This window comes from Calliphora vicina, chromosome 1, assembly GCF_958450345.1.
Source record: "Calliphora vicina chromosome 1, idCalVici1.1, whole genome shotgun sequence".
Lineage (NCBI taxonomy): Eukaryota > Metazoa > Arthropoda > Insecta > Diptera > Calliphoridae > Calliphora > Calliphora vicina.
Genome location: NC_088780.1, coordinates 15,282,314 through 16,435,746, shown reverse-complemented (window position 1 = coordinate 16,435,746; position 1,153,433 = coordinate 15,282,314). Strand labels below are relative to the sequence as shown.

Below are 1,153,433 nucleotides of genomic sequence, written 5' to 3'. Positions count from 1 at the left end.
AGAAAGTGATTCTAAGTCGATAGGTATACTTTAAGGTGGGTGTAAACATCTGCACAAACGCATTATACCCTCCCCACTATGGTGGTGTAGGGTATAAATATATAAATTTACAAACAATATTTGAAAATTTCATAAAATATCCCAAAAAACACACGGTCATGAGAGTATGAGTTTGTTTCTACTACCAAAGGGTAGTAAAACCTTATACGCAGTTTGGCGATTTTGGTGAAAAATTTTTATGGTCCTCCACAGATTCTGATAATCAGTGGGCCCTCAAAAAAAGGTGTCATCGGTTTTTGGCCAACAGCTAATTCAGACTTGGTGTTACCGCTTAACTATATAAGGCAATAATATAGCTAAGAGTCCACCCAACAAATTTAGTTCAAATTTTTTAAAGAAATGTTTCACTTTTTTTAGAATAACTTCCAGGCACTCCAAATTATTCACTAACAATATTTCGTTTTTTCATATCTTGGTAACGTGATGGGCCCGGATCATACTGATAATAATTTGCCCGTTATATTGATATTGCAGCACAATAGAGAAGTGTACACTTGATCATATTTTTTTATCAAAATATCTTAATTTTATCGTCAAATAATATGCTAAATATTGTTAGTACACAAATTAGGAGTCCCTGGAAATAATTCTAAAAAAAGTGAAAAACTAATTTTTTCACCCTACATTTTTCCAAAAAAACTGCATGAAAAACAATTTTTTTGGAAAAAAAAAAAAATTATTTTGAGATATTAAATTTGTTTATTTGCGTACATCATAACAAAGTACAGATTTTAAAATTATAAATTATATTAACGTAAAAATGATAAAGCTAAAACACATAAACTGTAAAAATTTATAAATATTTCCACGGTTTATGTTAGAAAATCTTTTCTTCCTGTTATTTAATATTAATCCCAAAATCCCCCTACTTTTTACACCTTTGTATAGTTAAGTGTTACCTATTTAGTTGCTTTCTTTTTCGCTGGCCCTCTAAATACCAACTTCCTGGCTTAAAGTGTCTGCATATTTTATCAAAAAAAAAAAGAAAAAAAAGTTTCATTTAAACTCCACAAATTGCCCTTGACCATTTTTCTACGTTTTATTCATAAGCAAATTTTGTATTTTTTTTGTATATATGTATGTACTTTTAAAATACAAGTATCCTAATATAACTGTTTTTTTTTGTTGGCCTTTCTCTCTCTAGGTACAATACTTTTTTCTATATGGAGTGGAGCATCCTTTAGGCCTTTCAGTGTCAGTTAGCCGTGGGTTATTACTGGTTTTTTTTCTACTTTTCTCCAACAGTCTATGAGTTGCTCACTGGCAAAAGCAAATAATAAAGTGAGGTTTCTTTCTAGGAAATCGTGTTTTTTTTTTTTGTTTGGGATTTCTTGGGGTGTGTTTGTAAAGTGAACAGCGTGGTATCACTAGGGCCCCAAGGCAAATCCAAATTAATGGCAACTAAAGTATTATAAAAAAACAAAGGAGGGCAAGCTAAATTTTTGCTAGAAATTTTAGTATTTTTAAAGGATTTAAAAGAAAGTTGGTTAAGCAATTATGAATGAAATAGCAGTAAGAGTTTGACATAAAGAGCCTTTGTGATTTGAAATGAAAAGCAAGGTTTGAGGGTATAAGGATATTAAGCAAATTAATATATAACAAATTAATTGGATTAAATTCCTATAAACCGAAGAATTATAATTTCAAGAGATTTTCGAATGATAGAGTTTTAAAGCAAGTCAGATTAGAAAAAAAGCAATAAGTATTAAGACCTTTTTTTGAAACTAATAAAGGGCTTCCTGTCTTTAAATTTAAATGAAACAAAGTCTGTGAGAGATATTATCGACATTTTTCATTTGTTTGATAAGCCTATCGATGCCTTTATGTATGGAATATAACATAGGGCAAATGTCTGCCACGGCTTCGTAGGGTGGAGCCCATCTAAAATGTCCAATTCTCCATGAATCTGGCGCATAAGTCAGGCAGAATAGGTTATGTCGGCTTTGAAGGCCGCTGAAACTAAAGAAACCGCCACATGAAAAAGTCGAATGGAGTCAAACCGCACGACCTCGGTTCACATCACCTCCACGGGAGAGGTGGAGGTGCTCATGAATGTCGCAGAATGTCCATTGCGGAATCAGCTGTGTTGAAACAACGTGACGTTGGTGTGCATATCATCCAATTCACGAAACTTATACGAGACTATTAACGAGCCTAGAGACGAGACTATCGAGGTGACTAGAGACAAGACTATAAACGAGACTAGAGACGAGACTATAGACGACTGTAGACGAGACTTAGACGTGACATAGACGAGACATAGACGAGACATAGACGAGACATAGACGAGACATAGACGAGACATAGACGAGACTATAGACGAGACTTAGACGAGACCATTATCGAGACTAGAGACGAAACTTAGATGAGACTAGAGACAAGACTTAGACGTGACATAGACGAGACATAGACGAGACATAGACGAGACATAGACGAGACATAGACGAGACATAGACGAGACATAGACGAGACATAGACGAGACATAGACGAGACTATAGACGAGACTATAGACGAGACCATTATCGAGACTAGAGACGAAACTTAGATGAGACTAGAGACAAGACTAAGGACGAGACTAGGGACAAGCCTATAGACTATCGAGGGGACTAGAGACTAGACTATAAACGAGACTAGAGACGAGACTATAGACGAGAAGACAGATGAGACTTAGACGACACTTAGAAGAGACTATAGACGAGACTTAGACGAGACTTGGACGAGACTTAGATATGGGCGAAACTAGAGACGAGATTATATACGAGACTAAAGACAAGTTTATAGACGATACTTAGACGAGACTATAGAGACAAGACTATAGAGGAGTCCATATACGAGACTATAAACGAGATTTAGACGAGACATAGATGAGACGTAGACAAGACTTAGACGAGACTATAGACGAGACTAGAGATAAGACTCTAGAGGAGACTATAGACGAGACTTATGCGAGACCATAGATGAGACTTAGACGAGACTATAGGCGAAACTATAGACGAAACTTAAACGAGGCTTAGACGAGACAATAGATGAGACCATAGAAGAGACTATAAATGATATATTAGAAAATACTAACTATAGACGAGACTATAGACGAGACTACAGAAGAGACTTAGACGAGAGTATAGACAATACTATAGACGAGACTTAGACGGGATTTAGACGAGACTTAGACGAGACTTAGGCGAGACTTAGACGAGACTTAGACGAGACTATAGATGAGACTTAGAGGAGACTAGAGACCAGACTTAGACGAGACTATAAATGAGACTAGAGACAAGACTATAGACGAGAAGAAAGATGAGACTTAGACTAGACTTAGACGAGACTTAGACGAGACTTAGACGAGACTTAGACGAGACTTAGACGAGACTTAGACGAGACTTAGACGAGACTATAAATGAGACTAGAGACAGGACTATAGACGAGAAGAAAGATGAGACTTAGACGACACTTAGACGAGACTATAGACGAGGCTTAGACGAGGCTTAGGCGAGGCTATAGACGAGAGTATAGACGAGACTATAGATGAGACTTAAACGAGACATAGACGGGACTTAGACGAGACTATAGACGAGACTTAGACGAGACATAGACGAGACTTAGGCGAGACTATAGTCTGGACCATAGACGGGACTTAGACGAGACATAAACGAGACTATAGACGAGACAATAGATGAGACCATAGAAGAGACTATAAATTATATATTAGAAAATACTTGACTATAGGTGAGAATATAAAAGAGGCAACAGATGATACTAAAGATGACATTATAGACGAGACAATAGAAAAGGCTGTAGATAGGACCATATAAGAGACTATAGTCGAGACTATATACGACAATATGTACGAAACTATAGACTATATTATAGATCTTATAGACCAGACTATAAGCGAGATCTTAGATGAGAAAATACATGAGACTATAGATGAGGGTACAGGCGAGACTATATATTACAAGGTGCTAGATTATAGGCGTAAATAAAGTTAGGTTGCAAACGAGATTATGGACTAGAGTACTGAGGAGATTACTGACGAGACTATTAACGATAGTTTCATCTGCAGCAGTACCATGTTCACTACCATCTCCGCAGCTGCATCAGTGATATCGTCGAGGAAACATAGTTTCTAATTAAAACTATAAAATATACTTTTGAGCTCATTCCCGTAATGAAAAACCAAACGTTTGGGTGAAGCGTTGGGGGAAACTCTGAGGATAGAATACAAGAATAAGATGGAAATGGCGCATTTCCGAATTTCCCATGGATGCCAGGGTATCAACATTATATTTTTCAGGCTGTGAGGTCGAAAATAAATTACCCAAACACTGCACTGTTGGGTATATGCGAATGTTCAGTTATTAACTGAGAAATATGGCTATGTACCGCAAAAAGTGCTGCATATTGGCCCTCGACTGAAGTATGGCTAGAGTGTAAAAGCCAGGAGATCCCCAGCTATTTTCTGGATGTACTTCCAAAATGTTTGAGATGGTATTGGAGAGTTCATCGAATCCGTTATGGGAAGCATCTCTTCCTATGTTTGGACTCCGATACAGAAAACTCATGTATATGGTCTGTGGGCAGAGCTTTAGTTTTAACAAAATAGAGGTAAACTCGGGGTCAATGTTATTCATGTAGTTCTGGGGTTGATATAATAAACTGTCGCGCACATAAAAAGCAAGTGTAGGGTATTATAAGTCAGTTTTCATTCGTTTGCTGTGTTTTGTAACAAAATTATAAAAATATTTAATTTTTTTTAGTAATAACAAAAAACCCGACCACTTATTAATGAGTAATTTCTAATGTGTCTAAATTTCAATGTCATAATGTCATTTTTATATTGATGTTTTTAAACAAATTTAATTTTCCATTGACATTGTGTCACTTAAAAAATTATTAAATACAATATCTCCCTGGATATGGTAAGAGTTTTAAGTTTCCATTTCATATTTAAAACTATACAATACAATACCATATTTACAATTTACATTTATTTGCTGTGTTTGTCACTGTTTATAGTGAAAAATTGCCAATGGATTTTTATGACACAACGATTTAACTGGAAAAAAAATTGCATAGCCAACAAACGTATAGAAACAATTGACAATTTGACATGCATTTATGTCAGACAAATCTAAAAATGTATGTATTTATTTATTTGTACTTAATAAAACTACATTTTATAAATACTTTTGTTTCAAATGTTACAGAATGAAAAAAAAACAACAACAACTATGGTGTGATAATAAAACTACATGGTATTAAATTGGATAATAAACCTTACAAAAACAAACAAACAATTGTTAAAAAATTAAAATGAAAAAAAATTACAATATTTTAATTAACTGTACATTTTTATAAGTAATTGATTGAAGTGAATTTGTTTAATAAAATGGTGATACAAAATTTACGCAGGCTGTGCCGAATTTTGTACACCCACCATCAATAAGTGATAATAAAATATTTGTCTGACCCCCATATAACCCATATATGGATGACTATAGCAGACGAAACCATAGACGATCTTGTAGACAAGACTATATACGAGACTAAAGGTGAGACTATAGACGAGACTATAGACGAGACTATAGATGAGACTATAGACGAGACTATAGCCGAGACTATAGACGAAACTTTAGAAGAGAATATAGACGAGAATATAGACGAGACTTAGACGAGACTGTAGACGAGACTTAGACGAGACATAGACGAGACATAGACGAGACATAGACGAGACTATAGACGAGAATTAGACGAGACTTAGACGAGACTAGAGAAAAACCTATAGACGAGACTTAGACGAGACTATAAACGAGACTTAGACGAGACTATTAACGAGACTAGAGACTGGACTATAGACAAGACATAGACGAGACTGTAGAAGAGACTAGAGACGAGACTTAGACGAGACTAGAGACAAGCCTATAGACGAGACTATAAACGAGACATAGACGAGACATAGCCGAGACCTTAGACGAGACTATAAACGTGACTATAGACGAAACTATAGACGAGACTATAGACGAGACATAGACGAGACATAGACGAGACATAGACGAGACATAGACGAGACATAGACGAGACATAGACGAGACATAGACGAGACATAGACGAGACATAGACGAGACATAGAGACATAGACGAGACATAGACGAGACATAGACGAGACATAGACGAGACATAGACGAGACATAGACGAGACATAGACGAGACATAGACGAGACATAGACGAGACATAGACGAGACATAGACGAGACATAGACGAGACTATAGACGAGACTAGAGACGAGACTATTAACGAGACTAGAGACGAGACTACAGACGAGACTTAGACGAGACATAGACGAGATATAGACGAGCCATAGACGAGACATAGACGAGACATAGACGAGACATAGACGAGACATAGACGAGACATAGACGAGACTTTAGACGAGACTATAGAGGAGACTATAGAGGAGACTTAGACGAGACTATAAACGAGACTAGAGACGAGACTATAGACAAGACTTAGACGAGACTTAGACGAAACTTAAACGAGACATAGACGAGACTTAGACGAGACTATAAACGAGACTAGAGACGAGACTATAGACGAGACTATAGACGAAACTTTAGACGGGAATATAGACGAGAATATAGAGGAGACTATAGATGAGACTATAAACGAGACTAGAGACGAGACTATAGACAAAACTTAGACGAGACTTAGACGAGACTTAGACGAGACTGTAGACGAGACTTAGGCGAGACATAGACGAGACTATAAACGAGACTATAGACGAGACTATAAACGAGACTTTAGTCGAGACTTTAGACGAGACTATAGACGAGACTATAGACGAGAATATTAACGAGACTAGAGACGAGACTATATATGAGAATTAGACGAGACTAGAGACAAGCCTATAGACGAGACTTAGACGAGACTATAAACGAGACTAGAGACGAGACTATAGACGAGACTAAAGACGAAACTTTAGACGTGAATATAGAAGAGAAAAAAACGAGAATATAGACGAGAATATAGACGAGAATATAGACGAGACTTAGAAGAGACTGTAGACGAGACTTAGACGAGACTGTAGACGAGACTTAGACGAGACATAGACGAGACTATAAACGAGACTATAGACGAGACTATAGACGGGACTATAGACTAGACTATAGACGAGACTTAGACGAGACTTAGAAGAGAATATTAACGAGACTAGAGTCGAGACTATAGATGAGACTTAGACGAGACTAGAGACAAGACTATAGACGAGACATAGACGAGACTTTAGACGAGACTATAGAGGAGACTATAGAGAAGACTTAGACGAGACTATAAACGAGACTAGAGACGAGACTATATACAAGACTTAGACGAGACTTAGACGAGACTTAGACGAGACTTAGACGAGACTTAGACGAGACTTAGACGAGACTTAGACGAGACTATAAACGAGACTAGAGACGAGACTATAGACGTGAATATAGCCGAGAATATAGACGAGAATATAGACGAGAATATAGACGAGAATATAAGCGAGACTTAGAAGAGACTGTAGACGAGACTTAGACGAGACATAGACGAGACTATAAACGAGACTATAGACGAGACTATAGACGGGACTATAGACGAGACTATAGACGAGACTTAGACGAGAATATTAACGAGACTAGAGACGAGACTATAGATGAGACTTAGACGAGATATAGACGAGACATAGACGAGACATAGACGAGACTATAGACGAGACTTAGACGAGACTATAGACGAGACTATCTAGGGGACTAGAGACAAGACTATAAACGAGACTAGAGACGAGACTATAGACGAGACTATAGACGAGACTATAGACGAGACTTAGACGATACTATAAATTAGACGTAGACGAGACATAGGCGAGACTAGAGACGATGCAATAAATAAGACAATAGGTGAGATTATAGAGGAGGCTATAAACGAGACTATAGGGGATATTATAGACGAGACTATTGGTGATATAAAATTCAAGATAATAGACCAGACTATAGACGGACCATAGACAACACTATAGACGAAACTATAGACGTTATATCGCACATCATTTATTATTGCATTTTTATAAAATTTCAGAATGGATTTTATTTAGAATATTTTTATTTGTTATTCCAACTTTTTGCATATTTTGAAATACATTTTCAAAAGCTTGAAGGTCTTTTCTATTTGACATTTATACTTTAAAACATTTCAACTGAAAAAATATTGAAACGGTTAATCATAAATGCAGAATAAGGAAAAATTATTTGCCCTTACTATTGTTTATAGCAGAAGTAAAATATGTTATTTATTTGTTGTATAAGATTGTTAATGTAACTCTTTGCTGATTCGTTATACCAAGCTTTGTCTGTATTTTGAAATAGTTTCATTACATATTTGAACGTATGATTATTATTAAATTCAATATGAAATCGATATAACTCATACGTTCAGTGTTACCTACAAATCTGCTGTTGCTCTCTTTTTCTCTGTCTCCCTTTTATAACTGGACGTATGCTTACTATTTATTTCATTTCATTTTAAAATTAAATTATTATTGCTCATATGTATGTATGTCTGTCTTAAATAAACAACATTTCTACACAAATTAAAATACATAACAACACTTCTCGTTACTCCCACAATGCTCTTCATAAACTACATAAGTTTTAAATTTAATATGATTTTCTGTTGTTTTGTTTCAAAATAAAATAAAATGAAATACTATAATGAATAATGAATAATGTTTGTGATGATGCCAATATGATTTCTTGTGAATGTAATAAATTTAATAAATAAATAAGTAAGTAAACAAATGAAATGAAATGTTTTATTTATATTTATTTGCAACAAATGTGGCCATCTACAATAATCAATTTGAGAGATCTATTTATATATGTAGTTTGCCAACAAGCAAACGAGAAATGAAAAAATGTAGAGCAGTTATAGGTTTGTATATGAATAGCAATTTAATTAAGTGTTTAAATGTTTTCATTGTAGTCGAGCTAGTGATTCTAAGATTATATTTTATCTTTGCTTATTTTGCTGTTGTTTATTTTGTATAAATAAATACAATGGGAGATGAGTATTTGTTTAAAATGCAACAAATCTTATATTTTTAATATAATGAAATGTAAGTTGACCACAAAAAATGCTTTTAATAAAACATAATTTTCTTAATGTTTTAAATTGAGATTTTTATAAATAAACTAATGCCATAAATCTCTGTGTTTTGTGCCTTTTCGTAAATGCAAATTTAGAACTCTATTAAACTATAACAATATTTCTAAACAAAATCCCAGCTTTCATATAACTTTAAATAAATCGCTAATTGATTTATAGTTTAGTAATTAAATAAATATGTATCATATAAAAAATTTATTTTTATTTTATTACTTTCCCGAAAAAACACTATATTAAATAAAACATTTTGCTCAAATGGCATAAAATTAAATCACCCAAAATTGTGACATGCTTCGTCGCCATAAACAAAACTGTATAGATTTATTTTCCTTTGAAATCAACTGCATGAAAAATACTTTTACTCTACATTTTTTCACTGCTGCTGCTGATTTTTTATTTTTCTTTTTTTTTTTGTTGCAGCACGACGAAAGCAATGATTATTAAAATCTTTTTTATCAACAACGTCATAATTTATACATGTATTAGGATTAGTACGTGTGTGTGTGTATGTTTGAATACCACAACAACAGCAGCAACAAAAAAAAGCTGATATGAATAAACCACTATAAATTTTTGAAAAAATTTTATAGAAAAAAAAAAAAACCAAAAGAAACGCATACCAACACATGAATCTAAAACCAGCATCCCTGCCAGCATTTTCTAGCGTAGAAGGTTTTGCAGGTAACGTCATAATGCTTAAATTCATCCCGGATGAAATCTGCAGTAACGACAGTCGGGAAGAAGTGTGTAACTACAGTCATACACCTAAGGGGATACTTTTTAGTGACTTCTATAAGCAATGAATACGACTCTTCTGGATGTGTCAAAAAAGTGTCAATTTCAAAAAGTGTACATTTCACTTCTGCAAGAATCGAAGAAGTAGCTTCTAAAATGTTAGGAAAAAGTATGACTATTGGGTAAATTGCAGAGCTGTAAATCAGAATCATTTAAGAATTTTTGCTCTGAAGTTGAATTTTACATAAAAAATATACATTTTTTGAATGGAATCAATGGAAATGGAATCAATGAACGGTATCAAAAATTATAATTTTTTTTTCATTTAAAATATTTGATATAAAGTTAGCTTTTCCAAAAGTACAAATTCATTATACATCCTCTTAGAAATTTTTTAGATAACTTAAAAAGAATAAAAGTACATTTTTCCCCAAAAAATAGCGAAAAATCGCCTTTTTATTATTTTTTTAAATTCAAATGCATGTAACTTTGGACTCAGCCGTGATTTTTAACCAATTCTTTCTTTATTTGATTTATATGTACATCTGTTGTTAATCCTATGAAAAAAAGTGGAGAAAATCGGGAAATATTTGGAACCGCGGTCATCAAAAAAACTGGAGTAGGGTGGGTAAAAATGTTGAAAATTTAATTTCCAAATGCGAATATCTCCTAAGCTATAAAAGATAATTGATAGGTTTTATGTAGTTTTTATGATGAGAAGATTCTATATATGTAAGTTTTTTGAAATCGGAACACAAACGAAGAAATATGATCATTTTTAAAATTGAACATACCCGAAGTGTCCTACTTTAGGGACCCCTGGTCCCGCTCGTGGTGGGGCATGAAGTCCGAGTTCAAAACCTAAACTCGACAACACTTTCTCTTTGCGCATGTGAAATTTCGTTTAAAGTGGACTAAGGATTTAGAAATTACAGATTTATTTTCCTCTTTTTTTTCTCATACCACTGTGTGTCGTTTGTCGTTAGGTGGTAGACAAATTGAGACTTTTTGATTGGAACAGAACAGCGACCCTATAATTCTGAAAGGGCATATTTAGATAGTTTTTGTGGAATAAAATTATAGTCCAGCTGTTTTGATTTTTTTTAATTTTTTGATCGAAGATAGCATTATACTAATTGAAAAAAATGTTGTAAGTTAATATCTGAGAGAATTCTTATTGTCAGAGTTATATTGTGGAATTTTATATGGATCATTTTTGTGGAAGATCTTAACCCCCTATCTCCTCTGTTTTGAGTAAATCGAAAAAAGTCCTTTCAAAAAGGACATTTAAGGATTAAAATATTTTACGAAATTTTTTTTTGGCGTAAAATTTCATTGGAGGTCACCAAAGACACAAAAGTTGTTAATAGAGCCCTTTACGCTTAATTAGCAAAATTACACCCTATATCGGATCTCATATTTTTTAAACATATCTTCAAAAATCCAAGTATGATCCGAATGAGCTGAAATTTAAAATGTAAATAGTCCATAAGAAGATCTACAAAACATATGTAAATATATGTAAGTTATGTCTTTTAGTTCAAAAGATATTTAGGTTTATTTATTTTTATACCCTTCACCTTCGTGAGAAGGGTATATATAAGTTTGTCATTCCGTTTCTAATTTCTACATTTTTCATTTCCGACCCTATAAAGTATATATACTCTGGATCCTTATTGATAGCGGAGTCGATTAAGCCATGTCCGTCTGTCTGTCTGTCTATACGTCTGTCTGTTGAAATCAATTTTCTGAAGACCCCAGATATCTTCGGGATCCAAATCTTCAATTATTCTGTCAGATATGCTTTCGAGAAGTTTGCTATTCAAAATCAGCAAAATCGGTCTATAAATAACGGAGATATGAGCAAAAAACCGGGACAACCTCGATTTTTTACCTATTTTTGATCTATATCTGGATTACTAAGTCATTAATATAGACAATATGGATATCTAATGATACATATTTCAAAGTCCATTGCAACGATGTAGATAAGGTTATAATAAGTTGGACCTACAATGGGTCAAAATCGGGAAAAATATTTTTTGACTCGATTTTTGTTTCATCAAAAAATTTTTTTTGTCATAAATTTTTTCCAAAAAAAAAAATTTTTATAAAAAAATTTGAAAAAAACATTATTTAAAAAAAAATTTGAAAAAAACATTTTTTAAAAAAAAATTTGAAAAAAACATTTTTTAAAAAAAATTAAAAAACAATTTTGAAAAAAAAAAATTTTGAAAAACAATTAAAAAAAAAATTTAATTTTGTTTACCGAAAAATATATAAAAAAAATTATTTTAAAGTATAATTTGGTAAAGGGTATATAAGATTCGGCACAGCCGAATATAGCTCTCTTACTTGTTTTAATTCTGCTTGATCTTTTTTTGGTTTTTTAGATATGGCGGGCCTACGAAGGTTCGAAATTTTTTTTTTTTAATATTATCTATATTTGCTATAAAATTTCGAAAGCAATAAAAATAACATGCTAACAGTAGTTATCTCATCCCTATAAAAAGTTACACGCATCCAAAGTTGGAACATGAAAAAATGGCCATATTAAGTTATAAAAGTCCCTATATTTTATCATTTGTAGAAAAAAATTTTCTTCGGAACTATATAAAATTTGTATATGACCCGGACAAGCCCGACCATATAATACCCTACACTAAGTAAAAGAGCAAAAACATTTTTCTTTTAAAATTTCAATAATTTATATTTTTGAGTGATTTTTGGAAGTGGTCCATATATGGGGGCTATGACCAATTATGGAGCGGTCACCATGAAATTAGGTCGTGTGATTTATGTCTATATGAAAGTTAACTATGTTGAATTTTGTGAGTATACCAAAATTTTTAAGCGATTTATGCACGTTAAAGTGATTTTCGGAAGCGGGTCTTTATGAGAGCTATGACTAATTATGGACCGATCGTAACAAAATTTGGTGACATGAATTTTGTATATATAAAACTTATTTAGAGCGGATTCGTAAAGATACCTTACAGAAAAGCATAAAATTGTTATATGTTCTTAAAGAAAGTTCTGTTTAAAAAAAAAAGATTTAAGTCTCCTTTCGCCAAAAAAATTTATTATTTTTTTTTAAATTTTTAAAATAGTTTATTTTTGGATCAATAATCGATATTGCTCTCAAATCTTTTGTATATTATTGGTAATTTAGTTTTTTAACTAACAAAAAAAAACTCGAGTCCTTTCGGTTCAAAAGTACGATCTATATTTCTAAAAAAGTGGACCACGGTAGTGGCAAAATTTAAAAAATTTCAATTTTTAAATGCCTATAACTCAGAAATTTTAAAAGATAAATAGCAAACGCAAGACCTAGCCGAGCGCTTTCCAAAAATATAAAAATAATGGAATGTGTTTAAAAAATGGAATGTGTTTAAAAATCGAAGGTAGCCTACTTTGACCCCCATAGCCCTGCCTCTGGAGAATTTGTAGGGCCCATTTTAATAACTTAAACTCGAATACTCCATGGCTAAGCCCAAGTCGAATTTTATCCCCATTGGACCAACCGTTTAGAAATGCCAGATTTATTTCCAAAAATATGAGAGTTTTTTTGATTAGCTTATTCTAGAAACTTCTGGTAGTACTGAAGAAGTATCAAATAGAAGATCAATTTGCGCTGCTAATGTGATTTATTTTTTGCAAAATTTACTAAATATCATACTTTTAACTTCTAGATTTCATACAGTAGTCACTTTTGTCCCAAAGACTCTGCCAAATGCTCGAAGGGCATTAAAGTAGTATGTGGATGTGTCTAAACATACATACACATAAATACATATACATATATGCATATGTATATATGTATGTGTGTTTAAAATTGCAGTTGTGTGAGAGAAAAAAAACTAAACAAAAAAAAATACATAAAACAGCACACAAGTAAAATAAAATCATAATAAAAATATGAAGAGAAATACAAAAAAAAAAAAAACTGAACAAAAAAAAAATCATAAAATAAAACATAGAAATTTACTTTTAACATACTAAATTTTTATATACCAACAAAATAAAGAATCACAAGGAAAATGCCATAAATAGGGTCAGGGTCAACTAATAAAGGGGCAACTAGGGAACAGTCAAGTAAATGAAACTCAGTGGAAGTCAATTTAAAACTCTAAGTTTGATATCAATCGTGAAGTTAGGGACTATCTACATATAACAAATTGGAATTAAAATTTGAAATCTTAAATTGCTGTATTTTACCAGAATTTCGAACATATAGGTATACGAGACTAGAGACGAGACTGTAGACGAGACTAGAGACGAGACTAGAGACGAGACTAGAGACGAGACTAGAGACGAGACTAGAGACGAGACTAGAGACGAGACTAGAGACGAGACTAGAGACGAGACTAGAGACGAGACTAGAGACGAGACTAGAGACGAGACTAGAGACGAGACTAGAGACGAGACTAGAGACGAGACTAGAGACGAGACTAGAGACGAGACTAGAGACGAGACTAGAGACGAGACTAGAGACGAGACTAGAGACGAGACTAGAGACGAGACTAGAGACGAGACTAGAGACGAGACTAGAGACGAGACTAGAGACGAGACTAGAGACGAGACTAGAGACGAGACTAGAGACGAGACTAGAGACGAGACTAGAGACGAGACTAGAGACGAGACTAGAGACGAGACTAGAGACGAGACTAGAGACGAGACTAGAGACGAGACTAGAGACGAGACTAGAGACGAGACTAGAGACGAGACTAGAGACGAGACTAGAGACGAGACTAGAGACGAGACTAGAGACGAGACTAGAGACGAGACTAGAGACGAGACTAGAGACGAGACTAGAGACGAGACTAGAGACGAGACTAGAGACGAGACTAGAGACGAGACTAGAGACGAGACTAGAGACGAGACTAGAGACGAGACTAGAGACGAGACTAGAGACGAGACTAGAGACGAGACTAGAGACGAGACTAGAGACGAGACTAGAGACGAGACTAGAGACGAGACTAGAGACGAGACTAGAGACGAGACTAGATATGAGACTAGAGACGAGACTAGACACGAGAGTAGAGACGAGACTAGACACGAGAGTAGAGACGAAACTAGAGACGAAACTAGAGACGAGAGTAGAGACGAGACTATAGACGAAACTATAGACGAGACTATAGACGAAACTATAGACGAGACTATAGACGAGACTATAGACGAGACTATAGACGAGACTATAGACGAGACTATAGACGAGACTATAGACGAGACTATAGACGAGACTATAGACGAGACTATAGACGAGACTATAGACGATAGACGAGACTATAGACGAGACTATAGACGAGACTATAGACGAGACTATAGACGAGACTATAGACGAGACTATAGTCGAGACTATAGACGAGACTAGAGACGAGACTAGAGACGAGACTAGAGACGAGACTAGAGACGAGACTAGAGACGAGACTATAGACGAGACAAGAGACGAGACTAGAGACGAGACTAGAGACGAGACTAGAGACGAGACTAGAGACGAGAATAGAGACGAGACTAGAGGCGAGACTAGAGACGAGACTAGAGAGTAAACTAGAGACAAGACTAGAGACTAAACTAGAGACGAGACTAGAGACGAGACTAGAGACGAGATTGGAGACGAAACTAGAGACCGGACTAAGGACGACACTAGAGACGATACTAAAGACGAGATGACATTATAGACGATACTAGAGACGAAACTAAAGACGAGGCTAGCGACGAGACTAGACTAGATATACAGTTTTAGAAAACTGTACAACAATTTTAGAAGACTGTAAATCAGTTTTAGGAAACTGCTTAACAGTTTTTAAAAACAGTATAACAGTTCTGAAAACAGTATAACAGTTTTAAGAAACTATATACAAGTTTTAGCAAACTAGCTAACTTAGTTTGCAACAATTTCCTTATATCGTCCAAACTGCGTCCCTGCATTATAGTTAAAACCATAAAATATTAAAATTATTATGAAAAAAAAACTTGAACTATCTATTTGCTGCTTTGATCCCTCTCTCCAGAATTCTGCTCACAAACGTCATGGTTTATTGTGCAGAAACACAAACTAAACTAAAGAGAAAAAAAATCCTTAACAGATATAAAAAATTGTAAGTGAAAAGAAAATAAATTCTTTTCTTTTTTTAAATAAAAAATCACATAGAAAATAAATATATGAAGTAGTTGAAAAAAAACACACAAAAAATATTTCGTTGAAAATTAAAAAAATATAGAAAAAAAAAACAAACAAAACTCCATGGAGAATGAAATATACTCGTAGTAGTACAAGTCGAACAGCGTAGTTAAATGGATGGTTGTTAGAGGGAATGGTGGGTAATGGTGTTTTTTTTTTGTATTTTTGTACTAGTAAAAGTAAAATGGAGCAAAAAAAATATTGAAAAAAAATCACGACAGAAGTTGATTGCAGACACCAGGTGCATGCTATCGATTTATTAATCTTTTGATGTTGGTTTATTGACAGGGTAAAAGTATTGTTTTTCTACAACTTTTTTTCCTGTTGTTCACCATTTTTTTTTTATTTATTTTCAAATTCCCCATGCTTTGTGATTTCATTTCAATTTTTCCTATATTTTTTTCTGCTGTGTTTGTGTTTTATTTTTTTGGTGACGCAGAGGGCCAAACAATTGGAAATCTCAGTACATCTTGGTGAAAAACGTGTTTTTTTTTGCTTTCCTTCTCCCTTTTTTGAGTAATGTGTATGACATTTATTGTTTTAATTTAGAAATTTTGTTCGTAAATAATATAAAAAAATCTGAAAAAAAATATGTTGAAGAAATATGCTTCATTAGAGCTGGGGAGGTATAACGGCAGCAGCTTAAAATTATGACAAATCACTTTTGCAAATGCTTTCCCCCCAAAAATAACAAAGTTTAATATTCTTTTCTTTAACAACTATTTTAAATATTTAAGATTTTATTTAGCCCATCCCTTAAAGTAACAAAAAAATGAAAATTGTTTATAAATTCCTTATTAATACCTTAACATTTAGTCCTTTTTCTTACTACTACGGCTTGTTGTGTGATTAACTATTTCCCATAATTTGCATATTTTTACCCAAACAATTTTAACTTAATTTTAGCCAAATTTACACCGCAATTTGTAACAAATTAAATTCTTTACATTAAATGTGAATTTTATATTTGAAAATTCCCTTCTATACAAATACAATACAACACATACCAATACACACGTACACTATGATCACCACTTTAAAATTCATAAACAATTTGAAATCTATTTGGCATATTATGGTTGTAAGTAAAATATTGAAATATACAAATCTTCTTGCTAAATATATGAATCTACTAAATAAATTTATGTTTCAAAATAATTTACACAGACAAACATAAGGCTTCGATGCAGAGCACATACACAACCAGGAATATTAGCATACACACAAACACATACACACATTCATACATGCCCAGCGGGAAAAAGATGCAGTAAAGAGGCCTACCTAAATGCCTCATTTTGCAGACACAAGGACTTGCAAAATCATTTTGCCGCATTGCAAAATCATTTAAATTTTACACGGCGTGTCATTGCGAGCCAAGGCCTTGCATACTCGCTGCTGTTAGAGGGCTGAGAGAAGGCCTACTTATGATGGGCTGTTGGCAGCCAACAAGTTCACTTGTTATTAGAAGGGGATTCATAGGGCTTCTTGAACACCTTCTAAGAGCAGGCAGGGTGGAATGAGTATCGGATCTTTTAGAATGTGTAAGTATGCCTTTTAGAAGGCCTACAAATTGAAGTCCTACATTTTTTCCCGCTGGGTGCTTTAAGCATCAATGTTGTAGTAACTTAAAACTATTTATACTTAAACTCAAGCAGAGGTGAACAACAAGCCGCAGGAATTGAGAAGAAGCTAAATTATAGACGAGCTTTTAGACAATACTATAGACGAGACTAGAGAGGAGACTAGAGACGAGACTAGAGACGAGACTAGAGACGAGACCAGATACGAGACAAGAGAGGAGACTAGAGACGAGACAAGAGACGAGACTAGAGACGAGACTAGAGAAAAGACTAGAGACGAGACTAGAGACGAGACTAGAGACGAGACTAGAGACGAGACTAGAGACGAGACTAGAGACGAGACTAGAGACGAGACTAGAGACGAGACTAGAGACGAGACTAGAGACGAGACTAGAGACGAGACTAGAGACGAGACTAGAGACGAGACTATAGAAGAGACTATAGACGAGGCTATAGACGAGACTATAGACGATACTATAGGCGAGAGACTATAGACGAGACTATAGACGATACTATAGGCGAGAGACTATAGACGAGACTATAGACGAGACTATAGGCGAGACTATAGACGAGACTATAGACGAGACTATAGACGAGACTATAGACGAGACTATAGACGAGACTATAGACGAGACTATAGACGAGACTATAGACGAGACTATAGACGAGACTATAGACGAGACTATAGACGAGACTATAGACGAGACTATAGACGAGACTATAGACGAGACTATAGACGAGACTATAGACGAGACTATAGACGAGACTATAGACGAGACTATAGACGAGACTATAGACGAGACTATAGACGAGACTATAGACGAGACTATAGACGAGACTATAGACGAGACTATAGACGAGACTATAGACGAGACTATAGACGAGACTATAGACGAGACTATAGACGAGACTATAGACGAGACTATAGACGAGACTATAGACGAGACTATAGACGAGACTATAGACGAGACTATAGACGAGACTATAGACGAGACTATAGACGAGACTATAGACGAGACTATAGACGAGACTATAGACGAGACTATAGACGAGACTATAGACGAGATACTATAGACAAGACTTATAGACGAGATACTATAGACGAGACTATAGACGAGATACTATAGACGAGACTATAGACGAGATACTATAGACGAGACTATAGACGAGATACTATAGACGAGACTATAGACGAGATACTATAGACGAGACTATAGACGAGATACTATAGACGAGACTATAGACGAGATACTATAGACGAGATACTATAGACGAGACTATAGACGAGACTATAGACGAGATACTACAGACGAGACTATAGACGAGATACTATAGACGAGACTATAGACGAGATACTATAGACGAGACTATAGACGAGATACTACAGACGAGACTATAGACGAGATACTATAGACGAGACTATAGACGAGACTATAGACGAGACTATAGACGAGATACTATAGACGAGAGACTGTAGACGAGAGACTATAGACGAGAGACTATAGACGAGAGACTATAGACGAGAGACTATAGACGAGAGACTATAGACGAGATACTATAGACGAGACTATAGACGAGATACTATAGACGAGACTATAGACGAGATACTATAGACGAGACTATAGACGAGACTATAGACGAGACTATAGACGAGATACTATAGACGAGAGACTGTAGACGAGAGACTATAGACGAGAGACTATAGACGAGAGACTGTAGACGAGAGACTATAGACGAGAGGCTATAGACTATAGACGAGAGACTATAGACTATAGACGAGAGACTATAGACGAGAGACTATAGACGAGAGACTATAGACGAGAGACTATAGACGAGATACTATAGACGAGAGACTATAGACGAGTGAATATAGACGAGAGACTGTAGATGAGAGACTATAGACGAGAGACTATAGACGAGAGACTATAGACTATAGACGAGAGACTATAGACTATAGACGAGAGACTATAGATGAGAGACTATAGACGAGACTATAGACAAAGCACAGTGGTTTAGAAACGCTTTTTTTTGGGAGTAATTTGGTATTTTGGGAAATGTTGGAGATATTGTTACGAAATTTCACATGTTTGGAGCTGAGGTGTTTCCCAGTTGATTTACAGCTTCCTAGCGCTAGTGGGGGCCAGTGCGAGGACCCTCAAATTTGGTCAACTCGGGTGTCAATTTTTTTTAAAAAGTTCCCACTTCGTATAATAAATGGATTTCAGGCGATTTTTTTAAAAAAATATGAGACCCGAGGTGGTCAACGTACTGGCCACCATTAGAGCTAGGATGCTGAAGAAACGTAAAGACACTCGAATAAACACTTTAAAATATGCTACTATAGGCTACAGAAGATTTTATATATGGGACTAGATATGAGACAGTAGGCTAAAGACGAGATTGTAGACAAGACTATAGGACTATATACTAAAAATGAGACTACATACAAGACTCTATTGTCTGAAAGGTTCTAAATATGAGACTATAGAACGTACTATATAAGAAACAAAAGACTATACACGAAAAAATACGCTAATGGCGATACTATGGACGACTATGGAATAGGCTAATTAGAAATGAAAAGACAAATAAGTTTTCGTTGGTATTTTTTTAATTTAATTTTATGTTTATGAATGAGTTTTGCCATTTCTGCCCTAATACATTTAAACTTCTTAGAAAACCAACATGTTGTTGCCGAAGGCTGGTTGTAATGGCAAAATAAGGAGATTTCTACTTCTTGCAACTCTTCGGAGTAGCAGTTCACAGTGAAGGCAGCAAAAGCAGTACAAATAATATAACTTACTATGGCTACAACTATTACGAGTAGTGGCAACAACAATTGCTGATGATGGTCTTAGCCCTGCAACATTATAACAAAATACATGCATAACAAAAGCAGAAATATACACAGGGAGTCCTAAGGAGTAGAAATTTTCTTACAAGTCCTTGTAGAAGTCTTCTACATTACAATGTGAGAGCGTATGTATGTCCTCGAAAGTGTTTTGAGGCAAGTTGTATGTAAGAATGTTCGTATTGTATGTGTGTAGTTGCTAAAGTAGTGGTAGAGATGATTTGTGCTTTTGTTGTTGCCATTGTAATTCATAATGTTGGTTGTTGGGTTTTGGGTGGCAGCGAGGCAGGCAGGCAGGCTGGCTGGCTGTTTGTTGGTGAGAATGAGCTAGTGGTTTTGTTTATTGCTGGTTATATGGACGACAACAACAACAGGAAGGTGGTTTAACAACAAATACGGCTGCAGGATAAATAAAGTATTGAGGTTGCAGCTGCTGCCTCGTGAAACTTTCAACTTGATTTCAAGTCTACTTTTTGCATTGTATCAATGTGTAAGAGTTTTTTTTTGTTTGCAACAATGTTGTGTATTTATTTTGTTTGTTTATATTTATGGTACGTTTCTGTTGTTAGCCTCGTTACACCTAAATGCATTAGTTTGTTATTATAATCGCAGACGTGCTAATGTTACTCTGTGTGTGTTTATTTCCCACTCTGCTGCAAAATAATTATTTGTTAGATTTCCGTGTTTGTGCAATTGAATTCCTTGTTATTGTGACTTTTATATCGCTCCAACATTAAGATATAAATGATGAGTCTAAACTTACACACTCATTTGCGTGAATAATGGCAAATTGATTGATCAGATACAAAAAGGGATTTGCTGTTGATTCATTAAGATGTTTACTATAGTAGTAGCAGAAGCAGTATAGCTGTAGTATGGCAAGGTTTTGTGAGTGATTGAAACAATAAGAAACTTGACATTTTTGCATAGTTAGATCAAAGTCCAATGGTTTAGAGGATAGAGTGAATATAAGAGAATAAAAGCAAATAAATATGATTAAAATAAATGGTTTAAAACAAAAGTGAAAGTAAAAACTTTTTACATTAAATTTATCTTAAACTTAATACAAAAATCATTTAATGTCTCTCCTATAGTATAATTTTAGTACTTTTATAGTCTTGCCTGTAGTCTGGTCTAATGTGTAGTTCAATATTTTGTCTTGTATATAGCTTTGTTTGCAATCTGGTATAAAACCAGGTTATGTAGTTTGTCTTATCTTATATTTATGCGTATGTATGTATATTTTAGTGTATGATATATAATCTGGTTTGTTCTATTATCTCAGCTATAATCTTGACCTTAGTATCGTCTATAATCATGGTGAATCAATTGTCAGATCTAAAATCTGGGTACGTTTTTTTATATCGTCTCTAGCCTAACCCATAGTCTTTTTTATAATATAGCCTGTTCTATTATCTCGCTTAAAGTCTCGTCAGTAGACTCATGTATATAGTCTCGTACGTAGTTTCGTATATAGTATTGGCCCTAGGCTTTTCTAAAGTCTCAACTAAAGTAACTTCTAATAGTCTCATAGTCTCATCCATAGCATATCCTATAGTATCGTAAAAATTCTGGTCCATAGTCTGGTCAATAGTGTCGTCTAAATTATAGTGAATAGTCTCCTTTATAGTCTCATCTATAGTCTCGTCTAGATTATCGTCCAAAGTCTCGTCTATATTATTGTCGATAGTATCGTCTTAATCCTCGTCCATAGCCTTGTCTATAGTCTTATCAATAGTCTTGTCCATAGTCTCACCTGAGATCTTGTCCATAGACTCGTCGAAGATCTTGTTTACTGTCTAGTCTATATTCTCGTCTATAGTCTGCTGTATAGTCTCGTCTATAGTCTGATGTATAGTCCTGTCTATAGTCTCGTCTAGATTATCTATCTCGTCTATAGTCTCGTCTAAAGTCTCGTCTATAGTCTCGTCTATATTATCGTCCATAGTCTCGTCCATAGTCTCGTCTATAGTCTCATCTATAGTCTCGTCTATAGTCTCGTCTATAGTCTCGTCTATAGTCTCGTCTATATTCTCGTCTATAGTCTCGTCTATAGTCTCATCTATAGTCTCGTCTATAGTCTCGTCTATAGTCTCGTCTATAGTCTCGTCTATAGTCTCGTCTATAGTCTCGTCTATAGTCTCATCTATAGTCTCGTCTATATTCTCGTCTATAGTCTCGTCTCTAGTCTCGTCTCTAGTCTCGTCCTAGTCTCGTCTATAGTCTCGTCTATAGTCTCGTCTATAGTCTCGTCTATAGTCTCGTCTATAGTCTCGTCTATAGTCTCGTCTATAGTCTCGTCTATAGTCTCGTCTATAGTCTCGTCTAAAGTCTCGTCTATAGTCTCGTCTATAGTCTCATCTATAGTCTCGTCTATATTCTCGTCTATAGTCTCGTCTCTAGTCTCGTCTCTAGTCTCGTCCTAGTCTCGTCTATAGTCTCGTCTATAGTCTCGTCTATAGTCTCGTCTATAGTTTTGTCTAAAGTCTCGTCTAAAGTCTCGTCTATAGTCTCGTCTATAGTCTCGTCTATAGTATTGTCTGTAGTCTCGTCTAAAGTCTCGTCTATAGTCTCATCTATAGTCTCGTCTATATTATCGTCCATAGTCTCGTCCATAGTCTCGTCCATAGTCTCGTCTATAGTCTCGTCTATAGTCTCGTCTATAGTCACGTCTATAGTCTCGTCTATATTCTCGTCTATAGTCTCGTCTATAGTCTCATCTATAGTCTCGTCTATAGTCTCATCTATAGTCTCGTCTATAGTCTCGTCTATAGTCTCATCTATAGTCTCGTCTATAGTCTCATCTATAGTCTCGTCTATAGTCTCATCTATAGTCTCGTCTATAGTCTGGTCTATACTCTCATCTATAGTCTCCTCTATAGTATCGTCTATACTCTCGTCTAAAGTCTCGTCTATAGTCTCGTCTATACTCTCGTCTATAGTCTCCTCTATAGTCTCGTCTATACTCTCGTCTATAGTATCGTCTATAGTATCGTCTATAGTATCGTCTGTAGTCTCGTCTAAAGTTTCATCTATAGTCTCGTCTATACTCTCGTCTATAGTATCGTCTATAGTATCGTCTGTAGTCTCGTCTCTAGTCACGTCTATAGTCTCGTCTATACTCTCATCTAAAGTCTCGTCTATAGTCTCGTCTATATTCTCGTCTATAGTCTCCTCTATAGTCTCGTCTATACTCTCGTCTGTAGTCTCGTCTATAGTATTGTCTGTAGTGTCGTCTAAAGTCTCATCTATAGTCTCGTCTAAAGTCTCGTCTATAGTCTCGTCTATAGTATCGTCTGTAGTCTCCTCTATAGTCTCGTCTATACTCTCGTCTAAAGTCTCGTCTATAGTCTCGTTTATATTCTCGTCTATAGTCTCCTCTATAGTCTCGTCTATACTCTCGTCTGTAGTCTCGTCTATAGTATTGTCTGTAGTCTCGTCTAAAGTCTCATCTATAGTCTCGTCTATAGTCTCGACTATAGTCTCGTCTAAAGTCTCGTCTATAGTCTCGTCTATAGTATCGTGTATAGTATCGTCTGTAGTCTCGTCTATAGTCTCGTCTATAGTCTCGTCTATAGTCTCGACTATAGTCTCGTCTAAAGTCTCGTCTATAGTCTCGTCTATAGTCTCGTCTAAGATCTTGCCTACAGTTTCGACTATAATCTCGTTTGGCCTCGTCTATAGTCTCATATATAGTCATATTCATAGTCTCGTCTAAGATTTTGTCTAAAGTCTCGTCTGTAGTCTCGTCTAGACTCGTCTATAGTCTCGTCTATAATGTCGTCTGCAGTCTCGTCTACAGTCTCGTCTACTGTGTCGTCTACAGTCTCGTCTACAGTCTCGTCTATAGCCTTGTCCGTAGTCTCGTCTCTAGTCTCGTCTCTAGTCTTGTCCATAGTCTCGTCTAAGATTTTGTTTTCAGTCTAGTCTATATTCTCACGTCTATAGTCTTGTCCATAGTATCGTCTAAGGTCTTTTCTACAGTCTAGTCTGGTCTCGTCTATAGGCTCGTCTATAGTCTTCTCTATGGTATTGTCTATAGTCTTTTTGATTGTCTCATCAATATTCTAGTCTTTAGTTTCGACTATAGTGTTCTGTCTTATGAAAAATTCCCGTTTAAGATAATCAAAGATCCCTAAAAAACATTTTACCTTTTTTTGGTTAGAAAATTATCAATAGCAAATCGATCCCTGTTCCCTATCGAATTTCCAAATAAAAAACTTTGTTTAATTTTAACATTTAAATCAAATGATTTAATTTTCTGCTTAACAAACCTTTAAGCAATAAATAAAATTATGCAAAAATTGCAAGTATCCTTTTAACATTCCTTAAATTTCGCTAAGAGTTTTGTGATTCTTACAGAGTTTGTAGCATTTAAGGTCTTTCTTCTACTTAATTTTTGGTAGTCAGTCATTCATATAGCATTTTTCAATTGTGCTGTGTTGTGTCTTTATAAAGCAGCACAGTAGTCGCTTGTAAATTTTTTGAATCCTGTTCTTTTGTCCTTCTTTTCTGTTTTTTTTTTATAAATATATTTTATTTAGTTCATTTTAACTGTTTTCCTTTTTTGCATATATTTTTGTTGTTGTTTTTATTATTGTAACGACCCTTAAATATTTTTTTCCGATGTCACATTGTATGGGAGTGTAAGTGTGCTACAACTTCATTCATTCAGTCAGTCAGTCAGTCAGTCAGTTTGGCAGTTGCTGGAAGAGGAAGAAGTATGTGCTGGTGTGTATTGTAATGAGATTTATTTTTATATTTATACGAACACACACATACACAGTTATGTGTGAGTGAGTTTGTCGTCATCTCTTATAGTCTTTGCTGTTGTTGTTTTTGTAGTAGTAGTGGAGTCGTCATCATCAAATGTAATGTTGTTTGGTGACTATTTCCGTTTGTTATTTGTACCATTTGCCGACGCCATTTATAGCAATACTACACGTACACTCACACTCACACACAAACACATACATATACTTGTATATATTTGTTTGTGTGAGTGAGTGTGTTTGTCACACAAATACCCAACGACATTTATGACCATTACAATACAATATCGAACCTTATGAGTACATTTTTATTTTATTTTATTTCATTTCATTTTATATGTTTATACTGTCTTGCCCTAGACCGACCCCCAACACCCTTCCTCCTGTGCCTTAGCAATCCTTAAAACCAGGATTTTCTATACATTTGTATCCCTGTTTGTATGTGTGTGATGGGTTTTTCAGTGGCTTGAATTGTTGCCATAAAAATGTTTGCGAATTGAGATTTTAGCATAAGAAACGCATTTAAATTTGTTACACTCACGTTTTATGTTCAACTTAAATGCTTTTTTTTGCCTTTTTTATACCTATTTTTTTATATAAAAATATTTGGTCCTGCAGGACATTCACTTTAATCCATAAATTGTTTTATTTATTTTTGTGCTTTTTTTTTCTTCTTTACAACATAAAAAATTAAGTAAGAAAGAAAAAAGAATTTGAGTTTATGTAAATGTTTTTCGACTTTTTACCTCTTGGTGAAAAATAAATTTAAATGTAAAAGAAATTGTTGAGAAAATTAAAATGAAAATTTTCTCATCTATTAAAATTTGAATGTTGGCAATGTTATAGGAACATTTTCTATGTTTTTGAAAAGTGTAGTCTGGAAAAGACAGTGGATTAGTGAAGTATTAAGATAGGGAAATAAATTGATTTAGAATAATGAAAAAAATCAACTAAAAGCGACAGTTTTCTTTTAAAGAAATTAAGTTACTTTTTAGAGCGACAATTTAGTATAGAAATTAAAAAATATTTGGGTCAGTAAAGCGACAATTTTTTTTAAAAAAATTTACGCTTCAGAAATTGGCAAATATCCATTGGAAATTTTATGCTTCTTAGAAAGCGAGAATTTTTTTGTAGAACAATTTTCTATTGGAAATTTTACGCTTCTTAGAAGACGACAATTTTCTTTCTTATTTGTGATAATTTTTATAGGCTCATATCTTGCAAACAGTTCGGAATTTTGATTTACTCTCAAAGTTGTAGCCTTTGTCATAAAGAACAAAAATTGTGAACATATAAAATCAAAACAAGTAAGAAAGTATGGTCGGTCCAGCCCGACCATATAATACCCTACACTAAGTAAAAGATCAAAAACATTTTTCTTTTAAAATTTCAATAATTTATATTTTTGAGTGATTTTCGAAAGTGGGCCTTATATGAGAGCTATGACCAATTATGGACCGATCAGCATGAAATTAGGTCGTGTGATTTATGTCTATATTTAAGTTAAATATGTTGAATTTTGTGTGTATACCAACATTTTTAAGCGATTTATGCACGTTAAAGTGATTTTCGGAAGCGGGTATATATGGGAGCTATGACTAATTATGGACCGATCGTAACAAAATTTGGTGACATGAATTTTGTATATATAAAACTTATTTGGAGCGGAATTTGTGGAGATATATATATAAATTAAACAGTTATGACCTATAAAGTCCAATTTCGGAAGGACATTTGTATGGGGGCTAGGTGAAATAATGGACCGATTTTAGCCAGTTTCAATAGGCTTGGTTCTTGGGCCAAAAAAATAACATGTACCAAATTTGATGGAAATATCTTCAAAATTTCGACCTGTACTCTGCTCACAAGGTTTACATGGACAGCCAGTCAGCCAGCCGACCAGCCAGACGGACGGACTAATTTTTTTGGGCGTTACAAACATCTGCACAAACGCATTATACCCTCCCCACTATGGTGGTGTAGGGTATAAAAAAACTTCGTCTACAAGATCACAATCGCAAAAAACTTTAAAATAATTGAAATACACTTTTTTAAAGCTGCCTAAAAGTATGCTTTAGTTTGTAATAATTTAATAGTTTATGGACCAAAACACATAATTTCTTTAATTTTTATACCATTCACCTTCGTGAGAGTCGACTAACCCATGTCCGTCTGTCTATCTGTCTGTTGAAATCAATTTTCTGAAGACACCAGATATCTTCGGGATCCAGATCTTCAATAATTTTGTCAGACATGCTTTCGAGAAGTTTCCTATTTAAAATCAGCAAAATCGGTCCACAGATGGCTGAGGTATGAGGAAAAAACCGGGACAACCTCGATTTTTGAACTATTTCTGGATTACTAGTTATTAATATAGACAATACGGAAATAGGACCGAATTTTTTTTCACAACAAAAAAAAAAAATTTGAAAAACAAAAATTTTTTTTCTTAAATTTAAAAAATTAAAAAAAAAAAAATTTAAATTTAAAAAATTAAATTCGAAAAATTTATTAAATTAATGGCATTTTAAGTTTTGACATTTTTTTATTTTAAATACCTAAATTTCTAAAACGTGGAAAATATGTTCCAAAAAGTGAGTGTTTTTAGAAAAGTGCCTACTGTGACGTTATTTACCGTGTGATAGTAAAAGAACTTTGTAAGTATTTAAGAAACATATGGGGTTATATAAATATGGCGCCTTTTCGAGGATTGGTGCATTGCCTTTTTAGAATTTTTTACTCAAACCTAAATATTTTTTTTTTAATTGGCCAAGTTTGGATAGGCCTGGTGGGGACTAGGTCCCCTCAAGGGAGCCAAATTTTATTTTATATGCTTTAGCATTAAGTTTTCCTTCCGGATCATATAAAAATTGTGTATAGTCCAGAAGAAATTTTTTTTTTACAAAAGAAAAAATATATTGTCTTTTTTGGGAAAAAACGTAAACAATACGGCCCCTTTTACATGTTCCAAATTTGGATGAGTGTAATTTTTTATAGGCAGCAGATAACTGTTAGCAAGTTTTATTTATTATATTTAGAATTGTATCACCAATAAAGCTGATATTTTGAAAATAAATTTGGACCCTCCGTAGGCCCGCCATATCTAAAAAAACCGAAAAAAAGATCGAGCAAAATTAAAAAAAATAAATCAATAAACCTAAATATCTCTTCAACTAATAGAGATAACCTACACATGTAAATGAGTTTTTTGTTGACCTTCTCAAGGACTATTTATATTTTAAGTTTCAGCTCATTCAGTTCATAAATGGATTTTTGATGATTTTTTAAAAAATTTGAGACCCGAGGTGACCAATTTGGAGGTTCCACGGACTGGTCCCCATTAGCGCTAAAAAGCTGAAGAAATGTTGATCAACTCGAAAACTCCTCAGCTCCAACCATGTGAAATTTCGTAACAATATATCCAATAGTTCCCGAGATACCGAATTATTTCCAAAAAAAAACGTTTCTAAACCACTGTGCATTGTGCATGGGGGTGTTTACAACTTCAGTCAGCAGTTGAAAATTTAGAATTTATTGGAAAAATCTCTACCGAAACATCATATTTGCCACAGTTGTTTATCTCAGTGTAATAAATGTAGTTAATATTGTTTCAAATTTATATGCGTTTCCGGTCTACTGTAATATTTACAGTTTAAATATTTGATTTCTATTTTTATTTTGTTGGCATGTTTTCTCTTCATTGAGTTGATTTTTTCTGCAGCTTTTTTTTTGGTTTTTTGTTTTTGTTCTAGCATATTTTTGTTGTTGGGCTTTTAAAATTTATGCCTTTTAGTGCTCGTGCTGCTGGATGATGCTCTACGCAATTTAATTGAAAATAAAAATAAAAATGCACATAAAAATAAAAATAATAAAATAAAAGAAAAAAAAAACAATTTTCCTACTCATAAATACATACAAAACATGCCCGCATTTACAAACACAAGCCAACCTACACACACTCTTAAAGAGTCAGTAGCATCCTTCAAACTGACCTTTTTTATTTATTTTTTATTATTATTTCTTGTCGTTGTTATTGTTGCTGAGCCCATAATGAAGAGGCAGCATTGCAAAATAAAACATATTGTTTTTGTTGTTGCCTTTTTTTTATTCCTTTAAGGCGTAAAAGGCCTCCGGATTTATTTCGTTGTTCATTGCTTTGGCTCTGGCTTTGTATTTGCCTTTAAGCTTTTTGGGCCAAATGGCTGGCTAAATGGCTAAATGAATGTTGGTCGTTGCTCAGATTAATAAATGTTGATCCTTTTTTTTTTCTTTTTCATTCTGCATTACTTCTTTCTCTGTGTGTATACAAGTGTTTGTGTGAATTATTCACTGAAAAAAGGGTAAGAGTTTAAGCGAAAGCAACAGAAAAAAAATTAAAGAAACATCGACAACATCGAGTTTCCTGTTCCTTTAACCGTTTTATTATGTGTATGTGCATCAGAGTGTATGTTATACTCTTCCATTATTGTTTTTATTCTGTTGAATTACTCATTCATGTTGTTGTAATTGTTTAAATGTTGCTAAAATAGTCATAAAATCATTGAAAGAGGCGTTCGTGTATAATGTTTGTTTTATTATTCTCTTTCTTTCGTTTCTTATTTAAATGGGTAAAACAAGTCATTTGGTAGGATTTCGCTTTCAAATTGTTTGTTATTAGTTTGATGTTGTTGCTGTAAATGGGATTTTTTTATAAAATAGCCACCATTTTGTTCGATCATTAAACACACATAAGTATGCGTGTGGCTACTTGTTCTATTTCAAGTAAAGACACCCCACTTCAAACTCATTTTTTCGAAAGGTCTCGAAATGCTTGACATTGCAAATAAATCTACTTGTATGAATTTGTCAGCAGAAGGACAAGGGGGAACAGTGGTCCTAGAAGTGCAAAACTTTAAGTGATAGACTAGACATAGACTAGACATAGACTAGACATAGACTAGACATAGACTAGACATAGACTAGACATAGACTAGACATAGACTAGACATAGACTAGACATAGACTAGACATAGACTAGACATAGACTAGACATAGACTAGACATAGACTAGACATAGACTAGACATAGACTAGACATAGACTAGACATAGACTAGACATAGACTAGACATAGACTAGACATAGACTAGACATAGACTAGACATAGACTAGACATAGACTAGACATAGACTAGACATAGACTAGACATAGACTAGACATAGACTAGACATAGACTAGACATAGACTAGACATAGACTAGACATAGACTAGACATAGACTAGACATAGACTAGACATAGACTAGACATAGACTAGACATAGACTAGACATAGACTAGACATAGACTAGACATAGACTAGACATAGACTAGACATAGACTAGACATAGACTAGACATAGACTAGACATAGACTAGACATAGACTAGACATAGACTAGACATAGACTAGACATAGACTAGACATAGACTAGACATAGACTAGACATAGACTAGACATAGACTAGACATAGACTAGACATAGACTAGACATAGACTAGACATAGACTAGACATAGACTAGACATAGACTAGACATAGACTAGACATAGACTAGACATAGACTAGACTAGACATAGACTAGACATAGACTAGACATAGACTAGACATAGACTAGACATAGACTAGACATAGACTAGACATAGACTAGACATAGACTAGACATAGACTAGACATAGACTAGACATAGACTAGACATAGACTAGACATAGACTAGACATAGACTAGACATAGACTAGACATAGACTAGACATAGACTAGACATAGACTAGACATAGACTAGACATAGACTAGACATAGACTAGACATAGACTAGACATAGACTAGACATAGACTAGACATAGACTAGACATAGACTAGACATAGACTAGACATAGACTAGACATAGACTAGACATAGACTAGACATAGACTAGACATAGACTAGACATAGACTAGACATAGACTAGACATAGACTAGACATAGACTAGACATAGACTAGACATAGACTAGACATAGACTAGACATAGACTAGACATAGACTAGACATAGACTAGACATAGACTAGACATAGACTAGACATAGACTAGACATAGACTAGACATAGACTAGACATAGACTAGACATAGACTAGACATAGACTAGACATAGACTAGACATAGACTAGACATAGACTAGACATAGACTAGACATAGACTAGACATAGACTAGACATAGACTAGACATAGACTAGACATAGACTAGACATAGACTAGACATAGACTAGACATAGACTAGACATAGACTAGACATAGACTAGACATAGACTAGACATAGACTAGACATAGACTAGACATAGACTAGACATAGACTAGACATAGACTAGACATAGACTAGACATAGACTAGACATAGACTAGACATAGACTAGACATAGACTAGACATAGACTAGACATAGACTAGACATAGACTAGACATAGACTAGACATAGACTAGACATAGACTAGACATAGACTAGACATAGACTAGACATAGACTAGACATAGACTAGACATAGACTAGACATAGACTAGACATAGACTAGACATAGACTAGACATAGACTAGACATAGACTAGACATAGACTAGACATAGACTAGACATAGACTAGACATAGACTAGACATAGACTAGACATAGACTAGACATAGACTAGACATAGACTAGACATAGACTAGACATAGACTAGACATAGACTAGACATAGACTAGACATAGACTAGACATAGACTAGACATAGACTAGACATAGACTAGACATAGACTAGACATAGACTAGACATAGACTAGACATAGACTAGACATAGACTAGACATAGACTAGACATAGACTAGACATAGACTAGACATAGACTAGACATAGACTAGACATAGACTAGACATAGACTAGACATAGACTAGACATAGACTAGACATAGACTAGACATAGACTAGACATAGACTAGACATAGACTAGACATAGACTAGACATAGACTAGTCTATGTTCCTACAAAACTTTCTATAGTAAAAGTTTTATTTTGTAGGGGCACTCCTATTTATTTCACCCGAAAAAATTGTAAGGAAAACCAAAATTTAACTGGATCATTTGCACAAATTTTTTATTTAAATTTTATGTTTAAATTCAATTACGAGTATATCACATCAACAGAACAGCAAAAAAAAAACAACAATGAAACTGTTCAAATACACTCACTGTGCCAACCAACGTGCAAATGTGATTGTTTCGGTGTTTATTTGTATGTGAGAGTGTTTGCGTGTATAAGTATTTGTTTGTGTGAGTGTGTTTGTGTACTCATAAACCGTTAGTACATTTGACATAAGCAAAATTATTGTTATTGCCATTTATTGTGGCTTAAACGACAAGTGTATGAGTTTATATAGATGTGAGAGTGTGGATGAGTGCTACACACACACACACACACACTCACAATCAAATTGATGTATATATATGTGTGGCATAAGTATGCGTTTAGTTGAAGTGTCGCCATCATGTATATAAACACACGCACGTTGGCACACACACACTCAAATATGGATATGTTTGTGAGTGTGGGTAGATATATTCCATATGGTTTGATCTCTCTTTCTAGGATGAGAAGAACCTACTCATATGGTGTTGATGATTATGTAGTAGAAGTAGTTGTGGCAGTTCCAGCTGTACTAGTGCTTTTGCTTGTTATTTAGCTGGCTGAGGAAAGGCATGTGTATTTGTGTGTGTGATTGTGTGTATTTGTATACACATTTTTATGTTTATATGAGTGTGTAAATTCGTTCGTGCGTTTTTATATTAATGGACTTTTTATACAATATGATTTTGTGTTTTTTTTTGTCGTTGCTCTCTTCAACGCATTATAGATCATATTAAAATGTTATTAAAATCCTTTCAAACTGAAAAATAAGCGTGATGTATAAAACTATATATACAGATGAAGCACTGTTTTTGGAAGAAGTTTATTTTAGGAGAGTTTTGCTTTTTTTTGTTATGTAGTTAGAGAAATATTGTGTTGAGGTGTATTAAAGCCACTATGTCTAGAGTAATTTTTTTATATTTTATTTATATGAGTTACAAATAAGAGTCAAGGTTCTGTAGATAATTGATTAAATGTTGAAACAAACTTTTTTTTTATGATTTTTTTTTTGGAATTGGCGACCATTGTGGGACTTAGCAGTTTAATACGTTCGTTGCCATAGTGAATTTCCTTAAGCAAGTGGTTTTATTTATGTCATTGATAGTTTAGAGAGTGGAAACATTTTTTCTTATTTAGTGAGCATGCATTATGTTTATTAAGGGTATCCCAAAAGGTATTCAAATTTGAAATTTGACATAATTTTTTTTTGACAGCTGAAAGGTAAGGATCTGAAACAGATACTGGAAAGCAATTCTTCGTTTTTCTTGCACAATATTTAAGATATAAAGAAAGTTGGCGGCCATAGTTCCAGCAAATTTTCCTAATCTACAAAACACATTTTCAACTTGATGACTTGATTTTGATCATCAAAATTGCAGCAGACGAGACTATAGACGAGACTATTCTCTTAGAAGCTTTGACTCAGCTGGATCTTGTACTATGCAATGTTGGAAACTCCCAAACATTTAGAAGAGGAGAAACTGGCTCAGTTGTCGACTTAACATTCGTAAGTCCTGCTCTCTCAAGAAAACTTAAATGGAGCGTTAGCGAACACTATACCCACAGCGATCATCAGGCCATAATATTTTCGTTGGGAAATGTAAGTGACCCACGGAAAGGCCCAAGGATAACATCCAAGAGAAGTTTGACCCAGAAAGATTCTAGAAGAATTCAACTCTTGTCTGGCGCCGGATGTATCACAAATCCAACAGGCCCATATTATTGATGCGCTAATGAAAGCATGTGATGTAGCAATGCCTAGAAGAAGGTTGTCAGAAAAAAGAAAACCAAACTACTGGTGGAATTCTGAAATCGCAGAACTACGAAAAAATGTCTCAAGGCTAGAAGAAAGTTTCAAAGAAGAAGGACAAGACAAGACCCCAACAATCGACGACAAATATACCAGATAGCGAGAAAAGATCTCCAAATGCCTATTAGGGGAAGCAAATAAGAGTGTTTCAGCCAACTATGCAGAGAAGTCGATTTGAACCTATGGGGAAGTGCTTATAGAATAGTAATGGCGCGCTTAAAAGGACAAAAAACCGCGAAGGTAAAGTGTCCCCAACTACTTGCGAAAATAGTGGAAGTACTGTTTCCAAGAGGGCAGCAATATCAGGAGTCGTTTACAGATATCGAAACTACCACAAAGAAAGTGTCAGAGGAGGAGATATTGCAAATATGTACAAGAATTGGCGACAACAAGACACCAGGCCTAGACGGTATACCAAACAGGGCACTGAAAATAGCAATGAAGGATAAGCCACGAGCGTTTGCAAATGTATTCAACAATTGTCTCAGAATGGGGAAATTTCCTGCTCCATGGAAAGCACAGAAGTTGATCCTACTACCTAAACCAAACAAAACACTCGGAGAGCCATCATCTTATAGACCGATTTGTTTGTTAGATACTATAGGTAAAGTTCTGGAGAGGGTTATATATAATAGATTACTACCAGCAGTGGAAAGGGCAAAAGGACTCTCGGAAAGACAGTATGGTTTTCGAAAAGCATGCTCCACAATAGACGCAATTAGATGCTATAAATGGAAAGGGCATTAAAAGGGAACTGCACGATCATTACCCTGGACATAAAGAATGCGTTTAACAGTGCAAGATGGAATCATATTATGAGGGCCCTCAGGAAACTTGAGGTTCCAAATTACATAATGAGAATAATTGGTGACTACTTCTCAAACAGAACTCTCCTGTATGAAACCGATATAGGAATGAAATATTACGAAACATCTGCAGGAGTGCTCCAAGGATCAGTCTTAGGCCTACTATTGTGGAATATAATGTACAGCGATATACTGGAGCTTAGCATACCCAAAGAGGATAGCATTATCGGATAGCATATTCGGATTCTTGGACGAAGTCAAATGTACTCAAATGACACTATTCGGATCATAAAGGAGTGGCTTAAGAATTCAAGTTTGGAACTAGCAGACCATAAAACCGAAGCAGTACTCATAAGCAGTCGAAGGAAGAATGATTCAATTAGTATCAAAGTAGGTGCAGTAGATATAAAATCGACAGAGACAATAAAATATCTGGGAGTCATGATTGATGAAAGACTCAACTTCAAGAAACACATGAAGTACGCCTGCGAAAAACAGCAGCAGTAAACAGTGCATTAGGCAGGATTATGCCGAATGTAGGGGCCCCACGCAAAGTCAATTAGAAGTACATCTAGGAAAAATGTAATGTCTCTATTTCGGCAGAGCTGTCTTAGAGTATGTAGTGATTGCAGAACCATATCATTGGAGGCAATATGTGTAACAGCCGGAATTATTCCTCTAGACCTAGCAGCCGACGAGCTTTATAGAGTGTATTCTGCGAAGGAAACCAACACAAACGAGAATATACGAGAAAGAAAGATTGTGGAGCGTAACAAAACCTTGATCACATGGCAAAGAAGATGGGAGAACTCCCAAAAAGGTCGATGGACGTACAGGATTGTCCCAGTAATAAAGGAATGAATTGAGAGAAAACATGGGGAGATTAACTATCACCTCACCCAGTTCCTGACAGGCCACTGAGGATATAGAAGCTATCTATTTAAATGCGGCCACGATGATTCACCAAATTATCCCACATGCATGGAGACCGAAAACGCAGAGCATGTTGTCTTTAAATGCACTAGATTCGAAGACAGCAGACGAATAATCGAGGCGGAGGTAGGACACACAATTACTCCAGAAAACGTAATGGAGGTCATGTTAAGTTCAGAAGGAAAGTGGCTTTTAATTTCGAACTTTATAAGTGAAATGAATACGTTGCTAGAAATAGAGGAACGAAGGCGCAAGGAGCAAAGAGAACCTGGAACGAATTAGGAGCTAGCTTAGATACAGACCAGCCCCTCGATGTAATACCTTGATCAGTGCCGCGGGGTGTGCGGTTGACGAATGGGAAGGCGGTTTAGCGAGTAGGTGGCTCAGTAGTTGAATCTCACATAATGGATCTCAATCCATATTTATGAAGATTCCGCACCCCATCATACACAAAAAAAAAAAGACGAGACTATAGACTAGGTTATAGACTAGCCTATAGCGGAGACTACAGATGATACTAAGTAGATTAGACTAAGTAGATTAGACTTTAGTCTATACTGTGTGAAGAGACTATAGATGAGGCTAAAGATGCTTCTGGTGAGAATATCGTCGTGGATATTGACAAGACTAGTTTAGATGAGACTAAAGAGGAGTCTACAGACGGAACTAAATGCGATAAGATGAGAGACTGTACACGAGGCCACAGCCAAGAGCAGACTACAGACGAGACTATAGATGAGGCTATAGTTACATTAAACGAGAGTATGTTCGAGGTTATAGACGAGACTATAGACGATACAATAACTGAGTCTACAGACGAGACTTGGTTACATTTTAGACTATACTGTAGACGAGACTGTAGATAAGGACATTGATGCTACATATGAGATTATAGACAAGTGACACGACTATAGATTGGACACGACTAGTTTAGACGAGACTATATTCGTATATAAGTAAATGAGTCGAGACTATATTCGAAGATCAGACGAGACCATAGACAAAACTATATATGTATATGGCAAACGAGAATATATATTAGACTATAGAGGCTTCAGACAAGATAAGAGATTGTAAGGTACTCTCCTAAAGACTATCCTGGGTACTTTATGGTGCCATAATAACGAACTAATGAAATATCTGTATTTTTTATTTAATTCAAATCAGACTTACATGTTGGGATACACTTTACATAAGTATGAGTACAAGATAATTAGTATTAAACATATATATAAATTCTTTTTATGACAATAAATTTTTGCTTTTACCCCTACCCCCACCTGCAAAACCCTTTAAATTGACATAAATATTTGATACAACTTTTAATAGATTATAGAACCCAGCCTAAAAAGTCCTTATAGAAACATTTCTCAAGTTTTTTTTTAAATTATTGATTTATATTTTTAGATAATCACTAGAAAACACCACAAAAATTTTCTATAATTGAGTTTATTTGTGAAAAGAGAAGAAAGTTGTGTTTGTTTGTATGTTTGTTTTTCTTATTATTTATTTATTGTTGCTTTCCGTTGGCAACATCATGGTGGCATGAGTCAGCAATTGTTATCAATTACAAGGTAAAATGTGGGTATTAAACAAAACATTTGACTTTGTTTTAGTGTCTAACGTTTACACACGTGTTTAGTACGTGTATTTAATAGAAATGAAGGAATTAAGTAGTTGCCAGCTCATGTGAGAGACAGAGAGAGAATTCTTCAAGTAATTTGGAGGTGGTGGCTGTAAATCAAATTGATCAATTAAGTTGAACGTAGGGAATGTATGATTTATAGCAATTAAAGTGTTTTTGTATTAAACACTTGAAACTAATTTAAGTTGTAGATGGCGTATGAGTGTTGATAAATTGTGGTTTGTATTAGATATTAATCATACGCACGGGGGGATAGGTTAGAATAAATTTCAAGGGTTTGTGTATTTTATAATTCTGAAAATTGTTAGCCGATCATTAAGAAATTTGCTATGTGTATACAAAAGGAGCTAGACTTTTGAAATATCGTTTTAGTTATAAGACAGTTTAGGCACACAGGGTACTAGAGTTGGCTAAAGTTGTAGTTTTGCTCTAAACAGTTTTACAGAAAATCATTAACTAACACTTAATATTCATGCCACAAATGTGAAGAAAATCATCTCATTAGGTCTGCATCTTAATAAATAATCTTTAAACTCAATTAAGGTAAAGGAGTGTTACTCATATCCATATGCATGCATGTACTTATGCAGGTGTTTAAGTGTTTTTTTCTCTTTTACTTATATGTCAATTTAAACAAGAGAAAAATATAAAACAAAAAAATTGAATTACAATAAGCATCATCATCAATATTGTCTTACTCACATGCACACACGAACACACTCAAACATCTCAAGAAATTATCATAAAATCAATCAAGACGTATGAGTGATATTAATTTCGTACAATTTATAAATTTTTAATGAACCCGCTTTTAAAGGCACTTTGTTTTTTCTCTCACTCTCTCTCTGTTTTTTTGTAAGCTTTATCTTCTTTATTTTGTATTTATTTAAGAAACTGCTGCAAAGTTAAAATGTTGAGTTTTATGTACGTAAATAAGTGTTCAATTCATTAAGTTCTTTTAATACCCTTCATGTGGAGTGTTAAGGTTTTATTGAGGTTTGTGGCATTGTAAAGTGTATATATATTCTGCATCTTGCAGGCTTCACACAATAATTATCTATACATTTGTTGTTTTTTACAATAATATAAATAAATAATGCACCAATGTGGGGGTTCTATAGTCTTCTCTAAAGTCTATAATCTAGTCTATGGTTTCGTCTATAGTCTTGTCTATAGACCGATCTATAATCTCGTCTAAAGTCTCGTATATAATATAGTATCGTGTATAGCCCCGTCTATAGTCTCATCTGTAGTCTCGTCTATAGTCTCTTATATAGCCTTGTCTATAGTCTCGTCCAAAGTATCATGTAGAGACTCGACGAAAGTCTTGTCTATATTTTCGTTTACAGTACTATTTACAGTATCATCTATAGCCTCGTCTATATTCTAGTCAATAGTCTCGCCTATAGTCTCACCTATAGTCTCGTCTATAGTCTCGTCTATAGTCTCGTCTATAGTCTCGTCTATAGTCTCGTCTATAGTCTCGTCTATAGTCTCGTCAATAGTCTCGTCTATAGTCTCGTCTATAGTCTCGTCTATAGTCTCGTCTATAGTCTCGTCTATAGTCTCGTCAATAGTCTCGTCTATAGTCTCGTCTATAGTCTCGTCTATAGTCTCGTCTATAGTCTCGTCTATAGTCTCGTCTATAGTCTCGTCTATAGTCTCGTCTATAGTCTCGTCTATAGTCTCGTCTATAGTCTCGTCTATAGTCTCGTCTATAGTCTCGTCTATAGTCTCGTCTATAGTCTCGTCTATAGTCTCGTCTATAGTCTCGTCTATAGCCTCGTCTATAGTCTCGTCTATAGTCTCGTCTATAGTCTCGTCTATAGTCTCGTCTATAGTCTCGTCTATAGTCTCGTCTCTAGTCTCGTCTATAGTCTCGTCTATAGTCTCGTCTATAGTCTCGTCTCTAGTCTCGTCTATAGTCTCGTCTATAGTCTCGTCTATAGTCTCGTCTATAGTCTCGTCTATAGTCTCGTCTATAGTCTCGTCTATAGTCTCGTATATAATATAGTATCGTCTATAGTCTCGTCTCTAGTCTCGTCTATAGTATCGTCTATAGTCTCGTCTCTAGTCTCGTCTATAGTCTCGTCTATAGTCTCGTCTATAGTCTCGTCTATAGTCTCGTCTATAGTCTCGTCTCTAGTCTCGTCTATAGTCTCGTCTATAGTCTCGTCTCTAGTCTCGTCTATAGTCTCGTCTATAGTCTCGTCTATAGTCTCGTCTATAGTCTCGTCTATAGTCTCGTCTCTAGTCTCGTCTATAGTCTCGTCTATAGTCTCGTCTCTAGTCTCGTCTATAGTATCGTCTATAGTCTCGTCTCTGGTCTCGTCTATAGTCTCGTCTATAGTCTCGTCTCTAGTCTCGTCTATAGTCTCGTCTATAGTCTCGTCTATAGTCTCGTCTATAGTCTCGTCTATAGTCTCGTCTATAGTCTCGTCTATAGTCTCGTCTATAGTCTCGTCTATAGTCTCGTCTATAGTCTCGTCTATAGTCTCGTCTATAGTCTCGTCTATAGTCTCGTCTATAGTCTCGTCTATAGTCTCGTCTATAGTCTCGTCTATAGTCTCGTCTCTAGTCTCGTCTATAGTCTCGTCTATAGTCTCGTCTCTAGTCTCGTCTATAGTCTCGTCTATAGTCTCGTCTATAGTCTCGTCTATAGTCTCGTCTATAGTCTCGTCTCTAGTCTCGTCTATAGTCTCGTCTATAGTCTCGTCTCTAGTCTCGTCTATAGTATCGTCTATAGTCTCGTCTCTAGTCTCGTCTATAGTCTCGTCTATAGTCTCGTCTCTAGTCTCGTCTATAGTCTCGTCTATAGTCTCGTCTATAGTCTCGTCTATAGTCTCGTCTATAGTCTCGTCTATAGTCTCGTCTATAGTCTCGTCTATAGTCTCGTCTATAGTCTCGTCCATAGTCTCGTCCATAGTCTCGTCTACAGTCTCGTCTATAGTTTCGTCTAAAATCTCGGCTAGGGTGTAGTCTAGATTCTAGTCTAGATTCTAGTCTACAGTCTCATCTAGTTTCTCGTCTAGAGTTTCGTCTGTAGTTTCGCCTATAGCCTCGTCAAAGTCTCGTCTACTTGAAGTATATAAAAGATTCGTTACAGATTCACTGATTCACAATACAAGAACACTTACTTAATATTCTTAATTTCGTAGCAAAGAAAAATTGTAAAAATATATGAATATGAACAGATATTTAATGCTTTATTAAGAGAGCAAAAGAAAAAGTCATATTTTATTCATAAATTCTGTTAGTCAAATGGGGCTGAGAGAAGAAGGGGTTCATAAAAGAAATTGTAAAATTGTCTATATTGTTTTTGAAAAGAAAATAAACGGAAACAAAAATATATGCAACATGTGGATGAATATTTGCATCAATTAAAATGACATGTGTTTGATTTAAAGTAAATATAAGGAATACAAGTGAAAATGTAATTGTAAAGACTTTTTAAAGGATAGTAAATAAAATTTAAAAGATTAATTTCAGCTAAGTATATTATTTAGGTAATTTTATAAAGACTAAGGCAAAATTTGAAAAGTTAAAAAAAATATAATTTTGAATACAAAATTTAATAGCTTAACATAACATTTTATTTTGAAGGAGCAACAATGCGTATGATTAATATTAATTATATAAAAAAAAATTATTTTTTTTGTAAAAAAAGCTTAAAAATTCCTTTTAAATTTATTACTTTAAACACAATAATTTCCCAGAAACAATATCATTATTCTATTACCACAAAGAAAATTCAATTGTGGTGCCTGAAACTAAACTAAAGAAACCACAGATTAAACAACAATTTCTGTAAAAGAAGCTCTGCTATACAAAAGCCAAAACTATGGTCAGCCAAAGTATTCTTTTTAGCAAACTAAATACTGCCATAGAATATCTATTCAAAAATAATTCCTATAAATAACGAGTACAAAAAAAAATAAACTTTATACACAAAAATGTTTGCTGCCTGTGTTTTCAAGTTTGTTATCAGGTGCAAAATTTACATTCATCTCTGGCAAATTAATGTCATCGTCATGACATCTTTTCAAGAGTTTAAAAAGAGTTAAACTCATAAAAGTATTACTTACAACAAGAGGTTGAAGTTTAAGTTCAAGTGGCGCATTAAGGAGCTATGATAGACTAAATGTTTTGACCCGATAAATTGCTCTAAGGCATAAATTAAGTGTTTTTGAGTTTGAGGTTTAAGCGAAATTTGAAATCAATACTTTTACATGTTTAAAATAACTTCATATTTTCTCAACGTATACTTAATATTTATAAGATTTCAGATTAAAGCTTTAACTCCTCAAAACAATTCCTATTTAAAACTTAAAATCCCGCAATAGAGTTTTATTTTAACTTCATCTTCATCTAAAATATTTTTACTTTTGCGGTTGCCTGCAAACAAAAAAAAATTGTTGTTTGTATATTTATAAGCGAATTTCGTAAATAATGTTTAATTTCATTGTGTTGCTGCTACTGCTGCTGTTAGTTTTGTTTTACGTTCAAATTTTAATTCAAAACAATATTTTCTGTTTAGTTTTGGCCACAGAAAACTTTTGTTTAGAGCAACAACATTATGATATACTAAACAATCTCAGCTCAACATCAAGGAAACTGATGATGATGTGCTAAGCAACAAGATAATGAAGTTAAAAATGATGTAGAACAAAAAAAAAATTAAGAACTCAACCAAACCAAAATCCTAAAACTTGTGCTGCACAACATAAGACCACAACAAATATTAACAACAGTAAGCGACAACAACAAAAACAACAAGTATGTAACAAAAACAAAACAAAATATTTAGTTTATTTGAAAAAGATAGACAGGAGGTAGGTGTGATAATTAAAAGATCTATTCCTTAGAATATTAAAAAAATCGATACATTTTTTACAAAAGTTAAAACTACATACTGTAGAAAATAAAAAATATCAGTAAATATTCTATAAAAATTGAAGTTATCGATAACTTTTCTATAAAAAATTGAAGTTATCGATAACTTTTCTATAGAAAAGTAAAGTTATCGATAACTTTTCTATAGAAAAGTAAAGTTATCGATAACTTTTCTATAGAAAAGTAAAGTTATCGATAACTTTTCTATAGAAAAGTAAAGTTATCGATAACTTTTCTATAGAAAAGTAAAGTTATCGATAACTTTTCTATAGAAAAGTAAAGTTATCGATAACTTTTCTATAGAAAAGTAAAGTTATCGATAACTTTTCTATAGAAAAGTAAAGTTATCGATAACTTTTCTATAGAAAAGTAAAGTTATCGATAACTTTTCTATAGAAAAGTAAAGTTATCGATAACTTTTCTATAGAAAAGTAAAGTTATCGATAACTTTTCTATAGAAAAGTAAAGTTATCGATAACTTTTCTATAGAAAAGTAAAGTTATCGATAACTTTTCTATAGAAAAGTAAAGTTATCGATAACTTTTCTATAGAAAAGTAAAGTTATCGATAACTTTTCTATAGAAAAGTAAAGTTATCGATAACTTTTCTATAGAAAAGTAAAGTTATCGATAACTTTTCTATAGAAAAGTAAAGTTATCGATAACTTTTCTATAGAAAAGTAAAGTTATCGATAACTTTTCTATAGAAAAGTAAAGTTATCGATAACTTTTCTATAGAAAAGTAAAGTTATCGATAACTTTTCTATAGAAAAGTAAAGTTATCGATAACTTTTCTATAGAAAAGTAAAGTTATCGATAACTTTTCTATAGAAAAGTAAAGTTATCGATAACTTTTCTATAGAAAAGTAAAGTTATCGATAACTTTTCTATAGAAAAGTAAAGTTATCGATAACTTTTCTATAGAAAAGTAAAGTTATCGATAACTTTTCTATAGAAAAGTAAAGTTATCGATAACTTTTCTATAGAAAAGTAAAGTTATCGATAACTTTTCAATAGAAAAGTAAAGTTATCGATAACTTTTCAATAGAAAAGTAAAGTTATCGATAACTTTTCAATAGAAAAGTAAAGTTATCGATAACTTTTCAATAGAAAAGTAAAGTTATCGATAACTTTTCTATAGAAAAGTAAAGTTATCGATAACTTTTCTATAGAAAAGTAAAGTTATCGATAACTTTTCTATAGAAAAGTAAAGTTATCGATAACTTTTCTATAGAAAAGTAAAGTTATCGATAACTTTTCTATAGAAAAGTAAAGTTATCGATAAGTTTTCTATAGAAAAGTAAAGTTATCGATAAGTTTTCTATAGAAAAGTAAAGTTATCGATAAGTTTTCTATAGAAAAGTAAAGTTATCGATAAGTTTTCTATAGAAAAGTAAAGTTATCGATAACTTTTCTATGGAACAGCAAAGTTATCGATAACCATTTATTTATTTGTATTACAACAACGTTCTGAAGGCTTCATCAGATTTAAATACATCCATTTAAATACTTATAAACATCCATGCAGATACACCCACTCAGTCTTATTTATAAATTTATCCAGCAGCAATAATATTTACGATACGTGTACAAATGCTAAATATTTTGTAAATTGAAAATAAAATAAAAACCTGCTCTCCCACATATCTTTATTTAGATCCCTATAATTGCATATAATGATGATGTTGTTGTTGATGTTACTGTAAACTGCAGCAGGAATTTTGTCATACTTTTATAAACTTTTTCTTTTTCTAAACCCTTATAATATTTTTTTTACAGCAATAGAGCATTTGTCAAATGTTCTCCTTTCTGTTTTCCTTACATTTAGATTACAGTATCAAATCGTAACATTATTATCCTTGTGCTTAAGTAAATAACAACAAAAAACATTTAAAATCCTTCTAAAGGAAGACTAGCAATTGTTACTGACGAACTACTGACGGCTTAATGCAAATACAAACATAAGTAATAGAAAAATAAAGCATGAAAAGAAACTAACAACAAAAAAACACAAACAAAATAAGCAAAGAGAAAGTTTTTATTATATTGTCGAGTGTTTAGAGTTGTTGTTACAAGTACCACCTCGAAACTACAACGATAAACAACAATTCAAATATGAGATTCAGGGTTCTTCTTTATTTCCCATAGAATTCTCTCCCTGTGTTTGTTTTTTTTTGTTGTTGGTTGGTTCTTATAAACAAAATAATAAAATTAAACAGAGTTTAAGGATACTGTGTATGTGTGTGTGTGTTTTTGTTCAGTAAGTTTAAAAGAGAGAGCGAGTATTGGGGAGAAAGAGAGTTAGTAAATTTAAGAGGAAATATGTTTATACTTTATCTGTAAGTATGTTTGAAGTATGATACAGTAAAGAAAAGGAACAGCTTATAATTAGTAGAATTTATTATATTTTTTTTAAAAAGCTGCCATATTTAGAATATTTTCTGAATTAAGCAAACAAATTAAAGCAAACGATAACTTTATTTTGAAAATTGATGTTATAGATAATATTTCTATAGAAATTCGAAATTATTGATGATATTTCTATAGAAAGGGAAACTATCGATATATTTTTTTTAAGGATTTATTTAGATCAAAAAATTCTTCATAGAAAATTAAAGTTATCGATATATTTTGTACAGAAAATCAATTTTGTCGATAACTTTTATAAAAACATTCAAGTTATCGATAACTTTTCTATGTAGTACCAATGTTATAGATAACTTGTCTATAGAAAATCAAAGTTATCGATAAATTTTCTATAGAAAATCAAAGTTATCGATAACTTTTCAATAGAAAATCAAAGTTATCGATAACTTTTCTTTAGAAAATCATAGTTATCTATAACTTTTATATAGAAAATCAAAGTTATCGATACTTTTCTATAGAAATACAAATTTTCGATAACTTTTCTATAAAAAAATCAAGGTTATCGATAACTTTTCTATAGAAAATCAAAGTTATCGATATCTTTTCTAAAAAAAATCAAAGTTATCGATAACTTTTCAATTGAAAATCAAAGTCATCGATAACTTTTCTATAGAAATAAAAATTCTTGATAACTTTTCTATAGAAATACAAATTTTCGATAACTTTTCTATAAAAAATCAAGGTTATCGATAAATTTTCTATAAAAAATCAAGGTTATCGATAACTTTTCTATAGAAAATCAAAGTTATCGATAACTTTTCTATAGAAAATCAATGTTATCGATAACTTTTCTATAGAAAATCAAAGTTATCGATAACTTTTCTATAGAAAATCAAAGTTATCGATAACTTTTCTATAGAAAATCAAAGTTATCGATAACTTTTCTATAGAAAATCAAAGTTATCGATAACTTTTCTATAGAAAATCAAAGTTATCGATAACTTTTCTATAGAAAATCAAAGTTTTCGATTACTTTTCAGAGTTATCGATAAATTTTCCATAGAAAATCAGAGTTATCGATAAATTTTCCATAGAAAATCAAAGTTATCGATAACTTTTCTATAGAAAATCAAAGTTATCGATAACTTTTCTATAGAAACTCAAAGTTATCGATAACTTTTCTATAGAAAATCAAAGTTATCGATAACTTTTCTATAGAAAATCAAAGTTATCGATGATTTTTTTATAGAAAATCAAAGTTATCGATAACTTTTCTATAGAAAATCAAAGTTTTCGATTACTTTTCAGAGTTATCGATAAATTTTCCATAGAAAATCAGAGTTATCGATAAATTTTCCATAGAAAATCAAAGTTATCGATAACTTTGCTATAGAAAATCAAAGTTATCGATAACTTTTCTATAGAAAATCAAAGTTTTCGATTACTTTTCAGAGTTATCGATAAATTTTCCATAGAAAATCAGAGTTATCGATAAATTTTCCATAGAAAATCAAAGTTATCGATAACTTTTCTATAGAAAATCAAAGTTATCGATAACTTTTCTATAGAAAATCAAAGTTATCGATAACTTTTCTATAGAAAATCAAAGTTATCGATAACTTTTCTATAGAAAATCAAAGTTATCGATAACTTTTCTATAGAAAATCAAAGTTATCGATGATTTTTTTATAGAAAATCAAAGTTATCGATAACTTTTCTATAGAAAATCAAAGTTTTCGATTACTTTTCAGAGTTATCGATAAATTTTCCATAGAAAATCAGAGTTATCGATAAATTTTCCATAGAAAATCAAAGTTATCGATAACTTTTCTATAGAAAATCCAAGTTATCGATAACTTTTCTATGGCAAATCAAAGTTATCGATAACTTTTCTATGGAAAATCAAAGCTATCGATAATTTTTTAACAGAAAATCAAAGTTATCGATAACTTTTCTATAAAAAAGCTACACCCAGCCTCAAAAGTGAGTAAACATCATTGAATTATATAATTTTTTTAAGATACTGAAAAACATTAGAGTCCTGCCTAAACCTTTGTTTCAGAACAGAACCCAATATTCAGTCTAATCTGTAACAAACCGAAATTTTTAAATTTTAATCGATGGATGGATAGATTTTTTAGATTCTATCTTTTGAAGCTATATGTAACTTATGCATAAAGTTATCAATAACTTTTCTATAGAAAAGTAAAATTACCGATACATATTTCGGAGAAAATTAAAAATATCGATAACTTTTCTAGAGAAAATTAAAGTAATCGAAAACTGTTCTTGACAAAGTTAAATAAAAAGTGTAATTCTTCAATCAACATAATTTATTACACTTTACACTGTTATCCTGAATGCTGCTAATATTACTACTGTTGTTTTTGTTCTGGCTGTTATTCTTATTACATACATTTACTAACTAACTAGCGTTGCATTGAAACTAAAATTAAACCTGGAGACAAATGATTGAATGAGTTACACTGAAAACAAACAGCACGAGAACAAAATGAAAAAAAAAATAGATTGTAAAATTTATTATTACTATTTTTCTCTGTTTACTTTTATTTGTAGTTTGTTATTGTTTTTGTTATTATTTGTATTATTATTATGATATTGTATTTGCTGCTACTGCTGTAATGTTACGGATGCTTCAACTTCCGTTTCCTTTTTAAGCATACTACTACTATTTACTACAGTAGTTGAGCATAAAAACCTAGAACTTTTAATACATTTAAACATAAAAAAAAATACATGCATACGTACATATTGAAGCCAACACAATGAAAGTCATTATCAATGTGCAAAAACAACAATAATCAGAAACCTACAGAGAAAAATAACATTATATTATGCTATAGACTTTATACTTTATACTTCATACTCTATCTATATAGTAATTTGCTTCTTACATACATATGTACGCACATGTTTGTGTATTTCTAACAATGAGTACACAGAGAAAACAGATTCGTAATGGCAACCGAATTTGTTGCCAATCGAATGATTCTGCCTTGGTGACCGAATTTTACAGTTGTGGATACACAATTTTAGAACTTCTAACAAAAATTTGGTTGCTTCAACTGAAATTCTTCTTTATCAATTGATTTTCAGTTGCTAAAACCGAAAAATTCTATATATGCAACCGAATCATTCGATTGGCAACAAATTCGGTTGCCATTACGAATCTGTTTTCTCTGTGTAGAGCAAGTTGTAGAGTAAAACATAGCAAGCAGCCTTACTCAACATTAATACTTTTACAGGGTCGTGTGTTAATGAATGCATAGTGAGAACAATGTCTCGTCGCTGGATAGGTAAACACGAGGAGTACGTATGAGTAACAAACAATTCGTGCAACTCATACTCACACACGCACTTCCGACGCATTTAGAGAGTAAAAGCAGGAATCACACAGCATCATTTGTATTTGTTTTGCTTCTGTAAAAGAAGAAGAAGATTTTAAATGAGCTGAGTTTGTTTTTGTTTTTCTTTGTTTTTGGAAACTTCGTATTTTTTAGTTGGTTGTGAGAGAAACAGGATAAAATAAACAAACTAAACTGGCAATAACTGTTTACAGTTATTTTGGGTCTTACAAGAGAGAGAGTTATAGATATGATATAATGGTACAATTTTTGAGTACTTAAAATAAAATTACCCCAGCGGATTATTTTCCCCATACATCTTCCAACTGAGACCAATGACAATGTAGATGCGACTAATCCAAAGTCTGTATTCAGTTTCCACTTACATTTACACAGCGATGGCCTAGGCCGTCATAAGGGTCCAACTCTACCGACAATGTAAGCTAAGGTCGGATGGGTCCAACTCCACCTACATTGTAAGCGAAATTTTCAGCTTTCACTTTTTTTAATCGTCTTAAATTTCTTTTACTGAAGCCGAACATTTCTTTTAATATGAAAAACATACAACAACACTTAATATTTTTAATTTATACTTATTTATTTTATTTAATTAATTATTTATTTTTAATGCCACAATCACGGTTAAACCACTTGTACTTTCAAAAACACTTTACAATATGAAATTTTACTTTAAAAGAATAGAAAAAACAAAGAAACACCAAAAAATAAATAACGGGACAACGGCTGAACCAAAACTACATTATTTAGCCATCCAATTCGTATGCAAGTACGATGACAACATTTTATTCGATTTTGTCTTGTTCTTTAATTCTAATATGTATTTCATTTTACAATGGAATAGCAATAGAACTCATCTGAATCGAATGCTAGTTGTATGCTCTTAACCAATTTTATTTTATGTTTTCCTATTGACATTATAGTATACATTTGGATGTGTTTTAAATTGTAATAACCTGCGGAATGCTGGGACTATTTCTGTTATTATTCTATTATTTAATTATAGTTAATTGAGCTTGTGGTCAGATTTATAAAATAGTTTATTATATTATATTTAACATTATTTAATTTCCATTTCCGCTTTTGTAAACTGCCTTACAATTAATTCTTAGATTTGTAGATACAAATATACATATATATTTAAACTGACATATGTAGTCAGGATAGTGATTTATATAGGTGAAGCCTGCAAATCAAATCTGAAATATAGGGACATATCTTCATACTCCAAAAAAATTTCTGATACCGAAATATTTCTTTGCAAGTTTTACGATATTTTAATTATTTTATGAACAGTTTTGCGATATTGAAAGTTCTACGATATTAATAAGTAATAGAATATTTTATGAATTGGACACACATATTTTAAAGAAAATTTTAATTGAAAATATACAATATAAGACAATATTAAGAACTTTATTTAATATAAAGAAGTAAAAGAGCTATATTCGACTATCCGAATCTTATATAAACTTCACCAAATTATACTTAAAAATATTTTTTTATATATTTTTATTTAAGCAAAATTAAAATTTCTTTTTCCAAATAGTTTTTTATTATTTTAAAAAATTTTTTTTTTTAATTTTTTAAAAAAAATTTGTGGGAAAAAGAATTTATGACAAAAAAATGTTTTTTGATCCATTTTAGATCCAACTTACTATAGCCTTATATACATCGTTGCAATGGACTTTGCAATATCTATCATTAGATATAAATTGTGTCTATATTAATGACTTAGTAATCCAGGTATAGATAAAAAATAGGGCAAAAATTGAGGTTGTCCCGGTTTTTTCCTTATATCTCAGCCATTTGTGGGCCGATTTTGTCGATTTTAAATAACAACCGAGCCGGAAGAATTCCCGATATATTGATGTATGAATCATGTATGTAAGTTAATTGGGGACTACGGAAACTTGAATATCCAGAATATATATACTTTGTGGGGTCTAAAATGAAAAATGTAGAAATTACAAACGAAATACCACTCAATGTGATGGGTATAAAAATATGTTATGAAAAATTTTACGATATTGAAATTTTTTGTAGAAAATTATACGATATTTGAATTTATTCAAACCAAATTTACGATATTTGAATTTATTCAGAGAAATTTAAAAATGTTTAAATGAAAATTTTTCGATATTTGAAATTTTTTAAAGAAAACATTAGGATTGTTAATATTTTTCAGAGAAAATTTTACGATATTTGATATTTTTCAGAAAAATTTTTCGATATTTGAAAATTTTTGTAGAAAATTTTTCGATATTTGAAATTTTTATAAAAATTCGTTGTTACTTGAAATTTTGTAAAAATATCTTTTGATATTAGAAATTTTCATAAAAAAGTTTTTCAATATTTGAAATTTTTATCAAAATTCTTCGATATTTTAAAAATTTTAAAAAATGGATATTTGAAAATTTTTATAGAAATTAGGGTCTATAGGGACCCTATAAAATATATATATTCTGGATCCTTATAGACAGCGGAGTCGATTAAGCCATGTCCGTCTGTCTGTCCGTCTGTCTGTTGAAATCAATTTTCTGAAGACCCCAGATATCTTCGGCATCCAAATCTTCAATAATTCTGTCAGACATGCTTTCGAGAAGTTTGCTATTTTAAATCAGCAAAATCGGTCCATAAATAACGGAGATATGGGCAAAAAACCGGGACAACCTCGATTTTTGACCTATTTTTGATCTATATCTGGATTACTAAGTCATTAATATAGACAATATGGATATCTAATGATAGATATTTCAAAGTTCATTGCAACGATGTCTATAAGGCTATAGTAAGTTGGACCTACAATGGGTCAAAATCGGGAAGAATATTTTTTAACCCGAATATTTTTTTCATCAAAAAATTTTTTTGTCATACATTTTTTTTCCAAAAAACAAAAATTTAAAAAAAAAATTTGGAAAAAACTTTTTTTAAAAAACAATTTAAAAAAAAAAATTAATTTTGTTTACCTAAAAATATTTAAAAAAATTTATTTTAAAGTATAATTTGGTGAAGGGTATATAAGATTCGGCACAGCCGAATATAGCTCTCTTGTTTTTTTTATAAAATTTTACGATATTTGATACTTTTCATAGAAAATTTGGCGAAATTAAAATTTTTTATAGAAAATTTGACGATAATTGATATTTTTCAGAGAAAATTTTACTATATGTGAAATTTTTTAGGAAATTTTTACGATATATGAAATTTTTTATAGAAAATTTTACTATATTTGATATTTGTCATAGCAAATTTTTCGACATTTGAAATTAGTTATAGAAAATTTTACGATATTTGAAATTTTTCAGCGAAAATTTTACGATATGTGAATTTTTTTTAGAAACTTTTACGATATTTGATATATTTCAGAGAAAATTTTACGATATGTGAAATTTTTCATAGAAAACTTTACTATATTTCAATTTTTCATAGAAAACTTTACGATATTTGATATATTTTTAGAGAAAATTTTACGATATGTGAAGTTTTTATTGAAAATTTTACGACATTTGAATTTTATAAAGAAAATTTTTCGATATTTGAAAGTTTTTATAAAAAATGTTACGATTTCAGAGAAAATTTTACAATATGTGAAAATTTCTATAGAAAATACTTTATATTTTTCATAGAAATTTTTGCAACATTTTTAAGAAAATTTTTCAATATTTGAAATTTTTTTATAAAAATTGTTTGCTACTTGAAATTTTTTATCGAAAATGTTTTGACATTTAAAATTTTTTATTTTTTATTAAACTTGAAATTATGAAAAATTTGAAATGTCGAAAAATTTGTTTTTTATAAATTCTTCGATATTTGAAATTTTTATGAAAGTTCTTCGATATTTATAGAAATTCATAGATATTTGAACTATTTTTTAAGAAATTGATCGATATTTAAACAATTTTATAGAAAATTATAATATTGTAATTTTTTATAAACAATTTTCGATATTGAAATTTTTTGTAAAATTTTTTATAAAATATTTCCGATATTTAAAAAAAAAATATTTTTTTAACATTTTTATCATAGAACAATTTATGATTTTTATACAAAATTTTTCGATATTTGAAATTTTTTATAAAAAAAACTTTTCGAAATTTGAAATTTAGAAAATTTTACGATATGTGAAATTTTGTATAGCACATTTTTCTACATTTAAAATTTTTTTCAGAGAAAATTTTACGATATGTGAAATTTTTCATAGAAAATTTTAAGATATTTAAATTTTTTATAGAAATCTTTACGATATTTGATATTTTTTACAGAAAATTTTACGATATCTGAAGTTTTTATTGAAAATTTTACGACATTTGAATTATTTAAAGAAAATTTTTAAATATTTGAAAGTTTTTATAAAAAATGTTACGATTTCAGAGAAAATTTTACAATATGTGAAATTTTTTATACAAAATTTACGATGCTTTATATTTTTCATAGAAATTTTTATGAAAATTTTTCCATATTTGAAATTTTGTATAAAAAATGTTTTGCTATTTGAAATTTTTTATCGAAAATGTTCTGACATTTGAAATTTTTTATTAAAAATAGTTTGATACTTAAAATTATTTATCGAAAATTAGTTTTTTATAAATTCTTCGATATTTGAAATTTTTATGAAAGTTCTTCGATATTTATAGAAATTCATAGATATTTGAACTATTTTTTTTAAGAAATTCATCGATATTTAAACAATTTTATAGAAAATTATAATATTGTAATTTTTTATAAACAATTTTTCGATATTGAAATTTTTTGTAAAATTACCGATATTTAAAAAAAAATTCTTTTTAATAACAATTTTAACATAGAACAATTTAAGACTTTTATAGAAAATTTTACGATATTTGAAATTTTTTATAAAAAAATTCTCGACATTTTAAATTTACAAAATTTTACGATATGTGAAATTATTTATAACACATTTTTCTACATTTAAATTTTTTTTTTCAGAGAAAATATTACTACATTTGAAAGTTTTCATAGAAAATTTTTCGATATTTGAAATTTTTATAAAAATTGGTTAATACTTGAAATTTTATAAATTCTTCGATATTTGAAATTTTTATGAAAATTCTTTGTATTTGAACCATTTTATTTTTAAATTTTTTATAAAATATTTTTTATATATTTTTTTTTTAAAAATTTTTTATAAAATATTTTCAGTAATTTAAAAATTTTGCAGAAAATTTTTCTATTTTTAAAATTTTTAACCTAGAAAATTTTACGACTTGTAAATTTTTATAAGAATTTTTGCGATATTTAAAAATTTGTATGAATAATTTTAATTTAATATATTGTTTTTTTTTAAATTTTAGTTGATAATTTCTATAGAAATATTTATTCTTTAAGTGAAATTTTACTAAGAAAAATCTAGTCCTTCAAATTGGCTTTTGTTTCTGCCAAAAAGTTCTTTCTGAACATTGAAAAAAGTACTTTTGTTACTTTGCTTCCCTCCAGCATAATTTCTTATGCTCAGTTATGGTCCTGTAACTACAATAATTCTCTCTTATATGTTGTTTTGTTATTGCCGCAAAAAAAAGTAAACATACGAGTACGACTACTCCTAGTTGTACTCGCACGAGTAGCAACATATTCGTTTTCTGTATTTTGTTGTTGTTGTTATTTATGTATGCTGGCTTTTTTCGCACCATTTTGGTGTATTATTTTTGTTGTTGGTTTTTTCTCATCTACTTTTAGTTCTAGTCTGTATTGTTGTTATTCAAGTTATTATTGTTTTTGTTTTCTATTCTCGGTGTTGTTGGTGATGCTGGTACTGTGTGTGTTTGTTGTTTTTGTGCTGCTGCTGTCTTCTCTGTATTCATTCGTTTTGTTTGGTGCTTTTTAATGCTCGTAGATTTTTCTGGCATCAGTTATTGAGAGGGTGTCATTGCAAACGGTCGTTCGGTATTGAATTTATCGTTGGAAAATTATTTCGTGATTTTTTTTCGTGTCATTCTAGACGTGTCGTGTAATTGTACTTAAAAACGTAACCAGGATTTATTGAAATTTTGTTTGTGTCGTTTTTTTGTTTTTGGGGGTTTTCCTGTTTGGGTGCGTGTATTTGTTGTGTTGTGTGGTGTATTGTTTTTATAATTATTTCACGCTCTTGCTGTGTATTTTGCGGTGAATGAAACCAGGAAAAGGCAACAAAAGCAACAAATAGTAAATTAATATTAAAAGTAATTAAAATACACAATAAAATAAAAAACAAATAAAAAAAGTTAAAATTTAAAACATGAAATTTACTGATCATATAGAAAAAAAGAAAAGAAATTATCAGAAACCTTAAAGCATATTTTTGTAATTTTCTTTAGTGTCACCCTTTTAGGGCGAGATTTCTTTTTTGTTTTTAGCTTTTCCCAGTTAATATTCTATGCTGGCCACAAAATATTCGTGTTCTAGTTTTGAGAAAATGAAAATCTGACAAAAAGTCTAGCAAAAAAAACGAAAAACAAAAGGAATATTACACAAAAAAAAAGAAAAACTAACTACAACAATGCTTTTGCATTGTTGTTATGAATATGTATTTCATGTTGTAGTTGTTGTTAGTGGCCATGATAAGGCGCGTTAGTGACATTGTACTGGCAACATTTAAATGCTGCTGGCGTTGGATGACTCTTATAACTCTATTGATGCTTGATTTCACTATTACAACAAAAAAAAACCAAACAAAAAAAAGAAAAAACAAACAGCAACCACATCAAGGGAAAGGCTTAAACTTAACATACTCTTACTTACACACACACACATATTTTGGCATTTACAAACACACATACATGTTTACATGTGTATGTTTCAAACTTTTTAACAGGAATGAACAAAGTTGGTACAATTGTAACCTTTTTTTGTTAAAATTGTCAACTAAAAATCTGATTTTTTTTTAATGAAATTAAGAAATTTATATTTAATAAAAGTATATTTCATAATAATAAAATAAATATTAACAAGATGTTTTAGTTTAAATTCAACTAAGCAAGACCACATCCAACTAAAACTTTTATCTGCTGCAGTTCGGGAGATATTGTGCTTCAAAAATTTAAATTTTAAATATCACTCATGATTTTTTTTGTCATTTTTGTTAATTACTATTTATACCCTACACCACCATAGTGGGGAGGGTATAATGCGTTTGTGCAGATGTTTGTAACGCCCAAAAATATTAGTATAACACCCACCTTAAAGTATACCGATCGACTTAGAATCACTTTCTGCGTCGATTAAACGATGTCCGTCCGACTGGTCGGCGGCTGTCCATGTAAACCTTGTGCTCAGAGTACAGGTCGCAATTTTGAAGATATTTCGATCAAATTTGATACATATTATTTTTTCGGCCCAAGGACAAAGCCTAATGAAACTGGCTGAAATCGGTCCATTATTTCACCTAGTCCCCATACAAATGTCCTTCCGAAATTGGACTTTATCGATCATAAATGTTTAATTTATATATGTATCTACACAAATTTCGCTCCAAATTAGTTTTATATACACAGAATTCATGTCACCAAATTTTGTTACGATCGGTCTATAATTAGTCATAGCTCCCATAAAGACCCGCTTCCGAAAATCACTTTAAGGTGCATAATTCGCTTAAAAATGTTGGTATAATCACAAAATTCAGCATAGTAAACTTTCATATAGACATAAATCACACGACCTAATTTCACGGTGATCGGTCCACAATTGGTCATAGCTCCCATATAAGGCCCACTTCCGAAAATCACTCAAAAATATAAATTATTGAAATTTTGAAAGAAAAATGTTTTTGCTCTTTTATTTAGTGTAGAGTATTATAAGGTCGGGCTTGACCGACCATACTTTCTTACATGTTTTTAATGAAACTTTTATCTGCTGCAGTTCGGGAGATATTGTGCTTCAAAAACTGAAATTTTAAATATCATTCATGATTTTTTTGTCATTTTGGTTAATAACTATTTTAGATATAATTTTGGTTAGCCTGTGATTTCTTTAAACCGAAATTGTTTTTTAATTTATCATCTATAGTTATTAGAGTTGCAGCTCAATATTTTTTGCAAACTTGAGAAATTGAAATTTTAGGCAGTTTATTTGATGGCAACGCATTGTATTCAAAGGCTGACTTTGAAGACAGACATACGGACGGACATGGCTCAACTATAATAGAGTTCCACATAAACCTCGAAGTAGTTATATTTTAATGGTGTCATATCTTCTAAATCACCATAGTAATACCTCTACTGGATATTAAGCTAATTATAAAAACATTTTGAGAAGTACAAAATGTTTATACAATTTTTATTTTACAATTTATTAGCAGATTTGTATTGGTAACTTTACATCTGTCAATCTTAATTCTTTCAGCCACGCTTTTTTGTGTATAAGTTTAAAATCAAAACAATTGCATTTGTACTTTAATCAAGGTTAGTTTATTATAATAAAAAGTAAGAAAAAATAAATCAAAACATAAAAAACCACCCCATTCCAAGGGTTTTTGAGGAGGGAGGTGGTCAGTTTACTAACCACCGGTTGGCGGTTCAAGTTAATTATGATACAAATTTTCGTTTTGTATAAATTTTTTTAACAAAATTTACTGAGCAAAAAAAACGAAATAGCAATGCAACACTGAATTAGATGAACCATAAACACTGTAAGCTTTTATATTATTAAATGCGTGAAGTTTCTTAGAAAAACTGATTTTTACAATATTTTCAAATTAATATTTTTATCTAACCAGTGCATACTGGCGGCTACATGTCTACACAAAATATATTTTTTACCATAAACTATGTATGTTCTAAAGACTATAGAAAATGTGGTTCTTAATGTGACTGAGTCTGAACCAATGACTTGTGTTGAATAAAATATTAAGAAAATTTATACAAATTTTTGGTATGAAAAAGTGCAATATTTTTGATAGACTTAATTTTAAAGTGGCATATTTTTGAATATATTTAGATATTTGTAAGACCACAAATTAACATATCTAAACAAAAACAAGTAAGAAAGTATGGTCGGTCAAGCCCGACCATATAATACCCTACACTAAGTAAAAGAGCAAAAACATTTTTCTTTTAAAATTTCAATAATTTATATTTTTGAGTGATTTTCGGATGTGGGGCTTATATGGGAGCTATGACCAATTATGGACCGATCACCATGAAATTAGGTCGTGTGATTTATGTCTATATTAGAGTTAAATATGTTGAATTTTGTGGGTATACCAACATATTTAAGTGATTTATGCACGTTGAAGTGATTTTCGGAAGCGGGTCTATATGGGAGCTATGACTAATTATGGACCGATCGTAACAAAATATGGTGACATGAATTTTGTATATATAAAACTTATTCGGAGCGGAATTTGTGGAGATACATTAATAAATTAAACGTTTATGACCGATAAAGTCCAATTTCGGAAGGACATTTGTATGGGGGCTAGGTGAAATAATGAACCGATTTCAGCCATTTTCAATAGGCTTGGTCCTTCTGCCGAACAAATAATATGTATTAAAATTAATCGAAATGTCTTCAAAATTGTGACCTGTACTTTGCGCACAAAGTTTACATGGACAGCCAGGCAGCCAACCAGCCGACCAGCCAGACGGACGGACGGACATCGTTTAATCGACTCAGAAAGTGATTCCAAGTCGATCGGTATACTGTAAGGTAGGTGTTAGACTAATATTTTTGGGCGTAACAAACATCTGCACAAACGCATTATACCCTCCCCACTATGGTGGTGTAGGGTATAAATATAGCTCGGAATAAATGTGGTTCAAATTATTCCTAATATTTGCAATACCTATTAAAATTTTGATATAAATTTTAGTTTTAGAAACTCAATGAATATGTAAAATGTAATAAAATCTTTATTTATTAACGACACTCAATGAAATTTTTAACGTTTTTTATGTTTGTCATTCTAAATAACAAGGTGTAAAAAAACTTGTCAAAGGCAATCCCGCAATTCCTAAAAATTGGAGCGAAAATCCCAAAAATTGTATTTTTTACAATTTTGCCTATAGGGTCCACATTTCCTTCGGAGCTGGGAAAATACTTTGGCGATAAATAGAGAATACATCAAGGTTTCCAAAGCTGCTTTTTGTTTTCTGATCCCAGCTTTGGGATTTTAGAACATGTGGCCCAAATTTTAATTTTTTATTAAAAAAATAGGTGAAATTCCGAATGGTTAGGTTTTTTATATCAGAATGTTATCCGTAAAGATATCTTTCAGATAAATATAAAATTGTTATATGTTTTTAAAGAAAATTTTTTTTTAATTAAAAAAGAGTTAAGTCACCTACCTTTTCGCCCAAAAAAAACGGCAAAAATTCACTATTTTTTGAATATTTAAATTGAAAATTATTTATTTTTGGATCCATAATCGATATTGCTCTGAAATCTTTTGTATGTGATTTGTAGTTTAGTTGTCTAACTAATAAGTCCATTCGGTCTAAAAGTACGAACTATATTTTTAAAAAAGCGGACCAAGGTATTGCAAAATTTTAAAATTTCAATTTTGAAATGCCTATAACTTGGAAATTATAAGGGATAAATAGCACAGGCAAGCATATTTTTGCGCTTTCCAAAAATATAAAAATCTTTGAAATCGGATAGGAAACAAAAAAATTGCACGTGTTTAAAAATTTTACAAGTCGAAGGTACCCTACTTTCAACCATTTGTATGGCTTATTTTAATACCTTAAACTTGAATACTCCTTGGCTATGCTCATGTCAAATTGTATCCCGATTGAACCAGACGTTTAGGAATGCCAGATTTATTTCCAAAAAATTTTAAATCTGCCCCACTGTGCGATGCTCGTTTGTCCGTCTGGCTGGCTGTCCATGTAAACTTTGTTCACAAAGTACAAGTCTCAATATTGAAGATATTTCGATCGAAGTTTTTTCGGACCAGGAACAAAGGGAAACTGACTAATATCGGTCCATTATTTCACCAAGCTTCCATACAAATGTCATCCCGAAATAGGACTTTATCGGTCGTAAATGTTTAATTTATATAGGTAAATACATAAATATCGCTCAAAATAAGTTTTTTTACATACGGAAGTCATGTCATCTAATTTTATGACGATCGGCCCATAATTGGTCATAGCTCCCATATAAGGTGCGCTTCCTTAAATCACTCATGAAAATAAATTATTGGAATTTTAAACCAAAAATGTTTTTTATCTTTTTGTTGGGCGGGCTTGACCGACCATACTTTCTTCCATGTTGTAATATTAAAGATATCATACTTTTAGATCAGAAAGGGCCTCTAGTCAAGGGGTCACTGATTCGATGAACTCTTGGAATATTTTATATATGTGATAAACTTAATTGAAATCGTAAAATTTTCTAGTAATAATTTTTGAATGCATTTGCCACCAAATCTATTGTTTAAAGTTTATAGACTGCTAAATGTCAGGGCCGATTTTCTTGAAATTTTATCAGTTTCTTTGTAGCTGAAAGCAGCAAGGTAAATAGTTTTTAGCAAATAAATTGCGTACTGTAGTAGTTAGAGCTTTATAACTTTACACGATTTAGTTGGTTAACTTTGTATGTAATTAGCCTGAAAAGGTGCGGTATTGGATTAGTGGGCATGGCATTTGCAATCACTTGAAAATTTGCAATCACTTGACAAAGTTTATTTAAAAACGGACGGGATAGGAATAATGGCGATATCCCCTCTTATACAAAGTACATAGTTATGTTCGAAGTAACTTCGATAGTCTTCAAACTTTGTCCGAATCACTTTCTAATTATGCCACGTAGTTTGTCCTAAAATGATTGGGATCGGATTAGTGGACATGGCCTCTCTCATATGCAGTAAATACTTAGTATTGAATTGCTGTAGAGCTAAAAGTCCTTTCATTAGGGACTTCCGGTCTTTAACTGTTGATAGCAGCCATTTTGTGCAAGCTACATCTTTCGCATTGGATGTCCATTATTCAGTTTGTTTTGTTAAATCAACATTGATATGATAGAATGATAGAATTATTTTATCAAAATGGGTATATTGTTAGGGAAACATTCGCGCGTTTCGCCCATTTGAAATCATCTCCAGCGATGAGGCCCATTCCTGGATGAATGGTTACGTCAATAAACAAAATTGTTGAATTTAGGCAGTTAACAATCCACATAAGGTCCAAGACCGAAAAATGCATCCCGAAAAAGTCATTGTTTGGTTGAAATGCCGGCATCATCAGGCTGTATTTATTTGAGAACGATGTTGGCCATGCCTTTAACAGCTTTTTATACTCTTCACCATGTGTGGCAAGGGTATATATAAGTTTGTTATTCCATTTGTAATTTATACATATTTCATTTACGACCCCACAAGGTATACATATACTGGATCGTTATAGATAGCGGAACAGATATAACCATGTTCGTCTGTCCGTCTGTATGTTGAAATCAACTTTTCGTAGCCTCCAAATAACTAACATATGTAATTCATACATCAATATATCGGGAATTCGTTTGCCGGCTTGGTTGCTATTTCGGTAAAGAAATGGCTGAGATATAAAGAAAAATCCAGGATAACCTCGATTTTTTACCATTTTGTTATCTATTTCTGGATTACTAAGTCATTAAAATAGACAATATCGATATCCAATAAGAGATAAGAGAAAGACCTTTGAAACGTCGTATATAAGGCCAAAGTAAATAGAACCTACAATGGGTCAAGATCGGGAAAAAATATTTTTTGCCCAGAATTTTTTTTAGCAAAAAAAAAAATAGTTTTGTTATAGAAATTTTTTTTTTTTAAATTTAAAAAAAAAATTTGAAAAAAACCAAATAATTTTTTTTGCATAATTTTTTTTCGCTAATAAATTATAAAAGAAATTTAAATTTAGTTTGCCTAAAAATATTTAAAATTTTTATTTTAAAGTATAATTTCAATACTGTCAAATTTTCTTCAAAAAATCTCAATATCGTAAAATTTTCTATAAAGAATTTCAATGTCGAAAAACAAACAGTATTGCTACTATTAAGCTTAGAATAAAATGTTTTTATTTAGCTAAAAAGGAGTTAGAGTGTACATTTTATAAGTATTCGCTAAAGGGTTTCATTTTGATAAGGTTAAATTGCATTGAACCAATTATTATTATTAAATTAAATAATGAGAGCTTTAATTAAAGGCTTTATTAAAGTAATGGTTTTAAAATTAATAATGAAAAAAATCATATTTAATTGAAAACAAATCTGTAAAAATTGTGTATATAAAAATAAGTATACTTAATATTTAATTATGTGTGAATTAAATAATAACCATACGCCACCTTAAACACATGGTAATTAATAACAATCATACGCCTGTAATAATCAAATAAATTCTGTACTTATTATCGCGAATTCTTAAAGAATTTTTTTATTTAAGCAACTAAAACTAAGTAGAAATATATGACCGATTATGGCCAATAGGCTAGGTTATTGAAAATAATAAATAAATAAAAAATAAAAACCTTTTTGAAAAAAATAATTAAAAAAAAATTTTGAAAAAAAACCAAATTATTTTTTTCCCATAATTTTTTTTCGCTAATAAATTGAGAAAAAAATTTAAATTTAGTTTACCTAAAAATATTTAATATTTTTATTTTAAAGCAAAATTTCAAAAAAATCTCAATATCATAAAATTTTCTATAAAGATTTTCAATGTCGCAAAACAGTATTGCTACTATTAAGCTTACAATAAAATGTTTTTATTTAGCTAAAAAGGAGTTGGAGTGTAGATTTTTTAAGTATTCGCTAAAGGGTTTCATTTCGAAAAGGTTAAATTACATTGAACATTAATTATTATTAAATTAAAGGCTTTAATTAAAGGCTTTATTAAAATAATGGTTATAAAATTGATAATGAAAAAAATCATATTTAATTGAAAAAACATCTGTAAAAATTGTGTATATAAAAATACGTATACTTAATATTTAATTGTGTGTGAATTAAATAATAATCATACGCCACCTTAAACACATGGTAATTAATAACAATCATACGCCTGCGCGAATTCTTAAATATTTTTTTTTATTTAAGCAACTAAAACTAAGTAGAAATATATGACCGATTATGGCCAATAGGCTAGGTTATTGAAAATAATAAATAAATAAAAAATAAAAAACCTTTTTAAAAAAAAAAATTAAAGAATAAATTTTGAAAAAAAAATTAAAAAAAAAAAATTTTGAAAAAAAACTAAATAATTTTTTTTCGCTAATAAATTGAAAAAATATTAAATTTTGTTTACCTAAAAATATTTAAAATTTTTATTTTAAAGTATAATTTCAATATTTTCAAATTTTCTTCAAAAAAATCTTAATATCGTAAAATTTTCTATAAAAAATTTCAATGACGAAAAACAGTATTGCTACTATTACGTACAAGTTTTCAAAAATGATTTGTTTTACTTCCTAATTTTCATTTCACAACCCTGCAACACACATAAATGCATCTCATTGATGTATGATGAGACGCATTGTAGTCTCTCAGTTTAGTTTGTTTGATGTTGTCCTGTGTGTAAAAAAACGTAGACGCCAACGTTTACGTTAACGTTCTCCTCATTGTGTTTGTATTGGCGCTCTTCGCTATAAAAAAAGTTTTTGTTTGTAAATGTGTGTGATGTGTGTGTGTATGTGCTTATTTTTGGCATTTCAATCCGATTTCTATTGTTCGCGCTTTTGTAGAATTTTTGTTTTTTTTGTTGTTGTTTGTTCTATAGCTCGTTTGTTTGTTGTTGTAGCTTCTGCAACTACAGCTGCTGGCTGTAGAAATAGCATCAATGGTTGACTGGTTGGCTGGCTGCCTTTTCCATTCGGTCGGTCATATTGTTGTTTTACTGGGAATATGTACAAGTGTGTGTGTGTGTATGTGCGTGTGGGTATGTTAGTATTTAAGAGTCAATGTGTGTGTGTGTTTTACACACATACACTTAACTATATATTCATACATATAGAAAGTGTAATAGTGAAAAACTTCGGGTATTATAGTGAAAATAATGCTAAACTACGTATGTATGTAGTATGTACCTATAAATGAAATCTATTTTAAAGGCGCTGTCTGTTATAGTTTTTTCTTTCTCTTCTCTTCTGTATGTGTTACTATTTCTATAATGAGATCGTCTTTGGAACAACAACAACTACAAAAAAAAAAACACAAAATTGCAATTTGTTGGAAATGTAATGAGTGCGAAAAAAATTAAACTTTAAGGATTTAAGCAACATCAACATTTATTTAAGAGAAATAAAATGAAATTAATATGAAATTTCAGCAGTACGAGGAAGAAATAAAAACAAACTTAAATAAATAATCAATTAATATAAATTGTGTTACAAACTTAGACTTAAATATCGTTAAGTGTTCTATATAAAATTTTTAATAGTGTTGTATTTTCTATTAGACAATTTATAAATTGTTGGGTGTATGATTTAAAAATGAGGGATTTACAATAAATGACGTAGCTTTTGAACACAGTTTCCATACTTTCTTACTTGTTTAAATTACATTTTAAGTACTTTAAAATTTGTTTAATGAACTCTTCTTCTAAAACACATTTTAAGATCCTTTTTGTAAAAATTTTTAAAATAATATTAAAAATATTGTTAATACAACTTTTATAAATTTCTCTATTTTTTGCAGAACCATCAACCATATGAAAAACTTTGATAAAAATAACAAAAAATTAAAAACAAACTATTTAAATGTTAAAAAAATTAAGTGAAAATTAAATTTTAAAACATAAAAGCAAATCAAGCTAAATAAATTAAATTTAATACAAAATTTGTTAAACTAAAAAGTAAATAAAGATCTAAACCTTAAAAGAACATATATTAAAAGACAAATTCAAGCCAAAATCCTTAATAACAGAAAAGAAAAAAGCAACACAAAAATTAAACAACATTAAAAAATTGCCGCTAAAAAAAGGTGAGTCCTATAAAAGTTAACAAATTTAATTTAATTAAGGTTGTTTATAAGCAACAAAAAAAACAAAATGAAATGAAATATTTTATTTAATATGCCAAAAAAATAGCATTTACAACTTAAGTTGCTGCTTTTTTTAGCAAGACAAATAAATCGGCTTATAGAGTAGCTTCTGCAGCCAAAAATAAAAAAAATTGTTAAAGAATCCTTTTTATGTTTAACTTTTTTTCCAGTAATTTTTTGCTTCTTAATGAATAAAATTCCTGCAATGCATTGAAGGGGTATTCTTTTGTTGTTGTAGAAAATAAAGCTTAGAATAAAATGTTTTTATTTAGCTAAAAAGGAGTTGGAGTGTAGATTTTTTAAGTATTCGCTAAAGGGTTTCATTTTGAAAAGGTTAAATTACATTGAACATTAATTATTATTAAATTAAATAATGAGAGCTTTAATTAAAGGCTTTATTAAAGTAATGGTTAGTGAAAAAAAATCAAATTTAATTGAAAAACAAAGAATAAAGTAAAAATTGTCTATATAATATTAATATATAAATGTACATATACTTAATATTTAATTATGTGTGAATTAAATAATAATCATACGCCACCCTGGCAATATGGTAATTAATAACAATCATACGCCTGCTATAATCAAATAAATTCTGTACTTATTATCGCGAATTCTTAAAGAATTTTTTTTATTTAAGCAACTAAAACCTTAACTTTTATGCAAAATAATAATTTTTAAATTTAAAATAACATAGAATACTATATAAATGTCTGCCTGAAAATATAGACTACAATGAAATGCATCTGTATGTTTGCTATTTTAACAATATACATACATATATTGTCCATTGGGGAAATGTGTCTAGTTTGTATATAAACTATAAACTACCAAACAATAATCTTCGCTGAAATAATGTAAAACAACATAAATAATATGCAACAGCAGTCATCATACAACTGAGAGTTGAAATGAAACGCCTCAAACTAGGCAATATAAACTAATAATTATTGCTGTAGTGTTTTGTCAAAGTTTTAAAGTAAATTTTTTGCCAGCCATCTGTGTTAAATGTTAATTAATATCTCGATTTTTTTTTTAATTGTTTTCACTGATTAAGTCTTGCATAAACAATAATTTTTTTTATGGAAATCTACAACGTGTTAGTTTCCGTTACCAAATTCATACGTCCTTTTCTTTGGTTTCTCTATTTGGTTACCATTATTTTATCTTGTTTTATAGATTTTATTTTAAGATTTACTTTAAGATTTATAGTTGTTTGTGTGTTTTTATGAAATGTTGTTTTCTTTTTTTGCAGTTCTTTTTTCTTTTTTTGCTGTTGTTTTACCATTTTTTTCTATAGTTTTTTTTTCTATATATTGTATTTTTTACCATCTATAAATTTATAACATCGTAAGCAGGAATAGTATAAATGAAAAAAAAGTAGAAGCCACAATTTTCCATTATCTTTCTGTTGCTAGTTTTGCAATTTCTGTTACTGGTACGAAAAGTACACTACCGCAAAAATTGTTAACAAATAAAAACAAATTCTAATAAAAATCTGTACAAATATAGCCTTTAGAAAATTTTAATTTAAGAAATAGAAATTGAAAATCCTTAATATCGTAAATGATTTTCAAATTTCTATAAAAATTTTCAGTATCGTAAAAATTTAAGAAAATTTCGTATATCGTTTTCTATAAAAAAATTTTCTAAATCATAAACGTATAAAATTATGAAAAATTAAAAAAAAAAAAAAAATATTTAAAGAATTGTTAAAATTTTTATAAAGATTTTCAATATCGTAAAATTCCAAAAAAAAATTTAAGAAAATTTCGAATATCTTTAAGTTTTTAGAATATAAAAATTTCAATTGAAAATTTTCAAAATCTTAATATATCTTATCAATTTTAAAGAATATTTTTAAACATTTTCAAATTTCTATAAAAATTTTCAATATCGTAAAAATTTAAGAAAATTACCGTTTTCTATAAAAAAATTTTTCAAAATAATAAACGTATAAAATTATGAAAAAAAAATATATTTAAAGAATTGTTAAAATTTTCAATATCGTAAAATTCAAAAAAAAATTTAAGAAAATTTCGAATATCATAAAAATTTCATATAAATATTAAAAATTATAAAAAAAAATTTCAAAGTCATCAAATTATAAAAAATTAAATAAAAAATAATTAAAGAATTTTTATAAAAAAATTAAAATTTCGTAAAAATTTCCAAAGAAAATTTTCAAATTTTAAAAAAAAATTTCTTCAAAAGATTTTTAAACAAAATTTCTATATCGTAAAAATAAATAAAAATGTTTATATATTCAATATTTTTGAAATTTTCTATAAAAATTTCATTCAAAACTATAAAAAATCATGAAATTATAAAATTATGAAAAATTAAATAAAAAATAATTAAAGAGATGTTAAAATTTTTACAAAAAAATTTAAATTTTGTAAAAATTTATAAAGAAAATTTTAAATTTTGTAAAAAAAATTCTTCAAAAGATTTTTAAAAAAAATTTCTATATCGTAAAAATAAATGAAAATGTTTATATATTCAATATTTTTGAAATTTTCTATAGGAATTTTTACAAAATTCTAAATTTTCTTTAAAAAATTTAAGAAAATTTCGAATACCATGAAAATTTCATACAAATATTCAAAACAATAAAAAAAAAATTTTCAAAATCATAAACTTATAAAATTATGAAAAATTCACAAAAAAATATATTTAAAGAATTGTTAAAATTTTTATAAAAAAATTTAAATTTCGTAAAATTCAAAAGAAAATTTTCAATTTTGTAAAAAATTTCTTCAAAAGATTTTTAAAAAAAATTTCTATATCGTAAAAATAAATGAAAATGTTTATATATTCAATATTTTTGAAATTTTTTATAGGAATTATTACAAATTTTTTATTGAAATTCAGAATTTTTTATAAAAATTGAACGATATTGAAAATATTTATAGAAATTTTTTTTTTCTCTTTTAGAAATTTTTACGATATTGATATTTATTAACAAATTATGCAGGTTTTTTTCTTATTTTTACTGTAACAGATAGAAATTGTAAACTCTTAATATCGTAAATATTTATAAAGAATATAAAAATTTTTAATATATCTTATCAATTTTAAAGAATATTTTTACTACAGTAAACATATTCAAATTTCTATAAGAATTATCAATATCGTAAATATTGAAGATAATTTCGCATATCGTTTTCTATAAAAAAAAATTTTCAAAATCATAAAATTATAAAATTATGAAAAATTAAAAAAAATATATATTTAAAGAATTATTAAAATTTTTATAAAAATTTTCTATATCGTAAAATTCAAAAAAAAAATTTAAAAAAATTTCGAATATCATAAAAATTTGATTCAAATATTCAAAACTATAAAAAAAAAAATTCAAAATCATCAAATTATAAAATTATGAAAAATTAAATAAAAAATAGTTAAAGAATTTTTAAAATGTTTTTAAAAAAATTTTAAATTTCGTAAAAATTTCAAAAGAAAATTTTCAATTTTGTAAAAAATTTCTTCAAAAGATTTTTAAAAAAAATGTCTATATCATAAAAATAAATGAAAATGTTTATATGTATATTCAATATTCAATATCTATAGAAATCTTTACAATATCGAAATCTTTTTTAGAAATTTTTACGATATTGTATTTTTTTAACAAATTATGCTGAATTTTTTAAAATTTTTAGCTTTTATTTTGAAACATTTGTACAATATAAATTTATTTATACTAATGGCCATTGTTAGCTATGATGTTTACACATCTTGCTGGCAACATATGGATTCCGAGCCAAAAGAACTGATCATCTTTTGAGGCCAAGAACGAATCATGCCAATTTCGGATACTTTGTTACAAAGTGAAGCCTATCCCAAAGAGAGCTTTCTTCTTCGATCAAAACAAATAGTAATCGATCGGTGAAAGGTCTGAACTATAAGAAGGGTAAGGCAAAACTTCCCAACCACTTCATTATAAATTCCTTTTAACAGGTATTGCAACATATGGTCGGTCGTTGTCATATTCTGAGCATTTGTCGCGAGTGCTTTCTTCAAATGAATCAGTTGCGTTCGGTACAGGTTCCCTGTCATGGTCTGGTTAGATTTCAGCAGCTCATAATAGATAGAATCCTTTTGGTTCATGGATGTTTGGCTTTGGTGTCGATTCGGCTGGTTGGCCGGGCTTCACATAAGATCTCTTACGGTTTGGGTAATTGTACTCGATCTATTTTTCATCCCAGGTAATGATTCGGTGCAAAAATGATTTTGTTTTATAGTGTTCAAATATCATTTAGGACATTGTATGTCCTTGAATCGTCTTTCAAGTTATCTCAGTTTCAGTTCATATGGCAGCCAATTTCCTTGCTTTTCGATGAATTCTGCTGCTTGCAAACGTTTCGAAATTTCTAACTGAGTAGGTCACATTGATTTTGCCAGCTCTTGTTGAGTTTGACTGCAATCTTCATGGAGTAATGTATCCATATCTTGGTCTTCAAACTTTTTTGGCTGGCCTTGGCGATTTGTATATTCCGTGGCAAAATCACTACTTCTAAACCTCACGAACCATCTTTGGCACATTGAAATCGATGGAACATATTCACCATAAGCTTTGGTGCGCCAGCGGCACTTTTTTTCCAATTTGAAGAAGTGAAGCTAAACTTCCCGCATATGACGCTTTATTGGCACAAAATTTGGCACATATAAAATAAAAAAAACTTCATCTTCAAAATCAAAGTCGCATAAAACTTTAAAACACCTGTTCAGGTCCATAGGTAGCAAACCGTTCAAAATTCAAGGAAGAAATCAAATACAAAAATTTAACTAAGATCTCAATAAACAACTTTCTAGAACATATGAACTTCCACCGTTTAGGATGGTCGATATAAGTTAGTAAGAAAAAACTAAAGGAATTGAGTGTTTTGGGCCACAAACTATTAAATTATTATAAACTAAAGCATACTTTTAAGCAGCTTTAAAAAAATTTATTTTTTAAAGTTTTTTGCGAGTTTGATCTTGAGGATGAATTTTTGTTCTTTATAACAAGGGCTACAACTTTGCCTCAGAGAGTAAATCAAAATTCAGAACTGTTTGCAAGATATGAGACGTTTTTACAAAAATGACACGATGACCCAAATCTTTGGGGGCGCATAAAAAAGTGCATGACTTTGGGCAAAACTGGGAGACACGGGTCTTTGTTTTTGGTCTTTTATTACGTAGTGGTGTCCGTATATGGTTATATTTCCATGACTCAAAAAATTACACAAAGGGTAGCTAAATGAGAATAAATGACAGATATGCACCCTTCAAAATGACATATAAGTTATTAAAAACAAAAACCGCGTTCAAAAGATACGCCATCAATTGTAAATACCGCATTTTTAAGGCATACACTCAATAATTTCTTAATAAATTTCAATATCGTATACATTTTTTATACAAATGTTATAAAAATGTCTATGGAAAATTTTTAATTTCGTAAAAATGTTTAAAGAAAATTTTCAATTTTGCAAAAGTTTTGAATATCGTAAAAAAAATTTATAAAATTTTCAACAAAAATTTTAGTATCGTCAAAATTTGAATAAAATATTGAAAATTTTTAATTGTGTGATTACAGCATATTTTATATAGCGCATTTAAAATTCGTCTTAATAGTGCCCTGAACACGTTTATTTTTGTTTTGGTTTTTATTTTCCAATTCTACTGTAACCGCTATCCCTACATACACCAACATACATATATACATACACTTACAGACACACAATAGTAAATCATACACACACAACCACGTATGTATGTACATGTATATGTGATACATCTTTAGATGCTGACATTAAAATAAATAATTTTCTATCGTCTGCTTATAAAAAAAAACGACAAGAAAACAAACGAACGCAAAAAAAAGATAAACAAGCAATGCACAATGGGACTGAATGAAACGTAGATGTAAATATGTAACGAATGCGTCGCTTTTGTTATCATTTAAAAGTATTCGAATTTTCTGATTTACAAAATTATGGGTTCCTATTGGTGACTGGATTAAATGGCACTTATTTAGTGAATCTAGAAAATTTAACAAGTTATATTAGAAGAAAGCAAATGTAACATTAAGTGCCCTTTGTAAAATAGAAAAATAAAAATGGTCATCAAAAACTAACTAATCAAAGATTTTTCAAACAAAATTTACATACAAAATTTGATTTATAAACCTCTTAGAAATTTCAAAATGTTTCATATAAATCGTCCCCTTAATAAAACAATAGTGTATAATTTTTTTGCCATTTCGAAATAATTTAGTTTAAAATTTCTGTTTTAGTAGACATCTGGTAATATTTCAATTGATCTTTTGACCCACTTTGTGGAAGTAGAAAAATAATGGTATATATCGATGGCTTAATATAAAAAAGGCGTAACTCGATTTTTTGTTACTTTACAGGAGAAGGAAAAAACTTTATAAAATCCATAAAATTTTAGATACAAAATAAGTTTTAATGCAATTTTTAATAAGAAGACACATCATGTTTTATTTCTCATTTAAAATTTATTTTTTATTTTAATGAAGTTATTTAATATAACCCATTTTTCATTGATATTTAAAAAGAAAAAAAAATAGTTACGCCTTTTTTATATTAAGCCATCGATATGCTTATACACTATTGTTTTATTGAGGGCACGAAATGGTGTTTTCAAATTATACTTAATATTTAATTATATGTGAATTAAATAATAAGTATACGCCGCCAGTACCTTGCGATAATTAATAGCAATCATACGCCAGCAATAAGCAAATACATTCTTTAATTACACTCTGCAACAAAATGACACTTTTTGTCAGAACTTGAAAAGCGACCTAATGGGGGTTGTAGGCCTAGGTGAGGACATACTAAAACCGTTTTCAAAGATTTTGAAACACCCTCAAAATTTTGAGATATTTTGAAAAAACTGTTTTAGGGTAGGTCGTAGTATTTTAGTACCTCTAACTCACACATTTTTAGACCGATTTCAAAATTATAAACAACTATGGATAGACAAAGAATTAGGCTTTCATAAAATGTATACAGAAAATGTATATCAATATCAATATCAAAAAAAATTGCGTAAGTTTTTATAAAAAGTTTCGCTTTATTTTTTATTTTTTTTCGTAATTTTTCATATTCAACAATAGTTAATTTAATTTTTTTCTATGAAAACCTATTCTTTTTTGCACAGTATTTTAAAGACAACTTTATATGGGAAAAAATGAGATATTGCTTGTTAAAATCGGTTTATAATTGCAAAAGTTATTAAACTTTTTTGAAAAAAGTTCGAAAAAATTTATCTTGTAAATTCAAAATTTACAAATATTTTTTTTTCTACAGTTTTTTGTTTATTTTTAGTTATATGCGCTGGGGGAGAAAATACTAAAAATGGTGTTAATTAAAAGTTGAATAACTTTTAGAATTTTCATCCGATTTGAATAATTAAAACAATGTTTTGTTAAGAACTAAATTTTCTTTATATATTAGTATACATTTTTATAAGCTTCCATATCAAAATAAGCAATGAAAAGCAACTAAAATCAAAAAGGTTTATAAATTTTGTTTTTCTTTTAGATATTCTTAACAAAAACAATACTTATAACTTAAAAATGTATCAAAAAATGCACGTCATTGTAAAGCGTAATCAGTTTTCTTTCCAAAGCCGTTAAAAAATTTTAAGTCGGACAAAAACTGACTAAGCTACAGGTCGATAAGTTGACGAACATTACTGAAAACGGTTTTTTCAAAATAACTTCTGAATTTAAGGATGTTTCTAACATTTTTAGAGACAATTTGTAGTGTACTCAGCAAGACCTATAACCCACGCTAGCCGTTTTCCAAGTTTTATTCCATCGTAGCACCTTGTTATGTTCTTTTTTCTATTTGCTTAAATTTTTATATGAATATATATGAAAAAACGTACTTTTAATAACGTTTTTCTTTATAACTCCTGAACTAATCGAGTCTCCATCGAAATTTTTTTCCACGAATATAGTAGAGAGTTTAGATGTCCTCATACCATGTTATTTCTGAATTTTTAACGCCGCCATCTTTGATATTTTTTACATTGAAATATATACTCCGAAATTTGATATTTAACCTTTTGGAAGTAAACAATTTTATTCACACCATTTCAAGGAAAATATCTTTGCCTTTAAAATGGAATCATAAATTATGTTGGACTTTGAGTAGTTTCCATATTATGGGTAATTATGTGTACACAATTTTAACAAAATATTCAATTTTCAAATCTCGATATTTTTGAAATGGAAAGGGTTTCCAACGAAATAGTTATTTATTTGAGGAACCCTTTGGAACCGTAATATGCGTGGTAAATTTCATTAAAATCGAAAATGTCAATTCCGAAAATAGCAGTTTTCTGTCTGGTTTGATATGGGTCCTACCTATATCCTATGTGCTTTACTTTAGATTTAATAGGTTTTGTAGCAAATGATTTCGAAGTTTTAAAGTTTTATAATATTCATCCCACAGTGCATTTTTAAAGAACATAAATGCACAAGACACATACCAGCTCGAACATGTATGTATGTAAGTTTGTGTAATTTCTATTTTCAAGTAAGAGAAATAAAGAAAGAACAATTTAAAGTAGTCGTAAAAGGAAGAAAACAGAAAAACATATAAATAAGAGAGCCATAACCAAAAAGGATGCGGAAACGGAACAAGGTGTTTGATATTTTTGTAACTTTGTAAATTTTGGCTTGTTCTTGTTTTTGCTTTAAGCAATTGTTTTTGTTGTTGTTATTGTTAATGTGTTATTTCTTGAAACAAACACACACATTTACTTATGACTCTAACCCGAATGCACTTTTGTCTCATTTTTTTATGTTAGATTTTTCTCATTTTTTTAGATTATTTCTAAACAATACTTTTGCCATGAAACAATTCATTCTTTTTTCTATATAGTTTTTGTGATTTTATTTTAGTTTTTATTTATTTTAGCTATTTTTTTCAATATTTTTTTTCTACTTCATGTCATTTTTCGTTCACCATTTCCCCAAAGTGTAATGCAAAAGTGTAGATACATACGTATATATATGTATATGTATGTATGAATGGGTGTGTGTAAGAATAACTATATGTGTGTTTAGTGTTTTAGTATTGATAAAAATTTTAAGCTGCTTTTCAGCTTTTAGTTTTGTTATACTTTTTGTTTTAATGTTGTTATTTTTTCTGCTATTCTTTTTGTTTTTTTTGTTTTTTGTTCTCATACTCAATCCTTCTTAAAAGTATTATTATTGAGTATATGTAAACGTACATAGTCTGACTACATAGTTCTCGATTTAAACAATGTTTGTATGTAAGATTTTTTTATTCACAGATCTTCTTTTTTTACATTTCAATTCATTCAAATGAAATCATTTCAATTGTTTTTTTTCTATTTTTAAACCTTACAAACTTAAACATACATATGTACAATACATAAATGCATGTATATGTTCCAATATATACAAAAAAAATCCGTTTTAAGTGTAAGTGATGATGAAGAGGATTAGAACGAATTTCTTTTTATTTTTTTTTTTCGTTTTGCCATAAAATTCAGAAATTTTAAAAATAAATGGCAAAAATGTACCAACATATTAGTTAAAAGTGTTGAATTTACAAATGAATAAACAACAATCGGATTAAAATTTAAATTCGATTGAAGGATTGTTGTTCAATTTTTATCCTGTGACTGTTAATAAACATACAGCAAATGTTGCAGAGAGCTGGAGAGAGAGAGACGCAGAAACATATCTAGTAGTGTGATTTTAACTGTAATCACCAAATATGTTGCATACTTTTAGGGATGTTAATTTCCCCTATGATAATTGCTGCTGGAATAAGAAGCAAAACATAAAACTGTAATAAGTAATCCAAGGAAATTAAATGTACACTTGATTTGTCTTAGGAATTAGTGTTATTTAAGATTTTTTTCAAAGACTTCCATAATTAATTTTAGATTAAAATTAAAATTAAATTGGGGACATTTTGAAGCCATGATTTTAGAGGATTTTCGTAGTGAGTTAGCTCTGTAAGACACAGCTGTTTAATGTACTCCAACATTTAGTTTCCAAACATCATTTAGTCCAGAAAAGGTTTCAAGAATTCGATCGGGGTTTAAAATATTGAGTGTATGACTTAAGAATTCAGGATTTTTTAAAATTTTGAAATATTTGTAATTTATTAAAATTGGATTCCTAAACAAAAGAACTGCTCATCTTTTGAGGCTAGGAACGAATCAAGCCAATTACGAATACTCAGTTCTTTACTATAAGGCGGGTGAGACAATACTTCCCACCTGGAGTATCCAAAACCGAAACCGAAAACCGGTCAACCGGTTTTTTCATCTTAATATACTCGACCGTTTTCGGTTTTCTTTAACATTTCTGTTTTTTGAAAAACCGGTTTTTGTAAGACGTTTAACCGGTTTTAATGAAATATATTTTCAAAAGCTCATTTAGCCATATTTTTGAAAAACTTTGATGCCATATGAAAATGAGATATTAGTTGTTAAATTGGGTTTATGCTTGCAAAAGTTATTAAACTTTTTCTAAAAAAAAATTTACCTTGTAAATTAAAAATTGTAGAAAACAATTTTTATATCATTTTGTTTATTTTATTCATATGGGCTGGGGGCGAAAATACTAAAAAAGCTGTTAATGAAAAGTTGAATAACTTTTACAATTTTCATCCGATTTGAATTATTAAAACGATGGTTTGTTAAGAACTAAATTTACTTAATACATTGCTATAAATTTGTATAAGCTTTTATATCAAAAGAAGCAATGAAAAGCGATTAAAATCAAAAAAGTTGATAAATTTTGTTTTTCTTTTAGATATCCTTAACAAAACCAATACTTATAACTTACAAATGTATAAAAATGTGCACGTAATTTTAAAGCGTAATCAGTTTTCTTTTTAAGCCCGTTAAAAAATTTAAAGTCGGACAGAGACTGACTGAGTTACAAATCGATAAGTTCACGGACATAACTGAAAACGATTTTTTCAGAATAACTTCTGAATTTGAGGGTGTTTTGGAAATTTTTTGACACAATTTCTAATGTACCCTATAACCTAGCTAGGTCGTTTTCCAAGTTTTTTTTCCATCGTATCACCGTGTTATACAGAAAATTGTAGCATTTGACAATTCAAAAATTTTAAAGTAGCGTAGTTTGCATATTGAATAAAAATTTAATATAAACCGGTTAACCGGTTTTTTTTTTGAAGACAAAAACCGAAACCGGATAATCGGTTTTTTTAAAAGATAAAAATCAAAAAACACACCTTTTCGGTTAAACCAGAAACCGGTTTTTTAAATTTGCTGTTTTTTTTGGACACTCTATTCCCACCCATTTCTTTCTAAATAGTTTTGAACAGGTATTGCTACATGTGATCGAGTGTTGTTATAATGGAATATAACGGTTTCATGTCTGGCCGCATATTCTGGTCGTTTTTCAGCCATTGCTCGCTTCAAACAAATCAGTTGTGTTAGGTTGCTTTTGATGGTCTGGTCAGGTTTCATTATCTCATGACAGATAACAGGACCCTTTTGCTTTCACCAAATACAGAGAATCACCTTAGGGCCATGGATATTTGGCTTTGGCTGATTGGCCGGCCTTCACAGACGATCTCTTACGCTTCGGGTTATCATAATATATCCATTTTTCATCGCAAGTAATGAATCGCTGCAAAGATGATTTTTTGTATAGCGTTAAAGCAGCATTTCAGACATTCAAAATCTTTCAAGGTGTCTCAGTTTCAATTCGTATGGTACCCAATCTCCCTGCTTTTGTATGAATCCTGTTGCTTGCAAACATGTTGAAATTGCTGATTGAGTAGCCCACAATGAATGTGCAAGCTCTTGTTGAATTTATGAAGAATTTTCATTGAGTAATGCCTTCAATTCTTAGTGCTTAATGTTTTTTGGCTTGGCTGGACTTTGGCTGGATTTTGGCACGGAAGACAAAGATCGCCCCGGCCCACTGTGGGAGAAATCAACAATTTAGTGGCGCAAAATAAAAAAAAACAAAACTTTCGTATATTTGATTTATTGTTATGTAGTTTCAATCTATAGTTGTTGCTGTACTTAAAAATATTTAACATTTATTAATAACTTCAGTGGTTTGGTTTTGAAAACTATTTAAATGTAAAAAATTTTTCAGAAATTTTTTTTATGAAGAATTGGTTTCAAAGTTGTTGTTAAGCTGGATAGTACAAGGTTTTCTTTAAGTTGTATTTTTACTTTTTTTATGTAGATGGAATATGAGGCTTGGTAAATCAGAAAAATAAAAATATATTTTCCGCTATTTGTGATAAACAATGGCCATATTCTTATAGAATTTTTTTTTTTTACTTTTTGAATTTTCGGAAGGTTGCCAGTTACTAATGCTGTGAGATGCAGTCCTTATTTTTTTACCAATATCAAGGCTATATTATAGACTACATATGCTGAAAAATTTTGCTGCGAAAAAGTGCGAGGTGAATTTATATAATTTTTTTAAGAAATTATTATCGTTGGGACGATGTAAAATCTAGTACTAAATTTGTTCCTTATTTTTTTAAGATTGTATATAAGAAGTGTTGTTGGTAATTACATTATATAAAAATGAAATGTATGTAATTCTAACTACTTACAAGTTGCTAAAAACAAATACCCATATACCAAAATTGATTCAAAATTATGAGTCCTTTTAAATATGATAGTGCTTTATATAGATTAAAAATATAACATTTGCAAAGCGTTTTATGTAGGGATGCCAAATGGGGAATCCCGTTCCTGAAAATCCCGGGGTTTTCGAGATTTCCTAAATCCCGAAGACCGGGATTTTATAATTTTAAATCCCGGGGTTTTCGGGATTTTCCAAATCCCGTTTTTCATAAATAAATAAGGTAAATTGTAGTTTTATGTAAATATTAATATATTTGTTTTAACGCTTTGTTATATCAACATTGTCCAGAACTTCATCTGCAAGCTATAAAAAGTGGAACCGTTATCGAAAGATGTTAGGCAACTTTTGTTGGATCCATTACTTCCTAGGGATTCATCAGACTCTGAAGTCGACTAATTTAAATAAATTTTAAAAATCTCATAATAAAAATTCACAAAATTCTACCAAGTGTTAGTTAGCTTAATTACTCTTTATTTCATTGTTTAATTATAACTAAATTATTTATAATAATGAAATAAAATCATTTCATAACTAATAATTGTTATTCGTTTTTAAATATAATCTTATTAATAAAACTAAAAAAAGTTTAATTTTATATGAATATTTCGACCTATGCCGGCAATAGGGTAAATGTCCAAAATCTATAGATTTAAATAGTTACTTGCTATAAATAAAATTACTTATATAATTTAAATTTTTTGAAAGATATATTAAAATAATTTCTTACAATTGAAAATAGTATAGAATTTCTTCCGATGTAGTGTAGTTTAGCAGCCTATCCCGCTCATTCTACTGAAGTAGCAGTACCCATTTTGCATTACTTTATTAGCTTATCTCCTTGCCTGGAATATTTCCATATAAATGAAATTAATTTGGCCAAGCGTTTAGAAGATACGAATTTAGTTCCACTAAATTAGGGTTTTCTCCCACTGTGCGTCCAGCCAAACATGTTTGAAGACCAAGAGTTATAGGAATTACTCCATAAAGATTGTTGTCAAACTCAACAAGAGCTAACAAAATCATTAGGATCTTCTAAAGCAGTAATTTCAAAATGTTTGCAAGCAGCAAGATTCATAAAAAATCGGAGAGACCTTGAAAGTCGATTTAAAGTCGAACGCTATAAAAGAAAATAATTTTTGCACCGAATCATTACTTGCGATGAATAACACTGAGTGTAATTTTTTGAGTCATGGAAATATAACCATATACGAGCACCACTACGTGATAAAAGACAAAACAAAAAAAAAGATACGTGTCTGCCAGTTTTGCCCAAAGTCATGCACTTTTTTAAAATGGACCCCCAAAGTTTTGGGGCCTCGCTGTAATTTTTGTGAAAAAATTTGATAATTTTCTCAAACTCGTATCTTGCAAACAGTTTGGAATTTTAATTTGCTCTCGTAGGCAAAGTTGTAGCCCTTGTCATAAAGAACAATATAAAATCAAAAAAAAAACTTAATCTTCAACATCAAAAATGCAAAAAACTTTGCATTTTTGATTGTTGATTGTTTCTTTGAATTTTGAACGCTCTCTCTGGAATATGCTTCACTTGAGAGCAGGGTATCCGAAATTGGCTTGATTCGTTCTTGGCCTCAAAAGATGATCAGTTCTTTTGGCTCGGAATCCATATATTGCCAGAGAAATGGGAAAAGGTCATAGCTAACAATGATCAATACTTTGAATAAATTAGTATTGAACAAATGTTTCGAAGTAAAAGCTAAAAGTTTGAAAAAATATTTTTTTAGAAAAATGTTTTTTCTTTTTTTCGCTACCAAATTTTACATCCAAAAAATATACAAAAACTCTTTTCACAAATCCTATAAAGTTCAGTAATAGTCTTCAATCATCTTGGCAGCTCTTAGGTTTCAATAAAATGTATGCAAATGGGCAAACACTTATTCTGTTGTTTGTTAAATTTCTTAATCATATTTTTATACCCTACACCACCATAGTGGGGAGGGTATAATGCGTTTGTGCAGATGTTTGTAAGTATACCCACCTTAAAGAATCACTTTCTGAGTCGATCAAACGATGTCTGTCCGTCCGTCCGTCCGTCCGTCTGGCTGGCTGGTCGGCTGGCTGTCCATATAAACCTTGTGCGCAGAGTACAGGTCGCAATTTTGAATATATTTCGATCAAATTTGGTACATATTATTTCTTCGGCCAAAGACCAAGCCTATTGAAAGTGTCCCCCATACAAATGTCCTTCCGAAATTGGACTTTATCGGTCATAAACGTTTAATTTATATATGTATCTCCACAAATTCCGCTCCAAATAAGTTTTATATACACAAAATTCATGTCACCAAATTTTGTTACGATCGGTCCATAATTAGTCATAGCTCCCATATAGACCCGCTTCCGAAAATTACATTAACGTGCATAAATCGCTTAAAAATGTTGGTATATACACAAAATTCAACATATTTAACTTTAATATAGACATAAATCACACGACCTAATTTCATGGTGATCGGTCCATAATTGGTCATAGCTCCCATATAAAGCCCACTTCCGAAAATCACTCAAAAATATAAATTATTGAAATTTTAAAATAAAAAATGTTTTTGCTTTTTTACTTAGTGTAGGGTATTATATGGTCGGGCTTGACCGACCATATTTTCTTACTTGTTTTTTCATACAATTTTTCATTCCTAAAAATTATTTATGGGAATATAAAATCATTCGTTTGCTTTCTTCTTTATTATAATTTTTGTAGCTTATTTTTAGCTTTATTTTTTCAATATTTCAAATTCTTTTATATTAGTAAAGGCTTTAATTATGTTGCATATTATTGCATTTATTACACATTAATTATATGAAGCATAGTTTTAGGTTTCTATAATTAATATCATATTGAACGAGTTTTTGTTCAATTTCTATAAATATAGAGAAAATCAAGGAAGAACAGTATTTGTGAAAAAATGTTTTGTAACTTTTTCGAGTTTTTTTTAAAAAAAAATTCAAAATATTACTATTGAAATAGAGAATGTAAAAAGGCCATAATGACCTACTTTCAGTACAAGCTAAAGTCAAAGCTCTCTAAAGAGGAGAGTATTAATTTTTTACTGTTATTTCCTAATTTTTATTTGAAATCCTTTATTTCTGGCTTTTACTGTTTTTACATTTATTGAACTTCTATTTAAAAATACATTAATTAACAAAAATATTGTGGGTTTTCATTGTGTGTCTGTTTTTCAAAAATCTGTTTGATAAACCACAAATTTGAATAGATAGAATATGTCATTGCATACTTTTGGGGATATTTACATTTATACATACATACACATACATACTAGTTATTTATAAATTAAAACTTGTTAAACTTGTAATACACACAACCAACAAAAATGTCGAAAATAGAAATTTTAAATTCCCATAGACACTTTAATTATACAATTTAATTAAGTTTAGTTTTTTTTTTCTATTTTGGCCAACACATATTTAAATTATTAAAATTAAATACAAAAAAAAAATTAATTTAATTTTTTAGTAAATTAAATGTAATTAAAAACTAAATGATTGAAAATAAAATTAACATAATAGAAAAGATAAATATTGAGAGCATAAAGAAAAAAGAATTATTAATTTAATATAAAGTGTTGCCTAGTTAAAGGCTGATATGATAAAAATATTAATTTAGACAACTAAAAGTTTATTTATTAAATGTTTTTGTTAAATTCTTTGCTATTGCTTGACTTGAGAGTTTTGCCTTTATTGCTTATTTAAATTATGCTCTCATTTTATTTGTTGCTCTAAATTAGTCTGCCTTTTGTGTTTTAAGCTGCTTTTAATAATATAACATTTGTACAAAATTTAGTTTGCAACTAAGAGTATTTATTGTTTTCTTTCGAAAATGTCTACTGTTGTCTGCAATTTTGAGGTACCACAGAGAAACGTTAGACCAAAACAGTTGTAGTAGTGTGTTGAGGCATGAGTTTGTGGCCTACTCATTCAAGCTTAACAATACCCATACCAATCTATTACCTATGCGTATTGTCTATTATTAACCAAGCCCAGTGCATACTTCTTGCCCCTCCTACAAGCATACAAGTGTAAGTGATCAATATGTTGCATATATTTAGGCTTATTTAAACCAAACATTTGTAATCTGTTTAAAAGCTGTAGTTATACGAAAATTCTATTGCTTGCCTTAAGGCTTATTTGTGCATGCAAATGTTGATGTGGTTTTTAGGTCATTAGATTCGTATAATAACAGATTGTGTACAAAACTTTCTTCAATTTTAAATTAATAAAACTATAGCTTGATAGCAATTTTAATAAAGCTGTAAAGTAAAGATTTTATGTTCGTTATTAAATTCTATTTTTAGTTTTTAAATATAATTGACTCAGTTTTTCAGCCACTGGAGTTCTGCTCTAGTTCTAAATCTAAACAAATCTATGTTTGCCTTTAATTATAGTTAATTTAATTAACTAACAAATCCTAAAAGTATGCAACACTTTTGCCAATTAAAATATATTAAAAGTATGGAATTTAGTTGCGCTTATTTTGTGAAATATTTAAAAAATTCCTTTTAAAATTAAATATTTTGCAAAATATATAACTAACACCTAAAACTATGCAATTAGTGTAATTAAATCCATTGATATTTCATAATAAATAAAACATAAAGTAGTAAGGGTAACATTTGCTGCATTTTATTATAACACAGTGCAACACGAACAAAAATAACAATATAAGGACACAACTACGTGATAAAATACCAATAAAAAGACCCGTGTCTCCCATTTTTGCCCAAAGTCATGTACTTTTTGTTATATGGGCCCCCAAAGATTTGGGTCCCTGGTGTCATTTTTGCAAAAAAGTGATCATTTTCTCAGGCTCATATCTTGCAAACAGTTCGGAATTTTGATTTACTCTCTGAGATAAAGTTGTAGCCCTTGTCACAAAGAACAAAAATTGTGAACATATAAAATCAAAAAAACTTCATCTTCAAGATCAAAATTGCAAAAAACTTTAAAAAATTATATTTTTTTTTTACCTTTATTCCCCTGTTCATAGGTAGCAAACCGTTCAAAATTCAAGGTGACAATCAACTACAAAAATGTACCTAAGATCTCAATAAACAACTTTCTAGAACATATGAACCTCCTAAGAATGATACTTAACACCGTTTAGGTAGGTCAATATAAGTTAGTAGGAAAAAACTAAAGGAATTAAAAACTAAAGCATACTTTTAGGCAGCTTTAAAAAAATATTATTTCTAAATTTATTTCGTAATTTTGTGATTTTGATCTTGAAGATGAGGTTTTTTTGATTTTATATGTTCACAATTCTTGTTCTTTATGACAAGGGCTGCAGCTTTGCCTAAGAGAGTAAATCAAAATTCCAAACTGTTTGCAAGATATGAGCTTGAGAAAATTATCACTTTTTTTGCAAAAATGACACCGAGGCCCCAAATCTTTGGGGGCCTATATAAAACAAGTGAAAAAGTATGGTCGGTCAAGCCCGACCATATAATATCCTACACTAAGTAAAAGAGCAAAAACATGTTTCTTTTAAAATTTCAATAATTTATATTATTGAGTGATTTTCGGAAGTGGGCCTTATATGGAGGCTATGACCAATTATGGACCGATCACCATGAAATTAGGTCGTGTGATTTATGTCTATATGAAAGTTTACTATATTGAATTTTGTGAGTATACCAACATTTTTAAGCGATTTATGCACGTTAAAGTGATTTTCGGAAGCGGGTCTATATGGGAGCTATGACTAATTATGGACCGATCGTAACAAAATTTGGTGACATGAATTTTGTATATACAAAACTTATTTTGAGCGCAATTTGTGGAGATACATTTATAAATTAAATATTTATGACCGATAAAGTCCAATTTCGGAAGGACATGGGGGCTAGGTGAAATAATGGACTGATTTCAGCCAGTTTCAATAGGCTTTGTCCTTGGGCCGAAAAAATAATATGTACCAAATTTGATCGAAATATCTGCAAAATTGCGACCTGCACTCTGCGCACAAATTTTATATGGACAGCCAACCAGACGGACGGACGGACGGACATCGTTTAATCGACTCAGAAAGTGATTCTAAGTCGATCGGTATACTTTAAGGTGGGTGTTAGACTAATACTTTTGGGCGTTACAAACATCTGCACAAACGCATAATGTCCTCCCCACTATGGTGGTGTAGGGTATAAAAAGTGCATTACTTAGGGCAATACTGTCTTTTTTTGATTGGTCTATTATCACGTAGTGGAGTCCATATATGGTTATATTTCCATGACTCAAAAAATTACACACACTGTGTAATTTATATAAAATTTATGCAAATTTCTTTGACAATATATTTAAACATGCTTTAATAGATTAATTAAATTTAAATAATTTTTATATAAAAGCCTACAGTAACTACTTAATATTTAATAATGTTGCCTACTTTCAGGTAAGTATTAAATTCCATTTAACTTATGTAGTCAGTTCTGCAATTCTTGCTACAAATTTAATATGATTTTTTCCCCATTACTTTAGTTTTCTGCATGTTTTTGCTCTGTATGGCAGTGATATCATTAGACATTTTTCCAGTAATCTGTAAAACTTACAAAAACATTTCAAAATGGTATATTTTAGTATTTTGCTAGAGCAAAAAATAAAAAAAAAATATAAAATGAACCACTACAATAACAAGAAAAACTAGATAAAAAAAAAATAAACCAACAACTGCTATTACACTAAACTCATGTCTAGCATGTATAGCAGGCATTAGTTTAAAGTACATAAAAACCCCAGCTAAAAGTATGCAATACAGGTAAACATAGAGAGAAGGACACATGGAAGAATAAAGAGCGAGTGAGAGAGAGAGAGGGAATGAAGTGAGTAGAGTTAATGCTGTTCATGGAGTGACCACAAAAACATATATTATTTTGTGGTTACAATAGATCAACTTGTTTATGCCTTATTCCACATGATGTGCCACACAACAAGGGCATTATGAGTTTCGTTAGAATCATCTTAGTTGGCCCAGCTTCTTCTTCTTCTTGTACAAAATCAAACTGAACCAGAGTGTATTGCATCGTAAGAAATAACAGAGCAAACAAATCTAGATAAAGTGCCTGTATGTGTAAGTTTATGATAGTAAGTCTGTTGTATATGCAAGTGGCTGCTTATGAAAAGTTTAGGAGCAAAAAAAAAGAAGGTTAGAGAAGAAAAATTTCTATATATTACCATTAAATGATAAGACTAATGAAGAAGTTTGCCAGACATTGTTATGGTCACAAGTGATATGGCATTAGAAATAAATTCATTCCTTTATTTTTTGTTTTTTTTTCTGTGCTGCTTTGGCTGCTTCTCTAAGTTACTAAAGTTTAGTTTATGGCTCAATATTTTTTAAGTTGGTATATTGTTGAGATTATCAACACAAGTATGAAGATTTCTTAGGCAAAAGTATGCTAGTTGTACAACACTTTTTAACAAGTGCTAGTTTTTTCTTTTTTTGTAAATAAAAAAAAAACCACCAGGATTTATATAAATGTTTTGTTTGCACAAAGAAATCTTGGACAATATTTGTGCAATATGGTAACAAGTGGGCTATTTAGATGGGAGATTGTGTAGTTTAATTTAAAATCCTATTGTAAACCAGTTAACTAAATGTATTTGAAAGCAAAATCGAGAACAATGAATTTTATAAAAAAATAAGTTATTTAATAAAGAATTAAATAATAATTTAACTAAATTGTTTAGGATTTCAAAATTTATCTCAATATTAGTTAGATAAACCTTATATTTAACATACCCTGATAAGTTTAGTTAAGTAGCACACCCTGTTTTTTGTAAGTTTAACATCAAATTATTTTTATTTATTAATAAACAGCGTTAGTATTATGTTTTTATCTATTTACAGCATTGAGAACTAAATAGCACACCTAATTTTTTAGGTTTTCTTAATAATTTTAAAGTAATATTTATGTTTAAGGAAAAAACTGCTTATGGTTAACAAAATACTAACAACATAAGACTGTTTTTTTTTTTTTGGGATTAAATACTGTTTTAAAATAATTAAACTTGGTAGCACACCCTATTTTTATGAATATTTTTAAAATATAATAACCTCAAATACATACATGGAATTTATTTGTTATGTCTGCATTACAAAAATATTAAAAATATTATTTAGCAGTGGCAAAAATTTATAATTTGTTAATAACACGGTGCTACGATGGAAAAAAAGGTCTTGCTGAGTACACTACAAATTGTCTCTAAAAATTTCAGAAACACCCTCAAATTCAGAAGTTATTCTGAAAAAAATGTTTTCAGTGATGTTCGTCGACTTATCGACCTGTACCTTAGTCAGTTTTTGTCCGACTTTAAATTTTTTAACGGGTTTGGAAAGAAAACTGGTTACATTTTAAAATGACGTGCAATTTTTGATACATTTTTAAGTTGTAAGTATATCTTAAGAATATCTAAAAGAAAAACAAAATTTATCAGCATTTTTGATTTTAGTCGCTTTTTATTGCTTATTTTGATATGAAAGTTTATACAAATTTATACCAACATATATAGGAAATTTAGTTCTTAATAAAACATGATTTTAATTATTCAAATCGGATGAAAAATGTAAAAGTTATTCAACTTTTAATTAACACCATTTTTAGTATTTTCTCCCCCGGCTCATATGAATAAAAAAAAAAACAAAAACTGTAGAAAAACAAGTAAGAAAGTATGGTCGGTCAAGCCCGACCATATAATACCCTACACCAAGTAAATGAGTAAAAATATTTTTCTTTTAAAATATCAATAATTTATATTTTTGAGTGATTTTCGGAAGTGGGCCTTATATGGGAGCTCTGACCAATTATGGACCAATCACCATGAAATTAGGTCGTGTGATTTATGTCTATATTAAAGTTAACTATGTTGAATTTTGTGGATATACCAACATTTTTAAGCGATTTATGCACGTTAAAGTGATTTTCGGAAGCGGGTCTATATGGGAGCTATGACTAATTATGGACCGATCGTAACAAAATTTGGTGACATGAATTTTGTATATATAAAACTTATTTGGAGCGAAATTTGTGTAGATACATAGATAAATTAAACATTTATGACCGATAATATCCAATTTCGAGGGGACATTTGTATGGGGGCTATGTGAAATAATGGACCGATTTTAGCCAGTTTCAATAGACTTGGTCCTTGGGCCGAAAATAATATGTAATATGTACCAAATTTGATCGAAATATCTTCAAAATTGCGACATGTACTCTGCGCACAAGGTTTACATGGACAGCCAGCCAGCCAACCAGACGGACGGACGGACGGACATCGTTTAATCGACTCAGAAAGTGATTCTAAGTCGATCGGTATACTTTAAGGTGGGTGTTAGACTAATATTTTTGGGCGTTACAAACATCTGCACAAACGCATTATACCATCCCCACCATGGTGGTGTAGGGTATAAAAATATTTGTAAAATTTTTAATTTACAAGGTACATTTTACAAAAAAGTTTAATAACAAATATAAACAAATATAAACCGATTTTAACAAGTAATATCTCATTTTTTCCCATATAAAGTTGTCTTTAAAACATTGTGCAAAAAAGAATAGGTTTTCATAGAAAAAAATTAAATTAACTATTGTTGAATATGAAAAATTATGAAAAAAATAAAAAATTTCTAAAAATGTGTAAGTTAGAGGTACTAAAATACTACGACCTACCCTAAAACAGTTTTTTCAAAATATCTCAAAATTTTGAGGGTGTTTCAAAATCTTTGAAAACGGTTTTAGTATATCCTCACCTAGGCCTACAACCCCCATTAGGTCGCTTTTCAAGTTCTGACAAAAAGTGTCATTTTGTAGCAGAGTGTAATTAATATGAAATCAAAAGTTCAATTCAGTAGCACACCCACTTTTTATAAGGATATTGATGAACTAATAATGTTTAATAAACCAGCAGTAAAAGTTTTGTATTTTTGCATATTTAAAGCCATGCTCAACAAAGTAGCACAATTAATAGTTATATGTTTTTTTTTTTTAAATTTAATGTAATTAAATAAAACAAAACAAATCACAATTTTGAACATTTTATGACAAAAACAATTTTCCACATAATTTAACTTAGTAGCACACCCTATTTTCTTTTTAAATTCTATAAATAAAAATAGTTGTTCATTTTTAAAATATTAAAAAATATTTAGCAAAGGCAAAAATCTTAATTTTTTAATTAACTAACAAGAAATCAAAAAAAAATTTATTCAGTAGCACACCCAGTTTTTATTAGGTTCTTGATGAATTAAGAATGTATAATTAATAAGTTGTTTACATTTATTATTTTTTTCATTATTATAGCAATGGTCAACTAAATAGCATACATAATTTTTTATGTTTTTATAACCCAATGTTACTTTATTGAATGGAAATAGCTTGTCACTAATAATGTGATAAATATTTATACAATTTTAAGACTTAAACAAGGTAGCACACCATATTTTTATGTAAATTTTTAATATACCATAAGCCTTTCTTCATTTTCATTGATAGAATAACATTTATATACTTCTAAAATTCTATTTTAATAATAATTACAGTCTTAATTTTTTATTTTTTATGCTTTAAACAAGATATCAAAAGTTTAATTTAGTAGCACACCCTGTTTTTAACAAGATTTTGCAAAAATGTTTATAACATATTGATATACTAATTAATATTAATCATTTCACCTGCATACAGCAGTGGCCAACTAATTAGCACACCCATTGTTTTAAGTTTTTTTTTAAATTTTTAATAAAATGCTTAAAAAATTGTTTTAGTTTTTGAAATACTCATGATTTATAGATTTGTATGTTTTAAAAAGATATAAAAATAATTTAACTGGGTAGCACACTTTAGTTTTGTCATAATTTTTAGAATTTTTTCAATAAATAAATAAAACACATATTAAGTAATAGTACAAAATTTCAAAAATTTATATTTTAATAATCCTTTATATCATATCAATAGTTTAATCCAGTAGCACACACTGCTTTTAATAAGATATTGATGAAATGTTATTGTTTTATTAAAAAAACCTTTGAAAATTTTAAATTTTTTCATAATTACATTAATTATTAACTAGTAGCACACCCTTTAATGTGATGTTTTTTGGAAGATGTGCTAGTAAAACCAGAAATAATTAGTCTTGCTAATAACTTTAGTAAAACCCGGAAATTCTTTTTTTTTTGTGAGTCTAGTCAACTGTAATAAAAAAGCTCCCTAAAGTATGCAGTACAAATTTAGATATTTTATTTGCAAATAAATAAGAACAGGCAGGAGTATGCGGGTTGAAGAAACTTGAAGAACTAACATTAGTAAATGCTAAATTTCAGTAGCACACCCTAATTTTTATTAAGATTTTTTAGGTTAAAAAAAAATAAATAAATTAAACAAGATACTAAAATACTGTGGTTTGAGTAATATTATTCCAAATAATAATAATTTTTCATAAAAAAATGCATGTGTGTATTTTTTTGGCCTTTGTTTTAGAATATAAGGGGCCATGCCTAAAAAACCAGGGTAAAATTTTCGAATTTATTCTAAATGAAGTATTTCTATTATTGATACATTTGGACTCAATTTACTTCAATGTTTCCTTAAATTTAATATACATATAATGTAAAATTTAATCTCATAAATGATTAAATATAAAAAATTTTATATGACATTTGTTTTGAAAATGTATGTATGTTTATTTAAATGCTCTTTGAAAACATTTCATATAATTTTAGGTATTTAATTACTTTATTCCCTGATTTTAACCTAAATATAACCCTTTTTATGTTACAAATGTCTAGAACATTGTAAAATTTAACATTTACATGGTATTTACAACAATAACAACAACAAAAAAAGCATTTAAATAAAACAGAAAATGATAAAAGATTTTGTTATTTTAAACATAGATACATACATACATACGTATATATTTTGCAAATGTTTGTCAAGTTTTTAGTCTTTGTAACACTAAAAACCCTTAAAAATATGCTACAAACACATGTAATACAAACAAAAAAAAACCTAAAGCATACTTTTAAGAGCTGTGATAACAAGTGGTTGTAGATTTTGTAAATTTGCAACAAAAAACAACAAACAAATTTTAAATGTTTAAGACACACAAGCAATTTGTTATTCATTTTGCTTTTAATTTTTGTTTCATGTTTTTTTTTTTGCTCAAATTTGCTTTTGCCAGAAAAAATAAACCAAAAAACTTTAAAGCATATGTTAAGGTGTTGTGTTAACTAAATTGTTACTGACAATTTTTGAAAAAGGAAAAATATTTCTTTTAACAGGAAAAATGACATGTTACCTAAAGCTGCAAATGAAATGTAGATGAAAGATGAATATTAGAGGGTAAATAAAAGGGGGATGCTATAAATGTGTTTGAAAAATTTAATTTCTAAGGAAAGGGGAATTATTGTTTAGTATGAAAATGTAGTTTTTAGTATCAAGATGTTGTCTTTAGTATGAAGACGTAGTTTTTAGCATCACGATGTTGTCTTTAGTATGAAGACGTAGTCTTTAGTATGAAGACGTAGTTTTTAGCATCAAGATGTAGTCTTTAGTATAAAAATATAGTAATTATAGTAATTTCTAAGGAAAGGGGAATTATTGTTTAGTATGAAGACGTAGTTTTTAGTATCAAGATGTTGTCTTTAGTATGAAGACGTAGTCTTTAGTATGAAGACGTAGTCTTTAGTATGAAGACGTAGTTTTTAGCATCAAGATGTAGTCTTTAGTATAAAGATATAGTCTTAGGTATCAAGACGTAGTCTTTAGTATCAAGACGTAGTCTTTAGTATCAAGACGTAGTCATTAGTATCAAGACGTAGTTTTTAATATCAAGATGTAATCTTTAGTTTCAAGACGTTGTCTTTAGTATCAAGACGTAGTCTTTAGTATCAAGACGTAGTCTTTATTATCAAGACGTAGTCTTTAGTATCAAGACATAGTCTTTAGTATCAAGACGTAGTATTTAGTATCAAGACGTTGTCTTTAGTATCAATACGTAGTCTATAGTATCGAGAAGTAGTCTATAGTATCAAGACGTAGTCTTTAGTATCAAGACGTAGTATTTAGTATCAAGAATTAATGTAAAATAATAATGTTTTATTATATAACCAAACAAGTATAGCTAAAATATTTTTAACTAAGTAGCACACCCTAGTTTACATATAATTTCCTACAAAACCCTCACTTAAATCCAATCTCTACTTATAATTTACATTCGTGCTTCAGTCAACTACTAAAAACCTTTTAAATTAATCAGTTATGTTAAATTTTAAACGTAATTTTCCATTTAACTTAGTAGCACACCCTGTTTTTTGGCCAAAAACGTATGTAAAAATTAAACATATGAAATAAATATTTTTTTTTATTTTACCACACCGATACAGCAATGATTAAATATATAGCACATCCATTACTTAACATACTGCTGAAAAAGGATTCTTATAGCCTAAAACTACTAAAACTTAATGACAAAATACCAATAAAAGGAAAATAGTTACACTTTTTCTATTACAGAATTTATCAAATACATAACACTACCATTATTTATTACTATTTTTATGTTAAAACCACTTGATATTAGATTTAGTTTTAATGGGCTAAATTGTTGGCGGATATACTTGTTTTTCAATTATTACTAACAAAGAAGACGATTTAAATAAAAAACTAGTTATAATTTCTATTATAGCATTATAAAACTATAAAAAATCTGTTAAATTAACGGAAATTTTCTATTTAATCGAGTAGCACACCCAGTTTTTCGGACAATATTTACAGAAAAGTTATGTATATGAAATAACCATAATATTTTCTATTTATTTGTAATAACACAGCATTGTGCAAATAAGTAGCACACCAATTATTTAACAATTTGCAATACTAATAATAAATTAATCAATCAGTTTATGCTAAATGAAAATTAACTTTTTTCATTTAATTGAGTAGCACACCCTATTTTTTACAAGATATTTATGAAAAGTAAATGCTTATGCAATAAATAGTTATCGTGATATTAAACTGTAATAAGACAGCACTGTTCAAATAAGTAGCACACCCATTATTTCACAATATTTTATTAAAAAATAAATATATTAAGAACATTTTATAAGCAAAATTATTACAGCAAAATAAATATTTTTTATAACTCAAATAATATCGAAAATTTACACTAAAATTGGTAAAATCAATGGATATTTTCTTTTTAATAAGGTAGCACACCCTATTTTTTGTAAGATATTTATATAAATTTTATGTATATAGAATGACTAGCGCCTGCCGTATTCGATTAGACTAATAAAGCAATGATGAAATAATTAGAACAACTACATATTTCTTATTAAGAAGCCTCAAAAATACTTATAATACTAAATAAGAAGTATTTTTGAGCATTAAGAAATTGTAGAATAAGTTTCTGGCAAATCAATAAATAAATATAAATAAAAAAATAAAAATTTTAATGGATTTTTTTATTTAATTAGGTAGCACACCCTATTTTTTGCAAGATTTTTATGAATAAATTCTCTTTATGCAATATATAACCTTCGTTCTATTATGTCATACTAAAATAGTGGTGATATAATAAGTAGCACACCCATTTTAATCATCATTTTATTAAAAAAAACTGATAAATAAATTTTTCTGTAATTTTTATATTCGAATGAAGGTTAGCAACGCAAGTAATTGTAATGTCATCCAGAATACTTTTATACCAATAAGGAAAATAAATAAACCAATAAAATTAATTAAAATTGTTTATGGTGGGAGAAAAGTTGAATTCAACTTTAAATGTCTGTCTTATTTCACACCTTTTTCCCAGCAATTTCAAGAATTTCTCAAAGAAACTAACTATATATCTCAATGCTCTGCAAAACTCTGGCAATAATAAAGTTATCACTTAAGTACTAAATGTAAATGTTTTGTAAAGAAAAGTTTTTTCTTTTTCTTTAAATTTTTTTTTTTTATATAAATTATTTCCTTAAGTTTCTTTAACTACTTTTTTGCATGTAAAAATGACAAAAACAGCAAAATTTTATTACTTGTTATTAGCAGCAGATATTTTCAGGAAAATAAAAAAGAAATAAAAAGAAAATTGTCAAATATAGTTCCCATAGTTTTGGCCTGATACCTTTTAAAAACGGCTCAATCGCTTTAATAAAAACGTTACCATGTAAAAAAGATATGTGTAATATTGTATGATTAATAGAAATTACCTGGTTAGTATGTTAGACATACTCCTTCACATTAGCAATAAAGAAAAAAGGGAAAACTAAAAGAATAATTTCATAAGGAAACAAATGATATGATGATCATCAAAATCATCATAATAATATTTGAATATTTATCTACTTAAGTTTTATTTTTTTATTGTTTCTACAACACCCCACTTAACAGCAAACAATCAACAACAGAGAAAAAGCAGGAGGGAGTCTCCCTTCCCCATTCATCTTTTTTTTTATAAAAAAGCTGAGCTAAAGAAAAGGTATACAGGCTACTTATACCCCCCTCAATCAACAAAAAAATAAATAATAAAAAACGAGTTGGGTAGCAGAAAGCTTAGAAAAACCTGGAAATAAAACAAACAAAATTTTATTACATGCAGAAGAAGTTTTTTTCTGTACTTTTTCCTGATTTTGCCAAGGGTTCACATAGTTTGGGTTATAAATCATTTAAAAAGATTATTATTATGTGAAAATTTGTTAAATATATAAATAAATAAATTTATATATTTAGTTGGAAAAAAGAACCCAACATTTAAATAAAAGTATTGAAATAAAGTTGAAAATATGGTACAGTGGGATAGAATATATAATAAACAAAACGAATATGATTCCCCATAATGTGATTCCCCATAATTTACAATAGATTACGAAGTATCTTCTTTTTTATGTGTCTTTTTGAAGTGTTCGTAACTGTCATTTATTCTAACTTAGTTATTGTACATTATAGGTTATTTTTGCTTCGAAAATATCGAATTTTGTGCCAACAAGGCGTCATATGCGGGAAGTTTTGCTTTACTAATTTAATTTAAAACATGTAAGAGATCAGTTATATTCTGCTGGGCTGCATCTTATATACCCTTCATCAAATTATACAAATTTAAAATATTTTTGATTACAAATATATAATTTTTTTAAAAAAAATTTTGTTTTTTTTTTAATTTTTTTTAATTAGTATTTGGAAAAAATAATTAATGACTAGCTAATTTTTTTGCCAATGCGTTTGTGCGAGGGTATAACGCGTTTGTGCAAATGTTTGTAACGCTCAAATATATTAGTCTAACACCCACCTTAAAGTATACCAATCGACTTAGAATCAGTTTCTGAGTCGATTAAATGATGTCCGTCCTTCCGTCTGGCTGGCTGGCTGTCCATGTAAACTTTGTGTGCAGAGTACAGGTCGCAATTTTGAAGATATTTCGATCAAATTTGGTATATATTAGTTTTTCGGCCCAAACTGGCTGAAATCGGTCCATTATTTCACCTAGCTCCCATACAAATGTCCTTCCGAAATTGGACTTTATCGGTCAAAAATCTTTAATTTATATATGTATCTCCAAATAAGTTTTATATATACAAAATTCATGTCACCAAATATTGTTACGATCGGTGCATAATTAGTTATAGCTCCCATATAGACCCGCTTCTGAAAATCAATTTAACGTGTATAAATCGCAATTGCAGCATTGATTAAATAAGATCACTTTAACGTGCATAAATCTCTTAAAAATGCTGGTATACACACAAAATTCAACATAGTAAACTTTCATATAGATATAAATGACACGACCTAATTTCATGGCGATCGGTCCATAATTGGTCATAGCTGCCATATAAGGCCCACTTCCGAAAATCACTCAAAAATATAAATTATTGAAATTTTAAAAGAAAAATGTTTTTGCTCTTTTACTTAGTGTAGGGTATTATATGGTCGGGCTTGACCGACCATACTTTCTTACTGGTTTTTTTTGAATTTATTTGTGAAAAAATTTTTTGGTGAAAAAAATTCAGTTTAAAAAACATTTTTCAGGATTTTGACCAATTGTAGGTCCCTTCGACTCTACTTGATTGTTCGCACGTAGTGAACTACCACGTAAACCAACTTTGGAGTTATATACACCGCTGCAAAGGTCTTTATCTATTATTGGATATCCATATTGTCTATATTAATGAGTTAGTAATCTAGATATAGTAGATCAAAAATAGGTAAAAAAGCGAGGTTGTCATGGTTTATCTCAGCCATATCTAGGCCGCTTGTCTCGATTTTAAATAGCATCCGAGCCTGAAGAATTCCCGATTCATTGATATATCAATCATGTTTGTAAGTTATTTTTGGGCTACGTATAGTTGATTTCAACATACAGACGGATTGACGAACAGACGGACATGTCTAATTGGCATCGCTATCTATAACGATGCAGAATAAATATACTTTGTGGGGTCGCAAATGAAAAATGTAGAAACTACAAAAGGAATGACAAACTTATAAATACCCTTGCCACTCATGGTGAAGGGTATAATAATAATTTGTTGGAGCAAGTATAAGTTTTGGCTGGATTAGAGTGTATAAGTTTTTTTTTGACAAGAGCTTACAAAATCTTTGAGAGCTACTCAAGTAGCAAAACGTTTGCGAGTAGCAGGATTTATTCAAAAGCAGGGAAATTGGTTACCATACAAATTGAATCAGTGAGACTTTGAAAAGTGATTTTGCATGTCAGAAATCATGTTTGATTTTTGCACCGAATTATTACTTACGATGAAAAGTGGGGTATTATCTACAGTATCTAAAACCGAAACCGAATTTTTCATCTTTGTAAACTCCACCGGTTTCGGTTTTTTGGCAAACCAGTTTTTGTAAGACGGTTAACCGGTTTTAATGAACTATATTTTCTAAAGCTCAATCAAACATATTTATGAAAATCGTTGATACCATTTTTAAAAATAATGATTTATTTTATAGAAAATTATAGCATTTGATAATATTTTGTAAAAGATATAAAATAATTGCATAAATTTCCAAAGATTTAATACACAATTCTTAACGCATTTCCAATACAAATAAAATAAATTTAAGTAGACCTTTTTCATATTGAATAAAAATTTAATATAAATCGATTAACCGTTAAAAATATAAAATTTCAGAATGCTACTTATTTCATCAATAATGCAATATAACAGTAGTTTAAAAAGTAAAATACTGATTGCTTTTTAATATTGTTTGAAAGAATATCATTCAAAAAATAGTGTGTGCTTTATACACAAAACTAGTTGACCGCCCAAGCTTCTTCAAGTTTCTCCAACCCAACCCTGTTCTTATTTATTTGCAAATTAAATGTATAAATTTGTACTGCATACTTTAGGTAGCTTTTTTAATACAGTTTACTGGACTAAACAAAAAAAATTATTTTTCGAGTTTTACCTCGAATTTTTTTTTTCTTTACAAACAAAAAACAAGTAAGAGATCTATATTCGGCTGTGCCGTATCTTATATACCCTTAACCAAATTATACTTTAAAATAAATTTTTTTAAATATTTTTAGGTAAACAAAATTTAATTTTTTCTTAATTGTTTTTCAAATTTTTTTTCGAAATTGTTTTTTAATTTTTTTTAAAAAAAAAGTTTTTTCCATTTTTTTTTTTTAAATTTATGACAAAAAAATTTTTGGATGAAAAAAAAATCGGGTTAAAAAATATTTTTCCCAACTTTGACCCATTGTAGGTCCAACTTACTAACTTATAGCCTTATCTACATCGTTGCAATGGACTTTGAAATATCTATCATTAGATATCCATATTGTCTATATTAATGACTTAGTAATCAATATATAGATCAAAAATATGTCAAAAATCGAGGTTGTCCCGGGTTTTTGCTCATATCTCCGTTATTTATGGACCGATTTTGCTGATTTTAAATAGCAAACTTCTCGAAAGCATGTCTGACAGAATTGTTGAAGATTTGGATCCCGAAGATATTTGGGGTCTTCAAAAAATTGATTTCAACAGACAGACAGACAGACAGAATGACATGGCTTAATCGACTCCGCTATCTATAAGGATCCAGAATATATATACTTTATAGGGTCGGAAATGAAAAATGTAGAAATTACAAACGGAATGACAAACTTATATATACCCTTCTCACGAAGGTGAAGGGTATTAAAAAATCAGCCAAATCGCTCCAGCCGTTCTCATGTGATGCCATTACATACATGGACAATTTCAATTTTCATTTATTTGATAGATTTTCTAGTTTTTTGAAAGCTGTGTAATGCTGTATTGTAAAAAGCTTTTGGACCTGAAAATATAAAAAAAAAAATCTTCAGAAAATTCGGCTGTGCTATTTAGTAAAGCAATCCATAATTAAATACTAAGTATTTTTAAATTTATAATGCTTTTGGTATGTTTTCAAAATATATTTTTGAAATAAAAAAAAATGGATGTACTATTTATTTAATCAATGCTGTCATTGAATAGTTGAGTAGATCTTGTAATATTTATTGCATATTCATAGATTTTTCTTGAATATCATGCTAAAAATAGGGTGTGCTACTAAGTTAGATATACAAATTCTGTTTCAAAATTTATTTTTTAGTTTGTTTTATCTTTTTATTAGAATTGTTTCATTGAATTATGTTTCACTTAGTTGTATTTAAAGATGTGCTATTTGATTGATCTCTACTGTAAATTCCTTTTCTATATTGTTAGATAGAAATGTGAGCAATTTTAGCTTCTTTGACTTTTCATGTCCCTTTTTGCAAAGTGTGTAACAGTTTTTTTTGTTTTGTTGTTTTATTTGTTTCTTTACGCCTTTGGTGAAATTATCCCTACATTTTGTGCCTCCACCTAAGGGCATATTCGTCAAACTAAACAAGAGGGAAGGACTAAATATTCCAAATACATTTTACTACTTTTTCATTGCCCAACAAAATTCAACGACTCTATTGCTTTAGCATGAAAATAGGGTTGTATACCAATCAATCCCTTATTATGCCTTAGGGCCCACTGTGCAAATTTTACTACAACTTTTGCATTTGTTAACAAAATACATAAAGTAGGTATTATTAAAGAAAGTTCTAGAAAGGAGGAGGTTGTTGGCTACACATTGGAAAAGAAGATTTAGTAAAAAAGAGGAATCTAGAAAGTGTGTGTGTGAGTGCTGTTAAACAAATTTGTTTTTTTTGTTGTTGTTGTGAGTTTGTATGCAATACAAATATTTAATTTGAGTACAATGAAAATACACCTAAACTTTAATTTTCTAATACAAGTCTATTTTTGTTAAATTTTTTTTTTATCATTTTTATATTTGATTTAATTTTATTCATTTGTTTCCTAACCCAAAAATATTTCTGATAATGAATTTTTGTGGTTGAGTTGTTTTTCTATACTTTATTTAATAAAACCATTTAAAATGATTTTATTTAAAAACGTTTCTACTGCTTTTTAAATTTTTAACTACTGTTTTGAGTTGTTGTTTTTTTTTCACTCTCTATATCTTTATGTTTTCCATTTATTTATTTAGTTTTTTTTATATATTTTATATATACAAATAAATATATATATTTTTTAACAAAATTGTATATTTTTAATTCAATTTGTCTATAAAAACATAAAAATGTGCAATGTTTTTTTTGCACAACAAATGTATGGGATTTGTTGTTAAAAAGAGAAATGAGTGAGAGAGAGTTGAGGTATAAAGAAGCAGATACCAAAAAAAAACACACAGCATTTATTCCTAACAAAGCCCTAGAGTATGCCATGATTTTATTTAATGAAAAACAAAACTCCGACAACAAGAATGTAAATAAATAGAACAATTAAATAATATTATTTAGTTGGATTACACACACACACAGAAAAAAAGCCAACAAAAAATGTAATAAAAAAACTGGTAAATAACAATTTTTATAAAATAAAATATTGAGTAAATTAAATAAAATAAAATTCCCAAAAAAAAATCAAAAATAAATAAAAAAAAGGAGAACAAACTAAATGTACAAATATTTAAAAATTAAAACATTTAAAACAGAGATGTAAAAGAAAAAAATATTTTTTTCAAGCAAAAGCAGGAAAAAATAAATAAAGGCTAACAAATTCTTTTTAAAATGCATTTAAATTTCATTTAGATATTAAAGTTTATTAAAAATGATCTATAATTTCTTAATCTGAATAATACCTTAATCTGAATGGAGTCAAGCTCCTAAATAGAATGACTATTGATAACCCATTTGCCATCTGATAAAAACACAATAGGGACTCCTCGATTAATGGACAATTTGCACTCTAATTGTATCTTCGATGAATGAATACATTGATTATACTGTGTGTAATTTTTTGATTCATGGAAATATAACTATACTAGCTGACCTGGTGCGCTTCGCCACCCCAATTGGAAGAAAGAAATAGTACTATTAAGTCTCCCGCTCACTCGGGTCTATATAATCTTTATTTCATGGTGAAGAAATTACTAAAAGTACCATTCGAATAAATAAATAGTACCAAAAAGTCTCCCCCTAGAATCCTTACTCACTTAGGACCATATATGTTTAATTTCATGTTTCTAAGTCCATTGTTATAGAAAATTCAAAAAAGTACCAATAGAATATAGAAAAAGTACCAGAAATTCCACACTTGTGGTTTCCCACTCAATCGGTTCTATATAAGCTTTATTTCAGGTTTCTAGGTTCATTGGTGAAGAAATTACAAAAAGTACCATTCGAATTAAGAAAAAGTAACAAAAAGTCTCCCCTAGAATTATCACTCACTTAGGACCATATATGCTTAATTTCATGTTTCTAAGTCCATTGTAATAGAAAATTCAAAAAGTACCATTAGAAGAATGAAAAAGTACCTATAGTTCAGTTCTCACATTTTGGTACCTAAATATAATCCCTTATTTCTAGTGAAATAATTTAAAATATTAAAAAGGTACCATTAGGAGAAATGTACCAATTTCCCTTTTCTTCCTTGAACACCCCTCAAGTTTGAAATTTAAAAATATTCCATTTTGCAAAAGTTGTTTTGCTACAGACATTTCTCAATCGATTAAAATCTGTGTTAATGTGCCCAATAATAAATATGTTTTAAAAAAAGTACCAAACTGTTCACCCGGATTTGGCCTGAAATACACCATGGCACTCGAGTTCCAAATAACAACCTGTTAATTAATTTTTGCATGAATCCAAGAACCAATGTTAAACAAATTATCAAAATCGGCTTAATAATTTGCAATAAAATGTATTTTCCCGATTTTATACCCTTTTTGGTACTTTTTTTATCCTCATTGCGGTGGTAAAATATTATTAAAATAATTTTCTGTATCGTGGTGGGAGCTCATAGTAAAATATTCGAATGTCTATGTCAAATTATAGAAAAACATATTTTATGAAAAAGTACCAAAAATAAACACAATTTTTATTCCTTAAGGGTTCGAATTTCCAAAAAGTACCAAACTTATATTTTTTATTTTTTGATAAGTAAAGAATACGATGTAAATTTTGTTTCTATGTTTATTGGTTTAAAAGATACATAGGGTGCCAAAAAAGTACCAAAATACAGTTTTTACCCGTTTTCTTCCCTAAAAGGTTCGAATTTCGAAAAAGTGTGAAATACCTGTCAGCTTATTTTTTAAATGGAGTAACATGCAATTTCAAGTTTTTTTGTATCTTTATTAGTTTTGAAGATATAAGATTACCGGATTTACCCGTGTTTACCCTTTTTACCCCCTAAACGTTCGAATTTCCAAAAATCCCTTCTTAGTGGATCGTTTTGGGGAGGGAGGAACCCACAGTTAAAATTTCATGATTCTAGCTTCAGTCGTTTGGGCTGTGGGATGATGTCAGTCAGATAGATAAGGACACCAGTATGTGATAAAAAAACCAATCAAAAAAACTTCATCTACAAGATCCATAGGTAGCAAACTGTTCAAAATTCAAGGAAACCATCAACTACAAAAATGTACCTTAGATCTCAATAAACAACTTTCTAGAACATATAAACTTCCTAGGAATGATTCTTAACACCGTTTAGGTATAATATAAGTAAGTAAGAAAAAAACTAAACGAATTAAGTGTTTTGGCCCATAAACTATTAAATTATTGTAAACTAAAGCATACTTTTAGACAGCTTAAAAAAATATTTCGAATTTTTTAAATTTTTTTTGCGATTTTGATCTTGAAGATGAAGTTTTTTTGATTTTATATGTTCCAAATTTTTGTTCTTTATGACAAGGGCTACAACTTTGCCTCAGAGAGTAAATGAAAATTCCGAACTGTTTGCATGATATGAGCCTGAGAAAATTATCACTTTTTTGCAAAAATGACACTGAGGCCCCAAATCATTGGGGGCCTATAAAAAGAGTTCATGACTTTGGACAAAACTGATTTTAATTGGAGTCAAGAGAAAAGTTCATATTGTATCCCAAATCAAGCTACGGATGATGATCAACGTTCTTTTAAAGAGCAGCTATTACAGCTTAAAATGATTTTAAAATACAGACACAAGTGCTGTTCAAATTGTATTGCAAGTAGAAAAAACTTATCTTCTAAGTAGAGGAGCGATGTTAGTTATCTTTTAAAAAGAGTCAGTATTAAATTTCATTTTATCTTTGACGAAGTTTATTAAAATTTCTAAAAAAGAGTTAAATTAAGATGTTACTCTGTTGCTTAAGGAGGAGTCTTGATTGGTGTCTATCTGTATTCTAAGTATAGTAATGATTGATGTCACTCTGTCTTTTAAGTAGACTCAGAATTAATGTAACTCTGTCTTCTAAGTAAAGCTACGATCGATGTAATTCATTATACGAAGTAGCTCCAAGATCGATGTCATTTTGTTTTATAAGTAGAGTCATGATTGATATTATTCTGTATTCTAAGTAGAGTAATAATTGATGTCTCCTTGTCTTCTCAATGAAGCCGAGATTGATAACACTGAAGCCTCTAAATAGAGCCACGATTGATAACACTCTGGATTCTAAGTAGAGGCATGATTGATCACAATCCAAGTGCTAAATACAGCCACGTTTGATAAGTATCTAATTAGAGCCTTGATTGATGATACCCTGTCTCCTAAGTAGAACCGTGATTGATGTTACTTTGGTTTCTAAGTAGAGTTATGAATGATGTCGCTGAGTCTTCTAACTAGAGCTATGATTGATGTCAATTTGCTTTCAAAGTAGAGCCATAATTGATGCCATTCTAGCTTCAAAATAGTGCCACGATCGATGTTATTCTATATATGATGTAGCTCTAAGATCGATGTAATTTTGTCTTCTAAGAAGAGTCAAGATTGATATTACTTTTTATTTTAAGTAGAGCAATGATTAATGTCTCCTTGTTTTCTTAATGGAGCCGAGATTGTTGTCACTCAAGTTTTTAAATAGAGCCATGATTGATACAACGCTGGATAATTGCTAAATACAGCCACATTTGATGTCACTCTAGTATATAATTAGAAGCATGATTGATGATACTCTTTCTTCTATGTAGAGCCGTGATTGATGTCACTTTGGTTTCTAAGTAGAGTCATGTTTGATGTCGCTGAGTCTTCTAACTAGAGCTATGATTAATGTCACCCTGTCTTCTAAGTAGAGTCATGATTAATTTCACTTTGTTTTCTAAGTATAACCGTGATTGGTGTCACTTTGGTTTCTAAGTAGAGCCGTGATTGATGTTAATTTGGCTTTCAAGTCGATCCGCGATTGATTTCAGTATGTCTTCTTAGTAGAGCCATGATTTACGTCAGTCTGTCTTTTTAGTAGCGACATGCTCGATGTCACTCTGTCTTCTAAGTAGAACCATGATTGGTTTCACTTTGCTTTCAAAGAAGAGTCATGACTGACGTCAGCCTGTCTTCTAAGTAGAGTCTCGATTTATGTCACTGTATCTTCTAAGTAGAGCCATGAAAGATCTCACTCTGTCGACTAAGGATATTCAGGAATAATATTACTCTGACATCTAAATAGAGCCACAACATATGTAACTAGTATATTCTAAGCAGATTCAATGTCACTTTGTCTTCTAAGTCAAAAGTGAATATTTATTGTACAAACCGTGATTGAAGTCACTTAGGATTCTAAAAAGTGCAACGCTTGATGTCACCAAGATCGGTGTCACTTCGTTTTCTAAGTAGAGACGCATTTGATGTCACTCTTCTTATAAACTAACCCTACGAATGCTTTTAATTTTGAATTCTTGAGAACCCATTATAAACTACTTTAAATTTCAATTATTTAAATAACCAGATTTTGTTCTCAAGTCATATCTACCTCAAAGTATGCTATTTTTTCCTAATGCGACTTAACTTCTATAACAGCAGCTATTATGGCTCCTTAATGTAGGCTACAGTTATTTGTTATATATAGTGTCAATATGTGTGTCTTTTTGTAAATTAATTTTTATGATTTTTAATGAATTTTGTGCGAAAATTTATATTTATTGAAAACCATATTAATAATTATAGTAAAATAGTATAAATATTATTGGAAAAATGTGGCTTTCAATAATTACAATAAATAAAATGAAAGAGACTTGTTATATTTTCATAAAATCTTTCAAATACTATTGCAAACATATTCCTATAACTATAAAAATTTAATTTACAAAGAAAATTCAATACAAGACAAATTAATTTTGAATACAACCTAAAAGTAGGCAATAGTTTAAAAAAAAATCTTTTAATTGTGTGTTACTACAAAAAATATAGATATTTTATAAATATTTATGAAAATTCCTATTTATGTTAGCAAATTTATTATATTTAACCTGTTAATTTATTTTCTGTTTATTTCCTTGAAAAATCTCTGATCTTTTTGCCCTTAAATCTTTAAAAAATTACTTGTGTGTAAAAGAATTATTACCCATTTCTTTGTATATTTCTAACACATTAAAGTGTTTTATTTCTTTGGTTTTAGAGTTTAAATTATCACATAAATATTATAGAAATATAAAATGAAAACAATTTATAATCTTAGCATTTTCTAAACAATGGTCAAATGCGTAAAACTCCATTTTATTTAAAAACCCTAGATAGAAATGAAAAATTCTATATGAATTTATTATTTGTCACTAGCATAAACATCTTTATTTAATTTGTATAAAATATATGGCCTACTTTAAAGGTTTTTGTTAATACAATTTAAATTTATGGCATACTTATAGGAGAGAAAGACCTAGTTGATGTTAACAACAATTTAAAAATCCAAAACCATTATTTATGTTTAAATAATATAATATTTTTTATAGATTTGTCTAAAAAAATTTTAATTTTAATTTGGGATTAAATCTAAATCATATTTTATATGGAATTTATTTATTTTTTAAGTTAAACGTAAACATTTTTAGGATTTTTTGAAATAAATTTTAATAATTATTTTTAATAAAAACTGTTTTTGTTTAACAAATGTGTTTTGTCATATTTTTCTATACAATTAATGTTATAAAAAAGTATAGCATACTTTTAGTTTAGTATGTAAAATTAAAATTTATTGCCTAGTTTTTTGGTGATCTGTTTTGAAAGGTAAATATAAATAAAATAAAGCTTTATTAGTTCATACATTTATTTAAGATAAGGATGACTACTAAATAGAGTCAAGAAGGATTTCACTTTAGACTCTAAGAAGGGATGTGACAGATGTTAATCTCTCCTATAAGTAAATCCATGATTGATGTCACTGTAGGTTCTAATTAGAACCACATTTGCTGTCACTCGAGGTTCTATTTAGATCCAAGATTGATATTATTTTATCTTCTAAGTAGAATCAAGATTGAAGTCGCTCTAGTTTCTAAATGGAGAAATGACTGATATCACTCTATCCTCTGCGTAGGGCCATGATTGGTATCACATTGTCTTTTATGTAGAGCCATGATTGATGTCCATCTAGCTTCTAAGTGGGGCCATGATTGATGTCATTCTGACTTCTAAGTAGAGCCATAAAATATATCACTTCATCTTCTATGTAGAGCCATGATTGATGTCAGTCTGTCTTCTAACTAGAGCCATGATTGATGTCATTCTGTCTTCTAAGTAGAGTTATGATTGATGTATGTCTGTCTTCTAAGTAAAGCCATAATTGATGTTACTCTGTCTTGTAAGAAGAGAATTGATTGATGTCTATCTGTCTTCTAAGTAAAGCCATGACTGATGTCACTCTGTCTTCTAAGTAGAGCCATGATTGATGTCACTCTGTCGTCTAAGTAGAGCCATGACTGATGTCACTCTGTCGTCTAAGTAGAGCCATGACTGATATCACTCTATCGTCTAAGTAGAGCCATGATTGATATCACTCTGTCGTCTAAGTAGAGCCATGACTGATGTCACTCTGTCGTCTAAGTAGAGCCATGACTGATGCCACTCTGCTTTCTAAGTAGAGCCATGATTGATATCACTCTTTCGTCTAATTAGAGCCATGACTGATTTCACTCTGTCGTCTAAGTAGAGCCATGATTACTGCCAATCTGCCTTCTAAGTACAGCCATGACTGATGTCACTCTGTCTTCTAAGTAGAGCCATGATTGATGCCACTCTGCTTTCTAAGTAGAGCCATGATTGATGCCACTCTGCTTTCTAAGTAGAGCCATGAAAGATATAACTTTATCTTCTAAGTAGAGCCATGATTGAAATCACTCTGTCTTCTAAGTAGAGCCATGATTAATATTACTCTGTCGTCAAAGTAGAGCCATGACTGATGTCACTCTATCTTCTAAGTAGAGCCATGATTGATGTCATTCTGTCTTGTAAGTAGAGTTATGATTGATGTATGTCTGTCTTCTAAGTAAAGCCATGATTGATGTCACTCTGTCTTTTAAGTAGAGCCATGATTGATGTCATTCTGTGTTCTAAGTAGAGCCATGCAATATATCACTTCATCTTCTATGTAGAGCCATGATTGATGTCATTCTGTCTTCTAAGTAGAGTTAAGATTGATGTATGTCTGTCTTCTAAGTACAGCCATGATTGATGTCACTCTGTATTCTAAGAAGAGCCATGATTGATATCACTCTGTCGTCTAAGTAGAGCCATGACTGATGTCACTCTGTCGTCTAAGTAGAGCCAAGATTGCTGCCAATCTGCCTTCTAAGTAGAGCCATGACTGATGTCACTCTGTCTTCTAAGTAGAGCCATGATTAATGCCACTTTGCTTTCTAAGTAGAGCCATGATTGATATCACTCTGTCGTCTAAGTAGAGCCAGGATTGAATTCACTCTGTCTTCTAAGTATGGAAAATTAATTTATTGATATCACTCTGTTTTCTAAGTAGAGCCATGATTGATATCACTCTGTCGTCTAAGTAGAGCCATGACTGATGTCACTCTGTCTTCTAAGTAGAGCCATGATTGATGTCATTCTGTCTTCTAAGTAGAGTTATGATTGATGTATGTCTGTCTTATAAGTGAAGCCATGATTGATGTCATTCTGTCTTCTAAGTAGAGCCATGATTGATGTCACTCTGTCCTCTAAGTGGAGCCATGATTGATGTCATTCTGTCTTCTAAGTAGAGCCATGATTGATGTCATTCTGTCTTCTAAGTAGAGTTAAGATTGATGTATGTCTGTCTTCTAAGTGAAGCCATGATTGATGTCACTCTGTCTTCTAAGTGGAGCCATGATTGATGTCTGTCTGTCTTCTAAGTAAAGCCATGATTGATGTCACTCAGTCTTCTAAGTAGAGCTATGATTGAAGTCACATTGTCTTCTAAGTAGAATCAAGATTGAAGTCACCCTAGCTTCTAAATGGAGAAATGACTGGTATCACCCTGTCTTCTGAGTAGGGCCATGATTATTGTCACATTGTCTACTAAGTAGATCCAAGATCAATGACACTTTGTCTTTTAAGTAGAGTCAGGATTGTTGTCACATTATTTCTCATAGGAAACTGGTAAGCAAAAGTTAAAGTAATGAAGAACTAGAATGAAAAAACTCCCTTTCTAATTCAGTATTTTATGTACATTCGATTTTGAACTATTTTGTTTCCATCAATTTTCTTTTATTTGTCATTATTTAGAATTTGTGTGCTTTTTGTTTCATTAATTTGAAAAACTCCTTAAATTATGCTTTAAATTATTGAAATTTAAATAGCCTTAATGAGATGCTAAATAAAAACATACAAATTGGAATTAAATGCATTATTAACTTTGACAAAACACACACTGCCACATTTTAAAATAAAACCATATGAAATTTCCCATTCTAAGCAAAAAATCCTTAAAGAAAATAAATGAAATTTGTAAGACATTTGCTGCCACACACAAAAAAAATGATTTTTAATGATGACAAGACAAAGTACGAAAACAAATGAACAAAATCATGCTTAAATTGATGGAAAATAATAAAAATAAAAAAAATAAGCCACAAACATACAGTGACTGTTTTACTCACACCTAAAAGTATGCTAAACTTTCCCCGCTCAAGTATTATTGACAATTTGGCAGCGACAATAAGAGAACATAAAATGGCAAACGTATTTAAAAACAATTTAAAAAAGAAGACACTTTAAAGAAAAAAATAAAAATCAAATTAAATGCTAATGTTTTTGAGATAAAAAAAATTAAATGAAATAAAAGAACCACAAAATTCTTTTTAAGAATTTCTTTTATTTCTGTTTATTTTTTTGTTTATGGCTATAATTTTATAATTCAATGAAAAAGCGAATTGATTCCAAAAAATTTTGATAGAAAAAAACACAGGAATACAATCTTCAAATTGAATTAAAATTTCAAATTCATGACAAATCATGTCAAGTTTTTTTTGCAGCATTGTAATTTTATCAAGACTGGCAAAATGTAAAGAAATAGAAATAGAAAAAGGAATATTTGGTATAAAAATACTATTAGATTATTTTTCGTTTTTTTTAAAAAAAAAAAAAAATTGCTTGGCTAGATATTCAGTTTTTCTTTTTGTATTTAGATGCTCATGTTTATGGCGCGAAAGCGTGAAATGAATTGTCAAAAAAAATTGTGTCTCTTTATTTTTATTTCACCAAAAAAATACCCCCAACCATCTGCAACACCAGCAACTGAATTGTAATGAAATAACAAACGTATACAACAGAGCTACAAAACAGGCGGAATACAGAGACTCTGACACAAAATTTAAAATTCAGATTTGTGAAATTATCGAAGTAGAAAATTTTTATTGACAGCGAAATATCTTACAAAGTTAACACGCCTTAACACTACCAAACACTATGGCCAAATGTCGTTGATGTTTCACAAAAACATCTACAACAGCAGTAGCAGCAGCAGTAGTAGTAGCACATCTACTCCTCTTAAAGTATACAAAAGCCGCTCAAGATGAAAATGATAATTTTGATTATTATGATGATGATGCTGCTGCTGCTGCCACTGAATTTAACACTCCTACTACAAGCCTGCTGTTTGTTTCTTATTTCTTATTTTTTTTTTGATTTCTGAAGGATGAAGTTTATTATACTTTAAGAATTTTCTTGTTATTCCTGAAAACCAGCTTAGTGTTGTAAATTTAATATAAATTTTTTTATATATTTAAAGCTGCTAAGCATTAGGTGGAGGAAAATCATAATCGTTGTACACCACCACCATCTTTACTCCCCTGCAAACAACTTCAACTCCCCTTTACTCGTTATGTAAATACAGCCAACATCCAAAGAAATGTTTGAAAAAAATGTCTCATATTAATACTAATAAAAATAATAATAATCAAATTTAGGCACAGTGTGAGGTAATAATAATTTAAGGACTTTGACTTGCTTAAATTCAATGTAAAAAAATTACTCAAATTCAAACAGTAAATTTTTAACAAGGTTAGAAGCAAAAATTAAAGCATATAGTCAGGCGTTTAAAGTCTTAGGCGTTGTGGAAGGAAAAACTTCCGCATTTTTAAGTCATACACCAATACAAGAGACATTTCCTGGTCATAAAAATATAGGCAAAAGCCTAAAAAAGAGGCCAGTGACTCCCAGTTTTGAACAAATTCCTGCACTTTTTTTTATGGACCCCAAAGATTTGAGGCCTCGTTTCCTAGGCTCATATCTTGCAAACAGTTCGGAAGTTTGATTGACTTTCTGAGGCAAAGTTGTCGCCCTTGTCATAAAGAACAAAAATTGTGAACATATAAAATCAAAAAAACTTCATATTCAAGATCAAAATCGCAAAAAACAAAAAATTCGAAATAAATTTTTTTAAAGCTGCCTGAAAGTATGCTTTAGTTTAGAATAATTTAATAGCTTATGGCCCAAAACACTTGATTCCTTTAGTTAAATGAAGGTAAATGAAGTCCCAAAATTTTATAAAATTATTTAATTTTACTAAAATATCAATCCTCAAGTCATAGTGTTTTCAACAATAGGAAATACTTATATTAAAAGCCTTTATTTACTCCTGAGAAGTTCCACAAACCTTGCCCCATTTGACAAGTTTGTACGTTTTTATACCCTTCACCATGAGTGGCAAGGGTATATATAAGCTTGTCATTCCGTTTGTAATTTCCACATTTTTCATTTGCGACCCCATAAAGTATATATATTCTGGATCGTTATAGATAGCGGAGTCGATATAGCCATGTCCGTCTGTCCGTTGTGTTGAAATCAACTTTCTGAAGCCCCCAAATAACTTACCTACACGGATGATACATCAATATCTCCGAAATTCTTCCGGCTCGGTTGCTATTTAAAATCGAGAAAATCGGTCCACAAATGGCTGAGTTATAAGGAAAAAACTAGGACAACCTCGATTTTTGACCTATTTTTGACCTATATCTGGATTACTAAGTCATTAATATAGACAATATGGATATCTAATGATAGATATTTCAAAGACCTGTGCAACGACGTATATAAGACCATAGTAAGTTGGACCTACAATGGGTCAAAATCGGAAAAAATTTTTTTTTGTCACCTAAATTTTTTTTCACTAAATATTAAAAAAAAATTTAAACACTAAAAAAAAATTTTTTAAAATTAAAAAAAAAATTTAAAATTTAAAAAAAAAATAAAAAAAAAAATTTTAAAAAACAATTTCGAAAGAACAACTGGAAAAAAAATTAAATTTAGTTTACCTAAAAATATTTAAAATTTTTATTTTAAAGTATATTTTGGTGAAGGGTATATAAAATTCGGCACAGCCGAATATAGCTCTCTTACTTGTTTTCTTTACAAACCATCTCCTGAAAATTTCGAATAAAAAAAAATTACCATCTCCTGAAAATTTCCGTTCTAACGTGATGACATTACATACATGGACCATTTCATTTTTATATATATAGATGTCATAATTGTTACGGTCCCTGTTCTGAGGCGTAATTTTTGGCAAAAAAGTGATAATTTTCTCAGGCTCATATCTTGCAAATAGTTCGGAAGTTTGATTGACTTTCTGAGGCAAAGTTGTAGCCCTTGTCATAAAGTACAAAAATCGTGAACATATAAAATCAAAAAAACTTCATCTTCAAGATCAAAATCGCAAAAAACAAAAAATTCGAAATAAATTTTTTTTAAAGCTGCCTGAAAGTATGCTTTAGTTTATAATAATTTAATAGCTTATGGCCCAAAACACTTAATTCCTTTAGTTTTTTCTTACTAACTTATATTGACCTACCTAAACGGTGTTAAGAATCATTCCTAGGAAGTTCATATGTTCTAGGAAGTTGTTTATTGGGATCTTAGGTACATTTTTGTAGTTAATTGTTTCCTTGAATTTTGGACGGTTTGCTATCTATGGACCTAAATAGAGGAAAAAAAGGTAAAAAAATTAATTTTTAAAGTTTTTTGCGATTTTGATTTTGATGATGATGTTTTTTTGATTTGATATGTTCACAATTTGTATTCTTTATGACAAGGGCTACAACTTTGCCTCAGAGATTAAATCAAAATTTCGAACTGTTTGCAAGATATGAGCCTGAGAATATGATCACTTTTATGCAAAAATGACACCGATGCTCCAAATCTTTGGGGCCTATAAAAAAAGTGCATGACTTTCGTGTTGCACTGTGATATCATATGTACTTTAGAATTCATTAAAAAATAACATTCTTCATAAAAAAAGAAAAATATTTTCTATTGCATTCAAATATTAAATATTAATCCCAAAATCTATCGAGCTTCTACGCACTGTTTTAAAAACTTTTTTTTTTGGAAATAATTCGGAATTGAATTAATGTAAAATTTTAACAATTAAAGATAACATAACAAAATTTGGAACCAATATAGACTCAAATGTCCTTAAATCAATGACATTAGAATTTATGAAATCTTTTATTTTCAAATACTGAAATTCCTAAAACGGGGAAAATGTGTTCCAAAAACTGAGTTTTTTTAGAAAAGTGACTACTGTGAAATTAGTTACTATATGATAGTAAAAATACTTAGTAGGTATTTAAGAAACATATGGGGTTATACAAATATGAGACTTTTTCGTGGATCAGTGCCTTGCCTTTTTTAGAATTTTTTACTCAAACCGAAATTTTTCTTTTAAAGTTGGCCAAGTTTGGATAGGACTGGGGGTGGTATGTCCGCTTAAGTGAGCCAAATTTTCTTTTACACGCTTTTGCATTAAGTTATCTTTCCGGATAATATAAAAATTGTATATAGTGCCGAAGAAATTTTTTTTCTACAAAAGAAAAAATATATGGGCATTTTTGGGCCCTTTTTACAAGTTCCAACTTGGGATGCGTATAACTTTTTATAGGGAAGAGATAAATGTTAGCAAGTTGTTTTTGTTTTATTTAAAATTTTATCAGCAATATAGCTGATATTTTAAAAATAAATTTCGACCCTCCGTAGGCCCGCCATATCTAAAAAACCATAAAAAGATCGAGCAAAATTAAAAAAAAATAAATCAATAAACCTGAATATCTCTTCAACTAATAGAAATAACCTACACTTGTAAGATCTTCTCAAGGACTATTTACATTCAAAACTTCAGCTCATTCGGGTCATAAATGGATTTTTGGCAATTTTTTAAATAAATTTGAGACCCGATGTGACCAACTTTGAGGGGGTATGAACTAGCTTCCATTGGCCCCAGGAAGCTGAAGAAACGTGAATCAACTCGAAAACACCTCAGCTCATACCATGTGAAATTTCGTAACAATATCTCCCATAGTTCCCAAGATACCGAATTATTTCCAAAAAAAAAAGTTTCTAAACCACTGTGCACTGTTACACTCAAACCCCGCCTCATACTAAGCAAGCAGTTCATATCAGTTAATAAATATCAGCTTCATATTATTGCTTCATTGTTATTTGGCTGCTTATTACAGTAGTAATGTCGTTGTCGCTCTACGGTATATAAGACATTCATTTATATTTTCAACTTCATCTTCAGCACCGCCAACATAAAAATAAAAACCACCGATGTGTGAAATTTATAAAAAAAATAAACGTGTAAAGACTTAAATATTCCTCTTTCCTCTCACAAACAACAACCCAGCAAAACAAGCCAACACCTTTTACACCTTAAAATATGTTGACAAATTTGTGTGTGAAAAAAAACACACACCAAGAAACGAGTTAACAAAATAAAATTTATATAAAAATACAGGAAAATATACAAAAAAAGTGTAAACAAATCTTATAAATATTTAATGTAAATAATGACAACGATAATATTTTGGAATTTTTTTCCCTTAACGATAAAAAAAAATTAAATTTGTAAAACTTTTTGCTGTTTCTTAATATATTTGAAATACTTTTTAAGTTTTTTTTATTGTATTAGGACTAATTTTTTTAGGAATGGGGAGGGAATATTGTAAAGTATAAGTTAATAACAAAAGTATATATTTCATTTTCGCTTTTTAGTTGTAGAAAATTGTGCAGAAAATTAAATAAAATTGTTTAATATACCAGTAGCTTTTACTTTATTTGAAAAGTAAAACTATGCTGCAGCAAATGTTACTTTATTTTTTTTTTGTTTTTTTTTTTTCATTTTAATTTGTATCGTGTAAAAGAAGGCGGCATAAAAAATTTAATACATTTAAAAGAAAGCGAAAAAAGTGTAACTATTGTTTATAAAAGAAAAAAAAGTTTTTTTTTGTTAATTTTTAATTTTTTGAACATCAACGGTGTTTTGGTAATATAGCAAAACAGTGGGTAAAATAATTTTAAACAAAAAATTGGTCTATAGAGAAAACTGTTAAACACAAATAATTTAATAGAGAACACTATGAAACATTCATATTTTTATAGAGAAAATGCTGAAACACCCAACTCTCTATAGAAATAAACTGTTATACAAACAAGTTTCTATAGAGAAAAACGTTGTACAATAAATTTTCTATAAAAAAAACTGTTATACAAGAAATAGTTTTTAGAAAAACTGTTATACAAACTATTTTCTATAACTAAAACTGTTACACATAAAAAATTCTATAAAAAAAACTGTTATACAATAATTTTTTTATAGAGAAATTCTTATACAAACAATTCATTATATAGATAAACTGTTTATTATAAATTGATTATAATTCTATAAAGAAAACTGTTATACACAAAATTTTCTATAGATAAACTTTTATATAACACCGTACGACACTCAATATTAGACACGAACCGGATGATATACGTGTGAAACAATAAATTAAATGGAGAAAAACTGCGTTTTCAGTTTTTCATTTCGTGATCCTGTTTCCATTTAAAAGGACTTCAAATTTTCAGAGGAGTACATTTTTAAAAAAATGTTTTAAAATACTACTGCTCATCGCACTATGTCAAGTTTGGTGTCAAATGATCAAGAAGAGTTGTGAAATATTTCGTATTATTTTTATTTTATACTATAAGGATCAAAATATGTCAAAAATGTCCTTTAAAATTGTTATCCTTGAATATCCTTTTAGCTTACCAATAATTTTTTTTTAAAAAAATAGTGGGTTAAAGATCCAAATATTGAATACCACATGCCAAAATTTCATCCTTCTATCTTAACCACTTAAGTGTTAAACAAGTAAGAGAGATATATTCGGCTGTGCCGAATTTTATATACCCTCCCCACCAAAATATACTTTAAAATAAAAATTTTAAATATTTTTAGGTAAACAAAATTTAATTTTTTTCTCCAGTTGTTTTTTAAAATTTATTTTTTATATTTTTTTTTTAATTTGAAAAAATTTTTTTTTTTAGTTTTTAAATTTTTTTTTAATATTTAGTGAAAAAAAAAATTCGAGTTAAAAAATATTTTTTCCGATTTTGACCCATTGTAGGTCCAACTTACTATGGTCTTACATACGTCGTTGCACAGGTCTTTGAAATATCTATAATTAGATATCCATATTGTCTATATTAATGATTTAGTAATCCAGATATGGGTCAAAAATAGATAAAAAATCGAGGTTGTCCTGGTTTTTTCCTTATATCTCAGCCATTTGTGGACCGATTTTCTCGATTTTAAATAGCAACCGAGCCGGAATTTCGGAGATATTGATGTATCATCCGTGTATGTAAGTTATTTGAGGGCTTCAGAAAGTTGATTTCAACACAACGGACAGACGGACATGGCTATATCGACTCCGCTATCTATAACGATTCAGAATATATATACTTTGTGGGGTCCCAAATGAAAAATGTAGAAATTACAAACGGAATGACAAACTTATATATACCCTTGCCACTCATGCTGAAGGGTATAAAAATATTTTAAATTTGAATTATTTGATTATTTATATTTTATTTTAATATTTCATTCGAAAAAAATATAACAAAATCCGTTGTGAAAAGCAACGAAGAAGACTTTTTAATAAACAAGTAAAATGGTATAGTCGGGCAAGCCCGACCTTATGATACCCTACACCGGGTATATGATTATAAAGAGTTTTCTTTTGATATGAAACTTATTTGTGTTGAATCTTATTTGAATACACACATTTTCTGTAGTTGGCCTTATATGGGAGCTATGACTAATTATGGACAAATCGTCACAAAATTTGGTGGCATAAATTGCGAATATATGAAACATATTTGTATTGGATTTTGTTTGGCTACTGACATGTTTCAGAGATTTACGTATATTAATGACATTTTCGAGAATGTTGCTTATATGGGAGCTATGGAATATTTTTGACCGAACGTAACGATATTTAGTCGTGAGAGCTCTGCTTACATAAAACTTAATTGTGCTGAATTTGGTTTGAATATGTTTATAATTAAGATATTTATGAGAGCTTAACTATTTTCAAATAGGCAAATTGTTTGGGGGCTAGGAAAAATAATGGACTGATTCTAACCAAATTCAATAGCCTTTGTCCTTGGGGCAATATAAAGGTTTGTGCCAAATTTTGTCGAATTATCTTTAAACATGCGACCTGTAGTTTGATTACAAGGTTTACATGGATGGACGGACAGATGGACGGACATCGCTTAGTCGACTCAGAAAGTGATTCTGAGCAGATTGGTATACTTTAAGAGTGGTGTTGGGACAATATTTTTGTATATTGCAAATAAAAGCCCTAAACCATTATACTTCCCCCACTATGGTGGTGTAGTTTATAAACATGCATTTTTCTTAATAAAACTTTTTTGTATACTAATAATTTTTTTTTATATTTTAATTTGACTTTTATATATGGGGCATTTCATGTCAAGTGAACCAACTTTTGAAATCGATGTCTTCCGATCGGGATGAAATTTGCACCAAGGTTAGCTCTATTGGATAGTAACTCAGACACAATTTTTCAACAACATCGGTCGAGAACTCTCTGAGTTATAGGGGGTAAAATTTTGACAATTTGGTCAAACAGGGGTTTTTTCTTATCCATGTAACTTATTACCTATTGTTCTTAGCAAAATGTGTCCCAAATAGTATAGATAGCTATTTCTTCGATCTTTCGAAAAAAAATATTTAAAAAAAAAAATAAAAAATTTTTAATATTTTTTTCCGAAATCAAAAACTTTTTTGACTTTTTTTTAAAATGCGTCCTTTTTTTTTTTTTTTTTTTCTTAAAATAAAGTTTAGATATTTTCCTTGAACACCTACTTGGTCGCTTAGTGGGATGCGAGTGGGATATCTATCAAAATAAATATTTTGTAACTCAAAAAATAAAATTTTTGACTTTTTTTGCAAAATCAAAAACTTTGTTGACTTTTTTTTTTCAAAATGGACCCTTTTTTAATCTTTTTTTTAGGTCAAACAAAAGCTTAGATATTATCCTTGAAGACCCTTTTGGTCGCTTAGTGGGATGCGAGTGGGATATCTATCAAAATAAATATTTTTTAACTCAAGACTTACAATTTTTGACTTTTTTTTTTGCAAATACGATTTTTTTTCCAAATGGGCCCTTTTTTTAAAATTTTTTTGTAGTCAAAAGAAAGCTCAGGTCCATTCCTTTAAGATATTTTTAGTCCCTTAGTGGGATGCGAGTGGGATATCTATCAAAATAAATATTTTGTAACGCAAGACATACAATTTTTTAATTTTTTTTATCAAAATCAAAATTTTTTTCCAATATGGGCCCTTTTTTAATTTTTTTTTTTGCTCAAAAGAAAGCCTAGGTCCATTCCTTTAAGATATATATATAAAGGATGAAATTTTGACATTTAGTATAAAATATTTGGGTCTTTAACGCACTATTTTTTAAAAAAGTTATTTATTGGCAATCTTAAAGGATTTTTTTTTGATCCTTACAGGATAAAATAAAGATAATACAAAATATTTTACAACTCTTCTTGTTCTTTTGACATATAATTTGTCATTGTTGGAATAGCAGGAGTATTTTTAAATATTTTTTGAAAAATTTAAAATCGAAGTCCTTAAAAAAGGACACAGGATCACGAAATGAAAAACAGAAAACACATTTTTTCTCCATTAAATTTATAGTTTCAGACGTATATCATCCGGTTCGTGTCTAACGAATTTTTTTCTCTATTTGTCGGACGGTGTAATCAATTGTTTATAGAGAAACTCTTATACTAATAACACAGGGCAACAAAACCGAAAAAATTTTAGAGGCTTTTTAAACCACTACACAATTTTGATGTATTGTTGTAAAAGTAGTGCAAATATGTTCCAAATTTTAAATTCTATGAAGAAGTTTTTTTTTAAATTTTTTGTTTGTAAAATTGTGATTTTTTTTTAGACGTTTCTCTACATAATTTAGGATAACAAAATCGGTTAGCCCAATATTATTAAAATAAACTCTAAAAAGTATAGACTTACATAACCTTTAATCCGTTTATATATTTTGTTTCAATCGGCTCAGTAGTTACGGAGTTATAATAACAAATTGAAGCAAAAAATATAATTTTTATGAGAAAATAAAAAATTTTTGTGTTTTAAAAAATCATGAAAAATCGAAAACTGCAGAAATTGTTCAGATCTAATGCTTTATCGCAAGGCCACTATAATAACAACAAAATGACATATCGATCATAAAAATCGATGGATTACTTCGAATTTATTTACAATTAAGTGAATTCGCTCATTTTCACAAGATTTTAGTTTTTTGTTTGATATACATAAAATTGAGTAGTTAATGTTCTTCTTTCGATTGATCGAATTCTGAAAACATTTTCCCCATGCTATATACAAATTTTCACATATATATTGCGTTTTAATTGACGCAATAGTTTCGGAGTTATAATAACAAATTGAAGTAAAAAATATATTTTTTACTTGAAAATATCAAATTTTTTTGTTTTAAAAAAATCATGAAAAATCGAAAACGTCAGAAGTTGTTAAAATTATTACTTTATCGCAAAGCCACATATAATAGCAACAAAACGAGATATCCAGTATAAAAATCGATTGATTATTTTCGAATTTATTCACAATTAAGTGAATTTGCTCATTTTCACAGAATTTTACTTTTTTTTGATATACATAAAATTGTGAAGTTAATGTTTTTCTTTCGATTGATTGAATATCGAAAACATTTTCCTCATGCTATATACAAATTTTCACATATACATTGCTTTTTAATCGGCTCAATAGTTTCGGAGTTATAATAACAAATTGAAGCAAAAAATATATTTTTTATGAGAAAATATGAAATTTTTTTGTGTTAAAAAAATCATGAAAAATCGAAAACGGCAGAAATTGTTCAGAATTATTACTTTATCGCAAAGCCACATGTAGTAGAAATAAAATGAGATATCGATTATAGAAATCCATTGGTTCTTTTCGAATTTATTTACAATTAGGTGAATTCGCTCATTTTCACAAAATTTTACTTTTATATTTGATATACATAAAATTGAGTAGTTAGTGTTCTTCTTTCGATTGATTGAATTCTGAAAACATTTTCCCCATGCTATATACAAATTTTCACAAATATATCTTATCAATGATCTTACTGCCTCATTTCGATGATCACAATTGTTTTCCTAGATCGTGTGATTTTATATTCTCTATATATTTTTAATAAGTAATTCTTAGCAAAAAGAATTTAACAACTTTTATCCCACCGTTTCCTTTCATCTTTGATGGTATAGGTAACACTATTTGTTAGCATTTGTGTGAGTTTGTTACTGAGTGATTATATGAGCGTGTTTTTTTTTCTTTTTGTTTGGAACAGCAGTATGTGAAACTTTTTTAGTGAAAAATTGTGTAAAATAAAATACTCATATAAGAAACTTTAGTTTTGTATATGAAAGTTTTTTTCAGCTATTTTTTATTTCATTTCTTTCTATATGGTATTTTTTTTTTCTTAGCTGCACAGCAATTTTTCTTGAAGCAATAGCAATGTATTGCTACAATTTCATTTTTGTTGTAACAGCTTTAAGTAGCAATAGTGATTGTTGTTGCAGGGTAATAACCAGTGTGTGTGTGTGTTGTTAGTTGTTAAAAGAAATGAAGTGTGGAAGAAAAACAGAGAGAGTGAGAGAGAGAGAGAAAGATAGAAAAATACAGAAGCGAGGGTAGATTGAAAAATTTATAATGAAAATAGTGCGATTTATCGTCTCTTCTGTAAATAATTTTTGATTCTCTTTTATTGAAATTTTTCTTGAAATTTTTGTAAAAAATATAAAAAATAGAATTTCATTAAGATAACGATGAATTTCCACATTTAATTTACTGCTGGTTATAGACTTGTAAATCAGCATCCACTTGTTGATGTTCAACCATCCATTCCATTCGAATACTCGTTAAGCATAAGCATGGTCAGATGTTCCAATTGTGTCAAATCACGTGCAGCAAATCTCTCATGCAGTAATGAAATTATTGCACTGTTGTTGAAACCACATCAATATTTTTCAATTTAGGTATAAATAACTCTGATATCATGTCGCTATATGAATCACCAATAACAAAAAAGTATGGACTAATGATGCCTCCACAACAAAATCTGCAGCAAACTCTAACACGTTGTGGATTCAAATGTTTTCCAACAATCACAGGTGGATTCTCTGAACCACAAATGCGAAAATGTTGACGATTAAATTAACCGTTGAGATGAGAATGAGCTTGCTTCATTTTTTAATATTCTTTTGCACTAAAAATCTGACTGCACTCTCTGTTGAATTTGAATTTGATTATTCTGACAATTGAATATACAATTTTCGTTGTTGGTTGAATTTCAAATACAAAAATTATTGAATAGATAATTTTCGTAATTGAAAACACATTTTTGTTATTTTTTGTGTTTCAATCACGAAAATTATCTATTCAATAATTTTTGTATTTGAAATTCAACCAATAACGAAAATTGTATTAACTATCAAATTCAAAACTCAAAATTCAATAGAAAATATCAAGAAATTTAGTTTTTGAGCAAATGAATACTTGATTTAATTATGAAATAATTGAAACCAGTTCAATATGGGATAAATATTGGATTTGAAACAGTTTAAGAAATAGTTAAATATTTTAATTAAATATTTTTCAAACAAAACACAGATGGCTTGAAAATATCTTTCCCTTTTGCTGCAGTATGTTATTGAAATAAAGTGTAATACAGCTGTAATTCAATTGCTTGACTATAATTTGAGGCTTGTTTTCAACCTGAATTCCAGCAAAAAGTGCTTATTGTTAAGTTTAATTACACTTAATACAAGTATAAGTTTTTTCTGGCTCACTCCTTATAACAATTAATTTTATTTGTTTATAGATATTTTTCCTACAGAAGATTTGGTGTATAACACATTTTTCTATGCTATATATTATATATAATTTGACCATTACAGTTTGACTAGTTTGTTAATAGCACATTTTTCCGTAGAAAATCTGGTGTATAGAAAAATGTGTATAAAAGTTTTTCTCCAGCAAAATTTCTATATAACACTTTTTTTCCATAGAAAATGTTTTTTTAACAGTTTTTCTACAGAAAATACTATTTATAACAGTTTCTTCTAAAGAAACTATTTTGTATAACAGTTTTTTTTATAGAAAATCTTGTGTATAACACATTTATCAATAGAAAAATATGTATATAACAGTTTTCTCCATAGAGACAGTTTTCCTACAGAAAATATTGTGTATAACATTTTTCTACAGAAAATTTGTGTATAACAGTTTCTCTAAAGAAAATATTGTTTACACCAGTTTTTTCTAAAGAAAATATTGTGTATAACAGTTTTCTATATAGAAGTTTTGTGTATAACAGTTTATTATATAGAAAATATTTTGTATAAAAGTTTCTCTACAGGAAATATTGTTTACAACCGTTTTTTTTTCTATAGAAAATATAATGTATAAGAGTTTTTCTACAGAAAATTTTCGTTTTTCTTGTGTATAACAGTTTTTTCTATAGAAAATATTGCGTATAACAGTTTTTTCTATAGAAAATTTATGTATAACAGTTTTTTCTATAGAAAATATTGTGTATAACAGTTTTTTCTATAGAAAATTAGCGTATAACAGTTGTTTCATAGAGAATTTTAGTTTTTTCTATAGAAGATATTGTGTATAACAGTTTCTCAACAGATAATACTGTTTATAACTGGATTTTCTATAGAAAATATTATTTATAACACATTTTTCTATTGACAATTTGTGTTTAACAGTTTCTCTATAGATAAATGTGTGTATAAGAATTGTTTCCAAAGAAATTTTGTGTATAACAGCTTTTTTCATAGAAAATATTATGTATAACAGTTTCTCTAAAGAAAATATTGTTTATAACAGTTTTTTCTAAAGAAGATATTGTGTATAACAGTTTTATATATAGAAATTTTGTATATAACAGTTTATTATATAGAAAATTTGTTGTATAACAGTTTCTCTACAGGAAATATTGTTTATAACCGTTTTTTCTGTAGAAAAATATGTGTATATCAGCTGTTTTCATAGAGAATATTGTGCATAACAGTTTTTTCTATAGAAAATATAATGTATAAGAGTTTTCTACAGAAAATTGTCGTTTTTCTTGTGTATAACAGTTTTTCTGTAGAAAATATTGTGTATAACAGTTTTTTCTATAGAAAATATTGTGTATAACAGTTTTTTCTATAGAAAATATTGTGTATAACAGTTTTTTCTATAGAAAAATGTGTGTATAACAGTTTTTTCTATAGAAAATATTTTTTATAACAGTTTTTTCTAAAGAAAATATTGTGTATAACAGTTTTCTATATAGAAGTTTTGTGTATAACAGTTTATTATATAGAAAATATTTTGTATAAAAGTTTCTCTACAGGAAATATTGTTTATAACCGTTTTTTCTATAGAAAAATATGTGTATATCAGTATTTTTCATAGAGAATATTGTGTATAACAGTTTTTTCTATAGAAAATATAATGTATAAGAGTTTTTCTACAGAAATTTGTCGTTTTTCTTGTGTATAACAGTTTTTCTGTAGAAATATTGTGTATAACAGTTTTTTATATCGAAAATATTGTGTATAACAGTTTTTTCTATAGAACATATTGTGTATAACAGTTTTTCTGTAGAAAATATTGTGTATAACAGTTTTTTCTATAGAAAATATTGTGAATAACAGTTTTTTCTATAGAAAATATAATGTATAACAGTTTCTCTACAGAAATTATTGTTTATGACACATTTTTCTATAGAAAATTTGTGTATAACAGCTTTTTCTATAGAAAATATTGTGTATAACAGTTTCTCTAAAGAAAATATTGTTTATAACTGCTTTTCTATAGAAAATTAGCGTATAACAATTTTTTCATAGAGAATTTTATGTATTTTAGTTTTTTCTATAGAAAATATTGTTTATAACTGGTTTTTCTATAGAAAATATTATTTATAACACATTTTTCTATAGACAATTTGTGTATACCAGTTTCTCTATAGAGAATATTGTGTATAAAAGTTGTTTGCTATAGAAAATTTTGTGTATAACAGTTTTCCTAAAAAAAATTTATTGAAAAAGTTCTAAGAATTATTAAACCATCCTCGTAATAGTAAACAGAAAAAAATTTGTAACAACCGAGAAAAAAAAACAATAAACAAAGTTTTATACTGTAATTTATGTGATAAATAAGTTGTTTACCACAATAAATATTCCATAATACTACAATAACAAAAACACCGTCAGTATCAACACCAAACAACAACAACTCATACATACAACAACTTCAGAAGAAAAAAAAAATTATATTACAAAATATTTTTTATTTTTTTTTTCATATTAAACAAAAAATTACTTGTTTCATTTTTTATTAATATTGCTTCTTGTTGTTGTCGCATATTAAACTTTGTTGTAAATATATAAGAGCATGAATGTGTGTATGAGTATCTCCAACTGCCCCAAGTCCTTCTGCTTGCAGTAATGGTTAATGTTTGCCAGTGGTTTTGCCCGAAAGCAACTGAATATTAGTTAAGTTTTTTACTCTTTATAAAATTGGCATTTTTTATTTATTTTTTTTTACTTTCCTTTCTCTCATTTTTATGAATTTTCTATTATTATTGTTGTAAATTAATGTGATGAAAATAATATGAACAGAATGAACACCAACAGCTTCAAAAAAGAAATAATATTGTAATAATAATAATAAAATATAGCTTACAACACAACATTTTTTGTTAAAAGCATTATGAGATTTTAAAAGTTTTCTCAAAAAAAAAAAAAAAAATATAAAAAATTTTCACCAACTACAAGAAAACAATTTGATAAAGATGAAAAACAATATTTTTGGGTATGAAAAATACATGTTTCTTTTTATTTTATTTTGCTTTGTTTCTCTATGATTGAATTTTCTAAATTGTTAGTTTCTTTAGAATTTTTTTCTAGAAGATTTATTTTTTTTGCTCGATTTAATTTCTTTGGTTTTTTGTATTCTTTTAAATCCTAAAATAATATTTTGTTTAATGTATTTTAGATTATTTTATTGTAAAGATTATTTTATAACTAAAAATAAAAAACAACCTTTGTTGTTTTATTTTCTAGTTTAAAGCAAAGTTTATGAGGCGTATGAGAAATATTTTAAGCTTAAGAAGAGAATTATTATTAATCATACGTCTTGGGTTTGGAAAATGAAAGAATTTTGAATTAAAGTATAAAATGAGTTATTTTATAAATTTTGCTCATAAATTCATCATAACATTTTCATCTATAGAAAATATTGTGTATAAGAGAGTTTTCTATAAACAATTTGTGTATAACAGGCTTTTCTATAGAAAATATGTTCATAAATTTTGTACTTCATTTACCACAGATAATAATAATAATTATAAACCTCCAAAGCACTTTGTCGATCGGAAAAAATGGCATTTAGAAAAAGAAATTTGAGACCACCCTGTTAGAACATAAGTTTAGATGCAGGGTATAGAAATCAACCACCTCTGGCTTGAAAACAAAACAAAATTCTAAGTTTATCATTAAACAGCAAACAAAATTACATCGAGTTTATAAAATTTATTTAATAATTATAATGAGTACCTTTATTAGAATTTATGTGCCCTTTTAATGTTAACCTCTCGCTCAAAACAGAGCAGCAGATTTTTTAAAACTAGTAAACTTTTCAGTGGTATTTTATTCAAATACATAGAAATTATATTAAAATTAATTGTTTTCAAAATTAATTTTCACTATATATTAAAAACAAAACAATCTTCTTAAACTGCAAAAGTTATTACTATCTTAAACGGAAATTTATTTAAGAGCTTTCAAATACTAAAACAAATTTTTCAAATAGACACATTTTGCAATAGTATAAAAAATTTTCTATAGCAAAATTTGGGTATAACTGTTTTTTTCTGGAAAATTTTTATAAAAACATTTTAGTATAAATGTTTTTTCAATAGACACATATTAGTGTAACAGATTTTCTACAGAAAAAATTTTTCTACAGAAACATTTCTGTATAACAGTTTTATTATAGAAAAGTTTGTGTGCAAATTTTGTGTATAACAGTTTTTCTATAGAAAAATTTGTGTATAACAGTTATTTCTACATGAAAAAGTTTCTTATATAAAAAAATTTAAGTATAACAGTTTTTTCAATAGACATAATTTTAGTATAACAGTTTTTTCTATAGAAAATTTTGTGTATAGCTGTTTTTCTATAGAAAAATGTGTGTATAACTTTTTTCTATAAGAACATTTAATATAATAGATTTTTCTACATAAAAATTTGTGTATAACAGTTTTTTCTATAAAATTATTTTAGTATAACAGTTTTTTCAATAGACCCATTTTAGTATAACAATTTTTTCTACAGAAAAATTTGTGTATAACAGTTTTTTTCTATAGAAATTTTTACGTATAACAGTTTTTCTATAGAAAATTTGTGTATAACAGTTTATTCTATAAAAACATTTAAGTATAATAGTTTTATCAATAGACATATTTTAGTATAACAGTTTTTCTACAGAAAAATTTGTGTATAACAGTTTTTCTATACATTTTTTTTAGTATAACAGTTTTTTCAATAGACGGTTTTTAGTATAAAAGTTTTTTCTACATAAAAATTTGTGTATAACAGTTTTTTTCTACAGAAAATTTGTGTATAACAGTTTTTCTTATAAAATTATTTTAGTATAACAGATTTTTCAATAGAAATATTTTAGTATAACAGTTTTTTATACAGAAAAATTTGTGTATAACAGTTTTTTCTACAGAAATAATTGTGTATAACAGTTTTTCTATAAATTTTTTTTAGTATAACAGTTTTTTCAATAGACGTATTTTAGTATAAAAGTTTTTTCTACATAAAAATTTGTGTATAACAGTATTTTTTCTACAGAAAATTTGTGTATAACAGTTTTTCTTATAAAATTATTTAAGTATAACAGTTTTTTCAATAGAGATATTTTAGTATAACAGTTTTTTATGCAGAAAAATTTGTGTATAACAGTTTTTTTCTACAGAAAATTTGTGTATAACAGTTTTTCTTATAAAATTATTTTAGTATAATAGTTTTTTCAATAGAAATATTTTAGTATAACAGTTTTTTCTACAGAAAAATTTGTGTATAAAAGTTTTTTCTACAGAAAAATTTGTGTATAACAGTTTCTTCTATAAAAACATTTAAGTATAACAGTTTTTTCAATAGACATATTTTAGTATAACAGTTTTTTCTACAGAAAAATTTGTGTAGAAAAGTTTTTCTATAATTTGTGTATAACAGTTTTTTCTATAAAATTACTTCAGTATAATAGATTTTTCAATAGACGCATTTTAGTGTAACAGTTTTTCTACAGAAAAAACAAGTGCATAATAGTTTTTTGTATAGAAAAAATTGTGTATAACAGTTTTTATTTTAGACAAATTTGTGTATAACAATTTCTTCTGTAAAAACATTTTAGTATAACACTTTTTTCTACAAAAATGTTTTAGTATAAAAGTTTTTTCAATAGACAAATTATAGTATAACAGTTTTTCCTACAGAAAAATTTGTGTATAACAGTTTTTTCTATAGAAAATTTTGCATATAACAGTTTTTTTTTATACAAAATTTTGTTTATAAAAGTTTTTTTACAGAAGAATTTGTGTATGGCTGTCTTTTCTATAGATGAATCTTGTGTGTAACAACATGCAACAACGTATGATTAATATTTATTTCATTTACCACAAATAGTAATAATAATCATACTAAAGTAAAAATATCATACTATCAAATATCGATTTAATTTGTCATTTATTTTCTTTTAAATCTTACACACAAAAAAAAAATAAGAAAGCAAACATAAAAATAAACTGAATTTATTGAATTTCATGAAAAATAGTAAAATAGAAAAATAAAAGAAAGAAATCCTTAACAACCGTAGCACTTCACTCAAAGCCATATTTATTTCTTGAGCATAGAACACAGCATCAGGAGTGCCTTTGCTTACACAGTTTGCACTTTTCCAAAAACGAACACACTCCCATAAACCTATGTATGTACATACATACAGTCAGACTTCACCAACTAAACTTATCATTAGTCACAATTGTAGTTTGATTACGATGGCGAAAATAGAGAAAATAAAAAAAAAATAAAAACCAAACGAACGAAAATGAAAATGAGAAAAACTTTTACGATTTTTGCCTTGTTAAAATTCTTATTATTTCTTATTTTCAGTTTTTATTTTTTTTGCTTGTTTCTTGTTGTTTGAGTGGGTATGTGTGTTTCCTTGCGAACTGTGACTCTGATTGTATGAATGAACATCTGAGTCTTTTCCAATAGACCCGCATGATGAAACAGAAAAAAAAAACAAATCATACATACATACATAGTGCAAACGTACAAAAAACAAATAAAAAAAAATTTGAAATAAAACCAAACAAAATGGCATAGAAGAAGATTTAAATCTACAACGTCACATGAATTGAATAAAGATATCAGTGGGGGGAAGGTGTCCCTAAGGAAATTAGAAAAGGAAATAATAGAAAGAAATTTAGCAAAAACTGATTGATTGAGAATCCATACCTTCAGCAAGGTTTAATATTTTATAAGAACAAATTATCAGGATATGATGATATTTTCAGAACATTTCTTCGTTTACGATAAAAAAGCACCGAATCCGAAACCGAAGAATGGATCCAATACAATAACCCGAAGCTTAAAAGAACTAGCACAATCGACACCAAAGACATATATCCATGGCGCATAAGGTAATGCTCTGTATTTGGTTTCAGAAAAAGTGTCCTATCTATTATCTGGAATACGCTTCACTTCAGAACATAATATTCAATTCATATTGGCTTGATTCTATCTTGGCCTCACAAGATGAGTTGTTCTTTTGGCTCGGAATACGTATGTTGCCAGAAATACGAGAAAAGGTCATAGCTAACAATGACCAATACTTTGAATATATTTATATTGTATTCATGTTTCCAAATGAAAGCTAAAAATTTGAAATTACAGATAATATATCAAAGTGTAGGAAATTGTATCTTCTTTTCAAAAATTTATAGAAGATGTATTGCAAAAAAAGAAACCATTTTTGTTATTTATTTTTTGTTTTTTTTTAAATGCAACATAATGTTTGTTTATTATTAATATAGCGTATAACAGTTTTTTCTATACAAAATGTGTTATTCTGTAAAAAAATTAGTGTATAACGGTTTTTTCTAAACAAAATTGTCCGTATAATAATTTTCGATAGAAAACTATAGTTTTCGATAGAAAAATCTTCGATTAATAGTTTTCTCTATAAAAAAAGTTCCGTGAAAACTGTTTCTTTAGAAAAAATTTTCAGTATAACAGTTTTTTCAGAGAAAAATGTGCATAGCTGTTTTTATAATAGTTTTCTGTATAGAAAAATTAATGTAAAAAAGTATAAAAGTTTTTTTTTCTATAGACACATATGTGTATAACAGTTGTTTCTATAGAAAAATTTGTGTATAACAGTTTTTTCTATAGAAAAATTTGTGTATAACAGTTTTTTCTATAGAAAAATTTGTGTATAACAGTTTTTTCTATAGAAAAATTGTTTATAACAGTTTTTTTCTATAGAAAAATTTGTGTATAACAGTTTTTTCTATAGAAAAATTTGTGTATAACAGTTTTTTCTATAGAAAAATTTGTGTATAACAGTTTTTTCTATAGAAAAATTTGTCTATAACAATTTTTTCTATAGAAAAATTTGTCTATAACAGTTTTTTCTATAGAAAAATTTTTGTATAACAGTTTTTTCTATAGAAAAATTTGTGTATAACAGTTTTTTCTATAAAAAAATTTGTGTATAACAGTTTTTTCTATAGAAAAATTAGTGTATAACAGTTTTTTCTATAGAAAAATTTGTGTATAACAGTTTTTTCTATAAAAAAATTTGTGTATAACAGTTTTTTCTATAGAAAAATTTGTGTATAACAGTTTTTTCTATAGAAAAATTTGTGTATAACAGTTTTTTCTATAGAAAAATTTGTTTATAACAGTTTTTTTCTATAGAAAAATTTGTGTATAACAGTTTTTTTCTATAGAAAAATTTGTGTATAACAGTTTTTTTCTATAGAAAAATTTGTGTATAACAGTTTTGTCTATAGAAAAATTTGTGTATAACAGTTTTTTCTATAGAAAAATTTGTCTATAACAGTTTTTTCTATAGAAAAATTTGTCTATAACAGTTTTTTCTATAGAAAAATTTGTCTATAACAGTTTTTTCTATAGAAAAATTTGTCTATAACTGTTTTTTCTATAGAAAAATTTGTCTATAACAGTTTTTTCTATAGAAAAAATTGTGTATAACAGTTTTTTCTATAGAAAAATTTGTGTATAACAGTTTCTTCTATAGAAAAATTTGTGTATAACAGTTTTTTCTATAAAAAAATTTGTCTATAACAGTTTTTTCTATAGAAAAATTTGTGTATAACAGTTTTTTCTATAGAAAAATTTGTGTATAACAGTTTTTTCTATAGAAAAATTTGTGTATAGCAGTTTTTTCTATAGAAAAATTTGTGTATAACAGTTTTTTCTATAGAAAAATTTGTGTATAACAGTTTTTTCTATAGAAAAATTTGTTTATAAGTTTTTTTCTATAGAAAAATTTGTGTATAACAGTTTTTTCTATAGAAAAATTTGTCTATAACAGTTTTTTCTATAGAAAAATTTGTCTATAACAGTTTTTTCTATAGAAAAATTTGTCTATAACAGTTTTTTCTATAGAAAAATTTGTGTATAACAGTTTTTTCTATAGAAAAATTTGTGTATAGCAGTTTTTTCTATAGAAAAATTTGTGTATAACAGTTTTTTCTATAGAAAAATTTGTGTATAACAGTTTTTTCTATAGAAAAATTTGTTTATAACAGTTTTTTTCTATAGAAAAATTTGTGTATAACAGTTTTTTCTATAGAAAAATTTGTCTATAACAGTTTTTTCTATAGAAAAATTTGTCTATAACAGTTTTTTCTATAGAAAAATTTGTCTATAACAGTTTTTTCTATAGAAAAAATTGTGTATAACAGTTTTTTCTATAGAAAAAATTGTGTATAACAGTTTTTTCTATAGAAAAATTTGTGTATAACAGGTTTTTCTATAGAAAAATTTGTGTATAACAGGTTTTTCTATAGAAAAATTTGTGTATAACAGGTTTTTCTATAGAAAAATTTGTGTATAACAGTTTTTTCTATAGAAATATTTGTGTATAACAGTTTTTTCTATAAACAAATTTGTTTATAACAGTTTCTGTACGTTTTCTTTACATAAAAATGTCTGTATAACAGTTTATATTATAGAAAAATGTGTGTATAACAGTTTTTCTATAGAAAAATGTGTGTATAACGGTTTTATCTATAGAAAAGTGTGTGTATAACAGTTTTTTTCTATAGAAAATTGTGTGTATAACAGGTTTTCCTATAGAAACATTTTAGTATAATAGTTTTTGGTATAGAAAAATTAGTTTATAACAGTTTCTGTACGTTTTCTTTACAGAAAAATGTCTGTATAACAGTTTTTCTATAGATAAATGTGTGTATAACAGTTTTTTCTCTAGAAAAATGTATGTATAACAGTTTTTCTCTAGAAAAATGTATGTATAACAGTTTTTTCTATAGAAAAATGTGTGTATAACAGTTTTTTCTATAGAAACATTTTAGTTTAGCACTTTTTTCCATAGAAAAATGTCTGTATAACAGTTTTTTTCTATAGAAAAATTTGTTTATAACAGTTTCTATACGTTTTCATTATAGACAAATTTATGTATAACAGTTTTTATTATAGAAAAATGTGTGTATAACAGTTTTTCTATAGAAAAATTTCTGTATGACAGTTTTTTCTATAGAAGCATTTTAGTATAACATTTTTTTCTATAGAAAATTTTTTTATAACAGTTTCTGTACGTTTTCATTATAGACAAATTTATGTATAATAGTTTTTATTATAGAAAAAATTGTGTATAACACAGAATAATGTGTGTATAACAGTTATTAGTTTAGAAAAATGTATGTGTAACAGTTTTTATAGCAACATTTCTATATAACAGTTCGTTTTATAAAAAATATCTTAGTAGACAATTTTTTCTATAAGAAAGTTGTATTTTTTTGCTTATTTTATAATAAAAAAAATTGTGTAAATAAATTTTTTTCTCTGGGCTTCCTTCCCGTTGTTTTTTGCTCAACATAAAATCATTGAAACAATAACGCAAAAATAAGCAAAAAAAGAAATCTTATGATTCGACTTTTTAGCCTGACTTGTAGCTTAGTGAGTGTGTATGTGTGTGTGTGCGTATATGTTTTTGCAATTGTGTTAGTATTTTAACTTTTCTTACATTGTCTGACTGACTTTTTGCCAGTTAACTGTCAGTATTTGTAGTTTATACTTTAACATTTCGTTATTATATTTTTTTTCATTTTTTTGTGAACGTTATTTCTTTCATATCCTTTCACATTTAAATGTAAATGTAGCAGGCGGTATATTGAGGTAAGTATTTGTGTGTGTGCCTCACACCCTTTGTTGCCATAGTATTAGAGGTAACAGCGACAGTATCAGTCTCGTATACCAGCAGAAGAAGACGAACACAAAAATTATAATGATGTTGTCTAATATTGCTTCTTTAGATGCTGGGAATACTTGTGTGTGTGTGTGTTGCCTTTTAGATCCTTTATCGTCTTAAATATTCCCTGCGGTCATAGTAAAATTTTTCAAGATTTTCAGTTTTTTTTTCATCTTTGCATCTTTCTGTGCTTTCAATGAATACTTTAATAGGAAAATCTACCCACACACACAATATTTCAGACACAGGACGTTTGCGGTGTTGTGTTGGTATTTGTAGAGGTAGAGGCCATAAAACAAAAGCTACTATTACAACTATGCCTAACAACTCACACACGTATCCCAGTAATAGAGCAACATCATTGTGGCCCTGTTAGTTTTGATTTTTTTCTGTTTTTACTTTAGGGTGGTGTCTGCTGCATATTTGTTGTAGTAGTCGAGAGATATTTTTCCTATTTTTCTGTGGTTGTTGTTGGTATTAGCACTCATTATGATTAGCATCAAATGAAAAACCACAGAATTAATTAAAATTAATGATTTGAAAACCAAATTAGTGGCACATTAATTAAAAAAAGTAGAATGAAGAAATTGTAGGCAAAAGAAAACCAAATACATGAAGGCACCTCCCTCTTCCTTCTTCTTCTCCTCTTACCACAATAACATTACAACCTTTTTATTATAATAATCATTATTAACAACATAAGCAGCTACTAACTACCAGGATAACAACAACAGCAACAACGTCTATAAGATTCAAATAAAATGTTTGACAGTTAAAAATTTTCTTTAATTTTTTGTCTGCCCTCAAACCATCTTGACAGCTGGCTTTTTTTGTTTGACATGTCAACAGGAAAACTTTAAATTAACCACAAATAAGAAAAGAAATATTTTTTTTTAATATTTAATGAATAATTTTAATACTAAAAGCTGCTAAAAGTCTTTTACACTCACAAAAAAAAATACAACAAATCAATTTCTGGTACAATAAGGTATTTTTGAATGTATGATACAAAAACAAAGAACCTTTCCTTGTCTAATTTAAATTATTTTCTTATTTTATATACTTCCTTTAAAAAATCCAAGAAAAACTATTAAAACAGTCCATTTTTAATGCCCCTATAAGTATGTGTATATTTTCAATGCAAAAAAACTCGATAAGAGAATTTAAGAGAACGCTCTCTATAAAAACAACGGTTATTTTCATTTCCCAACTACTTGTAAGAGTATTAAACTACGTGTGTGTGTGTTCTTACGTATATATATATTTGTGAAGATCTTCGTTTTCTTTTTATTTTCCTCGATTAAAGTGTGGAATTCTTTCAAGCTTCTTGTCTTCTTATTATTTTTTTTTTTTTAAAAAAAAGATTTTTTATATTCACGGGAAATTTGTGTATATAGTTTTTGTTATTGTTTAATATTGCTTTTTTATATGAATTGTTTTCTGTGTGTGTCTGTCTGTCGCCCTATAAAATAAGGAAAATGTTATTTTTAAGGATTTTGTTTGTGATTTGAATTGTTTCTTTTTTATTATTAATACTATTCTTTCTCCCACCATAAGTCTTTATATTCGTAGAGTGTGACACATAAAAACTTACAATGTAATGAAGAGTTGGTTGTGGTTAGTAGCAAAAAAAAAACAGTCATAAAAGTTTAACCCTTAAAGGGCTAAGACTGTTAAATTAAAAAACTAAATAAGACAAATAAAATTTATCAACACTACAAAAGATTTCCAAAACTGTTCTAAAGAATATCACAGTTATTGATAACTTTTCCTTATCAATGAAAGTTATCTGCAAAATTCTATATAAAACTAAAGTAATCGATAACATTTTAATAGAAAAGTAATGTTATCGAAAACTTTTCTATAGAAAAGTAAAGTTATCAAGAACTTTTATAAAGTAAAGTAATCGATAACTTTTCTATAGAAAATTAAAGTAATCGATAACTTTTCTATAGAAAAGTAAAGTTATCGATAACTTTTCTATAGAAAAGTAAAGTTATCGATAACTTTTCTATAGAAAAGTAAAGTTATCGATAACTTTTCTATAGAAAAGTAAAGTTATCGATAACTTTTCTATAGAAAAGTAAAGTTATCGATAACTTTTCTATAGAAAAGTAAAGTTATCGATAACTTTTCTATAGAAAAGTAAAGTTATCGATAACTTTTCTATAGAAAAGTAAAGTTATCGATAACTTTTCTATAGAAAAGTAAAGTTATCGATAACTTTTCTATAGAAAAGTAAAGTTATCGATAACTTTTCTATAGAAAAGTAAAGTTATCGATAACTTTTCTATAGAAAAGTAAAGTTATCGATAACTTTTCTATAGAAAAGTAAAGTTATCGATAACTTTTCTATAGAAAAGTAAAGTTATCGATAACTTTTCTATAGAAAAGTAAAGTTATCGATAACTTTTCTATAGAAAAGTAAAGTTATCGATAACTTTTCTATAGAAAAGTAAAGTTATCGATAACTTTTCTATAGAAAAGTAAAGTTATCGATAACTTTTCTATAGAAAAGTAAAGTTATCGATAACTTTTCTATAGAAAAGTAAAGTTATCGATAACTTTTCTATAGAAAAGTAAAGTTATCGATAACTTTTCTATAGAAAAGTAAAGTTATCGATAACTTTTCTATAGAAAAGTAAAGTTATCGATAACTTTTCTATAGAAAAGTAAAGTTATCGATAACTTTTCTATAGAAAAGTAAAGTTATCGATAACTTTTCTATAGAAAAGTAAAGTTATCGATAACTTTTCTATAGAAAAGTAAAGTTATCGATAACTTTTCTATAGAAAAGTAAAGTTATCGATAACTTTTCTATAGAAAAGTAAAGTTATCTAAAATTTTCTACAAAAAATCAAAGTTATCTAAAATTGTAGTTATCGATATTAGTTTTTTATAAAAATCGAAGTTTTTTGTTTAATTTTCTATTACCTTAAACCCACATAAATATCAATATTTCCTCGTTGTCCCTTTCTCCTTCTTAGTTATATTTCTTTTAGCTGCCGAAATGTGTTGTGTTTTTTTTCGGTAGTTATTATCCCTTTTGTGTCTCCTTTATATTTTTACTTTATTTTTATTTCATTTGTCGAAAGGTATAATTTAAATATTTTAAGGTTTTAGTGGTTTGCACACACCCACACACCTTTTTATTACTCTTTGTCTTACACTTTCTATTTTCAGCACTAACTCTTACACTGCTGCTCCTACTCCTGCTCCAGCTCCTACTCGTCACCCCTTTATAAACCACTATAAAAGTAAAAATAAATTTCTGCATGTGTGTGTTTGTGTATTTGATTGTGTTTATGTTGGTGTATAAGTGAGTTTTTGTGTAAAGTTGTTAGAGCGAAAAAATTTCAAAAATCTGTGTATGGAATCTTTAACACTTAAAATTCTTTAACATTCTTTTAGTGGTAAAACACTGGGTGGATGTGTTTGTTTTTTTTTCTTTCTTGAGCAGGGGGTGTGAGGGGAGTAGTAAAGAGATCTTTACATTCTTGTCAATATGCACACAACTTTTGAGAAGGTGTTTGTTTACACTCATACAAATATACAAATAATAAAAACTTAAATTAACCCATTAAAAGGGTAAGGGATTCTTCAAAATTCTTGAGCAAAAAAATCATAATAAAAATTAATATTCATTAAGTTTAAGGAAAAATTAGGCTGGATGTGTTAAGGACAAACAAACTAAAAATGAGTTCAAGAACAGGACAGAACAGAATGTCAGACAATTTATAACAAAAGGGACAAATGTATAGCAATAATTATAATTTGTTATAATATTACTTTTAGATTTCTATAGAAAAGTTTTCGATAACTTGCTTTTTCTATGGAAAACTTATCAAACTTATCAAACTTTGAGATATAATTAAAAATTATCGATCACAATTTTTCTTCAAAACATTTGTCGATAACTTTATTTTTTCCTGAAAAGTAACCGATAACTTTGATTTTCTCTAGAAAAGTTATCGATAATTTTGATTTTCTCTAAACAATTATCGATAACTTTTCGATTTTCTGAAAAAAATATCGTTAAACTTGATTTTCTCTAGATAAGTTATCGATAACTTTGATTTTCTCTAAAAAATGTATCGATAACTTTGATGTTCTTCAGAAAAGTTATCGATATCTTTGATTATCTCCAGGACAGTTATCTACAACTTTGTTTTTTTGTAGGAAATTAACGATAACTTTAGGTTTTTCTTAAAAAGTTATCGATAACTTAAATTTTCACGATAAAAGTTATCGATAACTTTGTTTTTTTTTTAAGGAAATTATCGATATCTTTAATTTTCTCCATAAAAATTATCGATAGCATTAATTTATTCCATAAAAGTTATCGATATATACACTCCACTAAAGTTATCGACAACTTTATTTGCCTCTAGATGAGTTATTGATAATTTAACTATTCTAAAACTTGAATTTTCTATACAAAATTGATAACTTTGATTTCATCTGGAAAAGTTATCGATAATTTCGATTTTCTCTAAAAAAAATTGTCGATAACTTCGATTTTCTGTAAAAAAAAATATCGATAAATTTGATTTTCTATAGACAAGTCACAGATAACTTTCATTTTCTTAAAAAAAAATGTATAGATAACCTTGATGTTCTGTAGAAAAGTTATCGATATCTTTGATTATAACCAGAACGGTTATCGATAACTTTACACTATAAAAGTTATCGATAACTTTGTTTCTTTTAGTAGTAAATTTAGTTTTCTCTTAAAAAGCTATCGATTACTTTAATTTTCTCCACTAAAGTTATCGATAACTTTATTTTCCTCTAGAAGAGTTATCGATAATTTAACTTTTCTAAAACTTTAATTTTCTATAAAAATTTGTTCCCTTAATACTGTAGGTAGATGTTTCCTGGTAAAATTCTAATTAGAAACACATTCCAATTTTCTTTGATATTCTTAATTCCACCTGTACAAAACAAATTTCACAATTTCAAATTCATTATTAAAAACAATCAATTATTTTGCTTTAGAAAACAACCAATAACAATCTCTATTTATAACTAAATTGTTTAATTTATTTTAGTTGCAAACGGTGACATTTAAACTTTTGCTATCTACATCTAAAGCTTTGTATGCCACACTTTGCCTCGGGAATTATTAATTTCTTAATAACGCTACACAAAATTCTATTAACAAAATAAATTAAAATGGCTCTTGGCTTTTGACTTAAATAATCCCCTCCCTCCGCACAGAAAAAAACAAGAGAATTAAACAGGAAACATTTATTTAGTCACAAAAGAAAAACACAAAAATAAATCTGTTTAATTAAAATAAGCTGCTTTAATTTTCTACTTATAACACTTTGTTGATGTTGTTGTCGTTGTCGTTGTTGTTGTATAATTGTATAATTTTTGATTTTCTGTTTAAAACAACTCAATTACTTTTAATTCAGTTTTCAATAGCAAATGGAATTTTATTGTATCTGCCGGGGTTGAAATTTCAAATACACAAATCTTGTTTAGCATTTATTTTCATTAATTTTAAAGAGAGTTTTTTTCTGGTTGTTTTAAAATAACGGCTTAATTTGTTTTCTTGCTTCTATTTAAGTTCAAATATCTTTATTTTTCATTTGTTGTATTTGATTGTTGTTGTTATTTTAGGTATAATTAGTTGTGGATGCTTGCTGGCTGTCTTACTCATTTAATTGCACTCTCACTCTCAATTTTATATTTGCCATAAATAAGTTGTGATGTTGTCAGGGGGATATTAGGGAGTTGCAGATGGTACTTTTGAACAAGCAATATGTTTTGGAAGAACTATAACAGGTAATTAAAGCAATATTTTAAATTTAGATAACACAACTCAACTGCCAAATGGCTACAGAAGTACAGAAATAGTAAGATTTTTCATTTCTATGGAGAGATTTTTTTTAAGATCTTGCAATAAAATTTGGTGAAAATAAGAGAATTCACTTAATTGTTAATAAATTCGAAAAGAATCCATAGATTTTTATGATCTATATCTCATTTTGTTCTTAGTACATGTGACTTTGCGATAAATTAATAATCTTGAACAATTTCTGCCGTTTTCAATTTTTTTATGATTTTTTTAAAACAAAAAAAAAAATATTTCACATAAAAAATACATTTTTTGTTTCAATTTGTTATTATAATGCCGAAACTACTGAGCCGATTAAAACGCAATCTACATATGAAAATTTGTAGATTTTAATATAAAAAAGTTGACATTTAGCATGGGGAAAATGTTTTCAAAATTCAATCATTCAAAAGAAGAACATAAACTACACAGTTTTATGTATATCAAACAAAAAACTATAATTTTATGAAAAGGAGCGAATTCACTTAATTGTGAATAAATTCGAAACAAATCAATCGATTTTTATGATCGATATCTCATTTTATTCCTATTGTATGTGGCTTTACGATAAAGTAATAAATCTGAACAATTTCTGCCGTTTCGATTTTTCATGATTTTTTTAAAACAAAAAAATTTTCTATTTTCATGTAAAAAATATATTTTTTGCTTAAATTTTTTAATATAACTCCGAAACTACTGAGCCGATTGAAACGCAATATATACATAAAAATGTGTACATAGCATGGGGAAAATGTTTTCAAAGTTCAATTAATCGACAAAAGAACACTAACTACTCAATTATATGTATATCAAATAAAAAAACTAAAATCTTGTAAAAATTAGCGAATTCACTTAATTGTTAATAAATTCGAAAATAATCCATAGATTTTTATGATGGATATCTCGTTTTATTCCTACTACATGTGGCTTTGCGATAAAATAAGAAAACTGAACAATTTCTGACGCTTTCGATTTTTCATGATTTTTTTAAAACAAAAAATTTTTTTTTTCATGTAAAAAATATATTTCTTGCTTCAATTTGTTATTGTAACTCCGAAACTACTGAGCCGATTGATATGCAATATATATGTGAAAATTAATACATAGCATGGCGAAAATGTTTTCAAAATTCAATCAGTCGAAAGAAGAACACTAACTACTCAATTTTATATATATCAAACAAAAGACTAGAATCTTGTAAAAATGAGCGAATTCGCTTAATTATGTATAAATTCGAAAAGAATCCTTAGATTCTTATGATCGATATCTCATTTTGTTGGTATTACATGTGGCTTTGCGATAGAGCAATAATTATGAACAATTTCTGCCGTTTTAGATTTTTCATGATTTTTTTAAAACAAAAATTTTTTTTTTCATGTAAAAAATATATTTCTTCCTTCAATTTGTTAATGTAACTCCGAAACTACTGAGCCAATTGATATACAATATATATATGAAAATGTGTACATAGCATGAAGAAAAAGTTTTCATAATTCAATTAATCGAAGAAGATCATTAACTACTTAATTTTATGTATATCAAATAAAAAAATAAAATCTTGTAAAAATGAGCGAATTCGCTTAATTGTGTATAAATTCGAAAGGAATCAATCGATTTTTATGATCGATATCTCATTTTATTCCTATTAGATGTGGCTTTACGATAAAGTAATAAATCTGAACAATTTCTGCCGTTTTCGATTTTTCATGATTTTTTTAAAACAAAAAAAAAAATTTCTCATAAAAAATATATTTTTTGCTTCAATTTGTTATTATAACTCCGAAACCACTGAACTAATTAAAGCGCAATATATAAACGAATTAAGGGTTGTGTAAATCTTAATTTTTCCAAGTTTATTTGAGTAATATGGGAGTTACCGTTTTTGAGTTATCATTAATTATGTGGAAGAACGTCTAAAAAAAAAATTTTTTTCACTAAACTTTTTTTTTTAAAAAAAATCCTCACCATAGAATTATAAATTTGAACCATACTGGAACCTACAATACATCAAAATTGTATAGTGGTTTAAAAAGCCTCTAAATTTTTTTGATTCTCTTGCCTAAATTTGCAATTCTATAGAAAAATTATTAATAACTTACCAATAACTTTGAAATTCTATAGAAAAGTTATCAATAACTCTGATGTTCTATAAAAATTTATCAATACCTTTGCTATTCCATAGAAATAATATCAATAGCTTTGCTGTTCTTTACCAAGATATTCGTAATAAATTTTATTAACTTGAAAAAGTACTTTTTTTAAAACAAAACTCATTTACCAACCAGCAAACCGCCCTTATTATAATGAACCATTACCATTAAATGACTAAATAATACCTAAAACCGAAAACTAATTGTCTCTCACTGCTACTTAATACTCATTTTCCTCCACATGTTTTTAGTGTTTGGTTTAATATTAAACATAATTTATTAAATTGAGATATGTGGTGTACAACCAGACATCCATCCATCTGTCCCTCCATCTATTAGTCTGTCCGTCCGTCCATCCTTTCAACTCCTAATAATGCTGGAGTTGTAACAGTGATTATTTTTGTTGTTTTCCTTTCATTATAATCTCGGTTGCTGTTGTTGCCACCAATAATAATTATAATAAAAATCGGATATATTCATTAAATTCATTCATTCACTCACTCACTGACTCACCCGCTAATGCTTACAACAGTAACACATTCATTCATTCCTTCATTAAGTTCTCTAATAATGTTCATTATGTTTAATAATAATGATGTTGAGGGCTACTCGTCCTGCTGCCATTCGTTTATTGTATTTAGCACGAGTGTTGCTGGAAAACAAGAGAGTGAGAATTACATAGAGTAAGACATTTGAGAAACATTTAAAAGACTGTTTGTTATTGACATTTTGGTATGTTGGCTGTCGTTATTGTAATAAGAAGAGGAGGAGGAGAGCGAGAGTGAGTAAATATTTCAAATGAGATGCTGTTTTGGAATGTTAACGGTTTTAATGGCTTCATTGCCATTGTTTTGTATTTGTTTGTGTTTGTGGGTTTTATAATGAAATAATTGTTGTTTTTACTCTCGACTTTTGTGCCTTTATTTCTTTCTATATTTTATTGTTATTGTTATTAGTTGTTTGATTTCATTTCATTTTATTTAGTGGCCTTTGTTTTTGTGTTGTTTTCTTTCTGGCAAATGGATTTATTATCATTTGTATACAGATTAATTGTAAGCTAAAAATTTTCTTTGAAATCGTAATTAAATTATTTATGGTCTTGGCTTTTGGCGTTGTCCGCTATTTGTTTTAATTGAATGCCTTAAAACTATATTTAATTTAAATCGCGTAAATAATCCTTAAAGTAGTCTAAATTATCATTTGTTCTATAAATAAAAAAAAAATACAGTAATTTGTGGCAATTGTGGTTTTAAGGTTTAAATTATTTTATTAGATTTAAAATAAGTCCAGGGGCACAAGAAGAAAGATTTTGAGTTGTAAATTAGAATTATTGAAAACTTTGCTATTCCATAGAAAGGTTATACGTAACTTTGCTATGTTATAAAAAAGTAATCTACAACATTGCTATTCTATAGAAACTAATTGCTATTCTAAGGAAAAGTTGTCCATAATTTTGCTATTGTATAGAATAACTTTGCTATTCTTTAGAAAAAATCACAATAGCTTTGCTATTCTATAGACAATTTTTTGATACTATTGCTATTCTCATAGAAAAGTCAATCTTAACATTGCTATTCAATAGACATTTTATTAGCAATTTTGCTATTCTCTAGAAAAGTTAGCAAAACTTTGCTATTCGATAGAAAAATGATAGTTACTCTAATTTTCCATAGAAAATTTAACAATAAATTTGATGTTCTATACAAAGGTTAGCTATTCCATAAAAATGTTAACAATAACATTGCTATTTTATAGAAACAAATATCATTGCTATTATATATAAAAGTAAACAATATCGTTGTTATTCTATAGACAAGTTTTCCATCACATTACCATTCGACAGAAAGATTAATAATTACTTTGCTTCGATAGAAAAGTTATTAGCAACTTTGCTATTCTATATAAAAGTTAACAATAACTAAGCTATTCTTTAGAAAAGTTAACAAAACTTTGCTATTCGACAGAAAAGTTAACAATTACTTTGATTTTCCATAGAAAAGTAAACAATATCTTTGCTATTCTATAGAACAGTTATCCAAAACTTTGCTATTTTATAGAAAATTTATTAAAAATTTGCTATTCTATAGAAAAATTATTAATACTTTTTGCCATTTTTTAGAAAAGTAAACAATATCTTAGCTATTCCATAGAAATGTTATCAAAGCCTTTGCTTTTCCATAGAAAACAAAACAATAAGTTTGCTTTTCTGTTGACATGTTAGCAAATAAAAAATTTGATATTTTCACGTAGAGAATATATTTTTAGCTTCAATTTGTTATTATAACTTCGGAACTACTGAGCCGATTGAAACGCAATATATATATATAAAAATGTGTACATAGTAAGGGGAAAATGTTTTCAAAATTCAATCAATCGAAAGAAGAACATTAACTACTCAATTTTATGTATATCAAATAAAAAAATGAAATTTTGTGAAAATGAGCGAATTCAATTAATTGTTAATATATTTGAAAAGAATATTTATATTTCTATGATCGATATCTCATTTGGTTGCTATTACATATGGCTTTACGATAAAGTAATAAATCTGAACAACTCCTGCCGTTTTCTATTTTTCATGATTTTTTTAAAACAAAAAAATTTGCTATTTTTACGTAAAAAATATATTTTTCGCTTCAAATTGTTATTATAACTACGAAACTACTGAGCCTATTGAAACGCAATATATATATGAAAATATACATAGCATGGAGAAAATGTTTTAAAATTCAATCAATCGAAAGAAGACTACTTAACTACTTAATTTTATGTATATCAAACAAAAAAACTAACCTTTGAGAAAATGAGCGAATTCACTTAATTGTGAATAAATTCGAAAAGAATCAAGCGATTTTTATGATCTGTACCTCATTTTGTTCCTATTACATGTGGCTTTACCATAGAGTAATAAATCTGAACATTTTTTGCCATTTTCGATTTTTCATCATTTTTTTTAAAACAAAATATTTTTTTTTTGAAAAACGTCAAAAATAAATTCACATTAAATTTTTTTTTTTTAAAAAACCTCTCCATAGAATTTAAAATTTGGACCATATTTGTACTACTTGAACTACAATACATCAAAATTGTATAGTGGTTTAAAAAGCCTTTAAATTTTTTTCGATTTTGTATCCCCGTGTTATCTTTAAAATTCCGACCTATAGTTTGATTACAAAGTTTACATGGATGGAGGGACGGACGGACGGACATCGCTTAATCGACTCAGTAAGTGATCCTGAGCAGATCGGTGTACTTTAAGGTGGGTGTTTTGCATGTTACAAACATCAACACTAACCCAATATACCCTCCCCACTATGGTTGTGCAGGGTATAAAAAGTGGTTTACTGAATTTCGTTGTGGCCGCACAACGTTCTGGACTCCCGAAACAATTGACAGATATCTCGATATGTTGTTGACCGATCGCAAATTAAAATTGCAAGAGATTTTGGAAGCGATCGGCGTCTCGCATGGCTTAGCGGTTTCAATTGTCAATGATCATTTGGGTATGAAAAAGCTTTCGATGGCATCGGAGTGACAATTTCTTTTTTCACAAAAAAAACCTACTTTGAAAAGGATACAAATTGAAGAAAAATTGGACAAAGTGCGTAGAAGTGAAACAAAATAATTTTTTAATCAAACACATGTGTTTCATTCAAAAAGGTAGGGACTTTTGGACCCATCCTGGTATGTTTGTGGAAATATGTATTTGAAAAATTAATTGAAATCTCATGGAATACTGTACGTTCTTGATCGTTATAGACAGCGAAGTCGTTATTACCAATTCCGTCTCTATGTTGAAATCAACTTGCGTTAACAAAATTGTGTTTTAATATTTTTCTTAAAGTATCTTTAGTGGAGGGTATATAGGATTGCGCAAAACCGAATATAGCACTCTTATTGGCTTTTTGCACGAAAAGTTATCGATATTTTTCGTTTATCTCCTTTCACTTCCTTTGATTTTACAAAAACTACAATTACTTTGCAGTTCTTTATTATTATACTCTTCATTATAAGTTTGTCATTCCATTTGTAATTTCTAAATTTTTCATTTGGGACCCCACAAGGATTCTGGATCGTTATAGATAGCGAAGTTGATATAGTCATGTCCGTCTGTATGTTGAAATCAACTTTCCGTAGCCCTTAAATAACTTACATACATGATTCATACATCAATATATCGAGAATTCTTCCGGCTCGGTTGCTGTTTAAGATCGATAAAATCGGTTCACAACTGGCTGAGATATAAGGAAAAAAACAGGGACAATCGGGATATATTTGATCTATATCCGGATTACTAAGTCATTAATATAGACAATATGGATATCTAATGATAGATATTTCAAAGTCCATTGCAACGATGTATGTATATAAGGCTATAGTAAGTTGGTCCTACAATGGGCCAAAATCGGGAATAATATTTATTTTTAACCCGAATTTTTTTTTATCAAACATTTTTTTTTTCATAAAATCTTTTTCCAAAAAAAAAAAAAAAATTTAAATAAAAATTTGAAAAAATGTAAAAAAACTTTTTTAAAAAAAAATTTCGAAAGAAAAAAAAAATCACGTTCACCTAAAAATATTTAAACAAATTTATTTTTAAGCATAATTTGGTGAAGGGTATATAGCTTCGAATATAGACAAAATCAGTTCACAAATGGCTGAGATATAAGGAAAAAACCGGGACAACAGGGATATATTTGATCTATATCCGGATTACTTAGTCATTAATATGGACAATATGGATATCTAATGATACATATTTCAAAATCCATTGCAACGATGTATGTATATAAGGCTATAGTAACTTGGACCTACAATGGGCCAAATTCTGGAAAATATTTATTTTTAACCCGAATTTTTTTTTATCAAACATTTTTTTGTTAAATTCTTTTTCCAAAAATTTGTAATTAAAAAAAAAATTTTTTAAAAATTTGGAAAAAATTTTCAAAAATTTAAAAAACAATTTCGAAAGAAAATAATTAAATTATATTCATCTAAAAATATTTAAAAAAATTTATTTTTAAGCATAATGTTGTGAAGGGTATATAAGATTCAAATATAGCTCTCTTACTTGTTTTATATATTTTTATTATTATAATTTATTATATAAATTGTTGTTGTTGTTTTAGGGTTCTTGTTTTACTTTTATATTTTCTGTAGTTGTTGTGAAAACTTCATATTTTTTTAACAACAAAATAAAATAAAAAAAAGTAACCAAGAAAAAGGCAAGAAATTATATGTTTAAGAAAAGAATTATTATTTCTCATATTGTTGGTGTTGCTGGCTGCACAGCCATTGTGGCTCTTGTTGTTATATTATTCTTTACCAACACTTTATACATTTTATTTTGTTATTTTAGGTTCAGTGTTGTTTTTATTTTTGTTGCTTACAAGAAGTTGCTGCTGCTGCTGCTACTGTAGTTGTTGGTTCTTTAAAATAATGTTATTGCTGCTACTCCCGTTACAATTTATATAGTATAAAGGCAGGGAAGAGCAAAAGAGAGCCAGACGAAAGAAACAAACAAACAAACTACCAACAACAAAAATTTGAGGAAAAAGAAAAGTTACTGTTATTATTTTCATGCTTTGAACAACCCAATAGCTGTTGTTGTTGTTATTGTTGTTGTAGTGAAAGAAAATGAATAAGAAGTGGCAGCAACAATAAGAAAAGTTTGAATCCTTTACTGTGTGAAATAAAAGGGAGCCAGAGCACGAAAGCAGATGGATGGGATAAAATGAGTTAGAGTTTGGGGTTAAAGAAGTTGAGATATTTACAATAAAGTTGATAAATTTAAATTGTTCTGCAGGGAGTTGCAGGATCTTAAATTTTCTAATGTTGGGAATAAAAAGGTTTAAGTCTTTTTTTATAACAAAATGTTTAAATATTTATGTGGTCAAGTTTTTTGTAAAGAAAATTTGGTGATAACTGGAAATTAAACAAATTAAGCTTTAAGAAATTTCTCAATAACATTTAAATTCTCTAGAATATTATTGTTAACATAGATTTTATATCAAAAATTTATAGATCTTCATGCATTTTCTATAAAAAAAAAGTTAGGTTTAACTTAAATTTTCTGTTTTATACTTCTATTGCTCTACACTGTAACACCTCAATGAAAAAACTACGAGAAAAACTTACACTTAAATTATTTCTTATAAAAACTTACATACAAAAATTTATATTTACAAAAAAAAAAAAAGGATTGAATTTCCTTATTTGTTGTTGGCTGTCTTAAGTAGAGGAAAACTTAAAAACAAGTTGTTGTGGGGAAATCTTCAAAAAAAAAAAAAAATATTACAAGAAATGTGTAGACAAAACTACACATGCATTTTAAAATTGTTGCTTTTCTTGTAGTTGTTGTTGTCTTAATAACAACAAACAACTAGCAAGCAGAAGGAAAGAAACCCTTGAGACCAGAAAGTAATAATATTATTTTCTTGCTTTTCTCTTTTTTTTTCAACGCTTCTTGTGCAACAACAAAATATATAAAAAACTATTAAAAACAAGAAATATGTTTTCACTTTTTTTAGTCCCCCTTCGTATATTTAAACAAAAGTACAACAAAATAAAAAAAAAAACAAAATACTAATATAATTTTTTAAAAAAATGTAGCTGGTAGATTTTTTTCCAATACTAGTGCACAGTGGTACTGAAACTTTAGGAAATTTTATAAATTGTTTCGATACATTTTCTAAAGTTGTGTTTCTATTGACTTTCTAGAAAAAATTTAAGCTATTGCTAACTTTTCTAAAGAATAGCAAAGTTATTGATAACAAAGGGTAACAAAATCGAAAAAAATTTTAGAGGCTTTTTAAACCACTACTCAATTTTTATGTATTGTGCTTTAAGTAGTACAAATATAGTCCAAATTTTAAATTCTATGAAGAAGTTTTTTTTTAAAAAAATTTTGTTTTTAAAATTGTGAATTTTTTTAGATGTTTCTCCACATAATTTATGATAACTCAAAAAGGATTAGTCCGATATTATTAAAATAAACTTAGAAAAGTTTACTTTTACATAACCTTTAATCTGTTTATATATTGCGTTTTCACCGGTTCAATAGCTTAGGAGTTATAATAACAAATAAAAACAAAAAATATATTTTTTACATGAAATTAAAAAATTTTTGGTTTTAAAAAAATCATGAAAAATCGAAAACGGCAGAAATTGTTCAGGGTTATTACTTTATCGCAAAGCCCCATATAATAGGAACAAAACGAGATATCGATCATCAAAATATATGGATTCTTTTGGAATTTATTCACAATTAAGTGAATTCGCTCTATTTCACAAAATTTTATTTTATTATTTGATATACTTAAAATTGAGTAGTTAATGTTTTTCTTTCGATTAATTGAATTTTAAAAAAAATTTCCCATGCTATGTGGAAATTTTTATGTATATAATACATTTCAATCGGCTCAGTAGTTTCGGAGTTGTAATAAAAATTAAAGCAAAAAATATATTTTTTAGGTGAAAATAGCTATTTTTGTTTTTAAAAAAATCATGAAAAATCGAAAATGGCAGACATTTTTCAGAGTTATTATTTTATCGCAAATCCACATATAATAGCAATAAAAAGAGATATCGATCAGAAAAATCGATTCACTACTATCGAATTTATTCACAATTAAGTGAATTCGCTCTATTTCACAAAATTTTGGTTTTTTGTTTGATATACTTAAAATTGAGTAGTTAGTGTTCATCTTTCGATTGAACGAATTTTGAAAACATTTTCATCATTGTACGTTTAAATTTTCACATATATAATGCGTTTTAATCGGCTCAGTAGTTTCGGAGTTATAATAAATTGAAGCAAAAAATATTTTTCTTCACTTGAAAATATCTAATTTTTTTGTTTTAAAAAAATCATGAAAAATTTAAAACGGATGATATTAGAGTTATTGCTTTCCCGCAAAGCCACATGTAATATGAACAAAAGGAGATAGTGATCGTAAAAAGCGATGGATTATTTTGGAATTTATTCACTATTAAGTGAATTCGCTCTATTTCACAAAATTTTTGTTTTTTTGATTGATATACATAAAATTGAGTAGTTAATGTTCTTCTTCCGATTGATTGAAGTTTGAAAAGATTCTCCCCATGCTATATACAAATGTGAATATGTGAATATATTACGTTTCAATCGGCCCAGTATTTTCGGAGTTATAATAACAAATTGAAGTTAAAAATATTTTTTTACTTGAAAATATTAAATTTTTTTGTTTTAAAAAAATCATGAAAAATCTAAAATGGCAGATATTGTTCAGAATTATTACATTAACGCAAAGCCACATGTAATTGGAACAAAATGAGACATCGACCATAAAAATCTATGGATTCTTTTGGAATTTATTCACAATTAAGTGAATTCCCTCATTTTCACAAAATGTTAGTTTTTTGTTTGATATACATAAAATTGAGTAGTTAATGTTCTTCTTCCGATTAATTGAAGTTTAAAAAGATTCTCCCCATGCTATGTACAAATCTGAATATGTGAATATATTACGTTTCAATCGGCACAGTATTTTCGGAGTTATAATAACAAATTTAAGCAAAAATTATTTTTTTTTACTTGAAAATATCAAATTTTTTTGTCTTAAAAAAATCATTAAAAAAATCATTTGATTGATATACATAAAATTGAGTAGTGAATGTTCTTCTTTCGAGAGATTGAAGTCCGAAAATAATTTTGCCTTGCTATTTACAAATTCTCATGTATATATTGCGTTGCAATCGGCTCAGTATTTTCGGAGTTACAATAACAAATTGAAGCAAAAAATATATTTTTTACGTGAAAATAGCTAATTTTTTGTTTTAAAAAAAATCATGAAAAATCGAAAACGGCAGAAATTGTTCAGAGTTATTACTTTTTCGCAAAGCCACATGTAATATGAACAACTGGAGATATCGACAATAAAAATCGATTGATATTTTTCGAATGTATTGACAATTAAGTGAATTCGCTCTATTTCACAAAATTTTAGTTTTTTGTTTGATATACTTAAAATTGAGTAGTTAATGTTCTTCTTTTGAATGATTGACTTTTGAAAACATTTTCCCCATGATATGTACAAATTTTCTTATATATATTGCGTTTTAATCGGCTCAGTAGTTTCGGAGTTATAATAACAAATTGAAGCAAAAAATATTTTTTTTTTTAACTTGAAAATAGATATTTTTTGTTTTTTTTAAAAAATTATGAAAAATCGAAGACGGCAGAAATTATTCAGACTTATTATTTGATCGTAAAGCCACATATAGGAGAAACAGAATGGGACATCGAGCATACAAATCGATTGATTGTTTTTGAATTTATTCACAATTAAGTGAATTCGCTCATTTTCGCAACATTTTAATTTTTTGTTTGATATACATAAAATTGAGCAGTTAATGTTCTTCTTTGGATTGATTGAATTTTGAAAACATTTTCCCCATGCTATGTACAAATTTTCATGTATACATTGCGTTTCAACCGGCGCAGTATTTTCGGAGTTATAATAACAGATTGAAGCAAAAAATATATTGTTTGCGTGAAAATAGCTAATTTTTTGGTTTTAAAAAATAATGAAAAATCGAAAACTGCAGAAATTGTTCAGAGTTATTAATTTATAGCAAAGTCACATACAATGGAAACAAAATGAGATATGGATCATAAAAATTTATGTATTCTTTTGCAATTTATTCACAATAAAGTGAATTCGCTCTATTTCACAAAATTTTAGAAATTGCTCAGAGTTATTGCTTTATCGCAAAGCCACATGTAATAGGAACAAAATTGCATATCGACAATAAAAATGGATGGGTTAGTTTCGCATTTATTTACAATTAAGTGAATTTGCTCATTTTCACAAAATTTTAGTTTTTGGTTTGATATACGTAAAATTGAGTAGTTAGTGTTCATCTTTCGATTAATTGAACTTTGAAAACATTTTCCCCATGCTATGTATAAATTTTGATATATGTATTGCGTTTCAATCGGAGCAGTATTTTCGGAGTTATAATAACAAATTGAAGAAAAAATATATTTTTTTTATGTGAAAATAGCAAAATTTTTTTGTTTTAAAAAAATAATGAAAAATCGAAAGCGGCAGAAAAATAAAATCGATTGATATTTTTCGAAAATCGATTGATATTTTTCGAATTTATTTACAATTAAGTGAATTCGCTCATTTTCGCAACATTTTAATTTTTTGTTTGATATACATAAAATTGAGTAGTGAATGTTCTTCTTTCGATTGATTGAATTCTGAAAACAACTTCTCCTTGCTATTTACAAATTCTCATGTATATATTGCGTTTCAATCGGCTCAGTAGTTTCGGAGTTATAATAACAAATTGAAGCAAAAAATATATTTTTTAAGTGAAAATACTTAATTTTGTTGTTTTAAAAAAATCACGAAAAATCGAAAACGGCAGAAATTTTTCAGGATTATTGCTTTATCGCAAAGCCACGTGTAATAGGAACAAAATGAGATATCAGTCATAAAAATCTATGGCTTCTTTTGGAATTTATTCACAATTAATTGAATTCGCTCTATTTCACAGAATTTTTAAAAAATGTTTGGGTATGTGAACCCACTGTGTTTGACAGTGTCCTCTTGTAATTAACCATGTTTTTTCTTTTTTTTGTTGTTAATCTTAGAAATTGTATGTGTTTGTAGCAGATTGTTTTGGCAAGAGCCAGATTAAATGTTTGTAGAAAAGTGTCAACACTAAGGAGTAATAAAAGAGAGCAGGAAATATACCACACATACTAACTATCTTAAGTATAAATATATGTGTGTTTATATTGTAAATAAGAGTAATTTTCAGTATATTCTTGGCATGTGTGTGTTAGTAAATTTGTGTTGTTTATTTTAATTAAATTACTATGTTGTTGTTGTTACTTCTTCTTCTTCTTGCCAGTGGGACAAAGATTAAAGTATTTAAAACTATTTAAGACATTGTTATGGCTTAAGTGGCCATAACGGAGTTTAAGAGAGAGAGAAAGAGTTACTTTATTGTTTGTCTTACACGACTTGCTATATATCTTAAATTGTATCCTGATGCTCTCTAACTCTCTTGATTACTTTTATATGGCACTTGTATGTTTAAGCTGTTAAATTATACCTACTTTCAAGTTATAAGTATTTAAAACATCAACAAAACAACTTGTAACTACATACATATTTGTTTATTTTAAAGGGAGAGTGAGTGAATGTATGAAAGAGAGAGCATGAAAGTCTTTATGTGTTTGAGTGTGAGTGTAACAAACAAAAATTTCACATTGTGATGCATTGCAGCACATTAATTTTGTGCAAAACTTTAATTTCCCAAATAAGTTTTGAATTTTAACCTTTTTTTTTGTTGTTGTGCTGTATTTTTGGCAAAAACTTTTGCTCGTCTAAATAAGTCTTGAATTATTTAGAAAACTAAAATTTGAAAACTTTAATTGTTCTTGGCGAAAAGTTTTGCTTTATTTTCTGTTTTTTTTTTTTATTTTTTCAAACTGTATTTATAGTAAATTTTGTTAAAGGCCAAGCCAAAGCAACAACAATCAGTACAAACAAAACAGTGTTGCAAGTTTTAAATTGCTGTGTAATGAATAAAAAGGAAATGGTAAAATAAAGTAATTTTTATATAAATAATGGGTATGAAAATAAATAAATAAATAAAAAAAATACTTTTTCAAAAATTTTTAGATTTTGTTCGGGTTTTCATGCTTTTTAATATCGGTTTACTAATTAACTGAAACGCTTTTTCATATGCATTTCTTAGAGTCTAATAAGAATTTGTTCGAATTTGTTTGTATCAAATGCGGCAATTTTGATGACTAACAAAGCCATTAAATTTCAAACATGCATTAATTTTGGGACACCATTTACAAGCCTTATGCTCTTCTTTATCTTATTCCAAAATTTCATTAACTTAGCTAATTTGTAACAAAAACTATGCTAATTTTAACAAACGTATTTTTATTTTTTTATAAATAAATATTAATCATACGTACCGGTGTACAGTTTGGATGATTGTTAGGAAAATGTTAATAAATATAAATGTATGAGAGGGATTAGATCATAATTTTGCATAGTAATGGATGAGTTATTGATCTTTTCAAATACTATTTACTAATGATACAGTATGAAATAGGTTACGAATTACAGTGGAGCAAAACTGCTCCATTTTAAGTTCAGAGAATTTTGAAGACTAACCTTAAATTTTCAATTTCTCTCTTCACAGAAGGATCTTGATGAAGCCATGTAAAGTATATGTCTCTATCCCTTTTTGCCTTGAATTTTTTTCTTAAATATGTCTCCAAAAATAAATTATTTAAGAAAATTTAACATTTATTTTAACGACTTTCTTTGTAAATATGTTCAAGTATTTGGTTAGACATGTTTACATGTCTGCATACAGCCATGTACAGATATAAATATGTCTATACAGCGTGTGTATTTAGATGTGAATTTGATTTCTTTAGCATCTATAGAATTGATTACAATAACAATTATTTGCGCCTTTGACTTTGTGTAAATGGTTGAGTGATTTTTATATATTTCAAGAAAAAACAAACACCCACACATACTAACAGCACACATATGTATGAGAATATACTTACAAATGTAAGAATATGTATGTAAAGCTCTCAAAAAAACCCAAAAAAAAATTTCCAGAAAAAACAAAAATCTTAAAATGTTAACTAACAATAGACTTCAACAAATAGAACACATGTTTACTTAAATGTGAGTGTAAGCAGGACTGGCATTGTTTAAGGTTCCTTAATTTACAGCCTCATATATACCAGCACGCACCCCCCTCTCACTCACTCAAGCCTCTAACACTTACACAAATATTTAAAGTTAAAAGTAGATTTTTAAGGTGTTTGGTTTTGTTGATTACAATGGTTTTTATTTTTTTATTTTGTGTTTGCATGTGTAGCCTTTTGGCCGTAAGTGTATTAGTGTAATATTTAGTATGTATGAGTACCCAGCAGTTTTTAAACTTTTAGAACTTTTAGATTTTATAAAAAAATATTTTCTTATTTTTACTTGCACTCCCCGCTCTGTTAGCCATTAATTTCAATTTTATTTTAAATTGTAAATCATTTAAAAGTTTTTAGCTATGCATAAAAATTATTTAAATTTAAAAAATCTCTATTAGTTTTAAAGAAAATTAAAATTTTGTAAAATTGTTCCTGGGGGCGTATGATTGATATTAATTAGGAGTAATTTTATAAAATTGAAATTTTCTGGGGGAATTAAGTTACATAGCGCAATGGAATGTTCTACAAATATGTTAAGAACAAATTAAGACATATTATCAGCAAGTTGGTTTAACAATTTTAAAAGATTTTTAAAATTTTATGATCAAATTTTCAAAAACATTTAATTTTTTTTTTTCGAAATTAATAAATTTTTAAAATATTCTACTGAAGTTAAAACAACTACTAGTTCCCTCCTAGAACACATATGTACATGATAAAATAGCTGGCCACATAGCTAGTCAAGTAAGAAGTCGCGTAGCTGCTAAGTTAATTTAATTTTATAACAAGTAAGTAAATTTCCAGGCATTGACTACTCTAAACCAACAGTCTCTTTGTAATCTATGCAGTTTCAATTAGTGTCCACCATGTTAAAACAGCTAGCTAAATAACTAATTATATAACCAGTGGTAATCCAAATTCTCTAATTTGGTAAAGTCTCTTTGAACTGCTGGGTCCTTAAGCAATAGAAAAAGGTAAAAAGTGTGTAAAATCGACAACAACAACAAAAACAACATTAAGCCATTACAAGGTTTTGTAAAACAATCACATTTATACCATAAAAATTTGTTGTACTTACTGAAAAATTAAAAATCCCTAGAAATTTGTTACACCACTCTTCCCCTCACACATTTTCCCAACACATAAGGGGTAATTGTTAAATAGCAACAACAACAACACAATAGCTTTTATAGATCCGGATTTTTATGTTGCTTTAATGCTATTTTCAAGCTACAAATTTTACCATTTTCTTTCACAAATACTTTTTTAAGGTTTGAAATGTAAGTAACAAATTTTTTGGTGTAAAGGCACAACTCTCTATGGAGTTGAGTTTTCTAAAATAAAGTTATAAACTGGCAAATGAGATGAGATTTTTGTAGAGAGATAAAATCTTAAAAAAAGAAAAAAAAAGAATGAAAAAAACCTAAGAATTGTGATTAAAAATTGTTTGTAAAGCAAAAGGCCCAGGAATGAAACAAAAACAACAGCCTCTGGCTAAAGTCTAATTGTTGCAGAGGGGAAAAGAGATTTTGTGTTAGCATAAATGAATAATAAATAATGAAAAAAACTTGTTGGTTAATTATATTTTTGAAAGCTATTTAAATGCTAGAGAAATTAAACAAAATTTGATTTTCTTAAAGTCATTGATTGTAATCAGAAGATTTGAATTGGAGATTTACACAATTAAAGGTGATACTTCAAAGAATTTTTATTGAAAACAGAAAAGCGTTTTAATCCAAAACAAATACCAAACTATAGATGCTCAAATCCGACTCAGTCACTATATAGGAGAAGTATCTCTATTATATGTGTTTCTTTTTATAAAATATATTCTCAAACTATTTGTATCACAAATATGTATATTTTAGAAATATATATAAGAAAGTCACCTAAATACTTCTATATTTATTGTAATTTTCATACACCCAATAAAATTGCTTAATGAATTTCAAAATAATATAATATATTAGAGATTTAAGAGAAAGAAGAATGAAATCTCATGCCCATATTTTAAAATCAATTTTTTTTTGTTTATAAAAGTTACACAAATTTAGCCCACTGTAATTCCCAATGTGTTTAATTTTTCATTGTCATGCTAATAATATTTGAAAATCCAATGTCTCTTCTATTCCTGCACAAAATCTTAAATCGATAGCATTAATATTTCTATATTTATTACCATTTTCTTAACAATCACCCAAACTGTACCACAGTACGTATGATTAATATTTATTTATAAAGAAATTGAAGTATGTTTGTTAAAATTATCATAGTTTTTGTTACAAAATAGCTAGGACAATGAAATTCTCACAGTAAACAAAAAAGAGCATACAGCTTGAAGTAATTAGCTTTCCGCAAGCATTGTTTTGTACAAACCATGATTTGTTTAAGGTTGAAATCTTGCATATGGAAACAAAATATGTTCTAAGTTTAATGATAAATTGTAAAATAAACTATTAAGGAATTTTATAAATTTATAACCTATTTTATAGCTAATTATAAGAACAAAGAGTAATTGAAATCCAATTTTTTTTTTTTTTGATATAAATATTTCTCCATTTTGCACCACTGTAGTGTCCGACCTATTTTATATTGTATCACAAGTAAACAATGTTTCGAAAGGCCAATGTCTCACCTATTGCTATACAAAACCTGATAGTGATCGCATAAATACTTCTATATTTATTGTAATTTTCTTCCAAATCCCCCAAAACTGGACCACAGTACGTATGATTAATATTTATTTATCAATAATTTGAAGCATGTTTGTTAAAATTATCATTGTTTTTGTTACAAAATAGCTAGGATAATGAAATTTTCAAATTAAATAAAGAAAAGCATACAGCATGGAGACAATAACTTTTTGCAACCATTATTTTGTATAAACCCTAATTTTTTTAAGGTTGAAATCATGCATGTGTAAACCAATATATAATTAAAGTTTAGTGATAAATTAAAAAATAATATATTAAGGCATTTTATTAATTAATAAACAATTCAATAGCCAATTATAAGAACTAAGAGGTCACAAAAAGAAATGTTACATTTTAATTATTTTCAAGTATCTTTTGTTACTTTTAAACTAAGTACTATAACAACTAAAATTAAAAAAAATTTAAGAATTTAGAAATAATATATAAACGAATTAAGTCATTGTAATATCTAGTAGCTTTATTTAAATGAAACAGGAAAGAAATTCCCAGATTTACGTAATTTAAATCATTTTTTTTGATATAAAAAGGTTTCCATTATGATCCACTGTAATTCCCAACCTATTTCATATTATACCATAAGTAAACAATATATATAAATACCAATGCCTTAGCTATTGTTATTCAAAACATGGTGCTGATCGCACAAATACTTCTATATTTATTACCATTTTCTTAGCAATCACCAAAACTGTACCACAGTACGTATGATTAATATTTATTTATAAAGAAATTGAAGTATGTTTGTTAAAATTATCATAGTTTTTGTTACGAAATAGCTAGAACAATGGAATTCTCAACCTAAATAAAAAAGAGCATACGGCATGAAAAAAATAACTTTCCGCAAACATTGTTTTGTACAAACCAACATATTTTTAAGGTTGAATTCTAACATGTGAAAAACAAAATATATTCAAAGCTTAGTAATGAATTAAATAGCTAATTATATTCAATAGCTAATTATACGGACAAAGAGCTCATGAAAATAAATATTAGACTTTAATTACTTTGAAGTATCTTTGGTTACTTTTAAACCAACTACTATAACAACTAAAATTTTGTTTTAAAAAAAATAAAGAATTTAATAATAATATATAAACGATTTAAGTCATTGTAGTATCTAGTAACTTTATCTAAATGAAACAGAGAATAAAATCCCGGATTTAAGTAATTGAAATCCAAATTTTTTTTGGATATAAATATTTCTCTATTTTGCACCACTGTAATGTCCGACCTATTTCATATTGTATCACAAGTAAACAATATTTGGAAAGGCCAATGTCTCACCTATTGCTATACAAAACCTGATAGTGATCGCAGAAATACTTCTATATTTATTACCATTTTATTAGCAATCACCCAAACTGTACAACAGTACGTATGATTAATATTTATTTATCAATTATTTGAAGTATGTTTGTTAAAATTATCATAGTTTTTGTTACGAAATAGCTAGAACAATGAAATTCTCAACCTAAATAAAAAAGAGCATATAGCATGAAGGAAATAACTTTCTGCAAACATTGTTTTGTACAAACCAACATTTTTTCAGGTTGAAGTCTTGCATGTGGAAATCAAAATTGGTTCAAAGTTTAATGATAAATTTTAAAGTGAATTATTAAGGATTTCTATTAATTAATAGGTCAATTAATAGCCAATTATAAGAACTAAGAGGTCATAAAAGGAAATGTTATATTTTAATTATTTTCAAGTATCTTTGGTTACTTTTAAACTAAGTACTATAACAACTAAAATTAAAAAAAAATTAAGAATTTAGAAATAATATATAAACGAATTAAGTCACTGTAGTATCTAGTAGCTTTATTTCAATGAAACAGGAAAGAAATTCCCGGATTTACGTTATTTAAATCATCATCTTTTTTTGATATAAAAATGTTTCCATTTTGCTCCACAGTAAACAATATATATATACCAATTCCTTAGCTCTTGTTATTCAAAACTTGGTACTGATAGCATAAATACTTCTATATTTACTACCATTTTCTTAGCAATCACCAAAACTGTACCACAGTACGTATGATTAATACTTATTTATAAAGAAATTGAAGTATGTTTGTTAAAATTATCATAGTTTTTGTTACAAAATAGCTAGGACAATGAAATTTTCAAATTAAATAAAGAAAAGCATACAGCAAGAAGACAATAACTTTCCGCAAACATTGTTTTGTACAAACCAACATTTTTTAAGGTTGAAATCTAACATGTAAAAAACAAAATATATTCAAAGTTTAGTAATGAATTAAAAAAATATATATTAAGGAATTTTATTAATATATACCCTATTCAATAGCCAATTATAAGAACTAAGAAGTCATGAAAAGAAATATTAGACTTTAATTACTTTGAAGTACCTTTTAAACTAACTACTATAACAACTAAAATCTTTTAAAAAAAATTAAAGAATTTAGAAATAATATATAAACGAATTAAGTAATAGTATATCCAGTAGCTTTATCTAAATTAAGCAGGTTAGAAATTCCAGGCTTTGCGTAGTTTAAATCAAAATATTTTTTTTGGTATAAAAATGTTTCCATTTTGATGCACTGTAATTCCCAACCTATATCATATTAAACCACTAGTAAACAATATATGGAAAGACCAATGTCTCACCTATTTCTATACAAAACTTAGTAGTCATCGCATAAATACTTCTATATTTATTTCCATTTTCTTCCAAATCCCCCAAACTGTACCCCAGTACGTATGATTAATATTTATTTATAATGAAATTGAAGTATGTTTGTTAAAATGATCATAGTTTTTGTTACAAAATAGCTAGGTCAATGAAATTTTCAAATTAAATAAAGAAAAGCATACAGCATGAAGACAATAACTTTTTACAAGCATTATTTTGTATAAACCCTAATTTTTGTAAGGTTGAAATCATACATGTGTAAACCAATATATAATCAAAATTTAACGATAAATTAAAAAATAATATATTAAGGAATTTTATTAATTTATACGCAATTCAGTAGTCAATTATAAGAACTAAGAGGTCATACAAAGAAATGTTACATTTTAATTATTTTTACTATCTTTGGTTTATTTTAAACTAAGTACTATTAAAAAAAAATTAAAGAATTCAGAAATAATATATAAACTAATTAAGTCATTGTAGTATCTAGTAGCTTTATCTAAATGAAACAGGAAAGAAATTCCAGGACTTACGTTATTTAAGTCATCATCTTTTTTTTTGATGCCCCGATAGACTAGACGATATTGTACTGGACTATCAATGCAAGGGTTGCGGGTTCGATTCCTGCCAGAGACTCTGGGTGTTTCTGCAGACAAGCAAAAGGCTTCGCAATTTGTGTTTGTTTTAAAAAAAAATATATAAAAATGTTTCCATTTTGCTCCACTGTAATTCCCAACCTATTTCATATTATACCATAAGTAAACAATATATATAAAGACCAATGCCTTAGCTAATGTTATTTAAAACTTGGTACTGATCGCATAGATACTTTTATATTTATTACCATTTTCTTAGCAATCACCAAAACTATACCACAGTACGTATGATTAATATTTATTTATAAATAAATTGAAGTATGTTTGTTAAAACTATCATAGTTTTTGTTACAAAATAGCTAGAACAATGAAATTCTCAACCTAAATAAAAAAGAGCATACGGCATGAAGAAAATAACTTTCCGCAAACATTGTTTTGTACAAACCAATATCTTTTTAAGGTTGAATTCTAACATGTGAAAAACAAAATATATTCAAAGCTTAGTAATGAATTAAAAAAAATTATTAATTAATTTTATTAATATATACCCTATTCAATAGCTAATTATAAGGACAAAGAGCTCATGAAAATAAATATTAGACTTTAATTACTTTGAAGTACCTTTTTAAACTAGCTACTATAACAACTAAAATCTTTTAAAAAAAATTAAAGAATTTAGAAATAATATATAAACGAATTAAGTAATAGTGTATCCAGTAGCTTTATCTAAATTAAGCAGGTTAGAAATTCCCGGCTTTGCGTAGTTTAAATCAAAATAGTTTTTTTGGTATAAAAATGTTTCCATTTTGCTGCACTGTAATTCCCAACCTATATCATATTGTATCACTAGTAAACAATACATGGAAAGACCAATGTCACACCTATTTCTATACAAAACTTGGTAGTCATCGCATAAATACTTCTATATTTATTTCCATTTTCTTCCAAATCCCCCAAACTGTACCCCAGTACGTATGATTAATATTTATTTATAATGAAATTGAAGTATGTTTGTTAAAATGATCATAGTTTTTGTTACAAAATAGGACCATGAAATTTTCAAATTAAATAAAGAAAAGCATACAGCATGAAGACAATAACTTTTTGCAAACATTGTTTTGTATAAACCCTAATTTTTTAAGGTTGAAATCATGCATGTGTAAACCAATATATAATTAAAGTTTAGTGATAAATTAAAAAATAATATATTAAGGATTTTTGTTAATTTATACCCATTTAGTAGTTAATTATAAAAAAAAAGATCTCATAAAATGAAATATTGGGTGTATGACTTAAAAATGTGGAATTTTTTAAATTGTTAGGTTTTATTTTTAAACATTTATGCAATATAAATTTATTCCAAGTATTTGCCATTGTTAGCTATGACAGGAAAGAAATGCGCGGATTTACATAATTTAAATGAAAAATTTTTTTTGTCTATAAAAATTTCTCCATTTCGTTCCACTGTAATTCCCAACCTATATCATATTGTATCACAAGTAAACAATATTTGGAAAATCCAGTGCATTTGGTATTGCTGTACAAAATATTGTACCGATCGCTCTCATACATCTATAGTTATTAACATTTTCCTACCATTCAAAGAAAATGTGCAGCAGTACGTATGATTAATATTTATTTATAAATAAATTGAAGGAAGTTCATTAAAATTAGCATAGTTTTTGTTACATATTAACTAGGACAATGAAATTTGGAAGCAATATAAAGAAGAGCATACAGCATGTAAGGGGTGTCCCAAAATTCATGAAAGATTTTAATTTGTAGCCATATGAAAGCTCACAATTTGTAGTTAGTAAAAATGGTGAAATGAAAATATTTTAAATATAGATTAGTTTTTCATACCATATATGTATGTGTATTGTATTGATCTTATAACAATATTTAGGCGATGAATCCAAAATTAATTTTCTTTTGTATTCTTTGTTTTAAAACCATGAAAATTGTCTTATCTTGTAATTTACGTTTTTCTTAAGTCTATCTTGAAATGGTATAATTTTGTAGGTTTTCTAAATTCACATTTTATTTTTTCTTAATCTAAACAATTACATTACTTTCTTTGAAACCAAATTTCTCTCAGTGTTTATTTCCCTTAGCTGTTTTCATTTAATTCTTTTCCTTACTGCCTGCCTACTATTATTATCATTGCTGTTTTCGTTTATTTTGCTGTCTATATATGGAGTATGTCGGTCGATCTGGTTTTATGGTTTTAAATTGTAAATTGTTGAGAAACTAAATTCACTTTATGTGCCTTCACACCACACACTCAAACACGAAAACAAACAACAAAAATTCTTCTTTTTTTTCTAAACGAATGAAATGAATTGAAACCACCATCGACTTGTATTAGATACAAAAAGATTTTTCGGTTTAAATGAAAATGAAGTGTCTATAAATTTCAAGATGTGTATGAAAATATACATATGTGTGTGTTTGTATGTTTGTTTGGTAGTAAAATTTGTTAGACTTCATTTCATATTGCTGGGGAAAAAAGCTACCCAACCAAAACTAAACTAAACTAAAACCAACTTACTTGCAAATGATAAGAAAAACGACCTCACATGCCAATAGACTTTAACAGATTCACATTCAAATGCAATCAATGTATGTGATAAATAAAGGAGTTGGAAAATTAAGACCCAATAGGAAACGGAAATGATGAAGAGAAATTAGTGAAGGGGTTTTTTTTGGAATAAAAAGAAAGGAATTGTAAAATAGAAATATACCAATTTAAATTTGGCCTTTAAAGAATTTGAATTTTTGGCATTAATTTAAAGAAGAATTAGTTTTTCAGGAAAAGAGTTGAAAGGTCTTTTATCTTATCTTAATTAAAAAAGAAAAAGTACAAAAAATTAACATTAAAATATAAAATTTTAATTTTTTTCAAAAAGTACCTTCAATTCTCAAAATAACGAAAATTGTGTTTAAAAATGTATTATTTGTTGAAAGTCACTTTAAAAAAATGTTTTCAAACATTTCGAATTAATGTTTTCTCATAAAAATATGGTTTTGCAAACAATTTTGAAAAAGTACCTTTTTGCATTAAAGTATTATTTAGTGCTATTTAGTAAAAATAAGGGAAAATATTTGATTTTACATACAATTTTATAGAAAACTGGAGTTCTATAAAATTTCTACCTTAAAAAAATGGTTTTGAAAACATCTTTGAAAAAGTACCTTTTTATGAATAAAAGTACCTTTTTATAAAATATTTAAAATTTATAAATTGTTTGCAGAATTTTTATTCAAAACTTCTTTGGATTCAAAAATAATAAAAAAAAATAAAAAAGTACTATTTTGAAAAAAGTACTTTTTTCAAAAATGTACCTTATAAGAAAAACGTACTTTTCTGCATACAATTTAGAATTAAGAAGAAGACTTCCGCTCTAAGAAATTCTCAGAGACAAAAAAATGTTGCTGCTGAAATATTTGGAAAAAGCAGCTTTTAAAAAAAAAAAATACTATTTTGTAAAAAAGTACTTATATCAAAAATGTGATTTTTATATAAATTTTTGTAGAAAACTCGAACTCTATAAAATTTTCGTCCTAAAACATAATTTTGCAAACAATTCTGAAAGAGTACTTTTTCGTGAAAAAGTACTTTTGTAAAATATTTAAAATTTACAAATTTTTGGCAGAATTTTCATTCAGAATTCTTAAAATCTTAAAAAATAAAAAAATATTATTTTGTAAAAAAAAAGTATAAAAACTACCTTATATGAAAAAATTAAATTTTCTTTAAAATTAATTAAAAAATTTTCGCTCTAAAAATGTCTATGAACCGTTTTTAAAAAAAGTAGTTTTGTAAAAATGTGAGAAATTTAATAAAAAAATTTCAAAATTTTCTCTAAAAAGCGCTATTTTGTAAAAAAAAGTAAATTTTTACACAAAAATACATGGCGTATCTTTTGAATGCGTTTCTTTATAATTTATATGATATGTCAATCTGAAGGGTACAAATCTGTCATTTATTCTGACTTGGTTATTAAATATTATACTGTAAACAACAAAGTTGTTCTTGCTTCGAAAATGCCAACAAAGCGTAATATGCTCACCAAGTCTTATACGTTCAGGAGTGGTAATTTTGATACAGAAGACATTGGAACTATTTTGAAATTTAGAAAATTTTTACAGAACTTGCCCTAAAAACAGTCTCGAACATATTGGTTTTGCAAATAATTTTTTTTTTTTTGTAAAAATATTTTTTCCAGAAATTTTGAAGAGGTACGTACTTTTAAGCAAAAAATACGTGCCATAAAATATGTAATATTTAAAAAATCGTTTCAATATTTTCATTAGAAACGGCTTTAAATAGAAAACATGTAATAGAGCAATATTCGGTTGTGTTGAATCTTTATAATCTTCACCAAATTATACTTCAAAATAAATATTTTTAAGTCAACAAAATAAAATTTTTTTTTTTAAATTTTTTCCAATTTTTTTTTCAATTTTTATTTTTTATTAGTGAAAAAATGTATGACAAACAAAATTTGTTGGTGAAAAGAAAATTCGGTTAAAAAAATATTTTTCCCGATTTTGACCTATTTTGGCCTTTTATATATGCGTCGTAGTAATTGACTTTGAAATATATATCATTAGATAACCATATTGTCTATATTAATAATTTCGTAATCCAGATATAAATAAAAAAATAGTCTAAAAATCGAGGTTGTCCGGTTGTCCTTATATCTCAGCCATTTGTGAGCCGATTGTCTCGATTTTAAATAGCGACCGAGCCGGCAACCGAATTCCCGATATATTGATGTATTGATGGACATGGTTATATTTACTATGCTATATATAACAATCCAGTATATACTTTGTGGGGTCACAATTGAAAAATGTGGAAATTACAAACGGAATGACAAAAATGTTGAAAGGTACTATTTTATAAAATGTACATTTTTTGCCAAAAATTTTGTAGAAAACACAATTGTCTCTCCATAAATATTAATTTTGCATTTTTTTAAAAAAGTACTTTTCATAAAAATATTTAAAATTTATAAAATGTGTGCAGAAATTTCTCTATAGACGACATTCAATCTAAAAATTATTAACAATTAAAAAAATCATAAAAAGAACATTTTCTTTAATGTACATTTTTACAAAAAAAATCCTTTTTAGCAAATATAAAATTATAGAAAAAATAGGAAAGAAGTACCTTTTTTGCATAAAATTTAGTAAAAAGTAAAATTAATCTCTAATGAAAAAAAATTTTAAAAAATAACTTTTCATAAAATATTTTAAAAAGTACCTTTTTATAGAAAATATACTTTTTATAAAATATTTGAAGTTCTATAAATCAAATTTAAATCAAAAAAAAAATAATAAAAAAATTTGAAAAGAACTATTTTGTTAAAAAAGTACTTTTTTCTAAAATGTATATTATAAAAAAAGGAATTTTTGCAATAAATTTGATAAAAAATGTTGATAATGTAGACTTCCAACAAATTTTGAAAAAAGTACCTTTTTTAAAAAAGTACTTTTCATAAAATATTTAAAATTTTGAAACTGTTTCCAACAATTTCACTATACACGGCATTAAATCTAAAAATTATTAAAAAAATCGTAAAAAATACATTTTCCAAAAGGTACCTTATATGTTTTATTGGCAAAAATTTAGTAGATTGGATTGATTTATCTCTAATAAAAAAATTAAAAATAAAATACTTTTCATTAAATATTTGAAAAAGTAACTTTTTATAGAAAAAGTACTTTTTATAAAATATTTTCAGCATTTTCATTATATCAAAAAATAATAAAAATTGTTGAAAGGTACTATTTTTTTAAAAAAAAAGTACTTTTTTCTATAACTTAACTTAACCAAAAATTGGTATAAAACACAATTGTCTCTTCAAGATTATTAATTTTGCAATAATTAATAATATATTTTATATATTTTTCATAATATATTTTAAAAAGTACTTTTTATAAAATATGTAATATTTAATAAATTTATTTCAGTATTAGAAACGGCTTCAAATCAAAAAAATTATAAAAAATGTACATAAGTACTATTTTGTAAAAAAGTACTTTTTTCTAAAATGTGCTTTTTTGCAAAAAATTTGGTAGAAAAATTGGTTATGCAAAAAAAGTTGAAAAAGTACCTTTTAGAAAAAAAAACTTTTCATAAAATATTTTAATTTAAGAAAATATTTCAATATAAACGTCATTAAATCTAAAAACTATAAACAATTAATCGTAAAAAGTACATATTCTAAAATGTACCTTATTTTGCATAAAATTTAGTAGATAAATCAATCTCTAATGAAAAAATTAATCAAATATTTTAAAAAGATGTATTAAATATGTAATAAATCTTTTCAATATTTTTATTAGAAACGGCTTAAAATCAAAAAAATTAAAATTGTTGAAAATGTATATTGTAAGAAAAAAGTTCTTTTTTCTAAAAAATTTGTAAAAAAAAAATAATTTTGAAAAAGTACCTTTTTAAAAAATGTACTTTTCATAAAATATTTTAAATTCAGAAAATATTAGCAGAAATTTCACTATAAACAGCATTTAATCTAAAAATTATTAACAATTAAAAAAAATCAAGTACATTTTCTTTTATATAAATTTTTGGAAAAAAGTTCCTTTTTAGCATAGAATTTAGTCGATAAATCAATATCTAATGAAAATTATTCTAATGAAACACTCTTCACAAAACATTTTAAGTTTCAAGTTTAATTTTGGAAGAATTTTCGATAACAAAGGTAATTTGCAATTTTAAAAAACTTTTTTAATACCAAAATAGTTATTATTTTTCAAAAATCTACAATTTCTTACTGAAATCATTAAATTTGTTTTTAAACATCTTCATTGTGTATTTTTTCTTCTTTTTAACAACATTTCATTTCCATTAAAAATAATTTTCCCACCAGACCTTTGAAAATAATCATTAAAGTGTTTATATAAAAAGGAAAAACGTGTGAATTTTTCTAACCCACACTCACGTACGTACAAAACACACACATGAAGACACCATTACATGCTTACACATTGTTACGACGTCCACAAAACCTACACACTCAGACACATGAACAGAAGTTAAACAGAAAACATTGTACGACTAGAATCAGGGAATAGTTTTTGCCAGAGCTACTGCTGCTGCTCCTGCTGGTTTTTTTTTTTCTAAAAATTATACGCTTCAAACGTCATACGACTCGTAGAGGAGATGTCTTTAGTATACACAACTTTAATTTAATCTCAAGTTTTATTTTTTACTACAACAGAGAGAGATACACACAAACATGCACAGCTAAACACTTAAACCCACAAATTCACTAGCACACATGTACGTGCCAACACACTTACACAACAACAACAACAAAACAAACACGTTCATAGACCCTAAACAAATACTCATACAGAGTTACAGTTTTTTTTTGCTACAGCTCTTCAGAATCCTTTGAAACACTACTACAGCAACATAATACTACAAATACAACTTCCTCACTCAATCATAAATACTTATACGAGTACATTGTACAATTTACCCAAAAAATAAAAGAAATATTTTAATATTTTTTTCCATAATTTTTTCATACATTTCATTTTTATTCTTTTAAACCAAGGAATACAAACTGTATGTACTTTTTGCATCAAAAACAAAAAATAAGAAGCCAGAAAACCTTTTATCGAACTAGCAAAGAACTTTAAAAAAGAAATAGTTGTTGTCAAAAAAAAATAAAAACTGTATAACAAATATTATTAGCCTTTAATACAAGTACCTTTGAGACTTAAAAAAAGGAATAGGAAATACACCTATACGTCATGTTCGAAACTCACTTTTTCTGAAAGAATTCAGCAGAAAATCTAAGTGATGATTTATAGGTATTTTTGGGATTTGGTAGTTTGTTATGATACAGGATTATTTGCATAAAAATATTGAATTTTAAAGGATTTGCTTTTGGTAAAAAAAGTACTTTGTGGGTAAGGTGTACAAGATTTTTTGCAAAAAAACGTTAAAATAAATTTTTAATTATGGTTTTCTTTATTTAAGACTTCTTTAAATCCTAAAATAATAAAAAATTGTAAAAAGTACTTTTTTTTTAAAAAAAAGTACTTTATGGTAAAAAAGTACTTTGTGCAAAAAAAATGTTTCCAAACTTTTTTTAATTAAGATTTACTCACAAAGGTAGAGTTTTTAAACCGTATTGAAAAAGTACTTTTTTTCGAAAAAGTCTATTTTTAAAAAATGTATTTTTTTCTTAAATATTAACATTTTATAAAATGTTTGCAAAATTTTCACTAAATTTATTTAAATTGAAAATATTTGAAAAAGTACTTTTTTGTTAAATGGTATTTTATGGGAAAAATGAACTTTAAGCCTTTTTTAGTATTTTTAAAAGAATATTGAAAAAGTCTGTTTCTAAGAAAGTATTTTTTTTTTCTAAAATATAAAAAATTTATAAAATGTTTGCAGAATTTTTCACTAAATTTATTTAAATTAAAAGTAATTGAAAAAAAGTACTTTTTGTTAAAAGGTACTTTATAGGAAAAAGGTATATTTAGCTTACAAAAATTGTTCTTGAATATTTAAATTAAACTCTCCAATATATTTTTTCTAAAAGAATATTGAATACAAAATGTACTTTTTGGTTGAAAAAGTCCGTTTTTAAAAAAATTATTTTTTCTAAAATATTAAAAATCTATAAAATATTTGCAAAATTTTCATTAAATTTATTTAAATTAAAAGTAATTGAAAAAAGTACTTTTTTGTTAAAAGGTACTTTTTTTGGAAAATGGTACTTTATGGAAAAAAATGTACTTTTAGCTTAACAAAAATTGTTGTACAATATTTATATTAAGGTTCTCTAACATGTAGTTTTAAAAGAATATTGAAAACTAGTTTTTCAACTATTTAGAAAAAGTACTTTTTTGTTAAAAAAGTGATATTTTGAAAAAAAAAAAAAAAAAAATTTTTAGAAAAACTTCGAATTTTTATTTTTATTTTGTAAACATATTTAAAATAAAAATTACAGAAAAAATGCCTTCCAAACTTTATGACAAATATTGATATATCTGCATATATTATTCCACATGTACATACCTCTAACAAAGATTAATTAAAGCCCTTCGCTACCTAAAGAAAAAGTACTTTTTCATTATATGCTCTTAAAAATAGAAAAGAAAAAAAACCCCAAGCAAACGAAAGAACAAACATTAATCTTTCCCTTTCTACTTATTTGTTCTCATACCTTGACATTTCATTACTTATTTCTTTTCCTCCCTTTTGCTAAGGTTTCCAAAGTTGAAAAATTTGCAAAACAACAACAATAATAATCCAACTATAAGTTTCTAGTTCTGTGTTGTTTTTCATTTTTTTTTTCCTATTTCCTTCTTTGTTGCTTTGACAAAAGTAACGGAGAAAAACAACAATAGAAATGTTGTATAAAAGAAAAGCAACTACTGGAAACTATATACGATGACGATCATAAAATACATACAACTTCAACTGTTTTTTAACAAACTACTACTACTATTACAACTACAACAACAAAGTGTCAAAGAACAAGATGAAGTTTAAATAAGAAAAACAATAACAACAAAAGAAACTTTAAATAAAGTAGTAGTAAAAGAAGCATAGAAGCAGAAAAACAAATTATTGCCTTAAAACTTTAGTTTTTAAAAAAACAAGAAACTAAACAAAATAAAACAAAAATAACCATAAAGAATTCAAGTTGGAATAGAAAATATTGCAAAAAAAACTCAGTTACTTTTTGGGATATACTCCCAAATACCACATTTACATGAAAAGCTATCGAAACAAGAGCCAAAATAGATTCATAGAAAACTAGCTTGTCAGAAACAGTTAACAGAAAATGTTATAAATTCTGTAGAAAACAGGATTGTGTTAGAAACTGTTAACAGTTTTCTTTAGAAAGTCTGACAGCAAAAATAATAAGTAAAAAAAATGAACTTTATCAAAATTGTTTATAAAATCATTTTTCTGTTAGAAAATAATCGAAATGAAGCATATTTATAAACTGTAGGTACTTTTTTTGAATAAAGTACCTTTTTTCTATAAAGTACCTTTTTTAAAAAAAAGTACTTTTTACAATATTTTTTATTATATTTAGGTATAAAGCCCTTTTACACAAAAATGGTGCAAATTTTAAATATTTTATAAAAAGTACTTTTTAGCATTTCTTAGAGTTTTTGTTTAAGCAAATATTTTTTTCAGAAAACATTAATATAAAATGACTGAAAACCTTCTTTACAAAAAAAATAACTTTTACCCATAATGAACCTCTTAATCCTAAAGTAACTTTTACAAAATGTGTAATTATTTCAAAACTAAAAGTAATTTTAAATAAAAATTCTGCAAAATTTGTTCAAAATTGTTTGTGAAAAATGGATGGAAACATTTTTACATATTCTTCTAAACACATTTTTATTGAAAATCTAAAAAGATTGTATGAATTTTTAAATTTTTTGTAAAAGTTATTTGTTTTACAAAAAGGTACTTTTTTACAAATTGTTTGCAGAAACATATTTTTGTCACAAAATCTTAATTTAAAATTTCTGGAAAAATGTTTGGCAGAAGGTACCTTTTACAATATTCTTCATTATTTTTAGATTGTCAACAAAACATCTGCTAAAATTTAGTAAAAAATTTAGTACTTTTTTAAAACTTCTTTGCAAAATCATATTTTTGTAAGAAAACCGTACATTTTTTCATTTAACAAAAAAGTACTTTTTTACGTATTCTTCATTATTTTTAGTTTTAAAGCCATTTTTAATGAAAAATCTGAAAAGATCAATTAAATTTTAAATATTTCGAAAAGTACTTTTTTTACAAAAAGGTACTTTTTTAAAAATTCTTTACAATTTAACAAAAAAACTACTTTTTTACCATTTTCCTTATTATTTTTAGTTATGAAGCCATTTTGAATGAAAAATCTGAAAAGATTGTGTGAATTTTAAATATTTCGGAAAAAGTACTTATTTTTACAAAAAGGTGCTTTTTTTAAAAATTCTTTGCAACACCATATTTTTGTGAGAAAACCTCTATGTAAAATGTCTGAAAACAGTTTAAACAAAAGTACCTATTTCCCCATTAAGTACCTTTTAACAAAAAAGTACTTTTTTGCCATATTCTTCATTATTTTTAGTTATGAAGCCATTTTTAATGCAAAATATCCAAAAATTGTGTTAATTTTAAAAATTTTGTGAAAAGTACTTTTTTACAAAAAGGTACTATTTTAAAAATTTTTTCCAGAACCATATTTTTGTAAGAAAACCGGTATTTAAAATGTTTGGAAACATTATAAACAAAATTTGCCTTTTTTCCCATTAAGTACCTTTTAACAAAAATGTATTTTTTAATTATTCTTCATTATTTTTAATTATGAAGCCATTTTTATTGAAAAATCTGAAATGAGGTATGAATTTTAAATACTAATTAAAAGAATTTTTTTTTTTTTTACAAAAGGGTACTTTTTAAAAAGTTCTTTGCAAAATCATTTTTTTTTTTTTGGAGAAAATCTCTATGCAAAATGTCTGAAAACATTTTAAACAAAGGTAACTTTTTTCACATTAAGTACCTTTTAACAAAAAAGTACTTTTTTGCCATATTCTTATTTATGAAGCCATTTTTAATGAAAAGTATCCAAAAATTGTGTTAATTTTAAAAATTTTATGAAAAGTACTTTTTTTACAAAAAAGTACTTTTTTAAAATTTCTTGCAACACCATATTTTTGTAAGAAAAACTGTCCAAAAATTGTGTTAATTTTAAAAATTTTGTGAAAAGTAGGTATGTCCTTTTTTACAATAAGGTACTTTTTTAAAAATTCTTTGCAACACCATATTTTTGTAAGAAAGCCTCTATGCAAAGTGTCTGAAAACATTTTAAACAAAAAGTTTTTTTTTCACATTAAGTACCTTTTAACAAAAAAGTATTTTTAGCCATATTCTCAATTATTTTTAGTTTTATAGTCATTTTTAATGAAAAATCTGAAATATGGTATGAATTTTAAATATTTCGGGATAAGTACTTTTTTTACAAAAAAGTACTTTTTTAAAAATTCTTTGCAAAATCAAATTTTTTTCATATCATATGTAAAATGTCTGAAAACATTTTAAACAAAAGTACCTTTTTCCCCATTAAGTACCTTTTAACAAAAAAGTACTTTTTTACGTATTCTTTATTATTTCTAGTTATCAAGCAATCTTTAATGAAAAATATCCAAAAATTGTGTTAATTTTAAAAATTTTGTGAAAAGTACTTTTTTACAAAAAGGTACATTTTTAAAAATTGTTTTACAAAACCATATTTTTTGGAGAAAACCTCTATGTAAAATGTTTGAAAACATTTTAAACAAAATTACCATTTTTCCCACTAAGTACCTTTTAACAAAAGAGTACCTTTTTTGGTATATTTATTATTTTTAGTTATGAAGACATTTTTAATGTGAAATATGCAAATTATTTTTAAAAAGAGGTACTTTTGTATAAAAACGTACTTTTTTATAGAAAGGTACATTTTTACAAAATGGTACTTTTTTAAAAATTCTTTACAAAACCATATTTTTTGGAGAAAACCTCTATGTAAAATGTCTGAAAACATTTTAAACAAAAGTACCTTTTTCCCCATTAAGTACCTTTTAACAAAATGGTACTTTTTTACCATATTCTTAATTATTTTTAGTTTTATAGCCAGTTTTAATGAATATACTTTAAAAATTTAGTAAACAATAAATATTTTAAAAAAAGTACTTTTTTACAAGAAGGTACTTTTTCAATATTGTTTAGAAAATATATATTAGAGGACTTCTGATAATTATTTTAAATTTAAAATTACATATTAATTAAAATATTCTAGAAATATTTTTTAAGCTAAAAGTAAAATTTTCCCATAAAGTATCATTTTCCAATAAAGTACTTTTTTAAATTAATTTTAATTTAAAAACAAGCAAGAAAGTATGGTCAAGCCCGACCATATAATACCCTACACTAAGTAAAAGAGCAAAAACATTTTCTTTTAAAATTTCAATAATTTATATTTTTGAGTGATTTTCGGAAGTGGGCCTTATATGGGAGCTATGACCAATCATGGACCGATCGCCATGAAATTAGGTCGTGTGATTTATGTCTATATTGAAGTTATGTTGAATTTTGTGTGTATATCAACATTTTTAAGCGATTTATGCACGTTAAAGTGATTTTCGGAAGCTGGTCTATATGGGAGCTATGACTAATTATGGACCGATCGTAACAAAATTTGGTGACATGAATTTTGTATATATAAAACTTATTTGGAGTGGAATTTGTGGAGATACATATATAAATTAAACATTTATGACCGATAAAGTCCAATTTCGGGAGGACATTTGTATGGAGGCTAGGTGAAATAATGGACCGATTTCAGCCAGTTTCAATAAGCTAAGTCCTTGGGCCGAAAAAATAATATGTACCAAACTTGATCGAAATATCTTCAAAATTGCGACCTGTACTCTGCGCACAAAATTTACATGGATAGCCAGCCAGCCGACCAGGCCAGACGGACGGACGGACATCGTTTAATCGACTCAGAAAGTGATTCTAAGTCGATCGGTATACTTTTAGGTGGGTGTTAGACTAATATTTTTGGGCGTTACAAACATCTGCACAAATGCATTTTACCCTCCCCCCTATGGTTGTGTAGGTTATAAATACTTTTTTTTAGAAACGGACATCAGTTTTCTAAAACCAACAGTTTTTTTCTAAAACTGAAATAAATTTTTAAAAAATTACTTAAGTTTTCTAAAACTGACATCAGTTTCCTTAACATCAGTTTTCTAAAACTGTTTTCTAAAACTGACATCAGTTTTCTAACACTGACATTAGTTTTTTAAACTGACATCAGTTTTCTAAACCTGACATCATTTTTCTAAAACTGACATCAGATTTCTAAAACTGACATCAGTTATTTAATACTGACATCAGTTTTCTAAAATATTAGTTTTTTAAAACTGACATCAATTTTCTAAAACTGACATCAGTTATTTGATACAGACATCAGTTTTTTAAAACTGATATCAGTTTTCCATAACTGACAGCAGTTTTCTAAAACTGACATCAGTTTTCCATAACTGACTGCAGCTTTTTAAAACTGACATCAGTTTTCTAAAACTGACTTCAGTTTTCGAAAACTTTTGTTTTAATTTTTTTCCTTAAAACTTTCCTCACCACCCTCGTCTTAGCAATTTGCCTGTAAGACTGTTATAATTTGTCAACATAACAATAGTAATACACATTTAATTACAACAAATTTTTTTTTGTCCGATTTGTCAAAACATGTGTCAAAAAAATGTCAACAAAAATTTATTATTTTTATTATATTTTTTCATATTGAAATATTTATTAGATTTCAGCATATTTATCTTGTAAAGAAGCTGTCATTTGTCAACAAAAAACAAAAACCATCAGTCTGTTTAGCTGCTCTATCCCACTGCCTGACTGCCTTACTGCTGGGAGAGAGGTTTTTTTTAATGGTGATTTTTTTTTGTTAGTATTATGGGGAGATCAATTAAATAAAATTTTCATTTCATTTTGTTTTCGGTTTTTTTTTAATTTCTCAGCTGAAAGCACTTGAGTTATTTTTCTAAGTTAAGGGCAGCTCTCCCATTTTTCTTGGGTTTTTTTTCAATTTTAGCTGAAAGTTAGTAAGAAATATAAAGAAGAAGTACTATTTGCTTTGAGTTTCTGTTTGCCTCCTCTCATATTTTTTAATCCTACTTGAGTAATTTTTGTTTATTTCAAAGAATTCATTATAATGCTGATTTGTTATTTTTTTTGTTCCTTTATTTTCTTTTAATGTTTTTGTTCTTGGCGGTCTATTGTTAACAATCTTTGTTGTATTAATGGTGGGTATTTGTATTTGTATTGTTGGGTTTTTTGTGTTTTTGTATTTTAACTGTTATTTGCCACTCTCTTTTCTCTTCTTTTTGGGTTTCTTTTATTTATAGGATTTTACCGTTATTGTTGTATGAATTGTTGTTGTGATGTTGATTTGGTTTTTGATTTAATGACTTTAATTTGTTCTTCTTTTTCAGGTGGTGCGTAAAATTGATTTATTACTTGAAAAACAAAAACTCTAGCTATCTCATTCTCTCTAGCTCTTGCCTCTGTAGCTCTCTAGCTATTACATGTATGTAAGTGTAGTCTGTAAGTGTTTTTATGTGTAATTTAGCTATTGTATGTAAAAAGTTTTATTCAAACTTGCTTATTCCTTTTGCCAAGAAAATGTATAAACAAAAAAGAAACCAAACAAACAAATAACAAAAAAAAAATGAAAATCAAGAAAAACAAAAAACAAGCCAAGAAATTTATTGTCGAAAAATTGTTACTACGTGATTCATACAAAACACTTTTATTTTTTTTTATTTTTTGCTTCTTACTCGTACATAAAAACATTTAACAGATTTTTTTATTTATTTTATTTCTTAAAATCACAAAAAGTTACAAATTTTCAAAGTAAGTGTGTGTTTTTTTGTTTCTGTTTTCATTTTATACCTTAAAACACTTGTAAATCGTTTTTCTAGTTCCCTTTCTTTAAAAAATTTTCTGCTCATCTGCAGTTTCAATAATTTTTTATTTTTTTTTTCAACCGTATTTTTCATTTTAAGTACTTTTGCGTTTCCGTTTTAAGCAGCTGAAGAAAAATAGGGGACACAAATTCTATAAAACATGTTTTTTATTTTGTGACTCAATTTGGTGTCATTTGTAGGAAAATAATGAAAAATAAAAACTGTGGTTTAAATTTTAAAAGTAAAGAAAATAAGAAAAGTTGTTGAAATTATAAAAATAAAATTCCTAAATCAAGTAGTTTTAAATAAACAAATGTGCTAAAATCAGTTTTCTATAGAATATTTTAATGTCGGAAACAGAAAAGTTTAAAGTTTTCTATACAAAACCTGTTAGCATTACAAACTGTTAACATTTGTATATTAAAAGTATTTTTGTCAAGAACTATTAAAATTTGAATAAAAAAATTTTTAATAAATTTTAATAAACTGAAATTTGAACATAAAAAAAATTTCTTTTCAACAAATAAATTCTTATGAGAAACTATTTCGTACATGCCTCATGCTCTTTTTTATCTTTTTTCAAAATTCCATTGTCCTAGTTATTTTGCAACAAAAGTTATGCTAATTATAACAAACATACTTCAATTTCTTAATAAATAAATATTAATCATACGTACTGATGTACATTTTTGGGGGTTTACAATAGGAAATGTAAATAAATTTAGAAGTATTTAAACGATATGTACAAAATTCAGTACAGCTATAGATGAGATATTGAGCTTTCCAAATATTAATCGCCGATAATGCAAAACCAAACATGTTGGAAATTACAGTGGAACAAAGTTGAGACATTTTGATTAACCAAAAAAAATATAGATTTTAATTATGGCGAATAAAAAGTAAAGAATTTTTTATACAGAACCTGTTTTCAAAACAAACTGTTAAAAGTTGCATATAAAACTTGTTTATGTCAAGAATTACTAAAAGTTTTTTTAAAAACATATTAACTATTTTCTAAGAAACTGAAATTTCAACTTAAAAATAATTTGATTTTTATGAAAGTCATTTCCTACATTCCAGATTCTCTTCTTTATCTTATTTCAAAATTTCATTGTCCTAGTTTGTTTGTAGCAAAAGTTATGCTAATTATAACAAACATACTTCAATTTCTTAATAAATAAATATTAATCATACATACCGCTATACAGTTTGGGGGTTTGCAATAGGAAATGTAAATAAATATAGAAGTATTTAAATGATATATACAAAATTCAGTACAGCTATAGATGAGATATTGGGCTTTCCAAATATTAATTGTTGATAATGCAAAACCAAACATGTTGGAAATTACAGTGGGACAAAGATGAGATATTTTGATAAACCAAAAAAAAATATAGATTTTAATTATGGCGAATAAAAAGTAAAGAATTTTTTATACAGAATCGTTTGCAATACAAACTGTTAACAGCTGTAGAAAGAAACAAGTTTTCTGTCCAGAATTACCAAATGTTTTTTAAAAAAAATAAAAAAAATGTTAACTATTTTTTAAGAAACTGAAATTTCAACTTAAAAATAAAATTATTTTTATAAAAGCCATTTCCTATACTCCTGATTCTCTTCTGTATCATTGTCCTAGTTTGTTTGTAGCAAAAGTTATGCTAATTATAATAAACATACTTCAATTTCTTTATAAATAAATATTAATCATACGTCATGCTTTACAGTTGGGGGTTTGCAAAAGGAAATGTAAATAAATATAGAAGTATTTAAACGATATATACAAAATTCAGTACAGCTATAGATGAGATATTGAGCTTCCCAAATATTAATTGTTGATAATGCAAAAGAAAACATGTTGGAAATTACAGTGGGACAAAGATGAGATATTTTGATAAACCAAAAAAAAAATATAGATTTAAATTATGGCGAATAAAAAGTAAAGAACTTTTTATACAGAATCGTTTGCAATACAAACTGTTAACAATTGTAGAGAGAAACAAGTTTTCTGTCCAGAATTACTAAAAGTTTTTTAAAAAAAATATTAACTGTTTTTTAAGAAACTGAAATTTCAACTTAAAAATAAAATTATTTTTATAAAAGCCATTTCCTATACTCCTGATTCTCTTCTGTATCTTATTTCAAAATTTCATTGTCCTAGTTTGTTTGTAGCAAAAGTTATGCTAATTATAACAAACATACTTCAATTTCTTTACAAATAAATATTAATCATACGTCATGGTGTACAGTTTGGGGATTTGCAAAAGGAAATGTAAATAAATATAGAAGTATTTATCCGATATGTTAAAAATTTTGTACAGCTATAGATAAGATATTTAGCTTCCCAAATATTAATTGTTGATAATGCAAAACCAAACATGTTGAAAATTACAGTGGGACAAATTTAATAAACCAAAAAAAAAAGATTTTAATTATGGCAAACTGTTAACAGAATGGAAGAGCAAACGAAGGAAAAGACGCAATTAAAAGTAATCATAATAGGCCTTATTAAACTCTATGGTTCTCTATGGTTATTTATTAGGACCATCCATTTTCTATTGCATCCGTCCAAACCAAGAGCCAAAACTCAACCATTGCCCTAAGCTCTTCCTCGTTATTACAGCTTCTACAGAAGTTGCTGAACCGTAAACGTGGGTGCCCCAAAATTTACGCAATATTTGAATGAAATAGAAAACACTGTTTATTTTGTGTTAAATTGTCATTTGTTAGTTGAATTATAAAGTACATAGAATAGGATTAGATTTTCATTCACACCAATTAGCGACATCTTGTGGATGGATGCCTTTGTTTTCAACAATCACTACTGGATTCCACAAATGAGTAAAATTTGATGACTAACAAAGCCATCAAGATGAAAATGTGCTACATTGATTAGAATGATTTTGTATGAAAAATCAGCACCCACTTTTTGATATTCAATAATCCGTTGAAGGAACTCTTTTCGCTGTGGGCTTTTGTTCTTCTGTTAACTGAACTTTATATGAAAATGCTTTTTGAAATTCTGCGCCTATAATCTCAGGCATTGCTTCGACATTGACACTTGAACGGCTTGTTTTTGGGCAAGCTTAAATATTTTGGGAATTTTAGGACAGCCTTAACATGCACTATGATATTTTTTATCTAGTTTTAATATTTCGTTAGAACAAAAATTATGCTTCAATTTCATTTGAAATTAATATTAATCATACGTACTGCGGTACAGTTTAGGTGATAGCTAAGAAAGTCTTGATAAGTATAGAAATGTTAAGGCTATCATTCTAAAGATTTTTATAGCAATATACTAAAGATTAGGCTTTCAAAATATTACAGTATTGGGAACTACAGTGAGGACTATAGTGGTACAAAATTTAATAATTTTTGTAAACAAAAAAAATTAAATTACTAAATTTTAGATTTTTGAATAACGGATTGGCATTTCATTTTGCTTTGCAATTGCCGTATGCTCTTAGTTATTAGGTTTTAAAATTTCAATGCTATAGGTTTTATGTAAACAAAGTTATGCTAATTATAACAAACCTACTTCAATTTCTTTGTAAATAAATATTAATCATACGTACTGTTGTACATTTTGAGAGCTTACAAACAAATATTAATAAATATGGAAATATTAAAGCTATCAATTTGATATTTTGTATAGCAATACAACATATATTAGACTTACCAAATATCATTTGCAGATAATACAAAACTAAGGATATTAGAAAATACAGTGGGCCAAAAATTTAGTAATTTTTATAAAGAATAAAAATTTTCGATTTCAAAATAAGGAACTGGGATTTCATTTTATTTTATCTTAGTTATATTTATAAGCTACTAAATATGATATAATATAAGTTTATTCCTTTATATATTAATTTCAAACTCTTAACAAATTTTTATACAGTATTTTATACCTTACTTAGCTTAAATTTAACCAAATACAATTGAAATAATTAAAACATATAATTAATTTACATTAGCTACTACATAGGATACAAATTAACAAATATCCAAACTATGAAAATATTTCAGTTCCTACATGCAAAATTTCATTAAGAAAAATTAACTTTTAAATTAGGTAATTATTGAGTTAAGTTGTTTTTTTTACATTCCTTATGCTGTTGTTTATTTTGCTTTACAATTTAATAACTTTAGTTATTTTGTAACAAAAACTATGCTAATTTTAACAAAGCTACTTTAATTTCTTCATAAATAAATATTAATCATACGTACTGCTGTCCTGTTTGGGTGTTTACAAATATAATACCTATAAATATAAAAATATTAAAGCTATGGATTGTAGATTTTTTACAGCAATGTAGGAGACATTAGGCTTTCAAAATATTATTTGCTGACAATACTAAATTATATATGTTGGGAACTACAGTGGGCCAAAGTTGAGATATTTTATTTAACAATTAAATTTTAGATTTTAAAATAACAGACGGGGGATTTCATTCTTATTTCTCTTAGATATAATTGTTGGCTTTTACACTTGGTTCAGTATCACTTTATTCGTTTATATATTCATTTTAAAACTCTTTAATAAATTTAAGTAAAACTAGGAACTAAAATTTTTTTACATCCGCTTTTAGTTTTTATAATTATCACTAAATAGCTTATAAATTAATAAAATTCCATTTTATATAGATTTTAATTCATCTTAAAACTTTGAAAATTTCTTGGTTTCCATTTGCTAGATTTCAAGCTAAAAAAAAATTTTTTAAAGAAAGTAATGTTATGCTCTGCTTTATCTTGTTTTAAAATTTCATTCTTCTAGCTAATTTTTAACAAAAACTATGTCAATTTTAACAAACCTACTTCAATTTCTTCATAAATAAATATTAATCATACGTACTGTTGTACAGTTTGGGTATTTGCAATTAAAATACTAATAAATATAGAAATACTAAAGCTGTCGATTTAATATTTCTTTTAAAGGTAGAACAGACACTGAGCTTTCCAAATATTGTTTGCTTATACCATAAAATTAAATACGTTGGAAACTACAGTGGGCCAAATTTGAGATATTTTTATTAATAAATAAATTTTAGATTTCTAAATAACAGACAAGGCTTTCATTCTCATACTATATTGTATGCTCTTCTTTATCTTGTTTTAAAATTTCATTGTTCTAGTTATGTCACAACAAAAGCTAAGCTAATTTTAACAAACATACTTTAATTTCTTTTGAAATAAATATTAATCATACGTACTGCGGAGCAGTTTAGATGATAGAAAAGAAAATGCTTATAACTATAGATGTGTTTAAGCAATCACTACAAAATTTTGTATAGCTATAGCTGATACCTTGGACTTTCCAAGTATGATTTTCTGTTAACAAAAATTTAAATTATTAAGGAATATATTTAAACTAAAGTTTAACAGCATTCTTTTAATTCTAATTTGGCGTAAATTTTGAATTACCCTTTCTAAATAGATTACTTGTTTAGCATATAAATTAAATAAATTTTACTAAATTCCTAGAATTTCTTTTAAATTTTCATATTAAACCTTTCTCTGCTTTCAATTTTTTGACATAAACTCTACCACAATCTGTGATTTTGTCATTTATACTCTGCTACGTTGTGCTAGACCCCTTTGCCCCCTTCACAAAAATTTCCTTACACAGCTTAAACTGTAACATATGAAATATTGTAATATGCCTGTTTTGATAAATCAATCAATTTATTTTTTTCGTTTTTTTTTTTTTATAAAATTTAATGCAATACTACATATTTCAATTTATTTCAGTGGGTTTTTTTTTGTTTTGTTTTTAACAACATAAAGTAAAAAATATAGATGAAATAAAAAAATCTGCTACAAAATAACAGTTACAATCGAAAACACACAGTCACTCACTCACAAAAAAAAAAAAAACTAAATATAAGCGTTAAAAAACAAGCTATTATTCTATATGTAGAAATGTGTGTTTGATAGAAGGGAGGGAATGGGCAGAAGCTGGTAGATATGTGTGTTAGTGATTGAGTATAGTTGATATGTATGTGTGGGTATGTTGGTTGAGCATATTGGCTTAGTTTTATGGTTTAATATAAATTGTATACACACATACACATGCCAACATAGAGCGAGCTCACTTGCACACAGAGTAGAGTATTGTTATTTTGCAATGTTGGCTATGACGTTTTGTTAGTTTTGTGGGTGGTTGTAGGAGTGTGGAAATTTCAGTGTAAAATTTAACAGTAAAATACAAAGAAGAGGTGTTATTTTATTATATCTCAGATAAAGTAGAATGAAATAACAATTCATTATTTTAAAATCTAAAATTTTTTGTTTATAAAAATTACTTAATTTTGGCCCACTGTAGTTCCCAACTTATTTAATTTTGTATTATCAGCTAAAACTATTTTGAAAGCCTAATGTCTTTTCTATTGAAGTAAGTAGTCTTAAAACGATAGCTTTAATACTACTATATTTATTTTTATTTTATTTGTAAGCACCCCAACAGTACAGCAGTACGTATGATTAATATTTATTTCAAAAGAAATTAAAGTAGGTTTGTTAAAATTAGTATAGATTTTTTTACAAATAAGCTACAGCTTCAAAATTTTAAAGGAAGATAAAGAAGGGTCTAAGTCATGTATAAAACAACTTTCTGGAAAAATTAATTTCTTTAAAACAAAAATTTTTTTAGTTAGAAATATAGCAAATGGAAACCAACAAATTTTTAAAATTTTGATGGTGATTGATTTATAAGCTATTTAGTTGATAATTATAAAAACAAAAAACAAATGTAAAGAAATGTTAGTTTCTAATTATTATAATTGCGTGTGGTTAATTTTATCTAAAATTGTCTTAAATAAAGAATTTAAAAATTAATATATAAAGGAATAAAGTGATGTTAACTATGTAAATGCTTACAATTATATCTAAGAGAAATTAGAATAAAATCTAAAATTTTATTATTAAAAAACAAAATATCTCTACTTTGGACCACTGTAGTTCCCAACTTAATAAATTTTGTATTATCAGCTAACAATATTTTGAAAGCCTAATGTATTTTCTCTTGCTTTAAGAAATCTCAAATCGATAGCTTTAATATTTCAATATTTATTATAATTTTCTTTGTACACACCAAAACTGTACAGCAGTGCGTATGATTAATATTTATTTCAAAAGAAATTAAAGTAGGTTTGTTAAAATTATTATAGATTTTTTTACAATTTAGCTAAAGCTATAAAATTTTAAAATAAGATAAAGAAGAGCATAGGTCATGTATAACACAACTATCTGGAAAAATTACTTTCATTAAAAAAATTTTGTTAGGGTGAAATCTTGCAAGTGGTAACTAAGAAATTTTCAACGTTTGATGATGAATTAAAATAATATATAAAACGGAATTGTATTAATCTATAAGCTATTTATTAGCTAATTATATGAACTAAGAGCTCATGTATGGAAATGTTAGTTTATAATTATTGAAAATCCGTTTGGTTACTTTTGTCTAAGTACTATAACAAAATTGTCTAGAATTTCTTAAAGAGTTTAAAAATTAATATATAAAGGAATAAAGTCACAAATCACAACACTTAAAAGCTTACAATTATATACAAGATTGGAGATTTCATTTCCAGCTGTTATTATGAATTCTAAAATTTTATTAATAATAAAAAATATCGCAACTTTGGCCCACTGTAGTTCCCAACATATATAATTTAGTATTGTCAGCAAATAATATTTTTAAAGCTTAATGTCCCCTATATTGCTAAAAAAAAATCTTCAAACGATAGCTTTAATATTTCAATATTTATAAGTATCATATTTGTAAACATCCAAACATTATAGCAGTACGTATGATTAATATTTATTTCAAAATAAATTAAAGTAGGTTTGTTCAAATTAGCATAGTTTTTGATACAAAATAACTAGGACAATTAAATTTTAAAGCAAAACAAACAACAGCATAAGGCACGTATAAAACAACTTAATGCAGAAATTACTTTATTTAAAAGGAAATTATTTTAAGTTGAAATTTTTCATTAGTAGTAGCTAATATAAATAAACTTTTTTTTTACTTATTTCTAATGTACTTGGTTGCTTTTAAACTAAGTACTATAAAAACTATCTAAATTGTTTTAAAGAATTGGAAAATAATGTCTAAACGAATAAACTGATATGATGCCATATTTATTAGCTTATGAATATAACTAAGATGAAATAAAAATAAATCCCAGTTCCTTAATTTGAAATCTAAAATTTTTATTATTTATACAAATTACTCAATTTTTGGCCCACTGTAGTTCCCAATGTCTCTAATTTTGTATTATCTGCAAATGATATTTGGAAAGCCTAATATATGTTGTATTGCTAAACAAAATATCAAATCGATAGCTTTAACGTTTCTATATTTATAAATAATTGTTTATAAACACCTAAAAATGTAGTACACAACGTATGATTAATATTTAATTATAAAGAAATTGAAGTAGGTTCATTATAATTTGCATAAGTTTTTACACTTGACAACTAGAACATTGAAATTTTAAAACCATATAAATAAGTGTATAGGGCAGTTCTGAAACAAAATACCAGTCCTATATTTATCTAAATTTTTTCTAAAATTTTGTAATTTAATTTTTTTATAGTAAGAATTGTGCTTTTTTTGATTACAAAAATTATTAAATTTTGTCAAACTGGTAGTTTCCAATATTACAATATTTTGAAATCCTAATCTTTAGTACATTGCCATACAAATTTTTAGAGCAATAACCTTAATCTTTTTACTCTTATTAACATTTTCTTTGTAAACACCCAAACTGTTTACCAGTACGTATGATTAATATTAATTTCAAAATAAATTGAAGATTATTTAATAAAATTAGCAGAGTTTTTGTTCTAACATAAGTAGGACAATGAAATTTTAAAGCGTTACAGAGAAGAGCATATGGTATGTTAAGACTATCCTAAAATTCACAAAATATTTAAACTTGCCTAAAATCAAGCAGTTCAAATGTCAATGTCGAAGCAATTTGTGAGAGTATTGGAGCAGAATTGGAGAATTTCAGAAAGTGTTTTCATATAAAGTTCAGTTAACAGAAGAACAAAAGCCTACAGCAAAAAGAGTTCCTTGAACGGATTTTTGAATATCAACAAGTGGGTGCTGATTTTTCAAGCAAAATCATTCTAAGCCATAAAGCACATTTTCATCTAGATGGCTTTGTTATTCATTAAAATTTACTCATTTGTGGAATCCACAAGTGATTGTTGAAAAACAAAGCCATCCATCCATAAGACGTCGCTAATAGGTGTGAATGAAAATCTAAGCCTATTCTAGGTACTTTATAATTCAACTAACAAATAACAATTTAACACAAATAAATCTATGTTCTCTATTTCATATGGCTAGTTTTGCGGTTCAGCGACTTCTAAAGAAGCTGTAATAATGAGGAAGTGTCACTGGTTAAGGTTTGGATGTATGTAATAGGAAATGGATGGCCCTAATAACGAACCAGTGTCCATAGAAGCCAATGCCTTTTATTTTGTTCTTCTCCTGCATGTCCTTTTCCATTCTGATAGAGATCATCATAATATTCTCATATACTGTCTCTGTATTCCATTTAGATGACCTAATGTATTTTAATAATAACCATTTATGTCTCTATAGAAAAATATCAAAAAATTTGTTTGGTTTTCTAAAAAAAAAATGTTAACAGTTTCTCATACAAGCAAATTTGCTATAGAAATCTCTTAGCAGTTTCTAACACATACAAGTTTTGTATTGAAAAATATTAATTGTTTCTGATACAAGTATGTTTTCTATATAAAACAGTGTTTGAGATATGCATGATTTTTATAGGAAACTGTTGACAATTTTTAACACAAAAAAGTTTTCCATAGAAAACCTTTAACAGTTTTTGGCACAAGAAAGTTCTCTTTTATATAGAACTGTTAATAGTTTCTAACGCAAACAGGTTTTGAATATATTATCTGTTTGTCATAATTAAAATAATTATTTTTTTTTTGGTTTATAAAAATGTATCTACTTTGTCCCACTGTAATTTCCAACGTATTGAGTTTTGTATTATTAGCAATTAATATTTGGAAAGTTCAATATCTCATCTATAGCTATACAAAAGTTTATACAGATCGGTTAAATACTTCTATATTTATTAACATATTCTTTTGCAAACCACCAAACTGTGCAGCAGTACGTATGATTAATATTTATTGTTAAGGAAATTAAAGTATATTTGTTAAAATTGGAATATTTTTTATAACAAAGTAAGTAGACAGCTGAAATTTTAAGGCCACATAGAGAAGAGCATAGGGCATGTAGCAAACATATTTTCATAAAAATTTCATTCTAAATAAATACCTTTAAGTTTCCCAGTATAGTATAAATTTATTAATGAATATATGGAGAACTATAACAATGTAATTCTCAAAACGTTGTGTGAGTTATTTCATAACCATTTTACATAGAAAATGATGCCTTTACAATTTATTATTTACCCACTTTTGCAATCCCCTTTAACTGCCACATAAATGTTATGTGTCAGTATGTGTTCATCTGGTTACTAAATAAAAATCTGAGGTTTTTTTTCTTGTTATTTTTTCATGATTTTATATAGAAAATATACAAACTACATAGTCATATAAACATAAATGTGTGTGTGTGCATGTGTCAGTATGAGTGAGTGACTGTATTTATTTTGTACAATACTCATATATACATATACAAGCAGTAAATATATTTATTTTTATTTTGAAAAATACAACATTTTTAAAAATGTTTTTATTTTTATAATTTTTTTTTCTCCTGTTTTATTGTATTTCTCATCATGTACTCTAACACATATGATGGTGAGTTGTTGTTGTAATTTTTATTAAAAAAAAAAAATAAAACAACACATCACTTTTTCATTTTGATGGTAAAATATGTTGTCGTTTTATATTGTTCATGAAATAGCTGAACAGGAATAATAACAACAACAACTAGAACAATAAATTTTCTATATAGTTAAAGAAATTGATGTAGGGCTAATGAGAAGCTGGAGTATTTTGATTGAAAATTAAGAAAAATTAATATATAAAAATTACTTGAATTTGGCCCACTGTAGTTTCCAAATTATTTAATTTTGTATTAAAAGCAATTCATATATGCAAAGCCAAATGTCTTGTATATAATATTACCACAGTTTGTAATGATCACTTTTATACATCTATATTTATTAACATTTTATTTGCAATCACTTTAATTGTACAGCACTACGTATGATTAATATTTATTTATAAAGAAATTAAAGTAGGTTTGTTAAAATTAGCATAGTTTTTGTTACACATTAGTTAGCGTAATGAAATTTGAAAATAGCACGAAGAAGAGCATAAGGCATGTTCCAAATAATTTTCCCGAAAAATTTTGTTTAGTTTAAAAGATAGTTTTTCAGGCTGAAATCTTGAAAAAAAAAGTTTTGAAATTTGTTAAAGAATTAAAAAAATAATACAATAATGAGTTAAGTAACATTGTACCACAATTAGTAGCATATGATGCTATCTAAAATAAAATGGAAATGTCTGTGATTACCAAAGAATTTTGCATTAATTTTAAATTTAAAATTTTTGATTTTTTATAAAAATTATTCAAATTTGAACCACTGTAGCTCCTAACGTATTTAATTTTATATTGCCGGCAAACAAAATTCGAATGGCCTAATGTCTCTGCTATCGCTATACAAAATTTTGTGCAGATCGCTTGAATTTATCTCTATTTACTACCGTTTTCTTTGCAAACACCTAAACTGTACAGCAGTACGTATGATTAATATTTAACTATAATAAAATTATCATAAATTTTTTTCAAAATAGCTAGGACAGTAAAACTTTAAAATAAATAAGAGAAGAGCCTATAGCTTTTAAAAAATAACTTTCTGCAAAAATTCTTTTATTTAAAAGTTATGCTTTTCAGGTTGAAATCTTGAAAAAAAAAGTTTTAAAATTTGTTAAAGAATTAAAAAAATAATACAATAAGGAATTAAGTAACACTGTATCACAATTAGTAGCATATGATGCTATCTAAAAGAAAATGGAAATGTCTGTGATTAACAAAGAATTTTGCCATAATTTTAAATTTAAAATCTTTGATTTTTTATAAAAAATATTCAACTTTAGCCCACTGTAGTTCCTAAAGTATTTAATTTTATATTACTGGCATATAATACTTGAAAAGCCCAATGTCTCAACTATCGCTAAACAAAATTTGGTGCAGATCCCTTAAATGTATCTATATTTATTACCATTTTCTTTTTAATCACCTAAACTGTACAACAGTACGTATGATTAATATGTATTTATAAAAAATTTAAGAATGTTTGTTAAAATTAGCATAATTTTTTTTAACAAATAGCTAGGACAGTGAAATTTTAAAATAAGATAAAAAAGAGCATACAGCATGTAAAAAATAACATTTCGCAAAATTTCCTTAATTTAAAAGTTAAATTTCTTAATGAAATCTTGAAAAAAAAAATTTTAAATTTGTTAAAGAATTTAAAAAAGAATATATAAAGGAATTAAATAACGTTATACCATAATTATGATATCTAATGATGATATGATATCTAACAGAAAACGGAAAAAAATTGCGTGTTTACAAAACAATTTTGCCATAATTTTAAATTTAAAATTTTGATTTTTTTATAAAAATTATTCAACATTGGGCAACTGTAGTTCCTAACGTATTTAACTTTATATTGCTGGCATGTAATAAAAGTCCAATGTTTCACAGCAGTACGTATGCTTAATATTTATTTATTATAAAATTTAAGAATGTTTGTTAAAATTAGCATAATTTTTTTTAACAAATAGCTAGGACAGTGAAATTCTAAAATAAGATAAAGGAGAGCATATAGCTTGTAAAAAATAACATTCTGCAAAAATTATTTTATTTGAAAGTTATTTTTTTCAGGTTGAAATCTTGACTTGTGGAACAAAACAATTTCTGATATTTGTTAAAGAATTTCAACAAAAATAATATGAAAGGGAAATAAGTGATAATATCTAATAGCAAATGGAAAGATATCCACATTTTACAGAAGAAATTAGACATAATTTAAAACCAATCTTTTTATAAAAATTTCTCAAATTTGTCCTACTATAATTTCCAATGTGCTTAGTTCTGTAATATCAGCAATTAATATTTGGGAAGCTCAATATCTCATCTATAGCTAAACAAAATTTTATTAAGATCGGTTGAATACGTCTATTATTATTAACATTTTCTTTTGCATACCCCCAAACTGTACAGCAGTACGTATGATTAATATTTATTTATAAAGAAATTGAAGTATGTTTGTTAAAATTAGCATAACTTTTGTTACAAAACAGCTAATTAAATAAAATTTTAAAGCAGGTTAAAGAAGAGCATAAGGCATGTACTAAACAGCTTTCTATAAAAATTGCTTTGTTTAAACGATAATTTTTTTCATGATGAAATATCAGTTTCTTAAAAAAAATTGTTTATTTTTTTTTAAGTTTAGTAATCTTTTGATAGCCTTTGAATGCACAGTGTATCAAAAACATATTGTTTAAAATTGTAGCAAATTTATTTTTTGGCCGTTTTTTTGTTTATTTCTTCTATATTAAACAAGTGTTGCTGGCATTTGACATTTGTTATTCTTTTTTTATGGTTTTTGTTGCAGTTGTTAGTGGCATAGTTTGTGTTTAATTCATTTATTTTAGTTTTTTTTTCCTTCATTTTTGCTTTATTTACTTCTACCAACTATGAAATTTATTTAAAAAGATTTTTACTTTAAAATAAAAAAAATAAAAAAAAAATTGCCAACAAAAATATATTTTATTTTCATTGTAGTGGTGCAAAAACCACATGCTCACACACATACATACTATAGAAATGTGGGTGTCTTTGAGTGCATGTGTGTTGGTTTATATGCGGCATTGGTATTAGTAAATTTAATTGTTTGCTTTGTGATTTGATTGGTATTTCATTTTAAATCAATATTGTCTTTATTTAGTGGCTGGGGAATTTTTCTCATTTTTCTCTTCTACACTCTTGCCATTATTATTGTCTAATATGAGAAGTATATAAATAAGCGCAATTTTTTTCATTAAGTTGACCAAAATATGTTGTTTGTTAAGTTCAATATTGTTTGCTAAAATAAAAACCAAAATTATATTAAATTTAGCTGGTTAAATAAATTAAAAAATAATATGCTGCTGCTAACCAAAAACTAATATATTTATTATTTAAAAACCAAGTAAAAGGAATTAGAAAAAATGAGACGTATAATTATTACTGAAGTTAAGTATATAAATCACAGCTAATAGTATGATTAACGATAATTTAAGGAGTAATGTAAATTTTGTTATTGCTAAAAATCTAATCTTTTATCAAAAAGCTAGAAAACAAGGCTGCAAACTTTTTTAAATTTTGTTCAACTTTGACCTACTGTAACACTCAATGTGTTAAAATTTTACAGTTCTACAATTTATAGCTGAAAACCTTAACTTCTTTTCTATTATGACAGCAAATTTTGTATCGCTATCACTGATAGTTTTATATTTATTGCTTTGTACATTAAAGTCACTTTAATAGTACAACAGTACGTATGATTAATATTTATTTATTGAGAAAAAAGTCGGTTTGTTAAAATTATCATAGTTTTTGATATAAAAAAGCTAGAAAGCTGAAATTTTAAACAAATATAAAGAAGAGCACGTGACATATTTAAAAAAAAATTTTAGAAAAATTCCATTTCATATATGTTGCATTTTTGGGGTGTCAATTTTACTAAAATTTTTAAGCGAATTTTACTAAAATTTTTTCGGACAATTTCTAACATCACGTTCAATGTAAAGTAAATATGTAATAAAATTCTTAAAATGTATAATTTTTTCATGAAAAAAAAATAAAACTTCAGATATTTCAAATATATTAAATAACGATATTAAGGTTAATTAATATTAGAGGCAGCTTTTGTCAGAGAACAAAAAAACTTCATTTTGAGGGGGTGATTCAAAAGTGATTACATTTGACCAGGCGCCGATTCAGGTCAACCATCTGGGGGGGGGGGGTTGGTTAATCTGTTGGTAAATACATTAAAATTTATTTTACATTTATAATTTTTTTCTTCTTTTATATTAAAACTTTTCGGTTTTGGGGGGTGTAATTAACACCATGGAACTGCGCCTGCACTTGACCCACTATGCCATGAATGTAATAAAATTTTATCTTAATTTATACAAAATTCGAAAAATCTATAGCCTATTTTATTGTTGCTTAACTTAATTTTGAGAAGATTATTCAATATTAGTCACTTTTGGCCCTCTGTATAGATACCTGAGTTCAAATTTGACAGCTCTGCAAATAATATCTGAAAAGCCTTACTCTTTGTCTACAGCTACAGAAAGTTTTGTAACGATTGGCCTATTAGTTCTGTATTTCTTCTCCAGTACCATTAAATTGCTTGCATTGAACAGCAGTGCGTATGATTAATATTTATTTATAGAGAAAAAATTAAGTTTTGTAAAAATTATCATAGGTTTTTACATAGAAAAGCTAGACAATTGAAATTATGAGAAATGAAAAAGAAGATCATATAGTATGTTTAAAACCAATTTAATTAAAAGTGGATTTTTACTAAAGTAGAGTTTTCTAGTTTAAATTTTATTATTTGAAAAATTTTTAAAATTAAAATATCTCAAACAATATTCAAAACAGCTAAGATAGAATTTTTAGCCTTTTTGTTGTATTTAAGCAACATTAAGTCTTATTTTAGAAACGAAATCGTAAAATTAAAAAAAATAAATATTTTAAGCCTGTGACTTAAAAGTGATTAACATTGCTCCACTGTACCACCATTGTATCTGTATTAAAACTTCATAAATACAATATTTGAAAAACTTAAGTTGTTTCCATTTTTTCCTAAAACTTCATGTTGAGGCCTGATTCAATATTGGTCAACTTTGGCCCACTGTAGCTTGGCTTATGTCAAAATGCGTCATTTTCTTAAACAATATTTGAAAAGCTTATCTACCTTTTTATTATTACACCAAATTTTATAGCGATCGTTACAATAATTTTGTATTTATTACCATGTTTTGTTTATACGTATGCCCAGAGCTCCATTACGTATGATTAATATTAATTCAAATGAGAAAAAAGTAGTTTTATGATAATTATCATAATTTTTGAAATAGAAAAGCTAGAAAGCTGAAATTTTTTAAAAAGAAAAAGAAGAGTTTATGGCATTATTCGTATATATTTTAGCAAAAATTGCAATTCATATATTCTGATTTTTTGGGGTTGAAAAAAAATTAAATGTTTTAAAAATGAGTTATTTTTTTTTTTTCAAATTAATGCAAATGAATTTGCCCCACTGTAGCACCATTGTATTAGAATTAAATCATCAGAAATAAAATATTTGTAAAAGTTAAGCTCACTTTCTTAGTTCCTTAAAATTCCCAGTTAAGTTCATGCTTCAATATTGGTCAAATTTAGCCCACCGTAGCTTAACTCATGTTCAAATAGCAACTCTTTAAATAATATTTAAAAATCTTAACTATTAGAATTAAATCTGCATAACAACAATGTTTGAAAAACTTAAGTTGTTTTCCATTTTTGCTTAGACTTGATTCAGTATTGCCCAACTTTGGCCCACTGTAGCTTAACTCATGTTCAAACTAAAGAGTTCAATTTAATTACTATTTGAAAAGCTGAACTGTTTTTCTATTATTACACCAAATTTTATAGCGCTCGTTGCAATAATTTTGTATTTATTACCATGTTTTGTTTATACGTCTGTCCAGAGCTCCATTACGTATGATTAATATTAATTCATATGCTGAAAAAGTAGTTTTATGAAAATTATCATAATTTTTGAAATAGAAATGCTAGAAAGCTAAAATTTCACAGAAAGATAAACAAGATTCTATGACATAATTCATATATATCTTAACAGAAATATTACTTCATAAGTTCTGATTTTTTTAGGTTAAAAAAAATCAAATGTTTTAAAATCGAATTAATTTTTTTTTTTCAATTTAATGTGATTGACTTTGACCCACTGTGCCACCATTAAATCTGTATTAAATCTCCATAAATGCAATAATTGAAAACCATAAGCCGTTTATAATTTTTACCTAAAACTTCATGTCGAGGCATGATTCAATATAGGTCAACTTTGGCCCACTGTAGCTTAACTCCTGTTCAAATTAAAGAACTCTTTAATTACTATTTGAAAAATTTAACTGCATTTTTATTATTTCACCAAGTTTTATGGCGATCAGTGCAATAGTTTTGTATTTATTACCATGTTTTGTTTAAACATATTTCCAAAACTCCATTACGTATGATTAATATTAATTCATATGAGAAAAAAGTAGTTTTGTGATTAATATCATAATTTTTGAAATAGAAAAGCTAGAAAGCTGAAATTTTACAGAAAGAAAAAGAAGAGTCTATGGCTTAATTCATATATATTAAAGCAGAAATTGTATTTCACAAATTATGATTTTTAAGGTTTAAAAAATATAAAAATATTTTCCAATTTAATGCCTTTTGGCTATATAAATCTTGACTTTATTTTCAATTTCATAAACACTTTAACTTCTGCGAAAAGATAAAACATCATGTTAATTGTTACTTGCAGCAATATAAAATAAATTCCGTAGAAAACTTTAATACAGTTTTATTAACAAACAAAAAAAAAAACTATGAAAAATCTTCACCATCTTCAGTAAGTTTCTTTTTACTTTTATAAAGACCATTAAATAAATTAATTTCTATTTTTAAATGTTAGTGAAGGGAAATTAAATAAATACAAAAAATGCTAAGCAAAAAAAAACTAAAGGAAAATCTTAAGAAAAATTATTATGATTTCTTATAGTTGTTAATGTTTGTAAACAGTGCTTTTGCTCATGCTGCTTAAACAACACGGCAAATATAAAATGTTCGTAGAAAAACTTGATTTCTTTTTGTTTTGCTGTTAAACCTGGTACAAATAAATAAATTCGTAACGTTTTCTTTCTGTTTGTGTTTGTGTTTTTTATAATTTTTTGCTGTTTTGCCAATCTCACGCAAGATGTAATCAAGTCTAAAGGTTTCTGTGTGTTGTTTGTATGTTTGTTTTCAACAATAACAACAACAGAACAGAAATTCTTTATAATCACTATTTTATCTTTAATCTTCCACCTGGTACAGAAATTACACAAACAACAGCAACAACAATATCGCTATAGAAATACCAAGCAATGAGAGCAGAAAAAAAGTATGAAAAAAAACTGCATGTTTTTGTCATTTTTTCAATTAATATTACTCGTACCCTCAAACACATACACTCATATATATTTGCAGAACAAAAAACAAGAAAAAAAATATACTTTAGACTTTAACAAATACATATAGTAGAAATACTATATATCCCCACGACTAACAACTACAACTATAAATAATACAACTACTTTAACAAGTACAAGAAGAAAACACAGAAAAACCTCAAGCCATAGAAGTAATTGTAGCATCCGTTATATTTCTTTGCATTTCCTCTTGCTCTCTACAAAAACACACAAACACGCGCGCCATCTTTTTAACGGCACAAGTGTGTGTAGTTAGACAAAATAATACAGCAAAACCTTGCTGTACTTTAGTTACAATTTATTGTATATAAATATATAAATAATATTTCTTTAGTTTTCCTCTCTGTCTCTTTTATATAGTTCTTATGATGAGGAAAGATTATGTAAACGTTACAATTATAGCAAATTGTTGTATTTATCTGCAGCAACACACAACAATACTTAGCAGCGACATCTCTTAAACAGCCATATAAATACATACATAATCATAAAAAGGAAATAATACAAATAAAAATGTATTTGTTAAATCATAAAAAGACTGGAAAACGTTCAAAAAAGAAATACAAAAAATAACAAGCATCTAAAATATACGTTTTTTTTATAACAGGAAATACTAAAACATATTTACCAAGACAGTTTGATATAAAACAAATAACAAAAACTTCCTGCTTAGACAGAATCTTTACAGTTGATAACACATACCTTTAAAATATTTTCATTTTGAAACTAAAAAAATAAACCCAAAATTAAACAAAATTTTTAATGACATTTGTTGTTTACATGCCTCATACTCTTCTTAATATTGCTGTAAAATATCAGCTCTCTAGATTTTATTTTTGAAAAATTATACAAATTTTCACAAAACTACTTCTTTCTCTATAAATTAATATTAATCATACGTACTGTGGTCCAATAATGCAGATTGTGTAATAATTTCAAAACTTGAAGTGTAATTGATACGAAATTTGCTGTAGCATTTTACAATGAGTTGAGCTTTTAGAATATTGATGGTGGAAATGTAAAATATGAACATAAAGGACACTACAATGGGCCGAAGTTAACTATTATAAAATCATGAGAGCAAAACTTGAAAAATAAAATATTTTATTAAATTGTTTGTTATAAGCTGTAACTTTCCCTGAAATGGAAGCGTACTATTCTTAATATTTCCCTAAAATATCAGATCTCTAGATTTTCATTTTTAAAAATTATAAAAATTTTCACAAAACTACTTTTTTTCTCTATAATTAAATATTAATCATACGTACTGTGGTCCAATAAAGCTGATAGTATAATAATACCGAAACATGAAGTCTAATCGTTACAAAATTTTCTGTAACAACATACAATGAGTTAAGCTTTTAGAATGTTGTTGGTGGTAATGTAAAACACGAACATAAAGGACACTACAGTGGGCCGAACTATTATAAACATTTTATTAAACATATTTTATCTAATTGTTTATTACAAGCTTTATCTTGTTATAAAATTTTAGCTTTCTACCATAAATATTTCCAAATTTATGTTATTTTTCACAAAACTACTTTTTTCACAAAAAAAAAAAGATAACCAATAGACATGACATTTTTATTTTAAGCTTTTAGAATAGTGTTGGTGGAAATGTAAAATTTTAACATAAAGGACAAGGCAGGGGTATGAAATAGATGATAGAAAAATCTGAAAAATATTTTTTTTATCTTTATAGAACAGATATAATACAGATTCGTCAAAACTGACGTTTACAAAATTGGGGTATCAGCTGTGCTTCATTTAACCCCATCAAAGAAAAATGATAGTCATATTACATACATTTTTGGTATTAAATGGGGTTAAATGTGTGATGCCACTTTATTACATTTTAACACTATGTCGCATCTGCTGATCATACGTGCGTTCTAGTTCATAACAGCTCTAAAATTTTTTCATTTGAATTCTAAAAAACTTAACATTTATTAAACAAAATTTTAGCTGACATATTTTTTCCATATGCCAATGTTTCAGCCATCTAGCTTTTCTAATTAATATATATTCAAAAAAAACAATGTAAAATTTAAACCTAAATAATTTACTTTTATGAAAGGAAATATTTACTGCAAATTATTTATTAAATTGACCCTACTCTTCTTTAATTTCTTCTAAAATTTCAGCTTGCCAGCTTATCTATTTCAAAACTTATGATAATTTTTAACAAAATGACAGTTTTCTCTATAAATAAATATTAATCATACGTAATGTAACCCAATTAAGCAGATTTTAGAATAATTGATAATAAATACAGAACTTAAAGTATGTTCGATACAAATTTAGCTATAAAAATAGCCAAGGACTTTAGCTTTTAAAATATTGTTGGTGAAAAACTTAGATTTTACAATAATGGGCACTACAGTGGGCAGAAATTAACCACTATTAAATCATAAAAACCAAATGAAAAATTACTAATTTTAATATGTTGTTTGCTTTATAAATATTAAAAACTTTTATATTGAATCTTAATACGAGTACTGTCATAGAGATAATAAATTAACCATCAAAATAATGATAGGTGAATCTTAATATTGCTTGAGATAATTCGGTCACCAAACGATTGGCTCAACAAAAAGATGATTTCAGGCACTTTATGGCATGCTGCGCCATCTTGTTGGAACCATTTCTTCTCCAAATGATTTGCAATGATATGAGTAATAACAAAAAATTACGAATCACTTGCCTTTAATGTTTGCCATTCACGGTAATGCTGGCACCAATTACGGATTTTGACATGTAAACCGCACCAAACCTTGATGTAATGGAGTCTCAAGAGTCTAATGAGGATTGTGCTATCTCCAAAAGCGAAGATTCTGCCAGAAATTAGCCTTATCGTTGAAGATGGTTTGACTCTATAAGTTTGGCGAACAGAGCGAGCATTTTGGAAACAAATTTATTCGATTCGCAAACGTTGTTCGGATATAAGTTTTGCATGGTAATTTGCCAAAGTGTATTGAAAAAAAGTCAAACACACTTCCTTTCCTAACTACACATTTATCCCCATCGGAAGTTCTATACCTCTATAAAAACCCTTTACATGTTCTTCTTTATTTAGCTCTAAAATTTCAGATTTATAGCTTTTCTATATCACAACTTTTGATAATTTTCACAAAACTACTTTTTTATAATTGAATAAATATCAGTCATACGTACAGTAGCACATATTTGGAATAATATAGCAATAAATACTAAAATATTACTCCGATATATGTAAATCTTAGCATTGTAATAAAAGAGGAGTTAGGCTTTACAAATATAATCTGCAGAGTAATACAATATAGTGGTTCCAAATTGAGCAATATTTAATCACTCACTTTTTTATTTTTGTAATTCTTTATTATTTTACTTTAAATTATGCAGAAATATTTATGGAATTTTTTTTTAAGAAAATTTAATTCTAACCCTTTAATTCGTCTTATATAAAAATTAAATTTTCTGGAAATATACTATATTTAAGCTACATGCTGTTCTTTATCCTCCTGTAAAATTTCAGCTTTCTAGCTTTTCTATTTCAAAAGCAATACTAATTTAGACAAACCTACTTTTTTTTCTCTATAAATTAATATTAATCATATGTACTGCTGCACAGTGGAGGCGATTAAAAAGTAAACACCAATAAATGCAGAACTATTAATGCAATCCTTATAAATTTTCCTATAATTATAGACAAGGTGTTAGACATTTCAACACATATTTAAAGAGTTGTAAAATTTTAACCTGAGTGCCGCTACAGTGGGCCAAAGTTTACTACTATTGAATTTCCCTAAAACATAAATTTTGATTAAGTATAATGCTAATTGTAGGCTTTTCAAATAATGCGTGTAGGCATAAAATATTTCAAGTTTTAGATGATGTACAGTGGTCACTTGTGGGTTACCTATTAGAACTAAAGCAGGCTTTACAAGAATATTCAATATAAATAGGGGAGGTGCTAAATTTTGTCATTTTGAAGAATATTTTTATTTTCGTTTTACTTTGAGTTTGTTGTAAAAATAATGATGCAGAAATATTTATGGAATTTTTTTTTAAAGAAAATTTAATTCTAATAATATAAATCGCCTTGTAGAAAAAGACAATTTTGTGGAAAAATATTTTATTTATTCCACATAGTGTCCTTTATCCTCCTGTAAAATGTCATCTTTCTAGCTTTTCTATTTCAAAAACTATGCTAATTTAGACAAAACTACTTTTTTCTCTATAAATTAATATTAATCATACGTACTGCTGAACAGTGGAGGCGATTAAAACGTAAACACCAATAAATGCGGAACTATTAATGCAATCCATATAAATTTTCCTATAATTATAAACAAGGAGTTAGGCATTTCAAAACATATTTAAAGAGTTGTAAAATTTTAACCTGAGTTTACTACTATTGAATTTCCCTAAAATCTAAATTTTGAGTAAGTATAATGCTGATTGTAGGCTTTTCAAATAATGCGTGTAGGCATAATATATTTAAAATTTTGGGTGATGTACAGTGGGCAATTGTAAGTTACCTATTAGAACTAAAGCAAGCTTTACAAGAATAGTCAATCTAATTAAGGGAGGTGCTAAAAAAGAAGCAGGATTTACAAATATATTATGCAAGAATATTCAATCTAAATACGGCAGATGCTAAATTTTGTCATTTTGAAGAAAGTTTTTATTTTCGTTTTACTTTGAGTTTGTTGTAAAAATAGTGTTGCAGAAATATTTATGGAATTTGTTTTTTACGAAAATTTAATTCTAACCCTTTAATTCATTCGCCTTATATAAAAATAAAATTTTGTGGAAAAATATTTTATTTATTCCACATAGTGTCCTCCTGTAAAATTTCAGCTTTCTAGCTTTTCTATTTCAAAAACTATGCTAATTTAGACAAAACTACTTTTTTTTCTCTATAAATTAATATTAATCATACGTACTGCTGAACAGTGGAGGCGATTAAAACGCAAACACCAATAAATGCAGAACTATTAATGCAATCCATATAAATTTTCCTATAATTATAAACAAGGAGTTAGGCATTTCAAAATATATTTAAAGAGTTGTAAAATTTTAACCTGAGTGCCGCTACAGTGGGCCACAGTTTACTACTATTGAATATCCCTAAAATCTAAATTTTGAATAAGTATAATGCTGATTGTAGGCTTTTCAAATAATGCGTGTAGGCATAATATATTTAAAATTTTGGGTGATGTACAGTGGGCAATTGTAAGTTACCTATTAGAACTAAAGCAAGCTTTACAAGAATAGTCAATCTAAATAAGGGAGGTGCTAAAAAAGAAGCAGGATTTACAAATAAATTGTGCAAGAATATTCAATCTAAATACGGGAGATGCTAAATTTTGTCATTTTGAAGAATGTTTTTATTTTCGTTTTACTTTGAGTTTGTTGTAGAAATAATGTTGTACAAATATTTATGTAATTTTTTTTAAAGCAAATTTAATTCTTACCCTTTAATTCGCCTTATATAAAAAGAAAATTTTGTGGAAATATATCTTATTTATTCCATATGCAGTTTTTTATCCTTCTGTAAAATTTCAGCTTTCTATTTTTTCTTTTTCGAAAACTATGATAATTTAAACAAAACTACTTTTTTTCTCTATAAATTAATATTAATCATACGTACTGCTGCACAGAGCAGGCGATTAAAAAGTAAACACCAATAAATGCAGAACTATTATCGCAATCCTTATAAATTTTCCTATAATTATAGACAAGGAGTTAGGCAATTCAAAACATATTTAAAGAGTTGTAAAATTTTAACCTGAGTGCCGCTACAGTGGGCCAAAGTTTACTACTATTGAATTTTGAAATTTGAATTCTAACCCTTTAATTCGCATTGTAGAAAAAGAAAATTTTGTGGAAACATATTTTATTTATTCCACACAGTGTCCTTCATCCTCCTGTAAAATTTCAGCTTTCTAGCTTTTCTATTTCAAAAACTATACTAATTTAGACAAAACCACTTTTTTTCTCTCTAAATTAATATTAATCATACGTACTGCTGCACAGTGGAGGCGATTAAAAAGTAAACAACAATAAATACAGAACTATTAATGCAATCCTTATAAATTTTCCCATAATTATAGACAAGGTGTTAAGCATTAAAAAAATTTAGAGAGTTGTCAAATTTGAACCAGAATGACGCTACAGTGGGCCAAAGTTTACTACTATTGAATTTACCTAAAAAATTATTTTTTAATAAGAATAAAGCTTATTGTAGGCTTTTCAAATAATGCGTGTAGGCATAAAATATTTCAGAGTTTGGGTGATGTACAGTGGGCACTTGTGCGGTACCTTTTCAAACTAAAGTTTTAAATAAATATAAAAAAGATGCAGGCTTTACAAATAAAGTAAGCAAGAATATTCAATGTATTTTTAATGTTATTATTCATGGACTAAATAATGATTATGCAGATTAAATACAAAAAATGTCACTCTAGTTTTTCAGAATTTAAATTATAAAATAATTTAAAATCCAGAATTTTTGCGATTTATTAAAATGTATATAGCTAGAGCTTATTGTAAATCTTTATTGCAAACAAACTGGAATTTAAACTAGAAAAATTCATATTTGATGAAATTGTTTTGAATATATTAAAAATAATACACATAAAAAAATAAAATTTTTAGCAAATTGTATATATATAGGTATGTGTAATAATGTAAACATGTGCAGCATACAGTTCTTTATCATTGTATAAAATCTCAGCTTTATAGCTTTTATATAAACAAAACTATATAAATTTTAGCAAATCAACTTTATTTTGTAAATAAATAAATATTAATCATACGTACTGTAGCACATTTTAGGTGATTTTAAATAATATGTAATAAATCCAGAACTAGTTAAACGATCGCCATAAAATTTTAAATATTAATAGAACAGTAACTACACTATTCAATTATAAAGATTAGGGATATTAATTTTATAACTGAAAAATTCTACAGTGGGTCAAAGTTGAATAAAATACAAAAAATATTTTTTCTAAAAATATAGTTTTCCTACATTTTATCATTATTACTGAACATTTATTATGTTCTTCCATGTCTTTTTAGCCCTTGAAATCCTTCAATGGTTTAATTTTGTTTATTTTCCTTTTATAAAATTTCCACCAAATGCCTTTTAAAGTTTCCTTATTTCGTAAATGTAATTGTTTATGTCTGTAGGAGAAAAACAAAGTTTGTTTTAAATCTATTTGTTTGTTTTTAAAATAAAAGTTTGTTTTATTTTTTGTATATTTTGCCACTTTTTGTTAAAATTAGTTTTGTATTTATCTTCGTTTTTCACAAAAGACATGGTTGCTAAAACTAAATTGCTTTGACGCTGCTTGGCTGATTCACTTAAGTGCTGTTGTTGTTGTTCCTGCAGTTGTTATTAACGGTGTTTGTAGCAAAAATCAGCAGCGAGACAAATGTGTAGCAGCAGCTGCTGCTAACTGCCACAATGAAAAAAAATAAAAAAAAGAAGAGCAACAAAACTAGCAGCAACAATATTTAAGCAAATTTGTGCCACATTATTTTGTGTGTATGAAAAGAAAAACTTGGCATGTCATGCAATAACATTCCTTGCCACTATATGCTTTCATGCATCTCTTTAAGGCAAATGTTGTTTGGCTGTTCGCGCTGTAATTGCTATTGCAGCAATTGCTGGCTGGCTGCTGTTTGTTTTTGTTTGTTTGTTGGCTGAACGTTGCCACTTTTCCGCTTTTGTACACTTCCGCTAATTCCACACACAACAACATAAAGATGTAAACAAAAATAATAAAGGACCCTGGTATTTTTTTTCTTACTGTCTTCCTTGTTTTGCCACTTCCTCATCTCGTTGTTTTGCTAGTATATTTAATATTTTTTCTTTCTTCTTTCTTTTTCTTCTTTTACTTATTCAACATGATTGTTGCACAAAGTGCAAATCTATTTTCGTTTCCTTGGCAGTAGTAACACACCCAACATAAACTTGTGGTGTTCCTGTAAGAGACATAGAGATAGAGAGCGAGAGCTCTTTAAAGCAAAAGGAAATACCAACACTCTGACATTTTAGTTGGTATGGAAAAAAAACTTTTACATTTACAGGGTTTCCTTGACAAAATTTCTAAGAATGCATTTCAAGCAAGAGCAGAAAACTTTTTCTTAAGATGCTAGAAAAATAAACTTAAGGTATTTGGAATATCATTTGATATTGGAAGACAGGAAATTAACTTTAAAAAAACTTTAATAATGTAACGAAATATAAAATATTTTTCTTTCAAATGTATTAAGTTTCTCTTTCAAAATTTTCTAAAACTTTATGGGAAAGGTTTACCGATAGTTGTCTTTAGCTGTGAACAAATAGCTTGTTAGTTGAACCAAAAATGTTAATTATTTTCTCACTCCTTGAAGTTTGTTTAAATATTCATCGACAAGTATTTTTTATTTTAATATTTTTAAGAAAGTAAAACTAAAATCATAAAAAACCTATTTAAATACAAATTAGTTTTTGCTGAAATGTATTCCATACAAGCACCAAACTCTTATTTATCTATTCCTAAAATTTTAACTTCCTATCATTTCTATTTCAAAAACTATGATAATTTTCACAAAACCACATTTTTCTCAATAAATTAATATTAATCATACGTACTGTTGTACAGTAAAAGCAATTGAAAATTGATTGATAATAACTACAGAACTAGTAGAGCAATCGATACCAAATTTGGTACAATAATAGAGAACAAGTTAAGGTTTTCAAATATTATTTAAAGAACGGTCACATTTGCATACGATGGGCGCCTCAGAGGGCCTTAGAAAAAAATCTTATAAATATTAGGCTATAACTAAAGCCACGATTTATACTGAATTTCAACTTGAAATAGAGAAAAGATTGATATCTTAATATGAATAAGAAGACAGCAACTTAAAATACAGAAACATCTAAGGCTTGTCTGGATCTCTAAACAGATGCAATTATTGCTTTAAATAGAGCTGCAATTGATGCTCAATTTCCATTTCAGATAAACACACGATAAATGTCTTGCTGATGCTATAAAAACTTACAATTGTTGCTAAATTGAAACTTAAAATCAAGACAGTGATTGGCTCAACAAGGAGACACGATTGATGCACAATTTAAGCTTCATATAGGAATATGATTGATGTTCAATTTGGACTTAAAACAGAGCCACGATTGATGCTTAATTTCAGCATCAAATAAAGTCACCAGTGATGTCTTTATAAAGGGTATTTCATTAAACAATTCTTATCTTTAAATTTAAATAAAACAAAGTGTGTGTGAGACTTCATCGATATTTATTATTCGTTTGAAAGACATTGTTCAAATATCCGTCCAATTTTCCATGACTCTGTCGCATAAAACAGTCTGAGTTTCACTGATTTGCATAGACCTGCGACTTAAGAAAATCTCAGAAAAAAAAATTTTAAGAGGTAAACTTGCACGATGTCGATGGTCAGATCACACCACATTTACTTGAGATGACCATGCCCTCAAATCGCTCGTGCAGAATGTCTAATGTGACGTGAGCTGTATACCACGTAACATTGTCCTATTGTAACTTCTTGTAGTTGGTTTCCATATTCATGCAATTTAAGTCAAAAGAAGTTGGTAATCATCGACCTATACTGCTCGCCGTTGGCGATGATGGCCAGCATAAAATCTACGCTAAACAGTTACTTTTTCGGGATGCATTGGACGCTCTTGGATCTCAAGTGGATTGGTTTCGTCCAAAATTTAACAATTTTGTTTTTGACGTACACATTCATCCGGAAATGGTCAAAACCGCGGAAATTTTATCATTTGCACGTTGTGTTGAATGCTATACCCGTCACTGGTGAATTGGCAAAACACACTGAATAGATGACAGCCAATTCGACAGATGTAGCTTCAACAATATGGCCGCTATCAACTGTCAAAGTTCGGAAATCCCTCTTGGAAGACTACAAAGAATCACAATTAATGTAAAATTACAGTTTCAAGTCGAGACATGTTTGATGCTTGATATCAAACTAACAGTAATGATTCAAATAGAGCCACAATTGATGTTCTATTGAATATTCAAAATGAGTCACAAATTATCTTCCACTGGAGAAAAAAAGACCCTGCTTTGATTCGCAGTTTGAACATCAAATAGAGACACTAATGATGCTTGACTTGTACTACAGATAGTTAAGATTGATGACCAGTTTAAACTTTATAAAGAGACAAGGTCGATGTTTAGTTGAGACTAATAATAATAGAGCCACGATTGATACGATTGATGTTTGATTTCAACTTCAAATAGACGATTGATGTCTTATTTGTAGGAAAGCTCGTCGGGAAGTTTTGCATTACTTTTTAATTTGAAGAAAGTGCCCCTGAAGCATGCCGACTACTCACCGAAGCTTGTGGTGAATCTGTTCCTTCGGTTTCAATGTGCGAGAGATCGTTTATTCGATTCAGAAGTGGTGATTTTGATACGAAAAACAAAAATCGTTCCGACCAACCAAACAAATTTGAAGACCAAGAATTGGAAGCATTACTCCATGAAAATTGTTGTCTAACTCAACAAGAGCTTGCAGCTACTCAATCAGCAATTTTACAACGTTTGCCAGCAGCAGGATTCATCCAAAAGCAGCGAAATTGGGTACCATACGAATTGAAGCCGAGAGACCTTGAAAAATGATTTTGCATGTCCGAAACGATGCTTGAACGCTATAAAAGATAATAATTTTTGCATCGAATTATTACTTGCGATGAAAAATGGATCCATTAAGATAGAAGCGTAAGAGATCGTCTGTGAAGTCGGGCCAACCAGTTGAATCGACACCAAAGCCAAATATCCATGCAGCAAATGTAATGCTCTGTATTTGGTAGGAGCTAAAGGGTTCTATCTATTGTGAGCTGCTGGAATCTGACCAGACCATCACAGGGAACATGCACCGAAAGCAACTGATTCGTTTATAGCTAGTATTGGCCGAAAAACATCCAGAATATGCGGCCAGACATGAACCCATAATATTCCAATACTAATATTGCAATACCTGCTAAAAAATATTTAGAATGAAGTGGTTGGGAAGTTTTGCCTAACTCGCCTTATGGTCCAGAAATTGCCCCGGCAGACTACTCTTTGTTTCAATCGATTTAGAATGCTCTCTCTGGTATGTACTTCACTTTTGAATAGAGTATCCGAAATTGGCTTGATTCGTTCTTGGCGTTAAAAGATGAGCAGTTATTTTGGCTCGGAATCCATATGTTGCCAGAAAGATGGGAAAAGTTCAATAGCCAACTAAGCACCAATTATGGTTTTAAGTTTTGATGATTTTTAAAATCCTTTGATATCTAAAAGAACGATAATTTTTAAACTTATTCCTATTTATATTGTAGGGTAAATTAACTCTAAGTTATCCTACAATATAAGTTAACTCGTTCAACTTCAAGCGAGCCAAAAAGCGCAAAGAATATGGGGACAGCCAAAAAACCTTAATATTCCATTATGACAACACTAGGCCACATTATACAATACCTGTTAAAAACTATTGAGAATGAAGTGGTTGAGAAGTTTTGCCTCACTCGCTTTATACTCCAGCCCTTATCCCGTCCGACTAGTATTTATTTCGATCGATACAGAACGCTCTCTCCGAGATAATCTTCAATTTGGAACAGAGTATCCGAAATTAAATTTATTCGCCTCAAAAGATGAGCAGTTAGTTTGTCTAGGAATCCATATGTTTGCAGAAAGATGGGAAAATATATAAGCTAACACTGGCCAATACTTTGAGTAAATTTATATTGTACAAATGTTTCAAAATAAAAGCTAAAAGTTTGAAAATATTCCGCATTTTAAAGTCATATACCCATTTTTAAAAGCTTTTACATTTTTCTAAATCAAGCTTTTACACTAATGATCTCTAGAAAAATCTTTCTTGATAGCACAAATTTTTCTTGAAACATTTTCAAAAAGCTTTCGCAAAATTCACAACTGTAGCTTTTTAAGCTTTACTTATAAACAAAGCTTTTGAAACTGAAAGTTATTTTGTTTAAGTAAATGTTCATATAACTTCATTTAGCTTTAAAAAATCCTGTTAATTTAATATTGTTATTTAAACTCCCTGCAAAGCTTTTAATTAAACAATTACATTGAGAAATGTTGGCCTTACATTTAGGCAAAGACCAGCAAAGCTTTTTAAACTTGTAAATATTTTTCTACAAGTCTTTGAACAGCAAAAATTTCGCATTTTTAAGTCATACATCCATATTTAAAAGCTTTTGCATTTTTTTTTAAATCATGCTTTTATACTAATGATCTCTAGAAAAAGCTTTCTTAATAGTACAAATTTGTCATGAAACATTTTCCAAAAGCTTTCACAAAATCAACAACTGTAGCTTTTTACTACCACTTATGCTTTATTTATAAACAAAGCTTTTGCAACTTTAACTTATTTTCTTATTAAAATTAAAACTTTAATTAGATATCTATAAGATATAATCTAGCTTTAAAAATCCAGTAAATTTAATAAGTATTGTAATTTAAACTCCCTCCCCAAAGCTTTTTCATTAAACAATTAAATTGAGAAATGTTGGCTTTACATTAACACAAAGCCAAGCAAAGCTTTTTGAACTTGTAAATATTTTTCCTCAAGTCTTTGAAAATCAACAATTTCGCATTTTTATGTCATACATTAAGCTTTTAAATTTTTTTAAATCAAGCTTTTACACTAATGATCTTTGGAAAAGCTTTATTGATAGCATAAATCTATGTTGAAACATTTTCAAAAAGCTTTCACAAAATTCACAACTGTAGCTTTTTACTACCACTTAAGCTTTATTTATAAACAAAGCTTTTGAAACTTTAACTTATTTTCTTATTAAAATTAAAGCTTTAATTAAATATTTATTAATTTAAATCCAGTAAATTTAATATTATAATTTAAACTCCCCCCAAAGCTTTTTAATTAAACAATTAAATTGAAAAATTTTGGCTTTACTTTAACACAAAGCCAAGCAAAGCTTTTTTCTTCAAGTCTTTGAACAGCAACCGTTTAGAGAAATTCCTTTAATTTATTGAAGCATGAAATTAATGGTAAATGTGTGCATTCACATTTCCTTACAAAGAAAGAGTGAGGAGGGCATGAATGTCTTCAACTTCAAGCGAGCTTTTTTTTTTTGTTTATTTCTTATTTTTTTTATAATCTTTACAAAAAGGAATTTCGTTTGTTAAGTTTGTTGTGAATGTTGTGTATTTCTAACGCTTATTTGTTTTAAATGTCCTTGTTTATTTGTTCTACATGTTTTTTTTGCTTTTTAAAGCCTGTAAGCTTTTTCTTTAGCATATTTTTTTTTGTTTTCTGGCTGTTGTTTAGTTATATTTAATAGTATTAAGACTTAATGCATATTTTGTGTAGGTTTTTTTTGTATTTTGTTGTGTTTTACAAGAATTGCTGGTGCCACAATTACATACATCATGTTTACGTAAAACTACTACTTGCTGCCTGCCAGCTAACAACTAGCAACTGCTGCTGCTGCTGATTTTGCTAGTTAGTTGCTGGATGTTTGTTTGGCCTTCGCCCAAATACAAAAAATAAAGAGCAAATTTTATATAAAAAGGATTTTCCTTTCGTCAAGGCGTTAATTCACTTTGAACATTTCGTTTATTTATTTCAATATTTTTTTTGTTGCTTTTCTAACAAATTTGTTTTCTTTTTTTTTTTGTTTGTTTGCAAAGATGCTCATTTTTTTATGAAATTTGTTTTCAGTTTCTTTTTTTTGTTTTTTGATTTCGTTAGTATTTGCCTCATTTTTTCGCCCTGACATTATTTGTTTTGTGCATAAATTTTATTTATTTTTTTTTTGCTGTTTTTCGTTTGCCTTGCAGTTATAAAGTAGATTTTTACTTAAACAAAAATTCTAGCTTATTTTGTGGCCCCGGTTTTTGTAGTTGTTTTATGGGAAGGTTGAAGGTGAGCAGGAGTAAAAATGTGTGAATATAGATTTGTCAGTGGATTTGTAACATCAATGAATATTTATGGGTAAAATGTGTGTTAGAATAGAAACAAAGTTTGTATAGATTAGTGAGTTGTAGGTGGAGTTAAGTACTCTACATTATAAATAGGAATACGATTAAAAATTATCGATATTTTAGATATGAAAGAAATTTAAAAATCATCAAAACTTAAAACCATAATTGGTGCTTAGTTGGCTATTGAACTTTTCCCATCTTTCTGGCAACATATGGATTCCGAGCCAATATAACTGCTCATATTTTGAGGCCAAGAACGAATCAAGCCAATTTCGGATACTCTATTTCAAAGTGAAGTATATACCAGAGAGAGCATTCTAAATCGATCGAAACTAAGAATAGTCGGCCGGGGCAATGCACAGAGGGATGTCTTCATACATTTTTTTTTTGTAAAAATTATAAGGAGTGGTCGTAGAGCATTGAAATTTGGCACTGAGAATTATATGAACTAAATTAAGAAAAAAAAAAATTTTATCAAAATCGTCTACGACCACTGCCCATACAATCCAAATTGATTTTTTCGCATAAAATTGTTTATATCCACGCAAAAGTCTAGAAATTTAGTACATACATTTATTGAAACAAAAAAGGAACGTATGCCGAGTTTCAATAAAATCGGTCATGCCCACCGCCCACGAAAACCATATATAGATAAGAATTTTTTTGATATTTCGTTTATTATTCGACAAAAAATGTTAAGTTTTCATCCTGTTCCGAAATCTATTTTTTCTTTTAATCGAAACAAGACACTCCCACCTTTCATTTTATTAAAAAAAGCAGCTTGGGGGAAACTGGGACTAATTTTTTGTTCCCATGGAAAATCAAAAATAAAATAATTTTTAGAGACTTATAGATTTGGGAATATCTTCTTAACGGTTTATGATATCCCCATATTTTTGTCCCCTCAACAATGAGTGGCGAGAGTATATATAAGTTTGTCATTCCGTTCGTAATTTCCATATTTTTCATTTGCGACCCCATAAAGTATATATATTCTGAATCCTTATAAATAGCGGAATCGATATAGCTGTCCGTCTGTCCGTCTGTGTGTTGAAATCAACTTTCCGAAGCCCCCAAATAACTTACATACACGATTCATACATCAATATCTCCGAAATTCTTCCGGCTCAGCCGCTATTTAAAATCGAGAAAATCGGTCCACAAATGGCTAAGATATAAGGAAAAAACTAGGACAACCTCGATTTTTTACCTATTTTTGACCTATATCTGGATTACTAAGTCATTAATATAGACAATATGGATATCTAATGATAGATATTTCAAAGGCATTTGTAACGACGTAATAAGACTTTGTAACGACGTATAAGTTGGACATACAATGGGTCAAAATCGGAAAAAAATATTTTTTAACCCGAATTTTTTTTTCATCAAAAATTCTTTTTCAAAAAAAAATTAATTAAAGAAATTCCAAAAAAAAATTTGGAATTTCATTATACCCTACACCACCATAGTGGGGAGGGTATTATGCGTTTGTGCAGATGTTTGTAAAGCCCAAAAATATTAAAGTATACCGATGGACTTAGAATCACTTTCTGAGTCGATTAAACGATGTCCGTCCGTATGTCCGTCCGTCGGCTGGCTGGCTGTCCATGTAAATCTTGTGCGCAGAGTACAGGTCGCAATTTCGAAGATATTTCGATCAAATTTGGTACATATTATTTTTTCGGCCCAAGGACCAAACCTATTGAAACTGGCTAAAATCGGTCCATTATTTCACCTAGCCCCCATACAAATGTCCATCCGAAATTGGACTTTATCGGTCATAAATGTTTAATTTATAAATGTATCTCCACAAATTGCGCTCCAAATAAGCTTTATATATACAAAATTCATGTCACCAAATTTTGTTACGATCAGTCCATAATTAGTCATAGCTCCCATATAAACCCGCTTCCGAAAATCACTTTATCGTGCATAAATCGCTTAAAAATTTTGGTATATACACAAAATTCAACATAGTTAACTTTAATATAGACATAAATCACACGACCTAATTTCATGGTGATCGGTTTATAATTGGTCATAGCTCCCATATAAGGCCCACTTCCTAAAATCACTCAAAAATATAAATTATTGAAATTTTAAAAGAAAAATGTTTTTGCTCTTTTACTTAGTGTAGGGTATTATATGGTCGGGCTTGACCGATCATACTTTCTTACTTGTTGAAATTGAGTGTTTGAAAAATTGACTTTTTGACACCAAAATCCCTCTGTGCAATGTCTGGATAATAAGGCGAGTTAGGCAAAACATCCCAAACACTTCATTCTAAATAGTTTTTAGCAGGTATTGCAATATTGGTATTGGAATATTACGGTTTAATGTCTGTCCGCATATTCTGGACGTTTTTCGACCAATACTAGCTTCGAACGAATCAGTTGCTTGTGATGGTCTGGTTAGATACCAACAGCTCACAATAGATAGAACCCTTTAGCTCCCACCAAATACAGAGATTTACCTTAGCGCCATGGATATTTGGATTTGGTGTCGATTCCGCTGGTTGTCCGGGCTTCTCGTAGGATCTTTTACGCTTCAGATTATCATAATGGATCAGTTTTGCATTTGCAAGTAATAATTCGTTGCAAAAATTATTTTCTTTTATAGCGTTCAAGCATCATATTGGACATGCAAAATAATTTTTCAAGGTCTCTCGGCTTCAATTCGTATGACACCCGATTTCCGTAGTTTTGCATGAATCCTGCTGCTCTCAAACGTTTTGAAATTGAGTAACTCCCAATATTTTGACAAGCTCTTGTTGAGTTTTAAGATAATCTTCATGAGAATGACTCCAATTCTTAGTCTTCGAATCTTTTCGGCTGGCCTGGACAATCTTTGTCTTCTGGACTATAATGCGAGTTAGGTAAAACATCCCAACCACTACATTCTAAATTGTCCAGACATTGCCCCGGCCGACTACTCTTTGTTTCGATCGATTTAGAATGCTCTCTCTGGTATATGCTTCACTTTGGAAGAGAGATAGCACCATGGATATTTGGCTTTGGTGTCGTTTCCGCTGGTTGGCCGGGCTTCTCGTACGATCTCTTACGCTTCGGATTAGCACAATGGATAAATTTTTCATCACAAGTAATAATTCGGTGCAAAAATTATCAATTGGAACTTGTAATAGAACCAGGATTGATGCTCTCTTTGGCTACGATTGAAGGTCAATTGAAACTTGAAATTGAACCAGTATTGATGCTAACTTGGGTCGAGATAGAAGGTCAACTGAAACTTCTAACAGAACCATGATTGATACTAAATTATGCCACGATTGATGGTCAATTCGAATATGTAATACAACCACGATTGACGTCCACTTGAGCCTCGATTGATGGTCAATTTAAGCTTAAAATAGAACCAGGATTTATGCTATATTTGGCTACGATTGAAGGTCAATTTAAACTTGAAATTTAACCATGATTGATACTCACTTGTGTCATGATTGATGGTCAATTGGAATTTGTAATAGAGCCACGTTTTGATGTACACTTGAGCCTCGATTGATGGTCAATTGAAACTTGAAATAGAACCATGATTTATGATATATTTGGCTACGATTGATGGTCAATTGGAACTTGTAAAAGAACCAGGATTGATGCTCTCTTTGACTGCGATTGATGGTCCATTGAAACTTGAAATTGATCCACTATTGATGCTAACTTGGGTCACGTTTGACGGTCAACTAGAAGTTGTAACAGAACCATGATTGATACTTACTTATGCCACGATTGATGGTCAATTCAAACATGTAATAGAACCACGATTGATGTCCACTTGAGCCTCGATTGTTGGTCAATTTAAACTTAAAATTGAACCAGGATTTAAGCTATATTTGGCTACGATTGACGGCCATTTGAAACTTGAAATTAAGCCATGATTGATACTCACTTGTGCCATGATTGATGGTCAATTGGAATTTGTAATAGAACCACGATTGATGTTCACTTGAGCCTCGATTGATGGCCGATTGAAACTTGAAATAGAACCAGTATTAATGCTTTCTTTGGCTACGATTGACGATCAATTGAAACTTTAAATTTAAGCACTATTGATGCTAACTGGGGACACGATTAACGGTCAACTAGAACCTGTAACTGAACCACGATTGATACTCACTTATGCCACGATTGATGGTCAATTGGAACTTGAAATAGAACCACGATTGATGCTCACTTGAGCCTTGATTGATGGTCATTTGGAACTTGTAAAGCATCCACGATTGTTGCTCACTTGAACTTCGACTGATGGAAAATTGAAACTTGAAATTGAACTAATGCAAACTTGGGTCACGATTGACGGTCAACTGGAACTTGTAACAGAACCATGATTGATACTCGCATTTGCCATGATTGATGGTCAATTGGAACTTGAAATAGAACAACGATTGATGCACACTTGAGCTATGATTGATTTTTAATTGGAACTTGTAACAGAACGGCGATTGATGGTCACTTAAGCCTCGATTGATGATCGATTGAAACTTGAAATAGGTCCACGATTGATGTGTACTTAGGATGCAATTGATGTTTTATTGGAACTTAGTATAGATCCACAAATGAAGCCAACTTGGGTCACGATTGACGATCAACTGGAAGTTGTAGCAGAGGTCACTTGTGTCACGATTGATAGTTAATTGGAGCTTTTAATACAACCAATATTGATCGTCATTTGAGCCTCGATTGATGGCAGATTTAAACTTGAATTGGAGGTCAATTAGAACTTGCAAAGGAACCACGATTAGTTCTCATCTGGACCACGATTGATGGTCAATTGGAACTTGTATATGGAACGGCGATTGGTGCTCACATGGGCTTCGATTGATGATTAATTGGAACGTGCAATAGAACCACACATAGCTACAATTGAGGTTGAATTTGAACTTCGATTGTATATATGATTGAAGCTTGACTGAAGCTATAAACAACCCTGAATGTTGCTCCAAACAAACTGTATACAGAGACGCGACTTATGTTTAACTGGGACGTCGGATAGTCAGACTTGAGGTTTAATTGAATCTAGAAATTGAACCGCTTTTGATGTTCAATATGATTACAATTAAAGACACGAATTAAATTCAATTGAGATGACAAACAGAGCAACTTTTAACGCGTAATTTGAACTACAAACGGGGCCACAAATAATATTCAATTGGGACTTAAACTAGAAACTAGATTATCCTGCATTTAGAACCACAAATGGGGCCAAGATTAATAATCATTTGGGACCAAAAATTAGTACCACAATTAATCTGCTATTGCAGCCATACATAATGTCATATTACTAAAGAAAAATAAAGCCACAATGGATTCGTTTTAACCCAGCTGCCTGCTTATCTCCAACATTATCTCCTTTTTTCCAATGTTGTGGTGGCATTATACACACTTTTATTTATAACAACATAAACAACAACTAGAAAAAGAAAAAAAAAACTGATTTAATACAAACTTTTGTTTGTCTTTTTTTCAAAAACCCCTCTAGTTTTTCCTACTTAACACAAACCATATTTTTTTCATATTTATACAGATGATACTATAGCTGATGCTTTGCTAGAGTAAGTGGAGGGGGGTGGGACAAAAAAAATCATGAGGCCTAGTTTTATATTTGTTTCTATTCAATATAAATAAAACAAAATTACAATATGTTTATATAAAAATTCAGTTTTCACTACTTTTTTTCTGCTTTGCTTTCGCAACAACAACTCGTTTTTATTATAATTTTTTTTATAAAAAAATAAAATAGCATAAAAAACTAGTTACAAATCGCATAAAATATGAAGCAGCTTAAAGGAAAAAAAGAAAATAAAGTTGTATCTTGTTAGATATCAGAAAAAAAACCTTGAAACTTTTTAAATTTAACCTGTTCAGCAGTTGAACGTTGGAAACGAATGCAGGGACAGACGGACGGACAGACAGACAGACCTGGAGAGAGAGACATATTTTTCTTGTATAGAAATTTATATGCTGCTAAACTTTTTATTCCTTGAAATGTTGTTATCAGGTTTGTTTTTTGTTTTTTTTTAAACACAAGAGAAAAATCTCAGGCAACAAAAAAGAAAAAGAAAAAAAGTATTAAGGAAATATATCATCATCGTTTGTTATACAAGCAGGGAGAGAGTAGCGAGAGACAGTGACAGTTTCTCCTAAACATTTGTATAGTATTCAGCATAGAAATCGCTAGTTGGAACAAAAAGTTCTTTGGATAGCATCAGCGGCAGCAAAGAAAATGTATAAATTGTAAATGTATTTGTTAAAGGATTTTTATAAAGTTTGCTGTCGTTGTTTCATTCTATTTTATTTTATTTTATTTGCAAACAGACATGTGAATTATTTTACACATAAAACTTTTGTAATTTTAATATAAAGTTTTTGCTATCAGCAGCAACAACATATAAATGTAAAGAAACACCCTGGCAGGTTATAATGGTTAAGAAGCTTGTCAAGTTTGTCAGTAGCAAAAATGGAAAAAGTGCATTTACATTTTAGTTTGAGATTTGCACAAAAAAATATGACAAATAAGCCTTGTGATCAGAAATGATATTATAAAAACTGGTTTGATTTATACTTTCAGTGTAATTTATTGGAAGTTGTAATAGTCAAGTAGACTTTGTAACAGAACCATGATTGATAATGATTGTGTCACGATTGACTGTCAATTAGGACTTGTAACTGAACCAGCAGTTATGCTCACTTGAGCCTCCATTGATGGTCAATTGGAACATGAAATAGAACAAGGATTTATGCTCTATTTTGCTACGATTGATGGTCAATTGAAACTTGAAATTGAACCACTATTGATGCTAAATTGGGTAACGATGGACGGTCAAATGGAACTTGTAACAGAACCAGGATTTGTACTCTCTTTGGCTACGATTGATGGTCAATTGAAACTTGAAATTGAATCACTATTGATGCTAACTTGGATAACGATTGACAATCAACTAAAACTTGTAACAGAACCACGATTATTGCTCACTTGGACCACTATTGATGGTCAATTGGAACTTGTAATAGAAACATGATTAATTCTCACTAGAACCACGATTGATGGTCAATTGGAACTTGTAAAGGAACCACGATTGATAGTCAATTGGAACTTGTAAAGCAACAACGATTAATTCTCACCAGAACCACGATTGATGGTCAATTGGAACTTGTAAAGGAACCACATTTGATGGTTAATTGAAACTTGTGAAGGAACCACGATTGATGGTCAATTGGAACTTGTAAAGGAACCACATTTGATGGTTAATTGAAACTTGTGAAGGAACCACGATTGATGGTCAATTGGAACTTGTAAAGGAACCACGAATAATTCTCAAGAGAACCACGATTGATGGTCAATTGGAACATGTGAAGGAACCACGATAGATGGTCAATTGAAACTTATGAAGGAACCACGATTGATGGTCAATTGGAACTTGTAAAGGAACCACGAATAATTCTCAAGAGAACCACGATTGATGGTCAATTGGAACTTGTGAAGGAACCACGATTGATGGTCAATTGGAACTTGTGAAGGAACAACGATTAATGGTCAATTGGAACTTGTAAAGGAACAACGATTAATTCTCACTAGAACCACGATTGATGGTCAATTGGAACTTGTAAAAGAACCACGATTAATTCTCACTAGAACCACGATTGATGGTCAATTAGAACTTGTAAAGGAACAACGATTAATTCTCACTAGAACCACGATTAATGGTCAATTGGAACTTGTAAAGGAACAACGATTAATTCTCACTAGAACCACGATTGATGGTCAATTGGAACTTGTAAAAGAACCACGAATAATTCTCACTAGAACCACGATTGATGGTCAATTGGAACTTGTAAAGGAACCACGATTAATTCTCACTTGAACCACGATTGATGGGCAATTGGAACTTGTATAGGAACCACGATTAATTCTCACTTGAACCACGATTGATGGGCAATTGGAACTTGGGAAGGAACCACGTTTGATGGTTAATTGAAACTTGTGAAGGAATCACGATTGATGGTCAATTGGAACTTGTGAAGGAACCACGATAGATGGACAATTGAAACTTATGAAGGAACCACGATTGATGGTCAATTGGAACTTGTAAAGGAACCACGATTAATTCTCACTAGAACCACGATTGATGGTCAATTGGAAGTTGTAAAAGAACCACGATTAATTCTCACTAGAACCACGATTGATGGTCAATTAGAACTTGTAAAGGAACCACGATTAATTCTCACTAGAACCACGATTGATGGTCAATTGGAACTGGGGAAGGAACCACGTTTGATGGTTAATTGAAACTTGTGAAGGAATCACGATTGATGGTCAATTGGAACTTGTGAAGGAACCACGATAGATGGACAATTGAAACTTATGAAGGAACCACGATTGATGGTCAATTAGAACTTGTAAAGGAACCACGAATAATTCTCACTAGAACCACGATTGATGGTCAATTGGAACTTGTGAAGGAACCACGATTGATGGTCAATTGGAACTTGTGAAGGAACAACGATTGATGGTATGGAACTTGTATAGGAACCACGATTAATTCTCACTAGAACCACGATTGATGGTCAATTGGAACTTGTAAAGGAACCACGATTAATTCTCACTTGAACCACGATTGATGGGCAATTGGAACTTGTATAGGAACCACGATTAATTCTCACTTGAACCACGATTGATGGGCAATTGGAACTCGTAATAGAACCACGATTGATGCTTTTAATGGTTTAATGATCAATTGGAACTTGCAATAGAGCCACGAATGCTACTCTCTTGGGACAACATTGAAACTCAATTGAGGCAATAACAGAATCATGATTGATGCTCATTTGGACCACTATTGGTAGATAATCAATAGATCCACGATTCATGTTTAATTGGGTGTATAAAGAGATCCTCTATTGATGTTCGATTGGGTCACGATTTATATTCAGTTGGAATTTGAAATAGAGCCACGATTGATACACACTGCCACCACGATTGGGTTCTCAATTGAAACTAAAAAACATATCCCTCATTGGCGCTCACTTAGACCACAATTAATGATGACTAAAGACTTGAAATTTCAGCATGACTCACACTTAAAAGGAAATATAAATAGTTAGATCCATAAATGAAGTAACTATTGGCGATAGTTGGACTATAAACATAGCTACGGTTTATGGTGGATTGACATTCTGAAACCATCATAGCTGATACTCAATTGAAAGTAAAAATAGGACGGTAATTTGTGCCCAATTGAGGCAATAAATAGAGTTTGAATTTGAGTATTTTTTTGGTGGTTTATCTTTGCAGACATTTTCCATTAGCAGATGCCAGAAGATTAAGCATTTACCTTTTCTTTTATCATTTAATTGAACTTAATTTCCGCCAAATAAATTATAAATTATAAATAAGAAAAAATTTCTTGTATTTAAGCTGGCCAAATAATTTAAAATTCTTTTAACGTTTTGGCCATCAACAAAGACGATAAAGAAAAGGCCATCGATAAAGTTATTTAAATTATAAATAGACCACTTTTTGTAACTGTTTGTTTTTTTTTTATTATAATTTACTTCCGTCTTCACTTTAAGCCACAAGATAGACAGTGAGATGATTTATCAATTTCTATGGGACAGCCAACAAGGACTTGCAATTTTAGCTCAACTCCTGGTGGGTTTATTTACTATTTAATCTAGCAGCACTCATACTCTTCCGCTCATTTAGGGCACAAACACTTGGTTTGTAAATGTATGTATGTATATGGATGAGTTTGTAAATGTATAATATTTGCTTAACAACTTATTTTAAAACCATAAATTATAAGCTTCATCAAATTGTGTTTAACACCAAAAATCCCTTTTACCAAAAAGAAAAAAACAACATCCATTCATTTCATCTTTCAGTCCTCGCTTGCTACCGTATTTTCTCCCACTTTTTCGCTTTGCTCATTGTATTTTATGCTGCTTCTCTATACTTATGTTTGTGTTATTGTATTGTCCTTCAAGGCCACAATTTATAACGAAACGAAACATTAAAATCGTCCTTTTTTATGGCCAATAGATGAACAAGCACTTTTTTTCGCCAAATATAAGAATGAGCTTGAAAACACATAGAAATGCTGTAAAAAGGAATGAACGAGCAGTTTTTAAATATTTCTACCATCAAGACTATAGAAAACACATTGTGCCAGGATATTTGCCATTATTGGGGGAGAGGCGAACGAGAAAGGGGAAACGAAGAGGGTGCCATTAGTTAAGAGAGAGAACTGTTAGAAAGATTTAGGTATAAAGGGAATCTGTAGTCGTTTGGAGTTCGATTATTTATCTTTAACAATTTTTAAAGAAAAGTTTGACATTTAAAATCTACATTTTGATTAATGTTTTACAATGATAGAAAGGTATATTTATTTATTTATTTGTATATATGTAGTATGTAAGAAAGCGTGTAAGGGTGATAGAATGTTATTTTAAATCACACAGACAGACAGACATTTATAAAATAAGAACAATAAAATATTTACACACTTACTTATAAAGATACCCACACACACACTTAATACACATCCATATAATATATTTAATAAAAAGATAAAACCAATAAATAAAAGATATATGGGTTTAGTTGTCTGTCTATTCTGAGATTACAAAAATATGATAAGTGAGCAGGAGCGTCTGCGGCGTTAATGCATAAATAAAGCTACAATTCATGTTTAATTTGGACCATAAATAATAACACGATTGCTAGTAAAATTGTAACAATAAATAATTTCACAATTGATACTCAACTGGGAATATAAATCGGATTAAGATTCTATGTTTACCTGGAGCCTTATTGATGCTCAATTATGATCACAAATAGAAACGAGATTGATATTTAATTGGGGGAGACTAAAGAGGCCGCTATGAAAGGTCAACTGGAACTTGTAATTGAGGGATGATTGGCGATCATCTAGGTCAGTAAATAACCACGATTGATGTTCAACTAGATCTACAACTAGAGGCTAAAATCCTGATTAATTTAAACATCAACTAGAGATTAGATTAATGCTTAATTTTTGTTCATATCGGACATCCAATCTCCTAAATATATCCACGATTGATGTTCAATTTGCCACCTAAATATATCCACGATTGATGTTCAATTCGCCACCTAAATATATCCACGATTGATGTTCAATTTGCCACCTAAATATATCCACGATTGATATTCAATTTGTCTCCTAAATATATCCACGATTGATGTCCAATTTGTCTCCTAAATATATCCACGATTGATGTCCAATTTGTCTCCTAAATATATCCACGATTGATGTTCAATTTGTCTCCTAAATATATCCACGATTGATGTTCAATTTGTCTCCAAAATATATCCATGATTGTCTGCTAAACATATCCACGATTGATGTTCAATTTGTCTTCTAAATATATCCACGATTGTCTGCTAAATATTATCCATGATTGATGTTCAATTTGTCTCCTAAATATATCCACGTTTGATATTCAATTTGTCTCCTAAATATATCCACGATTGTCTCCTAAGTATATCCACGTTTGATGTTCAATTTGTCTCCTAAATATATCCACGATTGGCTCCTAAGTATATCCACGATTGTCTCCTAAATATATCCACGATTGGCTCCTAAATATATCCACGATTGTCTCCTAAATATATCCACGTTTGATGTTCAATTTGTCTCCTAAATATATCCACGATTGTCTCCTAAATATATCCACGTTTGATGTTCAATTTGTCTCCTAAATATATCCACGTTTGATGTTTAGTTTGTCTCCTAAATATATCCACGATTGATGTTCAGTTTGTCTCCTAAATATATCCACGATTGTCTCCTAAATATATCCACGATTGATGTTCAGTTTGTCTCCTAAATATATCCACGATTGTCTCCTAAATATATCCACGATTGATGTTCAGTTTGTCTCCTAAATATATCCACGATTGTCTCCTAAATATATCCACGATTGATGTTCAGTTTGTCTCCTAAATATATCCACGATTGTCTCCTAAATATATCCACGATTGATGTTCAGTTTGTCTCCTAAATATATCCACGATTGTCTCCTAAATATATCCACCATTGATGTTCAGTTTGTCTCCTAAATATATCCACGATTGATGTTCAGTTTGTCTCCTAAATATATCCACGATTGTCTCCTAAATATATCCACCATTGATGTTCAGTTTGTCTCCTAAATATATCCACGATTGTCTCCTAAATATATCCACGATTGATGTTCAGTTTGTCTCCTAAATATATCCACGATTGATGTTCAGTTTGTCTCCTAAATATATCCACGATTGTCTCCTAAATATATCCACGATTGATGTTCAGTTTGTCTCCTAAATATATCCACGATTGATGTTCAGTTTGTCTCCTAAATATATCCACGATTGTCTCCTAAATATATCAACAATTGATGTTCAGTCTGTCTCCTAAATATATCCACGATTGATGTTCAGTTTGTCTCCTAAATACATCCACGATTGTCTCCAAAATATATCCACGATTGATGTTCAGTTTGTCTCCTAAATACATCCACGATTGTCTCCAAAATATATCCACGATTGTCTCCACAATTGATGTCCAATTTGGCTCCAAAATATATCCACGATTGATGTTCAGTTTGTCTCCTAAATACATCCACGATTGTCTCCAAAATATATCCACGATTGTCTCCACAATTGATGTCCAATTTGGCTCCAAAATATATCCACGATTGATGTTCAATTTATCTTCAAAATATATCCACGATTGATGTCCAATTTGTCTCCTCAATATATCCACGATTGATGACCAATTTGTCTCCTAAATATATCCACGATTGATGTTCAATTTGTCTCCTAAATACATCCACGATTGTCTCCTAAATATATCCACGATTGATGTTCAATTTGTCTCCTAAATATATCCACGATTGATGTCCAATTTGTCTCCTAAATATATCCACGATTGATGTCCAATTTGTCTCCTAAATACATCCACGATTGATGTCCAATTTGTCTCCTAAATATATCCACGATTGATGTTCAATTTGTCTCCTAAATATATCCACGATTGATGTCCAATTTGTCTCCTAAATATATCCACGATTGATGTTCAATTTGTCTCCTAAATATATCCACGATTGATGTCCAATTTGTCTCCTAAATATATCCACGATTGATGTCCAATTTGTCTCCTAAATATATCCACGATTGATGTTCAATCTGTCTCCTAAATATATCCACGATTGATGTCCAATTTGTCTCCTAAATACATCCATGATTGTCTCCTAAATATATCCATGATTGATGTCCAATTTGTCTCCTAAATATATCCACGATTGCTGTTCAATTTGTCTCCTAAATACATCCATGATTGTCTCCTAAATATATCCACGATTGATGTCCAATTTGTCTCCTAAATATATCCACGATTGCTGTTCAATTTGTCTCCTAAATACATCCATGATTGTCTCCTAAATATATCCACGATTGATGTTCAATTTGTCTCCTAAATATATCCACGATTGTCTCCAAAATATATCCACGATTGTCTCCACAATTGATGTCCAATTTCGCTCCAAAATATATCCACGATTGATGTTCAATTTATCTTCAAAATATATCCACGATTGATGTTCAATTTGTCTCCTAACTACATCCACGATTGTCTCCTAAATATATCCACGATTGATGTTCAATTTGTCTCCTAAATAAATCCACGATTGATGTTCAATTTGTCTCCTAACTACATCCACGATTGTCTCCTAAATATATCCACGATTGATGTTCAATTTGTCTCCTAAATAAATCCACGATTGATGTTCAATTTGTCTCCTAAATAAATCCACGATTGATGTCCAATTTGTCTCCTAAATATATCCACGATTTATGTTCAATTTGTCTCCTAAATATATCCACGATTGATGTCCAATTTGTCTCCTAAATATATCCACGATTGATGTCCAATTTGTCTCCTAAATATATCCACGATTGATGTTCAATCTGTCTCCTAAATATATCCACGATTGATGTCCAATTTGTCTCCTAAATATATCCACGATTGATGTCCAATTTGTCTCCTAAATATATCCACGATTGATGTTCAATTTGTCTCCTAAATACATCCATGATTGTCTCCTAAATATATCCACGATTGATGTCCAATTTGTCTCCTAAATATATCCACGATTGATGTTCAATTTGTCTCCTAAATACATCCATGATTGTCTCCTAAATATATCCACGATTGATGTCCAATTTGTCTCCTAAATATATCCACGATTGATGTCCAATTTGTCTCCTAAATATATCCACGATTGATGTTCAATTTGCCACCTAAATATATCCACGATTGATGTCCAATTTGTCTCCTAAATATATCCACGATTGATGTTCAATTTGCCACCTAAATATATCCACGATTGATGTTCAATTCGCCACCTAAATATATCCACGATTGATGTTCAATTTGCCACCTAAATATATCCACGATTGATATTCAATTTGTCTCCTAAATATATCCACGATTGATGTCCAATTTGTCTCCTAAATATATCCACGATTGATGTCCAATTTGTCTCCTAAATATATCCACGATTGATGTTCAATTTGTCTCCTAAATATATCCACGATTGATGTTCAATTTGTCTCCAAAATATATCCACGATTGTCTGCTAAACATATCCACGATTGATGTTCAATTTGTCTTCTAAATATATCCACGATTGTCTGCTAAATATTATCCATGATTGATGTTCAATTTGTCTCCTAAATATATCCACGTTTGATATTCAATTTGTCTCCTAAATATATCCACGATTGTCTCCTAAGTATATCCACGTTTGATGTTCAATTTGTCTCCTAAATATATCCACGATTGGCTCCTAAGTATATCCACGATTGTCTCCTAAATATATCCACGATTGGCTCCTAAGTATATCCACGATTGTCTCCTAAATATATCCACGTTTGATGTTCAATTTGTCTCCTAAATATATCCACGATTGTCTCCTAAATATATCCACGTTTGATGTTCAATTTGTCTCCTAAATATATCCACGATTGTCTCCTAAATATATCCACGTTTGATGTTTAGTTTGTCTCCTAAATATATCCACGATTGATGTTCAGTTTGTCTCCTAAATATATCCACGATTTATGTTCAATTTGTCTCCTAAATATATCCACGATTGATGTCCAATTTGTCTCCTAAATATATCCACGATTGATGTCCAATTTGTCTCCTAAATATATCCACGATTGATGTTCAATTTGTCTCCTAAATATATCCACGATTGATGTTCAATTTGTCTCCAAAATATATCCACGATTGTCTGCTAAACATATCCACGATTGATGTTCAATTTGTCTTCTAAATATATCCACGATTGTCTGCTAAATATTATCCATGATTGATGTTCAATTTGTCTCCTAAATATATCCACGTTTGATATTCAATTTGTCTCCTAAATATATCCACGATTGGCTCCTAAGTATATCCACGATTGTCTCCTAAATATATCCACGTTTGATGTTCAATTTGTCTCCTAAATATATCCACGATTGTCTCCTAAATATATCCACGTTTGATGTTCAATTTGTCTCCTAAATATATCCACGATTGTCTCCTAAATATATCCACGTTTGATGTTTAGTTTGTCTCCTAAATATATCCACGATTGATGTTCAGTTTGTCTCCTAAATATATCCACGATTTATGTTCAATTTGTCTCCTAAATATATCCACGATTGATGTCCAATTTGTCTCCTAAATATATCCACGATTGATGTCCAATTTGTCTCCTAAATATATCCACGATTGATGTTCAATTTGTCTCCTAAATATATCCACGATTGATGTTCAATTTGTCTCCAAAATATATCCACGATTGTCTGCTAAACATATCCACGATTGATGTTCAATTTGTCTTCTAAATATATCCACGATTGTCTGCTAAATATTATCCATGATTGATGTTCAATTTGTCTCCTAAATATATCCACGTTTGATATTCAATTTGTCTCCTAAATATATCCACGATTGGCTCCTAAGTATATCCACGATTGTCTCCTAAATATATCCACGATTGGCTCCTAAGTATATCCACGATTGTCTCCTAAATATATCCACGTTTGATGTTCAATTTGTCTCCTAAATATATCCACGATTGTCTCCTAAATATATCCACGTTTGATGTTCAATTTGTCTCCTAAATATATCCACGATTGTCTCCTAAATATATCCACGATTGTCTCCTAAATATATCCACGTTTGATGTTTAGTTTGTCTCCTAAATATATCCACGATTGATGTTCAGTTTGTCTCCTAAATATATCCACGATTTATGTTCAATTTGTCTCCTAAATATATCCACGATTGATGTCCAATTTGTCTCCTAAATATATCCACGATTGATGTCCAATTTGTCTCCTAAATATATCCACGATTGATGTTCAATCTGTCTCCTAAATATATCCACGATTGATGTCCAATTTGTCTCCTAAATATATCCACGATTGATGTCCAATTTGTCTCCTAAATATATCCACGATTGATGTCCAATTTGTCTCCTAAATATATCCACGATTGATGTCCAATTTGTCTCCTAAATATATCCACGATTGATGTCCAATTTGTCTCCTAAATATATCGACGATTGATGTCCAATTTGTCTCCTAAATATATCGACGATTGATGTCCAATTTGTCTCCTAAATATATCCACGATTGATGTCCAATTTGTCTCCTAAATATATCCACGATTGATGTCCAATTTGTCTCCTAAATATATCCACGATTGATGTCCAATTTGTCTCCTAAATATATCCACGATTGATGTCCAATTTGTCTCCTAAATATATCCACGATTGATGTCCAATTTGTCTCCTAAATATATCCACGATTGATGTCCAATTTGTCTCCTAAATATATCCACGATTGATGTCCAATTTCTCTCCTAAATATATCCACGATTGATGTCCAATTTGTCTCCTAAATATATCCACGATTGATGTCCAATTTGTCTCCTAAATATATCCACGATTGATGTCCAATTTGTCTCCTAAATATATCCACGATTGATGTCCAATTTGTCTCCTAAATATATCCACGATTGATGTCCAATTTGTCTCCTAAATATATCCACGATTGATGTCCAATTTGTCTCCTAAATATATCCACGATTGATGTCCAATTTGTCTCCTAAATATATCCACGATTGATGTCCAATTTGTCTCCTAAATATATCAACGATTGATGTCCAATTTGTCTCCTAAATATATCCACGATTGATGTCCAATTTGTCTCCTAAATATATCCACGATTGATGTCCAATTTGTCTCCTAAATATATCCACGATTGATGTCCAATTTGTCTCCTAAATATATCCACGATTGATGTCCAATTTGTCTCCTAAATATATCCACGATTGAGTCCAATTTGTCTCCTAAATATATCCACGATTGATGTCCAATTTGTCTCCTAAATATATCCACGATTGATGTCCAATTTGTCTCCTAAATATATCCACGATTGATGTCCAATTTGTCTCCTAAATATATCCACGATTGATGTCCAATTTGTCTCCTAAATATATCCACGATTGATGTCCAATTTGTCTCCTAAATATATCCAGGATTGATGTCCAATTTGTCTCCTAAATATATCCACGATTGATGTCCAATTTGTCTCCTAAATATATCCACGATTGATGTCCAATTTGTCTCCAAAATATATCCACGATTGATGTCCAATTTGTCTCCTAAATATATCCACGATTGATGATCAATTTGTATCCTAAATATATCCACTATTGATGTTCAATTTGTATCCTAAATATATCCACGATTGTCTCCTAAATATACACACGATTGATGTTCAATTTGTCTCCTAAATACATCCACGATTGTCTCCTAAGTATATCCACGATTGATGTCCAATTTGTCTCCTAAATATATCCACGATTGATGTCCAATTTGTCTCCTAAATATATCCACGATTGATGTCCAATTTGTCTCCTAAATATATCCACGATTGATGTCCAATTTGTCTCCTAAATATATCCACGATTGATGTCCAATTTGTCTCCTAAATATATCCACGATTGAGTCCAATTTGTCTCCTAAATATATCCACGATTGATGTCCAATTTGTCTCCTAAATATATCCACGATTGATGTCCAATTTGTCTCCTAAATATATCCACGATTGATGTCCAATTTGTCTCCTAAATATATCCACGATTGATGTCCAATTTGTCTCCTAAATATATCCACGATTGATGTCCAATTTGTCTCCTAAATATATCCACGATTGATGTCCAATTTGTCTCCAAAATATATCCACGATTGATGTCCAATTTGTCTCCTAAATATATCCACGATTGATGATCAATTTGTATCCTAAATATATCCACGATTGATGTTCAATTTGTATCCTAAATATATCCACGATTGTCTCCTAAATATACACACGATTGATGTTCAATTTGTCTCCTAAATACATCCACGATTGTCTCCTAAATATATCCACGATTGATGTCCAATTTGTCTCCTAAATATATCCACAATTGGTGTTCAATTTGTCTCCTAAATATATCCACGATTGTCTCCTAAATATATCCACTATTGTCTCCTAAATATATCCACGATTGATGTCCAATTTGTCTCCTAAATATATCCACGATTGATGTTCAATTTATCTCCTAAATATATCCACGATTGATGTTCAATTTGTCTCCTAAATACATCCACGATTGTCTCCTAAATATATCCACGATTGATGTTCAATTTATCTCCTAAATATATCCATGATTGATGTCCAATTTGTTTCCTAAATAGATCCACGATTGTCTCCTAAATATACACACGGTTGATGTTCAATTTGTCTCCTAAATAGATCCACGATTGTCTCCTAAATATATCCACGATTGATGTCCAATTTGTCTCCTAAATATATCCACGATTGATGTCCAATTTGTCTCCTAAATATATCCACGATTGATGTCCAATTTGTCTCCTAAATATATCCACGATTGATGTCCAATTTGTCTCCTAAATATATCCACGATTGATGTCCAATTTGTCTCCTAAATATATCCACGATTGATGTCCAATTTGTCTCCTAAATATATCCACGATTGATTTTCAATTTGTCTACTAAATACCTCCAAGATTGTCTCCTAAATATATCCACGATTGATGTTCAATTTGTCTACTAAATACCTCCAAGATTGTCTCCTAAATATATCCACGATTGATGTCCAATTTGTCTCCTAAATATATCCACGATTGATGTTAAATTTGTCTCCTAAATACATCCATGATTGTCTCCTAAATATATCCACGATTGATGTCCAATTTGTCTCCTAAATATATCCACGATTGATGTCCAATTTGTCTCCTAAATATATCCACGATTGATGTCCAATTTGTCTCCTAAATATATCCACGATTGATGTTCAATTTGTCTCCTAAATATATCCACGATTGTCTCCTAAATATATCCACGATTGTCTCCTAAATGTATCCACGATTGTCTCCTAAATATATCCACGATTGTCTCCTAAATATATCCACGATTGTCTCCTAAATGTATCCACGATTGTCTCCTAAATATATCCACGATTGATGTCCAATTTGTCTCCTAAATATATCCACGATTGGTGTTCAATTTGTCTCCTAAATATATCCACGATTGATGTCCAATTTGTCTCCTAAATATATCCACGATTGATGTCCAATTTGTCTCCTAAATATATCCACGATTGATGTCCAATTTGTCTCCTAAATATATCCACGATTGATGTCCAATTTGTCTCCTAAATATATCCACGATTGATGTCCAATTTGTCTCCTAAATATATCCACGATTGATTTTCAATTTGTCTACTAAATACCTCCAAGATTGTCTCCTAAATATATCCACGATTGATGTCCAATTTGTCTCCTAAATATATCCACGATTGATGTCCAATTTGTCTCCTAAATATATCCACGATTGATTTTCAATTTGTCTACTAAATACCTCCAAGATTGTCTCCTAAATATATCCACGATTGATGTCCAATTTGTCTCCTAAATATATCCACGATTGATGTTCAATTTGTCTCCTAAATACATCCATGATTGTCTCCTAAATATATCCACGATTGATGTCCAATTTGTCTCCTAAATATATCCACGATTGATGTCCAATTTGTCTCCTAAATATATCCACGATTGATGTTCAATTTGTCTCCTAAATATATCCACGATTGTCTCCTAAATATATCCACGATTGTCTCCTAAATGTATCCACGATTGTCTCCTAAATATATCCACGATTGATGTCCAATTTGTCTCCTAAATATATCCACGATTGGTGTTCAATTTGTCTCCTAAATATATCCACGATTGTCTCCTAAATATATCCACGATTGATGTCCAATTTGTCTCCTAAATATATCCACGATTGATGTCCAATTTGTCTCCTAAATATATCCACGATTAATGTTCAATTTGTCTCCTAAATACATCCACGATTGTCTCCTAAATATACCCACGATTGATGTTCAATTTATCTCCTAAATATATCCATGATTGATGTCCAATTTGTTTCCTAAATAGATCCACGATTGATGTTCAATTTATCTCCTAAATATATCCATGATTGATGTCCAATTTGTTTCCTAAATAGATCCACGATTGATGTTCAATTTATCTCCTAAATATATCCATGATTGATGTCCAATTTGTTTCCTAAATAGATCCACGATTGTCTCCTAAATATACACACGGTTGATGTTCAATTTGTCTCCTAAATAGATCCACGATTGTCTCCTAAATATACACACGGTTGATGTTCAATTTGTCTCCTAAATACATCCACGATTGTCTCCTAAATATATCCACGATTGATGTTCAATTTGTCTCCTAAATATATCCACGATTGATGTCCAATTTGTCTCCTAAATATATCCACGATTGATGTCCAATTTGTCTCCTAAATATATCCACGATTGATGTTCAATTTGTCTACTAAATACCTCCAAGATTGTCTCCTAAATATATCCACGATTGATGTTCAATTTGTCTACTAAATACCTCCAAGATTGTCTCCTAAATATATCCACGATTGATGTCCAATTTTTCTCCTAAATATATCCACGATTGATGTTCAATTTGTCTACTAAATACCTCCAAGATTGTCTCCTAAATATATCCACGATTGATGTCCAATTTGTCTCCTAAATATATCCACGATTGATGTCCAATTTGTCTCCTAAATATATCCACGATTGATGTTCAATTTGTCTCCTAAATACATCCATGATTGTCTCCTAAATATATCCACGATTGATGTCCAATTTGTCTCCTAAATATATCCTCGATTGATGTCCAATTTGTCTCCTAAACATATCCACGATTGTCTCCTAAATATATCCATGATTGATGTCCAATTAGTCTCCTAAATATATCCACGATTGATGTCCAATTTGTCTCCTAAACATATCCACGATTGTCTCCTAAATATATCCATGATTGATGTCCAATTAGTCTCCTAAATATATCCACGATTGATGTCCAATTTGTCTCCTAAACATATCCACGATTGTCTCCTAAATATATCCATGATTGATGTCCAATTAGTCTCCTAAATATATCCACGATTGATGTCCAATTTGTCTCCTAAATATATCCACGATTGATGTCCAATTTGTCTCCTAAATATATCCACGATTGATGTCCAATTTGTCTCCTAAACATATCCACGATTGTCTCCTAAATATATCCATGATTGATGTCCAATTAGTCTTCTAAATATATCCACGATTGATGTCCAATTTGTCTCCTAAACATATCCACGATTGTCTCCTAAATATATCCATGATTGATGTCCAATTAGTCTCCTAAATATATCCACGATTGATGTTCAATTTGTCTTCTAAACATATCCTCGATTGTCTCCTAAATATATCCACGATTGATGTCCTATTTGTCTCCAAAATATATCCACGATTGATGTCCAATTTGTCTTCTAAACATATCCACGATTGTCTCCTAAATATATCCACGATTGATGTCTTATTTGTCTCCAAAATATATCCACGATTGATGTTCAATTTGTCGCCTAAATATATCCACGATTGATGTCCTATTTGTCTCCAAAATATATCCACGATTGATGTTCAATTTGTCTCCTAAACATATCCACGATTGATGTCCAATTTGTCTCCTAAACGTATCAACGATTGTCTCCTAAATATATCCACGATTGATGTTCAATTTGTCTCCTAAATATATCCACGATTGATATCCAATTTGTCCAATTATCTCCTAATTATATCCACGATTGATGCTCAATTTGTCTCCTAAATATATCCAAATAAACTGCCTCCCCTCTTTGCATATTTTTATTTGAAACTGCCGCTGTCCCTGCTTAAATTATAGACCATTTCCTTTTCTTGTTTCCCATTTCTTAAGGGAAATGATTATCCGCAAATATCCACAAAATATTATTATTATTGTTATGATTATTTTCATATTTTATTGTTGTTGCCACAGCTTTTGCTGCTGCTGCTGCCGATGTTTGTACGTTTATCTTTATCTTGATTTCGGAGGGTAAAATAAATGAATTAAACTTTAATTGTTAAGAGTATTAATTTTAATTGTATTTTAAGCTTTTGCAATATTAAAAAAAAATTAAGAAGAGGATGAAGGATAAAAAAACAACAGTGAAAATACTTTAAACCAATTTATGGATAATTTTCTTAATTTTTTCTATATAATTCATGCTATGTTTTAGTATATTTAGGAGGGGAACGGAAGGAGCTACGCACAAATATTTATGTTGTTGCAAGAACAAAAGTTTCGTAATGTTGTTGTTGCTGTTGAGTTTGTTGCTTAAACATTTATTTGCAAATGACCACTTTTGCTTCAGGTGGCATGTTTAGGCACTTACTTAACAAGGGATTAAGTTGGTTTTTTTTGTATTTCTTTCTTTTTTATTATTTTATCTTGGTTTTTGTGTGTTTAAGTATGAGTGTTTAAATGTCTGTGTTGTTGGTTTTCTTTGAATTTTTGTTTTAGAGAGTAAAGCTTGAAAAAAAGCCCATAAGGGCAAAAGCCACTTAATGAAAAATACATACAAATAAATGTATGTACAACAAAACAAGAACAATAACAACAACAACAACAACATCAACATCAATCCTAGAGGATAAACTTTTTTATTGTTTATATTCTTGTTTTGTTGTTGTGTTTTAGTTTAACAATAAAATAATTTTATTTTTTTGTTCTTCTATTTAAATTTGTTAAGTAGCAAATTTAAAGGATTTATATTCTGTTTCTAGGATTTTTAATTTCTTTTTCGAACATCTTATTGTTATTGTTGTTAAGTATTTAATACTTGTGTTGAAATGTAAATATTACAATGTGTAAATACAGTTTTTGTTTTATTAAAATCAAAAATATTTATTTTCAAATTTTCTTGCCCATAGACTATGACAAGTATTGCTGATACAAAAGCACAAATAGTACTTAAAATCGTATAAATTAAATGCCGATATCACTGTAGGTGTGCTAGCACATATGTTGTTTGTAATATTACATTTCACCAAATATTAGATATTGAAAATTGTTACGTAAAAGAAGGAATTGTTTTCAAATATTTAGCTATTCATACGATAAGATGTTGTAGGATTTTCTTTGATTTTTAAGAACAGCCAGATTTGCAATTCAATCTTGTATCTATACGTCTAGTTTGTGATTGAGACTAGATTGAGACTAGATTGACTTCTACATAAATCCACGATTGAGTCTAGATTGTCTTCTACATAGATCCACGATTGAGTTTGGATTGTCTTCTTAATAGATCCATGAATGACTCTAGATTGTCTTCTACATAGATCCAAGATTGAGTCTAGATTGTCTTCTACATAAATCCACGATTGAGTCTAGATTGTCTTCTACATAGATCCACGATTGAGTCAAGATTGTCTTCTACATAAATCCACAATTGAATCTAGATTGTCTTCTACATAGATCCAAGATTGAGTCTAGATTGTCTTCTACATAAATCCACAATTGAGTCTAGATTGTCTTCTACATAGATTCACGATTGAGTCTAGATTGTCTTCTACAGAAATCCACGATTGAGTCTAGATTGTCTTCTACAGAAATCCACGATTGAGTCTAGATTGTCTTCTACATAGATCCACGATTGAGTCTACATTGTCTTCTACATAAATCCAAGATTGAGTCTACATTGTCTTCTACATAAATCCACGATTGAGTCTAGATTGTCTTCTACATAGATCCACGATTGAGTCCAGATTGTCTTCCAAATAGATCCACCATTGAGACTAGATTGTCTTCTACATAGATCCACGATTGAGTCTAGATTGTCTTCTACATAAATCCAAGATTGAGTCTAGATTGTCTTCTACATAAATCCACGATTGAGTTTAGATTGTCTTCTACATAGATCCACGATTGAGTCTAGATTGTCTTCCAAATAGATCCACCATTGAGTCTAGATTGTCTTCTACATAGATCCAAGATTGAGTATAGATTGTCTTCTACATAAATCCACGCTTGAGTCTAGATTGTCATCTACATAGATCCACGATTGAGTCTAAATTGACTTCTATATAGATCCACGATAGAGTCTAGATTGTTTTCCAAATAGATCCACCATTGCGTCTAGATTGTCTTTTACATAGATCCACGATTGAGTCTAGATTGTCTTCTACATAGATCCACGGTTGAGTCTAGATTGTCTACCAAATAGATCCACCATTGAGTCTAGATTGTCTTCTACATATATCCAGGATTGAGTCTAGATTGTCTTTTATATAAATTCTCGATTGAGTCTAGATTGTCATCTACATAGATCCACGATTGATTCTAGATTGTCTTCTACATAGATACACGATTGAGTCTAGATTGTCTTCTAGATAAATACAAGATTGAGTCTAGGTTGTCTTCCAAATAGATCCACCATTGAGTTTGGATTGTCTTCTTAATAGATCCATGAATGAGTCTAGATTGTCTTCTAGATAAATACAAGATTGAGTCTAGGTTGTCTTCCAAATAGATCCACCATTGAGTTTGGATTGTCTTCTTAATAGATCCATGAATGAGTCTAGATTGTCTTCTACATAAATCCACGATTGAGTCTAGATTGTCTTCTGCATAGATCCAAGATTGAGTCTAGATTGTCTTCTACATAGATCCACGATTGAGTCTAGATTGTCTTCTACATAAATTCACGATTGAGTCTAGATTATCTTCTACATAGATCCACGATTGAGTCTAGATTTTCTTCCAAATAGATCCACCATTGAGTCTAGATTGTCTTCTACATAGATCTACGATTGAGTATAGATTCACTTCTACATAGATCTACGATTGAGTCTAGATTGACTTCTACATAGATCTACGATTGAGTCTAGATTGTCTTGTAAATAGATCCACGATTGAGTCTGGATTGTCTTCCAAATAGATCCACGATTGAGTCTAGATTATTTTCTAAATAGATACACGATTTAGTCTAGATTGTCTTCTAAATAGATCCAAAATTGGCTCTAGATTGTCTTCTAGATACTTGCTTCTGAATAGAGCCTCGTTCTGGCTTCTTAGTAGAACCAATACTGATATCGAATATGTGTTCAAAATAAAGTCTGAATTTGTATCACAATTTATTTCTATTGGAGCCTCGATTAAAGTTACGCTGGCTTCTTAAGAGATCCATAATTGATTTTAATAGAGCAAAAATGAAAGCATACTTTTAGGTGCTATTAAAAAATCTTAAAATTAATATTAATAATCTTTCTATTCCTTTATATTTCTGCCTTAGAAAAATAAACAAAAAAAAAACTTGCACCAAAAACAATAACTGATGATAAAATATTGCTTACATATGTTATTTTTTGTTAAAGTTTTTTTTTTTTTGGTGTTTTTTTCTGCTCCAAAAGCTGTCTAAACACATTGTGTAATAGAAATGAAAAATCATTTAATTTATACACTTAAACCAAAAACAAAAACACATACTCATACATGCTGCTGCACAGTAATGAGGGTTTGTGTAAAAACTTTTGTTTGAGCCAAACGACTGAACAAATAAACACATTTTAACAGAAATCTAATTTAATAAAAATACAATACAAAATGACGATGATGGTCACTTTTTCATTACCAAACTGCCAACCTAAACTAAATAAAAGAATGAAAATGAACAGGCAAAAAAAAACAAAAAATATTTCAAGCATAAAATGCCAAAAACAGAATTAAACAAATACATACGTTTTGAAACAATTGAACATTAAAACAAAAATTTATATTTACACAGTAGGGTGGCACTTAGTTTGCTCTGGAACTCCCAAGGCATGAAATTGTTCTTTGTCATTTAAAAATCAAATGCTGGAAACTTGAGCAAGTAGACAATGTATCCCTAATAAACAGTAATTGTCACTAATGTCGGACTAATTGGCTGATTCCAATTTATAAATTTTGAGTCACTTGACACGTATGTGCACTTTGTAGCGAAGAGAGAAGTCAATTGGTTACTTATACATTCCATGTAATCTAGCGAGAAGACAATTGTGACTTAAGTGTCTCTAACTACGTGAGAGGAGAAACTAGACTCAATCATGGATCTATGTAGAAGACAATCTAGACTCCATCGTGGTTCTATTTAAAAGACAATCTAGACTCAATCGTGGTTCTATTTAGAAGACAAACTAGACTCAATCGTGGATATATTTAGAAGACAATCTAGAATCAATCGTTGATCTATTTCGAGGAGAAACTAAACCGTATATCTATTTAGAGGGGAAACTTGACTCAATCGTTCATCTATTTAGAAGACTATCTAGACTCAATAGAGGTTCTATTTAGAAGACAATCTAGACTCAATCGTGGATCTATTTTGAAGACAATCTAGACTCAATCGTGGATCTGTTTTGAAGACAATCTAGACTCAATAGAGGTTCTATTTAGAAGACAATTTAGACTCAATCGTGGATCTACTTTGAAGACAATCTAGACTCAATCGTAGATCTATTTTGAAGACAATCTAGACTCATTCGTGGATCTATTTAGAAGACAAACTAGACTCATTCGTGGATCTATTTGGAAGACAATCTAGACTCAATCATGGTTCTATTTAGAAGACAAACTAGACTCAATCGTGGTTTTATTTAGAAGATAATCTAGACTCAATCGTGGATCTATTTAGAAAACAATCTAGACTCAATCGTGGATCTATTTAGAAGACAAACTAGACTCAATTGTGGATCTATTTAGAAGACAATCTAGACTCAATCGTGGTTCTATTTAGAAAACAATCTAGACTCAATCATGGTTCTATTTAGAAGATAATCTAGACTCAATCGTGGATCTATTTAGAAAACAATCTAGACTCAATCGTGGATCTATTTAGAAGATAATCTAGACTCAATCGTGGATCTATTTAGAAAACAATCTAGACTCAATCGTGGATCTATTTAGAAGACAAACTAGACTCAATTGTGGATCTATTTAGAAGACAAACTAGACTCAATCGTGGATCTACGTAGAAGACAATCTAGACTAAATCGTGGATATATTTGGAAGACAATCTAGACTCAATCGTGGATCTATGTAAAAGACAATCTAGACCCTATCGTGGTTATATTTAGAAGACAATCTAGACCCAATCATGGATCTATTTAGAAGACAAACTAGGCTCAATCGTTGATCTATTTAGAAGACAATCTAGACTCAATTGTAGATCTATTTAGAAGACAAACTAGATCAGCATTTGTTTTTTAGATGACGGAGAACAACTTCAGACCTGGGGAGCATCGAAAATTTCAATAGTTGACAATAAGGTCACCCTAATATACACAAAGTCATTTAAACAATAAGTATTGTTTTTAACAAATTCACACACACGCTCTCTCTCATACACAATGACTAACACACATGTAAAAGTAATTTAGACAAAATAAATTTAAAGAAAAAAAAAAAAAAGAAAACAAAAACCTAAAAAGAAAAACATATGTAAGTAAGTAAGTAATTTGAACACAAGAAGGAAAAAAAATATTGTACATGTCATTAAAAATACAGCAAATACAGGACCTAAGAGAGAATGAGAGGAAGAGAGAGAGAGAAAGAGAGCGGGAATAAAATTCATACATTTACACTTATTTTGTATGTGTTTAAATTAATAATTATATACAAACACACATGCAACACATTTATTAAATGTGTAAGTACGAGTTTATACTCGTATGTGTGCAATTTATTTAAGTATGTGTGTGTGCGAGTGTGTGTCTGTGTACATAGAAGTCCTTTATTCTATACACTTACATACATACGTACATGCTCTTAACATCTTTTGCTGGTGCACTATGGGGCCAACAATTAACATAAATTAAAATGCCAGTTTATTTTAGTTACATTTTTATTATTTTTCTTTCTTTCTTTATTTTTTTTCCTTGCTCTTGTACATATTATTTTTAACTATAATAAAGTATGCTGATTTATTACAACTTAAAAATAAATTTGTAACAGAGCATGAACTATTTGGCAATGCAGTCACTGCTACCACTGCTGTTGCTGCTTAAATTATTAATATTATTTTATTTGAACAAATGTGCGTGTTTTGATTTATGAGGACTTACAGGCAAACATTTTAAAGGAGACAGAAATGCATTGTTATAATTATAGCGCTGTTTAAGAAATCATTATAAACGTTGTAGTTTAGTGTGATGTTTTAAAAAATAATATATTTTAAATCGTGCTTAGCAATGACGTGATTTAAGTTTGAAGATATGTAGAAGATCAAATCTAGACTCACATCAATTTAGTATGTAAATAGCAATAATTCCAGATTAGTTTAGAGGTTTTATGAACCAAATATTGCTTTTAATTAAGCAAGCATTAGTAAAGCCAAAGCTATGGATACTGGCACGGTAGATGAACAATTTTAATTCTGAATAGAATGACGACTTAGGGCCAAGCCTAAGACCAGTTAGCGTTAAAAAATTAAAACATATGAAATACTACTGAAGTGGCCACGCAATGAACGGCATTTCTGAGCGGCTAAGCGGTAGTATTTTATATGTTTTAATTCTTTGACGCTCATCGCTCTGACGCTCGCCGCTTAACCGCTCATAGCGTGGCTTGGGCATTACTGAAAAACAATTTGTCACTATTAACGATTGAAGTTGAACCTATTTTCCAAACAAAGCGACTACTGATGTACAACTTCTTCATTTACATTTCATCTTCAGAAAAAGGCTCGACTGAATTTCAATTTATCTTCAAAGAAGATAAATTTGTCATCTATATGGATTCTAAGTTGAGCCACGATTGATATCAATTAGAATTATGTCTTCTATGTAGTGCCATGATTGACGTCAGTCTTTCTTCTAAGTACAGCCATGATAGCTGTCACTCTGTCTTCTCAGAAAGGCCATAATTGCTGTCACTTGTCTTATAAGTGGAGTCATGATTGACGTCAGTCAATCTTCTCAGTAGAGTCATGATTGCAGTCACTCTGTCCTCTAAGTAGAGCCATGATTGACGTAAGTCTGTCTTCTAAGTAGAGCCAAGATTGTTGTCAATCTGTGTTTTAATTAGTGCCATTACTGACGTCAGTCTTTCATCTAACCAGAGCCATAATTGACGTAAGTCTGTCTTCTAAATAGAGCCATGATTGACGTAAGTCTGTCTTATAAGTAGAGTCATGATAGACGTCAGTTACTCTTCTCACTAGAGTCATGATTGCTATCACTCCATCCTCTAAGTAGAGGCATGGTTGTCGTAAGTCTATCTTCTACATAGAGCCATGATTGATGTCACTTTGTCTTCTAAGTAGAGCCATGATTGATGTCACTCTGTCTTCTAATTTGAGGCACGATTGATGTCAGTCTGTCTTCTAAGTAGAGCCATGATTAACGTCACTCTGTCTCTAAGAAGACCCATGGTTGATGTCCCTCTGTCTTCTAAGTAGAGCCATGATTGTCGTCAATCTGTCTTCTAAATAGAACAATGATAGATGTCAGTCTGTCTTTTAAGTAAAGACATCATTGGCGTCAGTCTGTTTTCTTAGTAAAGCCATGATTAACGTCACTCTCTCTTCTAAGTAGAGCAAATTGATTGATGACACTCGTTCTTCTAAGTAGTGCCATGATTTAATTCACTCTGTCTTCTAAGTAGAACCATGATTAATGTCACTATGTCTTCTAACTAGATTCATAATTGATGTCAGTCTATTCTCCTAGCAGAGTCATAATTGATGTCACTCTGTCTTCTAATTTGAGCCATGATTGCAGTCATTCTGTCTTCTAAGTAGAGCCATGATTGCTGTCACTCTGTCTTCTCAGAAAAGCTATAATTGCTGTCACTTGTCTTCTAAGTGGAGTCATGATTGACGTCAGTCCCTCTTCTCAGTAGAGTCATGATTGCAGTCACTCTGTCCTCTAAGTAGAGCCACGATTAACGTAAGTCTGTCTTCTAAGTAGAGCCAAGATTGTTGTCAATCTGTATTTTAATTAGTGCCATTATTGACTTCAGTCTTTCATCTAACCAGAGCCATAATTGACGTAAGTCTGTCTTCTAAATAGAGCCATGATTGACGTAATTCTGTCTTATAAGTAGAGTCATAATAGACGTCAGTTACTCTTCTCACTAGAGTCATGATTACTATCACTCCATCCTCTAAGTAGAGCCATGGTTGTCGCAACTCTATCTTCTACATAGAGCCATGATTGATGTCACTCTGTCTTCTAAGTAGAGGCACGATTGATGTCAGTCTGTCTTCTAAGTAGAGGCATGATTGATGTCACTCTGTCTTCTAATTTGAGGCACGATTGATGTCAGTCTGTCTTCTAAGTAGAGCCATGATTAACGTCACTCTGTCTCTAAGAAGACCCATGGTTGATGTCCCTCTGTCTTCTATGTAGAGCCATGATTATCGTCAATCTGTCTTCTAAATAGAATCATGATAGATGGCAGTCTGTCTTTTAAGTAAAGCCATCATTGGCGTCAGTCTCTCTTCTTAGTAAAGCCATGATTAATGTCACTCTCTCTTCTAAGTAGAGCAAATTGATTGATGACACTCTTTCTTCTAAGTAGAACCATGATAAATGTCACTTCGGTTTCTATGTAGAGCCATGATTGAATTCACTCTGTCTTCTAAATAGAGCCATGATTAATGTCACTATGTCTTCTAACTAGATTCATAATTGACGTCAGTCTATTCTCCTAGCAGACTCATGATTGATGTCACTCTGTCTTCTAAGTAGAGCCATGATTGATGTCACTTTGGTTTCTGAGTAGAGCCATGACTGATATCACTCTGTCTTCTATGTAGAGCCATGATTGAATTCAATCTGGCTTCTAAGTAGAGTCATGATTGATGTCAGTCTGTCTTCTAAGTAGAGCCAAGATTGATGTCACTCTGTCTTCTAATTTGAGGCACGATTGATGTCAGTCTGTCTGTTAAATAGAGCCATGATTAACATCACTCTGTCTCTAAGAAGACCCATGGTTGATTTCCCTCTGTCTTCTAAGTAGAGCCATGATTGTCGTCAATCTGTCTTCTAAATAGAACCATGATAGATGTCAGTCTGTCTTTTAAGTAAAGCCATCATTAGCGTCAGTCTGTCTTCTTAGTAAAGCCACGATTAATGTCACTCTCTCTTCTAAGTAGAGCAAATTGATTGATGACACTCTTTCTTCTAAGTAGAACCATGATAAATGTCACTTCGGTTTCTAAGTAGAGCCATGATTGAATTCACTCTGTCTTCTAAATAGAGCCATGATTAATGTCACTATGTCTTCTAACTAGATTCATAATTTATGTCAGTCTAGTCTCCCAGCAAATTCATGATTGATGTCACTCTGTCTTCTAAGTAGAGCCATGATTGATGTCACTTTGGTTTCTGAGTAGAGCCATGATTGATATCACTCTGTGTTCTAAGTACAGCCATGATTGCTGCAACTCTGTCTACCAAGTAGAGCCACGATTGATATCGTCTGTCCCTCTTCACAGTAGAGTCATGATTGCAATCACTCTCCCCTCTAAATAGAGCCATGATTGACGTAAGTATGTCTTCTAAGTAGAGCCAAGATTTTTGTTAATCTGTGTTTAAAGTAGTGACATTATTGACATCAGTCTTTCATGTAAGTAGAGCCATAAGTGACGTAAGTCTTTCTTCTAAGTAGAGCCATGATTGCTGTCACTCCGTCCTCTAAGTGTAGTCATGATTGGCGTTTGTCTATCTTCTGAGTAGAGCCATGACTGATATCGGTCATGTAAGTAGAGCCATAAGTGACGTAGGTCTGTCTTCTAAGTAGAGCCATTATTGACGTCAGTCTTTCTTCTAAGCAGAGCCATGATTGATATCAGTCTGTCTTCTATGTAGAGCCATGATTGATATCAGTCTGTCTTCTATGTAGAGCCATGATTGATGTCAGTCTGTCTTCTAAGTAGAGGCACGATTGATGACAGTCTGTCTTCTAAGTAGATCCATGATTGATGTCACTCTGTCTTCTAAGTAGAGCCATGATTGTTGTCAGTCTTTCTTCTAAGTAGAGCCATGATTGATGTCACTCTGTCTTCTAAGTAGAGGCATGATTGATGTCAGTCTGTCTTCTAAATAGAGCCATTATTGACGTCAGTCTTTCTTCTAAGTAGATCCATGATTGATGGCACTCTGTCTTCTAAGTAGAGCCATGATTGTTGTCAGTCTTTCTTCTAAGTAGAGCCATGACTGACGTCAGTCACTCTTCTCAATATAGTCATGATTGTTGTCACTCTGTCTTCTAAGTAGAGCCATGATTGATGTCACTCTGACGTGTAAGTAGAGCTATGATTGAATTCACTCTGTCTTCCAAGTAGATACATGATTGATGGTACTTCGTCTTCTAGGGAGATTCACGATTGATGCCTATATATCTTCCCAGTAGACCCTACGACTGACGCCACTCTATCTAAGTAGAGCTACGAATGATGTCTCTCTTAGTTCTAAGTAGAACCATTATGTGATTAATGTCTCTTCTATTGTCACTCTTGATTCCAATTGGAGCCTTGATTGATATCACTCTGGGTTTAAGGAAAAATTTGTGTTTCAATTTTATTGGAATTTGAGCTATGATTAATGTCACTCTGGCTGCTAAGTACACCTACTATTGTAGTACAATTGGTCGTGTTAATTAATTCTAAACATCTTAACTAATAAATTTTCACATTCCCCTCATTAAATAGCTCAGCTGCCCAAGGTGTTGCTGGTTTTTAATTTGCTGACAGCTTCATTCAGTTTCTTTACAAAATTTTCAAACATCAAACAAACACAAAAGAATTCACACATAAATTTTGTTTGCTGGTCTGTTAAAGCAGTTTAATTGTTGATGTTTGTTTGAGCACAGGATTGTTTTTAAGGTAGACAGGCGACAACAACAGTTACAAACTTTTAGATAAATAATACGGAATTTTAGCACTTTGAATATAAACGTTTTTAAAGCCTCTACTATAAATTGCTTGAAAAATACGTTTCAAATTAAATAAAAATGTTTGTTTTCCGGTTGTTTTTTTATTAAAATTTCCTTCAATTCCTGTGGTGTTCATGGGTTATTTTTTTCTCTTTTATAATTTTATTTGATTTTAAGTTGCTTTCATATTTTTATAATACTCGCACATGCTAGTTTTTTTCTTATTTTCTTGTTAAACATGCCACTGCCAGCCACAACCTCAGTGGGTTTTCTTTTATTTATTAACATAACTGCTCTCTCGTTTTTTATTTTTGCAAATTAATTGCGCTCAATTAAAAATGTTGCAAAATTAATTCATGACAACATTCCATCTTTACACTTTGTATTTATAGTAAATGCAAGTATGTATGTGTTTAAGTAAATATGTGAGTGTCTATGTGTGTGTGTAAATGAATGTGTGTATGTGTTAAACAAACTTAATATAAAATTCTTTAACTTTTACACACTTCCATACATTTTGTTTCATAGACATTCTCATTTATGTATAGACTTAGAGCTTTTTTTCCTCATTACAAATAAAAAAAACATTGCAATTGTGTTGAGATATTGGGTAGGGGCAGAAGTTTCAGGTCAATTTTAGAAAGATATTTGGAAAGAGTCTTCTAAGTAGAGCCATGATTGAATTCACTCCGTCTTCTAAGGAGAACAATGATAACAATGATTGATGTCACTTTGTTTTCAAAATAGAGCCATGATTGATGTCATTCTGTCTTCTACGAAGAGCCATGATTAACGTCACTCTGTCTTCTAAGAAGAGCAATGATTAACGTCACTCTGTCTTCTAAGTAGAGCCATAATTGACGTCACTCTGTCTTCTAAGAAGAGCCATGATTGATGGCACTCTGTCTTCTAAGAACAGCCATGATAGATGTCACTCTATCTGCAAAGTAGAGCCATGATTGTCGTCAATCTGTCTTCTAAGTAGAGCCATGATTGACGTCACTCTGTCCTGTAAGAAGAGCCATGATTGATGTCACTCTGTCTGCAAAGTAGAGCCATGATAGTTGTGACTCTGTCTTCTAAGTAGATACATGATTGATGTCACGCTGTCTTCTAAGTAGAGCCATGATTCATGTCACTCTGTCTGCAAAGTAGAGGCATGATTGATGTCACTCTGTCTTCTAAGTAGATCCATGATTGATGCAACTGTGCCTTCTTAGTAGAGCCATGATTGAATTCACTCTGTCTTCTAAGTAGCCATGATTGGTATCAGTCTGTTGTCTAAGTAGAGCCATGACTGATGTCACTCTGTCTTCTAAGTAGAGCCATGATTGATGTCACTCTGGCTTGTAAGAAGAGTCACTCTGTCTTCTAAGTAGAGTCATGATTGATGTCACTCTGTCTGCAAAGTAGACTCATGATTGATGTCACTTTGCTTTCAAAATAGAGCCATGATTGATGTCATTCTGTCTTTTAAGTAGACCCATGATTGTTGTCACTCAGTCCTCTAAGTAGAGCCCTGATTGATGTCACTCTGTCTTGTAAGAAGAGCCATGATTGGTGTCACTCTGTCTGCAAAGTAGAGCCATGATTGTTGTGACTCTGTCTTCTAAGTAGAGCCATGATTGTAGTCAATCTGTCTTCTACGTAGAGTAATGCTTGATGTCACTCTGTCTTCTAAGTAGAGCCATGATTGTCATCAGTCTGTCTTCTAAGTAGAGCCATGATTGATGTCACTCTGTCTACGTAGAGCCATGGTATTTTTAAAAATCCCAAAAACTAAATGAAGTTAAAACCTACCATTTAAACACTATTCAATATTTTAAAAATTTAATAGGAATTGACTATTTCTTAGACCCTTTAGTTTTATATAAATTTAAGTAAGTAGATGTATGTCTGTGGGTAGGTGCGTCTGTGTTAGTTTTGTGAGCCTTTAGAAATGGGAAATAAAATAGTATTTGTCTTTTCTTGCTCTTTTATTTCTTAATTTTTTTTTTTGCTGCAACATCTTTCCTATAGCCTTTGCTGTTCATATCTTGGTAAAATGCTGTTTTCATCTCCATTTTATTTTTAATTTTTTTATTTGCATCTGTATGTCATTAAAAATTACAACATTAAACAGTAAAAGAGAGAATGAAATGGCAAAAAAAAAAGTGAACAACAACTAAAAACAAAGTAAAAGATTTTTTTCATACTTAAAGTCTTTGTAGAAAACTAAGGGGTAGTGGAGAGTGGGGAGTGTTAGTGTAAGGACATACGTACACACGCATAATAAATGCATGTAGCCAGGAAGTATGAAAAGCTTTCTACATTATTGTAACCATGTTGCAACACACACACACACTCATTCTTTACACACACACACACACACTTTATAAGGATCATGAAGGACATTGTGGTGTGTAGTTCTTGTAGATTGCTGTTGTCGTAATATGCAATCTATGTAAATGATAGAATTGCTGTATGTTCATAGTTAGTGTGTGTGTGTGTGCATGTGGCACTTTAATGTATTTTATGTTGCATTGCTCAATTTCAGTTTCACACATCCGTTTACGTCGTTCGGTACATGATTGTGTGACTCTTGTAATTTGTTGCAAACACACACACTCAGTTCCCTTGCAGGGCAACTACTAAAAGTTATTCTCTTCTTTTTTTGGAGTTCCACAGGCATACAATGAACTTGTACATACATACGATATGCTAAAATACGAGGAGTGTTAAAGTCAATACAGAATTATAACTTTAAACCAAAATTATTTTCAACACAGTTAAAGTTGTCTTCCAAATAGAGCTATGATTGATTTCACTCTTCTTCTAAATAGAGCCATGATTGATATCACTTTGTCTTCTAAGTAAAGCCATGATTGAATTCACTTTGTCTTATATGTAGATCCATGATTGCAGTCACTGTATCTTCGAAGACGAGCCACAATTGATGTAATTCAGTCTTCTAAATAGAGCCATGTTTGATGCCACTCTGCCTTCTAAGTGGAGTCATGATTGATGTCACTCTGCTTTCAAAGTAGAGCCATGATTGATGTCACTCTGTCTTCTAAATAGAACCATGATTGATGTCACTGAGTCTTCGAAGAAGAGCCATGATTGATGTCAGTCAGTCTTCTAAATAGAGCCATGTTTGATGCCACTCTGCCTTGTAAGTGGAGTCATGATTGATGTCACTCTGCTTTGAAAGTAGAGCCATGATTGATGTCACTCTGTCTTCTAAATAGAGCCATGATTGATGTCACTTTGTCTTCTAAGTAGAGCCATGATTGATGTCACTCTGTCTTCTAAATAGAGCCATGATTGATGTCACTCTGTCTTTTAAGTAGAGTCATGATTGTTGTCAATCTGTTTTCTACGTAGAGTTATGATTGATGTCACTCTGTCTTCTAAGTAGAACCATTATTGATGTCACTTTGGTTTCTAAGTAGAGCCATGATTGATTTCACTCCATCTTCTCAGTAGACCCATGATTGACATCATGCTGTCTTTTAAGTATAGCCATGATTGATGTCACTCTGTCTTCTAAGTAGACCCATGATTGAATTCAATCTGTCTTCTAAGTATAGCCATGATTGATGTCACTTTGTTTTCTAAGTAGAGCAGTTATTGATGTCACTTTGTCTTCTAAGTAGAGCCATGATTGATGTAGGTCTGTCTTCTAATTAGAGTCATGATTGATGTCACTCTGTCTTCTAAGTAGATCCATGATTGATGTCACTCTGTCTTCTATGCAGAGCCATGATTTATGTCAGTCTGTCTTCTAAGTAAAGCCATGACTGATGTCACTATGTCTTCTAAGTAGATCCATTATTGATGTCACTCTGTCTTTTAAGTAGAGTCAAGATTGATGTCACTCTGTCTTCTAATTAGAAATACGATTGCTGTCATTCTGTCTTCTACGTAGAGTTATGATTGATGTCACTCTGTTTTCTAAGTAGAACCATGATTGATGTCACTTTGGTTTCTAAGTGGAACCATAATTGACGTCAGTCTGTCTTCTAAGTAAAGTCATGATTGATGTCACTCTGTATTATAAGTAGAGCCATGATTGATGTCACTCCGTCTTCTCAGTAGACCCATAATTGATATAAGTCTGTCTTCTATGTAGAGCCATGATTGATGTCACTTTGTCTTCTAAGTAGAGCCATGATTGAATTCAATCTATCTTCTAAGTATAGCCATGATTGATGTCACTCTATCTTCTAAGTAGAGCCATGACTGATGTCACTCTGTCTTCTAAGTAGAGCCATTATTGATGTCACTCTGTCTTCTAAGTAGAGCCATGATTGATGTCACTGTCTTCTAAGTAGGGTCATAATTGATGTCACTTTGTCTTCTAAGTAAAGTCATGATTGATGTCACTCTGTCTTCCAAGTAGAGTCATGATTGATGTCACTCTGTCTACTAAGTAAACCCATGATTGATATTACTCTGTATTCTAAGTAGAGCCATGATTGAATTCAATCTGTCTTCTAAGTATAGCCATGATTGATGTCACTTTGTCTTCTAAGTAGAGCCATGATTGAATTCAATCTATCTTCTAAGTATAGCCATGATTGATGTCACTCTGTCTTCTAAGTATAGCCATGATTGATGTCACTCTGTCTTCTAAGTAGAGCCATGATTGAATTCAATCTGTCTTCTAAGTATAGCCATGATTGGTGTCACTCTGTATTCTAAGTACAGCCGTGATTGATATCACTCTCTCTGTGATGCTTAATGAATAAAGCAACGATTAAGAAGAACCTTAACTAATGTCACCCTGACTTCTATTCCACTTTTAAACAAAATTTGTAAACAAACACTGCACTTTCCTGAACAACCCTCCTTTATTTCAAACTACATTAGAAAAGTTAATAAACGAAAAAATACGTTCCACCCATATTGTTGTTGTTTTTTTTTTTGGTAACTCAAGCATATAAAAGACCTTAATACCCCTAGACCAAAAAAGAAAATACCAGACTCACAGGAAAAAAAATTGGTAATAAGTATTTAAAAAAGCAAAAAGTCCTCTATTACTTACTTGGACTTTTAATAAAAATATACATTTAGTTGGAGCATTATTTTCCTCTTTTGGGTGGTAAAATAGTAATGAAACATATTGTATAAACTTTAAGAAGCACTTTGGAAAAGGCATTTTTTTTCAAAACCAAATAATGTTTTAAAAGTAGAAAGAACAATTTTGTGAAAAATTAATTAAGTAAATATTTCATATAGCATTATAAGCAAGTAACTGGTTTGAAGTTATTTGAAAAAAATAATTTTTAAATTAGAAAAGTAATTTTAAAGAATGCAAAGAAATATTTAAAATTCTTTTGAAACAATTCTCTTTATAGAAAGAAATCTTTATTAGGAATTAAAGAATATTCGTTATTAAAAAATAAAAAATCCTATATGAAGTAGTAAATTATTTTAAAATATACAATAAATCGAATAAATACGATTTTTTTAATAATGTATTCAATATATCCGATTAATCGATTAAAATATTTTCTTTGCTTGAGAATATGTATTTTTTTAATGAAAATATTTTGAAATTTTTAAGAATAATCATTTTAAAGTATCCGATTAATCGATTAAAAATATCCGATTAATCGATTAATATTTTAAATTTTTGAAAAACTGGCAAGTTTTAAATAATATTTTTTTTTGCAAATAACCATCTAATATTATCCGGTTAAGAGATTAAAAATATCCGATTAATCGAATAAAATAATAAAAAAAATTCGATTAATTTCGATTCTTTATATTAGAACATTTGATAAATGATAATGATGATGTTTTTTTTTAAATAATTTTTTTTTTTCGAATAAAACCGAATATTCGTATAATCTATTAAATTAGTCGGTAAATAAGTTGCATGAAAAAGTTCAGCAATGCTTGTACAATGCATAACTAATCTAGAATGTTAATTTTCATGTAAATTTACTCGAATATTTGGTTTTATTCGTTCAATCGATTAATTTATTCGTTTAGTCGACAACATTGAAACACTTAAAAATGTTTTTACAAAATGTGGAAACTAATTCAATTTACCATTTTGATAGAAAAATCGGTTTTATTCGATTAATTGATTTAGCGATTAAATTACTCGATTAAATTATTTGTTTAAAAACTTCACAAAAAATTCTTGTATATTCATAAATAAAATTAAATTTGACTTTTCCTGTTATTTACCCCGGATAACTGGCTTTACTCGATTAATCGCTGAATTTATTCGTTTAGTCGATGTCTTCAAAATGCTTAAAAATGTTTTTATAATGCATATATTTACTTTTCTAATATTTGATCCGAATAATTTGTTTTAATCGATTAATCGATTAAAATATTACATCAAAGCGTTATAAATATTTTTAAAAAGTGTGGAAACTAATTAAATTTATCATTTTAACATAAAAATAAATTTTATTCGATTAATCGATTAATTTTATTCGATTAATCGATTAAATTATTCGGTTAAAAGAGTACATCAAAATGTAAAAAAATGCTTATATAATTCATAAATACCATGAAATGAGACTTTTCTTGTTATTCGTACTGAATAACTGACTTTATTCGTTTAATCGCTGAATTTATTCGTTTAGTTGATTTCTTCAAAACGCTTAAAAATGTTTTTGTAATGTATATAAAACCATTCAATTAACTTGTCTTATATTTTATACGAATAATTTATTTTATTCGATTAATCGATTAAATTATTCGGTTAAAAATCAAAACGTTAAAAATATTTATACAAAATACGGAAACTAATTCATTTAATCATTTTAACATAAAAATTAATTTTATTCGATTAATCGTTTAGATTATTCGGTTAAAAAATTACATCAAAATGTAAAAAATGCTTATATAATTCATAAATACCATAAAATGTGACTTTTCTTGTTATTCATACTGAATATCTGGCTTTATTCGTTTAATGGCCGAATTTATTCGTTTAGTCGATGTATTCAAAACGCTTAGAAATGTTTTCGTAATGTCTATAAAATCATTCAATTTACTTTTCTTATATTTTATACGAATATTTTATTCGATTAAATTATTCGATTAAAAAATTACATCAAAACGTTAAAAATATTTATACAAAATGTGGAAACTAATTCAATTAATCATTTTAACATAAAAATTAATTTTATTCGATTAATCGATTAAATTATTCGATTAATCGTTTAAATTATTCGATTAAAAAATTTCATCAAAATGTAAAAAATGCTTATATAATCATAAATACCATTAAAAGTGACTTTTCTTGTTATTCGTACTAAATAACTGACTTTATTCGTTTAATCGCTGAATTTATTCGTTTAGTCGATGTCTTCAAAAAGCTTAAAAATGCTTTTATAACGTTTATATAACCATTCAATTCACTTTTCATATATTTGATCCGAATAAATTATTTTATTCGATTAATCAATTAAATTATTCGGTTAAAAATTTACATAAAACCATTAAATTTACTATTCTTATATTATATCCGAATAATCTATTTTATTCCATTAAATTAGTCGGTTAATAAATTACATGAAAACGTTCATCAAAACGTATGCATTACATAACAAATCTTGAATGTCTTGTAAATTTTCTCGAATATTTGGTTTTATTCGTTCAATCAATCAATTAATTTATTCGTTAATTTTATTCGATTAATTTTATTCGATTGAATTATTCGATTAATCGTTTAAATTATTCGGTTAAAAAATTACATCAAAATGTAAAAAAAATGCTTGTATAATTTTCTTGTTCTTGTTATTCATTCTGAATATCTGGCTTTATTCGTTTAATCGCCGAATTTATTCGTTTAGTCGATGTATTCAAAACGCTTAAAAATGTTTTTGTAATGTATATAAAACCATTCAATTTACTTTTCTTATATTTTATCCGAATAATTTTTTTTATTCGAATAATCGATTAAATTATTCGGTTGAAAATTACATCAAAACGTTAAAAATATTTATACAAAATGTGGAAACTAATTCATTTAATCAGTTCAACATAAAAATTAATTTTATTCGATTAATCGATTAAATTATTCGATTAATCGATTAAATTATTCGGCTAAAAAATTACATCAAAATGTAAAAAAAATGCTTGTATAATTCATAAATACCATAAAAATTGATTTTTCTTGTTATTCATACTGAATAACTGGTTTTATTCGTTTAACCTTCGCTTTACCAAAGGTTTTTTATGTACATGGTTTACCAATACCCACCCGGGTGACACTACACTTCAATAAATATATGCGACGAACGAAATTTTAAAAAATTTAAAAAACCTTATAAAAAGTTTAAAATGGTTCTATTAAATTCTATAGAACTCTAGAATTTGTTCAGTGAGCACAAATTTCATTTAAATTGAAACAAAATTAAAAAAATATTAAACAAATATTGGTAAAGCGAAGGTTAATCGCTGAATTTATTCGTTTAGTCGATGTATTCAAAACGCTTAAAAATGTTTTTGTAATGTATATAAAACCATTAAATTTATTTTTCTTGTATTTGATCCGAATAATTTATTTTATTCTATTAATCGATTAAATTATTCGGTTGAAAAAAATTACATAAAAACATTTAAAAATGCTTCTTTAATGCATAAGTAATTTAAATTTGAATTTCCTATTTATTTAACTCGAGTAACCGGTTTTATTCGTTTAATCGATTAAATTATTTTTTTACAAATTGCTTTAAAATGTCTAAAAATGCATGTTGAATGCATAAATGACAATAAATGTTATTCAACTTGAATTTCTGCTTTCATTCGTATTATCGATTAATTTATTCGAATAAATGTTTGCTAAAAAATTATGTTTTAATATATTAGTTTTTTACCTGAATATGCTGACTTATTCGTTTAATTAATTCATTGGTCTCCCTAAAGTTTAATACTAAATATTTTGGTCAAGCAAACCACCATTACTATATATTGTTTTTGACATATTTTCATTGTCTTCCAAAATTAAAAAATATCTCAAATGCTGTAAACTAATGAAATTCTAGTTCTTTTACAACTGACTCCTACTTAAACTTAAATTCCTTCAAGAGACATTCCTTTGCTCCACAATTTTTTCATTAAATATCAAATATTCCTCCCCCATCCAGAAATAAGTAATTAATTTCCTGTTAAATACAAAAATAACAACAACTACATATAATAAAGGACAAAATCCAATAAATGTTAAACACAACAGCAGCAACAACAACAAAAAAATGCATCAAAATGAAATTAAACAACTACAACAATAAGGTTTGAAAAAAACCCTTTTAAATGAAATTGCAAAAAAAAAGAGCTGGGAACAGAAAAAAAACTATAAACAACTGATAACTGTTGTTATCGTTCTTGTTATTGTTGTTGTTTGTATTACAGCAGCAACAACAAAATGACAATTGTTAGGAATTTATTTTTGTACTCAACTGGATTTAAAATTCTTCACTATTTCTTTTGTACTTTTGTATTTGTTTTTGACTCTTAACCGAAAACGCCCTCTCTTCCACCCATTCTCTCTATCACCATTTTAGTTTATTGTTTTTTTTCCAGCTTTTTCTGCCAAATGACTGACTGTTTTGTGGGCTTTTATTGTGTGATTGTTGTAGTTGTTTGTGTTTGTTACTAAATGTTGCTATTTGATGTTGTTGTTGCTGTTATTTCCTTTAAAAGTCTCTTTATATTCATGTGTTTGTGAGTTCCTGCGAGCAGGAATATTCGTATGTTTTTTTAAACATGCTTTTGTCAGTTGCCTTTATATGTATTAGAGTGTCCCTTATTTGGCAATTTTCCGATTTTCAAAACTTTCAAGGTCTAAAATTTTTTCTCTGTCATGTAAGTATCAAATGCAGAAAGTTTCAATAAAATCGTCTAACATTTAGAGGCTGCACATTTAATTTCAAGTTTCGAGTTTTGTTTCAAAGTAGCAATATTTTCAAAAAACAGTCCAAAATCGGGCCACAAATGGCTGAGATTTTTGCCCTAATTTTGATCATGATGGCATATCAAGTCCAAGGAATTGTGCTACTTTGAATGGGTGGGTCCATAAATCCAATGGACGTAGTGAAGTAGGGTTGGCTGGTTAGACGAATATTTGGAGGCTGTCATGAGGACTCTGACAACATGCTGGGTATAAGTTGAGGACGGCACGGTCTATGCCGAACCAGAAGGCATTAAGCCTGTTGCTCCATCTTCCAATTCTATCCAGAATCTTCTCGGTGTCTTCTATCGGTGGGGAGCGAACTCCAAGTACGGCATTCATATGGTATCCTGCTACTGCGGAATTTTCTTAGGTCCTGTCTGACATCGCTAGGGGGAGACTCCAACCGTGTGATGTTGATGTTCGGATGTCTCCTCCTATGACATCCCAGAAGGAACTGTTGCGTCAACATGACGTTATGTTCCTTGATCGGTAGAACCGATCAGCTTTAAATATTCCTCCACTGAGTATCACTTAACGAAGGCGACCACACTGTAGCAGCTAACTTATCCACCGACTGACCAATCATCTTGTAGGTTGCTAACAAGGTTTCTTTTTCCATACCCCAAGTTCTGCCGGCTAATGCCTTGAGTTAATGCGTGATTGCAGTGGCGTGTGTTGAGGAGATAAAAAGACTATTAAAGCTGACACCCAAGATTTTCGAGTAGTTCAGTGTCGGAATTTGTACGCCGTCGACCATGGTGGTATGGTAATCAGGCAGCCGTCCAAAACATTAATTTCGTTCAGCTCACTGTGGTCCAATAAACGTTCACTTTGTGATATCTGAAAGGAGAATGAAAACAGAAAAGAAGAAAAAGGGAAATAGAAGTTAAAGAAAAAAGGGAAATCTATAGATTGAGTTATAGTGAAGTTAGCCAGAGTAGAGTGTAGAGAAAGAGAGGAGAAGAAGGAGAGGGCTTAAGAATTCAAAGAATTCGAAAAACGCAGACCATCATGGGATGGTTGCTGGGTCCCTAAGAGGTAAAATTTGCATGACCGATCTTGTCAACCATCCGCTTTCCCTGATAAAGGCGTCTATACACCTTAGTTCCTTCACAGATAACTCGGAGAGGCTACTGAAGAAACTCTCACCTAAAAGCCTATCACGTAGATCACCCAGTGCCGGGCAGTTACAAAAGAAGTGTAGGATGGTCTCTTCCTCGTTCTGACAACTTCTACAGAAGTCATGATAAGGTAACCCAAGTCTTGCGGCATGAGTACCGAAAGTGCAGCGTCATGTATCAATTCCTTGCAGGTTGATAACGGAATTCCACAGAGGATGTCTATTTCGTCGTCCGACATCAAGGCTCCTCTTCCCGCCAAGTAATCAGCAATACAATTGCCCTCATTGTCCCTGTGCCCACGTACCCATGTGAGTACAACTGTCGAATGTCTCGCCATCTCATTTAAGGATGTCCGGCATTCCTGGGCCATATTCGATGTTGTATAAACACCTACCAGGAATTTAATTGCGGATTTACTGTCAGTATATATACGGATATCTCTAACAGATACACTGTAATATCAGAGCCAGTTTGCCGCTCTTCTAATTGCCGATATTTCGACCATGATGCCCAAGTAGAGTTTTTCCTCATTCGTCCAGGTCGTGAAGAGTGTTGCCGATGACTTCGGATAGCTGCAGGTTAAGTGCAGTGAAGAAATTGTGGATTTCGTTGAGATTACCAATTACCATACCGCAAAGCTCATCAACGTTGTGACCTGTCGCAAAGATGTGGGAGCACTGGGAGTTTAGAGAGGTGAAAGTTAAACATGAGCGGCTACAGGATCCCGCCCTAAGGAACACCTTGTTTAACTCTATGGGGTTTTGAGCATTTGTCCCTAAACTCCACGACCAACTGCCTGCCACTCAGATAGTTCACTATCCATCTCCTCGTGTGGCGTGACTGACAACCATTTACTATACCGCAAAGATCATCAACGTTGTGACCTGTCGCCAAGATGGTGCAATCGCCGGCATAGGTGATTACCTCCTTACCCTTTGGGGGCACTGGGAGTTTAGATAGATAGAAGTTAAACAGGAGCGGCGACAGGACCCCTCACAGAGGTACTCGTTGTTTAACTCTATGGGGTTTAGAGCATTTATCCCTAAAATCCACGACCAACTGTCTGCCACTCAGATAGTTCACTATCCATCTCCTCGTGTTATTGAGCATTGTGGACTGCAGGATGTCCTGGAAGCGTGTGGCGTAACTGACAACCATTTACTATACCGCAAAGCTCATCAATGTTGTGACCTGTCGCCAAAATAGTGCAGTCGTCCGCATAGGTGATTACCTCCACACCCTTTGGGGGCACTGGGAGTTTAGATAGATAGAAATTAAACAGGAGCGGCGACAGGACCCCTCACTGAGGTACTCCTTGTTTAACTCTACGTGACTTAGAGCATTTGTCCCTAAACTCTACGACCAACTGCCTGCCACTCAGATAGTTCACTATCCAACTCTTCGTGTTGTTTGGCATTGTGGACTGCAGGTTATCCTGGAAGAGTGTAACGTGACTGACAATGTCGAAGGCTTTAGACAGGTCAAGTGCCACTAGGACAGTCCGTTCACAAAGCCTCTGCTAATTTAAGCCTTGTGAGATAAGAATTACTATGGCAGATAATGCTATTATGGTGCTGTACATCTTACGGAGTCCATGCTGGTGACGAGCTGCTGACGGATCAGCTGGGGTAGGAGAAGAGCTTCGAGTGTCTTTGCTACAGGAGGGAAATTGGCCTTAACGATTGTGCCTTGCTCCCGATTTTCCCAGGTTTTAACAACGGGATCAATCGACTCATTTTCCAGGCATCGAATAAGCTCCTTACTGACAGGCTAAAAACTGTTGTCAGGTACTCTACTCCTCGCTCGCCTAGATGTTTTAGCATGGTTCAGGTCCTATTACCATTGAAGACTTGGCTGCATTGATGGCTTCTGCAACTTTAGTTAGCGTGTAAAGTTTTGATGTGTCCGAGACTGAAATATCATGTAGTTTACGAACAATACTTCTTTTCGAAATGTATCTCTCTGGGTGCTCAATAAATATTTAGGGTCGCATATGGTGGTATTTGCAAACCTAATCGTGACAATATCATCCATATAATTTGGGTTGGAAAGAGACCGAACAGTAGACCACAACCTGCCAACTCCAGAACTTAAGTTCTTCTTCTCCGCGGCTTTGGTGTCGATTCGTCTGGTTGGCTGGGCTTCTCATACAATCTCCTACACTTCGGATTAAAGTAATGCTTTCTTGTATAGCATTCAAGCATAATTTCGAACATTTCAAATCGTATTTCAAGGTCTCTCAGCTTCAGTTAGTATGATACCCAATTTTATAGCTTTTGGATGAGTCCTGCTGCTCCCAAATGTTTTGAAAATGCTGCATGAATAGCTTCCAATAATTTTACATGCTCTTATTGAGTTTCACAACAAACCTTCATGAAGCAATGCTTCCAATTCTTGGTCTTCAAACCTTTTGGGCTGATCTGGGAGATCTTTGTCTTCTGTGTCAAAATCACCACTTCTGTACCGCACAAAAAAAATGGCGAATGTGTTCCATCGCTTTCAACGTGCGAGAGTTAAATATATATATTAATTCTCAGTGGAACATAGGACCGCAACAAATGTTTTCCAGGATACATCATGCTCATGTCACTCGTTCTCAGTTTGTCGTCTCCAAGTATTTGCAAATCTGCCAGGTCTCCCAGAACCTTGGGGGTTATATTCGACTGAATGTCTAGTTATATCCTTAGCTGGCTTTCTCATTGTCCCAGCCAACCAAATTTGAAAATTGCAAAAGTTCAAAATTAAGAGCCACCCTAATATGTACTTGTATGTATTGAAGTGTGCATCTGTTTGTGTGTTGCTCCTTTCGTTTATACATTTTGTTTTGTACATTTCACGCTCTCTTTACTGTTTGTAATTCAACGCATTGTGGAAATGCAGTGCATTTTGTGTTTCTTCCTTCTTTTTACAGTGTTTCCCCCCCCCCATTCTTCTCTGTTCGTTGTGTGGAAAAAATTCTAAATTATTTTTTTCTTAATTTTCTATATTTCTTGTGTTTCCACAAAGTTTCCTAGTTTTTTTTTTGTGTGTGTTTTTCCGCCAACAAATGTTATGAACTTCAAATACAACTACAAACAAACCGATTTAAACAAATACATATACAAACGCTCTCTTGTCTTGTTCATTGCATTTTAATATGTTGTTGTTATTATTGTTTTTGCTCACTACTGTTCATTTCTCTCTGTAAATATAAATTTCATTTTGATGGTTATGTTGTATCTGTTGTTCTTGTTATTGCAATTTCTGTGTTAATGCTGATGACGTTGATAGGAGGAAATATGTATTTTATCGGTTTTTTTTGTTCTTTACTTGATCTGTGAAATGAATGCGAGATATTTGGTATCAATTCGTTTTAAAAATTTATTATTCGTTTGGGTAAATGGATTTTTAGAGATTTAAAGGGTGAACTGAAGTTAAAAAACAACATAAAAGTTTTTTTGGAAAAAACAATCTTGTTTATGGAAACGTGGGAATTTAAATTTCCCAGAAATTCAAATTTCTCTTGATTTTTTGGTATAAAGCTGAATTAATGGCAACAAAATAAACGAGTGCAAGTAAAATATTCAATACAAATATTTCAAATAATCGATTTATTATTAATTGAAGTTCAAGAAGACCATTGATTGAAGGGAAATTTTAATTTATAAGGCTCCATGAATAAGGCTAAGATCGCATATCATAAATGCCTAAGTGAAGCTTAAATTTAATTTTATAAAGACCTATGTTTAATGCTAAAATTAAAACGACATAAAGACTTTATGAAGTACCCGATTAAAACATATGCGGTTAATCGATTAAGTTTATTTAAAAGTACTACTAAACTGTATACAAATTATTTAACTACTATTATATTTGATTAAAAAAATTTTACGAATAACAGATTATATTATTCGATTAATCGATTGTTACAAAACATTTTAATTATCTGATATAATAAATAAACTTGCATTTAAATTCTTTTTCTTATTATACAGTACGAATAATCATTTTATACGATTAATCGATTAAATTATTCGCTTAATCTATAACATTAAAACGTTTGAAAATTCTTAATTACTATAGTAAACCCTTTAAAGTTTACATTTCCAGCTAATTAACATTAATAAATCGAATTATTCGTATAATCGATTAAATTATTCGGTTATTCAATTGCCTTAGAACATTTAAAAATGCTTGTTAAATGTATTAAAATATATTTAATATAATATTCTTAATCGATTTTATTCGATTAATCGATTAAATCATTCGGTTAAACGATTAAATTAAAAATTTTTTAAATGCTTCTTTAATGCATAAAATCCATTATATGTTACTTTTCTTGTTTTTAAATTGATTAAATAACATTATTCGTATAATTGAATAAATTATTCGGTTAACCGATTCCTTAAAAACTTTTGTAAAAGCTCTTGAAATGGAATAAAGGTTAATTAATATAAAATTCATGATATTTTATCAGAATAACCGATTTTATTCGATTAATCGATTAAATTATTCGATTAAAAACATACAATGAAACATCTAGAAAAGCTAGTATATTGTATACAAATCATTAAATGTTATGTTTCTTATTACTTAACTTGAATAAACAGCATTATTCGTATAATCAATTAATTTATTCGGTTAACCGATTCCTTAAAAATGTTAGTAAAATCTTTTAAAATGGAATTAAGGTTATTTAATATAAAATTCTAGATATTTTATCCGAATAACTGATTTTATTCGACTAATCGATTAAATTATTCGTTTTAAAATATACATTAAAACATTTAGAAATGCCTTAGTAATGGATAAAACCCATTATATGTTACTTGTCTTGTTATTTTAATTGAAGCAACAGTTTTATTCGCTTAATCGATTAAATTATTCGGTTAAAAACATACATTGAAACATCTAGAAAAGTTATTATATTAGATAAAACTCATTTAATGTTATGTTTCTTGGTATTTAACTTGAATAAACAACATTATTCGTATAATCGATTAAATTATTCGTTTAACCGATTCCTTAAAAATGTTAGTAAAATCTGTTAATATAGAATTAAGGTTATTTAAGATAAAATGCTTGATATTTTAGCCGAATAACTGATTTTATTCGATTAATCGATTAAATTATTCGGTTAACCGATTCCTTAAAAATGTTAGTAAAATCTTTTAATATGGAATTAAGTTTATTTAATATAAAATTCTAGATATTTTATCCGAATAACTGATTTTATTCGATTACTCGATTAAAAATTTTTGGAATAAGCGATTAAAATTTTGCTAAAATCTTTTTTTTGCTTCTTTATGATTTTATTATATTAAAGATATAAAAAACATAGATTTTTCAATAATCAGTTAAAAATATTCGATTAATCGTTTAAAAATTACTCGAATAATCGATTAAATTTACACCATTTCTTAATTCGCTTTTTTAAGAAGAAAAGCAACAAAAGATGTTTAAACGAAGAATAAATTAAAATAATGTTATAACTTTTGTTCTTATAATAAAGAGGAGAAAATTAAATCTAATAATCAGTCGAAAATATTCGATTAATCTGTTGAAAACTATTTGAATAATGGATTATATTTTAGCTTACAAATTTTTTCTATAAGTTAAAGCAAAAGTATTAATCTTTCAATAAATATTTCAAAATATTCGTTTAATCGTTTCAAAATTAATCGAATAATTTATTAAAATTCTGCTTGCTAAATTTGTCCTATAAGATTTTCTTATACAAAAATTTACAAAAAAAAATCTTTTCAGTAAAACATATTCGATTAATCGATTAAAAATTATTCGAATAATCGATTAAAATTTTGCAAACCACTTTTTCCCATAGACTTCATTATATTAAAGACAGCATGTTTTAAATGTCTTGCTAATATGTTAAAAAAATTTCGATTAATCGTTTCATAATTATTCGAATAATCGATTAGAATATTCTTTTTAACTTGTTTCTATAGACTTTTATTATAAGACTAAAAAAAGTAAATTTCATAATAATATAAAATTTCGATTAATCGTATTAAAATTATTCGAATAATCGATTAAAATTTTGCAAACCACCTTTTCCCTTAGACTTTTATTACAATAAGTTTTAAATGTATTGCTAATTTTAGTTAAAAAGTGTCGATTAATCGTTTCAAAATTATTCGAATAATCGAATATTGCTTTTTTCTATAGACTTTAATATTATATGACTAAAAAAGGAAATCTCTTAATAATTAGTTAAAAATATTCGATTATTCGTATTAAAATTATTCGAATAATCGATTAAAATTTTACATATTACTGGTTTCTATAGATCTTTTTATAACAAATTCAAACTAATTTGATTTTGCTAATAATCTGATTAAAATATCCGATTAATCGTTTAAAAATTTTTTTTTCATTAACATTTTTATAATAAGACTAAGAAAAGAAATCTCTTAATAATCATTTAAAAATATTCGATAAATCGCTTAAAAATTGTTCGAATAATCGATTAATGTTTTACATATTTCTCAAATCCATCGATTTTGTATAACAAAACTAAATAAATTTTGATTGCCTACGAGTTAAAAATATTTAATTTTTTCGTCTAGGAAATTCGATTACAAATGATATAAGTTTTGTTATTTATTTTTCTAAAAAAGCGAATAAAAAATGGTGCACAATTTAATAGATTATTCGAATAATTTTTAAACGATTAATCGAATATTTTTAACTGATTATTGAAAAATATATAATTTTTATATCATTAATAAAAGCATAAAGAAGCAAAAAAAAGATTTTAGCAAAATTTTAATCGATTATTCCAATAATTTTTAATTTTAATTCGAATAAAATATCAATTTTATATTAACTAACCTTAATTCCATTTCAAAAGATTTTACTAAATTTTTTAAGGAATCGGTTAACGGAATAATTTAATCGATTATACGAATAATGTTGTTTATTCAAGTTAAATAACAAGAATCATAAAATTAAATGAGATTTATCCAATATAATGGCTTTTCTAGATGTTTCAGTGTATGTTTTTAACCGAATAATTTAATCGATTAAGCGAATAAAACTGTTTATTCAAGTTAAAATAACAAGATAAGTAACATATATCAACATTAACATTATTCAAGCATTTCTAAATGTTTTAATGTATATTTTAAAATGAATAATTTAATCGATTAATCGGTTATTCGAATAAAATATCAAGAATTTTATATTAAATAACCTTTATTCCATTTCAAAAGCTTTTACTAAGGAATCGTTTAACCGAATAATTTAATTGATTATACGAATAATGCTGTTTATTCAAGTTAAGTAATAAGAAACATAACATTTAATGATTTGTATACAATATACTAGCTTTTCTAGATGTTTCATTGTATGTTTTTAATCGAATAATTTAATCGATTAATCGAATAAAATCGGTTATTGTGATAAAATATCAAGAATTTTATATTAATTAACCTTTATTCCATTTCAAAAGCTTTTACTAAAGTTTTTAAGGAATCGGTTAACCGAATAATTTAATCGATTATACGAATAAACCGCTTTATTGGTGTTAAATAACAAGAAACATAACATTAAATGAGTTATATTCAATATACTAGCTTTTCTAGATGTTTCATTGTATGTTTTTACCCGAATAATTTAATAGATTAATCGAATAAAATGGGTTATTCGGATAAAATATCTAGAATTTTATATTAAATAACCTTTATTCCATTTCAAAAGCTTTTACTAAAATTTTTAAGGAATCGGTTAACCGAATAATTTAACCGATTATACGAATAATGCTGTTTATTCAAGTTAAATAACAAGAATCATAACATTAAATGAGTTTTATCCAATATTATGACTTTTCTAGATGTTCCAGTGTATGTTTTTAACCGAATAATTTAATCGATTAAGCGAATAAAACTGTTGCTTCAATTAAAATAACAAGATAAGTAACATATAATGGGTTTTATCCATTATTCAAGCATTTCTAAATGTTTTAATGTATATTTTAAAACGAATAATTTAATCGATTAATCGAATAAAATCGGTTATTCGAATAAAATATCAAGAATTTTATATTAAATAACCTTTATTCCATTTCAAAAGCTTTTACTAAAATTTTTAAGGAATCGGTTAACCGAATAATTTAATTGATTACACGAATAATGCTGTTTATTCAAGTTAAGTAATAAGAAACATAACATTTAATGATTTGTATACAATATACTAGCTTTTCCAGATGTTTTATTGTATGTTTTTAACCGAATAATTTAATCGATTAAGCGAATAAAATCGGTTATTCGAATAAAATATCAAGAATTTTATATTAAATAACCTTTATTCCATTTCAAAAGCTTTTACTAAAATTTTTAAGGAATCGGTTAACCGAATAATTTAATTGATTACACGAATAATGCTGTTTATTCAAGTTAAGTAATAAGAAACATAACATTTAATGATTTGTATACAATATACTAGCTTTTCCAGATGTTTCATTGTATGTTTTTAATCGAATCATTTAATCGATTAATCGAATAAAATTGGTTATTCTGATAAAATATCATGAATTTTATATTAATTTACCTTTATTCCATTTCAAAAGCTTTTACTAAAATTTTTAAGGAATCGGTTAACCGAATAATTTATTCAATTACGAATAATGCTATTTAATCAATTTAAAAGCAAGAAAAGTAACATATAATGGGTTTTATGCATTATAGAAGCATTTCAAAAAATTTTAATTTAATCGTTTAACCGAATAATTTAATCGATTAATCGAATAAAATCGCTTATTATGGTAAAATGCCAAGAATATTATATTAAATACATTTTAATACATTTAACAAGCATTTTTAAATGTTCTAAGGCAATTGAATAACCGAATAATTTAATCGATTATACGAATAATTCGGTTTATTAATGTTAATTATCTAAAAATGTAAACTTTAAAGGGTTTTCTATATTAATTAAGAATTTTCAAACGTTTTAATGTTATAGATTAAGCGAATAATTTAATCGATTAATCGTATAAAATGATTATTCATATTGTATAATAAGAAAAAGAATTTAAATGCAAGTTTACTTATTATATTAGATGTTTTAAATGTTTTGTAACAATCGATTAATCGAATAATATAATCGATTATTCGCAAAATTTTTTAATCAAATATAATAGTAGTTAAATAATTTGTATACAGTTTAGTAGTACTTTTAAATAAACTTAATCGATTAACCGCATATGTTTTAATCGGGTACTTCATAAAGTCTTTATGTTGTTTTAATTTTAGCATTAAACATAGGTCTTTATAAAATTAAATTAGCCTTATTCATAGAGCCTTATAAATTCAAATTTCCCTTCAATCAATGGTCTTCTTGAATTTCAATTAATAATAAATCGATTATTTGAAAAATTTGTATTGAATATTTTACTTGCACTCGTTTATTTTGTTGCCACTAATTCAGCTTTATATCAAAAAATCAAGAGAAATTTGAATTTCTGGGAAATTTAAATTCCTACGTTTCCATAAACAAGATTTTTTTTTTAAATATAACTCACACCATTTTCTATAGTATTTTTGTACAAAAATTGCAAAAAAAATTATTATTCGTTTAAAAATTATTCGAATAATCGCCAAAATTTGTCAGTTTTAAGCAATAATACGAGAAAGTTCACTATGACCAAATAAAAATTTAAGTATTTTTCTAAAAAAATTCCAAAAAAACATTAAATGGTTTGTCATTCCCTATTTTGACCACTCTAGCTGAAAATACAACTAACAAAACAATATTGTTTATACGCCTGCCTGCATTACATTTGTCTTTTTCTCTCCAGGCAGCCAGTAGCAGGCAACACCGGCAGCCAACAAAGTGTCATGCCATTTTGCTAAGTCAAGTGGTTGAATGAGAAGATGCAGCAGGCATTATCAGTATCAACATCAGCAGCATCATCATCAACCTACTCCTCATCGTGAGTGCGTTATCCAACAAAAAAAAAATTAACAACAAAAAAACGCACAAAAATGTCAGCAGCAACAGAAACAACAAAACTAACAACAGTTTTGTTGTTGCTGTTAATGTTTTTGCTGCTGTTGTCTGTATAAAAGATTATATATTTTCATTTGTGTATTTGTAGGCAAAAATGTGCATATATGTGTGCGTTTGTCTACAAGTGAATATGTTGTTGCTGTTGTTGCTGCTGTAGCTGTCATTGTTGTTGACTACAAAAGCAAGTCATGTGCAAACGCATGTTAAAGAAAAAATCTCCTCTTTTGCCCCCATGCAGCTCTTCATCAACAACGAAATTTCCTTTTTTTACCGGTATATTTTGTTGCAGTTTTTTTTGTTGCTGTTGTTTTTGATGATGCTCTCGTTTATCTTGCCATCTATAAACACTTGCATGGAGTGGGTGTTTGTAGTTGTTGCAGCAACATATCTATGTTTATTATGGTGGCCCATATTTTTGAAAATTTTCCCATTTTCAATGCTTCCTAGTTCTAAAATTGTTCTCCTGTCATCTAAAATCAAATGCTGAAAATTTAAGCAAATTCGGATAATCGCAAAATTGCATAAATAAGGGACGCCCTAATGTATAGTTGTTGTAGTAGTGATACAGTTAAAGTGTTTATGGCCAGGAGTTTGAGCATGTTTGTTCATGTTTACATGAGAGTGAGGGAGGCAGAGGCACATTTTTTGTCGGTGTAGATTTTTATTTTTTTTTTTTGTTTTCTTAGTTTTTTTCTCTTGTTGTTTTTGCTATTATAACTGTATAAACGAGTGTTGTGAGTATTTACATACTCGTGCACATTTACTGTGTACATGTGTAAATTTTTGTGTAGTTGTTGTTTAGGGCACTTCATTTTTTTAATTGTTGTTGTTGTTTTTGCTGCCTTAAATAGCATTGTGTCGCCACAGGATATGGTAGTTGTTGTTTCAACAAATGTGTGAGTATGTGTGTGTGTAAAAGTACTTGTTTGTTGGTTTTTTATTTGTCTTTTTATACCTTGTAAAGGTGTGTGTTTATCTTGTTTTTAAATATATGTATGTATGTATTTATGGTATTTTTTGTTTTAAAAGATTACAACATTGAATAGTCATACAATTATTTGTTGATGTTTTTCGTTTTTTTTTTTAATTTGTTGATATCGCATACGAAGCGCACTTAAGCAAAATGAAAACGTTTAATGTCAGAGATTAAAAAAGGACAACAAAAAGATATGAAAACAAATAAAAACAGAACAATTAATAATAATGCTGCCATTTTGCAAGAGCATTCGCACACTGCGCTATAGAAATATTCATAAAAAATTGGATTTTCGAAATATAAAACAACAACACTAATACAAATATTCGATTAAACTATTAAAATTTTGCGTATTACTTTTTTCCAAAGACTTTGCTTATGATAAAGACATTAAATTAGTTAGATTTTCCTAATAAAAAGTTAAAATTATTCGATTAATCGTTTAAAATTATTCGAATAATCGATTGAAATTTTGAGTATTACTTTTTTCCAAAGACTTTTCTTATGATAAAGACATTAAATTAATTAAATTTCTTAATATGCCGTTTAAATTATTCGATTAATCATTTAATATTATTCGAATAATAAATTAAATTTTCATGTTACTTGTTTCCATACACTTTTCTTATGATTAAGATATAAACATTTAATTTCCTAATAAAGTTTTATTCGATTAACCGTTTAAAATTATTCGATTAATCGCTTGAAATTTTCCGTATTACTTCTTTCCAACGGCTTTTCTTATGATAAAAACATTAAATTAATTGAATTTCGTGATCAGCATCTTAAATTATTCGATTAATCGTTAAAAATTATTCGAATAATTTATTTAAATTTTGCATATAACTTGTTTCCATAGACTTTTCATGATAAAGACATAACAAATTAATTTCCTAATAGTGTTTTATTCGATTAATCGTTTAAAATTATTCGATTAATCGCTTGAAATTTTGCGTGCTATTTTTTTCTAAAGACTTTTTTTTCTTGTGATAAAGACATTCAATAAGTTAAATTTCCTAATAAGCAGTTTAAATTATTCGATTAATCGTAAATATTCGAATATTTTTTGGAAATTTTGCATACAACTTTTGTCCATACACTTTCTTATGATAAAGACATAACAAATTAATTTCCTAGTTTAAATTATTCGATTAATCGTTTAAAATTATTCGAATAATCGCTTGCGTATTACTTTTTTCTAAAGACTTTTTTTATGATAAAGACATTGCAATAAATTTCCTAATAGAGTATAAACTATTCGGTTAATCGTTTAAAATTATTCGAATAATCGCTTGAAATTTTGCGTTTTACTTTTCTCCAAAGACTTTTCTTATGACAAAGACATTAAATTAATTAAATTTCCCAATAAGCAGTTTAAATTATACGATTAATCGTTTAATATTATTCGAATAATTAATTGAAATTTTGCGTTTTACTTTTTTCCATACACTTTTTTTAAGATAAAGACATAAATATTTAATTTCCTAATAAAGTTTTATTCGATTAATCGATTAAAATTATTCGATTAATCGCATGAATCTTTGCGTATTACTTTTATCTAAAGACTTTTCTTATGATAAAAACATTTAATTAATTAAATTTCAATATGTAGTTTAAATTATTCGATTAATCGTTTAAAATTATTCGATTAATCGTTTGAAATTTTACGTATTAGTTCTTTCCAAAGACTTTTCTTATGATAAAAGCATTAAATTAATTGAATTTCCTGATAAGCATTTTAAATTATTCGATTAATCGTTAGAAATTATTCGAATAATTTATTTAAATTTAGCATATAACTTGTTCCCATAGAGTTTTCTTATGATAAAGACATAACAAATTAATTTCCTAATAAAGGTTTATTCGATTAATCGTTTAAAATTATTCAATTAATCGCTTGAAATTTTGCATTTTATTTTTCTCCAAAGACTTTTCTTATTTTGAAGACATTAAATTAATTAAATTTCCTAATAACCTGTTTAAATTGTTCGATTAATCGTTTAATAATATGCGAATAATTAATTTAAATTTTCATGTAACTTGTTTCCATACACTTTTCTTATGATTAAGATATAAACATTTAATTTCCTAATAAACTTTTATTCGATTAACCGTTTTATTCGAAATATTGCATATTACTTCTTTCCAAAGACTTTTTATGATAAAAACATTAAATTAATTGAATTTCCTGATAAGCATTTTAAATTATTCTATTAATCGTTAAAAATTATTCGAATAATTTATTTAAATTTTGCATATAACTTGTTCCATAGACTTTTCTTATGATAAAGACATAACAAATTAATTTCCTAATAGTGTTTTATTCGATTAATCGTTTAAAATTATTCGATTAATCGCTTGAAATTTTGCGTGCTACTTTTTTCTAAAAACTTTTTTTTCTTGTTATAAAGACATTCAATAAGTTAAATTTCCTAATAAGCTGTTTAAATTATTCGATTAATCGTAAATATTCGAATATTTTTTGGAAATTTTGCATACAACTTTTGTCCATACACTTTCTTATGATAAAGACATAACAAATTAATTTCCTAGTTTAAATTATTCGATTAATCGTTTAAAATTATTCGAATAATCGCTTGAAATTTTGCGTTTTACTTTTCTCCAAAGACTTTTCTTTTGACAAAGACATTAAATTAATTAAATTTCCTAATAAGCCGTTTAAATTATTCTATTAATCGTTAAAAATTATTCGAATAATTAATTTAAATTTCCAAGTAGCTTGTTTCCATACACTTTTCTTATGGTTAAGTCATAAAAATGTAATTTCCTAATAAAATTGTATCTGATTAAATTAAATTTCCTAATAAGCCGTTTAAATTATTCGATTAATCGTTTAATATTATTCGAATAATTAATTGAAATTTTGAGTTTTACTTTTTTCCATACACTTTTCTTAAGATAAAGACATAAATATTTAATTTCCTAATAAAGTTTTATTCGATTAATCGTTTAAAATTATTCGATTAATCGCTTGAATCTTTGCGTATTACTTTTATCTAAAGACTTTTCTTATGATAAAAACATTTAATTAATTAAATTTCAATATGTAGTTTAAATTATTCGATTAATCGTTTAAAATTATTCGAATAATCTCTTGAAATTTTGCGTATTACTTTTTTCTAAAGACTTTTCTTGTGATAAAGACATTGCATTAATAAAATTCCATATTAAGCAATATAAATTATTCGATTAATCGTTTAATATTATTCGAATAATTAATTGAAATTTTGCATATAACTTTTTTCCATACACTTTTCTTAAGATAAAGACATAAATATTTAATTTCCTAATGAAGTTTTATTCGATTAATTGTTTAAAATTATTCGATTAATCGCTTGAATCGTTTTTGAATACAACTTGTTTCCATAGATTTTTCTTATGATAAATACATTAAATTAATTAAATTTCCTAATAAGCATTTTAAATTATTCGATTAATATTTTAAAATTATTCGATTAATCGCTTGAAATTTTACGTAATACTTTTTCTAAAGACTTTCCGTATGATAAGGACATATCAAATTAATTTCCTAATAAAGTTTTATTCGATTAATCGTTTAAAATTATTCGATTAATCGCTTGAAATTTTCCGTATTACTTTTTTCTAAAGACTTTTCTTCTGATAAAGACATCAAATTAATTAAATTTCCTAATAAGCAGTTTAAATTATTCGATTAATCGTTTAAAATTATTCGATTAATAGCTCGACATTTTGCGTGCTACTTTTTTCTAAACACATTTCTTGTGATGTAGACATCAAATTAATTAAATTTCCTAATAAACTGTTTAAATTATTCGATTAATCGTTTAATATTATTCGAATAATTAAATGAAATTTTGCATATAACTTGTTTCCATAGACTTTTTTTATGATATAGACATACATACAAAAATTATTCGATTAATCGTTTAAAATTATTCGATTAATCGCTTGAAATTTTCCGTATTACTTTTTTTAAAGACTTTTTTATGATAAATACATTGCAATAAATAAATTTCCTAATAGAGTATAAATTATTCGATTAATCGTTTAAAATTATTCGATTAATCGCTTGAAATTTTGCGTTTTACTTTTCTCCAAATACTTTTCTTATGATAAAGACATTAAATTAATTAAATTTCCTAATAACCTGTTTAAATTATTCGATTAATCGTTTAATATTATTCGAGTAATTAATTTGAATTTTCATGTAACTTGTTTCCATAGACTTTTCTTATGATAAAATCATTAAATTAATTAAATTTCCTAATAAGCAGTTTAAATTATTCGATTAATCGTTTTTTTTCGAATAATTGTTTGAAATTTTTTAAACAACTAGAATTTTCTTATGATAAAGACATAAAAAATAAATTTCCGAATTAAGTTTTATTCGAATAATCGTTTAAAATTGTTCGATTAATCGCTTGAAATTTTGCGTTTTACTTTTTTCCAAAGACTATGCTTATGATAAAGACATTAAATTAATTAAATTTCCTAATAAACTGTTTAAATTAATCGAATAATCGTTTAATATTATTCGAATAATTAATTGAAATTTTGCATATAACTAGTTTCCATAGACTTTTTTTATGATATAGACATACATAAAAAAATTATTCGATTAATCGTTTAAAATTATTCGAATAAACACTTGAAATTTTACATATTACCTTTTTCTAGAGACCTTTCACAAGAATTTTCATTATTTTAACAACACCATAAAAATATGCAAATTAATCGATTAAATTTATTCGAATAATTGATTGACATTTTCCGCATGATAATTTTTTCCATCGACTTTTCTTATGATAAACGTAAAGAAATTAATGTTTTTTTATAATCTCCCAAAAATATTCGATTAATCAATAAAAATTATTCGAATAATCCTTTAGAATTTTTCGAACTCACATAGACTTTTCTTATAATAAAGACAAACTAATTGAATAGCTTAAAAATCTGTAAAAAAAAAAGGATTCGATTATATAATTATTCGAACAATCGATAAAATTATTCCATTTATTCATAGACTTTGTTATCTCTTAATAATAGCATTAAAATATTTAATTAATCGCTTAAAATTATTCGAATAATAAATATGATAAAATGATGCGAATAATCGTTTAAAAACTAAAGGAAATAATTCTTCCTAATTTTAGTTATAAACAAATATTCATTAAATTATGCAATTAAAATTATGCGATTAAATATAATGTATTACCATAAGCATTCAAACAGCTGCATAAATTTAAACGATTAATCGTTTAAAGTTGTGCGAATAATCGTTTCAAATTTAGTTAGTTGAACACATAAACAATAACTTTCTAAAGATTTCTTTTTATTCTATGATTTATTCACCCACTTTTTCCATATTTATTGCATTATTTACTCCAATCACTTAAGTTCTGCTAGATTTTTTTTGATTTCAATTAAAAAAAACTAACACTTACCTAAAAACATGAATATTTATTGATTTTTAGTAAATATTTTCTGGTACCCAAACCCTTAAAGCTTTTTAGTTTAATTGAATTTATGTTGTAGGTGTTGACGTCCATTTCCATATCCGTTAAAAAAAACTTTTGCACAAACTTTTCTACTTTAGTTTCACTTCCGCCGCCGCTTCTCTACCTCACTTACTCACTCTCTCTCTCTCTCTCTCATCGTCTTGTTGTTACCGTTAAGGTAAACAAAAAGTAAATTACTTGGGGAAAACACTCATACCCACATAAAATCACTTTGCAAAAAGCCAAAAAAAAAAAGATGAAAAATGTGGTAGCAAAATATCCCCTCTTAAATAAAAGTTTAAAAGAAAATCAGCAAATAATAGTGGCTACACGCAAACTACCAAACATTGTTGGTATTTTTTAAATTTTACATACGATGCTGTTTTTTTTCTTTTGCCTTTTCCTGAGAGCAGGTAAAAGCAAATGCAATTTTTATAAAACAAACTTACACATATTTGTTTGCATACAATACAAACACTTTCCATACACACACACACACACACATTCATACTCATACATCCTTTAACAAATACTTGAGGTCTTTAGCATGAATTTTCTCGTATGTACCTTTTAATAACACAAAAGCTCTTCTCTCCCCTGCAACAGTTTCCCTCTCTTACATTTGCTTAATGCTGTTGTAGCCAGGCTTCATAGGAACCGGATATTGGTATTGTGTGTAAGAGTATTTGCATATAAATGTGTGTAGGTGTACGTTAGGGTGGCCTCTATTAAGAACTTATCCGATTTTCGATTTAAATTTATTTCACAGAATTTTCTTCTAAACATGTCAGTCAGTATCCTAATAATCAGTTCAAAATATTCCATTAATCGTTTAAAATTATTCGAATAATGGATTACAATTTTACAGACTTTTCTTAAAATAGACAAAAAATAAATATTTTAATAATCAGTACCAAAAATATTCGATTAATTGAGTACAATTATTCGAATAATTTTATGTACAAAATTTTTTTCATAGACTTTTCTTATAGCAAAGACAAAACAAATTTATAAATGTTCGATTAATCGAATAATCGATTAATTTTGTATTCATCACTTTCTTATGGCCCATTTTGTTATGATAAAGAAAAAAGCTAATTTTAAATGTCAGCAAAATCAATTAAAATATTCATTTAAATCATTCGATTAATCGATTAAAATTTTCGAATAAAATTTTTTCACTTTCCAGACTTTTCCTAAAACAGTTAAAAAATCTCATCTTTTAATAATCACATAAAAATATTCGAATAATTGTTTAAAATTATTCGAATAATCGAATAATTTTTTTACAAAATTTTTTCATAGACTTTTCTTATAATAAAGACAGAACAAATTTAAAAAAATTCGATTAAAATTATTCGAATAATCTATTAATTTTGTATACAACATTTTCTCAGAGTTCGTTTTTTATCATAAGGAAAATAAAAATTATTATGGATAAAAATTTTCGAATAAAATGTTTCCACAGTCCAGACTTTTCTTATGACAGACAAAATGCATCTTTTAATAATCAGTTAAAAATATTCGATTAATTGATTAAAATTATCCGAATAATCGAATAATTTTGTATTCATCATTTTCTCATGGCCCATTTTTTATGATAATGAAAAAAACAAATTTTAAATCTCTTTAAAATCAATTAAAATATTCATTCAAATCATTCGATTAATCGATTAAAATAATCGAATAAAATATTTTCACTTTCCAGACTTTACTTAAAACAGTCAAAAAATCTCATCTTTTAATAATCACTTAAAAATATTCGAATAATTGATTAAAATAATCGAATAATTTTCTGTATAAAAAATTTTTCTCATGGTTCGTTTTTTATGATAAAGTGTTTTAAATCTCTTTAAAATTAATTAAAATATATAATCGATTACCATTATTCGACTAATCGATTAAAATTATCCGCGTAATCGATTAAAATTTTCGACTAACTGTTTTCCGTGCTTTTTATTATAATGAAATAATTAAATTTCTTCATATTCAATTAATATTAACCGATTAAAATTATTTAATCGATTAACATTATTCGAATAATCGATTAATTTTGTATTTAACATTTTCTAAGGTCCGCTTTTTATGATAAAGAAAAAAAAATAAGTTTAAAATCTCTTTAAAATCAATTAAAATATTCGATTAAATTTATTCGATTAATCGATTAAAATTTTCAAATAACTGTTTTCCATTGCTTTTTATTACGAAAAATAAACAAATTTAATTTCTTCATACTCAATAAAAATTATTCGATTAACCGATTAAAATTATTTGAATAATCGATTAATTTTGTATAAAACTTTTTCTCTTGGTTCGTTTTTTATGATAAAGAATTTTAAATCTCTTTAAAATTAATTAAAATATATAACCGATTAACATTATTCGACTAGTCGATTAAAATTATCCGAGTAATCGATTAAAATTTTCGATTAACTGTTTTCCGTGCTTTTTATTATAATAAAATAATTAAATTTCTTCATATTCAATTAAAATTATTCGTTTAACCGATTAAAATTATTCGAATAATCGATTAATTTTGTATTTAACATTTTCCCAAGGTCCGCTTTTTATGATAAAGAAAAAAAATAAGTTTAAAATCTTTTTAAAATCAATTAAAATATTCGATTAAAAATTATTCGATTAATCGATTAAAATTTTGGAATAAATATTTTCCGTTGCTTTTTATTATAAAAAATAAACAAATTAAATTTCTTCATACTCAATAAAAATTATTCGATTAACCGATTAAAATTATTTGAATAATCGATTAATTTTATATACAACATTTTCTCAGGATCCACTTTTTGTGATAAAGAAAATAGCACATTTTAAAACCTTTTAAAATCAATTAAATTATTCGATTAATCAGTTAAAGTTGTTCGATTAATCGACTAAATTATTCAATTAATCGATGATTTTTATTATAATAAATAAACAAATTAAATTTCTTCATACACAATTAAAATTATTCGAATAATCGATTAATTTTGTATACAACTTTTCTCATAGGCCTTTTTCTTATGATAAACAAAACAGCAAGTTTTGAAACTCTGTAAAAGCAATTAAAATATTCAATTAATCGGTTAAAATTGCTCGATTAATCGACTAAAATTATTCGATTAATCGATGATTTTTTTTATAATAAGTAAACAAATTAAATTTCTTCAGACTCAATTAAAATTATTCGATTAACCGATTGAAATTATTGGAATAATGGATTTATTTTTTATACAAAATTTTGTCATGGTTCGTTTTTTTAGGTTAAAGGATATCAAATTTTAAATATCTCTTTAAAATTATTCGATTAAATTGATTAATTCGATTTTCGAATAACTTTTTTCCGTTGCTTTTTATTATAATAAATAAACAAATTAAATTTCTTTCAATACTCAATTAAAATTATTCGATTACCCGATTAAAATTACTCGAATAATTTGTTTTAGATTTAGTTCTCACACTGTAACCAAACAAAGAAATTTTTAGTTTAGTATAATCAGTTGAAAATATTACATTAATCGATTGAAATTATTCAAATATTTGATAAAAATTTTTCTGAAAAATTTTTATTAAACATTCGAGTTCGTGTTTTGACATACATAAAAAATAATCAGTTAAAAGATTATATGAATCTTTAAATTATTCGAATACTAGATCAAGATTGTGCTTATGACTTTATGCAATATCTTAATTAACCTTTTAAAAAATTCGATTTCCCTGTTAAAATTATTCGAATAATCAATACAAATTTTTCAAGTAATTTTCTGAGAAAATACACAAACAAATTTTTTAAAAATTGTAATAATCGATTAAAAATATTCGATTAATCGATTAATATTATTCGAATAAAATTTTTTATTCGAATAAAATTTTTTTTTTATATATTTTTTTTTATAATATCGACAACAATAAAATATCTTGTAATCAGTTAAAAATTGTGGTTTAATCGGTTACGAATAATCGATACAAATTTTCCAAATAATTTAAAAAAAAAAACCACAAACAATAAATATTTAATATTTTCTATTTAAACATCCATGGGTAAATGAAATACAAAAACCTTTTTTAATTAATTTTTTTCATAATTTAATTTTTAAAATTTTTTTCCAAAAATATTGCTTTTCGAAACTTCAAATAAAATATGCAACCTCTAAACGTTATCCAATTTTGCTAAAATTTTCAGCATTTGATTTTTAGATGACGAAGAACAATTTTAGACCTTGGTATCATCGAATCGCAAAAGTTGAAAATAAGGGACACCCTAATATATGCGTTGTGGTAGTAGTGGTTGTATTATATTTTTAATATTGATAAAATATGAGTGTGTGTTGGTATTCTTAACTTTAGTTACTGTATTTTGTGATTATTTTTTTTCTTCTGTTTTTATTTCAACCAAAAGTAAGATTTACGTTCATAAATGCTGGCCAAATCTTTAGTAGTTATTTTAGGGTGAAGGCCGGTACAGGGGGGGAAGGGTGGTAACGCATACAGTACGTGAGGGGTTATTTTCTTTTCATTTGCTGTATGTGTGTGAATATTAATTTTGTGGTAAATATTGTTAAATAAATGCTGCTGTACATGTGTGTGTAAGTAAATACTCACACATACACATGTATATAAATAGGGTTTATCCTTTGAAAAAATATGGTTTCAAATTAATTTTTAGGGATTATTAAAACACTTTGTCGGTTTGTCTTTATGTTTGTAGATTTTGCAAAGTAATACAAATGTAGTTTTTTGTACATTTATGCTTGAATAAAAGGTAACAATTTTGTGATTTTATGTTTGTTGTGGGTGGGTTAAATTTCTCTAGAATAACTTAATAAATAGTAAAATGAGAGAAATGTACAGGATAGTAATTTGTACAATTGCAAATTAAAAAATATCATGATTTATAAAATAAAAACATAATTTAAGTGGAAGATTTCAATTAAGTTCTAGTAATATTCAAAAAAAAACTTTAGTTATAAACAAAATTTGAATCGATTAATCGATTATATTCTATTAATAAATTAATAGAATAATTGCATTAATTCTTTTGAATAATTCAAGTTTTTTTCTCAGATTTGTAAACAATTAATCGAATAATTTTAATCGATTTATACTCCTTTTATTTTAAAAACAGATTTTCCATTGAAAAACACAGTTTTGCCCGATTTTCAAAAGTTTTACCAAAAACCGGTTATTTTATTCGAATCATTTTAGTCGATTAATCGAATATTTTTTAACAAAAACTCTTATTTTTAACCAAAAAATTAGAATCACTATGATATTTATAAAAAAAAGAATTCTTTCGCGAAATTTTAATCGAATAATTTTTGAAATTGAATTTTAAACGATTAATCGAAAAAAAAAATTAACAAAAACTAGTTTTCGACTAAAAAATAGATTATCCATTGAAAAAGACAGATGTTTTATAAAAAATCAATGTTTTAACCAAAAACCGGTTTTTTTATTCGAATAATTTTAATCGAATATTTAAAAAAATAATCTTATTTCTTAACAAAAAATTAAAATCACTATGATTTTGATAAAAAAAAATAATGGAAACTATTTTTCTAAATGAACAAAATTTTAAATTTTAATCGAATTATTTTTGAAATTGTATTTTAATTGAATTTATAGCAAAAATATTAATATGTACAGTTATTCGAAAAATTTGTGTCGATTACTCTAATAATTTTAAACGATTAACCGAAAATTTTTTTTTTAATAAAAACCTGTTTTCGACTAAATTAAACTAAAAAAATTGATTTTCCTTTGAAAAAGACAGATTTACCCGATGTTCTATAAAAAAATTAAAGTTTTTACCAAAAATCGTTTTTTTTATTCGAATAATTTTAGTCGATTAATCGAATATTTTTTTTTACAAAAACTCTTTATAAGAAAAAGAATTCTTTCTCGAAATTTTAATCGAATTTTTGAAATTGAATTTTAATCTAATAATCGAGTATGCAATTTTTTTATTATAGCAAATTTATTAATACAGTTATTCACAAAATTTGTGTCGATTACTCGTCCAATTTTAAACGATTAACCGAAAAAAAATGTTTAAGAAAAACCGGTTTTCGACTAAATAAATCTAAAAAAAATTTAATTTTCATCAAAAATCAAAGTTTTTACCAAAAATCGGGTTTTTTATTCGAATAATTTTAATCGATTAATCGAATATTTTTTTACAAAAACTCTTATTTTTTACCAAAGAATTAGAACTACTATGATTTGTATAAAAAATAATAAAAAAATTTCCCCAAATTTTAATCGAATACTTTTTGAAATTGTATTTTAATCGAATAAGCGATTATGCAATTTTTTATTGCATTCTTTTATTTATAGCAAATATATTAATCCCGATGTTTTATAAAAAAAATAAAAGTTTTTATCCAAAACCGGTTTTTTTATTCGAATAATTTTAACCGATTAATCGAATATTTTTTTTAACAAAAACTCTTACTTTTTAACCAAAAAAATACGAATGACTATAATTTTTATAAAAAATAATGAAATAATTATAAAAAATAATCGAATAATTTTTTAAATTGGATTTTAATCGAATAATCCATCCAGAAATAATCCAGAATTCATTTTTTTATCGCGTTCTTTTATTATACTCGATTACTCTACTAATTTTAAACGATTAACCGAAAAAAAAAATTTAAACCGGTTTTCGAATAAGTAAAACTAAAAAATCGATTTCACTTTTTATTTTTATTCGAATAATTTTAGTCGATTAATCGAATATTTTTTACCAAAAAATTCGAATGACTTTATGATTTTTAATAAAATGTAATGAAAACAAATTTCTTTCGAATAATTTTTGAAATTGAGTTTTAAACGATTAATCGAAAAAATTTTTTTAACAAAAACCAGTTTTCGACTAAAAATAGATTTCCATTGAAAAAGACAGACATTTTATAACAAATCAAAATTTTTACCAAAAACCGGTTTTTTTATTTGAATAATTTTAATCGAATATTTAAAAAAAATCTTATTTTTTTACTAAAAAATTAACATCACTATTTTTTCCCCAAATTTTAATCGAATTATTTTTGAAATTGTATTTTAATCGAATAAGCGATTATGCAATTTTTTATTGCGTTATTTTATTTATAGCAAATATATTAATACAGTTATTCACAAAATGTGTGTCGATTCTAGACTAATTTTAAACGATTAACCGAAAAAATAAATTTTTTAAACCAAAACCGGTTTTCGAATAAGTGAAGCTAAAAAATAGATTTCACATTGAAAAAAAAAGTTTTTACCAAAATCCGGTTTTTTATTTTTATTCGATTAGTCGAAAATTTTTTTAACAAAAACTACTATTTTTTACCAAAAATTTTTTTATTAAAAAAAAATTCTTTCTCGAATTTTTAATCGAAAAATCGAGTGTGAATTTATTATTGCGATTTTTTATGTATAGCAAATGAATTAATACAAATTTTAAACCATTAATCGAATAGTATTTCAAAAAATATGTTTTTCTTAACAAAAACCGGTTTTCTAAATATAAATAAAACTAAAATATAGATTTTCCATGGTAAAAAACAGATTTTCTCAAAATCCCGATGTTTTATAAAAAAATATAAAAGTTATCACCAAAAACCGGTTTTTTTATTCGAATAATTTCAATCGATTAATCGAATTTTTTTTAACAAAAACTCTTATTTTTTACCAAAAAATACAAACTGTCTATAATTTTTATAAAAAATAATAAATAATTATAAAAAATAATCGAATAATTTTTTAAATTGGATTTTAATCGAATAATCAATCGAGTATGCAATTTTTTATTACGTTCTTTTATTTATTGCAAATGTATTAATACAGTTATTCACAAAATTTGTGTCGATTACTCTACTAATTTTAAACGATTAATCGAATAGTATTTCAAAAAAAAATATTTTTTAACAAAAACCGGTTTTCTAAAACTAAATAAAACTAAAATATAGATTTTCCATGGTAAAAAAAGCAGATTTTCTCAAAATCCCGATGTTTTATAAAAAACATAACCAAAAACAGGTTTTTTTATTCGAATAATTTTAATCGATTAATCGATTTTTTTTTAACAAAAACTCTTATTTTCTACCGAATAATACGAATGACTATAATTTTTATAAAAAATAATGAATAATTATAAAAAATAATCGAATAATTTTTTAAATTGGATTTTAATCGAATAATCAATCCAGAATTCAATTTTTTATTACGTTCTTTTATTTATAGCAAATGTATTAATACAGTTATTTACAAAATTTTGTGGATTCCTCGAATAATTTTAAACGATTAATCAAAAAAATATTTTTTTAACAAAAACCGGGTTTCAACTAATTAAAAAATTGATTTTCCATTGAAAAAAAAAGATTTATGCAAAAAAACCGAAGTTTTATAAAAAAATCAAAGTTTTTACCAAAAACCGTTTTTTTATTCGAATAATTTTAGTCGATTAATCGAATCTTTTTTTATTTAGTATTTATACCAAAAATCCAGATTTCATTTAATTTTAGCATTTATTTTGATTTCTATTAAGGTTCGAATAATATTCTATGTAGCTCTCGCAATTGTTTTCATTTTAAAGACCTTGTCTCTGTCAGAAAACCTGCAATTGTATGCCTGTGTGTGTGTGTTATTCTCCTATTTTATTTATTTGTTTGTTTCTTTGTTTTCCTACTTTTTCGGTCATACGATTTAATTTTCTTTGGTTTATAATTAAAAATAAAAAAAACGAAAAAGAATCATAATCATAATGAATTTATGAAAGCGTGAACACACAAGCTCACACGTACAAGTTCATATTCATAAACCTCGACTTTTTCTGTTTTAGCCAACATTTTTGGTTAGATTTATAGCCAGGCTAGTATGTTAATGTGTTGGTGCGAGTGTGTGAATCAGTTTTTCTCTCTCTCTTCCTCTTATTAATATTCTATTGTGGTGCTAAGTTTGTTTACATTCATATTTGTTTTGCCAGAGTGCTGGTATGCATGTGCGTATCTGTGTGAGCCAGGCTGCTCTTGAAGTTCAAAATTTTTGTATGAGTTTGTGTTTTTTTCTATGTTTGTGTGGATGTGTGTGTGTTTTTACCTTTGCGTTTTAAAAGTGTTTATTTTGTTGTGGCCTTTTGCTGCATTTTACTCCTTTTTCTTCCTTTATTTATGGTTTTTTCTTGTTTGTTTTCTGTTGTTTTGTGTGTAGAGGTGTCCATTTGTTGGGGTAGAAGTGTGTGTGTGTTGATTTTAATTTGTGTTAGTATGTTAGCAGTAGTAGGTACTAGTAGTAAAGCCACCATTAATATATAATAAAATCAGCTTACTACAAAAATTAAAAGTAATTTTCGTGTTGGTATTTTTTTATTTTGTTTTAGTCTCTTTTTCTTTACTTTTTTTTGCAGTCAACAGTTTTTTTTACAAAAGAGTAGCATAATTTGTTTTGTTACTGTTAAGGAGACCAGCGAAATTTTTGTTTATATAATTGTATACCGAAAATTAAGCAAAGTTTAAAGGCGTTTTAAAGAAAAATTATATATTTTTTAAAATAATGTTAGTATGACCTTTTAAAATATATAAAAATATTTTGATTATTTTAGTTATTCGAAAAGAAGATTGTTTTTAACCTCAAAATGTTTAATGTTTAATTGTTTATTACAAAAATATATATTAAAATTTTGCAAACTTTTTTATTAATATCAATAGTTTTTCATCACACCTATTAGAATATGAAAAAATATTTTCGGTTTTTTTAGTTTTGCGAAAAAAATCGTTTTTAACCTCAAAATTTACAATTTTCTTTTAAATATTAAAAAAATATATATTAAAATTTTGAGAAATTTTTTATAAATTTTGATAGTTCTTAATCATATCTATCAAAATATAAAAAATATTCACGGTTTTTATAGTTTTGTAAAAAAAATTGTTTTTAACCTAAAATTTCACAATTTTTTTTTAATATTAAAAAAATATATATTAAAATTTTGAGAACATTTTCATAAATTTTAATAGTTCTTAATCTTATCTATCTAAATATATAAAAATATTTACGGTTTTTTTAGTTTTGTGAAAAAATTCGTTTTTAACCTCAAATTTTCCAATTTTCTTTTCAATATTAAAAAAATATATATTAAAATTTTTACAAATTTTAATATTTCTTAATCTTATCTATCAAAATATAAAAAAATATATAAGGTTTTTTTAGTTTTGTGAAAAAATTCGTTTTTAACCTCAAATTTTCCAATTTTCCTTTGAATATTAAATAAATATATATTAAAATTGTAAGAAAATTTTTATAAATTTTAATATTTCTTAATCTTATCTATCAAAATATATAAAAATGTTTACGGTTTTTTCAGTTTTGTGAAAAAAATCGTTTTTAACCCCAAATTTTCCAATTTTCTTTTGAATATTAAGAAAATATATATTAAAATTTTGAGGAAATTTTTATAAATTTTAAAAGTTCTTAATCTTATCTATCAAAATATAAAAAAATTTTTACGGTTTTTTTAGTTTTGTGAAAAAAAAAATTTTTTAACCTCAAATTTTCCAAATTTCTTTTTAATATTAAAAAAATATATATTAAAATTTTGAGAAAATTTTTATAAATTTCAATAGTTCTTTATCAGACTTATTAAAATATGAAAAAATATTTACGTTTTTTTTAGTTTTGCGAAAAAATTCGTTTTTAACCTCAAAATTTACAATTTTCTTTTGAATATTAAAAAAATATATATTAAAATTTTGAGAAATTTTTTATAAATTTTGATAGTTCTTAATCATATCTATCAAAATATAAAAAATATTCACGGTTTTTATAGTTTTGTAAAAAAAATTGTTTTTAACCTAAAATTTCACAATTTTTTTTTAATATTAAAAAAATATATATTAAAATTTTGAGAACATTTTCATAAATTTTAATAGTTCTTAATCTTATCTATCTAAATATATAAAAATATTTACGGTTTTTTTAGTTTTATGAAAAAATTCGTTTTTAACCTCAAATTTTAAAATTTTCTTTTGAATATTAAAAAAATATATATTAAAATTTTGAGAAAATTTTTATAAATTTTAATAGTACCTAATCAGATCTATTTAAATATGAAAAAATATTTTCGGTTTTTTTAGTTTTGTGAAAAAAATCGTTTTTAACCTCAAATTTTAAATTTTTCTTTTGAATATTAAAAAAATATATATTAAAATTTTGAGAAAATTTTTATAAATTTTAATAGTACCTAATCAGATCTATTTAAATATGAAAAAATATTTTCGGTTTTTTTAGTTTTGTGAAAAAAATCGTTTTTAACCCCAAATTTTCCAATTTTCTTTTGAATATTAAGAAAATATATATTAAAATTTTGAGGAAATTTTTATAAATTTTAAAAGTTCTTAATCTTATCTATCAAAATATAAAAAAATTTTTACGGTTTTTTTAAAAAAATTTTCCAAATTTCTTTTTAATATTAAAAAAATATATATTAAAATTTTGAGAAAATTTTTATAAATTTCAATAGTTCTTTATCAGACTTATTAAAATATGAAAAAATATTTACGTTTTTTTTAGTTTTGCGAAAAAATTCGTTTTTAACCTCAAAATTTACAATTTTCTTTTGAATATTAAAAAAATATATATTAAAATTTTGGGAAAATTTTAATAAATTTGAATTGTTCTTAATCAAACCTATCATAATATAAAAAAATATTTACTGTTTTTTTAGTTTTGTGAAAAAAATAGTTTTTAACCTCCAATTTTCTTTTCAATATTAAAGAAATATATATTAATATTTTGAGAAAATTTTTATAAATTTTAATAGTTCTTAATCATATCTATCTAAATATAAAAAATATTTACGGTTTTTTTAGTTTTATGAAAAAATTCGTTTTTAACCTCAAATTTTCCAATTTTCTTTTGAATATTAAAGAAATATTTATTAAAATTTTGAGAAAATTTTTATAAATTTTAATTGTTCTTAATCAAATCTATCATAATATGAAAAAACATTTTCGGATTTTTTAGTTTTGTGAAAAAACTCGTTTTTAACCTCAAATTTTCCAATTTTCTTTTCAATATTAAAAAAATATATATTAAAATTTTGAGAAAATTTTAATAAATTTGAATTGTTCTTAATCAAATCTATCAAAATGTAAAAAAATATTTACGGTTTTTTTAGTTTTGTAAAAAAAATCTTTTTTAACCTCAATTTTTTTAAATTTATTCATATCTTCGTTGATAAACAAAAATGTTACAAATTTTACAAGGTTTTGGTTTAAGTTATGGGTGAGCTTTAAATCGACATTTACAACTTTAGCTTTGTAGATCGTTTATTAAAAATATACTTCAAATTTCCATTTTTACTACATTGAAGATAGACTTTCGAAAGTCGACAGAAAGTGAAAACGAAATATAGTTTGGCTTTATAATAAAATATAATCATTGTTTAAGAACTAAAGTTACTATTTTTACTCGATTGTAGTTCTTTTTATCCCCTTGTAGCTAGCATTTACATTTCCTCATTATTTTCTCATTTTATTTATTTTTTTTAGGAATTTCCTTTATGTCCTTCTCAGCTTCAGGTTTTAATTTTTTGTCAGGTTTTGTGGTATGTACTTTTACTCATAATATAGCATGAATGTAGCTGTTTGTAAGTAATTTTAAGCATTTGATACTTTAATTTTTGGGGGTTGAAATTCAAATGAGTTGAGTTGTGTTGAGCTGGGCACAAACTTGTTAATGAATTTATTAAGAAAAGAAAAGACAAACTGAAACGTAAGGAAACGAAGAAAAAAGAAGACCACAAACATTTTTGTAGGGATGCTGCAGCATTAAATGGAATTATGACACTTGAAAATTATTATTATCATATTATTGGCTCTTAAGGGGGATCAACAAAAATAAGTTAAGAGGTGTTTTTGCCACATGATTGATGTGTGTTTTTAAGCATTAAATATTATATATTTTAATTTACAGTAGAAAGAAAAAGTTTTGGAAAATATTAAAAAGCAATTAACGGAGTTATTCATAATGAAATTTTAAATTGTTTAAAGGATTATGAAACAATTGATTAATTTTATGCAATAATTTGTTTAAGCTTTTCCAAAAGCTTTAGACAACATAAAAAGTTTTTGAAATAAAAGTTGTTTTAAATTAACATGTTTTAACAAAGATTTGTTAAACCATCATTATTTTATAATTTATGAAAGTTTAAATTTTGTCTTTATAATTTTGTTTACTTTATTCTTGTTTCCACTTTAGCAAATATAATTTATTTGTCTATAATGTTTGTCATTCAATGAATGTGTATGTTCGTAATATTATCCGGAATATTGCTGTTAATATACAAGCAATTGGTATTTCCTAATCGGAATCCCAATTGAGTAATAATCATCTATTAAACATACATAAAATAGCAAAATAACAAACATTCTCAAATTAACTTATGTCGTTACGACTATTGCTGCTCTAACTACAAAATTATTGGGTGTAAGAAAAAGTAGTTTCATTTTAATGAATAACACCAGGCCAACAAATGTTCAACACAGATACCAACGTATTTTTTTCTAAAAGTTTAAGCTGCTCTGAATCTGAAACTGACCAATTCAGAATTTCCCATCTCATATCTTTTCATACAGAACTCAATAGTTCAACGTTTGGACAATACAAACTAAAAGGCTAAAGATTTAAATTTTTGGTACTTTTTTTAGTACCTTTTGTTTCAATTCATCCAAGACAAGGAAATTTATGTTGTTGTTTTATGAAATCCCAAAAAGTATGTATTTTAAAAGTAATTTTATCATAAACCGATACTTAAAAAGTGTTAATGGCTAAAATAGTCCTTGAAAACATGAACCGGAAAGGGATAAAAAGTATCAAAAATGGGTAAAATTAAGACCCTATGTTTTAAAAATAATGGTTAACGTTTTTTGTAAAGCGACACTATTTTTGTTTTAACTTTCTTTATATTAGGGAACAACTTTTGTCATAAGTCGACCCCAAAAAGGTAATAACGGCTAACAAAAAGTACTTCTAAACCGTTCTGGGGTTAAAAAGTTTAAAAAAATTTTAAATTTATACCCCAATTCTGTTCGTCAATTGTTTCGTCTTGTCTGAGTAAGAAAATTAGTCGAAGTTATGATTCAGTATTACAATATATTTTATTCGTCTGGGTTACGTGGTTTGTGTCTATGATTTACGTTATTATCAGGTTATTACTGCCAAGATATTTTTTTTTGTAAATTTATAAATTTTTGTTCTACTTTTTTTTATTAAATTTATACATTTTAACTGTTTGGCAATAATGTTTTTATGAAATTTGACAAATTGAAAAATTAATTACACTCTGCTATAAAATGACACTTTTTGTCAGAACTTGAAAAGCGACCTAATGAAGGTTGTAGGCCTAGGTGAGGACGTACTAAAACCGTTTCAAAGATTTTTAAACACCCTCAAAATTTTGAGATATTTTGTTAAAACTGTTTTAGGGTAGGTCGTAGTACTTTTGTACCTCTAACTCACACATTTTTAGACCGATTTCAATTTTTAAATTTTCTTTTGAATTTTAAAAAAATATATATTAAAATTTTGAGAAAATTTTTATAAATTTTAATAGTTCTTAATCATATCTATCATAATATAAAAAAATATTTACGATTTTTTTAGTTTTGTGAAAAACTCGTTTTTAACCTCAAATTTTCCAATTTTCTATTGAATATTAAAAATATATATATTAACATTTTGAGAAAATTTTAATTAATTTGAATTGTTCTTAATCAAATCTATCATAATATAAAAAAATATTTACGATTTTTTTAGTTTTGTGAAAAAAATCTTTTTTAACCTCAAATTTTTTTAATTTGTTTATATCTTCGTTTATAAACAAAAATGTTACAAATTTTACAAGGTTTTGGTTTAAGCTATGGGTGAGCTTTAAAATTGAAAAATTAATTACACTCTGCTACAAAATGACACTTTTTGTCAGAACTTGAAAAGCGACCTAATGAATATTGTAGGCCTAGGTGAGGACGTACTAAAACCGTTTTCAAAGATTTTTAAACACCCTCAAAATTTTGAGATATTTTGTTAAAACTGTTTTAGGGTAGGTCGTAGTACTTTACTACCTCTAACTCACACATTTTTAGACCGATTTCAAAATTTTAAACAATTATGAATAGACAAAGAATTAAGCTTTCATAAAATGTAGGCACAAAATGTATATCATATCAAAACTTGCGTAAGTTTTTATAAAAAGTTTCGCTTTATTTTTTATTTTTTTTCGTAATTTTTCATATTCAACAATAGTTAATTTAATTTTTTTCTATGAAAACCTATTCTTTTTTGCACAATGTTTTAAAGACAATTTTATATGGAAAAAAATGAGATATTACTTGTTAAAAACGGTTTATATTTGCAAAAGTTATTAAACTTTTTTGAAAAAAGTTCGAAAAATTTACCTTGTAAATTCAAAATTTTACAAATAATTTTTTTTTCTACAGTTTTTTGTTTATTTTTATTTATATGCGCTGGGGGAGAAAATACTAAACATGGGGTTAATTAAAAGTTGAATAACTTTTAGAATTTTCATCCGATTTGAATAATTAAAACCATGTTTTGTTAAGAACTAAATTTTCTATATATGTTGGTATAAATTTGTATAAACTTTCATATCAAAATAAGCAATGAAAAGCAACTAAAATCAAAAAAGTTGATAAATTTTGTTTTTCTTTTAGATATTCTTAACAAAAACAATAATTATAACTTAAAAATGTATAAAAAATGCACGTCATTTTAAAGCGTAATCAGTTCCAAACCCGTTAAAAAATTTAAAGTCGGACAAAAACTGACTAAGCTACAGGTCGATAAGTCGACGAACATCACTGAAAACGGTTTTTTCAGAATAACTTCTGAATTTGAGGGTGTTTCTGATATTTTTAGAGACAATTTGTAGTGTACTCAGCAAGACCTATAACCCACGCTAGGCCGTTTTCCAAGTTTTTTTTCCATCGTAGCACCGTATTATTAATAAAAAATTGTTCAATTGTTGACGAAAAATGGAATTTATAAGTTTCATTGGATATTCCGTAGCCATCTCTTCTTGCAGTGGTACATGTTCCTGTTTTTGTAAACATTTTTTCAGTCCTTTCGAAGTTTCTATACTCTATTCTACTCTTCTTTGTCTAATTTTTGTTGGGCAAATTCTTGGAAGAAAGACAATTACATGGTCTTTCATCACGTACTTTGTTGTATGTGGATCATGTCTCCTAGTACAACAAAAGTGTCCTTACAGTGTTTGTAAGCTTCCTTATATTCTTTACTTAAAGTACCTGGGACTTTTTGATTTTTGTTTGGGGCCAATATCGTTGGCGGTGACCTCTTTAGAACAGAATTTCTTATTCTGTCCGACTGATGATAGATAGATAAATATATTAGTAGATAAATGGATAAATAGATAAATAGGCAAATAGATAAATAGATAGATAAATTAGTTTTATGGCGCACTTGTTTTATTTCAACTTGAAGAATGTCCATTTTTGAAACAAAACCAACAAAAGAAAAACTACTCAAACTACTCTAGAAGACTACAAAATTGTTTTCGTCTGTTTTGATATTTAAAATCGTCCACAATATTTTACTGAATCAAATATTATACGTTATTAAGTGCCATAATCCTAGACAACAACCATTATTGTTTTATAGAATTCAAAACTAATAACTCAAATGTAAAAAGAAGAAAATTCGTCCCTATTCGTCTAACAGAATTGGGACATTAGTTCCTTTTTTCTGAAACAATTATTATGTTTTAATCTTAAACAACACTAATTTTGTTACAACTTTCTGTAGTCAATAAAATATGTAATAGAAAAGTACCTTTTCAAATTTTTTTTTTTTTTGAAAAATGAATTTATGACAAAAAATTTTTTTTGATCAAAAAAAAATTTGGGTTAAAAAATTATAAAAAAAAAATAAGAAAATTTATTCTAAAGTGAATCAACAAAATATATGATAGAAAAATACCTTTTTGAAAGGGTAAAATGGAAAACTGTATGTTTATTTTAATTAAATAATCTACAGAAATAAACATTTAAATATTTATAACTTATAGAACAAAAAAACTCAACAAAAACATATTCAACTAAGGTCAATTCAAACTAAACGGCTAAAAAGTGGTAAAAAGTATTTTTAGTACTTTTGTATCGGTTGACGGTTCATCACAAAAATATGCATTTGAGAAGTTATTTTTCATATGTCTAACATTAAGGGGTAATAAAGGCAGAAGTATGATTAAATATTGTATATTTTGTTCTAAAGTAATGAATGTGCTTTAATCTAAAGCGGCACTATTTTTGTTTTAACTTTCTATAATTAAGAAAATATGTAATAAAAAAATACATTTTCCAAATTCATCCTTCAATGTTGTAAAAAATTTTACAAAGGAAAAGTTTAAGTTTATTTTTACTCTACAAACTAAATTCGTTATGTAATAGGACATAAAAGCTCATCAACCACATTATCAATTTAGCTTAATTCAATCTAAACGGGTAAAAATTACTTTTGGTACTTTTTTTAATTTGCTGTTCCAAAGATACCCTTATTGTACTTTATTACAAAACCATGAAAATTGTGTTGTATTTAAAAAGTACTTTTTGACGAGTGTACCCCGAAAGCTTAATATCAGATAAAAGGGAACATTTTTAATTACCTTTTCTATTCTTAGTACTTCTTTGGTACCTTTTGCATACTTTGATCAAAACCCTGAAATTCCCTGATTTACCCTATAAAGGGTAAAGCAGGGAATTTCGGATAAAAAATAAAATCTCAGTATTCTTCTAAAGAACTGAATAATCGTTAATTAAAAATACTTAAAAAAAGTTACTTAAACTTGCTTAAAACTGCCTTTAAACTCAGATCAAACTAAATTGATTTTAGATTTATTAAAAGTAGTATTTATGTATGAATTAAATAGAACTTTTTGAATGAAATTTCATATATAATTCAGTTAAACCTGGTTTAAACTAAGTTTATTTCAAGGTTAACTAAAAGTTTTAATAAAATCGGATATTTTTATTGAAATTAAAAATGGTTTAAACTAAAACGGAGGTGCATTTATAATGTGGTATTTAATTTCTTATTTTAATTAGTAAAACACTTTCCTTAAACTTGTTTTAAACTGTGATCAACCTTTGGTTTACCTAGTTGTCATTTTAGCATTTCCATAAGACTTAATTAAATCAAATATTTAGGTTATAAGTAGCTCATTTTAATTAAAATTTCATTAAAATTAAGCAAACTAAGGCTTAAACTGGATTTAATCCAAGACAAACATTAAGTTTAAATAAAATTGAAGTACTTTTATGATGTAGTTGATATTTTTCTATTTCTATTAGCGAAAGACTTTTCTTAAACATGGTTTAAACTAGGATAAATCTTAAGGTTAACTAGTTATCATTTTAGCTTAAAAAAGAAAAAAAAGGAAAAATAAATTTTACTTTATTTCCCTTCCCCGAAATTGTTGATCTGGATCCGTGCCTGACATAACAAAACATACAAATATTTGGAAAGCCTAATCTCTAATTAGCTAATATACAAAAAAATGTACTGATCTTTTGAATTTCTTCGCAATCACCTAAACTGTCCAACTCTACGTATGATTAATATTTATTTATTAAGAAAATAAAGTATGTTTGTTAAAATTAGCATAGTTTTTGTTACAAAATAACTACGACAATGAAATTTTAAAGCAAGATAAAGAAGAGCTTAAGGCATGTATAAAATTACTTTCCACAAAATTCTGGCATTTGTTTAAAATTTTAAGATGGATAAAAAAATAATATATAACGAAATGTTAATATTTAGTGGCTAACTATAAGAACTTATAGCTGATGTATAGAAATTTAGACAGGAAATATTGAATTGTGTTAATAAATTCTAAAATTTACTTTATTTGGCCAACATTTCAATATTGTGTTTAAAAATTTTACATGCCAAAGGTACCCTACTTTAAGTGCCCATAGCGACGCTCCTGCAGCATTTTTAGGTTCTATTTTAATAACTTAAATTCAAATACTCCTTGGCCACGCCCAAGTTGAATTTTATCGTAATCGGAGCAGCGGTTTGGAAATGCCAGATTTATTACCAAAATATTTTGATTCTGCCCCACAGTACGTATGATTAATATTTATTTATTAAGAAAATTAAATATGTTTGTTTAAATTAGCATAGCTTTTGTTACCAAATAACTAGGACAATGAAATTTTAAAACAAGATACACAAGAGCACTAGGCATTTATTAAATAACTTTCATTAAAATTTTGGTAAGTGGAAACCGAAATATATAGGTTTGAAATTTTAAGATGGATTAAAAAATAATACAATATAACGAAATGTTATAATTAAGTAACAAATTAGAAGATGTACAGAAATGCTATTAATAAATTACTCCATAGTAGAGATCGACAACAATTTAAATTTACTATAGATTTCTTTATTTGGAAAATTTTCAACTTTCTAAAACGAAAAGTTTTGCATCAATATTTTTACTTTTTCCTCTATTTAATATTTATTTTATTTAAGTTTTATTATGTATGCATTTGTTGTTCTTTTATACAAAAAAAAATTCTTAAATTATCACAAAACATAAATCAAAAAATTTGCAAAATAACAGCAAATAAACAAATATTTAAACATTTAAACATTTTGTTAAAACAAATTGCACATTTGCCTAAATTATACAACATCTCAACATCATGATAAATATTTTATGTGTGAAATAACAGCAAGAAAAAAAAACTATAAACAAATGAAACATAACAAGTTTAATAAATAACAGGTTATATTACATTTGTAAAAAAATAAAAAAAAATCTAACAAGAAAAATGAATTGTTATAAAGATTAATGGAGAAATGCAATACTCACATAGAAACTAAGGAAATGAAATATTTTATAATATTTCTCTGCTTTTTTTTTTTTGTTTTTTTGCTCAACAAAATGCAATATAATACAATGTCCTGTTGGTATTAAAGGTGATGAATGTAAGTAACACGACATGTGTGGATGAAAAGTGTAATTGTATGGCTTTCAATATGTGTAATAACACATACATTGAAATAGAAATAGAAATGTATATAGGAGAGTGTCTAACTACATTCAAATACAATTTGATGAAAGGTTTAACTTTTTCAAAAAATGCATAACAATTTCCGGTCTACAAATGCATATGAACACAATCAAATACTACAAATACCCACTCACATACACCCTAATCCCTATAACGCACACACAAACAAACAACAATAATACAAATAAACACCACACTGTATCATATTTGTCATGAGCACATATAACTTTCTAAATTTTCAAATTTATATAGAAATAAATACAAATACATACGTATGTATGTATATAGAAATAGAGGTATTTGTGCATAGAACTGTGTACAACTTATATTTATTGAGGTATTTGACCAGTTATATTTGAAATACAAATACACTCGAAAAATATGTTAGGCAATTGCTGAAAAACAGTTAAAGAAAATACTTAATAAAACACAATTATTTTTAAAATATGTAATAAAAGTTTGTTCTTTTCAATATCATCAGCATCCATACCCTTCAAGTCCTCTAGATTTTGCAGGTTTACTCATGCCCAATATACCTTACAATGTCCTCTTGCCAATATATTCCCTAAAAGGGAAATTTTCTCTTTATAGAAAATTTTACCAAAATTTTATATTTATAGGATATTTTCCCCAAATACGCTATTTATAGGAAATTTCCCTTAAATTTACGATTTCTACGAAATTTTCCCAAAATTAGATATTTATAGAAAATTTCCCCATAATTTTGATATTTATAGGGAATGTTCCCCAAATATGCTATTTATGGAAAAATTTCCCTTAAATTTTCTATTTATATGAAATTTGCCCTAAATTGCAATTTATAGGAAATTTTCTTAAATTAGCTTTTAAAAGGAAATTTCCCCAAAATTTGTTTTTTATAGGAAATTTCCCCTAAATTTTCTATTTATATGAAATTAACCTTAAATTTGCTATTTATAGGAAATTTCCCTAAATTTGTTTTTTATAGGAATTTCCTTTCAATTAGCCCCAAATATGCTATTTATAGGAAATTTCCCTTAAATTTTCTATTTATAGAAAATTTCCCTAAATCTGTTTTTTATACAAAATTTCCCTTAAATTTGCTATTTATAGGAAATTTCCTTAAATTAGCTTTTAATAGGAAATTTCCCCTAAATTTGTTTTTTTTATAGGAAATTTCCCCTAAATTTTCTATTTATAGGAAATTAACCTTAAATTTTCTATTTATAGAAAATTTCCCTAATTTGTTTTTATAGGAAATTTCCCTTCAATTTGCTATTTATAGGAAATTTCCCTAAATTTGTTTTTATAGGAAATTTCCCCTAAATTTTCTATTTATAGGAAATTTCCCTAAACTTGATTTTTATAAGAAATTTCCCCTAAATTTTCTATTTATAGGAAATTAACCTTAAATTAGCTATTTATAGGAAATTTCCCTAAATTATTTTTTTATGGGAATTTCCCTTCAATTAGCCCCAAATATGCTATTTATAGGAAATTTCCCTTAAATTTGCTAAATAGAAAATTTCCCTAAATCTGCTTTTTATACAAAATTTCCCTTAAATTTGCTATTTATAGGAAATTTCCCTAAATTTGTTTTTTATAGGAAATTTCCCTTCAATTTGCTATTTATGCAAATTTCCCTAAATTTGTTTTTTATTAGCCCAAAATATGCTATTTATAGGAAATTTCCCTAAATTTGTTTTTTATAGGAAATTTCCCTTCAATTTGCTATTTATAGGAAATTTCCCTTAAATTTTCTATTTATAGGAAATTTCCCTAAATTTGTTTTTTATAGCAAATTTCCCCTAAATTTTCTATTTATAGGAAATTTCCCTAAATTAGTTTTTTATGGGAATTTCCCTTCAATTAGCCCCAAATATGCTATTTATAGGAAATTTCCCTTAAATTTACTATTAATAGAAAATTTCCCTAAATCTGCTTTTTATACAAAATTTCCCTTAAATTAGCTATTTATAGGAAATTTCCCCTAAATTTTCTATTTATAGGAAATTAACCTTAAATTTTCTATTTATAGGAAATTTCCCTAAATTTGTTTTTTATAGGAAATTTCCCTTCAATTTGCTATTTATAGGAAATTTCCCTAAATTTACTTTTTATAGGAAATTTTCCTTAAATTTGATATTTATAAGAAATTTTCCCCAAATTCGTTATTTATAGGAAATTTTCTTAAATTAGCTTTTACTAGGAAATTTCCCCAAAATTTGTTTTTTATAGGAAATTTCCCCAAAATTTATTTTTTATAAGAAATTTCCCCTAAATTTTCTATATATAGGAAATTAACCTTAAATTTGCTATTTATAGGAAATTTCCCTAAATTAGTTTTTTATGGGAATTTCCCTTCAATTAGCCCCAAATATGCTATTTATAGGAAATTTCCCTTATATTTGCTAAATAGAAAATTTAACTAAATTTGTTTTTTATACAAAATTTCCCTTAAATTTTTTATTTATAGGAAATTTCCCTAAATTTGTTTTTTATAGGAAATTTCCCTTCAATTTGCTATTTATAGCAAACTTCCCTAAATTTGTTTTTTATGGGAATTTCCCTTCAATTAGCCCCAAATATGCTATTTATAGGAAATTTCCCCTAAATTTTCTATTTATAGGAAATTTCCCTAAATTTGCTATTTATAGGAAATTTCCCTAAATTTGTTTTTTATAGCAAATTTCCCCTAAATTTTCTATTTATAGGAAATTTCCCTAAATTTGTTTTTTATGGGAATTTCCCTTCAATTAGCCCCAAATATGCTATTTATAGGAAATTTGCCTTAAATTTGCTATTAATAGAAAATTTCCCTAAATCTGCTTTTTATACAAAATTTCCCTTAAATTTGCTATTTATAGGAAATTTCCCCTAAATTTTCTATTTATAGGAAATTAACCTTAAATTTTCTATTTATAGGAAATTTCCCTAAATTTGTTTTTTATAGGAAATTTCCCTTCAATTTTCTATTTATAGGAAATTTCCCTAAATTTACTTTTTATAGGAAATTTTCCTTAAATTTGATATTTATAAGAAATTTTCCCCAAATTCGTTATTTATAGGAAATTTTCTTAAATTAGCTTTTACTAGGAAATTTCCCCAAAATTTGTTTTTTATAGGAAATTTCCCCAAAATTTGTTTTTTATAAGAAATTTCCCCTAAATTTTCTATATATAGGAAATTAACCTTAAATTTGCTATTTATAGGAAATTTCCCTAAATTAGTTTTTTATGGGAATTTCCCTTCAATTAGCCCCAAATATGCTATTTATAGGAAATTTCCCTTATATTTGCTAAATAGAAAATTTAACTAAATCTGCTTTTTATACAAAATTTCCCCTAAATTTTCTATTTATAGGAAATTTCCCTAAATTTGTTTTTTATGGGAATTTCCCTTCAATTAGCCCCAAATATGCTATTTATAGGAAATTTGCCTTAAATTTGCTATTAATAGAAAATTTCCCTAAATCTGCTTTTTATACAAAATTTCCCTTAAATTTGCTATTTATAGGAAATTTCCCCTAAATTTCCCCTAAAATTTCCCTTCAATTTGCTATTTATAGGAAATTTCCCTTAAATTTTCTATTTATAGGAAATTTCCCTAAATTTGTTTTTTATAGCAAATTTCCCCTAAATTTTCTATTTATAGGAAATTTCCCTAAATTTGTTTTTTATGGGAATTTCCCTTCAATTAGCCCCAAATATGCTATTTATAGGAAATTTCCCTTAAATTTGCTATTAATAGAAAATTTCCCTAAATCCGCTTTTTATATAAAATTTCCCTTAAATTTGCTATTTATAGGAAATTTCCCCTAAATTTTCTATTTATAGGAAATTTCCCCAAATTTGTTTTTTATAGGAAATTTCCCTTCAATTTGCTATTTATTGGAAAATTCCCCTATTCTTCTATTTAGCTTTTAATGGGAAATTTCTCCTAAATTTTATATTTTTAGAAAATTTACCCTAAATTAGCTATTTATAGAAAATTTAAACAAAAAAACTATTTATAGGAAATTTCTCTAAATTAACTTTTAATAGGGTATTTCCCCTAAATCAGCTATTTTATAGGAAATTTCCGTAAATTTGCTATTTGTAGAAAATTCTATTTATAAGAAATTTCCCTAAATTTGTTTTTTATAGGAAATTTCCCTTAAATTTGCTTTTAATAGGAAATTTCCCTTAAATCTTCTTTTTGTAGGAGATTTCCTCTTAATTATTGGATGTATGACTTACAAATCAGGGATTTTTTCAAATTTTTAACATTTATTTTGAAACACTTGTACAACAAAAATTTATTTAAAGTATTGGCTATTGTTAGCTATGACCTTTTCCCATATTTCTGGCCACATATAGATTCCGAGCCAAAAGGACGGCTCATCTTTTGAGGCCAAGAACGATACAAGCCAATATGGGGTACTCTATTCCAATGTGAAAAGTATCCCAGAGAGAGAGTTCTGCATCGCTCAAAACAAATAGAAGTAGGAGGGGACACGGTCTGGACTATAAAGAGGGTCAGGCAAAACTCCCAAACACTTTATTCTAAATACATACTTTTGAACAGGTATTGCAACATGTAGCCGAGCGTTGCAACGCGTTGTCATGTTGGAATATTACGGTTTCATGCTAGGGCGTTTTTCAGCCAATGCTCGTTTCAAATGAATCAGTTGCGTTCGGTACAGGTTCCCTGTGATGGTCTGGTTAGATAGTACCAACAGAAAATCAATTGATAAAGAAGAATTTCAGTTGAGGCTACCAAACATTAGATACCCCTTCCAAAATACTGTAGCCACAACTGTGAAATTAAGATAGAATCATTCGATTGGCAATAAATTCGGTTGCTATCACGAATATGTTTTCTCTGTAGAGAGACCTTTTCGTTTCATAAATGTTTGCGAAATCTAAACGATTTTGTTTCAGCTCAGAGAGTTTTGAAAATCTCTTCCAATTTATCCAGCCTTTTCCCTCGTCACCCGGCTTTCAGATAAACACTCTGTATAGTGATATGTACAATAATAAGTGAGATATTCTGGCAAAATTTTAAGACTTTCACAACTATAGTTGTCCAGATATTCAAAAATAACTATTTACATTGTAGGGGAGTTTCAATACCCCCTGTTCCGAGCCGTCCCATTTTTTGTTAAACTTTATGTACTGATAAGAAAATGGATTCGTATAAAGTTTGAAGACTGTCACAATTATAGTTCAAAAAAACTATTAACTTGGTATGGGGGGGGTGTTGGTGTTCTGCCACGCCCATTTATCCAATTCTGTCCAATTTCGAATAAGATGGTACCGAAGTAAATTCCTCGAAGTTTTGCAGCTTTCACAGTTATCGTTCACAAGATATTCCAAACTACTATTTACTTTATATGAGAAGTGCCACGCCCACTTGAAATTTCAAAATAAAAAGTAGCCTCTTCTTCCTTCCAGATATAGAGGAGCATACAGTTATTATACCCTTCACCTTCGTGAGAAGGGTTATATAAGTTTATCATTCCGTTTGTAATTTCTACAATATAATTTTTCGATCCTATAAAGTATATATATTCTGGATCCTTATAGATAGCGGAGTCGATTAAGCCATGTCTGTCTGTCCGTCTGTCTGTTGAAATCAATTTTCTGAAGACCCCAGATATCTTCGGGATCGAAATCTTCAATTATTCTGTCAGACATGCATTCGAGAAGTTTCCTATTTAAAATCTGCAAAATCGGTCCACAAATGACTGAGATATGAGGAAAAAACCAGAACAACCTCGATTTTTGTCCTATATAAGGATTACTAAGTTATTAATGACAATATGGATATCTAATGATAGATATTTCAAATACCCTTGCAACGACGTATATAAGGCCAAAGTAAGTTGGACCTACAATGGGTCAAAATCGGGAAAAAAAAATTTTTAAACCGATTTTTTTTTTAAATTAAAAAAAAAATTAGAAAAACAATTTTTTTAATTTTTTTCCAAAAAATTATAAAAATCAACTTTGGAAAAAAAATATTTAAAATTTGTATTTTGAAGTATAATTTGGTGAAGGGTAGAAGAAGATTCAGCTTGTTTTTTTAAATTTTCCCCCAAATTTGATTTAAAAATTCACATTAAACATATAAATCCTTCTTATATTTACATATTTTTAATATTGCAATAAACTTTGTTAATTTTTATTTTGAGTAACTGGTAACAAAAGAAGTTTGCAAAATTTGGCAAAAAATATGTGAACTAAATTCAAGTTATTGAAACAAAACACTTGATGTTAACATAAAAACAAAGTTGAATGGTATTAGTTTACAGGATTTGGATTAAATGTTTGGTCCTTCGAACCTTGAGATTTTTGGTTGTTGTTGTTGGTTTCTTTTTTTGTGCACAAATCATGTTTTGTCAAGCACATAAAAATTTGTGATTATTTATGTATTAACATTTCTCTCACTGATTGGAAGCTTAAAAGCACATATACATACATTCTCACATATATATGCATTTGTGTGTGTATGTGTAAATAGGTGTGTAAGTGTGTGTGAGTGTGTATGCGAGTGTATTTGACTAGTAAAATGGTATGCGGTGACACATATTTGCAATCTAAATTCAAAATGTGTTAGAAGGTAAACCATTCTAACTACAGATATCCAAGTCATGGATTTTCACAAACATAAATAGAAAATTCGCATACATACACACACACATTGCAAGTAAGTGCAATAATATTTGTGTAGGTGTCACAGGGTATGTTCGTGTGTGTGTGAGAGCATGTTGATACAAAGGAATGCATTTGTATGAATGCATATTTGTATGGGTTTTTTGGTGTTATATTTTGTGACATTTTATCAGTGACATCTAAAAACAAAAACAGCCAAACACATACAGACATCCATACATACATATAACAAAATTGCAAAATTCACACACACACATATAAATACATACAAATACATATGGATATGAATATTAGAGTGGCCCCTATTTAGCACTTTTTGTGACTTAGCGATGCTCTCAAGGTCTAAAATTTTACTCCGTCATTTAAAAACAATTAAGAAAATATGGTCGGGCTTGACTGACCCTACACCAAGTAAATGAGCAAAAACATTTTTCTTTTAAAATTTCAATCATTTATATTCGTGAGTGATTTTCGGAAGTGGGCCTTATATGGGAGCTATGACCAATTATGGACCGATCACCATGAAATTAGGCCGAGTGATTTATGTCTTTATAAAAGTTTACTATATTGAATTTTGTGTGTATACCAACATTTTTAAGCGATTTATGCACGTTAAAGTGAGTTTTGGAAGCGGCTCTATATGGTAGCTATGACTAATTATGGACCAATCGTAACAAAATTTGGTGACACGAATTTCGAATATATAAAACTTATTTGGAGCGAATTTGTGGAGATACATATATAAATTAAACATTTATGACCGATAAAGTCCAATTTCGGAAGGACATTTGTATGCGGGCTATGTGAAATAATGGACCGATTTCAGCCAGTTTCAATAGGTTTGGTCCTTTGGCCGAAAAAATAATATGTACCAAATTTTATCGAAATATCTTCAAAATTGCGACTTGTACTCTGCGCACAGGGTTTACATGGACAGCCAGACGGACGGACATCGTTTAATCACATTATACCGTCCCCACTATGGTGGTGTAGGGTATAATTAAATGCTGGAAATTTGAGCTAAATCGGAAAATGTTTACAGCCATAAAGAAATATACATATAGCGGAAACTATCCTGTCAAACACCTAACTCAGTTGTCAAAAACCTAAGTGTTGAGAATGTAATAGTAACAAAAACTACTCTCGTAAAAATTTACACATATGATTGTTGCTTTTGTTTTCACATAGTTTTTGTTACTATTACATTCTCAACACTTAGGTTTTTGACAACTGAGTTAGGTCTTTGACAATAGAGTTTCCGCTCTATGTATATTTTCTCTATATTTACAGGTTGCTTATTTTATTTGAAGCTTCGTGATTTGAGTAAATGTTGAAATATTTAAAAAAAAAATTCAAAAATTAAAAATGCGTATCTTTGGAATGCGATTTTTGTTTTTAATAAATTATATATCATTTTGAAGACAACATATCTGTCATTTATTCTCACTTAGTTATAGAATATTATTGCCTAAACAACAAAGTTTTCTAGCTTCAAAAATGTCGAATTTTGTACCAACAAAGCGTCATATAAGGGAAGTTTAGCTTTACATCTTTAATTTGAATAAAATTCCACCGAAGCACTACTATTGCTCACCAAAACTTATGGTAAATGTGTTTCATCGTTCGAGAGAGATTTTGTGCGGTTGAAAACTATTGATTTTGATATGGAAGCCAGTGAATTGGCTGGTCAGGTCAGCCAAAATAAAATTTAAGACCAAGAAATGGAGACATTACTCCATGAAGATTGTTGTAAAACTCAACAAGAGCTACGAAAATATAACAATAAAGCATCATATGCTGGAAGTTTTGCTTTACTTCTTTAATTTGAAAAAAAAGAACGCTGAAGCACACCGAAGCTAATGGTGAATGTGTTTCAATATGCGAGAAATGGTTTGTTCGGTTCAGAAGTGATGATTTTGACACGGAAGCCAATGATCGCCTAGGCCAGGAAAAATAGTTTGTAGACCTAGAATTGAAAGCATTACTCCATAAAGATTGTTGTAAAACTCTACAAGAGCTACGAAAATGTAGAACTTTTGTACCAACAAAGCGTCATTTGCGGGAAGTTTTGCTTTAATTCTTTAATTTGACAAAAAAGTGTCGCTGAAGCACAACAATTGCTCACCGAAGCTTATGGTGTATCTGTTTCAACGGGCGAGAGATGGTTTGTGCGGTTCAAAAATGATGATTTTGTCACGCAAGACAAAGATCGCCCAGGCCAGCCAAAAAAGAACAAGAATTGGAGACATTACTTCATGAAGAGTGCTGTCAAACTCAACAAGAACTTGCAACACCATTGGGAGCTGCAACTCAAGCAGCAATTTCAAAACGTTTGCAAACAGCAGGATTCTTCCAAAAGCAGGGAAATTGGATACCATATGAATTGAAGCCGAGAGACCTTGAAATACGATTTTGCATGTCCAAAATGATACTCATAGCGCTCAAAAGAAAACATTTTTGCATCGAATAATTACTTACAATGAAAAATGGATCCATTACGATAACCCGAAGCGTAAGAGATCATTTGTGAAGCCCTACCAACTAGCCGAATCGACACCAAAGCCAAGTATCCATGGCGCTAAAGAAATGATCTGTATTTGGTGCTGAAATCTGATCAGACCATCACAGTGAACCTGCACCAAATGCAACTGATTCGTTTGAAGCGAGCAATGGCCGAAAAACGCCCAGACATGAAACCGTAATATTCCATCATGACAACTCTCTGGAATATGATTCACTTTGGAACAGAGTATCCGATATTGGATTGATTCGTTCTTGGCCTCACAAGATGAGCTGTTCTTTTAGCTCGGAATCCATATGCTGCTTGCTAAGGTAATTTTCTGTGTTTAATGGGAGCAACAAGTTCCTATCTGTCATGAGCAGCTTAAATCTGATCAGACCATCACAGTGAACCTGAACCGAACGCAACTCATTCGTTTTAAGAGAGCATTAGCCGAAAAACGCCCAAAATATGAAACCGAAATATTCCATCATGACAACTCTCGGCCACATGTTGCAATACCTGTTAAAAAGTATTTAGAATAAAGTTGTTGTGAAGTTTTGCCGGACCCGTTTTATATTCCAGTCCTGAATTTCCCATCCTACTACTATTTGTTTCGATCAATGCAGAGCGTTCTCTCAGGGATACGCTTAACTTTGGAACAGAGTATACGATATTGGCTTGATTCGTTCGTGGACTCACAAAATGAGGAGTTATTTTGGCTCGGAATCCATATTGTTACGAAATTGTACATGAATTCAAATATAACGATTTTAACTGATGATTTAAAAGTAGCATAATGCTTCAAATAGCAAACTGTAACATATCTGTGGGCATTATTAACATTGAATAAAAGCTTTCAGTTGACCATTGATCGTAAGTATGGCAACGCTGTTTGCTGCGACCGTATATTCGAATTCGAATATTCAGTTAAAGAACATTGTAGAAAGTATACCACAGATGGCGTATGTATTAGAAAACTCTAGACAGTTAAAGAGCAATCTAGAGTGCAGATGGCAGTGTTATAAATAGTGGCAGAGGTTGCAGTCGTTAGTCAGTTTATCAGAGACGCTATTTGAATAAACATCACCTGAGTGCCTTAAAGTGTGCTTTGTTTTTCAAGTGAATTCGTGTACATTATAAATGTGTCTGTATTTCTGCGAATTTATAAACGTGTAAAAAAAACACTGAGTGACTATTTATTCTGTTGTTGTTGTACATTTTAAATAAATAAAGGGTTGTTACAATTTTTAAACTACTAAACGGCTTTTATTTGCAATCAAAAGTATCCGGTTTATTTAAAAGAAATAAACCAACGTTTTGAAAAGGTTAAAACGTAACAATATGTTGCCTGATAGATGGGAAAAAGGTCATAGCTAACAATGGTCAATACTTTGAATAAATGTATATTGTACAACTGTTTCAAAATAATAGCTAAAAATTGGAAAATTAAATACAAAAATAATTTTTAATGGCAATTTTTGAAATTTTTCTGAAAATATATGTAGCTACTTTGTCTGCTTTTTCACACTGCAAGTTTACTTGAAGCAAGTCTCTTGTCTGTTTACACACAGCAAGTCTGTGTTCAATTTTGTATGTCAAAACCAAATAGACGACAAAAGGGAATTGAAGAGACTTGAATGTAAAAGCAAGTGTGTATGCCTCTTCTTTCTTTTTGCCTCTCTCTCCTATAAACTCAGACTTGCGGCAAGAAAACTTGCCCTTTGTAAAAGCAGACTTTGAGCCAAATCTCGAAACTTCAAATAAAATGTGAAACCTCTCTGAACATTATCCGATTTTGCTTAAAATTTCGGAATTTAACGACTGGGAATAATTTTAGACTTTAGGTGCATCGAAACAATCTAAATAGGGGCCAGCCTAGGTAGTAGTTATGTGTATTTACTTGTATTCCGACAACTATATATTCCACAATTTATGCTGTACATTATTTCAATGCAAATGTCACAGTATGTATGTGTGAGTTTTTGTTTAAAACAGTGTGTGTATGTGTGTGTGTGTGTGTATGTAGTTGTATGTCATCTACATTTATGTTTCAATATCAAATGACTTAATATATCAAAAACATAGTTGTTTTTTTTTCTATGAAATTTCAAAAATTTATATAAATTTTTCACATTTTTATTTTATTTTATATTATTTATTCCTGTTAACTAGATAGTATATGATTGTTATACATTTACTATGAATATAAATGTATAGAAATTCCTATACATATCATACATACATATTTATATACTGTATTATCTATTGCAACAAAAATTTTGCTATCTCTCTGCTGAAAATACCTGTGTAAAATATGTGGTATAAATGCTGGTCAAATAATAAATAATAATATAATTATACAATATATACATACAGTGGTGGCCAGGAATTTAAGACAAAAATTGTTTGCTAAATTCCACGTGATTGTCAATTATTTTTTCAAATCTTTCCACAAATATGTATGCATGAGGACTGTTTTAACAACAAGAGTGTTTTATTCGACTGTGTCAATTCATACATATTCACCACGAACACATAACATTTTTCTACAACTTGACCAAAAAAAATTTTTTTTAAATAAACATATTTTCTCACATTTATATCATTATATTTTTATTATTATAAAATATTCGGACCAAATTTCGTATTTTTAGTTCCATTAGTTTCGATCATATCATGTTATTAACAGCGGATGTTCGCTGAGGTGGGTCAACGTATTTCCACATATCTTTGTCCATATATGTTTTACCGATTTTTCCAAACATTTTTCAGAAACTAGAAACATTAATAATAAATTTCATACCCTTAGAGTTCCTTTTATTTTGGCTCAATCGCACTTAAAATTCAGTTGATGAAAAAAATTCAAGTATTTGTCTTAAATTGGTCACCACCACTGTAAATGCATATAATTGTATGTGGGTGACATACATAAATAATATATTTAACAAAATTCTACATATAACAACAGAATTTGTCAAAAAGATAACACAATGCTTTATAAGCAAATGATTTATTTAAATTTTAGATTTAAAGTGGAGTATTTAAAGTTTTTGAAATGAGATTTGGAAAAAAATGTTTAAAGCTTTAAATATTTTGTTGTAATAAAAAATCTTAATTTATTTTTCTATGAGTTGGAACATAATAACATTAACTATTATAAAAATTAATAATAATTTAAATTGTTTAATAAATATCTTTTCTATGAGCTTTCAAAATTTGATAATTTTTGGATTTTTCCAAAAAAATAAATTAATTTTATTTATTAAAAAATATTTTGTTGTTATAAAAAATCTTAACAAATTTTTCATTTAATTTAAAGCTAATACCATAACCTCCTATAAAAATTAAAAATAGTTTAAATTGTTTAATAAATATTTTTTCTATGAGCCTTCAAAATTTAGTAATTTTTGGATTTTTCAAAAAAATAAATTAATTTTATTTATTAAAAAATATTTTGTTGTTATTAAAAATTTTAACAAATTTTTCATTTAATTTAAAGCTAATACCATAACCTCCTATAATAATTAAAAATAATTTAAATTGTTTAATAAATATATTTTCTATGAGCCTTCAAAATTTAATAATTTTTAGATTATTAAAAAAAAAAATTAATTTTATTTATTAAAAAATATTTTGTTGTTATTAGAACTTGCAATATATTTATTTTTTAGTTTAAAGCTAATAACAGAAGCTACTATAAAAATTAAAAAAAATTAAAACTTTTTCACAAATTACTTTTCTATGAATCTTAAAAATTAGATTTTTTTGAATTTTTCAAAAAAAAAATTATAATTTTAGTTATTAAAAAATATTTTGTTGTTATTACAAATCTTAACATATTTTTCTTATAATTTATAGCTAATAACATAAACTCCTATAAAAATTAAAAATAATTTAAAATGTTTAATAAATATCTTTTCTATGAGTCTTCAAAATTGGATAATTTTTGTATTTTTCCCAGAAATTTAATTAATTTTATTTATTCAAAAATATTTTGTTGTTATTAAAAATCTTAACATATTTTTTTCTATAATTTAAAGCTAACCATAGAAACTACTATAAAAAGTAAAAATAAGTAAAACTTTTTCACAAGTTTCTTTTCTATGAGCCTACAAAATTTGAATTTTATTTTGGATTTTTCCAAATACAACCTTAATTATTGTTATTCAAAAATATTTTTAATTTAATTCAAAGCTAATAACATAAACTACAATAAAAAGTAAAAACAATTTAAATTGTTTAATACATAATTTTTTAAAAAGACCTTAAAGTTTGATAAAATTTGGTCACTTTTTGGTTTTTCAAAAAATAAACATTTTTTTGTTATTCAAAAATTTGTGGTTGTAATAATAAAACTTAACACATTTTTCTTTTAATTGGAAGATAATAACAATAACTACTATAAAAATTAAAAATAATTAAAACTTTTTCACAAATTTATTTTCTATGAGCCTTCAAAATTTCATTTTTTTTGAATTTTTCCAAAAAACATACTTAATTTTTGTTATTAAAAAATAATTTGTTGTTATTAAAAATCTCAAAATATTTTTTCTTAAATTTAAAGCTAATAACCTAAACTACTATAAAAAACAAAAATAGTATAAATTGTTTAATAAATATCTTTTCTATGAGCTTTCAAAATTTGATAATTTTTTGATTTTTCCAAAAAAATAAATAAATTAATTTTATTTATTCAAAAATATTTTATTGTTATTGAAAATCTCAACAAATGTTTGCATTAGTTTAAAGCTAATAACAATAACTACTATAAAAATTAAAAATAATTAAAACCTTTCCACAAATTTCTTTTCTATGAGCCTTCAAAATTAGATTACTTTTGGCTTTGTTCCAAAAAAAATTATAATTTTACTTATTAAAAAATATTTTGTTGTTATTAAAAATTGCCAAATTTTTTTTTTTTAAATTTAAAGCTAATAACATAACCTCCTATAAAAAATAAAAATAATTTAAATTGTTTAATAAATAAATTTTCTATGAGCTTTCAAAATTTGATGATTTTTGAATATTCCCTCAAAATTTGAGGGCTCTTTTCCAAAAAGTGTGGTTCAAAGATGCCTCTAGCTCAAAATCCGCAACAAACAGTGACAGATAGTGCATGCATTTGTTTCTCTGCAATAAAAATTTGACAATTTTAATGATTAACAGGGCCATCGTTTAGGATGATTTTGCTCGAACAATCAGTATCCATTTGTGCAACAAATGAAGACTTTTGGAAAAACACACGATCATCACAGTATAGGTTCGACTCTACTACCAAAAGCTGGTAAAACCCTATACTCAGTTTGTCCATTTTGGTGACAAATTTTTTTTTTATGGACCCCCAAAAATTCTGAAAATTAGTGGGCCCTCAAAAAATGGTGTCATCAGTTTTTGGCCAACAGCTAATTTAGACTTGCTGATACAGCTTAATTTTATATGGCAACAATCTACCTAAGAGTCCGCCAAACAAATTTTGTTAACATTTTTTCCCAAAAAAATAGCTTTTTCGTGCACTTTTTTTGAAAAAAATATAGGAAGCAAATTTTTTTTTTCACTTTTTTTAGAATAACTTCCAGGGAATCCTAATTTTTCACTAACAATATTTAGTAAAGTTGTAGCTACGGTAAAACTAACCAACTCTTGTGAACATATCAATGCATTCTGAACGTGTCTTGGCACTCGAAATAGCTCACAAAGATCATATTGAACCTTAAAAATTTTCGTTTTTACTATTTTTTTATGCTATAACAAAGATTTTTTGTTAAATTAGTATGATCAAGTCCACACTTCTATGTTGTGCTGTATTATTTACTCGGCTGAGGTGTTTTCGAGTCGATTTACAGTTGTTTGGCTTCATGGGCGGAATGGGGATCAGTGGATGGACCCTCAAAGTCTAACATTTAAAGAAAAAAATCCCCAAAAATCCTTTTATGATCCGAATGAGCTGAAATTTAAAATATAGATAGATCTATAAAAATATGCTTATATATGTGGGTTATCTCTTTTAGTTCAAGAGATATTTAGGTTTAATTTTTTTAATTATCGAAACTTCTCAACCACTTCATTATAAATACTTTATGACCGAATCAATTACGATAACGCTTAGGGTTATGGAATGGTTAAGAATTAATACTTTCGAACCTTTGCTTTAAATATTTTTATACCCTACACCACCATAGTGAGGAGGGTATAATGCGATTGTGCAGATGTTTGTAACGCCCAAAAATATTATTCTAACACCCACCTTAAAGTATACCGATCGACTTAGAATCAATTTCTGAGTCGATTAAACGATGTCCGTCCGTCTGGCTGGCTGTCCATGTAAACCTTGTGCGCAGAGTACAGGTCGCAATTTTGAAGATATTTCGATCAAATTTGGTGCATATTACTTTTTCGGCCCAAGGACCAAGCCTATTGAAAGTGGCTAAAATCGGTCCATTATTTCACCTAGCCCTCATACAAATGTCCTTCCGAAATTGGACTTTATCGGTCATAAATGTTTAATTTATAAATGTATCTCCACAAATTTCGCTCCAAATAAGTTTTATATATAAAAAATTCATGTCACCAAATTTTGTTACGATCGGTCCATAATTAGTCATATCTACCATATAGACCCGCTTCCGAAAATCACTTTAACTTGCATAAATCGCTTAAAAATTTTGGTATACACACAAAATTCAACATATTTAACTTTAATATAGACATAAATCACACTACCTAATTTCATGGTAATCGGTCCATAATTGTTCATAGCTCCCATATAAGGACCACTTCCGAAAATCACTCATGAATATAAATTATTGAAATTTTAAAAGAAAAATGTTTTTGCTCTTTTACTTAGTGTAGGGTATTATATGGTGGGGCTTGACCGACCATACTTTCTTACTTGTTATATCCTTAATTTGTCTTTTGCGACCCCATACATACATATTATTCGTTATGTATATGGGATTCGATATGTTTATTTTTCTCCATCTGTATGTTGAAATCAACTTTCCATAGCCCCCAAATAACTTCCATACATGATTCATACATCAATATATCCGCTATAGTTCCGGTTCGCTTGCTATTTAAAATCAAGATAATCGGCCTACAAATGGCTGAGATATAAGCAAAAAACTAAGACTACCTCGATTTGTTTACCTCTTTTATGATCTATGTATATCTGGATTACTAAGTCATTAATATTAACAATATGGATATGTAATGATAGATATTTTAAAGACCTTTCGAAATATGTATATTATAGCATGATAATTTGGACCCACAATGGTTCAAAATTGGAAAAAAATATTTTTGAACTCAAGTTTTTTTTTAAACAAAAAAAAATTTTTCGATAATAAAATTTTATGAATCTTTATCTTAAAGAATACTTTGGTGGAGGATATATAAGTTTCTGCATAGCCGAATATATGTATGGTATGGTATTCAGGCAGCTGTCCAAAACCTTCGTCTCGTACAGCTCACTTGGGTCCAATAATCGTTCCCTTTGTGATACCTGAAGAAGAAAAATTAAGACAGAAAGAAGGAAAAAGGAAATAGAAATTAAAGAAAAGGGAAATCTATAGATTAAGTTATAGTGAAATTTCGAGAATAGAGTGTATATAAAAAGAGAAAAGAAGGAGGAGAGGGGTCGAGAATTCAAAGAATTCGAATAACGCAAACCATCATAGAAGAGGCATAATTTGCATGTCTATATTTTTGAAAAGTAGACAAAATTCCCTATCCATTGATATATAATATGTCTACATTGTCTTTTTTACGTGTCAAATTAATTAGGGAAAACTTAACAACTCGCAGAGAATTTACCTAACATAGAAATTCATAAAAAAGCATGTTGCCTACATAATAACATTTTTATGAATGTAAATAACAGTGCTAGGTAAATTCTCAGCGAGTTGTTAAGTTTTCCCTAATTTATTTGACACGTAAAAAACATAAGGTAGACATGTTATATATCAATGAATAGAGGATTTTGTCTACTTTTCAAAAATGTATATAACTTTTGACAATTAAAAAATTCATGGAATACTTTTTTGAAAAATATGACAAAAAATGCTTTTTATTGAATTTTGCATAGATACAAATTTTTCAAATTGAAATAAAATTTTTATTTATGAATATTTTTTAATGAAATTTCACAGTTGTGTAGATTTTTCTATTAAAAATGGAAAAATAAAACAAATTTTGAAATTTGATATCAAGTATCCCGCAATTCCCAAAAAAATCTTGAAAAATCCCAAAAATGTTTTTTTTTTTTGTTTTTTGGCTATAATATCCATAATAGGGGCGTGGTTATCGGAACCCTTTACAAGATAATTAAGAACTTATTGGGCCATCCAAAATACGTTACTATATTTTGATGTCGAGTATGCAATTTGAGAATTTTTGCCCTAAAGTTGAATTTTACATAAAAAATAGGCATGTTTTGAATGGACCTGATCCCGTCGGTATCAAAAATTATAAATGTTTTTTTTTCATTTAAAATATTTGGCGTAAAGTTAGCTTTTCAAAAAGTACAAATTCATTATACATACTCTTAGAAAATTTTTAGATAACTTAAAAAGAATAAAAGTACTTTTTTCCCAAAAAAATTGCGAAAAATCGTTTTTTTTTAATTTTTTATATTCAAAAGCATGTAACTTTGGACTCAGTCATGATTTTTAAACACTTCTTTCTTTATTTGATATATAGATCTATTGTTAATCCTATAAAAGAAAAATGGATAAAATCGGAGAATATTTGGAACCGCGGTCACCAAAAAACTGGTGTAGGGTGGGTAAAAATGTTGAAAATTAAATTTTCAAATGCGAATATCTCCTAAGCTATAAGAGATAATTGATAGCTACGACAAGGTTTTATGTAGTGCTTGACGAGGAGATTCTGTTCTGATTTTTTTTAAATCGGAACACAAACGAAGAAGTAGGATAATTTTAAAAATTTAACATACCCGATGTGTCCTACTTTGGGAACCCCTGGTCCCGCTCCTGGTGGTTGTAACGATTCTTTGAAGAGTTGTTTCTATGTATTTGGGAAAAGAGCTACCTTTAATAACGACTGTGCTCGTCGGAGGGGTGAGTTTATACAAATTCCCAACAAAAATATAATGAATCATTTACAGGGGATTTAAAAATTAGGTAGCTAGTATAAAAGCTGTTAAAACACAACGATCAAAATATAAAAAAAAATTTAACTAGACTGATTGAATGTTGTGTAACTTAAGATGTATGTCGTTACACAATTTCTTTACCCTCCCACCATGCTGACAAGTTATCGTAATCTCTCTGTCAGCCCTAAACAAAACTAAGTAAGGGATACCCTAACTATCCTACCCCATACTTCTTTCTTCACCTTTTGTAATTAAAAAAAAATCTAAATATTAAGACATTATGGTTATTACATAACAAACGTTAAATTAAGTTTATTGTTCATAATAAAAAAATTAAAAAATAACAATAAGTTTATGGATAATTACGACTATGTTTTTATAATTGGTCACTCTTATAAAACAATAGGAATATGTATTTTAGAAAATTAATAATTATTGTAAGATTTAATATTTAAAATTTACATATCGACCAAAATCAATGGCGTATTTAGAATTGATTATTGCAATTAATGTGCAGTATGTAGGGTATTTATAAGTTTGTAAGTTTGTTTGTAACATAGATACGTTTATAAACGTAACATAAATATAAGTATTTAAGTTACCACTATTTTTACAAATTATATTGAAAAACAAATGAATTTCAATATTATACGAAACTATATTTATGCTACGTTTTCTTTTAATTAAATTGAGTGTAAGTTATAACAAAAAGAGATTGAAATACAAATGAAAATAATAATTTAAGTTACGTATATTTTGGGTCCATCGATGTCAGCAGGCGCCCGATGACAGATGATTTGCGTAATAAAACATATTCAAATTTTGATTTCAACCACGAAATAAGTGTATATATCTAAGTGTCAAGTCTGAGTGCGTATGCGTATGGAAATTATATTACCTAAATAATATAATCCATACGCTATGTAGTAATTATGATGGTAGTTATTAATTAAGTTAGAATTAAGTATATAGTGTCATTATCGGTGTATTTTAGTATAAAGTTTTGTATAAAATATTAATTTTCACGGTTTTAAATATTCAAATTCTTTAGGGTGACCATACGACAATAATTAATTTTTAATTTTTAAGCACAAAAATAATCAAAAGTTTAAAATTTAACACAAAGAAGAAAATTTAGAAATTAAAAAAAAAATGCAATAATTTAGAATATTAAATGTAAAATTTAAAATATTGTACTGCGAATTTAATAAAAAAAAAATGAATTCAGCGGAAAATAAATTAATTTTGAAATTGAATGTTCACGAATTTTAAATGATTGATAAATTTTAAAACGACCCTCGTTATCAGGATCAAATGTGTAAATAGTGATGATTGGATGTGACACTCAAAATTTCATACACTTGGTCACCCCAATCGTAAATCACATTAACGCAAAAGAAGTATCTATCTTGATGGTGATGTAACTGGTATTTATCTTTATCTCCAGTTCTTGATGCAATAGAAATGTTGATATATTGATCAGTTCTATAGTTGTTTGTGGATTTGAGAGGGACTGGATAACCAATATCAAAAAAAATGTTCCCTTTTTCTACAAGATGACTTGCTATTCTCCACAATGAAATAAAGATGTGTTCTAAAGGTCAATTTCACAACTAGTTTAGTTTCCTAAAACAATTTAAAATTTAGCTTTAACATTGACCTCTTCCAAAATCAATTTCAAATATAAATCCTTACCAAATTATACAACAGGATTTTCCAAAAATCGCAAGAATTCCTTATAAAAATTCGAATATCCTCTAAATTATATTTTCCTTTTGACAACCTTCTCGATGAAAATTTATTTTTATAATGAAAAATTTTTCAAAACTTTCAACAACAATTTAAAAACAAATTCAAAACCTACTACAAATCATTTCACAATTTTTCCTATATGTATATGAAAACTAAACAAAAGTTTATATACACCCAATAAAAAATGTTAATAAAAAAAATTTCCAATTCTGTTTCCAAAATACAATTTAATCAATATTGTCGCTATCACATGGTGTCATTAGGTCCAAATTCAAAACTTAAACTCGACTACACTTCGCACAGTTCCTTGCAGGTTGACAGCGGGATTCCACAAAGGAAGTCTATATCGTCGTCCTACATCAAGGCTCCTCTTCCCGCCAGCCGAATTATGTAGCTCTCTTACTTGTTTTAAATTGTCTTTAAGACCTTTTATTTCTCGCTCATAAATCTATTCAAAATTAATAATCTATTCCAAATAAATAATATAATACTTGTATTTCCTTTTAATATATTTTTAGATGAACTCTGCAGCCCTATGACCAGCAACCAGACAAATCTTTAGCCTAGAAAAATATCACTAAGTTAAGATCAATACAGAGAAGAACTAAGAGAGAGAGAGAGAGAGAAAAGTAAAGTGAAGCCAAACTTTTCCAAAAAGTTACTGTGATCGCCAACAACAATTAAATAAAAAGTTTAAAACAAAATACAAACAAAATGAAACAATTACATCCATTATTAGTCATATTCCTATTTATGGCCACAAAATGTCCAAACTCTTCGTCACAAAATTTAAATGGTAAAGAAAACTAATATTCCTGATATTTCCGATTAATATAAAATTTCTTTCAATCCTTTTTTATAGAGCCAAACATGCAATTAGATCCCGATCCAGAATTTATTGGTACCATCAACAATGTAACATTTCCAGCTGGCAGGGAAGCCATTTTAGCCTGTTCTGTTAGGAATCTGGGGAAAAATAAGGCGAGTTCTTGATTTAAAAAAAAAAAATTATTGAAAATTTATTGAATTTTGTTTCAATTTATTGCAGGTGGGTTGGTTAAGAGCCTCCGATCAAACGGTTTTGGCATTGCAGGGTCGTGTGGTTACCCACAATGCCCGCATTAGTGTAATGCATGAGGATATGCATACATGGAAGCTAAAGATCAGCAAATTACGAGAAAGTGATCGTGGCTGTTATATGTGTCAAATCAATACCAGTCCCATGAAAAAGCAAGTGGGCTGTATAGATGTGCAAGGTAAGAAACTCAAGGGTTTTGAAATTTTAAAAATTTGATTTATAATTGTGTTATTATGCTTTTTCCAGTTCCTCCCGATATCATTAATGAAGAATCTTCCTCTGACTTGGCCGTGCAAGAGGGTGAGGATGCAACGCTCATCTGCAAAGCCACCGGCAATCCTCAGCCTCGTGTTACTTGGCGTCGTGAAGATGGTGAAATGATATTGTTGCGTAAACCGGGCAGTCGGGAGTTAATGAGAGGTGTGTATGGTAAGATTAACCTCAACAATATTCTCTGTTTGATTTATCTATTGTTTATGTTTTAGTGGAGTCTTATCAGGGTGCTGCCTTGAAACTGGTGCGTTTGGAGAGACGTCAAATGGGGGCTTATCTGTGTATAGCCTCGAATGATGTACCGCCGGCTGTCAGTAAAAGGGTATCGTTGAGTGTGCAATGTAAGTATCATACAATTAAGGTGCAATTTCATGGAAAATAATAATTATTTCATTGCTAATTTATCCAGTTGCCCCCATGGTCCGAGCCCCCAGCCAATTGCTGGGCACTCCCCTCGGCTCTGATGTCCAGCTGGAATGTCATGTAGAAGCTTCTCCCTCACCGGTTTCATATTGGCTTAAGGGCGCCCGAACACCCAGTGGTTTTGCCAGTGTTTCCAGCAATAGTTTGGAAACTGGCCAACCCGGACCGGAAATGCTATTAGATGGGTAAGTTGTTGTTAAGTTAAAAGGTTAAGAATGATTAATTTCAATTGTTGCAAATATTTTCTAGACCCAAATATGCCATTACCGAGAAACGAGACGGCTACCGAGGTGTCATGCTATTGACTGTGCGCTCATTTTCGCCCTCCGATGTGGGAACTTATCATTGTGTGAGCACGAATTCATTGGGCCGAGCCGAGGGCACGCTGAGATTGTATGGTAAGTGGAGAAATTAACAAGGAATGGAGTATTTATACCCTACACCACCATAGTGGGGAGGGTATAATGCGTTTGTGCAGATGTTTGTAACGCCCAAAAATATACCTTACCTTAAAGTATACCGATCGACTTAGAATCACTTTCTGAGTCGATTAAACGATGTCCGTCCGTCCGTCCGTCCGTCTGGTTGGCTGGCTGGCTGTCCATGTAAACTTTGTGCGCAGAGTACAGGTCGCAATTTTGAAGATATTTCAATCAAATTTGGTACATATTATTTTTTCGGCCCAAGAACCAAGCCTATTGAAACTGGCTGAAATCGGTCCATTATTTCACCTAGCCCCCATACAAATGTCCTTCCGAAATTGGACTTTATCGGTCATAAATGTTTAATTTCTAAATGTATCTCCACAAATTGCGCTCCAAATAAGTTTTATACATATATACAAAATTCATGTCACCAAATTTTGTTATGATCGGTCCATAATTAGTCATAGCTCCCATATAGACCCGCTTCCGAAAATCACTTTAACGTGCTTAAATCGCTTAAAAATGTTGGTATACTCACAAAATTCAACATAATTAACTTTCATATAGACATAAATCACACGACCCAATTTCATAATGATCGGTCCATAATTGGTCATAGCCCCCGTATAAGGCCCACTTCCGAAAATCACTCAAAAATATAAATTATTGAAATTTTAAAAGAAAAAGGTTTTTGCACTTTTACTTAGTGTAGGGTATTATATGGTCGGGCTTGACCGACCATACTTTCTTACTTGTTTACATTAGAAAAGGATGGCCCAAAGTTCAGAGTGTCATTTTTGCAGTAAAGTGTTCTCAATCAAAACAAATAACAGTTTGACAGCTGACAGTTTAGTGTTAGTAAAAATGGAGCAATACACGAGAGAACACCATAATGAACAATATTTCAAAATTAATGAAAGTTCAAATGAACCAACAAAGCGTCATGTGCGGGAAGTTTTGCTTTATTTATTTAATTTAAAAAAAAGTGCCGCTGAATCTCGCCGATTGCTAACCAAAGCTTATGGTGAATGTATTCCATCGGTTTCAACGTTTGAGAGATAGTTTGTACGGTTCAGAGGTGGTGATTTTGATACGGAAGACAAAGATCGTCTGGCCAGCCAAAGAAGTTTGAAAACCAAGAATTGTAGGCACTACTCCATGAAGATTGTTGTAAAATTCAACAAGAAATTGCTAAGTCATTGGGAGCTACTCAAGCAGCAATTTCAAAACATTTGCTAGCAGCAGGATTCATCCAAAAGCAGGGAAATTGGGTATCATATGAATAAAAGCCGAGAGAACTTGAAAGACGATTTTGCATGTGCGAAATTATGCTTGAACACTATAAAAGATGATAATTTTTTCACCAAATCATTACTTGCGATGAAGAATAGATCCATTACAATAACTCGAAGCATAGGAGATCGTATGTGAAGCCCGTCCAACCAGCGGAATCCATAACAAAGCCAAATATCCATGGCGCTAAGATAATGCTCTGTATTTGGTGTGACCAAAATGGTCCTATTTACTATGAGCTATTGAAATCTGATCAAACTATTACAGGGAACCTGTAGCGATCGCAACTGATACGTTTGAAGCGAGCATTGGCCGAAAAACTGACCAGAATATGCGGCCAGACATGAAACCGTAATTTTGTATCATGGCAACACTCGGCCACATGTTGCAATACCTGTTAAAAACTATTTAGAAAGAAATGGTTGGGAAGTTTTCCGGTTAGGAAGTAGTCTAGAACTTGTGCCGTCCGAAAACTATTTGTTTCGATCGATGCAGAACTTTCTCTCTGGAATAAGCTTCACTTCAGAACAGATTATCTGAAATTGGCTTGATTCGTTCTTGGCCTCAAAAGATGAGCAGTTTTTTTGGCTCGGAATCCATATGGTGCCAGAAAGATAGGAAAAGTTCATAGCTAACAATGGCCAATACCTTGAATTATTTTATATTGTACAAATGCTTCAAAATAAAAGCTAAAAATATTAAAAAATTCCACATTTTTAAGTCAATACACCCAATAATTCTCTAAAAAATTTAAAAAAATCCACATTTTTAAGTCAATACACCCAAAAATTCTCTATGGTCAGAATATTGATGTAACTTCGTTAACTGTGAAGAGAGTAATTGAAAATTTCGTTCAAAAACAAAAAGTCAACATCGATGCAGCGAGTGAGAGTGCCGGTGAAAGTCCAGGAACATCAATTCGGAGTTGCAAACATAGCGGAGATTTGAGCAATTGAAGATGCTAAACACACTGGTAGTCCAAAGACAAACAGAGACAATAGTCAATATCGAAGCAGTGCTTGTTAGGGAGGACTTCAATTTGGCGTCGTATACAATAATTGCTAATTTCAACGAGCTCTCTACAGTGTTTACCCACTGAAGGTCTGCGTCTTCATGCTTAAAGATTTCAATTAAAAAAGAACTGAAGCCTAATGATCAGGCACAACGAAGAGCGTTCGTTGAATGGATCATTGAACATCAACGAGTGGAAGCTGATAATTTTTTGAAGATTTTCACCTTGATAGCTTTGTTAATCGTTTAAATAGCCGCATTTGAAGTTCAGAGAAACCAATTGTAAGTGGTGAAAAGGTATTATACTTCTTCAAAATCAGGCTTGTCAAGCAGTAACTGGTGCTCGGTATCCCGACATGATAATAGAGTTCTTTCTGTGTAAATTGGTCTAAAAAAAAACTGTTCAACTCCAGGAATATGCATTCGTCCGCATTACAAATTGACACAAGAACTGAAGCCTAATGATCAGGCACAACGAAGAGCATTCGTTGAATGGATCATTGAACATCAACGAGTGGATGGGGATTTTGCGATTAGAATCATCCTAAGCCGTAAAGCTTATTCTTCATCTTGATGGCATGATTAGGGTCTCAAACGATCATTCTTCTTCGAAAATGAAGCTGGTGCTCGATATCACATAATAACAGAGTTATTTCTGCCTTAATTGGATGATATTGATGTGGATGGCTGGAGGTTTCAACAGATCAGGCCGTGAAACAATTCAATTACTGCATGAGATATTTTCTGGTCGCATACTCTCCCATTTCAATGTTCTGTTTAATTTAACATATTTGGAATTATTTTTATGGGGTTATGCCAACAGTGAATTAAATAAGGAAGTTTAATGCTGCACAGCGGTTTAGAAGCTTTTTATTTTGGAAATAATTCGGTAGCTCGTGAACGATTGGAGATATCTGAATGAAATTTCACATACTAAGTAGTCAGTGCTGAGGTGTTTTAGAGTTGATTAGCTAGTAAGCGTAAGAAGTCGCTCACCTCAATTTACTCACCTCAGACCTACAAAATTTTAAAATAATCACCAAAAACTCAGTTTCAGTATTCAAATGGCAAGTTTTATGTGTTTGGCTTATCTATTTTATTGGTTGTATCACTTAAAAATTAGGGATTTTTTCAAATGTTTAGCTTTTATTGTGAAACATTTGCAACATATGGATTCCGAACCAATAGAACTGCTCATCTTTTGAGGACATGAACGAATCAAGTCAATATCGGATACTCTTTTCTGAAGTGAAGCGTATGCCAGAGAGAACGTTCTGCTTCGATCGAAACAAATAGTAGTTGCACGGGCCAAGGTCTGGACTATAAGGCGGGTGAGACAAAACTTCCCAATCACTTCATTCTAAATACTTTTTAACAGGTATTGCAACATGTGGCCGAAGATTGTCATGCTGGAATATTACGGTTACATGTCTGGCCTTTTTCGGCCAATGCTTGCTTCAAACGCATCAGTTGGGATTCGTAAAGGTTCCATGTGATGTTCTGTTCAGATTTCAGCAGCTCATAATAGATGGGACCCTTTTGTTCCCACCAAATACAGATAATTCCCTTAGCACCATGGATATTTGACTTGGGTGTCGATTCGGCTGGTTAGCTTGGCTTCACATACGTTCTCTTACGCTTCAGGTTATCGTAATGGATCCATTTTTCATCGCAAGTAATGATTCGGTTTAACCTTCGCTTTACCAAAGGTTTTTTATGTACATGGTTTACCAATACCCACCCGGGTGACACTACACTTCTGTAAATATATGCGACGAACGAAATTTTAAAAAATGTTAAAAACCTTATAGAAAGTTTAAAATGTTTCTATTAAATTCTATAGAACTCTAAAATTTGTTCAGTGAGTATAAATTTCATTTAAATCGAAACAAAATTAAAAAAAATAATAAACCAATAAAAACTAAGTGGTCACCCGGGTGGGTATTGGTAAAGCGAAGGTTAAAAATGATTTTCTTTTATAGGGATCATGCATCATATCGTACATGCAAAATCGTCGTTCAAAGTCTCTCGACTTCAATTCGTATGGTGGCCAATTTCACAGTTTTTGGATGAATCCTGCTGCTCACAAACGTTTTAAAATTGCTGCTTGAGTAGCTCCCAATGATTTTGCAGGCTCTTGTTAAGTTTTTATAACAATCTTCATGGAGAAATGTCTGCAATTCTTGATCTTCAAACTTATTTGGCTAGCCTGGGCGATCTTTGCATTACGTTTCAAAATCTCTACTTCTGAACCGAGCAAACCATCTCTAGCATGTCGAAACCGAAGGATTACATTCACCATAAGCCAAAAGAACTGCTCATTATTTGAGGCCAAGAACGAATCAAGCCAATTTCGAATACTCTGTTTCATTTCGGACATGCAAAATCGTCTTTCAAGGTCTCTCCGCTTAATTCGCATGGTATCCAATTTCCCTGCATCTGGATGAATTCTGCTGCTAGCAAACATTTCGAAATTGCTGCTTGAGTTGCAGCTCCCAATGATCTTGCAAGCGCTTGTTAAGTTTTTGCAACAATCTTCACTACTTCTGAACCGAGCAAGCCATCTCTAGCATGTTGAAAGCGATGGATTACATTCACCATAAGCCAAAAGAACTGCTTATCATTTGAGGCCAAGAACGAATCAAGCCAATTTCAGATACTCTGTTTCAAAGTGTAGCGTTCAAACATCATTTCGGACATGCAAAATCGTCTTTCAAGGTCCCTCGGCTTCAATTCGTGTGGTAGCCAATTTCCCTGCTTCTGGATGAATCCTGCGGCTTGCAAACTTTTTAAAATTACTGCTTGGGTAGCTCCCAATAATTTTGCAAGATCCTTCTGAGTTTTAAAACAATCTTCATGGAGAAATGCCTGCAATTCTTATTTGGCAGGCCTGGACGATCTTTGTCTTTCGTTTCAAAATCACTACTTCTGAACCGAGCAAGCCATCTCTAGCATGTTGAAACCGATGGATTACATTCACCATAAGCCAACAGAACTGCTCATCATTTGAGGCCAAGAACTAATCAAGCCAATTTCGGATACTCTGTTTCATTTCGGACATGCAAAATCTTCTTTCAAGGTCTCTCGGCTTCAATTCGTATGGTATCCAATTACCCTGCTTCTGGATGAATTCTGCTGCTCGCAAAAGTTTTAAAATTGCTGCTTGAGTTGCAGCTCCCAATGATTTTGCAAGCGCTTGTTGAGTTTGACAACATTTTCATGGAGAAATGCCTTCAATTCTTGGTCTTCAAACTTATTTGGCTGGCCTGGGCGATCTTTGTATTACGTTTCAAAATCTCTACTTCTGAACCGAGCAAACCATCTCTCGCACATTGAAACTGATGGAAAACATTCACCATAAGCCAAAAGAACTGCTCATTATTTGAAGCCAAGAACGAATCAAGCCAATTTCGAATACTCTGTTTCAAAGTGTAGCATTCAAACATCATTTCGGACATGCAAAATCGTCTTTCAAGGTCTCTCAGCTTAAATTCGTATGGTAGCCAATTTTCCTGCTTTTGTATGAATTTTGCTGCTCACAAACGTTTTAAAATTGCTGCTTGAGTAGCTCCCAATGATTTTGCAAGCTCTTGTTAAGTTTTACAACAATCTTCATGGAGAAATGTCTGCAATTCTTGATCTTCAAACTTATTTGGCTGGCCTGGGCGATCTTAGTATTACGTTTCAAAATCTCTACTTCTGAACCGAGCAAACCATCTCTCGCACATTGAAACCGATGGAAGACATTCACCATAAGCTAAAAGAATTGCTCATCATTTGAGGTCAAGAACGAATCAAGCCAATTTCGAATACTCTGTTTCATTTCGGTCATGCAAAATCGTCTTTCAAGGTCTCTAGGCTTCAATTCGCATGGTACTCCAATTCTTATTTGGCAGGCCTGAACGATCTTTGTCTTTCGTTTCAAAATCACTACTTCTGAACCGAGCAAGCCATCTCTAGCATGTTGAAACCGATGGATTACATTCACCATAAGCCAAAAGAACTGCTAATTATTTGAGGCCAAGAACTAATCAAGCCAATTTCGAATACCTTGTTTCAGAATGTTGCGTTCAAACATCATTTCGGACATGCAAAATCGTCTTTCAAGGTCTCTCAGCTTCAATTCGTATGGTAGCCAATTGCCCTTCTATTGGATGTATCCAGCTGCAAACGTTTTGAAATTGATGCTTGAGTTTCAGCTCATCCATGCTTTTGGATGAATCCTGCGGCTTGCAAACGTTTTGAAATTGCTGCTTGAGCACTTTTTGTTTCAAATTAAAGAAATAAAGCAAAACTTCCCTTATATGACGCTTCCTTGTTGGTACAAAATTGGACATTTTCGAAGCAAAAAAAGACTTTGTTGTTTACTTTATAATGTTCAATAACTAAATGAGAATAAATGACAGATATGTACCCTTCAAAATGACATTTAAGATATTAAATACAAAACCCGCGTTCAAAAGATATGGCATCTATTGTAAATCCCGCATTTTTGAGACAGAAATCTGGCTCAAATTTGGGTAATTTTTTTAAAAAGGATGTTCACAAGGATAATTGAAAAAATGTCTATAAATATTTGGCTTTAATTAATAGATAATTTAAAAAATTTCTAAAAATTTTAAATTTTTTTTTTCCAGAAATCAAATTACATCCAGGCATAGCCACCATTAATGACGATCAATTAAATTTCATAGGAGGTGAGTGTGGTTTTGTTTGTAATTGTTTTGTATTAATAAAGAATGAAATGTTATTAAATTAATTGGTTTTTAAACCTTTTTTGCTTAGGATTAGAAGAATCCCGTAATTTTGCCTCATCATTAGCAAAGCAACGAATATCCTGGCTACACTTGACAGCAACAGCGACATTTTTATTAATTTCCCAAATAATGACAGCAGCCTCATTATCGACGGCCACAACAACAACAACAACTTTAAGCTGGCTGGCATTATCCTTTGCAACAAGATGATGCAATCATCAACATTATTTCTGTGGCCGGAAGTAAAACTTAAAACGAGAAAAAAAACCAACATAAAAATGTATAATTTGTATTAAACATACAAAATAAATTAAATTAAAACAAAAACACACACATACAATAAAAAATACTCATGAATTATACTTATTTATAATTTAAATAATGATAAATGGAGAACAAAATTCATATAAATTATATTAAAATATAATAACAACTTAAGCTTCAGTTTTCAATTAAAAAACTAATTTTTTGGTTTTTAATTATATTAAACTAAGTTGTTGAACAGTAATTACAAAAAAACTAAAAAATATATTTTGAAAAATGTTGAAAAATATTGAAAAATATTTAAAAAAAATAAGAGAAGAGGAAGGAGAAAAGAAACACATTTCAAATGGAAACATAATCCCACGCTCAAATTGAATAAAGAAAAAGAGATAAAAGTGACGTGCTAAGCAACTTATCTATATCGTTTAAAAACGTATCAAATTTAAAATAAAAAAAACAAAATTAGTATAAAAAAATCACACACAAAAACATATTAATTAATTAATTACATTGTATATGAATTAAGATAATTATTAATTAACTAAAAATCTCAAAGAAATCCCAACATAAAATTACAAAGAAAAATGCATTTATAATAAAATGTTTTGCATTTTCTCTCCCCTGCAAAAAGGCAAAACTTTGTATTCTATAACATTAAACGCCCCCCTCCCACTTCTAAATATATTTTAATTAAACTTAAAGTAAATATCAATGAAACACTCAAACAAATTCTTATGTTATAAGGTATTTAAATTAGTTTATCAATTAAGTCCATATTAATTACTAAAGTAAAACTTTCCCAGAAAACCAAAACAAAACAAAAGAAAATTATTATTAAATAAAACCCCCCCAAAAAAATGTTACAAAAATAAAACTGCAAATAAAAAGAAATAAAAAATTACCTTAAAACAAAACAGATTTCAAAATTCCCCTCAACCACACTCTATAAAATAGTAAGTAAAGAAAAAAACAAACTACTAAAAACTACAATTGGGAAGAAATCAATAAAAAAAAATATTGAAAATAAAACAGAAAGAAAAATAATAAAAGCCAAGAAAAGAATTCATTCCATAATAGTAAAAGAGATAACAAGGATTTTATTTAAATAATAAAAAAAATAATAAAGAAAGGTAAGTGAAACGATCATCTGTGATCACTGATATTTTCAACCACAAATCTATTTTTATAAAAAAATCAAGTAAAACATAAATGAGGCTATAAATCGGTAAATATTGGTCCAAATGGAAAAAGGACGATCATCTGTGATCACTTATATTTTCAACCAAAAATCCATTTTTATAAGAAAATCAAGTAAAAAATAAAATTTGCTATAAATCAGTAAATAGTGGTCCAAATGGAAAATGGACGATCATCTGTGATCACTTATATTTTCAACCAAAAATCGATTTTTATAAGAAAATCAAGTAAAACATAAATTAGGCTATAAATAGGTAAATAGTGGTCCAAATGGAAAAAGTACGATCATCTGTGATCACTTATATTTTCAACCAAAAATCGATTTTTATAACAAAATCAAGTAAAACATAAATTAGGCTATAAATAGGTAAATAGTGGTCCAAATGGAAAAAGGACGATCATCTGTGATCACTTATATTTTCAACCAAAAATCGATTTTTTATATGAAAATCAAATAAAACATAAATAAGGCTATAAATCGGTAAATAGTGATACAAATGGAAAAAGGACGATCATCTGTGATCACTTATATTTTCAACCAAAAATCGATTTTTTATATGAAAATCAAGTAAAACATAAATAAGGCTATAAATAGATAAATAGTGGTCCAAATGGAAATAGGACGATCATCTGTGATCACTTAAATTTTCAACCAAAAATCGATTTTTTATATGAAAATCAAATAAAACATAAAAGTGGCTATAAATCGGTAAATAGTGGTCCAAATGGAAAAAGGACGATCATCTGTGATCACTTATATTTTCAACAAAAAATCGATTTTTATAAGAAAATCAAATAAAACATAAATTAGGCTATAAATAGGTAAATAGTGGCCCAAATGGAAAAAGGACGATCATCTGTGATCACTTATATTTTCAAACAAAAATCGATTTTTTATATGAAAATCAAGTAAAACATAAAATTGGGTATAAATCGATAAATAGTGGTCCAAATGGAAAAAGGACGATCATCTGTGATCACTTATATTTTCAAACAAAAATCGATTTTTTATATGAAAATCAAGTAAAACATAAATGAGGCTACAAATGGGTAAATAGTGTTCCAAATGGAAAAAGGACGATCATCTGAGATCACTTATATTTTTAACCAAAAATCGATTTTTTATATGAAAATCAAGTAAAACATAAATGAGGCTATAAATCGGTAAATAATAGTCCAAATGGAAAAACGACGATCATCTGTGATCACTTATATTTTCAACCAAAAATCGATTTTTATAAGAAAATCAAGTAAAACATAAAAGTGGCTATAAATCGGTAAATAGTGGTCCAAATGGAAAAAGGACGATCATCTGTGATCACTTATATTTTCAAACAAAAATCGATTTTTATAAGAAAATCAAGTAAAACATAAATGAGGCTAAAAATCGGTAAATAGTGGTCCAAATTGAAAAAGGACGATCATCTGTGGTCACTTATATTTTCAACCAAAAATCGATTTTTATAAGAAAATCAAGTAAAACATAAATTAGGCTATAAATAGGTAAATAGTGATTCAAATGGAAAAAGGACGATCATCTGTGATCACTTATATTTTCAACCACAAATCGTTTTTTATATGAAAATCAAGTAAAACATAAAAGTGGCTATAAATAGGTAAATAGAGGTCCAAATGGAAAAAGGACGATCATCTGTGATCACTTATATTTTCAACCAAAAATCGATTTTTATAAGAAAATCAAGTAAAACATAAAAGTGGCTATAAATCGGTAAATAGTGGTCCAAATGGAAAAAGGACGATCATCTGTGATCACTTATATTTTCAAACAAAAATCGATTTTTATAAGAAAATCAAGTAAAACATAAATGAGGCTAAAAATCGGTAAATAGTGGTCCAAATTGAAAAAGGACGATCATCTGTGGTCACTTATATTTTCAACCAAAAATCGATTTTTATAAGAAAATCAAGTAAAACATAAATTAGGCTATAAATAGGTAAATAGTGATTCAAATGGAAAAAGGACGATCATCTGTGATCACTTATATTTTCAACCACAAATCGTTTTTTATATGAAAATCAAGTAAAACATAAAAGTGGCTATAAATAGGTAAATAGAGGTCCAAATGGAAAAAGGACGATCATCTGTGATCACTTATATTTTCAACCAAAAATCGATTTTTATAAGAAAATCAAGTAAAACATAAAAGTGGCTATAAATCGGTAAATAGTGGTCCAAATGGAAAAAGGACGATCATCTGTGATCACTTATATTTTCAACCAAAAATCGATTTTTTTGTATGGAAATCAAGTAAAACATAAATGAGGCTGTAAATCGGTATATAGTGGTCCAAATGGAAAAAGGACGATCACCTGTGATCACTTATATTTTCAACCAAAAATCTATTTTTTATATGAAAATCAAGTAAAACATAAATTAGGCTATAAATAGGTAAATAGTGGTCCAAATGGAAAAAAGACGATCATCTGTGATCACTTATATTTTCAAACAAAAATCGATTTTTATAAGAAAATCAAGCAAAACATAAAAGAGGCTATAAATCGGTAAATAGTAGTCCAAATTGAAAAAGGATGATCATCTGTGATCACTTATATTTTCAACCAAAAATCACGTAAAACATAAAAGTGGCTGTTAATCGGTAAATAGTGGTCCAAATGGAAAAAGTACGATCATCTGTGATCACTTATATTTTCAACCAAAAATCGATTTTTTATATGAAAATCAATTAAAACATAAAATTTGCTATAAATCGGTAAAAAGTGGTCCAAATGGAAAAAGGACGATTTTCTGTGATAACTTATATTTTCAACCAAAAATAAATTTTTATAAGAAAATCAAGTAAAACATAAATGAGGCTATAAATCAGTAAATAGTGGTCCAAATGGAAAAAGGACGATCATCTGTGATCACTTATATTTTCAACCAAAAATCGATTTTTTATATGAAAATCAATTAAAACATAAAATTTGCTATAAATCGGTAAAAAGTGGTCCAAATGGAAAAAGGACGATCTTCTGTGATCACTTATATTTTCAACCAAAAATCGATTTTTTATAATGAAATCAAGTAAAACATAAAAGTTGCTATAAATCGGTAAATAGTGGTCCAAATGGAAAAAGTACGATCATCTGTGATCACTTATATTTTCAACCAAAAATCGATTTTTTATATGAAAATCAAGTAAAACATAAAAGTGGCTATAAATCGGTAAATAATAGTCCAAATGGAAAAAGGACGATCATCTGTGATCACTTATATTTTCTACCAAAAATCCATTTTTTATATGAAAATCAAGTAAAATATAAATGAGGCTACAAATCGGTAAATAGAGGTCCAAATGGAAAAAGGACGATCATATGTGATCAATTATATTTTCAACCAAAAATCAATTGTTTACATGAAAATCAAGTAAAACATAAATTAGGCTATAAATAGGTAAATAGTGGTCCAAATGGAAAAAGGACGATCACTGTGATCGCTTATATTTTGAATCAAAAATCGATTTTTTATATGATAATCAAGTAAAACATAAATCTGTAAATAGTAGTCCAATGGACGATCATCTGTGATCACTTATATTTTCAACCAAAAATCGATTTTTATAAGAAAATCAAGTAAAACATAAAAGTGGCTATAAATCGTTAAATAGTGGTCCAAATGGAAAAAGGACGATCATCTGTGATCACATATATTTTCAATCAATTTCTATAAGAACTGCGCCGTCGTCGTTTCTGTCGCTGCTTGCTGCTATCCATTCAGTGAACCGATTTCGATTTATTTATGCGAATTTAAAAATAAAAGAAATTGGGAAATTTTCGTACGTTTTTGTCATCACTAACATAGTTGATAAAAAGTGTATGAACGAGAAGTACAAAGTTGCCATATCAAAAATACAATTGGCTACTTATTTAATACAACCCTGTTTTTTATTGCTGTTTCAAACAACTCTGTGGCTTTGTGAGAAAATTTTATACGGCATTTTATTTTTCATTTCTTAGCAAAATTTTCAAGATTTTTGTGGGAAAAATAGAAAATTTCCCATAAATTAATAACATTTCTTGAAATTATTCATAAAATATTACTAAAATAAAAAGTGTTTTATTGAAAGGACTTAATATTGTTAAAGAATTTGTGGGATTTAAACAAATAAAAGACTTTGAAATAAAATTTATTTTAGTGTAGTAGTGGCTGGCGTGTGTGTAATGAAAATTATACATTTGTTGGAGCTGGGAGTCTTTATCACAGAAAAAAGGAAACTATTTTATTAGGATTTTTTATTAGTTTATAAGTCTTTAGATTAAGAATTTTAGGAAATTACCTATTCTCAGTTCTTTAAAAACAAGAACAATTTTTTCTTTTCATTTTAATTTTTCTTTTTTTTTCATTTTGCATAATTATAAAATAACTTTAATTCTATTTTTGCTAAAATAAATATATAAAAAATATTTGTAAAAATATAACCAAAACAACAAAAACGTAATTTGTTCAAAACAACCAACCAACCAACCTTCGTAAAAAAATAAATGTGGCTGTTTTAATTATTTAAAAAATTACAAAAAAACAACTACCAAAATGATCAATATCCAGACAATACAACATGTCGCAGACTGTGTACCTTTGTATCTGCCGCACAGTCTTTATCTCAAGCCGGTGGCCAAGATGAAAATATCGGTGGCTTTGCCCAACCACAAAACGGGCAAATCCATTTCCAATTTGGACATTATGGAAAAATTAAGTCAAACATTGAAGCCCGACAAGTTTCTGGTCTTAAAGGTGAGACACGAAATTTCGATTAATTGCGAACAAAAAAAAGAGATAATTTTGCTTAAAATGTAAATTTAATCAAATTTCTGTGTCCTACAGGTATCCAAAAGTACCGTCGATTTTATACGTTTCGATGGCGAACTAGACGATAGAGCTCGCCTACGTTCGGCTATTAATCGTTTGGATGGTACTTCCTTAAAGATAATGGGATTCCATGAGGGGTTCCGTGTAAGGGCCTCTGAAACTAAAGATGAGTTTCCCACACGTCATGATTGGGATTCCTTTTTTAGGGATGCTCATAATATGGATGAAATGAAGGCTGGCGAAAGACCAGATACCATACATTTAACGCATTTACCTATTAAATGGTTTTGCCCCAGGCATATGGAGAACGAAGAAAATATCAGGCCTTCGGAGAGTATATTCAAGCGTATTTTTGAGAAATTCGGCAGTGTACGATGTGTGGATATACCTATTTGTGATCCTTATCGCAGTAAAATGAATGCCGATATAAATGGCATGAAAACTTTCAGTTTTGAACAGGATGTTTTATTTGAAGCGTAAGTTTTGTTTAGAGAAATTTCTTGATTTATATTAAATTTATATAAATGTTCTCAGTTATGTACAATTCGATGAATATGTGGGCTTTGTTCGGGCCATGGATGAGTTTCGCAGCATGAAGTTGGTGCGTAAGTTTGTGGACAAGACCCAGGCAATAAATATTACCGTAAATTTTGACACCTCCAAGCATTTAAGTGAAGCTCAAATGTTGCGACGTGAAAGGGTACGTAAACGTTTGATAGCTAAGGCCAAGGCTGAGGAGGAAGAAATTGAGAAACAAAAGAAGTTGGAACAGGAAAAATTGGAACAACAAAGGTAAGAGTTAATGTATGCAGTAAAGCAAATGTGAAAGTATAAAGGACAAGTAAGTGAAATTACAGAGGAAGTACTAAATTCTATAAAGTTGGTATAGAAAAATACAACTTTTTTGGGTACGGGAACATTTTAGACGGGACAGGAATATGATTAATCTTTTATATTACCACAATTCTCAAAGAACAATATTTAAGCTGAAATAAAAAATATGTGTATAACAGTTTTTTCTATAGAAAAATGTGTGTATAACAGTTTTTTCTATTGAAAAATGTGTGTATAACAGTTTTTTCTATTGAAAAATGTGTGTATAACAGTTTTTTCTATAGAAAAATTTGTGTATAACAGTTTTTTCTATAGGAAAGTGTGTGTATAACAGTTTTTTCTATAGGAAAGTGTGTGTATAACACTTTTTTCTATAGGGAAATGTGTGTATAACAGTTTTTTTCTATAGGAAAATGTGTGTATGACAGTTTTTTCTATAGGAAAATGTGTGTATAACAGTTTTTTCCATAGGAAAATGTGTGTATAACAGTTTTTTCCATAGGAAAATGTGTGTATAACAGTTTTTTCTATAGAAAAATGTGTGTATAACAGTTTTTTCTATAGAAAAATGTGTGTATAACAGTTTTTTCTATAGAAAAATGTGTGTATAACAGTTTTTTCTATAGAAAAATGTGTGTATAACAGTTTTTTCTATAGAAAAATGTGTGTATAACAGTTTTTTCTATAGAAAAATGTGTGTATAACAGTTTTTTCTATAGAAAAATGTGTGTATAACAGTTTTTTCTATAGAAAAATGTGTGTATAACAGTTTTTTCTATAGAAAAATGTGTGTATAACAGTTTTTTCTATAGAAAAATGTGTGTATAACAGTTTTTTCTATAGAAAAATGTGTGTATAACAGTTTTTTCTATAGAAAAATGTGTGTATAACAGTTTTTTCTATAGAAAAATGTGTGTATAACAGTTTTTTCTATAGAAAAATGTGTGTATAACAGTTTTTTCTATAGAAAAATGTGTGTATAACAGTTTTTTCTATAGAAAAATGTGTGTATAACAGTTTTTTCTATAGAAAAATGTGTGTATAACAGTTTTTTCTATAGAAAAATGTGTGTATAACAGTTTTTTCTATAGAAAAATGTGTGTATAACAGTTTGTTCTATAGAAAAATGTGTGTATAACAGTTTTTTCTATAGAAAAATGTGTGTATAACAGTTTTTTCTATAGAAAAATGTGTGTATAACAGTTTTTTCTATAGAAAAATGTGTGTATAACAGTTTTTTCTATAGAAAAATGTGTGTATAACAGTTTTTTCCATAGAAAAATGTGTGTATAACAGTTTTTTCTATAGAAAAATGTATGTATTACAGTTTTTTTTATAGAAAAATGTTTGTATTACAGTTTTTTTTATAGAAAAATGTTTGTATTATAGTTTTTTTTATAGAAAAATGTGTGTATAACAGTTTTTCTATAGAAAAATGTATGTATTACAGTTTTTCAAAGAATATTTCGTGTATAACAGTTTTTTGTATCCTCCATTATCTGCACAATCCCATCGAAATAGCAACTCCCCGCCATTTTTCACCACTAAATATATATTTTCCTTTATTAATTCAAAATATTTTTTCAAACATTTTCTTAGTAGTTTAAATATTTTCATAATAAAACAAAAGTTTAATAAAAAATATAAGAAAACAAAAGCAAAAGCTAAATGTAAAATATCATGAAAAATGAAAACGTTAAAAACGCCTTGAGCCTACCAATCAACCAAACACATCCACAAAACATATTGCAGGCAACTAGAAGAACAAGCCAAAGTAGATGAATTGGAAAAGCAAAGAGAGCGTGAAGAAAAACGCAAAGAAAAACATCTCAAGAAGATCCAAGAAAAAGGACAAGTGGAAATAACTCAAAAGATACGAGTGGAAGAAAGAAAACTCATGATAGCCCAAAGGAAATTGGAGAGTATCAGGATATTGGAAAAGCTATTTGATAGAATGAAGGTAAAAACGGAATATTAAAAGATTTTTTTGGTAATTTATTTAAATGTGTTCTTTTTCTTAGCTTAAACACATGGTCAAACAGCATGGCTCCACCACCTCACGCAAATACCAGCTGGATATGCAGCGTGACTCTATGCGTGAACGTTTAGTGGAGAAATACAAAATTGCTACTGAGAAACTTTTAAGTGATCAACGCAAAAAAGTGGATGATATCAAGAATAATACTCCCTTAATGGGTTTGCTGAAAAGTAAAAAATCTAAACGGACCAATGATACGGATGATGAAAATCAAAAAAAAAATAATCCTTTAGCCACACCTTTAGTACCAGGCGCTGTGCCTGCTAATGCTACGGCTGACGGTATGAATAATTTGAATCCTTTTAAAACTATGGCCGCCATGGGAGCTGCTGCCAATTACAATCCTGAAGCGGCCAGTGAATGGATGAAATCTTTGTCTATGCTGTCTTATGGTCCTTCCATGTTCCCGGGCCTGGGCATGTATCGTCCACCCTCGTTTCCGGTGTCGGTTAATTATCGTGGCTTTGCACCGCGCATGCGAGTTCGTGGTAGAGGCCGTGGACGTGGTCGTGGCGGCTATGATGGCCAGTCTTCGTCTTCATATAATCATAAATATTACAACAATCATGATAATAGAGATAATCGTTATGACGATGAGGATGGCGGCAGTGGAAGTTATCGTAAATATTCGAGAGGAAGGTGAGTCATAACAAGTCAAGCATTCAAGGGCATTTATTTTGTAGTATAACAGTTTTTTAACAGTATAACAGTTTTTTTTATAGAAAGAACAGTTTTTCTATAGAAAATTTAGTGTATAACAGTTTTTTCTATTAAAAAATTTGTGTATGACAGTTTTTCTTTAAATAAATAGTTTTACAACAGTTTTTTCTATAGAAAACTTTGAGTATAACAGTTTTTTCTATTAACAAATTGTTGTATAACAGTTTTTTATATAGAAAACTATAATATAACAGTTATTTCTATAGAAAAATTTGTGTATAAAAGTTTTTTCTATTAAAAAATTTGTGTATAACAGTTTTTTCTATAAACAAATTTTTTTCACAGTTTTTTCTATAGAAAACTTTGAGTATAACAGTTTTTTCTATAGAAAACTTTGAGTATAACAGTTTTTTCTATAGAAAACTTTGAGTATAACAGTTTTTTCTATAGAAAACTTTGAGTTTTTCTATAGACAAATTGTTGTATAACAGTTTTTTCTATACAAAACTGAGTATAACACTTATTTTTACAGAAAACATTGTGTATAACAGTTTTTTCTATTGAAAATTTTATGTATAACAGTTTGTTTCTATAAAAAAAATTTCTGTATAACAGTTTGTCCTATATAAATACTTGTATAACAGTTTTAGCTATACAAAAGCTTCAGGATAACAGTTTTTTTATATAAAAAAAACTTAGTATAACACTTTTTACTATAGAAAAATTTATGTATAACAGTTTTTCTTTAGAAATACCATTTTCTCTATATAGTATAAGAGTTTTTTTTTTTCTATAAAATAATGTTCGTTAACAGGTTTTTCAATAGAATAATTTTAGTTTTTGAGTTTTTTCTATAATAAAATTTGTATATAACAGTTTTTTCTGTAAACAAAAAAAATTTTATGATACAGTATTTTCAATTTATTTAACATATTTCACTTGTCTGTTCAATTTCCTATCTAGACACTATTCCCGTTCACGTTCTCGGTCCCGTGACCGCCGATCACGTTCTCGATCCCGTTCCAGATCGCGATCCGTATCTCGCAGTCGTTCACGTCGCACTCGTTCACGATCACATGGTCGTTCGCGACACTACTCAAAACGTTCAAGATCGCGATCACGCAGTCGTTCTCGTTCTTACACCACATCCGAGTCTCGATCACGTTCGCGATCTCGTGTCAAGTCCAGAGATGATAAAAGTCGTAAATCTCGTTCCAAATCAGCCGGACAACAGAGTGGCACACAGCAAAAAACCCTGGAGAAAGGTAACAAAAAACTAGTGTCCACCAGACGATCACGTTCTTCTTCGGATTGGTCACGATCGCGTTCACACTCACGATCACGCTCAAAACGTTCTTGGTCTAAACGTGGTGGAGGCGGCAGCAAAGATAGACGTTCATCGCCACCCCGTAAAGTAGTCATTGAGACTGACAAACTAGTAAAATCGGCCGAGGAAATTAAACGGACAATTGAGAAGGGCATGCAGGATCGCATGCGCGAAGAAGAGCGTGAAATTAAAGAAACTTTCAACAAAAGCCATAAGCAAGTGTTGGCCCATAATGCCGCCTTAGCGGAAAATCTTTTAGCAGCGGGCGTAGATAGTGGTTTCGGTACAGCTGAACATTCGGCAGCAGAATCTTCGGTAAACACCTCAGGGCAAGAGAAAGAAGACGCCCACAGAACCAAACACCGTGGTGAAGAAGACCATGAGAATGACAATGATGATGATGACTATAACGAGGAGGCACAAAAACATAAGAAAAAGTCACGTTTCGATAGACGTAATTCATCGATAGAACGTCAAGCAACCTCCTCCAGACGCGACTCTCTAGAACAACGTTACAAATCTAGACGTAATTCCTCTTCGGAACGTTCTCAAGCCCGTGAAAGGCGTGAATCGTTAGAACGAGAACAAAATTCTTCCTCCAGGCGCACATCAACGAGACGTAACTCATCGGATAGAGAAGATTCAAATTGTTAAATGATTTAACAATGTTTAGATTTAAGTTTTTTTTTTTTCAAATAATTTCCTCTATATTATTTTTATTTTATTTAAAGTATTTTGTGCATATATATATATTATTATATGTAATTTAAGAGAAATATAGAGAGATATAGAGACACAATACAAGTTTTAAGTTATTTGTTCTTTTAATTTTTCCCACTATGATTTCTTTTGTTTTGTCTCTTGTGAATTGAGAATTCAAAATGTATTTAAATAAAACTATAGTATAGTAATCACACGTATAATAATTTATATTTGCAGGGAGGGAGGGATTATTTTAAAGAGAAAGGAGTGTTTAAATTAAAGTGTTTTATCATTCGAACTTATTTGTATGAATTATGTTGTATGCAAGGCTTAATAGATACAAAATTACATCGTATTGAAATTTTGGTGAGTATATACATAAATTTCCATTGAAAAAATTACAAAATATTTGTTTTAAAAAGAGCTAGTATTGAATTGCCGCATTCGTGATCGAAAGTGAAATTATAATAAAATATATTTTGTCGATATCGAATGTCATAATCTCAAAATTTTCATTAAGATAAATTTTAGTTGATCACAAATACGAAAATTATGCCACTGCTTCTTACGAGTGATCACGTTTGATCTTTAGCTTGGTCATTGATCATTGCATACAAATGGTAAGTACCCATTTTTGGAGATTTCCTTTTTGAAACGAATTCTTATATATTGACCGTGCGATTTGCAGAATGTCAATATGTAATTCGTTTTTGAAAAACAATCGATTTACTAAGGGTTGGGAAGAAGAGAGCAATAAAATGGAAAAAATTAAAGGCTGTTTCACGATGTCGAAAGAAAAATGATTCGAACAAATTTGTATGAAAACAATTCGAAAGAATTTTAAAAACTGAGTGTTTTTCATACAAATTTTTTCGAGTCATTTTTCTTTCGACATCGTGAAACAGGCAATTACACTCTTTTCACACATACAAGTGATACAATAACAAAATACATGCAATACATTCTCATGAATTAGATTCTGGACAACAGACATAGGTTTTTGGCTCTCATTAACCTATCTAGTTGTTGTTGTAGCAGCAGCAGTATTCGCTGAGTTGATATGAGAATACCGTGTCTTCTTGTACCATCAATTTCAATGGTTAAACAGCCCAATTATGAATAAAAAATTCCGCGGGAGTTTGTTCCCCGGGAGTTTTTTTTCCATTGAATTTGAATAGGAAAAATGAGAAAAGGGGGAAAACTCCCGGGGAATTTTTATTCATAATTGGACTGAAAATGTGGTTTACTGATTTTCGTTGTGGCCGTACTTACATGCACGGAAGATGCAGAAACAATTGAAAAAAATCACGATATGGTGTTGGAAAGTGCCAGACATTTCACATGGCTGAGTGGTTTTAATATTAAATGTTCACTTGGGTATGAGAAAGCTTTCCACAAGATGGCTGCCGCGTTTGCTCACAATCGGGTGCAGCCATGTGCATGAATTAGACTACGAAATGCTCCCTCTTCCGATTTCTTGTTTCCAAACCTGAAGAAATGTCTTTGGCGGAAAGAGATATGACTGAAACGATGAAATCATCTCACAAAAATTAGCTATTTTAACGACCTCAACAAATCTTATTTTTTAGAAGAGATACAAAATTTAAGAAACGTTAGACATAGAGGTAGTAGTTTTGATAGATCACATTCGTGATCGAATAAGCTATCGTATCGAAAAATTATATTAGCGAAAAGCAAGATTTTTTTTTGGTATTTAATGTTTGATGGCGGAATATAATGAAGCTGGAACGCTTAAACCTTGTTATTAAAATCAAGAGTGATAATCGTACTCAACCAGTTTCTCCGCACATTGTATTAAGGAGATCCCTGTTTAGTTGAGGAACTAATTGCAAAAATTTCTGCAATTTGTCATTGGCTTTTTTCGGTCTTTAAAATTTCGAATCACGTCTTCTCTTTTTTCAATAGAGGTTCGTTTTCCCATTTTTTATAATATTTTTATTCAACTATACACTGCATCATTTAAGCTGTGAGCATGTTTTAACGATCTGGTCAGAATGTCACGTCTATGGAAAAAATTACCTATTAATTTGAGGAATTTTGAATTTTAAAATTTATTAAAATTCTTCTCTTCAATGAACCCGGTAGAATTATTACCCACTGTCTATACTTGACAAATATTTATCATAACAATTAATGACGTTTGTTGTCTAAGCAAAAGCACTAACAATTTATTAGAAGCAATAATACTAATAAATGGAGACTGTACCACATAATATTTTATCTTGACAACCATTTTGACATTTATCATGTACAGACAGGGGGTTAGAGAGAACGGAATTGTATTAGTGGGCGTGGCACCTATCATACAAAGTAAATAGTTATTTTCCAATATCTCGAGAACTATAATTGAGAAAGTCTTCAAACTTTATCAGCCCAATTATGAATAAAAATGAGAAAAGGGAAACCTTTTCTCATTTTTCCTATTCAATTTCAATGAGAAAAAACTCCCTGGGAACAAACTCCAGCGGAATTTTTTATTCATAATTGGACTGTATATGAAACTTTATCAGCCTTCTAACCTTCACCAAATTATACTTCAAAATAAAAATTTTAAATATTATTAAGCTACGTACACACGGTTGTCATATTCTTACAATATTGTCAGAAAATGTTCAATAAATGGTTAACACCCATATGTTTCAACATAAGTTCTGAGCATGTTCCTGACAATCTGACAACCGTGTGTACATAGCTTTAGGTAAACAAATTTTTTTTAATTTTTTTGAAAAAAATTTTTTGAATTGTTTTTTTAAATTTAAAATTTTTTTTTGGTTTTTTTAATATTTAGCGAAAAAAAACTTTTGGTGAAAAAAAATTCGGGTTAAAAAATATTTTTTCCGAGGTCTTTCAAAAGGTCTTTGAAATATCTATCATTAGATATCCATATTGTCTATATTAATGACATAGTAATCCAGATATAGGTCTAAAATCGAGGTTGTCCTGGTTTTTTCCTTATATCTCAGCCATATGTGGACCGATTTTCTGATTTTAAAAGCAACCGAGCCGGAAGAATTCCGGAGATATGAATCGTGTATGTAAGTTATTTGGGGGCTTCGGAAAATTGATTTCAACAGACAGACGGACATGGCTTAATCGACTCCGCTATCTATAAGGATCTAGAATATACAGTAGCCCAATAAAGTCTACATACAGGAATTCAAATTAAATTTCTTTCCTTGAAAGCTGTATTTGTAAGTTAAAAGTAATGAAATATATTTGTTAACAAAATAAATTCACACTAAAAAAATTAAAACAACATCACTTAAGTCGGGTTTAGTAACATTTCCTATCACGTCCAAAATTTCACCGTTATTAAATTTTTTGATTCTGAGTCAAATAACGAAAATTTTTTTTGGCTTTAATGTTCAAAATATTATAAAACTTAATAGTCCCGCCCACCTAAAAGTAGGCGTGACCGAGAATAAATTTTTCGTTATTTTACTCAGAATCAATAACTCTAATAACTGTGAACTTTTGGGCGTTATTTGAATTTTTTTTTGCTAAAATCGACATAAGATATTTATTATTATATATCTCAAAAAAAAACCAAAAAACTGCTTTAAATTAAAGTAACATAATAATTTTTCCTGTATGTAGACTTTCTTGGGCTACTGTATCTCCATATAGGAAGCTTTCTGCAATTTGTCATTGGCTTTCTTCAATGGAGGTTCGTTTTCCCAATTTTTTTTAATTTAATATTTTTTTCAACTATACACTGCATTATTTAAGCTGTGAGCATATTTTATGAAATAAATTACCTATTTGAGGAATTTTGAATATTTAAAAAATACTTTAACATGAAATAAATAGTTTTTACTTAAAATGTACCCGTTAGAATTATTGGAGAGAGTCGTCATATATAAAAATGTGTTTATTTGTTTATGTGGCTGTGACTTATAGGAACCTAAATCACTAAACCAATCCTCTTGAAAATGGGCGGAATTGGAATAATAGGCGTGGCACCATCCATACCAAGTAAATAGTTACCCAGTATGCAAAATGATTCGAAGTTATGTCGAAAATGAATCATTTTTTCGTAAAATTTTATCGATATCGACTTCGATATAATGTCGAGAATGTGCGTGTTTTCCTAAGTAGAGTGCAGAGCGATAAAGAGTCGAAAATTATTTATTATTCTGATTCTAATTTTGATCGATATACTATACCTTTTTCGGTATTAAAAATGTTCTAAAATGATTCGATTTCGATTAAATATATGAACAATTTCGTATACTTTATACCATCGAGCAATTTCTTCTTGAAATAATGCATATTCAATACCATTATTATTATCCAATAATGTTGCGTTAGATGTGTTTTCATTTTCAAATGCTATAAACTCTGCACATATTTCTGATGTTTGCTGATTATGAGATTCGAATTGTCAAAAACAACATCAATAATTGGCTGCGCTTTTCTTTTAAGACGTCTTTAATCCATTTTTCGTGTTAAACTATATTTTTATGAATATGTTATTGATAGGATAAGAAATAAAATTTTATTTTCTCACAAATTGACAAAAGAATAATAAGTATGTATATGAATTTGTCAATTTGTGCAAAAATAAAATTTGACATTAAAAAAAAACTCGAACATTATTCCCCATTTCTATAAAATATTAAAATACGATATTCTTAAAAATGTAGATTGGATAGAGCATCATAATAAATTCATATTTTCGATTTTAATTCGAAATAAGTTCGATAAAAAGAACTGACTCGAAATGTTGCATACTGGGTTATTTTCTAATATCAGCAGAATTATCGCCCATGTTCTGGAAAAAGGCAGCGTTTTCAAATCGTAAGCATTTCAGCATGTTCTGAAAATCACGCGTTTTGCTATTCGTTTCAGTATACACTAGCGGTTTGAAAACGCCAAATTTCTAGCGTTTTCGTTTGTCAGAACACCTGTTTTTAGCGATATGCGTTTTTCAGAACATGGGCGTATAATTGTGACAATCTTACGAATCAATTTCTTATCAGTGCATGAAGTTTAATCAAAAATGGGACGGATCCGAATAGGGGGTGTGGCACCTGCCATACAAACTAAATAGTTATTTTCGTTATACTATATGGAGAACTATAGTTGTGTAAGTCTTAAAATTATTCCCGAATATCTCACTTATTCATCCTTATCGTGGTTGGCGTAAACGTCATACGCCTACGACAGTTTCGTACTAGATTAAAGAAACAGTTTGCATTTTATCTTTAATCTAGTACGAAACAGTCGTAGGCGTATGACGTTTACGCCAACCACGATAAGGGTGATTATTGAACATAGTTTAGCTGAAAAAGTATTGTATTAGTGGGAGTGGCACCTCCCACTGCAAAGTAAATCCTTAATTTAGAATATCTGAAGAACTATAATCGTAAAAGTATTTAAACTTTGTACGAATTAATTTCTTATCACTATACGGAGTTTGGCTGAAAATGGGCGGAATTGTATTAGAGGGCGTGGCACCTGTTATACAAAGTAAATAGTTATTTTCGAATATCTCGCGAACTATAATTGTGAAAGACTTCAAACTTTATCAGCCCAATTATGAAAACTATTCCCGGGGAGTCTATTTCCCTTTTCTTATTTTTAACATTGAATTTGAATATTTAGGAAAAATGGGAAAAGGGAAAAAAACTCCCGCGGATTTTTTTTCATAATTGAATCAATTTCGTATCACTGCACCACTCACGAACAACGTTGGCTTTATACATAGGGTTGTTGTCCTGATACAATTCAAAAGTTCTTGTAATTCCCATTTTTTCTGAAGATTGTTTGTTTCTCTCAGATTTGTATTCATAAAAATCTGTAGCATTAGATAAAACAGCCAGCGTTTAAAAATTAACATATACAGTTTCTTTTATTTTATTAACCTTATTATTGTTTTTATATATCATGTATGTATATTATTTTTCTTTTTTGTTTTTTGTTTTTATTAACTTTACAAATTCTAGTGTCCTTGTAACAGAATCTAACTTAACCTCAATAATAAAATTACTTAATTCTTTATTGAAAATTTCTTATTACGAAACGTATGTTTTTCTTTTTTTTTCAAAGTTTCATGCAAAGTTTAAAGTAATCATAATGAAGTTTTTGTTTAATTTAACATTCATAATTATAAATTAACCTTTGAACAAAATACAAAAAACTTCATTAATTATGCAGAAATTGTGTATAAAAAGTTTAACTAAGAATTTTGTATGCCAAAACTAAAAATAGCATTTAAAATCATAAAAACTACAATAAAAAGAAATAAAAGGAAAAAAGTTAAGCCAGATTTCAAGAAAAGGTAATTCAAAATTAATTAAAACTAGAAAAAAGGGCAAAACTTTGGGGTGGATTTGTTTTGTGTGTTGAAATATAAATAAGAAAGAAAAAAAAATAAAGGGGAATAAATGGCTGGATGACTTAAGTTTAGTTGCAGTAGTAGATTAAAGAATTGTGTTAGTTTTCTTAAAAACGTCTATTGCGGTTGCCACGATTGCGGCCGCCGCCTCCACCCTCATTGCCACTACGATTGCCGCCACCACCTCGCCTATTACGTCTGTTGTTGTTTTGGTTGTTGTTGTTAGAGCTTTGATTATTGTTGCTGTTGTTGGAAAACATATCACCTTTGGAATTCGATTGATTAAATGGAGGACTATCGTTGCGCACATTGTTATTGTTGTTATTGAAATTATTGGAATTGTTGTTGAAACCATTTTGATTTGCACCATTCTGAGGGCCATTCCAGGGACCATTATTATTCGCCCAGGGACCGGGAAAGTTGCCACCAGGCGCTTGATTGAAGTTCGGTTGTGGTGAGTCTCTCATTTCATCGTTTGCTGGCGGCTGTTGTTGCTGCAGTTGCTGTTTAATGGTGATTAGACAAGGCAGGAAGGGTTTTTTCAAACTTAACAATTCTTTAACAAATACCGCTTGGGGATAATGTTGTCTGCCATCCACTCGTGTCTTTTTCGTGGGCGGCGAAGTGTCTCTGCGCTCTAGCGTGGGCGACACTGATCTTGAACGTTCTCTGGCTGGCACCACATCCCTTAACTCCTCCAGTTTGCCGGAATCTATATATTTATTGAGATAATCGGGTCCCTGACGTACAGCCAACATTAGCCTGGAGTCTGGATGTACTCGAATGAAACGGTCATAGACCAAAATGCCCACAATGGCCTGGGGATCCATAGTTGTTAGTACACCACTGGCCAGCATGCCCTCGATGGCATTTTCACTGACCTGTTGAGGCGTTAAGCCACCAGTATCGGGTCGCCTTTCACGAGGCGCATATACAATCTCCTCTTCCATTTCGTCGGGTCGCCTAGAGCCAGCCCATTGTGCTTGAAAGTTCCTAGGTATGGGTTTGCTATAGGGCACCTTTTTCTCTTGATCTTTGGCCATATTACTGGACGGATCCAATTCCAGACCGGGTATAAAACCTTTGTCGGCCGTTAAACTTTCGGTAAACTCTACCTTATCCTCAGGACCCATACCGGGTATGACGGCATCATCATATTCACAGTCATCCAAGGCAGCCAAACTGGCTGGCAAAGTATTCAAGTTGTATTTGTCTCTCATCAAGTCTCCAGGACGGTTACGAGTCCAAAATTTAATAGTATGATCATTGGAACCGGAACACAATATATGGCCCAAGGGATGCCAAGCCAATGTCCAGACTATACTGTCATGTGCAGTTTCTACACAGCCAATTTCTTTGTCCGTACTAAAAACAAAACCACAAAAAGTTACAATTTATAAACTAATTAAGAAAAACTCCTCAAACTTACCCCACATTCCAAAATAATATCGAACCATCTGATCCTCCAGAACAAAATAGACCCTCATGCACTGGATGCCAGGACACTGAACTGGCTTCTTTTTTATGACCTCTAAATACCTGGGCCTCTTCTTTTAGATTTCTTATATCGAACAGTTTGAGTAAATGATCTCTGGAGGCTGTTACCAGCCAGTTACCATTATCATTCCATTTCAAGTCCATAACTGTAGATTTGTGAGCGTGCCTAAAGTAGATTGCAATTATAAAATCTGTTTTATGTTCTTCTATTATTAAAACTTACAGTGTAGCCAAAGCTTGACCACTTTTAGGATCCCATAGTTTTATGGGCTGCTGATTATCTTTACTGCCCGATACTATAAGACCCTTTTGAGGATGCCAGTGTACACATTTGACATCAGCACCATGACCTAAAAGTAAGAAAGATTAATTGTTTGTCTTTTTTTAAATTTACTTCAGTTAGAGTGATGTAAAAGTGAAAATGGATTAAATCTGTAAAAAAGGTGTGGATATCGGCATTAATAAAGCACAGATAGTTGAGGACATAAATATGTCGTCCGACAAAGAATTCTGAAATTTTTAATTTTCGGCATTTCTGAACCGAATAAGTCCGTTATATTATCTGTCTATCAAATCTACAAACTAATCAACTGTGTTTGGACTATATCTTCCAAAGCAATTTATTTAAAAATAGGATTGCGATTTATTGCATTAAACCATCAATAAAATCTTAACATTGACGTGCATCGCCCTGAGTAACAATCTTGTAGCGATGAGGTGAGTTAAGAGTACGCTGGTAACTAATTTGAAAGCTAACTTAAAATCATTAAATTTCAACTCCGTTTTTGATGATTTTGAATAACAAAATTCTAGAACATTTCTCGATTTAAACCGTCATACGGTTATCGTTGTATCAACTTCACTATCTTTATCAGCATAAACCAATGGCTTTACGTGGCCCACAAGAAATAATCGAGAGTTCCTTGGAGGCCAATTGACAACAGGTCCATTTCTCGAAATCAAGTTATGGGCAAATTTTGTTTTCAATAAATCGATAGTTGCGGTCGCCGTATGGCACGTAGCATCATCCTATTGGAATTATATTTACCCAGATCAATGTCATCCATATTTTCAAACAAAAAAATCATGGATCATAGTGCGGTAACGATCTACATTGAAGGTAACGCGAGCAAAAATTACCATTTTCGAATAACAAATAATTCGATTAATTTTATATGGAATAATAGAATAAAACAAATAAAAATTATTGATTTAATTTATCAGTTTTCAAATAGTAATTTTTGATTTTTTTAAGATAATGAAATTCTACAATCTATCCATTGATTAAAATTTAAAAGTTTCGATTTGTTGCAGAATGGGCCAAATAAAAGATTCGGTTCTTAAAAAAGGATTTAAGTCGTCTAAAGGAGCTGCAAGATAAAATTATATTAACAAATTTTATTTTGAACGAACATATTATATTCGAACAAGTTAAATTCACTTATTCAATTACATATTCGTTTTATTCGAACAAAAGAAAAAACTAATAATTTGGATATCCTACTGTGTAGGATTTGTTCTGAATTGGTCTCACTGCATATGCCAAAAATGAGCATCTTCGCACAATTTTGCGATAAAACTATCGTCTATAAATTGCGCGAATCGGGGACAGATTTTCAAAGTAAATTTGGATAATTTGGTAGCGTTGTTCAAGCGCCAAATCATAAATGTCGAAAAGTGAGCGCAGAATGACAGTTTGTTTGACATTTAATCCTTTCGAAAATTATATGGCGCGTAAAAAAGATATCAGCCCAATTATGAATAAAAAATTCCGCGGGAGTTTGTTCCCCGGGAGTTTTTTCCCATTGAATTTAAATAGGAAAAATGAGAAAAGGGAAAAAACTCCCGGGGAATTTTTATTCATAATTGGGCTGTATATGAAACTTTTTAGTGTTAGAGTCCGACCGAATATTCGGTTTCAGTTTCGGATTAGGTTAAAAATCGGGCTAATACCAGGATTCGGACCAATTTTTACCGAATACTGGAAAAACAAGAATTATGGAATTTTAAAGTAGAAACTTGCTTAGAATATAATTAATAGAAAACCCAAATTTTTTTTATTGTAAACTAGTTGACCGCCCCAGCTTCGCCCGGTGTTATTTACTAATGTTAGTTCTTCAAGTTTCTCCAACCCACATACACCTGCCTGTTCTCATTTATTTGCAAATAAAATATCTAAATTTGTACTGCATACTTTAGGGGTCTTTTTTTATTACAATTGACTGGACCCAAAAAAATATTTCCGAGTTTTACCCGGAATTTTTGACTTTATTTCTTTACAAACCATCTCCTGAAAATTTCGAATCGAATAAAAAAAAAATCTGCCAAATTGCTCCAGCCACTCTCACGTAATGACATTACATACATGGACCATTTCATTTTTATATACATATATAGATTGTCTAAACGTCCTGTAAAAACCGTCGAAAAAACTTCAGTTCAAAATTAAAAACAAGTAAGACAGCTGTATTCGGCTGTGCCGAATCTTATATACCCTTCACCAAATTATACTTCAAAATAAAAATTTTAAATATTTTTAGGTGAAAAAAATTAATTTTTTTTTTGCAATATTTTCATTTTTTGGAAAAAAAAATTCGAAATGTTTTTTTTTAATAATTTTAAAATTTTTTTTTTAATTTTAATAAAAAATTCTTTATTTTTTAATTTTTTTTTTTTGGTGAATCCAAATCTTCAATAATTCTGTCAGACATGCTTTCGGTAAGTTTGCTATTTAAAATCAGAAAAATCGGTCCACAAATGACTGAGATATGAGGAAAAATCCAGGACAACCTCGATTTTTTACCTATTTTTGACCTATATCTGGATTACTAAGCCATTAATATAGACAATATGGATATCTAATGATAGATATTTCAAAGACCTTTGCAACCATAGTAAGTTGGACCTACAATGGGTCAAAATCGGAAAAAATATTTTTTAACCCAAAAAAAAATTTTAAAATTTAAAAAATTTAAAGAAACAATTCCAAAAATTTTTTTTTTCCAAAAAATTAAAAAACTGCAAAAAAAATAAATATATTAAAAAAATTTTATTTTGATGTATAATTTGCTGAAGGGTATATAAGATTCGGCACAACCGAATATAGCTCTGTTACTTGTTTTAATTTATTTTGTTCTTTTATGAGCACCTTAAATATTTCGAATTTAAAGTTGAATTTTCGAACATACATATCTTAAAAATGCTTATATTCTGAAACTACATTGAAAATTATTTAAAATTCATGAAAACATGAGTTCAAACTTTCGAATTAAATTCCGAATTTTCGAACATAATATTCTTTGTCATCAGGTTCATGCAAGATCTCCATATTATTTTAATAGCTGTTAAAATTTTTAGAACATAACTTCGAACATTCGAATTCGATTTTATTTTTTTTACACATACATGTCCTAAGTAGTGAGTCAATTGAACCTTTTGAATTACAATGAGACGGTCTGATATATTGTCAACGGATTGGATTCACATACCGGTTACAAAGAGTCAGTTACCTTACTAGCTACCTAACTGGTTACTTGATCAGATATATAACTAGTTCTTTTAACATGTATGGGTCAGTTAAAAAAGACATCTCATAGACATTCTAATAAACGATTGCTTGTAAACAAACCTTCCTCCGACAACTCTTCAATAGATTACTTCTGGTGGGTTAAATAACTACTTTCTGAAGTGCAGTACAAAATTAACATTTAATGTGACTAGATTACTATAGATTACATAGAGACACTAGAGTGACAATTGACTTCACGCTATTACCTGGGCTGTATAAAGTAAACAATCGACTTATCTCTGCACTGCAAATATATAAATTAGAGTCAACCAAGTGATCAGACATTAACGACAATTATTGTCTATAAGGTTTACATTGCCCAGCAGTTAAGCAAGTATTCAATGTATCCTTTATAGACAGTAATTGTCACTAATGTCTGATCACTTGCCAAACTCCAATTTGTACTGCACTGTTTTATGAGTAAATCGTACAACCTAGCGTGAAGTCAATTGTCACTTTATTGTCTCTAAGTAATCTAGAGTGTAGTCACTTTAAATGTTTAGAAATAACCTATTTGAGAATGGTCTTCGTCTAGGAGATGGCTTTTTAACTAACCAAAATAACTAGTTTTGTAGCTAATCAAGTAAGTAGTTTGGTAGCTAGTAAGTTAATTGACTCTATGTAACCGGTATGTGAATCCAATGCGTTGACTACTTTGGACCAGCTATCAGAAAGTCTCATTGTAATAAAAAAAGGTCAATTGACGCCCTGCTTAGGACATGCACGTGTTAAAATAACTATTCACTAGTTCGGGACAGTCTAGCAAAACTGCTTAACAGCTGTCTAACTTCTGGTTATTCTTTGATTTGTATTGAAAACAAAAACAAATTTTTGGTATATTATTTTTGTTTTCCATAAACTATCTCTTTAAGCTCGGACTTTGAAAATATGTCCCTTAATGCTGGTTCACACAGGTCAAGTTTACTTGAGCAAGTTTTGCGTTTATAGAAGAGAGAGTAAGAAAAAGAGGACAATCTTTCCAATCTCGTCTCCTCTCTCATCTACAAACTCAAGACTTAAGCAAGTAAACTTGACGTATGTGAACCAGGATCCAAATTACCGCATTCGTGAAATGATTTCAATATCGAAATTATATTAAAATGTACTAAATTTCTTGCACGATGTCGAGTGTCATAATCTCGATTAGTTTTACTATATATCCAATGCGATAATTTAGCCCCAGCTCATAATGTGTTTTGAAAGTTGAAATCATTTAAAATTTAACCTAAAATTTTTTCCCAACATTTTACAAAACCTACAAAATACTATTACTATTTCTTTTAAATAAAAAAACACTTTAAATTTATGCATCACACAATTTGTGCACTGTACTTACCCCTTAAAACTTTCTCCTCTTGACATCTAAGAAAATCAAATATCCGCAAAGTACCATCATCGCTGCAGCTGACAAATTTACTATCGGTCGGACTAAAACTACACGTTCAAACGACCAGCAAGAAAACCGGAAACGACAATAACGAAGAGTAAGTGAGGATGACGAAGGCGCCGGAAATTAAACACACAAATAGCAGCAAGTAGTTAGATGATGAATGCAGCAGCATCAGCAACAGCATTAAAATTAAATATCAACAAGGATGAGCAGGCCATAAATAAAATGATGATGTTAGAAAATTCGATTAATAGTCCAAGTACATCCACATCCAGCCATAAGTATAACATACAGGAGCACACCAGTAAACGTAAGGGATTGGTTGTTGAAAGTAGTAAAGTAGAGTTGGTTGATTGAGATTTGTTGTAGTTTGAGTTTAAGTTTAGCATTTTGTTTTTATTTATATATTTTTTTAAAAATATATACAGTTTGTATTGAATGTAGCACATTTAGTTTTTTATTTCGTTGAACCATAATTGAAGACATAAAATTATTTTTACATTTGTTTTGTTTTTATTTTTTAAATGTGTTACAAAAAAAGGAAAATATAAATATTTATTTAGAAAAATTGAGTTATACATATATTAAAAGTTAATTAATTTTATTATTTGTTTTGTTTTTGTAAAAAAAAAGAATGAATAAATACCCCTAAAATCAAAAAATATAAAAACTGAAAACTCAATAATTTTTTTATTGAATTATTTTTAATTTTATTAACACAGCCCTAAACAGTTTTGCGAAATTAATAAAAATGCCAAAGCCTTGTTTTCTAATAAAAATTAACTTTATTTATTACAAATTTCCCTAGAAAATTTAAGATTCAGGGTGAGTGGGACAGTAAAAAATACGAAAATTTTGTTGCTGAATGTTAACTTTATTTAAAAATACACCAAAAATTAAATGAAAAAGGAAATTATAAATAAAAAAACAGAAATTAAATAAAAAATTGTTAAAAAAAAGCAAGAAAAACAAATGATTAAACGTTTTGGTCCTCTCCAACATCGAGAAACTGGTTAACGGGCTGGTTGGTGGTCCAGGAATTATTAAAAACTAACAAAACTAATTTAAAATTTCTATTCATTTTCATTTTTATTTTAATATATTTCTTTATTTATTTAATTGTTGGATTTTAAATATTTTAAATTAGTTTTTCTTTTAATAATTTCTTTACGAAAGAGAGATTTGGTTTCATGTCATTTCCTATTTCACTTGATTTTCAGTTTAAAACTGCATTATTGAAAGATGGATCAAATTAAAAACGTTTAGTTTTGTTTGGTTTGTATGAAAAATTGGTAATTTTTATTGAATACTTTGATTTTTATTGTAGTTTGATGTTGTTTTTCTTTATTTTATATTAATATGTTTTTTTTTTTTTTTGTAAATGGTTTAATATTAAATATTGTTTGTTATTTAAGTTTTATTTGAGTATAAAAACAAAAGTCTTTGGCTTTTTATTTAGTTTAAACAATAAAATATCACAGTTTTGTTTTGTTTAATTTAAGTTAGAGCATAATAAATAAACTATTTAAACAATATTATGGCAGAGTTTGTTAAAGGCAGTTGTTGTGTTGTGTTTGGTTTTATTTATTTCTTTTTTGAGGGGTAGAGGGGGTGTTGGGTTTTTTAAACTTTATTTATATTACAACAACTCAGTGTACACACAACAAACATAAACTCTGCCATTTAATTGTTAGTTAAATATTTTTAAAAAAATCTACCTAAAAAAGGTTTCCCTATTAAAAAAAACTTTATTATTTTCCATGTTTCTATTAAACAACTAATTACTATAACTATTATTATTATCATCTTTATTATTATTATTATCATTATTAATAGACTTAGTAAAAATTGTATGTAAGAAAAAACAATTGTGAAGCTATACCTTATTCCCCTAATCGCTTCCTTGTGGGCCTGAAACATTTTCACATTGTTCATATTCGACTGCCAGTATTTAACGTAACCGCCATGATCCCCCGTCACCATCCAACTGTCATTGTGTGACCAAACCATGGTGCGCACTGAGGTGTCGTGAGCCTGTAAACAAATTGGTAATATTATTAAAAATTAAACATTTAAAAAAATTCATTTAAGTAAAAACAACTACACTTTTATTTTGTATTTAAGGGAACCAACACTATTTAAAAACTTTTCCTAAATAATGGGTGATTCTAGTAGAGATACTTTTTTCAATAGCCTTTTTTGACAGATCACGTGTGAGTCGAGTCAGCTGTCATGTTATTTTTGTTTAGTACTGTATGGCATTTCATAATGGAAAGACTTACTCCTGAACAACGTTTACAAATCGTTCAACTTTATTACGAAAATTCAAAATTCTGTGAGGAATATGTTTCGTCCACTTCGCTCAACTTATTTTGTTCAGCGATGAGGCCAATTTCTGGGTCAATGGGTATGTAAACAAATAAAATTGCCACATTTGGGACGAAGAGCAACCTGAAGAGATTCAAGAAAAACAACAGTTTGGTGTGGTTTGTAGGCCGGTGGAATCATCGTTTCATATTTCTTTAAAAATGATGCCAGTGCGAACGTTACCGTCAATGGCGACCGTTATCGTGCCATATAATAACCGACTATTTGCCTGAAATTTAAGCTCGTAATCTCGGCGACATTTAGTTTCAGCAAAATGGCGCCACTTCACACACATCGCATCAATCAATGGATTTATTGAGAGAACACTTCGGTGAGCACATAATTTCACGTTTTGGGCCGGTCGATTGGCCACCAAGATCGTGTGATATCACATCGTTAGACTTTTTCCTGTGGGGATATGTAAAGTCTAAAGTTTATACGGACAAACCCGCTTCGATTCAGGCCTTGGAGGAAAACATCACGCGTGTCATTCGACAGTTACCAGTCGAAATGCTCGAACGAGTCATCGAAAATTGGACTCAACGGATGCAACATCTGCGACGTAGCAACGGCCAACATTTGATAGATATAATCGTCAAAAAATAAATGCCAAAGAATGTTCTTTCAAATGATAATAAACATTCCCCATTAAATTTTAATTTTCTGTGTTTTTTTCTTTAAAAAAGTAGGGATCCTCGAAATGGATCACGCTTTATTTATATCTGTGGACTTTTGACAAAACAACTTAAGTTGAATTTTCAAATTTTTCAGGAGAGCATAAAAACTGTTGAATTGATTATTTGTCCTTGAAGAACCATTTAAGTTGCTATGTCAAAAGTCCACATTCAAAAAGATCGATTTGAAAGAGTGTGATGATTTTCGTTGGAATTCAAGAATGATTTGTTAACTTTTGCGTTATCATTTCCTTGCTAAATAATACCCCAAATTACAAATATCAAGTAATTTAAAACAATTCAGTCCACAACTATGATAACAACTAATCGAAATGTATCTAATGGGAATTTTTAATAAATTCATAACAACCCTTTTCAATTTCAAAACGGTTTATTTTCAAAATCGATTTCCATCACATGCCTTCGATTTCCATACCACATAAACTTTCGAGAACAACAAATAAATTATTATAAAATTCATAATTTCCAAAAAAAAATCATAAAAATCGCTAAATCTCAAATTACAAAAATTTTAATAACATCACCAATTTCCTAACAATTGCCTAATCAGAAATTTACGAAATGATCGCGCATTTATATTATACTATCTAAAACCCGATTATATTACCCGTATCGTAATGAAATTAAAAGTTTTGAATTAAATAATATATGTATGTAAAATGTGAAAGCTATTCGGGCAAAGTTTGAATAATCTCATAATTATAGTTCTCAAGATATTTAGAAATAACTGTTTACTTTGCATGGGATTTGACTCACCCTCTGTACCATCTCCTCCCGATTCTTTGTTAAACTGAATGCAGTGATACGATATTGATTCATATAAAGTTTGAAGACTTTCACAATTATAGTTCCTGATATATTGGAAAATAACTATTTACTTTTACCGATTTATAGCCTCATTTATGTTTTACTTTATTTTTTTATAAAAAAATCGATTTTTGGTTGAAAATATAAGTGATCACAGATGATCGTCCTTTTTCTATTTGGACCACTATTTACCGATTTATAGCCACTTTTATGTTTTACTTGATTTTCTTATAAAAATAGATTTTTGGTTGAAAATATAAGTGATCACAGATGATCGTAAATTAGGCTATAAATAGGAAATTAATTTGTACAAAGTTTAAATTCAGATATTCGAAATTAAACATTTACATTGTATGGGAGTTGCCACGTCCACTTATACAATACCGCCCATTTTCAGCTAAACTATGTACAATAATAAGGGCCGAAATTTTAAGACTTCCACAACTATAGTTCTGAAGATATTCGAAAATAACTATTTACTTTGTATGGGAGGGTCTATAGCCCCTGTTCCGATCCGTCTCAGTTTTGGTTAAACTTCATGCACTGATAAGACATTGTTTTGTATAAAGTTTTAAGACTGTCACAATTATAGTTTTGCAGATATTCGAAAATAACTATTTTCTTGGAACGCCCAATTTCGCCCATTTTCAGCCAAGAAGTGCACATTAGTAACGAAGTAAATTTCGCGAAGTTTCGCGGTATTCACAATTATAGTTAACCAGATATTCTACAACAGCTATTTACTTTTTATGGAAAGTGACACGCCCACTTGAAATTTAAAAATAAAAAGTATGCTAGTAAAAATTTCAAGAGGATTGGTACAGTGTTTTATTTAAACAGTAGGGTATTCGAATTATTCGATTTTTCTCTTGTTCGAATAAAACGAATAATTCGAATAAGAGATTTTAACTTGTTCGAATAATTCGATCACACGTTTAAAATTAATCGAATTATTCGAATAATTTAAATTTTTTTTAAAAAAGTAAAGAATGAAGTTCTGATGTCGTTTTTTTAATATTTTATTGTTAAAGAAAAACAAAAAATAACGTTAAAGTTAACAATTCAAGTATTGATAATGTTAAAAAACATTCGAAAACAAAGTCCATCATTAAATTTTCAACAGAAATATTCTGATCAGATTAACTCCCGAACAATCTATAAAACTGACTAGCAAACCCATTAGTTTCCGTTTTGGAGCTATGTCTGCTTTTACACTGGACAATTTTTCTTGCGCAAGTCTAGAGTTTATAGGAGAGAGAGGCAAGAAGAAAGAAGAGGGGTACACACTTGCTTGTACTGGCACGTCTCTTCAATTCTCTTTTGTTTTCTCATTTTCAATATGGCGTCTATTAGGTTTTGACATACAAAATTGCTCACAGTCTTGCTGTGTGTAAACAGACGAGCAAGGGAATCGACGAGACTTGCTTCAAGTAAACTTGCCCTGTGTAAAAGCAGACTATGCTTTAAAAAATTTGAGCTAGTTGGACATGATCCTGAATTCAAGTACAATATAAACGTATTAAGAACTTTTTTATGTCGTTCATTAATTCCGGGTTTAAATTGAGTAAATTAATTATTCACTATTTCTAAATTATTTATAACAAATTGTATTATACATCAAGCTCTATCAACCTTGCCGAATTTTTGCTTACTAAAGTGGTCTTGGGGAACTACACAATAAAGGGAATCTGTAAAAAGATTGATATCATTTTCAGTGAACGTGGCTAATTTGAAGTCAGGCAGTGCATGATTGACGCATTTACAAATACGCAAAAAGTTTATTACCGTGTTAGACAAAGATGTTCAACGATGGTCAAAATCATGTATAAGACGAACTCCATGCTTTTCTTGCAACAAAACGTTAGTTTGCAATATTTGTGTTTATCATTCGATTTATTAAATATTTTGCAACACTTACGTACGCGGTTAATAACATCACTTATATACATACATATATTTTAAGATCACGGCCTCCATCTATTTCAATGTAATCATTATAAATGTCATCCTCAATATCACTTTCGACGACCCTTTCAAGATCACATTCTCCATCACATTCAACTCCACTTTAATCTAAGTTAGTATTTTGATTATTAATTGCGATTCTTCTAATATTTCGCCAGCTAAATAACAAATATTTTATTCCATGCCTTTTATTTTCATTGGTTCAAGTTAAAAATTTTGAATGATTTGTTTTCAGAATTGTAACTTCTTGCAGTAATATTTATATATTTATAGAAGGAGCTAACGGAATACTCATCTACATTGATCGAAAATCCCTTTGTCTTTAGTTATTTGTCGAATTTCAGAAACAATACAATTTTTGTGAGTCATTATTACATATTTAAAATTGAAATTATGAAAAATTTTAAGCAATTTAATAAATTTAAATATATATGTATGAACATTTATTCGTTTTATTCGATTATTCTACATAAAATTGTTCAAATAATTATTCTTAAGAAATTATTCGATTAACCGAACGATCATTAGTCGAATGAATACCCTACTAAACAGACACATTCTTTTTTATATATAGAGAAGATTATTTTCTTTCTTCTTTAAGAAAAATATTAAACAAAATTGTTAGTGAAAAAAAAAAAATTGGTGAAAAAAAAATAAAAAAATCCAATATTATAAAAAAATAATTCTTAATTAAGATAATAAAAATTATCAAAAATTAATTAAATTCGGAAAAATCGTCAAAATTAAAAAAAAAATTCACTTTAAATAAACTAGTTAATTTTTCAAAAATCATCAGCAAAATTTCACCTAAAATAGCTATTATAATAAAAACGAAAAATCTCATATTCACAATAAACTGGCTTTTTTAATCTTATATTTTATAAAAATCTTAAGTCATCTCTCCCACGCAAAATCGCCTACTTTTCAAAAATAACACCCATATCGCGGTTGGCGTGTGTGTTTAACCCTCCGTTAGTCGCAATCATTTTCAATCGAGACTAGTCGCAATGTATCAAATTGATATCAATAAAAAAAAAGGCGCGTTTCAAAAATAATCTCTTCACTTTTTATTTCGAAAACATAAAAACAATATTAAATGCAATTTATTTAAAAGAGCAATACAAAAAAAAGTTGCAGTAAAAATATTATTTTATCAAAAAATAGCGTAAAATTTAGGGTGTTTAAAAAAATTTACAATAAAAAATGTTTGCCTGTATCAACCAGATCAGTTGCGAGTAACGGAGGGTTAAGGGTGAATATATTTTTTACAAAATTAACAGTAGCATGTAATACTGCTATATTCGGCTGTGCCGAATCTTATATATCTTTCACCAAAGTATACTTTAAATAAATATTAAAAATTATCGGTAAAAAACATTTAGTTGAAAAAAAAAATTGTAAAAAAAATTTGATAAAAAACTTTTTTAGTGAAAACTAGGCCCTAATTTTGTAAATCACGTCACCAAAGTGATATTTATATGGAAAGCAAAAACAAAATTTCAAAAATTTCAAAAATTTGTTTTTGTTTTATATACAAAATTTTCAAATTATGAAAGGCAAATCAACGCTTGAATTTTGGTGCGTTTGTTCTGTTAAGAATTTGTATATAAAACAAAAACAAATTTTTCAAATTTTTGAAATTTTGTTTTCCATATAAATATCACTTTGTGACGTGATTAGGGCCCTAATTTTTGGTGAAAACAAATTTTGATGGAATTTTGTTTTTAATTTTATAAAAAAAAAAAAATTCAATATTACAGAAATTAAACAAAAGATAATAATTTTAATATCTTGGCGTATGTGTTTTACGCCAATGACAGTTTCGTACTAAATTAATGAAACTGGTTACATTTTATCTTTAATCTAGTACGAAACTGACATTGGCGTAAAGGGGTAATTTTTTTGTAAAGTATGCGTTTTTGAGTGAAATCAAAGATTGTTGTTAAATTTGTTTTGTTATAAAGTTTTTTAGGGAATTTTTTACAAAATTATCAGCCCAATTATGAATAAAAATTCCCAGGGAGTTTTTTCACTTTTCCCAATTTTCCTATTCAAAATCAATTTTCCTATTCAATCATTTCAAAAAAATGGAAAATTACACTCTGATTTTTTTACACTTTTAGACAACAAACACAAATAAAAAAATTCCACAAAAAATAAAACTTTTTGTTTTGTGTTTGTTGTCTAAAAGTGTAAAAAACAGAGTGTAATTTTCCATTTTTTTTAAATGAATTTTTTGGTGAAAAAAATTCTTGTAAAAAAATAAATTTGTTTATGAAAAAAAAATTTTGAAAAAAAAAAAATTTAAAAAAAATTGGTTAATAAATAGGGAGCATCAATCATGTATGAAAGTTAATTGGGTGGGGGCTTCGGAAATTTTATGTCAACAGACAGACGGACATGACTATATTGCTCCGCTTATTATCACGATTAAAAAAAAAATTTTAAATTACAAACGAAATGACAAACTTATATCTTCTTCTTATATATAAAAAGAAGTGTACATTTTGATGTCACCACTAACTGCGAAAACGGGTAGACCGATTTCAACCAAAATTTCAGGGTACGTTGGGGATGGTCTGTAGATGGTTTAGGTGAAGTTTGCACGAAATCGGCATAGTGGTTCCGGAGATATGTCTGGACCGATTTTTATCAAATTTTCAGTGAATCTTCAGATTTTTGATTTTCGGTCTGTGGGCGGAGGGCGTAGGGGCGTGGTAAAATCAAATTTTTACACTACACCGCTAATGACACTATACCCCTAATGATTTCAAGGTCAGTAATTGTGGCCAAACTTTTTGTCCGACACTGTATATTCAAATCGAGTTGCAATATAAAACAGAATTATTGTAAGGGCCAACAACGCGGACCGGGTTCAGCTAGTATAGTATAAAAATTAATATAGTAAATAACTCCAATCGTTGCAAATTATTTTAACATGTTTGTAAGTTTTCATCGTTGTCCTTAAAAAACTAAATACAAAAAATAATACAAATTGACTGAGAATTACACAAATTAATGCAAATCATGATAAAATAATTGTAGAAGGTAGAATCAACGTCAAACTTTGATTTTGATTTTTTTCATATTTTCTTTTGAATTGTATAATTGAGAATTTATTTTCTACTGAGTTTAACTTATGTTGTGTCATGATGCAAATGATTGTTGTTTTGGTAACAAGTAAAACTGTAAAATTTTGTAATTTGGGGGGCTGTTTGTTTTCTGTAAGGAGGTCAAGGCCAAGCAATTGTGCTACTTCTATTGGTTTAGTCTAAAAATCAATTTGGATTGAAGATCTATACGATTTTCAATATCATGGATCACATACATTCTGCATGATCTCTTCGTATACATGCCACGAAGTAATTTGTAATATACATTAATGAAGCTTTTAATATTTCTCCACTGGTGAGCCCACTTTACATCTTCTACGTATGCAACAAGTTATCTTAATCGCATACACCAAGTGCTTCCGTCTAGCGCTTTGAGAACCTTGTTCGGGATTGCATGAACTGAGAAGGTTGTTTAAGAGTTTTACAATTTTAAAATACAAATTGTTAGAACATTTTCATTCATAAGGCATAACCTAATTCCATTGCTATCGAAACGATCGATCAAGATCAATAATAATTTTTCAACCGAAAGCGTATAATTTTTGGACCAATATTACGATTTTAAAAAGTAATCTAAGTTAAACTATAGCTGATATATGAATCATGTGCATATGAAACATAAAGACGGACAAGGTTATATCAACTCCGCTATATATAACGACCCAGAATATATATACAATATGAGAGCACAAATGGCGAAGGGTATAATTAATGTTTTTTTATAAAGTAATTTCAATAAACTTGAAAAATTTAAAAAAAACCTTATTTAAGTACGTTACGGATTTGCTTCACAAAAGAAAACTTTAAACAAGTTTAAAATTCCACTTCATTAATTAAAATGTTCCTAATTGATGCCCTTAAAATGTAGTGTTTTACTCATAACATCCATTTTGTTTTGTAAAAAAACCTACTTGTAATATAGTCTCGAAATTGAATGTTAAACCATTCCACAAAGTAAATTCTCCCGAACTGGCGCCAGTAACCAAACGTCTGCCTTCGGGTGTCCAGGCCAAGGTGAAAATGGGACAACGCATTTTATTGGTGGCAGTCTTAACAAATCTTGTGGTTATAGCATTTGAAGGATTGTCCAGATAACTACTGGGCGGCAATAATTCCGGAACATAAATACTTTCCGGTTGTAAAGCAAAACGATCGCGGGAATCTCTTTGCCATAAACGGGCCTAGAATAAAACAAAAATTAATGACAAATATTGGATAAAGACACTCTAGAAAATCTTAACTTACCTCTAATTTTTTCACAATGGCCGCATTATAATCCACTGTCTTACGCATAACACTTTTACGTAAACGTTTGCCATCAAAATCATCCTGGGTCATTTGGAATGGCCTTTGGAAGCTGCCACTATTAAAGGCCTTAAAATAGGGCTTATTACCACCATGATGCCCATGATGGTAGTGAGGACGAAAGTGATTGCCATGGGAACCAGGCATGGGCGGGGGTATGCTGGTGTTCATGGCCAAATGTGAGGGGGCCGTGAGTTGGGGTGGTGGTTGTGAGACATCCATGCTAAAGACAAAACTTTTTATCTTTATATATACAGGTTTTTTTTAATAAGGGAAAATAGCAAAACTAATTACTTTTTTGTGGATTATTTTCAGTTTTATTGCTGAATTTCTTGTGGTTTTATCAAATAATATTTCTGACGCGTGTTTTTTTATTTTCAGCTTGTTGTCTAATTAATTCTTCCCCACCGTTTTTTTCTTTCAGACGTTTTCACTTTAGCTAGACTTAAGTATTTTTGCTGTTTTACTTAATTTTCTTGCTATAATTTTATAGTTAACCATTAAAATAACAACTGTAGCACATTTTTATACAATTTATTAACTTATTTCTTATTTAATTATAACAAATAAAATACTTTTTCTCTTCAGGAAAAAGTGTGTGTGCAAAAATTTTTTTCTTTTTATAATGCTTAGCCTGAAGTTGGCTGCAGTTGGTTGCAAGGTTGCCAACTCTTCAGCTCAGAAAATGGCTAGATTTTGAATTATAAATGGCTAGAAATGGCTAAAACCCAAAAATAATACAAATTCATAAATATTACATTTCTTGCCCCCATTACCACGGAGTCTGGTTATGTGTTAACTAATAGTTATACTGACAGTTTTGAAAAATAATTTTTACCGACTTCGTATTAATGGGGTTTAGCAGATTAACCCCCACTTTCTCCATCTCCGGTTATCGTATTTCGTAACGATATACTTTCAATAAATAGAATTTTTGTATGAGAACTGTCAGTATATCGTCACGATGAAAAATAACCAGAGATTGAGAAAATGCGGATAAATATTGTAATATCAATATTTTTTTTTCCTTTTTGATAAATTAAACATATTTCTGGGCACTTACATTCAAAATTGGATCCATTGAAGAAATGTAAAATTGATTTTTGAATATGCCTCATGTGTTTGCTTTGGAAACAATTTGGAAGCCTGTTTTCATAAAACCAATAATATTCTCATCAAATCATCAACAGACGAATTTGTTTAAAAATACTGTTTCTTTGTCATTTGATAAAAAATACTGTTTTATTTTTAAAAAATTACAAAAATGCTCAAGATAAGTATAAAATAAAAAAGGCTAAGACAAAATAAAATGGCTAGATCTTCCGGCTAGATTAATTCTAGCCATTTTTTTATGGCTAAATGATAATAAAATCGCTAGATCTAGCCGGAAAATGGCTAAATTGGCAACCTTGGTTGGTTGTTTGGCAAGTGACAGTTATTCAACAACAGGGTGAGTCTGATAGTTATGTTTTGTACAACAGGCTGATACAAGTATAATTATAAATGCAGGGAAAGACGTTACTTTTTTAGGAATGAGGAAAAAAAACGGTTATTTTTTATAAATTACACTGGAAAAAGAATATTTTAATAGCATTTAAGTAAATATTCATAAAAATAATAATGAATTTAGGCAATATTATCGTTGTTTACATTCTTTAACAAAAAATTTAAACAAATATTTTCTAATTCAAAAAAGGTTTAAATTTGTTATTCTAATATGATTCTATAATTTCATTTAATTAATTTATAACCAAAAAAAAGTACCTTGAATATATATAAACAAAGAATACAAATTTACCAAAAGATAGGAACAGAGGCCAAAGTTTAATTGGGATTCCCGGTCAATTTTGCGATAAGACAATTATAATCTTACAAAAGCTGAAATTTGTTCTTAAACTTAAGTCAGTCTTAATTCTTTAAAAGTACTTGTGGTTAAACAAAATTTCACGGGAAAACAATTGTTAAGAATAATCTTAAAAATATACAAAACGAATTATTCAATTTGTTAAAATAAAAAACCAAGTGTAAAGTAAATTTTAAAATTTAACAAATTATACCATTAATTTAAGCATGGCCACAATTAAACTAGCCCTTCTAAATGTTAAGCCGTTACCGCTAAAATACTGATAACGTAATTGCCAAAAACAAGCTGGATATTTTAATTAATATGGATCAAGAAAATATATTATACAGCAAATGTGCATCCAGGTAAGTTGTAAATAAAATATAGTTGTGATTCGTAAAATTGCGCCATTTTTAAATCGTATGCTTCATAGGTAGACTTCTAACCAATAGGGTCATAATTTCTTTTATGGGGACTGCTTCTGCTATCTTTATATTAGCGAACCGAGGCACCACAGGGAGGGGTTTTATCGTCACTATTGTGGAATCTTGTCATTAATATACTACTCATGAAATTAGACTCCATGAAGTGCAAAACTATTGCATATGCTGATGACGTTGCTGAAGCCGTTTCTGGAAACATCTTGACACACAGCAGTGCAGCACTGCTAGTGGACTTGGTGTGAATTCTGGGAAAACGGAGCTTCTGCTTTTCTTAAGAAGGTACAAAATCCCCTTGTTTCCATTAACGCGCCTTAACGGAGTGGAACTTAAGCTCTGGGATAGGGCTAAGTGTCTGGGAATTATTCTAGACTCTAAGCTATCCTGAAGCCCGAATATCCATGCGAGAGCGTCCAAGGCGGCTATCGCTATTTATGCCTGCAGAAGGGCCATTGGGAAGAACTGGGGAATAAGCTCTAGGAATGCGAAATGGCTTTTTGACATGGTGGTAAAGCCCATACTAATGTATGGAGCACAAGTTTGTTGGAAGGCTCTTAGTAAATCCAACTACTGTGGGATGATCTAGAGAATCCTGCGAATCTCTGCACTAATGATTAAGGGTGCGCAACGGAGCACTCCATTTCGTGCTCTGTTCGTTATGATGCACTGGCTACCGACTGATCTCATAGCCATAAATTCGGCGGTTAGGCTAAGTCAGACGCGGATCCAGGTCAACCAATTACCGGATCCAATTAAAATATGTTCTACATTTTTTCTTTTTATTCCTTTTTTTATATGAAAACTTTTCGGTTTTTGAAAACTATTCCCCTCTGGATCCACGACTGGGCTAAGTACTGTAGGAGCATGAAGGTCTGGTACAGAGACCTGCGCCGAACGGCTGTAAGCCGGCTGAGCTGAGCCGCCGATAAATTTTCACCGCAGCCTTATTTTTGTTCGGCTTAAGTTGGCTTGAAAATAGCCGCCGATTTTGATAAAAGTTCCTTAGTAATTTCATAAAATTTTCAGAATTTCACTTTTTAATTATTTAGAATTTGAGTAGTTATTCTTTAGTCGGCTGACAGCCGGCTATCCGCCGGCCTTTTTGGAGTCAGCCGCCGCCGCCGCCGTGAAATTTAGTCGGCGCAAGTCTCTGGTCTGGTACCGGCCATGCATCTATTTTGGGAAGTGACGCTTCTCTGTATCGTTGGTGGGTGAGTTACCTTCTTCTAGGGACACTTTTGTCATCTATACAGATGGCTCCAAGTCTGCGGTTGGGGCTGGTAGTGGCATCTATATTCCCCATTTTCAGAAGGGGGTGTGTTTCATGCTACTGGAATAATGTAGTTCAAGCTGAAATTTCAGCGATAGGTTTTTAGGTGTGAATATCCGAATCTGTCCAGACAATAATCCTGCTATCAAATCCTTATCTGGTGTCTACTCGACATCCAGATTGGTACATGAATGCCGGGTATCACTTAACAAGAGACATTCTAACCTGGAGTTATTCTTTGTGCCGGGTCACTCTGGTGTACCTGGCAATGCTATTGCGGATGAACGGGCCAAAATAAGCTCACTGCTACAAGATCGGTTTACCTCTATCCTGCTGTAAATTACTCATACAGCGTAAATTATTTGAGTCTGCTCAGCTTAGATGGTCTAATATAATAAATTTCCATTCTTGACCATAATAGGTCAATGTCCCTCACGGGGCTATTAAGGACTAGGCAGCGATAGTGCTTACTGGGCACTACTAGATTGGTGCGCTTTCTAGGAGACTGAACACTCCACACAACGACTTTTGCAGAAGTTGCCATGATGAAGACGAGGAGGAAACTGTTGAACTTCTCCTCTGTCTTTGCCCTGCTATATCGGGGGTTCGGACTGCGACAATAGGTCTAGCGGATCTACATATCTACTGTGGATGTCAGGAAGATAGCTTCGTTCATTTGTGCGTCAGGTTAGTTTGGCACTGAACCCAATTCTGACATGTGAAGGACCTCTTGAGGACCTGATTATAATCCTTAGGGTATCACAAAGGGACCAATTTATGGACCCAAGTGAGCTGCCTTCATAAGTTAACCCAACTTCATGAAGATTGTTATAAAACTCAACAAGAGCTTGCAATATCATTGTGAGCTACAAAATGTTTGCGAGCAGCAGGATTCATCCAAAAGCTGGGAAATTGGGTGCCATATGAATTGAAGTCGAGAGACCTTGAAAGACCTTGCACCGAATCATTACTTGAGATTGATCGATCCATTACGATAACCCGAAGCGTAAGAGATCGTATGTGAAGCCCGGCTAACCAGCCGAATCGACGCCAAAGCCAAATATCCAAGGCGCTAAAGTAATACTCTGTATTCGGTGAGAACAAAAGGGTCCTTTTGAAATCTGACCAGATCATCACAGGGAACCTGTATTTCAATACCAAACATTTCTGATCAACAAAGAATATTTGAGGAAAATTTCAAATGATTTTGGGGGTACTTCCCTGTAAGACCGACCGTGCCTTCGACAGGCGGACATACATAGATCGTCTTAGAATTCCATAAGGAGCAGCGATGAATATTTCGATGTGTTACAAATGGAATGACAAAATCTGATGGTGGGTATAAACATTTTTGAGAAATATCAAATCTGTCAATAATTTTGAAAATCTAAAGGATTTTTTTATGATTCTTTAGTCCATATCCTCCACAGATTATTACAGATATGCAACAAATGACAGTTGTCAAAAAAGTTTTTAATGGTTGTGATTAGCAGAGTGAGAGAAAAAAATACAATTTTCAATAGGCAACGAGTTTGAAATATATTTGTTCCTTTTTTCAAACCACAATCATTTTGACATTTTCTTTTGTTATTTTTCTATTGAAATCAGCCGATTCATATCTGTATAATTTGTGATATCCTCTATAGAATTTTGACTTTTATATTGAAACAATATCCATTCATTTAAATAAAATATTTTTCCAAGTATTTTTACTTCCTCATTGTAAGAAAGCCGTTATTTTATATTTCAAATTGAATATGGCCACTTTGGTGGCACACTGAGAATAATAATTATGTCTGCAATTCCAGAAATTCCAATTTAATATTCAAAGAATTTTATATCAACAAAAGAACAATATTGTCTTTAAAATTGCATAATAATGGTTTGAAATTTCTTACACATTTTGAAAAATTAAAAAAAACACAAAATAATTTTTATTCAAAATCTTTTTTTTAAAACAATTTGCATAAATATCAATAAAACAACGTAAATAAAGCGCACGTGAGTACATTCTTTCCTTATATCTCCAGTGTTTCGGTCTGTCTTGATTTGAAATGCAATTTCTTAACCAAACTTATGGGCAATTTAACATTTTTATTTGTTGTTTTTCAAAGTCATTGACTTACATTTTTTTTCACTTAATAACAAGTTTTAATATGAATACTGTTTTATTCAATATAAATCACCAGTGTTATTGTTGTTTTGCTAAAAACAGCTCTTCATTTTATCAATTGATATTCTAAGCAGACATTTTTTTAACTTTTTTTTGTTTCAATGCATTTATTTCAACGGCGGTTTTTTTGTGTTAAAATTATAAATGCCTGTCAATTTTATGTATATAATGAACGAGTTATTTTTACTTTTTAATTTCTTTACACTTACATACGTAGCAGTAAACAAAAGTATTTTTTTTTTTAATTTAACAAAACAATTTTTGACATTTATTTGATTTTATGTACTCGTAGAATTTGTCTCATCGTTCTTATCGTGAATCATTTTTTATTTTCAGCTTCAGTGTAAAAATTCCATTATTGTGGCAAATTGTTATGCTGAATTAATTATTCGTGTTAACAGTTTGTTTTTCTAAAAACTAATGAAAATATCTGTTAAATGTTTAGATTATGTGGAAACCACAAATTATACAGATATGAATCAGCTGTTTTAATATTTAAAATGTAATATGGCAATAGAAAACAAACAAAAGAAAATGTCAAAATTGTTGTGGTTTGGAAAGAGGTATAAATATATATTACACTCGTTGAACCTATTGAAATTTGTATTTTTTCACTCGCTCTACAAACCAAAACCATTGACAAGTGGTTGCAGAAATTCAAAATAAACATACGGTTCTCGATATTCATTTTTTGTCAACTGTCATTTCTTGCATATCTGTAATAATCTGTGGTGGAATCATTAAATTTTATTTGAGAGTTATTGCGAATGATTTTGAATTTTTGAAGAGTGTAATTCACAAAGATGAAGAGTTTTATTTAAAAAATAGTTTTATTAAATAAATATTGAAAAGAATTTTTTGTGAAAAAAATTTAAAACATTTGAAAGGGTGTCTTAGTAAGTCCCCTTTTAAAATGCAGAAATTGAACGGCAGACAGACAAAGTTTGTGGGCGAGGGGTTAAGAGGTAAAGTGTGTATTACACAGGTTTAGGTTAGTTCAAAAGAGAATGAGAAAAATGTTTGCCTTTCAATTTCTGCATTGTAAAAGGGGACTAAGAGGGCCCTTTTTAAATTTAGTGTCATTATTTAGTGTCATAACTCTGAAATTTGGCAGCTGTCACATATTTTTATTCCGATTATTAAAAAATGGAGCGCTTTCCGAACAACGCGTTAGTCTGCTTTTACACAGGGCAAGTTTACTTAAAGCAAGTCTCTTCGATTCCCTTTTAAACTTGCTCGTCTATTTACACACAGCAAATCTCTGTGCAATTTTGTATGTCAAAACATAATAGGCGCCATAGTGAAAATGAGAAAACAAAAGAGAATTGAAGAGACTTGCCAGTACAAACAAGTGTGTACCCAAGGCATATTTAACCAGGTGGCAGTGTAACGCCAGCTGACTATTTTTTGCTCTACTCGTGCTTTGCCTTGTGAAATGTCAAAAGCTTGTTTACAAACATTTTTAAATTTGTTATAAGGTTAAAAAGATTATTTTATATTTAAAAAAGTGAATATTTGTCACCGCTTTATGTGTATAAAATATTTAAAAGTGTTAAAAAAACTATTTCATTTATAAAAGTGCGTTTTTGTGAATTTTATTTTGACACTTTACACGGTTTTACACAAACAAAAATGACTATTGTTCTTGTATTGTTGTAATTGTTGTAGTTACGCTGCCACCTTGTTAATACATCTTGTGTGTACCCCTCTTCTTTCTTCTTGCCTCTTTCTCCTCTAAACACAGACTTGCGGCAAGAAAACTTGCCCTGTGTAAAAGCAGACATATAATTGTGAAAATTTACAAAAATTTGTACTTCAAAACTTCGAAGAATTTTCAGTCGAAAAAATGCACTCAATATCTGGTTATCGTTTTTCGTAACGATATACTTCCAAATAACATTTTTTATGTATGAGAACTCTCAGTGTATGGTCACGATAAAAAGTAACCAGAGATTGAGAAAATGGGGCTTAATGGTATCAACCATTCGAACAATTCACAACAATTGAAGAAACTGGATGGGTTATGGTTAGTAAGATTCTTGAAACATTGCTGCTGTAAACTAGAGTTTCACCGAAAACATCAATTCGGCATCGTTCTCAACAACTTCATATTTCATGAAGTCTCCAAAGTCATCTTCGCCGATGAAGGCGCATATCCATCTGAACGGCTTCGTGAATACAGAGAATCCTCATGCAATCCATGAGAAACAAATGCAATCTCAATGACTAACTTTCTTATGCGGTTTGGAGTCACTGTGAACGGAATTCATTACAGGAACTTGATAACGGAGTTCTAGTGGCCTCAACTGGACGACATGTGGTTTCAGCAAGAGAGAAATAAATCTGTAACTTCTAAACGGATAGTCCGGTTTGAATGTAGGGGTCCCCAAAGTAGGACAATTTTTTAAACGATAATATTTCTTCGTTTGTGTTCCGATTTCAAAGAAATAATCTCCTCGTCGATCACTACAGAAAACCTTGTATCAATTATCTCTTATAGCTTAGGAGATATTCGCAATTGAAAAAAATAAATTTTCAACATTTTTTCCCACCCTACTACAGTTTTTTGATAACACCGGCTCCAAATATTTTGTTGTTATTGGACTAACAACAAATGTATATGTCAAATAAAAAAATAATTGTTTAAAAATCATGACTCACCCCAATGTTATAAGCATTTGAATTTAAAAATGGCGATATTTCGCTACTTTTTTGAAAAAAGTGTGTACTTTTTTTGCATTTTAAGTTATGTAAAAACCTTCTAAGAAGCTATATAAGGAATTTATACTTTTTGAAAAGCTAACTTTATATCAAATATTTTAAATGAAAAAAAATTCAAAAAATGTTGGTATTAATAAGACCAGGTCCATCCAAAAAACGTCTATTTTTTATGTAAAATTCAATTTTAGGGCAAAAATTTTCAAATCGTATAGTCGATATCAAATATAGTAACCTATTTTAGATGGCCTCATATGTTCTTAATTTTTTGTAAAGGCTTCCGATAACCCCGCCCCTAGTACGAATATTATAGCAAAAAAAAAAACAAAAAAATTCCATTTTTGGGATTTTTTCAAAATCCTTTTTTTGGAAACTGCACAATTCCTGATAATAAATTTCAAAATTTGTTTTTATTTTTCCAATTTTAATAGAAAAATCTATAAAACTGTAAAATTTCTTAAAAAAATTTTCATATATAAAAATTTAATTTCAATTTGAAAAATGTGTACCTTTGCAAAAACTCAATGAAAAGCATTTATATACCCTCCACCTTCGTGAGAAAGGTGTAAGTTTGTCATTCCGTTTGTAATTTCCACAATATAATTTTCCGACCCTATAAAGTATATATATTCTGGATCCTTATAGATAGCGGAGTCGAAGACCCCAGATATCTTTGGGATCCAAATCTTCAATTATTCTGTCAGACATTCTTTCGAGAAGTTTCCTATTTAAAATCAGCAAAATCGGCTGACAATCTCCATTTTTTACCTATATCTGGATTACTAAGTCATTAATATAAACAATATGGATATCTAATGATAGTAAGTTGGACATACAATAAGTCAAAATCGGAACAAAAATGTTTAACCTGATTTTTTTAGATTTAAAAAAACATTCGAAAACATTTTTTTTCCAAAAAAGAAAAAAAAACTACTTTTGAAAAAAGAAAATAAATTTTGATTACCTAAAAATATTTAAAATTTTTATTTTGAAGTATAATTTGGTGATGGGTATAATAGATCTGGCACAGCCGAATATAGCTCTGTTACTTGTTTTTAAACAACTGATGAAAAACAGAGTGCCTGCCAATTTTCACAGCAATTTCATTGATCGATTTTTTATATGGATTTTGACATACAGTGGTTGACAAAACAATGGAAACTTTTCGAAATATTCCAAATGTAGCCCAAAATTTATAATATTTTTTTAAAATAAATTTTTTTTTTTAGTATTTTACTTGTATAGTTTTATTTATATAAATTAACTGAAAAACAAACAACATAATTAATTATATTCTGAAAAAAGGGAACAAAATTAAAAATATTCACTATTTCGCTACTGACAAAACAATGGAAACTTTTAAACTTCTGCAAGAAAGAAGTGTAAAACGAAAATAATATTTAAAAGAACGATGTAAAAAGCATCCTGTTTACAGTTATTTTATTTTTAAATTCTGGTAATTTTTCACAATTTCTTTTTCTAAGTTTTTCGCATAATTGCTTTTTTTCAAAGTTAACGAAAATGGTTAAGGTTAATATTTGTGAAGACTTAAAAAATAAAATAATTAACGATTTTAAAGCTGGTTTAAACCTCTAGGGTTGTAACCGAGTGGTTACTATTCAACGAGGTACGTGTTTTGAAGTGGCCTGCCCAATCGCCAGATCTCAATCCCATAGAAAATCTATGGGAAATTGTAGATCGTAAAATAAGGACCCAAAATCACACCAGGAAGGAAGATTTATCGGAGGCGGTTATAAAGGAATGGCAAAATATTTCAAAGGAGACCATTGACTCTTTAATTGGCTCAATGCATAGTTGATGTGTAGCAGTTATAAAAAATAAGGGAGTTATTGCAAAGTTTAGACCATATTTGTTAAAATAATACCATAATAATTCCATTGTTTTGTCAATGCCGTAATAAAGAAATCTTTTAATTCTGTTTTCTCATTTTTAGAATTTAATTAATTATGTCCTTTGTTTTTGGTTAAATTAAGTTAATAAAAGTATACAAATAAAATACTACAAAAATGTTAAATTGTTTAAAAAATTATTTCAGATTTTAGGCCACTAATGAGATATTTGGAAAAGTTTCCATTGTTTTATCAACCACTGTATTTTTACACGCGAAATCGAAAAGAATACACCGAGTTTATTTATTAAAAACTAACTATGTAGGTATTACCTTTTTGTAAAAATATATAATTTCATTTGAGAAAGTTTTACTTTAATTTAAATTAATTAATTTTTTTTAAATGTATCTAATTTTGATTGAAAAATATTTAATTTACTATACGGGACAACGACAATTTATGTACCTTTGATAAATTAAAAAAAAAATGATTATGAATATGAAATTTGGGGTTTAAATGGAGGAAATTGTTAAATTTTTTGGAAAATACCATAAACAAAAGTTACAAATCTTTGATCCTGCTCAGCATTATTTTTTGTTTAACCTAAAACTCATTTTATTTATTCTCATATAAGAAATATTTAATTTTTTTGCGATTTAATCAACAGTTTGCCAAAATGTGATACATTTTTAAGTAACTTTAAATTTTAAAGTCCATTTTCCAAGAAATTTCCTTTTAAATGCAAAATTCCTTTAAAAAATCCTCTATTTAAACCCCAAATTTCTTTCAGTGTTGAAGAAACTCGTTTTCTTAACATTTCCTTTCTACCCAATGTTGCCATATTACTAGAAAACTACTGCAACAATTAAAAACGCCACTGTGTTGTAATTTACCATCACTATTTCACAGTGTAGATGAGAGAAAGAGCGCCAACCAAAAACAAAATTTACCTGTATTATTGAGAATTTCTTTGTGTGTGGTGTGTGTGGTGTGTGTGTGTGAGTGTTCGATTGTTTTTGATTTTTCTTTTTTTATTTTGGGATGCCTCCAACTTTTGTGCTGTTGTTGTTAATGATGTTGGCGTTTGTTGTTAGTTAGTTAGTCAGACAGCTCATCTCTTGGTTATAGTGTTGTTGTATTTATTTTATATTTTGGCTGCTGCTTCTTCTTCTTGTTCTTTATAATTTTTGTACTCTTAATATTTGCGCTTTTTTCCTGCTGTTTGTTTCTGTTGTTGCTGTTTATGTGTTGAGCCGTGTAGTGTGTGTGATTGTTTGTTTATTATGGCTTTTTAGTACGAATAGATTCTGCCGCGTCTGTTACTAAATTGTAGTGTTGCTGCTGCTGCTGCTGCTGCCACTACTGTTGGTTGTTGCTATTAGTTGTGTGTGCGTGTGTGAGTTTGTGTTTGGGGAATTTTGCATATAAAACCGTTGTTTCGTTTATACTTAAACTTCAGTTGATCGTTGTCAGTGTTGTTGAGCGCATGGTTTAATTTGCTAAACACTCAAACACACACAAACTCTTTAAATAACAAGAAAAACGCTAAACCGTTATATAAACAACAAAAACAACCATTGCGTGCGGGAGTTAAAACAAAAATCTAACTAACGGTATCTACTAGTAGTGCTTTTATCACAAAAGTGTTGTTAACTAAGCGTGTTTTTTTTTACAATCGGTAATAGAAATTGTGCTATATAATGAGATTTTAAATAATTATTAAAGAAATTTGAAATTTTTTTTTAATTAAAATTTTAATATTGTGTTAATTTTTATTGTTTTCTTTTTTTAAATTTTATTTAGTGTGTTAATTTTTGTTGAAATTTATCAGACAAGTGTGTGTTAATTTTAATTAAAACCAAATCGAGGAGTATTTGAAATTGTTATATTTCTATTATGCAGACTGTAATCAAGTAAGTTTTTTAATTGATCTTTTTGTGTGTATAAGTATGTAGCTAATGTGGCTATTTAATTGTTATTGTTTTATATTTTTTTTTTTTGTAATTTAGTTAATTATTGAGAGATTTTTGTTGTTTAATTATTTTTTTTTTATTTTGGTGGAAATTACACTTAGAAAAAATTGTGGGTAAAAATAAATTTGTTAGGGAAAACTTAAATTAAAAGTAATTAAATAAATAATAGATTGAAATAATAAATTGAAATTAAAATTAACTCTTCTTAAATATGGGTACCTATAACATATTTTTTAAGTATAAAAAGAGTGGTATAAATTTATACAATGTTAAAAAAGAAGAGCATTGATTTGATCCAAATTTTTTTTTATTTTAGTTTTTAATAATAACTCAGACAAGAAAAGGTTTTAAATTTTATCACAGAAATTAAAAAAAGGCTTTAAAATTAATAAATTCCATTTGATTTAAATACAAAATTAATAAATTTAGGTAAAAAATTATTTTTTAATAATTTAATGTTTTTTTTGTTAAATTTTGAAAAAAAACATTTTGAACATATTTTTTAAATATTTCTTTTATTATAAAAATGTTATTCAATATTAAAAAAAAAATAAGAAATTGTACATTTTTTATTTAAAAAAATACCTATTTAATATTTTAAAAAAAATTAAGAATTTGTATTTAAAAGTTTGTTGAATTAGTTTAAAAAAGTTTAATAATAGATAGATAATTTAAGAGTTTTAAAAAAAATTATTCAATATGTATTGAAAAATTTTTATTTCAAATTTTATTGAATTTATTCAAAGATTAGAAAAAAGTTTAGTTTGCAAAATTTAAAGTTTTCTACGTAAATTTTGAAAAAAAAGATTCAATATTGAAAAAAATTAAGAATTTTTATTTAAAATTTTGTTGAATTTGTTTAAAAAAATATTAAAATTTTAATAAAAATTAATCGAAAATTAAGAGAATTAAAAAAAATTTAATAATTTTTTTTGAAGTTTTATTGAATTTATTTAAAAAATAGAACAAATTTAACTAAAACAAGTAAGAGGGCTATATTCGGCTGTGTCGAATCTTATATATCCTTCACCAAATTATACTTCAAAATAAAATTTTAAGTATTTTTAGGTAAAAATTTTTTTTTTTTAAGTTGTTTTTATAATTTTTCAGAAAAACAATTTTTTCGAATTGTTTTTAAATTTAAAATTATTTTTTTAAAATATTTAGCGAAAAAAAAATTCGGGTTAAAATTTTTTTCCGATTTTGACCCATTGTAGGTCCAACTTACGTCATTGCAAAAGTCTTTGAAATATCTATCATTAGATATCCATATTGTCTATATTAATGACTTAGTAATCCAGATATAGGTCAAAAATCGAGGTTGTCTTGTTTTTTTCCTTATATGTATCTCAGCCATTTGTGGACCGATTTTCTCGATTTTAAATAACAACCTAGCCGGAAGAATTCCGGAGATATGAATAGTGTATGTAAGTTATTTCGGGTCTTCGGAAAGTTGATTTCAACAGACAGACAGACGGACATGGCTTAATCGACTCCGCTATCTATAAGGATCCAGAATGTTTCCAGGTTCATTGGTGAAGAAATTACAATAAGTAACATTCGAATACATAATTAAAAAGTACCATAAAGTCTCACACCAGAATGTATGTATGCTTAATTTCATGTTTCTAGGTCCATTATTATAGAAAATTCAGAAAGTACAATTAGAATAACAGAAAAGTACCTATAGTTTCAGTTCTTACATTTTGGTTCCTAATTATTATCCCCTATTCCTAACTCTAACCTCACTCAGATACATATCAGCTAACTTTAATGTCGATTAAATAAATAATTTAAAATATTAAAAAAAGTACCATTAGGAGAGACATGCCAATTTCCCTTTTCCTTCTTGAACACCCGCTAAGTTTGAAATTTAAAAACTACCTCATTTTGGCAAAATTATGCGTGCTACAGATTTCAAAAAAATTTGTTTTAAAAAAAGTACCAAACTGTTTGGCCAAATAATACTCTGTTAGTTAATTTTTGTATGAATTCATATGTCAATTTATAAAAAGTACCAAATTCATATTTGTCTTTTTATACCCTTCACCTTCATGAGAAGGGTATATATAAGTTTGTCATTCCGTTTGTAATTTCTACATTTTTCATTTCCGTCTCTATAAAGTATATATATTCTGGATCCTTATAGATAGCGGAGTCGATTAAGCCATGTCCGTCTGTCTGTCTGTTGAAATCAATTTTCTGAAGACCCCAGATATCTTCGGGATCCAAATCTTCAATAATTCTGTCAGACATGCTTTCGACAAGTTTGCTATTTAAAATCAGCAAAATCGGTCCACAAATGGCTGAGATATTAGGAAAAAACCAGGATAACCTCGATTTTTGACCTATTTTTTACCTATATCTGGATTACTAAGACATTAACATAGACAATATGGATATCTAATGATAGATATTTCGAAGACATTTGCAACGACGTATATAAGACCATAGTAAGTTGGACCTACAATGGGTCAAAATCGGAAAAATTTTGAAACCGAATTTTTTTTTTACCAAAAAAAAAATTTAAAAATCAAAAAAATAAATTTTAAATTTAAAAAAAAAAATTAAAATTTTAAAAAAAAAATTTTAAAAATAGAAAAATTAGAAATTTTTTTTTCCAAAAAATTAAAAAAAAAACTGGAAAAAAAATAAATTTTTTTTACCTAAAAATATTTAAAATTTTTATTTTGAAGTATAATTTGGTGAAGGGTATAGGTATAAGATTCGGCACATTACTTGTTTTTTGATAAGTTAAGAATACGATCTGATAGGCGTGGCAACATTTTGAATAACAAAATATCTTTTTAAAACTGAAAATAATTTCAGAACTTATTAAAATGTTTCTCCTAATTAAATGGTGTTAAATTAAAATTGTTTCTTCCAAAGGATTACAAAATGTAAAACTATTCGAAATTGATAGGTAATTTAATATTTTTTTTTTCAAATTCTCATAAAATTGAAACATTTTTGAAAAAATTCAAAATTGATTTTATTTAATCAAATCATTATTTCAAATGAATTGATATTAAATTTATTTTTTTTAGTGTCAACATATTAAAAATGCAGAACTATCAAAAAAAAAATTCAATATTTTTTATAATTTTTCCATATTTTTCTCAATTGAATCATTTATTTCAAAAACCAGTCAAGCAACAAAAAATATAAAATTGAGTTATTGGGCGAATACTGTGTTGTAAAGGTAAACGCATCGTTTAAATACTGCCCTTCCAATTATGGTGAAGTAAAGCCGAGAAAACCGTGTTTAGTGCTGAAAAAAGTCAAGTGATTTATGTTATTTACTATGTTTACTAGGCCCTAATATATATTTTTTTGCATAAATGTTATAGGTCTCAATAAATGTAAAACAAATAAAAGATTTACAAGCTCTAAATTTTAGAATTGATTAGGGCCTAGTAAACAGAGTCTGCTTTTACACAGGGCAAGTTTTCTTGCGCAAGTCTAGAGTTTATAGGAGAGAGAGGCAAGAAGAAAGAAGAGGGGTACACACTTGCTTGTACTGGCAAGTCTCTTCAATTCTCTTTTGTTTTCTCATTTTCACTATGGCGTCTATTAGGTTTTGACATACAAAATTGAACACAGACTTGCTGTGTGTAAACAGTCGAGCAAGTTTAAAAGGGAATCGAAGAGACTTGCTTCAAGTAAACTTGCTGGGTGTAAAAGCAGACAGAGTAAATAAAATAAATCATTTGACTTCTTTCTGCAATAAACGCGGATTTCGAATAGTTAACGAATAGTTATTTCAGAGCAAATATGTATTAATGAATATGATGTTAAACTCTTTCATTATTTGTCATTTTACTTTTAAAGTTCCTAATAAAATTAGAATATTTCGCATGAAATTTACAATGGCGATGGTTGTTTGTTTCAGAAACCAGTCAAGTGCAAACTTTATATTATTTTTTAAATATAAAAGTTTTATGTTTGTCAAACAGTTATACAAATGGATAACTTTCATAGGAAAAAATATGAATTTTGTAAAAGTAATTATTGGGTTCTTTGATTTACTTAAAATCAGTAATTTGTTGTTTGACTGGTTTTTGAAATAAACGATTCAATTAATTGATAATGAAGTAAAATTTTTGTACGAAAAAGAATAACAATTTATAGATATTAAAAAATGATTACTATTTTTGCATTTATCTTTAAATTTTTTTTTCAAAATTTCAAAACTTATTAAAATTTTTAAAGGTTTATCTGAATTAATTCATGTTAAATTTAAAACTTAAAAAATGGGTTTTATTAAAAAAATAAAAAACACAACAAATTTTTCAAATATTCAAAATATCTATATTTAAATTTGTAAATTAATTAATTGGTGTTGAGTTGAAATTTTCTATGCCAATAGTTTTCTCTTGCAAATTTTTAATTTATCTTTAAATAAATTTTTTATCCAAAAGGATTCAAAATGTTAAACTATTAATATTTTTTTTTTAATATTTTCCTTCCTCAATGTTTTGAGATTTTTTTAGAAAATTGAACTTAAACCCTTTACAATTTTCATAGTTTTGTTTTATTTTAATGAAACTTTATACTCTTTAATTTAAAAATGATTTGCTTTAAAAATCCTAAAATTAATTTAAATTTTTCTTGCAGTGTCCAGTGTGTGACAATTAATTGTTTTAATTTCAATATTATTTTGTTGTTGTTATTCGATGACAACAAAATCTTAAACAAGTTTTAATTTTGCTGAATCTTTTAATTGTTGTGGTTTTTTTTTGTGATTTTTTCTTCATATTTAAATTATTTTTGAGGTCATTAAAAATTAAATCTTTCATATAAAACAATTTAAAAAATACATGCAATTTCATTAATATTTTCTGTTAATTTTTAGTAAAGAACACTCACTCACTACATTCTTATTATTATTTAAATAATTTAAAATTTAAGAAAAGAAAAGAAGATATACCAATAAATTAAATTGATACACAAAAGAATTTTAGAGGAATAATTAAAAAATATATTTAAATTTGTTATAAACTACTAAAAATACCCGAAATTGTTTTAATTTTTATTAATTCTGTTTGTTTAAAAAATTAAATTTATGGTGTTGTTCTCGCTGAAAACTGATTTTGAATGGATGCTTAATTATTAAAATTTTATAAAATTGTAGGATTTTAGGAAAATTTTAATTAATCAATGATTGATTTTGTTAAAAGATGATTCAAATATCTATAAATTTTACAAAATATTAAAGTCTTTTTGCAAAGCTATTTTTGTATTATTAGAAAGGCATTTGAAATACTTTCAATTACTTATAAAATTGAACTGCCAACATGAGCAAATATTGGCTTAAAATTTAATTAAATTTTAGCCTTTTTCTTGTTACTTACACAACATTTATTTTGTGTTTAATCACAGTTTGCTTTTTTATATAAAAACCTCAATTATGTTAAAAAATTATTTAAGTCATACCTACATTTTATTAACAATTTAATGTTTATTTTTAGAAAACCCATTCCAAATAACTAGTTTTCATTAATATTTCCAATTAAACTTTAGCTAATGACTGACAATTTTCCTCCAAAAACAAAAATCTTGTAACATTATTTGGTTTTAAAAATAGTATCAATTTATTTTCTTATATTTAAACAAAAACTAGTTTGAAAAGATTTTGGTTTTTATTAAATGTATCCAACATGTTGCTGTTTATTTTTTTTTTTTTGGTTTTTTTAACATAATGTCGCAAGTTTGCCTATTGAAATTAAAATTTCAAATAACTCTACAGCAAAACACAAAACCCGTTTTTCACCTTTACACGAAAAATTCACACACAGCTCAATAGCACAAAATCAAAAGTCAACCAAAAAATCAACCAAATAATTCACAAAAAAAAAACTACCACAACTTTTGTTAAAAAAGTTCAATGTACAAGTCATACTTTGCTTTGCCACACTTTGGTTTTTCATTAAAAAACCAAACAAACAAAAAAATTACCAAATTTTAAGACATTTTTATACATTAAAATTGTAATTATATAATTTTTGAGATTAAAACAAAATTAAGCCGGTTTATAATTTGAAAACTAGATTTTTGAGTGTTAAATATAACACTTTAAATTTTAAACCGATAGATAGCTACTCCTTTAAATAAAAGAGAAAAGTGAAATTAAAAACGTGTTTTATTGGTATTTGAAATTTGTATGAAAACCTCTGTGAGAAGAATTGATCATTGATTATTTGTTTAAATCTGTTTTTTTTTTTTGTTAAACTTTCTTATTTTTATTTTTAAACAAACTGTTTAACATATTTATTACTTAGTTTGGTTTGACTGGTTATTTGACGAGTTTTGCATGTATTTTAATTATCAATAAATTAAATTAAAGTTACTAGTTTTAAGCATCTTCTTAATTAGCCTGTTCTCACAAAACAATAACAATAATATTGGCATCACTTCTGCTAAATCAAGATGGCTTAATAACGGTTTGATACTAATGTTATTGTTTTATGTCTCTTGACAAAAAGAAGAAGTCGAATGTTATTGTTTTGATTTTTGCACTTTATGTATGTGTGTGAGTGTGTTTGTGAGTAAGGAATTCTTCATGTACTTGCATTTTAATGTCGCACTTTCTCAATTTGTTTTTGTTTGTGCTTTGTCATCTTAATACACAGCAAGAAATAAGTGTGACTGCACTTAGTTGAATTTTTTATAACAAATTACATTTATTCGTTAGTTTTATTAGGTTGTGTTATAGTTTTTTAATGTAAATCAACAATTTAAATTTGGTTAACTTTCATTTAATATTACTGCTGAAAGGTTTTAAATTAAAAAAAACAAATTTTAACAAAATAAAGATTTACTGGTACATACATGGATTCTAGTGTTTAAAAAGTGAATGGTTAAAATTTGAATTTAAAACTGTGATTGCTAGTTTTCTAATAGGGAATGAAATGTAAGGCAAACTAATTTTGTATGGAAATATTTTTTAAAATTTTTTTCGATTCAGAGACCGTAATGGTAATAAGTGTTTAAAAAAAGTTATTTTATAACAGTTATTTTGTGACTTTAAAAATAAAAATCCATCTAAAACAGCTATTATTCAATGCAAAATTAAAAGTTCGCATGAAACTCTTAAAAAAAGAGTTTTAAAATAGCCGTCATAAAAAACTCATTTGAGGAGTTTTATTTTTCCCTTCAGAAAAAAACTCTTTTGAGGAGTTTTATTTTTCCCTTCATAAAATAAAAGTCATTTGAGGAGCTTTATTTTTTCCTTCAGAAAATAAAACTCATTTTATGTAAATTAACACCTAATGCTTCATAAAATAAAAGTCATTTGAGGAACTTTATTTTTTCCTTCAGAAAATAAAACTCATTTTATGTAAATTAACACCTAATGCTTGCCGCTGGTCCAATCATTATAATTTGTCAAGAACCTTGCATTGCAATTGAATAAATTGTCATGAAAATAAAATCAATTGAGATTTTAATTTGTTATTGTTTGATTCCTATTATTAAATTGTTGTTGTAAACAAGTAAATTACTACACGCATTATATCAGATAAACTCAATAAAGAAAGATACTGAAAAAAGTAGAAAATAAAGGAAAAGAGTTTTATTTAATGACGTTAAAAATAAAACTCCTCAAATGAGTTTTTTTATGACGGCTATTTAAAGCTCTTTTTTAAGACTGACATTTCTAGATTCTAAAATATTTCTGGATCAAAAATGTCACTTAAACATAGGCAATTACGAAATGTTTTATCATAAATAGATAGAGTGGTCAAACCAATTTCGAATTATTCGAAAAACCAGTTTTTTGTATATGTCGAATATTTGATCACTCTATAAATAGACAGCTACCTATGATTAGAACTATTTTTCTTCTTCTTGGACCAGGATTCAAGGTATAACCCCTACTCATGCAAATCAATGTGTTGGAACTAGAAAAATAGGTTATGGAAGGGAGAAGAGAGGGAGTATTGCTTAAGGTTATTCGATTTGAACTTTCCTACATTGAAAAGCTAGCACATAATAAAGCTTTCTTTTGATATAAAATATGTACAAAGTTTCATTTCTTTATATCAAAAAAATAAACACAAACTAAGCAATCTACATTCCGCATTTCAAGTTTTTAAAAATTAAATTTTTTTTTAAACAAATTCACTGCAATTACGAAATGTTTTATTATAAATAGGCAGCTATATATGATTACAACAATTTGCCACCAAAAATCAAGGACAGTGGGTCACTTTTTAAACAAATAATAAAATTTTCAATTTCAAAAGTAATTTTTTATAATTTAAAAATTCCACAGATAAAATTAAGTTTTTTTTAAATACAAATTACATTTTAAAATTCCTTAGACTTAGTACTATTATATTCTCATAAAAACATTTTAATTATTATAAAATCTGCCAAAAATATTTGTAATGAAGTTTTGGTAAATTTAAAAAAATTTTACTTTTAAATCTTTAAAACAAAGTCTTATAATTTTTGTGGTATATTTTAATTTTGAAATTAATTATACATTGTTGCAGAACTGACATAATTTGCTTTGTTTTGATATAACATATGTTTAATTTCACTTCCTTATGTGTCAAATAAATTACTTAAACTAATGTCCTCCACAGTGAAATTCCACATATTTTATTTAATGTCTTTTTTGATACACACTCCTGGATTACGTACTTTAAAAACACATTGGTAATACAGTTTAAAATTTAATCAAGCAGTGCCTTCGAACTATTGACACAGCAACTAGCTGTTACTATTTATATACATAGCGTCATCTGCTAGTCACTCACAGCTTTTAACCCTTTAATGCATATTGTTGCCAATTGTTTACACTCCAGTTCCACTTAATTTTAGACGAATATAAGCTTGATACTAATTCAGATTGTAATTCAGAAAAATCAAATGGAGTACGAAAAGTTTCAGCTAACGAATTTCTAAATCAAACTAAAGCTAAATGAAATACAAGGTGGCGCAAAAGTAAACTTCCGATGTTTTTTTGGCTGTAATTAAAAAAAAAATGAAAAACTTTGATTCTTCTTGTGGATTATTTTTATTTGGTCTTTTAATTTTTTTTTTGTGGCCGCCGCCACAGTTGATTGTCATTTGAGCCCTTTTTATGGCATTTTCCATCACTTTGGCCAAAACTTCCGGCGATAGGAGCTCACATTCTTGACCGATATTGTCTTTAAGAGCTGCAAGACTCTGAGTCTTGTTGACATAAACCCGCGACTTCAAAAAGCCCCACAAAAAGAAGTCTGGAGCGGTCAAATCAGGCGATCTTGCTGGCCAGTGCAAATCGCCAAAACGGGAGATTAGGCGCCCGAGAAATGCATCCTTCAGCATATCGGTTGTGGCACGTGCAGTGTGTGCCGTTGCACCGTCCTGTTGGAACCACATGTTTTCCAATCCCAATTCATCAAGTTGCGGCAAAAAGAACTCGTTGATCATTGCTATGTAGTGGTCACCATTCACAGTAACCGTTTGGCCCGCGACGTCTTCGAAGAAAAAAGGTCCGATGACTCCTCCAGCGAAAACAGCATACCATACAGTGACTTTGGGTTACATGCGGATTTTCAGTGCCCCAGAAGCGTAAATTTTGCTTATTTACGTACCCGCTAAGATGATTATTTTGGATGAAAAATCATCTTCCTCTTGGTGGTGATCAATTGGTCAGCAATATTCCGCGTTCTGGAGCAGTGTAGCGTAACATGGTTTATTAACGTGTATTTCGCATGTGTTTACTACACAAATGTCAAAACAAAACTGACATTAGGGGCCAATCGCAAAATTTATAGCATTTTCTGATAGGAGGATTAGTTTTGCGCCACCTGTATAATAAATAAAAATCAACTAAATATTTGATACTTTAAGAAAAATAAAAGTAAAAAATCATGCATTTAAGGGTTAAATCTGCTTCACAGTTCTAAACAATGTTAATAACAGCTTGTTATCAACATTGTTTATAAGTAGAAGTTTCTATTGAGGTTAATGTGGATAAACATAATGAATGTTGCAATGAGTTGTATCAGCTTGTTAAATTAAAACAGATAATGCAATTTCATAACAATTATGTTGGTGTATTTTATATATAAAATAATTTTAATAGCTAATATTTGTAATGAAAAAAAAAAATTATTTAGATTTTTTGCAAAAAGAGTTAAAAAAAATTTTATATAACAAAATTTTGCAATTATTTCTACATTAATGAATAGCTGCTTTAATTTCCTTTCTTTTTATATATAATACATTTAATATTTCTTATTATTAATGACAAATAAATAAACACAAACTTAATGTTCGACAATAAAATTGCAAACATTTTGTTGATTTAAAAAATTATACAAATAATCACCCCTATCGGCAATAACATGTGAAATTTTGTTCCCATGAAATATCCATTTCCCTCGAAGGGAAAATTGCTATCAGGAATATCATGGTGAACTTTACATTCACAATAGTTGATTTTGTTCGTAACAGCTGTTTATTGTTTACAAAATTCCATCTAAAAATTTCACAACAAGGGGAATTTTTTTCACGTGAACAAAGTTGATGAACGAAAAAAGGAAAAGGGAAAATATTTCATGTGAAATGTTGATTCGCGATAGGGGTGATTATAAACTTTTTTTAGTCAAACACAATCACCCCTATCGCGAATCAATATTTCACATGAAATATGTTTCCTTTTCCTTTTTTCGTTCATCAACTTTGTTCACTTGAAAAAATTCCGCATGGTGTGAAATTTAGATGGAATTTTGTAAACAATAAACAGCTGTTACGAACAAAATCAACTATTGTGAATGAAAAGTTCATGGGGAATTTCATGATAGCAATTTTCCCTTCGAGGGAAATGAATATTTCATGGGAACAAAATTTCACATATTATTGCCGATAGGGGTGAATATTTCTGAATTCCTCTCATACTAATAAACTATTTTAGATATAAAAATAATTTTATTACCTAGAAATTTAACAAAAATATTTGTAGTAAAGTTTGGCTAAAAAAATTTAAATATAATTTTGATTATTTGTTAAAAAGTCTTTAATATTTTTGTTATAAAATAAAATTTTTAAATTATTTTTACTTTAAAAAATAGCTAGCACAATTTCCTTTCTTTTAATATATAAAAAGTTTATTTTTCCTTTCTCTTTAAAACAAATAATTAATTCCAAACTTAGGTCATAGCTAAAAATTCTTACTAATTTAGAATTTGTCTTTTCTAAAATCTAAGGCCCTTAAGTGCATTATGTAGGGTATTATTATCACATGTCCATAATTTTCAGACACTTAAATCCACACACTTATTTTCCTATAAATCAGTTGCCATAATTTTGAAAATATTTTTTTATATTTTTTTTTTTATTTTATGATTTATATTTTTCAAAATTAAAACACAATTTATGAGGCTATTTGTTGACGTACTCAGTTTTTTTATTCAAAATTTTTATGTTGCTAACAATAAAAAAAATAAATAAACAAATTATTAACAACCAAACAAAAAAAAATACACAAACTAAATAGCCACACATTTGTTAAATGATATACATTTGTTTTCTTAACTAATAATAAAAAGAAAAAAACATTTAAATACAATTTAACAATGTTAACACAAAATTCTAATAAAAAAAAACAGTGTTTACATTAATGACAGATGTCAGTAGTTGATGTAGCTACTAGAGATTTTAAAAAAATAACTTTCTATTTCAAAGAATTCTTAAAATGTAGGTTAGTTAAATAATAATTATGTTAAAGAATCTGGTTTATATTAAAATATTGAAAAAGGTGTTAATAAGTTAATTTCCAAAAAAAAAAAATATTGAATATTCATTAAAAATTTCTTTATTTTTGGAGGGCTTTTTTTTAAAAAAAGAATGTTTTTTTTTATTTAAATTGTTAAATATGCCATGTGTTGCTAAATATTTGTTTAAAATCCCCTTTTAAATAAGGTCAAATGTTAATTTAGTTTTGGATTTTAGTCAAATTTTTAATTAAAATTTGTTTAGTTGTTGTGTCATTTTCTTAATTTGTAAGAATTTTGAAAATCAAATTATTTTGTTTGTACTTTGTATGCGGTGATTCAATATTTAATTCATGCAAAGTTATGAAGCCACATGTTTTTTGTTAAAGTGCCTTTTTTATGATTCTTTGATTTTGAAAACACCGTTTTAATAGTTTTTCAAGAATTTAAAAAAGATTTTGTTAATTAAATGTTTAAATATTTAATAAAAATCAAAAGTGTAACACAAATTTTTAGACATAAAGCGTCAATATTTTGGAATTTTTTTGACATCATTGTGGCATTCACAGTTTAAAAGCTGTTAATTGGAAAAAAACAATTAATTGGTAAATTAAAGTTATTTAAACAGTTGGCAACAGTAATTTATTAAAATTTTAATGATTCATAAGACTTTGACACCTCTTTCCCGTAGACTTTGTCTGTTTCGTTAATAAAGGGTCTTTCATTAAGCGCCTCCTTTCTTTAAATTTAAATAAAACAGAAATAGACATAGAGCGGAAACCAAAAAAAAAAAAAAAATTAAAACAAAAATATTATTCAAAATAACCACACCTACGAGTGTTGTTTTGGTTTTCACATAGTTTTATTTACTAACACATTCTCACCACTTAGGTCTTTGACAGAAGAGTTTCCGTTCTATGTATATTTCTCTATTTTGTATTCGTTTGAAAGACCTATATAAATATTCGCGAAACATCCAACTTTCCATAACTCTGTTACATAAATCAGGCTGAATTTGACCGATATCATGGATGGTTATGATGGCTTTGAAGGCCGATGTGGTTTGTGGCTTCTTTGCATAGTCCTACGAGGACAAATCACACGATTTCGGTGGCCCGTTCACATTGACCATGCCCTCAAATCGCTAATGCAGAATGTCAAATGTGACATGAGCTGTGTGGAACGTAGCGCCTGTCCTGTTGAAAGCATATTTCGTTGGTGTCCATATCATCCAATTTAGGACAAAAGAAGATGGTAAAAATCGACTTATAGAGCTCGCCGTTGACTTTGATGGTCAGGTTAACATGGTTCTCAAATAAATATAGGCAGCCAGCCCAAAATCCACACCGAATTGTGGCTCTTTCGGGATGCATATGAGGCTCTTGGATCTCATGTGGATTGATATAGTTATCATTCGCACATGTTGTTAAACGAGGTGATTTGGCAAAACAAACTCAGTAAATGAAAGCCAATTCGACAGATAAATCTTCAACAATATGACCGCTATAAAATGTCAAAGTTTGGCAGCCCCTATAGAAAATCCTTTATATAAGAAAAGTTATGACAACCTTAACCTTTTTACAAACAATTTACAAAATGCTTGAAAGTCTTCAACTCCGTCAATATTTAAAATTCGGTCAAGCTCAACCCCTACTCATGCAAAGCATTGAATTGGAACTAGGAAAATAGATTATGGGAGAGAGGAAAGAGAGAGTAGTGTTTGCGGACATTTGATTTGAACTTTCCTACACTGAGTGTGACAGGAAAGACTTCCACATAAGACAGTACGGCTAAAGAACGAATTTTCCCTGTAGTGTATTATGCGGTCCACTGGCCAATCGACCAAATGGGGATGTGTTCTTGATGAAAAACGTCTATTACGCAAAAATCTGCGGGTATCAGGAACCAGTTACCTAATTTCACATTTCATTGTAGTACCGATAGAATCAATAGAATTGGATACCCTACTGTGACCAATTATCAACTTCGCTCTCTCCTGTATGTGCTCCAGAAGCTCCAAATTGGAAAAAATGGGAGTTGTATTCCATATAGGTGGTGATCAGACCAATTGAGGAAATCAAACCGATACACTTGAATGCTGCATTCGACACTAGAAAAATGTGTTTAGACCATAACATTCCCAGAACATATGGAGCCTCAAATTCCACAATATTTACACCACCCATAAATACAGATCAAGCGACATGATATGTCATTCGTTTTTGTGTCAACATGCAACACTGAGTATTGAGAGCGTTGAAAGTGATCCTATTAGCACCACCTCATTCAGAGATTATCACAGGGTCTCAATTAAGGGAATCATTTATGTTTTGCCTGATTGCCCCAATATCCGACAAGCTTAGTCTATAACTGATAGAATATAAATGGCAAATGTTGCTGTTATCTGCGAAAGAATGGATGAAGATGGAAGTTTGACGTAGAAGGTCGTTTAGAAAAATATGGAATAGAGTAGGAGAAAGAACGAAGCCTTGTGGTACCCCTGAATTTATCTTGAACTTGTTTGATGAGATCCCATCTATAACAACTCGTATAGTGCGATCTCTGAGAAAGCTCGATATAAATCGAGAGAAGTTATTACCGATACCAAAAGCAATAAATTTTGATAAAAGAGCACCATGCCACTCTCTATCGAACGCTTTGGAAATATCTAGAGCCACCACTTTACTTTCGTCAAAACGGTGAGTCGAACGTCACCATTTTTCCAATAGGAAGGCTAGACAGAAGCCCCTAGAAACCCATACTGCCGGTCGCTGAGTAGATTGTCTGACTCTAAATATTTCGCTAGATGGTAGTTTACCATACTCTCCATAACTTTGGAAAGTGCAGAACAAATTGGAATTTTCAGAAATTGCTGTTACATTAGCAACCTTTCAACATACGGGAAATTTGCCGGCTCGATATAAAGTGCTGGAAAAGGTTAGCTAATGGACGAGCTAGAGTCGAAGAATACTGATTCAAGACCAGGAACAGGTATATCATCTTTCCCAGGAGACTTATTTACGATGTTTGTGCAATTCTCTTTAAATATATTGGAGATAATACATTGTAATTTAGCCTACGTTAGCACAGGACAGTAAAGTTATTTGTAATATAAACAATGAGCAATTTTTTAAAAAAATCTCCTTTATTCCGAATAAGCCGCATTAAATGCATCGTTAGCCATCGAAAAACTTGTAAAACGAAGAAGTTATTGGCTGGAAAATTGGGCTAGACTCTTTAAAATGGTCCTTCGTTTGCAATATCTCTGCCAGATGTCTTTGACTAGTTTAATAGTGAATAGTTTTAGCTGAAAGCATAATCTAGGGAATTGCATTGAATTTTTGGAAGTTCTTGAATCAAATTTTTACAACTCAAATTTTTACAACATGGAAAATGGTTAAAACGTGGAGATCTTCAGGTCTTCACGAGCCATAAATTTGTTCATTTAGCGGAACAATTTCTTGTCTACACAGGAATATGTCTCGTGTGGACAGGAAGATAACATTGACAAAAGTAGTCCAGACCTGATAAATTCATGTGCGAACACAAAATTGTTCGCTGAGTAACAAATTGATATCTCGTTAAGACAGACATTAAAACATTTTTGAGCAGCCTACTGTTACCCCTTGTCTTCACGAGCCATACATTTGTTCACTTAGCGGAAGAATTTCTTGTCTTCACAGGAATATGTCTCGTGTCCGGAATATAACATTGACAAAAGTTATCCAAACACAAAATTGTTCGTTGAGTAACCAATTGATATCTCGTTAAGACAGGGGGGGGGTTCTATGGCGTGTTTTATAATGCTGCCCCTACGTTTTGGAAGCAAATAGAGTTGAGCTCATTAGAGATTGGTTTTTCTGGAGATCAAGAGTTAAGGATTTTTTGCATATTCTAATTATGTCATCTCAGCAGTTCTAGGAGACTGTTCCGCACTACTGATTTTTCCTATCATTTAGGAAGACAACTAGCTACGTAACTATGTACTTATTTTAACACGTGTATGTCCTAAGCAGTGAGTCAATTGACTCTTTTGGTTTACAATGAGAGTGTCTAATAGCTGGTCCAAAATCACATAGCGGTTACATAGAATCAGTTACGTTACTAGCTAACTGACTGATTACTTTGATAATTATTATTAGTTTAGCTATTTTAACATCTAAAGATGCAAGCAGAAGCTAATTAGCTAATTTTATAGACATTCCAATAACCGATGGGTTGTAAACAAATCTTCCTCCGACAACTCTCCAAGAGATTACTTCTGGTGGCTACAATAATTGCTTTCTAAAGTTTAAATTGGCTACACTATAGGTTACTTAGAGACACTAAAGTGACAATTGACTTCACGCTACATTACAAGGGATGTATAAAGTAACCTATTGACATCTCTCTACACAACAAAGCGCAAATTCGTATCAAAACTAAATTAACATAAAACAAAACTAACAAAATTATTACATTTGTATTAAAAGATGGAAAAAGCAGTAGTTTTTACTCACTGTCACGCAAACATTGTATTCCAAAAGCACAATAACCGGAAAGTGTAGTGTCATTTTCATACATGTAAAATGTGAAATATACAATATTCAAAATTAAAATAAATCAACTCTTTCTGCTTCTGCATGATCACTTTATTTAACACACTCACATTTTTCCCATAAATTTTTAAATTTTTTTTACCAATTGTTTATAATACAACTCATCATCATCATGTTTTAGTTAAACAAAATGCTAACGCACCTATTTTTTTCAATATTTAATTTCTTTCTTTATTGTATTTCATTTTCATACATGTTTTTTTAATGTTTTGAAAAAAAAATCACCTTTTTTTTGAAGTTCAAGTTTCTTCTTGTGTACGTCTGTCTGTCTCTCTGTTTTTGTCCGTCTGTGTGATTGTGAGTGTATGAGAGAGTGGCTGGGTTGATTATTACGATAATTTTTTTTCTGTTTATGCAAATTGTTTTGTTTTTGTTGTTGTTGTTGTTGTTGCTTTAATCGAAGGTTAATTTTTGTGTAAATTTTATAGTATTTGTTTTAAAGAAATTAAGAGAAGTTGATGAATTTAGTAAACAATTAATTAATGAAAGAGTAGTGTGGGAATATTTTTTTTTAGCCGGTGTAAGATTACTCTCTTAATTGTTTTGAGTAATAGTGGGACTAATTTAGTGATTTTAGAGAGGAAAAAATTCAGTTTTTAAAGTTAAGAATTTAAAACATCAGAATGTTTGTAAAAAAGTACTTTATGGGAAAAAATTAATTTTTGTGTGGTTTCCTGACAAAAGTATGTTTAAATTTACACAATTTTAAAGTTTAAATTTAAAAATATTGAAAATATTTTTAAAAAGTACTTTTTTTGTTAAAAGGTACTTTTTGCTAAAAATGTTAAATTACGGTATTCTGGCAAAAATATGTTTTAAATTTTAAAAAGTACTTTTTGCTAAAAATGTTAAATTACGATTTTCTGGCAAAAATATGTTTTAAATTTTTAAAAGTACTTTTTTTGTTAAAAGGTACTTTTTGCTAAAAATGTTAAATTACGGTTTTCTGGCAAAAATATGTTTTAAATTTTAAAAAGTACTTTTTTGTTAAAAGGTACTTAGCAAAAACTGTTAACAGCAATTTTTAATTACGATTTCCTGACAAAAATATGTTTTAAATTTACACAAATTATGCAGAAATTCTTTTAAGTGCCTTTAAATCTATAAATATTGAAATTTTTTTAAGAAATACTTTTAGTATTTTTTTGTTAAAAGGTACTTTTTGCTAAAACAGTTAACAGAAATTTTAAATTACAGTTTTTCGACAAAAATATGGTTTAAATTTACACAATTTGTGGAGAATTTTTACTTTAAATCAATAAATAATGAAACTTTTTTTAAAAAGTACTTTTTTGTTAAAAGGTACTTTTTGGTAAAAATGTTAACAGAAATTTTAAATTACGGTTTCCCGACAAAAATATGGTTTAAACTTACACAATTTGTGCAGAATTTTTAATTTAAATCAATAAATAATGGAATTTTTTTTAAAAAGTACTTTTTTTAAAAAGATACTTTATTGAAAAACGGTACTTTTTGCTAAAAATTTTAACACAAATTTAAATTGTGGTTTTCTAACAAAAATGTACAAAAATTAAATAAAATTTTTAAAAAGTACCATTTTGTAAAAAAAAGTACTCTTCATAAAGTTGTTAAAACTTGTAGCTAAAAACGTCTGCAGAACATTAAATTCGAAGCATTCAAATTAAAATTTAATCTTCAGTTATTGAAGAATATTTCTCCAAAGTTTCATCAAAATCTATTGATGGAAAAGAGAATAAAAATCCAAAAGTTCAAAGAGAAAATGTAAAAATTTTAAATTGAAATTTTAAATTTAGAATTAAATTTAGAACTAAATTCTGAGAGCTATTATTATTTAATTTTTGTTGCCTTTTATTCTCAAATACATCTTTTATAAAATACCGAAGAAAAAACCTAAAATTTTTAAAATTAGTTTAACAAAACTTTGAAAATTATTGCCAAAATTATGTTTTTCCGAAATCTTCAGACTCAACTGCAAATTATGAGAGTTATTAACTTAATAATATAAATTACATATCCTTAATAAGAATCCAAAGAGAAAACCTAAAATTTGTTTAACAAAATTTTAAAAATGTTAAAAACCAAACAAACCGGAGTCTTTAGAATTCAAAGGCCCTGTATATCTGGAGTCAAGATTCTGTACTATCAGAGTCATTGACATAATTTTTGTTGGTTTTTATTCGCAAATGTAGCCTTTATAAGATTCCAAAGAGATAACCTAAAATTTTTAAAATTCATTTAACAAAATTTTGAAAAATTTTAAAGTGAAATTTTGAAAATGCTAAAACTAAAATTAAATGTATTTCTTGGACTTCAAAGTCCCGTAAGTTAACAGAGTTATTGAGTTATTTTTATTGGTTTTTATTCTCTTGTGTAAGATTCCAAAGAAAAAACCTTAAATTTTTGAAATTGGTTTAACAAAATTTTTAAAAATTTTAAAGTGAAATTTTTAAAATGATAAAAACAAAATAAAATGGAATTTGTTGACATAATTTTGGTTGTTTTTTATCCTCTTATGTATCTTTTATAAGATTTCAAAGAAAAAACCTAAATTTTTTAAAATTTGTTTAACAAAATTTTAAAAAAACAAGTAAGAGTGCTATATTTGGCTGTGCCGAATCTTATATACCCTTCACCATATTATACTTCAAAATTTTAAATATTTTTTTGAAATTTTAATTTTTTTTAAATTTTTCATTTTTTTTTTGTTTTTTCAATTTTTTTTTTGAAAAAAAAAAATTCGGGTTAAAATTTTTTTTCCGATTTTAACCCATTGTATGTCCAACTTACTATGGTCTTATATACGTCGTTGCAATTGTCTTTGAAATATCTATCATTAGATATCCATATTGTCTATATTAATGTCTTAGTAATCCAGATATATGTCAAAAATAGGTCAAAAATCGAGGTTGTCTTGGTTTTTTCCTCATATCTCAGCCATTTGTGGACCGATTTAGCTGATTTTAAATAGCAAAATTCTCGATTTGGATCCAGAAGATATCTGTGGTCTTCAGAAAATTGATTTCAACAGACAGACGGACATGGCTTAATCGACTCCGCTATCTCTAAGGATGTTAAAAACCCAACAAAACGAAATCCGTAGAATTTAAAGGCTCCATACCTGTAGATTATCAGATTTATTGGCTTAATTTTTGTTCGTTTTCATTATCTTGTGCATCCGTTATAAGATTCCAAAGAGATAACAAAAAATTTTTGAAATTTGTTTAACAAAATTTTAAAGTTAAATTTTGAAAATGCTAAAAACAAAATAAAACGTATTTCATGGACTTCAAAGTACGTCTAACTAAACAGAGTTTTTGATTTAATTTTTGTATGTTTTTTATTATTCTCTTATGTATCCTTTATAAGATTCCAAAGATAAAAACTAAAATTTTTGAAATTTCACAAAATTTTGAAAAATTAAAATTTTAATAATGCCTATAGATTATCAGAGTTATTCACCCCTATCGCAAATTAATATTTCACATGAAATGTGTTCCCTTTTCCCATTTTTCGTTCATGAACTTTGTTCACGTGAAAAAATTCCCCAACATGGGAAATTTTTAGATGGAATTTTGTAAACAATAAACAGCTGTTCCCAACAAAATCAACTATTATGAATGAAAAGTTCAGGGGAATATCACGATGACTTAATTTTTGTTGGTTTCCTATATAAGATTTCAGGAAGAAAACATTTAATTTTTGAAATTCGTTTAACAAAATTTTAAAGTGAAATTTTGAAAATGTTAAAAACAGTAACCAAACGGTTTCAGTAGAATTAAAAGTTATTATATATCCTTTATAAGATTCCATAGTAAAAATCGAACACTTTCAAAATTTCTTTAACATTTTGAAAAATTTTTAAATTAATGTTTTGAAAATTCTAGAAATGTACGTTGAAATAGATAAATGTTAAACAAAAATTCATATTTAAATATTTAGAAGTCTCAGGCCCCTTTTCTCAATGTATCGACAAACTGCCTGTTACTAAATGTCGACATAAATTTATTAGGCCGATAAACTGTCCGTTAACAATTTTGGTTTTCTCAATATACCGACAAAAACCATTATTTTCAGTTGGCAATACCTCTCAAAATAGATGTGAAAGTTGGGAACCCTGCCTTCAAGTGACAACATGTTTACATAAATCAGCTGTTTAATGTGGCCATCAATAGCCGGAATCTTTTGAAAAATTCATTATCCTGCATGTCTGCCAGGTAGTTAGGCCTGACATGATAAACTCTTTCAGCATTCACTTGGAACTCATGTTCTTCCAGTTCATCCTCCATCAAATTAATGTTAATTCCTCTATTAAACTTTTTATTTTGTAAAATCTATTTAATATCGTTTACAAAAACACAAACACATACAAACTATGAACAGCAGTTAGCTGATTGAATTTATCTGTACGATAAATAAATAATTGGCTGATGAGGTCGGGTTAGCTTTGCGACAGAATAGAAGCAAATGAGACATTAAGAAAACCAAATTTCTTTAATCTGCAGTTTTTCGTTGGGAAAAATGATAATCACCTAATGAGAAAACGGCCCTCAGAATGGTAAAAATTTGACATCCTTTACAAAATTTCAAAAAAAAAAGTTTATTTTATGAATTTTCTTCTCTCTAGGGTTGGAAGAATTTATAAGAACTGGCGTATGTTTCTAGCAATTTACTGTCTTAGTAGAAAGGTAATTCAGTGTAAATTAAGATTCTATTGAAATAAATGCTACCCGAAATATTTAAAACCCAAATGTTATCTATTCATACTATTTTTTATAATTGTGTTAGCAGCTCTAGGCTTACCCCCTGTCTATACCTGATAAATTTTTATCATGATAAACGTCAAAATCGTTGTCATGATAAAAAATTATCCAGTATAGTCCCCATTTATTAGTATTATTGCTTCGTTATGACAAAATTGTTAGTGCTTTTGCTTAGACAACTTTGTCTTGACAACAAACGTCATTAATTGTTATAATAAATATTTGTCAAGTATAGACAGGGGGTTAGGTTTCAAATTCCTGACTATGAAATTACAAAAAACTTTTTCTCAAAAAATCTTTTTAAATTTTGAATTTTAAAGTCTGTATCATTAAAACACTAATGATTATATGTTATTTTAAAATGATTTATTAAATTATACAAAGTTTTTCATTAAATTTCTGAAAATATTCCCTGTAACTTTAATTGAAAGTTAATTTATTTATTATTTTATAACCATTCTAACATGACTCAATAGCGTGTATTATTATTTTTTCATATTATAGTATTTTTTACTCATATTTATTATATTGTTAATACAAAGCAAATAAACAACAAATTACAAACTTAATTCTCAACAATTCTATTAAGGAAATTGCTAACAGTTCAAAAAACCGACAACAGTTATTAAACAACTATGTATTCAGTTTAAGTATTAAGAAAACATTAACTTATTATTACTTGCAATTTATTCTCAACATTTGTTAACGTTTATGTTAACAAAAATTTGTTAATAAAAACAATTCATTAGTAAAATTATGATAAACTCCATTGTTGTGCTTTTTCTTCTTCTTGTTGTTGACAGCCACCATTGTTGTTGGTTTTGTTTTGTTTCTCACACACAATGAGTTGGCAACTCCTTAAAGTGTAGTACCGTTATATTCTTTAAAGCAATGAAGCAAAATCGCCAAATTTACAAAATATTTTGTTTTTATTGTTTTTTTTGTTGGATTTTTTTAATGAAATTATTTTTATAGGTATTTATATAATTACGAAATTGTATGGTTTTAATGTTTTGTTGTTAAGTTATGCTTTTAATAAGTTTTGTTTAAAGAAATGTTTTTTTAAAGTCAATGTCATTTATGACTTTTTAAATTGTTGAAAATTTTATTGTTTAAATGTTTAAAAAACACTTTGTATAAATTGTTTACAACTTTTGTTTAATTTAATATGGCCACATTATATGGTTACATTTTGGTTGTATGTATTACAATAACAGTTTTTTGAAAAATTTTGTAATTTTTTTAATGGATTTCCGTTCAATTTCAGTTTCAGTTTGTTTTATTTGTTTGGGCTATTGTTTATATGTATATTTTTTGTATTTGTAATAGTCAAGTTCCGTTGTGTCGCGTGCTGTTTTTTGTTATGCAACTTTGTTATTTTACGTTTTTGCAAATAATTTTAATAAATTTATTAATTTGTTTCTTTTGTTTAAATCTAAAAAAAACCAGACCATATGTAAATTAAGAAATTAATTTTAAATGTTTCTTAATTTATAAGAATTAAAAGTCATTAATAAAAACAGATTTTTTTTTAAAACAAAATATGGGATTGTGCATAAAAATCATTTGTTAACAATTAATTAATTAACCCTATAATAGATTGAATAGACTTATAAAAGCTAAACAAATCTTTAAGTTGCATTTAATAAGAAATTAAGTTAGTTATATTATATTTGTTTTAATAATTTGGCAACTCGTAGAGTAATTGAGTTAAAACACAACTGGAGCGGCTGTGGAACAATTTAACGTTTGAAATATTAATCTGAACTAAAAACAAATTAGCTGAAATTTAACAACAAACCATTAAAAACCATACAATTTCATAAATACCTAATAAAATAATTTCATTACCCAACAAAAAACAATAAAAACTAAATATTTTGTAAATTTGGCGATTTTGCTTCATTGCTTTAAAGAATATAACGGTACTACACTTTAAGGAGTTGCCAACTCATTGTGTGTGAGAAACAAAACAAACAACAATGGTGGCTGACAACAAGAAAAAAGAGAAAAAGTATAATCTGTCGGATTATGATTGAAATTGCAGTATTTGTATTTTATACTTAATTTGAAAAATGACAGCTTATTTAATTTCAAATCAATTGATATTTCGAATGGACAGATGACCTTAAATTAACTTTTGTTTGGTTTTAATTGGAATTTTGAGCATTAGTAAGATACTTGATACAATAATTCCACACTAAAAATTTAGGTCAACATTTTTGGCATAGATTTTAGACCTTCTAAGGCCACAAAAATAGGCATATTTTAAAGCTCAATTTTTCATTTTTTCAAAACTTTGTTAAACAAATTCTAAAAATTTTAAAAAGTTTCTTTAGAATTTTATAAAGAATAGCCAAGAGAATTAATGACAAAAAGAATTAGCTTAAAAGCTATCATAATTTAAATCTTCTAAAAGTTGGAATTCTGCAGATTTCGGCATAAATTAGATTTTTTAGAATTAATTGTAATTGTGTGTTAAATTAAATAAAACAATTAAAGAATATTAAGATTTATATTAAAAAAAATATGTTTTATAAATTTTATCTTAATTGGGAGAGTCCTTGACTTTTTAGTGTTTGAGGTCAAAGGTTAAATTTTTGAATATTTCCATGTTTGTGGAGTATTTATTGTTTAAATTGGATGAAATATCAGAAAATTTGTTGACTAAGTTCTAAATTGATTTTAAAGTGAAAAAATTTAAATTAACCCTTGAATGCTAAGTGGGACCAAAGTGACCCCAAAACAAATTTTGCTCTATTTGCACCTATAATGCATAAAATGGTTAATTTGCAAAAATTTGTTTCAAAACTCAACGAAAAATGTACAAAATACTTTTTTTAATATTTTGGAGATTTTTTTAAAAATGAATTTTTTTTAATAATTCGAATGGTTTTTTTAAATTTGTATAACAAAACTCCACGATTTGTGGAGCTGAGAGTATAGATTTAGTAAGATATTTTTATTGAAACCACCCCGAAATCATTATTTTAAATCTGAGTTCTCTTATTATGAGAGGTCAAAGGTCAAATTTGTCAATATTTGCTTTAATGCAATGCAATATTGTTTAATTTGAATGAATATTTAGAAAAGTGCTTGATTAGGTCTTAAATAGGTTTTAAAGCGAAAAATAGAAATTAACCCTTGAATGCAAAGTGGGACCAAAATGACCCCAAAACAAATTTTGCTCAATTTGCACCTATAGGGATAATTCGAATGATTTTGCTCGAATTATTTAACAAAACTGAATGATTTGACTATCTGAGGAGTCTACTGATAGTAGACCCATTTTCTCAATCTCTGGTTATTTTTTATTCAAGGTCAAAGGTCAAAATTTTGAATATTTGCTTGTTTGTGGTGTATTAATAGTTTAAATTGGATAAAACTTTAGAAAACAGTTTGACTAAGTCTCAAAATTGGTTTTAAAGGGAAAAAATTAAAATTAACCCTTTAATTCTGTGGGGACCAAAATGACCCCTAAAAAAATTTTGCTCAGTTTGCACCTATAGGGCATACAAATTTAATTTGTAATAATTCATTTTAAAAATCCAATTTTTTTTTTTTTTTATATTTTGGCGACTTTTTTGGTAATTTTAAGATTTTATTTTAATAATTTGAATGTTTTTGTAAGAATTTTATAACAAAACTCCACAATTTGACCTTGTGTGGAGTCTGCTGAGAGTTTATTATAGATTTAGTAAGTTATTTTTAGGGGGCGGATTTATATGCAAATGCATGTTTTTTCTCGAACGTCCAAATACAATGTAGACCAATTATCTATCCGAATCGCACATTTTGCTGCAAAATGGCATCGATTTGTTACTGCATATTTTTGCATATTTTATTGATAATGCATATTTTGTTATATTTTACTTCAAAATGCATATTTATATGCATATTATGCCAATTTTTAATAAAAATATATTTTTTTGTCATTAATGGGCAATACATTGTTTCGACAACAATTTTTTTTGTCGAATTTATTATAGAAATAGCAGTAGATAATATTTACTAACTAACTTCTTTCGACATCGAGAAACTGGCATTAAGTTCTTCATTTCTTTAACAGTAATTGAAAATTATCATTTCAAAACATTTTTCTTTTAAAAAGTTTAGTTTTTTTAAGTATCAAAAATTCATTAAATGTATCGAAAAACATTCATATTTGTTTTAATTGCAAATTCGATTTATAAGAGATTTCGTTATCGAAAGATTCACATACACAGTTACCGCTCCTGACAGTCATTTCTACGAGACTGTCGTAAACTAGTGATTTTTCATAACTTAGAGACACTATAGATTACATAGAGACACTTATGTAAGTGATAATTGTCTTTATGCTAGATTCCATGGGATGTATAAAGTAACAAATTGACTTCTCTCTGCATTACAAATAGCACGTCAAATGACCCAAAATATATAAATTGGAGTCAGCCAAGTGATCAGATATTATTTCCCTCTATAAGGGATGCATTTACTAATTGCTTAATTGCTTGGTTATTACGAGATAAAAATTAAGGTTGGATGCTACTTTACAGCACGATCAAAATAGAGAATCTCTAAAGATTATGGCTTTAAACAAGTATTCATACCAAGATATTACAATTAATATATCGTCCATCGTTTTTTCAGAAGAAAAATTATTTTAAAACTAGTTTTAGAACTTTAATTGTTTAATTCCTGGTATAAATTAAAGAGTTCTAACTGCTGGCAACAGTGTTGTGTATTTTTTTGGACATTTCGAATTCCATTCTTAATTATTTTATGTTTCTGCACAAGAATATAAGTGCATATTTTTTAACTTTTTAGGTCATATTTTGATTTTTTTGAAGCATATTTTAGGCGCATATTTTCCAATAATAAATGCATGAAAATCCGCCCCCTAGTTATTTTTATTGAAATCTCCTCGAAATCATTATTATTAATCTCCATTCCCTTATTATTCCAGGTCAAAGGTCAAATTTTAATTATTTGCTTTTATGCGGTGTATTTATTGTTTAAATTGAATGAAACTTTAGAAAAATATTTGACTAGGTCTTAAATAGGTTTTAAAGCGAAAAATAGAAATTAACCCTTGAGTGGACTAAGCGGGACCAATATGAACAAATTTTCCAGAACAAATTTTGTCTAAAATGATTAGTTTTTTTTAAAAAAATCTACAATAAAAGTTCACTTAGCAAATATTTTTAAGACATTTTTTTAAGTTTCAGATATTTTGGCGTTTTTTTTTGTTGTAATTTACTGATTTTTTTAATAATAGGAATGTTTTGAACCAAAATGTCATTTTCTGTGGAGTATTCGAAGATTTTATAATTGATTTATTAAGATATTTGTATTAAAACCCTCTCGAAATCATTCCTTTAAATCTCCATTCCCTGAAACACGCAATTAAACCTTGTCTAACGTAACCAATCAGATTATTTAATAAAATCCCACAACAATAAGATAAAACGTGATCACTCCAAAAAAACAAAATTAACGGCAACAATAACAACAACATTGATCATTCAATCAATTGTTTTGGCAAGATCAAAACTTTTATTGAGTTTCATTTCAATATCACTGGCACAAGCTCAAGCTTAACAAAAACCAAATCGCCTTCCTTTATAAAATCAATCAAATTCAAATTGATTTTTTTTAATTTTATTTAAAATTTCTTTTATAATAACACAACACTACAACAACAAAAAAAGGGTTAAAACGAACAAAATAAACTGAAAAAAAACTCACTAAATCAAGATGACATCGTACACGTACGTTAATGAAATATTAATTAATTGAGTAATGGCTGGTTTGTAAATAAAATACAACCATGTGTGTTGTAGTACAGTACAATAATACAACAACATCATCACATGAACATATAAAGAAATGGGTTAGTGGGCCATCATAAATCATCATAATACTTTTTACATATTTTGATTTGTTATTTCTTTTTTTTGGTTTAATTATTATTTTTATAAAGAAAAAAAGAAAACTAAAATAGAAGGTCTTATTGCTAAAAAAAAGTATTCATATAAAGGGTATTTCATTAAGCGCTCGGACAACGGCGATATGTTCGGCAGATCTTGCATTTCACCGTCGTTTTATTGTCTACTGAACCAACCACCACACTGCGTATAGTCCCCTTTGTAGGACATTTTTGACACTCGTAAAAAGGGCGAAGCTCTCGGAATGTTGCCCGAACAGAACATTCATTTTGATAAAACTATTTTATCATTTGCATGTGCTGTTGAAGGCTTTAGCTGTCCAAACTGAATAAATGACAGCTAATTTGACAGATGTAGCTTCAACAATATGACCCAAGGCGTATTAACAAGGTGAGTGCGTCCCGGCAACAAATACAACAATGCAAAAACAACAGGCAATTTGTTTTTGTTAAAATGTACTGTAAATGTCAAAATCAAGGCGAATTAAAATATTACTATGTTATTTACAATAACAAATGTAAACATAAACAAAGTTTGACATATAGTGTACATAAAACCACAGCGAATTAACAAACAGCTGCTTTTATGCACTCACCTTGTTAATACGCCTTGATATGACCGCTCAAGGCGTATTTATATACCAGGTGGTGTCGGTGGCGAATTCAGGCAAATACGAGCGAATTCATTATTTTTTTATATATGGAAACACTCTCTCATTGTTCCAAATGTCATATCCAAAAATGCATGTACAAAAAATGCATGAATTCGCTCGTATTTTCCTGAATTCGCCACCGACACCACCTGGTATATAAATACGCCTTGATGACCGCTATTAACTGTCGAAGTTCGGAAGACCCTTTATTTATTTAGTTTTTTCTGTTACTGTTTTTTATTTAAATATAAATTCCTTAAAATCATACAATGTTGTAATTTACACGCAATTTCATGGCTTTAATTACACTTGAACACATATTTTTTTGTTTTTTTTTTTACTAAGTTCAAACCAAACACCTTTTAAGATCTTTTAGCTGACCCTTAATGTTAAAATAACCTTAATTATAAATTAAAACAAAAAAGAAATAAAATATAGCGCCTTTTTTATTTAAAAGTGTTAAAGTAAAACCTTCTAATGCCTTATTTGAATAAAAATATTGTGTGCTTGTTCAAGTAGTTTTTTTTTGTTTAAAACTACAACTATTTTTTAATTAAATTAAAATATTTTTACGTGTACCAAATTACAATGTTAACAGTACAGCTAGTTTATTTATAAAAAAGGTGTAATTAATTCGTTATAAGGTTTGTAACATAATACAATAAAATATTCTTTAAAAATTTACGGCAATTGCCAGCTAACCCCCTGACTATACGCGACAAAAATTTATCTTAACAATTAATGACGTTTGTTATCAAGACAAAGTTGTCTGAGCAAAAGCACTAATAATTTCATCATAACGAAGCAATAATACTAATAAATTGAGGCTATACTTAATAATTTATTATCCTGACAATCATTTTGATGTTTATCATGACATAGGGTAACTCTCTCTTAGTGAAAACACAAACATCAAGTTGGCAACGCAAAAGTAAACAAGCATCTAAAGCAGGGATGGAAAAGTTGATGTGATGGAACATTTGTACTATAAAGTAATGCCAGAGATGTAATTTAAAAAGAAGAGTCTCTACAATTCGCTGTACACCACTAAAACCAGGCATTTAAAATATAAATATTCTAAATGAATTTCTTAAATTGTTTTTTCTCTCTACTTTAAAAACAAATAAATATAATTATTTAATAGCATTGTTAAGTACATGTTTGTTTGTTGTATTTTTGTTGTTATTGGTTGTCATTGTTGCCTTGTCTTTGTTATTGTTTGTTATTTGCAATCGCCTTTTATGACAAGGTGTCAGGTTTACAATGGTTGTTGCCAAATCTGGGTTCATAATTGCAACACGTTTTGCCTTAAATTAAATTGTTAGGAAATAGGCTGATAGCTATTTATAATACATATAATACGTTTAACTAATTTACGGTTAAGGAATTTATTAAGTTTTTTATTTAAGGTGATTTAGTGTCAAAGAAGTGGATCATTAAAACTTGTTAAAACGTGGTTATGAGAGCAATGACCATAAGATTTATTATATGAGTTTTTAATAAACATTATGTATATGAGCTAATCAATTTGCAATTTTTCATTTCTTTTTTTTTTACTTGAAATTAAAGACTAAACAAAAAAAATTTACAAATTTTAATTGTAAAATTTTGAAATTTTACAATTAAAATAGCTTTATACTTATTTTTATGGAGTGTAAATGTGAAAATTTAATTTATATTTATGACTTTCGAATTTCTCGTTTTATAAAAATGGCAATGTGAAATAATTGATTTGAATATTTTTGCAAAATTAAGTTTCAAAATATTGACTGAAAAGTATTATTTATAAAAACGTTTTTAAAAAGTCAATAAATTCAAGTGTCAGTCTTTAAGGAAATCCAAAATTTGTTTAAAATTTTATTAACCTCAACGACAAATTGTTTTATGTTTACAAACAGATCGGGTTTAAAGGAGAATAACTTTAAACTTGTTTGGGAATTTGAATATTTTATTGGGTTATATGAACTCAAAACAATGACCTTATTATTATTGTAATTTTATCTTTATTAATACATTTAAAAAAAAAAATGTTTCCTTATTATTATTCCTTATTAATTTTGTAAAAAAAATGTATTAAATGAAAATATTTCAAATAACTTGATATTTTTTACAATCTTCATTTACTTTTTTGCAGTTTTTTTTAAATGTTCTTAATCAAATTAAATAATTTTAAAAATATTCTAAAACAAGAAGCCTTTAAAATGCTTTATGAGTGTAATTTTCCAAATTTAGGTGTTCTATCAAAGACCTAACTCAGTTAGGTATTTTTTTTAAATTTTTTTGCTTATTTTACAAAATTGATTTATGAATTTTGAAATTTTTTTTTATCCCTTAATATATAATAGATCTAACTTTTCTTTACCTTAAGGTAAATTATTAACCTCCAAAGTAACAACTCAATGTAAAATAAAATTTTTTGAATTTTTTCGCTTTTTTTTTACAAAATTGTTCTATGAATTTTAAAATATTTAGATTATTATAACTGTTATTTAAAGTAAATACAATTTCCTATCACTTGATATATAATAGGTCTCCCTGTTCTTTACATCTAGTCAGATTAATGTGCTCCAAAGTAACAACTCTATGTAAAATGTATTTTTTTTTCGCTTTTTTACAAAGTTTTGCTATGAATTTTAAAATATTTATATTATTAAAACCGGGTTTTAAAGTAAATACAAATTTCCTATCCCCTGATATGTAATAGGTCTAACCATTCTTTATCACAAGTCAAATTAATGGCCACCAAATAACAACTAATGGAAAATGTAATTTTTTAATTTTTTCTCTTTTTTAACAAAATTGTTCTATGAATTTTAAAATATTTGGAATATTCAAAACAGTCTTTTAAAGTAAATACAATTTCCTATCACTTGATATATAATTGGTCTCTTATTTTCTTTACCACAAGCCAAATTAATATGCGCCAAAGTAACAACTCCATGTAAAATGTATATTTTTGGTTTCAAATATTTTTAACATTTTTTGGAGATTTAAAAAGAAGACACAATTTCCTCTTCATAGATATACAATATGGCAACCTTATTTTCTCTTTCTCTCCAGTGAAATTAATGAACGCCAAAGTGGTAACTTTATGTGAAATTTGTCAACCTTGTTTTTTTTCTCCCATAACAAAGTGGTGCTGGATTGGCAATCAATAATTTTACTTTAAGAAAAGACAAATTAAACATATTATACATCGGTGCCATGGGAATTGTGTCTACTTTTCTAATATAATTAAATATTTTAAGTATTTTAAAATACTTTTGTCAAAAATGTTTTTGAAAAGCGGAAAAAATGTCTTTTAAATATTTTCAAATATGTAAGTTATTTATATTTAAAAAGAATTCACTATTTAAAAAGAATACACTATTTCCTTTTCAATGATATACAATATGAGTACCTTGGCTTTATCTGCAATCAAATCAATGGTTGTTAATGTGGCAACTCTTTGTGAAATTTGTCAACGTTGTTTTTTTCTGCCATAATAAAGTGGTGTTGCTTTGACGTTTATTAATTTGACTTAAAGAAAACATAAATTACACATATTGTACATAATTTTAAAGGAAATTGTGTCTACTTTTCTAATATAAATAAATATTTTAATTAATACAAGAATTATAGAAGAGTTTTGTAATAAATAACAACAGAAAATTTAAAAATATATTTTCTCAAAAGAAAACACAAATGTCTTCTACATATTTTCTTTAAAATTAATTATAAATATAGATATAGAAAATAGACTCAATTTCCTATCCATTGATATACAATACAACAACATTTTCTTGCTTTCATGACAAATGAATGGATGTCAAAATGACAACTTGCTATAACATGGTTGCAATCTTATGTGCTCCCTTTCAAATATTGGTGCTAAATTAGTGTTTATTAATTTGTGTTTAGGAACGCTAAATTAGAGATTTTATATATCTATGTAAAGGAAATTGTATATACTTTTCAATTATATATAAATATTTTAATTATTTCAAGAATTTTAGAAGATTTTTATAAAAAATAACAAAAGAAAATCTAAAAATATATTTTGTCAAAAGAAAACACAAATGTCTTCTACATATTTTCTAATTATTTAATTATAAATAAAGATATAAAAAATAGACTCAATTTCCTTTCCATTGATATACAATACAACAACATTTTCTTGCTTTCATGACAAATTAATGGATGTCAAAATGACAACTTGCTGTAACATGGTTGTAATCTTATGTGCTCCCTTTCAAATATTAGTGCTACATTAGTGTTTATTAATTTGTGTTTAGAAACTATTAATTAGAGATTTTATATATCTATGTAAAGGAAATTGTGTCTACTTTTCAATTATATATAAATATTTTAATTATTTAAAGAATTTTAGAAAAGTTTTGTAAAAATCTAAAAATATTTTTTTCAAAAGAAATTACAAATGTTTTCTATACATTTTCTAATATTTAAAGTATTTAAATAAATTCGAAAAGAAGACATAATTTCCTATCCATTGATATACAATACGTCAATCCTTTCTTTCTATTTTGGCAAATTAATGGACGCCACAGCAACCTATAGTAGTGAAATGACTTCAATTTGCTGTTTCGTCACATTAAAAAGTTTGCGTTCATTAAATTGACTTAAAATAACGATAAATATGACTTATTATATATCAATGTAAAGCTAATTATGTCTACTTTTCATGTATAAATTATTTAATTATTTCAATAATTTTAAAAGACTTTTGTAAAAAAAATCAAAGGAAAACCAAATTATAAATTGTTCGACCACGATATTTAAACTTTATTACAAAAGTCTTTGGAATTTTTCTTCTAATATTTTAATTATTTGTTTATTTTTAAAAAGAAGATAAAATTTCCTATCCATTGATATACAATTTGTCAATATTTTCTGGTTTACTTGTCAAAATAATGGACGCCAAAGCAACGCTATTAGTGAAATTACTCCAAGTTGCTGTTTCTTCACATGAAAAAGATCTGATACATTTGCGTTCATTAAGTCGACTTTAAATAACGATAAATAAGTCTTATTATATATCAATGTAAAGCTAATTGGGACTAGTTTTCAAATATAAATAAATATTTTAATTATTTAAACAATTTTAGAAGAGTTTTGTAAAACATCAAAGAAAAACCAAAATATAAATTTTTTGACCACAATATTTAAACTTTATTACAAAAGTCTTTGTGATTTATCTTTTAATATTTAAATTATTTGTTTATTTTTAAAAGAAGACTTAATACCCTATCCATTGATATACAATTTGCGAATATTTTCTGGTTTACTTGTCGAAATAATGGACGCCAAAGCAACCTCTGTTTGTGAAATCTCTAATTTGTCCTAAAAAATTATGCTAATTTTTTTAATTAATTAATAGCACTTAAAGCGAAAATAAATTACACGTATTATATATCAATGTAAAGGTAATTAAGTCTTCTTTTCAAATATTAATAAATATTTTGCTTAACTTCTGCTCTTTTAATATGCAAAGTTGGGTTTAAATAGGACTAGGAACATAACGTGTGCGTACTAATTAGTCTGTTGTTTTTTGCTGCTAGTTGCAATTAACTCTATGTCTATACCTGATACATTTTTGTCATGATAAATGTCAAGATATACAATGATCACACAGAGAAAACATATTCGTTGTGATTAGCAAATTTGTAGCCAATCAAATGTTTAGAAAGTCAGTTGGAAAAATAGATTACGTTTGAAATATCCGAATTTTGTATGACTGCTGAATGATTCGATTAGCTACAAATTCGGTTAACACAACCAAAGCTGTTTTCTCTGACTAGTATAGACCCTGCTTTGACCCCTTTTACAATGCAGAAATTGAAAGGCAGACAGACGAAGTTTGTGAGCGAGGGGTTGTGTGTTTTACACAGGTTTAGGTTAGTTCAAAAGAGAATGAGAAAAATGAGAGAATGAGTTCAATTTCTGCATTGTGAAAGGGGACTTTGGATGCTTGTTTGTCTTTGCGTTGCCAACTTGCTGTTTGTGTTTTTGTTTACTTGATACATTTTTGTCATGATAAACGTCAAAATTGTTGTCAAGATAAAATAGTATCAGGTAGTATTATTAGTATTATTCCTTCGTTATGACAAAATTATTAGTGCTTTTGCTCAGACAATTTTGTCTTGATAACAAACGTCATTAATTGTTATGACAAATATTTGTCAAGTATAGACAGGGGGGGGGGTAATTAAGCATTTTCTATACGAGATTCATAATACTAAGAATTTTACTAAGATTTTGTATAAAATTCCTTTTAAACATATTAAAAACAATTAAATTAAATATGTTTCTTATTCAATACAAAACAATGTATTAAAATTACTAAGTCGTGTTAAGGTGTTTATAGATTTTAATATGAAAAAAATACAAAATTTTGTAACTACAAATTGAGTGATGACAGCTTGTGATTTGTTTTCTTCTTTGAAATGCCCCCAAAACGTGATTTATATTGTTTTTTATTATTAACTTATCATAGCATTTCCATTTCAATATTAAATTTATGAGACAGATTTTCTGACAAAAAAAAAAATTAACAAAAAAGAATACAATTTTAAATTTAGTTTATTTTAACTTGTCATATTATAGTTTTGTCACAGCAAGTGCTTTTGACACGTTTTGCGTTTTTCTCTAAAACAAAAAAAAAAAAACAAAAAACATTTAAGGTTAATAAACATTGACAGTTTCACTCGTACAGTTTGAGACGTTGCCACCACCATTAACATCAACATCAACACCAACACTTTACATTACAAAATAATAAACAAATAAATGAAGGTTTACATAAATATTTTGTTGATTTTATTATTATTAAAAACAAAATCATACACTATGTACAACAAAAAGTTTATTGTCAAAGTCATATGGCTATCATCATAAACCTATAGAATATTAAAATATTGAATATTTTAACAATAATTAAAAGAGGATGTTTAACGAAAACTTGGCAATAACTTTGTTTTTATTATTGTATTGTAAATTTTGATGTATTGTTTTTGACAGTTCCCCCTATGTATTTTTGTTTATTTCCTAATGAATCTACAATAATTATTTTATTTATTATTGTGTTGTAACAAAAATCTTTTCTTATACAATATAAATCATGGGGATAATTGTTAATTTGCTAAACTATTACACAAAGTTAGTACGAGATATCATGTTTAAGTCATTAGTTTTGTTTTTTTTTTGTTCTTGCCATAAATTATCTACTAATTATTACTTTTTTTTATTATTATTATTCAAATTAAGTTCTTGCTGTATTTAATCTTTTTAGATTTTTCTAATCTTTGTGTTATAAAATCATAGTAATTTAATTAAATTTCATTCTAAGATGATTCTAAGATGTTAAGTTGTTAGGAAATTGTGTTTTTTACGCGGTTTATTTGTATTTAAATTTATATTTTTTTTATTGTATCATAAATTGTGAAATTTATTAGCGGTTTTAAAGTAAAAACTTGAATCATTTTTATAAATTTGTGATCGTGCGAATATGTGTCACTTTATTTATTAGCACCGAAACCAATTGCAAAATAAATACATCAAATATTTGCAACATTTTTCTATATAATGAAAATTAATCAAATTTATTATTAATTTCTTTTAAACATATTTTTGAATATTTAAATCATTTATACGGTTTTAAAACAAGGACACAATTTCCCATCCCTGGATATACAATATGGCAACACTTGCTCACTCACTAAACATATTAATAAACGTCAAAGTGACAGCTTGCTGTTTTCTCTCTTAAACAAGTGTTAATACATTTGCATCTGCTAATTTAAGTTTAAGAATACACAAATTAAACATATTATATATCAAAGTAAAGGAAATTGTGTCTTCTTTTCAAATATAAATAAATATTTTAACTACTTCATGTCTTTATTAAAATAAACGCAAAAGAAAATTTAAAAATAATTTTTTTTAAAAAAAAATTTCAACAAATCTTAAAATAATTAAAATATTTAAATATATTTGAAAAGTAGACACAATTTCCTTTGATATATAATATGTTTAATTTATCTTTTCTAAAATTAATAGAAGACAAAAAGGTAACATCACAAAATGTAAAAATTTTGTAGCTAGTTGTTGCTATTGTTTTACAAAAGTTTTCCAACTAAATTAAAATATTTATATATAATTGAAAAGTAGTTACAATTTCCTTTACATTGATATATAATATGTTTAATTTATCCTGTCTAAAAAGCAAACTAATAAAAGACAAAAAGGTTACCCCACAAAATTTAAAAATATTGTAGCAAGTTGTTGCTATTGTTTTAAAAAATTCTTCTAGAATTACAGAAATAATTAATTAGTTTATATATATATATAAAAAGAAGACACAATTTCCTTTCCATTGATATATAATATGTTAAGAATTTATTGCTTTCTCGACAAATTAATAAGCGCCAAAGCAACCTGTAGCTGTAAAATTGTACCATTTTGTTGTTATGCCACATAAAAAGTCCTTTAAAGCTAGGACTTTTAATTTTACTGTTAAAAAAGATAAGTTAAACGTATTATATATCAAAATAAAGGAAATTGTGTCTTCTTTCTAAAAAGAAATAAATATTTTAACAATTTCAAGCAATTAATAAAATAAATGCAAAAGGTAATTTTAAAATAACTAAATATTATTAAATTTTTACTTGGCCTTTGAACTTTTTTTACAAATATCTTTAACAAATCTTAAAGTAATGAAAATATTTATGTATATTTGAAAAGTAGACACAATTTGCTTTACATTGATATATAATATGTTTAATTTATCTTTTCTAAAATGAAAATTAATATAGGACAAAAAGGTAACCCCACAAAATGTAACAATTTTGAAGCTAGTTGTTGCTTTGGCGTCCATTAATTTGTTGAGAGAGCCAGAACATTGACATGTTGTATATTAATGGAAAGGAAAATGTGTCTTCTTTTTATATATAACAATATATGTTTAATATTAATAAAATTGTAGAAGAAAAAACAAATGGCAACCAAAAAATAGTTATTTTTTTAAAAGGTTATTATATTTTAAATTGGCATTTTATTTATATTTTGCAAATCTAAAAATATTTATTTAATTTTGAAAAGTAGACACAATTTACTTTACTTTGATGTATAATATGTTTTATTTAGGTTTTCTGCAAGCAAAATTATATAACAGCAAATATAGCAGCCTTTTTTAAGTGATGAAATAATCAAATGTTGCAATTTCGCAGTTAGAGTTAGTTTTGGCGTCCATTAATTTGTTGAGAGAGCCAGAACATTGACATGTTGTATATTAATGGAAAGGAAATTGTGTCTTCTTTTTATATATAGCAATATATGTTTAATATTAATAAAATTGTAGAAGAAAAAACAAATGGCAACCAAAAAATAGCTCTTTTTTTAAAAGGTTATTACATTTTAAATTGGCATTTTATTTATATTTTACAAATCTAAAAATATTTATTTAAATTTGAAAAGTAGACACAATTTCCTTTACTTTGATGTATAATATGTTTTATTTAGGTTTTCTACAAGCTAAATTATATAGCAGCAAATATAGCAGCCTTTTTTAAGTGATGAAATAATCAAATGTTGCAATTTCGCAGCTGGAGTTAGCTTTGGCGTCCATTAATTTATTGAGAGAACAAGAAAATGTTAACATATTATATATCAATAGATAGGAAATTATGTCTGCTTTTCATATATAAAGAAATATTTTAATTATTTCAAGAAATTTAGAAGACTTTTTGTAAAAGACATTAAAAGAAAATCTAAAAATTGTTTTTTTTATTATTATTTTTTTTTGTTTACAAATATTTGCTTAATTGTTTAAATAATTATAATATTTATATAAATTTGAAAAGTAGACACAATTTCCTTTACTTTGCTATATAATATGTTTAATTTATCTTGTTTAAAAGTAAAAATAAAAGTCTCAGCTTTGCAGCTCTTTTTATGTGGCGAAACAAACATCTAGAACAATTTTGGCGCTAGAGATAGCTTTGCCATTAATTTGTTTAAGAAGAAAGTAAGAAAATTTGAACATTTTGTATATCAATGGCTAGGAAATTGTGTCTACTTTTTAAAACTTTAGAAATAATTTAAATATTTTAAGCCAAATACAAAAATTTTGTTAATTTTTCAATATTTAAAAAAAAAAAAAATAATTTCATATTTATGAAAACGTTTTGTTTAAAATTTTTTACATTAAGTAAAAGAAAAAAAATTTAAAAAAAAAAATTTTACAAAAGTTGTATATTTTGACTTCATTTATAAAACCAGTTAGTAAGAAAATTTTGATCTATTGTATATCAGTAGATAGGAAATTGTGCGTACTTTTTAAAATAGTATAAATATTTAAAATTTTTAAAGTTAAATATTAATTTTTGTAAATTTGTTGTGTTTGGACATTCTTTGTCAGTGTTAAGTTCCTGTCCACACGAGACAAATTCATGTGTGGCCGATCTTGCGTTTCATCGTCGTTTAATTGTTTACTGAACCAGTGGAGTGGTTCATAGGAGAGTACTGCGAATAGTCCTCTCAGTAGGGTGATTATGGCGACCGTAAAATGTACCAAGCGCTGAGAACATTGCCCTTAACAGAACATGCATTTTGATAAAACAATTTTATAATTTGCTGGTATTGTTAAACGCTATATCCGTTCCTGGTGATTTGAAAAAAACAAACTGAATAAATGACAGTCAATTTGACAGATTTAGCTGCAACAATATGAACGCTATCAACTGTCAAAGTTCGGAAGTCTCTTTTGGAAGACCCTATCCTATCTTTTGGATATTTAATATATAAAAAACAGCTTAGCACATCTTACCAAAGTCTATATGAACTCATCTCATTTAATTATAGCTATTTTTATAATTATATTTGTTATAAATGACAGGTAATTTGTCACACCTTATAGACGAGTTAGAGGAGTCATGAAAATAATATAAAGTAAATTGGTATTTCCAGGTAAACGTGAACGTATTGTAATTGTAATAACTTATTTACATTTAATTCAATTACTTTATTATGTAGACATTACGCCTTAATGCGATTTAACGATTTTAATAAAAATTTATAACTTATTTACATGTTTAACAACAGTAATTACATACATATATACAAAAAAAGAAACTAAAAATAAACATAATTCTTTTAGTAATCATAATGAAATAATCTCAGCAACAAAAACAAAGAATTAAGAGTGTTTTAATCGGCTAGGCCGAAACTTGTTTACACTTCACCAAATTATACTTTAACAAAAAATATTAAAAACAGTTTTTGGTGAAACAAAATTGGGGTGAAAAAAATTTTGGGGAAAAAAAATTTTAGGTTAGGTTTAGGTTTTTCCGATTTTTAACCATTGTAGGTCTGAATTACTATGTCGTTATATACATCGTTGGAAAGGCCTTTGAAATATCTATCATTAGATATCCATATTGTCTATATTAGTGACTTAGTATCCAGATATAGATAAAAAATAGTTCATAGATATAGATAAAAATATAGGTCGTGGTTTTTTGCTTATATCTCAGCCATTTGTGGGCCGATTTTCTTGATTTTAAATAGCAATCTATGTTAGACTATAGCGGATATATTGATGTATCAATCATGTCTTCAAGTTATTTGGAGGCTACGGAAAGCTGATTTCAACATACAGATGGATAGATGGATATGGTTATATCGAGTCCGCTATCTCAATAACATATATGTATATACTTTACGGGGTCTCAAATGAAAAATGTGTAAACTACAAACGGAATGATGACCTGATATATTTCATTGGTGTATGTTATAAAAACAAAAACTGAAATATATTACACAAATAGGGAAGAAACTGAAAATATTTTTTGCTTAATTTTTATGCGTGGCAAAGTTGCAAACAAAAAAATGTCGTTAGTTTTATTAACTAATTTTGCTAACACAATGCGTGTCATTTAAACATTTAAGAGAATAACTTGTTGCTTGAATTTGAAATGTTTATTTAACAGACAAACACAAAAAAATATATAAATAATCATGTTAATTTTTTGGCTTTTATCTTATTTTTGCTTTAAAATATTATTATAGAAATAAACGCATAGTTAAGCAAACCACAGATAACAGCTAAATATGAGTATGGCGTTTTTTTTTTTTTTTTTTTTTAATTTTGTTAAGTATCTATCCAGTTTTTAATGGCCGGCTATTTGGTATTTTAAAAATTAATTTGTTAATAGTGGTGATTATGACGTTAATGTTTAAGTCTACTTTGTTTTTTTTAATCTGGTTTTTATTTGTGATTTTTAACAAAATTGTAGTTTTGTGCTATGAAAATATTCGCAATTAATTTGTGAGTTAATTTCATTCCGCATTTCAGTGTTTAGCTGTGCAAGATTATACAAACAAAAGGCCTAGTTTTTTGTTATAATAATTAAAATGAAATGAAAATTGCAATAGTAATTTTTATAACAAACATTGAATACAGAAAGATGCCTACTTAAACCTGTAGAATCAAGAGAAAATTAGTTAAACTTTGGAAAACCTGATACAAATTTCTTTCTAAACATAATATAAAACTCTTAAGATCAAACATAGCAATATTAATGGAGGATTAATAAAGCCCCAGCTAACCAGGGAAACAATTGAACAATAATTATAAATTTAATACATCTAGGATAATGATAAAGGCAATTGTTCAAATTTCTAAAAAAAAATTATTTTAAAAAAAAATCTGAAAAATTTCAAACGATAAAAATTACAAGAAAAAAAATATTTTTTTTGTAAATTTCATTATTTTATTAAACTCAAAACATTTAACTATCGTTTACATTAAAAAACTATTTTCTGTTTGGCTTAAAACTATAAAATTTTCATTATTTTAAATTTTCCTATATGAGGGCGTATGATTAATATTAATTCAGGAGTTTTTTCAGAAAATCATTAATAACTTTTTTGTAAAGAAAATTAGATGAACAATTTCAAAGGATTCTTAAAGAAAATATATCAAACATTCTAATGTATACATCATTAACAAATTTATAGAGTGAAAATTAAGAATAAATTTATTAAAAAATAATTTTTTTTATTTTTTAAAAAATCTGAAAAATTTCAAACAATATTTTTTTTGTAAATTACATTATGTTATTAAACTAAAAACATAAGACTATCGTTTACATTAAAAAACTATTTTCTGTTTGGCTTAAAACTACAAGATTTTAATTATTTTAAATTTTCCTACAAGAGGCCTATAATTAATATTAATTCAGAAGTTTTGTTAGAAAATCGTTAATAATTTTTCTATCTGCAAAAGTAGTTGAAAAATTCCAAGGAATTCGTAAAGAAAACATATCAAACCATGTAAAATGTATATCATAAACTAAATTAAAGAGTAATAAAAAATCATCAAAAATAAATCCAAAATTTTTGAATTTTTACAATAAAACTTTAATTTTACAAAATTTTGTTCAAGAATTTTGCCGCAAAGAATGAAATCAACAATTTACCTCGATAAATTGATGCTAATGTAAGCAATTGCTTAATAATGTAGTCACTTTAAATAAAATTTTATTTAAAAAAATTTAGAAAAATTTTAAATGAAAAAATTTCTTTGAAAAAAATATTTTTTCTTTATATTTATTTAATATTTTAAAACTAAAGACCTTAGGCTATAAAATGCCTTAAAAATATATTTAGCTTTTGGCTTAAAACTATAAAATTTTCAATTTTTAAAATTTTCATACATGAAGGCGTATGATTAATAATAATTCAGGAGTTTTATTAGAAAATCCTTAATAACTTTTTTGTAAAGGAAATTAGGTGACAAATTTCAAAGGATTCTTAAAGAAAACATATCAAACATTCTAATGTATACATCATTAACAAATTTATAGGGTGAATATTAAGAAAATAATCAATTAAATGATGATATGTAAACAATTATAAATAAAAAATTATCCATTTTTACAAAAAAAAAACTATGAATTTATAAAATGTTTTTATGAAATTAATAATTCAATGTCAATGATTTAATTATTAATTATTTAAACATGTTTATAAGATTTTTATTTTTTTAAAAAATTTAAAAGGAACAAATTTCCTCCAAAAAAAAATTGTTTCTGTAAATTTCATGCTTTTGTAAAACTTAAGACTTTAGGTTGTTATTTATTATAAAAAAATATTTTAATTTTGGCTTAAAACTATAAAATTTTCATTATTTAAAAATTTCCTACATGAGGGCGTATGATTAATATTAATTAAGGTGTTTTATAAGAAAATTCTTAATATGTTTTTTTCAGACAAAATTAGGTGAACAATTTTAAAGGTTTTGAATAGAAAACATATGAAACATTGTAATATTTATGAAGTAAACAAACTTAATGAGTAAACATTAAGAAAATTATCTATTAAATCATGATTTATTGAGATAATTAAAAAAAATCTGAAATAAATCATACTGAATTTAATTTTACATTATTAAAGTCTAGCCCCCAAATAAGTTACATACATGATTTATACATTAATATATCCGCTATAGTTCAGGTTCGGTTACTATTTAAAATCGAGAAAATCGGCCAACAAATGGCTGAGCTATAAGCAAAAAACCATGACCTATTTTTTTTATCTATTTCTTTGAAATATTTTGTATATGTATTTGGATACTAAGTCATTAATATTGACAAAATGAATATCTAATGATAGATATTTCAAAGGCCTTTCCCATGACGTATATAGTAATTCAGACTTATAATGAGTCAAAACCGGAAAAAATATTTTTTAACCCAATTTTTTTTTTCACCAAAATTTTTTTTCATAAAATTTTCTTGACCAAACAATAGTTTTTAAGGTTTATCTTCAGGTATACTTTGGTGAAGGGTATATAAGATTCGCCACAGTCAAAAATAACACTCTTACTTGTTTATTATACCCTTCACCATGAATGGCAAGTATATATATTCTGAATCGTTATAGATAGCGGAGTCGATATAGCCATGTCCGTCTGTCCGTCTGTGTGTTGAAATCAACTTTCTGAAGCCCCCAAATAACTTACATACACGAATGATACATCAATATCTCCGAAATTCTTCCGGAAAATCGGTCCACAAATGGCTGAGATATAAGGAAAAAACCAGGACAACCTCGATTTTTGACCTATTTTTGACCCATATCTGGATTACTAAATCATTAATATAGACAATATGGATATCTAATGATACATATTTCAAAGACCTGTGCAACGACGTATATATGACTATAGTAAGTTGGACCTACAATTACAACCCGATTTTTTTTTTTTCACCAAAATTTTTTTCACTAAATATTAAAAAAAAAATTAAATTTAAAAAAAAAAAAATTTAAAAAACAATTTCGAAAAAACAACTGGAAAAAAAACTAAATTTTGTTTACCTAAAAATATTTAAAATTTTTATTTTAAAGTATATTTTGGTGAAGGGTATATAAAATTCGGCACAGTCGAATATAGCTCTCTTAGTTGTTTTTTACTAAAATGTTTTATGAATTTTAAAATATTAAAATGGTGTATACATTTTTAAAAAATAGACAAAATTTCTGATTTATTGATATAAAACATGCCTTAGTTTTCTTTGCTTTATAAGAAATAAATTGAGCTTGAAGTAAAAAGTATAATTGAGGAGCCGCAGAACAAAAGGTACTTTTTTGAAAATTTAATAATTTTGGAAAATTTATTTTTTCTAGACTATTTCAACCCAAATATTATAAAAATACCAAAAAAATCAATTTGTAAAAAAAATCGAAAAACTACTTTTTGTTATGTGGCTCCTCAATTTTACTTTTTTGTTTTTAAAGAAACATTTTTTAGGAACTTTTAAATATTAAAATTTTAAATCAATTTTGAAAAGGAAAGAAAATTTGTTATACATTGATATATAATATGTCTTGCATTCTTTAATAAAATATGAAATAAATTTATCTTAAAGTAAGATTTTGTTCAATTTTTTTGTCTTTTTTAACAAAAGTCTTTTTTAATTTTTCGAATAATAAAATTTTGAATATTTTTTTTTTAAATTAAGAAAATATTTCCTATATATTGATATACAATAGGTTTATCACTGGTTAAATTAAATGTATATATGTTTTTTTAAAGTGAAATAAATTACTAAACATTTCTTTTATGGAATTCTACAATATGCAAATATTTTAAATTTGCATCAATGAATTTCAATTTCTTATTTTAAAACTTCAACTTATAATATAGCATTTTCATTGATCTTAAATTAAATAATCTAAACCGTAAGCCGCCATTTTATATTCAAGTGTTTTTATTTATTATAACAACTCTTCTCTCTGTCCCTTTCTCTCTCTCTCTGCTCCTCTTCTTATACATACTTTCTCATTTACTAGAGGTAACGGCATTTAGTTGATTTAGAGATGCCAACCATTTTGTTTGATTTAGTTGGCAATAAAAAAGAAACCAAACAAACAAAACCGGAAGGAAATGATTTCAAATTGAATTGAATTGAACTGAATGGTGCCAGATTTAATTTGCATTACTTAAACGCAAAAATGTTGCTGTGTATATGAAAAACTAAAAGGAAAATAAACGATTTACATAAGTTTCCGTAACAAGAAAAAAAAGCAAACGAAAATAAACAATTTTCAGACAATTTTAATAACATTTATTTTCATCAATAAATAACACTGGTGGTTGAGCTGGTGGTTGGAAATAAAATAAAATCAAAACAATTTTTATTTATAATTTACAGCAAAATTGCCAGTGTGTCAATGTGTTTGTAATACTAAAATTTATAAGCATTTTCCTTTCGTAATAAATAGTTTTAGTTTTTATTTTATTTTTTTTTTGCCAGACATTAACAATTTGTTTTCTTATTCTTTTAAATATTAATTAAAAGCAGTTCATTTAAACAAATACTTTGTAGTGGCAATTTGTAGTTGTTGTTTGTGTATTTGTATTTGTGTTTGTGTAAATGAAATATTGTCTTAATTTAAATTTATGTTTTTAAATCAAGTACAAGCGCGCGATTACACAAAATGTAAATGCAATTCAAACAAACAAATATGTAAAGACAGTCTGTCTCTATTTGTCTGTTCATTAGAGGGTTTTTATCGTCTGTTTGTCATTTAATCTGTTGTTGAACCACAAAAAAATTACGAGATTGTTAAACTTAATGAACTTTTAATAGGTTTATTTTGTCTGTGTGATTGTTTTCTTTATATTTTTTTTTTAAATTTATATACCTAATAAAAATGATACCTTTATGATCCGCCCAACATTGTAGAAGTAGTTGACATTGAAAAATTTAAGGGGGTTGGAAATTTAAATTTTCTTTAATTAACAAATGTTTAGAGGAAAGTTAAGAAATGTTTATTGAGAATAAGAAATTCTAAACTATCGAAATCATAAATATGCGGGATTCAGAACTTGACATTGAAGAATAATTAAATAAAATAAGATCATCTCAAGATGATCAACAAATATTTTGTTCAGAATATCAATATTATTCTAAACAGGGATTAAAAAAAGATGTTCTACAAATTTATCTTAACGATCTCTAAAGCAAGATCATTTATTATGATTATATTTAGAGAGTAATTAAGAGTTTACTGATATAAAGGTCACATTAAATGACTTTTCATAGAAAATTATTTATTTAATTACAAATATGTACTAACTATTAAATTACTTAGTTAACTCTTCAACTGTAAACAATTACCTTTTATTTTTAATAACATTTTGAGCAACACTAATCCATTAATTTAACGAAACAAAAAAAAAACAAACACTAAAATTTTAAACACGCAATTTAATTAAAATCATGGCAGCTATTTAAAAACCAAAAACAAATAGTATAAAAATAACAATAATAACTTAATTATTATTCATATTTTTTTATTAATTTATACAGCTTATTTTTAAATTTTCTTTAAATCTCTCTTTTTAGTTTAATACTTTATATTTTTATATTTTTGTAAAAGCGAAAGGAAGCTAACAATTAAAATATTTATTTATTTTTTTAAAAAAAGTGCAAAAAATAAAGAAACACTAATAAATTTCTTAGACAGTTGATAGATAAAACATGTTATCATGTTTACAGTCGCTTAAGTCAACTCACGATCAAGCGACCGATCCAAACATTGATGCCGTTAGTCAGTCATAGTCAAAGAAATCAAACAAGTCAGTCGAGACAAACAGAAAAAAAATGAGAAGATGTGATGTTTTTACTTGAAAATTGTATAACAAAAGTTAACAACGCAATTGTTAAGCAAACATTATCTTACATATAGCAACTATGTATATTGATAGATAACAATATTATTTGAAAAGGTAAAGAAAGATTTGAAATCATAAAATTTGGCAGTTATGAGTCAAAGCTGAGCTATAGGTTTAAAATAGTTGAAAAAGAAACAACCAGGGTTTTGAATCTGTTTAAATTAGTTTTATTTTCGTAAAAAAAATACGTTTTGCTTGATCCACAACTTCATATGATCATTATCAAATATGGTCCTTCGAACCGAAATATGTTAAAGTTGGTTTTAAATCAATAGTTGAAAAAGAAACAACCAGGGTTTTGAATCTGTTTAAATTAGTTTTATTTTCGTAAAAAAATACGTTTTGCTTGATCCACAACTTCATATGATCATTATCAAATATGGTCCTTCGAACCGAAATATGTTAAAGTTGGTTTTAAATCAATATAACTCTTAATTCATTAAAATAAATATTGCTCTGTTTTAACTTAAAAATGCTTTTTACATATCCTTTTTGTTTGCCTTTTCAAAAAAATGGTCCTTCGAACCATAAAATTTAGGTAAACATTTGAAATATTAAAGCAAAATTAAACAAATTATTTTTTTTTATAGTTAACAAATTCTCAAACCCTCTTTGTTAGCTCAAACTATTTAAAAAATCTTTGCAATTACAATTTTCGGGCAAATGGTCCTTCGAACCAAATAATTTTAAAAGTTTGTTTTAAATAAAAATAAATCTTAACAAATCTATAAAAATTTCATTAAAACAAATATTGCTATATTTTAACATACAAATTATTTTTACATTTCATTTTTCCTTGTCTTCACATTTTAAAAAATGGTCCTTCGAACCTTAAAAATCGGCAAAAACCAGACAATTTAATCAAATTATTTATTATATAGTTAAGAAATCCTCAAGTCCTCTTTTCCTCAAGTCCTCATTTAAACAAATATTGCTCTCTTTTGCCTTAAAATGCTTCTTCCTTTATTATCAACATTTACAAAAATGGTCCTTCGAACCGTAAAAAATCAGGAAAAAGTTTAAAAGAGCACAGCAATAATAAAAAAATTATTTATTTTATAATTAAAGAATCCACATCTCTTCGATAGCTCGAAATATTTCAAAAATCTTTGCAATTAAGATTTTCATGCAAATGGTCCTTCGAACCGAAAAATGTTAAAGTTTATTTTAAATCGAAATAAAGCTTAAGAAACTAGCAAAAGAACTCCATTAAAACAAATATTGCTCTATTTTGCCTTAAAATTGATGCGTAGCCTCATATGATAATGTTCAAAAATTGTCCTTCGAACCAAAAAATCTTAAAAATTGGTTTTAAATCAAACTAAATATAAACAAAGCCATAAAAACTACATTAAAACAAATATTGCTCTGTTTTACCTTAAAATTCTACTTTCTTTACGATCAACATTTTCAAAAATGGTCCTTCGAACCGTAAAAATCAGGAAGAAATTTAAAAGGATACATCTAAATTAAACGAAATATTTATTTTATAGTTAAAAACCCTCAAGCCAGCAAAAAATATTTCTAAAATCTTCGAATTAAAATTTTCAATGGTCTTTCGAACTGAGAAATTTGTTCTGTTTCACCTTAATATTGCTCTGTTTTACCTTACCAGATCCATAGCTTCATATGAACATTTTAAAAAATGCTTCCTCCTTTATGATCAACATTTTAAAAAATGGTCCTTCGAATCGTAAAAATCAGGAAAAAATTTAAAAGAACACAGGTAAATTAAACAAATTATTTATTTTATAATTAAAGAATCCTCACATCTTCGTTAGCTGGAAATATTTGAAAAATCGTTGCAATTAAAATTTTCATTCAAATGGTCCTTCGAACCGAAAAATTTTAAAGTTTGTTTTAAATCAAAATAAATCTTAACAAAGACAACAATTTCATTAAAACAAGTATTGCTAACATAAAAATACTTTTTACATTTCCTTTATTCTTGTCTTCTTCTGAACATTTTCAAAAATGGTCCTTCGGACCGTAAAGTTTATTTTAAATCACAATAAATCTTTACAAATCAATAAAAACTTCATTTAAACTAATATTGCTATATTTTAACATGAAAATGCTTTTTACATTTCCATTTTCCTTATTTTCAAAAAATGGTCCTTCGAACCTTAAAAATCGGCAAAAACCAGACAATTTAATCAAATTATTTATTTTATAGTTAAGAAATCCTCAAGCCCCCTTCATAAGCTCGAAATATTATGGAAATGGTCATACGAACTGAAAATTTTTAAAGTTTGTTTCAAAACAAAATAAATTTTAACAAAACCATAACAACTTCAAATAAACAAATATTGCTATATTTTAACATACAAATGCTTTTTATATATATATTTCTCTGTTTTACCTTAAAATGCGTCTTCCTTTATGATTAAAATATTCAAAAATGGTGCTTCGAACCGTAAAAATCAGATAAAGTTTAAAAGTTTAAACAAATTGTTTATTTTATATTTAAAGAATCCACAAGTCCTCTTAGTTAGCTCGAAATATTTCCAAATGGTCCTTCGAACCTAACAATTTTAAAGTATGTTTTAAATCATAACAAAGCCATAAAAACTTTGTTAAAACAAATATTGCAATATTTTAAACATATTTTTTTTATCATTTTCTTTTTTTACATTTTCAAAAATGATCCTACGAACCTTAAAAATCTGCAAAAACCAGACAAATTAATCAACTTATTTATTTATAGTTAAGAAATCCTCAACCCCTTTTCATAAGCTCGAAATATTTCTAAAATCTTTCAAATTAAAATTTTTATGGAAATGGTCCTTCGAATTGAAAAATTTTAATATTTGTTCTAAATAAAAATAAATCTTATCAAATCAATGAAAACTTCATTAAAACAAATATTGCTATACAAATTTTACATTTCCTTGTCTTCATCCGATAATTTTGAAAAATGGTCCTTCGAACCTTAAAAATCAGGAGCAAAATTAAAAAAAAACACAGCAAAATTAAAGAAATTATTAATTATTTATAATTAAAGAATGTTCACCTCATCGTTAGCTAGAAATATTTCAAAAATCTTTGCTGTTAAAAAGTTCATGCAAGTGGTTCTTCAAAACGAAAAAATTTAATTGTTGTTTTAAATCGATTAAATCGATCGTTTAAATAACAAAGCTATAAAAACTTCATTATAACTAATATTGTTCTATTTCAACTTAAAAAACATTTCCTTTGACTTCATATGAACATCTGCAAAAATGGTCCTTCGAACCAAAAAAATCAGGAAAATTATTTATTTTATAGTCGGGGTTGTCATAAAATCAAATCATTGTCGGAATCGGAATCGGTTTTGAAAACAACAAAAAGGTATATTTGACTTATGAAATCCAATGTAATTTTATGTTTAATCAATAAAGAATTTAATTCTAGATCGAATATAAAACCAATAACTTTCGATTTCACGAGACCAATATACTTTTTCTGTCATTTTCAAAACCGATTTCGATAATGATTGGATTCTATGTCAACCGCTTTAAAAAAATATTTCTAAAATATTTATAATTAAAATGTTCAAAATAAATCTTAACAAGCCCACAAAATACATATTAAAACAAATAATGCTCTGTTTTATCATAAAAAGCTTTTTCCTTGATGTGTAGCTTCATTTGATGTTTTTAAAAAATGGTCCTTCGAACCGAAAAATTTTAAAGATTTTTTATATCAAAATAAACTTAAAAAAAACATAAAAATTTCATATTTAAAATATCTTTACAATTAAAATATATGATATACTAAATTATGCCAAATCTACTTAAAAGTAATAACAAACATATTTTTAATATGTTAACAAAAATTGGTCCTTTATTTAGTTTGATACAAAAAAATAAAAAAAAACTACCTCTTAATGTATGTCACTCACTGTCACTTGTATAAATATTTTGAACCACAAGTATAGACTGACTACCTTGAACAATAGACTCAACAATATACGCATAAGATAAACCAAATACTTGACCCAAAATATTGAAAACAAATAAAAATAATATTGATTTTTCTTGCTATAAATTTTATACTATAAAACAAGACAAAGAAATTATTAAAATAAACACAAGTATTTAATACAATAAAATAAAAAGTAATTTCCCCCAAAAAAACCTCAAAACAGTTTATTTAAATTATTTAAAAACAATTTACATAAATACATAAATTCTTTTTTTTTCCAAAATTTATGTCAATTTTTAGAATTCTAAAATGAAATTTGTAAAGCAACATTAACTCAAATAATGACTTGGAAACAGCCAAAAAAAAGGCTTGTCATACCACAGCTTAGTATTAAAAGTTGTTTTTTGTATTTTTTAGACTTTGTTTAATTTCGTAACAACAATAATAAATACCTATACATAGTTTAGAAAAACTGTATTGAATGTTTTTAAAATTTTTTTAGTTCTAAAACCTTGAACTGATTTTCACTTTTATTTTAAAATTGTTTGTTAGAACAGAAAAACAAATAAAAAACTAACAGCAATTTAATTGTTATGTTTTTTTTGTTTATTGAGTAATAATTGTTATTAAAATAATTTAAAATAAATTATTAACCAACCAAATAAAATACACAAATAAATAAATGATGGGTGTTGAGTAGATTAATAATAAAGAATTTGAATCTGAAATCATTAATGTATGAAATTTTTGCAATTATTCAATTCAATGATTTATGTTTAGGTTTGAAAATAAATAAAAAAAAAAACTATAAAGAAATAATCAATTATATTTAATAAAGTTAATAGAAATAGCCAGCGAATTCAAATATTATTAAAACTAAACAAAGGGCTTAACAAAATTCAAGCTAGTTTTAAATTTGCCATCATTTGTACAGTAAAGTGTTGCCAACCAAAAAAGAGAAAGACTTTGACAGTTGACATTAAGCGATAAAGCGAATTGCCACATTTGGATTTCAGACAACAAACACATGTGTTTGCTGAAAAACAAATGCATCCATAACGGATATTTTTTTATTGGGTGTATGACTTAAAAATGCTGGATTTACAATAGATGGCGTATCTTTTGAACGCGGTTTTTGTTTTAAAGGGTACATTGTCATATAAAGCTTGAATTGTTGGTCTTTATCATTGGTAGGCAAATAAAGGCATTTAATTTGTGTGCTTTTTTGAGTAAAAAATAAAATATCTACAACAACATCAAGCAACTGAATGAAATGTGTGTATTTTTACGATCTTTTGTTCACATTCGGGTTGTTTGACAAAAATCATCGTAACCTGAACAATATGAACGCCTACAATGGGTCTTTATAGTCATACTAGCTGTCTCGGTAAACGTTGTTCTGCCATAGCTCACACTAAGTTTGAATACTCCCACTATAATAGTACTCCAGATATGCAATAATAAATTTTTATTTCGTATGGGAAGTGCCACGCCCATTGTACCTATATAGGTCAATTGTGATCAATAAAATAAACTAAATTTAAAGATTTGTCTTGATTTTAGAAGAAGAAAACTCAGAAGTTTAGTCGCGGTTTAATTAAACGTTTTTATTGCTTGGCTAATTAAAGATTAATTGTGGCTTAATTTGAAGCTGAATTTAAAGATTAATATTGGTTTTATTGGAAGTTTTATTATGGATTTGTTTAGCGTCTCTATTGAAGATTTATCGGGTCTAATTAATGTTTAATCATGGTTTTATTTGAAACTAAATTTAAAGATTAATATTTAAACCAATTATACAGCAAGTTAAATACTAATCGTGGCTTAATTTGAAGCTAAATTTATAGATTAATATTTTGTTTTATTGGAAGTTTTATTACGGATTTGTTTAGCATCTATATTGAAGATTAATCGTGAGATTTCTTAAAGCTTTATGAATAAGTATTCAAAATAAATCAAGGCTTTGTTTTAAACTATATTGAAAGATTAAACTTGGTTTTATTAAATGCCCGATCAGACGATTAATCTCGGACGAATTAAAGATTAATCATAAAGTGTTTATAAGTTCTAAACGAATATGAATTGTGGCTTAACTATAAGCTAAATTTAAGGATTTGTCTTGGTTTTAGATGTAGAAAAATCCGAAGTTTAGTCGGGGTTTAATTTAACGTTTATATTGGTTTTCTAACTAAAGATTAATTGTGGTTTTATTTGAAGTTTTTTAACGGATTTGTTCAACGTCTATATTGAAGATTAATCTAGGCAAATTAAAGTTTAATCTTGGTTTGATTTGAAACTAAATTTAAAGTTTAATATTTAAACCAAATACACAGCAAGTTAAATATTAATCGTGGCTTAATTTGAAGCTATATTTAAAGATTAATACTTGTTTTATTGCATGTTTTATCGCGGATTTATTTAACGTCTCTATTGAAGATTAATCTTGAGATTTCTTAAAGCCTTATTGAAAGATTGTAAAAATAAATCATGTCTTTGTTTTAAACTATATTGAAAAATTAAACTTGGACAAATTAAAGATTAGTCGTGTAGTGTTTAAAAGTTCTAAACGCTTATTAATTGTGGCTTAACTATAAACTAAATTTAAAGATTTGTCTTGGTTTTAGAAGAAGAAAACTCAGAAGTTTAGTCGCGGTTTAATTTAACGTTATTATTGTTTGAAAATTAATGATTAATTGAATGAAGCTAAATTTATAGATTAATTAATTGGTTTTGTTGGAAGATTTATTACGGATTTGTTTTATTTGAAGATTTTTATTGAAGATTTATAGAGGAAAATTAATGTTTAATAATGGTTTTATTTAAAACTAATTTAAAGATTAATATTTAAACCAAGATTACACAATCGCAACTAAGTATATTAAAGCTTAATCACAGCCAGTTAAATATTAATCGTGGCTTAGTTTTAAGCTTATTTTAAAGATTGAAAATGGTTTTATTACCAGTCCAATCGTTAGATTAATCGCAGTTTTATTTAAATTCCATATTGAAGATAAATCGTGGTAAATTAAAGTTTAATCGTACTTTGTTTCTTGTCATATATGAACATTAATTGTGGTTTAATTTAAAGCCAAATTTATAGGTTAATATTAATCTCAAATTTAAAGTTTAGTATAGGTTTTATTAGAATCATAATCGGAAGGTTTCCTTTAATCACTATATTGAAGATATATAAATATTTAACCTCGACTTAATTTAAACTCAATTAATCGAGGTTTTATTTAACTTCTTTATTGTAGATTAATGGTGGCAAATGTTATGTCATGTGTGGTTTAATTAGAATCTTAATCAGAAAGTTAAAGGCAAGGTTAGATTACAACACGAAATAAAATAACCATATATGGACACCACTACGTGATAAAAGACCCAAAAAAATAGACCAGTGTCTTCCAGTTTCCACCCAAAGTTATGCACTTCTTTTTTTATGGGCCTCCAAAAATGTTGCCATTTTTGCAAAAAAGTGATAATTTTCTCAGGCTCATATCATGCAAACTGTTCGGCATTTTGATTTACTCTCTGAGGCAAAGTTGTAGTCCTTGCCATAGAGAACAAAAATTGTGAACATATAAAATCAAAAAAACTTCATCTTCAAGATCAAAATCGCAAATAACTTTAAAAAATTCGATTTTTTACATTTTTTCCCCTATTCAGGTACATAGGTAGCAAACCGTTCAAAATTCAAGAAAACAATTAACTACAAAAATGTACCTAAGATCTCAGTAAACAACTTTCTAGAATATATGAACTTCCTAGGAATGATTGTTAACCACGTTTAGGTAGGTCGATGTAAGTTAGTAAGAAAAACCTAAAGGATTTAAGTGTTTTGGACTGTAAACTATTGAATTATTATAAACTAAAGCATACTTTTAGGCAGCTTAAAAAAAATTATTATTTTTAAATTTATTTCGTTTTTTTTAAGTTTTTTGCGATTTTGATCTTGAAGATGAAGGTTTTTTAATTTTATATGTTCACAAGTTTTGTTCTTTATGACAAGGGCTACAACTTAGCCTCAGAGAGGAAATCAAAATTCCTAACTGTTTGCAAGATATGAGCGTGAGAAAATTATCACTTTTTTGCAAAAATTACACCGATAGCCCAAATCTTTGGGGGTCCATAAAAAAGTGCATGACTTTGGGCAAAACTGGGAGACACGGGTCTTTTTTATACCCTTCACCTTCGTGAGAAGGGTATATATAAGTTTGTCATTCCGTTTGTAATTTCCACAATATAATTTTCCGACCCTATAAAGCAGACATCGGCAAAGAGCCACCTTAAGAGCTCTCTGGTTTTATTTTCTTTCACACGTACGTAATTGGCAACAAAAATTAAAAGAAATCATTCTTACAAACCTTTGTAGTGTTAGTGTGCAAAGGCAATTTTACTCTCTGCCGATGTCTGCTATAAAGTATATATCGATGGCTTAATATAAAAAGGCCCTAACTCGTGTTTTTTTTGTAAGTCCACATTTCCGTTTATTTCGATAAATGGTCCTATCATATATCATAATTAGCCAAAAAAATCTCGACTTAAAAAAACACGAGTTAGGGCTTTTATATATTAAGCCATCGATATATTCTGGATCCTTATAGATAGCGGAGTCGATTAAGCCATGTCCGTCTGTTTGTTGAAATCAATTTTCAGAAGACCCTATATATCTTCGGGATCCAAATCTTTAATAATTCTGTCAGACATGCTTTCGAGAAGTTTCCTATTTAAAATCAGCAAAATCGGTCCACAAATGGCTGAGATATGAGGAAAAAGCCAGGAGAACCTCGATTTTAGACCTATTTTTGATCTACATATATCTGGATTACTAAGTCATTAATATAGACAATATGGATATCTAATGATAGATATTTCAAAGACGTTTACAACGACGAATATAAGACCATAGTAAGTTGGACCTACAATGGATCAAAATATTTTTTAAACCAAATTTTTTTTTTTCACCAAAAAAAAATTTAAAAAAAAAAAAATTTATAAAATTTAAAAAAAAAATTATAAAATTTAAAAAAAAAATCAAAAAAACAAAATTTTTTTTTTAAATTTATAAAATTTATAAAGAACTAAAATTTAAGCTAAAATATAACAAAATATGAAATCTATTTAAAACCAATGATTACCCGGAAGAATTATTAAGATTTAAAGATTGTATTAAGTTTTCTGTACTTTGAACAGACAAGAGATAAATGTCATATCATATGACAAATAACTACATATTTAAACATATTCATTAATACAACTAATTTCTATATTAGTTTCCTTTCTCTTTCAACTAATAACTCATGCTTATTGATACAAAATATTGTAATAAAAAAAAATGTTTCCATTTGTTTGAAAATCAAACCTCATGTATATGCACTAATCAAATAAAATCAAATGCATTAACGCAGATGCCACGCCACCTCTTTAAAGTTTAAACACACTGACACAAGAGGCAAGCAACTAAGCCTTGTTGAAAGTTGCATTGAAACGAGATGCATTTGGTGCCACACTAACCACTAACAGAGGTTACTTACCAGCTGCAAAACTTAATATGCAACAGAAACACAGGGGTTCACAAGGAGGGGGGAGGGGGGCTAGCAACCAACCGCATTTATTAGTAAAAAAAATATGATCAAATATCACAAGAAAAAACATTATGGTCTCTGATATTTTTTTTGCAAAAAACCATGGTTTCTAAAGTAGTTGGTTGTAATAATAATTATAGGGTTTATTAACTTTGTAGTTATAATATTTTTGTTTTGTGTTGGTTTCTTTTTGTCTTTGTGCAAATATTTAAAGTTTAAAACTTGCGTAAATAATGTGGCTAAATTTTGAAATTTAGTTTTGCAAGTCTTTATAACATTCATTAATGGCATTTAAATGTTTTATTTGTATGTTATTTAAACAATGTGTATGGGCCATATATTTAGTTTTTGTAAAATTGTTTGAAAAAGGTGCGAAAAATTACAATTGTTTAACGGTTTGTTTATGATTTTATTAAAATAATGTTAAAAAATATTAATTTACTGACTGAGTTGTTTCATAAATTTTAAGCTATTTAACTTTTCTTTAAAACAATTTCAATATTTTTTTAAGTATTTCAAATATTATGAGAAAGAGCTTAATTTTAATTAAACATTTATTGAGACTTACAACATTTATGCAAAAAAAAATAGATTGACTTCTTTCTGCACTAAACACGGAATTCTTGGGGGCAGTATTTAATTTTAATTTAATAAAACCAAGATTAAACTTTACACTTGAGATTAATATTAACCTATAAATTTGGCTTCAAACTAAACCACAATTTGATTTTCATATATGACAAGAAACATAGTATGATTGATCTTTAATTTACCACGATTTACCTTCAATATGGAATTTAAATGAAAGTGCGATTAATCTTCCGATTAGTCTGGTAATAAAATCATTTTCGAGGTTAAAACTAAGCAACCATTACTTTCAGTGATCTTGGTTTAATTAATAATCTTTAGCTTCAAATCCACGATTAAACTTTAATTTGCCAAGATTAATCTTCAATGTAGACTGTCAACAAATCCGCGATAAATTTCCAATAAAACCAATACTAAACTTTAAATTTAGATTCAAATTAAGCCATGATTAATCTTTAATTTGCCAGCCAATATAAACATTAAATAAAACCGCGATTAATATTCTAATTTTTCTTCGTCTAAAATCAAGACAAATCTCTAAATTTAGCTTATAGTTAAAGTATTAAAGGAAAACTTCTGATTATGGTGACATTAAAACTAAGTCAAATTAAACCACGATTAATTTTTACACATGACATGAAATTTGCCACCATTAATCTTCAATATAGAAGTTAAATAAAACCTCGATTAATCTTATGATTGGGGTCCTTCTTGGTTTAAATATTAATCTTTAAATTTAGCTTCAAATCAAACCACGATTAAACATTAATTTACCTAGATTAATCTTCAATATAGACGTTAAACAAATCCGCGATAAAACTTCCAATAAAACCAATATTAATCTTTAACTTTTGCTTCAGATTAAGCCACGATTAATCTTTAATTTGCCAACCAATATAAACATGAAATAAAACCGAGATTAATCTTCTGATTTTCCTTCTTCTAAAACCAAGACAAATCCTTAAATTTTGCTTATAGTTAAGCCACAATTAATAAGCGATTAGAACTTTTCAACACTTCACGATTAATCTTTAATTTGTGCTAGATTAATCTTTCAATACAGTTTAAAACAAAGCCATGATTTATTTTGAATAATCTTTCACTAGGGCTTTAAGAAATCTCACGATTAATCTTCAATATAGACGCTAAACCAATCCGTGATATAACTTTCAATAAAACCAATACTAAACATTAAATGTAGATTCAAATTAAGCCATGATTAATCTTTAATTTGCCAACCAATATAAACATTAAATAAAACCGAGATTAATATTCTAATTTTTCTTCTTCTAAAACCAAGACAAATCTTTAAATTTAGCTTACAGTCAAGCCACAACTAACATTCCTTGATAAATCTTCACGATAAATTTTGGATTTGTCCGAGATTAATCTCTTGATTCGGGCATTTAATAAAACCAAGTAATATAATTTGAAACAAAGCCATGATTTATTTTTATAATACTTCAATAAGGCTTTAAGAAATCTCACGATTAATCTTCAATATAAACGCTTAACAAATCCGTGATAAAACTTAAAAAAACAATATTAATCTTTAAATTTAGCTTCAAATTATTAATTTGCCAACCAATATAAACGTTAAATAAACCCGCGATTAATGTTCTTCTAAAACCAAGGCTAATCATTAAATTTAGCTTATAGTTAAGCCACAATTAAAATTCGTTTTAAACTTGTAAACACTTCACGATTAATCTTTTAATTGTCCAAGATTAATCGTCTGATCGGGATTTTAATTAAACCAAGTTTAAACTTTCAATATAGTTTAAAACTTTAACTTTAAATTAAAAAGCTATTGCATTAAGGACTACGATTTAATTTAATTTTTAATTAAAGTTTTAGATAATTTCATTTCCTCACTTTTATATATACTTATGATACTTATACTTATCAAAATATCTTTCTTTTCTTATCATTTTAGAAATCCAAATTGGTGGCGTAGACGCACAACATTGGAAAGATGTCTTACTTTAGTGTCAGTATTTGCTTGCATAGCGGTAATTGGTTTAGTAAGCGGTTTAGTATTTGTCTTGCTAACAAATCAAATGGCTGAAGGTAAATTATAAACTTTTAAATCCATTAAGTTTAATATTTAATCATACTGTTTTCAGAACTCAAAACCACTACCCCCGCCAACAATGCTCTCGCCCTGCACGGCACCAATACAGCGGCAACACAAAACAAAGTACCTGAAGATGATAAAACCACCATGGCATTGCCCGCCGATTCCAGGCCCTCCGATGTCTGTCTCTCATCGGAGTGTATACACACCGCTTCGGCGGTGTTGGGTAAAATGAAACCCGAAATAGAACCCTGTGATGATTTCTATCAATTCTCTTGTGGCACCTACATAGATGAGACCCAGATACCGGAAGATAAGGTGGCGGTTAATACCTTTTCGGTGATATCGGATAAATTGCAGGAACAACTAAAGGATATTATCACCGAGGAGAGGCCGGAAACGGATCCCAAACATTTCAGATTGCCCAATGCTTTGTATAAGGCTTGCATGAATAAAAGTGAGTTTAAAAGGACACTTTTAGTTGAAGTTAGTAAATATTTTTATTATTTTTTTTTCATGCAGCTTTAATTGAAACCTTGGGTCCCAAACCTATTCAACAAATTGCTAAAACTTTGGGCGGCTGGCCAGTTATTGTGGGCGATTCCTGGGATAGTGATAATTCGTGGACTTGGCAAGAAACTGTTAAGAAATTCAGACGTTTAGGTTTCAGCATGGATTATGTGGTGGACTTTTCAATTGGTGTGGATTTGAAGAACAGCACTAAGCGTATTATTGATGTAAGTTGGTAATTGGGATAAGGTTTTTAATTAATTGTTTAGTAGATCAAGGAAATGACAAACATCTAAGTTGATAAACTTTTTGGAAATCATATAAGTGTATAAAAACCTTGTCGATCTTGTAGAAAACTTTACGAAGAACCTTCTACGATTATGTTTTCTTTAGAATACATTTCGAAGAACTTTCTTCGATGATGTTTTCTTTAGAAAACTTTTCGAAGAACCTTCTTCGATGATGTTTTCTTTAGAAAACCTTTTGAAGAACCTTCTTCGATGATGTTTTCTTTAGAAAACCTTTTGAAGAACCTTCTTCGATGATGTTTTCTTTAGAAAACCTTTTGAAGAACCCTAGATCATGTTTTCTTTAGAAAACTTTTCGAAGAACCTTCTTCGATGATGTTTTCTTTAGAAAATCTTTCGAAGAACCTTCTTCGATGATGTTTTCTTTAGAAAATCTTTCGAAGAACCTTCTTCGATGATGTTTTCTTTAGAAAACCTTTTGAAGAACCCTAGATCATGTTTTCTTTAGAAAACTTTTCGAAGAACCTTCTTCGTTGATGTTTTCTTTAGAAAACCTTTCGAAGAACCTTCTTCGTTGATGTTTTCTTTAGAAAACCTTCTTCGCTGATGTTTTCTTTAGAAAACTTTTCGAAGAACCTTCTTCGTTGATGTTTTCTTTAGAAAACTTTTCGAAGAACCTTCTTCGTTGATGATTTCTTTATAAAACTTTTCGAAGAACCTTCATCGTTGATGTTTTCTTTAGAAAACCTTTCGAAGAACCTTCTTCGTTGATGTTTTCTTTAGAAAACCTTTCGAAGAACCTTCTTCGTTGATGTTTTCTTTAGAAAACCTTTCGAAGAACCTTCTTCGTTGATGTTTTCTTTAGAAAACCTTCTTCGCTGATGTTTTCGTTAGAAAACTTTTCGAAGAACCTTCATCGTTGATGTTTTCTTTAGAAAACTTTTCGAAGAACCTTCTTCGTTGATTTTTTCTTTAGAAAACCTTCTTCGCTGATGTTTTCTTTAGAAAACTTTTCGAAGAACCTTCTTCGTTGATGTTTTCTTTAGAAAACCTTTCGAAGAACCTTCTTCGTTGATATTTTCTTTAGAAAACTTTTCGAAGAACCTTCTTCGTTGATCTTTTCTTTAGAAAACCTTTCGAAGAACCTTCTTCGATGATGTTTTTGTTAGAAAACTTTTCGAAGAACCTTCTTCGCTGATGTTTTCGTTAGAAAACTTTCCAAAGAACCTTCTTCGATGATGTTTTCTTTAGATAACTTTTCAAAGAAGAACCTGCTTCGATGATGTTTTCTTCAGAAAACTTTTCGAAGAACCTACTTCGACCATGATTTCTTTAGAAAATTTTTAAAAAACCCTTCTTCGATTATGATTGCTTTAGACAATGTTTTGAAGAACCTTCTTCGATGAAAACTTTTCGAAGTTCCTTCTTCTTAAAGTGTTTTAAATTATAGTTTTTAGCATAGACATGAACCTCTTGTATTAACTATTTCATTCTGTTTTGCCCTTTAGTTGGATCAATCTTCCATTGGCTTAAGTCGTGAGTACTTGGTTAAGGGTCTCAATGAAACTTTGGTGTCGGCCTACTACGACTACATGGTGGATATGGCGGTACTGTTTGGAGCTGAGAAGGAAACAGCCAAAAAGGAATTAAGAGAATCTCTGCAATTTGAAATGGATTTGGCTAATGTAAGTTTAAAAGCTAAATCTATTAAGAAATATTCTAATAAGTCTTATTTATTCCCTTAGATCTCCTGGCCCAATGAAAAAAGACGTAACTCCAATGATTTATACAATTTGCGAACCATTAAACAATTACAAGAAGCCTATCCCTATGTCCAGTGGTTGGACTACATCAACGCTTTGTTGCCGGAGGGTCTGAAAGTGGATGAGAATGAAATGATCAATTTGTCAGTGCCCAGTTTCTTTGAGGATTTGGAGAAGTTATTGAAACGCACCGATAAGCGTGCCATAGCCAATTATATGATGTGGCGTATTCATGCCTTCTCGGTGGCCTTCCTATCGGAAGAATTCCGCAAGAGACAATTGCAATATGCCACAGCATTGTCGGGTAGACAGGAACAAGAGGCCAGATGGAAGGAGTGTGTGGATATTTCATCGGGCAGGTAAATATTAAATAATTTGCAAAGATTTTAGTCTTTGTTTTGAGTTTAATTTTTTGATATTTATGAATTTTTTTTTGTGTTTATCTTTTGTCTGGTAGTTTCATATTTATGTTTTGTAGTTTGTTATCCTTTTTGTTTGTGTTTGTTCTCTTGTTCTTTGTCTGTTTTAGAGTGTCTTTGTCTCTGTGACTCTCTTTGTTGTATATTCTTTAAATACTTGTGCAAATAGTTGTTTTATTTTCATTTTTCTTTCTTTTTTCTTAATATCTTTTATTTTCTTACAGCAGTGATACCGACGAGGATTTACTCGGGTATTTAGTACTATATTTTCTTCCCATGTTTTCTTTATTTACAATTTTATTTGTTTCGCCTTCACACTATTGTTTTTTTGTTACTTTGTATTTCATTAACCTCGAAATTTTGTGTTGTTTAATAACATTTTGAACATTCAGAATATTCATCACACCAATCAAAGAAATAAGTTGGAAATTTCATAACTCTTCATAGCTGCCATTTATATATATCAAAGGGGAGTTGAAATTTCCAACTGTCATTTTCAAAATTTACATCAAAAGCTTTATAAAGAGCCTATTCCTAAATGGAAATCATGAAAAGCTTTTACAAATTTCGCTCATAACACCAGGCTATACATAACTAAAGAACGATTTGTCTGCAGGAGAACAATCTTCAATAACTTTTTCATTAGAATAATTTTCGAAGAACTTTCTTCGATCATGTTTTCTTTAGAAACCTGTTCGAAGAACCTTCTAAGATCATATTTACTTTAGAAAACTTTTCGAAGAACCTTCTTCGAATATATTTTCGTAATAAAAGTGTTCGAAGAATCTTCTTCGATTATGTTTTATTTTGAAAACTTTTCAAAGAAACTTCTTCGATTATGTTTTCTTTAGAAAGCTGTTCAAAGAACTTACTTCGATCCTGTTTTGTTTAGTAAACTGTTCGAAGAACCTACTCGATCATGTTTTGTTTAGAAAACTTTTTGAAGCACCTTTTTCGATCATATTTTTAGAAAACTGTTCAAAGAACCTTCTTCGATCATGTTTACTTTAGAAGACTTTTCGATGGACCTTCTTCGATGTTGTTTTCTTTGGAAAACTTTTCGAAGAACCTTCTTTGATCATGATTTCTATAGAAAACTTTTCGAAGAACCTTCTTCGATCATGTTTTCTATAGAAAACTTTTCGAAGAACCTTCTTCGATCATGTTTTCTTTAGAAAACCTTTCGAAGAACCTTCTTCGATCATGTTTTTTTTAGAAAACCTTCGATCATGTTTTTTTTTAGAAAACCTTCTTCGATCATGTTTTTTTTAGAAAACCTTTCGAAGAACCTTCTTCGATCATGTTTTCTTTAGAAAACCTTTCGAAGAACCTTCTCCGATCATGTTTTCTTTAGAAAACCTTTCGAAGAACCTTCTTCGATCATGTTTTCTTTAGAAAACCTTTCGAAGAACCTTCTTCGATCATGTTTTCTTTAGAAAACCTTTCGAAGAACCTTCTTCGATCATGTTTTCTTTAGAAAACCTTTCGAAGAACCTTCTTCGATCATGTTTTCTTTAGAAAACCTTTCGAAGAACCTTCTTCGATCATGTTTTCTTTAGTAAACCTTTCGAAGAACCTTATTTGATCATGTTTTCTTTAGAAAACCTTTCGAAGAACCTTCTTCGATCATGTTTTCTTCAGAAAACCTTTCGAAGAACCTGCTTCGATCAAGTTTAGAAAACCTTTCGAAGAACCTGCTTCGATCATGTTTAGAAAACCTTTCGAAGAACCTTCTTCGATCATGTTTTTTTTAGAAAACCTTTCGAAGAACCTTCTTCGATCATGTTTTGTTTAGAAAACCTTTCGAAGAACCTTCTTCGATCATGTTTTCTATAGAAAACTTTTCGAAGAACCTTCTTCGATCATGTTTTCTATAGAAAACTTTTCGAAGAACCTTCTTCGATCATGTTTTCTATAGAAAACTTTTCGAAGAACCTTCTTCGATTATGTTTTCTATAGAAAACTTTTCGAAGAACTTTCTTCGATTATGTTTTCTATAGAAAACTTTTCGAAGAACTTTCTTCGATTATGTTTTCTATAGAAAACTTTTCGAAGAACTTTCTTCGATTATGTTTTCTATAGAAAACTTTTCGAAGAACTTTCTTCGATTATGTTTTCTATAGAAAACTTTTCGAAGAACTTTCTTCGATCATATTTTCTTTAGAAAAATCATAATCCTAATGAAAAATCATGAATAGCTTTTGCAAATTTCGCTAATAACACTAGGCTACACATATTTCAGAATAAGTCGAGAACGATTTGTCGGATTTGTTTCCAAAACTCTCAGATCTACCCAGCTGATTTTTCTCAGTTATCATTTTTTAAGGGCGGCTGATTAAGTAAACTGGAGTAGAATTTTCCAACTTTCATAATGAAAATTTACATCAAATGCCTTTTGTTTCTAAAAAAAATCATTAAAAGCTTTTAAATATTCGACTAATAACACAATACTGTGTAATCATTCTAAGCTTTTAAACATTTCAAAGTCATTGCAGAAGATTTTAAGATATGTTTCTTAAAAGTCGTAAAGCTTTTGCTTATTTTACTTAAGTTGAGCTTTAAAACATTCAATATTCATTATTAAGCTTTCAAGTTTTCAACATTGTACGAATATTGAATTTTTACATGTTACTATTTGCTTGTTTTGTAAACTTATTAAACTTTTTCGATTCGCTACTATTTCAAATCTAATCTATATGAAGAATTTAACCATTTACTATACAAAATTATTAAAAAACTGCTGCTTCAACATGTTTTAGATCAACTCATTCCAACAATCTAGCTTTTCCCGCAATTAATTAGCAAAAACACATTTGAATTTATAACTATATTTAAACATACTTCATTTAAATAACAACATTTGTGTTTTATTTAACTTATAGAAATAGCTTAGTCTTATAATAATCATTACAATTTTTATTAAATATTTAAACAAATGGGTTTAAGTCATATTAGCTGCTTAAGATTTCACTTTTTTATTTAGCTAAAGAATTTATGTTATTAATTTTTAATATTGATTTAAAACATTTTTAACTTAACCTACAAAACATTAAAATTTAATAATTTATTTTTCCATATTTTTTTTTTATTTCGTTTATTTTCATACGCCACTCGTTTTTATCATTTACAAATTGAAAATTCCAAAAATTTTCAAAACCAAATACACTTTTAAACGCTTTTAAAAAAACACCATTTTAACTCGACACGTTCTTAAAAACTTAAAAAATAAATCACCAAATAACTACTTCACAAATCAAACGTTACCAATTAATTAATAAATACTACTCAATACTCAATTTCCTGAACTCTCTTAATCAATAAATAAACCCCTTAAATAAATAAAAAAAATAGTTTAGCGATTTCGGTGGGCTCTCTCTATGTGCGCAAACATTTCAAACAGGACTCCAAAGCCATTGCCTTGGAAATGGTCAACAATATACGCGGTGTCTTCAATCAAATTCTCGACGAGGTGCAATGGATGGATGAAATGACAAAACAGGAGGCCAAGCGCAAATTACAATCGATGACCACCCACATTGGCTATCCCGATGAGATGTTGGATAATGATAAATTGGAGGAATACTATCGTAAATTGGAAATTGATCCTTATAAATATTTCGAATCGTTCTTAAAGATGAATGTCTTTGGTACGGATTATTCGTTTAATAAGTTGAGATTGCCCGTGAATAAGACCGATTGGATTAGACATGCTCGCCCGGCTGTGGTAAATGCTTTCTATTCATCGATTGAGAATAGTATACGTAAGTAGTTTAGATTCAAACTAAATTCTTCGGTCATGTGTTTAGAAAACTTCCATAAGAACCTTTTTCGATTATGGTTTCTTCAGAAAACTTTTCGAAGAACCTTCTTCGAATATGTTTTCTTTAGAAAACTTCTTGAAGAACCTTCTTCGAATAGGTTTTCTTTAGAAAACTTCTTGAAGAACATTCTTCGAATAGGTTTTCTTTAGCGAACTTTTCGAAGAAGCTTTTTCGAATAAGTTTTCTTTAGAAAACTTTTCGAAGAATCTTCTTCGAATAGGTTTTCTTTAGAAAACTTTTCGAAGAACCTTCTTCGAATAGGTTTTCTTTAGAAAACTTTTCGAAGAACCTTCTTCGAATAGGTTTTCTTTAGAAAACTTTTCGAAGAACCTTCTTCGAATAGGTTTTCTTTAGAAAACTTTTCGAAGAACCTTCTTCGAATAGGTTTTCTTTAGAAAACTTTTCGAAGAACCTTCTTCGAATAGGTTTTCTTTAGAAAACATTTCGAAGAACCTTCTTCGAATAGGTTTTCTTTAGAAAATCTTTCGAAGAACCATCTTCGAATATGTTTTCTTTAGAAAATCTTTCGATGGACCTTCTTCGAATATGTTTTCTTTAGAAAATCTTTCGAAAAACCTTCTTCGAATATGTTTTCTTTAGAAAATCTTTCGAAAAACCTTCTTCGAATATGTTTTCTTTAGAAAATCTTTCGAAAAACCTTCGATCATGTTTTAAACAAATTTAAAATTTCACTATTTTCTTTACAGAATTCCCTGCTGGCATCTTGCAAGGTCACTTCTTTAGTGGTCAACGTCCCAAGTACATGAATTATGGTGCCATTGGTTACGTTATTGGTCATGAAATCACTCACGGTTTCGATGATCAGGGTCGTCAATTTGATGTTGAGGGTAATTTGATTGATTGGTGGCAACCCGATACCCAGAAAGCATATTTGGAAAAGGCTAAATGTATTATAGAACAATACGGCAACTACACCGACAAACAGACAGGACTCAATGTAAGTTTTTCCAAACTCAGATTTATGAAGAATTTGGATTTATTTTTTAACATTTTTATTATTTTTTTATTTTTAGCTTAATGGCATTAATACTCAGGGAGAAAATATTGCCGATAATGGCGGCATCAAAGAATCCTATTTGGCCTACAAACAATGGGTGGCCCAAAATGGTGAAGAACCCAAATTGCCTGGTCTAAACTACTCACCCCAGCAAATGTTCTGGATATCGGCTGCCCAAACGTGGTGTGCTAAATACAGAAAAGGTATAATTTTCTGCTAGATTTCATGTTTCTTTAATTAATTTATAATTTATTATGTTTTTTTTTAATAGAAACCCTCAAAATGCGCATAACCACTGGTGTGCATTCGCCCAATGAATTCCGCGTTTTGGGCTCTTTGAGCAACATGAAAGATTTCTCCCGCGATTTCCAGTGTCCAGAGGGTACACCCATGAACCCTGTGCAAAAATGTGAAGTTTGGTAGATTTAATAATACTGTTTTTTTATTATTATATATTAAATTTTTTATTATTATAAAAAAAAAATTGAGTCTCCTCTCAGCACTTACCCCCCACTCCCACTTTTTTTATATGTGTGTAATACTGTAATGTGTTTTTTATTTAATTTTTTTAGTTTTAAGTTCATGTTTTTTTTGTTTTATTTTTGTATTTTTGAACAAATGTGCAATTCTACAGATTATTTTGTAGTTTATTTTTTAAGTCAGACCTTAAGTGTGTGTAATAATTTCCAATTTTATAACGAAAACAAACAAAAAATTCAACAAAATAATTAGTAGTTCTTAAATAGTTTTTTTTGTATTTATTATTGTTTTTCTTTTGTAACTTAAATAATAAATAATTTGTTTTTTTTTTAGAAAATACAGATATTAGTATCAATGAAAATAAATGAAAACCAATAAATTAAATTAAAATGTAACAAAAACGTAATTAATGTGTGAAATTAATAAAGAAAAAGTATAAATATTATTATTTTACTAAAATATTTTGTTAAGTGTGGATGGATTTTTTTATTTAATTTGTTCTTTTATGGGCTATATTATATAAAAATTTTATTGTGCAGCATTAAAAAGGTGTTTAGCATTTAAATAAATGAAATAAACAATTCAAATTATTAACATTTGTTAAATACTTTTGTTAATATAATAAATTTGCTTTCAAAAAAGTCTGTTTATTGTTTACAAATAAGAACAGCTGTTTTTTGCCGTTTATTTGTATTGTTTACATTTATTTTATAAACAACAACAACAAAAAACCAACATTTAATATTCGCTCATCTCTCAATAACATACAAACAAACCATAACAAACACGTGAGTATATATCCCGGTATGTTTGTTGGTATTGTTTTCTCTCAATCAAAAAATAAAAAACATAAAGTAATGCAAGTACCGTTATTTTGTTTACATTTTTTACCAACCATAACAATGATGTGAGTATGTATGTATGTATGTCGGTATGCTTGTTATTGTTCTCTCTCAGACTAAGAAACATAAAGGAATGCAAGTACCGTTATTTTGTTTATATTTTTTACTTGCTGTTGTTTGTTTTGATTAGTTTTGTATTTGGTTTAATGCAGTGATGTTCAAAAATAAAAATGAAGATGTATTGGTGAGAGAGCTACCCAGCAAACATAATGTCAAACATTTAAAATAAGAACAAAATAATGAAAGTTTAGATTTAGAATTTTTGTCACATATAACCAATTTATTTAATGAATGTAATTTAAATTTTAAGGAAAAGAAAAAATATGCATTATACGGCCTAAATTATATTTAATTTTGTATTTATTTTTGACTTTGTTATTATGTGTTCAATTGCAATTGAAACGCTTGTGTTTGCTATGCTTCGTCCAAAAACAACCAACAACAATGCTTAGTAAATGTCTGAAAAAAATGACGATAGTCCGTCGCATGTGTTTTCATCGAGAGCTAAACGATGAATGAACAAAAGTTTTTAAAAGAGCGTAACAAATGTGTGTAAATTTTTCAAACAATTGTTGTATGGCGTGAACATTACTGGTTTAATGGAGAAATGGTCGTTAACACGTGTTATTGGATGAAATATGAATTTTTAGTGAATTAAATTACATTAAAAATTAAAATACTGTGTTTGTAATTAATTAAAAAATATGTATTGTTATAAAAATTAATTAAAAATAAGGGAGTTTACTTATTTTGTAGATACAAAATCCCTAAACGATTAAAACATTTTAGTTTTACATTTAAGTTATTGAAAAAGCTCTTAAAATAATGACAAATAGTGGTAAAATTAAAAATTGTAATACTCGTGTTATAGTGTTTATTCCAGTAATGTAATAATATGGTTTAACTAAATGAAAAATGACAGAGAAATATGTATTGTTATAAAAATAAATACAAAATAAGGGAGTTTACTATTTGTTCTACATATAAAAAATCCCCCAACGATTAATTTATTTAATTATTACATTCAAGTTATTGAAAAAAGCTATTAAAATAATGACAAATGGGGGCTAGAATAAAAAACAAATGCTTTATTATAGTGTTTGTGCTAATAATGTAGAAAAAAGTTTTATTTAAATTGATTATTGGTGATAGTTAAAGTTCACATCATAAACTCTTAATAATGATGGGGCCTGATGAATTTTCGATTAATATTGACTATTATTGTGTCATCTTTGACAAGCAGAAGCCAATTTGAACAAACCCACAAAAATATTTTAATAAAACATTCTGGAGTTTCAAATATTAACCACCATTATTTTAACAAATTCACCACACCAAAACTCCCCTCTTTTAAACAATAAAAACTATAACGGTAAATTGCCTAAAGCGCATGATCCGTAACTGTCATATTATACCAACAAATTAACGATTGACAGTTCAGTAGCTTAGCACGCCTAACATTAAAAATGTTTTATTAATAAACAAAAGAAATATAAAAAATAATTTATAAAAAATGGCCAATTCCACTAATAAACAAAATAATCGAGATAAGAAAAATTCCAATTGCATCGAATTAACCAAGCAAGAGCAAATGATACCACGTTCCTTTATTCGAGGAACAAGTGGTCATTTACTGCAGCAATTAAATGAGTTTAGAAAAAATGAACAGGTAAATAGTATAAAAAAAATCGATTTTATCTTAACATTACTATGTAAGTAACTCTGAATATATTACTTCCCTTAGTTTACCGATGTCCGTCTCTTAGGCAGCGATGGCACACGTATTTCAGCCCACCGTAATATATTGGCTGCCGCCAGTCCCTTCTTTATGGCCATGTTTAGTGGCCATTTCCCGGAAAGTGATCAGGCTGAAATAGAACTGCCCGAAATTGATACCCACTGTTTGAAATTGGTTGTGGAATTTATTTATACGGGTTTGTGTGATATCAATGATGAGTATGTTCAGCAATTGCTGCAAACTGCCTCATTTTTGCAATTGGATCATTTGTCGGATATGTGCGGGGAGCATATGGGCGAATTGCTGGATCCGGAGAATTGTTTGGGTTTCAAACATTTCGCAGAGAAACAGAATAATCAATTTTTGCTAGAGATGTCCAAGGATTTTATAATAACACATTTTCAGGAGGTAGTGCAGTGTGAAGAGTTTTATGAGATGTCGTATGAAGAGGTAAGTAAGGAATTCCAAAAAAAATATTTTGAATATTTTTCAACCAAAATCGATATTTTGGTTAGTTTTTCATCTAAAAGAAAGTAAATGGTGTCATTTTGTTTGACTTCCTTTTTTTAGAAAATGTGAATTTTTGTAGAGAAAAAATTCTTGTTTTTTTTTATTTGTAGTTTGCTTAGATTATATAAATCTTGTAAAGTTTCCATTTTATTGTAATCTTTACAATGTTTTGATTTAATGTGTTTTGAAATTTTCAAAATCGCTTAATAATTTTAGGAATTATTAAAAAAATTAGCAAAAAAGTCATAATTAATATTAATCATACGTCATAAGGGACAAAATTTAGATTTTTTATAATAATCTGGATAAATAAAGGAATTTTAGCCATTTTTCTTAATAGATTTAAATAACTGAGATTTTATTAATAAAAAATATCATAAAAAACCAAGACCTTGATATATTTTTTTATATTTTTTCTATATAAAACTTTAGAAAAAAAAATATTTTTTTTAATATAAAATTTTTGCTTAAATTATAAAAATTTTGTAAGTTTTTTTAAAACCTTTAAAAGCTCTTGAATGTTTTTATGTGCTGTGTTTTGAAATTTTCAAAATCGCTTAACAATTTTAGGAATTATAAGCAAAATTAGCAAAAAAGTCATAATTAATATTAATCATACGCCACACTGTGGCTTGATCACAAAAAAAGTTGTAATTAATCTTAATCTTTTAAACTATTGGTGCTATTGCAAAATGATGTATGAACGAATCATAGAGGAAAATATAGGCTTTTAGAAAATTAAGTTTTCCAACATACTGTTGTAATACAGGACCACATACAGCGTGTCAAAGTCGACAGCTACTGGTTGAGAAAACTTTTTACAGTTTATAACTTGTATAAATATGGACAGATTTCAATGAATACAACTTTGTATGAATACTCATTTTCTAAATTATTTCGGCCGTGTTTCTATAACCTTTTTTTATGTCTTACTTTCAGTTGGTTCCCATTCTCAGCAACAACGAACTATTCATGCACTCCGACGACACCATTTTGAAGGGTATTGTACGCTGGGCCGAGTATAAACCCGATACACGTTTAGCTTATCTGCCGCAACTTTTACGTTTCATACATCCCATGTGTGTAACGGCAGAAGCCACGCGATCCCTTAAAACCCTAACTGAACAGGCGGACTGCCAACAATGGCTAAGTGAGGTGGAACATTATGAGGGCAGCTCGGAGTGGCGCATATTTCTGGTGGACAAAATGGGTAGATCGCCCGAAACTTTTCGTTATGATTTGCACACAGAGACAATGTTGCCCCTGAAACCTCCCCCAAGGGCAGCATTTGCCATCAGTTTGGCGGCCCATAAGAATATTCTGTACATGCAGGGTGGCAGCATAGGACGCAGTACCAAAAACTCCTATTACTATAATATCTACAGAGATCAATGGTATGATCTAACGCCTTTGCTAATGAGACGTTCTCATCATCGTTCATTGATTTCCAACGACTGCTTATATGCCATAGGAGGCAATTCCTCGAGCGGCATTACCAACACTGTGGAATATTTAAATCTGGTAACGAATAAAACCGAATTCTGTAAACCCATGCTGGTGCAACGTAGCTCCATGGGAGCTGTGATACACGACAATATGTTTTATGTGATGGGCGGTGAGGAGGAGGTAAGAAGTTGGAATTGTTTGGAGCGTTTTGATCCGCGTGAGAATGCCTGGCATAATTTAAGACCCATGAACGATATCAAAGGCTATTGCTCAAGTGCTGTTATAGGTAACAATATCTATTGCTGTGAGGGCCTGGGCATGTGTATGGAACGTTATGATGTGCGTGCCAATAAATGGGAGATCATAGATTTTGGGGAGGAACGTGAATTCTATGAAATCTTTACGGTGGACAATCAATTGTTTTGTACGTGTGGTGAGTTTATAGCACGCTATGATATGGAGGAGAATAGATGGGTGGTAGTACATCGATTTCCCTTTACCAGAGACTGGGATTATGCAGTGGCCATGCCCATGGTTAATTATGGCATTTAAATTTGGAAAGAACAAAAAGTTTTTATGCATTATTATACTTATTAGAAGTAGTTTTTAATTTAAGTAGTTATTAATTTTAAGAAAAACGTTTGTAGAATTAAATTCTCTTTACAATTGCAATTTAAAATCCCTACTGATTTTTTCCTATACATACATATATAATAAAAGCAGCAATTTTAGCAAGACATTCTGCTAACATCTGACCAAATCTATATCAAAGGTTTCCTATCATTTTATTTTATGATTACAAATTCGATTATTTTATTTTTTCGAATCGAATTACGTAGTTAAGTCCCTATTTCTGTTCAGTAACCAAAAACTATAACATTCCCTCGACAATTGAATGTTCGCTTCAGAATAGGAGCGAACAGATTATTACAAAATCGCAAAAAACTTCGAAATACATTTTTTTAAGCTGCCTAAAAGTATGCTTTAGTTTATAATAATTTAATAGTTTTTTCGTACTAACTTATATTGACCTATCTAAACGGTGTTAAGAATCATTCCTAGGAAGTTCATATGTTCTAGAAAGTTGTTTATTGAGATCTTAGGTACATTTTTGTAGTTGATTGTTTCCTTGAATTTTGAACGGTTTGCTATCTATGGACCTGAACAGGGGAAAAAAGTTAAAAAAAATCTTTTTTTTATGTTTTATGCGATTTTGATCTTGAAGATGAAGTTTTTTGATTTTATAAGTTCATAATTTCTGTTCTTTATTTAAAGTGCTACAACTTTGTCTCAGAAAGTAAAACAAAATTCCGAACTCTTTGCAAGTTATGAGCCTGAGAAAATGATAAATTGTTTGCAAAAACGAGGCATGACTTTGGGCTAAACTGGGAGACACGGCTCTTTTTGTTTGGTCTTTTACCACGTAGTGGTATCCGTATATGGTTATATTTCCATGCCTCAAAAAATTACACAGTAAATTCGGCGTCACCGGCCTACATTTCTTTGAGAATGATATTGGCCAGACCATCACTTCTTTTGTAAAATTTGCTAATAGTTTTTAGTTCTGAACAGATCTAAAATATACATATTCTTATTTTATTTATAGTTAAAAATAAAGCTAAAGGCCAAATAAACTTTATGACTATACCTAATATTATATTTTTAAAAATATGATTCCTTATTTTAAGATTTTATAACTACTTATTGCTGTGGAATTAAATTAAAAGTATTTGAAGAAAATTACGTTTTTCAAAATCTTACAATAATCTAGTTTTAAAATTAATTAGATTTAAATAAATATTTATGTAACGGATTAAAGAGTTGTGAAAGATTTAAATAAAATAATAAATTATTTCCTCGCTTACTGAGCTGACTCTGTTTGACTATCATTCAAATTGTTTACGAAATGAAATAATAAATATTCTGCTCCCGATTTGAAATCACTGCTGGATCTGTCGTTAATGTATTGTTTCTTAAGGTATTTTCATGTAAATTGTATATTAATTGTAGCTCTGATTAGGCCTTGAGAATTCTATCGAAATGTCATGTTAAATTTTTTCAAAAGGACATTCTTGCGGACTCCAGGTTGAGCTTCGATGGTCATATAATGTCATTGGTAAGCCATTTAAATAACAACAATTAAGATAGCTATATTCGTCTGTGCCGAATCTTATATACCCTTCACCAAATTATACTTAAACAAATTTTTTTTTTTAAACAAAATTATTTTTTTTTTCAAAATAGTTTTTGAAATTTTTTTTTTTAATTTTTAAAAAAATTTATGACAAAATTATTTGAATAAACCATTGATAGCAACTACCTCGTAACTTGGGGAGAAAGTGGAAAAAATTGAATTTCGTCACTCAAACCACGGTTAAGCTTGATAAATACTATGGGAACTCTTCGTACAAGCACGGAAGATTCCGAATGTTCTGGATAACCAGTTGAGGTCTCTACACCCGAAACAATTGAAAAATTCACGATATAGTGTTGGCCGATCGGAGATTGAAAGTGCTAGAGATTGTAAAAGCCATAGTCATCTCACATGGCTCAGTTTCAATTTTAAATGACCACTTGGATAAGAAAGCAATCCGCAAGATGGCTGCCGTGTTTGCTCACAATCGGGTGCAGTTTCCATGGATTTAGAAGCAAGTGACTATCAGCCCAATTATGAATAAAAACTCCCTGGGAGTTTTTTTCCTTTTCCCATTTTTCCTATTCAAATTCAATGTTAAAAAAAGAAAAAAAAAATAACTCCCGGGGATTTTTTATTCATAATTGGGATGTATATCTTGTTTCCAAACCTGAAGAAATGGCTCGGCGGAAAAAGATTTGACTCCAATGATGAGTCAAAACATACCTATTTTGATGACCTCGACAAATCTTATTCTATAGAGCTAGCTCAAAGGAGACTGATGAAAAATAAAATAATTTTTAATCCAAAAACCTGTGTTTCATTCAAAAAGTCACGTACTTATTGACCCGCCCTCATATTTACTTTGATCCACTTTATTCAGGAGGTGACCATAACCATAGTTCTTAAACGAATATAGTCCAAAATCGTAACATTTGCTGGAAAAAATCGACAAAATAACTTTGTAAAAGCAACTCTATTTTCAATCGATTAATATGAAAAATTGTTTATTAATTTCAATTAAAACTTAAATAAATCAGCACCTAAACCTCTAAAATGATATAATTATAACAAAATTAATTTATTTTATTTCAAATATGTAAAAAAAACAAGCAAAAGAACTATATTCGGCTGTGCGGAATCTTATATATCCTTCACCAAATTATACATCAAAATAGAAATTTTAAATATTTTTATTTAAACAATTTTTTTTTTTAATTTTTTGGAAAAAAAATTTTTCAAATTGTTATTTTAATTTTTTTTTTGGCGAAAAAAATTCGGGTTAAAAAATATTCTTTCCGATTTTGACCCATTGTATGTCCAACTAACTATGGTCTTATATACGTCGTTGCAAAGGTCTTTGAAATATCTATCATTAGATATCCATATTGTCTATATTAATGACTTTGTAATCCAGATATAGTTCAAAAATCGAGGTTGTCCTGGTTTTTTCCTCATATCTCAGCCATTTGTGGACCGATTTTGATGATTTTAAATAGGAAACTTCTCGAAAGCATGTCTGACAGAATTATTGAAGATTTGGATTCAAAAGATACCTGGGGTCTTCAGAAAATTGATTTCAACAGACGGACAGACAGACAGAAGGACATGACGGAAAATTATATTGTGGAAATTACAAACGGAATGACAAACTTATATAGTATACCCTTCTCACGAAGGTGAAGGGTATAAAAAAAGAGATCAAAACTGGGGAATTTAGTTTTTATCTATGACAATAAAGATAATAATTTGACTAATAAATATACATAAATTAATATTAATTATTACTTACACATTACTAATGTAAAAAACCTATATTTAATTAAATTTACATTGCTTACTTTATTGCTAAATAAATATACATTTTAAACAATACATTTATTTATTTATTAATTGTTTTAATTACATTCATTATACAAACCGCCACTGTTATTATTCATTTATTAAAATCACTCACGCACGCCAGGCCACTGTAATTTTTTCATAAAATTTTTGCAATTTCGTACAAGTTCAAGTTAGCTACCAGGTGCTCAGAATGCGAAAAAAAGCAACAAGTAAATTTTTATAATTTTTTAAATAAATCTCACAGCCTAATTTAAGGCGCTAAAAAGTATATGAGTTAGGCTGTGTTATAAAACGGGTGCTTCATATAGCTCCCTAAAGTATGCTATACAAACTATGAATTTAGATTGCAAGACAAGTAGCACAGACCCTAACCATTAGCGGAGTCAAATTAAAGAAACTGAATGAAAACAATTCTACACATTTCCTATGGAGGAAACCATTATTTTGGTTTTTTGCATTTTTCTCCTAAACTAATGACCAGAAATGGCTAGAAACTTTCCTTTCTGGTAATTCCCCACGCTGAATCCGAAAATGTCCTCAAAATTAAGCCAAGATTAATATTTCAGGAAACAAAATTTTAACACAACTCAGCTCTGTTTAAATGTGCGCCTTAAGTTAGGCTATATAAACTATACAATTGGGTGATTAATAGAAATTCAACACATTTCCTATGGAGGAAACCATTATTTTGGTTTTTTGCATTTTTCTCCTAAACTAATGACCAGAAATGGCTGGAAACCTTCCTTTTAGGTAATTCCTCACGCTGAATCTGAAAATGAGCTCAAAATTTAGCTAAAATTAATATTTCAGGAAATCACGGAACAACATTTTAACACAACTCAACTCTGTTTAAATGTGCGCCTTAAGTTAGGCTATACAAACTATACTAATGGGAATGTAGGAAACAAATGCAATATTTGTGTGACGAATTGATTGATATCTGACTTATTCCCTATAAAAAACCTTGGGTTTATGAATTTTTAATTTTTTCTCCTAAACTAGTGGCCAGAAATGACTGGAAACTTTTCTTTCTGGTAATTCCCCATGCTGTATCCGAAAATGTGCTTAAAATTAAGCAAAGATTAATATTTCAGGATATGCCGGAACAAAAAAATAAATGTGCGCTTTAAGTTAGGCTATACAAACCATACTAATGCGAATATAATAAACTAATGCCAGGAGATTCCATTTTAGGTTCTTTTCTGATGGTCTAAAGACAAAGGAGGATGTAGGAGGGGCTACGGGCAGGGACGGGTTTGTGATGTGTTTTATAGGCAGGGATTTTTTGTACAATTTCCTTTTGAATTAAAAATGTCTTAATATTTTTGTGTATTTTTTTTGTTTATTGATTTGTGATTAAACAACTAACATTTTTTGTTTCGAAAAGATAAAAATAATAATAGTAATAATATAATAGTAATAATAGTATAATAATAATAATTCAAGCATACCTTTTTACAGAAATATAAAGTTTTTTGTTAATTAATTATTAATAAGGTGTTTAAAGGTTAAAGAGCATAATCATAATGATAATAATAATAACATACAAATATAAAATAAAATAAAAATATAAAAAAAGAATTTATGTATAAATAGTAATTGTTTCATCATTAAATACAATCAATATAAAAGTTAAACATAGAAAAATGTTAAAATTAGAATATAATGGAAATCGATCGATCAGTATCAAAACGATCGATTTGAAAGTGTATGAAGGATTTCTTTCGTTGTTATTTCCTTTCAAAAAAAACAGCACAAATGACAAATTTCAAATAATTTAAGTCAACAAATGTGATGAACTTTAATGGAATTGTATTAAATTGAAAGTAATAAATTCATCAAACCCTTTTTGGTTTAAAATCCATTCATTTCCAATAACGATTTCCATTACAAACCAGATTGAGATAAAAAGTTAATTATTTTTTTTTTGTTAAATATTTTATACAATTTGAATAATTTTTTACACAATTTAAAGCCAAAAATAGAGAAATGTTTATAATTAAAACATAATTTGTAAGGATATTTAACAATTTTTTTTTTTACAAATAAATTAATGATATGATACAATTAGTTAGTTTTAAATTTAATGTAATAAATTTTTTAAATATTTGCTTTAGGGGGGTATTTGAATAAATTTAAAAATTCAATAACATTTTAATAGTTTCGTTTCTTAAACAGCATAAATTTCAATTTAACATTCCATAGAGATTTTTTTCAAGCCTTTAATATTTATGTATGTACGTACGTAGGTATATGTAATAATTATTGTAAAAATTTCATAAAAATTCTTTGAAATTTAAAGGGTATAATTTTTTTTATATAAAACACAGTTAGAGAGCGGAAGAAAGAGTTTTTTATAAATATTATTGTTATTTTTAGCATAAAAAAGACACCAATGGGGGGTTTAAAGAGATTTTTTGAAAAATATGTTTTTTTTCATATAAAAAAAAGCAAAATTTGCAAACATTTTTAAAAAATGTTAAAAATTCAATATTTAAAAAAAAAGAAAATGTTATAAATATTTCAAAAATTTAAATCGTTAAATACATATAATATTATTAACTTGGTTAACAAATACGTATGTATTATTTGTAAGTGTTTAATGTAAGTTTTTTTTATTTTAAGCCTTAATTTATTATTATTTCTTAAAATCTTCGTTTTTAACAATAACAACAATTAATTATGTAGGTATGTAATGTAAATATAATTTGTTTTACTTAAACACAACTAAACTTAATGCCATCATCACTTGAGTAACAATTTTGACAGTGTAATTTATGATTGCGCACTCGAACATCGGTACCATTCAGACCATCGCCCAGCTGGACATGACACACACAGCATTTAAAACAGTTGATATGATAGAATAGTAATAAAGACTCAATAATCATGGCAGCTCCACGTCCTACAGTTTTTAAAAAGTGGGAAAAAAATTTAATGAAATTAAATTAATAAAAATAAACAAAAATTCAGTTTTTTTTTAAAGAAATTATATAAAAACATTATTAATGGTTGTAAAGTAGAGTTTGTTGAATTATTTGAAGTTTGCATAAAACCGAGAAATTTGCTTTTAAACTAAAAATTGATAAAAATATTAAACATAACCTCAAACTATTTTTTTTAACTTCTTCATTTAGATCTAATAAATACATTGATTAAAACATACTATCGATTTTAATCAATATAAACCTAGTATTTTATATAATATTATTATATTTTGCTGATAATTTTAAGAAAAATTCTAAAAAAAAAGGAAAACAAAACAAACTTATTTCAATTTTAATAAAAATTATATTATTAGTTAGAGTTTTACATGCAAATGTATGATTACATTAATCATTCTTAGTAATTTTCGAGGCTTGGGGTCAACATTTTTTAAAAATTTCTAACTAACCTCGAAAATTCCATTAATCTTGAACTTAACCTCAAAAAATAATAGCTTGTTTTAAATCCAATAATGCTTGCAATTTCAACAAATAGATATTTAGCAGTGCTTAGTTACTTATGGAGTAAAAATATTTGATAATTTTTACCCTTAAATATTGATTTGAAATTAATGTCAAGTAACCTTTTAGGTAAATTTATTCCAGCATATATTTGTCGCTGTTGATATATATTTAAAGAAGTTACGGGCATAAAAATGATATTAACATTGAGCTGTACTATTAATTTAATTAATAATTTACAACTTTTTTTAATAATTTTCGAGTTTTAAGGAAAACCTTTAAAATGGTTTAATAAAGAAATAACCTAAAAAAGAACTAACAATTTAACTTAACCTCAAAAAATTAATGCAAATTGAATCTATATTTACTGTAACTAGCAAATATCACAACAATGTTGAGATTTTCATTAACAGAAAATCTTATATTTGATGTGATATTGCTTCTTCTTTTGTAGAAAATCTTAAAACAATTAACATAAGTAATTAACCTCCAAAAAATAAAAAAAAATTATTTCAAATCCTATAAATATGACATTATTATAGAGCTGTAATATTAATTTCAATGATTAACTATAACTTTCTTAAGAATTTTCGAGTTTTAAGGGAAGAAATTATAAAAATACAGAAATAACATCATAAAACCAATCACAACCTCAAAAATATTTTTTTAAAAAATTCAACCTGTTAACACTAACTAACAGGAATTATCATAGTTATGATTTTTATTTAATCAGAATACTTCATGTTTTATAAATATTGCTTCATTTTTAAGGAAACTTAAACAAAATTTTATTGACCTTAACCTCAAAAATATTTAAAAAAAATGAAAGAAACTTATTTAAAATTTAATTAGAATAATATTAATAATGAAGTGCATCAATCATTTGTATGATTACATAAAACTTTCTTAAGTATATTTGAGTTTTAAGGAAACAATTTTAAAAATAAAAAATAACCTACAAATTTCGATCATAACCTCAAAAATTATTTTTAAAAATTCAACCTTTGTTAACAATAATAAAAAGAAATTATGATAATTATTATTTGCATTAATATAAATACCTCACATTTTATATAATATTGCCTCTATTTCCAGAAAACCTTAAAACAAAATTTGATTAAACTTAACCTCAAAAATATAAAATAAAAATTTAAACAAACTTATTTAAAATTTAATTAGAATGCTATTAATAATAAAATGTATCATTCATTTATATGATTACATAAAATTTTAAAGTTTTAAGGGAAAAACTTAACAAAATATAATAAACTAACCTCAAAAATTAAAACAAATTTGGAAAAATCATTTGATATGATAATTGAAATGCTATTAATAATAAAACGTATTATTTATTTGTATGATTACCTACAACTTTCTTAAGAATTTTAAAATTTTAAGAGAATAAATTTTAAACAAAAAATGAACTAATCTCAAAAAAATCTTAACCTCAAAAATGAGAATAAATGTGAAACAATCACATTTCAAATCTAATTGGAATACTTTTAATAATAAAATGTATTATTAATTTGTATGATTACAATCAACTTTCTTAAGAATTTTCAATTTTTAAGGGAATAAATTTAAAACAAATAATAAACTAACCTCAAAAAAGCTGAACCTAAAAAATGAGAACAAATTTTAAACAATAATACTTCAAATCTAATTAGAATGCTATTAATAATAAAATGTATTATGCATTTGTATGATTACATAAAACTTTCTTAAGAATTTTCAAGTTTTAAGGGAACAAATTTAAAAAAAATAACCTAAAAATAACCATAACCTCAAAAATGAGAAAAACAAACAAAAATGTAAAACAATCTAATTGGAATACTATTAATAATAAATTATATCATTCATTTGTATGAGTACATACAACTTTCTTAAGAATTTTCGAGTTTTAAGGGAAAACATTTTAAAAACTAACCTCAAAATAGTGATACAAAAATTGATGTTTACCTCAAACGAATTGAATACAGATTGAATCTTTTTTAAAAGTAACAAAAAGTATAATAGTTATGATTTTATTTTTAAGATTCATAACTCATATTTAATATAACATTTGTCTCTTTTGCAGAAAATCTTAAAGAAAAAAATATATTGAACTTAACCTCAAAAAAATTAAAAAAAAACTTATTTTAATCTAATAAGAATGATACTAATAATGAAATGAATCATTTATTTGTTACATAAAATTTTCTAAAAGCATTAAGCTTCAAATTAAGTGATCAAATTTAAGAAAACTTTGAAAAAAATCAAAAAAATAGTCGTGCTTTTTTAACCTAACTTAATCCTTAAGACTTAAAATTTAAAGTAATTAGCAGATTTTTTAACTAATCTAAGCAATAATTCAGCAATTTTGTGTAAATCTATCTTTAAAATTTCAAGATTTTAATATTTAATAAAATAGACTTAATAAATTTTTCAATATTTCAAATACATCTAATCTAAATCTTTTGTTTAAGCTTTAAGCATTGAAACCTTTTTTCTTTTTAACTCAAAACTTTTAATGCTTATTAAGCTGGGTGGGGTTTATGAAAATTCCTAGATTTCTTTCAACTAAATTTCTCGGTTTTATTTTAAATTCATAGAAATAAAATTAAGAAAAATCTTTAAAAATTTCGTTTTAACTAAAAATTGTTTATTAATTTTAATCGAAAAAAACTAAAAAATATTTAAAAATTATAAATTGTTGGTAACAAAAAAAAGAAAATCGTTGTTTAAATTCGTTTTTGTTTTCGTTTGGTCTTGCGAAAACTACACCCAAACAATATATTTTAGTTCACGATGAGTATGGCGGCATTTGTCGGTGGTACAACCCATATCTTTTAATAATATTTCGAAATTTTTTATTAAAAATCCATTAGTTATAGGTACAGGCATGTAATTGTAAAGAAATTTAATTTAAATTAAGATTTTGTTTGGTTCAAGTTAAAAATTTATATTAAAATTCAATGAAAATGAAAACTAAAGTTTGTTTTAAACAAAGTAAAAAAGAAAAATAAAAGTAAAATAAAATAAATTTTTACCACAGCACCTAAGAATTTCAACCCTTTAAATGTTCCATAATTTGTTATAAAGATAACTTCTATCGTTTTGAACTATATCTTCTAATTTCTTAAAATGTTCTCCAAAACTAGGATCAACCAACCCGACGAACGAATAAACGAATACGTCTAACTAACATACACTCACAATAGATCCGCTAAGTAGTGCATAAAAGATCGGCTAAGTAGTGCATTGTCGTAGTCCGGATCCCCGATAGAGAAGCCCAAAGACAAAGGAGGTGTTCAACCGTTTCCTCCTCATCTTCGTCATGACAACTTCTACAGATGTCATTATAAGGAGTGTTTAGTCTCCTGGCATGCGCAGCAATTAATCAGTGATCCGTAAGCACGGCTATCAAAATTATTAGCCGAGATCGTGATAGCCCCGTAAGGGACATTGACCTGCAAGACTTGATACTGAACAGTTTGCCAAACTAGACCATCTGAGCTGAGCAGACTCAAAAATTTGGCGCTGTATGAATGATTTACAACAAGAGAGCAGTATACCGACCAAATTATCTTCGACTTGCAGACGAGAATCTGCTTTGGCCAGTTCATCTGCTATAGTATAAGTCCATCCTAGTATACGCCATCTCGTTAAGAGACACTCGGCATTCATGTACCAATCTGGATGACGGATAGACACCAGAAACAGATTTAATTGTTTGTAATATGAGGGTGCAGTTAAAGATTTCGTTTTGATTTATATTTGGTCCTTCGGACCTACAGTGTTTCTAAATGAAACACTTGTATATGAAACAAAAAAAATATTTTGTTTAAAAACTGTCTCTTCTTTCATCATTTTGAACACAGTATGATCCCTCGGACAGTATTTGGTCATTCGGACCTAAAGAATTTGATATTGTCTATATTATTTATGAAGATCACTTTTGCTTGGTTTTTGGTCCTTTAGATTTAAAAACCTTTTATTTATCAGACGATTATGGATGGCAAAGGAACCTCAGTTGCGTTGTCAGAGGGCCTATTGGCAACATAAAATGACAAGCTGCCAGTTGCAATCTGTAATACCAGTTTGGAAACTGATAACGCAATTTTAGGTAATCACTTTCCTCAAATTGTAATATGAAAGAAGAAAACATACTTTTAGCTTCTTCCTTTTATAATATTTGCTAACAAATGGGAGTTTATGATTTAATTTTCTGTTGTTCATTTCAAAATGGTCCTTCGGACTTTTGGAATCTTTTACTTTATGTCTGCTTTACTATCATTTCTTCATAATTATAATAATGTGTGAGTTTATGATTTGTTTTCAACTTTTCTTCTTAATTGAAATCCAAACAACTTTAAAAATTTTCTATGATTCAAAGTACGAGATCTAAGTGATTGATTATTTGTGATACAATTTCTTGCCATTTCTTTTAAAATTCGATAAACATTCAACACTCACAACCAACATAGATGCAAAAGTTACCTAATTCGTCGCCGCAATGAGAACATTTCTTTTTGCCACTAACACTCAAAACTTTGTCCTGCTGCTGCTGGGTGGTAGTTAGATTTGACTGGCCAGTGATCGTAGTGGAGGACGTGGACGTTGTGGAGGCTGATGTTGTTGAAATAATATTATTATGACGGTGTATGGCAGCATTGGAGACGGACTGTTGCTGTTGCTGCTGTTGATTTAGTTTATTGTTGTATTGCTGCTGATATTGATGGTAGGTGGAGGCGGCATGTAAAGGACTTTTGTCCAAATTATTTCTGGAATGAAACGAAAACAAAGAAATTAATTTTAAAAATACTCAATTTAAAAAGAGCAAAACTTACCTTTTTCTCTCACCAATGCCTTTGCTTTGCACTCTTTCCGTTAGAGTTTGTATAATGGAATCGGGCAAAGGTTTGCCATTTGTCGAGGAAGACAGTAAAGCAGAGCCATTCGATAACTTGTTATTAGACTGATGAATAGAAGTGGTATTTGAAGTGACAGTTCTTCTTTGCTGTTGCTGCTGTTGCTGCTCACTTAAACGCCTCTGTTCGGCCTCCTGAATCAACCAGTGATTATTTTGATTGTAGCCATGATAAGTATCAGGCATTGACTTTCGTTTCTGTTGATAGGCCGACAGCCAGGCGGGATCATTGGCCAAATTGCTGTCGTAAGACTTGCGTTGCTGGACTTGGACCCAGCCATCGGTGTATTTGGGCTTGGGTGTAGCACTTAAAGCATGTAAGGTATTGCGTGACATATTGCCGGGATACAGAGACTGATTTGCTGTGACAGCAGCATTGCTGACCACTTGCTGCTGCTGCTGCTGTTGCTGAGTCTGATTTGTGGTAGTGGAACTTAAATTCTGCACCGACTGATGATGATAGTTGGAATAGATGTGGGGAGCATTTCTAGGCGCAGCTGTGGGAGCTGGGGCGATTTTAACCAAAGAACCACCAAATGTTTGTGAATTCAAAGAGTGTCTTTGACGGGCAGCATAATCCTGCTGCTCACCATTAACCATCATGCCATTCGTCGAGGTATTGGTATTGATATGCATGGCACGCATGGGTTTGGAGGGTGGTGCAGGAGGTTGTGACATCATACGTTTGGAGAACTCATTAATATCGGACATGGACTTGCGATAATCGGTTTCCATGTGATAGTATTGCTGTTGTAAATTTGGAATATTAGCATAGATTTGTTGGGACTGATGCTGCTGCGGCTGTGGCTGTTGCTGTTGTGGCTGAGCCAATTGTGTTTGACTTAACAGGTGTTGTTGTGCCTGCATATTATGATTCATTTGAGAATGATACATTTCCATATTATTGCCTGCATCACCATTAATATTAACCACAGACATGGCTCCCAAACCATTAAGATCTTGCAAAGATCTTCTATTGGCCGACATTAACATTTTGGCGCCATGCTGTAACTCTCTGCGTGCCATATTCTCTCTTAACATGAGATTTTCTCTTTGTCTCTTCAATTCCTCCTGCTCCAATTGCAATAGTTCCCTTTCTACTCTCAAAACCTCCTCCTGCTCTCTGATCTTCTCCTCTATGGACATCATTTTAGCATTTGCTGTAGCCGTAGCCTCGGTCAACGATTGTGTAGCTGCTGCTGCTACGGTGGCCGATTCGGTCCACGATTCGGCCGAATTGCCTTTGACTGTTTGCAGTAGTGGTGTTGGCACTACGGTGAGTAGACCATCATTTTGGTATAGCATATCATTTGGTGCAGCATCCAGGCCGGTTTGTGTTTGCAGCGTTAGCGGTGAGGTGGTGTCATCGTGTGTTTCATTCTCTTCCGAAGAGTTGGTGTAGTGTTCACTACTCTGGCGAGAATGATTCTCAGAGACACCGGAATCACGACTTTCACCTAAACGGGGAAGGGAAATTATATTTTAATGATATTTAAAATAAAAATATTTCAATTCAAAATTGAGATTAAGGCCCTGAATAAGTCGTGAATTGGAAACATTGTGTGTAAAGTTATATAGAACATTTTAGACAGTGAGAAATCGGTGATCGTAGTTATTTCAAGTTTGGTGTATCTATGAATAAAAGGAAAATGATATATCCTGATTTACAGGCTTAAATTGTACTTATTTCCCGGCTCTTAACTGAAAGGGCTGCGTCATTTAGTTTGTGTTTGACAGCCATTGCTAGCAGTTTACCTCGTGACTTGAGGAGAAAATGGAATAAAGTGATTTTCGTCTGCCCATTAAGCATATTAAAGGCTAAGCTTGATACTATGGAAACTCGCACCATCAATTTCAATGGTAAAAAGTGGTTTACTGAATTTCATTGTGGCCGTACAAACACGGAAAATGCCGAACGTTCTGAACGCCCAGATGAGGTCTATACACACGAAACAATTGAAAAAAATCACGATATAGTGTTGGCGGATCGGAGATTGAAAGTGCTAGAGATTGTGTTAGATAGGCATCTCACATGGTGCACACATGTGTAGTTTCCATGGAAAAAAATCCATGATTTAGGTTGCATCCTTTTCCACCATATTCTACAGATCGAGGTCGCGAAAAAAATGCGGCTCTTCAAGCTATAAAGCTGAAGAAGATAGTGCCTATCTCTCATTCTACGAAATTAAAGGCGGAGTATCAAAAATTAAAGGATGATTAAATGGGTTATATGCTTCGATTTAAAAATGGTTAATCTCTTGTCAGATCAACAAAGTGGATACAATAACATCAGGACACTTACGCTACTACACAAAATCGTTTACACTAAAGTGCCGTCATATTTATATAATCGGATAACTTTTGCAAGGTCTAATAGAGGGAATAAGGTCATACCTATTGCACACCGAAGTAAGATAACGGAATGGCAATTTTACTGTTCCATCTATGGAACAGACTTCCGAATAAAGCACAAACAAACAGCATCGTAAACACTTTTAAATCAGAAATAACGAAACATTTGAATAATGATATAACGTAACTTTGCACTTTAAACTTGATATTGTATTTATGATTTTGTTAATTAGTAACTTGCATTTTTGTTAAGTTTCGTTATTTTTAAATTGATTCTTAACTATTTTAATTTTTGATTTTTAAAATGTTTAAATTTTTCACACTTAATAAATTATTATGTTAAACTAAATTGTATTACAATAACTTCCCCTAGTTCCACACTATAATTAAAAGATGTATGTCTTGTTGTATGGAAAAACAGATAAATAAATAAATAAATAAATAAATAAATAAATAAATAAATAAATAAATAAATAAATAAATAAATAAATAAATAAATAAATAAATAAATAAATAAATAAATAAATAAATAAATAAATAAATAAATAAATAAATAAATAAATAAATAAATAAATAAATAAATAAATAAATAAATAAATAAATAAATAAATAAATAAATAAATAAATAAATAAATAAATAAATAAATAAATAAATAAATAAATAAATAAATAAATAAATAAATAAATAAATAAATAAATAAATAAATAAATAAATAAATAAATAAATAAATAAATAAATAAATAAATAAATAAATAAATAAATAAATAAATAAATAAATAAATAAATAAATAAATAAATAAATAAATAAATAAATAAATAAATAAATAAATAAATAAATAAATAAATAAATAAATAAATAAATAAATAAATAAATAAATAAATAAATAAATAAATAAATAAATAAATAAATAAATAAATAAATAAATAAATAAATAAATAAATAAATAAATAAATAAATAAATAAATAAATAAATAAATAAATAAATAAATAAATAAATAAATAAATAAATAAATAAATAAATAAATAAATAAATAAATAAATAAATAAATAAATAAATAAATAAATAAATAAATAAATAAATAAATAAATAAATAAATAAATAAATAAATAAATAAATAAATAAATAAATAAATAAATAAATAAATAAATAAATAAATAAATAAATAAATAAATAAATAAATAAATAAATAAATAAATAAATAAATAAATAAATAAATAAATAAATAAATAAATAAATAAATAAATAAATAAATAAATAAATAAATAAATAAATAAATAAATAAATAAATAAATAAATAAATAAATAAATAAATAAATAAATAAATAAATAAATAAATAAATAAATAAATAAATAAATAAATAAATAAATAAATAAATAAATAAATAAATAAATAAATAAATAAATAAATAAATAAATAAATAAATAAATAAATAAATAAATAAATAAATAAATAAATAAATAAATAAATAAATAAATAAATAAATAAATAAATAAATAAATAAATAAATAAATAAATAAATAAATAAATAAATAAATAAATAAATAAATAAATAAATAAATAAATAAATAAATAAATAAATAAATAAATAAATAAATAAATAAATAAATAAATAAATAAATAAATAAATAAATAAATAAATAAATAAATAAATAAATAAATAAATAAATAAATAAATAAATAAATAAATAAATAAATAAATAAATAAATAAATAAATAAATAAATAAATAAATAAATAAATAAATAAATAAATAAATAAATAAATAAATAAATAAATAAATAAATAAATAAATAAATAAATAAATAAATAAATAAATAAATAAATAAATAAATAAATAAATAAATAAATAAATAAATAAATAAATAAATAAATAAATAAATAAATAAATAAATAAATAAATAAATAAATAAATAAATAAATAAATAAATAAATAAATAAATAAATAAATAAATAAATAAATAAATAAATAAATAAATAAATAAATAAATAAATAAATAAATAAATAAATAAATAAATAAATAAATAAATAAATAAATAAATAAATAAATAAATAAATAAATAAATAAATAAATAAATAAATAAATAAATAAATAAATAAATAAATAAATAAATAAATAAATAAATAAATAAATAAATAAATAAATAAATAAATAAATAAATAAATAAATAAATAAATAAATAAATAAATAAATAAATAAATAAATAAATAAATAAATAAATAAATAAATAAATAAATAAATAAATAAATAAATAAATAAATAAATAAATAAATAAATAAATAAATAAATAAATAAATAAATAAATAAATAAATAAATAAATAAATAAATAAATAAATAAATAAATAAATAAATAAATAAATAAATAAATAAATAAATAAATAAATAAATAAATAAATAAATAAATAAATAAATAAATAAATAAATAAATAAATAAATAAATAAATAAATAAATAAATAAATAAATAAATAAATAAATAAATAAATAAATAAATAAATAAATAAATAAATAAATAAATAAATAAATAAATAAATAAATAAATAAATAAATAAATAAATAAATAAATAAATAAATAAATAAATAAATAAATAAATAAATAAATAAATAAATAAATAAATAAATAAATAAATAAATAAATAAATAAATAAATAAATAAATAAATAAATAAATAAATAAATAAATAAATAAATAAATAAATAAATAAATAAATAAATAAATAAATAAATAAATAAATAAATAAATAAATAAATAAATAAATAAATAAATAAATAAATAAATAAATAAATAAATAAATAAATAAATAAATAAATAAATAAATAAATAAATAAATAAATAAATAAATAAATAAATAAATAAATAAATAAATAAATAAATAAATAAATAAATAAATAAATAAATAAATAAATAAATAAATAAATAAATAAATAAATAAATAAATAAATAAATAAATAAATAAATAAATAAATAAATAAATAAATAAATAAATAAATAAATAAATAAATAAATAAATAAATAAATAAATAAATAAATAAATAAATAAATAAATAAATAAATAAATAAATAAATAAATAAATAAATAAATAAATAAATAAATAAATAAATAAATAAATAAATAAATAAATAAATAAATAAATAAATAAATAAATAAATAAATAAATAAATAAATAAATAAATAAATAAATAAATAAATAAATAAATAAATAAATAAATAAATAAATAAATAAATAAATAAATAAATAAATAAAAAATAAATATCCATGTTTCATCTGGGACAGCAGAGCAAAACATTACCATTGGATTAAGAAAGACTGGTAAACCCGTCTTTGGTTTCCAGAGATAAGATCATTTTGCATCCATTACCCATCAAATTGGAACCTATGAAGCAGTATGTGAAGGCATTAGATAAAACTGGTACATGCTTTGGATTTCTTTCAAGAAAGTTTCCACGTTTGAGTACAGAAACACATTTAGCTGGTATTTTTGATGGCCCACAAATAATGCATTTATTGAAAGACAACGGTTTCATAAATTCAAAGAATGATTTAGAAGTAAAGGCTTGAAATCTTTTGTTGCCGTTGTGAAATATTTCTTAGGAAATCAGAAGGCTGAATAATACGACGAATTAGCTTTACAAATCAAAACCAAATTCTATAGACATTTCTATAAATGTTTGAGACTCTCTCCAAGTTTTTTTATGCCAAATAACAGCTAAGGGTTATAACATAACAAAAGCTTTAAAAAGCTTTCGAAAAGCCAACAAGAAAATCACAAAAAAAAAAATCAATGATTTGTCAACAGTTCTCAAAACATATAAAACCATTAAGTAAGTCATTATATGGCAACCACATATGGCGACTGACTCACCCTTAACCTTTTAACAACACACACTAAACGGATTACAATTTTCTATTTGGAATAACAAAGACTAACAAGAACTTAGTAGAAATGGTAACAACAGGTAACCAAAGAAAAAATAAAACAATCAAGAGAGATATATTCGGCTGTGCCAACAATTGTATACCCACCATCAATATGTGTGACAATAATTTTTCTGATATAGGGCTTATATGGACCGATCCTCTCAAAAGTTGGTAGACAGATTGAGGTTCATATAAAACTTGTTTGTTTATATCCAATTTCATCGCGATATTTAATGTTCATGTCATTTTTTGAGGGGGGCCTAGGACAAAAGGGAGGACTAGGATAAAAGTTGCCCAATTTTCGCCATACTTTACAGTATAATTTCGGAGTACTTAGAACTAATTTGTGCAAAATTGTATCAGAATTGCCGTATAATCAACACTGCTCAAACAGTATTCCGGGGGAGATTTGTATGGGGGATAGGTGAAATCATGGACTGATATTACCTTTTCAACAGAGAGTATTTGTGGAAAATTTCAGCCAGCTATCTCTTTATGTTTGGACCCTATCGTGTTTTCAACAGGCAGACAGTTGGACGGACATAGCTAGATTGAGTTAGAATCTTATGAGGACCCATGGACTGATATTTGCCATTTTTAATACCAAACAAACCTTTTCAACAGAGAGTATTTGTGAACAATTTCAGCCTAACTACTTTCGTTAGGGCCCTATCGTGTTTTCAACAGACATACAGACGGATGGACGGATATAGCTAGATCGTCTTAGACCTATGGTCTGATACTGCCATGGACCCATGGTCCATTGATATTGTCCATTTTCAATACCAAACAAAACTTTTCAACAGAGAGTATTTGTGGGAAATCTTAGCCAACTATCCTCGTTTGGACCCTATCGTGCTTGCAACAGACAGACGGACAGACATGTCTAGATCGTCTTAGAATATTAAGAGGACCCAGTATATATAAATACTCTTTGGTTTAGGGACCAATATTTCGATATGTTACAAAATCAATAGATGGTGGTTATAAAAAACAAGTAAGAGAGCTATATTCGGCTGTGCCGAATCTTATATACCCTTCACCAAATTATACATCAAAATACAAATTTTAAATATTTTTAGGTAAAAAATTTTTTTTTTTTTCAAAGTTGGTTTTTCCTTTTTGGGAAAACATTTTTTATTTATTTTAAAATTTAAATTTTAAAAAATTTTTTTTTTTTTCAAAGTTGGTTTTTCCTTTTTGGGAAATTTTTTTTTTTCGAATTGTTATTTTAAAATTTAATTTTTTTTTTAAAAAAATTTAAAATTTTTTTTTTTGTTTTTTTCAATTTTTTTTTTGGTGAAAAAAAATCGGGTTAAACAATTTTTTTTCCGATTTTGACCCATTATAGGTTCAACTTACTATGGTCTTATATACGTCGTTGCAAAGGTCTTTGAAATATCTATCATTAGATATCCATATTGTCTATATTAATAACTTAGTAATCCAGATATACAGTGGTTGACAAAACAATGGAAACTGAAATAATTTTTTAAAAAATTTTAACATTTTTGTAGTATTTTATTTGTATACTTTCATTAACTTAATTTAACAAAAAACAAAGGACCTAATTAATTAAATTCTAAAAATGAGAAAACCAAATTAAAAGATTTCTTTATTACGGCATTGACAAAACAATGAAAACTTTGGTATTATTTTAACAAATAGGGTCTAAACTTTGCAATAACTCAATATTTTGTTGGGTATCTCTTATTTTTTATAACTGCTACACATCGACGATGCATTGAACCAATTAAAGAGTCAATGGTCTCCTTTGAAATATTTTGCCATTCCCTTATAACCGCCTCCGATAAATCTTCCTTCCTGGTGTAATTTTGGGTCCTTATTTTACGATATACAATTTCCCATAAATTTTCTATGGGATTGAGATCTGGCGATTGGACAGGCCACTTCAAAACACGTACCTCCTTGGATTGTAACCACTCGGTTACAACCCTAGAGGTGTGTTTCCTTTGAAATATTTTGCCATTCCCTTATAACCGCCTCCGATAAATCTTCCTTCCTGGTGTAATTTTGGGTCCTTATTTTACGATCTACAATTTCCCATAGATTTTCTATGGGATTGAGATCTGGCGATTGGACAGGCCACTTCAAAACACGTACCTCGTAGGATTGTAACCACTCGGTGTTGGAATCTCCAAACTAGGGGCATATTTCCTCATCGTATGGATACATAACATCGTTTAATATGGTTCTGTATCCTATACCTGTCATGGTATCTTATAATATGAATTGGACCCATACCTTGCCCTGTAAAACATTCCCATACCATAATATTGCCACCGCCAAACTTTATAGTCTTATTTGTGTACTTTGGATCTAATATTTTTCCCTTTGGTCGTCTTACAAATGTTCTCCCATCACTGCCTCTTAAATTGTATTTGGATTCGTCGGAAAAGAGGACAGTATTCCATTTCTGTATCGACCAGTTTAAATGATCCCTGGCAAATTGTAGACGTGCAGAACGGTTCTTTTTAGAAATGAGTGGTTTTTTCACAGGACGGATAGCAACCAAGACCAGCCAGCCTCATTTGCCCGGCGACTAACTGTTTGGGTACTTATTTCTAATTTTAGGCAATTGACAACCTCTCGAGGAGTTATTTTTGGGAATTTCTTGAACTCTATTGCTATTAAATTATCTTGTCTAGGAGTAGTCTTACGAGGTCTTCCACCTAAATGTTGAGTTTAGAACCGGTCTCACGAAATTTCTTTATAATTTTTGAAACTGCAGATTTATTTATTTAATATTTGTCACAGATGCGAAAAACTTAAGAAAATAAATTGTGAAAAATTACCAGAATTTAAAAATAAAATAACTGTAAACAGGATGCTTTTTACATCGTTCTTTTAAATATTATTTTCGTTTTACACTTCTTTCTTGCTGAAGTTTAAAAGTTTCCATTGTTTTGTCAGTAGCGAAATAGTGAATATTTTTAATTTTGTTCCCTTTTTTCAGAATATAATTAATTATGTTGTTTGTTTTTCAGTTAATTTATACATATAAATAAAATTATACCAGTAAAATACTAAAAAAAAAAATTTTAAAAAAATATTTTAAATTTTGGGCTACATATGGAATATTTGGAAAAGTTTCCATTGTTTTGTCAACCACTGTATGTAGGTCAAAAATAGAGGTTGTCCTGGTTTTTTTTCCTCATATCTCAGCCATTTGTGGACCGATTGAGCTGATTTTAAATAGCACACTATCAAAAGCATGTCATGTTACCTGACGGAGACATAGATTTCCTATGTGGGATTCCGTTATCCAAATGCAAGCTACAAATTAGTAACTTCTACTATGAGCTCGCTCAGGCAAGATGGGATCGTGAACCCACATGCACTATAACCAGGATGATATGGCCCCGATTAAATCGGGGGCGAACAACACATCTTCTTGGCTTTACACGCTCACAACTGAGTGGTGTAGTGGCGGTCATAACTGGACACTGCACCTTTGGTAACCACGCTAGGAGACTTGGTTTGCCATACCACGACTTCTGCAGAAGTTGTCAAAACGAGGAGGAGGATGAGAATATTTTTCATCTTCTTTGTCATTGTCCGGCATTAGGAGATCTACGCCTAAGGTTTCTGGGACATCGTTTCCTAAATAGTCTCTCTGAGCTCTCGAATATGAGGCTTGAGGGCATTAATGCCTTTATAGGAAGTAGTAATTGGTTAAAAAGACCAGACACGGGGATCTCTTCAGAGTGACCTAATAACCGCGTAACTTTTTTTTTAAGATCTCCTACCTCTCTCTTTCTTCAGACTTCTCCTTAACGTTTTCAATCTTCTCCTTCTCTATTTTTCACTTATATCTGTCCCTCTTTCTTCTGTTTTCTTCTACTTTCAGGTAACACAAAGGGACCATTGCTTGGACCCATGTGAGCTGTTGTTCATTTTCGTGGCTGCCTGGAAACCTAACCTAACCTATGTCTGAGAGAATTATTGAAGATTTTGATCCCGAAGATATCTGGGGTCTTCAGAAAATTGATTTCAATAGACAGACAGACATACGGACATGGCTTAATCGACTCCGCTATCTATAAGGATCCAGGATATATATACTTTATAGGGTCGGAAAATTATATTGTGGAAAAACGGAATGACAAACTTATGTATACCCCTATCAAGAAGGTGAAGGGTATAAAAATAATGTAAATTGTTTACTGACCTGTATCCGAACTATCACATAAACCCGCCTTCAAATACAACTGTTTCTCCATGCGACGCTCCTCCTGCAACAATTGAGCCATATCGGGTGGTGGGGCCACCGTTAGCTCCAAATATGATTCATCATCATCCAAAGAAGAACCCTCAATACCCAAGAAACTAGAACGTTTATTGCGCAATTCTTTTTTAATGCGTTTGGTTGAGTTCATACGTTTAATGGGTGGCGAAGGATGATCTGGGGATAAATGATGAGAGTTGTTGCTGTTGTGATGATTGAGTTGATGTCGTGTTAGGGTTTCATAAGTGTTATCCGATGACCAGGTGTCGGTGTGACTGCTGCTGTCCACATCATCAAATGGTGGAGGACTGTCTATGGGGGGTGGTGGAGGTTTTTCTTTGGGTGGTTGTAAATGGCCGCTTAACTCGGTGGTTATATCTCCCGTTAAATTGCCATTAAAGAAAATCTCGATGTTTTCATAGACCGGTACCGGTTTCAAATGTTTGGGCGCATCATAATAGGGTTCTGTAGGTTTGGGTACTTGATAATAGGGTTCCATATTCAATTCTGAGCTGGTGTTGGAGTTGGAGTTAAGACTGATAATTAGTTCTTCTTTAGCTGCTGCTGCTGGTGGTGTTGGGGGGGTTAATAAATCGATTTCTAAAGTTGCAGATGGTTGGATGTCCTCTACAGTGGCTGGTTTAATGATGCTGGGCTGTTCAAGATGATTGAAGGTGATTTCTTTAAAAGATGTTGTGTTGGTGTTGTTAGGGGCTGTGGTGGATAAATCACTACAGATTTTGTTTGTTGTTGTCTTTGCTGTTGTTGTTGTGGTTGATGTTGTTGTTGTTATTGTTGTATTAGCAAAAGCATTTGTTAACTCAACTACATTATTACAATTATTATTGTTATTATGATTATTATTGTTGTTATTATTATTATTATTACTGTTGCTGTTGCTTTTGTTGTTACTAATTTGACAGTTAAAACTGTTAATTTGACTATTTTTTAATTGATTAGATGCTGATAAATTTTGTTTAGCTTTAATTTGATTGGTTGGTATAGAATTTTGAATTTGATTTTGCTTTAGATTTGGATTTTGATTATTATTTAAATTGAAATTTTGTTTGGAATCGTTATTAGTTGTTGTAAGATCAATATCAATTTGTGTTTTACTCATCATACTTGGAATGATTTGCTGCTGCTGTTGTTGTTGTTGTTGAAAAGCTGTTTTTGATGTGGCAACATCTACCTCAGCAGTAGCTGTTGCTGTTGAGTTAATAATATTCTCATAAATGGGTTCTTTTGATATTTCCTCTTCAGTTTTTTCCTTAATTTCCAAGGTGCTGGTGAAATGTTCTTCCAATTTTAATTTCTCACATTTCTCTTCATCGGTTTTATTAATTAAAATTTCTTCTTTTGCTTCTACTGCCGGTTGTTGCTGCTGCTCTAAGGGTTGTTCTACAATTTCCGTTTCAATTTTGTTTAAAATATTATTGTTGTTATTGTTAGTGGTTGTTTTATTGGATGGGGCAGTTATTGGATACAAATTCTCTGGCTGTTGCTGTAGCGGCGGCTGCTGCTGTTGTTGTAGCTGCGGTATCGTTTCTTTGTCAATTGCTTCCAGCGCCAATTCCAGAGCTTCGTTGATCTGTATTGTTTTGTGTTTCATAACATCAACAATTGTATTGTTTTTTAGATTTTTTTTTTAAGAAAAGCAAGCCATTTGTTTTAATTTCAAAAAAGCGCCCATTATTTGCAGCATGATTTTTAAAAAACATAAAAAAAAGAAAAAGCACAAAGTTAATTAAGTTTCAGCAATTTGTTACACATATTTTTTTATTTTTCATTTACAAACAATTTTTTTTTTATACAAATTTAGTTAAGCTTTTAGTAGACAATATTTACAAACAAATCAATAGCAGTTTTAATTAAAAGACACAGCAAATGCTTACACAAACACAAATATTGATTACATATTGAGGCAGATTTCAAGCAGAAATAAATAAATCTGTAAAGGCAATAATTAATCAAACGTTTTTGCAAACAAATAAAAACTGAAAAAAACTGAATTGTTGAGAAAACAAATATTTAATTGCAACTGAAAACAGAAAACGTCAATTAAGACAAACACACAAAAAAAAATCATGCAAAATAAATTTGAAATCAAGGGTTATATATATGGAAATACTATTAATACCAGGTTTATTTATTATTAAAAGCTTTTAAGTCTCTTGATTAACAAATTGAGAGGATAATATTGAAAGCTTTTATTATACATATTATAGGAACAACTAGTTTCATAGTAGATAATAAAGTTTTCATAAAAGCTTTAATTTGAAATATATTCAGCGCAATTATGAATAATAAATTCCGCGGGAGTTTGTTCCCCGGGAGTTTTTTCCCATTAAATTTGAATAGGAAAAAATGAGAAAAGGGGAAAACTCCCGGGGAATTTTTATTCATAATTGGGCTGATTATTTTACAAGATTGAAACTTTTTTTTATAAAAAGAAGGATTTTTTAAAGCTTTTAAAATTTTTTTAAAGATTTTTTTAATCTTTTTATTATAAGGAAACTTTCATAATTTTGTAATCAAAATTAATTAATTTAAGCAATTCATAAAAAATGGTAGCTTTTATAAAAGCTTTCAATAACAAAGCTTTGAAAATATGAAAACTCTTGCTTAAGCTTTTATAAATAAAAACCAGAAACCTTTATCTAAAGTGAAAGCAAAAATTTTTTTATTAAAGCTTTTATAGTGAAAGAGCTTTTATTAAATATTTTTGAGCTTTCATAAAAGTGTTCATATTAAGAATCTTATAAGGATGATTTTTTAATCTTTAAAATAAAAAAGCTTTTGTTAAAGTTCTATATACATATTGTATATAAGAAAATCTTTGCTGATGCTTTTATTAAAAGCTTTCATATAACTAAAGCTTTTATTATAGTATTTTTTTACCAGTAATCGTTTTCTAATGCTTTCACATTAATAAAGCTTTTAGTAAAGCTTTTATATTAAGAAATAATTTATTAAAGCTTTCATATTAAAAGAGCTTTTATTAAAGTTTTCGTAATAAGAATCTTATTATTAAAGATTTTATTGCAATTTTCATAATAAGAATGATTTTATAAGTTTTAAAATAAAAAAGCTTTTGTAAAAGTTGTGTTAATAAGAAAATCTTAGCTAAGACTTTTATTGAAAACTTTCATACAACTTAAACTTTTATTAAAGCATTTTTGACCAGTACACTTTCTCTAAAGCTTTCACATTAATAAAGCTTTCAGATTGAGAGAGCTTTTAGTAAAGCTTTCATATTAAGTGAGCTTTAAGTAAACCTTATTAAGAGTGCTTTAAATAAAGATTTCATATTAAGAGACCTTTTAGTAAAGATATCAGAATAAGAATTTTATTATTAAAGCTTTTATTACAATTATTATTAATGCTTTCATTAAAAGCGTTCATACAACTAGTTTTTATTAAATAATTTTTTTCTAAAGCATCACAATAAGAAAACTTTCATATTAAGAGAGCTTTTAATAAAGCTTTCATATTATTAAAGCTCTAATAATTTTTAAAATATTTATAATATGCTTTTGTTAAAACTAGTATACGAATACAGTATTTATACTTAGAAAGCTTTTATATTTAGAAAGTTTTTAGTAACAAATAACAAAACTTTAAGTAATCTTTTACATATAGAGGCTAATAATAAGAAATGTTTGTAAAGCTTTTATATTAGGAAAGATATTGAAGATTTCATATTAATATAGCTTTTACTAAAGTTTTCATAAAAAAACGAATTTAAAACTATCATACTAAGATAGCGTTTGTTATAGTTTGCATATTAAATCCGCTTTTACTAAAGTTTAATAATGATTTACATAAAGTTTTTTTTATAATGAAAAGTTTTATTAAAACTTTCTTATTGTGAAATCTTTCTTAAGGCTTTTATATTAGTAAGAGTTTTATTAAAGCTTTAAACAAATATTTAAGCTTTTCATGTTTTACTAAAGTTTCCATATTAAAAACGCTGTAATTAAAGGTTTCGTTTTAAGAACGATTTAAGAAAGCTTCAATAAGCTTTCTTATTATGAAATCGTTTATTAAAGCTTTTATATTAAAAAAAGGTTTTATTAAATCGTTCATATATATATATATATATATTTTATAGAAGCTTTTATTTTATTTTCATTTCATTTATTTCTTTAATATTAAGCTTTCATAAAAAGAACACTTTTATTTAAACCGGATTTAAGTATTTAAGTTTTTAACAAAGCATTCAGAAAATGATTGTTTCATAACAGATATTTTACATTCAAAAATAAATTTTGTCAAAGCTTTCACAAGTTTCAAGCTTTTATATAAAAGAAATAATAAATTGCAAGCTTTCTAGAAAGAATAAGACTTTGTTAGAGCTTTAAAATTACAAGTAATTTTCCAAACACAAATTTCCTAAAACAATTTCGATTATAGAAGATTAGCAAAACATTAATAAAATTTAATATTTAACAAAGTCTTCATACATTTTCTTAATGAAGAATTCAGAATTAGAAAGCTCTTTAATAGCTTTTATATAAAACGTTATTTTTTATAAAGCTTCCGGACTTGTCATGCTAAAAGTATTTCAAAAAGAGATGAATTTGTATTCAAAATGTTCAAGTATTTAAAATTGTTTATCTGCAGTTGATCGCAGAACTTCTACTGATCCGACTTGTATAGACTCGCTTTTAGAAATGGTTAAAAAATTTACAATTTTATAAGAGGATTTTAAAGTATCTATTATTTAAAATTTTCGCTCGTCTTAAACTAATTACTGTAGATTAGATTACATCGATTCAAATATTTATAAATTTCAAGTGTTTTTAAAGAGAATTTCAAAGAAATTTGCCAAATACAATTAAACTCACTATTCTGGTTATCAATAATTGAATTGGAATTTAAATTATCAATATAATTTATATTATTATGAATGTTTGTTTGTTTGTTTTATGACCGGAATTAATAGGTTTTAGTTTTTTTTAACAAAATAGTTAAAATTTTTCTCAAGCACCATTTTAAATTGTTTAAAATTTGTTAAGACTTTAATAAATGTTTTCTCTTTTTCCAAACAACTTTGACACTTAATATTGAATTGTGTTAATTTGGATTTAGATTTAAATATGAAAAGTGTTGTGGTTTAGAAATCTTTAAGACTACTAAATAAAAAATATATATTTATTTTAAACCAAAATTTGTTTATATATTTGTTTGCTGTTGTAACTAATTAAATTTATTTAGGATTTTGTTGTTAGCCATGTCAAACATTATTAAGGTTGTTTTGGTTTAAAATTAAACGCTCTCCCCCCCTTCTCAGACATTTTTAAACTGGGCTGCGTAATGTACTAAAATCTAGGGGACTTTTAATATTTTGTTTGCAACTATTTCCGAGGAAATTCAAATAAATCAATGACAATTTTGTACTTAGGTTATTTGTGCGTATCTTTTAGATTGATATTTTTTATCTTTCTGTATACGATTTTCTTCATTCAGTTATTTTTGCAAATTTTTTTGTTTGAATATTGATTGTTTGTGTTGTTAGAGGTAAAAATAACTGAATAAGATATGTAGGTAGGTGGGTGTTAATTTATTGATAAGGTTTCTTTTTTAGAGAACAAAAAAATAAAATAAAAAACACGATAATAAAAATGTTTTTTTTTTAATTTTTATAGTATTTTCACTATCGATTTAGTTAATCATTTATCATTAGTATGTTTGACAAATACGAGTATGTGTGAAAATTGTAATTGTTTTTCAGGGATTATTTCGCCCCGATACTTTGTAATAGACAGTGATTTAATGATCTAATAAATAGTTTAACCCTTTGGGTTGTAGTTTTTGTGTAATAAGATAAACTAGTCATATATATGGAGGGATTAAAAGTAGTTTTAGCTATTAAACTGCTGGTTAAATCTGTAAAAATCAGAAAATGTTCAATTGTCATTGGAGTAGTTCAGCATTTTTTAAAATATCAATTTGAATAAATAAAAATTTCTAGTTATAAACAATGTTGATAACATGCTGTTATTCACATTGTTTATTAGTTAGACATCATTAACTGTGAAGCAGCTTTAAAAGCTATGGGTAATCTTTGTAGATATCAGGCGCGGATCCAGAGGGGATAAAATAGGAAATTCCCCCCCCCCAAACCGAAAAGTTTTCATATAAAAAAAGGAATAAAAAGAAAAATGTAGAACAAATTTTAATTTCTTACAAATGGATGACCAGGAACCGCGCCTGATATAGATAATAGTGGAATATGCTGGAAGATGGCGCGGTGTATATAAATAGTAACAGCGAGTTGCTGAGGAGTCAGTATATCGTAAGCACTGCTTGAGTTAACATTAAACTGTATTACCAGTAAGTTTATGAAGTGTGTATTCTATTGAATTATAAAATAAGATAAATATTTTCTTAAAATGGAAATATTCTTCAAACTTTGTTAATAAACTTAAACATTATTTGATATATATCAAAAGAAAACACTTGAAATATTATTAATTCTGCAATTTTAAATGGTTTTTGTAGAACAACCTACATCCAACATTAATTGAAAATGGTGAATTTTTTTGTATAAAATTCTCGAAATATTTTAAATTTTTAAAACATTTTGTAAAAGACAAATGTGTTTAGAATATTATAATGAAAAAAAAACAGGAATTGGACAGCAAATTTTGTGGGATTACTTGAATTTTTATGAGACAATTTTTAAAACTGAAAAAATATTCTTTTAAATTTAATTTTTTAAAAAGAAAAGACATTAATCTATAATATAAAAACAAATTTTTTTCAATATCTGTTAATGTTACAAAAATAGTTTAGTAAATATTCGCCTAAAAAATACTTGTAATTTTTTATATATTTTTTTTTTAAAAAACCTTAATATAAATTAAATATATTAAAATATATTATTTATTTAGACATTTTCAAAAAGCTGACACAGTTTGCTTTTTATTCATATAAATTATGAATATTTTTTTTAGTTATATATTTGAAATAAATACCCCCAAACTCAAAGGCTTTATGAAAATTTGTACTCAAATTTTGTAAGGCGATTTTTGGACTCTAAACATATTATATAATGAAAATATACATTTTTAAATCAAAGAAGTTATATTTGTATTCCATACATATTGCTCTATAATATATAAAATAATCGTTTTAATATCTATATTTGTTAGGGAAATAGTTGGTGTTAAGTTGAATCAAAATTTCCCATAAAAATTACTTTTCATTTTTGCCGCTTTTTTTACAAAAGCATTAATATAAATTTTAAATATTAACGTATTATATATTATTTTTAAAAAGAAGACACAATTAGCTTTCTAATGATATAAAATATGTATACGTTTTTAGTTACATATCCTAATTAAATTAAAGTTTAAACTTAAGGTTTTGTGAAAACTGTAAAATTTGAGGAGACAATTTTAAGCCAAAAAAAATATGCAGTAAGCAAACACTTTTTGGAGTCAAAAAGATATTATTAAATAGCACTCATATTACTGTATAATATATATAATAATCGTTTAAATATCTTTAACAGATAGGGAAATATATGGAGGCAAGTTTAAGCAATATTTTTCCAAATTTTTTTTTTTAAAAAACTTATTTTTTGCGCTATTTTTCCAAAAGTTTTAATAAAAATATTTAAATTTCTATACATTTTTGAAAAGTACACACAAAATGCTTTCTAATGATATATAATATGTTGCCTTATCTCTTTTTACTATAAAAAAATAGTAATAGTAAAACTTAAAATGCAAAAATTTAATTTTTCGCCAAAAATCTTTAATAATTTTTGTATATATTAAAATATTAAAATCATTTAGGCAGTTTTGAAAAATAGACACAATTTCCTTTCAAATGATATATAATGCATCTAAACATTATTATTTTTCATTATAAATAAGTGACCGCAAACTTAAAGTCTTACTTATGTTGGAAAATCGAATTTTTCAAAAAGTATTTAATTATGGTGTGATATATTAATATTATTTAGACAGTTTGGAAAAGTACACACAATTGGCTTTCTAAAGATATAGTATGCTTTCCCTATATTTCTTTTTTTACTAAAATAAAAGTAAATATTAAAATGTCAGCCATAAAAATTAATTTTTTCGCCAAACACCTTCAAGGATTTTTATATGTAATTAAATATTCATATTATTCAGTTAGGTTTTGAAAGCTAGCACAATTTCCTTTCAAATGATATATAATAAGTCTATCTCTTCTTTTTTTTGATTATAAATAACTGAACGCAATCCCAAAGCAATTTAGTAAACTTGTTATTTTCAACAAAGTTTTAATATCATTTTTAACATATTAAAATATTCAAATTATTTAGATAGTTTGGAGAAGTCTACAAAATTTCCTTTCCCATGATATATAATATGTCAACTTTTTTTCTTTTTATTTAAGAAGTTAATGGACTCAAACTTAACACCAAGTATTAAAACTGTCTTTTTCCATAAACGATTTAAATATTTTATTTATTTAGTAATATACTGAAAATGTTTTTATATATCTGAAAAGCACACACAATTTCCTTTCTAATGATATATAATACAACTATCTTTCCTTTGTATCACTAAAAATTAATGCTGGCAGTTATAAAGCCATGTTGTAAAATCAACTTTTTCAAAAAGTCTTTAATATATTTTTAATGCAACAAAATATTAAAATTATTTATACAGTTTTGAAAAGTAGACATAGTTACCTATCTAATAATATAGAATAGTTTCACATTTTCTATTTATTTATTAAAAATAAATGTACGCAAACCTAACTCCATGTTGTAAATGATGTGTGCAAAAGTCTGTAATATTTTTTTTAATAAATTAAAATATTAAAATTATTTTTACATTTATAGAAAGTACATACAACTTCCTTTCAAATGATATACAATAGGTCTGCCTTTTCCTATTTTTTATTTAAAATAAATGTACGCAAACTTAACTCCATGATGCAAAATAGATTTTTTTTCACAAAAGCCTTTAAAATATATTTGAAGTATTGAAAAATTAAAATAATGTTTACATTTTTGAAAAGTACACACAATTTCCTTTCAAATGATATACAATAGGTCTGCCTTTTCCTATTTTTTATTTAAAATAAATGTACGCAAACTTAACTCCATGATGCAAAATTGATTTTTTTTTTCACAAAATCCTTTAAAACTATTTTTGAAATATTAAAATCATTTTTACATTTTTTAAAAGTACACACAATTTCCTTTCCAGTGATATAAAATATATGTAACTTTTTTTATTTTAATTATGAAATAAAAGGACACAAACATCACACCAAGTAAAAACATTTCTCCGTGAAATTTTTGGAATATTTCAGTTTAACACAATAAATTTAAACATTTGGGTAGTTTTTCAGAAGCATTGCGAAGTTGTTTTAAAGGAACTCTTTATTTATTTTAAAAATTCCGTCTTTTTTCACTGTTATTTGGGAAATTTTGTTTGTTTTTTTCATCAAAACTCTCACCTTGGGCTCTGAATCCATTTTATTAATAAAATTGTTTTATTATTTATAATAAAGAATCAACGTTAATTGTTATAACGTTCCTAACCAACTAACTAACGCTGACAGACAATTAACCAAGACTGTCAAATACAGAACAAACTAATATTACACGCAGAAATTAACAAACAAACAAATAATTATATGGTATTTATTTTATTTTATAACGAATGAGGAATGTAAAATAGATAATAAAATGACAAAAACAACTATAACAGCAGAACAGAAAAAAAATCTAATGAAAAGCTAACAAAACGAACCATTTATTTAACGAAGTTTTTATTTTATTTTCTTTTGCTGCTTCAACAAATGCATTTTACCTAAAGGCTTTTTAAACATACCAACCAACTGATGAACTAAATGGAACAAGAATTAACTGCAAAATTGTTTACAGATAACATTATTATTATTGAAATAAGCACAACAAAAAATGCAAAAAAATTAGAAAAAAAAGGGTTAACAAATCACCAACAGACTTTATTTTCCATAATGGACAGAAGACCCCCCTACGAATATCCAACTACGAAAACATTAATATTAAAAAAAAATGGTTTTGCTTATGTTGTTGCCACTGTGTGTAGACATTAATTTTTGCAAGCGCCTAAAAGCATGCAAAGGTATTTTGTTAATTTGAACAATGGTTCAGTGGTTTTGTTTGTTTTTAATAGGCAACACTAATACTAAAGCAAGGCAAAGCAAACACAAAATGGTTGGCTACACATGGGAGAGCGATGGAATTACCGTTGGATTTTAAATTTAAATGTCAAAGAGGTCAAATGGAAAACAAAATGTCTAGTAAAACAAAAATAAGGGGAAAATAAGTCTGGATAATTCGAAATTAAAAAAAAATAAATTAAATAAATCTATAAAAACTTTAAATAAAATAAGAAGTATTTAGAAAACTATGTATTATAAACAAATTTAAAAAAAGCTAATGAATATTTAGGAAAACTTCTACAGAAAATAAAAATTTTAAAAATTAAATAAAAAATCTGTACAAAACTACATACATAAATTTAAAAAAGTAATTAAATTGGAAACATTTTAAAAAAATTCTTTACAAAAATAAAAAATACTAAAAATCAGAAAAAAAATTTTACAAAAAACCAAATAAATCTCTACAAAAATTTAACAGAATTCAAAAATAATAAATTTTATTAAGTAATTTCTAAAAATCTTTTCAAAATTTAATCAAAAATCTTTACCAAACAAATTTAAAAAATAATTAAATTGGAAACATTTAAAAATCAAACGCAAATAAATCTCTACAAAAATTTAATAAATTTAAACAAATTGAAAAAATAATTAATTTTAATTTATTAAAAAAAAACTTTTCTATAAAATTTTTAAAAAAGTTTCAATTATTTAAAGCATGCAACAAACATTTTTCATTAATATACAAAGAAAAACACCACAAAATTTATAATTTTTTTATTTTCTTTTTTTCAAAAATTTCTGGCTTACCTTGATTAGCATGGCGTAAAAGCAATTGTGGACAAAAATTTGTAAATTTAAACTGTTTTTTTGTTGTTGTTTTAATTAAACCAAAGAAAATTTTAATTTTTTTCATATTGTAAGCGTAAGAGCGTAGATATAGTAGAGCGTTATTATTATTTGTTTAATATATTTTGTTTAATAAACATGTTCAGGCATGTAAAGAGAGAGAGAGAGAAAGAATACAAAACAACAAAAAAATACAACATCAAAATAAACATGACAAATATTATAATTATTAATAGAGACTTAGAAGAAAAACCGTTGCTGCTTAAATGTTTACAGAGTGAGTAATGATAAGAAAGACAATAATGAGCTTTTGTTTAACAGTTTTCTAGAGATAAAAGCTGTATTTTTTAAAACTAACGTTCGTTGTGTGGTTGCAGAGAAAAGCTTTTAGCGCTTTTGACTAGTTGTAGGGGTTCTTACACAAATATTAAAGTACGCTAATAAAATTTAAACAAATTTCAATTTCATTTGAACAAATTCAAATTATTGGCTAAAGTTATTGAAACTCTTTGTAAAATGTATTTTTTAAATTTGATTTTTTATTGATAAATAAAAGCTTAATTTTTTAAATTTCTGAATTTAGAAAGGTTGGTTTTTATAGTTAAAAACGTTTTTATAGTAAAAACTTTTTTAAAGTTAAAAACGTTTTTACAGTAAAAAAGCATTTTTACAGTAAAAAAGCAGTTTTAAGTAAAAACGTTTTTCCAGTAAAACACATTTTTATATTAAAAACGTTTTTATAGTAAAAACGTTTTTATAGCGGTTTTACAGAAAAACTTTTTCTAGTAAAAAACTTTTTTATAGTAAAAAACAGTTTTATAGTAAAAACGTTTTCATAGTAAAAAACGGTTTTACAGTAAAAACGTTTTTCAAACGTTTAGAGTAAAAAACAGTTTTATACTAAAAACGTTTTTGTAGTAACAAACTGTTTTATAGTAAAATCGTTTTCATAGTAAAAACATTTTTCTAGTAAAAACTTTTTCTAGTAAAAACGTTTTCTAGTAAAAACGTTTTTCTAGTAAAAACGGTTTCTAGTAAAAACGTTTTTCTATTAAAAACGGTTTTACAGTAAAAACTTTTTTCTAGTAAAACAACGGTTTTACAGTAAAAACGTTTTTCTAGTAAAAAAACGGTTTTACAGTAAAAACGTTTTTCTAGTAAAAAAACGGTTTTACAGTAAAAACGTTTTTCTAGTAAAAAAACGGTTTTACAGTAAAAAGTTTTTCTAGTAAAAAAACGGTTTTACAGTAAAAACGTTTTTCTAGTAAAAAACAATTTTACAGTAAAACGTTGTTCTATTAAAAAACGATTTTACAGTAAAACGTTGTTCTATTAAAAAACGATTTTACAGTAAAAACGTTTTTTTAGTAAAATCGGTTTTACAGTAAAATCGGTTTTACAGTAAAAACGGGTTTACAGTAAAAACGGTTTTCTAGTAAAAACGGGTTTACAGTAAAAACGTTTTTCTAGTAAAAAACGTTTTTACAGTAAAAACGTTTTTCTAGTAAAAAACGTTTTTACAGTAAAAACGTTTTTCTAGTAAAAAACGTTTTTACAGTAAAAACGTTTTTCTAGTAAAAAACGTTTTTACAGTAAAAACGTTTTTCTAGTAAAAAACGGTTTTATAGTAAAAACGTTTTTCTAGTAAAAAACGTTTTTACAGTAAAAACGTTTTTCTAGTAAAAAACGGTTTTATAGTAAAAAACTTTTTTATAGTAAAAAAACAGTTTTATAGTAAAAAACTTTTTTATAGTAAAAAAACAGTTTTATAGTAAAATCGTTTTTCTAATAAAAAAAAACGTTTTTCTAGTAAAAAACGGTTTTACAGTAAAAACGTTTTTCTGTTAAAAAACGGTTTTACAGTAAAAAGTTTTTCTAGTAAAAAACGGTTTTACAGTAAAAACGTTTTTCTAGTAAAAAACGGTTTTACAGTAAAAACGTTTTTCTAGTAAAAAACGGTTTTACAGTAAAAACGTTTTTCTAGTAAAAAACGGTTTTACAGTAAAAACGTTTTTCTAGTAAAAAACGGTTTTACAGTAAAAACGTTTTTCTAGTAAAAAACGGTAAAAAACAGTAAAAACGTTTTTCTATTAAAAACGGTTTTACAGTAAAAACGTTTTTCTAGTAAAAAACTATTTTACAGTAAAAACTTTTTTTTAGTAAAAAACGGTTCTACAGTAAAAACGTTTTTCTAGTAAAAAACGGTTTTACAGTAAAAAACTTTTTCTAGATTAAAACATTTTTTTTTTGTAAATAATGTTTTTACAGTAAAATCGTTTTTCTAGTAAAAAACTCAGACTACCGTCTTATACTCAGACTACCGTCTTTTACTCAGACTACCGTCTTATACTCAGACTACCGTCTTATACTCAGACTACCGTCTTATACTCTGACTAGCGCCTTATACTCTGTCTACCGTCTTATACTCAGACTACCCGTCTTATACTCAGACTACCGTCTTATACTCAGACTACCCGTCTTATACTCAGACTATCGTCTTATACTCAGACTACCGTCTTAAGAACAAATATTTCTTAATAAAAGATTCTGAACTGCAGGTTACAGCTGTAAATTCTAATGAGAAACATATGCCTCCAAATTATTTACCATCATTTTTGAGGGATCACCTAAATAATTGAGGTTAATTTTGATATTGTTTTAGAGCTGTTTAAATAAACTAAAAATTTTCCTTTCATTATAGAAAATTGCATATTTCTTTTAGTAGCTAAAAGCTATTAAAACTATCTTGTAGTAATAAATTGATTTATTGATTTTATTATATTTCTCACTCTTTGTTATTTGACTCACTCTGTAAACAAGCTTGATTTCAATTTCCCTTTTGGGAAACACCCTGTTGTGTATATAAGCAAATGTTAAAAAGAGACAATTATAACATTAATGTTATTAACATTATGATAAACTAAACTTTGCTTTAGAACGCTGTAAACAATAGCTAACAGTTGTAACAGTGTGTAACACATTTGTAAATAAAGCTGATTTAGTAGATTTTGAAATGAATTTGAACTTTTTCAAGTTATAAATGAAAGTTTTTAGTGTTTAGAATAATATTAATAATGTATTGTAATTAAATTATAAAAAAATGTAGTTTAAATGTAAGTTAAAATGTTGTTAAGAGTTTGAAAATGAGTTTGAAGGTTTTTTTTGATTTGATTTGGTTTGGAAAGAAAACAACATTTTGTATACGTTTGTTCTTTTAGTTTTTTTTTTTTTCATTTCAAGTTTATTCTGTTTTACAGTTTTGAAGAGTAGTTAATTTATTTATTTAATTATAATAAAAAAAGAAACATTATAAAGAGTTTATATATAAAAAAATATTCGTTAGACAATTAAGTATGAAAAAATTAAAAAAAATGAGTATAAATTTTTCTTTTTTAAAAAAAAAAACACATTAAGACAATTGCAAAAGGAACAGAAAAATGTGTAGGTAGCCGAGCTACATTTTTATATGAGTATTAATAAAAATATGTAGTATTTTCTATATTATTTAAATGATGAATTTGCAAATGAAACACAAATCATACAAATCGCTAGTTAATGTGTCATGGTGTCTGTCTGGTATAATAGAATATTTTTCGTTTTTTTCTTTATTTTTTGCTTTTAACATAAAATCTTGTTTCCTCAATTAAATAATAATATTTATTCAAATAATAAATATTTAATTATTAATTATTTATGTTTATTATTGGCCTATTTGACATGTAGGTTGTGTGTTTTTTTCTTCTGTTTGCCACCGTAATAAAGGGATTTATTTATGAATTAATGTTCATATTATAAAGACAGTAATGGGTTGTGTTTAAAAAAAACTAACTGTAAGACTGTAAATACCAACTAAAGTCCAAGAAATAATGTAATAAAAATTCTGATTTAAACCAGTTGCTGGCCGTGTATGTCAATTGCTCAGTCTCTGTCTCCTTGTATGCAAATTTCAGTATTTTTCTTTTTGCAGTTGCAGTTGTTGAATATAATAAAATAATTTCAAGTTTAATTATTATGCAATTATTTAAAAGATTAAGAACGGTAAACTTTAACAAGTTTGTAACAAAAAAAGTGGTTTTAATTGAATACGTATTAAAAAAGAAAAGACACACACACTTAATGATTCAAGGTTTTCTGCTGCTGATTTAAGCTTAAATATCATTCATTAATAAGACAGCTTTTCTAGTAATTTGTAATAATTATTTCATAAAAAGGTGACCCCTTACTGTTGTAATATAATATAAATCTTCACAAATGTATGTTGGTCGATTTGATATGTTTCTCCCTCTTCCTTTGAATTGCAACTAAAAGCTTTCTTCTACAAAAAGCTATAAACCATAAGCTTCTTAAAGTAACAGAGCTAATTTCTTTAAAGTCGCCTCCATTCGATATTTTTCCTCTGAACTAAATACAATTGAAAGATATTTTGTTCTATTCTTGCAATTTTGTTTCAATTTTCTTCAACAAAAGCTGCAAAACTTAAGCTTTACAAAATTTACTGTTCAAAAAATCAACAAAAGCTTATTTTAATCACATCAAATTCCAATTAATAAAAGATTTGAACAAAAAATAAATTAAACAATCAATCACTCATTCAAAAATACTCTTTTTTTCCTTATTTAGTTCAAAAGCTTTAATTTTAACCAGAAGCTTTAAGACCTTAACTCTTTTAATTTAATTTGTCTTCAAAAAACCATCAAAGTAAAAGCTATTTTTACATCTCTTTACAAATTATGTATATAAAAATATTTCAACCAAAAAAAGCTTTTGGAATTAAAACTTAACAAAAAACCAAAAGCTTTCTATTAAACAAAAAAAGTAATATATTGTAGAAAACAATCACTCAGGTATTTTTTTTAGTTATTTCTCCATATTTTGTGCAAAAGCTTTCATATTAATCGAAAGCTTTAAGATCTTAACTGTTTTAATTTAATTTGTATACAAAAAAACAATCAAAGTAAATGCTATTTTTTACATTCTTTACAAATTTGTATAAAAAAAATATAAATTTAGTTTCAACAAAAAAAGCTTTTGAAATAAAATTTTACAAAAATCAAAAGCTTTCTACAAATCATAAAAAATGGTTATATATTGTCGACTTTTTCTTCATATTTAGGTGTAAAGCTTTTAGCCCAAATTTTGTTTCAACAAAAAAATTTTTTTCAATAAAAAATAAACAAAAATCAAAAGCTTTCTACAAACCATAATAAATGGTAATATATTGTCATCTTTTTCTCTATATTTAGGGGAAAATCTTTTAATTTTTAAAGCTTTTTACAAAAATAAAAAAAAAAAATTTTTTTTTTAAAAAAAGCTTTATTAAAAATTAAAGCTTTTTACAAAAAATAAAATTTAAATTATTGAAATTGATCTTTTCCTTAATAATTTCACGTTTTTCATCATATTTATTACAAAAGCTTTTATTTTCATAAAAAAGCTTTTGATTTTTTTTGTATATTTAGGAATAAAGCATTTTATTTTACTAAAAACGTTTTAAATCCAAAGACTTTTGAATCTCTTGTATATTACATCTAATTCAATAAAAACATTTTGAAATAAAGCTTTTATTTAAAATCAGCAAATTAAAGCTTTTGACAAAAATATTAAGAAAATAGTTTAAATTAATCATCTGCTTAACAATTTCATATTTATAACAAAAAATCGTAATTTTCTTAAAAAAAGCTTTTTTAAAAAATCAAAGCTTTTTACAAAAACAAAACGTTAATTATTGGAATTCATCTTTTTTATAATGATTTCACATTTGTCTTCAAATTTAATGCAAAAGCTTTTACTTTAACAAAAAAAGCTTTAAAATTATAGCTTTTTTAAACTTTGTTTCAATCAAAAAGCTTTTATTTAAAATCAGCAAATTAAAGATTAAGACAAAAATATAAAGGGAAATTAAAAGCTTTTAATTTTACTAAAAAAGCTTTCAAATTATAGTCTTTTCATGTTCCTGTATTTCAATTCCCTCTAAGAATATATAAAAATAGAAATTTTGTTTAACCAAAAAGCTTTTGTAATCGAAGCTTTTATAAAAAATTAAAGCTTTAAAGAAAATTTTATAAAAATAATTTAAGATCCTTAAAAACTTCCTAAGCAAAAGCTTTTACTTTTAAAAAAAAGCTTTATTGTTGGTGTTTAAAAAATCAAAATTTCCTTTAAATAATAAAGCTTTTATTAAAAAAAATTTAAACTTTAAACAAAATATAATAAACATAATTTAGATTAATTACTTACAAGTTTCACCTTGGAATTTAAAGCTTTATTGGTAAAACTATAAGCTTTTGAGAAAAATATACAATTTATATGAATTACTTTAAAGGAATCATAAAAGCTTTTGTGAAAAAAGACGCATTTTTGTAGTTATAACATAAAACATTTCACTTCTTTTTGTAATTTGTTTGCTAATAAAGCTTTAATTGTTAAAGCTTTTAGATTTCTATAGAGTTTGTAGAGAAAACCTTTAATTTTAATGTGAACAAATAAGCTTTTCGGAGAACTTTTAGAAGAGACTATATAGAAGAGGGCTTTTTATGAAGACAACTTTAAAGAATGAAAAATTTAGTTTTCTTTCAAATGTAAATTGTTATCATTTGATGCAATTATTTAATAGATAACAAGCAGCTGCTTATTATAACAGGAGCTCAATATATAACAAAAATTAAGCTTATTTCAAAAGAACTTTGGAACAAAAGGTAAAACAACTCTTAACTAAACACAAATATTGCAAATTTCAAGTTCTTCACAGTTTAACAGACCACAATTTAAACGATTTTAAATCCTAAACCACAGTACTCCATGTTGGCTTCCTTTATCTTACACTTCCAATTCTGCACACTCTTTACATTACTTTTATTTATAAACTTAAAAATGCTTGTAAGTAACTTCCAAGATCATCTTAAACCAATGAATTGTTTTGCCAATAATTTAAATCCTTTAATAACTTCTTTTTCCCCTTAATACCACTTTAAAATCTCCTTTCTTCCTTCATTACTTCCTACTTCTTGCCCGCCTTCTCCAACTCCTCAATTTCATGATTCAATTTATTCAATTCATCATCCAATAAATCATCAATTTCTTTGGTTAAGTCCTTTTCAGTTTTGCCATCTTCCAAAATTTCATTGGTTATAACTTTGCGTGTTATTTCTATATTAACCGGGGCTGGTGTTTTGGGTAGAGGCGGAGGAGTAGCCTCATCTTCCTCGAAATCATCTACCACAGCAGCGGGTACATAGAACTTGGAGTTGTCATAGGTATGGATTTCATCATATTTAACCTTTTCCAAATCCTGTAATTCTTGTTCCGATAATACTAATACTTTGTTTTCCGCCGAATTTGAGCTTTCAGCTTGTGGCTGCTCTTGCTTTGGTGGTTCTTCTTTGGCGGTGTGACCGCCGACACCAAAGTTTTTCTTAAGGAAATCGAATATGTTTTTGGTTTTCTTGGGAGGTTGTGGAGAGGCTGGTGGTTTTAAGACTGTTTTAGGTGAGTCTGGTGGTGTGGTAGTGGTTACCTTGATTTGGGTCTCTACCACATGCATGCGAGCTATAACACCATTATTGTCTTCTTGGGGCTGGGCTTCTCTATAGTCAGCCTCTGTAAGAGATTCGGTGGCCTTGCAGCAGGATGTAATGGGTTTGGGTATTTTGGATTTCCTTTGCATGAGAGGAGTTGCTACGGGAGAGCTGGGCAAAGAAGATTTCAGTTGAGTGCTGGCCAAACGTTCTTCGGCTATGATTTTTTCACAGGTCTCTATCAAGGCCTTAGAGTGAGCTTCTCTGGCCTGCATTATGGGGGAGTTGGGTTTTGAATTGGTTTTGTTTGAGGGCTTTCCTGAGCCAGTTTCAAAGTAATTATCACATTTGCGTATTTCTGTGGGTGAAATACATTTGAAACCCGTTATGGGTTGTTGCTTGCCATCGGGCAGCTCGTGTACGTCCAGTTTTTGACACAATTCCTCTTCTACGGTTATTTGGCGTTGGGGTGTGGAACCTTGTAGTTTGTTTGCTGAGGAGGGTTTGAGTCCATCACAGCGTTTTATATCCGATTTGGAGATATCTTTGAAGCCGGTAGAACCCTCATGAAAGGGTAATGTATCCTTGTCTACTTTCTGACATGCATCCTCCTCCACAGTAAACTGACGTTGTAGAACCGTAGGAGCAGCAGCCAAAGAGGTTAGCAGGCTATTGCATAAGGCTGAATCTATGGCCATACTTTTTTCGGAGCTAAGAGATCCCGGAGAGGTGGGTGTGTGGGGAGTGGTGGGTGAATGGGGAGCTGAAGAGGCCAATTTATAAAGAGTAGATTCATTGGGAGGACAATCGAGTAGAGGAGGTAATTCTGCGGGTATTACAATGGTGGGAGTGGATTCTGCAGGTTTAGTAGGCTTTAAAGGAGCCAAGGGAGTTCTTTGATTTGTGGGTGGCAAAGGAGTGGGTTGATACTTGTCATAGAGTGTGGATACAACTAGGGGAGTTGTGGTTTTGAAAAGCTCTGATTTGGGTGAGTGTAAAGCTGCCAATGGTGTGGTATAAGGTAAGTATGAAGGAGATTTGGGAGACTTGGGAGTTGATGGTGGGATTCCTTGCAAAACTACATCTTTGGGTGTTGCTGAGCAGGAGACTGGTGTAGAAGGTGTGGTTTGGTCTTGCTTGATTTGTTCCACATTGATTTTTAAGGGTGTTAAAGTTTTTGGTTTCAAATCTTTGGTATTTAATATCAACGTTCTGCTGTGTGTATCGGCCTTAATCATTTCATCTACTAAAGCTTTGGTATGTTCTTTATCCAACACTTTGGCCGGTTTGGGAACTTCCTTAGTTTTATCAGATTCCTTAACATGTTCCGAATTTTCTTTTTCCTCTTCCTTATGAACTTGAGCATTAGTTTCTACTAGGGTGGGTGTCACATCGCCCGAAGTACTGGAAACATTGGATATTATAGATAACTTTTTGGAGTTGTCTATTACAGTGCTGCCTGTAGATGAGGAAGAAGTTGAGGATGATGAAATCACTGACAATTTCTTTTCCTCTTCCAGGGGCGAAGAGCTGGGAGAAAGTTTATCTAATTCTTGTTTGCCATCGTCCGAGTTGTAGCATGTGTGTCTTCTTGGCATTACGGGAGATGGGGGTGGTGTGGCCTGTGGTATGCGCGAACGTGGTAAAGGTTTGGGTATTATTTGTTTCGTTACTATTGGAGTGCTAGTGTGTTGTTGAAAGCAACTAGAAAGGTTTTTAACCGTATTGGGTTTCGGTAATTCATCTGGATTTACTATGGTGATGGGTGGAGCACATACAACAACTTCAGGTTGCTGTTGTTGCTGCTTGACTAACTCAGTGTTTTGATTTGGTTGATGTTGATGTTGTTGTTGATGATGATGGTGATAAGTTTCTCCATCTAACTTCGTTTGAGGTTCATTAACCATTTGTTGTGATGGCATTGATTTCATTTGTTCAATTTTTCCATCATCATGTTGCTGGTTTTGCCTAGTCGTTGACAACGGTTCAATAACTGTAGTTGCTGATGTTGTTGGTGGTTGCTGTTTTGTGGTTGCCTCTTGTAGCAATTGTTGCTGTTGTTGCGTTGGTAACACGATATTATTAGATTGCGTATTCTTTGACGCATTAATGTAGGGCAATTGTGTTTTCTTTGTGGTCATAGTAGGAGTTGTAGGTTTCACTATATTCGCATTTGTATTTGGGGAAGAAGTCATGGTCTTGGAGTTGAATATCTCCACCCGGCCATTAATGCTAAATTGTGAATCATGTTTGCGTGCCAAAGAAGGACTGCCTGGCGGAGTAGCTGAGGCAAATTTGGTGGTAGATCTTATGGACTGTGGGGACATGGGGGGTTTACCCAAGGGGGTCATACAGCGGGGTATCATGGATGCTGACATGGGAGTATGAGGAGATTGGGGGTTGGGTGTGGATGCCAAAGAAGAGTGGGGAGTATTAGGAGTTTGGGGATTTGGAGTAGCAGGTGTAGTAGCAGTAGATGCTAAAGGAGATTGCCCTTCAGCTGCTACCGTCTCGAAAGTTTCCTTATTTTTCGAATTTTCAAAAACCTGTGTCTTAATATTTAAGCTTAAATCAGCTGCCGTATTTTTCATAGAGGTCTCTTCCTCCTTAATATGTTTCGTTTCATTTTCCTCATTGACCTCGTGCTCATCTAGCTCAATGTCATTTTGAAAAGTATCCTTAAAGATTCTCAACAAGTTCTTAGCATGAACCATTTCATTTGTGGGTTTGCGGCGTAAATTTGAAGCTGTCTTAAAATCTAAAACCTTCACCGTATTACTACCACTACTATCAATACCTTTACCATTACTATTGCTACTTTCACTACAACTACTATTATTTTGATCAATCATACTAAGATTAGGTTTAGAACTAGAACTACATGTTGTTGATGGGTTAGTAGAACTTACACTATATTCCATATGATCATTAGTAATGGCTGAAGCCGTTGAAGCATTCGAGTTGCTAGCCAAAGGCGGTAGTGATACCGAACCTAAAGTTAACTCTTCAAATTCAGCTTCAATTTGATTCACTGCATTGGCGGCTTCACTTAATTGCTGTTCCTCCTTGGCCAAGGCCTCGATGGCAGCATTGAGCTTAAGTTCTTGCTCTTTCTTCATCATATCGGCCTGATTGCGTTCCAGTTCGAGTTCTACATCATCGGCTGTATGTATGCCGCTGTCATCTCTATCGATTTCTTCCATTTGCTGGGCTTTAAGATCCTGCTCGTTAGCTATTTCTTTGACAGCTTCTAAATTATTTTTCGTTTCTTTAAGAGTTTGCTGGGCCTTTTCCTCTTCGTTTTTCATAATCTCCAGCTGGCGGGCATCGACCAGCTTAACTGGTGGCTTGCGTGCCTCTTCTTTGGTTGCAGCATTTTGTAAACTAGATAATCGCTCCTTTAGCGGTGGCACTGGCATATCGACTAATTTATTGGCAGTGGTTTTAGTTGCACCATTCGCACCATTGACTATATGCTGTTGTTGCTCCAAACTCTGCATGCGCTCCTTAATGCTGCAGATGTCGCCCGACAAACGTTTCAGTTCTTTTTTCGGCTGTTCGGTCAAAGTCTCGCTGCTGTTGGTCTCCTGGACCTTAAAACGATCTCTTAATGTTACTCTGGGAACGCCAGCGTTATTACTACCTCCGGCCGCATGCTGAGACTTTGACTCTTGATTGTGTGTTTCGTTGCATTCAAAGATTTCTTTCCTCTTGGATATATCAATCTTGGGCACATCCACCTTATTCTTTTCCATGCACTCTTCGCTGGGCGATTGCACTTCGAAACCCATTAGACGATCTTCGATTTTACTGCCACGCCGGGGTGGATATGCGGTCTCCTTGTTAAGGGGTCTTTCAGGTGTGGACTCTTTTGAGTTTTGTTGATGCAGCTGCTGTTGCTGTTGGCTGGTGAGTTTGTTGAGGGCTACGGAGGTGAGTCCGGAGGCGGCTCGTGATACTCTTTGTTTGTAGTCTTGTATGGCACCTTCGTAGGTGTATTCACATGGATCGGGCGAACTAGCTGGTGCTGTACTGGAAGAGGTCTCGTAGCCGGGCGATGAAATATATTCACGTGTTGTGCTTTCTGTGGTGGCTGGTTTATGGTGAGTGCTGTTGGTTATGGCCTTGTCCAATTCGGCAGCGTTGTCACTCTGCAAAAGAGAGAAAAAAAGAAATATTGTTTAGTTTAAGTTGGAAAAGAATTTAATGATTTTTTAAATAATGAAGAAATTTAGTAAAGTTATAAATAAGTAAAGCTTATTAGAGAAGGAACTAGAACTGAATTGGAACTGAATTGGAACTGAATTGGAACTGAATTGGAACTGAATTGGAACTGAATTGGAACTGAATTGGAACTGAATTGAAACTGAATGGGAACTGCATTGGAACTGAATTGGAACTGAATTGGAACTGAACTAGAACTGAACTAGAACTGAACTAGAACTGAACTAGAACTGAACTAGAACTGAACTAGAACTGAACTAGAACTGAACTAGAACTGAACTAGAACTGAACTAGAACTGAACTAGAACTGAACTAGAACTGAACTAGAACTGAACTAGAACTGAACTAGAACTGAACTAGAACTGAACTAGAACTGAACTAGAACTGAACTAGAACTGAACTAGAACTGAACTAGAACTGAACTAGAACTGAACTAGAACTGAACTAGAACTGAACTAGAACTGAACTAGAACTGAACTAGAACTGAACTAGAACTGAACTAGAACTGAACTAGAACTGAACTAGAACTGAACTAGAACTGAACTAGAACTGAACTAGAACTGAACTAGAACTGAACTAGAACTGAACTAGAACTGAACTAGAACTGAACTAGAACTGAACTAGAACTGAACTAGAACTGAACTAGAACTGAACTAGAACTGAACTAGAACTGAACTAGAACTGAACTAGAACTGAACTAGAACTGAACTAGAACTGAACTAGAACTGAACTAGAACTGAACTAGAACTGAACTAGAACTGAACTAGAACTGAACTAGAACTGAACTAGAACTGAACTAGAACTGAACTAGAACTTAACTAGAACTGAACTAGAACTGAACTAGAACTGAACTAGAACTGAACTAGAACTGAACTAGAACTGAACTAGAACTGAACTAGAACTGAACTAGAACTGAACTAGAACTGAACTAGAACTGAACTAGAACTGAACTAGAACTGAACTAGAACTGAACTAGAACTGAACTAGAACTGAACTAGAACTGAACTAGAACTGAACTAGAACTGAACTAGAACTGAACTAGAACTGAACTAGAACTGAACTAGAACTGAACTAGAACTGAACTAGAACTGAACTAGAACTGAACTAGAACTAGAACTGAACTAGAACTGAACTAGAACTGAACTAGAACTGAACTAGAACTGAACTAGAACTGAACTAGAACTGAACTAGAACTGAACTAGAACTGAACTAGAACTGAACTAGAACTGAACTAGAACTGAACTAGAACTGAACTAGAACTGAACTAGAACTGAACTAGAACTGAACTAGAACTGAACTAGAACTAGAACTGAACTAGAACTGAACTAGAACTGAACTAGAACTGAACTAGAACTGAACTAGAACTGAACTAGAACTGAACTAGAACTGAACTAGAACTGAACTAGAACTGAACTAGAACTGAACTAGAACTGAACTAGAACTGAACTAGAACTGAACTAGAACTGAACTAGAACTGAACTAGAACTGAACTAGAACTGAACTAGAACTGAACTAGAACTGAACTAGAACTGAACTAGAACTGAACTAGAACTGAACTAGAACTAGAACTGAACTAGAACTGAACTAGAACTAGAACTAGAACTGAACTAGAACTGAACTTGAACTAGAACTGAACTAGAACTGAACTAGAACTGAACTAGAACTGAACTAGAACTGAACTGAACTAGAACTGAACTAGAACTGAACTAGAACTGAATTAGAGCTGAACAAGAATTGAACTAGAACTGAACAATTTTAGACAATTTGTATATTAAATGAAAGGTATTTGAAAGGCCTTTTCAACGTTTTCATTAATTTTTTATAAAGTTTTTTATATTAAGCTGAAGAGTATATATTTTACACTTCTAAATATGGAACTATGTCTTGCTCATTTTCAAATATTATTGCGCAGTTAAACCCCCACCCTACAGTGTCAATATTTATTCTGTAAATGAAAAGGAAGGACTTTCAGAATCACTTTAAATTAATATATATTCGAAGGTTTTCATTTATAAATTGAAAGGCGCCATACACTCCTAAACTTTCACTTGTTGTTCTCAAATCGAGACACTTTTTATAATGGAACAGATGAAAAATCATTTAAAACGAGTTTTCAATTTTTTCACTTAAAATTTCGAATTGATCAAGAATTTATAAAAGCTAAATAACAAAGTTTTCTTTCAAGAACAAACAAATTCCCAATTTATCAGTTTCGAAACGAAATGCGCTTTTGATCGCTCTAAATTTGTAGTGGTTTTCACAGTTTTTAGCAATTTATTTAAAGCATAGTTTTAGGCAGTTAAAAGAAATGTTATTGTGAATTTTTATTTTCAAACTTTATACCTCAAATAAAACCATTTTCACTTTCAGTTTTTAAATAGATTTCCGATGCTCAAAACTTATCAAAAGTATTTCACTTGAAACTGGAAAAAAATATATTTTTATTAACAAAAACTTGTGTTTTTAATAAAATTTCATTTAAATTTCACAATACTTTTTTAATAATACTCCTTTGCACTTAAAAATACGTTTAAGCACTAGATTTTAATACAAAAATTTCGCTTCGTTTCGTTTCCAATATACAAAAATCTTTCAAATCAGATTTTTCAGATTCTTTTTTTTTATTTATTTTTGAAAAATATATTTATAAAAAGACTTGTTAATTGAACGTTTAAAATAAAACTAAAAGACAACAAAATGTGATGCATCATTTCAGTAACAAACACAAAATTTTGTATAATTTTTTTATTTTTTTTGTTCGTATAAAAACGGAACAACATTGAGGAGAGGAACCAGAATTGGCGGTTAATCATTGGGCAGATATTTATTTATAAGAAGAAAAAAACACACACTGACTGTGACTGACTGAAACACTCTAAATAAAATATATATTTATGTATCGATGTGTGTGTATAATAATAAAAACAAATAATAATAATAATATTTAAATAAAACTGATGATCACAAAATATCTTAAATATATTATTGTTTATATTTTTGTTGTTTCAATATTGAAGAAAAAAGACAAGACAAAAAAAATTTATAAATAAATTAATTTGTATACGAAGAAAAAAAAAACAGAAATAATTTTTTTACATATTGATGACTTTTATTTTTAATAGAAGATAATTGTGGTGTTAATAATGAGATGATCATGATGATGATGATGTTGAAGATAGATAATTGTCTTGAGAATTATAATAATGAAGAATAATTTGTTGTTTGTTAATAATGATGTAGTAATTATAGTATTTGTTGTATATTAAATACAAGCAAAAGTTTATTCTATGTTAAACAGAGTGTCCCAAACAGTTTTATTAACAATTTATAAAATTTTAAAGCTGTTTTCAAAACAAAATATTCATATGGAAAGAGGTAATATTCAGTAGAAATACTTGCTCGTTTCGGTGATCAGTATTGACTTTCCTAGATCGTGTAACTTAACATCATTGAATTTATTTTTATGGGGATATTTTGACTCAAAGGTCTATGCCAAAATTAGTACTTTTTTAAAAAGTACTTTAGAATATTTTTTTTGATGTATTTTTTACATAAAATATGAATTCTCAAAAAAGTGATGAATTTTTAAAAAAATATTTTTTACATTAAATTTCATTAATTTAATGATTTTATATGAAAGTAAAAAAGTACTTTTTGGAAACAAAAAAGTACTTTGTCTTTAACTTGAATAAATTTTAGTTTTTTACATGAGTTATTCATTAAGTTAAATTTTTCTTAAAAAAGTACTTTTTGAAAATAGTACTTTATGGTGGTATCTTTTTATTTTATACAATAAATTAAAAAAAGTACTTTTTGGAAATTTAAAAATAAAGGTACTACTTTCTTGATGGATCCTTTTTATACCCTTCACCTTCGTGAGAAGGGTATATATAAGTTTGTCATTCCGTTTGTAATTTCTACATTTTTCATTTCCGACCCTATAAAGTATATAAATTCTGGATTCTTATAGATAGCGGAGTCGATTAAGCCATGTCCGTCTGTCTGTCTGTCTGTCTGTCTGTCTGTCTGTCTGTCTGTCTGTCTGTCTGTCTGTCTGTCTGTCTGTCTGTCTGTCTGTCTGTCTGTCTGTCTGTCTGTCTGTCTGTCTGTCTGTCTGTCTGTCTGTCTGTCTGTCTGTCTGTCTGTCTGTCTGTCTGTCTGTCTGTCTGTCTGTCTGTCTGTCTGTATATCTGTCTGTCTGTCTGTCTGTCTGTCTGTCTGTCTGTCTGTCTGTCTGTCTGTCTGTCTGTCTGTCTGTCTGTCTGTCTGTCTGTCTGTCTGTCTGTCTGTCTGTCTGTCTGTCTGTCTGTCTGTCTGTCTGTCTGTCTGTCTGTCTGTCTGTCTGTCTGTCTGTCTGTCTGTCTGTCTGTCTGTCTGTCTGTCTGTCTGTCTGTCTGTCTGTCTGTCTGTCTGTCTGTCTGTCTGTCTGTCTGTCTGTCTGTCTGTCTGTCTGTCTGTCTGTCTGTCTGTCTGTCTGTCTGTCTGTCTGTCTGCCTGTCTGTCTGTCTGTCTGTCTGTCTGTCTGTCTGTCTGTCTGTCTGTCTGTCTGTTGAAATAAATTTTCTGAAGACCCCAGATATCTTCGGGATCCAAATCTTCAATAATTCTGTCAGACATGCTTTCGAGAATTTTGCTATTTAAAATCAGCAAAATCGGTCCACAAATGGCTGAGATATGAGGAAAAAACCAAGACAACCTCGATTTTGACCTATTTTTGACCTATATCTGGATTACTAAGACATCTAATGATAGATATTTCAAAGACATTTGCAACGACGTATATAAGACCATAGTAAGATGGACCTACAATGGGTAAAAATCGAAAAAAAAAAATTTCCACAAAAAAAAATTGAAAAAACAAAAAAAAAAAATTAAAATTTAAAAAAAAAATTAAATTTGAAAAAGAAAATTTTAAAAATTTAATCGAAAACATTTTTTTTCCAAAAAATTTAAAAAAACAACTGGAAACTGGTACTTTTTTAATGGAGGTTTTTTATTTTTTTATAAACTAAAGCTCTTTTATATGAATTATGTAAAATTTAATTTTGTAAAAAAGTACTTTTTGGAAATAGTACTCTATGGAGGTACTTTTGTAAAAAGTACCTTATCTTTAAATTGTATAAATTTAAGTTTTTATATGAGTAATTCATTAAAGTTAAAATTTCCTCAAAAAAGTACTTTATGGAGGTAATTTTGTAAAAAGTACTTTTTCTTAAAATTTTTTAATTTATGTTCTGTTTATATGAGTTATCTATGAAAGTTAAAATTTTCTTAAAAAATACCTTTTATACAATAAATTAAAAAAGTACTTTTTGAAAATATAGTTATAAAGGTACTTTTTTGATGGAAGTTTTACTTTTTTTATAAACTTAAGTTCTTTTATATGAATTAGACAAGAACATTTTTAAATTTTGTAAAAAAGTACTTTTTGGAAATAGTACTTTATGGAGGTACTTTTTTAAAAAGTACTTTTTCTAAAAATTTATTAAATTTAAGTTTTTTTTACATGAATAGAGCAAGAAATATTTCATTCTCCTTAAAAACGTAATTTTTGAAAATAGCACTTTATGGAGGTACCTTTTTAAAAAGTACTTTTTCTTAAAATTATTAAATTTAAGTTTTTTATATCAGTTATCCATTAAAATTTTCTTAAAAAATACCTTTTCAAAATAGTATTTTATGATACCTTATATGGTACCTTTTTGAAAAAGTACTCTATAAAGGATTTTCTCTAATATTTTATAAATTAAAAAAGTACTTTTTGAAAATGTAGGTATAAAAGTTACTACTTGTTCAGGGTACCTTTTTAAAGGATTTTCTCTTATATTTCAGAAATTATGTAATAAATTCAAAAAGTACTTTTTGGAAATATAGGTATAAAGGTACTTTTTTAATGGAAGTTTTTTCTTCTTTTTTATAAACTTAAGTTATTTTATATGAATTAGGAAAGAACATATTTTCTGTAAAAAAGTACTTTTTGGAAATAATACTTTATGAAGGTACTTTTTAAAAAGTACTTTTTTCTTAAAATTTTTTTAATTTAAGTTTTTTTACATGAATAGAGCAAGAAATATTCTATTCTCCTTAAAAACGTAATTTTTGAAAATAGTACTTTATGGAGGTACTTTTGTAAAAAGTACTTTTTCTAAAAATTGTTTAAATTTATGTTTTTTATATGATAGTTATACTTTTTTAATGGAGGTTTTTTTTAATATTTTTATAAACATAAATTCTTTTATATGAATTAGGCAAGAACGTTTTTAATTTTCTGTAAATAGCACTTTATGGAGGTACTTTTTTAAAAAGTACTTTTTCTTAAAATTTATTAAATTTAAGTTTTTTATATGAATTATCCATTAAAATTTTCTTAAAAAATACCTTTTCAAAATAGTACTTTATGATACCCTTTATGGTGCCTTTTTCAAAAAGTATATTATAAAGGTTTTTCTCTAATATTTTATAAATTAAAAAATTACCTTTTCAAAATGTAGGTATAAAAGGTACTATTTGTTCATGGTACCTTTATAAAGGATTTTCTCTTATATTTTAGAAATTATGTAATAAATTCAAAAAAGTAATTTTTTGAAATATAGGTAAAAAGTTACTTTTTTAATGGAAGTTTTTTATAAACTTAAGTTCTTTTATATTTCTTACATATTTTCTGTAAAAAAGTACTTTTTGGAAATAGTACTTTATGGAGGTACTTTTTTAAAAAGTACTTTTTCTAAAAAAATATTAAATTTAAGTTTTTTTACATGAATAGAGCAAGAAATATTTCATTTTCATTAAAAACGTAATTTTTGAAAATAGTACTTTATGGAGGTACTTTTGGAAAAAGTACTTTTTCTTAAAATTTTTTAAATTTATGTTTTTTATATGAGGTTTTTTTAATTTTTTTATAAGCATAAGTTCTTTTATATGAATAAGGCAATAACATTTTAATTTTCTGTAAAAAAGTACTTTTTGGAAATAGTACTTTATGGAGGTACTTTTTTAAAAAATACTTTTTTAATGGACGTTTTTTAATTTTTTTATAAACATAGTTCTTTTATATGAATTAGGCAAGAACATTTTTAAGTTTCTGTAAAAAAGTACTTTTTGAAAATAGTACTTTATGGAGGTACTTTTTCTTAAAATTTATTAAATTTAAGTTTTTTATATGAGTTATCCATTAAAACTAAAATTTACTTAAAAAGTACTTTTTTCTTATATTTTATAAATTAAAAAAGTACGTTTTTGGAAATATAGTTTTTATAGGTTTTTCTCTTATATTTTAAAAACTACTAAATTAAAAAAGTACCTTTTAGAAATATAGGTATAAAAGGTACTTTTTTAATAGAGTTTTTTTTTAATTTTTTTTATAAACATGAATTATGCAAGAACATTTTTAAATTTCTGTAAAAAAGTACTTTTTGGAAATATGTAGTACTTTATGGAGGTACTTTTTTAAAAAGTACTTTTTCTTAAAATTTTTTTTTTAACTTTTTAGTTTTTTATATGAATTTAGCAAGAAAAATTTATTTCTCTTTAAAAACGTACTTTTTGAAAATAGTACTTTAAAGCTACTTTTTAAATTTCATAAAATTTGTTTTTTTTCAGGAATTAGCAAGAAAAATTGAATTTTCATAAAAAAAGTACTTTTTGAAAACAGTACTTAGTAATGATTGAGATTATTTAGAAGAGTACCTAATACATTTTTGAAATTATAAAAATGTTTGATTTTTAAATTATGTTTTTTGATCATTTCCTTCAAAGAGTACTTTTTGCCATAAAGTACTTTATGAAAAATAGCCAGCTTATAAATGAAAATATTCTTCAAAATTTGTTGAAAATGTTTAGAAATCTACTTATTTCATTTTATTATAACAATTACTTGAGAAAAATGTAATTTCTCTAAAAAGTACTTTTTTCAAAAAAGTACTATTTTTGGTACTTTTTTTGAAATTATAAAAATTTAGAATTTTACATAACTTGGATAGGAAATTCATAAAAAAATTTAATTTTCATTTCTTGCTAAAAGTACTTTTCACCACATAAAGTACTTTATGAAAAGTATTAAGGTTATAATTTAGAACACATGCTACATGGCAGCAAATATAAAAAATATATAATAAATAATTCGCCAAACAAAAGCCAATACAAAATTTTCAAAACAATTTCTATAACATTAAACCAGCATTACAGTCATTATTGTCAGTCAGTCAGTCAGCCACACAGCATCTGGCGAAGTCAGCAGATGAGCCAGCTAAACAGTCATATTATACTAAGAACAACAAAAAGTAGATAAAAACAAAACAAATAACAATTGATGAAATTTATTGAAGCGTTTCATATTAGCGTTTGTTTTTTCGTCCACTTTTTTCAGGCACCCCACTTTGTTTATATAGATTTTTAAAATGATTTTTAATGACGTAGTTTTTTTTCTAAACAAATAAAATTAGCTTAAATGAATTTATATTTTAGTACCAGCTAAGTACTAGAAGCACTCAAATTAACTCATTTTGCAAATTTAAAAGTACGTGTCTTTATTGAAAATACTTGGATGATTAATAATGTGAAATGAAATGATTTTTAATCGTAATTTATGGTGTCATTTGATTGATAAGCTGCAGCCAGTGTCAATTAGTTTTGGCTTTTCAAAATGATTCTCTCTCTGATCAGATTTATAATTAAAAATGACTTGAAGTAGTTTTTTGTTTTATTTTTTTTTAATGGCGATTTTGTTGACACTTGTTAAACGTTGCAAAAGGCGAGAGAATTGAAACGGAAATTATGGTACTTGAGTGGTGTTAATAATTTGTTTGAATTGTTTTTAAAGGTTTTTTTTTGTATTAATTTTTCTGCTGGCAAATGAAAACAAAAAATTCATTATAATATTGAACATTTAATATGCTCGCACGAGTATAAACAGCTTAAAGCGGTTGTAAGTAAAAAAATAAATTATATACATACAAAGTAAATAAGAAATTCAGTGTTTGAAAACAATTAAAATTAATTAGCGCAGCACTGCCACACACACAAAAGACAGTGGGTACAAAGGGCAATTATATATGTAAATAACAAATTTTTACAACTTGTTTTTATTTTTTTTAAATTTCAGAAAAAAATTATTTTGATTTTTTATCAAAATAAACTAATTATTTTTTATATGAAATCATTTTTAAAGAAAATTCATAAAAAAGTACTTTTTACCTAAAAGTATTCAAAATAGTAGTAGTTTTCCATTAGGTTTTTGTTTTGAAAATGTTTAAGTTATAGTTTTTAGAATATTAAGAAATTCTTTAAAAATTAAAAAATTTAATTTTTTCTAAAAAAGTACTTTTTTGAAAAAAGTAGTTAAAAAGATACTTTTTAATTTAAAAAAAAAAATAATTACTTTAAATAATTTCTAAAAGAAAATCATCAAATATTGCTTATTTATCTAGGTTTTAAAAAAGTGCTTTTTGGAAAAATGTACTTAAAATGGTACTATGTTTAAAATCTAAAAAAAAATTAATTTTTTTATTTTTGAAATTCATTAAAACAATCAAATTTAAATTTTTTTTGGAAAAAATAGTTTTTGAAAAAAGTAGTAGTTTTCAGTACTATTTTAGAATTTTAAAAATTTCTGTTTTGTAATTTATTTAGTCCAGGAAATTCATAAAAATTGACAAATTAATTATTGTTTAAGAAAGTACTTTTTGAAAAAGTAGTTGAAAAAGCTACAATTTTAAATTTTATAAAATTCATTGTACCAAATCATTTCTAAAGGAAAATCTTAGAAATGTTGTTATTTTCAGGTTTTAAAAAAGTAGTTTTTGGAAAAAGGTACTTAAAATAGTAGTAGTATTCAATAAAGTACTATTTTAGAAATGTAAAAATATCAGTTTTTTAGTTTAGTTAGTCCTGGAAATTCATAAAAGTTTTCAAATTTAATTTATTTTAAAAACTTACATTTTTGAAAAAAAAGTAGTTAAAAAAGATACTTTTTTAATTTTTGTAAAAATTTTGTAAAAAAAAACCTTAAATCATATGTAAAAGAAAATCATAAAATATTGCTTATTTTTCTAGATTTTAAAAAGTACTTTTTGGAAAAATGTACTTAAAATGGTAGTATAATAGTAGTTAATTTCATACTATGTTGAAAATCTTAAAATTTTGGTTTTTTTATTATGAAACTGAGGAAATTAATAAAAAATCTCAAATTTAAAATATTTTTTTGAAAAAGGTACTTTTTGAAAAAGTAGTTAAAAAAGGTACTATTTTAAATTTGATAAAATTAATTGTAGAAAATTATTTCTAAAGGAAAATTATAAAAATTTTTGTTATTTTCGGTTTTTTAAAAAAGTACTTAAAATAGTAGTAGTAGTAGTATTGAATAAAGTACTATTTTAGAAATGTAAAAATATCAGTTTTTTGTTTAGTTAGTCCTGGAAATTCATAAAAATTTTCAAATTTAATTTATTTTAAAAACTTACTTTTTTTGAAAAAAAAGTAGTTAAAAAGATACGTTTTTAAATTTTGTAAAAATAATTGCTTAAATCTTTGTAAAAGAAAATCATAAAATATTGCTTATTTTTCTAGATTTTAAAAAGTACTTTTTGGAAAAATTTACTTAAAATGGTAGTATAATAGTAGTTAATTTCGTACTATGTTGAAAATCTAAAAATGTTGGTCTTTTATATTATGAAACTGAGGAAATTCATAAGAAATCTCAAATTTAAAATATTTTTTCTAAAAAGGTACTTTTTGAAAAAGTAGTTAAAAAAGGTACTATTTTAAATTTTAAAAAATTAATTGTAGAAAATTATTTCTAAAGGAAAATTATAAAAATTTTTGTTATTTTCGGTTTTTTAAAAAAGTACTTAAAATGGTAGTAGTAGTATTGAATAAAGTACTATTTTAGAAATGTAAAAATATTAGTTTTTTAGTTTAGTTAGTTCTGGAAGTTCATAAAACATTTTCAAATTTATTTTTTTCTATTGTAAAAAAAGTACTTTTTGAAAAAAGCAGTTAAAAAATTAATTTAAAAAAAAATATTTTTAATGGAAATTCATAAAAAAAAATGTAAATTTTCTGTTTTCTATTTCAAATAGTAATTTTACTTTATTTGAGCTTTTTATTACGCTTTAAAATAATAATTGAGGCTATCAGCGCAAAAGTGGTGTAACACAGCAACCAAAATAAATTCTGTGTTACACCATTTTTGATGGCCATTTTTTTATAAAAATGTTTTATTTGAATATTTCAATGTGTAGCATCTTCCAGAGACATTTTTTTTTATTAATTTTTCTAAAAAATACTTTTTTTGAAAAAAGTATTAAAAAAGTATTTTTTTGAAAAACATAGTTAAAAAAGTAGTTTTTTAGTATCAGTAAAATAAATCATTACTTTCCAACTAATTTTTTCTGTTTTTTAATTATTTTCCATGATTTAAATAGTAATAGCAGTCAATTATTTTATTAAATTACTTTTTAAAATAATTAATATCTAATTTAGGTTTTTTAAATTTTTTTTACAAATTATTAAATGAATTTTTTTTAATTTTCATTTTTTTAAAAAAGTACTTTTTGAAAAAGGTAATAAAAATAAGTTTTATTTTAATGTATATCAAATTAGTTGTAGTAAATCATTTCTAAAAAAAAATCGTATTAAATTTTTATTTTTTTTACTGCTTTTTAAAAAGTACTTTTTGGACAAAAATACACTTAAAATAGAAATAGTATTCAAAAAAAGTACTTTTTTAATATATTAAAACTAAAGATTTTTTAGATTTAAGCAAAATATTTTCTAAAAAATTTGTAATTTTAATATCTTTTAAAAAAGTACTTTTTGAGAAAAGTAGTTAAAAATAGTACTTTTTAATTTTTATAAAATTAATTGTAAAATAATGAAATTCACAAAAAATTCCTGATTTAAATCTTTATAAAAAGTTCTTTTTTCAAAAAGTACTTTATAAAAGGTACTTTTTTTTTAAAAAAAGTACCTTTTAAAAAAATTGAAATTGAAATTTGTTTATTAATTTGCATTTTATATAAATAATTCTAAGACATTTTAAATTTATAAAAAGTACTTTTTTGCAAATATGCATTACTTTTTTTAAAAAAAGTACTTTCCGAAAATGGTACTCTTTTGTGTTTTTTATATAAACATTTTAAGGAAATTTTAATTAGTTTATAAAGGTTTCTACAAAATGTATAATTTTTAATTAATTAAAAAAGAACTTTTAAAAAATTAGTTAAAAATGGAACTTTTTAACTTTTATAAAATTAATTAAAAAATAATGAAATTCATAAAAATGCCATAATTAAATTTTTATAAAAAGTACATTTTATAAAAAGAACTTTTTTCAAAAAGTACTTTTTTTAAAAAAATACTTTTTATAAAAATTTAAATCGAAAATTTTTGTATGAATTTTCATTTTATATAAAAAGTTCTAAGAAATTTATATAGAGTACTTTTTTTAAAAAAGTACTTTTTGGAAAATGGTACTCTTTTATGTTTGTTATACAAAAATTATCAAGAAATTTTAATTTTTTTAAAAAAGTAATTTTTTGAAAATACGTTTTTTATAAAAAGGTACTTTTTCGAAAATTGTACATTTTCTAAATTTAAGTATTTTTATCTATAAAATTTAGATTTTCAAGAGGAAATGTACTTTTAAAATATTCTATATTTAAGTTTTTTATTTGCAACAAATTTCCATTCTTTTTTTAAAGGTAATTTTTTCAAAATAGTTCCTTTTTAAAAAAGTACCTTTTTGAAAATAGTACTTTTTTAAATGTTCTACTTTTAAATATTTTTATAAATAATAACTTAACATTTTTTTAATGAAGGTACTTTTAAAAATAGTACTTTTGGATTAAAGTACTTTTTCGAAAATAGTACTTTTTTAAGATTTCTAAATTTAAGTTATTATATTGTATTAATAAATTCAGAAACTTTTAATTTAAATAAAAAATCCTTTAATGAAAAAGTACTTTTTTGAAAATAGTACTTTTTTGTAAATGGCACTTTGGTAAATTGTTTAAATTTAAGTTTGGAAAAGTTACTTTAATAATTTGATAAATGTTACCATTATTTGGGAGTAATTCAAACAAATTTTAGTTTTTTTTTTATGTTTGTCCTTGCATATTTCCCTACATTTGTTCCACTGTCCTTTATGATGATCATCACATTAAGTATCTATTTTCTCTATAGCATGTCAATTCCACTTGAGAAATCACACATTAAAGTACGATAAAGAAATATAGACGACTGACTACCAAAGTAGCTAATAACTCTTTATTTTTGCAGTAACAGTCATTCATTTATTCATTCATATTCAATATTTCTTTAACGTTTTTTTTTCATTTCTTTCAACTAATTGTTGTAACAACGATATAGAGTTTCAAAAAACAACAAGCACATAAAACTAAATCTATTTTACTACATTAACGAGCAAAAAATTGAAAATAGAAACAAAAAAAAAAAACGCTTTCTTTTTATTAACGCCATCATCATGAACCAAACAGCCATACGCCAGACTCTAGCGCTGAACGTTAGAAAGAAAAGAAGCTGAATGAAGTAAGTGAACTTTAGGTTTAAGAAAACAATTTTCTATTTTAAACATGGAAAAAATACTGATAGAAATTATTAACGCAACTGGTATTTAAATTTTGTTGTTTGTAGTAGAAAAATTTAAATGATCAATGATGGCTGTTTGAGAAAAGAAACATAATTCTTTTTGCAGTTATATTTCTAAAACAACTAATTGAAAGAGCAGCAGCAACAAGCAGCAGCAGCTTCTTTTTGCAATAACGCTAAATACAATGACCCAGTTCTGAAAAATAAAATTATTTTTGCTTCTTTTTTTCTTCAGCACTAACAACTTTCAAAATTAATAAAGTATAATTTTTACACTCAGTAATAATTATGTTGTGTGTCTGTTTGCTAGTTGTTGCTGCTGCTCTTGCTGCTGCTGTTTGTGCGAAATAAAATGTAGATCATTTCGAAATTTTAAGCTTAATTAATATAGAGAAAAAAAGTGGTAGAAAAAATGTGTAAAGCAAACTTACCATAACACTATTGTTATCATAATCTTCGGATAAACTGCTTTTACCGCTGGCACTACTGGTGCCAATGCCTAAATCGCTTAAATCATTTGCTTCATCTTCTGCATAAACAGCCAAAGAAACCAATTTATTAAGGCCTCGGCCACCGGAGCGTTCACCTCTGCAAAACAAAAAAAAAACATAAAAAATAAAATGAAAACAATATGGAAATAGCAATGATATCAAATAATTTTATTTTAATTCCAGATAAACACTAAAGGAAATAATAGAATCTCTTATTAAAATTGATAGTTGGTAACAAAAAAAAAGGGATTTTTATTAATTTATAAAAAGTACTTTTGAAAAAGTACCTTCATCAAAAATGTAAACTTCATGCAATTGTTTATATAAAAAATCTAAATTTTAAAAAAGTACCTTTTCCGAAAAATTTGATTTTCAGTAATTTATAAAAAGTACCTTTTGGAAGAAATTACTTTAATTTGATAATAAAACTGAACTAAATAAATTTTGAGTGTTTTGTTTAAACAAAAAAGTTACTTTGAGTTAATACCTTTTTATACCCTTCAGCTTCGTGAGAAGGGTATATATAAGTTTGTCATTCCGTTTGTAATTTCTACATTTTTCATTTCCGACCCTATAAAGTATATATATTCTGGATCCTTATAGATAGCGGAGTCGATTAAGCCATGTCCGTCTGTCTGTCTGTCTGTCTGTCTGTCTGTCTGTCTGTCTGTCTGTCTGTCTGTCTGTCTGTCTGTCTGTCTGTCTGTCTGTCTGTCTGTCTGTCTGTCTGTCTGTCTGTCTGTCTGTCTGTCTGTCTGTCTGTCTGTCTGTCTGTCTGTCTGTCTGTCTGTCTGTCTGTCCGTCTGTCTGTCTGTCTGTTGAAATCAGTTTTCTGAAGACCCCAGATATCTTCGGGATCCAAATCTTCAATAATTCGGTCAGACATGCTTTCGAGAATTTTGCTATTTAAAATCAGCAAAATCGGTCCACAAATGGCTGAGATATGAGGAAAAAACCAAGACAACCTCTATTTTTGACCTATTTTTTACCTATATCTGGATTACTAAGACATTAATATAGACAATATGGATATCTAATGATAGATATTTCAAAGACATTTGCAACGACGTATATAAGACCATAGTAAGCTGGACCTACAATGGGTCAAAATCGGGAAAAAAATTTTGAACCCGAATTTTTTTTAAAAAAAAAAAAAATTGAAAAAACAAAAAAAAAATTTTTTAATTTAAAAAAAAAAAAAATTTTTAAATTTAAAAAAAAAATATTTTTTAAAAATTAAAAAAAAAAATTTTAAATTTAAAAAAAAAAATAATTAAATTTAAAATAACAATCGAAAAATTTTTTTTTTCAAAAAATTCAAAAAACAACTGGAAAAAAATTAAATTTTGTTTACCTAAAAATATTTAAAATTTTGAAGTATAATTTGGTGAAGGGTATATAAGATTCGGCACAGCCGAATATAGCACTCTTACTTGTTTATTTTTTTTTTATAAATTTCGGGTTTTTATTATTACGAATCAAAAATGAAGCTTTTCTTAAAAAAATACTTTTTGGAAAAAGTACCTTAATTTGGTACTTTTTTAAAATTTTTAAAAATTTACATTTTTATATTATTTTTAAAAGAAAATTCAAAAAAAAATGTTAAATTTTCACCTTTTTGCTTAAAAAGTACTTTTTTAAAAAGGTACTTTAATTTGGGCATTTTTTTAGATTAATTTATCAAATTTTAAGGTTTTTACATCATTGAGGATATGGAATTCTAACAAAATGTTTAATTTAAATTTTTTTGTAAAAAAGTACTTTTTGAAAAAGGTACTTTAATTTGGTACTTTTTTAAAATTTAATAAATTGCTGTATTTTAAATAATTCAGGATATAGAATTCTAACAAAATGTTTAATTTTAATTTTTCTGTAAAAAAAAGTACTATTTGTGAAAGTACTTTCAAAAAGTACTTTTTTAAAATTTATAAATTAAATTATTTCATAACCAAAAATGTGGGAAATTAAAACAAAATGAGAAAGTATTTTTGACATTATTTTACGGAGAAAATTCAAACATGTTTAATTTTCAGCTTTTTGTATAAAAAGTACTTTTTGAAAAAGGTACTTTAATTTGGTACTTTTTCAAAATTTGATAAATTACAGGATTTTAAATCATTGAGGATATAGAATACTAACAAAATGTTTAATTCAAATTTTTCTGTAAAAAAGTACTTTTTGAAAAAAGGTAGTTTAATTTGGTACTTTTTTAAAATTTGATAAATCACAGGATTTTAAATCATTGAGGATATAGGATTCTAACAAAATGTTTAATTTAAAATTTTCTGTAAAAAAGTACTTTTTGAAAAAGGTAGTTTAATTTGGTACTTTTTTTCAAATTTGATAAATTACAGGATTTTAAATCATTGAGGATATAGAATACTAACAAAATGTTTAATTCAAATTTTTCTGTTAAAAAAGTAGTTTTTGAAAAAGTACTTTCAGCAAGTACCTTTTTAACATTTTTAAATTTAAGTGAAATTTAACAAAAAAAAAAAGTGGGGAATTAAAACAAAATGAGAAAGAATCTTTGACAAAAAGTACTTAATTAAGACAAGATTAATGAAATTCCATTATTTTGAGATGACTTCAGTCCCCCTTTTTAAAATATTTAAAAATCTTCCTTGTAATTTTAAATGTTCTTATAATTATTTCTATTTTTGTACAAAGATTAAAATAGATTTTCTTCAAAACTTACCTCTCTTCAATCATTTCGGAAAATGTTTTCGATTTTCTGCGCGTGCGATCATGTTCTTCTAATTCCAATTTTTTCACCTCCACCACACGATCAATAATGTGTTCGACACGTTTTCTACGTGATGACTTCCAATTGTCCAGATTCTTTAAACGTTAACAATTACATACATTTTCGATTCAATAATATGTTTTAAATAATAATGATGTTAATAATAATAATAAATAAAGCATTTTAATTGTTTAAGGTTGGGTAGAAGACATTCCATTGCGTAATTTGTTGAGGTTTATGGAAAGAAAAGAAAAAAGAATTGAAAAAAAATAAGAATGTTTATTAATAAAAAATTTAAATCAGAGAAAGTTTATTTTGTATATAAATATAAAAGTAATTGTCATTCATGAGTGTTTAATTAAAAGAGTTTTTCAAAAAAAAAAACTTGTAAAAAAGTTTGTTTAAGAATTTTTAAGTGTTCAAATAACACAGCTAATGATGTGTTTGAAATAATTAATTATTTTGTTGACTGTCATTTTAAGAATTTCATAAGAATTGGAAATTTTCACTTGTTGTAATCATTTTAAGGGAATTTATGACACCAATTTTCACTTGTTATTAGGAACAAATGAATTTCAGGGAGAGAGTAATACGTATAGGGTACCCTATCTCCACAAACTTCTCTCTATATAAGAAAGCTAACTTTTTAATTTTCCTTACAAAAAAGTAAATTTATTAGAAATACAAACATCTAGATTAGACATATTATATATCAATTTAAAGGGAATTACCTCTACTTTCCCAAAATATATAACAAATTTAAATATTTAGTTAAGTGATTAAGATATTAGCATTTAAAGCTTAACATTTAATTTAAAAAAAAATAAATATTTTTCAATTTTTTGTTTCAATTTAACAAAAGTCTTTTATGAATACTAAAGTAATTAAACTATTTTGATATTTTTGAAAAGTACACTCAATTTCCTTTCCTGCGATATACAATATGTCTTATGAATATTTCTCACAACTCAGATTAATTAATGCAAACTTCATACTATTAAAAAAAAGCCTGCCTACTTTTTGGCTCATTGCTCTTGCAAAATAGATAATTTGTAGGAAACACAAGGAGCTAGACTTGACATATTATATATCAATTTAAAGCAAATTGTGTATTCTATTCAAAAATATATAAAACAATTAAATATTTTGTTTTATAAGTAAAATATTTAATGTAAACCTTCACTTATTTAAAAAAAAAACCAAAAAGTTTTCTCTTTTTTGCCACAATTTTACAAAAAAATCTTTATGATTTATTGAAATTATTAAATTATTTTTACATTTCTTTAAAGTATGGCCAAATTCCTTTCTGATGATGTATAAAATGTCTAACTTTTCTTTCGTACTTAACAAATTTATGAACACAAACATCTCTCTACAAAATGCTAGAAACTTACTACTTTCTCTTGCAAAAAAGAGAATTTGTAACAAGTCCATAAAGCTAGACTTGACATATTATATATCAATTTAAAGGAAATTGTGTGTTCTTTCCAAAAATGTATAGCAAATAAAACTATTTTGCTATTGGAGTATGTTATTGTAAGCAAAGCTTAACTTATATTAAACAAATACATATTTCTTTGGATTTCTGTTTTTATTTGAAAAAAGTCTTAAATGAATATTAAAATAATTAAATTATTTTTATAGTTTTGAAAACTAGATACAATTTTGTTTCTTTTGATATACAATATGTCTAAATTTTTTGAACTTTTAATTCAATTAAATGATTTTAACATCACGTTATAACTTTGCTGATTTGGTTTCTTTCTCAATGAAAAACAAAAGGTTGTAGTGTCTTTAAAATAGACAAAATATATACCGTTGTAAAGGAAATTATATGTTCTATCCAAAAATATATAAACATTTAAATTATTTAGAAATCTATAAAAGAAAATATATTTCAACTTAAGTTTAACTATTATTATTCACTTTTTTCTAAAATTTTAACTAAAGTCTTCTATGAATACTAAAATATTAAAATTAATTTTACATTTTTGAAAAGCTAATACAATTTCCTTTCTTTTGATATACAACATGTCCAAATTTTCTTTCTCAGCTGAGTAATTAATGCAAGTAAACTTCACTCCTTAGTAAATTTTGTGAATATTTTGGATTTTCAAGAGAACATTTTTTGATCCTACACAATTATCGTTAAGACAACTTAAGAATCCAAAAAAGTCTATTATTGAATTGCACTTTTATTGATGAGAAACGTATATAAAAAATCATTTTAATATCTTTAACTGGAACGAACCTATTTAAATTGAAGTTATAGTAAAATATTTTTAAAAAAAATTTTGGGATTTTTTAAAGTTTTTTCTATAATTTATTTAATATTGAAATAATTTTTACATTTTCCAGAACTGCACTCAATTTCCTTTCTAATGATATATAATATGTCTAACTTTTTCTTTCTTAAACTTACAATAATTAGCTGCAAACTTAACTCCAAACTGGGAAAATTCATAAGAAATTTTTTTTTCCTTTATAGGAAATCAGTTTCTTCTATGAATTGTAAAATATTAAAATTATTTTTACATTTTTGAAAAGCTAATACAATTTCCTTTCTTTTGATATACAACATGTCTTAATTTTACTTTCCACCTGAGTAATTAATGCAGGCAAACTACACCACCTCAGTATATTTTGAGAAAATTTTTCATTTTTAAGAGACAATTTTTTGAACTTATACAATGGTCGTTTAGGCACACTTAAGTATCAAACAAATTTCATTATTGAACAACTCTTATATTGATGTGAAACATCTATAAAAAATAATTATAATATCTTCAACTGGAACGTACATTTTCAGACTGAAATTTTAGTAAAATATTTTTTAACAAATTTTTGGATTTTTTTTTAAAGTTTTATTTTATTTATTTATGTTTTTTTAAAATTGAAATTTTTTTTACATATTCGAGAACTTGACTCAATTTCCTTTCTAATGATATATAATATGTCTAATTTATTCTTCGCCAAACTTGCAATAATTGGCTGCAAACTTAACTCCAAACAGTGAAAATTCCCAAGACAGTTTGAGCTAGTTCACACAAGTCAACTTTACTTGCGCAAGTCGTAAGTTTGCGAATGAGAGAGGAGATCAGATTTGCTTCCTCTCTCTTCTATAAACTCAAGACTAGCTAAAGTAAACTTGATGTGTGTGAACCAGCTCTTTTTTATCTACCTTTAGAGGAAATCAATTTCTGTGGCAAGTGAGCTTTTCAAAACTTTATTTGAAAACCAAACAAATATTATTTCAAACATAAAAATTCGCCTCAATTTCATATAATTTATATTTACCGTACGTGAAGATCTTTTTTAATTTTAACCACCAGTGATTATTTAATCTTTTATTTATGTTTTTGCTGAGAAAACAAATAAAAATTTAAAATGCATAGAAAGTAAAATTGAAACAAACAAATCAACAAACTGAAGAAAAACTTTTCAAATTTTGATTTGGTAATTTCTTTTATACTGTTTTTAATTTTTATTTTTTAAATTTATTTAGCAAACTCTTATGCAATAGAGTTTTGTTTGTATTTAAACAAAACTGAAATAAAATTTTAATTATTTATTTGGTGAGACGAATAACGAATTTTGTTAAACACAATTTAAGCATTTTGTTTAAACAAATAGCAGCTAAAACGTTGGACAAATTGATAAAAATGTGTTTGGCATATTTAATTTAGAAAAACTCAAATAAATGGCAGTGTTACATATTCAAAACAAAGTAGATTATAGCCATGTGCGAAGAAGTTTTTAATAAAATAATAAATTAGCTTTAAAAACAAATGGGCGGTGGCTGGTTAAAAATATTAAAATTGTCTACAAAATTTATGAAATATTTGAAGTTACAGATTTTCGAAATTACTACAGCGATTTGCTTAAAACTTGAAGACAACATAAATCAAAAGTTAAGCTTTCATAATATAGATTAAAAATAATTTCAATTTAAAACCAAAGGCAAGCTTTCAGCTGACAATGTGGACCCCTTAGGCTGTAGAGAACCTAACTCAACATAAAATTGTATTAATAAATAGCTTGGAAAATATTGGTTTTATTGAAAAACAATTTGAGCAAAAATTGTAGAGAAGAACTTAGACTTTTAGAAAATATTTTTTTTAAGCACTTTGTTATTATACAAATCGAGTTACAAGGGGGACAAAAATGACCCTCTAACTCAATTTACAACTGTATTAATATGTATATTGTAAAAATTGGTGCTATTGATAAATATTTTATAGACTAATTGTAGAGAAGATCTTAAACATTTAGAAAATATCATTTTTAAACACTTTCGAGTTACAGGGGGACACAAGTGACCACATAACTCAATTAACAACTGTATTAATATGTATCTTGTATTTGTTCTATTGAAAAATATTTTATAAACAACATGAATTGTAGAGAAGGACTAGGGTTTTTAGAAAAATAAATTCTTAATCACCTTGTTTGCATACAAATCAAGTTACAGGGTGTCACACAGGGCAAACAAGAAATATTTTATATTTAAAATTAAAAATAAAAGCAAATTTTTAGTAATATCTTTTTATGAATCAATAAATAATAGAAATAATGTTACATTTTTGAAAACTAGATACAATTTCCTTTCTTTTGATATAAAATACGTCTAACCTTTCTGTAATACTTAATAAATTTAAGTGGCCAAAACTGTTACTAAGAAAAGCCTCCAAAATTGTGATTTTCTCTTACAATAAGGTCAAGGCAAGGTCAAATTAAACAAGCCAATGTTGACATGTTGTATATCATTTTAAAGGAAATTGTATAGTCTTTTAGAAAATGTATAAACATTTTAATTATTTAAAAATTCATTTAATAATAAGTTACTCGAAGTAAAATTTCAATTTAAAAAGTGAAATTTGATAAATTTTTCGTACAATTTTAACAAAAGTCTTCTATGAATAATAAAATAATTAAATTATTTTTATAATTTTGAAAAGTAGACACAATTTCCTTTCTTTTGATATACAATATGTCTAAACTATCTTTAATACTTATGTGACCAAATCTGTCCCTGTACAAGATCTTCAAAATTGCTATTTTCTCTTACAAAAAGGTCAATTCAAGGTCAAATTAAACATGCCAATGTTGACATGTTGTATATCATTTTAAAGGAAATTGTATAGTCTTTCAAAAAATGTATAAACATTTTAATTATTTAAAAATTCCTTTAATAATAAGATACTCGAAGTAAAATTTCTATTTAAATGATAAATATAATCGCTTTTTGGTGCAAATTTAACAAAATTCTTCTATGAATAATAAAATAATTCAATTATTTGTATAGTTTTGCAAAGTAGACACAATTTCCTTTCTTTTGATATACAATATGTCTAACCTATCTTTAATACTTAAGTGACCAAATCTGTCACTGTAAAAGGTCTCCAAAATTTTTATTTTCTCTTACAAAAAGTCAATTCAAGGTCAAATTAAACAAGCCAATGTTGACATGTTGTATATTATTTTAAAGGAAATTGTATAGTCTTTTAAAAAATGTATAAACATTTTAATTATTTAAAAATTCCTTTAACACTAAGATACTCCAAGTAAAATTTCAATTTAAAATATAAAATTTATTCACTTTTTGATACAATTTAAATAAAATTCTTCTATGATTAATAAAATACTTAAACTATTTTTACATTTTTAAAAACTAGACAAAATTTCCTTTCCTTTGATATACAATATATCTAACATTCTTTACCCTTAAGGCGAATCAATGAACCTATATCATGACTCTATTAAAGGCTGAAACTTTGTCATTCCTCTTTAAAAAAAAGTCCCGTGCTGGGAAATACTGCGGAGTAGATTTGTTGTTTTATATATCAATTTGAAGGAAATTTAGTCTTCTCTCCAAAACTGTATAAAAAATTTAAGTATTTAGTAAAATATAGAATAATGCATTTCAAAAAAAAATTTTAAAAATTTTTGTTTAATTTTTACACAAACTTTATTATAAAATGTTAACATATTTAAATAATTATACTATTTTTATATTTTTGAAAAGCTGAAACAATTTCCTATCCATTGATATAAAATATGTGTAACTTTTCTTTTCCACTATACAAAAAAAATGGTACCAAACCTCAGGCTATTAAATTGCTGCTGCTTCAATAAGTGATCGTAATATCCTAAAGTTTGGATATATTTCTTTTTAACATGGTTATGAAAGGTTACATTTATGATATATCATAAGAAAGATAATTTTGTCTAGTTTTCAAAAATTTAAAAATAATTTTATTATTTTAATATGTTAAAAAGTTATAATAAATTTTGTGTAAAAATAAAACAAAAAAAATAAATAATTTTTTTAAAATTTTTATGGCTAAACCATTGCTTGGGATCTCTCCCAAAAAACCTTAAAGAAATAAAGTGAATTTTAATAGTAATTTCGACATAAAGCCCTTTGTTTTTATTAGATCACGCACACAAAATTCCAATTGATCTTTACCGCCTTATCTAAACCAGAGTTAACTTCAAGTGTGTAATAATGTGTTTTATTTTGCTGTAATTCATACAAATTTAATTTTGGTTTTTTTCTTCTTTTATTTTATCTATTAATCATTTCAAAACCCCAATTTTTTTACTACTGTTGCATATTAAAAGAAAAACTTTCGTTAATCTCAAAAAAAAAAACTAGATAGCAATTGCTACAATTGCATCGTTGAACGTGCAAATCAATGCAGTTTCTCAAATATGTATTTTTATCAGTTTCACATGAAACTGAAACTGAAATAAAACTAACATACAATTGCATAAAATTTTATAATGAAAATAAAATCCATAAATTCAATACATGAAATAATGAAAGACAACTAAAAACCTTTAAAATTTCATACATAGAGTGAAAAAAAGACATAAACTAGTAGGTACTAGAGTAGTAGTTTAATAGTGGAGGTGAATCAAAAAAAAAACAGAAGAAGTGGTAATACAAATGACACCGTTACAGATTCGTGACAAATTTACACAAAATTTTGAAAAACTCACGTAATCGTTAACGAAATACTATGTATAGAGACGTAATCTAAACGTAAAAACATATACCACACAGACAGTAAGGTAAAAAATTAAAGCAACAGAATGTTATTTAAAAAAGAGATGACATTTACACAAAGCAGAGGACTCGATTTTATTTGAAAAGTGATAAATACAGTCATAAAGACCTCTCCAATGATATATAATTTGACTATCTTAATATAATTACAGTTACCAACCAGCAGATAAGCAAATAGTCAATGTATTTCTTATAGAAAGTATTTCTAATTAATGTCTGATAACTTAAACTATTTTTATTTGCAAAAAAAATTTAACACGATTAAACACAAAAGGCCATAATTAAATAGGTTTTTGTTAAAAAAGAAATAATGTCAACAAAACTAACTTTCAAAAGATTAAAAATACGGCAGTTTAATTTATATGCACAGCCAAACATTATAAAGTTGGCCACACTCTGTTGACAGGGTTGCTTAAAATGGTAGTAAATATTGTTTATTTGCATATATTTCCTAAACTATAGGTGTTATTGAAAAACAATCTTCAAGAAAATTATAGATTAAAATCTAAGCTTTCAAAAAATTATATTTCTAAACACTTTGTTAGAATAAAACATGAGTTACAGGGTGTCAAAGTTAACAACCTCGTGAAAGAAAAATATTTTTTTTATTTTATAAAAAAGTCTTTTATGAATAACAACTTAATAAAATTATATTTAGATTTTTTAAAAATAGACACAATTTCCTTTCTTTTGATATATAATATGTCTAAACTATCCATCCACTTAATAAATCAATGATGAGCAAACCAAAAACACTGTAAAAAAGACGCCACAAGGATATTTTCCTTATATACAATAAAAAAAAATTGGAAATATAAAAGCTAGAATAGACATATTATACATCAAATTAAAGGAAATTGTGTCTTCTTTTCAAAACTAGACAATACACTTTTCTATTTTTAGCATTTGAGTAAGATATTTGAAAAAAGTTTGAGTAACATTTTATAAAACCGAATTTTCACTTTTTTATCGGATTATTACAAAATTCTTTCAACAAATATTAAAATAATTGAATTATATTTCTATATTTACAAAGAGAACACAATTTCCTTTCTTTTGATATACAATATGTCTAACCTATGTTTCCTTGTTAATAAATAAATATAAGCAAACGAGACACTGTAAAATTGAGCCAACATTTATATTTTCCCTCATATAAAGAAATCTAATTTGAAATAAAAGTAGCCTGAATAGATATATTATACCTCAAATTAAAGGAAATTGTGTCTTCTTTTCAAAAATATACAATTTAGTTTTAAATTTTTAGCTTTTAAGTAAGATATTTGAAAAAACCTAAAGTTATATTAAAAAAAAAAAACAATTTTCTTTTATTTGTCGGATTTTTACAAAATTCTTTCAACAAATAGTAAAATAATTTAATTATATTACTATATTTAAAAACAAGACACAATTTCCTATCCATTGATATACAATAGGTGTAAATTTTCTTTGCCACTTGAGCTACGAATGAAGCCAAACATCAAGCTATAGCCTAAGGCCATCTTGATCTTTCTTCTTATAAAAACGAAAAAAATTTTCAAACACCAAGAGCTAGACTTGTCTTTTTATACCCTTCACCTTCGTGAGAAGGGTATATATAAGTTTGTCATTCCGTTTGTAATTTCTACATTTTTCATTTCCGACCCTATAAAGTATATATATTCTGGATCCTTATAGATAGCGGAGTCGATTAAGCCATGTCCGTCTGTCTGTCTGTCTGTCTGTCTGTCTGTCTGTCTGTCTGTCTGTCTGTCTGTCTGTCTGTCTGTCTGTCTGTCTGTCTGTCTGTCTGTCTGTCTGTCTGTCTGTCTGTCTGTCTGTCTGTCTGTCTGTCTGTCTGTCTGTCTGTCTGTCTGTCTGTCTGTCTGTCTGTCTGTCTGTCTGTCTGTCTGTCTGTCTGTCTGCCTGTCTGTCTGTCTGTCTGTCTGTCTGTCTGTCTGTCTGTCTGTCTGTCTGTCTGTCCGTCTGTCTGTCTGTCTGTTGAAATCAGTTTTCTGAAGACCCCAGATATCTTCGGGATCCAAATCTTCAATAATTCTGTCAGACATGCTTTCGAGAATTTTGCTATTTAAAATCAGCAAAATCGGTCCACAAATGGCTGAGATATGAGGAAAAAACCAAGACAACCTCGATTATTGACCTATTTTTTTACCTATATCTGGATTACTAAGACATTAATATAGACAATATGGATATCTAATGATAGATATTTCGAAGATATTTGCAACAACGTATATAAGACCATAGTAAGTTGGACCTACAATGGGTCAAAATCGGGAAAAAAAAATTTTGAACCCGATTTTTTTTTTTTTTTTTAAAAAAAATTAAAAATCGAAAAAAAAAATTTTAAAATTTAAAAAAAAAATTTTTTTAAAATTGAAAAAAAAAATTTTAAAAATTAAAAAAAAAAAATTTTTAAATTTAAAAAAAAAAAAATTTTAATAACAATCGAAAAATTTTTTTTTCCAAAAAATTCAAAAAACAACTGGAAAAAAAAATAAATTTTGTTTACCTAAAAATATTTAAAATTTTGAAGTATAATTTGGTGAAGGGTATATAAGATTCGGCACAGCCGAATATAGCACTCTTACTTGTTTTTATATAAATTTAAAGAAAATTATGTATTCTTTTGAAAAATTATTAAAAACTTAAAAAATTCAGTAACTAATAGAACTCAAAGATACATATTTGAAATAAGTTTTAACTAATAAATTTAAATTTTTGCTCCAATTTGCACAAAAGTCTTTTATTAATAATGAAATAATTAAACTGACTGATGTTGTTAAACTAACTGATGGTGGCTGACTCTAATTTATATATTTTGGATCATTTAATACGGATGTGATCTTTGTAGTGCAGATAGAAGTCAATTGGTTACTTTATACATCCCAGGTAATCTAGCATGTAGTCAATTGTCACTTTAGTGTCTCTAAGTAACCTAAAATGTAGTCACTATGAAGGTTTATTTTGTGCTGTACTTTAGAAAGTAGTTATTTTATCTATCAGATGTAATCTATTGGAGAGTTGTTGGAGGAAGATTTGTTTACAAGCAATTGGTTATTGGACTGTCTTTGAGACAGCTATCAGACAGTCTCATTGCAATAAAAAATGGTCCTGCTTTGGACATTTACGTGTTAGAATAACTAGTCACGTAACTACTTATGTCAATTGGTTACTTTATACACCCCAGGTAATGTAACGTGAAGTCAATTGCCACTAAAGTGTCTCTATGTAATCTAGAGTGTAGTCACTTTAAACGTTTATTTTGAACTGTACTTTAGAAAGTAGTTATTTTACACGTGTTAAAATAACTAATCACGTAACGACTTATGTAATTTGTTGTCACCCTAAGTGATAGGTAAAAACACACGAACTGCGGTGAAGTCTCTCTTTATGAGATAAAAACACATATTACAATTGAATCAGTTTCATAGCGTCATGTTTGAATAGATTAATTGGTTTAAGTGGTCAAGAACAATAAGACATATTGTATATCAGAAGAAAGGAAATTGTGTCTACTTTTCAAACAACACAATTTCCTTTTCAATGATATATAATTTGAAGAAATTACAACCATTTGTTTTGCATTATGTAGGAAAACACAATTTGATGGTAAAAAAAATAAATGAGATTGTTAGAGTCCTTTAATTTGTCAAGTGGAAATTTATTTTAGAAAGCTCAGGTTCTCCTCTATAATTTTCGTTAACATTGTTTTTCAATTGGACCCTGTTTAAATTTGTAAAAGTAACGATTCCTAAAAGATGTTTCACACTTGAGTTATTCAACTTTGACACCATGTAGCTCACTTTGTGTTCTAACCAGGTGTTTTCAAATTATATTTTCTGAAATCTTAGGTCCTCATCTATAATTTTTGTAAACAAAGTTTTTCCATCAGATTAATAGTTTAGATGATCCAACCCAAATTTAGTACAATTGTCTTCTTGCTTTCACAGTAGTTTGATAAAAAAAAGGTTTAAACCAAGTTTAACTATAAAGATTATATAAACAAGCTCAAAATTTCAATTCGAATACAAAACTTAAAACATTTAGAGAATTTTTTAAAAACCTCATTAATAAAAACTTTGATAACAAATCATTAAATTTCAAATATCATTGGCGCTTAAATTCAAACTGCTGGAAACATATTAATTTATTTTTGTTATACATTATTCAATAAATATTGCCAATCACTTGAATGCAATAAATACACGTATTTAAACTCATAAATATTAAAACGATAAAAAAAACAAAGTGCAAATGGGTTAACAAATTGTTCATAATTCCAAAACTCTTAAAATAATCCATGAACTAAAACCATTTATTTATTAAAACCCATCATGAAAGAAATTAAGACTCAAATACTAATTATACGTATTGTTTATCTTTATATAAATAAACCTAGGCGTAACACTGTGTTAAATATTGAATACTAAACAGAAACTAAAAAAACTGCCATAACAAATTACACCAAGTGATTTAAAATAATATAAACAGTTTGTAAGAAAAGAAAAAAAGCCAATATTGGCAATAAAATAAACAAACAACTTCCTTTCCCACACTCTACTCTCAAACATTTGGAGAAAAAAAATAATAATGAATTAAAAAGAAAAAAACTTAAAAATACTGTCCAAGAAAACATGAACAAAATAAAATGGCAAAAATTTATAAATAAAACTATTTTTATTTCAACAAAAAAAAATTAACACGATTAAACAAAAAAGGCCATAATTAAATAGGTTTTTGTTGAAAAAGAAATAATGTCAACAAAACTAACTTTCAAAAGATAAAAAATGCGGCAGTTTAATTTATATGCACAGCCAAACATTATAAAGTTGGCCACACTCTGTTGGCAGGGTTGCTTAAAATGGTAGTAAATATTGTTTATTTGCGTATATTTCCTAAACTATAGGTGTTATTGAAAAACAATCTTCAAGAAAATTATAGATTAAAATCTAAACTTTAAAAAAAATTATATTTCTAAACACTTTGTTAGAATACAACATGAGCTACAGGTAGTCAAAGTTGCCAACCTCGTGAAAGAAAAATATTTTTTTTATTTCATAAAAAAGTCTTTTATGAATAACAACTTAATAAAATTATATTTAGATTTTTAAAAAATAGAGACAATTTCCTTTCTTTTGATATATAATATGTCTAAGCTATCCATCCACTTAATAAATCAATGATGAGCAAACCAAACACTGTAAAAAGGCGCCAATTGTATATTTTCCTTATATACAATAAAAAAAATTGGAAATAAATAAGCTAGAATAGACATATTATACCTCAAATTAAAGGAAATTGTGTCTTCTTTTCAAAAATATACAATTTAGTTTTAAATTTTTAGCTTTTAATAAGATATTTGAAAAAAAGGAAAGTTATATTTTAATAAAACAAATTTTCACTTTTCTATCAGATTTTTACAAAATTCTGCTACAAATATTAAAATAATTGAATTATATTTCTATATTTACAAAGAGGACACAATTTCCTTTCTTTTGATATACAATATGTCTACACTATCTTTCCTTGTAAATAAATCAATATAAGCAAACGAGACACTGTAAAATTGAGCCAACATTTATATTTTCCCTTAAATAATGAAATCCAGTTGGAATTAAATAAGCAAGAATAGACATAAGGAGTGAGATCGAAAAATTCTTAACATACATATATGTTTATAAAAAAGAAACCACTAAACTTACAGCTTTAATTTTTTTTTTATTTGATTGAAATTATTATTACAATTTACAAAAAAAATTATTTTTATAGTTTTAATCACTAGTGATGAAATTTTGAACCTTTTTCGGAAACCCTTCCATTAACGTTTTTATAGTGCTTTCTGTCACTTTGCTCGAACATGTAGTCCATCTCCGTTTAAAATCTACCACACTTTTGGACACCTTTTTTGTACTCTTCAATTCTCTTTTAACAAGAGCCCAATATCTCTCCACTGGCCTTAGCTCCGGGCAGTTTGGAGGATTTGCCTCTCTTGGTACAAATACCACATTATTGTTCTTGTACCACTCAAGGGCTTGTTTGCCATAGTGACAGGATGCCAAGTCAGGCCAAAAATAAGTGGACACATTATGAAGTCTTATGAATGGAAGCAGCCTTTTTTGTAAACATTCCTTGATGTAAATTTCGGTATTTATAGAGCCCGTTGTAACAAATGAGTGGCTTCTTTTGCCGCAACTGCATATTGCTTGCCATACCAAGAACTTTCTGGGAAATTTTGTCTGCTTTTGGGTCCTAAACTTTTCTTCAACATTCCCTCGAGCATCAGCAACATAAAATTTTTGACCTGGAAGTTGCGAAAAATCTGCCAGAACATACGTTTCGTCATCCATTATGCAGCAAGAATATTTTTTTATAAAACTTGACTTCAATTTCCGTGCTCTGTTTTTGGCCTCTAAATTTTTAGTAGCGTTCCTGTCAGGAACTTTTTGAGCCTTGTATGTTTTTAAACCTGCATTAGCTTTAACTTTTCGTACCAAATAGTCCGAGCACTGAGCTAACCGGGCTGCTTTCCTACCGGATGTGTTGGGAGCTCTTTTGAAAATGCGTTCTATTTTTTTGGCTTTAGAAACATCATGTGGACCATTCCTTCTACCTGAACCAGGTTTTCTATCAACTGACAAGTTCTCCCGGTACTGTTTAATAACATTGGAAACAGTTTGACGGCAGACCTTTGTATGCTTGGCCAACTTTTTGTAAGACCAAGTTGGGTTTTGTTGAAAATATTTAATAATTTCAGTACGCACTTTTTTCTGGTCACTCATTTTAATCAGATTAACAAAAAAATTAATATAATTGACATTACACATAATAACTGACATGTTTTTCAAAGGTAACTTGATCAAAAAAAATTCAAATAATACTTGGGTTAAAAAATGTAATGAAAAACGTGTGTTAAGAATTTTTCGATCTCACTCCTTATTATACATAAAATTAAAGGAAATTGTGGCTTCTTTTCAAAACTAGACAATTAAGTTTTAAATTTTTAGCTTTTAAGTAAGATATTTGAAAAGAACATTGAGTTATATTTTAAAAAACCAAATTTTCACTTTTCTATCCGATTTTTACAAAATTCTTTCAACAAATATTAAAATAATTGAATTATATTTCTATATTTACAAAGTAGACACAATTTCCATTCTTTTGATATACATTATGTCTAACCTATCTTTCCTTGTTAATAAATCATTATAAGCAAACGAGACACTGTAAAATTGAGCCAACATTTATATTTTCCCTTATATAAAGAAATCTAATTGGAAATCAAAGTAGCCTGAATAGACATATTATACATCAAATTAAAGGAAATTATGTCTTCTTTTCAAAAATATACAATTTAGTTTTAAATTTTTAGCATTTAAGTAAGATATTTGAAAAAAGCTGAAGTTATATTTTAAAAAAACAAATTTTCACTTTTCTATCAGATTTTTACAAAATTCTATTACGAATATTAAAATAATTGAATTATATTTCTATATTTAAAAAGCAGACACAATTCCCTATCCATTGATATACAATAGGTCTAAATTTTCTTTGCCACTTGACCTACGAATGAACCCAAACATCAAGCTATAGCCTGAGGCCATCTTATTATTTCCTCTATCAACAATGTTGAAATTTTACAAACACAACAAGCTAAACATGACATATTTTATATAAATTTAAAGAAAATTATTTATAGTTCTTAAAATTTATTACAGAAATAAAAAAAATTCTGTAACTAATAGTACTCAAAGAAGACAAAAGTCTTCTTTGAATAATAAAAAAATTAAACTATTTTTACATTTTTGAAAAGTAGACACAATTTCCTTTCTTTTGATAGACAATATGTCTAACTTGCCTTTCTCTTTAGTAGGATCAATGGAAAGCAATCATGACCCTATAAAATGCTTAATATTTTTAATGACTCTTAAAAAATTCAAGTTATGAGAAATCATGCAGAATAGACTTATTATATTATATATCAATTTAAAGTTAATTCAGTCTTCTTTTCGAAACTGTATGTAAAATTTATTTAATTTAACAAAACACAAGAAATTTAAAGAAAATATTAAAGTTTAATCCCCAAAAAACCAATTCCAGTTTATTTGCATATATTCTGTGAACAACATTTGTGAACAATAAAATTATTCAATTATTTTTATATTTTTGAATAAAATACTTCATTACCTATCCTTTGATATATAATATGTTAAAATTTTCTTTCTCTCTTGACCAATTAATTGACTCAAACATCACTCTATTATTTTGTTCCACCTTCAATTTGTGTTTTCTTTTTTTAAGGTTAATATATAAAAATATTAAAATTATTTATTGCTTATTGGAAAGTAGTCTTCATTTCCTTTCCAATGATATAAAACATGTTAATCTCTACTTCTTTGCATGTCAAATAAATGGACATAAACTTCAGATTTTGCCGTAAAATTGCACTCTCTTGTTTTTCTCCATTTTTCAAGTTGTGTCCATTTATTAGACATGTGGTTAAGAAAAAGTACAACTAATAATATATCATAAGAAAGGAAATTGTGTCTACTTTTGAATAATATATCCAATATATTACCAAATAAACCCACGCATACTTGACATTTTGCCTTAAAATTGCACTCTTTGTTTTTTCTTCATTTACCTAGGGAGCTTAAGTTTGTGTCAATTTTTTAAAGATGTGTGAAAAGAAAAAGTACAAGTATTTTATAACAGCGGAAAGGAAATTGGGTCTACTTTTCAAAAATGTATAAATAATTTTAATATATAAATACAATAAATTTTAAAAAGATTCTGTTAAAAAAATTGTCTTTTTCACAGCCAACTACTTTCTTACAAAAATCGTTCTAAATTTTTAAATATTTAAATTAACTAAATTATTTATACATTTTTGAAAAGTAGACACAATTTCCTTTCTTTTGATATATAATAGTTCTAAACTTTCTCATCCACATGCCATTCAAAAGGAGGTAAACTTGATACTAAGCAGTAAAATTTCAATTTCTGATTTTCTCAGTCTAGCAAGAGAGATTAAGTTGATGTCCATTTATTTTACTTGTGGCAAAGAAAAGTTGAACCTATTGTATATCGAAAGAAAGGAAATTGTGTCAGCTTTTTTAAAATATATAAACCTTTTTAAAAATTTAAATTTAATAAAAAGTTTTTATACCAGTTTTTGAAATAATTTTAGATAAAAGTTAAAACCAGTTTTGTCAAAATATTTAACGATTAAACTTAGTTTAAACCTAGAAATTTTGAAAAATAGCTCACTTATTTTTCAATTTATTTATTTTATGCTTTCATTTTAAAATTTTAGTTGTGGGTACTTACATTTTGCCAATCTTCTGGCTCCTCCTTGCGTATCTCTTTTATTTTTTTCACTTCTTCCGCTTTCTTTAGTTGTTCTTGTGCTGTTTGATACAAATTACAGGGTTTGATTTGTACGAATTGCATGGGATTATAAGGTGGGGGTGGTGGGGTTGGTCGTGTAACTCTGGCTTTAGCCACATAAGCTGTGGGATCCGGAGATGTAATAGACTGAAAGTAAAAAAAATAAAATATTAAAAAACGAAATAATTAACTAGTTGAATTTAATAATTTATTAAATATAAAGAAAACAAATTAATAACTACCCACAAAGGCACCTGACGACGCGACATTTGTTTTGTTTTTCTTTTTTTTTTTAATAAAAAATAACTATAAAAATCAATACTAATTTTCGGTAACCATAAACCAGCGTAAAAACTATAATAATTTAAAGTAAAAAAAATATATATAAAAAAACCAAGTGTTTAAATTGACACCTCGACCTGGCCGACAATAAATGAGCAACGAGTATTCAAAATCAAAACAAACCTGACCAAAAAATGCATTAACCCCTACAAATTTATCATAAAAACCCCCTTCCCTCCTTTTTACTACTAAATAATTCACACAAACATACTACCCACAAATTGCAACACTGTCAGCAAGTGTCACAGACAAAACAAACAATAACAAGGGGATATTTATTTGCAAGAACAAAATAAAGTACCCCCCTCTTCTACTCTCTCTCTTTCTCCAACACTCTTTAAGGCCACCCACTTGAGAGCTAAGAAAATGAGGAAGAAAATAATAAGAAAAAAATCCTACATGATGGCAAGAAGAAAAAGAGAAGAAAATATAAGCCTGGCCATGTTGTTGTAATGATGTATGCAGTCAATGACTGTTTGATGTTGACGGAAGTCTAGTTGTTGTTGTTTTTATTGCATTTACTGCTGCTGACAACAACAATTTCAACCACACACCATATGTTTGAAAGGTTTTGAAATAAGTAAGAAGAAAAAACACAAAATTTCTTGCAAAAAAAAAAAACAAAAGAAATAAAGAATTTTTTAAACATGACATTTCTTACAGAATCTTAAAGTAATTATTTCTTACGATTAGTAGTGAGTGACAGACAATGACAGTGACAGCAGCTTATTACTCTCTGTTTAGGGTGGTTGAAAAGGAAATATGTAACAAGATTGTTATTTAGAAGGGGTTATCAATAATGTAAAGACATGCATGGGAATTGGTATGTAAATTAAAGGTTGACACTTTGATCAAGAAGAGTAGTTAAGGTCTGACACCAAGCTATTTAGAGATGTCAAGCTTAATGTCAGGGATGAGTGACAAAAAGGCCAAGTTAAGGAATTTAGTAATGAGAATGTCAAAGAAAATTAGAAACGAATTAAATAATAAAGAGTTAAGCTGGGTTTTATCACAGTTTAAATTAAACTTATAGTAATCTAAAGGGTGTGAAGAAGAGTAGTTAAGGTTTGATATCAATTTCCGTTCTATTGATATAAAATATGTTTATTTTTATACCCTTCACCTTCGTGAGAAGTTTGTCATTCGGTTTCCGACCCTATAAAGTAAATATTTTCTGGATCCTTATAGATAGCGGAGACGATTAAGCCATGTCCGTCTGTCTGTTGAAATCAATTTTCTGAAGACCCCAGATATCTTCGGGTTCCTACATGCTTTCAAGAAGTTTCCTATTTAAAATCAGCAAAATCCGTCCATAAATAACTGAGATATGAGCAAAAAACCGGGACAACCTCGATTTTTTATCTATATCTGGATTATTAATTCATTAATATAGACAATATGGATATCTAATGATAGATATTTCAAAGTCCATTGCAACGATGTAGATAAGGCTATAGTAAGTTGGACCTACAATGGGTCAAAATATTTTTTAACCCGAATTTTTTTTTCATCAAAAAATATTTTTTTTTTTCATAAATTGTTTTTCCCAAAAAAAATTTTAAAAACTAAAAAAAAAAAAAATTTCAAAAAATTTGGAAAAAACTTTTTTAAAAAAAATAAAAACAATTTCGAAAAAAAAAATTTTTGAAAAACAATTTAAAAATTAAATTTTGTTTACCTTTGGTGAAGGGTATATAAGATTCGGCACAGCCGAATATAGCTCTCTTACTTGAAATTTTATTTGAATAAAAGCAAAAGAAAATACAATTTTAGAGTGAGTTGGAGTCTATTTATTTTCATTTGTGTAACAAAAATATTCGATATATGGTATAGCAATAGAAAGATAATTGTGTCTACTTTATAAATATGTTTAAACAATTTGATTTGACGTTTATACATATATATAAAGAAGTATATATTTGTATGAAAATCCCCAAAAAATTTTGATTTTACAGTGAGACGTTAAGTTAGAGTCCATTTATTTTCCATTTCGGAATGAAATATTAGATATATTGTATATCAATAGAAATGTAATTGTGTCTACTTTATAAATATGTTAAAATAATTTGATTATATAAATGTATAAGAAAACTATATACATTTGTATGGAAATGTCCAAAAATTTTAATTTTACAGTGAGACCTTAAGTTGAAGTTAATATATTTGTCATGTGGGAAAGAAAAGTTGGATATATTTTATATCATCAGAAAGGCAATTGTGTCAGCTTTCCAAAAATGTATAAAAATGTTATTCTATACAAATATATATAAAAAATATATGAATTTTTATGAAAAATCACAAGAAAATGCAATTTTACAGTGAAACTTTAAGTTGGGGTAATTTTATTTTAAATGTGGATAAGAAAATGTAGACATATTTTATAGCAGCAGCATGGATATTGTGTCAGCTATTCAAAAATCTATAAATAATTTTATTTTATAGAAATGTATGCAAAATATATAAATTTGTATGAAAAATCAGAAAAAAAGTGCTAAGAAAAAGTTGGAATCCATTTATTTATCAAGTGAGGAAGAAAACTAATACATATTTTATTGGGTGTATGACTTAAAAATGCAGGATTTACAATAGATGGATTATCATTTTGAAACGTACATATCTGTCGTCTTTTCTCACTAAGTTATTGACAAAATTTTTTTTGCTTCGAAAATGTAGAATTTTGTGCCAACAAAGCGTCATATGCGGGAAGTGCCGCTAAAGCACACCGATTGCTCACCAAAGCTTATGGTGAATGTGTTCCATCAGTTTCAACGTTCTACAGATGGTTTTTTTGGTTCAGAAGTGATGATTTTGACAGGGAAGACGGAAGATCGCCCAGGCCAGCAAAAAAAGTAGAAATACCAAGAATTGGAGGCATTCCTCCATGAAGATTGTTATCAAACTTTACAAGACTCATTGGGAGCTACTCCAGCAGCAATTTCAAAAAGTTTGCAAGCAGCAGTATTCATCCAAAAGCAGGGAAATTGGGTACCATACGATTTGAAGCTGGGAGACTTTGAACGACGATTTTGTATGTATGAAATGCTGCTTGAACGCTATAAAAGAAAATCATTTTTGCAGCGAATCATTCATTACTTGTGATGAAAAATTATTCCATTACGATAATACAAAGCGTAAGAGATCATACGTGAAGCCCGGCCAACTAGCCGAATCGACATCAAAGCCAAACATTCATGGCTCTAAGTTAATTCTCTGTATTTGGTGAGCACAAAAAATCCTATCTATTATGAGCTGCTGACCAGACCATCACAGGGAACCTGTAACGAATGAAACTGCTTCGTTGGAAGCTAGCATTGGCCGAAAAGGAACAGAATATGCGTCCAGACATGAAACCGTAATATTCCATCATGACAACGCTCGGCCACATGCAATATCTGTTAAAAAGTATTTAGAATAAAGTGGTTGGGAAGTTTTTCCTCACAAGCTTTATAGTGTAGACCGTGCCCCGTCCGACTACTATTTGTTTCGCTTCACTTTATGGCCTCAAAAGATGAGCAGTACTTTTGGCTCGGAATCCATATGTTTCCAGAAAGATGGGGAAAAGGTAAAAGGTAAATTAAAGATAAATATTTGAAAAAACCCAGCATTCTTAAGTCAATCACCCAATTTATTAATTAATTCTTGTTCTAAAGGGACTTAATTATGGGTTTTAGTGATTTTTTAGTTTGCTTAAATCATAACAGTAACTTGTTGTTATCAAATTGTTCTGTGTTATCATTTCCCTATGAATTGTCAAGCAATGTTTACTTTCTCACAAGAACCGTTATTTTCTGAAGAGAAAAATTTCCCTTTTAAGGAGTTGCCATATTTAAATTAAATAATTGAAAGCTAGTTTAAGCATCAAATTTAATAAATAATTTATTAAATTTCCTGTAACGTTTAAAAAATGGTAAAATAATAATTTTTTTTATTAAAACTTTATGAAATTATTTTAAAAAAATTCTTTTAAACCTCTGTTTTCTTTTAATACCTAGATGTACGTCTGTAACACATGTGTAAATTCGCATTAGCCGAGGTTTCTTTCAAAGACATCCATGCATTCAACTAACAAACAAACAAAAAAAACCACATTAACTCAAAATTAACCATCACACGCACTGTTTGAAAGAATGTATGTCCCATCATCATTATCATCAGCTATCTAGTCATTCCATACAACCCTTCATTTGTCAGCCTTATAGAATGTTTAAAACAAACATTTCATTTCTTTTTTGCCTACCTTTCAAAAGCTGAAGCTGAGTTGATAATTCTTTCTATATTTCTTTTATGAGCTGTGTGTTTTTCCACCTATAAATAGGTGGTAGTATAAATATTATGAAGAAAAAAAAATCCAAGAAACCTCTTAAATTCTTTGGGACTATAAGGCACCACTAGGCAAGTCAAAGTTAAATAACAGCAATACCTACTACTAATAACAATAAATAAAAAAGTAGAAAGAAAGAAAATAAAATTAAAATATTCTTCAATATGACATGACATTTAGTCACAAAGAATAAATAATATAAATCCTACTATACAAATGAATAAAAATGAGCTAGCTAGCAGTTAAAGCAGCCTTCAGATTTGAAAATAATTATAAACTATGGTAACTCTTTATATTCTTCTTCTAGTCTAAGGCTATTCATCATAGAATGTTGTCAAAATTTAGTGTTACCATATTAAGGAGGATGCTTTGGCATTGTACTGGTTGTTTAGTTTTCTTAACAGCTGTTTAACTTTTTGACTATTTGTTTGTCTGTCACTTTGCTTTGACCTAATCAATAATTTTAGTGGCAATAACCTTTAAAGATTTGTTAGTGTAAAACAAAATAACGTTTACGTTTACGAGTATAATGTTTAAGCAATATTCTAAAAAGACAAAACTGTACAAAACTATACAAAAGACTTGAAACATTGTTGAATTAAACCACTTAGTATATGAGTTCGTTTAAAAAATTTGAATGAAAATTTCTTTGAAGTAACAACAAAGTATAAATCTTACACGAGTATTACAGTTTTATGTCTGATTTGTCTGCATTTGTTAGAATTTTATAAAATTTTGAATACTTTTTTAAGTTTTCTTAGCAGCTGCTGCCTATAATTCAGCTTAAATTGTATTTAAATAAAGCCTTATTATGCTGTTGTACTAAATACATCAGAGTTTTCTTGATATTTTTACGAGATCATACAGTTTTTGATGTTTTTATGTTTCGGTACACCAGGACGTATGATTATTATTAATTTCTGGGTTATTTAACAAATTTGTCAATAACTTTGAAACTATAATAGTTATTGAAAATATTTAAATATCATTGGAAAGCTAAGACTTCAGGGATTATTTCATAGGAATTTAAATTTTCTAAACAATATCCTTTGCTTTATTGTAACCTACTACTTCATAACAACATCTTCCTGTCGAAATTGGATGATACTGATGTAAACCACATGTGGTTTAAACAAGACAGTGCCACATGCCACACAGTGCTACACACTCTGATCGAGAACTCTCTCGTTTCTGAGATCAGAATTGAACAATTACAAATTTATATGAAAAATTCGAAAAAATGCAATTTCACAGGGAAACACTAAGTTGGAGTTCATATATTTGTCATGTGAGAGAAAAAATGTAAACATATTTTATATTAGCGGAAAGGAAATTGTAGCAGCTTTTAAAAAATCTATAAATTAATTTATTTCATAATAATATATTAAAAAAATATAAATTTGTATGAAAAAACACCAAAAAAAACGCAATTTCATAGAGAGACATTAAATTGTAATCCATTATTTATCATTGGACAAAGACACATTAGATATATTTTATATCAGTAGAAAGGAAATTGTGTCAGCTTTTCAAAAATGTGTAAATAATTTTATTATACAAAAATAAATATAAAAAAATATAAATTTCTATGAAAAAAATACAAAAAGTGCTATTTAGCAATGATACGTTAAGTTCGAGTCCATATTTTTTTCAGGTGAGAATGAAAAGTTTGACTTATTTTTAATCAGCAGATAGGAAATTGTCTCAGCTTTTCAAAAATGTATAAATAATTGTATTCTTCAAAAAAGTATATAAAAAATATAAATTTTTATGAAAAAATACAAAAAGTACTATTTAGCAATGATACGTTAAGTTGATGTCCAAATATTTTCCAGCGGGGAAAGAAAAGTTAGACGTATTCTATATCAGCAGAAAGAAAACTGTGTTAGCTTTTTAAAAATGTATAAATAATTTAATACTATTAAAATATATAAAAATTATTACAATTTTTATGAAAAACCACAAAAAGTGAAATTTTCCAATGGGACTATAAGTTGTAGTCCATATATTTGTCAGATGGAATAGAAAAGTTAGACATATTCTATATCAGCAGAAAGAAATTTGAGTCAGCTTTTAAAAAATGTATAAATAATTTAATACTATTGGGTGTATGACTTAAAAATGCGGGATTTAAAAAGTGCCATTTAGCAACTCCGATTGCTCACCAAAGCTTATGGTGAATGTGTTTCATCAGTTTAAACGTTCTAGAGATGGTTTGTTAGGTTTAGATACAAGACGATTTTGTATGTCCGAAATTCTGCTTGAAAGCTATAAAAGAAAATCATTTTTGCACTGAACCATTACTTGCGATGAAAAATGCATCCATGCATTAATCCGAAGTGTAAGAGATCGGGTATGAAGACCGGTCAACCAGCCGAATCGACAGCAAATCCAAATATCCATGGTGCTAAGTTAATTGTCTGTCATGTCATAGCTAACAATGTTATTTCATGTTAAATTTTGTCTATACAAATGGCCACGTTGCGACCGCTTATTAAAAGTTTAATTACATTTGTTTATTTTAACAAATAAAAAAACAGTTATGACTCAAATCAAATGTCGCTTTACATTTGATGTTTTAATTTGTCGATAAATAGAAGAATGACAAAGAATTTTGTTATTTATTATGGGTCATACTTTAGATTAATTTAGCTGATTCAATTGTTTCTTAAAACAATATACAATTTCCTATTAATAGTTAAACAATTAACACTAATTTTATAAAATTTGCTTAAAAACCCAAATATTTATCATAAAAAATTTGATTATTTCAACAAAAATCTTTAATATTGTAGAGTTTTCATAGAAAATACTTGCTAATATGAAAACTATAATGATTTCATTTACTTATTCAGGCTAATTAATTTATTTCTAAGATTTGTTTTATTAATTTTACCGAAATATTGTGATATTTTTAACATTCCTTACAATTTTTACTTAACTGTAAGAAAACTACTACTTTTATCCTGCAACCCTGTGTTTGTTTATAGTGCAGCCACTAATCAGCCATTTTCGCTCAACAACAATTGTTTACATTTTGTTTTGTTGCTCTATCTCTCTCTCTCTCCCTTCTAGTGCAGCCAATGCATTAACATTTTTCCTTGTATATTTGTTTACTTTTTGTTTTCAACTGTTTCTCTCTCTCTCTTTCTCTTTGCCTTATAGAGTATTGTTTACAGTGCAAAAAATTTCTTTTACACTTAAAAGGTTCTATTACTTGATTTTCTAAACAGTTTTTTTTGTATTTTGTTCAACTATTGTTTAGTTTATTGACTTGTTAAGTGTGTTTGGGTAAAAAAAAATAAAGAAAATGTTTAGAAACATTTTGCATATTTTCTACTTGACAATGAGTGGCTGTAAAATGAAAAATAAAACAAAACAAAAAGTACTTTCTCTCATTTTAACCCATTAAATAAAAACAATAATTGAGGGCCATTTAAGGCAATTAAATTTGATGTTAAATAGTATTAGGAATGGTTAGCATAAAATTTAAGAACAATTAAATGTTTGACAGTTAATAAAAGGCAAAAAAGAAGATAGTTTAATAGTTTTAAAGCTTATTTTCCAAAAGCAAGAGAGTTGAAACAGTATTTTAATCTGATTCCAATAGAATCTGGAGAAAATTTTTAGCATCTAAGCAACCATTTTAAGAATTTTTTTTGCTGGGATGTGGTTTTTATTTAAAAAAAAAAATTATTTTCAAAAACTTACCGTTTTTCTACCACCATTACAGCTACTACTGCCATTCGAGGTAGTAGAGGTCTGTGAAGTTGACATATCACCGCTGTCCATCATTGAGTGAGATGCTGCTAAATCTTCATTAAAATTTCCTAACGTTAAATTATCCTTAATTTCCGTGGAGTTGGCTGGAAGTGATGCTGCTGCTGCTACTGGCGAAGTATTACTTCGCTCACATTCTGTAGGCATTTCAAATGCCCTTTATTCCACCAATTTTTATTTTTTCAATAATTAAAAAAATTAATCAATAATTTTTTCTTGTTTATTTGCAAAATTGCTGCAGCTTGTCTAAAATAAATTCGTTGTTTTGTTTGATTTTCTTATCTTTTTCGTTAAAAATAAACTTTGGTACGGATTTCGTAGTAAAAATGTAAAAGAAATTTATCAAACATTATTGTATATAAAATGACATTACATCAATTTTAATGTTTGTTTTGTTTTCTTCTTAAAACAATTTTCAGTTTTTGAAATTTCAAGGGTTACCCACGCATTTCTTTTGTGTTTTTGTATCAAAAAAAACTTGTCTTTTTGTGGGCCGACAAATTGGTTGATGTTCTCTACAATTTGTTGTCTAAAATCTGTAATTTGAAAGAAAAAAAATATAAAAATTTGTTAAAACATTAAAATAAAAATGTAAATTTTTTGTTTAAAAATTTTTTTAATAAAGTAATAATTCTTAAATAACATCAAATATTTAACGGTCTATTGGTAATCGTAAAGATGTCTGGTGTCTGGTTTGATTTTAAAATTAATTTTGTGGTGGGCGTAGTAAGATTTTGAGTATTACTTAAGTTTGTCCATAAAAAAGGTGTTAAATAATAAAATGCATTTCAAGCCTACAAAATTTTATTAGCATTTAGAGCTGAAATAACATAATAAACAAAGATTTAATTTAATAAAATTGTAGGCAAATCAAAATTTAGTTAAATATTGGTTTAACATTCCTAAAAGTAGTAAACACCACTGGCTGTGGTTGCAGGCCAGTATGGCATCACTAACAGCTGTTAATTGTTTTAAAATCCGTTTGACGTCAAGCATTGCTGTCAAATATTGCCATTTTTGAATGCTAAACTTTTGCTCTTAAGCAATGATGAAATTTTACAGCATTTAGGAACTTAAACTTTGATATTTAATATAATATTTAAATAGCATCACTAACAGCTGTTAATTGCTTCAAAATCCGTTTGACGTCAAGCATTGCTGTCAAATATTGCCATTTTTGAATGCTAAACTTTTGCTCGAAAGCAATGTTGAAATTTTACAGCATTTAGGAACTTAAACTTTGATATTTAATATAATATTTAAAAATTATTAAAGGTTAGCAATGGCTAATTTTCCTTTGAATTACAATAAAATTTAAATCAAAATATTTCTTTGTTATTGTTCTATATTTAGTGATATTATAACATCAAATGTAAACCGCCATTTGAGTTGACGTCATAGCTGTTCATTTGTTTTTATATTTTTTTTATAAAATAAACAAATGTAATTAAACTTTTAATAAGCAGTCTGGTAGTGACCATTTATAGACAAAATTTAACATGAAATTGTTTACTATTCATAGTCACAATAAAAAATCAAAATTAGTATAAATTTAAATTTAATACAAATCTTGATTTAAATAAAATTATGGCAATAGGAAATTCTATGAATCAGATTTCAAAAATTTCGTCTAAAGTCAGCAATACAAAATCATTAACATTTTTATGTCTTATGGCATGACATGTAAATTTTTATGCATTTAAATTTTCAAATCTGTTTTTTTTTTAAGAAATTTTATTCCTAACATTTTTATGTCTGATGTAATTTTTATGTCATGACAAAATCGTTAATATTTTAATGTCTTATAGCATAACATGCAAATATTTATGCAGTTAATTCTTCAAATCAGTTTTGGTTTGATATTTCTTAATTTGGATTTTTACATTTTACTCTTAACATTTTTATGTCTGATGTAATTTTTATGTCATGACATAAGATGTTGAAATAAGCTTTTTAAACATGATATTTAATTTCTTTAAAAAGTTTAATATTGAAATTTGTATGTTATGACATATTTATGTCATGACACATTTATGTTATGACATATTTATGTCATGATGACGAATTTATGTCTTAAATCAGTGTTTACAACTTATTTTTGAATTTCTTTAAACATTTGACTCTTAACATTTTTATGTCTTATGCTAAAATATGAACATATTTTGTTATAACATATTTATGTCATGACATATGATCTTAAAATCTTTTTTAAAACTTATTTTTGAATTTATTTAAACATTTGACCAATAACTTTTTTATGTCGTAGGCTATAATATTAACACATATTTATGTCATGACTTAATTTCTTAAAATCTTTTTTTAAAACTTATTTTTGAATTTCTTTAAACATTTGACTCTTAACATTTATATGTCTTATGCTATAATATTAACATATTATGTTATAACATATTTATGTCTTGACATAAGATCTTAAATTCAGTTTTTACAAGTTATTTTTGAATTTCTTTAAACATTTGACTCTTAACATTTTTATGTCGTATACTATAATATTAACATATTATGTTATAACATATTTATGTCATGACATATGATCTTAAAATCTTTTTTTAAACTTATTTTTGAATTTCTTTAAACATTTGACTCTTAACATTTTTATGTCTTAGGCTATAATATTAACATATTTATGTCTTATGGCATGACATCAGAACTGTTATTATAATATGAATTTATATATGGCTTTAAATCTTAAAGTTTTAAATACTTTTTAACATTTAACCCTTAAATTTTTTATGTTTTGTGCTATGACATTAACATATTTATGTTTTATGTCATGACATAAAATCTCAAAATTATTTTTTATTTATTTTGGAATTAATTTCAATATTTTAACCTAAAAATTGAATGGCTAATGTTACGACATTAATATTTTTATGTCTTATGGCATGACATAAAAATCATAACATATTTTTATGCATTAAAATCTTAAAATTAATTTTTATTCAATATTTCTTAATTTTTTTTTAACAATTTATATTTGACATTTTTATGTCTTATGGTATGACACTAACATATTTATGTCTTATGTCATGACAAAAACTCTTGTTAATTTTTTTTTTATTTAAATATGCTAGACAAAAAATTTTCCTTAAAATTGTTAAAGTTAATTGTAAGACATTAATATTTTTATGTCTTATGGCATGACATAAAAATTATTATAACATATTTTATGCATTAAAATCTCAAAATTAGTTTTTATTCAATATTTCTCATTTTTTTTAACAATTTACAGCTGACATTTTTATGTCTTATAATACAACACTAACATATTTATGTCTTATGTCATGACAAAAAACTCTTAAAATTATTTTTTTAAATTTACTTTTTTATTTCTTTAAATATGTTAGCCTAAAAATTTTCATTAAAATTGTTAAAGATGGCAAGACATTAATATTTTTATGTCTCATGGCATGACATAAAAATTATTATAATATATTTTTAAGCATTCAAATCATAATTTCTTTTTTTCAATATTTCTTAATTTTTTAACAATTTACAGTTGACATTTTTATGTCTTATGGTATGACATTAACATATTTATGTTAAGGCAAAAAATCTTAAAATATGTTTTTTTTTTGTAATATGGTTTTTATTGCTTTAAACCATTGGTTAACAATGCTTTAAACGTTTTGACTGCAACATTTTTATGTCTTACGTCATAATATTGACCTATTTACATATGTCTAATGTCATGCCATAACTAATTTGATTATAAATTGAATAATTTCATGACTAAAAAATACAGTTGTTTTCGATGATATTTCTTTCATGATATTTTAAAATTTCTCTGCTGACATTTTAATGTTTTATGTTATGCCATTAAATGTATTTATGTCTTATATCATGACATAAGTTTCATGACATATATTTCTTTAAACAGTTTCCCCAAGCCATAAAAATGCTTATGTTATAACATTAACTGTTTTATGTCTTATGTTATGACATTAAGAAATTTTATATAATATGGATATTTTTATGACTTTCAATCCTAAGATTTGTTTTTATTTAATATTTCACTCCTGACATTATGACTAACATCACTAACATATTTATATTTTATGTCATGACATAAGAAATTTAAAATCTTAAAATTTGTTTTTATTAATATTTCTTAATATTTCAGCTCTGACATTTTTATGTCTTATGTTATGACACTAACATATTTATGTCATGACATAAAATCTGAAAATTTTGTTTTTTTTAAACAAAATTTTTCATTTCTTTATACCATTTCTTCCAAAATAATCATTCTCTCTTTACTTTTTTAATTTATGTTTATTTTTTCGTCCAGATTTCTGTTAACCTAAATCCTTTTGAAGTGTAATCTAAATAGTTTTTTTACAAATTTATGCCCTTAATCCTTAAAAAAAAACAACAAACAAATTCCTTTGTATAAGAAATTCTATGAAAATTGTTTGTAAAGCAGCTACAAAACAATTGTTTGTTTTTGAAACTAAAACAGAACTAAAACTGACCTAAACTCCAACTCACAGCACATCAACTATGGCTATGCGCTAACTCTATTGTTAATTTAAAATTCTTTAGATTTATTTAAAATGCATGACAACTTTTGCTGCACTTTGTTGCTTTTATTTTATGGTAGTTTATCTTTGAAAAAATAACACATATTGTTTTTTTGTTTTAATGCAGCAGTTGACATCGTTTTGTTAAAAGTTAAAAACTTGCAACAGTTTTTGAAATGCAGCAAGTAGAGTTTCTAAGATGTTTTTTTTTTTGCAAATAGAGAGAAAACAATAATAAAAAGGGTCACTTAAAGTTAATTTTTTTTTGTTTTGAAATGTAGAAATGTTCCACATACTTGAAGACATCATCATCATTTAATCTGTCTTTAAAGGGGACAGAAGTCTTCCTTTCTTTCAAAAAGAAAACCTCTAGCCAGCCATAATTTTCATACTGAACTATAGAGTTCAATTGGCACAGAGAAGACCACTTTAGAAATTGTGATGAATGTGTCTTCTTTAGCTCTACTATTCACAGAATATATTTAATTTGATATTTTATTTTTATTTCATTGGCTATAGAACAATTATTGAATGAAGTCCAACAGCAATAACAATGTTAATTGAAATATTTATTAAAGTAAAATTTATCTTGCAAGTGTCCTCCATACTTTAAGTGATACTTGACTAATTACCCCAGTATTTTTATCCGGCTTGTTAGGTTTTCTTAAAAAAAAACTACTTCGAAAGTAGAAATATGCCTGCCAGTAAAGTGTCCATGTACTTTGAGTATGTAAAAAGTATTTAAGTATTAACAATTATTAATTAGTTATTAATTATTTAAAGTTGTTTATGTGTTTTTCAGCTGAAAATGTACTTGCAAAGTTGTTTATTTAAAGCAGCTGTTCTTTAAAGTAGTTTTAATTTATTAAATTTGTTATATTCTATTTAAGCTCGACACTATGTAGCCTAGACTTTGCACCTGCTCCAAATAATATCTAACGAACATTTTAAAACTAGTTGTATTACAGCTAGAAATACTTTTAAAAATTAAAGCTCTTAAAGAAATTTGAATAAAAGAATTAAAAAGAAGTGTGATTTACGAAACATTCCATGAATATTTTTATACATTAATTCATTCTATTCAATATTTCTTATTTTTTGTAACATTTTACCCCTGACATTTTTATGTCTTATGGCAAGACATAAGAAATTTTATTAGAAAAATTAATATTTTAATGATTTTAAATATTGAAATTAGTTTTTATTCGATAATTCTTAATTTTTTGTAATATTTTATGTCTGACATTTTTATGTCTTATGGTATGACATATTTATGTCTTGACATAAAATCTCAAAATTATTTTTTTCTGTAGTACAATTTTAACATTTTTATGTCTATGGCATAACATAAAAAATTTACCAAAAGAAGTTACATTTTTTATGGCTTTCATCAGTTTTTATAGGAAATTTAATAATTTTTTATAATATTTAATGGCTGACATTTTTATGTCTTATGGTATGACATTAACATTTTTATGTCTTGACATAAAATTATATTTTTTTCAACATATCTTTTAATTTGTTAGTTTTTATTTCTTAATTTTTTTATAATATTTTACGCCTGATATTTTTATGTCTTATGGTATGCTGTAACATATTTACGTCTTGACATAAAATCTCCAAAATTTTTTTTTTCAACATAAATTTAATTTTTTTAAAATATTTTACCTTAACATTTTTAAGATCTTGTAGTACGACTTTAACATATTTATGTCTTATGTTATAACATAAAAAAAATAATATTTGTATGGCTTATCAGATTATTTTAGTTTAGACATTTTTATGTCTTATGGTATGCAGTAACATATTTACGTCTTGATATAAAATCTCAAAATTATTTTTTTTCAACATACATTTTAATTTGGTAAAATATTTTGCCTTAACATTTTTATGGTCTTGTAGTATGACTTTAACATATTTATGTCTTATGGCAAAACATAAAAAATGTTATGCATAACATAAAAAATGTTCTAAAAAAATTTATATTTTTATGACTTTCATTTATACCCAATTTCATATTTTTTTAATATTTTAGCCTTGATTTTTTTATGTCTAATGGTATGACATTAACATATTTATGTCTTGACATAAAATCTAAAAATTATTTGTTTTTTTCAACATACATTTTAATTTGTTAAAATATTTTGCCTTAACATTATTATGGTCTTATGGTACGTCTTTAACGTATTTATGTCTTATGGCAAAACATAAAAAATTGTATAAAAAAATTATTATTTTTAAGGCTTTCATCAGTTTTTATAGTCAATATCTTAGTTTTTAAAATTTTACCCCTGACATTTTTATTATGGTATGACATTAACATATTTATGTCTTGACATAAAATCTTAAAATTAGTTTTTTCAACACAGTTTTTAATTTGTTATGTCTTGACATATTTATACAAGTTTATGTTTTATGGTACAACATTAACATATTTATGTTTTATGTCTTGACATAATATCTCGAAATTAGTTTTTCTTTAATTTTTTTTTTAATATTTTTCCCTTACTATTTGTAAGACTTATGGCACGACATTAAGATATTTATGTTTGATGGCATCACATAACAAATTTAAGTATAACATTGTGGCTTCTAATCTTAAAATTTGCTTTTATTTTTTTCAAAAATTTTTTTATGTCTCAAATAATTTGGTTTTTAAAACTAATCCCTTTTTCTGTTTTACTTTCACTTCTATCAACCATTAATTCCCATTACAGAAAAAAAACCTAATTGAATTCAAAACGTGATATTAACCACTATTAAGTCATTTACTCCATGTGATCATGTCAAACATAATTACCTAGAGAAAAAAATTAAAACGAATTACAATAAAATGTAACAAAATTGTTTATGAACAGAAAATTGTAATTTACACAAAATCATTTACATAGATTTCTTAACATTGACTTTATTTCTTTTGACCAAATTGTTAAACTACTTTTGTTTATAAATTGAGATTTCGTTATGTCATGTCATGATTTTCTTTTCTCTATTTATTTTTGTTGTTTTTTTCTTTCTTCTTTTTGACAATTTAAATGTCATTAACAGCATGACACCTTCAGTTTCTTATTTTTCAAACCACAACCATCACCATTGTCATCAAAGAAGCTCAGCCAACCATCAAAACAATTCTTTCACTTTTTTTTCTGTTACATGAAACTGAAATTTTTGTTTAATTTATGATTTTCATCCAAAAAATAAAATAAAAATGTAATATGTACTTATAAATCACGAGATAAAAATCAATGAAAGTCTTTTAATACTCACAGAGATTTAATTGTCATTTAACAAATGTTTAAAAGACATGAAAACGTTTGTTAAAAAAAAAAAAAACTTAAAACTCATTTTCTTAAACTGACATATTTAGATCAACAAATTTTTAACTGCAGTTTTTAGTTCTTTTTAACTGGTAACTGGCAGCAAGTAATTTTAATATTTATGAATTAATACAGTTAAGGGAAACAGTTTTCATGCAAATTTGTTTTATAATGTTAAAAATATGAAATAAATTATAAAAATTGTGTCAATAGATATTTATGTCAAGACATAAATTTGAATAATACTTGATAAAAAGTTAATAAAAATTGAATTTAGTGTATAATTATCTGTTATTTGAAACAATTTGAGAAAAATTTTTATTAGACATAATTATGTCAAGACAAAATTCATGTCATGTTATAATTATTAGCTGTAGTAATAGTAATTTTTAAAAATATGAAATAACTTATAAAAATTGTGTCAAGAGATATTTATGTCAAGACATAAATATGAAACAACTTGATAAAAATTTAAAATAATTTGAATTTGCCTTAAAATTATCTATTATATAAAAAAATTTAAGAAAAAATGTTATAAGACATAATTATGTCAAGACAAAATTTATGTTATGTCATAATTATGTTAAGACATAAATGAAAATAAACTCATGTTCAACAAATTTCAGTAAACAGCTGTAGTAGAATCATTTTAAAGGTGATTGTTAAAATAACATTATGCCTAGATATATTTATGTCAAGACATAATTTTAGAAAATATCATAAGCGGATTAATAATGTTGAATTTTTATTAAAATTAATAATTATTAGAAACAAATTTGGTAAAATGTGTATAAGACATAATTATGTCAAGACAAAATTAATGTTAGGTCTAAAATATGTTAAGACATAAACATAAATTTAAAATTTAGAAATTGAGAAGATAAATTTAGAAATTGAGAAAAAAAATGCGAGAAATAATTATGTCAAGACACAATCTTTGTTAAGATAGAAATATGTCAACACATAAACTAGAAAATCTGTATAAAAAGCGTAGAAATGTTAAATTTAGAAAATATTTGGTATAAATTGCGACATCGTTATGTCTTATACAACAAGACATAACTATGTTAAGACAGAAATATGTCAAGACTTATAATAATTTATAGAAATTTGTAAAAAATTTTAAGTAAATAACAATAATCTAATATGTTAACGATTTTTGAGATAAAATAAGAAAAGACATATTTATGTCAAGACATAAACCAGAGAAATTATCTAAAAACAGGTTTAAACTGTAGAAACGTGTTCAATTAAGGTTTCTATTTTTTATTAAATTAGAAAAAAAATAAAAAAATTGTATAAGACATATAATTATGTCAAGACAAAATTTATGTTAAGACATTAATATGTCAAAACATAAATAAAAATTACTATATTTTAACAAACTTTAGATAAATAGCAATAGTGGAAAGTTTTCATTATGAAAGTATTTTTCAGAACAAAAATATGTAAGGAGACATTTATGTCAAGACATAAATTATCAAAACTAACTAAAAATATTACATAAACTTCTAAAAAAGTTAATATAAATATTTTATATTTAAGAAACTATATTGCTTGGAAAAAAAAATTGTGAAAAAATTGAATAAGACATAAATATGTTAAGACAAAATTTATGTCAAAACATTAATATGTCAAGACATATTCAAAAACTTTCAATTTTAATAAAAAGCAATAGTATCATATTTTTAAAATAAAATTGTTAGAATAGAAATATGTCTAGACATAACTATGTCAAGGCATTTTATGTTAAGATATTAATATGGCAAGACATAATCAATAAATTGTTATATTTGAAGCAAACATCAATGGTATCTTATTATAAAAGTATTTTTTAGTATAAAAATATATCGGGACATAATTATGTCAAGCCATAAATTATCAGAGAGATCCAAAATCTGGTTTAAACTTCCTAAAAAGTTCACATATTTTATATTATTAATATTTATTTGGAAAAAACTAAGAAAAAAAACTATAAAACATAATTATGTCAAGATAAAATTTTATGTTAAGGCATTAAAATGTCAAGACATAAATTTTCTTTGCTAACATTTTTTTAATTGCTATTTTCATAAAATTCTTCAAGAAAATCTTATTTATTTGACAAAAACTAGGAAAAACTATGATAAAACATAATTATGTTAAGACATTAAAATGTCAAGACATAAATTTTTAATTGCTTAAATTTTACTTTTAATTGCAATTTTCACAAAATTCTTCAAGATAATATAAAAATATCTGTAAAATGAACCTTATTTTTCTCCTTGCACTGTAAAACTTAGCTTTGAAATTAAAACTTTTTTTTTTCTTTTTCGCTTTTAATTCATTTGAATTTAAATCTTTTACATTATTCCTGTGCGTAGGTGTTCATTTTAATGGCATATTTAGGTTGCGGCAGCGAGAAAAAAAAACATATTTAAATGTTTAATTCCTGCTTTATTTTTTTGTGGCCAGATCCGTGTGGCAATCAACAAGCTTTAAAGTGGTTTCTTATTAACGGAATAATAAAAAATATCATAATAAAATTTTAGCATAATTTCAATGTTATTAAATAAAAAGTTTTTATAACTTTATAAGTGTTACAAACTTTTGAAAAGTAATAAATGCGTTAAAATGCAAATGACCTACACTTTTGGACTAAAAAGAAGTGGAAGAGAACTTATTCTATGAAGAGCAAATAAGAGGATATTTTAGATAAATATAATAGTTAATTAAGATTCGGAATGAAAATTACTTAATTCATTAAATCTATGTTATAACATATTTGTTTATTTATTATTTTTAGGTCTTATGTCATAACATAAATAATCTGTTTATCTTTGTTATCATACTTTCCCAGGCTTTTTCTCTGCTTTACTTCCTGTTTTTATTAAATTTCTTAACAAAATTGTATATTTACAATATTTTCATAACTTCCAAACATAATTTTTAATTAAATTTTGTGGTTTTAATAAAAATAAACCCCAAACGCACATTCTTATTGTTTATTTTACACTCTTCCGACATGTATGAAAGGATCATTTCATCATCATCATCATCATCGACAACAAAATGCAAATTTTAAAGCCAAAAGAAAAACCACAAAATTGCAAACTAAACGACCGGAAAAAAATTGTTACAACAAACGTTTTTATTGTCAAGTCCACAAATGTTTACAACAACAACAAAATATTACAATAAACACGAATAATCAACAGAATGAATGTGAAAAAGAAAATCAAAACATCTGCCATTTTGTAAGCAACTGACTGTACGTCCTCCGTGCTAACAAAAGATCACACAGAAATAAAGATCTGACAGTTGTCAGTGTTTTCTTTACAAATTACAAATAGTTATTAAGAAGTTTTTTTTTTTTAATTGAGGATTTAACATGCAAAGTCATTTTCATTTAAGCATATGAATTTATAAATATTATGCTGAAATTAAAACTAATAAAAGGGTTTTGAAATGAAACAGGGAAGGTCATATTTACAAATAAAATGATACCAAATATGAGTCAAAATATTATAACGATTTTAAAATATTAAAATTAAAGAAAAAATTGTACTAGACATAATTATGTCAAGACATAACCTAAGTTATGTTACAAATATGTCAAGACATAAATGAAAATTTTGAAGTTTTAAGCTATTCTTAAATAAATAACAATTATAGGCAAGTTTTAAATTGATAGTGAAGACAAAATGATGACATGACATTTTTATGTCAAGACATAAATCCGTAAACATATTAAAAACTTAAAAATCTCAAAATTTTAATGTATTTGGTAATTAATTGCAACAAATTAAAAAAAAACTGTATAAGACATAAATATGTCAAGACAAAATTTATGTTATCGCATAAATATGTCAAGACACAAATAGAAAAAATTAAATTTCAAGCAAAATTTAAGTGAATGATAATTATTACAATGATAAATTTCATTAAGAAAAACAATTTAAGAAATATTAGCTCAAGACATATTTATGTCAAGGCATAATTATAATAAAATATATTTATATCAAGACATTTGCATATAAATTGATACCAAAAAGGAGTCAAAACTTTATAAAAATTTAAAATATTAAAACTAGAGAAAAAATTGTACTAGACATAATTATGTCAAGACGCAACCCATGTTATGATAAAAATATGTCAAGACATGATACCAAAAACTTGTCAAAACTTTATAGAAAGTTTAAAATATTAAAAATAGATAAAATAATGTACCAGACATAATTATGTCATGACATAACCCATGTTATGATAAAAATATGTCAAGATATAAATGAAAATTATGAAATTTTAAGCTATTTTTAAATAAATAGTAATTAAAGGTAAGTTTTAAATTGATAGTGAAGACAAAATGATGACATGACATTTTTATGTCAAGACATAAATCCGTAAACATATTAAAAACTTAAAAATCTCAAAATTTTAATGTATTGCGTAATTAATTGCAACAAATTAAAAAAAACTGTATAAGACATAATTATGTCAAGACAAAATTTATGTTATCGCATAAATATGTCAAGACACAAATAGAAAAAATTAAATTTCAAGCAAAATTTAAGTGAATGATAATTAGACAATAATAAATTTCATTAAGAAATATAATTTAAGAAAAAAAGCTCAAGACATATTTATGTCAAGGCATAATTATAATAAAATATATTTATATCAAGACATTTGCATATAAATTGATACCAAAAAGAAGTCAAAACTTTATAAAAATTTAAAATATAAAAACTAGAGAAAAAATTGAACTAGACATAATTATGTCAAGACGTAACCCATGTTATGATAAAAATATGTCAAGACATGATACCAAAAATTAGTCAAAACTTTATAAAAAGTTTAAAATATTAAAAATAGATAAAATAATGTACCAGACATAATTATGTCAAGACATAACCCATTTTATGATAAAAAAATATGTCAAGACATAAATGAAAATTAAGAAATTTTAAGCTATTCTTAAATAAATAATAATTATAGACAAGTTTTAAATTGATAGTGAAGACAAAATGATGACATGACATTTTTATGTCAAGACATAAATCCGTAAACATATTAAAAACTTAAAAATCTAAAAATTATAATGTATTGCGTAATTAATTGCAACAAATTAAAAAAAAACTGTATAAGACATAATTATGTCAAGACAAACTTGATGTTATGACATAAATATGTCAAGACACAAAGAGAAAAAATTTAATTTCAAGCAAAATTTAAGTGAATTAATTATGACAATAATAAATTTCATTAAGAAATATAATTTTAGAAAAAAAAGCTCAAGACATATTTATGTCAAGGCATAATTATAATAAAATATATTTATATCAAGACATTTGCCATTAAAATTATACAAAAAAGCAATCAAAACTTTATAAAAACTTCAAAGTATTAAAACTAGAAAAATATTGTACCAGACATATTTATGTCAAGACATAACCCATGTTACGTAATAAATATGTCAAGACATAAATGAAAGTTATGAAATTTTAAGCTATTTTTAAATAAATAATCATTACCGGCAAGTTTTAAATAGATAGCGAATACAAAATGATGTCATCACATTTTAATGTCAAGACATAAATCCGTATAGATAACGTAAACATTTTATAAAACTTAAAAATTACAAAATTTTAATGTATTTTTTAATTATTTGCAACAAATTAAAAAAAACTCTATAAGACATAATTATGTCAAAACAAACTTGATGTTATGACATAAATATGTCAAGACACAAATAAAAAGTATGAAATTTTCTGTTAAATTTAAGTAAATGTTAGACATTACAATTATGCAATTATTAAATTTCATTAAGAAAAATTAACACATATTTATGTCAAGACACAACTATAATAAAATAGATTTATAACAAGACATTTGCATGTATAATGATACAAAAGAGCAGTCAAAATTTTTAAAAATATTAAAACTATAGAAAAAATATGTCAAGACATAAATGAAAATTATGAAATTTTAAGCTAAGTTTTAAGTATTTTTAAGTTTTAAATTGATTGTGAAAATGTTGACATGACATTTTTATGTCAAGACATAAATCTTAAAAATCACAACATTTGAATGTATTTGGTAATTTATTCCAACAAATTAAAAAAACTTAATAATAAGAGGATCAAAATATTTTAGTAATTCCTCAAAGAAATTATTTCATAATATGTATATTTATATCAAAACATAAATTATTGAAACGTGGTCCAAAACTGATAAAAAAAAACAATGAAAATTAGATCAATTTCCGATAAATTATGAAAAAGTCTGTCTAAGAAAAAAATCTGTTATGACATAAATATGTCAAGAAAGAACTAAAAATTTAGAAATTTACAGTAATTGGATATAAACCATTATTTGCAACATATTTTGAAAAAAAAAGTTTAAGAAATAATTATGTTCAGACAATATTTATGTTAAGACAAAAAATGTTTAGACATAATTAAAAATTTTGAAATTTGCAGTTCAAAAAATCTCTATAAGACATAATTATGTTAAAACAAAACTTATGTTAAGACATAAAAATGTCAAGACATACAAAAATATTTAGAAATTTAAAATAGTTTTAAGAAAATAATTATTATTTTTGAAGAAACAATTTCTTAAAACATAAATATGTCAAGACATAATTTATGTTAAGATATAAAAATGTCAAGACAAAATTGAAAATTATGTAATTTGAATAACTTTAAAAAAATAATAATTATTAAATTTGAATTTAAAATAAATTTCTGTTAAGACATATTTATGTCATGATGTAAGTAAACAATTGTAAAAACTTTAAATTTATTCATTTAATAACAATTTAACTTAGTGATTTCATAAAGTCTATGACAAAATCTCAATAACCAAGTTTTTACACCAAGGGCCATATTTGCTGCCACCCTGTTCCACTTTGTTTTATATTATTCTCTGAAACCACAGCTTTTAAACAATATATTTCTTAAAACTAAATTAAAAACAGATCAATCTGCAACAAATTTCGGTTTTGGTATCAAAAACAAAAATGAAACACGCAACACTTTATTCAAACAAAAACAACAACAAAAAAATACCATTAGAAACCTACAACATTTATTAAAAAAAATTGCTCCAAAATCATGGTGTTTCAACGTCACATGTGCTGCAGCGATAAAAAACAGACTCTACTCAACTAAAATCAAATGGAAATCAAATCAAGTTTTTTTTTCTGTTAAATTTATTTCTAAAAACTTTATGGCTTCATTTGAAATGTAAAAAACGCAAACAAAAAAGTAGTTTTGATATTAGAGTTAGTTTTTTTGTTCTGTTTTGGTGTCGTTTGATAGATCACTTGCAATGTTTAAATTAGAGTACAAGTTTCATTTATTTCGTTGGTTTGTTTTTTTTTTCACTAGCATCTAGCTGAAAAATTACTTAATTTCCGTTGACTAATTGGAATTTAAGTTTTGCTTTTGTTTTCTATTGGCAACTGACATGTCATTTCAAAAGATTTATGATGGATGTAAGGAAAAAAATGCTAAAGTCATGATTAGTTGAGATTTCAAATGCACTTTAAGAAGTTTTAAGGTGGAATATGTGTGGTTGTTTTTGTTAATTAAGGGGAATTAATTAAGAAGGAAGAGAGATATTGATTGATTAAGATATAATTAGGTTTATGAAATAAATAACAAGACCTAAAAAAATGGTATATACTTCTTAAAAATTTTAAAAATATTATATTTATTAATAATATGCTTAAAATTAAGATAAAATGGCTTAAGACATAAGTTATGTCAAGACATAAATATGGCAAGACATAAATATGTCAAGACATAAATATGGCAAGACATAAATATGTTAAGGAAACTTTTGAAAAATAGTAATTATATGCCATAAATATAGAAAAATTCCATTATAAAACAAAATTATGTCAAGACATAATTTATCTTAAGACCTAAATGTGTCAAAACATAAAAAAAATTTTGAAATTTGAAGGAATTTTAATCAAATACCAAAAATTTGCAATAAATTGATAAACAGTTTTTATATATATCAAGACATAATTTATGTTACGAAATAAAAATATCAAGATATAAATTTAAATTCCGATAATTACAGGGAATTAGGGGAAATTCTAATTTGTTGCAATAAATAGAGAAAAATATTTATATAAAACATAACAATGTCAAGACAGAATTTATGTTAAGGCATGAAAATATCAAAAAATTTACAAAAAGAATAGTTATCTTCAAAGAAAAAAGCATAAAAATGAAAGCTTTAGGAATTTACATCTACTTTACAAAAATACCATTTGTTTGCCATGAATAGATAAAAATACTGCATATAACATAAATATGTCAACACCAAATTTATGTTAAGACTTAAAATTCTAAAACAAAGAATAAAAAGGGATACTTAGAAAAATTAGGACAACTTAGAATAAAATAATTAAGAAGTCAAGGCTATTTCTGTCATGACATATTTATGTCGAAGTATTAAGGTTGGGACATAAATATGTATTAATGTTAAGACATAAACAAGATTTTTCACTTACAAAATTTCTTATAATATGTCAAATTTAAAAATCATGGCTATTTATGTTATGACATATTTATGTCAAGTCATAATAATGTTAAGACATAATTATGTCAAGACATATTTTTTATTTTTTTATTTATTTAAATAAAATTTATAAAAACATATTATTTTATTAAATATGGTTAATTAAAAAAACCATGATTATATTATGACAATTTTATGTTAAAACTAATTTTTTTTGTTATAAAGCTCGTCAATATGATAAATTAAAAAATTCATGGCTATTTATGTTATTACATATTTATGTCAAGTCATAAAAATGTTAAAATTACAAAACAAACATTAAAAAAAGGACATTTAGAAAAATAAGGACAACTTAAAAAAAAAAGAAATCAAGACCATTTCTGTTATGACATATTTATGTCGAAATATACATATTAATGTAGGGACATAAATATGTATTAATGTTAAGACATAAACAAGATTTTTTCACTTACAAAATTTCTTATAATATGTCAAATTTAAAAATCATGGCTATTTATGTTATGACATATTTATGTCAAGTCATAATAATGTTAAGACATAATTATGTCAAGACATATTTTTTATTTTTTTTATTTATTTAAATAAAATTTATATAAAAAATATTATTTTATTAAATATAGTTAATTAAAAAACCATGATTATTTATATTATGACTATTTTATGTTAAAACAAAAAGTACTCTTTTAACAGCTCGTCAATATGATAAATTAAAAAATTATGGTAATTTATGTTATGACATATTTATGTCAAGTCATAAAACTGTTAAGACATAATTATGTCAAACATATTTTTTATTTTTTTTTTTATTTATTTAAATAAATTTTAAATAAAAAAAAAATATTTTATTAAACTATGTTTAATTAAAAAAACCATGAATATTTATATTATGACAATTTTATGTTAAAACAAAATTGTGTCAAGACACACTTATGATAAGACAAGCAAAAAATTGTTATGTTATTTTTTATTTCAATGTCTTTTTTTTGTTAAAATTTCAAGTATTATTTTTGAAACTTTTTTGAAATTTTCACTTTTTTTCAATTTTCAATACAATTGTTTGAAATATCTCTATTTTTGTAACTTTCTAGGAAATTTGTTGGGCTTTAAGACAAAGATAACTTGTTCTTAAACAATGATTGATGATATTTAAATATTTGTTAAACTATTTATTAAAATATTAAGGTTTTGAAAACTTTATTATTTTATAACTTATTTCTTATACTTTAAGAGAATTTACTGGAACAATAAGATGTTGAAATTTTATATATTTATAATTTATTAATATTTGTTTGAATTTTGGTTTCAATTTATTGAAAACAATTATTTATTTTCTTTTCTTTTACACTAAAATGTATTTTTTAATGCACTTTTTTTATTTTATTTTTATTGAAATTCTCTTCAAATTTTATATTATTTCATTTAAAAAACTCTTGTTTTTTCAAATTTATTGAGACAGCCAAGCATTAAATTCACTTCCGTTTCAAAACTAAGTATTTTTTATGTTTTTTTCTGTTTATTATTTTAACAAAATACAAGTATTAAGTAATTTAAACTCCGGTGATTCTGAACACACAAAAAAAACACACACCAAAAACAACAATAACTAACTACATCACTGAGTTTCCGGTCAACATAGATAATCATTAACAAACAAAAGAAATGAAAAACTCTAAAACACCGAATTGAAATTAACTAAAAAAAAAATTCACCTGTTGTGACAACAAAGTCTGGATAAAAACTAAAATATGATTTAAAAATACAAATAGTTTAAAGCCATAAAAAACATTAAACCAAAAAAAAAAAAAAAACTACAACAACAAAAAAAACATTATTTCAAATTTGTTTAATGTTGTTGCTTTTGTTGTATACAGTAAAACTTTTAAGGGATTATGAGTTAATTGCTAATAAAACTATGACAACCTCAACAACGCACTCAAATTCGAATAAATAAACAAATAATTATTGAATTCAGCCCCATTCCAGAATGTTACAACTAATACCCACTTAAATACACAAAACGCAACAAGTTTAAAGTTAAGCCTTTCATATATTTCATAAATTTTGAATATTTTTTTTATTTATTTTTTTGAGGAACTGCTCAGCTATAAATTAAATATTCCAAACACGCGTTTTTTATTATTTATATTTGAAAATTTAAATATTTGAATAATACATTTTTTATATACAAATCAAAGTGTTTGATGATTTTTAATTATTAATTAATAAAATGGTAACTACTAGCAAATAAATTTATAAAATGTTTATTGAACAGATAATGTTATGAAGTTATAAAGTTATTTGGAAAAAAACTACTAATATTTTACTAAGACATAATTATGTCAATACAATATTTATGTTAAGACATAAAAATCTCAAGACATACATATAAAATATGCTATATTAACATTAAATTTTGTCGAAATTTTAAATTTTTGGAAAAAGTTACGAACATACGAACAAGACATAATTATGTCAAGACAAAATGTATGTTATGATATAAATATGTCAAGACATAAATAAAAAATGAAGACGTTTTAAACAGTTATAAGTAAATAGAAATATTTGGGTGGTTTTTAGAATATAGATGACCTAAAATAAAGTCTAGACATATTTATGTTATGACATGAACAAAGGAAAATGTAAAATTTCTTTCTATTAAATTTATTTCAATTTGTACGCAACCTCCTAATGATCCTTATTTTTAGTTATACCGTGTTATTAGTAATTTAATAAAATTAAAACCATACAAGACATAATTATGTCAAGTCATAATTTATGTTAAGCCACAGAAATATCAAGACATTATTTTTAAGTGTGTCTTGCAAGATAATTATCAATAATTTGAATGAATTGAAGAAAACCTTGAATAAACTGACATAATTATGTTCAGTAGTAATTTATGTTAAGACATAAAAATGTCAAGACATAAATAAAAAAATCTATATATATTAAATTTGAAGTACATTTATAAATTATTTGGAAAAAACTAATAATATTTTACTACGACATAACTATGTCAAGACAATATTTATGTTAAGACATAAAAATCTCAAGACATAAATATAAAATTTGCTATATTAACATTAAATTTAGTAGAATTATTAAATTTTTGGAAAAAGTTATTAACATATGAATAAGACATAATTATGTCAAGACAAAATGTATGTTATGATATAAATATGTCAAGACATAAATAAAAATTAAGGCCCTTTAAACAGTTTTAAGCAAATATAAATATTTGGGTTGTTTTTAAAATAGTAGTTGATATAAAGTAAAGTCTAGATATATTTATGTCATGACATGAAACAAGAAAAATTTTCAAATTTCTTGTATTATAAGGAATTTGAAATTTCTGTCTATTAACTTAATTTGCTGCCAACCGTGTTATTAATAATTTAAGGCCACATGAGACACAATAATGTCAAGTCATAATTTATGTTAAGCCATAGAAATATCAACACATTATTTTTAAGTGTGCCTTTCTATATAATTATCAATTAAAAATTAATTGAAGAAAAACTGCTTAAGACATAATTATGTCCAGAAGTAATTTATGTTAAGACATAAAAATGTAAAGACATAATTAAAAAAAATTATTAAATTTAAAGTACAATAATCATTTATTTGGAAAAAAAAATTTTATATTTTACTAAGACATAATTATGTCAAGACAACATTTATGTTAAGACATAAAAATCTCAAGACATAAATATACAATTTTCTATATTAACACTAAATTAGGTAGAATTATGAAATTTTTGGAAAAAAGTTATTAACATACAAATAAGATATAATTATGTCAAGACAAAATGTATGTTATGATATGAATATGTCAAGACATAAATAAAAATTAAGGCGTTTTAAACAGTTTTAAGTAAATAGAAATATTTGGGTTGCTTTTAAAATAAAATTGACATAAAGTAAAGTCTAGATATATTTATGTCATGACATGAACAAAGGAAAATGTAAAATTTCTTGTGTTGAAAAGGAATATGAAATTTATTTAAATTTGCTGCCAACGTTCTAATTATCCTTCTTTTTAGTTATACCGTGTTATTAATAATTTAAGGCCATATGAGACATAATAATGTCAAGTCATAATTTATGTTAAGCCATAGAAATATCAACACATTATTTTTAAGTGTGCCTTTCTATATAATTATCAATGATTAAAAATTAATTGAAGAAAATCTGCTTAAGTCATAATTATGTCCAGAAGTAATTTATGTTAAGACATAAAAATGCCAAGACATAATTATGTCAAGACAACATTTATGTTAAGACATAAAAATCTCAGGACATAAATATAAAATTTTCTATATTAACACTAAATTAGGTAGAATTATGACATTTTTAGATAATTTATTATCATACGAATAAGACATAATTATGTCAAGACAAAATTTATGTTATGACATAAATATGTCAAGACATAAAGAAAAATTAAGGCGTTTTAAACAGTTTTAAGCAAATATAAATATTAGGGTTGGGTTTTTAGAATATAGTTGACATAAAGTAAAGTCTAGATATATTTATGTCATGACATGAAGCAAGAAAAATTTTAAAATTTCTTGTATTATAAGGAATATGAAATTTCTTTCTATTAAATAAATTTCAATTTGTTGCAAACCTCCTAATGAACCTTCTTTTTAGCCTTCTAACTTATGATTTCCCTCTTTACATAAAAAAAATCAATAAAAATCTATTATTTATAAACAATATAAAATAAATTCCAGGGAACACGTGTGTAAAAGTAACTCCTCTCCTGAGAGCACAAGTAAAAGTATAATATTTTTTTTAACAAATTGTTTATTATTGCGCTGTTTTTATGGTAAATGTTTAAGTTTATTGTATTTAACCTTTTTTCTTTCCTTGGACCACCGAAAAATAACAACAACTTTTACAAATATTTTTGTGTCTTTTCTGTTTGTTAAACTTTATTTTGAGTTGAAACTGTTATTGTGACTTTAAATTCCATTCAGTTTTATTTGGATTTTTTATTTATTTTTTGTTGTTGTAGTTGTAAACTTCAACTAACCATGGGCCGTAACGCCTCAACGATTAATTTGTTAAATGTTTTTAGTAGATTTTTGTGACTCGCACACGTACACGTACTAAAACTTAAAAATGGAGGGGGCTTGAAGGAATGGAAACATATGGGAGAATCAAATTTTTAAAAGGTTAAAATGGAAACACCAAAATAAGTAACATTTTTCTGTAAATAAGGTTTGAAACTTGACATTGAAGAAGTTTACTCATTCAAATTGTAAAGATTTGTGTTCCCCCATTATTTCTTGGTTGTTTATAACTGAATGTTTTCATTCTTTTAACGAACTGCTGTATAATGTTCTTGCTTTTAGGCCTTTTTTTGGGAGTTTTGATTTTTGTTTTTGTTCCCTTAAATGCAGACAGCTGCTTGATGTTCTTATTTATTCTTTACGAACGTTAGTAGAAGCCAACGAGTATTGATTCCTCATTTTTTATTTTAATTTTTAGCTTTCAGCATTTAGTTTTGAAAAATGTTTTCTTTCTTATGTTCGGTTTTTGTTCCGCCACAAAACAATTTAAACGTCGTATGTGTCAAAAAATTTCTTCAGTAAATGAATAAGAAGTCTTGTCTGTTTTTTGGGGGGTTTTCGAAATTCTTTCTTTGAAAAACGACCAGATTTTTAAAGAATTTTTTGTTATGTGCGTTTTTTGGCTTTGTTTTAGCCAGTGGGTGTGTTAAATGTTACATGTTCTTTGCAATTTTCTTTTGATTTCAGTACATTTTTTTTTTCGTTTTGGCATTTTGACTTTATCATGGTTTTTGCATAAAAAATTACAGCAATTTTTGTCGGCTTTGTTTTTTCCGAAAAAACAATTGGGTCGAATTTTAGAGTTTTATTTAAAAAAATCAATCAAAATGTTAATTAAAATATTTATCATTTCATTTCTCTTTTTTTTTCATTTGAGGGAAAAATAATGTATCAATTATTAATAATTAAAATATTAAATACAAAAATAAACATAAAACTAACCAGGTGGGGAGTTGGACAGACAGATTCCAAAAGAGAAATACACACAGTTACAATAATTATAGGCTCAATAAATAAAACTACAAAAATATTTGAAGGATCAAATTAATTTAATAGAAAGAAATTTCATATTCTTTATCAACACAAGAAATTTTAACATTTTTCTTGCATCATGTCATGACATAAATATATCTAGACTTATTTTATGTCAACTATATTTTTAAAAAGCCAACCCAAATATTTATATTTACTTAAAACTGTTTAAAACGTCTTAATTTTTATTTATGTCTTGACATATTCATATCATAGCATAAATTTTGTCTTGACATAATTATGTCCTATTCGTATAATAATAAATTTTCCAAAAACTTCATAATTCTAATAAATTTAGTGTTAATATAGCTAATTTTGTATTTATGTCTTGAGATTTTTATGTCTTAACATAAATTTTGTTTTGACATAATTATGTATTAGTAAAATATTAGTAGTTTTTTCCAAATAAATGATTATTGTACTTTAAATTTAATATATAAATTTGTTTAATTATGTTTTGACATTTTTATGTCTTAACATAAATTACTTCTGAACTTCAATTATGACTTAATAAGTTTTTCTTCAATTCATTTTAAATAATTGATAATTATATTGAAAGGCACACTTAAAACTAATGTCTTAATATTTCTACGGCTTACCATAAATTATGACTTGACATAATTATGTCTTGTATGGTCTTAAATTTATTAAATTATTAATAACACTGTATAACTAAAAAGAAGGTTCATTAGGAGGTTGGCTACAAATTGAAAATAATTTAATAGAAATAAATTTCAACACAAGAAATTTTAACATTTTCCTTGCTTCATGTCATGACATAAATATATCTACGATTTACTTGATGTCAACTATATTTTAAAAACTACCCAAATATTTCTGTTTGCCTAAAACTGTTCAAAATGACTTAATTTGTATTTATGTCTTGACATATTCAAATCATAACATAAATTTTGTCTTGACATAATTATGTCTTATTCGTATAATAATAACATTTAAAAAAAACTTCATAATTCTAATAAATTTATTGTTAATATAGCAAATTTTATATGTATGTCTTGAGATTTTTATGTCTTAACATAAATTTTGTTTTGACATAATTATGTCTTAGTAAAATATTATTAGTTTTTTTCAAATAAATGATTATTGTACTTTAAATTTAATATATACATTTTTTTAAATTTTGTCTTGACATTTTTATGTCTTAACATAAATTACTTCTGAACATAATTATGAAGTTTTTCTAAATCATTGATAATTATCTTGAAAGCCACACTTAAAAATAATGTCTTGATATTTCTGTGGCTTAACATTGACATAATTATGTTTTAACACTGCGATACAAAAGTGAATGAATATATCCTGCGTTTCTCATGTAGTTATTCTATTTGGTTGGAGTCCATAAAGTACGGAAATAGTTTTAGTTTATCTTTATATCTTTAAAACTTTATTAGAGTTAAATATAGTTTTATCTTGCTGGCCGTTTTTGAGACATTTCCCAGTATTTCGAAAAACCCTGCAACTATTTTTTTAACTAATTTGGTTTGATTTAACTCTCTATTTTATTCAAACTTTTTTTCTATTCTATAAACTAAACACTGTGGAGTAATTTATATTATAAAATCAACATTATGATCATCATTATAATGATCATAACAACATCACTTTTTTTTGTAGGAAAAAAATAAGCCAAAAAAAAATAAACGCCATCAAGAGACAATGAGTGACCATTGTTCTTTTACAGAATGAAGAAAGAAAAAAATTTACACACACCAAACAGCGGCACATTGAACAGAGATGAAACAAATACATATGATGATGATCGTGGTCGTCCCAGTGATCTGGTCAAGTCACTGAAACTCTTGAACCACACAAATAGTTCGTTCTTACGTTCAAACGCATAGAGGGGAAAAACACAGACACAGACGACTTTCATTAAATACATTTTAAACATTTTAACTAGAAATCTAACTAATTATGTTAAGAAACAAAACAAAACAAAAAAAAAACAGACTTCAAAGCGAATTTAAAACAAAGTTTTCAAATTGTTTTCAAGATCAGATAAATGTTAAATGAAAAATTAAATAAAAAGGGAATAAATAGTCTGAAGAAATTGCTTATTACATATTTGTAAAGAATGTAGAAATAGAAATAATGAGCTGAAATTTTAAATGATTTTTGGTGGAGTCCAGAAAATCTTTTGTGTGGCAGAGCTGTGAAATTGGGTGGCATTTGTATGGTGGGCCCCCTTGGGGCAAATGAAGTTTTAAATTAATTTAAATAAAGACAGTCATGCATTTTTAATTTTGTTTTCTGGGTTTTGGTAGGGAAATAACAGTATATTTTAAATAAATGAATGGGTGTTGTTTCAGGCAAACTTTCTTTTGAACAGGTAGGTACTATTTTAAAAAAGTAGTATCTTTAAATAAAATTCTTTGAAAATGTATTTACTTTTCTTCTAATTTTCATACAAAAAAAGTACTTTTTTTAGAAAAAAAGGTACTTTTCTTAGAAAAAGATACTTTTCTTAGAAAAATGTACTTTTCTCAGAAAAAGATACTTTTCTTAGAAAACGGTACTTTTCTCAGAAAAAGCTAATTTTCATACAAAAAAAGTACTTTTTTTTTTAAAAAAAATTACGTTTCTTATAAAAAGGTTCTTTTCTTAGAAAAAGGTACTTTTCTTAGAAAAAGGTGCTTTTCTTAGAAAAACGTATTTTTCTTAGAAAAATGTACTTTTCTTAGAAAAAGATACTTCTTCATAGAAGAAGGTACTTTGAAAAGGTACTTTTCTGTGAAAAAGGTAGTTTTCTTAGAAAAAGCTACTTTTCTTAGAAAAAGGTATTTTTTTTAGAAAAGGTACGTTTCTTATAAAAAGGTACTTTTCTTAGAAAAAGGTAGTTTTCTTAGAAAAAGGTATTTTGAAAAGGTGTTTTCCTTTGAAAAAGTATTTTTCTTTGAAAAGGTACTTTTCTTAGAAAAAAGTACGTTTCTTGAAAAAGGAATTTTTCTTTGAAAAGGATACTTTTCCTAGAAAAGGGTACTTTTCTTGGAAAAGGTACTTTTTCATTGAAAATGTATTTTTCCTTTGAAAAGGTACTTTTCTTTAAAAAATTACTTTTCTGTGAAAAAGTACTTTTTTGTGAATAGGTACTTTTCTTTCAAAAGGTACTTTTCCTTGCAAAGGTACTTTTCCTTGAAAAGGTACTTTTCTTTGAAAAGGTACTTTTCTTTGAAAAGGTACTTTTCCTTGAAAAGGTACTTTTCCTTGAAAAGGTACTTTTCCTTGAAAAGGTACTTTTCCTTGAAAAGGTACTTTTCCTTGAAAAGGTGGTACTTTTCTTGGAAAAGGTGCTTTTCCTTTGAAAAAAGTAATTTTTTCTGAAAAGATACTTTTCTCTGAAAAAATACTTTTCTTTCAAGAGGTACTATTCTTTCAAAAGGTAATTTTCCTTAAAAAGGTACTTTTCCTTGAAAAGGTACTTTTCCTTGAAAAGGTACTTTTCCTTGAAAAGGTACTTTTCCTTGAAAAGGTACTTTTCTTAGAAAAAGGTACTTTTCTTAGAAAAAGGTACTTTTCTTAGAAAAAGGTACTTTTCTTAGAAAAATTTACTTTTATTTGAAAGGGTACTTTTCTTTGAAAAGGTACTTTTCCTTGAAAAGGTACTTTTCCTTGAAAAGGTACTTTTCTTTGAAAAGGTACTTTTCCTTGAAAAGGTACTTTTCCTTGAAAAGGTACTTTTCCTTGAAAAGGTACTTTTCCTTGAAAAGGTACTTTTCCTTGAAAAGGTACTTTTCCTTGAAAAGGTACTTTTCCTTGAAAAGGTGGTACTTTTCTTGGAAAAGGTGCTTTTCCTTTGAAAAAAGTAATTTTTTCTGAAAAGATACTTTTCTCTGAAAAAATACTTTTCTTTCAAGAGGTACTATTCTTTCAAAAGGTAATTTTTTTTGAAAAGGTACTTTTCTTTGAAAAGGTACTTTTCTTTGAAAAGGTACTTTTCTTTGAAAAGGTACTTTTCTTTGAAAAGGTACTTTTCTTTGAAAAGATACTTTTCTTTGAAAAGGTACTTTTCTTTGAAAAGGTACTTTTCTTTGAAAAGGTAATTTTCCTTGAAAAGGTACTTTTCCTTGAAAAGGTACTTTTCCTTGAAAAGGTACTTTTCCTTGAAAAGGTACTTTTCCTTGAAAAGGTACTTTTCCTTGAAAAGGTACTTTTCCTTGAAAAAGTACTTTTCCTTGAAAAGGTACTTTTCTTAGAAAAATGTACTTTTCTTAGAAAAATATACTTTTCTTAGAAAAATATACTTTTCTTTCAAAAGGTACTTTTTTAAAAATACTCTTCAAAAAAGTACTTTTTAAAAATATTTTTTTTAACGGATTTTCTCAATTTCTTCAAAAATTTTCAATATTTTATTTAAAATGAAGTGAGTGCATATTATATTAACTTACCTTAACTTTTTTTCTGTCCTTTTGTTCTTTCAAATTTCATTTCAGTTTCAAGTAAATGAAAATTTTTGTCTAGAATTTCTGTAATTATGTTGGATGTGGTTCGAGTTTTGCCAAATTGTGTTTTGATTTCGTTGGAACTGAAAGTGAAAAAAGAAAATAATAGAAATTAGTATTGAAATCTAAAAAAAAAAATGACAAAAAATAGAAGCAGTTTGAAAGTTCTTGGTCAAAAAGTACCATTAGATGAACGAAAGTTTATAATTTAAAATATTAAAAAAGTACCAATTTCAATCTGGTATACAATTTTTTGGTATACAATTTTAGTGACTATATCTTTATTTGGATTGGATTTATCTATATTTTATAAAATTTTATCAAAATTGGCTAAAAAACTTTGTTTAAAATTTTCCCGTTTTTACCCCCTTTTTGGTACTTTTTTATCCGTTTTCCCGTTTTTACCACTTTTTGGTACTTTTTTTGTATCGTTGTAAGAGTCATAATAAAATATTCATATGTTAATTTATCGAAAACCAATCTTTTATGAAAAAAGTACCAAAAATAAATAAAATTTTGGAACAAATTAAAATTTCCAAAAAAGTACCAAACTTATATTTGTTATTATTTGATAAGTAAAGAATACGATTTTAAATTTAGTTCTATGTTTATTGTTTTTAAATATACTTAGGTTGGCAAAAAGGTACCAAATTCAGTTTTTACCCGTTTTTTCCGCCAAAAGATTTGAATATCAAAAAACTACCAAACACTTGTCAGCTGATTTTTTAAGTAGATAAAGATGCATTTTAAATTTGATTAGAATCTATATAAGTTTAGAAGATCTAAGGTTACCGAATTTACCCGTTTTTACCCCCTTAAGCTTGGAATTTCAAAAAATCTGTTCTTAGTGGAGCTTTATAGGGAGTTAGTCCAAATTTCATGCGACAGATTTCTACAAATTTTTCTATAGTTGATTATTATTTATTAAAAATTATTTAGCTTTTCAGTACGTAACAAATATGTTAATTGAAAATTTAGCTTGAAATTAATTTAAGTTTTGTTACACCACACAGCCATAAAATGCTCTACATATTATAATTGAAATTTAATTTAAATTTTTTCAATACTTTTCTATTTGAAATGATATTTAAAAGTTTTACTTTATTAAAAAATAATAAAAATCTAAACTTAATTACAATTTGTAGTAAATTATTAACAACAATGTTGTTTAAACAATAACGACAAAATAATGTTTGTACAAAAAACCACTACAAACTGTTGCATAAAACTGCACAAAAAAAATCTTAAAAATCATGGTAATAATTAAAATTAAATAACAAAAATAAACGAGACAAAAAACAGCAGCCATATAATTATAGTTTTTTGTGTATGAATAAAAAAAAAGACAAACAACTGTGATTAATAAGCAATAAAACCAGTAGCAGGAAATGAAATATTTTGAAGTTTTTAAAGGGGGTGAACATTTTAAGTAAAATGTAGTTCCCTAAGAAGGTATTTTTGGAAATTCAAAAGTTTAGGGGGTAAAACAGATATAAAACTAATACAAATACCAAACACATTTAAAATTCATCTTTATCTACTTAAAAAAATAACAGAATTTTCGAAATTCTACCCATTTTGGGGAGAAAACGGGTAAAAACTGCATTTTGGTACTTTTTTGCCACCCTAAATGTCTTTTAAACCAATAAACATGGAAATAAATTTTATAGATTCTCCTGTTGCTATGTAGATCCACTAAGAGGGAATTTCTGGAAATTCGAAAGTTTAGGGGGTAAAAACGGGTAAATTCGGTAACCTTATATCTTCTAAACTAATATAAATACCAGAAATATTTAAACAACATGTTAATCTACTTAAAAAAATAGCAGACACGTGTTTGGTACTTTTTTGAAATTCTTCCCTTTTTAGAGAGAAAACGGGTAAAAACTGTATTTTGGTACTTTTTTGCCTCCCCAACCAAAAAAAACGAATATACATAGAAATAAATTTCAAATCGTATTCTTTACTTATCAAAAAATACCAAATATAAATTTGGTACTTTTTTGAAATTCGAACAATTAATGGGTAAAATGTACAATTTATTTTTTTGGTACTTTTTTGTTTTTCTATAAATTGACATACACATAAGAATATTTTATTATGACCTCCCACAACGATATTGATATCATTTTAATGGGCACAAAAAAGTACCAAAAATGGGGTAAAAACGGGAAAATACATTTTAAAGGAAATTATCAAGACAATTTTGATAAAATTTAAAAACATTGGTTCCTGCAATCATGCAAAATTTAACTAAGACAAGAGTTTGGTACTTTTTCGATATTTGAAGCTTTTAAAAATTAAAGCTAATTCGATAATAATATAATTTTTCCAAATTTTTATGATTTTCTTTTAAAAATTTCTTAATTTATTTAAATAAATTTTAGTATATTTTTATTTCAATATGAAATTGAAAGTATTTAGCTACTGTATAAGCACTATTAGTTTTAATTGAATAAATATTATTGAAATTAGAAAGAAAAAATTAACCTAACCTCCAAAAATATAATTTTTTCCAATTTTTATGATTTTCTTTTGAAAATTTCTTAATTTATTTAAACAAATTTTAGTATATTTTTATTTCAATATGAAATTGAAAGTATTTAGCTAGTGTACTGTAAAATTTATGCTATTTAGAGCAATATTATGGAAGTTGGAAACAAAAAAATACCATAACCTCAAAAAAAATATTTTTACAAATTTTTTATGATTTTCTTTTAAAAATTTCTAAATTTATTTAAAAGATTTTTATTACATTTTTATATAAATATAAAATTGAAAGTATCTAGCTGATGTATAGCAAAATTAAAACTATTTAAAATAAAAATTATTGAAGTTAGAAAGAAAAAATTAACCTAACCTCAAAAAATATTATCTTTTCCAATTTTTATGATTTTCTTTTAAAAATTTCTTAATTTATTTAAACAAATTTTAGTATATTTTTATTTCAATATGAAATTGAATGTATTTAGCTAGTGTACAGTAAAATTTATGCTATTTAGAGCAATATTATGGAAGTTAGAAACAAAAAATTAACATAACCTTAAAAAAATATATTTCAAAAACATTTATAATATTCTTTTAAAAAATTTTAAATTTATTTAAAAGATTTTTATTACATTTTTATATAAATACAAAATTGAAAGTATTTAGCTGCTTTACACCTATATTAGTTATAATTGAATAAATATTATTGAAGTTAGAAATAAAAAAGTATCATAACCTCAAAAAAATATATGTATATATTTTTTTAATTCTTATGATTTTCTTTTGGAATTTTTCTCAATTTATTTAAGATATTTTTAGTTAATTTTTATATTAATATAAAATATAAAGTATTAAGCTGCTGTAAAGTAATATTGATGATATTTTGACAAATATTATTGAAGTTAGAAGCAAAAGTGTGATATAACTCAAAAAAAAAATAATTTGATAATTTTTTTAAATATTTATGATTTTCTATTGAAAATTGTCTCAATGTATTAAAGAGATTTTTAGTTAATTTTTATATTAGTATAATACGGAAAGTATTAGGCTGCTGTTTAGTAATATTGATAATATTATTGAAGTTAGAAGCAAAAGTGTGACATAACCTCAAAAATAATTTTTATATATTTTTTTCAGATTTATACGATTTTCTTTTAAAACTTTTCTTAATTTATTTAAGAGTTTTTTAGTTAGTTTTTATTTTAATATAAAGTTGATAGTACTAAGCAACTGTACAGTCATATTGATGATATTAGGACAAATATTATTGAAGATAGAAGCAAAAGTGTGATATAACTTCAAAAAAATAATTTGAAATTTTTTTTTTTTTAATTTTTATGATTTTCTATTTAAAATTTTCTCAATTTATTAAAGAGATTTTTAGTTAATTTTTGTATTAATATAATAATTAAAGTGTTTAGCTTCTTTTTGGTAAAAGTGGGTTTTATTGTTGCAATATTATTAAAGTTATTAAACAAATTACTTCATAACCTAAAAATTTAAAATTTAGTTTTAATACAATTTTGGTCTTTTAAAAAATTTTAAATAGAGAAACAAAATTAAATAAAAATAATTCAAATAAAGACTGTTTTATAATAAAATATTTTAGTTTCTTCTGTAAATATAACCATAAAGTTATTACCCGCCCACTTTTAACCTAAAATTGAATTACAGAAAGACCTACAATTGAAGCTAAAATTGAACTATAGAAAGACCTACGATTGAAGGTAAAATTGAACTATAGAAAGACCTACGATTGAAGCTAAAATTGAACTATAGAAGGACCTACGATTGAAGCTAAAATTGAACTACAGAAAGACCTAGAATTGAAGCTAAAATTGAATTACAGAAAGACCTACAATTGAAGCTAAAATTGAACTATAGAAAGACCTACGATTGAAGGTAAAATTGAACTATAGAAAGACCTACGATTGAAGCTAAAATTGAACTATAGAAGGACCTACGATTGAAGCTAAAATTGAACTACAGAAAGACCTAGAATTGAAGCTAAAATTGAACTATAGAAAGACTTACGATTGAAGCTAAAATTGAACTATAGAAAGACTTACGATTGAAGCTAAAATTGAACTATAGAAAGACCTACGATTGAAGCTAAAATTGAACTATAGAAAGACCTACGATTGAAGCTAAAATTGAACTATAGAAAGACCAACGATTGAAGCTAAAATTGAACTATAGAAAGACCAACGATTGAAGCTAAAATTTAACTATAGAAAGACCTACGATTGAAGCTAAAATTGAACTATAGAAAGACCTACGATTGAAGCTAAAATTAAACTATAGCAAGACCTACGATTGAGGCTAAAATTGAACTATAGAAAGACCTACGATTGAAGCTAAAATTAAACTATAGCAAGACCTACGATTGAAGCTAAAATTGAACTATAGAAAGACCTACGATTGAAGCTAAAATTGAACTATAGAAAGACCTACGATTGAAGCTAAAATTGTACTATAGAAAGGCCAACGATTGAAGCTAAAATTGAACTATAGAAAGACCTACGATTGAAGCTAAAATTAATCTATAGAAATACCTACGATTGAAGCTAAAATTGAACTATAGAAAGGCCAACGATAAAAGCTAAAATTGAACTATAGCAAGACCTACGATTGAAGCTAAAATTGAACTATAGAAAGACCTACAATTGGAGCTAAAATTTACCTATAGAAAGACCTACAATTGAAGCTATAATTGAACTATAGAAAGACCTATGATTGAAGCTAAAATTGAACTATAGAAAGACCTATAGAAAGACCTCCGATTGAAGCTAAAATTGAACTATAGAAAGACCTACGATTGAAGCCAAAATTGAAATATAGAAAGACCTACAATTGAAGCTAAAAGTGAACTATAGATAGACCTACAATTGAAGCTAAAAGTGAACTATAGAAAGACTTACGATTGAAGCTAAAATTGAACTATAGAAAGACCTACGATTGAAGCTAAAATTGAACTATAAAAAGACCTACGATTGAAGCTAAAATTAAACTATTGAAACAATTGAATGACCCCTCCTTTTAAAGACTACCCCCCTGCTAGATCTTACTAGGTATGCAAATGTGCTTTAAAAAGAAACACTCTTAGTATACATGCAACTCCTTTTTTTTTGGAGTGTTTTACAATTAAAACACAAATTATATTTGATTGCATGATCGTATTAGAGACTCTGTCATAATACAAACTATTGACCACATGTTGGTCTATCTATCTATCGCATTTCAAAAGAATTAAACAAAAGCAAAATTTAAATGATTTCATAGCAAAAAAAACAACTTTTACCTCAAGTGTAATTATTAAGAGAATGAATGTAAGTATCTATTCTACAAGATTTATATTTATTGTCTACACTGTAGTAAGTATTACAAAGACACAAAACAAACATATTCAAAGAAATATTAAATATAATTATCATAAATTGTTTAACTAAGTATTAAATAAATAAATAGATACTAAGTAAAACAAGCCTCAAATTCAACTACATGTGTTTATAGATTTCAAAACAAAATATCAAAAGTTACAAACCAGACAGACATCTCTCAAATAACTAAGAGACAAGCTAAAGAAGATATTTAGCTAGATTTGTGTGCTAAGCTGCTTGAATTTCAATTAAATACTTTGTAAAGAAAACGGCGCCTAATGTAAGAAATTCCAAAATGTTTCTTATGTAGAAGAATAAGCCAACATTGTTAATTAATTAATGATGACATTTTCTGCTAAAACACATACAATTGTATGGAATACAAAACAATTGCCTTCAACAGTACAATAATATAAAAATATTGAACAACTTTTAAAGAAAATTACAGATTAAAAGATACAAATAATTGGAGCAAAACAACATAAAAGAAAATTGCAAAAATAACTTGAGTTAAACAAAATGTTATTTTGACACGCCCCTTTAAAAGGGGCGGCAAAATAACTGCATTGCTATAGCTTTAAAATAAACTAAATATAATTATAATCCATCATTTATTTGTATAAGAAATGTATGGAAACTACAAATTTTATGAAAATTAAATTTGAAATTTTTAGGTTATAAAATAATTTTCTTACTAACTTTAATAATATTACAACAATAATAACAATTTTTACCAGAAATAAGCTAAACACTTTTATTGTTATATTTATATAAAAATAACTCAAAAAGCTTTTAAATAAATTGAGAAATTTTCTAAAGAAAATCAAAAAAAATTTGGAAAAATTACCCAAAAAAAAAAATGTTTACTTTTATTGCTAACTTCAATAATATTACAACAATAGCAACCATTTTTATCAAAAAGAAGCTAAACACTTTCAGGATTATATTAATACAAAAATAAATTAAAAAAATTCTAAATAAATTGAGAAATTTTCTAAAGAACTTTATTAAAATTTTATAAATTTTTCCAAAAAATTGAGTTTATATTTTACTTTTATTGCTAACTTCAATAATATTACAACAATAGCAACCATTTTTATTAAAAAAGAAGCTAAACACTTTCAGGATTATATTAATACAAAAATAAATTAAAAAACTTTTAAATAAATTGAGAAATATTCTAAAGAAAATCATTAAAATTTTAAAAATTATCAAAAAAAAAATATGGTTTAATTTACTTTTATTGCTAACTTTAATAATACTTCTTTAAATGTATTTAATTTTACTATACAGCATCATCATACTTCAAATTACATATTCATTTAAAAATAATCTAGAAATCTTTGAAAAAACCCCAAAAAATATTCAAAAGAAAATCAAAAAAATTTTGAAAATTCTTTTGAGGTCTTTTGTTACTACCTTCAATAATATTTAACTAAATAGCTTTAATTTTTCTATATATATGCTAAATACTTTAGATTTTAAATTTATTGAAAAATTTTAGAAAATACTTTTAAATAAATCCAGAAATTTTAAAATTAAATAAACAAATTTTTTTTAAAATTTTTTTTTTTTAAGGTTATGTTAAAATTTTGTTTCTAACTTCAATAATATTTAACTAACTAGCTTTAATTTTACTATACAAAAGCTAAATACTTTAAATTTTATATTTATTTAAAAAAAAACTAGAAAAATCTTTTAAATAAAATGAGAAATTTTCAAATGAAAATTATAAAAATTTCAATATAAAATAGTTTTTGTAGGTTATGTTGCTAATATGTTTCTAACCTCCATAATATTTCTTTAAATAGCATTATTTTAGCTATATAGCAGCTAAATATTTTCAATTTCTTATTTATATAAAAATATACTAAAATTTTTTTAAATAAATTCAAAAATTTTTTAAAGAAAATTATAAAAATTGAAAAAAAAATATTTTTTGAGTTTATGTTAATTTTTTCTATCTAACTTCAATAATATTTATCCCAATAGCTTTAATTTGAACTAAACAGTAACTAAATTCTTTAAATTTTATATAAATTTAATAATATTTGAAAAACCTTTTAAATAAATTAAAAAACTATCAAAAGAAAATCATACAAATTTAAAAAAAAAAAAAATTTTTGTAGGTTATGTTATATAAACCAAACAAAAACTATTTAAAGAAGAATCATTAATTTTAATTAATTTGAAAGCTCATTTTATGAGCTTTCTTTTTATTTAAAAATTATTTCCATTCAATAAGTCCCATTAACTTGTTCAAGGCAACAAACTTAAGTGAAATAATTTTTTTTTTATATTGTACTTTTTAAAGATTATGTTACATTTTTCTTTATAACTTTAACAATACAGCTTTGTTTTATATAATTTTTGGTACACAGAAGCTAAATACTTTGAATAATCCATAATATTAAAAATATATCCAAAATATTTTATATAAAGCAATAAAAATTCAAAAGATTTTGAAAAAAAAAATTAATTAAAATTTAGATTTTTCCTAAATGTCATGTTTTCAAACTAGCCCCAAGTAAAAACTATTTGCAGAAGAATCATTAATTTAAAATTATTTGAAAGTTAATTTTATAGACTTTCATTGTATTTGAAATTTAGTTTCATTAAATAAAACCTGCTGCCTTAAACAAGCCAACAAATTTAAGTGAAATATTATTTTAAAATTTTTGAGGTTATGTTAAATTTTTCTTTCTAACTTGAATAATATTGCAGCGATTTTCTTAATTTTCGTCAATCAGTATTGTAAGACTTTCAGTATTATATAAAATTAATAAAATATTTCATATATTTTATATAAATCAAGAAAAATTTTAAAGCAGTAGAAATTAAATTTAAAAAAAAAATATGTTTTTTACCCAAAATGTCATATTTTTAAACTAGCCCCAAGTAAAAACTATTTGAAGAAGAATCATTAATTTTAAATTATTTGAAAGTTAATTTTATAGACTTTCATTCTATTTAAAATTTAGTTTCATTAAATAAAACCTGCTGCCTTAAACAAGCCAACATATTTAAGTGAAATATTATTTTAAAATTTTTGAGGTTGTTACATTTTCCTTGCTAACTTAGATAATATTGTTGCGATTTACTTAATTTTTGTGTAACAGCATCTTAAGACTTTCACTATTATATAAAATTAATAAAATATTAAAAATATTTTAAGTAAATCAAGAAAAATTAAAAAAAAAATATTTTTTCCAAATTTTTTTTTGGTTATGTTACATTTTTCGTTATAACTTATATAATAAGGCTTTATTTTATTAAATTTTTAATATTTAGCAGCTAAATACTTCCAGCTTTATATAAAAGTTAAAATGTGGCAAAACTTTTAATTTAAAAACTGAAAAATTACAAGATATTTAAAAAAAAATTCTTAAAATACGTAAATTTTCGAACCTAGACCAAAGTTAAAAAAATTTTCCTAGACTAAAACATTTTAATTTTTTTGAAAGACCATTTTAAGCTCTTTTATATTTACTTAACATTTTAATGCATCAAGTCCTTTAAGTATCACTAACAACTCGTTTCCTAGGAGGCTAAATATAAAGATAAAAATGACTCTGAAATGGGCTCTGATATAGACTTTGACAATTCCATCCACTCTGACATATTTTTCGATTTCTGACATTGATCAGAAACTCTCCTGTCAAAAACCTAATACATTCTCACCACTTAGATTTTTGACAACTGAGTTAGGCCTTTGACAGGAGAGTTTCTGATCAATGTCAGAAATCGAAAAATATGTCAGAGTGTAAGGAAGTGTCAAAGTCTATATCAGAGCCCATTTCAGAGTCATTTTCAGAGCCTATTTCAGATTCGTTGTCAGGAGCCATTTAAGAGTCCTTGTCAGAATCTGTTCTATGTCGGAGTCTATAGCAGAGTCTATTTCAAAGTCTGTCGTTTTCACAGGTTTTTGACAACTGAGTTAGGTCTTTGACAGCAGAGTTTCCGCTCTATCTTGCTACAAATTTTTATTATTATTTGTTTTCTTTCAATCTTGCATTTCAAATAATTATGAAATTATTAAAAATTGTTTAAAGAATTATAAATTATCACAAATTCAGCTCAAAGCAGATTTCCAGTTACTCAAATTACCACAAATGATTGAAAGCCAAAAAATTCAATTCAACCAAAAAAAAATACAACGAAAACCTCTTAACAAATTGCTCAATTAACACACTTTAAAATTTATTTAAGTAAAGAAAAAAAAAACACCAAAAAATAAAAAAACATTAATTAAAAATTGAAAAAAAAGAGAACCCCAAAATTGAAATGTATTAAACAATGACCACAAGTTAACGAAACAGAAAAAAAGACAACTAATCCACAACCTAACAGACAGACAAGCAGACCTTTAAAGACCACACCAAACCAGACTTGACCACCACCAGCTAACTAACTCAGTAACAGGGAGCAGCAAAAGCAGTCAGTGGCCATTGAAGAAACTTATTGTGATGATGATGATGGTGTGAACTTCTACACCAAACAACCAACCACCTTATAACCAAAGACTGTTTGTTGGTCATACCTACATGATTGATTTACATGATGATTACAAAATCCAATAACCAATCAAGTGTTGGCTTACTTTGACATATTGACTGGCTGTTTGGCTGGCTGGCTGCATGGACCATGCACAGATCAGCCAACAGTGGACCCACCAACACCTTCTAACAAAACAACATTTTTGCTTTAACTCACAATTTAACAGACTTTAACATTCAAAGTAATTTAAGATTACAAAATAATTTTCAAAACAAAACACTGAAAAAAAATCATTAAATAAAGATGTACCATTTAGACCGCAATAAAAAAACAGTCAATTTAATACCTAAAAAAAAGATAGAAAATCTATGATAAAACCGGGGACCTCTAGACAAACATTAACGATTTTGTTTATTTAAATTTTTAAAGTTTCAGTTTTTTTTTTTTGAAAACCAGAAGTCATTACTTTTTGTTAAAGGTTAAAAACCGTACATTTATTTTTGTTTAAATAGAATTTATGGTATTTTTTTTTTGTATTAAATTTTATGTTTGTTAATTCCATAACAACACACCCTCATTATGGCAGGTTATAAATTTGATTTTATTTGATTTGATTTTTTTTTTATTTTAATAGTAATTGCAAATTTGTTGTTTAATGTTATTTTGATTTCTAGCAGCATTTAACTTAATAAATCATTATTTGCAGATAACAGAAAACATTTTAAAACAGCACTCAAGTCAGCCTTCGGCTAACATCAATTTTGTATAACTTATCATATGTTTTAAACAAATTTTGAAATATACAAAAGCTCCTATAGAATATAATCTTTATTTATGCCAAATAATTAGGCTAAAAAGCTTTTAATAACTATGGCAACAGCTTGGTTTACAGCAATAATAGCTCAAGGTGAAGATAAATTAAATGAGTACATTACAATAAGCTTTATAAAGCTTAGCTATGTTACATTTGAAAGCTTTTAACAATAAATCTAACTTTTTTGTAAGCTTTTATGTAAAAAAACCTTTTTATTGACTTGTACAATAAAGACTGTTAAAAGCTTTTAGAAAAAAAAATATTTTAAGAGCTTTAAAAAACAATAGTTTTTGAAAGCTTTTTATAAATTGAAAAAAAAAAGTTTTAATAAAAGAAATATTTAAAAATTTTTTTAAAGATTCTTAAAGTTTTTATACAAAAAAACTGATTTAAAAAGCTTTTAAATGATTTCTGAAAACTATTGTAGCATTTAAAAGCATTTAACAAATTAATGTTGCAAAGCTTTTGTATAAAACGATGTCTAAGCTTTTTTACTTTTTTTTATAGAAATTATTTTTACTAATTTAAACGAACTTTAAAAAAATTCTGAAAAATAGCTTTTGTAAAGCTTTTATATAAAACAATGTCTAAGCTTTTTTTATAAAAATATTTTTCCAAAGCTTTTTACAAAAACTATTTTCTAATGAATTGTTTTACAAAAATAGCTTTCTAAGCTTTTTATAAAAACAATGCCTAAGCTTTTTTTTACAAAAATATTTTTATAAAGCTTTTTTTATAAAAATTATTATTTTTACTAATTTAAACAAACTTTTAAAAGAATTCTGAAAAATAGCTTTTGTAAAGCTTTTATATAAAACAATGTCTAAGCTTTTGTTTACAAAAATAGCATTCTAAAGCTTTTTACAAAAACTATTTTCTAATGCTTTTGTTTTACAAAAATAACTTTCTAAGCTTTTTACAAAAAAAAATAATTTTTAATGAATAAAAAGCTTTTAAAGGATTTCTGAAAATAAGCTTTTAAAAGCATTTAGCAAAATAGTGTTCCAAAGCTGTTTTATAAAATAGATTTTCAAAGCTTTTATATAAAATATTGTCTTTAGCTTTTTTTTACAAAAATACCTTTCTAAAGTTCTTTACAAAAACTATTTTATAAAGCTTACAAAAAAAGATTTCTACAAATTTAAAAAAAAAACTAATTTCAATGTTATATACAAAAATACCTTTAAAAAAATTGTTTGCCAAAGCTTTTATACAAACATATCGTTTAACAAAACAGCTATCTACAAATTTTATCCAAAAATACTAAAAGTTTTAGCCAAAAATTGTTTGCAAAGCTTTTATATAAGAATTGATTTCTAAAGATTTTTAAAACCTTATGCTTAGTAAAAAAACTATTTTAAGCTTTATGTTAAAAAGCATTTTACATAAAAGATATTTTAAGCTTTAATTAAAAAGGTTTTTGAAGCTTTATGTAAAAAGCTTGTTTAAGCTTTATGTAAAAAAGCTTTTTTAAGCTTTATGTAAAAAAGCTTTTTTAAGCTTTATGTAAAAAGGCTTTTTTAAGCTTTATGTAAAAAAGCTTTTTTAAGCTTTATGTAAAAAGCTTTTTTAAGCTTTATGTAAAAAAGCTTTTTTAAGCTTTATGTAAAAAAGCTTTTTTAAGCTTTATGTAAAAAAGCTTTTTTAAGCTTTATGTAAAAAGGCTTTTTTAAGCTTTATGTAAAAAAGCTTTTTTAAGCTTTATGTAAAAAAGCTTTTTTAAGCTTTATGTAAAAAAGCTTTTTTAAGCTTTATGTAAAAAAGATTTTTAAGCTTTATGTAAAAAAGCTTTTTTAAGCTTTATGTAAAAAAGCTTTTTTAAGCTTTATGTAAAAAAGCTTTTTTAAGCTTTATGTAAAAAAGCCTTTTAAAGCTTTATGTAAAAAAGTTTTTTTAAGCTTTATGTCAAAAAAAGCTTTTTAAGCTTTATGTAAAAAAATCGTTTTAAGCTTTATCTAAAAAAAGCTTTTTCTTTATGTAAAAAAGCTTTTTAAGCTTTAAGTAAAAAAGCTGCTTTTATGCTATGTGTAAATAAGCTTTTTACAAAATTTGTTTTACTAATTTTATGCAATACAAACTTTTTGAAAATTTATTTAAAATTAAGCTTTTAAAAAACATTCTAGAAAATTATTTTCTGAACATTTTTATACAGAAATCAGTTTGAACCTTAAATTAGAAATTTAATTTTTAAGCTTACTTAGAAATATATATTTTTAAAGCTTTTTACAGAATAGTATAAAACAAAACAAGCATTCGAAAGCTTTTATACATCAATAGTTTATCAAAGCTTTAAACAAAATCTACCTTTTAAAGAGCTTTTTAAAATGTTTATATAAAAAAGCATATATTTAAAAAAGCTTCAAAGCTTTTGCATTGTAACAGCTTTTATATTAAAGTAGCTTCTTAAAGCTTTTATATTTAAAATGGTTTTTATAAAAAGAGCTTTAACTCTTTAGCCTTTAAACATATTTTTTAGAAAAAAGTTTATCATTTTTAAAAGTGTTTTCAAAACTTTTATATTGTAGTAGCTTTTTAAAGCTTTTATATTTGAAATGATTTTTATGAAAAGAGCTTCTTAAAAAGTCTTATTAAGCCTCTATATTGAAATAGCTTTTATATTTACAATGCTTTTTATTAAAAAAAAAGCTTCTTAAACGGCCTTTTAAAACTGTTTAAGGCTGTCATATATGCCCTAATCAAAGCCTCTATTTTAAAAGATCTTTCTATTGTAAAATAAATATAAAAAAGCTTCAAAAATAAATATTTTGAGAAACTCTTTTAATATAAAGATTTTAATTTAATGTTTCAAAACATTTTATTAATAAAGCTTTTTTAAAACTAAAAATAAAACTTTAAATTCTCTAATAAGTAGATATATTTTAAAAATCCCTTATCTACCTCAAGCTTAAGGCTTATTTTTTTTTTTTGAATCTGTCATCATTTTTCATTTCAAACATTCCTCGATTTCCCTATGAAACGTCATCACACGTTGCCCAATTATAATCACGAATTGCATTTATTTTTTTCTTAAGCATCTTTTATTTCACATAAAGATTCTTATTTCAACCAGCAGAAATCTAAACCCTTCAGACAATTTTAAATTCGTTACAACATCTAAAAATTGCATTTAAAGAACAATACAAAATGCAAGAAATTGTAGATTTTAAGAATGCCAAAGAAATCAACAACTGCTGAAATTCCTCAAAACTAGAAATAGAATTTGTTTTAAGAGCGAACAAACAAAAATGAAAAAAAAAAACGAAACTAATGAAAAAAAATAATAATAAACTTTTGCTTTTTTTCATTGCTGTCGGTTTTTATTTGTACATTTTATTGTAATTTTGATTGCCTGACTGCCCTCAAGTGCAATAATCTCAATGATTTTGATTTAAGGCTTTTATTTTTATTGGAACTATTCTAAAAACGTGATCTCTTCATCGTTACTGGAATGAATATCATCCATTCAGCAGCAGCACATATGCCTGTCTGACCGTCCGCCCGCCCACCTCTGTGAGCTTTATTATTATTATTTGTATTCAATTCTTTTATTGAATATGCAACAACAATAAAAACAGCACATGAAAGATGAATAAACAAATCTAGAATTGTTGTTTTCATATGATCTTCCATGTTCATTTTCAAAATGGAATTTTTCTTCAATTTAATACAATCTACAATTGCAAAAGCTGCAATTGACGTTCGTACATGTTAGTTTATTTGTTGTTGCTGTTGTTTAGCTAGTTTTAGCAATTGATCATAATTTTATTTATTTGTTTTTTTTTTGTTTTATTCAATTTTACTTCAATTACATTTTACACCCACCACAAAATTCTAAAAATTCTTGCTACTGACAGTAAATCAATTTTGTGTGTAGCAGACTAAAGTTTAAGGTTGTTTATTGGTAGAAAACAATTTAAGCAGACAGTAAAAGCTGTATGAGAAGGACACAAGGTTTGTTTGCAGGAAACTAATATAGATTTGTTTAAAGCTTTACAAAGCACATTGTATATAAACGTTTTGAAAATATTTAAAAAGCTTTAAAATGGTTTTTAATATCAGGAATAGTTAATATAAAAGCTTTTAATAACGTTTATGTAAAAGCTTTAAAAATCTTTTACATAAAGTTTTTTAATAAAAAACTTGAAAAAGCTTTTTTAATAAAAAGCTTGAAAAAGCTTTTTTAATAAAAAGCTTGAAAAAGCTTTTTTAATAAAAAAACTTGAAAAAGCTTTTTTATTAAAAAATTAGAAAAATCTTTCTTAATAAAAAACTTTTAAAAGCTTTTTTAATAAAAAACTTGAAAAAGCTTTTTTAATAAAAAACTTGAAAAAGCTTTTTTAATAAAAACCTTAAAAAAGCTTTTTTAATAAAAAACTTACAAAAGCTTTTTTAATAAAAACAACTTGAAAATCTTTTTTAATAAAAAACTTGAAAAAGCTTTTTTAATAAAAAACTTGAAAAAGCTTTTTTAATAAAAAACTTGAAAAAGCTTTTTTAATAAAAAACTTGAAAAAGCTTTTTTAATAAAAAACTTGAAAAAGCTTTTTTAATAAAAAACTTGAAAAAGCTTTTTTAATAAAAAACTTGAAAAGCTTTTTTAATAAAAAACTTGAAAAAGACTTTTTTTTATAAAAAACTTGAAAAAGCTTTTTTAATAAAAAACTTAAAAAAGCTTTTTTAATAAAAAACTTGGAAAAGCTTTTTTAATAAAAAACTTGGAAAAGCTTTTTTAATAAAAAACTTAACAAAGCTTTTTTAATAAAAAAAACATGAAAAAGCTTTTTTAATAAAAAACTTAAAAAAGCTTTTTTAATAAAAAAAACTTGAAAAAGCTTTTTTAATAAAAAACTTGAAAAAGCTTTTTTAATAAAAAACTTGAAAAAGCTTTTCTAATAAAAAACTTGAAAAAGACTTTTTTTATAAAAAACTTGAAAAAGCTTTTTTAATAAAAAATTTGAAAAAGCTTTTTTAATAAAAAATTTGAAAAAGCTTTTTTAATAAAAAAAAATTGAAAAAGCCTTGCTAAAAAGTTTAGACAAATTCTCAAATGTTTAAGAAGTTTTGAATATGAAAGCATTCAAAATCATGTTAATATAAATGCTTTCAAAGCTATTTTAGTTTAGCAGCTTTCAAACGCTATTTAATAAAAAGGGTTTTTAAAGCTTTTCCATATAAAAGCTTTCAAAAGCATTTTAATGTAAAAGCTTTCAATGTAAAACGTTCCAAATCTGATTAATATAAAAGCTTTCAAATGCATTTTAATATAAAATCGTTCAAAAGCTTTTGAAAATAAAAGCTTTCAAAAGCATTTTAATAAAAAAAAACGTTCAAAAGCTTTTTAATATAAAAGCATTCAAATACTTTTCAATATAAAAGCTTTCAACTCCATTTTAATATAAAACCGTTCAAAAGCTTTTTAGTCAAAAAGATTTCAAATGCTTTCTATACAAAATCTTTCAAAAGCATTTTATTTACCAAAGCTATCAAAATCATATTAATATAAAAGCTTTCAATGGCATTTTAATACAAAAGCTTTCAACTGCATTTTATTTATTTTTGAACTCTTCAAAAGCTTTCTAACCAAAAAGATGACAAATGCATTTTAATCCAAAGCTTTCATGTTCAAATAAAAAAGCATTCAACTGTATTTTAATATAAAAGTGTTCAAATGCTTTTTCATATTAATGTTTAGAAAGATATTTTAATATTAAAACTTAAAAAAGCTTTAAATCGTTTCATAAATATTTTGCCAGTTTTTCTAATAAGAAGCTAAAGGTGTGGGTAGGACTATTTTAACATAAAAGCTTCTCAAAGCTTTTTTATAAAACTCTTTTACTAACGCCATGATTTTGTGTTTATTGTATACAGAAGGTCCAAATGAAAAGAATTTTACTGTATTTGTTTTGCTTTCAACACAAAAATTAATTGATTTACGTTTTAAGGTCTTTTTGGGAAAGTTCAAAAAGTTTATTATTGGTTTTCCTGAGGGATGTTGTTTTAAAACAAAATGATAATTAGATGACATCTTTTTTATATAAAAATAATTGTTGGTTTTAGAAAAACTAATGTAAGAAACTATCAAAAATTTGTTAAATTAATAACTAAGCTTTCAAGTTGAAACCAAAAGCTTTTAATATTGCATTGAATCAATATTAAAAGCTTTTGCTTTCAATATAAGAGATTTTTTCTATTTTGAAAAACAAATTTAAAGTAAATATCAAAGATTTTACATAATATGAAATAACATTTCAAAGACTTTAATAATTAAAAGCAATTTCGGGCCAAAGTTCTCTACAGTTTAAATTAAGAATTGAAATGCAGAGACCAATTCATACAATTTTTGGAAATTTAATTTTATTAAGAAAAATTTTAGCTATTTTTAACAAATTTTATTAGTTTTTTAATACTTAAATATTTTTTAATTGTTTTTTTAAAATTAATTTTTGAAAACCAATTTTTTTTACACGATTTCCCCACACTTGAAGGCATTTATTTGCGTGATTCTGTTTTAATGTAAACTTAAAGTTCAATTTTCATAAAATTTAATATTCTTTTACAAGACTTAAAAATAATAATAATAAAACTGTTGTTCATGGTTTGTTTACAGCAACACAAAAATATATTGTAAAAGATATTTGTTTATTTTTGTAAAGAAGTTGAGATTTTGCAAACATAAGCAAAATATACAACTTTTGTTTTCATTAATTAGAATTTTTTTTGATTTTTTTTTGGTTGCTTTTGCTTCAATTAAATCAAATTTTTTGTTTATTTTAAAAATCAACAAGAAACAGACAGACATGGTTGGTTCCTTTATTTATTCAATCAGTTGGCAACATATGCCAGCCATTCAGCCAGGCCAGGCCAGGGCAACCGTATTGGCTTGTTTGTGCATGCATTACCTTGCCCCTGCGCCTGTTCCTTTATGCCTTTTCAGAGCAAATTTGTGGTTTTAACTGTGGGTCGTGGTCGTTTCTTTTTTCACTCTTTTGATTGAATGAATTTCTATGAAATTGTTTATTTAATAACGTTTGTATTCAAAGAGAAAAAAAAAGACAAAAATTATGGCCTTCAATCATGTCATGGTTTTTCAAACACATTCGTATTTATTTTATTTCAATGTTTGCTTTTTAGAATAAATAGTTTTAGAATGTTGTAAAGAATTTTTTGTTTTCTATTCATTTTATTTATTTATTTGGCTAACAGAAACATTAAATAATTTTTAGTTTTATTTATCAATATATTAAATTTATTATTTAATTCTCACACTTCTTGTCGTGTTAAAAGAATGTCAGCGAAATCTTACATCATTTTAATGAGCTCTACTAAAACAAATAAGGCATACAAGATTTATGAGACAAGGTTGGTAACATTTCAAACAACTTGACATAAAATGAGCAACAATGTTTGCCAGAAATCTAAGATCAAATAGAGCGAGAATTTTTAAAGGCAGAGAAACTTTACTCTAAAAAGTCGCATTACTCAAAGCAACTTTTCGATAGGAAAAATCATATTGATCCAGACAACTTTTTTATAGAAAAAGTTGCTCTGAATCAGACGACTTTTTTAGAGAAAAAGTTGCTCTGAATCAGACGACTTTTTTAGAGAAAAAGTTGCTCTGTTACAGACGACTTTTTTATAGAAAAAGTTGCTCTGTTACAGACGACTTTTTTATAGAAAAAGTTGCTCTGTTACAGACGACTTTTTTATAGAAAAAGTTGCTCTGTTACAGACGACTTTTTTATAGAAAAAGTTGCTCTGTTACAGACGACTTTTTTATAGAAAAAGTTGCTCTGAATCAGACGACTTTTTTATAGAAAAAGTTGCTCTAACTCAGACGACTTTTTTAAAGAAAAAGTTGCTCTGAAATCAGACAAGTTTTTTATAGAAAAAGTTGCTCTAAAATCAGACAAGTTTTTTATAGAAATAGTTGCTCTGAATCAGACATCTTTTCTTTAGAAAAAGTTGCTCTGAATCAGACAACTTTTCTTTAGAAAAAGTTGCTCTGAATCAGACGACTTTTTTATAGAAAAAGTTGCTCTGAACCAGACGACATTTTTATAGAAAAAGTTGCTCTGAAGCCGACGACTTTTTTATAGAAAAAGTTACTCTGAAGCCGACGACTTTTTTATAGAAAAAGTTGCTCTGCGCCAGACGAGTTTTTTATAGAAAAACTTGCTCTGGGCCAGACAAGTTTTTTATAGAAAAAGTTGCTCTGGGCCAGACAAGTTTTTTATAGAAAAAGTTGCTCTGGGCCAGACAAGTTTTTTATAGAAAAAGTTGCTCTGGGCCAGACAAGTTTTTTATAGAAAAAGTTGCTCTGGGCCAGACAAGTTTTTTATAGAAAAAGTTGCTCTGGGCCAGACAAGTTTTTTATAGAAAAAGTTGCTCTGCGCCAGACAAGTTTTTTATAGAAAAAGTTGCTCTGGGCCAGACAAGTTTTTTATAGAAAAAGTTGCTCTGGGCCAGACAAGTTTTTTATAGAAAAAGTTGCTCTGGGCCAGACAAGTTTTTTATAGAAAAAGTTGCTCTGGGCCAGACAAGTTTTTTATAGAAAAAGTTGCTCTGGGCCAGACAAGTTTTTTATAGAAAAAGTTGCTCTGGGCCAGACAAGTTTTTTATAGAAAAAGTTGCTCTGGGCCAGACAAGTTTTTTATAGAAAAAGTTGCTCTGGACCAGACAAGTTTTTTATAGAAAAAGTTGCTCTGGGCCAGACAAGTTTTTTATAGAAAAAGTTGCTCTGGGCCAGACAAGTTTTTTATAGAAAAAGTTGCTCTGGGCCAGTCGAATTTTTTATAGAAAAAGTTGCTCTGGGCCAGACGAGTTTTTTATGGAAAAAGTTGCTCTGGGCCAGACAAGTTTTTTATAGAAAAAGCTGCTTTGAATCAGACGACTTTTTTTATAGAAAATGATCAGAGTATCATCAGACGACTTTTTTATAGAAAAACTTGTCCTGTCTCAGACAAATAGTTAGAAAAAGTTGTTCTGAATTAGACGACTTTTTTATAGAAAAAGTTGTTCAAATCAGACGACTTTTTTATAGAAAAAGTTGTTCAAATCAGACGACTTTTTTATAGAAAAAGTTGTTCTGTTTCAGACGACTTTTTTATAGAAAAAGTTGTTCTGTTTCAGACGACTTTTTAAAAGAAAAAGTAGTTTTGATTCAGACAACTTTTTTATAGAAAAAGTTGTATTGTTTCAGACAACTTTTCTTTAGAAAATGTCTCTGAATCAGACGACTGTTTAATAGAAACAGTTGCTCTGAATCAAAAAACTTTTTTATAGAAAAAGTTGCTCTGAACAGGACGACTTTTTTTATAGAAAAAGTTGCTCTAAATCAGACGACTTTTTTATATTGAAAAGTTGCTCTAAATCAGACGACTTTTTGATAGAAAAAGTTGGTCTAAATTAGACGACTTTTTTATAGAAAAAGTTGCTCTAAATCAAACGACATTTTTATAAAAAAAAGATTCTCTAATCAGAATACTTTTTATAGAAAACTTTTATCTAGGAAAAGTTGGTCTAATTCTTATAGAAACAGTTGCTCTTATTCAGACGACTTTTTTATAGAGAAAGTTGCTCTGAATCAGATGACTTCTTTATAGAAAAAGTTGCTCTGAATTGCAATGAGTTTAATTTGAATTCAAGCAATTATTCTTCTAGAAAAGTAGCGTACTTCATCTTTCGAATTATTTCCAAATTTATTATTTAATTTCTTATAAAAACAAACCAACAAATTATGATAATAAAGTTTAAAAATAAATTTGCAAATTATTTAATTTCTGTGTGTTAATGAGTGAAAAAACACTTGTTCAAATAATAAACTAAAACATTTATTTTTTTTACGCCTTAAAATTGTATAATTATTATAAAATCTATCTGTTCATTTCAATCTGACATTTTTCAGCTGGCATGTTTCAGGTTTCCTTCTATAGGCCAACAATAACACAGATAGAGAGAGAGAAAGATTCTTTAGAAGTTCTGAGGATGATTCACTCTAATGATTTGTTTGTTTAGTTTGTTTGGCTTTAGCCAGTTTTATGTTTTCTTAAGTCTTTTGAGATTTTTGGCTTATATTCAGCCACATTCCCCAGTTAAATGAACACGCACTGGGTTAGTCATTTCTGTACAAATCAAATAAATAAGAAACGTCTTTAGCTAAAGAAACCGGTTTAGACTATTTCTTCTTTACACTCGTAAAGTGTTTGGTGGTAGCAGCAAGCAGGGAGGAGATGGTTAAACAAACTGCGAATTCTTTAACTACAAACTTGTAAATTACAGTAGTTATAGTTATCTGGATGTAGTATCTTGTTCTAGGTTCTTTTACTTTTGTTATTTTATGACCATTTAGCTAATGATGTTTATCTATTAGATGATTTTATTACACACATGCCATCACATACAGGAGTTGAAATATTTAATCGTTGAAATAAATCACTCTGGACTGAATGCCTGACTGCCTGCTACTTGAAGAAAGATGAGGTAACACTCAGTTGCAAGTGACAGTTGGAGTGTGATTTCTTTTTTAAATACAAATTTGCTCTGTTTCAAGCAACTTTTTTATAGAAAAAGTTGCTCTGCCACAGACAACTTTTTTATAGAAAAAGTTGCTCTGCTACAGACATATTTTCTATAGAAAAAGAGACAACTTTTCTATAGAAAAAGTAGCTCTGTTACAGACAACTTTTCTATAGAAAAAGTTGCTCTGTTACAGACAACTTTTCTATAGAAAAAGTTGCTCTGTTACAGACAACTTTTCTATAGAAAAAGTTGCTCTGTTACAGACAACTTTTCTATAGAAAAAGTTGCTCTGTTACAGACAACTTTTCTATAGAAAAAGTTGCTCTGTTACAGACAACTTTTCTATAGAAAAAGTTGCTCTGTTACAGACAACTTTTCTATAGAAAAAGTTGCTCTGTTACAGACAACTTTTCTATAGAAAAAGTTGCTCTGTTACAGACAACTTTTCTATAGAAAAAGTTGCTCTGTTACAGACAACTTTTCTATAGAAAAAGTTGCTCTGTTACAGACAACTTTTCTATAGAAAAAGTTGCTCTGTTACAGACAACTTTTCTATAGAAAAAGTTACTCTGTTACAGAAAACTTTTCTATAGAAAAAGTTACTCTGTTACAGAAAACTTTTCTATAGAAAAAGTTGCTCTGTTACAGAAAACTTTTCTATAGAAATAAGTTGCTCTGTTACAGACAACTTTTCTATAGAAAAAGTTGCTCTGTTACAGACAACTTTTCTATAGAAAAAGTTGCTCTGTTACAGACAACTTTTCTATAGAAAAAGTTGCTCTGTTACAGACAACTTTTCTATAGAAAAAGTTGCTCTGTTACAGACAACTTTTCTATAGAAAAAGTTGCTCTGTTACAGACAACTTTTCTATAGAAAAAGTTGCTCTGTTACAGACAACTTTTCTATAGAAAAAGTTGCTCTGTTACAGACAACTTTTCTATAGAAAAAGTTGCTCTGTTACAGACAACTTTTCTATAGAAAAAGTTGCTCTGTTACAGACAACTTTTCTATAGAAAAAGTTGCTCTGTTACAGAAAACTTTTCTATAGAAAAAGTTGCTCTGTTACAGACAACTTTTCTATAGAAAAAGTTGCTCTGTTACAGACAACTTTTCTATAGAAAAAGTTGCTCTGTTACAGACAACTTTTCTATAGAAAAAGTTGCTCTGTTATAGACAACTTGTCGATAGAAAAAGTTGCTCTGTGCCAGACGACTTTTCTATAGAAAAACTTAATCTGGGCCAGACGACTTTTCTATAGAAAAAGTTGCTCTGGGCCAGACGACTTTTCTATAGAAAAAGTTGCTCTGGGCCAGACGACTTTTCTATAGAAAAAGTTGCTCTGGGCCAGACGACTTTTCTATAGAAAAAGTTGCTCTGGGCCAGACGACTTTTCTATAGAAAAAGTTGCTCTGGGCCAGACGACTTTTCTATAGAAAAAGTTGCTCTGGGCCAGACGACTTTTCTATAGAAAAAGTTGCTCTGGGCCAGACGACTTTTCTATAGAAAAAGTTGCTCTGGGCCAGACGACTTTTCTATAGAAAAAGTTGCTCTGGGCCAGACGACTTTTCTATAGAAAAAGTTGCTCTGGGCCAGACGACTTTTCTATAGAAAAAGTTGCTCTGGGCCAGACGACTTTTCTATAGAAAAAGTTGCTCTGGGCCAGACGACTTTTCTATAGAAAAAGTTGCCCTGGGCCAGACGACTTTTCTATAGAAAAAGTTGCTCTGGGCCAGACGACTTTTCTATAGAAAAAGTTGCTCTGGGCCAGACGACTTTTCTATAGAAAAAGTTGCTCTGGGCCAGACGACTTTTCTATAGAAAAAGTTGCTCTGGGCCAGACGACTTTTCTATAGAAAAAGTTGCTCTGGGCCAGACGACTTTTCTATAGAAAAAGTTGCCCTGGGCCAGACGACTTTTCTATAGAAAAAGTTGCCCTGGGCCAGACGACTTTTCTATAGAAAAAGTTGCCCTGGGCCAGACGACTTTTCTATAGAAAAAGTTGCTCTGGGCCAGACGACTTTTCTATAGAAAAAGTTGCTCTGGGCCAGACGACTTTTCTATAGAAAAAGTTGCTCTGGGCCAGACGACTTTTCTATAGAAAAAGTTGCTCTGTTACAGACAACTTTTCTATACAAAAAGTTGCTCTGTTACAGACAACTTTTCTATACAAAAAGTTGCTCTGTTACAGACAACTTTTCTATACAACGACTATACTATACGGGCCAGACGACTTTTCTATAGAAAAAGTTGCTCTGGGCCAGACGACTTTTCTATAGAAAAAGTTGCTCTGTTTCAAGAAACTTTTCCCTAGAAAAAGTTGCTCTGTTTCAAGCAACTTCTCCCCAGAAAAAGTTGCTTTGTTTCAAGAAACTTTTCCCTAGAAAAAGTTGCTCTGTTTCAAACAACTTTTCCCTAGAAAAAGTTGCTCTGTTTCAAGCAACTTCTCCCCAGAAAAAGTTGCTCTGTTTCAAGCAACTTTTCCCTAGAAAAAGTTGCTCTGTTTCAATCAACTTTTCCCTAGAAAAAGTTGCTCTATTTCAAGCAACTTTTCCCTAGAAAAAGTTGCTCTGTTTCAAGCAACTTTTCCCTAGAAAAAGTTGCTCTGTTTCAAGCAACATTTCCCTAGAAAAAGTTGCTCCTTTCAAGCATCTGTAAGTATAGAATAGTTGCTTAAAGTCAAGCTTGTTAAGAAAATATATTTGCACTCAAGAATACATAATTTTTTTGCTTAAATAGTCTTTAAGCTTAATTGATAATTTGCCTACAATTATCATAATTCTGAGATCATTTACCTGCCAAACAGATTAAACTTGGCCAAGTGTCAGCTCGAAAAAGCAAACATTCAAATCTAGTTTGTTTAATCGCCTTCTAAACTTTGTCTTTAATTGCATTCTTTGCAGCAACAACAGCAAAAAACACAACATTATGCCGGCTTTACATAATTTTTTTTATTATTATTAAATTAACTATTTCGAACAAACAGCACCACAAACACAAATAAAAATGTTTAAAACCAAAAACTGAAGTTTAAATATTTAGTTGGCACAAAATGAGCAAAATTCAATAGCAGTTTGTAAGCAAATTCTTTTGGCTGTGTAACGTTTAAAAACCGAGTTTTGAAATCAAACAACAACTTAAAAAAAAATTTGAAAAAAAAAATAAGAGTGGCTGACCTCGAGATGGTTTCCATGACGCCTCTGTTTTAAAGTTTTATAACGTTTTTTTTCTTCTAAAAAATATTATGAGTGACTGTTTTTTTCTGTTCAGTTTGTTTGTTTGTCTTGATCACTGATGATGACAACAAGTGTTTTTTTTTAATATATTTTTTTGTATTTTTTCTTATTCTACTACTTTTCACAGAATGTGTTCGAGTACTAAAGCTGTGGCTTAACTTTGGCTTAAAGCTTCTTTTACTTTTAGCTGTTTTTTGTTGTCGTGATGTTTAGAATTATTAATGTTAATTTTGCTGTTTTTTTTTTCTCCTCTACGATGTTCATTCAATTCATGAGGCAGGAAGCCTCTTAAGAATAGACCACACCTTTAGTTCGACTGTCAGAACAGATGGACGGACGGACGGACAGATTTACAACAAACTCAATGCTCGTTAATGATAAAATAATAACATTTGTTATATATACTAAGGTCTTCTAAAACAATAACCCATACATGTTTGTGAATTATTGTAATAGAAATATTTTGAAATATATTTTTGAAAAATACCAGCCAAATGAAATTATTTATTTTGTAGTTTCAAAACAATTTAATTAATTAAAACAATTATACTATAAATAATAAAAACATTTTATGTTTCTTTAATTAACAATATTAATTACACTCCCATAAACGCATTTGAACGACCAAATGGCCAAAAATATTCATATATCCTAGAAAAAGTTCCTCTGACTTTTTCGACGACTTTTTAATAGAAAAAGTTGCTCTGAATCAAACGGCTTTTTTAGAGAAAATGTTGCTCTAAATCAGACGACTTTTTTATAGAAAAAATTGCTCTGAATCAGACGACTTTTTTATAGAAAAAGTTGCTATGAATAAGTCGACTTTTTTATAGCAAAAGTTGCTATGAATAGGTCGACTTTTTTATAGAAAAAGTTGCTCTGAATCAGGCGACTTTTTTATAGAAAAAGTTGCTATGAATAAGTCGACTTTTTTATAGAAAAAGTTGATCTAAATCATAGAAAAAGTTGCTATGAATCAGACGACTTTTATATAGAAAAATTAGCTCTGAATCAGACGACTTTTTTATAGAAAACTTGTCAGAAAACTTTTCCTAGAAAAAGTTTCTCTAAATCAGACGACTTTTTTATAGAAACAGTTGCTCTAAATCTGGCGACTTTTTATAGCAGAAGTTGCTATGAATAAGTCGACTTTTTTATAGCAAAAGTTGCTATGAATAAGTCGACTTTTTTATAGAAAAAGTTGATCTAAATCATAGAAAAAGTTGCTATGAATCAGACGACTTTTATATAGAAAAATTAGCTCTGAATCAGACGACTTTTTTATAGAAAACTTGTCAGAAAAAGTTGCTCTAAATCAGACGACTTTTTCCTAGAAAAAGTTTCTCTAAATCAGACGACTATTTTTATAGAAAATGTTGCTCTAAATCAGGCGACTTTTTATAGAAAAAGTTGCTCTAAATCAGACGACTTTTTTATAGAAAAAGTTGCTCTGAATCAGGCGACTTTTTTTATAGAAAAAGTAGCTATGAATAAGTCGACTTTTTTATAGCAAAAGTTGCTGAATCAGACGACCTTTTTTATAGAAATGTTGCTCTGAATCTGGCCATTTTTTTATTGAAAAGGTTGCTCTGAATCAGTCGACTTTTTTATAGAAAAAGTTGCTCTGAATCTGACCATTTTTCTTTAGCAAAAGTTGCTATGAATCAGAAGACTTTTATATAGAAAAAGTTGCTCTGAATCAGACAACTTTTCTTTAGAAAAAGTTGCTCTGAATCAGACAACTTTTCTTTAGAAAAAGTTGCTCTGAATCAGACAACTTTTCTTTAGAAAAAGTTGCTCTGAATCAGACAACTTTTCTTTAGAAAAAGTTGCTCAGAATCAGACAACTTTTCTTTAGAAAAAGTTGCTCTGAATCAGACAACTTTTCTTTAGAAAAAGTTGCTCTGAATCAGACAACTTTTCTTTAGAAAAAGTTGCTCTGAATCAGACAACTTTTCTTTAGAAAAAGTTGCTCTGAATCAGACAACTTTTCATTAGAAAAAGTTGCTCTGAATCAGATAACTTTTCTTTAGAAAAAGTTGCTCTGAATCAGACAACTTTTCTTTAGAAAAAGTTGCTCAGAATCAGACAACTTTTCTTTAGAAAAAGTTGCTCTGAATCAGACAACTTTTCTTTAGAAAAAGTTGCTCTGAATCAGACAACTTTTCTTTAGAAAAAGTTGCTCTGAATCAGACAACTTTTCTTTAGAAAAAGTTGCTCTGAATCAGACAACTTTTCTTTAGAAAAAGTTGCTCTGAATCAGACAACTTTTCTTTAGAAAAAGTTGCTCTGAATCAGACAACTTTTCTTTAGAAAAAGTTGCTCTGAATCAGACAACTTTTCTTTAGAAAAAGTTGCTCTGAATCAGACAACTTTTCTTTAGAAAAAGTTGCTCTGAATCAGACAACTTTTCTTTAGAAAAAGTTGCTCTGAATCAGACAACTTTTCTTTAGAAAAAGTTGCTCTGAATCAGACAAATTTTCTTTAGAAAAAGTTGTTCTGAATCAGCAACTTTTATATACACAAAGTTGATCTGATTCAGACAACTTTTCTTTATAAAAAGTTGCTCTGAATCAGACAACTTTTCTTTAAAAAAGTTGTTCTGAATCAGACAACTTTTCTTTAGAAAAAATTGCTCTGAATCAGACAACTTTTCTTTAGAAAAAAGTTGCTCTGAATCGGACAACTTTTCTTTGGAAAAAGTTGCTTTGAATCAGAATATTCTTTAGAAAAAAGTTGCTCTGAATCAGACAACTTTGCTTTAGAAAAAGTTGATCTGAATGTTTATTGCTTGATGCCTGATGTACATATTTCTCTTAAATATTTTATTAATTGACCTTTCGCTGTTCAACAAACCATTTGTTTACATCCATCCACCACCAGCAAATTTGTTCGCATAAAATTTATTTTGAGTAAAAATTGTATTTAATTAAAGTTTTAATGAAAAACAATACGAAAAACTCTCACACACAAATAGCAAAAGCGGGAAATAAGTTTTCGCGAAAAATTCCACAGAAACGTGTGTATGAATGTAGTTTGATTCAATATTTATGGGGAAAAACTAGCAGCAAAAACAAAATGAAAATGGAAATAAAAGGCATAAATTATGTATGAGCAGATTTCGTAATTTAATAGATGATGGTTTGTTTTGGCGTTCAATAATTAATTGTGGAAATTTCAAACTCCAACAATAAAAATTGAAATTAAAAGCGAATCTGAAGTTGAATCTTCATTCCTTCATTCGCAAACTTCGCAAATGAATAACATTTTGAACATTTCCGTTGTAAGCTGTCGATTATTGTTTGATTTTTATTTATTATTTTTTTCATACGAATTCAAATGTACAAAAGAGTATTTATTTGTTGAAAAAATCAACGAACAACAATTGGCAGGCATGCAGTAAGACAGACAGACAGGCAAACGATGTTGCAACATCAAGATACGCACTTTTTAATTTGCAACCAACCACCAATACCACCATCGATCGCGATTAACTTTACTGCTTCTACACTTGTTGTTTTTATTGTCTGTCCGTCCGTCCGTCTCTCCGTCTGTCTGTGTTGTAACTGATTCCTCCTCTGTGTGGTGGCTTAAAAATTTAAATCTAAACATCGAAAACTTGTATAAGAAGACCTCATTCACATGTGTTTTTTGTAAAACAAAGCAAAATCGAAAAAAACAACAACAAATCTAAACAAATACCACAAAATTCGCATGAGATTTTTTTTTTTTTTGCAGCAAGTGAAGTCTTTTTTTTAAGTTGTTTTTTGATCGGAAAATTAAACAAAAAATATAATATTCACATAAAAATATTACATTGTTCAATGATGGTCTTTTGTGTTGGCTTGGTGGCATGCATATAATAATCGTGCAACAGCAACAAAAGCAACTCTATAATTTGAGGTCTATGTTAAAATTTAAACTAAAACAAGAAAAATATATGGAAAATTTAACAAACAAATATCGAAATATAAAAATCATGAAAATGAAATTAACAAAAATATTAAAATTTTATTGCTAATATTATGAAAAGAACACTTGAACAAAGCGAATTTTTTCTGAATCAGATGACTTTTTTATAGAAAAAGACACGTATTTTATAGAAAACGTTGCTCTCAATACGACGATTTTTTTATAAAAAAGTGGCTCTTGAAAAAAGCGATTTTTTTACATCAGATGACTTTTTATAGAAAACGTTGCTCTGAAGCAGACGACTTTTTTATAAAAAAGTGGCTCTCAATCAGATGACTTTGTTATAGAAAAGGTTGATCGGAATCAGAAAAAGTTGCTCTGAATCAGACGACTTTTTATAAAAAAATTTGCTCTGAATCAGACGACTTTTTATAGAAAAAGTTGATCTGAATCAAACGACTTTTTATAGAAAAAGTTGCTCTAAATCAGATGACCTTTTATAGAAAAAGTTGCTCTGAATCAGACAACTTTTTTATAGAAATAGTTACTCTGAATCAGACGTCTTTTTTTATAGAAAAAGTGGCTATGAATCAGATGACTTTTTATAGAAAACAATCTCTCAATCAGACAACTTTTTTACACAAAAAGTTGCTCTGAATCGGACGACTTTTTTATATAAAAAGTTGATCTGAATCAGATGACTTTTTCATAGAAAAAGTTGCTCTGAATCAGAAGACTTTTTTATAGAAAAAGTTGCTCCGAATCAGCCAACTTTTTTATAGAAAAAGTTGCTCTGAATCAGAAGACTTTTTTATAGAAAAAGTTGCTCAGAATCAAACGACTTTTTATAAAAAAGTTGCTCTGAATCAAATGACTTTTTATAGAAAAAGTTGCTCTGAATCAGACGACTTTTTTATAGAAAAAGTAGCTCAGAATCAAACGACTTTTTATAGAAAAAGTTGCTCTGAATCTGACAACTCTTTTATAGAAAATGTTGCCCCGAATCAGACAACTTTCTCAACTAAAAATTATACGATTCAAGCAAATTGTATCTACAAAAATTGCTCAGATTCAGTCTACTTTTTATAGAAAAAGTTTGCTCTCAATCAGAATCAGAGAACTTTTTTTAAAAAAAAAAGTTGTTCTGAATTTTTTCTAGTTTTTTATAAAAAAGACGATTTTTTTCGTTGCTCTGAATCATACGACTTTTTTATAGAAAAAGTTGATCTGAATCAGACAATTTTTTTATACAAAAAGTTGCTCTGAATTAGATAACTTTTCTCAACAAAAAAATGCTCTGATTCAGTCAACTTTCATCGATTGTTTTTATAGAAAAAGTTGCTGATTGAGACGACATTTTTATAGAAAAAATTGCTCTGAATCAGCAGACTTTTTTTATAGAAAAAGTTGCTCTGAAACAGACAACTTTTTTATAGAAAAAGTTGATCTGAATCAGACAACTTTTTTATAGAAAAAGTTGATCTGAATCAGACAACTTTTTTATAGAAAAAGTTGATCTGAATCAGACAACTTTTTTATAGAAAAAGTTGATCTGAATCAGACAACTTTTTTATAGAAAAAGTTGATCTGAATCAGACAACTTTTTTATAGAAAAAGTTGATCTGAATCAGACAACTTTTTTATAGAAAAAGTTGATCTGAATCAGACAACTTTTTTATAGAAAAAGTTGATCTGAATCAGACAACTTTTTTATAGAAAAAGTTGATCTGAATCAGACAACTTTTTTATAGAAAAAGTTGATCTGAATCAGACAACTTTTTTATAGAAAAAGTTGATCTGAATCAGACAACTTTTTTATAGAAAAAGTTGATCTGAATCAGACAACTTTTTTATAGAAAAAGTTGATCTGAATCAGACAACTTTTTTATAGAAAAAGTTGATTTGAATCAGACAACTTTTTTGTAGAAAAAGTTCATCTGAATCAGACAATTTTTTTGTAGAAAAAGTTCATCTGAATCAGACAATTTTTTTGTAGAAAAAGTTCATCTGAATCAGACAACTTTTTTGTAGAAAAAGTTCATCTGAATCAGACAATTTTTTTGTAGAAAAAGTTCATCTGAATCAGACAACTTTTTTGTAGAAAAACTTAATCTGAATCAAACAACTTTTTATACAAAAAAATGCCCTGAATCAGACAACTTTTCTAAACAAAAAAATGCTTAAATTCAGTCAACGTTTATCTACAAAAAGTTGCTCTGATTCAGTCGACTTTTTTAAAGAAAATGTTGCTCTCAATTAGACGACTTTTTTATAGAAAAAGTTGCTCGGAATCAGAAGACTTTTTTATAGAAAAAGTTGCCCTGAATCAGACAACTTTTCACAACTAAAAATTCTCTGATTCAAACAAATTGTATCTACAAAAAGTTGCTCTGAATCAGGCGACTTTTTATAGAAAAATTTGCTCTCAATCAGACGACTTTTTTATAGAAAAAGTTGTTCAAAATCAGAGAACTTTTTTTAAAAAAAAAGTTGTTCTGAATTTTGTCTAGTTTTTATAGAAAAGGTTGCTCTGAATCAGACGACTTTTTTATAGAAAAAGTTGCTCTCAATCAGACAACTTTTTTATAGAAAAAGTTGTACTAAATCAAACAACTTGATTTAGTTTTGTAATCAAAAAGTTACTCTGATTCAAAAAACTTTTCTAAAGAAATTTCTGTGTTTTTCTTTGGATTAATTTCATTTCTTTGAGTGTGTTTAATTTTTCATATTTCGTTTTTCATTTCAAAATTTTATATTTTATTTCATATTTTTTTTGTTGGGTTTCCTTCTATGTTGTATTCATAACTTTGTATGCACTTTAGTGGTGTTGAATGTTGTATGTTTCTTTTTGCTTGAAACAAAACATGAGAGTGCTTTTGTTGTTGCAGTTGCTGCCGTTTTTAATATGAATGTGAATGAATTCACAGCATGGGCTTTTTATTTTGCACAGTTTTTCATATTTTTTTCCATATTTCTTCTAAAGTTTTGGTTTTGGTGTTCATAAATGAAAATCATGCACAACGCGTACTACTCGTAATTGTTGTTACACCCTGATTACGCGACCAAAAACAAACTCTTAACATGGATACAAAAACACAGGCCCATAAAACACAACACAACACTCCACACAAACATGCAACATGAAATACATATGAACAAAACAAAAAAACAAAAAACCAACTAATGAACGCCTTCATTGCCATCTAATGAAAACGTCATAATCGTATGTACACAATTTGTGTAGCAGCAGCAACAGCAACTAAAAGTTTAGTAGTTGCAACTTAAAATGTTTTAATAGTTTCACTGCTGTGTAGTCAGTAGTGCCACCTTCAGCACCCTCACTCGCACCCTCACCACCGCCTGCAACACCAACACTTGCTGTTTTTCTCTAACCACCTCCGCCACCACCACTTCAGTTTTAATACACTACAACAAATTAGACGTTTTAACAACAAAAACAAATAAGCCAACAAATAAAATAGAAAATTCGAAACTCGTAAGCTTCTTTAAAGTTTAAGTTTACAGACATTTAAGGTTTTCGTAACAAAGAAAAATAAGAAAAAAAAACATTAAAAAGAAAACTAAACATGGTTTAATGATTTAAAATTTTAATTTTCTATAGAAAAAGATGCTCTGTTGCAGATAATTTTATAATAGAAAAAGTTGCTCTGTTACAGACAACTTTTCTATAGAAAAAGTTGCTCTGAATCAGAAGACTTTTTTATAGAAAAAGTTGCTCAGAATCAAACGACTTTTTATAGAAAAAGTTGCTCTGAATCAAATGACTTTTTATAGAAAAAGTTGCTCTGAATCAGACGACTTTTTTATAGAAAAAGTTGTTCTGAATCAAATGACTTTTTATAGAAAAAGTTGCTCTGAATTAGAAGACTTTTTTATAGAAAAAGTTGCTCAGAATCAAACGACTTTTTATAGAAAAAGTTGCTCTGAATCAGAAGACTTTTTTATAGAAAAAGTTGTTCCGAATCAGACAACTTTTTATAGAAAAAGTTGCTCTGAATCAGAAGACTTTTTTATAGAAAAAGTTGCTCAGAATCAAACGACTTTTTATAGAAAAAGTTGCTCTGAATCAAATGACTTTTTATAGAAAAAGTTGCTCTGAATCAGACGACTTTTTTATAGAAAAAGTTGCTCTGAATCAGAAGACTTTTTTATAGAAAAAGTTGCTCTGAATCAAATGACTTTTTATAGAAAAAGTTGCTCTGAATTAGAAGACTTTTTTATAGAAAAAGTTGCTCAGAATCAAACGACTTTTTATAGAAAAAGTTGCTCTGAATCAGAAGACTTTTTTATAGAAAAAGTTGTTCCGAATCAGACAACTTTTTATAGAAAAAGTTGCTCTGAATCAGAAGACTTTTTTATAGAAAAAGTTGCTCAGAATCAAACGACTTTTTATAGAAAAAGTTGCTCTGAATCAAATGACTTTTTATAGAAAAAGTTGCTCTGAATCAGACGACTTTTTTATAGAAAAAGTTGCTCTGAATCAGAAGACCTTTTTTATAGAAAAAGTTGTTCCGAATCAGACAACTTTTTATAGAAAAAGTTGCTCTGAATCAGAAGACTTTTTTATAGAAAAAGTTGCTCAGAATCAAACGACTTTTTATAGAAAAAGTTGCTCTGAATCAAATGACTTTTTATAGAAAAAGTTGCTCTGAATCAGACGACTTTTTTATAGAAAAAGTTGCTCTGAATCAGAAGACCTTTTTATAGAAAAAGTTGCTTTGATTCAGACGACTTTTTTATAGAAAAAGTTGCTTTGATTCAGACGACTTTTTTATAGAAAAAGTTGCTTTGATTCAGACGACTTTTTTATAGAAAAAGTTGCTTTGATTCAGACGACTTTTCTATAGAAAAAGTTGCTTTGATTCAGATGATTTTTTATAGAAAAAGTTGCTTTGATTCAGACGACTTTTCCATAGAAAAAGTTGCTTTAATTCAGACGACTTTTCTATAGAAAAAGTTGCTTTGATTCGGACGACTTTTCCATAGAAAAAGTTGCTTCGATTCAGACGACTTTTTTTATAGAAAAAGTTGCTTTGATTCAGACGACTTTTTTATAGAAAAAGTTGCTTTGATTCAGGCGACTTTTTTATAGAAAAAGTTGCTTTGATTCAGACGACTTTTCTATAGAAAAAGTTGCTTTGATTCAGATGACTTTTTTATAGAAAAAGTTGCTTTGATTCAGGCGACTTTTTTATAGAAAAAGTTGCTTTGATTCAGACGACTTTTCTATAGAAAAAATTGCTTTGATTCAGACGACTTTTTTATAGAAAAAGTTGCTTTGATTCAGACAACTTTTCTACAGGAAAAAGTTGCTTTGATTTAAACAACTTTTCAATAGAAAAACAAAATTTCTTTAAGTACCCTACATGTTTAACTGTCTGACACATCATTATTAAATTTAAATTTAATTTTTCTTATCATATCATCTCAATTTTAAATGCGATTTTTTTTTTGTTTTGAATAAAATTTATTTTTGCGGTTTCAAGAAGCTGCTGAAACGAAGCAGCAACAAATAATATTAAAGTCTTTATTACATTTGCAGTAGAGTGGCAAATTACGAAAATTGTTCGCATTCAATTAAATTTAATTCAATTTAATTTAAAATGCAATTTATTTATGAAGAGTGAAAATGAAAATGAAAAGAAGCAAAAATAAGGGAGTCAAACCGAGAAATAATGGTGGGAACAAAACAGGTCAATAATTTTTAATAAAATGAAGAAGAAAAAAATAAAACAGAAAATCCTTGAGAAAATATTTGTTCAACTTTTTTTTAAAAGAGATTTAAAATACGATAAAGCTTAAATATATTCATAGGTTTTTTAAAATCTAAATATTTTACTTACTTTTTGTTAAAAATTGTTGTCTGATGTTTCAAAATTTGTCAAAAATCTGCAAATAAACAAAAAATAAAAAAAAAATTTAATAAAATTTTAAAATTAAAAATTTTAATATATTTTACAAATTAGCACGCAATTTGTTTTTTTTAACAATATAGTTTTATTTTGCAACTTATTAAAATCATATTAATAATCTTTTTTAACTGCATTCCATCATGAATTTGCAAAAAAAAAAATTAATACAATATTTTCATTACACAATAATCAAGATTAAATTTAAATACAATAAATAAAAAAAATTTTAAAATTTTTATAAGAACAAACGTGTATAATTGTAGGGAATGCAACAATAAAAAAAAACAATGAAAAAAAACAACAATGACATCGTGTTTATATTGTTAAAAACAGAAAAATTCTATTAAAAAAATCACATGAATGAGAATTTTATTATTAAAACAAAAGTTTAATGCAGTTTAATGCAAGATAAATGCAATATTAAGCAATTTTTTCAATAGAAAAATAATTTCTAGAAGAATGTTGTCTGAATGAGAGCAACTTTTTTTAGAGAAAAGTTGTCTGATTCAGAGCAACTTTTTCTATAAAAAAGTTGCCTGATTCAGAGCAACTTCTTCCATAAAAAAGTTTTCTGATTCGGAACAACTTTTTCTATAAAAAAAATTGTCTGATTCAGAGCAACTTTTTCTCGACAAAAGTTGTATGATTCAGAGCAACTTTTTACAGAGAAAAGTTGTCTGATGCAGAGTAACTTTTTCTACAGACAAGTTGTCTAATTCACAGCAACTTTTTCTAAAGAAAAGTTGTCTGAATCAGAGCAAATTTTTCTAAAGAAATGTTGTCTGAATCAGAGCAAATTTTTCTAAAGAAAAGTTGTCTGATTCAGAGCAACTTTTTCTAAAGAAAAGTTGTCTGATTCAGAGCAACTTTTTCTAAAGAAAAGTTGTCTGATTCACAGCAACTTTTTCTAAAGAAAAGTTGTCTGATTCACACCAACTTTTTCTATAGAAAAGTTGTCTGATCCAGAGCAACTTTTTCTATAGAAAAGTTGTCTGATTCAAAGCAACTTTTTCTATAAAAAAGTTGTCTGCTTCAGAGCAACTTTTTCTATAAAAAAGTTGTCTGATTCAGAGCAACTTTTTCTATTAAAAAAGTTGTCTGATTAAGAGCACCGTTTTCTATAAAAAAGTTGTCTGTTTCAGAGCAACTTTTTCTATAAAAATATTGTATAATTCTTAGCAACTTTTTCTATAAAAAAGTTGTCTGATTTAGAGCAACTTTTTCTAAAGAAAAGTTGTCTCAATCAGAGCAACTTTTTCTAAAGAGAAGTTGTCTGATTCATAGCAACTTTTTCTAAAGAAAAGTTGTCTGATTCACAGCAACTTTTTCTAAAGAAAAGTTGTCTGATTCAAAGCAACTTTTTCTAAAGAAAATTTGTCTGATTCAGAGCTACTTTTCTAAAGAAAAGTTGTCTGATTCAGAGCAACTTTTTCTAAAGAAAACTTGTCTGATTCACAGTAACTTTTTCTAAAGAAAAGTTGTCTGATTCAGAGCAACTTTTTCTAAAGAAAAGTTGTCTGATTCAGAGCAACTTATTCTAGAGAAAAGTTGTCTGATTCAGAGCAACTTTTTCTAGAGAAAAGTTGTCTGTTGCAGAGCAACTTTTTCTAGAGAAAAGTTGTCTGTTGCAGAGCAACTTTTTCTAGAGAAAAATTGTCTGATTCAGAGCAACTTTTTCTAGAGAAAAATTGTCTGATTCAGAGCAACTTTTTCTAGAGAAAAATTGTCTGATTCAGAGCAACTTTTTCTAGAGAAAAATTGTCTGATTCAGAGCAACTTTTTCTAGAGAAAAATTGTCTGATTCAGAGCAACTTTTTCTAGAGAAAAATTGTCTGATTCAGAACAACTTTTTCTAGAGAAAAGTTGTCTGATTCAGACCAACTTTTGCTAGAGAATAATTGTCTGATTCAGAGCAACTTTTGCTAGAGAAAAATTGTCTGATTCAGAGCAACTTTTTCTAAAGAAAAGTTGACTGATTCAGATCAACCTTTTCTAAAGAAAAGTTGTCTGATTCAGATCAACTTTTTCTAAAGAAAAGTTGTCTGATTCTAATCAACTTTTTCTAGAGCAAAGATGTCTGATTCACAGCTACTTTTTCTAGAGAAAAATTCTCTGTAACACACCCACTTTTCTATATAAAACTTGTCTGAAAAATCTAATTTTTGTATAGAAAACATGCTTTTATTAGATCGAGTTTTTCCATACAAAATAGTTAAGATTTCTTAAATATAGCAATTATCTCATTTTTAAAACAAAAACCATTAAAAAAAAATCAAACCATTCATAAACCAAGACTTAAATCATTAATTTGTTGCTCTTTAAAAAGAAAATACCTTTAAAATTAATTACTCATTTTTCACTTTCTACTCAAACAGTTGTTTAATCATTAAATTTAACAAATTAAGCAAGATTGTTGCATTTCTGCTAATGCCCCCTTTTTTTCATTATTAAACAAATTAATGATCTTGTTTATTTATTACAAAATTATTATGAGATTTTATAAGTGTATGTACATAATATTTAAAAGAAGTATTAATTAATTAATATAACCAGCTAAAATTACAAGATTTATTAAAAAGAAAGTGAAACCAATAAAATAAAAAAAAAAAAAATTTCTTTTGTTAATAAAAATTGAATTCCTACAGGTTTAGTTACAATTAAAAAGGTTTATATTACAACAAGTTATACATCATGAGAATGCCTAAAATGTAGGGATTAATTAAGGTATTAAAATTTATGGCTGGCTTTTATACAAAAAAAGTTATAAAGAATTTTGTTAAACATCATAATAATTAATATTAATCATACGTAGGGTGTTACAAAATTTAAATTTTTTAAATTTCCTGGAAATTTTTAATTTTTTTAAAGAATTAGTTACAAATACTTAAATAATATTTAAAATTGAGGGTATCAGTAATATTTTTCTAAAAAAAATTTAATTTTTTTTTTCGTCAAAAAATTTTATTTAACCTAACATGAGATAACAAATTTATTTAAAGTGTTTACAATACAAAAAGTGTTAAAACTTTTCATTAGCTTAAAGCAAACCAAAGTTATAAAGGTTTTTAACTAAAATGCCAATAATTAATATTAATCATACGTAGAGTGGTACACAAAGTTTATTTTATTAAAATTTAATAAAACCTTTCAACTTTTTCAACAAAATTTAAACAATTCTTAAAGAAATTGAATTAATTTATTAATTATATGCAATAGGAAGCAGCTAAAACCTAAACAACCTAAAATAAAAGCTTGAAATCCTGACCACATTTAAAATTTTCTTTTTCTTTCAAATGCCTTATGTTTCTGTTTTAAGAGAAAATTTATGTCAGTTAACAAAAATTTGTCTGAACTCAATAAAGTACTTTTTGACTTGTTTATTTACAACTCATACACATTTTCGAAAACATTTTCTAAAGAATCCAGGTGCGAAAGTTTCTAAGAGTGTGTACGAGTATTAAAGAAATTTTTAACACATGTTTTGCTTTACACTTAGTTTTTTTTCTATCCGCCATAATCTGCTATGTAGATCTTAAGATTCTTAATGTGGTTTAGAGGATAGAAGTAAAATAGCACAAAAACAAAAAAAAATCTCCAACCACCAACGCCTTTCATATCAATTTAAAACCCAAAAAACATTACAGGAGAAAAAAAAAAAAAAGCTGGGATATAAAAAGAATTTGCAGCTGCATACAACAGAAACCGCGCAACTACATACTGCAAAACATTTGTTAGAAACGTGGTTAAAGTAAAAGTTTCTTTGCCACCAAGATGCATTAAATGTAGGGAAAGAGAAGAAAGCTTTTGTGGCAAAAATCAATATAAAACATTAGCAAGACGTTTAGGCAGTAAAATATTGTAACATATGCGGCATATTCCAGAATTTATTTATGATAAATGCTGTTAAATATAAAATGAGAACAAAAGCAAACAAAATTATGATCGAAACAAACTTGCCACAAATGAAAAATCACCTTAAGACATGCCATCAAAAAAAAGAGATTTTTTTTTTTTTTTTTGTTATTTAGAAAAGTGGGTGGTAATGTTAACTTTTTCCTGTCATAAAAGATTAAAGAGAAATTTGTTTGCTGGCTGCTGATGATGTTAGTGTTTTTAAATAATCTTTATTGTTAAAGTAATTGATAATGACATAAATATGTCATTAGTTAGGAAAATATTGTATTTAGATAAAAATGGATGTTTTCAATTTTCATTATTGCAAAATTGTTGTAGCATGCATTGTCATATTCGATTATCTAGGCTTAGAAGAGAAAGTTTGAAGTGTCAGGATTCATTAAAGTATTTAAAATTTGCCATAGCTTAAAGCCCAAACAAATTAGAGAGGTTTTCTTAGAAATTAGCAATAATTAATATTAATCATACGTTAAGGGGGTCAAGAAAATTGTAATCATTGAATATTCAATAAAAAACCTTGAAGAATATGAGAGTTGGGGCAAATAAATATATAAAAAAGTAGACTGGACCCAATGCTACTTTTTGTATAAAAAGATTTGTCTTTGTTGACTGCAACAAAGACACGTTTTCTATAGAAAAGTTGTCTGGATCCAAGCAATTTTTTCTAGAGAAAATTTGTCTGGATCCAAGCAACTTTTTCTAGAGAAAATTTGTCTGTGTCCAACCAACTTTTTCTAGAGGAAATTTGTCTGTATCCAAGCAACTTTTTCTAGAGAAAAGTTGTCTGATTCAAAGCAACTCTTTCTAGAGAAAAGACATCTGATTCAGAGCAACTTTTTCTAGAGGAAGGTGGTCTGATTCAGAGCAACTTTTTCTAGAGAAAGGTGGTCTGATTCAGAGCAACTTTTTCTAGAGAAAGGTGGTCTGATTCAGAGCAACTTTTTCTAGAGAAAGGTGGTCTGATTCAGAGCAACTTTTTCTAGAGAAAAATTGTCTGATTCAGAGCAACTTTTTCTAGAGAAAAATTGTCTGATTCAGAGCAACTTTTTCTAGAGAAAAATTGTCTGATTCAGAGCAACTTTTTCTAGAGAAAAATTGTCTGATTCAGAGCAACTTTTTCTAGAGAAAAATTGTCTGATTCAGAGCAACTTTTTCTAGAGAAAAATTGTCTGATTCAGAGCAACTTTTTCTAGAGAAAAATTGTCTGATTCAGAGCAACTTTTTCTAGAGAAAAATTGTCTGATTCAGAGCAACTTTTTCTAGAGAAAAATTGTCTGATTCAGAGCAACTTTTTCTACAGAAAAATTGTCTGATTCAGAGCAATTTTTTCTACAGAAAAATTGTCTGATTCAGAGCAACTTTTTCTACAGAAAAATTGTCTGATTCAGAGCAACTTTTTCTAGAGAAAAGTTGTCTGATTCAGAGCAACTTTTTCTACAGAAAAATTGTCTGATTCAGAGCAACTTTTTCTATAGAAAAGTTGTCTGATTCAGAGCAACTTTTTCTATAGAAAAGTTGTCTGATTCAGAGCAACTTTTTCTATAGAAAAGTTGTCTGATTCAGAGCAACTTTTTCTATAGAAAAGTTGTCTGATTCAGAGCAACTTTTTCTATAGAAAAGTTGTCTGATTCAGAGCAACTTTTTCTATAGAAAAGTTGTCTGATTCAGAGCAACTTTTTCTATAGAAAAGTTGTCTGATTCAGAGCAACTTTTTCTATAGAAAAGTTGTCTGATTCAGAGCAACTTTTTCTATAGAAAAATTGTCTGATTCAGAGCAACTTTTTCTATAGAAAAGTTGTCTGATTCAGAGCAACTTTTTCTATAGAAAAGTTGTCTGATTCAGAGCAACTTTTTCTATAAAAAAGTTGTCTGATTCAGAGCAACTTTTTCTATAAAAAAGTTGTCTGATTCAGAGCAACTTTTTCTATAAAAAAGTTGTCTGATTCAGAGCAACTTTTTCTATAAAAAAGTTGTCTGATTCAGAGCAACTTTTTCTATAAAAAAGTTGTCTGATTCAGAGCAACTTTTTCTATAAAAAAGTTGTCTGATTCAGAGCAACTTTTTCTATAAAAAAGTTGTCTGATTCAGAGCAACTTTTTCTATAAAAAATAGCAACTTTTTCTATAAAAAAGTTGTCTGATTCAGAGCAACTTTTTCTATAAAAAAGTTGTCTGATTCAGAGCAAATTTTTCTATAAAAAAGTTGTCTGATTCAGAGCAACTTTTTCTATAAAAAAGTTGTCTGATTCAGAGCAACTTTTTCTACAAAAAAGTTGTCTGATTCAGAGCAAATTTTTCTATAAAAAAGTTGTCTGATTCAGAGCAACTTTTTCTACAAAAAAGTTGTCTGGATTAAAGCAACTTTTTCTAAAGAAAAGATGCCTGATTTAAATCAACATTTTCTGGTGAAATGTTGCCTGCATCCAAGCAACTTTTTCTAGAGAAAAGTTGTCTGCAACAGAGCAACTTGCTAATTTTCGGTTTTGTTTCACTAAATTCCATTTCGTTCCTTTTTTAAATTCAAAATATTTTAGTTTTTTTTTAAGAACTTAAACATTTTAAGCGTTTTTTTCTCACTTCCTCTCCGGTTCTTAAAAATCATAAAAAATACCACAAAATTACTCAGAATAAATTCCTAGAAAATAAATTTGTTTGTTTATGTATAACAATTTTTGTATGGGTTCTTTGCCTTAACGACAACATAAGCCTACCTACAACAATTCAAACAACAACAACAATAACAACATTGAAATATTTATTTTCAAGTTTTCTTTAACATTTATTTGTTTTTTGTGATTTTTTTATGTCACCCAACTAACATAAACATTAAAACAAAATTTCATTTCATAAAAGGGTATATTTTTTTTGGTAGATGCCTCATTTAGTTGAAGCTAATGATAGAGAACAACAAAAAGCAGCAAACAACCAAGAATTAAGTACGAGTTTGAGTATATGAATGTAGGAATGTAAAGCTAAAGCGGAAGTTTGCAAAATATTTCAGTAGAAGAACCATTTGATTAGTTTTTAAGTACAACCAAACATTTGTACATATACAGACATGTGAATACTTAACGGGGATGGAAATTTCTTACTTTTTTCGATCATTTTGAAAAACTTAACGAAACTTTATTATTGAAACCAAAAATATTATACAAATTTTGTTTTTATATTTGTTTAACTTATATAAATATCTTTGTAATTTTAATGAAATTTTATATTTTTGTTCATTTTAAAAAACTCAACGAAACTTTATTTTTTAAACTAAAGCATATATCAATATTTTGCTTTCATATTTGTTTTATTTAGTTTAAATTACTTTTAATTGAAAAGAAATTTTGTTATTTTGGACATTTTGAAAAACTTAACGAAACTTTATTTTAGAAACTAAAGCAACTAAGAAAATTTTGTTTACATATTTATTTAACTTAGTTCAAAATTATGTTAATTCAAAGGAAATTTTGTATTTTCGACCATTTTGAAAAACTTAACGAAACTTTATTTTTGAAACTAAAGCAACTAAGAAAATTTTGTTTACATATTTATTTAACTTAGTTTAAAGACATTTAAATTAGAAAGAAATTTTGTATTTTTGGACATTTTGAAAAACTTAACGAAACTTTATTTTTGAAACTAGAAGTATTTGAAAAAATATTTTATTAAATGTGGTAAACTTACTGAAGCTAGATTCTAATTCAGAAAATATTTTTAATTTTCGGCCATTTTGAAAAACTTAACGAAACTTTATTTTTGAAACTGAAGTCAGTATAAAAATTTTGTTTTCAGATTTGTTTTATTTAGTTTAAATTACTTTTAATACAAAAGAAATTTTGTATTTTTGGACATTTGGAAAAACTTAACGAAACTTTATTTTTGTAAATGAAGTTAGTAAAAAATTTAGTTTTCAGATTTGTTTTATTTAGTTTAAATCATTTTTAAATCCAGACAAATTTTGTATTTTTAGACATTTTTAAAAACTTAACGAAACTTTATTTTTTAAACTAAAGCAACTTACAAAATTTTGTTTTTTTATTTCTTGAACGTAGTTAAAATTATTAATAATTCCATTGAATTTTTTTTAATATGTTTAACTAAAAAACTTAACGAAACTTTATTTTCACAAAACTTAATCACAAAAATTTAAATAATTCCACATTTATTTAACTTAGTTTAAGTTCTTTTGAATTCTTTACTCATTTTCCTGGTTGGACCATTTTAAAAACTTAACGAAACTTTATTTTTTATTATTTACATAATTTTAATAAAACTGAACTTACCATCCCTGTTACTCTCAAATAAACATTCATATAAACAAACATTTCTTTTCCAGTTTTACATATAAACTCACACATCTTTACATACATAAATAGTTACATATGTAAATTATGCCTAACAAAAACACTCATTAATGTTTAATGAGAGCATACAAATGTTCGTGCATGAGTACTTTACATCTAAACATGTATGTTCATATGTTTGAAAATATGTGTGTAGAACGAAATTAGAATGTTAAACGAAACAAAAAAACAACAAAACAAGCCGAATTAACAAAGTGAAGCAGAACGATTAATGACATTTAACGAATATAAATCGTTTGATTGGTTTTGGTTTGAATGTTTGTTTATTTGTAAGTATCAATGTTTCAATTGTCTCATCTATCATGGACAAAATCAAATAGACAACCACACCTTAGAATTTTTAGCGGTTTTTTGCAATAATTCAAAAATAATACTCGTACATAAAAAAGGAAATTCTTATGAAATATAGCCATACCATACAAGTTTCGTTAAGTTTTTTTTTTTAATCTCAAAATATTAATTTGTTAATAGAATTCAAATGAAGCTTTCATAAGTTATTTAAAAAATGAAGAAATTCATATTTATTTCCAACTGTTCATAAAAATAAAGTTTCATTATGTTTTTCATATTAACAAAAATCCAAAATTTTTTGTAAATATTGTATGAAAATAACTTAATTTAAACGAATACAGTAAAATATTTTCTCAAATATATTTAGTTTAGTTAAAAATGTTTCGTTAAGTTTTTAAATATTATCGAAATGTAAAAATTTTCTCTTATTTTAGTTACAATCTAGCAGGTTATTATGAATATGTTAAAAGTAAGTTTATAGTGGATTTCGTTAAAAAAATTAAGTTTCGTCAAGTTTTTTAAATGACCAAAAATTTAAAATTTTTACAGAATTCAAATAAAGCTTATATTACATAAATAAATCAGCAAAAAAATAATTTTTATTTCAAGTCGTTTAGAAAATAAAGTTTCGTTAAGTTTTTTAAATTAACAAAAATTCAAAATTGTTGTTGCATACAAATAAAGCTAATATTACATAAATAAATCAGCAAAAAGCTAATTTTTATTTCAAGCCGTTTAAAAAATAAAGTTTCGTTAAGTTTTTTAAATTAACAAAAATTCAGAATTTTTATAGAATTCAAATAAAGCTTATATTGCATAAATAAATCAGCAAAAAAAATATTTTTTATTTCAAGCCGTTTAAAAAATAAAGTTTCGTTAAGTTTTTTTAAATTAACAAAAATTCAAAATTGTTATTGCATACAAATAAAGCTTTTATTATAGAAATAAATCAATAAAAAAATAGTTTTTTATTTCAAGCCGTTTAAAAAATAAAGTTTCGTTAAGTTTTTTAAATTAACAAAATTTAAAATTTTTTTATAGAATTCAAATAAAACTTATATTACATAAATAAATCAATAAAAAAAATAATTTTTATTTCAAGGTGTTTCGAAAATAAAGTTTCGTTAAGTTTTTTAAATTAACAAAAATTCAAAATTGTTGCTTATAAATAAAGCTTATATTATAGAAATAAATCAACAAAAAAATAATTTTTATTTTAAGTCGTTTAGAAAATAGAGTTTCGTTAAGTTTTTTAAATTTACAAAATTTCAAAATTTTTTATAGAATTCAAATAAAACTTATATTACATAAATAAATCAATAAACAAATAATTTTTATTTCATGCTGTTTCAAAAATAATGTTTCGTTAGGTTTTTTAAATTAACAAAAATTTTAAATTTTTACAGAATTCAAATAAAGAAATAAATCAACAAAAAACTAATTTTTATTTCAAGCGGTTTAGAAAATAAAGTTTCGTTAAGTTTTTTAAACTAATAAAAACTCAAAATTTTCTTAAATTTTTTATAAAATCCATTCACTTTAAACGAATATAAAAAAATATTTTTTCAAATGTTTGTACTTTTGAAAAAAATGTTTCGTTAAGTTTTTAAAATTTTTCGAAATTAAAAAATTCTTCAAAATTTAACTACAATTCAGCTGGACTTTATACATATTATAAAAACTAATTTTTTGCAGGCTTCTTTAAAAAATTAAAGTTTCGTTAAGTTTTTTTAATGATCAAAAATTTTAAATAGTTAGTGTAAATTAGCCTATTTTCCAATTCAATCACTTCTAACAAATTTTAATTAATTAAAACAAAAATAAACCCAAAATTCTGCCTTTTTTTCCCTATTTTCCCCAATACTCTAACATATGGCAGCTTTGTTACGCTAAATTCCCCTAAGCAACAACAAAAAAAAACAATAAAAATAAGTTCCATTAAAACAAACATCCTTGAATTAATTTTAAGTATTATTTAGGTTTGTTTATTTTATGTGTCTTTAACTATATCTTTTATTATTATTTTTTGCAATAATATTTTTTATAGTTATTTGTGTTTTTTGTGAATTTTGTAGCTTTCATAATTTCAGTTTTTATTAATTTTTTGCCAGTAGTGTAAAACAAACAAACAATAACAACAACACCCACATAAACCAGCCATTTTTTTGTTGTTTTGTTCTCTGTATTTTAGTGCATTTCTTTTGACATTGACTGTTTGTTGTTTTTTTGTTGGGCTTTTTTTTCTTCTCAGTATTTACATATGATGCCGTCGTTGTTTTTGTTATTTTTTGCACATACATACTCCTCGTATAGTTAAACGAGTACTTGGGGGATTTAGTTCGTTTGTTGTTGTTGCATTATAGTTGCCTTTGTTTGTTGTTGTTGCCTTTAGAGATTTAGTGAGACCAGCTAATTTGCTTAACAAGTTTGTTTTGATGCATTAGTTGTTGTTGTTTTCTATATAAAAGCCGCCCATAATTTACTTATATAAATGGGAAGACAACTACAAATATTATCAAGATGATAATGAAGATGATTTTAGTTTATAAGCAAAAGATTTTTATTAATGATCATTATGAATTATTTTTTTTAATATGTATTTATGAATATGGGTGTGTGATCATGTGTATTTTTGAGTGCGTGTGTTATTTTTACGTCTTTTTTTGGTTGTATTATTCTTGTGCATGAGTCATTTTAACCTATTAATGCTCAAAGAGGTATAAATAAGAAGTAGCTTGGTTTAAAAAAGAACTTTTCTATAGAAAAATCTCCAAAAATTTCAATGTAGCCAAAAAGAAACGAAATGGAATTTAATGAAACATACATAAAATTAGATAAAACTCATACAATAAATAATAACAACGAGAAATCAGATATTTCTCAATAAATCCAAAGTAATTTCATATTTTTTGAAACAGAACTAAATGGAATCTCCTGAAACTTACCTAAAATTAAATAAAACTAAATAAAAATTATAGAATTTAAGTAAAATCAACTAAAATCTCCAACATTTTCAATTTAGTCCATGTGGAACGAAATGGAATTTAGAAAAACTTAAACAAAACTTGTCAAAATATTTTGTTTTAAACACACAATACATAATAATAAGAAAAAATCAACAATTTTCTCAAAAAACTCTAAAGAATTTGAAATGTTTGAAAGAGGAACAAAATGGAATCTCCTGAAACATACTTAAAATTAAATAAAACTAAATAAATTTAATAAAATAAAAGTTAAATCACATAAAATCTCAATAATTTTCAATTTAGCCACAGGGGAACGAAATGGAATATAGTGAAACATGTTAGAAATCAAAAAAATATACTTTATTCTAGCAATAAAGCATTGTATTGAACAGCAAATGAAAGAGTTTTGTAAAAATCTTAAAGAAATAGGCAATTTTGAAACAGGAACAAAATGGAATTATATGAAACATGCACTAAAATTAAAACAAACTAATAATAAACTAACAAATGTATGATAACACACAATAAATCCAATAAAATCCGACCAATTTTAGTTTTTGCAAAAGTGGAACGATATGGAATTTTGTGAAACATCTAAGAAATTAAAAAAAAATATGGATTTAATGAAAAAACCTTGATATTTAAAGTTAAATTAAAGAATTTTTATAAAAATCTATAATAATAAGACAGTTTCCTTAGAGGAACAAAATGGAATTATATGAAACATAACCCAAAATTAAATTAAATAAAACTAAAAACTAACAAATTTATGAAAACTCGCAAAAAATCTGAAAAAATCTCAAAAACTTTCAATTTAGCCAAAGTGGAACGAAATGGAATTTTGTGAAACACGAAATAAATTCAAAAATAAAAACAATTTTAATGATAAAAATTTAATATTTAACAATAAATGAAAGATTTATATAAAAATCTTAAATAGTAAGACAGTTTCCTTAGAGGAACAAAATGGAATTATATGAAACATGCCTTAGAATTAAATAAAAAAAAATAAAAACTAAGAAACTTATGTAAATTCCTAAAAAAATCTAATAAAATCTCAAAAACTTTTAATTTAGCCAAGTGGAACGAAATGGAATTTAGTGAAACATCTAGGAAATCCAAAAATAATATGGATTTCAATGATAAAACATTAAATCTTAACAATAAATGAAAAAATTTCATAAAAATCTTAAAAAAGCAGGCAGTTTCCAAAGAGGAACAAAATGGAATTATATGAAACATGCCTCAAAATTAAATAAAAAAACAAAAATTTAACAAATTTGTGAAAACATGCAAAAAATCTGAAAAATTCTCAAAAACTTTCAATTTAGCCAAAGTGGAACGAAATGGAATTTAGTGAAACATCTAAGAAATTCAAAAATAATATGGATTTCAATGATAAAACATTAAATCTTAACAATAAATAAAAGATTTTCATAAAAATCTTAAAAAAGCAGGCAGTTTCCAAAGAGGAACAAAATGGAATTATATGAAACATGCCTCAAAATTAAATAAAAAAACAAAAATTTAACAAATTTGTGAAAACTTGCAAAAAATCTGAAAAATTCTCAAAAACTTTCAATTTAGCCAAAGTGGAACGAAATGGAATTTTGTGAAACATCTAAGAAAACCCAAAAATAAAACAGATTTTAATGACAAAATCTTGATATTTAACGATAGATGAAAGATTTTCATAAAAATCTTCAAAAAGCAGGCAGTTTCCAAAGAGGAACAAAATGGAATTATATGAAACATGCCTTAAAATTAAATAAAAACACTAATAAAATTATGTAAATTCGCAATAAATCTCCAAATTTTTATTTAGCCAAACAGTAACGAAATGGAAATTAGTGAAACTTGATTTTAAAAATCAAACATTCCGGTAGTCTGACATCTACTGCCTAAAAAAGATTGAAGTGTTTCAGACATTACTTTTGTAGAAAAAGTTGCTAAGATTTTTTTTTTGGAATTAAACAAGTTCTTTAAATTAAAACTGGCTGTACCTTTAAAGGTTAATTATTTCAATATTCTGGATTTTGTAGTTTTTAAAATTTGTTCCCCGTTCTGTTTGTAGCTGTTAAATTTTATTATTTTTGGCACGATCTTTAATATTTGTATTTTTTTTGTTGTCTTATTTTTTCAGCTTGTTGTATGATATTGAATATTTGTTGTTGGTTTTTTTTAATGCTATTGGTATTGCGTTCTTCTTCGTGTTTGGTTTTTTTTTTTTTTTGGTGAGACGTTTTGCAGTAAAGTGTTAAAATTTACTGGTAGCAAGAGCATAAAAGAATATAAATTGCGGTGTGTTGTTTTTATAAGATTCTAAAAATTGTTTTTTTCAGACAAATTTTCTGTTACCTAAGTAAGTTCCGCTATTGTTTTGTTATTTTTGGCCAAGTTTTATGTTAATTTTTTTTTTCTTAAGTGATTCATATTGGATTTGTTTTTGCGGTGGCTACGAGCTTAGTGTTTTAAACGAAAAAGTGACATCTGTTAATTAATTGAGCAAATGTCATTGTTTTTATTTTGAGTTTAACAGACTTGTCAATCATAGTAAAGATTATGAAATTTAAGAATTTTAAAAAATTTTGGGATTTTTTTTAAAATGGAAACGAAATTAAAAATAAATATTTTTTAAAAAATTTTTAGTTAGGAAATATTTTTTTTAAATTTTCTGTATTTTTATTTTTGAATATTTTTTTTACTTTTTATATTAGTTAAGCTAAATTTTATTTATAATTAAAACCTTTTATTTCTATTAATTTTTTAATAATTATTAAATTTTACAACAATTTCCCTTTATTTCCATATCATAATTTTGCTAAGTGTTTAAAATGTTCTACATTTCCAGGCCTGCATGTTCTTTTACAATGTTTACCTTTTGTTTACAGTTTTCCATCACCAACAATGATCATTATCATTAACAATAACAACTAACATGTTGTTTTTGTCTATGATAAACATAATTTGGTAGCAAATATCTTACACAAAAAGGAATAATAACAAAAACAAATCATAATTACATGTTATAACGTAATACGAGGGGAAAATATTACTGTTCATACTCTTACTACATAACTGTGTTTCCCACTCACCCTCTCTTTCTCCTTCTCCTAGCTAATGCACTTTCGTGTCTCTTTTAAAAACGACAACGACTGCAATTCTAACGAAGAAGAACTATTTACTTATACAACAAACACAGTCTTCTGTATATGAGGTTTGTGTGTTCGTTGTTTTGTTTACAGTAATTTTGTTTCTTGTGATAATCTCTTGTTTTCTATCTCTCTCTATATTTTCTTCTCTACTCCATGTTTGTTTTGCTTTGTTATTGTTATTATTATGAGGTTAAAATTGAAGTAAAGATCTAATCTATTTTGTTTTGTTGTTAGTTTTGTTGTTTGTTGCTTCTGCATTTTAATGACAAGTTTGTTACTAAACTCGTAATATGGTTTTTCATGTAATATTAACACAATATCGTAGTTGCTGTTGATGATGATGACCACAGTTTAGAAAAAGATTTATTTTTAGAATTTCACCATAATTATGGTGGGTAAAAAAAAATAAAAAAAACTAGAGTAAGAAAAACTTTATTTTTCCAATATTTCCCAAAGCATCAAACTAGTTGCAGTTTTTTTCTAGTTACAAGTTGTGTGTTTTATATAAACGAAATTAGTTGCAGTTACCTATAAACCAGACTTATCTTAGTAGATGTTTGCGATGATGTTGGCTGTTGATGGTTTGGTTTGGTTGTTCGACTACTCTATAAATGGTTTTCAGCCAATTGACCTTGTTTTGTTGTAAGTTTTTTTTCAATTTAATACCAGTTTCTTAGAATTTATGTGGGTGTTTATTAAGAATTATGGTTATATTTAGCAATATTTATTAGGAATGTTAAGGAAAATTAGAAGAAAAAAATATTGATAAGGAGTTGAATTAAATTCAATTAAATAATTTTAATTGAAAACTAAATTAAAGGTTAAAAAAAGACTTTAAAAGTAAAAAAAAAAACTATTTGAAAAAAAATTAAGAATTCTTAAGAATTTAAAGAAATTTTTTTTTTATAAATTTATAACAAGCAACATGTGGCTGAAACATTTTTGGTAACAAAATCATGTCAAAAACTAAATTTTAATTTAAATAAATTGCATAAATTTATTGCAAATTATTATTTTTACGATATTTAAAAGAATTTTAGTAATTTAAACTTCTCAGCAACATGTTGCTGCAACATTTTATAAACACAAAATGAAGACAAATAAGTATTTATCATATTATGAAGGCTTATTAAGCTTAAATATCAAGAAAATTTTTTGTTTTATTATGATTTTATATAAAGTTAGCTTTGGCAACATGTTGCTGCAACATTTTTTGAAATCCAAATAATGTTTAAAATGAAATTTTCACTTCAGAAAAGTTAAGCAACCTCAAATATATTCAAATAAACAGCATTTTGTAAAAATTTATTTTAAGCAACATGTTGCTGCTACATTTTTTAGTCATCAAATTATGCGAAAATCCAAATTTTCGTTTTAAAAATGAGTTTAATGCAAAATTTTAAGAAAAATTATTGTTTTATAAAATTTTTACATAAATTTAGTTCTGGCAACATGTTGCAAGAAGATTTTTGAACAACAAATTCTAATTTTCTTTTAAGAAATGTTGCTTTACCATAAATAAAATGAAAACTATTGTTTTAAATATAAATTAAGAAGAAATTATTTTTAAGCAACATGTTGCTGCAACATATTTTGAACACCACAATGAGTAAAATATTAAATTTTCTTTTTAATAATGTCTGTTATGTATAAATTTGAATTATAATACTAGTTTTATACAAATTTAATATAAATTTTGTTCCGGCAACATGTTGCAGCAACATTTTTTTTAACTTCAAATTAGGACTAAAGCTAAATTTTCATTTCAGAAATATTTCTAACCACGAAATATAACGAAAAAAATTCTTTATACAAAATTATGGAGAAATTTATTTTAAGCAACATGTTGCTGCAACATTTTTTTAACACCAAATATAGTAAAATGCTAAAATTAGTTTTTAGTAATAAATCTTATGTATAAATTTAAAGAATAATACTAGTTTTATACAAATTTAATATAAATTTTGCTCCGGCAACATGTTGCAGCAACATTTTTTTAACTCCAAATTATGTCTAAAGCTAAATTTTCATTTCAAAAATGTTTTCTAACCATAAATATAATGAAAACTATTGTTTTATTAAAAAATTAAGGATAACTTAATTTAAAGCAACATGTTGCTGCAACATTTTTTGAACACCAAATTCAGTGAAATATTAAATTTTCTTTTTAATAATGATTCTTATGCCTAAATTTAAAGAATAATGCTTGTTTTATACAAATTTAATATAAATTTTGTACTGGCAACATGTTGCAGCAACATTTTTTTAACTCCAAATTATGTCTAAAGCTAAATGTTCATTACAGAAATGTTTTCTAACCATAAATATAATGAAAATAATGGTTTTGTAAAACATTTACGAACAATTTATTCTAAGCAACATGTTTCTGCAACATTTTGTTTGCAACAAATTTAGTAAAAATCTAAATTTTTATGTCAAGCTTGTTTCTTAACTACAAATTCAATGAAAATTATGATTTTAAACAAAATTCAGTAGAAACTAAGTCTTGGCAACATGTTGCAGCAACATTTTTAGAAATAAAATTTTGTCAAAACTAACATAAATTTTATAAATTAAAAATGAGTGGCATATTTTATTTTAAGAGCAACACATCACATTTAAGATTTTAAATAACTCTTTATAAAATTTCTGATAATTTTTTTTTTTTTTTGAAAATGAAATTTAAGTTAATAAACCTTTTCAAGATAATTTAATTTTGTATTTGTCTTATAGTCTGAATAGTTTTTTAAACAAAAACATTTTTAAAATTAGAAAAATCTTAAGAAATCTGTAATTTATAAGCAATTTAAAAAACTTAGCCATAATTAATATTAATCATACGTTCTGTATGGCAAAATTTCAAAAATCTTCAAAATCTCTTGCTATTTGTTACAATAAACCAAATTTTCTTAAAAATCTGAATTTTTAAACAAATCCTCTGCCATACAACTCAAAATTGTTCCCAAAAAAACCCGTTCATAGTTAAACTTAACTATGATGCACATGTTGCCTAAAGGTCACAGCCGCACAATATTGCACAAAACCAAAACTTTTTTCATTTAACCGGTAAAACCACCTTAAACACAAGAAAACACTTTCAATTTAAAACTCAGCTGACAGTTTTGAACAATACTTTTTGGGTTTTTTTGCTGAAATTTCGTTTAAACTTTTTAACAATTTATATATTGTATTTTTTTCATAAAAGTGTTTATCCTACGATTAAGTTTTAAGAAGAAATTTATGTTGCACATTAAATTAAATACAGCCATAACCTTCACTTTTTTTTTAACCAAGTTTCTGTTTTATTTTTTTTTGGTTTCCATCATGCTGCCAAGACATTTAAAAGTTACAAGACTGTCAGGCTTTTACGGATAGACCTTCATAACAAGATTGTCATAAATTAACATTCACAACAATAACAACTACAAAATAATGACACAAGACTGAGCACGAATGAATATATAAAGATTTCCTATAACTGAAAAATTATAAATTCCATGCCGAAAAACTAAAGTGTCAGATTCAATTAACTTTGTAAATTCAAGTTAACAAAAGACTGGAAATAAACCAAAATTCTGCAGTTGAAAACGAACACAAAATGAGCCTCAGAAACAATTAAAAAAAATCCAGAAAATAAAACTTCTCATTACCAGCCTTAAAGTATTAAAAAATTCAAATTTAATTTTTAATCTTAATTAATTCTCATTCAATCTTTATTCCACTCTACCCGGCCAGCTGTAGGGTATTATTTTGTGATCAAGAACCCAAAATCTGCTTATTCAATGTCAAGTAAATAAAATCTACATACTTGACTTGTAATAAATCTTTACTCTGTACAACACACAAAATCATGGCTAAGAATAGATTAATTGAAGTGTCAAAGTCTTATTTTTCAAATCTTTTGCAAAAACGTATTAACAATTTTAAATCAATTCAAAAGCAATCACTATTATTATTAGAAGTATATGCTTGAGTGTGGCTGTTTTTTTAATCCATTTTAATGTATCATAAACACAAAAAAAAAATCAAATTTAAACTTGTTAACTCCCATTGTGCAACATTGCAACTCATACTACAAAAATAAGGTCATGGTCTACAGCCAGCAAAATTCACAGATTTTTTTTCTTGTCTTGTAAAACGAAAATGTTATTTAAATGATTTAATACTTAATTTAAATATTAATAAGATAATAAAGAACACTATAAACAACAATTAAAAACTTTGCTGTTTTTACTTAAGACCAATATCAATCACTTTAACATAGTTTTCATGACACATGATTAATTTTTTTCTTTTTTGTTAAAAGTGATCTAACTTTTATGTTAGTTTACCATACGTTTTCAGGGGTTTTATTATTAGAAATGATATAATTTTGTAGGTATTTATTTAAAGCCTGAAATGTTTTATTAAAAATGTTAAAAGAATTTTGTTTGTAAGTTTGTTAGAAAAAAAGTTATGTTGGATTTTGTAGAATTAATATTAATCATACGTTGCAGTGTACGTAGCGTATGATTAATATTACAATATTTGATAAGGAATCGACAACTTTACTTTTCTATAGAAAAGTTATCGATAACTTTACTTTTCTATAGAAAAGTTATCGATAACTTTACTCTTCTATAGAAAAGTTATCGATAACTTTACTTTTCTATAGAAAAGTTATCGATAACTTTACTTTTCTATAGAAAAGTTATCGATAACTTTACTTTTCTATAGAAAAGTTATCGATAACTTTACTTTTCTATAGAAAAGTTATCGATAACTTTACTTTTCTATAGAAAAGTTATCGATAACTTTACTTTTCTATAGAAAAGTTATCGATAACTTTACTTTTCTATAGAAAAGTTATCGATAACTTTACTTTTCTATAGAAAAGTTATCGATAACTTTACTTTTCTATAGAAAAGTTATCGATAACTTTACTTTTCTATAGAAAAGTTATCGATAACTTTACTTTTCTATAGAAAAGTTATCGATAACTTTACTTTTCTATAGAAAAGTTATCGATAACTTTACTTTTCTATAGAAAAGTTATCGATAACTTTACTTTTCTATAGAAAAGTTATCGATAACTTTACTTTTCTATAGAAAAGTTATCGATAACTTTACTTTTCTATAGAAAAGTTATCGATAACTTTACTTTTCTATAGAAAAGTTATCGATAACTTTACTTTTCTATAGAAAAGTTATCGATAACTTTACTTTTCTATAGAAAAGTTATCGATAACTTTACTTTTCTATAGAAAAGTTATCGATAACTTTACTTTTCTATAGAAAAGTTATCGATAACTTTACTTTTCTATAGAAAAGTTATCGATAACTTTACTTTTCTATAGAAAAGTTATCGATAACTTTACTTTTCTATAGAAAAGTTATCGATAACTTTACTTTTCTATAGAAAAGTTATCGATAACTTTACTTTTCTATAGAAAAGTTATCGATAACTTTACTTTTCTATAGAAAAGTTATCGATAACTTTACTTTTCTATAGAAAAGTTATCGATAACTTTACTTTTCTATAGAAAAGTTATCGATAACTTTACTTTTCTATAGAAAAGTTATCGATAACTTTACTTTTCTATAGAAAAGTTATCGATAACTTTACTTTTCTATAGAAAAGTTATCGATAACTTTACTTTTCTATAGAAAAGTTATCGATAACTTATCGATATCGATAACTTTACTTTTCTATAGAAAAGTTATCGATAACTTTACTTTTCTATAGAAAAGTTATCGATAACTTTACTTTTCTATAGAAAAGTTATCGATAACTTTTGTTTTCTATAGAAAACTTATCGATAACTTTACTTTTCTATAGAAAAGTTATCGATAACTTTACTTTTCTATAGAAAAGTTATCGATAACTTTACTTTTCTATAGAAAAGTTATCGATAACTTTACTTTTCTATAGAAAAGTTATCGATAACTTTACTTTTCTATAGAAAAGTTATCGATAACTTTACTTTTCTATAGAAAAGTTATCGATAACTTTACTTTTCTATAGAAAAGTTATCGATAACTTTACTTTTCTATAGAAAAGTTATCGATAACTTTACTTTTCTATAGAAAAGTTATCGATAACTTTACTTTTCTATAGAAAAGTTATCGATAACTTTACTTTTCTATAGAAAAGTTATCGATAACTTTACTTTTCTATAGAAAAGTTATCGATAACTTTACTTTTCTATAGAAAAGTTATCGATAACTTTACTTTTCTATAGAAAAGTTATCGATAACTTTACTTTTCTATAGAAAAGTTATCGATAACTTTACTTTTCTATAGAAAAGTTATCGATAACTTTACTTTTCTATAGAAAAGTTATCGATAACTTTACTTTTCTATAGAAAAGTTATCGATAACTTTACTTTTCTATAGAAAAGTTATCGATAACTTTACTTTTCTATAGAAAAGTTATCGATAACTTTACTTTTCTATAGAAAAGTTATCGATAACTTTACTTTTCTATAGAAAAGTTATCGATAACTTTACTTTTCTATAGAAAAGTTATCGATAACTTTACTTTTCTATAGAAAAGTTATCGATAACTTTACTTTTCTATAGAAAAGTTATCGATAACTTTTGTTTTCTATAGAAAAGTTATCGATAACTTTTGTTTTCTATAGAAAAGTTATCGAAAACTTTTGTTTTCTGTAGAAAAGTTATCGATAACTTTTGTTTTCTGTAGAAAAGTTATCGATAACTTTTGTTTTCTATAGAAAAGTTATCGAAAACTTTTGTTTTCTGTAGAAAAGTTATCGATAACTTTTGTTTTCTGTAGAAAAGTTATCGATAACTTTTGTTTTCTATAGAAAAGTTATCGATAACTTTTGTTTTCTATAGAAAAGTTATCGATAACTTTTGTTTTCTATAGAAAAGTTATCGATAACTTTAATTTTGTATAGAAAAGTTATCGATAACTTTAATTTTGTATAGAAAGTTTTCGATAACTTTAAATTTCTATAAAAATTCAACGATTACATTAATTTTCTACAGAAAAGCTGGATTTAGCAGTTAAATGGAAAAAGGTTTTGCTTTTTTTTACAAATATTGTGCGCCTGTGATCTTTAGGCATTATGTGTAGCTTAGTTAAGTTTTACAATGAACGGGTTTTTCGAAAAAAAAATTAGTTGTATGGAAGAGGATTGAATGAATGTTTAAGAATTTAAAAAATAATTCCATAATTTTATGCAATATCAAGAGATTTTAAATATTTTCTAAATTTTGACATACTCAGCGTATGATTAATATTAATTATGACTTATTGTTTTAAACTGCTTATAAAGTAGTGATTGTTTTACATTTTACCAATTTTAAAAAGCAATTTGTTTTGTAAACTTTTTAGGCTTTAAGGCAAGTTTAAAAGTTTTGTATCCTCAGCAGTAAAATGTTGAAATTTTTCTGGTTGTTTTCTAAAATTTAATTTTCTTAGGATTTTTTTTCGGAAATTTTTTTGGAGTTTTCCAATATAGTTTTGTAAAATATTGCAGCACCATGTTTGCTTGTAATTTTTCAACCTTCCAAAAAAAATCACCCGTTATTTAAAATGTTTAAACATTATTTCTATTTGTTTTTTTTTAACACAAACATCAAAATGTACTTGAAATCCAATTTAATTCTTCATGTTTTACTACTGTTTTTATCATCATCTTCAAACTTTCCTCAAAGCACTTTTGGTCTAAAGAATAGAGACTAAATACATGTATTTTTGTTGTTCTTGTTCTTCTGAACTGAAGAAGTGAACAGTGGTGTATTATAGACAGTTATTGTTGTTATTGTTGGTGGTTCCTAAGAACTCCACTTCAAGTAGCTGTTTTTATGATTATTAAGAAATTGCTGGTGTTTTTTCTTCTATTTAAAAAAAAAATAAAAAAAATTACAACTACTGGTGTTTAACACTCAACACTGGACAAGTACTAGAAAGAAGTATGATGATGATGGCTGGTTGGTTGGTTGGCTATTATTCTTCACCAGACATACATACACTTGTAAGTTGTTGTATACATTAATATTTGAGTACTCATTTATATAGATGGAGGAGACCTTGTGCCACCACCACCAACAACAAACGATTCTTTTCGTTATGATGCCAATGATGAAGAGGCTTCTTAAGAGTGTCAACACAGTGGGTTAGAGTGTGAAATAAATGGAGATAAATACTTTCAAAACAAACTTCTAAATTACTAGATTGAATGATATAGTATCCGAGTACATACTGTCAAACTGGCCAACCTTGCAATGTTGCAGCCCCTTCCGCCATTTTAATTTGACAACTTCATAAACATAATTCTGAGAGCTATACTTCTCTTCCACTGTTAGTCCTCAGACTATTGTGGTACTTAGACTTATTGCAATTTTACTAAAAATTCTGTAGTTCAAAACTTCTTCAATTATTCTCTCTCCTATTTTATTCAGTCCCACTGTTCCTCAGTTTAAAACAAATCTCTTCATATTCTTCTTGTTTTTCTTTGTAAAAAGACCGTGAAAAAATAAAGCAGAACCCTTGGATGTTTTTTTCTTACATTTTCTCCCCTTTTTTCTCTATTTCGAGATGATGGAAAAAAACCTGACACGACGCGTGGGAATTTTTTTCATTGGTTTAGATGTTGTATGATTTAAACACTTTTATTACACTTTAGCTTAAATAAAAAAGTCTTTTTTTTATATAGAAAATAGAGTTGTTTTCTTCTTTGTTAAATTTATTTTATGTAGATTTAAGTCTGGTTAATGATTTGCTAGCAAAAATGAAATAAAAAAATAGCAAACAATTTAAATAAAAGGAAAATAGAAGCAAAATCATTTAAATAGAGTTATAAAACGAGAGATAAAATGATAAGCAAAAGGGCACCACCAGATATGAAAGAGTTAAACTCTACTTATTTGGGTACCATTTAAATGGAAAAAGTACCAGAGATTTTTGTGTTGCATTATTGTACTAAAAGTACTTAAAAGTATCTTAAAGGATAAAAGGTACTTTTAAGTACAATTTAGTACCAAAAACAGACTAAATTCTTAAAGATTATTTGGCTTAAGGATGGCTGGTACTTTTAAGTATCAAAACAGTAACTAAATTGTTAAAGATTGGCATTCTAAAGATGAATGGTACTTTTAAGTACCATTTAGTACTAACAAATCTGGTCCAAAAACTGAAGAATGTAGAATTCAACCTAACAAACTTAAAAGTATCCTGAAGGTACTTTTAACTATTTTAAACTTGAAGGTACCTTAACAGTCCCCTTTTCTTTAAACAATAAAAAAATCCCCTCTTTTTCATTTTTAATTTATACTTGTCTCAAAACCTCAAGTGTTTCTTTTATTTCAAAAATTATTCCCCCTGAAAGCAGCCTTTCCTTTCAAGGTTTTTTTCGTGTGTTTGTGCACCAATATTCTATAGTCTCTGTCTAAGTCAGACACTTCTTACCCAGTAACTGTGTCTGGGCGGCATTCCAACTGAAGCTGCCAAATACCACACATTATTAGGAAAATTAACACAACAAATATGTTGGTTGGTTGGTTGGTGCTGAGAGAGTGGCGGCGTGGTTTCCTCTGCCAAACAATGTTTGAAAGTAAATAATGCGAACGGAAATAAAAATTTGTTTTTAAAGATAAATTTTTGTTTCACGCTTAGAAATTCTGGGAAGAGTTTACTCTTATTTATGTATGTAAATATGTTGCATGTTACATTATGATATAATAAATAAAAAATAAATTATCTTGAACAATTTTTGTTAGAAATTCTTAAAAGTTGTTTGTTAAGGTATTTTTGCTGAAATATGCGCTAAAGGGGGTAAATAATGTTATCAGTATGTGGTAAATGATGTTAAAAAAATCAATAAGTAGAGAAGAAATTGTGAATAGGTGTGACAATAATCTGAAAGGTGGGGTTAACCAACAAGAAACGATTCTTTTCTATAGAAAAGTAAAGTTATCGATAACTTTTCTATAGAAAAGTAAAGTTATCGATAACTTTTCTATAGAAAAGTAAAGTTATCGATAACTTTTCTATAGAAAAGTAAAGTTATCGATAACTTTTCTATAGAAAAGTAAAGTTATCGATAACTTTTCTATAGAAAAGTAAAGTTATCGATAACTTTTCTATAGAAAAGTAAAGTTATCGATAACTTTTCTATAGAAAAGTAAAGTTATCGATAACTTTTCTATAGAAAAGTAAAGTTATCGATAACTTTTCTATAGAAAAGTAAAGTTATCGATAACTTTTCTATAGAAAAGTAAAGTTATCGATAACTTTTCTATAGAAAAGTAAAGTTATCGATAACTTTTCTATAGAAAAGTAAAGTTATCGATAACTTTTCTATAGAAAAGTAAAGTTATCGATAACTTTTCTATAGAAAAGTAAAGTTATCGATAACTTTTCTATAGAAAAGTAAAGTTATCGATAACTTTTCTATAGAAAAGTAAAGTTATCGATAACTTTTCTATAGAAAAGTAAAGTTATCGATAACTTTTCTATAGAAAAGTAAAGTTATCGATAACTTTTCTATAGAAAAGTAAAGTTATCGATAACTTTTCTATAGAAAAGTAAAGTTATCGATAACTTTTCTATAGAAAAGTAAAGTTATCGATAACTTTTCTATAGAAAAGTAAAGTTATCGATAACTTTTCTATAGAAAAGTAAAGTTATCGATAACTTTTCTATAGAAAAGTAAAGTTATCGATAACTTTTCTATAGAAAAGTAAAGTTATCGATAACTTTTCTATAGAAAAGTAAAGTTATCGATAACTTTTCTATAGAAAAGTAAAGTTATCGATAACTTTTCTATAGAAAAGTAAAGTTATCGATAACTTTTCTATAGAAAAGTAAAGTTATCGATAACTTTTCTATAGAAAAGTAAAGTTATCTATAACTTTTCTATAGAAAAGTAAAGTTATCGATAACTTTTCTATAGAAAAGTAAAGTTATCGATAACTTTTCTATAGAAAAGTAAAGTTATCGATAACTTTTCTATAGAAAAGTAAAGTTATCGATAACTTCTCTATAGAAAAGTAAAGTTATCGATAACTTCTCTATAGAAAACAAAAGTTATCGATAACTTCTCTATAGAAAACAAAAGTTATCAATAACTTCTCTATAGAAAACAAAAGTTATCGATAACTTTTCTATAGAAATGTAATGTTATAGACAACCTACCGTCTTATACTCAGACTACCTTTTGAACTCCGTCTTATGTTCTGACTGCCGTCTTAATGAAATTTAATCTTAAAACAAACACCTTTTAATTGCTTTTGGAATTTTTATTTAAGTTGTTTAATTTTCTGTTTTAATTTACAGTTTATTTTAAGAATTATTATTTAAGTTTTTTTTTATTTTTTCTGAACAATTAGTTATTTATGCCTGTTAATTTCACATTTTATTGTTTATTTACTATTTTTGTAACTGTTAAAAATATTTTGTCATTCATTGTGTCACAAAAATGTTTCGTTTTTTTGTTTTCAAATATCTGTCATATTAAAATTAAGTGTTCTCGAGATTGAATTGTTATGCAAATGTAGGTGAAATAAACACTAATTTTCTTTGAAAAAGAAGGTTATTGTTAATTTGGTATATTCTTTAAATATTTATGTTTTAAAGGCTTTTGTTAAGTTAAACGTTTTAAAGTCAATAAACTTTGGGTTGTTTTATTTGGGTTTTCAGCTATAAAAACAAACATGTGTTGAAGTAAAGAAAAAGCAAAAAATTCTTTGAATAAAGCATTAATTAAGGTGACAAAAGTCTTCAAAAAGATAAAAAAAAATGTTGTGGTTACAGGTTAATACTTAAACTTATTCTTAAATTACCTTGATTTTTGACCAAAAATATTTTTAGATTTTAACAAAATTCTCCAGAAATTTACCTGTAAATAGAAAAAGAAATTTAAATGATTAATACAAATGTAGTAAACAATTAATGTAGCTAGCAACATAATGCTACATATATATCTGATAATTTTGTTAGCAACATGTTGCCAAGAGTCTCAATTTCATATATTTTAAACAAAATGTCACGGTTACCTTAAAAAATATGAAACTTTTTATAGAAAACAAACTGAATATTGAAAAAAAAAAAAAATAAACGAAAATTATTTTTAATTATTTGCAACAAGTTAAACCCGAAAAAAAACTATTTTTTACAATTGCATGTTATTTAAATATTAAAAAATAATATTTTGTTTTAAAGCCATTAAAAACATTTTCTATAATTTTCACAAAGTTCATGTTCATCAACGAAAACTACAAATTAAACACGCATGTTTGGTTTTCAACAGGAGGAGCTGAGAAAATGTTGTTAAATAAATGACTAGATTTTTACTTTTTTCCATTTTTTTTTTGAACAAATCAATAAAAAACGACATCAATGTTTAGAGATTTTCACAATCACAATTTGTAGTTGTTTTTTTTTTTAATAATTGCCAAGACAAATTACTTTAATTTGACAATAAGCAATGCAAGTTGTTAATTGTAAACATCTTATTTGAACATTTTTGAAATTGAAAAAAATAATAAACGAATTTTACATACTCATAATTACCAGAGGTGAACATTACAGCTAAAGTCAATAAACGCTTTTGAAGTTTTTGTATGAATTTAGCTGTTTTATGTAGATATTTGGTTAATTGTTTTAAAAAACTAATTTATTTGGTTTTTTAATATTTATACATTTTAAATTTCAGCAACATGTTGCTGCAACTTTTTAAAAAAAATTTCTCTAAAACCTAAATTATAAAATATTTCTATGATTTTAATAATTCTTTATTATATTAAGAAATAATAAACATTTTTATAGCTTAGCAACATGTTGCTGCAACATTAAGAAAATTTAAAAAATGTAAAAAAAAAATAATTTTATTACACTGATTGCTCTCAATTTAATGAAAATGTATCTTTAAATATTTAATTTGTAAGTTTAGCAACATGTTGCTGCAACATTAAGAAATTATTTAAAAAAATATTTTTCATTTTTGTAAATTTGGTTGCAGTTTATTAACATTATTATCCTATTATAGCTTAAAGAGTAATTTTAAAGCTTAGCAACATGTTGCTGCAACATTTAAAAAAAATCTAAAAAAAATATTTCAACAAAATTTATATTAATTCCTTTCAGTTTTCTCAATTTTTTGTGCAGTTATCTTTAAATTTCTAAGTTCTGCAACATGTTGCTGCAACATTGACAAAATTTATTTTTTTATTTGTTGATTTGGCTTGGATTTTATTAATTTTATCATTCCATTATAGCTTAAAGTATATTTTAAAAGCTTAGCAACATGTTGCAGCAACATTTAGAAAATGTTTTCAAACAAAAATTATTAAAATATTTGTATTATATTGATTAACCTCAATTTGTAATACATTTATCTTGAAATTTTTAAATTTCAATGTTCAGCAACATGTTGCTGCAACATTGCAAAAAAAATTCTTATAAATTTTTGTTGATTTGGTTTCGATTTTATTAACTTTATTACTCTATTATAACTTAAAGTGTATTTTTAAAGCTTAGCAACATGTTGCTGCAACATTTAAAAAATTCTTGAAAAAATATTTCAACAAAATTAATATTTTTTCAAGCATTTCCCTCAATTTTTAGTACGTTTATCTGTAAATTTTAAGTTTCAAAGTTCAGCAACATGTTGCAGCAACATTTTTATTTTTGAAATTTTTCCTAAATTTGTTAAATATTTGGTTTTGCTAGGTTTTAGGTACATTAACGTATTTTTCGTCTTAGCAACATGTTGCAGCAACATTTTTGTATTTAAATTTTTTCCTAAATTTGTTCATTATACAGTTTTGCTAGGTTTTAAGTGTATTAAAGCTGAATTTTTCTTAGCAACATGTTGCAGCAACATTTTTATTTTGTCATATTTTTGCAATATTTTATCATTAATTGAGTTTATTTTGCTGTTTTATTCTGTTTAATATGTTTTTAGCATGTTATTGTTCCTAGCAACATGTTGCAGCAACATTTTAATGTCTGTACTTTTTCACTAAATTTGTTAATTATTTAATTTTGTTAGATTTTAAATGTATTAATGCTTAATTTTTCTTAGCAACATGTTGCAGCAAAATTTTTGTTTTTTAATTTTTTCCTAAATTTGTTCATTATACCGTTTTGCTAGGTTTGTGTATTAGTGTATAAGTGTATTAAAGCTGAATTATTCTTAGCAACATGTTGCAGCAACATTTTTATTTTGTCATATTTTTGCAATATTTTATCATTAATTGAGTTTATTTTGCTGTTTTATTCTGTTTAATATGTTTTTAGCATGTTTTTGTTCCTAGCAACATGTTGCAGCAACATTTTAATGTCTGTACTTTTTTACTAAATTTGTTAATTATTTAATTTTGTTAGGTTTTAAATGTATTAATGCTTAATTTTTCTTAGCAACATGTTGCAGCAACATTTTTATTATTTTAGATTTTCGCAATATTTTTCATTAATAATTATTTTTTTGGACTTTTATTGTGATTTGCATTTTATTTTTCTTAGCAACATGTTGCGGCAATATTTTTTTATATTTTTGCAAACAATTTCATTAAATTTTCTTTGGTTTAAAGAGAGTTTAGTGTTTGTTTTTTCTCAGCAACATTTTAATATCTTCAATGTTTCCAAAATTTATTTATTATTTAATTTTATTAGGTTTTAAATGTATTAAAAAATATATTTTTCTTAACAACATGTTGCAGCAACATTTTAATATATTTTTTTGTTTCTGGATTTTTTTTATTTGTGTTTTTTATTTCCTAATTATTTTGATTCTAGCGAGTTCACATAATTTTCTTAGCAACATGTTGCAGCAACATTTTAATATATTTTTTTGTTTCTGGATTTTTTTATTTGTGTTTGGTTTCTAATTATTTTGTTTCTAGCGTGTTCACAAAATTTTTTTTCTTAGCAACATGTTGCTGCAACATTTCTAGTTTTTTTCTGAATTTTCTTGATTTTTTCAAAATTGTATTCTTAAAATTTTTCTGAATTATTTAAATACTTTTTAAGATAGAAATACATTTGTTTTAGTTTAGCAACATGTTGCTGCAACATTTATTTACATTTCTAGATTTCATATCGTAAATATAAGAAAATCTCAAAATGTTTTTATTTATTTTTGTTGTTCAAAATTTTTTGGTTTAGCAACATGTTGCTAAGAAAATATGTCAACAAAAGACTTTAATTTGTAATATTTCTGAAAACTAAAAGTTTGTAACCCTACACTAATAATAATATTTCACATAATAATGAAGTTTTGTAATAATAATGATGATTAACAGAAATATTTATCTTTTACATAAGTAAACAATACTATGACGTTTATAATAATGATGATTAAATTAATGATCATGTTGTTGTTTATGCCTCCTTTTTATTGTATTTACTATGGTCGCTTTTTTATTACTATTGTCGATGTTGCTGCTGCTGCTGTTGTTTGTGGTAAACATTTTACAATATAATCACACTAAAGCCTACAAAAACAACATCATCATCTCAGCTTTATGGTTGTTGTATTTATATTGTAAAGATACCAAACAGTAACAGAGTATAGACAACAACAAAAAAAACAGAAGATGGGGTGCATTGAACTGTCGTCGTTTCGTATGAATGAAGAGTGTCTTGAAGTAAAAGATATTGAGGTGTTTCATGATATATACACTTTAAAGCTGTAGCCAAAGCTTAGGCTTAATGATTATACGATGCTGATGATGATGATAATAATCATGTTGTTTATTTGTTTTTGTAGCCAGAGCATTAAGTACCCGCAGCCACAGTCGCAGTAATGACAGCCAGCTTCATTATGCCGCAACATAAACAGCCTCTGAAGCATCTGATGATGGAGTAGCAACATTAAACTCTACTCATCATCTTCATCATCACCATCGTCATCAGTAAGAAACAAACAACCTCATGTTATTTAGTTTAGTTATGCTGTATTGACTTAAATTTGTAAATTATCATTTAGTTACGGTTTGGATTTTGTTATTTATACTTTTTTTTTGTTATTTTCGGTTTAAAGTAAATAAACTTTTATTTGGTTTTTTCATTTATTTGCTCGGTCTCGGTCTACAATCTCTGGTCTTTGTCTTTGGTTTAGTGTACTCTTACTTCATTTATTAATAACACATTAATATTTGAACTTGGGATTAGTTGGAAAGAAATAATAGAAATAATTAATATAAATAAATAAATAAAAATACAATAAGCAACCAGATCATGTAATAAATATTAAATAGAGATAAGACTAGTAAGCGGAATTATTTTGTTTATTAGACGTAAATAAATTAACACTGTAATTAAGTACATACATATTTTAAAAGATTAAAAGTAACAGGTGCCAATGTACACAAAAATAGACAGACCTAATAGGAGATAAACTGTAACAAATAACAAGGCTTTTAAATAAGAAATGTAAAAGCTATAGAATGTTTATAAAATTGATAAAGAATATTTATATAACAAACAAATTATTTTATAAATAAAATGTTGTTGAAACATTTTAACAAATTATTATTGTATTCATTTCAATTTTCTTAAAATTCTGATTAAAACATAGTTTAAAAACTATATTTATGTATTAATGCTTGGCAACATGTTGCTGCAACATTTTTTATTTTTTTTTAATTTTCCAAAAATTGTTTTTATATAATTTAAAGAGTTTTAATTGTTTTATTTATAGATTTTTCTTAGCAACATGTTGCTGCAACATTTTTAATTTTCAAGTTTTTACATTTTTGTAGCTTAAATTTGTTTTGTTTTCATTTAGTTATGTTTTGACAGCTTTAGTAATGACTTTTTTTCTAGCAACATGTTGCTGCAACATTTTGATTTTTTATATTTTTAGAATTTTTATTTAAACTTGATTGTATTTTACTTAAAAGGGTTTTAAATGTGTTAATATGACTTCTTTTGTTAGCAACATGTTGCTGCAACATTTTTAATTTTTAAGTTTTTATATATTTGTAGCTTAAATTTGTTTTTTTTCTTTTAGTTATGATTTTATAAGGTAAATAATCACTTTTTTTCCTAGCAACATTTTGATTTTTTTTTATATTTTCAGAATTTTTGTTTCAATTTATTTGTATTTCACTTAAAAGTGTTTAAAATGTGTTCAGGATGAATTATTTTCTTAGCAACATGTTGCAGCAACATTTTAGCTCTTAATTTTTTTGGAATTTTTAAAATGTTTTGTTAATTTTGTAGCTGTTTTCTTTATTATTATTTTTTTTAAAAAATAAAAAATATATATTCGTTAGCAACATATTTCTGCAACATTCTTAACGTTACATAATTTAACAACTTGTCTACAATTAGTTTATATTTGATTTAAATATGTTATAGATGATTTTTCTTCTCAGCAACATTTTTATGTGAAATTTTTTTTATAACTTCTTAGCAACATGTTGCAGCAACATTTTCAATTTCTTATATTTATAAGATTCTGCGTAAACTTGGTTTACTTTTCATTAGGGGTTTGTAAAATCTAATTAAGCATATTTTTCTTTAGCAACATGTTGCTGCAACATTTTTTTAAATTTGTTTCCAATATTTTTTATTACTTAGTTTCTGTTTTACTTTTATACTGTTTAAAATGTGTTAATACTATTATTTTTTTTAGCAACATGTTGCAGCAACATTTTAATTCTATATTTTTCATTTAATTTTGTTTATTTTTTCAATTTATTAGTTTTTAAACATATTAAAGAACAACATTTGGAAAAATTTTTTCATAGCAAAATGTTGCCGCAACATTTTTCTTTTTTAATTTTTATTAATTTGTTCCTTTTGTTATTTTAATTAAAATGTCTAAATCCTGTTGCTTTTATTAGCAATTTATCCATTTTGTTATGTTTTAAATGTATTAATGTATTCTTTTAGCAACATGGAGCTGCAACAATTTTATTTTTTTTAGTTTCCGGATTTAAATTTTTTTTTTGTTTATTTCTTATTTATGAAGTTTTTATCGAATTCACATAAATTTTTCTTAGCAACATGTTGCTGCAACATTTTCTTTTTTAATTTTTTTTGAGCTATTATCTAAAATTTGTATTTATTTCATATTTATTGAGTTTCTAATGTGTTAAGAAAAATTTTTTCTTAGCAACATGTTGCGGCAACATTTTTAGTTTTTTTGTTAGTTTCCAGATTTTGTCTATAATTTATATTTATTTAATTTTTATTGAATTTCCAATGTGTTTATGTCAGTTTTAAGCAGTTTCCAATGAGTTCAGAAAAAATTTTCTTAGCAACATGTTGCAGCAACATTTTTATTTTTTCATGGATTTGAGATTTTATCTAAAATTTGTATTTTATTAATATTTATTGAGTTTCTAGTGAGTTGAAAAACATTTTTTCTTAGGAACATGTTGCGGCAACATTTTTATTTTTCTTTTCGTTTCCAGATTTTGTCTATAATTTGTATTTATTTCATAGTAATTGAATTTCTAATGTGTGTATTTCATATTTATTGAGTTTCTAGTGAGTTTAGCAAAAATTTCCTTAGCAACATGTTGCAGCAACATTTTTATTTTTTTTATATTTTTACGATTTTATCTAAAATTTAAATTCTTTTCACATTTACTGAGATTCTAGTGAGTTCAGAAACATTTTTTCTTAGCAACATGTTGCAGCAACATTTTAATTTGTTCATATTTTTAAGATTTTATCTAAAATTTGTAATTTGTTCATATTTATTGAATTTCTAATGAGTTCAGAAAAATATTTCATTAGCAACATGTTGCAGCAACATTTTAATTTGTTAAACTACTAGGAATTTGTTGTTGAATTTGTATTGAATTATGGGCTTACTGCTATTTAGATCACATTTAAGCTCAACTCTTCACAAACACCCTACCCTCGTAACAATGTCTTTCTGTGCTTAATTTACAAATTTATTTTGACAAGTGTTTTCTTTATTAATTGACATTTGGACAAGAAATAAATAATAATAAAAAACCAACAACCAAATCATTTTGTCTACAATTTAAACCCAAATAATGAAGAACAACAATAAATTTCTAGAATGCCAATCAACACCCAGCATCATCTTCCAACATAAATATTAAGGTCTTGGCAACTATTAAACCCCACAACAGCAGCATACATCTAAATATTACAAAATAAAAATTAATGAAATTGTTTTGTTAAATAACAAATTGAGGTTAAAAGTTTGACAAGCCAGCAACAAAAAAACACAGACAGAAATATTTACAATCTTCTAAAGTAAGTGTCTTATCATTTAACTAAGAAACAAGAATACAAAATAATCTATGAAATGTTTTGTAAAATGGCAATAAAATTAAAAAATTTACAAAAGAAATTAGTTGGTATTGACAAATGTTTTCCAATTGAAGCCATAATGTAGTTGTTAAATTTTAGTTTAATAACTTAAAATAACAATAATAACAATAAACATAAATAAAGTTATTTTTTAAAAGTTTCTTTCGATCGAAAAAGAAAAATAAAAAATCTCTTTCAAAACCTGAGTTTTATTAGTTTTTTTGTAACAATTATAAAGTAAAAAGAAAAATTTCTCTTTAGTTCTTTGTCAAACCTTGAAAAATTCTTTGGAATTTAATGCTTTATATTCAAGTTGAATGAAAGCCCAGCTTTTTGGGTTTCTTGTCTCATTTTTATTTTTTTAGATTTGATTTTATTTGTAACATTTTATATTTCTAACATATTATTTTTAATTTTCTTTCCATTATTGCTGCATCAATTTGTTAACAATAGAAATCAGTCAAATGTCTTTTGCCTTCATTATTCCAATACTTTTTATTTTCAATTCTATAGCATTCATTCTATTTTTTTCAAATCTGAATTGTGTTGCTGTTCTGTTGTTTTTTTTATGTTTTTATGGCCTTTTTTTCTGTTAATGAAAAACGTGTTGTTCATGTAGAGGTTGTGGATTAGTTGTGTTCTAAATGAAAAGCAAAGCATAGCAAAGATTTTATATTTTATGCTCTTTTTTTAAATAGAATTTTAAATTTAATTTTTACGATTACGGTTTCTTTTGAAAGTGTACAGGGGGTTAAAGTGTGTCATTGTGGTTCGAAAAGAGTGCGCACGTACGCCAACGGTATTCAAGAAATACCAGAGAAAGGGGGGGAAAACCTTAACTAGATTTACAAATGTTGCTGCAACATGTTGCCAAGAAAAACAATTTTTGGTATGCAAACAATTTACTATAAAGTAAAATGACAAAAATCACAATAATTCCAAATGTTGCAGCAACATGTTGCTAACAACAAAAAATTTCCCCATAATACTTAGAGTTAAATTAAATTATTTAGTTAAGAAATGTGAAAAAATATACATAAAATTAGAAAAAATAAAAATGTTGCAGCAACATGTTGCTAAGAAAAATTTTTTCTCACAATACCTAAAGTATAGTTAAGTGATTTATGGCAAAAAATATTAGAATTTATAATAAATAAAAATGTTTCAGCAACATGTTGCTAAGAAAAGGCATTCCAACAACCATGTTCGGAATACCAAAAATTTTTCACAAATTTAAATGTAACAATTAGGTATTAAAACTTAAATCCCGAAAAAATAAAAATGTTGCTGCAACATGTTGCTTAGAAAAAAATTTTATTTCAATGTTTTTTAAAACAATTAAGTTATTAGAACAAAAAATTTGGAAAAATTTTTCAAAATAATAAAAAATCAAAATGTTGCAGAAACATGTTGCTAAGAAAAATTGTTCGCAACATGTTGCCAATAATAATTTTTAGTAATAAAATAGATTTTTAACAAATTTAAATATAAAAACAAGGTATTAAAACCAACATTTTTAATTAAAGAAAATGTTGCTGCAACATGTTGCTAAGAAAAACTTTGCTCAAAATTCAGTTTAAAAATATTAGAAAATAAGAGCAACAATATCTAGAAAAAAAAGAAATTTAAGAATGAAAATGTTGCTGCAACATGTTGCATAGAAAAAAAATATTTTTATTATTTTAAGTAAAATTAAGGACAACAAATTTGGAAAATTTTTCAAAATAACAAAAAATCAAAATGTTGCTGAAACATGTTGTTAAGAAATAATGCTCGCAACATATTACCAAATAGAGTTTTAACAAATTTAAATATAAAAAATATGTATTAAAACCAAAAGTTGGGATAAAAGAAAATGTTGCTGCAACATGTTGCTAAAAAAAATTTTGTTAAATTACAGTTTAGGCAAAATATCAAAATTTGCACCAATTCTGTGGAAAAACTTTAAAAAACATTTATAATAAAAATGTTGCAGCAACATGTTGCTAAGAAAAATTTTTTAAATTCAGCTTGAGGTTAATACACATATTTGGCCAAACAAATTGTGAAAAAAAGTCAAAAATCATTTTTATTAAAAATGTTGCTGCAACATGTTGCTAAGATAATAGAGTCTCTAAAACGCAGAAAATCCAGCTAAAAAATATTAGAAAATAATAGCAACAATATCCAGAATAAAAGAAATTTTTAGAATGAAAATGTTGCTGCAACATGTTGATAGAAAAAAATTTCATACTTAAAAATTATATAATTTTAATTTTTTTATTGTCACAACAAAAAAACAAAATTAAGAAAAATGCTCTTGTAACATGTTGCTGGAAAAATAATTGTTTTTAGACACTTAAAATACGAAAAAATAATAAAAATTAAAAAATTTTAAAAATGTTGCTGCAACATGTTGCTAGAAAAAAAACAGAAAAATTAATTCAGTAAAAATGTATTAAAAATTAAGTAAAAATCTAAAAATTAAAAATGTTTCAGCAACATGTTGCTAAGAAATGTTTCTCAAAATACTCTACCATACTTTAAAATCTAACAAATGTTTAAATTACTCAGCAACATGTTGCCGAGAAATAATCTCCATTTTTAGTTCAAATTTATGACATTTAAGCATTTAACTGTTTATTTTTATTAGTCAGTTTTTAGTTGTTTCTGATTTTGGCACACATCTTATTTAGATAAAAAAAAACAAAATTAGAATAGAACAAATATTAATATTCAAAATTCAAATTCAAACTCATTAGAATTTTATCACAAACTTTTAATCTAGTTGTGTCATAAAAATACGACTCTCTGCTGACATTTCGGCTTGAGACACAAAACAATAAACATGTTTCTAAAGCAGTTCATCAAGATGAAGACTGAAAAGTTATATACACATATGATCAGGTCTTCATATACATACGAATGTTTATAAACATTGTTTCGTTAATATTAATGAGATGCTAATTTTTTCTGAAATTTATTTGAAATTTTTTTGTTATGTTTGTTTTTATTTGTTCGCTGAAAGAATAACATTAAGAAGTAACCAAATCGTCAATGAATGACATTGAAAAAGAAATATTTATTTGTTTAACACATGTTTATTATAATTTCGACTTTTAAACTTTTTTCTTATTGAGTATCAACTGAGACGCAGGGAGTATCAATATGAAGTAATAAATTGAGACACACTGATTAACATATTCACACGTTTTGTTAAATATAAGCATTTCTTGATTATTTTATTTTCTTTTTAAAACTTTTTCTTAATTTTGCCAACCAAAAAAAGTTAATATAGTCAAAATTTCTTTTTTTTTAGTTAAATGACCTTGATGTTTGCTGTATGCTTTAAATATTTCTTAATGAAAAATATTCATAATTTATTAATATTAATGAGTAAACAGTTGATTATTAATGGAAATTAAAATCTGTCAGAAAATTACGTTGCGGAAAATTGCCTGAATTTTCTTTGTTTTTAATCGCTACAAGTTAATATAATGTAGGCAATTTTGTTTATAAACAAATTCTAGTGTTAAAAATCGCACATTCTTTTAATGTCAGTCCATCTGTCTGTCTGTGTGTCTATCTATTTGTGTGTTTTTGCGTATTTGGAACAAAGACCTGCATATTTGTATAATTTTAATATGCAAACTATGCAACTGCAAGTGCTATAAAAAGCCTCAAGTGTTTATTTGTAGCCATAAATTAATTTGTTGTATAAATATTTACCTTAATTTCAATAATATTTACACTACACACAGTAGACAGAGAGATGCAAATTGATGTTTACCTGTAAATTGAAGAAAGTATGGTTAAATATGATTAAAATTTGAACAAAAAAATATTTAGAAATGAAAAAATTATTGAACATGATTAAAATTCGAAAAATAAGCTTCTAAACTGTAAGCAACATGTTGCTAGAGTTTGGCAACATGTTGCTAGAGTTTGGCAATATGTTGCTAGAGTTTTGGCAACATGTTGCTAGAGTTTGGCAACATGTTTCTATAGTTTTGCAACATGTTGCTTGAGTTTTGGCAACATGTTGCTAGAGTTTTGGCCACATGTTGCTGGAGATTGGCAACATTTTGCTATAGTTTTACCAACATGTTGCTAGAGTTTGGCAACATGTCACTAGTGTTTGGCAACATGTTGCAAGAGTTTTGCAACATGTTGCTAGAGTTTTGGAAACAATTTGTTATAGTTGCTAGAGTTTGGCAATATGTTACTTGAGTTTAGCAACATTTTGCTAGAGTTTGGCAACATGTTGCTAGAGTTTTGGGAACATGTTGCTACATTTTTGGCAAATGTTTCTAGAGTTTTGGGAACATGTTGCTACATTTTTGGCAAAATGTTTCTAGAGTTTGGAAACATGTTGCTAGAGTTTGGCAAAATGTTGCTAGAGTTAAAAACATGTTACTAGAGTTTGACAAATGTTGCTAGAATTTTGCAACATGTTGCTAGAGTTTGCCAAAATGTTTCTAAATCTTGGCAAAATGTTTGGCAACATGTTGCTAAAGTTAAAAACATGTTGCTGGAGCAAATTCTTTTGATTTTAAGGTTTATTTTAATAGTGGAAACTAAAGCAACATTTTTTTAAGCAAAATTAATCTAGCAACATTTTGTTTAGGGTTTTAAATAAATAAGCATTATGTTGCCAGGATTTGGAAACATGTTGCTAGAGTTTGGCAACATGTTGCTGGAGTTCATGTGCTTGTTTTTAGGGTTAGTTTTTTTGGTTGAAACTTCAGCAACATTTTTTTGAAGCATAATTAGTCTAGCAACATTTTGCTAAGGTGTTTAAATGATTCAATAACATGTTTCTACCATTAAACATGATGTTACGAGTGCTAAGCAACATGTTGCAGACCTCCAGAAGTTGAGCAAAATATTGCTAACGTTATTAAAAATGTTTTTAAAGCTAAGCAACATGTTGTTTCTTTCACTTCACCTTAATACAACCATTCTTTAGTTTTTCAAATAAAATTTGTTGAAAACAAAACTATTAACAACTTTTGTTAAATTTCTTCAATATTTTTATCTTCATTAAATTGTTCTTTTCATTTAACAATAGAAAACCTCCGCAACATTGTTGATTTTAAAACACTACAATTCGTCATTATTTCAAACGATTGTCATCAGATAAAAGCGGCATGTAACGGTCATATTTATTATTTAAACAAAACAAAAAAAAAGCTTGACAAATAGCGAAATATTTTATCTATTTATTGTGTGTGTGTTCAGGAAATGTGTCAATAGTTTGCAAAAAAATTTAACAAAAAAAACTAAACAAATTTAAATCGATAAGATACAACAATTAAAACAACAATTCCATTTGTTTGTTATTTGCACACAAAAGATAGTAAAATAAAGAGTGAAGAGAACAGAGTTAAGAAATCAATTGTTTCATAATAAAATGAAGTTAAAGTAGCAACAACAAAGATATTAAAAAGAAATTTCAATGGAATATTTGTTGAAGTTTTTGTTTTAATTACTTATCGGTAAATATGTTATTTCATTAAAAAATTTAGCCAAAAAACAGCTAGCAACATTTTTGTTTTACTAAAATAAAAATATTTCTAATACTTTTATTACAAAATGTTGCTAAAACTGAAATAATTTTGTGGCAACATGTTGCCAAAGATTTCTGGTTTTTCATTAATATTATTAATGAACACAAACTGCTATAGTATGGCCATTTTATGAGTAAAAAATGTATTGCAACATTTGTTTCTATTAGTTTCCTACAAAATGTTGCTAAAAACCCAAGTAATGTTGCTGCAACATGTTGCTAAATATTTTTTTTATTAATTTAAACCACTAGGCATCATAAACTATTATAGTTTTGCTTTTTCAAGTGCAAAAAATGTTTAGCAACATTTCGTTTATCCCTTGGCAACATGTTGCTAAACCCAATTTTGTAAAATTAAAATAAATTATGTACTTTAAAGCATAATTCTTAAAAAATCCAACAAATTTAATATTAAGCTGCTGAAAATATGTTTAGCAACATGTTGCTAAGACAAAATATTCTTAGCAACATGTTGCAGATCATAAATTTTTCCAAATTTGATAAAAAATTTATTTTTTTCCATAAAAATCTTTAAATTTTAATATTAATGTAATTAAAATAAGTACAGCCACATGTTGCTAAGAAAAAATGTTCTTAGCAACATGTTGCAGGTCATATTTTTTTTCCAAATTTCATAAAAAATTTATTTTTTTTTTATAAAAATCTTTAAATTTTGAAATCTATAAATAAAATAAGTACAGCCACATGTTGCTAAGAAAAATATTGTTAGCAACATGTTGCGGGTCATAATTTTTTTTTTAATTTGTTCAAAAATTAATTAATTTCCTTAGAAATCCTCAAATTTTATTAAAAAGCTACTTAAAATAATATTAGCAACATGTTGCTAAGCAAAAATATTCTCAGCAACATGTTGCTAAACGTAAAGTTGTAATATTTTCAGATTTTAAAATCATAAATCCCTAAAAATTCTTAAATTTTAATATTCAGCAATTTAAAATAATCTTAGCAACATGTTGCTAAGAATATTTTTTCTTAGCAACATGTTGCTGGTTACATTTTTTTTCCAAAATTTAGTTTTTTCTTATAAAATTAATAAAAATAAAGAAAAAATAATAATTTAAAGCCAAAAAATTTTCCAGCAACATGTTGCTGGCAGCCTTATTTGAAGTTATTTATAGATTTTCAGGAATTTCTTTATATTTTTATGAGTTTTCAAAAATTGATGATTTATTTAAGAAAAATTCTTATTTAAAAATCTTCTTAACAAGCTAAATAAAATCTATATGCAATAAAAATATAGAGAAAAAAACATGGGCAACATGAAATTCCTTAACGGCTAAAAACATACAATTTAACGAAAAAAACCTATATAAAAATAGTATTTTGATGATTCTATTTTCGATGACAAGCATCAGCAAAAAGATGAACACACACACTCGCATTGGCAACAGAATAACAACACAAAAATCAGTAGTGGCATAGAAATGCGTTGTTTGTGTGTGCATGTATTCATGCCACAAATGTTGCGATGGGGGAATGAGTAGGCATTTATAAATTTTATAATGATGACTTCTACATCATCAACATCTTATGTTGCTTTTTATTATTATACTATTTCTTATTAAGGCTACTACAACTTGTATTTTTTTTATTTTTATTTCTTGTAAGAACCACCACTCTATACACTACTTGTTTAGAAAATTCCTCGAAATCATATTAAAAAATTTTATTTGAAAAAAAAAAATTAGATAAATACCAAAGACATACGAGGGAGGTTTAAGTTATGAACAATATAAACATCGTTTACCATTCTTAACAAGATTTTCTATATAATTTGCATGTTTGTGCATGAAAAATGTTTAGCAACATGTTGCTAAAGCTAAATATTTGCTTAATTTTTATAAAATCTAAGTTAAGATCAAGCAACATGTTGCTAATGTTTGAAAACATGTTTCCAAAGTTAAGCAACATGTTTCAAAGCTTAAGCAACATGTTTCGAAGTTTCAGCAACATGTTGCTAAGAACAAAATTCCAGAAAAACTATTAAAACATGCCTTAAATAGCTTTAAAATTTATTATTAATTGATAAAAACTTAAACTTAACTTCCTAAACAACCTACGCACAATAAAATTTAACATAATCAACAAATACTTTTTCGTATTCATCATCATAATTTTCTATATACAACACATTTATATTTATATTTAATTTTTTTCTTCTTTTTGTATTTGGTTTTCTTACAAATAGTGTCTAATCATGAACAGTAGCTGAACATTAAAATTGTGTTTAATTATTTAATTGAAATATCTTTTCGATCTTTTGAATTTGTGAGTGAGTGCGTGATCGATCATAATTTAGGCATTCATGATTAATTTTTGTTTGTTTATTATTAATAAAATTGTTAAACATTTCTTCTTTATTAGAAGGAGTTAACATTATAATTGATTTTAAACTCAAATTTATTAAAAAAACCAAAAAAAAATAAAAAACATTTTGACAAGTTAACATGCCATGCCGGTTTTTTCTTTCTGTCAAATTTTTGGCAAACATTTTCTGGTAAAATTTATTTATTTGTTAAAAACAAAATAATTTATTTTTATGTTGATTCTTAATTGTTGAATATTTGCCATAAATTACTTATGTTGCTCTTGTTTCGTTGTGAACATTTTTAAATAATTAATATTTTATGTTGCTGTTAATGTTTTTCTTTAGTTTTTTTGCTTGAAATATTAATAGTTTTTCTGTATGCCTTAACATTTTAACAAACAGATTGTAGGCGCCTGTTAAAAATAAAATTTGTCATCATGATGTTTTATTAATTGTTGAAATGTAAAAAAAAACAAAACAAATACGAATATTTTTATCTTAATTAAAAATAATTAAAATGATATTAGCAATTTTGTCAGCTTGTTCATATGAGTGGGATTTAAATTAAATTGATTAGAAATCTTAAAAAATTTCAAGGAAATTTGAAAATATCACAATTAAAATAAAAAAAAAATATTAGCAACATGTTGCAGATGATACAAATTTTAGCAACATGTTGCTAAACTTTAAATTTCCAAGAAAAATTTTAACTTTTATTGGTAACATTCCTATAAATGTTAAAATTCGAAATGTTCAGTGAAATAAATTTTCAGCAATATGTTGCTGTCATCATAAATTTCTCTAAAAAAGACAAAATTAAAGTTTTTTAAGGTAAAAATACCTCAAAATTAAGAAAAATATTCAAATTAATTTAAATTGTAGCTTCAGCTGATTAAAATTTTCAGCAACATGTTGCAAAACTTAAAATGTTTAAGTTTCTAAAAATAGTTAAAAATATTAATTTTGAGTAAAATATACCTTCAGCAACATGTTGCAGTAAATCAAAATGTTCAGCAACATGTTGCTAAACTAAAAATTTTCAAACATAAATTTATATTTTATTAAATTACGATATAAAGTTGTAAAAATTTCAATGTTTGCAAAAATTATATTTCCAGCAACATGTTGCTGGCTGTATAAATTTCACTGAAACAAAGAAAAATAAGGTTTTTTTAATTAAAAATATTTCAAAATTAAGAAAAATATTCAAATTAAGCTGAATATAATTCTAGCAACATGTTGTTGAACAATTTTCAGCAACATGTTGCTAGATATAACTTTTTTCAATTCAGAATAGAACTTTTATAGCGATTGTCTTGCTAAAATTTTAATTTCAGCAAAATATACCTTCAACAACATGTTTCAATAGATTAAAATGTTCAGCAACATGTTGCTAAACTAAAAAATTTCAGACAAAAAATTTATATTTTATAAAATAATGATATAAAGTTGTAAAAATGTCAATGTCTGCAAAAATATAGTTCCAGCAACATGTTGCCAGAGTAACAATTTTCCAGCAACATGTTGATAACTTTACAATTTTTCATAAAAATCTAAAATAATGGGTTTTTCTAGTAATTTTTTTAAAAAACAATGACAAATTATATTTTTAAACAACAACTAGTTTCAGCAACATGTTGCAGAACATTAAAATTGACAGCAACATGTTGCAAAACTTAAAATTTTCAAATTAAATAATATTTTAGTTCCAGATCTTAAAATATATTAATAAATTTAATTAAATATGATTACAGCAACATGTTGCTAGGCTTTAAAATTTTCCGCAACATGTTGCTGGCTTTATAATTTAAAAAAAAACTAAAATAAAAATTTTTCCATTTAAATTATAACAAAAATATAGAAGAATTTATCAATTTAAGTAACATTTAGTTTCAGCAACATGTTGCAGAACATTCATATTTACAGCAACATGTTGCAAAACTTAAAATTTGCCAGAAACAATGATCTCTTTAAATATTATTGTAAAAAGTGTAAAAAAAATTTGAGTTTGGGAACATTTTTTTTTGTAGCAACATGTTGCTGGCTTTTTCACATCGATTAAAATATGGAAAATATTACTTTTTTTTAATAAAAAACATCTCAAAGTGAAAACTATAAACTAATTTTGCAATAATTAGTTTCGGCAACATGTTGCTGGACATAAAAATGTTCAGCAATATGTTGCCAAAACTCAAAATTAAACAAAATTTTATACTTTAAATTGAAAAATGAACCAAGTGTCCAGTTCAATAAAATCGTTTAATTTTAAAGAATTCAGCAACATGTTGCTAGACAAAATATTCGCCTGCAACATGTTGCTTTTATCAAATTATTGACAAAACCTTCGTTTAACCAAAGAAACTAATTAATTTAGCTGCAAAAAAAGATGCCTATTATATTACCTTTTAGCTACATTTCCTTTTATATGTTTTTTTTTCAAAAAAAATATTTTCTTTTGCTATTAGAAAGTGAAGACCTTTATGTTTTGTGTTCATCAACCATGCTTGATGAACTGTATTGTGAGGTATCAATTACAATTGTAATAAATAAATTGAAATTATTTTTTTATCAATATTACTAGCACGTCTTATGATTTAGATTCTTTAACTGTATGTTATTTTTATAAAAATATTGTTTTTTTTTATTTATTTGACCCACATTTTTTCTCCACTACCATGATATTTGTAGTAATTTAGCAACAAGTAATGGAAACTTATTATAGAAATATTTATTTATGATGATAAAAAAAACATAATACCAATAATGAATATAAAACCAATTGAAATTAAATCGCACACATAATGTTCTTTAAAAAAAATTGTTAATAATATAAAAATTTAATAAAAAAAAACAACACAATTGTAATAAAATAATACAATTTTAACCACATTAAACATTTACACGTATTAAAGTCAAAATGAAATATGAGAAGAACGTTAATAATGAAATAAAAATAATGTTTAAAGAATAATAAAAAAATATTGGCTGTTAAAAAATCTAAGGTGTGTTTTAGAGGGTTAATAAAATTCTCAAATAAAACAGATCAATTCAAGAGAAGTACAAATTCGAAAAACACGTAGGCATGTTAATGGAAAATATAAATAAAATTTTATTTCATTAACAAAATGACAAAAATTGTACATAAAAAAAATGGAAACTATTAAAATGGTTATATGTTGTTAATATCAAGGTGATTATATCAAATTATTTCACTGTTTATAATGCATTTAGCTAGAAATAAATGTTTTGCAACATGTTGCTAGCAACATTAAACGTTTGTCAAAAAATAATTCATTTTACTTTAATTATTTCTTAAAGTCTATTAAAAACTCAAAAATTTAAAATAAAATTTTTTAGCAACATGTTGCCAAACTACTTTTTTACTCTGCAACATGTTGCTAAGCTAATTTGAGCATACTTTTATATCATAGTTTTGTTAAATCCTTATAAAACAGATTTTTATATTTTTTTGGTTGTTCAGCAACATGTTGCTAAACATTTTTTTATTCTGCAACATGTTGCTAAGCTTTTTTGAGCAAAATTTTTATTAAATTTTTTTGTTAAATCGTTTAAAAATAAATTTAATTTTATTTTGTGATACATGTTTCGAGCCTTATGTTAGTTTAGCAACATGTTGCTAAACAAATTTTTGTCTGAAAATTATGTTGCTAAGTTATTTTTAGAAATATTTTGCTGTTAGTGTTATTAAATACATACAAAACAAGGTTTTTAATAATATAGAAACATTTGTAAGCATTTCCAAAGTTCAGCAACATGTTGCTAAGCTAAATTTATTAAAATTTTAATAATTGATTAAAAAAACATAGTCAGATTAATTTGTCATGAATTACAAAGAAGAATTTTTATATTTTTTGGTAGTTCAGCAACATGTTGCTAAAAAAATTTTTATTCTGCAACATGTTGCTAAGCTTTCTTGAGCAAAATTTTTATTTTTATTCAATTTATTTGTTGAATAGTTTTAAAATAAGTTTAATTTTATTTTGAGGTACATTTTTCGAGACTTATGTTAGTTTAGCAACATGTTGCTAAACAAATTTTGTCAGAAAATTATGTTGCCAATCTATTTTTTGAATGATTTTGCTGTTAGCATCATTAAATACATCAAAAATAAGGTTGCTAATAATACAGAAACCTTTTTAAAGCATTTGGAGAGTTCAGCAACATGTTGCTAAGCTAAATTTATTAAAATTTTAATAATTGACTAAGTAATTAATGAAACAGAGACAGATTAATTTTTCATGAATTACAAATAAGAATTTTTATATTTTTTAGTAGTTCAGCAACATGTTGCTAAAACTATTTTTCCTCTGCAACATGTTGCAAAGGATTTTTGAGCAATTTTTTTATTTTTATTTATTAAAACGTTTAAAAGTAAGTTTAATTTTATTTTGAGTTACATTTTTCAAGACTTGTGTTAGTTTAGCAACATGTTGCTAAAGAAATTTTGTCAGAAAATTATGTTGCCAAGATATTTTTTTAATGATTTTGCTGTTAGCATCATTAAATACATAAAAATATGGTTTTTAATAATATAGAAACATTTCTAAAGCATTACCAAAGTTCAGCAACATGTTGCTAAGCTAAATTTAATATAATTTTAATAATTAACTAAGCATTTTGTGGTACACTTTAAAATTAATTTGTTATGAATTTTAAAGAAAATTTTAAAGTTTTTGGTAGTTCAGCAACATGTTGCTAAGCATTTGTTTCTTCTGCAACATGTTGCTAAGCTTTTTTGAACAAAATTTTTATTTTTTTTTTCAATTTATTTGTTAAATCCTTTAAACATAAGCTTAATTTTTTTTGTGATACATTTTTCGAGACTTATGTTAGTTTAGCAACATGTTGCTAGAGTAACTTTGTCTGAAAATTATGTTATTAAGCCATTTTTACAATTATTTTTCTGTTAGTGTCTTTAAATACATACAAAATATGGTTGTTTTTAATAAAGAAACATGTTTAAAGCTTTTCTAAAATTCAGCAACATGTTGCTAAACAATATTTTTACACTACCCTTATATTTTTTTTTTAAAAAAAATGTCTAATTTATTACCCTTCAAAATAAACTCATAAAAAATGAACAGAACATTTATAATTATGACCCTACTATAAATTGAACCAATCGACCCGACTGGTTACGAGCCAGTGATCATGTCAGTGAGTGAGTTTTCTATGACATACTGGGAATGTTTCCAAAAATAAAAGAAAATTCTTGGATATTGTTCTTGTTTTTTCTGACAACTTAATTTATTAAATAGCAACAACAACAACATTTTTGTAATTCAAATTAAACATTAGTTTTATTCGAAAATTTAATGATGATTTCTACTCTATTCTCTGTTTTAAATGTTAGAAAATCATAAAAAAAGCGGAAAAATTCTCAAAACTAGACAAGTTTTTCAAGTCATAAATTTATTTAATGACAAGAACTGAAAAACACAGAAATATTTTTGAGAATTTAAAACAAACCCCTCAACAAAAACACACACACGAGAATAAAACATTAGAAACATAAATGTCTAAAGTATATGATAGAAAAGCCTTTAGATTAGACTTCAAAGCTTTTTTTCACATTTCTTTACCTCTCTTTTATAAAATTAAAAAACATGTTTTTTGTAAATAATTTTTATTTTAGAAGCATTTGCAGCAGTTTATTTTGTAGATTTTAAAATAAATCTACCCAAATTTAAATATAGAGAGGAGATATAAAGACGCCACTTTATTTTAACTAGAAAATAAAAATGTTTTTCTATGTGTCCTTCTGTCCGTCAGTCAGACTGTCTGTCTTGTTGATTTTTTGCTTTCTTTACATTTCCCTGTCTGTCTGTCTATCCATTCGTCTGACCGGCTATCTTTAGCTGTGTTGTGTGAGCAGCATTAAATGTTATAGTTCTTTATTTTGTTTAAAACTACTTTAGAGGAAAAACCTAAAAAGAAATTGTACTAAATAAACGTTTGGAATTTCAAATTGATTTTTTTTTTCACTTCCATTTCCACTCTTTTTCCGTTTTAGATTTTTTTTGTTAGTTTTTGCCGTTAAAATGTATTTTTATCTTGAATTTTTTGTGTTGTATTTAGAGATCTTTTTTTGTATGCGAAATCATTGAATTTTTTGAAAATGATTGCTGCCATTTTTTTTTGCACTCAACTTGTGTGTAATGTAAGTCATAAAGTATGAGGAATTTTAAATAAAACACATTTGCAACAAAAAATTAGGTTGCTGTTATTTATGACGCATTTTTAAGGCATTAAAATGGTTTAGCAACATGTTGCTGAATAATTTGTTTTTGATAAATTAAGTTGCTAAGCTATTTTTTGGAATTATTTTGTTCTAATTAATATATAATTATATTTACAGATTTTCCAAACTTCAGCAACATGTTGCTAAAGAAAAATTTTAAATTATTTTGATTAATAACTTAGTATTTCTAATTTTTCATTGAAAATTAGAAATTTGAGATTTTTATAGTTCTGCAACATGTTGCTAAGAATTTAATTGTACTCTGCAACATGTTGCTAAGCTAATATTTTTTTAATTTTAAATCATAATTTTGTAAAATCCTTTAAAAATAAGATTGATTATATTTTAAGATACAGTTTTTATGATTTAAAATATTTCGGCAACATGTTGCTAAACAATTTTTGTTGGATAAACATGTTGCTAACCCAGTTTTAAAACTTTTTTGCATTTAAAGTAACTAAATACATAAAAAATAAACTTTTTCGTAATATAGACACATTTTTAAAGGTTTTCTAAAGTTCAGCAACATGTTGCTAAGCTAAATTTAATATAATTTTGATTTTAAACTGAGTTCATTAAGTAAAACCCTATAAAATTAGTTTGTTATGAATTAGAAAGCAATTTTTTAAGTTTTTTGGTTGCTTAGCAACATGTTGCTATACAATTTCTTTACTCTGCAACATGTTGCTAAGCATTTTTGAGCAAATTTTTTATATTTATTAATTTTATTTGTTAAATCGTTTAAAAATAAGTTCAACTTTATTTTGTGATAAATGTTTCGAGACTTATGTTAGTTAAGCAACATGTTGCTAAACTTGGCTTGTATGAAAATTATGTTGCTAAGCTATTTTTTGAATTATTTTATCCTCAATATAATTAAATATGTAAAAAATTAGGCCGTTTATAATTTACAAAACATATTTAAGCCCTTTTTAAAGTTCAGCAACATGTTGCTAAGCTAAATTTAATATAATTTGGATTTTTCACTAAGTGTATTAAGTAAAACACTTCGCAGTTAGTTTCTTAAGAATTACAAAGAAAATTGTTAAATTTTTCATACATCAGCAACATGTTGCTAAAGATTTTTTTAACTCTGCAACATGTTGCTAAGCTTAATTTACCACAATTTTTATTTTTAATAATTGTTTTTGTTAAATCCTTCAAAAATTATTTTAATGTTATTTTGTGATACATGTTGCGAGACTTATGTTAGTTCAGCAACATGTTGCCAAACTAAATTTGTTGAAAAATTATGTTGCTAATCCATTTTTAAAATTATTTTGCTCTTGATGTAAATAAAAACACAAAAAATAAGGTTGTTTTAAATGTAATAACATTTTTAAACCATTTCTAAAGTTCAGCAACATGTTGCTAAGCTCAATTTGAAACAATTTCCATTTTTGAATTAATGTATTAAGTTAAACTCTTTCAAATCAGTTTGTCATGAATTACGAAGAAATTTTTTAAGTTTTTTATACATAAGCAACATGTTGCCAAAGACTTTTGTAACTCAGCAACATGTTGCTAAGCCTAATTTAGCATAATTTTTATTTTTAATAATTTTTTTTGGTAAATCATTTAAAAATAAGATTAATGGATTTTTAAGATACATGTTGCGAGACTTATGTTAGTTCAGCAACATGTTGTCAAACTAAATTTGATGGAAAATTATGTTGCTAATCTATTTTTAAAATTATTTTGCTTTTAATGTAAATAAAAACACAAAATATAAGGTTGTTTTATATATAATAACATTTTTAAAGCATTTCTAAAGTTCAGCAACATGTTGCTAAGCTTAATTTGAAACAATTTCCATTTTTGTATAAATGTATTAAGTTAAACTCTTTCAAATCAGTTTGTCACGAATTACGATGAAATTTTTTAAGTTTTTTATACATCAGCAACATGTTGCTAAAGATATTATTAACTCTGCAACATGTTGCTAAGCCTAATTTAGCATAATTTTTATTTTTAATAATTTTTTTTGGTAAATCCTTTAAAAATAAGTTTAATGTTATTTTAAGATACATGTTGCGAGACTTATGTTAGTTCAGCAACATGTTGCCAAACAAAATTTGTTTAAAAATTATGTTGCTAATCTATTTTTTTAATTATTTTGCTTTTAAAGTAAATAAAAATACAAAAAAATAAGGTTGGTTTAAATATAATAACATTTTTAAAGCATTTCTAAAGTCCAGCAACATGTTGCTAAGCTCAATTTAATATAATTTTGATTTTTATTTAAGTGTATTTAGTTTAACCCTTTAAAATTATTTGGTCTTAAATTAAAAAGAAAATTGTAAAGTTTTTTATAAATCAGCAACATGTTGCTAAGAAATTTGTTTACTCCGCAACATGTTGCCAAGCTGATGTTAGGTTTTTAAGAGCAAAATGTAAATTTTTTTTATTATTTCTTTTCATAAGTTCAATCATTTCGAAGTCATTCATGTATGTAACTGGAAATTTTTAATGACTTGTTACATTATTATTTAAAAAGCTTGGAAAAGAAAAAACGTTCATTACATGATATTCAGTCAATCGTTGATAACAAATTGCAGAGAAAGAGTGATAGTTAATACATCATAATACATGTGATACATTTGCCAATAATAATCAAAAAATAAATGACTAAACTAACTATTACTTGTATTAAAAATTTAAAATGTATTCGTTGAGACAGACAGATTTCAGCTTGTTATAATCATGATTACATTTTTTTCTGCAGACATTTATATACAATTTAAAATAGTAATTTTTATATTTTTTTTTATTTGCAAACAAAACATGCAATAATCACCATATAAAATCATAAAAGAAAATAGTAAATATTATTGACAGTTTTGATCATTTCAACAAAAACACTGTTGTACAACTGAAATTATGTGTCTGTCCGTCCGTCCGTCTGTCTGTCTTTCCGCTCATGTTTTGAAAAGTTCATTAAACCTTTATTTATAATGTGTTTTTTTTTCTGTATTTTTATATAAAGAAATCATTAATTTATAAATAACTTGATTATTTTGTTAATAATAATTCAGTTTCGAACTTAATTAGCTGTTTGGAAAATAGTTATACAGAAAAAATCAAGTGTTTGGTTGTACATTTTGTAACTGATTAATGATTAGAAAGAAGATCATAACTTTATAAAGCTTTTATATTATGTCTTTTATTGTTTAAAGATACTTAAGGCATTTAACAATTAAACTTTGTTTTAACAAAGCTGCTCTATGGGGGGTAAATATTACACCAAGTCTGGGCAAGAAATGATAACAAGTCACAAAGATAACTATATATTTTTTTTGTTGGAAAAAAATTAAATTTGAAATTTTTTTAGAAAAAGCTTTAAGCTGCAAAAGCTAAAATAATTAATAAATTTCCATGAAATTTCTGTCAAATAAAGCTTAAGGAGTTAGGTATATTTTTACATTAAAAAAGCTTAAAGCTTTCTTTAAATATTTTGCAAAAAATTTAAATTTTTCCAAATTTGAACTTGTCAGAGCTTTTTGCTCTAACAGCCTTAAATATGGCTGGATTTTAATGAAATTTTGTCTAAAGCTTTAGCACAGCTTTAGGATTTTATACAGTTTACATGTATTAAATGTTTGCTTAAACATTATTTTTAACAATAAGGTTTTGATTAAGTGTTTTTCTCATCTTAAATAAAAAAGCTTTTAAATAAATCATAAGCTTTTAATATTTAAAAAGTAAATAATGAAAATGACAGAAAATGCTTTTTGTTTAAAACTTATAGCTTATTACGAATTCCTTTCATTTACTTCTATTCACTATTAGTTTCTTGGGTTCATAATTAAAAGAGCTTTTAGCTCCAACAGCTAAAAAATTAACAAAAATACATGAAATTTCTGTAGCATATGGCTTAAGCAGTAAGGATTATTTTAACATCAAAAAAGCTTTAAGCTTTCTTGAGAAACCCTAAAAAAATTAGGTTTTTAAACAAACTTTAAAATTTGTTTAACCTCCCTCAAAAATTGCTAAATTTCAATGGATTTGTATCTAAAGCTTTTGTAGAGCTTTTCCATGAAATATCTGTAGCATATGGCTTAAGCAGTAAGGATTCTTTTAACATCAAAAAAGCTTAAAGCTTTCTTGAAAAGCCCTAAACAAATTAGGATTTTAAACAAAAATTAAAATTTCAAAAATTGCAAAATTTCAATGGATTTGCATCTAAAGTTTTTGTAGAGCTTTGGGATTTTAAAAAGCTCAAATTTGTTAATAGTTTCCTGTAAAAATTGTTCACCCCGAAGGTTATGTTGAAAGATACATTTTTTCTATTCACTGTTATTTTTGGGGTTTGTAATAAAAGAGCTTTTACATCTACCAGCTAAAATAATAGCTCAAATTCTATAAAATTTTGGTGGCCTATGGCTTAAGGAGTAAGGATTATTTTAAGCTTAAAAAACCTTAAAGCTTTGTAGAAAAAAATTATTTTTTTTAAATTTTCAGAGCTTTTTGCTGTAACAGCCTCAAAAATTGCTGGATTTCAATGAAATTCTGTCTAAAGCTTATGCAGAGCTTTAGGATTTTATTCTGCATACTTAATAAAAGTTTACTTACAAAATTGTTCATCATTGTGTAAGTATTTCTTTCATAAAATTACTGTTAATTTATATCTTAAATAAAAAAAGCTTTCAAATACATCAAAAGCTTTTAATGGTTAAAGAAAAAGCTTTTTGCTTTAAAATCAATATAGACAATTCCTTTAAGTCACTTCTTCCTTTTCTTTTATTCACTGTCATTTTGTAAGTTTTTTAATAAAAAAGCTTTTAGCTATAAAAGCTAAAATAATTAACAAAATTCCCTGAAATTTCTGTGGCATAAAGCTTAAAGAGTAAGTTATATTTTAACATTAAAAAAGCTTAAAGCTTTCTTTAAACATTTTACAAAAATTACAATTTTGTGCAAAAACTTTAATTTTTTATCTTATCAGAGCTTTTTGCTCTATTTGCCTCAATTACTGCTAGATTTCAATAAAATTTTGTGTTCGGCTTTTACAAAGCTTTAGGAGTTTAAAAAGCTCTAATTTAGTAAATGTTTTCTTAGAAAATTTTTCACCAAAGAAGATTTTGTGTAAGTAATTTTTCATAAAAATAATCTTAATATTATTTCTTAATAAAAAAGCTTTTATCACTTAAAGCAATAATATTGCTGACTAATTGTAATTTATTTAAAGAAAATTCCTTTATGTCACTCCTTATAGTTCAAGTTTCCTGGGTGTTTAGGTATTTTCGTCTATTCACTGTCATTTTGTTGTCTCTTTAATAAAATTTTCACATTTATGATTTCATATACTACATACAGATTGTAATTTTTCTTTCATATTTAATTATGTAGATTTTTTTTTTGCTGTTGTTGATTTTCATTGAGTTTGTCATTTGATACTTGTAGTCCTCCTTAGAGTAGAGGCTGTACAAAATGCCATGGCATGCCAAACATACATCTAATAAAGTATATAAGTATGTTTTTTGTTTTCATACAAGTCGTGTATTTGTATAAAAATTTCATATGGCATTTGATTTATTTTCCAATTGTTTATACATACATAAATAAATGTTGATGGTTGGCTGGATACTGGCAACATTCACAAGTTTAGATGAAAAATTTGAAAGTGTCATCATTAGTGTTGTTTTATAGTTTTTAGTTTTTTTTTTTTCATTTCGTTGTACATACTGTTTTTTTTTATAATGATCATGATAATGATATGGAAAAAGTTATTTTTTTCTCTTTTGTTTTCAAACATTGTAAACATATGCAAGCATTTGGTATGTCCGTCCGTCTGTCTATCCCTTATATGCTGTGTATTCGGTCAATTGAGCTGAAGTCATGTGTTGTGATCTGATTATGATGATGTTGATCACGATGAGCTGTTCATTGGCCACTCACTCAAATTGTCACACTTTATAGAACACATGGTTCTTTTATGTTTAAAATGTACTAAGGTTTCATTACTTTTGTATGGTAATAAAAAATAGAGATTTTTGTACAAAATTCATTTACAAAAAAAAAAAAAAAAAACGTATGTGAAAGTTCATAACTTAACAGTTAGAAATTACAATGTAATGTGAAGAACTAGTAATTAAAAATAAAATTTCTCTGCAAGAATGTTTTTTCTGAATCTGGTCATTTTCACACAATTACAGAAAAAAAATTAAAAAGAAACTTTAATTAATATTGAAAAATGCCAATTTCAATAAAAGCTTTCAAATTTAAAATATATTACATCCTCAAAAGCTCAATAAAAGCTTTCAAATTTAAAATATATTACATCCTCAAAAGCTCCAAAAATTAACATTTGTTTAAGTGAAAGGTTTTAAAAACTTTAAAATAAAAGCTTTTAAAGTTGAACTTATAAAATATATTACATCCTCAAAAGCTCAAAAAATTAACTTTTATTTAAGTGAAAGCTTTTAAAGTTGAACTTATATTAATTCTCAAAATCGGTTTTAAATTACAATTTGATTAAGGGTTTTCTATTAAGAAGTTCAAAAAAGCTTTTTAAATAACAAGCTTTTCAAATTTAACTTGTATTTATTATAAAAATCACTACTAAATAACATTTTGAATAAAAGCTTGTTTTTACAAATTTTAAAATTGATTTTAAATAAGAAGCTTTTAAACTTGAACTTACATTAATTCTAAAAATCGCTATTAAATAATATTTTGAATAAAAGCTTCTCTGTAAAAACCAATTTATATTCGTAAAAGTGTATTAAAAAGCTATAGACATTTAAGTTAAACTGTATATTAAAAGACATTAAATAATTAAATTTTTTTCAGAAAAGCTTTTAATTAAAATTTAAATTTGAAAATTTTAAAAAATGCTTTTTAAAACAAAAGCTTTTAAATTTGCACCATAAAAAGCATTAAAATATGGCATTTCAAGTAAAAGCTTTCAATTTAATTAAAAGTTCACTCTGAAAAGCTTTAAAAATATCTTTAAGAATAAAAGTTTTTAATTATAAAGTTATTTTGAATTTTAAAAGCAATACCAAAAGTATTTTTATATAAAAACTATTAAATTTAAAAACATTACGATTTAAAAAACGTTATGAAAATTAAAATAATTTTAAATATTAAAAACATTAGTAAAACTTAAAAAAAAAAATTAAATTTTCTAGCTGAAACAAAAGTCCTACAATGCTTTATTAAATAAAACATTTGAAATTATTTTCCCAAAAAGCTTTAAAAATTACTTATAAAGTTAAAGCTTTTAACTAAATGGAATTTTTAAGCGAACGGGTATCAATTAAAAGTAATTTTCATTTAAAAAACTTTAAAATTGCATTTTTATATAAAAGCAAAGTTAGATAAAATATATTTTTTTTTAATAAAATCTTCAAAGTTATTTTAATTGTAAAAAAGTGTCATCAAATGTTATTTTCCATAAGAGCTTTTAAAATGTTGTTCCCAAAATTCTTCAAAAAGCGTTTTTAAAATTATTTTTAAATAAAAGCTTTTATTTATAGCTTTAATTTTTAATTTAAAAGCTTTTCATCTAAAAGCCAGTTTAAAAAAAATCTGTAGAATGAACAAGTAAGAGAGCTATATTCGGCTGTGCCGAATCTTATATAACCTTCACCAAATTATACTTTAAAATAATTTTTTTTAAATATTTTTTATTGGTTTTCAAAATTTTTTTTTTCGAAATTGTTTTTTAATTTTTTTTAAAAAAAGTTTTTTTTAAATTTTTTTTTAATTTTTTTTTTTTGGATAAAAAATTTATGACAAAAAAATTTTTTGATGAAAAAAAATTCGTGTCAAAAAATATTTTTCCCGATTTTGACCCATTGTAGGTCCAACTTACTATATATAGCCTTATCTACATCGTTGCAATGGACTTTGAAATATCTATCATTAGATATCCATATTGTCTATATTAATGACTTAGTAATCCATATATAGATTAAAAATAGGTCAAAAATCGAGGTTGTCCCGGTTTTTTGCTCATATCTTCGTTATTTATGGACGGATTTTGCTGATTTTAAATAGCAAACTTCTCGAAAGCATGTCTGACAGAATTATGGAAGATTTGGATCCCGAAGATATCTGGGGTCTTCAGAAAATTGATTTCAACTAACACACGGACAGACAGACGGACATGGCTTAATCGACTCCGCTCTATAAGGGTCGGAAATGAAAAATGTAGAAATTACAAACATATATATACCCTTCTCACGAAGGTGAAGGGTATAAAAAGCATTCAATGAAAAAGCTTTTGTTAGGAAGAGCTTTTTTAGTTTTTTTTAACTACCAATTTATTTAAAAATTAAAATCATTTATTTACTAAGAATCTCATTACAAGAAAATTAAAGAATTAAAAAGGCTTTTAATGAAAAAGCTTTTTTTTCGATTTTTTCAATTACTAATTTATTTAAAAATTAAAAGCTTTTATTAACTGAGACGCTTATTACAAGAACATTTTAAAAGCTTTTCAAATGAAAACTAGTTTCTAAAGCTTTTAAATTAAAAACTAAATTATTTTTAAATTAAAAAGCTTTCATTGAATAAGGCATGTTTAGATACTATTTTAAAGCCTTATTAAATGAAAGCTTTTAAATAAAAAACAATTTAACTTTTAGAACGCTTTAGAAACTAGTTTCATTAGAAAAGCTTTTAAATTTTTCTTGTAAAAAGCGTCTTATAGTAAATAAAAGCTTTTAATTTTTAAATAAATTAGTAGTTGAAAAATTCTAAAAAAAGCTTTTTCATTAAAAGCTATTTTAATTATATTAAGCTTTCTAAACTACCTTTTACAATAAAAGCTTTTAAATTAAAAATATAGTTTCTCCCAAAAAGCTATTTAATAAACTTTTAAAATAAAAGCTCTTAAATTTTAACTCTGCTTCATTTTAAAATATTAAAAAATGTATTATTTTATATAAAAGCTTTTTAAACTAAATAAACTTTTTGTAGAAAAAAGCATTACAGCTTTTAAATTTAATAAATTTATAGTTAAAAAAATCTAAAAAAGGCTTTTTTAAAAAAAAGCTTTTTAATTTAAAATAATTTTCATTTTATTAAGCTATCAAAATTACCTTTTAGAATAAAAGCTTTTAAATTAAAAATATTGTTTGTTGCAAAAAAGCTATTTGCTAAGCATTGAAAATAAAAGCTTTAAAATTGTAACTCTTAAATTTTTGTATATAAAAGCTTATTAAATTAAAAAAAAACTTTTTGCAGTAAAAAGCATAAAAGCTTTTAAATTTAATAAATTTATAATTGAAAAAAGTCTAAAAAGGTTTTTTAATCTAAAATAATTTTCATTCTATTAAACTATCAAAATTACCTTTTAGTATAAAAGCTTTTAAATTAAAAATATTGCTTGTTGCAAAAAGCTATTTGCTAAGCTTTTAAAATAAATGCTTTAAAATTTTAACCTAGTTCTTTTTAAAAATCTTAAAAAAATATTTTTTTATATATAAGCTTTTTTAATTAAATAAACTTTTTGTAGTAAAAAGCATTAAAGCTTTAAAATATAATAAATTAATGGTTGAAAAAAAGTGTAAAAAAGCTTTTTAATTTAAAGTAATTTTCATTCTATTAAGCTATCAAAATTACCTTTTAGAATAAAAGCTTTTAAATTAAAAATATTGTTTTTTGCAAAAAAGCTATTTGCTTTAAAATTTTAACCTAGTTCTTTTCAAAAATCTTAAAAAAACAATTTTTTTTATAAAAGCTTTTTCAATTAAATAAACTTTTTGTAGAAAAAAGCATTTAAATTTACTTTTTACTTAAAAGCTTTCAAATTTCAAAAAAATTTCAAATTAAAAAGCTTTCAAAAATACCCATTTTTTATTAAAACTTTTAGTTAGTTGTCTATAAATTGTTCAAAATATTCTTTAATCCTTAACAATTATTTTAATTTTCAGAAGCTTAAAAAAAAGCTTTAAGGATTTAAAGAAAATTTTAAATAAATTTCATTGCAAAATTAAGAAAATGAAAAAACTTAGCTTTTAAAATAGAAATATTCCTGGTAGAGCATTAACAAGTCTGCTTAACATAATTAATGAGATTTTAAAATTTATAAAGCTTATTTTTAAAATACGAATGTTGGTACTTAGAAACAAAATGAGCCAGATCCTTGTGCTATAAATACGTCACAAACAAAACAACAACAAAAGCACATGCCAAAATTAGTTTGTATTTTTTTCTTGCTTAACGATCACCAAGCCCCAAGAAAGGGAGTTCAAAAAAAAAACTTAAAAAAAAATAAACCAAAACTGCAACATCTGTTTGGGTAACACACAGATACATTTCATTATCTTCAGTTAAGTGAGTAGAGTGCAGTGTAGCAATGTTGTTGATACCGTAACACCGAACACCGTCTGTTGTTGCTCTCAAGAAGAGTGAGTGAGTGAATGAATGAACAACGGATGAGGTGAAGGACGTTGTTTGATGTTGGCGTTGTTGTTGTTGTTGGCTGATATTGTCTTATGCCACGTTTGAATAAACATTTGCACATTTGGCTAGAGGAGAGCTTGTCAAGAGACACATCTTTATTTTAAAATGTTATTTTCAGATGAGTTTTTTTTTTTTTTGTTTTTTTATACAAAAATATGCGCTAAAACAAATGCAAAACACATTATCAACACACAAAATATCTTATGAAATATAAAACAGATTGAATTACAAAACTAACGGATACAGGTAACGCACCGTAACCGCTATAACTATAGCTACACAAACACTTTGATAACGGAAAACAAATAACCCAGCGAACAATATTAAGATCCTATGGAAAATTCATTGGACTCTCTCAAGTTATCATTGTTGCAATTTGGAAATTTTGAATTAGTCCCGTATGACTCAAATTAAAATAAATATTTTTCTACCTTATTTGACTTAACAAAAACAGGGCGTGAAATGTTTGAAAGAAATATTAAAAAAAAACTTTAATTAAATTGCTTTTCGTATTTGGGTAATGACCACTTTTTCTAGTCTACAACACACTCTCATTTCAAACTATAAAGATACTGAAAGAGATAAAACGCAAACGTTTAAGATTAACATGTGTTAAGTCTGGTTTAAAGTAACGTGACCAAAAAAATATGTAGTTTTTTTCCTACATTTTAACTTAACATGTAGAATTTATATAACATTACTGTTTATTTTTTGTGGCCACAAAAAATACAAAGTTTTTTTTTTAAAGCCAAAATGCCCCACAAAAAATTAGGAGAAACACATTCAACTAGGATAAAGAAAAGGAAGGTACGGTAAGAAACATTAAAGGAAAACAATTGAAAGCAGCTTGTAATAATCAAAACTGAATATAAAGTTAAATTTACATAAATTATTTAAGCAAAAAAGCTTTTAAAAAATAAACTGGAAGTAAAAAGCTTTACAATTTTAAAAAGCTTTAAAAACAGTTGATTAAAATTTTCTAAAAGCTTTAGAAACTAAATCAAAAAAGCTTTTAAAGAAGTTTATTAACTAATAAAAAGCTTTAAATTTGAAAAGCTCATTTAAAAATCTATTTTAATATGAGAAACTAAAAAAGTTTTTAGAAATATATAAATAACAAACTGAAATGTAAAAAAAGCTTATTTTTATTACAAAAGCTTTAACATTTTAAACCAAATTTATTCATTTTTCGAAGATGCTCCTTAAATGCTTTTATATAACAAGCTGAAATTGTTAAAGCTTTACAAATTTTTAAAAGCTTTTAGCAGAAATGCTTTTAAATAACAAAGAGCTTTTAAATAAATGAACAGTTTTTAATTTGAACTCCCAATTTAAAATCCATTGAATATGAGAAACTAAAACAGCATTTTAAAGGCTTTTTTGAAATTTAGAAAAGCTTTTTTTATTTTCAAAAACTATTAAATGTAAAACTGAATATGTTATTAAACTAAATTAATTATTTTTTTTAGAAAAATCTATCTAAAAGCTTTCAGAAAAATTTTTGTTAAACAACAAGCTTTTAAATAGGAAATAATATTCCAACAAAAGTATGGATATATTTCTTTTGGAAAAAAGCTATTTAAAGCTTTTAAATCACAAACTAAAAATTTAAAAAAACTTTTTAATTTTCAAAAGCTTTTAAATATTAAGATCCCTAAAAGCTATCAAATATTAAAAATTGGTACGCAATTTGAAAGCTTTGACTTTTCTATAGATTTTCTCAAAGCTTAATTCGTTTTTTTAAAGCTTTAAACCTTTTATAAACATTTTAAAGCTTTGAAAGCTCAAAAATTTAAAAGTTTTTAAAAACATAAGCTTTTTAGCTAAAATTAATCTAAATTCAGTTTAATTTCCTTTTTTGCTCCATAAAAGCTTTTAAAAACAAAGTGACTGCTAAAAGCTTTTAAATGTAAAATTATATTTCCAAAAAAATATGGATCTATATCTTTGAAAAAAAGCTATTTAAAGCTTTTAAATCACATACTAGAATTTTAAAAAAGCTTTTTTATGTTCAAAAGCTATTAAATCTTAAGCTGAATATAAAATTATACTAAAATCATTATTTTATCAAAAAAGCTTTTAAATATGAAGCTTTCTGGAATCATAAAACTTTTATGGAATTTGAAAGCTTTAAATGTTCTATAGTTTTTCTGAAAGTTTTAAATGTTCAATAGACTTTCTGAAAGCTTTTATAAGTTTTTTAAAAGCTTTAAACTTTTTATAGACATTTTAAAGCTCTAAAGCATTTAAAAATTTAAGCTTTTTAGCTAAAATTAAACAAAATGTTCATTTTTTGCAAAAAGCTCCATAAAAGCTTTTAAAAATAAAAGCTATAGAATATTAAACTTTGTGGAAGCCTAAAAACTGATTCGCAATTTGAAAGCTTTAAATATTCTATAGATTTTCTGAAAGCTTTTATTTAAAGCTTTTAAATTACAAAAGCTATTAAATGTTAAGCAGAATATAAAATTTAACTATTAATATAAAATTTAACATTATTTCTTCAAAAAAAAAGCTACCCAAAAGCTTTTAAATATGTAGCTTTCTGGAAGCTTAAAAACTTTTAAGCCTTTTTAAAGCTTTAAATATTCTATAGACTTTCTGAAACTTCAATAAGCTTTAAACTTATTATAAACATTTTAAAGCTTTTATAGGCTCAAAAGCTATTAAGCGTTTTAGTTAGTTTTTAATCATTTATAGTTTTGGGTTTTTCTTTCTTTTAACAAATTTCTTTTTTAGCCAGGACACCATCCCCATTTTCTTTAGTCAGCCTTACAGCAACAACATACAGACAAAACTTGTATTCAATGTGCGTTTTGAAATTGAATTAAATAAAGAAAATTTGAGAGAGAGAGAGAAAAACAAATTCAAAACTTACTTAATAAAAAAAATATATAATAAATACGAGAGTACATTTATACAATTTATAAATTTATTTTTATTTTTTTTTCCAAAACTTTAAACAAGTTTGGTTAGATTGTTTTTTAAGAAAAAAAAAGAAAAGTGAAAATGGAAAAACTTATAGAAAAAATAAACAATTATTTACAATATGTACTTACAAAACAATATGACTCAAAACAATATTCAAACGTACCTGAAATGAATCAGAAATTAAACAATTATTAAATATTTTCCATAATTAAAATTGTATAAATTGTTAGAAAAAAAGCAATTTGTTACAGTTACAGTTATTGATAATTAGAAATTAAATGTAGCAAAGAAAATAACATTTATTGATTGATTTCGGTGTGTAGATTTCAAAAGATATGTGCGTCTCTTGAAACACTTGAAAACTTTTTTTCACAATGGATGAGGGGGAGAACAAAAGTTTGAAAAGCTGGAGTAAAGAAATCTAAACATTTTTTTATTTTCAATTTGAAAGTGCATTTTTTATGTGTTGTGAGGCACCCACTTAAAAGTAACAGCAACGACTCATGTTACAAAATTTAAAACAATAATAACAAAAATAAAAATACTTTCGTTATCGTTACTTTTTCTTCTACATTCTTTAACCAGGCCTGCAGTATTTCCCGCAGTGCAGTGTGTTAAATTATGGGCAATGAAATTTGCAACTCAGTTTAAAAACAATTGAAAATTTAAGACCTTTTTATCGCTCAATTATGTGTTGAATCACTCATAGATGATGTTATTCCTTTAAACTCTCTTATATTGAGCATTTTTATACCCCCCATTAAGAATATATATTCAGGATTGTCGATATAGCCATTTCCGTCTGTCCATCTGTATGTTGAAATCAACTTTCCGTAGCCCCCAAATGACTTAAATACATTATTCATACCTCAATGCATCCGCTATAGTCCCGAATCGGTTGCCATTTGAAATCGAGAAAATCAGCCCATAAATGGCTGAGATATAAGCAAAAAACCACGACTACCTCGATTTTTGATCTATTGCCTATAGCTGGTTTGATAAGTCATTAATATAGACAATATGGATATCTAATGATAGATATTTTAAAGACCTTTCCAACGACGTATATAACGTCATACTAATTTGGACCTACAATGGGTCAAAATCGGGAAAAATATTTTTTAAACTGAATTTTTTTCAACAAAAAAAATTTTTTTTTTACAATAATATTTTTTCTCACTAATTTGTTTGTTAAAAAAATTTCAAAAAAATATTTTTTTAAAAAATTTTACAAAAAAATTTTTCAATAATTGTTGTAAAGTATACATTGGTGAAAGGTATATAAGCTCTCTCACTTGTTTTACCTTTCATTGTTATGTCCATTGCAATCTATTCGCAATTTCTTTATTTAATTCATTTGTCAATAATTTCTGTTAAATAATCTCTAGTAATTTCCCTCAACAAAATAAATACCTCGACAATTCAATATTTATTTATTAAATGAGTATTATTTATTTCTTTGAAAAAAAAAGCCAAACAAAGATTAAAATTATTAAAGAAAACTCTAACCAAACAATTTAGATAAGATTTATGGCTGTTGTGTGATAACAACCCATACAAAAATCAGGTATTCAATGTCTGCTCTATACCCTTATAAAACATTAAAAAACTCTGTAAAAAAAAACTTCAATAAAAATCATAATTATTGAAAAGAACATTGATTTTTATTTAAATGTTAAAATTTATAATTCAACTTTTTATTATTGTATATTTTTTGTTTAACTAGTACCAAGTGAATACCCCTAATCTAGTTTTACTTTAAGAGTAATTTATTATTTAATTTAATTGTTGATTTAGAGATTTATTCATCATGTTAGTTTTTATCTTTTCACTTTTAATTTAACGACACTAAAGTGCAAATGTTTTATTTACTTTTTTATATGAGTTTTTATTACTTTTAACTTTTTTTTATTACAGACTATTTGTTAAAGACACAATTAAATAAATATCTTTAAAATAAAACAAAGACAAATAAAGAAGCTTTCAAAAGAGGGCAATGAAATTGTTGCATTGTGAACAATTTACAGAAATTTTAATATATTTTCAGAAAATTTTGAATCGATTATTCGAATATTTTAATCGATTATCTTATAAAATGTTAGTTCATTCATTTCATTTACAGAATTTACAATTTATTTAATGAATTTTGCTTTAAAAAAAATTAATCGGATAATTTTAATCGATTTTTTTAAATCGATTATTCATTTCCATTAAAATATTTTTAATGTTTTAAAAGGATTTTTAAGTTTTTATTATAATGCGAATATTTTTATTCGATTAATCGGATAATTTTAATCGATTATTCCCAAAAACTTTGCAGAAAACACTATTTTTGCACCAAAAAAAAAAGGAAATTTTAATTCATTTAATGGTTTTTGCTTTAAAAAAAATTAATCGGTTAACCGGGTAATTTTAATCGATTATTTCAAATCGATTATTCGAATTTTAATCACATTAAAAGCCTTATAATATTTTAAAATAATTTTTAAGTTTTTTTATCTATTTTGCAATATTTTTATTCGATTAATCGAATAATTTTAATCGATTATTCGCAAAAACTATCCTGAAAACTCTATATTTACATCAAAAAAAAGGAAATTTTAATTCATTTAATGGATTTTGCTTTAAAAAAAATTAATCGAATAATTTTAATCGATTATTTTAAATCGATTATTCGAATTTTAATCTCATTAAAAGAATTTTAAAGAATTTTTAAGTTTTTTATCTATTATTCGAATAGTTTTATTCGATTAATCGGATAATTTTAATCGATTATACGCAAAAACTTTGCAGAAAACACTATTTTTACAGCAAAAAAAAATAATTAAATTTATTTAATGGATTTTGCTTCAAAAAAAATTAATCGGTTAACCGATTAATTTTAATCGATTATTTTAAATTGATTATTCGAATTTTAATCCCATTATAAGCTTTATAATTCTTTAAATGAATTTTTAAGGTTTTTTCTTCATTATGCGAATATTTTTATTCGATTAATCGAATAATTTAATCGATTATTCGCAAAAAATTTCCTGAAAACTCTATTTTTACACAAAAAAAAGAATACTGAAATTAATTTAATGGATTTTGCTTTAAAAAAAATTAATCGATTAATCGGATAATTTTAATCAATTATTTTAAATCGATTATTCGAATTTTAATCCCTTTACAAGCTTTTTAAAATATTAAAAGAATTTTTAAATTTGTTTTGTTATAATTTTAATCGATTATTCGCAAAAAATATCCTGAAAAATCTATATTTACACCAAAAAAAAGGAAATTTTAATTCATTTAATGGATTTTGCTTTAAAAAAAATTAATCGGTTAACCGGGTAATTTTAATCGATTATTTTAAATCGATTGTTCGAATTTTAATTCCATTATAAGCTTTATAATTTTTTAAATGAATTTCTAAGGTTTTTTTTCATTATGCAAATATTTTTATTCGATTAATCGAATAATTTAATCGATTATTCGCAAAAAATTTCCTGAAAACTCTATTTTTACACCAAAAAAAGAATATTCAAATTAATTTAATGGATTTTGCTTTAAAAAAAATTAATCGATTAATCGGATAATTTTAATCGATTATTCGAATTTTAATCCCTTTACAAGCTTTTTAATATTTAAAAAGAATTTTTAAATTTTTTTATCTATTTTGCGTATATTTTTATTCGATTAATCGAATAATTTTAATCGATTATTCGCAAAAACTTTGCAGAAAACACTATTTTTACAGCAAAAAAAGAAAATTTGAATTCATTTCAAAAAAAATATCTTTAAAACTTGAATTTGCTTTCAAATATTAACGAAAATTAGTTTAGTTTAAAATTCAATTATTTCAATAGCATTTCTAAACGGTTAACCGATTAATTTTAATCGATTATTTTAAATTAGTTATTCAAATTTTAATTCTTTAATATTTTAAAAGAACTTTTAAGTATTTTTATTTATTATGCGAATATTTTTAATCGATTAATCGGATAATTTTAATCGATTATTTGCAAAAACTATCCAGAAAAGTTTATTTTTACACCAAAAAAGAAAATTTTAATTATTTATTCGGTTTTACAAATATTTGTTAACGAATAATCGTACAATTCTAAACGATTAATCGCCAAAAAAACTATAAAACTAGCTTTTGCTTCCGAATATTAACAAAAACTAATTTAGTGTAAAATTCCATTATTTTAATACTTTTTATAAATATTTTTAATCGATTAACCGCATAATTTTAATCGATTATTCGAATAAATTTTCACACAAAAACTAAAGAAAACTTAGAAATCGGCTCTTCGTTTATTTTTAAAGAAAAATAAGAATTTTATACGAATAATTTGAACCGATTAATCGAATTATTTTTTATCGATTATTCGACATAAATATCATTAAAACTTTGGATTTTGCCAAATAAATCAAAACTAATTCATTAAAGAAAATTCTAGGATTTAAAAAAAAAATTATTGAGTATTCGAATAATTTGAATCGATTATTCGCTAAAAATATTTATAATTTTTAAGAAAATTTCAATTTAAGCAATTTTGAAAATATTATTAAACGATTAATCGGACAATTTTTAACGATTATTCACAAAACAATGAGAATAAAGTAATTTTTTACAATTTTGCAAAAAGTCTGATTTCATACGTTTTTTTTAAAAATTTTTAATCGATTAACCGGATAATTTTACTCGATTATTCACAAAAAAACTAAAGTAAACTTATTTTATAGCAATTAATGATCAATTTGATTATTTTTTTCCAATATTTTGAACCTATTAATCGAATCATTTTTATGGAATATTAAAACTTTGGGTTTTGCCAAATAAAGAAAATTACAGAATTTAAAAAAAAAATTATTTATTCCAGTATTCGAATAATTTTAATCGATTATTCGCTAACAAAATGTATACTTTTAATATGCTAAAGTTGTGCTATACATTTTTATTCATAAAATTTTATTTTTATATTTCTTTTTAATCATGTGCTATGTTATGTAGAACAGTTTTGATCATTTATTCGAAAATTTTTGCTTTGAATTCAAAGAATTAAATTCCTTTTTTACTAAAACATTACATGTCAGATGTAAGTAGTAGTAGCTATTCCCTAACTAATACTGCTGCTCCAAATAAAACTACTTTATTATTTGGGTTAAAATCCCCTATAAAAAAAACACAATCTACTTCAAATGTTTTTCTCACTAATTAATAATTAAATATTTATTTTGAAAACATGTATAAATATTTGATTATTTAGGGATACAATGTATACACAGAATAATGTAGGTATGTGTATTTATTTGAAAAGACACAGTTACTTTGTTACTTCTATATAAAGAGTATCAAAGCAGTAGGAGTTTAGGAGTTAAGGCAGGGCGGTATATTTGCCTTTACAAATCCCTGTTGAAATGTAGGAATAGAGAGAAAAATAAATATAAATTTTTCCTGAAAAAATATCTGGAACAAGTAAACATACATGGTACATACATACATACTATGTAATCTTTACATATATGGAAAATGTTTTTATATACATTTGTTAATAATGTATTAGTACAGTAAATGTCGAAAAAATAAAGTTTCCTAAACTTTTATTAGCGAATAATCGTTTAAAATTCTTCGAATAATCGTTCAAAATACATTAATTTGGAAAATATTGTGATATTTTATGTGATTTATGTAAAATAATTATAATAATATATTTTTAGCGAATAATCGTTTAAATTTATTCGATTAATCGGTTTGAAATATGTATGTACTTGCAAATTCCTTGAACAAAATCGATTAAAGTCATTGAAATTTCGTTCTTTATCGAAAATATAAATTTTCCTGAAATTTTTTTGCGAATAATCGATTAAAATTATTCGATTAACCGATTAAAAATTTTCGAATATTTTGGCAAAAATGTTAAAAATCAATAATGTAGGCCTTAAACCAAAGGCTTTGTTCAAAATCAAACTTTTATTAGCGAATAATCGTTTAAAATTATTCGAATAATCGTTCAAAATACATTAATTTGGAAAATATTGTGATATTATATGTGATTTATGTAAAATAATAATATATTTTTAGCGAATAATCGTTTAAATTTATTCGATTAATCGTTTTGAAATATGTATTTACTTGTAAATTCCTTGAACTAAATCGATTAAAGTCATTGAAATTTTGTTTTTTGTCGAAAAAATAATCGATTAAAATTATTCGACTAACCGATTAAAAATTTTCGAATATTTTAGCAAAAATGTTAGAAAACAATAATGTATGCCTTAAACCAAAGGCTTTGTTCATAATCAAACTTATATTAGCGAATAATCGTTTAAAATTATTCGAATAATCGTTTGTATTTTTTGCCAATATTGGTTTAAAAAATTTCCAAGACGAATAATTATATTTTATAGATATTTTTGGCGAATAATCGTTTAAAATTATTCGATTAATTGTTCAAAATACATTCATTTTCAAAATATTGTGATTTTTCTAAGTGATTTATGTAGAACAATTACATTTTTAGCGAATAATCGTGTAAATTTATTGGATTAATCGTTTTAAAATATGTTTATTTTTGAAAAGATTTTTAAAATTTATTAAAATTCTTGGAAATTCCTTGAACAAAATCGATTAAAGTCATTGAAATTTTCTTCTATGTCGAAAAAATAAAGTTTTCTGAAATTTTTTTCCGAATAATCGATTCAAATTATTCGGTTAACCGATTAAAAATTTGCGAATATTTTAACAAAAAATTTAAAAACAATAATGTATGTCTTCACTTTAACCCTTTATTCAAAATCACTTTTTTCGACTTTTATTAGCGAATAATCGTTTAAAATTATTCGAATAATCGTTTGTAGTTATTTGAAAATAATGGTTTCAATTGAAAATTTCTGTATATTTATAAGAACCAGAAATAAACTATGTAAATGTTACGAATAATCGATTAAAATTATTCGGTTAACCGATTAAAAATTTTCGAATATTTTAGCAAACATTTTTAAAAAACATAATGTATGCCTTAAACTAAAGCCTTTGTACAAAATCAATATTTTATTACCGAATAATCGTTTAAAATTTATCGAATAATCGTTTGTAGTATTTGAAAATTATGGTTTCCAATGAAAATGTCTGTATATTTATAAGAACCAGAAATAAACTATGTAGATTTTACGAATAATCGATTAAAATTAGTCGGTTAACCGATTAAAAATTTTCGAATATTTTAGCAAAAATTTACAAAACACATAATTTATGCCTTAAACTAAAGCCTTTGTTCAAAAACCAACTTTTATTAGCGAATAATCGTTTAAAATTATTCGAATCGTTTGTTGTTATTTGAAAATGTTGGTTTCCAATGAAAATTTATGTATTATGTATAAGAAACATTGTATATAATTTGTATTTGTTGTGTGTTCTGTATAAATATTTATCATATTACACAATATGATAAAATAGGATGTGGAAAAAAGGAGTTTATACCTAAATACTTATAAATACATAAACATAAATAACTATACATATGTATAGATACACACATTAATCCACCTACATATAAAATTACTTTACAATTCATGTGTATCCCATTTACTCAAACTTAAAAGAACAAAATTGTATGTGACACAACAACACAACATACATACATATATATTTAATGTATATAAAGTTTATGTAGGTCAAACATTATATGGTTAAACACTAGCAGCAACTACTACAACAACAACAAACTAACAGCAGCCAGCATCATCATCGTCATTATGAGCAGCCACAACATCACACCAAAATCGTCATCAACATCATCATCATCATGTGACAACAAACAAAATGCAACCGTTTTTTATTTATATTCTTTTTTTTTTTTTGTTAATAAAAAGTGTTTGTTTTGTGTTCTTTTATTTTATTTATGAGCGCATTTTTTATATACTTTAGTAAAAAGATTTATGTATTCACATTTTTATGTAAGTAAAATCCTTATTTAGTATGTATCAGTTCATACTTAGGTACATACATAAAACCCATTTCGTAATAAATATGTACATATGTATTTCATGAATGTAGGGTATGTAGGGAGTTTTCAGATATTTATGTTCTTTTATTTCTCTCCCACTTAACAGCTGTTGCATTTAGGTTACTTTTGTGTATAAGTGTTTGTTTGAAAGGGGGACACACGCATAGGCACCCACAATACAACAACACATATGTACATCCTCTCACGAATTTAAAGTTTTTATTTTTACAGTTAAAGGAAGTTTTTTGTTGTTGTTATTGTTTTTACTTTGTTTTTAATAAGTATGCCTGTATGTATGTTTGTTTACATTGTTGTTGTATAACTAGCAAACTTTAAAGAGAGTAAAATAAAGATGGCTACTATTAGTGTTGCCATCAGGTTTAATAGATAAATATTATTATTAAAGCATTTGCTTAGTTTTTATAGGTTTATTTTTATAGATTTAAAGATTTTTCATTAAGATTTCTTAAATTCCTGTGAAATTTCCTCTATAATCTATAATTCTTAACAATTTAAAGCAACTTTAAGTGCTTAGCCAAAAGTATTAAAAGCAAATATTTGATATATTCATATATCAAATTTAAAGTAATTTTTAATAAGAAAGAAATTAACTATTATTAACTAGAATTAACTATTTGTTTCTGTACAAATTTCTTACTTAACGATGTTTTGTAAAACTTAACGAAACTTTATTTCTGAAACTAAAAATATTTGAAACAAAATTTTCTATATTCTATTAATATAAACCATTACCTATTTATTTCTGTACAAATTTCATACTTAACGAAGTTTTGAAAAACTTAACGAAACTTTATTTCAGAAACTAAAAAGATTTGAACAAAAATGTTACTTTATTCTTTAAGCTTAGTTAAATCGACTTTAAATTCATTAAAAATTTTTAATTTTCATCAATTTTAAAAACTTAACGAAACTTTATTTCCAAAACTAAAAATGTTTGAAACAAAATATTTATATATTCTATAAATATAAAGCATTAACTGTTTATTTCTGTACAAATTTCTTACTTGACGAAAGTTTTAAAAACTTAACGAAACTTTATTTCAGAAACTAAAAGTCTTTGAAATAAAATATGTCTTTAATCCTTAAGCTAAGATAAATTCCTTTTAAATTCATTGAAAATTTCGAAATTTTCTTAATTTTAAAAACTTAACGAAACTTTATTTCTGAAACTAAAAATATTTGAAACAAAATTTTTCCATATTCTATAAATATAAAGCATTGACTATTTATTTCTGTACAAATTTCATACTTAACGAAGTTTTGAAATACTTAACGAAACTTTATTTCAGAAACTAAAAAGATTTGAATAAAAATGGTTCTTCATTCTTTAAGCTTAGATAAATTCTGTTTAAATTCATTGAAAATTTTGAAATTTTCTTAATTTTAAAAACTTAACGAAACTTTATTTTCGAAACTAAAAATATTTTAAAAAAATTTTTTTTATATTCTATAAAGATAAACCATTAACTATTTATTTCTGTACAAATTTCATACTTAACAAAGTTTTGGAAAACTTAACGAAACTTTATTTCTGAAAGTAAAAAGATTTGAACAAAATTTTTTCTTTATTCTTTAAGGATAGATAATTTCCGTTTAAATTCAATAAAAAAATTTTAATTTTATTAATTCAAGAAACTTAACGAAACTTTATTTTCGAAACTAAAAATATTTGAAACAAAATTTTTCTATATTTTATAAATATTAACCATTAACTATTTATTTCTGTACAAATTTCTAACTAAACGAAATTTTAGAAAACTTAATGAAACTTTATTTCAGAAACTAAAAAGATTTGAACAAAAATTTTTCTTTATTATTTAAGCTTAGTTAAATCGACTTTAAATTCATTAAAAATTTTGAATTTTCATCAATTTTAAAAACTTAACGAAACTTTATTTCTGAAACTAAAAATATTTGAAACTAAATATTTCTATATTCTATAAATATAAAGCATTAACTTTTTAATTCTGTACAAATTTCTTACTTGACGAAAATTTTGGAAAACTTAACGAAACTTTATTTCAGAAACTAAAAAGATTTGAACAAAAAATTTTCTTTATTTTTTAAGTTTAGTTAAATTTTTTTTAAATTTAATAAAAATTTGGAAATTTTTTTCAATATAAAAAACTTAACGAAACTTTATTTCGGAAACTAAAATGATTTTAAAAGAAATGTTTACATATAAATTAAAAACTATTTATTTCTGTTTGAAAAAAAAAAAAAATCTTTTAAAAATTTCTCCTCGTCTACAAAAGGTCATTCGTTCATGCATTCACTCACTCATTCATTCAGTTTTGCTTTAAATAATAAACATTTCATTCTAATTTTCTTGCATATTATTACAGCTGGGTTTTTGCTCATTATTATTTTTATTTATTTTTGCAAGCCCACCACCAAACTGCACTGTTTTCAAAGTTTATACAAAAGATAAACATTACTTTCCATTTTTCTTAAACATTTTTTTTTCTATTTTCAGTTTGTTAGCAAGTTAAATAAATGTTTAAGATATTTGATATGTTTGGATTTTTTCTTCATTATTTTCTTTAGTTTGCAGTTAGACCATAAAATAAACTTTAGTTTAAATACATATTTATATAAAAAAAATAAACTATTTATTTAAAGTACATACTACTTTGCTGCAGCAGCAGCAGCATTAATACCATTTGCTGCCATCATATTGTATTGCAATGGCCAACAAGTCATTGCCAGACGTTTTACAGATCCATCAATGGAAAGTTGTTAAAATGTTGATAATGAGATTTACAATTTATTTTATTTATTTTCTTTTTTTTTTGGTTTTGTGTTCAAAAAACAAAGTTCAGAGACTTTTTTATTTTGATACAATAAAACAAAAGCGTTTTCAAATGACAAACATTAAACTAAAGTTGGCAATTTACTTTAGTTACCAGCAGCTTGTTTTAAATGTGTTGGAAAAGTATTTGAATTTCAAGATTTTTTTTTGTTAAAAAAAAAAAAAATTTTCTGAATATTCCATTATTTTTTTTAAATTTTTTAAGTTTTCATTAATTCCATATTGATTTTTTTAAATATCAAAAATTATCTTTTCCATCAAAATTTATTTCTCCCAAATTATTTAAAATTTCTTATAATTCATCCATAAATCTTGGATTTCAAGATTTTTTTGTTGTTTATTCTTTTAAAAAAATATTACAAATTCATTAATTTCATATTGAATTCTTTTTTAAATAACAAAAAAAAAATTTTTTTTTCCTTCAAAATTTATTTCCCCTAAATTATTTTAAATTTCTTATGATTCATCCATAAATCTTGTTTCAATATTTCAAAATCATATTAACGTAAACTCCAGAAATATAAATTATTCCAAAATTATGATTTCCATAGTGATTTGAATAATTAATTACGAAAAATAACCTGGTATAAGCAATTATTTTACTCTTACCACCAACATTATTATTATTATGATACAGATATTTTTACAGTTTTAATATTCATTCATAACATTACAACAAATTACATACAAACATATCTACACATAATAATGTCGTTGTTGTTTACCTTTTTTTAATTTACAACAACAGCAAAAATAACATTATTATAATTTTCAGTTTCTTTATAATCGTACAATTGTTTTTCTTTATTTTCCTTTACTTTAATTACTTGTGTTTGTACGTGTGTGTTTATGTATTTACAAATCTTCGTACTCGTTCACTGAGAGATCATCCCAATGCAATTCTCTCCTTTCTTTATGTTGTTTACTTTTTCTCATCAACTTAACTCCTGTTATACAATGTTATTTACAAGCAAAGTGTTGTTATTGTTATTGTTTTGCTACTGTTACTGTTATGTTTACAGATGCTGCTTTAAACTTAGCAGCAGCGAAATATTTATATGTTTAAAACAATAACAACAATAATAATAAATGTTGTACTAGCATAACCGTAACAGTATGTGTGTAAGTACGAGACAAGTACAAGTACTGTTATTAAATGATAAACATATGAGAAAAGACAGGGGCAAAAAGGTAAACAAACGTAACAAATCAAAAATAAACTGTTTTATGAACTGAAAATTAAAGGTTAATACAAGAAATTATAAGTTTTTTTTTTAATAATAAAATAGGTATATTATTCAAGAAAATCTGTAAAGAAACAGCTAATAGAAAAACTTTATTTTATTTTAATTAAAAAATTTACTAGAAGTAAAACATATTAGTATTTAAAATCTTTAGTTTATTGTTTAAACTTAATTTTTTTTTAAAAAAAAACTTTCTTTCTTTTTAAAAAAAAAAATAATTACCTACCAATTTTTGCAAATTATTTAACATTATTTAATAATGAAGGTTTTTAACTGTTTTAAATATTTTTTGTTTCTTTTTTCTGTTAAACAATTTAAACTTTTGTTTTCTCTGTGTCTCTACATTATTCGTTTTAAATAGAAAGTTTAAAGTACAAATTTTTCAGTGTGAAAATTACAATGACTTTTTATTATTTCTGTGTTTTTTTCCACATTTTTTTTTTTTACAATGTCTTGAGGTCAGCTCAAGACAAAGAAATTAACTAAACCAAAACATAAAATAAATTACAAACAAAAATTTAACATAAATTTTTAAACTTTCGATTTAACCCTAAATAACTAAAAGTATTTTCAGTATTTTGCCTACTAATGATTAAAAACATTTCAAATTCTCTCAAACATTTCTAATATTAACACAATTAGCCTAGTTTTTATTTCAAAATAAATTAAATTTAAATTGCAACTAATTAAATTTGAAATGTTTTTAAACAATTCTTAACTTAAACAATTATCATTTAAATAAATTTAGGAAATCCGTTTTTTTCAACATTTTTGAAAGTTACTTTCTCTGTTATTAACAAATATTTAATAATTAGAACTTTTTTTAAAGAGACTAGTTATTAAGAAAACTTTTAATGCTCAGCATATTTTTAAATCATTAAGATATCAGCATATTAAGCTTTCAGTCGCCATGCACTTTTTATTCCCCTTTCCAAATGAAGTATTTCATAAAATCTAGCTTTTCTTACAAGCAATATTGTCTCCTTTTTTCGGTAATACCTATCTTGTACAAGGCCAAGAAATTGTGATGCTTCTAGCGCTCCATTAGGACTCTAACCACAAGCTGGTCATAAATTGGGGACGACACGGTCGAAGCGGCACCAATAGGCTAAAATATGTTGCTCCATCCCGAAAGTACGAGATTCAGAATTGATTTAATTTCTATGCATGTCGTTCAAAGATGACACATAGGTGCATTTGGATAGTGGAATATGAGAATCTTGACCACAAGATGTGCATAAATTGAGGACTACACGGCCTACCAGCGAGACCAGTCTGTAAGTATAGTGCTCCATCGTCAACTCAGCTGGGCATGTTCTTCTCTGTGTCTGATATTTACGTTGAGCGCCATCCAAGTACGTGATTCATGCAGTATCCTGCGGAGGGGGGATATCTCTAATTTTCATAGTTAGTATGACTTCTAAGATGACATTCCAGGAGGATCTGTATTGTCAACATGACTGCAACAACACGTATACATCAAGGTCCTTCCTGATATAACCTTGACAAGATGTGCAGGAACCAGCAGGAACAGTCTGTAAGTTTGTTGCTCTATCCCCAGCTCAGCTGGGCATGTTCTTCTCTGTGGCTGATATTGACGTTGAATGCCCTCCAAGCTCTCTATCCTGCTAAGGAGGAAACTCTAACTGTATGATGTCATAGTTAGGATGACTTCTCCCATGAAATTCCAGGAAGAACTGTATTGTCAACATAACCTGAATACCACGTATACATCAAGGTCCTTCCTGAAGTTGAAATCATTCAGTTGAAGTTTACCTTGGGGGGATAGTTAGGATAACTTCTCCGACAACATCCAAGGAGGAATGGAAGAACCTTATTTTCGTAATTTGCAGTATTTTTTCATGGGTATCACTTAACAAATATTATTACAAACTGGAGCAGCGTAATTAACCACTAAACCACAAATTCTTCTTGTCTTGTCAACAAGGTTTCTTCATACATGCCCCAAGTAGTGCCGCTTTGTTTGATCCCACTTCAAAATTGTGTGCATGATTTCAGTGGCGTGAACTGAGGTGGTATAGAGACTGTAAAAGTTGAACCCCCAAAATTTTGGGATGATTCAAAGTCGGAATTCAAACCCCCATCGACTACGACCAAGATTAACCTCTACCTGCTTCCTCGCGGTGGTGAAGAGTGTTGATGGTGATAGCTGCTGGTTACACGCAGCGAAGATGTTGTAACCACTTACCACTCGCCATAATGGTGCAGTCGTTCTCATATGAAATCTCTTAGACTCCTTGTGAAGGTGCATGTAATTTAGAGAGATAGTAGTTAAACAGCAGGAACTCCTGTCTTAACTCTGTGGGGTTTTGAACGTTTGTTTCTAAACTCCACGAACGACTGGCTTGCACTCAGATAATTCAAGATCCATAGCTTCATGTTGTTGGGTATTGTAGACTGCAGCATGTTCTGAATGATTATTGCGTAGCTTACTGTGATGAAAGCATTCGGAAAGTCTAGCAGCGTAAGATTCCTTCCTTTCCTAGGCCTCTGAATTAATGATCGGATGGAGCTTTCCATTTTACGAAATCCATGATGGTGACCAGCTGCCGGTAGATGATGGCTCGACAAAGAGAGAAGAGTCTTCGCGACAGATGACTAGAAGTATATCGGGCTGTATGATTGTTCCTCAGTCGCTTCTTTACCAGGTTTTAGTATCGGGATGACTCTACCCCCTTTTCCATTACATTGGATAGGATCAGGCTCCTCACTGACAAGTTAAAAACCATTGCCAAGTACTCATCTCGCGGGATCAACTGCCTTGGATGGCTGTTGATATTCACCTATCATCCATTTCGAATCAAATGATTTCATAAAACTATGAAAATGTCCACACTTGCCCATTAGAGCAACATAAATATAGAAATTCAAATAGAGATTCTGAAAAAATCTATCGCGATTGTTTAAAATATCTCTATAAGATCAAACAATTGACGAATTGTGAATTTATGTCTAGATCCGAAACTAAACAGCAGTTGACTTTAGGGATCTTTCAAAAAGAACCAAAACAATTTGGAATACTAATCATCGATCAAGGATATCTTCCACCACGACAATAAGAGCTTTCTCAAATCGGCAGTAACATATGTTTATGGTTGTTGATGTTCGCCTAGCATCAAATGATCGCTTGGATCTTTATAAATCAATGGAAATATCAAAACTTGGCCATTACAGCAACTTAAAGATATAAATCCAAAGAAATTCCAACAAAAAAACCTTAGCATTCTTTAAAAAGATCAATTCCATCAAAACACGGATCATTGTCCAACACGATAGTAAGAACTTTCTCAAATCCAAAGAAACAGTAACTTAAAGATCCAAATCCAAAGAAATTCCGGAAAAAATTATTCTCGATTCTTTAATAAGGTCAATATCAAATGATAACCATCCAAAACCCAGATCATTACCCAACACGAAAATAAGAGCTTTCTCAAATCGACAGAAACAATTGACTAAAGTTAAAAACATCGATGGTTCATCCAAAACAGTACGCTGAAGAAGCATTTTCCAAGATGTGTGTAAAGTTAAATTTTGAAATTTATAACCCTAGACACAAACCAGTTCAGTTAACAGAGTTATGTTTAAAGGCTAACATAGCACTGTTAAACATTGGAAATTAAGGTAGGTGTATTCTTTCTCTTGCTTCCTCAAATCGTCAGAAACAATTGACTATTTAAAGATCAAAACATCAAATTGATGATTCATTCAAAACAGAGCACTGAAGAAGAATTTTCCAAGGAGATGATAACTGAAGTAAGAACTTCTTTATTATGAATTTACGGAATATTTGTATTCAAACCGTTCAACAAATTGGAGAATTTTTGGACAAAGTGTTAAATAATTCAAACCTAAAATGTTAGAATTTAATAGATTTGGCTGCGCTGGAGAGTTCTTCGGTGAAACAAAACCAAATTTGATAGAGCTTAAAATATTGCACCATTTGTAGGAAGATCAACGATTCAACAATTTATGGAGGACGAGTATTTCATATCAAATAGGATACATATCATTTTAATCAAAAATTCGAAAGATTTTCTTTAACTTCAAAAGTAATTTTAACAGCTATTCAATTTATTCCCTATAAATTTTCAAAATTTTACTCCAATTAGTTTGAGAAACATTATTACTACTATTTTCCAGAGTCATAGCTCTATTTGGTGGAAGATCGATGATTAAAAATTTATGGAGGAAGAGTATTACAGATCAAACCTTAAATTGCACAGATTTGCTAACATATTAAAAAGGATTTCGGTTTCTCTCCAGTTTATTCCCCCTTACATTTTCAAAATTTCACTTAAATTAATTAGAAAATCTTTATTACCAATATTCCTTTGTTTAATTCTCTTTTTGTTTACCTGTTCCATAAATTGACACTTGTTATTTTGAGTAGTTAATCCATCCATTCATCCCTCTTAACATTGTTGAGAATTTTCTCAAAGTCTTCACCAAACAACAACAGAAAAGTACCGCAAACAATTGTCAATTTTTATGTTTTTGTTGAGAAGCATAAAGGGAATAGGGAAATAATTTTGTTAGAAAAACTCTCAGAATTGTTAGAAAATTTAACAACAGCATTTTACACTGTGTTACAAATCTAATGAAACACTTGTTGTTAAATGTTTTTAAGAATGTAGCTGGGAAAACCCATAAATTGTATAAACTACCTGTTGCAAAACGGAAATGTTGGGAAATTATTGTTGTAAGACAGCTGCTAACTAATTTAATATTTTCAGTTTTAAACTAATAAATCTATATTTCTTTCATTACTATAGAGATTAAGCGCTAAAACATCAAAGATTTAATTTTATGTGAGAAAAAATGAGCTAAAAAAGGTAATTAAAAGGGATATTTAAAGGTTACAAAACACAAATCCTTTAATTTGGCTGAAGTCTGGCCGAAAAAAAGGATAATTAAAAAGAAAGTATAAGATAATGAATGTTTTAATGACTGTAAAAAATAAAAAAATATCAAATTTCTTAAATACAAAATTTAAAAACCAAAAAAATAAGGTTTTTATGATTTTATTTATGACTTTATGTTTATCAACCCCACTGTAGTCATTAACATAAAGTTTTTATATAAAAACAATACAAGCTAGTTTTATTAATTCAATTTAAGCTTTAGTCTTTGATAAATTATATTACAAATAGAAAATTTGCATAAAATTTCTTTTATTTTAAGATTTTGTTATTAAAATTTGCCTCAGCAAAAAGAAAATTACAGCAAAAACAACAAGCAAACAATTAAAACCTACACAAAACACTTTGAAGCATACGCCATTTTATTAAAAGCAACAACAATAAAAACAATAACATAATTCATACACTGTTAATATTTACACTCAAACAATAACAAAAAAACATTGTCTGCTTCTTCTTCTTATTTTTGTACTCTCATCATCATTCACACATGTTTGAGACCGGAAAAATCATTATTATTGTTATTGTTTTGTTTTTCCTCAAAACATGTGCATTTTTTTGTGGTTTTATTCAAAATAAAAGGGAAAAAGCTATAAATTTTGTTTTAAATTAAAAACTACATTAAAAACCATATAATTTTCTTATAACAATAATAAATTATGTTTCATCATTAAAAAAATGCATCACCACATGAATAATAAAGAAAATGTTTTATTTCTTAGGAAACATACACGCTTGCCGTCATCTCTATAAATATTATTTTTTTTAACTATTTTATATTATTGCTGATTTCAAGGTAATGTGTCTCATAAATATTTTTAGTTTTTTTTATTTCTGCATGACAAAATTTTAATTTTAACTAAATACATAAATTTATTTTTGTTTTAAATGAAATTTTGTGCAAAAATTTAACAAAAAAAAAATTACTCATGTTTCAAACAACAAACCTAAATTTGTAATGAATTAGTTGTTGGTTTTTTTTAAATAAATCAATTGTTATTGAAATTAGCATACAATGGAAATTTTTAAAATGAATTGAGAAATTTGTAAAGCAGTTTTTATCATAATATAATAGCTAATACTCTGCTCCAGTGTTTGATCTCTTCGTGAAGTGATACTTAGTGGAGAATTATTCAAAGCTGTCAAAGTGTTATATCCTGTTCTTCCCGTCATGGAACATAATGTCAGATTAACAAAACAGTTTCTCCTGGGATATCATCAGACACTACGAACGACATCATACAATCAGAGTCTTCTGCGAGGCATTTCAGTAAAAATCTTCTTGTGTGTAGAGAGGTATAAGCAGGATCCACTGGATAGGGGATGGTATAAGGCATGACATTCATGGAGACATCATCGATATGAACCCATGATATATGATTACGTTCGTAATGAAAATAATGTGGTTTAAATATTCATCAAACTTCCGCCAAATTTCACTCAAAATAAGAGGCATGATTGAAAACGAAAGTTTAGAATATAGTTTCGTTAAGTTTTTCAAATGTTCGTTAAGAATAGAAATTTCAACAGAAATATATAACCATTGCCTTATATTCATAGAAAATACAATAAATTTGTTTAAAAAAATTTTAGTTTAGAAAATATAATTTCGTTAAGTTTTTTAAATTGAAAAAAAATTTAAATTTATTATTGAAAATAAAATAAGTTTATGTAAGCTAAACGCATAAAGAAAAATCAGTTTTCAATTTCTGTTAGTTTCGGAAATAAAGTTTCGTTAAGTTTTTTAAATTGAAAAAAATTAAAATTTATTTTTGAAAATAAAATAAGTTTAAGTAAGTTAAACGAATAAATAAAAATATTTTTTCAAATCCTTTTAGTTTCTTAAATAAGGTTTCGTTAAGTTTTTTATATAGAAAAAAATTGAAATATGTTATTGAAAATAAAAGAAGTTTAACTAAGTTAAACGGATTTAAAAAATTATGTTTGCAAATACTTTAAGTTTCTGAAATAAAGTTTCGTTAAGTTTTTTAAATTGAAAAAAAATAAAATTTATTATTGAAAATAAAATAAGTTTAAGTAAATTAAACGAATAAATAAAAATATTTTTTCAAATACTTTTAGTTTCTTAAATAAAGTTTCGTTAAGGTTTTTTTAAATTAAAAAAATCAAATTTGTTATTGAAAATAAATGAAGTTTAACTATGTTAAACGAATAAATAAAAATAATTTTTCAAATACTTTTAGTTTCTTAAATAAGGTTTCGTTAAGTTTTTTTTAAATTGAAAAAATCAAATTTGTTATTGAAAATAAAACAAGTTTAACTAATTTAAACGAATAAAGAAAAATCTTTTTTCAAATACTTTTAGTTTCTGAAATAAAGTTTCGTTAAGTTTTTTAAATCGACAAAATTTCAAAATTTTTATTGCATTTAAAATAAATTTAACTAATTTAAACGAATGAAGAAAAAACTGTTTTCTAATGCTGTTAGTTTCGGAAATAAAGTTTCGTTAAGTTTTCTAAAATTTCAATAAATTAAAATTTTTATAGAAATAAATAGTTAATGATTTATACTTATAGAATGCAGAAACATTTTGTTTCAAATCTTTTTAATTAAGAAAATAAAGTTTCGTTAAGTTTTTTAAATTGACAAAATTTCAAAATTATTATTGGTTTTAAAAGAAGTTTAACTAAGTTAAACAAATAAATAAAAATCTTTTTTCAAATACTTCTAGTTTCTGAAATAAAGTTTCGTTAAGTTTTTTAAATTAAAAAAATTTAAAATTTTTTATTGTATTTCAAATAAATTTTATTAATTTAAACGAAAAAGGATAAATCTTTTTTTCAAATGCTGTTTGTATCGGAAATAAAGTTTCGTTAAGTTTTCTAAAATTTCAATAAATTAAAATTTTTTATAGAAATAAATAGTTAATGATTTATACTTATAGAATGAGAAACATTTTGTTTCAAATCATTTGTGTTAAGAAAATAAAGTTTCGTTAAGTTTTTTAAATTGACAAAATTTCAAAATTATTATTGGATTTAAAAGAAGTTTAACTAAGTTAAACAAATAAATAAAAATCTTTTTTCAAATACTTCTAGTTTCTGAAATAAAGTTTCGTTAAGTTTTTTAAATCGACAAAATTTCAAAATTTGTATTGCATTTAAAATAAATTTAACTAATTTAAACGAATAGAGAAAAAAAATTCCTAATGCTGTTAGTTTCGGAAATAAAGTTTCGTTAAGTTTTCTAAAATTTCAATAAATTAAAATTTTTTATAGAAATAAATAGTTAATGATTTATACTTATAGAATGCAGAAACATTTTGTTTAAAATCATTTTAGTTAAGAAAATAAAGTTTCGTTAAGTTTTTTAAATTGACAAAATTTCAAAATTATTATTGGTTTTAAGAGAAGTTTAACTAAGTTAAACAAATAAATAAAAATCTTTTTTCAAATACTTCTAGTTTCTGAAATAAAATTTGGTTAAGTTTTTTAAATTAAAAAAATTAAAATTTTTTTATTGCATTTAAAATAAATTTAACTAATTTAAGCAAATAAAGAAAAATATTTTTTCTAATGCTGTTAGTTTCGGAAATAAAGTTTCGTTAAGTTTTCTAAAATTTCAATAAATTCAAATTTTTTATTGAATTTAATAGTTTATGATTTATACTAATAGAATGCAGAAACATTTTGTTTAAAATCTTTTTAGTTAAGAAAATTAAGTTTCGTTAAGTTTTTAATATCGACAAAATTTAAAATTTGTTATTGCATTTAAAATAATTTTATGTAGGCTAAACGATTAGAAAAAAATCAGCTTTAAATTTCTGTTAGTTTAGGAAATAAAGTTTCGTTAAGTTTTCCAAAACTTCGTTAAGTAAGAAATTTTTACAGAAATAAATAACAGTTGCTTAATAATAATAAAATATACAAATGTTATGTTTAAAATCTTTTTAGTTATGAAAATAAAGTTTCGTTAAGTTTTTTAAATTGATAAAATTTCAAAATTTTTATTGCATTTAAAATAAGTTTATGTAAGCTAAACGTATAAATAAAACTCAATTTTCTATTTATGTTAGTTTCAGAAATAAAGTTTCGTTAAGTTTTCCAAAATTTCGTTAAGTAACAAATTTTTTTTATAGAAATAATTAATTGTTGCTTATATTTATAGGAATATATATTTTGTTTAAAATGTTTTCAGTTTCGTTAAGTTTTATAAATTGACAAAATTTTAAAATTTTTAATTGGATTTGTAAGAAGTTTATGTAAGCTAAACGTTTATAAAATAATTAGTTTTCATATGCTTTTAGTTTCGCTAACAAAGTTTCGTTAAGTTTTACAAATATAACGTTTTACAAATATAACGTATAGGTATAACGAAGTAAGGAATTTTTAAAAAATTTATTATTTTTTTATCTCAGCTGCTCAAAAATTTAATTAATTAAAAAAATAAAGTTTCGTTAAGTTTTTTATATGGACAAAATCTTTAAATATTATACAAAATAATAAATTTTAAAGTATTTCTTCGGTTTTTTTATTAATTCCTTAATTTTCCCTTTAAAACTGCGCATTATTATAAATTCCTCGACTACCTCAATAAAAACCCTATACATATTTAAATAGACTCCAATACGGTAACACCACAATTTGCCATCTATTGTGCAATAAATACGATACGATAACTCTACTATTATTGTTATTATTTTGGCAGGTTTATCAAAAATGGCACACACTCACACACCAAACTGATGACACATACAACAAAATACCTGTTGTCTAGTGTAATAACAACAAAAACAACAGCGAATACGAAAATCCAGAGAATTTGATTAATCAAAATACAAAGAGAACACCACAACAAGAAATCAAAAAAAAAGAGAATTTTAAGCATTAATAAAAACAAAACAAATCAAACTAACTAAAAACAACAACAAAAAGCTTAATACTCATAAAATAACAAGATGATGATGAAAGAAAATTTCTATAGCAAATAAAACAGGAAATACCAAGCAAAAGTAAAAGAAAATTATGGAAATATTTAAAATAAATGTAAAGAAAATTATTTATTAACAAGTGGAAATCAAAAATAAATTAAAATAGAGTTAACTTACCTTTTTAACTGTTTTCTTTTTTTTGATAGAGTTTCATAAAATATTCACATTTAGCTGTTTATAAAAAATTGTTTTTTTTTGTTTAGTTTTTTTTTATAGAAAAATTAAACTGTATGGGGTAAAAACAATTTAATTTCGTCGTTGTCGTTTATTTTAAATAACAAAAATTCTTTAGTGTTAATACAGTGTGTTTATTTGTCGTCGTTAAAATCCCTCTAGAAAAATGATAATAAAAAAATTTATTTGAATTAACACTCACTTTTTTATACAAAAGAAAATTTACATTTAAATAAAATTAAAATTTTTTTACATTTAAATAAAATTAAAATTTTCTTTTGTAAATTTTATTACAATACATATTTATAAATAAATTATGATTGCTGCTGTTTTATAACCGTAAGTAAATTTATGATTTTCTTTTATTGATTGACAGAAAATTGTCCATCAAAGTTTTGGTAGAAATTAAAAGGCGTATTAATGTAGAGTTGCCAAAGAAGAAGTAACTAATATCCTTTAGGGGATTTTGAAAATTGCACCATAAAATATTGGAATTTTAATTAAATAAAAAAATACTGAAAATTAAAATTTTTTTCTTAAACTTTTGTTTAAAATAGAAGTGTTAAACTAAAATTCTTATAGGTTTAAGAAAATCTTAAACAAAATTTCAGATTTTGAATAAAAAATATAAAAATCAATGAATTAATGAACAATTTCATTAATTTTAATGAAATTGTTGGGAATATTTCGAACTAAAATTTAATTTTTAAAAATTTGTATCAAGAAATATTGAAAGAGTTTTCAAAATTATATCAAAATAGAGTTAACCAAGGAAAAGCAGCTATTATCCTTTATGAGATTTGAAAATTTTAACATAAAACCTTAGAATTTGCAGTAAAATATCAAAATGTTTGGAAAGTTAAGAGTTTTTCTGAGATTTGTATATAAATATGCTCAAAATTTCACAAAAGAATGCTTACAAAGAAGCTTTAATAGACTGATATGCATATAAAAAGGTCAAAGGACATAGGTATCTATCTTGAAATTATTTTTTTTTAAAAAACTTTTTTTTATTATTTTTTCCATTTTATCTTGGAATATAAATACGTAAAAAATTTTGGTCTCAGAGATTCTTAAGGAAAATATAAAAATGATTGAGTATTTTTTGATAATTGTTTTATGACTGAAAGAAATTTTTTCAAAATCATCGAATTTAAATTAAATTTTTTATAAATTTTGAAATTTGTTTAAATTTTTTACAATTCATTTTAGATTTTAATAAAATTTATTTATCATTGATTTTATGTAAATTAATATTTTTTAAAAAAACTTTTTTTTTATTATTTTTCCATTTTATCTTGGAATTAAAAAAAAGGCCAAACTTGAAAACAAAAACAAATTTTGGGTCTCAGAAATTCTTAAGGAAAATATAAAAATGTTTGAATATTTTTTGATAAGTGTTTTATAACTGAAAGAAATTTTTTCCAAATCATCGAATTTAAATGAAAGTTTTTATAAATTTTGAAATTTGTTTAAATTTTTTTATAATTCATTTTAGATTTTAATAAAATTCGTCATGGATTTTATGTAGCTATTATCTTGTTTGGGATTTATTAGATATTTAAGCAAGAAACCTTAGTTCTTAAAGTAAAATATTGAAACATTTAAGAAAATTTTGGATTTATAACTTAAATTGTATTTAAAAATAAATTCCCAAACATTGGAAAACTGTACATTTTTATGAAATTACAAATTCTTATAGGTACAAATCCCAGATTCTAAATATTTTTTAAAAAAAAATTTTGAAAATTTTGAAAATTTTTTAAAAAATTTTGATTTTTTACATTTTGTTTTTTTTTAGAAATTAGCCCTAAATTTTGCACATAATCCTAAATTTTATAGAGTAAAATAAAATTTTGATATAAAATTATGAAAATGTTTTAAATATTTTCTATAATTCATTGTAGATTTTTGTGAAATTTGCTATATATCGCAAAAGTTTATCAAATCTTAAAATTTCCTCGTCAAAACTATTTCAGTTTCCTAATTAAGAAGCCTTAAAAATTGGCCATTTTACGAAAATGTCACTATTACAAAATCACAAGAAGTCAAAATATAGCTTAAAAAGCTGATTTTTCTCTAAGAGCTCAAAGGTCAGTTTTTTAAATTTATCATTTTTCATTTATTTTGTGCAACTGATTAATCGATTACATGTGCATTCTTTGTTTAGACAAATTATCATAAATTTAACATTTGTTATCAATTTAAGTTGAGATAATATTCAGAATAAACAAAACTTGAAAAAAACTTCTTTAAATTGTGAAACTTTGCTTTAAATATTCATTAAAGTTTAAAAATTTTAAAGAAATCTCCAAAAATTTTAATTTTATATAAAAACTATATAATATAAAAAACTATATTATATAAAGATTATTTAATAATTTTTCTTGCTGAATCCAAAAGTGAATTTAAAATTGTACCCATTGTGCAAAGATTATCTGATAAGATTTGCATTCTTTTGTTCTGAAAAATTATCATAAATTTGTTATATTTAATCAGTTTAAGTTGATATTACTCAGAATAAGCTACACTTGCTGAATATTTCTTCATATTAGGAATTTTTACAATAAAAATTCATCAAATTTTAACAATTTAAAAAAAATATTTAAACAAATTTTGAAAAGTTGACCACAAATTGTTGTTATATATTAACAATTTAAGAATAATAAAGACTAGCTATATTATTTTTCTGTTTAAATCCCTTAATAATTAAATATCAACCAAAATTTTAAATAAACCTTTAAAATTTTATAAAGAAAAATTTTAAGAAATAGAGATTTTATTTAGGGTCTCATTTTGTAAAACGCAACGTTTGGAAGCGTAAGCAATTTGTATGAAGAATACTGGGAAAAGGGTTTGAAACTTAAATATTTTCCATACAAAATTTTGTTAATATTTTCATTATATTTCAGGCTAAATCCTTATAAAATTATAAAAATATACAGCTTTCAAATTTCATAGCCACTACGTCATAGCTACAATACTTTCAATATGTATTTTTGTTGAAAACTCTAGTCTAAATTATGTTTTTTATTACAAAAATGTCATTGATTTTATCAATATGATATCACTTTGCTCTAATTAAGTAAATTCAATTAGTTTTTTTTAATTCCAGATTTATATTTTCACTTTTTAACAAAAAAGGTTTGTTTTCGTTAAAATGTGAAAATGTAATAAATATTTTATTATAAAAATAAAATAGAACCTTAAAAATTAAAGCAATTTTAATCGTAATCTTAAAAATTTTACTTTATTTACTTCTTATCTTTAAGAAAATTTTTAAAATTTTAATTTTTTACTTTATTTTAATGAAAAAAACCTTAAATATCTATAAATAAAGTAAATCTTTAAAGATTAACTGTAATATTTAATTTATTACATTATCTACCTGCTTTCCTTAAGTTTTTTATAACATATTTTCATTATTTCGCAATTTTGTTAAATTTAACCCCAAAAAAACCGCTAGAATTCCTTAACCCCCCTCATCCTGGCAACTCTAGATTTGACCAAAACACAGAAGAAGAAAAAAACAATAGTTTCTGTTGTTGTTGTATTGTTAGTTAATTTTGTTTCCCTCCATTTACGATTATTATTACTCTTCAGGTTGTTATTATTATTGTTCTTGTTGTTGTTACATTGTATATTTTCTTCAGTGTGTTTAGTTGGTTAACAAAGTTAGACAACAACTACAACAACGTTGACGTTTTAGACTAAAATAGACAACAAGGCACACAAAATTGAAAAAAATAGCAGTCAGAACAACAACAACAACATGAAAATAACAGACAAACAGAACAACAATAACAAAAAAACACTCATGGAACAAACAGCACCACAAATGAAATAAATAAAAACAAAAAAAATCTATTAAAGAACGTCAGGCCAAAACGACCAGCCAACTAAATTAAAAAAAAAACAAACCAGCAAAATATGCGGCTAAAAAAGGCAACTAAACTCTTCAAACATGCCACAAAAACAACGAACGAATGGCAACGGTAATAATAATACTAACTACAGCAACAACAACAACAACACGATTAACAGCAGCAACCATTAACAAAAATCTAACACCATTTATATTTTTTCAATTATTTTTTTTTTGTTTTTTCTGGTTATTGTAAAATTTTTCTCAATATTAAACACTTTTTTTCCACATTTTTAAACTTTACCAATTTTCTTTAAAGGTTTTCTTTCAAAATTTCCATTAAATACCACTTTTTAACAAGTTTTTTTTTCCATTAAAAAACTTTATTTTATTATATTTATTTTTTTTTGTATATTTTACATAAATTTTTCTTTTTTTTATTGTAAAATATTTCAAACACTTCGTTTTTTAAACACTTGACAAGAAAAACAAGCAACACAATTACAATATTAAAAAAAATCGCACGCGTTTGTTGTTGTCTTTCGTTCAATCGAATTCCAAAAACGTCTGTACACGACCAAAGCTCCCGTTAAACTAAAGATACACGAAAATTAACCTGTAATTTGTGTTCTCGCATCTCACTAACAATTGAGCAAGTTAATACGAAGAGTTGTAAAAAATGGTACTAAATCGAGTTACAAGAAGAGAGCAGTCAATTTATTAAAAAAGTAACAGTCATGAATTGTTGTAAATAAAACCAAATTAAATAAATAAAAACTAAAATTTAATAATATATTTAATATCTTTTATTTAAATTGAATATTAATAGTTAAATAGTATGAGTGCAACGAATGTGTAGTAACTACCGCTATTTAGTAACAACTTAGTTGCTTAAAAGTGTAGTAGTATTTTATTAAGGTGACCAGTGGTTGTTGTCCAAGCTAAACTAATATTTTAGTTTGTTCAAAATTATACAGCAATTCTAATAAAACTGTTAAAATCTAATTAGATCAATATTTTATTGATTATATTAAAACAAATAATTGTAATAAACAGTTTTTTGCAGTGAAAAATAAAAAAATAATAGTTAAACTGTTTAAATATACTACAAATAGATTGAAAATTAACTGTAATACATATAACATTCCAAATAAAAGACATTATGACGCAAATTTAAATGTTTAAACGTGATTTTCCGTTATTTCAGAAACTATGAACAAAAATAAAAGAAATTAGGTAGCAAATCGTTTATGAAAGAACTGACATAATAAAAATAATCTTAAAATTGTTTAAATAAACTACAAATAGAGTAAAAATTTAACATATCGTTTTACTAAGACCCCTTTCACACTAGGCAATTTAGTTGCTCAAGTCTCTAGTGAGTGTAGATGCCAGAGGTAATGTCGGGTTAAGGAGAAGAAAATTTAGCATGCTGTTTTGTTGTTGGGCAAGAGACTTGCGTAACTAAATTAAAAAGGGGTCTAAGCAAAGACCGTCACAATTCAATATTATTTAGACAAAATGTTTCGATTCATGTTACTTGGGCATAAATTGGACAAATTTATAGCGTTTATTTTGAAACATTTGTACACTATAAATTTATTCAAAGTATTGGCCATTGTTCGATATGTATGACCTTTTCCCATCTTTCTGGAAACATATGGATTCAGAGCCAAAAAAAAACTGATCATCTTTTGAGCTCAAGAACGAATCAAGCCAATATCGAATAGGTACTCTGTTCCAAAGTGAAGCAAATAGTAGTGGGACGGGCCACGGTCTGGACTATATAGCGGGTGAGGCAAAACTACAAAACCACTTCATTCTAAGTACTTTGTAACACGTATTGCAACATGTGGCCGAGCGTTGTCATGAGGGAATATTATGGTTTCATGTCTGATCGCGCTTCAAACGAATCAGTTACGTTCGGTACAGGTTTACTGTGATATCAGCAGCTCATAATTGATAGGACCCTTTTGATCCCACCAAATACAGAGCATTACCTTAGCACCATGGATATTTGGCTTTGGTGTTGATTCGGCAGGTTGATCGGTCTTCACATACGATCTCTTACGCTTCACATTATCATAATGGATCAATTTTTCATCGCATCCAATGATTGTCTTTCTTTTATAGCGTTCAAGCAGCATTTCAGGCATGCAAAATCATCTTTCAAGGACTCTCTGGTTCAATTCGTATGGTCACCAATTTCCCTGCTTTAGGATGAATCCTGCTGGTCGCAAACGTTTTGCAATTACTGCTTGAGTAGCTCAAAATGATTTTACAAGCTCTTGTTGAGTTTTAAAACAATCTTCATGAAGTAATGCCTCCAATTCTTGGTCTTCAAACTTTTTTGGCTGAAAAAAGCCTTCTTTTTGTAAGATATCGTTTATTATTTTTATCCCAGCCCGCAATTGTTTAATAATTTACATTTGCAATTAAATATTGAATTTACATTTATTTCTTTAGGTGTAGGTACATAAAAAATCAACCCTGTGTAAGGTTTCCGTTATTCCTGTTAATGCTGCCACATTAGGAATTTTTGTGATTAGCTAAGTCATAAACCATAGTGACTTCGCTGAAAACCCAGTATTATTTTAAACTTGATTTAAAACGACATTTTTTTCTACTTAATTCTTTAATACGACTAATATAAATTTAATTGTTGCTGAAATTAAGCAATAAACATGATTTTAATATAACTACTGTCTTAATGAAGTGTATTAACAATTTGCATGCTTTTTTCCCCGAAAAAAAGAACTGAATTAGTTCAGACTTTTTAAGCAATACATATTTAGAATTCATTCCAAGGGCTTTCCTTAATTTGTAATTTTTTTAAATTGCCTGGAAAAAATTCAAAAGGTACCAACACATTAATTTTGTTACTAACATATCCCAGAAGTTCATTTCATTAATGTCTGACCATTTGGCTAACTGCAATTGATATATTTTTGGTCATTTGACGTATACGCTCTTTGCAGTGCAGAGAGAAGTTAATCTGTTACTTCATACGTTCCAGGAAATCTAGCGTGAAGTCAATTGTCACTATAGAGTCCCTACTAATCCAACACGTTGACTACTTTGTAGCAGCTATCAGACAGTCTCATTGTAATCCAATATATTGAATTGACCCACTGCTTAGGACATGTGCGTGTTAAAATGACTGTAGTCACGTATAATGTTGTCATCCTAAATGATATGTAAAATCACTAGTTCGGGACAGTATCCTAGAACTGCTGGGATATGAGTTAGGTGTTTTTTACTATCCCATATATCGCCCATGTTCTGAAAAGCGCATATCGCTTAAAATTTGCGTTTTTGATTTGAAAATGCCAAACAGGTGTTCTGACAAACGAAAACGCTAGAAGTTTGGATTTTCAAACCGCTAGGTATACTGAAACGAATAGCAAAACGCGTGGTTTTCAGAACATGTTGAAATGCGTTTTACGTTTTCCAGAACCTGGGCGATAGTTAGGTACTGTTGTCAAAGAGTCAGGACAGCTTATTACAAAATATACAGCCCAATTATGAATAAAATATTCCGAGGGAGTTTTTTCCCATTGAATTTGAATAGGAAAAATGAGAAAAGGGGAAAAATTCCCAGGGAATTTTTATTCATAATTGGGCTGATAGTTTCCTAGTTCTCTTAGGGCTGAATTAAATATGCTTTCATTTAATTTCATTAAAAATTATTTTGTATTTTGGTGTTTCTCGAAATTTGTTTCAAATATCTATCACAATGCATATAAAACTGAATGTATTTTGTAAAAAAAAAGAAGACGATTCATCGGACTTGCATTGGTTCTATGTTCGCATTCGAATTTAGAGCCGCTCTTTAAATACTGCTTTCCAATGACACACTAATGTAAAAATCATGGATGATTCATCTAAATATAACCACTACAGCATCAGTCCCTGGTGAGCTACTGCTTTGTCATGGGTTACTGGGTTGTGGACTGCAATGAGTATTTTTGGTCCACACCATTAAATTATTTCGTTTAGTGTTTATGGCAAAACGATACGATTGTATTCCACTTTATTAAGCAAATACTTTAAAAATTTAACCCTACAATTTATTGAGCACAAAAATCGCAATGCTTTTTAACAGGCTTGCCTTTAAGTGAAATAGACAGCCCCCATAAAAGTTTTAAAAAAATATTATTTATTTTATATAAAAAAGATAATAACTATAGATAGCTACATACATACAAAAATATAGAGAGCTATACGCAACACAAACAAAGAAAATGATTTTAAAGATTAAAAGTTTTTTTGGAAAATTTATCTGCTTCAACTTATTTAAGCGAATTTTGTGTAAATACAACTAGATTTAAACTTTAATACAAAATAACATAAACTTAAAGATACTTATAAAAGAAATAATGATATAACCACAAGGACAAAATCACAGATGAAATGAGTTCTCATATGGTTTTTCATTTGAATTTAAATTCATCAATTTGCCTGATAATTACATCCAATCATCATCTGCATCTGATAGCAACTCGCTGGGTATATGATCTTTACTATTATCAGGATTGTTTTTATGAAGCTTTTCCACCACTAGACCAGCCAGTTGTGAACAGTTGAATCTATCGAAATCCTCATTATGCTCAAGAATATTATTCAAAATAGCTGTGGCATCTAGGCTGAGTGTAGTAGATTTCTTCTTAAAAGGCGTTGAGTTATGATTAGAGTTGCTTCTTTTTATAGCCGTTTTAATGTATTTCGTATTTCGCATTTCTTCCTCTGAGCTTCTTTCACTGCTTGTTAGAGTGTTAGTTATAAATTGTTTGGTTAAAATGTTGTTGATTGGCAATTCCTCCTCGGACCTGGAATCTATTGATGTTGTGGTATTGGATTTGTATATAGGATTTTCTTTAGCTTTACCTAAAATTCTTGTAGAGTTTTGTTGAGATCTATTGTTGATCATTTTATTATTTTTCTGTGTTATTTTTAGCAATTTGTTTTCAAACTCTTGTTCATTGTTATTTTGGGATGTGTGAGAGGATGTGGTAGCTTTGCTGGAATTACTTTTGGATCTAGTGATTCGTTTTTGTGATAAGTTAATTATTAAATTTTGTTCATTTTCATGGGTTTTGTTAGAAATATTAAACTGTTTTGTTGAATTTTGTTTAGACATTTTATATTTGTAGAATCCTGTTTCTTTTTCAATGTTTTCTTTTGCATCAGTGTTTATTTCTTCCGATTCTTCTTTAATATCCGGCAAATAATTGTGATTGAATACATTTGAATCATTAATGATGTCATATTTTTTCTTTGTGCTTTTTCCGCTGCTTGCTAGTGTCTTGGATTTCTTATAGCTGGTCGTTGGTAATTCATCGTCGGATAAGGAATATGTTGAAGTTGTGGTAGATTTCAATATAGGATTTTCTTTTGCTTTGTTCTTTTCAGGCTGGAATAAATCGGCTGAATCTTCTGAATTATTTAAGTTATTTCTTTCTTTAATATTGTTATTTGTCTGCTGCAGTTTTCTGGTCGTATAAGCAAGTGTTTTTTCCGACTTTTTTGTTTTAGTTTTAACTGTATTGTTGGTTTGCTTTTTATTATTTACTTCCTTTTTAATACGCTGCAATTTTTTTAAGCTAATAACCAGATCAGGCCTTTCAAAATCCTCCGTTGAGTTGGCAGAACATTTTGAAGTTGTTGTTCGGGTCAGATGCGGTGTATTAAGCAGAAAATTATAGGAATTTAATTGATTTAGTGTTTGTGTAGAATTGATTTCTGTTTTAATATCATTATCAATTTCTTTGGTTTTTGTAGGTTTTGAAGAAACCAAAGATATAGCTGTTGCAGTATCAAAATTATTATTAATCTCGCCATTATTGGGTGTAATAGATTTTAAGGGTGATACAATGTTTTCCACACTACCTCTTCTTGTACTGAGTGATCTTAAAGAGGAATTTGTTAGAGGTGTTCTAGCCATGAAACTATCAATGGAGGGCTGATAGTTGCTAGTTGGTTTCAGTGTATTGTATTTATACCAGTTTATTGGTATCTTAGCAGTTTTCATGAGATCTTTACCCGTCGGCACTGTACTAAGAACCTGTTGAGGTTTTAGATACTTAACAAAACGCTGCATTTCTGTATAGCTGGAATGTTCCGAATACTCAATGCCTATTATATTGATTTTACCACCATAACGAGGTTTACTATTCTTCTCCCAACCACTAGGCCGTATAGCGAACACTATATCGTATAGATGTTGATATGATTTGAAGTATTCCACTAATTCCTTTGTAGAAAATAGAAAAAACACACAAATTATTAGCTATACGATTAATTTTATTTAAATACTTACTAAATATGTTACTTTTGCCATTGCCAAAACATGCATATTCGCCTCATATGGATCTTCCACCAGTATTCTATTAAATTGCTCTTCATTTATGGCCTTTAAAGCCTTATAACGATTACCTTCAGCCCACACTTTTAAATCATAGTCTTCTGCCAATTTTGACCAGAATTTCTCTTTTCCTATAATATACGAACCGCATATATAGAGTATACGTTTGCCGGAATGCTTTTCAATAAATTGTTCTATTAAAACTTTTGCCTTTGTTATGGATTCATCTTGTGTACAGAAGGAATATTTATCTGATAAATAAGTGGTATCCAAATAGATGGTGTGTATTGGATTATTCCAAAATATTGGCTCTGATTCCATGCCATGCCAGGCTCTAAAATCGCCAGTATGTAGTATACATTTGTTGGTTTGGGGAAATTTAAAAACTAATAAAATCGAACCGGGACAATGATTGGCATCCAGTGCCGTTACTTCAATGTCATTTATTATGTAGGGTTCATTGAGCTCCAGTTCGTGGATGTATTGTTCTTGGACGGGTATAAAGGTGCGTAATAAACGGGCTTAAATGAAAAGAAAAATTATGTTAAAGTTGATTAAAGAAGTTTTTAAAAAAGATATATTGGTTTTTTGTTCTTTGAATGAATATAGTAAGTTGGACCTACAATGGGTCAAAATCGGGAAATATATTTTTTAACCCGAATTTTTATTTCACCAAAAAAAATTTTTTTCACTAATTTAAAAAAATATTTTTTAAAAAATTTGGAAAAAATTTAAAAAAAAAATTTGGAAAAAATTTAAAAAAAAATTTGGAAAAAATTTAAAAAGAAATTTGGAAAAAATTATAAAAACAATTTCGAAAAAAAAAAAATTTTGAAATTTTTTTTTTTAAACTTAATTTTTTTAACAATATATAAAATTTTTATTTTAAAGTATAATTTGGTGAAGGTCCTTTTTAGTCAATTTAAAATATTTCGTCAGATTCGTGAAAATTACAGAAAATTATTGAATTAAAATTTAATTGTTCAACAAGATGGACAACGTGGTTGGTAGAAGTGCCGAGGGTTATAATGGTTAGTTAGTGCTTAAACAAACTAACCGCTAACAGCTCCCCTTAGCGTCTGGACAAAACGCTGTTGCATGTTAGTTGGCTAGTCCGCGCATGCCTTCACTCATGGGAACAAGATTGAAGGTAAAAGGTTAATTGGAAAGGATGTGAGTACTGATGAAGTGGTAGCTGGGTTTGAAGCTACGGCTTTCAGAGACGTACTGGAATATGTGGGGAATGATGATTAATTAGAGGGAGGTGTTATCCTAACGGAGATCAGGTTAGGGTTTTGGATGTGGATGGTGGTCTTCTGCGATTGTTGAAAAATCGAGTACTATTCAAAAGTTCGAGGAGATGGCTCTGCTCTCTGACTAGGTGCGATATCGCTGTAATATCTACAAACAGTTAGAAGACAGAGGGTTCACCTCCCACCGATGAGGACAAGGGCATTGAGGTCACCAAGCTTGTACAGTAGGTCGTCGTGGAGGAGTTGCCAAGTGCCCTTTCACGTGATATTTTATTTAATGCCAGCCGAATGAAGGAAGAGAAAGCTAGGATCGGAACCTGGAAGTCTCTAGCTTATCTGGCTAAGATGGAGAAGAGAGATCCGGCTTCATTTACCTTAAAGAAGAAATATCTTCTCAAAGAATTTGAAAGAATTTACGGTCCTGTAACTGCAGTTTTGGGGTGGGGTTTCATCTTGGGAGAGTCATGCAGATGCTGATGCTCCAACTTTTGAAGCGCTCAGGGCATCGTCAAGATCTGTGGATGGTAGTAGGACATCACCGTCATCTTTACTGGTACCAAGGGTGAAGAGTGCAGGGAAATTTCCGACTGGCAGTGTTTACAATTCCACGTCAAAGAAACTGAAGAGTGAGAACTGATGGTTCAACTCCTGCTAGCACTCTTAAAGGCTCACAAAAGGAGACTATTAAGAGAGCTAGATCTGAGGATGACCAGCCGTCCTCATCAACTAAGAATGTGAAGTACCGATGTATGGAAGCCTCTCAGTTTTTCTACAACAACAACTTCTCTCTCTCCATAATCATGCAGCCCAATCATGAATAAAAAATCAGCTGGAGTTTTTTCCCTTTTTTCATTATTCCCATAGAATTTGAATAGGATAAATGAGAAAAGGGAACAAACTGCCGGGAAGTTTTTATTCTTAATTTGGCTGATGATTTACATATATTTTTTGGCATAAGTCTAAAATTAAAAAAACTGGCTCCGTTTGGATTTGAAGCGAGATTAGTATTAAAAGTATGCTGAAATTTAGCATTCTAGGTATTTTGGGAGCTTCAAAAATCTTTTTAAAATATAAAAAATCCCGTAAATTTCCGGGATTTGTTAATCCAGAAAAATCCCAGGAGTTTTTCACAAATACCGGCAATCGGTATTTGCTAATACCGAAAAATACCGCGATTTTCGGGTTTGACATCTCTAGTAAATATACATATGCATTTATTCCTATGACGCATCTTAATTTATCAAAATTATTTCCTATAGAACAAAGTGGTTTTTACGCTAGTTTGTTGTTTAGATCATAACAAAAGCTTATATTTTAATAATATTGTTTGTATTGGTAGATCTCTTAATTATAAGCATACAAGAGTTAACATTTGTGTATGCTCTCTCTTAGTTTCTAATAATTTTGATTTAAATTGAGGAAGTGTATAAGAAAATTTTCTCAATTCTCTCGGTGAGGCATTCCAAATTTTAGATAAACGAATTTATATGACAGTATTTTAAAAAATGTTGTTTTACACAAAAAGTGTTTTCAGAGAAGTCGTTAATAGAAAACAATTATTAAAATATAAACTGTTACTGGGATCTTGATATGTTGCATTGTTTTATCTTTTATAATTAATTTTATTCTAAGAATTTAAAGATTATGAATGATAATTTATGCTTACCCGTTATCGTACTCATGTATAGGGGCATTGCAAATGATTTTGTCAAACCAATATAATGATCAGCATGAAAATGCGTAAGAAAATAGTGCGTAACGTTATCAATATAGCCGAATTGAAAGGCATCAACCGCAAATGTGGTGTTTTCTATGATTTTATAGGGTGGACACGGTTTGGTTTTACGCCTGGTTACACTCGTCCTACCAGTAGAGGATTTTGTAGAAGGTATGGTTTGACCACAGCTAGTGTTAGACGTTCTTAGACCAAACGGTAAAGATGAGGCAGAGGTATATGATGGAAATGTCTGTGAATTATTGGCTAGGGATGTTTCTCTACTGCTGGAAGTGGCCGGATTATCCACAACATTGATAACTGTAGCCGGTGGAGTGTTTGTTTTAGTTTGAGGTGTGCCGGCCGGACTTTCAGCTTCATTTTTAATAGCAGGCTCATCTTCACTATCCGAATCTATGGTTATACATACAGGTTGCAATTTTATTTCCCTAATAGAGCTTACACTTGACATCTGATCCGCTGTTGCATCTGTGGTATCGCTAAATAAACGCTTGCGCCTAAGTTTTGTTCGCCTTGGAGACTTTTTATTTTTATTGGCACTTTTAGTTTTCTTCGCAGTAGTTTTTACTTTAGTTCTAACACACTGCGTTGCCGGTTCTTCTGTTACTAATTTTATTTCGTAAGTTTTTGGACAAGAAGTGAAATATGAATCGATTCGTTTTTGGTTGGACGGTGTTTCTTTTATGGCGCTTTTTAATAAGTTTTTTGTTGTTTGTTTTGTAACTGTATTTGTATTAGCAGTATTATCACCAATAATATTTTTATTGTCTTGCTCCAGCACGATCACTTTTTTACTTTTAGCGGCGGATTTAGCATTTTTTCGTTTTCTTAATGGGGTTAAGGTATTTTTGGGTATAAGTACATCGTCCGCTTGCAATTCTTTAAGATCCCGTATTTTAATTTTGTTTGTTTGCAGCATTTTTAGTTAATTTATTTTTTATTTTAGCAGAATTTCACCAATTGTTTATTTTATTTACATTTGGCGAACTGTCAAGATAAGAAAAAACACTATTAGCGGGTTTTTATCACACACTTGCAAAATAAAGTATTAAGTATTAAATAATAGTTTAGGTACGTGATTTTACAACCACGAATTATTATTGCCACATAGAAAATAAATTTTAAAAAACATTCTTATAACTCCTAAACTATGAGAGATCAAACAAACTTTTAAACACCAACAAAATTATTAAAATGCAAGCTGTTTCGATGATCTTGATTTATGTCAAAAATTTAAATAAAAAATCTTTTAGGTGAAACGATATGTTCGCTAAAAAAAACCGTATCAAATTTTTTTTATTTTTTTCACGCTTTTCACCCATTGTCGGTCTAAATTTTTATAGCGTTGGGAAAGTTTTTGAAATTGCTATCATTAGATATCCATATTGTCCTTGCAATGACTTAGCAATCCAGATAAAAAATAGGTCAAAAATCGAGGTAGTTGTGGTTTTTTGCTTATATCTCAGAAAAATATGGACCATGTTTTCCCGAATTTAAATAGCAACCTAAGCCGGACTATAGAGGATATATTGATGTATAAATCATGTATGTAAGTTATTTGGGGCTTATGAACATTGATTCACTCATGGTGAAGGGTAAAACACAAATTTTGAACAGAAATTCAATTCAAGAAAGTTTTTAAATAAGGGATATTAATTATATTTGTAGTAAATTCAAGGCTGACTACCGATTCAAACCAGTTAAAAGTAGCGGTAAAATTAATTAGAATTTAAATTAAATAAGAAAATAAATTTAATAAAAATTCATACTATTTTGCTAAACTTTAAAATTTCCTAAAATGGCAACACATTGAATACTTAATTACTCAACCTTGGTTTTCTTTTAACACAGTTTTGTACAATTTTTCATAAAAATAGCATTAAAAAAGTCACACAGGTCCTACGAAAATTTAAAAAATTATTAATAAAATCCCCAAAAACATGTTTAAAATTATAAAAATCTATCAAAAATGAGTTTTAAGTGGTTTTTAATTGAAAAACGTTAAGAAAATCTGTGAAAATATGTTAATTTAAGCCAATTGAAAAAAAACAGACCTCAACTAACCCTAATAATGGGAAAAAATCTATAATACAATTTTAGAGTGTAACTAGAAAAAAAGGTAAAAGAAAATCTATGAAATTAATACCAAAAAAAGAGCAATTATTGTGAAAAATTTAAATTGTTTAAGCAAAAAAAGAATTAAGAATTATGTTGGCTGTTAATTAAAAAGATTTTCATTTAATTCAATGAAATATTTGTGTGAGTTTTTGAAGCAGAAGCAAGAAAAAGTTTAACACAAAAATAGTTGTGTATTTCTTGTTTTTTATACGTCGCTGCTGATACTTCTTCGTTTACTCTTGTCTTCTCCTTGTATTACTTCATTCATTGATTCTCTGTGTATATTTTTTTTTATACCCTTCAGCTTCGTGAGAAGGGTATATATAAGTTTGTCATTCCGTTTGTAATTTCTACATTTTTCATTTCCGACCCTATAAAGTATATATATTCTGGATCCTTATAGATAGCGGAGTCGATTAAGCCATGTCCGTCTGTCTGTCTGTCTGTCTGTCCGTCTGTCTGTCTGTCTGTCTGTTGAAATCAATTTTCTGAAGGCCCCAGATATCTCCGGGATCCAAATCTTCAACAATTCTGTCAGACATACTTTCGAGAATTTTGCTATTTAAAATCAGCAAAATCCGTCCATAAATAACGGAGATATGAGCAAAAATCCGAGACAACCTCTGAAAATTTCATCAAAAAACACAATGTATTGCATGCTTTGACAAAAAAACAACAAAACGTATGGTTGGATGTGCAAGCTATGCGTATTTTGTTTTTTTTGTGTTTTGTTTCTTTTGGCGTTGTTGTTGTTTTTTATACAACTAACCGTTTGTTTGGTTGTGTGGATGTGCAAGCTTTGCGTATTTTGTTTTTTTTTGTGTTTTGTTTCTTTTGGCGTTGTTGTTCTTTTTATACAATTAAACGTATGTTTGGTTGTGTGTTGGATTTTTTGACAAAAAATCAACAAATCGTATGTTTGAATGTGCATGCTTTGCGTATTTTGTTTTTCTTTTGTGTTTTGTTTCTTTTGGCGTTGTTGTTGTTTTTTATACAATTAAACGTATGTTTGGATGTGTGTTGGTTTCATTGCCTTGCGTATTTTGTTTTTGTTTTTTCTTTTGGTGTTCTGTTTCGTTTGGCGTTGTTGTTGTTTTTTGTGTTCTTGATAAATTTAGGATGCTGTACGCTGAAAGTGGGCAATGTACATACATATATACTAATTATAAAAAATAATAATGCATCCACAACAAAGGTGAAGGGTATATAAGATTCGGCATAGCCGAATATAGCACTCTTACTTGTTATTGTTGTATTTGCTCCATTGTTTTTTTTTTTTGGTGGGGGGAGAGATAGATGTCAAAAGAAAATAATACGGTGTTTTTTTAAGTGTTGCCATTAAATTCATGTAAGGAGTTTTATTTATCAAAATAGTTAACCATAATTTTATTAAGCAAACACTTAACTGCATAATAAAAGTTAAATATATATATTTTTTCTCTATAGATTGTAGCTAATTTACCCCTAGCTGAGTTATTTTTTTTTAAATATTTCTTGTTTAGGGTAACACTGCAACTTTACTTTCATTGTTGTTGCTGTATTAAAAAAAACAACAAAAAATCATCAGAGCATTAAAGAGTAAAACAAGAATATTAAGACAACAACAATGCACTATCATCAACTTCATTAAAACACAATTTAAGCAAAACGTTTTTTTGTTTTAAATTTATTGTCCTGTTTTCATTCATCCATTAATTGCACATTTTTACTTTTTCAATAAGAATTTATATAAAGTACCGAATTAAGTTATTGTTCTCTTTAATATGTGTGTAGTATGTACCTACATATTTTTTTATTTAACAAGTGTAATTGCTTTTGTTCGCTTTTCCTTTAGTTAATTGTTCCATTAATTAATTATAAGTTTTTTTTTCTGTTTGCTATAGTATGAATGATATCATGCAAATATTTTTAGGAAAATATTTTATTATGCAAAAAACAACAATGAAAATTGAGGAAAATATTTCCGAAACATAAACATTTCACAATTTTATTGTGGAATAAGAAAATATGTGTGAGTTTTATTATATTTTGATGGGAAAAATATGTTTCGCAAATAACACAGTGTCTATAAAAATGTGTTTAAATCAAATAAAAGATTCTCTTGTCTACACGAAAAACAAAATCAATCACAAACATATTTATGTCTGTCTGTTATCCAGTTAGAATATCAGACATAAAGAGACAATACGAAAAGCTTGGTATTATGAAGAGTCTTGCCAAAATCTGGAGTAGTTATAGAATATTTCATAATTTTTTAGATTAAATGTCATATAAATCATCAAGCAACTTGAATTATTACACAGTAAAATTTAACATATTTCCAGAATAAATTCAATTCTAAAATCACAAATAGAAAGTTCAAAATAATTACTATATTTTGCAAATAGTTCCCAGGAATTTTCTATACAAATCTCACAAATTATTATTCATCTCTAAATATTGGAAATATTGTCAGTAGAAACCTTCAATATTTTACAATAAATACATGCATTCATACATATAATGGAAAATCCATTAAATTTCTTCAACTCTTTTCATTTCTATTAAGTTTTAAATAAAATTTAAAGATAATAGCTATATTTTTGCTTCCCATTTCCTTTCTTTCAGATTTTAGATAGCGACACAAACTTTTTCTCCAAAGAAAACATAAAAATGGCTAAAACTATTTAAACAAATTTTAATACGAACTATTCGTTTTAAATTGAGCAAAAAAAAAAAAACCCAAAAAAAAGAAGTAAAATTAATATTTTAAAAGTCGCTGTGTATTAAGAAAAATGCCTTTATCTACCAGTACATCGGCTCAGCAATTGCGTCCATTAACACTGGCTGGACCAGAACGTGAACCAGTACAATTCACCGTAAATCTGGTAGGGGCACCAGCCGAGGTTGAGCAGCTAGTACAGCAAATAAAAACTGTTGCTGAACAGTTCCTATATCATTGGAAAACATTTCCCATTGGTAAGAAGTTTTGTTTGTTGGAATATTGAAATAAACATTGGCCTAGACATTGACATCACATAAATATTGACATAGGCTTTCACATTGATAATCTTGAACTGAACTAGAACTGAACTAGAACTGAACTAGAACTGAACTAGAACTGAACTAGAACTGAACTAGAACTGAACTAGAACTGAACTAGAACTGAACTAGAACTGAACTAGAACTGAACTAGAACTGAACTGAACTGAACTAGAACTGAACTAGAACTGAACTAGAACTGAACTAGAACTGAACTAGAACTGAACTAGAACTGAACTAGAACTGAACTAGAACTGAACTAGAACTGAACTAGAACTGAACTAGAACTGAACTAGAACTGAACTAGAACTGAACTAGAACTGAACTAGAACTGAACTAGAACTGAACTAGAACTGAACTAGAACTGAACTAGAACTGAACTAGAACTGAACTAGAACTGAACTAGAACTGAACTAGAACTGAACTAGAACTGAACTAGAACTGAACTAGAACTGAACTAGAACTGAACTAGAACTGAACTAGAACTGAACTAGAACTGAACTAGAACTGAACTAGAACTGAACTAGAACTGAACTAGAACTGAACTAGAACTGAACTAGAACTGAACTAGAACTGAACTAGAACTGAACTAGAACTGAACTAGAACTGAACTAGAACTGAACTAGAACTGAACTAGAACTGAACTAGAACTGAACTAGAACTGAACTAGAACTGAACTAGAACTGAACTAGAACTGAACTAGAACTGAACTAGAACTGAACTAGAACTGAACTAGAACTGAACTAGAACTGAACTAGAACTGAACTAGAACTGAACTAGAACTGAACTAGAACTGAACTAGAACTGAACTAGAACTGAACTAGAACTGAACTAGAACTGAACTAGAACTGAACTAGAACTGAACTAGAACTGAACTAGAACTGAACTAGAACTGAACTAGAACTGAACTAGAACTGAACTAGAACTGAACTAGAACTGAACTAGAACTGAACTAGAACTGAACTAGAACTGAACTAGAACTGAACTAGAACTGAACTAGAACTGAACTAGAACTGAACTAGAACTGAACTAGAACTGAACTAGAACTGAACTAGAACTGAACTAGAACTGAACTAGAACTGAACTAGAACTGAACTAGAACTGAACTAGAACTGAACTAGAACTGAACTAGAACTGAACTAGAACTGAACTAGAACTGAACTAGAACTGAACTAGAACTGAACTAGAACTGAACTAGAACTGAACTAGAACTGAACTAGAACTGAACTAGAACTGAACTAGAACTGAACTAGAACTGAACTGAACTAGAACTGAACTGAACTAGAACTGAACTAGAACTGAACTAGAACTGAACTAGAACTGAACTAGAACTGAACTAGAACTGAACTAGAACTGAACTAGAACTGAACTAGAACTGAACTAGAACTGAACTAGAACTGAACTAGAACTGAACTAGAACTGAACTAGAACTGAACTAGAACTGAACTAGAACTGAACTAGAACTGAACTAGAACTGAACTAGAATCTGAACTAGAATCTGAACTAGAATCTGAACTAGAACTGAACTAGAACTGAACTAGAATCTGAACTAGAATCTGAACTAGAATCTGAACTAGAATCTGAACTAGAATCTGATTTAGAATCAGAACTAGAATCTGAACTAGAACTGAACTAGAATCTGAACTAGAATCTGAATTAGAATCTGAACTAGAATCTGAATTAGAATCAGAACTAGAATCTAAACTAGAACTGAACTAGAATCTGAACTAGAATCTGAACTAGAATCTGAACTAGAATCTGAACTAGAACTGAACTAGAACTGAACTAGAACTGAACTAGAACTGAACTAGAATCTGAACTAGAATCTGAACTAGAACTGAACTAGAACTGAACTAGAACTGAACTAGAACTGAACTAGAACTGAACTAGAACTGAACTAGAACTGAACTAGAACTGAACTAGAACTGAACTAGAACTGAACTAGAACTGAACTAGAACTGAACTAGAACTGAACTAGAACTGAACTAGAACTGAACTAGAACTGAACTAGAACTGAACTAGAATCTGAACTAGAATCTGAACTAGAACTGAAGTAGAACTGAACTAGAACTGAACTAGAACTGAACTAGAACTGAACTAGAACTGAACTAGAACTGAACTAGAACTGAACTAGAACTGAACTAGAACTGAACTAGAACTGAACTAGAACTGAACTAGAACTGAACTAGAACTGAACTAGAACTGAACTAGAACTGAACTAGAACTGAACTAGAACTGAACTAGAACTGAACTTGAACTGAACTAGAACTGAACTAGAATCTGAACTAGAATCTGATTTAGAATCAGAACTAGAATCTGAACTAGAACTGAACTAGAATCTGAACTAGAATCTGAACTAGAATCTGAATTGGAATCAGAACTAGAATCTGAACTAGAACTGAACTAGAATCTGAACTAGACTCTAAACTAGAATAAAAACTAGAACTAGACATCGTTATTGACACTGACACTCACATAAACATTGACATAGACATGCACATTGACATAGTCTTGACATTCATATACATTGTCATAAATACAAATATTGTCTTAGGCAAAGTTTAAAATATTAGTTGTAATAGTTTTCTAATTTTGTTTTTATCTATTGCAGTTCTTCCTCAACCCCTTTCCGCAGCTGCTTTAACCCTAAGCAGTTCTGGCAATAATGGCTCCAATACGGTAGGCAATCGTAAACCCAGACCCATTAATTTAAGGGACTTATTTATAGCACCACCCTTTGATGAGCTCGATGCAGTGGCCTCAGATGGCACCGGTGATCCTCGGCGTCTTACGAATTCTCAATTAAAATCATTACGTGAAAATGGGTAAGCAATTCGAATATTATAAATTTTTAGGTTTTTATTAAATATTTAAAAGAAATTCTTAAAAAAAATATACATATTTAATTTTGATTAATATTATTTTGCCATTGTCTTTATTTATTTTATTTATTTATATTATTTTCTGCGTAATAAAAGCTAATAATAATCTCCAAAAGTAAAACAACATTTAAAAATTTATTTTGTCTTTGGGGATGTAATTTTCTTTGTTACTTTTGTTTCCTTTTTTTTTGATAAACCACAAGCAAATGTTTTCATATTTATTAGTTGTTTAACAAATTGCTCAATTTAATTTCAATGTTATTTTAATTATTCACTTCATATTATTATTGTTTGTTCACCTGCTGCATGTTTTGAATTAATCTCTAAACATCTCTCATTTTTTTATCTTTTCATTCAATTACCTTACCATTTGAATATTTTCCTTAGTTTAATATGTTTAAAAATTTATTAAATTTATTGTATTTATATACTACGTAGTAACTATAAATCATAATCTTCTACTTTGGCTATACAATTCACCCAAAACCAATCATTTTTTTTATATTGTTATATTTATATTTTAACGCATTAACCAAACAAATTAATCACCTCTAAAAAAAATTGAATAAAAATCGAAAACTTGAAATCTAAAACTAAAAAATAAAACAAAAACCAAAAGCTTACAAAAGGATAAATATGGAAAACCCAAGAAATTAACTTTGGAACAATTGGAAACCATACGTAAAAATGGGTAAATACATTCAACAATAATAAACTAATTTAATTTTTTTCTTTTCTTTTTGAATTTCAATTTTATTATTTTCTACATAATTTCTACAATATTTAAGATGTTTCTTTGTATTATATTAGTTTTAATTCGAATTATATTTATTGTGTTTTCATTAAGAAAGATATATATGTGTATAAATGTTGTAATATTGTGTGTTTTATTAAAAATGATTTAAGTAAATGTTGCTGATTTTAAAATATTTAAACATTAATATAATTTTAAAAGTCTTGAGTAAAGGAAAAAGACGTCCAATATCAAATACCCTGAGAGGACTAATATAATAGTAACAAATATAAAAATATATGAAAACTAAATGCAAATCTGATTAAATAAACTTAAATTATTGAAGAATATATAATTTTAGGTATTACAAAAACTTTCATTCAGTTTATGTAATAGTATTTCACTAACTAATAATGTATATTTCTAGTTATCAAACACTGCAGGCCTTATGACCCACTAGATCGGTCATCATTTTTAAAAATTCTGCATTAATCAATATTATTATTTTGCATGTTAATAGTAACTAAACATTTATTTACATTTCTAAAATTATGTATAATTAACAAAAATCAATACTCAATGTTTACCCTTTTTACGTTTTACATGTCTTTTACTTATTTTTTCACTTTCTAACAATTTGTATTTGTATAAATCACAAAAAAATATTAATAAATAACCCCTAACGTCCGCCTCCTAACATCATCAACCATCATTATCATGACCAAACATCATTAATTTAGTTCATTATTTTTTTTTTATTCTTTTATGTTAGCTTTAAATCCTTAACCCTAAAACACCCTAAAGTGTATTGTATTGGTGGCGCTCATAAACTTAAAGCTGGCTTAATTATATATTAAAAAAATCACAATTCGTTATATTTATATTATAGACTCTGATATATTAAGTGTGTCTGCATGTTAACATTGTAGTTTAGTTATAATAAAAAAATTATTTGTTTTTTTTTTTTGAATAATTTCTTATATAAATTGTTGCCTATTTCATTTCACAGAGAATTTAATGTGCCTAGTTTGCATTTCCCGGGCCAGGTTCATAAATGGCGTTTATCGCAGCTATTGCAAAAAGGCACTCTACGAGCTCACGATTCATTTTTAAGCGATTTAGCTTTGGCCGCCCGTTTTCTAGTGGTCACTGCTCGAGGCCGTATATTTTCTCATTTCTTTTCGGTATATCATGCTATACACGCTCTGTTGCATGGCCTAGTGAGGGTGGTCGATATGTTTATTGGTGTACCCGCTTTGTTGGCTCACAATTTGGATTATAAGATTAAGGAGGAAAGATGTCGTTTCCTCATAGCGGAACTAGTGTGCAGGGTAAGTGGAGGGGATGATTTTTAATAAATCTATTAAAACGTTTTAGTTCAGGTTCTAATTCGGATTCCAGTGAAAAATTTAATTGAATCAGTTCTAGTTCGATTTTTATTATTTAGAGAAAAATTATGTTTTTGTAGAAAAAATTAATTTTTAGTGAAAAATTTAATTGTTATTCAGTTCTAGTTCTAGTTCAGCTCTAGTTCAGTTCTAGTTCAGTTCTAGTTCAGTTCTAGTTCAGTTCTAGTTCAGTTCTAGTTCAGTTCTAGTTCAGTTCTAGTTCAGTTCTAGTTCAGTTCTAGTTCAGTTCTAGTTCAGTTCTAGTTCAGTTCTAGTTCAGTTCTAGTTCAGTTCTAGTTCAGTTCTAGTTCAGTTCTAGTTCAGTTCTAGTTCAGTTCTAGTTCAGTTCTAGTTCAGTTCTAGTTCAGTTCTAGTTCAGTTCTAGTTCAGTTCTAGTTCAGTTCTAGTTCAGTTCTAGTTCAGTTCTAGTTCAGTTCTAGTTCAGTTCTAGTTCAGTTCTAGTTCAGTTCTAGTTCAGTTCTAGTTCAGTTCTAGTTCAGTTCTAGTTCAGTTCTAGTTCAGTTCTAGTTCAGTTCTAGTTCAGTTCTAGTTCAGTTCTAGTTCAGTTCTAGTTCAGTTCTAGTTCAGTTCTAGTTCAGTTCTAGTTCAGTTCTAGTTCAGTTCTAGTTCAGTTCTAGTTCAGTTCTAGTTCAGTTCTAGTTCAGTTCTAGTTCAGTTCTAGTTCAGTTCTAGTTCAGTTCTAGTTCAGTTCTAGTTCAGTTCTAGTTCAGTTCTAGTTCAGTTCTAGTTCAGTTCTAGTTCAGTTCTAGTTCAGTTCTAGTTCAGTTCTAGTTCAGTTCTAGTTCAGTTCTAGTTCAGTTCTAGTTCAGTTCTAGTTCAGTTCTAGTTCAGTTCTAGTTCAGTTCTAGTTCAGTTCTAGTTCAGTTCTAGTTCAGTTCTAGTTCAGTTCTAGTTCAGTTCTAGTTTTAGTTCAGTTCTAGTTTTAGTTCAGTTCTAGTTTTAGTTCAGTTCTAGTTTTAGTTCAGTTCTAGTTCAGTTCTAGTTTTAGTTCAGTTCTAGTTTTAGTTCTAGTTTTAGTTCAGTTCTAGTTTTAGTTCAGTTCTAGTTTTAGTTCAGTTCTAGTTTTAGTTCAGATTCTAGTTCAGTTCTAGTTCAGTTCTAGTTCAGTTCTAGTTCAGTTCTAGTTCAGTTCTAGTTCAGATTCTAGTTCAGATTCTAGTTCAGATTCTAGTTCAGATTCTAGTTCAGATTCTAGTTCAGATTCTAGTTCAGATTCTAGTTCAGATTCTAGTTCAGATTCTAGTTCAGATTCTAGTTCAGATTCTAGTTCAGATTCTAGTTCAGATTCTAGTTCAGATTCTAGTTCGATTTTTATTTTGATTATTTGGGGAGAAATTATGTAAAAATTTAATTTTTAATGAAACAAATTTTTATTGAAAAATTTGTTGGTGAAAAATTTAATTTGGAGTAAAAATTTGAAATTTCTAGTTTAGATTCTACTTCTAGTTCAGATTATAGATCAGATTTTAGTTCGATTTTTATTATTTAGAGAAAATTTTAATTTTTAGTGAAAAATTTAATTTTTAGTAAAAAAGGAATTTTGAATGAAAACTTGAGTTTTAATGAAAAATTGAATTTTTAATGAAAAATTTAATTTTTATTTAAAAATTTAATTTCGAGAGAAAAGTTTAATTTTTAGTGAAAAATTTAATTTTGAGTAAAAATTTTAAATTTAAATTTTTTTGTATTTATTTCACACTTTCTTCATTTTCTTCCTTCCAGTCCGAATTTGAAGACTGCTTGGATGGTTTATGCTCTTATGTCCGCAAAATGTTAAGACGTGCCACCATGGAGAAATTTGATTTCAATAGTTGCGAGGTCTCACAGCCAGTGCCATATCTCTTCCTAACACCCAAAGGACAAGAAATCGATCTACGACTTTTTTGTCGCGATGTAATGCGCAAAGCTTTGCCCATACTAATTGGCATACTGGAGAGAGAAACGCGCGGTTGGTTTCTACACTTCCGCGAACGTTTAATAGCCGAATTGAGAGCTAAAAAGTTGACGGACAAAGAAATCGAAGAGGAAGTTAATGAGGCTGTAATGAAAGAGTACCTACAACGGGTATACACTTCAATATTATCCAATCCAAAGTTGGCCGAACTCGGCGACGGTATACCCGAGTTATTAGTGCAGCAGGCCCAGTCGGTGGTGATTATGTACAAGGCAGTGGATAAGGTACAAAAGGATATTAAACGCTCGCGTGAAGATCATCAGAAATGTTTATCGAATGATCACTCGGTGTTGTCGCGGGTAGCACCCTGGTTGCGTTCGAAATTGAGGCATGCCGAGGAAAGTAAACTGTCCAAGTCATCCTGGTCGGCCCATGAGGAAGCCTTGAAAATGAGCACCAAACATAATCTACATCAAACTGCCTACTTTTTGGGACGTGATCTGGCCTTTATGAAAGAACGTGAACCGGTGTTGCTGAAGGAGTTGAAAAATGCCAAAACGCCCACTCGTAGTTTTCAATGGGCCTGTCGCATATGGTCGCCCAAATCTTGGATTATACGTAGAAATTTCCAAGGTCAATCGGATGTTATACCCACGGTCATTAGTCAACAGGCCACTTCCATAGTAACGCCCCGATCAGATCCTAGTCAGCCAGTATTTTTAGTGGAAAAGGAAATTGTGCGTACTACCAGCACCAGATGGCCTTTCTGGCGTTTATTGAATTTGATGCAGCGCACTTGGTGTTGGACCTGGAATATGATGTTTCTGTTGGGCATTTTGGTGCCCTGGTGTAGTCCCTTAAGTTTAAGAGCCCTGTTCTGTGTTAAGCCTTTCATGCCAGACCTAGAGTTGTCACAAATCAATGGCACCCTTTTTCCGCGCAAGACAAGCATAACACAGACTATGGCCTCACGGCTAATAGAGCTCTGGCGTCACATATCAAAATCAAGAACGCATTTTGAGACCGAACCGGATACGGGTAGGTTTTATATTAAAAATATATTGTTAAAAACGAAAGTAATTTGTGTTGATTTTGTATTAAAGGTTTTATAGGCAAAGGTTTTACGCGCAATTTAAATCGTGTTTGGAATTATTTTGTCAAAGGTTTTCTGGGCACTGTGGTTATATTGTTTGCCTTTCCCTTACTGTGCTTGGCCTGTAGTTTGCTTAGCATTATATTGGCCTTGACAGCACCCTTTTGGATTCCCATCTTCACCATTTTGTTACATCTTTATATGATATTAATTTATGACCTGGACTCGCCGGACAATGCGCGCAATCGTTATTGTATTTTATTGGAGGCAATAATATGGAATATTTTCATACAAGGCTGTATACAACCCATTGCGGCAGTATTGGTGGCCAGTATATTGTGTCCCTTGGTTTCCGGTCTGATATTAATAGGTAAGTAACTGAAAGATTTAATTAATGTTAAATATTTGTAATAAATTTGTTTATTTTTGAACTTAAAGTTGGTGTAGTGCGTTATTCTTTGCGTTTGCTGTGGGATTCTCTTACTTTTCATTTGTTTATTAAAAAATGTGGCCGCATACCCGCTTCCGATAGTTTGGCTGTTAGACGTATAGCTGGTCCTGGCTTGGCTCTCGACTATTACTTTATCATTAGACCGGAACAAGCTTTGGCGGCTTTTGAAGCTAAAATGGAATTGGATGAATTGCAAGCGTATCAACATGCCATGGAACGTATAATACTACAGCCACAAAAGGATTTCTCCCAATTTGTAGAGGCTTGTTTTGGACCCTTCTCGGCACAGCTATCGAAAACCGGACCCTATTTGTCTTTGGATCGTGAGGCCCAAGACTTGATGACCACATTGCATGAGAAATTGGAGAAAAGAAGGCGAGAATTGCAAACCGCCTTGACCACTCAAGTCAAGACAAGAATAAAACTTAATACCAAGGAATTAAAGGTAACTTCAACTAACATTTAGCAACAAATACCTAATTAACCTTATATTATGTTAACCCTATTCAGATTGCCATACAACTTGCCGCCCATATATTGGAGAAATACTATCCGTCGCATATTATAGCTAGGTTATCCATAAGTGAGGATGAATTTTGGGATAATAAGGTAGGGAATTTGTTAAACATATGTCTTTTATTATATAAAACGTAAATATAATTTTACAATATTTTAGGGCTTAACGGTTAATGATTGGCCCGGTTTAGCTGGCCTTATCTATACCGAAGTATTTAGCTTAGATTTTCTAACACCTCTTATGGAAAACGATACTCACTTCAAATTGGAACCACATCCCACTTTGGATTTGACACGTTACACCGAAATGGTACAAAATGCCACGGATGTTATTGGCTCCAAGGGCTTAGATCTCCTGGGCAATGTGTATGCTCCGCGTGGTAATGTACAAGTGCATTTACCATTTTTGGAAGTGACCGCCTTTAATCCTAGATCTAGAATAACTTTAACTTTCAGAAAACCAGATAAACGGTAAGAAATTTGAATTTAATTTTTTTATAGAAAATCTTTCATTTGGAAAACTTTTCTATAGAAAATCTTTCATTTCTATATAAAATATTTCACTGGAAAGACTTTCCTATAGAAAATCTCACTGTTTTCTATAGAAAATCTTTCACTGGATATCCTTTTCTATAGATAAACATTCACTGGAAAGACTTTTCTATAGAAAAACGTTCAATGGAAAGACTTTTCTATAGAAAAACTTTCACTGGAAAGACTTTTCTATAGAAAAACTTTCACTGGAAAGACTTTTCTATAGAAAAACTTTCACTGGAAAGACTTTTCTATAGAAAAACTTTCACTGGAAAGACTTTTCTATAGAAAAACTTTCACTGGAAAGACTTTTCTATAGAAAAACTTTCACTGGAAAGACTTTTCTATAAAAAAACTTTCACTGGAAAGACTTTTCTATAAAAAAACTTTGACTGGAAAGACTTCTATAAAAAAACTTTCACTTTAAAGACTTTTCTATATAAAAACTTTCACTGGAAAGACTTTTCTATAAAAAACTTTCACTGGAAAGATTTTTCAATAAAAAAACTTTCACTGGAAAGACTTTTCTATAATAAAACTTTCACTGGAAAGACTTTTCTATAGAAAAACTTTCAATGGAAAGACTTTTCTATAGAAAAACTTTCAATGGAAAGACTTTTCTATAGAAAAACTTTCAATGGAAAGACTTTTCTATAGAAAAACTTTCAATGGAAAGACTTTTTTATAGAAAAACTTTCACTGGAAAGACTTCTATAGAAAAACTTTCACTGGAAAGACTTTTCTATAGAAAATCTTTCACTGGAAAGACTTTTCTATAGAAAATCTTTCACTGGAAAGACTTTTCTATAGAAAATCTTTCACTGGAAAGACTTTTCTATAGAAAATCTTTCACTGGAAAGACTTTTCTATAGAAAATCTTTCACTGGAAAGACTTTTCTATAGAAAATCTTTCACTGGAAAGACTTTTCTATAGAAAATCTTTCACTGGAAAGACTTTTCTATAGAAAATCTTTCACTGGAAAGACTTTTCTATAGAAAATCTTTCACTGGAAAGACTTTTCTATAGAAAATCTTTCACTGAAAAGACTTTTCTATAGAAAATCTTTCACTGGAAAGACTTTTCTATAGAAAATCTTTCACTGGAAAGACTTTTCTATAGAAAATCTTTCACTGGAAAGACTTTTCTATAGAAAATCTTTCACTGGAAAGACTTTTCTATAGAAAATCTTTCACTGAAAAGACTTTTCTATAGAAAATCTTTCACTGGAAAGACTTTTCTATAGAAAATCTTTCACTGAAAAGACTTTTCTATAGAAAATCTTTCACTGAAAAGACTTTTCTATAGAAAATCTTTCACTGGAATGACTATTCTATAGAAAATCTTTCACTGGAATGACTATTCTATAGAAAAACTTTCACTGGAATGACTATTCTATAGAAAAACTTTCACTGGAATGACTATTCTATAGAAAAACTTTCACTGGAATGACTATTCTATAGAAAAACTTTCACTGGAAAGATTTTTCTATAGAAAAACTTTCACTGGAAAGACTTTTCCATAGAAAATCTTTCACTGGATAGACTTTTCCATAGAAAATCTTTCACTGGATAGACTTTTCCATAGAAAATCTTTTGTTTGAAAGTGTTTTCTATGGAAAATCTTTTATTTGAAAATGCTTTCTAATAATATTTTCCCTTGTTTTTTTGGTTAATTATTAAAGGGACATTTCCGTTGGTTTGACCACACCTCGCGTTCGTGCCCATCGTGCTGCCCAGCAAACAAAAACTCCCGATACTCATAAACCCTGGCGTCCCTGGAAAAAGAAGTCGGACGACAAAAGTTTATCGGAAAAGTTATTGATACCATTGCCGGTACCACATCCTGTACATATAGCGATTAATATCTTCAATCGTGATGCTGAACATCCCATACCTTTAGACTCGGAACTGGTGTGGGAGATATTAAAATCCATAGAAGATTGCCAAAGTGGTGATGCAATGGTGGGTTTTAATTAGAAACGAAACATGAATAGAATTTTGATAATTTTCTTCTTTTTTTGAAACAGGCTGTAGCTCAAACAGTTTCACGTTATCGTGGAGCAGTTACAGAGTCCAGTAATGATTCGCTGGCATCCAGCAGTAGTTTGGGTAGTACAAGAGAATCGGGTGGTTCGGCCACAGGTTCGGGTTCTGGTATTGCCAATGGCAACAACACCGAAACATTGCCTTGTGTAAATCGAGAGGTATGATTAATTTGTTTATTAAGATTTCTTAGAAGAATATGTGTTTGTATGATTGTGTTTTAGGTTTGCACTCAAGTTAAAGTGGCCGAAGAACAACCACCCAGTTCTGGTTTCCATTGGACCCTAAGTAATTGGGGTGCAGCACAAACTGCCCGCAGGCGTACCAATTCCAATGTACGTGTAGATTTAGCCAGTCCTGAGGATATTTCCTTGGATACCGACAGTTCCAGAGCTGTTTTCAATCCCTATGGAACAACTGTCTAAGACAACATGCTCTGCTCTCATTCATAACCAACATAACACCACATACACACACAACACTCTACACACACACACCCTCTTTAAGAAAACAATGTTATACAATGGTAAATTGCTTTTTTATTAACTTTTTATTAGATAAAACAAAACAAAACCAAGTGAAGAAATATTTTATAAGAACCTCCTCTATAAACAAAAACTAACACTTTTTATGTGTTATAAAAATCACAAACAAAACAAAACAACATCAATATTATGTATGTTATAATTAAAATTATAACTCAAAACAAATTAAGTCATTAACTCGAACAATTCTAAAAAAAAAACCAACAAACAAACAAAGAACAAAATCAAGAAATCAAACTACTTTAATCTATATTCTCATATACATACTATATACACAACCATAAACATCTAGATATCTCTAGACTATATATAAATATATTTCCATTTATAAATTTACATACCTACATAGATACATAAATAGATATTTTACAAAATATACCCATTAAATACATAAAAAAATAGATACATTTACATACATACCTACATATAAATGTATTGAAACTAATCTCCAATTCCTTATTTAGTTATTTGCCTGTTTCCAAATATGTATTATCTCTTTTTAAACTCATTATGTATCCAACACTAGAGAAATATCCATGTTGATATTTCCATGCCTTCTTCTTTTAAGAAACTTTAGTTCCCTTTGTTATTTTTTTTTTTACATATTTACCATATTTTAATCTAGTCGTTCTTACAAATTATATTAAACAAAAAAATGCAAAAGTAATTAACACATTTTACTTTTTAAGCTAAAAAGAAACAATTATTTCTTTAATACATAATGGCGGCATTTGAAAACACAATTTTTTATACTTTTCTTAAGGTTTCAAAATGTAAAAGTTGTTTTACATTAGACAAAGTTAAATAAACAAATATGAAAAGATGCGAATATATTTATATCAACACCGATTTATTTAAACAAATCTTGTTAGAATTAAATGATACAACAAATATTATTATAGGCCAGTTAAAAAACATATTGTTTGGTACAGTTTTCTACAGAAAATCTTTCTTTGCAAATACATTTCTATAGAAAATCTTCGAATTAATACACTTTAATATATCAAATCATTTAATTGAAATACTTTTCTATAGAAAATCTTTTGATTGAAAGACTTTTCTATAGAAAATCTTTTGATTGAAAGACTTTTCTATAGAAAATCTTTTCAATGAAAGACTTTTCTATAGAAAATCTTTTCAATGAAAGACTTTTCTATAGAAAATCTTTTCAATGAAAGACTTTTCTATAGAAAATCTTTTCAATGAAAGACTTTTCTATAGAAAATCTTTTCAATGAAAGACTTTTCTATAGAAAATCTTTTGAATGAAAGACTTTTCTATAGAAAATCTTTTCAATGAAAGACTTTTCTATAGAAAATCTTTTGATTGAAAGACTTTTCTATAGAAAATCTTTTGATTGAAAGACTCTTCTATAGAAAATCTTTTGATTGAAAGACTTTTCTATAGAAAATCTTTTGATTGAAAGACTTTTCTATAGAAAATCTTTTGATTGAAAGACTTTTCTATAGAAAATCTTTTCAATGAAAGACTTTTCTATAGAAAATCTTTTCAATGAAAGACTTTTCTATAGAAAATCTTTTGAATGAAAGACTTTTCTATAGAAAATCTTTTCAATGAAAGACTTTTCTATAGAAAATCTTTTGATTGAAAGACTTTTCTATAGAAAATCTTTTGATTGAAAGACTCTTCTATAGAAAATCTTTTGATTGAAAGACTTTTCTATAGAAAATCTTTTGATTGAAAGACTTTTCTATAGAAAATCTTTTGATTGAAAGACTTTTCTATAGAAAATCTTTTCAATGAAAGACTTTTCAATGAAAGACTTTTCTATAGAAAATCTTTTCAATGAAAGACTTTTCTATAGAAAATCTTTTCAATGAAAGACTTTTCTATAGAAAATCTTTTCAATGAAAGACTTTTCTATAGAAAATCTTTTCAATGAAAGACTTTTCTATAGAAAATCTTTTGAATGAAAGACTTTTCTATAGAAAATCTTTTCAATGAAAGACTTTTCTATAGAAAATCTTTTGATTGAAAGACTTTTCTATAGAAAATCTTTTGATTGAAAGACTCTTCTATAGAAAATCTTTTGATTGAAAGACTTTTCTATAGAAAATCTTTTGATTGAAAGACTTTTCTATAGAAAATCTTTTGATTGAAAGACTTTTCTATAGAAAATCTTTTGATTGAAAGACTTTTCTATAGAAAATCTTTTGATTGAAAGACTTTTCTATAGAAAATCTTTTGATTGAAAGACTTTTCTATAGAAAATCTTTTGATTGAAAGACTTTTCTATAGAAAATCTTTTGATTGAAAGACTTTTCTATAGAAAATCTTTTGATTGAAAGACTTTTCTATAGAAAATCTTTTGATTGAAAGACTTTTCTATAGAAAATCTTTTGAATGAAAGACTTTTTTATAGAAAATCTTTTGAATGAAAGTCTTTTTTATAGAAAATCTTTTCAATGAAAGACTTTTCTATAGAAAATCTTTTGAATGAAAGACTTTTTTATAGAAAATCTTTTCAATGAAAGACTTTTCTATAGAAAATCTTTTCAATGAAAGACTTTTCTATAGAAAATCTTTTCAATGAAAGACTTTTCTATAGAAAATCTTTTGAATGAAAGACTTTTCTATAGAAAATCTTTTGAATGAAAGACTTTTCTATAGAAAATCTTTTGAATGAAAGACTTTTCTATAGAAAATCTTTTGAATGAAAGACTTTTCTATAGAAAATCTTTTGAATGAAAGACTTTTCTATAGAAAATCTTTTGAATGAAAGACTTTTCTATAGAAAATCTTTTGAATGAAAGACTTTTCTATAGAAAATCTTTTGAATGAAAGACTTTTCTATAGAAAATCTTTTGAATGAAAGACTTTTCTATAGAAAATCTTTTGAATGAAAGACTTTTCTATAGAAAATCTTTTGAATGAAAGACTTTTCTATAGAAAATCTTTTGAATGAAAGACTTTTCTATAGAAAATCTTTTGAATGAAAGACTTTTCTATAGAAAATCTTTTGAATGAAAGACTTTTTTATAGAAAATCTTTTCAATGAAAGACTTTTCTATAGAAAATCTTTTCAATGAAAGACTTTTCTATAGAAAATCTTTTCAATGAAAGACTTTTCTATAGAAAATCTTTTCAATGAAAGACTTTTCTATAGAAAATCTTTTGAATGAAAGACTTTTCTATAGAAAATCTTTTGAATGAAAGACTTTTCTATAGAAAATCTTTTGAATGAAAGACTTTTCTATAGAAAATCTTTTGAATGAAAGACTTTTCTATAGAAAATCTTTTGAATGAAAGACTTTTCTATAGAAAATCTTTTGAATGAAAGACTTTTCTATAGAAAATCTTTTGAATGAAAGACTTTTCTATAGAAAATCTTTTGAATGAAAGACTTTTCTATAGAAAATCTTTTGAATGAAAGACTTTTCTATAGAAAATCTTTTGAATGAAAGACTTTTCTATAGAAAATCTTTTGAATGAAAGACTTTTCTATAGAAAATCTTTTGAATGAAAGACTTTTCTATAGAAAATCTTTTGAATGAAAGACTTTTCTATAGAAAATCTTTTGAATGAAAGACTTTTCTATAGAAAATCTTTTGAATGAAAGACTTTTCTATAGAAAATCTTTTGAATGAAAGACTTTTCTATAGAAAATCTTTTGAATGAAAGACTTTTCTATAGAAAATCTTTTGAATGAAAGACTTTTCTATAGAAAATCTTTTGAATGAAAGACTTTTCTATAGAAAATCTTTTGAATGAAAGACTTTTCTATAGAAAATCTTTTGAATGAAAGACTTTTCTATAGAAAATCTTTTGAATGAAAGACTTTTCTATAGAAAATCTTTTGAATGAAAGACTTTTCTATAGAAAATCTTTTGAATGAAAGACTTTTCTATAGAAAATCTTTCATTTGAAAGAGTTTTCTATAGAAAATCTTTCATTTGAAAGAGTTTTCTATAGAAAATCTTTCATTTGAAAGAGTTTTCTATAGAAAATCTTTCATTTGAAAGAGTTTCCATAGAAAATTTTTAATTTGATTGAGTTTTCTATAGAAAATCTTTAATTTGATTGAGTTTTCTATAGAAAATCTTTAATTTGATTGAGTTTTCTATAGAAAATCTTTCATTTGAAAGAGTTTTCTTATAGAAAATCTTTCATTTGAAAGAGTTTTCTTATAGAAAATCTTTCATTTGAAGAGTTTTCTTATAGAAAATCTTTCATTGGAAAGAGTTTTTATATAGAAAATCTTTCATTGGAAAGAGTTTTCTATAGAAAATCATTCATTGGAAATAGTTTTCTATAGAAAATCATTCATTGGAAATAGTTTTCTATAGAAAAAAAATCTTTCATTGGAAAGAAATTCTTTCATTTGATAGAGTTTTCTATAGAAAATCTTTGATTTGATAAATTTTTTCGGCAGCTAGTTGCGAACGTTTTTGACAAAAAATATTTCTACTTAAAACAAAAGATTTTCTATTGGAACCATATCAAGCCCTTATATTGAGCAACTAAGCATTAATTTACTGCAACAGGGACCATAAATTGAAAATGAAATCGAAACCTTTTAAAAAGTATTCTTCTTAATATGTTTCCTTGGAAACTACTTGATGTTTGATATTTCCATAAAAAATCTATATATTTTTTTTAAGATTTTAAAATTTCAACTGCCATTATGTTAAAAATTATAGCTACTTTTTAAGGGTTTGTTTTTATTATTTATAGATTGAAAATTTATTATTTTTTTTATTAACTTTTTTTTCATTATTTAAGTATTATTTGTATATTTATTATTGCTGGGTTGAAGTTCTAGTAAGATGGGCAGATTTTTTTTCTAAATAATGTCTGTAATCTTTCGAGAATGACAACACAACTTATGTTGAATATTTTTATTATCTACTAATACAATATTTTTTCTATACAATGCACTGAGATTATTACGTTTTTTTATATATATATTTATCTCATTTACACCTACATTTATTATTTTTATTTAAATAATAATAATTGATTTACACCATAACAATTTAATAAATGTTTTATTTTTCACAAATTTTATAATAATAGTTTTTTGCAATGTACAAATTAAGAATGAGTTTCTCGCAAAGTTTGAGGGATTGAGACGTATTGAGTTGTTGCATATTTATGTTTCAGATGAAATAAGTATTTGAAAAATTTCCTTAAGCTTTTAATTTTATGTTTAAATATTAACAAATTTTTAAATCTTTCATATGAAAGAATTTTCTATAGAAAATCTTTTGAATGAAAGACTTTTCTATAGAAAATCTTTTAAATTAAAGACTATTCTATACAAAATCTTTCAAATGAAGGACTTTTCTAAAGAAAATATTTCAAATGAAAGTTTTTTCTATATAAAATCTTTCAAATGAAAAACTTTTTTATAGAAAATCTTTAAAGTTACTTTTCTGTAGAAAATCTTTTAAATGAAAGACTTTTCTATAGAAAATCCTTCAAATGAAAGACATTTCTATAGAAAATCTTTCAAATGAAAGTCTTTCAAATGAAAGACTTTTCTATAGAAAATCTTTCAAATGAAAGACTTTTCTATAGGAAATCTTTCAAATGAAAGACTTTCAAATGAAAGACTTTTCTATAGAAAATCTTTCAAATGAAAGACGTTTCTATAGAAAATCTTTCAAATGAAAGACTTTTCTATAGCAAATTTTTCAAATGATAGACTTTTCTATAGAAAATATTTCAAATGAAAGACTTTTCTATAGAAAATCTTTCAAATGAAAGGCTTTTCTATAGAAAATATTTAAAGTTACTTTTCTGTAGAAAATCTTTCAAATGAAAAACTTTTCTTTAGAAAATCTTTCAAATTAAAAACTTGTCATTTCAATTTGTTTGAATTGCTTTTTAATAAAAAAATCTTTTGTTTGATAATTTTGTAAAGAAATTCGTCCGTTTTTAAATTTAGCTTGTTTAAAATAACTTTTGGCTTAAGATTTTTCAAATTTCTGTAAAAAAGTTTGTCAATTACGATTTTGAAATGCTAAATTTTTATCTGGCTAATGGGGTTTTATAACTTTTCCTTTGTCTTAATTAAATTTTATATTTTTTTTTCCATAAAATCTTTTCTACTTATATTATTATTAAAATTTCCTTTCGCCTAAACAAATCTTATGCTAATTGAAAAAACAAAGAATAAAAAATCATATTCTAAATTAACAAATAACCAAAAAATATTTTAAAAATAATAATAATAATGATAATAAAAGAAAAATAAAACAAATTCATTACGAAACAAAGTAATAATATTTAATTTATTGTTAAGTAGTTAAACGCAAATCAAATAAATTGTTTAATACAAATGAAATACTAATAAACAAATGGAAACCTTTATTAATTATAAAAAAACAACATTATTATGATTAATATAATAATAATAATAACAATAACATTAAACTATATAATTAACAATCATTTAAACCATACAACAAAACCAACTCAACAACTCTAACCATTTATACAAAACCAACAAAACAAAAAAAATATTAGAAATCAAATTTAATTAAAACCATTAAATAATTTAAAAAAAGCCAACTACCCCGCCCACAAAACACCTTAAGATACAAATTTCTTTAAACAAAAAAAGCCCCCAATCCTACCCATACCTTATCCATTTACTTCTGTTCAAAATTACTAACTACTAATTTTGTAAAAATCTACTTTAAATTTAACAATAATTTCTAATATTCAAGCGTTAGTGATTTGTCTAACAATAATTTTAAAAAATATTTTCATAAAACAAGAAGGTATTAAAAAAACTTTTAGTTTCAAAGACTTTTCTATAGAAAATCTTTTGAATGAACGACTTTTCTATAGAAAATCGTTTGAATGAACGACTTTTCTTTAGAAAATCTTTTAAATGAAAGACATTTCTATAGAAAATCTTTTGAATAAACGACTTTTCTATAAAAAATCTCTCAAATGAGAAAATCTTTCAAATGAAAGAATTTTATATAGAAAATCTTTCAAATTAAAGACTTTTCTATAGAAAATCTTTCATTCATTCAAAAGACTTTTCTATAGAAAATTTTTCATTCATTTGAAAGACTTTTCTATAGAAAATCTTTCATTCATTTGAAAGACTTAGAAAATCTTTCATTCATTTGAAAGATTTTTCTGTAGAAAATCGTTCATTCATTTGAAAGACTTTTCTATAGAAAATCTTTCATTCATTTGAAAGACTTTTCTATAGAAAATCTTTCATTCATTTGAAAGACTTTTCTATAGAAAATCTTTCATTCATTTGAAAGACTTTTCTATAGAAAATCTTTCATTCATTTGAAAGACTTTTCTATAGAAAATCTTTCATTCATTTGAAAGACTTTTCTATAGAAAATCTTTCATTCATTTGAAAGACTTTTCTATAGAAAATCTTTCATTCATTTGAAAGACTTTTCTATAGAAAATCTTTCATTCATTTGAAAGACTTTTCTATAGAAAATCTTTCATTCATTTGAAAGACTTTTCTATAGAAAATCTTTCATTCATTTGAAAGACTTTTCTATAGAAAATCTTTCATTCATTTGAAAGACTTTTCTATAGAAAATCTTTCATTCATTTGAAAGACTTTTCTATAGAAAATCTTTCATTCATTTGAAAGACTTTTCTATAGAAAATCTTTCATTCATTTGAAAGACTTTTCTATAGAAAATCTTTCATTCATTTGAAAGACTTTTCTATAGAAAATCTTTTGAATGAAAGACTTTTCTTTAGAAAATCTTTTAAATTAACGACTTTTCTATAGAAAACCTTTTAAAAAACAGACATTTCTATAGAAAATCTTTCAAATGAAAGAATTTTCTATAGAAAATCTTTCAAATGAAAGAATTTTCTATAGAAAATCTTTCAAATTAAAGACTTTTCTATAGAAAATTGTTCATTCAATTGAAAGACTTTTCTATAGAAAATCTTTCATTCATTTGAAAGACTTTTCTATAGAAAATCTTTCATTCATTTGAAAGACTTTTCTATAGAAAATCTTTCATTCATTTGAAAGAGTTTTCTATAGAAAATCTTTCATTCATTTGAAAGAGTTTTCTATAGAAAATCTTTCATTCATTTGAAAGAGTTTTCTATAGAAAATCTTTCATTCATTTGAAAGAGTTTTCTATAGAAAATCTTTCATTCATTTGAAAGAGTTTTCTATAGAAAATCTTTCATTCATTTGAAAGAGTTTTCTATAGAAAATCTTTCATTCATTTGAAAGACTTTTCTATAGAAAATCTTTCATTCATTTGAAAGACTTTTCTATAGAAAATCTTTCATTCATTTGAAAGACTTTTCTATAGAAAATCTTTCATTCATTTGAAAGACTTTTCTATAGAAAATCTTTCATTCATTTGAAAGACTTTTCTATACAAAATCTTTCATTCATTTGAAAGACTTTTCTATAGAAAATCTTTCATTCATTTAAAAGACTTTTCTATAGAAAATCTTTCATTCATTTGAAAGACTTTTCTATAGAAAATCTTTCATTCATTTGAAAGACTTTTCTATAGAAAATCTTTCATTCATTTGAAAGACTTTTCTATAGAAAATCTTTCATTCATTTGAAAGACTTTTCTATAGAAAATCTTTCATTCATTTGAAAGACTTTTCTATAGAAAATCTTTCATTCATTTGAAAGACTTTTCTATAGAAAATCTTTCATTCATTTGAAAGACTTTTCTATAGAAAATCTTTCATTCATTTGAAAGACTTTTCTATAGAAAATCTTTCATTCATTTGAAAGACTTTTCTATAGAAAATCTTTCATTCATTTGAAAGACTTTTCTATAGAAAATCTTTCATTCATTTGAAAGACTTTTCTATAGAAAATCTTTCATTCATTTGAAAGACTTTTCTATAGAAAATCTTTCATTCATTTGAAAGACTTTTCTATAGAAAATCTTTCATTCATTTGAAAGACTTTTCTATAGAAAATCTTTCATTCATTTGAAGGACTTTTCTATAGAAAATCTTTCATTCATTTGAAGGACTTTTCTATAGAAAATCTTTCATTCATTTGAAAGACTTTTCTATAGAAAATCTTTCATTCATTTGAAAGACTTTTCTATAGAAAATCTTTCATTCATTTGAAAGACTTTTCTATAGAAAATCTTTCATTCATTTGAAAGACTTTTCTATAGAAAATCTTTCATTCATTTGAAAGACTTTTCTATAGAAAATCTTTCAAATGAAAGACTTTTCTATAGAAAACCTTTTAAATGAAAGACTTTTCTATAGAAAATCTTTTAAATGAAATACTTTTCTATAGACATTTGAATAAAAGACTTTTCTATAGAAGAAAATCTTTTAAATGAAAGACTTCTATAGAAAATCTTTTAAATGAAAGTTTTTTCTATAGAAAATCTTTTAAACGAAAGACTTTTCTATAGAAAATCTTTTAAATGAAAGACTTTTCTATAGAAAATGATTTTATTTCGAATCTTAAATGACTTCAATTTATTAACTATTTTATTAAATATTTTGATCTAATTAGCTAACCCTAAATTTTATATAACTATCTCAACAATTGGTATTATTTTTATATAAAAAACAAAACGAAAAACATCCCATGACCCTAAACTACAAATCGTTTTTAAGAATTTCGAACTACTTAGTTTTATTATTGTATTATTTTCTTAATATTTTTTTTGAATTAAATTTAGTTACCATTTATTAAGAAAACTTGACATGTATTGAAAAAGAAAATTAACAAAAAATTTATTTAAAATGACTAAAAAAAACAAATTGATTTATATTATTGTATCAAAATTTAGTGATTTATATTTAAAAATTGAAGAAAAAAAAAACAAAAACAAAATGTAGTATAAAAATCCCTCAAAAGAAAAAAATTTAAATATGTTAGAAAATAATAAATATAAAAACAAAAAAATATAAAAATAATAAAATTTATAAATATTATAAAAAAAAAGAAAAAAAAAATCGTTATAAAGTTTGTTATAAAGTCAAGAGTAGAGTCGGTTCCAGTAAGGACTGAATCACCCCTATCGGCAATAACATTTGAAATTTTGTTCCCATGAAATATCCATTTCCCTCGATGCGAAAATTGCTATCGTGAAATTCCCCATGAACTTTTCATTCACAATAGTTGATTTTGTTCGTAACAGCTGTTTATTGTTTACAAAATTCCATCTAAAAATTCCACAACATGAGGAATTTTTTCACGTGAACAAAGTTGATGAACGAAAAAAGGAAAAGGGAACATCTTTCTTGTGGAATAATGATTCGCGATAGGGGTGATTATTTGAATTAGGAAACAAAATAATTTTTCAAAGAAATTGATAAATTATATTTCAATTTAAGTCTTACTTACCGCTTTTTATAATTCAGCTTTACAAAATCCACTTTTAAATACTTTTTCTCAATTGCATTTATTTAAAAACTACTAAAAAATATAAAATAAATCATGTTACTAAAACTACGCACATAATACAACACATCAAAAATAATCGGAAATCTTTATAACCAACCGGATGGAGCTCCCGACTTAGCACCGGCAGCTGCAGCAGCGGCTGCTGCTGACCAGGGTCCTAAAGACTCTAAATTGGGCACATGATTAGTACCAGCTGTTATGGGACTGAAAGCAGCATCTTTGGTGAAAGTCAAATGATGAGCAGACCCAGCATTACTGTTACGAGCCAATTGTCCCAATTTAGAGGCTTCATATTCAGTTTTTTGTATCTCAGCAGCGGCAGCATGAGCAGAACGTTGTAGAGCATTGGCCGCCTCAGCTTCTTTAGACGAGGCAATGCGTTGTTGATGGGCCACGGCCGATTTTGTAGCCGCCAAACGTTGTTGGGCCAATAAAACCGCCTGAGCAGCGGCAGCTGCCTCAGAACGTTGTATAGCAGCAGCTGCTTCGGATTTTTGGGTTAGTATAGCGGCACTGGCTTCTTTTTCCATGGCCATACGTTGTTGATTAAGGACATTCTCTTTGGCGGCCTGCATTTGTTGTTGAGCTATTAAAACGTTGGCGGAAGCCTGTTTGGCGGCAGCTATAGCATTGGCCACTTCACTGGGTGAGGGTCCTGATGCTATGCGAGTTGAGCTATTTAGAGATATACATATTGAATTGTTTTACAAAATATCAAAAAAAAAAACATACTGAGCATTCCAGGGATTCCAGCCGTTGGAGAAACCATTTAGTTTTAAGGCAGTTTGCTGCCAACCCGAACCTCCAAAGCCAGCATCACCAATAAAAGCATCTAAACTACGTTTGGGCACAGTTTTAGAGGCTTCAACTTGGGATTGCTTAACATGTTTGGAGGATGAAGTCACCTCGACGCCTTGGACCACCCACAACAAAGCAAACAAGGTAGATAGAACCAAAGTGCTCTAGAATAGTTAAAATAATTTAAAGAATCTATAGAAAAACCTTTCAAATGAAAGATTTTCTATAAGAAAGTCTTTCAAATGAAAGATTTTCTATTGAAAAGGTTTTCTATAAGAAAACTCTTTCAAATGAAAGATTTTCTATAAGAAAACTTTTTCAAATGAAAGATTTTCTATAAGAAAACATTTTCAAATGAATGATTTTCTATAAAAAAATTCTTTTAAATGAAATAGTTTCTGTAAGAAAGTCTTTCAAATGAAATATTTTCGTAGAAAAAGGCTTTCAAAGGAAAGAGTTTCTATAAGAAAGCCTTTCAAATGAAAGGGTTTCTATAAGAAAGTCTATCAAATGACAGATTTTCTATAAGAAACTCTTTCAAATGACAGATTTTCTATAAGAAATTCATTCAAATTACAGATTTTCTATAAGAAACTCTTTCAAATGAAAGATTTTCTATAAGAAACTCTTTCAAATGAAAGATTTTCTATAAGAAACTCTTTCAAATGAAAGATTTTCTATAAGAAAACTCTTTCAAATGAAAGATTTTCTATAAGAAAACTCTTTCAAATGAAAGATTTTCTATAAGAAAACTCTTTCAAATGAAAGATTTTCTATAAGAAAACTCTTTCAAATGAAAGATTTTCTATAAGAAAACTCTTTCAAATGAAAGATTTTCTATAAGAAAACTCTTTCAAATGAAAGATTTTCTATAAGAAAACTCTTTCAAATGAAAGATTTTCTATAAGAAAACTCTTTCAAATGAAAGATTTTCTATAAGAAAACTCTTTCAAATGAAAGATTTTCTATAAGAAAACTCTTTCAAATGAAAGATTTTCTATAAGAAAACTCTTTCAAATGAAAGATTTTCTATAAGAAAACACTTTCAAAGATTTTCTATAAGAAAATCTTTCAAATGAAAGATTTTCTATAAGAAAGTCTTTCAAATGAAAGATTTTCTATAAGAAAGTCTTTCAAATGAACGATTGTCTATAGGAAAGTCTTTCAAATAAAGGATTTTCGTAGTAATAATATCCTGCCGTTAAGTTTCCTTATTACCACAGATTTTGCCATTGCTGTACTTAAGTTTTATTAAACTGAATATTTGGGAACACAAACTCTTTCTAATTCAACTTCTGTTGAAACGGATGAAACTGTACTAATGATTTTATCTTAACAATCAAAAGTATTTATACTAAAACTGTGGCCACAATAAAGTAAAAGGCTTTTACTAAAAGTGTTTGCTTTAATTTTAGGTTAAAATTTGTAAAAATCCCTTAATTGGTCTTCCTTATTTTCCTAAAAACTTTTCTAAATCGATCACGTAAATCTAATTTAATTTGTTGGGGTGTAGTTGTGATCGCCACAGAAATATTTAAAGTGTAAATTTTTAAATTTATTTTAAAACTAGCAGTGATTACAGCTACAGTTTTATCATTTATTGTTATTGAGGGCGCTTCTAAAACAACTTGCAACGTGGTTTGTTGGCTTTGGAAACTGTGGCAACAAGTAGTAGTTCATTTCTTATTACGTGTTGTACTTTATTTATAATGTACGTGGGCCAATTGTCAGACGAAGTTATTATTGTTTTTTATGGGGTTTCGGTTTTTTTAAGTGTTTTCGATTAAAAATTATTGCTATTAGATTGTTACAAAGTGTGACCATTAGAAAGATTTTGATAAATGTGACCAACAAAAACAATTTGGTTAGCGAAATATACCTATTTCAACGGGGACGTGGAAGTTTTTTTTTTAGTTATTTGAGTATTTATTCCAAAAATATATAGTTTATTAAGAATTTAATAATAAAAGATGTTAATTATGCGTTAATAAATTAATTATTTGCTACAAAAAATCGTTTATATTTATAATTTTGTAATTACCTGTATAATATTTGTGTGAATCATCTTATACTTATATTTTCCCAGTTACAGAGCGACCCAATACTTTTTGCATCCCTAAAGTATGCTGTGAGTATTTATGTGTGTAATATTTAAATTATGCTCTCTGTTGTTTTTCTACGATTCTGAGAGCCTGGTGTTAAGAAGTCAATTTGGTGGAGATTTTCATGTTGGCATTTTTTACAATTTATTTTTGTGTGACGTCATTTATTTACCAGTATGTAAATAATGTTAAAGTGTGTTAGTTGCTTATTCTGATATGATGTGAAGGCTGTGGGTTTGTGCATTTGTTTATGTGTATTTTTTTTAAAGGTTACTTTAATAAATGAAATCTATTTTATTGCTAATAACTTATAGAAAATGGATAATTTTAAAGACATTACTACAAAAAATCAAACATTTGAAGGACTTTTCTATAAAAAATCACACATTTGAAAGACTTCTACGATAATCTTTTGTTGGAAAGACTTTTCTAAAGTAAATGGAATATTTGGAAGACTTTTGAAGGACTTTTCTATAAATTTCGAATATTTGATAGATAATCTTCTGTTGAAAAGATTTTTATAAAGAAAATCTTGAATTTGATAGACTCTTCTGAAGTATTAGTTGTATAACTAAAAAATGCTTGATTTTTAAAATGTTTAGATTTTAGTTTGAAACATTTGTACAGTATAAATTTATTCAAAGTATTGGCCCTTGTTAGGTATGAACTTTTCCAATATTTCTGGTAACATATGGACTCCGCGCCAAAAGAACTGCTCATCTTTTAAGGCCAAGAACGAATCAAGACAATTTCGAATACTCTGTTCTGAAGTGAAGCGTATCCCAGAGAGAGCGTTCTGCATGGTTCGAAACAAATAGTAGTCGGTCAGGAAAAGGTCTTTACTATAAGGTGGGTGAGGAAAAATCACTTCTTTACAGGGTCTGCAACATTTGGCGGTTACTGTAAGACTTCATTGCAGAAAATTGAACATTTAAAAGACTTCTATGGAAAATCAAAAATTGTAAAGTGTTTTCTATACAAAAGCTTTTATTATAAAGTTTTCTATAGAAAATATTCCATTTCAAAGTGTTTTCTATAGAAAATCTTTAATTTGAAAGAGTTTTTTTATAGAAAATCGTTCATTTGGAAGAATTTCTTATAGAAAATCGTTCATTTGAAAGAGTTTCTTATAGAAAATCTTTCATTTGAAAGAGTTTCTTATAGAAAATCTTTCATTTGAAAGAGTATCTTATAGAAAATCTATCATTTGAAAGAGTTTCTTATAGAAAATCTTTCATTTGAAAGAATTTCTTATAGAAAATCGTTCATTTGAAAGAGTTTCTTATAGAAAATCTTTCATTTGAAAGTGTTTCTTATAGAAAATCTTTCATTTGAAAGAGTTTCTTATAGAAAATCTTTCATTTGAAAGAGTTTCTTATAGAAAATCTTTCATTTGAAAGTGTTTCTTATAGAAAATCTTTCATTTGAAAGAGTTTCTTATAGAAAATCTTTCATTTGAAAGAGTTTCTTATAGAAAATCTTTCATTTGAAAGAGTTTCTTATAGAAAATCTTTCATTTGAAAGAGTTTCTTATAGAAAATCTTTCATTTGAAAGAGTTTCTTATAGAAAATCTTTCATTTGAAAGAGTTTCTTATAGAAAATCTTTCATTTGAAAGAATTTATTATAGAAAATCTTTCATTTGAAAGAGTTTCTTATAGAAAATCTTTCATTTGAAAGAATTTATTATAGAAAATCTTTCATTTGAAAGAGTTTCTTATAGAAAATCTTTCATTTGAAAGAATTTATTATAGAAAGTCTTTCATTTGAAAGAATTTATTATAGAAAGTCTTTCATTTGAAAGAATTTATTATAGAAAGTCTTCCATTTCAAAGTGTTTTCTATAGAAAATTTTTCATTTGAATGTTTATTCTATAGAAAAGCTTCCATTTGAAATAGTTTTCTATAGAGAAGTATCCTAAGCGAGACAATGGCGGATATATCAATATAAAAGGGAATACAAAGTTCATTTTATTATAACTTACCTCTAAAACCTCTTTCGTTCACTTAAAACTCTCCAACTTATCTATTTTTCATATACACACACTTCCCCCCACACTCACTCACATGTACTATGTCTGTCTGAGCCTGTGACGTCACCCACAAAATGAAATGCATAAAATTGCAACTTGAAATTTCCAATAAATTGATTTCTTATTACCAGGCGCACAGAATGCTAGAAAACACAACAAGCGGCTTTTTTTAAATATTTTTTTACAAAAACTTTTAGCAGCATACTTTAAGGATGCCAAAAGTATTGGAAACACTCGGTTGTTAAATTAAATTAAACAAGATGATTCATATATTTTTGAAGTTAATGCCTAAAAGTATGTGAAGAAAAATCATGAATAAAAAATGTGATTATAAAGAAAACCTTCCAAATGCAGTTTGATGATGATTTTTTACTTTTTAATAGGAAATTTAAGAACTTACCTGTTTCCATATAAACATATATGTTACGAATTTGTTGTAATGGAAATAATATCCTTAAGTAGTGAATAGTAATGAAATATTGATGCCTGGAAAGGCCATTCTTTTAATACTATTAACAATTTTGGATTTTTTCTTTATTTTTATTGTATATAGTGCTTTTATTCTTAATATATCGTGTATTGCATATTAATTTATGACTACTACATTCTTTAATTAATTTTTAATTCCTTTTCTAAACATATTTCTTATTCTTATTTCATTATTCTTTTGCAAACAAACATTTAATTAAATATTTTCGATTAAATATGTTGTTAATTTATTGTAATGCTTTTTGTCATCTTAATTATAAATTTTGTTTGCCTTTGTTTCTTCTCTTTTAATTAAATTTTACTTAATAAAACAACATAGCAAAGTTAAATGCTTATTAGTATAGTAAAAATGTATAACAGTTGCATTTTAATTGTAAAAGATTTTATAACAGTAACAAAAACACAAAGTGCATTTAATAAAAAAAAAAATTATTAAAAAATAAAACAAACAATCTAAACTTTAAGTTAAAGTACAATGTTGCGAAAAAGGTAATAATTATTACAAAAAAAACTAAACGCATAAATAAAGTTTGTTTAAAAAAAAACAAATGTTACAAAAAAAGTCATTAATATGAGGTTTGTTTAGTTGATTATTTTTTTTATAGATATTTTAGCTTGTTTTAAATATAGATCACAATTTGTTAATATAATAAAAAAAATGATTTAAATAAAAAGTTAAGGAGAGCTCAAGAGAGAAAAAAGTTAATGAAAATTAAGAAAAATCACGATTTAAAACTAAATGTCAATAGAATTTCGCGTGCTCTTTTAGAATTAATTTTAAGCAGGTTTTAAAGTGAATTTATACACTTATTGAAACTGATAGCCGGCCAAAAAACTACTTGCTGTGGTATTCAACAAACCCAAACGTTGTTTCTGTTTACGTTGCTCAGTCATATGATCCTTTAGTTCATGCAATTGTTGCGATAAATTCGTTATTAACATTTGTGTCTCCAGCAATTGGGCCTGCATGCTGCGCAACTCGATCTGTTCACCATCGGCATCAACCGCAGCCAAAGACATGGCTCGTAGGCGTGGGAACCAATCCAAAATACCCGCCTTAACCATGGCATACACATACGATTCGGGACCTGTGAATTCTGTGGGATCCTTTACTTTAACCAAAACTATAAAGTAGAGATAGTGCCACATATTGTGTTCGGATTTAATGTGCTCCTCGAAGCTGACCGTTTTATTATCGAATGCCGAACGATTGAGGCCACAAATGAAACAGGTATTCTTGAGTATCAACTCTTTTTGTTGCTTCTCGCTTCTCAGATCGGCAAAGGTGTCGATGATGACACCAAAAATCAGATTGAGTACAATAATGATGACAATGAAGAAGAACAGTAAATCGTAAATGACACGTGCAGCGAAAAGACCCTCCTGAAATAACAAAATTAAATTTTAAACATAAATAATAAAATAAATTTGGTGGAATTTTTTTGAGATTTTATAAGTGTGAAAAATTCGTACATAAAAAATTCGTATATAAAAATTTAATATTTTTGGAATTTAAAAAAAATCGAATTTTCGAAAAATCAAAATTCGAACATCAAAATATAAAAAATCTAACATTACAAATAAATAAATTTATTGAATTTTTATTAAACGCCGCAAAAAATAAATATTTATTCGAATTTAAGATCAAATTTGAGAAATATGTACACTAGAAAGTGTAAATTTGTTATATTTTTGCTAAAACCAGCAAAAATCAATATTCGAAGTTATTTCGAATTTTCAAAATTTGTTTTAAATATTTTAAATGTGGTTTGATTGACTTTCGACATAATTTTGAACATGCTAAAGAGTTTTTGGGAGCAAAATCAAAGTTCGAATTTTTTGGAAATTAAGTTCGAATTTGGGAATACAACAACTTGTAGTTTTATGTAACAAATTAATTTCGAATTTTCGAAATTAGTTTTAAATATGAAAAATGTAGTTTTATTTACGCTAAAACGCGTTAAAATTCATGTTCGAATACAACAACTTATTCGAAATTAAGTTCGAATTTTTGGAAATTTATTTTAAACATCAAACATGTAGTTTTATGCCTTGATATCAATTAGCAAACGTTATTCAGTTTTACAGAAAAATAAAAAATTTTAAAATTTTTCGAAATTAAGTTCGAAGTACAACAACTTTTAGCTTTAAAAAACATAGAGTGCACATTTATTAAATTTTTGCATTCTATAATGTTTTGGAATACAACAACTTATAGCATTATGAAACAAATTAAGTTCGAATTTTCAAAATTAGTTTTAAACATGAAAAATGTAGTTTTATTTACGCTAAAACACGGTAAAATTCAAATTTTAAAATTTTTCGAAATTAAGTTCGAAATACAACAACTTTTAGCTTTAAAAAACTCTATAGAGTGAAAATTTGATAAATTTTTGCTAAATCGAAATTAGTTTTAAACTTAAAAACCTGTAAAAACTTTATTTGCTCGACAATTTTGCGATTATTTAGCTGTAAAACCTAGTTAAAAAATTCAAAGTTATGTTCGAAAATTGATTTAGAGTTAAGATACAAATTTTTTTGATAATTGACATTCAGAATTATACTGTTAAACTAGCTAAAAGCAACAAAAAATTTTTGTTCGAATTTTTGGAAATTAAGTTCGATTTTTCGAAATCACATACATAGTTTTAAACATGTAAAATGTAGTTTTATATATGTATATCTTGATATCAATTAGCTCAATTTATAGAGTTTTATAGAAAAATAACAAAGTTCGAATTTTTCGAAATTAAGTTCGAATTTTGGATATTTTAAATTCAACAACTTTAAGCTTTAAAATACACTAGAGTGCAGAATTTGTTAAATTTTTGCTGAAATCCTCTGAAAATCATGTTCGAAATTAAGTTCGAATTTTCGAAATTTATTTTAAACATAACAAAATGTTGTAAAAACTTTATCTGCGTGAATATATTGTTATTATTTAGAGTTATACCCTAGTTTCAAACATTCGAAGTTATGTATATTCGAAAATTGATTTTGAGCTAAGGTACAAAATTTTTTAAAATTAACATTCAGAATTGTACTGTTTGTTGGAAATTAGATGAAAGCAGTAAACAATTATTCTTCGATTTTTTGGAAATTTAGTTCGAATTTTCGAAATTTGGTTTAAAAACGAGTTTTCTTGCCTTTTCGATGTTTTTAAAATGTTTAAACTGAATTTCGAAATTTCGAAATTTTTTCTGTATTTAAAGTTAATTTTTTTTTTCGAAATTAAATTCAAAGTTTCAAAAAGTTTTACAAAAGAGTACAAATTGTTGTTTGCACAGCGATTCAAAATTTTTTAGTGTTAACATTTCTAGTTTAAAGACGTTTACCAAATTTCGAAAATTCGTACTTAAATTTAAAAAATTTACACTAATATCCCGGTTTGCGTCGCCTCGTTCTGCGTCTGCTTCGAAGTTGCGTATTTTTAAAATGTCTGTGATTTCGAAGTTGCGTCGTTTTTGTTTCAGTTTGCGTCGCATGTTTTGAAGTTGCGTCGTTAGTGCTTCGATTTGCGTCGTTAATTCGAAAATGTTTGTAGAAAGCTAAAACAGAAAAAGGGTATTTCCCGTTTAAATCTAGTGCAAATTCGAAGTTGTTTCTTTTTAAAATTTCTGTGACTTCGAAGTTGCGACGTTTTTGTTTCAGTTGCGTCGTTAATATGAAAATGTTTGTACAAAGCTAAAACAGAAAAAGGGGATTTCCCGTTTAAGTCTAATGGAAATACATACATACATATTTATGTTGTCTGTTGGTTGCAAATTACATTTGCTGAAGTGAAGTTGAAATGAATATTTTGCAGCAATGAGTCAAAAAAGGAAGCAATTATGCATAGAACAAAAGCTTGACATTTTAAAACGTTTTAAATTAGGGGAAAGGGCTGTTGATATTGGAAGAAACCTTGGACTAGCCCCTTCTACAATAAAATCCATTTGTTCCAGAGACGCTGATAAAATTAAAAAATTTGCTGAAACCGCAACATCGTTACAACATAAACAGGTTACCAAAATGAGAAGTTCTTTAATGGAAAAAATGGAGTCATTTCTTAACATTTGGATAGAAGATCAAAATCAGCGAAGAATGCTGAAGAAGATTTGAAGATCTGAAAGAAGATTATCCGTTATCAAGTGCCGAAAGTGCGGAAGAATTTGATGCAAGCAGACGTTGGTTGACCGTTCTAAAATCCGTGGAAATTTGCTTATCATTGCATTAAAAGGAGAATCTGCTAGTGCAAATACTTTAGCTGCAGAAAAGTTCAAGCTTGAATTAAAAGCAATTATTGAAGGGTGGATATTCTGCACAACAAGTTTTAAATGCTGATGAAACGGGACTTTTTTGGAAGCGTTTGCCAGGAAGAACGTACATTTCTAAATCCGAAAAATCTAAAATGCTCTTGTTAGTTGACAAAAAATTCAATATTTTTTATTGAAAAATCAATTTTTTTCAGCTAAAATTATGAATCTTGGAACCAATTAAATGAAAATCAATACAAATGTATGGAAAATCGTGCTTCGTTTTGCGTCGCGTTCTTCAGGCCCTATTAGCGACGCAAACCGGGGTATTAGTGTATTTCTTAAGGTTTTTACAAAAATACAAAAATTTTAATACCCTATGAATTTTATTTTACACGTTTTTGTATAAATTTTGTTCAAAACACACATTGTTTTTAATTTACATTATAACCTATATAAACTTAGTTTTCTCGCGTTTTCTTCGTTTTTTGAATGTTTAAACAGAATTCGAACTTACATATATTCGAAAAATTATATTAAAAAAAAAATTATAAGTTTTTAGCAAAAAATATTGATTCAAAAACGTCATAGGATGAATAAATGTTGTGTTTTTGCTAAAACCTTAAAGGTATTAGATTCTGAAATTGAATTTGAATATTCGATATTGTATTTAAACATGTAAATACTTCGTTTTCTAACCTTTTTCGAGTTTATTTTTGAAACCGAATTTCGAAAAATTCAAAAATTAATTTTTGTTTGGTATTTTTGTTAAAAATCTCCAAATTTTATGTTCGAATTCAAAAATATTACAGATTTTTCATTAATAATAAATGATTAATTTATTGTATTATTGTTAAGAATCAAGTTTTGAATTTTTCGAAATTTAAATTTTCCAAATTTTGGTGAGAAAAGAAATAAATAGCCTTTTTTTAAGAAAAATAATAGTGAATTCTTAAATTTAAAAAACCTTACCTTGCTTGAAGGAGCTCTCAAAATATCACCAATACCACCGCCATTCCTCAACCCCTGATTCAGCGTAGTTACAATACACATGACCAAAGAGTCACAAGCACGTTCCTTAACATCGCCACCGCCAGACTCAACTAATTTGGTAGAAGATTGCAAATCATCCGGAGTCGGACAACTACTTTCGGGTGTGACAGATAAAGTGGCTTCGACACCTTAAATTAAAAACCAACATTAAAACACATTTGACAACAAGATTACAAAAACGGGATATTTACCATTTTCCACTTCCTCAACATCAACGGGCACTAAGAAATCATCCCTAAAGAACATGTAACCAATAATGGAAAACAAATAGACCAAAATCAAAGCCAATACCGCAGTCAAAACAATTGAACGACCATTGCGTGTTACGGATCGTATAACATTAACCAGGGTCTCCTCGCGGTACACAACATCAAAAAGCTGTGCGGGAGAGAAGAAAAAATAAATGACATTTTTTATATTTTGTAAAAATTTAATGAAAACGAAGACTTACCAGCAGTGAGTAGAAAAATGGATGAAATAGTAGGCCACAGAAACAGAAAACTATATAAATGCAGTGATACAATAGCTGGAAATCGGTGATAATTTTAAAGAAATGCTTCTCTAATGTACCCTTATTGCCCATTATACTTATGATGTGCACACTTTTAAGAGTGACCTGTAAAAGACAGAAAAAATTAATTATTAATACAATTGAATTTAGGAGTATTTGATTTTTTAATAAAAGAAATATATGTATGTATTTTCTTTTAAATATTATTTGGAAAATAAATGGTCCTTCTAATCCAATGATATTTTGATTATTTTCCCTTCACCATGAGTGACAAGGCTATTTTTCATTTTCGATTGCTATTTAAATTCAGGAAAATCGGACCACAATCTGGATTAATAAGTCATTAACATGGACAATATGGATATCTAATTGACATTTTCAAGACCTTTCCAACAACGGCATAGAAACACTGGAAAAATATCGAAAATAATTTTTGGAAAAAAATTTTGGGGGAAAATTTCCTGGAACACCACAGCTAGCGACTTGCAATCCTTGCAGGTATTCATTAATCGCTCGTTACGAAAATTGCTCAAGATATTCTGGCCGAATGTTATCTCAAACAGAGACCTGTGGGAAAGAGCAGGTGAAACACCAATACGTAACCAGATAATCATTCGTAAATGGAGTTGGATTGACCATTTTCTCAGACGCACCAACGACAACGTAGCTAAGATGGCAATTGATTGGAACCCCCAAGGCAGTAGAAGAAGAGGCAGACCCGCTAATACCCGGAGGAGACAAATAGAGACTGAAGCAAACTTAACTGGAAAGTCTTGGGCCGAAGTGAAACTGATAGCACGGGATAGATCACAATGGAAAAACTTTGTTGTGGCCCTTTGTTCCACCTTGGAACCATAGGAATCAATATATTCATATATACATATAAAAAGGGAAGGGTATATAAGATTCGACACAGTCGAATATAGCTCTTTTATCAAAACAGTTTTCAACACAGACTACTTTTAATTTAAAAACATAATGGTCTTTCGGCTAAGAACTAACACAAGAAATGCTAAAAATTACATTTTAATTTTGAAATCCTTTAAACTGCACAGACAAGTCTTTAAAGAAGCCCAATGAAAGAAGTCATTACCGCTCAAATTGGGCGATCTTGACGGCAATTGCAAATCGCCAAAACGAGATATTCGGCGACACCGAAACTCATTCTTCAGAATGTTTATTGCATCGTCCTTTTGGAACAATTTTTAAAGCAAACCTAAATCCTTCAATTTGTGGTGTATAATAACTCGTTGATCATGTTTTTGTATCGCTCACCAGTCACAGAAACCATGTAACTCACGGCGCTCTATGACAACTTCGCCGTTAATGTTGCACGATGCAGTCAATTTTCCGCCTGGCGGATAATAATCAACGAATTTGTGTAACTGTAGTTCGTTCATACTTAACTGTATGTAACTGTATGAACCGTTTCACATTAGGCAATTTAGTTGCGCAAGTCTCTTGTGTTTGTTAATGTCAGAGGTAAGGTCGGGTTAAGGAGGATCAAATTTTGCAAGTTGTTTTGAGAGACTTGCGCAACCTAATGTGAAACGGGTCTATAGCGGAGCACCAGCTGAAATGCTACCGGACGCGTGCACAGTTTGCAGATAGTGGAACACGCAGTCGATATGCTGGGTAGCTGTGAATAGAATAAGTAGTCGCGGACAAAATTTTAGCGGTTTTAATGGGAGAGTCTCGGAGGGACTATTCAACGATATCATCAAGTATTCGAGTTGCTAATGATACTTAGAATGACTATGCGAGTAATTGGCGCCACTAAATAACCATTCTCATAGTTCATGCATATTTGCCCCGGTACCAGAATCGGATGCGATTGGCTAATCACCAAATCATCTTAAATTTAACTGATTACAGAAATCACAACTAATGAAAATCAAAATGATGCCCAACTGTTGACGACTTTTAACTATAAAACAAGGACACGATTTGAAACATGGAATATAGGATCGCTTCTGGAATCCACGAGATTTGATTAAATATGTCGAGATTTTCATCTATTCCGGCAAATGGAGTTTCCAGATATAGCCGCGTTGGATTTTTACTAAGGATGAAAAACAGCCATTGATAATGTGGAAACCCACTTCGCCTTCGTACACGTGCAAGCAATATCTATTGTATTCAGTGCTATGCACCCACAGAATTGGCCGACCTTAGGGAAAAAGAGGAGTTTTATAGTCAACTGGAGAAAATTATAAGGGATGTCCCTAGTGGCGACATTCTAGTGAAAATGGGTAACTTTACACAATTGGGCCCCTCTCAATATAACTTGGAACGAGTAATAGGCTCCCAAGGAATTGGGCGAATGAACATGAATAGTGAACATTTAGCTAAATGGTGCACAAAATATATCCTAACCATCTTTGGGACGAAAGGAGAAACAAATTTACCAAATTACCATAAGTAAGAAATGGAAAGGCTCTTTACTGGATGTTCGCAACATACGAGATGTTGACGGATCCTCCGACCATCATCTACTTGTTGGAGTTATTAGACTAAAAATATCAGCAATTCGGCGACAGAATATAACAACCTCACCTAGACTGTACGATCCCTGTATCCAGCCTAGGACCATATGTCTCTATGTCAATACTATTTCTCTACAGACAATTGCACTAGTTAAAATGTCGACAAACTTACCTTTAAGCGTCAGTAGAAATACATTAGAGACAACAGTTCTAGTGCATTTTTGGTGACATTGTCGACGATCGAGTCAATAGTTTGGTTTTTTTTTTATTATGCTGTGCAGTCAATAGGTATAGAAAGTAACTACCTAGTCAATAGTGATACAGTCTACTGGTGGATTTTCAATGACAAGCTAATGTTAAATGTCAATAGAAGATTTCATTGGCTGGGGTACATATGGTAGTAGTGCTACTGACAATGTCACTAATAAATCATTACAAATTTACTATTGGCATTCCCTGCAGGGATGTGGGCCAACTCCAGCATGCGAGTGTACGTGAAAGGTTCGTGGGAACTATAAGGTATCGCAACATGAATGATGCAGTGGTGTCAGATAAAGAGTATATTCACGGAAAGTGCTAGATACCAAATCGGATACAGCAAAATATGGATTACGTATGCCACATGGCGACTAATTGATGAAAGTGGACGACTGAAGAATGATATAAATGCAGCAAGAACAAGAGCATCGAGAACACGCTTACAGATCCTATATTCATCTATGGACCGCATAGTTAAATGCAGTGCTCGGCGGAAAACATGGCCTCAGACGCTCAAGTTGCGGCGAATACGCACTGAACTAGGGATCTATATAGATTGGCAAAGGAGATATCTGGTAACATTTGGGCCATTTGAAATTTTGAAAAGGTTTAGCTTCAAATACAGTTTTTAACTATGACAGATTTGGTCCTTCGCAAAAGATGTAACATAAGACAAGTAAGAGAGCTATATTCGGCTGTGCCGAATCTTATATACCCTTCACCAAACTAAACTTAAAAAAAAAATTTTAAACTTAAATTTTTTTTTATATTTTCAAAAAATTTAAAAAAAGTCTAAAAAAAATTTTTAAATTTTTTAAAAAAAAATTTTTTGGTAAAAAAAAAATTCGGGTTAAAAAATATTTTTTCCCGATTTTGACCCATTGTAGGTCCAAATTACTATAGCCTTATATACATCGTTGTAATGGACTTTGAAATCATTACATATCCATATTGTCTATATTAATGACTTAGTAATCCAGATAAAGATCAAAAATAGGCCAAAAATCAAGGTTGTCCCGATTATCTCAGCCATTTGTGGGCCGATTTTATCGATTTTCAATAGCAATCGAGCCGGAAGAATTCCCGATATATTGATGTATCAATAATGTTTGTAAGTTATTTGGGGGCTACGGAAAGTTGATTTCAACATACATACAGACGGACATAGCTATATATCTATAACGATCCAGAATATATAATTTCTAGAGTCGCAAATGAAAAATGTAGAAATTACAAACGGAATAACAAACTTATGGTGAAGGGTATAAAAATCAGAAATTGTTTTGATAATTTCGAAATTCTTTAAATTTTAGACGCGAGTCTAAAATCTTCTTTATTCAGAAAAAGTTTGTATACAGCCGCTTCATATTCTCAAGCAATTTGGTTCGAAGGATCATATTTCCATGCCACTCATGGTGAAGGGTATAAAAATCAGAAATTGTTTTGATAATTTAGAAATTCTTTAAAGACACGAGTATAGAATCTTCTTTATATAGAAACAGTTTGTATACAGCCGCTTCATATTCCCAAGCAATTTTTTTTCGAAGGACCAATAATATAATTTTGTTTTCTTTATTTATTCGATAGTTAAAGTATTATTTTTTAAAGTGGGAATATTTACTTACCGTTACCACACCCAGCAAACAGAGTGTTGACTCCGGTCCCAGTAAAAATATTGAACGTAATATAATTGAACCTATTAATGTACGTATGCCAGATTCACGAGGTAATGTTACAACTATAACTAAAGAAAATATCAAGATGGCCCAAAATAATAATGAAATATGAGGACTGAGTTCTGGAAATAAAGAAAAAGGAAAAAAAGTTTCAACAATTTGATTAATTATAATAATTAAGACTTAAAGATTTAAGTTAGAATTAGGGAAAATTCTTTATAAGCAAAATTATTTTGATTAATTAACATTGCAATTATCTTAACTTACCAGGCACAGTGTTATCAAAGGGATAGAAAAATGCTACAATTAAATTAATAACGACCACACAATTAAATAATATATTACTCCACAAGGACATGTAACTGCTAACCCAGAATAGAAAAGGTTGACCTAAAAGAAAACAAAATGGTTAGGATGTCAGCATTTCGAAGTAAACCAGTTGGAATTGTCATGTATAATACTTGCAGGATTATATCTGGAATCATATTAAACATCAACAGCTAACTGACAATAGTAGTGTCATTTTCATTACTTTAGTAAAGATACTTTAGTGAAGACACTTTAGTAAAGACACTTTAGTACTATTGACAAACGTCTTGTCAATAGTACTGACACTTCTCTTCTAACCCCCATTTTCTCAATCTCTGGTTATTTTTTTATCGTGACGATAAACTGAGAGTTCTCATACAAAAAAAATGTTAATTAGAGGTTTATCGTTACGTAAAACGATAACCAGATATTGAGAAAATGGAGGTAAGAAACTTTACTTTTATTGCCAATCTGTTGATATTTGATCAAATGCATGACAAAATCTCAGAATGTCATCAGTTTTTTTTCCAACAAACTCTTGAATATTCCAACTGTTTTAATATTTTAGATTTTACTAACCTCTTAGCTTTTTCTGCCATTTCATTTCGTTGAACATTTCTTCAGCCTTATCAAAGAAATCAACTACCTTGGAGCCTTGATCATCACGCTCGGCTGTATGGAATATTTTCATTTTTGTATCGGTAGTAAGATATTCGCATATTTCCGGAATGGGAAAGACAATTTGTTCCAATGTACGATCGTTACGAACAATCTAAAATAAAGGAATATGGTATCAAAATTGTCAGGTTTAAGTCAATCTAAAATAATCCAGAGTCTTTAATTTGTAGTAGAAAATGTCTATTAAAAACAAGTAAGAGTGCTATATTCGGCTGTGCAGAATCTTATATACCCTTCACCAAATTATACTTCAAAATTTTAAATATTTTTAGGTAAACAAAATTTAATTTTTTTTCCAGTTATTTTTTTAATTTTTTGGAAAAAAATTTTTTTCGATTGTTATTATAAATTTTTTTTTTTAAATTTAAAATTTTTTTTTTGTTTTTTAAATTTTTTTTGAAAAAAAAAATTCGGGTTAAAATTTTTTTCCCGATTTTGACCCATTGTAGGTCCAACTTACTATGGTCTTATATACGTCGTTGCAAATGTCTTTGAAATATCTATCACTAGATATCCATATTGTCTATATTAATGTCTTAGTAATCCAGATATACAGTGGTGGCCACCAATTTAAGACAAATACTTGAATTTTTTTCATCAACTGAATTTTAAGTGCGATAGAGCCAAAATAAAAGGACCTCTAAGGGTATGAAATTTATTATTAATGTTTCTAGTTTCTGAAAAATGTTTGGAAAAATCGGTAAAACATATATGGACAAAGATATGTGGAAATACGTTGACCCACCTCAGCGAACATCCGCTGTTAATAACATGATATGACCGAAACTAATGGAACTAAAAATACGAAATTTGGTCCGAATATTTTATAATAATAAAAATATAATGATATAAATGTGAGAAAATATGTTTATTTAAAAAAAATTTTTTTTGGTCAAGTTGTAGAAAAATGTTATGTGTTCGTGGTGAATATGTATGAATTGACACAGTCGAATAAAACACACTTGTGTGTTAAAACAATCCTCATGCATACATATTTGTCGAAATATTTGAAAAAATAATTGACAATCACGTGGAATTTAGCAAACAATTTGTGTCTTAAATTCCTGGCAACCACTGTAGGTAAAAAAATAGGTCAAAAATCGAGGTTGTCTTGGTTTTTTCCTCATATCTCAGCCATTTGTGGACCGATTTTGCTGATTTTAAATAGCAAAATTCTCGAAAGCATGTCTGACAGAATTATTGAAGATTTGGATCCCGAAGATATCTGGGGTCTTCAGAAAACTGATTTCAACAGACAGACGGACAGACAGACGGACATGGCTTAATCGACTCCGCTATCTATAAGGATCCAGAATATATATACTTTATAGGGTCGGAAATGAAAAATGTAGAAATTACAAACGGAATGACAAACTTATATATACCCTTCTCACGAAGGTGAAGGGTATAAAAAAGTTAAAAAATAATCCTCAAAAATACTCCCTACTTTTCACTCACCTCAATTTGTGCTGTATGCGTGGCATAATACATTAAAGCCTGACTCATTTTCGCATCGAAATTTCCCGACTGTGGATCCTCGGAGGCCTTTAACAATGCCGCCAACTCCTTATTATGCTGAGCCAACTGATGACACAATATATAGATATTATGACCCACCTCACGCGGACTAACTGATACATCTTCATCATCATGATCAGCATCTACCCCATCATCGTCACTATCATGATCATCGATCATTTCCTCCTGATGATAGGCCTTGCAGGCCACCTCTACCAATTGTTTGGGATTCATATTGTATAAAATACGTTCGGCATTTTCACTGTCACCGCGAGATTCCATAATGGCTAGCAAAAGTTTCGAGGCATTATTCTTCAATTCCAATACCAAATCCATGCGATTTTCACCCAAAGGATTTATGTTATTGAGTATGAGAGCGGTTATAATATCCAGACCATTCGATTCATGGGTGGCTATACAATTCTGATTCTCATGACAGGGTCCCTGGCAATATTCCGTTAAAGTTTCAAGAGTTTGATTGATGAGCGCCACATTGTTTTCATTGATGTAAAGACCTAAAAGACCCAGGCCACCAGTGGTAGAGCCACAAATGCAATCTAGGAACATTAAGGTTTCCGACACTAGATTGTAGTTGGTTTTATTGTTTTGGTTACGCAGCAGATTTTGCAAATCAGGATTATGATTTTCGCACAGCAGTTGCATGAATCTCAGAATTGGCTGCATAACCAAAACTTTATTGGACAACTTATTGCGTTCGTCTTTGTTGTCCTTGTGTTTATCCAGTTTCTCGGCCAATATATCTTCCAAAGGACTGTTGATGTTCAGGGAATTGGAATCGTCGCCAGCATGTAGATTACGAGCATTGCTAAAAGCTCGAGCTGTTGCCAGTCCAGCATTATGCAGTTCTTTTCTTAACTCCTCGGTGATAACAACTCCATTCGTTTTGAGACCATGTTTACGCGAGATTTTATCCAATTCCAAATTAACATCTTGTTTGCTTTCATGCGCCTTGGCTGCTATATCCGAGGTGTTGACAGTTACTGTGGATTTGATTTCCTGCTGGGAGTCCTTCATTTTATCAAAGAACACCTTGAAAAAGGGTTGATTTAAGTCGCCACTAAGGAATTTATTAAACATGCCCTTTTGTATCATGGGATTACCACCCTCCAGCAAAGCTATGCCCAACTCTATGGCCTCCACAAATATGGAGGGCGAATGCACGGACTTTATAACCAATTCGATAACCAAATCGGAAGCTCCTTCACGATCCAAATGATTTTGTACTTCGTGTAGGGTTTTTTCAGCTCTTTGTAAGTACTTTGCCCCCGGACCATGGGTGACCATATTTAATTGCTTCTGACTTTCCTGTGAAGGCATAACCAAGGCAGCCAAATCACTCTTCTGCTCCACTGGCGTACGTGTGGTATTTACTGGTTTTATATCAAAGTAGCGCTTCAATAAGGTATTCCTTAAATTGTCACCCTTTTCACCATAATTTACATCCATGGCCATCATTTCTCTAAGAGTTTTCAACACCTTAACACACAATTTCTCTTCTTTTTCCTCCAACAATTTCTCGGTATGCTTGATAAGCTTGCGTATGAAACCGCCCGACTCACATCGACGACGTGCATCTGTACCCACTGGGAATAACAATTCCGAGCGATATAGTATGTCAACCAGTAAAGACAATTCGGCTTCCACTACTGGCTTCAATTGTTCCTCCAATAGTGAGACAATATCCTGCAAGCCTTCAATAATGGATCTATCTAATCGCATTAAATTACCCGAATGCTGTGTCTCATATTTTGGCTGTTTCGAGGCTAATAGCCATTTGGTAGTCTGACGTGTTAATAACGCTGTCTTGCTGGACATTGTTACCACCTGCTGCTCTAAGTCCAGGGGTATGGCAATACTCCTGGTCTTGGCCGACTCAGCCAAAGTACGTATACAATTTTCGACATTAAAGCGATCAGCTAGACTCAACCATTTGCATTGTGATAAACGATAAGAGGCTTGCAGTAATTGTACAAATATCATTTGTCTAGACTGGACTATGGTCGATTGATCTGAGAAGGGGCTGCTAAAGAAGGTGGCCAAGATGGTGCAAACACCATTGAGAACATAATTCATTAGAGACTTGTCGGCATTAAGGCCACCGGCTATCAACAGATTTATGTCTACCAAAAAGCTTTTCTCAAACAAATTCCACATATGGGCCGAGGAGTAAATCTCTTTCATCTCTACCTCGGTGTCTATGTAGCAATGATTTAGGAAATCAACATAGGCCTCTTTAACATCTGGTATGCAAGCTGGATTACAGATTATGGCCACTATATCATCCAATGACAAAAGATTATTGCATTTGATTTCGGTGTACAGGTTCTTGCCCATGGTACAGCAGGCCAACAATTTCACCAATTCCACATGATATTTCAAAGGACTGTCATCACTTAGCGCTGCTTTTTCTTTTTGCATCATCGATACAAATTGATTGAAGGAGCCTTTATCATTATAGAACACCAGTACTTCCTCGCCGGCATTGATTAGTTCCTGCATAACCATGTCCTGACATTTGCGTATAAATTGATTTTCTGCTTTGACTATAGTCTGCAGAAATTGCAAATAGACAACATGACGTCCATGTATCTCGATGCAGTGGACAAAATGTTGCACCACCTTGTCGGTGACTTCATTGCACAGGGCCAAGTTGTCTTTGAAAATGGAGCATACGGTTTTGGCTTCAAGAATCTGTAAAGGAAAAGGGGAAGGTTTTGAGAAGAGGTTTTTAAATTAGTAAAACTTTTGCTTACCCCCGGATTTAAAAACAAATCCAAATGATTGTGCAGCAACACTTGATTTTGCTGATTGCCCAAACAGAAATTCTGCAAAAATTCATGGGCCAAAAACATCAGCTCCTTCATTAGAACATCGTCTTTCTCATCGTAGGGATTTTGCAAAAGATCCAAGACCACGGTGTGTACACCAACATTACGCAAAAGACGCTGTTCATGTTTGCGCGGCTTAACATAAGGACCTGGGGAAGATAGATATTAAATTGGTTAAATTAAAAGTTTACTATTCTTTTGTTATCAAAATATTTGAGTTTTTTTTGGCTGTTTTCTAGTTAAATATGTATATTGCATTTTTAAGAGTTTAACATGACAGCTGTCTTTTTATACCCTTCACCTTCGTGAGAAGGATATATATGTAAGTTTGTTATTCCGTTTGTAATTTCTACATTTTTCATTTCCGACCCTATAAAGTATATATATTCTGGATCCTTATAGATAGCGGATTCGATTAAGCCATGTCCGTCTGTCTGTCTGTTGAAATCAATTTTCTGAAGACCCCAGATATCTTCAGAATCCAAATCTTCAATAATTCTGACAGACATGCTTTCGAGAAGTTTGCTATTTAAAATCAGCAAAATCGGTCCACAAATGGCTGATAGAGGAGAAAACCAGGACAACCTCGATTTTTGACCTACAGTGGTTGACAAAACAATGGAACTTTTCCAAATATTTCATTAGTGGCCTAAAATCTGAAATATTTTTTTAAAAAAATTTAACATTTTTGTAGTACTTTATTTGTATACTTTTATTAACTTAATTTAACAAAAAACAAAGGACATAATTAATTAAATTCTAAAAATGAGAAAACAAAATTAAAAGATTTCTTCATTACGGCATTGACAAAACAATGGAAACTTAGGTATTATTTTAACAAATATGGTCTAAACTTTGTAATAACTCAATATTTTGTTGGGTATCCCTTATTTTTTATAACTGCTACACATCGATGATGCATTGAACCAATTAAAGAGTCAATGGTCTCCTTTGAAATATTTTGCCATTCCCTTATAACCGCCTCCGATAAATCTTCCTTCCTGGTGTAATTTTGGGTTCTTATTTTACGATCTACAATTTCCCATAGATTTTCGATGGGATTGAGATCTGGCGATTGGGCCTTCAAAACACGTACCTCGTTGGATTGTAAATACTCGGTTAGAACCCTAGAGGTGTGTTTCGGGTCGTTGTCGTGTTGGAATCTCCAAACTAGGGGCATATTTTCCTCAGCGTATGGAGACATAACATCGTTTATTATGGTTCTGTATCCTATACCTGTCATGGTATCTTTTATAATATGAATTGGGCCCATACCTTGCCCAGAAAAACATCCCCATACCATAATATTGTCACCGCCAAACTTTAAGGTCTTATTTGTGTACTTTGGATCTAAACTTTTTCCCTTTGGTCGTCTTACAAATGTTCTCCCATCACTGCCTCTTAAATTGTATTTGGATTCGTCGGAAAAGAGGACAGTATTCCATTTCTGTATCGACCAGTTTAAATGATCCCTGGCAAATTGTAGACGAGCAGAACGTTTCTTTTTAGAAATGAGTGGTTTTTTCACAGGACGATAGCAACCAAGACCAGCCTCATTTGCCCTGCGACTAACTGTTCGGGTACTTATTTCTAATTTTAGGCTATTAACAACCTTTCGAGGATTTATTTTTGGGAATTTCTTGAACTCTCTCGCTATTAAATTATCTTGTCTAGCAGTAGTTTTACGAGGTCTTCCACCTAAATGTTGAGATTTTACAGAACCGGTCTCACGAAATTTCTTTATAATTTTTGAAACTGCTGATTTATTTATTGAATATTTGTCACAGATACTTTTTTGTTTTAAACCAGCTTTAAAATCGTTGATTATTTTATTTTTTAAGTCTTCGCAAATCTTTACTTTAGCCATTTTCGTTAACTTTGGAAAAAAGCAATTATGCGAAAAACTTAGAAAAAGAAATTGTGAAAAATTACCAGAATTTAAAAGTAAAATAAAATAACTGTAAACAGGATGCTTTTTACATCGTTCTTTTAAATATTATTTTCGTTTTACTCTTCTTTCTTGCAGAAGTTTAAAAGTTACCATTGTTTTGTCTGTAGCGAAATAGTGAATATTTTTAATTTTGTTCCCTTTTTTCAGAATATAATTAATTATGTTGTTTGTTTTTCAGTTAATTTATATAAATAAAACTATACAAGTAAAATACTAAAAAAAAATTTTTATTTTAAAAAAATATTTTAAATTTTGGGCTACATATGGAATATTTGGAAAAGTTTACATTGTTTTGTCAACCACTGTATATCTGGATTACCAAGGCATTAATATAGACAATATGGATATATAATGATAGATATTTCAAAGTCCATTACAACGATGTATATAAGACCATAGTAAGTTGGAAATACAATGGGTCAAAATCGGAAAAAATATTTTTTCATCAAACATTTTTTTCGCTAAATATTAAAAAAAAATTTAAAATTTTAAAAAAAAATTCAAAAACTAATTTTAAAGATTTTTGGAAATTATTCGAACTTTATATATATAATTTGAATTATTACAAATAAATTATAATAAAATGAATTTAAGCCTAATTAAAAATTTACTTTAAAAAAAATTTTTAAAATTAAAAAAAAAAATTTAAAAATTAATTCGACCAAATTTTTTTTTCAAAAAATTAAAAAACAACTTTGGAAAAAAAAAATAAATTTTGTTAACCTAAAAATATTTAAAATTTTTATTTTGAAGTATAATTTGGTGAAGGGTATATAAGATTCGGCACAGCCGAATATAGCTGTCTTACTTGTCTAAAAATTATGATGACTCATCTATCTTTTTAATACATTTTATCAAATCTCGTTAGAATGATATCAGTAATTAGTAATGAATTCCTGAAGTAGTTTCTTCAATAATATTGAAAATCTATTGATTTTGTACTGCTAACATTTCAGCAAATGTAAAGGTCCTTTCATTTAGCGCATCCTATCTTTAAATTTAAATAAAACAAAGGCATTTTTTATTCCTTTGAAAGTCCTCTCGATGACTTTACGTATGGAATATAACAAATGACAGGAGAGTTTCCGATCTAAGAATATTTATTTATGGTCGTAGGCATAGACAATAACTAGATAGGTAACTGAGAGCCAAAAACCTAAGTCTGTTGTCAAAAACCTAATTCATGAGAATGTATTGCATGTATTTTGTTATTGTATCACCCGTATGTGTGAAAAGAGAGTAATTTTTCAATATATTGTTACGAAATTGTACTTGAATTCAAATATAACGATTTTAAGGGCTGATTTAAAAGTAGCATAATGCTTTCAAATAACATTGCTGTAATAGCAAACTGTAACATATCTGTGGGCATTATTAAATAAAAGCTTTCAGTTGACCATTGATCGTAAGTTGGCAACGCTGTTTGAATTCGAATATTCAGTTAAAGAACATTGTAGAAAGTACACCACAGATGGTGTATGATCTAGAATATTCGAACTCTGACAGTTAAAGAGCAATCTAGAGTGCAGATGGCAGTGTTATAAATAGTGGCAGAGGTTGCAGTCGTGAGTGAGTTTATCAGAGACGCTTTTCGCATAAACATCAACTAAGTGCCTTAAAGTGTGTTATGTTTTTCAAGTAAATTCGTGTACATTATAAATTGTGTCTGTATTTCTGAGAATTTATAAACGTGTATAAAAAAACATTGAGTGGCTATTTAATTCTGTGGTTGTTGTACATTTTGAATAAATAAAGAGTTGTTACAATTTTTAAACTACTAAACGGCTTTTATTTGCAATCAAAAGTATCCGGTTTATTTAAAGGAAATAAACAAACGTTTTGAAAAGGTTAAAACGTAACAATATATTACTCTCTCCTTCCGTTCTATGTGTTTATTCTATGGTCGTAGGCGCCATCATGATTTTTATTTAAGTATAACCCTATGTCAAGATAAAAAATTAACAGGTCAATCTCCATTTATTACCTCCTGTCTATACTTGACAAATATTTGTCATAACAATTAATGACGTTCGATTTCAAGGCAAAGTTGTCTGAGCAAAAGCAATAAAAATGTTGTCACAATGAAGCAATAATACTAATAAATGGAGACTATACCTAATAATTTTTTATCTTGACAACCATTTTGAAGTTTATCATGATACAAATTTATCAGGTATAGACAGGGGGTTAGTATTATTGCTTCGTTATGACAAAATAGTTATAAATTTGGCTCAGACAACTTTGTCTTCACAACAAATGTCATTTATTGTTATGATAAATATTTGTCAAGTGTAGACAGGGTTTAAGAGAAAAAAGTCAGCAGCGAAGTAAAATTTTCAACTGTTAACAGTACGAGTAACAACTTAACTTTGACATTTCTGTACTATTAACTACCTGCTGATGTTTTTCTAAAGTCTTTTTGAACTAATATTCAGCAGTTGACAGCAGCAGGAGTTTGTAATTTCACAAATATTTTTAAAAATAAATTACCTGGTGTTACACAAAATTGATTCATACGTATTAATATCTCCTTAACTTTCTTATATTCATTTAATTGTTCGTGGGACAATGAAGCCTTATATTCGTTGCTTAACGTAACATTATCAATGGTAGAATCACCGCCGCCTCCGCCGCCAGCTGTAATTTAAAACAAGCTCCATTATTTTAAAAATAAATTCTTGTAATCCTAAATCTACTCACTGGTATTTAACTCCTCTGAAGTTTTCGATTTGTAAACCCACAATTCCGATTTCTCCACACTTTGCCTTAAAATATCCAAATCATGTTTGATTTGTTTGTACGACTCCACATCACTGTCGGAAACCAAAAGTTGTACCTTTTTGAAATAAAAATGTAAATTTTTTTTTATTATTTTAAGGTTTTATTTTAATTTTAATGAAGTTATTGAATTAAAAAAAAATAATTAAACTTAAGAATAGTACTAACTATACTCATCCACTTGTTGAATTGTTAAGAAAATAAATGTTATTTTTTTTTGTTTAAATAAACGATTAGTATTTAACAAAGTAAAATTTGAAACAAGTAATTTGATTTGTTTTTTTTTTGTATAAGAAAGCATGGCAAAAGAACGTTTGTAAAAAAAAGGTTTATAAATAAAAGAAATAAAACAATTTAGTAAAAAAAATAAATTAATACAGAAGTAATGTACGAGTAATTGGGTAAAAATAACACAACTCTGGATCACAGATAGAAATTGATAAAGTTTCTCTCCTTTATGTATATAGAAAGTTGTAAATAAAGTGGATAAACTGTTTTCTAAACTATCACGTATTTGGGTTAGGGGGTGGTTTTTACCCCAAGTTTTAATCATAATTAAATTTACATTCAAGTCAAATTCCAACAAAACGCTAAGGTGCTTGGATTTTTAGGGCTTTTGTAAGTTGAACATTCTAGTTTTTTCGTTAGATTATTCATGAGACTTCTAGTAGATGGCGCTGTGTGTCTAAATAGTAACAGCGAGTTGTGAGTGAGTCAGTATACACTGTATTACCAGTGTATTCTTGTAAATTATAAAGTGTTTTTTTTTTTAAGTGTGTTGTTGTATTAATTTAAATAAATAGAGAGTTGTTACAGTTTTTAAACAGCTGATAGCTTTTATTTGCTATTAAAAGAATATGGTTTATTTAAAGGCAATAAACCACCGTTTTTAAAAGGTAAAATCGTGACAATGTGATTTCTGTTTCTGACTGTTGAACAGTCAGTAGTGATTTGAATTAATCTTTCTTCCGGTTTTGTTATAGAATAGGATATTAAGTCCGTACATTTGCCGTTCATATTTGTGGATGCCATAGAATTGGACATAGCTTTGTTGGAGGCTGATAATCCCATGATACCAAAAGTCATGTTTAATAAATCCCTCAGCGGGGTTTTAAATCAACCCATTTTCAATGTGTTCTTTAGCAAAATTAATGATTCCCAGCAGGAAATAAAAGGTTCCTAAAAACAAATTGTTGAATAATTCGAAAGATCCTCTGTCGGTCAAAAATGAGTCAAATATAGAGCACATACTAAGCTGATTAAGAAGAGAAGGAGTTTTATCGATTTAACAAAGCTAGGAAACTGGACGATGTCCATATGATGAAATTTAATGTTAAAATCCCTTTTTAGTGGCCAGTAGAAATTTTTACGATCGTATGATTTAAAGAAACTTACAAATACTGAAGAATACATTAAATTGAAATCATTTTAAAACTTAAAAATTCCCTCTGACAGATTCCTAGAGTTGTGTTATTTTTTCCCTATGCAAACTAACAGCCCCGCCTCCCTAATCATTTCCTGTACCACTTACCTGTCTAAAGGCATGCAAGACCTCTTGCCTTTGACTGAAATGACGAAAGAGCAAATGCAGAGCTCCCGATACCAACGGTGGATAATCATGCATTATCAAATGCAATAAAACTCTCAAGAACGTACGACCGCCCTGACCATCCAAATCCAGATTAGCCGCATCACCACTATCACAATCGAAAATACCCTCTGCCTGTATACCAATTGACTCTAAATCGATATTCTTTTGACGCTGCTGAAAAGCCTGTGCGGCGGCTTGTGGATCCGACGGATTTGCTTGACTTGCTGCGGCAGCCTCGGCCTGAGCCTGTTGTTGGGCATCACTTTCGTCAAATTCACGCTTGAATATCGACAAGAGGCAACTAATTCTATAATCCAAACGTACATCGAGTATGAATTGTAGAATTTCAATAATTTTCAATTTAGTGTCCATCACTAGGGGGAATTCTTTCATCAGTTGGGAGACGGATTTACGTTGCTGCAGTGAAATGGCCGGTGTGGCCATAACTTGGCCCACAGAACCTAAAGCCAAACTAGTCATGACGGTGTTCATATCACCTATGGAGCGTAAAACACCACCCTCGGCTGAAAGTAGTTTGTTGGGTGGGTGTTATGTTATAAGAGTGTTTTTTTTTAGAGTGTTATGTAAAAGTTTGTGTTGTTTTTTTTAATTTTTCTTGGAATTTTGTTTTTTTTCCCTTTTAAAAGCTTACTTACCTTGTTTCTCTTCATTAGCTGCTTTTAATTTATAAAATAATTTTTTGTTGAAAAATTAAAATTTGAAAAAAATAAGCAAGCCAATAATAATATGCAAATTTGTCAAATCAGTTTTAAAAAAAGTGTTGAACTCAAAATTTTAAACACAAAAATCGGGGTTTTGGTTTACTCTGATAGATTTACAGGTTTCAATAAAAATTAACGGAATATTGTTTGTAATTCTATAGGAAAGAACATATTTTTGAATTACAATATTCGATTATTTTTATTCGAATAGTATTACAAAGTAACCGTCCTTATTAAAACCTGTAAATCTAATAGGACCTGAAGGGATCATAACGATTATAAGAATTACTGTAAAATTTACTTACAATCTGTGTCTGCTGCTACAAATCTACCGGTATTAGAAGCAGTTGAACTTTCAATATTATTATCCGAAACACAATCCAATATACACAATAATGTTTTGGTTAATCTTAGCAAATCACTAAAGCTATAGAAACCAAAATATATCAAATCACGAGCCAATTTTACCACCTGAAATGAAAGGATTAACAGGATTCATATAATGAAAATTTTAAATTGATGTTATCAGGCATTTTATATGGACTAAGTGAATAGGGCAAGTGCTGAGGTGATAATTTTTTTTTTTGGATGTTTTTTAATTTCCTACTGAGAACATCCTTTTGTAATTGATTCTGGTCCGAAATCTGAATATGTCTTATTTACCTCAAATGTTAATTTATTTTGTTCCTGATCCGTAAATAACCACACTTTGGTGGCTACATTGCACAAATAATTTTCAACAAATGCTATGGTGGTATTGAATTTGGCACGTACAGCTTCCTTGTTATAATCTGCAGGTTGGTTTTTACCATCGTAACTAAAAAATTTAAAATTTTCGGTAAAAATGGTTTTCTAACAAAGTTATCGATAATTTTTCTACATAAATTTATAAATATCGATAACTTTATAAAAATAGAAATAACGATAACTTTTGTTTCTGTGGAAATATAAAGTTATCGATAACATTTCTATTCAAATTTTTAAATATCGATAACTTTCTTTATAAAATTATAAATATCAATAATATAAAAACTTAAAATTATCAATAACTTTATTTTTCGTTTCTATAGAAATATGAATATACCACTAAATTTTCTATACAAAAAGAGATTTATCGATAAATTTTCTATAAAACAAAAATTTATCGAATACTTTTCTACATAAATACAAAGTTATCGATACCTTTTTTATAGAAAAAGAAAGCTATCGATAACTTTTCAATAGAAAAAGAAAGCTATCGATAACTTTTCAATAGAAAAAGAAAGCTATCGATAACTTTTTTATAGAAAAAGAAAGCTATCGATAACTTTTTTATAGAAAATGAAAGCTATCGATAACTTTTTTATAGAAAATGAAAGCTATCGATAACATTTCTATAGAAATATAAAGTTATCGATAACTTTTTTATAGAAATATAAAGTTATCGATAACTTTTCCATAGAAATAAGAAGTTATCGATAACTTTACTTTTCTATAGAAAAGTAAAGTTATCGATAACTTTTCTATAGAAAAGTAAAGTTATCGATAACTTTTCTATAGAAAAGTAAAGTTATCGATAACTTTTCTATAGAAAAGTAAAGTTATCGATAACTTTTCTATAGAAAAGTAAAGTTATCGATAACTTTTCTATAGAAAAGTAAAGTTTTCGATAACTTTTCTATAGAAAAGTAAAGTTATCGATAACTTTTCTATAGAAAAGCAAAGTTATCGATAACATTTCTGTAGAAAAGCAAAGTTATCGATAGCATTTCTGTAGAAAAGCAAAGTTATCGATAGCATTTCTGTAGAAAAGCAAAGTTATCGATAACATTTCTGTAGAAAAGCAAAGTTATCGATAACATTTCTGTAGAAAAGCAAAGTTATCGATAACATTTCTGTAGAAAAGCAAAGTTATCGATAACATTTCTGTAGAAAAGCAAAGTTATCGATAACATTTCTGTAGAAAAGCAAAGTTATCGATAACATTTCTGTAGAAAAGCAAAGTTATCGATAACATTTCTGTAGAAAAGCAAAGTTATCGATAACTTTTCTGTAGAAAAGCAAAGTTATCGATAACATTTCTGTAGAAAAGCAAAGTTATCGATAACTTTTCTGTAGAAAAGCAAAGTTATCGATAACTTTTCAATAGAAAAGTAAAGTTATCGATAACTTTTCAATAGAAAAGTAAAGTTATCGATAACTTTTCAATAGAAAAGTAAAGTTATCGATAACTTTTCAATAGAAAAGTAAAGTTATCGATAACTTTTCAATAGAAAAGTAAAGTTATCGATAACTTTTCAATAGAAAAGTAAAGTTATCGATAACTTTTCAATAGAAAAGTAAAGTTATCGATAACTTTTCAATAGAAAAGTAAAGTTATCGATAACTTTTCAATAGAAAAGTAAAGTTATCGATAACTTTTCTATAGAAAAGTAAAGTTATCGATAACTTTTCTATAGAAAAGTAAAGTTATCGATAACTTTTCTATAGAAAAGTAAAGTTATCGATAACTTTTCTATAGAAAAGTAAAGTTATCGATAACTTTTCTATAGAAAAGTAAAGTTATCGATAACTTTTCTATAGAAAAGTAAAGTTATCGATAACTTTTCTATAGAAAAGTAAAGTTATCGATAACTTTTCTATAGAAAAGTAAAGTTATCGATAACTTTTCTATAGAAAAGTAAAGTTATCGATAACTTTTCTATAGAAAAGTAAAGTTATCGATAACTTTTCTATAGAAAAGTAAAGTTATCGATAACTTTTCTATAGAAAAGTAAAGTTATCGATAACTTTTCTATAGAAAAGTAAAGTTATCGATAACTTTTCTATAGAAAAGTAAAGTTATCGATAACTTTTCTATAGAAAAGTAAAGTTATCGATAACTTTTCTATAGAAAAGTAAAGTTATCGATAACTTTTCTATAGAAAAGTAAAGTTATCGATAACTTTTCTATAGAAAAGTAAAGTTATCGATAACTTTTCTATAGAAAAGTAAAGTTATCGATAACTTTTCTATAGAAAAGTAAAGTTATCGATAACTTTTCTATAGAAAAGTAAAGTTATCGATAACTTTTCTATAGAAAAGTAAATGTTTTCTACATAAAATATAAGTTACCAATCTATTTTCTACATAAAAAAATAGCGCTAAGATTCCTATATAAAATTTATAAATATCTTACTCTAAAATTGACATTTTCGAGGGTATTTCACTCCATAGTCTAGCATATTTCACTGGTGTCACAGGCTCTTGAGGATCACGATCCACATGCAAATGCAACATAAGACGGCAAAAAGAGGCTCTTAATTCATAAGGCATGGACTCGTCGGACATGCATCTAGAAACAAATAAATATTTAAGATAATTATTTAAAACTAATAAGAGAAAAACTTACTTCAATATCAAATCTATGTCCAAATGAGGCGAAAGATTGTTTAAAGCCAAATATTGGCGATTTAAACACATATTGGAGAATAGATTTAATTGATGTCTGTAATAGTTTAAAATCGCCGCCTCCAGTTCTTTGCCTTGGGCAACACAATTAGCTAAATCAGCCATAGAACGAGATTCCTTAAAAAATATATCATTCTATTTTACTATTTATTATTCCTTTCCAATATTAACAAAAAATTACCTTTAAACCCTTCCATTTCAAATGTATTTCATATTTGATTTCCTCTTCCTCATCTAGGCTGTCCAGATCCCAGGTGGATGTGGTAAGAGTTGATAACAATTCCGCTTTCTCATCATCCTCATCTTCCGCCAAGGTAGTTAGTGGAGCATGTTCTTTTTTCTTAACATTATTCGTTTTCTTTTGTTTAATAGCCTTGACCTGAGTCTCTATGAGAATATCGGAATTCTTAGTACTCAAAACACTTTTGCAAATTAATTCCTGGGTAACAGCGATGGCTTTGCGATTGGAAACACATAAATCGGAGAGATAATCTAAAAATCTGGAATCCCAATTGTGCATATTTTTACGCACTAAACCCACAAACGTTTCAATTTCGGCGGCCGTAATATGTTTCTCCAACAGTTTGCGATTATTGTGTAGCAAAGCGGTGATGGTGTCTTCGGCCAGTATATCATAGCCGATTTGTTTTTGCATTAAGCCAAAATGTTTGGCTATATATTCCTGAATAAAGTACAATAATAAAACTTATGATCTATTGTAATTTAAATAGAAAGAAAAATCTTACCTGATTTTTTCTATAGTCTTGCTGGGACAGTCTTAAAATTCGATAGCATAAACGAAATATATTCTTGTAGGGACTATTCTTAGGATCACTTAGTTCATCTAATCTTAAAAATGGTCCATCACAGCCCGGATGCTCTTGAAAGGGACCCTGCAAGATCTTAAACAATTGCTTTAAAATATATTGTTCTCTTAGCAATTTCTGACGATCTCGATTGGGATTCTTAATGGTCAATTCCAAAGCCTTTGTTTTATTCTGCTCATTTTCCATGCCCGCTATAAAATACACTATATCTTGCAGCAAAGAAATCAGGGCACGTCTTTCATTAATCGATATGGTGCCATTATCCAGTTTAGCAGTTACAGTGGCCAATACTTTGCAGGCATCATTGGCAAAGTCCAAATCACGCACTTCAACGGGTGAGACGGGTATTAAAGCGAAAGCTTCTTTGTCCTCTTTGATGGGGGAGCAGCAGACTTTAGACATGACCGGCTTGTCATCATCGATATCAATGGGTATGGAAGTGGCATGAACCCAAGTGTTGGAGCAAAGATGCCTTAAGCGCACATAACTGGACTGGGGCACCAAGCTATCGGCTCGGGCCATAGTGGTGGGATCTAGTTCAAAGACGGTGGCAATATCGGTAGAAAAGGGTACTGACACCAAGCGGTATTGCTCAATTTTGGATTTCTCTGTAATAAGTGAAAATAAATGAAATATATTTTTACATTTTAAGATATAAAGAAACTCTTATTACCTATCATGGTTGAATTGCAAGTTATACCTGAATCTTTAACATTTTCACCACTTAGATTTAATAATTGCTGTTGCAAAGGTTGCTGGGTTAGTTGCTGCTGCTGTTGTTGTAACATTTGCTGTTGTTGTCCAGATGTATTGGCATTTTCAGAGTCCAGCTCTGCTGCCAAATAATAACCGGTGGCCAAATGTTTAAAACGATATAAAGAATTCCAATGTCCAGCACCTCCGCGACAAGAGTCATGTTGTACCACCTCAATTTCCCATAAAGCTTTACTAGAGGTGGCCGCCGTAGCACTTGTTCTACCCGTAGTTCTCAAGAAAACATGCTGCTGCTTTTTATACTCATCCATGGTGAGAAATTTCTCTTGTTCGGCATGAAATAAACGCACAACATCGCCTCCCTTTAGAATATGCTCTTGATTCTCTTTATGCTCCATAAATAAAGTTATTTTCCAGGATGTGGAAGAATTTAAAACGTTAACTTCTTTACAACCCGGATTATCGGGCAATTCATAGTTGGCTGCCACATGAAGATTTTGTTGATCGGCATTGACGGGATTGAGTATGACTTTATCGCCCACCACCACATTGTCGCCTATAGAGCGCAGTTTATAGAAGGGCATGATATAGAACCAGGAACCCTCATTGCCATTGGCATCCAGATACACACGCATGGCATTTTTCTCCAAGAGCGAGGGAAGACGTTTGTTAACGGTTAGAAATTTATTGGATTTGAGATGAAGTAATTGGACCACACTGCCATATTGAATCTGTTGGCCCAGGATTTTCTTGTTTTCCGTTTCATTTTGTTTCTTTTCGATTTCGGCAGCGTGCTGCAAAAGGGGGGGGGGGGAGAAGAAAGATAATTATTAGAGAATGACTGTTTAATGACAATTGGGATTTCGATGTCAAGTATTAAACACCTTGGGCACAAATTATACAGATATGAATCAGCTGGTTTCAATAGAAAACAAACAAAAGAAAATGTCAAAATGGTTGTGGTTTGAAATGAGGGACAAATATATATATTTCACACTCGTTTTCTATTGAAAATTGTATTTTTTCTCACGCTCTGCATATCACAACCATTGAAAACATTTTTGACAACTGTCATTCGATGCATATCTGTAATAATCTGTGACCTTGGGTTTACTTTTGTAATATTATTGGGAGCACGACTTAAAAATTAGGGATTTTATCAAATATAAATTTAATCATAGTATTGACCATTGTTAGCTATCCCATATTTCTGGCAACTTATGGATTCTGAGCCAAAAGAACTGTTCAGATATTGAGGCCAAGAACGAATCAACCCAATATCGGATACTCTGTTTCAAATTGAAGCGTATCCCAAAGAGATCGTTATGCTTCGATCGAGGTGAGACAAAATCTCCCAATCACTTCATTTTAAATAGTTTATAACAGGTTTTTCAACATTTGGCCGAGTGTTGTCATGATGGAATATTACAGTTTCACATCTGGCTGCATATTCTGGGCGTTTTTCGGCCAATGCTGGCTTCAAACGAATCTGTTGTATTTGCTACAGGTTCCATGTGAAGGTCTGGCCAGATTTCAGCAGCTCATAATAGAGAGCATTACCAAATACAGAGCATTACCTTAGCGCCATGGATATTTGGCTTTGGTATCCATTCGGCTGGTTGGCCGGGCTTCACATACGATCTCTTATGTTTCTGGATATCGTAATGGATCCATTTTTCTTTACAAGAAATGGTTCAGTGCCAAAATGAATTTCTTTTATAGCATTCAAGCTGCATTACAGACATACAAAATCGTCTTTCGAGGTCTCGTATTATACCCAATTTTCCTGGTTTGCACGTTTTGAAATTGCTTTTGCAAGTTCTTGTTGAGAACAATCTTCATGGAGTAATGCCTTTGGTGGAACTTGTTTCAGTTTGCTGCTAGGTTCTTAATTTCATTCCAGCTTTTTCCTGCACGCGAAGCCTCTATGTCTAACTGTCTTCGCCAAGTGTAGGCAGGAAGTCCTCCCCTTCTGCTACTTTGTGGACTCCAGTTTTCGTAATGCGTGGCCAATCGCCATTTCCTTCTCAAAACTTCGGAATGTGTTTGGTTTTGATGTGTGACTGTCCAGATGTCTGTGTTCGATATCCTGTTGGGTAAGTACCCCCATAGAAGAACCCAGACTTAACACACTAATTGAAATTGTTATCTTAGTGCGGTTTGAGATTGATGGTGATTTCCCCCACTGTGTTTAGTTGGCCGAGAGCTTGCCGATCTTTCGATGTTGGATGTTGCATTTACTCGCATTACCTTCGTCTTATTTATATTTATTCTGAGTCCTGCCTTTGCAGCTTCTGTCTCTACCAATTGAAGGCTGGTCGATGAAGACCTGATATAACAATCCAGCCTGTTCGCAACGAACCTCTTTGTCGAGTCAGTTAGCAAGTATCATGTTAATAATGTTTGCGATTATTTATAATGCTTAGGAGCGTGATCTCCCTCCAGTTGTTGCATTCCCTGAGATCACCTTTCTTAGGAATGTTGATGATGAAACATTCCTAAGTTCGACGGAAAGTTCATTATCATACTAGAGTCTTTGCACCATATTCTGGCGCAGGAAGGCACTTGTGCAGAGGTTTGCTTTTATCAGCTCTGGGTTGCTTTTATCAGCTCTGGCGTTTGCTATTTCGGTTATTGTGGGGGAGGTTGTTGGTATGTCAACCTTTTCGATGTGCCGAGTACAGTTACATAATGGTTGGGGAATGTGCTGGCGGGTGGCGGCTTCTCAACTATAATGTTCAATAACTAAGTGAGGATAAATTACAGTTGTGTACCATTAAAAATTATATTTTTTTCTCCATTACCCCACTTGGGGGCATTTGGCTTCCACAAAGCATCTCCATCTTATACGAATTGTTGAAGTAGTTGTTTTTTCGCGAATTTCCCATGTAGATTACACTGTCCTTCCTAATTATTGGAGTATCGTGCGTCTCCATGTACGATGTTGCCATTAGATCCATTGTTATTGTTTGTATCAGTTTAAACGGTTGTTGTTCCAGCTAAGTAGATGATTTATCTGCTGTAGCGGGTCCTGGGATGCATGTATGATGTTGCCATAAGGATTCAATCGATTGTTATTATTGCCTTGTGTCAGTTCCGTTAATCGGTTGTTGATCCAGCTAAGTAGATGATTGGTCTGCTGTAGCTGGTTTAGGATAATGGTGCTGCCATCTGTCGTTGTCTAGAAACAACGCCCTCTGTGTATTTGGTGTAGTGGTTGGGAACCTTGCTGATATTTGATTCCTACCTTTTTCTCCCAGGTGGTGGCGGGCTGTCTGACCTTTTCCATGATATTATCCTCTTTTCCAGGTGGAGGAATGGTCAGGGGGCTTCTTGGATGTATGGTTTAGAGGGAGGTTAAAACTCGAAAAACATGATTTAAATTTGTTCGTCCTCTGCCAGGGATCGAACCTGGGCTGCTTGGTTTTGTAGGCAAGCACTTTAACTACTACACCATGCCGCCACAAAATGATATATAAGTTATTAAAAACAAAAAAAAAACGCGTTCAAAAGATTCTATGTAAATCCCGCATTTATATGTCATACACCCAATAAATAGATGTAATATATGGATGGCTCAGTAGTTTCGAAAAACAGCACACAAAAGCCTGTGTCAGAAGACATCCTTATATCGACTTCTCTGTCTAAAACCATTCCGAATATATGGATTTGGTTTGCAAGTAATGTGAAAATTATAAATTATTTAACTTACATGTAATCTTTTCAATAGATTTGTATCTGTATTCGAGCTGGCGGATTGTTTGGCGGCTTTCCAGAATTGTTTCTGGGCCGAATAACGATTCATGGGACATACTTTAATTAAACAATCTAAAAAGAACAAAAATGAAAGCTTGATTTAAACAATTCAATTGATTTAAAAAATAAAAGTAAAAACTCACCTCTAAACTTTTTGGGCGGATAATTTAAGTCACCGGCCTCGGGACACACCACAGTACGATCATCAACCAAACTGTGTGGGATAAAAGAATTTAAGAAATTTTAGTGAAAATCCTTTTAATGAAAACAACAACTTACCCCAAAGTACTTAGGAAACCACATACACTACCTTCGGCATAGAGTGATACAATATCACCCAAATGCAAAAAGCTTGCTGAACCAATTATATTGTCACCCATTTTATGTCTGAAAATAAAGAACCATCGTATTCACCACATTAGACATCAGAATCACAAAACACAATTCATTCATATATTTCAAGTAGGTACTTTGCCCGAGTGTGGCTGGATGGCGGGGCTTATTGTTCACGTACATGTGAATTTAAGTTGAGGAAATCTTACCTTTAAGTGTCCATACATAAAACTTTTACCAGCCAAAGTTAAGTTGTTGTGTTGTTAGTTAAACATTTATAAATGTATGTTGAAGCATGAAAATAATAAGGAGGAGGATAAGAAGAAGAAGAAGGAGCACTTGTGGTAGAAGAAGGCCCCTTTGGGTTAAATTTTATTTGTTGTGCTAGTAGTTGGTGTTGCTTTGTTTCGAAATCTGTTCCAAGTATTTTAACAAACTGTTGCTTGTACTTGTAAGCTGGTGGTGTGGTAGGTCTGGCCTGCCTTCGGTCGGTCGTTCGGTATACTATAAATGGTTTTTGGGTTGTTGTTGAAGTAATTTGTATTATATAATCTTGTCTCTTCTCTCTCGTCTTTATTTATTTTTTAGTTTTTGTTTTTTTTCCTTTTGTGTTGAACAAAATAATGGTTAAATCAAGTATAATATGTTATTATTATTATTATTATTATATTGTTGGTGTTTTTGCTGTTTTTGTTCTTGTTGTTGTAGTTGTTGTTGCTTGAGGTCTTTTGATAAACTGTAACGAAATTGAAAAATACAACAAAAAAAATTAAAATATTGAAAATTACATAGTTATTTATTATATTGTACATATAAAACGTGTATTTTATCTGTTTAGCCATGGGGAAGACTAAGAATTTTGATTTAAACTACAGAGAATTACAAGTGGTGGCGCCCTGACAACTATCCAGATATTGCAACAGAAATGAAAAAGAAACTCTGAAATATACTCTAAAATATATAATTGCAAATTAACTCTAAGATAGACTCTGACATATAACAAAAAAAATGAAATGGTCCATGTATGTAATGGCATCACGTGAGAACGGCTGGAGCGATTTGGCTGATTTTTATACCCTTCACCATGAGTGGCAAGGGTTTATATAAGTTTGTCACTCCGTTTGTAATTTCTACATTTTTCATTTGCGACCCCACAAAGTATATATATTCTGGATCCTTATAGATAGCGGAGTCGATATAGCCATGTCCGTCTGTGTGTTGAAATCAACTTTCTGAAGCCCCCAAATAACTTACATACACGAATGATACATCAATATCTCCGAAATTCTTCCGGCTCGGTTGCTATCGATAAAATCGGTCCATAAATGGCTGAGATATAAGGAAAAAACCAGGACAACCTAGATTTTTGACCTATTTTTGACCCATATCTGGATTACTAATTCATTATTATAGACAATATGGATATCTAATGATAGATATTTCAAAGACCTGTGCAACGACGTATATAAGACCATAGTAAGTTGGACCTACAATGGGTCAAAATAGGAAAAAATATTTTTTAACACGAATTTTTTTTTTCATATTAAAAAAAAAAATTAAAAACTAAAAAAAAAAAATTTAAAATTAAAAAAAAAATTATAAAATTTAAAAAAAAATTAAAAAACAACTGGAAAAAAAATTTAAATTTTGTTTACCTAAAAATATTTAAAATTTTTATTTTAAAGTATAATTTGGTGAAGGGTGTATAAGATTCGGCACAGCCGAATATAGCTCTCTTACTTGTTTTTTATTCGATTCGAAATTTTCAGGAGATGTTTTGTAAGGGCACTGCTACACGTACAATATATATTGAGTACGATCCAGTATCGCGATATTTATTGAACGTGTAGCATGCAATATTAATGGATCGCGATCCAAATCGCAGAATAACCTAATTTTGCGTGATCCATTACAATGGATCGCGATCCAAATATCACAATATATATTGAACGTGTAGCAGTGCCCTAAAGAAAAAAAAAAGAAAAAATTCCGGATAAAACTCGTAAATATTTTTTTGAGTCCAGTCAACTGTAATAAAAAAGCCGTCTAAAGTATGCAGTACAAATTTAGATATTTTATTTGCAAATAAATAAGAACAAGCAGGTGTATGTGGGTTGGAGAACTAACATTAGTAAATAGATACCGGGCGAAGCCGGGCGGTGCTTTGAGTGGAAATTAAATTGTGTTTTGTTATTGTAACAAAAACAAAATACATGTAAAATGTCCACTCAAAGCACTCGTTCGCTGTAGAAAAACAGCACATTACAGTTTGGATTTTTTTATTTGATGGAATTATTATTACAATTTAAAAAACCCTTCCATTAAGTTTTTTGAGCCTTCTGTCACTTTGTTCGAACAGGTAGTCCATCTCCGTTTAAAATCTACAACACTTTTGGACACCTTTTTTGTGCTCATCCCAATATCTCTCCATTGGCCTTAGCTCCAGGCAGTTTGGAGAATTTGCCTCTCTTCGTACAAATAAGACATTATTGTTCCATAGTGACAGGATGCCAAATCAGGCCAAAAATAAGTGGACACATTGTCTTATGAATGGAAGCACCCACTTTTGTAAACATTCCTTGATGTAAATTTTCTTATTTATAGAGCCCTTTGTAACAAATGTTTGGCTTCTTTTGCCGGAACTGCATAGTGCTTGCCATGCCAAGAACTTTTCAGGAAAATTGTCTGCTTTTGGGTGGTTTTAGTCAGTAAGAATCCGATTTATCCAATTGGGTCCTATGCAAGGTTTCCACATCCTCTGAAATACACTTCGACACAGACTCTGAAATAGCTACTGTCACATACTCCGACTCTGGACTGTGATATGACTTTGATATAGATTCGATAAAGACTCTGAGATTGATACAGACTATGAAAACGATTGTGACATAAATTCCGACAAAAACTCGGACAAAGATTCTGACATAGGTTATGACCTAGACTCCGACAAAGACACTGTAATTCACACAGCCTTTGGCATATACTTCGAAATAGACTATGAAATAGACTCTGACACAGACTCCGATACAGACTCTGACATAGACTTCAACATAGACTCTGACATAGACTCTGACAGATTACGATATTGACTCCAACAACGACTTCTACAAAGACACTGACGTAGACATTCACTCAGCCTTTGACATAGACTCCGACACAGACTCTGACATAGACATTCACACAGCCTTTGTTGTAGACACCGACATAGATTTCAACATAGACTCCGACAAAGACTCTAACCTAGACTTCGACACAGACTCTGACATAGACTCTGACATAGATTCTGACCTAGACTCCGACAAAGACACTGACATAGACATAGACTCTGACAAAGAATCTGACATAGACTCCGACACAGGCTCTGACATAGGCTTCAATATAGATTCTGACATAGACTCTGCCAAAGACTGTGACATAAACTCTGACATAGATTTCGACCTGGAATCCGACAAAGACACTGACATAGACTCTGACTTAGATTCCGACACAATGTGTGACATAGACTCTACACAGACTCCAACATAAACTCTGACAAAGACTCCGACAAAGGCTCCGACATAGATTCTAACCTAGACTCCGACAAAGACACTGACATTAACGCAGTCTTTGTCATAGCCCAGCCTCATTTTTGAATAATTTTTGAGTCGAATCACTTTTAATCATTAATGTATCATTTTCGAATCTTTTTTTAAGAGTGTAACTTATTAATCAGTTTTAGGTCATCAAAACTTGTCGAAAAACACTCAGTTTGGTGATTAGTCACCCAAACTGACACAGACTCTGACATAGACTGTGACGAAAACTGTGAAATATTGAAAATTCTATAGTTATTAATAGTGCACATATAAAACTTATATTTTATCGGGTTTTTAGCCATGGGGAAGCTTAATAATTTCGATTGATGGATCCTTGGAAACAAGTCATATTGATGTTTGCTGTCAAGACAAAGTTGTCTGAGCTGAAGCACTAATAATTTTGTCATAACGTAGAATAGTACTAATAAATGGAGACTATACCTGATAATTTTTTCTCTTGGCATATATATATATGGTTTTGAACATAGAGGAACATAGAGCGGAAACTAGAAAAAAACTCAAACTAAAAAGTTACTCAAAATAATCACACTATCTACTAATACATTCTCACCACTTAGGTTTTTGACAATTGAGTTAGGTCTTCGGAGAGTTTCCGTTCTATGTCTATTCTCTATGGTTTTGAACATGAACATCGAAACGTTTTCCCACTCAGAACAACATGAACAAATTTTATTGTATGACAATAAATGGTCTCTTTTGGATATTGGGTAGTGATATTTTGAACCAAAAATTCTGTTACTTATTTACAACAAACCCTAAAAAATATTAAACTGCAAAATTTTCAATGTTGCTACATCTTGAGAAATATTGTTGTACAACTCTGCTTAAGATGTAAAGAAACATTGATTAAATTGTAACACAAACAAAATGATTACAAGAAATTTTGTTTGACATAACATATATTACACAAAAACCAAAAAAAAAAATATTAAATAAATTCTTAAAACCCACAAATCCAATCAAAAATGCCCAAGGCATTGGCTTTGTACTATAATTAACCGAAAAGAAACAAAATATATAATTAATGATTTATGTAGTACTAAATACAAGATTTTAGATTGTACATAAAACAAAAAAATATTTGAATTTATGTAAGTTTACATTCCTGCCTACCTGCCTACATAAATGTATTATAACAATAATGTTAATTGCCCTGTTAATTGGCTTTATGTACCAATTAATTGAAACATAAATTATTGAATCAATTGCTATTTGCTTGTTTTATATAAAAAAACACATTTATATTTAATGCATTTAAATTATACACATAATAAATAGATATTAAATTATTTATAATATAAATAAATAAAAAAAGAAAGAAATGCCTGCCTACATTTATAAATAATTTGATTTGAAAATGTACTTTTAACAGTAAACCAATAATAGTGTAAGTATAGAATGCGTGCACAGTTTTGAAAAGAGCAACCAACCAATCACCACCCATGGTAATTTGTGTAAATTGCTTTAGAGCTACTTGGTTTTCTTTAACATGTTTTGATTTACATTTTTATCTTTGCTGCACTTCACAAGGAAAAATATACTATTAAGGAGTGGCAAACGGTTGGTAACAGGTTATATATAGGCTAGACATGCATAGATTCAGACAAAGACTCTGATGTAGACTCCAACATAGACTCCGACATTGATTATTTCAAAGACTCCGGCATAGCCTCTGACAAAGACTCTGCAGTTGACTCTACGATAACCTCAGACATAAACTCTGACATGGAATCTTTTATGGACTCTGACATAGACTCTGATATAGACTGCGACATAAACTCCGGCAAAGACTTTTATATAGACTCTGCGATATCCTCAGACATAGAATCTGAAATCAAGGACTCTGATATGACTTTGATACAGACTTCGACAAAGACTCTGAGAAAAACTGTGATATAGTCTCCGCCAAAGACTGTCACAACGATTCTGACATAAACTCTGACAAAGACCTAGACTCCGACACTGACAAAGACTCTGGCATAGAGATTCACACAGCCTTTGATATAGACTCCAACATAGAATCCGACACAGATTCTGACTTAAACATAGACCTGACATAGACTTCAACATAGACTCTGACATAAACTCTGGCAAATACTCTGACACAGACTTTGACATAGACTCCGACATGAACTCTGGCAAAGACTCTGATATAGATTTTGATATAGAATCTGTTATGGACTCTGTCATAGGCTCTGACATAGACTCTTAAATATACTCTTATAAAGACTCTGAAAAAGACTCAAAAATAGATTCTGAGATAGACTCTGACATTGACTCTGATATAAACTCTGATATGGAATTTGTTATTGTCTCTTACATGGACTCAGATACATGATAAACTATGACATAGACTCTGACATAGATTCTGACAAAGACTCTGACATAGACACTGACAAAGACTTTGAAATAGACTCATATAGAGAATAGGCTCTGACAAATAGTCTGACATAGACTCTTACAAATACTCTGAAATAGACTCCGGCAATGATTCTGATACCATTTGTGATATAGCCTTCGACAAAGACTATGAAAATGACTCTGACGTAGACTCCGACAAAGACTTTGAAATATAATCCGACAAAGACTCGTAGAAAAAAAAAACCTTGAAATAGAATCTGATATAGACACTGAAACTCTAACTTAGACTCTGAGAAAGATTCTGACTTAGACTCCGGTACAGACTCCGACATAGATTATTTCAAAGACTCCGACAAGGTCTTTGATGTAAACTTCGACAAGGTCTTTGATATCCTCAGACAAGGTCCTTGTTATCCTCAGACAAGGTCTTTGATATCCTCAGCCATAAACTCAGATATGGAATCTGTTATAAACTCTGACATCGACTCCGACATAGACTCTGGCGAAGACTCTGAAATAGCCTCTGACAAAGATTCTGATATAGACTCTACGATATCCTCAGACATAAACTCTGACATGGAATCTGGAATCAAAGACTCTGATATGACTTTGATATAGACTCCGACAAAGACTCTGAGAAAAACTCTGACATAGACTGTCACTATGATTCTGACACAGACCTAGATTCCGACACTGCCAAAGACTCAGCCATAGACATTCACACAGCCGTTGACATAGAATCCGACACAGACTCTGACATAGACTTTGACATAGACTATGACATAGATTCTGACATAAACTCTGACACAGACTCTGACATAGACTCTGACACCGACTTTGACATAGACTCCGACATAGAATCTGGCAAAGACTCTGATATAGAATCTGTTATGGACTCTGTCATAGGCTCTGACATAGACTCTGACAAAGACTCTGAAATAGACTCAAAAATATATCCTGAGATAGACTCTGATATAAACTCTGATATGGAATCTGTTATTGTCTCTGACATGGACTCAGATACAGTATAAACTTTGACATAGATTCTGACAAAGACTCTAACAAAGACTCTGGCATAGACACTGACAAAGACTTTGAAATAGACTTTGATATAGACTCTGAAATAGTCTGCTTTTACACACAACAAGTTTATTTGAAGCAAGTCTTTTCGATTCCCTTTTAAACTTGCTGGACTGTTTACACACAGCAAGTCTGTGTTCAATTTTGTATGTCAAAACCTAATAGACGCCATAGTGAAAATGAGAAGCAAAAGAGAATCGAAGAGACTTGTCAGTACAAGCAAGTGTGTACCCCTCTTCTTTCTTCTTGCCTCTCTCTCCTATCAACTCTAGACTTGCGCAAGAAAACTTGCCCTGTGTAAAAGCAGACATACACCCCTATCGCGAATCAATATTTCACATGAAATATTTGCCCTTTTCCCTTTTTTCGTTCACGGGAAAAAAATTCCCCATGTTGTGAAATTTTTAGATGGAATTTTGTAAACATTAAACAGCTGTTACGAACAAAATGAACTATTGTGAATGAAAATTTTAGGGGAATATCACGATAGCAATTTTCCCTTCGAGGGAAATGGATATTTCATGGGAACACAAATTTCACATTTTTTCACGATAGGGGATAGACTCAGATAGAAATTAGGCTCTGACAAATAGTCTGACATAGAATCTGACAAAGACTCTAATACTACAAATAATCTGAAATAGACTCCGGCAGTGATTCTGACACAGTCTATGATATAGCCTCCGACAAAGACTCTGACCTAGACTCCGACAAAGACTATGAAAATGACTCTGACGTTGACTCCGACAAAGACTTTGAAATATACTCCGACTAAGACGGAAATAGAAGCTGATATAGACACTGACAAAGGCTCTGACTTAGATTCGGACAAAGACTCTAATACAGAATCTGAAATAGACTCTGACATAGACTCCGATAAAGACTTTGAAATAGATTCTGAAAAATACTCATGACGGAAATATAAACTGTTCTAAACGCTAAGAAAGGTTTTGACATAGACTCTTACATAGACTACGACAGAAACTCTGACATAGTCTCTGACCTAAAATCCAAACTAAACTCTGACCTTAGCTCTGACATATAAACACATAATTATGAAAAATCATTTTAAATTACCCTATCAATTACTAAATAAAATTCTTTCCAATTTATTTTACAGCAATTTAGCTGGCTTTGCTTTATTATTTTAAATACGTCTGGCTGCCAGTTAAGGTCTCCAAAGTTCACAGGGGTCATTCTGTTGATAACAGCCATAATTATTGTATAATTGTTAATAATGTTGTATATAAAAAGATTAAAATATAATTATGTATGTTTATTTATTGAAATTAAACATGCAAAAAGGCTCTTTGTTTTTAATAAAAATAAACCCCAAACATTTTTATTTTTCATACTTAAATATTCGAAAATGTATGTGTACGTACATAAGTACGTATGAGAATATTTTAGTTTAAGTTCAAATACTAATTAGTTTATATTTTTATGTTTACCTACATTAAATATTTATTATGTGAGTATGCATGCTTGTTTGGGGAAAAATATTCAGAAAATGGATAAAATAGTTTTGGAAATTGAACAATTAATAATGAATGTTGTAAAAACCTGCACACTCAAAATAAGGTTAAGTATCTAGAAAGGCCTTTGTATTTTTTTAGAGTGCAAAAGGGTGAATTTACAACTGAATAAATTGGAAAAAATCATAGAATTAAAGTTAAATAAAGGGTGGGAAAAACTATATAAAACAAGTAAGAAAGTATGGTCGGTCAAGCCCGATCATATAATACCCTACACTAAGTAAAAGAGCAAAAACATTTTTCTTTTAAAATTTCAATAATTTATATTTTTGAGTGATTTTTGGAAGTGGCCCTTATATGGGGGCTATGACCAATTATGGACCGATTGGCCAACGAGATTGTGCGATTTGACCCTGTTAGACTTTTTCTCGTGTGGTTGTCTTGAATCGCAGCTCTATGCGAATAAGCCACAAACCACCCATCAAAGCCACTAAATTCAATTTTCCAGAGTCATGGAAAATTGGACATTTGGAGCCAAAAAAAAAATACATGAACCCAAGAACGAATCAGGACAATTTCGGATACTCAGTTCCAAAGTGAAGCTTATTTCAGAGAGTGCATTCTGTATCGAAATAGTAGTTTGGACTATAAAGCGGGTGAGGCAAAACTTCTCAACCACTTAATTTTAAATAGTTTTGTAACAGTTATTGAAACATGTGGAATGGAATATTACGTTTTCATTTCTGGGCGTTTTTCGCACAATGTTCACTTCAAACGAATCAGTTGCGTTCGGTACAGGTTCCCTGTGATGGTCTGGTCAGATTTTAACAGCTCATAATAGATAGGACCCTTTTGCTCCCACCAAATACAGAGTATTACCTTAGAGCCATGGATATTTGGCTTTGGTATCGATTCGGCTGATTGGCCGGACTTCACATACGATCTCTTACGCTTCGGGTTATCGTAATGGATACACTTTTCATCGCAAGTATTGATTCGGTGCAAAAATTATTTTCTTTCATTCAAGCAATCGTCTTTCAAGGTCTCTCGGTTTCAATTCGAATGGTACCCAATTTCCCTGCTTTTGGATGAATCCTGCTGCTCGCAAACGTTTTGAAATTGCTTTGAGTAGCCTCCAATGATTTTGCAACATCTTGTTGAGTTTTACAACAATCTTCATGGAGTAATGCCTCCAATTCTTGGTCTCCAAAATTTATTGGCTGGCCTGGGCGATCTTTGTATTCCAAACCATCTCTAAGACGATGAAACCGATGGAACACATTCACCATAAGCTTTAGTGAGCAATCGGTGTGCTTTAGCAGCACAGAAGTAAAGCAAAACTTCCAGCATATGACGCTTTGTTGGTACAAAATTAAAAAAAAACTTTGTTGTTTACTCTATAGATAATGTTCAATAACTAAGTGAGAATAAATTACAGATATGTACCCTTCAAAATGACAAATCAGTTATTAAAAATAAAAGCCGCGTTCAAAAGAGTTGTAGAAATTGCAGAATTGTAAATCCCTCATTTTAAATTTATACATCCAATAGTTAATTGAACTAGTTCTTTCAAGAACTTTAGAAAACTAATCACACTTTAATCCTTATGGAAATTTTACTATTTAAATACGACTCAATTTTCTTCTACCTTCTGAATATTTGTCTGTTGGCTTACATTCCCTAACGAGTGTAGAGAAAGTAAATTAAAATCGTTACGTTGTTTTTGCTGTTGTTCCCATTTAACAAATTCCTCTGTAATGTTTTGTTTTCTGATTTCTTCCTTGTTTACAAAAAAAAAACACAACAAGACAAAAAAAAAACATAATAATGGAGATGGAGATGAAACTGGGGATGGGGATTAGATGAAATTGTTTTTGTCAGTTGTGTTATTTACCCACAAGAGATAGAGGACATTGAAGTTAAAGTACAGTTGGAGAGGATAAGGGTGGCCAGTTTTAAGATATTTTAAACAAAGAAATAACTTTAAAAATTAACTCTGTTTAAAGGATAAATTACATAAATTTGTTAAAAATTAAACTATTCCTACACACAGAAAAAGGATTGGTTGGAAAACGGTTACAACTATGAAAATTTAGTAGAATAAATCAATATTGTGTTGTAGTCATTGAAAATTTATAAATTCAACAGATTATCTTTATTTATAAGTGAAAAATCATAATTATAATAGAATAGAGGTTCCTATAATTGTATTATTAGTTAGCATAATCAATTTGCGTCTGGTAAACATTAAATTAAGGAATTCGGCAGAGAGGACTGAAGTTTTCAGTTACAATAACCAATAAATTCGGTCATAAAATAAAAAAAACAAATTCGGTGATTACAACCGACAAATAATGATTATAAAAACTATAAAATTTGTTTGACAGTTTTCGAAAAATAAATAATAAATTAATTAGAAATTAAACAAAAATTGTGTACACACACTTAAAAGTAAAATATTAATTAAAATAAATAAAAGTTATCACAACAGAGCGCAGTAACACTCGGTCTTAGGACGGTAAGTAAGCCATTCGTGGTTAATTTATGTAATATGAATTTCACTTTTTTCACTGCATTTTTTTTACAGACGATTTTATAACTAACACAAAATTGGCCAATTTTTGACCTGGGGTAATGTAAACTTAATCGTACTCTTTCTTGTAAATAATAAATCATCCAGTTGGAGAATTCTTCATTAAAGCAGATCGTTATACATACTTCCAAGTGCTTCTTCATGTTTTAATGAATGTTAGTTAAATGTCTGACTGGTACTCAATAGATGAAAGAACGATTAACGGTAAGGAAGTTGTGAATTTGCTATATTTCAACCTTTTTGTTACAATCATTCACTTATTTAATGATTTTGTAAATTCTCTTTAGCATTATCATCAATTATTTCTTTCGTAAAGATCAATATCGTTATTGTACGTCCCCATTTGTCGTCAAGCCTCAATGGTGATACGTGGTATAAACTGAATTATTTGGTAATATGTGTACCGGTGTCCATGTAGCTTTTGAAAATATATATTTTGTTATCAGAAGCATGTATGTATGAACTGCAGCATTCAAGTAAATCAAATTTATCTAAATTACGACATAAAGATAAATTTGAACGTTTTTTCATCTCACAGGAATAATAAATTATTGTATATAATTATTTATATTAATGTATGTTAAAGAAATTGCAATAAATAAATTATAACATATATTTAGTAATAATAAAAAATATATTTATTTTTAATTGGGCCATTCTAATGTAATTATATAAAAATTGCTGGTTATTCCTACCGAATTATTTTTTAAATAACAGTTGTGAATATCATATAAACAGTAGTCAGAATCGAATTATGTGATAGTACACGCAACCGACAAAATTCGATTGGCGCCAAATTCGGTTGTGAATACGAATCTGTTTTCTCTGTGTAATAAATATATCTCAAATTTAAATATTCTTATTACGAGTATTAAGCTGGTCCCTTTAATGATGCTGCTGAGTTCCCGAAAAGCTTTCCTTTTCACTACAATTTTATGCTGTGACATAGTTTTCGTGTTTTTTTTTATTATTACTTTTACTTTTACATTTCATTTTTATTGTGGGCCATAAAAAATGTTGTTTTACAAAAAAATTCTAATGCTTGGACATTTATTTAATGTTATTATGTATGTACATATGTATGTATATTGTTATTTAGCGAAACTTTTAATACAGGAATAACAGAAAAACAAGTGTAGAGATTAAAAATATTTTTGACATGTGTCAATAAGTTTGACAGTTAAAATCAAAATGAAAGTTTGTTTGGCAAAGGATTAGAAAAAGGTTGAACATGCAAACAATTAAATAATGGTAATGGCTGTCTTTTTTTAAAAAAAAAAAGAAATGAAGGAAGGGAAATTTAATAACAAAGAAATATACTAAAAATAAAACACTTTCTTTAAACCATTACAGTTATCGATATCTAAATTTATAAAAATAAAGTTCTTTAGAAAATAAAAATTGTTGATTAATTTTAATGCTAACAATATATTTTTAATAGAAATACAAATATTAATAATATTTTTGTAAAAAAAAGTTAAAGTAATCAAACATTTTTCTTTAGAAAGTAAAATTTATCGATAAATTGCCGGGGACTGTAGCATCCGATAATGACTATGATGTAGAATCTGACATAGACTCTGACATACATTTTGATATAGAATCGATTATGAACTGTGACAAAGACACTGACATAGACTTCGACAAGGACTCCAACATAGGTTATTTTATAAAATCTGTTATGGAATCTGTAATACCCCCTTATTGAGAAACACGAATGGACAACAATTTAAAACATTTTGTATGAAAAACACTCAATTTTGAAAACTGAGAGAATTTCATACAAACTTTTATATTCATTTTGACATACTTATACTCAAATATAGACTCTGATAAATACTCCTACATGGATATAGTAGACTCTGACTGAGACTAGATAAACTCATTAATATAAAATCTATATAAAAATGAAATGGTCCATGTATGTAATGGCATCATGTGAGAACGGCTGGAGCGATTTGGCTGATTGTTTTTATTCGATTCTAAATTTTCAGGAGATGGTTTGTAAAGAAAAAAAAAAAATCAAAAATTCCGTGTAAAATTCTGAATTTTTTTTGAGTCCAGTCCACTGTAATAAAACAGCTCCCTAAATTATGCAGTACAAATTTAAATATTTTATTTGCAAATAAATAAGAGAAGGCAGGTGTATGTGGGTTGGAGAAACTTGAAGAACTGATATTAGTAAATGCTACAGGGCGAAGCCGCCCCGCCCCGGTCAACTAGTAAAATATAATTTTAATTTGTCCTGATAATTAATTAATAAATTAAATTCTTTCCAATTTGTTTTACGGCAATTTAGCTGGGTTTGCTTCAGTTTTTATGAAAATTAAAATTATCGTCAAATTGTTAAATTAAGGTATTCGATAAATTGCCTACAGAAAATTAAAGTTATCGACCAATTTTATTTAAAAAATCGATAAATTTTCTATAAAAAAATCGGTATAATTTTTCTAATTTGTCTATTGGATCTGACAACATTTTTATACATAGAAAATGGTCTTTCGACATCAACTGATGTTATAGGAGCAAATTTAGAAGACAATCAGGGTTATTCCTGTTCTCACTTTCACCATTCACCTTATTTTTGGAAGCATAATTACAACAATAGTATCTAATTTTCTCAGCATTTCTAATTATTTTTCAACGTAATTTTTTGAACCTTAATTATATAATTTTCGAAATTTTATTTTATATAATATTGTTGTGATTATACTTTCAAAAATAGGATGAATGGTGAAAGTGAGACCAGGAACAGCCATGAATATTTCTTTAACACATAGAACGGTTAAGTTTGAATTAGAACTAAAATTAGATATTTAGATGGCGCTATTATTAAAATAGTGCTTATTTTATATTAAAAAAAAGCCATCTATTTTCCAATTTTGAATTTTATACAAACTAAGTAAAAACCTGTAACACAACAGCGAAAAATAAGTAAGACAAAATTTGTTTTTGATAAAGTCAAAATATGCAATTAAACAGTAAAATGTGCTCTAAAAAACGCAAAAATATGACATAAATATGCTCTTAAAACAAATATATGCAAAAATATGCATTTAAGGGTAAAATATGCAAAAATATGCACTAACAAATCGATGCCAAAATTCTTAAATATTTCTGACACGTGTAAATATCTTATCCATGTGCTCATTAGACTCACCAGAAAAAACATGCATTTGCATATTTTGGTTTCCCTGGTTATCAATAACTTTTCTTTATAAAATTTAAATTATCGAAAATTTTCTATATAAATTGAAAGTTATCGATAACTTTTCTATAGAAAATAAATGTTATCGATAACTTTTTTATAGAAATAGGAAGCTATCGATAAATTTTCTTCATAAAATTAAAGTTATCAAAATTTTTCTATAGAAATTGAAAGTTATCGAAAACTTTTCTATTGAAAATATAAGTTATCGATAAATTTTCTATAGAAAATATAAGTTATCGATAAATTTTCTATAAAAATTTAAAATTAAATTTATCGAAAACTTTTCTATAGAAAATAAATGATATCGATAATTTGTTTTTATTGAATTTGGAAGTTATTGATATTTTTTTATAGAAATAGAAATTTATCGATAACTTTTCAATAGAAATAGGAGGTTATCAATAACTTTTCTATAGAAATCGAAAGTTATCGATAACTTTTCTTCATAAAATTAAAGTTGTCGAAATTTGGTTGAATTCCAAAACGTTTGTATGCAATGCAACCTTAAAAAGTCGAGCGATTCTTAAAGCAACGGTGTAAACTTTGATAATGTTTCATATCACAAAATGTATGAAAAAGTAAAAACAGGCAGTATGCTAAGTTTTTTTTTAAATTTTAACTACACGTTTGCTTGCTTTGTCTTGATAAAGATATGACTGCATTGCATACAGACGTTTTGGAATTCACCCTTTGTCTGCATAAATTGAAAGCTATCGATAACTTTTCTTCATAAAATTAAAGTTATTCAAATTTTTCTATAGAAATTGAAAGTTATAACTTTTCTATTGAAAAATAAAATTATCGATAACTTTTCTATTGAAAAATAAAGTTATCGATAATTTTTCTATAGAAAAATAAAGTTATCGATAACTTTTCTATAGAAAAGTAAAGTTATAGATAATTTTTCTATAAAAATTTAAAATTATCGATAAATTTTCTATAAAAATTTAAAATTAACGATAATTTTTTTTTGTTTCTGTAGAAATATAAAGTTATCGATAACTTTTTAATAGAAATTTAAAGTTATCGATAACTTTTCTTTATGAAATTGAAGTTATCAATAACTTTTCTTTATAAAAATGAAGTTATCGATAACTTTTCTTTATAAAAATTAAGTTATCGATAACTTTCTATTTCTATAGAAAAGTTATTGATAACTTCAATTTCATAAAGAAAAGTTATCGATAACTTTAAATTTCTATTAAAAAGTTATCGATAACTTTATATTTCTACAGAAACAAAAAAAATTATCGTTAATTTTAAATTTTTATAGAAAATTTATCGATAATTTTAAATTTTTATAGAAAAATTATCGATAACTTTACTTTTCTATAGAAAAGTTATCGATAACTTTATTTTTCTATAGAGAAGTTATCGATAACTTTATTTTTCAATAGAAAAGTTATCGATAACTTTATTTTTCAATAGAAAAGTTATCGATAACTTGCAATTTCTATAAACAAATTTGAATAACTTTAACTTTGTGAAGAAAAGTTATCGATAACTTTTCTATAGAAATAGAAAGTTATCGATAACTTTTCTATAGAAATATAAAGTTATCGATAACTTTTCTATAGAAATAGAAAGTTATCGATAACTTTTCTATAGAAATAGAAAGTTATCGATAACTTTTCTATAGAAATAGAAAGTTATCGATAACTTTTCTATAGAAATAGAAAGTTATCGATAACTTTTCTATAGAAATATAAAGTTATCGATAACTTCTCTATAGAAATAGAAAGTTATCGATAACTTTTCCACAGAAATAGAAAGTTATCGATAACTTTTCTATAGAAATAGAAAGTTATCGATAATTTGAAAAAAGAAAGTTATCGATTACTTTTCTATAGAAAATATAAGTTATGGATAATTTTTCTATACAAATTTTAAATTATCGATAAGTTTTCTTTGAAAAAAGAAAGTTATCGATTACTTTTCTGTAGAAAATATAAGTTATCGATAACTTTTCTATAAAAATTTAAAATTATCGATAAATTTTCTATAAAAATTTAAAATTATCGATAAATTTAAAGTTATCGATAACTTTTCTTTATGAAATTAAAGTTATCGATAACTTTTCTATAGAAATAGAAAGTTATCGATAACTTTTCTATAGAAATAGAAAGTTATCGATAACTTTTCTATAGAAATAGAAAGTTATCGATAACTTTTCTATAGAAATAGAAAGTTATCGATAACTTTTCTATAGAAATAGAAAGTTATCGATAACTTTTCTATAGAAATAGAAAGTTATCGATAACTTTTCTATAGAAATAGAAAGTTATCTATAGAAATAGAAAGTTATCGATAACTTTTCTTCATAAAATTTAATTTATCGACATTTTTCTATAGAGATTAAAAGTTATCGATAAATTTTCTATTTAAAATTTAAGTTATCGACAACTTTTCTATAGAAATTTAAAACTATAGATAATTTTTTATAGATAAATAAAGTTATCGATAACTTTTCTTTGTGTAATTAAAATTATCGATAACTTTACTTTATGAAATATCGATAACTTTTCTATTGAAAAACAAAGATATCGATAAATTGTCTGTAGAATATTAAAGTTATCGATTACTTTTCTATATAAATTTATAGTTATCGTTGAGTTATGGAAAAAGAAAGTTATCGATAAATATACTATAGATAATTAAAATTATAAATCTTCTAAAGAATGTTATAGTTATCGCAAAAGAAAATTGATTGATAATATTAATTTTCTAGAGCAAATATATCGATTACATTTATTTCTAGAGAAAATTATGTATTATCGATAAATTTTCTTTAAAAAATTAAAGTAATCAAAAATTGTTCTTTAGAAAATTAACGTTATCGATCAATTTCCATAAGAAAGTTATCGATACATTATTTTTAGAAAATTTAAGTTATAGATTTCTCACGAAAATTAATGTTATGGATAATTTTTTAGAGTTCGACCGAAACCGAAACGAACCTAATATTCGACTTAATTCAACAAAAACCTAATCTTTTCAAATGTAATAGTAATTTCCAAAAAAATAGTTCATTTCACTTTAAGTTAGGTGTCCAACAAGAGTTTTTGCTGGATGCTTAACAAATAAAACATAAGTTGTTTGTATTCTATTAATTATATTCAAAACTTGTTTCTCCCTTAAAATTCCATAATCTTTGTTTTTCTTTTATAAAAGTTTTGGTTCGAAATTTTGCCCCAAATTTTGACGAATATAGAAAATTAAAGTAATCGTTACATTTTCTTAAAAAAAATTGTAATTATCGAAAAAAATTTAGCAGAAAATGTAAAAAATATTCATTGGATTTTAAGCAAAATTTATGTTTTCAAAAATGTTTATTACATTTATGTTTAGGATGCCTTCCCCATCACAAATAGATGTTATTTAATGTTTAAAAATGGGTATGCAAACGCCAGCCCGTGAAAAATACTATATTTAAATTTTATTTCTATTTAAACATTTCTATCAATTTAAGAGTGTCTAACATTTTGAACTACATTTCAAAGGCAATGCAATTTTCCCCAAGTAATAAACTAAGAACGAAAGGAATTGGGGAGGAGTACAGAAGAAATCAAAAGCTAATAAACAAATAAAATTTATTAGAAATTAATTGGAAAAAATGTAAAAAAATAAATAATTGTAACAATAGAGAAGAAAAATGCAAAAAAAAAATTCAAATAGAAAAACCACACATTTATGTTATTTATTTAATTTTCTGCTTCCACATGAATAGACAGATTCACAGATCCACTCACATTGAGACAAAATTTTTGTGGTGTAAAGAAAAAAAAAAGTAAAATTAATAAACAATCAATAGATACAATTTGTGTTTCTTTCTGGCTTCTCCTCTTACAGCCTCCAGACAGTGAGACATGGTGGGAGCCAGTAAAAATATTGAAAGAAAAAAATGTATAAGTGGAATAGTAATAATCATTTTTTTTTTTAGCTGCAAAGTGTTTTGCAAATTTCATAGAAGAATCATTTTCATTTTAAAGAATTTTATAATTGAATTGAAATGAAACAGAAACAAGAATTTCTTAAAATTTCCAGGTGGCTTTTGCACATTGAGAGGTCATGAATTTTTTATTACACTTCAAATAAGTTTTTTAAGCAAATAAATAGCTAAACTTGTTTATTTATTTATAATATTTTCTTTGCTCACCTTTAAATTAAGCCACAAGAAATACACTAAATTTTTATGATACTTTTCTTAAAATTCTTTTTAAATATTTCTTTTTTTTATGGATTTATTTGTTTATTTAAAAATTAAACAATTTTAATATTTTTTTTTCTTTTTGCTTTAATTTTGAAAAGCACACACACTTTACTTTACACTTTGAGCAGCCGAGAAACCGTAAAATTTTGTGTCTATTTGATTTTGGACTTAACCGTTCAATTATTAGTAACAAAATGATTTTTTGGTTGTGTGAACAAAAGTTGTTTTCCTTAACTTTGGGTTGAAAAGTTTTTGAAATGAAAAGTGAAAATGTTAAATGAAAACAAAAGTTTTGTGTGTTTTCTGTTGTTGTATGCAAAACTTTATACAACTTGAAACTTGAAAAAGCTTTTTTATTGTGTTCATTTTCATTTTTGCAAATGTTCCATATTTTGTTTGAATATTGCTTCCTTTTTTATGGAGGTGGTGGTTTCATTTACTCCCTGTTAAAAGTTAAAGTAATTCTTGGTTTCGTCTCCTCGTATTGCCACAACAAGGGACACTTTCACTCTCATTTCCATGTGTTTTTCCTAAAGAGTACAACCAAAAAAAAAATTCATTCATAATTTATTATTATGAAATCTGTGCAAAAGAGGGTTGTTGGCTCGTATTTACTTTTAGTCTCAAAACTTCTGCATGTGTGGAAACAACAATTTTGCTTAAGGGTCTCAATGTTCTTTTGTTGGTTGAAAATTAAATCATCATGTTTTTTTATATAATCACGGGTACGTAGTTATTTTGAAAATTTTAACCCACTGAGGTCAAAAAAAATATTCTACAGAAAATGAAATTTCTTTGGAAAATTAAAGTTATCGATAATTTTTTCATAGAAATAAAAAGTAATTGATAACTTTTCTATAGAAATTAAAAGTTATCGATAACTTTTCTATAGAAATTAAAAGTTATCGATAACTTTTCTATAGAAATTAAAAGTTATCGATAACTTTTCTATAGAAATTAAAAGTTATCGATAACTTTTCTATAGAAATTAAAAGTTATCGATAACTTTTCTATAGAAATTAAAAGTTATCGATAACTTTTCTATAGAAATTAAAAGTTATCGATAACTTTTCTATAGAAATTAAAAGTTATCGATAAGTTTTCTATAGAAATTAAAAGTTATCGATAAGTTTTCTATAGAAATTAAAAGTTATCGATAAGTTTTCTATAGAAATTAAAAGTTATCGATAAGTTTTCTATAGAAATTAAAAGTTATCGATAAGTTTTCTATAGAAATTAAAAGTTATCGATAAGTTTTCTATAGAAAAGTAAAGTTATCGATAAGTTTTCTATAGAAAAGTAAAGTTATCGATAACTTTTCTATAGAAAAGTAAAGTTATCGATAACTTTTCTATAGAAAAGTAAAGTTATCGATAACTTTTCTATAGAAAAGTAAAGTTATCGATAACTTTTCTATAGAAAAGTAAAGTTATCGATAACTTTTCTATAGAAAAGTAAAGTTATCGATAACTTTTCTATAGAAAAGTAAAGTTATCGATAACTTTTCTATAGAAAAGTAAAGTTATCGATAACTTTTCTATAGAAAAGTAAAGTTATCGATAACTTTTCTATAGAAATTAAAAGTTATCGATAACTTTTCTATAGAAATTAAAAGTTATCGATAACTTTTCTATAGAAATTAAAAGTTATCGATAACTTTTCTATAGAAATTAAAAGTTATCGATAACTTTTCTATAGAAATTAAAAGTTATATAAGTTTTCTATAGAAATTAAAAGTTATCGATAACTTTTCTATAGAAAAGTAAAGTTATCGATAACTTTTCTATAGAAAAGTAAAGTTATCGATAACTTTTCTATAGAAAAGTAAAGTTATCGATAACTTTTCTATAGAAAAGTAAAGTTATCGATAACTTTTCTATAGAAAAGTAAAGTTATCGATAACTTTTCTATAGAAAAGTAAAGTTATCGATAACTTTTCTATAGAAAAGTAAAGTTATCGATAACTTTTCTATAGAAAAGTAAAGTTATCGATAACTTTTCTATAGAAAAGTAAAGTTATCGATAACTTTTCTATAGAAAAGTAAAGTTATCGATAACTTTTCTATAGAAAAGTAAAGTTATCGATAACTTTTCTATAGAAAAGTAAAGTTATCGATAACTTTTCTATAGAAAAGTAAAGTTATCGATAACTTTTCTATAGAAAAGTAAAGTTATCGATAACTTTTCTATAGAAAAGTAAAGTTATCGATAACTTTTCTATAGAAAAGTAAAGTTATCGATAACTTTTCTATAGAAAAGTAAAGTTATCGATAACTTTTCTATAGAAAAGTAAAGTTATCGATAACTTTTCTATAGAAAAGTAAAGTTATCGATAACTTTTCTATAGAAAAGTAAAGTTATCGATAACTTTTCTATAGAAAAGTAAAGTTATCGATAACTTTTCTATAGAAAAGTAAAGTTATCGATAACTTTTCTATAGAAAAGTAAAGTTATCGATAACTTTTCTATAGAAAAGTAAAGTTATCGATAACTTTTCTATAGAAAAGTAAAGTTATCGATAACTTTTCTATAGAAAAGTAAAGTTATCGATAACTTTTCTATAGAAAAGTAAAGTTATCGATAACTTTTCTATAGAAAAGTAAAGTTATCGATAACTTTTCTATAGAAAAGTAAAGTTATCGATAACTTTTCTATAGAAAAGTAAAGTTATCGATAACTTTTCTATAGAAAAGTAAAGTTATCGATAACTTTTCTATAGAAAAGTAAAGTTATCGATAACTTTTCTATAGAAAAGTAAAGTTATCGATAACTTTTCTATAGAAAAGTAAAGTTATCGATAACTTTTCTATAGAAAAGTAAAGTTATCGATAACTTTTCTATAGAAAAGTAAAGTTATCGATAACTTTTCTATAGAAAAGTAAAGTTATCGATAACTTTTCTATAGAAAAGTAAAGTTATCGATAACTTTTCTATAGAAAAGTAAAGTTATCGATAACTTTTCTATAGAAAAGTAAAGTTATCGATAACTTTTCTATAGAAAAGTAAAGTTATCGATAACTTTTCTATAGAAAAGTAAAGTTATCGATAACTTTTCTATAGAAAAGTAAAGTTATCGATAACTTTTCTATAGAAAAGTAAAGTTATCGATAACTTTTCTATAGAAAAGTAAAGTTATCGATAACTTTTCTATAGAAAAGTAAAGTTATCGATAACTTTTCTATAGAAATATAAAGCTATCGATAACTTTTCTATAGAAAACAAAAGTTATCGATAACTTTTCTATAGAAAACAAAAGTTATCGATAACTTTTCTATAGAAAACAAAAGTTATCGATAACTTTTCTATAGAAAACAAAAGTTATCGATAAATTTTTTACAGAAAACTAAATTTACCGATAACTTTTCTATAGAAAACAAAAGTTATCGATAAATTCTCTATAGAAATGTAAAGTTATCGATAACTTTCCTATACGTGAGACATTGAAAGTTATCGATAATTTTTTCAACCAAATATAAACTTATTATCTTGTTTGATAGGTCTTTGAAAAGGTCTTTGAAATATCTATCACTAGATATCCATATTGTCTATATGTATTAATGACTTAGTAATCCAGATATACATATGGGGCATTTCATGTCAAGTGAACCAACTTTTGAAATCGATGTCTTCCGATCGGTTAGCTCTATTGGATAGTAACTCAGACACAATTTTTCAACAACATCGGTCGAGAACTCTCTGAGTTATAGGGGGTAAAATTTTGACAATTTGGTCAAACAGGGGTTTTTTCTTATCCATGTAACTTATTACCTATTGTTCTTAGCAAAATGTGTCCCAAATAGTATAGATAGCTATTTCTTCGATCTTTCGAAAAAAAATATTTAAAAAAATAAATAAAAAATTTTTAATATTTTTTTTCCGAAATCAAAAACTTTTTTGACTTTTTTTTAAAATACGCCCTTTTTTTTTTTTTTTTTTTTTTTCTTAAAATAAAGTTTAGATATTTTCCTTGAACACCTACTTGGTCGCTTAGTGGGATGCGAGTGGGATATCTATCAAAATAAATATTTTGTAACTCAAAACATAAAATTTTTGACTTTTTTTGCAAAATCAAAAACTTTGTTGACTTTTTTTTTTCAAAATGGACCCTTTTTTAATCTTTTTTTTTAGGTCAAACAAAAGCTTAGATATTATCCTTGAAGACCCTTTTGGTCGCTAAGTGGGATGCGAGTGGGATATCTATCAAAATAAATATTTTTTAACTCAAGACTTACAATTTTTGACTTTTTTTTTTTGCAAATACGATTTTTTTTCCAAATGGGCCCTTTTTTTAAAATTTTTTTTATAGTCAAAAGAAAGCTTAGGTCCATTCCTTTAAGATATTTTTAGTCCCTTAGTGGGATGCGAGTAGGATATCTATCAATATAAATATTTTGTAACGCAAGACATACAATTTTTTAATTTTTTTTTGCAAAATCAAAATTTTTTTGCAATATGGGACCTTTTTTAATTTTTTTTTTTTTTGCTCAAAAGAAAGCCTAGGTCCATTCCTTTAAGATATTTTTAGTCCCTTAGTGGGATGCGAGTGGGATATCTATCAAAATAAATGTTTTAACACAAAAATTGTATGTCTTGAGTTACAAAACATTTATTTTGATATATATCCCACTCGCATCCCCACTAAGCGATCAAAACCATCTTAAAGGAATAGGCCTAAGCTTTCTTTATAGCAAAAAAAAAAATTACAAAAAGGGCCCATTTTAAAAAAAAGTCAAAAAAGTTTTTGATTTTGCCAAAAAATCAAAAATTGTATATCTTGAGTTACAAAATATTTATTTTGATAGATATCCCACTCGTATCCCACTAAGGGACCTAAAATATCTTAAAGGAATGGACCTAAGCTTTCTTTTGACTAAAAAAAAATTTTTAAAAAAGGGCACATTTTGAAAAAAAATTCGAATTTGCAAAAAAAAAGTCAATAATTGAATGTCTTGAGTTACAACATTTTTATTTTAATAGATATCCTACTCACATCTTCCTAAGTGACAAAATAGGTCTTAAAGGAAAAGACCTAAGCTTTCTTTTGAGCAAAAAAAAATTTTTAAAAAAAAGTCCCATATTGGAAAAAAATTTCGATTTTGCAAAAAAAAATTAAAAAATTGTTACAAAATATTTATTTTGATAGATATCCCACTCGCATCCCACTAAGGGACCAAAAATATCTTAAAGGAATGGACCTAGGCTTTCTTTTGAGCAAAAAAAAAAATTAAAAAAGGGCCCATATTGGAAAAAAATTTTGATTTTGCAAAAAAAAATTAAAAAATTGTATGTCTTGCGTTACAAAATATTTATTTTGATAGATATCCTACTCGCATCCCACTAAGGGACTAAAAATATCTTAAAGGAATGGACCTAAGCTTTCTTTTGACTATAAAAAAAATTTTAAAAAAAGGGCCCATTTGGAAAAAAAATCGTATTTGCAAAAAAAAAAAGTCAAAAATTGTAAGTCTTGAGTTAAAAAATATTTATTTTGATAGATATCCCACTCGCATCCCACTAAGCGACCAAAAGGGTCTTCAAGGATAATATCTAAGCTTTTGTTTGACCTAAAAAAAAAGATTAAAAAAGGGTCCATTTTGAAAAAAAAAAAGTCAACAAAGTTTTTGATTTTGCAAAAAAAGTCAAAAATTTTATGTTTTGAGTTACAAAATATTTATTTTGATAGATATCCCACTCGCATCCCACTAAGCGACCAAGTAGGTGTTCAAGGAAAATATCTAAACTTTATTTTAAGAAAAAAAAAAAAAAAAAAAGGGCGTATTTTAAAAAAAAGTCAAAAAAGTTTTTGATTTCGGAAAAAAAATATTAAAAATTTTTTATTTTTTTTTTTAAATATTTTTTTTCGAAAGATCGAAGAAATAGCTATCTATACTATTTGGGACACATTTTGCTAAGAACAATAGGTAATAAGTTACATGGATAAGAAAAAACCCCTGTTTGACCAAATTGTCAAAATTTTACCCCCTATAACTCAGAGAGTTCTCGACCGATGTTGTTGAAAAATTGTGTCTGAGTTACTATCCAATAGAGCTAACCTTGGTGCAAATTTCATCCCGATCGGAAGACATCGATTTCAAAAGTTGGTTCACTTGACATGAAATCCCCCATATGTAGATCAAAAATAGATAAAAAATCGAGGGTGTCCGGGTTTTTTTCCTTATATCTCAGCCATTTATGGCTCAATTTTAAATAGCAAACGAACCGTTTCCATAGCGAATATATTGATATATTATCGATACATTTTTATACCCTTCACCTTCGTGAGAAGGGTATATATAAGTTTGTCATTCCGTTTGTAATTTCTACATTTTTCATTTCCGACCCTATAAAGTATATATATTCTGGATCCTTATAGATAGCGGAGTCGATTAAGCCATGTCCGTCTGTCTGTCTGTCTGTCTGTCCGTCTGTCTGTCTGTCTGTTGAAATCAGTTTTCTGAAGACCCCAGATATCTTCGGGATCCAAATCTTCAATAATTCTGTCAGACATGCTTTCGAGAATTTTGCTATTTAAAATCAGCAAAATCGGTCCACAAATGGCTGTGGAAAATATTCAGAGTGCAATATTCGGCTGTGCCGAATCTTATATACCCTTCACCAAATTATACTTCAAAATTTTAAATATTTTTAGGTAAACAAAATTTAATTTTTTTTCCAGTTGCTTTTGAATTTTTTGGAAAAAAAAAATTTTCGATTGTTATTTTAAATTTTTAAATTCAAAATTTTTTTTTTTAAATTAAAAATTTTTTTTTTTTTAAATTTAAAAATTTTTTTTTTAGTTTTTTAAATTTTTTTTAAAAAAAAAAATTCGGGTTCAAAATTTTTTTCCCGATTTTGACCCATTGTAGGTCCAACTTACTATGGTCTTATGTACGTCGTTGCAAATGTCTTTGAAATATCTATCATTAGATATCCATATTGTCTATATTAATGTCTTAGTAATCCAGATATAGGTAAAAAAAATAGGTCAAAAATCGAGGTTGTCTTGGTTTTTTCCTCATATCTATTTTTTTTTTAAAAAAATTTAAAAAACTAAAAAAAAAATTTTTAAATTTAAAAAAAAAAAAATTTTTAATTTAAAAAAAAAAATTTTGAATTTAAAAATTTAAAATAACAATCGAAAATTTTTTTTTTCCAAAAAATTCAAAAGCAACTGGAAAAAAAATTAAATTTTGTTTACCTAAAAATATTTAAAATTTTGAAGTATAATTTGGTGAAGGGTATATAAGATTCGGCACAGCCGAATATTGCACTCTTACTTGTTTAAATATAATTTATGTTCTGGATTATTTTCTAATTCTCTGATAGATTTTTCTGATACCTGATATATTGATTTAAGTCCGGGGTCCGTTAGTAATTTAGCGGGCCTTTGGAAAGAAGATATAACCAAAATACGTAGAGATGGACATCGTTATATCAACTTCCCTATCTATAAGAATCCAGAATGTTTCATTAATTCGCAAATGAAAATTGTAGAAATTACAAATGGAATGACAAACATATAACTATTCATGGTACTAAGTACATTTTGTTTAAGTCAATTTAAATAATCATAAATATTTATTTAAAAGCTTACTATTTTTAAACACTCAATTGATTTTCAATATTTTCCAACAAATGTTAAATAAAGGAAAACAAAACCTACAAACCAAATCAACAACCGGCTTAAAGATATTTTGCACAAAAACTACAACTTATAAATATAAATAACGGACGGTCCTCTAAATTTAAAAGCACTAAAAAAAATAAGTGTCGACACACTTAAAAACAGCAAAAATAACAACAAACAAAAAAACATGTCGTTTATCTAATAAAACATAAATAAATATAAACAAAAACGAAACACACAACAAAAAAAAGAGCATCATTAAAATGATAATAAAAAAACTAAAACAAAACAAAAGAAGACAACAACAACAACAAAAGTGGTTAGTTAGTTCAACAGCTGGTGCTGCTGATAAACAATGATAAAAAATAAACAGCTGGTTTGGTTGGTTTTTGTAAAAAAAAAAACAAAAACAAATGTAAACAACAACATGGTAAAATGTAAACAGAGAGTGTAGTAAACAAAACAAAAAACACTATCTGCTATCAAAGAGAGAGAGAGTGAGTATTAATAAAACAAAACTCATGCAAATTAAAGCTTTTATTGGCAGAGATGTGATAAATTAAAATAGCTCTATTATTATTATCATTCAAGGCGCATGTTTGAACTAAAGCTTGCAAGTTGTTAGAAAAATGTAAAGTTTTTAGGCAAAAGCTTAAAGAATAGTAAAGTATTTTTGATAGAAAAGCCCTTAACTTCTGATACAGCAAGGATACAGGTTGAGGATGTAAAAAAAGGACTTGAGTTTCAGTTAACTAACGGTTTTTAAGCGCAGCACTTGTATGAATAAAAAAAAACACGGTAAAAATTATATTAACAGTGAAACCAATATACAAAAAGAAATGTATTAAAAAAAGATGTAATAAATATATAAAAAAATCAAGATACAGAAAAAATAGAAAAAAAAATTTAATTAAATTTATAAAATAAAATAATAATAAATAAAATAAAAAATATTTAAAATACGAATTATTCATAAAAGTGTTGTTTAAAACAAAATTAAGAAAAAAAAATTGAAATTGTTATTGTTTTATTAATTTTTTATTTCCTTTAATTTTTAGACAAATTTTAGTTAGAAAATTTAAAATCCTTTCAATGTAACACACCCATAGAAAAATTTTGTATATTTTTCTATACATTTTTTTTATTTTTTTTGCCTACAACTAGCTGAAACTTATTAAACGAGTTTTCTTCTTTTTACAAAGAAACCAGATTCCTACAAACAAAAAAGAAATACGACCGAAAAAAACATCATGAGCACAACAAATTTTTCTTTAGCATCCATCCATCCACTTTTAAAGAGCCAAAAAAGAAATATATAGAAAAAACCATTAAACAAAAATTCACTTCCTCATCCTCCCACTCCCAGCCAAACAACACAAACAAATGGAAAACATTAAAAGTGAAGGAGGGGGCCAGAGTAGCAAGAAAACTTATCTATAGAATAAAACACTACTACATGGTCGTACATTCATTTATTCAGTTCGGTTCGGTTCAGTACAAGTAGTTCAAAACCAGATACACACTTAAATATTATACATATTTAGTTTCATTACATTCACACCCATTTTAAACTCCTGACAGCATCACTACTGCCTGTCTGTCAGTTCTTTAAAATAGCAATAAATACATATCCATTCCATTCCATTCCATGTATTTTGTATTTTATTTTGGAATAAATCCAATAATATAATTGCTTTTCAATTCACGACATCATAACAAATAAATTATTGTTTTTCTTAGAAATATTGTGAACAAACATAATGATATTTACATGAATTCATTCCATAATTAATTAAAAGTGCTACTTTTTCCACCCAATTCAAGGAAATTTGCAACTGACATGGAAACTTTTCCAAATATTTCATTAGTGGCCTAAAAACTGAAATAATTTTTTAAAAAATTTTAACATTTTTGTAGTATTTTATTTGTATACTTTTATTAACTTAATTTAACAAAAAACAATTCTAAAAATGAGATAACAAAATTAAAAGATTTCTTTATTACAGCATTGACAAAACAATGGAAACTTAGGTATTATTTTAACAAATATGGTCTAAACTTTGCAATAACTCCATATTTTTTTGGGTATCCCTTATTTTTTATAACTGCTACACATCGACTATGCATTGAACCAATTAAAGAGTCAATGGTCTCCTTTGAAATATTTTGCCATTCCCATATAACCGCCTCCGATAAATCTTCCTTCCTGGTGTAATTTTGGGTTCTTATTTTACGATCTACAATTTCCCATAGATTTTCGATGGGATTGAGATCTGGCGATTGGGCAGGCCACTTCAAAACACATACCTCGTTGGATTGTAACCACTCGGTTACAAACCTAGAGGTGTGTTTCGGGTCGTTGTCGTGTTGGAATCTCCAAACTAGGGGCATATTTTCCTCAGCGTATGGATACATAACATCGTTCTGTATCCTATACCTGTCATGGTATCTTTTATAATATGAATTGGGCCCATACCTTGCCCTGAAAAACATCCCCATACCATAATATTGCCACCGCCAAACTTTACAGTCTTATTTGTGTACTTTGGATCTAAACTTTTTCCCTTTGGTCGTCTTACAAATGTTCTCCCATCTATGCCTCTTAAATTGTATTTGGATTCGTCGGAAAAGAGGACAGTATTCCATTTCTGTATCGACCAGTTTAAATGATCCATGGCAAATTGTAGACGAGCAGAACGGTTCTTTTTAGAAATAAGTGGTCTTTTCACAGGACGATAGCAACCAAGACCAGCCTCATTTGCCCTGCTACTAACTGTTCGGGTACTTATTTCTAATTTTAGGCTATTAACAACCTCTCGAGGAGTTATTTTTGAGAATTTTTTGAACTCTCTCGCTATTAAATTATCTTGTCTAGGAGTAGTCTTACGAGGTCTTCCACCTAAATGTTGAGTTTTTACAGAACCGATGTCACGAAATTTCTTTATAATTTTTGAAACTGCTGATTTATTTATTGAATATTTGTCACAGATACTTTTTTGTTTTAAACCAGCTTTAAAATCGTTAATTATTTTATTTTGTAAGTCTTCACAAATCTTAACTTTGAAAAAAAGCAATTATGCAAAAAACTTAGAAAAAGAAATTGTGAAAAATTACCAGAATTTAAAAATCAAATAACTGTAAACAGGATGCTTTTTACATCGTTCTTTTAAATATTATTTTCGTTTTACTCTTCTTTCTTGCAGAAGTTTAAAAGTTTCCATTGTTTTGTCAGTAGCGAAATAGTCAATATTTTTAATTTTGTTATCTTTTTTAAGAATATAATTAATTATGTTGTTTGTTTTTCAGTTAATTTATGTAAATAAAACTATACAAGTAAAATACTAAAAAAAAAATTTATTTTAAAAAAATATTTTAAATTTTGGGCTACATATGGAATATTTGGAAAAGATTCCATTGTTTTGTCAACCACTGTATATAAAACTGAAATGGTCAATGTATGCAATGGCATCACTTGAGAACGGCTGGAGCGATTTGGCTGATTTTTTTTTTTATATTTTCAGGAGATAGTTTGTAAAGAAAAAAAAGGTAAAACTCGGAATTTTTATTTTTTTTTAGTCCAGTTAACTGCAATATAAAAAAACTCCCTAAAGTATGCAGTGCAAATTTATATATTTCATTTGCAAATAAATAAGAACAGACAAGTGTATGTGGGTTGGAGAAACTTGAAGAACTAACATTAGTAAATCCTATTTTTTATAAAAACAATAATTTGATACGTTTTTTTAATTTAAACCTAGTTTAACAAACCGTGTTTTTATGACGATAATAAATTTAAAAACATTCTCTGATCTTTTTCTGTTTGGCTTAACTTGCGCTTAAACTACCAAATTTCTTATCGAATTATCCTTATGTAAATGTAAAAATTACTTATAGAAATATAGAGACGTTAAAATTCCCAAAAAAAAAAATGTCTGAAGATTAGGAATGATAAGCTTTTAACAAAAACACCTTCAGACTATCCGGAAATCTTTCCAGATCAATATAAGCGATGTCGGATCAATAAGTCCGTGACTTTTTTTTAATTTCCCGCCTCTTAACTGAAACTGTCAGTTGACTCCAGTTAAGATTTGAACAAACCGCGTCATTTAGTTTGTGTTTGACAGCCATTGATATCGGGTGGCCCGATATACCACTCGATAGTGTGCCGAGGGTTGCGGGTTCGATTCCCGCCAGAGACTCTGGGTGTATCTGCAGACAATCAAAACGCTTCACAGATTGTATTTGTTTTTAAAAAAAGAAAAAAAACTACCTCGTGACTTGGGGAGAAGATTGAAAATAGTGAATTTCATCTGCTCATTAAGCATTCTTTTTTCAAATAAAGGCTAAGCTTGATAAATACTATGGGCACTGAATTTCGTTGTGGCCGTACAAGCACGCAAGATGCCGAACGTTCTGTATGGCCAGTTGAGACTCTCAATACCCGAAAAAATTCACGATATGATGTTGGCCGATTGGCGATTAAAAGCCATAGGCATCTCGCATGGCCCAGTGGTTTCAATTTGAATGATCACTTTAGTAATAGAAAGCTTTCCGCAAGATTGATGCCGCGTTTCCACACAATCAACCACAAACGCAATCGTGTAGCAACTTCGCAGGAGTGTTTGGCGTTGTTCAACCGCAATATGGACGAGTTTTTGCGCCGCACCAGAGACCAAACAGCAATCAAAACAATGGGTTTCTCGGGGTGAATCGGCGCCAAAAAAGGCCAAGGTGGGTTTGTCGTTTTTTAGGATGCACGTGGTATAATCCACATTGAGTGCCTTTTGAAAGGGTCAATTTAACAAGGTTTTGAAAAACAGAAGGCATTTGGTCAAGAAAAAAGTTATTTTTCGCCAGGACAATGCAAGGGTGTGCACACATTTGCAGTTGCCATGGCCAAAATCCATGAATTAGTCTTTGACTCCAACGATGAAATTATCTCACAAACCAATACCTATTTTGATAACCATACATTTTAGAAGGAATAAAAAAACTGGAGAAACGTTGGACCAAGTGTATAGAGCTCAAATGACACTATGTTGAAAAATAAAATGTTTTTTTATCCCAAAACCTGTGTTTCATTCAAAAAGTCAAGGATTTATTGAACCCGCCCTCGTAAAAACTACAAAAAGTTCATTCAGTCGGTTAAATACTTGGATCATTCGTCTTCAAAGAACATACACTAAGTCCCCAATCTGCATCGTTAATGTGGACCAGACAAATGCAAGAAATATTCCAAGAATTGCTATAAATTATTCATATTGTTACGTTTTAACCTTTTCAAAACGTTGGTTTATTTCCTTTAAATAAACCGGATACTTTTGATTGCAAATAAAATTGTAACAACTCTTTATTTATTTAAAATGTACAACAACAGAATTAAATAGTCACTCAGTGTTTTTTTATACACGTTTATAAATTCGCAATAATACAGCACACTTTAAGGCACTCAGTTGATGTTTATTCGAATATCGTCTCTGATAAACTAACTAACAACTGCAACCTCTGCCACTATTTATAACACTGCCATCTGCACTCTAGATTGTTCTGTAACTGTCAAAGCTCGTATATTCGAAGCCTAGAGTACACGCCATCTCTGGTGAACTTTCGCAGCAAACATTCAGCGTTGCCATACTTACAATCAATGATCAACTCAAAGCTTTTATTTAATGTTAATAATGCCCACTGATATGTTACAGTTTGAGAGACACTGCTTTCAAATAGCATTATGCAACTTTAAATCAGCCGTTAAAATCGTTATATTTGAATTCAAGTACAATTTCGTAACAATATAAAGATGTTAAAAGAATTAAAAACTAATATAATAATATAGGCAATCCCATGTAAATTTACATGTAAATTTAATTAAACATCAAATTTTTCACATTTAAGCTTGACCTACAGAGGCAAAAGCACGTTGATGTAGTGACGCACATCGAAATCAGAAGGACTCAAACTGAAATTATGCATCCTCTAAGAGTAGACATCATTATCATTTTCTTCGATCATTTTGCTGTCACCGCCGCGATAGCTAAGGAGTACAGCTGTACAACCTTTAGATTCACAAGCATGTTGCGACATGCACAATCAATATTTTGTAGTCTTCTAATCAGCCAGCCAATAGATAATGTTAATTTCACGACGAGACATTGAACTTCTCTTGTCTTCTTCTATTATTGCAAAACAGGACCCCCTGCATTTTGCAGCAACAAATCGACATTTTCATAAACAGTTGTTCAAACATCGAGTCCTAATTAATAAACTGTTTAATAATCACTTGATTCACACAATAGACTCCTTTAAATCTCTGACGCCATTCATCTAGTAAGTAACATCTAGCAGCCTAGGCCGACAGTCTGGGTGCTTGCCTGCCTGCATGCATGCCAGCCTGCCTGGCAAACACAGCAAATCTTCATTCATTGTCTCTTCGCTACAAACAAGGACGTTAAGTTTCCATACTTTCTGCATATTAAAGACATAAATGTTTTTACATATCTACGAAATTTTGTACATAAACACAAACCTATGTAGAAACACACATATTTAGTTAAATGCAAAATAACTACATAAACATAAAGCAATCTAATAAAACATACATCGGGTCATGTAAATTGAGGTTTAAATATTTGTATAAAAATTTTCTGTTGCTTTTTGTTTTTAACAGAAATGAAAAAGAAAAAAAAAAAGTTGCTGAAGTCATGTTCATACTTAAGAGAGATGAAAAAAAAAAATAAATATGGATGTAAGAGGGAGAGAAAAAGAGCTTAAAAGACAACATTTTGAGAAAAGAAAATATAAATACTTTTAGTGAAATCACATTATAAAAAGTACCTTTTTCTATAAAGTACATTTTTTTAATAACTACATTTCTCTAAAAGGTACCCTTTTCTTAAAAGTACCTTTTTCTAAAAAGTACCATTTTCTAAAAAGTACATTTTTAAGTTAATTTTTTTTCCAAAAAGTACGTTTTTCTAAAATGTACTATAATTTAAAAATTTTTCTATAAAGTTCCTTTTTCTAAATAGTATACATTTTTGTAAAATGTACCTTCTTATATAAAGTACATTTCTCTAAAAATTACCTTTTTCTGAAAAGTACATTTCTTAGAGAACATTTTGTCTATAAAGTACCCTTTTTCTAAAACGCACATTTTTCATAAAAGTACATTTGTCTAACAAGTACAATTTGTCTATGAAGTACCTTTTTCTAAAAAGTACCTTTTTATGTTAATTTTTTCTAAAATGTACGTTTTTCTAAAAAGTACCATAATTTAAAAATTTTTCGAATTTTTTCTATAAAGTACCTTTTTCTAAATTGTACATTTTTCTAAAAAGTAAAAAGTACCTTTTTCTAAAAAGTACATTTTTTTAAAAAGTACATTTTTTTAAAAAGTACCTTTTTATGTTAATTTTTTCTAAAATGTACGTTTTTCTAAAAAGTACCATAATTAAAAAAATTTTCGAAATTTTTCTATAAAGTACCTTTTTCAAAATTATACATTTTTCTAAAAAGTACCTTTTTCTAAAAAGTATAAATTTTTGTAAAAAGTACCTTCTTCTATAAAGTACATTTCCTTTATCTGAAAAGTACATTTCTTAGAGTACATTTTGTCTATAAATTACCCTTTTTCTAAAAAGTACATTTTTCATAAAAGTACATTTGTCTAAAAAGTAAAATTTTTCTATGAAGTACCTTTTTCTAAAAAGTTCTTTTTTCCAAAAGTACCTTTTACAAAAAAGTACATTATTCTAAAAACTAAATTTTTCTATAAAGTACCTTCTTCTAAAAAGTACCTTTTTACATTTCTGAAAGTACATTTTGTATATAAAGTACCCTTTTTCTTAAAAGTACATTTGTCTAAAAAATAACATTTTTCTATGAAGTACCTTTTTATAAAAATTTTATTTTTCTAAAAATTACATTTATCTAAAAAGTACCTTTTTCTAAAAAGTACCTTTTTCTAAAAAGTACCTTTTTCTAAAAAGTACCTTTTTCTAAAAAGTACATACAGTGGTTGACAAAACTTTTCCAAATATTCCTTATGTAGCCCAAAATTTAAAATATTTTTTTAAAATAAAAATTTAGTTTTTAGTATTTTATTTGTATAGTTTTATTTATATAAATTAACTGAAAAACAAACAACATAATTAATTATATTCTTAAAAAAGGGAACACAATTAAAAATATTCACTATTTCGCTACAGACAAAACAATGGAAACTTTTAAACTTCTGCAAGAAAGAAGTGTAAAACGAACATAATATTTAAAAGAACGATGTAAAAAGCATCCTGTTTACAGTTATTTTATTTTTAAATTCTGGTAATTTTTCACAATTTCTTTTTCTAAGTTTTTCGCAAAATAAAATAATTAACGATTTTAAAGCTGGTTTAAAACAAAAAAGTATCTGTGACAAATATTCAATAATTAAATCAGCAGTTTCAAAAATTATAAAGAAATTTCGTGAGACCGGTTCTGTAAAAACTCAACATTTAGGTGGAAGACCTCGTAAGACTACTCCTAGACAAGATAATTTAATAGCGAGAGAGTTCAAGAAATTCTCAAAAATAACTCCTCGAGAGGTTGTTATAGCCTAAAATTAGAAATAAGTACCCGAACAGTTAGTCGCAGGGCAAATGAGGCTGGTCTTGGTTGCTAACGTCCTGTGAAAAACCACTCATTTCTAAAAAGAATCGTTCTGCTCGTCTACAATTTGCCAGGGATCATTTAAACTGGTCGATACAGAAATGGAATACTGTCCTCTTTTCCGACGAATCCAAATACAATTTAAGAGGCAATGATGAGAGAACATTTGTAAGACGACCAAAGGGAAAAAGATTAGATCCAAAGTACACAAATAAGACTGTAAAGTTTGGCGGTGGCAATATTATGGTATGGGGATGTTTTTCAGGGCAAGGTATGGGCCCAATTCATATTATAAAAGATACCATGACAGCTATAGGATACAGAACCATAATAAACGATGTTATGTATCCATACGCTGAGGAAAATATTCCCCTAGTTTGGAGATTCCAACACGACAACGACCCGAAACACACCTCTAGGATTGTAACCGAGTGGTTACAATCCTACGAGGTACGTGTTTTGAAGTGGCCTGTCCAATCGCCAGATCTCAAACCCATAGAAAATCTATGGGAAATTGTAGATCGCAAAATAAGGACCCAAAATTACACCAGGAAGGAAGATTTATTGGAGGCGGTTATAATAAGGGAATGGCAAAATATTTCAAAGGAGACCATTGACTCTTTAATTGGTTCAATGCATCATTGATGTGTAGCAGTTATAAAAAATAAGGGATACCCAACAAAATATTGAGTTATTGCAAAGTTTAGACCATATTTGTTAAAATAATACCTAAGTTTCCATTGTTTTGTCAATGCCGTAATAAAGAAATCTTTTAATTTTGTTTTCTCATTTTTACAATTTAATTAATTATGTCCTTTGTTTTTTGTTAAATTAAGTTAATAAAAGTATACAAATAAAATACTACAAAAATGTTAAAATTTTTTAAAAAATTATTTCAGATTTTAGGCCACTAATGAAATATTTGGAAAAGTTTCCATTGTTTTGTCAACCACTGTATTTCTATAAAGTAAGTTTTTCTAAAAAGTACCTTTTTCAGAAAAATACCTTTTTCTAAAAATTACATTTTTCTATAAAGTTGTTTTTTCTATAAAGAATCTTTTTCTAAAAAGTACCTCTTTTCAAAAAGTAATTTTTTCCAAAAAATAAATTTTTCTAAAAATTATATTTTTTCTAAAAAGTTAATTTTTCAAAAAATCACATTTTTATAAAAAGTACCTTTTTCAAAAAAGTTCCCTTTTCTATAATGTACCTTTATCTAAAAAGTACCATAATTTAAAGATTTCGTCCGAAATTTAAATTCAAAACTATAAAGAAAATTATTAGGAGACATTAAAAAAGTAAAACAAAATTACCTTATGCAAAAAAGTATCAAAATTATAAAATCATGCCAAAATTTTCAAACAATTCAATTTATATAGTATTATGATACTAAAAATCGTATTTTAACAAAAGTACCTTTTGAAAAAAGTTACCAAAATTTAGTACTTTTCCCAAAAAATGTCAAAAAATTATAAAATCATGCCAGAAATATAATGGCCCATAATCATAGTCAAATACTAAAGTCGGTTCTTTTTAAAAACAACTTTAAAATAAAAACCTGCTTTTTATTAATTTGCAACCATCGTCAAAATTAAAGTATGTTTTAAATTGAACCGACTTTAACTGGGTGCCACCGCAAATGTAGAAAATGTTAATTCTCTTAAAATGTACTTTATTATACCCTTCACCTTCGTGAGAAGGGTATATATAAGTTTGTCATTCCGTTTGTAATTTCTACATTTTTCATTTCCGACCCTATAAAGTATATATATTCTGGATCCTTATAGATAGCGGAGTCGATTAAGCCATGTCCGTCTGTCTGTCTGTCTGTCTGTTGAAATGAGTTTTCTGAAGACCCCAGATATCTTCGGGATCCAAATCTTCAATAATTCTGTCAGACATGCTTTCGAGAATTTTGCTATTTAAAATCAGCAAAATCGGTCCACAAATGGCTGAGATATGAGGAAAAAACCAAGACAACCTCGATTTTTGACCTATTTTTTTACCTATATCTGGTTTACTAAGACATTAATATAGACAATATGGATATCTAATGATAGATATTTCAAAGACATTTGCAACGACGTGTATAAGACCATAGTAAGTTGGACCTACAATGGGTCAAAATCGGGAAAAAAAATTTTGAACCCGAATTTTTTTAAAAAAAAAAAAAAAAATTGAAAAAACAAAAAATTTTTTTTAAAATTTAAAAAAAAAAAAAATTAAAATTTGAAAAAAAAAATTTTAAATTTAAAAAAAAAAAAAATTTAAAATAACAATCTAAAATTTTTTTTTCCAAAAAATTCAAAACTGGACTGGAAAAAAAATTAAATTTTGTTTACCTAAAAATATTTAAAATTTTTAAGTATAATTTGGTGAAGGGTATATAAGATTCGGCACAGCCGAATATAGCACTCTTACTTGTTTTTGACTATGATTATGGGCCAATAATTTTCAGACAATTTAATTTATATATTATCAAGAGATATTTAAAAATACTAAAAATAGTATTTTACAAGAAAGTTCTTTTGGAAATAGTACCAAAATTATAAAATCATGCAGAAAATAGAATAATTTTCACACAATTTATACTAAATTTATAAAAATACTAAAAATCGTATTTTACAAAAAAGTACCTTTTAAAAAAAAGTTACCAAAACTTAGTACTTTTACCAAAAAATACCAAACTTATAAAATCATGCCAGAAATATAATAATTTTCAGACAAATTTAATTTATATATTATCAAGAGATATTAAATTTATAAAAATACTTAAAATCGTGTTTTACAAAAAAGTACGTTTTGAAAAAAAGTACTCAAATTTAGTACTTTTTCCCAAAAATTTCAAAAAATTATAAAATCATGCCAGAAATATAATAATTTTCAGACAATTTAATTTATTATATTATCAAGAGATATTTAAAAATACTAAAAATCGTATTTTACAAAAAAGTACTTTTGGAAAAAAGTACCAAAATTATAAAATCATGCAGAAAATAGAATAATTTTCACTAAATTTATAAAAATACTAAAAATCGTGTTTTACAAAAAAGTACGTTTTGAAAAAAAGTACCAAAATGTACAATTTGAAAAAAAAGTACTCAAATTTAGTACTTTTCCCAAAAAATACCAAAATTATAAAATCATGCCAGAAATATAATAATTTTCAAAAAATTTAATTTAAATATTATCAAAAGATATTTAAAAATACTAAAAATCGTATTTTACAAAAAAGTACTTTTGGAAAAAAGTACCAAAATTATAAAATCATGCAGAAAATAGAATAATTTTCACACAATTTAAACTAAATTTATAAAAATACTAAAAATCGTGTTTTTCAAAAAAGTACGTTTTCAAAAAAGTACCAAAATGTAGTACATTTGCCATTCATTAATTTATATAAAAATTTAAAGAATGTTTAAAGGTCTTTAAAATATATAAGAAAGCGTTTTGTCCAAAAAGTACCAAAATTATAAAATCAAGCAGAAAATAAATTACTTTTCACACAATTTAAATAATCACCCCTATCGCGAATCAACATTTCACATGAAATATTTTCCCTTTTCCTTTTTTCGTTCATCAACTTTGTTCACGTGAAAAAAATTCCCCTTGTTGTGAAATTTTTAGATGGAATTTTGTAAACAATAAACAGCTGTTACGAACAAAATCAACTATTGTGAATGTAAAGTTCATCATGATATTCCCGATAGCAATTTTCCCTTCGAGGGAAATGGATATTTCATGGGAACAAAATTTCACATGTTATTGCCGATAGGGGTGAATATTTAGGTACAAAAAGTACCTAAATTTTGTACTTTTACCAAAAATCATTTGGGCTGATAAAAAGGCATTTTACAAAAAAATACCAAATTTAAATAATTATAACGAAAATTTAATAATATATTTTCACATAATTTAAAAAATATATACGATATTAATTGACATTAAAGTAGATTAAAAGGGTACTTATTGACAAAAAGTACCAAAATTGAGCTCTCTTTCCGAAAATCGATACATTTATACCAAAACTTAAGTAGTGTTAAAAGCCTTTTAAAAATATAAAAAATCACATTTTACCAAAAGGTACCATTTGCCAAAAAAGTACCAAAATTTAGTTCCCTTGTCCGAAATTGAATAATATTTACCTAAATTAATTCTATTTAAGGGACATTAAATAATATTTAAAAAAAAATTGCAAAAGGTACCTTTTTCAAAAAGTACCAAATTTTAAAGTTTTTTCGAAATGTTTATTTAAAACTAAGAATGCAAAAAAATTGAAAAGCGCACTTAAAAAGGTACCATTTGCCGTAAAGGAGTGCCAAAATTAAGAGTTTAATTTTTTTATGAAATTTTTTAAAAACTTCCTTTTAAGACCTTTTTCACTTCAACCACTTTAAACATTTCTGAAGAATTAACAACAACAAGTACAAAGAAAATATTCCTCTTATTGTTCTTCAGAAAATTTATACATCCCATTGTGAATAAAAATATAATTTTTGTTTTTCTGTTTAAATACAAACCAACAATAAGCAAAATAAGCTTTTATGTGATTATTTCGGTTTTTCTTTTAAATTTAAGAAAATAAGAAACAATATTTTAGACAATTCCATAGTGGGGGATTTTAATTTACATAAGCATGTGCCGAGTATGTTTTGAGTACATGAAAAATAAAATCTATTGTTTTTTGATTTGATTTGCGGAGGAAAATTTAAATTATTTAAAAATAAATGTTAAGAAAACAGACAAAAAGTTATACAATATATTGTAGTATAAATCCAAAGAAAAGACATTTATCACTCTGCGAGCATATAAGATGGCACTAATTAGCTTTAAGTTAAATTAAAAATTTAATTTATAAGAAAGAATTTAATTTACTTTAATTATTTTAAAAAGAAAATAGTTTTCATTGAAATAATGTTAGACTTAACATTATTTTATTAAAATAAAATCTATGCAATTAGCTGTAACAACTTTTATAATTTCTCCCTCTACAATAAACAATAAACCCTTCATTAAAAATAATAACAGAGTGCAGCATCAGTCATCTGGAACAATTTCTGGAATGCAGTATTTGTTGTTTGCTTTAATAGATTTAAACATTTAATAAAATCCAAAAGTTTTGGCTTCAATTGAAAGTATATTTAGAAAAAATAAAAAAAAAAACATTATTTAAAAATTAAGTACTTTTTGCCATAAGGTACCAAAATTGAAAATTTTTGCCCCAAATCTAAAAAGTTATACATAAATGTATAGACTATGGTTCTATAGCTGAAACAAAAAGTCGACTTTTCGACTTTTTCCGTTTTTTTTAAAAAGTCGAACTTTCGACTTTTGGAAATTTATGAAAAGTCGAATTTTCGACTTTTTAGTTAATCGACTTTTTTCGAATATTTTCAACTTTTTACCATTTCTTGTAAAAGATACTTGGTTTCTACATTTATTGATGCGCCTTTTGTAATGTTTAGCAATAAAAATTAAATTTATCAAGGCGATAATAGTTAGAAGAATGTTGTATTGTATTTTGTGTAGAAAAAAGCTTTATTTTATAAACATTTATTTATTATTTACATATTGTTACGTTTTAACCTTTTCAAAACGCTGGTTTATTTCCTTTAAATAAACCGGATACTTTTGATTGCAAATAAAAGCCGTTTAATAGTTTAAAAATTGTAACAACTCTTTATTTATTTAAAATGTACAACAACAACAGAATTAAATAGCCACTCAATGTTTTCTTATACACGTTTATAAATTCTCAGAATTACAGACACAATTTATAATGTACACGAATTTACTTTGAAAACAAACACAACACACTTTAAGGCACTTAGATGATGTTTCCTCGAAAAGCATCTCTGATCAACTCAACTCACGACTGCAACCTCTGCCACTATTTATAACACTGCATTACCATCTAGAAAGCTCTTTAACTGTCAAAGTTCGAATATTGTAGATCATACGCCATCTGTGGTGTACTTTCTACAATGTACTTTAACTGAATATTCGAATAAAGCGTTGCCAACTTACGATCAAATCAACTGAAAGCTTTTATTTAACAATGCCCACAGATATGTTACAGTCTGCCATTACAGCACTGTTATTTGAAAGCATTATGCTACTTTTAAATCAGCCCTTAAAATCGTTATATTTGAATTCAAGTACAATTTCGTAACAATATATTAGCATACGCTACAAAAATGCAAGTGCAATATTTTTTTAACTATCTAAAAAGTCGACTTCTATCGACTATTCGACTTTTTTCGACTTTTATCGACTATTCGACTTTTATCGACTTTTGATATAACATAATCGATTGTTCGACTTTTTTCGGGAAAAAGTCGATTGTTCGAAAGGTCGACTTATAGAACCATAGTATAGACGAGATATTTTAAAATATTAAAAAAATCTTGTTTTGAACCTTTTTTAAAAAGAACCAAAATTAAGTACTCTGGCTGAAAATCATTTTACAAAAAAGTACCAAAATTAAAACTTCTTTTAATAGTCGTACAATTTGTAGACTAATTTTAAGTATTTAGGGAGACAATTTACCTTTTGCCTATTAGGATACGTTTAAAAATATTAAAATACGTATTTTAACAAAAAAGTGCCACTTATGACAAGGTACCAATATTTTGAAATCTGATAAAAAAAAAATAAAAAGTACCCTCTGAAAAAAGTAGTATTTTACTAATTAATGCTCTAATTTCATGTATGTATATTAAGAGAAATTTAAAAATCCCCTTTAATGAATAGGTACATTTTTCAAAATATTAATATCTTATAAAAAATCAAACAATTTTAAATTATATAATCTATATATATACAAAATGAAATGGTCCATGTATGTAATGGCATCACGTGAGAACGGCTGGACCGATTTGGCTGATTTTTTTTTATTCGTTTCGTAATTTTCAGGAGATGGTTTGTAAAGAAAAAAATATTCAAAAATTCCGGTAAAATTCGGAAATTTTTTTGTTGAGTCCAGTCTACTGTAATAAAAAAGCTCAATAAAGTATGCAGTACAAATTTAGATATTTTATTGGCAAATAAATAAGAACAGGCAGGTGTATGTGGGTTGGAGAAACTTGAAGAGCTAAACTTAGTTAATATTACCGGGCGAAGCTAAACTTACCAAAAAGGTACTTTTTTTTGCCAATAAGTACCAAGATTTGATACTTTTGCCAAAATTGATTAATTTATACTAAAATTTAAAGTATATTACAAACATTTTTACTAAAATTAAGAAATTTTAGCAAAAATTCAGAATCATATAAACAAATTTAAATTATATAACGTGCATATTCAAAAAAGATACCTTTTGTAAAAAAACTTCCAAAAATTGCAAATCCTATAAAAAATTTATTTTAATTCTGTAGTATAATTTTGATAAACATTTAAAAATTATAAAAAATGCATTTTACCAAAAAGGTACCTTCTGTCAAAAAGTACGAAATTTTTTGTAAAAGTACCAGAATTGAGAAATGTTTGTGAAAATATAACAGTTTATAATTTACAGTATGTATTTAACAAACATTTAAAAAATAAAAAATTTTCAAAAAAGTACCTTTTGTAAAAAAGTACCAAAAAAGCTAAAAATGTTCTACAATAACTGCCAGTATAGATTTAAGAAATATTTAAAACATAAAAAATAAAATTTTTCAGAAAAGTACTGTTTGCAAAAAGTACCAGAATTGAAAATTTTTGTAAAAAAAAGGTAATTTTCCCAAAGAGTACCAAATTTTTAAACTTCTGCTAAAAATGTATTAATTTTATATACTACTAACAGTATGTATTTAACAAACATTTAAAAAATAAAAAAAAAATATTTTTTCAGAAAAGTACCTTTTGCAAAAAAGTACCAAATTTTAGAAATTTTGCTAAAAATAGAACAATTTTCTACAATAACTGTCAGTATAGATTTATGAAATATTTGAAAAATAAAAAAGTAGCAGCATTGAAAAATTTTTGGAAAAAAGGTAATTTTCACAAAAAGTACCAAAATTTTAAACTCCTGCTAAAAATGTATTAATTTTATATACTACTTAACAGTATGTACTTAACAAACATTTAAAAAATAAAAAAAAATATTTTTTTTAGAAAAGTACCTTCTTCCAAAAAGTACCAAAATTTAGAAATTTTGCTAAAAATAGAACAATTTTCTACAATAACTGTCAGTATAGATTTATGAAATATTTGAAAAATAGAAAAAATATTTTTTTCAGAAAAGTACCATTTGCAAAAAGTACCAGAATTGAAAAAATTTTTTAAAAAAGGTCATTTTCCCAAAAAGTACCAAAATTTTGAACTTCTGCTAAAAATGTATTAATTTTATATATTACTTAACAGTATGTATTTAACAAACATTTAAAAAAAAAAAATTTTTTCAGAAAAGTACCTTTTGTAAAAAAGTACTAAAATTTAGAAATGTTGCTAAAAATAGAACAATTTTCTACAATAAGTGTCAGTATGTATTTATGAATTATTTAAAACATAAAAAATATATTTTTTCAGAAAAGTACCTTTTGCAAAAAGTACCAGAATTGAGAAATTTTTTTGAAAAAGGTACCTTTTCCCAAAAAGTACCAAAATTTTGACCTTTTGCTAAAAATTGTATACACTAATTAACCGTATGTGTTTAACAAACATTTAAAAAAATATTTTTTCAGAAAACTAGCTTCTACCTTAAAAGTACCAAAATTTATAAATTTTGCTAAAAATAGAACAATTTTCTACAATAACTGTCAGTATATATTTATGAAATATATATATATAGAAAAGTACCTTTTGCAAAAAGTACCAAAATTTAGTACTCTTGGAGAAAATTGATATATTTATGCTAAAATTAAAGGAATATTAAAACACATTCAAAAATAAACATGTTTTACAAAAAGATACTTTTTGGCCAAAAAGTACCAAAAGTACTCTTGATTAAAATCTAATATTACACAGTACAACACATGATTTTGGGACTCAATTCTGACAATTGCACGTGAAAGTAGCACCAAAAATAAGAACTTTTGCATCATTAGTTTTTTCAAGTTGGCTGCCGTAATAATTTAATGGCCATACGAATTTTTTTTTCCTCAAGGTGGATTTTTATCACTTTTTCTATATTTTAGCACGGTTATATCTCGTATACCGTACGGAATATCTCTTTTGTGGCTGAAGAAAAGTTGTATATATTGAATAGTAGAACATACCTACCCGAAAAAGTTGAATCCAGTGCCTTAAAAATCGCAAAAATGACAATTTTTTACCAATTTTTCACCTTTTTTGCTCAATAATTGGATTACAAATCCAATTATGGCCCGAACACCATGAAATTAGGTCGTGTGATTTGTGTTTATTATATATTCCATCATTTTTAACAGATTTATTCACTTTAAAGTGATTTTCGGATGCGGGTCTTATATGGGAGCTATGAATAATTATGGACCAATCATAATAAAATTTGGTGACCTGAATTTTGTGTATATAAAACTTATTTGGAGCGAAATATGTGTAGATACATATATAAATTAAACATTTATTACCGATAAAGTCCAATTTCGGGAGGACATTTGTATGGGGGCTAGGTGAAATAATAAACCGATTTCACCCAACAGGCTTCGTCCTTGTGACGAGCAAATTATATGTACCAAATTTTTTTATGATCGGTCCATAATTATTCATAGCCCCCCTATAAGACCCGCTTCCGAAAATCACTTTAAAGTGAATAAATCTGTTAAAAATGATGGTATACAAGCAAAATTCATGGTAAATAACTTTCATATAAACACAAATCACACGACCTAATTTCATGGTGTTCGGTCCATAATTGGATTTGTAATCCAGTTATTGAGCAAAAAAGGTGAAAAATTGGTAAAAAATTTAAAAAAAATGGGCATTTTTGCGATTATTAAGGCACTGGATGTAACTTTTTCGTACTTTTCTTCTACTATTCAATATCTACTACTTTTCTTCAGCCACAAAACAGATATTCCGTACGGTATACGAGATATAATCGTGCTAAAATATAGAAAAAGTGATAAAAATCCACCTTGAGGAAAAAAATTCGTATGGCCATTAAATTATTATGGCAGCCAACTTGACAAAACTAATGATACAGAAGTTCTTACTTTTGGGGCTACTTTCATGTGCAATTGTCAGAATTGAGTCCCAAAGCAATGGACTGAAAAATGTTGTACTGTGTTATATTCACTAATTTATAATAAGTATTTAAGGGACATTAAAAAAAATTAAACAAATCAGATTTTTTAAAAAGTATCTTTTGTCAAAAAATATCATACTTTATCTAAAAATCCCACTTATATAGTTTAAAATATATAAAGAGATACATATTTTATATATTATAATTTCACAAAAACATATTTTTTCAAAAAAGTACCTTTTGCAAAAAAGTACTTTTTGAGAGAATTGATACATTTATACTAAAATTAAAGGAATATTAAAACACACTCAAAACAAGTAAGAAAGTATGGTCGGTCAAGCCCGACCATATAATACCCTACACCAAGTAAATGAGTAAAAATATTTTTCTTTTAAAATATCAATAATTCATATTCGTGAGTGATTTTCGGAAGTGGGCCTTATATGGGAGCTATGACCAATTATGGACCGATCACCATAAAATTAGGTCGTGTGATTTATGTCTATATGAAAGTTATTTATGTTGAATTTTGTGTGTATACCAAAATTTTTAAGTGATTTAAGCACGTTAAAGTGATTTTCGGAAGAGGGTCTATATGGAAGCTATTTTTGGGCGTTGCACACATCTGCACAAACGCATAATACCCTCCCCACTAGGTTGGTGTAGGGTATAAATATTTGACAAAAACTTACTTTTTTTTTGTAAAAAGTACCAAAAACGTGTTCACTGTTAAGGGACATTTACAAAATTTAAACAAATCTGATTTTTCTAAAAAGTACCTTTTTTACTTTTTAGAAAAATAAATGGAACTTTTTTTAAAAGTCCCATTTATATACTCTAGTTTAAAGTATATAAAGAGATATGTATTTCAAATTTAAAAAAAAACTATTTTTTACAAAAAAATACCTTTTCCCAAAAAGTACCAAAAATATAATAATCTTGCTAAAAAATAGAACAATTTCAGTATGTATTTAAGAAACATTTAAAAAAAAACAAAAATAATTTTTCCAAAAAAGTACCTTTTGCAAAAATGTACTAAAATTAAGTACTTTTTGAGAAAATCGATAAATTTTTAACAAAATTTAGAACTCTTCCTAAAAATTTAAAAGTTTTATACAATAATTTACAATATTTATTTAGGAAATAATAAAAACTTAAAAAAAGTTTAATTTTAAAAAAAGTATCTTTTCCCAAAAAGTACCAAAATTTAGAATTCATGCTAAAAATCCAACAATTTCATACACTAATTTACAATGGATATTTAAGAAATAATAAAACTTAAAAAAAATTTTTATTTTAAAAAAAAAGTACCTTTTGTCAAAATGGTTACTTTTGCAAAAAGTACCAACATTTAGTACTCTTTGTGAAAATCGATAGATTTATATTAAAATCAATGGAATATTATTAAACATAAAAAAAGTTTTTTAAAAAGTACCTTTTTGGCCAAAAGTACCCCCAAAATTTTAAACATTTATACAAGAAATTTCATGAAAAATTTATAGAAAACTATAAAAACATTGCATTTTATAACAATATAATACCAATTATTCCAACTTTGCAAAAACATCCTTTAAACTACTGTTTAAAAACATTTATTTTTCATCGTTTTTTTTAACTTAATTTATAAATTTCTCCTGCAATTGGCTGTTGCTAGCCTGGTTAAAGGCAGAGGAAGGCAGAGAAAGAGTGAAAGAGATAACTTACAAACTCAATTTCATATTTACATGGTTAAATAAACAAACTGGTATATTTTTTTTATTATTTATAACCATAAACTTGACATACATTTTATTAAATAAAGCACACACTCACCAATGTACATTTCTCATGAAAACAACAGCAACAACAAAAATCAACAACAGCAACAACAACAATTGCAAACAATACACCGCTGGGAAGTGTGCAGTGTTAACATACACAATGATATACAAAGTTCAATTACTTTTAATTGTACAAAATGGAAAAAAGGCAACAACAAAAATAACAAATAAAAAACTGAATTATTATTTAAAGAAATTAAAGAGATCAAGATACATTAAACATGTATGAATTACAAATTAATTGCTAGACAAATAGAAATAAATAATAATACAGAAAAAAAATCAAGAAAATCTTAAATACAGCAATTGATTTCATAATTGTTGGTTGGCGGCATCTTTTTTTTTATATAAATGATGATATTAATATCATTGAAATAAATACGAACAAATACAAAAATTCATGTAGAATGGTCTCGATTGAAAATGATTAAGATTGAATACTTATTGAACTTTGACCCTAAATTGTAAATGTAGCTATTTTGATATTTTTTTTCTTAATTGAGGTGTAGGCCATAAAATGTCACATGAAATCGTATCATTAAGCTATTGATAGTTTTTTGAGATGAATTAATAAAATAAATAAATGAAAAATTATCATTTGCGGTATATTGTGATTAAGGGCAAATGTACAATTAAGATTTTACGTAAAAAAAAAAATAATAACATGAAACTTTTTATACTCTACTATGTTTATAAAGGGGGTAATTTTATAAGTTTGTCATTCTATTTGTTATTTCTATAGGGACTTCCGAACTTTGACAGTTAATAGCTGTCATATTGTTGAAGCTACATCTGTCAAATTGGCTGTCATTTATTCAGTTTGTTTTGCTAAATCACCGGATATAGTGTTCAACAAAATTGTTCTGAATGAATTTTCTGATCTGTTCGTTTTTCATCAAAAACTCATCTTCAGCGATGATCAACAAAATTTGCCGAATTTGGTACGATACCAATCCACATGAGATCCAAGAGCGTATAATGCATACCGAAAAAGTCACTGTAAATTTCCGGCGAGCCCTATAGTTCGATGAATACCAAATTTTTTTGGCCTGAATTGGATGATGTAGACACCAACGACATGTTTTTTCAATATATCTGTCATATATTCTCACTTAGTTATTGAACATTATAGTGGAAAGAAGTGGTGATTTTGACAGGGAAGACAAAGATCGCCCATGACAGCCAAAAAGTTTTAAGCACCAAGAATTGGAAATTGGGTACCATTAAATTGAATTGAAGCCGAGAGACCTTAAAAGGCGAGTTTGTATTTCGGAAATTATCCTTGAACGCTATAAAAGAAAATCATTTTTACGTTGAATGAAAAATGGATCCATTACGATAACCCGAAGCGTAAGAGATCGTATGTGAAGCTCGGCCAAACAGAAGAATCGTCATCAAAGCCAAATATCCATGGCGCTAAGGTAATGTTCTGTGTTTGGTGGGATTAAAAGGGTCCTTCATATCTAGTATGAGCTGCTGATATCCAGCCAGACCATCATAGGGAACCTGTACTGAACACAACTGATTCGTTTGAAGCCAGACATGAAACCGTAATAGCCCATCATGACAACGCTCGGCCAAATATTGCAATACCTGTTATAAACTATTTAGAATGAAGTGGTTGGGAAGTTTTGTCTCCGCCATTCAAATAAAATCTTTTTTTCGTCGATTATTCGAAATAGATAATTTTATTCGAATAATTTTTTTTAAAATTTTAGCTTGAAAATAAATTTATACGCTTTTTCTACAATTATTGATTGAATAATATTTTATTCAAGACTAAAAAATGTTATTGATTAGAAGAAAAACTATTTTTTTCCTCGATTATTCGAATAAATTTTATTCGAATGAAATAATTTTTTTTTTAATTTAGCTTGAAAATAAATTTATTCGATTACATATTCGACACATTTTATTAATTCGAATAAAAACAATTTTTTCCTCGATTATTCGAATGAATTTTATTTTTAAATTTTAGCTTGAAAATAAATTTATTCGCCAATTAATGATTGAAAAATATTTTTTCCAAACTGAAAAGTTTTATTTATTCGAATAAAAACTATTTTTTTTCCTCGATTATTCGAATGAATTTTTTTTTTATTTGAGAATTATTGATGCAATAATTTTTTATTCTAAACTGAAAAATTTTATTCATTCGAATAAAAACTATTTTTTTGCTCGATTATTCGAATGAAATAATAATGTCAGTGAATTTATCAATAATTGGGAAATTTAGCACAATTCTCAGTATAGAAAATAATTTTTGCTTTAATTTTAGAATGAAAATAAATTTATTCGATTATTCGAATAAATTTTATTCGCATGACATTATTTTGTTTTAATTTAAACTTGAAAATAAAAAAATAATGTTTGCTTTAATTTTAGCTTGAAAATAAATTTATTCGAGTATTCGACAACTATTTATTGAATATTTTTTTATTCATTCGAATAAAAACTATTTTTTTCCTCGATTATTCTAATTAATTTTATTCGAATGAAATAATTATTTTTTTTAATTTTAGCTTGAAAATAAATTTATTCGACCATTCGATTATTCGACAAATATATTTTCATTCGAATAAAAACTATTGTTTTCCTCGAATTTTCGAATTATTTTTATCGTGAAAATAAATTTATTCGATTATTCGAATAATTTTATTCGAATGAAACTAGCATTTTTAAATTTTAGCTTGAAAACAAATTTATTCGAGTATTCGTTTATTCGACAATTATTGATTTTTATTCTAAACTGAACAAATTTATTTATTCGAATAAAAAAAAATTTGTTCTTCGATTATTCGAATGAAATTAGTTTTTTTGAAGCTTGAGCTTGAAAATAAATTTATTAGATTATTCAACAATTATTGAAAAATTGTATTCATTCGAATAAAAACAATTATTTTTTTCTCGATTATTCGAATAAAATATTTTTTTTAAATTTTAGCTTGAAAATAAATTTGAAAAAACTGAAAAATTTTATTCATTCGAATAAAAACAATTTTTTCACCTCGATTATCCGAATAAAATATTTTTTTTTTAAATTTTAGCTTGAAAATAAGTTTTTTCGAATTAATAAAATTATTCACTATTATTTTTCCTCGATTATTCGAATGAAATATTTTTTTTTTTTTAATTTTAGATTGAAAATAATTTTATTCAAGTGCATATTCGACAATTATTTAAAAAATTGTATTTAATCGAATAAAAACTATTATTTTTCCTCGATTATTCGAATGAAATATTTTTTTTTAATTTTATCTTGAAAATAAATTTAATTAAAATTGCATTCATTCGAATAAAAACAATTATTTTTTCTCGATTATTCGAATAAAATATTTTTTTTTAAATTTTTGCTTGAAAATAAATTTGAAAAACAAAAAAATAAGTTTTTTCGAATTAATACAATTTTTCACTATTATTTTTCCTCGATTATTCGAATGAAATAATTTTTTTTTTAATTTTAGATTGAAAATAATTTTATTCAAGTACATATTCGACAATTATTAAAAAATTGTATTTAATCGAATAAAATAATTATTTTTTTTTTTAATTTTAGCTTGAAAATAAATTTATTAGATTATTCAACAATTATTGAAAAATTGTATTCATTCGAATAAAAACTATTATTTTTTCTCGATTATTCTAATGAAATATTTGTTTAAATTTTTGCTTGAAAATATATTTGAAAAAAAAACTGAAAAATTTTATTCATTCGAATAAAATATTTTTTTTTTTAATTTTAGCTTGAAAATAAATTTATTCGAATGAATAAAATTTTTCACTATTATTTTTCCTCTATTATTCGAATGAAATAATTTTATTTTTAATTTTAGCTTGAAAATAAATTTATTCGAGAATTCGACAATTATTGAAAAAATTTATTTAATCGAATAAAAACTATTATTTTTCCTCAATTATTCGAATGAAATATTTTTTTTTTTAATTTTAGCTTGAAAATAAATTTATTCGAGTATTTGACCATTATTGAAAAATTTTATTCATTCGAATAAATACTATATTTTTCCTGGATTATTCGAATAAAATGAATTTTTTGTAACAATTAATTAATGATTGAATAATTTTTTATTCTAAACTGAAAAATTATTCGAATGAAAATATATATTTTTTTTTAAATTTTAGCTTAAAAATTAATTTATTCGAGTATACGATTATTCGACAATTATTGATTAAATAATTTTTATTCGAATGATTTTTTTTTCTAATTTTTGTTTGAAAATAAAAACTATTTTTTCCTCGATTATTCGATAATTTTAGCTTACAAATTAATTTATTCGAGTATACGATTATTCGACAATTATTGATTAAATAATTTTTATTCGAATGATTTTTTTTCTAATTTTTTTTTGAAAATAAAATCTATTTTTTCCTCGATTATTCGATTTTATTCGAATGACAATATTTTTTTTTTCAGTTTAACTTGAAAATTAATTTATTTTAGTATGTGATTATTCGACAATTATTGATTAAAGAATTTTTAATTCGATTATTCGAATTAATTTTAGCTTGAAAATAAATTTATTCAAGTAGGTAGGTATATAAATATTTTTTGTTATTCTAAACTGAAAAATTGTATTCATTCGAATAAAAACTATTTTTTCCTAGATTATTCGAATTAATTTCATTCGAATAATCGTAAATATTTTATTCTAAAAAAAGATTTCCTTTATTTAAATTACTGATTCATTGCAAGAAACCACAAATTACTGTAAAATGTTTGTTTAAAACTCAACGCATACACTATTAATTTAAATAAAAATTCCAGAAACATTAAGTCCTCACCATATTCCCCGCGACAAATGCTAATAAATTCACACATTGATAAAAATAACAAATAAATACAGAAAATATATAAAAAATTAAAAAAATCAGTCGTCTCTAGGTACAAACGAGCAGTAGAGGTATATAAATTCGTTATTATATTCGTATTATGAGTGTTGGTTATTTATTTCTTATCAGAAATCTTAATTGTGGGGGTTAATTAAATAATAATAATAAAATATCGTGATTTACACACACTCACCGTTAATAAGAATTAAATTTCCAAAATTTTTTATTGAGAGTCACTTGAAAAAAGTAGATTTTTTTTTGTTTAACACAAAATTGCTTTTAATGGCTGTGTAATTAGGTATTGGATTTTGTAAATAATTATAATAATGAATTGATAATAAATTGATTAAGTAGTGGTAGACGAGGTAGGTATGTGATTTATTTTTCAATATTTATTATTGCACAAAATATAAATTTCAATTTGATTATAGGTTGGTATTTTAGCTTTATTTGATTTGTATTTTTTCACCTTGAATTTCTTTTATCATTTAATTTTATTAGCTATTTTTTTGTTGTGTGTATTTATGTATTTTTATTTTAATTTTTTTCAGTTGTATTCTTCCACAAAACTATTTTTATTATTAAGCCAGGTATAACAATTTCATTTTTATTATTACCGCTGTTTTTTTTCTTCCAATTTTTCTCTAAGTACACTACACTTTTAACAACAAAAACAACAATATGATAAAAATAACAAACAAAACACAACACAGCTTGGTTTATAAATAGCAGCAGAAACAACCACAACGATAGCAAAAGCCGTACTCAAACTTATACATATGTACTTACAACAACTACAAATACTGTTGTTGTTGTTTTTTATTATTGTATAGAAAACCCGCAAACAAGACTTGATACTGAAATGACTGACTGACTCCCCGAAAACCCACGAATGTAAAACAATAATAACAACGCACTATTCCCAACAACAAAAACTAACACAAAAAAAAGCCAGCTTTAACTTAAAAACACTCACACACACCTTACCCACAAAGAAACGTCTGTTTGTATGAGTTTAAACGAAAAAAAAATATAATAAAAATTGCTACGTATTAAGAAAACACTAAAATATATTTAAAGGTGTTTCTTTTTTTCCTTCTTTATGTAATTTACTTAATATTTTCTTTTATATTTCCACGAATTTCTATTCAATTATATTGCACTTTAGTTGTTTTTTATAATTTTTTCACAATTTATGAGATATTTTCACAAAATTTTATTCAAATTCAATTTCAATTTGCACAAGACGGAACGAAAATCAACAAGTGTGTTTTCAACAAGACGACAAGACGTTTTAAATGAGAATTTAACGATAAAAGTAAAAAATCCAATTGGAATGTTTGGTGAGAGAGAGTATTTGGGTGAGTGGTTTAGAAAAAGAGTTAATTCAAGTGAGAGCGAAAAATGGGGGGAATTGTCAAAAACAGATGATCGTTTGGGGGACTAGGAAAACAAAAATGTAAACAAAACAATGAATGCAAAATAATAATGCCAGATTAGTCGGGTAAATGTAGTATGTAAATAAGTGATTTTTAGAAAATTGTATGGAAATATAATTATTAGAGGAATATTAAAGCCAGGTTTGCCAGATAATGTTCAGATACAAATATCTCATATCTCCAAAAATACCCAAACATTTTTATTCATTGAAAATATATAAATGTTCGGTATAGAGCAAAACCGAAACCGAAAACCGGTCAACCGGTTTTTTTCATCTTTGTAAACTCCATCGGTTTCGGTTTTTTTACAAACCGGTTTTTGTAAGACGGTTAACCGGATTAATGAAATATATTTTCTAAATCTCATTCAAACATATTTATGAAAAACTTTGATACCATTTTTAAAAATATTGATTTATTTTATAGAAAATTATAGCATTAGTAAAAGATATAAAATAATTGCAAAAACATAGAACCTTAAGAATTCAAAAATACAAAATTTCCGAAAATTTAGTACACAATTCCTGTTAGCGTCCAAAAATATTAAATAAAAATTTATTATCAACCGGTTAACCGGTTTTTTTTGAAGACAAAAAACGAAACCGGTTCATCGGTTTTTTTTAAAAGACAATAAATTCCCGCCTAGAACAAATTATTAAATTTTAAGAATGTAGACTTTGTTAAAAATCTAAAAAATGTCTTTGGTTTTAAAATGTACTTGGATATAAATAAAAAACTCCAATAAAAATTTAATATATTGAGATAAACTGACTCGATTTCTTATTTTGGTTCTATTCAAACCTGTCACCATTTGTCATTTGTATTGGAATGGCTTCAATTTCCATTACATTTTGTTATACCTTCGCTATATTCCAATTAATTCAGTTAATTCGCAAAAAATCAATATTGAATCTTTTTTTAATTTTTTAATTGGCAATGTTTTGCTTATTAAATCAAAAATTAAGTAAAGATGTTAATTAAAACTTGAAGAAAACCCAGGTGGTTTTATTTAAAAATAGTTTTACTCGGAATAGAATTCTGTGACAGCCCTGAACATTCACGAGATTTTGGAATAATTTGAATAGTGAAGTTGTTATAGGTCTATTTGTGTTAAATAAATTTTGTTGTATGAATCTTCTGTATTTGTTTTGGAGCTTTACCCTAGGTCTCCACGTAGCAATCACCCTTATCGTGGTTGGCGTAAACGTCATACGCCTACGACAGTTTCGTACTAGATTAAAGATAAAATGCAAACAGGTTCTTTAATCTAGTACGAAAGTGTGGTAGGCGTAAGACGTTTACGACAACCACGATTAGGGCGAATACTTAATTCTGCAATTGTCAAATTTACTTTACTGACTGTCTGAGCAATTATTGCTAAGCAATAAGCTGTCAGTTTAGTTGACATTAATGTAAAATTTCTTCTTTCAACACATAATATAAGCAAAATACACCTCAGTTTTTCATAGAACGTTTTCTCCACCTAAAGCAATCAGCAAATCGTTATTGCTTGTGTTTAGCAATAAAAATTGCTACGTGGAGACCTAGGGTTAAGCATCTTTTAGAGAATGTCATGTTCAAAAAACATCACACACAAACTAAGGAAAATAATTCCAGGGAATTCTCACTCAATTTCCGGGATTTCGGGATTTAAAATTCCCGGATTTTCAGTTCCGGGAATTCCCGTGAAAAACTCTACAACAATCCATAAAAAATTCTTAAGAAATTTGAATTTTTATTACTATTTCATTGATTTCCCGACCTTATTTGATTCTCGAGATTTTTAATTTTGATTTTCGGGATTTTTTTATACGTTTCCGGATATTTCCGAACTTCATATACAAATTTTCTGTTATATTCAATTTACTGGGTGTAAGACTTTAAAATGCGGGATTTTTTCAAATTTGTAACTTTTATTTTAAAATATTTGTACAATATAAATGTATTCAAAGTATTGGCCATTGTTAGCTATGACATTCTTCCATCGTTTTGGCCATATGGATTCCTCGCCAAAAGAACTGCTCATCTTTTAAGGCCTAGAACGATGCAAACCAATTACGGATATTCTGTTCCAAAGTGAGGTGTATCCCAGAGAGATCGTTCTGAATTGATAAAAACAAATTGTAGTCCGACGGGGCATGGTCTGGACTATAAAGAGGGTGAGGCAAACTTCCCAAATACTTTATTCAAAATACTTATTAACAGGTATTGCAACATGTGGCCGAGCGTTGTCATGATAAAATATTGCTTTCAGTTCAGGTCTGGCCGGATATCAACAGCTCTTAATAAATAAAATACAGAGAATTACCTTAGCGCCATGGTGTCGATTCGGCTGGTTGGCCGGACTTCACATACGATTTCTTAAGTAATGATTTGCTGCAAATCTGATTTTCTTTTATAGAGATCAAGCATCATTTCGGACAAGCAAAATTGTCTTTCAAGGTATCTCGGCTTCAATTCGTATGGTACCCAATTTCCCTGCATTTGGATGAATCCTGCTGCTAGTAAACATTTTAAAATTGCTGTTGAGTAGCTCCTAATGATTTTGCAAGCTCCTATTTAGTTTGACAACAATCTTCATGGAGGAAGGCCTCCAATTCTTGGTCTTCAAACTTATTTTCTTTGTAGTTTCGTCATTTCTTAATTCCCAAATTATGTAACGGGAATTCCCGGTATAAAAACTCTAACTTTAAAGTCACATTTTTATCATATTCACCAAAGAGTGATTTTGACATTTCCATATTTATTTTTTTTAATTTCGAAAAACTCGCGATTTTATTCTCGATTCTAATATTCAGAAAAATTAAAAAAAGTTCAGGTATTGTGTGTCTTTAAAATATTCGTATCTTATGAAGCTGATGTCGGATTGGATTGATAATTATGTCCTCTTTATTCTACATAACTAAAATAAATATTTGTCTTGAAAAAATTAATTCGTGATACAAATGCAATTTTCAGATGCACTTTTGAAAATATTCTCCACGTAAAACAATCTTAAAAAGTATTAAATTTACTAAGCAAACAAATGAAAATGTTTATGTGACAATAAGTCCTGCTATTTTTAATAATTTGTTTATATTTACAAATTAGTTTGTAATTAGTGAACTATTCGCGATTATTTCTTGATATAAAAATGTTTAAGAAAATAAAAATTTTAACAATGGAGATCCTATTTGTGGGATGATTTTTAGTTGTTTGAACTGCTTTGGGGAAAAATACGGATTTAAAGAACCCGTAAAACTTTATTATTTATACACTTTTCCTGAATTATTTCCATAATTGCTCAATTATTTCTCTAGCTCAAAATGTTTGTAAATAATTCATAATTTTAAATAATAAATTCCTAATTTTTTTTTTAATTTTAGCACAATAGAAAATGTTAATGTCTAAAAGTAATTAATTGCAAAAATACCACCAAATAAATTCAAAACCATGGATTTCAAATTGTCTATAAAATATGCCGTTTTAACGGTTTATTTTTTACTTTTAATGGAATTTGTCAAAGCCAATGATTCAGATGATGCGGAAAAATACAATGTGGGTGGAGTTTTAGGAGACTTTGAGAGTGAAAAGCATTTTCGTTTAACTATATCGGTAAGTTTGTTGTATTAAATTTTAATTTAAATTAGATTTTCTAAAATGTATATTTATTTGGTTTATTTCTAGCATTTAAATTTTGATCAAAACTATAAAACTAGCCGCAATATGACGTATTATGGCAAAACCATACGCATGGATAAGAATCCCATAAAAACGGTGTTCAACGTTTGTGATAAACTAATTGATAAAAGGGTGAGGTTTTTAAAATTTTGTTATATTTTTTAAAACTTATCTATGAAAGCTATAAGCCATTGTAAACTGTACAAAATTATTACTTTGAAATTTTTATAAATGAAGTTTTTTCAAATATGTTTTTTATTATAAAAATATAACTAGATTGTAGAAAAAGTTACAGCTAGTAGCTGATTATTTTTATGGGCTTTGAAGCACACTAACCTACATTCAATCATGCACAATCCTGCTGTTACGATAAAACAAAAGAAAAATTCCCTTGCTAACTCTATTAGATAATTTCAACTTTTTTCATGAAGGATTTTGAATAATAAATGTGCTAGTTGAAAAAACTGTCAAAAAAAAACTGCGGGGCACCCGGTGGGTTAAACTAATTCGGGTACGCTGAATTCAGTGGTGCTAACCGTTTTTTATGTTAGCTCGTATTTTCGAGATATACCGTTATTTTGAAAGTGGAGGAGGTTGCACAAAATATATTCGCGTAACTCAAAAACTGTTTATTTTATTGAACAAACTGTAAAAAACGAAATTCCGCAACAAAATTACCTTTAAGTAAGGCTTGACATGTTTTTAATCTTCGCAGAAATATAAACTTTATTTTTTAGAAAAATTTCGAAATTTTTGGTTTCTAAAACGGCATTAAAAATTGGAAAATGCATATACGCTCTTAATTCTTAAATTCAAATGCATATAACTTTGGAGTCAGTCACGATTTGTAAACAATTCTTTTTTTGTTTGACATATACATTTGCAGTTAGTCCAATAAAAGAAAAAATTAGCAAATCGGGAAATATTTGGACCCGCTGTTATCAAAAAACTAGAGTATGGTGGGTAAAAATTTTGATAATTTAATTTTAAAATGCGAATATCTCCTAAGCTATAAGAGATAGTTGATAGACACGATAAGGTAGTGCTCGATGAGGAGATTCTATGTGTGTAAGTTTTTTGAAATCGGCTCACACACGAAGAAAGTGGATCGTTTTAAAAATTTATCATACCCGAGTCCTACTTTGGGGTCCCCTGGCCGCACCTCTGGTAGACTCATGCGGTCAAAATTCAAACCTTAAACTCGTCAACACTTCTTTTTTGCACATGTCAAATTTCATTCAAATCGGACTAAGGGTTTAGATTTATTTCCCTCTTTTTATACCCTTCACCATGAGTGGCAAGGTTATATATAAGTTTGTCATTCAGTTTGTAATTTCTACATTTTTCATTTGCGACCCTATAAAGTATATATATTCTGGATCCTTATAGATAGCGGTGTCGATTAAGCCATGTCCGTCTGTATGTCTGTTGAAATCAATTTTCTGAAGACCCCAGATATCTTCGGGATCCAAATCTTCAATAATTCTGTCAGACATGCTTTCGAGAAGTTTGCTATTTAAAATCAACAAAATCGGTCCATAAATAACGGAGATATGAGCAAAAAACCTCGATGTTTGACCTATTTTTGATCTATATCTGGATTACTAAGTAATTAATATGGACAATATGGATATCTAATAATAGATATTTCAAAGTCCATTGCAACGATGTAGATAAGGCTATAGTAAGTTGGACCTACAATGGGTCAAAATCGGGAAAAAATATTTTTTAACTCGAATTTTTTTTCATCAAACAACTTTTTTTGTCATAAATTTTTTTCAAAAAAATTAAAAACCAAAAAAAAAAAATTTAAAAAAAAATTTGGAGAAAACTTTTTTAAAAAAAAATAAAAAAAGATTTCGGAAAAAAAAATTTTAAATTATAAAGTATCAAACATTTAGTTGATTTTTATCTATCTATCTATCTATCTATCTATCTATCTATCTATCTATCTATCTATCTATCTATCTATCTATCTATCTATCTATCTATCTATCTATCTATCTATCTATCTATCTATCTATCTATCTATCTATCTATCTATCTATCTATCTATCTATCTATCTATCTATCTATCTATCTATCTATCTATCTATCTATCTATCTATCTATCTATCTATCTATCTATCTATCTATCTATCTATCTATCTATCTATCTATCTATCTATCTATCTATCTATCTATCTATCTGTCTATCTATCTATCTCCCTCCCCAAAACGATCCACTAAGAAGGGATTTTTGGAAATTCGAACGTTTAGGGGGTAAAAAAGGGTAAAAACTGGTAAATTCGGTAACCTTATATCTTCAAATCTAATAAAGATACAAAAAAACTTAAAATTGCATGTTACTCCATTTAAAAAATAAGCTGACAGGTGTTTCGTACTTTTTCGAAATTCAAACCTTTTAAGGGATAAAACGGGTAAAAACTGTATTTTGGTACTTTTTTGGCACCCTACGTATCTTTAAAACCAACAAACATAGAAACAAATTTTAAATCGTATTCTTTACTCATCAAAAAATAAAAAATATGAGTTTGGTACTTTTTGGAAATTTGAACCCTTAAGGGATAAAAATTGAGTTTATTTTTGGTACTTTTTCATAAAATATGTTTTTCTATAATTTGACATAGAAATACGAATATTTTATTAGGAGCTCCCACAACGATACAGAAATTCATCCCGCAATGGGGATGAAAAAGGTACCAAAAAGGAGATAACATCGGGAAAATACATTTTATTTGAAATTATTAAACTAATTTTGATAATTTTTTTTTAACATTGGTTCCTGGATTCATACAAAAATTAACTAACAGGGTGTTATTAGGAACTCGAGTGCCAAGGATATTGCGCCAAATCCGGGTAAACAGTTTGGTACTTTTTTTAAAACATATTTTTCTTGGGCACATTAACAAAGATTTTATTCCTTTGAGACATGTCTGTAGCATAAACAATTTAGGCAAAATGGATTATTTTTAAATTTCAAACTTGAGAGGTGTTCAAGGAGGAAAAGGAAAATTGGTACTTTTCTCCTAATGGTACATTTTTAATATTTTAAATTATTTCACTTATCGACATTAAAGTTAGCTGATATGTATCTGAGTGAAGTTAGTATTAAAAATAGGGGATAATATTTAGGTACCAAAATCTGAGAACTGAACTATAGGTACTTTTTTATTCTTCTAATGGAACATTTTTTAATTTTCTATAACAATGGACTTAGAAACATGAAATTAAGCATATATGGTCTTAAGTGAGTGAGAATTCTAGGCGGAGACTTTTTGGTACTTTTTCTTTCGGTTTCGGGTTTGTGATAATTTATTAAACATTAAGTGTTTTAGAAACAAAATTAGTTAATAATATAGAAAATTCTATACAAATTTAAAATTCAAACTTGGTTATGATTTAGTGAATACGAATTCAAAAGTGATAATCTGTGGTACTATTTCTTTATTGCAATGGTACTTTTTGAATATTTTACAATAATAAACCTAAAAATTTAAAATTAAGCACACATGATTCTGAATGGTAACTTTCTTTAGCATTTTCTATAATAATGGACTCAGAAATATGAAATTAGACATTTAGATTCACAAAGGGAGACTTAATAGTACTATTTCCTTCTTCTAATTGGGGTGGCGAAGCGCACCGGGTCAGCTAGTTTATTATATTTCCTTTAGCTTTAGTTTGATTAAGAATTTATTTAGCTGAAACTTTTCGTACTGCATTTGATTTTGCTGAAGGAGAATCTGAATTAGTATCAAGCTTATTTTCGCCTAAAATTGAGTGGAACTGGAATGTAGACAATTGGCAACAATATGCATTAAAGGGTTAAACCACTACACAATTTTGATGTTTTGTGGTTTCAGTAGTACAAATATGGTCCAAATTTTAAAATCTATGGAGATTTTCTTTTTAAAAAAAATGTTTAAGTCAAATTGTGATTTTTTTTAGACGTTTCTCCACATAATTAATGATTACTTAAGAACGGTTAGACCGATATTACTAAAGTAAACTTAAAACAAATTAAATTTATATATTACGTTTTAATCGCCTCAGTATTTTCGGAGTTATAATAAGAAATTGAAGCAAAAAATATATTTTTTATGTGAAAATAGCCAATTTTTTTTGTTTTAAAAAAATCATGAAAAATCGAAAACGGCAGAAATTTTTCAGATTTATTGCTTTATCGCAAAGCCACATGTATTAGAAACAAAATGAGATATCGATCATAAAAATCGATGGATTATTTTCGAATTTGTTTACAATTAAGTGAATTCGCTCATTTTCACAAAATTCTAGTTATTTGTTTGATATACATAAAATTGAATAGTTAATGTTCATCTTTTGAACGATTAAATTTTGACAACATTTTCCCCATGCTATGTACAAATTTTCACATATATATTGCGTTTTAATCGGCTCAGTAGTTTTGGAGTTATAATAACAAATTGAAGCAAAAAATATATTTTTTACGTGAAAATAGCCAATTTTTTTGTTTTAAAAAAATCATGAAAAATTTAAAACGCCAGAAATTGTTCAGATTTATTGCTTTATAGCAAAGCCACATGTATTAGAAACAAAATGAGATATCGATCATAAAAATCGATGGATTCTTTTCGATTTTATTCACAATTAAGTGAATTCGGTAATTTTCACAAAATTTTAGTTATTTGTTTGATATGCAAAAATTGAATAGTTAATGTTCTTCTTTTGAACGATTAAATTTTGAAAACATTTTCCCCATGCTATGTACAAATTTTCACATATATATTGCGTTTTAATCGGCTCAGTAGTTTTGGAGTTATAATAACAAATTGAAGCAAAAAATATTTTTTTTACGTGAAAATTGAAAATTTTTTTTGTTTTAAAAAATTCATGAAAAATCAAAAACGCCAGAAATTGTTTAGATTTATTACTTTACCGTAAAGCCACATGTAATAGAAATAAAATGAGATATTGATCATAAAAATCGATGGATTATTTTCGAATTTGTTTACAATTAAGTGAATTCGCTTATTTATATAATGGTTACTCAAGCCTTTTTTTGCTGTTGACCTGTGTAATTTATAAAATTTGAAGGGTGTGTTTTATTGTTAAGAAAGTAATTTTGGTACTCCATACCAAAAATTAAAACTGCTCGATAATTTCAAAGATAATGGAATGATAAATACCCAAATAAAAAGTAGCAATTAATATCAAATATTTAAATGTATTTAGTGGAATTTGAATAACTGAAAATTTATCAAAAAAATGTTTATGACATTTCAATATTACAAAATAAAATTTCATTATTTCAATAAAAAATTTCCAAAACTTTAAAATTTATATAAAATTTACGTTCAATTTCTTAAAAAATACTTCTATGTTTTTATTTCAATCAAATTTGTTTGTATTAATTTACACTTCTTATCCAAGTTATTCTTCATTTATTCATTTATTTTGTTGTTTTTGTTTGACAGTGTGTTTTATTATAGTGTATTATAATCAATTTAAATTTAAACGGAATAATACCGGATATTATATTATTGAGTGCTACATTTATGAAAGAAGAAAGATTTCATGTAAATGCCTTAACGTATGCTATACAAATTATATAGTTATTTATTTACAGAAATGTATAAACACATGTAAATGTGTATGGGTTTGTGTACATGTACAGTAGGCCACTGTAAAATCGTATGAAGAAAAATATGCAAGGGATTATAACATAATTTTGAATTTAACTAAATTATAGGCAAAAATTGGATTTTTCGAATTCAATTTTTGCCTATGTAGTAAAATGGTCGGTGTTATAACATTAACAAAAATTTTTCTTGAGGGAAAAAACTTTGTTTTAGTTATCTACACTGCTGTGTAGCAGTCTAATGTAATACATATTATCGTTGGGTTAAGTAGATGCGAGTACAAGATTGCAGGCATAAATCTCATCTGCCAATTTAACGATATACAGTGGTTGGCAAAACAATGGAAACTTTTCCAAATATTTAATTAGTGGCCTAAAATTTGAAATAATTTTTTAAAAAAATTTTAACATTTTTGTAGTATTTTATTTGTATACTTTTATTAACTTAATTTAACAAAAAACAAAGGACATAATTAATTAAATTCTAAAAATGAGAAAACAAAATTAAAAGATTTCTTTATTACGGCATTGACAAAACAATGGAAACTTAGGTATTATTTTAACAAATATGGTCTAAACTTTGAAATAACTCAATATTTTGTTGGGTATCCCTTATTTTTTATAACTGCTACACATCGATGATGCATTGAACCAATTAAAGAGTCAATGGTCTCCTTTGAAATATTTTGCTATTCCCTTATAAATCTTCCTTATTAGTGTAATTTTGGGTCCTTATTTTACGATCTACAATTTCTCATAGATTTTCTATGGGATTGAGATCTGGCGATTGGGCAGGCCATTTCAAAACACGTACCTCGTTGGATTGTAACCACTCGTTTAATATGGTTCTGTATCCTATACCTGTCATGGTATCTTTTATAATATGAATTGGGCCCATACCTTGCCCTGAAAAACATATCCATACCATAATATTGCCATCGCCAAACTTTACATTCTTATTTGTGTACTTTGGATCTAATCTTTTTCCCTTTGGTCGTCTTACAAATGTTCTCCCATCACTGCCTCTTAAATTGTATTTGGATTCGTCGGAAAAGAGGTCAGTATTCCATTTCTGTATCGAACAGTTTAAATGATCCCTACAAATTGTAGACGAGCAGAACGGTTCTTTTTAGAAATGAGTGGTTTTTTCACAGGACGATAACAACCAATACCAGCCTCATTTGCCCTGCGACTAACTGTTCGGGTACTTATTTCTTATTTTAGGCTATTAACAACCTCTCGAGGAGTTATTTTTGGAAATTTCTTGAACTCTCTCGCTATTAAATTATCTTGTCTAGGAGTAGTCTTACGTCTAGGAGTCTTAGTCTTCCACCTAAATGTTGAGTTTTTACAGAACCGGTCTCACGAAATTTCTTTAAAATTTTTGAAACTGCTGATTTATTTATTGAATATTTGTCACAGATACCTTTTTGTTTTAAACCAGCTTTAAAATCGTTAATTATTTTATTTTTTAAGTCTTCACAAATCTTTACTTTAGCCATTTGCGTTAACTTTAAAAAAAAACAATTATGCAAAAAACTTAGAAAAAGAAATTGTGAAAAATTACCAGAATTTAAAAGTAAAATAAAATAACTGTAAACAGGATGCTTTTTACATCGTTCTTTTAAATATTATTTTCGTTTTACACTTCTTTCTTGCAGAAGTTTCCATTGTTTCCATTGTTTTGCCTGTAGCGAAATAATGAATATTTTTAATTTTGTTCCCTTTTTTCAGAATATAATTAATTATGTTTTTTGTTTTTCAGTTAATTTATATACATAAATAAAACTATACAAGTTAAATATTAAAAAAAAAATTTTATTTTAAAAAAATATTTTAAATTTTGGGCTACATATGGAATATTTGGAAAAGTTTCCATTGTTTTGTCAACCACTTTATATGTTTGTCATTCCGTTTGTAATTTCCACAATATAATTTTCCGTCCCTATAAAGTATATATATTGTAGATCCTTATAGATAGCGGAGTCGATTAAGCCATGTCCGTCTGTCCGTCTGTTGAAATCAAGTTTCCGAAGCCCCCAAATAACTTACATACACGATTCATATATCAAAATCTCCGGAATTCTTCCGGCTCGATTGCTAAATCGAGAAAATCGGTTCACAAATGGCTGAGATATAAGGAAAAAACCAGGACAACCTTGATTTTTGACCTATATCTGGATTATAATGACTTAGTAATATAGACAATATGGATATCTAATGATAGATATTTCAAAGACCTTTGCAATGACATATATAAGACCATAATAAGTTGGATCTACAATGGGTCAAAATACGAAAAAAAAATATTTATTCTAAATATTAAAAAAAAAATTTAGAAAACAAAAAAAAAAATTTTTTTTTAATTTAAAAAAAAAAAAAATTTTACAAAAAATTAAAAAACAACTGGAAAAAAAATAAATTTTGTTAATCTAAAAATATTTAAAATTTTTATTTTGAAGTATAATTTGGTGAAGATTCGGCACAGCCGAATTAGCTCTCTTACTTGTTATGACTTATTTTGTTCTACTTATTAAAATCTAATAAAAAAATTTCCTTTACTTTACCTTTCAAACAAATTCTAATCAATTGATTCCATCCTCAATATCTCAATATGTTAACAATTCAGCTCTTTTCCTAAACATCCAGCTATACTTCCATATCACATTACTCTCTTTCTCCCAAGAGAACTTCCGTTTCCTTTAATATTTTACTTGAACTTTGTCTGTCATTGTTTTAATTCTTTTTTCTTTTACTCAAAAATTCTACTCATCTCTATATACATACATATATCTGTATGTTTGTATGAATGTATGTTTGCATAAGTAAGTTTGTATATGTATGTCCTTTTGAGCTGTTAGCGTGTTTGTATGTTGAGTGTTCATTTCACCACTTGAAATGCAATTACATCTAATATCCTTTTAAAATTACCATAAATTTCCCTCCTTTTTCCAAGGCATTTTCATCAATGCTTTTCTTTTTTCTTTTTTTTTTTTGCTGGGGTTTGAAATAAATAAGTATTCTGTGTATTTAGTATAGAATGAAGGCGTTGTTATATCAATTTGAAAGATCTAATAATGATAATAATATAACAAAAAAATATGAATGAATGAAGGAATAAATGAATGAATGTTATCCTAATAGACATCTTCTGCTGTCTTTTTTGACACACAAACACACAGATGACTCTTTTTTCCCCTCAATATTATTACAACAAAAAGAAAATCAGAAAATACTGTGACACTTACTCATGTTAGATGGGAAAATATGTAAGAGAGTTTACTCCTGAGACCAAATTTTTTTTTGGGTATTTTTTTTTTTGATGTTCTCTGTAACCGGTGTGTTGAGTTCCTTATATTTTTTTTTGTAACAAAATTTCTAATTTTTTGCTTCCGTCAATAGCATGCGATGGATGGTTGAATGATTGTTAGGATGTCATAACAGAAATGTATGACAGCAATGTTTTGATATATAGGTATATATTTGTTTAAAAATATTACACTGAAAAAAATCCAGTATAGACTCCACATCATTTAATTCCTAATGGAACATATTTCGTTCACCAATTCCATTTATTATTGTAACTTCTTTTTTTTCTTTTTTCTTGGACCAGCACTCAGGGGATGACCCCTACTCATGCAAAGCATTGTGTTGGAACTAGGAAAATAGGTTATGGGAGGGAGGATAGAGGGAGTAGTGTTTGTGGACATTTGATTTGAATTTTCCTATATTGAAAGTGATAGGAAAGACTTCAGGAGGAAGCTTATTCCACATACGGACAGTACGGCTAAAGAACGAATATTCCCTGTAATGTGTTGTGCAATCTACTGTCCAGTCGACAACAAATTGATGTGCCCTTGCCGAAGAGCGTGTGTTGCGTAAAAAAACTACGGGTTTCGGGAACAAGTTCCCTAATTTCAGCAGAGCACATACCATTGTAGTATCGGTAGAACAGTGAAACACAACCCACATTGCGACGATGTTCCAGTGAGTCAATAGAGCTAGATACCCTACTGTCACCGATAAGCATCTACGCCCTCTCCTGTACGCGGTCGAGTAACTCCAAAATAGATTTCGAAGCACCGGCCCACACATGACAGTTGTATTCCATTTTAGGTCGGATATAAGTGGTGTAAATAGTAAGGAGATCAGATGGAGTGAAGAATTTCTTACTCCGTTTTAGAAAACCAAGGCACTTGAATGCTTCTTTCGACACTCGAAAAATGTGTTTTGTCCAGCGGACATCGCACTGAATACTCATGCCTAGAACATCAAGAGCTTCTGATTCCTTAATATTTACACCACCCATAAAAACAGATGGAGCAACATGGTCTGTTGTGCGTTTGTGAGTTAACATTCGCACAACCCCATTCAGAGTTTGTCACAAGATCTTGGTTGAGCGTATCATTCATATTTTGCCTCATTGCCCCAATCTCCGACAGGCTTGGTCTATAATTCAATGCATATGAATGGCAAATGTTGCTGTCATCTGCAAAAGAGTAGATAGGGTTGGAAGTTTGACGTAGAAGGTCGTTTATAAAGATAAGAAATAGAGTAGGAGAAAGGACGGAGCCTTGCGGTACCCCTGAATTGATCTTGAACTCGTTTGATGAAATTCCATCTATAACAACTCGTATAGTGCGATCTCTGAGAAAGCTCGATATAAATCGAGAGAAGTTATTACCGACACCAAAACGTAAACGTATTGTAATGTTGCATACAACGAATTTTCTGAATGAGTTTTTGATGTCCATATCATATTGATTTCTCTTTCGTGTGAAATCATCGGCTCCTTTTCTCAATGTATGACTCAGTCATTTAAATGTCATGTCTGAAGAGATCCCTAAATCTTGAATGGAAATAGTAATAAGCTAAGTATTGGCAATGGACTGCGATATCATCAGTTCCTTGTCCCAAAGACTGACTCAACTTTTTACTCGATTGAGTGTCTTCTTTAGGTGATTGGGAGGCTTCATGATCTTCTCAAGAGATCATCGGTTCCCATTCTCAACGTGTAATTGTGCCATTTAAATTTTCACTATTGAATTTGTTCTTTAAATGATGTCTGAAGAGTTCAGATCCATAACTCTTTATTGGAAATAGTAACTGGCCAAATATTGCCAGAAGACCCGCTATATCTTCTGAAGCCTTGAGGGTTGTATTTAATGGACTGTAGTAAGAGATCATCGTCTTCCTTTCTCAACCTGTTTAGGCAAATAAATATTCTCGATTGATACTTTAAGTGATAGCTGAAGATTCGGATCCCAAACTCTTTATTTGAGATAGTAATTAGCCAAGTATTGGCTGGCATACCGGATCTTCCGAAGAGTTCACAGTTGTAAAATCATCAGCTCCTTGTCTCAACGACTGACCCAGCTATTTACTCGATTCTTTAAGTGATAACTGTAGAGTTCGGATCCCTAAATCTTGATTGGAAATAGTAATTAGCTAAATATTGGCAGGCATATCGGATCTTCTGAAACGTTGAAAGTTGTATTCAATGGACTGTGATATCATCAGTTCCTTGTCTCAACAACTGGCCCAGTCATTTACTCGATTGACTGTCTTCTCTAGGTGAAGTCTGAACAATTGTTATCCATAACACTTGATTGGAAATAGTAACTGGCCAAGTATGGCCAAGTATTGCCAAGTATTGCTATGTCTTCTGCGGCCTTGTGGATTGTATTCAACATGATATCTGAAGATATTGGATCCCTAACTCTTGATTGGAGATAGTAATTAGCCAGGTATTGGCTGAAGAGTTTACTTCCATTACACTCTTGTTTGGAGAAAGTAACTGGTCAAGTATTGGTAGACATATCGCATCTCCTGAAGCCTTCAATGGGCTGTCGAGCCTCGCGTATTTAAATTTTCTGGATATCAGAAGACTCTAGATTGATAATATTAACTGACCAAGTACTGGTAGGCTTTAGGGTCTTATGAATCGGCTCCCATTCTCAATTTGTAGCTGTGCCATTTAAATGATGTCTGAAGAGTTCGCATACTTAACTCTTGATTGGAAATAGTAACTGGGCAAGTATTGCCAGAAGATAAGCTATATCTTCTGAAGCCTTGACGTTTGTATTCAAAGGACTGTATTGTGATCATCGGCTTCCTTTCTCAACCTGTGACTTAGGCATTTAAATTTTCAAGATGTAATGTCTTCTTTAAGTGACAACTGAAGAGTTTAGATCCCTAACTCTTGATTTGAGATAAAAATTAGCCTAGTATTGGCTGGCATACCGGATCTTCCGAAGCGTTCACAGTTGTAAGATCGTCATCTCCTTGTCACAACGACTGACTCAATCATTTACTCGATTGAATGTCTTCTTTAGGTGATGTCTGAAGAGTTCGCCTCCATAACTCTTGATTGGTAATAGTAACTGGCCAAGTATTGGGAGGTTTCAGGATCTTCTGAAGAGATCATCCGCTCCCGCTCCCAACAGTCATTGAAATTTCCTCAATTTAATGTCTTCTTAAACTTCTATATGCAGAGTTTTCTTCCATAACACTTTTATTTGGAGAATGTAACTGGCCAAGTATTGGTAGGCATATCAAATCTTCTGAGGCCTTGAGGGTTGTCTTCTGTGGACTGTCGCATAAGATGATCAGCATCCTTTCGCAACGTGAGACTCAGTTATATCAGTTTTCTAGATTTAATGTTTGAAGAGTTCGTAACCATAACTCTTGAATGGAAATATTGACCCGCTAATAAATTCGCAGTTTTCAAACATGCGCTTGAATGTTTTCTATTTTGCGTTTAGAGATGTTCCATGTTTCGAAATAAGTCCGAATATAGTTGTTTTGAGTTCTCCAGAATTTGCTAAGAGTGTGGAACGCCTGATTTGCTTGAGACAAAGTCCACTGTGGATAATTTCTTACTAAAGCTTTCCAAATAGAGGAACAGTTCTACGTTTTCGATTGTTTATCCTACTAGCTGAATGTTTATGAGCATTGATTTAGTCCTGCTGATATTGATGTGCAACTTAGCTTCAGTTTGCATTTTAGCTTGTATACTCGAAAAGTGATAAGATATAAGACACATTAAATCTGCGTAATGGAAATCACCTCTTTATACCAAGTGGTTTTGTGATAGACTGACTCATAACAGCGTCAATTATTATGTTAATAGAAATGGTCACAATACACTGCCTTGATGAACTCCAACATTAACCTTTATTGGATAGGATCTTAGTCACAAAACTGCATAGCATCTGTTGGAGTTTAGGATAGCATTTCACATTAGTATATCTTCCAAATTTAATATTAAAATGGTTGTAATCCACGATGTTTTGAATTGCGGAACAGCTCTTTGGCTCCAGCTTTTTTTATTAAGTCTGGAACTCTTTTTGACTTTCGATTATCCTCATTATATAGCCATTGGGTATACTTGTACATCATTTGGGCTGAGTTGACATAATTTAATGCGTAAGGGGACAATATTTATGTACCGATTTTGCTGATTTCTGGAACCTTACCCAATATATTGATGTAACAAAAATGTCGGTGTTATTTAGTGGTTTTGTAATGATAATATCGAATTCAAATCGTCTCAGAGAGCTGAAAGTTTTATTCAAACATAACATTATTTCACCAGCCATCCTGGATACCCGTTAATTTCTTTAAGTGCAACTTCAATTTCAAGTCACTTTTCATATTTTTGCCAGCACAATTTTTGGTGGTTTAAGGGGGTGGCGTGTCATAAAAAAGACATCTGCAGAAAATGGCTTATAATTTCATTTTTTTCATATTTTCTTTATTTCTTAACATCTTTTGTGGCATTTTGCTGTTGTTTTCAATTTTCTCTTTGTCTGGTTGTTTTTTTGTGGTTTGTTAAACAGGTTTATGCGGTTGTGGTGTCGCATGAACAAACCTCCGGTGATTTGTCACCAGCTGCCGTTAGCTATACAAGTGGTTTCTTTCAAATACCCGTTATTGGTATCTCGTCACGTGATGCGGCCTTCTCCGATAAAAATATTCATGTTTCCTTTTTGCGCACCGTGCCTCCCTACTATCATCAGGCTGATGTCTGGCTGGAAATGTTAAATCATTTTAGCTACACAAAGGTAAGCTCAGAGAGATTCTTTCTTTGCTTCCTAAGGGACAAACAACATCATGTAATCGTTTTTATTATTATTATTATTTGTCTTTATGTCACCCATTAAGGTAATTATAATACACAGTTCGGATACAGATGGTCGTGCCATATTGGGTAGATTTCAAACAACCTCCCAAAACTATTACGATGATATAGATGTAAGAGCCACCGTTGAATTGATAGTGGAATTTGAGCCAAAATTGGAAAGTTTTGCAGAGCATTTGATTGATATGAAAACGGCTCAGAGTCGGGTGTATTTGGTGTATGCCAGGTAAGTTTATATATTGTATTTATAGTGTTTTTCTTTTCTCTTATTTTACTATTTTTCCTTTCCTTTGCTCTAGCACTGAGGATGCCCAAGTGATTTTCCGTGATGCTGCTTTGTACAATATGACTGAGGCTGACCATGTATGGATTGTCACTGAACAGGCCTTAAGTGCCAACAATACACCAGATGGTATTTTGGGTTTGCAACTAGAACATGTTAATAGTGATAATCGCCATATAAGGGTTAGTTAGTGTGATTTATATAAGTCTTGTGCTGTTTTATGTTAATGTCATTATTCTTTTTAACCCTTAAGGATTCTGTATATGTTTTGGCTTCTGCTATTAAGGAAATGATGAAAAATGAAACAATTACGGAGCCGCCAAAGAATTGTGATGATTCGGGTGTTAATTGGGAATCAGGTGGGTAAAGTTAAAGTCAAATAAAGGGATAAGTAGTAGATTGGCTGTTGATTTGAAATGGTTAAAAGCTAATTTGGATACGTTATTGATATGTTGGGCTATTTCGTTAACGGATATGAAATTTTGTTATTATTTCGCACGATATCCAATCTGGAGCTATTTCAGAATTCCATATGCACCAGTGATTTATTTCCTTGTACAGCCCTTGTCGTTCATGTATCCATTTTGGATATTCAAAGTATAATTTACTATTTAACCCCCTCTGGATCCGCGCCTGCCTTAAGCTTTAGTTGCCCGTATAGCGTTTCTTTTACCAGCTTGATTGGTGGAAGGACTGTAAGTACATACGCTTCCGAAGTTGGAACTGTGCAGTACGACATTTCCATCGTTGTGGCAAAATTTGGCACTTTTGTAAACTTCCTTTGGGTCAAAACAGTTTTGAATTACTCTGATCAAAGATGTTATCGTATGTTAAGCCTTGTTTCTAGTATCTCTATAGGAGGAATAGCCGGCTGTGTTATTAAAAGTGATATACTACGTTGGAGTATCCGAATTGTCTGGCTCCTTCCGGAAGCTCCATAGTCAAAACATCAACATACAAGACATTCCACAACTGAAACGAAAACAATTCAGAAACGAGACGGTGACGAACACCAACGTTTTTCAGTTTAAGTTTTCATTATCGGCGCCGATTACGGTGTATGCGGAAATCCAGCTTTAGTTGAGGCTGATTTGGGTTCCCAGGCACGGCAACTGTTCCAATAACTTGGTTATGAATGATATTGCTAAATAAGGAATTATGTTGGATGAGACAACGAATATTTGGTCCAAATACGGCTATCGGATAACTGCGTGACTGATCTGGTTATAATTTGAACACTGGTGTCTGTCATAACAAAGAACAGTGTTATAGGGACTCTTGACATGGGGATGAGGGTCATGATGAGGGAGTACAGTACTTCACTCTGCTTCTGTTTGTAATAAGGCCAGATTATTTGCTCATTGAACTCAGTTTTGTTTGGTTAACTTATCAGTAATGAACCTGAGATCAATATACTCCATCATCAGGGAAACAGAATGGTTTGTAGATGTTCGAAGATTAAGGGATCCAAGTGAAATGGAATTTGCTGCCCATGGAAACTATTTTGAGTTCTTTTCATATCAGTTTCATGTTCTCCATAGTATTGAATGGTTTACCCCAAATGTCCAAGTCGATTTCACTGAAAAGTTCTACCCATCACCTGCTCTCCAGCTGATTCTAAAATCTCCCCTCAATCTCCTGAATTCGAGTCTGAGGAATAAGTCATTGTGGAAGCCATTCATGTTGTTATGTATTTTTCATCGTTCCACTAGTAGGGTTTCGTGAGGTTACGGGCGGTTGTCATTGATTTCACCGCATTCTTTACTTTGCTGCATATTTCTATAAATATACTGGAAGAATTTCATGGATATTTCTCACGTCCCATTTAAGGAGATTTGTCTTAGTTTGTGACATTAATAGGTAGTCTTGACATGTGGATGGGTCTTACTTTCAACGACTATTCTAGAATTTATCATGCCTGGCCTCGGCATGTAAGATGACCAAATTGTTTGGTGTTCGAACTCAGTTTTGTTTGGATGATTTATCAGGGATCAACCTGAAATCAATATACTCCTTCATCAGGGAAACAGAATGGTTTGTGGATTCCTGCATTTTATAAGCTTTCTAAAATCTCCTCGCGTTCTCCTGAATTCGAGTCTGAGGAATAAGTCGTAGTCTTTACGGGAAAATTCCATGCGTGTTGATACGTATTTTTCATCGTTCCACTAGTAGGATTTCGTGAGGTTACTGGCGTATGTCTTAAACGTTGATCATCGATTTACCCCATTCTTTACATTGCTGTCTATTTCTTTAAAAAAAAACTGGACTGGAATTTCATGAAGTTTCTCACTTCCCATTTAGGAAGATTTGCCATAGTTTATGGCATTGATAGGGATTCTCATCAATGATGAGTCATCAATGCTAAAAGTGATGTATTGGTGGTCGTTTAACGTGACCTGATCCTTAAGAATCATCCAGCTCTAAAGAAGTTGAATTGGAATATCTTTAGGCAGTTGCATTAATGCATGTTTCGTTGTGTTATAAGATTCTCTAATAATAGGTGTCACGTTTGTCACAGTCACAATACAATTCTCTAATGTTGAGTACTGGAATCTATCTGGGTGTCACATTTATTGCATGCACAAGTGCACTTCAAACATCATCTTCTTGATTCATCCTATTGGTAAATGCTTGAATCATGATTTAATTTTAAAGCTCCTCTTTGTGGTTATGAATTTATTTGGTTGTCTTTCTTTCTTTATTTGGAGATTACGACCTAGATCTATTAGTTCTCGTGAACTTTATATGGTATCTCGTCGTGATTTAATTTTCAAGCTCCTCTCTGTATATATATATTGATTCCTATGGTTCCAAGTTGGAACAAAGGGCCGTAACGAAATTCTTCCATCGGGATCTGTCCTGTGCCATTAGTTTTATCTCAGACCAAGTTTTTCCTGTTCTGCTAGTTTCGGATTCTAATTGCCTTCTCCAAGTGTTAGCGGGTCTTCCTCCTCTTCTGCTGCCTTGAGAGTTCCAGTCAATTGCCATCTTTGATATATCATCATGAGGTCTTCTCAAAATATGGCCAACCCAGCTCCATTTCCTCCTTGCAATTTCCATGCGGATTGGTGTTTCGTCTGCTATTTACCAGAGGTCCCTGTTGGAAACTACGTTCGGCCAAAATATTCGCAATATTTTGCGCAAGCAGCGGTTAATAAATACTTGCAGGGATTGTATGTCGCTTGTAGTACAGTTCCAGGACTCACATCCGTATAGCAGGGTGGAGCGAACATTTGAGGAGAAAAGGCGGAGCTTAGTCTTCATATGTAACTGTGGTGACTTCCACACCCTATGTAATGTACCATATGATTGTTTTGCCTTTCCTATGCGATATGCAATATCATTACGTGAGCCGCCTGTGGTGGATATGATACTACCTAAGTAGCAGAACGATTGCACATCCTCGAGCTCTACTTTGTTGTTGACCTTGAATTTAGAGAGATTAATTGCATTGATGCGTAGAACCTTAGTTTTGTCGAAGTTAGTATGAAGGCCTACACCTGATGCCAGCTGATGTATCTGATCCAATTTGGCTGACATGTCGCTGTAATTGTGTGCGAGCAGGCAAATATCATTAGCATAATCAAGATCTTCCAGTCGACCATTCATACCCCATGTAATGCCTCTTCTAATGCGGGTGGATTGCTGCATAATTGAGTCCAATACAATATTGAATAACAGCGGAGATAGGATACATCCCTGTCGTACACCAGTGCTTACACCAATGGGATTGCCTAACATGCGTTCACGCAGTAGTCGACTTGTTGAGTTGCCATACAGAGCTCTGATAAGATCGATTAGCTCAGGTGGAATTCCTTTACATTGAAGTGCGTGCCAAATAGCCTCATGGTGGATAGTATCAAATGCTTTGGCGAAGTCGATGAATATGAGATATAGTGGAGATCGCCATTCTACCGACTGTTCCACTATGATCCGTTGGCTATTTATATGATCGGTGCAAGATCGGTGTGGTGTGAAACCAGCTTGCTCATTACGAAGATATGATGAAATTGATGATGATAGTCTAGCATGGATTATATTCGCTAGCACCTTATTAATCATAGTTAAAAGAGTTATACCCCGCCAGTTTCTGCATTCCGTTAAGTCTCCTTTCTTGGGTAGTTTAATTATCACTCCCTCACTAAGTTCAGCAGGAAGAGAGTGGGATGTCCAGAAGTCCTTGATAATAGGTCTGATTATTTCAGCGCTAAGAGTAGGATCAGCCTTAAGCAGTTCAGGATTGATATTGTCTACGCCTGGTGCCTTGCCATTATCTGTGGTTATGAGTTTATTTGGTTGTCTTTCTTTATTTGGAGATTTCGACCTAGATCCTCTAGTTCTCATGCCTTTATAGGGTATCTTGGTGTGTAACAATCTATCTTTATAAGCTTTACATATAAAGAAAGAAATTAAACAAAATTAATAACCACAGAGACAACAATTGATACAGATGGACATAGATTGTTACACACCGAGATACCCTATAAAGTGCAAGAGAACTACAGGATCTAGGTCAAATTCTTTACTTCTCTTTTTGACCTAGATCATCTACTTCTCTTGCTATTTATAGGCTGAAATGGAGTAAAGCTCGATCATTACTCAATGTCGATCTTATTGTACAAGTCAATGCTCAATTTATGTCATCGTTTATAGACTTGAGCATGTTTCTTGTACTTTGAATAACTTTATTCTCTTCCAGGAAAACGTCTTTTTCACTACCTCAGAACCCGTAATATAACCGGTGAAACGGGCCAGGTGGCATTCGATGATAATGGCGATAGGATATATGCCGGCTATGATGTAATCAATATGAGGCCAAAGCAAAAGAAACAAGTTGTGGGCAAATTCTATTATGATGATGTAAGGAAAAAAACTTTAAATAAAATCAAAGCAAATTCAGTAAATTGTCTCTTCTTGTAATTAGGACAAAGGTATGATGCGTTTGAAAATCAACGATAGTCAAATTATATGGCCGGGTGAACAGAAAAAGAAACCGGAGGGCATAATGATACCCACACATTTGAAAGTATTGACCATAGAAGAGAAGCCTTTTGTATATGTCAGACGTTTGACGGATGATGAAGTGAATTGTGTAGATGATGAGGTGCCCTGTCCTCTCTTTAATACCACAAATGGAGTGGGTAGGTTCAAAACGAAACTTTAAACATGATAAAAACTATTTATTCTCATTATAAATTAATTTGTATTACAGAAAACGATTACTGCTGTCGTGGCTATTGTATAGATCTACTTAAAGCCTTGTCACAGCGCATTAATTTCACCTATGAATTGGGACTCTCTCCAGATGGTCAGTTTGGTCATTATATTTTGAAAAATTCCACTACCGGTACAATATCTTCATCGACAAAGAAGGAATGGACTGGTTTAATAGGCGAACTGGTGAATGAACGGGCGGACATGATTGTAGCACCACTAACCATTAACCCGGAGCGTGCCGAATATATAGAGTTTTCGAAACCCTTTAAATATCAAGGCATTACAATACTCGAAAAGAAACCATCACGTTCGAGTACTTTAGTGTCTTTCTTGCAACCATTTAGTAACACGCTTTGGATATTGGTAGTGGTGTCGGTGCATGTTGTGGCTCTGGTTCTGTATCTGCTGGATAGGTAAGTTGTTTTCTTTTTACTGCTGGATAACAAGCATGTTCTTTTTTAAATCTACTATGTAATTAAATATAAAATCTCTTTCTCTATGTGTATCTTATTAAACAAAGAGCATGTTTTAAAGTTAATTTGATTTATTTCTAATCTCTTTCTCTCTCTCTCTATGTTAACTTAAATGTAATTCAAGCTTTTAGGTTTAATTGTGTGTTACTTGTGATTATGATTTTCTAGCTGTTTTTGGCAGTTTCCGGAATTAATATTGAATTTATTTAATTCCTTGTCTCTCATAGATTTTCTCCATTTGGTCGTTTTAAACTTTCTCATGTTGATAGTCATGAAGAGAAGGCTTTAAATTTAAGTTCTGCCATTTGGTTTGCCTGGGGCGTTCTTTTAAACAGTGGCATTGGCGAGGGCACGCCGCGCAGTTTTTCCGCACGTGTATTGGGCATGGTGTGGGCTGGTTTTGCCATGATCATTGTAGCCTCGTATACTGCCAACTTGGCGGCTTTCCTCGTGTTGGAGCGTCCCAAAACCAAGCTGAGTGGCATTAATGATGCTCGTTTGCGTAATACTATGGAGAATTTGACTTGTGCTACGGTTAAGGGTTCATCGGTGGACATGTACTTTAGACGCCAGGTGGAATTGTCGAATATGTACAGAACCATGGAGGCTAATAACTATGATACAGCTGAGAAGGCCATAGAGGATGTTAAGAAGGGGTTAGTTTGATTGTTCTTAATAACTAACTTAATTAATGTTTGTTTTATTTTGTTTAGCAAACTGATGGCTTTTATATGGGATTCATCTCGCTTGGAATATGAAGCCTCTAAGGATTGTGAATTGGTTACGGCGGGAGAGTTATTTGGCCGCAGTGGTTATGGCATTGGTTTGCAAAAAGGTTCACCTTGGACGGATGCAGTTACTTTGACGATTTTGGAATTTCATGAAAGTGAGTTGGAAATTTACACATATAAAATCACGATCTGGAATTATGTTGCAATTGTTATATTGAAACTTTACTTGTGGATCATTAAACAGATCCTTTTGTGTTGCCAAATGGATTTAAAATTATGACCAGATGCAATTACATCAGATCTAAGCATCTTTCTACGGAAGCTGGAAGAAGATCTTCCATGTTTTCTTCCTTTGATCTTTTTAGGCTTGTGAACTTGAATGTAAATAGAATAAGTTCAATTAAACTGTTGAGAGATCTTTCTGGCTTCGGTTATTGTAGTTTCAGCGCTCTAACTCTGCGAACTATCAGATTTAAAAGCAACCATAAATGTTTCCAAAGAAAAGACAAATACTTTTGACTTTAGTAGTTGGAAAATCTTCTTCTTTGCGGTGAAGTTTTGTGATCTTTTTAGACCTCTGTCCTTGAAGAAGATATTTCGCGGATCGTCAGTTTACTCTAAAATCTGATTTCAGTTCAGGCATTTCCAATGCAATTTCATCAGATCTAAACTTCTTACTTAGGAAGCTGAAAGCAGATCTTCTATGTTTTCTTCCTTTTAACTTTTTAGGTTTGTGAACTTGAATGTAGAAAGAAGACCGAAAGTTCAATTAATCTGTTTAGACAAATTTACTCTGCGATTCCCGTCCTTTGCCAGAGATCTTTCTAGCTTCGGTTATTGTAGCTTCAGCGCGAACCATTCGATTTAAAAGCAACCATGAATGTTTCCAGTGAAAAGACAAATAATATCCGTGGTAGTCTTATGTGTCACCAGATCTAAACTTTTGACTTTGGAAGTTGGAAAATCTCCTTCTGTATTTTCATCCTTGCGATGAAGTTCTGTAATCTTTTTAGACGTCTGTCCTTGAAGAAAATATTTCGCGGATCGTCAGTGTCTGTAATAAAACAGGAGTATCGAAGTCAATCTGCACTTGTACTCGAACCATAAAGATCTCCCTCTGGCAAATGAGAAATGCCGTTGAAATATTCCTGAATCAGGGAGTTTCCGAAGAAGTTCAATATCATCGAGATAGCGGAGAGAATCCTCTTTAATCCCACAACAACCAGAATGATCTCTGGCAAATCACGAGAATCGAAGTCAATCTACATTAAAATGTTCCTCGATTAGGGAACTTAGCTTTATGGAGACTGTGGAGATAATATGCTTGAACTGAAGCCAGATTGTAGAGTAAATTCTGGCTTCAGTTCAAGCATATTATCTCCACAGTCTCGATGAAGCTCAGTTCCTTTATTTCATCAGATCAAAACTTCTTACTTCGGCAGCTGGAAGCAAATCTTCGATGTTCTTTTCCTTTGATATTTTTAGGCTTGTACAAAGAAGAAGTACAATTGAACTGTTAAGATAAAATTACTTTCCTCCGTTGCCAGAGATCTTTCTAGCTTCGGTTATTGTAGTTTCAGTGCATTAACTCTGCGAACTATTTGATTTGAAAGGAACCATCAATGTTTCCAATGAATAGCCAAATAATATCACCGATAGTCTTAAGTTTCTCCAGATCCAAACTTTTGACTTTGGAAGTTGGAAAATCTTCTTCTGTATTTTCATTCTCGCGGTGAAGATCTGTGATCTTTTTAGACCTCTGTCATTGAAGAAGATATTTCGCGGAACGTCAATTTACTCTACAATCTGGCTTCAGTTCAAGCTTATTATCTCCACAGTCTCGATGAAGCTCAGTTCCTTTATTTCATCAGATCAAAACTTCTTACTTCGGCAGCTGGAAGCAAATCTTCTATGTTCTTTTCCTTTGATATTTTTAGGCTTTTGAACTTATATGTAGAAAGGAGATGTTAAATTGAACTGTTAAGATAAAATTACTTTCCTCCCTTGCCAGAGATCTTACTAGCTTCGGTTATTGTAGTTTCAGCGCATTAACTCTGCGAACTATTTGATTTGAAAGGAACCATCAATGTTTCCAATGAATAGCCAAATTATATCACCGATAGTCTTATGTTTCTCCAGATCCAAACTTTTGACTTTGGAAGTTGGAAAATCTTCTTCTGTATATTCATCCTTGCAATGAAGTTCTGTCATCTGTTTAAACCTCTATTTTTGAAGAAGATATTTCCCGGAACGTCAGTTTACTCTACAATCTGGCTTCAGTTCAAGCATATTATCTCCTCAGTCTCCATGAAGCTAAGTTCCCTAATCGAGGAACATTTCAAAGTAGATTGACTTCGATCCTCAAGATTTCCCAGAGACCATTCAGGTTTTTGTGGAATTAAAGCGGATTATCTCTGCAATTCCTATGATATTGAACTTCTTCAGAAACTCCTTGATCATTTGCCGGAGGGAGATCTTTATGGTCCGAGTACAAGTGCAGATTGACTTCGATCCTCCTGATTTTTGTGGAATTAAAGCGGATTATCTCTGCAATCTCGATGATATTGAACTTCTTCAGAAACTCCCTGATCCAGGAATATTTCAACAGTATTTCTCATTTGCCGGAGAGAGATCTTTATAGTTCGAGTACAAGTGCAGATTGACTTCGATCCTCCTGATTTACCAGAGATCATTCTGGTTTTTGTGGAATTAAAGCGGCTTATCTCTGCAATCTCGATGATATTGAACTTCTTCAGAAACATCCTGATCCAGGAATATTTCAACGTCATTTCTCATTTGCCGGAGATCTTTATGGTTCGATTGGAAGTACTGTTTAATGTATGCAGCATATTAAAAACGTTCTTCGTTCTTTGCATTTCACTGTTCATTGACTACTATAATCGTCCTCTGCTAGATATCTTCCTGGATTCAATTCAACCGAATTATCTCTGCAATCTCCATAATGTTGAACTTCTTCAGCTACTCAATGATCCAGGAGTATTTCAATGTATATTTACTACAATCTGTTGTCCTTTCCTTTGCCGAAGATTATTATGGTTTGACTGCAAGCTAGCAGTTTAATGTATGCAGCATATTATCAAAGATTATCGTTATTGGAATTTCACTGATCATTGACTACGATAATCGTCCACTGCTAGAGATCTTTCTGTATTCAGTTCAAGAAGATTATCTCTAGATGATGTTGAACTTCTTCAGCTACTCAATGATCCAGGAGTATTTCAATGTATATTTACTACAATCTGTTGTCCTTTGCCGAAGTGCCAGCTAGCAGTTCAATATATACTGCATATTGTCTTCTTCGTCCTTTGCATTTCTCCTTTTCCAGATATCTTTCTGATCCAGAAGTTTTTCAATGTATCTTTGTTTTTTTTTTCCGGAGATATTTGTGGTTTAAGTACAAGCCGCGGTATATTGGCAGTGATGTTCGTCCTTTGCCTTTCTGACTTTAGTTTAAGTAAATTATTCCCTCATTGAATCTCTCTCTTATCAATCTACGATCTTCATCTTATTCCAGAGACCTGTCTGGCTTCAGTTTAAATGCCTGATCTCTCTGAATCTATATTAGGCCTTAGTCGGAGTTGTTTTTGGTTTCACAGCCCGCGTATTATCTGTTCAACATAATCTCGGTATTTTGTTACAAATATGTTTGGTTTTGTGCTTGAATCATATTGAATTTCCTTGTAAAATTTAATATTCGCGATCGTACTCCAGAGTTACTACTTCCGTTTTGAGAAAAAAAGTTTTAAACAGATCACAGATCCAAGATTTCTCATCTGACTCCATCTTATTCGATTTTCTTGCACCAAATTATGTCTGTAATTTGACTTCTAGTGCACGTAAGCCATGAATTTATCAACAAAGAGTTTCCATTGTACTTCATTGTCAAAAGTAGAGGTGACATGATTGATTGGGAACAGAACACGACCAAATTCTTGAACGATTATCCAAACTATGAGGTCTGAGGAATGTTGCCAAATCATGCTCATTTAAGACTAAATTCCCCTATTGATTATATTTTTAATGGTTTCCTATGAAATTTATATATAATTTCATTTAAATTTACAGGCGGTTTTATGGAGGCTCTAGACAAGGCCTGGATATTTCATGGAAATGCTCAACAATGTGAACAATTTGAGAAAACACCCAACACTTTGGGATTAAAAAATATGGCAGGGGTGTTCATATTGGTGGCGGCCGGGGTAGCCATAGGTGTGGGACTCATATTAATCGAGGTGATATATAAACGACATCAGGTGAAGAAACAAAAACGAATGGATATAGCTAGACATGCTGCTGCCAAATGGAGAGGAACAATAGAGGTAATTGTGAAGATATTGCTAAAAATATATTTTCTATTTAATTGTTTCTATTTAATTAATATAGAAACGCAAAACCATACGCACCTCCTTGGCCATGCAACGTCAGTATAATGTGGGCCTTAATGCCAATCCCGGCACCATTAGCTATTCGGTGGACAAGAGACGCTATCATCGTTTGGGTCCTAGAGGACCGGAAAATGCTTGGATTGGTGACAACAATGATATGCTGAGAAATCGCCGTTTCTTAGATCCCTCCAAACCCAAACACTCACCCAAAGTACATGCTCCGCTTTTGGGCAGAATGAAACAACAGCAGCCGGGTAATCTAATGCCACCCAAGTACTCACCCGGCTATACAAGTGATGTTTCACATTTGGTAGTTTAAAAACCAAATCGAAATTAACCAAATTTTATAGAAACTTAAGAAGAAATAATTGATTGTTACAAATTTGAAACCAAAGATTTAAATTGAAAATATGTAGTTTTATTAATTTTTTTTTAACGAGTAAACGAAAATTTGTTACAATTTAAAGATGCATAAGCTCAAATTTTTAATGTAAAACAAAAGTTTAAATATGTTTATATGTATATGTACTATATATTTAATGTTAATTATTTAATTAAATATGTCTTTAAGAAATAATTACAAATAACCACCTAGAAAGGAAATTTTTGCAAAAGTAAACAGGGTATGGAATTGTCTTATTAAATTTTTACTGGGAAAAATAATTGAAATTTGCAAAGTTTGTAACTGAAAACGAATTAAATTATTTTAAAAGTCACAATATGTAATAACAAGCTAAATTAAAAATTTTTTTTTAAATATTCAAACATGAAAAATTAAACTGCTCATTAGCAAATGTTACTACTGTTTAATATACAGTGCCATCTTCTAGTAGTTTCATGAATTATCCACAAATATTGAAAAATCTTGAAAATAAATTCGAACTTATGTTCGAATTTTCGAAATTGTGTAAAAAAGTTGTAATTTCATATAATAAATAGAAATTCTAAACACATTTTGTAAAACCATTAATTTTTACCAAATTAACTAATTTCGAAAATTAAAATTTTGAAAAAAAATTCTTAAAATTTTAATTTCAAATATAGAAAACCTATTAAAATTAGAGAAAATTTTTATTTTATTAAAATATTCAAGTTTTAAATGATTTTCGTACCTAAAAAATAAGTTAAAAATTGAGTTGTTATTTTCGAAATTTCGAAAATGTCATAAATAGTATTAATTTTGAATAAGCAGTTGATATAATATAAAGAAATTAAAAATTTTAAATTTTTGAATAATTTCGAACTTAAAATACAATCGAAATTAAGTTCGAATTTTCGAAATTGTTTAAAAAAGTTGTTATTTCGTTTAAGAAATAGAAATTCTAAACACACTTTTAAAACCTTTATTTTTTTTACCAGATTATGAAATTTCGACAATCTAATCAAAATTTCTTAAAATTTTAATTTCGAACATGTACTGAAAACCTATAAAATTAGAGAATATTTTTATTTTAATGAAATACTCAAGTTTTAAATGATTTTCGTGCCTAAAAAATAAGTTCAAAATTGAGTTCGTATTTTCGAAATTAATTTCAAATTTTCAAAAATGTCATAAATAGCTGTAATTTTGAATAAGCAGTTGATATAGTATAAAAAAATTTAGAAATCTTAAATTTTTGTATAATTTCGAACTTAAAATACAATCGAAATTAAATTCGAATTTTGGAAATTGTTTAAGAAAGTTGCAATTTCGTATAAGAAATAGAAATTCTTAACACATTTTTAAAACATTTTATGTTTTTTTTCCAGATTAGCAAATTTCGAAAATTAAATTTTGACAAACATTTTCAAAATTTTTTAAAATTTTAATTTCGAATATTGAAACTTATTAAAATTAAAAAAAATTTAAGAATATTTTAATTTTAATGAAAAACTCAAGTTTTAAATTATTTTTGTACCTAAAAAATAAATTCAAAATTAAGTTCGAATTTTCGAAATTATGTAAAAAAGTTGTAGTTTCATATAAGAAATAGAAATTCTTAACACATTTTTTAAAACCAAATTAATTAATTTCGAAAATGAGGATTTTGAAAAAAATTTCTTAAAATTTTAATTTCGAATATTGAAAACATTAAAATTAAAGAAAATTTAAGAATATTTTTATTTTAATGAAAAACTCAAGTTTTAAATTATTTTTGTACCTAAAAAATAAATTCAAAATTGAGTTAGTATTTTCGAAATTAATTTCGAATTTTCGAAAAAATCGTAAATAGCTGTAATTTTGAATAAGCAGTTGATATATTATAAAGAAATTAAAAAATTTAAAATTTTTGAATAATTTCGAACTTAAAATACAATCGAAATTAAGTTCGAATTTTCGAAATTGTGTAAAAAAGTTGTAATTACGTATAAGAAATAGAAATTCTTAACACATTTTGTAAAACTATTAATATTTACCAAATTAATTAATTTCGAAAATGAGGATTTTGAAAAAAATTTCTTAAAATTTTAATTTCGAAAACCTATTAAAATTAGAGAATATTTTTTTTATGAAATACTCAAGTTTTAAATGATTTTCGTGCCTAAAAAATAAGTTCAAAATTGAGTTAATTTTTTCGAAATTAATTTCGAATTTTCAAAAATGTCATAAATAGCTGTAATTTTGAAAAAGCAATTGATATAGTATAAAGAAATTACAAAATTTTAAATTTTTGTGTAATTTCGAACTTGAAATACAATTGAAATTAAGTTTGAATTTTCGAAATTGTGTAAAAAAGTTGAAATAGAAATTCTAAACACATTTTTAAAACCTTTAATTTTTTTTAATTAAAGCAAATTTTGAAATTCATATGTTAAACAAAAAATGTAAACCACCTTAAAAAGTATTAAATTAAAGGATAATTGTTATAAAAAAATTGAACTTTAATTTACCAAGAGAAAATCTGAAACACTTTGGCAAATTGCTCAAATATATAAAATACAATTTTGTTTTAAAATTTTATATGAAAAAAAGAAATTATAAAAACAAATTATTAAATGAAAGTTAACAAATTAAATGTGAAGTAATAAAAACCAAAAAAAAAATTAAATCCAAATAAATGTTTTACACTTAAGTATTTAATATAATTAAGAGAATAAAAAAAACAAAATTATGTTCTTTTTTTGGAGAAATAAAAAATCCAAAAAATCAAATAAATGTTAAATAAATCCAAAGATATTTAAAAATTAAAGTTTCATTTATAGTTTGTTCTACATAAATTTTATTTAGCACTTGTATGTGATGCGTTAAAATAACTCGTGCCATTTATTTGCAACCCATCATCAAATTGTAAGTAAATGGCGGAGACAACAAGTGTTAAAACTAATATTGAAAAAACATAAAAAATTAAACTGACTTTGACTCTGACCGATTTTAGCTCTGGTAGCTGTAATAAATATTATAATAATATTTAATACACGATATAAAGAATAATAAATAAAAACGTACATATATATTTAAATAATGATGATACAATTATTGAGACAATCAATTAACATTTTTTTTTTTTTTTGTTGAAAAGTACATGAAAAACAAGTGGATACTTAAAAATACATACGTTTATTGTTAAATGGAGTGTGTCTGGATTTTTAATTTTTAATTTTTCACTTTGATGTTTAGTTTAATGTTTAAAAAGCCTAAAATGAACTTTAAATTGAACCTTTGGAGTCATAGAGTAGTGGTTTTAAATAAAATTATGGATGTTGAATTAAGAAGAAGGACATTGGACAAAACACTTATGTTATTAATTTAAATCACTTTTATAATATTGACAAATTTTCAATTTTATGCATCACTCAATTTTAAAATATTTGTGCACAAAATTATTGGTTGACACAAAATTAAATTTAATAAAAAATAAATTAAAAAAGACTTAAAAATAATATTGAGTGTATGACTTAAAAATGCGGGATATACAATGGATAGCGTATCTTTTGAATGCGGTTTTTTGAAGTTTACATATCTGTCATTTATTCTCACTTAGTTACACTCTGTGTAATTTTTTGAGTCATGGAAATATAACCATATACGGACACCTCAAAAGATTTTGGGTCTCGGTGTCAGTTTTGCAAAAAACTGATCATTTTCTCAGGCTCATGTCTTGCAAACAGTTCGGAATTTTGATTTACTCTCTGAGGCAATGTTGTAGCCCTTGTCATAAAGAACAACAATTGTGAACATATAAAATCAAAAAAACTTCATCTTCAAGATCAAAATCGCAAAAAAACTTTAAAAAATTAGATTTTTTTTTACCATTTTTTCCCTATTTAGGTCCATAGGTAGCAAACCGTTCAAAATTCAAGGAAACAATCAACTACAAAAATGTACCTAAGATCCTTATAAACAACTTTCTAGAACATATAAACTTCCTAGGAATGATTCTTAACACCGTTTAGGTCAATGTAAGTTAGTAAGAAAAAACTAAAGGAATTAAGTGTTTTGGGCCATAAACTATTAAATTAAAAACTAAAGCATACTTTTAGGCAGCTTAAAAAAAAATTATTTCTAAATTTATTTCGAAGTTTTTTGCGATTTTGATCTTGAAGATGATTTTTTTTTTGATTTTATGTGTTCACAATTTTCGAAATTAATTTCGAATTTTCAAAAAAATCATAAGTAGCTGTAATATTCAATAAGCAGTTGATATAGTATAAAGAAATTACAAAATGTTAAATTTATGAATAATTTCGAACTTAAAATACAATCGAAATTAAGTTCGAATTTTGGAAATTGTTTAAAAAGATTGTAGTTTCTTATAAGAAATAGAAATTCCTAACACATTTTTAAAACCTTGTTTTTTCCAGATTAACAAATTTCGAAAATTAAATTTTGACAAACATTTTCAAAATTTTTTAAAATTTTAATTTTGAATATTTCGAAAACCTATTAAAATTAAAGAAAATTTAAGAATATTTTTAATTTAATGAAATACACAAGTTTTAAATGATTTTCGTACCTAAAAAATAAGTTCAAAATTGAGTTCGTATTTTCGAAATTAATTTCGAATTTTCGTAAATGCCATAAATAGTTGTAATTTTGAATAAGCAGTTGATATAGTATAAAGAAATTACAAAATTTTAAATAATTTCGAATTTAAAATACCATCGAAATTAATCGAAAGAAATTCTAAACACATTTTGTAAAACCATTAATATTGTTACGAAATTGTACTTGAATTCAAATATAACGATTTTAACGGCTGATTTAAAAGTAGCATAATGCTTTCAAATAAATAACAGTGCTGAAATAGCAAACTGTAACATATCTGTGGGCATTGTTAAATAAAAGCTTTCAGTTGATTTGATTGTAAGTTGGCAACGCTGTATTCGAGTTCGAATAATCAGTTAAAGAACATTGTAGAAAGTACACAACAGATGGCGTATGATCTAGAATATTCGAACTTTGACTAAAGAGCTTTCTAGATGGTAATGCAGTGTTATAAATAGTGACAGAGGTTGCAGTCGTTAGTGAGTTTATCAGAGACGCTTTTCGGATAAACATCATCTGAGTGCCTTAAAGTGTGTTGTGTTTTTCAAGTAAATTCGTGTACATTATAAATTGTGTCTGTAATTCTGAGAATTTATAAACCTGTATAAAAAACATTGATTGGCTATTTAATTCTGTGATTGTTGTACATTTTTAATAAATAAAGAGTTGTTACAATTTTTAAACTACTAAACGGCTTTTATTTGCAATAAAAAGTATCCGGTTTATTTAAGGGAAATAAACCAAGCGTTTTGAAAAGGTTAAAACGTAACAATATTTACCAAATTAACTAATTTCGAAAATTAAAATTTTGAAAAAAATTTCTTAAAATTTTAATTCAAATATAGAAAACCAATTAAAATTAGAGAAAATTTAAGAATATTTTTATTTTAATGAAATACTCAAGTTTCGAATTTTCAAAAAAAAATTTTGATCTTGAAGATGAAGTTGTTTGGATTTTATTTGTTCACAATTTTTGTTCTTTATGACAAGGGCTACAACTTTGCCTCAGAGAGTAAATCAAAATTCCGAACTGTTTGCAAGATATGAGCCTGAGAAAATGATCACTATTTTGCAAAACTGACACCGGGGCCCCAAATCTTTGGGGGCCCATAAAAAAAAACGTGCATGACTTTGGGCAAAACTGGGAGACACGTTTCTTTTTTTTGGTCTTTTATCATGTAGTGGTTTCCGTATTTTTTTCGTGTTGCACTGTGTTTTTTATATTATTTTTTACAAATTAAAGTTCTATCGGTCTTAAAAAACACCCTTGACTAGAGTTCTGGGGAAGAACTGAATATTGCTGAGGCCGGATAATTTGGAACTTACAATTATGACATGTAATAATAAACAATTCTATTTCACAACCATAGAGAGTTAAAATGAAGATTGCTAAAGAAGAACTGTAGAACTAAGCTTAAGCCAGAATAATTAAATATTATTTATATGGACTTACCGAATCCTCATAATCCCAATACGCTCCCAAATAAAACATATTCAAGATGACAAATTCTTCTTTGTCAAAGATCTGAAAATAATTAAGAAAGAACTTTAATAATAATAAGATAATCTACATTCTCTGTTTAAACCTAGCTTAAACAAAAATTTGTGGTTTTCACTTATTGTTTATTTTGTAATAAACTAAGTTTAACTGAGCATCATTGGCGAGTTAAACCCAAGCACAAACAGCTGGAATATATTGTAAAATAAACAAGTAAAAAATACATACATTATTGGTTTACACTTGCTTGTCATTAAAATATATAGCAGTAACAAACAATAAAGTTTAAACAATAACAAACAAAATAAACAAATAAATTTTTGTTTTTAATATCATTAACAAAATGTGTTGATATTTAACGATTGTTAAACATTAACTGTTTCTCTATTATTTAAGAATTTTTATTGTATATTTAAAAGGATTTCAAACTTTTAAACCAACCACTCCATAGTGTAATATAGAGTTGTATTTGAGAAAGTATTGAGTATTCGAGTACTCAGTACTGAAATACAACAACTACTCAACACATTCAGAGTTGTATTTTTCAATAAAACAAGGGAAAAAAACTGTTATGTTTTTCAGTATTTTATTTATTTAAAAATATAAAGGGGCCCAACTTTGACAGTTGATAGCGGTCATATTGTTGAAGCTACATCTGCTTTGATTTCATCAATAAATCATCTTCAGCTATGAGGCCATTTCTGGATGAATGTGCACATCAACAAACAAAATATTGGAATTTGGGATGATACCAAACCACATGAGATCCACGAGCTTCCAATAAATCCCGAAAAAGTCACTGTTTTGTGTGAATATTTCATTGAGAACAAAATTAGCCGGGCCATTACAGTTAATGACGAGCGCTATAGGCATCAATAGATCTTTCAAATGAAAAAAAAACGAAAATAGGAAGCTTTTAATGAAAGACCCTTTATTTATATCTTTTACATGTGTTCCTAAGGTAAATCGAAAATATCTTAGTTTGTTAACAAATATTTGTTTATCAACTTTTTCAAAATTTCCTTTAAAAACATTAAATAAATATTGAAAACTTGTGGGGTTGTTAAGCTGTAAATCTACTACAAAACACTATAGTTAGCAGTACGAGCCATATTGTCTGACTATTTCTGGATTATCAGTATAAGTATTTACCCACAACGTAGGAAGAATAAACTTGTGAGTCAGTTTGTCTCTCTTTGTTCATATATTAATAAAAGTAATTCATAATAATTTTGTTTAATTATTTGCCTAACGGTATAACTGGATTAAACCGATTAAAATAAATTAATTTTTATTTTATTATTAATCATTGTTAATAAATAATACTGCTATACTTTTATGATTTACTTGATTTTCATATAAAAAATTGATTTTTGGTTGAAAATATAAGTGATCACAGATGAACGTCCTTTTTCCATTTGGACCACTATTTACTGATTTATAGCCAATTTTATGTTTTACTTGATTTTCATATAAAAATCGATTTTTGGTTAAAATTTAATGTGATCACAGATGATAGTCCTTTTTCCATTTGGACCACTATTTACTGATTTATAGCCAATTTTATGTTTTACTTGATTTTCATATAAAAAATTGATTTTTGGATGAAAATATAAGTGATCACAGATGAACGTCCTTTTTCCATTTGGACCACTATTTACTGATTTATAGCCAATTTTATGTTTTACTTGATTTTCATATAAAAATCGATTTTTGGTTAAAATTTAATGTGATCACAGATGATCGTCCTTTTTCCATTTGGACCACTATTTACTGATTTATAGCCAATTTTATGTTTTACTTGATTTTCATATAAAAATCGAGTTTTGGTTAAAATTTAATGTGATCACAGATGATCGTCCTTTTTCCATTTGGACCACTACTTACTGATTTATAGCCAATTTTATGTTTTACTTGATTTTCATATAAAAATCGATTTTTGGTTAAAATTTAATGTGATCACAGATGATCGTCCTTTTTCCATTTGGACCACTATTTACTGATTTATAGCCAATTTTATGTTTTACTTGATTTTCATATAAAAATCGAGTTTTGGTTAAAATTTAATGTGATCACAGATGATCGTCCTTTTTCCATTTGGACCACTACTTACTGATTTATAGCCAATTTTATGTTTTACTTGATTTTCATATAAAAATCGATTTTTGGTTAAAATTTAATGTGATCACAGATGATCGTCCTTTTTCCATTTGGACCACTATTTACTGATTTATAGCCAATTTTATGTTTTACTTGATTTTCATATAAAAATCGATTTTTGGTTAAAATTTAATGTGATCACAGATGATCGTCCTTTTTCCATTTGGACCACTATTTACTGATTTATAGCCAATTTTATGTTTTACTTGATTTTCATATAAAAAATTGATTTTTGGATGAAAATATAAGTGATCACAGATGAACGTCCTTTTTCCATTTGGACCACTATTTACTGATTTATAGCCAATTTTATGTTTTACTTGATTTTCATATAAAAATCGATTTTTGGTTAAAATTTAATGTGATCACAGATGATCGTCCTTTTTCCATTTGGACCACTATTTACTGATTTATAGCCAATTTTATGTTTTACTTGATTTTCATATAAAAAATTGATTTTTGGATGAAAATATAAGTGATCACAGATGAACGTCCTTTTTCCATTTGGACCACTATTTACTGATTTATAGCCAATTTTATGTTTTACTTGATTTTCATATAAAAATCGATTTTTGGTTAAAATTTAATGTGATCACAGATGATCGTCCTTTTTCCATTTGGACCACTATTTACTGATTTATAGCCAATTTTATGTTTTACTTGATTTTCATATAAAAAATTGATTTTTGGATGAAAATATAAGTGATCACAGATGAACGTCCTTTTTCCATTTGGACCACTATTTACTGATTTATAGCCAATTTTATGTTTTACTTGATTTTCATATAAAAATCGATTTTTGGTTAAAATTTAATGTGATCACAGATGATCGTCCTTTTTCCATTTGGACCACTATTTACTGATTTATAGCCAATTTTATGTTTTACTTGATTTTCATATAAAAATCGATTTTTGGTTAAAATTTAATGTGATCACAGATGATCGTCCTTTTTCCATTTGGACCACTATTTACTGATAGCCAATTTTATGTTTTACTTGATTTTCATATAAAAATCGATTTTTGGTTAAAATTTAATGTGATCACAGATGATCGTCCTTTTTCCATTTGGACCACTATTTACTGATTTATAGCCAATTTTATGTTTTACTTGATTTTCATATAAAAAATCGATTTTTGGTTGAAAGTATAAGTGATCACAGATGATCGTCCTTTTTGCATTTGGACCACTATTTACTGATTTATAGCCAATTTTATGTTTTACTTGATTTTCATATAAAAAATCGATTTTTGGTTGAAAATATAAGTGATCACAGATGAACGTCCTTTTTTCCATTTGGACCACTATTTACTGATTTATAGCCAATTTTATGTTTTACTTGATTTTCATATAAAAAATCGATGTTAGGTTAAAATTTTATGTGATCACAGATGATCGTCCTTTTTCCATTTGGACCACTATTTACTGATTTATAGCCAATTTTATGTTTTACTTGATTTTCATATAAAAAATCGATTTTTGGTTAAAATTTGATGTGATCACAGATGATCGTCCTTTTTCCATTTGGACCACTATTTACTGATTTATAGCCAATTTTATGTTTTACTTGATTTTCATATAAAAATCGATTTTTGGTTAAAATTTGATGTGATCACAGATGATCGTCCTTTTTCCATTTAGACCACTATTTACTGATTTATAGCCAATTTTATGTTTTGCTTGATTTTCATATAAAAAATTGATTTTTGGTTAAAATTTGATGTGATCACAGATGATCGTCCTTTTTCCATTTGGACCACTATTTACTGATTTATAGCCAATTTTATGTTTTACTTGATTTTCATATAAAAAATTGATTTTTGGTTGAAAATATAAGTGATCACAGATGATCGTCCTTTTTCCATTTGGACCACTATTTACTGATTTATAGCCATTTTTATGTTTTACTTGATTTTCATCTAAAAAATCGATTTTTGGTTGAAAATATAAGTGATCACAGATGATCGTCCTTTTTCCATTTGGACCACTATTTACTGATTTATAGCCATTTTTATGTTTTACTTGATTTTCATATAAAAATTGATTTTTGGTTAAAATTTGATGTGATCACAGATGATCGTCCTTTTTCCATTTGGACCACTATTTACTGATTTATAGCCAATTTTATGTTTTACTTGATTTTCATATAAAAAAACGATTTTTGGCTGAAAATATAAGTGATCACAGATGAACGTCCTTTTTCCATTTTTACCACTATTTACTGATTTTAGCCAATTTTATGTTTTACTTGATTTTCATATAAAAAAACGATTTTTGGCTGAAAATATAAGTGATCACAGATGAACGTCCTTTTTCCATTTTTACCACTATTTACTGATTTTAGCCAATTTTATGTTTTACTTGATTTTTATATAAAAAATCGATTTTTGGTTGAAAATATAAGGGATCACAGATGATCGTCCTTTTTCCATTTGGGCCATTATTTACTGATTTATAGCCAATTTTATGTTTTACTTGATTTTTATATAAAAAATTGATTTTTGGTTGAAAATATAAGTGATCACAGATGATCGTCCTTTTTCCATTTGGACCACTATTTACTGATTTATAGCCAATTTTATGTTTTACTTGATTTTCATATAAAAAAACGATTTTTGGCTGAAAATATAAGTGATCACAGATGAACGTCCTTTTTCCATTTGGACCACTATTTACTGATTTATAGCCAATTTTATGTTTTACTTGATTTTCATATAAAAATCGATTTTTGGTTAAAATTTAATGTGATCACAGATGATCGTCCTTTTTCCATTTGGACCACTATTTACTGATTTATAGCCAATTTTATGTTTTACTTGATTTTCATATAAAAAACGATTTTTGGTTGAAAATATAAGTGATCACAGATGAACGTCCTTTTTCCATTTGGACCACTATTTACTGATTTATAGCCAATTTTATGTTTTACTTGATTTTCATATAAAAAAACGATTTTTGGCTGAAAATATAAGTGATCACAGATGAACGTCCTTTTTCCATTTGGACCACTATTTACTGATTTATAGCCAATTTTATGTTTTACTTGATTTTCATATAAAAAATTGATTTTTGGATGAAAATATAAGTGATCACAGATGAACGTCCTTTTTCCATTTGGACCACTATTTACTGATTTATAGCCAATTTTATGTTTTACTTGATTTTCATATAAAAAAACGATTTTTGGCTGAAAATATAAGTGATCACAGATGAACGTCCTTTTTCCATTTGGACCACTATTTACTGATTTATAGCCAATTTTATGTTTTACTTGATTTTCATATAAAAATCGATTTTTGGTTAAAATTTAATGTGATCACAGATGATCGTCCTTTTTACATTTGGACCACTATTTACTGATTTATAGCCAATTTTATGTTTTACGTGATTTTCATATAAAAAATTGATTTTTGGATGAAAATATAAGTGATCACAGATGAACGTCCTTTTTCCATTTGGACCACTATTTACTGATTTATAGCCAATTTTATGTTTTACTTGATTTTCATATAAAAATCGATTTTTGGTTAAAATTTAATGTGATCACAGATGATCGTCCTTTTTCCATTTGGACCACTATTTACTGATTTATAGCCAATTTTATGTTTTACTTGATTTTCATATAAAAAACGATTTTTGGTTGAAAATATAAGTGATCACAGATGAACGTCCTTTTTCCATTTGGACCACTATTTACTGATTTATAGCCAATTTTATGTTTTACTTGATTTTCATATAAAAAAACGATTTTTGGCTGAAAATATAAGTGATCACAGATGAACGTCCTTTTTCCATTTGGACCACTATTTACTGATTTATAGCCAATTTTATGTTTTACTTGATTTTCATATAAAAATCGATTTTTGGTTAAAATTTAATGTGATCACAGATGATCGTCCTTTTTCCATTTGGACCACTATTTACTGATTTATAGCCAATTTTATGTTTTACTTGATTTTCATATAAAAATCGATTTTTGGTTAAAATTTAATGTGATCACAGATGATCGTCCTTTTTACATTTGGACCACTATTTACTGATTTATAGCCAATTTTATGTTTTACTTTCATCTGATTTATAGCCAATTTTATGTTTTACTTGATTTTCATATAAAAATCGATTTTTGGTTAAAATTTAATGTGATCACAGATGATCGTCCTTTTTCCATTTGGACCACTATTTACTGATTTATAGCCAATTTTATGTTTTACTTGATTTTCATATAAAAATCGATTTTTGGTTAAAATTTAATGTGATCACAGATGAACGTCCAATTTTATGTTTTACTTGATTTTCATATAAAAAATTGATTTTTGGATGAAAATGTAAGTGATCACAGATCATCGTCCTTTTTCCATTTGGACCACTATTTACTGATTTATAGCCAATTTTATGTTTTACTTGATTTTCTTATAAAAAGTCGATTTTTGGTTGAAAATATAAGTGATCACAGATGATCGTCCTTTTTCCATTTGGACCACTATTTACTGATTTATAGCCAATTTTATGTTTTACTTGATTTTCATATAAAAAGTCGATTTTTGGTTGAAAATATAAGTGATCACAGATGAACGTCCTTTTTCCATTTGGACCACTATTTACTGATTTATAGCCAATTTTATGTTTTACTTGATTTTCTTATAAAAAGTCGATTTTTGGTTGAAAATATAAGTGATCACAGATGAACGTCCTTTTTCCATTTGGACCACTATTTACTGATTTATAGCCAATTTTATGTTTTACTTGATTTTCATATAAAAAATCGATTTTTGGTTGAAAATGTAAGTGATCACAGATGATCGTCCTTTTTCCATTTGGACCACTATTTACTGATTTATAGCCAATTTTATGTTTTACTTGATTTTCTTATAAAAAGTCGATTTTTCCATTTGGTCCACTATTTACTGATTTATAGCCAATTTTATGTTTTACTTGATTTTCTTATAAAAAGTCGATTTTTGGTTGAAAATATAAGTGATCACAGATGAACGTCCTTTTTCCATTTGGACCACTATTTACTGATTTATAGCCAATTTTATGTTTTACTTGATTTTCTTATAAAAAGTCGATTTTTGGTTGAAAATATAAGTGATCACAGATGAACGTCCTTTTTCCATTTGGACCACTATTTACTGATTTATAGCCAATTTTATGTTTTACTTGATTTACATATAAAAAATCGAATTTTGGTTAAAATTTGATGTGATCACAGATGATCGTCCTTTTTCCATTTGGACCACTATTTACTGATTTATAGCCAATTTTATGTTTTACTTGATTTTCATATAAAAATCGATTTTTGGTTAAAATTTGATGTGATCACAGATGATCGTCCTTTTTCCATTTAGACCACTATTTACTGATTTATAGCCAATTTTATGTTTTGCTTGATTTTCATATAAAAAATCGATTTTTGGTTAAAATTTGATGTGATCACAGATGATCGTCCTTTTTCCATTTAGACCACTATTTACTGATTTATAGCCAATTTTATGTTTTGCTTGATTTTCATATAAAAAATTGATTTTTGGTTAAAATTTGATGTGATCACAGATGATCGTCCTTTTTCCATTTGGACCACTATTTACTGATTTATAGCCAATTTTATGTTTTACTTGATTTTCATATAAAAAATTGATTTTTGGTTGAAAATATAAGTGATCACAGATGATCGTCCTTTTTCCATTTGGACCACTATTTACTGATTTATAGCCATTTTTATGTTTTACTTGATTTTCATCTAAAAAATCGATTTTTGGTTGAAAATATAAGTGATCACAGATGATCGTCCTTTTTCCATTTGGACCACTATTTACTGATTTATAGCCATTTTTATGTTTTACTTGATTTTCATATAAAAATTGATTTTTGGTTAAAATTTGATGTGATCACAGATGATCGTCCTTTTTCCATTTGGACCACTATTTACTGATTTATAGCCAATTTTATGTTTTACTTGATTTTCATATAAAAAAACGATTTTTGGCTGAAAATATAAGTGATCACAGATGAACGTCCTTTTTCCATTTTTACCACTATTTACTGATTTTAGCCAATTTTATGTTTTACTTGATTTTCATATAAAAAAACGATTTTTGGCTGAAAATATAAGTGATCACAGATGAACGTCCTTTTTCCATTTTTACCACTATTTACTGATTTTAGCCAATTTTATGTTTTACTTGATTTTTATATAAAAAATCGATTTTTGGTTGAAAATATAAGGGATCACAGATGATCGTCCTTTTTCCATTTGGGCCATTATTTACTGATTTATAGCCAATTTTATGTTTTACTTGATTTTTATATAAAAAATTGATTTTTGGTTGAAAATATAAGTGATCACAGATGATCGTCCTTTTTCCATTTGGACCACTATTTACTGATTTATAGCCAATTTTATGTTTTACTTGATTTTCATATAAAAAAACGATTTTTGGCTGAAAATATAAGTGATCACAGATGAACGTCCTTTTTCCATTTGGACCACTATTTACTGATTTATAGCCAATTTTATGTTTTACTTGATTTTCATATAAAAAAACGATTTTTGGCTGAAAATATAAGTGATCACAGATGAACGTCCTTTTTCCATTTGGACCACTATTTACTGATTTATAGCCAATTTTATGTTTTACTTGATTTTCATATAAAAATCGATTTTTGGTTAAAATTTAATGTGATCACAGATGATCGTCCTTTTTCCATTTGGACCACTATTTACTGATTTATAGCCAATTTTATGTTTTACTTGATTTTCATATAAAAAACGATTTTTGGTTGAAAATATAAGTGATCACAGATGAACGTCCTTTTTCCATTTGGACCACTATTTACTGATTTATAGCCAATTTTATGTTTTACTTGATTTTCATATAAAAAAACGATTTTTGGCTGAAAATATAAGTGATCACAGATGAACGTCCTTTTTCCATTTGGACCACTATTTACTGATTTATAGCCAATTTTATGTTTTACTTGATTTTCATATAAAAAATTGATTTTTGGATGAAAATATAAGTGATCACAGATGAACGTCCTTTTTCCATTTGGACCACTATTTACTGATTTATAGCCAATTTTATGTTTTACTTGATTTTCATATAAAAAATTGATTTTTGGTTAAAATTTGTTGTGATCACAGATGAACGTCCTTTTTCCATTTGGACCACTATTTACTGATTTATAGCCAATTTTATGTTTTACTTGATTTTCATATAAAAAAACGATTTTTGGCTGAAAATATAAGTGATCACAGATGAACGTCCTTTTTCCATTTGGACCACTATTTACTGATTTATAGCCAATTTTATGTTTTACTTGATTTTCATATAAAAATCGATTTTTGGTTAAAATTTAATGTGATCACAGATGATCGTCCTTTTTACATTTGGACCACTATTTACTGATTTATAGCCAATTTTATGTTTTACGTGATTTTCATATAAAAAATTGATTTTTGGATGAAAATATAAGTGATCACAGATGAACGTCCTTTTTCCATTTGGACCACTATTTACTGATTTATAGCCAATTTTATGTTTTACTTGATTTTCATATAAAAATCGATTTTTGGTTAAAATTTAATGTGATCACAGATGATCGTCCTTTTTCCATTTGGACCACTATTTACTGATTTATAGCCAATTTTATGTTTTACTTGATTTTCATATAAAAAACGATTTTTGGTTGAAAATATAAGTGATCACAGATGAACGTCCTTTTTCCATTTGGACCACTATTTACTGATTTATAGCCAATTTTATGTTTTACTTGATTTTCATATAAAAAAACGATTTTTGGCTGAAAATATAAGTGATCACAGATGAACGTCCTTTTTCCATTTGGACCACTATTTACTGATTTATAGCCAATTTTATGTTTTACTTGATTTTCATATAAAAATCGATTTTTGGTTAAAATTTAATGTTATCACAGATGATCGTCCTTTTTCCATTTGGACCACTATTTACTGATTTATAGCCAATTTTATGTTTTACTTGATTTTCATATAAAAATCGATTTTTGGTTAAAATTTAATGTGATCACAGATGATCGTCCTTTTTACATTTGGACCACTATTTACTGATTTATAGCCAATTTTATGTTTTACTTTCATCTGATTTATAGCCAATTTTATGTTTTACTTGATTTTCATATAAAAATCGATTTTTGGTTAAAATTTAATGTGATCACAGATGATCGTCCTTTTTCCATTTGGACCACTATTTACTGATTTATAGCCAATTTTATGTTTTACTTGATTTTCATATAAAAATCGATTTTTGGTTAAAATTTAATGTGATCACAGATGAACGTCCAATTTTATGTTTTACTTGATTTTCATATAAAAAATTGATTTTTGGATGAAAATGTAAGTGATCACAGATGATCGTCCTTTTTCCATTTGGACCACTATTTACTGATTTATAGCCAATTTTATGTTTTACTTGATTTTCTTATAAAAAGTCGATTTTTGGTTGAAAATATAAGTGATCACAGATGATCGTCCTTTTTCCATTTGGACCACTATTTACTGATTTATAGCCAATTTTATGTTTTACTTGATTTTCATATAAAAAGTCGATTTTTGGTTGAAAATATAAGTGATCACAGATGAACGTCCTTTTTCCATTTGGACCACTATTTACTGATTTATAGCCAATTTTATGTTTTACTTGATTTTCTTATAAAAAGTCGATTTTTGGTTGAAAATATAAGTGATCACAGATGAACGTCCTTTTTCCATTTGGACCACTATTTACTGATTTATAGCCAATTTTATGTTTTACTTGATTTTCATATAAAAAATCGATTTTTGGTTGAAAATGTAAGTGATCACAGATGATCGTCCTTTTTCCATTTGGACCACTATTTACTGATTTATAGCCAATTTTATGTTTTACTTGATTTTCTTATAAAAAGTCGATTTTTCCATTTGGTCCACTATTTACTGATTTATAGCCAATTTTATGTTTTACTTGATTTTCTTATAAAAAGTCGATTTTTGGTTGAAAATATAAGTGATCACAGATGAACGTCCTTTTTCCATTTGGACCACTATTTACTGATTTATAGCCAATTTTATGTTTTACTTGATTTTCTTATAAAAAGTCGATTTTTGGTTGAAAATATAAGTGATCACAGATGAACGTCCTTTTTCCATTTGGACCACTATTTACTGATTTATAGCCAATTTTATGTTTTACTTGATTTACATATAAAAAATCGAATTTTGGTTAAAATTTGATGTGATCACAGATGATCGTCCTTTTTCCATTTGGACCACTATTTACTGATTTATAGCCAATTTTATGTTTTACTTGATTTTCATATAAAAAATAGATTTTTGGTTGAAAATATAAGTGATCACAGATGATCGTCCTTTTTCCGTTTGGACCACTATTTACTGATTTATAGCCAATTTTATGTTTTACTTGATTTTCATATAAAAAATCGATTTTTAGTTGAAAATATAAGTGATCACAGATGAACGTCCTTTTTCCATTTGGACCACTATTTACTGATTTATAGCCAATTTTATGTTTTACTTGATTTTCATATAAAAAATCGATTTTTGGTTGAAAATATAAAAGTGATCACAGATGAACGTCCTTTTTCCATTTGGACCACTATTTACTGATTTATAGCCAATTTTATGTTTTACTTGATTTTCATATAAAAAATTGATTTTTGGTTAAAATTTGATGTGATCACAGATGATCGTCCTTTTTCCATTTGGACCTCTATTTACTGATTTATAGCCAATTTTATGTTTTACTTGATTTTCATATAAAAAATCGATTTTTGGTTGAAAATATAAGTGATCACAGATGATCGTCCTTTTTCCATTTGGACCACTATTTACTGATTTATAGCCAATTTTATGTTTTTCTTGATTTTCATATAAAAAATCGAATTTTGGTTAAAAATATAAGTGATTACAGATGAACGTCCTTTTTCCATTTGGACCACTATTTACCGATTTATAGCCACTTTTATGTTTTACTTGATTTTCATATAAAAAATCGATTTTTTGTCAAAATTTGATGTGATCACAGATGATCGTCCTTTTTCCATTTGGACCACTATTTACTGATTTATAGCCAATTTTATGTTTTACTTGATTTTCATATACAAAATTGATTTTTTTTTAAATCAAGTAGTGTTTTCAACACTTTAATTACTTATTGTTTATGCTGACCTATTTTTCATGTTTGCGAATTTTTATTTTAATGGGAATCACATTTATTTTATAAAGGCTGTTACTTATTTCAAAACACGTGTTAAATGTATTGAATATATTCGCATACTTGAAGAGATCATGATATCGAAATTCGAGTTTTACTTTAAATCATAGAGTTTATTATGGAATGACTCATAAATATTCTATAACCCATATAAAAACTAAATAATGCAATGTATTTTATTGTAGTTCAAAGAAAATGTTTCAAAATTAATGGTTACATTAAGATTTTAATAAAAACGATTAGGGGGTTTTAAGTACTTAAATCAATTGCACTTATCTACTTATTATTATGCATTTAAAACGTTATCTATTCCTTGTACAAATAGCCATTTAATGTCTGAATATTTTTTATATAAATAAAGGTCAGTAACTTTACAAGTTTTTAACATGAGAAATAAATAATGCATTCAAATAAAGTGTGCGGATGTAGTTTTATTTAAACAAACTTATGACAATTGACTGATAAAGATTTATGGAATACAATTGAAAAACATTAATGCAAAACAACTTCTTATTGCAAAAGCATTAAGAACATGAAGTACTAGTACTACTCTATTTGACGATTTTTTTTTATAGATTTTGGCAGTTGACTGTTAAAATTGAATTATTTAAAATTTTATAGATTTAAACTCTTTCATTGTTCGCGCCAGGTTGATAATATGAAAAATAAATAAAAATTAACACTCTTCGTACATGAACGCGGTAGAAAAATGTATTTAACTTAAATAAATAACGCATAAATGCCCCTATATAACAACAACAAAACCCATTTAGTCTGTCAAACCAGATAAAACCGATAAAAATCTGTTCAAAGCGATTTTATTACTGTTACCAATCGAAATAGATGAGCATCAGAGCTGATACTGCTAAAATGCGCTCCTCTCTCTTTATATTCAATTCAAAATAAAAGTAATATAAATAATTTAAGAAATAGCAAGCAACCACAAATGAGTAACCGTTGAAATGCTTTATTTGTGGAAGAGAGCTAACAAGACATTGTGTAAATAAATAATAAATAAATATTTTTAATATTTGTATTTAATTGTTTTATGGCAGAAAATCAATAAATGTCTTTTTCGACTTTAACGATTTTACAAAGTGTTTAAAAATATTTAATATTCGACATGTTTTACATTTAAATTCTCATACTTGTACAAATTTTAAACAAAGTAAATTTATTTATTTTATCGAAATCGAAATGTATCAATATTTGCATTCAAACACAAATGATATCACTAGAACTGAACTAGAATCTGAACTAGAATCTGAACCAGAATCTGAACTAGAATCTGAACTAGAACTGAACTAGAACTGAACTAGAACTGAACTAGAACTGAACTAGAACTGAACTAGAACTGAACTAGAACTGAACTAGAACTGAACTAGAACTGAACTAGAACTGAACTAGAACTGAACTAGAACTGAACTAGAACTGAACTAGAACTGAACTAGAACTGAACTAGAACTGAACTAGAACTGAACTAGAACTGAACTAGAACTGAACTAGAACTGAACTAGAACTGAACTAGAACTGAACTAGAACTGAACTAGAACTGAACTAGAACTGAACTAGAACTGAACTAGAACGGAACTAGAACTGAACTAGAACTGAACTAGAACTGAACTAGAACTGAACTAGAACTGAACTAGAACTGAACTAGAACTGAACTAGAACTGAACTAGAACGGAACTAGAACTAGAACTGAACTAGAACTGAACTAGAACTGAACTAGTACTGAACTAGAACTGAACTAGAACTGAACTAGAACTTATAGAAAACTTAAACTTATAGAAAAACTCATTATAATGTAAACAGTTTGGAAATTAGGTTGCCACAATTTAGAGAGATGCAGGTCCTATCTTTAGCATTTTCTAAACCTTTAGTTTAAAGAAAAAACAACTTTGCAGAAATACAGAAATATATTAACAAAATTATATATTTTACCTTAAGTGATATCTTCGTGTTATTAATATATTGAATAAAATCATTACTTTTCACATTTAAGTTTCACACGCAATTTTCTTGTTATCACATTGGAGACAATTACTTGACACAGTAATCGCTAAAATCACATCTCTCTCTAACTGCAACCATTAAAACAATCATTAAAAATGTTAACTTTTTTTGCCATTAATATTACACTTTGTTTGAAATTTATTTATAAACAAACAAACTATAAACTTTTATTTAGAATATTATGCACTTTTATTAAAAAAAAACTAAACACTTTCTATTTAATTAAATAAGCTGGGTATTATGGCTGCTTGCAAGTTAACTACCGGCATGTGGCGCTTTAACGAAAGTAAATAAACAACTGAAGAGAGTGCGTGACAGGTGTTGTTTAGAAAGAGAGAAAGTATTTAAAGATGGGAAAAAGTAGTAATTAAAGTAAATGGGTGGGTGGCTTACATAGAGATTACATGGCATAATAGTAAATTAAGATTAAATAGAAATATTGTATATTAATATTTAATTACTAATGTAAATAAATAAAATAATTGATTTGAAATGTTTACCGTGATCTTCTAGAAAACATTTCTATGCCTATTTAAACAAAATCTAACCAATATACTTTTTTGAGCAACTAACAGTTCAAAGCGATTCATTAAAGTGCTGCTTCTTACTGAAAAAATTATCTTTTAGAATATGTATGTATATGTAAATTAGTTTAATTTACAAATAATAATGATATTTTTCCATTAAAATTATCAATTACTACGCACTTTTTATTTGCAATAATCCTTTCATTTGTTGTTGTGTATTCTTCTTCTGTTTTTCTCTTAACAGTAAATGTAAACAAATACAGTGTTGCCGTTTGATTATATTTTGCCAGAGACGGAAATCATGCATTTGAAGCATTAACTTGTTTGTGTTATAAAACTGAGAGATTGATAAATGTTAAGAATAAAATTTTAAGAATATAAAAATCAACATGGTTCATTTAACTTTTCTTATATGTCATTCACTAAAGTTTATGTACTATAAAATAAATATTAAAAACTATTTTGGTAAAAAAACAGTTTAAAAAAAATGTTGGTGAAAATTTTATGCTCTCAGCCATTTATGGGCCGATTTTCTGGACTTTAAATAGCAACCCAAGTTCGAGGCTGCGCTCGGAATACCATCGATAGTGGATTGAGTTTAAATTCTAACAAAACTGAACTTGTACAGTTCTCAATCAAGATTAAGATTCGAATTGAATTGTCGCTCTCGGATAGCGTAAAATAATTAATCATAATACTTGACAGAAAATTATCCTGGAAACTCAATACTGCGAACTGGCTAGTCGACATGGTTACTACTTAAACCGATACTATTCTATGAAGCCTCTGTCTGATGGAGGGCAATGGATAGGACATTTAACCGTATACTCTTTGAAAGTGTATTAATAAGTATGTATGTCAATCTTGATAACAGGGGCATTGCGTACTACCCCGACAAAGTTGCTTTTCACACTACTGAATTGGTTACCAGTAGATTTAATAGAAGTTGGCACTTAATACGGCATTTAGGCTTAACGCATGGAATTACAGATCCTATGGACATGCTAGTATAATTGGAAGTATTCAAATTCTTCCCGATCGTATTGATTACTGCACTCCTAGACGCTTTTTCTTAAGGAACTTTGGTTTTTCAATCCCGTCCAGTATGGAACTAGATGATGGTCTCACACTTGGTATAATGGGACTATCCATCTATACGGATGGGTTCATAAAAGGGAACAGAGTGGGCGGAGGTGTCAACATTCCTGAATTTGGGATAAGGATGTCCTTTGCCAAATGGATGTAGTATTCTTTAGGCCGAGCTATCGCCCATAAGGAGAGCGGCCAACTGACTAAAATAATACAGGATATCTGGTAGGGATATTGGTATATATACTAACAGTAAAGCTGCAATTAAATCCCTAATAGGTGATAATACAACATCAGTATAGTCCAGGAATGACAGGCATCCTTAAATGAGATAGCGCCACATTTAACAGTTATTAAGAATGTCACTTGTCCAATTGTTGCCAAAAGTAGACTTTTATTAATTTTAATAAATTTTATTCAAATCTGATCAAAATATAACGAACTTTTAATCAATCATTAAGTGACCAGTATATCCAAAAAGTATTTTTGGATTAGTTCAGTGACCTGTAACAGGGCAACTTAATGATGCCAATTCAACCATTCTGGCAGGTCCCGTTCACATAAAGTGTTAGAAATAAACCGTAAAACCAATCAAGTGACCAGTTCTGTGGCGGTTTATAACAGCTACAAATCAAATTCATAGAATCAGCGATACTTTCACGTTTTCCAATAAACGTGGACATGGAATGAAGGCGGATCCTTTATGTCGGAAGATGAGATAGACTTCCTATGTATCATTCCGTTGTCGACGTGTAAACAATGGATAAATAATGCATATTATGAATTTGTTCAGACAAGATGGGGTAATGAATCCACTTGTGCTATTACGAGGATGATATGACCAGCGTTGGACTGTAAACGCATGTAGCATCTACATGTTATACAACGAATACGACTTGGCAATATGATGGCGATGAAAACCGGGCATTGCTCTTTTTGTACCCATGCTGCAAGACTTGAGCTGCCTCACTATGATTTCTGTAGGTGTTTTTAAAATGAGGAGGAGGAATAGACCATTTTATACTTATTTTGCAATTGTCCGGCACGGGGTTACATGCAGTTTTTTAGGGAAACGCTCCTTTAGCGACCTTTCCGGAATATCTGGCAAGATATTAAGATGCTTAGATGCCTTTATTAGAAAAAGCAGGTGGTAAGTATGACCGGACATGCAAATAGCACCTCAGAGTGGCCGCGTATCCGTCGCATGATGGTTTTCGCTCTTCAAATTATTTTCTTATTCTATTGATGATACATTTTCAAGTGCCCGAGCATCAAAAACTATGGCAGCTTGCTTTATTTTGATTTACTTGCGAAAACAATAAAATAAAGCTAATTGTTTTTGTTTTATCTTTTATCCACTTACAAACTACATTTAGAGTCGAAAAACAATCAATCAATTATAGAAGGGAAAGTAAGAAACGATGAAATCCCTGTTTATTGTTGGTGTTTTGTCTAAGCTTTGATATGTTTACAAGTAAAACTATAAAAGTGTATGTAATTCTCATTCGCTCTATAGTTTTATTTGTATAAAAGGTTTCCTGATAATCTGGCCCATTAAAAGAGCCACTTTTATTGTATAAAAAAAACCTCTCTCGGGCAACACTGAAACAATTACACAATGTAAACAAACAACATAACATTAATCCTGTCTAATTTTGTTGTACAAAATCTTAACAGATGTAAACAATAACAGAGAGTACACTGTCACACATATAAACACATACAATTCTACAGCAGAAACCAAAATAAACATTACTCACTGTTAAAAGTCTGGCCGCAAATAAACACGCATAATAAAGTAAATTCTTAATAAAATACAAACAAAAACCATAAAATAAACACACAATTTGATTGGTTTAAACACATTTGATATTTATATAATAATAAACAACAACAAAAAGAGTTGTGTTAAAGTGTTAATTATTTAAAAACGCTTTAAATCGAGCACTCTTCATTTCTGATTAACACTTTTTTTCAGCTCGAAACATTTTGCAGTTGTTGACGCAAATGTATTTGTTATTGTTATCACCAAGATCGATTTAACAGTTTTTCACAACAACAATTATTATGAGAGCAGTTTTTTTACTACTACATGTTAAACAAAGAGCGATTGTATTTAAACGAGTAGTGTAAGCATTACGATTTGAAAAAGCCTGTGAATGAATCCAATCAAACAGTAGAAGAAATTCACATTTCAAAATACATACAAAAAAAAAGTCGATAAAAGCCAGTAACATCAATAATTTGCAGTTAATTGTTAACGTATTTTACAAACGTTAACATTCATTCTATATGAATCGAATTTGTTCCTTCAAATATTGCGCAAAATGAACTTTAACGGAAACGGAAATGAAATATAAAAACGAAATTGTTTAAAATTTAAAAAAAAAAATAAATAAAAATATTATCCTGTGAAAAAGTGTTTTATAAAAAAAATATATATATTTTATTTGAGAAGCAAATAATTATTTTAAATAACAAAGTGAATAACTAAAATATTACCATGACTGAGCGGTTTCAAGTTTCTAAGTCAAATGGGACAAATCCCATTACTACAATAAGTGAAGATGTTCCTACAAACGGCTCTGAGCCGAATACTAACGCTCCTATGCCTCCACCCAGTACCCAACCACCACGCAAATCCTCACGCATATCCTTTAGAGGATTTGGCAGTTTCTTAAAGCCAAAAACTTCAGAGATCAATGATCGTAAATTCAGTTTGGCTCAATTAACACCGTAAGTTGAAAATAAGATAATGAAATAATTGAAAATAACAAAAATTTTAACGATTTAAGGATAAACATTTATTAAAATCTAAATTTATATAAAGTTTTAAATTAAAAATAAAATTTTAATAAAACTGAAATTCGATAATTAACATTGACAGTATCCAATTTCAGTTTAATATTTTACTAAATAAAATGTTTTGTTTCTTTAATTGCCAGCAAAAAATTAATGTTTTTTATTAGAAAGAAATAGGATTTTTTGTAACATAATTGAATATTTCAATATTAAAGTGACAGTAGAGAAGAAATGTTTTTGCTGTTGAAAGTTTTTTTTAACAAAAAGTGTTATTCTTCGCTAGATTTTCTATAGAGAATGTTAACGATCGCAAGATTTACTATAAACAAATTTTCCTATTGCTACGATCGCAAGATTTTTCTATAGAAAATTTCTCCGATCGCAATAAATATTTAATAAATTTTATTGTTTATTAAAAATTTAACATAAATTTATAAATTTCCTCGATATAAAAAATATAGCCCAGAGCGAAATTTTTATTTCCAAGAAATTTGTTTAATTTTTTATATATTTAGAATAGTTTTAATTTTTGTTAAAAACTTTGCTAAAAATTTAAAAATGTCCCCATTACAAAAAAATTTCTCTGAAGGGAAATTTTTATTTTTTTTTAAATTTTTCCATTTTCCAGTTTCTATTGTTTATTAAAAATTTAACACAGATTTATAAATTTCCCCGAAATATTTAATTTTTTTAAAAGAAATTGGTGTAATTTTTTATATTTTTTGGAATAGTTTTATTTGTAGGTTACAAATTTGCCAAACATTTTAAATTTTCTTCAATATAAAAAATTTCCCCTGGAGGGAAATTTTTGTTTTAAACACATTTTTCCAATTTTTTTTTATTTTTCATAATAGTTTCTATTATTTATTAAAAACTTTGTTAAAATTTATAAATTTTCTCGATATAAAAAATATCCCCTAGAGGGACATTTTTATTTCAAAGAAATTTGCAAATTGGTTGGTTACGAATTTTTTAAAAATTTCAATTTAGTTGTAGTTTACAAATTTGCTAAAAAATTTAAATTTTGTTCAATATAAAAAATTTCCCTTGGAGGGAAATTTTTGTTTTAAACATATTTTTTTACATTTTTTTATTTTTTATAATAGTTTCTATTATTTATTAAAAAATTATAAATTTTCTCGATATTAAAATAATTTCCCTAAAAGGAAATTTTTATTTCAAAAAAATTTGCCTAATTTTTTATATTTTTTGGAATAGTTTTATTCGTGGTTAAAAATTTTTTAAAAATTTTCCTAATTTCCCCAGTATAAAAAAATTTCCCCTGGAGGGAAATTTTTGTTTTTAACATATTTTTCCAATTTTTTTTGTTTTTCATAATAGTTTCTATTGTTTATTAAAAATTTAACACAAATTTATAAATTTCCCTGGCATAAAAATAATTTCCCCTAAAGGGAAATTTTTATTTCAAAGATATAGTGTAATTTTTTATATTTTTTGGAATAGCTTTAATTGTAGGTTACAAATTTTTTAAAAATTTAAAAATTTCTCTGCTATAAAAAAATTTCCCCTAGAGGGAAATTTTTATTTTAAACATATTTTCCAACATTTTTTATTTTTCATAATAGTTTTAACTGTTTTTGGAAAATTTGGTACAAACTTATAGAATTTCCTTATATTAAAAAATTTCCCCTGGAGGGAAATTTTTATTTCAATGAAATTTGCCTAATTTTTTATATTTTTAAAAATAGCTTTAGTTCTTGGTTAAAAATTTCCCAAAACTTTTAAAATTTCTTCAATATAAAAAATTTCCCGAGGAGGGAAATTTTTGTTTTAAATTTTTTTCCAATTTTTTTTTTTTGTTTTTCATAATAGCTTTTATTTCATAATATGTTTATTAAAAATTTAACACAGATTTATAAATTTCCCAGACATAAAAATAATTTCCCCTAAAGGGAAATTTTGATTTCTAAGAAATTTGCCTAATTTTTTATAGTTTTTGGAATAGTATTAGTTGTAGGTTACAAATTTGCCAAAAAAATTAAATTTTGTTCAATATAAAAAATATCCCTTGGAGGGAAATTTTTGTTTTAAACATATTTTTTCACCTTTTTTTATTTTTCATAATAGTTTCTATTATTTATTAAAAACTTTCTAAAAAATTATAAATTTTCCCGATATAAAAATAATTTCACTAAAAAGGAAATTTTTATTTCAAAGAAATTTGCATAATTGTTTATATTTTTGGAATAGTTTTAGTTCTTGGTTAAAAATTTCAAAATTTCCCTGGTATAAAAAAATTTCCCCTGGAGGGAAATTTTTGTTTTAAACATATTTTTCCAATTTTTTTTTCACAATAGCTTTTATTGTTTATTAAAAACTTTGTAAAAATTTATAACTTTCCCCGATATAAGAAAAAATTCCCCTAGAGGGAAATTTTTATTTAAAAGAAATTTGCATAATCTTTTATATTTTTAAGAATAGCTTTAATTGTTTACAAATTTGTTAAAAATTTAAAAATTTCTTCAATATAAAAAATTTCCCCTGGAGGGTAATTTTTATTTTAATCATATTTTTCCAACTTTTTTTGTTTTTCATAATAGTTTCTTTAAAAATTTCCTCGACATAAAAATAATTTCCCTAAAAGGAAATTTTTATTTCAAAGAAATTTGCATAATTGTTTATATTTTTTGGAATAGTTTTAGTTGTAGGTTACAAATTTGCCAAAAATTTTAAATTTTGTTCAATATAAAAAATTTCCCTTGGAGGGAAATTTTAGTTTTAAACATATTTTTCCTAATTTTTTTTGTTTTTCATAATAGTTTCTATTGTTTATTAAAAATTTAACACAAATTTATAAATTTCCCCGACATAACAATAATTTCCCCTAAAAGGAAATTTTGATTTCAAAGAAATTTGCCTTATTTTTTATATTTTTTGGAACAGTTTTAGTTGTAGGTTACAAATATGCCACAAATTTTAAATATTTGTTCAATATAAAAAATTTCCCTTAGAGGGAAATTTTTGTTTTAGACATTTTTTTCAAACTTTTTTATTTTTCATAATAGATTTTACTGTTTATTAAACATTTTGTAGAAAACTTATAAATTTCCCTGGCATAAAAATAATTTCCCCAAGAGGGAAATTTTTATTTCAAAGGAATTTGCCTAATTTTTAATATTTTTAAGAATAGCTTTAATTGTTGGTTACAAATTTGCTAAAAATTTCAAAATTTCTTCAATATAAAAAATTTCCCCTGAAGGGAAATTTTTATTTTAAACATATTTTTTCCAATTTTTTTTATTTTTTTTATAAATTTCCTCGATATAAAAAAATATCCCCTAGAGGTAAATTTTTATATGAAAGAAATTTGATAAATTTTTATAAATATTCAATTGATGGTTAAAAAAATGTTTAAATTTCCCCAAGAGGGAAATTTTTATTTCATAGAAATTTGTCAAATTTTTTAAAATAATTTTAAATGCTAGTTATTACATTTGCAAATAAATTATAAAGTTCCCCATTATAAAACAAAATTGCCTTTAAATGAAATTTTATTTTGTTGCATATTTTCGTATTTTTTGTCCTTTTTTCAAATATAAATCATTTAGAAACACCTCGGCTGTGACTGTGTAAAATTTCATTAGAATATCTCTGATTGTTCCCAAGTTTCCGAATCATTTCCAAAATCAAATATTTCTAAAAAAAATGCATGAAAAGTGCTGCACAGTGGTTTAGAAACATTTTATTTTGAAAATAGTCTGAAATTTGACACAGTCAGATTTGAGTTGATTTGAATCAAATATTTCGACACAAAAAATGCATAAGAAATGCTGCACAGTGATTTAGAAAAATTTTATTTTGAAAATAGTTCACACAGTCAGATTCTGATTCAGAATTGATTTTGAGTTTCATAGTTGAAAGTGCAGAAAACCAGTACCCAGACAGGATTTTTTTTTAAATGTGTTCAAAGAGATTTTTCCTACTCAACCATGTGAACCCGTTTTAATAGTTTGAATAGGGACTGCTGGGCCAACCCCTCCAAAAAAAAAGATCGGTACCGTTGAGTGGAAAAACTAAATCCTATTCATCCATATGACCCTGAGTCTGTTTAACGCTATAAATTCCTAAATATTCTTACTTATTGACCCACCTATTTTCGTTATCAATTTATTGTACACAATCAAATATAATTTTCAAAACAAAACATTTGTTTTTAACCACGTTGTTTTCATGTCACGTTTTCCCCAGTGATCTAATAGAATAATATGGATTTGATATCATAAGACACTAACTTATCAGCCTATAAAATCTATATGACATAGTTAAGAAATAAACACCCAAAGATTTATAATCAAAACACAAAAAAATGGGAGAGGTTTTTTGAAGTTTTTGACAAAACCAAGCCCAAATTTTAACACAATCCAATGATTATATTTGACCTTGTAGTGGATGAAATTAAAATAAACAATATTTATTATATATAATTTTTCCATGGTTCGCAAATATGAAACACCAGTTCAAATTGAGAATATTTATAGAAAATATTTATATATTGATCTGGTAAATATAGAAATAATATTGTTTTATTTTATGGTTAGGAAAACCCATCATCATCATCATCATCTGTAATTGTCAGAGAAATATATTAAAAATATACTTAAGGCTTTTGTGTGGTTTTGAAAAAGTGTTGATTTCAAAAATAAAATATTGAAAATATTCACAATTAATCATGTGTAATAAAAACCATACAATTATTCACAATTGTTTATAGAATTTAACTAAAGAATAAACGAATAATATAAAGATAATTTAGTATTAAAAAAAGGCTATGAGTTTGAGAGCTTATAGATTCTAAGGACAGCTCAGCCTTGCACTGGTCATGAGTTGTGTGCCAGCAGTTTCATGGTATTTATACCCTACACCACCATAGTGGGAAGGTATATTGCGTTAGTGCTTATGTTTGTAACACCCAAAAATATCAGATCTTAAAGTATACCGATCCACAATAATTTCATGGCGATCGGTCCAGAGATCATGGAAATTTTAAAATAAAATGTATTTTCTCTAATACTCAGTGTAGGGTATTGTATGGTAACCATCTACCACAGCTCATCTTAGACCATCAGCCTTACAGTCTAATTGACATGAAATTTAGTTTTAATTAAATTTATTGCAGCAAATTGTTACAAAAATCAATATAAAACTAATTGAAGTCTCTTAATTTGTTATGTACTTTATGTCTGGAGATTTTTGTTAAACATCTTCAAATTTTTCAACAATTTTATTTAGAATATTTATCAATTTAAACTGGAGTGTTTTAAAAAATTCAAAAAACAAACAAAAAATAACAAATAATCGCAACACGAGTCTAAACATTGGCGCTTGATTGTAAAGTGTATTTTTTTAAAAATGTACACAAATAATGTAAATTGAATAAGGCAATGCAAGTGCAAAGACAATAAATATAACAACAATTGATTAAGAATGGGGAAGCTTAACCCTTTAATGCATATTGTTGCCAATTGTCTACATTCCAGTTCCACTAATTCAGATTCTAATTCCGAAAAATCAAATGGAGTACGAAAAGTTTCAGCTAAAGAAATTCTAAATCAAACTAAAGCTAAAGGAAATATAATAAATAAAAATCAACTAAATATTTGATACTTTATAGAAAAACAAGTAAGAGTGCTATATTCGGCTGTGCCGAATCTTAGATACCCTTCACCAAATTATACTTAAAAATTTTAAATATTTTTAGGTAAACAAAATTTAATTTTTTTCCAGTTGTTTTTTTAATTTTTTGGAAAATTTTTTTTTCGTTATTTTAATTTTTTTTTGTTTTTTTAAATTTTTTTTGTGAAAAAAAAAATTCGGGTTAAAAATTTGTTTTTTCCCGATTTTGACCCATTGTAGGTGCAACTTACTATGGTCTTATATACGTCGTTGCAAATGTCTTTGAAATATGTCTTAGTAATCCAAATATAGGTCAAAAATAGGTAAAAATCGAGGTTGTCTTGGTTTTTTCCTCATATCTCAGCCATTTGTGGACCGATTTTGCTGATTTTAAATAGCAAAATTCTCGAAAGCATGTCTGACAGAATTATTGAAGATTTGGATCCCGAAGATATCTGAGGTCTTCAGAAAATTGATTTCAACAGACAGACGGACATGGCTTAATCGACTCCGCTATCCATAAGGATCCAGAATATATATACTTTATAGGGTCGGAAATGAAAAATGTAGAAATTCTCACGAAGGTGAAGGGTATAATAAAAGTAAAAATCATGCATTTAAGAGTTAAATGTTTGTTAGAGAATGAGCAAAAAAAAAAACATTAAAAAAGAGACAATAACGATCACCAACAACCACGACATTTCCTCTAAGGAGAGCGTCGATAAAAAGTTTAACACACATTATTCCTCCTAACACATTATTCTTAATCAAAATATCCCCCTGTTCTGTAAATCGGGTGGTTTCAAAAACGATTAAAACTCTCATGATTTTGTACATTGAATCAGATCGGAGATCCCTAGAACCGATTGTGATTCTCTTCGAAAAGAATAAAAATTCAGAAATAAATCAGCGATAAATGTAAGGAAGGAAAACGAGAAAGATAATTGAAATCCACCAGATCACCCTAATGAAACTTAAAATACAAGGTGGCGCAAAAGTAAACTTCCGATGTTTTTTGGCTGTAATTAAAAAAAAAAATATGAAAAACTTTGATTCTTCTTGTGGATTATTTTTATTTGGTCTTTTAATTTTTTTTACATCAAGTCGAGAATATGATGTCATGTAAATGGCCACCGCCACAGTTGATTGTCATTTGAGCCCTTTTTATGGCATTTTCCATCACTTTGGCCAAAACTTCCGGCGATAGGTCCTCACATTCTTGACGGATATTGTCTTTAAGAGCTGCAAGAGTCTGAGGCTTGTTGACATAAACCCGCGACCACAAAAAGAAGTCTGGAGCGGTAAAATCAGGCGATCTTGCTGGCCAGTGCAAATCGCCAAAACGGGAGATTAGGCGCCCGGGAAATGCATCCTTCAGCATATCGGTTGTGGCACGTGCAGTGTGTGCCGTTGCACTGTCCTGTTGGAACCACATGTTTTCCAATCCCAATTCATCGAGTTGCGGCAAGAAGAACTCGTTGATCATTGCTCTATAGCGCTCACCATTCACAGTAACCGTTTGGCCCGCGACGTCTTCGAAGAAAAAAGGTCCGATGACTATTCCAGCGAAAACAGCACACCATACAGTGACTTTGAGCGGGTGTAATGGCTCTTCGTGGGTTACACGCGGATTTTCAGTTCCCCAGAAGCGTAAATTTTGCTTATTTACGTACCCGCTAAGATGGAAATGGGCCTCATCACTCATGATTATTTTTGATGAAAAATCATCTTCCTCTTGACCGATTATTGGTCAAATAAATAGTCAGCAATATTCCGCGTTCTGGAGCAGTGTAGCGTAACATTGTTTATTAACGTGTATTTCGCATGTGTTTACTACACAAATGTCAAAACAGAACTGACATTAGGGGCCAATCGCAAAGTTTATAGCATTTTCTGATAGAAGGATTACTTTTGCGCCACCTTGTATATACAACCAGTAATATACTCTAGTCTATCGTAGTATAGTGTGCCCAGCCATATAATCCTATAGCGTTTTAACCTTAAACAATGACATATGACGGACATCTTTCCATTGTCCCTTTTAATAATCCTAGCCCTTATTGGAAGGCAAAGCATTATCACACCTACAAACGTCCTCACACCAAACCTGTCCAACTCTAAAAGCATCATGGTCCTTAATACTTTTTTCAGGATCGGTTGGCATCTTTCAAGTATCCCTCAGATATTATCTTAAAATAGTGACAGATCGGAGGTGTTGTTCAGTCCAGAACCTGGTCTCGGCATTTCTTGTGCAACCTCATTTTCCTGAACATTTCAACTTTGAAGTTGGCAACATGTCATCTAAAAGCCTTCAGCGCCGCTTCATTATCGACATAAATAGCGGACACATTTAAAATTTTATTTATTTTGAAAATATAGAGGTGCAGGTTTCCCACGTTTATACCCTTAGCGTAAGAATTTCCAAAAGTCCCTTCTTATTGGTTCTATATGAAGTAAAAATAACCTATTACCCGAATTTCCACTAGCTTTAGCGGTTTGGTCTGTGGTCACTTTAGTGTCCCTAAGTAATCTAGAGTGTAATCACTTGAAATTTTTGTGAACTGCACTTTAAAAAAGTAGTTATTTTACCCATTAGAAGCAGTCTATTAAATAATTCTCATTAGGTGATTATCTTTTTTCCCAACCAAAAACTGCAGATTAAAGAAATTTGGTTTTCTCAATGTCTCATTTGCTTTTATTCTGTCGCAAAGCTAACCCGACCTCATCTGTCAAATATTTATTTATCGTACAGATAAATTCAATCAGCTGACTGCTGTTCATAGTTTTTATGTGTTTGTGTTATTGTAAACGATATTAAATAGATTTTACAAATAAAAAAAAAAGGTTTAATAGAGTAATTAACATTAATTTGATGGAGGATGAACTCGAAGAACATGAGTTCCAAGTGAATGCTGAAAGAGTTTATCATGCCAGGCCTAACTACCTGGCATACATGCAGCATAATGATTTTTTCAAAAGATTCCGGCTTTCGATGGCCACATTAAACAGCTGATTTATGTAAACATGTTGTCACTTGAAGGCAGGGTTCCCAACTTTCAAATCTATTTTGAGAGGTAATGCCAACTGAAAATAATGTTTTTTGTCGGTATATTGAGAAAACCAAAATTGTTAACGGACAGTTTATCGGCCTAATAAATTTATGTCGACATTTAGTAACAGGCAGTTTGTCGATACATTGAGAAAACGGGCCTTAGGTGACGATCAGCGGAATTTTGTTATAAAAAATGCGGCCGCTGTAATTTTATTTATAGAGTAAATAAAACAAACTACTATTAGTAAATTTATGGACATTTTGTTTTAATAGTCATATTTTTTTTCTTTACATTTTGTTTCATTTTAAAGTTTTCATCTAAAAACCTATTTCTTATTTCCATATATCTTTACAGAGAATCTTTACCACGTCTAGGTAATTATAGGACATCACAAAAGAAAAAAAATAAGAGATGCTCCATAAGTCAACTACAATGCGAACCAGCACAGGAAGAGGTAATGTATTGTCTACTAGATCTCTTGTTATTATTATTTTCTGGCATATTAATATAGAAATTAAGAGGCGATAGGAATCAAGTAGAAAATCATTAATTCCATATACTTGAAATTGTGTCACATTCTTAAGAACCATAGAAATGTTGAAACAGCAACTAATTCTTAGATAAATAAATATAAAATAAAATAACTTAAAAGTGTAACAAACACTTCAAAAAGAGTAGTTTTGAAAACACATTTATCAAAAAAAAAATAAGTCAAAAGAATTAATCAGGGTTATTCCTGTTTTCATTTTAACCTATAACAATTATGATATTCTGGGAATAACTTTGAAAGTTTTCTACTTTATCAATTCTTATTTTTGTTGGAATTGAAATTTAAGAATTGATTTATTAACTCGAAAACAATGATTCACTTTTTCATGAATGGGGCAGAATTATAGTTTATAAAATTGAAGTAAATTATAAAAGATGTATTGTATTCCAAACAATATGCAATAAAAGAAGCAGTTTTAACTAAAATTAACAGGATTTCTCTTTTATTAAAAAAATATTTCATGAATGAAAACTTAAATAAACATTAATCAACGGCAACTAATTAAATTTCAACAAAATTAACAGAATGATGAATGATTATTTAAAAAAAAATCTAGTAAAATCCGCTCGCTACTCAAAACAAATTTAAACAAGTAAGAGTGTTATTAGAGTATCCAAAACCGAAACTGAAAACCGGTCAAACGGTTTTTTCATCTTTGTAAACTCCAACGGTTTCGGTTTTTTGACAAACCGGTTTTAATGAAATATATTTTCTAAAGCTCATTCAAACATATTGTTACGAAATTGTACTTGAATTCAAATATAATGCTTTCAAATAGCAGTGCTGTAATAGCAAACTGTAACATATCTGTGGGCATTATTACACCCCGTCTACAACAGGCATTAAATGCTGTTAAAACATGATGTTAAGACTTCATGTTAAATTATTAATATGTTAATGGTCGAGTATCGTACTCATGTCAATATTAAGATATTTCATTATTTTTTAATTGTCAGTGAAGCAAATTCTATAAAACATGGGAACTGTTCGTATAATCCAATGATTTTAAAAGTTTCTTCAACGTTAGCATCCATTTTTATTTATTTTATTTATTTTTTGTTTTATAGTATTACAAAGCCAATAAATTTTTACACAATTTTCAACATTATTTTACAGCATTTATTTGATTGTTTGTCGAATGAAAATTGTAAATGAAAAAAAAAAGCAACAAAATGGCTGCTGTCAAGCTTAAACGTTATTTCATGTTATAATAGAGTTGGTAAAACACATGGTTTAACAACCATGTTAAAACATGAGAAAAACGCTAACATGATGTCTCTATACCTAACACTAACATCATGTTAGTGTTTATGTTTAGCATTTCATGCCTGTTGTAGACGGGGTGTTAACATTGAATAAAAAATTTCAGTTGACCATTGATCGTAAGTTGGCAACTAGGGTTTTTAATTTCCCGACCTTTTTTGATTCCCGGGAAATTTTTTTCTACATTCCCGGTTACCCGGCTATTCCCGAAATATATAATGATACTGTAAATTAGGAATAGTATAGCCTAATTTCATATAAAAACTTAGTGTTATAATTATTAAATATCAGAGCTTCGAATTAATTAATAAAATTTGAGCTTAATTCACTAAAATCTTAATCCGTAATTAAAGAATGTCAGCCTTTCATTCCATAAATCCATTCTTAATATTTAATTTTTTATATTCATTCCAAAGCCTTTGTTTAAACTGAATTAATCACCCCTATCGCGAATCAATATTTCAAGTGAAATATGTTCCCTTTTCCCATTTTTCGTTCATAAACTTTGTTCACGTGAAAAAATTCCCCATGTAGTAAAATTTTTAGATGAAATTTTGTAAACAATAAACCGCTATTACGAACAAAATCAACTATTGTGAATGAACAAATTAGGGGAATATCACGATAGCAATTTCCTCTTCGGGGGAAATGGATATTTAATGGGAACAAAAATGTCACATGTTTTTCACGATAGTGGTGAATTTTAAAGTTAATTAATAACAGAATTTATTCAAACTTTGAATGATTAAATTTTTGTTAAATCAAATCATTTACAAAATTAATTGAAAAAATTGTCTTAAGCCTTTTTGTACTAGATTTGAATTGAAGAAAAATTTAATCATTTAATAAACTTTTGAAGCTATTTTGTTATGGATTTGAAGAAGAAGAAATTAGAATGTTTCAATGAGAAATAAATTATGTAAATAATGAATTCACTTTTTAAATTTTCATACGAAAAACCCCAAATATATAATAATAATAATATGCAGTCTATTATTGCCAAGATATAAGCAAAAAACTGTTCTAACTTGTTTTCTATGTATTTTCGTCAGTTTTTAATTCCCGCGATTCCCGACTAAAAATCCCGGGAATCGGGTAGTGAAAAATTTGCAAAATTCCCGGGAAATTTGTACCGGGAATTCCCGGGATAAAAACCCTATTGACAACGCTGTTTGCTGCGACCGTATATTCGAATTCGAATATTCAGTTAAAGAACATTGTAGAAAGTACACCACAGATGGCGTATGTATTAGAAAGCTCAGACAGTTAAAAAGCAATCTAGAGTGCATATGGCAGTGTTATAAATAGTGGCAGAGGTTGCAGTCGTTAGTGAGTTTATCAGAGATGATTTTCGAATAAACATCAACTGAGTGCCTTAAGGAGTGCTGTGTTTTTTAAGTGAATTCGTGTACATTATAAAGTGTGTCTGTATTTCTGAGAATTTATTAACGTGTATAAAATAAAACATTGAGTGACTATTTAATTCTGTTGTTGTTGTACATTTTAAATAAATAAAGAGTTGTTACAATTTTCAAACTACTAAACGGCTTTTATTTGCAATTAAAAGTATCCGTTTTATTTAAAGGAAATAAACCAACGTTTTGAAAAGGTTAAAACGTAACAATATTTCAAAACTTTCGATACCATTTTTAAAAATATTGATTTATTTTATAGAAAATTGTAGCATTTGACAACGTTTCGTAAAAGATATAAAATAATTGCATAAAGAATTCAAAAATGCTTAATATCCATTAAATAAAAATTTAATATAAACCGGTTAACCGGTTTTTTTGAAGACAAAACCCGAAACCGTTTAACCTTTTTTTAAAAAAGACAATAATCGAAACCGGTTTTTTCAAAAACCCACTTTTTCGGTTAAACCGAAAACCGGTTTTTTTTAAATTTGCCGGGTTTTTTGACGCTCTAAGGCCCGTTTTCTCAATGTATCGATAAACTGCCTGTTAGTAAATGTAGACATAAATTTATTAGGCCGATAAACTGTCCGTTAACAATTTTGGTTTTCTCAATATACCGACAAAAACAGTCACCGCTCCCTATCGGCAATAACATGTGAAATTTTGTTCCCATGAAATATCCATTTCCCTCGAAGGGAAAATTGCTATCGGGAATATCATGATGAACTTTACATTCACAATAGTTGATTTTGTTCGTAACAGCTGTTTATTGTTTACAAAATTCCATCTAAAAATTTCACAATAAGGGGAATTTTTTTCACGTGAACAAAGTTGATGAACGAAAAAAGGAAAAGGGAAAATATTTCATGTGAAATGTTGATTCGCGATAGGGGAGATTATTTTCATTTGGCAATACCTCTCAAAATACAGGCCTGTCACAAAATTCCACTTTCCACTTTCAGTTGTCAAAGTGGAATTGATATTTCTTTGGAATTATTTATTTTTCTAAAAATTTTAATCAATTTCTGTACCAAAAACTTTACTTTTGTTTTAATATTAAAAAACGGTGTCAAATTAAAATCACAAATACAGAATTATAAAACATTTTTGGAATTAATAAATTACACGGAATCTAAAGAACCTAAAACGAACTCGATCGGAATGTAAACAAATTGTGTGACAGGCCTGATAGATGTGAAAGTTGGAAACCCTACCTTCAAGTGACAACATGTTTACATAAATCAGCTGTTTAATGTGGAATCTTTTGAAAAATTAATTATCCTGCATGTCTGCCAGGTAGTTAGGCCTGGCATGATAAACTCTTTCAGCATTCACTTGGAACTCATGTTCTTTGAGTTCATCCTCCATCAAATTAATGTTAATTCCTCTATTAAATCTTTTTTTTATTTGTAAAATCTATTTAATATCGTTTACAATAACACAAACACATAAAAACTATGAACAGCAGTCAGCTGTTTGAATTTATCTGTACGATAAATAATTGGCAAATGAGGTCGGGTTAGCTTTGCGACAGAATAGAAGCAAATGAGACATTGAGAAAAACAAATTTCTTTAATCTGCAGTTTTTCGTTGGGAAAAAAGATAATCACCTAATAAGAAAACGGCCCTAAGTGTTATATTCGGCTGTGTCGAATATTGTATACCCACCATCACAATCTGATATAGGGGTTATTTGGGGGACAGGGTCAATTATGGACAGACCCTCACAACAGTTGGTAGAAAGATTTAGGTTCATATCAAACTTATTTATGTCCAAGTCATTTTCTAAAGGGTAATTTTTACGGCGGTGGTGGCTGAATCCAAAAAAAGGTTGGCTGTCAGCCGAGGTTGGCTGTCAGCCGAAATTTCGAAAATTTTATGAAATTACTAAGGAACTTTAATCAAAAACGGAGGGTATTTTCAAGACGATTTAAGTCGCAAAAATTTCGCCGGCGGCCGCTTCTATAATTTATTCAGCCGGCTTACAGCCGTAAAAGATATAAAATAATTGCTAAAGAATTCAAAAATGTTAAATATCCATTAAATAAAAATTTAATATAAACCGGTTAACCGGTTTTTTTTAAGACAAAAACCGAAACAGTTTAACCGTTTTTTTTTAAAGACAATAATCGAAACCGGTTTTTTCGCAAAAATTTTGCCGATTTAAGTCGCAAAAATTTCGCCGGCGGCCGCTTTTAAAATTTATTCAGCCGGCTTTCAGCCGTTCGGTGAGGAAGGAGGGACAAATGTTGCACGATTTTTACCATAAGTTACAGTATAATTTCGGAGTACTTAGAATTAATTTGTGCAAAATTTTATGAAAAGATGGCCGGATATTCAACATATTTATAGCTGCTCAAAAAATATTCCGGAAGGACATTTGTATGGGGGCTAGGTGAAATCATGAAATCACCGATATTGACCATTTTCAATACCGAACAAAGCTTATCAATAGAGGGTATTTGTGGAAAATTTCAGCCAGGTCTTGGACCCTACCAGACAGACAGACGGACATAGCTAGATCGTCTTAGAATTTCATAAGGACCCAGAATATATATACTTTTGGTCTGCGATCAATATACAAACCAACTCCTCCCCCCACCAAAAAAAATCTTTTTCGATTTTGAGTATAAAAAAAGTGCTAAACATTTCATTAAATATTTTTCCCATTTTAACTAAATCGTTATAATTTTTGATTGTAACATGACAAAGCAAAATTAAAACGACGTTTAATTAGCATGTTTAACAGTTTTGTAGAGAGACACTACAAACGATCACAAAATATCAATATACATATTTAATTAACGCTTTTATTCAATTTTATATTTAACTAGTGTAAACACTGTATACAGATAGATAGATTCGAGTACTTAAATACAATAAATTGTAAACAAATAAATAACAGCAGGAATTTACAAAGAATTCATATTATTAGTTATAAGTATTTTTGAAATTAACAGCATTTGTTTACGAATAGCTAAAAATTTTAGTTAAATAAATCAATGAAGGAAATGTTTTGTAATAAATATTTACTTATGATGGTTTTATAAGAGTATTTTATAATTGGAATTACAAACTTGTAAAGTATAAACAAATTAAAGCGCAAAATCTTCACGTGAATAGTAGTTACATTGGAAATTACAATTTTCGGATTTTTGTATATTTTTGAAAAGGGTTTTTCATTAGGTGCTTCCTATCTTTAAATTTAAATAAAACAAAGTGTTAGTGAGATATCATCGAAATTTTGTATTCGTTTGAAAGTCCTATCGATGCCATTATGTATCCGAAAATTCTAATTTTTCCATGACTATGGCTCACAAATCAGGCTGAAATTGATTAATGGCGACTTAAGAAAATCCCACAAGAAAAAGTCTAACGGGCACATTCTCGGTGGCCAGTTCACATCACCTCCACTTGACCATGCCCTCAAATTGCTCGTGCAGAATGACCAATGTGACATGAGCTGTGTGGCATCTGCCAGATAGGGTTCGGATATATTAGTAGGGAAGGGGAGGTTAAACCTCCTATATAACACCATTATAGGTTGATCTTTGAATAATTCCGGGACTCTAGGAAGCTATCCTGGTGTAATAGGACGGCTTGCAAGGTGTCTAGGGCTATTTGGTCAACGTTGGATGCAAAGGCAACTAATCCAATAAGCACCAAAGCTCCAAAAATACAAGCACTTGAATATTTTGTTGGAATTTGAGTTGTATGCAAATGTAATTATGTTTTAAACTTGAAAAATATGTACATATTTGAAAAAATTAAATTTTTTTTAAACAAAAAACATATGGTTTGAATTTATGTTTCCTTTTTACTGGAGAATGCAATTGAAATAGAGTGTAATACAAATGTAATTCAATTACTTGACTATAATTCAAGGCTTGAATTACACTTGCTTTCAACTTGAATTTCAGTAAAACTGCTTATTGGATAGGAAAAGTCCCAGGTCTTTAGTAGGAGTGATAACCGGTCACTGCCCCATTGGAGTCTTCATTGGTAAATGGTATAGTGGCACACAGGACTTCTGTAGGTTGATTCTGTGCAACTGTCATAGGCTACACAGTCTCAGGCAAAAATGGCTATGAGAAAGATTCCATGATGAACTGGTGATGAACTATGAATAAAATGAAAATGTAATGTTCTTAAAGCAATTATATTAAGGGCCCTAACATTACAACTTCTAAGGATATTCATCTGAGTATTTGTGGAAATTTTCCTTTTGTGTTTTCAGCAAGCAGACAGACGGACTGGACATAGCCAGATCGTCTTAGAATCTTATGAGGTACCAGAATATATGTATATACTAAAGTGGGTCAGCGACAAATATTTTGATGTGTTACAAACGGAATGACAAAATCAATATAACCCCCATATTTTTTGATGCTGGTTATAAAAACAGAGAAGAATTAGTGCCAGTCATTGACATTAATAATTGAATTTATTTCTCACTCCTCACAGGCTTTAAAACAAAAGCAAATAAAGGTTTATTAAACAGTTATTTTTAGAAATTTATTTTTTCTATAACTAAATTTACCTCTAAATTTACTGAAGATGTAGACCAGTTATTTTAGCTCTCTAACAGTAGGCAATTTTATTTAGTATTATAAATTTCAATAGAACTTATACGTCAGTGTTACTTTTCGTAAATAATTTTTTAAATATTAAATGCTGCTAATTTTCTTAATAACAAAATAAATGCTTATTTATATTTTCACCCCAGAAAAATTAACATCAATTAGATAAAATCGTAAACGATTTGTTTCTAAAGAAAAGCTAATAAATCATTGTTTAAAATAACGCTATGACTTGTATATGATATGACTATTGCGTTAAACAAAACGAAGACAAAACTATTTAACATGTCAAAAAAAACTAAAGACAATTTACAATTAACGAATTAATGTAAATAAATTAAAGAATTTTAGGGAAATTAAAATTTAACATTAAAACAATTGATAATGAAATAAATGCTAGACAAAAGTATTAAACAAGAATCGTCACAATGTCGTTTGTTATTAACTGGCTTACTCAAAAAAAGTACTTCAAAGTACTAAATATTAGAAGAAAAAAAACAACAATAAAATAGAAAAAGACAACTTCAACGTGTGTACGTTGTATGTTAACGTGTTTGCCTGAAGTTGGCCACAGTCATACATAAAAATATCAAAATGACAATGATTTATCACTTGAATGTCAATGATTTTATTTTAACTGAAGTGTGATAAACATTACGAAAATATTAAACAAAAACTATATATATAAACAAAGCATAGAAAATAACTAAATATTAACTAAACTTTTGTTAGATAAATTCAGGTATTTTGCTTCTTTTGTTCAAGTACTACTATTTATGACATAAAAATGTCATTGCTTTAACACACAAACAAAAAAAAATGACAATGGTACTTCAGTTTGGTGGGTAAAAAACAAAAGAAACTTGTACAAAATTTCCACTTTGCACCAGAAATTTATCACGTGCTTATATTAAAGCAGGTGCCACATATTTTTTTATGATTTTGAAATTAAATTGGAAGAGAAAAAAAACCCAAAATATAAAAAAAAAACTTTCTCAAATTATTAAAAATGCTCTTTATATTGTTACGAAATTACATATCAATTTGAATTTCACGGTCTGTAAAGAATTCTTGCAATATTCATCATTAGAGGGCGGATTTTCATGCATTTATAAATAAAAAAATTATGCGCCTAAGAATATGCTTTATTACAAAATAATTATTAAAGCCAGTGTTTGAAAAACTAGACTACAAGTAGCAGTAGCAACGAAAAGCACAAGTAGTCTAGTTTAAAAATTAATAAAAACTCGGAGTCAATCAATTACTACTACTACTGCTACCTTCACATTTTGGTAGCAGTAGTTGTAGTAGTACCAATAAAAGAAAAATTTAAAAGTAGCAGAGTAATTTATTTGCTATTGCTACCTTAAAAAAGAAAAAGTTTTCATGTAGCAGAGCCATTAGTTTTTTATTAATTCTGCTACTTTTAAAATTTAGTAATAGAAGTAGCAGTTAGGTAGTAGAAGAAGTAGCAGTTAAGTAGCAGTTGAAGTAGCAGCTAAGTAGCAGTTGAGGTAGCAATAAAATAAGTCAAAATAAAAATCTTCAGCCAAAAAAGGATATTGTGTGTTGTTGTTGTGAATGTATATTTGTGTAAGGAGTGAGATCGAAAAATTCTTAACACACGTTTTTCATTACATTTTTTAACCCAAGTATTATTTGAATTTTTTTTTGATCAAGTTACCTTTGAAAAACATGTCAGTTATTATGTGTAATGTCAATTATATTAATTTTTTTGTTAATCTGATTAAAATGAGTGACCAGAAAAAAGTGCGTACTGAAATTATTAAATATTTTCAACAAAACCCAACTTGGTCTTACAAAAAGTTGGCCAAGCATACAAAGGTCTGCCGTCAAACTGTTTCCAATGTTATTAAACAGTACCGGGAGAACTTGTCAGTTGATAGAAAACCTGGTTCAGGTAGAAGGAATGGTCCACATGATGTTTCTAAAGCCAAAAAAATAGAACGCATTTTCAAAAGAGCTCCCAACACATCCGGTAGGAAAGCAGCCCGGTTAGCTCAGTGCTCGGACTATTTGGTACGAAAAGTTAAAGCTAATGCAGGTTTAAAAACATACAAGGCTCAAAAAGTTCCTGACAGGAACGCTACTAAAAATTTAGAGGCCAAAAACAGAGCACGGAAATTGAAGTCAAGTTTTATAAAAAAATATTCTTGCTGCATAATGGATGACGAAACGTATGTTCTGGCAGATTTTTCGCAACTTCCAGGTCAAAAATTTTATGTTGCTGATGCTCGAGGGAATGTTGAAGAAAAGTTTAGGACCCAAAAGCAGACAAAATTTCCCAGAAAGTTCTTGGTATGGCAAGCAATATGCAGTTGCGGCAAAAGAAGCCACTCATTTGTTACAACGGGCTCTATAAATACCGAAATTTACATCAAGGAATGTTTACAAAAAAGGCTGCTTCCATTCATAAGACTTCATAATGTGTCCACTTATTTTTGGCCTGACTTGGCATCCTGTCACTATGGCAAACAAGCCCTTGAGTGGTACAAGAACAATAATGTGGTATTTGTACCAAGAGAGGCAAATCCTCCAAACTGCCCGGAGCTAAGGCCAGTGGAGAGATATTGGGCTCTTGTTAAAAGAGAATTGAAGAGTACAAAAAAGGTGTCCAAAAGTGTGGTAGATTTTAAACGGAGATGGACTACATGTTCGAGCAAAGTGACAGAAAGCACTATAAAAACGTTAATGGAAGGGTTTCCGAAAAAGGTTCAAAATTTCATCACTAGTGATTAAAACTATAAAAATAATTTTTTTTGTAAATTGTAATAATAATTTCAATCAAATAAAAAAAAAATTAAAGCTGTAAGTTTAGTGGTTTCTTTTTTATAAACATATATGTATGTTAAGAATTTTTCGATCTCACTCCTTAAGTTGGTCATGTTGTAAATAAAAGTTCGGCTTTTTTGTTATACACACAGACAACACGATCTTTCTGTTAGCAACACGAACATCTGAGACGAATAAAAACGAATAATTCTTTCAAAAACTCTCAAAACAAAAACAACATACAGTGTTTAATTCTGTCAATTATGGTGTTATGACTGAAGATTTTCTTTTTTGACTACTTTTATTGCTACCTTAACTGCTGCATCAACTGCTACTTAACTGCTACCTTATTTCTAAATAATAAAAATTAAAACTCGATATAGAGCAGTAGCAATGATTTGTATTTTTATGCTACTACTCCATTTACAATTCATGTTTTATTACTAGCAGTAGTTTTAAATAAAACAAGAAAACGAAAAAAGTCAAATGCTACTGCTACCGCTACATACACTTTTTTGAAGCAGTAGTTTTAGCAACAGTTAAAAATTTGTTAGTTATCGTAGCTTTTTAAACACTGATTAAAGCATGAAAACAAACAGAACTAGTATTGATCTATTTTGTTATTGTTGTTTTTCGTTGTAATAATATATTTTGCCTATCTTTAGGCGCATACATTTATTTATAAATGCATGAAAATCCGCCCCCTATTCATCATGTTTATAAACATTTCCAGTGCTCGAAACTTGTACTTATAAACAATGTTGATAACACGCTGTTATTAACATTGTTTATAAGTATAATAACACTAACAGTTAAAGCATCTAACATTAATATTAAATAGAACATTCTAGTTTTGTCAGTTACATAATTCATGAAACTACTAGAAGATGACAGAGCAGTTAGTGTATTGTAGGTGCTGTTGGACTTAACATAAACTGTATTACCAGTGTGTTTTTAAAGTGTGTAATATAAGGATGTGTATTAAAAGAGAGTAACCATTTAAATTGTTGTGTTATTTTACAATGTTACAATTTCTAAACTACTAATCGCTTTAATTTGCAATTAAAGTAAGACGGTTTATTTAAAGAAAATAAACCACCGTTTTTAAAAAGTTAAAACGTAACAATATATTCACTTGTGAGTCTTTTCATTAAGATTAACAATTGAAGCAACATTTTTAAACCAGCTATCTATCATTCGTTTTAGCTTATAACTACTGTTTAGTGTCTTATCATGTACTTTTTAAATTACCTCCACGATTAACTATGATTTTTTTTTGTAGTTGTTGTTTTTTGGTTCTGTATTAATTAGTTTAGACACTTTAGCTAATTTTTTTTTTGTTTGGTTTCTTTATCATAATTGATTGGTAATTTATCAATTTGCATGTCATTTTTATTATTTTCAATTAGCGGAGTCTGTTTTGATTTGTTAAAATACAAAAAAAAAATCGAAGTTTTCAACTAAAATTATTTTGTAATTTTTATTGTTTAATGATTTCAATCTTATTAAATGTTGAAACATTAGAAAATAATGTGTTGCGTTATATAAGTTAGACATGCATAAAACAAATTAAATTTGTTATGTAAACAAAATTAAATTTTTGGGGATTTTTGTTTTTAATTTACAATAAAAATATATTATTTGCTTAATAAACAAACATTTTTGCCGATTTTTAATAGAATACATGTATGTATATCCCAAAATATTTCACATGGCTGCGAGGCGTATGAGTAATATTTAATATAAATTCGAATTAATATTAATCATGCGCAACAGTATATTAACAAAAATTGGCGGTAACATAAAAATCGCAGTTTTTTCTCTTGGTTGTATGACTTAAAAATGCGGGATTTTTTAAATTTTTAGCTCTAATTTTGAAACATTTGAACAATATAAATATATTCAAAGTATTGACTATTGTTTGCTATGACCTTTTTCCATCTTTCTGGCAACATATTAATTCCGAGCCAAAATAATTGTTCATCTTTTGATGCCAAGAACGAATCAAGCCAATATCGGATATTCTGTTCTGAAGTGAAGTGAAGCATATCCCAGAGAGAGCGCTCTGCATCGATCGAAACAAATCGTAGTCGGACGGGCTACGGTCTGGACTATAAAGCGAGTAAGGCAAAACTTCCCAACCACTTTTTAACAGGTATTGCAACATGTGGCCGATCGTTGTCATGATGGAATATTACGGTTTCAGGTCTGGCAGCATATTCTGGGCGTTTTTCGGCCAATGCTCAAATATGCTAAAATATGACAGTATAAAGACGAAGAGCTAAAATCTGACTGTAGAAACCCCTACGATTGAAACTGAAATATGACTGTACAAAGACCGACTATTGAAGCTAAAATCTGACTGTAGAAAGTCCTACGATTGAAGCTAAAATATGACTGTATAAAGACAGTATAAAGACCGAATATTGAAGCTAAAATCTGACTGTAGAAGGACCTACGATTGAAGCTAAAATCTGACTGTAGAAAGACCTACGATTGAAACTAAAATATGACTGTATAAAGACCGACTATTGAAGCTAAAATCTGACTGTAGAAAGACCTACGATTGAAGCCAAAATCTGACCGTAGAAAGACCTACGATTGAAGCTAAAATCTGACTGTAGAAAGACCTACGATTGAAACTAAAATATGACTGTATAAAGACCATTCATAGAAGCTAAAATATGACAGTATAAAGACCTGTGATGGTCTGGCCAGATTTCAGCAGCTCATAATAAATTAGGGCTCTTTTGGTCCCACCAAATACAAAGCCTTACCGGGCTTTACATACGTTCTCTTACGCTTTGGGTTACCGTAATGGATCCATTTTTCATCGCAATTAATGATTCGGTGCAAATGATTGTCTTCAAGCAGCAGCTTCAATTCGTATGGTACTCAATTTCACTGCTTTTGGATGAATCGTGCTGCTAATGTTTGGAATTGCTGCTTGCATAGCTCCCAATGATTTTGGAAGCCCTTGTTGAGTTTGAAATTAATTTTCATGGTGTATTACAGATTGCAACTGGCAGCTATCATTTATGTTGCCAAACTGGCCATCAGAAATTTGTGGTTGCCCTCTGGTGGCCATCCATAATCGACCAATTATTAAAAACAAAAACCATTTATTGTAAATCCCGCATTTTTAAGTCATACATCCAATACTTTTTTATTATATTATTTATCACGTTAGTTCGACTCAGTACCAAGCAATGTAAAGTTGAAGCAAATCGTTCATAAGTTGTCTGCCCCCAGACGGGCATTGTACTTTATATTTACAAACTTTATATTTTCCTTATAATCCAAACATAAAAATGATTAAACTTACTTACCTTTCCAGACCATACAAATTCCCGAACCTCTGGCACCAGAACCAAGTGGACACGGCATAAAACTTGGATGGATTGTTGGTGTAATGGTGCCTTGTCTGCTCAATATCTGGGGTGTAATGCTGTTCTTGCGTCTCAGTTGGGTGGTGGCACAATCGGGTATTTTGCAAACACTTATTATCATAGCCATATCCGCCATTGTTTGTGTAGTCACCACTCTATCGCTGTCGGCCATCAGTACAAATGGTGAAGTTAAAGGTGGAGGTGTGTACTTTATTATATCAAGATCATTGGGTCCCGAGTTTGGTGCATCGGTGGGTGTGGTATTTGCATTTGCCAATGCAGTGGCGGCCGCCATGAATACCATAGGTTTCTGTGATTCCCTAAATACTTTATTGCGTAAGTGTGAAGAAAAAAAGCCTTAAGCTTAGGAAAAGTAATAAACACTTCCTTGATTTCCAGGTGAAAATGGCTTAAAAATCGTTGATGGTGGCATAAATGATGTGCGTATTGTTGGTGTTTGCACCTTGCTAGTTTTAATTTGCATATGCTGTGTTGGCATGGAATGGGAGACTAAAGCGCAAAATTTCCTTATTGTCACCATTGTCTTGGCAATATTTAATTTTCTGATTGGTGCTGGCATTGGTCCTCAGGGTAATGCCGATAGTATTGCCAAAGGTTTTGTGGGCTTCTCGTGGGGTACTCTAAAGGAGAATTTCGTTTCGGATTATCGCTTTTCCGAGAAGGTTAATCAGAATTTCTTCAGTGTATTTGCCATATTTTTTCCCAGTGTTACGGGTATTCAGGCGGGTGCCAATATCTGTGGTGATTTAAAGAATCCTGGTGATGCCATACCCAAGGGTACGCTATGGGCTTTGTTGTTGTCTATGATATCGTATGCGATTTTTGTGCTTTTCGCTGGTGGTGCGGCAGTGCGTGATGCTTCGGGTAATGTTACCGATTTGATAAATGGTACTATTATCAGCTCTCAGCTGTCCTGTAAAGCCGATAATGTAAGTGTAACGTTTTGTGTTTAATTTTATTGTGGAAGAGTATTGTGTATTTCTAACCTAGCTGATTTAAATTTCATAGACCTGTGAATATGGTTTAGCCAATTCGTATTCGGTTATGCAATTGATGTCTTTGTGGGGACCGCTGATCTATGCTGGTTGTTTTGCGGCCACTTTGAGTACAGCTTTAACTAACTTGCTGTCTGTACCCCGCTTGGTACAAGCTTTGGGTATAGATCAAATCTATCCTGGTTTGATTTTCTTCTCAAAGCCTTACGGCAAACATGGTGAACCCTATCGAGGCTATGTATTGACATTTATAATCTCAGCTGGTTTCCTGTTAATCGGTCAGCTTAATGTGATTGCTCCTCTTATTTCCACATTCTATTTGGCTTCGTATGCTCTCATCAATTTCTGTACCTTCCATGCGGCCTTTGTCAAGCCTTTGGGTTGGAGACCCACATTTAAGGTAAGTTTTCCTAAACATAATAATAAAAATTAATGATTCGAATTCCTTTTGACTTTAGTATTATAATGCCTGGCTAAGTTTGTTTGGCTGTGTTCTGTGTGTGGCCATAATGTTCCTTATAGACTACATATCATCCTTGGTGACTTTGGCCATAATATTTGTTTTGTATCTGGTGGTCATGTATCGCAAACCCGAGGCCAATTGGGGTTCTTCTACCCAGGCCCAACAATATAAAGCTGCCATTACAGCTATGCATAGACTGCAAAATGTTTCGGATCATGTTAAGAACTATACACCCCAAGTTTTGGTGTTGACGGGAGATCCCATAATAAGACCACCTCTAGTTGATTTCAGTTATTTGTTAACCAAACACAATTCTCTATTATTTGTGGTCAATATAGTGCCGGTAAGTTTCCGTGCAATTTTTTACTGTTAAACTTAAGTTTTCTATATTATATTCTTGCCTTTAGACCAGTTTGATTTATAAGAAACGTCAACAAATCATTAAGGAAGGTCAAAAATATTTGAATGCCCGCAAAATTAAGGCATTTTACAATGTACTTGATGGTTTCTCCATGGAAGATGGTGTCAGAGCTTTGTTGAAATCTACCGGTTTTGGTAAACTACAACCCAACATTATGGTAATGGGCTATAAAACCAATTGGTGTGATTGTGATGCCAAAGAAGTGGAGAGTTATTTCAATATATTAAAGTAAGTTTGAGGACTTTTCATAACTCAAAATTTTTCTTAAATTGTTTTTGCATTTTCCATTGTAGCATGTCCTTTTCGTTGCGCATGGGTGTGGTAATTTTACGCTTACCCGATGGTTTAGACTTTTCCGAATTGAATCCTGAAATTTCCTATTCCGGTCCTAATGGTTTGGGCCACATTAACACGGCCAATGCTATGGGTTTCACCAATCTTCTAGTGCCCGAAGGCAATACTGCTTCAGATCTTTTGCATGTGGATTCTAATCTAAATTTGGCCGCTATGGATAGTGTTAATTCTTCATTGACCGTGCCCGAGCCACCGCCAATGCCCAATATGAGCAGTTCCAAGAAATATAAACTACATCAAGATGATAATGTAACCTATTTGACAAAGGGTGGTTCTGAAGTTCCTAAACATATTTTAGATGCCGTCACCATATTCTCGAATAAACATCCCAAGAGTACGATTGATGTATATTGGTTGTATGATGATGGCGGTAAGTTTTTAAAGGGGATTTATTGGAGTATTGGTTATTGATTTTCAATTGTTTCGTTTTTTTTTATTTCATTTTAAAGGTTTAACCATGTTGCTGCCTTATATTATATCGTTGCGTTCCAATTGGCAAAATTGTAAATTACGTGTGTTTGCTTTGAGTCATGGCAAAGATGAGGACATGGAAGAAAAGAAGTAAGTAGTTAGTAATAGCTTTCAATGTAAATTCTATAAACAACATTAACCCCCATTTTCTCAATATCTGGTTATCGTTTTTTGTAACGATATACTTCCAGTTAAGATAAGTTTTGTATGAGAACTGTCAGTATATCGTCACGATCAAAAATAACCAGAGATTAAGAAAATGGGGGTTAATGTTTAAAATGTATATTCTATATTACTTGGTTGATATCTTTGGTCTTAGTTGAATACCCATGAGATACAAATTAGTACATATTTTACATACAGTGACCGACAAAAGTCTACGTTCCGTAACTCGCGGACTTCTAAACCATAAAAAGTAAAAGTAATAATGCAGTTTTATTTCAAATGCATTTTTATTAATATAACAAAAAAATATCGCTAAATTTATAATTAATTTATTTATTTATTTATTTATTTTATTCATTCAAGTAATACAAAGCCTTCAAGGCCAAAATTACATATTACTTAGCAATAATACCTAAGCATAGGAAAAAAATTAACAATTAAATTAAAATTAAACTGTTATTCACAAAAAATATGTTGACAAAAGTCTACATACATACGATCTCTACACTAAATACACATTTTTCAGCGAATAAAAATTTTCATTAAATTCAATATTTCGTTGGGCCACCACGGGCATATACAAGCGTCTGGGCATCGAAGTAACTAAATTTTTCAGTTCTGCTGATGTTATATTTTGCCATTCTTCTGGAAGCTTCTCCTATAACATTAGTTCACAAGTATTAAGATGTTTTCGGATCTTCCGTTGTAGAATTTCCCACAAGTGCTCAATAAAATTTAAGTCCGGGCTTTGAGGTGGTGTGTACAATTGTCGTGGGGCATGGTAGAGTAGGCAATCTTTGACAATTTGAGACATATGTTTAGGATCGTTATCTTGCTGAAAAATCCAACTTTAACCAAGAGTTAAAATATCGACCGGTGCTCTCAAATTTTGTTCCAAAATGGATTTGTACTGATAACGATCCATATTACCCTCAATAAACACTAACTTTCCCACTCCAGAAGCGACAGTAGCCCAAACCATCACACTGCCACCACCATGCTTAACTGTAGCGACTAAGTTTTTCGGATCCATTGCTCTATCCATTGCTCTATTTGCGCCATACTTTATCTCTCTCCAACACTTCCAAATATGTTATACTTCAACTCATCAGTGACCAAAACTCGCTTCCAGAATTCCATGTCCTTTTCAAAGTGCTTTTGGGCGAATTCCAAGCGAAGTTTGCGATCCGTTCGGTAATTTACTAGGAGTTCTGCTTTAATTACCATTATTATTTAAGGTTCTTTGAATTGTTCGTGGATGAACAATAACTTCTGATCTTGTTGCGAGTTCTTCGGCCAATTTTGTGGCATTTACTTTTGGGTTTTTGTTGACTTCTTTTAAAATGAAGATTACATCTCTACGATGTAGTTTCTTTGGGCGACCACTTCGCAGCTTGTTATACCCTACACCACCATAGTGGGGAGGGTATAATGCTAATGTTTGTAACGCCCAAAGTATACCGATCGACTTAGAATCACTTTCTGAGTCGATTAAACGACGTCCGTCTGGTCGGCTGGCTGGCTGTCCATGTAAACCTTGTGCGCAGAGTACAGGTCGCAATTTTAAAGACGATCTAATTTGGTACATATTATTTTTTCGGCTCAAGGACCAAGCCTATTGAAACTGGCTGAAATCGGTCCATTATTTCATCTAGACCCCATACAAATGTCCTCCCGAAATTGGACTTTATCGGTCATAAATGTTTAATTTATATATTAATCTCCACAAATTCCGCTCCAAATAAATTTTATATATACAAAATTCATGTCACCAAATTTTGTTACGATCGGTCCATAATTAGTCATAGCTCCCATATAGACCCGCTTCCGAAAATCACTTTAACGTGCATAAATCGCTTAAAAATGTTTGTATACTCACAAAATTCATATAGACACAAATCACACGACCTAATTTCATGGTGATCGGTCCATAATTGGTCATAGCTCAAAAATATAAATTATTGAAATTTTAAAAGAAAAATGTTTTTGATCTTTTACTTAGTGTAGGGTATTATATGGTCGGGCTTGATCGACCATACTTCCTTACTTGTTTTTAACTGTACCAGTGTTTTCAAAGTTACTGAATATTGTTTGAACTGTAGACTTAATAAATTGCATTAAGTCTGCGGTCGTATGTTTTTTATTGTTTTTATGAATAATTTTGCCATTTTACATTGCAACCACATTTTTGGTTTGGTGTATAGCAATAAAAATAGATTTCAAACAAAACTGCATTATTATTTTTTATTTACCGGGTTTTCTCTCATAAAGTGGCAAAAATTGTGGTCGTACGTAGACTTATGTCGACAACTATACATATTAATGAGACGCTCAATTGAGAATATTCCTCTATTCGTATATTAAGCCTCATTTTATAATACTTTACTGTATAAATTGCTAGAGTGACATCAACGATACAATGTTTGACGTCGAATGGGATTGCCTATAGTGACTCAAGGTCAAAATGTTCACATCCGATTTAAGTGGCTGGAGTGACTGGCAGGTGACATATCATCAGCTAATGTCGTTTCAGCAACTCCTTATATTTTACGACTAAAATTTAGAATAGAGCGAACCCTCATCTCCTTGTTTATGACTCAATCTTATTTATTATTCGAGTTTAGTAATACATATCGTTACCTTAATATAGAAAGGCCCTAACTTTTTTAAGTCGAGATTTTTTGTTCCCAGGGAGTTTTTTCCCATTGAATTTTAATAGGAAAAATGGGAAAAGGGAAAAAACTCCCGGGTAATTTTTATTCATAATTGGGCTGGATATATGAGCGGAACATTTATCGAAATAAACGAAAATCTGGACTTACAAAAAAAAAACACGAGTTAGGGCCTTTCTATATTAAGGTAACGATATGTGATATAGTAAATCTGTAAAGGTGTCCAAACATTCGGAAGCTTTGGCTTATGATGTTGACTTTTAAACCTGGGGCCGAATTACCGCATTCGATATGGAGTAAATTCCATCGTAATTTTCTTATTTGAGATTACGGCATTCGATATCGAGCATGAAATTTAGTACATTTTATTATAATTACGATATCGAAATTATTTTTCGATACGATAGTTCATTCGATTACGAGTGCGGTAGTTCGGCCCCTGATAATATATTAGAGGGTTGCAGGAAATTTTAACAAAATTAATACTGTAGATCAGTGTCGCGCGTTCCTATTACTCTATTAACGAAGATTTCCGGCAATTTACATGTACACAACACGATGGTAAACAAAACTCAAAACAAAAGCATTAAAAAATACCAATATTTCATTCAGTTGCTTGACAGCATTCAATGAAGCAGCGAACTAAAATTTTTCTTTCTGCCTGTGGCTGCAGTTTATTATTTCTGATCACGAATAATGATATGAAGGTGGGGTCAAAAAGTCCGTGACTTTTTGTGTGAAACACAGGTTTTTGGATAAAAAATTATTTTATTTTTCAACAAAGTCTGTTTTGAGTTTTATACATTGTCCAACGTTTCCCCAATTTTTGTATCCCTTCCAAAAAATATGATTTATTGAGGTCATCGAGGTTGGATTCAAATCTCTTTCCGACGAGACATTTCTTCAGGTTTGGAAACAAGAAATAATCACTCGGGGATAAATCCGAAGAATAGCGCGCATATATTTTTTCCATGGAAACTGCACATGTATGTTCCCATTGTGCACCCGATTGTGAGCAAGCGCGGCACCCATCTTGTGAAAAGCTTTCTCATACCCAAGTGATCACTCAAAATTGAAACCACTGAGCCATGTGAGATGCCTATGGCTTCCAAAATCTCTCGCCCTATCAATCACCGAATCGCCCAACAAAATATAGTGATTTTTTCAATTGTTTCGTGCTTGTACGGTCACAACGAAATTCAGTAAACCACTTTTTTACCATTGAAATTGATGGTGCAACAAAGTTTTTTTTTTCCGAAAGAACTACAACCTGCATTAGGTATTCCAATCTTTACCTTAGCATTCGATGGTGTTTAAATGACAATCACTTTCCCTACTTTAAAGGTAATAAAGGAAAAAGGTTTTGTCCACAGAGCAGGAGTTTGAGTTTTTTGTAATGGGTGTATGACTTAAAAATGACGGAATTACAATATATGGCCTATTTGTTTAACGCGGTTCTTGTTTTTAATAACTTATATGTCATTTTGAAGGGTACATATCTGTCATTTATTCTCACTTAGTTATAAACAAGGTTTTTTTTGCTTCGAAAATGTCGAATTTTGTACCAACAAAGCGTCATATGCGGGAAGTCTTGTTTTAGTTCTTTAATTTAAAAAAAAAATAAAAAAAACTGTCATTGAGGCACACCGTTTTATCGGCTTCAACGTGCAAGAGATTATTTGAGCGGTCCAAGATCACCCAGGCCAACCAAAAAATTTGAAGACAAAGAATTGAAGGCATTACCCCATGAAGATTGTTGTCAAACTCCACAAAATCATTGCAAACTACTCAATCTGCAATTTCGAAACTTTTGCAAGACCCATTGCTCGCGATGAAAAATGGATCTATGACAATAATCCGAAGCGTAAGTGATCGAATGTGAAGCCCGGCAAACCAGCCGAATCAACACCAAAGTCAAATATCTATGACGCTAAGGTAATGATTTGTATTTGGTGGGACCAAAAGGGCCTACCAATTATGGGAATTTGTGCCGACAGCAACTGATTCCTTTGAAGCGAGCATTGTCCGAAATATGCCCAGAATACGAAGGCCACAAGTTACAATAACTGTTAAATATTATTTAGAATGAATTAGTTGGGAAGTTATGCCTCCCCGCCTTATAGTCCAGACCTTGCCCCGTCCGACAGCTATTTATTTTGATTGCTGCAGAACGCTCTCTGGGATACGCTTCACTTCAGAACGGAGTATCCGAAATTGGCTTTATTCGTTCTTGGCCTCAAAAGATGAGCAGTTCTTTTGGCGCGAAATCCATATGTTGTCAGAAAGATGGGAAAAGGTCATACCTAACAATGGTGAATACTTTGAATAAATTTATAATCTACAAATATTTAAAAAAATAAGTCAAACTGTATTACGAATTATTAAATGAATTGTCAGTTTTTATTGGTATCTGATTGACTCCTAATGGTACTTGAAATCTTTTTTGAACAAATTGTGTTCTGGGGCGTTACTCCCTAATTCGATTCGAAAGGAAATCTTTTCGAATTACAATGTATTTAACACACATTTTCGAACATTTCCGTTTTCGGATTGAGTTACGCATTAACCACCCTGATTAATTCAATTAAACCTTTTGATAAGGAGATATTAAATTACGAAGTTGACCAATATCCTTACTCTTATATATTTTCTGACACGAAAAAATTCTTAAATAATTTATGGCATCATCGAAAATATTAGGCCTTTTCGGAAATGCATCACTGCTCTGCATTTGATGCGTATTTGTGATTAGCTTGTGATGCTGATGCGCAGACAATGCATCCGCCTTTTTTGTTGCTATTTAGAACTCAAGACATTTGCAGATGCAGCGTAGTGATGTATTTCCGAAAAGGCCCATTCTTTATCTCCATCTCTTTGACACAACATTATGGCATAATCGACTATATATTTCAATGGGTAATAAACGAAATAACATAATCAATACTCAAATTTCACACTGTTATATCATGAATATTTCTCGATAGTATAGTGGTCAGTATCCCTGTATGCTTTAAACTCTCTATGGAATCAACGTTGAATTTGTGTCACAAGCGGAATGATAAAATCATATTTACCTTATAAATTTATACTAGTGTAACATTGAGACAAACGCAATTTGTATAATTCTGGTTTTAGGGGAAGAGTCCCAAAGATTCAGCACTTGTTACTGAATATTATAGTAATTAGTTGCCTATAAAAACAAGTATTTCAAAAAAATGTTACTTACCTTTTAAAAATTGCGCCTTGTTTTGTTTTATATTTTTTCTTAATTTATTTCATTTTACTTGTATCTTTTCCGCTACCACCAGCATGGCCAGTTTATTGACAAAGTTCCGCATTAAATATTCAAAATTGATAATGCTTAAAGGTGTTACCGATCGTCCCAAAGAAGCAACTCTAATGCAACATAAACAATTAATCGATAGTTATAGTTACAATGCCCGTTCTGAGGAGGCGGCTATAAGCACCTCTGAATTACAGGAAATGGAAGAGAAAACCAACAGACAATTACGCATACACGAATTGGTTGTGGAACATTCGTCAGAGGCGGCCTTAATAGTAATGTCACTGCCCATGCCTAGAAAGGTAAGTTTTGAACTGAAAACAAGTGATTTCTATATAGAAAATAATAATAATACTAATGTTTACATTTTGTTTATTTTATTTTCCCTTTTACAGGAGGCCATTTCTGCTCCCCTGTATATGTCTTGGTTGGAAATGTTATCATGTGATGTTAAATGTCCAGTGGTTTTTGCCAGAGGCAATCAAACTCCAGTATTAACTCTGTACTCTTAGTTGTTAGAACATTCCATAAATGCCAAATAAAGTTATTTAATATTTAGTTTATAATTTAAGAGTATTATTAGTTAAATACGTAAATATGTAATTGTTAAACTTTTTTTAGAAAAAAAAATAAGTTTAAAAACATTTAAATATTTGTATTATTTGTTGTTTTCTTTTAGAGTTAAACAATAAACTGTTTATTATTTTAATTCATTTTCAAATGGTCTTGTGATTTTTTGTTTTGTTTTAGAAAAGTAACGCACACATTACTTTAAAAATAATTTGTTTTTAACTTTCAATTAAATAAAAAAAAATTCTGTTTTTAATTTGAAATAACATACACAATGATTAATATAGAGTAGTTTTTAGTAATGAAAAATTCTAATAGTAGGCTCTGCGGGGATTATTCTGTAATAAGAGGAATAAAATTAAAAAATAGATTTAAATTTCTTTAAAAGTAAATAAATTACCAGAGGATTAGGTCTAAAACGATAGGCTAACATCATGCGTTTACGATAAGCATCGTATTCATTGTCACACTCTTCTGGGGTGGCAGAGTTTTGTACACCCAAACCCTGGTTGCCCTCACGCTGGGGACCCCTTCGTGGTTAAAACAGAAAAAAAACAATTAATATTTAATTCTTTTGACAAATTATCTATCAATAATACTTATTAACCGGATCCACTATGCCAGCACCATCTTGACCCAATCCCTGACCCTCTTTCCAACCCAGCTTTTGCAGCATTTGAAAACCAATATTGTCCTCCTTCAGTTTGTACTCTTTGTAATCACTCAGGTCAGGCATACGATTACTTTTCTTCGCCTCATATTGCTCCATGAACTTTTTCAATTCCTCCGGTGGCAAAAAATCACCTATATGATGTTTGCCCTCACTTTGTTTGGTCAGGGCCGAAGCCCAAATGCGCGTGGCCTCCATTTCAGCTAGACGCAATTTATGCTCCCAGGTGCCGCCATCAACATCTTCATCCGAATCGTATTCATACTTGAATTTGCCACTTTTGGCCAAACGATCGATTTCTTGCCGTTTACGCATCATGTCCTGATACAAAAGGTTCACTTTAAAATGTTCTTCGCATTTTTTCCAATCTTCTTCGGTGAGATTGGTGGAACCATAATTCAATTTGGCGTAACTTAATAAAGCAGGATCACTGCGTGTTACTGTCGATAGCAAGGGTTTATTTTGATTTGCAAAACTGGAAGGGACACCTTGGCCAAATAAAACTCAATATTTTTGTAAAAAAAAATTTTGGAAATTGTGCATAAATCAGCAAAACTCACTTGACGACGAAGAACTTTCAGGCATTTCAATTTTACCACCCCAACGCGATTTACGCAACTTTTTCTTTTCCATGCGTCTCAATTCCTCCTGCTCCTCGGCTTCTCTCTCCTGCCTTTCCTCCTCGCTCAACTCGTTGCGACACTCAATGCGCCGTTTTATATTATCTCGATTACGATCCATCATACCTCTGCGATACTCATCGTCCGAATCATTGTCCGCACTAATAACCGATTCCGGATCGTATTTATCCTCCTCTATCGAACAATATAAACGACGTTGCTTGTAGGCCGAGGGATTGGTTTTCTTTTCCATTTCTAGTTCTTCTTTTTCCTTTTGTTGCTGCTCCTTAAGTTTCTCCTGACGCCGATCGATTATTTGTTGTCTATAGTGATGATATTGTTCAGAGGTTTTATCAGAGAGAAACCTAAATATCAAAGTAGACAAAAGAAGAGAAAATTTCATAGAAATATAAACGAAACGATTATAAACAAATTTACAAAATTTTTTTTGTAACCAAAATTTGTACGATTTGCAGAGAAAATGTTTAGTTTTTTTTTAAAGCTTTTTAGGTTAAAGTTGCATATAGAATCAGCGTTGTTGGTTGCGTCAAAAATCCATCATCTTTTTACGAATTGTTTGTTGAGGCGTTAGGGTGTCATCATTGTAGTTGTAGTTGTTGGTTTTGTTAAGTAGTTTTTTGTTTATCTTTTTGTTAAAGGTTACGTGTTGTTTTTAGGCGTTAAGTATGGAAGGCATACAAGTTTCTAAGAAATATCAGGAATTTATTGGAAAAATGGCGAAGGATGTTTTGGAGAGATGAACTGAACTAGAACTGAACTAGAACTGAACTAGAACTGAACTAGAACTGAACTAGAACTGAACTAGAACTGAACTAGAACTGAACTAGAACTGAACTAGAACTGAACTAGAACTGAACTAGAACTGAACTAGAACTGAACTAGAACTGAACTAGAACTGAACTAGAACTGAACTAGAACTGAACTAGAACTGAACTAGAACTGAACTAGAACTGAACTAGAACTGAACTAGAACTGAACTAGAACTGAACTAGAACTGAACTAGAACTGAACTAGAACTGAACTAGAACTGAACTAGAACTGAACTAGAACTGAACTAGAACTGAACTAGAACTGAACTAGAACTGAACTAGAACTGAACTAGAACTGAACTAGAACTGAACTAGAACTGAACTAGAACTGAACTAGAACTGAACTAGAACTGAACTAGAACTGAACTAGAACTGAACTAGAACTGAACTAGAACTGAACTAGAACTGAACTAGAACTGAACTAGAACTGAACTAGAACTGAACTAGAACTGAACTAGAACTGAACTAGAACTGAACTAGAACTGAACTAGAACTGAACTAGAACTGAACTAGAACTGAACTAGAACTGAACTAGAACTGAACTAGAACTGAACTGAACTAGAACTGAACTAGAACTGAACTAGAACTGAACTAGAACTGAACTAGAACTGAACTAGAACTGAACTAGAACTGAACTAGAACTGAACTAGAACTGAACTAGAACTGAACTAGAACTGAACTAGAACTGAACTAGAACTGAACTAGAACTGAACTAGAACTGAACTAGAACTGAACTAGAACTGAACTAGAACTGAACTAGAACTGAACTAGAACTGAACTAGAACTGAACTAGAACTGAACTAGAACTGAACTAGAACTGAACTAGAACTGAACTAGAACTGAACTAGAACTGAACTAGAACTGAACTAGTTCACTTATTCATATTACTTTTATAATCCCACAACAAAACTTCTCAACCATTTTTGTAAAAATAAACCTTGACACACATTAAAAAGCTGCATTCCTTTCCTCCTACTTAAACGTTATAGTTTTTATGATTTTTTTTTTTGTATTTTATTTACCACAATGCTGGATGTAATTGATTTTTATAGCCGCGTAGTGTTTCTTCATATGCATCACCATTGTCGGCAACCAAATCGATAAGATTTTCTATAGATGTTGGTATCTGTATGCAATTAGTATTGTCGACAGGATTGTTGTCTGAAAAAACTACTGAAAAATTCCTTTAAAATCGTGCTCGAAATTTTTAAGTTTTGTTTTTAAAAAGAGAAAAAAGAATTTGTTTTGAAAGTAACATGCTTTTCATGTACAAAAGAGTGTATTTAACTAGTGTAGTTATATGAATTTAAGAGAAGAAAAACATAAAAGTGAAAATGCATGATAAATAATGCATTTTATTGAAGAAAAAAAAAGAGAATATGTAGAGAATTTGATTTATATACATAATATACTACTCGAGTTTATGATGTACGTAACAAAATCATAACTAATAAAATGTAAGAAAATATACAGCAAATGTTTTGTTTGGTTTTTCGGAATTTTTTCTTTATAAAAAATATGTATAAGATAGAAATTTGTACAATACTAACCTTCATCTGATTGTTGATGTTGTGGCTGAAGATCTTGCTCTAGAAAATTATCATCTGGTTGTGGTGATTCCGATTGATGCTGAGCTAGTTCCTGTTGTTGTGCATTCTCTGGATTTTGTTCAAAATTTTGTTGAGCTAAAGGTTGTTGCAAATCTTGTTGCTGTTCTTCCTGCTGATACTGCTGTTCATGTTGTTGGGTATTATTTGTAAACTGTTCTTGTTGTTGTTGTTGCTGTATATTATGCACTGGTATTTGTATAGCTTCTAAATTTAATTGCGGCTTTGGTATGGCATTCAAATCAAATTCTTTTGGCTGTGGTATGGCATTTAACTGCATGGGCTCTGGAGCCGGTATCATATATAAAGGCGTCAGATTTGCCAAGGCTATGGGCAATTGTGGTGGAGGAGGCGGTGGAGGTGGTGCAACTTGCACAGTTTGCATGGGCATTAGCATGGCAGCAGCAGCTGCAGCAGCCGCTGCCACAGTTGTTGGCGGTGGTGGAGGTGGCACAAACTGGGGTGCTGCTGTGAAAAATGCAGCTGCTGTATGTGGTGGCATTGTGGGAGCTTGTGTTGCATTGGGACCCTGCATCGATTGTTGCAACATTAAGTTTTGTGCTGCCATTAGGGCAGGATTAAATTGAAATGGTAGAGATGGTGGTGTGGGTGGAGGTGGTGGTATTGCACCTTGATGATGGTGCTGATGATGGTGTTGTTGATGCTGGTGTTGCTGAAGCTGGTGTCGTTGCTGGTGTTGATGCTGCTGTTGTTGTAGTTGAAGTTGTTGGTGCTGTTGCTGTTGCTGTTGATGCTGCTGTTGTTGATGATGATGATGAAGTTCTTGTTGCTGGGCAGCCATCATACCATCTATTTGTTGGGCAGAGCTAGTTGTTTGTTCCATAGTGGCCGTAGTAGTGGTTGCACTGCTAGTACTTGGTGGCTCTTCTTCAGTGGAGGATGGGGCGGGTGCTTCCTCAGGACTATAATGAAATTTATAAAAATATTGTTTGGTTAAATTTTTAAGAAACAATTTATTGATGAAATAAAAATTTAATCAGTTCTAGTTCAGTTTAAAAAATTAAAAAAAAATGTTTGTCTAAGTTTTCTAGAACTTACATTACCACCACAGGTTTTGGTTGTTGTTGCTGTTGTTTCTCCAAAATCTTTTTAAAGTTTTCCAAAAATGAGCCATCATTACAAAAAGTATTTTGAACTTTAGCGGGTGGCTGTTCAGCTGAAGGTGCTGCAACTGTAGCCCGTTTGAAGCCACTACCATACATTTTACCCGTCTTGCCGGTTAAACTGGACAACGAAGACTTAGTAGCTGTTGCAGCAGCATCCGTAGTATCCAATTTTTTCTCTTCATCTTCCTCGGTTTTAATCTCCTCCTCATCATTGACCAACTTATCAGTGCTAGAAGTCTCCTCATTGCTAACACCTTTAAGTTTGGCTGCTAGTGTTTGTGCCGCAGCCACCGCCTTGGCCAGCTCGGCGGTACGTTGTTTTTCCAAGATTTCTTGACGTTTTTTGGCAATAATTTCTTCTTGTTTGCTCATTTGAGCAAAACGGTCTATGCGTGAGGAATTGCGCTGTGCCATATTGTTTTTTCTTTATTACCAATAAATATGAGAGCCACAAATGTTCTTTTATTTTTAGTTTAGTCTGATCAATGAAAAATGGGGTTTCGTTTCTACGAAGCTTTGCTGCACTTTAGGATGTATTCGAAAAGTTACAATAATTTGCTTGAATTTTAATTATTTTTCCATTTTTACATGTTTTCAATGAGCTAGGGCTTTTGAAATTGATATAATTTGCATTTATTTTAAAGAATTTGGCTAATTTTAAGGCAATTATTTTGTAATTAATCGAGAAAATATTTTTTCTGTTTTATAATTTTTTCACTGCAAATTGCAATACATGGTTGTATAACACAGTAATAAATTTTAGTAGTTTTTTTCCCATTTAGCAGTTTTTGATATCAACTGCTCAGATGCAGTGTTACCAGAAGTTCTGTTTCAAAAAGTACTCATTTTATAAAAAAAAAACTAAAATTTTTATTTTTATAGAAATTTGAAGAAAAAAAATGTTGGCATTTTTTTTAAGTACATTTCTATGCAATGTTAGCATATTAAATGCCGATATTACAAAACTGCTATCAGAAATAATATGTACATTAATATACTACTACTTTTTACATCCGTACAGCTTGCAGCAGAAGCTGCAGTATCCGTCAAGGCCCAAACACATACAATACTTTCGCTTCAACTGTAACTGACAGCTACAGTTAAATACATGTATGTTCAGTATGTTCCAATCAGTACGTCCAACTTCAGTGCAAAGTATAAAAGTTGCGTTATTTTTAACTTTGAAGTATGTAAGGTACTAAAATGTGTGATGAACATGTGTTTAAAAAGGGACTGATGCAGCTACCCTTGTCTATACCTGATACATTTTTGTCTTGAAAAAAACTTCAAATTTATTGTCAAAAAAAAAAAATGGTCTCCATTTATTAGTGTTATTGCTTCGTTTAGTCTCCATTTATTAGTGATATTGCTTCGTTTCCCCTATCTTGATATGACATCAATTTGTCTCGTGAGGACAACTCTTGTCGATGTTATGTTCATAACCGATATACGTATGAATTTGTAGCTTATCAGAACGAGATGATTACTATTTCCTTTAGGATTCGTTCAAGTTGGTCAAAGTCGATGCTTGTTTAAATTAACATAATAAAACATTGATAAATCGTCATTACTAGATATACATATATGTAGTTCTCGATAAAAAATAAAATCGATTTAAAACTCAATTTTTTATAAAAATGTTGATTGTGGCACACAAGTAATCAGGAGACAGACGTCCTGCTGAATATTCATTATAAAATTTCAATACTTTTAGAAAAGTTTAAAATAAAACAAATTTTTTTAACAATAATTTGTTTTTATTATATTATCCATTCCGCAACATATATTTGTTTAAATATCTTTAATTATTTTTTTAACAAGAACAATAAATATTTGTTTTCAATTACAATATAATTTCGAAAAACACTTATAAGACATAAAATATTACGAGTCTTTTTTAAGTTTTAACAATTATAAGAAATGACTAGATTTATTGGAAATGTTATACATACGTAAGTAATTATTTATTTACGACAAAATTTAGAAAAAAGCTAAAAAATGTATTAACTATATTGACTAATAGGAATATATATATTTAATATATTTAGGCATTTAAATATCATTAAGTAATTTTCTTCTATAAATAAGTAAATGGCAAACAATTTTATGATTATATAAATTCCCAATATATTGTAAGTATATTTTCTTTTCATTAACTTTAAATATTTTGATAAATAAGTATCACTTAAATGCATAAATATGTTAGAATTGGATTTTTAAATTAAAAAAAAATAAAATAACTTAATAGAATTTTGGTATAATTAAACCTTTTAACATATCAAAACTATTACCATCTGGTTGTACTACTTCAACGATACCATTTGTTAATTTGACTTTTAAATAGCCATATTCATCGATGCCAATAACTTTAGCCTCTTTTTTGGAACCATCTTGGTCACAAATTGAGATAGATTGATTGCTGCAATTTAAGAAGTATAAAGTTAAGTAATCTTAAGTATTTGTTATAATGCTTACCTATGCAACCATAAATCATAATATAGCTTATAAAAACTTTCAAAATCTCCGGTTTGTACTAATTCTACTAAACGTTCAATTTCATTAAACATTAACGCCAATATCATTTCATATTTAATTGAAGGTAATTTTTGTTGATTTGCACTATTGTAGTCACGTATCATATCATTGATGCATATCGTTGGCTTACGATTATCTAAATTAATGGCACATCCTATATTTACGATAGCATTTGTACCCATAAGTGTTGTCTTGACCACTAGACCTCCAATCTTGTTGATGCCATTAGCGTAGGCATCATTGGGCCATTTCAAACCGAGATTGAGGACCTAAAAAAGAATCAGTTATAAATAAATTTAGTAAGAATTTTAAGAATTTTTTTCCAAAAAATTTTGACCACAATGTGTTCAAAAATATTAACATTTATATCTGACGTAAAAGGTATTTTCAAAAGCTATCCAATCACGTTTATATTGACCAAATCGGATAAAAAAGAACAAAAATACAACATATCCAACGTTCGAACTTTTGATGCCCATATTTCGGCAAATATGGACAGGCAACACAAAAACAAACTATACTCAGTTTAGAATAAAACTATGTAACTCTGGTAAAAATTTGGTAACAATCCGGAGTGGCTCTCATAAACTAGAGTTTAACAATTTGTGTTGGCTTAACTCTAGTTTATCATTTGTTATTACATACATTGATTTCTTTGAGTGTAATTGCTTTTATTTACTTTTGCTTTTGTTTTAGTCCCCACCATGACATTTGACATATTAAATACAACTCTAAGCTGTCACCCTCTCAATTCGTTACATTTCGCAACAGCCCTGTATACTATTCGTTGCTCCAACATACACACACTCACACACACGAACGACTCGTTGCTTTGTGCAAATTGAGAAGAAAAATTTTACTTTTTTTGCTGTGAAATTATTTAAATAAAAGAAATTAAACAAATAACATAAATAAAAAATATGTAAATACACGAAAATGCTAAAGAAAACCAGTCAAAGAAATTACAAGCCAACGAGATAAATCAATATTAAATGAAACAAATAAAGAAAGTAAAAAATTTACACAAGATATCACAGCGAAAGTAGTCGCAAAGCAAAGAATAAAAGATTTTTTTCACATCAAGTCCCCTACAAGAAGAAAAAATTGATTCCAAATTCTTTTTTTTTTAGAGAAAAAATAAAATTTGCAGCTAAATTTGTTGTTGTTGTTGATGAAAACGAAAGAAAATTTTAATGAAAATTTAAAGCAATAAATGAAATAACGAAAAAAAGAAACTAATTTTATTAGACAAAATAAAAGTTTGTTTATAAAAATAAATATCAATTGTAAAAGAAACAAGAGAAATGAAGAAAATTTGTATAAATAATGTAATTACATTGTTAGTAGAGGAGCTATAGAAAAATAAATACTCCTCCACCACCCTATTAACTAATGCCCTGTGTTTCTGCCTGTGCTGCTGCTGCCGCTGTAGTATGTTGAATATATCATAAAAAAAACAAGTAAAAATAATAACAACAAGACTTCACACGGCTGAGCCAAAGTTTTGAACGAGTATAGAAAAAAAAAACAACAGAAATTTAAGAAATTGTCTGCGAAACCCAGAGATAAACAAATTTAAATGGAATTTATGATTTAAATAAAGGTAGTTATTAAAAAGTTATTATTTTCTATGATTTTAAAGTAAATTACTTATTTACAAAAATTATATTTTTTGCATTTGCCTTAACTTCTTCTTAAACATGGGGAAAAAATCGATACCAGACTTTAATATTGACTTTTTGCAAAGTTTTTTCTTTCTGTTTATTTTGCTCTAGTGTGTAAAGATTTTCCAAATTAATATTACTATTAGAATTATGAATTGTTAAATATAAATAGTTGCATTTATTCGTCATCATGATAAACTGAATATATAGCGGGTGAAACATTTGTTTCTTATCTAAAATAATAAACATAATACTTTGTGATACGTTTACACTTTGCCCACTACTAATACCTAATTTTTTATTATTATTCGTATTGAAAAATTACTGAAAATATGTAAATAAATGTGAATAACATTGAAATTTTCTAAACTTTTAAGGTTAACATCTTTAAAGAAAAGTAAATTAGTAAAAAAATAAGAGCTATTATTGGCTTTGCTAAAAATTGTAAATTTCCAAAAAAAAATTGTTATTGAAAAATTATTGGTTATTGCAACTGGTTCATTTATTCCAATAAAAATTCCTTCGACACTATTTATTATTGTTTCAGAAATATTTTGCTGATTACGATTGAAAGTGAAAATTTACTAAAATCTAACTCCAAAAATAACCAAATTTTATAAAAATCGAAAGTTTAATAAAAAAAAATCCAATAAATAAACTTAGATAATTTTCCATTTAAAACCTTATTAACCACAAAAAAAATTCAGAAACAGGAAAGGAAAACAATTTTCAAATTTTTTGAAAATTTAAAATTTTCAAATTTTTTCATCAACCAATTATAGGAAAACAATTTTAATTTTTTTTTTTTTGAAAATTTCTCTCAAATTTTTTGAAAATTATGTTCCTTTCGTGTTTCTGAATCAGGCCCAGTGGTTAAAGCAATTTAGAGTGAAAAAATTTTTTGGAGTAAATTTTATAATTTTTCAGTGAAAAAATTTAAATTTTTTTCCGTTCGTGAAAAAAATTCGGGTTAAAAAATAATTTTCCCGATTTTGGCCAAATGTCTGTCCGAATTTCTATGGCGTAATATATGTCTTGTTGTAAAGGTCTGTGAAATGTCTATCATTAGATAGTCGTTCCGAATTTGTATGGTGTTTTCTTTACCTCTTTGGAAAGGTCTTTGAAATGTCTAGGTAACAATTGTTTATTGTCTATGTTATTGAGTTAGTATAGGCACATTAAAAATAGGTATAAATAAATAGTTGGTCAATTCACAAGGTCTCTTATCATGTAAAATTTTCATAATGTCCTAATGTTTGTTTTTATTGCTTTTCAAGTAAAAAATGTCCCAAAATAATACTACTCTGCATGCTATGTTTATTGTGTTATCGTAACCAACCAGAAGAGACCTGCGCCGAATGCCTAAGAGTCGGTTAAGCCGAGCCTCAGAGTCGTGATATATTAGGACATTGAGACAATACGCCTGATAAGAGACCTTGTGAATTGACCAAGTATTTCATTTATTATAGGCTGCTAATATCATTGTATACAATCTTTGCAAAATATTAAAATCCATATTCTGCTTAAATTGTCCTATTATATTGGAAATGAAAAAAGAAATAAAAAAACCCTCATCTTCATCATGAATTTTAAATAAAAATATAATAAATAAATCGTTTTTTTTAACAGAAATCTTAACAATTTTATTTACCTTATAAAAACACTTTCATGATTCATTAACTAATAACAAAAGAAGCATAATGTGTAAAAAAAAATGCCACAAATTTATTCAATGGAAATTTAAAGCAACCAACAACTTTACTGGCATTACATCTTGAAAAGGCATTAATGGCAAAAATCATTTACAGAATAAACAATTAGTCTTACTAATGGCTAATTATTTTTTTATTCTTTTCCATTACAGTTCATTAAAAAAAAAAATCCTCCCCCAATATGAGCAGTGCTACGACAACTCCCACAAAAACAATGATGACACCTATACAGCAGCAACAGCATCCTAATATGCCGCCACAACATTCGGCCTCCACCCATTCAACACCCATACGTAGTCCACAACCCAGTCAGCACTCAGCCTCGACCTCATCCTTACCGGCCAATGATTTGGATGTCATACAAGACATGATCGATTGTTCGGCCAATCGTTTAGAGGGTTTGCGCACACAATGTGTGACAAGTACCACGCTGACGCAACGCGAAATACGCAGTTTGGAAACCAAGCTGTTGCGCATGTTCTCGGAACTATTACTAACCAAGGGTAAACTAAATGAACGTATACCGGCCAGTGGTTTGCCTCATACTTCGGGCAATGAACTGAGGCAATGGCTAAGGGTAGTGGGATTAAGTCAAGATTCTCTAAATGTCTGTCTGACCCGCCTGTCGACCTTGGAGCAGATCTTGGAATTGAGTGAGAAAGAATTGAAAGAACTCATACAAAATAATCCCACTTACAGGGAGGAAGAAGTTAGACGTCTGACCAAGGCCATGCAAAATTTACGTAAATGTAAAGATATTCTAACAAAACCCCATGATGTTTTGGCGCCAGCAGAGAGTGATAAAAACTCAGCCAGCATTACTTCAACAACTGGTAGTCAGTCATTAGTGGTTAACAAAGAATCTAAAGAGCAATTAATTGAACAATTGTTTTGGGATTCGTGGGATAGACATCATCGTGGCAGTGTGGGTAATATCGGAGTAACAGCTTCACCCAGATCTCATCGTAATTTAATGAAACAAGCTAAACCGCAACAACAACAACACTCCAATAGACAATCTCCCTCGAATGACAACCAAAGTTGTAAGTCATCCTCCACCACGGTGAATAATTCCGGTGAGGATAACTCGATATCCGCTTTGACATTGACTCTGACACCCTCACCGCCACACTCACCCTTCACGCCCACCTCAACATCCACCAGTTTCAGTAATATGGGCGGTGGTAGCTTGAATGGCACACCACAAAAGGGCAAAATCGCTGGTACCCCACCACCAATGAAAAAACATGCCACCGCTCTGCAAAATACACAACCTATAACACCTACCCACAGCAGCGGAGGTGGTTATCCACACCATCAGCAAGATCACATACCCATACCATTGTCAAAATCCAAATCAAATGAATCACATTCACAAGATTCACCCTCTTTAATGGCAAATAATGCTTATAAAACTTCCTCTGGTGGCGGTGGTGGTAGTATTTCCCGATCTCGGCTCAACACTGATCCTAGTCCCGATAGTCATTCGTCTGCCAGTTCGGATATTTTAATGGAAACTTCCAACAATAGCAGTAACAACAATAGTCTACAGGTGCCCCTGTCTCCCCTGACGCCCATAGTAAATCTGAGCATGAGCCATAATATAGCTCATCGCTTTACCACGCTAGTTAAAATGGCGACTTGTGATCTCTGTCAAAAGCCCATGTTTATTGGGCGCAAGTGCAAGGAATGTAAATATCGTTGTCACAAAGTCTGTGAGCCCGATGTACCCAATTCGTGCTGTTTACCACCAGAATTTATCGATGAATTCAAGCAGGCCATCAAAGATGCTGGCTATCATTCTCAAATGACACACACACCTCCCACACTGAACAATCAGTCACCTAATCAGGGCCATGGCACGCTGGGTAAGGGTCGTAAGGGCCTACCTACCAGCAGGCATCAGAAACATGGCTCGACCGCCAGCTCTAATATCGGAGTGCATGTCGATAGCAGTTCGCCCGGCTCTAGTTGCAACAGTTCTAGTCCTTCAAGTCCGGCCCTATTCAATTTGCAACATCATCATTCTTCTGGCGATATGCAGGGTGCCACTATTATGAGCTCGTCGGCCGGCGGTTCAAGCACCAGCTCCAACATGTTGTCCACCCCTTCGTCGCATAAGAATGCAAGTCAATTTAATTTTCCCGATGTCACCATTACCTCGAATTGCAACAATCCTTCAGGTGCTACCACAGAAACCATATTGTCGGCCCAAAATGCTAACAACACACCACCAAATCATGAGTTTTCTGAAGCCCATAAGTCGCGCAATAACAGTCATGAAGCTTTAATATCTTCTTCAAACAATGCAAATACTCATCATCATCAACATCATCAGCATCACCATCAAAATATCAACACTACCAATAATAGTATTAATGTTATTAACTCCAACAATTTCACCAACTCCACATCGTCTACCCTCACAAACCACTCAACAAATAGTATTGTAAATGCTGGGCCGGCCACGTTTTTCCAAAGGAAACTCAGTTCAGCCGGTGTTGATAAGAGGGACAATTTTGCCGAACTCTCCGATACTCATAAATCGAACGACAGTGACAAAACGGTGTCTCTTTCGGGCAGCACATCGGCCTCCACAGATTCGGATAGGACACCGGTGCGTTTGGACTCCACAGAAGACGGTGATTCTGGCAATTGGCCTAGACAGAATTCTTTGTCACTCAAAGAATGGGATATTCCTTATGGTGATTTGCAAATGTTGGAGAAGATAGGCCAAGGAAGATTTGGCACAGTACATCGAGCTCTGTGGCATGGCTCGGTGGCTGTTAAATTACTCAAAGAAGACTATCTGGACGATGAGCACATGTTGGAGGCCTTTAAGCTGGAGGTGGCCAACTTCAAGAAAACACGTCATGAGAATTTGGTTCTATTTATGGGTGCTTGCATGAATCCCCCCTATCTGGCCATAGTCACTTCCCTGTGCAAGGGCAACACCCTCTATACTCACATTCACAGCAGGCGTGAGAAATTCGTCATCAACAAGACTACATTAATAGCTCAACAGATTACTCAGGGCATGGGTTATTTGCATGCTCGCGGTATTATACACAAAGATTTGAGGACAAAGAATATATTCCTCGAGAATGGCAAAGTAATTATAACCGATTTTGGTTTATTTAGTTCCACGAAATTGCTCTACTGTGATAGAGGGTTGGGTGTACCCACTGGTTGGCTATGCTATCTGGCTCCCGAGTTAATGCGTTGCCTAATGCCACGCAAACCCTCCGAAGAGATACTACCATTTACGGCAGCCTCTGATGTGTATTCGTTTGGCACTGTCTGGTACGAACTGTTGTGTGGCGAGTTTCCCTTTAGAGCCCAGCCACCCGAATCGATAATTTGGCAAGTTGGTCGCGGCATGAAACAAACATTGGCCAATTTGCAGACCTCGCGAGATGTTAAAGACATATTAATGTTGTGCTGGCATTACACCGTCGAAGACAGACCCGATTTTCCCAAGTTGTTAACGTTATTCGAGAAATTGCCTAAGAAACGCTTGGCTCGATCGCCCTCACATCCCATACAGTTGTCAAGATCTGCTGAAGCTATATTTTAAACAACCGACATAATACATACATAAAAACAGAAACTTACAACCTAAGAATGTGAATTTTTTCCAAATTAATGTAAATAATACAATTAATAAAACACACAATATACAACAATACAATATACTACATACATATAGTAAAGAAGAACCCCAAACTCGTAACAAAAGGACTTTTTTCTTAACAAAAAGCATTCCTTTTTCAATTTCGATTTCGCAAAATATCCATATAAATTATTGTAGTTTTTTTTAGCCAGAAAAAAGAGAATGTTAGAACAAGTACATACACTGATTGTAAATATTGAGTTGAGAAACAAACAGACAAAAAAATTATGAATTATTAAACAAAAATATTTAAACAAAAAAATATATGCTTTAAGTAAAACACAAAAACATGTTTAAATTTAAGTTAAAAGACAAACAGAAAGGAAAAATTCTTTAAAGAAAATTCTAATTACATTTCAAATAATGTAAGCAAAACAAAAATTAACAAAATACATTAAAGTAAATAAAAATATAAAATATGACATTACAAAATAATAAAAAAAATAACAAATTCAAATGTATTACTATTTCAGCGAATAAGTCAATCTCTTTTTGTGCTCAATAAATATGCTGGTTGTCAACAATATTGGATATAGTTTATAAATTAACGCAAAAATTTAGGAAACTTCTGTGATCATTAAATGGTTTTCACATTTATAGATATGAATTGTCGAGTGAATGACTCTAAATTTGGAAACCTAGATGAAGTTTCGTTCATAGACTATATATTTTAAAAGAAAGGTATTTCAAAGTCCTCAAGGCTCCAAAGTGGGTTACATCGGGTTCCGATTCGAAATATTTAGATATATTTAGAATGCACTAGTTTACGAGTTATTCGCATTTGAAATTTAACAATTGTTTAAAAAAGCACAACTGAATCAAAAGTTATGTGCATTTAAAGTCAATCTAATTAAAAATAGGTTTATTTTTTGCCATTTTTTTCGTCATCAACTAGACTACATTAATAGCTCAACACATTACTCAGGGCATGGGTTATTTGCATTCACGCGGTTTTATACACAAAGATTTGAGGACAAAGAATATATTCCTCAAGAATAGCAAAGAAAAAAGTATGTGGTGTCTCTAAAGTCCCGGTCCACACTGTGAAACATTTGCTGCAAAACATTTGAGTTTGTTGATGAAAGGGGAAAGAGGAATGAAAAAGGGAACTTTGTTTAATGTACATGAAGTTTTTGTTGAGTATGTCATCCACATTTATTCGTTCGTATTCGTACTGTACAGAAATGTCAAGAACTGAAAAGCAAAAACTTCACTGTGTGGACACGAATGCAGTTTCAAAAGAGAATTTAAAAATGTTTTGCAGCAAATGTTTCACAGTGTGGACCGGGACAAACCAAACACTTGACAAAAATATACTTTTCCCACAAAAACTGTAAAAAATAAACGTTTTTTTTTAATTAATCACTTTTAATTTGCTTTTGTAATTACAAATAAATTCTCCTCATATGGAAATTTCAAGAGTCGCTGTTTAAACACCACCATTTTGGCGTTCAGACCCATTGCTTTGGTTTAAACAAATAAAGTCGCAATTTATACAGACGCAACAAAATGTCACACAATTGTGTCATCAATAGAGAGCAACATCCTCGAGAAAAAGCAAAACATTATAATTAACCCTACTGCTGCTAACAAGTATGAAACCTTGAAAGCAAAATTTTGAGAAACTTTTGAAAGAACTTGAATTATCGGACAGAAAACCATCAGATTTGTTAAGTCAAATGCGTTCCATAGCTAAGGGTAAAGTATCGGAAGATATTTTAAAACAACTTTAGATTCAGCGGTTACCATCACAAATGAATGCCAAACCATCGGACGTCGACAGATTTTCTATTGCAAGTGCTCGGAAATTGTTGCAAACGGCGGTTACTGAAGCCATTAATGGCTACAGATGCAACAGAGTCCTAAATGATTGTGAGAGACAATTACCAAGGCATACAAGAACTATATTAGCACAATTAAGAGCCGGTTGGTGCAGTTTCCTCAACTGCTACCGAGAACGTATCGTTCCTGGCACTTTAAACCGTTGCCCCGCCTGTCATCAAAGTCCTCACGATACAATGCACTTATTTAATTGTCCCACCAGGTCTAGAAATTTGAGCCCCATAGACCTGTGGTTAAGACCAACTGAGGTGGTGCAGTTTCTCCAGCTCCCACTACCACCTACTGACATCAACACAAATAATTAAAATATTTACTCTTATAATTTCAGGAAAGAACAATCGGTCACAGTCAAACTGTTACAACAACAAATGAATGCAATTTTATTCGTCAATGAAGATCGCTTAGAAAAACTGGAAACCATGGCATATAAAATTTGCAATTGCTCAGATACAGAACTCCACACGATTTCCTCGTCCTCAGAAAACCGTACGAGCAGGCTGGATAATATTGAATGTCAGCTGGAAAGTCTGTGCAACATAATGGAATCTTTCGGAAGATCGGGAAGTAAGAACAAGACAACCGGTAACCGTAGTTGTTCCAAGTCAGTTTTAAGCTAAGATAAAACATTCAACCTATCAAATCCGAAAAACTAATCGACGCTCCATCTTCGGTGACGGATGAGATCAGCAAAAAGCTATATCGCCTATTTATTCGAAATATTAAATCCAAATTCAGGTTTTTAGTCGATTCTGGAGCAGACATTTTAGTAATTCCATTATCATCATTACAACACAAGCAACAACATAGTTCACTCATTTTATATGCTGCAAATAAGTCGACAATTATTTTGGAACCAAAACCCAAACTATCGATTTGGGAGTAAAGCGGAATTCTACATGGGATTTTGTCATTGCCGATATAGATAAACCTATCATTGGATCAGATTTTTTGGTAATTATGGTCTACTCATCGACAATAGAAATAATCGCCTCATCAATCCCAAATCTAAATGTATTGTAGTTAATGATCAAAATAGCAAAAGTAATTTTTTGCTTCTACCTTGGTACTATTTTTGGGAATTGTGGAATTCTTTATACAAATCTAATGGGTCGATTATGACTGGCAACCGAACCGAACGTTGCATTAAATTTAATTTAAAAAATGTACAAAAATTTGTTTTCCATATTTTTGCAAAAAAAATATTCTATGCATTTTTAAATTATTAAACATTTTATACATTTCTGAAAAGAAGACATCATTTCCTAAAAAAACAGACAAGGTAGGTAAGAAACTGAAGTTTTAATTAAAAAAAATGTGTGTATACCCGAGATAACCCACTTTGGGGCATTGAGGCTCCCATCCCCTTTGGTTTTTAAAGTGTAAATTCAAAATATTAACTTACCTTATACAAAGGATGATTTTTTAATGAATTGACCATAGCTGCACCCACTATATGTTGTATTAAAGGTAAACGTTGACCCAGCGGAGTATCAAGTGTTATATGAAGTTGTATAGAAAACATAGCACAACCCAAAGGACTAAGCCACTAAAAAATAAAGTGAAAATATATAAAATATTAATAATAATGTTTAATATAAATTGCACAGATTATTACAGATATAAAACAAATGACAGTTGTCAAAAAAGTTTTCAATGGTTGTGATTTGCAGAGCGAGAGAAAAAATCTAACTTCAATAGGCAACTAGTGTGAAATATATTTGTCCCTCTTTTCAAACCACAACCATTTTGACATTTTCTTTTGTTATTTTCTACTGAAACCAGCTGATTCATATCTGTATAATTTGTGATAAGTTGTTTATAAAAAAAGAAAAGTAATAGAGCTATATTCGGCTGTGCCGAATCTTATACTATACCCTTCACCAAATTATACTTTAAAATCAATTTTTTTAGGTAAACAAAATGTATTTTTTTTTTTAATTGTTTTAAATTTTTTTTTTTTGAAAAATAGTTTTTTCCAATTTTTTTTAATTTTTTTTTTTTTTTGAAAAAAAATGTTTTGATGAAAAAAAAATTCGGGTTAAATAAATATTTTGGAAAAAGAATTTTCCAAATTTAATTTTTTTTAAATAAGTTTTTTTTAAATTATTTTTTCATTTAAAAAAAAAAAAATTGGAAAAAGAATTTATGACCAAAAAATTTTTTTGATGAAAAAAAAATAGGGTTAAACGAGGTTGTCCCGGTTTTTTCCCATTTGTGGGCCGATTTTGTCGATTTTAAATAGCAACCGAGCCGGAAGAATTCCCGATATATTGATGTATGAATTATGTATGTAAGTTATTTGGGAGGGGGGATATCTGCGGAAAGTTGATTTCAACATACGGACGGACATGGCTATATCGACTTCGCTATCTATAGCGATCCAGAATATATATACTTTGTGGGGTCGCAAATGAAAAATGTTGACAAACTTATATATACCCATGCCACTCATGGTGAAGGATATAAATACAATTAATAAAAACCATACAAACCTGATTGTTACTACGGCCCATGCCATCAGTTTGCTGGCGTGGTATAACCGCAATGCCATTCGTTAATTCCAAATTCGAAATAACATGCTGAGAACTATTCACAATGGGTGCATAGATAACTAAACGGCCCATATAAGAAGTTTTAAGATTCTTTAAAAACAAAAAATAAATACAAAATTATTTTAAATTCTAAATTAATTAAAAAAAAAAATAAAGTTTTTTACATTTACCTCAAAATAGTCTACTGTGGAAAAATCTTCGGGACAGGAATGTATTAAAATCGGAAGTATATTTGAATTGACTTTTGGCAGTTTATCATCAGGACCACAAAATTTCATTGCTAATTTGGGTGTTGTTAAAACATTATCACCATTAACACTGGACTTTAGTTTCTCCAATAACTCAAACTTGGCCTAAATAGTTATTAAAACATAAGCAGTTAATTATATGATAATTAAATAATTTTAAAAATATTAATTACCTCATGTCTGCCCAAAAAGTAGGCATTTTTGAAAACCAACTTGGGCTCTGAACCATTTGCAGTTGACTTATTACCTTGCACACTTAAGGTTAAGTGATTTTTCAATAAGTCGGCAAATATTTCATGACGTATTTTGTCGTTTTGTTTGAGTATGGAAAATTTAGATTCATCAGCTTCAAATTCACTGGGATTTATTTCCAAGTGGACCTTTAATAAATTTTATATTTGTTTAATATTATTTTAGAAATTTTAATAATAATACTAATAGATATTTCACAAATAAAGACAATCATTCAGTAATAAATAAAATAAAGTTATAGAAGATGACGTTATTGCGGATCGAATAAAGTACCAGAAATTCAAACGCTGTCAAACTTCATACAATAACAAACAAAAATTAAGAAAACATACTCTCTCTCTGCCATCTTGTAATACTTAAACATTTTGCTCCTGCCACTAGTATTTATTTTAAATTCTAAATGAAGTTTCTAAGAAGCAATGAGCAAATACAAATTTAAATAAGTTATTTGAAAAACTGGAGTTTTCTTTATTGATAATTTTTCTAGACACGTTGAAAATCATGGTAATTTTACAGCAGATGAATTGGCCAAAAGGAGTGCGATGATGGATGAGGAGGCGATCGATCCCTTTTCTGGTATTTTCCTTGCAAAATGTAAGATGGCTGAACAGCAAAGACTATATGAAACTGCACAGAACGGGAGGAACAATGAACCCAACTGTGTTATAGCGAGGTCGATTTGAACCGTATATGATGCCGGCAGGACGAATCTACTTAAGGAATTCCGTCGTGAACAAATAAGACTAATTGTTTCCTTTATTACAGGACACTGTATAGTTGGGACACATGCTAGAAGACCGGGTCTATCGTACAACGATTACTGTAGAAGCTGTCAAAAGGAAGAACAGGAGGAGACTGTGTCCCACCTATTCATATAATACTGGGCTCTGATAAACTTGAGGGGACGTATCCTTGCAATCCCATTCCTATCTTGTTTAGATGAGCTATCAAAAATGAACCTAAGACGAATCAACTTTATCAGAAGTTCATGGTTAGTTAACCTTGAAGACAACGGGCATATTATAAATACCCTGCTGTTAACTTTATGGGTATCACAATGGGATTAGTTTTGAATGGACTAAGTAAGCTGCTTGACGAATGGCTGCTCATGGAACCTAATCTATAATCAAAGGATCGAATGAATTAATTCTTAATTTCATTTTCATTCGAAATCAAAATAAATTTGATCTCTTAACCTTTCTTTATTACTTGGCAATAAAGGTAGTTTTCTGCCTTCAGAATTTCGTAACTACCCAGGCAGAATTTTCGACTTTTCCCCCAAATATCGTGTAGCACAGTATTTGTGGGAGAGTAGTTAATGTATAGTAGTTGTGCAGACAAAAAATAAAGTAATGGGAAGGCCTGAGTATGAATATATCGAGATGTGTAGGAGTTGAATTCTAAACATATACATGTTTTACCAATGAGTGAAGCACGACAAGTTAGTGAAGCGGAGTACCAGAAAGGACAGGAGAAGATGGCATCAACAACTTGGAAGTGTTGCTTTAAATTCCTCTGAGGGCAGAATCGAAATTTTTTGGAAATAAATCTGGCATTTCTATGCGGCTAGTCTGATCAGAATAGAATTTGTCGTGTGCGTAGCCAAGAAGAACTCGAGTTTAAGTTATTTAAATGGGACTACAAATCCTCCAGGGGCGGCGCTATGGGGGCCCAAAGTAGGGTCCCTTCGACGTGTAAATGTTTTAAAGATTTTTATATTTTTGGAAAGCGTTCGGCTATACCTTGAAAAACCATGATTGCGTGTGTTATTTATCTCTTATAATTTCCAAGATATAGACATTTCAAAATTTAAATTTTAAAATTTTGCAATAACTCGGTCCGCTTTTTTAAAAATATAACCCGTACTTTTGGACCGATGGAGTCGAATTTTTTGTAAGTTAAACAGCTAAATTACCAATAATATACAAGAGATTTCAGAGCAATATCAATTATGAATCCAAAAATAAATGTTTTTCAATTTAAAATAGTAAATTTTTCCTGATTTTTTGGTGAAAATGTGACATAACTCTTTTTTTTATTAAAAAAAAACTTTTTTTAAGAACATATAACAATTTTATGTTTTTCTGTAAGTATCTTTACGGAGAACATTTTGGCCTTACACCCTTCGGAAATTGACCTATTTTTTTTTATCAAAATTTCAACATTGGGCCACATGTTCTAAAATCCCAAAGCTGGGATCAGAAAACGGAAAGCAGCTTTGGAAACCTTGATATGTTCCCTATTTATCCCCAAAGCATGAAAATGTGGATCTTATGGGCAAACTTGTAAAAAATACCATTTTCGCTCCAAATTTTTAGGAATTGCGGGATTCCCTTTGACCTTTTGACAAGTTTTTTTACAATCGGAACTTAGGAATTACTGACAACCCATATCGATAACATTTGGATCACTTGTAAACTACTGTACACACATCTTAATGAAGGTCTCATAGTCAATATCCCTAAAAAAAAGTCAACTTCGCCCACACAGCCTGTGCATAATAAACGAGCAGTCCGCTTAATAAAAGTCTCACCTATACATGATTTTATAAAGATGTTATTCGCTGAGTTGTCCACGAAAACGCACTGGGCAATAGTTTCAGTGTTACAAGTATGTGGTTGGTTGCTTTGTTTAAGGATTAACATAAAGAAGATGAGACGGTTATGCGAAATAAAGAATGTTTATCTGAAAGAAGTTAATACATTCCGCTACCTTCGCAACCTCTTAACAAAAACTGAAGGCATTTGATATCTTACGACCTTTATGGAAGTCTACTGTTATGTCGAGGCGAACAAAGATCAGCATTTTCAATTACTTCGTTGGACATCACGTGATATTAACGTGATCCAGATATTCACCAACCGTCGTCTGCGACGGAATTCCTAATCTTAAATTGTTCTAGATTGATCACACGATCACATGGAAGGCTTTGTTACAGGTGGTTCCTCCTTAAAGGATAAACAAGGACATTTAAATGTTGAAGTTGTGATGAAGACTTAAGGCTGTGTTGTTAGGAGATTGGATCCTCAACAGTTTGTAAACAAACTAAAACTACACAAAACAAACGAGCAGCAGGATTCATCCAAAAGCAGCGAAATTGGATCTATACGAATAGAGGCTGAGAGACCTTGAAAGAAGATTTTGTAAGTCTCTAATGCTGCTTGAACGCTATAAAAGAGAATCATTTTTGCACCGACTCATTAATTGCGATGAAAAGTGGATCCATTATGATAAGCTGAAGTATAAAAGATCGTATGTGAACACCGGCCAACCAGCCGAATCGACACCAAAGCCAAATATCGATGGCAATGCTCTGTTTTGGGCCAAAAATATATTTTTTATATAAAAACTCAAAATATCTAAAATCGATAATAACTTGAGCAATAAGTGTTTAATCAAGAAAAAGGGCTCGATCTGTGATCACTCATATTTCTGGCCCAAAATCGATTTTTTATATAAAAACTCATAATATCTGAAATCGTTAATAACTTCGCCAATAAGCGTTTAATCAAGAAAAGCAACTCGATCAGTGATCACTCATATTTCTGACCAAAAATTGATTTTTTATGTAAAAACTCAAAATATCTAAATTCGCTAATAACTTGGGCAATAAGTGTTTAATCAAGAAAAAGGGCTCGATCTGTGATCACTCATATTTCTGGCCCAAAATCGATTTTTTATATAAAAACTCAAAATATCTAAATTCGCTAATAACTTGAGCAATAAGTGTTTAATCAAGAAAAAGGGCTCGATCTGTGATCACTCATATTTCTGGCCCAAAATCGATTTTTTATATAAAAACTCATAATATCTGAAATCGTTAATAACTTCGCCAATAAGCGTTTAATCAAGAAAAGCAACTCGATCAGTGATCACTCATATTTCAGAACAAAAATCGATTTTTTATATAAAAACTCAAAATATCAAAGTTCGCTAATAACTTGGCCAATAAGCGTTTAATCAAGAAAAGGAGCTCGATCTGTGATCACTCATATTTCTGAACAAAAATCGATTTTTTATATAAAAATTTAATATATCTCAATTCGCTAATAACTTGGCCAATAAGCGTTTAATCAAGAAAAGCAGCTCCATCTGTGATCACTCATATTTCTGAACAAAAATCGATTTTTTATATAAAAACTCAAAATCAAGAAAAAGTGCTCGATCTGTGATCTCCCATATTTCTGACCAAAATTCGATAACTTATATATTTACATGTATGCTGTTGTTGCTTGGACAGGCCAACGTCTGTCGGGTCAGCTAGTTAAAAATAAAATATTTTTTTTATATTTTTTAAACGCTATAGTTTTTGGGCCCCAATTCACGTCAACGGACTTCTTGTTCGTATAATAAAAAATTGAAACAAATTTAAAAAAAAAACAAGTAAGAGAGCTATATTCGGCTGTGCCGAATCTTATATACCCTTCACCAAATTATACTTCAAAATAAAAATTTTAAATATTTTTAAGTAAACAAATTTCATTTTTAATTTTTTGGAAAAAAAATATTTTCGAATTGTTTTTTAAAAACCTTTTTTTAAATTAAATTTTTTTTTTAAATTTTAAAAATTGTTTTTTTTGTTTTGTCAATTTTTTTTTTTAATATTTACAGAAAAAAATTTTTGGTGAAAAAAAAATTCGGGTTAAAAAATATTTTTTTCCGACTTTGACCCATTGTAGGTCCAACTGACTATGGTCTTATATACGTCGTTGCAAAGGTCTTTGAAATGTCTATCATTAGATACCCTTTATTAATGACATAGTAGTTCAGTTATAGGTCAAACATTTTTTCTTATACCGATTTACTCGATTTTCTCGACAGAGCCGGAAGAATTCCGGAGATATTGATGTATGAATCGTGTATGTAAGTTATTTGGGGGCTTCAGAAAGTTGATATCAACAGACAGAGAGACGGACAGACAGACGGACATGGCTTAATCGACTCCGCTATCTATAAGGATCCAGAATATATATGTATACTTTATAGGGTCGGAAAATTATATTGTGGAAATTACAAACGGAATAACAAACTTATATATACCCTTCTCACGAATACGAAAATACTTTTTTTTATATTTTTTAAACGCGATAGTTTTTGGGCCCTAATTCACGTCAACGGACTTCATGTTCATAGAAATCTCTACTGACGTGCTAAGATATAATACAAAATTTACTGAAATAGTTGAATTAGTTTGTTTAGAGCCATGGTAGGCGTTCATATTGTTCAGGTTACGATGATTTTCGTCAAACAACCCGAATGTGAACAAAAGAGCGTAATAGAGCGTAAAAATACACACATTCATTCAGTTTCTTGATGTTGTTGTGGATATTTTATTTGTTACCCAAAAGAGCACACAAATTAAATACCTCTTTTTGCCTACCAATTCACAGTGGTCGGTGCTGTATGGAGTCGGCGGCCAAAAATACTTCCAGTGTAGGTATCAACTTGTAATTTCGGTCACGGCTTTATAAATATGTCAGAACTATTTAATGATAAAATGGGAGTGGTTGATGACTCATACCCTACCCCTACCATACCTTAGCATCCAAATTCACCCCAACGCGCAGTGCTAGGTTATGACATTCTAGTTAATCAAAATTCCATATCTCGGTAATAAATAATAGTACATTTATAATTTTTGGTACAATATATAATAAGGATATTACAAACATTTTTTTCAAAAATGGGCGCAATTGGACAACTGCCACACCCACTCCCCATATAAGTGAAACTATAAACTTTTTAAAATTGATAACAAATTAAAAATCAATAAGAAATCTTACTAAAAAAATTGGAAACTAAATCTAGGCGTGGTCCACTCGCTCATGTGAGTTTAATAAAATCGACTCCTTTTAGGCAAGCCAATCAGAATATTTGCCAAAATTTTTAAATTTTTTTGCAATTATAATTTAAGCGTGTTTCTAAATGACTTTCTTTAAATGTGTAGCCCTCATTTTTATATAGTTTTTCACGAAATCCTTCACTTTTCGAGCTTTTTCAGCATTCTAAGCACCAAATATCAAAAATATGTGAGCGCGAAAGTTTGCAATTATAAGATGTGACTATTGCAAATACAATTTATAATAAGGACCAAATTCATAAAGTATAAATATTAAAAGTCCGTGGAAAAGAAAAAAACAAACACAATTCTTTACATGCATAACAATAACAAAGCAACGCGAACATAAACTAACAAAACACCTCACAAAAATTCAAAGTTGGACATCAAAAACAACGAGGCCGCTTTGGTGTATGGGAGATAAGTCAAAGAGATGCAGCTGAAATTTGCAATTTTAGAATCTTGGAATATTAATTAATAAACCAGAAAAAATCCCATTGGAGACATCAGGGGGAAACACAACTAAAACTCTAGTTGAAATTGAAATATATGGACGAACGAACACTAAAAATTACACTGGGCAAATATTAATTTTATAAAAAATACACAAGAAGCTAAACACATTGTAATTATATTAAAATTAAGTTAATACCTTCCAATTCAATATTCATTTTGATTTTTTTCAAAAAAACATTTTTTATATGGTTTTAATTAATTTAAAGTTGCGCTTAATTTTCCACTTTTTCACTCTGCAAAAACCAACTGTCAACATGCTCTCACTTTTGAAACTATTCTTGAAGAGTATAGTTGGAATAAAACAAAAACAACTATAAATATTAAAACCTTGTTTTTATAAGAAATAGTGATGACACATTTGGTGACAAACTTTTCGCTTTGTTTTTTTATTTTTGGCCTATGGGATCGACCAGTGTGCAATGGTTTAGAGTTTTACTATTATTTTTGAAATGTTAATTCTTTTAAATCAGTTTAAAATCGAACGCATATCGGTTATAAATCAGGGTAACAATTGCTATTATACAATAAATATAAAATTCAGGGTCAAATTGAAGCTAGGCTACATTTTTGGTCTATTTATAATATAGATTTCCAAAAATATAACCCAATATTCAAAACACAGATTACAAATTGTTAAATCTACTAGAAAATAAGCGCGATAAACATAAATTATAAATATTAAATATTTAATACATTTACAGGATTAATACATATTAACTAACAATTGATGATTAAAACTTACTTGTGAAAAGACAGCTTTGCCACCACTCTTTGTGTTATTGGCTAGCAATAGACTAGGGGTATTCCAGGTTTCTTCGGTGCCCAAAACTTTAACATCTAGCTGGTGCATATCACCTTTCAAATCCTTGAGTTCAATGGACCTTGGTGGACACACTAGAGCTCTAAGCGTCGTGTATGTTTTGTATTTTTTTTTTTTTTTTAAACATATATAGTTTGGAAAGGAACCACATATACGAAAAACATTTCGCACATACATACACGCACGCATTGTATTCAAAATTTGTTTTATGTTTTTAAATTTTTAGTTTTTTTTTACACACATTTAGAGAAAAACACAACAGCCAGCGAGCAATTAACGTATGGTAGTAGTTTTTTTTTTTTTTTAAAAAAATAAATAAAAGAATATATGAAGGAAGGAAAAAAATATATATGGCAAATATGTATCGAAACAAATTACTCAAAAAAATACAATATATTTATCACAGATTATTACAGATATGCATCGAATGACAGTTGTCAAAAATGTTTTCAATGGTTGTGATTTGCAGAGCGAGAGAAAAAATACAATTTTCAATAGACAACGACAGTGAAATACATATATTTGTGCCTCTTTTCAAACCACAACCATTTTAACATTTTCTTTTGGTTTTTTTTCTATTAAAACCCGATGATTCATATCTGTATAATTTGTAATATGTATGTTTAATCTCAATATCAAAATACATATAAATGTAGTTTCAAAATAATGAAATTAACTAGTTTATAATAAATATTAAAGCTTAATTAATTTAATATAAATAAAATCAAATATACTATAGAAAAAAAACAAGCTTAAAAGTGTCTGGCCTTAAACAAATTAATTAAAAATTAAATAAAGTTAATATTAAAAACAAAATATAGTAAATTGAATTCAAATTGCAAACCATTCATGCTGTGGTGCATGTAGTGGAGAAATAATTTCGTATATGCTTTTGCCATTTGTTAAAGAATTTATTTTGATTAGTTTAGAAATTCGTTTTTTTTTTTAGTTTCAGGATATCAAAAACTAATTAAACATTTAAATTAAATTTAAAATTTTGTTTTACACACAATTTGTTATTTACATACAAACCAATTTGTTAGTAACTTTTTTTTGGGATTTTTGTTTTTTGATTTTAGTATAAAACTACGATTTCAATGGGTAAAATCTAATAATGAAAACATTAATTGAAATAATTTTACTTACGGTTTACGACTGTTGGTATATGCGGAATCATCACTGTCCGTGGAAAAGTTTTTCTTAACCGGAGAGGGTTGATAACAGAATATGTGATGCATCATTTTGACTTTTTGCCATTTGTCATAAGAAAATTGTACCAATTCATGTTCACGCACCTTAAAATAATATGTATGGGCAAATTATTTAAATTTTAAACTGTAGAAAATTTTGGAAATATTTTGAATATGGTTAGGGAAAATGTGCATACTTTTAGGATTTGTTGCAAAATAATTTTAAATTTTATCGCCAAATAAGCCAAGGCCTAAAAGTACCAAACAATTGGATATTGTGTGTGTTTATCTACGCATTAACAATTGTTTTAAATAATTACACATTGCTAACAAATTTAAGTGTTATACTCTTTGCCATGCGTGAGTTTCTCAGTAGTTCTAGGGGATTGTCCCGAACTAGTGATTTTACCTATTATTTAGGGTGACAATTAGTTACATAACTAGCTACGTGACTAGTTATGTGCATGCCCTAAGTAGGGGGTCAATTGACCCTTTTGGAATACAATGAGGCTGTCTAATAGCTGGTCGAAAGTAGTAACGGTTGCATAGAGTCAGTTACCTTACTAACTATTTAATCAGCAACATAACTAGTTACATTAAAGCAGTGATGTTCACCCCATACAACAATTGTTTGTCTCTTCGATTCCCTTTTAAACTTGCTCGTCTGTTCAATTTTATATGTCAAAACCTAATAGACGCCATAGTGAAAATGATAAAACAAAAGATAATTGAATTGAGACTTGCCAGTACAAGCAAGTGCCTCTCTCTCCTATAAACTCAGTCTTGCGGCAAGAAAACTTGCCCTGTGTAAAAGCAGACGTGTTGGGCTAAGGGTAGAACTAGAGGATCAATTGAGAGCTAAATATATTAAAAATATTTACTCTAAATTTGATGACAGAAACAACAAAATGCATTGACAGCTGACTTAGGTTTTTTGTCTCTCAGTAATACTTCTGTCTATGGCATTGGGCACAGATTATTACAGATATGAAACAAATGACAGTTGTCAAACAATTAATATCGAATCGCATGGTTGTTGTTTGAAAAGTGGGACAAATATGTATATTTCACAATCGTTGGCTATTGAAAATTATATTTTTTTCTCTCGCTCTGCAAACCACAACCATTGGAAACTTTTTTGACAACTGTAATTTGTAGCATATCCATAATTATCTGTGGTAATAACTTTTCCATTTATGCAATCTATTTTAAATGATAAATGACAAAAATTATAAAAAATAAGTGAACCCCTTATCTTTAGAAACTAATAATATTAGAACGAATTGTTTTTGTTGTGAACTTTTCCAATACGCAAAATGATATAATAGTTATTCATACACCCCCACCAGCATTAAATAATGACATTAAAATAAAAGCCTACAAGTATGCAAATTTTTTTTTAAAACCAATTTTGAAATGTAACCAAAAATGACTAATAAGAAACGGAATAAAATTATATCCATACAAACTTACCTCTGCAGTACGATATGTGGGCAATATAAAGTGTAAGATATCAGAACACAATGATAAAACTTTGCCACCCCTTAGAAAATAATCGACAAACAGCTCGCCAATTGTATTGGGAACTGTGCCGCACACGACCAATAATGCGGTGGTATTGAGCCAATGCTTTTGTTCAACTTGTTGTGCAGTTAAAGGATAAATGGTATAACTATAAGAAATCAAGGATATATATTTTGTTTTTTTATTATTATTCATTCAAGTAAGGTTTAAAAACAAGTTCAATAAAATCATATAACTCAATGAGGTGAAAAAAAGAAGAGAAAGAGAGGATCCCATTGCCATTTAAAAGTAAAACGAATTATAAATAAATAAAAATATACATTTCCATACATAAGAATAATTTTATTACTTATTTTTTCTTTGGGAGGGGGTCATAATAATAAGGTCATCATCAATTATGAGCAGTGATTTAATGTACTTAGGCTATTTTATTGATTAAACTTACGTGTTATCAGCTAAGATTTCTTTTAAAGTGCTTACAGCACTTTCTTTGGCCGTTGAAGTTTCAGCATAAACTAATACATTTAGAGGTTTGCATTCGGTTAGACTATCTTTGTGACGTATTAAACTAGGACGTTTGGCATTATCTTTGACAGCAGAAGGGGTGCTGCTTGAAGCAGAAGCAGCTGCTGCTGTTAAATCAGACTTGGCTGTTATATTAGTAGATGTTGAAGCTAATACAGGGACTGTGGTGCTTATAATGTTAGACTTTTGCTCGGTTTTTAAGGTTTCTGGAGAGGTGGAAGATGTTATTAAAGCTTCGTTAGCTTGGGAAGCATTTGATTTTATTTCAGTTTTGTCAGTGTCTTGGGAATTGGGCGATTTTAATTTAGATTTTTCTGCTAATTTGGCAGCAGCAATTTTTTCCAGTTCACTAGTTTCAGCTGCAGTTGCCGATGTTGAGGGTGTATCAGCTAATTTTGCCGTCTTAAAACGTCCGCTGTCAATGACACCAGGTTTTTTAATTTCTGTGGGTTTGGCTCTTGATTTACTAGGACTTTGATGGGATTTGGGAGAAGCACTATTTGCATTGTCCGTAGCCGAGGTAGTTGCTGTTGTATCAGCAGTTTTAGCTGGCATGGCCAATTTTTCAGTTTTTATAAATTTATCCGTATCTTTGGATAGTTTGGACTTTTCTGGACTTGACTTAGAGGACAATTCTTTGGTTATATGTTCCAAATTATCGATTTTCTTAGCATCTACTTGTAGTTTCTTTGGTGATGATTCTGTTTTCTTGGGAGATTCTTTTGATTTCTTACTTTCAGCTGCTGAGGCGGCACGTTTCTCTTGTGGTATTAAATCGGGCTTTATAACACCCGTCTTGCCTTCAGTTTTATGCTTATTATAAACATATTCAGTAGCTTGATTTGCCAAAACACTTACAGCTCTTAGATCTTCTAAATGTTTAGACCAATCCTCCAATTTCAAACGCTCATTACTACGTACGGGCTTGCGTAAATGACTGGATAACTTTTCATAGGGTTGAGGAGCACCATCATTTTTTACAGCTGTGGGCAAGTGGTAAATAAAAAAAAATATAGTAGAATAATTACTTAGGGTTTGTTGTGTATGTTGTTCTTAAATTTATGTATATACAACTTAAGTGGAACTAAAGAGTGAAGTTGTATTTTGTGTTGCTTACACTCAATCCTTAATAAGGGTAGCTGATCATTGATAAGAAAATGATTTTGTAAAAAGGTGTCTATTAATAATTTTGTAAAGTGCTCAATATCGGTTTCAATAAGCACCGCTAGGTGGGAATCTATTTTCCAGGCAAGCAGCTTACCATAATTTTCAATCTGAAAAATAGAAAAAAAAATAAAAAAAAAAAAAATAAATTTAAAAAAAAACAGAATAATTTTAAACATAGCTGTAACTTGTGAATAAAATACAAAATATAAATATTTTTTATATTATTTTAGTTTTTGTTTCCAATTATAAATAATTATTTTTCAAATTATTTATTAGTTAAATAAAGTATTTGTCTAATTTATTAATAATATTTACAGTTAAATTTATGCATATTTATATCTTTTAAAACCAAATAAATTATAAATATAATCATTTTATATTAGTTTAATTAAATTATATTGATATTTTTTTTAGAAAATAGTAAAATTTTATATATTCAAATAAAACAAAGTTGAATAAAATTTAAATTTATTTCATTTAGATACAAAAAAATCAACTAATTTCTTTGGAATATTTATTCAAACAAAACACAAAAAACTAAAATTATTCAAACAAAAAATGATTGAATAGAAATAATTCTAATAAAACTTTAGAAATATTTTTATTTCTCACAAATTTGAAACAAATAAATTTATTTTTCCAAAAATTACTGAATAGAAATAATTCTAATAAATGTTAAAGAATATTTTTATTTCACAATAATACTGATGTAAAATGTCTTCTGATTGCATTCTGAGTTGAAAAAGTTATTTTCAAAACGAATTACAAACTTTTTTCAGACCCTAATTCTCTGATATCTAATATTCTATTTTTAAAAACTACTACTTAATCATTGATTATCACTAGAATATGAACACAGATTTATGGTTTCAATTGGAGGTTTATTATTAATTTATATTGTGAAGTACAAAATTCATGAATTATTTTTGAAAACTGTTTTTAAAGTAACTAGTTGTTCAAAATGATCGTCTGACATGGCATTCCTCCTAGGGCTATTTATCGTTGAATAATTTTTGAGCATTGTTTTTGTTTTTTCATAGAAAACGAAGGATCTTTTTCATAATCAACGGATGAAACATCTTCATCGTCCGAGCTCATTTTCACACACAAAATTTTTTTTTTATAAAACTGTTCAAAAATTTGTTGTTAAAATATTTGACTTTATTTTCACAAATAAAATTATTCAAAGAAAATTTCTATGAATAAAAGTATTCTAAATTTTTTTGTTGAATATTTAAATATTTTTCTTTTTTTTTGGAGAAATAAAATTATTCAAAGAAAATTGCTTTGAATAAAATCTATCGACAAATTTTCGAATAAATATAATAATATTTCATTTATAACTAGTTGAATAAACTAAATTAATATTTAATTTTTACTATAAAAATATAATTTGAAAATAATTACATGTTTTCATATTGATTAAAATATTTTAAAATCTATTCATTATATGTTGAATAAAATACAACTTATTGTTACTAAAATACAAATAATATTAGTATAATTTTATGAATGTTTATTCAAAACTTTTCAGTATAATATATTTAATATCGTATTCTATTTAAATCAAATAATATTTATTGCTTTATATTCTGAATAGATATATATTAATTAGTATCCTATTTTGAATCATATAGAATGATTTCAATATAAATTTATTTTTTCAAATATAACTAAAATTCAAAAATAATTAAGTTTTTGGAAATATTTTGAATAAAAATATTCACAATTTACAGCTATGATTTTAAACAAGTAAGAGGAAGAGGATGTGCCGAATCTGTACCCTTCACCACAATACTTTAAGATAAAAATATTAAAAATAAATTTTAGTAAAAAAAAAATTTGAAAAAAATTGTGAAAAATCAAGGGTATACCTGATGGATAGATACATCAATATATCCGCTATAGTCCAACTTAGATCGAGGAAATAAGCCCGCAAAAAATAACTAAAAATTTTCTTTGCACCAAAAATAATTGTTTCACATTATTTTTTAACCAAATTTATTTTTTACCAAAAATTTTCTTTTTCAATTTTTTTTTTCATCAAAAATATTTTTACACCAAAAAATTATTTTCAGCATTTATTTAATGTATGCTTTGGTAAAGGGTTTTTAAGATTCGACATAGCCAAATATAACACTCATATTCTTTTAATTTTGTTGATATATTCGAAAAAGTATTGCTGACAAATCTGTCTATAAAATTTTATTTCACAACTCAGCCATTTATGGACTGATATTGCCAAATTTCAGCAGGAACCATATCCGGTATGCTAATATGGGAATCTTTGCAAAATTCAGTTTTCATCAAATAATATTTTGGCAACTTACGTTAATACAGTATTTTTTAAAGAAAATAAGATTTGATATTTATTTAAAGAAATAAGACCAGTAATCTTAACATAATTCTGTAATACAAAGCCTAATGGCCAAAATCGTAACATTACCCAGTAAATATAAAGACAGACACTTTAAAAGCAAATCCAAAATAATTAATAACAATATTTCTACCACAAGATACATACATACATATGTATGATGGCATTAAGGCTATTTGTATATTTTATTATTTTGGCACAGAAAATTCATTTTACTAGTAGTATGTCATTTACTCCATTAACTTTTGTCCTCATTTCTAAACAATTCATTCGACCTCATTTCAATACCCACAGTTAACAGTTTGATCAATAAATCACATAACCATTTACAACATATACTTACCCTAACAATATCCTGCTGTTGAACATTATCATATGAAGGCTGGATTTCTGTTTCGATCAGCAAACGTATAAGACCATTTTTGTCTAAGCTTAAGCTGCGCAATAAAGACTCCGAAGGCTCGTTAAATGCAAATGGTTGCAGGCCAGGTGCCTCGGGAAATGAAATCCAGGGAGTTGTTAACAAAGTCTGTAGAGGCATAACACAACAACCTCTGTTATTGCCATGTAGCCATAAAATTTCTGAAACCTTGGCCACTTGACGATTTGCACACAACTCTGAAGTAGCCATCGAGGCATCTAAAGTAATAAAATAAAACATCAGCATGACTTTCAAGATTATATTTCATTACATCAACAACTCATTAAAAAAAACACTTACCAAATCCATCATCGGAAGTCGTGGGTAATGCGTAAAACGCTATACTAGCTTGGGAAGCCAATTGTTCTGTAATCTTCTGACATATTTTACTAATACGCCAAGATTGTAAAAATGTAGCGCTCACGTAATACAATGTTAACATGATGATTATGATTCCGTCACTTAAAGCAGTCTTATTTGATTAAGAAGATTATGGAGAAGAAGAAGGGGGTTGCTTTGAAGCGGATATCTATGCAATAGGAAGATTTTCTTCTTTTTTTTTAAGGGAATATCACGACTTTACATTTGTTGAGCATAGAATAAGGAAAAAATTAATTGCAATTCCTTAAGAATTGGTTAAATAACTTACCCGTTTTCTAGTTGGTAAATCCAATGTATTACGCTTTTACCACCATACGCAACTGCAGTTTTCTAGCCTTTACAAAAATTTTCACAATTTTTCCCAATTTCAAGCTTTTTTTATTATGTTTTCATAATTGCTTTTACATTTTAGATTCATAACAAATAAGTTTTTTTTATCTTTTTTATCGAAAGGAATTGACGTCTTCTTTATGGGGTGATTTTCTTAGTATTTTTTCTATGGATATGGCAATATTATTTACAGCTAAGTGGCATCTTTCTGTTAGTGTTTCCGCTCTTGTAAGGGGGATTTTTTGAATGAAAGTGGGTGTTATGATATATTGATATGCATATTTATAATTTTGGGGAATTTGGGTATTTTTTTTGGAAAAACAACGTAAATTAACTCAAATCAAATCAGTATGAAAGAATAAATATACATATTCACTAATATTTCAATAAAGAAAGTATTTTCTTAATGAAACACAGATAGTCCTGAGGTGTTTTAGAGTTTATTTGCATTTACATGGATTCGTAATTGGAATGAGGGCTAGTGTGCAACCCTTCAAAGTTGCTCATCTCGGGCCTACAATATTTAAAAAAAACATCCATAATTCAGTTCTTGCCCGAATGTGAAGAAATTTTACATAAGGTTCAAAAGATATTTATGTTGATAAATTATTTATAAACATTTTTGCCGATTTTTTTTTATGTGACGAAATTGGGCCGAAATTTTTTTTAATATCAGTTGTATTCCTGATAAACATTAAAAAATTCAAGAGAAGGCAGAGTTTGTGAATCACCTAAATTATATACAGTGGTGGTCAAAACATATGCAACCAGCAACAGAATTTTACAAAAGTTGTTTAAACTAGTTTAAGATGTAAACAAAAATATTCATTTGCTTATAATATTTTTTAATTAATGCTTTAAAAATAAGAATATGAAATTTAGTTCAGAATTTTTTGCATTGAAAAGAAAAAAAATTTAAAAAACTACGTATGGGTTGATATTTCATTGGCCAAAACATATGCAACTAATTGCTTCGAAAACACTTATGTCTATAAAACATAATATTTGGTGACAAATCCTATATTTTCAATGACGGCCTTACATCGGCAAGGCAGTGAATATATCAAATTGGCAATAAAATTTTCAGGAATAGCGTTCCAAGCGTCTACCAATCCTTGAAACATAATATCTGAATTAGTACTATTTTCGGGGTCGCTTCTTTGATTAACGTTTTCCCAAATGTTCTCAATGGGATTTAGATCTGGTAATTGTGGTGGCCATTCCATTACCGAAACACTTTCTTGTGCTAACCACGATTTAACAACATGTGAATAGTGCTTGGGGTCGTTATCGTGCTGAATAACTCATCGAAGAGGCTTATTATCCTCAGAATTTGGAGGCATTTGTCTTTCCAAGATGTCTCTATAGATAAATCCATCCATTATTTCATTAATTTAGAGCGATGGGCCAACTCCAGCAGCAGAAAAACAACCCCCAAACCATTACGTTGCATCCTGCATGCTTCGCCGACGTTTTCCCTACGCGCAAAAACCGCTTATATCAAAACGTAATCAAAAGAAACGTTTGAAGTTTGCTATGGAGTATTTAAATTGGCCAGAAAACAAATGGACGACTGTCCTATTTAGCGACGAATCCGAATTTAATATCATCGGAAGTGATTTCATGTTACGTAAGACGACCACTTAACACGCGGCTTCAAGCACGATACTGCAAAAAGACACTGAAACATGGAGGATGCAACGTAATGGTATGGGGGCAGTTTTTCTGCTGCTGGTGTTGGCCCATCGCTCTAAATGAATGAAATAATGGATGGATCTATCTATAGAGACATCTTGGAAAGAGTAATGCTTCCAAATTCTGAGGATAATAAGCCTCTTCGATGAGTTATTCAGCACGATAACGACCCCAAGCACTCTGCACATGTTGTTAAATCGTGGTTAGCACAGGAAAGAGTTTCGGTAATGGAATGGCCACCACAATTACCAGATCTGAATCCCATTGAGAACATTTGGAAAAACGTTAATCAAAGAAGCGACCCCGAAAATTGCACTAATTCAGATATTATGTTTTAAGGATTGGTAGATGCTTGGAACGCTATTCCTGCAAATTTTATTGCCAATTTGATAGCTTCACTGCCTTGCCGATGTAAGGCCGTCATTGAAAATATAGGATTTACCACGAAATATTAAGTTTTATAGACAGAAATGTTTTAGAAGCAATTAGTTGCATATGTTTTGGCCAATGAAATATCAACCCATACGTAGTTTTTTAATTTTTTTTTCTTTTCAATGCAAAAAATTCTGAATTAAATTTCATATTCTTATTTTTAAAGCATTAATTAAAAAATATTATAAGCAAATGAATATTTTTGTTTACATCTTAAACTAGTTTCAACAACTTTTGTAAAATTCCGTTGCTGGTTGCATATGTTTTGACCACCACTGTATATAAGTACTATGTTGTTGTTGTAGCCGCAGCGATTGCTGAGTTGACAGCCCTTGGCCGAGTGAACTCGGATCATTCCGGTGCGTAGAACCGGCTGTCGACATTATGTACCAGTGTTTGGTGTTATTGAAAACCTTAGGACGAGAAGAAAAATATATCCTCTCAAATTGATCAGCTACCGAATTATTTTCAAAATAAAAAGTTTCAGTTCATTCAAACTTGGTAGGTGAAATTTTTGTTTATTTTACAAAAGTAGACAGTCGATTAGAATTGTTGCTTTGAAAATTAAAATAATTATCAACAAAAATCTTTTAAAAATTCGCTTGGTTTAAAGTTTTTTTTGAAAAATACAATACCGCTATATTTGTAATGTCTCATTTCCACAGCATTTAGAGAATACATTTTCTCTTACTGTCTGGCAGCCCACTTTGACAGGGTAGCCCACATCACAATAAAACACTTTTTAAGAATACCTACAAAATGTAATGTCAAAATTAATTCTTATAAGATTTTTTTTTGTAGTTATCAAAGAGAGAGTTAGATTAGTGAATAGGAAAAAATGCCCAACTATATTCTTAAAGGAAACGGAAGAAAGTCCTTTTACTGCCATTTGTCATAAAAAAAGTACTCACAAAAAATTCTTGTTACAACGATTATTTTAATTAAATAGAAAATTAATTTTTAAGTGAAAAAAGTGTCTGTATATTCCAGTGTAGATACTTAAGAAAATTGTGTGGTTAAAGTGGGTCAGTATATTATAAAATAGATTTTTTCTAACACAAAACTCTATGCCAGACATTAAATTTCATTTTTTTTCTTTTTGCCACAGCAGACTTTTCCCTTGCATATCAATAAAATTTTTTCGGTGGTGGAGTTAATTGAAAAATTGCTACGTGAATGAAGATTTTTACCATTTTGTGGTATTTTCTTAAAATGTTTTATCAACTTTTATGTTGTTCCTTTAGTTTCCTAACGTTTTTGTTCAATGTATTTTGGTTTATGTGTAACCTGGCCTCAGCCGGTATACCCTGGTTCACAGTGCTCCTTGTAGTCATCTGTGTAGCCTCGAAATTTGTCAAACTAAAGAGTCCCGATGAAAAACAGCTGCTCAGACTATTGGCGGCCGGCAGCCAAGGTCTCTATCCAGAGGATTTATCATTTTGGCCCATAGCTCATAGGGGTGCGGGCTATGATGCTCCTGAAAATTCTAAGGCAGCCTTAAAAAAGGTAAGTGCGGCAAAAAGTAGAGTAGGTTATAAAGTTAAGTCTTGTCTTTCCATAACCATGACGTTATTTTCACATAAAGAAATAAATACAAGGGTAGACAAGTGTCAGTGTGTGTGTAATTGCAATTGTGTGTGTGTATGTATGTTTAATCAGTGAGTAGTTAGGGAAATATTGAGAGAGTCAGGGGAAGACAATTGGGTGGTAGTAATTATTAACGGTAACAGTTGTATTTTTGTACAAATTCGCAGACAATATTAATGGTGGTTGAACAGATGTTTACTTTTGTTTTTTTTTTTTTGATGAGTTGCGAAGAAGTTACCCAAATGAAGTGATTGGTTTTATAGTGGGTATGAGTAATTTTATAAAAAAATAATAATGTTTAATTTAAAGCTGTAATTTGATATTTTTAACAGGAAGTTAGTGACAAGGATAGTTTTTTTTTGCATTTCTAATATAAACACCTTGTTTAAATTAGGAGTGGCTATTTACACTTCATTAAAATACATTAAATTTGTATCTACAGTAGCCCAATAAAGTCCACATACAGGAATTATAATTAAATTTCTTTCATTGAAGATTGCATTTGTTAAGTTAAATGTAATGAAATATATTTGTTAAAAAATTAATTAATATCTACTAAAAAAATAAAATTACATCACTTAAGTCGGGTTAGAAACATTTCCTATCACGTCCAAAATTCCACCGTTATTAGAATTATTGATTCTGAGTCAAATAACGTAATTTTCTTTTGGGGTTTTTGGGCTTTAAAGTTCCATCCAAAAGTAGGCGTGACCGACAATAAATTTTTCGTTATTTTATTTAGACGTTATTTGAATTTTTTTTGCTAAAATCGACAACTGCAAAAACTGTAGACTTTACCCTTTCCTAATGAAACTACTTAAACTTGTGTACACAACAATGATTTAAATGTTTCAATTTGTAAAATTATTATCAAAATGAATTTACAAAAACTACCTATTAAAGGTATGTATATCAAGTGCTGGTTACCAATTGAATGATAAGAAATGCATTTTTCTGATCGGTCCAAACTTTAATACGTTGAAAAACAGTCAAGATTTTAAAACGTTTTCCAAAAAAAAAAATTTAAAATTAAGAAAAAAAAATTAAAAATTTAAAAATGTTTGACTTTTACCATCTTATATCTGGTTCAAGAGGTTAGGTTTGTGAATCTCCTAAAGGGTAAATATAAGCACTATGTACCAGTGTTTGGTGTTATTGAAAACCTTAGGACTAGAGGAAAAATATATCCTCTAAAATTGATCAGCTACCGAATTATTTTCAAAATAAAAACTTTCAGTTCATTCAAACTTTAGGTGAAATTTTTGTTTATTTTACAAAAGTAGTATACGTTGAAAAACAGTCAAGGACTTTTACCATCTTTATATGAAAGGCACCCATTTATCTTGAGCCATAGAATGTTAAGTTATGACAAACTTTTAATGGTATATACATATAAGTTTGTCATAACTTAACATTCTTTGGCTCAAGTTTTCTGGTTGCCTTTCATATGTAAATGATTTTTGTGTAAACATTTTGGATAAATTAGGCTTCAGTGATTTTCCCCTAAATCTCAGTAATTTTTTTTAATAATGTTTCTCAATTTTCTTTCATTCAGTGCATTACACGTGGCTACCGCAACGTATTAGTTGATGCCGGTCTCACATCATGTGGCAAAATTGTCATTGTGAATCGTTTAACTTTGGAAAAAGCTGGGCTATCCGGTAGCATTGCTCTGCATACTCTAGAATCTTTGAAGAAAATCAATATTGCCGAATTACATCCAATGGGGTAAATATACATTAATTTTTAACAATATTAATTACTAAATAAATTTTATAAATATTTATTTCAGCAAACACTTTGATGCCGAATATGTACTAACTTTAAAAGAACTTTTGGATTTCCTAGAAGATCAACGACTCACCGTTTTCCTATACATATCCGATAATAGCTCACAAATGATGGAGTGTCTAAAGACGACTATTAAAGAAAATCCTTTATTTATACAACGTATCATTTTAATAAGCAGATCTCCAATAACGGTTTATCAGGTAAGAATAAGTGAATGAAAGAAATATTGAACTAAACAAGAGACAATTTTATAAAGATTAAGATTAAGAAATCTCTGATTTTGGAGTCTTATTGCAAGATACATCACGTTTTCACAGTCACCAAATAATTTATGGATATTATTGTTGATGAATTCATATTTTAGAAAAAGTTTCGTTTGAAAATCAGCAAAATTGGTTTATAAACTAGATTCCCACTTTTGTTATAAAAAACATTTGTTTAGAAAAAATAATTTTTAGAAGCTGATATACAGTGGTTGACAAAACAATGGAAACTTTTCCAAATATTTCATTAGTTGCCTAAAATCTGAAATAATTTTTTAAAAAATGTTAACATTTTTGTAGTATTTTATTTGTATTTCTTTTAATAACATAATTTAACAAAAAACAAAGTATTCTAAAAATGAGAAAACAAAATTAAAAGATTTCTTTAATACGGCATTGACAAAACAATGGAAACTTAGGTATTATTTTAACAAATATGATCTAAACTTTGCAATAACTCAATATTTTGTTGGGTATCCCTTATTTTTTATAACTGCTACACATCGACGATGCATTGAACCAATTAAAGAGTCAATGGTCTCCTTTGAAATATTTTGCCATTCCCGATAAATCTTCCTTCCTGGTGTAATTTTGGGTCCTTATTTTACGATCTACAATTTCCAAAATTTTTTTTAAAAAAAAGAAAAATTGCCACCGCCAAACTTTACAGTCTTATTTGTGTACTTTGGATCTAATCTTTTTCCCTTTGGTCGTCTTACAAATGTTCTCCCATCACTGCCTCTTAAATTGTATTTGGATTCGTCTGAAAAGAGGACAGTATTCCATTTCTGTATCGACCTGTTTAAATGATCCCTGGCAAATTGTAGACGAGCAGAATGGTTCTTTTTAGAAATGAGTGGTTTTTCACAGGACGATAGCAACCAAGACCAGCCTCATTTACCCTGCGAAATGAGGCTGGTCAAGTACTTATTTCTAATTTTAGGCTATTAACAACCTCTCGAGGAGTTATTTTTGGGAATTTCTTGAACTCTCTCGCTATTAAATTATCTTGTCTAGGAGTAGTCTTAGGAGGTCTTCCACCTAAATGTTGAGTTTTGTTCAAATTGTTTTCCTTTTTTTTTAAACAAAAAAAATATTTTTTACAAAAGATAAATATTAAGGGAAATGGTGTTCAATTTGACACTGATAAAAATAGCTTAATAAAACGATTTATTAATTTTTTTTACACATTTCTATTTATCATTGCAGCTTCGTAAACTATATCCCGAACTGATATGTGGCCTATGGACTGAAAAATCTTTGGCTTTACCTTTACTTAAAGCTTCAACATTGATTACCTCAATATATGGTGCACTCTTTCGTAATATTATCTCACCCGTTATAGGCATTAGTGTGGTATTTGTCTCCAAAGAAGAATTTAATTTGTAAGTATAATTACATATCACCATCCTATCAGAATTTATTATAATACAATTCAAATACTTACAGACACATTGCTGAACTATGGCGTAATGTAGGCGTACGACCGATTGTTTACAATGTTAATTCACCGAACGAAAAACGTTACTTCCAAAAAACTATGAAGACACAATATCTAACCGATTCTTTAAGATCCGAACCTCATTTATTAATGAAAGCTTAAAAGGCTATACAAAAAACAAAAAAAAAGAAGAAAATATTATAATCTACTAAATATAAAACATTTTAAAAATTAAGACTCCTAAAGGCTTAAATAACTCTAAAGGCAAGAAAGAAATACAACTTAAAACCATTTAAGCATTTAAGCCCAAGTTTAGTTTTATACAAACAAACTAAAATCAACAAACAACTTTTAATGTTTATCACACAAATTGATATTATTTATCTCATCTTTTTTTAATATTATTCGAATATACGAAATGTCCTTTTGATTTTTTAATATATATATCGTTTTTTTTTCATCTTTATAGTATTACATACCAAACAAAGAGCTTAACTTAAGCCTACAGTTTTTGATTATTATTATTATTTTATTTATTATGTTTTATTTTATTTATATAATGGATGCTATTTTATATATTTGTTTATTGCCATTTTATTATTATTATTATTACTTTTAATTTATATATTTTTTTTATTTGTTACATTTATTTGTTGTGATTTATTTTTATTATTCTTTCTTTGTAACGTAAATGTTTTAAACATCACGCTCAAAAATTGTTTGTCGTCTGTCTTGCACAAATTATGATTTAATCTACATATTTCTTGTTTTGTTTATCTCTTTGTATTATTATTTTTTTTTTGATACATTTTTTGTAAATTTGCATAAACCTATTTTATATAAGTGTAGTGTTTAAGTGTGACTTTTTTTAATTTCATCCTTTTTTTACAATATCCACACAACAACAAACCATAATGGTGACTATAGAAATTATAATTTTTTTTCTACAAATTAATGTAAGAAACTTTTAAATGAAAAATACTGTATCTTTAAAAATACCAAAAAAATAAATACGAATAAAATATAGAAAAAAAAAACACAAAATAATTGCAATTGTTTTAATATAATTTTGAAAAAAGAAAATAAAAAGGTAATAGAAACTTTGTCGGATTTGCATGAGTATATTATAGATTGTGAATCGAAAAATACTAGAATTTCATTAAAAATTGTAATCTTAAAAGAAATTTGAAATATCACTACTTTAAAAACAAAAATTAGGACCTGATTTTAAATCATTTTTGAGAGTTTTTCATACAAAAATTTCAAAATTGTTTTTCCGTCTAGGTTTTGAATCTTATTTTGAGCAATCATATACACTCAGGGGTGTTACTGCGTAAATCAATTCGAATACGAAAATGTTCGAAAATGTGTGCTAAATGCATTGTAATTCGAAAAGATTTTCTTTCGAATATAATTAGGGAGTAATCCCCTGGTCACGTTTTATGCGATAGATGCATAAAAAAATCAATAAAAATATATTTATTTCATTTACATAAACAATAAAAACAGAACTCGTTTAAAAAAATAAACAAAAATATAATATTAATTTATTAATTACAGAAAATGTTCCAAAAAATATGTAAGCTGAAACCATAGAGCGGAAACTTGAAAAAAACTCAAACAAAAATATTACTCAAATTAATCACACATACGAGTGTTGTTTTTGTTTTCTCATAGTTTTTTCCACTAATACATTCTCACCACTTAGGTTTTTGACATCTGAGTTAGGTCTTTGACAGGAGAATTTCCGTTCTATGTCTATTCTCTATGGCTAAAACATTTTTTAAGGAAATTCTGTAAATATGTCTAATTAATCTGAATGACTGAATAATTGTCTGCATCGTTTTGGAATTGGTTCAACGCCACTTTCATCACTAGATTATATAATCATATTGTCAACATATGGTAAAATATCATTTTCATCACTAGAATTTATCTCGTGAATAGAATTTTTAGGGGCTTCAATTTTCTTGCAAAATAATTTGTCATCAAACTTTACGATTTGGAATTTTTAAGTTGCTTATGCAAATCTTGATATCCGCAAAACAGATCAGTCAGTCCGCGTTGAATCTTTAATAATCTTTTCGTATCTGGATCCATATTAAGAATTTGATTTTGTAAAATATTAACCGTGCTTTTCTACGGAATCACTGTCTTCACTATCCACGTTTTTCTCAGTTCCAATAACTAAAGTAATAACGTCGTTATTGGTTAAAAAAAAGCTAAAAAACATCTAAAATTTCAAAATTTGTTAAAATTTAAAAAAAAATCTTTAATTTAAAAATCACATAAATTTGAATCCGCATAAAACGAGATCTGAGTGTATGTGGTGGAAATCGATTTGTGTCAAAACGAAAGATTTCAATGATTTTTTAACTAGTGGCCTGCCACATTTCAATGGTAATGGTTTCAATTCCGTTCTTATTCCGATCGATTTTGTTGTAGCTTCATCAGATTCCGTTTGTTAATTCCAAATGAATTAGTAATTCAGTTTTTATACCCTTCACCTTCGTGAGAAGGTAATATAAGTTTATCATTCCGTTTGTAATTTCCACAATATAATTTTCCTACCCTTATAGATAGCGGAGTCGATTAATGGGTCGATTATGGATGGCAACCGAACTTCAGTTGCGTTGTCAGTTGCCTAAATGGTATTTCAGATGGCAACTGAGAGCTATCATTTCTGTTACTGGCAACCAGAAATTTGTGATTGCCTGCTGGCAACGCTACTGAAGTTCGGTAGCCATCCATAATCGACCCATAAGCCATGTCCGTCTGTCCATCTGTCTGTTGAAATCAACATTCCGAAGCCACCAAATAACTTACACGATTCATACATCAATATCTCCGGAATTCTTCCCGCTCGGTTGCTATTTAAAATCGAGAAAATCGGTCCACAATTGGCTGAGATGTAAGGAAAAAACCAGGACAACCTCGATTTTTGATCTATATCTGGATTCAGTCATTAATAAAGACAATATGGATATCTAATGATAGATATTGCAAATACCTATGCAACGACGTATATAAGACCATAGTAAGTTGGACCTACACAGTGGGTCACAAAAAAAATTAAAAACAAAAATTAAAATTTAAAAAAAAATTCAATTTAAAAAAAAAATTAAATTTAAAAAAACAAAAATTAAATAAAACAATTCGAAAAAAAATGTTTCCAAAAAATTGTTTTTTAGAGAAAAAAATTTTCAATAAAAAAATTAAAACAATTCGAAAAAAATTAAAAAAACAATTTGGAAAAAAAACAAATTTTGTTTTTTAGAGAAAAAAATTTTCAATATTTTTTAGGTAAAAAAATTTATTTTTTTTTAGGTAAAAAAATTTATTTTTTTTTTCAAAATTGTTTTTTTCCATTTTTTTCAAATAGTTTTTTAAAATTTTATTTTTTAGTGAAAAAAAAAATTATAACAAAAAAAAATTGTTTTAGGTAAAAAAAATTTGTGTAAAATGATTTCAATTATGCGGTATGTTAAGAAACAATGTTGATCAGGAGCCACACAATTCAGTTGTTGCATGAGAAATGCCCCAATCGAATTATTTCTCAATTGACAACCTAGCATTTTGCAAAATAATAATTTCCTATAAAATTAAAATTTTACAATAAAATGTTTAAGAACAAATTGCAAACTTCGCAAAAATTGGCTGTACCGAATCTTATATACCATTCACCATTTAAGATATGTAAATATTGAAAACAATTTTCGATAAAAAAAAAACTTTTTTGAAAAAAATCACGATTTTTTGTTAATATCTCAGCCGTTTATGGACGATTTTCTCAAAATTTTTTTTAAATTTCATAAAAAAAATTTAAAATACTAGTATTTATTTTTAAAATATCTAAAAATCTAAACTAATAGATGTTTAAAAAAGATGCATAAAAACTTTTCCACAAAACACTTTTTTTTTTTTCAAAATTTGTTTCGAATTAGGACGAATGTTTGGTTTTAACTTCTAAAAAAAACTACTTTTATTTTAATTTTATTTTTTTTCAATTTTTTTTTTACATTTATTATTTATATTTCTATATATATTTTCTGTTTGTAAGATGTTTTAATAAAAGTTATAAGCTAAATTATATTATATACTATTATTACAAAGAAACATGTTTTTATTAAAAAAGATATTTAAACATTTTTGAAAAAGATATTTTTTTTCTATAATAATAATAATAAAAGAAAAGAAATTGTTAAGGTATGTATGTAAATAATATTAAAACAATTAAACAACAAAGTAACGCATAGAAGATAAATTTTTCAGGGTTTCAAATTTTGCTTCTCAGTGAAGTTTTCCATAAGTTATACACAAAATAAAAATCAACATAAAAAATACTCCACAGATACACTTCAAAATAATATTTAAGTTAATAAAAAAAACACAAGATTATATATTTCTGATCTAACAACTAAAAAATAAAATGTCTTATAAGAACTATCGCTTGAATACAGAGAAAATATTAAAATTATTTGCGTCGAGTGCGCGTTCCTCTTTTAACCGGCTCTGGTGTTTCGACTGCCGTAGGCTCAATATTGGCTGTATTTTGTTGCGTGGAAGTAGTTGCTACGGCTTCCTGATGTTCATTAAACTGTACATTTTTGCGGCCTCTCCCTCTACCCCGGGTGGTCTTTGACTCGCCAGGTGTGTCGGTGTCAGCTTCTTCTTCTACGGCTTTAGCTTTACGGCTTCTTTTTGCTGGCACTGCAGCCATTGAATCTGTTGTAGTGGCTGCTGCCGCTTTGCGTACTTTTTTGTTGGCTGGTTTATCCATAGTTTCAGATTCAATATCATCTTCTAAGTCTTCAGCCCCTTCTATTGTGGAGGCAGACGCTAATCTGTGATCTCGTTTTTGGGGAGAATTTTTGTTTTTAGCTCCTTTTTCTTCCTCCACTTCAGAACTGTGGGCATCTGTATCAGTGCTTGCCACTACAGAAGTTGCTACTTTTGCAGGGGTTTTCTTCGCTCTAGCCCTTTTAGGTGGATCGACGGCGGCTGCCGCTAAAGCATCTTCTTCAATTCTGGCTTTAGCCGCAGCGGCCGCATTGCGCCTACCAGCTACACGTGTGGGTGGTGTTGGGGCGTCTGATGGAGGGGTAGAGTCCTGTTTTTCACTTTCCAGTTCCAAAGGAGATTTCTTAGCTGGTGGTTCATCGCTTTTCTGGTGCTCTTCTTCGGTTATTTTGGCTTTACGTCCACCTCTACGTCCTTTAGCGGGTTGTGCTGGAGGTGGTGTGGTGTGTAACTCAATTTCTTTTACTTCTACAACCGAAGTTGTGTCTGGTACGACGACACTATGCTCTTCTTTAGTGTGAGCAATTGCCTGTTTTCCTCTTCCACGACCCTTGCTAACTTGAGGAGTTCCTTCGACTTCAGTGTCAATAGTGGATGCTTTACGTCCACGTCTAGCAGGCGTACGTTGTGGTGTAGATGCATCAGTAACAGCGGCTGCTGCTAACAAACCTCTCTTCTTGGGTGTTTCCGCTTTGGCCCTTTCTTCCTCTAGGAATTGTTGAACTTTAGCGGTCGGTTTTCGTGTGCGACCTCTGGCTGTTGTAGCTGATGCTGTAGATGAAGGCGATGGTGAGGGATTAATTACGGCTGCTGATGTAATTGTAGCTGTGGGTGATGATTTCGAAGCTTCTAAGGATTTGCGTGGCGAGTCTGTTTTCTTTTTTGCTTTAGTTACTATATCGCTATCGGAAGTTTCATCATAATTGTGATATGCCGTAGCAGCTCTGCGCTGTGGAACATTGCGTGCTCTTCTCCCGGGTGTATCATCCAGCTCTTGCGATTCCGCTGTTATATGCTCAATAGTAGAGGCCTTGCGACCTTTTCTAGCAACAGGAACTGCACGTTGTGGTGTTTGAAGTTCAGCACTTGGATTGCCTAGTTTTTCTTCAGGTTCCTTCGTTAATGTTGCATCATTGTGTTCTTTTTCGTTCGAGTCATGTTCTTGAGTATCTGTCAGCGATTCTTTACGCTTACGACCTCTGTGTTTTGTGTCAGGCGAGTGTGATGTTGTAGGTTGATCAGATTCTTCAGAGTGGTAATATTTCTTTCTTCGACCTTTGCCTTTTTTAGCTTCCTCTTGTTGAGTTTCAATATCATGATGTTCAGATTCATGTTCATTCTTTCTATCCACATTGCGTCGAGTACTTGTCGTCTCTGTATTTTCAATATGTGTTGGTACTTCGGAAGCAGTTACATCATGATGATCGTCCTCCTTTCCATGATCATGTTGCCTTTTGCCGATGTTGCGACGTTTACTAACTGTTTCGCTACTTTCAGTGTGAGCAGCTGGTACTTCACCTTCGGTTTCATGTTCATCTGCAGTCTGATGTCTTCTTCCCACACGTCTCTTACTAGAAGTACCACTCTCTTCATGTTCGTCTTCAATATTCTTGGCCATTGCTCTTCTCTTTGTAGCTGCCAATGTTTCATGTTCCTCTTGATGGTGTTCTTCGGGAGCTGTTACATCATGATGATCTTCCTCCTTTTCATGTTCATGTTGCCTTTTACCGATATTACGACGTTTACTAACTGTTTCGCTACTTTCAGTCTGAGCAGCTGGTACTTCACCTTCGGTTTCATGTTCATCTGCAGTCTGATGTCTTCTTCCCACACGTCTCTTACTGGTCGTACCACTCTCTTCATGATCGTCTTCAATATTCTTGGCCACTGCTCTTCTCTTTGTAGCTGCCAATGTTTCATGTTCCTCTTGGTGTTCATCGGGAGCTGTTACATCATGATGATCTTCCTCCTTTTCATGTTGCCTTTTGCCGATATTACGACGTTTACTAACTGTTTCGCTACTTTCAGTGTGAGCAGCTGGTACTTCACCTTCGGTGTCATGTTCTTCTGCAGCCTGATGTCTTCTTCCCACACGTCTCTTACTGGAAGTACCACTCTCTTCATGATCGTCTTCAATATGCTTGGCCACTGCTCTTCTCTTTGTAACCGCCAATGTTTCATGTTCCTCTTGATGATGTTCCTCGCCAGCAGCTTTTCTGCGACCTTTTCTAACTTTAACATCTTTTTGATTTTCTTCATCAGGTGTAATGTGTTGATCCAACAACTCCTCAGGCTCAAGATTGACTTCCGTTATCTGTACTTCAGACAATTGTGCTTCTTCAGATGGTTTCTTTGGTTCTTCCACATTCTTAGCAAGTGGATGTTCTTCAATTTCCTCATGTCTGGCCCGTCTTTTTCTGGATTTTGTGGATGTTTGCTCGTGGTGTTCTTCATCATGATCTTCATGTGCAGCTGCTGCTCCTCTTCGTCGTGTAGACTTTTGAGGTTTATGGTCAACCTCTTTATTAGTTTGAACTTCCTCAATATGTTCTTCCTTTTCCAGTTCAGTGGTTTCAACATCTTTTGTTTTAACATCTGCAACGTGGTCTTCGCCTGTTTCAGCCACTTGAGGTCTTACCCGTCTCTTGGTAGGTTTTTCATCGACAACAGATCCTTGATTCGTTTCAGAGGCAGTACGTGTACGCTTCACACGTTTTTTAGAAGATTTATCTTCTACCTCCTTTTTGTGCTCATTCTCAGCTGGATGATCTTCATCTGTACTATCGTCTATGATGACAACATCAGCAGTTTCCGTTTTATCGATTTCACTTGGAATTTCCACAATTTTACGGTTTCGATTAGCTTTGCGACCTTTAGGTACTTCAGGAACTGTTGCAATTTCCTCAACAGCTTTTATGGAATCACTTTGATCTTCTTGGTGAGTTGTTTCAGTTGTTTGATGTTCTATAGGCGTTTTACGGTTTCGACTTGCTGTGCGGCCTTTAGGAACTTCAACAACTGTTGAAATTTCCTCAACAACTTTTACAGATTCAACACGTTCTTCTTGATGAGTAGAAGTCGTTGGATGTTCTTCAGGTGTTTTTCGGTTTCGACTAGCTGTGCGACCTTTAGAAACTTCGGCATCTATTGGAATATCCTCAACTACTTTTGTAGATGCGATTTGTTCTTCTTGCTGAGTAGAAGTCGTTGGATGTTCTTCAGGTGTTTTTCGGTTTCGACTAGCTGTGCGACCTTTAGAAACTTCAGCAGGAGCTGGAATTTCATCAGCTGTCGATATTTCTTCAACTTTTTCTATTTGTTTTTCATTAACTTCAGTTAATTCTGTTTCAGATGTTGTAGGATGTTCTGCAGGAGTTTTGCGATTTCTGCGACCTTTGGGAACTTCAGCAGTATTTGTTTCTGATGCTGCAGCTTTATGTCTACCTCCGCGTTTTGTACGTGATGTGGTTATTTCATCGACGGCTGGAGTGGTATCTTTCACATTTGCAGAAGTTTCAACAGGAACTTCTTCTACGTCTGCTTTACGTCGTCCTCCACGTTTGGCAGTTTGCTTCGAGGATGTATCATTCTGTTGAAGTTCTGCTTGTTGTTGACTCTCTTTGTTAATTTCTTCAGCATTTTCTTCTTGTATAGATATCACATCTGGCAAATTATCAATGGTCTCTTGTTTTTCTTCACCGATTTGCTGAGATAACAATGATGGCAAATTATCTGTTGCATTTTGTTTATCTTCACTCTTTTCTTCACCCTTATTTGCAACTGCCTGGTCGTTCTCGGCAACAATTAATTTTATATCTTCAACGTCTGCTGATTTCTTTTCAATCACTACAGCTTCAACTGGTACATTTTTATGTTCCGTAATTGATTCCATAGGTGTTACTTCTGCAGCTGAGACTTGTACCTTACGACGACCTTTGCGGCTGGTAGTTGGTTCTTCTGGGAGATTTTCTGTTAAATCACGTTTTCCTCTTCCATGTTGCTTGGTGTCTTCATGTTCATCATGAGTTTCTTTTGAAGGTTCTTGTGCTTTTTCTTTTTCGACTACCACCATTTCGGGCAACTGTTGTGGTTGTTCTTTTGTATCTTTAGATTCTGAGGTTTGATCTTGATTTTCAACTTGTGCAGATTCTTGTTTAGATTTTGAGGAATCATCTTCATGAAGATCAATTACAGCCGATTTGATCATATTTTCGCTGTTTTTGTTCAATTTTACTTCGGTTTCCTGGTTTAAGTCTGTGGATTTTGCTGGAACTTCTTCCTTTGCTCCATCAATTACAACAGGCATTTCCAGTTGATTAGTTAATTGTTCCTCGCTTTCTTCTAACACAATCTCTTCAACAGAAGTCTTTTGTACTTTACGGCGGCCTCTTCGTGTACGTGTAGAATCATCTTCATTTACTGAACCTTGACTTGATTCAGATACGGTTGGCTTGCGACGACCCCGCTTAGTTGTTTGTTCTTTGACATCTTCTAATGTCACACTTTGAACTTCTACAGCTGGCTCTTCTGGTAATTTGGAACCAGGCTTTTCCTTTTGTATTGCATCAGTTTCCGATTCCTTTGTTTCCATATCTTTTTTATTTTCAGTAGTTAAAATTTGTTCAGTCTTTGAAGACGTGGCAGTTGTGGTTATTTCTTCTTTATCTATACTTTCTTCTACTACAACTTCTTCAACAGGAGCCTTTTGTACTTTGCGGCGTGTTTTTCTAGAGCGCGTGTTTTCGTCTTCATGTACCGAACCTTGACTCGATTCTGATACGGTGGGTTTTCGCCGTCCTCGTTTGGCTGGTTGCTCTTTAGGTTCTTCAACAGTAATGGCCACAATTTCTTCAACACTTTCTTGTACAAGCTCAGTTTCAACCTCTTCGGATTCTGGCAATTCAATAATATCTGACAACTTAGATTTAACTTCAATATCATCTTTATGCAAATCAGGAGCTTCGCTTGTGATTACTTCTTCTACTGATATTTCACCAGATTGTGCTTCCTGTAATTTTGTTGTAAGCATACTGCTGTCATCAGCATGTACTGAACCTTGACTAGATTCAGAAACTGTAGGTTTACGACGACTGCGTTTTTGACCATGATGCTTATTTTCATTGACAGTTTCTTTTGGAATGTTGGAAGTTGGTTCTTCACTTTCATGTTTAGTTGGAGAAGTGGCTTGTATTTCTTCTATACGAGTTACTGTTACATTTTTGTTAGGAATATCAGAATTTTGTTGCACTGCTAAGGCAGAACTAGTTGCTTTTTCGATTAGTGTAACTTGTTCATGTTTTTCGCTCTGAACATCTTCAGCTTTTTGTTCTGCAACAATATCTGCTTCTGTTGTTTTAGCTGCACTTTCTTCACGAACATTTGACTTATCATCTTCAACTGCGTCTGTTGATTCTTCTTTTGTTTTATCATGTTCCTTCTTTTCTGAAAGTTCATCAGTTTCTTTTATATGAGTTTCAGCATTAGTTTCTTTTGGAACCTCAAAGTTTAATTTTTCTTCTGTTACATTTACTTCAGTAACCGCTTCCATATTTTGAGTAGATAGAATCACTATTTCTTCATCTCCTTCCACAATTAATTCTTCGGCTCGTTCTTTTTCTACATCATTGTGAATTTCAGCTGGAACTCCGGTTTCTTCCATTTGTTCTTCTGATGGTGTAAAACTTTCCTTTTGTTCTATAACAGTTTCTTCGACGGGTGTCTTTTGTACTTTTCGACGACCTCTGCGAGTACTAGAATGATGGTTATCGTCCTTAACCGAACCCTGACTTGTCTCAGATGTAGTACGTTTTCGTTTCAGTTTTACGTCTTCATTTAGTACGTCATGTTTCGAAATTTGCTGTTGTTCAACAATTTCTTCTTTAACTTCTGCTAGTTTTTCTTCAGTTGCTTTTTTAATTACGTTACGTTTATTTCTACGAGATCTGGAGTGACTTTCCTCTCCTTGTGTTGAATCTTGACTGCTTTCCGACATAGTACGTTTTTTACGATTTGTTTTAATTGAACTTATTTGGTGTTCTTTTACTTCTGAATCCACAGAGACTTCAAAAACTTCCTTGGCCGCAGCTTTAACAGTTTCATTAGATTCTACTGCAGTTGCTTCAGGTTTTTCGAGATCTTGATTTTCAACGTCATACTCTGGTACATTTTCAGTTTCCTGTATATTTGAGATTCTCAAGAACTCTTTTTCAGTTTGTGCAGTAATTTCGGTAGTGTGTTCTTCCGTTTTAGTATTTCTTCTGGCACGTCTGGTAGAGGGCAGTTCCGTGGCTACATTAGAAGTTTCTTCAGTGTGCGAGCATTTAAGTTTGCCCAGACTAGTTGTTGGCTTTTCGGTAGTTTCCATGGCAGTTTCTTTTTGATTGTGATGATCTGTATCATTTATTTTTATTTCAAAATCATAAGATTTTATAATGTCTGATGGTTTCGTAGATACTTCCGATGATTCTGTTATTTCAGAAGTGTTTTTTGGTTTCTCAGTTATGGAAATCTCTTGGGGAGTTGAGATGGAATCAGATTTTTCTTCACAAATGTCAGACTTCTCCATTACTTTTGTGGATACTTCTTTCGTCTGTTTGACATCCGCCTTAGTAGAAGATACTTCTTTGCCAGCGATAGTTTCACATTCATCAGTTTTAGTTTCTTCGACGGGTAGAACCTCGGAAATTTCAGCCGGTTTAGATACGAGAGTAATATTATCGATATTCGATTTCTCTTCTTCGATAATTTCACTTTCTGGAACGGTTAAAGATTCTTTATCCTCAGAAATTGTGGCACGTTCAGATATAGTTTTGGACGATTCTTTAGATTTATTTTCCTCACATTCTGTTATTGTTTGGAAAATTTCTTCTATGGATTGGGAAGTTTCTTGTTTGGACACAGAAGATTCAATTAATGCAGTTTGTGATGATTTCTCACTTCCTATTTGATCTTTTTCTATAGTTAAATCAATTTTAACATGTTCAGTTGCATTTGCTTCAGAAATATCCGTAATGACTTCAGATGACACAGAATCTTTTAATTCATTAGATGATTCTTCAAGAGTTTGAGATGTGGTTTCTTCAATTGTTTCTGCTTTTTCAACTTCTGAAGCTTCGATCTCTTGAGATTCACATTCTGGAATTGATTCAGCTTCGTTGACCATTTCAACTGCAGATGATTCTTCAAGAGTTTGAGATGTGGTTTCTTCAATTGTTTCTTCCTTTTCAACTTCTGAAGTTTCGATCTCTTGAGATTCACATTCTGGAACTGATTCAGCTTCGTTGACCATTTCAACTGCAGATGATTCTTCAAGAGTTTGAGATGTGGTTTCTTCAATTGATTCTGCTTTTACAACTTCTGAAGCTTCGATCTCTTTAGATTCACATTCTGGAATTGATTCAGCTTCGTTGACCATTTCAACTCCAGCTGATTCTTCAAGAGTTTGAGATGTTGTTTCTTCAATTGTTTCTTCTTTTTCAACTACTGAAGTTTCGATCTCTTGAGATTCACATTCTGGAACTGATTCAGCTTCGTTGACCATTTCAACTGCAGAAGATTCTTCAAGAGTTTGAGATGTGGTTTCTTCAATTGTTTCTTCTTTTTCAACATCTGAAGTTTCGATGTCTTGGGATTCACATTCTGGAATTGATTCAGCTTCGTTGACCATTTCAACTGCTGATGATTCTTCAAGAGTTTGAGATGTGGTATCTTCAATTGTTTCTTCGTTTTCAACTTCTGAAGTTTTGATGTCTTGGGATTCACATTCTGGAACTGATTCAACTTCGTTGACCATTTCAACTCCAGCTGATTCTTCAAGAGTTTGAGATGTTGTTTCTTCCTTTTCAACTACTGAAGTTTCGATCTCTTGAGATTTACATTCTGGAACTGATTCAGCTTCGTTGACCATTTCAACTGCAGAAGATTCTTCAAGAGTTTGAGATGTGGTTTCTTCAATTGTTTCTTCTTTTTCAACATCTGAAGTTTCGATCTCTTTAGATTCACATTCTGGAATTGATTCAGCTTCGTTGACCATTTCAACTGCAGATGATTCTTCAAGAGTTTGAGATGTGGTTTCTTCAATTGTTTCTTCTTTTTCAACTACTGAAGTTTCGATCTCATGAGATTCACATTCTGCAATTGATTCAGCTTCGTTGACCATTTCAACTGCAGATGATTCTTCAAGAGTTTGAGATGTGGTTTCTTCAATTGTTTCTTCTTTTTCAACTTCAGAAGTTTCGATCTCATGGAATTCACATTCTGGAATTGATTCAGCTTCGTTGACCATTTCAACTGCAGATGATTCTTCAAGAGTTTGAGATGTGGTTTCTTCAATTGTTTCATCTTTTTCAACTTCTGAAGTTTCGATATCTTGGGATTCACATTCTGGAATTGATTCAGCTTCGTTGGTCATTTCATCTGCAGACTGAGGAACTTCGGATGTTAGCTTATCTTCGGTTGAACTTTCAGTTACTTCAGAATGTGTTGCGGCACTAGACGTTTTACATTCCTGAGGAACTTCGGATGTTAGATTATCTTCGGTTGAACTTTCAACTGTTGATGTAAAATTTGGATTGTCATCTTCTTTAGTTTCTTTTTCAATTACTTCAGAAGATGTAGCGGCACTTGACGGTTTCAATTCCTCTACTTGTTCGGTTGAGCTTTCAGTGAATATTTCAGCATCTTGTATTGTCTGTTCTTCAATGTTTTCATAAACTTTATTATCGGTTATTTGGTCAGCTATTTCATCCGAAGTTTGTTTGTCATTAGAAGATTCTTGATTGATTTCCAAAGTTTTAATTGTTTTTTCATCTGAGGAATCCAGTTCAATTACTAAAGTTTCATTTGGTTTAGTTTCAACTTCTATTTCATCCGAAGATTTAGGTTGTTTTACAGAAGTTTCGCTTGGTTTAATTTCGATATCTGTCAATTCCGTTTGATCTTCAAAGATATCCTCAATTTGGGAACTCTCAAATTCTGCCGTTACTTCGGCTTGTTTTTCATCAGAAGATTCAAGTGGTGTTACAGAAGTATCACTCTGTTTATTTTCGATTTGAGTTGGTACATCTATCATTTCAGATTGTTTCTCAATTTGAGAACTCTCTAATTCCTCCGAAAGTAAAGAGGACTGTTCATTAGCAATGTTTGATGTTTCTTTGTCTTGTTTTTCATCAGAAGATTCAGAGTTTATAACAGAAGTTTCGCTTAGTTTAGCTTCGATTTGAGTTGGTAATTCTGTCAATTCCGTTTGTTCCTCAGCAGAATTCTCAATTTGAGAACTCTCGAAAACTGAAGATGAATGTTCATCAGCCATATCAGCTGTAAAAGACGTGATGAGTTCAAGAGATTCAATTTCCTCGACATGTTGTAGATCATCTGTACTTTCTTCCATAACTTTCCCATTTTCGGTTTGCTCTTCCTTAGGTTTCCGAACAATTTCAGAATGGTTCTCTGTGTCTTTTTCTTTAACAGTTTTCTCATCTTTAGTTGCTTCAATATCACTGGTACGTATTTCTGTTTCACATTTAGTAATACTCTCATTAGTTGCCTCCACCGTAGATGAAACTTCATCAGTATGATCTTTAGTTACTTCTTTAGTAGTCACCTCAACCATGGCTGATTCGTTTTCGACATCGTTTTCTTCATTGGTTGCCTCGTCAGCAAAAGACTCATCAATATTTGAATTATCCATGAATATGTCTTGGCACTCGTGATCTATATCTTTTTTGCTTTCCTTTGGACTCTGCTTTTTTGTTTCAACCATTTCCTTAGATTCCAGCTGATCCTCATTTGTTTCTTCAAAGATTTCAGTAACTGAGGTGTCTAAGAAAATGTCTTCAGAATTATTGGATGTAACTTTTGTTTCCTTGATCGAAATTTCTTTAGCTTCTGAATTTTCAGTATTAATTTCGGATATTTGTTTCTCTTCTACTACATTCGTTTCAGCTGCATCAATTTCAGCATCCAATTCTTTTTCGGAATGTTCAAGAGTATCCGTTTCATCGTTCTTATCTTTAGAAGTTCCTGGTTTAGTATTAGAATTTTTACTATCAGAAGATAAAGATTCTTTTATTGGAGAATCTTCAATTAGCAAACTTGGATATTCTGCTAAAGATTCCATTTCATTAGTATCTGCCGATAGCTCATCATCTTTAGAAGTTTCTTCTATTTTACTGGCTTCAATATCTATTGTGGTAACGTCTTGTTCTTTGCCATTAGTTTTTAATGGATCTTCGGCCAATGACTGATCTAAAACTTTTGCTAGCATGGATTTTTCTGCAATATTCACCTCAATGTTAGATATGTGTAATACCTCATTTTCATCAGATTTAACTTCAATTGCAATTGTTTCGATTTCTCGAGACTGATTTAAGTCTTCACTATCACTGAGCAGTAATGGTTCGGACAAATCATTAGCTTCATCGCCATTGTTAAGAGTATCATCGGCTTCAGATTCATTATCGCTTACCATTAAAGGTTCTTCAAACATTGATGGCTCCTCAACTAATAGGGGTTCGTCCAGCATTGAAGGTTCATCTTGTACTGATTCTACCGTTTGATCCAACAAATTAATACCGCTTATTTCTGCTTCTATGGGGGTAAGTGGTCGAGTTACGGTTTCTTTTGGTTTAGAGGTAGCACTTAATAGAGGATCCTTAGTTGAAGTATTCGATAAAGAGGCAGTGGCAACATTTGTTAAGGAATTTTCACTTAAATAAATCTTTGTACATGTTTCGGGTATAATTGAATCATCGACACTTAGATTTTGTTCACTCAAACTATATTCTAACACTGAAACTTCTTCATTCTCCTTTACACTTTCGTTAACAATATCTTGTTCAATTACATCCTCACATTCTAATATTGTGGGTGGTTCAGCCTCATCCAAAGTTTCTAGCCATTCTTGCACATCGCTTTTGGGCAAATCAGATAAGACATCTGCCGCTGTAAATGGAGATTGGGCTTGAGGTGTGTGCAAAGCAAATGATGTGCGTTTATAGGTTTTATTTATAGGAGTTTGAATTTGTGATTCTTGTCCTACTAGTTTATCAAAGGCTTCTTCAGCGGATTTATTGAGAGTGTCTTGCAAGGATTCATTTTTATTGAACTTTTCTACTGTCTCATCATGTTCATCAGCGTCTTCGACATAGTAAGAGGCGGTAATACGCTCTACAAAACGTGAAGCCACTGGTGTTTTAAATAATTCTTCCAAATTGGCCGTTTCACCACCATCATGGCTGGCATTCAGATCATATTCGGTCGAAATCTCTATAGAATCACAACTTTTCTCTATAACGGCACTTGAAGGCATTGAGGGTATCATTATGTTTTTAGCAGTTGGAGTTCGAAGGAATTTCTCTAATTCCTGATCTTTCTGCTGAGCTGGGGAGTCCATAAGTTCTTTTATGCCACCCATAATGGGAGTTGAACACTTTTTGGGTGTTTGCATTAGTTCACGTATGCCTTTAAGACGAGGAGTATTACAACCTTTTGGTGTTTTTGAGAGATCTTTAACAGCTTTCAAGTTGACAACGTTTTTAGATGATGTTGCTGGTATTTCTTCTGTTGCGGGTTTCTCAACTATTTCAGCATTTTCTACTATTAGCTCAGTTAGATTATCTCGAGGAACTGGAGATTCTAGAAGTTGCTTTACACCAACCATTACAGGTGTTGAACTAGCTTTGGGTGTTTGCATTAATTCACGCATTCCCTTGAAGCGTGGTGTGCTACAACTTTTGGGTGTTTTAAGTAACTCTTTAACACCTTTTAAGTTTTCATGTTTAACTGAAGTTGAGGGCATTTCTTCGGCGATTTTGATCGCTTGTGGTGTTTTTACTAAATCAGCTACCACGGCCAATTTTTCGCTTTCCTCTTGTTCATTTTCTATTTTTGCTTTAGGTGTTCTTACCAAATTGCGTATACCCACAAATCGGGGAGTATTCATTTCACCTTTTGGTGTTTTTAACAATTCACGCATACCTCTCATTGAAGGAGTCTTGGGTGAATCGGCTACTATTGTTACTTGTTTCTTAGCTTTGGGTGTTGAAATTTCCATGGTTTCTTTAGCTATTTTGGGTGTCATTACCAAATCTGCTACTACCGCCAGTTTTTCAATTTCATCTTCTTCACATTCTGATTTCTCCTTAGGAGTTCGTACTAAATCACGTATACCTCCTAGCCGCGGAGTTTGAATTTCTGCTTTTGGTGTTTTCAATAACTCACGCATACCCGCCATTAAGGGAGTTTTAGGTGAAGCAGCTACAATTTTAACAGATTTCTTTTGTACAGGAGTGGATAATTGTTTTTCTTCTATATCAGTTGAAATCTCTGCTGTTACTTTTGGTGGTGTTTTCTCTGCATCATCTTCAAATTGAAGATTTTCCATTTCCTCTTCTATGTTGTCATCTGCTGACCTTTGGGAACTATTTAGATCAGTTGCTTTGAATGTTTCTGATGAATCTACAAAATAAAACAAATTTGTTTTAAATATTTAAAAAATGTGAAAACAATCGATATTAATTTACCCTCATCTTCATTAGTCTCGTTAGATTTAGCGTTTTCATCTTGCTCCTCAGAATTTTCAGCCATTGTAGAGATATCTTCTGCAGGAGATAGTAGACAAAAATTTAGTTTGGAAATAAAAATGTTGGGGGGAAAAAATCGAGTTTAAAGATATAAGATCCATAATTAATCCAATCATAAATAGTTTAGAATGATAACTACTTCAAATAATTCATATACCTTTTACTGCTACTTTATCCACTTCATCTTCTCGGGTAGAACTATCTATTAATTCCTCCATATTGTCATCTGATTTTTCGTGAGTGTCAATTGCAACATCTAAAACAAAAGTAATATTAATAATTTAATTCAAAATATAAAATATATCAATTAATACCTGTCGCAATATTTTTTTCTTCTTCATTTCCCTCCAAACTAATATTATCGGTTGTATCCAAAACTGCTTCTTCGGAAATCTCTTCCGTAGCGAATTCTTTCTCAAATATTTGAACATCATTTTCTTGTTCTTCCAAAACAATGACATCTTTTGTAGTTGCAACATCTTTATCAGAAACGTCTGTATCATCCGGTTTTTGTTCAGAAACTAAAGTCTCTACAGCAGCAACTTCTTTTTCATCTGAAGGCAAAATATCATCAGATTTTGCAGGTTTTTGTTCTGAAACTAAAGTAACTTCCTTTTCTAAAGTCTCTACTACATCGGCATCATCTTTTTCATCTGGAGACAAAATATCATTAGATTTTGCAGTGGCATTGTTTTCAGTAGTCTCTGGTTTTTCCTCAGTAGTATCTTGTGTTTCCAAAACCTCTACTGCAACAGGCTGTTTTTGGTCCAAATTTATAACATCTGTTGTAGAAGTTTCTTCTGTGGTCTCTTTATTTTCTGTTTTGGACTCTATTGTATCCTTTGAGTCTTTTATCAAACTCTCATTTTCATTTTTCTTTTTCTCATTTTCTAATATTTTCACAGTTGGTTCTTCCTCCTCCTCTATTATAATACTTATGACTTCCATTTCCTCTGCCAGAACTACACTTTGTTCCAATTGTTTAAGTGGAGTTTTAGCTCTAGGTGTCTTGGTTGTATTAGGTTTAGGAGTTACATTATCACCAGAAATTGAGGTTCGACGTTTCTTTTCACTTTTCTTCTCCTTAGAGTGTACTACTTCCTCGGCCTTTTCTTCTTCCTCTTCGATTATAACCGCATCTGCAACTTCTTCAATTTCTTCTGGTATAACCATACGTTGTTCCAATTGCTTACGTGGTGTTTTAGATGTACTTGGTTTAGCTGTTTCATCATCCTTAGATATAGAGGCTCTACGCTTGTTTATGGCTTTAGGAGTTACTGGTGTTTCGCTAACAACTGATAAAGAGGCACGTCTGGTGGTTCTTTTAGTTGGTGTAGCTGTTGAAGTGCTTTCAGCTGACATAGAAGCACGTCTGGCGCTACGTCTGGGGGTAAACGATAATTCTGTTGTTGTGGTTTCAGGAGTTTCATTTGATTGCGAAGCCCGTCTAGTACTACGTCTGGGAGTAAAAGATAACTCTGTGGTTGCTGTGGTTTGAGGTGTCTCAGCTGATTGGGAAGTACGACGTGTGCGTCTTGGAGTAAAACCTGAAGCATTTTCCATTTTCTTTTTAATGGTGCTGGTCAAAAGTTCTTTAGATTTCTCTATTTCGGAAATAATTTCTTCAGATTCAACAGCTTGTTGCTGATTTGAAACAGTAACTGGTACCTTTTGTTCGGTGTCTGTATCAGACTGAGTAACGTTGTCATTAACAGTCTTATTTGAAGATTTGGTATCTTGAATTAATATTTCGGTGGCAGCTGGTAGTTCCTCAACAATTTCGGGTTCCGAGTTTGCTGCAGACTGACTAACGTTGGCATTTTCAGTTTCATCGGAAGATTTAAAGTCTTTATCATGACTTGAAGCTTCAACGACCACTGTCTGTTCCTCAACAATTTCTTGACTTGAATTTTCAAGGACCGCTGATTGTTCTTGGACATTTTGCTCATTTTGAACGATTTCATGTTCCTCAACAATTTCTTGACTTGAATTTTCGAGGACCGCTGATTGTTCCTGAACATTTTGAACGATTTCAATTTCTTTTTCTTCGGCCTTTTCTTCATTTGAAACAATATTTTCAAATGATTTAGATTCTTCACTTTGAATTGAGGCGGAATCTTTAAGAGTTTCAGCATTCTCTAGTTTTTGGTCAGCAGTTTCTGTTTCACATTCTTCCAGAATACTTAACTCGGTATTTTCTTCTTCTGTTTGTAAAACAATATGTTCTGAAGATTTTGTGTCTTGTTTATGGCTTTGAATTACAGCATCAATATCATTATCATTCCCCTCATTTTGAGTGACTTCAGATTCTTTAGCTTCAAGTTCATCAGGATTCTCCTCATTTTGAGTGCTTTCAGATTCTTTAGCATAAAGTTCATCAGAATTCTCCACAATTTTAATGAGTTTAGTTTCTTTATTTTCAAGTTCTTCAGCATTATCTTCATCATGAACAAGAATTTCAGCTACAATAGCTTCAGATTTCTCTTGACTACATAAATCAATCTTTTCACCATTCGAAGTTTTGTCTTTAGTTTTGGAACCATCAGTTTCTGCTGATTGTGTATCTTGACTTTGATTTAAAGCAATTGCTTCTTCAGCATTCTTCTCATTTTTATCGTTTTCAGATTCTTTAGCTTGAACTTCCTTAACATTTTCCTCAGTTAGAACAATAATTTTAGATTCTTTAGCATCAGAACTTTCCTGAGTATCTATTTCAGTCTTGCTTTCATTTGAAGTACTGTCAGCATGTTCAGAATCAACAGTTTCTGAGAAAGTAGCATCATCACTTAGATTTGAAGTGATCACTTCAATTTCTTCAGCAGTGTCCACATTTTGGACATTGACTTCTGTTTCAGTTTTTGTTTCTTTATTATGCTCCACATTTGAAACACCAATTTCAGTTTCTTTAACTTCAGACTTTTCCTGAGCGCATGACTCAGCTTTTTCTTCATTCAAAGTATTGTTTTCGGGTTGGGTAACATTACTTTCTGAAGATTGAGTATTTTGTTCTTTACATTCAACATTTTCTTCACTTGGAAGAACAATTTCGTTTTCTATTGTTGTTGTTTCAGAGTCTTTTTCAATACTAAACTCTGGCATTTCATCAGTCAAATTAATATTATCTGTTTCCACATGAACAGTCTCTGTAGATGTTGGAGTTTCTTCTTGACTTGGCGTCTCAGTTACTTCTTCACTTTCATTATCTTTTACGTCTTCTTGATCTAGGCTTTTGACGTCTTGTTGAGATATTTCTAAGTCTGTAATTTCCCGAACCTTATCATCACTCGAGATATTTTCTGCCATTTCATTTGTTACTTCTTCTTCTTTCTCCATAATTTCTTGTGTAAGTTTTTCACTTTCAAACTCTTCGGTTAGTGGTTTTTCACTCTCCTCTTTACTTTCTTCCAGCTCAATAAGATGTTTTTGTTTTATTTCATCTGATTTATTAAGAACATCTTCTATTTCTTCCAATAATTTGTTTGTATTGTCATCATCGATGTCCTCATTAAATATCGTTGATGATTGAACTTCAGATTTAGAGGTTGACAGTTCTTCTATTATGTCAGAACTATCAATATTTTCCTCCAGTTTATCTTCTAATGTTTCTTCATTAACTTTATCTGTTTGCGACAATTCAAGAACCTTCACATCAGGTATAACATCTTCATCTTCTTTTGTTGCTTGAACAGTTGAACTTTCTGGTTCTTGGGTGATATCAGAAATTTCCTCTGCTGTTGGAATATTTTCATGTTGTTCCTCTGAATTTTCGGCGGCTTGTAATATTTTTGAAACTTCAGATTCTTTTGTTATTTCATCTTTAATTTCTTCACTTTTAACCTTCTCATCTATTAAGGATGCTTCCAAAGTGATGTCTTCGTATAAAGGTTGTTTGCTTACATTTGTGTCTTCGTTTTCTTTCGTTTCTTTTTCTAATAAAGAACCTTCCAGGGTTATATCTTCCACGATTGGCTTGTATTCATAAGACTTTTGATCATCAACTTTGAGTTCAACTTTATCCTCCACTTCCAGAACGTCCAAGGATTTTGTTTCTTCTGTAATAGTTTCGCATTCAACTATTTCTTTCTCAGATGATTCATTTTCAATTTCTTGTGAATTTTTCTGCTCCTCGGTTTTGTTTTCTGTAGGACTTTGATTTTTCAATTCAGGTGTATGATTTACAGTGTCACTTGTAGTTTCTTCTTCATTTTTAGCACCTTCAATTGGTGTATTTTCACTGTTCGAAATTTCTATTATCTCTACAATTGATTCTTCCCCAAAACCAGTCTCTAAGACTTCGGTTTTCTCATTCTTATCCTGAGTTATAGTTTGGACTGGATCTTCTGTTATGTCTGTTCTATTTGTTTCAGTTTCTTTAATGTTTTCATCAACAATTTCCTCCAGAGCATCAGCAAAACTTTCTTGAGGTTCAGTAGGTGAACATTCTTTTGGACTATCAGTGATTTCAATGGTATCAATCAATCTGTTTTCTTTAATATCTTCTTCGTTTGATTCCTGAGAATCATTTATAATCTCAGCAAAACTTTCTTCAGTCACAATAGATTTGCTCTTATCGCAAACAGGAAGTGGCACATTATTTTCAACCTCCTCCACTTCAATTTCTGTGACAGCCACATCTTCCGCAATATTATTCTTCTCTTCAGCTGTGACAATTTTTTCCTCATTGCTTGTTTTAATGGCTTCTTCGTGCTTAGGTTCTTTGTTATTTTTAGTCAAACCTGTAATTTCTTCTACATCTACTGGAATTTCTATTGATTCTTGTTCATTTTTAGCTTCTTTTTTGTCAACTTTCTCAGTTAACTTTTGGGGTTCTTTCTCTGGTGAAAATGTAGCATCTTTTGGTTTTTCCTCTTGTTTCTCTGCATTTTCTTCCTCATCAGAGTCAACAATAAAGGTACGACTTAGATCATCTAATTCACCATCAACTGTCGGTTGTTTATCTGCAAATAATACCGCCTTTCGCTCGAGTTTTCTAGCTGACTGTGTTGTTTTTGCTTTAAGAATACTAGAGGGACCTGCTTGCTGAGATGGTGTTTTTGCCGCTGTCGCCATATTACGAGACCTGTCTGATATGGGTGTTAGGCACAAGGATTTGCGAGCCCTTGTAACGAGTCTATCACTCATTACTTGTTGTGGAGATTTTTCCTTAATTGATGTAATTTTAGAAGTCGAAGCTGGCAGTACAATTGATCTACGTGTCTTAGATATGTGTGAAGATAACGGTACACCTCCTATAGATTTACGCACCTTATGGAGGGGAGAAGTCTTACAGGCGGCACGAGTTCTCAAGCCAGAATTATTACTAGAAGCTGATACGGGGGTGGAAGTGGGCAAAGCTCTTGCTGCAGAAATGGGATTAATAGAGGAACGTCGTGTGGCCATTTTGTTGGAGGTTGAAGGTGATGATGCTAAATTACTTGTAGATGGAGACATATCGAAACGATTCCTTGCTGGCATACTTTTGCGTGTGGGAGTACTCAAGCTTAGTCTTCTAGGCAATTGGGAAGTACTATTATCACCAGTTGAAGCTTGCGGAGTAACGGGGGTTCTTAACAAAGCTAAATTACTACGTAAAGGTATACGATTTATAGATTCTCTACGCGGTGTGGTAGCTGTGTTGGCATTTCTTTGTGGTGTTGTGTTTTGTTTTTTGGCACTTGTCAAGAGAGCTCGTTTCATCAAAGAGTGAGGAGTTCTCTTTGGAGTACAGGCTCCCGTTCGATTTTGCGGTTTAGCTGGTGTGTTCAAACCAGTGGAACTGCCCGGAGTGATGCCAATATTAGAGCCATCACTTGTTACTTCTATTATACTCGAAGTATCTGTGGAGCTGCTAACACTTATAACAGAACAGGGCGTTTCTAAAGCACTAGTGCTGGCATCTGTTAAAACAGGTGTAGAAGGCAATGCTGATAAACCTAATCGTTCTTCTGCAGACAATTTACTACATGATTTATCGACGACAGCAGTTTGTGTGATATTTTTCTTGGCAGAAGCTTTCAAAGCTGATTTCAAATACGGACTAGCCGGTCTTAATTTATTCGGTGTAGTTAAATCGATTAAATGCATAGAGGAATTTTTAAGTACTTTTGAGCAGGCAGTAGACATACTTGTAGTACTTGCCGTACCTTTTTTGGATGTCGAAGGCGTGTGAAAAGTCATTATTTCTTTATCATCATCTGCCTCATCCTCTCGTTCTTTTTCGTTGAAATCACTTTTTGGTGTGCTATAAACACTTTTGGGTGTTGCAGGCGTTTTAGTGACCAGCACTTTTGGCTTTACAATGGTCGCAAACGATTTCTCAATTCTAACTCCCGTTTCACGCGGTGAAAATGAAGTTATCACAACATCCGACTGATTGCACATCATAAGCAATTGTTTATTTTTCTTTTGTGTACTTTTGTTCTCTTTATCTTTTGTACAATTGATTAAGTTCATTTTAGGTGTTTCCATTACAGCCCCCGTGGACTTTTCATTTTGATCTTTTGGTTCTGGTGTTACACTACGATTGCGATTGGCAGCGTCTTTTTCTTGTGTGATATTTTCTTTAGAGTCTGTAGTAGTTTTATCACATTTTGTCTGAGTTTCATGTTCATTTTGGTTTTGATTTGTTTGTGTGTCCTGTTCGTTGGTGTTTTCATCATTTGAGTCTGATGATATGTTACCCTCTTCATCCGATTGTATGCAATAGGCGAAACTTTTAGTGGAAAAGGATTTTTTTTTAATAATTTAGTTAGTAATTTTGTTGAGTATAAAATACATTTAGGTTTATTAAATTATTAAGTTTTTTAAAAAAATTGCTTCGCTACTCCAATTGTAAAAAATAAAAAGTTATGACAGGATTTTATTAAAAATTAAATTTGTGTTTCTTTAATGATATGTATGCTTTTGTCAACCCAAGTGTAAAAATATTATCCCACGATTTTCAAAACTTTTCATAATTTACATATCAAGGCTGCGAGTTTCATGCAAATGCATATTTATAGTCAGTACTTTTCCGAATCAGATGATTTGCAGGAAAATAGCAACAATTTGATGTTGCATATTTTGTTATAATTGCATATTTTGCTTTTATGGGCTTATAATTAGCATATTTTAACTTTTTCATTGCATATTTTATTGTCAAATTAAAAAACAAAAAACTTTAGTTTTTTCGACTTTCAGTGCATATTTCTCAAACATTGAAATACAAATTTTTAGAGAAAACTATTTTTTTTTTTTAAATTTTGGTGATAAAACATTTGCCGAAAAAATTGTGGTGAATAAAAACAAGTGAAAATCAAAAGCACTGATTCGTCTGTACGCAAGTAATGCCCAAAGGAGAATTCTGTAATGGTATACTTAGTAATATGGAGTTCTGTTTGAAAATTTATTAGAAACATTCTACATCTTCTGTTAATGTAAATAACGCTGTTCCCTAGCCTTTAGAGGCCTAATTTCCAGACAATAATTATATATTTGTAATAATGAAAATTCACTTAATTCAAAGTGAAAATCGAACCGATCCGAATGTGTTTAGTTTTTATAATTATCTGCTGTTTTAATTTACAAAAGTATTATATGAAATAAATTAATAGGTACTTACTTGTGTACGGTAAATCGTTTGGGTATTTCTCGATGAAGCTGTAATGTAAATAAAAGGATTTTTAGAATACAACATAAATAAATAATTAAATTATTTTCAGCTTAGTTTTCTAATTAGTTAGAACAATAAAATATATAATTATTTTTATTTGGAAATATACATTTTTCGCTTAGTGGAATGTTAAATCTGCACAAGGCATAAGGCAGTCTCAAATCCGTCACTAAAAGTAACGTATGCGGAAAAAAATTGTAACAACAATTTTGACGCTGGCCAAAGAAAAAATACTTGAGCTATAGGTTTTTCAGGACTAATTTTGAATTACATTATGTTTTGTAATAATACTTTAAAAAAGATTTGAATATCTGAAAAAGAAGAACTAACAATTTGTCATATTTTACCACAGTTGGAAATGAAAGACAGAGAATTGGATTTTTTTTGGAAGGAATACATAAATAAATTATAGAAAGTGGATCATAAAAAGTTTTCCAAAAAAAGTTATATGGCTCTCAATCAGTCTGCAGTACATATATTGGAAATTTGGACTTTTTTCTAATTAATATATTATGAAATTTGTAAAGAAAGTAAATAATTTCATGAAAAGAAACAGGTATCAAAGGCGATTAAAAAAAAAAATTGTTTAAACTTTTCGAGTGTCCAACTGTCACGCTCAGACGATTTAGATGTTTTTTCAAAACCTTTAAATTCCAAGCATTTATAAAGTGAAAAAATGTTCCAATATTTTTAAATTAAAAGCAATTAATTTAGGGTTTTTAGACTTCTTTTTAAATAGAAGAGAGTAAATTACTTAAAATTAAAAACTAAAAAAATAAGACAATCAATCTCAAAGAGCTCCAAAAAATATAACCATTGAAAAAATCTTTCAAAAACTCCTACCAAAGATGATGAGATCTATTTTTAGCTTAATATATTTGGTTTAACGTTTAAAAAAATATAGCACTCATAATTCAATTCAATTAAATAAAACGGAGAGATGTGCCTTATTTTTTATAAAACATAGGCGATTGAAATTGAATAGATTTACAAATTCCATTAATATTACAAACACTTTTTATATTAAAAGATCTAGTAAAATTAAAGTATATTCCTACAGTTCCAATATTAAATAAAATATTTCAAAATACTCACTTTAAAATCTGGACAAGAGTTTGGCGGCTGCTCTGGTATGCCGATTTGTTTTTGAGGCGTTGATGCAGCTTCGACGGGTAAATCTTCGAATTCATTACTGGAAATTTTCGGAAATAGCCACAAATATTGTTTATCCAAAATTGACAATTTCGAATTGTTCAATAGGATGCGTTTGATTTCAACAGTGGAGCCATTAACTAAAATGGGTTTATCGGGTGATAAATTACGTATAGTTACCTAAAAAAAAAACAACAACAATGAAAAACATTTGAACACACAAGAAACAAAATTAAAGGAAAATGCAAAAAAAAAAATAAAAAAGTCAATTGAATTAAGGACAGCTGCACCATTGAACACAATGAACTAATTATAAAATTTACAATTCCAAAATAAATTAAACTTATTTATTACTTACCCTTCCGAATGCATCACATTCGATCTCACAATGAACTCCCTTGGCCCGTTCATCGACCAAAACAAAATCACAACTCACATAATAGCCCATGGTAAATTTGCGGCCTTTGGCCAATACAATTTCACCATGATTGCCGGCTTCATCGAGGCATATGAATTTTGCGCCTTCCAATGACATTTTCAATGGTGTTAAGTGGCTTTGTTAACAGATTTCACAACATCCAAGCACTTAGAAAGCGGCATAAATAATTCCTGTTTTTGCAATATTCTTTTAACAGTTTTTTTTAACTTCTCCTTTCCCCCAGCAAAAGCTTTTGATTAAAACTGACTTTTCTTTTTTTGATTAAATTTTTGTATATTTTCCTGTTTTTTCACATCTCCTTTCATTTGTTTGTGTGTGTTTTATGCCGCATTAGCAAAAAAGGAAGCCGTCAATGAAAAAAAGATTTATCACTGGGTATAGAAAGTTGGTGTTTTTTTTTTCTTAGCAAAAACCCAAATATGAAACAACGAAGCTGTGATGTCTGTATTTTTGCCAGCTTTAAATGTTTTAAGATCTTTATAATTGTCTTGAAATCAATTTACTTTTAATTATAATCACTTAATTTTATGGAAAATTATTTTTTTTCTGTATTGGAATTTTTTTCTTTCGCGTTTCCTTTATTTTTCTGGACACAAAATTCAAGCGAACGAAAAGGGACGCGCTCTCGCAAATAATAAACTCTCGGATGTAATTTATGTTGTTGCTGCTGTTGTTGTTTTACAATGTTGCTTTGTGTTTTGTTCGTTTGAATATTTAAATAAACAGTGTTGTATTTCTGAGTAGAAAACAATTTCATTTAAGGAATTATTTTAAACAAAACTCATTCCATTTAATATGAGAATTAAGCAAAAAACTGGCAAATTAGTTATTTACTTAAGTTTTATTAAACCAGTATTAAATTGTCATAAAAAAACTTAATACATTTATGACAAATGCATCTCTGTTGACATTTCTGCTTCTTCTTCCAAACATTCACATTTTATTGATAACGCTATTTAATTTACACATTACGACATAAATGTATCAGGTGTAGACGTAATATAAATTAGTTATTTCTCAATTTGTGTTTAATATTGTGAATATTCATTTGAATTTCTAAATTTATATTGGTTTTTTTCTCATCATTAAATTAAATTTCTTAATTTCAATTTGTATTTTCTCAATATTAATTTGTATTTTCCCAATTTTAAGCTATGTTGTAGATATGAGAGATGATCCATAGATCATTTCAAAAATGTTTGCAATCATTGAAATTGGGTACCATACGAATTGAAGCCGAGAGAACTTGAAAGGGCTGCTTGACAAGCATGTGGTTATTTTACAGTGTTTTATTTAAATAAACAGCGTAGCATTTCTGAGTAAAAAACAATTTCATTTGAGGAACTATTTAAAACAAAAGTCAATCAATTTAATATAACAAGCAAATAATGTATATATGTGCTTATGTTTTATTAAACCAGTATTAAATTATCATAAAAAAATACATTTATGATAAATGAATCTCTAACCCCCTGTCTATACTTCACAAATATTTACCATAACAATAACGTTTGTTGTCAAGACAAAGTTGTCTGAGCAAAAGCACTAATAATTTTGTCATAACGAAGCAATAATACTAATAAATGGGGACTATACGTAATAATTTTTTATCTTGACAACCATTTTGAAGTTTTTCTTGATAAAAATTTGTCAGGTATAGACAGGAGCTAACATTTTCTGCTTCTTCTTCCATACATTCACATTTTATGGATAACCCTGTTTCAAACTTCCAATTTTTAGTAGTGCCAAGTAATTTACTAACACATTACCTAAGATTACGAACAATTTTAGCGTATATACCTTTATAAACAGCTGTTGCGAAAAAACATATACCGGAATATTTTCGCATAAACAATAATTTTTTTTTGCAATTTTTTATTAAAGGTAAAGAAAATGGATGCAGATTCAGCTCGAAAATCTTGGGAATTGGAGAATAACGTAAAAACCTTGCCATCCTGTGATGAAATATTTCGCTATGATGCTGAACAACAAAGGCAAATTTTAGATGCTAAACCCTGGGAGAAAGATCCCCATTATTTTAAGGATATCAAGATTTCTGCTTTGTCATTGTTAAAAATGGTAATGCATGCTAGATCAGGGGGCACCTTAGAAATAATGGGTTTGCTGTTAGGCAAAGTGGAAGACAATACAATGGTAAATGGAGAAATCAATATTTTATGAGAACGTAAATGCTTTCAATTGTTCCTACTTATTACAATTTGTTCTAGATTGTTATGGATGCATTTGCTTTGCCCGTTGAAGGTACTGAGACTCGCGTCAATGCCCAATCTCAAGCCTATGAATACATGTCCGCTTATATAGACTCGGCCAAAGAGGTAGGTCGTTTGGAAAACGCCATAGGTTGGTATCACAGCCATCCTGGCTACGGTTGCTGGTTGTCCGGCATTGATGTCTCTACTCAAATGCTTAATCAAAACTATCAGGAGCCCTTTGTTGCCATAGTGGTAGATCCTGTACGTACCGTGTCCGCCGGCAAAGTCTGTTTGGGCGCATTCCGCACCTATCCCAAAGGCTACAAGGCTCCCAATGAAGAGCCTTCTGAATACCAAACTATACCGCTAAATAAAATCGAAGATTTTGGAGTTCACTGCAAACAATATTACCCCTTGGAAGTAAGTTATTTCAAATCAGCTTTAGATCGCAAACTTCTCGACTCCTTGTGGAACAAATATTGGGTCAATACTTTGGGCAGTTCTGGTCTACTGACCAATACTGAGTACACTACAGGTCAAATATTTGATTTGTCGGAAAAGTTGGAGCAGAGTGAGTCCAGTTTGGGTAGAGGCACATTTTTGATATCGGGTAAGATGTTTTAATTTTACAGAATTATTTCTAAATTAATAAATTGTTTTATTGTTAGGTGGCGATGTCAATGAGAAACGTACAGAGGACAAACTAACAAAGGCTACCCGTGATTGCAGTCGTGCTTCAATTGAATTAATTCATGGCCTAATGGCTCAAATTGCCAAAGATAAACTGTTCAACAAAGTTGGTTTGGAGAAGAAATAGTGTGTTTATTAGTATGTATGTTAATTTGGATCAGGAAGATCAATAAATGTTAACAATTTGGATCAGGAAGATCAATAAAGAATTAATTATGTAATTGGATTGAAAAAATTCAAATCAAATTTGTGTAAAAAAACTAATGAATAAATATTCTTAATAATTACTCACTTTTTTCACATACATTTTTGCCTTTTTTATAACTGGAATAACTTCTAGTTTTTATCAAAAATCGATTTTTAATAAGAACTAGTAAGAAAGCTATATTCGGCTGTGCCGAATCGTATATACCCTTCACTAAATTACAAAAAAATACAAAATTTAAAAAAAAAAAATTAAAAATTTAAAAAAAAAAAATTTTTTCGAAATTATTTTTTTTTTTTAATTTCTTTCCAATTTTTTTTTTAATTTTATTATTGAAAAAAAATTTGACAAAAAAAATATTTTTTGGTAAAAAAAAAAATCGGCTCACAAATTGCTGAGATATAAGGAAAAAACCGGGACATCCTCGATTTTTGGCCTATTTTTGATCTATATCGGGATTACTAAGTCATTAATATAGACAACATGGATATCTCATTATAGATATTTTAAAGTCCATTGCAACGATGTACAGTATTGGCCATAACTAAAGCACCCCCACAATAGAGTTTTCCAAAACATAATTTTTTTGATATTGTGATTTGTATATATTTTATTAACTTATATTGTTAATGTTCATATAACATTCATTTAGTACAAGATAATTTTATGAAAAATTAATTTAAAATGATAAATCATGTAAAAACGCAACGGACAAAACAAAAGCACCCTCTTATAAGATGTTTAAAAATTTGACTATGCTACTGTATATTTGCATTGTGAGTTAACGGGACTGACAACGAATGGATTTAAAAATTCCAGAAGATAAAAATAAAGGAAGGCATAGTGTGTATAATTTAAGTTTTGTACAGTTTATTGTTATAAAAACAATGGCATGGAAAAAGTGCTCCAGTGAATTTAAAATTAAAGTTATTGAAGACAGGAAGACGGGCTTATCACGACATGAATTGAGTAAATAATCTTCAATTAAGAGATAAGTTTTTTTCAGGCTTATTTCAAAGTTTTTGCAGTCTGGTCGCATATCAACGGTGCATTCTGGAGGACGTCCGCAAAAACACGATATTATGATTCCTTGATCAAAAGAGCAATTAAAAAAGATAATACAGCATAATCTAGTCAAGTATGAACAAGTTTAAGATTATGCGTTAGCAAAAGAACAATCCGTTGAAGAGCAGTAGAAGTCGGATTATTCAGTTGACGACCAGCTAAAAAACCCTTTATATCAGCTAAAAACAAGAAAGCTAGACTGGAGTTTGCCAAAGCGCACATCGACTAGAGTCCAAAAATGGAAGACAGTACTGGTCTCTGACAAATCCAAATACAACTTAAAAAGTTCCGATGGAATAAGGCGTGTACGCAGACTAAAAGGAGAAAGACTGAATCATAAGTATTGCAAAGGAATAACTAAAAATGGAGGAGGCAATGTAATAATCTGGGGTTGCTTTTCTGGTCAAGGAATTGGGCCAATTCATAAAATTAATGGGATTATGAATCGGTTAATGTACCGTGATATAATGAAAGATGTAATGTTGCCTTACGTTAGTGAAGAGATACCACTTAAAGGGAGCTTCCAACAGGATAACGATCCTAATCACACCTCCAAAATTTGTAAATCTTGGCTACAGAGCAATAAAATTCAAGTTATTCATTGGACTCCTCAATCTCCCAATATTAATCCTATTGAGAACTTGAGGGATATTGTTAATATGAAATTTTCACAATTTATTTCAAGCATTTAAAATAGCCTGGGAATGAATATTGCGAGACAAGATAAAAAACTTAATATCTTCTATGCCTAAGTGATGTGCTTGTGTCATCCAATGCAAAGGATTTGCAACAAAATAGTAATTAAAATTTGTTTTATATTATATCCATCAAGGGGTGCTTTAGTTTAGTCCCATTCATTTTCTACCTTAAAATATTTTTTGATTTCAAGTTACCACTTATGGAAAGATTAACTTAAAAAGTATTTGTTTATCAATAATAAACATATAACTTAGCAGGAGGGCACTATAACATACAGGAAAATGAGGTGGCTCATCTGCCTGGTGGCCTGACATGGCTCTGATCTAGACCATGGTAATCGGGAACGGGGAGTAAGTTACTACATACTTCTTTTGCTCTTTTTTGGTAAGAAAAGGTAAGAAAAATTTAAAACTCCTATTTTTCTCCAAAAATCTTATTCTCTCCAAAAACTAGTCCAAAACCTCAAAAAAGCTTTTTTGGGAAAAATTGCTATCGTCATAGTTTTTAGCCCACCCTAATGCTGGTATATAAATAAAGTGCATTTCGAATATGTCCTTGTCGTTATGAAATATTTCATGCAAACTTCTTCATTAACCAAGACAACATGTAGAGTAAACAAAAACAAAACGTGCAACATTTGTAACCCTAATTTACAGATAAATAACTTCCTTTGGCAAAAACAAACAAATTTACGCACTTCCAGCTATTTTACCAATTAAGTAATTAATTGTTCTTGTGGTCATCATTCACACCATTTTATTCTATTGTGTTTGTGTGGTTGCTGAGGAGGGGGAGGGAGGTCCTGTGCGTGTTGTGACAACTAAATGTTATTTACTTTATGTGCTTATTTTGTTCGATTAAGTATTTGTCAAATGGATTGCTATCTTATATTTTATTTTTAGTTTTTTTCTTCTTATCTATTGTCTAAACTAAACGACTATAATGAACATCAAACTCAGCACGCAAAATTAAAGAGAATAACCCCTTAAATAGTTAAACCCTTCATTGTTTTAGTTGTTGCTGTTGTGTTGTATGATGCCCTCCAGTAGGGGGAGGGGGATAAAAACTATTTCTGTATCTTGAGTTGGGTTAAAAGGATTGTAACAGTTGTTACTACAACCCCAAAAGAAAACTTTTCGTCCCTATACATAAAGTTTTTGTGGAAGAAATGTTCACTAATCCTGACCCCATATTCGGTTCTCAGAAATAATCTCATTTCTTCAAATTGTTCGGACTTCCTCTTAGGGGAGTTAACATTGAATTTTAGCGCATGATGTAGGGTATATAACCTTTTCTGGTTTTAACTCCCACACTATCTGTAATACCCCAGCAGTTCTTGGTGACAGTCCCGAACTAGTGAATTTACCTATCACTTAAGGTATTTATAGACGGCAATACTGAGTATTAACACTTTTCAAATTTAAAATATTATTGAAATCATTCGGTATGTCAAGAAATCGTTTCGAAAAACATTTCTTGTTTATTTCTTTGTTGATTGATATTTTTCTGCAAACTTTATTATACCATTCACCTTCGTGAGAAGGGTGTCATTCCGTTTGTAATTTCCACAATATAATTTTCCGACCCTATAAAGCATATGGATACTTATAGATAGCTGAGTCGATTAAGCCATGTCCGTCTGTTTGTTGAAATCAATTTTCTGAAGACCTCAGATATCTTTAGGATCCAAATCTTAAATAATTCTGTCAGACATGCTTTCGAGAAGTTTCCTATTTAAAATCAGCAAAATCGGTCCACAAATGGCTGAGATATGAGGAAAAAACCAGGCCAACCTCGATTTTTGACCTATATCTGGATTACTAAGACATTAATATAGACAATATGGATATCTAATGGTAGATTTGCAACGACGTATATAAGACCATAGTAAGTTGGACCTACAATGGGTCAAAATCGGAAACAAATATTTTTTAACCCGAATTTTTTTTTCCCTAAAAAAAGGTTGAAAAAACAAAAAAAAAATTTTCAAATTTAAAAAAAAAACAAAACTTTAATTTTAAATTTAAATAAAAAATTTTAAAATTTAAAAAAAGGAAGGAATTGTTTTATTATAAGAGAAAAATGTGTCACGTACGGTATGTCATGTACGGTATTAAATTTTATTTATTATAAAATCATCCAAAGATTATTTTTATTTAAATATGACGGATTGTAAAGGAATAATATTTCGTTTAGTGTAAGAAATTAAAAGAAAACATAAAGCCTCACACTTCCGTTTTATGTCACGTACGATATACCCTTATATCGCTCGATATTTTGGACAACAATGTTTCAAAAGAACTTTTTATTATTTATTAAAATGCAGTACCCTCTGAATGGAACATAAAGACCAAATTATTTTTCAAATACTCTTTTTTTTGCAGAATCTACTTTATAGGCGTTCAAATGCCACGTACGATGATATGGAATTGCCCAAATATTAATACTCAGTATTGCTGTCTATAAATACCTTCAGGGTGACAACTATTTACATAAGTAGTTACGTGACTTGTTATTTTAACACTGGAGGTCAATTGACCATTTCTGATTAGAATGAGACTGTCTGATAGCTGGTCCAAAGTAGTCAACCCATTGGATTCACATACCGGTTACATTACTAGCTACCAAACTTGTTACATAATCAGCTACATAACAGTCCAATAACTAGTTGCTTGTAAACAAATCTTCCTCTAATAGATAATTCTACTTTTTAAAGTGCAGTACAAAATAAACGTTAAAAATGCATACATTCTAGATTACTTAGATACACTTAGTAACAATTGTCTTCAGGCTATATTACATGGGATGTAGAAAGTAACCAATTGACTTCTCTTTGCACTACCAATCAATTAGTGACCTTATAATTTTAAAGGATATCGTATGGTATGTATCTATATTTTCCCACTTTAAGTATATTTTTGTTTGGGTTGAAAAAATGTTCAAGGTAAATGAAATATTAAACTACAATATCTATATGTGTTAAATTTATCCTTGAGAAAAAAAACTTTCATAATCTTGCTGTTTGTTTTAGATGTAATGATGGTGTGAATCCTTCTTTTTTGGGTTGTTAGTTTTATAACAATTGTTTCCTTTTTGTTTGTGAGTTGTTTTAACGCTTCTTCGTGCTTTAAATAATTTAATAGAAATCCTTACAATTGTAGGGTACATACGGGAGCACAAAAGGGACTAGAGTTAATATAAAAATATATATATAAAATAAAAATACACATAAATGTAAGTACATTTATCTCATGTATGTAGTTCATAATATTAACTATAAGCTGATAATGTTATACTACATGTTTATTTAGTAATAGTGTATTTGGGAATCGAATCGATAATAATCGAATTTTGTTGTGTGAATACTTGTCTCAGATTTAAATAAGGCTTATTTGCAAAAAACTTTTAATCCAAAATTTTAAAGAAATATGTATGTTGTCCTTAAACTAAATACGTATACAATGGAAACTTTAGTTGAAATATATAATCCATGAAATATCGGTATCCATTGAATACCGACATTTCAATATTTATTTTATTTAGATAATTTATTTTCAAAATAAAATAACATTTGAGGAAGACCTCGTAAACCTAATCAAAGACAAGATAATTTAATAGCAAGAGTTTAAGAAATTTCCAAAAATTGCTCCTCGGAAGCAATAATCTAAAATTGGAAATTAGTTATCGAACTGTTAGCCGCAGGATAAATTAATCGGATTTGGTACTGTGCCGCTCGTAACAATTTACCAAAGAACTACTCAAAGACAAGATAATTTAATAAATAGCAAGAGAGTTTAAGAAATTATCTAAAATGACTGCCCGGAATTGTTAGCTGCAGGGCAAATGAGGCTGGTTTGGTACTGTACTGCTCGTAAAAATGTCCAAAGTCCATTTAAACTGGTCGAGAGATAAATGTAATACTGCTCTCTTTTCGGTTGATTCCAAATACAATTTAATGGGGAGTGACATTATAAGAACCCAAGTACGCAAATAAGAAAGTCAAGTTTGATGGTGAATAAAAGATACTATCAGTGGAATTCGATACAGATCCATTTTAAACGATGTTTTGTATCCATACACTGAGGAAAATATGCCCCTAGTATGGAGATTCCAACACAAAATACGGACTCAAAATTATACCACGATGTAAGCTTTATCTGATCCGGTAATAAAGGAATCAAAGGAGACAATTAACTCTTTAATTGGTTCAATGAATCGTCGCTGTGAAGCAGTAATAAAAAATATGGGATTCCAAAAAAAAAAAAAACTGAATAACTAAAGGGGCCAGACAATATTTGTGAAAATGAAACCAAAGTTTCCATAGTTTTGCACTACCATAATAATAAATATTTTATAGTTTGGTTTCTATTTTCAAAATTTAATTAAATATTGTTAAAGGATGATTTTGACCTGCTTATTGAATATTTGTATTGTCAATCACTTTATATTCTGGGTTTTTATAAAGACGATACGTCCATTTAGGTACGATATGTTCTAGACAAAGTTGAACACAATTGAATTTGAGTGATTTTACAACATACTTACATAAAATTATAACTTTGAACCTCGATAAAAAGCTAATTTAAAATTTTTGAGGAACTTCAAAAATATTGGATGACCATAAATTTATTGAATATTTGAAACTTTCGTGTATTCTAAATCCTCAAATAAAAGAGGATTTCTCAGTGACTTCGCTGGGTTGTGTCAAATCGTACGACCTTGGAGGGCAATTGACAGGTACATTTTCGAATTGATATTATCGACAAATTTTGATTTCAATAAATCGATGGTTGCGGTCGCCGTATATCACGTAGCGCTATTCTGTTGAAAATACATCTCGCCCGGATCAATATCATCCATATTTTCAAACAAAAAAGTATTGATCATGGTGCGCAAGTTTGAAGAAACGAGGTCCGATGATGCCACCAATGTGTGATCCTGCTGCCGCACCAAACTGCAGCAGTAATCGATGTCTGATTTTCAAAGTAAATTTAGATAATTTGGTTGAATTGTTTATGGGTCAATCTATTCATGGTGATTTGCCAGACTGATCATAATTGTCAAAAAGTAATCGCAGAATGACAGTTCATTTGACAGTCAACAATTAACCGTGATATTTAAAAACGGATTGAATCCAAATGTGGAGTATAATAACAAAAAGTAAAATATGTCCTTCACTTGATTTTGACTTAACTCGACTTAAGCTGTTATTTACAGGAAAATTCATGTTATAGCAACTTGGGAAACAAGAACTCTGAAGTAAAATAAAACCAGCATTTTTGTTAATAAATTCTTTTGATAAAGATTTGGAGTTTAAGAACAAAACACATAATTTGTCGAAACCTCTAAGGAGTTCTTTGGAAAAAAGAGTTTATTCATTTTTATAACTTATGTATAATGAATAATGAGTTCTGTACCTGTGTTTCTTACATTGATTGTAAATATTAATATTTGCAAAACATTGGTCGACTTGTTGCTTCACTTCCTAATACTTTGTCGGTTCCTTTGAAGAAGTTCCTTTCTAAATTGTATTTCCCAAATAGCCTACTTTTAGCAATAATAATAATTGTCATACCATAAATCTAAGATCGTATTTAAACTGATATTATAAAAACACTGTACTTTGCTTTAGAAAACAGTAAAACAAGCATTATTTATTAGAAATTTAAAACCTTTTACAAATAATAATCGTTAATTGGCCTAAACAAATTACTAGTTAAGAACACCCAACAACATTTTATTATATATGTATGTAATATTCCCCTTCCAATTATCTAGTGATAATTTATCTATAAAGTGCTAACACTCATGCATACTTCATTCATAACCAGCAAGAAAAATAGTTAGGACTTCACTTTACAGGCCTTCTACAAGACATGTTTGCACATTCTATAAAAGGCTATGCTCATTTGCAGAAGATGTTCTAGAATTACTTTGTTTTTCCTTCCTTCCTTCTTCTTTAAGGTCTAACAAACTTCAAAGGAATAACTTCTAATATGCCTTCTTAAGAAGTTCTTCTATAAGACCTCTAACTGAAGTGACTATGGAGGGCCTTGGCTTCCAATTATACGCCGTGTAAATTTGAAACGATTCTGCAATGTGGCTGGGTGTTTTTGAGTCAGCAAAATAAGGACTTTAGGAAGGCCTCTTTACTGCATATTTTTCCCGCTGTTTACTCATCTTTTAAACTCAATCAATTGTTCTTTAATAATGTAATATTTTCTCTTGTCTTAAGTAAACAAATAAAATTAAAAAAATATAAAAAAAAATACAACACGAAGGAAAAATGGAGAAAAAAATGAACAGAAAACTCAAAGGACATCATACCAAAACATCACGCACATAAATTTAACATGACTTTTAGCTGCTTTAGACAGCTTTGCTAAATAACAGCCAAACGGGGAAGACTGGATGGCTGACTATAAAAGGCAGAAAACAAAGAATTTGAAATATCATTCGTTAACGGGAAAGCATACATCACGGAGCAACAGAGTACGTAACGGGAAAATAATAAAATATATTAAAACAAAAACAACAACAACAAGAATAATATCTAAACTTGCGCATAAAACAAAAACAAAATACACAACAACCAACCACATGAATTTACAGTGACGCGTAAAAGTCGTGAGAATTTCTATAAAAAAACAGTGAAACAAATTTGAAAAATTTCAAAAGAGTTTAAAAATCAGATTTTATACTAATTTTGTAACAATTCATTAATGAATTTTCTTAAAACTTTAATATTAAATTACAATACAAAATATTGTGGAATTTTACATGGATACTGTTAAACGCATAATAAAAATAAAAAATTTATTTAAATAAGAGGAAAAAATTGATAATATAATTAATAAATTGAATTTAGAAAATTAAGTGAGAAAAAATTATAAAATTTTGTAATGAAAGATAGTGAGTGCACTGAAAACTAGCATATCTCCCCATCTATATATGCTTTCAATAAGATATTAAAAGTCATCTTTAATCTTCTGTTCTATGTAATTGAGATATTGAAGGTCAAATATCAATAAAATCTAATATATTGCAATAAAATGTTGGACTTACAGTGTGATTTATCTCGTTTTTTGAATATTTTCATAGTTGAAAAATAAACTAATCATCATGGAATTAAGTACCTTATTCGGAAACACGATTGGAATACACTTTGAAAATTATAAGAAAACTGAGAAATGTTCATACAAACATTAGAAAATTGTCGAAATTAGGCCCCTAACATTAATTGTACCCAGAAACATTTTTATACCTTTTAAAATAATTTGTTTTTGAACAATTATAATCAAAATCACTTCCGATTATTTAATAACATCCTTAGAACTAGTGTCATCGCCAGTACAGTTTTCTAGGAACTAAATTCTATAGATCACAAACAAGTTCCGAAACAACTTCATGGAATCGGATTAAAATAAAAAGTTTGAATGTTAAAAAATCTAAAATATGTATTGTACTGAACGAATCTTTTCACGACAACTTTTCTAATCTAACATAACGACCGCTAAATGAATTATTAAGCGAGCATTATTCGGTAAATTTCGAAACAAGTTCCATGTGTGACAATTTCGATAAAAGAATCAATGATGAAGAGCGTTCTATGACCATTCTTAAGAAAGAATTTATTTTTACTTATTGCTCCATAAACCTAGTTCCAAGAGATACAATTTCAAGCAAAAATCATTGATTTAAGAACTGGTTTAAAAACGGTTTGCATTTGTCTTAACTCCCACGGAACGAGTACATTTTTTAAAATAATTTGATGAAACTGTGTTAATTAATCAATCCAGTTCAATATTAAGTGCAGACAATTGTATCCATACTAAGAATTAGTTTATAAATTGGTACGAAACAGACATATTTAAAATTGTATAGGTATTTTTCTTTGAAGGTTATTTCTAACATTTGGGGGATTCAAACTGTCTGCTATTAGGTCGTATTGTCATAATGTCGTAAAATATTTTTTTAGTTTAAAACAAATTCTTGTTGTGCTGCAAACAAAAAAAGTGTTATTTTATGGCAAACCAATAAACATAGTTCAAAAAGTCTTATTAGTTTATAACTTTTTTGTTTGAAACCCAACAAAAATTTATTTAAACTAAAAAAATTTGTTATGACATTATGACAATACGACCTAATAGGAGACCGTTTGAATCCCCCAATTATTAATTTAAGTCATATTTCTCAACATAAATGTATGTATGTACCTTTTGTTACGAGACCCAAATGATCCTTATCATAAACTGTAGTAAAAGTATATTTTTGTCCTCTGGAACGACTGTCAGAAAATACATGTACAGCAGTTGTGAAGACGAAATTCCTTTCGCTATTTCTTTAATCGTCAGAATGAGTTAAATTTTACTGGGGGTTTCCCAGCACATTTGGACAGCCGAATTTATACGGCAGATTCAGTATAAATTTTACCTTTCCTTTGAACGATGCCACATCTTATTCCATTTCAACAAGTTATTGGAAAACCGTCATTGTTTAAATGATAACTATTCGAATAACTTCGTTTCAGTTGTGGAAGAGTATTTGCAAACATTAAAGTTTTTGGGATGTTCAGTACTTAAATAAAATATATAGTTTTTAATCTTATTTCGCAAATTCAAAAATTCCTAAAATCGAAAAAATGGTTCTTAATGAGTTGAAAACCCGAGTCTAGTGTATCCTTAAACTTATTTAATTATGTATAAGAGTGTCCTATTTGCATTACATTAAGACCTTAGTGTAATAAATATGTATGTATTTCTAATAAATAAAATAATTACGTTCTTTCAATGATGTCATTCGCAAAAGACAACACGGAAACATTAACCTTAATTGACGTTTACAATGTTCTTAAAGTACATGCCCCCATTTTTTTCAATTAATTAATTTTTAAACGTATTAAATAACTGTAATATATTAAACTGCAACATATACCAAAGGTTCGAAAGAAATAATTCTTAATTTAATTTACAAAATCAAATTAAATTGTATGTATATCATAGTCATTCCATTAAAGAATTCATCCGTCCGTCTGTCTGTTGAAATCAACTTTCGAAAACCCCCAAACAACTTTCATACATAATTGACACATTAGTATGTATATCCGTTATAGTTCAACTTAGGTTGATATTTAAAATAAAGCAAAACGGCAAACAAATGGCTCAGATATAAGCAAAAATCCGCGACTGCGTAAATTTTTCACATATTTTAACCAAATTTTTTTTTGAACAAAAATTTTTTGTCGCCAATTTGAGAAGGGTAGTATATATAAAGTATATATATTCTGGATCCTTATAGATATCGAAGTCGATTAAGCCATGTCCGTCTGTCTGTTGAAATCAACTTTCCGAAGCCCCCAATAACTTACTTCATACATCAATATCTCCGGAAGAATTCCGGCTCGGTTGCTATTTAAAATCGAGAAAAGTTAATTTTGTTTAAAAAATTAATTTTGTTTACCTTAAAATATTAAAATTTTTATTTTGAAGAATAATTTGGTGAAGGGTATATAAGATTCGGCACAACCGAATATAGCTCTCTTACTTGTTTTATAATACGAATAACGTGTGCAAATTTTACGAATTCGAAAATTGTTAAAAAGTTTTGAAAAATATAAAATTTTTTGAAGATCGATCCATCATTTTGGTCCTAACTCCAGTTTTACTTAACCAATTTTGCCCATTTTCAAGATCAAACATTTCCAATTTCACACCCCTAAGTCCTTCCCTGTAGGCCCTACCGTGCCTTCAACAGAAGGACCGACGGACAGACATTGCTAGGTCAATTATGGACATACCTCCTCACAAAAGTTGGCAGAAAGATTTATGTTCATATAAAACTTATTCGTGGCCAATTTCATCACGATATTAATTATTATAAGACAATTATGAATGTTCAGGGGGACCTTGTAATGGGACTAGGGACAAATGTTTCCGGATTTTCGCCATATTTAACAGTATAATTTCAGAGTACATACTTGAAACTAATTTCTAATTTGAGTATAGCCGCATAATCAACATATTTACGACTTCTCAAACAGTGGCATTTTCAATGCCAAGCAAACCTTATCAACAGAGGTTTTGTGGAACACAACAGACAGACATAGCTAGATCGTTTTGAAATGAGGACCCAGAATATATATACTTTTGTGGATATGCGATTAATATTTCTTACGGTAATGGTATTTAGAGGTAACGATAATGGAGATCGAAGGCTATTTTTTCTTTTTCTTGGACCAGTACTCAGGGGATGACCCCTTTGCATTGTGTTGGAACTAGGAAAATAGGTTATGAATGGGAGGATAGTGTTTGTGGACATTTGATTTGAATTTTCCTATATTGAAAGTGACAGGAAAGACTTCAGAAGCAAGTTTATTCCACATACGGACAGTACTGCTAAAGAACGAATTTTCCCTGTACTGTGTTGTGCGATCCACTGTCCATCGCACTGAATACTCATGCCTAGAACATCAAGAGCTTCTGATTCCTTAATATTTACACCACCCATAAAAACAGATGGAGCAACAGGATCTGTTGTGCGTTTGTGTGAGTCTCGCGTGCATTGAAATCGACTCTATTCGCACAACCCCATTCAAAGATTGTCACAAGATCTTGGTTAAACGTATCATTCATGTTTTGCTTAATTGCCCCAATCTCCGACTGGCTTGGTCTATAATTGAATGCATATGAATGGCAAATGTTGCTGTCATCTGCAAAAGAGTAGATAGGGTTGGACGTTTGAGTAGAAGGTCGTTTATAAAGATAAGAAATAGAGTAGGAGAAAGGACGGAGCCTTGCGGTACCCCTGAATTAATCTTAAACTCGCTTGATGAAATTCCATCTATAAGAACTCGTATAGTGCGATCTCTGAGAAAAAAAAGCAATTCATTTTGCTTAAAGCGCATCATACCATACTCTATCCAACGCTTTAGAAATATCTAGATCCACCATTTTACTTTCGCCAAAACGGTGTATGGAACGACACCATTTTTCCGATAGGAAGGCTAGCAAGTCTTCCATAGAGCGTCCAATACTGCCGGTCGCTGAGTAAATTTATTGGACTCCAAATATTTCACAAGATGTTAGTTAACCACACTCTCCATAACTTTGGAAAGTGCAGAAGAAATTGCTATTGGGCTATAATTTTCAGGGTTGTTATCCTCTCTCTTTTTAGGAATTGGAGTTACATTAGCCGGCACGGAATAAAGTGCTGAAAAGGTTAGCTAATGGACGAGCTAGCGTCGAAGAACACTGCTTCAAGAACAGTGCTGGTATACCATCAGGCCCAAGAGACTTATTTATATTGAGATCCGCTAAAACTCTTCTAACTGCGCGAGAGCGAATGAATATATTCGGCATAGTAACTGATTGGTTTCCGGTAAGTTTGAATTATTTGCAAAAAATTCAGCCAAAAGGTTAGCAGTGAACGATTTTCTATCCTTTAAAAGAGTAGGAACAATGCCACTGATGTTCCACTTCATTTTGCCCATCACAGTAAATGGAGTGTGAGTTGTAGCAAAGTATAATAATGCCAACTGTGAAACATACATTAAATACAAATAGAAGTGACATTCTCTTAAGATACATTAATGCCAAACAAGCAGAGGAGCTAAGAAATCATAATACACACACAATATCACCCATTCTTAGTTACATCCATACCCTACTTCATCCATTTGGGAAGCACCAAAAACATATTTGTTTTATTAGTAGCAAACAAGAAGCATTGAAGTGCACGACGAGTCAAAAAATGTTCATTCGACACGGTTGTCTCTGGTGGTTCCATTAAATATGGTGATAAGCGAAGAAAAATAACAACAACCACAACAAAAATATTCTAAAATAAGTAAATAGAATAGAATTTAAATTTAAATAGAATTGAGTTGAATACCAAATTATAATACAACAAGTTAAAAATAAATCTGTTTGGTTTTGGTAAAGTGTACAAAAAAATTGATAATATTTTTTGGGGGTTTTTTTTATTTAAAATTTTATGTATTTTTTTGGTTTTGTTTGTTTTGGTTAAATAAACATAATTTATCAAAAGAAATCGCAAATGTTTTTGACAGTTTTGAAATGTGAAAAATCAAATAACAACTAAATAAACTAAATTAAAAAATGCAAAAAAAGGATCCAACCACTTAAATAAAAAACACAAAGATTTAAGGATTTGTCAGAGTGTGGGTGTGTGTGTGAGAACCAAAAAGGATTTATTTAGAAAAACCTCCTTAAAGGAAATTGAAACTATTAATATTAAAACCACAAAACACCTGTAGCTTTGCTTTCTACTTTCTGCTACAATTCTGGTCTATGAGTGTGTGTGTCTGACAGCAAGTGCGTGTGAATATTGTGTTGAGTGTATTTGACAAATAGCATCCTCTTTTCTATTTTTTAAATTGAATTGAATGAAAACAACAAAAAAACAAACATGTTATCAAGTGTGTAACTAACTAACTGTATAAGTAACCCAGTATATTATTAAGTATACGTACAAACATTCATGTATATTAGGGATTCCAAATGCGACTGGATTTTTTAATACCGGGATTCACCGAATGGGGATATATTTATTTTGTCATTCTGTTTGTATGTATATTCTGGGTTTTCATAAGATTCTAAGACAATCTACCATGTCCGTCCGTCTGTCTGTCTGTTGAAAACACGATTGGACCCAAACAAAAGGAACTAAGCCTTATCAACAGCAGATACTCTCTGTTTATAAGATTTGTTTGGTACATGAACATGTTCAGAGGTTTCGGTATGAAGTCCACAAAACCTGCACTTTTCATTCTCAACGTTGCCTAACTTAAATTGTTGATACTTCAAACCACAATGTCCAGTGAATAATCCAGTAAGTATCCTCAAGTCACCCTTTCCGGGCGAAAGCAACAACTGGGATCTACGTCTGGATTGGGTAATGAATTGTTTGGACTGTCTTAGTCCTGGTAAATTACCCAAAAATCGTGCAAATTCCGATTCAACCCAAGAACGAATATGTTCCATAGTGTATCGATGTGGGATATCAAAGAACGGTTCAGCACCTATAAACGAGCGCCCCTGTTGGCAAGACAATCAGCGCGTTCATTGTCAGCGTGACCCCCATGGCTAGGTACCCAGTACAATGTAAGTTCATTGTGTGTGTCCAGTTCATTCAAGCATGTCCAGCAATCCATAACAACACCAAGACCTCACTTCATATGATAATAAGGCTCTAAGAGTAGCCTGACTGTCAGACATAGCAAAAATTATATTATTCCTTAATCACCTTCTTAAACATTCATTGGAGCATATGAGGATGGCGTAAATCTCCGCATGAAATATTTATGGAAATGTTTGGAACCATCAGTAAACCATATTTGATCGGCATTATTGTGCTACCATGTCTGATTTAAGCAGTTGTCCCTTTCATGTATAAGGACCCTAAACTGCCTACTTAACACCAAAGTTGGTGACATATAGTCCCATATTGCAATACTAGGATCATTTTCAAAGATGCCTAGAATGCGCATGTGCCCAACCAGATCTCGGCATTACACGGGATATTTCTGGTAGTCGGGCTGCACTCCTATTTTTTTTTTCTTCCATTACCCCTCTTGGGAGCATTTGGCTTCCACAAAGCATCTCCATCTTATACGATTTGTTTTGCAGTTGTTTTTCGCATATTTCCCATGTAAGATTGCACTCCTTGTTATTGGAGTATCGTGCGTCTTCATGTACGATGTTGCCATTAGAACCAGACTGTTGTTATTTTTGTATCAGTTTCGTTAAACGGTTATTGTTCCTGCTAAGTAGGTGATTGCTCTGCTGTAGCGGGTCCAAGGATACATGTAGGATGTTGTTCCAACTAAGTAGATGATTGGTCTGCTGTAGCTGGTCTAGGATAATGGTGCTGCCATCTGTCGTTGCCAAGAAACAATGCCCTCTGTGTATTTGGTGTAGTGGTGGTGGGGAACCTTGCTAATATCCTCTATTCCAGGAGGAGGGGTGGTCCGGGGTCTTCTTGGATGGATTGTTTAGAGGGGGGTTAATTTTAAAAACTCGAAAACCACGATGAACATTTTCGTCCTCTGCCAGGGATCGAACCTGGGGTGCCAATGTAATAAATAAATGTAAGGGGGGGATGTGTAGGATTGCACCTAGAGCATGAGTGGGAAAGGATATGGAACCATTGCCCAATATGTTCTTAATTATTTTGTAAAGACTTCCGAAAACCACGACCCTGGTATGGATATTATAGGCAAAAAGTCCATTTTTGGGATTTTTCAAAACTTTTTCTAAAATTATTTTAAAATTTGTTTTTATTTTTCGATTTTTCAATAGAAAAACCTATACAACTATTAAATTTCATTTAAAAATATTCATAAATAAAAATTAAGTCTCAATTTGAAAAAATTTTATCTTTGTCAACGCGTTATTATTAATAAACTAGAGTATAATTCTGATTGAAATTTAAAAATCCGACTCGATTAGGATTTGAAGCACAATTGGTATTATAATAAGTAAGCCAAATTTTCTATGTATTTTGGGTGATTCAGAAAACTTCCAAAACATCAAAAATCCTGAAATTTTCTGGGATTTATACAATAAATTTGGAATCCTAGGATTTTTTGTCAAAAATTCCAGGATTCATTATTTATAATTCCCAAAAAAGATTGGCATCCCTATCATGTATATATGTATTTAAGTGTGTAAGTTCTCACGCACGTACATATCTACATCAGTATGTATTTTACTGTTACAAATTTAATATTACTACCACATACCTAAAGGCAATCAAGCTATAAATCAAATTTACGCTTACTGCTACTGTTCTGATGTTACAAATACTTCACAACTACATTCATATATCCTCTCGTATCTTTTAAAAAGCATAACAAATTTAACGTTATATTTCTACACATAGATACACACACCATCCATACACATGCATACATTCATCTACAAACTTACAGATACTTTTTATTGAGATACCCATACGAGTGCTCTTACGCATAGGTACCCAGCAGTTCTAGGAGACAGTACCGAACTAGTGATTTTACCCATCATTTAGGGTGGGAGCTAGTTACTTCTATAGCCACGTGACTAGTCATTTTAACACGGGCATGTCCTAGGCCTAGGGGTAAATTGTCTCTTTTTGATTACAATGGGACTGTCTAATAGCTGGTCCAAAGTAGGCAACGCATTGCATTCACATACTGGTTACATAGCGTCAGTTACCTTCCTAGCTTTGTAACTGGTTACTTTATCAGCTACTTGACTAGTTATTTTATCACGTGCATGTCCTAAGCAGGGGGTAAGACCCTTTTTATTACAATGTGACTATCGGATAGCTGATCGAAAGTAGTCAACGCTTTTGGTGGGTAAAATAAAGTGCAGAACAAAAAAAGTTTGAAGTGACTTCACCATAGGTTACTAAGAGACATGGGATATCAGTATACTTAAGCAAAAATAAAAATAAACTGTATGAGATCTATATATTAACACAATTTGTATAAAACCAGTTTGTACGAATTACTCACAAAACGTTTAAAGTGACTACACTCTAGATTACTTAGAGACACTTAAGTGACAATTGTCTTCACGCTAGATTACTTGGGATGTATAATGTAACCAATTGTCTTCTCTCTGCACTACAAAGTGCACACACGTGTCAAATGACCAAAATATATAAATTGGAGTCAGCCAGGTGATAAGACATTTGTGACAATTACTGTCTTTAAGGGATACATTGGCTACTTGTTGGGATTTTATTCTTTACCCAAAAATATAGTCGCTATATGTATCCGACAAATCAAAGTTAATTTAATTGTAGGTTTAATTTAAATTTAGTTGTAGGTTTAAGCTTGATCAAAATCCTATTCAGGTCCTTTTTTCAATGTGCAAAAGAATCAAATGAGGTTTTTATATGATATGAAAATTTTTGAAGTTTTTGAGGCACTATTTTACGGAAATGACTTTTAACATTATATGTATCTAAATGGTTCTACAAAATTTTTAACAGTAATTCAAAATTTTTTTTATTTATTAGAGAAAAATTTTTAGGGAAATTTTTTGTTTTTATTTAAAAGAAAATTTTTTTTTTTATTTAAAAATTTTTTTGGATATTTATATTTATAAAGCCAAAAATTTTCGAAAAATTGTTTTTGAAAATTTAAAAAAAAAATATTTTTTTTTCGAAATTGTGTTTTTTTAAATATTTTAGTAAAAAAAAATGATAAAAAGATATTTATATTTATAAAGCCAAATTTTTTTTTCACAATTGTTTTTGAAAATTTAAAAAAAAATTTTTTTTTTCGAAATTGTTTCGTAAAAAAAATTCGGGTTAAAAAATATTTTTCCCGATTTTGACCCATTGTAGGTCCAAATTACTATAGCCTTATATACATCGTTGCAATGGACTTTGAAATATCTGTCATTAGATATCCATATTGTCTATATTAATCACTTAGTAATCCGGATACATGTAGATCAAAAATACGCCAAAAATCTAGGTTGTCCCGGTTTTTCCTTATATATCAGCCATTTGTGCCGATTTTCACGATTTTAAATATAAACCGAGCTGAGAGAATTCCCGATATATTGATGTATCAATCATGTTTGTAAATTATTTGGGGGCTACGGAAAGTTGATTTCAACATACAGACGGACATGGCAATATCGACTTCGCTATCTATACAATCCAGAATATATGTATATACTTTGTGAGGTGGCAAATGAAAAATGTGGAAATTACTTGCTACTCATGGTGAAGGGTATACAAATTTGTAGTTTGAAAAAAATATATTTTCACCATTTATTAAGCTAGAACAAAGACTTTGGTACTGGCCTAATGTACATACATAGCTTCGAATTGATTAATTCAATTTGAGCTTAACTCACTAAAATCTTAATTCGGAATTTAAAAATGTCAGCCATTCATTTCATAAAACCATTTCCCACATAATTCATTAGCTTCATTCGAATGTTTTTATTTTAATAGAATTCATTCATCGTTGAATTAATTCATAACAGAATTCAATCAACCTATGAATGATTAAATTTTTGTTAATTCAAATCTAATACAAATTGAATTCAAATATTTATTTATAAAGCTAATTTTTAATGGATTTGAATTCAAGAAAATTTTAATGATTCAATAAGTTATTAATTCTATAAAGAATGAATTCCCAAAGGAATGAATTCTATACATTTGAAGTACAAAGGAATTAAGCCTATGAATTAATTGAAAATGAATGGAATGGTTAAGAGATACAATTTATTTTGATTTTGAAAATGGAATTATGAATTAATTCCTTCAAACCTGTGTCATACTACATGCAAAAACATTTTTAACATTCACAGTAGCGGTATTCACTTTTAAGTGCGAATGGTCTAGCATCATTGCAAATGCAAAATTTTACCGTAATCCAATAACAAAATACACACAAAAACATTTACAATTTTGCATTTGCAATGATGCAATACCATTCGCACTTAATACTGAACTCCGCTAGTGGGACATTAGTTTTGCAATTTGTTTACAAAATATTTCAAATTCTTTATATACACTAATCTGTCAGAATTGAATATGTGTCAAAGAATCAGCCATTAGTTTCAACAAAAATCAAATTTCCACAATAAAACAAGTTTTATTTCAGTAATTCGGTTTAATATACGAACTTCTCAGCATTAATAGTGTGTTAGATTCTAAAGGTACGTAGTTCAGATTGATCAAATACATGACGGAAAAAAATGTAACCACTATTTTCCACTACGTTTTATTAGATCTTAGATTACATTTATAACATCAGGCTACATCAAACAATATAATAATGATCTTATATTGTGATAATTTCTATATTGTTTATTTAAATAAACATTTCTTCAAAGGAAAGAGAAAATTATCTATATCTTAGTGGTCACTCTTTCTTCGCCAAATATTTGAACAATGTGAACGTATCTTCAGATTTATGGTTTACAAATTTGTTCCTGCTCTCTTTTGGTTTCGAAATTATACAGAAATAAATGTCACTTTTGTTAAAGTGTCCGAGATAAAAACGACTTCGAGCCGCCATCCGATGCGCTGATTTTAAGGTAATAATTATTATGCGACTCTTTTCGACATATCCCAGAAGAAAAAGTCCTTATGCATTAACGCAACTACTCATATGGATAGTAAACTCTTAAAAAATGGTCCAAAGTTCACCTCAGGTGTAACAATCATTTCAGGATATTTAACTTTCCAAATATGAACCAATTTTGAAGACTTTTATTTCTGAATGCAAATTTTCCCCAAATATTATACGTTTATGAAAAATCTTTTGTATTGAAAACGGACTAAATCGGTGCTGAAAAAAATACTTATGATAGATTCAAAAATCATTTGAAAATTCGTTCGTTCGAATCGGCAAACTTAAACTTAATTATTTTTATTATTTCCTAATATATTCTAAAATAAAAATTTTAAATAAAATATTCTTCAAATATATGCCTTTATTAAAATTGAATAGCCTTGTATCCACTGTATAACATTTTTATTATTATGTTTCTTTGCAGAATTTCAACATTAGTCAAATTTGCTCCTTAAGTTAACACCCACATAACGGCCACTACCCCTTCCATCGCCACCACCAAACACCATCCAACACCTTCCTCATCATGTATGGCATGTTGTATGAGAGTGTAGCACACTACGTGCAAAAGGAATATGGACAGGAAGTTTGGAAACAAGTGTGTCAAATTGTTGACTGTAAACACAGTACATTCAAAACTCACCAAATCTATCCCGATAAGCTAATGCCCGATTTTGCAGCCGCCGCAGCAGCGGTAACCGGTGAAACATTTGATTTTTTTATGAATTTCTTTGGCAAATGCTTTGTGCGTTTCTTTAGTAATTTCGGTTACGACAAAATGATCCGTTCAACAGGAAGATATTTTTGTGATTTCTTGCAATCCATCGATAACATACATCTGCAAATGCGTTTTACGTATCCGAAAATGAAATCACCTTCTATGCAATTGGCTCACATGGACAATGAAGGTGCTGTTATTATATATCGCAGCAGTCGTACGGGAATGTCGAAATATTTAATAGGTCAAATGACGGAAGTGGCTCAAGAGTTTTATAATCTCGAGATTAAGGCTTATGTAATTGAGTCGCAAAATGATATAGCTGGCGGCACAGCGGGCCCTATAAAATTGTCGGAGGTGCCCTTAACAGTTATAGTTAAATATCGTTTGGATTTTGATAATCGGGAGTATATGGCTAAACGTGTTAATGTAGTGGCACATCCCACCCAAATGAAACTGCCGCCAGTTAATTTGAATGTGTTTTTGGATTTATTTCCATTTACCCTGGTTTTAGATCGAGACATGTGTATAACGCATGCGGGCGAAAAAATCTTTGAAACCTGGATTCTACACAACCCCGGAAAAAATCCAAAGGACTTTATAGGTTCTCATATTATAGATCTGTTTATGTGCCGGCGACCCAAAGATGTTAAAATCGAATGGGCAACAATTACCCATATGCGTACGGTGCTCTTCGAATTCGAACTATTGCGCACGGGTCGTAATAAAGCCGCCTATAATGCAGCTATGAATATGGACTTTGAAAATCAGGATGAGATGTCTTACTCCGAGGCCCAAAACATAGTGGAAAGTAGTTATTACAAGAGTAAAGAAGAAGGCGAAGGCGAAGAAGTTGATGAGGACAATGGCATAGATCTGGCCACGGGTCAAAGAAAAATATCTCAGGGCAATAAATCCATATTATTAAAAGGACAAATGTTTTATTTGAAGGATTTGGACTCTTTGATATTTCTTTGCAGTCCTTTAATTGAAAATCTAGATGAGTTGCATGGCATAGGTTTATATTTGAACGATTTAAATCCCCATGGCCTGAGTCGCGAACTAGTGATGGCCGGCTGGCAGCATTGCTCCAAACTAGAGATTATGTTCGAAAAGGAGGAACAACGATCCGATGAATTGGAAAAATCCTTAGACTTGGCAGATTCGTGGAAGAAACAGGGCGATGAATTGCTCTACTCCATGATACCACGACCCATAGCCGAGCGTATGCGCAATGGCGAAGAGGCCACATGTCAAACCTATGAAGAAGTTTCGGTAATATTCATAGAAGTGATGAACGTCTATGATGGTGATGCCAATAATATACAAGATGCCATGGAGGCGGTAACCACACTCAACAAAGTATTCTCGGCCTTCGATGAAGAAATCATATCACCATTTGTCTATAAAGTAGAAACGGTGGGTATGGTTTATATGGCTGTATCGGGAGCCCCCGATGCCAATCCCCTTCATGCTGAACATGCTTGTGATTTGGCATTGCGTTTGATAACAAAGGTTAAGGCACTAAAAATACCAGGGCTGTCAATACGAATTGGCATTAATTCGGGACCAGTGGTGGCGGGTGTTGTCGGCCTAAAAGTTCCTCGATACTGTCTGTTTGGGGACACAGTAAATACGGCTTCGCGAATGGAAAGTACTAGTGATCAGTATAAAATACAATTGTCCAATTATACGGCGAAAAAAGTACGTGAACTGGGTTACAAAGTCGAATCACGCGGTTTTGTAAAGGTCAAAGGTAAAGGTGAAATGGAAACATATTGGCTACTGGAAGGACCAAATGAATAATAATAAAAATAATGATGATGATGATGGATTTATATTATAAATACCCGTACATACATATGTACACACTCGTATGTATGATTTGTAAGGGTTGGTTGTTCATAAAAATGCAAAAAATATTTAAGCAATTTCTTAGATAAATGTATTAAAGAGGGGAAATGAAATTTTATTGATAACAATAAATGAAGTACATATAAAAATAAAAATATTTACGACAGTTTATTAGATTTGGTTTTGGTTTTATTTCTTTTAAATATGGAAAAACAAAAGATGTTAAAAAGTGAGTGAGTATAAATATTATCGCTTGTAAAATCTAAATATAACAATAAAAAGTAAAAGATTGAGGACAAAAGTATAATTTGAGAATGTAATGTGAGACTTTAAAGAAAAATCAATTTTTCAACTTAAAGAAAAACTCAAAATCAAGTGTCTCCTCATTAAGGTAAATAATAAAAATTAATTAACATTAAGAAATTTAAACCACTTTTAATCTGCATAACAGTGTTAAAGAAATTTAAACAGAAAAGTTTAATACTTAGAATTAAGTACAATTAGAGGAGCATGATTTGTCTTGGTAAATTTTATTTAGAAATTTAAGGGTTGTTTAAATTTAATGATTAAAGATGATAATTTTGTATGTTTGAAATTCTATAGAATTTTAAATTTACGAAGACTTAAATCATACTGTAATTGTACTTAATTGTGGAATAATGGAAATGAAAATTATTTTAATATTAGCATAACTTTAATACTTGTGTAGATTTTTTCAACAAAAGTCTTATAGCCTGTTTCACAATATCGAAAGAAATATTTCGTTCGCATTCTAAGCGAAAGTAAACTAATTTGGATTTCCCAAACTAAATTTTTATGGGAATGACGAAAGAAAACGTAAGCAAAATTCAGTTTCTCTACTTTCAAATGAGTTGTCAAGTCTGCGAAAGCAAATCAGTCACTTGATAATTTGTTTTCGACTTGCCGAAAAGTTAAAATAAACAAGGAAGTGTTATATTCGACTGTGCCGAATCTTTTGGACTATACATTCTGCTCTCCCTATGTAGAGCCACTAAGAAGGTATTTTTGGAAATTCGAAGGTTTGGGCGGCAAAACAGTACTTCTATAAATTGACATAGACAAATGACTATTTTATTATGACCACTACGATACTGAAATTTATTTAAATAAAATTTGTATCATTTCAGTGGAAGAAAAGTACCAAAAATAAATTTAGTTTACCTAATAATACAAATTTTAAATATTTTTATGTAAACAAAATTTATTTTTTTTTTCAAAGTTGTTTTTTTAATTTTTTGAAAATTTAAATTTAAAAAAAATTTGTTTTTTAAATTTTTTTGGTGAAAAAAAAAATTCGGGTTGAAAAATAATTTTTCCGATTTTGACCCATTGCAGGTCCAACTTACTATGGTCTTATATACGTCTTTGAAATATGAAATATATAGATATCCATATTGTCTATATTAATGACTTAGTAATCCAGATATACATAGGTCAAAAATCGAGGTTGTCCTGATTTTTTCCTCATATCTCAGCCATTTGTAGACCGATTTTGCTGATTTTATATAGGAAACATCTCGAAAGCATGTCTGACACAATTGGATCCCGAAGATATCTGGGGTCTTTAGAAAATTGATTTCAACAGACAGACGGACATGGCTTAATCGACGCCGCTATCTATAAAGATCCTGAATATATATACTATTCAGTAACACAAACGGAAAACTATTTCAAAATTTCGAAAACTGAGTGATTTTCATACAAAAAAGTTAAAATTGTTTTCCGGTCGTGTTTCTGAATCAGGCCCTAAGTAACTGGGTGATATCTGTGATCACTCCTATTTTATTCCAAAAATCGATTTTAAGTATAACAAGTAAGAGAGCTATATTCGGCTGTACAGACTCTTATATACCCTTCACCAAATTATACTTCAAAATAAAAATTTAAAATATTTTTAGGTAAACAAAATTTTTTTTTTTGTTTTTTAAATTTTTTGGAAATTTTAAAATATTTTTTTTTTTTGTTTTTTAATTTTTTTTTTAATATTTAGAGAAAAAAAACTTTTGGTGAAAAACCAAAAAATCGGGTTAAAAAATATTTTTTCCGATTTTGACCCATTGTAGGTCCAACTAACTATGTTCCTATATAGTACGTCGTTGCAAAAGTCTTTGAAATATCAATCATTATATATCCATATTGCCTTTATTAATGACTTAGTAATCCAGATATAGTTCAAAAATCGAGGTTGTCCTGGTTTTTTCCTATATCTCTTCCGAGCCGGAAGAATTCCGAAGATATTGATGTATGAATCGTTTATGTAAGTTATTTGGGGGCTTCGGATAGTTGATTTCAATAGACAGACGGTCATGGCTTAATCGACTCCTCTATCTATAAGGATCCAGAATATCAGGTATGTTCTGTAATCCACGTGATTTCAAATCACATACCGTTTTAAAATCACACGTGTGATTTGTGCCTGTTCTGTAAATCACACTGTTATTGTATTTTTCGGTGTGATTTTAAATTTTCGAAAGCACAAGAAAACAGCTGATTCGTTTATTTTAAATGTTTTGTTTTGCAAATAATTTTGTAGAAATATTAAAGTGAAAATAAAAAAATGCCTGGAGCTTCTGTTATATCTTTAATTGAATTAAAAAGAATGGAATTACATTTTATAAAAATTTTGCAAAAACTATGGCGCAAGCTCAACCACTATGTCAAAAAGAAAACAAAACAGCAAAGCTGCCACAGTACACAATTGCTTTTGGTTACCACTTGCTTCAACTTTGTTGCATTTTTTTTCCAATTAGCGCAAAAAACTTAACGCATATTGATAACTTATAATATAATCTAACAAATATTATAAATTTTATGACGAATTCTATAATTAATTTAAAGATATTGAACATATTTTAGACAGACATTAAAAAATTTTAGTCTGGCAAGCTTCCATGTATTTTCGAAAATCATAAACAGCTGACAACTGAAAACAAACCTGAAACCACAAAAGAAATCACAAAAGCAAATAAACTTTTTACAGCAGAAAAGGTGTCTCTAGATTTTTATTAAATTTTAAGTGTTTTATTAATAAAACAAGTAATTCTATAAGAAAATTAATAAAGGACATATTGTTTAATATACTTAAGTAATTTATTTTAATATTTTCCATGTAGTAGCCGCAGAAATAACCAAGTGATTTGAAAACATTAGTGACTTTGTTGAACGTTTTAAAATCACAAAATTATGTGCTCAGAACACCTTTTATGTGATTTCAAACCACTTTTATAAAATGTGATTTGCAGAACATACCTGTATATATTGTTACGTTTTAACCTTTTCAAAACGCTGGTTTATTTCCTTTAATTAAAACGGATACTTTTATTTGCAAATAAAAGCCGTTTAGTAGTTTGATAATTGTAACAACTCTTTATTTCTTTAAAATGTACAACAACAACAGAATTAAATAGCCACTCAATGTTTTTTATACACGTTTATAAATTCTCAGAATTACAGACACAATTTATAATGTACACGAATTTACTTGAAAAACACAACACACTTTAAGGCACTCAGATGATGTTTATTCGAAAAGCGTATCTGATAAACTCACTAACGACTGCAACCTCTGCTAATATTTATAACACTGCCATCTGCACTCTAGATTTCTCTTTAACTGTCTAGAGGTTTCTAATACATACGCCATCTGTGGTGTACTTTCTACAATGTTCTTTAACTGAATATTCGAAATCGAATACAGCGTTGCCAACTTACGATCAAATCAACTGAAAGCTTTTATTTAACAATGCCCACAGATATGTTACAGTTTTACAGCACTGTTATTTGAAAGCATTATGCTACTTTTAAATCAGCCGTTAAAATCGTTATATTTGAATTCAAGTACAATTTCGTAACAATATATTTTATGTTTAAAAAAAACTCCAATATCTTAATGCGATTTTAGAAAAAATAATCTTAATCTGTGATCACTCATATTTTATACCAACATTATATTTTTAAAATAAAAAACTCAAATATTTGGAGGTTACATACTGATTTGGGGGTTATTTTTCGTCATCTGGCGTCGGTCCAATTTTTTGAATTAAACAAAAAAATGTGTGCAGTAGATTACGTAGAGATACTTAAGAATCAAATGCTACCATTTGCTGAAGATGAAATGCCTATTGTCTGGGAGTTTATCCAGGGTAACGACCCGAAGCACTCCTCTAGTCTTGCTAAGTTGTGGTTTCAAGAGAACAACGTGCGTGGAAAAAATTACTCAAAATAATTACACTTAGGAATGTTGATTTTGCATTTACATAGATTTTTTTACTAATACATTCTCAGCACATAGGTTTTCGACAACTGAGTTAGGTCTTTGACAGGAGAGTTTCCGATCTATATATATTTATCTATGATTTAAACATTGATTAAGCTTAACTATGTTTAAAATTTTATAAATTAAATTTTATTTACAAACTCATAAACTGAGTTTGTAAATAAAAAGTGTCGTCCCTATTATTTTTTTCAACACTGTAGACAATAAGATTTTGGCAACACTTTTACTATACATTTACCCGCTCATTTTTGCGAACATTTGTTTATAGGATATCATAAATCTTGATCAAAACAAAGATAAAGAAAGGTGACAAATAGAATTTTAATTCATTAATTTTAGCGTGAAGTGCTCTGCAATCTTAAATAATATGTTAAAGTTCAGTTTAATTGTGGCTGTATGTGAAAATCTGGGCATTGGTATTAAAGGAGACTTGCCCTGGAAACTGAAGTAAGTTTGATGTTATACTAGAAATAAAAAATGTTTTAATTAACCAATAATACTTTAAGATCCGAACTTAAATACTTTGGCACCACCACAAAACGTGTTAAGGATGCCAGCAAACGTAATGTGGCCATAATGGGTCGTAAAACCTATTTTGGTATACCGGAATCAAAACGACCACTACCTCAACGTTTAAACATAGTTTTAAGTACTACTTTAAAACCCTCCGACCTGCCCAGTGATGTGCTATTATATCCAAATCTAGAGTCGGCGATGAAAATGTTGGAAGAGGATGAAAAATTAAAAAAAGAAATTGAAACTGTTTGGATTGTGGGTGGCAGTGGTGTTTATGCTGAAGCCATGGCTTCACCACGTTGCCATCGTTTGTATTTAACCAAAGTTTATGCAGAATTTGAATGTGATACATTTTTCCCAAACATTCCCCAAGACTTCAAAGAAGTCGATTTGGACGAGGAGACTCCGCGTGGTGTGCAAGAAGAAAATAATATTAAATATGAATACAAGATATTGGAAAAACAATCGGCTTAAAGCAAAAATATATAAAATGTAATTAAAACTTTATTTGTTTTTAATATCATCGGGTGTTATAACATCACCCTCTATGCCTTTAGCGGCTAACATTAGTTCGTAAAGCTGCACTGCCTGGTCATCCTTTAACATTTCCACAGTTTGTGCATCCAATTCATCGCCTATAGTGCCTTTAGGTTTACCTCTTAAACCTAATTGTTGACTTATCGTCACAGCGTATTTCTAAAAAAATAATATCGTTATTAATTTATTATATTGTATTAATTCCTATGAGTTCGCCCACCGCCCATTCAGTCATAAATAGTTGTGCCTCCATTGGTGTGCATTTTAAATGTCGCCGGAACTCATCTTTCACGTATTTATCTCCCAGTTCGCGTAATTCATCTGGTAGACCTTAAATATTCCATATTCAAGCAGTTGCCTTTAGAGTTAAATGAGAAACCTACCTCTGTGTAGTCTCAATACTGTTTTGTATAGTATACGTACTTTTTGTGGGTGCGACAATTGATTTACAATAATTTTGGACATAATGTTAGTTGTTTTATTAACAATTTACTATATTTTAACTAAATTCACGTAATTTGTTCAAAATAAAATTAAAAAAATTTTAAGCATTACGAATTTATAATGGGTTACAGCAGGGGAGAATTCATTCATTTTTTATATAAGGAGTTTGACATATTAATGTTGGGGTGAATTGTTTTTATAGGTGGAACTTGACATTTCACAGTATAAATGCTATAATTAGCTGTTTTCTCGATGTCACCTTATTAAATGCTACTTGAATGAAAATTGAGGTTATAAAAAACAATAACAAAAAACAGCTGTTGAACAGTGTTGGAAAACGTAAAAATTGTAATAGCAAAAAACAGCGTTGCTCTATTAAATCTAGGGATACATTTTTACTGCAAGAAAATCAATACGGGATGGACTTAAAAATATGTACATACACTTCATTTAATCGCAATTTAAAACTCATTCTAGCTATTCTTAAACTAATTTTATTATAATTTTTCATTAGATGTATCGACATTTTGTGTTGTTCATTAACACCTTAAAAAGGATTTGTTTAAAAATCTTTGCTAAGATAAAAATTATATTCATTCGCCAAAAACTGTTCAAAATATCTATTACTGCATTAAAAAAATCAAAACCTGCTTTGTATTCTCCAATATGTTCTGAATTATTTTTACAAAGTTAATTTTTCGCCCAAACAGTTGTACTGTAAATAGAGAATAAAATCTAAAATGAATCCCAAAAATTTCTATAGAACTGTAAAATTTCATTAAAAACCATTCACAAACAAAACTTTATATGTTGAAAAGTAAATGTTTGACAAATAAGAGGTTTATAAAATTTCATTAGCTTATAGGTGTACATAAATGTTTGACAAATTTCATTTGTTAGAATTTATCAGAGTCAAAAAATGTTTCATTTGTCACAGCAAAATTATAAATTTTCTCCCCATAGGAAAATTATAATTTAAAATAGTACTTTGCTACCGTTTGGCACACGCTCTATGATTTAAATAAATAATTTAATTTATATTTTCAATTTTGTCTTTCTTTTAACAATACATACATCGGCGTAAGTCGATTAAGGTCGACTTATCCCTCGAACGAACTTTTATATTTTTGAATAGTCGACTTTTCGAATTTTGCTAGTCGAAAAGGTAGATTTTTTATATTAAATTTTTGTTGTAAACATTTTATAAAACACACCATATATTTTTTATATTAAAATGTGATATAAGGTCCATTTTTCATAAATACAAAGTCAAAGAGTAGACTCTTTAAAAATTAAAAAAACTCATTTTATATTTTTTTATTTTTGGTACTAATTGTAAAATTGTTTACAGAAAATATAAATTGTTAAATTATAAAATAAATAGATTCAATTTGATATATTATTTGTTTAATTCTATTGCCGTTTTACAGATTTTTTTTAAAAACAACGTTTTTCTAGCAGTTCCTTCATCTACTACTATTTCCATGGAACCCTGTGGGCAAGAACATGCTAGAATATTTTTTTTTACAGCAGTTGCCCTTTTTTACAAGCGTGCGCGCCATCTTCGTTGTTTATAAAAGCAAGTTTCGAACGCACCGCCGCCATTCCTTAAAAAAGTGTGAATTTGACCGAACGTGTGACTGCCGCACATAAATTATAACACACGAGTAGAATCAATAAACCAAAAAAGTAAATTTTTTTGGAAATAGGTGTACAACATTTTTACGATTAAATATACATTAAACAAATAATATAAACAAGGTAAGTGGACAAAAAAAAAACAAGAATAATTTAACTATTATTATGGAAGTAAAAACAAAATGGAAAAAACTTGACATTGAAAATGGAAATTAAATAAAAAAGTTTGCAATAATTTTAAAATGTATAGAGAAAAAAAACACGTGGGGTGGAACGAAAGTAGTTATTGGTTTTTCTCAATAATAAGGTTAATTTGTGTATGTAAGGGGGGGAAAAGTGTATTATATTGAATTGGTGATGAAATTGTAACATTTAACAATTTATAGTCTTTGTACTTCATGGAAGAATGAAAAAAAAACATGCGTCATTTACGAAGTATCTGGAAAAAGTGGAGAATTTTTTTTTTCAACCATGACTCATGGTTTATTAGTATAGTAATAACATTTTGGCAAATAAATAACAAAGAGAACTATATTTTTATATAAACTAGAGATTTTCTTTTAATAATATAATTGATTAATTAAGAAACCTCATGTTTTTTTTTTTCATCATAATTGTATCTAATTTGTGTAGAATTTTTTTTAAAGACAAAATCTAACCTCCCTTTTTTTCATTTTAAGTGTGTTTGTGTGAATTCCACTGTTAACCAATACATTTTCATTAGTATTTTTCTGTATATATTTCCATGTATGCACTTTGTGTTTTTCTTTTTCCTCCCCTCATTGTACAGCAAAGTTTGTTGATTTTTCCTATCTTTGTTTTGCTGTTGTTGTTTTAGGGCCTTGGTAACAGTTATGTACTCATAACGACCATTTTACTACGTTTTTTCTTTTTTTTTACATTTCTACTACGATTAACCCCTAAATGACCCATAGTTTTTGTATATCCGTTATCGATAGTTTTTCTTTAGTGTTTTTTTTGCAACGGAAATTGTGCTGCAGCTGTCATTGATTTTTCTTTTGTTTTGATGACAAAAGAACAGGATGCCAGATGTTAGTTACATATTTCTTTTTTTTTTTTTTAAAAAAACTAAAATAAAACTTAATTTTTTAAATTTGCTACCTATAATTTTTCATAGTAAAAATATAATAATCAGCAAATGTAAGTTGAGAAATACAAAGAAATATTATTTTTTGTTTTTGTAAACGAAATATGAAAGATAAGCAAAAAAAAAAAAATTGCAAGAGAAACTTTATTTGCATAAATTAAAACACATTTAAATAATGGAAATACAAAGTAAAAAGTTACATGACCTTTAACCGATTTAAAAAAAAAAACGAAAACCTAAACAAAAATAACACCATATTAAACAAACTTTGGACTTCATTTTATAAAACAAAACGACAAGTATTCTTAGTATTCTTTATACCTATACAAATTACATACGTTTCAAAACGTTTTGTATACAGAATATGTAGTTTTTTATGGAAAAAACTATTTTCTAAACAGTCAATTCATATATCAGATAGGTATTCAATAATTTCGTAAAATAAGGGCTTTATTTTAAAAGAATTGGTTAAGTTGGGTTTTAATAATCAGTTGAATATTAATCATTTCTAAAAAACTTTCCACCATAGAATAACAAACACGCTGAAACCACAATAATATATAATGAAATCATACATAATCGTAAAATTTAAACAAACTTAATTAGTCATTCACCCCTAATTGTGGTTGTTTCACAAATGTTAAACAGGTTTATCAATTCCACAGAATGATTAACAACAACAAACACCACAGAATATAGACTTGTATACACAAAATTCAAATAACAACGCAGAAATATTACACTGCGGCTTTATTTTTATGAATTCAAATATTTGGTTTTTATATTTATCAGTTATACTAACAATTTCATCATTTTTTTTTTATATAAATATAAAAACTACGGTTTTCACTAAACCACAATGGTCGTTAATCAGATCATGCATAACCTAATGACAATGCAATATAGCGTTCAAAAATTCGAATTTTAGTTTAAAAAATTTTCGAATTATACAATTCATGTGGCGACCAGCCCACCATCAGGCGACATTTAAATTCTATAATGTAATAAATGGTTTGATTTAAATGATAGTTTATTTTCTTCCTTTTAGAGCAGAGTTTTTTTATTATTATTTTTTATTGAAATTTTTAAATATTTTATTTCCGTATTTTTTTTTTTCAACCTTTTGTTAATTATATTCGTTATTTTATTATTCTTTCAGATGTCTAAAGCTCCTGCTATTGGTATTGATTTGGGTACAACCTACTCTTGCGTAGGTGTATTCCAACACGGTAAAGTTGAAATTATTGCCAACGATCAGGGTAATCGTACCACACCATCATATGTTGCCTTCACCGACAATGAACGTCTTATTGGAGATGCAGCCAAGAATCAAGTCGCCATGAATCCCACAAATACCATCTTTGATGCTAAGCGTTTGATTGGTCGCAAATTTGAAGATGCCACCGTACAGGCTGATATGAAACATTGGCCCTTCGATGTTGTCAGCGCTGACGGCAAACCAAAGATCCAAGTTAACTACAAGGACGAGAAGAAGACCTTCTTCCCCGAAGAAATCTCATCCATGGTTTTGTCTAAAATGAAGGAAACCGCTGAAGCTTACTTGGGTATGACCGTCACAAATGCTGTCATCACTGTTCCAGCCTACTTCAATGATTCTCAGCGTCAAGCCACCAAGGATGCTGGTACCATTGCTGGTTTGAATGTTTTGCGCATCATCAATGAACCTACCGCTGCCGCCATCGCTTACGGTCTCGACAAGAAGGCCGCTGGTGAACGTAACGTTCTCATTTTCGATTTGGGCGGTGGTACTTTTGATGTATCCATCCTCTCCATCGACGACGGCATCTTCGAGGTCAAGTCCACAGCTGGTGACACCCATTTGGGTGGTGAAGATTTTGATAATCGCCTAGTCACCCACTTTGTCCAGGAATTCAAGCGCAAGCACAAGAAGGATCTTACCACCAACAAGCGTGCTTTGCGTCGTCTACGCACCGCTTGCGAACGTGCAAAGCGTACTCTGTCCTCCTCCACCCAGGCCAGCATTGAAATCGATTCCTTGTTCGAAGGTACCGATTTCTATACCTCCATCACCCGTGCCCGTTTCGAGGAGTTGAACGCTGATTTGTTCCGCAGCACCATGGACCCCGTCGAGAAGGCTTTGCGCGATGCTAAGCTCGACAAGGCTCAAATCCACGACATCGTCTTGGTCGGTGGTTCCACCCGTATCCCCAAGGTACAAAAGTTGTTGCAAGATTTCTTCAACGGCAAGGAATTGAACAAGTCCATCAATCCCGATGAGGCTGTCGCCTACGGTGCTGCTGTACAAGCCGCCATCTTGCACGGTGACAAGTCCCAAGAAGTCCAAGACTTGTTGTTGCTCGATGTTACCCCCTTGTCTTTGGGTATCGAAACCGCTGGCGGTGTCATGAGCGTTCTCATCAAGCGCAACACCACCATCCCCACTAAGCAAACCCAAACCTTCACCACCTACTCCGATAACCAACCCGGTGTATTGATCCAAGTCTACGAAGGTGAACGTGCTATGACCAAGGACAACAACTTGTTGGGCAAATTCGAATTGTCGGGCATTCCCCCAGCACCACGTGGTGTTCCCCAAATCGAAGTTACCTTCGATATTGATGCCAACGGTATCTTGAACGTCACCGCCTTGGAACGTTCCACCAACAAGGAAAACAAGATCACCATCACCAACGACAAGGGTCGCTTGTCCAAGGAAGACATCGAACGCATGGTCAACGAGGCTGAGAAATACCGTAACGAAGATGAAAAGCAAAAGGAAACCATTGCCGCTAAGAACTCTTTGGAATCATACTGCTTCAACATGAAGGCCACTTTGGACGAAGACAACTTGAAGAGCAAGATCTCTGAGTCTGATCGCAACACCATCATGGAGAAGTGCAACGAAACCATCAAATGGTTGGATGCCAACCAATTGGCCGATAAGGAAGAATACGAACACCGTCAAAAGGAATTGGAAGGTGTTTGCAATCCCATCATCACCAAATTGTACCAAGGTGCTGGTGGTGCTCCCGGTGGCATGCCTGGCGGTATGCCCGGTGGCTTCCCAGGCGCTGGTGGTGCCGCCGGTCCCGGAGCTGGTTCCGGTGCTGGCCCCACCATCGAAGAAGTCGATTAAATACCAAATCGTTGATGATGCAAAGAAATATAATAAAATATATAACTATAACATCTTTTTTCTTTCATCATTACTTCTCATCCAATAATATATTATTATGTATTCCAAAAAATATACTGCTGCTTGGATTTTAAATTAAACCTTTAAAAATCTACAACCAAACAACAACAACTGCTCTTCGTATTATATTGTCTCATCCATCTAAAAACATCCCCCCTCAACAAAAAAAATATAAACTAATTTAACATCTTTTTAGTAAAATTACAATGTTTGCTGCTTGCATTGAATTTCCAAAAAACAATTTAAATAAACTATTTCAAAAATTTAAATGAAGCTAAAAAAACAAAATACGTGTTATTTTCTGTATTTATTATAAAGGAAAAGGGTCTGATAAGAATTTCGTTTAATGACAAAGCTTAGGAAGTAGTAGTAAATATATGGGATAGATGATACATTTGTTATTGAAACTGGAAATTAGTAAATAAATTTTAATAGGTAAAATTTTGATTGAAAAATCATTGATTCAACTAAATATTTCTTAGAAACTTTCAAAATCTCACATGTTTTAAAATTCGTTTATTCGACTGCTTGATGAGGGGAAATTTCCAGTTTTCCATAAGTAAATATGTACACACTTCAAATGTCTTTATATAAACATTTTTTTATTACGCTGTTCTAGAATAGGTGTGACGCAAAGATTAAAATTAACATGAAACAGTTGGTCGGATTCACCTTGTACTTTGGGATTTGTGTGTGAGTGTGTGTGAACAAACGATGGGGTTTTTTGTGCTGGATGCACGTGGTATATACAAAAACAAGCATGTTTTGTGTATTATTTTTCGCACATTTTTTTTTGGAATTAGTTTTTGGGACACATGGAAACAAACGAAAATTCGATATATGCAAAATAGTAAAGCATTTGTCCCAAAAGAGAGATGCCACTGTATAGTTGGGTAGGAAACGTCTTTAGGCAAGGTTGGCACACGTTACCGCTAAGCCCCCAATAGCTCTAACATACCGTTACCGAAATAATCGAACATATCTTTATTTCAAAACATATTTTAAATTGAAAATACAAATTTGTGTTTTCCATAATTGAGTTTATTGAAATCTTTTAGGTCTTTGACAGGAGAGTTTCCGCTCTATGTACAAAGGTTCCACATAAAATTTGATTTTAAAAAGTTTAAAATTTTTGTATGAAAAGCACTCAGTATTTAAATAATTTTTGAGTGTTTTTCATACAAAAATTTGAAAGGCCCTTAAAATTGTTTATGAATAAGGCCATTAGTAAATACCGTTACCGAAATAATCTTTTTTTTTAAATTTTATATCTGGGCAACTTTTAAATCGATAAAGATATGTATCTGACATATCTTTGCTTCAAAAATAAAATTCTAAAACTAAATTTTTGTGAAAAAATTTTAAATAAACTAAACTTATAAAATAGTTCCATCTAAATCTGTATTTTGATTTTCATTATAAATTAGAAACTATATTTGACAGATCTTTGCGTTATAAAGCCTTATATTTTGTTTGAGGGCCGTTAAAATTTTAAGAGAGCTGGAGCTAAATCACCGCATTCGTAATCGAATCAGCTATCGTATCAAAAAGTAATTTCGATATCGTTTATAATAAAATGTACTAAATTTCTTGCTCAATATCGAATGCCATAATCTCAAATAACAAAATTACCATTCATTTTACTCGATATCGAATGCGGTAATTTGGCCCCTGTGCAGAAACATATATACTTTTAGATAAAGATTGAATGAAAACAATTTTTGATGAACACTTTTATGAAAAGTGAAACCAATATTTGTTGGTGAAAAAAATTCGGATTAAAATAAGTAAGACAGCTGTGCCTAATCTTATATACCCTTCACAAAATTATACATTAAAATAAAAATTTTTAGGTAAACAAAATTTTATTTTTTTTTTCAAAATTATTTTTTTATTTTTAAAATTTTTTTTTCAAAATTATTCTTTAATTTTTTTTATTATATGTAAAAAAAAATGAAAAAAAAAAATTCAGGTTAAAAATATTTTTCCCGATTTTGAACCATTGTAGGTTCAACTTACTATGGCCTTATATACATATATCATTGCAAAGGACTTTGAAATATCTATCATTATATATCCATATTGTCCACCATGGTTGTCCTGGTTTATTCCTTATATCTCAGCCATTTGTGGGCCGATTTTCTTGATTTTTTAATAGCAACTGAACAGAGACTATAGCGGATATAATGATGTATGGGGGCTACGGAAAGTTGATTTCAACATACAGACGGTCATGGCTATATCGACACCGCTACCTATAATGATCCAGAATATGTATACTTAATGAGGTCGCAAATGAATAATGTAGAAATTACAAACGGAATGACAAATTTATATACATTTTGTAATGGATTTGTCGATTATTCGAACTTATTGCTGGAAAAAGTTGAAATCGATTACGTTATACCTAAAATGTCGAAAAGTCGATTAAAAAAAAAACCAAAAAGTCTTATATGTAGTCCGTAAAAGGCGATTTTTTTATTTTTAAATTTTGTTGTAAAACTTTTATAAAATGAGTTTTTCTCATCAATAAATCTAGCAAATGAAAAATAGAAAATATTGGAAAAAAAATCGAATTTTCATACGGGCTAAGTCTAACGGAGTGAAACTAGGGTCGTTACGGATCTAATATCCAATTATTGTGAGAACGAATGAGGTGTTGTAACTGACTGCCTTTATAACCTAACATTTTCAATAATTTTGTTTATATTTTAAAAAATAACGTTAATTTTTATATCATATAATCATCGCGTTGCCAATTATTTTGTTAATTTTTAATATTGTCAACATTGATGGAAAATTTGGTACTATTGTATTTTTATAGTGGTTTCCCTAAAAATATTTTAAAATCTAAAATTTCCATGTCTGATTTATATATTGGAATATATTACTGGTGGAGAATATTTTGGTAGCAATGGCAATAACGAAGAAATCGCTGGAATTCCCGGTAACAGTTAAAATACCGCTGGTTTCAAAATCTCTAAATTTGACGAGAAAATCGCTAAATTATCATCATTGATCAGGGAGATAACAATAACACAAACAATTTAACGTCTTATCTCTGTTTACATTTTCACTTACAGATAGTACGTTGCATTTATATAAAATTTTACAACAAAAGACGTAATATAATATCAAAAATGGTACTCAAGTTTGCGGCAAATTTAAATTTCCTATTCACGGAAGCCTCCACCATAGCCGAGAGAATACATCTTGCCCATCGTGCTGGTTTTCGTGCTGTGGAAATACCATTTCCCCGTTCGGAAGAAGAACAAGTGGCTAAAGCTAAGCAAGAGACAGGCATACAAATTGCACTTATGAATGTAGCGCTGGGAACAGAGGAAATGTCTTTAGGCTCATCTAGCTTGCCAGGTGCGGAAAATCACTTTAAAACTCATCTCAACGAAACCATTGCATTGGCCAAGAAACTGCAATGCAGTAAAATACATATAATGGCGGGACTGGTGAAAACCTCAACAATCGAACAACATTTAAAAACTTATCAAACGAATTTAAAATATGCTGCCGGTATATTAGAAAAAGAGAATATAGTGGGCTTAATAGAGCCCATTAACAGGTATTCGGTTCCCTCATACTTCATGAATTCCTATGAAGTGGCTTGCAATGTTTTGGCCAGTGTAAATAGTAAAAATTTACGCCTGATGTTGGATATTTTCCACTTACAATTGATACGTGGTAATGTTACACATGCCTTTGAAGATTTGTCGGATCTCATAGGGCATATACAAATTGCCCAAGTACCCAATCGCCATGAACCGGATCATGTGGGAGAATTAAACTATGAATATGTATTTGAATTAATTGAAAAGTTGAACTACAACGATTGGATCGGTTGTGAGTACAAGCCCAGGTCGAATACAACAGAGGGCCTGCAATGGTTGGCAAAATATGGCCTGAAATTATAAGATGCTGGTCATTTTTCGAATTTATAAATATGTATTGGCTTCAATTACTCTTATTAAGAATATTGTGGATAAATTAATTTGTATATAAATTGTAAATATTTGTTATTGCTTGATTTAATTGAATAAACTGTTTTTTTGTAAATAAAGTCCACTTTATTATTCAAAATAAATCATTAAGTAATTGGAAAAAATTATTCATATTAGTTTTATTCCAGTACTACACCTATTTCCAATAATATTTCGGAATATTACAATTATATTTCACAATTTTTCTATTCTATTTCAGAATTTCCTATTTGTATATCAGAAATTTTCTAACATTAAAGGAAACTTTTTAAAATATTTAACTAATTGGTCGAAATTTCATAAAAATTAAATTTATAAAAGAAAGCTGATTTTGTATGGAAATTTTGTTTCATAAACCTTTTATCATAAATTTAAAATTTGATTATAAATTTGACAAAAAAGTATTCAAAACAATGGAAACTTAGGTTTCATTTTTACATATTCAGTAGCGCTATTCACAATCTTGTGTATTTAGATTTGCAAATTAACAATTGTAAATATTTTCCATTAATTGAAACCACAACCATTGAAGTGGTTGTAGAACGTTAAAATAAACATACGGTTCGATATTTATTTTTATACCCTTCAGCTTCGTGAGAAGGGTATATATAAGTTTGTCATTCCGTTTGTAATTTCTACATTTTTCATTTCCGACCCTATAAAGTATATATATTCTGGATCCTTATAGATAGCGGAGTCGATTAAGCCATGTCCGTCTGTCTGTCTGTCTGTCTGTCTGTCTGTCTGTCTGTCTGTCTGTCTGTCTGTCTGTCTGTCCGTCTGTCTGTCTGTCTGTTGAAATCAGTTTTCTGAAGACCCCAGATATCTTCGGGATCCAAATCTTCAATAATTCTGTCAGACATGCTTTCGAGAATTTTGCTATTTAAAATCAGCAAAATCGGTCCACAAATGGCTGAGATATGAGGAAAAAACCAAGACAACCTCGATTTTTGACCAATTTTTGACCTATATCTGGATTACTAAGACATTAATATAGACAATATGGATATCTAATGATAGATATTTCAAAGACATTTGCAACGACGTATATAAGACCATATTAAGTTGGACCTACAATGGGTCAAAATCGGGAAAAAAATTTTTAACCCGAATTTTTTTTTTTTCAAAAAAAAAAATTTTTTTAAATTTAAAAAAAAAAATTTTTAATTAAAAAAAAAAAAAATTTTAATTTAAAAAAAAAAAATTTAAAATAAATTTTTTTCCAAAAAATGAAAAAAAACAACTAAAAAAAAATTAAATTTATTAAATTAAAAATATTTAAAATTTTGAAGTATAATTTGGTGAAGGGTATATAAGATTCGGCACAGCCGAATATAGCACTCTTACTTGTTTAAAACTAACATTTGTTGCATATCTGTAATAATCTGTGAAACTTGCAACACGAAATTCACATCTGATTGTCAAAAAAAAAAATTTGTTTTCTGTTAAAAATGTCTAAGATAAGCTTAAATGAACAATTAGTAGACTATTTAATAGACGAAGCTGCGGAAGAGATTGTCTTTAAAGAAGGTATTGAATATTTCAAACAAAACTTTATGTATTTATTAGCAATTCTTTTTATTCAGATATGGAATGTAATGATGACGCAGTGGAAGAAGTTTTAGATGAGCTGGCAGAAAATTTATATGTTCTAATGGAGTGCCGTCGAGCATTTTTTTGCGCAGTACCTAAGTCGGATATTTGGCGTGATAATATTTTATCAACGTTGGATGAGGTTAGATTCCGGCAAATGCTAAGAGTTGATAGAAAGCAATTCGCGATGTTGTGCGACTTAATAAGGAATAATGCAGAGTTTACAAAGGCCCATTCTTGTAAACAATTTTCTGTCGAATTACAACTAGCAGTAGTACTTTACCGTCTGGGCTCGTCAGGAGAAAGCGCATGCTTCAGGAAAATTGCAACTATATTCGGGTTGGGAGATGGAGGAACCATAACGATAATAACGAAGAGAATCTTCAAAGCATTATTATACCTTCAACCGGAATATATTTACTGGCCAGAAGAGACTGAACGATCCCAAATAGTAGCGGATACATTTGACGAGCTCCCTTTTTGCATTGGGTATATTGATGGAATTGAGATAAAATTAGCAGAATCACCAATCAAAAATAAGACGTTGTACTATTCTAAGAATCACATATATTCAATAAAAGCACAAATAGTTTGCGACTACAACAGTAAAATTCGACATGTAGTAGTTGGGCACCCTGGAAGCTGTCATGATGCCCAAATTTATAGAAATAGCTCACTCTTTAAACAAAAAGAGCGGTATTTTTCCTCACATCAATGGTTAGCAGGTGATTCAGCATACCCATTATCAGGTACATTAATTACTCCTTACCGTAGTAACGAGCGACAGCTTAACAAAAATGCCCATATCGCTTTCAATTTACGGCATAGCAAATACAGGGCTAGAGTGAAGCACTGTTTTGGAGCCTTAGAAGAAAGATTTGGGAGCCTTAAACAACTTCGAATGCGTCTTGCCAACAAAGATAGTCATAAATTGTGTTGCGACTGGTTTCTTGTTTGCTGTGTTCTCCATAACATTTTAATAAATGATTGCTCATGTTCAAATGAAACAAGTTTATTTCAAGAAACCGCTACAGAAGATTCTAGTGATACTGAAGATAATTTTTCTAATAATTCTGGTGAAATGAAAAGACAAGCCATATATTCATTAATGTTTTCTTAATTGAATTTATTTACTAAAGAAATCCAATATGTATTTTTATAGTACAAAATTTTTTATTTCTGAAAAATAAGTAAATTCATTTATACATATAACAAAAACTAAAAAATAAACTAAAATTAAAAATTAAATGTAGTTATACACAATTTGAAATGGTGCAGAGTAAAGAAAAATTAGTAAATTCATTTATAAAATGAAATCTAAAATGAAAAATACTTATACTTAGTACAAATAAAATAAAAAAAACTATTTTTGCGATTGGCACTTGTACTTCATTTCAATCTCAAATTTTTGTACGCGTTCATCCTTCTCAATTTGCAAAATTTTTAGTTTTTCTTCTTTCTCCAACTGCAAGACTTTAAAGTTCATTTCGCGGTTTAATTTTTCTTCCTCTAGCTTTAATTTTCTGTCACTCAATGCAAGATCCTTTTCATGCTTCTCTTTTTCCCATTCCAATCTAATTCTAAACATTTCGGTTCTTTCTGCTTGGAAGGCAGCAAGGTAAGCAGCTGATGACATTGGAGCACTTTTTTTCAATTTCTCTGCAAATTCTTTGACTTTTTTAGGAACACTTTGCGTAAAATCAGTTGATTCTGGCGATTTTGCAGCTGCTGGAATGTCGCAAAAATTAGCTGGAGACGAAGTGCTGGTCTCTTCATCTACGTCGTACGTAGTATAAGCTTCATCAACAGTTAAAGAGGATTTCAGAATTGATTCGGTAAAGGATTCGTTTATTCCATTAAACTCTCCACTGTCAATCACCACGAAGTCGTCATTTACATTTTTTTCTCCAAAAATTTCGTTGAGTTGCTTATAGTAGGGACACATTTGTAGAAGTTTGCCTAAAATTTACAAATTTAAAATCATTTTTCTATATTTCATCAAAATTCACTTGCCTTCAACGTTTGAAGTTCCCGCATCTGAATCAAGTAATCCGGCATCCGTAGATTTACGCCAATCATTGGCTTTTTTGAAGGAAGTCTTTAGATGTCTTACCTTCCACCGAATTAGCTCCCATGTTGCGTCAATGCCACTTATTTCTATAAGTTTTTTATAGAAAATTTGGGCCGTTGGTGCCTATTAAATTTAAATTAATGAATAAAATCTGTAATTGCAGGCGCCCACAGCAGGAGCACTTGTTGAGGACTTTTTGCCTAAAATTTGCTTCAAAGTTTCTTACCTCTATTTCCGGAGCCTCTCGAAGATAACATAAAATTATTAAAGTGTCCTCCTCGGTCCATTTTTTATTGGGTTTATCCCTCTTTATTCGTTTTTTAACAATTTGACTTTCCATTTGTTTTTATTTTGTTTAATTTTTTTATACCCTTCAGCTTCGTGAGAAGGGTATATATAAGTTTGTCATTCCGTTTGTAATTTCTACATTTTTCATTTCCGACCCTATAAAGTATATATATTCTGGATCCTTATAGATAGCGGAGTCCATTAAGCCATGTCCGTCTGTCTGTCTGTCTGTCTGTCTGTCTGTCTGTCTGTCTGTCTGTCTGTCTGTCTGTCTGTCTGTCTGTCCGTCTGTCTGTCTGTCTGTCTGTTGAAATCAGTTTTCTGAAGACCCCAGATATCTTCGGGATCCAAATCTTCAATAATTCGGTCAGACATGCTTTCGAGAATTTTGCTATTTAAAATCAGCAAAATCGGTCCACAAATGGCTGAGATATGAGGAAAAAACCAAGACAACCTCTATTTTTGACCTATTTTTTAACTATATCTGGATTACTAAGACATTAATATAGACAATATGGATATCTAATGATAGATATTTCAAAGACATTTGCAACGACGTATATAAGACCATAGTAAGTTGGACCTACAATGGGTCAAAATCGGGAAAAAAAATTTTGAACCCGAATTTTTTTTTTTAAAAAAAAAAAAATTTAAAAAACAAAAAAAAAATTTTTAAAATTTAAAAAAAAAAAATTTTTAAATTTAAAAAAAAAAAATTTTAAATTTAAAAAAAAAAATTTTAAATTTAAAAAAAAAAAATAATTAAATTTAAAATAACAATCGAAAAATTTTTTTTTTTCAAAAAATTCAAAAAACAACTGGAAAAAAAATTAAATTTTGTTTACCTAAAAATATTTAAAATTTTGAAGTATAATTTGGTGAAGGGTATATAAGATTCGGCACAGCCGAATATAGCACTCTTACTTGTTTTTATTTACTTATAGTCAGCTGTCTGTCGGTTTTCAGTTGTTGTGTTGCAATTTCTTGAGTAAATTTTTATACTCTACACTACCATAGTGGGGAGGGTATGTTGGGTTATTGCTGATGTTTGTAACGCTCAAAAATATTGTTCCAACACCCACCTTAAAGTAAACTTTTTAATCAAACTACAGGTCAAAATTTCAAAGATACTTGGACAAGCTTTTCTATTGCCCCAAGCACAAAGCCTATTGAATTACTTTAAATAAGTAATATCCCGTTGAAAAAATGCGCAAACTTCATTTCAGTTAGTGTTTTATTAAATATTTATTAAAGTGCTTAAAAATTAAACATTATCATGGGGTAGTAAGTCTTACATTCATTAATCCAACCAAGCAAAATTAGTATCCTTATCCTTGTCAGCCTGATCAAATTGTTTATTCGATATTATGGGCAACTCATTATTATTTGGTTTATAATAACCCGGCACTACATTCGAGGCAGCCTGATTATTAATGTGCACGGTTTTTAATTTTCTACTAAAAACATTGCCCAGGCTACCTTTCCTTTTTATGGGCGTTTTAATGTTGCGCTTTATAATATGATCCTCATCGCCAGCATTGTGAAACGGTTTGGGTACATGAGGACCCATTTGATGGAGATACGTTTGCCATTGTTGTAATTTATTATCGGCCGCTCTCAGCTGGGCCAAAGACCTTTCATGGCCAGGATTCAAACCTATGGGTTGGACGCCAGCCACTGCATTAAGATCAATTTTAATGGGTGCCAAAGCGGAAATGGCTCTTGAGAGGCCAATTTGAGAATGACGTATGCGATGTTCCATGAGATCAGCGCCCAATAGCTCTTCATTAGGATCCATGCGGATGGGTATGATTTTGTTGACAATATAGAGCAGCAAAAAGGTGGAACAAATACCCCAGCAGGTAAGACACAGGGCGGAGAGTGATTGTATACCCAATAAATACCAGCCGCCACCTTTGAAGAGACCTGAACGACCCTTGGTTGTTTCTAGAGGTACGGGATTGTCGGCAAAAAGGCCAACAGCTAGGACTCCCTGTGAAAATCAAACAAATAAATAAAGTAAAATAAACAAATAATTAACTAACTAATAACTCACCCATATACCGCAGACACCATGAACTGAACTGGCACCAACGGGATCATCTACCCCTAAACGATCGAATAAAGGCATGGTTAAGACACATAACAAAGCACCCAATAGGCCTATTAGCAAAGCTTCCCAGGCTCTATATAAAAAGCAGCCGGCTGTTATGGACACCAAAGAACCCAGTACACCATTAATCAAATCGATTATATCCAAACGACCATCATGGCGCCAAAGGGAATAACTAAAACAAACATTTTTAAATATAGATACTAAAGACAGTAGTTGTCTTTATACTAAAGACAGTTGTCTTTATACTAAAGACAGTGTGTCTTTATACTAATGACAGTTGTCTTTACACTAATGAAACACCTACACACAACTGATAATGCCACCACCAAAGGAACCCATCATGGTCATAACTGCTGCCCGAGCAGCATACTGCCATTTCGAACCGCTGACACCATAAGTACTGCCAGAATTAAAAGCCAGCCAACCCCACCATAAAACAAACAAACCCATACAAGCATTGACGGGATTACCCAAAGGCAGGGGATCATAACCATCCGCATAGCGACCCAAACGTGGTCCCAGCATAGCAGCGGAAGCAAAAGCCGCTGTGCCACCTATAATTAAAACAAACAGAAACAAATAAGGTCAATTGTTTTACAAAACAAACGTCACAAGCACGCAATACCAATTAAATGTACAGGACCACTACCCGCTATATCAACAGCTCCCAAATTGTTTAGAAAACCATGTTCGCCCCACACCCAGCCGCTGGGTATGCAATAGATGATGGTATTTAACAAAGAAAACAAACAATATGCTTTAAAATTGCAGCTAAAAATAAAAACCAAACAAAATAGTTAGCTAATTCACACATATTTAGGCCATTACAACCACTTACCGTTCTGCCATAGCTCCACTAACTATGGTAGTTGCGGTGGTGGCAAATGACAGTTGAAATAGAAACGCTGCAAATATTTGACCCATTAAAGGATCATCAACAGGCGGATCGAGCAGGAAATCACCAATAGCTATAAATGGATTTGATAGAGGACCTCGTCCATAGCTCATGCCATAGCCGAATAGCCAATAGGTGAAACCACCCAAAACTATGTCTATCACATTTTTCATCATTATATTGACCTCATTTTTAATGGAAACACAACCGGACTCCAGCATACCAAAACCTGAAAAGTAATAAGAAAGAAATAGACGGTCATTTATAGTCACTTTCCATAGATTTGCAACAATTTCCATGCCCATTTCCCTAACGATATTGCGTACATCTGAAATATTTTTTTAAGTTGGCCTCGTTATTTTCATATATCCGAATTTTTTGATTAACAAATCATATGTTTCTGTCGACCTGATCTGTTCGTTTCATAAGTCTTCTCCATAAAAATGTATACACAAAGATTAACTTTTGCAAGATTACTTATTGACCTAAAATATGCCCAAATCTATCACAAATACTGTCTGAATTGTCTATGTTGAATCATACAAATAGGTTTATAAATGGATAAGAGAACATTTTTGTTAAAAAAAATTATTAAACTATTTTTGGTCAAAAACAGGTCAAATGTGGTTCATGGTTATTTGTTATATCTTGGACATTTGTGGGCCGATTTCTCGATTTTAAATAGCAATCAAACCAGGACTATACCCAATATATTGGTGAATCCATCATGTTTGTAAGTTATTTGGGGGCTTCGAAAAGTTGAAGGAAAAGTATCATTAAAGAAAGCTCTTACATATATTTCATATTCAAATGAAACACGTAGTCTGTTACACAGTCTCATTCACTAATTGTCATTTATTTGGAATAACGCCCAGTTCGAGTTTCCAATGATCCCGTTTGTTTAATTCTAATAAGAGTTATCTTGCTATCGCCCCTAAAAAAGTCTTATTTCTAAGAAAATGGAAAACTATTCCCTCCATTTTAAACGATGTTATGTATCCATACGCTGAGATAAATATGCCTGTAACCAATGACGTATGAGTAGCCTGCTCAATCGCCAGATCTCAATTACATCGGAAACGCATGGAAAATTGTGGATCACAAAATACGGACTCAAAATTATACCTCTATGAAGCTTTATCAGATGCGATTATAATGGAATAGCAAAATATTTCAAAGGAGTTGATTAATTTTTTAATTGGTTCAATGCAACGTCGCTGTGAAATAGTAATAAAAAACAATATCCCAACAAAATAATGAGTCATTAAAAGAGCCAATTTGTGTACAAAATGGAAATGGAGAGATAACTCCTCTTAATATCGATGTTATGTGACGTTGTCTAAACATAGACATAATCTTAATAAGAATCCTATCATCAATACCAGTTCGAGTTAATGCTATTTTGATAGCCGAAGATTTCAAATTGATATCCAAAAAAACTCCAATTACATTTACTTAGAGAAATTTTTCAATACGGTGATCTGTGTAGAGCAGATTTTGTAGGTCCGCATAACTCAGTCTATTTCTAATAGTTTTAATACAAGATTATTTCCAGAGCTTTTAACATAACACCAGATGGACTAACCCCCATTTTCTCAATATCTGGTTATCGTTTAACGATAAACCTCCAATTAACATTTTTTTTGTATGAGAACTGTCAATTTATTGTCACTATAAAAAATAATCAGAGATTGAGAATAATGAGAGATTGGGGGTAAATAGTTTGCCGTTTGTTCAATCCCGGGATTTCGGGATTGAAAATTTTGCGGAATTCCCGGTAATTATTTTCCTTAGTTTTATGTGATTTTTTTGAACTTGATTTTCTCTAAAAGATGCTTAAAGCTCCAAAACAAATGCAGAAGATTCATACAAGAAAAAAGATTACAAGATTAAACCCAAATAGACCAATAAATAACAAGTTCATTACTCAAAATATTCCAAAAACTCGTGAAAAGTCACAAAATTCTATCCGATCGAAAATGGAGTTCTTTTACTATTTTGCTTTTTCACAAAGAATAATGATAATTTTTATAATAAAACCGTGGAATTGAATTTTGTTTAATATTATTGGGTTTTCTTCCAGTTTTAATTAACATCTTTATTTAATTTTTGATTTAATAAGCAAAACAATGCAATTCAATGGAAATTGAACCCATTCCGATATAAATGACAAATGATGACAGGTTTGTATATAACCAAAATTAGAAATTGTGTCAGTTTATCTCTTTATATTAATTTTTTACTGTATTTTTTTATATGTATCCAATTAAATTTTAAAACCAGACTTTTTTTTAACGAAGTCTACATTCATAAAATTGAATAATTTGTGCTAGGCGGGAATTCCCGGGATCCCGGGAAATTTCAAACTGAATCCCGATTTCCCGGGAAATGAAGTGCGGGAAAAGAAAAATTCTAATTATATACGAGAAAAAAAGTATATCAGCCCAATTATGAAAAAAATGCACCGAGAGTTTTTTTCCTTTTTCCGATTTTTCCTATTCAAATTTCTATATACATAATCTTAAATACTGTTAGCTCTAAATACCTAAATTATCCATAAATAATTTTAAATTATGAAAATACAAATTGTTTAATTCAATAACTGACTTTATTGAAATATAGATTATTTAATTTAATATAATACCACCATAACCTTATTTTTATATTTTGTAAACTTTATTAATGATTAAAGTCAGACCAAAATTACCGTTACCGCCAAACTACCGCTACCTAAATAATACAAATTAGCATTACCGTTACCTTTTAACCATTTCGAATCGGTAGCCAACTTTGTTAATAAGTCTGGTGTTAAATTTCGGACCTGGTTTAAAAAAAAAATCAAGGTCGTATAAAAAAGGGCCTCAAATTGATAGTAGTTGTGGTTTCAGTAATAAAACGTATATTTAGGACAGACAGACAGATAGCTTTCATAGTACAAGAACACCTCCACCAAGGTTATGTTCGAGTGATATATTCGATTTAGAATATAAAATTCTGATAATACTGTTTCATTTTACACGAATATACCGAGATCAAAGATCAAATTATTTTGGATAATCGATGCAAAAATCAGATAATGTCAAGGTACAATTTATAATGTATGCGAATTCAGTCATGGCTTTACGAAATTCGCCCTAGTTGAAATGAAATTTTCAAATTTTAAAAATTTTTCATACACAAAGTAAAATAATTTCACTTTCAACTCTTTCAAAACCCAATTTAAATAAAAACTTACCTGTTTGCATGGTAAATATAATAAATGATGATGTCAACACCCAATTGGTATCCTCGGTACTGAGATCATAGAGGCCTGGAATAACATAACTGCTATTACGAACAATACCCTTTAAGGCGGTTTGCTGGGAAGCCGTAACATTGGTGACCCTCGAGGTCATCCTACTTGGCTGTTTTTCTTATTTTATTCTAATGTTTCTATTAGTAATATCTTAAGGATGTTTTTAAGTTTTTTTTTTTATAAAAATACAACTTGTCACTTTGAAAGGTCTCTTACTATTGTCGAAATCATTCATCGAATTTGTTAAACCTTTTGAATGAAAATTTGTACTTGGTTAATTTTAATGTTCATGATTTGTTTTCGTTTTCGTTGTTGTTTTTGTCTTTCAAAATTAATTTGAAATTAACTGCCCATTGACCACAAATTAGTGGGGAAAAACGAATAAAAACAAAAAAATTTTAAATAACAATGCTCATGCTAAATGCAAGCAACACGTCAAGAGCAGGATAATACACAGGAAGAAAATGTGAGAGTTTCATTACAAGTTCAAGAGGTTTTGTTTTTCCTTTACGGAATCATAAAGATGTTGAATTGTAATACTGTTCGTTAAATTTCGTGTCATCTACTTCAGCCTCAATGGTTCCTGGTCAAACAAAACTACTGAAGAATTTTGTAAAGTTGTTTTGAATTTCAATATTATGATTTCTAGAAGTTGTTCAATCTGAAAAATATTTAGTAATAAAAAAATAAATTTTTATTTTTATTTGGGTTTAATAGGAAATTTAATTTTGTTTGATTTTCATTAAAAGTAGATTTCACTTTTTATTTTTCTCCGTGTATTAACATGTTATTTGTTTACCTCTATATCTTACCCTGCATGTGCATGCATGCGTTTGCCAACATTAGGAGTACGTGTGTGTAATTTCCTTGTGTTTGCATGTCCTCATGTAAGTAGAAAATTAATCTTAAATTTGTTTTTTTCTTTTTTTGTACTGTAAATGTTGATATTTTTGTTGTTGCTATTTATTTTTTAAATTAACCACATTTTATCTAAACTACACGCAGTTAATTACCATTTAATTTCATTTAAATATCTTAAGTTCAGTAATTTTTGTTCTTTGGAATTGAAAATAGAAATTCAGTTAAACTTTTTGGTTTTTTGAGTAATGTGTTGGCGAAAAATTGGCGCTGAAAAGAAAATGTCGTGAATTATTTTAAATAATTTAAGATTCATTTAAATGGTAACATTGACCGTGACGTTTGTTTGAATTTTTAATATTGTGTGTTTAAATGATTGAGTGAAATTTTAAAGTATCAAAAAGTTAAAGAAATAATACATTATTTGACCCCCACAATGTGACCTTCAATACAAAAGCTAGCAATTTTGTTTAATTTGGGATAACAATGTGAATTAAAAAAAACAAAAATTTTTTTTTTAAATTATAATTTTTATTTTTAAGTTTTATTTTTAATTTTTTTTAAAACTAAAATTATTTCTAAAAAAAATTGTTCTAAAAACTGAAGATGGCTATAGATTCGAAACCGATTCGAAGCGGTAAAATTGTAACTGTAAATCTAATTTGGATTATTTTGGTAACGGTATTTTGGTAACGGTATTATTTCGGTAATTGTAGCTTAGTGGTAAAAGTCTGGTAATTGTAGCTCAAAGGTAATACGGTCTGACTTGAATAATTAATAATGTTCACAATTAAAAATTAAAAATAAGGTGACATAGATATTTACATTTGAATCCATTTATAAATCAATAAACTATATTTTCATCATTATTATTCACAGTAACTGTATTTAGAGGTAATGGTATTTACAATTATAATGGTAACGGTATTTTAGCGGTAACGGTAATTGCACTTAATTGGGTAACGGTAGCTTAGCGATAACGGAAATCGAGCTTGAAATGCATTTAAGTTCTTCATCAAAATAAACATAACATGTTTTATTTTATAACAATGTTTTTTTATTTTTTTTTAATTTAAACAAGAAACTGCATTGCAAATTTAATGTTAAGGAAGTTAAATTAAATATAAGTTTGCTTATAAGTGTGTAAACTTTTTTTTAAATATGAGTGCAGCATTTAAACAATATTATTTAACATTCAAATTAGTCCACCACCTCTTATTGGAATCATTTAATTACTATTCATTTAATTTCCTTCCCTTCACACCCATTTCCGTTTCTTATTGGTTTATAACCTGACTAACTAAATACACCTTAATATACACAGTTGTATATTTTAGTATTCTACACTTGTTCTCTTATTAGTATGAAGTTGTTCTACATTTTTGTTCTCTTACCGAATGACAGAGAATAGTTCAACAGGATAAAATACTATAGTGCTGTTATTAAGGGTACAATTGTGTCATTTTTGTTGTGGCACTGTCGCTTGTTATTGCAACTCTGTTGCTATAATTATTTCCCATAATACAGATCCAAAGATGGATTAAAATAACATGTGGTGTATTTTTAAAGTTCGGCCTCTGATTTAGACCATTACGCATTAAAGACGTGTATATATATCTTAATATTATTTTTTGCGTTTTATGTTTAAAATTCTTTTGATGTTTGTCCTCACAAATTAAACTAGATCTACAGAAGAATATAAGAAAGAAAGCATAAGGCTGGAATTTTATTTTTAAAACAAAAATACCTGACCTTAATTTTAAATTTGTACTCTAAACGAAAAGAAATGATGAAATATAACGATACAAAATTAATTCTTGTAATTCGATTTAACTTTTGAAATCAAATTATTGTTAAAAAATGAGTCACACTACTCAAGATTTTATTCTGAGCTTAAAAAATACTGAGAATCTATTCGTGAAATTGCAAAAACATTAAAGTGGTCCAAAAATAAAATTTTCAATGGAAACTGGAGGAAGAATGAGAAAACCCTCAGCACGCTTGGACCAACTTATAGTAAGAACTTCCAAAAAACCTTTTAGTCATCGTGTGAAATCAAAAACCAATTATGTGCATCAGGAATAGACTTATATAATCTGGATTCAAAATATAAAAAGACGGTTATTATTAGCCAATCAACACCTCCGTCGGGAAAATTGGAAAAATGTATTGTGTAATTTGTTTGGTTAAAATGTTACAAAGGCCAAAAAATAAAGAATTTGACTCCATACTGAGTTGGGGTTGTTTTATGTGATCTGGCGTTGGTCCAATTTTTTTGATTAAATAAAAAATGTGTGCAGTAGATTACGTAGAGATACTTAAGAATCAAATGCTCCCATTTTGCGATGAGGAAATGTCTCTTGTCTGGGAGTTTATGCTTGCTAAATTATGGTTCCAAGAGAACAACTTGCGTATTCTAGACTGGCCCTTCCAGTCTCCGGACTTAAACCCCATTGAGCATCTGTGGATGGTTCTTTAAAGTAAAATAGAGCCATATAAGAGTAAAAACAAAGACGATATGTAGCAAAAAGTCTAGGAAGCATGGTATTCTATATCCCCGGAAACCTGTGCTAATCTTGTTGGATCTATGCAAAGCAGTTGCGAGGAGATAATTGAAATGAAGGGACTATCTATCAAATATTAATATAACATTGAAAAATAAAGGTATGTTATGGATTAAAATTTAAATTATAAAAAAAAACTAAATTTTTTCAAGGCTGTTTTTTTTAAATTTATTTATATTTTGTTGTAAATTCATAGAATAGAATAAATTTTATTTTTCTTTTCGTTAGTCTAATTGAAATACATTTTGTTTATGCATAAACTCTTTTATTAATAATGAGTCTGTAAATAAAAATTAAAAAAAAAACTGAAAACTAAATATCTTCCCCATTATTTTTTTGCAACACTGTACGTATTCATTACCACTAATGGTCTAGGGTATACTTGCAAAACTAGTAAGAAGTTTAAAATTAGTTTCTCTATTTTATGTAAATTTATAAACCTTTGATAAATTTAAAAACTGTTTATGAGTATGGGGGTTAATATTTGGCCTTTAATTTAAGAAAATATTATACAAATCATATTTAAATTATAACTTCCAAAACAGTAAATGTTTAACCCAATTTTTGTGCCCTACCACAAAACCCAACACTGGTGCAAAGTACACTTTTACCATCGCTGATTACACAGAACTCAATACGTGAAATGCCAACACTGGTGCAAAGTACATAAATGAGGAGAGTAGTGTAAAAATAACAACAAGAAAGAATAGAGGAAACGCATAAAATTTTTTTGTGTGAATTCTAAAGAAATAAAAGAAAAAAGTTGATTTAAATTAAACTTAATTGAAATAAATAAAGTGCAATAAAATGTATTTCTTAAGCCTGATTGTGATAAATTTCATTTACAATATCAAAGGTAAAAAATCCAAAGAAAATCTCAATTGAATTTAATTGAATGAAGAAAAAAAAAGTGGAAATGAAAATTTCATATACATATTATGTACATGTATAAAGTGGAATATATGTATGTACATGGAGCATAAATTTCTATGTGTGTTAAATGGTTGAAAAAAAAAATAATGAAAATATTTTTATAAATAAAACAAGTGCTAAATAATTTCCATGACAAATTTAATATTTAAACAAAAAATTAACAAACAAATGTTGACAAATTTTATGTTAATACAGAAAAAAAATTTATAAAAAAAGTACAGAAATATGTATAAATTTCTGTGTGTAAGTGTATAAAAGTGTTGGTGGATGGATGTGAGTGAGTGTGTGTGTGTTCCTTTTAATAGGTGTCCATGACCAAATGTAAAAAAGCCCCCACTTTTGGTCGAAGAAGTAGAAAAAAGAAGAAATTATGAAAAAAAAATATCCATGGCACACATTTGGATGCTATTTATTATTTTGCATGCGTTTCTGCGTCTTTTAAAAGAGAGTTTTTCAACATATTCTTCTATATGTTTTTACTCTTTTATTTTCTTCCATTCTATGTTGTTGTGTTGTTATTTAATGTTGTTTTCATTGTGTGAGAGATGAATCTCTTATGATATCATATTGTTGTTGTTGCTGTTCTTGTTGTTGGTGTTGAGCACATAAAAACACTCAACTAAACAGAACAGCAGAAATTCAAATTGGGAGTGGAGGGAATTTAACAGTTTTCATGTACTACCAACCAGACAATTGTTTTTTTTTTTTGTTCAACATAATTCCCATATTTCACCTGTAAAAATCCCAAATTTACTTGTTTTTAATAAATATTCTAATTAGAGTTTGTTTTATACATAATAAGTAATTGCAAAAGTGAAATTTGTATTTGTACAAAATAGAAATAAACTAAACAGTTGTGTTACCTAGTTACAAACCGGAAATGGGTTTTTGTTTTTTTTTATTACTTTTAACAAATTATTGTTATTCATATGTTAATTCAAATAACAATTACAAGTGCTTTGTCATTACACCGGAAATCTTAATTATTCTACATATTTATAACATGATTTGTGTAAACAAAATTAACCTGTTCTTTGAATATTTTAGATTTAAGTCGAAAGTACAGAAAACTATTTAATAAAGTTTGTTTAGTGCAGTGAGTTTATGCTACTAAAGGCGTAATTATTTTAAATGTGTATAAATGTTCTGAAATGCGAATTAAATAGGTACCTAACTTAATTGTGGAGTGTGCTAATTTATATATGTAAAAACAATAATAGAGCTGTGTCGATTCGTATACCCCCTCATAAAAGTATAAAAATCAAAGATTCGAAACAAATTAAATAAAAAAATTTAGATGAAAACTAATTTTAGAGAAAAAAAATAGGGTTAGAAACTTGATTTCTTGATTTCGACCTATCGTACAGTGGGTTGAATCGCATCCAAAGTGACGCTTAACTCAGGCAATAATGTTAGATTTTTTCTATATATATTTTTTTTAAAGCTTATGCCTTATAAGTAAAAAAAATAGAAAAAATTTTTTAAAAAAATTTTCACAAAAGAAAAAATTTTCAAGTCATTGAAAAAATTTTTAAAACTGATGTCTTCCAAACGGGTCGAAATTTGCACCAAAGATAGTAATATCGGATAGTAATTTAGACACAATTTTTCAACAAGATCGGTCAAGAACGATCTGAGTTAGAGGGATTCCAAATTTGACACTTTGACCAAACAGGTGTTTTTTCTCATTCCTCCTCTATAAACTCACCTACACCTCCTCTATATAAAACTTAAACTCACCTACACCTCCTCTTTCCACCACAGTGCAGCTCGAGTCTTTTAATAAAATCATAATCTAAAGAAAGGCGCGCAAACATGCGCAGCATTTTATTTGTTAAAATAAAAGCTTTAAAAGTAAAAAGTATGCAACCTAGAATAACGATTTTATATTAAATTAAATTTTTTTTTTTATTTAGTTTTAAAATTTTTTTTTATTTAGTTTTAAAATTTTTTTTCTAAATTGTTTTTTAATTTTTTTTTAAAAAAGTTTTTTTCAATTTCTTTTTTTTATTTGTTTTTAATTTTTTTAAAAAAAATTTTTGGATGAAAAAATATTTTTCCCGATTTTGACCCATTGTAGGTCCAACTTACTATAGCCTTATATACATCGTTGCAATGGATTTTGAAATATCTACCATTTGATATCAATATTGTCTATATTACTGACTTAGTAATCCAGACATAGATAAAACAAGTAACAGAGCTATATTCGGCTGTGCCGAATCTTATATACCCTTCAACAAATTATACTTAAAAATATTTTTTTTTTTAAATATTTTTATTTAAACAAAATCAAAATTTTTTTTTCCAAATTGTTTTTTAATTTTTTTTAAAAAAAGTTTTTTTGTATTGTATGTCCAACTTACTATGGCCTTATATACGTCGTTGCAAAGGTCTTTGAAATATCTATCATTAGATATCCATATTGTCTATATTAATGACTTGGTAATCCAGATATATGTAGGTCAAAAATAGGTCAAAAATCGCGACCGAGTCGGAAGAATTTCGGAGATATTGATGTATGAATCGTGTATGTAAGTTATTTGGGGGCTTCGGAAAGTTGATTTCAACACACAGACGGACATGGCTATATCGATTCCGCTATCTATAACGATCCAGAATATATATACTTTATGGGGTCGCAAATGAAAAATGTGGAAATTACAAACGGAATGACAAACTTATATATACTCTTGCCACTCATGGTGAAGAGTATAAAAATAGGGCAAAAATCGAAGTTGTCCCGGTTTTTTCCCTATATCTCAGCCATTTATGGGCCGATTTTGTCGATTTTAAATAGCAATCGAGTCGGAAGAATTATCGATATATTGATGTATGAATCATGTATGTAAGTTATTTGATTTCAGCCAATTTGTGGAACGATTCACAAGAATTTCAATAGCAACCTAAGCGGGAATATAGCAGAAATATTGATGTATCAATCATGTTTGTTGATTATTTGGGGGCATCGGAAAGTTGATTTCAACATACAGACGGACATGGCTATATCGACTTCGCTATCTATAATGATCCAGAATATATGTATTTACTTTGTGTGGTCGCAAATGAAAAATGTAGAAATTACCAAAGAATTGACATATGTACTTATATAGGGTGTCTCAGTAAGAATACACTTTTTCAATTAAGTGTAATTTTTTTTTTTGTGACGTGGTGGGCATTTGGCAGATATTTCATTTCATTCTTAATCAGAATATGTCTTCTTTACCAATAAAAAAATCACAAGTATCCCAAAAAATACTTGTTTTAATATTAAAATGAAGAATTGCATTCTTATGGAGACACCCATTAAATCCCCTAGCCACTCAAGGTGAAGAGTTTAGTTGTAATACATTAAACTACTAAGTTTGGAGTTCTGCCCGGAGGTCAAGGTTAAGAAATTAAAATTAGGTCATTTCATAATTCTACAGGATGTAGTGAAGTAGAATTAACAGGAATGTTGAAAATGTATTCTCTGAACTGAACGACAAGTCTTTTCCACAGCAGATTCATGGTGACAAGTAAAGGTATTGGCGACTTTAATAAATGACATTATTGAAACATGTATTCTGCAGAAGCAGATTGATAGTTTGGTTTTATGAGCAGCGACCCTATGGATCATGATCATTCCAATAAGCACCAAAGCCCCAACAAATTAAAGAACTTGACAATTTTGTTGGAATTTGACTTGAATGCAAAAGTAATTATGTTTTAAAATTTAAAAAATTAAATATTTTTCAAACAAAAAACATATGGCTTGAATTTATTTTTACATTTTACTGGAGAATGCTATTGAAATAAATTGTAATACATCTGTAATTCAATTGTTCGACTATAATTCAAGGCTGGAATTACACTTGCTTTCAACTTGAATTCCAGTAAAAATGCTTATTGGATGTATGCTCTCGTCTGGTATGTTTTTGTCATTTCTCGTGGAAGACCCTATATGATGTTGTAGTTAGTATGACTACTCCGATGACATCTCAGGAGGAACTGCTTTGTCAACGTAAGAGTTCCATGTTAAATGATCGAATGAATCTTCGTTTTTGAATGTAGATTATTACCCAGTAAGCACCAAAGCCCCAAAGAAATAAAGTGTAATACAACTATAATTCAATTGCTTGACTATAATTCAAGGCTTGAATTACACTTGCTTTCAACTTAAATTCCAGTAAAAATGCTTATTGGGTATGTTCCAATTTGATTTGTTCAAGACAAGTTCAAGCCTTTGGAGTTTTTAAGGCTGTCTTTTATTAACTTTGAATATTTCTATACTGCGTAACACTCAATGTAATTGACCACTGTCTGTACAATCGTAAATAGCAGCCTAAAAGGCTATGTAGTAATTTGTCTATAAAAATTACTCTATCAAATTATTTTTCTATAACAAATGAAATTTGGTGTTACAAGATTCAGAAAGCTCCTTGTAAAGAAATCTTGATACTACGTTTCTTATGAATTTTTTTTTCGTACATAGTAATTTCAATTCTTTGAGAAAGAATGCCATTGGACAACATATATGTACATACTTCCAGGTCATAATTTAGTGTTATTTGCAAATTTGTGGACAACCAACATATAGAAATCAAAATTAATTTCGAATCTGGCATTAAGGAAATTGGTTTTAAATGATGGTTTGGATAAATATTTAACCCAATAAATTTCTCAAAATAGAATACTTAAAATATATCCAAACAAAATTGTCTCTCCCCTAAAGCTTTATAAAATCTTCAAGACTGTCAAGCAAGAGGCAATAAAAACTGACATTCATTTCCATCGACATACATAGGTCATAAACGTCGCTCGCATTTGAATTCGCTGTCGCTCTTTTAGAGAGATAGTAGATAAATGGTAGTGGCTTTAGTTAACCTTCATAAGAAACTTCTTATTTAAGTCTACTTGGTTTTGAGAATTGCTCTCGAAACTCTACGAGATTATGATAATCTCTTCACTTTGTTAGGTATTGTGGACTGCAGGAATCACCAAACTTCCTTCTGCAGGTTTAAGTCCTAAGATGTAAATGCTATGGTGTTACTGTTCCAGGAGAAAATCTTTGTGTTAAAGGCTTGTTAATGTATCGTCAATGCCTAAAAAGTAATTGAAAATGATCATCCAATAGCAATAGTTTTTATTAATATACCAGGGCATTCAGATGAAAATGAATCGGGACTTTACGGGGCACAAAAAACAGCGGCTGCTTTAAAAATTAAGGTATCAGATGTTCTTGATGATCAATTTTCAGCCGACAAGTATTCAAGTGCAACTATATACACCATAAATAGCTACACATTTATCAAGTTTCCGCTGGTATTTTAAAGTATAATAAATGATCGAAGCGGCTTATTAGTTATCAAAGTCTATATTGCCAAAAAATTTACAACGAAAGCCTCGTTGCAAATTGTTTTATTATTCTATAAAATGCACTTAAATTATTTTAAAAACCTTTCAATGCTATTGAAATGAAATATCAGTTATATTTGCATTTATTGGCATTTTGCGATGAGTGCCTTGAGGCATGCTTAAGCATTAGAAGGTTAAGTCATTACCTAGCACTTCTATATCGAATGTGCGTAAACCATAACGCCTCGGGCTTGTTCGGAAAAGCAACACTGCGCTGCATCTTATGCGCAGTACGTTCTAAAATCCAAAAGTATGCAACACTGCAAATGTCTTGAGTTCTAAAAAGAAACAGTTAAACAGATGATGCGCAAAAAACCATCAAACAAGCATCACTAAATTGGCTGATGCATTGTCTGCGCATCAGCATCGGTTGATTTGCTTCAGCATCTCAAACTAATCACAGATGCTCATCAAATGCAGCGCAGTGATGCATTTTGCGAAAAGGCCCCTCCTTACAATAACATATTTTCCATTTTTTTTAGCTAATTAAAAATAGGTTAGGGAACTTAACCTAACTTTTTTGGACATAACAAACAGTATAAAAGTAGTTTTTATTTCCAATAATTACAGATAAGTAATATATTTCCAAAAAAAAACTGATAATCGGGTTGGGACTTTAATTTTTCAAGGCTGTTCAATATAACGCTGTCCAGAATATGTACTGACTTATTCGAATATACATGCCTGATTTATGTCATATTGTATTCCGGAATCATGCACTAGATGGTCTTATTCACCGAGGGTGCGAAGATATCTCATACGAAATGGAAGTATTACAGACCAATTAGTCTATCCTCCTTCCTTTTGAAAATTCTTGAGAGGATGATTGATGTTCATTACAAAATTATAATTAGAGCCAATTTACTATATGACTCTCAACATTCCTATACGATGGGCAGATCTGTGCAGATGTTGATTCCCACTCTTGCGAGTTACAATGAGATGACTCTCTAGAGCTTGATGAATATAGTTAAAGAGAGAATTCAATATTCGATTATTTCTACGGTTCTACGAGGACTTGGTATTGACCTGTCCATTACTGCTTTTATAGTGAGACATCTATAGAGCTACAATATCTAAGGTTTTAAAAGGCGGGTGGTTTTTATAACCCTTCTTGTTGTATATCGAAATAAATTCACAACTGTATCATAGAATATTATCGCCACGGATGATGTGACAGGGTATGGAAAATGGTGGCGGACACTATACGCACCGGACACTATACGCGGACACTATACGCACCTCACCATCCAATACCCTCTTTACCTTACTGAACTGGGAAGCCAATTCACTTTATGTTTAAGACGTGATACTACAGGTTATGGGACTGGGCGAAGTTCGGTCATGCGACCATATTGGTTGTCTGGGAGAACTCTTGGAAAGCATTGATTATTGCACTACCAGTATTTCTTTCTCTGTCAATCCGGGATGGATAGACTGCAGGAAGACACTATCTTTAAAGTTGGTTGGTTTACGTGGTAGTTCACTACGTGCGAACAATCAAGTATAGTCGAAGGGACCCCGTTTTGATAAGACCACACCACTCGTTAGATGTAATGTCGTTTACATCGTAATGTAACTAAAATGTGTACATAACGTCGTGCTTGCTAGATCCAACCTGTAGCTGTGAGATATCTCAGTAGGTCATTGAGTTTTGACCCGGCTACCTCCCCAAGGTTGTTCAATGTATAGTGGCTGGGCATTATCAGAGAAGGTGTAACATCGTTTCCTCTTTTTCCCTATCCTTACAACTGCGACAATGGTCGTTAAAGGGAGTCCCAGGCGATTAGCGTGCTTGCCTAACGTCCAGTGTCCCGTTAATACTGCCAGCAACCTTAATATATCCTTTCTATTCCTGGTTATCAGTTGCATAGTACGTTTCTCGTTAAAAGATGTCCACATCAACCTACATGTGTCTAAATTATAGTGTTCAGTGCCTCTGAAGGACTAGTTCTTAGTGCGCCGGTTATACCAATGCAGGCTGATCTCTGGACTTTGTATAGTTGGTCTACGACATACTTCGTTCTAGTTGCAGTCCACCATACGAGAGATCCGTTTGAAGTAGTTCATTTGAGATCTTCACTGATGACTCGAATTTGAAGGGTATGTGTGGAGGTAGGCTTTTATATAGCACGGACTGGAATGCGCGTCTCCTTTATACTGCTTGATCAGTCTAAAGGAGGTGTATGTCTACACGAAATACAATATTGTCCTATAATGAAAGGCATATCAGAACGAGATAACTAGACATTCGACAGTAGGACTTTTTTGGTGAAGTACGGATGCATAATCCGAAAGGAGAGCTTCACTGAAGAGGTAGATCGATCGATTGATTTGTGTATAGCTTTCGTCGTGCAAATGATGCGACGTGCGACGGCAAGGGAACTAAGGGCTAACTGTGACTGTTTTCGACTGATAAAAATAACGCCTGATGATGAAGGAAAAGAAGGAGTTTGTAAGGACTTCCTTCAGTCCTTCCTGATCCGAGATGGGTTATGTTTTGCTAAACTTTTCATGCATGATCTGAGGGAACTGTCAGAAGGTTGGATACCATCGTACGAGCAACAGATTGATTTGGTAGTCGGCTCGAAGCATTAATGAATTTAGCAGACTATATCTACATGATAAGAATGAAACATGAAATTTAACCATGGTCGAAATTTCGATCGTAATCGCAATAGAATTAAAATGGAGATTTCGAACGATATCGAATGCCGTATTTTGCCTTTGTTGATCAGAGATTGGTAATGCTGGGAGCAACTCTTCTAGCATCCCCTGGGGAAACTGTCAGAGACGGATGTCAGAAGGTTGGATACCATCATACGTGCAACAGATTGGTTTGGTTGTCGACTCAAAGCATTGTTAATTTAAAGATGATAAGCAATAAAAATATATTTCCGAAACGATACAATTTAACCATGTTCCCAAATTTCGATCGTAAACTTAATAGAATTTAAATCGAGATTTCGATCGATATCGAATGCCGTATTTTGCCCCAGAGAAAAACGTTCGTTTATAACAGAAATGTTACAACATGACCTTTGGGTGGACATTATGAACAAATCTGGCAACATATTCTCTGTGATTTGTTTCCATGTTGTGAGTATTTGTTGTTGTTGTTTTTGCTTTAGCTGTTCAAATGAGAGTGGGTGGTTTCTATGCTGCAGCAAAAGTTGTTTATTTTTTTTTGTGAGCTCCGTTACAGAACAAGAAAAAACCTTTTGGGGGAAGTTTATAGTGTAAAAGTGTGTGTGTGTATTTCTCAATGAGTGTGTGTGTGTTTGTGTAAATGTGTAGCGGATATGTCAAAGGATATATGTCACAAACACAATGTTATTTTCGCACACAACATATTTAACACTCATACTCATGCACATTTACATATACAAATTAAAACAATATTTGTAGATGTGTGTGTGTGGGTATCCATACATATTTTATTTATTTGTATGTGTTTTCAATGGAACACATGTACACATACACTTATCCATCTACATACATACAGACATCGTCGATAAATATAAAGGTCCTTAGGAACATTCGACGAAGTCATCTTAATTTTGTTGAAATGAAGTTTTGCTTGGAAACATCATGTTGCTGGTTTGTTTTTTTATTTTATTTTTTTCTTGTTTGGTTTAGTTGTTATTATGTATTGATGTTGTCGTCGTCGTCGCAGTTGTTGTTGTTGGGTTTTGTTTTAGCTGTTGTCATCATTATCAGCACTATCGCCAGTTGACTTTTATGCATTTTTTGTGATTTTTTTCTCTACTTCTTATGCTTGTTGTGTTAGTTGTTGTTGTTGTTTTATGCATAAGTAATTTTTTGATGTCGTTGTTTTTGCTACAAAATAGAACAAGTGGGAGAAATTATAAAAGAGTTGACTAAAATATGCAAAAAGGATGTTGTGTTGTTGCTCTTGTTATATTTGTTTTTTTTTTTGAGAGACATACACAAACACTGTCATATCTCAGATACAACTCAGTGTGTGTAAGTAAGTTGTACATTAGGATGGGCCTTATTTTGAACTTTTTGGGTTTTCGATGCAATCAAGTTCTTAAAACCAAAGGCTGGACATTTAATCAAAATCGAAGAAACTTTAGACGTTGTAGAATTTATTTGTTTCGCCATCCTGTTGAAACCACACAGCAGCTCGTCACCAGCATAGATTCCGTAAGATGCACAAAATCACTACAGCATTATCCGCCATAGTTACTCAGATTTGACAGGGCTTAAATCAGCAGATGCCTTGTGAACGGACTATTCTAGTGGCACTTGCCCTGTCGAAGGCCTTCGACACTGTCAGTCACGCCACACTCTTCCAGGACATCCTGCAGTCCCATAATGCCCAACAACACGAAGAAATGGATAGTGAACTATTTGAGCAGTCGCTCATGGAGTTTAGAGACAAATGCTCAAAACTCAGTTAAGTTAAACAAGTAGTCCCTCAGGGCGGGGTTCTGTCGCCTCTCCTGTTTAACTTCCACCTGTCTAAACACCCAGTGCCTCCACCGGGTGTGGAGGTAATCACCTATGCGGACTGCCAATCGAAGTCATCGGCAACACTCTTCACCACCTGGACGAAGAAGGTAAAACTCAACTTAGGTATCATGGTCGACGACGTACAAATTCCTACAGTGAACCAACCGAAAATCTTGGGTGTCAGTTTCTCATTACACCCTCCACATATTCAACTGTCCAGCCAACCCTACTTCACTACGTCCTGATCAATGGAATAGGTTATGTTGTCTTTGAGGGAAGCTGTGGTTTGTGGCTTATTCGCATAGACCTGCGAGCTACGAAAACCTCTCAAGAAAATGTCTAACGGAGTCAAATCTATGACCGATGGAATGGGTTATGTTGGCTTTGATTGCCGCTGTGGTTTGTGGCTTATTTGCATAGACCTGTAACTTAAGAAAACCCCACAACATAAAGTTTAATGAGGTCAAATCACCTCGTTAGACTTTCTGGAATAGGTTTGAGGGCATGGTCATCTCACGTGGATGTGATGTGTACTGACCACGATTTTAGATGATGGCGAACAATTTTAAACCTAGGCACCTTCGAAACCCCCCAAAAAGCTAAATAAGGTCCACCCTATTGTACATATATTGTATATACTACTTTAATATTTTAATAGAAATTATATAGACATTACCTGAAGTGGGTGTACGTAGCACCAGTTGTCCTTGTTGTTGTTGTTGTTGTTGCTGTCGTGTTTGTTTATTCTTCTTTTTTTTGTTTTACTTCTTGTTGTAGTTTTGATATGCTTCATTATAATGCGTTTATTTTTTCTCACTAGTTCAACACAGCAGCAGCAGTTTTATAACGATAACATCACTGTTTTTATCACCTACTAAACTCTATTTGACTACACTTTTTTTACAATACTATATCCCTGTATGAGTGTAAATATGCAAGTGTGTAGTTAGGTACATATCTGTGTATGTAATGAAAGTTATAACACGATGTAATATTCTTATGTTTTTAACTAAAGCCGTTATTTGTAAGAATAATAAAAGTTATTCTAACCTCAATTCGTATGTACTTTTTTTTAGCAGTTAAGCATCGAGAGCAAATGTCAAAATATCACATCGTTAAATTAACGTTTTATGAATTATGATTATATAGGTATTAAACAGTATTATTAACTAGTGTTTTTAATGTGATATTTTTAATAGTTTTCAGAACTTGTTATACCCTTCAACGTGAGCGATAAGTTAGTCATTCCTTTTGTAATGTCTACATTTTTCATTTGCGATCCTGTAAAGTATATATAGTATGGGTCGTTATAGATAGCGGAATCGGTATATCCATGTTCGTCTGTATGTTGAAATCAACTTTCCGTAGCCCCCAAATAACTTGCATACATTATTCATACATCAATTTATCAGCTATAGTCCCGGTTTGCTATTTAATATCGAGAAAATCGGCCCACAAATGGCTGAGATATAAGCACAAAAACACGAATTCATTAATTACCTATTTTTGAACTATGTATATCTAGATTCCTATGTCATTAATATATATAGCATGGATATGTAATTACAAATATATGATATTACAAAGACCTTTCCAACAACGTATGTATATAACTCCATAGTAATTCGGACTTATAATGGGTCAAAATCGGGAAAAATATTGTTACGAAATTGTACTTGAATTCAAATATAACGATTTTAAGGGCTGATTTAAAAGTAGCATAATGCTTTCAAATAACATTGCTGTAATAGAAAACTGTAACATATCTGTGGGCATTATTAAATAAAAGCTTTCAGTTGACCACTGATCGTAAGTTGGCAACGCTGTTTGAATTCGAATATTCAGTTAAAGAACATTGTAGAAAGTACACCACAGGTGGCGTATGATCTGGAATATTCAAACTTTGACGGTTGAAGAGCGGTCTGGAGTGCGGATGGCAGTGTTGTAAATGGTGGCAGAGGTTGCGGTCGTTAGTGAGTTTATCAGAGACGCTTTTCGAATAAACATCAACTAAGTGCCTTAAAGTGTGTTGTGTTTTTCAAGTAAATTCGTGTACATTATAAATTGTGTCTGTATTTCTGGGAATTTATAAACGTGTATAAAAAACATTGAGTGGCTATTTAATTCTGTGGTTGTTGTACATTTTGAATAAATAAAGAGTTGTTACAATTTTTAAACTACTAAACGGCTTTTATTTGCAATCAAAATATCCGGTTTATTTAAAGGACGTTTTGAAAAGGTTAAAACGTAACAATATTTTTAAATCGAGGTTTTTTTTCACAAAAAAAATGTATCAATGTTTTTTCAACCATATTTTTTGATTAATAAATAAAAAATTTAAAAATATTTTTTTTATTTTTATTTTGAAGTATATTTGGTGAAGGATATATAAGATTTGGCACAGCCGAATATAGATCTTTTAATTTTTTTTAATGTAATACTAGTTATTAGATTTGACATGTTTCTAGTAAAATCGATTAGATATATCAAAAATCTAAGCGCTCATTTGGTGATTCAACCTTATGCTAGGTATACACGTTACGATAAGTCGTACGATAAATTGTATAAGTATGAAATTAGTAACGTGTATCATGTTGTCGTACTAACGAAGTTTGAAAATCAAAAATTTTTGATTTTTGTGATATTTTTTTATTTTTAATTTTTTTCAAAGGAAATAGTACGATTTGTAGTAACGTCTATCACAAAACCGAACTTCAACTCATACTACAAATAGTACGAAAAATAGTATCGTGTATACCTAGCATTATACAGTTGTACTAATAAGTATTTTTATGATAGAAAATGTATATTATGAATGAAAGGCCGTCGTCTCACTTTATATGGAAAGGAAAAAGTTTTTGTTACTTCTTAAAAATATAAATGTTAGCAGATTATTTTTATTTTTAATTAACTAAATATGTAATTCGGAAATAAATGAGAAGACATTTTAAAAATCATTGTTTATGTGAACGTATAAGTAATATTAATTATAGCCATCGCTCATACTTAGAATAGTTCAAACAAAAAGTCAAATTTTTGAATTTTATTTTTAAAATTTGAAAAAATTTAAAATTTTTTTTCGCAAAAAAATCGCCAGAAAAAAATATGGTTGAAATCTTGTATGATAAAAAATTTTTTGGTGAAAAAAAAATATTTTGCCGATATGATTGCTCGGTTTATTGATGAGAAAGCCCATTTTTAAATTTAAATAAAAGTGATAAAATTATTTAATTAATAACGCACAGAGGGATTTTGGTGTCAAAAAGACAATTTTTCAAACACTCAATTTCAAAAATCAAATGATGCAATTTTGTAGAGAAATGTTTAAAGATAAAATGTACACTTATAGTTTTAAGAAAAATTTTATTTTATTTTTAAAAAATTGAAGTAAAGTCCATGCAAGGGTGTTAAGCAAAAATTTACTTATATTTTCACGTAATTCGGTGGTTAATATATTTATAATTTTACTAATAATACCATTTACCTTTAACATATTTGAAAAATATAACATTTCTCCATAAGAAGATATTCTTATTAAGAAGATATGCCCAAATCTATAAGTCTCTAAAAATTATTTTATTTTTGATTTTCCATTAAAAAAAAAATGAAGCCCCACTTTCCCCCAAGCTGTTTTTTTAATAAAATGAAAGGTGGGAGTGTCATGTTTCGATTAAAAAAATAAATAGTTTTCGGAACAGGATGGAAACTTAACATTTTTTGTCGAATAATAAACGAAATATCCAAAAAATTCTTATCTATTATAAGTCCGAATTATTATGTATGAAGCCCCTCTGTGGGACGTATCGATGCCTTAATATAAAAAGGCTCTAACTCGTGTTTTTTAAGTACGGATTACTAATTTTTTTTTAGTGTACGCTGTCCACTCGAAATGTAAAATTTTCTATCACTATTTTCATCATTGCTACCAGTATCTCGCTAATTTCGACTATTGACATCACATAATGCCAAAGTAAGAAATCCAGAGATGGGATATAACAGGACATAGGCGGCTAGTTGACAGGTCCAAAAGGCAGAAATTTCTCAGTGAAGCTATTGTTGCTCGAAAAACATTCCCGATTTTCATAATACAGCTGAATAATTTGGAGAGCTAGTTGCGGTGTGATTCTTGCCATGATTAATTGTTAAGCAATACTGAATAAAAATATAAAAAACCTCAAAGAAATAAAAATTAAAGGCTGTCAAATAATCCTGATGTCATCATTTGTCATTTATTTAGAACAAACTTGGAAAATTATACTTGTATCCATAGACAACAACTAGATAGGTAACTGAGAGTAAAAAACCTAAGTCTGTTGTCAGAAACCTAATTCATGAGCAAAGCGTATTAACAAGGTGAGTGCGTCCCGGCAACAAATACAACAATGCAAAAACAACAGGCGATTTGTTTTTGTTAAAATGTACGGTAAATGTCAAAATCAAGGCGAATTAAAATATTACTATTTTATTTACAATAACAAATGTAAACATAAACAAAGTTTGACATATAGTGTACATAAAACCACAGCGAATTAAGAAACAGCTGATTTTATGCACTCACCTTGTTAATACGCCTTGTTCATGAGAATGTATTGCATGTATTTTGTTTTGATCAGTTGGAAGGAATCTTGAGAAATTTAATGGTCGCTTAATTTCTCGATTTGAAGATGTCAATTGGTGACTCGTTCTTATGATTTGAAAGACCGTTTTTACGTGAACAAACCACAACCATTTGATGCTCTGAAAGATATTTCTATTTCATTAGTATCAATATAAATGAATTTGTCCAATAAATTGTGCAAATTTACATATTATTTTCCAAAAATAATACTTTTTGAACAAGTCACATAATTTTCACTATAAATTTCTGTATTTTCGTTTCTTCTAGATGTTCTTTCAGCTAGTTCAAGTCTTATACCCGGTGGTCATTGCCGGGACTACAATGGTAAACTATATGAAACCGGTATGCACTATATGCCTGGACCGGATTCATGTCGTCTTTGCATATGTGACAGTGGTCTGCCGAAAGCCTGTAAAATGGTATTATGCGAAGCGTTTACCAAATGTAAATCATTTCAAACGGTCGGCTCAGGCAACAATTGCTGTGAGGTGATCTGTCTCGATGATCAGCTAACGGATGGCAGTACCGATTTTGGAGTTTGACTAATCGTTAGTGGCATAACGGCCACGCTATCACTCTCCATGATATTTTTCCTTATCAATCGTTTTAGACGTAAGAAGTTGAGAGCCAGAGAATCAAGACAAACTGCCGAAGATCAAAGAAGTATTGTGGGAAGTATAGGGTGAGTAAAAGCTCCTATTAGTTAATGTTTGTTTATTTAAAATGTTTGTTTATTTGAAATTTTAGTTATATTGCTGGCAATATGGGTTATATGGAGGGTAATTTAAGTAGCATGGATTATACTTATGGAGGAGCAGCCACTCACTATCCGTTGTGGAAACCGCCCAGTGGTTATTTTCCACGTGGTGAGGCACCACCACCCTACGACGAGGCAGTGGCTATATCACAAGCAGAAGCCTTAAGTGCTCAGTGTGCAGCAGCTGCCGCAGCGGCACAAGTTGCCGCCAACCAAAGAGCCACCATGAACATGAATTCGGTAGAGATGCAGAATGCCGATTTGAATCGTAGAGCTCAAGCCAGCCAGCAGATGCAGCAAATACAACATCATGCTCAGCCTCAAACGGCTCACACGCAGCTAAACCATCAGCAGCCGTCACATGTAGTGCCCACGCTACAGACCCATGTCTTGGCTCCACAAAGTCAACAGTCCAATCAGTCCCATCAAATAACCCAAAGCACTACAAATTTAATAAATATCAATATAAATAGTGGTGGCAATATAACCACCATAGCCACGGGTGAAAATCACCAACCACCCTACAGTTTACAAGATGAAAATGGCACAAATACGGGACTAATACAACAGCAGTCCTCAGCCTTGGCCACGCAACAGATGCAAATGCAGCAGCAGCAACAACAGTTGATAGCGGCCACAACGAATGGCTCAAATGGTCAGGGTAATGGACGAGTGCATATAGCACAAAGTAATTCCATTTGTGTGCAAACTATGACTCCCATAAATCAACAGCCACAACAGCAGCAGCCACAACAACAACAGCAAATGCCAGCTACACAAAATGGCATGCAATCAGCTCAAATGATGACAGCCAATATTAATGGCAACAACTCGAACACTTTGTCCAGACAGACACAGAATCTTGTCATGAACACTAACAATGATTGTGGTTATAAAAATTGTCACTTGAGTAGCAACAATTCCACTAATACTGTTTCTCGACGTCTGCAAAGAACAAACGAACCTCTGCAGCAATATGTGGTCGATGTAGAGGTCAATGTAGGCAACGGCAACAATCGTGGCTATCATTCGTTGCCACCCTGCAACAATACCTCACCAGCTGAGTGTGAAGTCATAGCATCGCCTACACAGTTTAGCAACAATTCGCCCTCTATAGCCAATGCCATTTCAACACCCGCTATAGATCAGGTTACAACAAATTCAGAAAATCAAACCATGGAAGCAAACAATACCATCACTAATACAGAAAACTGTGCACTATTGAATAATTCTGGTCACAACACTTTGCCCTTGCAGCACAACCAAAGTAATAAGTCCACTAGCAGTGTAGGCGGTGCCATGAAAAACTCTTCCTCCTCCTCCAGCACATCCTCTTCAAAGCGTTATCATCGTACCATGCCTCGCTATTATGCTGTTGCAGATCCTCTCTCCTCGCGGGATACGGTCCCTACAAATGCTCTCAATACTGCCAGTAAATCCTCCAAAGCGGAAGTCAAACTAACATCTAACAACATCACGAATAGCAGCAATAACTCTTCGGCTAATTCTTCGTTATCATCCAAAAAGCCGACATGCCAGTGTCCTGTGCAACATGTACCAATGTCTTATATGGGTACCACACAACTGTCAAATGCTCAAAATGTTTCCAATAATGCTTTTTTCACCGTCTTAAGCAACAAGCTAAGCTCATCCACCAACAATTCGCCCACATCTTCTCAGCAGCAACACGCTTCTCAGCGTCTACAAACGAATTCGAATACCAACTCGCTCAACTACCAACAAAGACCAAAGTCATCACAGAGTTTAAGTCATACAACGCGAGATGGAGAAAATATGAACATTTCCAGCAATAATACCATGAAACGTTCATTGAATTCACACTGCAACTATGAATCCAAAATAGCCACCATTTCAACAGGTGAACTACAAAATTCCGGCTCAAATGCTCAGTCGCAGCATCATCAGCAGCAACAATTGCAACAGCAGCAGCAACAGCAACACCATCATCACAGCCACAGTCATGCTCATCATCATGGTCATCATTCAACTTTGCTGCCGCCACCCCAGCATCATGATGACTCATCGCCCATAGTTTTGGGCCGGGTAACAAAACGTTCGAGCAGCAGTAGTAGTGGCGATCGTTTACGCAGTGCCAGCAGTGGTAGTACTAGAAGTTCGGTGGCGGAAAGTGTTGGCATAACTTCGCCAGCCGCTGCTGCCTATTTAAATAGCAAGGTAGGTGCATGATGTGTATGGTGTATGAATGTTAAAAGTTTTTGTTAATCATCATTCGCTGTATATAATTACATTTTCTTATATCTATATCATATTCCTATTCAAATGTTGCCGGATTATGTCTTTAACATAATATTTATTTTGATTTGTTTTTTTTATTTTTTATTTGATATAATACTGTCCTACAGTTTTTAAAAGTCTTGAAGAAAATTCTTTAAATTTTGAAAGAAGGTTAAATATATGATTCTCTTATCTTTCTAATCTTCACATATACATATTTGGTCAATTCACAAGGTCTCTTATCATATCATATTGTCATAATGTCCTAATATTTCACAATGGTTTTTATTGTTTTTCAAGCAAAAAATGTCCTAAAAAAATACTACTCTTTATGCTATGTTTATTATGTTATCGTAACCAAAAAGTAGAGACCTTCGCCGAATGCCTAAGAGCCGGTTAAGCCGAGTTGCCGAGTCGAGATATATTAGGACATTATGACAATATGACTGATAAGAGACCTTGTGAATTGACCAATTGATTTAAAGTTATTGTATTCTAAAATGTTCTTCCCTGGAGAAAAAAACGTTCGCTTTTTTATCCGAGTATGAGTCATTCCTGAGCAATGATCCAATGGAACGATTTAACGTTTCCCTTCTGTATGTTCAAATAAACTTTTTGAAGCCTTTGTAAAGATTGGACAAATTTGAAGTTATGAAGTAAATTGGCTGTCAAATGATGAAATGTCAAGAACTGAGCTGTCATCCTTTGACATTTATTTAGTACAAAATTTTGAAATTTTAACCATGAAACGCTAAACTCGTGAACAACGAATTTTAATTGCGAAAATTTACTTTACAAATTGTAAATATGGGTGGTCACAAATTTCATTTTTCGAAAGCTTACATCGTCCTGTACGATTCAATCGGACTATGAGTTTAAAAGATATAGATTTATTACCACTACGGCCGCCTCGTTCGTCTGATATAAAGCCGCTGGACTGGGGCCATTAAAAGGCCGAGTTTATGTATATAAACCACAAAAAACTGATGTTCTGAAAGATTAAATTCGACGCTGCATTAATGAGATAAGCGAAGCGTTTTTGAATAGTTCAACATTTTGTGAAAATATGAGCTAATTCCTCAGTTATCGTTGAAAACATAGAAACCTAAGAGAAGAAACTCTTCTGCCAAAAATCTAACTCAGTTGTCAGAAACCTAATTGGTGAGAATGTATTAGTAGAAAAAACTATGTGAAAACAAAAACATCACTCGTATGTGTGATTATTTTGAGTAAATTTTTTGTTGTGAGTTTTTTTTTCTAGTTTCCGCTCTAGAAAAAACTATGGGCAAAATTCAGAAAAACGAAAAGAAAACTATTTATAAATTTTTGTATGGAAATCACTCACTTTTTAAATTTTTTTAAGTATTCTTCATACAAATATTTGATAATTGTTTTCCTTTCGTGTTTCTGAATCAAACAAAAACAACACTCGTATGTGTGATTATGAATTTTTTTGTTTGATTTTATTCAAGTTTCTGCTATGGTTGAAAATTACAAATGGTGTCTTCTTTTCCGGCATAAATGGCATTTTTCTGCCTTTTATCCTTCTTTGTGTTCTTTTCTGAAAAACATGTAGTTTGGTCGTGTTCTTTTCTAATAATGTTACCCTAAAACCTGAATATATGCTACATGTTTCACCCTCAATTTTATCAAAGGGTTAGTGCACCACTTTGTATGTAAGCACGAAGTATAGTTTTATAATATTTCGAAGCTACATAAAAGAAAATTGCATAAATGGTAATGATTTTTGTTCTATTGTGATCGTTAAAAATGCTACACATTATGAGGGTATGGGTAACATTTATTAAATGGTACAAAATATATAGGCAACATTTTGTGTCAGAAAAGAAAACACCAAAAGTTTCTAAAAAAGGTAAAAAATGTCTGCTTTCAAGTCAGTAAAAGATTTTTAGTTTATTTTTATAATTAAATGTAATTGAAAGTGTTTAGCTGTTGCATACTAAGATTTAAGTAAAACACATCAACGTAAAACAAAATTATGAATAAAAAAACATAACCTCAAAATATTTTTTAAAATTTTTCAAAAATTTTCTTTTAATTTTTTAAGATTTATATTAACGATTTTCAGTTAGTTTTTATAATTATATGAAATTGAATGTGTTTAGCTGCTGTATACTGAAATTCAAGTAAAATGCATCAACTTTACCGATGTTATGGATAAAAAAGTAAAATAACCTCAAATTTGTCAAGGCTTTTTTTTCCACAAAATTGTTTGTCTATAATAAAGGTCATAAAGTTATATTTGAATAAAAAGAAATTTATTATATTTGCTATATTATTAAAAGCATTATCTCTAAAGTTATTATAGTAGTTTTTAATTATTTTTTTTTAATTTTTAAAAATTTTCTTTTAAACTTTTAACGATTTTTATTTTAATTTTATATTTATATGAAATTGAATGCGTTTAGCAGCTGTATACTGAAATTCAAGTAAAACTCAACAACTTTACCAATGTTATGAATAAAATTGTAACATAACCTCAAATATCTCAGAATGGTCAATGGTAGATTTTACAAAAAAATAGTTATTTCATAATAAAGTTCATAAAGTCATATTTTAATTAAAAGCAAATTCATTATTATATTAGCTAAATTATAGTAAATTTTTTTTTTAAATTTTCAAAAAATGTAAAAGAAATTTTTTTCGATTTTTGTGAAATATTTTTAATTTATTTTTAGAATTCTATGAAATTGATAGTTTTTAGCTGCAGTGTACTGAAATTCAAGTAAAATGCATTTAAATTTCATAGAATTTTTAAATCACCTTTTGCAACAAAATAGTTAATCCATAATAAAGATTAAAATATACTTGCTATTTCTAAAGTTATGTTTTGATATAAATTATTTGCATACATTGAGTTAGGACTTAAGAATTTATATTAGATTGATTAGGTTACCATTACATTAATATTTTTTTAAAATATTTCCAAACTTTTCCTTAATCTCATTAACCGGCAACATTATTTTTATTTTTAAATATTCTTTAATCACTATTAATACATAATTTCGTTATTGTACTTTTATTTATCATCACTACTTCACTTTTACAGAACATTACTTCATTACGCAGACAATAATAATAAATCAAACAAATATATCTCATCATTTTCCTATTGCACCAAAAAATATAAAACATACAATCAGTCCCTATTTCTCACTACAAAATTTCATTATTTAAATCACCAAAAAAATAAATATGTATAGAAACAAACATAACCTCAAACAAATTAAAATTCCTTTTTCTTCTACTCTTTAAAACTTTCATTTATTTTGGGAAATGTTTTAATGAAATTTAAATGTAATTTAAATAACTAATTGACTGACAAAAAATCAAATTAAAAAAAAGGTTGATGCCTATTTGAATTTTGCCCACGGGACAAATCATCATCTGAAAGCCAATGATTTAATAAATCCAGCATTACCACCGAAACTACATAAGAGTTTAACGAATTTAAAATCGACCACAACAACAGCATCAGCGGCAACTAATACAACTAATAATCATCGTAAAAATCACAATAACAATGAGAATGCTGTAAACATAAATAATTCCAACACTACCTCTACAAATTGTAATAACTTTTCATCATCATTATCACCATTATCATCATCCTCTAATGCTGCCACGGCTAACACAACATCTGTACAAACCATTTACACTCTAAGTAAACCACATCATTCTTCATTGTCACCAGCCAACACCACCACCACCACCACGATTATAGGTTTGAGTCCCTCAAATCATGCTGCTGCTAATCTTTTACATGCTCGCAAATCTGAACATGATCATATTATGAAAATTACCCAACAACAACCGCCTTCTTTGACTTTACCACTGAGTACTACGTCAACAATTTCTTCATTCACCAGTTCGAATAGTAAAATAAATACTTCGACTTTCTATCCGTTGCAAAATAATGTTACCTATACGCTGCCAAAGAATATCGGAGGTAAAATGTCACTCAATTCCACCATAAATAGTGTGGTGAGTAAAGTACCTTCGGTCATTAGCTTGCCCTCGTCTACGGGCGGTAATGATAATATGAATTCAAATAATAATTCCAATTATAATAATGGTGGTGGTGGTGAAAATCATTCGTATCACTCTAGTTTACATCATCATGCGCTTAATGAAGCTGCAGCAATATCAAAAAGTACTACACTGCCAAAAATTTTACGTACAAAACGAGATTTACATAATACTAACATTTCTCATCACAACTCCTCTGCTAATAATCCCAACTCATCCATCAATAACTCCTCTTCACCCTCAACTACTAATAATTCAGCAAATTATGCGGTTTCTCAATGTTCTATGCCCGCCTATCCCAAACAGTATAATACATCTTCTGCTGCTGCTGCCACAACATCATCATCTTCTACACAACAACAACAAAATCAAACATCTCACTCACATCATGGCACCTCTAATCCACAATCACAGCAGCAGCAGCAACAACCACCACAACAACAACATCAGCCTACCAACATAAATATGCAAACCCAAACAATAACCTCCACTTTGGCAGCTAATTATTGTCCAGAGGATTCTCATTTAAATCCACATTATGTTACACATACCAACACCAATGCCACCACCCCTCATCATTCCAACTCAACCAACTCAAAACAATTACCTGTTTGTACTACTTCCAAGAATTGTTTAAATCCCAAAGAGCATTTTCTACCCAACGACACTAGTTTAGATGACGATTATCTAAGTGAATGTGAAAATTGTAAAATCGCTCAGAGCTCTAAATATTATTTAGATGCTGAGGCATTAGCCTCCGGCCCCCAAGAGACCATGACGTTACAGCGTAAATCGATGGAGGAATGCAAGGAGGAACCAGAGACAGGCTATTATCGTATCTCACATACATTGCCAACAAATTCAAAAAAGAATGCGTAAGTAAATTTCTTTACTTGTTTTTATTTTTAGTCTATTCATTTTTTTTTGTTTTAGTTTATTTGCATGCAAATGTTATTTGTAAGAGAAAAAAAAGGTCAAAGGCTAAAGGAATCAATTTATTTTGTGCTTTAAATTAAGCATTGATACATGATAAGAAAGATGAAAATAACTGAATTCTGTGATCTTTGACACTTAAAATCTCTAGTTACGTATAGGTGTTAAATTTTATTTGAGCGTGAAAGAACATGATTTTTTAGGTTAAAAGTCGAAATATTAAAGGTCAAAGATCACAGAAAACTATATTCAGTTTTCATGCAAACATTTTTCATGCAAACTTGTTTTTGATGTTAGAAGAAACAGGTTAAAAGTCGAAGTATTAAAGAAAAATTGTTACAGGAAGTTAGTTTTAGCAAATATTGAATGTTGTGAACTTTGACCTCAAAATTATAAACAAAGGGCAGCTGGCAGTTTGCAAATTTTAATTCGTTTTTTAAATACAATAGCTTAAAAGTCGATATATTAAAGCTCAAAGGTCATACGTTTTTTTGGACGCTACTACTTTTAAAATAAGTTTTAAGTGCTAATAAACTGGGACCTTTGACACCAGGGACAGATAGAAAACTTCTTTTTGATGTTCTTAAACCTCGAAGATCGCAAAATTCCATTCACACATGATAAAAGTAATATAACTCATGGCCAATAATATCTCAAATAACCCTTGATTTAAACCTCAAAACAAAGTATCTCCTATTACAAACATTAACCTTTACTTTATTACCAACTAATCTTAACACCCATTCTCTTAATTAAAAGTATTTAAAAATTTTTTAGTTCTTATTTTTCTTAAAAACAAAACAAAAAAAAAAAACTATTTTACAGTCCCGTCAAGAGCAACAATCGCGAACAATGGTTTTCAACAATACCAGCGGCAAGTTCATCCTCTGAGGAAGACATTAATGAATGAGATTTAACACATTTTCTATAAAAATTATTCAAAATGAAAGGAGGAAATCAACAGCAACCACAACAAATCAGCATTATTTACACACAAACACATTAACAAAAACAAAACAAAAATGATACAAAAAACCAAAGTTATATTCAAACAAAAAATAGATGTTGTTAATTTTTAAAATGAATAAAAAATACCAAAAAAAAAAAAACATTAAAATTAATAATACTACATTCTAACATAACATAACAAAAAAAAAACAAAATTAAATAGCATAATAGGATATCAATTAAAACAAAAAAATGAAAACCAATTATAATATTTAAAAACTTAACAAAAGAAATATTAAATAATTTAAACATGAAAAACAAAGACAAGCCATTATTATAATTAAGCAGAAACCAAACCAACCAAAAATTAGATTGTTAAAAAAAGAAAATGTTCTAAAAAAAAGATTAAAATTTAAACAAATATACTAATTTAATGACATAATTAAAATAAATACCTTCATTAAAAAATATTAAAGTAATAAGAAGAGAATTCAAATTTTATGTAAAAAAATATACACAAAAGAAAAGAAAAACATGTTATTAGCAAGAGAGTTAATTTAAATGTACAAAGTTTTAATTTTAACAAATTTTAGGGGAAATGTTTGAATATTTCTAAAAAGCGATTAATCTTAATTTATTATTTATAGTTTTAAAAATGTATGTTATTGATTTCGGCTATATTTCAAAAACCAAACCTGATACGACTAATTCAAAAATTAATTTAAGTTTACAGCAACAAAACAAGATTTGCCATTGAATTTGTTGAATTAAATATTATTTTTAAATTAATCATCACTCTTGACATAGTATATATATGTTTTAAAAATTGTCAGCAAAGTCGAGAGTTGTCACTTAGAATCGTTCAAAGTTAGTAAACATATTTTTTATTGATTTCGCTATTATTTCAAAACCTAAAGCCGACTCGAGAATATAAATACTATTTTTGAAATCAACACATTGCCACCAATGACAATTTTTCCACTTATAGTCTTTCAATGTTGATAAAGAAAATGTAAATGCTTTTGGCTTTATTTAAAAAACTAAATCTCATTCGAAAAATTAAATGTTATTTTTGAAATCAACACTCTAGACATAAACAGAAATGACATTTAAAAATTTGCTAGTCAGAGTTGCCATTTTAGAATCTTTCTAAATCGTTAAAAATATATTTATTTTGATTTCGGCTCTATTTCGAAAACTAAAGCTGACTCGAAAAAGTTAATATTATTTTTGAAATCAGCACACTTGAAATATTCGAAAACGGTTTATACAATTTTATTACCAATGTCAGAGTTGCCAACTAGAAACTTTCAAAGTTGGTAGAAAAATATTATTTTGTTTTCGGTTTTATTTCGAAAACTAAAGCTGACTCGAAAAATATAAAATTATTTTTGAAATCCGAACTATGGACATATTCAAAAATAGATTTCAAAATTTTGCCATCAAATTCAGTGTTGACACTTAGACTTTTTTGAAGTTTTTAAAATTGTTTTTATTGATTTCTACTACAATTCGAAAACTTAAGTTGACACGAAAAAGTTAATACTATTTTTGAAATCAGCACACTTCAGATATTCGAAAATGGTTTATAGAATTTTATTAGCAATGTCAGAATTGCCAACTAAGAACTTTTAAAGTTGGTAGCAAAATATTATTTTGTTTTCGGTTTTATTTCAAAAACTAAAGCTGACTCGAAAAATATAAAATTATTTTTGAAATCCGCACTATTGACATATTCAAAAATAGATTTCAAAACTTTGCCTTCAAATTCAGTGTTGCCACTTAGACTATTTTAAAGTTTTTAAAATTGTTTTTATTGATTTCTACTATAATTCGAAAACTAAAGCTGACTCGAAAAAGTTAATATTATTTTTGAAATCAGCACACTTGAGATATTCGAAAACGGTTTATAGAATTTTATCAGCAATGTCAGAGTTGCCAACTAAGAACTTTTAAAGTTGGTAGAAAAATATTATTTTGTTTTTGGCTTTATTTCGAAAACTAAAGCTGACTCGAAAAAGTTTGTATCATTTTTGAAATCAGCACTATTGACATGATCAAAAATAGATTTAAAAATTTTGCCACCAAATTCAGTGTTGCCACTGAGAAACTTTCAAGGTGATAAAAATATGTATTATTAATTTCAACTTGTATTTCGAAAACTAATACGGACTCGAAAAAATAAATATTATTTTTGAAATAAGCACATTTTACATTTTCAAAATGGATTTTGAAATTTTGCCTCCAAGTCAGTGATGCCACTAAGACATTTTCAAAGTTGGTCAAAATATATTTATTTTGATTTCGGCTCTATTTCGAAAACTGAAGCCGACTTGAAAAAGTTAATATTATTTTCGAATTCCAAAAACTTGAAATAGTCAAAAATATATTTTCAATTTTTTCCAACAAAGTAAGAGTTGCCACTTAGAATCTTTCTAAGTAGTTAAAAATATGTTGATTTTGATTTCAGCTTTAGTTCGAAAACTAAAGCTGACTCAAGGAAGTAAATATTAGTTTTGAAATCAACACTCCAGATATAAACAGAAATGACATTTAAAATTTTGCTAGTTATAGTCAGAGTTGCCATTTTAGAATCTTTTTAAATAGTTCAAAATATATTGATTTTTATTTCTGATTTATTTCGAAAACTAAAGCCGACTCGAAAAACTAAATATTATTTTTGAAATCATCACTATTGACATATTGAAAAATATATTTTAGAATTTTGCCGTCGAATTCAGTGTTGCCATTTAGACTCTCTAAATATATTTTTCATTTCGGCTTTATTTTGTAAACGAAAGCTGATTTTCGAAATCAATGAACTAAAGTCGACTCTAAAAAATTATTCAATTTTTTTTTGGCTTAGCTAACTAGAATCTTTCAAAAACTTTATTTTGATAATATTTCGATTAATCGCTTTTTATAAAAACGTAAATTATTTCTTAAACAATGAATCTCAAAAACAAATTTATGATTATTATAATAATGAAAGAAAATTATGATTAAAAACAAGACTTAAAATTAAAACCACAAAATTATAAATGTAAAAATATAAATTTTAGTTAAAGAAAATATTAAAATAATCTCTAACAAACAAAAAATCCTTTGCTCAAATATTTTCTTTTACATATTACTTTCTTTCACTTACTAAATAACTCTAATAACAGATTTTATGAATTTTTTATAATTTTAACATTTCTATTTTGCCCCTCCTTTAAATGTATACTAAAGACCAAACAAAAAATTTAGCACAAAAACTTATATAAGTATTTAAAAATAAATTTAAAAAAAGAAAAACCAAATAAATATTTAAACAAACTAAATAAATAAAAACAATATACCAAGAAAATTACAGCATTTACAAACAGTATATATACAAAATTTTATGACCACCACCACACATCACTCAACATTTAACTCACATTTCACTATTACAATAAAAAATATTGAAAAAATTAATATACATACATATTTAAAATAAAGAGAAAAACTAAAATATAAAAAGACAAATATGAAGAGAAGTAGAAAAAAAAACTCTAAATGAAATGGCAAAAGCATTCAATAGTTTTGAAATAAATTTTAAATAATTTAAATTTTAATAATTAGTTTCAAAAGTTTCTTAAATTTTAAATATGAACTTTAAACAAATAAATAAATATGGTTTTGTTTTTGAATGCTTTTTGTCTTTCTTAAACCAATCTTAAGCAATTGCAATAGAATTTAAAAAAGCAAATTATATATAGAAAATAAACAATTAAATAATACATATTTATAATATTAATTAACTTTAATTATATTGTAAAAGCAAATAATTAAAATTTAGTCAACTGTAATAACATAGAACTTGAAACAAAATGTAATAATCTGATAAATATAACAAAATAATTGATTGTTAAGGAAAACCACCACAGAATGTTGAAAAGCTTAACAAAATTAAACGATTTGTAAGCAGAGCTTTGAATTATTTAATTCAATTTGAGCTTAATTCACAAACATTTTAATTTGAAATTAAAAAAATGTTAGCTATTGATTTCTTAAATCCATTCTCGACATCGAATTCTTTAGCTTCATTCAAAGACTTTTATATCAGAAAAATATTTTATTGTCACATATTGATGGTGGCTATATAAGATTCAAGAAATCATTCAAGAACATTTTAATGATTCAATAAGAAATTAATTCTATATAGAATGAATTCTCAATGGAATGAATTCAATACATTTGAAGTACAAGGAAATAATTCTATAAATTAAATCATTAAAGGAATGGTAAAGAGATAAAATTTATTTTGCTTTCGAAAATTGAATTCCAAAGCTTTGATTGGAAGAAATTGATGACTGTTAAACAATATCTAATGAACAATTTCGTTTGCATTCTAAAAGAAAGAAAGATGATTTTGGTTTCCCTAACTTCATATTTATGTGAACGAATCAGTTTTCTTTCGCTTAGAATGTGAATGAAATGTTTCATTCGATATTGTGAACAAGCTTAGATTTTTCAATGTAAAAAAAATATTTAAAAATTTAATACTAAAAGAAATTAAGCTGAAAATATATGAAATTTTGGTTTTGCATAGCTGTGAGAATAATTTCAATATAATTTTAATTATTTGGCGATCTGTTTCAAATTATTATTCAATTGTTTGTTTAAATTCTTTAATATTTTGCCAAACAAAAGCATTCTGTGGTGATTCCCCAACATCTTATTAAAACAAAACTCTGTAAACAATATTTAATTACAACCACCAAAAAAATGGAAATAGCATTTAACCACCCCTCCCTCTTTATAAATATTTAGACTTAGATATTTTACTTAATTTCAATTTTATTTATTAAACTCTCAACAAATCAAATTTCAACATACAAAAATGTATATACAAACAAAATAAATAATAAAAAATGTCACGAATACCTTTTCATTAATTTCCAACTTAAAATTGACAACAATAAAAATCATTCTTGCATAACAATTCATATAATTTCAACAAATTAATTAATACTTTCTTGAGGCATTTATAAACGAAAACCAACAATATAACATAAATAATAACCATATAAAGAAACAGATGGAAAAAAGAATATAACAAATAGAAATCAAAGAAATAAATAAATAAAATGTATAAACGTTAAAAAGTAAATGAGCTAATTAATAAGTAATGAATAGGAAAAAACCAAGCCCACAAAGTTGTTTAAAGCACAACGGAAGTTCTATTAACATATAAGGGAAATTTAAATGATAATTTTGTTAAAGACTTGTTTCTAGCATTTAACGCTACTTCATTCATAAAATTAATGCTTTTGAAATTTAAAAAAAAGATTGAGAAATATTAAGGTATTCATTTCAACAAAATGGAAGATTACACTCTGATTTTTTTACACTTTTACATAACAAAAACTTGAACAAAATTCCACAAAAAAAAAATACAACTTTTTTTTGATTTTTTTTGTTTTTTAAAAGTGTAAAAAATCAGAGTGCAATTTTCCATTTTTTTGAAATGAATACCCTCATTATTTATAAAGTAAACTTATTTACAAATTTTTAATCAATTATTGATTATGAGAGCATGCAAGATTTTAACTCAATTTAGCTTTGTTTCAAAATTTGCAAAAATTTTGCAAAATTTCAAAAATATTTTGTAATTGTTTTTGATTAATTCACACTATTTATGACTAAAATCAGATGATTTTTGTTTTTGATTTTTTTTTTAATAATTCCTATAACTTTTAATTGTTATTGTATTTTTTTAAGTAATATTTACGCACAATATTGTATTCCAAAGATTTTTCATTTGCCACAAAACACACACAAACACTTTTATGAAACAACTAACTTATGTACAAATTTTTATTGTGTAATTTTAAACTGAATTAATGTGATTAATTTAATAAACATTATTTTATAAGTTTTAAGGGTTTTATTTAAGTTTTTATTTATACACTTCACCATTTTTGTAATTTCTACATTTTTCATTTCCAATCCCATAAAAAGTCGATATAGTTATGTCCGTCTTTATGTTGAAATCAGCTTTCCGTAGCCCCCAAATAACTTACACAAATGATTAATACATCAATATATCGGTTATAGTCCCGGTTCGGTTGCTATTTAAAATCGAGAAAATCGGTCCACAAATGGCTGAGATATACAGCCCAATTATGAACAAAAAATTCCGCGGGAGTTTGTTCCCCGGGAGTTTTTTCCCATTGAATTTGAATAGGAAAAATGAGAAAAGGGAAAAAACTCCCGGGGAATTTTTATTCATAATTGGGCTGATAAACAAAAACTCACGACTGCCTATTGTATATCTTTTTGATCTATATGTGGATTACTAAGCCATTAATATAGACAATATGGATATTTAATGATAGATATTTTAAAGACCTTTCCAACGACGTATATTATGCCATAGTAATTCGAACCTAAAATGGATTAAAATCGGGAAAAATATTTTTTAAACCGATTTTTTTTCCACAAAAAAAAAAAAAAATTTACAATAATTTTTTGTTTTTACTATTTAAACTATTTCAGCATAAATTATTTTTTTAAATTTTTTAAAAAAAATGTTTTTCAAAAATAAACTTTTTCTTCAAAAAAAAAAAAATATTTTAACAAAAAATATTTTCATTCTTTTTTTAAAGTATACTTTGGTGAAATAACTTACACACGTGATTAATACATCAATATATCCGCTATAGTCCCGGTTCGGTAAAATCTAGAAAATCGATCCACAAATGACTGAGATATAAGAAAAAATTCACGACTACCTATTTTTATCTTTTTGATCTATATGTGGATTACTAAGCCATTAATATAGACAATATGAATATTTAATGATAGATATTTTAAAGACCTTTCCAACGACGTATATTATGCCATAGTAATTCGAACCTAAAATGGATTAAAATCGGGAAAAATATTTTTTAAACCGATTTTTTTTCCACAAAAAAAAAAACAATTTTTTTACAATAATTTTTTTTTCACTATTTAAACTATTTCAGCATAAAATATTTTTTTAAATTTTAAAAAAAATGGTTTTCAAAAATAAATTTTTTCTTCAAAAAAAAAAAAATATTTTTACAATAAATAATAAAAATATATTTTTTTAAAGTATATTTTGGTGAAGGGTATATAAGATTCGGCACAGCCGAATTTAGTTCTCTTATTTGTTATGTTTTAAAATGGTTTAAAGTTTTTGCATACTAAGTAGGGAGGGGTCTGTTGAACACATAGAAAACAACTAAAATAAAATAAACTATAGTGCAAATATACTCATAAAGCAGAGACCGAAAATAACTGGTTCACTTTCATTTCAATGGTAAATTCTCATTCGCAGCCATTTAAAAATTATTTTTTGTAAAGGTCAGCTTGTGACTTTTATTTGCGAACATGAAATCAACGATTAAAAAAAATTCTCATTTCTGTTACTCAGACTTCATTACTTCATACTTTAATATGTTACTATGATACTAATAATATGTTATTGTATGTAAATAAAAGAGAAAGTAACAGTTATTAAGAACAAATGAATTATTTATCTCACACCAAACCATTAAAAAACAACAAAAACGAATAAAGGTCATACCAAACCATTTAAATAAAAATCATTTTATAACTGTTATTTTCCGTGATTTATTTTTATCACAAAAATATAAATCACAATATGTGTTTTTTGGTATTTGGACGAGTTATTTTCGATCTCTGTCATAAAGTGTTCATTCTAAGACAATTTGTGTTCTATACAAAAATTTAGAAAGTTCTCCATTTGTAATTTCTACATTTTTCATATGCGAACCCATAAACTTTATATATTCTGGATCGTCTTAGATAGCGAAATCGAAAAAGATTTTTTAACCTAAATTTTTTTTTTTACCAAAAAAAAAATGTTTGTCACAAATTTTTTTTATAATATTATTAACCAACAAAAAAATTGAAAAAACAATAAAATTTATTTCAAATTTAAAAAAAAAAAATTTAAATATTTAAATTTAAATTTTTTTTTTTAAATTTTTAAATATTTAAATTTAAATTTGAAAAAATTTTTATTGTTTTTTAAATATTTTTGGGTAAAAAAAAAATTCGGGTTAAAAAATATTTTTTCCGATTTTGACCCATTGTAGGTCCAACTAAAGCTAGGTTTCCGCATACACCGTAATCGGCACCGATAACGAAAACTGAAAACGTTGGTGTTCGTCACCGTCTCGTTTCTGAATAGTTTTCGTTTCAGTTTGGTATGTTGCGGCATAAAACAGAATCGAAATTATTTTCTACTTTTGGATGTCGCATATTAAATAGAATTTCATTATTTTTGACAAAATCTATTATTATTTCCTCTTCCAATAAAGAAAATTTATTTTTTTTTTGTTCATTTTGATTTTCTTTAAATTTGAAATAAAAAAATAATTAAAATAATTTCGTTCCTACAGCACCGAAAACAACTTACTTGAAGTTGTTTTCGTTCCGGCCCCAAATGACAGGTTTTTCGTTACCAATTTTCATTGCCGATTTCTGAAACGAACTTTTTTCAGTGCAAATGTATGGAATTTCGTTTTCGGTGCCGATTACGGTGTATGCGGAAACGTAGCTTAACTATGGTCTTATTTATGTTGTTGCAAAGGTCTTTGAAATATCTATCATTAGATATCCATATTGTCTATATTAATGTCTTAGTAATCCAGAAATAGGTCAAAAATCGAGGTTGTCCTGGTTTTTTCCTGATATCTCAGCCATTTGTATACCGATTTTGCTGATTTTAAATAGAAAACTTCTCGAAAGCATGTCTGACAGAATTATTTGGATCCCGAAAATATCTGGGGTCTTCAGAAAATTGATTTCCACAGACAGACGGACAGACAGACCGACGGACATGGCTTAATCGACTCCGCTATCTATAAGGAACCAGAATATATATACTTTATAGGGTCGGAAAATTATATTTTAGAAATTACAAACGGAATGACAAACAAATACCCTTCTCACGAAGGTGAAGGGTATAAAAAATTCCAAATTCTAACACAAATTTTCGTTAGATAATTAATTTTACATTTTTTGATGTTTCCCTTATTTGTGATTTAGCAGACCTCTTCACTTTAAATATTAAAAGAAGGTTTAGGGATTGGTAACATTATAGCAGATGTTTTTTGAGGGAATAAATAAATATAAACATTAAAGAAAACATTATTTTTTAAACTAATCAAGACTTTAATAAACCACAATAACAAAAAAATATTGGCTCTAAAAACAATTTTTTTTTCCTTTATTTAGACTGAAAAAAATTCTAAAATTTAAAACAAAACAAAAAACAAATATAATTGTCTTTCAAATAAACCAACGAAATAAAGAAAAATCTTTTTTAACAACAACTAACGATTTAAAATCTAATAAATATGAAAAACAAACAAAAGAAAAATAGTTTTTTGCTAAAAACCTAAAAAATTTCCGTAATAAAAAAAATATAATTTTTCAAAATATATTTAGTACCTTAAATAATTTTAAAATTTAACAAAAAAGAAATTAAAATTAATAAATAAGATATTTAAAAAAGAGCAGAATAAAAAACAAAAGATATTTAAAACACACACGATATTAAAATTTAATTTAACAAAATTAAATTTCAGTCAAAAATAATAAAAAAAAAATAAATAAACATTTTGAAAACAAAACCCCAGAGATATACAAAAAAAAGAAAAACAGAAAAATATATAAATTATCTATAAAGTTAGTTAATAATGTTCTATTAACTTAAAAATTAAAAAAAATAACAAAAAATATTAAAATATAAAAAAAATAAATAAAAACCCAAACAATTTATTGATTCTTGAAAATGATATTGTAAAATTAATTGATTTAAAACTTTAAATTTAATAAATAAATAAATATGGAATCACAGTAAATGCATATTATTATTATTAAATAAAACAACAAAATTTAAAACCAACAAAACAGATATAAAGAAGAACAAAAACAGAATGCAAAAAACCAGAAATATTAAATTTAACTTTAAAAACAAAAACAAAAAAACATATTAAAACGATTTATTGTTTTATTGAAAATGGAAAAAAATATACTTAAATTATAAGAAAAATAAGTGGAAATAAATTAAAAATAAAAAAAAAAATAAACAAGAAAAGTGTAATTATTTAACAATTTGAAGGAACTTAAAGGTAAAGTAATGGGGTGTTGAGCAATTCACAGGCACATTTCTTGAAATAATTCGGTCAGCAAACGGTTGGCTCAACAAAGTGTTGGTTTCAAGTGGTGTATGGCATGTTGCGCCGTCTGGTTGGAAGCATTTCTCCTCGAAATGATTTGCAATGACATGAGGAATAAAAAATGGCTTTCACCATTCACCGCTTTCGGATTTAATGACCGATTGTGCCGATGACGACTTCGGCATGTAAACCGCACCAAACAGTGATTTTTTCGCGATGTAATGGAGTCTCATGAGGATTGTGACAATTCTGATTCTTTACATACCCCTCAAGCCAGAAATAAGCCTATTTCGCCGAAGATGATTCGAATTGACGAAGTGTTCTATAAGTTTTTATGCTGATAAAATTTTGCACAAATTAGTTCTAAATGGTCTGAAATTATACTTTAAAGTATGGCGAAAATCGGAAAACATTTGTCTGTAGTCCCCATAAAAGATTTCCCTCAGAAAATGTCTTGAACATACATAATTGTCTTATAATAACACTGACCAACAGCATTTTTGGAACAGAATAGCGACTCAGCCCAATTATGAATAAAAAATTCCGCGGGATTTTTTTCCCCTGGAGTTTTTTCCCATTGAATTTGAATACGAAAAATGAGAAAAGGGAAAAAAAACTCCCGGGGTATTTTTATTCATAACTAGTCGCCCGGTAGCATTTACTAATGTTAGTTCGTCAAGTTTCTCCAACCCTGCATGTTCTTATTTATTTGCAAATAAAATATCTAAATTTGTACTGCATACTTTAGGGGATTTTTTAATACAGTTGACTGGACTCAAAAAAGCCGGTTTTAGTCGTAATTTTTTATTGTTTTTATTTACAAACCATCTCCTGAAAATTTCGAATCGAATAAAAAAAACAAGCCAAATCGCTACAGCCGTTCACTCGTGATGCCATTACATACATGGACCATTTCATTTTTATATATATATACTAGTTGACCCGCCCGGCTTCGCCCGGTAGCACTTACTAATGTTAGTTCTTCAAGTTTCTTCAACCTATATAACCTGCCTGTTCTTATTTATTTGGAAATAAAATATATAAATTTGTACTGCATACTTTAGGGAGCTTTTTTATTACAGTTGACTGGACGCAAAAAAAAATTCCGAGTTTTACCCGGGATTTTTGAATTTTTTTTCTTTACAAACCATCTCCTGAAAATTTCGAATCGAATAAAAAAAAATCAGCCAAATCGCTCCAGCCGTTCTCACGTGATGCCATTACATACATGGACCATTTCATTTTTATATATATAGATTGGGCTGTATAATTCTGAAAAGGCATGTTGAGCAGATTATTTTTGTAAAATAAACTTGTGTCCAGTTGGTGTCTGAGTTTTTATACCCTTCACCATGACTGGCAATATATATAAGTTTGTCATTCCGTTTGTAATTTCTACATTTTTAATTTGCGACCCCACAAAGTATATAGTATATTCTGGAGCATTATAGATAGCGAAGTCGATATAGCCATGTCCGTCTGTATGTTGAAATCAACTTTCCGTTGCCTCCAATTAACTTACAAACATGATTGATACATCAGTATATCGGGAATTCTCCCAGCTCGGTTGATATTTAAAATCGTGAAAATCGGTACAAATGGCTGATATATAAGGAAAAACCGGGACAACATAGATTTTTGCCCTATTTTTGATCTATGTCTGGATTACTAAGTCAGTAATATAGACAATATCGATATCAAATGATAGATATTTCAAAGTCCATTGCAACGATGTATATAAGGCTATAGTAAGATGGACCTACAATGGGTCAAAAACGGTAAAAATATTTTTGCCAAAAAAAAATACATTTTTTTGTCATAAATTTTTTTTAACTAATAAATTTAAATTTTAATTTTTTTTTTTAAAATTTTGAAATTTTTTTTTTTTAATTTTGATTTTTTTTTTAAATTTTTGAAAAAAAAAAATATTAAATTTTGTTTACCTAAAAATATTTTAAATTTGTATTTTAAAGTATAATTTGGTGAAGGGTATATAAGATTCGGAACAGCCGAATATAGCTCTCTTGCTTGTTTTTTAACAGTGGGTAAATTTTTTTTAAATTTTTTGATCGAATTTTGAGCATTATACTAAATGAAAACAAGTAAGAAAGAATGGTCGATCAAGCCCGACCATATAATACCCTGCACTAAGTAAAAGAGAAAAAACATTTTTCTTTTAAAATTTAAATAATTTATATTTTTGAGTGATTTTCGGAAGTGGGGTTATATGGGAGCTATGACCATGAAATTAGGTCGTGTGATTTACGTCTATATTAAAGTTAACTATGTTGAATTTTGTGTGTATACCAACATTTTAAAGCGATTTATGCACGTTAAAGTGATTTTCGGAAGCGGGTCTATATGGGAGCTATGACTAATTATGGACCGATCGTAACAAAATTTGGTGACATGAATTTTGTATATATAAAACTTATTTGGAGCGAAATTTGTGTAGATACATATATGTACATAATATATATAAATTAAACATTTATGACCGATAAAGTCCAATTTCGAGAGGACATTTGTATGGGAGCTAGGTGAAATAATGGACCGATTTCAGCCAGTTTAAATAGGCTTCGTCCTTGGGCCGAAAAAATTATATGTCCCAAATTTTATCGAAATATCTTCAAAATTGCGACCTGTACTCTGCGCACAAGGTTTACATGGACAGCCAGCCAGCCAGACGGACGGACATCGTTTAATTCACTCAGAAAGTGATTCTAAGTCGATCGGTATACTTTAAGGTGGGTGTTAGACCAATATTTTTGGGCGTTACACACATCTGCACAAACGCATAATACCCTCCCCACTATGGTGGTGTAGGGTATATAGTTGCTACAATTTTTAAACTACTAAACAGCTTTTATTTGCAATCAAAAGTATCCGGTTTATTTAAAGAAAATAAACCAACGTTTTGAAAAGGTTAAAACGTAACAATTTTATAAAAGATACGATGACAGGTATAGGATACAGAACCATATTAAACGATGTTATGTATCCATACGCTGAGGAAAATACGCCCCTAGTTTGGAGATTCCAACACGACAACGACCCGAAACACACCTCTAGGGTTGTAACCGAGTGGTTACAATCCAACGAGGTAAGTGTTTTGAAGTGGCCCTGTCTAATCGCCAGATCACAATCCCATAGAAAATCTATGGGAAATTGTAGATCATAAAATAAGGACCCAAAATTACACCAGGAAGGAAAATTTATCGGAGGCGGTTATAAGGGAATGGCAAAATATTTCAAAGGAGACCATTGACTCTTTAATTGGTTCAATGCATCGTCGATGTGTAGCAGTTATAAAAAATAAGGAATACCCAACAAAATATTGAGTTATTGCAAAGTTTAGACCATATTTGTTAAAATATTACCTAAGTTTCCATTGTTTTGTCAATGCCGTTATGAAGAAATCTTTTAATTTTGTTTACTCATTTTTAGAATTTTAATAATTTTTATACCCTTCACCTTCGTGAGAAGGGTATATGTATATAAGTTTGTCATTCCGTTTGTAATTTCTACATTTTTCATTTCCGACCCTATAAAGGATACTTATAGATAGCGGAGTCGATTAAGCCATGTCCGTCTGTCCGTCTGTTGAAATCAATTTTCTGAAGAGCCCAGATATCTTCGGGATCCAAATCTTCAATAATTCTGTCAGACATGCTTTCGAGAAGTTTGCTATTTAAAATCAGCAAAATCGGTCCATAAATAACGGAGATATGAGCAAAAAACCGGGACAACCTCGATTTTTGACCTATTTTTGATCTATATCTGGATTAATAAGTCATTAATATAGACAATATGGATATCTAATGATAGATATTTCAAAGTCCATTGCAACAATGTAGATAAGGCTATAGTAAGTTGGACCTACAATGGGTCAAAATCGGGAAAAATATTTTTTAACCCGAAATTTTTTTCATCAAAAAATTTGTTTGTCATACATTTTTTTTCCAAAAAAAAAATTTTAAAAAAATTTGGAAAAAACTTTTTTTAAAAAAAATTAAAAAATAATTTCAAAAAAAAATTTGGAAAACAATTAAAAAAAATTAAATTTGATACCTAAAAATATTAAAAAAAAATTATTTTAAAGTATAATTTGGTGAAGGGTATATAAGATTCGGCACAGCCGAATATAGCTCTCTTACTTGTTTTAACTAATAAATTTAATTTTTTTAAATTTCGAAAAGAACATTTTTTTTAAAAATTTTTAAATTTTGAAAATTTTTTTTTTTCAATTTTGAAATTTTTTTTTAAATTTTGTTTACCTAAAAATTTATAAAATTTCTATTTTAAAGTATAATTTGTTGAAGGGTATATAAGATTCGGAACAGCCGAATATAGCTATCTTGCTTGTTTTTTTACAGTGGGGTCAAATTTTTTATTTTTTGATCGAATTTTGAGCATTATAATAAATGAAAAAAATGTGGTATATTAATATCTGAGACAATTCTTATTGTCAGAGTTACTTTGATGGAATTTTATGGCGATCTGTTTTGTGAAAGATCTTAACCCTCTAGCTCCACTCTTTAGGGGTCAATTTGACCTCTTTTCCGAGAAAATTTAAAAAAATTCTTACAGAAAAGACATTTAAGGATTAAAATATTCCACTAAAATTTTTGCCGGATAATTTTAGTAGGGGTCACCTAAGATACCAAAGTTGTAGATAATGTTCTTTAGTCACAATTAGCAAAATTACAAGCCACCTTGGGTCTTACATTTTTTAAAAAAAAAAATCGACAAAAATCCACTTATGATCCGAATGAGCTGAAATTTAAAATATAAATAGTCCTTGAGAATATCTACAAAAAAAAAACTTGTAGACATATGTAAGTTATCTCGATTAGTTCAAGAGATATTTAGGGTTATGTATCTACCAAACTTAATGTGGTAAATTTGTTTAAAAAAAAAATTAGGTTTGAGTAAAAAAATTCTACAAACGCAAATCACCGATCCTACATACAGCTCCATATTTGTATAACTCAATATTTTACTAAAATACAAAGTTATTTTACTATCACATTGGGCACATTTCTAAAAAAAACTCAGTTTTTGGAATACATTTTCGAATTTCGGTATTTAAAAACAAATCAAAATTATTAAAATGCTATTTATTTAAGCCCTTTTAGATCTATATTAGTTTTAAATTTTGTTATGATATCTTTTAGCGTTAAAATTTTACATTAATTAATTCGCCACAGTCGAATTTAACATTCCCACTGGGTTTTTAACTGTATTTACTCACAAATTTTCGTTTCCAATTTGCTCCTTGAATTAATTGTTATTGAAATCATGTAAAATCTTTAAATAAAACTTTTAAATTGCTTTTTATTATACATTTTATTTATTAAAAATTCGCTTTTTATTTAGGGGGGTGTGTGGTGTTATATAATTATAATCGTTATGAATTAATTTTAAATCAATTACAATTTTTATTTGCTGTTTTTTACAATAATAATATTTCATATTTTCTTATATTTTTAAATAGATTTTGTTTAAGTTTTAATATATTTATATGAATTTATGTATATTTCTTTAATTAATACAAATTTATTTACTTTTCAGTAATATATTTTTTAAATATATTTTTACACTTTGAGCGCAGGCTTTTAATTAAATAATTTAATATATCGTTAACTTAATATAGAAAGGCCCTAACTCATGTTTTCGAAATAAACGAAAAACTGAGCTAGGTAACTATTTGTATGTACTTATATTGTTTTTAATGTTAATTCATATTTCTCTAGTCCAATTTACAATAGCTGTCGTAGCGTTGTATGTCATAAAAATAATACATTAATCAAAAAAATGACGACATACAACGTTACAACACTACGACACCGGTTGTGAATTGGACATCTGTGTGTTTTAAAATTACTTTTGGCAAAATATATTTATATAAATATGTTTTTTTTATTAAAATAAATAAAATAATAATATTTCTTCAGCATAAAGATAATTTTGTTGAAATATCTAGCGACTGTTTTTATAAAACGAAACGTTTTGAAAAGCTAAAAAATTCGGTTGAAAAGTGGCTGAGTTACGGTAGTTTAAAGTCAGTATTCCGCCCAACTAAAGCAAAATCCCATAGAATAAATACATAGAATAGGAAGAGAGAGATGACAATTAGATAGGTAACTGAGATCAAGAAAACTATGTCTGTTTCTTTATCTTTCATTTCCGAAAGATGAGCGAAATATTATTGACAGAATGATGTGTACGAAATGTGAAATATAAGAATGAAAGTGTCTGAATTACTTTATATCTTTCATACATGTAAGTGAATCGATCAATTGAACTAGTTCATTGATGAACGGCACTAGACAGTTGGGTCCTTTGGTAACTGACATTGTTTGGCTCTAGCCAAATGTATCAAAATAGCTTCAGAACCCAGTTAATATAATCCCCTACCAGCCTACTAAAGTTATGTGAAAATTTTATCAGTAAAATTTAAAAAAAATTCTCAGTTTTTTTATAGAATACCCCTGGAAATTTTTCAAATCCAGGGGTAAAATAATCACGTCCGAATTACCGCAGTCGTGAACGAATACTATTCATATAATAACGAGTTTAGTATTTATTAAGATTTTTAAAGTGTCTCCATAATATGAATTTAAATTTATTTGCAAACGTCTTTAACATCAATTTAAATAAAAAAAGTAATTAATATTTTTTCTTTCTTATATACCCTTCACCAAATTGTACTTTAAAATACAAATTTTAAATATATTTAGATAAACAAAATTTTTTTTAAAAAAAAAAAAGAATTCAAAATAATTTTTGAAAATTTAAAAAAAATATTTTCAAAATTTGTATTATTTTTTTGAATTTTAAATTTTTTTTTTTTTAAATATATGTATTAGTGAAAAAAATTGATGACAAAAATATGAAAAAAAAATTATGACAAAAAATTTTTTTTGGTAAAAAAAATCTGGTTAAAAAATATTTTTCCCGATTATGACCCATTAAAGGTCCAAATTACTATAGCCTTATATACATCATTGCAATGGACTTTGAAATATCTCTCATTAGATATCCATATTGTCTATATTAATGACTTAGTAATCCATATATATGTAGATCAAAATATGTCAAAAAAACGAGGTTGTCCCGGATTTTTCCTTATAACATAGCTATTTGTGGGCCGATTTAGCAACATATAACGATCCAGAATATATATACTTTGTGGGGTCGCAAATGAAAAATGTAGAAATTACTTGCCACTCATGGTGAAGGGTATAAAAATAAGAAAATTTAGCATCTTTTTCAACAAAAAATGTAAAAATAAAATAACTTTTGAAATATATAGGAGCTTTACAACAAAGTACTTTTTTAAAAAAGTACATTTTGAAGAAAGTGTATTTTGAAAACAGTACTTTTAAAAGAAAGTGCAGTTTGAAAAAGTTCATTAAAAAAGAAAGTACCTTTTGAAAAAGTACTTTTTAAAGAAAGTACCTTTTGAAAAAGTACTTTTTAAAGAAAGTTCCTTCTGAATAGATACTTTTTAAAGAATGTACCTTCTGAAAAGATACTTTCCCTTTTGAAAAAGAACTTTAAAATAATAAACCCTTTGGAAAAGTATTTTTTAAAGAAAGTACTTTCCGTTAAAGTATTTTTATGAAAAAGTACCTTTTGAAAAGTAATGTTTAAAGAAAACACCTTTTGAAAAAGTACCTTAAAACAATGTACCTTCTGAAAAGGTACATTTTAAAGGAAATCATCATTTAACTATCAAATAAAAAAGTACCTTTTTGGAAAAGTAATTTTAAAAGAAAGTACTTCTTAAAGAAAGTACTTTTTCAAAAGGTACTTTTTAAAGATAGTACCTCCGAAAAAGTACTTTTTAAAGATAGTACCTCCGAAAAAGTATTTTCTAAAGAAAGTACCTCCGAAAAAGTATTTTTTTAAATAAAGTACCTTCTGAAAATATCCATTTTAAAGAAATTACCTTTAGAAAAAGCACTATTTCTAGAAAGTACCTTTTGCAAAAGTGCTATTTAGAGAAAGTACCTTTTGAAAAAGTGTTATTTAGAGAAAGTACCTTTTGAAAAAGGGTTATTTAGAGAAAGTACCTTTTGAAAATGTGCTATTTAGAGAAAGCACCTTTTGAAAAAGTACTATTTAGAGAAAGTACCTTTTGAAAAAGTACTATTTAGAGAAAGTACCTTTTAAAAAAGTAATATTTAGAGAAAGTAACTTTTGAAAAAGTGCTATTTTGTGAAAGTACTTTTTGAAAAAGTACTATTTAGAGAAAGTACTTTTTCAAAAAGTACTATTTAGAGAAAGTATCTTTTGAAAAAGTGATATTTAGTGAAAGTACTTTTTCAAAAAGTACTATTTAGAGAAAGTTCCTTTTTAAAAAAGTACTATTTAGAGAAAGTACCTTTTTAAAAAGTACTATTTAGAGAATGTACCTTTTGAAAATGTACTATTTAGAGAAAGTACCTTTTGAAAAAGAGCTATTTAGAGAAAGTACCTTTTAAAAAAGTACTATTTAGAGAAAGTACTTTTTGAAAAAATGCTATTTAGTGAAAGTAATTTTTTGAAAAAGTACTATTTAGAGAAAGTACCTTTTCAAAAAGTGCTATTTAGAGAAAGTACTTAAGAGTAGTGCCTTGTTAAAAAGTACTTTTTGAAAAAATGCTATTTAGAGAAATTTTCTTTTGAAAAAGTACTTTTTATAGAAAGTACCTTTTCAAAAAGTACTTTTTTAAATAAAGTACCTTGTGAAAAGATATTTTTTAAAGAAATTATCTTTTGAAAAAATACTTTTAAAAGAAAGTACCTTACAAAGAGGTATTTTTTTAATCAAGTACCTTCAGAAAAGATACTTTTAAATGAAAGTACCTTTTGAAGAAGTGCTTCTAACAGAAAGTACCATTTGAAAAAGAACGTTTAAAATAATATACCTTTTTGAAGAAGTCACCTTCCGAAAAAGTACATTAAAAGAAATTACTTTTCCAAAAGTAACTTTTTAAAGAATGTGTCCATTTTTTTAAAGAAAAGTATCTTTTAACTATGAAATAAAAAAGTCAAAAACTTTATTTTTTTTTATGAAATAAATCCAATTTATTCAAAATAATAAGACAATTTTGCTGTTTTTCCAACATAAAATGTGAAAATAATATATTAAATCAATAATAAACAAATTATAACAGAATTAAGGCAAATTAGGAAAAATAACTGAATTATAGTCAATAATTAAATACAAAAAAAATAGCTACTTATAAACAAAAGTCTTCCAAGGTCTAAATGTAATAATAAAGTTAAGAAAATAATAATAAAAAAATATAAAGAAAACAAAAATATTAAAAAATCATGAGAATTTGTGTATTTGTACAATAATATACAAAAACTAAAGAAAAAAAAAATAAAATATACTGCAAATAAACTAAATATAAAGGAAAAAAGAAAAGAAACTTCTTAAACAGTTAAAATAGCATAGCAGGATCAAGGGTTTTCTAATATAAAGAAATATTTAACTTAATAAGTTTCATTTATTCATAATAAAAATTCTAAACAGGTTCTTAGTTTAAATATGGGGTATGTTTTAACATAATCATCTATTTTCCATGCTAGATGTTGTTTGTTTGTTTAAATATTTTTAACATTTATTTTTAAAATATTTTTTTTTTAATATTTTGTTTTGTTCTGTTTTACATTTATTTATGTATGTTTAATATTTTTAATATCTAGTTTTATATTCTTTGCAATTATTTGGTTTTTACTTATTTTTTTTTTGCATTTTTGTTTTAATAATAAATGTGTATGTTTTATTTGGGGCTTTAATAATAATATTGTGTGTTTCTTTTATATAGGTATACATTTTTATAGGAGTGGATAGGTGTGTCAAGATTTTTATTTTTTATTTTGTAAAAAAAAATTAATAAATAATTTCATTATAATTATTTTTATACTTAAGCACTCATTGTTTTCAATTGATCTTTGTTGGTTTATGTTTTAATTTTTTGTTTATTTTATTGTTTAGTATCTTGTGCAACAAAATATATATATTTTTAAATTTTATTTATAATATTTAATATTAAATTGATTTTGTGTTGTTTTGTTTTTCTTTAATGTTTAAAAATACCTTTTGTTTGTTTAAGAAATTTTCATTTAAATTAAATTTTTTATTACTTTCTATGCATAAATATGTCTGTCTGCGTATTATTCCAAAGAGCCTTAAAAACACAATGAATTGGAATTTTTAAACCAAAATTATCTGGAAAGGAATGAGAAAACAAACAAGTTTGTTAATATTAATTGAGTAAAGGAGACAAATCAAGAATTTTGGTGCAGTTAATTTAATCTCTTAAAAAAATCCCTTTTGAAAAAGTACTTTTTAAAGAAAGTACATTTTCAAAAAGTACTTTTTAAAGGAAGTACCTTTTGAAAAACTCCCTTTAAAAGAAATTACCATTTTTGAAAAAGTACTTTTAAAAGTAAGTACGTTTTAAGAAAGTACCTTAGAAAAAGTACATTTTGAAAAAGTATTTTTTAAAGAAAGTATCTTTTCAAAAAGTACTTTTTAAAGATAGTTCCTTTTCAAGAAGTACTTTTTAAAGAAAGTACATTTTCAATAAGTACTTTCTAGAAAAGTACCTTTTGAAAAAGTACTTTTTAAAGAAAGTACCTTTTGAAAAAGTATTTTTTAGAGAAAGTACCTTTTAAAAAAGAAATTTTTTAAGAAAGTACCTTTTGAATAAATACTTTTGAGAAAGTACCTTTTTAAGAAAGTACCTTTTGAAAAAGTACTTTTTAGAGAAAGTACCTTTTAAAAAAGAACTTTTTTAAGAAAGTACCTTTTGAAAAAGTACTTTTTAAAGAAAGTACCTTTTGAAAAAGTACTTTTTAGAGAAAGTACCTTTTAAAAAATAACTTTTTTAGTACCTTTTGAAAAAATACTTTTTTAAGAAAGTACCTTTCGAAAGAGTACTTTTTTAAGAAAGTACATTTTTACCAAGTACTTTTTTAAGTAAGTACCTTTTGAAAAAGTACTTTTTTAAGAAAGTACCTTTTGAAAAAGTACCTTTTAAAAAAGAACTTTTTAAAGAAAGTACCTTTTGCACAAGTACTTTCTTAAGAAAGTACCTTTTGAACAAGTACCTTTTTAAGAAAGTACCTTTTGAAAAATTACCTTTTTAAAAAAGTACCTTTCGAAAGAGTACTCTTTTAAGAAAGTACCTTTTTAACAAGTACTTTTTTAAGAAAGTACCATTTGAAAAAGTAGCTTTTTAGGAAAGTACCTTTTGAAAAAGTACTTTTTTAAGAAAATACCTTTTGAACAAGTACTTTCTTAAGAAAGTATCTTTTGAACAAGTACCTTTTGAAAAAGTACTGTTTTAAGAGTGTAACTTTTGAAAAAGTACTTTTTTAAAAACGTACCTTTTGAAAAAGTACTTTTTTAAGAAAGTACGTTTTGAAGAATGTACCTTTTAATAAAGTACCTTTGGAAGAAATACTTTTTTAAAAAAGTACCTTTTGAAGAAGTAAAAATGTAACTTTTGTTTAAAAAATCTTACTCACTTTAATCATCAACATCATCATCATCATCATCTCTTTTACACATGAATTCTATGTCACGAAACTGAGGTAGCGAAAAACTCTTGCAAACGCTGAACGGTGCCACGATCCAATTTGCACAAATCGAAATCAAATGTTTTTGTTGTAATCTCATAGCAGCCCGTGGCCGCAATTAGTTCAACAACATGTTGGAGATCTTCATTGTCTTGTAGAGTCATGATTTTGTGATGCAACTCCTGTAATTCACTCAGATAGTCGTGAGGCAGTTGATGTGGTGGCGCCAAACCCAATGAATTTGTCGTCGACGAGGGTGTCGAATTACTGTTGCATGTGGCGGCATTAGCCGTGGCACTGGTGGCATTGCCCACCGCCTCGGTGGCACTTAAGGCGGGTGAATGAGCAGCCGATGGTGCTGAAGAGGGTGGTGGCAACGGTGCTGCTGCCGCCGTACTAGAGGGTGAAGCACTGGGCTGCAAGAATGTGGTAGAAGCCTCTACTGATATACTGGCCCTTCTTTCTCTTATTGATTTATTTTGTTGTTCTTTAGTTTTCAATTGCTTCAGTGGTGGTTCGATAAACGTATTAACCGCCACTGAGTTGCGACGTCTTTTCTTATCCCTTTCTTCTTCTTTGGGAGGTTTGTCCAACGGTTTCTTTTTGGCGGCAGGCTTAACGATTTTGGGAGGTTCTTTTGGGGCTGGCGATTGTAAGGGAACCGGCGCCACGGCCGGTGGAGCCGTGAAAGTTTTTGATCTTTCTTGGACTGGGACTGGTTTTGCTGCAGACTGTTGTTGTTGTTGTTTGGGTGGCGGTAAGTCGGGAAAGCTTGAATTAGAGCTGTCTGAATGTGTGATTACGAGGGAGGGTTGCAGTGATGGTTTTGTTGTTGTTTTTATGGAGTCATTCGGCAGAGGAGTTACCCCCTCCATAGTAGCGGCTGGTAAACTATCAGTATCGCTTAAATCTAAATTTAATTTTTTGTCTACCGCATTGTTGGCTGGTTGTGTTGTTTTAATGCTAGGCTCTGCCGCAATAGCAGCCGGGGGATTTATTGTAGCATTTGCTAGGGTGGCGGAGACGCTTGAAGAGGAGGAGGAAGTTGACAAAGAAGAAGAAGCGGTATGTGTGGAATTACTGCTACTGCTTAGTTTGGGGTGCTTTGCCTTAGATTCACCAGCATCCAGGTCATTTGATTTATGTTTGTGTTTTTCTTCCTTAGAGGATGATTTATCTTTGGATTTCTTCTCTTTATTTTTAGACGATTTAGTAGATGATGACGAGGAGGCGGAAGAGGTTACTGCGGGGGTGGTGTAAGCAGATGCATTGGTAATGGAGGAGCTGGGTACCGTTGAGGCGTTTGCATTAGCTGGCTCTTCTGTTGCTGTATTATCTGTGGTGGCTGGTGTTGTGGGTAAAACTTTTGTAGCATTGGCATTTTGTTGGTTGTTGTTTAAAACTTCTGCTGACTTTTCTTCCGAATGCTTCTCTTTGGCCTCCTTTTCTTTTTTGGCCTCTTTTTCTTTTTCCTTATCCTTGTCTTTATCTCTCTCCTTGTCTTTGTCCTTGTCACGTTCCTTGTCTCTTTCGCGATCCTTATCCTTATCTTTGTCCTTGTTCTTTTCCTTCTTTTTGTGCTTGTGCGAACGTTTATCTTTCTCTGGGTGGTTGGAATTCGAATTTAAAGATGAGCCAGACGAGGATTTTTTGTCCGTTGAGTTGTGGCCTGTATGTGGGGCCGGTGGAGCCAGTGCTGTTGATGCTGTAGTGGCTGTTAAAGCTGTCTTATCGCTGGTTTTAAACAAATCCTGTTTAGACAACTTTTCCGGTTTCACACCGCCCACATCATTTGTATGATTTGGGGCATTTGTGTTTAAAGGATTTGTAGATGTTTTGGAGTTTTTCGTATCCAAATTATTAATGTTGTTTGTATTTGCATTAAGTGTGTTATTGTTTTTATTGTTGTCTTCTTTGGCAGCCGCTCTTTGTTGACTTTCAGCCAATTTTTGTTTTCCTCTCTCTTCATGGCGCTTCTCCTTATCCCTTTCCTTGTCTTTGTCTTTTTTCTCTTTCTTGGATTTCTTACCACTTGATGATGAAGAGGATTCTTTTTGTTTGGATTCTTTAGATTTGCCCTCACCCGAGGAATCTTTAGAAGATTTTGAAGAGGTTTTTACTTCTTCTATTTTGCCACTATTGCTTGAAGAAGGCCGCGGTATAGTGTTTGTGTTATTAGGGTTTGTAGCCACCGCTGCCGCAGTAGCAGGTATAGATTTGTGCGGACTATGTTCTCTGGCCTGTTTAGGACTAGAGGGTTTTTTGATGTTGCTTGAACTATTGTTGCTATTTACCCCCGCTGACTTGTCGCGATCACGATCTCTATCCTTATCGCGATTTTTATCTTTCTTAGACTTTTCCTCCGTTTTATCCCTTTTCTCATGTTTACTGCTCTCAGACTTTTTCGATTCACTTCGGCCTTCTTTGTGGGGACTGGTGAGAGATTGTTTGTGATGTTTTTCCTTTTTCTCCGAGCGTTCTTTCGATTTTTCCGATGATTTCTCTTTATCTTTGGAAGATTTTTCCTTAACTACCGGTAAGGCAGGGCCCGCAGAAGATTGATGTGTTGCAGCAGCTGCTAACTGGGCGGCTTTATTATCCGGCGAGTGTTTGGAGCTGGGAGTTGTGGGCGCTACTGCAGTAGTTTTGGTTATCGGTGGTCCAAAGAGACTGGCAAACGAGTTGGATCTGTTATCGTCTGGTCGCGACTTGTGTTTTTTACCCTCTGACATTAATTGTTTATGGCCCTCACCCGGAGAATGATTTAAGGTGGTTGTAGGTGGCATGACAGCCACATTGTTATTAAGGGTGGGTGCTGGTATTCCCACCACCCCCGACACTGGCACTCCACCCCCCTTGAGAAGTTTTTGACGATACTCTTCCGAGGGATTATCGAAAATAAACGTTTTAACATCGTGACGATATTGAGGTGGCCCTGTTTGTTGTAAATCTAGATCATAGTTAAATTCCACCTTTTTGGGCTCATCACGATTGCGAAAATAGATGTCTATGAAGACAATAAAGCCGGCATAACCGGATTCTTGTATGACATAGGGTGGTTTATTGCAGACTGAAAATAATAAGGAAATTGTTTAAAAAAAATTTATTAGATGGAGAAAAATAGTACATAATTGAACAAAAATAATTAATATAGAAGATGTTCTGAGGCAGTTGGTCTACAAATCTAATGTGTAGAGTACTACAGTTTGCCCTGGCAATAAATGTATAATCTTATAATTTTTACATTATCTTTGTAATTCTCTCAATATTCAGTTTGAAGGAAGAAAGCACAAATTTTCGACAAGCCCTCGATAAAAATTTGGTAAATAGGATCTTTATGGTTATAAAAAATTTTGTCTTTTATCGAGATCCTAAGTTAAAAATTTATATAAGAATAGGTAAGATCCCTAAAATTTCAATTGTATATAACTTTTCAATCGCTTCAATTATTATACCCTTCACCTTCGTGAGAAGGGTATATATAAGTTTGTCATTCCGTTTGTAATTTCTACATTTTTCATTTCCGAGCCTATAAAGTATATATATGTATTCTGGATCCTTATAGATAGAGGAGTTGATTAAGCCATGTCCGTCTGTCTGTCCGTCAGTCTGTTGAAATCAATTTTCTGAAGACCCCAGATATCTTCGCGATCCAAATCTTCAATAATTCTTTCAGACATGCTTTCGAGAAGTTTGCTGTTTAAAATCAGCAAAATCGGTCCACAAATGGCTGAGATATGAGGAAAAACCCAGGACAACATCGATTTTTGAACTATTTTTTTTACCTATATCTGGATTACTAAGTCAATATGGATATCTAATGATAGATATTTCAAAGACCTTTGGATATCTAAAACCATAGTAAGTTGGACCTACAATGGGTCAAAATCGGAAAAAATATTTTTTAACCCGATTTTTTTTTTCACCAAAAGTTTTTTTCGTTAAATAAAAATTTTAAAATTTAAAAAAAAAAATTAAATTTAAAAAATTTTTAAAAAACAATTCGAAAATTTTTTTTTTCCAAAAAATGAAAAAACTGCAAAAAAAAATACATTTTGTTTACCTAAAAATATTTAAAATTTTTATTTTGAAGTATAATTTGGTGAAGGGTATATAAGATTCGGCACAGCCGAATATAGCTCTCTTACTTGTTTTTCATAGTAATGTTTTTGCAACGTAGTTTCAATATATTTTCAAAAGAAATCTTTTTCTTTCAAACACAGGATATTGAATAAAAAAATTGTCCTTGAACAAAGGATATCTTAAAAAAAAAATAAAAAATTTTAAATTTCGAAAATTGAGTTTTTTACATAAAATGCGAAATTTTTTTAAAATTTTTAGTTTTTATTTTAAAACATTTGTACAATATAAATATGTATATTTAAAGTATTGGCCATTGTTAGCTATGACCCTTTCCCATCTTTCTAGCAACATATGGATTCGGCGCCAAAAGAACTGCTAATCTTTTGAGGCCAAGAACGAATCAAGCCAATTTTCGGATACTATGTTCTGAAGTGAAGCGTATCCCAGAGAGAGCGTTCTGCATCAATCGAAACAAAATAGTATTCGGACGGTGCAAGGTCTGCCTATAAGGTGGGCAAGGAAAACCTTTTCAAAAACTTCATTCTAAATAGATTTTAACAGGTATTGCATAATGTGGCCGAGTGTTGTTTTGATGGAATATAATGGTTTTATGTCTGGACGTTTTTCGGCAAATGCTCGTTTCAAACTAATCAGTTGCGTTCGGTACAGGTTCCATGTGATGGGCTGGACAGATTTCAGCAACTCATAATAGATAGGATCCTTTTGGTACCATCAAATACAGAGAATTACCTTAGAGCTATGGATATTTGGCTTTGGTGTTGATACGTTTCGGGTTTTCATCGCAAGTAGTGTTTCGGTATAAAAATGATTTTCTTTTATAGCATTCAAGCATCATTTCGGACATGCAAAATCTTCGTTCAAGTTCTATCGGCTTCAATTAGTAGGGTACGTTTTGAAATTGCTGCTTGAGTAGCTATCAATGATTTTGCAAGCTCTTGTTAAGTTTTACAACAATCTTCATGGAGCAAGGCAACCAATTCTTGGTTTTCAAACTTTTTGGCTGGCCTGGGCGATCTTTGTCTTCCGTGTCAAAGTCACCAGTTCAACCGCACATCTTTAGCACGTTGAAACCGATGGAACACATTAACCATAAGCTTCGGTGAGCAAGTACTTCCCGCCTATGACACTTTGTTGATACATTCGACATTGTTGCTGAATAACTAAGTGAGAATAAATGACAGATATGTACCCTTGTTATTAAAAACAAAAACCGCGTTCAGAAAAATACACCATCTATTGTAAATACCGCATTTTCAAGTCATACACCCAATAGATCTAGAGTTTCGCGGTGACTTTTTACAATTCGTTTTCAGATAGCTTTCAAAATCGTTCGACTATGTAGAATATTTCATACTGGTAAACGATTTTTAATAATTTCTTAATCACCCTTATCGTGGTTGGCGTAAACGCGATAAGGGCGAAACTGTCGTAGGCGTAAACGTCTTACGCCTACGACAGTTTCGTACTAGATTAAAGAACAAGTTTGCATTTTATCTTTAATCTAGTACGAAACAGTCGTAGGCGTATGACGTTTACGCCAACCACGATATGGGTGAATATATTTAATGTCATTAAATTCATGTGGAACAAAAATGTTTTTTCTGTTGCCTACTTCAAGATTCTGGCCATGATATTATATGTCCAGTGGTACAATGTGACAAGTTGTGGATGCTCAAATTAAATTCAAGTGGCGTACAAGAGATTTTATTTGATTTTTTTAATCTTAAAATCTTTAAATCACTGAGAAATCTATGTAAATTTCTAGTCTTTTGTGTTTTACTTTTAAGTATTTTGAGACTTCAAACATTATTGAAAACAAATTCTATTTAGATGTACTGTATCTATTATTTTTACGGAGGAATTGTATAAAATCGCCACAAACTTTTTATGTTTTCTTTAAATATTTCCTAAAATTAAGTCATTTGTCGTATAATACTTTTTACTTCATTTGTTTCGGAAATAAAAATCGTATGATAAACACTAAATTACATATTGAAATTTCACAAGAAAAAGGTTTTTGCTTATTTTTACTTGGTGTAGGGTATGGTCGGGCTTCATCGACTATAATTTTTTACTTGTTTTTGTTTGACAAAACGGAGTGTTGAGAGCTTAGCAAAGAACTACAATTGTTTCTTTTAGTTACCTAAATTTGCAAATATGTATAGGCAAAGATTTTTAAATCATTATGTTTGTTAGATAAAGAATAACAGTCCATATGTTTTTGAAAATAAATTTTCCAAATTGTTTTAAAATTTTATGCAGCAGATGTTTTCTACTGTACTATTTCTTGTAAACATGTTTGGTACCTAGCAATCAATGAAAAACCATGATTTTTTAACAAATTTTCCCAAAATATCCCGCAGAGTGTCTCAGTTAAGGATATACCAGCCTATCTTGAATTCTATAAAACAAATTGTTACAAAATATAAACTATTTTCTTTTACAACTGCTAAAAATTTATTTCACAACCTTATTTAATACATATAATAATTATAAAAATTAAACTTAATCTTACACCAAACAATGTTATTACACTTACCTCTTTTGGGCTTTTGAAACGATTCATGTAAATTGAAAATAATCTTTTCCACAAATGCACTTATATCGGCCTGTTGGACTCCCTTAACATATAGCTCCCAGTCATGGGTGAAACCCTCAACAGTCTTCTTGGTGCGTAACTTTGAAGAATGGCCAATTTGGAATTGCACCTTAACCGCCATAATGCACCTTAAATATGCTCAGCACTAAACAAACCAAAATAAGGAAAAATAAATAAAAAAAAACAACAACAGAAAACATTAGATATATTATACACACAAATAACTAACAATTGAACTAATTAAAAAAGTAAATGAAATAAATAAATAGGGGGACATTTGAAGAAAAAATATAAAATTAAAAAAAAAAACATGCTTGTACATTTTATAAGCAACTCCCCCACATTAGGTGGAGCGGAAACCAATTTTCTCTACACAAGCCCGTTGCAAACGATCAAAACAAAACACCAAATATCTGTATGTGACACTTGTTTTAACAATTATTGAAATTTTATATTTCAATTGTTTTTATCCACCAACAATTAATATTATTCAATGTATAACTTAACAAATTATGTTTAAACACTTTTAACTTTTCGTTGCCCTCTCACCCCTAAACGTTACAGGAGAAAATATGTTTGGAGTTTGCATTAGAAATTGTACACGCTTTTTTTTCCTATCACTTGTTTCTTTTTCGAGCAAACTTCTTTTCCCCCATTTTCAATCTGGTTAATTAAATGTTCCGATTTTTCACAACATTTTTGTTTACCTCTTTTGCTTGGTTTTTATACAATAACTATTGTTTTCTTAGCTATTTGTAGAATTTTCTACATTTGTTTTTATTATATTTAATAATATTTATTTAGGATTTAGTCCCTTTTCTTTAATAACAATATGTTTTTCCATCAGTTTGTGTTTTTCTGTGGCTAAATTCTGACTTTTTCACATATTTTTTTTTCGTTTTTCTCTGTGCTCTTCTTTTTTTTCATGTCATCTCTTTTAGTGACACTTTCACATTAGTGTTGTAGTTGTTGTTGTTATTGGTGTGAGGGCAAAGTTGCCAGCACTGCATTTTTGTTAGAGATGACAATAATAGTTTGAGATTTTTAGTTGTAGCTACTCACCGCTAGGTGGCCAGATGTATGAAAATTAGTAACGTTTTTATTTGTTTTTTTTTTTTATTTCTTTAAAGAAATTATTAAATAATTGTTATAAATAAAGGTTTATTGAAGTGAAAATAGAGCTAAATTATTGTTTAAAGTGTGTGTTAGTGTGAAACTTATAAATAAAAGCTAATAATTTAAATTAACTGGAAATTGGGTAACATATGAATTGAAGCTGAGAAATCCTGAAAAACGATTTTGTATATCTGAAATGCTGCTTTAACGCTATAAAAGAAAATAATTTTTGCACCGAATCATTAATTGCGATGAAAAATGGATGCATAACGATAACCCAGCCGAATCGACACCAAAGGCAAATATCCATGGCGCTAAGGTAATGCTCTGTATTTGGTGGGAGTAAAAGGTCCAAAATATTAACGACCAGAATATGCGGCCAGACATGAAACTGTAATATTCTATCATGACAACATTCGGCCGCATGTTGCAATATTTAGAATGAAGTGGTTGGGAAGTTTAGCCTCACCCGCCTTATAGTCCAGACCTTGCCCCGTCCGACCGCTATTTGTTTCGATCGTTGCAGAATGCTCTCTCTGGGATACGCTTCACTTCAAAACAAAGTATCCGAAATTAGCTTGATTCGTTCTTGACCTTAAAAGATGAGCAGTTCTTTTAGCGCGGAATCTATGTAATGCTAGCAAGATGGGAAAAGGTCATAGCTAACAATGGCCAATACTTTGAAGAATTCATATTGTACAAATGTTTCAAAAAAAAGCTAATAGCGAAGTCGTTATAACTTTGTTCGTCTTTTAAAATCAACTTTCTGAAGCCACCAAATAACTTACATACATGATTGATACGTTAATATACCCGCTTTAGTTCAACATAATCTGGGGTTACCTCTACTTTCTAACATAGTTTTTATGCTAAAATTTGTTTAAAGCTCGTTGGAGAAAAAAAAGCTCAATTTGTAATTTAGTTTTTATAAAAAACTAAAGTTTTACATTAAAAAATCAATAGAAATTAAAAACGTCTCTGTAAATATTGTTTATTTTTGAGAAAATATGCTTAATATGTGATGACTTCTATAATATACTAAAGAAACCCCTTTTATTTACTCCAGTCAGAAACTTTTGTCCCGTGTAATGACAGTAAACAAAAGCGTACGTTCAGTGAGTGACATTCAGCTTCAATTTATTTTAGTTAATAAAAATGGCGCGCCGCGTTACCAGTGACTTTCTTATAGTTTAGCAATTAAAAGTGTTTAAGTGGAAATTCAAACCCATTTTAAATAAAAAAAACGTTACTAAAGTGAACATACATAAGTGTAAAGTGTTTATTGTGTAGTAATTGTGTTGAAACAAATAATTGTAATAATAAAAAGAGATGAAAAGAAAATTGGCCAGAAAAATTTGCCAGTTACAGGTAATTTGTGTTTTTATGTTTAATATTAGAATTAATTATAGTTTTTATTAAAAATTGTGGTACACCACCTAGGTGTGGAGAAGATTATGCATTTGTGTTGAATTATTCCACCCGGCATGTTTCTCAGTTAATATAGCGATGTCTGTCCGTTTGTCAGTGTCCTTTTTTACTTCTTGATGTATTTGTACATATGTATATGTATTTGTTAAAATAGTGTAGGTGGCCACAGATTGTTATGATAAAAATAGAAGTGATCACAGACTGTGTTTATTTTCTTAAAATAAGCAGTTTTAGTATTTACAGAATTATAGACGTTTTTAGTTTTTATCAAGCTTGGCTATCAATTTGAAATGGTTCAATGGTAACGATAACAATAATATGGATTATTTCGGTAACGATAACGGTAATTGCAGTTATTTTATAATATAAAGCGTGTGCCAAAATTTACGCAACATTTTTATACCCTTCACCTTCGTGAGAAGGTTTGTAATTTCTACATTTTTCATTTCCGACCCTATAAAGTATATACAGTGGTGGCCAGGAATTTAAGACAAAAATTGTTTGCTGAATTCCACGTGATTGTCAATTATTTTTTCAAATATTTCCACAAATATGTATGCATGAGGACTGTTTTAACACACAAGTGTGTTTTATTCGACTGTGTCAATTCATACATATTCACCACGAACACATAAAATTTTTCTACAACTTGACCAAAAAATTTTTTTTTTAAATAAACATATTTTCTCACATTTATATCATTATATTTTTATTATTATAAAATATTCGGACCAAATTTCGTATTTTTAGTTCCATTAGTTTCGGACATATCATGTTATTAACAGCGGATGTTCGCTGAGGTGGGTCAACGTATTTCCACATATCTTTGTCCATATATGTTTTACCGATTTTTCCAAACATTTTTCAGAAACTAGAAACATTAATAATAAATTTCATACCCTTAGAGGTCCTTTTATTTTGGCTCTATCGCACTTAAAATTCAGTTGATGAAAAAAATTCAAGTATTTGTCTTAAATTGGTGGCCACCACTGTATATTCTGGATCCTTATAGATAGCGGAGTCGATTAAGCCATGTCTGTCTGTTGAAGTCAATTTTCTGAAGACCCCAGATATCTTCAGGATCCAAATCTTCAATAATTCTGTCAGATATGCTTTCGATAAGTTTGCTATTTAAAATCAGAAAAATCGGTCCACAAATAACGGAGATATGAGCATAAAACCGGGACAACCTCGATTTTTGACCTATTTTTGATCTATATCTGGATTAATATAGACAATATGGATATCTAATGATAGATATTTCAAAGTCCATTCCAACGATGTAGATAAGGCTATAGTACGTTGGACCTACAATATTTTTTAACCCGAATTTTTTTTTCATCAAAAATTTTTTTTGTCATACATTTTTTTTCAAAAAAAAAATAAAAACTAAAAAAAAAAATTTTGAAAAAAAATTTTTAAAAAAAATTAAAAAACTATTTAAAAAAAAAAAAAATTTTTTAAAACAATAAAAAAAAATTAAATTTTGTTTACCTAAAAATATTTAAAAAAAATTATTTTAAAGTATAATTTGGTGAAGATTCGGCACAGCCGAATATAGCTCTCTTACTTGTTTTTTTTTTGATTTTGCTAGAAACTGGTCATTTTAAGCAGGGTTTCGAAGAACTACTAAAAGCAGTCGCATTTTACTGAATAGTTGACTTTTTACAGTCTCATGCTTAAAAAAAAGTAACTAGTTTCAGTTTTTGATCACATGGTTACTGAAAACAGTTGACTGTGCACACACATTACAACAGCAAGCAGCAATCGATTTTGTTTTTTTCCAGCAGCCAAACGAATCAGCAGCCGCCATGTTTCAGTATTCAACTCTACAGAACTGATTACACGACTTCAGCAGCAAAAACATTTCTGTGTGTGCTGCTTACGCATTGTCAGTTTCGAGTTTTGTTTTTCGTACTACGCAGCGTAACAAAAACTGCTAGCTCGACTGAATAGTACGACTGGCTAGTTTGGCTGGTGGTATAAAATGTGTGTACAACAACACACACTTTATGAAGCTAGGTTGAATCGTATGATTTTTTGGTTTTTATGTTTACATATCACAGAGGAAATTTAAATGTTATTATTGTTAATAGAAATAAATAGGAAATTCTTATATTTATTATATCTTAATTAAAAATACTAAAAAATAAATTTAATAAAATTATTAATTAATAAATTTAGAATAAAAAACAAGTAAGAAAGTATGGTCGGTCAAGCCCGACCATATAATACCCTACACCAAGTAAATGATTAAAAATATTTTTCTTTTAAAATATCAATAATTTATATTTTCGAGTGATTTTCGGAAGTGGGCCTTATATGGGAGCTATGACCAATTATGGACCGATCACCATAAAATTAGGTCGTGTGATTTATGTCTATATTAAAGTTAACAATGTTGAATTTTGTGTGTATACCAACATTTTTAAGCGATTTATGCACGTTAAAGTGATTTTCGGAAGCGGTTCTGTATGGGAGCTATGACTAATTATGGACCGATCGTAACAAAATTTGGTGACATGAATTTTGTATATATAAAACTTATTTGGAGCGAAATTTGTGTAGATACATAGATAAATTAAACATTTATGACCGATAAAGTCCAATTTCGAGGGGACATTTGTATGGGGGCTAGGTGAAATAATGGACCGATTTCAGCCAGTTTCAATAGGCTTGGTCCTTGGGCCGAAAAAGTAATATGTACCAAATTTGATCGAAATATCTTCAAATTGCGACCTGTACTCTGCGCACAAGGTTTACATGGCCAGCCAGCCAACCAGACGGACGGACGGACGGACATCGTATAATCGACTCAGAAAGTGATTCTAAGTCGATCGGTATACTTTAAGGTGGGTGTTAGACTAATATTTTTGGGCGTTACAAACATCCCCACTATGGTGGTGTAGGGTATAATTATTGATATTTTTTTATTATATTTTATATTGACTAACACAGTACAACATTTTTCAGTCCATTGCTTTGGGACTCAATTCTGACAATTGCACGTGAAAGTAGCCCCAAAAATAAGGACTTCTGTATCATTAGTTTTGTCAAGTTGGCTGCTCAAGGTGGATTTTTATCACTTTTTCTATATTTTAGCACGGTTATATCTCGTATACCGTACGGAATATCTCTTTTGTGGCTGAAGCAAAGTTGTATATATTGAAAATAGACATGAAAATATACATATCGTTGGCTTAATATAAAAAGGCGTAACTAATTTTTTTTTCAAAAATATCAATGTAAAAAGGGTATATTAAATAACTTCATTGAAATAAAAATAAATATATTTTAAATGAGAAATAAAATGTAAAGTGTCTTCTTATTCAAAATTGCATTAAAACTTTTCTTGTGTCTAAAATTTTATGGATTTTATTAAGTTTTTTCCTTCTCCAGTAAATTAACAAAAAATCGAGTTACGCCTTTTTTATATTAAGCCATCGATATGTAGTAATTTTATTTATTAATTTAATTTTTAATAATGAAAAATTATGAAATTTATAAATGTAATGAAATCAAATTTAATGTTAATCGAATATATATATGCATATTAAATTTTTTTCTGAAAAAAACAAGAATTTTGCATTTATCTCTATTAACAATAACAATACTTAAATTTTCTCTGTGAAATGTAAACACAAAAACCATAGCTTCACAAAGTGTATACAAAAACAAATTCTAACCAACCAGCCAAACTAGCCAGTCGTACTATTCAGTCGAGCTAGCAGTTTTTGTTACGCTGCGTAGTACGAAAAACAAAACTCGAAACTGACAATGCGTAAGCAGCACACACAGAAATGTTTTTGCTGCTGAAGTCGTGTAATCAGTTCGGTAGAGTTGAAAACTGAAACATGGCGGCTGCTGATTCGTTTGGCTGCTGGAAAAAAACAAAATCGATTGCTGCTTGCTGTTGTAATGTGTGTGCACAGTCAACTATTTTCAGTAAGCAAATTGTTGAAATTGAAGACTTAAACTTTTTTCAGTTCAGTCGTTACATGAGGCTATTTATTTTGGTGCTGAATATTAAACCCTGATTTTAAGCATACAAGTATTTGAAGAATAAAAAAATATGACTAAACTATTTTATTCGAATACTTTTGAATCGAATTAAATTGTATTCGTGTTAAAAATCGAATAATTTTAAAAATTTTACTATTTTTTTTGCATAGAAAAATTAACATAATCAAAAACTACACTAAGGCGTTTTTATTCGATTACTATCGAACCGAATAAAATTCTATTCGTTTTTGAAATCAAATAAATCTTCAAAAGATTATAATTTTTCCACATAGAAATATTGAGAAGAAAAAAAATTGCACTTAAAAAATTTTAGTCGATTATTTTTGAACCGAATAATTTAAGAATTGGTCATTCGATTATTTTTCAAATCTACTGAAACTTTAACATTTTTTTCATACCAAAATTTTAAAAAATAATTATTACACAATTTTATTCGAATAATTTTGAACCGAAATTTTATTCGTTTTAGAAATCGAATAAATTTTTAAAATTTATTTTTAGCATTGAAAAATTTACGGAATATATAAATTATAATTAACAGAATCAAAAACTACACTTAGAAATATTTATTCGATTATTTTTGAAACGAATACAAATTTATTCGTTTTAGAAATCCAATCAATTTTTAAAAGTTTACCATTTTTTAGTGTAGAAAAATTTTATTAAAAATTATTTTTGAAACGATTATTCGATTATTTTTAAAACGAATACAAATTTTATTCGTTTTAGAAATCGAATAAATTTTAAAACTGTGAATATTTTTTAACATAGAAAAATTAACAGAATAAAAAAATAATCTTAAAAATATTTTTTTTGATTATTTTTGAACCCTATCACATTTTATTCGAATACTTTTGAATCGAATAAAATTGTATTCGTGTTAAAAATCTAATAATTTTAAAAATTTTACTATTTTTAGGCATAGACAAATTAACAGAATCAAAAACTACACTAAAGCATTTTTATTCGATTATTATCGAACCGAAAAAAATTTTATTCGTTTTAGAAATCAAATAAATCTTCAAAAGATTATAATTTTTCCACATAGAAATATTGAGAAGAAAAAAAATTGCACTTAAAAAATTGTAGTCGATTATTTTTGAACCGAATAATTTAAAAATTGGTATTTGATTATTTTTCAAATCTACTGAAACTTTAATATTTTACCATTTTTTTCATAGCAAAATTTTAAAAAATAATTATTACACAATTTTACTCGAATAATTTTGAACCGAATAAAATTTTATTCGTTTTAGAAATCGAATAAATTTTAAAACTGTGAATATTTTTTAACATAGAAAAATTAACAGAATAAAAAAATAATCTTAAAATTTTTTTTCGATTATTTTCGAACCGTTTAAAATTTTATTCGTTTTTGAAATGAAATAAATTTTTAATAGTTATGCATAGAAATATTTTTGGATTAAAAAATAAGGAAAACCAAATTTATTCGATTATTTATGAACCGAATAAAATTTTATTTTTTTAAAAACTATATAAATTTGTAGCATAAAAAATAAAAATTTTCCATTTTCTGGCATAGACAAATTAACAGAATCAAAAACTACACTTAGAAATTTTTATTCTATTACTTTTCAACCGAATAGAATTTATCATTCGAATATTTAGCAACCGATTAATATTTTATTCGTTTTAGATATTCAATAAAATGTTTCCATGTTTAGTTTTTGCATAAAATTATTTTGGGAATAAAAAATAAGGAAAATCAAATTTATTCGATTATTTATGAACCGAATAAAATTTTATTCGTTTTCGAAGTGAAATACATTTTTAATAGTTTACCATTTTTTAGTATAGAAAAATTAACAGAATCAGAAAATACACTTAGAAATATTCATTTGATTATTTTTGAACAGAATAAAATGTTATTCGTTTACGAATCCGAAAAAAAAATTTTAAATTTGTACTTTTTTTTATCATAGAAAAATTAAAATTACACTAAGATGTTTTATTTCGATTATTTTCAACCGAATAAACATTTTTATTCGAATATTTCGCAACCGATTAATATTTTATTCGTTTTAGAAATCCAATAAAATATTAACATTTAAATAGTTTTAGCATAGAAATATTTTTTTATTAAAAAATATTGAAAATCAAATTTATTCGATTATTTTTAAACCAAATAAAATTTTATTCGTTTTAGAAATCGAAAAAACTTAAAAAATTATTTAAATTTTTAGCATCAAGGAATGAACTGAATAAAAAAATGCATTTAAAAATTTTCATACGATCATTTTTGAACCGAATAAATTTTTAATCGTTTTAATCGAATAAAATTTTACAATTTTTTTACCATATAAAAATTAACAGAATTAAAAAAATACATTTGGAAATTTATTTCATTATTTTTCAACCGAATAAAAATTTGTATTCGAATATTTCACAATCGATTAAGATTTCATTCGTTTTAGAATTCCAATAAAATTTCAAGACTTTAATAGTTTTTGCATAGAAGTATTTTTGTATTAAAAAATATTTATAATATATTTTATTCGATTATTTATGAACCGAATAAAATATTATTCGTTTTATAAATCGTAAAAAATTTTAAAATTATATAAATTTTTAGCATAAAGAAACGAACTGAATAAAAAATGTGTTTTTTATTCGATTATTTTTGAAACGAATAAAATTTTATTCGTTTTAGAAATCAAATAAATTGTAAAATTTTTTCTATTAGCATAGAAAATTAAACAGATTAAAAAATGCGTTTAGAAATTTTCATTCGATTATTTTTGAAACGAATAAATTTTTAATCGTTTTAGAAATTCAAAAAAAAAAAAAAAAAATTACAATTAAAATGTTTCTACTTTTGAATAGGGAAAACTTTATTATTTTTGAAATATTATCCAACAATGAACACAAAATTATTCTCTCGTGTAAAACCTTAAACTGCCAACTGTCAGATTGTTTTTTTTTCGGGTGGGGAACAGTTTTTTTTACTTACCATTTTAGTTTTTTAGAAATAAAACATTTGATTTAATTAAATTTTTTTTCATTCTTTTATTGCATGCACAAAAAATTATATTATTACTTCCTTTTTTGTTTTTTGTTTTATTTAATATTTTGCTCTTATCTAAATTGATTTCTGTTTGGTTTCCTTTCTAAATATTAATCCCTTTTTTCTCTTAGTGTATATTTAATAATTTTTTTTTTGTTGTGTTAAATTAGTTATTTTTTTGTATTTTTTTACTTGGTTTTTAATGTTAAAATGTAGTTTTAATTTATAATATTCAATTTTAACTTAACAATTTGTTGTTTTTATGGTTAACAATATATAATAATAATAATAATTTTTTTTTGTTATTTATTTAAATGTTAATTTAATTTTACCTTAGGGGAAACATGAGTTTTTTGTTTCTGCTGCTTCTTAATTTTGTTTAGAAAAAGGTTGGGGTAGGGGGGACATAAATTTGGGAGAGTTTTAATACAAATATAGTTTGTTGTTGTCAAAGTAAACACAGTTGCTAGTTTGACATTTCTTTTACATGACAGTTGTTATTAGAAGGAGTAGATAGATAGTTTGGTGTTAATTTTTATTATTTCTTGTCTTGGTTTTTATTTGTAACTGTGATTACTTTTAATGTTTAAGTTAAACTAGTATAAATTATTACATTGTTTTACTTAAATTTAACATGCAGAACAAAATTGTTTCTTTATAAAGTTTATATTTTAAACATTGTTTGTTGTTATTAGTTTATATTAGTTTATTTGGTTTTTCTATTTGGAAGTTTCTTTAATTTATGTTTTAAATAATTAATTTGTACATTAATATTGTTAATAAATTGTGTTTAAATTTAAACATTAAACGAATAAACTTAATTTTAATTTTAAATTAAGTTTTTTTTGGGGTTTTTGTTTTCAAATTTATGGCAAAATCGTTTTGTCCTCTTGGCGGCGGGGAATTTATTTTTTTTTTGATTTTTCACTCAATTTTTCAGAATTTATTTTGCTGCAACTTTTTCTTTTCCATTTTCTACAAAAAAGTTGCTGTTTCTTGTTGTTAATTAAGAAAGAAATAAGTAAATAAAATTAATTAAAATTATATTTCAGTAGTAGAGTTTTTTTTCTTCAATTTGTATTATCTTTTTTTTTGGTTTTTGGTATTCAGCAAATAAAATCAGTCATAGTTTATATATAGTTTGTTTAACTTTTCTTTTTAATATATCTTGTAAATTTTAGTTGAGCTTTATTTGTTTTTTCTTTCTCATTAATATTAATTTTATAATTATTTTGTTTTATTATTTACAGTTCTTAAATTAAATTATTTATACATGAAAAAAATCTTTGGTGAAATTAACAAAAATAAATCAGTCATCAGTGGTAAGTTAAAATTATTATTAATTGTATAAAGACTTATTATTATTAATAAAATTAATTAAAATGGCTTAAATTAGTAATGCACAGATTTTAAATTTTAATAAAACTAAACAAAATTTAGGCAAATAATGGCATTTCAATTTCACATCGATTTGAAAATATACTTTGAATAATTCCGATTGACAGGGGCTAATATTTACCCCCACCCCCCCGGAACTATTAACCAGATTGTTTTAGTAATTTGTGTGTTCCCTTAGACGATCTGACGGTAGATGAACTGGCCAGACAGGGTTTGGATCTGGACAAGATTACTAAGGACTGGGAGGTTAAACCTTCTATATGACAATACTATAGGTTAATCTTTGAAAGATTCCGGGACTCTACGAACCAATACTGGTGTAGTGGGCTGAATCACAAGCTGTCCAGGGCTATTTGGTTAAAGTTGGATGCAAAGGCAACCAAAACACTAATTGACTTGTATAGGAAAAGTCTCAGGTCTTTAGTAGGAGTGATAACCGGGCTCTGCTCAATTGGAGCCATCATTGGTAAATGGGATATGGTCACTAGAAACTGTGGATATTGAGGAACTAGAAACTGTAGAACATATTCAGTGTAACTGTCCTATATTACAGAATCTAGGAAAGATTCCATGATGAACTGGTGGATATAGCCAGATATTAGGCTTTATTCGGGGGAATAGGTTGACTATTTTAGGTAACAGGGCTCTAAGAATCCCAGTATATACTTATTTTTTTTTGTTCTGGGTTTTTCACTTTATATCGCCTGACTTTTTTTCTCTCCAATTTCATTTATTCTCTTCACATGTAGTTCCTATGTGTCTCCCAGTGGAAGTGTACTTCTTATAGTACACACCCCACAAATTTATCCATCTATCTAGACTATCTGTCTATAGTCTCTAACAATAAGATGCTACTGAAAGCTGGAGATCGTCAACATACGATCATGAAAAGATGTAGGGCTTGCTATTTTCTGAACTAATCTTCTGAAAAAACAGAATTACAGTGCAAGAGATTGAACAAATGGATTTGAAAATCAATTGTGGTGGTGTAGACTTCGGGGTCATCTCTAAGAAATACTGAAATAATAATAATAAAAAGGCATGCAAATTGACATAATTATTGCTATTTTCAAGCAGCACTTATGTCACTTAACTTCATCTATTTTAATCGGGAAAGAATCTCGAATGTGATATCTAATTCAGACATACATACATACTACGAATATAACGAGAGACACTCAGTAAAAAATACGAATCGTAGAGATATTTAAAGGCAGCATTAATGGGCCATCAGTGAAGATAGGACAAGATTAGATTAGCTGCTGTGAGGAAAGTGGAGAAATTGATTGGCTTATTATGTAATCAGACATAGGAAACATATTAAATTCGTTAGAATGTTACAGGTTAGATTTAGTACTCTAGCACAGTCACGACAATTGGATCTTCGCTCCGGAACCACCCGAGTTATACTCTCCACTGTGGTGGTATAATTTTCTTTTGGTACTTTAAGGTTCTAGGAGTACCGGGGGAGCTTTGCATTTCCTGGAGGGTTTGTGCAGCTTTAAATGAAGACAATTTGATCTTCGCTTCGGAACGATCTTAGTCGGCCAAAGATTGTCAACACAGCGATAGCTGTATCTCCCAGGAAAGAACTCTGAGCAACAGTGGGACTGTCACAAAAACAATACTGAGGAAACAAATAGTGAACATGATCTCTGACGAGTTGTATGGTATTATCAACATGTCGACTCTAAGCAACCAAAGAAAGCAAACAAACAATGCTTTTTTATCAAGTAAGAAAATATTTCAGCTGTTCTGTAATAGTTTGTATGTTTGTGGTAGAAAATGATCACGATTTGACACGCGCCTTTATTAATCTTTCAACCCTTCCAGAAATAATTAAGCTGTTTCATCTTGAAATGTCGTTTTCTTGCAATGAAACTGTCAGCTATTGAAAGCTTTGATTAATCGAGATTTCGAACATAGCATCGACATCTTCTGGAATAATACGGAATTGGGATTAGATCTTTAAAAGTCTTTAGGAGAGGAATATTTAATTTGAAAAAAACCCGAGAAACAATTATCACGGTATGTATCCTCAAATAATATCAAACGAATGGATTGACTCATTGTTGTTGAGAAATATCAATTTTGGTCAAACTTTACGAAATTTTTAATGGTCTACTATCAATATGATTCATCAGCAAAGTTCCAAACTAGAGGCCCTATGATCCAACTGGAGAATAGGATGGCAGAAGAAAAAGAAAGTTCGAAGCTAGTTGAAGGACACAATACCCAAATAGCATTCGTTAGACAAAACATTGCGAGAAATCCCACATCTGGCTGCCAATGTTTCAAAATATAGATGATCCCTTGATAAGAAGCTTTCTTGGATTCTGAATATTAAATAATTAGGATATTAAGGAAACACATACATGTGAATCTAAAGCAAAGGCCAACTGCAAATAAAACGGCATATATTTAAAATTAGCTTAGTCTGCCTCACTGTTCTAAAGGCTGACGTCTATCGGAAACTATTTTCGTATTTACAGATTGCAATACTTTTGAGCAGATTCAAAAAACAACTGTCGGCGTTTAATAGGCAAAGGAGGAATGTCATTTGCTAATAGCTATTACCTCCTTTTGCGATGAAAATTAGTTCAGCAATATATGGTGTGGTGAAAAAGCTTTGGTATTAACGAATATCAGAGCATATTTCTGATATGAATTAATGAAACTTTCAAGGATAATGCTAGTTTTTATCCGGAAAATGTAAAAGAAAGACTGGAGGCTGTGACTGATCATTATGTAATGTATCAGTGCATTGCAAGTCACTGATTTAAGTAGGATTTTATGAACCTTAATATACTTCATTACCAGGATGATGAGGTCTAATTTTAAAGGTCATCCAATAAGATTCGTGATAAGTTTAACTACCAAACTCTGACAGCATTTCCCCGTTCAAATTATCTACTGACAGCCTATCATAACTGGGAATGAAATGAGTATCTTAGTACTTTAAAAAAGTTGGAAAATATTGGTAATCATATTTTCAAACTAAGACATTTCTTTCGGAATGAAGAACCCATCGATTGGGTTGTTGGTGCAAAACGTTCGAGAGACTATCGTATGTTGCGTAAGGAGGGAAATGTAGTTGATGTGACCGATAGTATACGGCCACATTTTTATTGTTCTCTATTATGCGGATAAACTAGAAAGAATTCACATCGTTTGCTCCAATAGAAAATTCGAAATTCGAAATTGGAAAATTCGGATAATAGGATGTGCTTTTAAGAAGTCTGCCAAGGCAGTCACATTAACATACTTGTTTTGGGTCCACTTTTTATTTGTAGAAGTTGTCTGAACAAAGAAGAGGTTGAAACAGTGCAATATTTCTTCTTCATTACTCAGCTATGATAGATAAAGAACCAGATATCTTAAGGCCCATACTCAGCATTTAGCATTCAGATGATATAGATATTTATGGCTAATATGGATTCCATGATTTAGACATTTGAACACAATCTTCAGTTGAGTGATCATGATTTTTTTTATAATTTTACATCTTTTTAATAACTGTGCATTACTATCATTGATTAGTTAAATTAATTTACAAATAATTAAATGCTTATAAATGCATAATTTTGTGAGATACATATAGGAATTCCTTAAAATGCTTAAACTATTTCAAATTTGGAAATTCTTTAAACTTCTTTGGTTCTTTAAATATAAATATATGTAACTAAATTTAAGTTCTTGAAAATTGAGCACAACAATTTGAGCATTTATGTTACACTCTTAACTGGTCCATCGCATCTTAGCTTTGTCATTTAAATTTCCACTACCTCATGCTGCGCTGGGAAACTCTGCTTATTAACTAAACCACTACAACCATCAGCTTTTCTTCTTTCTGAAACATTTGCCTCTGGCTTAACATCGTCATCTAAACGGCGATAATACTTACGTGTCTCCACTGTGGTGGTATAATTATCGGGTAACATATCACCCGATGACCGAGACTTTTTGGAAAATAATAAAACCTGTCTCAAAGCCTCACTGGTCTTTAATTCTCTTTTGGCACTTTGAGTTTCTAGCGGTACCGGAGGAGCTTTGCCTTTGCTGGAGGGTTTGTTAAGCTTTACATGGCGGACAAATGATTGGGAGACAGTGGAACCTCTAAGAAAATCTTGATCTAAATGTTCGCTACTCTCTTGGCCCTCTACCTCACGATTAAGATGTAAATGGGCGGGGAATTTGTGCAGAAATTGGGAGCTATTAGAGAAATTGGGTGAAGTTTTGAGTAAGGTATCGGAGGAGGTCTTATTTAGTTTGTGGGAAGTGAGAGCTTTATTAGGGGGAGTCTTAAGACGTTCAAAAAGATTGTGTATGGTGGAGGATCTGTGTTTATTTTCTAAAAATGGCATAATCTTACGTTTTGAATGGCTAGAGGAGGGACAGCAGGAAGTAGGAGGTGGCTGGGGTGCAGCCGCTTTTTTATGCACTGAAATTGGGGGCAATTTTTTGGGCGTTAAACCCGGTCTTCCGTATTGATTGAGGAAATTAGAGGTTTTGCCAAAATCCGGCATTAAGTTATCGGATTTTTTAACTTCTTGTATCTCATCCTCATCCTCTAAACCACTATAGCCCTCAAAGATCTCATCGAAAGCCTGTGCTACAATTTCATCACAAAAACTAGAAGTCTCGATATCTGAATTATTGCTGTGTATAACTTGTGGTTGATCTACGGGATTTATATTCCTCTTTGAAATAGTACCAAATAAATTCTTACGATAATCCTCATCTATATTACGATAATAGACCTCCGAGTTGGAGGAGGCCTGTCGAGTCCCCTTAATATGTTGCAGAGTGGTTTGTATGTTAGTAACATCTTTATGCATGGGATGATTTTGCAGTATCTGCTGTATGATTTTTTTTCTAGACTCATGAGTTTTCTTTGTTAATTGCTGAATCTTGCTGTTACTGTGAGTGCCAGATGAGGGTATGAAGGTTCTTTTGGTAGTTGTCGTGGTGGCTACAATGGCTGGTGTAGCAGCTGCCTGAGCCTCTGCTGCCGCCTGCAGGGCCAGTAACTCCTCGATATACTTACTGTGTTCTCGTTCTTGCTGTTCCCGTTTTCTTTCAGCTATGCGCCGTTGCAGGGCCAGATTTTCGAAAGTATGCACCATACTACCCACATGAGTGTTGACATCGGGTATGCCCAAATCGCCACTAAACAAATCACGTTGATGTCTTTGTTGGGGTGTCAACAGTTCACCACCACTGGCTCGTTTATTCAAAATGGGCACCACAGTTTCTGGTTTACGATACAAAGTGCCAGCTGAGGCACTTTGGCGTAACAGCAAAGCTGCATTTTGGGGTCTTCTACGCTGGGGAAATTGTTCTACAAATTCGGCCGCCTCTTGTTGCCACAATAAATTGCCCATTTCATCAAAAGACCGATTGATGATGGAAGTTTTTGTGGTACAGGGTTTAAACATCTGGTTTGTTTTGGGGAAAAGTGTAGTTTTTGTGTTGTAGTTTCAAAGTGTAGTGTGTAGTAGTTTTGTGGTGTAGAAGCAGTTTTGTTTTGAAATCAACATAAAAATAAACAAAATAGAAAAGAAAATGTTAAAAATAAAATTTAGAATCTTTTTTTTTTAAATCTAATATTGATAATAGGCTTAGTGAGCTTTTCTTTTGGAACTTATAAAATATTTTTACTTATTGCTAGCTTAGGGGGTTTTTGAACTAATTTTAATTACGTTTTATTTTGTTTTAGTTATAAACGATTTATAATTTTTTGCAAATAAGCGAATGTGGTGAAGTGGTAGACAATATTTTTAAACTTTCACTAGTTAAAAGAACTTGTAAAATTTGTTTTGAAAAAGCTTTCATTGCAGGTTTTCTAGATGATTTAAATACATTTTCAGACTCTATTTAAAGATTTTATTCATAGAAAGCTTAATTTTTAAAGTTAAATTTGTTGTCAGGTTTTCAACAATACATGATTTTAAAAGCTTTAAAATTTATTTTTTTTTAAAAAGCTTTCAATGTTCATTTATTATGAAAGTTGTAATGAATGTATCATAAAAAGCTTTTTACATTTTAAAGTTAAAAAAACTTTAAAATTTCATGTTCTATAAAGCTTTAAAAGCTCAATGAACTTTTCCAAATAAAATTTCTATTTAAAAGCTTTTAAATTTCTAATTTTATCAAAAGTTCTATTATTGTAGTATGAAAGTTGTTCAAAAAAGCTTTTAAATAAAGCTTTTACATTTTTAAATTAAATAATAAAGTTTCATGTCAACTGATTGATTAAATGTCAAGTTAAATTTGTTTTCAGGTTTTCAAAAATAAATGATTTTAATTAATTTTTCGGAAAAAGCTCTATTTAAAATCATTAAAATTTATTTTTTTAAAAGCTTTCAATGTTCATTTATTATGAAAGTTGTAATGAACGTATCATAAAAGCTTCATTTGGAAGCTCTTACATTTTAAAGTTAAAAAAGCTTTCAAATTTCATATTCTATAAAGCTTTAAAATCTCAATGAACTTTTCCAAAAAAAAATTCTATTTAAAAGCTTTTAAATTTCTAATTTTATCAAACGTTCAATTATTGTAGTATGAAAGTTTTTCAAAAAAGCTTTTACATTTTAAATTAAATAATAAAGTTTCATGCCAACTGATTGATTAAATGTCAAGTTAAATTTGTTTTCATGTTTTCATGTTTAAATTAATTTTTCGGAAAAAGCTTTAATTTTTTTTTTAAAAGCTTTCAATGTTCATTTATTATGAAAGTTGTAATGATCGTATCATAAAAGCTTCATTTGGAAGCTCTTACATTTTAAAGTTAAAAAAGCTTTCAAATTTCATATTCTATAAAGCTTTAAAATCTCAATGAACTTTTCCAAAAAAAAAATTCAATTTAAAAGCTTTTAAATTTCTAATTTTATCAAAAGTTCAATTATTGTAGTATGAAAGTTTTTCAAAAAAGCTTTTAAATAAGGCTTTTACATTTTTAAATTAAATAATAAAGTTTCATGTCAACTGATTGATTAAATGTCATGTTAAATTTGTTTTCATGTTTTCAACAATACATGATTTAAATTAATTTTTCGGAAAAAGCTCTATTTAAAAGCTTTATTATTTTTTTTTAAAAGCTTTCAATGTTCATTTATTATGAAAGTTGTAATGAACGTATCATAAAAAGCTTCATTTGGAAGCTCTTACATTTTAAAGTTAAAAAAGCTTTCAAATTTCATATTCTATAAAGCTTTAAAAGCTCAATGAACTTTTCCAAAAAAAAATTCTATTTAAAAGCTTTTAAATTTCTAATTTTATCAAAAATTCAATTATTGTAGTATGAAAGTTTTTCAAAAAAGCTTTTAAATAAAGCTTTTACATTTTTAAATTAAATAATAAAGCTTCAAAAATTCAATTTATATGAATGTTTTATTAATGATTAAATGCCAACTTTTCAAAAAAAGCTTTATGCTAAAGCTTTTAGATTTGAATATTGAAACTTTCATTAGTTAAAATAGCTAATAAAATTTGGTTTGAAGAAGCTTTTAAAGATAAGTTTCTTTGCAGGTTTTCTAGATGATTTAAATAAATTCTTCGGACTCTATGTAAAGCTGTTACATTAAACAATTTTAAAAAAGCTTTAAAATTTCAATTATTATGGAAATTTTATAGAACTTTTGGAAGAAAACTACTGTTTTAAAGCTCAGTTTGCTTTCTATATGATTTAAATATTTTGTTTCGGAAAAAGCTCTATTTAAAAGCTTTAAAATTAAACTTTTCATAAAAAGCTTCTTTGGGAAGGTTTAGATTTTGAAGTTAAAAAAGCTTTAAAATTTTTAAAAAAATAAAAAAAGTTCTAATTAAAAGCTTTTGAATTTCTAATTTTATCAAAATTTCAATAATTGTTGTATGAACGTTTTCCAAAAACAGCTTTATTTAAAAGCTTTTATATTTTTAAATTAAAAAAAGCTTTAAAAATACAATTTTAATGAAGGTTTTACCATTGATTTAATATCAACATTTTAGGAAAAGCTTTAGTCAAAAGCTTTTACATTTAAATTGAGCTACTGAACAATTATAAAGCTTTGCATAAAAACTAAGTCATTTTAAAACATAATTAAAAAAATATAAATGTTTGTTTTTTTTATATTAACATTTACAATTACACACAAAAGCTTTATAAAGATTTTTGATTTTAACGGAAGCAAACTCAAGAAATTACCCATAGACACAGACCATTGGAAACAGTGTTTCACTCTCAATTTATCGTTAGTTATTGTTCTTATACATACAAACATCTAAACTAATTAATCTAAAGAAATTTACACTAGCTTTATTTAATTTATATGTATTCTAAATATGTATGTATATAATTTTACTAAATATACGTAACTTGCTTACAATTTTTTTGTATTAATTATCCTAAAACTTCTGCACATCTCATACTTTATACAATGTTTGTTATTCTTCTCAAAACAAAAAAAAAAAAACACTAAACAATAATGTTATAATAAGAAAAAGAATTTGTTATATCCTTTTTTTAATCCTTTGAAAAGCAGCAAGCACATCAACTATAACAATACACTTAGCAACCATGTATCTGTAAGTTTTCATTATGGTTACTTCATTAACAAATTGTTATAAATTATAGATTGTTTCGCTCATTAATATTGAAAACAAAACAGTCAGCCAAGAAGCCACCCTTTTAATTTTCATGATTTTGTATTGAATTTGTTTAAGCTCCTCCAAGTGAGCAGTTTCTTTTAGGGTTTTAATTTATTGGTTAACAAATTATCAGCCTTATGCTACAATTTGAATTACGGATAAAAATATTTGTATTGAAATCCATTACAGGAATCCTAGATGTAGGTAGTTGTATAAGGCTCTATATCAAAACCTCAAAGCTTATGGTGAATGTGGTTCATCGGTTTAAATGTGCGGGAGATGGTTGGAGCGGTTTAGAAGTGGTGATTTTGACGAAAATCGCCCTGGCCTGTCAAAAAAGTTTGAAGACCAAGAATTGGAGGCATTACTCCATGAAGATTATTATAAAACTCAACAAGAACTTGCAACATCATTGGGAGCTACTTAAGCTGTAATTTCAAAATGTTTGCGAGCAGCAGGATTCATCCAAAAGCAAGGAAATTGGGTACCATACGAATTGAAGCCGAGAGATTTTGAAAGACGATTTTGCATATCCGAAATGATGCTTGAACGCTATAAAAGAAAATCATTATTGCATCGAATTATTAATTCATATGTTGCCAGAAAGATGGGAAAAGGTCATCTTTGAGTAAATTTATATCGTACAATTGTTTCAAAATATAAGCTAAAAATGGAATTTTCAGCTTGACCTTGTTAGATTTTCATAAATTTTTAAAGAATTCTTAGTGTTGATTGCTTTATAAGAAGAAAGGGGCTGATTATTGTGTAAATATTGTTACGAAATTGCATTAGCGATTTGAATTTAACGGTCTGTAACGACAGCCTGCAATATTCATCATGTTTATAAACATCAGTAGAAGCTTCTACTTATCAACAATATTGATAGCACGCAGTTATTAGCTGCTAACATTAACATTGAAAGCACTAGACTTCGAATATTCTAGTTTTGTCCGTTAAGAACAATCACGATGCTACTCGAAAGCAGATGACACTGTGTATAACTAGTGGCAGAGGTTGCAGTCGTCAGTGATCAGTCAGTTTATCATAGGCGCTGTTAGAATTAACATCAACTGTCTTTTACATTATAAGTGCAATTTAAGTGTGTATGTATATTGTGTGGGAATAAAAACACATAATGACTATTTAAACTGTTGTTGTGTAAATTGAATAAATTAAGAGTTGTTACAATTATGAACTACTAAACTCCTGTTATTTGCATTCAAAAGTATCCGGTTTATTTAAAGGAAATAAACCACCATTTTTAAAAGGTAAAAACATAACAATATTGTAGTTCTCTATTGAAGCAGTTTTAGGAGATAGGAACTAACAATTTTACTAGTGGCAACTAGTAACTATAACTCGTGCATGTAAAAAAAACATCTAATAGACAGTCCAATAACCGATTGCCTTCCTCCAACAATTTTCAAATAGATTACTTCTAGTGGGTAAAATAACTACTTTTTAATAGTGGCTATACTCTAGGTTACTTTGAAACTCTTACCCCCAGTAACACGAAGTCTGGTTATGTGTTAACTAATAGCTATACTGCCAGTTTTCAAACAAAAATAATTTTAACCGACAGTATAACTGTTAGTTAACGCCTAACCAAGCTTCGTGTTAATGGGGGTTAAGTGAAGTAGAGTAACCAATTGACTTTTTTCTGTACTATAAAGATCAAAGAGCAAGTGTCAAATGATCCAAAATATTCCAATTGCATTTACCCAAGTGATCAGAAATTAATGACAATTACTGTCTATAAGAGCACTCTTTCAGTAGTGGTTTCTCCATTTTTAAAGAATTCTTAGTATTGAGTGCTTTTTTAAGCAGAATGGGGCTGACAACTAGGTAACTATTGGATTTCTCTATTACTTTAAAATAATATTACAGTCTGCCCTTCTGCAAAATTTTCATTTTTCACATATTTAAAAAAATAATTTTCAACAGAATGGGGCTGATTATTTCTTTGCCTTTGCCGCTGTATATGTTAGCAGCAGTCGTAGTACATGAGTGATTATTCTTACTGCACCAGTTAAGGTATTGTTACACTACTCCTGCAGTAGTCAGAACAAAAGCTACTGTAGTAAATAACACACAGTGGTAGAAGTAGTAGTTGGAATATTTTTTATCAGTAGCAGTTGTAGTGGTATTGGAAACAATACCCAACAGTTAACTGGAGGTTTACTACTCACTTCTACAAAACCAGGTAAATAAAAAGAAGCCTCATTCGGCAGAATTTTTTTTTAGATTTTTGTTTAAAAAATCCTTTTAAAGCAATAGAGAACTACATTATTGTTATGTTTTTACCATTTAAAAATGGTGGTTTATTACCTTTAAATAAACCGGATACTTTTGATTGCAAATAAAAGCGGTTTAGTAGTTAAAAATTGTAACAACTCTATATTTTGGGTCATTTGACAAGAGTGTGATCTTTGTAGTGCAGTGAGAAGACAATTGATTACTTAATACATCCCAGGTAATCTAGCATGAAGACAATTGCCATTACTTACAGACAAGAGTGTGATCTTTGTAGTGCAGTGAGAAGACAATTGATTACTTTATACATCCCAGTTAATCTAGCATGACGACAATTGTAATCTAGAGTGTAGCCACTTTAAACGTGTTGTGAGTAATTTATACAAATTATGTTGATGTAATTCTCATACAGTTTATTTTTATTTTTGCTTAAGTATGCTGTTATCCTATGTGACATTGCATGAAATCAATAGTCACTTAAGTGTCTCCTTGTAACCTATAGTTAAGTCACTTTAAACGATTATTGTGTACTGCACTTTAGAAAACCATCCATTGGAGAGTTGTCGCAAAAAGGTTTGTTTACAATCAATCGTTTATTGGACTGTCTGTGATATGTCTTTTTAGCTGACTATTTGAGGTCAATTAGCACCCGTACATTGTAAAATAACTAGTTTTGTAGCTGATCATGTAACCAGTTAGATAGCAAGTAAAGTAACTGACGCTGACTGGTTACAGTATGTGAATCCAATGCGTTGACTACTTTGGACCAGCTATCGGACAATATCATTGTTATCAAAAAGGGACATGCACGTGTTAAAATTATTAGTCATGTAGCTTCTTTTTTATACCCTTCACCTTCGTGAGAAGGGTATATATAAGTTTGTCATTCCGTTTGTAATTTCCACGATATCATTTTCCGACCCTATAAACTATATATATTCTGGATCCTTATATATAGAGGAGTCGATTAGCCATGTCTGTCTGTTGAAATCAACTTTCCAAAGCCCCCAAATAACTTACATACACGATTCATACATCAATATCTCCGGAAATCTTCCGGCTTGGTTGCTATTTAAAATCGAGAAAATCGGTCCACAAATGGCTGAGATATAAGGAAAAAACCAGGACAACCTCGATTTTTGACCTATTTTTGACCTATATCTGGATTACTAAGTCATTGATATAGATATCTAATGATAGATATTTCAAAGACCTTTGCAACGACGTACATATGTATATAAGACCATTGTAAGCTGGACTTAAAATGGGTAAAAATCGTAAAAAATATTTTTTAACCCGAATTTTTTATTTTCACCAAAAGTTTTTTTTCGCTAAATATTAAAAAAAAATATTGAAAAAAAAAAATTTAATTTAAAATTTAAAAAAAAAATTAAAAAAACCAAAAAAAAAAAAAATTTAAAATTTAAAAAAAAAAAAAATTCCCAAAAAATGAAAAAACACTTTGAAAATAAAAATAAATTTTGTTTTTGAAGTATAATTTGGTGAAGGGTATATAAGATTTGGCCGAATATTGCTCTCTTACTTGTTTTTTTAAACAATCACAAACTGCGAAGCGCTTTGCTTATCTGCAGATATACCCAGAGTCTCTGGCGGGAATCGAACCTGCAACCCTCAGATTAATAGTCCAGCACGTCATGACTAGTGTAGTTCCCACCCTAAATGATGGGTAAAATCACTAGTTCGGGACTATCTCCTAGAACTGCTGGGAATATCAATACATTTGCATTCACATATACATACATATGTATGTGTGAGAGAGTGTGTGTACTCGTATACATACATAGAGAGTGGGAGAGAGTATGTATCGGTATTAAAAGTTAATTAACATTAACAGTTAATTACGTGACGAACTTTTAATTAAATTAAACGTACTTTAAAATTCAATTAGGCTTGTTGCGTGTCGCCTTCATACATGTCATGTATTAACTATTGAGTGTGTGAGTGCAAAATTTTCCTGGATATGGGAATGTGTTTGTGTGAAAATATATGGTAATTTTACTGATTTTATCCCCATTGTTCTTTTAGCTGTTTTATTAACATCTTTCAACATGTTGGCAGCGTTGTGTTGTATTCGTAGTTGTAGGTATTAAGTGTGAAAACGTCAAATGTTAATTATGTAAATTGGAAATGTGAACATTTTGTAACCCCAACATATGGAAATTACCCCATCCCCCCCCAAAAAAAAAGAATGTGAACAAAAATGTTAAACAAATTGCTGGCAAGTGTGGAAAGTAGGAGTTGTCACAGAGGTGTGAAAATGAGAAAAGAGTTATTATAATTTCAGTTTCAGTTTCAATTGCAATATGTTGGAAAAGGAATTTTGTGTTTAGAATTACAAACATTTTAATAGGATACTAGGTTAAATGAAACTTAATTAAAGTTTTTTTTTTTAAAAAAAATTTAATTTCAATAATTTGAAAATAAAGTAGATTAACTAAAGAGTCTATTTTGTTTAATAACCTATATTTATAAAAACATAGTAATAATAATTACAAAAAAAAAAAAAAAAAACAGAAACCCAACAAGAAAATTATATTAATAATATAAACAACAGAATTTATAACACCCACACAACAACCACTTGAAATTATCCACATCAGTATTCCTTTAATGTGCATACGATCCTGGCAAACCACTGCAATGGTTGTGGTCAATAATAATGAAAAAAATGAATAAAATTAAATAAAAAACTAAAGGGAAGTTTAATGGCTGCTACAACACAAAAAAAAGAAAAAAATAATGGTTATAAGTAGATGGACAATATAAAATAAAAAAAAAAATAAATATTTAAATAATGTAAACCATATATAATAAAAAATAAAATTGTATATACTGGTGGATTTTAACATGGTCTTCAAATAATTACTTTGCACGTACCATAAAAACGATTGTGTAACCATGAGAGAGAGAGGTCAGTGCATGAGAGGAATAATGCAAGGGAGTATTGTAAAGAAATAAAATTGATTAAATTATTTAGTTTTATAAAAGGGATTTTATGTTGAATACATTCCACATATGTTTGTTTATTAGCTTAAAACATCGAGTGAAAACTAGAAAAAAACTCAAACATAAAAATTACTCCAAAAAATCACACATACGAGTGTTGTTTTTGTTTTCACATAATTTTTTTTAACTAATACATTCTCGCCACTTAGGTTTTTGACAACTGAGTTAGGTCTTTCACAGAAGAGTTTCCACTCTATGTATATTTCCCTATGGTTTAAAACATCTAAATTGTCATTACAATTAAGTTGATTATGCTGTGTATAAGTCTCAAATTTTATTTACCAAAACATGTAGTCAGATGATGTTTACAATTGTCATCAAAAGAATATGAATAATGCTGATGAACGCTGTCATTTATAAAGTGCAAAAAATATTTACTAATCGGTCGGTTAGGACTAGTGAAAAGAGGATTTACACGGGAAACAAAAGTTTGTTTAGATTCGTAACCTATCAAAGACTACGTAAATTGTGAGTAGTAAATTTTGATTATTTTCCCAATCTAGATGATCTTCATTCCCAAAGGAGGGCAAGGACTTTAGATCATACAATCTATTTTAGTTTCCTTCCACGATATATAGTGCGCTTTCAACAATGTCAAAACGGAATCACTTATTGACGCTATGAGACAACTGGAAGTTGATACTGCGGTCATCTCATTATATCTATACAAGGATCCTCAAACTTTTTTTAATTGGTGGTTCGGCGTGTACTCTCTCCACTGCCCTGGAATAATAATAGCAATTCCTGACTATTGCTTTTGCGATGGGACATTGGCAACAGAACTACAATGATACATAGGTGGGTCAATAAGTCCAAAACTTTTTAAATTTCCCGCCTCATAACTGAAACGGCAACACTGCTCCTATCAACAGATATCTGTGAAACAAAAACCAAGGCTAAGCTTGATAAATACTATGGGAACTCTGCACCATCAATTTTAATGGTAAAAAAGTGATTTACTGAATATCGTTGTGGCACAACAGGATGACCAATTGAGGTCTCTACACTCGAAACAATTGAAAAAATCATGATATGATGTTGCCCGATCGGAGATTGAAAATGCGAGAGATTGTTGAGCTCATAGGCGTCTCATATGGCTCAGTGGTTTCAATTTTGAATGATCACTTGGGTATGAGAAAGCTTTCGGTAAGATGGCTGCCGCGTTTGCTCATAATCGGTCACAAATCGTGCACACATGTGCAGTTTCATTGGCAATAATCTCCCTATTCCGCCATATTCTCTGGATTTAGCCTCGAGTGACTATTTCTTGTTTCCAAACCTCAAGAAATGTCTCGGTGGAAAGAGATTTGATTTGACTCCATCGATGGAATACCTATTTTTATGATCACGACAAATCTTATTTTTTGGAAGGGGAAAAAAAATTGGAAAAGCGTTGGACAAAGAAAATCAAATTTGCACCGAATCACTTGTGATGATCGAGTAAAAATTGTGAAAATTTGAGTTTTTAGGCTAAAAATCGCAATTTTTAGTTATAAAATACAATTGTAGCTTGTTTTAATTTATATAAAGATATCTTTTTATACGAATAATTTTTAAATTCGGTTATTTTATTCGGATAATTCTGAAAATTTAAGTGTTTTAGACAGAAAATCTAAATTGTTTGAATAAAACACAAATTGTAGTTTCTTTGTTTTAAAAAATATGTCTTTTTATTCGAATAATTTTAAAATCCGGTTTTTTTACTCGAATAATTCTGAAATATTAAGCATTTTTAGGCAGAAATTTGGAATGTAATGTAATGAAATTGTAGCCTTTTTAATTTATTCGATTAATAATGAAAGTTTATGTTTTTGTATTGAAAATTTAAATTTTTAAAAACGAAATTAAATTTTTTTCTTTTAATATTAAGTTTTTTTTATTCGAATAATTTTTAAACCCGGTTTCTTTATTCGAATAATTCTGAAAATTTAAGTTTTTTGGCAGAAATTTGGAATTTTTAGTAATGATATAAAATTTTAGCATCTTTAATTTAAAAAACTATGTTTTTTATTCGAATAATTTTAAAACCCGGTTATTTTATTCGTATAATTAAACAAATATTAGGCTGAAAATCTTTATTTTTAGTAACGAAGTAAAATATTTTGCTTGTTTTTTTATTCGAATAATTTTGAAACCCGGGTTTTTTTACTCGAATAATTATGAAAAACTACGTTTTTTAGCCGGAAAAACGGAAATTTTGGTAATGATAGAAAATGTTAGCTTTTTTTAAATTTAGCTATCAACTAAACCTTCTTAAATCTCTATAAAAAATAATAAAAATTCTAAAATCATAGGTTTTATGTTGAAAAGTCATAATAATTTTATTTCATAATAAAATATGTCATGAACTCTATTTGGTGGGAGGGAAAGGGTGCTATCTATTATGAGCTGATGAAATCTGACCAGACCATAAAAGGGAACCTGTACCGAATGCAATTGATTCGTTTGAAGCGAGCATTGGGTGCAAAACGCCCACATGTTGCAATACCCATAGAGAAACATAGAGCGGAAACTAGAAAAAAACTCAGACAAAAAAATTACTCAAAATAATCACACATAAGAGTGTTGTTTTTGTTTTTTCTACTAATACATTCTCATCACATAGGTTTCTGACAACTGAGTTAGGTCTTTGACAGAAGAGTTTCCGCTCTATGTCTATTCTCTATGGCAATACCTTTAAAATGTATTTAGAATGAGGTGGTTGTGAAGTTTTGCCTCACCCGCTTTATAGTCCAGACCGACCGACTACTATTTATTTCGATCGATGCAGAAAGCTCTATCTGTGATACACTTCACTTTGGAACCGAGTATCCGATATGGCCTTTATTCGTTCTTGGTCTCAAAAGATGATCAGTTCTTTTGGAATCCACATATTGCCAGAAAGATGGGAAAAGGTCAGAGCTAACATTACTTTGAATAAATTTATATTGTAGAAATGTTTCAAAATAAAAGCTAAAAATTAAAAAAAAATCCCGCATTTTTAAGTCATAAACCCAATATATATCTAATATATTGACACCACAGGACTGAAGGTTATCTTGGAGCTTTGAAACAAAATGTTTCAATCTATACATGGGCAGAGGAACATCGCAATCTGTTATCTTTTAAGATCCAGATTATATGTCAGAAATTAATCTAAATTATGGTGAACGAACAAATATCGATCGTTGAAAAAAAAACATACTAACACAGTTGGTTACAATAGGTTCCACAAATGAGAAGGGTAATGCAATTAATAATAATACGTTACATGATCAAATATTTTATAAGACTAAAATTATCAATTATAACAATAAGATACGTTCCACATAAAATTCACATAATTCAGAGAAAAACTAGAAGATGCTGTCTTGTATTATTTGAAGTATGTACATTACAAATATAATTCACAAACCAAAAAAAGAATAAGATACATTTTCCACCAAATTTTTATTACTTCGACGACAAAATAAAAGATTTTTAACATTTAGCATTAAAATGTTAAAAACAATCCACAATCTTTAATTTAATCCATATAACAAAACGAGATTGGCTTAAGTTCCACCTACGATTGTCCAGATTTAGATGAAAATCTTGCAATAAGAAATTCACTACATTCGGATTTTTTTAAAATACAATCCACACAACAAAAAGATTATAGGATATGTTCCATATGAAACGCACATACATATATGTTTTATACGAACAAAATAACGATAATTAATATTTAGTAAAAACTGCTTCCTTAAATATAATCCATATAACAAGGGCATAGGATACATTCCACACATAAATTTTTCATGATTTTGTGGAAAAAGTTTTCTTTTAACTTTTTTTTTATAAAATATTTAACTAAATGCAATCCACATACCAGAGAGAGAATGGTAGACGTTACTTATACAATTTACATGAGTTTGGTAAAAAAAATTATGTCAAGATTAATTGTAATTAAATATTAAATACGATCCAACATTCTTAAATACAATCCACATGAATTCTAGTAATTGGAATACGTTTCACATAAAATTCTCAAGGTATAGACATAAAATAAACGATTATTTTCATATGTTTAAATGTAATAAAATATTTAATACAATCCACAATATTTAAATACATTCCACAAGCATAAAGAGAATAGGATAGGACAAAAACATGTACTTTCATAATTACTTTCCAATAGTTTAAAAGGCGCATACTTTTTAACTGTAATTAGGTTCCACAGATAGTTTTAAATTTAAAATGGATTCCACAAAGAATTTAAAACGTTTGGATTAAAGAATCTTCATTTAAGAACATTCACTTTGACAAATATTTAAGGGCTAATATTTAAGATTGTGGGTTTTACTATTAAATGATGTTAAGTTTTCCGTTAATAAAAACTCTTTGTTGTAGTACTCCTTTTCAAAGGATTTTCTAGGCTACTTAAAGGATATTTTAGAATATTTGTATATTTTTATTTGAATTTTTTTCAACTATTTCCTACTAATCACTCATTTCTTTTTGTAATTTGTTTATAAATACTTTATTTTGTTTGTTTGTTATTTACTTGTAGTTAATCTTAACATTTAACATGCGGGGGGAGAGAGGAATAAGGGAACGACATATTTAGTTTTATTGGGGGAACATTTGTTTTTTTTGGATTTTCTTGCTATTTCTATTTAATGTTTTAATAATAATTATTATCGAATTGTGGCAAACTATCACTGGAACTTGTATAGTGTATATTGTTAGAAGAATTACTACAATTTTGTGGTTGCTGATGCAGCTGCTGCTGCTGTTGTGTTTTCAAACTATGTTTTTGGGAATTAGCGGCTGCCGATTTCTTACTACTGGAACTTTTGGTGGCAGCCGCATTTGTGGACGATGATGAATTGCAGGAAGAAGATTTAGACGAATGATGTGAGTTAACATGATGATGGCTGTTGCTTTGTGGCTGCTGCTGTTGCTGCTGTTGGGGGGTTTGTGTCTGTACTATGGTGTCGTTGATGGACTTTTGAGATTTACTCAAATGCTTAGGTGTCTTGTGGTGCTGTTTAGCATGTTTCAAACTATGATGGCCATGAACTAGATGTGTTTGCTGATATTTCTGTGAAGAGGGATGATAATGATTTTCCAAATGATGTGAAGGCGGCTGTTGATGATTCATTTGCCCGGGATGTTGGGGTTGGGGCAGCGTAGAATTGGTATGATAATTGCCCATGGTCTCATTACTGCTGTTGCTGTGACCACTGCCCGTACTGCCACCCATGCCATAGATTTGAGATTTCGATTGACTGCGATAGTGTAAATTGGCCACACTATAGTGATCCAAACTATCAAAGGTCTGCAAATAGTGGGGATTGATTTGATTATAGTCTGAGCTGCAATCACTGCCCGGAGCGGTATTATTGTGTCTTCTATCCAGGGTATTGGTGCGCAAAATATAGGGCTGTTGATGATGATAGTACTGCTGGCTGTCACGATGATCCAGGGAATTGTAATGGCCATTTTTCTGGGGCAAAGGAGGTGGTGGCGTGTGTTGCTGCTGCTGGGCTTTGGAGAGATTATTTTTAGCCGAATTTTTGGTGGGTGGTTCCGTAGTCTTGGCACATTTAATAGCCACAAAAGAGGTGGGCAAGGGTGGTAAAGGAGGTGTGGTAGAGGGTGTGGTTGAAGCTGCTGCTGCTGCTGCTATAGTGCCAGCCGATGTGATGGAATTGCGATTAATGGCCTCGCGCTACGCTGCATGATGATGATTGCCAAAGGTGCTCAGAACGGGTACGGACTAGGAGTAGCAAGATCACACACACACATGTTTATATATAAACACATATAGGAATAACATTTAAGAGAAAAGTAGATTTTCATAAGTTAACAATACAACAAATTGGAGTTTTTTTTTGGTGAAAAATTAAGTGATTTTTAAAAAATTAACACAAAAAATGAGTAAAAATTAATTTGAAATGTTTAAAAAGGTTTGATTTTTGTTTGTATTTTTTTTTATCAAGAAAAAAAAAACATAATTTTATTAAAATAACGCAGTGTTTTTATCAAGTTGGAGTAGAGTAGTTTTTGTTTTGTTAGCCAGTGTTTAAAAGGAAAAAAATAGAAAGAAAACAAGAAAAACATTAATTTTTTTCTCTTGATTTTTTTTTTGCAAAAATTACATAAAACAGAAAAAGTGTTTTTATTTAAAAGAAATTAAACATGTTAAAGAAAGTGTTAGTAAAGTCAGTGTTGAAATATGTTTCTCTTAAAAAAAAATGGTTCGTTTCTAGGCTTAGTTCTATAACCAAACCTTTTTTATGTTTTTTTTGTATGTCTTTTGTAGGGTTTTATTAATTATTTTCAAAAAGTTTCTTGTCTTTTAGCTGTGTGTTTAATATAAGTATTTTCGTTTGAGTTGTAGTTTGGTTTTTATTTTTTTTTTTTTTTTGCAAAAATACATTTAATAAAAATTATAAAAATATTGAAAAATAATATTTAAATAATTAAAAACAAAATTATAAGAAAACATTTTTTAAAATTATTTAAAACTTTTAACAAACACTTAAGTGCATTTTTGTGCTTAAAAAAATTAGGTTTTAAAAAAGTGTGTTTGAACTTTATAACGAAAAGATTAATTGGTTTAAGAAAATTTCAGTGCATTTGTTTTTCATAAATTTTGTGCATAATGGATTAAAGCTAAAAAAAAATATTATTTATTAAAACAGTATTTATTAAAAGTGGTATAAAATGTTGAAATTTTAAGCATAAACAATACTGGACCAGAATATCGCAGAATAATCTAAACTAATCTTATAAAACAATCAATTTTTGTTCTCAATAAATTTCAGTTAACATGATAGTGCTAATGATTCAATGTATTAAGGATTTTTTTACAAACCATTTTGAAAATTGAGTATCTAACCCATGATATCCTATAAATGTTACGGAATTTTCTGCAAAAACTAAACCTAAATTATTTCTACAGATAACACAATCCACTATTGTTCTCAATAAATTCCACTAAATGCAATATTGAAAATTAAACAACTAACCTACGATTTCATGAGTTTTAATACAATTCACATAAATTCTTCATAATTTAAACTATCATGCAAAATTTTTGGCTAAAAAATCATGAATTAATGAGTTTTTGTAAAATTTTGAATACGATCCACATATATTTTCAATAAAATCCACACCTAAAATCAATAAATAATTGAATAAAGGGAAAATATTCAAGTTTAAATAATTTTTCAGAATTCTCTTATTTTATTCATGAATAAAATAAATAAAATTATTTATTTTTTATTATTATTAAATTTTAAATACGATCCACAACTAATTTCGATACAGTCCACAAATCTTAATATTAAATAATGTCGTTATGAAACACATTTAATGTTTCACATAAAATTTTACCTTAAAACCTTTCAAATTTGAGAATACAACACAATCCACATTTGTTTTAATAGGTTCCACAATTTGTTTTTCCTCGAAATTACTCAAAAAAGGCTAATACTTTTGTGTTTGACATATAGGGTCAGGAAATGAATAATTTTTGTAAAAATTAAATACAATCCACAGATCTTTAATGTTATAAACAAATCTAAACAGTTGAACAATGGCTTAAGTAATAGTCTTGAAAAATTATCATATACTTTACAATCTATATATTGGAAATGTTAATTGAACTGATTAAAAACCAATAGGTTACATAAAAATATAACCCACATATTAAAATATAAGAAAATCACCAAATAAATACGTTCCACACTAATATTGGGTGTTTGAAAGTAGTTTTTGTTTTTAATAAGGATGTGAGAGGAATTTGTTTGATCATAGAGGTTTTTAAATATGTGGATTGAATTCAAAATGTAGATAATTGTATTTATTTTTTGGTTATATTCAATATTTTCATCAAGTATTACAATTTGCTTAGCGTTTTTTTTTAATTTTCGTAATATTAATATGTGGATTGTATTCAAAAAGGACAGGATCGTATTCATTACATATTTAATTTTGTTAAAGGATAACTTTTGCTAACATAGTTGAGAATATATTTATTGATAGTTCCTTAAATAAGAATAAACAACAGAAAGTAGAAGATACAATTTAAATATTTTGGAACTAAATATAATAGAAGAAAATTAGTTTATTTCACAATTATTTCCAATACAATCCACAAACATGCAATTACAAATTAAAAGTTCTCCAAAATTTTGTTGAATTTTGTTAAATTTATTGAAATATTTTCATATTTTATTTATGGATTGTATTAGAAAAAGTGGTGGATCGTATTTATAATTTGTTTAAAATTTATTAAAGTACACCTTTTGCTAAGTTAATCAAGGTTTCATTTAATGATGGATCTCAGAATATAAAATGGGAAAAAAATAGCTGAAAATATTTTCAATAGGTTCCACAAATAACTTTACCGATTTAGAAGCAAACATTTAAATAATTTTCAGTTATATATTATAGAAGAAATACTGTTTAAGGCAGAGCATGACTAATTGAGGTTGATAATGCGCATTTTTTTAAACTAGTTTTAAAATGCGGTCTTACTGCTTTTAAGAAATTTGTTCTTAAATTTTTGTTCTATAACTGGAAAGCCTTTTCTAAATTTAAAAAAACTTCAATGTTTTTAAACTTTTAAATTTATCCTTTTTTTTACTTTTCAACATTTCATACACACTTCTATATAAATATTCCTTTAACACAAAAATGAATATGGATAATTTTTTCATTAAAAAATAAAATTATAGCAAAAGCATTAAACAAAAACAAATTATTATTCATTAATTTTCATATTTGCATACAACATTTTTTGAATGAATCAATTTCATAAAATACGATATTTGCTTTTTTTTCTGGTGACATTTTTTTTTCATCTTTTCAACTTTTATACTATTTAATAAAAAGGGGAAGTAATTAAAAATATATAAATTTTGCAAATATATTAATTATATTGATAAAATGCACAAACACACACACGCATATAAACTTATATTTATACTTATTTACATTAATTTCTCTACTCAAACATAAATAGTATTTATACAACATGCTGATTAAATAAACAGAAAATATGAAATATATAATAATATTAAATGTCTATGGTAGGAGAAAACAGTGGGCTAGAACGAAATTGTCTGTACTAGAATAACTTTATCTAGAGAAAAGTTGTGTTTCTTTTGCAACGTTTTCTAAAGAAAGGTGTCTAAAGAAAGGTGTCTGTACCAGAGCAACTCTTTCTAGAGAAAAGATGTCTGCACCAGAGCAACTTTTTCTAGAGAAAAGTTGTCTGTACCAGAGCAACTCTTTCTAGAGAAAAGTTGTCTGTACCAGAGCAACTTTTTCTAGAGAAAAGTTGTCTGTACCAGAGCAACTTTTTCTAGAGAAAAGTTGTCTGTACCAGAGCAACTTTTTCTAGAGAAAAGTTGTCTGTACCAGAGCAACTTTTTCTAGAGAAAAGTTGTCTGTACCAGAGCAACTTTTTCTAGAGAAAAGTTGTCTGTACCAGAGCAACTTTTTCTAGAGAAAAGTTGTCTGTACCAGAGCAACTTTTTCTAGAGAAAAGTTGTCTGTACCAGAGCAACTTTTTCTAGAGAAAAGTTGTCTGTACCAGAGCAACTTTTTCTAGAGAAAAGTTGTCTGTACCAGAGCAACTTTTTCTAGAGAAAAGTTGTCTGTACCAGAGCAACTTTTTCTAGAGAAAAGTTGTCTGTACCAGAGCAACTTTTTCTAGAGAAAAGTTGTCTGTACCAGAGCAACTTTTTCTAGAGAAAAGTTGTCTGTACCAGAGCAACTTTTTCTAGAGAAAAGTTGTCTGTACCAGAGCAACTTTTTCTTGAGAAAAGTTGTCTGTACCAGAGCAACTTTTTCTAGAGAAAAGTTGTCTGTACCAGAGCAACTTTTTCTAGAGAAAAGTTGTCTGTACCAGAGCAACTTTTTCTAGAGAAAAGTTGTCTGTACCAGAGCAACTTTTTCTAGAGAAAAGTTGTCTGTACCAGAGCAACTTTTTCTAGAGAAAAGTTGTCTGTACCAGAGCAACTTTTTCTAGAGAAAAGTTGTCTGTACCAGAGCAACTTTTTCTAGAGAAAAGTTGTCTGTACCAGAGCAACTTTTTCTAGAGAAAAGTTGTCTGTACCAGAGCAACTTTTTCTAGAGAAAAGTTGTCTGTACCAGAGCAACTTTTTCTAGAGAAAAGTTGTCTGTACCAGAGCAACTTTTTCCATAGAAATGTTGTCTGTACCAGAGCAACTTTTTCCATAGAAATGTTGTCTGCAACAGAGCAACTTTTTTAAAAGAAAAGTTGTCTGCAACAGAGCAACTTTTTCTATAGAAAAGTTGTCTGCAACAGAGCAACTTTTTCTATAGAAAAGTTGTCTGCAACAGAGCAACTTTTTCTATAGAAAAGTTGTCTGCAACAGAGCAACTTTTTCTATAGAAAAGTTGTCTGGAACAGAGCAACTTTTTCTATAGAAAAGTTGTCTGCAACAGAGCAACTTTTTCTATAGAAAAGTTGTCTGGAACAGAGCAACTTTTTCTATAGAAAAGTTGTCTGGAACAGAGCAACTTTTTCTATAGAAAAGTTGTCTGCAACAGAGCAACTTTTTCTATAGAAAAGTTGTCTGCAACAGAGCAACTTTTTCTATAGAAAAGTTGTCTGCAACAGAGCAACTTTTTCTATAGAAAAGTTGTCTGCAACAGAGCAACTTTTTCTATAGAAAAGTTGTCTGCAACAGAGCAACTTTTTCTATAGAAAAGTTGTCTGCAACAGAGCAACTTTTTCTATAGAAAAGTTGTCTGCAACAGAGCTACTTTTTCTATAGAAAAGTTGTCTGCAACAGAGCAACTTTTTCTATAGAAAAGTTGTACCAGAGCAACTTTTTCTATAGAAAAGTTGTACCAGAGCAAGTTTTTCTATAGAAAAGTTGTCTGCAACAGAGCAACTTTTTCTAGAGAATAACTTGTCTGTACCAGAGCAACTTCTTCTAGAGAAAAACTAGTCTGTACCAGAGCAACTTTTTCTAGAGAAAAACTTGTCTTTACCAGAGCAACTTTCTCTAGAGAAAAACTTGTCTTTACCAGAGCAACTTTCTCTAAAGAAAAGTTGCCTGTAACAGAGCAACTTTTTCTAGAGAAAAACTAGTCTGTAGCAGAGCAACTTTTTCTAGAGAAAAACTAGTCTGTAGCAGAGCAACTTTTTCTAGAGAAAAACTAGTCTGTACCAGAGCAACTTTAAAGCAATATTTATTGTAGACAAATTGATTATTTTCTCTTAGTCCCACTGTCTTCATCATTATTCCAATACATTTCTTTCATGGAAATAATATTTTAATTATAATTTTTGAAACATGACACAAACCTTTTTTGCTGTATGCTTTATTTATTATTTTTTTGCTCGATGCTTTAAATGCTAATGGAACTGTTATAACAATTAGTAAATAATTAATTAAATATTATTAATAAATATTGAGAAATATTTATGGAAATCATGAATAATATTTAACAAATAAACTCAGACAAACATATAGATATTTAAAGGCAAACAAACAAATAACACCAAATATATTATTGTACTTGCAAACAAATGACTATAAATTAAATTAAATATTTATAATAAATAGATCTTTAACAACAAATTAAGCAACATTATTTTTTCGTTATTTAAAAACTAACAACAAATAAAAAAAAACAATTATTAACTTTAATACAATACACAAACTAATTACGTTTATCATGCACATTCTTGTTAATATTTGGGTAATAAACTAAAACAAAAAACTAACTAACAAAGTTAATTTAACTAAGAAAGAAAACTGTTTAACTAATTAACAAAAACTTTTATTATTTTTATATTTGTTCATTTTACAAACTACTTTATCTCTCCAACTACCAGTGATTTTTTCATGTTTTTTTTTTTTGCTCACTGAAAATAACTGCCAATATGTAGCGTACTATGCGCCAAAAATGAAAATAATGATGGGAGAAGTAGCAAAAAAAAACTAAAAAAAAAGAAAAATTAAACTAAGTACGTGTTGCAGTAAATTTCTTAAAAATACGTTGAAACTGAAATATACATTCTTGCAAATACCTACACGTTAACACTAGCAAACACATAAAGATTTATAGTGACACCCTGTGAAGTTCCAACCATAATTAGCTAAAGAAAATAACTAGAGAAAAGTTCGTACATGCTACACAAACAACAAACAAAATTGGGGTTATTTTAAAATTAAACACTTAGAGAAATTAATGAACTTAAATAGAGAAATTTTTGCACAGGAAACTTGTTTAAATAGAGCAACTTTTTCGAGAGAAAAACCAGGACAAAATTTTTCAGAGAAAACTGGAAAACTTGTCTGTACCATTGCAACTTTTTCTAGAGAAAGAGAGGAACTTTTTCTAGAGAAAAGTTGTCTGTACCAGTGCAAATTTTTCCATAGAAAAACTTGTTTGTACCAGAGCAACTTTTTCTAGAGTAAAACTTGTTTGTACCAGAGCAACTTTTTCTAAAGAATAGTTGTCTTCCAAAATGTAACATTTTCTATTGAAAAGTTGCCTGTAACTAACTTTTTAATTTTCTATAGAAAAATTGCCTGTAACAGAGCAACATTTTCTATAGAAAAGTTGCCTTTATCAGAACATTTTCTATAGAAAATTTGTCTTCTAAAAGGCAACATTTTGTCTTTAAAATGGCAACATTTTCTATAAAAAATTTCCCTTTAAAAAGCAACATTTTCTATAGAAAATTTGTCTTTAAAAAGGCAACATTTTCTATAGAAAAGTTGTCTTCAAAAAGGCAACATTTTCTATAGAAAAGTTGTCTTCAAAAAGGCAACATTTTCTATAGAAAAGTTGTCTTCAAAAAGGCAACAATTTCTATAGAAAAGTTGTCTTCAAAAAGGCAACATTTTCTATAGAAAAGTTGTCTTCAAAAAGGCAACAATTTCTATAGAAAAGTTGTCTTCAAAAAGGCAACATTTTCTATAGAAAAGTTGTCTTCAAAAAGGCAACATTTTCTATAGAAAAGTTGTCTTCAAAAAGGCAACATTTTCTATAGAAAAGTTGTCTTCAAAAAGGCAACATTTTCTATAGAAAAGTTGTCTTCAAAAAGGCAACATTTTCTATAGAAAAGTTGTCTTCAAAAAGGCAACATTTTCTATAGAAAAGTTGTCTTCAAAAAGGCAACATTTTCTATAGAAAAGTTGTCTTCAAAAAGGCAACATTTTCTATAGAAAAGTTGTCTTCAAAAAGGCAACATTTTCTATAGAAAAGTTGTCTTCAAAAAGGCAACATTTTCTATAGAAAAGTTGTCTTCAAAAAGGCAACATTTTCTATAGAAAAGTTGTCTTCAAAAAGGCAACATTTTCTATAGAAAAGTTGTTTTCAAAAAGGCAACATTTTCTATAGAAAAGTTGTCTTCAAAAAGGCAACATTTTCTATAGAAAAGTTGTCTTCAAAAAGGCAACATTTTCTATAGAAAAGTTGTCTTCAAAAAGGCAACATTTTCTATAGAAACGTTGTCTTCCAAAAGGCAACATTTTCTATAGAAACGTTGTCTTCCAAAAGGCAACATTTTCTATAGAAAAGTTGTCTTCCAAAAGGCAACATTTTCTATAGAAAAGTTGTCTTCCAAAAGGCAACATTTTCTATAGAAAAGTTGTCTTCCAAAAGGCAACATTTTCTATAGAAAAGTTGTCTTCCAAAAGGCAACATTTTCTATAGAAAAGTTGTCTTCCAAAAGGCAACATTTTCTATAGAAAAGTTGTCTTCCAAAAGGCAACATTTTCTATAGAAAAGTTGTCTTCCAAAAGACAACATTTTCTATAGAAAAGTTGTCTTCTAAAAGTAACAAATTTTAAAAACAAATTTTCTATAGAAAATGTTGCCTTTTAGGAGACAACTTTTCTATAGAAAATTTGTCCAAAATGCAAAATTTTCTACAGAAAATTGTCTTGCAAAAGGCTAAATTTTTATAGAAAATTTGTTTTGCAAAGGCTACCTTTTCCATAGAAAATTTGTTTTGCTAAAGGCTACATTTTCCATAGAAAATTTGTTTTGCTAAAGGCTACATTTTCTATAGAAAATTTCTACAGAAAACTTGTTTTTAAAAAGGCAAAATTTTCTATAGAAAATTTGTCTTAAAAAGGCAACATTTTCTGTAGAAAATTAGTCTTTAAAAAGGCAACATTTAGAAAATATGTCTTTAAAGAGGCAACATTTTCTATAGAAAATTTGTCTTTAAAAAGGCAACATTTTCTATTTTTTATCTTTAAAAAGGCAACATTTTCTATAGAAAATTTATCTTTAAAAAGGCAACATTTTCTATAGAAAATTTGTCTTTAAAAAGGCAACATTTTCTATAGAAAATTTATCTTTAAAAAGGCAACATTTTCTATAGAAAATTTGTCTTGCAAAAGGCAACATTTTCTATAGAAAATTTGTCTTGCAAAAGGCAACATTTCTTTTTGAAATTGTTTGCTTTCAGCATTCTTCAAATCTTGGGAAGTGTCCTCTTGTTAACGATACCAACAATTACAATGATTTTCAGTTTAATTTCTACAAACATTCCGTAGTTGTGCTCGTGAATATCAACCAAATAAATGAAAGGAAAAATAACGTAGAATTTTGTGCATTTTAATGAAGTTTCAACAGCAACAAAAATAGAAAATGAAAAAAGTTATTTTTTTTATATTAAAAAGGAGTTGGTACAAAAAATAGTGTCCTTTTTTGAAAAACATGCAGCAAGGACTATAAAAATTCCATTCCATAAATACCAAGCTCAGAGATACAGAGAGAGAGAAGCGAATGGTGAACGATACAAGCAGAGTAAGAAGAAGGAAAAAAACATTTGAAATAATAGACGAAAAAATGCTAACGAATGTTGAAAAATTACATAGATTTTCCCATTATATTTACGAAAACCAAATGACAATGTTTGGATACGTTGAAAAATGTTAGTTAAAATGAAATTAAAAATAAAACAGTTTTGCATACATAGAAATTAACAAGAAAATTTTTAGGTCATAAAGTTGGACTAACATATATACAGCAGAATGCAAAAAATAATATTGAAATTGTACACCTACACATAGAAACCTAGAAATGTAGGGAAATAGCAACATTATTAATTTGACTACATTGAGGGTATTCACAGTTATACATTTCAAATTAAATTGCTGACAAATATTTTTTTTTAAATATTTCTAAACTCAAACTTCAACTTCATTTATATTTAAAAAAATATATTTCAAAAAGTTTAGATTTATTTCGTTTTTTGGGTGGAATAGAAAGAAGAAGCTTAATTGAGGGTACAGTGAGTGTAACATGACACCATGATATAATCCAAAACCACAAATGCACACAAAATTAAAATAGTTTCACATGTACAAGTTACTCTATTTGCCGTAGGATACAATTACACACTTTTCCAAACAGCCATATTTCTATGCGTGACTTTAGCCACTATGAACTACTAACACACAAAAACCACTGCTCATATGAACATAGAATAAAAAAAATATATGTTTTAACTCTGAATATTAGATCGTGTGTATGAGAGCGAGCTGAAGCATTCATAAATAAATTTGTTAAGAAAAATACAAAAAAACTACTGTTCAAAAAATAATAAATTTCTTAGCAAAAAACTGTACAGAGTTTTGAGGAGAGATTGTAGAAAGTTTAGACAAGTTTGACATGATAGATAAAGTTGGCCACGCATTTGCTAACCTCTAATATTAAGAAGTATTTAAACACCCTATAGAAACAGTTACAGACAACTTCTTCTATGGCAAAAGTTGCTTTATTAAAGATAAATTTTCTATAGAAAATGTTGCCTTTTTAAAGAGAAAAATTTTATATAGAAAATGTTGCCTTTTTGAAGAGAACAATTTTATATAGAAAATGTTGCCTTTTTGAAGAGAACAATTTTATATAGAAAATGTTGCCTTTTTAAAGAGAAATTTTCTATAGAAAATGTTGCCTTTTTAAAGAGAAATTTTCTATAGAAAATGTTGCCTTTTTAAAGAGAAATTTTCTATAGAAAATGTTGCCTTTTTAAAGAGAAATTTTCTATAGAAAATGTTGCCTTTTTAAAGAGAAATTTTCTATAGAAAATGTTGCCTTTTTAAAGAGAAATTTTCTATAGAAAATGTTGCCTTTTTAAAGAGAAATTTTCTATAGAAAATGTTGCCTTTTTAAAGAGAAATTTTCTATAGAAAATGTTGCCTTTTTAAAGACGAATTTTCTATAGAAAATGTTTCCTTTTAGAAGACGAATTTTCTATAGAAAATGTTGCCTTTTAGAAGACGAATTTTCTATAGAAAATGTTGCCTTTTAGAAGACGAATTTTCTATAGAAAATGTTGCCTTTTAGAAGAAAAATTTTCTATAGAAAATGTTGCCTTTTAGAAGAAAAATTTTCTATAGAAAATGTTGCCTTTTAGAAGACAAATTTTCTACAGAAAATGTTGCCTTTTAGAAGACAAATTTTGTATAGAAAATGTTGCGTTTTGATCTAGTTTTTTCTTGAAAATTTTGCTCTGATACATTTAAGGTTTTCTACAAAAAATAGCCTAGAGTTATTTGTTTTTTATTCTGAAATTCTTGGAGTTCAAATATTATTTGAAATCTACAACGACAATACATGCTAAAAACTTCAGCTGCTGCTTTTGCTATCTAGTTTTTTCCTTTCTTATTTTGCAGAAAAGTATTAAATTGAAATAACAGTAACATTTGAGGGTGTAAGCACACTAAAGAAAATAAAATGAATAAAATTCGTTTTATTTATTTCTGTTTCAGTTAAAAGTATTTGCAACAGTGACATTCCATGTTGACGTAAAGTTCGTTTCAAAAAAAAAAAAATGCATAGAAAATAACAAGAAATGAAGCAGAGGAAACCGGAAAACGGAAACTTACAATTGCCAAAGTATATATCGTTCATTCAGTCTTTGTGTGACAACATAATATCATTACTTCACTTTACTATTTTTTCATTCATTTTACAACTTTGCAAAATAACTCCTAAGATTCGAAGAAGGGTAGACGGAGAGAGAGAGAGAATAAAAATGAATTTTCATTAAAGTTGTTTGGTTTTTTGCACTGTTATTTCTGTTCATATGACACACATACTTTAATGCAAAACATTCTTTTTGGCAAATTATTTACAAAAAAATAACAGACCAACAAACAAACTAAGGAGTGAGATCGAAAAATTCTTAACATACATATATGTTTATAAAAAAGAAACCACTAAACTTACAGCTTTAATTTTTTTTTTATTTGATTGAAATTATTATTACAATTTACAAAAAAAATTATTTTTATAGTTTTAATCACTAGTGATGAAATTTTGAACCTTTTTCGGAAACCCTTCCATTAACGTTTTTATAGTGCTTTCTGTCACTTTGCTCGAACATGTAGTCCATCTCCGTTTAAAATCTACCACACTTTTGGACACCTTTTTTGTACTCTTCAATTCTCTTTTAACAAGAGCCCAATATCTCTCCACTGGCCTTAGCTCCGGGCAGTTTGGAGGATTTGCCTCTCTTGGTACAAATACCACATTATTGTTCTTGTACCACTCAAGGGCTTGTTTGCCATAGTGACAGGATGCCAAGTCAGGCCAAAAATAAGTGGACACATTATGAAGTCTTTTTTGTAAACATTCCTTGATGTAAATTTCGGTATTTATAGAGCCCGTTGTAACAAATGAGTGGCTTCTTTTGCCGCAACTGCATATTGCTTGCCATACCAAGAACTTTCTGGGAAATTTTGTCTGCTTTTGGGTCCTAAACTTTTCTTCAACATTCCCTCGAGCATCAGCAACATAAAATTTTTGACCTGGAAGTTGCGAAAAATCTGCCAGAACATACGTTTCGTCATCCATTATGCAGCAAGAATATTTTTTTATAAAACTTGACTTCAATTTCCGTGCTCTGTTTTTGGCCTCTAAATTTTTAGTAGCGTTCCTGTCAGGAACTTTTTGAGCCTTGTATGTTTTTAAACCTGCATTAGCTTTAACTTTTCGTACCAAATAGTCCGAGCACTGAGCTAACCGGGCTGCTTTCCTACCGGATGTGTTGGGAGCTCTTTTGAAAATGCGTTCTATTTTTTTGGCTTTAGAAACATCATGTGGACCATTCCTTCTACCTGAACCAGGTTTTCTATCAACTGACAAGTTCTCCCGGTACTGTTTAATAACATTGGAAACAGTTTGACGGCAGACCTTTGTATGCTTGGCCAACTTTTTGTAAGACCAAGTTGGGTTTTGTTGAAAATATTTAATAATTTCAGTACGCACTTTTTTCTGGTCACTCATTTTAATCAGATTAACAAAAAAATTAATATAATTGACATTACACATAATAACTGACATGTTTTTCAAAGGTAACTTGATCAAAAAAAAATTCAAATAATACTTGGGTTAAAAAATGTAATGAAAAACGTGTGTTAAGAATTTTTCGATCTCACTCCTTACAACAAAGTTCATGCTTAAAGTGTCAAGTTGGTATGTTTTCAAGCGAGGGAGTAAAAAGAAACAACAAAGAGCAACAACAACAAAAACAACAACACCAAGAATGTGTGAATATTTTGCAAAAGTGTCACAGAGAGTCAAAGAAGAAGACGAACCAAAACAACGACAGTGTTGCATTTTTATCACAGCCAGAATAAACTTTGTTCAAATAGTTTGTCTTTAGTTTTTTCATAAAAAAAGAAATAATAAAATAAAATAAAGTAAATTATGTTTACAGTAAATTAATGTTATAAAAACACACACACAAGCTGACATACAAATAAACTTTTGAACTTTAATAAACTAAAACTATTTAAACTCAGCAGGCAAATGACCCTGTCACAACGTTTTCTACTTTTATTATTAAAACTAAGCAAACTATTTATTTTAAGAGCTGTTCTATAATATTTTTTTTTGTTTTTCTTTCAAGTGTTCATTTTTGGAGCTTTTACTGTTGTTAAATAAAGTTTTTAGCTCATTTTTACTTCACATTAAAAATGACTTTTGTGTACTTACCTTCTTAATTGGCATCATAAACATTCATTCATTTAGCGTCAGTCATTACGCGAAGAGTATTTTTTTTTATTTTTGTAATTAATTCTAAACTTTATTCATAATTAATATTAATCATACGTATAGAGGGCTAAAAAGGGGTGAAATGGATGTTTATTTTAATGATTATTTAAATAGTTGTTACGTTTTAAATTAAAACTTTTGATTGTATGAGGGTCATGATAACTGTTTTAAAGTATGAGAGCTAAGTTGTTTAAAGAGTTAATTTAGTGAAGAGGTTTTTGAAATGTTTCAGTTTAAGACAACTTTAAAGATAAAAATAAGTTTAATAAAGTAGAACAGAACTAGAACAGAACTAGAACAGAACTAGAACAGAACTAGAACAGAACTAGAACAGAACTAGAACAGAACTAGAACATAACTAGAACAGAACTAGAACAGAACTAGAACAGAACTAGAACAGAACTAGAACAGAACTAGAACAGAACTAGAACAGAACTAGAACAGAACTAGAACAGAACTAGAACAGAACTAGAACAGAACTAGAACAGAACTAGAACAGAACTAGAACAGAACTAGAACAGAACTAGAACAGAACTAGAACAGAACTAGAACAGAACTAGAACAGAACTAGAACAGAACTAGAACAGAACTAGAACAGAACTAGAACAGAACTAGAACAGAACTAGAACAGAACTAGAACAGAACTAGAACAGAACTAGAACAGAACTAGAACAGAACTAGAACAGAACTAGAACAGAACTAGAACAGAACTAGAACAGAACTAGAACAGAACTAGAACAGAACTAGAACAGAACTAGAACAGAACTAGAACAGAACTAGAACAGAACTAGAACAGAACTAGAACAGAACTAGAACAGAACTAGAACAGAACTAGAACAGAACTAGAACAGAACTAGAACAGAACTAGAACAGAACTAGAACAGAACTAGAACAGAACTAGAACAGAACTAGAACAGAACTAGAACAGAACTAGAACAGAACTAGAACAGAACTAGAACAGAACTAGAACAGAACTAGAACAGAACTAGAACAGAACTAGAACAGAACTAGAACAGAACTAGAACAGAACTAGAACAGAACTAGAACAGAACTAGAACAGAACTAGAACAGAACTAGAACAGAACTAGAACAGAACTAGAACAGAACTAGAACAGAACTAGAACAGAACTAGAACAGAACTAGAACAGAACTAGAACAGAACTAGAACAGAACTAGAACAGAACTAGAACAGAACTAGAACAGAACTAGAACAGAACTAGAACAGAACTAGAACAGAACTAGAACAGAACTAGAACAGAACTAGAACAGAACTAGAACAGAACTAGAACAGAACTAGAACAGAACTAGAACAGAACTAGAACAGAACTAGAACAGAACTAGAACAGAACTAGAACAGAACTAGAACAGAACTAGAACAGAACTAGAACAGAACTAGAACAGAACTAGAACAGAACTAGAACAGAACAGAACTAGAACAGAACTAGAACAGAACTAGAACAGAACTAGAACAGAACTAGAACAGAACTAGAACAGAACTAGAACAGAACTAGAACAGAATATAACTTAAAATTTTCTCATCAAACTTTTTTTATACACAAGAACTTGCTAACCAGTGTAATTCTTTATCCAATTCCTTCTTTATTCCATTTGATTGAAATAAAACCTTAAGTTAACTATGTTTTTGTCTTTTAAAATTTGCGTCAAATATCATTGATTTCCTTTTTCCTGTTTACTCAATTTCCGTTTCCTGCTTAAGTTTTATACATGTTTTATTACAATCTTTTGTTCCATGTTTATCAATAGTTAAACATTTACTATCATGTTTTTTGTTACAACTGATTTCTTTTATAAACTTGTAATTAAGTACTCTTTTTTGTATAAAATTTCTTTAAATATTTCTGTTTTTTTTATATTTTCTCATTTACTTTTGCAATTTTTTGTTGTTTAATGTCTGCTTGTTGGTTTTTCTCTCATTTTATTGTGGTTTATTATTTGCAACTGCAACAAATATTACATGTATGCGTAAAAAGCAATTTCAAATATTTCAACCACAAATATTTTAAATTCATTTTAATAGTTAATAGTTTTTTTTGTTGCTTTTGTGGGCAGATCTGCTATTAGTTTTTATAATAGATTAAAGTAAGGATTCACAATACTTTAATTTAATTTAATTTAAGTGCAAAAGGGAAAACGTTAACCTTTAAAGTTTAAAAATTCTAAATATTAAAGAAAAAACTTAAATTACTTTTTGTCATCTTTTTTGGTAAAGAATCACAGTACTTTTCAAAAGAAATTAATGGTGCGTATGATTAACATTAATATGAATATTATTGTATCAATTAATAACACTCATACGCCACATCCTACTATATAATGAACAGAAGCATTAAAATGAATGTTGGTGGTTGTTTTTTTTTTGTAATGTTAAGATTCTTGTGAATTTTAAATTCAACTTTTTTCTTTTTCTCTTACAGCAAATTATCATAATTTAAAGGCATACATTTTTATTCCTAACTTTCATGCTCATGTACCAAGCTGACTTCCTTCTACTTGTCATCTATTATAAAAATCAAGGTAATTTTTACTTTTTTATTATATTTTTTTAAAATAAAATCTTTACCATTATGAGCACACACACACACATCCATACGCTCTTACACATGACTTTTGTGGTAGAACATCCTGTCAGGTTTACATTCACATAAATGTGTGCGTTTGTGCCGTTTCTATGCTTAACTTTGCCTGAATACTCTGGCATTATACGCCATTTAGGAGGAAAAATATTGTAATAAAATATTTATGCAAAATGTGTTGTGTTGTTTTGTTTTCTCTGGGTTTTTGTTTTTTCCATTTTTTTCTCTGGGCTACACATGCATTGTGTAATATTAAACACACTCATATTTACATTTATGGAAAATAATGGCATTTATTTGAATTTATGCAGAAGCAGAGATACACAGCAACTTTTATATCCATTTAATTTTATTTTGTTCACAAACACCCTTGATATTTGACATAGATGTGATAAGATCGAATTTTAAAGTGGGCTAGTTGGTTTAAAGTGAATGACAATTTTGTAGCTTGCAACATTAACAAACAAAATTGATGAAGTCTTAGAACCTGAACTAGAACCTGAACTAGAACCTGAACTAGAACTGAACTAGAACTGAACTAGAACTGAACTAGAACTGAACTAGAACTGAACTAGAACTAGAACTGAACTAGAACTGAACTAGAACTGAACTAGAACTGAACTAGATCTGAACTAGAACTGAACTAGAACTGAACTAGAACTGAACTAGAACTGAACTAGAACTGAACTAGAACTGAACTAGAACTGAACTAGAACTGAACTAGAACTGAACTAGAACTGAACTAGAACTGAACTAGAACTGAACTAGAACTGAACTAGAACTGAACTAGAACTGAACTAGAACTGAACTAGAACTGAACTAGAACTGAACTAGAACTGAACTAGAACTGAACTAGAACTGAACTAGAACTGAACTAGAACTGAACTAGAACTGAACTAGAACTGAACTAGAACTGAACTAGAACTGAACTAGAACTGAACTAGAACTGAACTAGAACTGAACTAGAACTGAACTAGAACTGAACTAGAACTGAACTAGAACTGAACTAGAACTGAACTAGAACTGAACTAGAACTGAACTAGAACTGAACTAGAACTGAACTAGAACTGAACTAGAACTGAACTAGAACTGAACTAGAACTGAACTAGAACTGAACTAGAACTGAACTAGAACTGAACTAGAACTGAACTAGAACTGAACTAGAACTGAACTAGAACTGAACTAGAACTGAACTAGAACTGAACTAGAACTGAACTAGAACTGAACTAGAACTGAACTAGAACTGAACTAGAACTGAACTAGAACTGAACTAGAACTGAACTAGAACTGAACTAGAACTGAACTAGAACTGAACTAGAACTGAACTAGAACTGAACTAGAACTGAACTAGAACTGAACTAGAACTGAACTAGAACTGAACTAGAACTGAACTAGAACTGAACTAGAACTGAACTAGAACTGAACTAGAACTGAACTAGAACTGAACTAGAACTGAACTAGAACTGAACTAGAACTGAACTAGAACTGAACTAGAACTGAACTAGAACTGAACTAGAACTGAACTAGAACTGAACTAGAACTGAACTAGAACTGAACTAGAACTGAACTAGAACTGAACTAGAACTGAACTAGAACTGAACTAGAACTGAACTAGAACTGAACTAGAACTGAACTAGAACTGAACTAGAACTGAACTAGAACTGAACTAGAACTGAACTAGAACTGAACTAGAACTGAACTAGAACTGAACTAGAACTGAACTAGAACTGAACTAGAACTGAACTAGAACTGAACTAGAACTGAACTAGAACTGAACTAGAACTGAACTAGAACTGAACTAGAACTGAACTAGAACTGAACTAGAACTGAACTAGAACTGAACTAGAACTGAACTAGAACTGAACTAGAACTGAACTAGAACTGAACTAGAACTGAACTAGAACTGAACTAGAACTGAACTAGAACTGAACTAGAACTGAACTAGAACTGAACTAGAACTGAACTAGAACTGAACTAGAACTGAACTAGAACTGAACTAGAACTGAACTAGAACTGAACTAGAACTGAACTAGAACTGAACTAGAACTGAACTAGAACTGAACTAGAACTGAACTAGAACTGAACTAGAACTGAACTAGAACTGAACTAGAACTGAACTAGAACTGAACTAGAACTGAACTAGAACTGAACTAGAACTGAACTAGAACTGAACTAGAACTGAACTAGAACTGAACTAGAACTGAACTAGAACTGAACTAGAACTGAACTAGAACTGAACTAGAACTGAACTAGAACTGAACTAGAACTGAACTAGAACTGAACTAGAACTGAACTAGAACTGAACTAGAACTGAACTAGAACTGAACTAGAACTGAACTAGAACTGAACTAGAACTGAACTAGAACTGAACTAGAACTGAACTAGAACTGAACTAGAACTGAACTAGAACTGAACTGAACTAGAACTGAACTAGAACTGAACTAGAACTGAACTAGAACTGAACTAGAACTGAACTAGAACTGAACTGAACTAGAACTGAACTAGAACTGAACTAGAACTGAACTAGAACTGAACTAGAACTGAACTAGAACTGAACTAGAACTGAACTAGAACTGAACTAGAACTGAACTAGAACTGAACTAGAACTGAACTAGAACTGAACTAGAACTGAACTAGAACTGAACTAGAACTTGAAATATAACCTGAACTAGAGCTGTTGCCTTATCAAACATTAAGTGTTTTTCATGCCTTCAAAAACAAAAAGAAATTTAAACAAATTTTAACTCTCTTGTGTGTTTCCACATCCATTTGTTTGTGCTTTTAATGTGAATGTGTTTCAGTTTTCGATGTCTACAATTCCTAATATAAATCTGTTGATAACCAAGAACAAATAACATTACGCGGTTAAAGTTTAAGTGTTAAAGAAACAGCAAAACGTTAAACAATATTGAAAATGACATGAAAGGATTTTTCAATAAACATTCAAATAAATTATCACTGAAACAGAGATAGGCAAAGAAAGAAAGTATTGTCTATTACAAAGTTTTGCAGGCAAACACATCTAGTTGCCTGTTTTTAACAATTTTAAGTGTGTAAGTTTAAATTTCCTCCTTCTCCCTCCCTATCCATTTTGTTTTTCATTTAGACTCTTAGTCTTAAGTTGAACTTTGCACAGAGTGTGTAAATAAATGGTTGGTTTTTCTCTTAACGTTCATGGTAAATTTTGTGTGAGTGTGAGTGTGTGTTAATGTGAATGTGTATTTGTATGTGAATGAGTGTTTGTATTTATTTTTGTTCTTTGCCTGAAAATGAGTCTAAAAAATTAAAACAAACGGAAACCATTGTTTACTTTCTGCCGTTAAGGTTGACAACGTCATCATTAATGTGGTATGTTAAAGGGACAGTGGGACAAGAAAATGAAAAATTTGATAAAAGTGAAGCAATTACAAACAGTATTCATTGTTTAGATGATTTTAACAATATGAATGAACTAAAAATCTTAAAATTAACAAGTTATTTTAATAAAAATTACATTTGGTCCCACCGTACCCAATTGTTGTTGTATTCTTTTTGTTTACATTCTAGTTTCATTGTTTATTTCAGCTTTCAATTTTTGTTAAGTGTGTGAGAATATGAGTTTGTTTGAAAATTGTCGTTTTACTTAAAAGCCAAACTTTTATTTTTCTGTTTTCTTTCTCTATTTCTATTTTTAATATGATCATGAATGTGACATTTAGAGGTGTGATTTTAACGCATTGTATTGTATGTTTAGCGCGTTGCTGCTGCCTTTGCTTACACAACTTATTTGCTTTGATTTCGCACAAAACAATAAAAGCGGCATTATAATACTACTACTGCTTCTTTTAAGGCTTTTATATACTTGAAAATTATTAAACAATAGCATTAATTTTCTTAAGCCCTTTTTACACAAACAGAATTCAATTGTTGTTGCCGTTTAACTAGTAAGGAAATTAAATACAAAGGAAAATTTAATTTGAGTTTAAGTAAAATTTGTGAAACGCACACAGGGAATTATGCTAGAACATTATACTAATTGATAATTATGTTAATTTAAGAAAAGAGCAGGGGGAAATTTAAGAAATAAGGAAGGGTTAGGCTTGAGGAACGGTTATATTTCTCATAATTTGTTTAAGGTTGCTTAAATTTTGTAAATTTTCCTTAATTTTAATTTTTGTTTATTTTTTTATTTTTTAAATTTAAAGTTTGTTTTGAAATATCTACTAATTTCTTTTCTTAAAAGAACTTAAAAGCTTTGAAATCATAAAGCCTGTAGTCTTAGCTTAAAAAAACCTAAAAAACATTGTACATTTTATGAGAGAAAACATAAAATTTTTAAATTTTTCCTAAATATGCCACTAATTAATATTAATCATACGCCTTCATATTAATTTTTTTAAAATTTGATTTTTTTCGTTATTTCTTTAAAATTATAACGCAAATGTTTAAAATATCACTGGCTAGTAATTTATTTAAGATAATTATAAAGCAGACGTTAAGTTATTTATGAATACTAAATAGTTTTTATATAATAAAAAAGCAATATATTTCATTTTCCAATATCCAATTTGATTTTTTCCACAATTATTTTTGTATACGGCTAAAAATTTATTTATAAAAAGAAAAAAATTACCTGAAAAGCACGTTTGTTTAAAATAATTGTACAATATATGTTGTTTTTCGCAACCAGTTTTTTATATTGAATTTCTACTTTAATCATCATTACAATACGAGAACTGCTTTATTATTATTATCTCGTTGGTATTTTAGTATTTCACTGAATACTAGCTTTAAATATGAGTAGATGTAGTTTATTTCTTTTTGTATTTTGTATTAAAGTACAATATTAAAATGCTGCAGCAGAAATGCAATTATAGGGGAAACATTTTTTATCCACATTATTTCAATATTATTGGTTTATTTTTTATGTTTTTTCCAACAAATTAAAGTTTTGTATTACGTGTTGGTAATGATAGACCAAGATAAATGTGAGTAAATTGGAAAATGTGGATAAAATTTGTTTGAAAAAAAAGGGTGTTGAAAATATCATATATATTTCTGAATAAACCAGCAATAGTTTAAGGTGGAGAATAAAGAGAGCACAAATATTGTGCTCTTTCGCTCTACAACATAAGTAATTTCGAGCTTAACAAAGAATAAGCTAAATAATGATAAATCTTTTAAAAACGAATAATTTTTATTCGATTAAAAAATATTCGTATGACAATTTCTAATTATATATTTTTGATTCTATGCTAAGAAATTCAAAAATTTTATACGTTTTCTAAAACGAATAAAATTTTATTCGTTTCCAAAATAATCGAATAAAAATTTTGTTCCTCTTAATTTGTCAATGTTAAAAAATTAAAATTTATTCCATTTAAAAAACGAATAAAATTTTATTCGATTATGGATTAACCGAATAATATTTTATTCGTTTCAAAAATACTTGAATGAAAATTTCCAATTGTATTTTTGGATTCTGTTAACTTTTCTATGCTAAGAAATTCTAAAATTTTATACGTTCTCTAAAGCGAATAAAATTTTATTCGGTTGAAAAATAATCGAATAAAAATTTTATTAATTTTTCTATGTTAAAAAGCTAAAAGAAAAAAATTAATTTATTCCATTTCAAAAACGAATACAAATTTTATTCGATTATTTTTCATTCGAATAATATTTCATTCGTTGCAAAAATAATCGAATGAAAATTTCTAATTGCATTTTTCGATTCCAAAAATTTATACCATTTCTAAAACGAATAAAATTTTATTCGGCTCAAAAATAATCGAATAAAAATTTTGTCAATCATTTCTCGTAATTGTTCTATGTTAAAAAATTAAAAGAAAAATTAAAATTTATCGCATTTCGAAAACGAATAAAATTTTATTCGATTATTTTTCATTGAAATAATGTTTTTTTCGTTTTAAAATTGCTTCATTTAACAAATTTTTTGAATATTTGGAGAATAAAATATTATGGTTTAACTATTATATTCGATTAAAATTTAACCGAATAAAATTTTATTCGTTTAGAAATCGATTTGTTTTTTAATTTTTGTCATTAAGAGAATTAAAAGTGCTCATTAAAACATTTATTAAATTTTTTTTGAACCGAATAAAATTTTATTCGTTTTAAGAAATCCAATAGAATTTGAAAATTTTCCCATTTTGGTTTGCATAAAAACAATTCGGATTCGATTTTAGAAATCAAATTTAATTACACAATTAAATATGATTTACAATTTTAATTTTTGAAACGAATACAATTTTATTCGTTTTAGAAATCGAATAAAATTTAAAAATTTAATTATTTTTATCATAGAAATAGGGGGTACACTTAATATTTCCATTCGATTATTATTGAAACGAATTAAATTTTATTCGTTTTAGAAATCGAATAAAGAATAGAAATATTAGGAAAAGAAAAACTCTTAAAAATAATAAAATATGATTAAAACATTTCATTCGATTATTTTTGAACCGATTAATATATTATTCGTTTTTAAAACCGAATAAATTTTGAAAATGTTACCATTTTCAAGCGTAGGAATACTAACTGCACTTATAAATTTCTATTCGATTATTTTTGAATCGAATAAAATTTTATTCGTTTTAGAAATCGAATAAATTGTTCAAATTTTCACATTTTTAGCATATCAAATTTAATAGTTGAAAAAAATATATTTGGAAATTTTTATTCGATTAATTTCGAAACGAATAAATTTTTTTTATTCGTTTTAGAAATCAAACAAATTCTAAATTTTTTTTCTATATTTGATTATACAAATATTAGAGGAATGACGAAATTGACTAAAGAATTTTCAATCGATTATTTTTGAATCGAATAAAACTTTATTCGTTTTAGAAATTCACTAAATTTATTAAATTTTATCATTTTAAAGCGTAAAAATAATAACAGAATAAAAAATCTCATTTAAAATTTGCATTCTATTATTTTTAGAAAATGAAAATATTTTTCAAATGTCAGAAATATTGGGGGAATCAAAAAATACTTTTATAAATTTTTATTCGGTTTTTTTTAAACCGAATAAAATTTTATTCGTTTTAGAAATCGAATAAATTTTTAAATTTTTTAGCACAGAAATAATGGGAGAATCAAAAAATACACTTAGAAATTTTTATTCGGTTATTTTTAAACCGAATAAAATTTTATTCGTTTTAGAAATCGAATAAATTTTTAAAATTTTACCAATTTTTAGCTAAGTAAAATTAACAGAATAAAAAAATTATCTTAAAAATTTTTATTCGATTATTTTTGCACCGAATAAATATTTATCCGTTTCAGTAATCGAATAAATTTTCAAAATTTTTCTATTTTTGAAAATAAAAATAATAGATGATAAAAGAAATTGGATTGAAAAAGGCTATTCTATTAGTTTTGAACCGAATAAAATTTTATTCGTTCTAGAAGTCGAATATACATTTTTGAAAATCTTACCATTTTTTTGGCATAGAAAAATTAACATAATAAAAAAATACGCTTAGATATTTTCAAGCGATTATTTCTGAACCGACTAAAATATTATTGGTTTTAGAAATCGAATAAATTTTTAGAAAGAATTCTGAGAAAAAATTTTAAATTCGATTATTTTTGCACCGAATAAATATTTATCCGTTTCAGTAATCGAATAAATTTTCAAAATTTTTCTATTTTTGAAAATATAAATAATAGATGATAAAAGAAATTGAATTGAAAAAGGTTATTCTATTAGTATTGAACCGAATAAATTTTATTCGTTCTAGAAGTCGAATATATTTTTGAAAATCTTACCATTTTTTGGGATAGAAAAATTAACTGAATAAAAAAATACACTTGGAAATTTTTAAGGGATTATTTCTGAACCGACTAAAATATTATTTGTTTTAGAAATCGAATAAATTTTAGAATAGAAATTCTGAGAAAATTAAAAAAAAAATCGCTTAAAAAATATTGTTAATTTTTATTCGATATTTTTAAAGCGAATAAAATTTTATTCGTTTTAGAAATCGAATAAATTGTTAAAATTTTTTAGCTAAGAAAAATTAACAGAATAAAAAAATTATCTTAGAAATTTTTATTCGATTAGTTTTGAACCGAATAAAATTTTATCCGTTTCAGTAATCGAATAAATTTTCAAAATTTTTCTATTTTTGAAAATATAAATAATAGATGATAAAAGAAATTCGATTGAAAAATGTTATTCTATTAGATTTGAACCGAATAAAATTTTATTGGTTTTAGAAATCGAATAAATTGTTATAATTTTTTAGCTAAGACAAATTAAGAGAATAAAAAAAATATCTTAGACATTTTTATTCGATTAGTTTTGGAACCGAATAAAATTTTATCCGTTTCAGTAATCGAATAAATTTTCAAAATTTTTCTATTTTTGAAAATATAAATAATAGATGATAAAATAAATTGGATTGAAAAATGTTATTCTATTAGTTTTGAACCGAATAAAATTTTATTCGTTTTAGAAATCGAATAAATTTTAAAATTTTTAAAATATAAATTCTAAGAAAATTAAAAAAAATTAGCTTAAAAAATATTGTTAACATTTTTTTTTTCGATTTGTTTGAACCGAATAAATTTTATTCGTTTTAGAAATCTAATAATTTTTTTTTTATTAATGCGAAAGATAGGTATAAGAAAATTAACATATTCTACACCTAAGGCGTATGATTGTTATTAATTTTGAAATGTTTGAAAGATTTATGAAAAAATGGTATTGGTTCTGACATAAATCTTTATTTCCTATAAAATTAAACAAATTTGTATTCACAGGCGTTAAACATAACACAGTACAACACATGATTTTGGGACTCAATTCTGACAATTGCACGTGAAAGTAGCCCCAAAAATAAGAACTTCTGCATCATTAGTTTTGTCAAGTTGGCTGCCGTAATAATTTAATGACCATACGAATTTTTTTTCCTCAAGGTGGATTTTTATCACTTTTTCTATATTTTAGCACGGTTATATCTCGTATACCGTACGGAATATCTCTTTTGTGGCTGAAGCAAAGTTGTAGATATTGAATAGTAGGAAAAAAGTACGGAACATACCTACCCGAAAAAGGTGCACCCAGTGCCTTAAAAATCGCAAAAATGCCCATTTTTTAACCAATTTTCCACCTTTTTTGCTCAATAACTGGATTACAAATCCAATTATGGACCGATCACCATGAAATTAGGTCATGTGATTTGTAACTATATGAAAGTTATTAATCATGAATTTTGTATGTATACCATCATTTTTAACAGATTTATTCACTTTAAAGTGATTTTCGGAAGCGGGTCTTATATGGGAGCTATGAATAATTATTGACCGATCATAATAAAATTTTTTGACATGAATTTTATATATATAAAACGTATTTTGAGCGAAATTTGTGTAGATACATATATAAATTAAACATTTATGACCGATAAAGTCCAATTTCGGGAGGGCATTTGTATGGGGGCTAAGTGAAATAATGAACCGATTTCATCCAATTTCAACAGGCTTCATCCTTGTGCCGAACAAATTATATGTACCAAATTCTTTTATGATCGGTCCATAATTTGTCATAGCTCCCATATAAGACCCGCTTCCGAAAATCACTTTAAAGTGAATAAATCTGTTAAAAATGATGGTATACATACAAAATTCATGATTAATAACTTTCATATAGTTACAAATCACATGACCTAATTTCATGGTGATCGGTCCATAATTGGATTTGTAATCCAGTTATTGAGCAAAAAAGGTGAAAAATTGGTTAAAAAATGGGCATTTTTGCGATTTTTAAGGCACTGGGTGCACCTTTTTTGGGTCGGTATGTTCCGTACTTTTTTTCTACTATTCAATATCTACAACTTTGCTTCAGCCACAAAAGAGATATTCCGTACGGTATACGAGATATAACCGTGCTAAAATATAGAAAAAGTGATAAAAATCCACCTTGAGGAAAAAAAATTCGTATGGTCATTAAATTATTATGGCAGCCAACTTGACAAAACTAATGACGCAGAAGTTCTTATTCTTGGGGCTACTTTCACGTGCAATTGTCAGAATTGAGTCCCAAAGCAATGAACTGAAAAATGTTGTACTGTGTAATTGATTAAAAAGAAAATTAAATCTTATTTAAAGGCTTTACAGCACCTGTAGCCTAAGTTTTGTGGGCATCAAAGTAAAAGGAAAGCAAAATTTAAATTCTCCGAAAACAGAAACTTAAATACATACATATATTTCACAAAACCACTTATAACCATAAACTGTTTTATATAAAAAATCTTTAAACTTTTTTTTCTAAAAAACCTGTTTATGGCCGCTTTATAACTAAAGACGAGGCAGCTGTGTGAGAACGAAAGAGATAGCATTACCAAAATAACAAATAAACAAGGAAGCTAACAAACAGGAAACGGATGTTTGTGAATTTTGCGGTTTAAACACTTTGTTTCATTTATTATTTTGCGTTTCATTTTTTTTCTTTTGAAATGTTTTTTCATATTCTTTATTTAAACAACGTTTTTCGTTAATGTTTTTATACACAATCATGTTTGCATAATAAAACACTTTTCTCATTTGGGGGTTTGGGCAGTTGTACAAAATAAATGTTTAACATTCAATGGCCATCTTATGTTACTTATTTTTTCAGCGTTTTTTAGGAAATTTAATATAAATTTTGTTAAAGGCCCAAATGCATTAAAAAAATGTTTCGAACATACAATTTTGTTAATACAAAAAATGCTGTGTACTCGTATGAAAGCGACACAGAGAGTGAGTGAGTGCAGTAAATGTTTTGTAATACATTATGAACGCTTATGTTGGCAATTTTACGCTTAATTATGTTTTTATATTTAGTGCACTGTAATGTTTTATAACATTATGATAATATCCGGATTATGTGGCTACTTAAAGGTCACTGTTTATTTATACAAAAAACATAAATTTTTCCTTTTTTTTCTTTTGATTTTTTTTTTGGTGTTTTTGTGGGTTGTTGTGTTGGCTCTTTTTAATTTTTTTTAATAAATTTTGTGTGGCGTCAGATTATTAAACAATAATGTGGTTGGTTGGCAATGTGAGAAATGTTAAGGGGTATTAAATTATTATATAAATTAAAGAGACACACAATTTTATGTTTAAAAAGCAATAGAAAATGTTTAAAACAGTTAATAAATTTTAAAAATTTATTCGAATAAAATTTTATTCGGTTCAAAAATAATGGTTAAAACTGGTAAAACTTGAACAAATTATTGGATTTCTAAAACAAATAAAATTTTATTCGGTTTAAAAATAATCGATTAAAAATTTTAGTCGGTTCAAAAATAATCAAATGAAAATTGCTAAGTGAATTTTTTAATCTGTCAATTTATCTATGCTAAAAAAATGGTAAAATTGTCGGTATTTTTTCGATTTCTAAATCGAATAAAATTTTATTCGGTTCAAAAATAATGGTTAAAACTGGTAAAACTTAAACAAATTATTGGATTTCTAAAACAAATAAAATTTTATTCGGTTTAAAAATAATCGAATAAAAATTTTAGTCGGTTCAAAAATAATCAAATGCTAAGTGTATTTTTTAATCTATTAATTTATCTATGCTAAAAAAATGGTAAAATTGTCGGTATTTTTTCGATTTCTAAAACGAATAAAATTTTATTCGGTTCAAAAATAATCGAATAAAAATTTATAATTATATTATTTTGTTCTATAAATTTTGCTATGCTAAAAAATGATAAAAATTTCCGAATTTTTTCGATTTCTAAAACGAATAAAATTTTATTCGGTTCAAAAATAATCGAATACAAATTTTTTAACACATTTTTTTATTTTCTTAGTATATTATTCTATTAAATGTTATAAATAAACAAAATATATTTGATTTCTAAAACGAATAATATTTTATTCGGTTCAAAAATATACGAATTAAAATTTGTAATCATATTTTTTTTATTTTTTAAGTCCATTTTTTTAATTTTCTTATTACTTATATTCTAAAAAATTTATTCGATTTCTAAAACGAATAACATTTTATTCGGTTCAAAAATATTCGAATAAAAATTTGTAACCATATATTTTTTTTTAATTTTTTTGATTTCGAAAACAATTAAAATTTTATTCGGTTCAAAAATAATCGAATTAAAATTTTATTCGGTTCAAAAATAAACAAATGAAAATTGGTAAGTGCATTTTTCTACGCTGAAAAATATTAAAATATTCAGAATTTTTTCGATTTCTAAGACGAATAAAATTTTATTCGGTTTAAAGATATTCAAATAAAAGTTTATAAGTGTAGTTTTAGATTCTGTTAAGTTTTCTATGTTTAAAAATGGTAAGTTTTTTAAAATTTATTCGCTTTGTAAAACGAATAAAATTTTATTCGGTACAATAATAATCGAATATGAATTTCTAACCATATTTTATTATTTTTTTAAAGCATTTTTTATTTTCTTAGTATTTCTATTCTAAAAAATGGTAAAAATTTGAAAATGTATACGATTTCTAAAACGAATAAAATTTTATTCGTTGCAAAAATAATCGAATAAAAATATTTAAGCAGAATTTTTATTTTTTAAGTACATACATTTTTTATTTTATTCTGTAAATTTTTCTATGCTAAAAAATGGTAAATTTTATTCGATCTAAATAATTGAGTGAAAATTTCTAAATGTAATTTTTCGATTTCTAAAACGTATAAATTGTATTCGGTTCAAAAATTACAATTTGTAACCATATTATTTAACCTCTTTTTGAATTTATAAAATGCATTAAATTTTATTCGGTTCAAAAATAATCGAAGAAAAATTTTAGTCGGTTCAGAAATAATAAAATGAAAATTGCTAAGTGTATTATTTAATCTGTCAATTTTTCTAAACTATAATGTGGTAAAATTTTCGGCATTTTTTCGATTTCTAAAACGAATAAAATTTTATTCGGTTCAAAAATATTCGAATAAAAATTGTTTACCATATTTTTTTTTATTTTTTAAGCGCATTTTTTATTTTCGTAGTATTTCTATTCTAAAAATGGTAGGAATTTGAATATTTCATATTTCTAAAACGAATAAAATTGTATTCGGTTTAAAAATAATCGAATAAAAATGTTTAAGTGTATTTTTTTGATAGTGTTAATTTTTCAAACTTAAAATAATAGTAAATTATTAAAAATTTTATTTGATTTCTAAAACGAATAAAATTTTATTCGGTTCAAAAATAATCGAATCAAAAAAAAAAAAAATTTTAAACGAATAAAATTGTATTCATCTATTTGAATGAAAATTTCTAATTTTATTTTCATATTCTGTTAATTTTTTTTTGCCAGAAAATTTTAAACATTTATTCGGTTCAAAAATAATAGAATGAAAATTATTATTTCTTCTAATATAATATAATTTTATTGCGATTTCTAAAACGAATAAAATTTTATTCAGTTCAATAATAATCGAATAAAAATTTCTGAATGTTAAATATTAAAACTGTTATTTTTTCAAAGTTAAAAAATAGTAAATTATTTGATTTCTAAAACGAATAAATATTTATTCGATTCAAAAATAATCGAATAAAAAAAATTTAAAACGAATAACATTTTATTCGATCTAGAAATATTGGAATGAATATTTTTAAATCTATTTTTTTATTCAGTAAATTTATCTTTGCTAGAAAATTTAAAATTAATCGAATAAACATTTTATGCTCATTTTTTCATTCGTCTAATATTTGTATGCTAAAGCATGGTAAATATTTTGTAGTGTTTCATTAAATTATTAACAAATATGATACAAACTTTAATTAAAAAATTACTTTTTTGGGTAAAATTTCTTTTTCCACTAAATTATGATAAAAATTTTAAAAAAACTGTCCACTAAAACCCTTAATTAATTTTTTAATAATTTCTGTAATGTCTTGGCTTTCAAATAGTAAAATTTTCATTAAAATCCCTTAATTATTCATTATTTTATAGCAGTTTATATGAAACTTAAGAAATTTAGTACCACTATACGTATGATTAATATTAATTATTAACTACTTACCGTTTTCCTTCATTAAGGCTTAGAAAAACTGAAAAATTTCCAAATATTATTTAATTAAATGTTAATAAACCTTACATTAAATCATGTTTAAGGTGCTGATTTAAAAAAATGTGCCGACTTTATAAGAAAATGAAGACATAAGTGAATTACAAGTGAAGGTGCTAGATCAAAGGAATGTGCTAAAAGGCAAGAAAACTAAACACACAGCATTCATTAAAAAAACTGTTAATGGTTTTGGGTAATATGTTATAAATACACCTAAATTTGATATATAAAAAGAAAAAAAGCTTACAAATTTAACACAGACATGGACGGAAACATTAAAAAAAACAAAGACAAAAAAGGCGAGACAAAATTAACATACAAATTTGCTAGACATATAAAATTGCGAATGAATAAAAGAAATTATTTAATAATTAAATTAAATATTTAAAGAAACTATAAATATTATTTGAAAATAAATGATTTTAATACAAATTAATTTTTTGTTTAGAAGAAAATGTGCTTAATTTAAGGATTGTTTAAAATAGTGTTCATTTATAATTCTGGATGCCTTAATCTTAAAATAATAACATTAATTAATAATTAATTTGTTTTTGTTTAAATGTTTATTTATTAATTTATCTTTTTTGGTATGTTTGTGTTGTTTTTCTTGGGTATCAAAAGAACAGTTTAAAATAAAAAAATAAATAAATAAATTGTAATTTCTGGTTAAACAAATGTTTATTTATATAAGTGTCTGAATTGTGGTTAAACAAAATGTTAAAGGAAAAACTCAAATATTAAAACAAAAGTAACTCAAAATATGTCTATAAACTTTTTATTTTGGGTGTGTGCTCTCTCTTTTTTTCACTAAGTGTTGTTTCTGTAGTTTTGTGGTTTTGAAAATTGTTTTGAAAATGGTTTCTTTAATTTCTCCATTATTCCATTACAATTTGTTTGTTATTTCCAAGTTTTTTTTATTGTTTTCTGGTGTTGAAAATGTAATAATTGTGGGTTTTGGTTTTTGTTGGAAAAATAATAAAAATTAACCAAAAAAAGGAATGAAATTATATTGTATGTTATTATTTTAAATAAAAAAGCATTTGTTTAATGTGTGTTAAGAGTATTTTAAAGTGCTTTTATGATATTAAGTGCTTTACAGTGGTTTGCTAAATTTCAATAGAAGGTGTTTAAGTCAACATTGTGGTTAGTTTTTAAGAAAATAATCAAAAAACTTTAAGTAAATTTGTTAAAAATTCATTATTGTTCATTTTATAGTTCAAAAAATAATGATAATTAGCGACTACAGTTTTTTCGTTTAAAAAATAGAAAAATTTTGAGATTTTGTATATTTTTTAAAGCGATTAAAATTTTATTCGTTTCAAAAATAATCGAATTGAAATTTCTAAGTTAATTTTTTTATTCAGTTAGGTTTTCTAATTTAAAAAAAGTAAAATTTCTGAATTTTTTCGATTTATAAAACGAATAAAATTTTATTCGGTTCGAAAATAATCGAATAAAAATTTTTTAACTCATTTTTTTTATTTTCTTGGTATATCTATTCCATAAAATGGCATAAATATAAAAATGTATTCGATTTCTAAAACGAATAAAATTTTATTCGGTTCAAAAATAATCGAATGGAAATTTCTATGTCATTTTTTTTATTCTGTTAAGTTTTCTAGGCTAAAAAATGGTAGAATTTTAATAATTTATTCGATTTCTAAAACGAATAAAATTTTATTCGGTTCAAAAATAATCGAATAAAAATAATTTTATTATTTCATTCTATAAATTTTTCTATGCTATAAAATGGTAAAATTTTCAGAATTTTTTCGATTTCTAAATCGAATAAAACTATATTCGGTTCAAAAATAATCGAATAAAAATGTTTAAACTCATATTTTTATTTTCTTAGTATAGTATAGTCAAAAAAATAATATAAATATAAAAATGTATTCGATTTCTAAAATAAATAAAATTTTATTCGGTTAAAAAATAATCGCATGAAAATTTTTAAATATATTTTTTGATTTTGTTAACTTTTTTATGTTTAAAGCTGATAAACCTTTAAACATTTTTTGGATTTCTAAAAGAAATAAAAATTTATTCGATTAAAAAATAAACGAATAAATATTTTATTCGGTTCAAAAACAATCGAATAAAAATTTTTAAACTCATATTTTTATTTTCTTTGTATTCCATAAAATTGTATAAATATAAAAATGTATTCAATTTCGAAAACGAATAAAATTTTATTCGGTTCAAAAATAATCGAATGAAAATTGATAATTATATTATTTTGTTCTATAAATTTTGCTATTCTAAAAAATGGTAAAATTTTCCGAATTTTTTCGATTTCTAAATCGAATAAAACTTTATTCGGTTCAAAAATAATCGAATAAAAATTGTTAAACTCATATTTTTATTTTCTTAGTATATCTATTCTAAAAAATAATATAAATATAAAAATGTATTCGATTTCTAAAACGAATAAAATTTTATTCGGTTAAAAAATAATCGCTGAAAATTTTTAAATATATTTTTTTGATTTTGTTAACTTTTTTATGTTTAAAACTATATTTCTAAATAAAATAAATAAAAATTTATTCGATTCAAAAATAATCGAATAAATATTTTATTCGGTTCAAAAACAATCGAATATAAATTTTTAAACACATTTTTTTTATTTCCTTAGTATATCTATTCCATAAAATTGCATAAATATAAAAATGTATTCGATTTCTAAAACGAATAAAATTTTATTCGGTTCAAAAATAATCGAATGAAAATTGATAATTATATTATTTTGTTCTATAAATTTTGCTATTCTAAAAAATGGTAAAATTTTCCGAATTTTTTCGATTTCTAAATCGAATAAAACATTATTCGGTTCAAAAATAATCGAATAAAAATTTTTAAACTTATATTTTTATTTTCTTAGTATATCTATTCTAAAAAATGATATAAATATAAAAATGTATTCGATTTCTAAAACGAATAAAATTTTATTCGGTTAAAAAATAATCGCTCGAAAATTTTTAAATATATTTTTTGATTTTGTTAACATTTTTATGTTTAAAACTGGTAAAAATTTAAAAATTTTTTGGATTTCTAAAACGAATAAAACTTTATTCGGTTCAAAAATATTCGAATAAAAATTTATAGGTGTGGTTTTGGATTTGTTAATTTTCTCAGCTTTAAAATGGAATTATTATAAAAATTTATTCGGTTTTTAAAACGAATAAAATTTTATTCGGTTCAAAAATAATCGAATGAAAATTTAAAAATATGATTTTTTATTTTGTTAATTTTTTTACGCTTAAAAATGGTAATATTTTATAAATTTAGTAAATTTCTAAAACGAATGAAGGTTTATTCGGTTCAAAAATAAACGAATGAAAATGCTGTAGTCAATTTCTTCATTCTTCTAATATTTCTATAATCAAAGGTAGAAATATTTTAAGAATTTGCTTGATTTATAAAACGAATAAAAAAATATTCGTTTCGAAATTAATCGAATAAAAATTTCAAAGTGTATTTTTTGATACTGTTAATTTGTTTATTCTTAAAGAGGTACAATTTTAAAGATTTATTCGATTTCTAAAACGAAAAAATTTTTATTCGTTGCAAAAATAATCGAATGAAAATTTCTAAATCTATTTTTTTTTGAATCTGTTATGTTTTCTATACTAAAAATAGTAAAATTTGGACAATTTATTCAATTTCTAAAATAAATAAAATTTTATTCGTTTTAAAAAAATCGAATAAATTTGTTTTATTATTTTCATTTATACAAATTTACATAAAGTTTTTATTTTTTCTAATATTTTTTTTTTTTACTTCTAAAATTAAATCATTAAAAATCAGTGTTATATCTTTATAAATATGTGTCTGTGCATGTTTTTCACTAAATAAATATTTTATTTGGGGTGCTTTTGTTTAAACTATTGTAATTTTTTCAAAATGTTCAATCATTGAAATATTTATTAACAAAAAAAAAAAGTTTCTTTGTTTAGTTTTTTCTGCTCTTTATTAAATACAAACAAAAATCAAACACAAGTCTTTTTTATTTTGGTATTTGGTTAGTTTTAATTTAAAAATAAATATTTGTAACATAAACAAACACGACGTTTAGAAACTTTAAAAGGGGAGAAAAATATTTTAAGGGAAAGAAATTTAATAAAATAATAATAAATTTGGTTAGATTTATAGTACAAGCCGGGGTTAGAATGTTAGAATTAGTGTTGATTTATGTAGGTGTTTCTTTATACCCTCCACCTTTGTAAAATCTATATCCAACTCAAAGGAGTAAATTTAGTCACCTTGTCTGAAAGCTTATGTCTTGATATTGATCTATGATTTGCTTGCATAGTAGTAATTTTCAATTTTCACAATTAAGCGTTTTTGTATAGTGGAGATTTTTTAAATAAAATTTTGGGTTTTTAGGATTTTGTCGATTTTTTTTCATAAAATGGATTTTTGGTATAAAATTTGTATTTTTTTTTGTGATTTTGGTTTCAAATTTTAGATTTTTCAGATAATTTAGAGTTTTTATAAAATTGTTTTTTGACTTTTTTGGAAATTATTGTTTTTTTTTTTTATAGAAATTTTTAATATTGCCGATATTTGTATGAAATATAGTTTTTCATGGTTTTAGCGATTTTTTTAATTGGCGATTTTTATATAAAATTTTGCGATATTATTGATTTTCTTGTACAATTAGTGATTTTTTTCTATAAAATTGAAGTTTCTAATGATTTTAGCGATTTCTAGAAATAGGCGTTTTTTTAAATTAGAATATTTAAACAAAATTTTGCGATATTATTGATTTTCTTGTACAATTTGTGTTTTTTTTTATAAAATTTCCGATTTTCACAATTAAGCGTTTTTGTAAAGTGGCGATTTTTTAAATAAAATTTGGCGTTTTTCATGATTTTTCAGAAAATAAGCGTTTTTTAATTTCTTATGTATGAAATTTACTATTCATTTTATTATTTATTGGTTTTTATGATATTTGACTTGTAATAGTGATTTTTTTCTATAAAATTTAAGTTTCTCATGATTTTAGAGATTTCTAGAAATAGGCGTTTTTTTAAAATTTAGTTTTTCATCATTTTAGAAATTTTTTTAATTGGCGATTTTTATATAAAATTTTGCGATATATTGATTTTCTTGTACAATTAGTGATTCTTTTCTATAAAATTGAAGTTTCTAATGATTTTAGCGATTTCTAGAAATAGGCGTTTTTTTAAATTAGAATATTTAAACAAAATTTTGCGATATTATTAATTTCTTGTACAATTTGTGATTTTTTTTTATAAAATTTCCGATTTTCACAATTAAGCGTTTTTGTAAAGTGGCGATTTTTTTAATAAAATTTGGCGATTTTCATGATTTTTCAGAAAATAAGCGTTTTTTAGATTCTTATGTATGAAATTTACTATCTATTTTATTATTTTTTTGGTTTTTATGATATATGACTTGTACAAATAGTGATTTTTTTCAATAAAAATTAAGTTTCTCATGATATTAGAGATTTCTAGAAATAGGCGTTTTTTTTTTAAATTTAGTTTTTCATCATTTTAGCGATTTTTTTAATTGGCGATTTTTATATAAAATTTTGCGATATTATTGATTTTCTTGTACAATTAGTGATTTTTTTCTATAAAATTGAAGTTTCTCATGATTTTAGTGATTTCTAGAAATAGGCGTTTTTTTTAATTAGAATCTTTAAACAAAATTTTGCGATATTATTGATTTTCTTGTACAATTAGTGATTTTTTTTTATAAAATTTCCGATTTTCACAATTAAGCGTTTTTGTAATGTGGAGATTTTTTAAATAAAATTTGGCGTTTTTTATGATTTTTCACAAATAAGCGTTTTTTAGTTTCTTATGTATGAAATTTGCTATTTATTTTATTATTTTTTTTTGGTTTTTATGATATTTGACTTGTACAAATAGTGATTTTTTTCTATAATATTTAAGTTTTTCATGATTTTAGCGATTTCTAGAAATAGGCGTTTTTTTAAATTGGAATCTTTAAACAAAATTTTGCGATATTATTGATTTTCTTGCACAATTAGTGTTTTTTTTTATAAAATTTCCGATTTTCACAATTAAGCGTTTTTGTAAAGTGGCGATTTTTTAAATAAAATTTGGCGATTTTCATGATTTTTAAAAAAATAAGCGTATTTTAGTTTCTTATGTATGAAATTTACTATTTATTTTATTATTTTTTTGGTTTTTATGATATTTGACTTGTACAAATAGTGATTTTTTTCTATAAAATTGAAGTTTCTAATGATTTTAGCGATTTCTGGAAATAGGCGTTTTTTTTAAATTGGAATCTTTAAACAAAATTTGCGATATTATTGATTTTCTTGTACAATTTGTGTTTTTTTTTTATAAAATTTCCGATTTTCACAATTAGCGTTTTTGTAAAGTGGCGATTTTTTAAATAAAATTTGGCGATTTTCATGATTTTTCAAAAAATAAGCGTTTTTTAGTTTCTTATGTATGAAATTTGCTATTTATTTTATTATTTTTTTGGTTTTTATGATATTTGACTTGTACAAATAGTGATTTTTTTCTATATAATTTAAGTTTCTCATGATTTTAGAGATTTCTAGAAATAGGCGTTTTTTTAAATTGGAATCTTTAAACACAATTGTGCGATATTATTGATTTTCTTGTACAATTACTGATTTTTTTTTGTAAAATTTTCGATTTTCACAATTAACCGTTTTTGTAAAGTAGCGATTTTTTTAAAAAAAAATTGGCGTTTTTTATGATTTTTCAGAAAATAAGCGTTTTTTAGTTTCTTATGTATTTTATTATTTTTTTGTTTTTATGATTTTAGCGATTTTTTTAAATATATTTAATAGGCGTTTTTTAAATTTGAGATTTTTAAATAAAATTTTGTGATATTATTGAATTTTTTGTACAATTAGTGATTTTTTAATATAATTTCTGTTTTTCAAAATTAAGCGTTTTTTAAATTGGCGATTTTTTAAAGAAAATTTTAAGTATCTCATGATTTTAGCGATTTCTAGAAATAGGCGTTTTTTTAAATTAGAATCTTTAAACAAAATTTTGCGATATTATTAATTTCTTGTACAATTTGTGATTTTTTATAAAATTTCCGATTTTCACAATTAAGCGTTTTTGTAAAGTGGCAATTTTTTAAATAAAATTTGGCGTTTTTCATGATTTTTCAAAAAATAAGCCTTTTTTAGTTTCTTATTTATGAAATTTACTATCTATTTTATTATTTTGTTGGTTTTTATGATATATGACTTGTACAAATAGTGATTTTTTTCTATAAAAATTAAGTTTCTCATGATATTAGAGATTTCTAGAAATAGGCGTTTTTTTTAAATTGGAATCTTTAAACAAAATTTTGCAATATTATTGATTTTCTTGTACAATTAGTGATTTTTTTTATAAAATTTGCGATTTTCACAATTCAGCGTTTTTGTAAAGTGGCGATTTTTTAAAAAAAATTTGGCGTTTTTCATGATTTTTCAGAAAATAAGCGTTTTTTAGTTTCTTATGTAGGAAATTTGCTATTTATTTTATTATTTTTTTGTTTTTATGATTTTAGCGATTTTTTTAAATATATTTAATAGGCGTTTTTTAAATTTGAGATTTTTAAATAAAATTTTGTGATATTATTGAATTTTTTGTACAATTAGTGATTTTTTAATATAATTTCTGTTTTTCAAAATTAAGCGTTTTTTAAATTGGCGATTTTTTAAAGAAAATTTTAAGTATCTCATGATTTTAGCGATTTCTAGAAATAGGCGTTTTTTTAAATTGGAATCTTTAAACAAAATTTTGCGATATTATTGATTTTCTTGTACAATTAGTGTTTTTTTTTTATAAAATTTCCGATTTTCACAATTAAGCGTTTTTGTAACGTGGCGATTTTTTAAATAAAATTTGGCGTTTTTCATGATTTTTCAGAAAATAAGCGTTTTTTAGTTTCTTATGTATGAAATTTGCTATTTATTTTATTATTTTTTGATTTTTATGATTTAGCGATTTTTTAAATAAGCGATTTTATATTGTAGAATTAGAAATTTTGTAATATAAAATTTTATTATATAGAACTTAAGCATTTCATGATTTTAACTATTTTTTTTAAATAAGCGATTTTTGTTTTATAAATAGGCGTTTTTTAAATTTTTGATTTTTAAATAAAATTTTGTGATATTATTGAATGTTTTGTACAATTAGTGATTTTTTTTTAACATAATTTCCGTTTTTCAAAATTATTTTAAATTGGCGATTTTTTATAAAAAAAATTTTGAGTTTTTCATGATTTTGGCGATTTTTTGTAAGTTTAGCGATCGAACTTTCAAGTTTTTATAAAATTGCGTTTTTGAGTTTTTTGGAAAGTGTTGTTTGTTTTAAATATTGATTAAAGCTTTTAGCGATTTTTTTATATAAGCGATTTTCTAGAAATAGTTTTTTTGATTATAAATTAGAGATTTTTAAATATAATTTTGTGATATTTATGATTTTGTTATACAATTAGTGATTTTTTTTTATACAATTAAGCGTTTTTTTAAATTGGCGTTTTTTAAATTTTGCGTTTTTAGCGATTTTTTAAAAAATAAGGGTTTTTTAAATTTGTTATTTATTTACTTGTGGTTTTTCTAACTTTTTTGATTTGAAAAAAATTAATAAAACAAAAAAAGCTACTTTCATACAAAAAATCTATTTTTTTTCCAAAATTTAAAAAACTTTTATTTTTGAAAAATCAAAGTTTTTTTTTTTAAAAAATCGCCAATTTAAAAAAACGCTTAATTGTAAAAACTGAAATTTTATAATTTTTTTTTAGTTTCTGATTTTTTCGTGAAATAAGCGATTATTTACAGAATTAGCGTTTTTTGAGAAAAGATTTTTTTTTTGTTAAAATTTTTGGAGCGATTTCGATTGTGTGATTGTCAATTTAACTAATTATGTATATATAATCCATAAATCTGGCTGATTATATCTGAGTTATATATTTAGGGACTTTTCAAAAACTAAACAATATCCCTTATCAAATTTGAGTTGATTTCATAAAAATTTATGGATCGATTTTGCTGATATTTTTTTTTTGTTGAATATTTTGTGAAAATATATTTTGACGGAATACAGTTTTGTTTGAAATAAAATATTTGGTGGAGGGTATAATCATTTCGTTTTAATCTAATTTTTAAATATAAAAATTGTTTGTTTGTGTGATTGTTGTTTAGTTAAAAAATAAATTTATTCAGTTGGAAAAAATGCAGTTTGATTTAGTCTAAATGCTAAAATAAGTTCTAGTGTTGGTGTTGTTGTTGTTGTTGTTATTAGTTTTATTTACGTGTTTTTGATTGAAAACAAATAAACAGAAAGAGAGAATATTATTTATTGTTTTTTGTTTAATTTATACAAATTGGAAATAGGAATAAATATTACAGAAATAAATTTTATACATTGAATGAACAGAAATGAACAAAAAACAATGATGAGGAAATCAAACAAAGTTTTTTTTTTACAAAACTAAATAAATGAAAAAAAAACTCCAAACTTTTAGGAAAATCCACATTTGCCACATAACAAGTAATTTTTCATTTTCATGGGTAATTTTTTTTTTGGTTTTTTTTTTAATAAAAATATTAGAATTCGCAAAAATCACGTTCATACATCATCAGCAGTCACAAAAACAACGGCAGCAACTTCCGGCGTTATATTTAAATAAATATTTTGTATATATGTTTAAGGTATATAAAATATGTTTGGTTTTTTTTTTGATATAGAGTTTTAGTATATAGTAGATTGGGTATATTTATTTATTTATATATATATATTGAATGTATGGTTTAAATATTAATTAAATAAATATTTATTTCAAAACAAAAAAAAACAACAAAATTAAAATAAATTGTTTTAGTTCTTTAAATAAATATTATTGATATTTTTTTTGTTACAACTAGACGCACAAATCAATTCAGGAAAATTCTAATTTTATTAGAATTTTTTTAAAATTTTAATACGTTCCAACAATAAAATAACTAAAAAAAATGTAAGCTTTTTGTTAATATTTAAACAGTAAGTTTGGAGGGAAAAAAATAAAAATTAAAAAGAATTGGTTTAATTAAACAAATAACATTATATAAATATGATTGAAGTTAGTTATAATATTGGTTTATATTTATATTTATATATATAGATATATAATAATACGAGGGGCGCTCACCAAGTCCATGAAACTAGAAATTAAATAAAATCATACATCTCTAACTCAAAACTAAAACTGAAATATTTCATCAAATAAACAAACCAGAAATTTTTTTACACAAAAACTCAAAAAAGAAAATTTAAATAACTGAAATTATATTTATATAGTTTTTTTAAAAAAAACGCTTCTTTGTTTTTGTTTTTACTGTTATTTTGTTTATAATCATTCTCTGTTTGGGGGGTGCTAAAATCATTCAATTTTAAAACAAAAAATTTATTATTAAAAATTATTATTTTTTTTTTTTTGTAAGTTAAAGAAAATTATGATGACCACATTTATTTATAGTTGTTGTTTTTCAGGATCAGGACATTTCCACTACATTCCACTTTAATTTTTTTTTTTTTTTTGGAAACAAAAGATTTTTCACACAAGAGCCACAAGTATTTAAAAGTTAATGCTTAAAGGCTAATAAAACACTCAGTTGAATGGCAGCAATAAAATTAATAAATAATAATGTTAATAAAATAAAAAGCTTTTATTTTAATATATAGAAACAATATTGAAGAAGCTTAAAGCTTTTTAGCGTCAGTTCTAATTCAATATTTTCATTAGAAAGCTTTTCAGATTCACAAGCTTTCGCAGATATAGTTAATGATTTGTTTAAATAATTTTAACTAAAAACATGTAAGAGAGCTATATTCGGCTATACCGAATCGTATATACCCTTCACCAAATTATAATTTAAAATAAAAATTTTAAAAATATTTTTTTTTTAATTTTTAAAAAATTTTTTTTTTTTTAATTTTAATTTATTAGTAAAAAAATTTATTTTTTCAAAATTTTTTAATTTTGGCAAAAATTTAAAAAAAAATTTATTTTTTTGAATTTTAAAAAAAAAAAAATTTTTCAAAATTATTTTTTTAATTTAAATTTATTAGTAAAATAATTAATTTTTTCAAAATTTTTTTATTTTAATTTTGACAAAAAAAAATTTTTTGTGAAAAAAAATTCGAGTTAAAAAACATTTTTCTCGATATTGACCCATTGTAAGAGAGCTATATTCGGCTATACCGAATCGTATATACCCTTCACCAAATTATAATTTAAAATAAAAATTTTAAAAATATTTTTTTTTTAATTTTTTAAAAAAAAATTTTTTTTAAATTGTTTTTTGTTTAATTTTAATTTATTAGTAAAAAAAATGATTTTTTCAAAATTTTTTAATTTTAATTTTGACAAAAATTTAAAAAAAAATTTATTTTTTTGAATTTTTTAAAAAAAAATTTTTTTCAAAATTTTTTTATTTTAATTTTGACAAAAAAATTTTTTTGTGAAAAAAAATTCGAGTTAAAAAACATTTTTCTCGATATTGGTTGGACCTACTATGGGGTTGAAATATCTACCATTAGATATCCGTATTGTCTATATTAATGACTTAGTAATCCAGATATAGATCAAAAATAGGTCAAAAGTTGAGGTTGTCCTGGTGTTTTCCTTATATCTCAGCGAAATAGCAACCGAACCGGATCTTTAGCGGATATATTAATGTATGAATCATGTATGTAAGATATTTGGGGGCTATGGAAAGTTGACTTAAACATACAGAAAGACAGACGGACATGGCTATATCTACTTCGCTATCTAGAACGATCCAGAATATACATATATACTTTGTGGAGTCGCAAATGAAAAATGTAGGAATTAAAAACGGAATAACAAATTCTTGGCACTCATGGTGAAGGGTATAAAAAATTCTTACAATGATTTTGTGTGAGAAAGCTTTTCAAAACTAAAAGCTTAGAATTATTAAAATCTTTCAAAAGTTAAAATTCAACATATGAACAAAAAAAAAACTAAAATGCAATAGGTTTTCATCATAGAGCTTTAATGTAGCAAAAGCTTTTAAATTAAAAAAAAAATGTATCTTCTAAACTTCTAATTCAGTACTAATATACAAATTTACTGAAAAGCTAATTAAAAACTAAAATTTTGACATAGATTTTTTTCAAATTTTTTAACCAAATTTTTAACACCAAAAGCTTTAAAATTTGATTAAAAGCTTTGTAAATTTAAAATTTCATCAGAGAGCTTTAAAGTAACAAAAGCTTTTAAATTAAAAAGTTTTCACAAGTTATAATTCAGTACTAATATAGAAATTTACTGAAAAACTACAATAATTCTCGACATAGATGTTTTTCCACAAATCTTTCTAAAGTTCCAAATATACAAAATTTATTTTAGCCAAATTTTCTAAAGAAAAATGTGACAATGACAAGAGCTTTTATATTGAAAAAGTTTATCAGAAAAATTATATTTTTGATATGGATTTTTATCAGAAAGCTTTTAAATTAACACCAAAAGCTTCAAAATTTTATTAAAAGCTTTTTAAAGATATAATTTAATATCTGACCAGGAAAATGTCCTAATAAATCACAATAGGTTTTCATCAGAGAGCTTGAAACTAACAAAAGCTTTTAAATGTAAAAGTTTTCACAAGTTCTAATTCAGTACTAATATACAAATTTACTGAAAAACTACAATAATTCTCGACATAGATTTTTTTCCACAAAGCTTTCAAAAGCTTAAAATATACAAAAATTATTTTAGCCAAATTTTCTAAAATTTTTGACATTGAAAGCTTTTAAATTAAAAATAATATTAAGTTCCAAGTGAATATTAAAAAAAATGTCTAAAGAAAAATTAAAAAGCTTTCTAAAACTAAAAGCTTTAAAATCTTATTAAAAGCTTTGTAAAGTTATAATGTAATATCTGAACAAGAAAATGTTTTAAAAAATTAATCCCAATAGTTTATTATCTTTTCATCTAGCTTTAAAGTAACAAAAGCTTTTAAATGAAAAAGTTTTCACAAGTTATAATTCAGTACTAATATACAAATTTACTGAAAAACTACAATAATTCTAGACATAGATGTTATTTGAGCCAAGTTTTCTAAAGAAAAATGTGACAATGACAAGAGCTTTTATATTAAAAAAGTTTATCAGAAAAATTATATTGTTGATATTGATTTTTATCAGAAAGCTTTTAAATTAAAAAAAGTTCTCAAGTTCCAAATCAATAGAAAACAAATTTCACCAACAAATAAAAAAGCTTTATACAATGAGGAGCTATTGATTCCATACATAAATCTAAAATTCATGTAGAAATATTTTAAATTTAACAAAAGCTGTATTTTCAAATATATCAAATATATTTGATTTCTTATATTTTAGAAGTCATTTGACTAAGTCTAATGCGGAATTTATAACCTTTAAAGTAAAATCACTTTTATATTAAAAAAAGTTTATGAGATAGATTTTATTATAGGACTTTTTTATAAATTTTACTGACTATTTGTATGTGTTATTTTTCACAAAAGAGCTGATACAAGTTTAACAGATAGTTGTATAGACCAATATTGTTTTAAAAGCTCTTAGCATAGCTATTTTTCTAAGCTTTTAACAAAAAATATTCCATTTTCGTATTAAATTGCTTTTAAGTTTGAACAAATTATAAAGCTCATAGAATAAAGCTTGATGAAAGCTCAATGAGTTTAAAATTCAATACTGCTTTTGAATTTTTTTAAAAAAATTCTCTCAATAAAATTTTAGGTTTTGTGTAAATAACACTTTTAGGCGAAAGCTTTTGTAAAAGCTATACAAATTTCTGTTTATATAAAAGCCATTTATAAAACTTTAATTTTTTTTAAAGTCTTTACATCTAACATTTTAATTTAGAAATCTTAATATTGGTGTATAACAGTTACGCCCAGCTCATATGCTCAATGTGCGAGCTTTTTCAAAACAGCTTTTGTGCTTTCACACCGACAAGAGTACAGAAAGCAATCCGACAGCAATGCTTGCAGTTTATTTTGCAAACAAGCAATGAGCAGTCAATGTTACTCTATGTATTTTGTGCTTTGAAAAAAATAGCTTTCAAAGCTTAAATATCAAGATATGCGTGCTTGTATGTAACCGTTTTAAAAGGTTTGTCTTGTAATAAATTGAAATCAAATTTGTATTAATCTTAAACAAAGTGTCATACACATATTTGGATTTGTATGCTCTTATATTGGCTTTTCATTAAAAGCTTTTAACAAAAGCTATATCATTTTCTTAAAGTAGTTTCAAGTTTAAGAAAATTACAAGATTTTAAAATGATATTTATTCAAACTTAAGAGCTTTTTTATAAAAATCTTTATATTTTTATTTAAAAAAGCTTTTAAAAGAAATGTTTTTATTTTTAAGTTTTTTTAGAAACATCATCAAACTGCGATTTTAAGCTTAAACAAATTGTAAAGCTTTAAGCTTTCTTTGTATCAATTTTCAATATTGTTTCACGATAACTCTTTTAAATAATTTAATCCGTTTTGCTTAGAAATTAATATTCGTTGTTTAATATTGATGAATTTATATTAAAAACAAGTAAGAAAGTATGGTCGGTCAAGCCCGACCATATAATACCCTACACTAAGTAAAGGAGCAAAAACATTTTTCTTTTAAAATTTCCATAATTTATATTTTTGAGTGATTTTCGGAATTGGGCCTTATATGGGGGCTATGACCAATTATGAACCGATCACCATGAAATTAGGTTGTGTGATTTATGTCTATATGAATGTTTACTATGTTGAATTTTGTGAGTATACCAACATTTTTAAGCGATTTATGCGCGTTAAACTGATTTTCGGAAGCGGGTCTATATGGGAGCTATGACTAATTATGGACCGATCGTAACAAAATTTGGTGACATGAATTTTGTATATATAAAACTTATTTGGAGCGCAATTTGTGGATATGCATTTATAAATTAAATATTTATGACCGATAAAGTCCAATTTCGGAAGGACATTTGTATGGGGGCTAGGTGAAATAATGGACCGATTTCAGCCAGTTTCAATAGGCTTGTTCCTTGGGCCGAAAAAATAATATGTACCAAATTTGATCGAAATATCTTCAAAATTGCGACCTGTACTCTGGGCACAAAGTTTACATGGACAGCCAGCCAGCCAGCCAGCCAACCAGACGGACGGACGGACATCGGTTAATCGACTCAGAAAGTGATTCTAAGTCGATCGGTATACTTTAAGGTTGGTGTTAGACTAATATTTTTGGGCGTTGTGGTGGTTTAGGGTATAAAAAACCCAGTTGAATGGTTCTTTAACAAGTGATGCCCTAAAGCCTGGAAAATTAAGACTAAAGTTGAGTTTGTTCAGAAAACAGTAAAATGAAATCGAGAATCAACTCAACTAAAATGTGCCTATTAAAAAACTTTTAGTTATTTAGGACCACAAAGTTTCGCTCGTTACACCTATTAAATAAGGGTTGTCGTTCCCAATAAGATGAATCTAATAAAGGTTGTCTTATATTGCACGTTCGCCATTTTGCTTCACAACTTTTTTTATAATATATCGATTTTGCTTATTTTCAATACCAAATTACCTAGCTTAGTGATAAACATTCCGAAGGAATCTCATTGCTTTGGGTTTTGTAGTTTGGCCATGAGCGTGATTTACACAAACATATAGACTAAGAAGAATTTCTCTGATTTACCAAAAGTGATGGTGAATAAACTAAAATGATAAACCTGACAACACTTCAAAGCTGAAACAGTTTTAATCAGGAATATTAATTTTTAGGTTGTTTTACATTTTGCCTCCAAACTTTTTCTGCTCATTTTCGGTACTAAATTGTTTATCACAGTGATAAACATTCGGATTAAATGACATTGCTTTGGGTTTGGTATTTTGAACATGAACGTGACTTACAACAACATGTATTTAACTCCTATAGACATTACAACAACAAAATAAACAACAGTTCATGATGCAATCGGTTTTAATCAGAAATAACAACTTTTTTGAGCTGCTTTTACATTTTGCTTCATAACTTTTTTCTTAAAACATCGATTTTGATTATTTTCAATACCAAATTACCTAGCTTAGTGATAAACATTCCGAAGGAATCTCATTGCTTTGGGTTTAGTATTTTGGACATGAGCGTGATTTACACACACATATAGACTAAGATGAATATCCCTGAATTATTGAAACAAGTGGTGAACAAATTAAAATATGATGAAACGATTTTGTTTATTTTCAATACTAAATTGCTTAGCACCGCGATAAATATTCGGAATAAATGTCATTTGCGTTGGGTTTTGTATTTGGAACACGAACGTGATTTACAACAACTCTTATATACATTACAACAACAAACTAAACAACAGTTCGTGATGCAATCGGTTTTAATTGGAAATATCCACTTGGTCTTATATTTTGCTTCATAACTTTTTTTCTAATTCATCGATTTTGCTCATTTTCAATACCAAATTACTTAGCGCAATGATAAACATGAACGAATGAATCTCATTGATCTGGGTTTTGTATTTTTGACATGAATGTGATTTACACAGACATTTCTTAATGAATCTAAGATTAATATCCTCATTTACCATTCACATCCTTTTAGAAGATATTATAAGACATTGTGGGAAGCTAATTACTCTTACAGGAGTTTATGCGGATGGAAGAGAGTGATTTCAGTTTGGTTTTTAAACTTTAAAGCTAGAGAGTAGTTGAATTTTGAAACTGCCTTAATTTTCTATTAAAGCAAAGCGTTTTAAATGATTTAAAGTATTATTTATAAAGTTTTATGACTTTGATCATTAACAAAATGTTAAATAAAATATCCTAATTAAAATGCATACTTAGTTAGACTTTGATCAAAAAATAAAGAAATAAAAAGGCTCAACACAAAGTTCATTTCAACAATTTTCAACAAAAGAAACAAAAAAAAAAACACATAATTAAAGTGATGTTTTTTAACAAGTGCTTGATTTGTTTAAATTTTGTATGTGGCAAAAAAAGGTGCTTCAAATGATTGATTGATAGATTGATATGTTTTTTTTTTTTATTAAACATTACAAAAGGTGCTTTTTTTGGTGAATGCATAAACTAAATAAATAATTAATTTTTAATTAAAAATTGGAAAAAAACACACACAAATAGAGTTAAATAAAAACTGAAAATTCAAATAGAAATAAAATTTTATAAATTTATTTTAATAAATAAAATAATAAACTTGCTGCCATTCCCTTAAAAAAATATTTTGAAAAAAAGATGGGTTAAATTGAAAATAAAATCGTTCAATTCTAACAAAATTCGTTTCAAACAAACAGGTAGAGGAAGTTTTAAATAAAAACACACAAACATACGCAATTAAACGTTGGTTGATTCATTTCACTTTTTTTTTCTTTTATTATTATTTATTATAAAGTTTTTGTTTTTTTCTCAGCTTTTTTTTCAATCATAGATTTGTTTGTATCATCATTAAATATTTTTTCTTTTATTTTTTTTATAATTTAATAATAATATAACATTAAATATTTTTTTGTATTCTTTTTTTTAAATATAAATATAATTCTTTTTTGTTTTTGGGTAGTTTTTGTATTTTTTTGTGTTAAGTGTTTTTTGGAAATTTTTTTTTAAAAAAATATAAAATTATTGAAAAAAAAATTTAAAAACTAAACTTAAAAATTAATTCGTTTGCTTAAAAAAATGTGGATAAATGTTAAAAACAATAATTGTAAATATTTACAAAAATAATTATTTGGTTTTTGTTTTTAAGAATTTCCATTTTAAATTAAATAAAAAAAAATATAATTTTTTTTTTTAGTTGGAAATCTTTTTGTATACAAAAATAGGCAGTTTTAAGTTGAATTGGTTGGTTGGTGTTGAAAAAAAATTTCAATATTTTTGTAAATTATTTTTGGATTGTCAAAGGGTGGGGTAAACGTTCACACATACTTTTTTAAATATTTTATTTTTTTTTACTTAATTTTTTTTTGCTTCGAAAATTTCGAATTTTGTACCACCAAAGCGTTATATGCGAGAAGTTTTGCTTTACTTCTTTAATTTGAAACTAAAGTGCTGCTGAAGCACACCGATTGCTCACTGAAAGCTTATGGTGAATGTGTTCCATTCGGTTTCAACGTGCCATAAATGGTTTGTGCTGTTCAGAAGTGGAGATTTTGTCACAGAAGACAAAGATCGCCAAGGGGGAACATCACAGGCAACCTTTACCGAGCACAATTGATTGGTTTGATGCGAGAATTGCCTGAACAACACCAAGAATATGCTGCCAGACATGAAACCGTAATATTCCATCATGACAATGATCTGCCACATTATGCATTAACTGTTAAAAACTATTTAGAATGAAGTGGTTGGACTGGCAAATGGTCCCCAGGGACTAAATGTTTCATAGTTATGGAGATTATATGTTTTCTAAGTTAATTGTATCATTTTCCAGCCTTTTCTGTGGTCAGTTACGGTGTCAGTGTTACAAACACAGATTTTTTAAAAAAAATTGTGAGATTTTGTGGATTCTAGTTTAATTGTATCATTATTTCAGGCTTTTTAATATGCAGTTGGCTTTTAAATTCTAAAATCTACCCCAGGGGGACCAGGAGTTCACTTAAGACATTAGAGACAAAACAAATTAGAGGACTGATGTGGTAACCATGCACAATGTATTATTGTTCCTAAAAACATTGTTTTAAAAAATGTCTTTAAATACCAAGGCCACTTAGTCCCCAGGGGTGCAAATTGTGCACTCAAGATACTGGTGCTTAAGAAATTATGTGGTTTCTAGGTAAATTGTATAACTTGTCCAGCCTTTTTTATGGACACTTACGGTATCACTGTTACAAACATAGATTTTAGAAAAATATTTCTGAATTTTGCCTTTAAATTAGAAAAATCTACCCCAGGGGGACCAAAGAGAGATTAGTGACCAACAAAATTGGGGGACTGGTGTGGTAAACATTCACAATGTATTATTGTTCCTAAAAACATTGTTTTACAAAAATGACTTTGAATATCATGGCCAATTAGTCCCCAGGGGTACAAATTGTCTACTCAAGGTACTGGCGCTTAAAATAATAGTAAGATTTTGTGGATTCTAGTTTAATTGTATCATTATTTCAGGCTTTTTAATATGCAGTTGGCTTTTAAATTCTAAAATCTACCCCAGGGGGACCAAGGAGTTCACTTAAGACATTAGAGACCAACAAAATTGGGGGACTGGTGTGGTAAACATGCACAATGTATCATTTTTCCTAAAAACAGTGTTTTACAAAAATGTCTTTAAATAACAAGGCCACTTAGTCCCCAGGGGTGCAAATTTTGCACTCAAGATACTGGCGCTTAAGAAATTATGTGGTTTCTAGGTAAATTGTACCATTGTTCCAGCCTTTTTTATGGGCAGTTACGGTATCACTGTTACAAACATAGATTTTAGAAAAATATTTCTGAATTTTGCCTTTAAATTAGAAAAATCTACCCCAAGGGGACCAAAGAGTTCACTTAAGAGATTAGTGACCAACAAAATTGGGGGACTGGTGTGGTAAACATGCACAATGTATTATTGTTCCTAAAAATATTGTTTTACAAAAATGTCTTTGAATATCATGGCCAATTAGTCCCCAGGGGTACAAATTGTCTACTCAAGATACTGGAGCTTTTAAAAAAAGTGAGATGTTGTGGATTCTAGTTTAATTATATCATTATTTCAGGCTTTTTAATAGGCAGTTGCTAAAATCGTAGATTTTACCAAAATGTTTTTGAATTTTGCCATTAAATTGTAAAAATTTACCCCAGGGGGACAAAATGGTACATTTAAAACGTTAGTGACAAAAACAATAGAGCGGACTGGTGTGTTAACCGTGGGAATTGTATTATAGTTCCTACAAACATTGTTTTACAAAAATGTCTTTGAATATACAGGCTAAATAGCCCCCATAGGGTACAAAATGTCCACTCAAGATATTGGCGCTTAAAAATGTTATTAGATGGTGTGTTATTTATGTAAATTGTATAATTATTTCATGCTTTTTTATATGCAGTTACAGTGTTAGTGTAAAAATCATAGATTTTATCAAAATGTTTTTGAATATTGCCTTTAAATTGTAAAAATCTACCCCAGGGGGTCCAAAGAGTTCATTTAAGACATAAGAGACAACAAAAAAATGAGTGAACTGGTGTGGTAACCATACACATTGTATAATTGTTTCTACAAGCATTGTTTTACAAAAAAAGTCTTTGAATATGGATAACAAATAGACCCCCAGGGGTACAAATTAGCTACTCAAGATACTGGCGCTTAAAAAAATAATGAGATGTTGTAGTTTCTTGTTTAATTGTATTATTATTTCAGGCTTTGTAATATGCAATATAGGGGACAAAAGGTCCCCAGGGGGGAATATTTGTCAAAATATGTTACTTATAAACTATAGGTTCAATTGAAAATTGATATTTACACAATTTATAGAGCTGGACACAAGGTTATTAAAGGTTAAACTGGTTACCAGTATTCTGAATTGTAGGCTGGGTTCTAGGGACTTGAAAGTGGACCTCCTCATAAAAAAGCTTTTACATAATGTTTGTTAAAGAAATACAGGGTAAGCTGTAGAGGACAACCCCTAGAAAAATCTTTACAGTGGCGATTTTATTGCCAAAAATAGTTTACAAATACGTATAATAACTTCTAAAATATTGTTCTAATTAGAAAATCTATACAGGTACATGATATAGAGCAGGATACAAGCTTTTAAAAGGATAAACTGGTTACCAGTATTCTGAATTGCAGACTGAGTTCTAGGACGTGAAAGAGTTCCTTCTTAAAAAAAATATTTTACATAATGTTTCTGTAAAGAAGACAATATTATAAAGAAATAGTGGTAAAACAGCTTTAACTTAACTCGTTTAGTTTAAGAGATATTTATTTTTAAATTTTAAAATTTAAACTTTTGTCTGATTTATTAAAGCGTTTTTGTCAATAACTTTAATTTTTACTAACGGAAAAGTTTTGTAAACATGCTTACAGATGGCCAATACATAGCTACATAATATATTGGAAACTTTTTTTAATTATGTTTAAAGAATGATTTTTAAAAAATTCTTAAAGTCAAAATTTTGAAAAAAAAAAAATCTACATGGTAAAATTTTTTAATCAAAGTTTTATTAAGAAATATTAAATATTGTTTAAAATATTTTAAAATAAAAGTCATCAAGACTTAAATTAAGAAATAATGAAAATTTAATAAAACTTGTCATGCTCGAGCATGCACAGCATTGTGGGAAAATGTAAAATAAATGGACAGAAAGTCTCAAAGGCTAGATATTTGATCTGAAATTAATGATTTTTGTTTTTTTTTCCTTCGATTTTTGTATAATTTTTTTGTATGTTGAACTTTTACTTCCCTTTTTTCTAAAAATCATTTTTTATATATTTTTTTTTATAGTTTTGAACTTAATTAATTGCCTTTATTTAAATTTAAAAATTATAAAATGAAATATAAAAGTAAAAAAATATATGTATATAAATTGTGTAAATGTGTGTGTTTAGGTTTTAGGATTTAAATTTGTTTTATGTTGTTGCTTCATAAACAAATAAATTTTAATTAAATTTTACATTAAACCTAAATGCATTTCATTAACAAGTTCCATATGCAAATGCTTATTACTGTTTTTTTTTTCGTTTTATACATAAAAACTAAACAAATTAAACTGAAAATTAGTTTAAAAACTTAAACAGACAAAAAAAAATATAGAAAAACTATAATAAATGTAAACGTCATCATTATATAATAAATATACAATACATTGAAATTTAAATAAATGAGTTTTTAATATTATTGTTCATTTCATTTAATTTTGTTTTTTTTTCGTATTTTTTTTTTGCTATAGGATTTTTGCTCGTTTTTAGTAAAAATGTAATTAATAGAAAATTAAAATTAATTAAATAAATAGTTTTACACAAAACGATTTTTAAGTTTAAATACACATTAGTAATTAGGACAAAAATAAAATAAATGAAGAACAAAACAAAAAAAATTTTAAATAAAATATTGTAAATGGAACAAATTAGTTGTTATTTTTAGTTTAAAAAGGTAGAATTAGACAGACTAACAGAAAAAAAAATTGTTAAATTTGTACGCATTTTGCATTTTTGTATAGAAATTAAATATGTTACATTTAATTAAATTAAATGAACATTTCTTTTTTTTTATAAAAAAAAAACTAAAATAAAAAGTGCTGGAAAAAATTGTAATTAAAAAAAATATATAAAATGAAATGAAATTGCATTAAAAACCAAACAGGGCTTAAAAATATATATAAAAAAAAAATCTAAAATTGTTGGTTATAACACCTAAACACTCTAACGTATTCTTGGGAAAATGTGTCAGCTTTATTATCATATTTCTTTCCCCTTAAATTAATTTTTTTTTAGTGATATTTAAAATGAAATTTAAAATGTCTGTTATAATTGTGGTTAAATTGTTTCCTTTTATATATAAAATAAACTAACCGGAAGTTATACATTTAAATACAACATGTCAGTGATTATAAATTAAACAGAAAAATAAAAGAAATACATTGTATATTTCAACGGAAATGCATATAAATTACATTAAACAACAATGGTTGTTGGTTTGCTGAGCTTTACATTCGCACAAACAAACATAAAGGGAAAAATGGGAAATGTTTTAATATCGCAATGCATGTATGTACTTGCACAGGCATGCAAACACATGTAAATAATGTAAATAAATGTTTGTTTGTTTATGTTTTCCTTTTTTTTTTTTGTTTGCCCCTTAACGACAAACACAACAGCCAAGAGTTTGATAATAAAATTTTTGGGTTTGTTTTTTTGTTTGTTGATGCAGTAGTGTTTACTTAGACTACATACTTACATACATACATACTCTCCTACACAACAAAAACAATAACAAAGAAATTAAAACAGTAAATGTTAACAGTGTAATAGCTAGAGTAATGAGGGGTAAAGAGTTAGAGAGAGAGAGAGAGTAGTAAACAAAATAACTACTAGTTACTTACTCACTAAAACTACAATAGAGTGAGAGTGGGTGGTAAAAATGGCGGCTATGGGGTTTTGTGTTGTGTGTTTGTGTGCATGTGGCTGTAATGTTTATGTTTTGTTGTTGGTTTTTCTTGTTTTTTTTTGGTGTTTTTAAGTGTTTTGCTGTACAGTTTTTTTTCTTGTATTTATTTAATTTTGTTGTTTTTTTTGTTTTGTTATTGTTGAAATTGGTGCATTTAAGCCTAGACTAATGATGTAACTGCCTTTTATACTTAATAGACTGTCTAGTTACTATTTATTTGTAGTTTTTTGTTTGTATTATTTCTTTAATTTAAGGAATAACGAAACTATTGTTTTATTTCATTTGACTACTTATACATAACTGTTGGAGAGAGTTATTGTGTTATACATAAGGCACAGTGGGTTTGAAATTAATGTTGTTTTTTTGTTAAGAAAGAATCAGGATAAATCCTGGCATATTTCTATAGCAGGAATTAAATTTCCAGTAAGAAATTCCAAAATTCCGAAATAGTTAAATTTTTTTATTTTTTTGAATAGAGAACAAAATATACAATTATGCAGTGTTTAAAAAGCAACGATAACTAACAAATTTTTAACTGTTGCTACAACTACTGCTTCAAAAAAGTGTATGTAGCGGTAGCAGTAGCATTTGTCTTTTTTCGTTTTCATGTTTTTTTAAAACTACTGCTACCTTCAAAATATAAAACTCTTAACAGAGCAGTAGTAATAAAACATGAATTGTAAATGGAGTAGTAGCATAAAAATACAAATCATTGCTACTGCTCTATATCGAGTTTTAATTTTTAAGGTAGCAGTTGATGCAGCAGTTAAGTTAGCAACAAAATTAGTCAAAAAAGAAAATCTTCAGTCATAACACCAAAATTTACAGAATTAAACACTGTGTGTTGTTTTTGTCTTGAGAGTGTTTGAAAGAATTATTCGTTTTTATTCGTCTCAGATGTTCGTGTTGCTAACAGAAAGATCGTGTTTTCTGTGTGTATAACAAAAAAGCCGAATTTTTGTTTACAACACCAACTTACACAAATATACATTCACAACAACAACACATAATATACTTTTTTGGCTGAAGATTTTTATTTTTGACTTATTTTATTGCTACCTCAACTGCTACTTAGCTGCTATTTCAACTGCTACTTCTTCTACTACCTCAACTGCTACTTCTATTACTACTAAATTTTAAAAGTAGCAGAATTAATAAAAAAATAATGACTGCTACATCAAAACTTTTTCTTTTATGATTTGTGTAAATTATTTACGTCATTTTCATTTTTTTTCAGTTTTTTCATAAAATTCTTTTATAATTTTGAAATTTTTAAATTGGTTTAAACATTCTTAATTCTTAGAAGACATAATTTTCTATTTAATGAAATATAGTTTGTGTTAATTTTATTTTTTCTGTTCTAATTTGAAAAAAGTAACACAAACATTTTATTTAATCTTTTTGTTTTTTTTACAAAAGTCTTTTATAATTTTGAAATTCTTGATATACATACTTTAAAAATTTTGCATAGACTTAAGCAAGTTTTACAATATATGACGTATCTTTTGAACACTGTTTTTGTTTTTAATAATTTGTTGTATATGTCATTTTGAAGGGTAAAAATCTGTCACTTATTATCACTTAGTTATTGAACAACAAAGCTTTTTCTGCTTCGAAAATGTCGATTTTGGGCCAACAAAGCATAATTTGCGGGAAGTTTTTGCTTTACTACTTTAATTTGAAAATATTTTCCATCGAGTTCAACGTGCGAGAGATGGTTTATGCTTTTGAAGGTTTATCCCATTAAGATTGTTGTCAGACTCAATATGAGCTTGCAAAACCTTTGGTAGCTACTCAATCAGCAATTTCAAAATGTTTGCAAGCAGCAGGATTCATCCGATAACAGGAAAATTGGGTACCATACGAATTGAAGCTGAGAGACCTTGAAAGACGATACTTTTGCACCGAATTGTTACTTGAGATGAAAAATTGATCCATTACGAGATCGTATGTGAAGCCCGACCAACCAACCGAATTGACATTAAAGCCAAATACCCCTGGCGCTAAGGTAATGTTCTGGTGGGAGCAAAATGAGCTGCTGAAATCTGACCTGACCATCACAAGAAACCTGTAGCGAACGCTACAGATTTATTTGAAGCGAACATTGGCCGAAAAACGCACAGAATATGCAGACAGATGTTGTATTCTATCGTGACAATTCTCGGCCCCATTATGCAATACCGGTCAAAAACTATTTAGAATGAAGTGTTTGGAAAGTTTTACCTCACGCGACTTATAGTGCAGACATTGCCCTACGACTACTATCAGTTTAGATCGATGTAGAATGATCTTTCTTTATTACAACTAAATTTGTTATAGAAAATCATGTGTAAAACAGTATTTTCTATGGAAAATCTTGTTTATAACAGTTTTTTTTATAGAAAATCTTGTGTATAACACCGTCCGACAAATAGAGAAAAAAGTCGTTAGACACGAACCGGATGATATACGTCTGAAACTATAAATTTAATGGAGAAAAACTGTGTTTTCAGTTTTTTATTTCGTGATCCTGTGACTTTTTTTAAGGACTTCAAAGTTTCAAAGAAGTACATTTTTCAAAAAATATTTAAAATACTCCTGCTATTCCAACAATGACAAATTGTATGTCAAAAGAACAGAGTTGTAAAATATTTTGTATTATCTTTATGTTATCCTGTAAGGATCAAAATATGTCAAAAATGTCCTTTAAAATGTTCAATCTTTAATATCCTTTAAGATTGCCAATAAATTTCTTTTAAAAAAATAGTGCGTTAAAGACCCAAATATTCTATACTAAATGTGAAAATTTCATCCTTTATATATATAAAGGTCAAATTAAAATATAAAAAAAAAAAATATTAGTATACAAAAAAGTTTTATTAAGAAAAGTGCATGTTTATAAGCTACACTACCATAGTGGGGGAGGTATAATGGGTAATGGGTTAGGGCTGTTGTTTGCAACATACAAAACCTTAACCCACCTTAAAGTATACCAATCTGCTCAGGATCACTTTCTGAGTCGACTAAGCGATGTCCGCCCGTCTGTCCGTCCATTCATGTAAACCTTGTAATCAAACAACAGGTCGCAGGTTTAAAGATAATTCTACAAAATTTGGCACACACTTTAATATTGCCCCAAGGACAACGAATATTGAATTTGGTTAGAATCAGTCCATTATTTTTCCTAGCCCCCATACAATTGGCCTATTTGAAAATAAGTTAAGCTCTCATAAATATCTTAATTATAAACATATTCAAACCAAATTCAGCACAATTAAGTTTTATGTAAGCCGAACTCTCGCTACCAAATCGGTCAAAATGTCATTAATATACATAAATCTCTGAAATATGTTAGTATCCAAACAAAATTCAACACAAATATGTTTCATATATTCGCCATTCATCCCACCAAATTTTGTGACGATTGGTCCATAATTAGTCATAGCTCCCATATAAGGGCCATTACCGAAAATTTGTGTATTCAAATAAGATTCAACACAAATAAGTTTCATATCAAAAGAAAACTCTTTATAATCATATACCCGGTGTAGGGTATCATAAGGTCGGGGTTGCCCGACTATACCATTTTACTTGTTTATTAAAAAGTCTTCTCCGTTGCTTTTCACAACGGATTTTGTTATATTTTTTTCGAATGAAATATTAAAATAAATGAAAAAATCAAATAATTCAAATTTAAAATATTTTTTAACACTTAAGTAGTTAAGATAGAAGTCTGAAATTTTGGCATGTGGTATTCAGTATTTGGATCTTTAACTCACTATTTTTAAAAAAAAAATTATTGCAAATCTAAAAGGATATTCAAGGATAAAAATTTTAAAGGACATTTTTGACATCTTTTGATCTTTAGAGGATAAAATAAAAATAATACGAAATATTTTACAACTCTTCTTGATCATTTGACACCAAATTTGACATAGTAGGATGATCAGAAGTATTTTAAAACATTTTTTTAAAAATGTACTCCACTGAAAATTTGAAGTCCTTTTATAAGGAAACAGGATCACGAAATGAAAAACTGAAACTGGATCACGAAATGAAATAGAGAAAAACTTATTTAATTTATTGTTTCAGACGTATATCATCCGGTTCGTGTCTAATATTGAGTGTCGTACGGTGTAATCTTATTTTTGTGTGTGTAACAGTATTATCTATAGAAAATCGTGAGTAAAACAGTATTTTCTATAGAAAATCTTGTGTATAACAGTATTTTCGTTTGTATAACAGTATTTTTTATACAAACTATTGTGTATAATAGTATTTTCTAAAGAAATTCATGTATACAACAGTATTTTTTAAAGAAAATCATGTGTACAACAGTTTTGTTTTATAGAAAATCTTGAGTATTTTCGTGTGTATAAGAATATTTTCTATAGACAATCTATAGAACATCTTGTGTATAGCAGTCTTTTCTATTGAAAATCTTGTGTATAACAGTATTTTCGTGTGTATAACAACATTTTCAAAGTGTATAACAGTATCTCCGTGTGTATAACAGTTTTTCTATAGAACATCTAGTGTATAACAGTTATGTTTCTATAGAAAATCTCGTGCATAACTGTATTTTCGTGTGTATAACTATTTTTTCTATAGTAAATCTTGTGTATGACAGTATTTTCTATAGAAAATCTAGTGTATACCAGTTGTTTTTTGTAAATCTAGTGTATAACAGATTTTTTTTGTAGATGTAGTGTATAGTAGTATTTTCTATAAAAAATCTAGTGTATAACAGTTTTATTTATATAATATATAGTGTATAACAGTATTTTCTATAGAAAATCTTGTGTATAACAGTTTTATTTACAGAAAATCTAGGTTATAAAAGTTTTTTCTATAGAAAATCTTGTGTATAACTGATTTTTATGGAAAATCTAGTGTATAACAGTTTTTTCAATAGAAAATCTTGTGTATAACAGTTTATTTAATATGGAAATCCTTGCGTACATCATTATTTTCTATAGAAAATTTTCAATATATGTAACAATATTTTCCATAGAAGCTACATACATAGAACTACATACTATGAAAATAAGTAAACATTTTTAGTACTTTTTTAGATGTTGGAAAAAGTACTATTTGAATGTTATTTTGATACCGAAAGAACATTTGACCATTTCTGGTCATACCCTAACTCATTTGGTATTTCAAATTTATCTAACCTTCAAACCCTAATATGAAAGCTTAACACTTGCTGTACTGATTTTATAAGTTGTATAACGATCGCTTTAGTAATTTCCAAATTATATGTATATTTTCCAATTTAACCCACTGTGCTTTGTAATTACATTTTTAGAGTGTTTACTTTTATTTGCTGTGTTTTTCAGTTACTTTTAACAATTTTAAGTATTTTTGGAATTCTCTAAAGAATTATGTTGTTTTATTTTATATTTTTTTTTTATACTTTTTTTAAAAAGAAAATAACTAAAGAGCCTTTCTAAGCCATAATGCAAATAAAAAACAAACATCTAACAAAAAAATACTTAAGAAAGTGATGAAACTGAAAAGTGTTATAATAAATATTTTTGGGAAAACTTACAAAATCAAAGTTTAAACAAATAAAAGAATTATTTTATAAAAATCAACTAAAAATGTTTTCAACTCTTCTATATAAGTTTCGATATTTTTTTTTTTTTCAATGCAAAATTACGTACTTTTGTTTGGTTAATGGTTTCTCTTTAAATAAAAAAAATTATAATTTTGTTAAATACTTTTTAATAATACAAAACTATTATAAATATTTTTTTTGTTTTTTTTTTTTGTTAAATAAAACAACACACTGCTTTCAAACATGCCATATTATTCACACGTTACGCCCCTCTCACATAACACAAGACAGAAAAATATTGATGAAAAAAAAAATGATTCGAAACAAATAATATTTAATAATAATTACAGTTTTCTGGGGGCGATAGAAATTAAGTAGAAAAAAATAAATAAAACATGTAGATGATGCCTGCCACATTTCAAATGCATAACAAAATGCCTTTATACAATTTTTTTTTTTTTTTTGGTTTCAGAAATAAAAAGTTTTGAAATTAAATGAAAATTTATAAATTAAATTTAAGAATTTAAAGGAAAGTAACTAATAATAATTATAAGAAAGTACGAGGTGGATATGGCAAGTATTTGACTTATAATTTAAATAATTATTTGAAAAAGTTTTATGATATGTACCTGCCAAAAAAAAAACAACATAAATTTTAACATTCTTGTAACAAAAATTGAGCATTTTTAAGTCAGATACTCAATAATATTATTGTATTTAAACATATTTTCCTTAATTGAATTGTTTATTTCAAAAACCAGTCAAGCAACAAAATATTAAAAATTGAGTTATTGGCCGATTACTGTTATGTAATGGTAAATGCAGCGTTTAATGCAAAAAGAAATTACTTACTGCCACCTATTATGGTGAAGCAAAGTCCAGAAATCTGTATTTAGTGCAGAAAGAAGTCAAGTGACAGCGTTTGACTGGCCCTAATCAATTTTTATTTCATAAATGTTGAAAAAAATTAAAGATTTACCAGCTTTAAAAACCCTACTTGGTTGGATATGAAGAGTTTTATGAGAATATTTTTTTCAAGGCCTACAACGTCGGCATAATGCACTGTAGAACGAGTGAATGATGTCGAATAAATGTTGCAGAATAAATATTTATGTAAGAATATGATGTTAAACTCTTTTAAATGTTCATTTGTCATTTTACTTTTGAAGTTCCTAATAAAATTTAGAATATTTCATATGAAATTTACAAAAGTAATGGTTGTTTGTTTCAAAAACCAGTCAAGTGCAAGCTTTATATTATTTTTTAAATAATTCACTACTGGATAACTTTCATAGGAACAAAATAACAATTTTGTGAAAGTAATCTTTTGGTTTCTAAGTAGTTTCCTTTAATTTACTAAAAATCAATAATTTGTTGCTTGTCTGGTTTTTGAAATAAACGTTTGAAACTGCCAATTACTTAGCAAACAAGTCTGGTATCCGATTTCTTGCTAATTAAATAAGGTTTTAAGCAAGAAACTTTATTGAAATAAAGTTATATTTAAAATTTAAATCAAAATAATTGAATTTATTTGGGCCCAATATATTTTAAATAACTCTCGTATACATTTGTTGTATTAATTGTTATTGATGCTCAAAAACTAAATAAAATCAATAAAAAAAATAAATATTGGGGTCAATTACTTATCAAACAGCCCTCGTTACATAAACAACATTAATAAAATAAAGTTTTAAACTAAAAAATCTTAAGAAAAACAAACTATTCTTATAATATTTTCATTAAAACTAATTAAATTTCAATTAAAAAAAAAAATTTGGGTACTTTTCAAACAACCCTCGTACAATATTTTCATATTATTGTTCTTGGTTAAAACTTTAATAAAATAAAACTTTAAGCTAATATTTAAATATTAACAAATATTTAATGTTGCTAAATTAAGTCAAATACTTAACAATTGACCCTCGTACAAAAGAAATTATGTATTTTTAAACAAAAACTTTAATAGAAATAAAATGTTTAGTTAAGATTTTAAAGTGAAATCAAAAATAATTTTGGGCCTTACACTTATCGAACGGCCCTCGTAGCAAAAAATTTCAACCAAAATTTATTTAGAATAAAATGTTTAATAAAATAAAATTTTCAGCTAAAATTTTAAGTTAAACAACAAAATAAATTAAATAATTTTGGGCCAAATACTTATCAAACGACCCTCGTACAGAAAATAAATTTTGGAAAAAAAACTAAAAATTATACACAATATTAGATAGTAAGAAAAAACTAAAGGAATTAGGTGTTTTGGGCCATAAACTATTAAATTCTCATAAACTAAAGCATACTTTTAGGCAGCTTTAAAAAATATATTTTTAAAGCCTACTTTTGGGTATGTTTTGATAAAATATGGCAAATTAAGCCATTTTAAAACAGTTTTAAGCAAGAAATTTAATAGTTTATGTTATTGCTAAACAAAAGCATTCAATAAATTAAAGAAAAACTTAAAATTTCCATACATTTCCAGGAAAATAAAGAAATAAAGAAAATTTGAAATTCATTTTTAAAATCTAAAAATTTGTTTTTATATAGTTCAAACTCCTACAAATATTTTTGTCGTAATTTAAAACACTTACATAGCCATAATCTTTCATTATATATTCAAAAAAAAAGAAATATTAATAAAAATGATGTTTTGTTTTTTTGGTTTTTTGTAAAAAGAAATTATAATAATAAATATTTTACACAACACATCTAACAATTGTTTTTTTTTTTTTGTTTTTGTTAATTATTTTATTATATATATAGATATAATTGAAATTGTTTTTAGTAGTAGTGGAGGGTTTTTTATATATATATCAGGGAAGTTTATTTTTGTTTATATATATAAAAAGTTTTATTAAAAAAAAAAACGTTTCTTTTATTCATTTAATTAAAAAAAAACAAGATCATTCAGTAAAAAATTCATGGATTTCAAACAATTTCATTTCATAACTTGGTTTAACGTTCTTTTTTTTTTTTTTTTTGGTAAATTTGTTAAATTTTCAAGACAACAAAACCATTAAAAAACGTACACTGAAAAAAACAGGGCTTTGGAAAGTAAAAAAAAATTAAAAGAAAAAACGGTTTCCTAAAATCAAAAAACAGAAAAAAGAAAACTTCTCGTATCGAAAATGCACAAAATGCGTGAAAATTTAACAATTTCTTTAAAACACAAAAGTATAATAAAAATTTTTAAATAAAACTAAAATAATAAGAAACTTAAAATTCAAACTTAAGAAAAAAAAACTAAACTAAAATAATTTTAATATATAAATATTCTAAATAAAAACTTGATTATTTTTTTTAGTCTTAATTCAAAAACGTCTCTTTACTACTGGTCATTTTCAGTTACTTTATAATGTTGATTAATGAGTATTTTGGTCTTTGAAAGGTCCTTAGAATTTTTTTTTTAAATATTATGCACAAATAAAATAATAATAATAAAGATAAACATACTTAAACTCATTTATCAGTTACTTGGTTTTAAAGTCATTAAATATTTGGTCTCAAACTTGTTAAATAATTGTTCTGTATAACAGTTATTTGGTTTCAAAGTCCTGTAAATGTAATGCTGGAATTGTATTTTGGGTTTTGGTTTTAAGTTAATTTAAATAAATAGCAGCATTTTTTCTTATTTTATTATTATTAAAAAATCGTTGTTAAATTATTTTTTTTTTCTTAAAAAAGCTTTTTGTCTTAAATGTAAATTAAATCTAAATCTTTAAAACGCAGAAATTGTTTCTTTCCTTAAAAGATTTTGAAGGAAATCTTTAGTTTTGGTTTAAATTGTAAACATTTTAGGAATTAGTTCAAAATAGCTTAAAAGCTTTTACAGATTTCTCAAACGCTTCTTTGTTGTTTTTATTTAAATGTATTAAAAAAGTTTTTTTTAAAGCTCTTTACATTGTTTTTTATAAAATAAGCTTTTAGAAAGGCTTTTCAAAAGTATAATTATATAAAATCCTTGATTAAAATAAGGGAACAAGTAGGTTTACTGAAAGCTTAATTGAAATTTATGATTGAGCTTTTTTTTACTGTTTTTTACCTTTTTAAACAATTACAATATTGCATGTACACAAAAGTAGAATACATTAGATTTTCTTAAAGCTGTTTTAACAATTTTAAATTAAAGAATTTCGTTTCTTCACATAAACATATATAAAGCTAAAAGATTACTATTGTTAAACTAAAGCTTTTTTATAAAAGCTTTTAAATGGAATTTCATTTGTAAAAGTATACAATTTCAAATATCTTTGTTCGCAGATTTATAGAAAACTTTCTGTTAAAGCTTTCTCTCATACTTTAATATACAATTTGGACTTACTAAGAAAAGCTTTAAAGGAATAATTTAGAAAAACTTTGTTACAAACAAATTATGGAAAAATTTTTGTATTTTTATTGTACTTTTTATTTAAATGTTTTAAAAAAGCTTTAAATTATGGTTTTATATAAAGGCTCTTCAAAGTGTTTTTTAAAGCTCGTTACATTGTTTTTTAGAAAAAGTTTTCAAAAGCTTCATTATTTAAAATTAGCCGACTTTATTTTTTAACATTCGTTAATATTCTCTACAACTCTAAGCTTTTCTACATGAATATAAAGCTTTTAAGAATATAAAAACTCCTTAGATGGCTCTATAAATAACGAGCCAAGAGGTCTTTAAGATCTCTAACAAATATGTTTTATTAAATAAGTATTTTGCAAAAGCTACTCAAAAGAGCTCAAATATTTTAAATTTATAGTGGTGTACATTTCATAGATAGAAAGCTTTTTAGAATCCATTTATAAAAGCTCTTTATATTCCTCTAAAAATAATGTTTTTATAAAAGCTCTCTAAATGTTTAAGTTAAGCTTAAAAGCTTTTTAGAATGTCTTTAGAAAGCTTTGTAGACTGTTTATTTAATATACAGTTTTCAAAAACTCAAACATGTTAAATTTCTCAACTAATTTTCAAAAAAGCTCTATAAAATTAAGCTTTTTCAAGATTTTTTAAAAGCTTTTCCTAAAAGCTCAAACATTTAAAATTATTCAGAATAAACTGTTTCATAGTTTTAAGCTTTATCTAGTCTATTTAAGCTGAAAACCTAAAAGCTTTTAAGAATGGCTTTATAAAGCTTTGTAGACTGTTTATTCAATATGCATTTTAGAAAAGCTCAAACATGTTATATTTCTAAAGAAAATTTGATATTTAAAATTAAGCTTTTTCGCTTTGATATAAATTTCTATAAAATTCTTTTATAAAATCTAAAAATTTTGATTTTTTAAATATATATTCTAAAAGCTCCTCAACTTATTCCAAAATAAGGATTTTTTAAAAACTTTTCCTAAAAGCTCGAACATTTAAAATTTTTAAGAATAAACTGTTTCATAGCTTTAAGCTTAGTCTAGGCTTTTTAAGCTGAAAGCCTAAAACCTTTTAAGAATGGCTTTATAAAGCTTTGTAGACTGTTTATTCAATATGCATTTTAGAAAAGCTCAAACATGTTATATTTCTAAAGAAAATTTGATATTTAAAATTAAGCTTTTCCGCTTTGATATAAATTTCTATAAAATTCTTTTATAAAATCTAAAAATTTTGATTTTCTAAATATATATTCAAAAAGCTCCTCAACTCTTTCCAAAATTAGGATTTTTTAGAAGCTTTTGTTAAAGCTCAAACTTTTAAAAATTTTCACAATAAACTATTTCAAAGCTTTAAGCTTTTTTTAAATTAAAATAAAGCTTTTTATAATGCCCTTATAAAAGCTATTAAGATTGATGTATGAATACAACTTCTACACAAGCTTTTTATAAAATACTCGAAAAGCTGCTTAAAGCTTTCGAATCTAGAACATTTCAGTCTGTTTCATATAGAAAAGTTGCTTGCCGGCTAACAATATAACTTTATTAATACTTCACTTTAAATCATCGTGCTACTTTGAGTTTATTCGATTTATTTA

General features: G+C 28.5%; 30 protein-coding genes across 38 annotated transcripts; 17 read left to right on the top strand and 13 right to left on the bottom strand.

Moving 5' to 3' along the window:
• Nucleotides 1–305,963: 305,963 nt before the first annotated feature.
• Nucleotides 305,964–314,770, top strand: DIP-gamma (Dpr-interacting protein gamma). The gene is made up of 9 exons (XM_065498810.1): nucleotides 305,964–306,096; nucleotides 306,163–306,281; nucleotides 306,349–306,556; nucleotides 306,625–306,798; nucleotides 306,864–306,992; nucleotides 307,061–307,259; nucleotides 307,324–307,472; nucleotides 314,441–314,500; nucleotides 314,589–314,770. The coding sequence occupies exons 1-9, from the start codon at nucleotides 306,015–306,017 to the stop codon at nucleotides 314,768–314,770; spliced, it is 1,302 nt and encodes a 433-aa protein (XP_065354882.1). The 5' UTR covers nucleotides 305,964–306,014.
• A 5,725-nt stretch (nucleotides 314,771–320,495) lies between these two features.
• Nucleotides 320,496–326,512, top strand: Xe7. The gene is made up of 6 exons (XM_065499143.1): nucleotides 320,496–320,774; nucleotides 320,865–321,325; nucleotides 321,384–321,641; nucleotides 323,436–323,643; nucleotides 323,705–324,360; nucleotides 325,345–326,512. The coding sequence occupies exons 1-6, from the start codon at nucleotides 320,574–320,576 to the stop codon at nucleotides 326,360–326,362; spliced, it is 2,802 nt and encodes a 933-aa protein (XP_065355215.1). The 5' UTR covers nucleotides 320,496–320,573; the 3' UTR covers nucleotides 326,363–326,512.
• A 5,746-nt stretch (nucleotides 326,513–332,258) lies between these two features.
• Wdr33 (WD repeat domain 33) lies at nucleotides 332,259–349,739 on the bottom strand. Its single transcript, XM_065499144.1, has 7 exons — nucleotides 349,419–349,739; nucleotides 349,085–349,354; nucleotides 341,109–341,260; nucleotides 339,173–339,270; nucleotides 334,492–334,618; nucleotides 334,201–334,434; nucleotides 332,259–334,136 (listed from the first exon to the last, which is right to left on the bottom strand). Exons 1-7 carry the CDS (start codon nucleotides 349,698–349,700, stop codon nucleotides 332,879–332,881), a joined length of 2,421 nt encoding a protein of 806 aa, XP_065355216.1. The 5' UTR covers nucleotides 349,701–349,739; the 3' UTR covers nucleotides 332,259–332,878.
• Nucleotides 349,740–361,304: 11,565 nt separating this feature from the next.
• Nucleotides 361,305–428,504, top strand: Nep2 (Neprilysin 2). Of its 2 annotated transcripts, XM_065499141.1 has the most exons (12): nucleotides 361,305–361,450; nucleotides 361,576–361,685; nucleotides 419,635–419,768; nucleotides 419,825–420,232; nucleotides 420,298–420,512; nucleotides 422,042–422,218; nucleotides 422,279–422,655; nucleotides 422,940–422,966; nucleotides 426,067–426,476; nucleotides 427,244–427,494; nucleotides 427,571–427,757; nucleotides 427,826–428,504. In XM_065499141.1, the coding sequence occupies exons 2-12, from the start codon at nucleotides 361,669–361,671 to the stop codon at nucleotides 427,975–427,977; spliced, it is 2,355 nt and encodes a 784-aa protein (XP_065355213.1). In that variant the 5' UTR covers nucleotides 361,305–361,450; nucleotides 361,576–361,668; the 3' UTR covers nucleotides 427,978–428,504. The 2 variants fall into 2 exon arrangements, with proteins under 2 accessions (XP_065355213.1, XP_065355214.1); XM_065499142.1 differs by lacking the exon at nucleotides 422,940–422,966 and having other exon boundaries at nucleotides 361,306–361,450.
• Nucleotides 428,505–430,450: 1,946 nt separating this feature from the next.
• Nucleotides 430,451–433,261, top strand: LOC135964238 (kelch-like protein diablo). The gene is made up of 3 exons (XM_065516404.1): nucleotides 430,451–430,605; nucleotides 430,681–431,124; nucleotides 432,124–433,261. Exons 1-3 carry the CDS (start codon nucleotides 430,528–430,530, stop codon nucleotides 433,180–433,182), a joined length of 1,581 nt encoding a protein of 526 aa, XP_065372476.1. The 5' UTR covers nucleotides 430,451–430,527; the 3' UTR covers nucleotides 433,183–433,261.
• Nucleotides 433,262–437,931: 4,670 nt separating this feature from the next.
• smash (smallish) lies at nucleotides 437,932–669,758 on the bottom strand. 3 transcript variants are annotated; one of them, XM_065499139.1, is made up of 13 exons: nucleotides 669,454–669,758; nucleotides 665,228–665,442; nucleotides 581,657–581,702; nucleotides 546,897–547,033; nucleotides 519,913–520,517; nucleotides 511,479–511,685; nucleotides 495,029–495,171; nucleotides 492,271–492,427; nucleotides 476,920–478,161; nucleotides 455,430–457,077; nucleotides 444,885–446,421; nucleotides 444,535–444,818; nucleotides 437,932–439,514 (listed from the first exon to the last, which is right to left on the bottom strand). In XM_065499139.1, exons 5-13 carry the CDS (start codon nucleotides 520,126–520,128, stop codon nucleotides 439,327–439,329), a joined length of 5,622 nt encoding a protein of 1,873 aa, XP_065355211.1. In that variant the 5' UTR covers nucleotides 520,129–520,517; nucleotides 546,897–547,033; nucleotides 581,657–581,702; nucleotides 665,228–665,442; nucleotides 669,454–669,758; the 3' UTR covers nucleotides 437,932–439,326. The 3 variants fall into 3 exon arrangements, with proteins under 3 accessions (XP_065355211.1, XP_065355210.1, XP_065355212.1); XM_065499138.1 differs by lacking the exons at nucleotides 665,228–665,442; nucleotides 669,454–669,758 and adding an exon at nucleotides 619,371–619,431; XM_065499140.1 differs by lacking the exons at nucleotides 492,271–492,427; nucleotides 495,029–495,171; nucleotides 511,479–511,685; ... (3 more) ...; nucleotides 665,228–665,442; nucleotides 669,454–669,758 and adding exons at nucleotides 480,578–480,657; nucleotides 480,729–480,873.
• A 3,527-nt stretch (nucleotides 669,759–673,285) lies between these two features.
• Snm1 lies at nucleotides 673,286–679,461 on the bottom strand. Its single transcript, XM_065516368.1, has 3 exons — nucleotides 678,433–679,461; nucleotides 675,469–676,034; nucleotides 673,286–675,402 (listed from the first exon to the last, which is right to left on the bottom strand). The coding sequence occupies exons 1-3, from the start codon at nucleotides 679,418–679,420 to the stop codon at nucleotides 673,618–673,620; spliced, it is 3,339 nt and encodes a 1,112-aa protein (XP_065372440.1). The 5' UTR covers nucleotides 679,421–679,461; the 3' UTR covers nucleotides 673,286–673,617.
• Nucleotides 679,462–680,365: 904 nt separating this feature from the next.
• LOC135949545 (uncharacterized) lies at nucleotides 680,366–695,813 on the top strand. Of its 2 annotated transcripts, XM_065499136.1 has the most exons (13): nucleotides 680,366–680,620; nucleotides 683,227–683,577; nucleotides 686,252–686,465; nucleotides 687,142–687,213; nucleotides 688,265–688,586; nucleotides 690,387–691,596; nucleotides 691,662–692,021; nucleotides 692,090–692,547; nucleotides 692,613–692,711; nucleotides 692,779–693,089; nucleotides 694,835–695,114; nucleotides 695,180–695,356; nucleotides 695,420–695,813. In XM_065499136.1, exons 2-13 carry the CDS (start codon nucleotides 683,394–683,396, stop codon nucleotides 695,618–695,620), a joined length of 3,888 nt encoding a protein of 1,295 aa, XP_065355208.1. In that variant the 5' UTR covers nucleotides 680,366–680,620; nucleotides 683,227–683,393; the 3' UTR covers nucleotides 695,621–695,813. The 2 variants fall into 2 exon arrangements, with proteins under 2 accessions (XP_065355208.1, XP_065355209.1); XM_065499137.1 differs by lacking the exon at nucleotides 687,142–687,213.
• A 10,394-nt stretch (nucleotides 695,814–706,207) lies between these two features.
• On the bottom strand, nucleotides 706,208–711,471 carry LOC135949289 (uncharacterized). The gene is made up of 3 exons (XM_065498804.1): nucleotides 711,454–711,471; nucleotides 706,854–707,083; nucleotides 706,208–706,796 (listed from the first exon to the last, which is right to left on the bottom strand). The coding sequence occupies exons 1-3, from the start codon at nucleotides 711,469–711,471 to the stop codon at nucleotides 706,208–706,210; spliced, it is 837 nt and encodes a 278-aa protein (XP_065354876.1).
• A 101-nt stretch (nucleotides 711,472–711,572) lies between these two features.
• Nucleotides 711,573–796,113, bottom strand: Itpr (Inositol 1,4,5,-trisphosphate receptor). The gene is given in 24 exon segments (XM_065499135.1): nucleotides 711,573–712,925; nucleotides 716,750–717,208; nucleotides 717,282–717,446; nucleotides 721,711–721,883; nucleotides 722,029–722,151; nucleotides 722,650–722,842; nucleotides 724,207–726,978; nucleotides 727,041–727,264; nucleotides 731,557–731,703; nucleotides 731,767–731,902; nucleotides 733,376–733,959; nucleotides 734,463–734,628; nucleotides 734,821–734,974; nucleotides 737,315–737,470; nucleotides 737,528–737,703; nucleotides 737,768–738,268; nucleotides 738,333–739,021; nucleotides 739,087–739,921; nucleotides 742,840–742,955; nucleotides 743,027–743,097; nucleotides 743,163–743,270; nucleotides 743,426–743,952; nucleotides 795,024–795,488; nucleotides 795,944–796,113. Coding segments are annotated over 21 exon segments (8,517 nt in total). The 5' UTR covers nucleotides 743,264–743,270; nucleotides 743,426–743,952; nucleotides 795,024–795,488; nucleotides 795,944–796,113; the 3' UTR covers nucleotides 711,573–712,349.
• Nucleotides 743,840–750,204, top strand: LOC135949273 (clumping factor A-like). The gene is made up of 3 exons (XM_065498780.1): nucleotides 743,840–743,852; nucleotides 746,329–746,709; nucleotides 749,792–750,204. The coding sequence occupies exons 1-3, from the start codon at nucleotides 743,840–743,842 to the stop codon at nucleotides 750,202–750,204; spliced, it is 807 nt and encodes a 268-aa protein (XP_065354852.1).
• Nucleotides 796,114–799,751: 3,638 nt separating the features above from the next.
• Nucleotides 799,752–825,137, top strand: Nmdar1 (NMDA receptor 1). Its single transcript, XM_065516354.1, has 13 exons — nucleotides 799,752–799,863; nucleotides 799,936–800,061; nucleotides 813,394–813,618; nucleotides 813,719–813,921; nucleotides 813,995–814,160; nucleotides 814,232–814,337; nucleotides 818,678–818,838; nucleotides 818,903–819,119; nucleotides 819,191–819,608; nucleotides 819,896–820,324; nucleotides 820,382–820,554; nucleotides 824,486–824,739; nucleotides 824,804–825,137. Exons 1-13 carry the CDS (start codon nucleotides 799,759–799,761, stop codon nucleotides 825,122–825,124), a joined length of 2,904 nt encoding a protein of 967 aa, XP_065372426.1. The 5' UTR covers nucleotides 799,752–799,758; the 3' UTR covers nucleotides 825,125–825,137.
• Nucleotides 825,138–849,578: 24,441 nt separating this feature from the next.
• NKCC (sodium potassium chloride cotransporter) lies at nucleotides 849,579–882,355 on the top strand. Its single transcript, XM_065499131.1, has 11 exons — nucleotides 849,579–850,046; nucleotides 859,154–859,253; nucleotides 872,738–873,125; nucleotides 873,189–873,739; nucleotides 873,819–874,205; nucleotides 874,264–874,611; nucleotides 874,676–874,917; nucleotides 874,983–875,413; nucleotides 875,493–875,604; nucleotides 881,660–881,936; nucleotides 882,030–882,355. Exons 1-11 carry the CDS (start codon nucleotides 849,814–849,816, stop codon nucleotides 882,144–882,146), a joined length of 3,186 nt encoding a protein of 1,061 aa, XP_065355203.1. The 5' UTR covers nucleotides 849,579–849,813; the 3' UTR covers nucleotides 882,147–882,355.
• Nucleotides 882,285–887,734, bottom strand: LOC135949542 (putative mediator of RNA polymerase II transcription subunit 12). 2 transcript variants are annotated; one of them, XM_065499132.1, is made up of 7 exons: nucleotides 886,991–887,734; nucleotides 885,875–886,854; nucleotides 885,347–885,497; nucleotides 883,435–883,859; nucleotides 882,804–883,377; nucleotides 882,605–882,734; nucleotides 882,285–882,542 (listed from the first exon to the last, which is right to left on the bottom strand). In XM_065499132.1, the coding sequence occupies exons 1-7, from the start codon at nucleotides 887,470–887,472 to the stop codon at nucleotides 882,516–882,518; spliced, it is 2,769 nt and encodes a 922-aa protein (XP_065355204.1). In that variant the 5' UTR covers nucleotides 887,473–887,734; the 3' UTR covers nucleotides 882,285–882,515. The 2 variants fall into 2 exon arrangements, with proteins under 2 accessions (XP_065355204.1, XP_065355205.1); XM_065499133.1 differs by having other exon boundaries at nucleotides 882,804–883,362; nucleotides 886,991–887,726.
• Nucleotides 887,735–889,237: 1,503 nt separating this feature from the next.
• Nucleotides 889,238–916,755, bottom strand: Hcs (holocarboxylase synthetase-like protein). Of its 2 annotated transcripts, none has more exons than XM_065499129.1 (14): nucleotides 916,565–916,755; nucleotides 916,216–916,492; nucleotides 915,838–916,133; nucleotides 913,068–913,224; nucleotides 911,871–912,933; nucleotides 911,375–911,573; nucleotides 909,858–910,006; nucleotides 908,634–908,793; nucleotides 901,458–901,664; nucleotides 901,207–901,389; nucleotides 900,977–901,126; nucleotides 899,887–900,030; nucleotides 889,534–889,862; nucleotides 889,238–889,477 (listed from the first exon to the last, which is right to left on the bottom strand). In XM_065499129.1, exons 2-14 carry the CDS (start codon nucleotides 916,355–916,357, stop codon nucleotides 889,300–889,302), a joined length of 3,357 nt encoding a protein of 1,118 aa, XP_065355201.1. In that variant the 5' UTR covers nucleotides 916,358–916,492; nucleotides 916,565–916,755; the 3' UTR covers nucleotides 889,238–889,299. The 2 variants fall into 2 exon arrangements, with proteins under 2 accessions (XP_065355201.1, XP_065355202.1); XM_065499130.1 differs by having other exon boundaries at nucleotides 908,634–908,772.
• Nucleotides 890,375–897,093, top strand: ksr (kinase suppressor of ras). Its single transcript, XM_065499128.1, has 2 exons — nucleotides 890,375–891,196; nucleotides 893,122–897,093. The coding sequence occupies exon 2, from the start codon at nucleotides 893,151–893,153 to the stop codon at nucleotides 896,544–896,546; it is 3,396 nt and encodes a 1,131-aa protein (XP_065355200.1). The 5' UTR covers nucleotides 890,375–891,196; nucleotides 893,122–893,150; the 3' UTR covers nucleotides 896,547–897,093.
• A 2,807-nt stretch (nucleotides 916,756–919,562) lies between the features above and the next one.
• Nucleotides 919,563–924,871, top strand: LOC135964199 (glycerophosphodiester phosphodiesterase 1). Of its 2 annotated transcripts, none has more exons than XM_065516347.1 (6): nucleotides 919,563–919,778; nucleotides 919,865–920,259; nucleotides 921,896–922,068; nucleotides 922,133–922,331; nucleotides 923,604–923,779; nucleotides 923,844–924,871. In XM_065516347.1, exons 2-6 carry the CDS (start codon nucleotides 919,930–919,932, stop codon nucleotides 923,995–923,997), a joined length of 1,032 nt encoding a protein of 343 aa, XP_065372419.1. In that variant the 5' UTR covers nucleotides 919,563–919,778; nucleotides 919,865–919,929; the 3' UTR covers nucleotides 923,998–924,871. The 2 variants fall into 2 exon arrangements, with proteins under 2 accessions (XP_065372419.1, XP_065372420.1); XM_065516348.1 differs by having other exon boundaries at nucleotides 919,862–920,259.
• A 2,944-nt stretch (nucleotides 924,872–927,815) lies between these two features.
• LOC135949536 (titin-like) lies at nucleotides 927,816–942,938 on the bottom strand. Its single transcript, XM_065499126.1, has 4 exons — nucleotides 941,531–942,938; nucleotides 941,374–941,472; nucleotides 941,157–941,234; nucleotides 927,816–941,091 (listed from the first exon to the last, which is right to left on the bottom strand). The coding sequence occupies exons 1-4, from the start codon at nucleotides 942,777–942,779 to the stop codon at nucleotides 928,310–928,312; spliced, it is 14,208 nt and encodes a 4,735-aa protein (XP_065355198.1). The 5' UTR covers nucleotides 942,780–942,938; the 3' UTR covers nucleotides 927,816–928,309.
• Nucleotides 942,800–951,176, bottom strand: LOC135949269 (myb-like protein X). Its single transcript, XM_065498776.1, has 5 exons — nucleotides 950,378–951,176; nucleotides 949,963–950,199; nucleotides 948,817–948,854; nucleotides 942,885–947,928; nucleotides 942,800–942,820 (listed from the first exon to the last, which is right to left on the bottom strand). Exons 1-5 carry the CDS (start codon nucleotides 950,552–950,554, stop codon nucleotides 942,800–942,802), a joined length of 5,517 nt encoding a protein of 1,838 aa, XP_065354848.1. The 5' UTR covers nucleotides 950,555–951,176.
• A 1,096-nt stretch (nucleotides 951,177–952,272) lies between these two features.
• On the top strand, nucleotides 952,273–953,665 carry CSN5 (COP9 signalosome subunit 5). Its single transcript, XM_065499127.1, has 4 exons — nucleotides 952,273–952,612; nucleotides 952,687–953,281; nucleotides 953,340–953,536; nucleotides 953,569–953,665. Exons 1-3 carry the CDS (start codon nucleotides 952,352–952,354, stop codon nucleotides 953,486–953,488), a joined length of 1,005 nt encoding a protein of 334 aa, XP_065355199.1. The 5' UTR covers nucleotides 952,273–952,351; the 3' UTR covers nucleotides 953,489–953,536; nucleotides 953,569–953,665.
• A 20,204-nt stretch (nucleotides 953,666–973,869) lies between these two features.
• On the top strand, nucleotides 973,870–976,187 carry LOC135964192 (soluble guanylate cyclase 89Db-like). The gene has a single exon (XM_065516308.1). The coding sequence runs from the start codon at nucleotides 973,966–973,968 to the stop codon at nucleotides 975,961–975,963; it is 1,998 nt and encodes a 665-aa protein (XP_065372380.1). The 5' UTR covers nucleotides 973,870–973,965; the 3' UTR covers nucleotides 975,964–976,187.
• A 4,411-nt stretch (nucleotides 976,188–980,598) lies between these two features.
• Dhfr (dihydrofolate reductase) lies at nucleotides 980,599–981,326 on the top strand. The gene is made up of 2 exons (XM_065499124.1): nucleotides 980,599–980,755; nucleotides 980,815–981,326. The coding sequence occupies exons 1-2, from the start codon at nucleotides 980,676–980,678 to the stop codon at nucleotides 981,296–981,298; spliced, it is 564 nt and encodes a 187-aa protein (XP_065355196.1). The 5' UTR covers nucleotides 980,599–980,675; the 3' UTR covers nucleotides 981,299–981,326.
• Sdhaf3 (Succinate dehydrogenase assembly factor 3) lies at nucleotides 981,307–981,884 on the bottom strand. The gene is made up of 3 exons (XM_065499125.1): nucleotides 981,745–981,884; nucleotides 981,582–981,691; nucleotides 981,307–981,520 (listed from the first exon to the last, which is right to left on the bottom strand). The coding sequence occupies exons 1-3, from the start codon at nucleotides 981,824–981,826 to the stop codon at nucleotides 981,329–981,331; spliced, it is 384 nt and encodes a 127-aa protein (XP_065355197.1). The 5' UTR covers nucleotides 981,827–981,884; the 3' UTR covers nucleotides 981,307–981,328.
• A 1,519-nt stretch (nucleotides 981,885–983,403) lies between these two features.
• Nucleotides 983,404–988,017, top strand: Hsc70-4 (Heat shock protein 70 cognate 4). Its single transcript, XM_065499123.1, has 2 exons — nucleotides 983,404–983,566; nucleotides 985,711–988,017. The coding sequence occupies exon 2, from the start codon at nucleotides 985,711–985,713 to the stop codon at nucleotides 987,667–987,669; it is 1,959 nt and encodes a 652-aa protein (XP_065355195.1). The 5' UTR covers nucleotides 983,404–983,566; the 3' UTR covers nucleotides 987,670–988,017.
• Nucleotides 988,018–990,790: 2,773 nt separating this feature from the next.
• Gip (hydroxypyruvate isomerase-like protein Gip) lies at nucleotides 990,791–991,801 on the top strand. The gene has a single exon (XM_065499122.1). The coding sequence runs from the start codon at nucleotides 990,870–990,872 to the stop codon at nucleotides 991,653–991,655; it is 786 nt and encodes a 261-aa protein (XP_065355194.1). The 5' UTR covers nucleotides 990,791–990,869; the 3' UTR covers nucleotides 991,656–991,801.
• A 1,320-nt stretch (nucleotides 991,802–993,121) lies between these two features.
• On the top strand, nucleotides 993,122–994,562 carry LOC135948833 (uncharacterized). The gene is made up of 2 exons (XM_065498287.1): nucleotides 993,122–993,251; nucleotides 993,308–994,562. Exons 1-2 carry the CDS (start codon nucleotides 993,173–993,175, stop codon nucleotides 994,432–994,434), a joined length of 1,206 nt encoding a protein of 401 aa, XP_065354359.1. The 5' UTR covers nucleotides 993,122–993,172; the 3' UTR covers nucleotides 994,435–994,562.
• A 2,379-nt stretch (nucleotides 994,563–996,941) lies between these two features.
• Amt (Ammonium transporter) lies at nucleotides 996,942–1,002,079 on the bottom strand. Its single transcript, XM_065498770.1, has 6 exons — nucleotides 1,001,920–1,002,079; nucleotides 998,628–998,913; nucleotides 998,415–998,560; nucleotides 998,094–998,343; nucleotides 997,730–997,961; nucleotides 996,942–997,666 (listed from the first exon to the last, which is right to left on the bottom strand). Exons 1-6 carry the CDS (start codon nucleotides 1,002,077–1,002,079, stop codon nucleotides 996,974–996,976), a joined length of 1,767 nt encoding a protein of 588 aa, XP_065354842.1. The 3' UTR covers nucleotides 996,942–996,973.
• A 3,966-nt stretch (nucleotides 1,002,080–1,006,045) lies between these two features.
• On the top strand, nucleotides 1,006,046–1,030,183 carry LOC135949531 (putative uncharacterized protein DDB_G0277255). Of its 2 annotated transcripts, none has more exons than XM_065499120.1 (5): nucleotides 1,006,046–1,006,257; nucleotides 1,021,096–1,021,510; nucleotides 1,021,576–1,023,781; nucleotides 1,027,208–1,028,766; nucleotides 1,029,650–1,030,183. In XM_065499120.1, exons 2-5 carry the CDS (start codon nucleotides 1,021,410–1,021,412, stop codon nucleotides 1,029,732–1,029,734), a joined length of 3,951 nt encoding a protein of 1,316 aa, XP_065355192.1. In that variant the 5' UTR covers nucleotides 1,006,046–1,006,257; nucleotides 1,021,096–1,021,409; the 3' UTR covers nucleotides 1,029,735–1,030,183. The 2 variants fall into 2 exon arrangements, with proteins under 2 accessions (XP_065355192.1, XP_065355193.1); XM_065499121.1 differs by having other exon boundaries at nucleotides 1,029,602–1,029,747.
• Nucleotides 1,030,184–1,049,426: 19,243 nt separating this feature from the next.
• On the bottom strand, nucleotides 1,049,427–1,059,197 carry ear (ENL/AF9-related). The gene is made up of 4 exons (XM_065499119.1): nucleotides 1,058,974–1,059,197; nucleotides 1,058,207–1,058,411; nucleotides 1,051,513–1,054,633; nucleotides 1,049,427–1,050,208 (listed from the first exon to the last, which is right to left on the bottom strand). Exons 2-3 carry the CDS (start codon nucleotides 1,058,385–1,058,387, stop codon nucleotides 1,051,566–1,051,568), a joined length of 3,249 nt encoding a protein of 1,082 aa, XP_065355191.1. The 5' UTR covers nucleotides 1,058,388–1,058,411; nucleotides 1,058,974–1,059,197; the 3' UTR covers nucleotides 1,049,427–1,050,208; nucleotides 1,051,513–1,051,565.
• Nucleotides 1,059,198–1,073,026: 13,829 nt separating this feature from the next.
• On the bottom strand, nucleotides 1,073,027–1,074,694 carry LOC135949260 (uncharacterized). The gene has a single exon (XM_065498765.1). The coding sequence runs from the start codon at nucleotides 1,074,692–1,074,694 to the stop codon at nucleotides 1,073,027–1,073,029; it is 1,668 nt and encodes a 555-aa protein (XP_065354837.1).
• Between the last annotated feature and the right edge of the window lie 78,739 nt (nucleotides 1,074,695–1,153,433).

Bases quoted from the DNA above. Each gene is read 5' to 3' on its own strand.
- DIP-gamma (XM_065498810.1), top strand. From the start codon at position 306,015: ATGAAACAATTACATCCATTATTAGTCATATTCCTATTTATGGCCACA. The intron at 306,799-306,863 runs GTGTGTATGGTA...TTTATGTTTTAG, and splicing joins CAGTCGGGAGTTAATGAGAG to TGGAGTCTTATCAGGGTGCT. The intron at 314,501-314,588 runs GTGAGTGTGGTT...TTTTTTGCTTAG, and splicing joins TCAATTAAATTTCATAGGAG to GATTAGAAGAATCCCGTAAT.
- Xe7 (XM_065499143.1), top strand. From the start codon at position 320,574: ATGATCAATATCCAGACAATACAACATGTCGCAGACTGTGTACCTTTG. The intron at 320,775-320,864 runs GTGAGACACGAA...TGTGTCCTACAG, and splicing joins ACAAGTTTCTGGTCTTAAAG to GTATCCAAAAGTACCGTCGA. The intron at 321,326-321,383 runs GTAAGTTTTGTT...AAATGTTCTCAG, and splicing joins CAGGATGTTTTATTTGAAGC to TTATGTACAATTCGATGAAT.
- Wdr33 (XM_065499144.1), bottom strand. From the start codon at position 349,700: ATGGATGTCTCACAACCACCACCCCAACTCACGGCCCCCTCACATTTG. The intron at 339,271-341,108 runs GTATAGCTTCAC...TTGAACGTGTAG, and splicing joins GAAGCGATTAGGGGAATAAG to TTTTAGTCCGACCGATAGTA. The intron at 334,137-334,200 runs GTAAGTTTGAGG...TTTTGTTTTTAG, and splicing joins ATATTATTTTGGAATGTGGG to TACGGACAAAGAAATTGGCT.
- Nep2 (XM_065499141.1), top strand. The intron at 422,656-422,939 runs GTAAATATTAAA...ATTTTCTTACAG, and splicing joins GTGGATATTTCATCGGGCAG to CAGTGATACCGACGAGGATT. The intron at 427,758-427,825 runs GTATAATTTTCT...TTTTTTTAATAG, and splicing joins GTGTGCTAAATACAGAAAAG to AAACCCTCAAAATGCGCATA.
- LOC135964238 (XM_065516404.1), top strand. From the start codon at position 430,528: ATGATACCACGTTCCTTTATTCGAGGAACAAGTGGTCATTTACTGCAG. The intron at 430,606-430,680 runs GTAAATAGTATA...TACTTCCCTTAG, and splicing joins AGTTTAGAAAAAATGAACAG to TTTACCGATGTCCGTCTCTT. The intron at 431,125-432,123 runs GTAAGTAAGGAA...TCTTACTTTCAG, and splicing joins ATGAGATGTCGTATGAAGAG to TTGGTTCCCATTCTCAGCAA.
- smash (XM_065499139.1), bottom strand. From the start codon at position 520,128: ATGCCTACAGAATGTGAGCGAAGTAATACTTCGCCAGTAGCAGCAGCA. The intron at 446,422-455,429 runs GTCAGTAAACAA...TTCCCCGTTTAG, and splicing joins ATGTGATAGTTCGGATACAG to GTGAAAGTCGTGATTCCGGT. The intron at 444,819-444,884 runs GTAAGTTTTGCT...GTTTCATTCCAG, and splicing joins GGCATTGGTGAGAGAAAAAG to AAATAATTTGGACAAAAGTC.
- Snm1 (XM_065516368.1), bottom strand. From the start codon at position 679,420: ATGCTGCAAACAAACAAAATTAAAATACGGGATCTTAAAGAATTGCAA. The intron at 676,035-678,432 runs GTAAGCATAAAT...TTTTCATTTAAG, and splicing joins ATACATGAGTACGATAACGG to CCCGTTTATTACGCACCTTT. The intron at 675,403-675,468 runs GTAAGTATTTAA...TTTTCTACAAAG, and splicing joins TGGCAAAAGTAACATATTTA to GAATTAGTGGAATACTTCAA.
- LOC135949545 (XM_065499136.1), top strand. From the start codon at position 683,394: ATGCCTTTATCTACCAGTACATCGGCTCAGCAATTGCGTCCATTAACA. The intron at 683,578-686,251 runs GTAAGAAGTTTT...TATCTATTGCAG, and splicing joins TTGGAAAACATTTCCCATTG to TTCTTCCTCAACCCCTTTCC. The intron at 686,466-687,141 runs GTAAGCAATTCG...AAAAACCAAAAG, and splicing joins AAATCATTACGTGAAAATGG to CTTACAAAAGGATAAATATG.
- LOC135949289 (XM_065498804.1), bottom strand. The intron at 706,797-706,853 runs GTATGTTTTTTT...ATCTCTAAATAG, and splicing joins TGGAATCCCTGGAATGCTCA to CTCAACTCGCATAGCATCAG.
- LOC135949273 (XM_065498780.1), top strand. The intron at 746,710-749,791 runs GTGACATAGACT...ACTTTGATATAG, and splicing joins CTTAGATTCCGACACAATGT to ACTCCGACAAAGACTCTGAG.
- Nmdar1 (XM_065516354.1), top strand. From the start codon at position 799,759: ATGGAATTTGTCAAAGCCAATGATTCAGATGATGCGGAAAAATACAAT. The intron at 819,609-819,895 runs GTAAGTTGTTTT...TGTCTCTCATAG, and splicing joins GTTCTGTATCTGCTGGATAG to ATTTTCTCCATTTGGTCGTT. The intron at 820,555-824,485 runs GTGAGTTGGAAA...TTAAATTTACAG, and splicing joins GATTTTGGAATTTCATGAAA to GCGGTTTTATGGAGGCTCTA.
- NKCC (XM_065499131.1), top strand. From the start codon at position 849,814: ATGACTGAGCGGTTTCAAGTTTCTAAGTCAAATGGGACAAATCCCATT. The intron at 874,206-874,263 runs GTAAGTTTTCCT...TTTTGACTTTAG, and splicing joins GTTGGAGACCCACATTTAAG to TATTATAATGCCTGGCTAAG. The intron at 875,414-875,492 runs GTAAGTTTTTAA...TTCATTTTAAAG, and splicing joins TTGGTTGTATGATGATGGCG to GTTTAACCATGTTGCTGCCT.
- LOC135949542 (XM_065499132.1), bottom strand. From the start codon at position 887,472: ATGGCACAGCGCAATTCCTCACGCATAGACCGTTTTGCTCAAATGAGC. The intron at 885,498-885,874 runs GTTAGTATTGTA...GGAATTTTTCAG, and splicing joins ACATCAACAATCAGATGAAG to TAGTTTTTTCAGACAACAAT. The intron at 883,378-883,434 runs GTGAGTTTTGCT...AAAAATATTGAG, and splicing joins TGAAAGTTCTTCGTCGTCAA to TTTTATTTGGCCAAGGTGTC.
- ksr (XM_065499128.1), top strand. From the start codon at position 893,151: ATGAGCAGTGCTACGACAACTCCCACAAAAACAATGATGACACCTATA.
- Hcs (XM_065499129.1), bottom strand. From the start codon at position 916,357: ATGTTAACATTGTATTACGTGAGCGCTACATTTTTACAATCTTGGCGT. The intron at 900,031-900,976 runs GTTTGTATGGTT...TTTATTTTTTAG, and splicing joins TGGGCCGTAGTAACAATCAG to TGGCTTAGTCCTTTGGGTTG. The intron at 889,863-899,886 runs GTAAGTTAATAT...ATTCTTTTTTAG, and splicing joins AAAATCATCCTTTGTATAAG to GTCCTCAATCTCGGTTTGAA.
- LOC135964199 (XM_065516347.1), top strand. From the start codon at position 919,930: ATGAAGATTTTTACCATTTTGTGGTATTTTCTTAAAATGTTTTATCAA. The intron at 920,260-921,895 runs GTAAGTGCGGCA...TCTTTCATTCAG, and splicing joins CTAAGGCAGCCTTAAAAAAG to TGCATTACACGTGGCTACCG. The intron at 922,332-923,603 runs GTAAGAATAAGT...TTATCATTGCAG, and splicing joins CTCCAATAACGGTTTATCAG to CTTCGTAAACTATATCCCGA.
- LOC135949536 (XM_065499126.1), bottom strand. From the start codon at position 942,779: ATGGAAAATGCTTCAGGTTTTACTCCAAGACGCACACGTCGTACTTCC. The intron at 941,235-941,373 runs GTATATGAATTA...TATCTCCTGCAG, and splicing joins GGATAAAGTAGCAGTAAAAG to AAGATATCTCTACAATGGCT. The intron at 941,092-941,156 runs GTAAATTAATAT...TTTATTTTGTAG, and splicing joins CGAGACTAATGAAGATGAGG to ATTCATCAGAAACATTCAAA.
- LOC135949269 (XM_065498776.1), bottom strand. From the start codon at position 950,554: ATGTCATTGGAAGGCGCAAAATTCATATGCCTCGATGAAGCCGGCAAT. The intron at 948,855-949,962 runs GTGAGTATTTTG...TTTACATTACAG, and splicing joins ACTCTTGTCCAGATTTTAAA to CTTCATCGAGAAATACCCAA. The intron at 942,821-942,884 runs GTACCAGTTACT...TTTCCGAAATAG, and splicing joins ATACAGACACCGAACAAAAG to AGAAATCTAAAGAACTTTTG.
- CSN5 (XM_065499127.1), top strand. From the start codon at position 952,352: ATGGATGCAGATTCAGCTCGAAAATCTTGGGAATTGGAGAATAACGTA. The intron at 952,613-952,686 runs GTAAATGGAGAA...AATTTGTTCTAG, and splicing joins AAGTGGAAGACAATACAATG to ATTGTTATGGATGCATTTGC. The intron at 953,282-953,339 runs GTAAGATGTTTT...TTTTATTGTTAG, and splicing joins AGGCACATTTTTGATATCGG to GTGGCGATGTCAATGAGAAA.
- LOC135964192 (XM_065516308.1), top strand. From the start codon at position 973,966: ATGTATGGCATGTTGTATGAGAGTGTAGCACACTACGTGCAAAAGGAA.
- Dhfr (XM_065499124.1), top strand. From the start codon at position 980,676: ATGTTAAAGTTCAGTTTAATTGTGGCTGTATGTGAAAATCTGGGCATT. The intron at 980,756-980,814 runs GTAAGTTTGATG...TAATACTTTAAG, and splicing joins GACTTGCCCTGGAAACTGAA to ATCCGAACTTAAATACTTTG.
- Sdhaf3 (XM_065499125.1), bottom strand. From the start codon at position 981,826: ATGTCCAAAATTATTGTAAATCAATTGTCGCACCCACAAAAAGTACGT. The intron at 981,692-981,744 runs GTAGGTTTCTCA...GGAATATTTAAG, and splicing joins AGTATTGAGACTACACAGAG to GTCTACCAGATGAATTACGC. The intron at 981,521-981,581 runs GTGGGCGAACTC...TTATTTTTTTAG, and splicing joins TATTTATGACTGAATGGGCG to AAATACGCTGTGACGATAAG.
- Hsc70-4 (XM_065499123.1), top strand. From the start codon at position 985,711: ATGTCTAAAGCTCCTGCTATTGGTATTGATTTGGGTACAACCTACTCT.
- Gip (XM_065499122.1), top strand. From the start codon at position 990,870: ATGGTACTCAAGTTTGCGGCAAATTTAAATTTCCTATTCACGGAAGCC.
- LOC135948833 (XM_065498287.1), top strand. From the start codon at position 993,173: ATGTCTAAGATAAGCTTAAATGAACAATTAGTAGACTATTTAATAGAC. The intron at 993,252-993,307 runs GTATTGAATATT...CTTTTTATTCAG, and splicing joins AGAGATTGTCTTTAAAGAAG to ATATGGAATGTAATGATGAC.
- Amt (XM_065498770.1), bottom strand. From the start codon at position 1,002,079: ATGACCTCGAGGGTCACCAATGTTACGGCTTCCCAGCAAACCGCCTTA. The intron at 998,914-1,001,919 runs GTAAGTTTTTAT...ATTACTTTTCAG, and splicing joins TATATTTACCATGCAAACAG to GTTTTGGTATGCTGGAGTCC. The intron at 998,344-998,414 runs GTATTGCGTGCT...TTTTAATTATAG, and splicing joins TGGTCCTGTACATTTAATTG to GTGGCACAGCGGCTTTTGCT.
- LOC135949531 (XM_065499120.1), top strand. From the start codon at position 1,021,410: ATGATATTTTTCCTTATCAATCGTTTTAGACGTAAGAAGTTGAGAGCC. The intron at 1,023,782-1,027,207 runs GTAGGTGCATGA...ATTAAAAAAAAG, and splicing joins CTGCCTATTTAAATAGCAAG to GTTGATGCCTATTTGAATTT. The intron at 1,028,767-1,029,649 runs GTAAGTAAATTT...ACTATTTTACAG, and splicing joins ACAAATTCAAAAAAGAATGC to TCCCGTCAAGAGCAACAATC.
- ear (XM_065499119.1), bottom strand. From the start codon at position 1,058,387: ATGGCGGTTAAGGTGCAATTCCAAATTGGCCATTCTTCAAAGTTACGC. The intron at 1,054,634-1,058,206 runs GTAAGTGTAATA...TATTATTTTCAG, and splicing joins GTTTCAAAAGCCCAAAAGAG to TCTGCAATAAACCACCCTAT.
- LOC135949260 (XM_065498765.1), bottom strand. From the start codon at position 1,074,694: ATGTTTAAACCCTGTACCACAAAAACTTCCATCATCAATCGGTCTTTT.